The 942745-nt window shown below is 46.7% G+C and overlaps 117 protein-coding genes, 5 long non-coding RNA genes and 2 other non-coding genes across 340 annotated transcripts in view; 54 read left to right on the forward strand and 70 right to left on the reverse strand.

Annotated features, from left to right (window-relative positions):
- Positions 1-2481: 2481 nt before the first annotated feature.
- Positions 2482-7011, forward strand: LOC133472761 (uncharacterized). The gene is made up of 4 exons (XR_009786817.1): positions 2482-2906; positions 4737-4880; positions 6332-6476; positions 6563-7011. It is a non-coding gene; the product is annotated as an uncharacterized LOC133472761 (long non-coding RNA).
- Positions 7012-19134: 12123 nt separating this feature from the next.
- dysf (dysferlin, limb girdle muscular dystrophy 2B (autosomal recessive)) lies at positions 19135-43562 on the reverse strand. 7 transcript variants are annotated; one of them, XM_061763887.1, is made up of 58 exons: positions 43047-43562; positions 42000-42139; positions 40501-40556; positions 40326-40417; positions 40161-40266; positions 39629-39740; positions 39027-39283; positions 38835-38963; positions 38490-38552; positions 38368-38418; positions 38256-38286; positions 38075-38190; positions 37875-38001; positions 37706-37809; positions 37560-37628; positions 37443-37486; positions 37287-37369; positions 37002-37034; positions 36775-36890; positions 36075-36188; positions 35820-35997; positions 35620-35744; positions 35440-35546; positions 35149-35344; positions 34933-35079; positions 33916-34047; positions 33680-33846; positions 33491-33605; positions 33276-33381; positions 33059-33201; positions 32315-32488; positions 32156-32243; positions 32009-32086; positions 31421-31602; positions 31200-31340; positions 31107-31136; positions 30983-31018; positions 30445-30486; positions 30247-30349; positions 29159-29319; positions 28216-28408; positions 28075-28148; positions 27630-27689; positions 25210-25308; positions 25007-25135; positions 24773-24928; positions 24603-24694; positions 24339-24509; positions 24117-24259; positions 23779-23918; positions 23598-23686; positions 23250-23345; positions 23029-23170; positions 22845-22944; positions 21431-21603; positions 21240-21349; positions 20997-21144; positions 19135-19990 (listed from the first exon to the last, which is right to left on the reverse strand). In XM_061763887.1, exons 2-58 carry the CDS (start codon positions 42085-42087, stop codon positions 19934-19936), a joined length of 6414 nt encoding a protein of 2137 aa, XP_061619871.1. In that variant the 5' UTR covers positions 42088-42139; positions 43047-43562; the 3' UTR covers positions 19135-19933. The 7 variants fall into 7 exon arrangements, with proteins under 7 accessions (XP_061619871.1, XP_061619875.1, XP_061619872.1 ...); XM_061763891.1 differs by lacking the exons at positions 42000-42139; positions 43047-43562 and adding exons at positions 41273-41447; positions 41529-41649; XM_061763888.1 differs by lacking the exon at positions 43047-43562 and having other exon boundaries at positions 32315-32485; positions 42000-42252.
- Positions 43563-43713: 151 nt separating this feature from the next.
- On the reverse strand, positions 43714-60221 carry znf638 (zinc finger protein 638). Of its 3 annotated transcripts, none has more exons than XM_061763885.1 (31): positions 57402-59548; positions 56661-56722; positions 56273-56500; positions 55767-56194; positions 55497-55690; positions 55273-55407; positions 55047-55145; positions 54935-54972; positions 54373-54857; positions 52645-53061; positions 52547-52581; positions 52323-52472; positions 52093-52227; positions 51983-52021; positions 51748-51873; positions 51542-51665; positions 51310-51480; positions 51027-51229; positions 50809-50943; positions 50156-50194; positions 49935-50075; positions 49752-49846; positions 49621-49644; positions 49116-49545; positions 46807-49002; positions 45163-45271; positions 44978-45073; positions 44739-44912; positions 44291-44401; positions 44087-44208; positions 43714-44007 (listed from the first exon to the last, which is right to left on the reverse strand). In XM_061763885.1, exons 1-31 carry the CDS (start codon positions 59277-59279, stop codon positions 43945-43947), a joined length of 8682 nt encoding a protein of 2893 aa, XP_061619869.1. In that variant the 5' UTR covers positions 59280-59548; the 3' UTR covers positions 43714-43944. The 3 variants fall into 3 exon arrangements, with proteins under 3 accessions (XP_061619869.1, XP_061619868.1, XP_061619870.1); XM_061763884.1 differs by having other exon boundaries at positions 44733-44912; positions 57402-59544; XM_061763886.1 differs by lacking the exon at positions 46807-49002 and having other exon boundaries at positions 44733-44912; positions 57402-60221.
- LOC133472742 (type I phosphatidylinositol 4,5-bisphosphate 4-phosphatase-B-like) lies at positions 59804-64248 on the reverse strand. Its single transcript, XM_061764041.1, has 8 exons — positions 63958-64248; positions 62829-62989; positions 62639-62745; positions 62230-62341; positions 62103-62155; positions 61933-62023; positions 61734-61867; positions 59804-60387 (listed from the first exon to the last, which is right to left on the reverse strand). The coding sequence occupies exons 1-8, from the start codon at positions 64052-64054 to the stop codon at positions 60306-60308; spliced, it is 837 nt and encodes a 278-aa protein (XP_061620025.1). The 5' UTR covers positions 64055-64248; the 3' UTR covers positions 59804-60305.
- A 1793-nt stretch (positions 64249-66041) lies between these two features.
- On the forward strand, positions 66042-68861 carry LOC133472732 (uncharacterized). The gene is made up of 10 exons (XM_061764017.1): positions 66042-66249; positions 66354-66538; positions 66605-66742; positions 66823-66931; positions 67002-67188; positions 67331-67466; positions 67783-67932; positions 68021-68067; positions 68481-68560; positions 68633-68861. Exons 1-10 carry the CDS (start codon positions 66148-66150, stop codon positions 68726-68728), a joined length of 1230 nt encoding a protein of 409 aa, XP_061620001.1. The 5' UTR covers positions 66042-66147; the 3' UTR covers positions 68729-68861.
- A 144-nt stretch (positions 68862-69005) lies between these two features.
- On the forward strand, positions 69006-73185 carry LOC133472729 (uncharacterized). The gene is made up of 10 exons (XM_061764010.1): positions 69006-69788; positions 69877-70061; positions 70378-70515; positions 70596-70713; positions 70821-71004; positions 71197-71338; positions 71839-71991; positions 72063-72109; positions 72352-72431; positions 72505-73185. The coding sequence occupies exons 1-10, from the start codon at positions 69681-69683 to the stop codon at positions 72781-72783; spliced, it is 1434 nt and encodes a 477-aa protein (XP_061619994.1). The 5' UTR covers positions 69006-69680; the 3' UTR covers positions 72784-73185.
- Positions 73186-73658: 473 nt separating this feature from the next.
- Positions 73659-81670, reverse strand: otud4 (OTU deubiquitinase 4). Of its 3 annotated transcripts, XM_061763940.1 has the most exons (19): positions 81312-81670; positions 80658-80741; positions 79688-79738; positions 79560-79606; positions 79420-79492; positions 79247-79328; positions 78749-78939; positions 78512-78608; positions 78382-78446; positions 78195-78295; positions 77736-77824; positions 77285-77408; positions 77099-77228; positions 76693-77011; positions 76191-76592; positions 76071-76111; positions 75317-75464; positions 74519-74568; positions 73659-73914 (listed from the first exon to the last, which is right to left on the reverse strand). In XM_061763940.1, the coding sequence occupies exons 1-19, from the start codon at positions 81423-81425 to the stop codon at positions 73711-73713; spliced, it is 2412 nt and encodes an 803-aa protein (XP_061619924.1). In that variant the 5' UTR covers positions 81426-81670; the 3' UTR covers positions 73659-73710. The 3 variants fall into 3 exon arrangements, with proteins under 3 accessions (XP_061619924.1, XP_061619927.1, XP_061619925.1); XM_061763943.1 differs by lacking the exon at positions 74519-74568; XM_061763941.1 differs by lacking the exons at positions 80658-80741; positions 81312-81670 and adding an exon at positions 80137-80649.
- A 464-nt stretch (positions 81671-82134) lies between these two features.
- LOC133472719 (zinc finger X-chromosomal protein-like) lies at positions 82135-87314 on the reverse strand. The gene is made up of 8 exons (XM_061763978.1): positions 87107-87314; positions 86837-87028; positions 85865-86335; positions 85733-85793; positions 85603-85655; positions 85144-85186; positions 84878-85057; positions 82135-84419 (listed from the first exon to the last, which is right to left on the reverse strand). Exons 1-8 carry the CDS (start codon positions 87312-87314, stop codon positions 83771-83773), a joined length of 1857 nt encoding a protein of 618 aa, XP_061619962.1. The 3' UTR covers positions 82135-83770.
- A 202-nt stretch (positions 87315-87516) lies between these two features.
- On the forward strand, positions 87517-93834 carry si:ch73-14h1.2 (reelin domain-containing protein 1). 3 transcript variants are annotated; one of them, XM_061763929.1, is made up of 5 exons: positions 87517-87646; positions 90549-91100; positions 91234-91498; positions 91581-91741; positions 91827-93834. In XM_061763929.1, exons 2-5 carry the CDS (start codon positions 90722-90724, stop codon positions 93800-93802), a joined length of 2781 nt encoding a protein of 926 aa, XP_061619913.1. In that variant the 5' UTR covers positions 87517-87646; positions 90549-90721; the 3' UTR covers positions 93803-93834. The 3 variants fall into 3 exon arrangements, with proteins under 3 accessions (XP_061619913.1, XP_061619915.1, XP_061619914.1); XM_061763931.1 differs by lacking the exon at positions 87517-87646 and having other exon boundaries at positions 88878-90706; positions 90859-91100; XM_061763930.1 differs by lacking the exon at positions 87517-87646 and having other exon boundaries at positions 88878-90706; positions 90902-91100.
- Positions 93828-98564, reverse strand: slc10a7 (solute carrier family 10 member 7). 4 transcript variants are annotated; one of them, XM_061764015.1, is made up of 12 exons: positions 97551-97886; positions 96905-96987; positions 96687-96823; positions 96401-96476; positions 96291-96329; positions 96176-96211; positions 95966-96049; positions 95741-95906; positions 94969-95020; positions 94816-94889; positions 94602-94747; positions 94194-94375 (listed from the first exon to the last, which is right to left on the reverse strand). In XM_061764015.1, exons 1-12 carry the CDS (start codon positions 97648-97650, stop codon positions 94343-94345), a joined length of 1026 nt encoding a protein of 341 aa, XP_061619999.1. In that variant the 5' UTR covers positions 97651-97886; the 3' UTR covers positions 94194-94342. The 4 variants fall into 4 exon arrangements, with proteins under 4 accessions (XP_061619996.1, XP_061619999.1, XP_061619997.1 ...); XM_061764012.1 differs by having other exon boundaries at positions 93828-94375; positions 96176-96329; positions 97551-97884; XM_061764013.1 differs by having other exon boundaries at positions 95741-96049; positions 96176-96329; positions 97551-98564.
- A 128-nt stretch (positions 98565-98692) lies between these two features.
- On the reverse strand, positions 98693-106131 carry ttc29 (tetratricopeptide repeat domain 29). 5 transcript variants are annotated; one of them, XM_061764002.1, is made up of 13 exons: positions 105166-105292; positions 101801-102601; positions 101425-101487; positions 101282-101341; positions 101144-101203; positions 100685-100848; positions 100441-100620; positions 99895-100107; positions 99737-99822; positions 99472-99563; positions 99243-99366; positions 99083-99172; positions 98759-98999 (listed from the first exon to the last, which is right to left on the reverse strand). In XM_061764002.1, the coding sequence occupies exons 2-13, from the start codon at positions 101953-101955 to the stop codon at positions 98844-98846; spliced, it is 1443 nt and encodes a 480-aa protein (XP_061619986.1). In that variant the 5' UTR covers positions 101956-102601; positions 105166-105292; the 3' UTR covers positions 98759-98843. The 5 variants fall into 5 exon arrangements, with proteins under 5 accessions (XP_061619985.1, XP_061619984.1, XP_061619988.1 ...); XM_061764001.1 differs by lacking the exon at positions 105166-105292 and adding an exon at positions 105993-106131 and having other exon boundaries at positions 98693-99172; XM_061764000.1 differs by having other exon boundaries at positions 98693-99172.
- On the forward strand, positions 103203-108780 carry LOC133472710 (serine/threonine-protein kinase DCLK2-like). Of its 6 annotated transcripts, none has more exons than XM_061763952.1 (16): positions 103203-103515; positions 103584-103637; positions 104007-104595; positions 105267-105634; positions 105988-106114; positions 106233-106364; positions 106446-106534; positions 106613-106685; positions 106757-106862; positions 106930-106987; positions 107204-107323; positions 107401-107547; positions 107607-107740; positions 107818-107895; positions 107984-108080; positions 108363-108780. In XM_061763952.1, exons 3-16 carry the CDS (start codon positions 104205-104207, stop codon positions 108636-108638), a joined length of 2196 nt encoding a protein of 731 aa, XP_061619936.1. In that variant the 5' UTR covers positions 103203-103515; positions 103584-103637; positions 104007-104204; the 3' UTR covers positions 108639-108780. The 6 variants fall into 6 exon arrangements, with proteins under 6 accessions (XP_061619936.1, XP_061619932.1, XP_061619933.1 ...); XM_061763954.1 differs by having other exon boundaries at positions 103204-103515; positions 103584-104595; positions 108363-108443; positions 108540-108780; XM_061763948.1 differs by having other exon boundaries at positions 103584-104595.
- Positions 108781-110595: 1815 nt separating this feature from the next.
- Positions 110596-120459, reverse strand: LOC133472705 (SH3 domain-containing protein 19-like). Of its 3 annotated transcripts, XM_061763937.1 has the most exons (17): positions 120353-120459; positions 119799-120063; positions 117822-117858; positions 117408-117448; positions 117273-117333; positions 117051-117201; positions 116827-116983; positions 115645-116580; positions 114031-114160; positions 113416-113626; positions 113199-113351; positions 113019-113056; positions 112713-112906; positions 112616-112644; positions 111486-111660; positions 111220-111314; positions 110596-111145 (listed from the first exon to the last, which is right to left on the reverse strand). In XM_061763937.1, exons 2-17 carry the CDS (start codon positions 119887-119889, stop codon positions 111038-111040), a joined length of 2607 nt encoding a protein of 868 aa, XP_061619921.1. In that variant the 5' UTR covers positions 119890-120063; positions 120353-120459; the 3' UTR covers positions 110596-111037. The 3 variants fall into 3 exon arrangements, with proteins under 3 accessions (XP_061619921.1, XP_061619922.1, XP_061619920.1); XM_061763938.1 differs by lacking the exon at positions 120353-120459 and having other exon boundaries at positions 113199-113345; positions 119799-120284; XM_061763936.1 differs by lacking the exon at positions 120353-120459 and having other exon boundaries at positions 119799-120283.
- Positions 120332-130090, forward strand: LOC133472699 (FHF complex subunit HOOK-interacting protein 1A-like). Of its 2 annotated transcripts, XM_061763918.1 has the most exons (17): positions 120332-120467; positions 122098-122293; positions 122369-122552; positions 123437-123658; positions 123721-123883; positions 123958-124069; positions 125701-125802; positions 125882-125938; positions 126010-126096; positions 126260-126427; positions 126493-126572; positions 127064-127236; positions 127311-127422; positions 127705-128666; positions 128910-129088; positions 129390-129510; positions 129637-130090. In XM_061763918.1, exons 2-17 carry the CDS (start codon positions 122138-122140, stop codon positions 129864-129866), a joined length of 3108 nt encoding a protein of 1035 aa, XP_061619902.1. In that variant the 5' UTR covers positions 120332-120467; positions 122098-122137; the 3' UTR covers positions 129867-130090. The 2 variants fall into 2 exon arrangements, with proteins under 2 accessions (XP_061619902.1, XP_061619903.1); XM_061763919.1 differs by lacking the exon at positions 122098-122293 and having other exon boundaries at positions 120393-120467.
- Positions 125841-134834, reverse strand: LOC133472756 (uncharacterized). 10 transcript variants are annotated; one of them, XR_009786805.1, is made up of 11 exons: positions 133455-134658; positions 133295-133369; positions 132934-133224; positions 131015-131197; positions 130413-130500; positions 129252-129847; positions 128890-129037; positions 127086-127219; positions 126792-127000; positions 126296-126616; positions 125841-126087 (listed from the first exon to the last, which is right to left on the reverse strand). It is a non-coding gene; the product is annotated as an uncharacterized LOC133472756 (long non-coding RNA). The 10 variants fall into 10 exon arrangements; XR_009786798.1 differs by lacking the exons at positions 133295-133369; positions 133455-134658 and adding an exon at positions 134696-134834; XR_009786801.1 differs by having other exon boundaries at positions 132934-133369; positions 133455-134659.
- Positions 130243-133066, forward strand: LOC133472740 (uncharacterized). Of its 2 annotated transcripts, XR_009786795.1 has the most exons (11): positions 130243-130774; positions 130896-130961; positions 131038-131147; positions 131435-131570; positions 131644-131670; positions 131739-131818; positions 131895-131985; positions 132077-132148; positions 132219-132362; positions 132447-132646; positions 132944-133066. XR_009786795.1 is itself a non-coding variant. In XM_061764036.1 (10 exons), exons 1-10 carry the CDS (start codon positions 130750-130752, stop codon positions 132560-132562), a joined length of 867 nt encoding a protein of 288 aa, XP_061620020.1. In that variant the 5' UTR covers positions 130243-130749; the 3' UTR covers positions 132563-132883. The 2 variants fall into 2 exon arrangements, 1 of the variants encoding a protein (XP_061620020.1); XM_061764036.1 differs by lacking the exon at positions 132944-133066 and having other exon boundaries at positions 132447-132883.
- LOC133472723 (coronin-2A-like) lies at positions 133100-138582 on the forward strand. 4 transcript variants are annotated; one of them, XM_061763990.1, is made up of 15 exons: positions 133100-133236; positions 133675-133787; positions 134717-134917; positions 134980-135096; positions 135169-135318; positions 135387-135587; positions 135647-135763; positions 136020-136124; positions 136231-136327; positions 136519-136634; positions 136701-136791; positions 136873-137012; positions 137134-137295; positions 137798-137866; positions 137963-138582. In XM_061763990.1, exons 1-15 carry the CDS (start codon positions 133221-133223, stop codon positions 138026-138028), a joined length of 1761 nt encoding a protein of 586 aa, XP_061619974.1. In that variant the 5' UTR covers positions 133100-133220; the 3' UTR covers positions 138029-138582. The 4 variants fall into 4 exon arrangements, with proteins under 4 accessions (XP_061619974.1, XP_061619975.1, XP_061619977.1 ...); XM_061763991.1 differs by having other exon boundaries at positions 136876-137012; XM_061763992.1 differs by having other exon boundaries at positions 133141-133236; positions 133729-133787.
- On the reverse strand, positions 138069-142187 carry LOC133472744 (acidic leucine-rich nuclear phosphoprotein 32 family member D-like). 2 transcript variants are annotated; one of them, XM_061764045.1, is made up of 7 exons: positions 142032-142187; positions 140145-140294; positions 139941-140063; positions 139685-139868; positions 139503-139603; positions 138971-139043; positions 138069-138854 (listed from the first exon to the last, which is right to left on the reverse strand). In XM_061764045.1, the coding sequence occupies exons 1-7, from the start codon at positions 142083-142085 to the stop codon at positions 138778-138780; spliced, it is 762 nt and encodes a 253-aa protein (XP_061620029.1). In that variant the 5' UTR covers positions 142086-142187; the 3' UTR covers positions 138069-138777. The 2 variants fall into 2 exon arrangements, with proteins under 2 accessions (XP_061620029.1, XP_061620028.1); XM_061764044.1 differs by having other exon boundaries at positions 138069-138857.
- A 956-nt stretch (positions 142188-143143) lies between these two features.
- LOC133472735 (endophilin-A1-like) lies at positions 143144-149051 on the reverse strand. 3 transcript variants are annotated; one of them, XM_061764022.1, is made up of 9 exons: positions 148840-149010; positions 147399-147626; positions 147069-147137; positions 146767-146983; positions 146547-146680; positions 146314-146472; positions 146102-146205; positions 145906-146036; positions 143144-145611 (listed from the first exon to the last, which is right to left on the reverse strand). In XM_061764022.1, exons 2-9 carry the CDS (start codon positions 147513-147515, stop codon positions 145415-145417), a joined length of 1128 nt encoding a protein of 375 aa, XP_061620006.1. In that variant the 5' UTR covers positions 147516-147626; positions 148840-149010; the 3' UTR covers positions 143144-145414. The 3 variants fall into 3 exon arrangements, with proteins under 3 accessions (XP_061620006.1, XP_061620007.1, XP_061620005.1); XM_061764023.1 differs by lacking the exon at positions 147399-147626 and having other exon boundaries at positions 148840-149051; XM_061764021.1 differs by having other exon boundaries at positions 147069-149007.
- A 1963-nt stretch (positions 149052-151014) lies between these two features.
- On the reverse strand, positions 151015-156299 carry LOC133472734 (eukaryotic initiation factor 4A-I-like). The gene is made up of 11 exons (XM_061764020.1): positions 156185-156299; positions 155119-155161; positions 154909-155041; positions 154684-154823; positions 153987-154155; positions 153117-153226; positions 152887-153030; positions 152681-152818; positions 152480-152569; positions 151877-151956; positions 151015-151778 (listed from the first exon to the last, which is right to left on the reverse strand). The coding sequence occupies exons 1-11, from the start codon at positions 156205-156207 to the stop codon at positions 151634-151636; spliced, it is 1215 nt and encodes a 404-aa protein (XP_061620004.1). The 5' UTR covers positions 156208-156299; the 3' UTR covers positions 151015-151633.
- Positions 153330-153470, reverse strand: LOC133473042 (small nucleolar RNA SNORD10). Its single transcript, XR_009786953.1, has one exon. It is a non-coding gene; the product is annotated as a small nucleolar RNA SNORD10 (small nucleolar RNA).
- Positions 156300-157199: 900 nt separating the features above from the next.
- Positions 157200-164629, reverse strand: LOC133472724 (sentrin-specific protease 3-like). 5 transcript variants are annotated; one of them, XM_061763996.1, is made up of 12 exons: positions 164493-164629; positions 162670-162795; positions 161210-161866; positions 160401-160514; positions 160208-160319; positions 159975-160122; positions 159764-159811; positions 159591-159668; positions 159380-159517; positions 159138-159221; positions 158997-159047; positions 157200-158035 (listed from the first exon to the last, which is right to left on the reverse strand). In XM_061763996.1, exons 2-12 carry the CDS (start codon positions 162755-162757, stop codon positions 157925-157927), a joined length of 1629 nt encoding a protein of 542 aa, XP_061619980.1. In that variant the 5' UTR covers positions 162758-162795; positions 164493-164629; the 3' UTR covers positions 157200-157924. The 5 variants fall into 5 exon arrangements, with proteins under 5 accessions (XP_061619980.1, XP_061619979.1, XP_061619981.1 ...); XM_061763995.1 differs by having other exon boundaries at positions 164217-164585; XM_061763997.1 differs by lacking the exon at positions 164493-164629 and adding an exon at positions 163799-164170 and having other exon boundaries at positions 157200-158506.
- Positions 164630-165398: 769 nt separating this feature from the next.
- afap1 (actin filament associated protein 1) lies at positions 165399-179922 on the reverse strand. Of its 6 annotated transcripts, none has more exons than XM_061763744.1 (18): positions 179844-179922; positions 176850-176978; positions 176491-176573; positions 173378-173486; positions 173090-173301; positions 172529-172708; positions 171845-171925; positions 171590-171665; positions 171353-171508; positions 170478-170689; positions 170254-170399; positions 170071-170161; positions 169581-169748; positions 169114-169243; positions 168430-168594; positions 167992-168182; positions 167461-167628; positions 165399-167169 (listed from the first exon to the last, which is right to left on the reverse strand). In XM_061763744.1, exons 1-18 carry the CDS (start codon positions 179866-179868, stop codon positions 167143-167145), a joined length of 2349 nt encoding a protein of 782 aa, XP_061619728.1. In that variant the 5' UTR covers positions 179869-179922; the 3' UTR covers positions 165399-167142. The 6 variants fall into 6 exon arrangements, with proteins under 6 accessions (XP_061619728.1, XP_061619731.1, XP_061619726.1 ...); XM_061763747.1 differs by lacking the exon at positions 179844-179922 and adding an exon at positions 178694-178875; XM_061763742.1 differs by having other exon boundaries at positions 171353-171665.
- Positions 179923-180402: 480 nt separating this feature from the next.
- Positions 180403-191274, reverse strand: ablim2 (actin binding LIM protein family, member 2). 4 transcript variants are annotated; one of them, XM_061763752.1, is made up of 21 exons: positions 191087-191274; positions 189029-189178; positions 188171-188354; positions 187829-187941; positions 187627-187753; positions 187447-187540; positions 187115-187202; positions 186970-187028; positions 186706-186783; positions 186478-186621; positions 186285-186402; positions 185887-186099; positions 184685-184792; positions 184357-184410; positions 184019-184056; positions 183447-183555; positions 183262-183350; positions 182345-182387; positions 182217-182224; positions 182031-182111; positions 180403-181854 (listed from the first exon to the last, which is right to left on the reverse strand). In XM_061763752.1, the coding sequence occupies exons 1-21, from the start codon at positions 191100-191102 to the stop codon at positions 181741-181743; spliced, it is 2028 nt and encodes a 675-aa protein (XP_061619736.1). In that variant the 5' UTR covers positions 191103-191274; the 3' UTR covers positions 180403-181740. The 4 variants fall into 4 exon arrangements, 1 of the variants encoding a protein (XP_061619736.1); XR_009786782.1 differs by having other exon boundaries at positions 181716-181854; positions 182031-182224; positions 182345-182405; positions 183292-183350; positions 191087-191273; XR_009786781.1 differs by having other exon boundaries at positions 181716-181854; positions 182031-182224; positions 182345-182405; positions 183292-183555; positions 191087-191273.
- A 1843-nt stretch (positions 191275-193117) lies between these two features.
- zcchc4 (zinc finger, CCHC domain containing 4) lies at positions 193118-198223 on the forward strand. 2 transcript variants are annotated; one of them, XM_061764368.1, is made up of 13 exons: positions 193118-193792; positions 193862-193980; positions 194273-194355; positions 194673-194945; positions 195259-195339; positions 195465-195537; positions 195676-195826; positions 195915-196015; positions 196316-196437; positions 196517-196592; positions 197070-197121; positions 197236-197374; positions 197461-198223. In XM_061764368.1, exons 1-13 carry the CDS (start codon positions 193705-193707, stop codon positions 197546-197548), a joined length of 1446 nt encoding a protein of 481 aa, XP_061620352.1. In that variant the 5' UTR covers positions 193118-193704; the 3' UTR covers positions 197549-198223. The 2 variants fall into 2 exon arrangements, with proteins under 2 accessions (XP_061620352.1, XP_061620353.1); XM_061764369.1 differs by lacking the exon at positions 194673-194945 and having other exon boundaries at positions 193119-193792.
- A 1409-nt stretch (positions 198224-199632) lies between these two features.
- pde5ab (phosphodiesterase 5A, cGMP-specific, b) lies at positions 199633-211155 on the forward strand. 3 transcript variants are annotated; one of them, XM_061763687.1, is made up of 22 exons: positions 199799-200193; positions 200769-201227; positions 201950-202124; positions 202809-202898; positions 202986-203057; positions 203415-203504; positions 203593-203733; positions 204257-204324; positions 204624-204735; positions 204803-204875; positions 205081-205256; positions 205381-205431; positions 206741-206887; positions 206957-207082; positions 207258-207352; positions 207431-207518; positions 207588-207688; positions 208433-208510; positions 208602-208665; positions 209372-209446; positions 209514-209597; positions 209992-211155. In XM_061763687.1, exons 1-22 carry the CDS (start codon positions 200114-200116, stop codon positions 210109-210111), a joined length of 2565 nt encoding a protein of 854 aa, XP_061619671.1. In that variant the 5' UTR covers positions 199799-200113; the 3' UTR covers positions 210112-211155. The 3 variants fall into 3 exon arrangements, 2 of the variants coding, with proteins under 2 accessions (XP_061619670.1, XP_061619671.1); XM_061763686.1 differs by having other exon boundaries at positions 199797-200193; positions 207431-207688; XR_009786779.1 differs by lacking the exon at positions 208602-208665 and having other exon boundaries at positions 199633-200193; positions 207431-207688; positions 209992-210048.
- Positions 210675-213660, reverse strand: mad2l1 (MAD2 mitotic arrest deficient-like 1 (yeast)). Its single transcript, XM_061763689.1, has 5 exons — positions 213455-213660; positions 212889-213035; positions 212055-212175; positions 211736-211839; positions 210675-211646 (listed from the first exon to the last, which is right to left on the reverse strand). Exons 1-5 carry the CDS (start codon positions 213516-213518, stop codon positions 211474-211476), a joined length of 609 nt encoding a protein of 202 aa, XP_061619673.1. The 5' UTR covers positions 213519-213660; the 3' UTR covers positions 210675-211473.
- Positions 213661-216660: 3000 nt separating this feature from the next.
- Positions 216661-220376, forward strand: LOC133472613 (transcription factor Sox-19a-like). The gene is made up of 2 exons (XM_061763688.1): positions 216661-217681; positions 219333-220376. The coding sequence occupies exons 1-2, from the start codon at positions 217023-217025 to the stop codon at positions 219592-219594; spliced, it is 921 nt and encodes a 306-aa protein (XP_061619672.1). The 5' UTR covers positions 216661-217022; the 3' UTR covers positions 219595-220376.
- A 4812-nt stretch (positions 220377-225188) lies between these two features.
- On the reverse strand, positions 225189-228528 carry mpdu1b (mannose-P-dolichol utilization defect 1b). The gene is made up of 7 exons (XM_061764370.1): positions 228362-228528; positions 228081-228146; positions 226826-226958; positions 226664-226749; positions 226257-226375; positions 225741-225851; positions 225189-225501 (listed from the first exon to the last, which is right to left on the reverse strand). Exons 1-7 carry the CDS (start codon positions 228486-228488, stop codon positions 225364-225366), a joined length of 780 nt encoding a protein of 259 aa, XP_061620354.1. The 5' UTR covers positions 228489-228528; the 3' UTR covers positions 225189-225363.
- Positions 228529-228769: 241 nt separating this feature from the next.
- Positions 228770-229527, forward strand: lto1 (LTO1 maturation factor of ABCE1). Its single transcript, XM_061764371.1, has one exon. It carries the CDS (start codon positions 228869-228871, stop codon positions 229298-229300), a length of 432 nt encoding a protein of 143 aa, XP_061620355.1. The 5' UTR covers positions 228770-228868; the 3' UTR covers positions 229301-229527.
- Positions 229528-230201: 674 nt separating this feature from the next.
- Positions 230202-231609, forward strand: mblac1 (metallo-beta-lactamase domain containing 1). Its single transcript, XM_061763146.1, has 2 exons — positions 230202-230639; positions 231212-231609. Exons 1-2 carry the CDS (start codon positions 230226-230228, stop codon positions 231452-231454), a joined length of 657 nt encoding a protein of 218 aa, XP_061619130.1. The 5' UTR covers positions 230202-230225; the 3' UTR covers positions 231455-231609.
- Positions 231610-232535: 926 nt separating this feature from the next.
- tm4sf21b (transmembrane 4 L six family member 21b) lies at positions 232536-234082 on the forward strand. Its single transcript, XM_061763147.1, has 5 exons — positions 232536-232787; positions 233095-233160; positions 233241-233392; positions 233467-233653; positions 233891-234082. Exons 1-5 carry the CDS (start codon positions 232596-232598, stop codon positions 233891-233893), a joined length of 600 nt encoding a protein of 199 aa, XP_061619131.1. The 5' UTR covers positions 232536-232595; the 3' UTR covers positions 233894-234082.
- Positions 234083-234455: 373 nt separating this feature from the next.
- gal3st4 (galactose-3-O-sulfotransferase 4) lies at positions 234456-241658 on the forward strand. The gene is given in 6 exon segments (XM_061763145.1): positions 234456-235594; positions 236713-236829; positions 237460-237760; positions 237900-238032; positions 238035-238886; positions 238889-241658. Coding segments are annotated over 6 exon segments (1491 nt in total). The 5' UTR covers positions 234456-235571; the 3' UTR covers positions 238954-241658.
- Positions 241659-241833: 175 nt separating this feature from the next.
- On the forward strand, positions 241834-248044 carry trappc14 (trafficking protein particle complex subunit 14). 5 transcript variants are annotated; one of them, XR_009786701.1, is made up of 9 exons: positions 241834-242387; positions 242678-242761; positions 243638-243767; positions 244018-244276; positions 244463-244610; positions 245155-245216; positions 245289-245655; positions 245899-246151; positions 246227-246361. XR_009786701.1 is itself a non-coding variant. In XM_061763142.1 (9 exons), the coding sequence occupies exons 1-9, from the start codon at positions 242037-242039 to the stop codon at positions 246949-246951; spliced, it is 1665 nt and encodes a 554-aa protein (XP_061619126.1). In that variant the 5' UTR covers positions 241839-242036; the 3' UTR covers positions 246952-248044. The 5 variants fall into 5 exon arrangements, 3 of the variants coding, with proteins under 3 accessions (XP_061619127.1, XP_061619128.1, XP_061619126.1); XR_009786702.1 differs by having other exon boundaries at positions 246061-246151; XM_061763142.1 differs by lacking the exon at positions 245899-246151 and adding an exon at positions 246822-248044 and having other exon boundaries at positions 241839-242387; positions 246227-246360.
- A 32-nt stretch (positions 248045-248076) lies between these two features.
- Positions 248077-289180, reverse strand: zanl (zonadhesin, like). Its single transcript, XM_061763148.1, is given in 132 exon segments — positions 248077-248338; positions 248482-248543; positions 248809-248905; positions 249140-249277; positions 249509-249644; positions 249791-249993; positions 250139-250269; positions 250412-250573; positions 250657-250843; positions 250915-251044; positions 251383-251630; positions 251897-252041; positions 252244-252452; positions 253081-253352; positions 253943-254070; positions 254374-254538; positions 254598-254744; positions 254824-254921; positions 255092-255445; positions 255698-255874; positions 255949-256043; positions 256570-256678; positions 256833-257010; positions 257137-257387; positions 257646-257790; positions 257995-258197; positions 259152-259321; positions 259576-259683; positions 259835-259978; positions 260130-260275; positions 260978-261102; positions 261488-261604; positions 261684-261822; positions 261912-262108; positions 262356-262497; positions 262569-262704; positions 262782-262910; positions 262997-263145; positions 263245-263489; positions 263597-263738; positions 263820-264013; positions 264093-264143; positions 264228-264366; positions 264456-264652; positions 264776-264917; positions 265015-265153; positions 265231-265359; positions 265458-265606; positions 265708-265952; positions 266060-266201; positions 266283-266476; positions 266556-266606; positions 266691-266829; positions 266919-267115; positions 267239-267380; positions 267478-267616; positions 267694-267822; positions 267921-268069; positions 268171-268415; positions 268523-268664; positions 268746-268939; positions 269019-269069; positions 269154-269292; positions 269382-269578; positions 269702-269843; positions 269941-270079; positions 270157-270285; positions 270384-270532; positions 270634-270666; positions 270668-270879; positions 270987-271128; positions 271210-271403; positions 271483-271533; positions 271618-271756; positions 271846-272042; positions 272166-272307; positions 272405-272543; positions 272621-272749; positions 272848-272996; positions 273098-273342; positions 273450-273591; positions 273673-273866; positions 273946-273996; positions 274097-274235; positions 274325-274521; positions 274645-274786; positions 274884-275022; positions 275100-275228; positions 275327-275475; positions 275577-275821; positions 275929-276070; positions 276152-276345; positions 276425-276475; positions 276576-276714; positions 276804-277000; positions 277124-277265; positions 277363-277501; positions 277579-277707; positions 277806-277954; positions 278056-278300; positions 278408-278549; positions 278631-278824; positions 278904-278954; positions 279055-279193; positions 279283-279479; positions 279603-279744; positions 279842-279980; positions 280058-280186; positions 280285-280433; positions 280535-280779; positions 280887-281028; positions 281110-281303; positions 281383-281433; positions 281518-281656; positions 281746-281942; positions 282066-282207; positions 282305-282443; positions 282521-282649; positions 282748-282896; positions 282998-283242; positions 283350-283491; positions 283573-283766; positions 284103-284204; positions 284611-284689; positions 284768-284865; positions 285213-285377; positions 285461-285613; positions 286094-286178; positions 287384-287649; positions 287723-287872; positions 288152-288177; positions 289050-289180. Coding segments are annotated over 132 exon segments (19872 nt in total). The 5' UTR covers positions 289076-289180; the 3' UTR covers positions 248077-248285.
- A 2209-nt stretch (positions 289181-291389) lies between these two features.
- trnas-uga (transfer RNA serine (anticodon UGA)) lies at positions 291390-291471 on the forward strand. Its single transcript has one exon. It is a non-coding gene; the product is annotated as a tRNA-Ser (tRNA).
- Positions 291472-292094: 623 nt separating this feature from the next.
- On the reverse strand, positions 292095-297668 carry c23h4orf54 (chromosome 23 C4orf54 homolog). Of its 4 annotated transcripts, none has more exons than XM_061764454.1 (2): positions 293825-297668; positions 292095-292521 (listed from the first exon to the last, which is right to left on the reverse strand). In XM_061764454.1, exon 1 carries the CDS (start codon positions 297431-297433, stop codon positions 293828-293830), a length of 3606 nt encoding a protein of 1201 aa, XP_061620438.1. In that variant the 5' UTR covers positions 297434-297668; the 3' UTR covers positions 292095-292521; positions 293825-293827. The 4 variants fall into 4 exon arrangements, with proteins under 4 accessions (XP_061620438.1, XP_061620436.1, XP_061620442.1 ...); XM_061764452.1 differs by having other exon boundaries at positions 292095-292524; XM_061764458.1 differs by having other exon boundaries at positions 293821-297668.
- A 1575-nt stretch (positions 297669-299243) lies between these two features.
- Positions 299244-305628, reverse strand: tp53 (tumor protein p53). 3 transcript variants are annotated; one of them, XM_061763076.1, is made up of 11 exons: positions 305569-305628; positions 303628-303710; positions 303490-303544; positions 303219-303398; positions 301971-302145; positions 300779-300891; positions 300602-300711; positions 300404-300528; positions 300119-300210; positions 299976-300046; positions 299244-299683 (listed from the first exon to the last, which is right to left on the reverse strand). In XM_061763076.1, the coding sequence occupies exons 2-11, from the start codon at positions 303708-303710 to the stop codon at positions 299587-299589; spliced, it is 1101 nt and encodes a 366-aa protein (XP_061619060.1). In that variant the 5' UTR covers positions 305569-305628; the 3' UTR covers positions 299244-299586. The 3 variants fall into 3 exon arrangements, with proteins under 3 accessions (XP_061619060.1, XP_061619058.1, XP_061619057.1); XM_061763074.1 differs by lacking the exon at positions 305569-305628 and adding an exon at positions 304531-304673; XM_061763073.1 differs by lacking the exon at positions 305569-305628 and adding an exon at positions 304509-304668.
- A 138-nt stretch (positions 305629-305766) lies between these two features.
- LOC133472381 (solute carrier family 2, facilitated glucose transporter member 4-like) lies at positions 305767-311240 on the forward strand. 4 transcript variants are annotated; one of them, XM_061763064.1, is made up of 11 exons: positions 305767-306111; positions 306518-306613; positions 306900-307060; positions 308028-308152; positions 308229-308344; positions 308645-308807; positions 309157-309344; positions 309422-309526; positions 310113-310214; positions 310292-310495; positions 310792-311240. In XM_061763064.1, exons 1-11 carry the CDS (start codon positions 306079-306081, stop codon positions 311002-311004), a joined length of 1506 nt encoding a protein of 501 aa, XP_061619048.1. In that variant the 5' UTR covers positions 305767-306078; the 3' UTR covers positions 311005-311240. The 4 variants fall into 4 exon arrangements, with proteins under 4 accessions (XP_061619048.1, XP_061619049.1, XP_061619047.1 ...); XM_061763065.1 differs by lacking the exon at positions 310113-310214; XM_061763063.1 differs by having other exon boundaries at positions 308028-308344; positions 310113-310495.
- LOC133472388 (Y-box-binding protein 2-A-like) lies at positions 311196-315426 on the reverse strand. The gene is made up of 9 exons (XM_061763080.1): positions 315219-315426; positions 314187-314250; positions 314079-314112; positions 313924-314013; positions 313457-313678; positions 313233-313318; positions 312977-313157; positions 312788-312901; positions 311196-312717 (listed from the first exon to the last, which is right to left on the reverse strand). Exons 1-9 carry the CDS (start codon positions 315295-315297, stop codon positions 312679-312681), a joined length of 909 nt encoding a protein of 302 aa, XP_061619064.1. The 5' UTR covers positions 315298-315426; the 3' UTR covers positions 311196-312678.
- A 1368-nt stretch (positions 315427-316794) lies between these two features.
- Positions 316795-324043, reverse strand: serpine1 (serpin peptidase inhibitor, clade E (nexin, plasminogen activator inhibitor type 1), member 1). 2 transcript variants are annotated; one of them, XM_061763072.1, is made up of 8 exons: positions 323920-324043; positions 320117-320361; positions 319104-319328; positions 318470-318664; positions 318178-318376; positions 317829-317929; positions 317626-317712; positions 316795-317102 (listed from the first exon to the last, which is right to left on the reverse strand). In XM_061763072.1, exons 2-8 carry the CDS (start codon positions 320358-320360, stop codon positions 316978-316980), a joined length of 1176 nt encoding a protein of 391 aa, XP_061619056.1. In that variant the 5' UTR covers position 320361; positions 323920-324043; the 3' UTR covers positions 316795-316977. The 2 variants fall into 2 exon arrangements, with proteins under 2 accessions (XP_061619056.1, XP_061619055.1); XM_061763071.1 differs by lacking the exon at positions 323920-324043 and adding an exon at positions 321776-321932.
- An 11-nt stretch (positions 324044-324054) lies between these two features.
- On the forward strand, positions 324055-327475 carry trmt10a (tRNA methyltransferase 10A). The gene is made up of 7 exons (XM_061763079.1): positions 324055-324446; positions 325145-325316; positions 325387-325458; positions 326230-326304; positions 326563-326712; positions 326819-326924; positions 327129-327475. The coding sequence occupies exons 1-7, from the start codon at positions 324253-324255 to the stop codon at positions 327317-327319; spliced, it is 960 nt and encodes a 319-aa protein (XP_061619063.1). The 5' UTR covers positions 324055-324252; the 3' UTR covers positions 327320-327475.
- Positions 327476-328416: 941 nt separating this feature from the next.
- Positions 328417-338566, reverse strand: slc1a1 (solute carrier family 1 member 1). Of its 3 annotated transcripts, XM_061763059.1 has the most exons (13): positions 338372-338566; positions 336767-337497; positions 335736-335876; positions 335554-335646; positions 334472-334586; positions 334329-334371; positions 334159-334257; positions 333740-333924; positions 333122-333229; positions 332703-332825; positions 331308-331502; positions 330467-330601; positions 328417-330119 (listed from the first exon to the last, which is right to left on the reverse strand). In XM_061763059.1, the coding sequence occupies exons 2-13, from the start codon at positions 337065-337067 to the stop codon at positions 329879-329881; spliced, it is 1779 nt and encodes a 592-aa protein (XP_061619043.1). In that variant the 5' UTR covers positions 337068-337497; positions 338372-338566; the 3' UTR covers positions 328417-329878. The 3 variants fall into 3 exon arrangements, with proteins under 3 accessions (XP_061619043.1, XP_061619044.1, XP_061619045.1); XM_061763060.1 differs by lacking the exon at positions 338372-338566 and having other exon boundaries at positions 336767-337916; XM_061763061.1 differs by lacking the exons at positions 335736-335876; positions 336767-337497; positions 338372-338566 and having other exon boundaries at positions 334472-334836; positions 335554-335597.
- rap1gds1 (RAP1, GTP-GDP dissociation stimulator 1) lies at positions 337977-348973 on the forward strand. 2 transcript variants are annotated; one of them, XM_061763057.1, is made up of 15 exons: positions 337977-338341; positions 339218-339325; positions 339395-339517; positions 340208-340333; positions 341177-341323; positions 341683-341811; positions 342099-342224; positions 343026-343169; positions 343240-343371; positions 343515-343649; positions 343803-343928; positions 344450-344589; positions 344707-344833; positions 344911-345039; positions 346245-348973. In XM_061763057.1, the coding sequence occupies exons 1-15, from the start codon at positions 338338-338340 to the stop codon at positions 346370-346372; spliced, it is 1824 nt and encodes a 607-aa protein (XP_061619041.1). In that variant the 5' UTR covers positions 337977-338337; the 3' UTR covers positions 346373-348973. The 2 variants fall into 2 exon arrangements, with proteins under 2 accessions (XP_061619041.1, XP_061619042.1); XM_061763058.1 differs by lacking the exon at positions 341177-341323.
- Positions 348974-349078: 105 nt separating this feature from the next.
- LOC133472389 (tetraspanin-5-like) lies at positions 349079-354729 on the reverse strand. 6 transcript variants are annotated; one of them, XM_061763084.1, is made up of 10 exons: positions 354277-354727; positions 353358-353408; positions 352996-353142; positions 352711-352881; positions 351984-352109; positions 351857-351904; positions 351413-351529; positions 351267-351328; positions 350848-350947; positions 349080-350176 (listed from the first exon to the last, which is right to left on the reverse strand). In XM_061763084.1, exons 1-9 carry the CDS (start codon positions 354355-354357, stop codon positions 350875-350877), a joined length of 876 nt encoding a protein of 291 aa, XP_061619068.1. In that variant the 5' UTR covers positions 354358-354727; the 3' UTR covers positions 349080-350176; positions 350848-350874. The 6 variants fall into 6 exon arrangements, 5 of the variants coding, with proteins under 5 accessions (XP_061619066.1, XP_061619065.1, XP_061619068.1 ...); XM_061763082.1 differs by lacking the exons at positions 353358-353408; positions 354277-354727 and having other exon boundaries at positions 349079-350176; positions 350855-350947; positions 352996-353298; XM_061763081.1 differs by lacking the exons at positions 353358-353408; positions 354277-354727 and having other exon boundaries at positions 349079-350176; positions 352996-353298.
- Positions 354730-355383: 654 nt separating this feature from the next.
- Positions 355384-358741, forward strand: LOC133472393 (eukaryotic translation initiation factor 5A-1). Of its 2 annotated transcripts, none has more exons than XM_061763092.1 (6): positions 355384-355696; positions 356932-357101; positions 357178-357282; positions 357361-357492; positions 358205-358278; positions 358439-358741. In XM_061763092.1, exons 2-5 carry the CDS (start codon positions 356934-356936, stop codon positions 358265-358267), a joined length of 468 nt encoding a protein of 155 aa, XP_061619076.1. In that variant the 5' UTR covers positions 355384-355696; positions 356932-356933; the 3' UTR covers positions 358268-358278; positions 358439-358741. The 2 variants fall into 2 exon arrangements, with proteins under 2 accessions (XP_061619076.1, XP_061619075.1); XM_061763091.1 differs by having other exon boundaries at positions 355385-355696; positions 356929-357101.
- A 644-nt stretch (positions 358742-359385) lies between these two features.
- gps2 (G protein pathway suppressor 2) lies at positions 359386-363756 on the reverse strand. Of its 5 annotated transcripts, XM_061763068.1 has the most exons (11): positions 363587-363753; positions 362862-362979; positions 362651-362760; positions 361694-361806; positions 361539-361618; positions 361393-361472; positions 361075-361246; positions 360915-360998; positions 360078-360154; positions 359917-360012; positions 359536-359834 (listed from the first exon to the last, which is right to left on the reverse strand). In XM_061763068.1, the coding sequence occupies exons 2-11, from the start codon at positions 362953-362955 to the stop codon at positions 359742-359744; spliced, it is 999 nt and encodes a 332-aa protein (XP_061619052.1). In that variant the 5' UTR covers positions 362956-362979; positions 363587-363753; the 3' UTR covers positions 359536-359741. The 5 variants fall into 5 exon arrangements, 4 of the variants coding, with proteins under 4 accessions (XP_061619051.1, XP_061619052.1, XP_061619053.1 ...); XM_061763067.1 differs by lacking the exon at positions 360078-360154 and having other exon boundaries at positions 359386-359834; positions 363587-363756; XR_009786691.1 differs by lacking the exon at positions 359536-359834 and having other exon boundaries at positions 359941-360012; positions 360078-360281.
- Positions 363757-364204: 448 nt separating this feature from the next.
- On the reverse strand, positions 364205-366689 carry gabarapa (GABA(A) receptor-associated protein a). The gene is made up of 4 exons (XM_061763093.1): positions 366473-366689; positions 365246-365324; positions 364734-364852; positions 364205-364654 (listed from the first exon to the last, which is right to left on the reverse strand). The coding sequence occupies exons 1-4, from the start codon at positions 366560-366562 to the stop codon at positions 364574-364576; spliced, it is 369 nt and encodes a 122-aa protein (XP_061619077.1). The 5' UTR covers positions 366563-366689; the 3' UTR covers positions 364205-364573.
- Positions 366690-367630: 941 nt separating this feature from the next.
- Positions 367631-372985, reverse strand: LOC133472375 (serrate RNA effector molecule homolog). 4 transcript variants are annotated; one of them, XM_061763049.1, is made up of 16 exons: positions 372713-372985; positions 371908-372030; positions 371462-371572; positions 371244-371390; positions 371108-371168; positions 370687-370984; positions 370473-370618; positions 370059-370340; positions 369918-369979; positions 369769-369847; positions 369285-369683; positions 369063-369216; positions 368879-368991; positions 368581-368812; positions 368248-368440; positions 367631-368179 (listed from the first exon to the last, which is right to left on the reverse strand). In XM_061763049.1, exons 2-16 carry the CDS (start codon positions 372024-372026, stop codon positions 368104-368106), a joined length of 2472 nt encoding a protein of 823 aa, XP_061619033.1. In that variant the 5' UTR covers positions 372027-372030; positions 372713-372985; the 3' UTR covers positions 367631-368103. The 4 variants fall into 4 exon arrangements, with proteins under 4 accessions (XP_061619033.1, XP_061619030.1, XP_061619029.1 ...); XM_061763046.1 differs by having other exon boundaries at positions 370059-370382; XM_061763045.1 differs by having other exon boundaries at positions 369285-369437; positions 369519-369683; positions 370059-370618.
- Positions 372986-373054: 69 nt separating this feature from the next.
- On the forward strand, positions 373055-375963 carry ift46 (intraflagellar transport 46 homolog (Chlamydomonas)). Of its 2 annotated transcripts, none has more exons than XM_061763078.1 (6): positions 373055-373231; positions 373630-373731; positions 373817-374109; positions 374353-374446; positions 374518-374649; positions 375169-375963. In XM_061763078.1, the coding sequence occupies exons 2-6, from the start codon at positions 373636-373638 to the stop codon at positions 375514-375516; spliced, it is 963 nt and encodes a 320-aa protein (XP_061619062.1). In that variant the 5' UTR covers positions 373055-373231; positions 373630-373635; the 3' UTR covers positions 375517-375963. The 2 variants fall into 2 exon arrangements, with proteins under 2 accessions (XP_061619062.1, XP_061619061.1); XM_061763077.1 differs by having other exon boundaries at positions 373060-373392.
- Positions 375964-376620: 657 nt separating this feature from the next.
- si:ch73-71d17.2 (RPA-related protein RADX) lies at positions 376621-382832 on the forward strand. 6 transcript variants are annotated; one of them, XM_061763055.1, is made up of 19 exons: positions 376621-376767; positions 377555-377657; positions 377723-377897; positions 378051-378154; positions 378217-378327; positions 378399-378562; positions 378644-378800; positions 379454-379565; positions 379800-379888; positions 379973-380089; positions 380196-380291; positions 380354-380515; positions 380940-381064; positions 381163-381317; positions 381393-381440; positions 381524-381606; positions 381763-382035; positions 382248-382397; positions 382477-382832. In XM_061763055.1, exons 1-19 carry the CDS (start codon positions 376705-376707, stop codon positions 382596-382598), a joined length of 2409 nt encoding a protein of 802 aa, XP_061619039.1. In that variant the 5' UTR covers positions 376621-376704; the 3' UTR covers positions 382599-382832. The 6 variants fall into 6 exon arrangements, with proteins under 6 accessions (XP_061619039.1, XP_061619037.1, XP_061619035.1 ...); XM_061763053.1 differs by having other exon boundaries at positions 380225-380291; positions 380354-380568; XM_061763051.1 differs by having other exon boundaries at positions 378399-378800.
- Positions 382702-385772, reverse strand: asgr1a (asialoglycoprotein receptor 1a). Of its 2 annotated transcripts, XM_061763086.1 has the most exons (7): positions 385599-385757; positions 384761-384868; positions 384578-384667; positions 384386-384451; positions 384179-384271; positions 383841-384111; positions 382771-383012 (listed from the first exon to the last, which is right to left on the reverse strand). In XM_061763086.1, the coding sequence occupies exons 1-7, from the start codon at positions 385648-385650 to the stop codon at positions 382865-382867; spliced, it is 828 nt and encodes a 275-aa protein (XP_061619070.1). In that variant the 5' UTR covers positions 385651-385757; the 3' UTR covers positions 382771-382864. The 2 variants fall into 2 exon arrangements, with proteins under 2 accessions (XP_061619071.1, XP_061619070.1); XM_061763087.1 differs by lacking the exon at positions 383841-384111 and having other exon boundaries at positions 382702-383012; positions 385599-385772.
- A 60-nt stretch (positions 385773-385832) lies between these two features.
- On the reverse strand, positions 385833-387896 carry LOC133472392 (cytochrome b5 domain-containing protein 1). 2 transcript variants are annotated; one of them, XM_061763089.1, is made up of 5 exons: positions 387699-387896; positions 387150-387284; positions 386519-386595; positions 386230-386448; positions 385833-386141 (listed from the first exon to the last, which is right to left on the reverse strand). In XM_061763089.1, exons 2-5 carry the CDS (start codon positions 387271-387273, stop codon positions 385911-385913), a joined length of 651 nt encoding a protein of 216 aa, XP_061619073.1. In that variant the 5' UTR covers positions 387274-387284; positions 387699-387896; the 3' UTR covers positions 385833-385910. The 2 variants fall into 2 exon arrangements, with proteins under 2 accessions (XP_061619073.1, XP_061619074.1); XM_061763090.1 differs by lacking the exon at positions 387699-387896 and having other exon boundaries at positions 387150-387550.
- A 110-nt stretch (positions 387897-388006) lies between these two features.
- On the forward strand, positions 388007-393486 carry plod3 (procollagen-lysine, 2-oxoglutarate 5-dioxygenase 3). The gene is made up of 19 exons (XM_061763056.1): positions 388007-388183; positions 388603-388694; positions 388757-388893; positions 388973-389136; positions 389344-389456; positions 389529-389592; positions 389678-389775; positions 389958-390059; positions 390131-390262; positions 390496-390617; positions 390699-390803; positions 390877-391002; positions 391097-391238; positions 391328-391441; positions 391522-391593; positions 392128-392232; positions 392334-392480; positions 392678-392803; positions 392891-393486. The coding sequence occupies exons 1-19, from the start codon at positions 388072-388074 to the stop codon at positions 393044-393046; spliced, it is 2229 nt and encodes a 742-aa protein (XP_061619040.1). The 5' UTR covers positions 388007-388071; the 3' UTR covers positions 393047-393486.
- A 776-nt stretch (positions 393487-394262) lies between these two features.
- On the forward strand, positions 394263-404475 carry camta2 (calmodulin binding transcription activator 2). Its single transcript, XM_061764713.1, has 26 exons — positions 394263-394396; positions 394786-394879; positions 394964-395052; positions 395930-395997; positions 396059-396194; positions 396272-396343; positions 396479-396626; positions 396707-396835; positions 397135-397318; positions 397931-398669; positions 398954-399424; positions 399743-399869; positions 399946-400080; positions 400661-400839; positions 400894-401075; positions 401275-401353; positions 401437-401638; positions 401710-401835; positions 402164-402288; positions 402368-402462; positions 402624-402828; positions 402897-402968; positions 403157-403177; positions 403641-403837; positions 403912-403986; positions 404052-404475. The coding sequence occupies exons 1-26, from the start codon at positions 394280-394282 to the stop codon at positions 404104-404106; spliced, it is 4122 nt and encodes a 1373-aa protein (XP_061620697.1). The 5' UTR covers positions 394263-394279; the 3' UTR covers positions 404107-404475.
- zgc:85858 (uncharacterized protein LOC405879 homolog) lies at positions 404345-405203 on the reverse strand. 2 transcript variants are annotated; one of them, XM_061763042.1, is made up of 3 exons: positions 404874-405199; positions 404683-404758; positions 404345-404619 (listed from the first exon to the last, which is right to left on the reverse strand). In XM_061763042.1, the coding sequence occupies exons 1-3, from the start codon at positions 404955-404957 to the stop codon at positions 404579-404581; spliced, it is 201 nt and encodes a 66-aa protein (XP_061619026.1). In that variant the 5' UTR covers positions 404958-405199; the 3' UTR covers positions 404345-404578. The 2 variants fall into 2 exon arrangements, with proteins under 2 accessions (XP_061619026.1, XP_061619025.1); XM_061763041.1 differs by having other exon boundaries at positions 404345-404758; positions 404874-405203.
- A 937-nt stretch (positions 405204-406140) lies between these two features.
- On the reverse strand, positions 406141-408466 carry nppcl2 (natriuretic peptide C-like 2). Its single transcript, XM_061763039.1, has 2 exons — positions 407457-408466; positions 406141-406380 (listed from the first exon to the last, which is right to left on the reverse strand). The coding sequence occupies exons 1-2, from the start codon at positions 407556-407558 to the stop codon at positions 406141-406143; spliced, it is 342 nt and encodes a 113-aa protein (XP_061619023.1). The 5' UTR covers positions 407559-408466.
- A 744-nt stretch (positions 408467-409210) lies between these two features.
- On the reverse strand, positions 409211-413952 carry eno3 (enolase 3, (beta, muscle)). Of its 2 annotated transcripts, none has more exons than XM_061763001.1 (14): positions 413876-413952; positions 412928-413017; positions 412752-412847; positions 412619-412677; positions 411777-411846; positions 411587-411720; positions 411036-411152; positions 410854-410959; positions 410239-410436; positions 410099-410175; positions 409903-410027; positions 409698-409806; positions 409469-409527; positions 409211-409352 (listed from the first exon to the last, which is right to left on the reverse strand). In XM_061763001.1, the coding sequence occupies exons 2-14, from the start codon at positions 413010-413012 to the stop codon at positions 409283-409285; spliced, it is 1305 nt and encodes a 434-aa protein (XP_061618985.1). In that variant the 5' UTR covers positions 413013-413017; positions 413876-413952; the 3' UTR covers positions 409211-409282. The 2 variants fall into 2 exon arrangements, with proteins under 2 accessions (XP_061618985.1, XP_061618986.1); XM_061763002.1 differs by having other exon boundaries at positions 412928-413013; positions 413876-413947.
- A 1422-nt stretch (positions 413953-415374) lies between these two features.
- On the reverse strand, positions 415375-417980 carry slc25a11 (solute carrier family 25 member 11). Its single transcript, XM_061763012.1, has 9 exons — positions 417845-417980; positions 417365-417517; positions 417186-417303; positions 417005-417093; positions 416598-416688; positions 416408-416498; positions 415942-416041; positions 415823-415874; positions 415375-415739 (listed from the first exon to the last, which is right to left on the reverse strand). The coding sequence occupies exons 1-9, from the start codon at positions 417907-417909 to the stop codon at positions 415584-415586; spliced, it is 915 nt and encodes a 304-aa protein (XP_061618996.1). The 5' UTR covers positions 417910-417980; the 3' UTR covers positions 415375-415583.
- A 760-nt stretch (positions 417981-418740) lies between these two features.
- LOC133472349 (voltage-gated potassium channel subunit beta-2-like) lies at positions 418741-421877 on the reverse strand. Of its 4 annotated transcripts, XM_061762998.1 has the most exons (15): positions 421722-421877; positions 421045-421318; positions 420798-420841; positions 420679-420716; positions 420534-420613; positions 420415-420459; positions 420293-420337; positions 420181-420224; positions 419980-420066; positions 419791-419876; positions 419595-419715; positions 419377-419471; positions 419171-419291; positions 419016-419104; positions 418741-418943 (listed from the first exon to the last, which is right to left on the reverse strand). In XM_061762998.1, exons 2-15 carry the CDS (start codon positions 421314-421316, stop codon positions 418851-418853), a joined length of 1260 nt encoding a protein of 419 aa, XP_061618982.1. In that variant the 5' UTR covers positions 421317-421318; positions 421722-421877; the 3' UTR covers positions 418741-418850. The 4 variants fall into 4 exon arrangements, with proteins under 4 accessions (XP_061618982.1, XP_061618984.1, XP_061618981.1 ...); XM_061763000.1 differs by lacking the exon at positions 419980-420066; XM_061762997.1 differs by having other exon boundaries at positions 420679-420841.
- A 1065-nt stretch (positions 421878-422942) lies between these two features.
- Positions 422943-424711, forward strand: trappc1 (trafficking protein particle complex subunit 1). Of its 3 annotated transcripts, none has more exons than XM_061763035.1 (5): positions 422943-422989; positions 423396-423494; positions 423999-424069; positions 424248-424386; positions 424462-424711. In XM_061763035.1, exons 2-5 carry the CDS (start codon positions 423396-423398, stop codon positions 424588-424590), a joined length of 438 nt encoding a protein of 145 aa, XP_061619019.1. In that variant the 5' UTR covers positions 422943-422989; the 3' UTR covers positions 424591-424711. The 3 variants fall into 3 exon arrangements, with proteins under 3 accessions (XP_061619019.1, XP_061619018.1, XP_061619020.1); XM_061763034.1 differs by lacking the exon at positions 422943-422989 and adding an exon at positions 422996-423269; XM_061763036.1 differs by lacking the exon at positions 422943-422989 and adding an exon at positions 422996-423246.
- Positions 424712-424939: 228 nt separating this feature from the next.
- Positions 424940-430808, forward strand: LOC133472345 (7SK snRNA methylphosphate capping enzyme-like). Its single transcript, XM_061762989.1, has 8 exons — positions 424940-425593; positions 426123-426403; positions 426801-427045; positions 427337-427607; positions 428298-428835; positions 428912-429124; positions 429198-429306; positions 429376-430808. Exons 2-8 carry the CDS (start codon positions 426126-426128, stop codon positions 429411-429413), a joined length of 1692 nt encoding a protein of 563 aa, XP_061618973.1. The 5' UTR covers positions 424940-425593; positions 426123-426125; the 3' UTR covers positions 429414-430808.
- A 12-nt stretch (positions 430809-430820) lies between these two features.
- LOC133472340 (disks large homolog 4-like) lies at positions 430821-440156 on the forward strand. Of its 2 annotated transcripts, none has more exons than XM_061762981.1 (20): positions 430821-430972; positions 431050-431160; positions 432207-432688; positions 432934-433050; positions 435362-435412; positions 435749-435873; positions 435934-436103; positions 436188-436324; positions 436493-436643; positions 436929-437197; positions 437289-437391; positions 437610-437706; positions 437795-437971; positions 438051-438088; positions 438165-438203; positions 438313-438414; positions 438530-438702; positions 438818-438927; positions 439013-439104; positions 439525-440156. In XM_061762981.1, exons 1-20 carry the CDS (start codon positions 430954-430956, stop codon positions 439629-439631), a joined length of 2670 nt encoding a protein of 889 aa, XP_061618965.1. In that variant the 5' UTR covers positions 430821-430953; the 3' UTR covers positions 439632-440156. The 2 variants fall into 2 exon arrangements, with proteins under 2 accessions (XP_061618965.1, XP_061618966.1); XM_061762982.1 differs by having other exon boundaries at positions 432207-432277.
- Positions 440157-440486: 330 nt separating this feature from the next.
- On the reverse strand, positions 440487-444566 carry LOC133472361 (HLA class II histocompatibility antigen, DP beta 1 chain-like). Its single transcript, XM_061763025.1, has 6 exons — positions 444421-444566; positions 443223-443495; positions 442259-442475; positions 442120-442187; positions 441501-441614; positions 440487-441423 (listed from the first exon to the last, which is right to left on the reverse strand). Exons 1-6 carry the CDS (start codon positions 444473-444475, stop codon positions 441392-441394), a joined length of 759 nt encoding a protein of 252 aa, XP_061619009.1. The 5' UTR covers positions 444476-444566; the 3' UTR covers positions 440487-441391.
- Positions 444567-444717: 151 nt separating this feature from the next.
- LOC133472363 (H-2 class II histocompatibility antigen, A-U alpha chain-like) lies at positions 444718-447678 on the reverse strand. Its single transcript, XM_061763027.1, has 4 exons — positions 447551-447678; positions 446493-446741; positions 446078-446365; positions 444718-445180 (listed from the first exon to the last, which is right to left on the reverse strand). Exons 1-4 carry the CDS (start codon positions 447612-447614, stop codon positions 445059-445061), a joined length of 723 nt encoding a protein of 240 aa, XP_061619011.1. The 5' UTR covers positions 447615-447678; the 3' UTR covers positions 444718-445058.
- Positions 446737-448421, forward strand: LOC133472374 (uncharacterized). Of its 2 annotated transcripts, none has more exons than XR_009786689.1 (3): positions 446737-447421; positions 447531-447711; positions 448268-448421. It is a non-coding gene; the product is annotated as an uncharacterized LOC133472374 (long non-coding RNA). The 2 variants fall into 2 exon arrangements; XR_009786690.1 differs by having other exon boundaries at positions 446737-447281; positions 447350-447711.
- ctc1 (CTS telomere maintenance complex component 1) lies at positions 447768-456506 on the reverse strand. Of its 6 annotated transcripts, XM_061762963.1 has the most exons (24): positions 456347-456505; positions 455707-455806; positions 455117-455207; positions 454844-455054; positions 454559-454770; positions 453756-453885; positions 453413-453670; positions 453228-453350; positions 452901-453136; positions 452680-452821; positions 451885-452099; positions 451470-451633; positions 451279-451393; positions 450849-451197; positions 450405-450494; positions 450158-450327; positions 449987-450072; positions 449755-449890; positions 449614-449682; positions 449375-449528; positions 448641-448696; positions 448416-448572; positions 448239-448335; positions 447768-447987 (listed from the first exon to the last, which is right to left on the reverse strand). In XM_061762963.1, the coding sequence occupies exons 1-24, from the start codon at positions 456395-456397 to the stop codon at positions 447902-447904; spliced, it is 3498 nt and encodes a 1165-aa protein (XP_061618947.1). In that variant the 5' UTR covers positions 456398-456505; the 3' UTR covers positions 447768-447901. The 6 variants fall into 6 exon arrangements, with proteins under 6 accessions (XP_061618947.1, XP_061618946.1, XP_061618945.1 ...); XM_061762962.1 differs by having other exon boundaries at positions 449375-449525; positions 449755-450072; XM_061762961.1 differs by having other exon boundaries at positions 449755-450072.
- Positions 454600-462343, forward strand: LOC133472364 (high mobility group protein B2-like). 2 transcript variants are annotated; one of them, XM_061763028.1, is made up of 6 exons: positions 454600-454724; positions 457267-457402; positions 460269-460427; positions 460506-460657; positions 460755-460929; positions 461644-462343. In XM_061763028.1, exons 2-6 carry the CDS (start codon positions 457322-457324, stop codon positions 461767-461769), a joined length of 693 nt encoding a protein of 230 aa, XP_061619012.1. In that variant the 5' UTR covers positions 454600-454724; positions 457267-457321; the 3' UTR covers positions 461770-462343. The 2 variants fall into 2 exon arrangements, with proteins under 2 accessions (XP_061619012.1, XP_061619013.1); XM_061763029.1 differs by lacking the exons at positions 454600-454724; positions 457267-457402 and adding an exon at positions 458443-458594.
- A 1626-nt stretch (positions 462344-463969) lies between these two features.
- zgc:158659 (uncharacterized protein LOC791141 homolog) lies at positions 463970-473319 on the reverse strand. 7 transcript variants are annotated; one of them, XM_061762970.1, is made up of 28 exons: positions 473062-473319; positions 471825-471934; positions 471649-471752; positions 471068-471230; positions 470763-470972; positions 470299-470366; positions 470022-470150; positions 469909-469962; positions 469662-469771; positions 469454-469595; positions 469304-469389; positions 469028-469133; positions 468797-468949; positions 468586-468717; positions 468380-468504; positions 468218-468299; positions 467617-467781; positions 467434-467537; positions 467261-467360; positions 467119-467190; positions 466933-467039; positions 466185-466306; positions 466036-466114; positions 465797-465967; positions 465462-465579; positions 465253-465404; positions 465035-465183; positions 463970-464578 (listed from the first exon to the last, which is right to left on the reverse strand). In XM_061762970.1, the coding sequence occupies exons 2-28, from the start codon at positions 471907-471909 to the stop codon at positions 464454-464456; spliced, it is 3213 nt and encodes a 1070-aa protein (XP_061618954.1). In that variant the 5' UTR covers positions 471910-471934; positions 473062-473319; the 3' UTR covers positions 463970-464453. The 7 variants fall into 7 exon arrangements, with proteins under 7 accessions (XP_061618954.1, XP_061618953.1, XP_061618952.1 ...); XM_061762969.1 differs by having other exon boundaries at positions 467261-467363; XM_061762968.1 differs by lacking the exon at positions 463970-464578 and having other exon boundaries at positions 464591-465183.
- Positions 473320-473897: 578 nt separating this feature from the next.
- Positions 473898-477362, reverse strand: LOC133472359 (TSC22 domain family protein 4-like). Of its 2 annotated transcripts, none has more exons than XM_061763018.1 (5): positions 476934-477362; positions 475755-476248; positions 475209-475330; positions 475086-475122; positions 473898-474566 (listed from the first exon to the last, which is right to left on the reverse strand). In XM_061763018.1, the coding sequence occupies exons 2-5, from the start codon at positions 476229-476231 to the stop codon at positions 474357-474359; spliced, it is 846 nt and encodes a 281-aa protein (XP_061619002.1). In that variant the 5' UTR covers positions 476232-476248; positions 476934-477362; the 3' UTR covers positions 473898-474356. The 2 variants fall into 2 exon arrangements, with proteins under 2 accessions (XP_061619002.1, XP_061619003.1); XM_061763019.1 differs by having other exon boundaries at positions 475818-476248; positions 476934-477360.
- A 396-nt stretch (positions 477363-477758) lies between these two features.
- mogat3a (monoacylglycerol O-acyltransferase 3a) lies at positions 477759-482283 on the reverse strand. 4 transcript variants are annotated; one of them, XM_061763005.1, is made up of 9 exons: positions 480246-480462; positions 479793-479971; positions 479659-479719; positions 479438-479581; positions 479092-479222; positions 478599-478642; positions 478398-478488; positions 478188-478296; positions 477759-478106 (listed from the first exon to the last, which is right to left on the reverse strand). In XM_061763005.1, exons 1-9 carry the CDS (start codon positions 480337-480339, stop codon positions 477952-477954), a joined length of 1008 nt encoding a protein of 335 aa, XP_061618989.1. In that variant the 5' UTR covers positions 480340-480462; the 3' UTR covers positions 477759-477951. The 4 variants fall into 4 exon arrangements, with proteins under 4 accessions (XP_061618989.1, XP_061618992.1, XP_061618988.1 ...); XM_061763008.1 differs by lacking the exon at positions 480246-480462 and adding an exon at positions 482150-482283 and having other exon boundaries at positions 477759-478296; XM_061763004.1 differs by having other exon boundaries at positions 477759-478296.
- Positions 480743-485095, forward strand: LOC133472343 (uncharacterized). Its single transcript, XM_061762986.1, has 7 exons — positions 480743-480829; positions 481602-482037; positions 482176-482613; positions 482690-483077; positions 483166-483270; positions 483669-483725; positions 483803-485095. Exons 2-7 carry the CDS (start codon positions 481618-481620, stop codon positions 484621-484623), a joined length of 2229 nt encoding a protein of 742 aa, XP_061618970.1. The 5' UTR covers positions 480743-480829; positions 481602-481617; the 3' UTR covers positions 484624-485095.
- Positions 485096-485242: 147 nt separating this feature from the next.
- Positions 485243-492515, forward strand: atp1b2a (ATPase Na+/K+ transporting subunit beta 2a). Its single transcript, XM_061763017.1, has 8 exons — positions 485243-486464; positions 488280-488408; positions 488489-488593; positions 489260-489339; positions 489414-489539; positions 490152-490211; positions 490584-490679; positions 491281-492515. Exons 1-8 carry the CDS (start codon positions 486359-486361, stop codon positions 491443-491445), a joined length of 867 nt encoding a protein of 288 aa, XP_061619001.1. The 5' UTR covers positions 485243-486358; the 3' UTR covers positions 491446-492515.
- A 167-nt stretch (positions 492516-492682) lies between these two features.
- Positions 492683-496359, forward strand: eif4e2rs1 (eukaryotic translation initiation factor 4E family member 2 related sequence 1). Of its 4 annotated transcripts, none has more exons than XM_061763022.1 (7): positions 492688-492852; positions 494200-494275; positions 494358-494492; positions 494558-494662; positions 494749-494901; positions 495425-495561; positions 496167-496359. In XM_061763022.1, the coding sequence occupies exons 1-7, from the start codon at positions 492836-492838 to the stop codon at positions 496204-496206; spliced, it is 663 nt and encodes a 220-aa protein (XP_061619006.1). In that variant the 5' UTR covers positions 492688-492835; the 3' UTR covers positions 496207-496359. The 4 variants fall into 4 exon arrangements, with proteins under 4 accessions (XP_061619008.1, XP_061619005.1, XP_061619006.1 ...); XM_061763023.1 differs by having other exon boundaries at positions 492694-492852; positions 494729-494901; XM_061763024.1 differs by having other exon boundaries at positions 492683-492852; positions 494200-494360; positions 494729-494901.
- Positions 496360-496665: 306 nt separating this feature from the next.
- On the forward strand, positions 496666-505089 carry LOC133472338 (retinal guanylyl cyclase 2-like). 3 transcript variants are annotated; one of them, XM_061762975.1, is made up of 25 exons: positions 496666-497549; positions 497868-497920; positions 498048-498295; positions 498465-498695; positions 498778-498933; positions 499000-499142; positions 499345-499500; positions 499582-499731; positions 499796-500012; positions 500135-500210; positions 500470-500554; positions 500793-500909; positions 500980-501063; positions 501121-501297; positions 501369-501573; positions 501753-501896; positions 501956-502104; positions 502197-502360; positions 502452-502575; positions 503457-503525; positions 503599-503773; positions 503962-504060; positions 504137-504222; positions 504340-504425; positions 504507-505089. In XM_061762975.1, exons 3-25 carry the CDS (start codon positions 498055-498057, stop codon positions 504592-504594), a joined length of 3222 nt encoding a protein of 1073 aa, XP_061618959.1. In that variant the 5' UTR covers positions 496666-497549; positions 497868-497920; positions 498048-498054; the 3' UTR covers positions 504595-505089. The 3 variants fall into 3 exon arrangements, with proteins under 3 accessions (XP_061618959.1, XP_061618960.1, XP_061618961.1); XM_061762977.1 differs by having other exon boundaries at positions 496669-497549; positions 501369-501522; XM_061762976.1 differs by lacking the exon at positions 499345-499500.
- Positions 505090-505600: 511 nt separating this feature from the next.
- LOC133473007 (FERM domain-containing protein 7) lies at positions 505601-509937 on the forward strand. Its single transcript, XM_061764714.1, has 12 exons — positions 505601-505711; positions 506480-506584; positions 506652-506694; positions 506777-506855; positions 506937-507034; positions 507190-507304; positions 507623-507770; positions 507840-507935; positions 508007-508173; positions 508405-508473; positions 508974-509049; positions 509131-509937. The coding sequence occupies exons 1-12, from the start codon at positions 505601-505603 to the stop codon at positions 509929-509931; spliced, it is 1908 nt and encodes a 635-aa protein (XP_061620698.1). The 3' UTR covers positions 509932-509937.
- Positions 509938-510072: 135 nt separating this feature from the next.
- On the reverse strand, positions 510073-517831 carry stk26 (serine/threonine protein kinase 26). The gene is made up of 11 exons (XM_061763003.1): positions 517583-517831; positions 514529-514597; positions 513797-513958; positions 513673-513729; positions 512940-513048; positions 512706-512863; positions 512443-512628; positions 511669-511811; positions 511394-511565; positions 511203-511321; positions 510073-510652 (listed from the first exon to the last, which is right to left on the reverse strand). Exons 1-11 carry the CDS (start codon positions 517601-517603, stop codon positions 510637-510639), a joined length of 1212 nt encoding a protein of 403 aa, XP_061618987.1. The 5' UTR covers positions 517604-517831; the 3' UTR covers positions 510073-510636.
- Positions 517832-517998: 167 nt separating this feature from the next.
- On the forward strand, positions 517999-521147 carry zgc:77880 (zf-DHHC domain-containing protein). Of its 2 annotated transcripts, XM_061763010.1 has the most exons (9): positions 518260-518419; positions 518988-519076; positions 519155-519228; positions 519291-519403; positions 519621-519682; positions 519776-519884; positions 519963-520035; positions 520120-520267; positions 520332-521147. In XM_061763010.1, exons 1-9 carry the CDS (start codon positions 518295-518297, stop codon positions 520421-520423), a joined length of 885 nt encoding a protein of 294 aa, XP_061618994.1. In that variant the 5' UTR covers positions 518260-518294; the 3' UTR covers positions 520424-521147. The 2 variants fall into 2 exon arrangements, with proteins under 2 accessions (XP_061618993.1, XP_061618994.1); XM_061763009.1 differs by having other exon boundaries at positions 517999-518419; positions 520120-521147.
- A 27-nt stretch (positions 521148-521174) lies between these two features.
- On the reverse strand, positions 521175-529641 carry tbc1d19 (TBC1 domain family, member 19). 4 transcript variants are annotated; one of them, XM_061762996.1, is made up of 21 exons: positions 528797-529641; positions 528649-528721; positions 528521-528566; positions 527674-527752; positions 527478-527552; positions 527302-527365; positions 526311-526357; positions 526129-526239; positions 525981-526053; positions 525619-525657; positions 525444-525556; positions 524119-524193; positions 523991-524053; positions 523802-523886; positions 523692-523736; positions 523007-523039; positions 522828-522937; positions 522663-522754; positions 521848-521963; positions 521685-521755; positions 521175-521376 (listed from the first exon to the last, which is right to left on the reverse strand). In XM_061762996.1, exons 1-21 carry the CDS (start codon positions 528890-528892, stop codon positions 521308-521310), a joined length of 1575 nt encoding a protein of 524 aa, XP_061618980.1. In that variant the 5' UTR covers positions 528893-529641; the 3' UTR covers positions 521175-521307. The 4 variants fall into 4 exon arrangements, 1 of the variants encoding a protein (XP_061618980.1); XR_009786682.1 differs by lacking the exon at positions 522663-522754 and having other exon boundaries at positions 521309-521376; positions 523012-523039; XR_009786681.1 differs by having other exon boundaries at positions 521309-521376; positions 522663-522937; positions 523012-523039.
- An 85-nt stretch (positions 529642-529726) lies between these two features.
- Positions 529727-532900, forward strand: cckar (cholecystokinin A receptor). 2 transcript variants are annotated; one of them, XM_061762987.1, is made up of 6 exons: positions 529727-529994; positions 530156-530407; positions 530747-531008; positions 531080-531207; positions 531321-531582; positions 531725-532900. In XM_061762987.1, exons 1-6 carry the CDS (start codon positions 529865-529867, stop codon positions 532386-532388), a joined length of 1698 nt encoding a protein of 565 aa, XP_061618971.1. In that variant the 5' UTR covers positions 529727-529864; the 3' UTR covers positions 532389-532900. The 2 variants fall into 2 exon arrangements, with proteins under 2 accessions (XP_061618971.1, XP_061618972.1); XM_061762988.1 differs by having other exon boundaries at positions 529731-529994; positions 531321-532241.
- Positions 532834-572331, reverse strand: rbpjb (recombination signal binding protein for immunoglobulin kappa J region b). Of its 2 annotated transcripts, XM_061762990.1 has the most exons (12): positions 572187-572331; positions 571982-572070; positions 543535-543573; positions 541381-541476; positions 540206-540371; positions 539793-539967; positions 538538-538675; positions 538354-538466; positions 538136-538276; positions 537365-537520; positions 537111-537214; positions 532834-536339 (listed from the first exon to the last, which is right to left on the reverse strand). In XM_061762990.1, the coding sequence occupies exons 1-12, from the start codon at positions 572328-572330 to the stop codon at positions 536027-536029; spliced, it is 1674 nt and encodes a 557-aa protein (XP_061618974.1). In that variant the 5' UTR covers position 572331; the 3' UTR covers positions 532834-536026. The 2 variants fall into 2 exon arrangements, with proteins under 2 accessions (XP_061618974.1, XP_061618975.1); XM_061762991.1 differs by lacking the exons at positions 571982-572070; positions 572187-572331 and adding an exon at positions 558487-558695.
- smim20 (small integral membrane protein 20) lies at positions 572157-573718 on the reverse strand. 2 transcript variants are annotated; one of them, XM_061763043.1, is made up of 4 exons: positions 573519-573717; positions 573190-573246; positions 572583-572651; positions 572157-572324 (listed from the first exon to the last, which is right to left on the reverse strand). In XM_061763043.1, the coding sequence occupies exons 1-3, from the start codon at positions 573625-573627 to the stop codon at positions 572617-572619; spliced, it is 201 nt and encodes a 66-aa protein (XP_061619027.1). In that variant the 5' UTR covers positions 573628-573717; the 3' UTR covers positions 572157-572324; positions 572583-572616. The 2 variants fall into 2 exon arrangements, with proteins under 2 accessions (XP_061619027.1, XP_061619028.1); XM_061763044.1 differs by lacking the exon at positions 572157-572324 and having other exon boundaries at positions 572513-572651; positions 573162-573246; positions 573519-573718.
- Positions 573719-573744: 26 nt separating this feature from the next.
- On the forward strand, positions 573745-579739 carry man2b2 (mannosidase, alpha, class 2B, member 2). Of its 3 annotated transcripts, none has more exons than XM_061762979.1 (19): positions 573745-573966; positions 574031-574177; positions 574395-574500; positions 574570-574742; positions 574808-574923; positions 575570-575747; positions 575837-576035; positions 576160-576350; positions 576681-576837; positions 576905-577041; positions 577146-577423; positions 577491-577682; positions 577760-578003; positions 578514-578624; positions 578702-578894; positions 578996-579115; positions 579180-579292; positions 579375-579492; positions 579568-579739. In XM_061762979.1, exons 1-19 carry the CDS (start codon positions 573760-573762, stop codon positions 579669-579671), a joined length of 3084 nt encoding a protein of 1027 aa, XP_061618963.1. In that variant the 5' UTR covers positions 573745-573759; the 3' UTR covers positions 579672-579739. The 3 variants fall into 3 exon arrangements, with proteins under 3 accessions (XP_061618963.1, XP_061618962.1, XP_061618964.1); XM_061762978.1 differs by having other exon boundaries at positions 573749-573966; positions 576902-577041; XM_061762980.1 differs by lacking the exon at positions 573745-573966 and having other exon boundaries at positions 574034-574173; positions 576902-577041.
- Positions 579740-579853: 114 nt separating this feature from the next.
- On the forward strand, positions 579854-583583 carry si:dkey-19b23.7 (uncharacterized). 4 transcript variants are annotated; one of them, XM_061763013.1, is made up of 8 exons: positions 579854-580075; positions 580691-580762; positions 580846-580917; positions 581046-581230; positions 581315-581378; positions 581849-582014; positions 582080-582277; positions 582530-583583. In XM_061763013.1, exons 1-8 carry the CDS (start codon positions 580064-580066, stop codon positions 582634-582636), a joined length of 876 nt encoding a protein of 291 aa, XP_061618997.1. In that variant the 5' UTR covers positions 579854-580063; the 3' UTR covers positions 582637-583583. The 4 variants fall into 4 exon arrangements, with proteins under 4 accessions (XP_061618997.1, XP_061619000.1, XP_061618998.1 ...); XM_061763016.1 differs by lacking the exon at positions 579854-580075 and adding an exon at positions 580091-580256 and having other exon boundaries at positions 581046-581234; XM_061763014.1 differs by lacking the exon at positions 579854-580075 and adding an exon at positions 580265-580401 and having other exon boundaries at positions 581046-581234.
- Positions 583584-584118: 535 nt separating this feature from the next.
- si:dkey-19b23.8 (uncharacterized) lies at positions 584119-590663 on the reverse strand. Its single transcript, XM_061763030.1, has 4 exons — positions 589852-590663; positions 587515-587587; positions 585332-586008; positions 584119-584643 (listed from the first exon to the last, which is right to left on the reverse strand). The coding sequence occupies exons 3-4, from the start codon at positions 585915-585917 to the stop codon at positions 584558-584560; spliced, it is 672 nt and encodes a 223-aa protein (XP_061619014.1). The 5' UTR covers positions 585918-586008; positions 587515-587587; positions 589852-590663; the 3' UTR covers positions 584119-584557.
- Positions 590664-591169: 506 nt separating this feature from the next.
- On the forward strand, positions 591170-597673 carry tnfsf12 (TNF superfamily member 12). The gene is made up of 6 exons (XM_061763026.1): positions 591170-591619; positions 593030-593111; positions 594474-594530; positions 594611-594634; positions 594723-594850; positions 595115-597673. Exons 1-6 carry the CDS (start codon positions 591452-591454, stop codon positions 595388-595390), a joined length of 735 nt encoding a protein of 244 aa, XP_061619010.1. The 5' UTR covers positions 591170-591451; the 3' UTR covers positions 595391-597673.
- A 224-nt stretch (positions 597674-597897) lies between these two features.
- On the reverse strand, positions 597898-624570 carry chd3 (chromodomain helicase DNA binding protein 3). 12 transcript variants are annotated; one of them, XM_061762957.1, is made up of 40 exons: positions 623900-624225; positions 622922-623034; positions 622685-622849; positions 622469-622593; positions 622133-622383; positions 621243-621382; positions 621047-621176; positions 620677-620852; positions 620334-620588; positions 619595-619795; positions 619054-619268; positions 618373-618504; positions 618216-618315; positions 617952-618143; positions 617546-617746; positions 617343-617480; positions 616894-617015; positions 616064-616237; positions 615539-615680; positions 615334-615465; positions 615150-615267; positions 614388-614512; positions 614062-614293; positions 613264-613448; positions 612349-612526; positions 612188-612274; positions 611235-611320; positions 610886-611019; positions 610657-610801; positions 610113-610275; positions 609858-609967; positions 609592-609784; positions 609402-609488; positions 609183-609314; positions 608806-608914; positions 608281-608413; positions 606679-606874; positions 605478-605641; positions 605069-605165; positions 597898-599861 (listed from the first exon to the last, which is right to left on the reverse strand). In XM_061762957.1, exons 1-40 carry the CDS (start codon positions 624171-624173, stop codon positions 599767-599769), a joined length of 6147 nt encoding a protein of 2048 aa, XP_061618941.1. In that variant the 5' UTR covers positions 624174-624225; the 3' UTR covers positions 597898-599766. The 12 variants fall into 12 exon arrangements, 11 of the variants coding, with proteins under 11 accessions (XP_061618941.1, XP_061618940.1, XP_061618937.1 ...); XM_061762956.1 differs by lacking the exons at positions 597898-599861; positions 623900-624225 and adding exons at positions 601819-602349; positions 624244-624570 and having other exon boundaries at positions 622949-623031; XM_061762953.1 differs by lacking the exons at positions 597898-599861; positions 623900-624225 and adding exons at positions 601819-602349; positions 624244-624570 and having other exon boundaries at positions 622922-623031.
- naa38 (N-alpha-acetyltransferase 38, NatC auxiliary subunit) lies at positions 624052-632221 on the forward strand. Of its 7 annotated transcripts, none has more exons than XR_009786687.1 (5): positions 624890-626490; positions 627057-627231; positions 627309-627528; positions 627609-627657; positions 631664-632221. XR_009786687.1 is itself a non-coding variant. In XM_061763038.1 (4 exons), the coding sequence occupies exons 2-4, from the start codon at positions 626455-626457 to the stop codon at positions 627446-627448; spliced, it is 321 nt and encodes a 106-aa protein (XP_061619022.1). In that variant the 5' UTR covers positions 624052-624156; positions 626430-626454; the 3' UTR covers positions 627449-627705. The 7 variants fall into 7 exon arrangements, 2 of the variants coding, with proteins under 2 accessions (XP_061619022.1, XP_061619021.1); XR_009786688.1 differs by having other exon boundaries at positions 627309-627508; XM_061763038.1 differs by lacking the exon at positions 631664-632221 and adding an exon at positions 624052-624156 and having other exon boundaries at positions 626430-626490; positions 627087-627231; positions 627309-627705.
- dnajc3b (DnaJ (Hsp40) homolog, subfamily C, member 3b) lies at positions 627838-632047 on the reverse strand. Of its 3 annotated transcripts, XM_061762995.1 has the most exons (12): positions 631908-632047; positions 631718-631828; positions 630961-631085; positions 630802-630876; positions 630550-630693; positions 630119-630300; positions 629928-630047; positions 629755-629860; positions 629558-629678; positions 629348-629480; positions 629017-629165; positions 627838-628628 (listed from the first exon to the last, which is right to left on the reverse strand). In XM_061762995.1, the coding sequence occupies exons 1-12, from the start codon at positions 631978-631980 to the stop codon at positions 628483-628485; spliced, it is 1485 nt and encodes a 494-aa protein (XP_061618979.1). In that variant the 5' UTR covers positions 631981-632047; the 3' UTR covers positions 627838-628482. The 3 variants fall into 3 exon arrangements, with proteins under 3 accessions (XP_061618979.1, XP_061618976.1, XP_061618977.1); XM_061762992.1 differs by having other exon boundaries at positions 630550-630876; XM_061762993.1 differs by having other exon boundaries at positions 630802-631085.
- Positions 632222-632757: 536 nt separating the features above from the next.
- cldn15a (claudin 15a) lies at positions 632758-635626 on the reverse strand. The gene is made up of 5 exons (XM_061763031.1): positions 634988-635626; positions 634752-634916; positions 633317-633398; positions 633137-633244; positions 632758-633063 (listed from the first exon to the last, which is right to left on the reverse strand). Exons 1-5 carry the CDS (start codon positions 635202-635204, stop codon positions 632967-632969), a joined length of 669 nt encoding a protein of 222 aa, XP_061619015.1. The 5' UTR covers positions 635205-635626; the 3' UTR covers positions 632758-632966.
- Positions 635627-636725: 1099 nt separating this feature from the next.
- On the reverse strand, positions 636726-638387 carry fis1 (fission, mitochondrial 1). The gene is given in 6 exon segments (XM_061763032.1): positions 636726-637080; positions 637154-637228; positions 637231-637258; positions 637380-637456; positions 637541-637673; positions 638273-638387. Coding segments are annotated over 6 exon segments (462 nt in total). The 5' UTR covers positions 638318-638387; the 3' UTR covers positions 636726-636976.
- Positions 638388-638595: 208 nt separating this feature from the next.
- On the reverse strand, positions 638596-644655 carry taf6l (TAF6-like RNA polymerase II, p300/CBP-associated factor (PCAF)-associated factor). Of its 2 annotated transcripts, none has more exons than XM_061762984.1 (12): positions 644544-644655; positions 643548-643720; positions 643289-643375; positions 643053-643203; positions 642590-642640; positions 642426-642520; positions 642285-642359; positions 641561-641781; positions 640857-640989; positions 640142-640270; positions 639370-639857; positions 638596-639153 (listed from the first exon to the last, which is right to left on the reverse strand). In XM_061762984.1, exons 2-12 carry the CDS (start codon positions 643692-643694, stop codon positions 638820-638822), a joined length of 1911 nt encoding a protein of 636 aa, XP_061618968.1. In that variant the 5' UTR covers positions 643695-643720; positions 644544-644655; the 3' UTR covers positions 638596-638819. The 2 variants fall into 2 exon arrangements, with proteins under 2 accessions (XP_061618968.1, XP_061618967.1); XM_061762983.1 differs by having other exon boundaries at positions 639351-639857.
- A 227-nt stretch (positions 644656-644882) lies between these two features.
- Positions 644883-647052, reverse strand: cth1 (cysteine three histidine 1). The gene is made up of 2 exons (XM_061763120.1): positions 646864-647052; positions 644883-645993 (listed from the first exon to the last, which is right to left on the reverse strand). Exons 1-2 carry the CDS (start codon positions 646870-646872, stop codon positions 645148-645150), a joined length of 855 nt encoding a protein of 284 aa, XP_061619104.1. The 5' UTR covers positions 646873-647052; the 3' UTR covers positions 644883-645147.
- A 98-nt stretch (positions 647053-647150) lies between these two features.
- On the forward strand, positions 647151-649560 carry LOC133472407 (uncharacterized). Its single transcript, XR_009786699.1, has 3 exons — positions 647151-647451; positions 647552-647656; positions 647727-649560. It is a non-coding gene; the product is annotated as an uncharacterized LOC133472407 (long non-coding RNA).
- A 4-nt stretch (positions 649561-649564) lies between these two features.
- mta2 (metastasis associated 1 family, member 2) lies at positions 649565-661445 on the reverse strand. 2 transcript variants are annotated; one of them, XM_061763110.1, is made up of 18 exons: positions 661010-661415; positions 659150-659217; positions 657544-657637; positions 655310-655427; positions 655135-655198; positions 654849-654966; positions 654684-654786; positions 653950-654049; positions 653686-653874; positions 653256-653330; positions 653064-653122; positions 652889-652989; positions 652381-652520; positions 652070-652298; positions 651913-652002; positions 651392-651510; positions 651178-651320; positions 649565-650831 (listed from the first exon to the last, which is right to left on the reverse strand). In XM_061763110.1, exons 1-18 carry the CDS (start codon positions 661035-661037, stop codon positions 650675-650677), a joined length of 1995 nt encoding a protein of 664 aa, XP_061619094.1. In that variant the 5' UTR covers positions 661038-661415; the 3' UTR covers positions 649565-650674. The 2 variants fall into 2 exon arrangements, 1 of the variants encoding a protein (XP_061619094.1); XR_009786694.1 differs by having other exon boundaries at positions 650694-650831; positions 651178-651313; positions 661010-661445.
- A 1541-nt stretch (positions 661446-662986) lies between these two features.
- Positions 662987-678747, reverse strand: eml3 (EMAP like 3). 3 transcript variants are annotated; one of them, XM_061763095.1, is made up of 24 exons: positions 678480-678747; positions 674257-674433; positions 674074-674179; positions 673064-673525; positions 671529-671639; positions 671416-671444; positions 670124-670159; positions 669647-669767; positions 669420-669569; positions 669249-669318; positions 669045-669155; positions 668803-668898; positions 668070-668204; positions 667616-667754; positions 667293-667444; positions 666790-666915; positions 666531-666662; positions 666403-666470; positions 666140-666228; positions 665963-666060; positions 665651-665738; positions 665299-665397; positions 664944-665074; positions 662987-664614 (listed from the first exon to the last, which is right to left on the reverse strand). In XM_061763095.1, exons 1-24 carry the CDS (start codon positions 678502-678504, stop codon positions 664453-664455), a joined length of 2913 nt encoding a protein of 970 aa, XP_061619079.1. In that variant the 5' UTR covers positions 678505-678747; the 3' UTR covers positions 662987-664452. The 3 variants fall into 3 exon arrangements, with proteins under 3 accessions (XP_061619079.1, XP_061619078.1, XP_061619081.1); XM_061763094.1 differs by lacking the exon at positions 678480-678747 and adding an exon at positions 675233-675291; XM_061763097.1 differs by lacking the exon at positions 678480-678747 and having other exon boundaries at positions 674074-674160; positions 674257-674390.
- A 386-nt stretch (positions 678748-679133) lies between these two features.
- Positions 679134-686510, forward strand: ecsit (ECSIT signaling integrator). Of its 4 annotated transcripts, XM_061763118.1 has the most exons (8): positions 679331-679400; positions 682680-682757; positions 683064-683172; positions 683342-683717; positions 683782-684005; positions 684440-684646; positions 685382-685487; positions 685562-686510. In XM_061763118.1, exons 3-8 carry the CDS (start codon positions 683071-683073, stop codon positions 685786-685788), a joined length of 1242 nt encoding a protein of 413 aa, XP_061619102.1. In that variant the 5' UTR covers positions 679331-679400; positions 682680-682757; positions 683064-683070; the 3' UTR covers positions 685789-686510. The 4 variants fall into 4 exon arrangements, with proteins under 4 accessions (XP_061619103.1, XP_061619100.1, XP_061619102.1 ...); XM_061763119.1 differs by lacking the exon at positions 682680-682757 and having other exon boundaries at positions 679134-679400; positions 684440-684678; positions 685562-685702; XM_061763116.1 differs by lacking the exon at positions 682680-682757 and having other exon boundaries at positions 679203-679400.
- si:dkey-28a3.2 (uncharacterized) lies at positions 686109-694377 on the reverse strand. 8 transcript variants are annotated; one of them, XM_061763099.1, is made up of 9 exons: positions 693948-694134; positions 693732-693848; positions 692018-692203; positions 688802-690603; positions 687878-688324; positions 687354-687412; positions 687240-687289; positions 686859-687170; positions 686109-686373 (listed from the first exon to the last, which is right to left on the reverse strand). In XM_061763099.1, exons 4-9 carry the CDS (start codon positions 690482-690484, stop codon positions 686357-686359), a joined length of 2568 nt encoding a protein of 855 aa, XP_061619083.1. In that variant the 5' UTR covers positions 690485-690603; positions 692018-692203; positions 693732-693848; positions 693948-694134; the 3' UTR covers positions 686109-686356. The 8 variants fall into 8 exon arrangements, with proteins under 8 accessions (XP_061619083.1, XP_061619089.1, XP_061619085.1 ...); XM_061763105.1 differs by lacking the exons at positions 693732-693848; positions 693948-694134 and adding an exon at positions 694247-694377 and having other exon boundaries at positions 692119-692203; XM_061763101.1 differs by lacking the exons at positions 693732-693848; positions 693948-694134 and adding an exon at positions 694247-694377.
- Positions 693055-699189, forward strand: zfta (zinc finger translocation associated). Of its 2 annotated transcripts, none has more exons than XM_061763113.1 (5): positions 693055-693371; positions 694023-694526; positions 694703-695044; positions 696263-696610; positions 697382-699189. In XM_061763113.1, the coding sequence occupies exons 1-5, from the start codon at positions 693236-693238 to the stop codon at positions 697876-697878; spliced, it is 1827 nt and encodes a 608-aa protein (XP_061619097.1). In that variant the 5' UTR covers positions 693055-693235; the 3' UTR covers positions 697879-699189. The 2 variants fall into 2 exon arrangements, with proteins under 2 accessions (XP_061619097.1, XP_061619096.1); XM_061763112.1 differs by having other exon boundaries at positions 693056-693371; positions 694020-694526.
- On the reverse strand, positions 698455-714627 carry rtn3 (reticulon 3). Of its 7 annotated transcripts, none has more exons than XR_009786698.1 (11): positions 714204-714551; positions 710126-710173; positions 704199-704406; positions 703507-703645; positions 703185-703254; positions 702990-703036; positions 702089-702147; positions 701861-702007; positions 699462-699485; positions 699254-699321; positions 698455-698743 (listed from the first exon to the last, which is right to left on the reverse strand). XR_009786698.1 is itself a non-coding variant. In XM_061763124.1 (9 exons), exons 1-9 carry the CDS (start codon positions 714292-714294, stop codon positions 701959-701961), a joined length of 2781 nt encoding a protein of 926 aa, XP_061619108.1. In that variant the 5' UTR covers positions 714295-714627; the 3' UTR covers positions 699752-701958. The 7 variants fall into 7 exon arrangements, 4 of the variants coding, with proteins under 4 accessions (XP_061619108.1, XP_061619105.1, XP_061619106.1 ...); XR_009786697.1 differs by having other exon boundaries at positions 699254-699326; XR_009786696.1 differs by lacking the exons at positions 698455-698743; positions 699254-699321; positions 699462-699485 and adding an exon at positions 699548-699565.
- A 469-nt stretch (positions 714628-715096) lies between these two features.
- On the reverse strand, positions 715097-719411 carry LOC133473008 (ciliated left-right organizer metallopeptidase). Its single transcript, XM_061764715.1, has 13 exons — positions 719027-719411; positions 718488-718581; positions 718332-718383; positions 718084-718233; positions 717912-718019; positions 717228-717449; positions 716965-717142; positions 716556-716625; positions 716389-716485; positions 716189-716296; positions 715643-715765; positions 715469-715569; positions 715097-715372 (listed from the first exon to the last, which is right to left on the reverse strand). The coding sequence occupies exons 1-13, from the start codon at positions 719298-719300 to the stop codon at positions 715189-715191; spliced, it is 1761 nt and encodes a 586-aa protein (XP_061620699.1). The 5' UTR covers positions 719301-719411; the 3' UTR covers positions 715097-715188.
- Positions 719412-719538: 127 nt separating this feature from the next.
- lrp10 (low density lipoprotein receptor-related protein 10) lies at positions 719539-731799 on the reverse strand. 3 transcript variants are annotated; one of them, XM_061763108.1, is made up of 10 exons: positions 730552-731799; positions 725006-725136; positions 724896-724928; positions 724523-724667; positions 724160-724353; positions 723436-723974; positions 722831-723267; positions 722279-722473; positions 721357-721486; positions 719539-721146 (listed from the first exon to the last, which is right to left on the reverse strand). In XM_061763108.1, exons 2-10 carry the CDS (start codon positions 725043-725045, stop codon positions 720547-720549), a joined length of 2313 nt encoding a protein of 770 aa, XP_061619092.1. In that variant the 5' UTR covers positions 725046-725136; positions 730552-731799; the 3' UTR covers positions 719539-720546. The 3 variants fall into 3 exon arrangements, with proteins under 3 accessions (XP_061619092.1, XP_061619093.1, XP_061619091.1); XM_061763109.1 differs by lacking the exon at positions 730552-731799 and adding an exon at positions 726568-726703; XM_061763107.1 differs by lacking the exon at positions 730552-731799 and adding an exon at positions 725740-726452.
- mmp14a (matrix metallopeptidase 14a (membrane-inserted)) lies at positions 726745-735947 on the forward strand. Of its 2 annotated transcripts, XM_061763115.1 has the most exons (10): positions 726745-726880; positions 731793-731941; positions 732018-732140; positions 732213-732517; positions 732598-732759; positions 732832-732971; positions 733070-733208; positions 733584-733734; positions 733817-733932; positions 734004-735947. In XM_061763115.1, the coding sequence occupies exons 1-10, from the start codon at positions 726803-726805 to the stop codon at positions 734321-734323; spliced, it is 1683 nt and encodes a 560-aa protein (XP_061619099.1). In that variant the 5' UTR covers positions 726745-726802; the 3' UTR covers positions 734324-735947. The 2 variants fall into 2 exon arrangements, with proteins under 2 accessions (XP_061619099.1, XP_061619098.1); XM_061763114.1 differs by having other exon boundaries at positions 732598-732971.
- A 3123-nt stretch (positions 735948-739070) lies between these two features.
- On the reverse strand, positions 739071-740667 carry mrpl52 (mitochondrial ribosomal protein L52). Its single transcript, XM_061764386.1, has 5 exons — positions 740576-740667; positions 740264-740333; positions 739757-739824; positions 739568-739632; positions 739071-739320 (listed from the first exon to the last, which is right to left on the reverse strand). The coding sequence occupies exons 1-5, from the start codon at positions 740607-740609 to the stop codon at positions 739165-739167; spliced, it is 393 nt and encodes a 130-aa protein (XP_061620370.1). The 5' UTR covers positions 740610-740667; the 3' UTR covers positions 739071-739164.
- A 1268-nt stretch (positions 740668-741935) lies between these two features.
- On the forward strand, positions 741936-749349 carry ajuba (ajuba LIM protein). 3 transcript variants are annotated; one of them, XM_061764382.1, is made up of 9 exons: positions 741936-742208; positions 742299-743941; positions 746340-746441; positions 746526-746593; positions 746668-746730; positions 747824-747954; positions 748043-748094; positions 748639-748707; positions 748816-749349. In XM_061764382.1, the coding sequence occupies exons 2-9, from the start codon at positions 742630-742632 to the stop codon at positions 748930-748932; spliced, it is 1914 nt and encodes a 637-aa protein (XP_061620366.1). In that variant the 5' UTR covers positions 741936-742208; positions 742299-742629; the 3' UTR covers positions 748933-749349. The 3 variants fall into 3 exon arrangements, with proteins under 3 accessions (XP_061620366.1, XP_061620368.1, XP_061620365.1); XM_061764384.1 differs by having other exon boundaries at positions 742302-743941; XM_061764381.1 differs by having other exon boundaries at positions 741936-742166; positions 742272-743941.
- A 69-nt stretch (positions 749350-749418) lies between these two features.
- Positions 749419-764595, reverse strand: acin1b (apoptotic chromatin condensation inducer 1b). 4 transcript variants are annotated; one of them, XM_061764376.1, is made up of 17 exons: positions 764428-764595; positions 763553-763618; positions 763358-763469; positions 763075-763145; positions 761308-762351; positions 760953-761026; positions 757858-757978; positions 754873-754918; positions 754610-754761; positions 754325-754471; positions 754079-754235; positions 753825-754018; positions 753487-753594; positions 753304-753411; positions 752535-752892; positions 751295-751392; positions 749419-750543 (listed from the first exon to the last, which is right to left on the reverse strand). In XM_061764376.1, exons 1-17 carry the CDS (start codon positions 764560-764562, stop codon positions 750268-750270), a joined length of 3267 nt encoding a protein of 1088 aa, XP_061620360.1. In that variant the 5' UTR covers positions 764563-764595; the 3' UTR covers positions 749419-750267. The 4 variants fall into 4 exon arrangements, with proteins under 4 accessions (XP_061620360.1, XP_061620359.1, XP_061620361.1 ...); XM_061764375.1 differs by having other exon boundaries at positions 761308-762354; XM_061764377.1 differs by lacking the exons at positions 760953-761026; positions 761308-762351; positions 763075-763145; ... (1 more) ...; positions 763553-763618; positions 764428-764595 and adding an exon at positions 758741-759159.
- Positions 763891-778863, forward strand: dhrs4 (dehydrogenase/reductase (SDR family) member 4). The gene is made up of 9 exons (XM_061764385.1): positions 763891-764022; positions 776752-776867; positions 776933-777110; positions 777179-777280; positions 777366-777436; positions 777801-777852; positions 777930-778064; positions 778295-778350; positions 778426-778863. The coding sequence occupies exons 1-9, from the start codon at positions 763972-763974 to the stop codon at positions 778538-778540; spliced, it is 876 nt and encodes a 291-aa protein (XP_061620369.1). The 5' UTR covers positions 763891-763971; the 3' UTR covers positions 778541-778863.
- On the reverse strand, positions 764879-775805 carry efs (embryonal Fyn-associated substrate). Of its 2 annotated transcripts, none has more exons than XM_061764379.1 (8): positions 775595-775805; positions 775123-775253; positions 772831-774003; positions 772436-772558; positions 769793-770740; positions 769648-769704; positions 768028-768285; positions 764879-767673 (listed from the first exon to the last, which is right to left on the reverse strand). In XM_061764379.1, exons 2-8 carry the CDS (start codon positions 775132-775134, stop codon positions 767488-767490), a joined length of 2757 nt encoding a protein of 918 aa, XP_061620363.1. In that variant the 5' UTR covers positions 775135-775253; positions 775595-775805; the 3' UTR covers positions 764879-767487. The 2 variants fall into 2 exon arrangements, with proteins under 2 accessions (XP_061620363.1, XP_061620364.1); XM_061764380.1 differs by lacking the exon at positions 775595-775805 and adding an exon at positions 775366-775577.
- A 252-nt stretch (positions 778864-779115) lies between the features above and the next one.
- Positions 779116-784913, reverse strand: tinf2 (TERF1 (TRF1)-interacting nuclear factor 2). Its single transcript, XM_061764412.1, has 10 exons — positions 784274-784913; positions 783476-783678; positions 782884-782994; positions 782721-782816; positions 782017-782127; positions 781820-781943; positions 780899-781361; positions 780006-780067; positions 779418-779491; positions 779116-779341 (listed from the first exon to the last, which is right to left on the reverse strand). Exons 1-10 carry the CDS (start codon positions 784305-784307, stop codon positions 779234-779236), a joined length of 1386 nt encoding a protein of 461 aa, XP_061620396.1. The 5' UTR covers positions 784308-784913; the 3' UTR covers positions 779116-779233.
- Positions 784914-785296: 383 nt separating this feature from the next.
- Positions 785297-787534, forward strand: cideb (cell death inducing DFFA like effector b). The gene is made up of 5 exons (XM_061763685.1): positions 785297-785453; positions 786307-786421; positions 786484-786633; positions 787098-787288; positions 787370-787534. Exons 1-5 carry the CDS (start codon positions 785431-785433, stop codon positions 787500-787502), a joined length of 612 nt encoding a protein of 203 aa, XP_061619669.1. The 5' UTR covers positions 785297-785430; the 3' UTR covers positions 787503-787534.
- A 272-nt stretch (positions 787535-787806) lies between these two features.
- gmpr2 (guanosine monophosphate reductase 2) lies at positions 787807-793602 on the reverse strand. The gene is made up of 10 exons (XM_061763684.1): positions 793484-793602; positions 793078-793172; positions 792658-792777; positions 792493-792576; positions 791727-791900; positions 791228-791309; positions 790715-790821; positions 789809-789851; positions 789578-789737; positions 787807-789120 (listed from the first exon to the last, which is right to left on the reverse strand). The coding sequence occupies exons 2-10, from the start codon at positions 793162-793164 to the stop codon at positions 788931-788933; spliced, it is 1047 nt and encodes a 348-aa protein (XP_061619668.1). The 5' UTR covers positions 793165-793172; positions 793484-793602; the 3' UTR covers positions 787807-788930.
- A 517-nt stretch (positions 793603-794119) lies between these two features.
- On the reverse strand, positions 794120-806157 carry tesk1b (testis associated actin remodelling kinase 1b). 6 transcript variants are annotated; one of them, XM_061763679.1, is made up of 12 exons: positions 805886-806157; positions 805567-805624; positions 804719-804820; positions 802834-803119; positions 800354-800475; positions 800231-800279; positions 799797-799943; positions 799650-799732; positions 797697-797787; positions 797532-797615; positions 796706-796792; positions 794120-796636 (listed from the first exon to the last, which is right to left on the reverse strand). In XM_061763679.1, exons 4-12 carry the CDS (start codon positions 803008-803010, stop codon positions 795680-795682), a joined length of 1797 nt encoding a protein of 598 aa, XP_061619663.1. In that variant the 5' UTR covers positions 803011-803119; positions 804719-804820; positions 805567-805624; positions 805886-806157; the 3' UTR covers positions 794120-795679. The 6 variants fall into 6 exon arrangements, with proteins under 6 accessions (XP_061619663.1, XP_061619661.1, XP_061619666.1 ...); XM_061763677.1 differs by having other exon boundaries at positions 805794-806157; XM_061763682.1 differs by lacking the exon at positions 804719-804820.
- Positions 806158-807165: 1008 nt separating this feature from the next.
- Positions 807166-812267, forward strand: faah2b (fatty acid amide hydrolase 2b). 2 transcript variants are annotated; one of them, XM_061763414.1, is made up of 11 exons: positions 807166-807408; positions 807606-807688; positions 808110-808246; positions 809098-809307; positions 809381-809500; positions 809661-809796; positions 809868-809985; positions 810331-810450; positions 810514-810625; positions 810849-811034; positions 811106-812267. In XM_061763414.1, the coding sequence occupies exons 1-11, from the start codon at positions 807223-807225 to the stop codon at positions 811300-811302; spliced, it is 1605 nt and encodes a 534-aa protein (XP_061619398.1). In that variant the 5' UTR covers positions 807166-807222; the 3' UTR covers positions 811303-812267. The 2 variants fall into 2 exon arrangements, with proteins under 2 accessions (XP_061619398.1, XP_061619399.1); XM_061763415.1 differs by lacking the exon at positions 810849-811034.
- LOC133472515 (uncharacterized) lies at positions 808185-810903 on the reverse strand. The gene is made up of 3 exons (XR_009786739.1): positions 810310-810903; positions 809089-809279; positions 808185-808319 (listed from the first exon to the last, which is right to left on the reverse strand). It is a non-coding gene; the product is annotated as an uncharacterized LOC133472515 (long non-coding RNA).
- Positions 812268-812306: 39 nt separating the features above from the next.
- nelfa (negative elongation factor complex member A) lies at positions 812307-827767 on the reverse strand. Of its 3 annotated transcripts, XM_061763406.1 has the most exons (15): positions 827704-827767; positions 826103-826186; positions 825669-825734; positions 823078-823159; positions 817571-817780; positions 816146-816317; positions 815877-816038; positions 815715-815804; positions 815329-815456; positions 814994-815063; positions 814811-814899; positions 814443-814551; positions 813964-814295; positions 813051-813150; positions 812307-812806 (listed from the first exon to the last, which is right to left on the reverse strand). In XM_061763406.1, exons 5-15 carry the CDS (start codon positions 817778-817780, stop codon positions 812622-812624), a joined length of 1647 nt encoding a protein of 548 aa, XP_061619390.1. In that variant the 5' UTR covers positions 823078-823159; positions 825669-825734; positions 826103-826186; positions 827704-827767; the 3' UTR covers positions 812307-812621. The 3 variants fall into 3 exon arrangements, with proteins under 3 accessions (XP_061619390.1, XP_061619392.1, XP_061619389.1); XM_061763408.1 differs by lacking the exon at positions 827704-827767 and having other exon boundaries at positions 825907-826397; XM_061763405.1 differs by lacking the exons at positions 825669-825734; positions 826103-826186; positions 827704-827767 and adding an exon at positions 825025-825043.
- On the forward strand, positions 819550-821768 carry nicol1 (NELL2 interacting cell ontogeny regulator 1). Its single transcript, XM_061763421.1, has 4 exons — positions 819550-819694; positions 819774-819899; positions 820940-821028; positions 821161-821768. Exons 2-4 carry the CDS (start codon positions 819782-819784, stop codon positions 821227-821229), a joined length of 276 nt encoding a protein of 91 aa, XP_061619405.1. The 5' UTR covers positions 819550-819694; positions 819774-819781; the 3' UTR covers positions 821230-821768.
- On the forward strand, positions 823403-832983 carry nat8l (N-acetyltransferase 8-like). Its single transcript, XM_061763419.1, has 3 exons — positions 823403-823975; positions 824689-824853; positions 828668-832983. The coding sequence occupies exons 1-3, from the start codon at positions 823678-823680 to the stop codon at positions 829033-829035; spliced, it is 831 nt and encodes a 276-aa protein (XP_061619403.1). The 5' UTR covers positions 823403-823677; the 3' UTR covers positions 829036-832983.
- poln (polymerase (DNA directed) nu) lies at positions 830078-869503 on the reverse strand. Of its 14 annotated transcripts, none has more exons than XM_061763393.1 (32): positions 869378-869503; positions 868485-868576; positions 855907-856043; positions 855105-855219; positions 854286-855022; positions 854067-854119; positions 853356-853736; positions 851883-852037; positions 851690-851802; positions 850909-851039; positions 850785-850844; positions 850644-850704; positions 850361-850576; positions 850193-850257; positions 849076-849159; positions 848886-848981; positions 848747-848803; positions 848580-848636; positions 848432-848497; positions 845386-845434; positions 843835-843912; positions 842952-843063; positions 841984-842066; positions 839329-839460; positions 837561-837671; positions 837351-837429; positions 836335-836402; positions 836197-836258; positions 834577-836007; positions 834333-834407; positions 831133-831220; positions 830078-830552 (listed from the first exon to the last, which is right to left on the reverse strand). In XM_061763393.1, exons 3-29 carry the CDS (start codon positions 856016-856018, stop codon positions 835933-835935), a joined length of 3408 nt encoding a protein of 1135 aa, XP_061619377.1. In that variant the 5' UTR covers positions 856019-856043; positions 868485-868576; positions 869378-869503; the 3' UTR covers positions 830078-830552; positions 831133-831220; positions 834333-834407; positions 834577-835932. The 14 variants fall into 14 exon arrangements, with proteins under 14 accessions (XP_061619377.1, XP_061619383.1, XP_061619381.1 ...); XM_061763399.1 differs by having other exon boundaries at positions 854286-855019; positions 855925-856043; positions 868476-868576; XM_061763397.1 differs by having other exon boundaries at positions 855925-856043; positions 868476-868576.
- On the reverse strand, positions 856138-862996 carry haus3 (HAUS augmin-like complex, subunit 3). 4 transcript variants are annotated; one of them, XM_061763411.1, is made up of 6 exons: positions 862858-862996; positions 859034-860002; positions 858738-858947; positions 857995-858227; positions 857357-857642; positions 856138-856567 (listed from the first exon to the last, which is right to left on the reverse strand). In XM_061763411.1, exons 2-6 carry the CDS (start codon positions 859955-859957, stop codon positions 856340-856342), a joined length of 1881 nt encoding a protein of 626 aa, XP_061619395.1. In that variant the 5' UTR covers positions 859958-860002; positions 862858-862996; the 3' UTR covers positions 856138-856339. The 4 variants fall into 4 exon arrangements, with proteins under 4 accessions (XP_061619395.1, XP_061619394.1, XP_061619397.1 ...); XM_061763410.1 differs by having other exon boundaries at positions 862862-862994; XM_061763413.1 differs by lacking the exon at positions 862858-862996 and adding an exon at positions 860798-860934 and having other exon boundaries at positions 857408-857642.
- On the forward strand, positions 860952-866703 carry LOC133472510 (prostaglandin reductase 1-like). Of its 3 annotated transcripts, none has more exons than XM_061763416.1 (9): positions 860952-861096; positions 861986-862121; positions 862207-862252; positions 862681-862740; positions 862912-863079; positions 863645-863918; positions 863983-864088; positions 866032-866153; positions 866237-866703. In XM_061763416.1, the coding sequence occupies exons 2-9, from the start codon at positions 862016-862018 to the stop codon at positions 866345-866347; spliced, it is 993 nt and encodes a 330-aa protein (XP_061619400.1). In that variant the 5' UTR covers positions 860952-861096; positions 861986-862015; the 3' UTR covers positions 866348-866703. The 3 variants fall into 3 exon arrangements, with proteins under 3 accessions (XP_061619400.1, XP_061619402.1, XP_061619401.1); XM_061763418.1 differs by having other exon boundaries at positions 860953-861096; positions 866035-866153; XM_061763417.1 differs by having other exon boundaries at positions 860961-861096; positions 862007-862121.
- txn (thioredoxin) lies at positions 868525-872044 on the forward strand. The gene is made up of 5 exons (XM_061763420.1): positions 868525-868683; positions 870412-870516; positions 870619-870684; positions 871663-871728; positions 871807-872044. The coding sequence occupies exons 1-5, from the start codon at positions 868660-868662 to the stop codon at positions 871876-871878; spliced, it is 333 nt and encodes a 110-aa protein (XP_061619404.1). The 5' UTR covers positions 868525-868659; the 3' UTR covers positions 871879-872044.
- A 55-nt stretch (positions 872045-872099) lies between these two features.
- Positions 872100-918782, reverse strand: svep1 (sushi, von Willebrand factor type A, EGF and pentraxin domain containing 1). Of its 5 annotated transcripts, none has more exons than XM_061763386.1 (50): positions 918640-918782; positions 917589-918159; positions 908257-908512; positions 906943-907119; positions 901105-901263; positions 900824-901003; positions 899733-899912; positions 898813-899007; positions 898618-898736; positions 898415-898544; positions 897364-897471; positions 895607-895738; positions 894867-895058; positions 894635-894756; positions 894453-894558; positions 894176-894352; positions 893565-893798; positions 893331-893492; positions 893003-893164; positions 892384-892545; positions 891862-891950; positions 891667-891763; positions 891469-891582; positions 890954-891067; positions 890661-890862; positions 890167-890324; positions 889864-890062; positions 889060-889235; positions 888477-888601; positions 888218-888347; positions 887956-888126; positions 887570-887743; positions 887368-887487; positions 886858-887034; positions 886657-886741; positions 886306-886497; positions 885914-886081; positions 883994-884666; positions 880861-883553; positions 879488-879722; positions 879261-879416; positions 877753-877816; positions 877504-877677; positions 876574-876750; positions 876320-876493; positions 874953-875123; positions 873726-873821; positions 872827-872922; positions 872652-872745; positions 872100-872354 (listed from the first exon to the last, which is right to left on the reverse strand). In XM_061763386.1, exons 2-50 carry the CDS (start codon positions 918093-918095, stop codon positions 872324-872326), a joined length of 10785 nt encoding a protein of 3594 aa, XP_061619370.1. In that variant the 5' UTR covers positions 918096-918159; positions 918640-918782; the 3' UTR covers positions 872100-872323. The 5 variants fall into 5 exon arrangements, with proteins under 5 accessions (XP_061619370.1, XP_061619369.1, XP_061619371.1 ...); XM_061763385.1 differs by having other exon boundaries at positions 918467-918763; XM_061763387.1 differs by lacking the exon at positions 874953-875123 and having other exon boundaries at positions 918467-918764.
- An 8736-nt stretch (positions 918783-927518) lies between these two features.
- On the forward strand, positions 927519-940028 carry slc7a8a (solute carrier family 7 member 8a). The gene is made up of 11 exons (XM_061763324.1): positions 927519-928055; positions 931726-931930; positions 933669-933820; positions 935690-935815; positions 936420-936573; positions 936720-936843; positions 937509-937612; positions 937702-937798; positions 937879-938028; positions 938091-938268; positions 938636-940028. Exons 1-11 carry the CDS (start codon positions 927914-927916, stop codon positions 938782-938784), a joined length of 1581 nt encoding a protein of 526 aa, XP_061619308.1. The 5' UTR covers positions 927519-927913; the 3' UTR covers positions 938785-940028.
- A 1215-nt stretch (positions 940029-941243) lies between these two features.
- pik3c3 (phosphatidylinositol 3-kinase, catalytic subunit type 3) overlaps positions 941244-942745 on the reverse strand; it is a 10834-nt gene continuing 9332 nt past the window's right edge. The window contains exon 23 of the mRNA XM_061763323.1: positions 941244-942745. This exon is cut by the window's right edge and continues 320 nt beyond it. The gene's annotated coding sequence lies outside the window, so the exon portion shown is untranslated.

The following is a 942745-nucleotide window of genomic DNA, read 5'->3' on the forward strand; positions in this document are numbered from 1 at the left end:
CACCGCGACTGAAGGAAAATCTGCCCCAAGCCCCTGCCACGCCCCCCAACCCCACCACCCCACCCCCAGTTTTCCCCAGGATGAGACGGAAGCCTGCCTCTCCAAAGCTCGCCATCAGGGACAGCGTGACATTGACAACGTGTGTGGAACTGGACTCATCGTAAGTGAAGGTGAAGCAAGAGAGGACGTCACAAGGCCAGACAAACAGCCTTTCATACTTGACAAAAGCAAACCACTGTGGTTACATCAGCTCAAACTCTTTCTTAAAGTTGCAATATATGAGAAAATGAGATGACTAAACAGTTTAATAGGCAGAAAATAATCTCCACACACTTACCGTAATTTCTTGTGTATAATGCGCAGCCATGTATAATACGCACCCCATGTGCCCTTCTATCCATGTATAATACATTTTTACAATGATTTTGCTTCTACCCATATGATCAAACATTATTATCTGTATTTTGTTAGTTTTTTCAAAGTATTATTCTAAAATTAAGCACTTCATTTGAACATTTGAAATATCCATCCATCCATCCATCCATTTTCTGAACCGCTTCTCCTCACTAGGGTCGCGGGCATGCTGGAGCCTATCCCAGCTGTCATCGGGCAGGAGGCGGGGTACACCCTGAACTGGTTGCCAGCCAATCGCAGGGCACATACAAACAACAACCATTCGCACTCACAGTCACACCTACGGGCAATTTAGAGTCTCCGATTAATGCATGTTTTTGGGATGTGGGAGGAAACCGGAGTGCCCGGAGAAAACCCACGCAGGCACGGGGAGAACATGCAAACTCCACACAGGCGGGGCCGGGGATTGAACCCGGGTCCTCAGAACTGTGAGGCTGACGCTCTAACCAGTCGGCCACCGTGCTATGTATAGTGCGCACCTTTCATTTTTGACATTTTTTTGGGGGGGCAAATGCCCATTATACACGACAAATTACAGTACCTTTGTGGCTGACCAGTTCCGTCTGCACTGAAGCATTACAGCAATCCATTTATAACAAAGCAGGTCTATTCAAATGTATATACCCAAACTTTATTCACTCGTTATTGTCTGAAAAAAAAATCACAACTTTAAATTTTGAGGTGACATTGCCGCACAGTTCCCGCGGAGTGAGGAAAGAGGTGGCGTTGTACAACACAGAGTTAAGAGATTTGTTCTCAAGATATTTCAACACTTTAAATTGGTTGATAATGTACTATAATATCAGACGACATGGGGACAGACCAATAGCATAAATTTGTGAAAAAATAAGAAATTGACCACATTCGGACAGAAAAGATTTGCGCCCGATAGCGATGATATGTTATAAATCTGGATTGTGTCAGCCACGATAATTGAATGATATCTCTTGCTCTACTGTCCTTTTTCCAAGGACCTCCTCATAATCCGAACACTAGTTATACATAGCACTTTTTTAAATGCTATGACATAAGTTATTACAAATTATTTTGCAAAAGCCCTACAGCTCTCGGACCACTGACCACACAGACCATTACCGTCAAACGACTCATTGGATGACAGGAAGGTGAGAGAATGCACACATTTTTTCCCATCGAAGAAACACTGAACACAAACGAAAAAATACTACTTACGTGTGTCACAGCCTGGGACTTGAGCCAAGTAGACCATGCTGGCAGAAATTACTCACTTCCCGCATGTCGCCACCTGTAGGCAAGTGAGAGAAAACAAAAGGTCACTGACACACACGGGTAACAAGCAACCAACAAAAAGGCGATTTTCATCTCCAGCTTTCCTAAACTTGTGCCTCTTGCGCCGTCTTGTTTGTTTCATTGTTGCTCGGGTAAGCGTAACACAACAAAACAGATGTGCGGCACTGGTAAGCAACGAAGCAAACTCGACAATGTTGGACGCCATACGGTTGTGTTGTAAGTGTTGTGCAAGGACACGTCGGCGGCCACTTTGAGGTTGCGTTTGAGCTTCTTGATCAGGGGCGGTGGAACGACTTTGAAAGTGGGTGGGGGGGGCGGAGTACTTTTGGGGCACTTTTTGATGCTCCGAAGGGACTTTTGCCGGCTCGGAGGGCAATTTTTACCGCACATATAGAGTAATAAGGGTGGGGGGAAGGCACGTAACCCGCCCCAACCGAACCCGTTTCGCCGCCTCTGTTACTGATGTTAGTTGTATATTTGTTCTATGTCTTTTTCCAGAATGTTCTATCATATTGGTGCCCATATTGCTTTTATTGTACAATTGTACCTGACCTTGAGTTGAATATGTGGGAACTCGCAAATCAAGGCACGACTGTATCTGTCTGACACGGAGCAATAAACAGAGGACAACGTGATGTTTTACTTTCGCAAACAGAAGCCAGGAGTACGTCCTGGCACAGGAAGAGGGGCGTTTATGAACCTTTGGACCTTTCCCTGACCCTCCCCCCAGCAGTCCCTTAAACACATTCTGCTCTCCGCCGCCATAAACACTTAACATACATTTTCCCAGCTAAGCAACGAGCCGCAGAAATTCATATGAAGTTCACGAGCATGCCCCCTCGCCAACCTTCCATACCGGAGCTTTCCTTGCACACCCCCTTCCCATTTTAGCCCCCCTTTCATGGTCCCGCTCAGTCTGTCATCGACCCGTACGTGCGCCTCGCCTCGAATACTCCCACCCGCCTTTTTCCTGCTCTCCGGGTACATCGTTCCAGCTGGCGGGCGCCTCTGCACCGGCGAGCCAGCGGCCATTCGCGATTTGTAAAGCAGAGATGGCGGCAGGCCCTGACACGGGATGATTTCATAGTCTAGAGAGAGGAGGGGTGTTGGGGGGGCTATACGGCAGATATATTGGGAAGGCAACGCAGGGCCAAGAAAGTGAAGCGCCAGCGGTGTCACAAGTTGATTAAAAGAGCAAGCAAGTATGCCCCCTCGTGACACAAGTGAGTGCACCCGTGAGTGCTATTACCGTTTGCCGTTCACACTGCACAACACGAATGCTGACAAAAGATGTCTCCAACATTTTGGTGGTCGGTACGCGAACGGAGGACCAGAAAGGAAAAGGCTAAGGCTACTGAGCGTGAAAGGGTGGCAGATATTTGTCTGGCTGCGTGAGGAGGCGACGACAGCGCTGGAAAAGAAAAATCATACTTTTATAGATGGTGGACAACCATACAAGTTTAAAATCTTGATGTATATAGAACAATAAAACTAAACGACGCGACAACATCATGGTTAAGAGGAGCTTTTCTTTTTTACTTCAACGCGGGCAGTGGCGGGCCGTGCGTTTGATATGCGGGCCTTCAGTGTTGACTTAATGCACCTCTTAATACCAGCACTAACAAACCGCAATTATAGACACCATCAATATTCTGTAAATACGCAATATAACAGAATACAACTGTGCCACGTACACATATGGACCAGTATGATGCTGAGGTCAAAGTTGGCTTGAACCAGTTTTGCTTTGACTGACCAAGGATAAAAAAATACGGAGGTCATCGAGGGCCAGCGCGCTGACTCCGAGGGGCTCAATTTGAAATCCAATTGGCAGAGGACGGTGTATAGTATACAAATAAAGGTAGATTATTTTTCAATGAAAAAACTACTTGAATACTGAATAACTGCAGATTAATTTTGACTTATTATTATTATTATTATTATTATTTTTTTTTTTTTTTTTAAATCAGAGCATGAATATCAAATAGGCAAAAATATAAAATAGGAATGTGCAAATTCATGGTGACAAACAATCCCACTTTAACAAAAACAAAAAGTTACCGTAATTTCTCGTGTATAATGCGCAGCCATGTATAATACGCACCCCCAAAGTTGACCTCAAAATCCTGGAAAACCCTTCTACCCATGTATAATGCATTTTTACAATGCATGATTTTGCTTCTACCCATATGATCAAAAGATGAAGTATTATCTGTATTTTGTTAGTTTTTTCAAATAATTATTCTGAAGTTAAGCACTTTATTTGAACACATAATACTTTCTTTTTATTTACTTGCTCTTATTTTGAAATTCACAGCCCCACTTTTATTTTGTAAATGAGAGAACACACAGTTGTGCTCATATGTTTGATTACCCAGTCAGAATTTGTAAGATGTGTACAATTATTTCAAGAAAACATGAAGGATCAGGTGAAACACTAACTTTATTTTAATGGGATTCAAATTAAACTGTCAAGCATTTCAGAAAAGCATTATCATTAAACAAAACATAACAATACAGAAATTAATGATGGTTGTAGTTCAGTCATCAGTCGTATTTAAAAAAAGTATGTATATATATTTCACAAATTATGCCTGGGTATGTAAACTTATGAGCACAATTGTACATATATACCACTGTCATATTGGAAAGGGTTAGAAAAGGTTATGTAACACAGTGGTAAACATGACCCTGTCCCAGCTTTTTTGGAACGTGTTGCAGCCATAAAATTCCAAGTTAATGATTATTTGCTAAAAACAAAGTTGATCAGTTTGAACATTAAATTGAACATGATTTGCAAATCATTGTATTCTGTTTTTATTCATGTTTAACACAACGTCCCAACTTCATTGGAATGGAGTTTGGAATTGCTAAAATCTGATTGGACTAAAGAAATCTAACATCTACATACACGTGCTTGAAGCACTGCAGGCAAGAGAAATAAAATGAATAGATATAGACTGGGAATAAACTAATACAATTTAAAGGCAAAAATATTAGACTTAAAGGTTGTAAATGTAGGCCAGTGCTTCTGATAATGTTTATTTTTTCAGAAAAGGCCATCTTCCTCAAAGCCAGACGGATGAGGCGATAAAGACCAGCGGACCTGCCGCAGTCCCGTGTGGGAACAGAGCCGTAAAACAAGGACTTGGACACGCTACTGACAGCACACACTGCTGTTAAAACGTACATCACAGGTGTGTATGTGTTCAAGGAAAGTTGGAAATGAGATTAAGAGGAGAAAGTGTTGCCTTGTGTGCATGTACATGTGTGTTTGTGTGTGCTGTAAAACCCTATACAAGGTGCCAACGGCTCTGACCTTTCACCTCTTTTGAATGTTGCTGTATGTTGGAATGTGTATTAGCAGGATTTGGTGTTCCGGTGCCCCTGAGGGTGTGTGTGCGTGTGTGTGTGTGTGTGTGTGTGAGACCTCAGACATGTGTTGGTGTTAACTGGCACCACAAAGCCTGGAGGGGATCATTAGTGGGCTCTGCACGCCGTCTTTACTGTACATGGCGGGAGGCGGTTTGCACACCAACACACTTTGTGCACTTTTTGAGTGTGCGTGTGTCTCCGTATCAAAACGTCCTGACCGTGGCGACGCCAACATGGCGGCCTGAGGCACCCCCTGCGAGCAGCCCCTTAAAGGTCCGGGAAGGACCATAAACATGCATCAACGTCAACAGGGGTGTTTGTTTGGAATACCTGCAGCGCGCATGTTTAGTTTGCCGTGTAGTACTGTGAAAAATAAACGATCATTGCTTGGTAGTGGTAAAGAAGCCGAAGAGGAAGGTGACAAGGGACACGCTGATTGAAGGAAGGCTGAGCTTCTTTTTTGGGGGGGAGGGGGGGGGGGCATGCAAACAGACTCACCAACTTCTTGGGGAAGTTTTAAGTGGTCCCTTTTGTCTGCCGTCTTGGTTCTCTTCCCTCCTTTTCTGCCCGTCCTTTCTTCTGGCCTTTTAACAGTAACCAGAGAGGCCAAGAACAACGCTGGGACACAGCGGGAGACGGGTGGGTGACTGGGGGACACCGAGGGGGAGGCAGGGGAGACAGCGAGGCGCTTAAAGGGGGTCGGAGATAAGAACTGTCTCCACGCTGTAAGAGAATCCTGTCTTCCTTTTCCTCTTCTGTTTTCAGATAAGAGAAAGAGCAGGTTTATCTGTGTGTGTGAGAATGCCGCACAGCTTTCTCAGACCCTTGATGCCGATCATCTGTTTTCCACCATTCAACCATTCATCCATTCACAACTCTGTGTGTGTGTGTGTGTGTGTGCTACACTGATCGGGGTTGAGGAAAAGGCCGGCCCGTCTGATGCAACACACTGTGGAAACTAAGCAACTGCTGTGGACGTTTTTCTTCCAATCGGTCGACTTGTCACAATAAGTTACTGGCATATATATATATATATATATATATATATATATATATATAATTTTTTTTTTTTTCTGAGCCGCTTATCCTCACAAGGGTTGCGGGAGTGATGGAGCCTATCCCAGCTAACTTCGGGTAGGAGTCAGGGTACACCCTGAACCGGTTGCCAGCCAATCGCAGGGCACATAAACAAATGACCATTCGCACTCACATTCACTACTAGGGGCAATTTAGAGTCTTCAATTAACCTACCACACATGTTTTTGGGATGCAGGACGAAACCGGAGCACCCAGAGAAAACCAACCCAGGCACAGGGAGAACATGCAAACTCCACACAGTCGGGGCCGGGATTTGAACCCCGGTCCTCAGAACTGTGAGGCAGATGCGGTAACCAGTCGACCACCGTGACATACAGTGGGTACGCAAAGTTTTCAGACCCCCTTAAATTTTTCACTCTTTGTTGCAATTGCACTGCTCATCACCTGTCCAATACAATCCCAACAGTGAAGCACGGTGGTGGCAGAATCATGCTGTGGGGGTGATTTTCAGCTGCAGGGACAGGAAGACCGGTTGCAATCGAAGGAAAGATGAATGCGGCCAAGTACAGGGATATCTTGGACAAAAACCTTTTCCAGAGTGCTCAGAACCTCAGACTGGGCCGAAGGTTCACCTTCAAAAAAGACAATGACCCTAAGCACACAGCTAAAATACCGAATCTACTGTTCTTGAATAGCCCAGCCAGAGCCCTGACTTAAACCCAATGGAGCATCTCTGGAAAGACCTGAAAATGGCTGCCCACCAACGTTCACCATCCAACCTGTCAGAACTGGAGAGGATCTGCAAGGAGGAATGGCAGATGATCCCCAAATCCAGGTGTGAAAAACTCATTCCCCAAAAGACTCATGGCTGGATTAGCTCAAAAGGGTGCTTCTACCAAATACTGAGCAAAGGGTCTGAATACTTATATGGCTGTGTGATATTTCAGTTTTTCTTTTGAATAAATCTGCAAAAATTTAAAGAATTCAATTTTTTTCTGTCATATGGGGTACTGTGCGTACATTAATGTAAAAAAAAAATTAAATGATTTTAGGAAATGGCTGCAATATAACAAAGAGTGAAAAATTTAAAGGGATCTGAATACTTTCCCACTATATATATATATATATATATATATATATATATATACATATACATAAAAGCGGCAAAGTAAAGCAAACTGCCAAACTTGAATAGTACACGCGGAAAGTTGCTTTTAATGATTGCTGGCAGCTGAAAAATTCAGCGGTAAGATGGGGAACTCCAACCCAGTCATTTCCACTAGTTTCTATGACTATTAGCGCAGTTGCAAAAGTAGCGAACGTGTCAATGGAAGTGCTCCGTAGAAGAGCCGCTACGCTTCATTTGATGGCTCGAAGCCTCCCAATCAGCCGCGCGACGCCTCTCATTAGTCCGTCTGCAACCCTCGGCCATTTCCTCCGACGGGCCTCGTGAAAACAAGGCGAGCGTGCGTTTGCGGGCGTGTGTTTGGCGCACTGTCAGTCACGCCCCTTCTGATCGATGGCCGAGCGTCCCCGTGCAAACATTCCCTGTTGGTTTAGAGGTGCGCACGGCACCTGCTCCGCACGGTGATTAAACGGCCGCCTCCGCAACATTTACAGGCGTGAGCAAGAAAAACAGAAGTGAGGATTCGGCACGACTTAATGATTTCACCATGTTGAGTCCACACTCGTAGAACGCTCCTTTCTCATGGCAGACATGAAACCAGAGCGCTTCCTATCGTCCAGTCGGTCTCCTCGTCTCTATTGACGCCGCTCAGTGCTATCGGTGGCGTGTAATGCCCGTCATTACCTCCCGACTCTTTGTATCGCTTATCAGGCCGGAGCGGACACAACACTTTGCTTGAGTTTCCATTCTGTGCGTTAACCCCACCGACATTAAGTGGAACGGAACCCTCCGGCATGAGAAGGCAAAGCTTCTCGCTCGTCAGTGTACAACCACAAGCCGACATGTTGCGTCATGTCCTGGGGGGAAGACAGATGGCGCGCATGAAACCATCAAAGCTCCAATTGAACGGAACCGAGCGTTTTTGTTTACTAGATGTCGCCTGGAATATTTTGTGCTTTGGCTGATTTATAAAGATGCCGCACAGACCGAGTTGCCCATAATTACGGCGGCCGAGTGGAGGTTTTGGTGGGTTTCTCAGAGAGGGGGCAGACAACCCATTTTTGGGGGCGGTCAACCATGTGAGAGTTTGAAACGGTTTTTGTTTTGTTTTTTTCCCGCCCGACAGATCCTTGCAATCCTTTTCCAAACCATTTGCTGATGTTCCCCCATGAATCCATCTTCCCAGTTGCCATGGAAACACAACGCAGCAGCGCATCTTTGAAGCGCGTGCCATCCAATAACAAGCCCACGTTCACACAGTGCGCCGCTAGCAGGTCTGTCGGACGCGTGATTGATACCGGCGGCCGCTGCGACCCTCTACGGGTTGCCGTGGCAACTGCCGTCAACAAACAGGCCGCTGATTGGGGAAGTTGTCAAAACAAACGGAATGCCGCCATTAAACACTCCTTCCTCAGCTCCCAAAATGTCTGCTTGCTGGCGTAAAATAAAGCACGCTGGGAACTACTGAGAGTCATCTCGAGGGGCTTGGCTCCAAAGACGCCTGATGAGTTTTGAATGGCCTCTTGTTCTAGGATAAATCTGCGGTCGTGGCAACCGGGTCTCGGCAAGGAGGAGGAGGATGGTGGCTTGACCAGGAAGCAACAACAAATTTGCCGAGACAGTTCACTAAAAAGTCAACTAAAAATCCCTTGATAACGATTAGGGAGTCGGGAATGAGTGAATGATTCCGAACACAGTCTCATACATACTCCATACATACTAGATAAATACATACTCGCGGTTTGGCACCTGGTGGTTGGTGGTTCGTCACCGCTTATTCAGTAATTGTGGTGGTTTAATTTTTTTTCATGTTTTAATTCTAACGGCCGTCAATTATATGCACTTTTCGCCCTTCTCTGTCCAACTTCAGATTGTTCAAAAGGATGCAAGAGGACGATGATGATAATCAGCAACCTGAAGTCGGTCGTGGCAAACCGGGAGTTGGCGAAGAAGAGGCGGAGGAGGAAGATGAAGCAACGATGAATCTGCCTAGATAGTTCACTACAAAGTCTGATAATGTATAGTGATCATGGAGTCAGTCCAGTGCAGCACTCAGACAGACTTTGCACCAACGCCTGTTCTAGAAGTTTGGAGTTTTCATCAGTGGTGGTAGCGGGCTGCCCTCCGCTACATGGTTGGTCAAGCACAGATCCTGCTTGGACAAATTTGCCATTCATCGCGTAAATCATACTATGCGTTTCAACAGTGCGACGGCCGTAGAGCTTCTCAAACTGACGCCAAACTGCAAATCTTCTCGCCAGGCAGCAATTTTGCAACGCTGTTCCAATTTCAATTGGTGAGCCATGGGAAAGGGGATGATATGCTTACAAAAATGTCAAAGCCTAAACCGTCAAATGGTATGTCCATCCGTATTTTGAGACATCATCGCGCCACAACATAAACAGTGCAGTGCACCATTGGATATATTGTTTTTCTCGTGAGCATCTTCTCTTTTTTTCCCTACTTTTCAACACGCATTGAGGACACTACATAGGGGATAAAATATCCTGACGACACATTTGAACAGCCATAGAAAATGGAGAACTCCCTATAGTCCCAACAAAGCCTTGTACGCTGCGCTGACTCATTTTTTGTGGGCAAGCAGGGCTCAGGTCCCAGTCTTACATTTGACACACGTCGAAGATGGACCGTGTAATTACACCTCCACTCCAACAACGCTTCTATATATATATAAATGCAGCGGCAAGGTCGCCATGGCAACCGTCCAGATCACGACCCCCGGTAGGGGTTGCTTCTCGAGCCTCGCGGACCGGAAGTGGCAGCAGTTGACAGTTGGACGTCACCCGAGTAAAACTTTTAGAAATTAGTGCTCGAACATATAAGCGAGGACATGTTACAAAGTAGCTGACGGCTGCTGGATTCACATGCACACGTAGGTGTGTGTGTGTGTGTGTGTGTGTGTGTGTGTGAGACATCTCAATCAAGTGAATGGAAAGAAAAGTGCTGACCTGACATGGGGTGAAAGTGTAGCGTGGCACGTCCTCACCACGTGGGAAAGAGTCGAAGGCACATGTGGATCCTGTTGGGAGACGGGGGGGAAGTAAACACTTTTGCCAAACACTTTTGTTTTATGCTCGTCTGTCTGATGTTGATTTTCGCTGCGACCAAGATGGAGGAAATGAAAGAGAGGACCAAGCGGGAGGAGACGGACAAAGAGGACACGTTTGAGGTTGTGAAAAGGTCACATGACATCAGTGAGGTATGAAACGAGGTCAAAGAATCAAGTTGAGCCCTCCTTTATGAAACCTTTTTGAATGCAGCTATTGAATGTCCCCCCACCCCTCCCCGAGGCTAAAACAAATCATTAGCATTCCGCGTAAGACTCTGAGAAGCCCGTTCGGGAGGAAATGAGGACTTTCGTCTTTCATATTTGACATTTTCCAACCTGCTGTTGAAGCTTGGAGTGATGAAGTGATATGGATTGAGAACTCCTCATCTTAATCCAGGTGGGAAGACGAGGAGGCGGCCTGTCCAAAACCATTTCTGTTTTTCTGAGGACGAACATGTTTGCTCTCACTACTTTCATCTCAGAGTTCTTTTCTCATTTCCTCGCACATTCCTCGCTCTCCTCTTCCTTTGTGCGCGTCCAAGGCCGCAGGGCCAAGGAGCTCCTTCCTGCGCTGCAATGGACAACAAATGGACTCAATCATCAAGCGTGACCCTCACATGTTGGAATCAAACGTGAGCGTTGGATGTCGCCAGATACTTGTGCGCACAAGGTCACTAAGACCGCTGCCTGCAACAAACACTGGCTGGATCGGCACCAAATTGTACACCTTACTTCCATGCAGAAGTTTGGCGTTAGCATGCAGAAGTTTGGCGTTATACACTGAGAAACGGAGGAAAGTGGGGGAAAGGTTTACAAACAGACAAACAAACGGCAATAAAACTCAACATTGTGAGAGAAAGGAACTCACACGCACAGAATGTTTGTGGTGAGTAGAGAAGAATTAGACTTCTTCTGTCATGACTTTGTGTGTGTGTGTGTGTGTTTGCGCGCGCGGACGAAAAAACACCAGCAGCATGCGACCATGAATGATGACCACATTAATCACAAACATATTTCCACATGTGCACAGAAGACACAATAGGCCGCGCCTCTCGTTTTTTTTAACAAAAGCTAACCCTCCGCAGGAGGAAAAGCAAAGATGGGAAAATAGCAGGCATGACATGATGTCATCATGTTTGGTGTTGATTCCCTAGCCGTACCTTGACTTGTGAGTTAACTCCTCAATTCAGTCAATTTTCCCCATTGAAATGCCATTAATTCATTCACTGCCACGGACGTTTATATTCGTCAACTGGAATCCAACCATTTCTGGTGAAAAAATAGAGTATACTCTTTCTTTTGGAGGATTTGGTTCTTGTAGTGTCACAGAACACAATATTCGACGGGTCTTGAAAGATCAGTCAAAATGCTCTAAAACGGCTGGTAAAAGGTGGCAACTCTGCTTTGAAAACAGTTTTGCAGTGAATGAGTTAACCTGTTAAAAAAGATGTGTTAATAAAGAAAAATAGCACTATTTTATAAAAAGCATTATTGCTTTTGGGCTGAGCACAAAAACAGCGAATAGGTGAGAGATGGAATAAATCCACTAATAAGCTAATTTGCAAATGCCAAACAGTGAATACGCGGAGGTTCACTGTACTGTATTGTGGCGAAAAACTGTATGCCGTTTATCAGGCACCATTTTGCATCTTTTGCAGGTGCTGGCGTCAACGTCGCCCCCTAACACGCAATCCGGCCAGTGTCGCAAAGTCAAGTGACCTCATTCCCCACGCTACACACAAAAGACTCGCCGCCGAGAAACCTCATCGCTGGGTTTCGACCTCGGACGAGCGGGCTCGGCGCGCCAAAAAGTGTCCCCGCCCTCGGCCCTTCTGTCTGCAGCGTCAATCTATCACACGTTGACAGCACTTAGTTGCCATGGCGGCCGGGACTTTTGGAGTCATAAAAAGATGATGTCATATTTGGACTTGAGGTGCAAAACAAATAGATTTCAATCCAGCGATGCGTCATGAATGTAACCCCCTTTTATACAACGCCTTTTGATTTATTACGCCAATAAAAAAATATTGATTAGTTGAGCATTAGTGAGTGACTAAATCCCTCTCTCAGTACCTTTGACCCGTGCCAGAGCAGTAAAGTAACACCTTATTATCACAAGTTGGGCGCGCCGCAACACCCACCCCCCCCGCCTTTTATCATCGGGTTTCTAGCCCACAGAGCTGCTGAGTTCCAAGCCAGCGGGACGCCTGCGTGAGCGTTTCACATCAGTCCGAGAAGACTAACAAATCACCTTGAATAAGGGTGTTAAACTGCACATCACAAAAAAAAAAAAAAAACGCTTCCTGCGCCATCCTGTTCTCCGTCACCATTGTACAGTACAATGTGGCGTCTGTGCGAGGGTGCAGGTACAGTAACGCCGCCACCATATGGCTCCCATTCCCCACAGGAAGAAAGGCTATATTGTTGGCGGCCTGTAAAAAATTAACTGGGCCCGCTCTTTAAACTGGAACAAAAGCACCGCCCCCGTCCACGTGACATGGTCTGAAGGAGTCGTTTCACCTGGACCAAAGAAGAAGCCGAAGGTTGTCTACAGTGAACTTTCGCCATTCGTGGGGTTCGGGAACAACAGCAAAAATGGCGAAGAGCGAAAACTGTTTATAATTGCCTGTATGAATATGTTGCATTGCCAACACGTTTAAAGTAGGCCCCGATTTAATCAGACGATATAAGCTCTTTTTAATGACAAAAACTGGCCAATTGTTGCCTTTTTTTTTTTTTAAACCACATTAGAATCATAAGGCAAAGATAATGACAAACATTCCCCACCCAAACAAAAATGGCCAGTTTTTGTTGAGTTTTCTCTGTTGTAATGTTAAGCAAATACTAAAGGAGCATTAAGGTACCAAAAATAACAAATTTTATTCATTATATATTTCTTTAAATCAATCGGTCAATTAAGTGGTTATCGGAATTTTATTCTAACAAATATCGGAATCGGCCTAAAAAAAATCCATATCGGTTGAGCCCTAGATTAAACCCTAAATATACCCCAAAATACAGTGTACCCTCGTTTTTCGCGGTTAATGGGGATCAGAACCCCCCGCGAAAAGTGAAAAACCGCGAAGTAGGATTTGCCGCCCCCCCCCATAGGAATTTTTGTGGATGTGTATGTGGGTACCAGAATGATTAAAATATGTAAACAGTATTTATATTTTACATATTTGAGACAAAGATTACAACAGTATATGTATTTACTTAAATCTTGAATTCTAAAACCTTATACAGTAATTAACATTCATCAACATTGCCTCCTGAGAGAGGCGAAGAGGCTTGTGTTGGGGGCGGAGCTTTGACCTGATCATATTCGTGTCCAAACTCACTGTCTTTTCCCTGCAATCCACAATGCCGCTTCCATTTTCACAATTCTCGTATTACGCGGCGTTAGCACACCTTTCACTTCCTTATTGAAGCAGTTTTGCGGATGTTTGCTTCCTCTTTCTTTATGTACCGGAGTGTAGATTCATTCACGTCATAATGGCGTGCTACAAATGCATAACTTCTGCCCTCTTTGATCAAATCTAAAAGTTTCACTTTTTTGCTGATGGTCATCATCATCTTCTTCCTCTTGGGCACCCCGGAGGAAGCTTTCGCAGGGGCACAGCGCTTCGGCGGCATTGAAAGGGCTTGCTTAACTAATCAGAAAAATGATCGCTTAAACAAAAAAAGTTATTGCGAACACAACAGTGTGGACGAAACTGGCGAGGCACAACAAGGGAAGATGCCTTACATTTTTTTTAAAGATGTACCGAAAGGCATGTATGTTTCCTCTTCGCAACCCTAAAAAATGCCAGACTACTTTCCTATTAGCATTTCACTACATTTTTGACTCAGTTATACAAAAATGCTCAACTATTTATAATCCATATACAATGATCCCTTCTTAAAATAGCTGTCCTACATGCTTGAAACACACTGAAACATATTAAAGAGGGGTTTGCAATGTTTTTGTTTTTCCACTGCGTCTGAGGAAGATTACCCTATCACAGAAGGCGTGACTGACGAGGTGTCAATCATTTGCCATGCACTTGCAGGCTCACCCCCGCAGCCTCGCGCTGACCTCTTAGCGTTGCTTTCAGGAGCTTTGCTGGAACTATTTTGGGGGGAAAAAGGCCCATCCCTCGTTTCGTTACACTAGATAATAGAAGTAGAGCAAAAAGACCTCAGGCAGCTCAATGGGTTCAGAAGTAACGCAACATTTCTGCTCAACAGGTACATTGATCACCTCTTTTTTTATTTTTGGTTGTACATTCCCAAAAAACGTAATTTTAATAAGCTGATAGGTGAGAATAGGTGTGTTTTCTAACAAATACATTTGTGTTCTTCTGAAAAATTTACGATCATGGAATCCGATTGTCAGAAACATTCTAGTAACAACTTTAGTAAACATGTAAAAGTGATGTCTCTTTATTCTAATTTAACACAGAAAACAATCAGCCCATTTAACCTGCCTCCTCTAATTGCCCATGGACTCTGATTGGCTGCTGGACTGATGCCAAGGACCAGTGAGAGGCCCGTGTGCCACATCAAAGATATGCGTGTGTGTGTGTATGAGTACGTGGGTGAATACTCCAAGGTGACCCCACACCCAACACACACACTACGTTTACTATTAAACCTTACATCAATTAAACGTGTGGTCGTGTGTGTAGGGGTCTTGACACTCACAGTGGGGGGCATCGAAGCCTCAATGGTCCTTGTAGTCTTCCAGCTGCTATGCCTACACGCATGCACACACACACACACACAGTAAAGTCAGTTATAAAAAATGCAGACGAGCAAATTAAAAGAAAAGTGCAGCGAACAGGAAATGGCATCATGGTGCTGGCGGCCTTCCCAACCCTTTGAGGCGCCATTATGGCTCCGAACATTCAGGCTGTGTTGGGAATCACTCCCTATCCACGACATAGGGGCCTATATAGCGAATTCACCATGTTGTAGCGCTGTTGGAATGTGTAGTGAGTGTAGCTTAGGCCCTATGTTGAGCACTAAATATATCCCACAATGCATCTTGAAAAGTGGTGATCAAGCAATCAATCCCTAGCTTGAATGTCATCCTGTGCGCGACCCCCCGCCCTTTTTGTTTTTAATAATTTTGGGAGTGGATACAATTTTGCCCTGTACGGCCGCACATAATGCACATGCCAGAAACCACTGTGACTGATGAACACTTGAAAAGCAGTAGGTATCCAATGATTCATTGCGCTGACACAGAGAAAAATCTCTTCTGGGGTAGGGGTGGCCTTTCACCACAAGCCAAATTAATGAGCTTAGGCGCGGAAATAACTTCAATACAAGTAGCGCAACACATCACAACACAGAAGGACTTAGTGCTAAGTTTGTATTAATTTTGTGCAATACACTTAGCTTAAAACAATGTCATGTGCATAGAATGTATTTGTTAGATATTACAGGTCTACCACCTAATGTTGATCTGCAACAGCAAGGACATAATTAACAATGTGCCTTAGTGTTTCAAAACCTTTTTGTCAATCGTAAAAATCCAGTCTTTTTTTTTTTTTTTAAATGATCTTTAAAAAGTCATTTGATTAGTTTCCGTTTAACATTAGCTAATTTTGCATTTGTATATATATTTGTAAGTTTACAATGGACAAAACTCACTTTTACTTTTGTATTTTAGCATCATAGCTAAAGTAATCACACGTTAACTGAATATCATGTTCCAAACCATGAATTACCTGAAGCTTAACGTCTTTTTTTGTTTTGTTTAAAAACATTTCTAGCAAAGCCGTGTCAAAGCTGCGTCACGACGACGCAATTAACGCTAGCATCTAGGGCTAAAATGGTTAGCACTTGTTAAAAAACACAAATAAAGCTGGCTTCATTGTACAGCTGGCTGACTTTTAAGTGCGAAATAATTGTTTTCATACCGTTAATTATGTCAGAATGTGTACTTACGTGTCGGAAGTTATGTTTTTTCTTTAAATATTTTTGCGTGACCGAAAGTGTCGCGCCATTTGTTTTCCCGCCGTGACGTTTCTTCTTCTGGACACATCATCGACGGCAATAAGCCGACTAAGGCAAACCTGCGCCCCCCTGCGTATGTTCTGAGCATAGCCGTTATGGGAGATCGAGGGAACGGAAAAATTCCCACCAGGAAAAATGTACAGCACACATGTACGTGACAAACAACGATGAGTGTCTTTAACTACTCACATTTACAGAGCAATCATCACAGCACGACACAAAGTTTACAACACGGGAAGATTGTGTGAACAAACAATGACCGACATACGCATAAGCATACAATAGTTTATATTATATATATATATATAAACACCCACATTTAATTTAACTCAAGTGAAATTACTGATGCTAATTTGGAATGCTAATCACAAAAAAAAAAACAGTAGTGTGTGTGTTTATCACAAGGTGTCAAAAGACTGCGTACTTCAGTAAGAAAATGTGTAAATAAAAAAAGATTGTGAAGAGTATGTACTGATTCAGCTCCTGTGCTTCCCACGTGTGTGTGAGAGAGAGCGAGAGAGAGAGGTCAGCGGTTCCAGCTCCCACAGCTATGGTGACTGTGCTGGCGTTTAATTGGCTGGAAAATTGTGAAAAGCAGGATGCTTTTAGTCACCTTGCCCCACGCAGGAAGTGGACCTGTGTGTCTGACATTCTGTTCATTTGTAGCAGCCCTCTTTTAAAAGTCCCTTCAGAATAAACCTGTCCTGGACTCTCACGCACATTCCATGACCGGCGTCAAAGGGGTAAAGGTCAGGACATGGGGAATTTCCAGGATCGTGCCATCTTTTGGGGGACAGAGCAGGATGGGCAGGATGGGCAGGATGGAGCCAGAGGCATCACTCTTGTGATCTTTATTTAGCGGGCCTTCTTGAAGTCTGGGCCCGCCGCGGTTCGGCCGATGACCCAGAGGAAGAGGTGAAGCGGGCCACCACCGGCGTGGCAGTCGGCCATGCTCTGACTTCACGCTGCAACAATCCCGTGATTAGCAATCTTGTTAAATTATACAGCTTTTTCCCAGCGAGCATTCCTGCCCGCCAGTTAACACGAGGACTAATCAGAGGAACATGGCATGTAAAATGCTGGACAACAGGAAACAAATAACACATGCGCATTGCACAAGTTGTGAACTGGGTGCTGAAATGTCACATTTGAAAGCAGCAGTTACCACATTACTAACAACCAGTGGTGGGAAGTAACCAAGTACAGGACAAATATCGTGTGAATGTAATTATGTCATCTGTACTTGACCATTTATTTTTCTGACCACATTTGCCCTTTACTCACTATTTGAACACAGATAACTGTACTGTTCGTCACTCGTTTTTTTTAGCACTTCTACTTTTACCAGAGCATTTTTACACAAGTATTTGTACTTTTGCTACCTTTGCTAACTACACGCATAATGATGTCTCACTGAAAACAACAAAACATCTGCTTGCCGTCTCATCGTGTTTGCGAGCTGATGTCATCATGCGTGATGCTGACGCCGCTACTTCTCATTTTTACGAGCCGCAAACATTTGATGTTGCCTGCCTCCACACGTGTTGAAGGTGAGAACGAAACAACGCATGATCGCCCGGAGCCATTTTCCACTACATCTGGTCGACCCTGACCCCTCAGTCATGGATTTTTTTATTTTTTTGAATGGGATTCAAATGAGAGAAGGAACACAGATAATGAGTTAATTTTCTGGAAGTTTAAGGTTCCTAAAACGCAACCCAGAGGGACACCAACACATTTTTTTTTTTTTTTTAACCAGTTTCCCCAAAATTGACATAACCACAGACATGACCATTTATCGCAGGGGTTACGTTCCAGAACCACCAACAACAAATCTAAATTCCTAATTTCGAGACCATATAAAAACTTTTTAGAGTTTGACAAACTCAAACGCCATCGTAGGGCTTAAAATTAAATTGTTCTATTCAAGAATGTGTGACATTACCAAGAGCCAATCGGAGTATAAGAGGAACAAAATCCGGCGAGACTGCTTAAATGTATTTTTATATACTTTTTACTGTCTGTCTATATCGACAGTGTCAAGCGGAAACCCCGTATGTCCAAATACGGATCGCTTTAATGCTTCAGTGCAGAGGGAACTAGTCAGCTACAAAGGTAAGTTTTTTTGATCTCTTAAAAAGTGCTTTTGGAGATGCGAAAATTCCGCCCGACTGTAATAATGTTTTCAACACTGTACACTTTAGAGTATTTATAGTAAAGCAAAAAGCTATAAAAAATATCGCTGAAAATATTCTGTGACAGAGATGTGGATATGTTCCACATAAAATTCAGCGGGCCGCGGACGGATAACCACGGGTCGACTTCAAGCCCCTTCATTCCCTGTGGGTATCTTTCACACCCGGGGGGCAAAAAAAACACCTTTGACGGACAGTGTAAAAGGAATTGAAAACACACGAGTTCATAGGTGGAAAGACAAGCGCGAGTAGGAAGAGAGGCGACATCGCTGAGGAGGAGGAGGAAGCGAGTGAAGGTCCACGAAAATGGGAGCTGGAGGAGTGAAGACAGATCTCCACTGCAGCCCACCCACACCGCCAACACACACACACATAAGCACACACACACACACACACTCTTGCGGTCAGCGGTTCACCCGCAGTTCGCGATGACCATAACAACGCCCCGAGGACGAGGGCGAAAGACGAGACAAGGACGAGGCGAGCGGCCGAGGATGAGGCCGGATGCGGTAGCGCCAGGCATGGAGAGGAAAGGCGAGGCGGGAAGCCTCATTTGGAGCGCTGGGAGCTCCGGACACAAATCACTCCCAAGAGTTTGTCGGGGAGTTCACAATCAGGTCAGGTCAGAACAGGAGCCGACGCTGTGCAGTCAACCTTTATTGATAATACGGCGAAGACGAAAAACTCTAGGGCTCGTCTGCGTGTTGCCATGGAGACAGACGTACGCGATACAAAAAGTTTGGGCAATTGGGCTGTGGGCTTCAAAGCAGGTGGGACAAGTATGAATAAACGAAGGAGATAAGTATAACGGCACCCAAGTGAGTGAAAGGAGGGGAGGGAGAGGGCAGAACCAATAAGCAACACCAGCTTTGGACCTGGCACGTCAACGTGGTACCAAAAGTCTTTCCAACGTTTGAGCGCTCAATGGGACTTTTGTTTACAAGGCCGGCGGGCCGACTAAGTCAACTTTTCCACTCGGGTCGAGTTCACAGACTAACTTTTCCATCAGTGGCTTGATCCACCTTTGCTGCTGCTGCTGATGATGATGATGATGATGATGATGATGGGAGCCATGAAGACGAGAAAGAGAAGCATCTGAGGGGAAAGGAAATGAAGATTTGACAATTCCGTATGAACGCAGCAGCGCTCGCGACTGGCGTTCAAAGAGAATAATGAGTCCATTTGGAATTTTCCCTCCTCGCCGCAGCGAAACGAGTCGGAGGCATCGCAGCGGGCGCTCGCAACATCAGAATCCATCTCCGATTCCGTGGCGGCCGTTCAAGTTCTGCTGGCTGCGCTTCCTCCGCCCGCCTCGCTGCGTGAGCGCACATGAGAGGAGCGCATGAAACGGAAAGAGAGAGGAGAGACGCCACGGAAAGACGAGCGTGACGCAGACGAGACGAGCGCCGATGCTTCTGATTGGGAGAATCCTCTCCGAGGTCACTGCGCGACTCGGGCCGGTCCAAACGGGCCCACCATCTTCATGGCAGCGTAGTTCTGTAGGTCAAGACACAGGAGACAAAGACGGACAATTTGACTTCCAACAGCCTGTGTTGGGAATCGCTCCCTATCCACTAAGTGCCCTCGAAAGTGCGCTGCTATTTTGTAGTGCTGTTTGAATTTTTGAAATTTTGAAAATTTCCACTGCGGCGCCGGACAGTTTCCGGCAAATTACCTGTCGAAGTTAAGCCGGGGAAATACACTGGTGTCTTAAAACATGAGTGACTCGACTCTAGCATCTCATGCTATTAGCATAGCACGTAGCATCTATGCGGAGGCGTTGCAAGGCTTTAAGGAACAGACATTGGGAAACTAACGCTGGAACAACAACAAAAATATAGCAATACTTACACGCCTATATTCTTTACTTGCCGCAAAAAAATGACTAACATTTCTGCAGATTACTGAGTCACTTACAGATGTTGAGTACATTTACTCCTTGCTTGTCTGCATGACAGTATTATACTGCCTCCCGGTGGCCGAGGCGGGCACACCAGAAAGAGCAGCACAATGTATTGAATTGAAGCATTAAATCATGACGCACAAACTTTAATTCTTTACATTCTATTGAATTATGTTATGGCACTATGTTTGTACAAAGCAATATTATTATAGATTTCTATTTCGATTATTAAATTTCTTTGGGTTGGTTTCCTTTCGGGAGGGGAAGGCCGGAATGGATTAACGCCACTTCCATTGATTTCAATAGTGAAAGAGGATTTGAGTCCAGGAACCAATTCAACTCGTATGTCAAGGCGCCGCGGTATTCCAAATTATATTGTAGGAAGTGGAAATGACTTGACTTTGCTCAAACAGCAGCGGACTTGTCCCTCAAATTTGAAACTATGTAGTTCACGATACAAAAAGCCATATTTCACGATTAGGGAGTAGGTAATGAGTGAATGGTTCCGAATGCAGCCATTCACTCATTACCTACTCCCTAATCACGAAAAAGGGATTCTGAATGGACTTGAACGATTCAGAAAAAAAAAAGCAAACTTGCCGGGAAGGAGTAGAGGAAGACGCCGAGGAAGAGGAGGATGAAAACGAGGACGAGGAAGAGGACGATGAACCACTTGAAGCGTCGCCAAAGGATGAACCGCATCGTCTTGTAGGGGGACGAGAACCACAGGAAGGAAGTCTCGGGTCGCCTGAACAGATGAACGGCAGATCATTTTGCTTAAATGGAGATAGTCCTCATTTCATGACTTTTTTTTTTGTTTGTTTTTTTCCAGTTTGCAGTCACCGAGGTTCCTCCAGGTGGGGGTTGACGTTGGGCTCGTCTCGCCCGAGCCCGGCCGGTCTCTCCTCGTCCTCTTGTTCCGTCACCATCTCCAGCGACATCTCCACCTTCCCCTGTAGCGCCACCACGTCACAACACGTTAGCATTATCATCGTCTGCGGAGCCAAGTGCGGTTTGCGCGGCGACTGGCTCACAGCGAGGAGTTTCTGTCCGTCCTGGTCGCGGACGCAGGGCCACCAACCCTTGACGGTCCTCTGCTCGAACAGAGACGCCCGCGGGTCGGCCGGCTGCTCCAGCAGATGCAGGCCGCACTTCTCCGGCGACTTGGCGGGACGAATCGTGCGGTTCAGATCCATCACCAAGTGACCTGAAGGCGAGGCGGGTTTATTTGTACAGCGCCATTCAAACGCAAAGCAAATCCACCGTGCTTGACAGAGGCAAAGAAATGAGTAGGAACAAGATTCAATGAGAAGAAATTCTCAACGTCAACCAGTCCAATGTCCTGAAAATCATCTTTGAAGATCTCGGATTGTTGAGATATTGTCCGGTGGCAAGAAAAGTGAAGGAACATCTTGGCCTTTTTACATTTTTTTTTCATGCGCTGACTTAGTCGCCACAGGAATTTTCAAGATGGCCGGCCAGTGGCGAGACGTTTCATGCAACCCGACTTGGAAATGTGTCTCCCTCGAAAGGTCAAAGCTGTTTCTGATGATTTTATGGATTATGAAGGAAAATGAGATCAGCGTCAGCCCCTTTTTCCGTATTTACGGACCTTTGAGGGATCCCGAGGTGAACGTTAGTGCAGTTTGATCAGAGTTGACGTTAAATATGGAGGCATTGCGGGGTGATGAACGACTGGCGAGAGACGGCGCGTCCACTGCAAGTGTTTTTCCAGGGTTCCCGAGTATTCGACGGTAGGAAAATGTCTGACCCTCACACCGAGCAGGAGCATGAAGAAAGGCAGCGGTCGCGCTGATGAGCTGAAGACAGGCCGGAATGGAAGAAATGCTTTGAGGCGGCCACGCGGCCGCGCCGAGTGCGAGCCGAATAAACCTGAGCGACAGGAAACGCAGCAGCGGACCGACATGGTGACAGATCACAATCTGGATTCCTCATCTTCCTCCTCTGCCTCTCCTCATCCTCCAGTCTCGGTCAAAGAAAGAGCAGACGGGCCGAGCGGCGAGTTATTCGCTGGCGCGGCGTCAGGCTTGAAGAAAGGCAGAATTCTGACAGCTCGAGTATGGAGCGGCCCGAGTTGCCAGTGCGGTGGTCACCGAGGTTATCACGTGTGACTGCGAGCTACGTTTAGCGCCGAAGCTCGGGCCCAAAATGAGCTCAAACCGTCTTCATGTCACCCGGCAGGAATTCAGTGTTTTTCTAAGGTGCTTTCATCGGTAGCAGTCTGGAAATACGGCCTCCTTTCCAGGAAGCATTTGGTGAGGCGCCAGCAGCTCGGAAATGCAGCGGCTCGACTTCATTTGGAGTTGTAGGTTCAATTCCCGACAGACAGTGACACATGCCCACTTACACACACACACACACACACACACACACACACACACACACACACACACACACACACACACACACGCGAGCGTGTATAAATACCGAGGTAGTCGTCGAAGGAGAACTTGTCGTTGTCCCACACCTGAATAGTCAGTCTGGGGGCAAGTTTAGTTTCAGCTTTGTCCAGATTCCAGAAATGTTCCTGCAGATGGAGACAAGTGCGTCACACCAGACAAAAACGGACCACAATATTCTGCTGAAAAGCACTTCCTGTCCTCCTCCTCACCTTTTTGTCGACAACGCAGAGCTGCTCGGCGGGCAAGTAGAGGAAAGGAAAGACGAATCTGTAGTTGAAGTTGGCTTCCCCGTCCAGCGAGCGGTAGTGGACGTCCGTCTTCTGCTTGTTGTGCTCGTGCCCGTCCAGCCAGCTGAGGAAAAGGACGAAGACGCGCGGTCAACGGGGGGGTGGTGGGGGGTCGCTCCGACGACGTCATCTGTCGCAGCTACCCTTTCACGTAGATGTCGCTCATCTTCTCCCCGCTGATACTGACGTCGTCTAGGATGACATCGCTGGTGTTCCAGATGATGCAGCGCAGCAAGAACCTGCACGTCTATTGATTAGGACGGCCATTCCCAAGAAGGTGTGCCGCGCAAGAAATGATCATCTCCATTACAGTAACTTTCTGGATAAAAGTAGTTTTAATGCAACATGCTTTTGACTTTTATCCGAGTATTTTATTGTTAAGTAGCGACGCTTTTGCTCCATTTCATTGAGCTACGTTGCGCGACCCGCAATCAGAAGATGTTATGGATTATGGCAAACGCTGGTTTAGAATGAATGCCATCATTTCTTACTTCTTGGCCTTGCGCGGCGTGATGTTGAAGGCGGGTCCGGGTGGTCCCAGAGACTTGGGGAACAGGTCCACCCACATCATCAGACGTCCCTTTGAGGAGGAGGTCGGGGGGCGGCGGCATTTTCGAACCAATGTGAAGCGAGGGCGAGAAGCAAACGGAAAGCGCAGCAACCGGAAGTTACCTGCTCGATGTCGGGCTGCAACGGGTTGTACAGAGCTCGGGTCTCTACGTGTTCCGGCACCAGACCCATTTGCCTCAGGATGTGGAGCGAGAGACGCTCCTCGATCGGGCCCAGGTGGCGTTGGCACGCGTGTCTGTCCGCTAGAAAACAACGTACGCATGATGAAAATCATCATCATCGGTAAACAAATTAGAAATTGACTTCTATGATCAGCTTTCATACATCGCTGGCGTCGGGACAAGAATTGTTCAATGTCCTATTTTTGTTAGTTTTTGACAAATTTGGCCACGCAATGCTAACGTTATCGCGGGGGCGCAGAGTAGCGTCAGGTGTCTCACCGAGATCAGCGGCGGCGTACTGCGCCCCTCCGAAGTGGACCGTGTCTTTGCGGTAGAGGGGCTTCCGCAGATTCTGCCGCTCACAAACTCGGGACAGCAGCTGTCTGGGCGTGAGCTGGTCCCGCCACCGGTTCACGCCCGAGCTAACGGCCGACATGTGGGGGTGAAAGGCGGGTGAAGGGTTGCCCGTAATCAACGCGTACAGTGACGTGAAACACCCACAGGCGGTACGACTGCGCCAGACCGCAGCCGGCTCCGTATTTAGACAGGAAGCGGTTCTCCAAGTCAATGACCGTCTCGCCGATCTTCTCGTCTTTGGTCAGCACGTTGTGGTCATACAGCGTCACTTGCAGGTCCTTGTCCTGGTGGAGGGAACAGCTCAGCTCGAACATCCTGCACAAGGAACGTCAAATGAAAAGGGATGCGTTCTGATGACGTGCTCGCCGGATTGAGTGCTATGTTGACATGTAATAGAACTACACCTACTTTCCAAAAACAGGCTCCAGAGTGCAAGGGATGTAGTTTTCATGGTCATTGATGGTCTTCTTCCCAAGTGTGATCCTCACGTAGGGGTCGCACTACAACACACGGATGCAAAGACAGTCTATATACGCATCAAAAGCGTCTTTTTATCACCGTGGTCTCACAGAGCGGACCTTGCCATTGGCATCTTTGGGCTGAAGTCCTCGAGCCTGGACAACGTAGACTCGGACCAAACACTCCTCCGCGCCGTTGGGGGGAAGCTTCCTGAACTTTCGGGGAGGCGCGGGGGCCGAGGGGTCATCGGGCAACGCGTAGATCTTAAACATACCCTGCTCGACGACAGCGAGCATGTTTTTTTACAGTCCGCGACAACTACCGCCGCATCCCTGTCGGGAGACGAGAGTCACCTTGAACTCGCCCACAACTGAAGGATCGTCGCCTTCCAACTGCGTCTTTCCTCGGCGCAGTCTGAAGGTTTGACAGAAATCCGAAAGACCCTCAAAGGCCTCCACCTTCTCCAACTCCCTATCGTAGACCTGAGGACGAAAGCGAAAAACTGACATGAGAACGGACGGCTTGATGCTCCGCGAAGAAAAAGAGACACGCTGACCCGCAGGGTGTCCGAGCCTCGCTCCAGGTACGTCCCGCACTTGTTCATCTCTCCCGTTGAGGCGAACAACTTGCTCCACCAGTCCATCAACTCTTCCTCCTGGTAGGGGCACAGCCAGAGGTCAGCTGCGGAGAATATGCGCTTATGCCGCACAGCGCACCTGACAGCCGACTCAATCGATAAATCAATAAAAGCGGTGCCCCCCGGAGACGTCCCAGAGTAGAAGATTAAACACGTTCTAAGTCGCTTGTTAACACATTTCTCCGCCTTTCTCCTCAAACCACATGAAGAGTTTGCTCTTGGAGAAAACAAGAAGTCTCTTTGTTCTGGAATGTGCGCTGGCGTGAAAGTAAAGCTTGTAAAGTGCGAGCGCGGCTGCCATGAGTCATGTGAGGCCGCGCTCGCCGTCTTCCATTCTCTACAAATGTTGACTGACGGCTTTCTGCGGTTTGGATGCCGGCCGTCGGCTTTTTATGTCACTTTTTTTTTTTTTTTTTTTTTAATGGAGACTCATTTTCCCAGTATGAGAGCGTGAGCGTCGTCGTCAAGTTGACTAAAAGTCGACTCGCTTTCGCTTTGGCCATTTTTCTCACAGTCAAACCGCGGCAGCGGCGACTACAAAGCGGCACACGCACGTTCGACTTTGACCCTGTGACGCCCGCCAACCTTCAACCCTCTAAGGAACGCTAAAATGCTCATGCGCCACTTTTTCCTTTGTGTGGGCGCTCAAATCTTGGACAAGCGTGCTCCCTCGGCGGGGTGGGCTCAGCGTAGGATACCCTCTCGCCTGCTTCCCACACTCGCGCAGAAACACGATGGCTTTCCCTCGTTTTTCCAAAGGGCCAGCATGGCATGGAAAAGGGCAGCGGTTTAACGTGCCCTCTGTGGGCCAACTGCGCCAACATCGACTAGGGTGCATCGCACGCGGTCAATATAGAAAATACGGAACAAATATTGAAGATATCGAAGGGGGTATCAGGGCTGACGGCGTAGAAAGACGAGCCCCTGAAACGCTTCCAAGTGCGAAAGCAAATATGAGACCACGGGTAATCTGGTCATCATCATCATCATCATCATCATCATCATCATCGCAACGCATGAGCCCACAAAAGAAGACGCAGCAGCACATGAGAAAGCGCGTTTGCTTTTTTTTTTTTTTTTTTGCTGCCATGACTTATTAGTCCTCACGTTTTCAGCTCCCTTTTTAGCGTTGTGCTTCTGCTTTATTGACTTTGTCCCTCCTTAAGCCCCTCTTTGCTCACTGTCTGCGGTGGAAAGGATCTACAGTGTAGCAGCACTGTTGACTTTGGCTGCAGCCAGAAAGAAAGCCAAGCCTTTAATTTGACTGGCTTCAATATAGGACCCTTAATAAAACAAATATCTCTGTTTAGAGAGAAAGAAATCGCCCCCAATTACTGGTGAGCAGGGGGGCCGGGGGGGGCACGACAGGCCAGGAAGTGTACTTGCGCATGCAACGTGAGCGTTAACGTGTGTAGTCTGGTCCGGGTCATGCTAAGTCTTCTAATTGACCTGGCTTGGATAAATAAAATGGAAGAATGTTACAAGGAGCACGGTCTCCCGCTCAAATGGGGGATCCGGTTTCGTGCGTAACCGCACAGCGCGGCGTGCGGCGCTGCGCGCAGGCCCCGACTCGCGAGCGCCGCTTCTTTTTTGCCGAACCGCGGCCGCAAGAGCACAATGTAAGGCGTGTCGTGTTTCATCTCCTTCCATCCTCCGTCCTCATCTCGGCCCAGGCGCTGTGATCCATCAGTGTCGCGCTGAAAATAAACGCCATCAATAAAAACGTTCAAACCACCCGACCTCTAGTTAGCGGCGAGCTCTTTTCTTTTGTCTGTCTGTCATAAAGCATTGCCTCTTTCCACAATAACTAATAACTAGAAAGTGACACTGGATTGAAATGCAAGGGAATTCATTCTGTGGAAAACATTTGAATGCGAGGCTGAATTTAAATGATAGAAGTACATTTGTAAAATGTGGGAGGAGGAGGTCAATATGTCAAATATCTCTTCATTTGTCAAGCTCAATGTGAAAAATGTGGGAATTTGGAGAATGTGAAAAATAGTTCCCAGCTGAATAGTTTGAAGTTGTCATGAATTTTTCTCTCTTTTTTCTGAATGTGTCATTTACTTGAATGAGCCCAATGTTGTGGAAAATGTTTGAAAGAATTTCCACAAGCAAAAATGTAATAGATGAAAAATACAAGCTCAAATCTCTTCAATTTTGAGAAAATTTGGAATGGTTTGAATCGGTTGAGAAATGTGGAAGGAGTGGTTGGAATAATAAAGTAAATAAAGAATTTTGGTGCCCTTCAGCATTCACAAAGTAGAGATTGAGCGAGCACGCGGTTACGTCATGCGTCTGTACAAATGAGGCACGCGGGATTCAGGTTTGTTACCCACGTGGAGGCCGCAGCGAGAAGCGGCGAGGTTAATGAGAGCGGAACTGGCTCCGTCTGCAAGCTACACGCACGCACGCACGCACACACGCACACAGGCGCACACGCACACACACACACACACACACACACACAAAAGGTAAGTGGCATCGAGCAGCGAGTACATAACACAACCTCAGATATGACACGTGGCGCCATTTTGGCCACAATGTAGCTGTGCTCTGCATGTTATACCTTTTTCGAGGCCGCAAATTAGCATTTTGTGCTCGTGTGATAGCTTCGATTGCAGGCCCAGTTTAGAAAGAAAAGTCCCATGTCACGTCTGGGGCTCTGTACGCACGTGTTAATGTGTTGTTTTCAATGAATAAGCTTGATTCGGGTGACAAAGGTTTGGTTCCATAAGCAAGCAAAGGAAGGAAGTGAATTGAAGATGACAAGAGCGACGCCACCTGATGCGCGATGAGCGGCTCCTCGTCGTCCACGGTAATGAAGGCGTCGCCGCTAACCACGCGGGGCATCTGACCTACACGAGCGCACACGCCAGAGATGTTCACGACGTCACGGGACCGCACTCCCTCGCCGTGGCTCACCTCGGCCTTGGTCCGACTCCCCCCGGTCCCTCTCCTCGTCGTCGTCCTCCTCCTCCTCCTCCCCGGGGGAGCAGCGGTACTCTTCCAGGGAACGGACGGTGCACTGCCCCACCACGGGCTTCCTGCCAAACTGACGGTTGTCGATGACCTTGATCACGATGGGGGGCATGTAGAGCTCCTCGAGGGGGAGTCTCTGCCACAACGAAAAAGCCAAAGTCAGCGAGCGATTCCCCAAGCACTGCGCGGCGGGAAGTTCTCCAATTTCACCTAAATGTTTACGACAAATAACGTTCAGGCTATCGATGCCTGCTATGTATAGTGACGGGCAGAGCAATAAATGCACTTCAAGTAAAGCGGAAAAAAAAAAAGAATTCAAGAGATTTGTTTATCAATAAATACATCAGTCATAGATTCGAATTGCAGAAGATGTGCAAAGACTGAGAACTATGTAGTACTTCATTGTAATAAACTGTTGTCACCATTCGAGCGTTCCTGACTTTTGGCCGCGGTGACGCATTTGGGCTTCTGGCAGGAGTTGGCCGACCCCCCCCCCCCCCCCCCGCTCTATAAAAACTCAAGTTTTCTGATGTAAAATGTGTGTCTTGGCTCAATAAAAGTCGGGGAAACACTGCCTTAGTCACCCCGCTTGTTTACCTGGACGCAGAATAAATCGACATCCAATAGTTGGACTGATTGAAGTGGAAAATATGCAAACATTTCCAGCGTGGGGCTGAGAGTGTCACACTGCAGCGCCCTGACGGGTGTTTAGGGGAAAATGATGAGAATGTTTCCACCCGCGAGAGCGCGCTGCCACAATAAGACAACACCGATCGCAGCGCAGCCGGAAAAAAGTGCGCAACGTTTCCACATTCGGCTGCGGCTTTTCCGAAGGTGCGATGTAAAGGCACCGGGGAAAGGTCAGCGTGGAACCGTCGCCGCTCACCACGTCGAGGAAGAGGGCGTTGACGTCAAAGTTGGCCTTCTTCTTCACGCTGCGGATGACGCAGCTTTGGACCGCGGCGCCGCCGCACTCCACCTGCAGGCTCGGAGAGCTGACGCTGGCCAACTGGAAGCTCTTCAGGTTGCGGACACCCCAAGCCAACACCTACACACGAGGGATTTTCTTATTGTTTATCAACTACATCAGTGTTTCCCAAACTTTCTTTTTGGCCCAAAGTCCCTTTTTTCTTTTTTTTTCAAGAAAGTGAAAGTAGTACTCTTTACAAGAGCAAAGGCACATTTTGTGCGGATAAAGTCGTAAGTTGTATTTTTCCAAGCCAAACTTGCGAGATGATGATAGTTGATGCACTTAGTTTTATTTCATTCACGAATGAAAAAGAAAAGGCAGATGTATGCTGACATGAGAATTTTCTGCTCCTTTTAACAGAAAATATTTCACATTTCAATTTCCCTTTTAGAAATTTGCCATAATCTTGCTTTGATGAGCTTTTAAATGTATTAATGGATCATAACCTCGAGACTGTTCCATAACGTTACACCTTTCACGACCAAACGGATTTGCATCAACTTGCTTCGAAATCTTGGTATTTTAAACGACTTTTGTTCCCTTCAAACTGTAGTTGCTTTTTCTTTTTTTCAAACTGGTAATATATTTTTACTAGCCTTGTATGGCGTCATATTTTAAAATGAACTAAATCATGGCATCTCAACACCGAAATATCAAAGCTCAGGGACCAAAAGCCTCTCGAACGTTATTTATGTAAGGTTACGCTTACGAAAAAAAGAGGGCTTCATTCCTGTAATAATAATAATAAAGAGTTTTGACTCTTCATATCGCAATCATATTGGGGTTGTTAATTGATCTATTAGGTAAGGAGGAGTAATTGGCATGCAAAAGTATGCACTTTTGGAAATGATACAACAACAATAGTTCACTGCAAATTATTTCGCAGACCCCCAAGTTACGATACACGTAGCCACGCCGTCTTCGCGTTGCAGGTGCGGTGTGCTTTCAAGCCTACAGTAAGTTCCCACAAGTCGCCCTAAAAAAAAAAAAACCACTCGGCCGTTCCTCGATGGCGGTTCTCCGCAGAACAGGTTTGATCCCCCGAGGCACCACGAAGACATTGGGCTCCCTCTGAGGCGGCAGGCGCGGCAGGTCCGACTCCTCCGGCTGCCAAAAAGGAAGCAACGTCGCAAAACAATCATTTCGTCGCATGGCGAAGGAGTTGGGTTGGCATTTGTCAAATTCGCGTTCAATTCGTGTACCCGTGTCTGCACGCTGTCACAGAGGAACCCTGGGAACGTCAACTAAGGGAGACACGGAGACAACGAGCGGATCAGCTTTTTTGTACAACTGAACAGGCGCAGATTTCACACTTGAGTTATATTAAACGTGTGAGCAACGTCAGTCCAAAAATCCGCATGATTTCAGTATATAAAGCTTTTGTGACTTTTCTGTTTGGTGATGAGCCAAGAGGTTTTTCAATACGGCTCAATAAGGGTTGAGAAACGCTCTTCTATTGTATGATGGACCTCCGAGACCTCCCCAGCAACAGACGCATCAATAAAGGGTTTCATTTCCTTCCGTAGGGATTTCGAGATGGTCTCTCTCAGTCGAAAATGTCGAGCCACATCCCAGCCGAAGGATCATTCGCAGTCACGTTCCAAATTCAAACCTATGGGCAATTTAGAGTCTTTGATGAACCTAACGTGCACATTTGGGGAATTCGGGAGGAAGGAAAAAAGGCGTGCAAGCTTGGGGAGAACATGGAAAGTCCACAGCGATTCCAACACTAGGACTTACCTCGTCCAGAACAGGGCTGGCGCTCCCGATGTCAGCCTGAGTGGCGGAGAGCAACAAGACGACTTTAATGAAGCGCAAATCAACGAAAAGAGAGAAGAGGAAGGCGCCGAGCTCCCTCACTCACCTCCTGCCCTGGAGCGTGGTGAACTGCCGGCTGCGGAGTGACATTGTTAATGAACGCCTCAAAACCTCGGAGCATCCCAAAATGAACACCGACCTTCTCCCGGCGTACGAGCTCAAAAGCCGCCAACAGTTCGCCGGCGTCTTTGTCGGCGAGGCGGATCGGGAACCAGGCCAGTCGGGGCGAGCGGCTCAGCGAGGGCGAGCACACGCAGCGACCCATGAACTCGTCCGCTCCCTGCGTCATTGAACGTGCCATTTTTCAATTATGATGATTCCTTCCCTCGAGAGGACCGAACATATCGTGTCCCGACTCACGTATGTGTCCTGGTCATAAAGTTCCACCAGCACATGCGGGGGGGTGGCCATCGTGGCCTCAGCGTCCCCGAAGATTTCCACGTCGTAGAAGATGAGTGTCTGGTCCCAGGTGGGATTGAGGGTGTTTCGCACCGTAACCGTCTTCTGAGACTGATGGAGGAAAGACACGATGGCGTAGGGGTCTGAAATTAAAAAAAGCACCATCAGGTTTTTGCGGGCTGAGCGGAGGGTGAGCTTTCAGCGTGACCCCCGAAGCGCACGGAGAGACGTGCGCGGCCGGGGGGAGATTCTCAGCGTTGGAATCAACTGAAGCTATGTCGCATTTTCCCACCGGCTCTCACTTCACCTCCGAAATGACCTCGCATCCTTCCGATGGTTCCTTTCCGTCTTCATGCGCGCTTCTCATGTTACGCACACGGCACTAACAAACGCACCGCTCACGGTGAGCTATCCAAATAGCCCATGAGCTCACATAAACAGCAATACAAACAGCGCAGAGGGGTTACGCAAGTGCAAGTGTGGCAGTGGTTGGGGCCTCAGTCGGGGCACTTCCGCACGATTTTAGGCCGACAGTGCCCAGAAGCATACCAGAGAAGCTGTCCTTGTCCATGGCCATCAGCTCCCTGGCTTGATACAGGTAGCAGCGCAGGTGGTAGCGGGTGCCCACTAAAAAAAATAAAAAAATACAAAATAAGACAGCGTGAGCCGACAGACGCTGAGGGAGAGGAGACTCACGGTCAAAGAAGCAGGTAATGGTGGGTCTGTGGACTCCAAAGGTGGTGGTGGTGACAGACTTGTCGTCGTGTTTGTCTTCTATGCTGCTCTGCGAGGGTGAGATGAGGCACAGGGTCAAAGGTGAGTTTGGCGAGTCGCTCCGGATCTCCCGCTTCTCACCAGGGAGCACTCCAGAGCGAAGATGGCCGCCGGGCCCGTCTTCTCCAGGGGCTCCATGCGGCACCTCCACCTCCGCCTCCGGAAGCTGTCGGTCTTCCTGGGCTTCAGGTGGAACCTCCAGCCGAACAGCGAGGCGTACTCCCAGCCCTCGCACGCCGCCTCGTCCGGACGCTGCTGCGGGGGCGCAACGGCGGAAAAGCGCACACAGATTCTTCAAATGTGATGTGGCAAAGAACCGAGCTCAATGACTTTGCTACGGTACTTGGGAAGATTTCCGTACTTGAGTATTAGGGTTTTGTCTGCACTCCCGACATTTAAAAACAGGTCATCTGTCATTTGTACTGCTTACTTTATCAAACTTTTTCAACCACCACGGATGACGGCACAACGTAAAAAAAAAAACCAAAATCAGGTATCAATTCTAATTGACTGCAAAACAAAATCCATTTTCACTTTTGCACTGTCCTTTTTACATGTGTACTTCTACTCAAGTACTTTGGGCAACTTCTCCAGCTCCACTTAAGAGCGCAAAGCCGCGAGCGGATTTGTGCAGCTACACCGCCACCTGGTGCATCATTCCGCTTTGATCAATCTCCAAAACGTTGGCGATTATCATTCGCAATTGATGGGCTGCGCACACAATTTGTTTTTTTTTGTTTCGTATTGTTCTTAATGTAGGTGCAAGTGTCAGAACAACTGAGCAACTGTGGATTTCAGTTGCCTTAGAATCTTTCAACGAGCGACCTTTCTGAGCGCATCCATCTTCTGCCGGTCCCGCCTTCTCATGCGCATCCAGCGCCTTCGCCGGTTGGTGTGGTACATCTTCTCCGCGGGCACCCACGACTTGGGCCGGCGGTCCGGTGGGATGGTGATGCCGTACTCCCAGCCTGCACGCGCATCACGCAGAGAAGGGGCTCGTCAAGCGGCAGCCTCGCGCCGCATTTCGGACATGCCGACGCACCGTGATCGTCCACGCCCCTGTTGAGGTCCTCGCTCCACTCCGGCTCCTCCCACACCCAGCCTGGAGGACACTCCACGTCGTCTTTGGGCACGGCCTTCTCCCCGTTCTGAGTTGCGCAAAATATTTGGCAATACACGATTAGGTGGTCATTTTTGAAGCTCACACCTTCATTTAGGGAACAGCAAGCCCGTGCAAAAATGATCTGAGTCACGTACCACATCGGCGTATCCCTCGGGCATGCCGATCCACTGGCTACCGGGTAACCTCATCTGGTTTTCAAAGACTTCCTCCGTGTAGGTCATGTGACCAGCGTCCGCATCAAACAGCAGTCTGTCATCGGGTTGAAATGGGACGATTAATTCGCTTCTTTCTGATGCGTTGCACTCGGAGTCATCGTGGCTTACGTTCTCTCGGGGCTTATGTACCAATCCCCGGCCCAGTTCCAGCCAGGCGAGGGTTTAAAACTCTCCTTGGGCAGTTTCACCCTTCCCGTCACGTCACTGAACTTGGGGCAAGTAAGACCCGTAGTCCCCCAGCTGCCCACGAGGGCGAGCCGAGTCTGATTCTCGTACTGTCGGGAGAGAGCGGGAGATGTCTTCGAGTGAGCCGGTCGGCGGCGACGCGAGGAGGCGGATCTTACCGTCTCTGCGAACACGGACAGTTTGCCCTCAGCGTACAGGTTGAAGTGTTTGTCGTCGGCGGCCAGTCCGAACCACACTTTGACCCGGAGCTGACCGGGAAGCTTGGCCTCCCCGCCGCCGCCTTGTGGAAACTACGCCGCGGCGACAGATACCGCATGTGAGTAACCTTTAACGTTAAGAGCAGTGATTCCCAACTACTGTGCTGTGACACTTTTATTGACTACAAATAATGTATCTTGGCAATTTCATTGGACAAGACTCATTCCATGAGTGATGATATACAACAGCGCTGGGACTTTTCACTTTATAAATCACTCTGCCATAAACTGTTCATTTAGCCGACATAACTGTCAGCGGTTATCTAACATTACTGTGGTTTGTTAAGAAATTTAGCGCCGCAAAGATTTGTGCAGCAGTAACATTTGATTTAACGTATGAATCGCCGCCATATGAGGTCCAAGGCGACGCGTGAAGACTGGCGATGTGGCCACAAACCTCCAGGTGTGCTCATGTGACTAAATGACACATTCATGACACTCTACCTTGGTTTCTGGCTTTTATTGCAGCGAATGACTGCAAGGTCTTCACATCAACTGGATTCAATTAGCATTTCCCGACTACTTTGAAGTAACCTTCGCTCATTGCGGCGTGCCCAATAAATGACGTAATGGCGTGACGCCACTTCACGGCGAGCGGACCGATCGTGCAACTCGCTCCGTGAAAGTTAAACAGTCAAACAAGCTTGATTGGTTTCATTTTGTTGTCACTGATGCTTTGGCTAGTTAGCGTGTCATGGCGATGGCTAACTGTGGCTAATGTCACTGTTTGCTGCTATTTGTGTTGGCGGTGCCGTATAACTGATTAAATAAACAAACAAATCATACTTGGTTGTGCTTGTTAAGGTGAACTAATAAATGGCGCGTCAGCACTTGAAACGATACGTCAAATATGTGCTTCGGATCAATAAAGGTGAGAAAACGCTGGCTTAGGTTTTTTTTTTTTTTGTGTGTTCTCACTTTGAGGAAGACGGTCTGCAGCTGCCCGCAGTGTTTGCCCGCGTGGCGCTCAGAGTAGAGGACCGTGTGCGCCGGGATGCGGTGGTACGCCACCCTTCGCTCGCCCTGCAGCATCCAGATCACGATGTCGGGAAGGCTGTTCTGGGGCTGCACAAAGACACGATTAGCGTTTCTCGTCAAACGTTTGTACTTTCCCAGCTTTCCTGACGCGCGCACCTCCGCGGCCAAGCTCCGCAGGCGGCAGGCCCAGTCGTCCGCCTGCTCCACCACGGTGGAAAGCTCCGTCGCCGGCCCGTGCTTGAGGGCCAGCGCCGCCGCCGCGATCTGCTGCAGGTGCAGAGCGCGGACGTGTCGGAGCGAGCGGTCCAGAGGAGTCGCGCACGGCCAGCGCTCGAGAGTCGGCGGCTCCTGACTGGGGAGTCCCGACAAAACACCCGGAGGCTTCGTCACACGTCAAATCCACGAGTATGACTCAGACCGTCCAGACACTCCATCGTAACGGCTCACCTGCAGTCTGTGATCACCTGATCCAGCAGCTCCACCACACGTAGCTCCAGCTCGTCCATATGGCTTCCCGCCTTCATTTCCAGCTGCACCCGCTGCAGGTTGGCCTCCTAGAAACGCACAGGCGCTCACGCAGTCACGCCGCCATCCGTGTCAGACGCGTGACGATGCGCCACAGCTCACCAGTCGGTCGAGGGCAGCCAAAAGCATGTTGAGAGCCTCGATCCTCGGAGCGATATCTTCCCACGCCGACGACAGAACGACCACCGGCTTGACGTTTCCCCACGGGAGGTAATAGTAGTGACAACCTGGAAGGCACGCGGACGACGCAGCGGCTTGAACGACGCGACACGAAGAGCGCGAGCGGCGTTCACGTGACCCACCGTCAAACGCGGCCCTGCTGAACTGGGTGGTGGAGGCCAGCGGCAGGCAGCTGGAGTCGAACTTGTTGCCGTAGTTGCCGATGCTGACCTCAAACTGGACGGCGTCGTCGACGCCTTGGAGGAGCGTGGCAGAATAAAACGCCACAAAGAGGGAGAATTTCCTCTTTCTGAGGAATTTCTGGCGGATGAAGGTTGTGAGAGTTTGAGATTTTTCCATTCGTTTCACTTTTGACTTTTTCGTTGCTCGCGTCTCACCTCGACCACCAGCAGACGGTCTGACGAGATGTCTTCGTTTTTGGGCTCCGGTTTGTCCACCAGCTTTGTGGTCAGCTCCAGCAAGACCCGACCTCGGTAGGCCACACCCTCACCCTGCGAAGCACGAGGAACGATGTTAAATCTTTTATCTTATCTACAGCATAGCGCAATATCGCAATTCACCAACCACGGCGCCATTATATCAAGCCTTTTTTGTCGAATGCATGTACTTGTCTGGTCCGGAAATCTCCGCTATAACATGACATGGAAATCCACAGATGGGTATTATGGGTTTGAAATCTTTTAACGTAAACTCCTTCACTGCCACGGACATTTATATTTGCCAACTAGAATCCAACAGTTTACTGCCACCGACCTGTATATTGGTCTAGTATTTTTTTTAAAGGGCAGGGTAAAAGAGGGTCTCGTACAGCTTGTTTGTGAAACTCGGGTTAATACAGCAATGTAATGACTAACAAACCCCAGCAGAGGGCACCAGCGCATCGCTTTGGAGTAAGACGAAGATCAGGCGGTGAAACTCGCGAGCGAGGAACATACAAACGCGTTGGAAGTCGGACAAGTTTAGGCCCCTCGCACTTGAACCGAGAATGTTTATGTGACGCTATGAACAGAGTACGTGTCGCTGTGTAAGCCTTCGAATGGACCGCACGCTATACAAATATCGTTTGTAACACACAACCTTTCCGAGGTTCAGCGCTTCGTGGGGGTCGTTGAAGGTGCTGAACTCTCTGGGACCGCCGTACAGGTTGACAAAACACGGACCAAATGTGGGCAGGAATCCGAGCGTGTCGTCCACTGTGGACAGACAGACGGACGGACGAGAAGTTAATGGCCACACCGATGAGCTTCTTTGGACAGAAACGGATGGGAATTGACGAGAGAAGAGTAAAAGCACAGAGGACATACTGCCAGAGGGGGCGCTCCGTGGGGTCAAGTCGTCTGAATGCGAGAACAGGAAGTGGGAAGGACAGACAGATGTCCGAGGGAAGAGAGAAAGGAGACACCAGGTTTTTCAAACTCTCACAGGCGTAGTCGTGTGTGGAAAGGAGAGAATGCAGCTGTGATTGCGAGATGTACGCTTAGCCCAAAACGCAAACACAAATTCAAAAAGACTTTGGGCAACCACGATCGCGGTCTACTCGACTGTCTAAGCCAGCCTTTATGAAAGGCAAAACGTCAACCACAACTCACCCTCAATCTCCCCTCCGGGCGCCGAGATCTCGGACATACAGAGGTGGGCGGTGCCAATGACATCATTGTGACTGGCTCGGTCCCTGTCAGGAGAAAGGAAAACGTCTTCGCTGATTTAGAGATGGAAATGTAAGCGATCCCAATAAAATGGTCAACCAGTCAAGGAGTCGGATCCTCATCTTCTCACACATGGACGGAAACTGGATGGAAGGAGAAACAATGAAGACTCGTCCAACGTCGCATCGGATTTCATTCGTTCGCTGCGGGTCTCACCCTTATTGGCATCGTGAGACTCTGGTGCCATTGTGGATTGGCGTTCTTCTCCAGAACCTTTGTGCAGACCTCATTTCAAAGCAAACGACTACGTTTCAAACATGCGCACGTGTGCAATTAACAATCAACATTTGTTGGACACGAACTGTTTTGCCAGCAAAATGGATCTCCACCAGAGGATCCACCAAGTTCTTCCTGTTGCTGTCGAATCCGAAAACCTGCCTCATCCCGTCCATGAAGGCATCGTCCACTGCACACAAGAGGATGCCAGCTGAGAGCGTGCGGCCCACCGGGTCATTCGTACACATCACTCACTCTGGGGAAGGTCCTCGGCCCTGAAGACCCTCAAGGTGAAGGCGGCTCCTCTGAGGGACAAACCGGCGGGCCTCAGCAGGTTCCCCTCGATGTCCTCCTTGTCCTCCACACACTCGCGCTTGTCCGCCTGCAAATCCACTAGACAATCACTCACGTGCCCACATCCTGGACATTTAAGAGCCAACGCGTTGGCCTCTCACCGGCGGCTCGTCTCCGGCGGCCAACACCCACAGGCTGACTTTTAGGTAACCTCTAACCCCAGCAGACAGGTCGTCGGGGTCACAGAGGAGCAGCCACTTCCTCAAGTAGCAGTGTCCTAGCGAAGACACGGCCGTTTATTCCAGGCGGCCGGCACGGGACCTCGTGCCGCTCGTTACTCACGGCGCTCGCTGTAGACGGCGCCCACGTCCAGCTGTCGACACAAACGCGCAAGCCCTCGGGTCAAATCCAGCTTTGAAAGGGCCTCGCTTTTGACCCCACACCCAACGCTCACCTTGAATTCTCCGATGACGGCGTCCCTTCTGAGGGAGCGCGAGTCGCACACCTGTCGGGCCGCACGGCGGGCTCGTCAAAGAGGGAAGCGGCGGAGAAAAGAGGCCGGCGGGTCTCACTCACCGTGACGAAGATGGGTTCATCGAACAAGTCGGACGGCGTCTCAAAGAAGTTCAGGAAGAAAGTCTGCACGCAGGAAATGTACTTGACGGACGCCATGTATTCAATGTGTAATTGCTGTACGTACTGTAGTATTGGTGTGTTGGATGTGTGCCTTTAAGGGGCGTGGCTGAGTGAGTCATTTAGTCTCATTTGGGGCCCTCCATCAGCTCCTTGTCAAAAGTGTTCTCATTGTATATTTCTGCGTTTCTGTTGAGCAAGCGGCTAAAAGTGCATCGGCGACTGCGGTTGCCTTTGCCCACACGCGAGGCAACGACAAAACCTCGCTCCGTTATTTTTGGGCTTTACCTCGTCAAAAGTGGGGTTGTTGCCTCTGCGGATGCGCGTCCTCCTGCTCTGCCCGGCCACCGTTACCTTGACGACCGGGTTGACGTGGACGCCCGGCAGCTGTCGAGCCTGGATGACCCGCACGCGAACCTGCGCAGGCGGCGCAAACGTGAGCACGAGCCACTAGAAGGCGCTCACGGGCTCCTTGCGTACCTGAATGTCCTGAGGCTTGTGGGCCAGCGGTTTGGGCTGACCGCTGGTGCCCCTCCGCCTCCTCTTCAGCGCTCTGTGGGCGTTGTAAGACTGCGGCGAGCGTTTTGGGGTCTGGGCGGCGGGCGACTCTCGGCTCTGAGGTCCCTGGGGGCCGACCGGCACCACGGAGCGCCCGTCGTCCTCACCCTGCTCCTCCGGGGCCTCCAGCATGATCATGCTCTCCGTGTCCCCCTCGCCCAGAGTGTCCAGGGAGATCACTGCACGGACACACGCACACTTCACTTCACTTCACTTCACTTAGGCAGCCGCGGCAGAGCGGCTGAGACCGTCACCGGCCGCCGTGAGGACCGCAGTTCAAGATACCGAGTGGCTGAATGAAAATAAACAAAAACACGTGAGCCGGAGCACGGACGCGGCAACGGACCGACATCGACAAGACGCCGCTCCAGTGTGTGCGCCACTGTGTCCGCTACCGCGATGCGTTAAATGCACTTGTTCACGACAATAAAGTGGATTCTGTTCTATTCTATTCAACGGGTTGCAAAAGGTTTTCCCAGTGGGCGACCGGCGGCTCCTGCGGGCGGGAGTGAGAGACGCGTTACTTGTGACAGTGTCCGGCTCCACATTCGGGTTGCTGTGAGGCAGCGCCGGGGACTGGAAGATGGCAGCTGAGCCGGGAGGAGGGATGAAGGAAACCTGCAAGGTCAGCGTGGCCTAAGAACAAACAAAAAAAAAAAACACGCGCAATAGGTCGACATCGCCCACAATGTAAACACAGTCGGTATTGACAAAGACAAAGTGAAATTGTGTCCGATTTGTGATTGAAAATCAGCAGGAGCGGATAGATAAGGGTTAAGCTAACAATAGTTTTTGTTATGGGTATTGCAATTGAAAAAACGAACTAAAAGTGTTCAAGTTTGTGATGCTCCCAGCATCCAATCAGAGCTTAAGACTACAAATCCTGCGCCACCGCTCAAATGTTCACTATTTTGTTTGCATCTTGAAACGACACATACCTTTTACTGCATTTGAATCAGGATTTACGTTTGTAATACTGTACAGACTTTATATCAATATAAAATGCTGTAAAATCCCCCCAAATGTTAACTGAGGCATTGGGACAAAGTGTCTCACCCCCGTGTTGTTCCTCTTGGTGTCCAGCAGAGAGACGGTGAAGGATGCGGCCAGGTTGGGAGAGCTGAGCACGTCTCCGAAGGCGAGCCGGCTTTCACCCAGAAACCTGCGCGCGAGCCACCTCTGAAAACATCTGCACGCACACTTTTCAAAATGAGCGCTCACCTGTTCCTCCCCATCTTCTCGTGGTCCTTGACGACGCAGTGAAGCTCGGCCCCCGGCTGGAAAGGAACTCCCTGCAGATCCCATTCAAACCCCTGGAAGTCAAAGCTCAGGTCAGAGATGTAAATGACCCGACGGCTTGTCGAATCTCAGATTTGGGAAATTGCGTACAGCCCACCTCGTTCCAAACGGGATTGGGGTTGTTCTTGATGACCTTGGTCTTCTTCTTTGACCCTGAAGGAAACCGAGAGAGAGAGATCATCATCCTCCTTATATGCACCTGAGCACACGGAAAAGACTCGTTCTTTTCTTGTGCTTGTTTGCTTTCCTGTTTTCGCGAGAACAGGCACACAGTCACGCACGTAAGTGCACCTCCGCTCTCGGCAGATATCTTAACAAAACACCGGCGCCCTTCCTCAGAGGGGTCAAGAGGGTTCACTCGGTCTCCATCTCCCGAGAGCAGACATTCTGACTCGACGTCTCTAAGACGGGAAGTGGCACGGTGTCAACTTCCTGGCGGTTTTAGCTTGGCACAGGTTCACGGGACGAGAATAGACGACGGCCGGAGCGCGGCGCCGTGAACTCGCTCTGCTGTACCCTCTCTTTTCCGTTTTCCGGAGAAAACGTTTCAGCCACATCGCACGACTCGCTCCAGTCGAAGTACCAGATCATTTTGGGATGAGGCTGAACGATGAGGGCGCTCCCCATTGGCGTGCCGTACAGCAGGAAATTGCGCTCACACAAAGGCAGGAAGTCAATAGAAGCGCATACCTCATGAACACACAACCTTGTGGGAATATGACAGCAAACGGTACTGCATTTGAAATTTGGAGCTGCGGCCGCAACAGTGACCGAAGCATATGGTAAACGTGATTCGGCAGCTCTCATCGGCGCTGAAACTCAATTGGAAGGAGGCCCCACTGCCCCTCGGCTACCCGTCCTCCTCTTACCTCGAAAGGTGACACTGGCCAGGGGGTCCGAGTGCCTCAGGTTGTTGGCCCGCTGAACAACACAGCGTAGCATGGTCGAAAACCTCGAGCGAGTCGGCGACTACGGGGCTGGAGGTCGTTACATCACCCGCCAAGATTGCCGATCGACGACTAATACCAAACGGCAAAAACTTAACTGGCAACAACAACAAAAAAAAGATTGTTATCCTTGCCTTTCCTGAAAAACAACAACAACCCAAAGGAGAGAAGTCCTGACCAAGGCAGCTTCTCCGCAGGACTGGATCCCACTCGAGAGGAAAGGTGGGTAACAGTTGAGCGTGTCCGGAACACACACACACACACCTCACATCCACAGGAAACCCCAACATTTCCTGTTCTCTCCTGCTAACTGCAGTGCGGCCATCCCTTTTTATTGATTTGATTTGATCTGTGCCTTGGGCTGTTTACGTGTACTCTTTCACACAACAACAAGTTTCTTCCCTTGCAAATAAATAAACGACAACATGGATGGGGAGTTTGACCGGACAGCGTGCCCCCTCCCACAGGGAGACATTGAAGCCGGCTTTCCAATAATAGCCTCTCAGCTGTTTCAGAGAAGCAGGGGGGAGGGGGGGGGCAGTGCTCGGATCAATTATAATACAGCACAAATAATACAAACGTTTAGCTTTTCGCACATCAATTTCACATCTGCATCCCATTTCCCAGCTGCCTCGACCACTCCCCCTACCTTCATGGGTGACGGTGCAGTAGGCGTCGCTGATGTCGTCATCCGGCGTTTGCAGGCCTTCTGCGCACAGAATGAACACGCGCAGCATGACACACGCAAACTGGATCACAGCAGAACCGTGTTGGGATATCCAAGTTGTCCTTGGGGAGACCAGATAAAACTTATTTAATATCCGTTGTGAAGGAGAGAATGGGAGAGACTGCTAAATTACAGCTGCTGCTCTAAGCTCTCACTCCCACCCGTCTCACCCTCTGAAACACACACACACACTGTGTGTGTGTGTGTTTCACACACATTTTATTTTCGGACCACAAGTGCATGGCACACACCAAAATACCAAAACACGCTCACAGAAGTCAAACTTCACTTAAATAAGACAACAACAAAAATAAAATATATAATATATATACATATACACACACATATATATATATATATATATATATATATATATACGCACACACACACAATTGGAAGTTATACCGAGCTCTTTATTTGACATTTATTTTGGCCACCACGATCACCATACCTCACCACAATGGATTTCTTATCATGGGGTGTTGCCAAAGATTAAAAAGATAAAGATATTTAAAAAAAAAAAAAAAAACAACAACAAAAAAAAAAAACAAAGAACTCGATAACATTCGTATTTTCAATTTTTTTTTTAAGCATGCCAAGAAATTGACCTGTCAAATTGTACATAAACTATACTACGGGAATTTGTGAATGCTAAAATTGCTTTTTTATAGCATTTACAAATTCCTGTCGTCTAGTTTCTTTAAGCACAAAAGAAATTTGTACATGATTCTGTTTTTTAAAAAGCTATTGGTTATTTTCCCCAAAAACCATAGGCGATATTGTACTTTTGCACTCGGTGTGAAAGGTGAATGAAATTGTATTACCAATTATACTTTAGTATTTCATCTGGCGTAGTTTGGTGCTTTATTTTAAGGGCATTGTGCGTGAGAGCTGTAATGTGCTTAATTGTGTCGTGCTGCTTAGCTGTGACGCTAGCGAGCTCGTTTAGAGACAAGAGCGTAAACTCACGTTTCGTCTTTTTTCTTTCTTTCTTTTCGACACCTTCCAAAGCTGCGCGGGCTTCCGTTTGTTCAGTTTTGGAATACATAAAGGGAACACAGACAGTATGATGTGTAGTTTTAGTTTTCCTTCATTTGCATTATTTCCTGGCTCACTGTTGCCTTCCAGGGGACATGATTGGAATTGTTAGGTGTCCATGAAGAACGCTTGAAATAAACACAAACACGCCGTTGTAACAAAACCATGTTTTAGGAATCACAATTACTCAGCTTTTAGAGACGTTTGGAAAAATTAATCGTCTGTATAACTTTAAATTTTTTTAAAAAACGCAACAGTGACGTCTTGTGGTAAGGAGGCTGTATTGCATGTCGCTGAGTCACCACCTCCCCCAAGCGCGTTCCTTTGGCACGTTCTTGTTTTATCAAATACATAAGCAAGAAACATTTGCAACCCTTTGCACACGCTCGGACTAAGAATCTAATAAAGCTAACGTGCATGTTTCGGGAATCTGGGAGGAAGACAGAGCACACGAAGAGAACCCATGCAAGCAGGGGGGGACAACATGCAAACTCCACAAAGAGCCCACATTCGAAACCCCGAACTTCACAATGTGAGAGACGCGTGCCAACCACTTAACCAAAGTGCTGTTCTAAAACAAACACTCCAAGCCCAGGAAAACCTTTTACAGTGAGCATTTAATAAACAGTGTACATGTCATCGATCTGACTACATACAAAAAAAAACAAACTCTTACATGACAACTTCTGTTGTGTCCCCTTTGCATTACCTACAAAAACCAAAAAGACTAAAAACGTTAACATGCTGGAGCTCTTCAATCCAAATTGTACGAAGGAAAACTCATTTCAAAGGTGAAAAGGAAACATTTGAGAGTCGTTGGGAAAGGAGTTCAATCAGAGACGGAGCCTTGAGTGGATGCTCTTGAATCCTCTTCACACTTGCGGTAGTAGTTCTGCGGAGAGACAACACGTGTTATGTCAAGGGAGATGTGCAGAAAGGCGGCGCGCGAAAGAGGCTTTTGCGGGGCGCACCTTCAAGTTGTCGTAGTGTCTCTTGCTGCTGCAGTGCACCTCTTTGGCCGTGCTCTCTTTCACGTAAAAAACCGCGCAGAGGTCGCAGAAATAACCAGATTTTGGCATGATGAACTCTGTACCTGCGCACCAACAAACAGGACACGAAACGTCAACAACAACAACAACAACAAAGGTTACAAGAATCAAATGTGCGTTTTGTACCGAGAGGCTTGTTGGGTTTGAAGGATGGCAGTACAAAACCCGCAGTGCCACACGGAGACTCAGAACGTGATCGCTTCACTGGGGTCAAAGTGAGTTCCGCCAAGCGTTTGCCTGCAGGCACACACCAACAACAACGGTCACATGACAGGTGACATGACGGGCCATTACAAACAAGCGCCCTTCGGCTGCTTTCACTGCAAATCCAATCGAATTTCTTTAAATATAAAATACCGCAAAATCAAGGTAAAAAATTGCTTGTTGTAACTTAAGACTTTTTTTTTTTTTTTTTTTTTTTTTTTTACACATTACAAGTTTATTATAAAATAAAAACTGAATTTAAAACAGTGATAGCAGTTTGAAGAAATCTCGCCAAGTCAAATTTTCCCGTTCTATCGGCAGATAATTGTGTTTCAATGAAGTAATCTAGTCCTCCCTTCATTACCTTTACCCAGTTTTTGCAGTGAACCTTGGACGCGCTGTCCAGCAGATGCAGATTCCTTCTTGTCCTCCTCCTCTTCCCACTCCTCCTTTTCCTGCTTGTCCTCCAAGTGGACGATCGGTGGCCGGGGAGCGTCACGCGCCGCCGCCGCCTCCACCTGGTTCATTCCGATTGAGATTCTCTCTGCGACACAAGAACGTCATTTAGATTCCTATCACTTTCTCAAACCATCTCTACATGATGCTAACCAGACGTCGATTGGCGTCTCTCCTCGATGGCGCATCTCAAGACGTCCTCTTCGACGTGTCCCACATGGTCCAGTGTCACCAAGGTCGTGTCGTCCTCTAACGGCGAGGAAAAACCGAACACATCACATCTCCCGTCCCCCTTTGACCTCTCATTCATAGAGCATTTTGTTTTCTTCATCTACTACCTGTCTCATCGCTACGTTTGCGTTCAGCAGACTCGCAGGTCCCCACAGCGTCGCCTTTCTTCGCCTCCTCCTCGTCGTCGTCGCCAGTTTCATCTAAAGTCAGCAGAGTCTGCAAAAAGCGACGAGTCACCTTTAGTTACCTCAGAAGACACATTCCAAAAAGATAATTCCTCAGTCCACTGTTCAGTCATGTGTCTTTCCATCATCTATTTAGACTATAACTGCTTTTACAAATGGGATTTGGGATGTCGGTTGGCGATGTTGTCTTATTTCCTGTTTTGTGAAGCAGTTTGCTTTGTTAAGTATGGAAGGTGCAACATAAACAATTGATTTACCTCGCCAATCTTTTTGTAATCAGACACAAACAAACGTCTGGCAGAATCCCCCGTCAGAAGGAGTTTCAACCGCCACCTACGGCAGAACTTCGCCCACGTCTCGGGGTAGGCGGGAGACATCGAGTCCGAGTGGACCACGTTCCGCGCCTCCATTGCCGAGGCGGCCGACCGGAGCTGTGGCCGTGAGGTAGTCGGTGCCTGTCGTGGCGTCAATCCCCGAATCCGAGGGATGCCATCAAGCTGAAGAAGGAGTCCCATCGGGCCTTTTTGCCCTGTCGGACTCCGGAGCTGATGGGTACCGGCTGGCCAAGCGGAATTTCAGCTTTGGTGGTTGCTGAAGCAAAAACTCGGGCATGGGAGGAGTTCGGTGAGGCCATGACGGAAAAAGACTTCCGGACGGCTTCGAGGAAATTCTGGTCCACCATCCGGCGTCTCAGGAGGGGGAAGCAGTGCACCATCAACACTGTGTATAGTGGGGATGGGGCGCTGCTGACCTCCACTCGGGACGTTGTGAGTCGGTGGGGAGAATACTTCGAAGACCTCCTCAATTCCACCGGCGTGGTTAAAAAGCAAGGCCCCGGGAGTGGATGAGATTCACCCCAGAGGCCGATACAAGCGGTGAGTTTCCTCCGCAGGGTGTCCGGCTCTTCCTTAGAGATAGGGTGAGAAGCGCGGTCTTCCGGGAGCGGCTCAGAGAAGAGCCGCTGCTCCTCCGCATCGAGAGGAGCCAGATGAGGCGGCTCGGGCATCTGATTCGGATGCCTCCAAAGTGAGGTGTTCCGGGCATGTCCCACCGGGAGGAGACCCCGGCGGGGACCCCAGGACACGCTGGAGAGACTAAGTCTCTCGGCTTGCCTGGGAACGCCTCGGGATCCCCTCGGAAGAGCTGGAGGAAGTCTGGACTTCCGTGCTAAAGCTACTGCCCCGCGACCCGACCTCGGATAAGCGGAAGACAATGGACGGATGTAAAGTCTGGATGTTTTTTAGCCCAAAACGAATGAAATTAGGTTTGATAGATCTAAGACCTTTGAAAAGTGTTTGGGACGATGACGTAACAACAATCGTTTTCTTTTGTGAAGCATTAAAGGCTTGAAGTCGAGTCGTCGGCGTGAACGCAGACTTTGATGAGGGCGGCTGCCGCTGGCGACATGACATGACATGACATACCGCCCTCATCAATGACGGCGTAAGAAATTACGTACATGTTGGTGCGCAACGGTACACGACAGCATTTTTGGAAGCCCCATCTTCCAATTTTTCAAAAGGGCCTTTGCAGCACGTGCGCGGGCCGTAGTAAGCGCTACGTCACCTCGGGATTCAGACAGTCCTCCGATTGTCCTTCCTCGCTGGGCGGGCCCTGCCCGATTGCCTCCTTCTGCTCCAGCACAATCTCATCCAGAGTGACCAAAGCGAGCTCCCCCTCGGAGACGTTGCCCTCCCACGTTGTGCTGTCTGGCGCTCGCTCCTCGCCCGTCTCCTCCGTAAGCAACTCGTCCACAGTGACCAGCTCTTCCTCATCCTCACTTCGTCTGGCGCGCCTTGCGCCGGACTCGCTCCGCTCCCGGCGCTGGCTTTTCTTCCGGTCCTTCTCGGCTCGCCCCTTCGGCTCCTCCTCCTTCTCGGCCACGTCGTCGGAGAAGTCCTCCTCTTCGTCGCTCACTTGATCCAGCGTGAGCGCGCTGGTCGCAAGAGGCATTTCGTGTTGTTGCGTCTTGTTCTGCATTTGGGAAGGCTCCTCTGGCTCCTTCACGCCAGTCTCCAGTTTGCTGTCACATTTCGTGACTATATCTCCCAACTCGGTTTGCTGTTCTTCTGTCTTCACTGGACCGCAAACTTCTGTGACGCTCGCCTCTTCCTGAGCCGGATCTTCCTCCAAAGAATCAACCACTTGATACATCGCTTCCTCCTCATCCTCGAGATTTATGTCGTCGGTCGCGTCTTTCTTTTTTGGACTATTCTGCGTGTGCTCAGTAGACGGCAGATCCTGGCCTGTCTCGTCCTCCACAGAGTCCAGGACCTGGAATGTGGTGGCTTCTTCTTCATCGCCTGTGTCGTTTTTTTCCATTTTTATCCTTTTCACCTCTTTCCTCGTTCTTCCCTTTCTTCCTTTTCCTTTTGGAGCTGGAGGAACCTTCACCTGGTTCTGTACCTGATATGTGGGTTCCTCTTTAATGACGACCTCAGTCTTCATTGGCGTTTTCTCCTTGGCGGTTTCATGCGACGTACTAGCAGGAGTTGTCCTCTTCGAGACCGGAACTCTGTTCTCACTCGATGCGTCATTCTTAGGTGGCCTCCCTCTTTTCCCTCTGGTAGCCCTCGTGGTGACCTTCGGTTCCTCTTCCACAGAGTCTATAATGTGGAAAGTGTCCTCCTCGTCCGTCGCAGATTTTTTGGTACTTTTCTCTTGAGTCTTTCCTCTGGTGCTCCGCCTCCTACCTGCCGTGGGGGTGCTGCCGCCGGAATGGTCAACTTGTAAAGTATCGACCACAAGGTACTCCTCAGGCTCATGGGGTGGGGCGGTGGTGTGCGCCTGCTTCTTTACCGACATCCGCGCTCTATTCTTGGATGCTCCGCTCGGAGTAGCACGACTCTTGGATGCTTCTGTGACACTGTGCTCCTCCTCAATGGAAGCTGAGAGCTCTTCCACAGAATCAATCACCTGGTATGCTGGTGCTCCTTCGTCGTCGTCGTCTTCTTCTTCTTCTTTGGCTTCTCGCCCTGAAGCCATGGTGTCTTCTTTGCCTAGCAAGCAACTGGAAGTCTCTACAACTTTTTTGTCAAGGTCAACTGAGGATGGATCCTCCGCAGCATCCTCGTTTGTTTGGCAGGATTCTGCCGACTGCTCTATGTCCACATCTTCCTCCTTCACGTGTGTCACCACCTCTTTTTCTCCTCCTCTGTCATCCTGCTTTTCAACTTTAGGCTGTTCTTCGTCAGCATTTTCAACCCGACTGCTGTTGTCCTGCTCCGGAGCTGCTTGCGGCTCAATCGCACCATCTCTAGTGACATCGAGCCCCATGCGGCTGGCTTCGTCCGAGAGAGCTTTCTGGTCATCGCCGACACTGTCCAAGACGTGAAAGCTTTCCTCACTGGCTACTGTCGCCAAATTCTCTTTTTCAGAAGCAGTGGAAGACAACAGCATTACATAGGAATTATTAGATTTTTTGGCTTTGCTTTGGGCTCTGGTGGACTTTTTAGGGGGCTCAGACAGAGACCCAGAAGAGATGCCCCTTCTTGATGAGCTTCTGGTCGCCCTGGTGGAGGCTGACGGGGACGCCGTGCAGCTCTTTGACTCTTTGGAGGTGCTCGCTTTGGTCCTTTTGGAAGCAGACCACGGAGCAGCTGGGGAAGAAGCTCGCTTGGATAAGGAGGGGGCCTCGGCGGGGCCCCCCCCGCTGTCCTCCAGGTCACCCACTTCATCGACTGTGACAAAGTCATCCATGTTGAAGGGCTGCTCATCAAAAAGAAGTGCATTTGAAGAAATGTTTTTAAAATCCTCTTCCCGCTGGATGGTGAAGACAGAAGTCAATATCAGAATTAGCATGTTCGCCATTCATCGACACAGAAGTCACAAGTATGGTTTTGTCATGAATTCATAAATACAGCACAAAGAATTACCAGTGCGTCATCACTTTTGCCAAGGGCTTCTTCCTCTTTAACGGGAGGCGCCTCTTCCTCCTTACGTACGGCTGTCGCACTGTTATCGCAAACAGCAGGCGGCGGGGTCTCACTGTCACCACAGGCTGAAGCCGACACTGGCCCATCTTCCGCCTTTACCGAAATGTCCTCCGCACCGTCACGGACCTCGAGAGCAGCTGTGGGCTCTCGAGCAATCGAACATTCCAGTTTCTTACGGTCATCTTCGGCTGCCGTTTCTTCCTCCTGCGGTGCTGGCGCGAACCCCTTGGTGGGTTGTTCGGCGTCAGCTGATGGACTGGCGGGAGACATCGGGCAGACACCCTGCGGGGCGGCCTCAATGCAGCTGTCCATCTCGAGATCCGATGGAATCACCTTCTGATCCTGAAGGCGCAGATTCAAGCACTTCACGCTGAAATCAAACAAAAGAGCTGCTATTTTTGGTATGACTTTACAGTATCGTATTTTTTGTTCTGAAAATTCTTACCTCTCAAAGCATTTAACTGGAATCCTGACAACAAGAGTAAAGAGGAGTTGGAGAATATTAGTTTAACACAATGTTGAATAAAGACATACACCCACACCCACCCGCTCGCGTTAAGAGTGATGAAAACCTACCAAGCGGCACTGTCTTTCAGAGAACTTGGTGAAAAATATTTCGATTTTTCCAACACGCGGGTAACTCCTGTGGAGTCGGCCATCTCGATGAATATCTGCAGTGGGGAGATAACAATTGAAACAGAGAGATGACAAGCTTCATTAGTCTGGATTTACAATGACAAGACAACGTGATCGTTGTACCCGGTTGGCCAAAGGGAGGAAGTTGACAAACGTGGCGTGAGAAGAGACCAAATGTAGAACGAATTGAATGGTGGTTTTTTGGGTCTCAGAGAGCTCCACACAAAGCAGGCGCTCAGCCAGCGACTCCACCTCGCCGACGTGCTGAAGGACACAAAGCAAAGAAGCATTCCTGACGACGAACCCCGATACTGGCTCCCAGTCCCGACATGCTATCGACTCACCGAGTAACTCAGCCGCATCAGCGACGCGTATCTGTCCTCCTGTCAAGACGGCATATATCACAGTCAGTGGGCATCATCAATTGTTGTCGTTGCCAGTGTCTTAGGCCTGTCGCAATTACAAATTGCCGTTCGATAAAGAAAATGGGCACGATAGTTTTTACGGAAGCGATAAATTGTCATTGTTGTGGTGAGCCGACAGAGTTGGACGGCTGTGTCATTGGCTAAACAGCTCACTGCACCGCGGCGAAGTCGTTTAGAGGGTCAGCGCCTCTTTCAGAGTTGTTGTGTGTGTTAGTCCCCAATTAACACAAACGTGACCTCAGTGGCACATTATTCAGCCAATAGTTGACCACAGCAACGTAAACGTATATTTAATTTGGCAGGTGAAGGGCTCGTCTTCAGCGGCCTAATGATTCAGCGGGTGGGCTTTACTTTTCCTGATTATTGAGGCATTAAAAAAAATGATCGTCAGCCCTGCGATTGGCTGGCGACCGGTTCAGGGTGTAGCCCGCCTCTCGCCCGAAGATAGCCGGGTTAGGCTCCAGCACGCCCGCGACCCTTGTGAGGTATATGGACCTATATCGTGAAAGTTCCAGGAAAATCATATCGTCTTAAAAAGGTTTTTATCGTGACAGGCCTACCAGTTTCCGTACCTCACTGTGTTCAGGGCACATGGGCTGCAGGACAAAGTGCACCGCGAGCTGGTGGCGCTGCACCGACACCGCTTTCTGTAGGTGACTGCGGAGGAATTGGTGGCAAGCGTTCCACTCACTGAAATGCACAAAAGCCTGCAAGCCAGGAGACGACAAGATGCGATGAGGACACTGACGTCCAAAATACGTGCGGCGCTGCAAAGCTGCGGTGTCCTCACCCTCCTCTGGAGCGGCAGCACGCTCACGTTGTAGTGCAGCCCCTGAAGGTCCTTCGGGTCCATATGTGGCCACACGTGCCGGGCCACGTCCTCGTGTTTGTAATACTGTTCAGGCAAACCCGTCAACATGATCGTTGGCATCGCCACCGCAGCGTGACACGTGGCCTTGTCAATGTCGGCTGCTTCTCTGATAGTCAGGAACTCTGCAAGAAGCGTAACAAACTGCCACTATTTACTCCATACGTTACACGGGCATCTGGAAAAGAAGGACCGTGGTGCTAACCTGGGATGACAAACCAGGGGGAATGGGTTACAAACAGGTAGGGTTTTGACCTCATGGGCAGATAGAATGGGGAATGGGTGCCTTGCGGGATGCCAAATTTAAAGGTCAGAACGGTTGCCCCAGCAGCTGCCACGTTGCTGTCCGGGATGGCTTTCTCAGGAAGTCTCGGTGCTGTGGAGAAAAGCTTTAGTCCGAAATTTCCATCCCGGTAGCGGCAGTCTGAGTAACTTACGCAGTGCGGTGCCTGATCGAGGCAGGCCCAGCCTGTGGAGCTGATAGGCAGGACATTGATCGAGGAGGAAGTACCAAACTCCCAAGCGATCTGCATCGCAATCAGACTCAAATTCTACAAAGACCTGCAAACAATAAGTCAAAACAACAATAACTTTCACATTGACCATTCGCTGGTGAAATGAGTGTTGTGACACAACAAATAACCTTGTTGAGGAGCGGCATGAAGTTTTTGACACCGCCGATCTTCTTCAACGCTTCCCGGAGGCTGGCGGTGTCACTCAGCGAAATGCTTTTGATGAAGATGGTTCTCGGGCGGAACTGCACCACCGGCTGCAGGTCAAAAATTGCAAAGGTCCAAATAGATCTTCACAAAATATATATATATTTTTTTAAAGATAATTGCACGGTCGTCACAATTAACAGTCATTGATTTACGTACAGAAGACATCATCTTCATCACCGAGTGATAGAAGCCAGCCTAGAACACAAACGTCAGGTTAACATCGAGTTAAGGCGCCAGTATTGTGCGATTGCGTTTCGACTGTGTACCGGCCACATAGGGACGTCTATGCCCAGGATGGAAACGATCAGTCTCTTTTGAGAGCCTCCAAGAGTTAATTTTCCGCGACTGCTGGCTTTCTTGGCGGCCTGCGCGCCCTCCGCATCCGACAGCTGAACAATTGCCTGAAAGATAGTTGTGTTCAAATGAGACCTGACAACAAGAGCCACTTAATGAAACACTTTTCATGCCTGGATCAGAGAAGGAAAGCAGTGCCGACCATTTTTGTTTGAGGAATAATGTAGATGCTCTCATCCAAGGGCCCCAATCCAAACGGCTTGACCACCTCGATGAGGTCCTGCTCGCAGTAGCTGTGCACATCATCGGGCAGGTTGTTTATCAACAGATGCTTCTTGTCGAGTGAAAAAAACTGGAAAGACAGAAAAACATGACAAGTGGTTGTTGTCACTCTGTCAAAGGTCAAAGAGTCTGGCGACATCTTACTCTTTTTTGGAAGCAGGTTTTGGTTTTGAGGCACGCTGCAAGACACAAATTGACATTTTAGCAGCCATATGCTATGTTGACAACATTTTGGGACTTACGGATTCTGTTTCGAAACAGATGTTCTTTCATCCTCTCTCCAATGGTGAGAGTTTCAGCTGCATAAGAACTCAATGGGGGCGCCACCTCCTCCTTCACTGCGGCGTCGGAGCCCCGCGGAGCCACCGCGTCCTCCTCCACTGCCGCATCGGAGCCGCGAGAGGGCGCCACAGTCTCCTTCACAGCTGCGTCGGAACCACTTGGGGCCACCACATCCTCCTCCTTCACTGCTACGTCTGAGCTGCGCGGGGGCGCCGCATCTTCCACCATTTCTTCTTTCGAGCCATGTTGGGGCGCAGGCTCTTCCACCAATGCCGTTTCAGAACCGCATAAGGTCACCAAATCCTCCACCAGTGAGGCGTCAGAGCCACGTGGGGTCACCGCCTCCTCCACGACAGCTGCGTCTGTTGGCCTTTTGGCTGGCATAACCAAGGAAACAAGATTCACTGAATGACAGTAAAGAACAAAGTATGAATACTTTGATAATGTACTTAAAACATTCACTGCCATTGACGGCTTTGGAACTCAAATGTCCATGTTAACCGGGAAGGATGGCAGTGAATGAGTTAAGTAGATTTTTATAGGTATCTGTACTTGGGAGTTAGTTATTTTTCTTACCACTTTCTCCCTTTACGCCTTACATTTGGAAACAAATAGTGGACATAAAAAGTTTACACACCCCTGTTAAAATAGCAGGCGTTTGTGATATTAAAAAAACAACACCGAAAAATTATTTCAAACGTGATATAACCGAAACTGCACAATCCAATTCAAAAATTTTTTATTTTTTTTTTTCGAGAGGGGAGGTAAAAACAAAACATAGATGTGGTAGCTAAAGTGTGCACACCCTCTTGTAACCAGGATGTGTCTGTGTTTAGAATTCATCAATAACATTCAAACTTATATTAAATGGGAGTCAGCACACACCTGCCAAGTTGTAAAGGTTATAGGTCACAACGGTGGCAAGTTTTGAAATGATTCATCTTGGTCTCATTTTTGTTTTTTTAATCATTAAACCTAGAATTTGAACGAGCGTGTCGACCTTTTACATTAACTGTGTCTGTACAGTCTAGGGGTTGAACCGAATAGTCGATTAACGGACGTGTTGACTTTGCCACTGATCAATGATGTTTATTGATTGTAGTCAACTAATCGCCACTCTCGTGTTTTGGTCACGGACGCCTCGCTGAACTCAACAGGTGGTGAGTTCGAGTAGCAAACTAGTAGTAGTGCCTCAAGTGTGTGGCAATATTTAACTAAAAATGAGACCGTAAAGGAAGATCACTTGCAAAATATGCACAACATAAGAAACGCCCTGTGAAAAGGCCAACGCTAGCTGACGAGGAGCTGGAATTCTTCACCACCAAACACCCTCCTGCAACAACAGCGTTGAGGAGTCAGTCATTTATTTATTTTATTTAACGCTGGCACACATAGCGAGTTGAGAAAAATAATGATGTCACCGATCAGTCGACTCGAGTATCATCAGCTTAGCGTCGACTACCAAAAAACTGAAGTCGTTCAACCTCTAGTACCATCTACTCCTGACTTTGTCAAAACAGACTTGTTGCTTTTTTTAAACCTTTGCATCACGATAACTGCAGGACATAAAAAGGCCAGAAATATAGAGGAAGTGTCAAGTGTTGTAGTAGTGTAGTGTTGATTACCATCTTAGGGGCTTTAAAGTTGGGGGGAAAAAACGGGGCTTGCAGCCATATGGCGTAACAGACCTTGTTGCTGCACTGCTGTGCCTCCAGCGTCGCATGGGTGTTCGGCAGGTGAGTCGCCTTGGGCAGGCACTGGTCCTTCTGTGGGTTCCGCTTCGGGCCCGGTACTCTGCTGGTTCTGCTCCTCGGCCGTCGAACAAGGGTCCACTTCCACGGGCTCAGGACGATCTGGATCGGGTGGAGGTCGCGGGTCGCTCACGTCTTCCTTCGGCAGCTTGCTTTCAGCCACGGCTTGCTGCGGAGCTTCTGTCACCTCTACGGATTCTGGTTCTGTCCTCTTGGCTATCACATTGTGCTGCTTGTCTGCAGCGTTGACGTTCTTTCCAACAGCGCCTGCTGGTGCATTCACTGTGCATGTTTCAGCTTTTTTCACCGTCTTGGTGATCTGTTTGCTTGGGACATTCTTCGCTTTGCCCTGAGCAGCGGGCGTGGCGCAGGTACTTTTCGACGATTGGGTCTTCGAGACTTTGGACGGCGCAGGGGGATTTCTAGGCAAACAATGTTATTTTGGCATTATGACCTTTTACTAAAAGCGGTCACGTGAAGAGAAAGCAATGTTAGTTACTTCTGAAGATCGGTCTTCTGCACCCTGGGGACTCTCTCCTGCAGCAGAACACGGACTCATTTAGATTTATCTACTGAGAAGTACCCGACACATAGGCCATCAACACACCCACCTTATCTTCCACAACAATGATTGGCCAACCTTTCAGTTGGAGGTTGCTTTTGTTCCTCAGTTTCTCTGCATCTTCCTGGCTCTCATAACACACAACTGCCTGCGTGAACACACACAAAGTGAACACAGTGGGGCCTCGAAAGTCAAAGGTAGCACTGGATGTGGTATTCATGATCATTGTTGTTTGCTTTCTTTCGAGCGTGTGAGGCAGAAACAAAGAAAGCTACCTCCCGTATGGAGCGAAACAAGACGACCGATTTGGTTTTTCCGCACTGCTCGGCGAGAAACACAATGTCGCTGTAACTGAGAGAATGGTGAATTCCTCCAAGTGTGACAATGGTTGGGACGGAGGCTTTGGCAGACTGTGCAAAAGCAGAGAAGAGCACGTCGAGAATTGGAACGAAGTCAGAAAAAAGACCGTACCTTAATTTCGCTATCTCGTGCACCAAACCTCGGAGGTGGTTTTGGCTACCGCCGGCTTTTTGTTGCCTACAGATGAGGTGGTGGCAGTGGATGCCGCAGCGGCGCTTCCTTTGGAAGAGCTTGAACGAGTCGACTTCAATTTGGCCAGTTCCGCCAACAAGGCGGGGGCCAGAGTTTTAACCATAGCCTCCACGTCAGACTCTCTTGACAGAGACTGGACAGCTGGACAGTTAGACAAAGTGGTTAATTCACGTGCACTTTGTTTCTTGCCGTGTCTTTCAAGACTCGGATGTCAGACCTGTTGATTCCAGAAGCTTCTTTGCAAGGCTCTCTGCCCTGGTTGACGTCTGCTGGCTATTCCGCGGATCTGTGGTCGCTTCATGGCTCCTCTTGGAGGGTGACCGTCTCTCGCGGGTTCTCTTTGGTGACGGGCGCCTATCGTGGCTTCTCCGCGACGAGGACCGCCTGCGCGGCGACGAGGACCGCCTGCGCGGCGACGAGGACCGCCTGCGCGGCGACGAGGACCGCCTGCGCGACGACGACGACCGCCTGCGCGACGACGACGACCGCCTGCGCGACGACGACCGCCTGCGCGACGACGACCGCCTTTCGCGGCTCCTCCTCGACGACGAATGCGCCTCCTGACTTCGGCGCACAGGGCGCCTTCCGTAACTTCTGGAGCGCGAACGACCGTAGTCAGACGAGTTTGTGGAGTAAGAACGAGACCTGGAAGATGTGACAAGAATGACAATTTTAAGCCTGAAAGAATCAAGTCCGGCACGAAGGCTGAAAACTCGACAGCACCTGCGTTTGTATCTGGAACTGTGAGGCGAGCGCGATCGACTCCTCCTCCTCCTTTTCTCTCTTAGAGCATCCGAGCTGCGGGTGCGTCGGCGCCGGGAAGAAGCAGAGCGGGAAGATGAACGAGTCCTTCGTTGGGGCTTCTTACTCTGAGATTGTGGGGTGGACGCAGACTTCTCTCGTTCTTTATCCTCGAGGACATTCACCACCTCTCCATCCCATTGTGGATATCTGAGTGACACCATAAAACATTAGATTAGAAATCTGATTAGATGTGTGTCGGACCAAGTTACAAATTTATGAGACTACCACAACGTCAAGCGCATCTCAAGAACAAAACAGTTCTTGTGTTTATTGAAGTAAGCAAGTGAGGGGGGAAAAGAACACTGACTTCTTGCAAAAGACTTTGCAGCTCTCAAGGTGAAGGGTGGAGTTCTGGTGATCGAGCCAGTCCTGGCAGGCAAAACACAACCGTCAGTAAAAAGGGCCGTCAGCACTATGCAGCAATATCAACACTATTGGCTTCACAATCACAGATGCCACAGAACTTTAATATTCCTCTGCGAAAAGTACTTGTTTCCTTGCTGAAGTGCAACAGGTCCTCATGGCAATCACTCTAAGGAGCTCCGGTGGATACATTTCGGGTAAATGTCCTTGTTGTTCACTTGGTTCCGCAATGCCTGGAGGTCACGCCGTGATCAGGAGAAAAAATAAAATAAAAAATAAAAAAAACTGCCATCGCAGGGGCAGGGGCAGGGGCGCGGGGGGTAAGTCAACGGGATCCCACAAGTTGATGCAAATGTTGTATCAAATATTAGCCAAATGTTTGTCCATGAGTACAACTGTTTATAAGATAAAACATCGGTGTGTTGAAAAGCTGAATATAAAAATAGCACAAAAAAACAACACAAAACAAGAAAAACCTTTTGAAAAGTAGTCTTCGTCATCATTGCTGCTGGTTCATCCTCAATGTTCAAATGCTGACAAGACAATTAGTCAACATGAACCGCTGGTCCAGAGCAAACAAAGTACAAAAGTGGAACAGCATAGAACAGTGTTACGCACAAAGCGTGACAGAAAGAGAACAACCATCATCCATAGCGAGACAGAACGAGAGCAGAGTTCCACTCACCTTCATCAGGCCGCACTGTTTTTTACACAGAGAACACGTGTGTGGAAAGACTCTGGGCGTGGCCGCCACATAGTCCAGCATCATGGCTGTCGTCTGTAAATCCAGGGACGCCGACATCTGCGCCTGGGGTTGCGGGAGACGGAGGGCGACGGAACGCGGATGCGGGGCGAACGACGTAAGTGTAGGCGTGCTCAAGAGGCTGGGAAGAGTGGGCGGGATGGGATGAAACTGCTGCCCCGCGGTGAAACTCTGCTGCCACGTCAGCTGCGTGAACTGGGGGGCGGTCGGCAACAAGGCCTTCGTCGCGGCCGGCTGCGGCTTGGGCACGGCCGACTTCGGCTTGGGCTTGGCCGGTTGCGGCTTCTGCTTGGCGGGCTGCGGCTTGGGCTTGGCGGGCTGCGGCTTGGGCTTGGCGGGCTGCGGCTTGGGCTTCGGCTTGGCCGCGGTCTTGGGCGCCTGCTGCTGCTTCTTTACTTCTGGTGGCTTCTGCGTGGACTCCTGATTTTGTTGCTGCCCTCTCTTGATATTCTGCTGCTGTGTAGGCGTCTGCTGTTTTGGGCACTTCTCTGCAACAGCTGGAGCTTGACTTTTACACACGTCATCACTGCTCCTGCTGGAGTCATCCCCTCCGAGGACCACGAGATCAGGTCTGCTGGGATGGATGTGACGATGCGAAATGGAGGGGGGTTGTGGTTTAAAGTTGGGTTTAGGCTTAGCCTGCACTTGCTCAAAACTAGCGGGGTTTGGGGCTTGAGATTTGATGTCTCGAGTATCTGTGTCTTTAGCCAGCAGAGAGAAAGAGGGGAACATTGACTGTGCACTAGTCGGTGCTTGTTTGACGTGAATTTTGGGAGGGGCAGATGTCAGGATGGAGGGGAAGTAAGAGCTGGAACTTGCCTGCTGATCCAAGGAAGACGACACCAGGGCGGCGGCGCTTCTTCCCACCTGCTGCGCCGGCTCTTGACCGCGACTTCTGCCCAAATTGTCCATTGTCATCAAATTGTCGCCCTCAGCTCTTTTAGTTCTGCTCTCTACGTTAACCTCCACCCTGTCAGCGTATTTGCTCATATGCCCGTAGTCGATGACCGTACTCGACTGGAGAAGAGGAGACGGCGCATCCTCTCGTTTCATCCCTACCAGTCCAGGACTTCTCCAACTGTCCCCGCGAGCAGGGCCTCGGGCGGGGGCAGGTTCAGAGATGGGTTTGGGCCGATCGGCATCCGAGGCCTTCTTGGACTTCTGAATGCGGATTTGGCGCAAGATAAAGGGCAAGTTGGCAGGGGTGATCTGGTCTTCAGGGTAGGAGATAAGATGTTCCAAGTCATCCTTTTCAAGTCCAAAGTGCACCAGGATGTTGGCTGCCGTCTCAGAGGTATATCTGGGGTGAGTGGGCTCAGAGGATTGGGCCACGTCGGGTTTGCTGTAATGTTGGCCTGGAATGGCGCGGAGGTCGCGATCCTCCTCACCGGAGACACGAAACGACGAACGGCCCCCCGCCAAAGCCGACGGACGATAATAAGCAGGGGAGGCATCGTCAGCGGCGGCTCGGTCATAGCTGGACAAGCAACTGAAGGAGCTACCGCCACCGTCCGAGTGTCTGCTGATGTTTTGGTATGAGCTCGTTGCCGCACCCGGGGAGTGGAACTCTCGCCTGTGAGCGTCTTGAGCCGAAGCCTGCATGTCTTCATTGGTCTTGGCTCTTTGCTTGGGCCGATAATTAGGCACCAGCGAGGGAATCGCCATGCTGCCGGAAGCCTGCGAGCGACCGGCAGAAGAGCCGAGGCTGGGTCCAAGTCCTACGAGAGTAGACGACGTACGGGCGTCTCTCTCGCCCTGCCTTGTTTGAGGCGCATAAGAGGTATACAGGGGACGGGACATGCCTGACCGTGAGCCAATCAGGGACGAGCTCCCGGCGAGTCCACCGAACGAACAGGAGGCCGTTTGGGGGGCCTGGAGCGGGAGAAGAGGTACAATGCTACGATGTCAACGCAAAGCTGTAAAAAGTTACACAAAACAAAAAACAAAAAAAAGGGTGTTATTGCAGCGAACTGGACCACTGGTCAGGAACACTTCCTCAGCGGGAATGTCTCATCTCAGCTCATCCACTCGGCTTTTCCTTTCAGAGTCGCTTGGTCGTGGTCACTTCCTGCTCATCTCTCACAAAAAAAAAAAAATACACAAAGATGAAGTAGCACGAGCATCGAGGACACACAAATCCTAACGTGATTTATTGGCTTGTTTTTATTGCATATCCAACCACCAGCACAATGGGCAACATGTTCTGCAGGACAAATCACATCCATTCCTTTTTCTGTTGTATTATGCTTACTTTAATATCAGAGTCATCTTAAAGTCATCCCAGAGAGTCCAGTTCTTACCAAATATAAAACAACTAAAATGTATGTGCGGTAGTTGAGTAAAACGAACAAAACAAAACAAAAACTAGGAGGGGGAGAAACACGTGATGTGCTTACACCGCATTTGAAGTCGTTCAAAGTGTGTTTGTGTCCTTGAAATATTGCATTGCGACGTTAATAAGCCAGGCCTGCGTACAGGTCTAGGCATTATTCACATGTTCACGTCGAGTCGATGCATATGGGCTTCCTGGATTCCCCAAATATCCATCACACATTTGGTTAACAGGGACACAAAACAATATTAACAACATTACAGTACAGCACGGTTATGTTTTGGTTAAAAGAAAAAAGAAAACGGCCACCATGTTGACGAAACATAGGCCTTTACGCTTCCCACGATATAAAATGGATGTTAATCAAAAAGCACACCGTGCTGGTAATATAAAAACAAAATAGTAAATGAATTTATTTTGTGTGTGTTTACCTTTTGCTTAAGCGTTGTAAATACAAAAGCCAACGTCCATCGTCGCCAAGTTGCGAGCAGTCGTTAGCTTCGTGCGTCACATGTAGCGGAAGTTCGTATCACACCGTATCCTTCCGCTGACAATACGTCCCATCGATCCAATACTCTGAAATTCCAAAGGCAATTACAACTGTGACTGCTAGCACGCTGTTGAAAATATTTTTGTTACTTTTTGCATGACTGTACTATGTACCCCCTTGCATTGTTCTATTATGTTGATGTAGCACTATCTTTGACTCAATTTACCATTGAATCTGTATCCGCTGCTTTTCAATTCAAATAAAGTTTATTTCAAAAAAACAACAACACATATCCTTCCGCTTCGAAAATGGAAAACGTAAAATAGCACTTTATATTCACAACAATAAACAAAAGCATCTTATCTTGCCCGAATAATTTGTCAAGTTATGAACAGTATCAGTGTAGAATATTATACCACTGTATATCATTTTGTGAAAAAAACAAGCTATATAGCGCTTTACAAAGCCTCACATTCATCCACTCATACAGCAATGGCGACTGCTGCCAGGCCTACTGGGAGCAAATTAGGACTCAGCGTCTTGCCCAAGGACACTTCGCCATGCAGACGGGATTCGAACCAGCTACCATTTGGTCAGTGGACGACTTGCTCTACCTACTGATCCACAGCCGCTCGAAAACAACGTTATTATTGGACGTGAGTTAGGCGTGACGTCACCGGTAGCGGAAGTACCTTTCCGCTTCAAAAATGTAAACAAATCGGTCAAATAGTACAATAGCACTTGAGAGCCTCAACGTACAAGAGCCTCTTGCTTGCTTGCTTGAGTTAATATTTTGGCAAACTAATATGAAAAATGCATACACTACAGTGCTAAAATACCAAATCACCACTTTTATTCTTTTTTAAAAAATGACATTGTTTTATGTCAACAGGCTGGCAATGAGGCACAGAGCGTTGTACTTTATTTGACAGTACAGTAGTGTTTTTCTACATTCCCGTCCCATGACTAGACTGCAAGTCCTAAATGCCACATTTCCTTTTGAGTGGAACTAAATTGTGTGAAATTCTTACTCTGTCTGACAATGTACGATAAGACCAAATACATAGTAAAAGATGAGCTCAGTGCCGTGCAACTTCATTGAATCAGAAGTGATCATTTTGAATCAGAATGACAAAGTAACATGAATACAGTGAACACAACTAAAATCTATTCAGGCATACTCGCATATTTTTGTGCTCTTTTTCTAACGACCTATGATGCCGCCCAAACCCGGGCTTCTTCTAAGGCGCCATGGAGTAGCTTCAACTATTAGTATAGGTGATTATAAATATCGATTACTTGGAAATATTCACTATTAGCATCCGGCTTGGTCCCTTACCCCCAGGAACAGCCACGGTTCATTGTATTGCTGATAAAAATAACTTTTGGCACGTATCTAAAAAGTCCACTCGATGATGTGGCATCACATTACGTCGGAATGGGCCGGCTAATTTTCAGACATCTCCAGTAGAAGGTCCTGGCCAGGGCGATGGCGCCGATGAGGACAAGCAGCACCCACGCGGCGTAAATCCCGTTCGAGTCCCGAGCGGGCCGCCACGTTCCCACCTGGATGCAAACTGAGGGTTACGTCCGTCTCAGCGCGCGTTCTCCTCGCGTTTGTCAACACTCACCATCAGTCCCGCGGTGGAGCCGGCGACCACGGCGAAGACCAGGAGACACAGCAGGCTCCTCCTCCTCGGGTACCGCTGGCCAACAGAGGAGCTGAAAGCACACAAAACCAAATGCGGACGTCACTTCTTGTCGAGGGGTTCTCAATTCGGTGCGGCGAAGAGGCGCTTACACTTTACGGCAGTGCGGACACCTGGACAAGGTCCTGTCGGAAAACTCCGTCCACTTGGACAGAAACGGGAAGTGAGTCAGTTGCACGAGAGGGGACGGAGGACAGCCGACATACGCGCGCATCCTACCAGGAATGAATTGGAGCAATGGCCGCAGACGACCCGGATGCCGACAGGCGGGTGCTGCAGTTCCGGACTTTCCCGGCCAACGTGAACTGGGCCCAGATTGATGATGCGTTTACTGGGAGGAAAACCACATAAATGTCATCATTGGTCTTCTCTACATGATTAATACGAGTGTACGTGTGTGAATACTGTTGTTGTAACGATTGAGTTTCCCCTCACAGGATCTGTCTACCTTATTTTAAGCTAATTTTACTCATAAGAAGTCATTTCAATAAAACGTTATGATGCCTCATTAAAATTTTTAAGCAAAAAAATGCTGAGAGCAAGTTAGGAAATATCTTGGCAGAGAAATAACACACATATTATAAGCAGTACGGTAGGCCATAACGCAGTCAAGAATGTGCGAGCCCACCAGTACGGTCGTGGGCAGGCAATCTTCTGCGACGTGACTTTGCAGATGAGCAGGCAGCTACACGGGCATCGGACGTACTTCTTCCCAGCCGGAGCGTTCTTGATGGGCTGCAGAAGGGAGGAGAAACCGCAGCGCTTTAACTTCTCGCAAGCGTACAATGCGTGGGGAGTTTACATCGTTCGGGACTTACAGTCGCTTCATTGCAAATGCTGCACTTGACCACATGCTGGTGCGTCTTGCCTTCCACGCAGATGGCTCCCTGACAAACGCGGCAGCTGATGACTGGAGCGCTCCAGCTGTCTGGGCTGCTGGACGCAGAGTAGGGTGGCGGGGGCTCATCGAGCACCAAACCTAGAGGGGGGGGGGGGGGGGCTTTCATTTAACATTTGACTCATCAAAGGTGAGCATCTCAATGGAAACATGCACAGGCGAGATGCAGGTATTATGTTTACCCACTTGGGGTCACCATCCTCATGCTCTACACTTGACTTTGAATGTGTGAGGCTTTAAAAGGCGGGGCCTGACCTGATGAGTGACGTGTGCATCAGCAAATGAGTGCAGCTGGCGGTTGTGAGCTCAGCTATGCCAGTCTCGTAAATGAATGAATTTGTTTGTTTTTTCCCGTTTGTGCAATAAAGTGATTGAAAGTGTACCAGCGGCTGTGTCTATCCTTGACCACCTGTGGAGGAATAACAATTCGTTCTAACTACCGTAGGTAGGCTATATTAAATTAGCTAACAGTGTTTCCCGTAGACGTGCATTTGTGTCAGAGAACTGCTTTGCGGTAGATACACTGCACTTTAAAGATGAAATGATCCCAAACTTTGGACATTCTGTCTTTTATGCACTCTTTCCTCCTGCCTTTTGCTGCGGTAACATTTCTGAGGAAAAATGGTCCTGGCAAAATCCCGCAATGCAGCGAAATATCAGCGATACAAAATGAGATATTCGATTTAAACATCTGCAGTAGAACGACACCTCCAACAGTGAACCGTGAAATGGCGAGGGACGACTGTAGTTGCCATTTTCCATTTTGTGTCGGCAACGGAATTCAAAGTGTGACCCTCCGCTTCCAAAGTCCTATGACTGATTGATGTGTATGCGTTTGAAATATTGACTTATATTTGGCATCTATATTGCTTACAACTTGCCCACCAAAGAAATCGAAAGGAAAAACATACCATCATGTGTTAATCTTTGAAAGAAATGACCGAAACATTTTGCACAATGAACAAATTGAGCACTTTAGCAAACAAACTTAATATGCCTAGTTTATTAGTGAGTCGTGTATGTTACATTTATGACATTTTATGACATACTTGGAGTTTCTTCGAGGTGTCCATACGCTCTTCTGCCGTTTGTGCCGTCGTGCTCGTTGTGCTCTGACAGCAGCGGTGAGCTCTCCCGGTCCGCCATCACTCCCGGCGGGCCTCTATCAGTCCTGCTGCCCGCAGGTGGAAGCCAAACGGCGGCTGCCGACTGTGGAGCGGTTCGTTGGTAGAAGCTTGCGCGAGTTTTCAAGCTGCCAACTTCCAATGGTGATCCGGTGATGCGAGACGACGGAAGGCGGAAGTGAAACGCCGTAAACACGAGTCACATGACTTTGGTGAATGATGGACAAGGGCGCTCAACCGCTGAGAGCTCAGAAGCAGTGGGCGGGCTCAACGGCACTGTAGCCCTCACCTGATTGGTTATTAACAAAGACGGAAGCGCAGTTTACCAATATGCACTGAAAAGTAATTTGAGATTGGGCAGTTAGTATTGCTATTAAATACCAATTATGTATCTCTGTGAAAAGTTCATAACGAATAGAATAGAATAGAACTTTATCATCAATGTCACAGGAACAATGAAAGTCAGTCAGTTAGGTATCTCACAATTTGCAGCATTGAGGTAAAAAGAAAATAAGAAATACAAACACACAACTATCAAAAGACACTTTACAGAACAAACATTTGTTCACGTTTGTGTTCACAACACGGAGGTTTGGACTGGGTATCTGGCTGAAATGAAAATAACTTCTGATCTTGACGTTGGCTATAGAATTGATCTATTCAAGCACTTCATAATCACCGGAACAAAAGAATGCGTAGACCTTCAGCATGGCGGCCGTGTTCAGATTTGAGTGAACTCAAGTCACGTGGCAACTATCTCAAGGCGAACGCGCAATCACAATCACATCTTCGAGGTTTAGAGTCTTCACTTAACAATTGGAATGCATGACGAAGACAGAGTTCCCATGCGAACGCCACACAGAAAAGGCGACAGGCGAGATTGTAACCCTCAGCCTCAGGACTATGAGGCAGATGTGCTAACCACAGCCCCCACTTATTTGATTGTTTGTCCAGCGCAGCATCTTTGCACAATGGTTATAACACCCTGTTAAAAAAAATAGACTTACGTAAATCAGGTTGTTTGTTTGTATAATGCAGTCGCTTGGAATGTGGTCGGCCGAGTTTGCTCTCTATCCATCTTTCTGTTGTAATGTCCCAAATCAGGAAGTTGTGATGTGAGAGTATGTTATTAAAATATTATAATAGAATTTGAAAACATGGGTGAGCACACAAGCGTCTATATAATTATGAATGTATTTAATGAAGCCATCTTCTTCCTTGTACAAGTTAGTTTTACACAAGATCTGCACACGTTCAAAGAAGTGGTCTGGCAGCGGCTGGAGGATGGGATTTTTTGAAGTGCGATGTTCCTTCACTACTCGGTTAGGTATAGCTTTATTTCTGGGCTGGCCGCACGGTTCAGCCGTGTGAGCTACTTTTCAAACGAACAATTCAAAATGATCTACCTACACAAAAAAATCCTAATATATGCTGTATAGTCACAGGAGAAAATATGAGACGGCTTTTGTTTCTTCCATGTCTTGCTCATTTTAATGCCTGGTACCATGAAAGTTATATTGACAAAATATAGCTGATTCCATACTACTTGATGTCCTATTTGACATGCTTAAGCATAATTGTATTCCCGGTGATTTTGGGTACTATCCAGAAAACATGGAAATAGATATTAGCTCTTCAATTCAACTATTATGAGCTAATTTGGTTTTCGTCATTATATTTGTACAAACAAATGAAGGCCTTTAGTGGAAATCCACTCCCGTGTCATCCTGTCGTCTGAACATGTGCGAGGAACTGGTCCGGCAACCGGGGACTTTTTTGACGTGAGTTGCATTTCCATTCAGCCATGAAGTGCAATGTTCGTTCCTTTTCACTTATTTCCTCGAGCTCACAGGAATAGACTTTTGGTTAACAGGCCGAGCCCATATTGTTGCTTTTGAGATCAATGATACATTCAACACTGCAAAATATGAAATGGTGTGTCGCGCTACTGAAGTCTAAGTACACAAACACGCACTATCGCACACACGTGCAGACGGTGCGATCGCACTGTCCTCATGCCAGGCCACCCCCAGAATCAGATTGCTCACTGCGATTCCAAGAAGCTGGTCAGACCAGAGGCACGCACTCGTCCCACAAGTGTGTCTGGCGTCCATCATGTGGGGCCGCCTGCTCGTCTTGTCGCTACTCGCCTGCGGCTACCGGGCGTCCGACTTCTTGGGCGCAGTGATGACCTATGACCCTCTCTCGAACGATACGGTACGTACCCTGCGTCTATTCCTTTAGCTCTGTGCGGGGAGAGGGAAGGGTTGCCGTGGAAACCAGCTTAGGGTGCTTTAAAATGACCAACACCTGCTCCGCAGGTGGCCATCGGCTACAAGGCGAGCTACCAAAACGAGTGCATATTGGCCAATTGGACGTGCCAGTCAGGGGACTGCGGCTCAACGTCTTTCGTCACCATCACTAAGTTCTTGCAAATATTGGGAGGCTGTCGCATTGATGTGCTCACGCATCGTCGCGTTACCCAGATCTCCCAGTTTGAGCTGCGGTAAGTCGCCCGGCTGCCTCGAGCACCTCGAAATGAGAAAAACGAATGGCGTTCTGGCACTTCCAGCCTGGACGGCCTCCGGTGGATCAATGTCACCAACGACGTCACGGAGGCGCTGGTCGTCACACGCGTGGACCTGAGGACGAGGTCCGATACCGGCCGGGCAAACGCGTCCCCCCGCACCGCCGTGCTGCCCGTTCTCAGGTAAGACCGCGGCGACGTTGAAGTGCGGTCGCCGTGGGGGCCGGCTGCCACCTCTAAGGCTGTTTGCGTGCGCCCCATAGAGTCCCCTCCAACTGCCAGAGGAACGTGACGCTGACCACCTTTGACCCCGACGGGGACGTGGTGAAGTGTCGATATCAAAACACGACGTCTGTTCTCCAACTCTCGCCGGTGAGCGACCCCTGAAAACCACCGCCTTCTTTCTCCCTGCCACTGAGTGCTGACTGCGCCTTCTTTGCAGGACTGCAACATGATCTTCACTCCCAGAGGCAACGACAGCGACATCGCGGAGGGCGCGTACGCCGTGCAGCTGATCATGGAGGACTTTCCTCGCCAGGACATCGCTCTGACTGACGGCGAGGGGAACGAGACGCTTGTCACGAGCGAGGACGCCATCGGCCAAATCCCCGTCCAGTTTGTTCTGATGGGTGAGCGCGCGTGCACGTTTGCATGTTATTTCGGTAGGACTGCTGATAATGTCTCTTAAATGCAGCTTTCTTCTTCGTGGAAGTTGTTGTCTCGTCCAAAGGAGCCCGCCAAAGGTGCTTTTTCTTCTGTGTAATTGTGCAGTGGATCCTCCGGTGGCGTCCTGCGTGGAGGGAGAGCAGCTGCCCGCCTTCAGGCCTCCGACGCCAGCCAACGGAGAGCGCGTGTACGCCTCAGTCAACGAGACCCTCGAGATCCCCATCACTGTGGAAGTATATCAGTACGTGTTTGACAGATGGGATACTTTCATATGGAAAAATGGTGGGGCAGTCAAATCTAACAGCCCCCCCCAACCCCCCAGCCATCCATTTTCCACAGCACTTATCCTCACGAGGGTCACGATCAGCTGCAGCCTATCGCAGCTGACTTTGGGCGTGAGGCGGGTACACCCTGGACCGGTCGCCAGTCAATCACAGGGCACACATAGCCAAACCAGTCCCTCTCACATTCGCCGTTGGACGACAGATTCGCAATGGCGGCTCGGTTGTAGATTTTTGCGCTGCATGTTTCAGTCAACCAGAAACTTTGGCTCTCAGGGTCTCGCTGGCGCTGTTCACCGGGCCGCCCGACATGCAACTGAACATCAGCGCGGGCCGCCTGGTCCTGACCTGGACGCCGACTGAGAGCGACTTGGGTCAAAGTCAGCCCGTCTGCTTCGTCATCCAAGTGTTTGAGGAGGGACTGACGTACGTGTTTTCAGTCTACCTCCGGTCCGCTCATCACTTGGCACGCACCTAGCGTGCTAACTAACGTGCCAATATGGCTTTCCCGCAGCCAACATCAGTCGGAGATGCGCTGTGTCATCGTGACGGTCAGCCCTGGTGAGTAGAGACTCTTCTCCAGGTTTTTGGGTCCAGGGACCGCTTGTAAGGGAGACATTTTTCCAAGGACCGCCTCACAATCCCAACGCCAATTAAACATAACTGCCATCTGTACCCCTAAATGACATTGCAATTAAAAAGAATAGAAGGTGAGAGGAAACAAACAATTGCTATCAAAACGAACAATGGTTTCCATCTTTTTTCCCGTTTCCCCAACTTTCTCCAAACAGTGATATAAAATGTATGTGATGAGACGTACAATCACATCAGAGCTTGGCCCAAAGCGAGGGTAGGGAGGAGTAATTGTCCAATTAGTGTTTGTTTTATAGGCCATCACTATCAGACAACCGTATGACGCCAGCCCTTCGCCACCAGGCTAAGCCATGAAAACTGAGTGTGACTTCTGTCTTTAGTTGTGATTGTTGCGAGAGCCAGGCTCCTGTCCGCGTTCCCGCTGTCCGTGAATGGCATCCAAGGAGTGGCCTTAACGCAGGTCCGTCATTCGGCATCGGGTGTGCAACGCAGCAACACGGCACAGTTTGAGCACCACTTTTTTGTCCCGCAGCTGAAGGATCTGCTGGTGGCGCGAGGGCTGCCCGCTGACATCACGCTGAGAGTGGTGAGCTTCAGTGACGAGAGCAGAGAGAGAGCTTCTGAGTAGAGTGGGATGTTGGAGCCAATCAGATTATGAATCATTTATACTCCACCTGTAAACTCATCGCAGCGGTGTTACAGTGCTGCGACTGTCTTTTAATAATGAAATAATAGTTACGAATAAACGAGTATGCTATGCATTTATTGTTGAAGTTTGTAGTCCTAGAACAATAATAAAGTGCAACAACATATAAAACAACTTCCAGTTGTCAAAATAACTTTGAACAGTGTATTAAATTAATCAAATAAACCACGTCAGGCAAATACTTAAGTAATGATGGAACTGAACAGAAGTAAGGTGATAACAATTGTTTCGAAAAACAACCGCAAAGTTGAAAACCAGGTCTTAAAACTATGTAGAAATGTGCAAACGCTTTCGTCAACAAAATAAACTTCCTTCGTCCAAACTTAATTTGATGTGAAGTTCATCTTCCTAAATACGCAGCGGGACCAACCACAAGCCGCCACCACAGCTTTTCTTTGGACTACCACTGCATTTACCGATATCGTTACCACGCCTTTACACATTGATGTCGGCTTTTGATGCAGTGCCGCCTGAGGCATCGAAGGTCAAGGTTTTCACACGTCCGGGGAAGCAGCATTGAGGATTTTTGTAGGGCGAGAGTTCCAGAGGCTCCGGAGTTTGGTGTTTGTGATTAAAAGCGGGCCAATGTCAGGGGAGTGCAACTTCCGGCGAAGGGGAAGTTGGAAGACTATCTGGAAAATGACGTTCAATTGTCTGGAATCTGTAAAATCAATTGTGGCCTGGCACACTCCCACGCAGTTAATTGTGCAATGGCAAGCTGCCAGGCCTCACCCTCGTATTGCGCTCTTAAATTAAGGGGACGTGTTGTTTTTCCCGAGAAGAACAAGTCAGACCGCATACAGGCGCTCATGTCAGACACGCTCATCAGTGACTTGTCGTTCGAAGTCGTGCGAGTGTCGTCCCGTCGTCCGTCATGCGAGGCTGCCTGTTGGTCTTGTCGCTGCTGGCCTGCAGCTGCCAGGCGTTCAACTACTCGGGCACGGCGGTCACCTACCAGCCATTGAAGGGCTCCGTCAACACGGTACGTACTCTCTGCCTTTCCCGAAGCGCACGTCGTCTTCTGCCTTCTTAATGTCACAAGCTTCGCCTTGGACCCTGACGCTCCACAGGCGCTCCTCCACTACAAGCTGGCCTTTCGAGAGTGCGGCAACGTCACCGTGGTGGACTGTCCGCTGGACCTCTGCACGGTGAACGTGGTGTCCGTGAAAAAGGTGGACGAGAACAGCGGAGAGTGGTGTCAGCGGGAAGTGATCGCGCACGTAAACACAGCCAACTCCACAAACTTCACGCTGCGGTGAGTCTGGAGAACTTCGCGTCCATCTGCTTTCCGTGCGGGCTCGTCGAGGCCTCCGCAACGTCGTCGTCTTTACTCTCCTTGTCCTCTGCACCTTTCGCTCGAGCTGCAGATATCGGCGAGTCTTCGCACGTGCCAATTTACGCCACCGACTGTGCCTCCAAACCATCTGAATCAGGCCTCTCTAGCGTTGTCTCCAAAGCTTCCAGCGTGTGCTGTCCCTTATCATGAGCTCCTTCCCGATTCTGTCCATCCCAAATCCGCTCCAAAACTCCCAATTGCGCACAAAAAACCAATAATATTCCCGCTCTTCTAGCCTGGATGGCATCCAGTGGATCAGCGTCAGGAATAACGTCACCGAGGTGCTGGCCGTGACACGCCTGGACCCGAGAAACAGGTCAGACACCGGCCGGCCGAACGCGTCCCCCCGGACCACGATGCTGCCCGTTCTCAGGTGAGGCCATCCCGACGCTGACGTGTGGGCGCCATGGCAACCAGCTGCCGCCTCACAGAATGCTCGCGTTCATCCCCAAGGTTCCCCTCCAACTGCTACGGAGAAGCAAGACTGCCCACTTTTGACCCGGACGGAGACCTCGTGAAGTGTACCTTTGAAAACTATCACAATCTCTCATCGTTTTTTGATGTCTCTTACGTGAGTGACCACCCCCCAAAAAACAACAACACTCTCCTCCGTGAATTGAAATGAAACCCCCCCAAAAAAGGTTCCCAGTCCAATGCTGACTGTTCCTTTTTTTGCAGCATTGTCACATGAGATTCACTCCCGTGATCAACAACATCAGCGTGGTGGGCTCGTACGCCGTGCAGCTGCTCATGGCGGACCTTGTTCGCAAAGACGTCAATCTGACTGACGCCGCGGGGAACCGGACGCTTCTGCCGCAATCTGAAATGATCGGCCGTGTTCCCATCCAGTTTGTCCTGAGGGGTGAGAAAGTGGAGCAAATGAGGGATGAAATCCAAAATTGGATATTCCAAAATACTTTCAACAAGGCTCCTGAAAGCGAGTGTATATGCGGAGTGCACGGCAAAGAAATAAATTCTCCAGGGCACGACAGATACCTGAAAAAAAATCACTTTGTATTTGTGTGTCTCTCTTTTCTGCTGTTTCATTGTACAGTGGATCCTCCGGTGGAGTCGTGCAACTCTGGAACATACCTGCCCTACTTTCAACATCCTACACCAGAGGACGGAAATCATCTGTACGCGCATGTCAACAAGACCCTGGAGATTAACATCCATGCAAAAGCCACGGAATCGGAGTACGAGTTTCTTTGACCTTATGTAATATTGCCACAGAAAGACAGGCTATCAAACTACATTCCTGACGTAAACACGTCATCGCAAAAGTTCCCGACTGAAACCACTTCCTGGTTGAGTCAGACGCTGGATTATAAAAGCACGCATCTGTGCAAAGTACACAATACATCATACACACCAGAGATTATTCAATTATTATTGATTATTTAATGGATCCACGTCTGCAACTAGCAAGACGTGTCTTGCTAGTTGCATGTTTAAAGTGACCACATGGCCTTTCAGTCCGCTAGCTTCACGCTAACGCTAATTAACATTTATGTTGCAGCATTACAACCCTTTATGCAACACAAATGGTGCAGCAACACATTTAGGAAGACAATAGACAGTAGCCTGCTCAGTCATATGTATATTCTTTATCCTCTGCGAAGAACAAACTGCTGAATATCTCAAGGCACCGCTGCATTAGTCTGTATAACATCAACAACATGGACTTGTGTGTTAGGATCAGAGAGGTGCTGTTCAGCGGGCCGGCCGGCGTGCAAAAGACAAAAGAGGGCGACGGCCATTTCGTCCTGAAATGGACGCCGACTCAGGACGACGCGGGCCTACGTTATCCCATCTGCTTCGTCGTTCAAGCGTTTCTGAACGAACAAGTGTACGCATGTTTGCTCCTTGTTCATTGACACACACTTGGCATGCTAACACGGCAATATTGCTCTCCAACAGCGAACTTCACTCGCCGATGCGCTGTGTCACGGTGGCGGTCAACCACAGTGAGTGATTTTGTTTGAAAAATCTTTAGCTTTAACACATACTACCTAATAATTTTGGGGTATGACCTAGTGATGATAACTGGTTTAAGTTAGATGGGTCAGCAGTACTGATGCTGAAGGCCCTGGGCAGATTCCATTGTTACGGCAACACATAGAGGCTGAAATCTGATTGGACAAGACCGGCCCACCACTGCCACTTCCTGTGTCCGCCAGACCAAAACCTGAGTGACTTTTGTCTTTAGATCTTTTTGGCCTGGATGCCAGGTTCCTGATCAGAAGTCACAATGCCTACTTGGAACTCCAAAAAACAGGGTTACCCGAGGTATGCAGTCAACACTTCCGGAACACAACACATCGACGCGGACACAAACTGAGTGGCTCTTGTTGTCCCGCAGCTGAAGGAGCTGCTGGTGGCGCGAGGGCTGCCCCCCGACATCACGCTGAAAGTGACGGCCTTCCACGAGAACCTTGTAGAAACAACGACCGACGACCCTAATGCATCACCAGCCAACGTTCTCCTCCCGTCGGCATCTGGCGGGGGCCCCGGACAAATATCCGCCAGCCTGAATCCATCAGCAAGCAACATTTTCCTGACGCCGGCATCTGGCGGGGTCCTCGCGCAAATACCCGACGCCGTGAATGCATCATCAAGCAACCTTTCCGGTTCAACGTGACCAACCGACGTTTCATGGAACGTCATCCTTCACTCTCGTCTTCTCAAATCTTACTCTATAGTGTGCTATACCGCGTACCTGTAAAAAATATTTAGCGCTTCGGATCTGCGGCGCGGGGACAGTCACGTGACCTAACCCGGAAAACAGGCTCACGGACTTCCGGTGTACGCTGTGCTAACGAACATGACTATGAATTGATGACGCGATTGTTTGTAACCGAACTTGCTAAGCAGAGGTTTTCTTTATGGCTGGCGTCTACTAGGACAAAAGTTAAATACATGTATATTATTTATTTTATACAAACATGATATTTGTGAACACAAACAAAGCCTAAACATCGAATATTGTCATGTTTGGTGTCCACGTGGTGACATTTTGTGTAAAATAAAGAAAGAAATTGCAGAGTTTGCAGTTCCAATGGCTGCTTTATGGCAGTCGTCTTCTCGGGAGGAAGGAGCTTCTTCGACCTGTTTTGCCGAACGTGGAAGCAGGTTGCAACTAAACCGGATTGGCTAGTCCTGCGGTCAGGAGTGACAGTGGCACGCTTTGCCTTGGCATGCACTCATGGAACAACCTGCCATTATGTGCGTTCCTGTTTCCTTATGTTGTTGTACTTTTGCACTTTCCTAGTACAGGGTCATTAAAAAGATTATGCCAATTATTAGATTTGAGTGATTGGCATCGATGCTGCACAACCGCGGCAAATTGTAATTGTTAAATCCCTGCTGCTGTTTAGGGTTAGGATTCTAAAATAAATGGAGAAATGAAATGGGGCAAAATCCACGTGAAACGGATCTAAACTTTGAGCAGGAAGCGCTTCCATTGCCGTCAGGAGCGGAAGCGGCACCATCCCTGAAGACACGACAAGAGGAAAGTTGCAGTTTAGACATCTTTATTGAATAAAGTGCATCAAACGTCAACCGGAAATTAGTATCCTCTGTAGGTGCCAGGTTGTCGTCCACGTCTCCTCCGGTAGCCCCCTCGCCCGCCCGGTCGTCGTCCTCCGTCGTATCTGCTCGCCGCCGCCCTCGAATCGGACGACTCGTCGCCGTCGTCAGTGTTGCAGCCCACCGACGGGCGCTGAGGCGGCGCTGGCGGCTTGTGGCCTCTTGCGGGGACGGGAGCTCTTCCCTGAGCGCAAAAAAGGAGAACGGATACATTTGGAACATTTGAACCACAAGTCTGCATTTTAGCTCAATGGAAATACAGTGGAAACCACAGTGCAATGGAAAAAAAAAAGGAAACATTTCATTTTTTTGATTAAACCTTTCATTAGACTAATCGCATAATCGCCCAAGTTATTTTTAAACTTACTGTCAAAAAACAATTATGTACGGTTTTATACTCTACTGGATTATTTTGTTTGTTTTTTCCCGTTTCCCCAAAAACCTTCAAGCTTATGCTCAAACTGCACAATTTTAGTGGGCTACATGAAACATTTTGCAAATAAAACATCCATCTTGTTTCTGATGAACATTTAGGCCAATTACACGACATTATTTGAATGTTGGTCACTATCTCAGTCAGTCAGTCAGTCAGTCCCCGCCTGCCTTTGAATTATCATACAAGTTGCTTTGGTGTAGATAACCACCTGCTCCCCCGTTGCCCTCTCACAACAAACGACTTTCCCCTGATAGCCCCCCCCACCACCCTAAAGAGACAGAGAATGGGGAAAAAGCAAGAGAGAGAGTGCGGGGCGTCCCCCAGAAAGTGGTGTGACAAGGAAATACGCTACCAGTGCTTGGTCGACGTCGAGCGGTGGCATCACGTTCACGCCCTCGTGCCCTGAAGACACGCAAGAGTCTCGTCAATTATGTGCGCGTCTACACGGGTAAACTTAAAATACACCACTTACAAAAAGTTCTGCGACTGGGCTAGACGAACCTCAAATGCACTCGACCGTTTCCAGGTCGACTTCGTTACACCCGTCAAGGTTTTTGTGCAGTTGCGGTTCCTCCGGACAGCTTAATTCATTGCGTGAGCACACTCCTAACACCAAACGGTTGTACTTCAAATGGAAATGCCATTCATCCACGCCAGCCGTCTCCATAAAATAAAAATCGCCCCTCATGTGTTCTAATGAGGAAAAATGGTACTCTATAACATTGCACATTATAAAAACTTGTGGTGGTGTGCATGCCTTGGCCACCTGGGGGCAGGATTACAAACGGATACCCTACACATGGAGACTGTCCATGTTAAGATGAAGAAAACTTATTGAGGGCAAAGCTATGTGGTCGTTTTAAATACAATGTGGACCTTTCTGTTTTATGTCTAGTTTGATAGTAAACTTCAACTCAGAGGCAATAAATAGCTTGAAACCTCGTTTTCGAAGAAGTGTTCCCAGTCTACCAAACCGTTGCTTGTTGGGAACCGACGCTTGTATCTCCCGAAATTCTCGGGTCACGTTATCCCTAACTTGTTGAGAGTACTGTCGTGGTCCACGTTGGCGTGGGGGTCCCGGGGGTACGACGGAAACACGCGGTTCGCCAGCTCGCGGTCCACGCGTCAACGTAGCAGTTAGCGGGCTCACCTGGTTGCGCGGCGGAATACGCGGGCCGGGGGGCGGCGTCGGGGGGACGGTGACTCTGGACTGGCGAGACGATGCCGGGCTGCATGATGTGGGCTTGCTGGAGGGGCAGCAGGTACATGTAGGGCGTGTAGAAGGGCCAGTTGTACGCCTGAAGCACACAAACCCAAACAATAACGCCCCGTTTGCATTCGCTCAAAATCTCCTCTTTTTGCTGACAATCGTGTCCATTTGCCACTTTTGCGGTCAGCCCAAAGCAAGGAAAGCACTACTATGGCGCCATCTGGTAGAAGCTTGGTCTCATTGTGAGGTTTAATTCCTTTTGGGTTTTTTTTTTTTGTCGGGGGTCCTTAAACGACTTCCAACAGCCTCTCTCGTCAGCTTTGCTGTAACAATTTGCCTGCATTTCCTCAATTGCATTGTTTGTAAACGTCAAAAGAAGAGTTTCATGCCTTAATACCATTTGTGTAAAGTGCAAGCGCACAGATTTGTTTGCCCGTGTGTGATGACACGTCAGCCTGTGCGAATACTATCGATGAGCCTCGTGAACGTTTTGTTTGTCTTTAATAATTTAACAACTGAATAGTTATCCATGTAACATGGCTTCGGGATGATGTACATGCAAGCTGCATGGTGTTGGTGCTTTATGATCACCTCTGGTTTAAGTGCTTTGCTGCTATTATGTGGCATCTATATGCAATTCCCACTTTTGGGGGCATCTGCACTAAAGTAGCCCCCCCCCCATCCGTTTGTTTACCTTCACACCCAAGTTGAAGAAAAACCTCAGAACGTTGACATCTGTAGAAGGACAATCATCAATCAGAAGATCGGATCGGTTGACAAGATGTTTTGCAACACTTTATTGGACCTGCCTCACCTTGGGGGAGGTCTTCTCCCGACTTGCGGAGAGAAAAGTCTGGAGCCGGGAGCACATTGCCACTCTCTCCCAGGGGGAAGCCAGGGTAGAGGAGGTCCTGGTAGAGCTGGTGCACAGGGACGCCTCCGGGGAGTGTCGGGTGGAGTCCGAGGGGGAAGGAAGTAGCGGCCGACGGTTGGGGGGTGTCAGAGAAGGGACCGGGCAAGGCCCGGTGAGCCGATGAATTCTCACTGGCCTTCTGGGGTGTTGTGTGGATGGGGAGGGAAGGGGGTTGCCCCGACTGGACCTGATGGTTCTGGTTCTGAGGGGGATCCCTCACATCAGCCGCCTGATCCTTCAATTCTTCAGCGGCCCCCTGACCCACTGACGCGCTCGCGGCGTCTCCAGCATCTGGACTTTGAGCTGAAAACACATCGGACAACTCTTATTGGACACTCTTCACAAAAAGGTCAGGGTATTTATTGGCCTATGCCAACTCCGTGAATGAAGCACCGTGTCTTACTTGGCCCGGGAGCCCAAAGTCCGGGGGCCCCGGTGACTCGCGGAAGAGGCGGCGCCGGCGATGAAGACGAGGATCTCGGGTCCGCCGGAGGAGTGGGTGAGGACAAGCTGCGGACAGCGGCCGTCGCGGCCGCGGGAGACGGCGCGATGGGAGATATGAAGGTGGGAGCCGGGCCAATATTTGAGGACAGGGCGGCGGAGTCCGTGGAAGGGGGAGACGAGGGACACGCAGCAGAACTTTGAAGAGGTCCAGTGTCGTGCTTCTGTTTTTCCACAGCAGAGGAAGACCGCGCCACAACATCTTCAGCCAGACTCCCCCTCTGGAGAAGACAGATTTCATGAACCCCCGAGGGAAATATGATGCTCAGAACAAAATGGAAAGAACAACTGCTCCGTGGATTTCTAACCCCAAGCGCCGGGAAGCTGTGCTCATCCTTCAGCTGGAGCTCCACCAGCGCCACATTCTGGAGCTCCTCCTCTTTGAGCAAACGCTCCTCCTCGGTCAGGCCAAAAGAGGCAGTGTCACATGCGCTCTTCCTGAAAAGCAACAACAACTTGGAACAACGCGGTGGCCAAACGAAGCAGGCACGTACCTGGACCGTCTCAGCTCTCTTTGCGGCGGCCGTGACTTCTGCTGGTGCGCATGCCCGCTTGGGGCCGGAGCGCTCGCTCTGGGACCAGAGAAGGATTTTGGTCCGGACTTGTCCCAGGCCCCCTCTGGAAGAGCAAAACACACGGCCGACCCTTGACACGGACATCACGTATGAGCAAAGTACAATTCACACTGTACCGTATGAATGGGAGACAATTTAGTAAATATGAATGCAGGCAACAACGTCCATTTTTTTTTAACCAATTTCAGGAAAAACAGGCTAATTTATTGCAACAAATATAGGAATGGACAATGTAAATAGTCAGATGATTGGATTAAAGAGCAGACCGGATTGTATGCGTCTGCATGTCGTCAGTGTTTCTAACCTACAACGAGCCTTTTTTTTCCTCCCACCACCGTTGTCCATCTCACATTGTGGAACATGCCAATACCTCGCGGTCCATCGCTAACTCTCCTCTCCCGACGGAGGACGGCGCTCCGACCCGGGCCATCCGACGCCAGGCTCCACAGGGGGACGCGTCTGCAAACAGACGGCAAAGTCCGTCGCACGGCAATCAGCGTCACTGTGTGTAACTAGAGGTGGTGACACTATATTGATACAGTCGTGTACAGTATTGATACTCCAACTACATGAGATGTTGATCAGCTGATTGACTTGCAATTTTAATTGCATAATGGGGGTCATGAAAATCAGTTACTCATTTAATACAGCAATGCCTTGAGATACAAGTTTAATTTGTTCCACAAAACATTTCACTGTAAACTTCAACTGGGCGTGGCAAAACATTTTAAAAACACCTTGAAGCCTGTTTTTCCAAGAATTGTTCTCAAGCTGCCAAAATGCTGCTTGCACCGCAATATATAGATTTGCATGCGTGCACATAACTCACAGTCGGCCTTCTTCTTCCGTGTAAACCGTCGCCAGGCCACCACTGGTCGGGATCTCCTCGATGGTGGCATTGTAGCTCTGCTCACGTCCATCCAGCCACACCTACAAACATTTAGCAGCAATACATCTGTACATGCATTCAAAATCCCAAAATCCCAAATCAGAGGTTCAAAAAGTGCGGGTCAGACCTTACAGCGCTGGCCTACAGTGTACTGCATATCAGCAGCCATGCAGTGATCCCGCTTTTGTTGTGCTAAAAGACAATTACAGTTTCTTAGTGTGCGTAAACACGTAATGCAACGTGTCCACCCGCCTCACCTTTCTTGGACTTTTGCCAGGTGTCATACGCAACATTTCGGTACAGACTGGCACTCAATGAACGGCGCACGCTTTCTGGCCACGGAAGTCCGCGGCCCTGGATTCACACAAAGTGCGTCGTGATATTTACATACGCGACGAACAAAAAAGGGTAAAGGTTATCGTGCATTTTAGGTTTCACCTGAGATCCCACTATTCTGATGTTTTGCGAGTATTGCGTCTGCGAGAATGACTTACCCTTGACCAGCTGTTCTTGCTCCTGAACGTGTTGCCCGCGTCCGCGTCGGGGTCGGACTCGTCGCTGCTGGCGCACGTCGCCATGTTGTCGTCGCTCAGCCGCTCGCAGGCTCGGCCGCCGGCCTGATAGGCCGGCAGAGCGTGCCGGCTCACCCGGAAGACGTCGGCGTACAGCAGCTCGTACAGCACGGCTGCAGCGCAAACGCGTGTCACACCTGTTAAGTCTCCACCAAATTATGCACGACTGTCAAAAGAATTTTGTGAGGTCACTCGTAGCAAACTCTTGCCTCACTAGTAACATGCAGTTGTCCTATTCGCGTGCAAAAAAAAAAAAAATCAGTAGTCGGGGGGGGGGGGGGGGGGGGGGTGTCAGAGTCATTCTACTCGTGTGCTGAATCGTCTTACTGGTAAAGACACAGAGCGCCAGAGCACACGGATCTTGAAAGCAACTCAAACTGCTTTCCATAGCACGTGGACGATACAGTATTTGGGACTCACACTGGCAGAGCGCGGCGTTCTTTATATGGCTGACGGGATAAACGCTGTCGTAGTGATTCCCGTTCAGAAAAGACAACTGGACCTGGCAGGGGAGGGGGGGGGGGTTAAGTTTAAGCAACTGACACTCGCGTAGAATAGAGACGGAAAAAAAAACTGAGTATGTGTCACGGTACCTTCTCCTTGAACTTGTCACCGGTGATGTCCACTGGAGGTTTGCCTGGCTCTTGAAAGATCACAAAGTCCCTCCTACACACAAATGATTAAAAGCTTTAACAAGCTGAACCAAGGAGCAGTCATACAAACTTGTTCTTACTTGTACATGATGGCCAATGCGTTCATCTCCACCTCACCCGCCCAATGCTGCAAAAAAACGGAAGGATGGCATCAGCGGCCACAAAAACACAAAAGGCCTTCAATGTTCTAGGTTCAAGGAGTTCTCACCTGCGGGTCCTGGAGCCGCTGCAAGTACGCTTCAAAATCCCCTTCAATAAACTTCACACACACACAAGTTGAAAGTTTTAGCGGCAACACGACTAGCTCATGGTGCCAAGTCGATTATTATTATTAAGTATGGCACGTGCCGAAGTTCGGGGACACCCATTGTTGAAACAACATTTATCCGGTGTTGCTTTGTGTGTTATTTTACTGTTGTGTTTTTTTTTTTTTTTTAATATATTGCCCCCAACACATCAAATCAGTGAATCATTGCTTAAGTACAGTTATGAAGCTTTTTAAAGTAAACCATGTGACGACTCGTACAAATGCGAGCAGGCAACAGCACGACAACGGCAGAGGTTGAACAATCCAAATTGGCATCAGCGCTTTCATCCGCAAGCTCCCTGGTGGATGTCATGATCACACAAAATGCACCCGGGGGGGGGGACACACACCTCAGAGCAGCACTGGCCACAACACAGACAAAACAGCATCTTCGAGCACTGCGCCACGTGTTGGACCGGGTGGATCATCGCCAGCCCCGATGCAAAAACGCCACAACGTAGCACACAGCTCAAGAGAATCCCGTAAGAGCACGGCAGTTTGGCAAATAGCGGCGGCATTCGTGTCACCTACGTTGCTCAAGCCAGAAGGGACAGATAAACATGGCACGTCGTAAAATCAGCATTACATTCAAAACAAGTGGATAAGTGACACTGCAGCAAGCGCAACAGGAAACAAGAAACAAGAGCAGATGAGATATTTCATGACTCGCATATTGGCAAGAGAAGTGACATTTTAAACAATATGAGGGAGTTTGTGGTTGGTCTTGGAAAGCACTTATGTACGGTGTGCCAGTCTGGAGGGTGCCCGAACTTCCGCACATCCTCAAGTTGCTTTTGAAGTAAATGTGCCAAACAGGAAAACAAAGCTACACCTTATTAATGATCAACAAACTTGCTCAACGTGCACTCACTGCCGCATAGCTCTCTCTGTGCTGCCTCAGGAAGCGAACACACTGGGCCCGAACTTGCGCGTGAAGACTTTGGTTGTGAAGAACCTGCAACGACAGCATACGGGAGCAAATATGAGCATTGCGAGAAAACAGGTAAAAGGCGGAACCAGGCATTTTCTATGTATTTCAACAAGAACGTTCCACTCTGACTAAATTGCTGTCATGAGCAAAGTATGTGAAATATGAGGTGTGTCAGAAAGATTCCAGGACTTTTAGTTGTAGTAACTCCACATAACACACAATTTGACTGCTCATTTTCAAAAAAAAAAACGGTTAAAAACGCGTGAAAAGGGTTTAAAAAAAAAGTGTAAAATATTGATTATGGATGAAATCTGAGCAAAAAAAAGGTTACAGTTAAAAGGTGGAATTGATCGACTTTGTATGTGATATAAGACACCCACGTGAAAAAAAAAATCACCGAACCGTAGAGAGCAAGATTGCTTTTAATCTGATAACTGTTTTTAACATTTTGGAATTTATTATTTAGGCCCCATTCTTCTTCCATTTTTTGGGTGGAATTGTGTTGCTATGCTAACCTTTCGACATGACGTCACAGGGGCTACAAGACTCACACTGACCTAGCTCGAATTTGCTACAATGTCACTTTTCTTTTACCTGCTCGGCCACGGCACGAAACAAACACGAGCCGTCCTTGGCGACCCGTTTCCGATGCAGTCCGATGGAGGCCAAGTAGTCGTCCATGAGCGTCTCCTCCTCGCTCGCTCGCATGTTTGCGGCGCAGTTTATGCTAGTTGACGCTAGCGCTTATGTTTTGAGCAACTTGCAACGTAGCAAAGACGAGCACTCGCCATCGACGACAACCTCAAAGTGACGCGTGCTATGGCGGTGTACACCTCCAGGAAGCCATGCGTTTCATCGTAAACCGGGCGGTTATGAAAGTGAAAGTAAACTTTTCTACGACAAGCTAGCGGTTTAAAAGCGCACTACTTCCGGGTTCCGGCCAAACACTTCCCGCCTAAAACGCAACGCGGAAGTCACGCAGCCAATAGGCACGCGAGGAGGAAAGGCATCGTCGGGTTGTGGTTTATTGTTGTGTCCCCTTTTTAATTGGTGTTAAATAGTGGCGTACTATATAATGGACAAACATTCTAGCGCCTAACCGTGTGCTAATAATAACTGCAACTTGATAGTGGTGGTATTTAGAAATCATGAAGTCCCTCACACTGAAGGCCCAGGTTCCAAATGCGCTGCTTTCTGTCGCCCCTCTTCCTCTGCTTCTTCCCGTCCTCCTCCTCCTCCTCCTCCTTTCATTTAGTGAAATCTAATAATGACCTGTTTGTAAGCTCCCTCGGCTACAACAGGCCAGGTAACCCTGGCAACCAGGAAGGGGGGCCCATGGCGATTGACACTCATCCACCCACTCGTGTGTGTGTGTGTGTGTGTGTGTGTGTGTGTGTGCACAGTGAAGAGCGTGACCTTCATGGCTCTGACTTATTTATTAATTTTCGGCCTCTAGTCATACACTTGGATGATGATCATGATCATTCCGAGGCAGAAGAGAAACCGCCATCAGGCGAAGGCGGAGGTGCCACTCGGCTCAAATGAAACTTTATTGATCAAGCAGAAGCAAACAGGATTCGGCGGAGGATACCACAACGACCTTCTTCTCCGGGATCCGTCCGCCTTCCGAGCACGGTGCTGTCCGTTGGCTCTGCTGAATCTGTGAGCTCATTCATGACAAAACAATCGACAGTCGCTGGTCAAACTGTCCCGAAAAACAATCTTGATATGCGACATATATATGTAAAAAAGGCGTATGATTAGTCTTTTTTTTTTTTTTTTGCGTCAGCAAGCCAACAAAGTGCACATGGGTCGCTATATACAACACAAAGATCAGAAAGAGCATCTTTGTCCTTCAGAACGTCCATCAACACAACTATTACGCAAGCAAACCAAGTGAAGTAACACACAGAAAGCAAACATTTGAAAGACAAAATATACTGCAGCTGTGATTTAGATTTGGTTTGGCAAAAAAAAAAAAAAAGTACTTTGATACATTTTCATGCACTTCATTCGGGCAACAAGCACATATAGGGATGCACCGATACCACTTTTTAGTACAAGTACTTACGTTTGAGTATTCGCCAATACTTGATTATGATATTACTTGCATTTGTGATATAAATGTGTTTTATCTTAACTAAATATTGTACAAAACACAAGTTTTTCTTGAACATCCAATTACATGTTTTTCCAAAAAGTCTTGCCCCAAATTTCACTTCAATGTAGCCTGGAACACAAGGTACCTCAGTTCTGTTCGTGTCTCAGTTGGAACACTAGGGGCACTATGTAAAAGGAGCGACGTAGAAGAAGAAGAAGAAGAAGGATGCAGAGTCTGGTGGATATAAAAGTAGGGATGAGGGCAATGTTACGTCTGCGTGGTAATTACAAACGACAGTGAGTAAAAAGAAATACAAGATTGCTGCCTAGCGGAGTTCGTCATCCATTTTGCAGGGCATCATTTGCGGCTAACAAAGTGTGTCGCGATCCGCGTTTAGCTTAAAGCTCTCCACACGGCCGACATGGCTCCTACTCCACCTACCCGGAAGGTGTCTATCTCAAGCCGCTAAAGTAGCGTCAGTGCCATTTTCTCAAGCTTGAGTACGATTATCGGTGCATCCCTCATATTAATCGCTAATGTTCGTTAGCTGTGGCTATGAAACAAAAACATACATTTAGAGGTGCAAATGACCTCATGAGAATATTTACAGTTTTGGTCCCATAACATCACCAGTGAAGATGGCAAGGGTTTAGGAAGCTGGCAGTTTCTGAAGGACAACGCATAGTGGTAATAATAATAATGATAATAATAGGTGATAATTCTAAGAAAAGGAGTCTTAATGAGCTAGCGCTGCAGTGATTGGCTAAAAGCAGGCGGCGGGGACTACGATGCCGTCGACGTTCAGCACGTCACTGTTTGACATTCTCAAACGTGGAAGCGGGAGCTTTACATCCATTGGAGTCAACAAGTCCGGAGGAGGAGGAAAGGAGAAGGAGATGTGAGAGAAAGAAGGAGGAGGAGGAGGAGGAGGAGAGGACGAGAGAGAAGACGTTCACGAAGATGCCAGGCCAAGGTAGCCGAGGAAGGAATGTTTGTTGGCGGAGGAGGAAGAGGAGGAGGAGGAGGAGGGCGGGGGCGCACTCGCGTGAGGCTTCAGCGAGAGGAGTGTCGTGATGGGCACAAGAGGAGACAAATCCCTCCACCCTGCGAGCTCACACAGTGAGGGATGAAGAGGAAGGTGGGGAGAGGAGGAGGAGGAGGAGGGCACGCTGGTGTGCAGCCGCCGAACGTGTTTGCTGGGATCGTCTGCGTGCACGTAGGAGCGGTGCGTGTGCACGTTGCCGGGGGTGTGCGAGGCGGCGGCGGCAGCGGCGGCGGCAGCGCCGTGCTTGACCTTGCAGTGCAGGCGCAGGCTGTCCCGCCGCTTGGCGCTGTAAGGGCAAAGGTGGCAGGTGAAGGGCCGCTCCCCCGTGTGCACGCGCACGTGCTCCACCAGCTTGTTGGCGGTGCGCGTCAGGTGGCCGCAGCGCTCGCACCGGTACTGGTTTCCTTGGCGATGACCCTGGAAGTGAACCAGCAGCTCCGGTTGCCCGGGAAACGACCTCTGGCAGATGCGGCAGCGATGCTCCGAGGTGCTCGTCTCCGGCGGGGTTGCCGTGGCAACTGTCGGCCCGCCGCCAGCGGGAAGGGCGAGGGGGCATCTGGCGGGGGCGCAGGTGAAGTGCGGTGGTTAGCCCAGCGCAAATTAAAACCGCACGCGCCATCGTTGCTGCCTTGGCACTTTTGTTGCTCGGTTTCGCAACTTTTTGCCCCCCAAAAGCACCGAGCCGCCAATTTAGCTATAGTAGCTTTTACGTTTGTTTGGAAACCTTTAGCAAGTTTTGAGGTAACCCGAATGCATTTTTTTCTCTCTAGAAGATAAACAAACTAACCTGCATGAACAAATTTCAGATTTGCTGAGCTCGCCGGTCAATTTGAGTAATGTACATAATGCTCTACTTCAGTGCATCTCAACCGTTCTGCACCACCCAAACTCAGAATTGGCTCTCCCAGTACCAATAGAAGGACCAAATTTAAACAACAAACAACCTTTAGCAAAATCCCAGACACAAATGAGTTATCGAACCCTGCGCAAAACTAAGCGACGGCTGCTTCCCACCTGATGGCTCCGCCCAGCAAGTGCTTGTTGGCGTGCGCCCTCATGGCCGCCTCCTGATTGGTGGAGTGGTCGCACACGCAGCAGCGCAGCGAGAAAGAGCCGCGCTCCTGCTGCCGATGCTCCGTCATGTGAGTCCGGAAAAGGAGGCGCCCGTCGGTCTCGAAGCCGCAAACGTGACACCTGAGCACGCGGGAGGGGGGGGTGAGTGTTTCTCGTATCCGTGGCGACAAAGCGAGCTTCTCAGTGGATGACCTCCGGCCACTCACCTGTAGAAGAAGCTCACACTTCCCGGCGGGCTGCTTGGATTTCCTAGAGGAGACAAAATCATCAATGTCTTCCGATTTTTCTTTTTCTCAATCTTTTGCACATCTTTAAAGTTTGTATTCAACTTTCTATGAAATGATTTTATTTGTTGTCACACGTTGTTCTTGCACGCCAAACTATTTTTTTCTGTTGCAGTTTTTTGCAACCCCAAAAGTACTTTTAGTTCTGTAGCCAACAAAGTGCTTTGTCACGTCCATCGAGCCTCGCCCGCTCTTGTGGCTCGATGTTTTGCCATTAAAAGGCGCACGTCAGACATGTAAACAAACTGCCAGATCTGCACGCCGCAATGAGTTTACGCTGTCGTCAGTCAATGAACGATTAATAATCGTAACAATAGAGGGCCCCGAAATCCAATTTTGCTTAGGAGGTTCTGACTGTGCGTGTGTGTGTGTGTTTTATACCATATGCAGGCTGCAAAGGGCAGGACCAGGCTGGCTCCGCCTTCACGACTGGACTGGATGTGACACAAAGACATGTTGCTTATGATGCTGCAGTAGAAGAAGAAGAAGAAGAAAGTATCGGAACACGTGCCTGCTCCTGGCGGGGGGGGCGGTCCACTGTCCCGGCGCACCGCTGGACTTAGCGACCCGTTCTGGAGACCAAGAGCAGAACGTGAATGCGGCGCCGGACGAGTCAAACGCGGGCCGCGCTGCGCGACGCTACCTGAGAGCTGGTGCAGCAGCGTGGACGCCAGGTTGACAGACATGTCCTGCCACAGCGCCGCACGCAGGCAATGCTCCGCCATCTTGGCTCCGGAACACAACTGGTCACCGAAGAACTGCCGCTCCTCCACGGCGACCCCCGAGAACAACCTGGGTCGGGCCTCCTCCATTTTTCCACTGAGGAGAATCTGCTCCGCCAAAGTGGCCGCGGAGATCTCCTGCTCCTCCTGTTTGACGCCAAGCGGAACATTAGGAAGAACGCCGTCCAGATGCGGATGCGCCGTCGCCGCCGCCCCGCCGTGCTCTCTTTTGACGGCCACAAGATGGTGAGCCCCGTCGCTCGGAGACGACAGCCCTCGGACGTCTGTTATTGGTCGCTCACGGATGACACCCGACATCCTCGGCGTGCCGATTTCCACGCTCTCCTCTTCCTCTTTGACCTTCGCGTCGGGCCGGGTCAGGAGCTGACTCTCTGTCAATCAAAACATTCTTTGCTCACGTCCTCCATCAGTCAACAGCAGAGTGCATTTGGTTCCTGCGCCTTACGCAACTTAATCCACAACTATCGTTGTTGCAGTGGCTAGCTTGATACTGAATTCATCCACCAGGAAAATTCGCTGTTGCGGCAGTCTCCACAACGACAAAAGGCAAAGCAGCCATGTTGAATTACTAATGCTGTTGAAAATATGAATAAACTGTATTTTCTAACGAAACCGTTGAACGGAATGCGGGTCGATCGGTCACGCCTGGAGTCTGCGAGCTAGGAAACACTTAGTTTAAGTTCTGTTGGCCAGGGCCGCTGATCTGACCGCACACGCGCACCGGAGGCAGTGCGGCCGAGAAAAACGCAACAAAATGAAGACAACTGACGTCTGTGGCCTGCGATCGGCCGGCGACCAGTCCGGGGACGACCCGCCGCCCCCAACGGGACAAGCGCTATGGAAAACGGATGCGTGCACGCACGCGCACAAACCTGCCAGTTTCCTGAGCAGATCCGAAGCCAGCGTGTGGCCGGCGGCGTCCCCCTCGGGCGTGTGCGTGAGCGAGGGCGGATCGGGACTGGCCCCGGGCCCGTCGGGGGACAGGGCCAGGCCCGGCTCCTCCTGCTGCCCGCCTCGTCCCTCCGCTAGACTCCCAGGGAGCACCTGGGCCTTCTGGGTGGCCTCTGAAGACACGCACAAAGAAGACATCAGACAGACGGCGCCTGAGTGGCTTTTCTTTTTTTTTTTTTTTTTTCCACTACCTGACAGCCTAATGAGAAGGTCAGACGCCATCTTGCTGCTGACATCAGGGCTGAAGAGCGAGGTCGCCGCCAGGAAGGGGCTCGAACCGGCCGCGCGCGTCCCCGGCGGCCGGTGAGCCGCCCGCGTGTGTCGCCGGACCGCGTCCGGCGGAGGAGGAGGAGGAAGAGGAGGAAGAGGAGGCCGCAACACGCTCGGCCCACGCTTCATTTTCCAGCGACGATCGGGAACGGAGTCACACTCACAAGAGAGGCGAGCGATACGAGAGGAGGGATGCTAAAATAAGACGTGAATGTTCTTGGCCGCTCGGAGGCGAGGAGAGCATGATGGAAAGCTGCTCCCCCCGACTGCTTCTGACCTGCGAGCGAAGGACGGACGACGGCTTACGAGGGAGACACAAAAGCCCGTCAAAGTCAATCTTCGAATCAGGCGCTTCTGGAATGGAGGAAGCCTGATCAAAGTGTCATGATCACATCGCCATGGTAACAGCCTGCATCATCTCCTGTCCTGACCTTATTTGCAAGAATCAATTCTGATCGCGGGTGAGTAAAAATATCGATTAATCGATGCATCGGAACATTCCCGCCCCTAAATTTGAGGCTTTCATTTTTCACTTTTGTGCACCAAATGCACGAATGAGTTATTTGTTATTGTTATTATCTTAGTGAATCGACATCAAATAATTGAATGCCGAATCGCAAGCTAAACAATCCAAATCGAATCGAGCCATGAGGTTCGTAACAATACCCAACCCAATAGTCATCAATAATGATCAGCAAGCTGCGAAATTTGAAAATTTCCCAAATGTTCTGCTCGTGTCAATCAAAATTGGCTCAAAAGGTTTTTGTAAAACGATGACAATAGTCATCAGAAAAGAGTTGTGGCTATTCATTCCGCTGAAACTATTACAATGAAAATAATTAACAACACTAAGAATCGAACACTGAATCGGTCCACTCTGAACCTTGTCAGCCTCTCGGCTCGACATCCGTGACCCCGTACCTCCATCCCGCCCTGCTCGGTACCAGTCGGACGCCCCCCCCCCCCCCCCCCCCCCCCCCCCCCCACCCCACCCCAACCGGACTTGGCTCTTCGCCGGTCCCCCTCTCCCTTATCCGCCACAACATGGCTGACACGCCGAGTCACAAAGTCAATTCCCGGCGTGGGAGGACGGTGCGCCAATTTGGTACCGAGCACGCGGCCAATTTGTTCCGTTCCAGCTGGTACCGGGAAGGAGGGCAGGTGTCAAGAGCCCAGTCCCCTCCATCACGCCCCTGCAACACGGCTCAACGGAACTCGACCTCACGAGACCTCTGAAGTCATCGGCTCGGGTCACGTCGCGTCGACAAGCCGCCCCGGGACGACCGGACGACGCCTTCTCGCCGCCCCCCCCCCCCCCCCCCCCGCCCCTCCTCATCCTCCGAGACTTACCGGTACCGGGGGGGGGCAGGCGGCGGCGGCGGTTGAGATGGTGCAGTCCGGGGCAGAGCCTATATATAGACCACAAATGATCCCTCCCGCGTCGACCTCCGGGCTTCCTCGCCACTTTGCAGTCGTGCCAGTGAAGGTTGGCAGGGGGGGGGGGGGGGGCGAGGGGAGGAGTGAGGAGGCCAAAGCCGCGGGGAGACGTCTTGTTCCAGGCCGACAAGAGGATGACGGGTCGGTCACTGAGCAGGGCAGATGGAGCTTTCCTCTCTCTCTCTCTCTCTCGTGCACGCGTGCGCACGCTCTCGTGTGAGCGCGCGCGCGCACGAGCGAGAGAGAGAGCGGACGAGAGAGAGAGAGAGAGAGAGAGAGAGAAAGAAAGAGGGACGCAGTGGCTCTGTCCACGCGCCACGCGAGGTGAACAATTTTGCCCGTTTGAGGCGATCACAACAGCGCAGTCGAGACTTTTTCGCACAAGCACCAGCCAGAGCCGGAATGGAACCCAGTGGCGTGTTGCTGTGCTGAAATGCTGGCAAAGGAATTTCGCCATCTAGATTCTCTTTCCGACCACTTTGGACTTTTACTCCCTTCATTTGAAAACGGAAATCTGTACTTTCTTCTCGTTACATTGTCAAAATAGGCTCCCTTCCTTTTTCCCAACCGAGGCGCAAGAAGAAAATAGAGAGGTAAAGCCAGTTGAGAGAGAAGCAAGATATTCCCCATCCGTGGCCTTATAAACAGCATCATGCGGCATGTAACGTGATTAGTTATTTTTCTTAGTACGATGTAAGTTCATAAAATAGGGAAGTGTGTTTCCTCATTGTGGCAAGTTATCAAGACAGATACTATATGTAATTGACAGTAAAAAAAAATTTAAAAAAATGCATTTTTTTTTATTTGCTACTTTTGTTCCTTTACGGACGGACAGGAAACAGTACTTCTACTTTTCCCAGTTTTTATGGACACTGTGCACACTGTGTGTGCGGGGGATGCACAGTACTTTTGTCTCCTCTTGCGCCCCAAGTGGCCACCGGCTGTAATTGAAAATGGCCCTTCTGTTTAAAACGGCGACCTGTGCGGTATTTTGGGGCTTTTTTTCATGGACTGACACAAAGTGCTGACTGTTAAGCACTAAATTGGCCATTTTGCGAGAAAATGACATTGTAAATGTTGCTTTTCAACTTCATGTCAGTAACACGCAGGCACGTTTACTGCTGCAGTAACAAGCATGAGCCTCTAGAGGGAGCGATAGCAGTAAAGCGAGAAAAATGAGAGTCCACCAGAGTGAACAAAGTGTGCGAGACGGCAGCAAACTGTCACTTTTATTTTACTGCATCATCAGTACATTCAAAGACATGTTGGATTTGAGGTTGGCCTTCACAGGTCCTTCTGACCGTCCTCGTCGCAGGTGCAGCACAAACGCTACGTTGCAACGCTACCCCGCGCGTACCCCGTAGGCACAGACGCAATCAGCGCTACGTTAACGGAAACATTTTGGTGCAGCCATGACACATTCGACAAATGAAGAAAAACTTGAGATTCCGAGTGACATCTTTCGTGCTGTCAGTGGTCCACCGCTGGTCAAAGTTCATGCTGGTTTTGGGCCCAACCTGTGAAAGCCGACTTGGACGAAACCCCAGAGTGGACACTCTGACCCGGATCAACTGGACTTTATGTTTTCCCGTGGCACACTAGACGATCTCTCAAGGTACTTTAACGTGGGTGAGAATCACTGCAGTGGCACTGGATTGGATTTTGTGTCAACTGGGGGCAAGAGGAGGGACTTGCCTCTGTTAAATGTTTGGGAGATCCTGGAGGAAGGCGGCTGCAGCTGGTGTACATCCTGTTGGTGTGTCGGTGGGGCGCGGGCGGGGGCGGGGTTAATCCTGTAGAAGCAGATCTTCTAGAAAACACAAGACCAAAAAAAAAACAAAAAACAAAAAAATCCAGTTCTTTCCACAACATCAGATAGATCTGCATCCTTTCTAGTCTTCAACAGGCTTTTTGTTCGAATCATAGCTGACGCAGGAGCAGCTCTACTTCCTGTGGTTCTATGTCAACTGGCCCCCTCACTTCAGAGCCCCCCGGCCCGAAATCCCTCAAACGTAAAGCTCGTCTTCACATACTTGCTCTCACACGACAGCTGCTGTGCAACACTGCCACGACATCCTAGCAAGGTAGGAACAAACGTCATGTCTCGCTATTTACATCGACCTTTTGTTTGGACTATTTGCTACATGTACGTTGAAGTTATCCTGAGAACGGTCAAAAGACTTCATTTAGGTTTCAAATCAAAACATATAAATGATGATAGTATTGCTCTACCCAGCCCAAAGGTCAAGCTGATCGATTCCTCTGTACTTCCTGTCAAGATGGAGTCCCCCCTGCTTTATTTGGCGACGACCATGATCTTGTCATGCGCTGTCGCCGCGTTCTCTCGCGGCGCCGGTCCCGCTTCCTGCCAGACGATGAGTCCGGGTCACATCCGGGCCCAACCTCAGGACCCGAAGCAGAGCCACGTCACCATTCGCACGTCGCTGCGCTCGTATCTGCCTGGACAGCTGGTTACAGGTAGTATTGACCATTCACTTAGTAACGATTGATCAGCACAGCAGAGTTCAGGTGATGGATGATGATGATGATGATGATGATGATGATGATGTAAAAATGGTCCAACGGCCTAAACAAGATCCTCGGTCCGCAGTGACTGTTCGAAGCTCTCGGGACTTCATGGGCTTCCTGCTGCAGGCCCGCAGTGGTGTAGATCCCGAAGCAGGTGCGGCCGCAGGGTCTCGCGCGGAGGGTCCGGTTCTGGTGGGCGGCTCCTGGACCCTGGCTCCGCCCGGGACCCACACGCTGCGCTGCCTGTCAGAGGGCGACACGCTCACCCACTCGGACAAACAGCTGAAGCGGAACCTGTCGTTTGTGTGGCGGGCCCCCGATGCACCCGTGGGAGACGTTCGCTTTTAGTGAGTCCACAGACCACACCCACCCGTTTGCACATTTCTGGCAGACTGTCCAACAGTCACTGGGCTCTCTTTGTCATTTTAGTATCACAGTGGTCCAGTCCTACTTTGTTTACTGGGCGGGGATTAAGTCTGCAGTGGTGCGTGACGGGAGTCGAAGTCTTTGGACTGGGAGAAACACAACAGGAGCACAGCGAGAAAGAGCAGTTTTTGGTCTCCGTGATGAGAACTTGACTGCAGTGCCAGGTACAAATATCGAGCATGAGTGTTCCCTGGCGTCGTCATGACAAACACTCCTTCTGGTCTTAATCAAGCCGCCGGTCTTCCGCAGGAAAACAAGGCTTTACCCCTGAAGGAGTCTGGAGCAGCACTGCAAGTCCAATGTCGCTCGCAGGGCACCAAATGGGTAGGGGGGTTACTAAGAGGAACAACTCTGGAAATCAAAATCCAAGAAGTCTTTCTAGTGACAACTACCCAGATTTAGGATCCGTGGCTGAGGAGTCAAGAAGCGATCCTTACTCATCGCACCTTCCTTTCATCACCCCGCTCCCACCGGATGAAAGTGCAAAAACGTTCTCCGCTCCTGCGCCCCCTTTTCCGCTTCGCTCCCTCCGCCATTGGAAGCATGAGAGTAGGGAGAGAAAAGACCCAGAAACAAGGACGTCCAATCGAAATCTACTAAAGCCCTCAGAAAATCGCAGTCTCCTCAGCACGAGCCCTTCAGTGCAAACATCCCAGAAACCCACAGGACCACCAAATGTGCCAACCAGTTTGTTTGCATACGAGACCCCAAGCAACTTTGCCACGTCCCAGAGGAGGCTCACAAGACATGAAAACCAGAGCCAGTCTCGGTCTTTGCTTCAGTCATGGTCACACACTGACACAGATACATCTTCCACCAAGACAATTTCCCATTCCATTCCCTTTTTACCGAATCCTCTGAACTCCCCTAAATCTCTTCTCCAGCCCCATACAAAGCCTGAAGAGAATCCATCCGCTTCCAGAGACGGACTGCCGCAAGCTCCCAGCAGCTCTCGTCAAACGCAGCTGCAAACTTTCTTGGCTCGATCTCGACAGAAAGTTAGCTACGCCCCGAGAAATCTTGCCCTGTCTAACAAAGTAGTTGAGGGGCTGAGTACTAGCCCCCAACCACGGCCCCAAGCCCATCTCCAAACTGTGCCGGCCTACACCCAACCCTCAGTATCTACTAGAAGATTAGATGCGTTGCTTTTGACAACAAGGACTGAACATGCCATTGTCTCTTCCTCCACAATGGTGAAAAGCATCAGCCCATTCTATTCCTCCACTTCTTCTCAGGGTGTTATCTCCCTTCAATCTTCAGCAAGCCGCAAAGCTCCTCTTGACGTCTCCGAAGACACAACCACACAGCCATCTTTTACACGTTCCTCCAGCCAAGAAAAAAAGTCTCCTGGATTTTCTGCTCTCCCAAATCCTCCTCCCAAATCGATCTCGATCATTCTGTCCTCCCCTTTCCAAATGGTGTCCTCCTCAACATCTTCAACATTTCTCATGAGCGGTGTCATCAATTCTCCACCATCAGCTAGGCTCTTTTCTCGTGGTCCCTTTAGCGCTTCTTCCAACCCAGGAACAGGGAGTTCCCTCTCATCTTCTACTACCACCAGCTCTCCAGCTGTCCCCTCCTCCACCAAAGCATGCGTTCCTTCAACTTCTCACCCTTCTTCCTCCATTCCCACCTCAGTGGGACCCTCGTCTTTGATTTTGCCTGCCCCTTCTTCCTCGCAGGCAACCTCCCCGCATCCAGGACCTTCTCCGGCTCCACGTCAATCTGACTACAACCTCCCCTCAATACCTCCCCCACCTTTGCCATCCCCAAGACAGATCCGCGTTGCGTCGTCTGATCCCAAACAAAAGCGTAAGACCTCAACCTCCAGCCGCAAACTCCAATCCAACATCGGGGGTGTATTAAAACCAAAGTCAGCAAAGCCAGATACCAAGCTTCCCTTCAATCCCTCGAAAATTCCAAGCATGGAGGGCAAGTACCCCGAAAGTGTGCCTAGGCATAGCTCTTGGGAGCTGGGAATGCTGCTGGGCTGTTCGGCCGGCCTGGGGATGGCGCTGGTGGTCGGCGTGCGCTACGTGTACCGACAGGCCTGCGGGAAACGCACCGAGGTGACCCTGAACGACCGGGAGAGAGATTACGGGAGAGGCGAGCGACGGATGATCCAGGTTCAGGAGTGTGGCGATCTGGTCCGAGTCCGCCGAATCCGAGAGAACAGCCTTGTGCTTCTTGCCGAGTACGACATATTAGCATCGCCCGGAGACTGAAACGTAATGCCATGTTAGACACAGACACTTTCAAGACTCATTTATTTCCTTATCTGAAAACAGATGGACATTTCGGATCGTTTCTGTAAACCTGCGATTAAAAAGACAAAACGGCAGTCGCGGGGCGCCACAAAACGTTCAAACTCTTTGGTTCCAGTAAACATTCATAGCTTGGGACAACTTGGGTCTTAGTGTTCATGTTGTGTCGTCATCACTTGGGTTGAACATCCAAGGCTTTAGGTCATATGAACTACAACATATTCTGGCAAAACTCAAGACTATTGTAACACGAGTTCACATTTCCTGTCAGTGGAAGCTCGAATAGTGAGTAGAAACTGTAGAAAAGAGCAATAAAAAAGGAATGGTCCCAGCAACACCTTGCGTCCTATATCAAATATAAAACATGTACCTTTGCTTCTGTTAAATATAGAAGAATAAATGTTTTGTTTTTTGCCATCGCGAGGGGCAGCAAGGCGGCAGGTGGTCGCCGTTGGTCGGCCACCGGAAGGCACACGATCGCCCGGCGATTCGCTCGCTTCGTCAGACGGGCTGCAGGCTCGACATCTTCATCAGCTGGAAACACACAGAAGAGAACATTTGAAGTGTGCGTGTGTGTGTGTGTGCGTGCCGCCGTGACAAACAAAGATGTCAGCAAATCTTTCTCTCTTTCTTTCCTTTGGTGAAATAATCTTTTGATGTTAGCAACTTTTGGGAAAATTAGCCAAAGCATGTAACAACAAAGTCGAATCGAAACAAATCCCAAAAGTCCGCCAGGACAAACAGGAAGCGGCGCGCTCACCTTCTGGCGGCCGGTCATCCAGCTGCGGATGGTCGGCACCAGCACGGATCCGAGGAGGATCTGGGCCGGGTGGTAGATGAGCAGGGGGACCGAGATGAGCGACAGGCGATCGTAGCCCGCGAACACGATCTTCAGCATGGGGATACCTGCACGCCCGTCAATCAATCGCGGTCACATCCCGCCCGTGTGCGTGTGCGTGAGCGCGGGCGCGTACCTAGCGTTAGCGACTTGTGCGTGGAGCAGAACACGATGGCCACCGTGTCGGCGGGACTGAATCCCGAGCCGGCCCTGCGGACGACACAAGCGCTCAGACAATGCAGTGCCAGGTGTTTGAAGAAGGTCAGAAATAACGTCCGCGCTCGCTCACCTGCTGGAAAACCCAAACGTAAGCAGCATGAAAGTGAGCTGGATGGAGAAAACTGCAAGGAAACAAGAGGATCACACAACCTTCTCAGACGTCCGGGCATTCGTCATTAACTCCGTGGAGTGAGTCATGTTTTCTCACGCTTCCGACACGCACGTTCTACTAGCTATGGCGACACATTCTGCGTTTATATCATCCATATACATACACTGTTGTAGTGGGCGGTGCCTTAACTTGTGCGACTTCCAACGTGTTGCCATTTTTCTTCCTCATATTCAACATGACAAGCCAAGATCGACTGCCTAATCTTTATCTTCAACTCGAAAACTCTTGCTATTCTCAAATCCAAAGCGATGCGACGCCGCCATCTGTAGGAACCCGTTAGTCATTACAGTGGTTTACAAACCTGCATTTCACAGACAAAATGGGGGAGACCCTCTTCCACGCCTACCTGTTGAAAAACGTACTTGAAGAATATATACGTTGATGGCAGTAAATGATTGGATTCCTGACAAATATCAACGTCCACGGTAGTCAATGAGCTAACGATCATGTGACACAAAATGTCATTTTTGATTCTGCGACATTGCAACACTGTTCACCTGCGATTTCAATTCGCAGCAAAACTAGTCGCCGACAGTCGGTCACTCGAGAGAGTTCAGTCACGTTTGTTCGCGTCATTCGGACTGCAGCGGGCCTGACAGTTTTCCACTGTTAACGGTCCCCAACCTGTTTTTGGCGCCGCAGACCGGCGTAGAAACATGAATTTACTCACTGATGAGAACGACTACAAGCAGGCTGGTGGGGTCCAGCTCCATGCTGGGGTTGCTGAAGGTGTCGCAGAAGGTGCTGTAGATGATCACCAGGAGGACGGCGCTGCTGACGGTGCCGAACGGAGGTTTCCTGCGCTCCAGAAACTCCCTCAGGAAGCGGCGGCACACCTGCGGGGGCACACCGTGAGCACGCCGCTCGCTCTGCCCACGAGGTTCCGCCGGCGTACCTGACCCAGGGCGAGCGGCACCACCACAGTCATAAAGAGCTGAGAGAAGATGGAGCCAAAGGCCACCGAGGATGAGGAGCCCAGCTGGAGGAAACATTTCAAAAGGTCCCTTTTTACCCATCAATATCTTTAAGGCGAGAAGGCCTTTTCTATATTTGTATGATTGTTTTTATGAAGTGTCATCACACAAACATGTCAGCTGCAACTTACAAAAATCAGCAGCAGCGTCGGTGTCACCACGATACCCTGCGCAAGACAAGAACCCGGTTACACGGCGCTTCACCTCCCTCAAAACGCGCGTCGCGCCACGCCACGCCAATCTTACCAGGAAGCTCCCGAACGCAGAGTTGAAGATGGCGGCCGCCTGGCAACACACGCCCGATCGGTCACCGTGGCAACGACACATTGTTTCTCGCCTGACAGAGCGCGCCTTACCTCGTTACCGCCGACGGCTTTGGTGAGAATGACGGCCGAGGAGACCGGAGGCGGCATGCAGCTCACCGTTTGTAACCTAGGCAACGACACCCCTCGGAGTCAGGATGCTGTGAATGCTAAATGCTACTCTAAAGCGTGCGGCAGCGGTAAAACTATAAATACAAAAGAATATACGTTTGCTGTCGCTCACGGATTTTCAGTGGGTGTGAAACAGATCCCCCATCCCGCCCCGTTCACACACTCCGGCCCCGAATGAGCCTTTCAGGTCAAGTCAACAAAACGTTACCCTCTGAGCAGCCATTGGTCGATGGTGGTCAGCGCCAGCACTCTGACCAGCAGCCAAACGGTCAGCGGGAAGAAGACCAGCGTGAACGACTGAACGAAGAGGTGAAGGCGCACGTGAAGCAACGCGCTGGTCAACTCCTGCACACACACACACACACACACAATACATTTCAATGGCCGGTGATGTTCCCGCATCTCATCATGGGGGGGGGGCTTCACCTCTGTCTTCAGCGAGAGGCCGCTGTTGAAGAAGATCAGCGAGACCGCCACATACGAGACGGTGATCTCGGGCTTCAGCGGTCCTGATCGGGCGAACACACACACAGTTTGAGGGGAAAGTGGTCACTATGGCAACCATGGAAACAAGCAGACATGTCCCGACATTCTTCGAGCAGCAAGGCAACGTGTAACATTCAGTAGCAGGTTATCGCAAGATGTAAAGGTGTCCGTGAACGTCTCATCATCCCGGCTGATAAAACGCCTTTGGCTTTGGCAAATTACAAGAGAGAGAGAAATGGCCTCATCTTCACCAAGAGACACTTTCACTGGCTGTGGTCCAAATGTGCGCACTCGTGAGAGGCGTGTGCGTGTGTTTGTGCAGAATGCAACGTGTCACCAAACCTCCCTCGGAAACTTCCGGATCCCACACTCACCTTCCATTTGGAGAGATATGCATAATGTATTCTCCCTGTAGTGATATGTCAGACGAAGGGGTCAAATTTAAACCTGCCTTCGGCGCACGTTACGTTAACATTTGAAATGATTTATAATACTAGAGCCCATATTAAAAGGGAACAAAACTGAAATGGGACCATGTCTGCAAGGTGACGTTGAATGTGGTGACATGTTCGCATCCTGGTCTCACCTCCTTTGACACCGAGGCCGGGCTGCACTTTTGCCGACAATATCACCAGCACAATCCCAACGATGAACCATTCCTTCCGAATGCTGGCCAGCAGACCCATATTTCGGCACCGGCCACTTCCGGATCACCCGGCGGGCCGCTGAAACTCCGAACGGCCCGCGGCGAATCTCTTTTGCCGGCCTTCTTGTCCACACAAAGCTCGTTTGAAAAGAGTTCCTACTTGTGATGTCAAGAGTTCCTCAAACGCAGCTTCCTCTTCTTCTTGAGATCATTGGCGGTTGACAAACAACAATGGCAGTGAAATGGCGCCACCTTCCGGTTAAAGTGCGCATTGGGCTGCTGGACGAGCGGTCGTTGTCACCCGACCCGAGAGGTTTGTGCCAAAAGTCAGCGAAAAAAACAGTAACATAAAATTCAAAAGAAAGTGAAAAGAAAAACAAAAGCGTAAGCGAAAAATACAAACGCAAAAATCGTCATCGCGTTTGCGATTTAAAAGGTTTTGGGTGAATCTTTTATGCACAAATCTGATTCCATACAGACACAAGTAAGGAAATGTTGAATAACCCTTTGATTTTCAATTTCCATTTTTAAAACGAAAACAGAACATAGCACGGGACACAAATCGAAAAAATGCCTGTACTGTATTTGTTTTGGAATGGGGGAAGTTGCCACCGACAGTGCTCATGCTGGCCAGCAGAGGGCGGCAGCGTAGTTCCTTCCACATGCCAACCGGACGGAGGAGGGGGCCAAATTGGATACTTTTGACTTTATCGCGTGTAGTTTTTCTCATTTCTCCCCTTTTTTCCCCCTGAATATTACAAAATGTCTTGCCAGGAGTTCCTACTAAGAGTGTTACTTCTGGAACTGTCTTCTTCGCTTCTTTAGTGGCTGTTTTGGTGTACCGCCCACACCCAAAGAGTGGATCGAAATAATATAGTTTTGATTTATATTGCTTTATGTTAGCAGGAGTAGCTAGCTGATGATGCTAACTGCTAGCCGCTAAGCGCCCAACTAATGATAAAGCGTCATTAGCAATATACATATTTTTAAAACGAGAGCATTTATGCATCAGTAAAGTAAAAGCGTAATAAAATGCCTAAAAGTATAATTGTTATTTTTATGGGTCGCAAAGCAGCATCATCTCCACCAACTTTCAGTTTTATTCTTTCCAGACATTTAAATGCTTAATGTTTAACTGCATTAACTGCTTAAAATCAAGTCGTTTATTAAGTACAACAGTGACTTTTGCAGTATTTCTTTGCTGATGGTGTGATTACAGTACATGCCGCGTGTCTAATAGTCGCACACGCCAGCGTTGTCACTGTGGTCACGGAGTCCTCTCGACACCTTCCAGTCCAGCAGCCGTGAGAGGGCGGCAGGCGCGGGGGACTCCACGTCGGCGCTGTACTTCCCCACAATGCAACGAGTGTGAGCGCTGGCCAGCGACACCTGACGGACACGCGGGCGCCAAAAGTAGCTAACGTGCGCGTGAAGCACGTTCGGAACCAATGAAGAGAATATTGCCGACGTACCTGAGCCTTCTGCACCAGAGTCACGTCTCCAATGTCACACGCCACGCTGTAACCCTGGAGCAAACTCTCGCGAGCTCGATCGTACTGCCTCTGCAGGGAGGGAGGGAGAACTGCAACATGACCGTGTTAGTACGTGCGTGCGCGTGCGTGCGTGAGATACCCTGTTGGTGTAGACGTTGCCCAGACATAGGCACGCGTCCACGAGGTGGTGATGTAGGCCGTTGCTACGAGAGATGTCAACTAACGACTCCAAAAGCTGAATGGTGCTGTTGAGGTTTCCCTTGCTGAAACCCAAAACATGACTCAGGCTTGTGAGTAGCGTATATACAGCACACGGCAACTGTATGTGATCAGAAAAGGCGGCTTGATGTGGTTTGTTGCGAGCGCACCTTTCGCATAACTTGGCCACGGCCTTGTAGGCCTTCCCCAGGCCGTCGAAATCCTCCGTGGTGCTGCAGATGTGCATGGAGGTGTTGAGGTACTGCAAGCAACAGCGACACGTTAACGCTTCTCACGCACTCACTAATTGGACTAAGCAAGTCCAAGTGAGGAGTAAGCGTGCTTACACGGCTCCCCGCGTTCACTCTCCCACTCTGACGTTCACTTGCTCGCCCACTCATTTACTCTCTCTCTCACACACACACACACACACACCTGTTCGGACGTGTCATAGTCGCCGACGCTGTAGTACGCGAGTCCCAGCTGATAGGCGGCCTCGCCTTCAATGTTTTTGTTTTCAGCTGCAACAGGACGTGACTCGTTTTACGACAGGGATGACGGCAAGCGCGAACACGCGGCGGCGGTCCGCTTACACTCGGTGGCGGTGGCGTAGCCGCGGTGGAGCAGCTGGAGCGCCTCATCGGGATCGCCGGCCTTGATGCGAGCGTCCGCCTGCCGGCTGCAGATGGACCACATGCTCTCGCGGGCTCGGCGCGGCAGCGAGCGACCGGACGAGTCCAGCCAGCCGCCTTCGTCGGCCATCTGCACGCACAGCTCGGCCTGCTGCCTCGCTTTTTCCAGCTGGCCTGCGTGTGGAGGTGAACCCGCTTTGTTTTAGAGGTGCTATGAATATGACAACGGCAAAAAAGTACGTAAAAAAAAAAAAAAGTACTCTTGAAGGAAGGAAGGTTAGGAAGGAAAGAAGATTAAGCAATTGAAGGATGTAAGGATGCAAACAGGTGTGAGGGAAGGAAAGCAGAAACATTTAAGCAAAGGAATGCAGGAATAAAAGGAGAGGAATGGCAGGAAGGATGGAATAAAGGAGGTCAGGAAAGAAAGTAAAGAAGGCAGAAAAGTAGGTTGAAACCAAGGAAGAAAGGGGGAAGGAAGGCATGAGGAAAGGAAGGCCGCGCGCGCACCTTGCTGCAGGTAGAGCTCGGCCAAGCATGCGCGGCCCTCGGTGGCGTGCCTCATGCAGCCGTCTTCCCGCGCGTGCGTGCACGTGTGGTAGAAGTGCAAGCTGAGCCACAGGTCCTCCCGCTCGGCCGTGAAGTAGGCGCCCAAATGCAGACGCTGCTCGTACGCCGCCGGCCAACGACCTGCGGCGAGCGTTTGTTGGAGCCGTGCCGCCGACAGTCACCGCGCGGAAACGAGCGTCAGTACCGTCCCGTTGGGCCCGCTCGGCGCGGCTCAGGTGCAGACCGACGCTCTCGACTTTGGCGTGCTGCTCCTCCAGAGGCGTCTGAAGGCTGAGAGCCGAGTTGATCTCGGCCGCCTCCCGCCGCTCCCGATCCAAGCGCAGCAGCAGGAAGAGCTCCGAAAACGACCTGCAACACGCATTTACAGTGTTTCTTCCACGATTGTATTTCTTTATTCCCGACATCATCAGTTCTCTTCATTTCGTTTCTCTCGGCTCACTGCTGCCTTTTTTTTGCGTGGCGTGCATGCGCTTACGGCTAACCACGAGGCGCTCTAAAGCGGCACGCCGGCAGACTATCCAAAGGGAAGATGCATTTGCAGGGTGCAGGCGTGGCTAGCTAGCTGACTGCAGGTCACAATAGCGCTGATGCGTCTTTTAAACTGTATTATTATTATCATCATCATCATCTTCAGGTGAGCTACCTGTGGAAGCCATGTTGGAGCAGGCCCACGCAGATGTTCTGCTTCCGACTGTTAATGAACCTATGAAGGAGCACACGTCAAATGAATTGAACGCTTGAACGCTTAATAAAGTTAAAATTGACGAGCATATTTACTCACTTTGCAATATCGTCCTTGGAGAGACTCTGTGCTGATTTTTCTGAGGTTTGGACAGACTTCCTACATACGCACACAGAATGTTCAATGTTTCATTGTTGTGCGTGGACTTTTGGGAGCAAGCGTGGCCTGCAGGTGCACCTCACCTGCTTTTCTGCCTCCTGACCCTCGACGTCACTTCCGGTAGAGAGCTGCCCGCCGCTTCCATCCTCAACAATCACCCAATCCAAACTGTAACGTTAGTGTATACCAACGTTTTGGCCACCCGATACAGTATATTAACTCTACGTGATATATTTGAAAGTAGCGAGCTTTAGTTAGGTTTACTTTCACTATTACCGATTAGCTGGCGACATTAGCACGCTAGCGGACACAACGGTGCGTTCCAGTACTGATAGGAAGTCGGTATTTCTGACCACTCGTTCAAGGTGGACTCATTAAATGTTATTTACTGTTGAACGCGAACTCGTTACATGATATTTCGTCTCTGTTAAATGTCGTAACTTGAATTAGTGAGCTCACCTCCGCTTGGGCTGGCGACAACGACGTAAAGCACGCGTCTGCTTTGACGTTCTCCCCGAATTTCCGCGGGACGTTGGAGTTCCTACTACGTCACCGATGAGCTGTTTTCTGTGTTGCCATGGCAACTCACGCTTCCATGCGGCAACTTTCACCATGGCAACCAAGGCCAATCGTGAACATACCTCCCTTTAGTCTCAAGACAAAGCTTTCCATGAAATAAGCATTTCAAAGTCAACTCTGTACTCTTAAATATTATACGGGACCTACACTTAACATTAAAAGCTGCACTTGTCACACGTTAGTTAATAAAATCACAAAAGTTGCATGTTAATTGTGTCTCCATTACATTCATATTTACACATTGACATATGTTGAGGCAGGCATTCCAGTTTCGATTTTTATTTTATTATCAGCATCTTTCAATATTAGGAAAAGCGCAACCAAGATTTGATTTACTTGGATTGTTTTTTGTTTTTGTACTGCCAATAAAATATTGTGATTCTGTACTTTATACATGTACGCCTGTATTTTAACGATGTAAAGCACTTTTGGTAGCCTTCCTGTTAAAAGTACTACACAGTCGTACAAGGGGTTAAATTGACTTATTAGTGCCCTCTAGAGGCTCGCTCACGTGACACAGCGCGTAAACGGGAGCGCGCACACGCACGGTGCCCTCGCCGTTGACGTGATATCGATGACGGTTGCTTCATCAACCGGACGTGGCCGTGGCATGGCGGGACCTGGGCGGACGATTGGACGGTTTCGGGCGGGTGCACGGGAGAGGCGTTGCCTGGTAACAGCCTGCACGGATACAAGGCCCGCCTCCATCAACAGAAACTCTGACGCTCCATCGTATGAAAAATCTCAGACAGTGCACATAATGTATAATAATGTACGCATCGTATGTATCGTAGCGACACGATGACAAACGCAAAGTTTGTCCATACCGTGTATGAACTTTTTAGCCCTCATCTTTGCTTTCATTGGAAAATGTATACCATGGTTGATATTAGCCGATTGGGTGAAAGAAGATTGCGGATACAAGCGGCTGAAACGAGTTTCCGCCACGGGCTCAGAGTTGAGTCGCTGCTCCCCCGCATCGACAGGAGCCAGCTGAGTTGCAGAGACGTCAGGGCTCGCCTGCTGAAGCTGCTGCGACCTCAGATAAGCGGCAGTAAATGGATGGATGGGTTATACCCCCCCCCCCCCCCACAAATGAATTAAAATGAACGTCAACCACTCTATTAGACTTTGCTTTCAACCCTATCTTCGTACATACACATACATAGATGTAGTATACGCTTCAAATCTATCGATCGATCCATCCACCCTTGTAATGATTCAATTCCCTCACGCGTTTGCCATTTTTTTGGCTTTAAAGTGGCTGAAGTGACAAAAATGGGACATGATTGGGGGGAGGGGTCGAGCGAGCTAGACAAAAGACGCGGAGAGAGAGAGAGAGCGAGCCTCGGAGGAGGGGCGGCAGCGGAAGCTCGTCGTGCCGGCGTCTCCTCTCTGCTGCTGCCGTCCGGAGCCCGTCCCGGCGCAACCCGCGACAAGCTCGCCGCCGGCGCATCGCTAATCCCCGGATAGCGGCCCGGCCGTCGTCGCCGTCCGTCTGCCGTATCCAGCCGGAAAATACCGGAACCTGCGCACCGGGGAGGGCGGGGGGTAGGGGACCTCCATAGCAACAAACCGGCTCCACGGCATTATTGGTAGGTGCCTCCCTCCGCTGTGCACGCGCTTGGACGGATTCACGCTTTTGTTCTAATCCCGTGTGCAGGTTGGTGACTGGATTGCACCTGCAACCTTGACCGACACGTTTGCATGCTACAAGGTGATGCCGACTCCCCCGCTGCGAATCATCGGACCCTACAAACACGTGAATACGTTTGATTGGTGCGACTAAGACTGGACCTGGACGCGGATGGGGATGCGGATGCAGGACGCCGTCGTGACCTCTCCTCGCCATTCGGGCGCCTTGCTTTTCAGGGTGTAACGACAGATTCGAGGCCAACGCTGCTTGCTATGCTTCTACTAAAATCATGTCAACCTTTACAGACAATGACAATCATCGATTTCTTTGCATCGCAATGTAGTTTTGTCGGCATAAAAGATCAGTTTGCAGTGCAGTGACCCCAAAGTATCATTGATTTTGTATCCTTACGTTGAATTGTGGCTTATCTTTCTTTTGTTTCATTTGCAGTGGTCTCCATTCTTGCCGGAGATTGGCATTGGCGTAATCTCCTGAAATCACCACCCAAAAGATCTCGAATGGCTTTGTAGAAACATCGCCTTGGCCTCTTTTCGAAATCACACATCTCCACGGAAGCTTCACAGCCGAGTCGAGATGAATCCCGAGTAGCACGACCGTGCGCCCGGACTCGATCTCATCAGTAGGACCATGGAGCTGGAGCACTTCGATGAACGCGACAAAGTTCGCCGCGGGCGCTCCGCTCGGGCAAAACGAGACGACTCGGGCCCGAGCTCGCGGGGCAGCAGCCTGGTTCCGAGCCCGGCGCACAGCACCAACTGCAGCTACTACCGCACCCGCACTTTGCAGGCGCTCACCTTGGAGAAGCGCGCCAAGAAGGTGCGCTTCTACCGCAACGGGGACCGCTCCTTTAAGGGGCTGGTGTACGCCGTTTCCAGCGACCGCTTCCGCTCGTACGACGCCCTGCTGGCGGAGCTGACCCGCTCGCTGGCCGACAACCTCCACCTGCCGCAAGGGGTGCGGACCATCTACACCATCGATGGCGCAAAGAAGATCAGCAGCATGGACGAGCTGGCGGAAGGTCAGAGACGCATGCACGCACTTGCGCAATATATGGCCAGCAATAGCGTGGGATCATATCGCGGTGGGGCTTGAGATACAAGCGACCCGACTTGAGTTTTTCCAGATACGACTCGTCGCTCAGCCAATTTTGTGCTTTGACGTGTGAGCGAGACGTTGAGATACCAATACTCACAGACTGCTCTTTATCCTCTGCAAAGAACGGCTATTATTCTTGCCGCTGGCCAAATGGCCAAGGGGTGCACAACAGGAGGATCAGCACAATGTCCATTAAATTGAATTCTTCATATTCCTTTTAATTATGCCATCAGTGTGTGTTTTTTATAAAATACAATATTATAGCACAAGCTTGGCGCACCTATCTTTGGGCAGTTTCGCCCGTACAATATTCCCGACTTCTAGGATTGTAGTTGAAGGGACTTGAACTGCTCCTTTCCCTGCGCTCGTCAATATTGATGACTGCAAAGACCACTAATGAGCACTAATGCACGGAAACTAAGACAGCCGCATCACTTTGCAACGTAACGCGTTCATACACGTCACACAAAAAAGGGCTTTTGGTTAAGTTCACCTGGAAAGGTTGCAGTGCATTTGCAGTTCACCAGAAAGCTCCACAACCCAAACCTTTGGTAAGCCGTGTAAGCTCCTCATGAGTCCCGTCTCTCTGCTCAGGCGAGTGCTACGTTTGCGCCTCCAATCAGCCATACCGTAAAGCGGACTACACCAAGATCTCCGTCCCTAGCTGGAAACCCGGCGCCGGGAGCGCCGCAGCGAGCTCGGGCAGGCCCTCCGCCGCGGCCGCCGGGCCCGCGGTCTGCGTCGGCGGCAAAGAGCGTCCCGAGGGCCGAGAGGGCAAAGACTTCATCAAGCCCAAGTTGGTGACGGTGATCCGGAGCGGCGTCAAGCCTCGCAAGGCGGTGCGGATCCTCCTGAACAAGAAGACGGCTCACTCCTTCGAACAAGTACTGGCCGACATCACGGAGGCCATCAAGCTGGACTCGGGAGCCGTCAAGAAGCTGTACACGCTGGACGGAAAACAGGTGAGCTCAGCTTGCACCTTGGAACACAAAACGGGACGGAACACTTAATCGACAAACTCTTTCCTTTCGTTTTTTGCCGACTTCTCATAGAATGCCTCATTGTTGAGCTTTCATCTTCGGAGTGATTCAAGCCGTGACAGCTAAACTTCTGCTTGAAGATACTCTCATCTCTTTCCGTAGACTTAACACATCATATGGAACTATTTTTAAACACGCGTGCACGAACACACGCTCATTGAGAAGATAAGAGATGATTTAAAAAAAAAAAAAAAAAAAAAAAAGAGCGACAGCAGCAGAGTGGACATAAAAAAAAAATTGGGAAAAGCTTGAGCAGTGTGTTTGTGTGTGCGCAGCTGACCTGTCTACAGGACTTCTTCGGAGACGACGACGTGTTCATGGCGTGCGGGCTGGAGAAGTTTCGCTACGCTCAGGACGACTTTGTGCTCACTCACGGTGGCAAGACGGCGGCCTTTGTTAACGGTCTCGCTCGCTCGCACGCAGACAGAAACGCATGCCTTCAGGATGAAAAGTCACCCCAAAACCCAATTGCCGCAACCTTTCCCGAGTCGTGCGCTTAGAGCCGTCTGTCTTTTTTCAGAGTGCCGAGTCAAAGCATCTCGTCCCGCCGTCGCTCAGAGGACTTCGACTCCTAAGAGTTCCGCTGGATCTGGTTTGGCCTCGTCCAAGGCTTCAGCCAAAGCGGCGGCCCAGGCCAGGTCACGAGGATCGGGTGGGAGCCGGCATCCGCACGAGACCCGTTCAAGACGCTTTCCTATCTTCGCTCAACACGATCCTTTCCTCTCCTCTGCAGCCAATGAGGAGTCAGGATCGCAGGCCCCCGCAAAGTCGTCCAGGTCGAGCCCCTCCCCCACGGGTCCCGGGACACGCAGCAGCCTCAAGGTGGGCTCTTCGTTAAGGTTGCGAGCCTACTCTTCGTCTCGTCTTCTTCCTCTGCACCAACACGATCCGCGTCCGCAGGTTTCTCCTCATCGCGCTTCATCCGTGGACGTCAACGGTGCGGCCGAGCACGCCGATGGCGTCACTCCCGAAGGTGTGTTGTCACGACCGCCGAACTGTCTGTCCGACGGCCGAGTCACCACACCGTCAAACTTCTCTTCCAAGAGAATGGAAACCTGACTGTGTCGTCGACGCTCATCAGCAGCAAGTACAATATCGGGAAAGTCATCGGCGATGGAAACTTTGCGGTGGTGAAGGAGTGCGTCGAGAGGTAAAGATAAACCAAGTTTGGTTTTTGTTAGCCCAAAGTGGCGTGACGCTTCTGATGTTCCTGGCAGGTCCACTGGGCAGGAGTTCGCTCTGAAGATCATCGACAAAGCTCGCTGCTGCGGGAAGGTAACGCACACGGCAGAGGCACAGTTAGCAGACGTCTTGCATTGTGGGTAATGTAGGCATAAACGGGTCAAATAATTGTCTAAACATGCAGAGACCCAGACAGGACATGGGGGGGGGGGGGGGATTATACACATATATCTAAAATGTGTGCACAAAATGCTCATTTGTGGCCACGGCAAGAAAAAAATCCCTCCACGTCACGATCCGTATGAATAGGAGCACCTGATCGAGAACGAGGTGGCGGTCCTGCGGCGGGTTCGACACCCCAGCATCATCCAGCTCATCGAGGTGGACGAAACGCCGTCTCAGCTCTTCCTGGTCATGGAGCTGGTCAAGGTGGCCTTCTTCCTCCCGCGTGCGTGACCACCGACTGTCGGGACAAAGTTACAACTCCGTCTCTGTGCCCGCCTCAGGGCGGCGACCTGTTCGACGCCATCACGTCGTCCACCAAGTACAGCGAGCACGACGCCAGCGCCATGGTGTACAACTTGGCCGGAGCCATCAAGTACCTGCACAGGATGAACATCGTGCACAGAGACATCAAGCCAGAAAACCTGCTGGTAGGCGCCGGCCAATGTGGGCGCCACCGCGCCGTGTGACGCGTTTGTGTTCCCGGCAGGTGTGCGAGTACCCGGATGGCACCAAGTCGCTCAAACTGGGAGACTTCGGTTTGGCCACGGTGGTGGAGGGGCCGCTTTACACCGTTTGCGGCACGCCGACCTACGTGGCCCCGGAGATCATCGCCGAGACCGGGTGAGAGGACAAAAGGAAGTGAGCACAGGGCTTTCTTTTTGAGCTGGCATTCATCGCTTGCGGATGTGTGTGCGCAGTTACGGACTCAAGGTGGACATCTGGGCGGCGGGCATCATCACCTACATCCTCCTTTGTGGTTTCCCGCCCTTCAGAAGGTCAGTGAATCTACCGCACAGGCGGCTGGACCGTCAGTCGGCCAACAAGGGTCCAAAACAAAATATAATTGTGCCTCGTCTTCCTCAGCGAGAACAACGTCCAGGAGGAGCTGTTCGATCAGATCCTCCGAGGCAAGCTGGAGTTCCCGTCTCCGGACTGGGACGCCGTCAGCCTTCCTGCCAAGGTGACGGCCACAGCCGTCCGCGGAAGAGTCTAGAAGGACGTCCCCAAACTCGTGTTTCCTGCTACATTTCGGATTGCCTACTGCGGTTCCATTACATCGTTTTTGGATTGTTTTTTCCAGCTTCGAACTTTAATAACAATAATCAAACACAGACAACCCGAAAATATTGATTCGAGTCAATGTGAAGTGAAAATGTCTTCTAAATTGAACACACCAGAGAGAAAAATGTCAACTTTCCTGCCAATCTCATTGTTGTAACGAGTCCCGCCATCTTTTCCTCAGATGCTGATCAGTCAGATGCTGCAGGTGAACGTGGACGCTCGCTTCACGGCAGACGAAGTTCTCTCGCACCCATGGGTGACGGTGAGCTTTCCCCTTTGTGAAGATCACCTTTTTGTCCCCCTCCGTTGTTTGCCCCCCCAAAAACGACATCATTCCTTGCCGGGCGCGCTCATGCAGGACGACGCTCCCATCGACTCCGGCAACGAAGATCCCGGCGTAACGGAAAAGGAACCTCCGGGGCTGGAAACCAAGCAGGTTCCTTCCCCGCTGGTCTAAACGTCAGCCACTGGACCGCAAACCTCACAACATGTCTTCGAGCAAGTTCTTTTCCTGGAGAATGTCAACAAATAGAGAACTCCATTCCCATCGGTGACAATCCCCGAGTCCTGTTTGTCCAATCACCGTAAGCTTATCCTCAACTCTTCCTACTGCTGTCAACTGGAGCACAATCCAGTATTTTGGGAATATCTGCAGCGAGACAAAAAAAAAAAAAAAAAAAAAAAAAAAAAGGTGCACACGTCCAGTCTGTGCATCAAGACTAGTGGACTGATGAGTTGAAGCCTTTCCCCGTAGCCAGAATGTCTTCCACTTTTTCTGGAAAGCAACTTCCTTTTGTATTGGCGGCCCCCGGCAACCAATCTCCCAATCGGAGGCCAGAAGCACTGTGCCTGTCTGCACTGATCCACACAGGGTTTAAAAAAAAAAAAAAAAGAAAGCGGTCAACAATTTGGCATTTACGACGACCAACGCACTCCGCTGAAGGCCGCGTTTCCGTCTAACAAACCCTGTTAGCTTTCTGCCTTGTTCAAATATGTTGTACGCGTTAGCTGTCGTGTGTGCGAGTCGGTCATGAAGTCGGAAAATGTAGTGGCGTCCTTAAAAAAAAAAAAAAAAAAAAAAAATTATCCCATTCATCATTCATGCTGTATGTTGCCAATGAGGATGCGGGAAATTTTCTTGCTCAACGTGTGGATTTGAAGAATTTAAAGCAGGGGTGTTCAAACTACGGCCCGTGGGCCATTTGCAGCCCATCGTCCTTTTTTTTTTTTTTTTGCAGCCGGCGGCATACATTAAAATTCACAAGCGAGCAGAGGAGGAGGAAATGCGTTTTTTAAAATCTTTTTAATTAATATACAGAATACAGTGGTACCTCATTGAAGTGTTTTGAGTTCCAAGTAAGGTCACGAAATGAATTCAACTCTTATCTCAAGGCACCACTGTACTGTATATAAAAGAACATAATTGCTTCGCATATCTTTACCGCCACTGATGGACTGGTTTCAAGGTGTTAAATTAAAAGTGAGGGCTGTCAAATTAGCTACTGGAAGAAAACGTTTGGACACCCCTGACTTAAAGGGCGCATAAACTTGAAAAGAACAACAACTGGATGCAGTGTTATGACCCTTTGGTCTTTAGTATTACTAGTTTTCTCTTTGCTAACACCAAACCAAAAGGCGCCTTGCTGTGTGGATGCTGTTAGCACCGCAGACACACACACACACACACACACACACAAGGTCGACTTGCAGTTCAAATCTCTTCATTAAAAAAAAAAAAAAAAAAAAACATGCTCTAACTTATTATGTTTATGCATGTGCAAGACATCATGCCTTATTAACCTTCAATCAAATTCAGTAGATTAGAACTTTTTCCAACCACTTTCCATGACAAAGGTCCTTTTGAATTGCATTTGTGTTCGTTCTGCCACTGGCCACCTTAAACAGCATTTAGGAACCCTTGCTCGCCCCGAAGCATGCGATCAAATGGGCCAGGGTGCGTTCAAAGACCTTGAAATGGAGGACAAAGATGCATTCAACTGTGAAATAAAACTTCGACAGTAAAAACATCTATTTTGTCCTGTTGTAAATTAACACAGTAACATAAAAGTTCAACTACAGCTATTGCACATTTTTACAATTTATGTTTTAAGACCTAAATATCCACTCGTTATATTGAACCATTTTTGTCACCTTGTTTCAGGTACCACTGTCCAGTTACATTACTTGCTTGACTTTTTTTAAATTTATTTATTCACTTTGTTGTCCTTGCACTATAACTAGTTTTTGTTATTGCAGTTTTTTTTAACCCCCCCCAAAAAGCCATGTGACACTTTTACAGTAAATGCATAGTGCAATCCAAATCGCGTTTACCATTTGACCCTACTTTGAAGTTTGAGCCGGTGGCTTAAAAGGGAGAAGCTCATTTGAACCATAACAGATGAGGGTAAACATAATTAAGAGAAATGTTGCAAAGTTTTATTAGGCTTTCAAAATTGGAATGTTTGTTTTGCCTACATTCCTATAACCTAACCGCTAACCTTCACGGCCTAACGCCGCTCCAGAAAAAAACATTAAGCTCGACATCCATGCTTGCTCACGTGTCCACGTGCATTCATTGCATTGTGACACTTCACGGAAACATCCAACAAGATTGGTTAGTTGCGTTAATATTCCAACACGTTAGGACAAAGAAAGAAATGATCCCACGTTTGCGCCTCTTGTTCAAGATTTGAACGGAACCTAGAGAGTCCGGTAAAGGTATGCGACGGCGAGACGGAGGTTGCGGGTGTGGCCACTGCCGCTTCATTTGATGTTGCCAATCATTGTAGACTGAAATATCGCCGTCTTCACGCACTCCGCACAACCCAAAAACGTCCCGTCAGCAGATTGTCCTCGTCAAAGAAGCAAAATGTAGTTTTTGGGCACAACTCCCCGCTTACCGCCGACGACTCCCACAATCCACTGCTCATCCCCAGACTCCACCTGCGTGATGATGTCGCCAGGCTGGAGGAAGAGGACAACAGCAGGTAAGAACACTTTGTTTGATGATGCGTTTTGACATGTTTCAATGAGCTCACCTTCACTGTGAGCTCGTCCTCGTGCTCGGCCGTGAAGGCAAATAAAGCTTTGGCCACGCCCCTCACGTCCGCCTTCCGGCTTGGGATTGGTCGATCTGAAACCAGGAAGAAACATTTCAGTCAATGTCTCGATAAACTCGGGAATTGATTTTTTCCGTCGCCGATAGCAATGCAAACAGGCCCTGGGCAGAGCAGCTTTAACCAACAGTAAAGAAATCATAAAATGATGACGACATCATATGACGTCGCTTGTTATTTTGTCGCACCCTGGCAGGCCTGCGCGAAAGCGGCGGGGTAAAGCCCCTCCCTCCCAGCAAGTCGGCCCCTCCTCCATTCGGAATCCACATGTTCGATCACTTGGATATGCGCCCCCTTGTGGAAGGAGAGATCCTCTGCGGTCTGACCAGGAAAGTCGAACAGCGCCACTGCCCATTCCTCCACCTGAGTGCAATTAAATACAGGTATATTGCAATTGATAACATGTATTTTCTAGACGAGGGGACTCAATCGGTACAGACAAAGGGTCCTCAATCTTAACTCCAGTTGAACAAATACCATATGTGCTCCTAATGCCACAGGAGTCAAAAAGTTGCCTATTTCAAGATGTTATGTTTTTTTTTTTAACACAAAAAAGTTGCAATATTGAGAGAATTTTTCTTTTTCTTCTCTCAATTGTAATCTTTACATTAGCAAAGACGTTTTGTCAGGGTAAAACAGTCATTGTCTTAGGAGAATCGAGTCATACTTCCCGAGATCAAGTCATAATGTGGTAATAAGGTCAAAGTTTAAAGGGGGACCAAACCCAAACGATATAGCTATTAAATATTCAGCAAGGACAAGCTAAATATCTTCGCTGTCGGGCGGAATCCTCGCGTGGCCAAAACGAAAGGAACAAAAACGCCATCTTGCTTGAGTTACCAAACATCACATCGTTCAAGTTGGTGTTCAATTGCTACCATACGCAACACCAAAATTGTGTTCAACTGCTAATTAAATACACTAAGCGCACACTGGCGCTAGCTGTCCACGTCAGTCTGGACTTGCACCAGACAAACAGGCTTTACTACGTCACAAAAGCAAATGACGCCTTCACAAATTTTTCAGCGCCATGAGTAATGCAATAAATGAGAGGACGAGCAGACTAAACGTTTTACGAGAAGCAAAAGAATCTGCAAGCGCTTACCTTGGTGACTGGTTCTTCCTTCTGCAGCAAAGCATTACAGCGATCCATTTTTAAACAAAACAGGCTTACTCAAATATATCAAAGCAAAGTATTTTCACTCATTATTGTCTAAAAAGCATCAAATCTCTATCTCTATCTTGAGGTGACAATTATGCCGAAAGAAACACCACGAGTAATGGAGAAAAGGAATCTTATGAATCGTTTTAAACTCACCTCTGATTCTTTTGAGGATGTCGGTGCGACTGAGGAAAAACAAAAAAATATTGAATCATTAGACATCCAAGAATCAAAACCCAATGGCGTGGCTCACCGGGACTTTCTGGCGGGCGGTCCTCAGCGACTCGGGCGAAGCTCAGCGGGAAGAGTCCGACGCGTCCGCGAATCTGGCCGCGGGCCCACTGTCGGTCGAGCGGTTCCAGGAGGCCGATGGTGTCTCCCTGGGAGAAGCTCAGCTCGTCATCCTCCGCTCCCTCGAAGTCAAACAAAGCGACGTAACGAGGGCGGCTGCGCACACGCACGCACGACACGGAAAGAAGTGAACAACAAATGGAGAGTAAAAAAAAAAAAAAAAAAAAAAAAAAAAAACACAAACATGTTGGTGTTTGGTGTGTCGGACCTGACAGGAGGCGGCTCGGGGTGTTTCTGCATGGCCGGCTGATAAAACAAAACAAGTGACAGTTAAGTTCCACGCACAAAAAGACCAATGGGTACATTTTATGAACAGAAAGCCTGCGAATTGGTGGGCGATGGGCGGTCACTGTATTGACCATTGTTTCCATATCATCGCACCTCATACCTGCCAGCAAGTCTCCAAGCCGGATTCTGGTAGCCGTGTTGGGGGCAGCTCGTCGAGGTCCAGGAGACACTCTGACGTGCTGCAGAGCGGCGTAACGGCGCTTGGCAAAGGCTCCGGCGGCGGGTCCTCCAGGACGATGAGGACTTCCTGTTTCTGGGACACAACAGTGTGATAGTGGTGCACCTGGAACTCCTATTTGTGACCTTTTTGTCTGTACCGTGGAGCCGGGAAAGAGCGGATGTCCAGGCTTGGGCCGAGGGGGCAAAGGCGGCCCTCTCTTTGACGCTCTGTGACTGGCTGCCGCAGAAGAAGCTGGCGTCTGTGGCCGAGGTTGGCTCGCCGACGACCCGATGCCCGGAGGTGGTGGGCGAGCAGGGACGGATTTGATTGGTGGAGGTCTGGGGGGGAGGTGCTTCACACTTGAAGGCCTGCAGAGAAGAGCTGAGGTTAGTGCAGACAGGCTAGGCTAACATTAGCATCTGTTCATTTTGTTATTTTGAGTCATAGATCTAGCGCAGGGGTTCGCAAACATTTTGCAACACAGCACTTCAAGTTTTTTTATTTATGAAAAAAAGACTCATCATTGTTCAAAAGTCAACGGTTGATGACTTTGATGAAAATTATGCTGACTGTCATTTGCATCGACTATTTAGCGAAAAGCTGGGGAAAAAAAGTCATTTGGAACGTGGGTGTAAATGCGACAATTTAACGCCGACTATTTTGCGGAGCCCCGAGTTACGGCTCGCTGTTTCAGAACCACTTCTCTATCGAGTAGTGAAAAAGGGGGCTTAAGAGAACCAATGAGAGATAAGCAGCACGTCGTCGCGCGTACCTCGGGGGGAGGGGCGGCTCACAGATACCGTCAGCCTTTTTGAGGAGAGGGGACGGCGGTTTGGCGTGGACGGGAGCGGGGTCAGGTGCGGGAGCCTTGGAAGGGACTGGATTTGGTTCCAGAGAGGCTCCTGAAAAGATCAAAAACATACGCTATCATATGGATATTCATTTGAATCGAGCCCCTTTAAAACAGTCAAAACAGTGGGTCAGCCTGAAAGCGACTTTATTTTGAAAATCATGTGCGTCCGCCTGTGATGATGACGTAGTCGTCAAAAAGTAATCACATGAGCTGGCAAAAATGAGTACCCGTGGAAAAAAAAAAAAAATCATCTTTGGCAAGCTTGGGGTTGTGTCCACACAGAGAGGCTTCTTCTGCGCACACAATCAGCCAATGTTGAAGCTGAATCGGACAACCGCAACTCGCTCGCTGTCGCCACACGTTTGCGTTTGGCCTCTGAAAGGCCGCATTGTGCTGCGGCGCACAGCTTACAATACCCACAATGCACCTCAAGAGGTCGGGCAGTTGAGCTGATTTGCAAAGACTCATTGTTGATTCCTTGGTTAGGAAGTATCGACAACATAAGGTGATTTCATCTCCCCGCAGGCACGAAAAGCAACAGGTTTTCCTTTCGTGACGCGTCTTTCCTTTCGTGCAATGTGGGTGCGGTGTATTGAACACATGAAGTTTCAGGGCCAACAGAGGCCAGTAGGTCAAGTTTGTAAGTGTCACCTACATACTCACACACCTGATTCCATTGCGTTCACGGTGGGTAAAACAAAAGTCAACACACCCCTGTTGAAATGCCAGGATTTTGTAATAGAAAAAAATTGAACCGAGATAAATGATTTCAAAACCTTTTTTTTCCCCCCACAATTACGTCACTTTCACGTATAACCTGTGTAACTTATTTCGGAGGGAAAAAATAACCATTTCGAAAGAGGAAGTAAAATTAATGAGATAATGTGGTTGCACAAGTGTGAACGCCCTCTCATAATTGGGAATGTGGCTGTGTTCAGAATTAACAAGTTTCTAAAGGTCATAAAATGACATAATAACCCTGAGATACAAAGATATTGCCTTAGTTTTATATACCATTATTCATATAAATCAAATGAAATACAAATTGAGAGCTGACAAAATTTTATTTTTTTTCTTCTGAACGCATTGCCAAAAAAAACAAAAAACAAAAAAAAAAAATTATCGGGACATCACTATATGTAATATTTTAATAAGGCAATGATACGTTCAAATGGTTTTACGGTCATAACAGCCCCCTAAGGGGAAACCATAACGACAAAGTGGTTTACGACAAAAATGAGTGTGAACAGTGACCCCTGTTTAGTGCAGGGGATATGTTCAAGACCAACTGGCAATATGTGAAAATCTGCGACATAGAGCGCCATCATCATAAAACGCTTTCAAAACTAGCTTGACCCCGCCACGCGCTGTAAGTGTGCTCCTTGTGTTTATGTTTGACTGTTCTCCTGGTGTGGCAAGCGCGTCGGCGACTGTGGTTCTCCTCCTCACATGCGAGGGCATAACAGCAAGCAACTAAAGTGTAAAAACCGTGAGGAACGCTGTATACCTTGGAGAAAAAAGAACAAGACTTACCTGTCAGGTTCACAGTATCCTGAATGTGGGCTTGCGCCACCCTGCTGACCTCTGTGAAAGGCCTGGGGGGCCTCGTTGGGGTCACGTGTCCGGCCGCGGTCGCCTTCTCGTGCGGTGGCGCGCCCACGCTCGTTCGTGGGGCAACCGGCGGTCTGGACGGAGATTTGGTTGCGGCTGGGGTCTCATTGGGGGAGGGTGCGGGTTTCTGTGGCGGGAGCCTGGGAGCCGGGACAGGTGTGGGGCAAGGAGCGGTGGAGGGGCGGTGACTCGGAAGGAGCTCTGTGATTAGCAGCGGTTTGGGGTTCAGGACCTCAGCGTGGCAATCGATAGAGTCCACGGCGGATGCTTTTGGGAGGCTTTTGGGTTTAGGTGCAACGGCGGGAGGAAGAACTTTGGCAGGTTGCCCTTGGAGACGAGGGCGGGGCCGAGGTTCGGGTCTCTCGGCGACCGCCTCCTCGCTGGTGCTTGGGTCGCCACGGCTCCCGTCAAGCGCCACCTGCTGCTGCTCAAAGGCCTGGATCCTCGCCCTGAGGGCCGCCATGTCCTCTTCCTCGTCCTCCGATTGGCCGAGGTCACTGTCGTCACCTCGCTGCTCAGGGACACCCCAGTCGTCGGAGCTGAAGGCCTCCAGAAGCTCCTGAAGGTATTTACCCCCACTCCCGTCCCGTTTGCCGACGTCACTGCGAGCGCGGGCGGCGAGCGTGGCCAAGCCGTCTTCCCGCAGTTTCACCAAAGTCTGAACCTTGACCTCGTTGCTGACCTGGGTCACGGTCGACCTGGATCGGGGCCTGGGGCGCTCCGCCGCGTTGGGAAGGGGTGCGGCTGCGTGGAGTTGCCCTGATCGGCCGCTGTCGGAAGCTGTGGGCGAACGGGGGCCGATTTTAGCGTCTGCTGGGGACGGAGAGGCGGGGATCGGCAGCCGCTGCGGTTTGAGTACTGAACAGAAAAAGACACTTTTTCACTTGGAGGGACGGAATAGTTTGACTACAATTTCAGACAATTAGCTGCTTCCACCGTACGGAGCATCTCTGATAGTAGTACCGTGAACCGCTGCCTAGTCGCAGTTCGCTAATCTCAAACTCAGATACGGTAGTGCCTTGACTTCTGAGTTTTATTGGTTCTGTGAGTGTTTTGGAATCATAGCTTGTGTTTCAACGATGGCTCAAACGAACATCCTCTCACCCGGAGCTCCAGGAGAGGATCCAGTGTCTGTTTGAGTGGCAATGGTCGTTCTAAAAGCCGGATGAGACGACGATGACGGTGATGGAGCCGATGAAGATATGTGCACACCCTGCTCCTGCGTCTTCTCCCTGATCACCTCATCGTAGGAGGGAGGAGGCTGTGGGCAGCAGGGAAAATGTACAACTGCCACGTGGTACAGCGTGCCATCACGGGAGCGGCGCTACCTGTATGGACGGCGGGATTGTGGGTCCCCAGATTCGCGTGGCCGGAGGAGGCGGCGGTGGGAACGCGCCGGGCGTTCCGGCTAACCAGCAAGGGGAGGGGAGCGGTTCGGCCGACAGGATGGTGATCTGTGGTCGCCTGGCAACCGGGCCCCTGAACAGGAAGTAAACGGGAAGAATAAAACACACGCGGTGACGGCGGGAATGACGAGAGAGTTCCTTTACCTGGCGTCTCTGTCCCTGTCTCTGTCTCGCGGAAGGTCAGGGAAACTGGACCTGCTGGTGGCTGATGGATAAAAAGTATTGGGACGTGCCTCTCAGGCTTTATCTTCAAAACATTTTGCATTTTTGTGTTCTCACATTTTTTGATGGCTGCTCTGAGGGACCAAAGTGGGCCTTGGCTGTACAGATAACAAGATGGAAAAACACCAGTTAGCTGAACTGATTTCAAGATGTTTTGCGACGTCGGAATGGAGCCTGAGCTTTTTTGTTGCTAGGCAGATTAGGATAGGAGACCAACTCAACACACACACACAACAAATCCACTTCGAGGTTAGCCCCATAAAGACATGCTGACACTGCCCCTGGCTGGTTGGCATGCCAACAGGCCAACAGCCCAAATACTTTCAAGAGTGTGTCAGAGAAAAAGTGGGGGGGGGGGGCAAACACACCAGAGTGCGGATGGACTTGAAGCACAAAACGTTTTAGATGCCAAAAGGGACAAAGAGCATATTGGGTTACACGCACACACAAAAACTGAAAAAAGTGTTCAACCTGAGACGATTCTCTGGCTTTCTCCTGCCAGGACGACCTGCGGGGGGGCAGACAGACGAGACAGAAGTTGTCACAGGAAACGCTCAACGTCAACGTGTCATCGGCAGTCGCCGGCTGTCCATCAACCGCAGAAGGTCTGCTGCCGAAACGCGACATTTGACCCCAAACCTTCCTTTCGTCGGCCCGTCTTCTCCCCACAAAAACAGAGACGGATTTTCTCGCCGTCCTTTCCGCCGGTCTCCTCCCTACTTTTGACTCCTGACTTTTCTGGCTCTCTCCTCTCCAGGAAGTGGCCCTGCGATTGGTTGCGACAACTTCTGCTGAAGTCATGGCGCCGCGCTTAACGCTTCCAGATGTTTGCAGCCCCCGCCCCCGAAGCTAATACAGCAGTTCCTTCTCTTGGTCACGGGTTTCATTAGAGAGTCTACTATTTTCCCAGTTTTTGTATATAATTGATGGGTTCTATGATTGCGACGTGATAGTGGTGGACTAAGTCCCCACTATAACATACACAGCCCACCACTGCATGGACATAAAGAATTCCAGGGGGGAAACACCTGCCCAGAACACCGCCTCATCGATCAAGAGCAGCTCGGCTTTCTCAGGCCTGCGCCAGACGACTTTTGACCCCGGACGGCGGCACGAGCACGTGTTGACACAAGAAGCGAGGCGGCGGTACTCGTTTCTAGTCACTCGGTGGTTAATCATCTGCTCAGCTGTTAGCGGGATCGCCCCCGACGAAAGAATTTATAAAACCAGTCAATCGGATATTATCTGACACACCTGGTATTATTACAGGAATAGTCATCTGATTAGAAAAAACTAAAAAGGTGTTTTTTTGACAATACAGCCTTTTAATTTTTTTTAGATTAAAGGCATCTTTTCCAGAATAAGGCTGTATTTTTGACATTTCCTTATTAAAAAAAAATGACTTATTTCAAATCTGACACACCACAGAAGGGTGCTGTTAACATCCCTGCCAAATTTGAACGATCTAAAAAAAAAAAAATGAATAATTGCCACATATATAAAATGAGGCTTCAAAATTGGGGGAAAAAAATAATAATAAATCGCAGCATTCTGTCTGCTCTCCAATATGCTAAAAACACGTCCCGCTCGACCGTCAACTGTTCTGCTACGACCTGGAAAAACGATTGAGACTTCGTCTAGCATATTTTTGATGCCTACGCATAACTACAAGTGAGCCGCCGGTGCACGCAATTTTTCTTTACATTTATTTTTCCGTCCTCCTTGCACTTCCACTTTTCAGTGTGTGACGGGCGGGCACTCACGGCCAACAACGAGGCGCTCTCGAGCGGCCACTATTCAAAAGGACGATGCATTTTCAGGGTGTAGACGTAGCTTGCTAGCAAAACACACGTCACAATTGCAGTGGTTAATTGCTGATGTGAATGAAGGCGCTCAACTTCTTATACAGTGGGGGAGGGGCGACTCATGCCGGAATATTAAGTGCATCAACGGGCATGTTGTAGTCACCCCCCCCCCCCCCCCCCCGAAATTGTGGAAAAACAGTTTAACGCTATACCTCCACAATTTGAGTACTACATACTTTTGAGTCTTTCAGCATTTACCTTCAAACGTGGATCATGTAGTTCAAAACAAATCTCTGGATTCACTTGACAGGGTCTTTAAACTTGGACCTGAATACAGTATCATAACATTGCGACTTCCTATTGGAGAAACACAAGTTTATTCTTGGACGATTATGACTTCTCATTCTGACAAAAACATTTGTAAAGGTAAAAAAAAACAAAAAAACAACGTAGATTTTTCATCGTATCGACCCCACCCCCGAGAAAATAGGCAACTTTGTTGAATAGGATTATATGAGGGGGGTCCTTGTCCTAAAAACGTCTTGGACCCAAATCGTTTGAGAAGCCCTTGAGTAAACTCCACGCGGGCGTAAAAGAACCGTCGTGTTGGCGTCCTGTATTGATCTCGTGTTGTTGTTTTTACCTTCGTTGCCGCTGGACTGCCGTCGCACGACTCGCCCGCCGGTGTCCCTCCTCGCACTCTCGTCGTCTTCGTCGGGCCTCGCTTCGGCCATGTCTGCCCGACTTTCGGCGTCTCTTTCCCCCGGGCGGCGGCAACGTCGTCGTCAACTCAGCCCTCCGAACGACTCCGCCGCCTTTCCACGGAAGCACTTGTTGTGTCGACAGCACAACTTTCTCCCAGCTCCGCCACCGCGGGTGCTCATCAACCGGACCTATGACGTCAGATACTTCAAATAAAACGTAAAAAAAAATCAAATAAAGTTAATCCAAATACTATTGTCGGAATTTCCAATTAAATAAACGCTAAAAGAAAAAGCTATTATCGGCATTAGTTTCACTTGCCCCCTGGTTTAGAATAAAAAATAAAAAATACTGGCGGAAATGGGCTTCCAGTCTGAAAACAGGCGTTTTTCAGTTGATATTCAAAACAAATGAAAATGTAAAAAACAACGAGAATGTTTCTGCCTCCCTGGGGGGCGGGGCGTGCTCCAGCCAGTGGGCGTGGCCAGGCATTACCTAGCATTGATGGACAGCTGGGACGCTTAAAGCCCCAGGAGCGCAGCTGAGTTCACAAAGCACTTGGGACGTCCCTCAGGAGTGACTGCCAGGCCCCTAAATCACAACTGCCAAGGTAAAAACAAACTTCAACTGAATATTTTATATACAGTCAGGGCACATCGGCCATTGACAGCAATATAGCATCGAGCTTTGCATCGCAAATGTTGGAAATGATGTTATTTGTTCATATTCCAGTTGAATAAAACAGTGTTGAAAATGTAATTTATGAAAACATGCATTTTTGCATTGATCTTTTAGAAACACCCTGTTGTCTACACCAACTCTAAAACATGCAAAGTCGACACTTTCTGCGTGTGTGTGTGTGTGTGTTGTAGAACCCGGTAGTCCATTTGTCGTCAGTAAAAGTCACTTAAATGCACAACTCGTCCAAAAAGAGGAAACCCTCCTTTTGTGTTGTGTGCTTAATCTGTGGTTGTGTGAAGGCATGTGATAGTATATGCGACAGTTAATGGGGACAACACGCACGCGCACACACGCACAGCAGGCCATATGGGATTAAACATCACTGTCTCATTCGAGATTAATCTCCTTCCTCTGCAAACACGTTAGGGCTTCTATTCTTATGAGGGCCGAGGCCAGAGGTCACCAACATGGCGGCAGCCCCTGAAGGATCATTTGGGCCAGTTCGAAAAGTAGCTCAGCAGTGATGGGACATTGTGATTTCCTAGGAATGTTGTAGAAGTGATCAATGGACCATGTTGCCGTGCTGGAGGTGGTTATAAGGATTTGTTGGAGTTGGGAATTCACGGAATGTCCCGGAACACCCAGGGTGGGTCTCACTCCCATTTTCCTGTTTACAACCTCTTGTTCCTGTTCAAGACAATTTAATAGAGAGGTGGCGTGAGTTTTTTTTTTTAATCCCATCCGGAATGATGAAGTACAGTGGTGCTTTGAGATACGAGTGATTCGATTATTTTTTATTTTTTTTGCTTTGAACAAAAAAATTGAGACGCAAACGTCATAACCTTATTCGCAGGCATATTATTTATCCTCAGTAAAAAACGACTATTACTTAAGATTACTGAGGGAGTTGTCAAACTTTTATCTCACTTGTCTGTATTATACTGCCCCCAAGTGGGCAAGGCGTGCACCAGAAGGAGCAGCACAATGTTAATTGAATTGAAGCAAAAAAATAATTTCTTTACGCTGTATCCCAGTGGTTCTTAAACTTTGTACACTAAGTACCACATAAAAAAATACTTGGCTCTCCAAATACCATCATGACCAATAATAAACTTCAACATAGTAGGCCTAAGTAATCATCAAAAACAAGACACAAAGAAATAGTGCACTTAACTAATTATCCCATTGTACATTTCACCTAAAAGTTCAATGAAAAATCTCTAAATAAACCTTTAAAAACAGTTCTTAAAGATTGAACGCAAACGTACTGTACGAGTTAAATTACAACTGACCTGTACCAAGACAGTGATTCGTGTGCCTACCACTAGAGGGAGCCAGTGTACCACTACTGAGAGTAGTAGCGCACTTTGACAACCACTGTTCTATATAATCATGTCATTACTGTATGTTTGAATAAAGTAGTGGAGTAATTGCATTTCCATTCATTTCAATGGGCAATTGAGATCTGAGTGTTTTGAGTAAGGACGAGAGTGAAGTCACGGAACGAATTCAATTCGTATCTCAAGGCACCACTGTATGTGTCGCAAATACACACTCAGAGTGTCCAGCGCGTGATCCTGGGCCGGCAGCAATGGCCAGATGCCCGTGCCGCCCCCGGAACATGCCGCAGCTGTCCGACCACAAGTCAGGATGATGGCCTCAGCCGTGGCCGGCGGCGATCGTGGGAAGTCGCTGACGCTGCGAGGAGTGGACCCCGAGACGTGCATGATCGTGTTTAAGAATCACTGGGCGCAGGTGGGCGTGGTCCGCCAAAAAGCATCAGCATCGTGTGATGGCTTCTCTCGTTTACCAGCTCTTCTTGGCCTACAGGTGGTGAAGATCCTGGAGAAACATGAGCCGGGTCGCGGCGGCGCCAGTGCGCTGAGTTTCCTCTCCAGCCACGCCGGCAGCGGCGGCGCCCGCCCCGGGTCCATCCCGCCCGACGAGGCCAGCGCCGTCCAGAACTACGTGGAACACATGCTGTTCCTGCTCATGGAGGAGGAGGCGGGTCAAGGTGAGAGCCAAAAGAATCTATCTTTCTACAAGGAACCGTTGTGGACTTTGGGCGAGTGGCGGGGTGATCCCCGGACTGGTCACCAGCCAATTGCAGGGCACAAATCATTCGCAGCTATGGACAATTCAGTCGTCAATGAACCAAAAATGCATGTTTTTATGGCAAGGAGATTTAATATTTAAAAACCAAATTTGACTATTCGGAATTAACATTGCTGGTATTAGCACTTTTCAAATTGAAAAAAAAATCGAGGGATTTTCTTCGCCGAATTTTGCCAATTTTCTTTTTTTTTTTTTTTTTTTTTTTACACAGTTAGCGCTTAAGACTAAGATTCAAACAAACATCGGGGGGGAAAAGTCTACCAATTTTTCTCTCTTGTAAATTTAAACAACTAAAGGACAAAGTATTGTAAAACAGTCAAATGTTCTGCCTGTAATTCATATCTTTATTGTTGTAAGCGTTAAGGGACAAAAAAGAAGTTATTTTATTCAGTATATATTTTTTAATGAATCAGTTATCGGAATTATATTTTGCCAACTATCTGAATCGACATCGGCCTCAAAAAATTCCTATCGGTCGGGCCTGAGTAATTACATTTTGAATCCTTGGACTTTTCATTCAAGGTAGCTGTAAATTCATTGCGTCTATTTCAGTTTTGCCCAGTCAAAATTGAATCGGAGAATATGCGCAACGTTTCGCCGAAGACAAATGACGTCACTTTTGCCATTCGCGTGTACAGTATGGCCTTTGTCATTTTACTGTCGAGATCTACAACTCAGTTGCGGGTATCCGCGAGTGAATTAAGGACATCTGCAAACGGCAGAACAGAAATAAGTCCAATTGTCCATCACACAAGATTTCTATAACCACACCTGAATCCTCAGGAGGAGCGATGGGTCCCATTTTGGAGTTTGTGGTTCTGGAGGGTGTGATGGAGCGCCTATTCCTGTGGAGCTTGAGGAGACAGTTCACCGAGGACATGAAACTGGAGCAGCTCAGGATGTACCAGATGCTCCTGACCCAGGCCCACCAGCCGCTCCTGCACCACAAGCCCCTGCTGCGGCCGCTCATGACGCTGCTAGCCTCCTGCGGCGGCGCCGGCGCAGGTACGGTACGTGGCCTCGGTAGAAGCGACCTCCTCGGCTGACCGCCGTTGCGCTTTTTTTAGACACCGGCGGTCGCGTGGAAGCGGAGCTCGTCCTCCTGTTGAACCAGCTGTGCGTGGCTCTGGTGAAGGACCCCTCGGTGCTGGAACTGTTCTTCCACACCAGCGAGGACCAGGGCGCTGCCAACTTCCTGCTCTTCTCCCTGCTCATCCCATACACGCACAGGTTCTTGAACACAAACACACAGAGTGAAACTCATTTCCCCAGCGCACGCTGAAGGTCATCCTCAACCCCCTTAGACAAGGTCCGGTAGGTCAGCAGGCCCGAGAAGCTCTTCTGCTCATCATGTCGCTTTCGGCCTCCGAGCCTCGAGTGGCCCAGCACATTGCGCAGAGCACGTACTTCTGCCCAGTAAGTCTCCACACACGCAGCATGCATTCTTCATGAGCGAACAAAACCGCCACAACTACTCAAGGGTGCGTGCAGGTTACTTGATCAATGGGCCTTGACATAGAATTGTGGGAAGCAAGCGAGTTGCTCAGTGAATGTTTTTCACGATCCCAGGGGAACTTTGATGGCGGTTGCAGCCACGAATGAGGCGGCTGTGTATTTTTGGCGATCACTATGTCGTACGTTATGTAACAACGTAACGAGGCCATGGCGTTTGGTCAGGGGAAAGTTACTCCGGGTCAAACATTGGGAGGCTGCTGTGAGGGCTCCACGCCACCTGAGGGCGCCGTGCATCATCACCAGGAGCCATCAGAGGACAAACGGGTTCAGTGTTAATTTACTTCAAAGTGTCGGCCATGTTGGCTCCATCAGTCACTTATTCCCTACTCCAGCACTCTGTAATACTGTACGCATACAATAATGACATAATTAAATAGAATGTGAAGAATTAAAATGTTTTTGCAACATTTTTTGTTTCAACCCAATGCACATCGCGCTGCTCCTTCTGGTGTGCGCACACACCTTCATACAGACAGACACACGAAGAAGAGTTTCACAACTGACTCAGTAAGATGCACTTGCAGTATATGAGTCATCTTTCGCAAACGATAAAGCTGGGCTAGGCTCCAGCACGCCCGCGACCCTTGTGAGGAGAAGCGGTACAGAAAGTGGTTGGATGGATAAAGACTATATGACTTTGGAGTATCGCAATTGGCGTCACTGTACAGGGATTTTGAGTGGACTTTTTACTGAACTACATAGTCCTCTATATGAAAAACTCTATATCGTGGCTGAGGAGTGGGAATGATGAATGACTCCAAACGCAGCCGGTGCATTCGGAATCATACACTCGTTCGCTACCCCCTAATCACTATATCGAGATTTAGAGTGGGCTTTTTAGCCACAAAAAAAAAAAAATCCCATGAGTACCAGTGTGTGCGGCAACTAACATTACGTGTCACCTTCAGATTTAATGCCATGTGACCACCCTGACCTCAATCTTCTTGTAGAGAGCAGATTAGTAAATCAGCACGAGATTGGCCGGCAGTCCAGGGCGGAATTAGTGAGTCTGCGTGTGACTGGAGCGCCATCGCCGCCATTGATGCTGCTCTTGTTTAATTTTTTTGGGTACTTGAATCTGTGCCTCCTCCCCTTTCCCCAGGCTAAGGAATGGAGGGGACAAAAAGGGGGGGAAAAAAAATCTCCCTCCTGTTTCTTTCCTGCATAATCCAGTCTGGAATTTCAATCCACGTTTCATTTTGTGTTTTGACCCATATTCACCTTTAGGCACAGCTGTCAAACTTGAGGCCCTCGGGCAGATTCACACCACCGCATCATTTTATCTGGCCTGCATTAAAAAATAAATCACATGCAGCTAATTTGTTTCTTACTGAAATATGTACCAAAATTCGATTCATTAGATTAGACTTCACTTCACAATAATTTTAAAAGCAATGATATAAATGAACAACATAAGTTCTGCCAACTTACATCTTTATCTTCAGTGTTGTGCATACACTGCGGACTGCTTTGAGTGATTTGCTGAGATTGTGATTTAACAGCGACAGTATTAAATGTCAAGCTGTGTGCAGGTTCTGGCCACGGGTCTTTCTGGCCTCTACTCGTCTCTGCCAGCCAGGTTGCAGGTCTACAGCGAAGACTGGCACTGTTTGGACCGGCCAGACTGGCAACAGGTACCTGACAACCGCAAGCTGAGAGTGCCAACACCCTGAGGGGCGAGCAAATGACACAAAGATTCTGATGTTTCAACAGGTTCCTGCTCTTGTCCACTTTTTGCACTCGCTTGGCTTCTGCAGCGCCGTCACCAGCGTAATGCAAACAATTGTAGTCTTAAAACAACAACATTGTTTTTTATCCTTGTAATCCTAGCCTCTTCACAGGTGACTCATCCTTCCATCCGCTCCCAGCTGCTGAGCTACATCCACAATGGCTTCTTGGTGCCCGTGTTGGCTCCTGCCCTGCATAAGGTACACAAAACACATCCCTGTAGTTCATCGTGATTTGAAGTTTTCGACATTATACCCCTAGCTTTTTGCTGTACGCAGTCTTACGCCCAGCTGTTGGCAAACAAGGGATGGGCATTTTGTGTGTGTGCGTGTGTGTGTGTGTACACGCGCATCTGTGTAACAGCTGACTGTGGAGGAGGTCATGACGACCACAGCCTACCTGGACCTGTTCCTGCGCACCATCTCTGAGCCTGCGCTCCTACAGACCTTCCTGTCCTTCACCCTGCTGCACACCCACGACAATGTGCACATCCTGGACACTCTGGTCAGCAGAATCAACACACCCTTCCAGGTAACGCGCCCGGCATGCTGCTGAAAGCAGATCCGGATCGATGACCTGGTCTTGGTGCTCCTCAGCTGGGCACGGTGTCGCTGGCTCTGTTCAGGACACTCATCGGTCTCTTCTGCGAGGACGTCATGCTGCAGCTCGTCTTCAGGTCAGCCTGATGAAAATGTCCGGTATATCTGTGTCTGTATTATACTGCCCCCAGGTGGCCAAGGTGTGCACACCAGAGGGAGCAGAACAATGCCAAGGCAAATAATAAGACATTTATAAATTAGATGACAAAACCCCAATGCTGCTAAAGTGGCTGTTGTGAGTGTGTGCGTGTATTGTGTGCCATAATCTCCAGTAGCGGTGTGCAGTGTTGACTGACCAAGATAGCGTCCCGGCACCAGGCGTCATGTAAACGCACAGTCCGCCGCCTCGAGTCTCAGTTCCCGCGAGAATTTTGTCCGTTCGGTAGCATGCGAGCCAGCTTGTTGTCCAGAGAGCGTACGTTGGCTAACACGATGGAGGGAATAGCTGGCTTGTGTGGTTTAGCCGGTAGCCTAGCTCAGATACCTCCGCGCTTGTGTTATTTTCCTGAATAAAAGGCGTAATACTATGGCTCACTTGTTTAGCTGAGCGTCGTGTGCGTGTCCCCAGGTTCTTGATTGCTTGTAGCCACCTGAGCAGGAAGCAGCGGTCCTCCTTAACGCACAAGGCCTGGTGCTCCTCAAGCGCCGCCTCCTTCCTGCGCCTCCTGCCCTCCTGGTGCCCCGTCCACCTGCCGAACGCATACGGAGCCTCGGAGCGCATCCGCTGGCCCAAAGGAGCAGGTGAAGGTTGTTATTTGGTGGTGGTGGCGGCGTGAGCCCGTCACACATTTACATTTGTGCACTGTGATGGTCAGATGTGTCGGTGGCTGACAGCGTTGGTTACTGGCGAGGCTCAGACTTCCTGATGGAAGTCAACTACCTCCATTACCTCTCGGACGCCCGACGGGCCATCGCCGCCTCCAACAGGTTAGTGGCCTTTCCATCTGACACATTACAACAGCTAACTCCAGCATATACGTGGTTTGGCTAGCCAGTCGCCCACTGTGCTGCCGGCTATAGCTTGGGCAACTAAAAAAAAAAACACAGTACTGCCCTGCCATCTTGTGGTATCCATAGAGAATTATCAACCTCTTTCATAAATTACTTTCAGATTTTCACTATTGGCATATCCCTCTTGAATAGCGAGAGTTTACTGTGTAAGACAAATAAAGATAACTTGCCGTGTTGATTCGCCGCGGCATCCCTCAGGGCATGTCAGCGGTGGTCGGCACCTTACGACGGCCACAAGCCGCCACCTGCCCAAGACCGTTCCGGCACGGCGGACGACACCAATGGGGACGACAGAGAACGGCGACTAAAGAGCAACTCCCCTGGCGCCTCTTCCTCTGTGGACGTCGTCTCCAAGAGTCACCAGGCAGGAAGAGCCGGCTCTGCTCTGGAGCTGGAGTGGGATGACCTTTTTGCAGATGAGGATCCGTCATCGTTGGTCGGCAGCTCTGTCGCACCTTTGCCATCCTTACCCCCTCGCCACATCCAGGAGATGCGACGCAACGCCATCAAGCTGGTGCATGGCGCCTACGTGGAGGAGGGTGAATTTGAGGATGACGTTCTGGTCTACGATCTGGTCGCGCAAAAAGACGCCGAGGCTGCTATTTTGGAAAGAATGACTGCTGCAAATCGACGAGCGCATGGAGGCGCCGTCCCCTCTGCGACATCAGGAAGGACGGTACATGAAACCGTTAACTGCATCATGTCGTCACGGAGGATGAGCGAGGATGGAGGAAAGGAGGAAAGAAGGAGTGAGGATTACAGAAGCCAGTCGAGGGAGACATGTGAGGACCCCAACGACGGCATTACTGACGTTTGTATTGCAGACTGCGCACTGGACGCTCAAAATCACATTCCATTCAATGGGCATCCAATGTTGACAAACGCAGACTCCACGTGTCAGCTGCCAAATGTGCTCAACAACAAAGTCCAGCGTAACAATGGCGACTTCCTGTCCCAGTACTATGAGCTAATGCGCTCTTTAGGGGCCGAGCCGGAGTGTGAAAACATCCTGGACGACGTCTCCAACTTTAGGAGGCGCATTCAAAAGCTGAAGCAGAGACTGGTAGAGGAGGATTGTGGAGAGAGAGAGGAATGGGAAGAGGAGACGATGGAGGAGGAGAAGGAAGAAGATGGGGAACGGCACAGTGTTCCATTTACAGGTGGGTTAATAGAGCTTTTCACGATGACATTACACGAACTTCCAGGTGGCGAAAGACAGATTTCTCCGATGTCACTCTAAATACACAACCCCTTCTAGGCAGAGCTTTTGAGAAAATGTTTTCCCGTCGTCTGTATGTTGATTGTCTGTCAGCAGACTCGGTGATGGATGAGTGATTATGGCTGCAAATTTCTTCATCAAATCTCACAGTCGTGCTCACTAACCTTTACCCATAATGCCCCAGGGCCCTTTATCAGTGTTCTGCTGTCCCGGCTGGAGAACCTTCTGGACAACTCCATCGCTGTCAACCTGCTAGTGACCGGCATCCTGGCTCAGCTGGCGTCGTACCCGCAACCTTTGCTGAGAGCGTTCCTGCTCGGCACACAAACACATTGGCAGGCTGGTGTGTGTACACTGCACCAGGTAGCACGCACGCACGCACGCACGCACGCGCACACACACACACACACACGCCTTGACGAGCGTCAAGGAACAAATTAAACTTGTATCTCAATGCACCACTGTATTCATGACCTTGTTTAATAGAAAGGAACTTCAATTCAATTTTGTTAAATTCATTATGTACCAATCATCGCTGGCTTTTCCGAACGGAAAAGCGGACGCCCAAATTAACGGCTGGCGGAAGCCAGGTGCTCCCCACACCCTAGTTTGAGAAGCACTGTCTTAAGGCGTCTCTCCAGACGATGTGTGCGTTTATGCCAAGGTGCTGGTGTCACTTCACGGCCAAATCGAGAGCTACATCCGAGCCCGACCGGAGTACCCCGCCTTGGTCACACAGGCGTGGAGGTTCTTGTTGGCAAAAGACCAGGACAGCAAGATCAGAGGTTCGTGAGTGTTATTCCTCCACTGGCCACTTGTCGAAAAAGGAATACTGAACCTGTATTAAGTGATAACATGCATTGAGGCCCAGCACGTGTATGTGTGTGTGCGTGTGCGCGTGTGTGTTCCAGAAAGCCTTCAGTCTCGGTGCAGCGAAGATCCGGACCGCCCTCTTCCCAACGGCTCCGTGAGGAACTCTCTTGCAGCACCCCACCTCGGCCACCTGCCGGCCTGTCCCGCCATCCCGCCCCAAGATAAGAGCAGAGTGTTCGCCATTGTCCTATACGCAGAATTCCTGAAGGAGCTGGCCGGCATCGCCTTGGAGCATAGCATCGCTGCAGACTGGACCACAGAGGAGTAGATGTGAAAATGGCATTTTAAACAGTCATTTTATTTATTTATATGTCCTGGAAGCCCTTGAATTTTTGGACTCTGCAGCAAAATGCGAATATGATTCTATTTATGTTGAATACAAGAACTGCCCCTTCTTTTCATTGTATCTTTTGGATTCAAAATGTTTTTCCCCCCTATAAATCATACAATTAAAACATTGGTGCTGTAAATTAAAATGATATGTCCAAATGAGACGTGCCTGTACTTTTGTGGGGTCAGTTTCTTTTCTGGGCCTCCTTGGATAAGTTTGGTGTGAACAACTTCTGCTTTCATATCCCATTTGTGTCTTGCCCCAATATTTTAGTTTAGCTGAGAATATAACTTCTGTTGTGAATTGGCGGTGCACAGGGGCGGACTACCATGAGGCTCGGCGAGGCCGCCAAATACAGGGGAGGGGGCTGTGGCCCCGGGCATCTCAACGGGCTTTGGTGGGCATCTCTGAGCCCCTCCCAGATGACCAAGCTTCTCTAAGGTAGACCCCAGGAAACCTGCAGGGGAAACTCCTTTCACTCACTTGTATCCACGATCTTGTTCTTTTGGTCATGACCCACGGCTTGGGACCATAGGTGAGGGAAGGAACCTAGAAAGATCCGCCCATGGTCCTATATGAATGAAATTGACTTAATTGATTTCAAGCGCTGGTTTTAGACTAAAGGAAATGATCTCATGTTGGTGCGATCAGTGAGCAGAACGAGCAACTACATCCTGTGTCTTTGCAGCCTTAGCTCACTTCCTGAAAGTGAGACCGAAAGCGCGCTGCGAGCGTCGTGTGAGTCAAAATATAAGCTATTAAACGGGCAGAGGAGCTTTCTGGGAAGGTTGCACGATATCTTGGTTCAACTGCAACGAAGATGAGCCCTCGATTCTTCTTCCTCGGTGGGTGCAGCGGCGGATCTTATTTGTTGGGGAATGGCCTCCAACAACCGTACGGATCCTTCCCGTGGAAAGTCAAATTAAGTCTCTAGATGCAGTGTGCTTCATACTTTGATCTGTTCAGTTTTAGCGGCAGCTTCTGTATGCCGAGGACAAAACCAAACCGCAACATCGAGGAACCGCACGTCAGGTACAGACAAAATGGAGTTGAAATATTCGTCTTCCTGCCAGTCCACATCTCACCTTCTCCTTCATGTTTGCTCCAGATGCTCTCTCTACGTTGGGGACCCCCCCCATGGACACCTCAACCCCAACGGCGCTGTACCATCACAACCGGACGTCCCCAAATCAACCCGGTGTGCCGTCAACTGCAACGGTGCGGCTGAGCTCCACCTTCATTCTTGTTCCAAGCCAGTGCCTCTCCAACTTTAGTAGCATCGAAAAAAAAAAAAAAAACATAATAACATGCATTCAAATACAGTCTCATTCTAAAAGATTCACCGTAATTAAAAATGTACTGCACTGGATTTTTTAAAACGATTACGCAATTGTGCTAATTAAGTAAGATCTTTTCAGTTTTCTGAATTTAAACACACATCTGTTGAAAGATGCTTTGTTTAAAGCTTGTTGTCATGGAAACAGTAATGAAAACTCATTGAATAGGCACAAACAGCCGGGACCGAAGGACCAACCACAACAGTGAGCCACGAACTCCATGATCCCAGTGAGCGGAAGCCCACAACGCCAGCGGAGGAGGACCTGGTTTCCACAACAGCTCCGAGTGTCACAACAGCGGCGGGTAAAGTCACAATGGCATTCACCAATGCCAGGAACAAGTGGAAAGTATTACTGACGAGGGTTGTCTCTTTCAGCACCCGTGGGCGGCCATGATTCCTGGGGTAAGAATGGTGTGATGTTGAAGATGTTCTGTTCGGACCCTTGACAAGATGCCGCCCTCGTTCTTTAGGTTACATCCTCCTGGTGCTGCTGCTCCTGGTGATCATCATCCTTCTCGTCATCCTCTACCTGCTGAGGAAGGCGTCCCGGGTAAGAGCGGCACTTTGGCACGCCTCAACTGAGAGGAAGGATAGGCGAGCTTCTCGTTGTTAAATGTTCCTTGCAGACGTACTCGTTTGACCTCCAACGTCCGGCTCCTGGCAATCACGGGGGGGGGCCTGCAGGCGACTTTGAGGCCTTCTCCCTGGATAACCAAGGTGTGCTCTTCAATAGCCTTTTTACACAGCGCTGGCGCCAGTGCTGACTGGGTACTGGTGCACATGCTGACAAATGCTATGACCCCAAAAGGCCAAGCGACTCCCTGTGACCGTTCCACATCTCCAGCGGCCAACGGCACGGCTCCACAATCAGAGGAGCACGGTACCGTTTGTGTTCTTTTCAACTCAAACTAAGGTGTGACGGAACTCTTGACTGTACCTGGCTTTTGCAGCACCGCAAGAGGCGGCGCACGTAAACCACTCGAAGGCTTCCGACATCGGAGACTCCTACCCGGCGATCCTCGACGACTCGCTCGAGAAGTCTGATCCATCGGACGCCGCTCAGGAGGAGCGTGACAAAGCTGACAGCAGCCCACGTGAGACCCCACATGTGTTTTACATTTGAATTCTTAAGGGATTTGTGTGGAAATAACATTGTGTGGTTAATGCTCTCTCTCCAGCTGGTTCCAGCGGCTTGTTAGCTGAAAAGGACCTGAATGAGCCATTGCGGTTGAAACCGCTCTTCGCTTCCCCAGGAACTTCCTCGTCCTCCTCTTCTGCTTCCTATTTGGACTGAGCTTTGAGGAGGCTTTTCATTCATCTGTCTATGCCAGCGACATATAGTGACAAGGGGAACATTTAAATGCTTTTCCACTAGAAGGTACAACTGATCTACCTGTTGCCAGTCATACAACAGAATAATAGCTTTGTGTTTAATGAAACGGGCCCAGATTTCACACTCAGTAATAAATTTGAGTCAAACAAGACAATATCATCGTTACATCAGTATGTGGGGGTTTTGTCACGTGCCGTGATATTTGGCTCAATAAAGGTTGGAAAACACTTCTCTTTTGTTTTATATTACAGTAAACGATTTCAAAGGGACTCTGTTAGTTAGTTGAGGTAGGACGGGTCCGAAAAAAGATTTGTGTGAAAGGCAGCTATCACCTTTTTGCAGCAAGCGGAGGCTGAAGTTGTCATCGACAGGCCACCTCAGCGTGTCTGGCGGCGGTGTCGTATGTTGCGGCGCATTTGTGCGCGGGCAGCCGTGCATAACCCCCCCCCCCCCCCAGGCTCATGTGCCTGGGGAGGCAGGACGTCCCAGATCAGGAGGCGAGGCGATGCGGCTGTCAACAGTCAGCGGGACGCAGTACTTCCTACTTGAGACTTGAGACCAGCTTTCATCCGAGGGTTGTTCCAGCTGTCATCTCGGTGTTGCCAGGTGTCCACGCTACATGACTGTGTCAAGAGGTAAGAAAAGAGTATGAACAGCGGGGCTGTTATACCGCTCGAATCAATGACATCCTACCGAGATCACCTGATGACACAATAAGCGACATGCTGTTCCCCTCATTTGCAGTCTTCGTGCGACGCTCATCTGTAGCTTTGTCACACGGTCATTACGGTTTAAGTCAGTTGTGGTTTCTGGCATGTGCGATATGTGCGGCGGTACGGGGCGGCATATTTACATTTTCTATTGTGTAATAGCGCGACATGACAATCATTGATGTCTGTATGGCAAATTTCCATCCCCTTGATAGTTGTCTCGTGATGTCGCACACCTCTGGACACACCCAAACAAACATTTCCCTTTTCAGCTAAACTGTCATATACTGCCTGCAGTTCCATTATTGTAGCCGAGAGGGCGCTTTGCGTTCTCTCTCTCCCCCCTCCTTTCTCTGTTTTCAGCACCTGTCTCCAATCAGCTTTATCACCACCGGTATATAAACCTGCCTGTTCCAGGAAATCCTCGCCGAAGTATTGCAGTTACTTTCAGTGGTACCACGGCCCATTTACCTCCCGTAAGTCACCCTATTCATCGTTCCCTTTTTGATTCCTGTCTCCTGGTTCCAGTGTTTTTGTTCCCCGTGTTTCTGATCCACGTTATTTCTGCCGCCAAGCCAGCCGCCTGTCCTCCCCACCGCCGTTACCTTTCATCAATAAACTATCCATTCTTTCACATCTGCCTCCGACTGCTCTTGGATCCAGCCACTCTCTATTTGTGTCATAAACATTCCCCCTTGTATGGAGAGAACCATATTAACTGGGCCCCAAATCCTAACCTGGACAATGTTACTCAATTTTCACTGCAGCCTTCGACTTTGCCAGCCACCTCCCTCTTTCATTTGCTTATTCGGAAGGTACATCCATTGGGAATTGTAAGAAATAAAGTTTCTCACGCTGTGTTTGGCAACTAAATTTGAGTGTTTCTGTGAATTAGGAGGTGACCCTGTCACTTAGCTTTAGCGACATTAGCACAATAGTGAAACGAGCCTTAGCGCAACAAGGAAACAATGCGATACGTCAATGTTATATTGTTGCGTACTCTGACTTCGCTAACGTACAAAAACCTCATTTCGGTGCGGGCTTTGAAGCGGCAAGTGTGTATCTTCCTGTCTTGCTTTCCTCCCCCACCTGCTAAATAGGAAGTTCAAATGTCACTTATTACTATTTAACAAGAAGTGATCTGTTGGAGATGACCAATTTGTCACTTTGCGTGCACGTGTATTGATTTATTATTGATGAGAATATTAAACCCAATACTGACGTTTGCATTATTGATTTGACCTGATCATGCAGCACATTGACTTCGGCACGCACACAGAGTGCTGGCCCTAGCTTTAGGGCCTGAAGCAGAATTTGATCTATGACTCCCACCACAGCGAGCAAGCGTTGAGAGTTGTTCATCTCGAAAAACACACACACGCACTTCTCCGTTCGTCTCCTGCAGATGTCGTGGCGCTCGTCCTTCCACTGCTCCAAGTTCCGCCACATCTTCGGGAAAGCATCCAGCAGGGAGCACGGCTTCGACGGCGTTCCCATCACACGTGGCGTCCATGACAACCAGTACTGCTCTGTCAATCCTTGTTTCATCGCCATGGTGACAGAGTGCGCCGGGGGCGGGTCCTTCCTGGTGCTGCCCATCCATCATGTAGGCACACTATCATCATGACTAGCCTGACAAAAGGAAATGTTTGACTTTCCACCTTCCAGACAGGCAGAGTGGACCCTCAGCATCCGAGGGTGTGCGGTCACAGGGCTCAGGTTGTTGACATCAAGTGGAACCCGTTCGATGACAGCTGTATCGCCTCGTGTTCTGAGGACTGCACGGTGTTTGCAGATCACGTTCTGTCTTCCATTCTGGTTCTACTGGCGCTCATGGCTGAACGTGTGACTGTACAGGTAAAGATCTGGGACATTCCGCGCTGTGGTGTCGAACGAAACCTCACCCAGGCCAGGAAGACTCTGATTGGTCACTCCAGGAGGGTAGGGCTGATCGAGTGGCATCCGACTGCTGAGAACCTCCTACTGAGCTCGGCCTACGACTACAAGGTTAGGTCCCAAATAAAGGCAGCGGTCTTGGAAATCATTCCAGAAGAAATCTTATGTCTCGGCTCCAGGTCCTCCTGTGGGACGTGTCCCAGGACGGGGCGCTGCTCAGGTGTCCGGTGCGTGTGGTCATGGCGCCAGTCCACCACCGCTTCCCGTCAGAGATGTTGCTGCTGTCCGTCAGCTTCAACCTGGAAGGAAACCGGCTGGCGGTTGCGTCCAAAGACAGGCGCGTTCGAGTGCTGGACCCCCGCACAGGAAGGATTCTCCAGGTGTGTTTTTGTGTTGAGAGACTGGAGACAACACGTGACCTTGTGTGCTGGTGCCGCAGGTGTCCTGCAACAAATATCACAGGGCCAACAAGGTTGTGTACATCGGAGGTTTGAAGATGCTGCTGAGCACCGGTTGCTCGCTCTGGAACCACAGACAGATCGTCCTCTGGGACCCGGTAACTTCAGTTCCTTTTTAGAGAGTAGAAAGTTAGGCCAAAGGTACGTCAACATTGAACAGCTGGACAAGTACATTCAAAACCTTAGAGAATGTGAAATTAAGGTCTCCTGTAAAGGACATAACCTCATTTTAGATTGATCCTGAAGCTTCACCCGAAAGCTGTATATCCCTGACGAGGACAGAGTAGTGTATGATTGCACTAAAAGACAGGAAGGAAGCAGCAGCATCTTGTTTTTGGTTTTTTTTGTGAGCAGGATGACTTGTCGGAGCCTCTGTACGAAGAAGATCTGGACGGTTCTGCAGGAGTTCTCTTCCCGTTCTTTGATCCAGACACTGACATGCTTTACCTGGCTGGGAAGGTCAGCGCATCCATTTCCATCAATACATGCCTTACAATGCTTCTATAGCGTTTCATCATCATTGCAGACCAATAGTAGAATGTCAGCTAAAGTAAGTGTGCTGCAGGGTGATGGGAACATCAGGTACTACGAGCTGAGTTCGGAGAAACCTTACATCAGCTTCCTGACAGAGTTTAGGTCCCCGCTGCCTCACAAAGGACTCGGTGAGATACGGACCAACACCAGCCAAGACTAATTCAAAGTTCAAACTATTCAAGACAGTCTTTAGATCAGTTGGCTACCCTCCAAAAACAAAGCCTAACCAAATCATCAGTGGCAGAACTCAGTTTAAGAATTTGCAAAGGGCTGATGATTTCATTTGTGCTACGCTAACATAACCTCCGTGGCAGCGCAGCGGTGATGCCAAAGCGTGGCCTGGACGTCAACATCTGCGAGATATTCCGATTCTATCGCCTGATCGCCGTCAAAGGCCTGGTGGAGCCGCTGTCCATGATTGTACCGCGCAAGAAGGTTGGTCTATCTCACGAGCTCAGTTGCAAATGTAGAAAGCATCAAATGTTTTGTCTGCTCCGTCAGTCGGCGACATTCCACGAGGATCTGTATCCAATGACAGCGGGAAACCGGGCCGCCATGACGGCTCAAGAGTGGCTGACAGGAATCAACAGGGGTCAGTGACCCATCCCGAGCCAACACGGAGGACAGTGGTTTTCCCACATTGACTCAGCAGAAACTCCTCGTGTGGCTCCAGCAGGCCCAGTCTTGATGTCTCTACATCCTGGCATTCGAGTGGTCAACCCTTACCCAGAAAGCCTTGCTGGGAGGAGCTGGTACCCCAAGGGGCCGACCACAGAAGCACTGCCCCGCTCGACCGCGGGCCTCATGGAGAAGGTACTAACTCGGGGTGGGAATTCTTGGCGTAACAAGCGGTACACTACATCCCATTATATCATTGGCATCGTGGGCAAATACGCTACCCTAACAAAACTTCTCTTTTTTTGTTGTTGACTAGAACTTCCTACAGGAACAGCTGGCCTACCAGGATGCCAAATATCACAGACACACAGACGTGCTGTCGGGCTGGCAGTCAGATGAGTCACAGCTGTGGACGTACGACATCACGCCCCACTGCTGCGAGCCTGCGGAGAGGCCGCCGCCCACCACACAGGATGAGGTAACAGGCCGACACTATATCACAAACAATCGGAGTTTGTGTCGTAAAATCTCCACCAACCCAAAAAATTAATAATACATTTAGAAAAAGAGTGACCATTTTTCTTTCCAGCTGCAAATGTGCAAATGGGTTCAAGGCTCTTCAAAAGTTTCTTTTGTAACCAAGAAAATTTGATTACCCCGGAAAATAAAAATCATAAATTCTTGTGGTTTTGACTTTTCAGAAACGTCCCATAAAAGCAGCTCGTATTTGTCATGCTGAGATGCCGACAAGTGCATTACGAAAAACAAACACCAACAATACATGCAAATACCTTACAGAAAAACTATGTTTGAACTTGTGGAGGCACGCCCTATGTACACATGCTAATGAGCAGAATAGTTCCACTGCTGCTAAATTTGAGCCGGGAAAAACCCGCATATGATCAAAGAATGTCGCACTTTAATTGCCCCCCTAGTGGATAAACAGTTTAGAATCTGACACCCTCCCCGCCCCCCCTCAGCTCCGTGAAGCATTCTACAAACAGCAAGAAGAGATCCGAGGTCTCCGTGAAATACTCGACCAAAAAGACGTCAGTACACGCGGTCCCTGGCGTCCATCTTGGTGCCATCGTAACGACCGCACGGTTTAGCTGCCCACTAATGTGCCTCTTCTTGCCACCTGACAGGTGAGGATCGCCGAGCTAGAACAGGAAGTCAGACAAACCAACAACAACCCGAGCGCGACGCGGTGACAGCTGACACGCTCGCTTTTCAGCACAAACCACAACAATAAAAGGAACAACCCACTTTATTTGTGCACTTCTTGTGTTCAACTCCTTTGAGGGGCTGGCGAAGCTCCAGGAAATCAATCCAGATATGAGACAGCAAAAAGCAAAATGTTAAGATTTTATTTACAAAGTCCATTTTAGTTTGTTTTGTTTTTTTGGTAGTTTTTTTCCTTTAACTTACAGAAAGTACAAAAAAAAAATAATAATAAAATAAACCTAGTCAGTGTAAACAAAGACGAAAAAGAAAAAAGATCAAATAGACTGGAAACATTTTGCCCTGAGCACTCTGTGGGGTTGATGACATCTTGGGTTGGTTTGTTGGGGGACGTTTGGGTGCAATTACCTCCTCTGGCATTGCATACTTATCTCAACTAAGTATAAAAATGACTGTTCTAGGAATTAGTGACGAAAACACTTAACGACCTTCTTGAGATGCGTTTAACTTGATGCCGATAAGAGTCGGAGCTTTAGGTCCTGAGAAACTTTGGGATGACGTCAGCGACATCGTCGATACAAAACTGAACCACATGATGTCTTCTCAAACTTTTAAGGTGAACTTAAGTTTCAATGTCAGTTATGGGGAGACAAAAAAAAAAAACACACGCACACAAACACAAAAAAATAGTGACGTGTGGCGTCAGTGGGAGGGTACCAGTTGGAGAAATGGAATGCAGCCCGGGAGTTGGCGAGAGAACGAGAGATGTCAGGAATTACTAATCGTCATCTTTGTCGTCTTCATCTTCATGGTCCCTCTTCCTCTTCTCTCCTTTGGCGGGAGACGAGCCGTCGTCTGCTGTCACAACAAAATGCCCGTCAAAAAAAATAAAATACACACACATATATATATACACACATGAACATCGATCCACTTAATGGAAGTGTGCGTGTTGGGGCGAGGTTGCGCACCGTCCTCGTCCTCGTCGTCCTCTTCATCGTCCACGTCTTCATCACTGTCAACATCTCCGTTGACGTGTCCGTCCTGCCGAGACAGGACGTCAGAAATACGGTTTAAGAATTCCAACAATTTTCAAAGCCGCCGGCGCACTTTCAATCGCTTTACCGAACAAACAAAAAACAAACGCGTGATAAGCATTCATCCACGAGCTGCCAATGGCTCTCACCGAATAACCCGATATAAATTACTATTATTAAATTACTGCTACGTTAAGTATATACTGTGGACTACATATGTGCATTTTTTATTTGATTTTATTCATTATATATTTAAATTTATATTCAAAATGCTGCGCTGATCCAAATGGGACATCCCTATTTTTATTTGTATTTTGCAATGTCTTCTTACGAGAATTTTTAAAGATATAAATTATGCTTATTAGTTCCAAAATAGCCCAGCTTCACCGTCCAAATTGACAGGAAATTTGCAGCACTACTAAGAGATGAGTTTCCAATGTGAGAGTGAGTGTTGCGTTACATTCACCTCATCATCCCCGCTGTCATCGTCTTCGTCATCATCCTCTATTGCCACGATGTCCTCTTCGTCCTCCTCCTCTTCATCCTCAAAGTCTTCCGAGTCGCAGCCTGGAATTTAAAAAAACAAAAGGACTGTCTGAGTGTGCCAAAGGCGGCAGAGTTGCCGGAGACGAGGACCAAAAGCCGCACCTTCGTCGTCGTCCTCGGCTCCGTCCACCTCGCCCTCAGAGTCGGACGCCTCGCAGTTGTCGATGTCCAAGCCGTCCAGGTAGGTGAGGTTGGGGAGCAGCTTGAAGATGGACTCTCTGTAGTCGGCCAGGTTGGTCACCTCGCAGTTGAAGAGATCCAGACTCTTCAACTCAGGCAGGTTTTTCTGGCGGGGGGAATGTGCAGTTTTAATAATGGTGTCATTTCACATCTGATTTAGCTGCCTCGCCGGACCTACCAGTGGTTCCAGGGTGCTGATGTCTTTAAACTTGTTGCCGCTGAGGTGAAGATGCGTCAAGTTCTTCAGCCGCTCGGCCAGAACCTCCAGACCCCCCGATATCCTGTTGTCGCTCAGCCCCAACTGCAAGGAATCAAATACACTCAAGTTTTTCTGCTTTGGACAACACTGTGGCTGAGAACAAACACGTGTACGAGTACCCACCTTCTTCAGCTTCTCCAGTCTGGGAATATCTGCTAGAGTGGTCAGCTGGACATTGATGAGGCTCAACGTCTCCAGATTGCAGAACTCTTCTGTGATACCTTCAATTCTCCCATCACTGGTCTGACTGTTGTCCAGAATCAGCTCCTTGACCTAAGTGCAGTTTAACCAACGGACTGGGTGAAGTTGTCCGGAGGACTTTAGAAACTCACCTTTGATTCTTTTATCAACTTTGGCAAATTCAGGGCGGACCTTCAAGCAATATGTGCATGATACCAAGTGACTCAAAACACTGAAATAAAGTGACAGAACTGTTTCCCCGGATGACTCAAATCTCATGGAGGTTACAGTTAGGAGAATGAGATTAGGTTTGAGGCAGCATATATAAAAGGCCGTCAGATTGGCAAAATGGGAAGATCTCGAACCTTTACATCCTGGTCTGAAACTATAAAGTCCCTATCTACCCATCCGGGACATTATAATGAGCACGGGTACCTCTGCCAAGCGTTACCACAATCTCAAAATTCTGACGTCAGTACTATACTTGCATGAAATATCTCCATACCGACCTTTGTTCAAAGAAATTCTGTGTTTTGGGCAAACATTTTGGTAAATATGCTGTACAATGTTTAATTATTTGTTTTAGTGTCAAAATAATAGACTTACCATTGAAATCGGAGTTGTAAACTATTGTGGCTTAGACTTTTATTTTCCATAGCAGATTGAGGTGATGTCCCTCCGTGTTTGCTGCACTGTTGTGTAAATTAAGAAAAACGCTCCGGTCTACCAAAGTGAGCTTAGTTCTTTCCATAAGAACATTCTACTAGACTGACTAAAACAGCATGACGCGAGCACACACCGAACTGTGCAGAAGAAGCAGTACTAAAAATGCACGGTATCGTGTCATTTTTGACGGCACGGTATACCGCGATACCGTCCAACCTTCGTGGTTACCTGGAGTTAAGAATGCCTCAAATTATGCTCTTTTAGTGAGGGCCCATAGCAAGTAGTTGTTTTTCTTCATGAAAACGTTATCAATTCAAATCGTAAGACTGTATAATACATGTTGGGACAAGCCGAAAGTGCGTTGCTGTGCTAGCTAACATTTAGGTCAAGCGTAGTGTACAAAGAGAGTTGGAGGAAGACAGGAGGGTTGACGCTGAGCTCAGAAACAAAAAGAAGTCACGTCGAAGGCTCAACGAAGTAGCTTTCGGCTAGTAGCAGCTAACGTTAGCACCCCGCTCGTCGCGCGCCCTAAACGCGATGCGAACCCGGGCTCCGACTAATACCTGGAACGCACCAGCCTTATAAACGCGTCACGGTGGATAAAGAAGGGGGGAAAAAAACTAAATAGGAACTAAATATGCGACGGTTCGTTTAGTTTGCGACTAATAGAGCAAGTCGTTCAACTTCTCTGCTATTGATGTTTCGAGCACATGTGCGTTTACGCCGACCGGCTTCATATATATTACAGAATTGAAATGACAAAATGGAGCATAAGTCAGGTCCTCGACACGCCGACGCACAAGTTGACTTTATTGGGGAGAAAAAGTTGACCCAAACCCAGACGCGCGTAGCACACACGCCAAACACAATAAAGAACATGGCGCCATGTGTCTGCTCGGCCGGGTCACTGACGAAAGACCTCGGTTTCCAAAGTACGCAGTTTTCGGCCGTTTCAACCCCATTCGCTCCGCTCCGGACTGCCTGCCTCAATCTGCCCCCTCGTTCGCACGTTTCCATTCATTTCGGACCGTTTCCGAACCCGCAAGAAGTGCGCCATGTGCTCGTCAGCCTCACTGCGTGCGGTTTTTCCCCTTCTTCTTCTTCTTCTTTTTTTTACGCCGCAACGTCTCTTCCACGGACTGAACTGCAAAAGCGTCTACTTACGTCTTTCGGCGACCGCTGGTCCAGCTCTCGCAAAAGCATTTTCTTAAGGTCCATTTCCTCCGGTTTTGGCTTCAGTTCGGGTCTCGGGCTCGAAAAACTTGTTCCTCTGCGGTCGTCGTTGGTCCCAAACACGCCGGATGAGTGTGAAGTCTTTTTGTTAGAAACAGATGACTTCCGGTGGAGACTTTCAAAGCGAATTGACTCCGGCGCTCGGAGTGTAATTTAAAATGAAGTTACAGAATAGTACAACTTCATCAATTGATGTTTATGGAGATGAAATGCTTTCATGCGTATTTCAAAAACCATCACACGCTTTTTGTTGGCGGTGTCTTTCAGGTCACGTTCATTTTAATTTATGATGAATACTACAGTTCCGGTCTGTAATCGTGCTAGTCATGTCTTACTTTATCCTCAGTGCTACGTACGAAAAAGTGGGTCAGCCGTTTACTGCTCCAAATGTCGTGTACTACGTCAATTATTTGAACGCATTTCAGCGTTAAGCGTCCGTTTTCTTAACCTGATTAAGAAACAATACATTCGGTGGCTTAACCTATGAATTCATGTATCCCAGCTGTTTTGTTGCTTTGAAATGGTTTGTAGGTGTTGTTTACTTATTCCTTCAGTAAACACGTCTCTTTAGCGTACTCGAACACACACACGTAACCTCTCCCGAGTGCACGTTCGTCGAAAACGATGATTTTACGTAGCTTGCAAGAGGTCACAAATGTCCGACTGATTGGGGAGCACGTAAATGTGTCGGAGGAAAGGAGGGAAACGCATGAAGACGAAAACAAGTCTCAGCAGCGCCCCTGGTGGACATATGACCAAACTACACGACATTCAATTGGATTTTCAGTCTAATGACAATAAATTGTACAGTATATTTATCCTTCCAATACTGTTTTGCAAATGCATTGATCTTTTTTCTTCCCTATATTTCTATACTTCTTGTGATGGAACCTGAAGCCGGAAAACCAGTCCTACGTAGTTCTCAAGTCTTTACACGCTTTCATAAATGATCTTCTCATGTGTTTTTAGAAACAAATCTCCGAATTCAAATTACAGGGTCTTTAATGGGACTTTCTGCCTTTAGTAAAAATAGTGAGCATCTGTCGTGTTTATCCTTTATTGTCAGTACATTGCAGGTCTCGTTCACAACAAGCAGATATACACAAATTGGTCTTTTATAACATTGTCATCCAATACGAGGAGAGCAACAGTTAGTAACACTGGCTAGCGTGGACCACCTCGCGTCGCCAATGTACGCCACAGGTGTAAAAAAAAAATTAAAATAAGACAGGAATAAATAAATACAATAAATAAGGTACACGCGTAGCTCGGCAGAAGACACCAGGTTAGACGTGAGGCTATTTTGTACAGCCGCGAGGCAAAGCGAGGTCACACGATCGCACCGGTTCTGCTCCAGCCGGCAAAATGCCGCAGCGCACATCTTCAAGTACGTCACTCTGCGCGACGTGACGTGACGGCGAAGGCCGCACGGGTCCCTCACCGAGGACAAAATACACATCGCCATCGACGGAGACAAAATCAACATGAAGAAAAAGCTCTCGGACAGAGCGTCAGGCCACCAAAGCATGCAGCCCACAAACGTGGATTAGTTTATTGGAATATCCATTCTTATTGCCCTCGCCGTGAAAAGATGTTCATATTGATAGTGGTTGTGTTTTTACATATGGCAGGATCACTCATTCTTCAAAATGTCACCTTGTGCTTTGCTAAATCAGAGGCGGCTAAAGTACTCACAATCTACACTTAAGTCGAAGTACATGTGTTAAAGAAAAAAGACTCCAGTGAACGTAGAAGTACTGATTTACTTGCTGAACTGATGTAAAAAAGTACAGACTGACGTGTCCTTAAGCGTAGGCTCCACTTTTATGCTATCGCGAAAACTAGCTAGCATTAGCTCGACTTTTATGAGCGCAAAACAACTTGCTCCCACGTTGTGAACTGAGGTACAAAAGATGTGAAATGAGCTCCTGAATAACAACTGAAAAAAAATACACTTAAGTTCTTTTTTTCCGATGAGATGGGCAATTTTTGAAGGCCCGAAGCTGCTGGTTTTTAGGCTGGCACAAGACGCAAGGCCACAAATCATTCTTAAAGTCGACAACATGGAACAATTCTCTGTTCGATTCTGCCGCTGCCGTCATTTTCTGCTTCCCGGTTCGCGTTCCTCAATGTCACTGCTGTCCCCTCGTGAGACTTCAATCAATCAATCAATCGATCGATCGATCGATCAATCAGGATCTCAAGTTGACCTTATCTCTATTTGCATCTTATTTTACGTTCTGTCGGCTTCTGTGGAGGTTGAGAAAAAGTAACTGTAGTATTGTAATAAGTGTTTTGACAACCTTATGACTTTGTTGTTATAACTACTGCGTTTTCAATGTAGGAAGTGAACAACAACAACAAATTAACATAAGTACAGTGAGGGAGTATTTGAACTTTTCTCCTTCCCGCCGCTGTGATAAATACTCACTCAGTATGTGAACACTTTCGCCATTAGCGACCGTCGCTGGCAGTGAATACAGAACCGTTAAGGTGGCCGAACACTGTTCCGGTTCCTCTCGCGGACGCGGAGGACGCCGGCATGCGCACAAGACGACCACATCGGTCGCCACCGAGCGCCCTCGCCGTGGGAACGTACGGCGCGGCACGGTACACTCGTGCGCTTTGCGTTGCCGCTCGGGTTGAATACAGCCGACTTGTGAAGTTTAATAAAGCCACGGCGACTGCTGCGCTTGCCACTAAATCACTCACAATTCACCACGGTGACCTCGTGACACATGTAACACCGATCAATCGATCGATCGATCGATCAATCAATTAATCGGTCCCGCATGCAAAAGCCACATAAAAAAAGAAAGCAAGTCAGCAAGCAGCCTCGCGACACAAAACACTCGACTTGGAAGTGTCCCCCTAAGCCCGCCCGACACCGCCAACCTTTTTCTTTTGAACTTATTGCTGTGATCCCATGATGCATTGCTGCTTGACTAGAAGGGCTAGCTCATGCAAACAGCCCGAAGTGGTGTAAGAAGAAGGAAAAGAAGACGAGGCGAGAGCCATGCGACGGCGCCCTGACAGGAACGACGCAAACAAGACGACATGCACGCACACACGCACGCACGCACACACACACACACAGGGGGGCGACCCCACTCGGTAGCGGCGCTGCCCGGCGGCGCGGAGCTCTGAGCCAGCAAACATCATCATGTGGTCATTTGCTCGCTCTTCTTCCCCTCGACTCCCGCAGCCTCGACGTCGACGTAGTCGCACGAAGCAGAAGAAGACGCAGGAGGAGGAAGAAGAGGAGGAGGATGCCAAAACAGCACCGTGGCGATGGCCGTGCGGGCGGCGGGGCCTTAATGCGGCAGCGGCACCAGGATGTCGACGTAGTTGATGGGGAAGAAGCCCGAGTGGCCGTGGATCATCCCCTCGTACCAGTTGTCGTCGATCTGATTGGTCAGCGTGATGACGTCGCCCTCCTTGAAGCCCAGCTCGCCGTCGTTCTCCGGCTCAAAGTCGTAGAGCGCCCGGCAGCACGGCTGGTCCAGCGGGGCTGCCACGCACGCACGCACGCACGCACATACACCGTTGGGGGACTTGACTCCCTGACCTCAGCAGGTCACTAGGTAGGCGGGCACCCTGGTAGGCGCATTCGCACCTAGCTAGGTGGATGGATCTATACAGTGTCGTGAAAAAGTATTGGCCCCCTTCTCCAATTCTTATTTTTTGCCCCGATTCCCCACTTGAATGTTTAGAAAATGATTTGAAAATATGGGAATTCGAGAAAGGGGGCCCATAGTTTTGGACGCCACTGTTGGTAGGTACCAAGGCATGCTCCTTTTGGTACCTGGTGATCTTCCGGGCGATTTTGCAGAGTGGAGGCCGCCATTGTGGCTCTCACTGGGTGGCAGCAGCTCCAAGGTCATCCGCGGTTTGGGAACAAACTCCTTCCTGGGCTTACTGGACACTTGCTTTATCCTGAAGGTTGGAACGTCGGCTTTCAGAAGAATAGCAAAGATGACGACCGCACGGTTGTTGCGTACCTGTCGTCCATCTTGCCGGAGAGCTGCTGGAGGATCTGAGCCGTGCGACTGTGGTACTCCAACTGGGCCTGGACCAGCGCCGCCAGCTGGCTCACCTGCTCAATCTGCAACGCAAGTATACTGACGGTTACTAAGAGTATTGACGGTTTCGAGAATTGGTCCCAGGTACCAAATGCACCTCCCTAACCCGTGACGGCCTATCGAAGTCTTACATCGCTCTCCAGAAGGTTGAACATGCTCTGCTCGGCGATCTCCTTGCTCTCGTCAAACTTCTCCAGCGCTTGCTTGATTTCGTCGTCCTGCACCTTGCCCTGACGCTTCTTCTTGTAGTCGAAGTCCAGGCGGCGACCTTCCATCTTCTTCAGGTGGTGCTGAGGAGGAGAGGAAGGAGATACAGCGCACGTGCGTAGGTTGTGGTCTCCTGTGGCCGTCTCCTAGCGCTCACCTGGATCTCCTTTAGGTCTTTGTCATGGAGGTTCTGCAGCGGGTCGATGAAGTTCTGCTTCACCTCCATGTCCAGAGCGTCCTTCACCTCGCCCAGCTCCTTCATCGCCTCGCCCGCGTCCATCAGCGCCAGGCCTGGACAGAGGAGGACGAGCGGCTGAAGAGGATGAGGACGGCGAGGAGGATCGTGAGGCTCGGACGAGGAAGAGCGGGCTCCTCACCAAAGCAGGAGTCGTCCCCGAGTTCCCGGCCGAACTTCAACATGGCGTCTCCCAGGACCGACTCGGCCTGCGGGTACCCAGGACCCTTCTCCTGGCCGCGGATTTTGGACACAGTGTTGATCATGCTGAGTTTGGCTCTGGAGGCCGGGTTGGGCTGCAAGTACTCGGTGGTTTTGGTCATGATGTCCAGAACCGCTCGGCTTGTCACGTCCACTTTCTGAGGAGACACACACACGAGCGCTGGAGACGCTTCCGTCCGATCCTCTTCCTCGTCGTCTTCATCATCACGTGAACGCGTTTACCTTCTCCATTTCTTTAAAGTCATCGTCTAGCTTGGTTCCTTCGGCGCCGCCCACCTTCTCGCTGACTTTCTGCCGAGGGAGAAGAGCGCGATGAAGTTTATGAACGGGGTGAGGAAGAGCACGAAGAGGGTGAAGCGAGTGAGGAAGAGTCTGATGAGCGAAGAAGAGCATTAAAAGCGTCAAGGAAAGTGTGTGGATAGAGAAGAGCATGAAGAAGAGTGTAAGGAACGTGAAGAATCGTGTGAAGAGTGAGGAAGAACTTGAAGAAGAGTGTGAAGAAGAGTATAACGAAGCTGCGCTCGCTCACGAGAGAGTACAAACAAAACTCACGACTCCTCCCACACGAGCAGGGCAAAGACCCAAAAGAGCATCAAGGCGCAAACAGGATGGAGGATGCAGTTGCCATGGAGACGCAGCCCTCGGGCACTCCTCACGCCGCATAAGCATCTCCGGAAGTTATTCCACGATTCCCGCCTCGTGTGTGTGCGTGCGTGCACATTCGCTCCAGACGCGTCTACGCACTCAGACAGGAAGTGGAAACACGACTGCAGAGATCTTCTATATGGCGACAGATGAGCACCCCGTCAACTTTAATGGCAAGTCGACGCAAACGTCAACACACAAACACACAAACACACGCGCGCGCGCGCGAACGTCACGTGTGATTCCCTCGAGGGCCATCAATTATTGAACCAGCCAACCACAGTGCGAGTTGCACTCGCTTGCCCCTCGCACGTTGTCATGGCGACACCATCCTCTGAACACTGGGTAGCGGGGAGGTAATTAGGCTGGAGGGTATTTTGGTATCTTACATTCAAGAGCCCGCCAAAACAAAAGCCTTTTGGGCTTGCTGTGAAATTAAAGCCCGCTGCACCATCAGGACGATGGTAACCATGGTGACCTGGCAACAAAGTCATTTGGCAATAATATGGCGTAAGAGATGGCATAACAACTCACAAGTAGGGCTGCAGTTTTGGAATATTCTTAGAAACAAGTAGTCTATCAATTAAAATACTTGGGTATTCTAAGGAAAATTGATTTTGCATTATTAAATACAATCCCATGTACTATTTGCTATTACTTTTGTCCACTGGGGTCGCCGTCCACGTGCTCTACTGTAGTATCTGTGACTGTTGAGTGCATATAGCTTTAAAAGGCGAGGTTTGATACAATAAAGTGCTATTTTTCTTCACGAAAAAAAGCACGTAACAAAAAAGAAGTCAGGGTGAAGACCGTACAGCTTCTCTCGCCTGATATTTGATTCACTCAGGTGATCGAGGTGTCACGTTTCCGGTGTCTGATGATGGCGGCGGCGGCCGTGCACTAACGTTCACGCAAACACGCGCAGGCCGAGATTTGTCCCACTTGCAGACCTCAAACAGGATCACGACGCAGGTGGGTTCAGGGACGCACAAAACCATTGGGCACGGCCAAAGGTGAAGTATGGACGTCCTGGGTCGGGATGGGCCGGGTTGAGGACGATGGCGAGAGACAGATGCTGTGATGGAGGATGGAGGGAATTCCCTGTGGTGTGCGGCAACAGCCAATCACGGGCGCCGTCTCAAAGACCTTTCTGTTACGTAACATTACATCCCACCGTGCGCGTGCCAGCCACCCAGAAGACAGCATCCACACACGCCCATTCTTTGAAAACGGTTTGACAAACTGCAAGAGCGTGAGGAAATGTCGACGAACGTGTTGGAATGCTGCGTTTGGAGGCAGCCCGGCGCGTCGTGTTTGCTGGCGAGGATGCGCGCGCACGGCGACGTACCTGCGTGGCTTTGTGGAACTGCTTCTTCAACCCCGCGACGGACATCACCGCGGCTCCAAAACGGACACGAATGCGAAGGAAAGGCGGCGACGGTTCGTCCACTCGTGATGATGAGGAGGAGGATTGCACGGACAGAAGCAGCAGCCTTTCGTTCGCTTTGCAGTCGACAGAAATGATGAGCGAGGAGGAGGAGGAGGAGGAGGAGGAGGAGGGTCCGCCAAAGATCGTCTAATGATGCTTAGTTAGCCAACGTGGTGAATTGACGGTTCTCTGTCGGCGCTTCAGCCGAGCCGTCATCTGCTTAACACAAACGATCTTTGTGCGACGCATTTTACTTTTTCACTTCGCCATCGAATTGTTTCTTTTTTTTTTTTTGTTTTTGAACACGTAAAGGAATCTCATTTTAACCAATGCATCTTTTGGGAGATTTAAAGTCATATTTACAGTTTTAAACTTTTGAAGGATAGTCGGTATTCTTATTTTAACAGGTAGATATTGGTGTTTATATGCGATCAGGAACAAGGAAGAAATAAGGGAAATGGCTCCCCCTTGTGGACTTTCTGCTAAGCATTTGTGCTCACTGCTTTGCACATATTTTTCATTTGTTCGTATTTTCTTGTTCATACTGTATTTCAATTTGTTAATGATTTACATCGATACAAGCATGATTTTACCCTAAGTAATAGGAAAAATATTTCATTACTACTGAGACAACAGTTGAAGACGAATACGTCATAATGTGGAATTATTTCACACCTGCGACACATTTGAATGGAGACAGAACTGTGGCGCCCTCGCGTGGCCAAGTGGTATAAATCCATGCCATCAGATTTTGAATCTGAATTACGAACAGATTTTTTTTTTTTTTTACAATCAAAATATTCAATGTCCTTTTCAGCTTCACAAATTCAACATTCAGTTGCAAATTCAACTTTCAGTGTATTGCTCAACCTTTCGTGCACGTGCCCGTAACGTCACTGCGGGTACAGCCAGGCCGAAGCAATCGAGACAGCATCATCCAGCGACAGCCAATCATGTTGGAGCGCCCTTGGTCACGTGCGGCGCGTGCGCGAAAGGTTGAGGAATACAGTAAAAGTTAAAATATGCAACGATGTTGAAATATACACTCAATGCTGGCTTGCAACTGAATTCACATGACACTAAATGCTAAATTTGTGAAGATAAAAGATAGTTAATATTTTGATTTTAAAAACAATTTCAGTGTTAGTAATTCAGATTGAAAATCTGATGGCATGGATTTGCTTCTCTGAGCGTTTCCGGCTAGCTATGCTTTTACATTTTATGGAAAAGTAATTGTTGCCATGTTTGTATTATATTTTTGTTTTATTGTTAGAGCATAGTAATCGTTTCCGGGTTGAGCGCCAATCAGTTTGACGAACTTCACGACAACTTTGGACCAACCAAATTTAGGGTGCTGCGGAAAGCAGGTAAGTCTCCTCGAGACCTGATTGGCCACTGGCCACTTTTTGGTCTGCCAGCTAAACAAGCTAGGGAGGGACTTATTTTAACACTTACTCAACAATGCAATTTACACTGTTATAAAGGAGACACCTTTATTTTTTTTAAAGACCATTAAAATAAATACTATACAGAATCCAATGTAGAAAAATTTTGATACACTGTTTCTGTCTCAAAAAGGTTAACAATTCCATAATCATTAAAAACAAAAACAAACACCATACACCTCCAAACAAGATGCCCCCAGGTAGTTTTTTGTTTAAAGGAGGCTGTGGAATCTCTATACTGCAAGTTTGGTCCTTATAGAACAAACAGCCCACCCACCACACACATTTTTTGATGAGGTAGATCACACAAAGTGGCCACCGTCTGAACAGAAAATAAATGCAATACTTCAAAATACAGAGACTACAAAATTGAGTGGGGGCAGTAGGGGGAGGCGAGTTTTATCTACAATACATAAAGCCCAAAAACGACAACCAGCAGTCACAGAACTCACCGTCAGCATCCACAGGGAAGCCGTCCTCCACTGAGTGGGCATAGCGTGTCAAATAAAGATGCCGCGAGAGCAAGGGTGGGCCACCCAGAACAACAACAAAATTAAAATAAAAAATAAAAAGCTTCTCGTTTTTTTTTAGGGCCCCACCCCTGCTCTAAAGTAAGAAACAGCAGTTAAGAGGCTCCAAACGGTCAAAGTTGATTTTACTGTACAGGTCTTTTTATTGAACATGCCCTGTGTAATGCTAAGCCCCCAAACAACTGGATGAAAGTTAAAGATGACATTCACTGAACCGGAGGTCGCCTTAACACTGCTTGCGCTCGAGTTTGCTTTTTCTATCAACATTCACACCAAACGTTTCAAGAGGCAGCCTCGGGGATGCTGCTTAATGTTAGATTTTCTCCTCGTTTTTAGGTCGCTGTCAGAATGTTTGTGCTTTTTGGATGTGGGGTGGGGCGTCCAGGTTAAAAAGTTCACGATGCAAATTAGCGCAAGGGGGAGAGAAGAGAAAACAAAACAAAAAACAAAAACGATAATGGAATGTCCGCATTAAATTCTTCAATTTCAGTGAGACTATGTGGCAAACAGTGTTAAGATGGGTCAAGCCAAAAACTGATTTGGGAAGGAATCAAGGCTGCAAAGTCTTCCTTCCCGAGTGGGAAACCATCAAGTTCAGGAATTTGAACTTGGAAGGGAAAAAAAAAAAAAAAAAAAAAAAAAGTTGGACTTTTTCCTCTTTTCTTTTTAAAACTGGAGAGGTGCGGGGAGGAACGAGGGCAGATGGATTTTGCTCTCATGGTTTGGATTTTTTCTTTTTTAGAAAAGATCAGCCACATTCATGGGCATCTCCTCAATGGTGGTGTTGTAGAAGGTCTCGATGTCCCGCAGGATGCGCTTGTCGTCGTCGGTCACCATGTTGATGGCGACTCCCTTTCTGCCAAAACGACCGCCGCGGCCGATCCTGATGGCGAGGGCAAAGAAATGCAGTGAAGAGGGGCTCGGGAGCATAATGGGTCTTGTTTTTTTTTTTTTGGGTGGGTGGGGGACAACGTGACTTACCTGTGGATGTAGTTTTCCCTGTTGGTGGGCAGGTCATAGTTGATGACAAGAGAGACCTGCTGCACGTCGATGCCGCGAGCCTGAAAGAGACGCGCGGATTACTTTTCAGTCGTAGTCGTCGCGTGAACGCCGCACGAGGAATGCGGTCTGCCGAATAGTTGCCAATCTGGGACCGGAGCCCAGCCGCAGTGGAGGGCAGACGACAATTTCTCTACCAAGGAACTGTCAGTCCTTCACCAACACCACAGTTGGGAGGAGAGGGAACCCTGGACATTTTTCCTCATGTAGCAATGTGACAGACTCCGAACCTTTCCAAGGACTCCCTCATAATTCTAACACCACTTAAGCAACTACCATGGCTACAAAAGTAGTTCTTTGCTGCCTCTATAGACCATTACAAACCCTTTGGGGGGTATTATGCAGATTATACCATTAGGGCTCAGGTCCTTACTCCACTCCACTCCCCCCCCCCCAAAAAAAAGACTACATTCTTGGGGGGGAGTATTTCGGGAGGGGTGCTTGCTCGTTTCGAACGGATGACGCGCAGTTTTATTTGTGAAAATGGGTTGTTTATGGGTGTGTCAAAGCAACAAAGTCACATACCAGCAGGTCAGTGGTGATGAGGACTCGACTGGAGCCAGAACGGAACTCCCTCATGATCAAGTCACGCTCTTTCTGGTCCATTTCACCGTGCTACAAAAAAAGAAAAACAAAAACAAAAAATGTATACTTGTTAGAATTCCAGGAAGCGACAAGTGAGTGACCATATAAAGGCAAACAGTTCCGAGGCAGAGGACGCTGTACCATAGCTGAAACGGTGAAGTCCCTGGACTGCATCTTCTCTGTGAGCCAGTCCACTTTTCTCCTCGTGTTGATGAAGATGACGGCCTGGGTGATGGTCAGGGTCTCGTACAGATCGCACAGCGTGTCCAGCTTCCACTCCTGAAAACGGTGGACAGGGATCAGTCGGGAGCCCCGATTCCCAGCAATCGCTCGTCCCGCGCCCAAACCTCTTTCTCCACATTGACGTAGAACTGGCGGATACCCTCGAGGGTCAGCTCTTCTCTCTTGACCAGGATGCGGATAGGATCGCGCATGAACTTCTTGGTGACCTCCAAGACGTCAGTTGGCATGGTGGCTGATAGGAGGACAACCTGAAATAAAAACAGCAGCGATCCTTGAACAAAGAAAACCCACAAAAGTAGTGTGGTTCACAAACAGAGCTGTGAGGGACTCAGACCTGTGTGCTGCCAGGCAGTTTCTGGAAGATCTCATAGATCTGGTCCTTGAAGCCTCGGCTCAACATCTCATCAGCCTCATCCAGCACAAACATTTTGATGTATTTAGGAGCTTAAAAAATAATAATAAAAATTTAGGTTCAAGGTCATAAATGTAAACTACCCGATGGTATTCGGGACTTGTGGGTTGACAAACAAGCGCATTTGGGGTAAGCTGTATTCAGAAGTGTGAGTCTGATCACGTCTCGGGATCCCCGCTGAGCTGAGAACTCTGGCCGGCAAAACGCCGAGCGGAGTCGCAACCCACCGGGGGGGTTCCAGAGTCAGCTGACACGCATGGGTTTCATCACAATACAGCAAGTTGCTCATGGACTTTCATTGCACACAAAACAAGCTTTTCTGAGAGTGGAAGTTGGCGTCAGAGCATCTTTACACATCTTAATAGACTGGTCAGAAGTTGGGGAGAAAAGAGGCGTGCATTTGGTTTGAAGTGGATGAAACATTGCGATTAGCAGATAAAGCGTCGAGCCCAATGGTTGCAAAAGGAGGCCCGTCTCTATTTGGGCTGAAGCACATTTGTTTCAGCGCTAAATAGAGTTGAGGGCCCTATTCTAGGAACCAGTGGAGGTGTCAGACATTTATTGGTTTCAAGTGGATGACACCGCAATGAAATGGGACGTGGTGCCTATTGGATGGGAGGCCAATATTTACAACACACACAGAAATGCAGTAGGTATCTTTTTCGGGAGAGAAGCACACATTTGCTATATGCAGAAAAAGCCGACATTTTGAGCAAATCTAAATTCAAAAACAAAAACGAGGCACTTCATTGTTTCAAGTGGACGCTTTCTGTAGAATCTAGGGCGACTCACAGATGCTCCTGCGGCTCAACATGTCGAAGACACGGCCGGGGGTCCCCACCACAATGTGAGGGCACTCGCCCTGCAGCTTCTGGACGTCGATGCGGATGTTGGTCCCGCCGATGCAAGCGTGGCAACCGGCGCCCATGTAGTCGCCGAGAGACAGCACCACTTTCTGGATCTGATTTCAAGCAGAGGCGGGGAGGACATTTTCAAAACACAGCGGTCGACTGGGGACGGTACGTGCAAGAAAGTAGGCCCAAACCGATGAGCAGCGCAGAGATTCTGCATTTTTACACACATTGGCATCAGCCTTTTGTAAACAACAACAGCAACAAAAAACATTTTTAATCCAACAGGTGATACGAGATCAATTTAAAACTAGCTAAACTTCAGGGAACTATTTAGTCATTCAAATTTTCAGTTAACTGTAAGAGACACTGCTGACCCTGGGAACTCCCTACATTTTTTGTTTAAACATAAAACAGCAAAGATGAACATTTCAGTTATTTTGAAATCATTGAAAACTCTAATATTACTATGTAAAACTTAAGGGAGCCAATGATTTGTTAAGACATGCATCACAAGAAAGATATGGGGTGAAACTTAAAAGCTGAAGCCACGATAAGGTGGGCCCTCCTTGAGGGATTTAAAAAAAAAAAAAAAAAAAAAAAAAAAAAAAAAGTGTGTGTGGGGGGGGGGTTCCTACCTGTTGAGCCAGCTCCCTGGTGGGGGCCAAGACCAAAGCCTGGATGCCCTTCAGCGTCACATCAATCTGCTGGAGGATGGAAATGGCAAAGGTGGCAGTCTTTCCTGTACCAGACTGGGCCTGGGCAATCACGTCGTAACCTGGAACACAGGCGGACACGACACTGCCGTTTGTTGTTCAACCCAATGGTTCTTACGTGAGATTCTGAGAAGAACAACTTCTCACCCTTGATACAAGGAAGAATTGCTCTCTGTTGGATGGCAGAAGGCTTCTCGAAACCATAGGCGTAAATTCCACGGAGCAAATCCTCGCGCAGGTTCATGTCATCAAAACTGTCCACAATATCGTTCCAGTTGCTCTGCGGGGGGTAAAAATGTTCACGTTTCCAATCTGAATTTCATGTCCGAAACATCTGACGCACGAGTGGAAACTCACCTCAATGACGCCATCTGGCTCCATGCCTTCTGGGCCATTGTCTCTGGGGGTGAACAACAACATTTAAATGCCACCTCGCTCCTCTTTCAAAGGTGCATCGTTTTTCCACGCGTATGCAGTCATTTACTCCAAAAAACAACAACTCGAGAAAAGCATCACACGCGTCCGCCATTTTAGCTTCTCGCATTCAAGATGGTGGCTCCGCGGTAGTGAGGGGAGGGATGCTACCAGACCACATCCGAGCCCAGTCCGTTTCATTTCGCTTTTCTTCGCATTGTTTAGCCCAAATCAATCGCCTTGGGTGGCGAAGTTGGTGTTAAAAAAGGAGACTTAGCCATTTTAGCATCATGGCGCTACCTTTTCCGCCTCCTTGTTTTTTCGTGTGGCTTCAGAATCACCACCGCTGTTGTCGAGTCAGCAGAGTCTCACACACACACAAACAAAAACAAAAACCAAACAACAATCTACCCACGCCCACAAAAAAAAGGGACAAAGTATACGTTTCCCCAAATCGGCGCCATGCGGCCTACTCCTCCGGCATCGTTAGCGAGCACAGGCGTGTCCCCCGCCGCCATGTGCCGCCGCTAGCCAGCGAAAGGGCGAACGGACCTCCTCACAAGGCCGCGGTCAACCGGCGACCGGAGAAAAGTGGCCATTTCACGCGTGGAATGTACACAGCACGACATTTTCTCGCTTTCCACCGGAGGCCTAGCAGGTGCGAGGCCCGGCGGCCGCCTACATTAGCTCCAGCTAACAGCTAAGCGGCAGCCGACTACGCTGGAAAAAAAATAAAAATATGACAATCATAATCACCCATGATATCGTCAGAACATCACCAAATGACACAAGCGAGTAGCGAGCTGACGAAAACCGGCACATTTCGTCCGCAAAATCTGGCATTTTTCCTTGAAAAGGCCACAAGGCAAACTCTCTCATTTGGCGTCGAATAACAGAATCCTCGCTGTATATAGACCACCGTGTAAAGACAAATCTATTGAGGCAATTATCGAGGAAAACCCCGCAGGGGAGTGATCGTAGCTCGCTTGGTAACACGAACGATCCTTACCTATTGTCGTTGTCAGCAGACATTATTACAAAGAAAGAAAGTATGGCGAAATTTTCTTATATACGTCGACGGCACAACCTAGCTTTCTTATTGCAACGGACCGCCGTCATTTACAGGTGGTCCCGCCTACATCGGCTTGTGATTGGTCCAAAGGACGTCACCGACAAATGAGGGGTCAGAGTCGTATGACACGTCACTTCTGGTCTGACAAGGTTTTTTTTTTTACATTTTTAATCTTAATTTTCTCTGCGTAAACGATCGATTTCTATTGTTATTCCGTGAATAACATAAATACTCAGGCTTTGATACATTGGTGTTTTCATTCATTCACAGGTTTGTAAAGTGCATCATACACATACGAGCAGAGGTCGCCCATCCGTGAACACATACTGGGTTCAGATCAGATAATTTTTTTTTTTTTAAATAATTTTACCCCCAAGTTTATCCGATACCTTTTAACATTGAGCTTCACTTTAATGCTGTTTGTACTATAAGACAGTTCTAGTCATATTTTGTTGTTTTTCCATTCGGCTTCCCATCTCTGTATGTTATGTTCATGTGTAACTAACCTCTCGCTTTTGCAGGGCCGCAAACAACAACAGTGCTTCTACGTTCATTGTCTCTATTATCACGTCTCTTGACCTATGGTGTAACCCATGCATGGGTCAATCTGGCTTAGGGCACCCTATGTCCTCACTACGCTAACATTCTACCTCAAATGACGGTGCATTGGGTTAGCCACAAGGTCCAACTCATTGGTCAATTGACGTTGGCCCACTCATCTGTAATTTTCTGTCATGTTTGTCTTCATAAATGTACATGTCCACCCATGATGAGCAACCTGGGAAATAGCCATGTTGAAGAACAACCTCTATTATCCGCCCTCTTGACACATGGTTCGACCCATGGGTCAATTTTGCTTTTGCTTGCATTTCATTGCGTCATGCTTACACGGGAAGTGATTCACATCGTATCGGATGTTTTCCATGACAGAAACACACAAATATCCTGAGGCCAACTTTCTTTAAATTTATTTCTAGTGACCAGTATGTACTGTAGAAGATATATAAAACAGTCAACTGAATTTCATTACAACTTTTAGGAGGGAACATAAAAGTATTTTGTTACAAAAGTTACAGAGGACAATTTGCTTGATGAAAGAAAACCTGGCCAATTTGTATTCTTGTCCCCCCTCAAACAAAAGTAGAGAACTCCTCCTGTATTAACAGTTGTCAAAATGTAGCAACATATTGGAACGACATTAACGCACGTACAAAACCCCCCCCCCAAAAAAAACAACAACAGATAAATGCAAAGTAAATGACCTTAATAAAGGACACGTCACGTGGCAAAAAAATCTAAATCAAAATACAAAATGTGTTGAAGAGATGGTTGCCGATTCTTCAACACAGGTCAAGGGAACCTTTTAGTAAGACAGCTCATATGTTAGGGGCATTTGTTATGTTTTCAGGTCCGCTCGCATAGCTGTTCCATACCTTTTCTCCATCAACGTGGCTGATGTGAGGAAGAACCCTCGGCCCACTTAAAACACTCAGGCATCATTTAGCCAAGAAACAGAACTGGATTGTTTTGGGGTTATCTACATCGAAGAATCCACAAGACGGTTGCGACGATCCACAACGAGGTGTCGGCTGAGAGCGTTCCGTCTCGAGCGGCCCCCTCCGACCCCCGCCCCCTTCCATCTCGCTGTGGCTGGTGTGGTTCGGTGGGGGTGAGGGGTCACAGGGTGAGCTTACAGCGACACAGTTCTTTGTACATTTGCCTGCGCAGACGCGGCATGTCCTGCTGGCCAAAGCTGAACGGCTGCCCCAGGGCCAGACACTTGCAGTACTGTAACGATGCGGCGGTGGAAAGAGAAAACACACAAGTCAGTCCAACATGGCCGAAGTGCGCTTTGGTGGCGCCGACGCTCCTTCAGCCTGACAATTCTTACTTTCACAACGATACTCTGACTTGCGAGCTTGAGAAACGCCACGTCAGGGAAGTGAATAGAAAAAGGAGAACACAAGTGGCAGCTGCACTTTTGGCCGTTTATTCAACGGGGCAAACGGTGAAAGACACAAATACAACATGAAAACCAACAATCGAAAGGGGCAAAGAAGAAGATGCTCAAATTCAACTCGGAGGGCAACGTACCGCTATTTAAAAAAAAAAAAAAAAAAAAAAAAAAAGCTTGTGCTACAGAGGTTGACGCCAACGTTGGATCTGGTGTGCGCACTGGTGGCAATTGATGAAGTACACGTAGTTGTTACTGCACTTTAGTTTTTAGGCTTGCATCTGGCTTGATTGATTTTTCACTTCCTACATTTGAAAACAGATAACCGACTTAGTTCCTGACTTGGTCAAAATAGGTTCGTTACCTTTTCCACCTCCACATATGACGACATCACGTAAATATCGACAAACAAGTAAGGTGTCATTTTGAACGCCATTTGTTTTGAATCCAAAAGGCTTCTTCATTTCAAAATTTTAGGTGGGACACCTCTGCATAAATGTGAATGACCGTTTTGCAATCGGGCCGGTGGTCTGAAGTTGCACAATCTTTGGGCAAGAGACATCAGGACATTGTTGTAAGCAGACGCAGCTTCTTTCGGTCTTTTGGGTCATTGGCATCTAAGAAAAAAAGGCCTTGAGGGCAACAATGAAATGTTTGAAAGAGGTGTGAATTAAGAACTCGCTCTCTCAACGCCAGGAGGAGGATTGCGCATCACCTTTTGTCCGTTTACTACAATGTCCTGACAAGGCAGCTGGTGATTTTTGGGGACGCGGCCATGGAACTCTGCAGACTTACCTGTAGCACGAACGCCCCACAGTCACTGTCATTGTTCTGCCGGCCCACCTTCTGAAACACACGGCCGGCAGTCTCAGTAACGCGCAGCACAGCGATCGGAGCGCTCGCTGTATGAACGCAACAAATCATCAAGTCTCTCACCATTTTGAAAAAGCCTTTCCAGCCGGTCAGAAAGTCTTGCTGGTCTTTTTTGATGGCCTCTGCTTGCAGATACTTATAAATGTGCTGAGGGAAAACAAACACAAGACAGATCCAGGGTCAGGCACGGTGATGGTTTCATGTCCAAAAATGTGTGCGGTGCTCACAGCGTCGCACAGTCGAGACCGCAGCATTAAATGTTCTCTGAGCAAAATGGAATCATTGGACTTTTTCCGCCGTCCCACCTTGGGGCAACGTCGGTTGAGGGTCCGCTGGGAGTCAAAGTAGGTGATGGCTTTCCGAGGAATGTCGACACTGACCAGCGACCAGTGGACCTCCAGGTGGATGGGGATCAACAAGAGATCCTTCTGGAAGATATCCACCTGGCAGGAAGGGATGCAGAAATGTACATGAATAATCTGATTGCAGAATTCAAAAAAGGTACTGCTCGCTTACATTCTTCGTCCACCGTTTGACTCCTTCGTAGCCTTTTGTCCTTAGCTTGTCGTAGAAAAAGCTGTTGAAAAAGTGAACCTGAGGAGAGGCCAGAAAAAAAGGAGACGTTCTGACACACTGCGTGATGCAATCCGGTGGAAAACTCGAGGGAGTTTCAATTGGGCGGCGCGCACCTTCTCTGGAACAGAGTCCATGACCAGGTCGCCGTACATGTTCATAATCTGAACACAATAACCAAAGGACAGCAATCGGAAACATTTTCAAGACAAAATGAATTCTAAACGAGCAGGGTTAGATGCACTCATATTGTGAATGGTCAAGTTAGCGTTACTCGTACGCGTATTGTGAACGTTCAAGCTTTGGCTTCATTGCGTACGGTCATACCTGGTCATTGAGCCAATTCTGTCCATAAAGAGTGCCGAGGTCATCCATGATAAGAACGTGGCGTTTGTAATTGACTCTGAAGGTTTTGGCCAGAGCTGATCCCGAGGAACGCTGGAAGGATTGTATCAAGTGTTGGACCGTGGCTTTCCTAAAGCGTATTCACGTATAGACGCAAAAGAAAGAACTCAGATTACATGAGACAACCAACAAGAAGGTTATGGTGTGCGTGTCACCTGTGTGGCTGGGAGAAGTTCTCTCTGAAGATGTCCTGAAGCCTCTCCACGATGTCTTCGACATGGATTGGGATCAAACTGCCGTATTTCTGCAGGGATTCTTCCAGAATGCCTGGGCCCCGACAATAAAAGACGCGAGTTTATCCGACCGCGCGATGCCGTGCGGCCGCTAAAAAGGCTTACGGACGCCGACCTGTTACGCAGCTCACGTGCTCCTCGGAAAGCACCGGCTCCGCTCGCTTTTCCTCGACTTCCCGTCTGCCTCGCTCGGCGTGCCTGTCTGGAGAGCAGCCGCTCCGCTGTTTATCTGCACAAAAGGAGGACAAACGTTTGAGGTTACTCTTCGTGCAACTTTGGGGGGAATTGATGGGAGTTTTATTTCACATGGTGCAATTTGTTTTGCAGATTTAGGGAAGCTTTATTTTAACCGTCGCAACTTGCGTGGGATTCGCGATAGTCTTGTAACCAACCTCCGTAACGCTCAGGGACATATGCTATTTTAATAGTTGCAATGTTAGCAGGCTTTTCGGTTGTCTCATTTCAACACGTGCGACTCTTTGAGGGATTTTTACATCTTAGCGATGGTCTTATTTCAACCACCGCAATTCTGGGGATTTACAGTATGCGAAAAAAAAGACAACAGATGTCCTGGTGCAATTTTGGGGGGAACTTTACACTTATTTCAACAACTGGAACTTTTAGGGATTTATGGTAGTTTGATTTGGAATTATTATTATTATTATTATTATTTTTTTTTTTACTTTAACCACCGCAAATGTTTGGGAGATTTACAGTGGTCTTTTTGAACCCCCGCAAACGTGGCGATTTACAATCATCTCGTTTCAACGTTTGAGGGATTTGCGGTCATTTTATTTCAAACTAACTTTTGGGGTCTCAGATCACCTGGTGCAAGCTTTCGGAGATTGACAGTCAACCTATTTCAAAAGGCACAACAATTGTGGCATTTCCAGTAGCTAAGGTCAATTCTGAGGATTTTAGTACCTCGAGCAGCCTCTGCGAAGCCCCCTTCCTCGCTGTTATCGTCATCGGTGTACAGCGATTGACGATAGCGTTTTATCCTCCTATGCTTGCTGTAACAGTACTTCTGTCCTTGCAGGCTCCAACGGAGGCCGAGGGAGTACACCCGCTGGGCCCGCTGCCGCCAGCTCTTCCAGTGCTGGCTCAGCCGAGAGCCCGGGGGGCCGTGGAATCGCAGCCGGGGCCGGCGCGGAGACCAGAATCTGTGCAGGCGGGGCTCCGAGGTCAGGCGTCCCGTTCCGGCCTGAGGGACCGGCGTCTCCTCCTCTTCCTCCTCCATCGTTACATCTTCATCCTTCTGTGACGCTGCGAAGTGTGCGTGCTGGTAATGCTGGGTGGACTGCGGGAGAAAGTCTGCGATGTCCAGCTCCACCACAGCCGCTCGCTCTTCATCCTCGTCGTCTCCTACTTCTTCTTCTTCTTCTTCTTCTTCGTCCTCCTCATTCTCCTCCCAGCAGCCGCCCTCGAACTCGTCGTCGGCGTCGACGTGGCCCATCCTGTCCTCTTCCACCTCATCCTCGCCGCTCCACACCTTTTCTTTCTGACCCAGGCGGAGGTGCACGGGGCTGGGGATGCTACGGTCGGACACCGGGACAATGAGGTGGTCTCCGGGAATCCCACCTACCGGCAAAAAGAAATACTCATTACATTTAAAAGAAATTCAACATCCAGCCGTATTTTTGTATGTTTGATCAGTTCTCATACTCAATGGAACCCAACTACGGGGCCTGATGTCAAATCCTTCAGAATCCGCTTTTCAGGGTGTACCCCGCCTGTCGCCCAGGGTCAGCTGGGATAGGCTCCAGCACACCCGCGACCCGCGTCAGGAGAAGCCGTATGGAAAATGGATGCATTAAACTAATGCCCCACCGCCCAAAAAAATGTTTGTTGGGCTTGTTAGGGAACACTGCAGTCAGATTTGTAATATGTAATCCAAAACACGACGAGCTAACGATCATATTTATGTCAGAATAATAACATTGGCTTAATACATCTGCGATTGGCTGGCGACCAGTTCGGGGTGTACCCCGCCTCAGCACGCCCGTGACCCGCGTGAGGAGAAGCGCTACGGTAAATGGATGGATGGCTTAATACATGATACATTGTGTGAACAGACACGACCAGCTACAAACCAGACCGGTAGGCACGGGACTGCAGGGAGTGCACCAGGACGTTTGACACAATGATAAATAAGAGGCTCTGAACTGTGAAATCCATTTTGCATTTTAGTATAATCTATGAAGAATAAAAAGTCTTCCTTTGAGCCAGTGGACGACGCGACATCAGTACGCGTTGAGCCAAGATAAGCCCTGTTAGCGTTGTTCGAATTGGGAATCGGCCAGACCAACTCCCAACTTGTTTGTCCAAAACACAATCTTAAGGTCGTCGGCTCATTGAAAACGAGCACAAAATTAGGAATTGACCTCCTCCGGTGTCTTCCTGGCCCACGGCGGTCAGACCCAGATCTCCCTGCCAGCGGTTCTGGGTCAGGCTACCCCCACTGTCTCGCATTATCCACGGACACCCCGCGACCTGCGCCAGCGCGTCACCTGCACACAAAGCACACGATGCTCACAATCTGCAAAAACACAAAGGCAGCTTGGAAAGTCACAAAAGAAATGTACTCGCTCTACTTTGTGCAGACTTAGTTGATTCTAGAATATGTTGCCTATTTAATCAAGTATATTGCATATATATATATAATATATTCAGTACGTAGCGGTTGGGCCTAAAAAAGCAGGTTTACACTTTTTAGATGACCTTACTTAAGGAAGGAAGAATAAAACAAAGGTAGGAAGGAGGGAAGAAAGGATGACAGAGTACAGAAGGAACGATAAAAGGAAGAATGGGAGGAAGGAAGGGATGAAGGTTTCAAGAAACGATGGCTTGAAGGAATGAAAGACGGTAGGAAGGAAGAATGTAAGAAGGAAGTAGAAAGGAGAGCGTGGAAGGAAGCAAGAATTGAAGGTAGGAAGGAAGGAAGAAATTATGGAAAGGAAGAGACTGGAAAGAATAAAAGGCTGAACAGAAGGATGGAACTATGATAGGAAGTAAAGAAAGGGTGGAGGGAGGCAAGGAAGGAAAGAAAAGGAATAATGAAGGGAGGAAGATGCAAGGAAGGAAGGAATGATGGAAGAATGGAGGGTGGAAGGAAGACGAAAAGTGGCAGGTAGAGAGCAAAGACGAAAAGAAGGAAGGAAGCAAGGAAGGGACGGCGAAGGAGGACAGAAGCAAGAAGGGTAGGAATGGAGGAAGGAAGGATGGAAGGTAGGGAGGAAGGATGGAGGGGAAAAGGATGGAAAGGAATATAAAAGAGGCAAGATGACAGGAAGGAAGGAAATAAGGATGGAAAGAAAAATGTAAAGAAGCAAGGAAGGCTAGATGGAGGGAGGTGAACTGGAAAGAAGGAAGCAAGGAAGGCAGGCGTGATGGAAGAATGAAGTGAAAGAGGGTGCAAGGACAAATGGAAAAAGGGAAGGAAAAGAAAAGTGGGGGAGAAGGAAGGGTGGCGAAGGAAAGAAAGAAATGGTGATGGTGGATGAATTGAATAACCCCAAAACAATTCCATGGCACTTCTGTTTCGGTGCGGTTAAGATCATGAGGGGTCCTTCGGCGTGGATTTCTCCGCGGTACCGAAACGTCGTGAAAAGTCCTCACGTTCAAAACTAAATCCTAATTGGGAGACAATAAAGGAACACCGAGCGAATCGTTAGCAGGCTAATGCTAGCCAGAAGAAGCTTCGCTGTCCAACATTTTCTGCGTCAATATATAACGACGACGTAAAAAACAACAGCGGTACCACATCATGAAAAGAAAAGCTGAAAAATTCGACTTATTTTCGACGCTCGCTTTCTTTTTCTGCCGGGTTAGCCAGATCGTCGTTAGCAACGCCAGCTAGGCTAGCATCTTTTATTGTATTAGTTTGCTTAAAGTCGCGACACGTCACCTGCGCGACGCAGCGCACGCTTACCGTTGAGTCGCCGATGTTGTGTAAAAGTGTGACCGAACGATTCCCAACTGTGTGGAAACTGCGTCCTTTTTTTTTTGGTTGTCCCCAAAAATCCCAGATGCTAACTGTGATGCTAACACTTCATTGAATGAAGTCAGATGAGGGGCTGACGGGAGGAAGCCAGCTGTCACCTCCTCGGCCGAAAATCTTCAACGCGACCGTTTAAATGCTGCAAACACTCGATGGCCACGACGTTAGTGTCCACATAACGCACGCGGGGAAGGGGAAAGGTCTCACTTGGCTCCCAAAGCTAATAGAGACGATCGGCGCTCGTCATCATGTCTTCGAGGCCGTCGCACAGCAAAGGCGTCACGCGGCCAGTTCCGACACAAGGAAACGGGGACACAAAGTCCACATTTCAACCTGCTGCCTTCACTCAAAAAAGAGCGATACAAAGTATTATTATTATTATTATTTTTAAAGCTCTTTCTCCACTACTTTCATCAGCCTTTTAATCAACTACACTACTGTATCCATGCGACATACACAACAATGATGGCGTGTGTGTGTGTGTATGTATATATTATGGCTAAATAGAGTGGGCCAAAAGTAGGGCTACGCTTTAGAAATGACTCGAGCGAAAGGAGCTAAGAGGCAAATAGGTCAGAGGCAGGAAAAATGATTTAAAAAAGACGCAAAGGTGGTATGAAACGAAGGAAGATGCAAGGATGGTAGGGAAGGAGGCAAGGGAGGGAGGGAGGGAGGGAGCGCAGAAGGAAGGCAAAAAAGGAAAGGAAGTAGGATTGAAGGAAGCATAGAAGCGAGGACACTTTTAAAAACATCCTTTCTGTACACAATAATATGATTTTAATCATATTTTGCTCACCATTTTTAATAAAGTACTAGATACACACACACACATATAGTTATAGATATATATGTATATACACACACACACGCTTAGATACAGTACAATAGTTGTGATTTCTCCCACAGTATTAGGCACACATGCACAATTTCTAGTTTTCTTCTGAGGTGTACTTTGCTAGCACGTCAATCGTTAGTATTTTAGCAATTGTCATTTAAATTGAGACTATGCCGCAAAATATCACGGTGATTGTGATTTGATATATATATATCTATATATATATATTCAGCTAAATGTGTTGTATTTTTGTACATGATTTTACAATGCAACGAGGCAACTTTTTGAAGAGATTTATTATCATTCGGTCAACACAGAAGGTCTCTCAATCTATGTACAAAGCGTGTTGCTGTCGTCAAGGTGGCGACTGTCCAATATGAAATGAAGTCAAACATTGATAAGGTGCACCAGACAAACAAAGAAAACTCCTCCCCAAAACCATCTGCCAAGCTAAACTATGCTACATATGGCAGGTTCACATTTATTGGCAGAGGAAAGCCACATCATGCTAACAGCATACTTACCATACGAAACGTTATTAGCCATTATTTTAGACAACCAAGGACCTTTAGGGCTACACTGCAAACAAAAAGGATTGCCTTGAAATATTGCCTTATTTCGTGGAAAAGTCTTCCGAAATAACAACTTTTATCTCTGAACTTCTCTTTGTGAAATGAGATTGCAATATTGTAAAATCAAAACTTGTTTCTCATCAAATTAGAACTTTCTCTTGTAACTCTTTTTGTTCCCCCGTCACATCGCAGATCTTGTTGAAATATTCTCCAAAAGGACAACTTTTTCATTATAAATGACGTCTTTATCTTTGAATTTGTCTCCCCTCCCCTTGTAATGTTGTACAATTGGGACTTTCTTCTTGTCTCATTAAATTACAACTTTATCTTCAAACTTTGTTCATTGAATTTTTTGAAGCTTGTAATATTGTAAAATTATGACTTGCTTCTCATAAAGTAACAACTTTATTCCTTTAAAATTACAATAATATCGGTACTTGGTCTTTGTAAATTGAGATTTTTCTGGGGGGATGTTACGTAAAACAAAAGTGTCAATGCGTCAGTCAATAACAAAATAAGAACATAATGTGTATAGGAACTGGGAATGGTCGACTAGTTATTTGATTTTTTTTCTTTTCAGAGTGGTTGCAATATTTGGTAGGGAGCGATTTAGCGCCACCAGCGTGACCAAAAAACAAACCAAAAAAAACAACAACAACAACAGTATCAACAGGTTAAAGGAAGGTTCCCAAACTTGGGGTCTGGACCCAAAATGCGTCATTTTTTTCAATTCATTTTCTACATATATACTTTAAATATATCAACATAAATAGAGGGAAGCTACTTCTTTTTTTTTTCTGGAAACATTTACAAATAAATATTGGATTTGGACTGAATCTGCTGAGAGAGACCTTGGAGTGAAAGACAAAAATAACAAACAAAAATCGGGCAACACAATATGCACAGATACAGTATGTACACGAAGCGTGCTCAACAGTAGAAAAGTGTCAGAAAACCAGCGTTTCTTTGTTTTTTTTGGTTTTATGGTTAATACATAAGAGTGTGCGGAAAGACCGTTTTGAATAAATACATCTGTAATGTCACCTAAAGAAAAGAACCTTAAGGCTATGTTCACGCTGCAGGCCAATTCCATTTTTGTTTTTTTGCCCAATGTGTCATGTATCAGATATTTGTTCCGTGTCAATGCGAACAGTACAATTTTACAGTTTTGTTTTTATATCCTCTTTCATATGTGGACATAAATCAGATAAGATTACGTAGCCGATGCGAATGCAGTGTGGCCGTACAGGTCGTTCGTGCGCGTGCACAATGCGGCGTCATGCGGCGTCCTGTTTTCTCTGCGTGCGTGTGACGTCGCGGGCATCAGAAGTCGCATTTGTTATTTGGAATGCGAATGACGACATAAAAAGATTGGACTTGACCCCAAAAAATCCAAAGTGGGCATGATGCTCTGCAGTGTGAACGTAGCCTGAGAGCAAGCTGAAGGGATTTATGTTCCGCTCTTCTGTTCCCATTCCTGGAAAACAAACAGACACACATTTATTTAGGTCGTCTTTTCCTTTTGAAATTCCTTTTTTAAACTATTTACTTATTATTTTTTTTATATGCTTGAAAAATGGAAAAACATCTTTTAAAATGACTTTTTTTTTTTTCCCCCCCAACACAAAATTATAACTTTATCTTCCACATACACACACACACACACACACATATATATATAGAGAGAGAGAGAGAGAGAGAGAGACAGCGAGAGAGAGAGAGAGCTACACACACACACACGCATGCCCGCACGCATCCATCTCGTGACCTTGGCCTTCCTGAGGACGTGTCCTCGCACCGGCGACGCCTTGGGGACGGCGCGCTGCCGGCGCAGCAGCGAGGCGCTGTTGACGGGCAGGGAGCAGGTCTCCGTGTCGCTGGTGTCGCAGCTGGAGAAGGGCGAGGACTCCTGCACCCGTCGTAACGCTGCCGGTGACTAACGAGGCAGAAACAGCAGTTACTAGACCAACTCGGCATTTTACATATTGCTCCTTCATTGAATACAGCGCATGCTTGTGTTTTGGGTTCAAACAGTGAGCGTAAGTAAGCTACTAATATTGCTTGGATTGAGGAAAAAAAAAATAATAATAATTAAAAAAAAACAGAACTTGTCGTTTGATATTCAAAAAGGATATTACGGGAAAAAAGATTGCAATTTTTTGAGGAAAAAGCCATCAAGGTTAGGAGTTGTCATTTTACAAGAACATTCCAAAAAGAAAGGTCGTAACGTTGTGAAGTTGAAATAATGAAGTTGTTCATTTTAGGAGGAGGAAGCAAGCGGCGGCCATGAGGCGGCGACCTGGACGGCCGCCGGAGCAGCTTTGGGTTCGATGGTGAGGCCCAGGGTGACCCCGCCGCTCAGCGCCTTCTTCAGGCTGCCTTTGACCTCGGTCAGCTCCAGCTCCAGGTTGACTCGCTCTTCTTCCTTCTGTCTGCACTCGTCCTCCACCTTCTTCAGTCGTTCCGACACGGAGGCCTGCGATCGCTTGCCTGTCGGGACAAACCGGTTTGACGTTTACTGTCGAACTCAACGTCAAAGAGAATTGCACGTTGTGCATTGAAGTCCACTAGCTTCATGCTAACACATCATGTGAAAGGCAATAGACAGGCTAACGAATAGCATCTAGTCGCTCGAAGCAACGCTGGCTAAAAAAACGTCAACCGCGATACAGTGGGCGAAGACGGGAGCGGTCCGATGGTTTTCGGGTCGTCCGCCCGCCTCTGACCTCCGTCTCACCTGACGCCGCCTCAATAGCGCTACGCAGGTCCTTGCGTTCCTTCTTCAGAGCGGCCAGATGGTTCCGGATGTCGAGTTTCTTCTTGGTCAGCTCGTCGTCTTTGGCCTGCAGCCGCTTGGCGTCTGCCTCCACGCGGTTTTTCCCGTATTTACATTGCTCCGCGTCTGGAAGGCAAACGAGGGGATCGCAATGAAACTGTTGCCAGAGACGCAATGCGGATCGGATCCGGATGAACCTCGACTTTGTCGATTGTGACCCTTCATTCACGTAAGAATTTGTACTTGACTGAACATTGTAGAGATTTCAATTGCAACTCATGTGGATCAGATCAGATCCAGATCAAACTTGACAAGCATGGCAAGGTCAACTCCAACAGGATACATCATCTGACATTTGGATTTGGGCCTGTTTTACTGCTGCTTCCCTTGACCACTTGACTTGAATTGACATGAGTTGTGAACACTCGTTTGTCATGTAAAATGGAATACATGGCCAACCTGGACCGGATTTCCAGTAAGGCCGCATACACAGCTAATTTGGTTCAATTCGAATAAGAGGTAACAGAAAGAGGATTTGATCTTTTTCCACCTTCACAGACATATTCTTTGATGACCATCTCACATTACGCGGATCTAGGATGGAGACGGAACGTTTATTAGTTAAGTTCATTTAGCGTAACTCACCGGAGTTGCTGCGTTTCAGCGACGCTGTCCCGTTCATAGCAGCGACTCCGTTCTTCTTTTGCTGACTTCTCGGATCTGCCTTCAGTTTGGATGCGAGCCCGCTGCTTGCGCTCCCCTTCTTCCCCTTAAGCTAATCGGGAAAAAGGAAAAAAAAACAAAAAAAAAAACTGCATTCTTTTTGCCGAGGGCGGGTGACGACGTCAGCGCGGCATGCACGCTATGCAGAATATACTTTCAACGCAAAGAGCGCGAGAGAAGTTAGACCCCCGACTTGCTGAATTTCCGCAAAAATGATGACCAGGCACGCTTAGTGAAAGCGTACACGTCGACGGCTATATCGCGATCCGCTGGGATTCGGTGTAAAAGGCACAGGTTGCAGCTTTAATTGTGGACGATCTCTGACTGACGTAGCAGCAGTTTTATTGGAACGGAAAAAGCAAAGCAAAGTGTCTTGCGATGTTAGTCACCTGAGCGCCAGCTTTGGTTTTAGTGTCAGCAGTGAGGAACTTAGAAGAGACTTTACAAACGGGTGTCTTAGAGTGATTTGAAGAGGCGGACTTGAGCTTGGCCTCGGGCACGTTTTCGTAGGAGTTGTCATCGTGCGCTTTCTTCCCACCTGTGTCGGGACCGGAGTGCTGCACATTAGCGCCGAGAGAGGAAGAACAGAAAAGATGCAAGGGGACAGAAGGGCGTGAGAAGGAGAGACGTTAGTAGCGTTGGAGCAGATAAGAACAGGGGCCCCAGGCGCCCGGATGCCCGTCAATGCCAGTTCTCACAGTTCTTCCACACAGCGATGGGCGAAAAGTCACATTTTGAGCGATTACGCGTCGCCCGTCTGTCTTGTTTGCGGGCTTGAAATCGGTGAGCCACAACAGCCAAGTTGGTCTGCTTCAAATGCAAATGCTTTGACTTATCGCCACGACTTCCGAAGGGGAAAAGGTGAAAGGTGAGCCTCACCATTCCGTTGATGGGTACGTCGTGGTAGTGCAGCGCCGTCCCGCTGGGGCAGGCGTACGGGTTCGGGGAGACCGCACGCTTACTGGTAAAACTGGAAGAAACATCAATGGGTCGCTGAAGAATTGCGTCCGTTGGCGATTGGCCGCTTTGCCGTCTCGCGGCCGCCCGTTGCGCGTCTCTCACCAGAGCGACTGTTTGGCCAGCTGGATTACGTTGGCGGTGGTCTCCACGTCGATGTAGTCGTAATGCAAGTTGGCCGGGTCCGCAGCGGAGCCCGTCTCGGCCAGTAAGACCCCCAGCCAGCGACCCATGGCTTCGGAGGAGGATGCCTGAAGAGAAAAAAAGAGCATCGGTGTGCGTATGTCGTGCGGAAGCGCCTCAGACGCTGATGACGGCGCGCACAGTACCTCCAGTACGGCCACCTCCTGACCATTACGTAGCAAGCGGAAGGCGAAAGGGTGCTTGTGGTCCAGGCCGGGGCTGACCTCGCAGCCTCGGAGGGGCAGCGAAGCCATGTGGCTCTTCAGGTCATCCTGGTCTTTGTGCAGCAGCAGCTGGTTGTCTTTGAGGCGGCACCAGCGCTCCCGCCACTGGTTATTGGACAGCACGTTCAGGTAGCCTCGAAACGGGAAACGGGCGGTCAGACCGCAAATGGAACCGAGCGGCGCAATATGAGCGCAACCGTTAAATCCGCTAGCTGATCAAGTTTGCTCAGTTTGAATGCTGAAGAGTTGCCACTCAACTACAGCCGTGGAGAACAATTCATCGGAAAAGAGGCAAAAGAGATGTTTATTGAAGTTTGCCGTCAAACGACATCAAACAAACCACGAAGTCCGCTAGCTTAATGCTGACGCATAATGGGGAAACGCCATAGATGGGCTAAGGAATGTTGGCCGTGTGGTCACGGAACTACTTAAACTCATCTCCCAAGGCACCGCTCGAGCTTTTAATTTGGGAATGTTTTGTGGAATTGGGGGATTTCCGGGGAATGTCACGTTTGCCCCTGAACGGGCTGCAAAGTTTGAAATTGGAATCGGTCGAGAAAGGTTGCAGATAAATATGACAAATGTTGGTCTGAAAACTCGGGCAACGTCATCTTGTCGTTCCACGCGTCCTGAATAAGATGAACAATTGATCATCGTTGTTGCTCATGTTTTCAAATATAGGGAGTAAAAATACAAAAAATAAAGTGCTGCTAGCTGAAATCGTGACCTCAGTGCAGCGTCCAAATATTCGCACTTGGTGACTTCCCACATGTGCGAGCAGCGCGTACTGTGCTTACCACTCGTGGGGACATCTTCCTCCGCCGATGAAGTCTGCTCATCCACGGAGGGCTTCTTCTTGCCCAGCCCGATGATCTTGGTGATCTTCTTCCCGGCGCCTTTCCCGACCGTGCCGGTCTTGCCCTGCTCCGACTTGGAATTCTTTTTTCCTTTTCCTGGAATGCCACCACAGAAGGATCCCACGGATGAATTGGCACGGAACGCTCGCGAAACGAGATCCCCGTAGTGATCGGTACCGTGGTCCTTGTTGTCCACGTGTCCGTTCTCGTGCGCCGCTTCGCCGTCCGAGCTTGGCCTGTCGGACGAGGATTTCTGAAAATAGTGGACCAAAAAAAAAAAAAAAAACTAAAGTAAAAACCTATAAAAGGTTGCAGAATATGCACAAAATAGAGCGAACTTGCACAGTTGAGTTGTGTTGAACTTTTCATTTCAACATCTGCCGAATGCGTTATTATTGTTATTGGTCGAGGATGAGCAATAATGAGTTTGACCTTTTCCAGTTCAGGTTTGTGGACTGGGGATCCGGAGCGATCCAATTCATAAGTCCCATTACCGCACACCTCTCTCATGACCTGGAAACACGAAATACAGCAAGACAGCATTAGCCGCGAGGGGCCGTCATTGCCGTTAAAAGGAGGGGAAAAAATCGACACGCGCATTCTGAGGACTGCGGACGGGTGCGGACGGTGCCGGGCCTCGCTCGGCTTAGCGGAAAGTTGGGACCGTAAAACACGGGCTGGATTAGGAATCCTGAAAGATTTCCACAGAATGAGGCTGCCTCAGTAAACGTGAACTCGGAATCGAGTTCCTGAGTCTGCAGACGTTTTTCTGCCTGAAATCAGCTCGTTGGGATTTCTCCGACTTATCGACGTCACTGGCGAAGATCTCCGCCGACCTCGTCAGCGCTGTCGACATAACAAAAACACGTGACGGAGGCAACCAATCAGAGGAAGGGGGCCGGGGGCGGTCTTAGCCAAGTATGGACAAAGCGGATACAAAAGTGGCTCACGCAGACGTAGCTGTCAGAGGGAGGAGGTGTTTATTTGTTTTTTTATTGTCCATTATTAGTTGGAAAAATACAATTTGATTTTCCTAAGATCAAGACTTTTTTTTTTTACTCGGCCAAAATCATATAATAGCACACATTAAGTGTCTCGCTTGCACGCTGTTGTTACCTTGAGCCACTCCTCTGCCTGTTCTTTGCTCTGCACGGCAAGCACCAGGGCATCTGCCCCCTGGTGGACAATCTTCAGCTCGTGGCGTTTCTTCTTGCCGTCTTTGGGGACGTGGCTGATGCTGCAACCCGACAGGGTCAGCTCCATTTGCGGCGTCTGGTCTTTGGACGATTTGTAACACTGCGGCGCAAAAAAAGAAACAAAAACCCATCAAAAAGCGCCCTCGGCTGTGCGACCGGAAAAACGCCGTCGTGACGACCGACGTCGTGTGTTCATCAAAAACTAGGTTTGATTCCTTAAACGCTTTCAAATGATTGTAAACTACTGTTATTAACAATGCGCGTAAATATAAGAAACTCCATGCAAATGTATTGAACTTGAAAGTTGAATACGACTGAACCGAAAAAATTTGCCCCAAAATAAAAGTGAGAAAATGTTGACGTTTGATCTTTAAATCCGCCCCTTTGTTTCCCATTTAGTTCCCTTGCCGTACGGTCATTTGACTTTAGATTTATGAGGAAAGAGTGATTTTTGGAAGAACGTCGAAGAAGCACTCCTCACCAGAAGTTTGTTATCTTTAATGACGCAGAGAAGCTTGGACCACTGGCCAAAGCGTTTCTTGCGCAGCAGGAAAGCGCAGATCCGAGCGTCCTTCACCAAATCCATGGAGGCCTCTTCGGAGGGCCACTGGTGGCGCGTCTTGCGACCCTTGTCGTCCTCTTCTTCCTCGTCGTACGACTCGTAGGAGCTGCTCATAGCGTCCGAATCGTAGTCTGCGAGCGGAGGCCGTCAGAGAGAAATATAAAAACAATGGATTCACGCGCTTGTGTAAATGTGCACGTCGCTCACTCGATGTGATGTATTCCGGCGCTTTGCCGGGGGTTAAAGGCACCGCTTCTTCGTAGTAACCTTCCGGTAGCGAGGAGCTGGGTAGAGGAGGAGGGCCGTCGTTTGGAGCCTGCAGCGTTGGAAAAATGAGCAACAACGTCCGCAAATGGCCGTCAGATGGACAGGCGACATCGGAATGGCATCTGGAAAGACTCCACACTTGACTTCATTTGACATTTGAAATATCGCGAGGCACACCAGCAAAATGTCGCAAAAAAGTAGATCCAGTAATCAGGCCCCATGGAAAATGTTTATAATTGCCTTTATTAATAATTGAAACCATAAATATGCCACGCTCTATGATCTCAAAACAGTCATCTAACAACATTGCCCGTAAAAATAAATATCTTACAGATGATATTAAAGTTGTGCAAACAAATGCACTGGAAAACTCTCTGTAACAACCCGGGCTAAACTTAGCCATTTCAGCAGGACTTTGGCACCATCTTGTGGCATCTTAGAGCTTTATAAAAAGGGCATAAAAAAAAAAAAAACACGAAAAATTGACTTTCTGAACAAAGAGCTGCGAATAGGTTCCACAGAAAAAAAGGCAAATAGTGAAATTCATGACTATTTCACTGATATGTGAAAGATTAACGTATAGCGAACTAACGATCTTGTACATTCTGCCATCTAGTGGAAGGTATTTCATTTTTCTGCCCGTCACTGTACGTCATTGGCATTGACAGATTAACAAAGATAAAATATTTGCAGTGAATAAATCACAATTTCCCGGACATAGTTGGGAACCACCCCCGGTACTTGAAGGTGACCCGCACCGGGTGGCGCTGTAACTTGACGTGAATCTCTTCAGGGCTGGACTGTCATCATACCAAAGAGTTTTGGCCGAGACCTGGCCTTGCGCCATCATAACTTTTGCCATCGGTCCCGCTAACGTGCTTTCAATTTGTGAGAAATCCGTCAAATTCTCGTCTTTCCAAACGCGCGTTTCACAGCGCGGGTTCTCGACACTTTTCCGCGGGGGCCTGTCATTGTCAACGTGCGTACCGAATTTCATTTTGTTAGGTGAAACCGACTTTGGGGGTTCTTTTTCTCTCTCTTAACCCCCCGGGCGTTGGATTGGGCGTCCTGTTAACCTTAAACAACCTCATCTCGAATCTGTGCTGAACGATTTGATGCACAAAAAAAAAAAAAAAAAAGATGAGATAGAGGATCTGTCGAAAGAATGTTTGCGAGGGGGGAAAGACAATAATTACACGGTACTGCACGACAGATGAAAACAAGGGAAAGGCCAAGGACAACTTTGGGTTGGAGAGATATATAATTACGCCTCGCAACGATGAATGGAATTGAGTTGGAGTTGTAAAAGAAAGAGTCAAAGCTGAAAAATGCAAGTCTTAACAGAAAAGGTCAATGTCGGCACGGTTTGCATTATGGCGTTCGCGGCAGGCCTTCATTACACACTCAACTCAAATGGAAGGCCAGTTACGTCCTAGCGGGCCGCGGCTCGACGTATTTCTCGCTTTCGAGATACGACAAAAAGACGGGACCGACGACGCATTCTGCGGCGCGTGCGCTCAAGCAAGCGCACCGCTCTTGAGGGCGGCGTCCCGAAGACGTACTGAATATCCGAAGCGAATCACGTAGCAAACGGCGTCCTGAGCTCAGCCGCACCAGGCGAGCAGAAGACCCGAGACATGTCGGTGACCTACATACACGCGGGAAAACAAAAATCATGTAGGCTGTGGAATTTGAACGCTCGCGTGACGCAACGCCCCGTGTGTTGACTCGCCGAGCGGAGGGAGGGTCCGACCCCGAGGGGCTTTGCGAGAGAGGAGGGGGACGGGGGGGGGGGGGGCGGCGTCGCGCTCCAACATCAACACACATGGAAATCATTTGCGTGCGATCGAAACGCAAAACGTAGCGCGTGACGTAACTTGAAGAGCGGCTCCAGAAGGCCCGAAGGAGCGCCAAACATTTTTCTCCTCCTCGTCATCCACTCGCACGGCCGCGCCGAAAGGGCCGGGCTGCAGAAACGGCCGGCGGCCGCCGTCGCGAGTGCCTCGTGGTCGCACGGGACTCCGCAAAAGCGGACCGTCCCAGGAGCGAGCGCGACCCTTCCCAGCGGTCCGTCTGGAAAGCGCATTGCCGGAAAAGCCGCAGGCCGGACGTCTCGCCGAGTGCGGCGCTTTGGCTGCGCTTCCGCGGGTCGCAGACAGACTGCGGTCGAGGCCCTTTCGCCCGCCCCCGCGCTGACCCATTTACGCGCACTTTACGTCTTCGGATCACAGCGACAAGTTAGCCACACACTAAATCTTCTAATTCTCCTCAGACGATGGCTTTATTCTGCATTGACCTCGCATTTTCCTCCATCTGCAACTTTACGACATTTTACTTATTGCGACATCTTTCTCCTCGTCTGAACAATGAAATGTTAAGATCTTTTTCCCTGTGAAAGTATGACGCTATTCTTGTAAAATTTGGTTTCCATCAGGTAACTTCCCTACTTTCTTCTTCTACTAGTTCCAACTTTTTTTTGCTTCTGACAGTGTAACTATACTTTTGTAAAAAGGCAATCTGCTTCTGTTAATGAATTTCACAAATTTTCTTTTGCAAGATTACAATTTGTTTTTGGTACAAAACTTTTGTTTTGAGTTTGTTTTGCAACTTTTTTCTTGTCGTATTTACCAGTTTGATCTTATAAAAGAAAACATTTCAGACAATCTGGTACCTTTACAAAATTACGACACAACCCAAAATAAACGTTTTTTTTTTTTTATTCAGAAAATTAAATCTTTTCTTCTTGTAATGATGATGATGATGATTTTTTTTTATGATCATTACGATTATTTTTATTTTTTGGGTAAAATGTATGAGTTTATTTTTGTAAAATAAAAACAAAAACATTTTACTCTCAAAATTACAATTCTGACTATCTGGTAACTTTACGACTTTCTTCTGTAAGAGTGATTTTATTCTTGCAATGTTTTCGCGATTTCTTTTTTTTTTTTTTGGTAGCATTTACAACTTTTTCTGGTGATATTTAAGAGTTTATTTTTTGCAACATAACTTGAAAACAAAGAGCAAAAATGAGAGGTCATGTCATGTCCTACCAGCCATGGGTGAGGGATTTCAGGCAGCGGCATTTGTGGGGGTGCGGGTAGTCCACTGTGGATCTCTGCTTTACATAATGGCTCTGTGGAAAATTGAAATGTAATGTAATGAATGTAAAAAAATAAATAAATACAAAAAAAAAAAAATAACATTTCAAAACAATAAGAGTTCCCGTCATGTGCAATTATCTTGAGCTATTGCTCACACATGGACGGTAAATTTAAGTGAACTCATTGGGATTTGGTTGCTAATCAAAACAGCAGTACCAAGTGGCACGCAAACGCTCTGAAAATCGCCAAACATCTCATTTTTGGGGGGGGTCGTGTGATAAAGCGTTTACCGTAAAGTGTAACGCTACCTTTTTTCGAGAGGACTCGGTTGAGGATGTTGGAGAGGTGTGTTTTCTTCTCTCGGATTCCGGCGCTGAGATATTCCCGGTCCAGCAGGTCCAGGAACAGCCGGAGCTCGTACACCAACTCCTCCATTGCTGCGCAACCAGAGATACAATGAGTCCGTCAATGTCGCATATCAAAACAAAACAAAACGCAAGCGACTTTCATTCCCGCTAAGAAACAAACATTTTTTTTGTATCAGCAAAGGGGGAAAATTGATTAAAATCAGAAATCTGATTTTTTTTTTTTTTTTTCTCCTACTATCACAACTTTTTTCTCATAATCTTACAACTTAGCAATATTTTCCTCTCTCAACTTTTAGCTTCGTAGCTATATGTACAAAATATGTTTTTACTTTTTTTTGTCCACATAATATTACAAGGCCATTCTTGTAACATTACGACTTTTTTTTCCCCCCTCATAGCCACGAAAGTCTTTTTTTTTTTTTTTTTTTCCCTGGAGCTTTACTCGGCTCTACGCCAAACGGGAGAGCGTTACGAACAAATCACAGGACGGTCAGCGCGGCATTAGTTTCTGGCGAAAGACGAGCCATCTCAGGTCTGTAATTAGGACGTCGGGGCGAGTTGAAAGCTGGGTGGAAACATCACAGGGCCGAGTCGATTGCTATCAAACAGGTGGTTTAACGTACAAGCAGATGTTTTCCGAGCCCAAAGTATCCATCTGCCGAAGCTTCGTGTGGAGATGGAGGGATCGGGGCGAAGGAAGTTTGGAGAGAGTGAAGATGCTCCCTCTGGTATTTCTTTCCCAAGGATAATTAGAGGGTGCTCAGATGCTAACCGCAAAGCCTCCAAACTGCCAACTGCCTGGGATGAACGAGTGTTGCACAGCAGGCGACGTTCGTAAAGCCGGTGGTGGCACCGGACCAAGTACAAATACTTCATGTACTTCAGTAGATTTTTCAGGCATCTTCACTTTACCCGAGTATTTATTTACTTGAGTATATCACGGCTCTTTCTCATAAGCTCTAAAATATATATTGATCAAAAATATTTTGTACAATTTAGATTTGTGTGTGTTTTTTGTTTTACTTGTCGGACAGTTTGCCTCTGTAATTGACTTTGCGCTGTTTCCACGAGTAAAATGGCTCCCAAAAAGAGAAAATATATAGTATATTCAAAAAAAGTATTTTATCCTGTTAAAAAATATATATATATTCTTGTTTTTGCTGTTTTGGGAATTAAGTTTGCAGTATTTCCTTTGGGTGAAATGGGTCCCCATAAGTTGTACTTATGAGAAAAATGTGTATCTATAATTACTTTGTTGTCGTACAATTTGGATTGTTTGAAAATATTCGTAAGACTAATGTGACAGTTTGAGTGTGTAATTGAGTTTGCATTGTTTCCTATGGGTGAAAGAGGCCCACAAATTGTCAGCAGTGTGCATGTTGACATTTTTCCAGGCACTCTGCTGGCTGCCCCTCATTCGACTGGAAGTAGCCTGGAGGTGTGAAAGTACATGAAAAAAAAAAAGGTAAGTGAAGGTAGGTGGGTGGTGGTGGGGGGGGGGGGGGGGGGTGGTCCTATGACCTATATAAGTCATACTCCTCTGACACAAAGACTGTTCTTAATTAGGAATACATTCATCTCGCAAGAACAAAGCCATTTTGGCAACAGAGAAGTCGAAAGCTTTGGTGAATGCAAATGTAGATTTTCATCGGTGTGTACATAAAGAGGGGAAAATGTCGCCGTCACCAAGTCCGAAAGCGAAAAAAAAAAAAAAAAAAAAAAAAAAAAAAAAAAGAGAAAAGCATCCAAAATGAGGCCATTCACAAAGTCAGTCGGAAACTCACCCCCGCTGGAAGACAAAAGCACAGGCTCGCTCCTCATCATAGAATCCGCCAAACGACGGTCCATACACGGTTAGACGTCCACGCTGTGATTTTTCGCCGTGGTTCGAGGCGTTTTTTTCTTCCTCCTCTCCTCACTTTCGCCCCGCAGTTTTTCTTCCTCCCTCCCCGCCCTCGACGCGACGCCTTCACGGACCCTCGGAGTTCGCGGCACAGCTCACTTGCATCGCTAAGAACTCGCGATGCATTCACGACCCGTTAGCGCCCCGAAGGAGTAATGCTCGGAAAGTAGGAGATTTCAACTTCTATCGAAACACAAACAATAAACGCTCGCAATGACAAGACTTGATGGATGTAGAAGGATGTAATTGTATAAAAACGAAAACTAAGAAGAAAGGAAAGACAGTTTTATTTTGCAAATTTGCCCGGGATGCCTGGGAGGCGAGCCTCTTCACATGAAGCGCACATGACTTTGCTGGGCAAAAAAGTCCTCATGTCACCCAGAACCTTCTAATGTCAGGACAAGACAATAAATAGGAAGAGTACGAGAATACATCGCAATTTGCGAGAAAGTTGTAACATTACGAAAATAAATTCATTGCAAGGTCGCGATAATAACGTTTGATAAGGTTATCAGAAACTTGCGAAAAGAGCCCTAATAGAACAGTTGGAAAAAATATATACTAAATTCACAAGAACAACTCGAGGAAAAAATATTCCATATTACGTGGTCATTTTACCCCCACGAAAGTACAAATTCCAGTAATATTTAGACCACAAAGAGACATTGGTTGCACCCAGGGACCCAAATATCCGAAAAATACATGTACACACAAATATACAATTGAAGAAATATGAATTTCATTCAAAGCAACACGAATGACAAAGACGTTGTGACAGCTTGACGATCAATAAAACGAGCTTGCTTCCCTTTGCCTCAATGACAGGACAATGCAGTACTACGCCCCCCCCCCCCCGCCCCCCCACCCACCCACACACACACACACACACACACACACACACACACACACACACACACACACACACACACACACTCCCCAACAACAAGTAACAACTTCACTGCACAAATCCAACTAAATCTAAAGACAGAAGGACGGTCAAAGAGGGGCACACGAGTGGAAACGTAGCTCACCTCGCTCCTTTCTCGCCTTTTCCATCTTCCTTATTGTTCGTGCACCGGTGACAAGCAGAGGCGGGGCCGGACGTGACGTCACAGGCAGAGTCAGCGGTACAGGGCGGGGCTCGTTGGATGCCATTGAGCAAAAAAACCAAAATATACAAATAGCGCATCCATTCATTCATTTTCCTTACCACTTTAAATAAATAATAATATAATTATATGATATACTAAAAAAAAAAATGTAATTGCATCAAAATATAAATATTTAAAATGTGAAATTTCCCTATATGTAAAATAACTATTATTTTCAGGATTACAATACATTTCTAAAGATGAACAAATGTCATATCGTTGAGAATTAAAAAAAAAATTCACGATTCATTTTTGTTCTATACTATTAATATGTTTAAAATGAGAATATCAAAACGTTTTGAAACAAAAATATACGTTTATATTTTAACAAATCTAAAAAATAATAGAAATAAAATACACATACTAGCAAAAATGTATTTCAATCCAAACTAATAATAAGCACAGTACGGGCATAATGTCAGTGGACAGTTGAGCAGGCTGCGGTTGGATAAAGCACTTTAATGGCGCAGGAATATTAGAAACACGAAACAGTGTTTTACATACAAGGCGCAAAATAAACTTGATATGTATCCAGCTTCTAAAAAATTCAAATACAATAGAAACATCCCTTCCTGCATATCATAAATAAGTTACGGCGAGCAGCGCAATCTTCGTTGAATATCATATCATTCCAACAGAAAAGAATCATTAGCATGCAATGGCTTGTATAGAGAAATGTATCCAATACAGCATATGTGGAGATGTATTCAGTAGTAGATCCGAACATACATCATGTGTTTTAGTTTTGCAGTACGCCGTGATGCTTTCAAGCAACAAACAGAGCAGATGAAGAGGAAGAAAGAAAGCCCAAACGATATCATATATAAAGTTAGCGTTTTGGATTCACGGCCTCAGCAGTCACTCATTGCGGGATCGAGAAAAAAAAATAAAAATAAAAAAAATGATACGGTATGTATGTGTATCGAAACAAATGAGACGGCGAATGGAAAAACGCAAAAAAAAAAAAAAAGGACGTCGGATGTTCTCACGAGAATTTTGGAGCAAATCACGGGAAAAAATGTGAAGAAAAAAAGAAAAAAAAAAAAAAAAAAAAAAAAAGAAGAGCCACACTGAAAAGTGAAGGAAGCTTTGTTGACGTCTGGAAACGTACAAAATGAAAGCCGGAACATTACGAGAAAAAAAGTCCGAAAATTGCAAGATAATGTCGGAAACTTGCTTGAATCGAGTTCTGATATTCCGAGGAAAAGTCGTTATGTTCTGAGAAGAAAATGGTAACACTACTTGAAAATGTTGTAAACTTAAAAGAATAAAGTTGTCGTATCACAAGAAAAAAGTCAGAATGTTATGGTAATAAAATCATATTATGAGAAAGTTGGAATATTACAAGAAAGTCGGAAACTTACAAGAATAAAGTCCTGTTAGTACGAGAATAAAGTTACAATATTACGAGGGAAAAGCCCTAATATTATGGAGGGAAAAAAAAGTGAAAATGAGGAAAAATTGGTAACGTGCGGACAAAAAAACGAATTCCACGGGAATTAATCAGGAAAAAAAATAGCAAATTTGGATGCAGAAAAGTGGGAGACTTCCACGGCAATTGACGGGAATCAAGGCTTTTCAGGCTAAATGATCGTGAGAACGCCAAGTTCTGCGTGTTTGACCGCGGGTGGCGCTACAAGCACGGGGCATGCAAACAGTACCGCAGCTGATCCGTAAAGTTGCCAGTCCAACATTCCCACTTGTATTGCACACGGAAAGCTTTGAGCCAGGGGGGCGGGGTCAGGGGGGGCGGGGCGGGCCGCCGATCGGCTCCGTTCTAAAAAAGCCGAGCCCTCTTCTTCAAGTCATTTCTTTTCCAGAGGGCCAGACGGTCGAAGTGATCCAGAGTCATTCCGAACACCTTCCGGAAGTCGTCGGGCGAGAGATGTCTCTGGCAAACCGGGAGAGTCAAAGTCAGCGGCTGCGTTCGGGATTGTTTTAGTGAACCTACAAAGTCCACTTCAAAAGTTGACGATCACATGATCATCATCATGCTCCTCATCCTCCTCATCTTCATCGCGATCGGGGAGTAGAGAATGGGCTGAACAAGCGGCGATTGACGCTTACCTCCAGTCGGGTGCGATCGACGTCTCTGGGAAGTTTCACTTTTACTCGATTTGTGACCGCCAGTATTTCGTAAGGGTACACCTGGAGAAATAATTGTCAACTAAATGATGTACATTTATGAATACATATTGTGGAATAATGAAATGCAATTGTGACATTTTCCCATGCACGAAAATGACGTCTTACCTTGTACTCTGGGCAATTGGAAAGAAACAAATTGAGAATTCATTAGATGACGCACACACACACACACAAATGCAAGCTATACTTGGAGCAGAAGCCATTGAATCAGAACAACAACAACAAAATCTCACCTCTCGTGCCTCCCCAGCTTCGGGAGTCTGGATCGATTTCATCCTCAACCATCTCAGCAGCCTTTCAAAAAATATGTAAATATACAGTATATATGAAATAATAAGAAAAGAAAAGAAATGAGACCAAGCTAAATCATTTCAAAATGGTTTCCGGCATGAACTTACAACCTGTACAAGTCCATCCATCCATCCATCCATCCATCCATTTTCTGAGCCGCTTATCCTCACACGGGTCGCGGGCGTGCCGGAGCCAATCCCAGCTATCAGCGGGCAGGAGGCGGGGCACACCCTGAACCGGTTGCCAGCCAATCGCAGGGCACATACGAGCAAACAACCATTCACACCTACGGGCAATTTAGAGTCTTCAGTGAACCTACCGCGCATGTTTTTGGGATGTGGGAGGAAAGCGGAGTGCCCGGAGAAAAGCCACGCAGGCACGGGGAGAACATGCAAACTCCACACAGGCTGGGCCGGGGAATCGAACCCCGGTCCTCAGAACTGTGAGGCAGACGCTCTAACCATTTGCCCACCGTGCCACCACCTGTACTACTCAATTTAAAAAAAAGAAATATTTTCAAGAGGGTGAATTAAAAAAAACAAAAAACTGAGATAATGTGTTTGGAAAAGTGCGCACACCCTCTCATCACTGGGGATGTGGCTGCGTTTAGAATGAACCAATCACATTCAAACTCGTGCTGAATGGGAGTCAGCAGTGCACACAGCTGCCACCATTTCAAGCACTTCTGATGAACCCTGAACAAAGTTCAGCTGCTCTAGTCGGCTTTTCCTGACATTTCTTTCGGGATTTGTGCTTACACTGACCGATATTTGGAACTGTTCATAACTCCCTCCACTTCGACTAGGAGGTATGTTGCCTTTTTATACCAAAACCATACAAATAAAGGCTTCCCTTGAACTGGATGCCTCTTAAAATAAACACAGCTCACCTTGTAGATGCCGTTCCTTCCGTAACCAGGTAAGGATGCAGATTTGTTATGAGGAAAATCTGACAAAATATATATACATAAAAATTCATATGGATTTGAATCGTCTGTCTTCTTAATTCGCACCGTGAGCCCAAACCAACAATAGTGCGACTCACTTGGCCGAGAGGCATTCACGGGCAAACTGCAGGTCGACTCGGACGGCTGGTGGTCTTCGGGGCCCATCGGTCCGTCGACGTCACTCTTCAACATCGTCCAACTGCTCCTCTAAAACGGAAGAAAGAAAAAGAATCCTCACAAGGACGAAGACGTACTTTGGCGGGTTGAAAAGTCGTACTCTTACAAGGATATGATCTTATTTCCCCCCCCCCCACGAGATAAAATCGCCACGTTATGGTATAGAAGTCACAGAAAAAAAGTCACATTCAAACAGGAAAAACTTTTACATTGTACTACATACATACATACATATACATATATATATATATATATATATACACACAATTTATTTATATATATTTAGTGTCCTTTTATTATTGGAAAATGTGCCTTTTTTTGGGGGGGGGGGAAAGTACATTATTTCTTGGGAAAAATAAAAAATAAAAAAAATACAAATAATTTAAAAAAAAATAAAAAAAAATCAGACTACATACAAAAAAATGCCTTTAGTTTAAAAAAAAAAAAAAAAAAACGAAGACTCGTGATTTTCAATCTGAAATGAGTCGCCCACCTTGCTATCGTCGCCATCCTGCCAGGACGTTCTGGAAGCTGCAAAATTCGAAAAGGTTTGGAGAATGTCACACACAGACCCGGGGGAAAAAAAGTCACAATCTTACACCAATGAAATGAAATCATTATTTTTCAAGAGTCCAGAAGGCATCGTCTTTTGTCCTTTACGAGCTTGTATCTCCTTGTGAAGATACATACAGTATGTGTTCATATTTAGCAAGTCGCTACGAGCATTACATTGCATGTAATTCCGGAGTCTGCGAGGAATGGAGAGCGGAAAAGGGGCATGCAACACGTCGACCCAGGAGAGGGAAGTGTTAAATAAGAAGTGGACTGTACCATGCTGTTTGTAGATGGGGCGTTTTCTATAGATATTATCTTTGACCTCAGTCTCTGGAAATGGGAATAGGCAAAGAGAGGGATATCAAATGAAAGAAGCAAACAGCAGAGAGAGAGAGAGAGAGAGAGAGAGAGAGAAGCATGAGTTAGCAGTTATTTTGGGGATGAGAGAGAAGCCAAAAAACTGCACTGCAGAGCTTGAGTCAACGCAAATGTTCCATTTTCTAGGTACAAAAAAAATGATTTGCTATCATCCGTGCATTGAATTTGCAAATGTGCAATGAGAGGTCATTTACGAGCAGAGGTGAAGCGGCGCTTTTATGCCTACCTGGGATGTGGAAATGGCGAGGGGCAGCCACGTACGTCGAGGTGGACGATGGGGATTTGCCGTCGGAGAAGGCGGACAAACTGGGGGTACTGCGGCCGCTTTCGCTACCTCCGGTCGGGAACGGGCGACGGGCGAACGTTGGACACAAAACGCGACAAAGAGTCGGTTAGCGGGTGGGTGGCCACACTTGCGGACATTTATGAAGAGCAAAGTGTGCAATACACTAAGTTAGGGGTTCGCCGACATTTTGGGTCCGGGGAGAATTTTTTTCAAGGACACTCTCATCATCCTCATGCCAATTAAATGTGCAACGTGCACCTCGTCATGCCATAGCGATTAGCAAGTTGTTAGGATCAAAAGGGAGGAGTTTGTTTTATTGTTAATGACTAACAGAAGCCTGTAGATGGCGGCGGTGCATCACTTTGGATTTGACATCAGCACAGCTTTTGAGGAGAAGTGAAAGATTTGGGGTGAATCTCGGCACGTCACGACAATTACACGGGGGAGAAACGGCAACACCTCACACGCCAACAGCGCGTGTGCGATATAAAGCGAACGAGGAACCCACACGCAAGGACGTCCCAGGTCGGGGGTCTCGTTTAAACCCCGACTTAGATTTATTAGGATGTCATGCTTCAAACAAAGCGGCGGTTAACAGTGAAGTTTGCTCAAAGGTCGTCTTGCGTCACAGCACGCCATTCTTCAAGCGCAGTGGACCCCAAAGGGAATGCAGACAATGGGAGATTTGCTGGCGGCGTTGCGGGCATCTGTAAAGCTGAAGGTGGCGGGCGTACGAATGGGAAAGACGGAAAGATTTTTTTTTCTCCGTTCAATTTATTAGATTTATTTTTAAAAAAAACATACTATCCTGCAAATATGCAGATACCGTTTTGATTCACGATCACAATAAAAATACAAATTCATAAAAAGATGCACAACGAAGGCCTCCCCCGCAGTAAACGCCTTCATTGCAGTATCTATTATTTTGTAATCTATTATTTGAATTCAGTATCATTAGTTAGATTGGACTGTAAAATATATGATTTGAACTCCGTATGCTCTCAGTCGTAACTGATGCCGGGTCCTCTCCGCAGCGGCGCCAATAAAAGCGGAAGACGCTCGTGAAAGGATTCCGAGGCTTTTTGGGAGCTTTCGTCCGCCCTCCAGCAAATTGGCCGCCGTCTGCACGGAACGAGGGATACCTCGGAAGTAAGGGATGAAGTTGTGCTGCTGCAGCATGGACAAGGTGGTCGGGTTGAGGTGTAACGACACCCCTCGACCGCCGGCCCGTAGCGCCGCGCCACCCGCCCCGCTACGCCCTTCGGGCCCCTGGCGATGGCGCACGGGCAAGGAAGGGGAAGCCCCGGGCGAGCCGCAGGTGACCTTGAGCGCACCCGGCCACTCTACTTCTGGTCCTGAATGTCAAAGGTTTTGTCACAGAATGAGGAAGAGCGCAAAAGGATGACGAAGGTGCACAGTCGACCCGTGGCCATCAAAGAGGGACGGACCATGAACGCGTACAGAACAGCGCCAACACTGGAAACCGGCACGATAAAGGCAACGAATTCATGCCATGACGAAAACTCGCCAACGGCGGTACCTGGTCGGCTGTTGTTCTGGGGGGAACGGGACGGAGTGTACCGTCCGTAGCCCCCCGCGGAGCTGTTGGAACTGGGGCTGGAGGGCCTTCGCTGACAGGGTGACTTCTCCCCGTCGCCCTGGACGCACAAGGCCGGGAGGAAGCCAAAATCAACCTTTGGCGAAACCCTGGACCCCAACAAAGGCTCGTCTACCTCGCCATAGTGCCTCTCTTCGGACGGGTTGCTGACGTAGGGCGAGTATGACAGCATGTCCGGCCGGTCTATGTTGTAGATGGCCTTGGTCTTGGGAAGGGCCGCCAGGTCCTTGTAGTCCAGCATCTCTTCTCCGAGCTTGGCCTGGCAACCGAATCACGTCGGCCAATGAATGAATTGTTAAATGACGGCCGGGAGAGTCGAGTGGAGTTGCCGGAAGGGTCTTACAAAAATGACTCTGTTGGGAGAGCCTGAGGCACTGGACGCCGGGACGGACGTGATGCTCTCAGACGAAGTCCGAGTCACCTGGAACACATTGGATTATTTGTAGAACCAAAATGGCGCCGTACCCCAATGAATCCGCTTACCCTCTCACACGGTGTGTGCCAGTACTTTTTTATCCTGAAATATCAAACCTTTTTTGACTGCGGTCTGGCAGTGCCCCCCCCCCCCCCCCCCCCCCCGTGCCCCCCCCAGGTGCCGGGTCCTTACCTTACTCTTCTCCTCCTGCTTGGCAGCTTGTCTGCAAGGCGGATGCCAGATGGAAGAACCTACAGGAGAAGGACGGCTTTTTAGTCCTCGGTGACAGCCGCCCGCCTACATTTGGGGAAACCCTTCGAAAGTCTTCTGGCGCTACCTTGGAGGTACATCTCTTCTCCTTCCGCAAACATCTGCTCACAGCGGGCACAGCGGGCACACGATGGATGATAGTGCTTCTCTCCGGCCTGTTGAGCGACAAAAAAAAACAAAACAAGATGTTGACGATGGGAGTACGGAGACGTGGTACTGTCGTCTGACCACCAGGGGGAGCCGTGCAGTAGTCTTCGGGAAGCATGTACGGCCACCGAGCTCGACACAGTATCATTAGCAGGTTGCGACAGAGATGCGGAGAGACTGGAAGAGTCACAGAAAGGCAAAGAAGGGCGACGGGTAGATCAACGGCGGTATTGCAGGCGAACAATGCACGACCTCCAAGACTTTTCCAGTGATGTACTTCTTGCAGCTCTCGCACTGGATGCCGAACATGGCGTGGTAGTCCATCTCACAAAAGGGGATCCCGTCCCTTGAAAGAACAGGAAGGAGGCCGTTTCAAAGCGACAATTACAAACGGAACACGGTCCGCGTGGCGGCTGCGGTCGGAGCACTCACTTGCTAATGTACTCGGCATTGAGGACCTTGTTGCACACTTTGCACTTGAAGCAGCCGAGGTGCCAGTGCTTGTCCAGGGCCGCGAGGGACTGCTCGTTCTTAAACTCCTTCCCGCAGCCGCAGCAGTCTAGACGGGAACCGACAGCGCGCTTGACTTTCGGGACGTACGCATGCACGTGCAAACCGAGAAGCCGCTACTGACTGTGGACAGCCTGGATGGGCGCGGGGCTGTTCGCGGGAAGAGGCTGGGTACAGTTCTGGCAGATACACTCCTTCCCATTGAAAGTCACTCGGTCGCCAGCTGGAAATGGCTGCCTGCGACATAAATCCTTCATCATGCGGCAGCCGGAGACAAATGGAGAACCCCCTCCTCAGCTCAATTCACCAAGTTAGACGCAAACTAGATGTTCCTATGATAAGACAGAAGGCAGCTTCTCCTTGCCCGCATGCGAGGGCATGAGACTTCAACCTTTCAGGGCGAAAGGTTTGCCCGCGTCACAAGGAAAACAGAGAAAAAACACGGTTCGGTTTTCCGGTTCCTTACTTGCAGGAGGCGCAGACGAAGCAGTGCGGGTGGTAGATCTTGCCCAGGGCGGAGACCACCTCTCCTTCGATGAAGTCCTGGCAGCTGAAGCAGCGAGTCCCGTACAGACGCTGGTAGTCCAGAGTACACAAGTACTCGCCCTGTCGCACGAAGAAGCCTCCGTTGGCCAGTTCGCATCCACACACTGGCGAGGGGCAAACGACAAGGCGCTCGATTACTTTCACAACGCCGATTTGCCAGTCGGTGGCAAATCGATTTTTCTGCTATCTGTACTTTACTTTTACTAAAGCAAGCCTTTCGTGTTTCCTTCCGAGCCGAAGTATTTGACACACAAATGCAAGCCAACTCGAAGTCATGTGTGAAGGTTTGTGTTGGCTTTTTACAAGAACGTGAGAAGTATGCACTGTGCGTCTCACACGCCGGAGTTATTCTGCCACTCCTGCCGCCGATAGAGACGGGAACGTGCTGAGCTCGGCTCCCCGGGCCGGCGAAGTTAGCGAGTCAACGTGTCTACATCCTTTTGCAGTTCCCCATTTACTGGACTGACGCTCACGCTGCCGCTACGCTGAGGAAGTAACGGAGTAAGGTTCCCGCGGCGGGCAAAGTGAGCGAGCCGGCATGTAATTCCAGGCACCGAAGAGGACTCGTGCTTACTACGCTGCTTTCGTACGTTGAGAAAAAGGGAGTTAGGTTCCCCTGGTAGGAAACGTTAGCGAGTCAACATGTCGGCGTTCTTTCGATTTCAGTCATTGAAGAGCTGATGTTTTTATTTCCTGGACTGACAAATGAATAACGTTAGGTTCCCAAGAGCGCCCAGGTTAGCGCATCCACTGCAACATGACAGTGAGTGGCACACACCTTTACACACGAAGCACTTGATGTGGAAATGTTTATTTTGGACTCGCAGGGCCTCCCCTTTGCAAGGCTTTCCGCAGTTCTGGCAGGCGACGGGGCCTCGTCCTGGTTTCTGCTGCGCCACCGGGCTTGGCGCAGCCTGCTGCTGAATCACTAAAGGGCAACACACACACGCACACACACACACACACAGTGATGTTACGAATGTGTGTGAGGAAACGCACATTCTATACTGCCGGAGCCGCTTTTGCGAACGAGGTTTGCGAGGAACCTGCCCCGAAGGGTTCGGCTTGATTGCCTTTATTTTCACAGCAAACCGGTTTCATCGCCGCCTTCGTGATTGTACATAGCCCAAAGGTTCAAGTTCACTTGTGAATGGGGACCAGGTCCGACCTTAGACAGAAAAGAAATGTCTAAGTCTTTGGACTCGGTGAAGCAGCATGTGGCTCATTGCTCACATTTGTAACATGCACGAATACAAATTAAAGGGGGTTCTCTACTCTCGGTGGTTCATGGCGGTCATATGAAATATACTTTTCAATTTGAATTGCTTTATTGCAAATAATGTGGCCCACAAACGCAAATCGTGAGCATCGTGTTTTTTTGCCAAATTACCAAAATTGTAAATTGTCTTCGCTTTGAAAAACAATCCGATACTGCAAGCATTTTTGTCCCCAATACTCCTTTTTGAAAGGAACCGAAAAAGGTTTTGACTGGCTTTTGGTATCAAAGCTACTATTGTGTAATAATATAAGGCGATCATAGATTTATATTGTTTGCCAGTCATGGCGGCCCTCCGAGGGAAACCAGTACGATGTGGCCCGCCCCGAAAATGAGTTTGACCCTCCTGGTCTATACCACGAATCCCCTTTTAAAGATGCCAGGCTATACTGTATGCCATCTCTAAAAATAGGACACCCCATAATACTCAACAGCATTCCTGTTCGTGAACTATCGGATTTGGAGGCGTGGTCCGACGCTGGCATTACCAGCAGGCAACTTTAACTGGACTTTGCCGTCTAAAAACAAGCGCAGCTCCACGAAGTCCAATCATTAATCGTTTCAACATTTTTCCGTAAGCACAGAAGAACATTTAGAGAAAGAGACGGTCCCTGGAAACGGCCCAAATGACTCGAAAATGGCAGGCAGCCTTCCGCCATCTTCAGAGGGTTTTTTTGCACTTCTTCTCCTGATTGACATGTCAGGCAAGCTCTCTTCACTCTCGTGTTTGGTTAAACCACACCTGGAATGCAACTAATTCTCTTGCCCTGCCTCAACCCCCCCCCGACATCTGGATTTTGGCCTGTTTTACCGCCCCCGCCCTCCACCCTCCTGCTCAGAGAGGGGCGAAGTGACGATGGGCAAAGTGAGGCTGTTGCCATGGAGGATGCCCGTCCCTTCAATAAATCGCAAAATGACACTTGACACTGCAGAGATGCTCCCATTACTTTTACATTGTTTGCAAGGATTTTGACAAATAACCGTAAATACGACGGATGCCTGAATCTAAACGTAGGTGGTTATGACTCAGGAATAAAGCCTTGTGCATTGTTGTCAGCTCTTGAAGCAGAGCAACAGTCAAAACACAAGCCGAGCAGGTTGAACGAGGAAGGGGGCCAAGGAAGTAAAGAATTCATTTCTTATTTTGACTTTTTTTTTGTTTTTTTTTTTAAATAAAAACATTTCATTAAAGAAAATGATGTCAAAGGTGTGTTTATATTTTTTATTTTGCAATTTTTTTTTGGAAACGGTTTTATGTGAAACAGGAGTGCAGAACATTCGGAGATTTAACATACAATAATTGTAAGAATAAAAAACAAAAATAATACAAATATAAAATGAATATATTATAAAATAATTATGATATCAAATTTGAAAAACAACAAGACATTTTTGTATTTCAATAAATGTAAGTATGTAAAAATAATTGGCACTTGACACCGAAAGTGCTCCACACTTACATAACAGGAATCCCGTCCTGCTGCAGGTGTGTCACACCCCCCAAAAACAAATCCCAATGTGCTTTTGTCTTTTCTACTCACACGCCGCGCTCATTCCTACCCGTTTCCTCTGGCATTTCAACGGATTAAGTCCTTGTTCCTTGTTCGGCGAGATCCAAGCAACCTTCCCAGAGCTCCTGGATTGTCCGCTATGCAGCAGTGGCGTAATAATAAATGAGAGCGTGCCTTCTATCCTCAGCTCCGGAATGAGCTGTGGGTCATGTGACTTTCTCTCTCACACTCTCGCTCTGTTATTCCAGACGTGGTATAAATAGAAGCAGATGGTGCGCAATGAGAATGACACTCGGGTGGGTGGGGGAAACTTTTTTTTTCCTATCGGGAGGGGCAATTTGCTCCCCTAAATCAGGGGTTTTCGAACTTCCAGGGACCCCTTACTGGGGAGGAATTTCCCCAAGGATCCCCTCACAATCCTAAAGCCAATTAAACGCAACTGCCGTAGGAGGGAAATGGTTGCCTATTTTTAAGAAATGTAACGTTATGATGACAAGTTGACGTTTTAGAGAAAAATACTGCAGTGTCATGAGAGTAAAGTCCGATTTTTCCAACATAAAGTCATATTATTATGATGTAAAAATGTAAATACTGTACATCGTAGCAATCTCCAGCAACTATAGCTAGGTGCTAGCAAATGATCCGCCAACAGGCTAGTCTTTCATGGACAGCTTGTCAATGCAAGACATGCTAAGACTAGCCACAAGCGCTAGCCACAAGCTCAGAAGCTCGTGATGGACACCAGGGGGAAAGAGGTTGGATTGTTGTGGGCTCAAACACGTTGACAACGGCTAGATTGTCTTATTCTGTCTGGGGATGCTTGCTGGGTGGGCGGGCATTCCTGTTGGGTACCCCGTCCACCACCCACAGTGGCTAAACCGGAACCCAATCGTGGACACCAGGGGCAAAAAGTTCCCCTTGTGGGCCAACCAACCACCTAAAGGGGAGCGAGCTCCAAGGACCCTGTCTGGGGATGGCGTTCCTGTCAGGGATGCCATCCACCACCGGCAGTGGCAAAACCAGAGCCCATTGGTGGACACCAGGAGTAAAGAGCTTGACTTGTGGGGGAACCAACACCGTGACAGGGATCAAGTTTGTCGTACTCTGTCTGGGGCCGCTTGGGTGGGCCTTCCTGTCGTGGACACCGCCCGCCACCTGGAGTGGCATCCTACCCGACCCAATGGTGGGTACCGTGGGTAAAAAGTTTGCATTGTGGGGAAACCAAACATCTTAAGAGGTGCGAGCTTGTATTACCCGGTCTAGGGAGGGCGTTCTTTGCTGGGGTCACCATCCGCAGTGGCAACATCTGAACCCAACGAAAGAGCTCAAGGGTAAATAGGTTGGATTGTTGTGGAACCAAACATCTAGACAGGCTGACACATTCTAGGAAATATTTGTTTCTGCATTTACTATGGTTTCACAGCATCAGTAACTCTATACAATAAGCAAGCTCCAATCAAAATGTCTTACCGGTGCTGCTCATGGTGTCAGTCAGATGATGCGCTGTAAATAAAGAGCCTCTCCTCACCGGTCCAGGATGAAGGATCCCAGCAGCTGTTGCGCGACGCCCATTCACCACCTTACGTGGGTGCGTGGGGGAGTTCTTCGTTGGGAGGGACCCACGGAGGGGCCTGGTGGCTCCCGGTTTGATGTGACTGATGTCTTATGGCCCGCAGACACTGCGGCAACGCCTCTCTAACGCAGCCAGCTTGGGCGTGAACGTACTTCGCGAAACAAGGCCTGTAAAGACACAAATACAAGTTCATGAGTTTCCTTGGTTGACTACTGAAATAAAAGCACAGCATATATTGTTCATTATTAAATATACCTACACACAAAAATATTGCATTTTACTGCTTACAATAATTGCTCTTACAGGTAGCCTTGAGTATGGAAAAAGAACATACATTAAAAAATATATATATATTAATTTCTAAAAGATTTTACGCTGAAAGGACACTTCCAGAGCCTCCTGGATGGAACAGCAGTGAAATGACGACTCAAACTGACAAAGTGAGGCGCAGGCCTCCATGGGAATTGTAGTCCCCAAAGGAACGTAACTCAATTCCTTTTGCATAGCGGGCGGCATATTTGGACTACAAGCTCGGGGGCATAACACTTGAACTGTCCCAAATGAAAAACAAGCTACGCTAGCTTGCTAGATAGCCATGCGCGTATGTATATCCGAACACAGTTGCTCCTCGCTCTCCTTAATAGGAAGTAACCTACAATTCCTGATTCAAACAGAGTGAAGAGTGACGCGAGCCGAAGCCAACTACAGTAGCTAGGACGAAATGTATGCTAAGCAACTGGAAGCAGAAGTCACTTTGGTCATTTGACTTACTCACTGGTGCTTATCCGTGACTGTTTTTATTATTGTTTATTTTTGATTATTTATATTTGTTGTATTGCGTTGTATATTTTGTTTCACTTCTGATTTTAAAAAAGAAAATACGTTCAAAAAAGAAAGGGGGCGGGAGTACCCGGAAGTATTTACTGCTCATGTGATTCGTGACTGTCCAATGACAAACAAGGCTACGCCTTCCAAACGGAGACGTGGTTGCAACTTCCAACCTCGGTCTCGTCAAGTCTACAACATGACTCCGCACGTTTAATCGTCTTATATTATCAAAGTGTTACATATTGAAATAACTAGCCGCTTACCACATGGATACAGTCGGGCTGGACGACAGCTGTTTGGGATACGAAGTTATTCTTTCGGAGGGCGACAGATCAACGCCGCGCTGCCCACATGGTAAACAGGAGTCCAGACCCAGCTAATCGATCGTGAGCGCTTGCGATGACATTTCCATTTGGTTTGCAGGACCAACTTTGTTATTTGAGAAAGTCAGGAAACGTGGCGAGGGAGGAAGGAGGTTTTACGCGTGCTCGGCTTGCAGAGACCGGAAGGACTGCAACTTTTTCCAGTGGGAGGACGAAAAGGTAGACATTTGATAGAAAGCAGTTTTGTTTTAATTAATTCAGTCAATTTAGGATGTAATTCAGGGAGTGATTCACAAAAAGATGTGACGAACATTGCGTGATTTTTGCTTTTATGATTCTCGTGGACTCATCTATCTATGCCAGCGATACATAGTGACAGGCAGAATAATGAAATGTTAGCACCACATGCTAGAAAGTCCAATTAGCCCGCGTACGAAGAACCGAGACAATGTGCAATATGTGCCTTGCTTATCAATACAGAGTTTGAATGAATGCTCCGCTTGGTTTGAAGGTGTCGGAAGCCAGAGAGTTGGCCAGGCAAGCGAACAACAAAAGGCAGAGGGCCCCCTTCAGCCAGCAGCAGTACAGTGCCAGGTAAGATTAACGGCTATTTGTATGTTTTCATTTTTATTTTTAGGATCTAAGTACAGTATTTTCTAGACATCTTATGCTTGCCATTGTTTTTCTTTCACTATACGTAGGATAAATATATGCTTGAGTATTGTTATATTGTCTGTCTACATGTGTTGCTGCACCGTTTGTGATCAAATCATCCTTAGAACGCGTCCATGTTATAACAACCGTAGCATCGATGACGTTTTGCATTTTGTGTTAGCATTAAACTTGAAACTTAAAATGAATAAATCAGTGGCTAGCTGGCAGCCAAATGTGACTCCGCATCGTCCCTGAAGGTTCCTACAGTTTATCTCCCTCCCGCCGGATGAAAAGAAGTTCTGTCAGGATTGCCAGCTCGTCCTCCTCGCCGACGAGGTGGACGCGCACGCCGCGCACGTGCGCGTCCCTGTGGCCGCCGCCCTTTTGAGGCAGCCCAGCAGGCTGCTGCGTCCCCTGGACAACAACAAGAGCTACGCCCAGTATCTGTTCACCGAGCGCACTGCCCGCTTCCTGCTGGGCACCCTGGCTGCCTTGGGCTACAACAAGGTGCTATGCGTGGGCACGCCCAGGTGAGCCGCTCGTATGTGACCGTTGAACCCGATGCGGTGTTCCCCCTGCTTATTTATCGCAGGGGTTACGCTGCGTACAGAGCCCACCCGCGATAGACGAAAATCCAAGAAGTAGCGAAGCTTTATGCACAATACCAGTCCAAAATATGCACGTGAGGTGCAGATAATGTTTTTGTCCGCCTGAGTCACCATCCGCACTGCAGTGTGTGTGACTTTGAATGTGTGTGGCTTTAAAAGGCGGGGCCCTGTCCTTGTGAGTGACACGGGAGTCGGCGAATGAGAGTGTAGAGTAAAACTACGGGACTCTTCCCAGACTCCACGAGCTGATCAAATCGGGAAACGCGGACGGAGCAGCCGAGCCGATGAAGAGCCTTCTGCTGGACATCGACTTCAGGTGGGCTCGCGCGTAACCGTCGTCGGAAAGACGCACCGTGTCGCCAGCTGGGAGGAAGCGCTGCGCACGTCCGTCCGTCCGTGTCCTACACGTGACAGAAATCTGCAGTGTTCTCCTCTTCTCAGATATGCCCAGTTCTACGGCCAAGATGAATTCTGCCACTACAACATGTTCAATCATCACTTCTTCGATGGCGAGGTAATTAACAGATGATGCCCAATGCAGTTTGCTAAGGCGCAAATATAAACGGTCAGAAGATATTGAGTCATGTTTTTCGCCACAACGTATCCCAACATTGAAAAATAATGAGTCGGTAACGAACGATCTTCCTTTCAGGCCTCGAGTGCGGCGGTCCGGGCCTTCCTCAGAGAGTCGGATGGGGAGAAGGCGGTCACGGTGGCCGACCCTCCGTTCGGGGGCCTGGTCAAACCCTTGGCCGGCAGCTTCTCTCGTATCTCGCAGACTTGGAGGAATCAGCAAAGCGCCGGTCAGTGCATTTTTTTTTTTTTATTCGCCGTCCTGAATATTCTGCTACGGGGAAAATATTTGACAGGTTTTCGTTTGTGTCTACGCAGACGGCAGTTATGTCGACATGCCCTTGATATGGATCTTCCCGTATTTCATGGAACCTCGCATCCTGGCCTGTTTTCCCTCTCTGACCATGCTGGACTACCAGGTAAGGGCAGCCATTTTGAGAGAGGCTGCGGTTGACTTTATGAAATCTCGCTATATTGCATAAACCCCCATCATATCCCGCAAGTACTGACAACATATACATAGTGATTCAAATGCAGTCAAAAAGTCAACGTTGTTCCCTCCATATTAAAGGGTGTTTAAAGGGCGTGGGAGTGTTAAAACATTGTTTCATAATGCTTTTTGTTTGGCAGAGAAGTTTGAAACGTATCCTCTGCAATGAATGGGGCTTCAATGTCATTGAATTGTCTTTATGCGGACTTGGTTGTCCTCGTTCTCCCAGGTGGACTACGATAACCATTCCCTGTACAAGCACGGGAAGACGGGAAGGAAGCAGTCTCCGGTCCGACTGTTCACGAACATCTCCCCCGCTGAAATCGTCCTCCCCGAGGAGGAGGGTTACAGGTAGTCCCGTATTCTCCCAAAAAGCAAAACAAAACTTCCTGAAGGTTTTCGGCAGCGCTTCTGCTTCTCGTCCCGCTAGATTTTGCGCCATTTGCGAGAGATACGTGGGGCGCCTCAACGAGCACTGCGCCGAATGCGACGTCTGCCCATCCAAGGTAACTTGCGGCCGTCGCTGACCTTTTGTCACCGCTGTCCAATGAAAAAGAACAACGGTAACAATGGACATTTGCCGCCATGATAGAAGTAAAAAAAAGAGACAACATCACGAGTTCGAGGTTCATCTTTGAATTTGAATAAACTCTTACTTTGCACCAAACAAGGACAAAATTACAATGTTAGGGTAGAAGACATTGCATTGTTATAAGGGAAAAAAGTTTATTTTTTCATTAAAAAGTCTTGACTCAAAATTGTATTTTATTTTTCCCCCCACAAATGAGGAGGGGGGGGGGGGGGAATCGCAATGGAAATTTTTGAAGAAACCAAATTAAAATTTTACAAGGAAAGAAATCACAAAAGGAAAACTTTTCAAAGAAACGAGGCCATATATGCTTTTTATCGGACAGCGACAATTTGCTGTCTGAATTTATCGCAGTTGACTGAAAATTGCGTCCAATTTTTTTTTCTGTTCCCAGGACGGCCGCCAGTGGAAACACTGCGCTCTGTGCGGGCGATGTGTGAAACCTTGTAAGCGCACGTTTTTTTGTTTTTTTTCGGTCTTACGGTCCATTACGTCATGAGACTTACATTGCAATCCAGACGGATGGAATGACCTTTTATCTCTCGCCACCCTTGACGTAGCATGGCGGCACTGTCAGTCATGTGGCCGCTGTGCCCTCCCGGACCACCCGTGTGACCAAAGCCCAGGCGCCGAGGGTTGCTTCAACTGCGCCAGCCTGGCCCACAAACGCAAAGCTTGCCCTCTAAAACACATCAGCAGGCAAGTACACATTCATGGTGGTGTTTTTTTTGTTTGTTTGTTTCTACATTTATTCCTGACTTTTGATTTCTATTCCACGGTCGTAGGTCCGCATCCAAGAAAGGACGCGGCGCCCGGACCAGGCAGCTCGCAAAACTAAGCGCGCGTAGCGGCAGGATTAAAAAAACCAAATAAAAAGATCTGACAAAAAACGTCTCTTGCTCTCACTTGCCACTGTGGTCAGGTTGAGTGTTTTGACCAGTGGGGGGCAGTGCACCACTTGCCCGACTGAAGGCCGGGATTTCAATGCCAAGCATGCAAGCAAACCATTTCAAGTGCTCTTGATTCAACATTTTACTTTAGCGTTAATTTATTCGTAACGATTAATAAATACCAGGGATGCCCAAACCTTTTCCGCTTAGGGCAAAAATGGAAGGAAGAGGTCTACTTCAGGTCGACGTATGCCAAGCAGTTGCAACGTATACATTTTTTTGGGTTTACAAAATTGGTTATATTTTGAAACCAATGTTCAAAATAAAAGGAAGTGTAACACAGTTTAAATTTGTTTTTACAATTGAAAAAAAAAAAGGACATTCATTTTTCAAATTTTTTAAAAATAATGCTAGTATCTGTATGTCTGATCAGTTTGATATCTTGTAATATTCAAAATGCCATTTCAATTGTTTTTACAGAAATTGTGATGTCAAGTAACTTTCAAAGTTTTATTTCAAAAAGTATAGTGTGATATTGTGTAACATTACATTAAAGAAATAAAAATGGACACATTTTGATGACATTTTTCTATAATAATTTCAGTGTGAAACTGTCACTTTTCAATGTTGTATTTTAAAAATAAAAAGTAGCATGTCATCTTGTAACATGATTATTATTTTTTTTTACAATTTCAAAAAACAAAACAAACATAATTTCATTATTCATTGAATTCAATATTGCTATGATCTTGTATCGCTCTGTGATTCCCAATCCAATTCGGAAGTCGGGGCGGCTCAAAATATGGATATTGTGATCCAAATATATGTATATGTATATATATAATTGTTGCGGTACAGTGGTCGGACTCATTGCTTTACAGTAATATCCAAACGGCATAAGTTGTACACGGTTTTCTTCCAATTGTTCCTAAATCCTGGGCAAGAATTTTCGCTCAATGAAAGTTCTGCGTTTTTATTCCCGTAAGCGTGGCCAGGAAATGACATCGCAGATAATCTGTTGAAGGAATGAGCACTTTGTGCCTCTTGTGCTCTTCCTGTGACTTTGACTTTTGTTTTGACATTACGCCGACACGTTTGTCTGGATTTTGTCAAACGTTTGCCGGATCGGGGGGAAGCCATTAGGGCGAGAGTTTGATCCAGCTCGCCGTGCAATTCTCATGCAAAATTCTTTATCATTGAGGGGAAACTCAATTTGAAATTTAATGAGGAAAAAAAAAAAAAAAAGTCGCAACATAAAGTATAATAATATTTGGAGATTTTTGTAAGACGACAAGAATAAAGTGGAAATTTTGCCAGACAAAGGTGAAACGAGAATACAATTTATGATCATTATGTATTGTTTATCATCATTTTGACATGGAATTAAAAACAGAACATGAAATGTCGCGAGAAAAGATAACGAAGTTGTAACTTTACGAGAAATAAAACATTTTCCCCAGTTTCCCCCCCCCCCCCCCCCCATTTTCCCCTATTCCTATGTATAATGCGCACCATTGATTTTTGAAATTTTTTGACATGCATATTATACACGAGAAATTACAGTAGTTGTCATCTATCGCGGGGGCTTCTGGAGTGCAACTCCCCGCATATGTCATGTCCAACAAGCCCCTTCTCCAGGGACAGCGGCCCACCATCTGCCAGTAAGGGAACACCAGTGGTGGGGGAGGGGCCAAAGTCAAACCAACGCGCACGCTGAAAAGACTGCAAGCTGTCAAACAATAAAGGTCCAGGACGCCATCTATAAAAATGTTCCACCCCCTCGACTATTGCGAAATGTCTGTTGTCATTTGCGCAACTAGCCTTCAGTGTGTTTTATCTCTTTAAAGGAAATAAAATATACGACGAGAATTGAGTTGACATTTTGCAAGAAACGTTGCAATATAGTTACAATTACGATGCGATATTACAATTCAAAACCTGGTGACTATGAGAATAAATTACATTTGTTTTGTTGGAAAAAGTCGTAATAAGAATAGAGCTGGCGCAGTTTATTTTCTTTTTAATAAGAACTAAGTGAAATAGGGAGTGAATATTGTCGCTTGTTTTTGAAGATTAGAACGGTTTTGCTTTCATCCCAAAAAATGGGCAACTTTTTAATTCCTGTATGGCATTTTTGAGGTGGTCCTTGCAAAAATCCCTGGTTAGGAACTCCGTGAGTAAACGGTGCAAGGCGTTCCACCGACCTGTGTGCGTGTGCCCCTGACGCTTGTAACCCCACGCTACGCCACTGCGCGTCCTTCGGAGCCGGTTGGTGTCTGCGCTATCTCCTCATGTTTGACAAGAGGAAGTGTTTGCCTGATCTCTCTGTGTCCGTTTCCCTCCCTCTCTCGCGTCCCTCGATTTGATCCCACACAAAAAAAAAAAAAGTGGCGTCCTGTGATACGCACGTTGACTTTTTAGTGCTCTCGCTTCGGCGCATTTGTGGTTTTTTTTTTCCCCCTGGAGGGGGCCTGGGGTGGGGTGGGGGGGGGGTTGCCATATGGGGAATCGTCGCGCTATTGTGGATATATAAAGGCAGAGCCACGCCATGGAGGACGACATGATGGAAGTGTGGCTGGACGACCACCTCGACTTCACGCGCTCCTACTTTGTCAGGAAAGCGTCCAGGTACACGCGGGGCGACCGACGTGCACGTGTGCTCTTTTATCGTCTTCAAATCTGTTCCGACTTGCAATGTGCATGTTACATGGAAATTGCGCAAAGGTCAATTAATGATTAACTTTTACTGTGCGCTTTTTAATTTGTGCTCGTCAATGACTTGTCCAAAAATGTGGCTGGGCTGTTTGTGCTCGACTGTGCAGCAACCAAATACTTTACTACTGCTTAATTTGACCAAGCAGTTGTTTATGTAAGTAGCATTTTTGCTGGGAGCAATCGTCAAGAATATTTTTTAATGCACATAAAACGTGACTTCCCTCAATTAGCAAACTGTTGGATGGAATGAATGTTCTGGACTCCTGTTTCCAGAGCGCGTTAGTGCGCCCCGAGACATCCAATTTCGCTTCATTTGCCCGAAAAGTATTTTGTACTGACTACAAATAATGCGACGTACAGCGACAGGCAGATTGCGAAAAATCTCAAGTCTGCGATGCCCCTCCTCCATTTTTTTTTTTTTAAACAATTGCCTATATTCACATATGTTGTTGATGATGAACGTATGGACTTATATGCCCTCCTAACAGGGACATGGTGAACGCCTGGTTCGCGGAACGCGTCCACGCCATCAAGCCGCCCGCTTCCAAAGACAGCCAGTCCACCGTCAGCATCTCGGACAATCGCTCCCACGCGGACAGCGCAGCCCCCAGCCAGTCGCCCGGGGCCCCGACTCGCAAGATCTCCGCGTCCGAATTCGACCGGCCGCTCCGGCCCATCGTGGTGACGGACCCGGAGGGCGCGGTGACGTTTCTGAGCGACGCCGACCGCGAGAGCGCCCCCCCGCGGGGCTGTGGCATGCCGGAATTTGAAACCGGAGGTGGGAGCGCTAAGGCGGAGAGCGGCGGCAGTAACCGGGGCGATCGTTGCGCTCGACTGCTGGAGCTGGTGAAGGACGTTTCGAGCCATCTGGACGTGACAGCACTCTGCCACAAGATCTTCCTCCACATCAACGAGCTCATTGCTGCCGACCGCTACTCATTATTCCTGGTAGGAGGAGGGACACTGCACTTTTAAAAACGCGATGTTTCTTCTCGTCACAACACCTGATAGTATGAGGGGCCGTTAGGGACATTATTCAGGATTAGCTCCCACACTTACAAATTACTTTCAAATAGTTTCCCGTGCACAAAAACTACTGAAAGGCTCTCATAAACACAACTCAAAAACTCTCATTCGCACGAGTCTTGCTCTCACTAACACGACTCAAACACTCTCATTAGCACGAGTCTTACTCTCATAGTGTTAATGAGACCAAGACTCGTGTGTATGAGAGTGTTTGAGTAGTGTTAATGAGACCAAGACTTGTGTGTATGAAAGTGTTTGAGTTGTGTTTATGAGAGCCTTTCAGTAGTATGTGTGCGTGGGAAAGCATTTGAATAGTAAGTGTGGGAGCTAATCCTGTATAGCGTCCGTAACGGCTCCTCATATAATAGCGTTAGCATTTGACAAATGATGAATAGTCAATCGCAGGACCAACTGTGTGGTTTGGGTCGCACAAGTCGGGGGGGGGGGGGGGGGGGGGGGAGGGGGGAGATTGGCTCCAGTGATATATTTACAGTTTAAACTATGAATACTGGCAATTATAAAACAAATTTGAGAGGCAGGGGGGGTGCCTCCCCCCCGCTATTTATGGCAGGGCTCGCTTCAGTCGTATTTAGCGTTTTTTTACAGCATGGCGCCGTAACATGCCTTTTTGTTGGGGGTTTCGGGTGGGCGAGGACAGCTCCAACACAAAGTTCCTGATCAGCCGCTTGTTCGACGTGGCCGAGGGCTCCACGCTGGAGGAATCGTCCAGCAGCAGCATCCGGCTGCAGTGGAACAAGGGCATCGTGGGACACGTGGCCGCCACAGGACAGCCACTCAACATCAAGAACGCTTATGAGGTAACGCTGACCTTTACAAGTGTTACTCAAAACACTGACTGGAGGCTTAGCGGTGGTTTTATGCTGAGATTAACCGAATGCTTTCCCGATGCACCGCAGTTTGGAAATGCAAACAAAAGGCCGTTGTATATACTGTACATCGTAAACAATTCATGAAAGCACATTGTGTTTGCCCTGAATCCTCTAAGTGCTTTCATCAACTCTCTCGCAATTAATGAAGCCTGCTCCTCTAATTGCGGTCCAATTAGTGAGCCTCTCTGTGCGAGTGCTCTTGAGTGTTAAGTGTGTTTATCATTATTTAACAAGTCCAAACAGGCTCCCGCACAGTACAGCCACTAGCTCTTTTCTTCAACTTGTCAAGCAGATGGACTCACATTCGATTCAAAGCTCTCCCTCCGGCCTTTGATGCTGGCTAAAACGAGGTCTCGCGACGTGCTCGCGGCATGCGTCGCGACGGTTCAACGTTCCCGCTTTTGTTTTGCCAAATGTCGTCAAAATCAGACGGCTAAGTGAGCAATGAGCCCGAATAATGCTAATTGGCCACCGGTCATAGTCATTGGCCGGCTCTTCGGTCACTTGTCATCGAATCGCGGGAAGGCTTCGCGCGTCAATGGTTATCGGAGCGCCTTTCCTTTCGTGTTGGAACATTTTGAATTGCTCTGGTTCCGGTTCGCCTCTCCGCAGGACCCTCGATTCAACGCGGAGGTCGATATGATCACGGGTTACAAGACGCAGAGCATTCTGTGCCTGCCCATCAAGAACCACCGAGACGAGGTAACGGCGAGAACAACGGCTACGAAAACGGCACGTACAGTATAGTCACTGGAAATGGAATGAAATGTCCCTACCGCCCAATGGCAGGTTGTTGGAGTGGCTCAAGCTATCAATAAGAAGAATGGCAAGGATGGAGCCTTCACCCAGCAGGATGAAAAGGTCTGTAAAACTCATTTTTGGGCCCTTTCCGGGGTTCATACACGATGGCGCAGCAGCATATCAATGAGCCGTCAACGCGCCTTCTACGACAACGTACGCTCCCGTTGCGAAACGTCGGAATGACGTCGTAACGTGGCAAGTTTGACGCTTCTCACATTACCAGAAACTACGATAGGAGAAAGTATGTCGCAACGTGACGAGAAACAAGATGCAATGCGAGAAGAAAGTCATAATGTTACGAGAAATAAAGTTGTGATGTTATGAGAATCGAGTTGTAATATTACAAGAAAAAGTCTTCATACGATGGACCAAAACATTTTTTTTTTTTTTAAAAAAGACGTTTTTCTCTCCGAACAGGACTTCTCGGCTTACTTGGCCTTTTCGGGCATCGTTCTGCACAACGCCCAGCTCTACGAGACGTCACAGCTAGAAACCCGACGTAATCAGGTACGCTAATCCCTAAAATTGCGTTCAAAAACGTATTATTTCTTCTCCATGTTGGGTACATGCATATAGACAGCTCCGATGTTCTCAGGTCCTGTTGGAACTGGCCAGTCTCATCTTTGAGGAGCAGCAGTGTCTGGAGGTTTTACTGAGGAAGTTCGCGGGAACCATCCTGTCCTTCATGCAGGCCCAGGCTTGTACGGTCTTCATTGCCGAGAACGGCTCCACAGAGGTCAGCGTCTAAGTGACCCTAGAACACCTCTCGCGGGCCACATATGGCCCACAGGCCGTAGGCGCCCCACTTTTGCTTTTTGGGACTTTTACTTGCTTGAAGAAAAACATCCTTCTCAAAACCGCTTAGCTTTGCCAGTGACCCCAAGTCAAGTCCAAACACTGAAGGATCTTCTATTTAAAGCCCTTTTTTTTTTTTTTTTTTATGACCCAAAGGAGTAACGGGTCTGCAAGGGTAGGGGAGCAAAGTTTTCCTAAACACAAAAAGGCACTCGTTTATCTTGAACATCCTGTTAAAATGGGAAAAGAATCTTTTCGGGAGTGCATGTTGAGCAAAAACAAGTCCCTATAAGGTGGGCGGGAGCAGAAGGAAGACATGGAATGTTGAAATAAACTCCCAATCTGGCAAGGCTTCATATGTAATGCACCAGTGCTTGGAACTGGGACAAGTTGCATTGTCTCAATGGCTTGGCTGCAAGAACTACACAGTTGATTTGTCTTCACTTCAGGCTTTTTCCTTTCAGAACCCCTTTTCCAGTGTCTTCCATATGGAATATGAGGGGCGAGCTCAAGTCCTCAATTCCCCCAAGAGGTAAGGTGACCACATTCAGCTGAACGCAAAGGCCCAAGCCATTCAATTCAAAGTCCGACTGTCATAAGACAACAAATAGACGCAATATTACAAGAAACAAGTTGTAAGATAACAACAACAACAAAAAGACGAGTCTAACTTTTCCCATAATCCTGACTATATTGTCTCGAAGCCGTTTTGGTTTTTGTGCCCATTGTGCAACCGATGGCCATACCAAATTCATGAAAACGAATATATAATGCAACATTTAGTTCATTTTCATTTGAATCTCTTGCACATTTTGCTGCAAATGTCCACAGGGAAGCTCGTCGTGTCAACCAGATCAACTACATGTACGCTCAGTATGTTAAAAACACCATGCAGCCCCTCAACATTGCCGATGTCGCCGGAGACCAACGCTTCCCCTCGACGGTCTGCATTTTTATTTTTTGCACTTTCCTTTTCTTACCAAACGAACGTTTTTCTTTCAATCGGGCAGTGTGAAAAGCAACATCAGACAAAGAGTTTGCTCTGCACTCCAATCAAGAATGGCAAGAAGGACAAAGTCATAGGTAGGAGATGTTACGAGCGCGAGTATTGTGACGTGAATCAAGTCATCAAGTCATGTGGCAATAAGTTGCAGTTTTACAATTGAACAAATGAGGAAACAGAATGTCAGCAGAACCAAGTTGCCCAACGACAAGAAGCCAGACCAAGTGTGAAAAGGAATAAAGTGTGACTATTTTCGAAATCACAGAAACACACGCATGTCCGTAGGTTGCTGCCAGTTAGTGAACAAGATGGACGACGTGTCGGGCGCCACCAAGACCTTCAACAGGAACGACGAGCAATTCTTGGAGGCTTTCGCCATCTTTTGTGGCCTGGCCATCCAGAATACCCAGATGTACGAGACCGTGGAGAGAGCCATGGCCAAGCAGCAGGTCACTTTGGAGGTCAGTAGCCGCCACATCGGCAGAAACCACAAAGGCTCGAGGCTGATCAGAAGTAGAAAGCCCGAAGACGCAACTGCAGCGCTCTGCGGTGTACTCAACAAACTGCTGCTGGTGTGTTTTGCAGGTCCTTTCATATCACGCTTCTGCTGCTGCAGAAGAGTCCCAGTGGCTCCAGGTAACCACAAAGCTCCCCAGATAGCAAACAAATATACAGAGCCTTGAAAAGGTATTTGCCCAAATAAACCAATCAAACTCCCTTTTTTTTTTGTAATGATAGATGGAAAAAGTATGATTTCTTTGTCTATTAAGGGAGAAACAAAATCAAAACCTATCTGGGCCCCCCATGTGAAAGAGTAATTGCCCCCTGAAGCTAATAAGTGGTTGCGCCACCCTTGGCAGCAATAACTGAAATCAAGTGTTGGCAAGAACTGCTGATGAGTCTTGCGCATCACCGTGGAGGAAACGGGGCCCCCCTTCTTCTTGGCACAATTGTTTTACCTTGGTCATACTGGAGGATTTCAGAGTATCAACTGCCCCTTTAAAGTCATACCACAACATATCTACTGGATTTAGGCGTGGATTCATAGGTGGACTTGTTGGTATGTTTTAAGGTTTGGCACTTGATCTTGAGCGAACTGATTGCAGGATGTTTACCTGCAGAATTTTCTGGTAGACAGCAGAATTCATTGTTCCATTTCTCGCAGCAAGTAGTCCAGGTCCGACTCCTGAAGGGGCCAAGCAGCCCCGGACCATCAAACTGTCACTACCATAATTAACTGTTGACATGATGTTCTTTATATCAAATGTTGTGTAACTGGGCAAACGTGAGAAAAGCCTTTGTGTTGGTTTTGATCTCATCAGCAGTGGTTTTCACCTTGGAACTCTCCCATGGATGCCATTCCCCCCCCCCCCCCCCCCCCCCCAAGTGTCCTCTCATGGTTGAGTCAGCTACACTGATCTAAACTGACACCAGTCCGGCTTCCAGTTCTCTGGATGTTTTTCTGAGTTGGATTGTGACCTCCTGGCTTTGTTGTGGTTGCATTTACTCTTGGGAGTAGTTTTGGTTGACTGACCGCTTCTGAGAAGGTTCGCCACTGTTCCCAGTCTCAAAGCCTTGGAAATGGCTTTGTAGTCCTTTCCAGACTGACTAACTTGGTTTCTTATTTGTTCTTGAATTTACTTGGATCGTGGTATGATGAAGATCTTTTTTAGATCTTATAGCCTACTTCACTTTGTCCGTCAGGTACTTGGGTAGGTATTTCAGTGATTTCTTGACTCAACAAATCTGGCAGTAATCAGGCTTTGGTGTGGCGCGTGACATGGACCTGTTATTCAAAAACAGGTGAACCCACGATTTAACAAAAGGTGGGAATTAGGTTTTTACATAACGACAGATAGCTTCGTTTTTCCCGATTAACGTTTCCCCGCCCTTGCAATGGTTTTTTAACGGTTAACCACCTCGCCGATCCCCGTTCACTGCGCAGGCGGCCGCAATTCCCTCGGCCCAGTCGCTGCGACTGCTGGACTTCGGCTTCAGCGACTTCGACTTGTCAGACACCGAAACCACGTTGGGCGCCGTCCGCATGTTCGTCGACCTTGACCTGGTGCACAACTTCCGGATGAAACAAACGGTAGGCTTCATCATCGTGTTCAAAACGATCCAACTCGGATGAACAAACGTGACTGCTGCATGCTTGTAGAATTTATGTCAGTGGATTCTGAGCGTCAAGAAGAACTACAGGAAGAACGTGGCCTATCACAACTGGAGACATGCTTTCAACACTGCGCAGTCCATGTTCGCACTCCTTAAATCTGGGCACCTGCAGGTTAGTGAAGTTCTATTAGCGGCATAGCAGCAGTATCATATCGCACCAAAAACTCATGTAGATCCCCCCCCCCCCCAATGCTCTTTAGTCGCTACAAGTCATGTTGAGTTGTAGCAGTAAACCGGTAACCAAAAAGCTCATTTCAAGATAGTTTACAGCATTTGTTTCCTGAAAGAATCGTTTAAGGGATTTGGAGGTTCTGGCTTTGATGATCGCTACTCTCTGCCATGACCTGGACCACAGAGGAGTCAACAACTCCTACATACAGAGGTACGGAAGCAGAACAAGAGTCGCACGAGCATACGCTGTAAGTCACCCGCTGGGCATTTAACCGTGTTCAATCATCAGGAGTGAGCACCCACTGGCACAGCTTTACTGCCACTCCACCATGGAGCACCACCATTTTGACCAGTGCCTCATGATCCTCAACAGTCCAGTAAGCGCACGTGCACAAAATGGTGGCCTTCATGACACATCCGAGGTTCTCCTTCTCGAACTGTTTCAGGGCAACCAGATCCTGAGTGGCCTCTCCCTGGATGAGTACAAATGCACTCTAAAGATGATTGAGAGAGCTATTTTATCCACCGACCTGGCCCTGTACATGGAGTAGGTACAAAACACTGCAAATACAAAAAGGGGAGGAGGGAAAGACAATCGTGTCCGATTCCGATTTTCGCAGCAATAAAACGTAGGCGTTTGCGTTCGAGTAATAGCTACAGGTTTCATTTACGGAACGGTCGGACTTTTCGTACCTGTGCTTTTTCTCTGCGAAAACAACTTTATTCTGATCCACTCAGACTTGAAAAATATAGATATATTTTAGTCTTATAAATATCTAACTATTCACCTAAAAATAAGACCAAAAAAATGTATCCTAATAATAGACTTTATTCTCGTAATATGACTTGTAAAATTCCGATACTGTAACCTGTGAGATTTGTTTTCCCCCTTTTCAAAATGATCCTGTAAGTACCATTTGCATTTATTTATCTTTTTAAACTTTTTACACTTACCGTAAGTAGATGCTACTTTCACGTTTGTTTTTGTTTTGTTTTTTTAAATGGGAATGAAGTTGTCCATTCATGAAGATTCTTCAATGGCAATCAAGTTGTTCTATTATGAGCAGAATTACCAGAATATTTGCGTCAAAATTACAGTACATGTTTTGTTGCCCTCGTCACAGAACCACTATTCATGTATAACTTTACAACTTCAGACTCCTAATTTACAATGTTTAGAACAACTTTACGAGCATTTTATGACCTGTTTCGTATTTCTCGTACAAATTGCAACTTTAGCCCCATAGCCTTGCCTGCCTGTCTGTCTGTCTGTCTGTCTGTCTGTCAACAGGAGACGCGAGGAGTTCTTTGAGCTCACGCACAACAGACGGTTCGTTTGGGAGTGCGATCACCACCGAGACTTGCTGAGGTGAGCTCAAATCGTCCGGCCGCGCGGCTTCATTTCGAATACCTTATTTGCCGTCTCGATCGACGACGAGGGCTCTGCGTTTCCCATTCAGGTCGATGCTGATGACTGCATGCGATGTATCGGCGATCACCAAGCCCTGGCCGGTGCAAAAGAGGGTAACCGAGATACTAGGAAACAAAAATATGGCAGATATGTCAAACAGTGTGGCGACACTGTGCCAAAACATTATTTCATTGGGTTTTTTTTTTTTTTTTTTGGGGGTTGTTTGTGAAGCTTCCGAAAAATACCTTATATTAAATATTAAGATTTCTTTTGATTTATTCCCACTTTGCTCCTATTAAATTATTTCTTGTTGTACTATTAAAACTTTTTGTTAACGTGCAGCTTGTTAGGAAGCGCAAGTAAGCCTGGTGGAAAAAAAGGCAAAGGCCATCCACTCGCAGATTGTGTTTGTTGGTATCGTGTGAGGGCTCATGATTGAAAAATTTATGACAATCCCTGTCCTGGGAACACAAATAAAAGGCGCTCATCTTTGGACAGCAAACTAGTTGAGACCCCCAAAACTCTTTTCTTATCACAGAATAACTTTTTTTTTTTTTTTAATATAAACTTTATTTTTGTGGAATGAACATTTGTTTTACCCCTTAAAAAAAAAAAAAAAAAGTCTTGTATTTTAGGATTTCTATGTGTGAAATGACTTAATGGACATAAAAATAAGATTTTCATTCCGATTTTCTTAGCCTTCCAAATACGAGGCTTTTATCGCGTAACAAAAACGACTGCCTCATGAAATTTTTGTGGAATCGCTACCATTATAACTGAAAGTCAATACCCCCCCCCCCCCCCCCCCCCCTTGTGCAGATCGCAGAGCTGGTGGCCACCGAGTTCTTCGAACAAGGGGACAAAGAGAGACAAGAACTGCACATCGAGCCCTGCGTAAGCCAACGATGGCCCCTCTCGTTGTTAATATTACACTCGTCGCTACGGTCTCATTTTATTTCAGGACCTGATGAATCGGGAGAAGCGAGATAAGATTCCCAGCATGCAAGTTTCCTTCATTGACGCCATCTGCACGCAGTTATACGAGGTAATAGAGCAGGAAATATGTTTCGTTTACGGTTCCACAATATGATACCATCATTCTGCGATGCTAACGTACTGTTCAAAAAAACATTAAAAGGGCATTTGTGCATTTTTTATTGAGTTTTCAGCCGTGAAATCTGTCGCAATGGACACATAAAGTTGCAAGAAAATATCCTCCAGATATTTTGACAATGATGAAAGACATTTTCAGGAAAAAAACAAAAACAAAAAAAACATTTGTTGTCATGGAAACGAACGACCAAAATGAGTTTAGAGCAATTTTCTGTTGAAAACGGTGTTCTGTCATTTTGTTAAGAAGAAATGATTGCTCAATCTGGATTTGAGCATACATCGGCGGGTACTGGTTCTGTCACTGTCCCCAACTCTTTCCACCTCAGACCCTGGCGGGCATGTCCGACTTTTGTTCCCCTTTGCTGGAGGGATGCCGGACGAACCGTCAGCATTGGATGTGCTTGGCGGAGGAGCGCGACAAAGGCCCGGTCAACAGTCTGGCGTGAACGTGAACGAGGGCGCTCATGTGTCATGTGACTTGCTCGCATTTTTCTTACTTTTTTCACATTTTTTTGTGAGATTCATTTCACAACATATACGTTATTAAGCTATCACGAACAACAGCCTACTGACTAACGATACTGCGATAGTATTCCGAGCACATCACAATCAAGCGATGTATTAAAAACTGTCACTCGATACATCACGATATCGACCGTTAGCGGAATCGCAGAGTAAGCCGCGATACGATATTGCAATATTTGGCCAGCGGTGTCATCAGCATACAGAGATTGCGTGATAATTCCCACGGTGCAACTTGCAAATACAAAATGATCACAACACAGCAACTGTGGCATAGCGGACATGAGTATCAATTGATGCACGAGAAGCGCTAGTGCGTTTTTGTTATTTCCTTGTTTGTTGCATGTATTTTCCGACCACGGGAATAGGCACAGATCTCTGGTTACCGTGGCGATGGTCTGCTATTGATGGACCAGCCGTGACGGCTCTCCTCGTGTGTCGGTCGGTACGAAGAATATTAATTGCAAGTGCTTCTCACAAACACAAGTCATTGGTCACCAATTTTTATTTTTTTTGTCAATACAGTACAGAGGCTATTTATTTTTATTGTTTTTCACCGAGTGGCTTCGAACTCATGATGAACACACATGAAAGTAAAAAAAAAAAAACACTTAAATTGGGATGCAGATTATATCTACAGACTACTGCAGTGTGACTCTCACAAACATATTTATTTGTTGAATGTATTTATTAGCCTAATGTATATTGTCTTTTTTTAAGCACTTTTTTCAGAGGACACTAATAAATTGTTATTTTTCATACCAAGTTAAAAAAAACTACTTTTTTTTTTTTTTTTTTTCCTCCACTGCCTTGTCGTAAAATAGTCACAAATACATTTTTGGAAATGTGCACGGTGATTTAATTCAACGTGGCTTGCCAACCAGAATTTCGTAATCAGTTCCAATATGACTATTCGGAGCTACCTCTCAGACCACGTTGCCCTATGAAATAAATTCTGTGAAAGATTGTTTTCCTTTGCCTCTTTCTTAACACCACAGCTCTGATAAGAAACACGAAAAGTTATTTCAAAGAGTTCCCTACCAAGCAACGCACAGAAACTCGTGTTGAAGGCAACACTGTGCTTACCTTCTCTTGCTTGCTTAATGGATGCTTTGAAAAGTCCAAAGGAGTTTGCGTTCAAGCAGGAGCGGCTGTTTTAAGTTGTGCATACTAAATGTACGAAAAATGATGTTTCATAATTATTGTATGATTGGGTTCATTTGTGTTTGGGGTTTTCTTGAGTTTGTTGTTGTTGTTGTTGTTGTTGTTGTTGCCCACCCCGGGCTTTAAAGTGGGCACGTCTTCTTGTAAGTGACCTGGCTGCAGACTTTGTGGATGGTCGTGGTGAAGGAGCGCAGGCGCACCTCCTCCGGCTGGCTGATGTAGTGCGGGCTGGACTCCTCCCACTTTTCGGGGATGGCGAGGTCTTTGTCGGTGTAGATCAGGAGGTTGAAGCCGCCTGGCGGACGAAAGGAAAAGGTCGGGAGAGGCGGGCGTTAGGGGAGAAAAATGTCCGCGAGCGAACGGCGAGCGGGCGACTCGTCTTACACGGGGTTTCCAGCAGCGGCAGAAAGGTGACGGAGGCGGTGATCTGTCGAAGGACCGAGCGGATCTCACCCTGGATCGTTTGAATGGGCTTCTCTCGAGGGGCACTGACAAACGACGAGAGCTTATCATCATCATCAACGTAATGCTGTGCTGCCATCTTGTGGCGTCTGCATTGTAATGCAAATGTAAATGTTGATACTTGATATTGCGCAACTAAAGTAAATTCATTAGAATACACAAGCGACTCCAGTCTGCCTGCCCAAGAACAATAAATGAACGGTTTTTGTGCGGAGGGAAGGAACAAAACGGCGGCACCCACCTGCACTCCATGGCCGACTTGTCGCACTCGATGTCGAACTGCCAGCGCTCCAGCACCTCGTCCGTTTCCAGGCATGTGATCACCAACACCAGCTTCTGCACCGTGCAGTTGAGCAGCCACTCTGTACCACAACAGTTGAGAATCGCTATGCTGTTTTGTGAGATCGCTCACCTGCGTTTTTGTCCTTAATTCGAGACTTTGTTTTCCCCCACATCAGAAGTCAGAAATGTCACACTTGCCGGCAGAAAGCAGAAAATGACTTCCCGTTTGATTTGCTCTGCAGCCCATTTAGGAATATGCCAGAGTGCGCCCTCTGCTGTTGGTGCCCTACATTTCGGGGGCCCCATTATGGAAAATGTCCTTTTTAATGTTTGGATGTAAAGAAACCGGAGTGACTTTTAGGCCAGCGAGTACGGAAGCCGAGACAGGTCGCAACGATTGCAAACGCCGCGTCAAAACGTTGATGAAAATTGACGCAGTCCGAAAGTGCAAAGTACAAGCAAGACGAGTTCAACGGTCGGAGGAAGTCCCGGAGCTCACTTCAGTTGCAGCTGAACTGTTGTGACCCGTCTCCGCCACCGTAAAGTGAGCGCCCACACACAAACACTCGAGCATTCCCACTGCACCCCAAAACGGGGGTGGGGGGGGGAAATGCACTTTGGGAGGGCGTCAATTTTCAGAGGGCTCGAGTTCAGCAGAAGCCCGCCACAGACGTGTTCGGAAGACACATTTGACATTCGGAAATAAAAATGCATCATGTCTGCTTTAAATACCATCCACTGCTTCATGAGTGACGGCGACCATCACTGTGGTCAAACATCACGCATCGGTCACCTTTGAGCTGCGACACCACACTGTCCAGATAGTTCTTCAGGTCGGGATCCGAGGTGACTTGGAGGCTCATGTCGTACTGGCTGACTCTGGTGAATTTCTCCGGAGGGTAGATGCCACGCTGGTACAAGATGCTGTTGATGCCGAAAGCTGCGGAATGAGGAACAATTCAATGAACGTCTGATCAAACTCGTCGTCGTCCGTCCTGAACACTCATCGGCCGTTGCCCCTCACAATAGAGAAGCTGCGGTGCAATCTCAGCACTGACGTGCTTGAAAGGTTGTCATGGCTACAGACTCAATATCAAGGCACGTGAGCCCACCAAGAGAAGTGTTGAGAAGATGTCACTTCGGGCCTTCAAACATCAACATGTGGAAGTGACCTTCCACGACCTTTCAAAGTTGTTACACTGGCCGTGACGCACCGGACTCTTACGGGTGAAGTGCACTTTCGCCGTTACTAAACATGTATTCAACAATATTGAGGCCCAAAGAGGACAACTGAACGTCTTGTGCCAAATTATGTTGGCCATTTTGGATAGTGGAACGCAACACAGTGTAAATACTTACAAAAGAAGTCGGCCACCAGCTCCGCGCTTCCTTTGAGTGTAATGCCTTTCAGTGTGCTGGTCATTGTGTGGTTTGCTTTTCGTCTTACTTTTCAAACGCATTAACAACAAACGTTCGCCGTGGTTTTTTTTCCCCGTCTTGCTAACGTTGCTAAAATGCTGCCCGCCGTTTTGTTTGAAAATGGCCCGCCCCATTAAGGCTACTGCGCATGCTCCAGATGTTTCGTCGCCACCACTTCCGGGCAATGAAAAAAAACATTTCCCATTTCCGTGCCGACGGCGACGCTAAGCTAGGGAGGTCAAAGTCGTCAGCGCATTCCGTGTTTGTGGACGGCAAGAAAACCATAAGACCAACGCTGCATACTGTTGCGTAAAACGCCGTACAATTACTACAAGGGAACTGGGAGTCCCTTGCACATGTAAGAATGTTTTTTCTTTTAAATTTTATTTTTTTTTTTTACGAATGTTGCTATTGATAGCATACGCGTTGGCATGGACAAAACAGTAACCCCTCATGAAAATTGGTTGAGAAATGAGCAAATTGCCACTTAATTTCGGTGGTCATGCATTACCTTGTATGGGGACGTCGACCTTCCCAACATGGCCTTCACGTCAGCACGACTGTTAGCCGGGCGGCTAAAGTGCGCTGGCCTATCTAATGTTCATATCTATGGGAGCTGCCCTCCTGCTTCCGGCGGGGTCTTGCGCCGCCTTGTGGCCAGAAGTAGGTCTGTTTTAGGAAACTTGTTTAAAAAAAAAAAACTATGGTCTTTTCTTTTTTAAGCCTGTCTATGGATATGGTCGTGTTTTTTAAGCCATACATACCAAATGTCCTTTTTTTTTTTTTAATGTACACATAATATACCAGGATGCTAGGTAGGGTTGCGGCTCCCGTCTCACTTTACACACGAATTGATTTATTGTGAAATCTGGTCCTGTTTAGTTGAACACAAAGCTACTATTCTGTTGTATGAATGAATGTAGATTCATTGTACCTTTTGCCATCAAATGAAAGAGGATTTAACTGCACGGCCTGTCACTACGCTTTGCTGACATAGATCAGTAAATAAAATATCATTTACAACTCCAGATTACATTTTCCAAAATATGTCATTGAGCAGTATACAATGACTGCTTCTATGCATTGATAACATGCAGAATGTGGTGAGGTGAGCAGAGAGAGAAGTACTGTATATATCTCAATTGATTTTCTTTGAGGAAAACCGCTTTTGTTGACACTTGATGCAAAGCATGCAATCGATCATCGGAGTGAATCTATATTTTCCCAATAGAACACTCCAAAAGGCTTTTTTTCCTCAAATTTGAATGTACATGTTTTCTCCCCATCTCTCCTATCCCAGAAAATCAAAGCAATGGATAGTATCACGGCTCGAGTCCAATTTCCGATAACAAAACAAGAAAAAAGACGGAGCTATAGACGTGTGGTCATTCCAAGTCCCAAAGCTTTCACCGTCCAGGGATCCGTTTTATTCTTATTGATATACTTTGGAATTCAGCAGTCCATCTTTGCGAAAGCGTTTTGATTTCCGCCCCCCGAACGCTTCTGTCGGACTGGCCCGAGTAGTCGAGTAGCTTAGCGCCCACTCGGCTGTGACTGTGGAGTCCGCGCATCACGTGTGCAATTGCAAAGCGTCTTCGCCTATCACGAAGAGCGCTGGATGAATGTCTTTGGTGATCGCGATTATTATGACGAACAACGGCAACGGGAGCAAATAGCCTGCACCTGGAAGCGCGGTGTGAAGTAAACACGCGCTGTTGTTCGTTCTAGGTGGCCTCTTCTTCTTGCGGAGGCATTTTGGGAGCTACGCCCCACGCCCATCCCCCCCCCCCCCCCGGCCCTGTCACCCCCTGTTGGGCACCGGGTGGGGGGATTATGCGGAGTGGGAGGCTCGTAAAGGCTCTGCCAGGCTCTTTCTGTTGTGTGACGGATGGCCGGGAGGCTGAACGGGGGCCTGCTTTGCATGAGAAGAGGAGCCAGCAGAGGGGAGAATAGAGGCCCATTCAGGGAGTCCTGTCACCCTCGAATCAGCCCCCCGCCCCCCCACGCACCCTCACCCTTCCTCATCCATCCCTTCATCCTTTTCATCCCTCCTCCATCATTGCTTTTGCTCTGCGGCCATCCTTACTTATTGATTTCATCGCCACTTCATTTCTGTTCCTTCACATTTCCCCTCCTTTCCATCACGACCCCCCCCCCCCCCCCACCCACCCTCACAGCCATCCGGTGCGTTCCGTAACATCGGAGTCGGGAGTCGCGCCATTGACGCAGGTCATGTGACTCGCTGCTCCCGAGACTCCGTGTCCAGCGGGAGATTTTATTATTATGATTATTCTTGTCGTTTTTTTTTTTTACAGCAGACTGCAAAGCCGATCCGCTCGGGGGCAGAAAACCACTTTTAAGACGTCCTGTAAAGTCATGATCGCATCACAACAACACGGGCGGTGTCCTGGCTGGTCCGCAAATGTTGGAGCGAGCTGGAAGAATAAAAAACAAACAAACAAAACAAAAAAATGTCCATTTCATATTTGGATTATTTGTATGCATTTAAAAAAGTATATTGTATGCAATTACTTTGAACGTATTAGTTGAGTTTAGATTTAGTATTTTTAATTCAATGGAATGTAAAGAATGAAAGAGTTTGCGCTTTTACGATTTAATGATTGAATTTACTGGGCTATTCCTTCGGGGGTTGCAATATTGCAGTCACGCAGACACGAAGGCAGAAGAGCTTCACAATTAGCTGCTGTAATGTTAGCCGTTTTTGGCAGAGGATCAAGAATATATGCCTGCGAGTACTGTGACGTTGTTTGTCTATGTGTTGCGCCACCATTTGGGTTCAACTGTGCGTCGCTCGAAGGGTTATGATGACTACTGCGACATTTATTTTGTATTTATTTTTTTGTCATTTTAGGACAACCCCGCCTTTCCGCACCCTCTTGCCACGCTAGTTTTATAAAACCGTTTTGTTTTCCAGTTCATAGAAAAACCTCGACATGAAAGTTGATTTTCTTTTCTAAGTGGAGATTCTGCAAAGTTTTGTCCTTATTAAGATATTGGCTCGCTCTCCTTTCGCACTAAAAAAAAAAAAAAAAAAAAAAAAAAAGTCTTTGAGATGCTAATAGACGCGCTCATTCCTGATTGGTCGGCTGCAGGCCGGCCGGAGGGAGGAAAGGGGACCGGGGGGGGGTGCGGGGGGCAGTCGGGCTTGAACCGGGAGAGCGCGCTCGAACAACAAGTGGTTCAGAATAACAAGTTGCGACCAAGAGAGCCAACTAACTAAGAAAGAAAGCAAAACACCCAAACAAACAAAGTTGTGCGTGGTTTTTGCCGCACTTGAAGAGAACGACGGCGCGCGCCGGTTGAGGCTAATTAGTTAAATCGGTTCACCCGGTGCTCCCGCACAAACTGCGGGAACACCAGGTGGACTTTGCCGGCCAGGTGCGCGGCGACCCCAAAAGCAGGGGGGAAAAAGAAGAAGAAGAAGAAGAAGAAGCGCTTTTTTGTGTTTTTTTGCTTCGAATTGTCCTCTTCAAGTTCACCGCTCGCCATGTACAGCATGATGGAACACGAGTTGAAGCCCAGCGGGCAGCCGGTGCACCACACGGCCCAAGGCATGTCACCGGCCCCTCCGGGCAGCATGACGCCCGGCAACGGCGTCCCTCACCCGGGCTCCAAAAGCGCCCTGGCCCCCGGCGGAGGGGACCCCATGGATAAGGTGAAGCGGCCCATGAACGCCTTCATGGTGTGGTCCCGGGGCCAGAGGCGCAAGATGGCCCAGGAGAACCCCAAGATGCACAACTCCGAGATCAGCAAGCGGCTCGGCGCCGAGTGGAAGCTGCTGAGCGACGCCGAGAAGCGGCCGTTCATCGACGAGGCCAAGCGGCTGCGGGCCGTGCACATGAAGGAGTACCCGGACTACAAGTACAAGCCGCGGCGCAAGAGCAAGCCCAGCATGCTGAAGAAGGACGCGCAGGTGCCCAAGTACCCGCTGGCCGCCGGGAACCTGCTGGTGACGGCCCAGGGCCAGGGCGCCAGCCCCCGGATGCACGAGAGCTACGGCTGGGGCCCCGCGGGGGGCTACGCCGGGATGCAGGGCGAGGCGCTCGGCTACACTCCGCAGCTGCACCGCTACGACCTGACGGCCCTCCAGTACCCGCCCGCCATGACGGCGGCCCAGACCTACATGAACGGAAGCAACTCGTACAGGTGGGTCGCAGACATTCCAGCGTCGCTCGCCTCAGGCAACATTTAACAACATCTCCATTCGCACACGGGCGGGCGGGTGGGGGCTGGTGGTGGGGGGGGGGGGGAAGTCTTCTTCAAAAACTAGTCAAACTCTCGTCTTGGATTTGGAACACTTCAAAACATCTCAAGTGACTTTTCCGCTTTTCGAAATCTTCTTTTAAAATGTGTCACCTAACTTTTGCTTGTAGCACATACAACTTAGATTTCACGTGACGTTTTTGTCTTTTCGCTTTTAAATAAGTAAAATAAAACATCTTAAGTTACGCGTCAAGTCAAATATAGTTTTAAAATATACATACATGGGGGAAAAAAAATAAATAATAATCTATCTAGTGACATTTTGTCTTCTTGGAGCCCGAGCCAAGTCTTGGGTGACTTAATATTCAGGGTGTGGCATAAAATGCCATAAATATGATACTTTTCGAATAAGCGCGTCTTGAGCAAAGACAAAATAACCGGACAAGCGCTAATACTTTCTGCCGAAATCTTCCCGTAATTTTTGAAGAGCGATTTTCAGTGTGCAAACGGCAGGCGGGCTCCCGTCCGGAATGTTGATCAGCTGCGTGTGTGGTCCCTTTACCCACAATGCCTCAGCGCTGCCGTTCCGGTACGAGTCTCCAACGCCTTACCCCGAATACGTGCCCGGTACTCTCTGTAGTTGAGTAAATGTAGAAGTATTGTTAAAAAATAATTAAAAAAAACTATTCTTACTACTGCATTTATTTATAAGACCTAACCTGACTGTTAAATATTCAAAATGTATTTTCATAAATAAAGGCCGTGCTCCGAATAAACGTCTGCCGTGCTCTGCGGTCAAGTAATCAATGTATTACTTGACATTTACTCATTTGTAGGAAAATATATTCAATGTTGCAAATTTGTAAAAATAAAAGCCTCACCCCAAATAAATGTCCTGCCAATAAGACACCAACTTCTCTCTGCAGTCAATAAGTTGACATTTACTCAATTGTAGTAAATGTATGAAATGTTCCACATTTGTCAAAAATAAATAAATAAATACAAATTTAAAGGCCTCACCCCAATAAAAGCCTTGCCTCTGATAGATGCTTTAGAATTTGTGCAGTTAATACATTGGCATTTACTCACTGGGAGAGAAATTATGCATTTAAAAGATGCATTTGCACACAAGGCGTCACCCCCAAATAACGCCTGGCCCCTAATAGATGCCTGCTACTCTCTGCAGTTAAGTACTGTGAACCACCATTTATCACAGAGGATAAATTCCAGTCCATTTAAAATGTTAAGTGATTTTCGAGCCCCACGTGCACTTTTTCACTCGTAAAAACACAAAAATATTCTCAAGCTCCAGTTCTCCAAATAAGAGGCATAGCGTGCTTGCTTCAAGCGGTTTCCTGTGAAACTAACGCATAACTAAACATTTTCGATTTAAACGGCAATATGTTCAACCAAACCGTAATGCAATGAAAGTCCGCTAGCTTTTACTGCTAACATATAATGTAAGTGAAAATTAGCATGCCGCTACTTTTGACTCAAACGGAGCCTACGACAACATTGACAAGCATGCATATTGACTGGCATCCTTTTGCATGTATGCGCTGCTAACGATTGTGCCTAAACGCCGCCCCCGCAGCCCGATGTCGTACAGCGGCAGCCCCCAGCAGCCCAGCCCGGTTCCCATGTCCATGGTGAAACCGGAAGCCGTGTCCCACTCGCCCCCGACGCCCGCCCACCACCGGGGCCCCCTGCAGGGCGACCTGCGGGACATGATCAGCATGTACATCCCGGGGGGCGGCGACGGCGGCGGCGACCCGGCGGGGGGGCCGGCCCCCAGGGGCTACGGCGGCGTCCAGCAGCACTACCTCAGCGGCACCGTCCCCCTCACGCACATCTAGAAGCGCACGGGACAATCTGCACTCACGTCTCATGCTGTTCCTGTGGGATGTCGTCGTTCCGCATTGTACAAAGTGGCTTATTTTTAATACACTTTAGTTTGTTTTTACTTTTTGAAGAAAATCTCTAGATGCCGTTGGAAATGCGGCATTTCGGTAGCTTTACGCGGAGGGCGCGGAAGCCGTGGGTGGGCTCGCCCTTCCTCCCGACGCCTCTCCATTAGTTTGAATGTGTAAAGAGAATGTATACTGCTAACGTTGCTGTTTAACTTCACCCGACGGCGTCGACTTGTTCGGCCTGTCACGATACGTCGCTGGCATAGATGAGCAAACGTTCAATTGTCATCGATCCATTTTTTCTTTTTATTTTCTTTCCTTTCATGTGAAATTGGCTCATTTGGTTGGGACTCATTGCACATGACTTTGAACGCAATTTCCCTCTCAAACCATCAGCTGCGACGTACGGCGTGTGTATAATCTGTACAGTATGTTGTAGCTGCTGCTATGGACCTACATTTGGTTTATTTCTCCATCCATTACTAACTAGATACACGTATTTGTTTTTTAAAAATGTCGTGTAAATGTTTACATTTTTAGCTGTTTTACTCGCGTATCGCTGTTTTTTTTTTTTTGTAGAATCCATTCCATGTGGTCTAGTTACTGTACGTAGCGCTCTTGTAAATAATGTACACATTTTAGGCTCTTATACTAAGAGTCTTGATTGCATTTTTGATTAAAAAAAAAAAAGTATGGATTTCATGACTATTAATAAAAAGTACAAATCACGTCAGTCTTATCATTTATCACAATGTGGAAATGTGTGACCAGTATGGTAAAAAGGCTTTAGAATGTTACAACTAAAAAAGGAAATGCCATGTAACGAAAGGCTTTCAAACACTATTTTATTTTTTTTAAGGTGTCGAGACTGCAGCGAAGTTCATGTATTGTAAATGTTATTTACGGCATTAATACTATTTTGTAGTATTGTTAAATTTAAATGCACTTTTATGAATAGGGCCTCCGCTAATGTGAGCGCCTTACCCCTCATAGTCGCCTGGTAAACTCTGCAGTTGAATTCATCAAAATTGTAAATTGTTCTTTTGTGCCAAAAACGAGGGGTGCTTTCGAATTAGCTTAGCGTAGCCTCTTAGCGAATTAGGAAGGCCTCCCCTTCGTGAATGGCGCATCAGTCTCGGGTACCCTCTGCAATTGAGTATGTATTTGAAGGGATAAGTTTTGAATACATTTGTTTAAAAAAAAAAAGAAAAAAAAAGGCCTCCCCTGGTACACTTCAGCCGAAATCATGTATATTGGAATAGGATCTAAGAAATATGAGCAACATTTGTCCAAATGAGGCCTCCGCCCCCAATGAACGCCTTACCCCAAATGGGCACCGATGACAAACCCGTCGCGGCACTTTAAACATGACGTCATGCGTGTCCATAGAGGACGATGACGCATCAACCTTGGCTGCATGGGAACACGGGGGTGAATTGGGGGGGGTCTGTGTGTGTGGGCGGGGGGGGGGTGGATGATTTAAAGCTTTACTTTCTTATCTTTGTCCTCTTTAAAATTCACTTTCTCCCCCAAACAACGCGCACACACAAACACACAAAGCCGGTGGATGGCCCGCGCGTAATTGGCCGTTTCGGAGGCGCATTGTCCGCCGCCTTTCAGCACGCAGGTGCATATAGTAAAGCCGCAGTCTCCGCTCCTCCCTCGGGCGTCTTTGTTCCCGTCTCCCGGCCCCCGCGCCCCCCGTGCCCGACACCCCCGCTGTGCAGAAAATGAGGGCTGCTTTCTGCTTTGCTCGGTCCTCACGGGCTTAACCCTTTCACCGACCGCCGCCTTTCTCATGGAAATGGGCCAGAACCCTTGCACCGGCTAATCGGTCGGTGAGGGGAGGGGACGGAGGTCGGAAAAGGGGGGCGGGGGGGCCCCCGGAGATAGGGGGGCTTCCGCAATCAACTGAGATTTACCAGCGAAAAGTCTTTCAAAGTTCCCGAACGCGAGAGAAGTTTAAGCGACTCGCTCAAGTTGCGAGGCCCTTCGGAAAGTGCCGAGTCACGCGGGGGGGGGACGTGAAACGCAGAGAAAAATGACAAATGATTCATCTGCAAAAAGGAAAATAAGACAAAAGCTAAGAGGAATGCTCCGAACTGCCCATAGATACGTGTGCCAAAAACATTTGTAAACACTGTCAACAAAAGGCTGCGAATTTCAGAGTGTTTTTTTATTTCGAATACGCTTTCTAAAAACGTTTTCATTCTGTCCTTATCGGGCATTGTTTGTAGGGTTTTGAAGAGGAAAATAAACAATTCCATTTGTCCAATTCGCAGATGCCACTTACAAAATATTACGCACCCAGTGTGTTCAAGAAAACTGGGAAGTCGGTAATTTCCCGCTTGACATGGAAACGCCAATCACAGTTCAGTTTCTGAATGTTTTACTGTCGCCTGCTCGGATGAGAGGCGGAATGTCTTCGAAAAACGGTCCACTTGCCATCGATTCAATACCCTGAGAACAAACGACGACTCACTTCATTCGATTGGAGTTATTGACTTATTTTGACACTTCCAACACACAGAAGAAATGTTCCTAAGACGAGTTTGGAGTCACGAGTGATTGAATGAATTGAGAATTATTTAAAATCAATGATAAATGAGTGTGTTGTTTTGGCACCTTTCAAGGAATATGTGTGGTTGTTTTGGCTGGAGCGCATTGGGGGGGGGGGGGGGGGGTGCTTGGGGGGGGCGTGTGTGTGTGTGTGGGTGGGGGGTGGGTGGTGGGTGGGTGCTTTGTCAATGGAGGGATTTTCTGGTCCAGTAGCTCCAATCACCTAGCAACAGGCAGCGAGGCTTCAACAAGTGGTTGCCATGGATGCGCCGAGGCTGACTTAAAAGTTTGGCACAAAGAGCTGCGGTAAGCGGAGGTGTGTGTGTGCGCATGTGAATTTATTTGTGTGTGTGTGTGCACGCTGAGTTTTAATCGTACACAATTTCAAAACTAATCATCAATATCGTATCATGCCATATGTTGGTGTGGCTTGCCCAAATAGTTGCAGCCTCGATTGTCTTTCTTTGGGAGCCACTTGTTCCACGATGGGCCTGATCACCACTAGAGGGCACAGTTTGGGACATTCATTGGAATTAAATATCTTTTTCACAACATTAAAATAACTAATTGAATGGTGATCACTTGCAACATATTTTTGTAAAAAAAAATGTTTTTGATTGTAATCTGTTTTCAGAACCAAATTAAAGAATAAAAGCAATAGCTTTCTAATTACAACTACGTTTTAAATACTTTCAATTGTTTTTGAATAATTTGGTCATAAATGAAAGTAATAAGTTTTTTAATACATAGAAATATGGAGAAAACATAGAATTCTATATTTATTCTTTATTGTAATTTAATACAAAATAATTGCAACATATTTACAAGTATTTTTCAAAAATACATCAAAATGTAACGGTAAAGTATGTTTTAATAAATAATTTTTTTTACAATAAAATGTAGAATTTGAATAGACTATAATTTATTTACAATTAAGTTGGATTTTTAATACATTTTAATTGTAATCAAATTAGAAAATATTCAAATAAAGTATTTAAAACAAATGGAATTGTCATTAAAAAAGCCTTATTTTGAATAAATAAATGCTTTTATTTGATTGAATGAGTTTAATTTCATACAAATTTAATATTCAGAATAATCAACCACGTTACCTTTTTAATACCTGAAAAATAAATCCATTAAATAGTAATCAAGCACAGCAGAGGTGTCGTAGACCACTACAGTGTATCCCCGTGGGTACCTGCTGTCTCCGAGTGCTCGCGCCAGTCCTTTTTTCCGATTCGGAACTAGGACGAGCGTATCTGCTGCTGCGTTCGCCGGCGCTCGTGTCGTAGGAAGCTTTTGGTGGGCTTCCGGTAGTAGAGCACCTGCGCCACGATGAGGCCGTTGCAAGCCACCGACGCCACGTAGGTGACCGCCAGCAGCGTGTCGCCCGTTTCCTGGGGACACAACATCCACGCAAATAATCGGTTAAAAGGTAAAACTGCCATCATCAACCTAAACACTAACCCTGAAAAGCCAACAAAAAGCACTGAAATTGAATATGAATATGTATGTCTATCTGAATCCACACGATCATTAAAACTGCGTTTTTCTCGCACGTACCTGCACTGAGGTGAAGATGCGCGCGAGCGACCCGGCGAACAATATGGTGACGGTCAGAGCAGACAACTGGCCCGTGTGTCCGTTGCGAAGGTCGGTGGCCGCCCGGATGACCCGCAAGCACCGCTGACCGTCAAAAACGCTCAAGCACGACACGCGACGATCGTTTTGGGAACGTTTGCCCGACCCTGCTGACGATGACGGCGGGCCTGCAAGGCGGCGAGCGCTGACGAGGGGACCAGAGGAGACAGCAGGACGGGCAGCACGCCCGAGTAGACCGGCAGAAACAGCGGGAATAAAAATTGTATTTGTAATTCAATAATTGATCATAAATCATTAACTGCGAAGGTTAAAATAAAAATCCAAATGCACTTGCTTAATCTTGACTTTTGTAAAACTCAAAACGTGACCAATTGAGCACTAAAGATTTAAAGTGCAAAAAGAAGTTAAGCGGCATACCCAACATTGATCCCAGTATAATGTCGGTCCCCAGGCCTTTGCTGAGCAGAGTCTTCAGACACGGCCCTGAAACACAAAGAGCCACTTGTTTCTCCGCGTTGGTTTGTTGTCGTCGTGGCCCGAAAGTTCAAGAAATGATGCGTACTCACCGTCCGCGAAGTTGAATCGCAGGAAAAAGGCGTCGGAACATGACTGCGGCATTACAAACTCCAAGAGACGCACGCCCTTGAAAGGGATCCAGGAAAGAGGTCCCTTCGTGCAAAAGGATTTCCTTTTCTTTTTTCAATGACTGAAGATTCAAAGTTCAGCGGATTTTATCAGTCACATGCTCTCTTTTGTTTTTTTGGGTTTTTTTTTTGCAACTGGCAAGGAATTGGACCTTAAATTACATTGTCAAACTACTACTGTACATTAATACTAATACTACTCTTAAAAATGAGTATAGTAACGTTAAATTATTATTTACAGTAATAATAAAATACAATCTTGCAAGACTAGGAGACTTGGTTTAAAGATAGTGTTTAGTATATAATAATTAACAACAACACAATAAGTAATCGATGTTATTTGACAGGAAACGGATATGTATGATTATGCATATTGTTTGCTTTTGTTTGGAATCTTTTCAGATTTTGTTACAGGCGAAGCGAGAGATGGATTTGCATTTACTTTCATTGACAGCTTTGAAATAAATACAGACAAAGAAGATAAGACGGTTTCTTCATTAGCTGAGATCATTTTAAACTGAAATTTAAAACCAACAATAAATGAAATGCGTTACAAAAATATAATAAATAGCGGTGATAATCAATCATTCTTATTGGCTTTCCGCACGCGCGCACAGCGATAAGAAGAGACCGGCTCGTCAGCGGCCAGGTGCAACTCGTGCGGCTTCCAGGAACGTTCCACCTCGGTCAGATACGCGAGGGAAGGGAAGGAACGACGACAGCAAATCAAAGTGAAGCTGTGTACAATTTTATTCATGTTCATAATCATAATTCTGAGGAATTGTCAGAAACTGAGGAATGTCACTGTGGTCGTTTTCACCTTTTTTGGGGGCACGCTGCGTTTCTCGTCGAGTTTCCCGGATCCCTTGCGGCGCAAGGGTTGTTCTGGAGCGGAGGGATTCTTTGCCTACTCTCTCTTCTTCTTCTTCTTCTTCTTCTTGCGCTCGGCCGAGCTGTTCCAGTAGTAGAGGACCTGCAGGGCGAGGATGGCGTTGCAGGCCGACGATATGACGTACGTGCAAGCCAGCAGCGTGTCGCCCGTTTCCTGCGGGCGCGTGCAACAACACAGTATAAACAACAACAAAGAAAGCAATAAAATTGCACGAGTAAAATACTCACTATACATTATATTTGTTCTCAATCTTCCATCTTTTCTTTTTTTACATGAAGAAAAGCTGTGTCAATTTCGAAGTATTATGCGTAGTGTATTTCTTAAGTTAGCGGTATTGGAAATACGTAAACTTCCCAGTTGCCGCAGTACGTTTCAAACAAAATGTCCGCTACCTGCAGGGAGGTGAAGATGCGTGCGAGCGATCCTGCGAACAACAAGAAGACCGAAATGGCCGACAATTGGCCTGTGTGTCCGTTGCGGAAGTTAGTGGCGGCTTGAATCAGCTGGAAAACAACACACACACACACAGTTGGTCACAATACCGTTGTTCTCATATACATTTGACTTTTTGTCACATACAGTAATATTATACATTTATTCTGATCACATAACTTTTTCTAACCCCAAAATATATATATGTTCAAGTTGATCTTACCACTTTTTCCGCTAATGGCTTAGCATCGTGGGGATTTACGCAACAGACAAGTAGTTAGTTGTGTTGCAAAAAAAAAAAAGACAATATAGCTCGGCCACCGTAGGAGGTCCGCGAAATGTAATATATATAAATATGATGGATATGAATAAATATGGTAGTTTGTGTATTGGCTTAATCTGTGTACAATTGCAAAATAGCTACAGCATAACATAATTTCCTTGGTGTATATTTGACTGTGGCTGCGTTTGCCCACCCTGCCGACGACGATGGCGGGCACGTTGGCGGCCTGCAAGGCGGTCACCGCGGACACCGGGGTGACTGGAGACAGCACGAGGAGCAGCACGCCCAAGTAGACCACCAGAAACAGGAAACCTGCAAAAAAATATATTTCTCAGTACAGCTTTTTTTATTCATTAGAAAAAAAAAGTCTTTGTATTTGCAGAACTTCACAACTTGGAACATTAGGATGTAATTCTTCTAATATTACACCTTTTTCTCGAAATAGTGCAACTTTTGACTGGAAAAACATTTATGTAATATCATAAGAGCAAGCATTTTTCTTGTACAATTCTGACTTTATTCTTGAAGCATCTTTTTTCTTCCTACTTTGCATAAAAAAAAATGAAAAAAAATCTTGACTCGCTTGACGTTGAGTCTCACCTCTGCCGCTTCGCCCTCCGTAGTGCTGAATGAGGAAGCCGATGGTGACCGTCTGCAGCATGAGGAAGAGCGCCTCGCCCCACGCACTGCCGTAACGCACACAACGTCGTTTAATTCGAGGCGGCGGCGCGCCGCGAAGGTGCCGCCGGCGCGGGGTCCCACCTGAAGGGGAACTTATTGGCGACGCTGTAGGCCACGGTTCCCGTGATGGCGAGCAGCTCGAGGAGCACCGATTGGAAGCTCAGTCCCTCGCCGCTCTTTGCACCCATCATCTTCAGGATCTGAGGCAGCTTCACTGGAAACGCAACAAGTGGCTCCAATTAATATACAATACGGTGAAACCCCGTTTATCGCAGGGAAGAGGTTCCAGACCCACATGCAATAGGTGAAAATCCATAGACTCCTGATTTGTAAAAACTAGTTTTTCCCCTCTCACATGCTTTGAACACATTAAAACTTATTATAAGATACTTTTTATACACATTGTACACACATAGCACCAAGAAATTTTGCTAGCATAAAATGTAAAGACTATTCTCATTCAAGCAGGTCATTTCATTCATAGGGCGGCGAATCGATCAGAATTCATCTGGATAATACGGCTCGTTCTGGTGTGCACGCCTTGGCCACCTGGGGGCAGTACAATACATCCATCCATCCATTTTCTTTACCGCTTATCCTCACTGGAGCCTATGCCGGCTGTCTTTGGGCGGGAGACGGGGTACACCCTGAACCGGTCGCCAGCCAATCGCAGGACACATATAAACAAACAACCATTCGCACTCAGATTCACACCTACGGGGAATTTAGAGTCTTCAATTAACCTACTGTGCGTGTTTTGGGATGTGTGAGGAAACCGGAGTGCCCGGAGAAAACCCATGCAGGCACGGGGAGAACATGCAAACTCCACACAGGCGGCCGTGCTGGCCAGTACAATACAGATATACTGTACACAGAAACGGTCCCAACTCCTTCCGTCCCTCGCAGTAATAGTCGTCGTTTTACGCAGGGGTAAAGACAATATGCCTGCCAGCATTGCTACATTGTCTGTCTACATGTGTTGCTTCACCATTTGTGTTCAAATATCCGTTATTCATTGGCCCCTATATGGTGTTTTGCATTGTTAGCATTAAGCTAAGCGGTCCGTCCAAAGGTAAAGCTATGTGGTTGTTTTAAATGCACGACGTGTGATTCTCTTTATTTGATCTGCAGTTTGACGGTGAACTTTAATTGGGATTCATATTTAATAGCTTGAAGACTCATTCGCGGGATAGAAGATGGTGGATGAATGAATGGAAGAGACACGCCTCGGTGCCATTAAAGCACAAAGGCTATCATCACATCACTTTGCTGTGATTATTTACAACATAGTATGATAATATATTATTTGTATGGAGGTGTCAAAAGAGTCCTTTACCCATCACTGATCCCAGGATGATGGCGATCCCCAGGCCTTTGCTGAGCAAAATCTTTAAACATGGTACTGAAACACACAAATAAGGAATACAATCAGACAGTCACCTGCATGACTGCACATTAAAATGTCAGCAACATGAACAGCAGAATAAAATGGTGAAGACAATATCTCCAACGGGACGAGTAGTTTCTTTTGGTTCTCAATTGCGTTTGGGCGCCGGGAAAATGAAACAAACGGCTGTTTTTGTTCGACTACATAACACTCAAACATCTGTCACTCACCGTCTAGAAGGTTGAAATTGAGAAAAAACTCATCGTAGCACGATTCTGGTATCAAATATGTCAGCAAGACGCCTTTAAAAGGGTCCATAAAAGAGGAACCTTTCTCCAAAACGACTCCTTCCGCCATTGTCGAGCGGTGACGTGCGTGTAATACAGCTAATACAGTCCGCCGACTACCAAACAAAGCTATTAACAAGGTTCCGTATGGAACTATGTCCAACTACTTTCCGTGTAGAACCAAACTTTGCACTACTAGCTATATTTTTTATGACGAGCTTTCAATAACAAATAACATGGGGTTGTTTTGTAGAAACCTAGCTCTGAATCAATGAATGGATGACTCGATTATTATTCTCACGAGAGGATGAGAGGAAAAAATCGTTTCTGTTTTCACATGTTCGCGTCACGCGACACCGTCGCATCTTGATCGCGTCACAATTGCGCCTGACGACTATTCCATCTCCAGACTTTACAAAGGCTGAAAGGCAAACACGAAATCGATCTGGCATGAAGATGGCGGTCGACACAGACAACAATGATATATTTGATTGTATTGTCATGGCGGACGAAAAATTCCGCGGGGAGGGCTACGAAGAAGGCTTTAAGAAAGGGACCCACCAAGGTCTGCAGACTGGCCGCAGACATGGAGCCTCTCATGGGGCTCAACTGTCGGCGGAGATTTCCTTCTATTATGGATTTGTCGTGACGTGGAAATGTCTTGTCCAGCACACATCGGAGCCCAAACAAAGAAAACGCCTCAAAACCCTAGAATCGCTTCTGGGTTTGATCCAGAATTCCAGCTACGAAGAGCCGCAATCTGCAAAGCTAAAGGACGACATGGGGAGGCTTCGGAGCAAATTCAAACAGGTCTGCTCCATCCTCAGCGTCCATACTGACTTCAAGGATTACACCAAAACGTCGACTGGAGCTTCGTTCTAAGTCTTGGCAAGGCTCGAGTGGCAAACACGACACGAGAAACTATATGACGTCATATCTGTAAAACCCAAAGACGCAGCGGCATTCTTTCGACGGATGTGCAACCTGGATATCCACACCACGATGGAGACGCGAAGCATTCGTTGAAGTCTTATTGTTTTGTTGTTTCATTCCGAAATACGTTGTATACGTATACGTTTGTAAAGTTGACAAATAAATAATCATTTGCAGTTGGGGTGAATCATTTTGAACGGAACCATGTATATATATATATATATATATGTATATTCCATCCAAGTGAATTATTTGTAAGCTTCAAATTCCATTTCATTTTTTGTGTAGGGGTTAAAAAAAGTACACAAAGGCACAGTAAAGAAACCAACAACTCAGAAATGAACACTTATTTGTACTTTTATTTCAAGTCAAGCAAAACAAAGATCAAGAATAGTCTTAATAGTTGCAATGTGACCATAAGAAAATAAATTCATTCTTTGTAACCAGACCCCCCCCCCCCCAAAAAAAAAAACTAAAAGCAGCATTACGCATCATACAGCTATTAAATTTGTCTTTGCCTCATAGTCACTATTATGACAGATTTTATTATCATACACACAACATTACGAGAATTATAGTTTGTTTTCGTAATATCAATCTCGAAACGTTAACTTTTTTTTCTATCAGTGGCGTGTCCAATCCACGAGATGGCAGCAGAGGCAAACAATTTGACGACTTGGGGCTCGAACGCATTTTTAAATATTATTAGCGCAACACGGATGGACAAAGTCATTTGTTTGCATTCATTTTTGTAAGCGTACACTCATCTTTAATTTTTTTTAAATCTATTTGATCAATCTGTATTCCAGAAGTTTGGTAGTGAACGTTTTAATGATGCGACGGCAATGACGTCATCAAAGGCGGACGTGCGCGAATGGCTTCGGGTGATGAATTTCAAAAAATCCCTCTGGGTGAATCTCAGCTGGACTTCCCCGGCCGCCCTTACTCGGTGTCGGTCCTGAAGGTGGGCTACAACCACCCGCAGCCCGACGGAAGCTTTCGAGCCGACGGAACCGTGACGCTCGTCACGGCAGCGGGCGGCAACAACATCCTGGTGGACACCGGCGGGCCTTGGGACAGGGACTTCCTCGTGGAAAGCCTCCGCAAAAAGGGGCTGGAGCCCCGGGACGTCCGCTTGGTCGTGGGGACTCACGGCCATTCGGACCACGTCGGGAACCTCGGTCTCTTCCCTTCCGCCGACGTCATCGTGGGCTTTGACGTCAGCCGAGGGGACGTGTATCGGCCCAATAAACTGGCGCAGGGGCACGCGCACGTCGTGGACGAGCACGTACGTTTACGCAAATCAGTTTGTAATTTGACGAGGGAAAACACAAAATCGCAATCGTGTAATCATATGCAATTTTGCTCGGTTAAAATCTCGTAATTTGATATCGTTTCAGTCATCATTCACGACCATTAAATGGAAATACAGCAGAATACAGCGGGGGCGTCGCAGGGTTTTGACGTTTGGGGCGGGGCTAATATAAAAATAAATGTAAAATACTTGATTTGTTCTTGCCCAAAATAGGGCGAGCAACTCCACTGCGTGAAGTCATCATTTTACGAGAAGTAAGCCATCATTTCCTAGAGGCCGAGCTACGTAGTCATTCGTGTTTGTGTTTAGCAACCGAAAAGTGCGTCGGCCACTGTGGCTCTCCTTGCCCGCGTGGGAGGGCATCGGAGTCAAATGGCATACAAACCCATTGAAAGTGATCGCTTAAAAAAAAAAACAACAACAACAACACAAAGCGATGGAGCAAGGGAACACTGTTTAACGTGACTTTTTGGGTGTAACATCACAAACGTACGCACATGGAGAATACCATTTGTATTCTGATCATTCTGACCTGCGTGTTCCAGGTGTGTGTGGTTCCCACCCCCGGCCACACCGGACAGGACGTGAGCGTCCAGGTGAAGGGAACCTCGGCGGGCACGGTGCTGGTGGCGGGGGACCTCTTCGAATGTTGCCAGGATGAGGACACGTGGCGCCACTCGAGCCTCGACGCCGCCGCGCAGGAGACGAGCCGCCGGAAAGCGCTGCGGACCGCCGACGTGGTCGTACCGGGCCACGGCCTCCCGTTTCGGGTCCTTCGAAACTCCTGACGTCCGGGGGTCGCTGACTGGAGAAGACGCTTTGCGATATGATATGTATTACAAGAGAAAAGACAGGATCTTTGCTCATCATCGTAAATTGTCATCAGAAAATAGTTTGTCCTCATTTCGAGGAAAGTCGAAAATAAAAGTCATAAAAACGCGTAGCTTGGCGAGATTTGTGATTTGCACAGATAGAAAGAAAACAAAACGGAATGTTATCAGATAGAAATGTGTTATATAGCAACGCAAAAAAAACTATGTTGCCAGATAAACAATCATTTGGAAATATTACGGGAATGACGTAAATCAGTTTGTAATTTTACAAAAAAAGTCAAACTTTTCATACCATCCAAAAGTCATCTTGTAATATTCAGACTTTTTTTCCTTTTAAAACGCTAAAATTGATCAATGTTCTTTTTTTTCCAAACATAACTGTGTTCCTGTGGCATTTTATTGTCAACTTAACGGATTTTGTCGTTTATTATTACCCTCTGCACCCATCCAAGCTTTCAGGGTGGCAGTGCCAGGCACCGAGGACATGCATCGTTTACGTAAGCGCCACGTGTGCGCGTGTGTCAACTGTTGGGTTTGGACGCCGACACGCACAAACATCTCAATAGCGCCATAATTCACAGATAAGCTCATCAAATTGCAAGGCGCGCCTCTATCTGGGCAGTTGTTGCACAATTAATTGCGCAATGCCATAAAACTACGCTTAGGTCCAAAAGTATCGGGACAGGTGGGTTTGCTTTTTTGATGTGGTATGCTTTGGATTGTGAGCAGCTTCTCTCGAGATGTTTTTCCACTGACGTCCGTCTTCTCAAACTGTTGCCGTCTCATATTGACCTCAACTTGGACTTTTTTCCTCTCCTCAAATGAGCAATTTTCTACTCTTGCAAAGGAGAAAGACGCAACGCCAACAAAGCAGACTTTTACGGCTGCCATGGCAACGCTGAAGATACACACGCCCATTACATAAAGTCCACGGTCATAAAGTGTCTAATCAGGTTTTGTGTGCTTATCGTTCACCTTTTTCCACACCCACCCGCCCACATGGTACATATATATATCTATATTTATATAGATATATATATAGTCATATATGCGAAACGGGAATTCCCTCTGCTAGTTTGCGCTTCGACCAGCAAGCATGTGTACGGGAGCGTGCGCCAAGGTGGTAGCGGTGCCCCTCTACATCCTGGCCTTCTTGTCCATCGTCTGCAACATCGTGCTCTTCTTCCCCGACCTCGACACCAAGTACGCGGCCGAGGATTGGGAAGGACAGGCCCGCATCACCGAGGAGGTGAAATACATGGGAGGGGTGATCGGAGGAGGAATAATGGTGAGTAATTCGGCGACGCGAAAAAGGAAGCGCAAACGGCCGCTTGTCAGCAAAATGGCCGACTTGCTGTGTGGGGTCTTGAGACTTTTTTTTTTGTCGGTGTGCTCGTGACAGAAACGCCTATTAAGTTTCATGTTGCTTAGCGAAACTGGCCTGGGAAGGGAACCCTGGAAAACCAAAATGGCCGACTCGCTGTGTGTTTTCCTGCTCGTGAACCGAAAAGAACATTCCCGGAACACGAATATCCTGTTTTCCCCCCGTTTTTCTTTGAATGCCATCTGTTTTTTTTTTTGGGTTTATCTCCAAGGTCCTCATTCCGGCCATCCACATCCACCTGAGCAGTTCTGGCAAATGCTGCGCCAACCGTTGCGGGGTGAGCACAAACGAGCCGTTTTCTCGCGTCAAAGTCAGCAAAAGAGCTCGCGGCTTTTGACACGACGTCACTGGGCGCAGATGTTCCTGTCCATCGGCTTCGCGGCGGCCGGCGTGGCGGGCGCCGTGTACAGTCTGAGCGCGGCCGGCCTGGGCCTGGCCAACGGGCCGCTGTGCTACTGGAGCAACCGGCAAAATCCCTTCCCCAAATGGGGGATCCCCTTCGCTAACAGGTTTCCGTCGGCTGAATGTTTCGCGCGGAACGAGCGACGAGTCGACGGCGACCCTTTAATATTTGTCCTTGCAGCACGGGGAGCTACCTGACGGAAAAGGACACGTGGAAGTGGTGCATGGTCCCGAAGGGCGTGGTGGAGTTCAACGTGGGGCTGTTCTCCACCTTACTGGTGGCGGCCTGCCTGGAACTGGTCCTCTGCCTCGTTCAAATGATCAACGGGCTCTTCGGATGCATCTGCGGCACCTGCTCCGGGAAAGAGGTCACGCGAATACCGTATCGTTTTATTTGACCGACGATCGACCGGAAGTAAACATCTGCTTGAAGTGATTTGAACCGTGATACGGCGATACGCTGAAACAATGTTGTGATATTTCCGCGATACGGCGATACGTGGGAAAAGCTCGGCCCTCCGTTGGCCATCGGGAATCGGAAAGTGCAAAACGTCGGCGACGGTCCGACGGCAATAATCCCGACGTGTGCTTGTGTCGTTCAACAGTGAGCCAGGCGAGCGCGCGAAGAAGAGACCCCGTGGATGGACGCCATTTCTCCGTTTGCCAGGATGGAAAAGCCTGACGACGCCGCGCAGGCCCTCTTATTTCTCCGCGATGTGATTCCGCTCCTTTTCGCTTTGTGTGTGTACATGTTTGAACGTATTTTGTAATAAAGCTCAGGATTAATAACTGTGAAATTTCCCGCCTTATTTGGGGAAGGCGTTGAGCTGAAATTGGGTGAGAAATTTCAAGCCAATCCAACTTGTCGCATCATAGCCCGCACACATCCAACACGGAAATTCGCTGTTGTTACATACTATTGGCTATTGGTGGTTTACTTTTGTTGCGCTGAGGTTTTAAATAGTCCGCGACAGGCCGGATTACCGGCTGGAGGAGAAGAAGGGGGAAGGGATCGCTGAAGAAAGCGCTCACCTGTCAAGTCCTGCGCGTACACTCGTAAACGTTTCTTCAGCCGGCAGCGGTCGCGAGATGACCTTCCACTGGCCGCCACGTGCGGATGAGACGCCGCAGATTTAGCGTGGGCAAAATATTCCAACGGCAAGTGAGTAACTCGGGCAAACTCCACCGTGACGGTTCAAGTCAAACGGACTTTTTTTTCTTGAGGCATCTGCACTTTGCAATTTTCTGTCCCAATAATAGCGCTTACGTTTGTTTGTTGTTTTGACCATGTGACTTTCACCTTTGGGCTTCAGAAATGTTTTTTTTTTTTTTTTTTGGACAATCGGCCATTTTCCAGGTGTGGGCTTATCATGTTCAGGTTTAGCAACAGTGTGAAAATTCATGCATTTCTTTCAGAGGACAATGAGCCGCAATTGTTTGTGAAATTTCAAGTCAGTGACTTATTATTTTTGAAGGATTATAATGTCAGAGGAAAGTTTGTCAGTTCTTTGGGGGTGGAATTTTGTGAGAAATCGCAAGCCAAGGGTATTGTGGAAAAGAGCATTCACTTTTTCATAAGCGTCGCTGCTGTTGCACACTTTTTGGATCCTGCGGCCGCGCGAAGCAAGCGCCGGTCTCGTTCGCCATACGTGCGTCTCGCTGCAAGGCCGCTTCTAATTCCCCATTGATCAGCTTAAGGCGCAGACAGATCCTGCGGTCGGAACATCAACGTAGCCCGAACGGGCACAAGCTAATGCTGTGTGGCGCGGTATGGAGCCTTACATAATATTAACAACCTAAAAAGACCCAAAAGTCAGAAAAGTTGCCACCGTGCCGAAATAAGATAACACAGAGAAGAAGAAGAAAATGACGACGAGGCCTAGTAGTTCATAAAAATATCGTATATTATTCAGTTTTGTCAATGGTTCCATCGTCTTTTTGGAAACATGTAGAGGAGAAAAGGTGAAATAGGCCCACACGGCTTGGTTTTATTTCGGAGGTGACCGGAAGTGCTTCCCACCTTCGCCGGACTTTTATTTTGCAAGTGAGCGGAAGTCAGCGGCGTCTTTTGTCTCGCTCGCCCGCTTTTTCTTTTCTGTGCACGATTAAGCAGCTCAAGCAAATCAAAAGCACAAAACACCTCCGACGTTTTGCGGCCCCGCTCGCTTTCCGAACCGAACCCCGGCCCCGGTTCACCTCCTCCCCGCAGCGAGATGTTCCGAGCTCCCGGCGGCTGCACGCGAACAACGCCGCCGCCGCCGCCGATACCGGTCCGGGGACACAGCGATGCTTTTCAAACGGAGAGCCAGGTAGCGTCCGCTTTATGCATGAGGGAGCAAAAAAAGATTAAAAAAAAAAAAAAGGGTGCAGGTGAAGAAAAAAAAGGAAGAAATTGCAAAACGGGCATTGTGTAGAGAAATAAATGCAGACACAGAAGGGGGGGGGGGGGGGGGGCTCGGCGGGGTGTGTGTGTGCGTGTGTGTGTGTGTGTGTGTGTGGGGGGGGGGGGGTCCCTTCCCCTCCTTCTCACGCAAAGGCCTTTTTTTTTTTTTTTGCTTTAAAACAGAGGTGGGTCAAGAAGAGCCAGCTCCGTTTTGAAATCCAGCCCACTGAGCATCTGTTGTTAGGAGTCCTCGAGTATTTCTCGCATCCATCGGGGGGGGGGGGGGGGGGGGGGGGGGGGACATGTTGCAGTGTTGTGACGGAAAAGCTCGAATGTCAGTGCCATGACAGTCGCGTTGTAGGGTTACATAGTTCTAAAAGAACGTTCGGAGTATTGTGGGGGGGGGGGGGGCAAGTCACAATGGTCCGAATGTTACGAGAAGGACGTTGTAATGTGATGAAAAAAGGGCACGATCTTATGAGGATAACAAGATAATAGAGTGCGGGGGAAAGTCCACATGTTTGCAATAGTAAGGTCATAACATTGGGGAGAAAAAGGTCAACATTTTGCAACAATAAGAAAAATGAATGTCATAAGAATGGAGTTGTAATACTGTGGCAGTAAAGTCGAAATTTTGTGAGGAAAAAAAAGCTGCGATGTTTTGAGAATTTTTTGTGTGTGTCCAGAATACAGTTTTCATATTGTGGGAAAATTGTCTATAGTTGCCCCCCCCCCCCCAAAAAAAATTGTGCGGTTTCGAGAATATCGTCATATTTTGGAAACAAATTGGAATGTAACGAGATTAAAAGGTCATCATGCCACGCCAATAATGTCATAATATTACAGAAAGTGGAGGAATGTCACAAGGCAGAAAGCCTTCGAGAATAATAACGTAATATTACGGAAAACAAAGTTGTAACGTCTCAAAAAAAAAAGTCATTCGTCATTTGAGGTGGAAATTGACCCGAAGGAGGGAAAGCTTGTCGCGGTTGCGGCCGCAAATGTGACATACGCTCATCTCGTGGCTTCCGCGCCCCCCGGCAGGATGTTGCGAGCGCTGGCGTGCGGCCGGCTGGGGCCGCTTTGGATGTGGAAAGCGCTGCTGCTCTTCGTGGCCGTCGCCTTCGCCGGACAACTGCTGGGAATCATCTTCAGCAAGAGGTAACCGGAGATCTCTGGCGCACCGTCGCCGCCGGCAAAGTCGGACGAGGGTTAAGGCTGCGGAAAAAGTCCACGTTACGGGAAGGAAGTCAAAATCAGTCACAAGAAAAGTCGGAATATTCTGAGAAAAAGACGCAGCGTTAATAAAGCTATTTGCCGAGAAAAAAAAGTTGCGATGTCGTGCAAAAAAAACAAGAAAAACAGTTACAAGAAAAAAAGTCGTAGTGTGGCGGGAACAAAGTCGCGACGTAGGAAAAAAGTTTGGGTGTTACGTGGAAAACGTTGCAGCTTGCCAAGAAAAAGTCGCATCGAAGTCGGAATATTGCGACAAAGAAACTTCGTGAAAAAAAAAAAAAAGGCGTAATAATGTGGAAATGATTGCGAGAGACTAAAGTCCTAATGTGAGAATAATGTTGTAATATTGGGGGGGGGGCGATTCATAATGTTTGGGATAAAGTCAGGAAAGTTTCGGGCGAAAAAAATGTTTTGCGGTCATCAGATTATGAGAGAAAAAAAGGAAATTTTACCGGCGAAAAGTCCGAGTATGGTGACATGTCATATTCGGAGTTAAAAGTCGTAAGATTTTGTGGAAAAGGTCACACCGCGCTGCTAAGGGGCTTTCTTTTCCAGCGGCGTCCGTCCGGCCGCCGGCTCCATCTTCTCGTCCCCTGACGGCCGGGGTCCGTCTCTGGGCCCCTGCCGGCCGCGCACCCACATCATGTTCCTCAAGACGCACAAGACGGCCAGCAGCACGGTGCTCAACATGCTGTACCGCTTCGGGGAGGAGCGCGGCCTCCGCTTCGCCCTGCCGCCGGGATACCAGCTGGGCTACCCGCTGCCCTTCAGCGCCCACCGAGTCAAGGGCTACCGGGGCCCTCGAGCGGTGGAGTTCCACGTCATGGGCAATCACATGAGATTTCAGAAAGCCGAGGTGAGCGCGTGAAAGGATTCGGGGGGGGAATTTACGGAATTGAAACCAAAGCTAAATGTCACGGGGGGAAAATGCGGAGAAACGTCCAAACGTGGCCGTGCCGCCCTTTATGCTAGTCGAGTCTTTTGTGTCGTGTCAGGTGGAGAAGGTGATGCCCGCGGACACCTTCTACTTCTCCATCGTCAGGGACCCCGCGGCTCTGGCCGAGTCGTCCTTCGCGTATTACAAAGAAGTGGCGCCCGCCTTCCGGAAAGCCAAAAGCTTGGGCGACTTTGCGACGACCCCGGCAAGTACTACGACCCCCGCGCCCGCAACAACCACTACGCCCGCAACCTGCTGTGGTTCGACTTCGGCATGGACCACAACGCCAACTTCTCGGCGGCTCTGGCGCGACGCGGCGAGGCCGTCGTGCGCCAGACCTTCAAGCTGGTGCTGGTGTCCGAGTTCTTCGACCAGTCCGTGATCCTCCTGCGCCACGCCCTGTGTTGGCCTCTGGACGCCGTCGTGTCGTTCAGCCTCAACGCGCGGCAGCGGAAGCCGGACGGCGACGGCCGGGCGGGGGGTGTCCGGAGCGGGCGCCCGCCGGCCGGGGCGCCGCCCGATCCGGTCCTCACGGACGGACAGCGGGAAAAGCTGCGCCGGTGGAACGCCTTGGACTGGCACTTGTATCGGGCCTTCAACCGGACCTTCTGGCGGGAAGCGGACGCGTTCGGCGCGGCGCGGATGGAGCGGGAAGTGGCGCTCCTGCGCAGCCGGCGCGAGGCCCTGGCCGCGGCCTGCCTGCGCAACAGCGGCGAGCCCGTGGAGGCCCACCGCATCCGAGACAAAACCATCAGGCCCTTCCAGAGCGGCCCGGCCAAGATTCTGGGCTACGAGCTGCGGCCGGGGCTGGACAACGGCACCGCGGCGGCCTGCCTGAGGATGATCCGCCCCGAGATCCAGTACAAAGACGCGCTGGACGCCAAGCAGTTCCCGCGGCCGCAGTCGCCGCGAGCCCCGCCGGGGCGGCAGAGCCCCGCGCTGGCCTCTGACGGGTCTTTTTTCAAACAAGACCCATCGGGGACAGGGGAGAAGGGACGGCACCCCGGGGGCAGGGCGGGAGAAGAGGGGCCCCGGGACCGGGACGGCGGCGTTCGATGAGCCGGAACCGCAACGATTCCGCAGCGAGGACGAGGACGCGGGAAGCCGTTTGAGCGGAGCCCGCTCGGATTCAAAACGCTTCCGTTGTACTTCCGCGTTGGGCCTTTCGCTTGCGGACGCGTCAAGCCGGATGACGGCTGCCGCCGTTCCAAATGAAACGAGCGCAGTAAAAGAAACCTCGAATCGGGGGGCGAGGGGGGTGCGAGGGGGGGGGGGGGTCCAAAAGTTACAACCAGAAAGTTGCAGTGATGCGAGAAAAAAGAAGAAAAGTTACCAGATACGGTCGTAAGCTCACATGAATCAAGTCGGCCGGGAAAAGGTCGGAAGTTACACGACGGAGTTGGAGTTTTACAGCAATAACATCGTCCGGCTACGGGATCAAGTCATCGTTTTACATGAATTACGTCGGAAATGAGAAAAGATAAAAAAAAGAACATTACGAGATCCAATTTTTCAAGTGCAATTGTACTTTATGCCAACATAACCGCGCAATTACGAGGAAAAGACTCGTAACGTTACCATCTTTAACTTTATCCGCGTCGTGTTAAAGTTCAAATCTTATGTGATTATTTGTTTTATTTGTTTTGTTTCGCGACAATGAAGTTGTCGTATTATGAGGACAAAAAGCCAAAACGTTACAGGAATAACTTCGCTATGTCACGAAAAATGGCCGAATTTTGCAAGAAGCGTAATGTTACAGAAATAAAGTTAAGAGAACTTGATTTTATTTTGAGAGTTTTAAGTCGGAGTATTATGACTAAAAAGTCCTAATGTTACAGGAATTGAGTCATAATATGATAACAATTTCGTAACTTAGTGAGAATAAAGTCATAGTGTTATAAGAAAACATCGAGTTAAAGGGAATAAAGTTGTAATGGCACGAGAAAAAGGTCATCATTTTTCAAGACAAAAGTCGCAGTGTGACGAGAAAAAGTTCGTAATATTGCGAGAAACTGAGAAAAAAAAAAAAAGCCCTTAAGTTACAGGAATAAAGTTGTAAAGCCTCGAGAAATAAGTCAGAATTTTCTAAAAGCCGAAATGTTACAGAAGTCGTAAATGTTCCCCAAAATAAAGTATTTGAACAAGAACGAAGTCGTAATACGCAAATATTTGATTCTGGTCAAATGACGGCGTTTTTCTCCCAAAATTGCAACTTTTTCGAGTAATATTTGGACTTTTTTTTTCCCCCCCCTCTTTTGTGGGCGGACTGCATTCCCGTTAGTGTCCCAGTTGTTTACCTTGACGTATTTGTACATTGCTCGAGAAGCCACTTGGAAGATACATATTCCGACCACAACGAAGAAATAGTTCACGTGTTGCACAACAGCGGCTGGGAGAATTTAGTCGGCTTTCGAACAAAAAGGGCGAGCGTTTGCAACAATTGAAACATTTACATATTTGATGGGATTATTTGAAAGATCTTCATGTGTTTATTCATCAAATTCTGAAATTAAAATGCAGGGCAAAGCTTTTTGTTCAATTCCCTACTAAATTCTCAAATCGCGCCACGAGGCGTATACTGTATTTCCTCAAATAGCGGACCCTGCTTTTTTTTCTAAATGCCGTGCCTCGACTAACGCCATGAATAAATAAGCAGCCTTTTTAATTATTTATGAAGGTAGATATTATTATTGATTATTTATGTGTACAGTCTGATATTACATATTCTAAAAACGCATTGGTACGAATGAAGGCCTTCTCGCTAATAATAATAATAATCGTACTGTGCCCTAAATAAACATCCCTGGCCACTATTTGAGGAATATTTTGCCACCGGAGAAGCCAAATCATGTGATACTTGTCTTTTTCTCCTCCTTCCTTTCTTTCTTTCTTTCTTTTTTTGTAATTACCGCATGGTTTTCCGGAACCCAACAATGCGTCCATTCATAATTTGTCACCGGACTCTGACCATTCGAGTTGACAATGACCTTAGTGTTCAAGTCCACGAAATAAAAAGGTCACACCAACAGACAACAGAGTCCCGAGCTAACTTTTCCAGTTGCACCCCGTCAACAAATACTCTTCATGAACTATTAGTCGAGAACACAGCAGATGTGAATTTGACTTCCGTATACGGTCGCTCACGCGCCAAACACCAACTCGTCTCTCACTAGGCCACGCCTCTTCAAGGCACACCCGACACACCAATGCTACGTGACGTACTTATTTCTTTACATCCTCTTATTAGGATTATATTTTTTCATACAGTACAGCTCTATTTTTTTTCTTTAGTAGTTTTTTTTTATTATTATTATTTTTGGGAGGCGTTCTTTTTTTTTTTTTTTTTTTTAAAGTCAATATTATGCACATTTTCTTCATACAATTAGCGGGGTTTCAAGAAAAAAAGTGGTAAAATAGTCACAATGTTACAAGAAAAAAGGAGTAATATGATGAAAAGACTTCAGTTACAATCATTTCTTTTTCAAGAAAAAAAAGTTGAAGGTCTCAACTAAAATATTTCACATGATGTAACACAATCATTTGTTGTTTTACAAAAAAAAAATAAGTGGTAAAATTACAATAAATTACTTGCAATGCCATGAGAAATAGTTTTTACAGGAAAAAAAAGTAGTATTAAGTAGTACAACTCTAATGAAATAGTCACATTGTTACGTGAACATATGCAAAAAATATGCCAAATGAGAAATATGAATTACGTTACAACAATGAAGTCATCATATTACAAGACAACTTGCTAAATGTTATGGAAATAAAGTTGAATACTAATTATATTTAACATTTTGTCCTATTGTTATTGTGCGGCCTAAATCTAATTTGTGCAATATTACATATATTGTATTAAAAAAAAAAAAAACATTTGGGTGATTTTTTTATTTTATGTGGTAGAGTAGCAACCGTCGTGGACCAATCAGCTCGTCGAGATTCAAAGGCTCTCGGCGATCGATGCCTTTGGTCTGGTTCAAACTACATCCGCATCATCGATTAACCACTCTGCTGTTTTATCAGCAAATGGTCCTCAGCTGGGAAGTAACCGTAGGCTTTTTGGTTGCTTTGTCTTCCTTCCGACATTTTGCTAAACTCGTCTTGGCATTTTCGAAACAACCGCCTCCCCGTGTTTGTTCACATGGCAACATATGGCTAAGCAGCTCCACTTGTTTTTATTTCATCGCCGGTCATGGAGTCGCCGCTGTTTGGACACACAGTTTATTTTCCCGTCGCGGGTGAGGCGGCGGACCCGGCGAAGTGCGACACTCTTCCGCAGAGAACGCACTTCTACCTCGGGGAGAGAGTCTATTTTCTACTGGTTCTGCGTCAAGGAAGTTTGTTGAGGGCAAAGCAAATGGACGACTTGTTCGCCGTGGCGACCGTTGGCGCCCAGCTCGACGCTAATGAGAGCGTCGAAGAAGAAGGAGAAGCGGAGGAGGACCGCAGAAGAAGAAGCGGCCGAGCAGAACACCGGAAGTTCGTCGAGTGCTGCCCGCTTCTCGGCCACAGCAATGCACGTCATAGAATGGAACCGGTCAAGGTAAGTCCCACCTTCTTCCACTAAAAATATTTTATCAATATCCATACAATCTATATATTTTTTTCCAATATTTTGACAAAAAAAATACACATTCTGCCACCCGGTGGCGTCCTTGACTGATAGGTTTTGTTTTGTATGTGTACCTTTTTAAGGGGCGTGGCCTAGTGAGTACTTCAGGTGCCTTACAGCAGCTCGTTACCAGTGTTCTCGTTTTTGTTTGCACACTTGCGAGGGCATTACAGTGCCTTTGTTCAAGGGTCAAGTATTATTGTGCTCTGCTTGTCCTGCAGTCGACGCCGTTGTCAGAAGAACAGGTTTCCTTCCGCCTTACGGTTTGTTTGGACGAGCTTCCGGTCAACACGGTCCGAGCCGAGGTCAGTCCATATATCTCATGCTTTAACATTTCACCTCTACTAAGTACACGGAATAATTTTTTTTATAATGTTACGGGAAATCAAGTCATGATGATTGGTGTAAATAACAAATTGTAAAATTACAACAAATGAAACAATGTTACGAGAAGATTACATTTTTTGAAGAACAGAAATATAGGGTGGAAAAGTTGCATTGTTACGAAAACAAAAATACACAAGTAGTAATATAAATACAGTAATATAATGAGGAAACGCACAATTAATAAAAATTAATATAACTAGAAATTTTTGGGGGGAAGATATCTGAGAAAAAAAAATATGGTGTTACAAGAATGTCTTATTAGGAAAAAACGGTATTATAAGAAAATTGATAATGAAAAATGCATTTTCCCCCCTAAAAGATAGAAAAAATATTAGAAATATTGCAATGTGATTAAAATAAGGATGTAATAAAAACAGAACAAAATTAGTTATGAAAATAGTCATTTTCTGAACCTCCCCTCCCGAAAATGTAATAGAAATAAGATGTAATACAATGCAAATATATAAATTATTGAGAAAAAAGTTGCTAAGAATAAATTATTTTAAGAACAAAATTTGAATTCTATGAGAATAGTCATATGAGAACCAAAATGTCAATTAGAAATATGTAATAAAACGGGGCAATTTTTTTTTGGGGGGGGGGGGGGGGGGAGAGAAAGGAATACTACTCCAAGAAAAACGTTGCAAAGAATATTGTAATAATTAAACAAAAAATGAAATGTCACGAGCATAAAGTTGTAATATTCCTCCGGCATCATCGGCCGTTTCTAATTGGACTCGAGCGTTTGGAGGACCAATCTGCTATCCTGTCGCTGTGCCGTGTGCTTTTGCCAGATTGTCGTGAGCGTGTGGGAGCGAGACGAAGACCTTGCGGTGTCGAGTCCGCACGGCTGCCTCGGTCTCCTGCAGCTCCGCTCGCCCGCGCGCGCTTTCGGGGACCACCTCAACAAATTCAAGGCACAGGGTACGGACCGTTTCACATAATTGCTCCCCAAAATATATCGAGAAAAAACATTTACGTTGTCGTTTTTCATTTATTATGCCAGTGGTGTTGCGTGACAGGCAGGAACATGAAAGTAGGCATTCAAATTAGCATACAAAGCGCACTTAAAACGGAGATGATCATTCAAGAAGAACACGCACTCGTATTGCGTTTGCGTTACTCACTCAACTGTGCGAGCAATGCTTTTGACCCGCGGCCTCGTCCTCCCCAGTCGGCGCCACGCTGAACGTTCTGCCGCCCCCCGCCGTCGGGTGTCGGCAGCTGACCGTCTCCGGAAAACACCTGACGCTCCTCAAAGGTCTGGCGCGTTTGCGAGCTCCCGGCTTGACGGCCGCCCTCTCGCCCTCAGTGCTGAACGGCGGCTCTCGAGACGAGCTTTGCATCGCAGACGCGAGGGTCCTTCCCGACTTCAACTCGCGCTACCTTCCCATGATGCCCGACGGTTCCGTTCTTCTCGTCGACAACGTCTGGTAAGCGAGTGACGCGTTTCGAGCATATTTGAAAGTGCCCCTGATTAACCCCAAGTACATTTTGTCCGTTCTAGTAGGCTTTTCAAAGCTTTGCGTCCCAAAACGTGCATCCCGTAGCGGAAATGTTCACCTTTTGTTTCTATGTCTCCTTTTCTTACCCATCTGACGTTTCTGTCCGCGCCCAAGCCACCAATCGGCCGAGGTGTCCACGGCGTCGTTCTACCGCGTGGAGAGCGAGCGGTCGCGCCTCCCGAGCTCGCTCGGCGCCCTGGAGGAGCACAACTTCCTGTTCCGGCTGCAGCTCCGGGACAAAGACGACGGCCGGTCCTGTGAGGTGAGAGCCTGAAGGACTGGCTTACACAACCGCACGTGTACGGTAAACATGGTTAACTAATTGAATCTAGTCTAGCACCGCTACTTTGAAACAAATTGTAATCCTCCACAGTCAACTCTGCGCTCTCCTTCGCTGGCTCGCGTCACGCAACCGGCCAGGCTCCGCCTTTTTAAAGTGACACACATTCAAAGTCACAGATGCGACAATGTATAACTTGAGGATGGTGACCCCAAGTGGACAAAAAAAATACTCAATTGCATATTTTTTTTTATTGATATTAGGGATAAAGCTTTAAAGTATCCATGAATAATAAACAAAATATCTGTTTGCATATTTTCGTCAGTCAAGGAACGTAACCCCTGCGATAAACGAGAAACTTGTTGTCACAAAAACTTTGGGCTATTGGGATGAAGTTAAAATGCACTATAAGCTTTCCAGGTGAACTTCATTTGAGCTTCTTTCAACTTCGAATGCGCATGTCCAACTGTTCAATGTTTCCTTACGATTTATTTCTTTATCTTATTCTTGTCTATTTTGCGCGTAGGGTTTGGAAGTCCCCCTGGTCGCTGTGTTACGATGGCGCCCGTCAACGGCCCCCGACACGAGGCAAGCGCTCCGATATCGGGCCGGGACCGCCGGCTCGCGGCACGGCTGACCTTCCGGCATTTTTCCGCCCAGACACATATCCACGTTTTACTCGCTGCCCAGCATCCGCTTGAATCGTCCTCGACTGGTGATGACCGCTTCCTGTCCGAGCGCCGTCAGGCCTCGCGAGAGCTTCCCAGTCAAGTACACCCTGACGAACGACCTGCACGACTTCCTGTCCGTTCGGCTGCGCTGGAATTCTGAGGGTGAGCTCTCCCGGCCCGGGTGCGAGCCTCCGTTTTCGTCCTCTCTTTGTGCAGCCGACGGACGCGGAGGCCACCGGGCCCCTGAGGCGGCGGCGGTGTGCCGGTCTCCCTTCACCGACCTGGGACGATGCCGGAAGGGCTCCAGCATCTCTTTCACCGCCACCTTCCAAATCCTCGGAACGGGACTCTTTGAGGTACACGACCAGCAAGCCATACTTCTCGCACTGGCACACCTCTCGTCCTTTTCGGTTCATTTTTTAAATTGATTTTTATCTTTTATAAAAGTGCTAACTTCCAACAGACAATGTTAACTATAAGATAATCAATTGAAAATGTTTTTATTTCACTACAGCCAAATGTGGTAATTTAGTTTTATTCACCCAATTTGATGAAATGGCGCCTCAATTTTGTAATTTTTGTGTTTTTTTTAATAATAGGACATCACCGGAAATTTGCACGTTCTCCCCGTGCCTGCGTGGCACTGCGCTTTCCTCCCACAACCCAAAAACTTGCATTAATTGGGCACTCTAAATTGCCCGTAGGTGTGAAGGTGAGTGGGAACGGTTGTTTGTTTTATCTGTGCCCCGCGATTGGTTCAGGGTTTATCGATGCGCCCGCGACCCGCGTGAGGAGAAGCGGCACGGAAGACGAATGAATGAATTTCCCCAAAAATCTGCGTTGATTCAAACGGTGGGTGATGTTCTCAAATGTTGCGAGCATCTTTGTAATTTGTTTCCGACTTTTGCCGCATTCGTGACACCTCAGCTAAGCCAGCACATGAAACTGAAGCTCCGGTTCACGGCGCCGCCCGAGGAGCCCCGCTCGCCGGCCGACGGCGGCGCGGGACGATCCCTGAGCTTCTCCCACCGCCCGCCGCCTTCCAGACCGCAACACGTCAGGTATGGAGGAACTACTTAGCAGCTAAGTTTTTGTTTTGTTCAGCTTTAGCGGCTACTGCTACTTTAATGGCCAACGTCTTTTTTCATGTGAAAATTTGGCAGCAAATGTAGCGGCTAACCGGTTGGGAGCTACAACTAGTTAGTGGCTATGGTCACACGGGTGGAAAAAGAAGTGAACCGTCATAGCATGTAAAAGCAGTGAGTCACTTTGGATAGCAAGCAGCGACGTGGTTCATCTTTAGCGGCTAGCCGAGTTGACGACTCGTTTGGCATCAACCCAGTTGACTGCTAGGTAGTTGGTTGCTACTGCTAATGGTTTTAGGTGAAGTCAGGTGATGATTCGTTTGGCGGCTAACGTGTCAGGTGCGAGGCAGTTAGCGGCTACGGTTTTCTCGAGAAGGACACTTTGGAATGTTTTGAATAACGGCAACTCGCTAACGCTAATACTTGGCGGCTTGCAGGACGGGCAGCGCGGCGGAGCGTCCGTTCGGCGGTCCCGCTGACGCGCCTCCCGAGCAGAGCCTGATTTCCCCGGACAAGGTCGCTAAAAGACCGTGTAAGGTGTTTGTGCTGGAGCACATCAGCAGGTAAAGAAAAGACATTTTCAGTCGGGCGCTGCTGCATTGGCGGCCATTTTGGTCAAATGGCCTTCCCTTCATCCATTCGCTCGTTAGGGCGCGCTTCCACACGCGGCTCAATTTTGCCTTCCGACCTCAGGACACGTTGACACGTGCGGCCCATTCAAACATGTTTTCTATTATAGAGTGGGATACATCAACCCAGCTAAAGTCTTTACACTGTTTTTTTTTTGTATTCTCTATTTATTTTATTTATTTGTAATCATTTGAATTTGTTCTACTCATTTCAAATGCTTGATACAGTGTGCATAGCACATAAATCCACGTTTACCTGCTTAGATTTTTTGAAATTTATCAAAATGTAAAATTTCTCGTTAATGAGTGACTTGTCGATCTTATCTCTATCATTTATTCTCTGAATATTTTGACGTATTTTCCTGTAAAACCAATATTTAGCTTTTGCACATGAGATTATATTTTGGGTAAATTACAACTATTCTAATATTAGCTTTTTTCCCCCCACATAATATGTCTTTATTTTCATACTTAAAACATCGCCATACAATTCCGACTTTCTCTTAAGACTAAAAATGACAAAGATAAGACAAATATTCTCATCAAATTATGACTTAACTGTCGTAATACTATTTATTTTTGATGTCATTTCCAGAATGATTATTTCGGTGTGTTCGAATCATTTCATTGCTTGAAATACTGTTTTGAAATGTATATTTAAGGTTAAATAGCACGTCGAGCCACCGTTACCCGCTTACGGACATATTTTCTCGTATTAGGTCAACGTTTTTTTTTTATTGTAAAATTATGACCGTCACAAAACATTTTTGTTTACAACATCTCAATGTTTTATTTTTTTCTAGTATAAAAAATTGCATCTGTATTTCAACTTTTATTTTTTTGCTTGGTACATCATTTTGAAATGTATATTTAATGATAATTAGAAAAATAAGCCATGTTTACCAGCAAAGCAATGTGCATTTTTGTTGTTTGTCTATTTTAAGAATCAAAATGTGAATTTCGTTTCCTTTTTTTGGAAACGCATGTCAGTAAATTGATAAATAAAAGAAACCCAAAAGGTTGACTTAACATTCTTGTTTTGACACAATTTCAATCCCAGTAATTTTGTTATACAGGTTTTTTTATTTTATTTTTGAGTTGGTATTTAATTCACACCCAAAAAATACAGAAAATGCAAAAATCTGCACTTATTGTTTTCCAGCTTCGTTTGTTTAACTGTATGTTAACAAAGCAACACGTAGAACATTGACCAAAACGTTTCACTTGTACTGAGCGTCACACCTTTTATAATAACAGAAAACAATATTAATATCACATATTTGTCATGTTGTTTGTCTTTTCATCCATGTTGTCATAGGGGACACCTACAAAAACAAATGCACAAAAAAATCCAAATCAGCTAATATATGTTTTGAATGGAATATTTTGTGGGGATTGAAATTGAATACGACTGCAAACCTTATACAGCATTAAAATAATGTAGAATCAAATAATGGTGTTTACATACGTGACGTCATTTTCAGTGCGTTGTCTTTCCGCTTGTTTTTCCTGTGAGCACAATGATGCGGACTTGGATGAACATTTTGGGACATTAACATGAAAATAATCCAAATTAGTTCCGGAATGACCCATTTCAAAAATATACACTATCACATTGATATAGGCATTATTATTATTATTTTTTTTTCTTTAAGATGTTTTGTGAAATGAATTGATATCCATTAGAATGGCATCTTTAGTATTTCTAACCGTTCGCTGACATTATTGGTTTCAAACGTTTTAACTCGGAGGACAAAAAGGAAACGCACACGCGCGCGTGTCAAAAGCGACTTACTTGCGGACGCTTCTGCAAACGCACACAACGGTGGTGACGACCACGATCACCACGGCGACCGACACCAGCACCGCGATCACGATGATCCATTTGCTTTCTGGAATACATATTTTCACACCCCCAAAAAACAATTAGTTACTTTTCCGCCTCATAAACCTTCAACTTTATCAAGTAAGATTCAGACTTTTTATCTATTATTCAAAACATATATATATATATATATATTGTAAAATTATGACTATTGTGTTAGTGACAACTTTGTCTCACAAAATGAAAACGAAAATGATTGTATTTTCTTGATGGATTCGGCGGCTCCGGTGTCGGTTCTTACCAAGTCCGTCGGTGTCCGTAATCTCGTCCTGGCAGTCGAAGCCCCCGTAGCCTTGGGCGCAGACGCACGAGTAAGAGTCGCCGCCGATGTGGTTGCACGTTCCTCCGTTCTGGCAAGGGCCGCTGAGGCACGGACTCGCTGAAGCACAACACAACACACGACACGGCAAGTAAGTCCTGCGCCGTTTTGGGGGTGGGGGGGGGACAGATTTAGTTAAAGATGCAAAAAAGTTACAATTTCATCATGTACGTTTACCGCTTTTTACTTGCAATGTTTATCATTAATATTAGTAGTAATTTTTCTTTTTTTTTGTTGTTTTTGGAAATATTGTGACATCAAATGGCATGCGAAGCATCTCCTGGCACGCACCTCTGTGACAGTCGCGTCTGTAGTCGTAAATGGTGCAGACGTAACCCTCCTGGCAGCTTTTGGCTTGGCACACGGCGCCGGTGGTGGTGCATTCGCAGGATTGGGCGCAGTCCTCGGTCACGAAGGTCTCCTTCAGCTGCGCGCCGGCCACAGAGACAAGACGACGTGCGTATTTTGACAACGTGAGCGGTAGCAAGTCCCAGTTGAAGTTTACTATCAAGCTAAACGCAAAACAAACCGCAAAGAACGTCACGGATGTCGTTGATGAAGCGCGGTACTCACCGGGAAGTATCTGTCGAGGAAGCTGCAGCCGCAGTCCGCGTACGGCACGCAGCCGCCCTCGCTCATGACGAAACCGGGGGCGCACTGGCACCCCTCCACGCAGGACGCGGCAGCGCACTCCGACGGCGCCGCCAGGTCGGCGCAGGAGGCCGGGCACGCCGACATGCACGGCACGTACGTGCTGTTGCTTTCGCACGACAGCGCTGCCGGACGGACGCTCGATGTTAGCTCGTGCGTTTCTTCTAGTTTACATTTCAAGTAATCTACCGCTTTAGTCTGAAAACATATTTTTTTTTCTCCTCCAACGGCAATGTCACTAAAACACGCAACGACGTTGAGTTTTCTTACGACATCCCAGGTGTTGTCTCCAGAGTCCCAACGTGACCCCGGCCTCCTGGCATGCGGCAGCGTAGGCGTCGTAGCTGGCACAACGCAGCTCTTCGCTGCCCCGCTCGGCGCACAGGTCGAACACGCAGTCGCTGCGCAAAAAAAAAAAGAATCATGTTGAATTGTGGGTTTGAATCTTGGAATCATATTTTGTGTTTGCATCACGGTTAAAATCATGTGGGAATCATGTTGGATTCATGGTTTGAATCACGTCGTAATGCCGGAATGACTCACTCCCGGTAGGTGGCGGGCGGCAGGACGGCGTGGCAGGAGGCAAAAAGCCCCGCGGCATCCGATATGGCGCCGCACACGGCGGGACCGTTATAGTCGTCCAGCTGGGCTTCGGAGCAGTCCGGCGTCTCAAATCCGGAATCGGGATCCGTCTCGGCTTGTCGCCTGAACGCCACACAAGTGAGCCAACACGTTGCCCGTGACGTCGCGGACGATACGGCGATCGCGCCCAGCGGTCGCCTTTGCACCTGTGAACGCGGGAGGCGCCGTCGCGAGCGTCCGCCAGTCGGTCGCTGACCCTCCAGCTTTCTCCGAAGGCGTTCAGGTCCCTGACGACCGTCCCGTCCGGCTTCGTGTACTCGTTCCCGCGGATCCCGTCGTAGTTTCCGCACAGCCCTCCGACGGCGTCCTTGTACGTGCTCGGCAGGATGATCTCTGGACGTGCAAATGCGGGAACGTGATCGACGACGACGGCGGGGCGGCGCCCTCGTGTGAGGTTCCTTTACCTCCGCGACTTCTGCCGTCGAAGCGCACGGTGAGTCCGAAGTCGGCGGTGAGCTGAACCTGCCTGGAGTTCATTGTGATGAGCAAACCTTCGGCCGGACTCAGAGGGGGCGACACGCTCTCCCCGTTCACCTGCCGGAGAAACACACATTTGCACGCTGACGAGCTTCATTTCGTACCTTTTAGAAATTGCCTAATTCAGCTTGAGCAAACTACAACTTTGTCCACTAACTGATTTTTTTTTATTTTTATTTTTTTATTTCTCATCATATTCTGACTTCATTCTATGATTTTTCTTCTACTAAATGGACACATTTTGGTTTTGTCAACTTTAACATTCCAACTTTGTGTCGTGAAAGTACGTACATTCATCCTTGCGTAATATTGCGACTTTTTTTGCAACGTCATCTCGTAACTTTGATATTTGCAATAGGAGGCGAAGAAGGAAAGCCAGACGGCAGCGAGCGTACCAGGACTCTCTTCCCCTGCAGGAAGCGTACGTTGACGTCGTAGACGTCGACGAAGACCTGGTCCAGGAAGGAGACCTTCTTGTTTCCGCCTCGTCGGATGTTCTTCCCCCTCACCGTCAGGCGGGGCAGCGAGCTCTGCGGCCGGCGGTCGGCCGTCAGGACGTACGTGTACGGCCCCTGGAAGTGATGCGTGAAACCGTCGAAGGTCCGGTAGTGAGGATCCCCCGAGACGCTGCACTTGTCGAACTCTACGAAAGGATTTGGTCCAAAATATTAACAATAATGTACCTCGTGCTAAATGAGGGGAAACAATCCGCTCACTTTATTCTATTACAACTGTGTTTTCTGTCGGAATATTTCGACTTCATCCTGTGATCTGGTACAGTGACTTGACGCCCCTTTTTTTTTTTTTTTTTTTTTTTTTTTCTCTCTCCCCCAGTTTTTCCTCGTAACATTGTGTTATCCTTGGAAAATAACAACTTTGCGTTTTGGAGGCGCGAAAGGCGCGACTCACTGGCGGGCTTGCAGAAGACGTCTCCGTACTTGTCCAGGTCGCACACCGAGTCGGCGTCGCAGCTGTGCTCCGCGCACGCGACCAGGCCGCCCGGGTTACAGGCGCACTTGGAAACGCATTTGGCCGTCAGCCACGAGTCTCCCACCTACAAAAACCATGAAAACTCAACTGGTTTTGTTGTTCAAGTGCAATTTCCCCATTAAACACAACGCAGAGGCCAAGAACTGCTGTGGAAAGAAACGCAGGGTGCCACCGAAGTGCCTGCAGAGAACATTGTTCCCTGTGGTCATTTTCCCGGGCGGTCTAAATACGGCGCCGCCACTCGTCTTTGGCGTTTGCGGACTCACGTCGTGGTACTCGTCGTCGGAGTCCACGCAGCCGCATCTGTCCAGAGGCACGCACTTGCCGTCGCTGAGGACGAAGCCGCCGTCGCACTGGCAGCCCTCCACGCAGTCGGTGGGCGGCAGGTGGCAGAAGACGGGGAAGAGGTCGGAGCAGGTCGGGGGGCACGGGGCCGTGCAGTCGGAATAGTGGCTGCCGGGCGGGCACGGCAGCGCTGCGAAAAACGCAACCCGTTACAAATATTCAGAAAAAGGACAACATTAGCCGCTGACTTTACACCTTTGTTTTTTGTTTTTTTTTACCCTAAATTGCAATTTTTTCTTCATTTCATAGCTAAAAAATGACACCGTATTTCCTGAAAAGCTCCTGTAAAAGTACACATTTAGCATTCCAAATTTTGTGCCCTGTAAGATTGCAACTTTGTCATACGGTTAGAAATTCATCGAATAACAACTTATGATACAATTTTACATCTTGTTATCCATTTATCTGGTTACAATATTCACATAAATTGACATATTTATCCTGTTATATTGCAATTTCTTGTAATATTTTTTCCTTTATCTGCTCTCCCCACCCCAATATAGAATTTTATTGTAATATTTGATAACATTATCTCTGCGTAATCTTGTAAAATGATATCTTTATCTCGAAAGATTGTGAAATGTTTTTTTTTGTTTCCTCGTAATATTTATTTCTAACTATCTGCTAACTTTGCAACTTTTTCATGTCATTCAACATTTCCCCGCCAATATTGCGATTTCCTTCTCGTCAAACGAGCACTTTTTTTGGGTAAGACTTTTACCGACGTGTTTGTTTTGGTTTTGCGAAGGCGGACTCACGACAGAAGGTTCGGTTCCTCCAGCTGACGGCGACGCCGGCGCTGCGGCAGGCCTGAGCGTAGGCCTCCACGTTGTCGCAGAGCGTGGCCCGCATGCCGTCGTACGCGCACATGTCGTACACGCAGTTCCCCGAGAAGGCTTCGGGGGGCACCGTAGCGCGGCAGGCGCCGAAGCTGTCGGACAGGAGCGCGCCGGCGCACTGGGACTCGTACCGCGCCTCTTCTTCCGCCGTGCAGTTGGGGTGCACGTCGGGCCGATTGTCCGGCTGGCAGCTGGGACCCAAAGCGCGAATGTTACAACAACATTTCAAAGTGGATGTAAAATACTTGATTTTAATATATCATTTTTTTTCTGTATTTAATCGTCTCTAATGAACCAAACTACTGAATAAAATAATTTTTTAAATGTGGATATAAAATAGCTAATTTTAATAATTTTATAAAACCGTATCCAACTTGTGACTCATTTGATAAAGTCAATACAAATGTGCATTTAAAATAATTTATTTGCATATTGTAATGAAATATCTAATGAGCAAATTATTTGACAAAATAGGTTTAAAAAAAAAACCTTAAAATTGCTCATTATAGTAAAATAATTCCTTTGTTTTTTTACATTTAATCATATATATATAATCAATTATTTATGGATTTTAAAATCATTTTTTTCACTTGAATCCTATCTAATTAACAAATTATTCAATCAAATGTTTTTTAAAAAATGATGTTAAACTGTGAAATGGTTAAATTTGATGATGCATTTTCAGTTAAAAAGTTAAAAACCGAAAAATGTGGCTGTAAAATGCATCAAAGAAGTAAAAGAGCAATTGTGATGCGCATGCGAACGAGTGGATTTGCCCGACCCGGGATCGCTGTCTCCCTGCGCCTTCCAGCTGTTGCCCAGTTCGATGACGTCCTCGGCGGGTTCCCCGTCGGGCTTCAGGTTGTCGTCGGACGTGTTGTTGTTGTAGTTCCCGCACATGCCGCACAGCTGGGGAACAAATCGCCGGTGACCACTCCCCATCCGGTGAGCCGCACAGCCCCCGCGATGTGGCGCTTCACCTTTCCTCGCCCGTTTTTAACCGATTCTTTCGACGGCGTCTTACGGTAGACGGTCCGAAGAGCGCGACGCTAACTTTGCAACTTTTCGATCGCGACATTGCAACGATAGTCAGAAAAACCGCAACATAATTCATGCCGAAATTAATTTAGCTGTCATCAAATTAAGATTCTGGGACATTCCAACTTTATCAGGAATTTTTGTCCGCAGCCCGAACACGGCGGCGACACGTACCTTATCGAAGTATTGGCCGGGCACGGTGATCTCCAGGTGGTGAACGCCGTCGAATTTCACTTGCAGACCGAAGTCGGTATCCAGCAGATTGTACGCGCCACTGCTGATCACCTTCGCTCCCGCCGCGCTCAGGGAAATTGGGGTCCGCACCCGCCGCCCGTTCAGCTGCGGCAAATGACGTCGCTTGAACGCGGAAGGTCAAAGACTCGCACGGAAAGCCTTACCAGAACTCTGCGGCCCTTGTGCAGCTCGACCTGGGTGTCGCGAGGCAGGTAAACCTTGACGGAGCGGACGTAGGAGGCCTCCGGTTGGCCGCGCTCCTCGTTTTTGGCCACGATCCGGAACGGCGTCACCATGGCGGCGTCGCACACCTGAGAGCGAGAGACGGGAAAAACCGCCGTCACTCCGTGCGCGGCGTCCATTTTGACCGGAGTGAGACGGGAGCGGCACCTCGACGAGAGTGTAAGTGCACGTGCCCATGAAGGTGTGCATGACGCCGTCGAAGGTGTAGTAGTGAGGGTCTCCGGCTACGTGGCACGCTCCTTTGCCTGAGGGAAGATTACAACTTTATGGCTGAGCAAGCATGAACAAATTGTGACTGAATGAGCAACTTTATCCTGGTGAAATGAGGATTTTTGTGAGTACTTTGAACTTTACCGGCGTAACAGGACATGGGCGACTTCGTTCTTTCGGCTTGTTTTTTGGGATGAGAGCGTACCTGTCGAGTGGCAGTCCAGCACTCCCTCCAGCGCTCGGCACTCCTGCGCGGGGCCGCACCGCCACGGCTCGCAGGTCACGTTGCGCTCGCCGTGACACTCGCAACGCACCGAGCAGTCGGCCTCCGTGAACCAAGCGGCGCCGACCGGCCTGTACCGGCCGCTCTCGTCGGTGCAGCCGCAGCGGCCGAGCGCCACGCATTTGTCTCCGCTCAGAATGAGGCCGGGGGCGCACGCGCATCCCTCCGCGCAGGGCTGGTCGCAGGGGCCTCCCGGGCCCGCCGGATTCTGACAGCTGGGCTGGGCGCAGGCGGAACCGCACGGGGTGTATTGACTTCCGGCGGGACATTTGAGCGCTACGTCGGGAGAAGGGATGGAACGTTACTCGCAAAAAGATGCAATCCTAAAATGACCTCTCTGGTTTTTAAGAACGCGTGGTGACTCTTCTTTACAAATTCCAACCATCTGGTACCTTGGACTTTTTCTTCCTCGTAACAATGACAACCCTCCCTTTTTTTCCTGCTCTTGCACAAATACCACTTGCATCTCAAATAACGTCGCTCCTTTGAAAGGCGAAGGGAAGGCGAAGGAATTTTCCACCGACTCACGGCAGAAGGTATTGTTCCTCCACGCGATGGCGACTCTCGCCGCGGCGCACATGTCGGCGTAGCTCTCCACCGCCTGGCAGAGGGCGACGGTCTGGCCGCCGGTGGCGCACATGTCGTACACGCAGTTTTCCAAATAAGGCTCGGGGACGACGACCGAGTGACACGGCTTGAAGATACCTGAGGCCAGAAGGACACGAGGAATGTTTTTCGCGTGACTTCCCACCGAGGATAAAAACGTCCACTGGCGTTACCGTTGGGATCGCCGATCATGCCGCAGCTTGTCGGCTTCTGGGCTTCGTCCTCCACCTTTGGGTCGCAGTCTTCCTGTCCACCATCGTTGCTGCAACTGGACAACAAGCGGGAATAACACTTAGTGACTACCAAATGATCATCTGTCAACCATTTTGGTCATTTTTAATATTACCGTCAATTTCTGGCGATTCGCGACTCACCGTTGGCAAATTTTTTCTGCAGAGAATTACTAAAACTACTTCTGTAACATTGGGTGGTAAACGTTACTGTGCGACTAGTGGTACGCTGGCTCCTCCTAGTGGTGCACGAATGAATCACTGCCTAAGTACAGTGATCCTCTCCTACCCCCCCCCAAAAAAAACAAAAAAGTAAATAAGCGGGTGACCGGGTCCAAAGCAACGCGAGGAATCAATCAGAGGGTAGGGGAATACCGCAAATAAGGAGGGTTTACACGATGATAGGTGATTGGTTCCCTCCAAAAATCTGTGAATAGGTGAATCCACAAATGGCAAAGCGCAACTAGGCGGGGTCGGCTGTACGGTTTTAGGAATCGAGCCTCTGCTGATTTGGGTGATAAGAAACGGGCCCCCCGAAGCCGCGAATAGAACGTGTGGACTTACTCGGGCCTCGGGTCAGGAACCTGCCAGCTGTCTCCGAGTTCATTGGTGGTCAAAGCGGGCGTCCGGTCCGGTTTCAGGTTGTCGTCTCTGGGATTTCCATTGAAATTTCCTGTCGCACAAGAAACGCTTGCATGACCCGTTTCGACTGGTGTTTGTTAGAGTAGAAAGTTCGGACTTTTCTCGTAATATTGCGATTGAATTTGGGGAAATTTCGAAGGAGACCAGATGAAAGTGGCTCGAGCGCCAATATCGTTTGTTCTTACCACACATTCCGCAAAGGCGCCCGTTGTAGGAGGTCGGCACGGAGACGTCCGCGTGGTGGTTACCGTCGAACCGCACCCTCAGGTGGAAAGACGTCTCCAGGACGACAAACTTGCCGCTCAAGTAGATCTTTGTCCCGCCGAGCCACTCGACAGGCGGAACCACCGCCGTCCCGTTTACCTGCAGGTCACACAGACGCTGGAGACAAGGAGACAAAACCAGCAAATCTGCTCCAGCCGGGAGCCTTTAGGGCCACCGTACTTCTGAGCAAAACGACTAATAAACAGCGCTCGAAACAAGGCGCACCTGGACAGTTCGGCCTTTGCCGAGGGTGACCGTCACGCCGTCCGCTTGCGCCGCGACGGCCCTGACGTACGAAACCTTCTTGTTGCTGCCCCTGCGCTCGTTTTGGGCGGCCACGCTGAAGTACGGCAAGCCGGAGGAGGAGACGTCGCACGGCTCGGTCAGGGTGTACGAGCAGGCTCCCATGTAGTGGTGGGTGCGCTTGTCAAAGGTCGTGTAGTGGGGGTCGCCGGATACCGAACACATTCCATTTCCTGTTGGATGACCGGGGGGGGGAATTGTCTTAATGCCAAAAACGGGCCTTTTCCAGAATCGAAGGCGTGATACTAAGAGAAATGTTTAAATACTTTAATCTCTGTGTCTTTGCTCTCGTAAAGATTCTGCTTCTTTTTCTCGAATAATTCCAACTTTATTGAGATTCACACTCTCACGATATATGTTTTTCTCTCCAGAAACTATGACCTTTGTATGCTAACATGCCGACTTTTGTCTGGAAAATGGGGATAAGCTACCCAAAGGCCGGCAGCGGTATTCTCCATCGTGCAGCTGGCAGATCTCGGCGGCGGCTTTGCAGCCGCTGTCGGAACACCGGATCCGGCCTCCATCGTGGCACGTGCACCGCCGCTTGCAGCCCTCCAAGTACCAGCCGTCGCCCACCTCAAACGCAAACACATCTCCGTGACAGGCAGGATAGCGGAGTGTTTCGCTTGAGAGAGAATGTTGCAGTCGTGTGCGAAAGCGAAAAATTGTCAGCGTTACGTGTGAGAGTGTTTCAGTAGACACAAATCGTGTGAGTGCAAAATCTTTCTCGTGTGTGCCACGTGTGAGAGCCAAAACATTTTCAGTAGCGCCACGACTTACCGGACGGTACGAGCCGGCGGCGTCGACGCAACCGCAGTCTTTGAGCGACACGCACTTGTCGTCGCTGAGGATGAAGCCCGGGTCGCAGGCGCATCCCTCCACGCACACGTCGCCGCAGCCGGGCGCTCCCGCCGCGCCCGCGCACGTCTCCGGGCACGAGCTCACGCACACGGAGTACGAGGTGTTGGCGGGGCAGTCCGGGGCTGCGCGGGACACGTAGAAACATCGGCGTACGTCAGATACGCCAGAAAGCGCCGCCGTCGCCGATGGCCGTGTTTCTTGCTGCTCTTTTCTTATAATATTCTATTTAGGAATAGCAAATAAAAACTGTCCGATTTGTAATCCTTTATCATTTATTACCGTATATATTGCATACAGCTATCTTTATGTTTAAAGGGGCACACGTGCTTATTGTACATTTGTATTTTATTTTACGATATATTTTATTATTTTCAGATACTATATCATTGTATTTATTTCAATTTGGGAATATATACTGTATATCAAAATATTTAAATATGTTTTTGTTTTTATTTTTGATCTTATATTACTCATTTTTAGTCACTATATATAGTATATGTGTAATGTTTTAAGGGACGCACATTTTGTATTTTATCTTACTTTATTTTTTTATGATTTGTCTGTATGATGTTATTATTGTGTTTATTTGTCTTCAGTAATATCCATCCGTATGTTTACATTTGAAATCTTATTTTCTCCATATTTGTAATATTTTAAGGACACACAGACACATACAGCATAGCAACGCACGCATATATTTGTTTTTCAAAAAAATCTATCCAATCATATAGATTTAGTATCCAAATACTGTAAGTTGAATATTGTATGCGTTGTTAATTTTACACAATATTATACAAAAATAAATCCCATATTGTGCATGTGGAAGGGGTACTTTAAGGCTTGAACTAGATTTTGTATTTTATTTTTGATTCCATTATGATGATCATAATTACATATTTTAGATACAACTCATGCTTGCAATTAGTTTTTGCCATTGCAATATGTTTACGTGCGCTTTAATAAGTTGAACTCCGTTTAAAGCCCTTTGAATGCCTGCCCATGATGAGCCCTCGCGTGTTCAATGCCGGATGTCACGGCTCGCGTCTGGCGTCGCCAGGTTCTGGACGGCGACTTACGACAGAAGCGGGGACTCCTCCACTGGTGGACTTGGACTCCGGCACTGTGGCAGGCCTGCGTGTAGGCCTGCAGCTGGTCGCACAGCACGCGCTGCTGCCCGTTGAAGCGACACATGTCGTACACGCAGCTCTGGAAGAAGGGGGCGGGATTGACCACGCCGACGCACTCCCTGAACGATGCGGAGATAAGGCGCACACTCCGTAAACAATGCAGTAGCTGCGCGGGTTTTACTGGAGACCAGAGTCCAGCAGGTACTCCAAGAACTAGAATACTAATCTGGCTTGAGAGATAAAATGATCTTGCTGATAACCAGAGTTGCGTTTTGAGCTACAGAACCCACAAGTCAACTGAAATCCCCCAGCCCTGCTTATCAGTGACATGATCAACAAATCAAACGCCAACCCTACGAGGTAGGTGACTCACCGGAAGGGTCCGGCGCTATCCTTGAGCTTTCCGCATTTCTCCGGTTCGACCGCCTCAGCCTCAAGATTTGGATCGCAGTCCGGGTCGGGCTCGGTGCCTGGGGAACACCTGAGGAACCACAACAAGTACAGTGCGAAATACGTCAACACGCCATACGTTCCACAGGAATAAACAACATTCATCCATCCATCCGTTTTCTTCCGCTTCTCCGAGGTCGGGTCGCGAATGAAGGAATGAATGAATGAACGCGAGAACTCACGAGTCGTCCTCGTCTTCTTCCGTCTGCCAGCTGTTGCAGAAGTCGTTGACGTTGGCGACGAGAGCGCCATCTGGCTTGGCGAAGTCATTGTCCGGGTTCCCGTCCAAGTCCCCACACAGACCGCACATCTGATCGTGGTACGAGCTGGCGAAAAAAAAGCAGGATTAAGAGATGGAAACGACGTCTCCGGGGTAAGTAGAGAAGTGCGGAAACCATTTTGAACGATAATCGATGTTACATAAGAGGTGATTGAGAAAAAAAAAACATTCAAGTTTCCGAAATCCGAAAGACCGACCTGGGTACGGAGATTTGGGCATAATGGTTCCCGTCCCAGCGCACTTGGAGGCCAAAGGAAGTCTGCAACGTGACGTACTGACCGGCACGACTGACCGTGACCGCGGGAGACGGGGCGTGAGGTAGCGCTACACGTAGTCCGTTCACCTGTGAGGATGGATGGATGGATCGAGGAACACAGGACAACGTTAGCCCTTCACTAAATATAAATGCTATATGCTTTTGAAAACATTTGCATATCGATGACAATGCAAGGCTCCGATTGGCTGCGGGGAACATCACGCGTTCTCAAACTTTTTACAAAAGTACCACCTCCAAAAATATTCAAATAATGATTCCATTAAAAATGTACTGCGCATAAAGGTTAAAGAAACAATTGATCAAAAATAAATGTTGAAAAACAAACAGTTATTAACGATGAAATGCAAATGTATTGGACTACAAAGATAAATACAGTACTCATACTTGAACAGTACAAGAGCCAACGATTCTTTTGTGTCGCACGAGAGGAAGCGCTACCTCCTACGTACTCCTCGTGATAAATAGGGCTTCATTGTATTTCAGAAGAAGAGTGTTGACTGTTCATGGTTAGGAAATATGTATTCGTGCTAGTAGTCGTCGAGGGATCAAGCAGATTAGGGATTTCGTGGGATTAGGGCAGGAAAGATGAGGACGGTAAAGCACAAATAACGTGAAGGGAAGGAAGCCTTGACTGAGATGCAAGAACACTAAACCAGGATTAGTGATGCAGCTGGCGTGAAGAGTAAAGTTGGAATGTTATATGAGAGAATAGCAACGCATGGCATTTGGTCCACATTTGTGTGACGGACTGCAAGGTGCCGTACTGACCAGGGTCCTCTTGGCTTTCATCAAAGTCACCGTGATCCCGTCCACCGTGATGTAAAGTTTTCGCAGGTAAGAAACTCCCGGTAGGCCTCTTTCCTCGTTCTTCGCCTCAACTGAGAACCAAGGTCCTGCGCCACAATGATCACAATACCAATTATACCGGAGTCACCCATTTTCGTTTTTCAGAAGTTAAGTGTGGCCCTCAGAGGACTTTGTAGAACCGGAACCGGAAATGGTCCCAGATAGGGAAAAAGTTCCCTTAGCGTCTTACAATAATATGAACCTATCCTATTTCCCCACAAATAATCGCCGGGTTATACAAGTGGTCACTGTAATATGGAAATAAAGACCACACCTCAAATAAGACCACTCAATTTGAACCTGTTCTGTGAAAAATAGATCGCTGTAATGGTTGAGTGCTGGAACTGGTCAGTTTTTTTGTTTTGTTTTTTTTACTTCCTGAAGTGTTGGTCATTTTGGAGACGTGAGGATTCATGTCAATATTGTTCTCACCTGTGTTGTTCCTGCAGGTTCTGGCCAACGTGTAGGTACAGGAGCCCATGAAACTGTAGAACCTTTTGTCAAAAGTGTTGTAGTGTGGATCTCCAGAGATGATGCAGTTCTGGGATCCTGAACATTGGAGCGTGAGAACACCGCCTTGGTAAATAGCCGAAAGTAACGTAGTGTCTGGTGTTTGAGGGTTACTTACCTGTGGGATAGCAGCCCAGCTCTCCCCCTTGGACTTGACACTTGTGCATTGGGGGGCATTGAGCTGCCTTACAGGTCACCAAGGGCGCGTCACATCTACACTTCAGAGTGCAGTTCTCAGCATAGAACTCCTCTCCAGGCTGAGAGAAACACAAAGTGCATATATCAGTTAGGTTTTTAGGTGTCTATCACGGTCCACGTGTACAGTTGCTTGTCCATCTCCCCGTACCTGATAATACTGGCCATTGGTGTGTTGGCAGCCACATGAAGTGTTGGTGACACATTTCCCGGCACTCAGGATGTAGCCGGGATCACACACACAGGACTCGGTGCACGGGCCGCTGCAGGATGGGGGTCTGCCCGAACACGTCTGCTGACAGGGGTCCGCGCAAGGCTCGTAATGGCTGCTGGGGGGGCAGCTCAATGCTAATGAAACAGGAAAGGATTTCCAAGCATCAGTATATCAGCATCAGCGTTTAAGATTTCCTACGAGGAAAACCAAACAAATCTCTTTACTGTCTGCCGATTGGTCGACAGATTGGAGAATTGAATGCCTGAGTTCAGTGTTTCCGAACTTTACTGGGCAATGGCCTTTAGATGGGAGATGATAGTTGGTTTTCAAGCAGACAAGGACGCAGCTCTCCAAGAGACTTTTAGTTCTACGAGCACTCACGACAGAAGGTTTCGTTCCGCCAGGGTCCGATGTCGACGCCGCGGTCCTGGCACTCATTGCCGTAGGCTTCAATGGCTTCGCACAGAACAGGCTTGGCTCCATCCAGTGCGCAAAGGTCGAAGACACAGTCCTGGAAGTAATTCTGAACACACAAGTTTAAAAGCTCCCAGCATAATGCAGGAATGTTTAAAGATCTCGGTTGGTGCGACTTACATTGGGGTTGACCTTGGGATGACACACAGCAAAAGGACCGTTCTTGTCCAGCAGCATGCCACAATATGCAGAGCTCTCATAGAGCTTCTCCTCCTCTTCGTCACATCCGGGATCGGTGGTGGTCGGTTTCTTACACCTTTTGCAACAAGGGCAGCGTTTTAGCTCGTGCAAATAAGATGAATGTGCGGTGAGCTGCTGTTTTTTTGCACTGACTCTGGATCAGTGTTCCAGCTGTGTCCAAACTGGTCGGTATTGCCGGTCAACGAGCCATTTGGCTGGCGGAAGTCATCTTTTACATCTCCATTGTAATTTCCACACAGGCCACACAGTATATTCTTATAGCTGCCGGCAACAGGTTGCAAGATCCATCATTCAAGAACTTCGACTGAAAATGTTCAGACTCCATTGTGTCTCAAGTTTAGACTCACTCTCTAATCACTTTGATGGTCATGAAGTGGTTTCCATCATAGCGTACAACCACACCGAAATCCATGGACACGGTGTAGTGCTTTCCAGATTTGAACACAGAAACGCCCAAAGCGGGAGTCACAGGCAGGTTTACTTTGGTCCCATTCACCTGGATGTATTGAAGCAGATGACAGCAATATGTGAGCGAGCAGAGAGTTGAACAGTTTGAAAACTCACTAAATCCCAAGCGCGACCACTGTTCACTTACAAGCACCGAGCCACCTTTGAGGATCGAGACCTTCACCTTGCGTACATGCACATGTACAGCCTTCACATAGGAGATGGCGGGATTGTTATAGCGGTTCTCGTTGTCAGCATAAACCTCAAAGTTTGGTGAAGGCGTCGCACTGCAGACTCCGGACATCAAGTAGCTGCAGTTGCCCATGAAGTTGTACTTGCGCTTGTCGAAAGTCGTGTAATGTGGATCTCCGGATGCGATGCACGAGGATGTACCTTCATGGAAAACAACAAGTTCCTTTTGTGACACTTCAGTTACAGATGATCGTTTGGATGACGACTGATCAGAATGAAGCGTTCAAGAAGATTCCTTGACGTGTAACCTTTCGGGTAGCATCCTGGGACACCGTTAACCTCACGACACTCCTCAGTGGGATCACAGGTGTTATCCACACATTCCAAAGTGTAGTTCCCCGCGCAGCGACACAGCTTTGAGCAGCCGTCTCCAAATACGATCTCTCCAGGCTAAAACAGGAGTGAAGAACTTGGTTAGGAGATACTGCCTTTCTTCTGAACACAAGTATGGGTATGGTGTAGTATTCGGACCTCGTAATAGTTATGATTGTGATCCAGGCAACCGCACTTCTCCAGTGGCACACAGTGTTTCCCCTTGAAGACAAACCCCGGTTTGCAAAAGCAGCCGGTGATACAGGAGCCGCTACAGTTGGTGGAGGGTTCCATGCAGGTGGGGATGCAAGCTGGGCCACATTCGATGTAGTCTGCATTTGGAGGGCACTGAACTGCACGGGGAAAAGAACAGGAAAGGTTTAGTAGCTAGTAAGTAGTTACTGTCTTAAGCTATTTAAGAAAATACCATACTTGGTTTTGGTGTCGTCGGTCTTGGAGTTGTTGGTCTGGGTGTCGTCATTCCTTAGATATCACAGACATTCATTTTACGTGAGAGTGCGACAAAGATTGGTTGTGTCCTTCGGCTAAATGAAAGAGAACCTATACCTGTGGGATAGCAGCTCAGCTCTCCCCCTTGGACTTGACACTCGTGCATTGGGGGGCATTGAGATGCCTTACAGGTCACAAAGGGTGCGTCACAGCTACACTTCAGATCACAGTTCTCAACATAGAACTCCTCTCCAGGCTGAGAGAAACACAAAGTGCATATATCAGTTAGGTTTTTGGGTGTCTATCACGGTCCACGTGTACAGTTGCTTGTCCATCTCACGGTACCTGATAATACTGGCCATTGGTGTGTTGGCAGCCACATGAAGTGTTGGTGACACATTTCCCGGCACTCAGGATGTAGCCGGGATCACACACACAGGACTCGGTGCACGGGCCGCTGCAGGAGGGGGGTCTGCCCGAACACGTCTGCTGACAGGGGTCCGCGCAGGGCTCGTAATGGCTGTTGGGGGGACAGCCAAAAGCTGTGCGGCAAATGAGATGGCTGAAGTTAGAAGCATGTCTTTCAAAGTCATTGAGATCTGGACACATTCCAGAAAGAAGGCTACAGTAGAGACCCGTGTCAACCATCTGTACTTGATACTCACGACAGAAGGTTTCGTTCCTCCAGGGTCCGATGTTGACCCCACGGTCCTGGCACTCATTGACGTAGGCTTCGATGGCTTCACACAGAATGGAATGAGCGCCATCAAGCTCGCAAAGGTCAAAGACACAGTCCTTGAAGTAATCCTGAAGGCACAACCAGCATCGACATTCCATCTTCACAAATGAAAACTCAAAATTCCACTTTAGGGGTGCGAGGTTGGTCCAAGTACTTGTGACTTACGTTGGGGTTGACCTTGGCGTGACACGCAGCAAAAGGACTATTTTTGTCCAGCAGGATGCCACAATATCCAGAGCTCTCATAGAGCTTCTGCTCCTCTGCCTCACATCCGGGATTAGTGGTGTTGGGTTTATTGTTACACCTTTTGCAAAAGGAAATATTAGACACAAACTAAGCACAAAGCAGTGTTCAGAATCTGAAATGAAGACTAACACTCACTCTGGATCAGTGTTCCAACTGTTTCCAAAGTCATTGGGATTGCGGGTCAATGAGCCATCTGGCTTGCGGAAGTCGTCTTTGGGATCTCCATTGTAATCTCCACACAGTCCACACAGTATGTTCTTAAAACTGCGGGCGAGACATTACAAGATCCTTCATTCATGAACTTCTCGAGCGACCTGTACTTTTCAGTCTTCATTGACAACATGTGCTCAGGTTACACTCACTCTTTAATCACTTTGATGTCCATAAAGTGGTTTCCGTCATAGCGCACAGTCACACCAAAATCCAAGGACACGGTGTAGTGCTTTCCGGATTTGAACACAGAGACACCTGGGAATGGACTGACTGGAAGGTTGACTTTGATTCCATTCACCTGGATGCGGAAAGCAGGTGAGACTGATAAGTGACCAGGCAAGGAAGGGAATTATCCAATTTGATCACAGTACGGACAAGGTTTGCCTAATTCCTTCTTACATGCACAGCGCCACCTTTGAAGATGGAGACACCACCGGATGCTATATACACACGAACCGCCTTCACATAGGAGATGGTGGGTCTGTTATAGCGATTTTCGTTGTCAGCGTAGACCACAAAGTTTGGTAAAGCCGATACATTGCAGACTCCAGTCATCGTGTAACTGCAGTTGCCCATGAAGTTGTACTTGCGCTTGTCGAAAGTCGTGTAATGTGGATCTCCGGATGCGATGCACGAGGATGTACCTTCATGGAAAACAACAAGTTCCTTTTGTGACACTTCAGTTACAGATGATCGTTTGGATGACGACTGATCAGAATGAAGCGTTCAAGAAGATTCCTTGACGTGTTACCTTTCGGGTAGCATCCTGGGACACCGTTAACCTCACGACACTCCTCAGTGGGATCACAGGTGTTATCCACACATTCCAAAGTGTAGTTCCCCGCGCAGCGACACAGCTTTGAGCAGCCGTCTCCAAATACGATCTCTCCAGGCTAAAACAGGAGTGAAGAACTTGGTTAGGAGATACTGCCTTTCTTCTGAACACAAGTATGGGTATGGTGTAGTATTCGGACCTCGTAATAGTTATGATTGTGATCCAGGCAACCGCACTTCTCCAGTGGCACACAGTGTTTCCCCTTGAAGACAAACCCCGGTTTGCAAAAGCAGCCGGTGATACAGGAGCCGCTACAGTTGGTGGAGGGTTCCATGCAGGTGGGGATGCAAGCTGGGCCACATTCGATGTAGTCTGCATTTGGAGGGCACTGAACTGCACGGGGAAAAGAACAGGAAAGGTTTAGTAGCTAGTAAGTAGTTACTGTCTTAAGCTATTTAAGAAAATACCATACTTGGTTTTGGTGTCGTCGGTCTTGGAGTTGTTGGTCTGGGTGTCGTCATTCCTTAGATATCACAGACATTCATTTTACGTGAGAGTGCGACAAAGATTGGTTGTGTCCTTCGGCTAAATGAAAGAGAACCTATACCTGTGGGATAGCAGCCCAGCTCTCCCCCTTGGACTTGACACTCGTGCATTGGGGGGCATTGAGATGCCTTACAGGTCACAAAGGGTGCGTCACAGCTACACTTCAGATCACAGTTCTCAACATAGAACTCCTCTCCAGGCTGAGAGAAACACAAAGTGCATATATCAGTTAGGTTTTTGGGTGTCTATCACGGTGCACGTGTACAGTTGCTTGTCCATCACACGGTACCTGATAATACTGGCCATTGGTGTGTTGGCAGCCACATGAAGTGTTGGTGACACATTTCCCGGCACTCAGGATGTAGCCGGGATCACACACACAGGACTCGGTGCACGGGCCGCTGCAGGAGGGGGGTCTGCCCGAACACGTCTGCTGACAGGGGTCCGCGCAGGGCTCGTAATGGCTGTTGGGGGGACAGCCAAAAGCTGTGCGGCAAATGAGATGGCTGAAGTTAGAAGCATGTCTTTCAAAGTCATTGAGATCTGGACACATTCCAGAAAGAAGGCTACAGTAGAGACCCGTGTCAACCATCTGTACTTGATACTCACGACAGAAGGTTTCGTTCCTCCAGGGTCCGATGTTGACCCCACGGTCCTGGCACTCATTGACGTAGGCTTCGATGGCTTCACACAGAATGGAATGAGCGCCATCAAGCTCGCAAAGGTCAAAGACACAGTCCTTGAAGTAATCCTGAAGGCACAACCAGCATCGACATTCCATCTTCACAAATGAAAACTCAAAATTCCACTTTAGGGGTGCGAGGTTGGTCCAAGTACTTGTGACTTACGTTGGGGTTGACCTTGGCGTGACACGCAGCAAAAGGACTATTTTTGTCCAGCAGGATGCCACAATATCCAGAGCTCTCATAGAGCTTCTGCTCCTCTGCCTCACATCCGGGATTAGTGGTGTTGGGTTTATTGTTACACCTTTTGCAAAAGGAAATATTAGACACAAACTAAGCACAAAGCAGTGTTCAGAATCTGAAATGAAGACTAACACTCACTCTGGATCAGTGTTCCAACTGTTTCCAAAGTCATTGGGATTGCGGGTCAATGAGCCATCTGGCTTGCGGAAGTCGTCTTTGGGATCTCCATTGTAATCTCCACACAGTCCACACAGTATGTTCTTAAAACTGCGGGCGAGACATTACAAGATCCTTCATTCATGAACTTCTCGAGCTACCTGTACTTTTCAGTCTTCATTGACAACATGTGCTCAGGTTACACTCACTCTTTAATCACTTTGATGTCCATAAAGTGGTTTCCGTCATAGCGCACAGTCACACCAAAATCCAAGGACACGGTGTAGTGCTTTCCGGATTTGAACACAGAGACACCTGGGAATGGACTGACTGGAAGGTTGACTTTGATTCCATTCACCTGGATGCGGAAAGCAGGTGAGACTGATAAGTGACCAGGCAAGGAAGGGAATTATCCAATTTGATCACAGTACGGACAAGGTTTGCCTAATTCCTTCTTACATGCACAGCGCCACCTTTGAAGATGGAGACACCACCGGATGCTATATACACACGAACCGCCTTCACATAGGAGATGGTGGGTCTGTTATAGCGATTTTCGTTGTCAGCGTAGACCACAAAGTTTGGTAAAGCCGATACATTGCAGACTCCAGTCATCGTGTAACTGCAGTTGCCCATGAAGTTGTACTTGCGCTTGTCGAAAGTCGTGTAATGTGGATCTCCGGATGCGATGCACGAGGATGTACCTTCATGGAAAACAACAAGTTCCTTTTGTGACACTTCAGTTACAGATGATCGTTTGGATGACGACTGATCAGAATGAAGCGTTCAAGAAGATTCCTTGACGTGTTACCTTTCGGGTAGCATCCTGGGACACCGTTAACCTCACGACACTCCTCAGTGGGATCACAGGTGTTATCCACACATTCCAAAGTGTAGTTCCCCGCGCAGCGACACAGCTTTGAGCAGCCGTCTCCAAATACGATCTCTCCAGGCTAAAACAGGAGTGAAGAACTTGGTTAGGAGATACTGCCTTTCTTCTGAACACAAGTATGGGTATGGTGTAGTATTCGGACCTCGTAATAGTTATGATTGTGATCCAGGCAACCGCACTTCTCCAGTGGCACACAGTGTTTCCCCTTGAAGACAAACCCCGGTTTGCAAAAGCAGCCGGTGATACAGGAGCCGCTACAGTTGGTGGAGGGTTCCATGCAGGTGGGGATGCAAGCTGGGCCACATTCGATGTAGTCTGCATTTGGAGGGCACTGAACTGCACGGGGAAAAGAACAGGAAAGGTTTAGTAGCTAGTAAGTAGTTACTGTCTTAAGCTATTTAAGAAAATACCATACTTGGTTTTGGTGTCGTCGGTCTTGGAGTTGTTGGTCTGGGTGTCGTCATTCCTTAGATATCACAGACATTCATTTTACGTGAGAGTGCGACAAAGATTGGTTGTGTCCTTCGGCTAAATGAAAGAGAACCTATACCTGTGGGATAGCAGCCCAGCTCTCCCCCTTGGACTTGACACTCGTGCATTGGGGGGCATTGAGATGCCTTACAGGTCACAAAGGGTGCGTCACAGCTACACTTCAGATCACAGTTCTCAACATAGAACTCCTCTCCAGGCTGAGAGAAACACAAAGTGCATATATCAGTTAGGTTTTTGGGTGTCTATCACGGTCCACGTGTACAGTTGCTTGTCCATCTCACGGTACCTGATAATACTGGCCATTGGTGTGTTGGCAGCCACATGAAGTGTTGGTGACACATTTCCCGGCACTCAGGATGTAGCCGGGATCACACACACAGGACTCGGTGCACGGGCCGCTGCAGGAGGGGGGTCTGCCCGAACACGTCTGCTGACAGGGGTCCGCGCAGGGCTCGTAATGGCTGTTGGGGGGACAGCCAAAAGCTGTGCGGCAAATGAGATGGCTGAAGTTAGAAGCATGTCTTTCAAAGTCATTGAGATCTGGACACATTCCAGAAAGAAGGCTACAGTAGAGACCCGTGTCAACCATCTGTACTTGATACTCACGACAGAAGGTTTCGTTCCTCCAGGGTCCGATGTTGACCCCACGGTCCTGGCACTCATTGACGTAGGCTTCGATGGCTTCACACAGAATGGAATGAGCGCCATCAAGCTCGCAAAGGTCAAAGACACAGTCCTTGAAGTAATCCTGAAGGCACAACCAGCATCGACATTCCATCTTCACAAATGAAAACTCAAAATTCCACTTTAGGGGTGCGAGGTTGGTCCAAGTACTTGTGACTTACGTTGGGGTTGACCTTGGCGTGACACGCAGCAAAAGGACTATTTTTGTCCAGCAGGATGCCACAATATCCAGAGCTCTCATAGAGCTTCTGCTCCTCTGCCTCACATCCGGGATTAGTGGTGTTGGGTTTATTGTTACACCTTTTGCAAAAGGAAATATTAGACACAAACTAAGCACAAAGCAGTGTTCAGAATCTGAAATGAAGACTAACACTCACTCTGGATCAGTGTTCCAACTGTTTCCAAAGTCATTGGGATTGCGGGTCAATGAGCCATCTGGCTTGCGGAAGTCGTCTTTGGGATCTCCATTGTAATCTCCACACAGTCCACACAGTATGTTCTTAAAACTGCGGGCGAGACATTACAAGATCCTTCATTCATGAACTTCTCGAGCTACCTGTACTTTTCAGTCTTCATTGACAACATGTGCTCAGGTTACACTCACTCTTTAATCACTTTGATGTCCATAAAGTGGTTTCCGTCATAGCGCACAGTCACACCAAAATCCAAGGACACGGTGTAGTGCTTTCCGGATTTGAACACAGAGACACCTGGGAATGGACTGACTGGAAGGTTGACTTTGATTCCATTCACCTGGATGCGGAAAGCAGGTGAGACTGATAAGTGACCAGGCAAGGAAGGGAATTATCCAATTTGATCACAGTACGGACAAGGTTTGCCTAATTCCTTCTTACATGCACAGCGCCACCTTTGAAGATGGAGACACCGACCGGATGCTATATACACACGAACCGCCTTCACATAGGAGATGGTGGGTCTGTTATAGCGATTTTCGTTGTCAGCGTAGACCACAAAGTTTGGTAAAGCCGATACATTGCAGACTCCAGTCATCGTGTAACTGCAGTTGCCCATGAAGTTGTACTTGCGCTTGTCGAAAGTCGTGTAATGTGGATCTCCGGATGCGATGCACGAGGATGTACCTTCATGGAAAACAACAAGTTCCTTTTGTGACACTTCAGTTACAGATGATCGTTTGGATGACGACTGATCAGAATGAAGCGTTCAAGAAGATTCCTTGACGTGTTACCTTTCGGGTAGCATCCTGGGACACCGTTAACCTCACGACACTCCTCAGTGGGATCACAGGTGTTATCCACACATTCCAAAGTGTAGTTCCCCGCGCAGCGACACAGCTTTGAGCAGCCGTCTCCAAATACGATCTCTCCAGGCTAAAACAGGAGTGAAGAACTTGGTTAGGAGATACTGCCTTTCTTCTGAACACAAGTATGGGTATGGTGTAGTATTCGGACCTCGTAATAGTTATGATTGTGATCCAGGCAACCGCACTTCTCCAGTGGCACACAGTGTTTCCCCTTGAAGACAAACCCCGGTTTGCAAAAGCAGCCGGTGATACAGGAGCCGCTACAGTTGGTGGAGGGTTCCATGCAGGTGGGGATGCAAGCTGGGCCACATTCGATGTAGTCTGCATTTGGAGGGCACTGAACTGCACGGGGAAAAGAACAGGAAAGGTTTAGTAGCTAGTAAGTAGTTACTGTCTTAAGCTATTTAAGAAAATACCATACTTGGTTTTGGTGTCGTCGGTCTTGGAGTTGTTGGTCTGGGTGTCGTCATTCCTTAGATATCACAGACATTCATTTTACGTGAGAGTGCGACAAAGATTGGTTGTGTCCTTCGGCTAAATGAAAGAGAACCTATACCTGTGGGATAGCAGCCCAGCTCTCCCCCTTGGACTTGACACTCGTGCATTGGGGGGCATTGAGATGCCTTACAGGTCACAAAGGGTGCGTCACAGCTACACTTCAGATCACAGTTCTCAACATAGAACTCCTCTCCAGGCTGAGAGAAACACAAAGTGCATATATCAGTTAGGTTTTTGGGTGTCTATCACGGTGCACGTGTACAGTTGCTTGTCCATCTCACGGTACCTGATAATACTGGCCATTGGTGTGTTGGCAGCCACATGAAGTGTTGGTGACACATTTCCCGGCACTCAGGATGTAGCCGGGATCACACACACAGGACTCGGTGCACGGGCCGCTGCAGGAGGGGGGTCTGCCCGAACACGTCTGCTGACAGGGGTCCGCGCAGGGCTCGTAATGGCTGTTGGGGGGACAGCCAAAAGCTGTGCGGCAAATGAGATGGCTGAAGTTAGAAGCATGTCTTTCAAAGTCATTGAGATCTGGACACATTCCAGAAAGAAGGCTACAGTAGAGACCCGTGTCAACCATCTGTACTTGATACTCACGACAGAAGGTTTCGTTCCTCCAGGGTCCGATGTTGACCCCACGGTCCTGGCACTCATTGACGTAGGCTTCGATGGCTTCACACAGAATGGAATGAGCGCCATCAAGCTCGCAAAGGTCAAAGACACAGTCCTTGAAGTAATCCTGAAGGCACAACCAGCATCGACATTCCATCTTCACAAATGAAAACTCAAAATTCCACTTTAGGGGTGCGAGGTTGGTCCAAGTACTTGTGACTTACGTTGGGGTTGACCTTGGCGTGACACGCAGCAAAAGGACTATTTTTGTCCAGCAGGATGCCACAATATCCAGAGCTCTCATAGAGCTTCTGCTCCTCTGCCTCACATCCGGGATTAGTGGTGTTGGGTTTATTGTTACACCTTTTGCAAAAGGAAATATTAGACACAAACTAAGCACAAAGCAGTGTTCAGAATCTGAAATGAAGACTAACACTCACTCTGGATCAGTGTTCCAACTGTTTCCAAAGTCATTGGGATTGCGGGTCAATGAGCCATCTGGCTTGCGGAAGTCGTCTTTGGGATCTCCATTGTAATCTCCACACAGTCCACACAGTATGTTCTTAAAACTGCGGGCGAGACATTACAAGATCCTTCAGTCATGAACTTCTCGAGCGACCTGTACTTTTCAGTCTTCATTGACAACATGTGCTCAGGTTACACTCACTCTTTAATCACTTTGATGTCCATAAAGTGGTTTCCGTCATAGCGCACAGTCACACCAAAATCCAAGGACACGGTGTAGTGCTTTCCGGATTTGAACACAGAGACACCTGGGAATGGACTGACTGGAAGGTTGACTTTGATTCCATTCACCTGGATGCGGAAAGCAGGTGAGACTGATAAGTGACCAGGCAAGGAAGGGAATTATCCAATTTGATCACAGTACGGACAAGGTTTGCCTAATTCCTTCTTACATGCACAGCGCCACCTTTGAAGATGGAGACACCACCGGATGCTATATACACACGAACCGCCTTCACATAGGAGATGGTGGGTCTGTTATAGCGATTTTCGTTGTCAGCGTAGACCACAAAGTTTGGTAAAGCCGATACATTGCAGACTCCAGTCATCGTGTAACTGCAGTTGCCCATGAAGTTGTACTTGCGCTTGTCGAAAGTCGTGTAATGTGGATCTCCGGATGCGATGCACGAGGATGTACCTTCATGGAAAACAACAAGTTCCTTTTGTGACACTTCAGTTACAGATGATCGTTTGGATGACGACTGATCAGAATGAAGCGTTCAAGAAGATTCCTTGACGTGTTACCTTTCGGGTAGCATCCTGGGACACCGTTAACCTCACGACACTCCTCAGTGGGATCACAGGTGTTATCCACACATTCCAAAGTGTAGTTCCCCGCGCAGCGACACAGCTTTGAGCAGCCGTCTCCAAATACGATCTCTCCAGGCTAAAACAGGAGTGAAGAACTTGGTTAGGAGATACTGCCTTTCTTCTGAACACAAGTATGGGTATGGTGTAGTATTCGGACCTCGTAATAGTTATGATTGTGATCCAGGCAACCGCACTTCTCCAGTGGCACACAGTGTTTCCCCTTGAAGACAAACCCCGGTTTGCAAAAGCAGCCGGTGATACAGGAGCCGCTACAGTTGGTGGAGGGTTCCATGCAGGTGGGGATGCAAGCTGGGCCACATTCGATGTAGTCTGCATTTGGAGGGCACTGAACTGCACGGGGAAAAGAACAGGAAAGGTTTAGTAGCTAGTAAGTAGTTACTGTCTTAAGCTATTTAAGAAAATACCATACTTGGTTTTGGTGTCGTCGGTCTTGGAGTTGTTGGTCTGGGTGTCGTCATTCCTTAGATATCACAGACATTCATTTTACGTGAGAGTGCGACAAAGATTGGTTGTGTCCTTCGGCTAAATGAAAGAGAACGAGTGAAAGACTGTGAGCTTACCTGTGGGATAGCAGCCCAGCTCTCCCCCTTGGACTTGACACTCGTGCATTGGGGGGCATTGAGATGCCTTACAGGTCACAAAGGGTGCGTCACAGCTACACTTCAGATCACAGTTCTCAACATAGAACTCCTCTCCAGGCTGAGAGAAACACAAAGTGCATATATCAGTTAGGTTTTTGGGTGTCTATCACGGTGCACGTGTACAGTTGCTTGTCCATCTCACGGTACCTGATAATACTGGCCATTGGTGTGTTGGCAGCCACATGAAGTGTTGGTGACACATTTCCCGGCACTCAGGATGTAGCCGGGATCACACACACAGGACTCGGTGCACGGGCCGCTGCAGGAGGGGGGTCTGCCCGAACACGTCTGCTGACAGGGGTCCGCGCAGGGCTCGTAATGGCTGTTGGGGGGACAGCCAAAAGCTGTGCGGCAAATGAGATGGCTGAAGTTAGAAGCATGTCTTTCAAAGTCATTGAGATCTGGACACATTCCAGAAAGAAGGCTACAGTAGAGACCCGTGTCAACCATCTGTACTTGATACTCACGACAGAAGGTTTCGTTCCTCCAGGGTCCGATGTTGACCCCACGGTCCTGGCACTCATTGACGTAGGCTTCGATGGCTTCACACAGAATGGAATGAGCGCCATCAAGCTCGCAAAGGTCAAAGACACAGTCCTTGAAGTAATCCTGAAGGCACAACCAGCATCGACATTCCATCTTCACAAATGAAAACTCAAAATTCCACTTTAGGGGTGCGAGGTTGGTCCAAGTACTTGTGACTTACGTTGGGGTTGACCTTGGCGTGACACGCAGCAAAAGGACTATTTTTGTCCAGCAGGATGCCACAATATCCAGAGCTCTCATAGAGCTTCTGCTCCTCTGCCTCACATCCGGGATTAGTGGTGTTGGGTTTATTGTTACACCTTTTGCAAAAGGAAATATTAGACACAAACTAAGCACAAAGCAGTGTTCAGAATCTGAAATGAAGACTAACACTCACTCTGGATCAGTGTTCCAACTGTTTCCAAAGTCATTGGGATTGCGGGTCAATGAGCCATCTGGCTTGCGGAAGTCGTCTTTGGGATCTCCATTGTAATCTCCACACAGTCCACACAGTATGTTCTTAAAACTGCGGGCGAGACATTACAAGATCCTTCATTCATGAACTTCTCGAGCGACCTGTACTTTTCAGTCTTCATTGACAACATGTGCTCAGGTTACACTCACTCTTTAATCACTTTGATGTCCATAAAGTGGTTTCCGTCATAGCGCACAGTCACACCAAAATCCAAGGACACGGTGTAGTGCTTTCCGGATTTGAACACAGAGACACCTGGGAATGGACTGACTGGAAGGTTGACTTTGATTCCATTCACCTGGATGCGGAAAGCAGGTGAGACTGATAAGTGACCAGGCAAGGAAGGGAATTATCCAATTTGATCACAGTACGGACAAGGTTTGCCTAATTCCTTCTTACATGCACAGCGCCACCTTTGAAGATGGAGACACCACCGGATGCTATATACACACGAACCGCCTTCACATAGGAGATGGTGGGTCTGTTATAGCGATTTTCGTTGTCAGCGTAGACCACAAAGTTTGGTAAAGCCGATACATTGCAGACTCCAGTCATCGTGTAACTGCAGTTGCCCATGAAGTTGTACTTGCGCTTGTCGAAAGTCGTGTAATGTGGATCTCCGGATGCGATGCACGAGGATGTACCTTCATGGAAAACAACAAGTTCCTTTTGTGACACTTCAGTTACAGATGATCGTTTGGATGACGACTGATCAGAATGAAGCGTTCAAGAAGATTCCTTGACGTGTTACCTTTCGGGTAGCATCCTGGGACACCGTTAACCTCACGACACTCCTCAGTGGGATCACAGGTGTTATCCACACATTCCAAAGTGTAGTTCCCCGCGCAGCGACACAGCTTTGAGCAGCCGTCTCCAAATACGATCTCTCCAGGCTAAAACAGGAGTGAAGAACTTGGTTAGGAGATACTGCCTTTCTTCTGAACACAAGTATGGGTATGGTGTAGTATTCGGACCTCGTAATAGTTATGATTGTGATCCAGGCAACCGCACTTCTCCAGTGGCACACAGTGTTTCCCCTTGAAGACAAACCCCGGTTTGCAAAAGCAGCCGGTGATACAGGAGCCGCTACAGTTGGTGGAGGGTTCCATGCAGGTGGGGATGCAAGCTGGGCCACATTCGATGTAGTCTGCATTTGGAGGGCACTGAACTGCACGGGGAAAAGAACAGGAAAGGTTTAGTAGCTAGTAAGTAGTTACTGTCTTAAGCTATTTAAGAAAATACCATACTTGGTTTTGGTGTCGTCGGTCTTGGAGTTGTTGGTCTGGGTGTCGTCATTCCTTAGATATCACAGACATTCATTTTACGTGAGAGTGCGACAAAGATTGGTTGTGTCCTTCGGCTAAATGAAAGAGAACGAGTGAAAGACTGTGAGCTTACCTGTGGGATAGCAGCCCAGCTCTCCCCCTTGGACTTGACACTCGTGCATTGGGGGGCATTGAGATGCCTTACAGGTCACAAAGGGTGCGTCACAGCTACACTTCAGATCACAGTTCTCAACATAGAACTCCTCTCCAGGCTGAGAGAAACACAAAGTGCATATATCAGTTAGGTTTTTGGGTGTCTATCACGGTGCACGTGTACAGTTGCTTGTCCATCTCACGGTACCTGATAATACTGGCCATTGGTGTGTTGGCAGCCACATGAAGTGTTGGTGACACATTTCCCGGCACTCAGGATGTAGCCGGGATCACACACACAGGACTCGGTGCACGGGCCGCTGCAGGAGGGGGGTCTGCCCGAACACGTCTGCTGACAGGGGTCCGCGCAGGGCTCGTAATGGCTGTTGGGGGGACAGCCAAAAGCTGTGCGGCAAATGAGATGGCTGAAGTTAGAAGCATGTCTTTCAAAGTCATTGAGATCTGGACACATTCCAGAAAGAAGGCTACAGTAGAGACCCGTGTCAACCATCTGTACTTGATACTCACGACAGAAGGTTTCGTTCCTCCAGGGTCCGATGTTGACCCCACGGTCCTGGCACTCATTGACGTAGGCTTCGATGGCTTCACACAGAATGGAATGAGCGCCATCAAGCTCGCAAAGGTCAAAGACACAGTCCTTGAAGTAATCCTGAAGGCACAACCAGCATCGACATTCCATCTTCACAAATGAAAACTCAAAATTCCACTTTAGGGGTGCGAGGTTGGTCCAAGTACTTGTGACTTACGTTGGGGTTGACCTTGGCGTGACACGCAGCAAAAGGACTATTTTTGTCCAGCAGGATGCCACAATATCCAGAGCTCTCATAGAGCTTCTGCTCCTCTGCCTCACATCCGGGATTAGTGGTGTTGGGTTTATTGTTACACCTTTTGCAAAAGGAAATATTAGACACAAACTAAGCACAAAGCAGTGTTCAGAATCTGAAATGAAGACTAACACTCACTCTGGATCAGTGTTCCAACTGTTTCCAAAGTCATTGGGATTGCGGGTCAATGAGCCATCTGGCTTGCGGAAGTCGTCTTTGGGATCTCCATTGTAATCTCCACACAGTCCACACAGTATGTTCTTAAAACTGCGGGCGAGACATTACAAGATCCTTCATTCATGAACTTCTCGAGCGACCTGTACTTTTCAGTCTTCATTGACAACATGTGCTCAGGTTACACTCACTCTTTAATCACTTTGATGTCCATAAAGTGGTTTCCGTCATAGCGCACAGTCACACCAAAATCCAAGGACACGGTGTAGTGCTTTCCGGATTTGAACACAGAGACACCTGGGAATGGACTGACTGGAAGGTTGACTTTGATTCCATTCACCTGGATGCGGAAAGCAGGTGAGACTGATAAGTGACCAGGCAAGGAAGGGAATTATCCAATTTGATCACAGTACGGACAAGGTTTGCCTAATTCCTTCTTACATGCACAGCGCCACCTTTGAAGATGGAGACACCACCGGATGCTATATACACACGAACCGCCTTCACATAGGAGATGGTGGGTCTGTTATAGCGATTTTCGTTGTCAGCGTAGACCACAAAGTTTGGTAAAGCCGATACATTGCAGACTCCAGTCATCGTGTAACTGCAGTTGCCCATGAAGTTGTACTTGCGCTTGTCGAAAGTCGTGTAATGTGGATCTCCGGATGCGATGCACGAGGATGTACCTTCATGGAAAACAACAAGTTCCTTTTGTGACACTTCAGTTACAGATGATCGTTTGGATGACGACTGATCAGAATGAAGCGTTCAAGAAGATTCCTTGACGTGTTACCTTTCGGGTAGCATCCTGGGACACCGTTAACCTCACGACACTCCTCAGTGGGATCACAGGTGTTATCCACACATTCCAAAGTGTAGTTCCCCGCGCAGCGACACAGCTTTGAGCAGCCGTCTCCAAATACGATCTCTCCAGGCTAAAACAGGAGTGAAGAACTTGGTTAGGAGATACTGCCTTTCTTCTGAACACAAGTATGGGTATGGTGTAGTATTCGGACCTCGTAATAGTTATGATTGTGATCCAGGCAACCGCACTTCTCCAGTGGCACACAGTGTTTCCCCTTGAAGACAAACCCCGGTTTGCAAAAGCAGCCGGTGATACAGGAGCCGCTACAGTTGGTGGAGGGTTCCATGCAGGTGGGGATGCAAGCTGGGCCACATTCGATGTAGTCTGCATTTGGAGGGCACTGAACTGCACGGGGAAAAGAACAGGAAAGGTTTAGTAGCTAGTAAGTAGTTACTGTCTTAAGCTATTTAAGAAAATACCATACTTGGTTTTGGTGTCGTCGGTCTTGGAGTTGTTGGTCTGGGTGTCGTCATTCCTTAGATATCACAGACATTCATTTTACGTGAGAGTGCGACAAAGATTGGTTGTGTCCTTCGGCTAAATGAAAGAGAACGAGTGAAAGACTGTGAGCTTACCTGTGGGATAGCAGCCCAGCTCTCCCCCTTGGACTTGACACTCGTGCATTGGGGGGCATTGAGATGCCTTACAGGTCACAAAGGGTGCGTCACAGCTACACTTCAGATCACAGTTCTCAACATAGAACTCCTCTCCAGGCTGAGAGAAACACAAAGTGCATATATCAGTTAGGTTTTTGGGTGTCTATCACGGTGCACGTGTACAGTTGCTTGTCCATCTCACGGTACCTGATAATACTGGCCATTGGTGTGTTGGCAGCCACATGAAGTGTTGGTGACACATTTCCCGGCACTCAGGATGTAGCCGGGATCACACACACAGGACTCGGTGCACGGGCCGCTGCAGGAGGGGGGTCTGCCCGAACACGTCTGCTGACAGGGGTCCGCGCAGGGCTCGTAATGGCTGTTGGGGGGACAGCCAAAAGCTGTGCGGCAAATGAGATGGCTGAAGTTAGAAGCATGTCTTTCAAAGTCATTGAGATCTGGACACATTCCAGAAAGAAGGCTACAGTAGAGACCCGTGTCAACCATCTGTACTTGATACTCACGACAGAAGGTTTCGTTCCTCCAGGGTCCGATGTTGACCCCACGGTCCTGGCACTCATTGACGTAGGCTTCGATGGCTTCACACAGAATGGAATGAGCGCCATCAAGCTCGCAAAGGTCAAAGACACAGTCCTTGAAGTAATCCTGAAGGCACAACCAGCATCGACATTCCATCTTCACAAATGAAAACTCAAAATTCCACTTTAGGGGTGCGAGGTTGGTCCAAGTACTTGTGACTTACGTTGGGGTTGACCTTGGCGTGACACGCAGCAAAAGGACTATTTTTGTCCAGCAGGATGCCACAATATCCAGAGCTCTCATAGAGCTTCTGCTCCTCTGCCTCACATCCGGGATTAGTGGTGTTGGGTTTATTGTTACACCTTTTGCAAAAGGAAATATTAGACACAAACTAAGCACAAAGCAGTGTTCAGAATCTGAAATGAAGACTAACACTCACTCTGGATCAGTGTTCCAACTGTTTCCAAAGTCATTGGGATTGCGGGTCAATGAGCCATCTGGCTTGCGGAAGTCGTCTTTGGGATCTCCATTGTAATCTCCACACAGTCCACACAGTATGTTCTTAAAACTGCGGGCGAGACATTACAAGATCCTTCATTCATGAACTTCTCGAGCGACCTGTACTTTTCAGTCTTCATTGACAACATGTGCTCAGGTTACACTCACTCTTTAATCACTTTGATGTCCATAAAGTGGTTTCCGTCATAGCGCACAGTCACACCAAAATCCAAGGACACGGTGTAGTGCTTTCCGGATTTGAACACAGAGACACCTGGGAATGGACTGACTGGAAGGTTGACTTTGATTCCATTCACCTGGATGCGGAAAGCAGGTGAGACTGATAAGTGACCAGGCAAGGAAGGGAATTATCCAATTTGATCACAGTACGGACAAGGTTTGCCTAATTCCTTCTTACATGCACAGCGCCACCTTTGAAGATGGAGACACCACCGGATGCTATATACACACGAACCGCCTTCACATAGGAGATGGTGGGTCTGTTATAGCGATTTTCGTTGTCAGCGTAGACCACAAAGTTTGGTAAAGCCGATACATTGCAGACTCCAGTCATCGTGTAACTGCAGTTGCCCATGAAGTTGTACTTGCGCTTGTCGAAAGTCGTGTAATGTGGATCTCCGGATGCGATGCACGAGGATGTACCTTCATGGAAAACAACAAGTTCCTTTTGTGACACTTCAGTTACAGATGATCGTTTGGATGACGACTGATCAGAATGAAGCGTTCAAGAAGATTCCTTGACGTGTTACCTTTCGGGTAGCATCCTGGGACACCGTTAACCTCACGACACTCCTCAGTGGGATCACAGGTGTTATCCACACATTCCAAAGTGTAGTTCCCCGCGCAGCGACACAGCTTTGAGCAGCCGTCTCCAAATACGATCTCTCCAGGCTAAAACAGGAGTGAAGAACTTGGTTAGGAGATACTGCCTTTCTTCTGAACACAAGTATGGGTATGGTGTAGTATTCGGACCTCGTAATAGTTATGATTGTGATCCAGGCAACCGCACTTCTCCAGTGGCACACAGTGTTTCCCCTTGAAGACAAACCCCGGTTTGCAAAAGCAGCCGGTGATACAGGAGCCGCTACAGTTGGTGGAGGGTTCCATGCAGGTGGGGATGCAAGCTGGGCCACATTCGATGTAGTCTGCATTTGGAGGGCACTGAACTGCACGGGGAAAAGAACAGGAAAGGTTTAGTAGCTAGTAAGTAGTTACTGTCTTAAGCTATTTAAGAAAATACCATACTTGGTTTTGGTGTCGTCGGTCTTGGAGTTGTTGGTCTGGGTGTCGTCATTCCTTAGATATCACAGACATTCATTTTACGTGAGAGTGCGACAAAGATTGGTTGTGTCCTTCGGCTAAATGAAAGAGAACCTATACCTGTGGGATAGCAGCCCAGCTCTCCCCCTTGGACTTGACACTCGTGCATTGGGGGGCATTGAGATGCCTTACAGGTCACAAAGGGTGCGTCACAGCTACACTTCAGATCACAGTTCTCAACATAGAACTCCTCTCCAGGCTGAGAGAAACACAAAGTGCATATATCAGTTAGGTTTTTGGGTGTCTATCACGGTCCACGTGTACAGTTGCTTGTCCATCTCACGGTACCTGATAATACTGGCCATTGGTGTGTTGGCAGCCACATGAAGTGTTGGTGACACATTTCCCGGCACTCAGGATGTAGCCGGGATCACACACACAGGACTCGGTGCACGGGCCGCTGCAGGAGGGGGGTCTGCCCGAACACGTCTGCTGACAGGGGTCCGCGCAGGGCTCGTAATGGCTGTTGGGGGGACAGCCAAAAGCTGTGCGGCAAATGAGATGGCTGAAGTTAGAAGCATGTCTTTCAAAGTCATTGAGCTCTGGACACATTCCAGAAAGAAGGCTACAGTAGAGTCCCGTGTCAACCATCTGTACTTGATACTCACGACAGAAGGTTTCGTTCCTCCAGGGTCCGATGTTGACCCCACGGTCCTGGCACTCATTGACGTAGGCTTCGATGGCTTCACACAGAATGGAATGAGCGCCATCAAGCTCGCAAAGGTCAAAGACACAGTCCTTGAAGTAATCCTGAAGGCACAACCAGCATCGACATTCCATCTTCACAAATGAAAACTCAAAATTCCACTTTAGGGGTGCGAGGTTGGTCCAAGTACTTGTGACTTACGTTGGGGTTGACCTTGGCGTGACACGCAGCAAAAGGACTATTTTTGTCCAGCAGGATGCCACAATATCCAGAGCTCTCATAGAGCTTCTGCTCCTCTGCCTCACATCCGGGATTAGTGGTGTTGGGTTTATTGTTACACCTTTTGCAAAAGGAAATATTAGACACAAACTAAGCACAAAGCAGTGTTCAGAATCTGAAATGAAGACTAACACTCACTCTGGATCAGTGTTCCAACTGTTTCCAAAGTCATTGGGATTGCGGGTCAATGAGCCATCTGGCTTGCGGAAGTCGTCTTTGGGATCTCCATTGTAATCTCCACACAGTCCACACAGTATGTTCTTAAAACTGCGGGCGAGACATTACAAGATCCTTCATTCATGAACTTCTCGAGCGACCTGTACTTTTCAGTCTTCATTGACAACATGTGCTCAGGTTACACTCACTCTTTAATCACTTTGATGTCCATAAAGTGGTTTCCGTCATAGCGCACAGTCACACCAAAATCCAAGGACACGGTGTAGTGCTTTCCGGATTTGAACACAGAGACACCTGGGAATGGACTGACTGGAAGGTTGACTTTGATTCCATTCACCTGGATGCGGAAAGCAGGTGAGACTGATAAGTGACCAGGCAAGGAAGGGAATTATCCAATTTGATCACAGTACGGACAAGGTTTGCCTAATTCCTTCTTACATGCACAGCGCCACCTTTGAAGATGGAGACACCACCGGATGCTATATACACACGAACCGCCTTCACATAGGAGATGGTGGGTCTGTTATAGCGATTTTCGTTGTCAGCGTAGACCACAAAGTTTGGTAAAGCCGATACATTGCAGACTCCAGTCATCGTGTAACTGCAGTTGCCCATGAAGTTGTACTTGCGCTTGTCGAAAGTCGTGTAATGTGGATCTCCGGATGCGATGCACGAGGATGTACCTTCATGGAAAACAACAAGTTCCTTTTGTGACACTTCAGTTACAGATGATCGTTTGGATGACGACTGATCAGAATGAAGCGTTCAAGAAGATTCCTTGACGTGTTACCTTTCGGGTAGCATCCTGGGACACCGTTAACCTCACGACACTCCTCAGTGGGATCACAGGTGTTATCCACACATTCCAAAGTGTAGTTCCCCGCGCAGCGACACAGCTTTGAGCAGCCGTCTCCAAATACGATCTCTCCAGGCTAAAACAGGAGTGAAGAACTTGGTTAGGAGATACTGCCTTTCTTCTGAACACAAGTATGGGTATGGTGTAGTATTCGGACCTCGTAATAGTTATGATTGTGATCCAGGCAACCGCACTTCTCCAGTGGCACACAGTGTTTCCCCTTGAAGACAAACCCCGGTTTGCAAAAGCAGCCGGTGATACAGGAGCCGCTACAGTTGGTGGAGGGTTCCATGCAGGTGGGGATGCAAGCTGGGCCACATTCGATGTAGTCTGCATTGGGAGGGCACTGAACTGTGGAGCAAAAACAAAAGGGAGTGGGTTGGCACAGTGGAAGACGAGCCGTGTGTCCAATCAAGCATTGCCGTAAGTCAAAATAAATTAATTCATAAAAATAAAAAAATAAAATGCCTGATTGATTGGTTTCAGTTGAAGAATGTTTAAGTGGCCCTTCCCCCCATTTGTCTGTATGCGCCCCTCAACGCAAAAGGTTTGGCCACCCCTGGTGTATGACATATGTCTATGTACCACACAAACAAATTGCGGCAGATGCGGAGGACAAACAACCCTGAAAGCAAAGTATCACACCACCCAATACTGGGACGGGTCACAAGACAAGACACGCCATACTTGGGTTTGGTGTGGTTGGTCTTGGAGTCGTGGGATTCGGTGGAGTTGTTCCATTAGTTTGTGCTGAAGTCGACACTGGTGGTTGTGGCGTCGTTAGCTGACCTTTAAATGAAAGATGTATATCTTGAAAACTGCTGTCAGTGGAGATAGACTGCTTGACATGAGGATTCAAAATGAGTCATTTCCAAAAATGACAGAAACCAATGAGAGAAAATCCCCCATCGACAATCTCCTTTACAGTTGCCTTGATTGTTGTCAAAATCTTGACTCTTCGGGAAATCTTTTGACGCCAGAAAGTACAAAGGCAGTGACGGTAATACTGTTTAAATCTGCCTTACACCCTCATAGATTTTCATTTCAAGGATTCTCCACAGCTTCTCAATAGGGTTGATATCAGGGGATAAAGAGTTTTTTTCACCATTTCTACCAATGTAATGTTTTTCCTTCTTGAGCTCCACAGATAATCCTAACCCACTGCAGTGCCAAGTATAACTGGCCAGTTTCTTACCTTGACAGGCCATGACACACACAGCATCAACAGCAATATCGGTCTGAGTCGTCTCTCCATAGGTGCCCACAATAACAAACTGAAATTCCATGTGAAAAGATTATTTTCACGCTCCATGTATTGGCGCGTATACAAAGACCGTAGCTCGAGTGTTTACCTGGACGCTAGTGTTCCCGAGGTGACGGACTTCTGCAGGCTTCCAGGCTGGACCCTGGTTCCCAGTGACAGTGAAGAGAGAGGGTCCGAGGAGTCCCCCTGGTAAGTGCAGAATGCAAAGTCAAGACCAACAAGGAGTTCATTTCATCTCATTGTGTCCAGTTCAGATTGGGTGGCGATTGGGCGAGGCGTTTGTCCTAAGTACGACCCCTGAAAATCTCAGAAAAATGACACCTTCCTACCAAGATGGTCAACTCCTTGTGCGTTTCACAGCATGGATTCCTGAACGATTTTCGGGCTTCTTGTCATCGTGTTAATTTGACAAGTCGGTGTCGTGTACTCATATTTTCTAACTCCATGGGGTTTTTAGGGGCTCCCGTCCACAATTCCAACTGACGAAGGGGGGGGAAAAACAAAAAAAAAAAAAAAAGGAAAACACCTCTTACCTGTCAAGGTGTGGACACTGAGCTGCATGGTCTCGCTGGTGCCAAACAGATAGTAATGGAACGTAAGCTCCAGGCATCCAGAAGGAGTGCCTATCACAGGACTTCTGATATGCCCCGCTCGTCCAGGGACAGCAAAGGCAGAATCCATCAGCATGTATGATCCCACTAAGAGGACATTATAGAGTTATAGAAATGAGTTGCTTGGCTGTAAAGCCTGACGATAAATTCTGTCGCCCCGAACTACTTACGCCCAGGCTTGGAGAAGTCATCATCAGGTCCGGTGCCTTCTGTGTCTGTTGGACCAGACCATTGCTCAAAGCCGAAAATGTCCGGGTCAGGTAGGAACAGAGTCCACCCACAAGTGTCACCCAAGTTGTCGAAGTCGCAGCCAGAAACGCAAGCTGTGGACCAAACATAAGAAAGGCAATTTAGTATCCGTATAGTACCGAGATATCGTCGACAAGTATTACGATATGCAGTGCAGACAATACCTGAACAACCTTACACTGTGATCCAAATTGCAACGGTACCATGAGCAAGGCGGAGCCAGGGAGTGGCCTGGGGTGGACGCGGCCACCCTAGGCTGAAACACGACCACCACGATGGCAACCCCCGTCGTGTGTATTTTACTCACATATTTTCATTACATTTATACAGAGTCACAAGACAACAAGGACGAACAGGAACAATTCCATTTGAACTCCTCTCCCCCCCACCCTTGACGCTCGCTTTTCAGGTTCTCAATAGGGCTGAGGTCAGGGGATGATGAGGTTTCTCCCTTTCTACTCAATGTCGTGTTTTTCTTTCTTTCGTTCCACAGATATCCTTCACATACATTGTCATTGGCAAAATACTGAGATCACGTGGTGAGTTATACTTACTGGGACATGACCCTTCACTAATGATGATGTTGTCGAGTGCTGAGTCGCAGGAAGCGGTGAAACCTCGCTGGGCCTCGAAGACAATCTAGAGTGAGACAAGTGACAAATCAGTCGATAATCGGCAAGGTTAACGCGTCAACGATAATTCTGATTGTAGTCAGCGTTACGTTCAATATTGAGGAACTTGAGAAAAAAGCTCACTCGTCCATCGTGATTTGTTTGAGAAAGAGATTTAGCTGGCTTTACGTCTATTAACATCTTTTTTTCAAGTCGTGCTATCATCTTCTGCGGTTGAAAAAAGCAACAAGCCTATTTTGACGAAGCAAGGAGTAGAAAGAACAAATGTCTGTTTTCAAAAGCAGGGTGTCAAAAAAGTAAAAAGAAGGAAGAAAAATAAAGCACAGATACCTGAAAAATCTACTTGGGTACAGTAACAAAGTATTTGTACTTCGTTACTTCCCACCACTGCAAAGCGTGCACGTGAGAGCGTTAACTAGTTCTATCGAGAACGTACTGGGTGGAGCACATCCTCAGTGTTTCCTAAACACTGATAATTGCTAACACTGCTGGGATTGCTTTACGGCAGCTATAAAAGCAATAAAAGGGCAATTATTTAACTGAGACTGGATGGAGCGATAGGGCTAACTTCTACCTGCACATGTTGAGCTGTACTGATTAGATATTGGTCAGTGCATGCTTTTCTATTTCCCACACCAAAGTCCACTGCAAATTATGGAGTGGAGAACCTATGCTGAATTTAAAACCGCATTTAAGTCATTTTTTGGTTTTGAGAATGCCAAATATCTATTACTATTCGGCTTGAATTCTACATGGTGGTCTACCTTACGCAACCCGTAACGCGACTCCATATCCCAACTTCACCCCAAATCCCGACTTTAACCCTTGACCGAACCTTACTCTTCAGCCAAACCCTTACCCCCAATTCTAACCGTAACCTTTAGACCTAACCCTCAAGCCAACCCAAACCTCCATCCCCAACCCTACTCCTAACCTTTAACCCTAGCTCTAACCGTAAGCTCTAGACCTAACCCTCAAGCAAACCCAAACCCCCTTCCCCAACCCTACTCCAATCCTTCATGCCTAGCTCAAACTTTCAGCAGAGTCCTAACTCTTAACCCAACCCAGCCCTTACCGCCAACCCTACTCCTAACCCCAACTTCAACCCTTAAACCTAGCCCTAATCCTAGTCACCATTTTCTCCTGATTTCAAATCCTCAACGTGCATTTGAAGCCACAATGTTTGCTTGTTGCTTGAAAGGGAACACTCACCGTGACCTCCTGACTGTCTGAATTGGACACGGTGATGGCGCCCTTCAGCCACGACGTACTCTGGATACCAGTCTTCTTCCACAGCTCGTCCTCGCTATTCGACCTCTTCGCCAGCACTCGCAACAGATTGGAACGGTCTGAGCCGTACATGTAATATCGGAACTGGACGCAGATCTGTGACGCCGGCATTAAGAACGTGGAACTCATCAGACGGGTCTTCTGCCCGTTTGCCATGTTGTCACATTCCTGGTAGATGTAGAATCCCTCTGGGAAAGAAAATGAATTAGATTTTTTTCCGAGTGGTTTTGGTGCTGATGGCCGATGAGGTGCAGGACCGACTTCCGTCCGGGTAATCTCCTTGAGGACCCGTGCCAGGCGTCGGGGTTGGACCTTTGTTCCGGGTCCAGTCGCCACCGTCCTCAGAGACCTGGCGGAATCCGCAGAATGGCTCGGCATCGTTGTTAAAGTCGCAGAACGTCAGCACGAGAGCTGGGGAGATGGAACACGGGAATCAACGAAAAAAGGACTACGCCCATCCAAACCTTATGACTTTTACTTACACTAGATAGTCAAGTTTGATCAGTATTCATATTCAGTATTTAATAAATCACAGATTTTCACCTACAGCGGGTGGGTCGGGAACGTATGCTTTTCATGAAAAACGTCGGTGTTAATCGGTCGTCGCAGGATAGCGACCATTCGTTACCCGGCTCACGTGCTAAACACTAGCACGCTAGATGCTAATAAAAGTCGGGTCCTTTAGCTTACCATCGTTGGTCGGCACGCTCTGGAGGCTGAAAGAGGACGCAGATTAATAATTAGGCATGTCACACCTAAATATGACGCATTTTTTATTTGTTTGCGTTCATGTATTCTGAAGGCACACCTGTTTTGAGCAAACACGTTTTATAAGAAATCTCTTTTATGGTCTGAATGCTCTGTTGCATAACAATCTCACTTCACAACCAGTTAAAAAAAAATGTAAAAAAAAGGTATAAAGGAAAAAAAAGATGGATGTAAAATCTTAATTTATAATGTATGATTTTATGGTTACGATTATTAATGTGATGCACTTTTGTATTACTTTTTACAGGTGATCAGAACACAAAATTGAAATTGTCATTTTTGTAATCATAACCGTAAAAAAAAAATCTTTTTTGTTGTGTGAAATTTGAGTTTTATTTTAAATCTCACTTTAAAATACTTTTTCCCCAAAAAAGTTCAAAGAATTCATATTATAATATATATAGATGTATACATTTAGTGGTTGACATTTTAATTTTTGACAAATGAGAGTAATATTTTTTATTTTAAAAAACAGTCTTGTGTAATTTAAATCAAGGAAAAATGTATCCTTATTGAAAACAGAACGACAAAGTGTAATAACTTCAGGTATACTTCAAATACTTTATTTAAATTGAATGTGCAGATGATTTGGTGATTACAAATAAAAATATTTGTTTGTTTTTTTTTCCCCACCAGTATAACGGATGATTAACATTTGAGGGAAAAGTTGGTAATAGCCCTAAAAGTCTTGAAAAAAAATATGTTTTCCCATTTTGATGGAGTACTCTATAACAGAAAAGAATATCATTTTTTTGTTGTTGTTTTTTTAATTGTCAATCGATTTTGGGGCTCGTGACCCCATCCACAGTTTGGGACTCACCTCTGCTGCTTTGTCAGTCCACACATCCATAAGAGCAAAATAAAAAATCGCATCGCATCCATGGCTAACTGAGCAGTTAGCAGCGGACGAGGACGCAGGGACACAATGGGGGGCTTTATATATATCCACGCAGTACTGTACATATACAGTGAGCGACTATTGGGTGGATACTGTCAGCCGTGATTGTTGCAAAACATGTAAATAAGTAACAGTGCTTGATATGGACAGGGTGTGTTCTTTGTTTGTCGGCGTGTGCCTGCTTTTTGAACTCTACGCACTTCACACAGGGTGTGGATGCCCGGCAGAAATTAGTTTATAAAATACCGATTTCTTCCGTGTGCGCAAACCTCATCTGATTAGTGCATATATACATCCCGATTTTTTTCATTTTATAGTAAAATGTGCTCTCCCTGTCAAAGTTGGGCTAGCCTCGTCATTCATCAAGATGAATTTATTTGAATTTGAATTTTGTGTGGATTACAAGCGTTTATTTATCATACACAGGACAGGAATGGGTGGAACGGTGGGCGACTGGTTAGCACATCCGCCTCACAGTTCTGAGGCCCGGGGTTCAAATCCCCGCCTGTGTGGAGTTTGCATGTTCTGCCCGTGCCTGGGTGGGTTTCCTCCCACATGCCAAAAACATGCATGGTAGGTTGATTGAAGACCCTAAATTGCCCTTAGGTGTGAACGGTTGCTTGTTTATATGTGCCCTGCGATTGGCCGGCAACCAGTTCAGGGTGTACCACGCCTCTCGCCCGAAGACGGCTGGGATAGGCTCCAGCACGCCCGCGACCCTTGTGAGGAGAAAGCGGTACGGAAAATGGATGGATGGATGGATGGAGGAGAAGGAATGTTCTTTTCTTTTGGTTTTGATCTTTAGACGTCCTGTTAGCGAACTGTCCCCCAGCGCCCGCTTCCTTCAAGGGCCACATACTCAGTACTTAACCATGCCAATGTAATGCCAATTAAAGCAATATACACAAAAACACATTTTGTGTCTCCAATGGAGTGACTCAAAAGGGTAATTCCACATTTTATTGTTTTTTTTTTAGCAATGAAAGCGCCTTTATCAACATGATAATGGACTTTCATCGTAAACATGAATCAGACAAAGCTCCACCAAAACGCCGTAAGAAGAGTATGAATAACTGGAGAATGCAGCTTTTGCAGAAATTGTGTGCAGATGCTGAAGAGAAATGCTGTAGAATTAAGTACAATTTAGGGAAGGTACAATGTGAGAATTACAATATTAAAGTAAATAAATACTGACTTATAGTACGAATAGAATGAGAATTACTAAAAATCAGTGCGACTGATGAGGATTTTGCATTTTGCAAATGCTGACATGCTAACAGTAGGTATGCTAACACATAGCAAAATAGTAACCTGGGAATGGAAAGCAAATGTCCCAAATAAGATACAAAAATTTCAAGGTAGATTATTTAAAATCTTCTATCAATTGGAAATTTTAGTGTGGAAATGTGGAATTCGGAAGAGTTTTACTTACTCGAATGTGTGGAATGGTTTGAATTGGTCGAGAAATGTGGAAGGATTCGATGAAAATTAAACAGTTGGGAAATGCTGTCGCGTAAAATGTGTTATACTGAACACTGTAAGACTTTGGGGGATGTATAAATACCTTCTGATAGAGTGTATGTCACAAATTACCTGACTATTTCAGGGATGTAGAAGAACGCATTCGCAAATGATTTTTGTCCTTGGAGGCTAGCCGTAGCGTCAATGGGGTTCCAACATGGCGGCTGATTGACGCATGTCGGGATTAGTTTACCTTGTTACTTCGCCCGAGTTTCCGCATTAAACTCCAGTCTCCATTTTGCCCACAAGAAGTTTGTTTTCTTCATCTCCTCTGGAATAAAATTCGCCTCCTTAACGCAGACAGACAAATTAAAGCGTCCCACTCCACGTTTGTTGGTTGTTGGCGTTTCTCGCCTCGACTAATGCGTTTGGTTGTGTCAGATTGACCATCGTTATGAAAAATATAAATCCAATTTTGTCTTCACGTTGCATTGGTGAATGACAGTATTGAGATTTACGTGCAAATCGGGGTTACGTCGGTGTCGTCGGAAAGGAAATCCGTCGTAGGACCCCCTGTATTGACCTGTGCTGCCATCTGGAGGACGAAAAGAGAAATGACCGTAGGTTAGATTTACTGTGCAGTACTAAAACTGAATACTGAGAATGTACGTTTCGCTCTCTCTCTTCTAACATGAAAAGCACTGTTCTGTTAGCTTGCTAGCGCTAGCTCGTGTCTGTCAAGCGCTAGCTCGTGTTTGTCATCACCATTAAATCATAACTTCTTCTGCAACTCTGCGTGTGGCTGCGATGGCCGAGTGGTTAAGGCGTTGGACTTGAAATCCAATGGGATCTTCCCGCGCAGGTTCGAACCCTGCTCGCAGCGAATTCTATTTTATTATGTAAAACTTTTATTTTGGGCAGTGTTAAAAGGAATTATAGTCATAATCCTTTGTACAGCTACTTTTGTTGTTGTATTATGACTATCATTGTAAATTAAAATTTACAATGTTTACAATTTAAAACCTAATTATATCATGAGTATTGTAGAAAATTCAAACTTCATTTTGGTTTATTGCTTACTTTTCTTTGTTGCTATTCTGTGGTTTTATTCTCGTAAAACATTATTTTCTTGCTTTATTACAACTTTATCAACGTTTGTACCTTAACAAATAATTAAATCCAAAATATAAATCAGGTATAATTCTATAAAATTCGAATGCTGTTTGCTATACATTTTATCCTCCCACCCACATACTCACACAAACAATCATACGGAATTAAGAGGGGGAAAAAAATCCCCCCGATAAAGTTGCATAACAAAAGATTTACCCCAAATAAAGTTGAGCAGATATAAAAAAATTCAAAAAAACATATATATTTTTTATTCAGCATTGTTTGGATATGAACATCTAACAAAGTTGAGCATTCCTATCTTATACGTGTTGCTGACAACACTGAAAGCATTCGAATCATTTACACACAGACTCAAAGGGAAGAAGGCAAGTGTGGAAAAAAAAAGAAAAGGTTTTATTGAAATGCTCTGCCAGAAATGAACGTAAATCATCAACTTGTGTCGTGCAAATAAGAAGTGAGAAAACACAACTGTGGACTTTACTTAGATTTCCTTGACGTTTTTTTCCCCCTTTCAGTGTCTTCACTGCTCTCGAGCAACCCCGCTCGTCTTACCATCCGAAATTGCAACGTACAACTCATCCTCTCCCTTTCCACTTCCGTTTCCCTTCCCACCGAGGACATGCGTATAGAATATACACGAATATCTCATTCAAACTTGATCCGTTTGCAGCGTCACCCTGGAAATCACAACGTCGGTGTATAAAACATCTCCACATTCGTTCCTCCACAGGGAGGAGACATTGAAAGCAAAGCAGTCCAATCCAGAAGCGTCACATCGTGGCCACGCTCGTCTTCCAACCTGCTGGGAAATTGCAAGAAAAAAACAAGTCAAGCTCTCATAAACCGCGACATTCAGACAACCAACCCGCGTACGTGTCCACTTACCTGCTGACGAATCATCTGACTTGCAAGTTACCAACCTACATAATACCATAGCAGCTTTTACCTACCTACAGCGCCTAGCAACTTACATATCCTCACTTATCTAACTAGCGACTTACCCATCGACCAAGTCAATGCAATATCACCTGCAGCCCTACCAGCTGCATACCTACCTGCACGACCTACAATCAACTAAATACCCTAACCAACCGACTTGTTACCAACCTACCAACTAAATATTTACCGACTGACCGATTTAAAGATTCCCCACTTACCTATCTACCAGCTAAAAATGTATCAACCAACTAACCAGACTACTTGCACACCTGTTGACCTACCTAGTCTACATACCTACCTAGCTATATATTTAACCTACCAACTGGCTTGCTTACAAGCGTACCTAGCACCTACCTTCCAACTAAATACTTCCATACTCTACCTACCAACCGAACGCCTGCTTATATACCTACGTACATACTCATCTAGCTACCAAACTAGAGTACTTAGCGACCTTCCGACCTCACCGGCTTTCTTGCTTACCTACCAAGTAAACACTTGCCTATTGGGCTGCTTATACGCTGTACCTACCTAACCCATGTTTCAAGGTTCAAGGTGTTTTTATCGTCGATTCTTCAATATGCGAAACACTTACGTCGGATGGAAATGACGGTACTCGAGGGCCCGCCGTGCTACAAAAGACATCAATGTAACAAGCTACATAAAACTATGGTATGGACTGTATAAAAAGCATTGATTGAATGTGCAAATATCAAAGATATGTTTGGTCTAAGTAAACATGACATACATGCGATTCCTGCCCCTCGGTATGCCCATCTGACGAGAAAGGGCAGCTGCCACGTCACACGCCATGTTTATGTAATCGGTGTTGATCGGAAGCCGGCAGAATTTGACGCGTCACTCTCCGCTTCTCCTATAAAAAGCCCGCTGACCCTGCCGCTACCCGCCTCGGTGGCTTTTGACATTCAGCGGCAGCTGAAGGCGTCCCAGAGGGTCTCCGTCTCACCCAACTACCTACCGACACATTTACCCTCCTACAAACCTTCCTTGCTACCCATTTAGATACATTTTTATATCCTCTGTAGCTACCTTTCAACCTACCAAATTAAGATTAAGGGCACTCGCTTCGGTTGCTTTTCAGCAGCGGTATAAGTGCGGGTGGGGTGGTTGGTGGGGGGGGGGGGGGGGGGGAACTCACCTACCTTTCACCTGTGCTCAACCACGAAGCTCACGGTCGTCCCGTCAAACGAAGGTGGCGCAATAATCCGAGGGCCCTGCTGCGACGTGACGCCGATGACCGGCTGCTCGCCACTGGGAAAACCCTGGTGCGGTCTGGCGATGCTGACCACATTGGGGGTCCCCGGAGCGGCCTTCCCGGTGGTCATGTAGAAGGGCGTCTCCATGTACATGCCCTCGGACTGGTGGGGCAGCGCTTTCTCGCTGCTCTCCACCAGCACTTGCGGCTGAACTAGCGTCCGGGTTGAAATCACAGGGGGCGACGTCACAAAACCGGGGTAGATCATGTAGGTGTGTCCGTATGCGGCAGAACCCAAGGCCATCGGGGAGATTGGCATGGGAACAGGGGTCACGGGAGGTAGGGGCACGGGTACCTCCACGTAGTGGCCCGTTTCGGGGTCGAAGAGGCGTCGCGTGGAGGGTTGAGCCGGGGTGTCTACCAGGTAGTAGCTCCCACTGGTGGGATCCAGGAGCATCTTCCTCTGTGTGGCCTGGTAAGGGTCTAGCACAGGTGGGGGGGGTATCGCAGGGGAGAAACAGTACACCTGTGGCTGATTTGCGGACATACCCAAAGGCACGGAGTGATAAATGGTCGCAGCTCCGGAGCTTCTCTGGGCCTGCTCTTCCTGACCCTTACTACCTTGCGCATGGATATGCAAGGGAAGACTGGTTGGGCGGGACTGGCTGGAAAACGCCGACAAGCCCTCTTTACCGCTGTTGGCGTGAGACTTAACCGGAATGGTTAGGTAGTTCTGCTCGGCGGCCAGAATTTCTTTCGACTCGCCGCTCGTCTTTGGTTGGAAGACTTTTAAGGGCATGGGTAATTTAGGAGACTTGGGGGCAAATGTTTTGCTGTTGTAAGATGCCGACGCAGCGTTGTTTGGCTGCAGAGTCTTCGCGGCGACACCCACGCTGAAACCAACAGGAGCTGCTGCCAACCTGGCTTTGAGACGCTCGTCATGGTCTCCCCCAGTCCTTAGCCAGTTCTCAGCTGCCGGAGTCTTGTTCAAACGAGGGTATGAATCTCTTCTTGCAATTTCCTCCACAACGGAGCCCCTGAGTGCTTCCTCCTCACTGTTCTCCTCGCTTGCAATCAGCGAGAGCACATGGCTGTCCATCAGTGGCTGTGTCTCGTTTTTCCTTTTCCATTCATTTTTGTCAAACACGTAAAGCTGCTCCATCGTTTTCACCGCTGCCTGAAGCTTTTCCAAAGCCACCTGGTTCGACATCGGTTGCTTCTCTGTAACGTCTTTCTTTGAAAGCAGTTTGCTCTCGATTCCTGAACTCATCTCCTCGGGAAGATGATCTAAGATCCCCTGGGGCGCTCCCCCTGCCGCTCTTTGCATCGCCGAACTTTGAGCTCCCTCTGGAGACGATGCATCCTGAGGTAGACCGCATTTGCTGCTGTTTGTATTCACCGACTGGCATTTTATCACAATGGGGGAGGCCGATGTAGGATGTTGACAGTCTTGGTGGCTGTCGGCGGTGGCAAAATTGGATTTGGGATCCAGTGAAACAAAGTGATAGGAGCTTTTCACCAATTTACGCACATCCCTGACTTGGTGGATGGGCGTCTGCAGCTTTCCTTTACCATCCCGAATGCCTCGAACCATAAAATGCGGCGGTTTATCCGAAGAATCGCCCCTCAAAGACGCAGCCCGGGCCTCCTTGCCTTTAGAGTCATCGGTTTTGGTCAAACTGGCTGCGTTACAGCTCTGGAGATGAATTTGGATTTCTGGAGATTTGGACGCGGCGACACCTTTTGAGTCCGCGATGTATAAAGTGTGGTCAGATCCGAGCTGGAGCTCCTTCTGCACCTCCCCTCCGTTGGCCACACGTTGGATGTTTGGCACAAACAAATGTGACATTTTAGTCAGCTTGCCACCGCTGGCCGAGAACTCCTCCCCCATTCCCTGTGGAGGTGCAGTCTCTTCTGGGGTTTTATGGTTTTTATGATCCTGTGGAAACTCTAGCTCCTCATTCCTCCAGCATCTGAAGGCGCTATTTTGGCTGCGAAGCAAAGGCCCTTTGGACACTTCCATTGCGCCCCTTTTAGCATCCGTTGCTTTACCCGGGGCCTCGGACCGAGTCTCTTGCACCCGAGAGTCCCGTCTCGAGCCGCAAGCCACAATGTCGGCCAAGTCGTCGGCGCTGTCGGAGTTGCTCTCGGAGAGTTTGGAGCTCTGTCTTTGCAGCGCCTTGCTCCGGCGGCAGTCCCCCTTGTGGTGGGTTTCCTCCACCTCCCCCCTTTCCATCCGGCGCTCCTGCTCAAACTGCATCTTTTTGGAAAGCACATTTTGAATCACGCTGGACGCGAAGATGGCTTTCTTGTGGGTGCCCTCCATGCTTTTCGACTGAGCAGTGGCCCCTCTCCCCCTGCCGCCCGGCAAACTGTTGACGGTAACCTCATCCATGGAATGTGATCCCGCTCCTGTGGGCTTTGGAGCAACGCTAGCGCGCCTTTCTCCCGCGGACATTCCCGATTTGACGTTGCAGCGGAAATTCAGGGTCTCTGTGAGCCGTATCACTCCCTGACCAAACTTCCCCATAAGTTCTATTTTCTTAGTCGACGAGGCACTGTGGGGAGCTGCATCCCCATTCAGCTGCTGAGAAAAGTCGCTGCTATTTTTCACCCTTTCCAGCTCAGCTGTTGGCTGGGAAACAAGACTCTGGCTCACGTTGGAGTACTTGAGGTCAACAAACGTGGACCACCTATTGATCCCGTGCTCAGAAGTCGAGGACTCGCTGGAGGTGCTGAAGTTGATGGCATCCAAGTAGGGATAAGCAAGGCTCTTGAAGGCTCTGGCCGTCAGGTTGCGTACCTCCTTGTCAGTGTCGTCCAGCTCACTGGAAGCACAACTGGAATACTCGGGGCTTTCCTGCGCTTGCAATTTGCCGCCCGGTGCGGGAATGACAACCTTCGCCCTATCACGCAGCTCCTGGACGTTCCCGTCCACTCCCCCCGCCGCCGAGGGGCACGTATCTCTGGCGTCTTTGGCATGATAAACAGTATTTTCTTGGATCGGGTCATTTATAGCCTGGGAGGTGGTTTTGATTGACATTTGAACCCGTCCGCCATCCTCGCCACGAGCGCCAAACGGCAATGACGGATCGCTTTCGCGCAGACCGCCGCCCGCCGCGCCCCCCCCCCTCGTCATCATCAGCACTCCATTGGACTCGAACGAGGCGTAATCCACAAAGAAGGAGAACACCTGGTGACCGTCCTCCACATCCCACGTGGACGAGGAGGAGGAGCCGGCGCCCGGGTCCGAGTCGCCGTCGTGACCGTCAGACAGCTCCGAGAGCCGGATGGCGTGCGTGGTGATGTAATGAGACTCGTCCTCAGTCAGCACGGTCGCGTCATCGTCGTCGTCGTCGTCTTCCTCACACTCATCGGAGTCCGTTTCGATCCCTAAATCGGACATCTCTTGAGCCAGGTCTTCGAGCTCCCGGTTCAAAAGGTCGAATCCGCTCTCCTTCCCGTCGGGCTCCACGACTTGGAGGAGGTCTGTCACCTCACGGAGCGTCGGAGGCTGCGGCGGAGGCATGGCCGCGTGGCTCGGCTCTGTCTTCATAGCTTCGGCGCAGGGAGTGAGAGCACCCCGGGGTGCTGCTGCTGCTGCAGACGCTGCGGCGCGCTAAACACCCCCCCTACCCCATTGCAGCTGACATGGAAGAATATAAAAAAGGGGCCGAGACATTATTGACTCCTGTCTGGGCTACATGATACTCTTAAGATGTGAACCAATGAGAGGCCTTCTTCAAAATTAACTCATCTGTCCACGTTGTTCTCAAGCAAAATTGTACGAAATAAACCACTCTTATATCAACGGGGGGGGGGGGGGGGGGGGTATGTGAACATTGACATCATATATTCCTCGAGGGGGGCCGGCTTCTTGCTCCCGATCTGCCCCGTAAATGAATGCAAGTCAATGGACTGAACTTTATACAGCACCAGCAGCGTTGGGAAGATGACTTTGGAAATGACAATCACAAGTTACCCTGTTGACAATGCGGGTAGCAGTGGATCGATTTCAATTGGATGTTTCCTCTCAAATGTGCATTCAAACCGTAGCTCATTGCTTTGGGAAACAACCACAAATATGAGACTGATCACAAAATGTGATGAAATGTAAATAAATAACAAAAAAAAAAAACGGGTTTGTTGCATGACATGTACAGCATGTGGAAGACATGATACCATGTTGACCTAGAGACAAATGTGCACAATTTAGACAATTTAGCGCTTTACATGACAACCTAGATGAGTGAATGCTTGACGACTGTATTATACTGCAACCCGATTGGCCGAGGTGCGGCGTATTTTTGGGCACATTCTGTAACAGCCTATGATACCAGAGCCAACAGAAAATTAAAAATTGGTGTCAAGGAAGTATGTTCAAGTCATACATTTCGACTTTTTATGGTCTCTGCATGTCGGGAAGGGGCCAGGTTTAGCCTGGGTTGTCAGTGGAAGTTCTTGAGTCTTTGCCACATTTGTATGTTTTTGCTAGCTGAAATCAAATCTGTAAACTATATATTTTTAAGGCTGCTTGTAATAGGATTTTGAATTAAGATGAGTGTTTTGAGATCTAATTTTGTGGTATGCAGTGTATTACCAGTTTTCATAGAATTATAACATTTTTTAGGGGGCGTCAATTTTGTTTAGTCGCTGTTCGTGGCAAGGCTTAGCGGGGGTTCACGATGTGTTGAAATTCGACGAACGAAACTCATTCTGTCACTTGAAAATAATCCGATACAGAATATATATATATATATATATATATAAACATTCTTATTTGTCTACATAGTTTGACGCGTGACTGATATTAGATTGACAGGACGCTACCATTTGGATTCTAGGGCGGGGGTTTCTGTTTCCACACACGGGCGGTATATTTAGCACACCGTTCGAGTGCGACTCTGTAGCAGGTCTTGAGAAGATACTGTTACTTCTCGAGAGCACGTTATTAACAGCATAAGGTTGTGGCCCACAATAGAGAATACAAAAAATGAAAAATATTCATATGAAATATGTCATCATTGGCAGCAATTGAAGAATGTATTTTTCATAAACACTTTCGATGTAAACATTTTCTTATGCAAATAGAAAATATTTTATATAAACAGTCAGTATAATATTTGAAATATTCACGTTTAAAACGATGCCAAACGAAAACAAATGTTTACAAGGCCTTGGATGACCTTTAAGACGCGGGATCATTTTAGGGAGGACGTCAGTTTGCCAGAGCTTGGAATAACCCTCTTGATTTGTTTTACATCTGTCACTTAGCATTAGCATCCACGTGTATGCGAGTGTGTGCTTGAGGCGTGGGGGGGGGGGGGGGGAAATAAAGTGCCATTCCATGAGAAGGAGCCTTTGAATGTAGTTTGGGGTTTTTATTCAATGGAAAAAAGGGATGCAGCAATTCATTCACGATTACGCCGTAAGTTTCGAAAGCGTGCGTACTGCAGAAATTGCTGGAAAGCACCAAATGACGTGACAGAAGACAGCTGCTCCACTCACAATGGAGGACCCGGGACCCAATTTTGGTCAGATTACAGTCAAGTACATTTGCTGATACAGTAAAAAACATTTTAAAAAAGGAATGATAAGTGAAACATAGAAAAATAAGAGTACAAATTCTTTCCGTCATCATTTGCATGTTTTTGTTGTTGTTTTTTCTGGGGGGTGGGGGGATTTTTTTGTTGTTGCTGGTGAGACTTTTTAATCCGTGTCGCTGCGCTCTTCTTTGAGCAAGAGTCGCTTCCCACTGGACGGAAGCGGCACGTCCTGTTTCACCGCCACATTGGACTTGTTTTTTCTGGAAGGGTAAAAAAAAACAAAAGAAAATATGTATAATTTCAAGAAAATGCATTCAGCGTTTTTCAAATAGATATTCTGTTTTTATACGTTACTTAATATTACAAACTTAAAAAAATAATAATAATAATTTTAACGCCATCTCTGCCCTGAAAGTCAACTGACGCCACCTGGGAGGCTCCCACAAATTTTTGAGCAATTGGGCAAAATCTCTCGAACAAGAAAAGACGCCCGCAAATGGCCAAAATCAACCGAAAATGCGCTCTTCAATCAAATCAAAGGTTTCTTCGTACCCTTCCTTTTCCAGCAGTTCCAGGCCGTCGTTGAGTTTCTTCAATATTTCATATCGCTCGCGTCCACGAACCTGCAAGGAAATATTACAATGTTTCAACAAATAAAGCAAATAAGTGAAAATTGTACCTTTGTGGTGACTTACCGCCAAATAAATAATTTCTTTGTCGTCTCCATCAGTGCTGGAAGTTGGTTTGGGCTTCTTAACTGGGGCGGCGGCCGCGACTGGGGTGCTCTCTGTGGATAAATTGGAACAAATTATTATTCCATATGGATATTTTTGAGCATTTGTGGGGGAACCAGAAAATTCAGCCCCCAAAGGCAGTTTCAAAGAGCAACACAAAAATGTGGTCGGCATGTCTATCGTGAGTAAAAAGTCTCAAGAACCCGTGTTCGAAGGAGGCATCTGAGGGTCATTTTGACCACCTACTCCGTTTTTTGGTTTCCTTGGTGCCATTTTGCTTCTTGGTGTTGTTCTCCTCTTCGGTTTTGCGATCCCGGCCGGGACACGCGCAAATGCGCACCTCAAAACACCTGCGGCCCAAAATCAGCCCGCTGAGGAAAGGCAGAGATAAATGAGCCAGTAAGGGGACAAGGGGTCCAAGTACAATCAGAGCACAGAACTTACTCAGGGGTCTCCAGAGTCATAATGGTGAGGATGGGCCGGCGGTTCATGCCCCCCATGCAGGAGCTGTTGCACATGAAGCTGAGCAGGATGGTCGTCATCTCGGAGCCCAGCTAAGAAACGGACAACATTCCGTAGTTTGGAGCGCATTTTTCAGTTGGAGCTGTTTTCGCGACCGACCTGGGGGGGCTCGTAGGGGACGGTCACGCTCTGCCTCTTGGTGTACGCGTCCTCGAAATACTGCGCCCGCTGGCTGCCCTCCATTCGGATCAGATGGCTGCGGTACTCCGCGGCTAGACGTCAACATATGGACAATGTTTATGTGGACGCCCTTGCCGGAGAGCAAGGGCGTCCACATAAACATAGCAAACATAAACATAAACATAGCAAACAGTAGAAATAAGTGCGCAAGTTAAACAATAATGTGGATGTAAAAAAAAATAATAAGAAAAAAAAAAAAATCTAATTTTACACCCCAAAATATTTTTTATTTTATTATTTAGAATTGATTACATCTAATTAATTTATAAAAGAAAATATTTTCAAAAATGTTACAATATTTCTGTAAAATATTTAATTTAATTATATTTATTTATGTATCATTTCATTATGATGAATGTTTGAATGCAAGAAGGAATTGTTTTTTTTTACCTTTTGTTATTGTGTAAGATACATAAAAAGCACGTTTAGATTATAAACGAATTAATTCCCATTTTAATGGAATGATTCCTAATTATTTAACCAAATAATTGGCTAATGAATTAAATTAAGTTTCATTTTTAAATGACTATGCAAAATAGTTTATCAATAAAATAATTGTCAATACAAAAAATATATTTTTAATCAATTAATTCTAATTATTCAACCAAATACTTTCATACTAATTATTTAACCAAATATAATCTCAAGTACACATTTAAATTTTTATTTTAATAGTAATTACTTCTCATCCGACCTAATTTAATAAGTCAAAAACGTTTACATTTGTAAATTTACCTAATTAGTTTACCAAAATAATTCTCAATTTTTCATTGCATGATTTGTAACCAACTGTATTATTTTATGTCCATTTATCCGTAAGTAAAATTAGCAACAACAAAAATGTTAGTGTCCATAAAAGTTTATTTTAAAAATAACTCACTCATTTGTTAAATTAGATTTATGTTATGACTTAATTAGAGTTAACCAATTAACACGATAGTAGAATATGATTTGTAAAATTGTTTATTTTACAAATATTTCTTTTATTACTTACAACTAATCCATTATTCAAAGAGATACATGAACAAAAAATACATTTTTGAAATGAAAATTTGGCATCGCTTGGGACTAGCAGCGCTGTTTGTCGTCAGGGTGTCGCGGGCAGACGTACCATCCAGGTTCTGGTGGTGAGGGCAACGGCGCACCACGTCGGCCACGTGCTCCGTCTTCTTGTAGACCGCCGTGGCTCGGAGGACGGCGCCCGCCGGCGGCTCTTTGCTCACCAGCACTTCCACCGGGCTGGTCTTGGCCAGCTGGCAGTACAGCTTGTCGAGCATCACGGAATACTGACGGGAAACGCACAACATTTATTTTTGGGGGGGGTTTTGTTTTACCTCGCCAAAGTCCGTTTTTTAACCCCTCGTGTGCTGCAGGAAAGGCAGTGAGGGGAACATGTCCCGTCATGTTTCGCTCTTGCTATCAAGTCGCCAGCAGGGGGAAGGTGGGGAGGGAGCTTTTAGGGCCAGATCAACCTATCTTGAAAAAAAAAGAAAAAGAAAAAAAAAAAGGGGCCAACCGGAGCGCGCCGTGGGTCGCGTCGCAAGCAACGCCATTGGCTCGCGGCGGGCGAGAGAGAGCGATTGTCGTCGTTCGGCCAGAGTGAATGACATTCCGCGGCGCAATGAGAGAAAGAACCAAAGAGCAGTTCCGAACGGATGCCAAGGTAAGATTTTAACTTTCATAAAACCTCGGTTCCAATACGTTTTCTATTCTCGCTTGCTGGGTATTAGCATTAAAAAGTAGCCTGAGCAAAGCACGGATGGGGGTGGTGACCTGTTGCTGCTGTTGCTACAGTAGATAATCCACAATCAAACGCCATTAAAAACACACGGAAAATATATACATCGAAACTTTTTATATCCAAATTGTTTTCAATTTTTAAATCATTGTTAAGTTCCCCGATAGTTCAGAATATTCAAATTCAATTCATGCCGTTCAAAGTGGGGGGGGAAAAAGAATTTGCAATGTTTAAAAAGAAAATCACAATATAACACAAGCCTAGCACAGGTTTTCAGTTGCGTTCAGTTCAGTTTCAGCTTTTTGTTTGCCGTCTTACAAAATTATTGCTCGCTTGTACTTTGGTTTTGTTGCAACTTCTTTTTTCTTTATGACAGAACTAAAAAAAAAAAAAACATTCAAGCTGAAGTCTTATTTGAATCGTTGATTTTGATCTAAAATTCAAATCCGTATTTGTAGAATATGTAAAACTAAACTAAAATTATTTGAAATGCATTTATTTCCTCCATGGTCAATTGGCGCCCATCTTTATGAGTCCCTTGAGAGGCACTGTACAAACCCAATTTATTATTATTATTATTATTATTATTGATGATGAGGACAGTTTGAGCCTGGAACTCACAGTGGACGTGACCGACTTGGCGGTGCCAGAGTTGTGGAAACGGAGGAGGAAGCCATAGTCCCCGGGATGGTCTGTGGTGACCGGCACGGTGGAGGCCGGCGGGGGCACGCCGTCGCTGACGGGCGCCTCGGCCGCCATGTTGAAGAGATTCTCGTCAAATTGCTCCGGCAAGCCTTGGAGCTGCGAGACGGTGGCGGGGTGAGAAAAAAAAGACACCAGAGATTCGCCAACAAGGAAAAAGCAGACCGAGTACAACTATCAGGTGGGTTACCTGGTTGGTGCTCGATGGGTCATTATCTTCATTGGGAGGGAAGGGGCAAGTCAGGCTGGGGAGGGGGAGAAAAGAAAAGTGTCCGATTTTCCATTCTGAAGTGATACCACAAAGAAGAAAAAAAAAAAGGGGACTTACTAGGTGCCCCAGACTTTCAGGAATGATTCCTGGCTCATCTGGAGCTCCTGGCTGATAGACAAGTCGTCCAGGCTCGACTCCATCTTTCATGTCAAGAGACGGAGACGACAAAATGAGCAAGACGGCACGGGAAACAACATAGTTGACAACATTTCGACATTCAAGATGAAACTGCCATGGAAAGACAAACTTGTTTGGCATCGGGAGAAATGATGCAAATCCCAGAACGGGGGAAGGCTAAAGTGAAAGTAGATTTGAATATGTCATTGTCATTCGCTTTCTCTATATGTAAAGAGGGGTAGATAAAATAAGATTTCTATGACAAATAAATTATAATCAGGGATTTTGCTAATCACAAGGTCACTTTACATCATGCTAAATTTTAGTATTTCAACTTTTTTAACTATTAGTATTTTAATTTCTTATTTATGCACGCATTTTAAACATAAGCCTCATTTTTAAGCGCAATAAATTTGATGTGGTGACTGTTTTTATTGTCCATCGTTTACAGCTGTTACTGTGTTGACATCGTTGACTTGCAAATAAAGTTTTTTTCATCAATTGTATTTGTGGGAGGGAGAATTACATCCACGTCGCTAATGCTAATTGTTCAGCTAGCAGGCCATTTCGCACTTAATCGCAGTTGCCCTTACTCCAACATCGATTAGTTCGCTTTTAAACCGATTTATATGCATTATGAGACCGCATAGCAGAACGGAGTGCGTTCAACAAAACTCCGTGAAAGTCGAGGCGGAATGGCGTTAGCATAGCTGGCTAATTAGCATGGCCATTCGAGTTATGCAGCGCCATGGCCGACAAACTTTGTGCTCCAAAGAAGTCCCTGTAGTTCGCCTAAAGCACACACGATGTGACACACGCACCTGGTATGTATGCCCAGCTTACCACCGAGTGGCCAAATGAGTCACTTTGCGCGGAGGAATGTTCCGAATTGAGTCAGTCGAAAATCAAATGCCAAAATATTTTGAGCCCAAAACGTCGAGCACGTTGTTGTTTTGGGGTTTTCCACCAATCACTCCCACCAGAGGGTGGTGAGGGGGCGTGGCTTACTCCCTCGTGACTTCTCATACACCAATCAACGGGCCGCGAACATGAACACCGCCAAAACCTCCTGCTGCGTTCATGGTCATCGTAGTTTTTTCAGTAACAATGAATTTTCTTCATTTTATTAATCTTCTTATTCATTGAGTTGATTGGTTGAATAGTAGTAAAATAAATCTATATACTGAACAACATAGTATATAAATAACAATGTTCTTTTTATTTTGCTAAATAATTGGTTAATTCAACTATAACTAATACAATTTGGAATGGGATGACTTATTCAAATATAGAAATATTCGTAAAATAAAAATATATGTCTGTTTTTTTAATTATTGTTTACCTATTCATATATAACCATTTTTTTAAATGCCGATTTATTATTATTGGTTACTTGCTATGTACTATTTTGATTTTTTTCCTAACGGTATCTGAACACCCTGAAAAATGGGAAAAACAGATTTGTATTTATCGATATCACCATGTATCGTTATTGATTTCGATACAGTATCGATACACCAAATAATAGAATATTAACATCGTTACTCTATGCAGTACCAATGAAACCAATTCTGTTTTTTGCATTGTTCGGATGTTGTTCGGAGAAGTCGATACCGTATCGAAATCCTGGATACATACGGTATGGATTTGGATACAGTATCAAAACACCACACCGTCACATATGAATACGGTCACTCTATGACTTCTCCCAATATCGTCCGAACAACGAAAAACGGATTCGGTTCTATCGATATTGCCAATGATCAATTTTGCTCGCCATACGATATCGACACATCAGCAAGAAATTGAAATGTCACTTCAAAAGCAAAACGGCCAACTACTCGTAGAGTACGCGACTTTTGTGTGTGTCGAGCAGCGTACCTTAATGATTAAGGTAGTATGTTCCCAGATTGAGATTGCGCCTGTTCTCCCGTGGCTTTGTTGTGTGTCTCGAACAAGAGGGTGGGTGGGGTTAGGGCTGCGGGCGACCTTCTGGCATGTACCCTAAAATAGAAATCCATTTACGGGCGGTGGGACGTACAGACAATGGCGACGATCGGGAGCAGAGACGAGCCCCCTGTTCCATAAAAGCTGTCTTTCATCGCAATAGCCCAAAGGCCCGCTCACCTTTTTGACCTTGTTCTTCAAACTTCGAGCCCCCCCCCCCCCCCTCACCCCGACACTCCCACCAGCGACTACCTAACCGCCGCCCTCCCCTTCGGACAGAGGCACGCACATGGTTGCGCTCGGTGTCACTTTACAAGACAGTCCTGGACGGTGGACGCGTTTCCCTTTTGGATTGTATCACGTTTTGCCTTGAAGGTTGACGTCCAAGGGGGGAGCTCGGCGCGCTCTCTTTAGGGGCGGAGGTCGACGGAGCTGCCAAAAGTCATGCCGGCCGGCTTTCAGCAACTCGGAGGAGAGGTCGGTGGCCTCGGGGGATTTGCCGGGGAGGGTTTCGGCCAAGCGAGTGCTCACGATTGGGATGAAATGTGCGTGTTCGGCCGAAAAAGCGAGGCCTCCGGAACCAAAACATTCCTTGCTTGCTTCTGCGCTTTGACCTTGAGGCCAGCTCGTTTGACTGCTATGCCTCCGCTGTAGATTTTTTTATTATTATTATTATGATGTTCGTCTTTGCGGAGTTCCCATTTAGTTAGAACACGGCGTCAGGAACCGCAGGCAAGTTTCACCTGTCTGTCACCGTGGAAACAGGTGCCTGTATGGTGGCCTAAGGGGAATATGTGGGTTATATTTATATACAGTGTGTATTATTAGTGTGTGTACGCGTGTTTGCGCGTGATGTCTTTTCCAAATAATGTGCGTGTTGCAGACGGTGACCGGGACCCTGGCTCTATCGGTCTTCACTGCTGTCCTGGGATCACTGGAGTTCGGATACAACATCGGCGTCATCAATGCGCCTCAGAAGGTACGAGCGGGAGTCCGGAGTGTCATAAAGTTTCACTCAAATCAAATGCAATTAAAGAAAAGGAATACACACAATTGCTGTAAAACAAAAATACGCAACGACTGACATTGGCTTATTCGTCATTGAAAGTTCAAACTTTGGGCTGTTACTCGCGAGTCATGCGACCGGCTTCACCTTGACAGTCACGCACACACCAGCTGACAAGCGCAGCCAAAATAGGGGCCGAGATATTTATTTTGAACACAGGCGAGCGTGGGCTCGTGACCGGATATTGTCGTGTGCTCAGATCATCGAGGAGGACTACAACTCCACATGGGCGCACCGGCACGGACAAGCCATCCCGGCGGGGACCCTCACGTCCCTGTGGTCCCTGTCGGTGGCCATCTTCTCCATCGGAGGCATGCTGTCCTCATTCTGCGTGGGCTTTGTTTCCGAGTGGCTGGGCAGGTAACCGAGCGAGCGCTACTGTACACTTCAAACGCAAAAGCACGATAGCTCAGTATGCCGCAGTAATAATATTACTTGTTCTTTGCGAAGGATAAAAACTATATACCTGTAAGTAGTGTTATATTATCTGTCTATATGTGTTGCTCCGCCGTTTGTGTTCCAAAATCCATTGCTAAGCTGCTCTGCCGTCCACGCTGTTTTTTTTATCGTCAGTTAGCATGAAGCTATTGCAGACTTTGGGCAACGCTAAGCACTTGTGTGTTCTTACGACTTTTTACTTTTACTCCGCACATTCGAAATCGGACTGCGGCGCCTTCAGGGGCGGGGTAAATTTGTTCAATGCCTGCGCTCGTAATTCAAAACCCTCCGAACTTCACTTTGCTTCACTTGAATGTACTTTACGCTGCTCCTGTTGGTCTGTGCGCCTCGGGGGCAGAGGTGGGTAGTAACGCGCGACATTTACTCAAGTCACATTTCCGATCAACTGTGCTTGTCAGAGTACTTTAAATGCACCGTACTTTTTACATTTACTTGAGTATTTATGTGAAGAAGGATCGATACTTTTACTCCGTTACAAAGATGGATTTGCCGTTCGTTACTTTTATTTATCCATTCTTGCTGCGTGCGAGTCTATTTTTAGACTCCGCCTTCGACTTCCGCATAGGGCGCCCGCTGCGCCAATCACTAAGGTCATTTGACTCCAACTCACCAATCAGACGACACAAGGCAGTCACGTGACCGCGCACGTAGCTTCCGCGAGCCAATCAAAATGAGTCATTTTGAGGGGAAAAAAAAAAAAGTAATAAAATAAAACAGCAGCGCTAGCGTGTTTACTTTACAGACAGCAAAACAACAACAGCTTTGTCAATGCAGCTCTTCAATTGTGACTGCCCAAACTTGGACATTTCAGCCCACTTTTGACTTGAGAAAGCACCTTGCAGTAAGTGGCGGATGTGTGGTGTTGCAGGAGAAAAGCTCTGCTGATCAACAACCTGCTGGCCTTCGTGGGCGGCGGCCTGATGGGCCTGTCCAAGCTGTGTCGCTCCTTCGAAATGATGATCCTCGGACGCTGCGTCATCGGCGCCTACTGCGGTGGGCCTCGCCTCCCGCGTCGCGCTTTTCTTCGGCCGCCGCGATCGCGTTTGACGCCGCTCCTTTCGGCCCCCAGGGCTGGCGTCCGGCTTGACCCCCATGTACGTGGGGGAGATCGCGCCCACCGGTCTGCGGGGGGCGCTGGGCACGCTGCATCAGCTGGCGATCGTCACGGGAATTCTCATCGCGCAGGTGAGAGGGCAGCGAGTTTGGCGAAGAACAGTAACGTACGAACAATGGCGAAGGACATTAACACACAACGACTTTAAGCCCCACCGGAAGTGCGCTCTCGCTCCCTCTGACTGTTTCATTCGTGAATTGGTTACCTGGGCCTCACGTTGCTCCGCTGAGGGTTCGAGTCGTTCTGTTGTGGCGTTTGCGTTTCCATTGCGCGTTTGGTGCTTTCAACATTTTGCGCTGTGGCGCTCGCAATTTTCGTGAGCCGTCTCGGCCACCGTAGTCACGAATCCCAAGGCGCCTGCCTCGATTTAGATCTTAGGGCTGCAGCAGCTGCTGGGCGGCGAGGAGCTGTGGCCCGTCCTGATGGGGCTGACGGTGGTGCCCACCGTCCTCCAGATGGCACTGTTGCCCTTCTGCCCGGAGAGCCCCCGCTTCCTCTTCATCGTCCGCTGTCAGGAGCACCAGGCCAAGAGAGGTGAGCGCCGCAGCAGCCCCCGGATGACTCCTTCACGGTCTTCCCGAGTCCTCCTCGTCTTCCCACTCTTCCACCTTTTTGTCCTCCCGCCTTCTTCTTCCTTCTCCCTCTTCCTCATCATCTCCTCTTATTCTTCCTTTTCTGATTCCTCATCGTTGTCTCCATCTTCACCTTCTTTTCTTCCTCCTCCTCTTTCTTCTTGCTCCTCTTCTTCCCCTCTCTATCGCCGATTCTTCCTTCCCTTCTTCCTCTTCGCCCGACATGAAAGCGTTCCCAGTGGCAAGTAAGCAAAAACATGAAACGCGGTTGACCGGCAGGAGTTTAAGCGGCGTTCCCGTCGGGTTTTCAGGCCTGCGGCGGTTGACCGGCCGTCAGGACGTGGGCGACCTGCTGGCGGAGATGAAGGAGGAGAAGAGGAGGATGGACATGGAGCGGAAGGTCTCCATCGTGGAGCTGTTCCGCTCGCCGGTGCACCGCCAGCCCCTCGTCATCTCCATCCTGCTGCAGCTCTCCCAGCAGCTCTCCGGGATCAATGCGGTCGGTTGCCCTCGGGAGATGTTCCGAATCTCTTCGGTGATGTTGTTTCATTTTTCTCTCTCTCTGCCTCCGCGCAGATTTTCTACTACTCCACGAGCATCTTCACCAAGGCCGGAGTCCAGAGTCCGGTTTACGCCACAGTAGGAGCCGGAATAGTGAACTGTGCTTTCACCGTGGTCTCGGTCAGTCGGAACAATTTCTCGGTTTTGGATTCACAGCGCTTCACTTTTTCCGCAGCCAATAGCGACAATGTGAAGGAAAAAAAAAAAGACAATCGCATGCACATTTGCTCTCTTTTGTTGATTCACCCGTGGTGGCAGTTTAAACATTTTGTTTAAACCAATGCCACGAGCTTGGCACCGCAGCTTGGCGCATACCTCTCGAGCGCCATCAGGTTAGATGGGCAGCCATTTTGCAACTGACTCACTGGGCCAGACACACAGATTGAAACACAGATACTAAGATGGCGACCCCAAGTGGACAAAAATAATACATGCGCCTCACATGCATGTTTTATTGGTATTATGCATCAAACTTTAAAAGATACACAAACAACAGATTTGCATTCATTGTTGGACTACTGAACATGTAATTGGTTTAATTTATTAAAAAATAACTTATGTCACTATTATGCAGTGTTGTGTCTAAAACTTTGAGGAAAACATTCCTTGAATCCGTTTTGCTGTAGCATCAAATTTGGGAAAAGTGGAGTGCTGAGAATAGTTTCCAGATATGTCAGGAATGAATGCGACTCCAACTTCTTCACAGCTCTTCCTAGTGGAGCGGATGGGCCGGAGGACCCTCCACATGCTGGGACTGGGCGGCATGTGCGTCTGCGCCGTGCTCATGACCGTCGCGCTCAGCTTATTGGTCGGCCTCCCCGCGTTCCAGTCCGCCCGCGCGGCGCCGGCTGTTTCCTGACGCTTGTCCGTCTCCGCTCCTCACAGGACACGGTCCCCGCCATGAGCTACGTCAGCATGCTGTCCATCTTTGGCTTTGTGGCCTTCTTCGAGGTGGGTCCGGGTCCCATCCCTTGGTTCTTTGTCGCCGAGCTGTTCTCGCAGGGTCCCCGGCCGGCCGCAATGGCCGTGGCGGGGTGCTCGAACTGGACCGCTAACTTCGTCGTCGGCATGGGCTTCCAGTACGTTGCTGTGAGTACGCTCCCCGTTCCCCTCGCAATAATTGATCGTGTCACTTATCTAACTAAAGTAGCTCCTCACAATGCGAAGAATACGGATTCCTTTCACGGAAGACTCATGATGTGGTATGCTTTGGATCACGATGGGCACATTTCCATACGTGATACCATCAGATTTTGTTACCGTTCAATAGGCGCACGATGTGGCACGCTTTGGATCACAAACCGTTCCTTTTGATGGACGTGCTCTCCTGATCCAAAGCATACCGCATCATGATCCAACACATCGGTCCGCTCCATTCCCGCCAGGAGCTGTGCGGTCCGTACGTCTTCCTGATCTTCGCCGTGCTCCTGCTCGTCTTCCTCGTCTTCACGTTCTTCCGCGTGCCCGAGACGCGGGGCAAGACCTTCGACCAGATCGCCGCCAACTTCCACCGCAGCTTGCCCGACGCCATGATGGACATGGATATGGAGCTCAACAAGACCAGCACGGAATTGGACTATTTGGGGGACGAAAGTTAACTGAGAACTGGACATTTTCCATGATGACGTTTGAGGGGTTTTATTGTATTTATTATGGCGTGCTTTGGTTTCCGACAAAATTTTAGCTCTTATTTCCGCAGGATGCGTAACGCACATTTACTTTTAATTCCACACTGTAATTTCTGCACTTTAATAATATACATCAGTGGCTGTTTGTGTTATTAAAAGAGAAAAGAAAAAAAAAAAAAAAAAAAAAAAGCCTCAAAACAGGAACTCATCTCAAACATTTCATCTGACTTTAACCAAGTGTATTCGACAGACGCATGGTAACGCTGAATTACATATTTGTCACATGGTGAGTAAAGTTCGATAACTAAATCCAGGAAGTCCTACAAAACAACTTTTCCCAGACATTTTCATCCAAGAGCAATTTGTAACCATGCTAAATTGTAGACATTTTGCATTTTTGTCAGTGTGTAAGCAAAGTTGTTAGGTGCCTTGTCAAATCACTACCAGATGGTAAAATACAAAAGTTTTCCATTTTTTTTTTTTTTTTATAATGGCATGTCAGCAAAAATGGATTATTCAGGTATTAAAAAAACATTGCAGAAAAACAAAGCGGTCTTGGATTTTTGGCTAACACCAACCCAATTTTAAACATTACCAGATGAGTGATGCTAAAATTACAAAAATCATAACATGTGCAACATTCAATGATTTATTGAAAAGTCATGCAAAGTCATCTTTGACGTTCCATCTTTTCACTAGCCAATATTAAGCACAATCTCAACTTTTTGCAATAGCTTTCACATCAAGCAAATTTAGCCAAATGCCCATCAGTGTAGTGAACAACATTGAGCCAGCTGGGCTTTTGGAGTGCTTTCCTACTTATTAGAAGAAAATCTATTCCGTCAATACCTCGTGTAGATATTAATTTCAAATCATGTTAGAAGTACATTTTCTGCCCAGATGTAAATAAACTGCAATAAAAACAGATCAGGATTGCAAACATGGTTTTATTATCATTGGCTTAACATTGCACATAATCCCCTCCATGGAAAAAAAAAAAAAAAAAAAAAAAGAAAAAAAAAGAAAATTCAAAAGTCAAACAAAAACTAAAGTCTTTCCATTAATAATGCACCCTCTGACAAGGATAACGAACGATAACGAGCCTTTAAGAATTGTCTGGCGGTACCAAATCCCAGCCCCGTAATGCAGCTGCTTTGTTCTCCCCTCTTCAAATAAATTAAAAAGTTAAATAAAAATCAAGGCTAGTTCCTGTAGTAACTACTTGATGCGTCAATTTAAAGAAAATTCATTTGTTTAAATAGGGAATTTGGGCAAGTACCGGTCATTTGATTTCCCTTTTTTTTTTTTTTTTTTTGCCCCTTGTAAAGATCAAATTAGACACCCGTCCCCTGTTTCGACACCTGCGTCCTACGGAGGAAGGGGCACAGGTGGGCCGAGGGGCGAAGCAGGTTTTGGGGCATACAAGGAGGGGAGATGTGCGTTCTCAAATAGGGCCAGTCCTTCAACACATGGACCCATTACAAAAATGGAGGTACCAAAAAACAACAACACAAAAAAAACAAACAAAAAAAAGGCTATTGAAACTGGATAAAATGTTACCATTTGGCCTGCTAACATTTAACACTGAACTAAAAGGTTCATCTGCACCTCTTCGAGGGTCCCACGACTGTCCGCTCGGGGACGTCACTCAGTCGGCGCCGGGACAGTTGTGTCAGCGGCTTGCTGCAAGTCAGCGGCAACAAGTCAATGCCGTCACCCTCTAGAACGAGCAGCGGTTTATTCGGCGACTTACCTCTGGCGATTTGGGCGAACTTTGAAGGGAGCCCTTCTGGGATTTGACTTGCACATCCACCTTGGATGTCTGAGGAGGGGTACCGGTTTCCGAGGCAGACTTCTCAGTACCGTTCTGCGGCGACAGAGTGGGAGCTCAATTCCGGTACAGACCTGAGCAAAATGTGGCGTTTACTAGACGGAGTCTCACTTTGGAGACAGATGACTCAGAGTTCCTCTGCCGGCGGCGGCCGGCCTGGCGCCGCTGCTTCGGCCCGTCGCCGGCACCGCCGTCGTTTTCGGATGATTCCGGTTGGTCCTCGGGCGCGCTAGCCCGCTGCTGCTGATCTTCCGCCTTCGGCTGATCCGAAGCAGGCCGCGGACGGAACGGACTGGAACCGTTAACGCATACGGCAATCAATAAAGCAGCGAGTCAGCAAAGAAAAACAAAAAACAAAACACGTTACCGCCGATACGGCCGCCAGAACCGACGTCGTGGTGGTCTTGATTGTGCTTGATCTTCTCCTGTGGCTTTTGGCTCACCAGCTTCACCCTGAAAAGAAAAAAAACAAACAAACCCTAATACTGGATAAAATGCTAACATGCTAGCAGCTGGTAGGATAATATTTGGCACGATAGCAATAACTGTACAGAAAATGCTAAGGCAGAACCATAAAGTATTTCGTCTCACGTTTTGCGGCTCCGGACGCGGTCGGGGAGGCCTTTGGCGGCGCTGCTGGGGTCTGCCGTTCTCCGCGTGCCCCTCCTCGTCGTCGCCGACGGGCCGGCCGTCTGCGGCCTTGTCGCCGGGCCGCGGGAAGAACCGCCGCCGGAAGCGCCGCTTGTTGGGCGCGTATCGACTGCCCTTAACGGGCACCCCGCCGGGGCCAGTCACGTTGGCTGCTTCCGAACCCTTGGGAGGCGAGGTCATCAGAAAGAACTAGCAGTTTTGCAAGTTTTCTAATTTAAGTACCACTTTTTCCACAGTCATCACAATTTGTCAAAAATACAATATTCCTAAATTGAAGAAAAAAAAAGGTATTCTACAAACTAGCAGTATAAAATACTGGGAAGGAAATCAACATTTTTAAAGTCCTATGAAAATAGAATTATTATTATTATTTATTTAAAAAAAAAATCAAAATGGCTTCAGCTCACCTTGACAGCTTCGATCACATCAAACTCGACCACCTCACCGTCCCCAACACTCCGCAGGAACTTTCTCGGGTTGTTTTTCTTGATTGCAGTCTGCCAAAAGACAACAAGAGTCACCAACAGACACGAGCCGAAGCCAAACGTCAGTCTCGCTTTACCTGATGAACAAAAACATCTTCCTTGGTATCATTCCTAAAGAAAGAAAAAAAGATCAAATAAACCATTCTGGTTGTAAGATGATCCTAAGTACCAAAATAAATAAATACCTGTTTATGAAGCCATATCCGTTACGTACGTTGAACCACTTTACTCTCCCTTGCACCAAGGTGGCTAAAGCAATGTTAGCATTTGATTAAAAGCAGAGTCAATAAAACACACAATGCTAATCATGCTAACTAGCACAGCAGTAGGGATTTTAGGGGAGGGGGATTGTCCACATGATTCTGAATTGTGCATCGTTTGTGTGTGAGCTAATCATTAACAGCAAGACTTTGAGATCCAGTTCACAAGGAAGTGCCAATGTCATAAAAATAAGTCAAATTCTCAAAACACAACACTTTCCAGCAGTCATCTTAAAACAGGGCTCCCAAATCCCCCCCAATGCAAATTTTCATCCCAATCGTAAAATCCGTTGGTCATTGGTCCTCAATTTAAAGTGTTCGCAAACATTACACAAAGTACCGCCTAAAATAAATAAATTTGGCTCAAGCAACATCCCAAACAACAAAATACAGTTAAATGAAAATTTTACCAGTTTAGAAACAAAAAGTCCTTGAAAGATTAAATTCAAACGTTCTACTCAAGTTAAATACAACTGAACTTTACGCAAATGTACTGTAGTTTAAGCCTCTATTTACAGTTTGAACATTTACTGTAAATCAGTGATTATTTCACATATCAGACAGCACTGGTATTCATAGTTCAAGTTTTTTATTTTATTTTTATTTTTTTTAAACACCAATAGAAACTCCTATTTCTCCACCTCCCTGATAATGTTTCTAAAGTCAAGTGTGAATTCCTGACAAAAAAAAAAAAAAAAAAAAAGTTTTGAGCTCTCAAATTTGAGGGGCCGACACTTCAGTTGACCTCATTTCGCAATCACTGAATTAAACTGGAGGTTGCACCTGAGCCCACAAATACGCCATTAAGTGCCCCGTTAGAGCAAATGTAGGCCAAATAAACCACTCAAGACTGCACAGCAACTTTTATCACAAACTCACATAAGACAATAAAAATGGCGTCACAGCTGCGCTCACTTATGCCGTGATTGATTAGCCAGTCACACACCTAAGACTCACCTAAGACTTTTCTTTCTGCTTGTGGCTTGTCTTCCTCGGGGGCCGCAGGTGGAGCGCTCTGCGCCTCGGCGTCGGACATGCTGAGTGTAGTACCTCGGTCTCCTCGCCCTGACTCCCGACCTAAAGTTCTCCGACCCACCGACCACCTGTTCACATTTTTATCCAGACGTCGCCCGGGGCCACCGGGCGGAAGTCGCCTCCTGATTGGCTAAACGAGCGCAGGGGCGGGAAAGGAGGAGCGGGTCAAAAAACACCATAGAAGAAGAAAACGAAAAAAGGAGCGGAAGTTTGGTCGAAAGTGCAGGTAAGCGAGCTCTTATTTTACTTTATTTCTTACATTTTATCCCTCTTAATCGACACCCAACAGCAAAAATAAGTTACCTAAATGTAAAATAAAATAAACAACAAAATAAATAAAACTTTAGAGGTTCAGTATCTGTCCATTGTGGGATGAGAAGGTCCCTTGTTAATCTGTGTAAACTGTTAGCATCGTTATCTTTATTTATTCTTTATTCTTTTATCTCGAAAAATTGCCTTTACAATGTAACTTTGTAATTTTTCGACATTTACAACAGTCTATTTCTTTGTTTCCCCTGTAAAATAATTAGTTACAGTGGGTACGGAAAGTTTTCAGACCCCTTTAAATTTTACACTCTTTGTTATATTGCAGCCATTTATTGAAATACTTTAAGTTCATTTTTTTTCCCTCATTAATGTACACACAGCACCCCATATTGGCAGAAAAAATATTTATTGAAATTATTGCTGATTTATTAAAAAAGAAAAACTGTAATATCACACAGCCATAAGTATTTTTTAATAAATCTGCAAAAATTTCAACAGTTCTGTTTTTTTTCTGTCATATGGGGTGCTATGTGTACATTAATGTGAAAAAAATGAACTTAAATGACTTTAGCAAATGGCTGCAATATAAAAAAAGAGTGACAAATTTAAAGGGGTCTGAAAACTTTCCGTACCCACTGTATGTTACCATTTTTCAACATAAAATTATAACTTTAGTCACATAATTTTGCAATTTTTTTTGTCAAGTGAAAGTGTGACTTTCTCATGTTACCACTTTTTATAAAATGTAAAATTATGACTATTCACTTTTAAGTATAACATTACAAGCTTCTTCTCGTAATGTTAGCATTTTTTGTGTCGAAAAATTTCAACTTTATTCTTCTGTCACCACTTTTTCAAACATAAAATTAAAATTTTACTCGTAATTTGCTTTTTTTTTTTTTTTTTTTACAGAAAATTATGACTCCATTCATGTTACTTAAAAAATTTTATATATGACTATTAAAATATTGTAATGTTAAAGTACAACTTGATAATGCTACCACTTTTTTCCCACATGAAATTGCAATTTTATTCTCAAAATGTTACTTTTTAAACTTAACATAATTACTTCATTCTCAAAATATTATGACTTTTTTTTTACTTTTAACTTGATCATGTTACCGCTTTTTTTTCACATCAAGGGACTTTTCTGGCAAAAAAAAATTCGCCTTGAGGCTGTAACTTTGATGACGGACACCTTTTTCAACATTCACAAAGAAAGAAGTTAAAACAATATATATATCTTTTAATAAATACAATATAAATACAGACGTAGCATGGCAACAAGACTGAGTGAAAACGAGCAGAAAGAGGAAGTGCATCAGTGTCATGTCTGTCAAGTCCTAGTTTTGAAAAGTTGTCATGTGGTGTCGAGTCGTCGTCGGTCGGATACGGCGGAAGTCGTGCTGGCTTCTCAAGCGGGATGACTGAACTGGCCCATGAACAAAATGGCCCCCGTGCGTTTGTGCTGGATCAAGAAGACAAAAGGCCGATCCAAAGTCAACTCCTCCACTGCCATTCGGGAAAACATCACCGCGGCTGAAAAGACACACAAATGCGGTCAGGACCCGCCCTTTGCACACCACTCTTGACTATCTCATATTAGGACTTTATTCTCGTAAAGTAATGATTTTGTCACATCAAATTATGACTTTATTCTCATAGTCTTATCACGTTTTCTCACATAAAATAACAACTTTAGTCTCGTACTTGTTACCACTTTTTCACGCAAAATTACAACTTTTTTTCCTCATTAACTTTCCACTTTTTTCCCCCAGCTAAAATTATGACATTCTTATTGTAATATTACCACTATTTCCCATTAAAAAAAAAAAATCTGTTTATTCTAGTAATGTAACCATGTTCCCCCCAACCTCTAACCCAGTAACGTTGGCCACTTTTTTTTAACGTAAAAATTGAAACTTTATTTTCATAATGTTGCCATCTTTTTCAGTCCAATGAGAGCGTTCCACTGCTATGCGGTTGCACCGCCATGTTGTGCGCGTTTTTCAATGTATTCAAATGGAGGCCTCGCCCATCTGCAGTCGAGCACCCGCCTTACCCGTTGCCGCCGCTCCCTTCGTTCCTCGCTCGTTGACCTCAAACTTGACCGTCTGCAGGACCTTGGACACCCAAAGCCTCTCGTCGGCTGAAGGCAAGAAACCCGACATTAAAAAACGCTGTAGTTCCTCAAATAGGTGGTTAGATGCCGCGCCCCAATGAATTGCAACCATCTGAAATAAATGCGTTTGTTGTTGTACTCACTGGTAATGTGGCTGAAGTCGGCCGTGGCCGGACTGAAGATGTTGGCCAGGCCCACTTCGGTGAGCGCAGCCTTCAAGTTGACTTCCGAGTTCAGAGTAAACCTGAAAACGCCAACAAACGCTGCTTCATGCTATTCTCGCCTAAACGGCCCAAAAGATTTAGCGACGTAAAATTACAACTTTAGTCTCTTCATTTTGTGATTTTTTTTTTTCATTTCAAGACTTTAATCTCATAATGTTCTGGCTTTTTCCCCCCGTGACGCTATTACGGGACCGTTCCGACTTGGTTCCCGTAAAATGACAACTTCGGTCTCCCAGTACGGAATATTATATGCGGCGGGATTCCTTACCTGGGCATGGTTAGCTGCCGCCGAACGCTCCTGAGCGCGGCTCGCCACTGCCGGATCCTCTGGCCGCTCAGGTCGCCGCCGAGCGCGCTCAGCGGCACGTCGGCTTCGAAGGGCGACACCAGGAGCATGCTCAGCGAGTCGCTCTCGTACGGGACCTCCACGACGTCATAGTCCACGCCGCTGGCGGTCACAAACTCCCCTGTGGACGCAGTCAAAGGAGAGTTTAGACCAAGAAGTACAACAATTTAGCTACTGTACTTAACTAGATGCGTGAGTGTTATTTTGACGCTACCGTAGTTGAAACGGTTGATGAGCGTCATCATTGGAACGGGCACAGCGCTGCCGTTGGCGCAGTGGAACATCCTCTCGTGCGTCAGCTTGGGGTCGAAGGGCACCTTCCAGAGTCCCTGGAAGTGGAGCGCGTTGAGGAGCACCAGGCGCGTCTCGTCGCTCAGAGATCCCCGCGCCAAGAACTCGGGGATGGCGCCTGGGAAAAAAGCAACAGCGGCCGCGCTCAAAACGTGAAAAGGAAAATTACAAGACTGAAGATCATTTTTGGCGGGGGTACAAGGAAAAAAGTATGATTATTCTCGTAGCATTCCAATTTTGTTGTTGTTTTCTTCCTTAAAATGAAAACTTTATTCTCGTAACCTTTGTAAAATAATTTACGACTGTTCCACAAAATGTCAACACTTTCGGACTGCCCCTCGTTCTCGTAAACAGTGCGACTTTTTAAAGTCGTCATGTTCCGACTTCTTTTGTCGGGCAAAAAAATATGGCTTTACTCTCGTAACATTACAGTTGTCTCGTTGCAATACTGAATTTCCTCCACGACTTTTCTCGGGCAAATCTTGACTTTGTTGGGACTTTTGCATGTAATATTGCGACTTTTCTGGGGCACTGTAAAACTGTGGCTTTTGGGTTACCGGCGGTGTGGTCCGAGACCCAGGCGTTGATGACGTCCAGCGCCTGCTGGGGCCTGCTGAAGTCCACTTGGTGCGGGTGGCTCCTGAAGGCCTTGGACAGCGCCCGGCGGTATCCTTTGCCCAGGCTCAGCTTCCTCTCCACCATGACCCCGCTAGCCATCTCCAAGCCGTCCTCGGCGTGGAGGTCGCGCTGCAGGAGGTGCTGTTGGCGAGACATTCCTCGCTCTGCGGGAAATATTTTTATTAAAGCGCCGCGTAAGCATTTGCAATAGGCTTCAAACTGTAGATGCCGTCGCTAATACTTTCAGCAACATGGGGAAAAAATGTGTCAACTTACAATTTCTTTCTTGTAACAGTAAAAACTTTTCCTCGTAACGTTAAGATTTGTTTTCTGTGTAAAATTCTGCGGGGTTTGCTTTCCCCTCTGCAAAATGTGCATTTTTGTTTTAATATTCAGCCTTATTTTGACTTTGTTCTTGTAAAATTCAGACTTCTATTCTTGTAATATTCAGAATTTATACTTAAAAAAAAAAAAGATTGTTAGTTTTGACTTGTTTTTGTAAAATTTGCATTTTTTAGTTTTTAGTGACATTTTCTCATTATATTAAGAGATTTCTTTAGTAAAATTAAAACCTGTTTGTCAAATCCTGACTTTTTACTTGAGAAATTACTTTGTCCTCATATACAGACTTTTTAAAAGTAAAATTGACTTTTTTCTTGTAAATTCAGACTTAAAAAATGCACTTTTTTTCCCCTTGTAATATTCACATTTTCTTTCGTAAAAATTACTACTTTCTTTATACTCGTAAAATGCTGACTTTTTCTAGCAAAATGGTAACTGTATTTTGTCAAATTTTGACTTTTTTCCCCTGCCCTTTTGACTCATTCTTGAATTTTCCCAGCAATTCCGAACAAATATTTGGATCATTTTTGATCATAGGAGGCGAGTAGCTAGTCACAACGATACGAGCAAGCGCGTCTCCGTGGTCATACGACGCACATATCGTCGTCACCTTGCAGGGAAAATCCCATCGCGGCGGTCATGGCCTTGCGAGTGTTCCCCGCCGCTCCGAGTTGCGCCATCGCCAGGACGGAAGAAACGCCGTACGGGGAGAAAATCACGTTGCGGTCCGCCGAGGCTGCGGCCAAGCGGGCGAAGAGCCTCAAGCCGAAGTCGCTCTGTTTGTCCTGCAGAGAGCCCAGCGCCCCTCCGCTCGCGGCCAGCAACAGCACAACGGAAAAGTACCTGCTAAACATCCTGTTGACGAAAACATCACCGCTTTATTGTTGGAACTTTAGTCTCGTCACATTACATTTTTTTTCTCGCAATATACATTTACGACATTATCCTCTTAATGTTACAAGCTAATTTTTTTTCCTCGACTTATGTTCCCCCACCCAAAAATGGAGTTTATGCTAAATAAATAAAAGTCGGATTTTATTCTCATAAAATTCTGACTTTTTTTCTAAAACAAATAAATGAAATTAGGAACTTATTCACATTACAATGCAACTGTTTGTCCTTGTAATATTAGGACTTGTTTCAAAGCAATATGATTTTATTCTGATAACATTTCAGTATTTTTTTCTAAAATTACAACTCTTTTCAAAAAATAAGAGTTTATTTGTATTTGCGTTCACACCGGTTTGCCACGCGAGGCGGCACACCAGCGCTTTTTGGCCGACGACCTTTGACTCGGGTCGTGTTTGCGCAACGAGTCGGCGCCGGCGTTGCGCAAACATCCAGTCCAAACAGAGGCTTGGAAAAGTTCACATTTGAACATAATGACTTCATTTATTGGAAGCAAATGACAACTTTACTTCTTGTAATATTTGGACTTTTTTCTCAAATGTTTTTTCCCCCTGTAATAATATGGCTGGTCTTGTAACATGACATTTTCTTTTTCTCGTAACGTTTATGACATTTTATCATAGCATTAAGCAACAAAGTGTTTTTTCTTGTCACATTCACGTGACAAAACGACTTTTCACATAACATTGCAACTTTTCCCATTATGTTTGGGATTTTTTTTTTAATAATATGACTGTTTCGCTCAACTTTACGACTTCTGATTCTGATTTTTTTTTCATAACATTGACTTTTTCTTCTAACTTTCCAACTTTTTTTTACGACATGAGTTTTTTTCCTCATAGCAATATAACTTGTCTGGTGACAGTACATTTCTTGTAACATTATGATTTTTTTCTGTGACATTGTCATTTTATTCCTATAACAATACGACAATTCCGTTTCCCCTTACATGACGACCTTTTCTTGCAAGAATATAACTTTTCTCGTGACATTACAACTTTCCACTTAGCATTAAGACATTTTTTGTGACTTTATGTCCCAGCAATGCAATTCTCATAATATGACTATTTATTTCTTTAGAAAGTCTGACGTTATTCTCTCTAAAAATATGACTTTTTCCTGACACAATTCCAACCTGACAATGACTAAATAAAAGTAAATCAAAAATAAAAGTATAATAATGCAAAAAAAAATAAAAATAATGAAATAGATTTTCCTGCCACCATTACAACTTTTTCCCTGCTAAAATGTTCACAAATAGAAAACCTTCTATTATGATTGCCTTACTGGACGAGCGTCGCAAAATAAACGACAGGCTTAGTTATACGTAGCTTGCAGACAATTAGCGAAAGGTTCCTACCTTGTCAACGCCGTCCAAGCTATCTCGTTTGCTGTGGCTGCTGCTTGAATGTAAATGACCCGAGGAGTTCCTTTGCTTTTATAGGGTTTGAACACACACACACACGCAGTAAGTTGCGGTCGGGTCTAAAGCCTGCCCCCCCCCTTGCGCACACAGAGGTTATTTGTGATGATGATGTCATTTGGCACTGTCTGGAAAGGCTTCCTTTTCATACACTTGACACATCCGCCCACTCGTTCTGTCTGGTGTGTGGAAAAAAGTCACTTCAGTGTTTTCTCCTCGCCACTAAAACACACACACACACACAAATCCCTCTGGTATGCAGGAACTGTCCTCACAAGGAGAAAGTGAAACACTCAATGTGATCAATGACATAAATATGACAAGTATTTTGTAAAACTACTTTTAGGATGACTACGGCCCGATTTGTGGGAATAGGGAAAACAATGGGCATCATTGATTTAGATTTGTTTTGGTCTTTTTTTTTTTTTTTTTTTTACATGTCAATCATTAGACACCACTGTGACGTAGCAATGTAAAATATTACTAATACTTTATCATCATCTATTTTTTCCATGTATAACATTAAAGCTTCGAATTCCACCTTAATTCTCGACATCGTGCGTGCATGCTGAGTGACAACTATTTATAATTGCTTTCAAAAAAATAAAAATACAAACGGTGCGAGTTTATCTTGAACACAGTCGTTGATCTGTGGAGGGTGACGCATCGAAAGAAAACCTTTTCTAGAGAATAACAACATTCCTTATCACTCTTCTCACCGAGCATCTGGTATATGCAGTACAGTAAATGGGAAGTAGTGGAATTTTTCCATTCTGGGCTGGGGGTCAGGCATTTGGCAACCCCCAAAAAGTCCCGATGGGGTCATTTCTTATCTAACTGGAAGACTTATAGGCACCCGCACCATAAATGGAAAGGGAACATTTTAGAGGGACTGGGACAATCGTGTCTAAATATAAAAGGATGCATCAGCAACATCTGTTTGCTATTAGCAACAAAACAAAGATTTTTTTTGAGGGAGGGGTTAAAGCGCCTAAAAGGTGACACATGGCAAAAGCATCCAAAAGTACATTTGAAGCTTTTGCTATGCTCACAAATCAAAACTCCTCAAAGCCAATAGCAAAATTGCATGACAAAATATTTTTCTCAATCAGAATATGATGATTATTTTTGTTTTGTATTTGAACATAAACCTTTGGGTTTCTCCTAATGGGGTCTATCGCCATGGCAACAGTCCAGTACATACAAGCCGATTGTGTAAAGCGAGCGTGAGCGCGTTGTGTTGAAGTTGGCCGCCGCCTCGCTGACTCAGCAACACTTCATCCTTTCCATTCCTTCTTACTGCGCAATGACTCCTGGCGTGTGCTCACTTCATTCACTTTCCAAACACTAACATGGAAATTTAGGGAACGAGGAAGCAAGGAAACAAGTATGGTATGAAAGGAAGGGAGAAATGCAAGAAGCTAAGGAGGAGGAAGGATTAAGGGAAGGGAGGAAGGAAGGAAAGGAGAAAGGAAGGAAGGGGAGGAAGAAGGGATGTACAGAAAAATGAAGAATGGCATGGAAAGAAGGACACTGAGGAGTAAGAAAGGAAGGATGCACTGGAGGATGTAGGAAAAGGAAGGAATTAAGGAAAGGAGTGAGGAAGGGAAAGCGAAAAGATGAAAGTTAGGAGGGAAGGGTGAATAAAAGGAAGGAACGATGGAAGAAGGAAGTATGGGTGAAAGAATTAAAGAAAGGAAGGGAAGAAGGATGAAAGGGAGGATGGATGCATGGGAGGAAACAATTAAGGTATGACATGAAGGAAGGAAGGAAGGAAGGAAGGGGCTCACAGGCAAGCAGTCCAACACACAAACACACAACGGGACTTTAAACCTTAACACTGGTCTTGAAACCCCATTTTGAAACCTTAACCCCAAGTTAAAACCCTAACCCTGGCTTCCAACCATGACTTGAATCGCTAACTGCAAACCCAAACCCAGAGGCCCCATTTGAAGACGCTAAACCTGCCTTGAAGCCGTTTTTTTTTTAAATTAACGAGAAACGTTGTTGTGTTGAATAGATCTAGTTGTAAAAAAAAAACGTATAAATGTAGTCAAAAGAAAAATGTTTAAAGTACATACCTACCTTTGGCCCACTCTGTATTAGGAAATGGCCATTAAATAATGTCTGATAGCTCGTCGACGGTCGATTATGCGTTAAACGGAGACGTTTGAACGCACCAGGCGCGCTTAAATTACGTCACCAATAAGCGCCGCCATGTGGGAATTCAGCTCGACGTTGACATTCCTGTTTTCACTTGATTGGCATTTTACTTTTAATTAAAATCCTGTATTTGACGTTCATTTGCATTTAAACTTGTTTTTTCTTTTTGAGGGGTGTTATAATAAATAATAATAACAGTAGTGAGTCGGTTTACGTTGCCCCTTTTATCGACAGGACGTCCAAATTAACAAATGGAAGATGACGACAGCGTTAAGGGCGATGACAACAAACTTCTAAATAATAATAGTCACAATAATAATACTATTAAAACAGTGGATGGCGACAGCGAAGACGGAGAAGCCACCGAGAAGCAACCTTTGTCCAAAAGGCAAAAGAAGAAGCTTCTAAAGCAGCAGAAATGGGAGGAGGAGAGGGATCTGAGAAAGTAAGATGGAAATTCATCATATAACGTTTCATTCCCCCCCCCCCAAAAAAAAGACGAGCGTTGGAAGTGGGAAAAATACACACATTTTGTGCTGAAACAAAATTGCAATATTGCGAGGAAAAGTAATTTTACACCAATAAGGTCATACTAAAACAAGAACTCAACTAATTTGTCACATTGCATCCATCCATCAAGACCATAGTCCAAGTGGTAAATAGAGAGGGGAGAAAATATTATGAGACTAAAGCCGTAATATTCCAAGAAAAAAGTCACAATGTAGCAAGAAGAAAAATCTTCATTTTATTAAAGTCATAATATGAAGAAACAAATGTGATTTTTAGGAGAAAGTAATTATGTAATGTGAAAACAAATTTAAGAATAAAGTCATAATATTCAGAAGGAAAACAATTCAAAGGAATAAGTTGCAGTGTAATAAGGAAAAAAGAAAATCAAAATTTTGTGAGGATAAATTTGTATTGAGAAAAACACGTTTTAAAACAGTAAAAAAAAGAACAGGAAAAAACTTGACTTATTTGGAAATAAAATGTACCTTATGATTGAATATTACATTTATGCAAGAATCAAGTTGTAATCTAACAAGAATATTTATTCACAGGAATAATGTGACAGAATATTTCCATTTTATTGCATAGAAGACCTGTGACTGCCTGATTGACTGCAAATGTGTCGCGATGCAGGCAGAGGCGCAAGGACAGGAAGCAGCAGCGCCGCCTGCAAAGGCAAATCGACCGTCAGGAGAACGAGGGCGAAGACCAAAGCAGGGCCAGGAAGCGACTGCGGCGGGAGGTCACGCCCGCCTCGCTCAGGCTGGTGGTGGACTGCAGTTTTGACGACCTCATGTTGACCAAGGTCAAACGCATCTGGGAAGTCCCAAGTCCAACATTTGCTTCCCGGTTCTCACGTATTCGCTTCTCCTCAGGATGTGCACAAGCTTCACAAGCAGATCCAGAGGTGCTATGCTGAAAACAGACGAGCCTCGCGACCAGTCCAGGTGGGTCGCCACTGACGTCTGCGCATTTTATTCAGGAAGAGATTGTGGGCACTCAATAAACAGACCAACACTTTTGGGGCGGCGATCGATTTTCCACTTCAAAATAGTACTGCAGGAATCTATGGAAAACATGCTGCATTCAACTCATCAGTTGGAATAATGCATGTTATTCATGAGGAGACTACGGGCAGAGGGAAAAGCTAGTGCATTTGGGACGATTTGTTTTTCACTTCAAATCAGTACAGCTTCAAATTTCGGAAAACACACCTCACTGAATGCATTGGTCGGTATGACATTTTATTAAAATGGAGACTACGGGCAGCGCTAAAATGAGCCAGTGTGTTTTGGCTGATTGGTTTTCCGCTTTGAGATAGCAGAATAATAGTTCTAGAATCTATGAAAAACCTGTCACACTGAACCGCTCAGCTGTAACAATAATTCTTATTTAAGAGGAGATTATGGGCAGAGAGAAATTGGGGCCGCTGGCGCTGGGGTATTCTATTTTCCACTTCAAAGTAGTACTGCGGTAATCCACAAAAAACACGCCGAGCTGAATACATGAGTTGGAACGGCCCATCTTATTCATGAGGAGACTACGGGCAGCATGAAAACAAGCCAGTGCGTTTCTCTAAGTTTTCTACTCCAAATCAGTACAGCTGCAAACGAGGAAAAACACACCACACTGAACGCATCAGTCGTAATGACATTTTTGATTCAAATGGAGACTACGGGCAGGGAAAGCCAAAGCTTATGTGTGTCCCTTTCGTCCAGTTTTACCTGACAAGCCTTGGTGGACAACTTAAACAGAGTATGGATGAAAAAGATAAAGGATGGATCAACTGGAAGGTGAGTGCACTTTTTCTTTATCACACACTTTAGTTGTAATATTACATGAAAAAGTGCAACCATCAAACAATATAATGAAAATATTGAAAGAATTAAGTCACAATATTCTGAGAAAACAATTAAAATTTTGAGAGAAAAAGACCTATTAGAGGGCACAAAAATATTTTTACAAGAATAAAATGGTAAGATTGCAAAAAAGGAAGAAAAAAGAAGTACATTTCATGTGAAAAAGTCCCAAGTGTGTGTTTGTTTTTGCAGGATATCAGCATTAAATTGGAGCACTACAGCGAAGTGCTGGCCAAGGAGGATGTGGTCTACCTGACGTCGGACTCCCCCAACGTGCTGACTGAACTGGACCACAAAAAGGCGTATGTGATCGGCGGGCTGGTGGACCACAACCACCACAAGGTCTGCGCTCCAAACGCCTGAAAGCTGCCTCCGAAAATGTCCACGGTGTTCCTCAAGGCGCTCCTTCCTTCCCACCTTCATTTCTTTCTCCATGCGGACTTTTCAGGGTGTCACCTTGGAGCGGGCCCAGGATCAGGGGATCTGCCACGCCCAGCTTCCCCTCAGCAGCTTTGTCCAGATGAACAGTCGCAAAGTTCTAGCCGTCAACCACGGTACTGCGACGCTTCTCCTAATATTCTCACTATTATTACATTCTTTCCTCGTGATAACAGCATGTCTTTAATCTCATAACATTGAAAACATTTTTCTCCAAATATTTGGCCTTCATCCTGGTCACAGTAGTTTTTTTACTTTATTCCCCCCTCCGTCGGACTGTGTGGCCTTTTGTTGAGGGTGTGGTGTTTGTTCCCCGACAGTGTTCGAGATCATCCTGGCGTACGTGGAGCAAGGCAGCTGGCGGGACGCCTTCTTCTCCGTGCTGCCTCCGAGGAAAGGAGCCAAGGCCGTGGCTCGGGACCCGGGAGGCGACGACCCCCGAGAAGATGGACGAGAGGACCGAGCGGAGGGCCGCTCGGACCTCGACGCGCCCCCATCGACCGACAAGTGAGCCCCAAACTCCTGCTACCGAATTATTTATTGAGCTTGCTCCGGGCTCCTTCCTTAGTTGAATTGTTAACACGACTTGACTTTTTATTTCCATTTTGATGACTTTTGCTTTCTGATTGTGCCAAATCGATTTAAAATCCAACGGGATGACATCATGGATGCGTTTTGTGTTTATTGAAATGGTGCTCAGACACATTAGAAGTATTAGGGCCAAACTGAATGAAGTCGTCATTTTACAAGAATGAAGTTGAAATATAATATTTTTGAAAAAGTAAAAAAAAAACAAAAAAAACTCATGACTATTTCGGATAAGATGAATGTATTTTTCTCAGAAAATTATGACTTTATTCTTGTAAATAGTTTTACAATAGTTAATAGAATTTTCTTTATCTCTCGCAAAGTGAAGATTATTTTTCTTCATTAATACTTCAACTTTATTCTTGCAAAATGTTTTTTTTTTATAGTACAACGACGCTTGTAAAACTATCATTTTGTTTCACAAAATAAGGCTTCATTCTTTTCAAATAAAACAGCTTCATGCTTGTAAAATAAAAGAAAATGCTCAGGATATTATGATTTTATTTTATCGCTATCATTAAGGTTTTCTCGTAAAATGTCATTTATTTATGCTCATATTATGACTACATTAATGTAAAATTAATTTTCTCATAGTGTTACAGCTGCATTTTTGTAAAAGCAAAAACAAAATCTCATTACAGCTATTCTCATGAAAATACAACTTTACTTTTTGTGAAAATGCCCTTTTTTTAAAAATGTTTTTAACATTAGGGTCCGTTACACGTGAGGACGTGAACAGGTACAAGCACTTTGGAGGTGCTTTGACTTTCATCCTGGAGAAGTGCGGCGTGTCATTAGGGGCGGGCGGGCGGGCGTGGGCGTTAAATCACTGCGAGGCCATTAAAGGCAAACAGTGAAGCGTCTGAGGCCGTAGCTCAGAAGCTACAAGAGGAACATTGCGATCTATTGCACGAGATGTGCTGAAGCAGCCTCCCATTCCGATCGGGTTTCTTGTCCTCAAACCGCGTCATAAATAACCGCCGGCAGCGACCGACTTACCCACGGAGCAATAATCAATAGTAATTTGTGCTTTGGAAGCGACTTCTTTTTATTCATATATTGGACAGCGAATACATGAATCGACAAACTCATCAAGCGTTCGAGCCACGTTGCGCCCGACAACCTTGTCCGCTTTCAATGGCAAAATGCGTCGGAGGGAATTTAGTCGTTGTCTTGGAGTACACTTGGAAAGCTGACTGGAGGTAACAAGAGCATACAGTACGGTACCTTGGTCTCCTTGGTGTGTGTGTGTGTGCGTGTGTGTGCAATTTGGGCTGAATTACAACATGAACAACAAGAAAAAAGAACGGGTTCTCATCTATTTTGTAACAGCCTAAACACAAGGCGCTACTCGAAAAGCCTGTTCTCGGGAGAATTTACCATTGTGATTTGCTTCTCATATTGCCAGATTTTCGCAATATTACAACTTATTTCACGCAGTATTACTGATGTTTTCTTGCAGTTTTCTGATGTTAATTTTCCAATGTTGCATTTTTTTTTTCTTGTAGCGTCACAGTTTCACAATCTTACGGCTTTTCCTCACACCCTCATCACTTTTTTCTAATATTCCAACCCTTAATTTGTCACACTGGAATTTTATGTTTTTTTTTTTTTTTTTCAATTTAATTGCACATTAAAATAAAGAGACTCAACTTTTTTTTTTTTTTTTTTGGAATACCACAACTTTTTTTCATAACTTTGTGATCATCATTTTTCTTGTAATATTCCAAACTTAAATCTTTTCCTCATATGACCACTTTTTTTTGCAACTTTCCGTTTTTTGCCCACACGGTATTACCACATTTTTCTTGTAATTTCATCACTTCGCAACACTGAGACTTTTTTTCCTCATATCTTTAGCGCAACCCTACGACCTTTTCTGAAACTACACATTTTTCGCAGCATGACAACTTTGTCATAACAATATTTTCTCAAATTTCTTTCCTTATGCGTCTCAAATCATAAACCTTACACCATTCTTTCTTTGAACTTTTTTCTTGTAATATTCCAGCCTTAATCTGGTGACGTTACGACTTTTTTTTCTCACAATATCGCAACTTTTCCTGCGCCATTCCCCCCCCCCCCCCCAAAAAAAATTCTCACGAGAACAGGGCGGTACGCTTATTATGTGGCCAAAGTTCACAGTGTTTCACGACTCGAGCCGTCAAGGCAACTCACCTCTTCACAGGCTTGGCACAGTTGTAACATTTCTGTACAAATAGTTAATAGTAGCCGTGCGTTTCTACTCGGAAGCAAATAAAGCTGCGTTGTGGAATGTCACTGCTTGATAAACAGGCCTCTCATCCGTCCACTAAGGACTTTTCCAGGAGTATAAATGTATCGTTTCGGTGTAAAAAGGAAGCACTTGAAATTGGTGGTAAATGTCAGTGATGAATGGAAGCTGCTATTGCTGATGATAGGTGCTGATAGAGGCTATTAACCCTCAGGGTATGTGGCACTTTCTTCAGGCGGGGGCGGGGTTCTAGAACTGCGACGTTTCGGTAAAGGAGATGGCGTCCGTCTTGTCGACGGCGAAGCCGCCGTTGACGTAGGATTTCTTGTCGCACTCGTCGCCGTCCAGCGTGGCCTCCAGGGCGAAGGGGTTGGCCAGGTCCACGTCCGAGCTCAGGTCCGTCCTCTCCAGCTCGTGCTTGGAGAGCTTCTGGACGATGCCGGCGCCGTAAGCGTCGCCCAGCACGTTGATCATGGTGCGGAAACGGTCTCTGCGGCAGAACCACATTTTCTCTTAATCTGACTTTTTTTCATGTGACATTAGAACTTCGTTCCCTCCTAAGTTTCCAACTTTCTTCTCACAACCAGTATGATAACGTTACGTTTTTCTGGTAGCATTTGGAGTTTTTTCTTTTAACGGTCCAGCTTTTTTCTCATAACTTTTTTCTTAAAAAAAAAAAAATATACCTTATGTTTCTCACAGTGTAATTTATTCTCACCAATCGTGGCGAAGAGGAACTGCAATGCTATCAAGTGGAGTTGAGTAATTTGGCGCACGCTGATGTTAATGTCAATAAAGTCACCTGCCAGGTCAAACGTATCGAAGCGTTTGACTTACAGCAGCCAATCCACAGCGACGATGAGCGTGACATCGCTGGCAGGTAGTCCGACAGCTGTCAAGACGATTACCATGGTAACCAGGCCGGCGTTAGGGACCCCCGCAGCTCCGATACTTGCCACTGTTGCTGTAATACTACCACAAAGAGGAAACAACATGTCTAATGGGTTACGGTCGTGATTGTCAAAGTGTGGTACGGAGAAGAAAAAAAAATCGGCATTTTTGATAGGAAAAGCCGCAATATTTTGAAACAAAAGTAAGAATAATGCATGGAAAAAAGTTCAATCATGTGACAATGAAGCTGGAACCTTTATGAGGAAAAACGTTGTATGAAATACAGTCACAATATTGTGCAGAAAAAAAGAAAAGTCGCTACGTGGAAAAAGGCATCACAAGAACCAAGTTGGTAGTATGAAGAAAAAAAGTCACAATCGTACAAAAATGAGAAAGTTGAAATAAGGAAAAAGGCGTAAAATGTATTATTTGACAAGACAGAAGTCTGAATTTCTTGAGGAAAAAGTCTGTTATATAAATATAAAATATAAAAAAACCTGGTAACATTACAATAAAAGTCGGGATCTTATGAGAAGTCGTAATGTTGACAGAACAAAGCTGGATGTTGTGCAAAAAAAAGTCATATGAAACTAAAGTAGTTATGTATGCTATGAAAATAAAATTGTAATGTTTGCAGAGCAAAGTTACAACGTTACAAAAATCTCCACGTTACGAGAGAAAAGTCGCAATAAGAATTACGACAGGGTCGCAAAGTGCAACGAGGCCTGAGTTTGAAATGAAACGTATCGATTGTGGCGTATGTCCGACAGGCGAGCGAGCGCCGCACCTGATGGTCACGATCTGCCCCACGTCCAGCGCGTAGTCGTTGAGCTGGGCGATAAAAATGGCGGCGACGGCCTCGTAGAGCGCCGTGCCGTCCATGTTAATGGTGGCGCCCACGGGCAGGACGAAGCGGGTGATGCGCTTGTCCACGCCGTTGTTTTCCTCAGCGCAGCGGAAGGTGACGGGCAGGGTGGCAGAGCTGCAACACACATTTACCGACATTTATGTCGCAATCCGCCGACCGCAGCCCCGCGACGTGTACATCGGACAAATCGACTTGTGAGTCGGGGAAATCGCACTTCTATGGGGTTTGAAAGCTTTTTACAGCAACATAAATACTGTACAGTATTGACAACCTAAATACAGTGGTGCCTTGAGATATGAGTGACCCAACTTACGAGTCCTTGTGACCTTTTTTTTTTTTTTTTGCTTTGACTTGCGAGCACTGTATGGGCAGTCAAATTGACTCACTTCACAAGCAGCAGTTTGGCAGATAGTGGACGATTGTTCAAAAAAGAAGCTTTAAGATGTTTACTGTCACACTAAACATCAAACAAAGAGAGTTACAAACTGTGTATTTTGGTATTTAAACAATCACAAAAAACTTTGCCTTCCGCTAGCTTAATGCTAACATAATGAGAACTGTCATAGACAGGAACAATTAGTAGCTATGTTGCGGTGTTATAACGCAAAGTAACAGATATTTGAAAACAGACGGTGCAGCAACACATGTAGACAAACGATATAACAACGTTCACAGGTGTATTTTCTTTATCGGCTGTGAAAAATTACTTGTATAACTGCAGTTTGCCGAGTCACCTACAGGAGTTGTGAAACTGATTTTTCATTTGTCTGCACAAATGTGATATGCTGCCCCCTTGTGGCCAGGTCGTGCATGTCAGAAGGAGCCACAATGAGTGATGATGAATGATACACAAATTGTTTAATTCTTCACATTCTATTTTATTTTATTTTTTTAAAGCCTAATATTATAGAGTGCTATTTTGCTTATTAACAAAAAAAAATGTGTTGGGTGTTTTGGGAGTCTGGAATGGATTCATGGCATTTTCCTTCATTTTGAGTGGCAAGCATGGTTCAACTCCTATCGCCAGGCGCTACTGTCTTAGAAATAATGCTGGATTTGAGAACAGGTGTTTTTCCAAGAGGAAGCACTTATTTTCATCACGTCATAAGCGTTTCTAGCCCAGTTTTGGGGACCCCTAAGATGAATCCAGGCACCCCTAAAGTCTGATCCTAGAACCACCCCTCGTCATTTACTTTTTCTAAAAGCACACGAAAGGAAACAATCAGTTAAAATCATAAATGGGATTTTTGGTGAAAAGAATCTGAGATTTTCTTCGAAGGCCGCGAATTAGCGCGCGAATGACGAGCATCGCACCTGGAGGAGATCATGAGCGCCGTCACCAGGGCCTGCGCCATCCCCAGGGTGAACGCGTACGGGTTCTTCCTCACAATGACGAAGAAGATGAGCGGCAGACAGACGACGGCGTGGATGGCGAGACTGTGCGAGAACAAACACGCACTGTGAGTGATGCCGCTTCCTTTTCCACAGCAAAACGTTCCACCTAATTCCGTTGAAGTGCGGGATAAAGGTGTGGGTGTGTATCCTTCTTGAGACCTTACCGCAAAGAATGTACTGACCCTGACTTAGATTTACAGGTGTGAGCTTCTAACTTTCATTACGCTATGTGCAGGTTGAGCAGTTTCGAAATGTCCTTGCCTTATCTGCGGCCACACTGCAGTCACGGGAGAATTGGCCCAAATGTCAAGCATAAATCGCGCCCCGCCCCCGCTTACCCGCTCAGCACCGTCACCATATAAAGACCCATCTTCCGGAAGATCTCCCAGTCTTCCACCTCGATGATCTTCGCGGCAATTAGGAACATGATCCCGATTGGCATGTAGCTGAAAAAACAAACAAAGAATGAGCGGCGTCTTCGTTCATTTGGACCTATCGACAACAATTGTCAGCTTCCCAAAATCTGCTGGAAAAATAGCATTACACCCCCCCCCCCCACCCCCCCCCACCCAAAAAAATTGCTTTAAACGAACACAATAACGCTTGTTGTAAATTTTGCAGTTCAGCTCCTTGTTCGAGAGGAGCAACTTGTGCAAAACATATTGCAACATTAAAAGTTGTACCTGTAAATTGAATGCATTTTAGGTTCTCGTGACATTTTGCTGCATGCTTTGAATGGGGGGGAAGTAGCGCCATCTGGTGGATAAATATACATTTTTGTCTCACTAAGAACAAATGTCATTTTTCTTCTCGATTTGCTATTTTCGGCTATTTTAGGGAACACGGGTGACAAAACTTGTATTCATTCAATACAGCCAAAATGACTTTCGAATAAAAATCGGAAATGGCAAAAAATGTCCCGAGAATGCCTTCAGGGTTAAAGAAGTCTGACCTACCACATAATTATGTGCACCAGTTTCATGGTGGCATCGTTCAAGGCATCAAAAAACTCCAGAAGGATGCGTCCCTTTTCGCCCATCTTCCCGATGACGAGTCCGAACGCAACGCAGAATACGATGAGGCCCAAAACGTTGATTCCGTCGGAATACGTGCCGCTGATTTTGTAATCTTTGGTGATGTTCTGATGACAAATAGAAAATTGCTGGTGTCAAAGAAATTAGGTTCATCAAAAAAAGTCAGTCATTTTTAAATTGTATTTAAAATGATACATATTTTTAACCAATTTTAGGGAGGGGGAAATGCATGCACTCTTGATCATGTAAAAATGACATGTGTCATAGCTGGCATCTGTAAAGCTGACCCTTCTAATAACTTGTCACATTAAACCATGTGCATTCATAACGGAGCAGCCTACCTCCACGGCAGCCATGACAGTGGTCGCGAGAGGAGGAATGGCCGTGTTCGCGACGGGAACCTTCTGAGGCGGCTCCAGCTCTTTGCGCTTGGTTTTGTACTAGTGCAAGACACTAGTTAGCATTAGCGGCACATGATGTGAGGACCACGCGTTGGTGTACGCATGCTTACCTGTTGGAAACAAGCCTGAACCAAGTTTTCCGGGAACATGTTTCTGTTTATTAGAAATTAAATAGTGATAAATGTGTGTCAGAATAGAAATGTAGACGAATCAATCATCGTTTACAAAAAACATAGATATTGGAATCACGCACCTGAGGAGGTCCAGCAGCGTGTCGACGGTTGTGACGTTGGGCGTGGTTCCGGCTCTGTCGATGTGCTGCGCCGTTTGAGAGACTCCGGGCTTGATCGTCATCACCAAAATAATGCCTGCCGAGGATCCACGGGTGCGTTCATTTCATTATTTTCACCATTCTCAAACTCACCTCCTCGCCGCCTATGTTTATGTAGAAGCTAAGTAACAACTATTGGCTGAAAAAGGCGCCGATCTGTGGATTTTTGTGCTCTTTTCCTAAGATGCCGCCCAAACTCCGGCCAGTAGCTGACGGGCTCGACAGCGAACAGCAGCGGACGGAAGATTCCAATAAAGGTCCAAAAGGCAGGTGAGGGTCTTGGGGAGCTTGACGTCAGAAAAAGCAGGGTGGTAAACTGCTCAAGATGATGCAGAGAAAGGTTAGCTGCTAACGGCTAGCTTGTTAGCTATGTAGCAAAAATTACGTTGAGAAAAAAAATGTATTATTACGGTTGGAGATGTCGTAATATGAGAATAAAGTTTTAATATTACAAGAAGAAAAATGAGAAAAATCGTATTAACACGGACAGAGACATTACTAGAATAAAGTTGGAATATTTTAAGGGAAAAGGTCATAATTTGACAAGAATAAAGTTTTAATTTCACAGAAAAATACATGAGGGGAAAAAAAATAAATGTTACAAAAATAGTCAGAATAGTCCGAGAAAAACCTTGCTATTAATGGACGGGTTACTCAACATGCTGCAATATTACAATGAAAAACAAATGTACTGTTAATATGGAAAAAAAACCCATTACAGACAGAGAAGTCATAACATTGGAATAAAGTTGTCAAATTACTAGGGGAAAACAATATTTACGTAACAAGAACTGAGTTGTAATATGAGAAAAATCCGTAGTGTTACACTAATATATTTGTTTTCGAACAAAAAGTGTGAGATGTTGTGAGAATAAAGTCGTTTTATTTTGACAAAAAGTAATATAGAAATACAGCTCTAATGTTATGAGAAGAAAAGTCATCCAATTGTGACAAAAGGTCTGTGTTGGTTTTGTTGTTTTGAACATCCATCGAGTTAAACTCACCAAGGACGACGGCGATAATCGTCGTGGAGAAGTAATAAATGACAGCTCGCAGGCCGATCTTGCCTGACACCTCCGAGTCCAGGGCCGCGACACCTGTTGTGCGTGCGCAGCAGAGACATAACGCACGCCACGTACCGAATTGTTCAGCATTCACTGCTTGGATCGTCGCCTCGTGCTTTTACCTGTTATCATGCTGGAAATGATCAGTGGGAGGATGACCAGCTTCAGCATTCGCATGAGAATCTCTCCCGGGAAGCCGAAATACTGCTTGTGAAGATGGGACAGGGAGGCGTACTCTCTTACGGCAACACCCAGACTGATCCCTGCAATAAGAAGCCGATTGCCTGCTGAATGCCACGACGATACGGTACAGGAGCGAGAGACGCTCCCATTGTATATACATACAGTACAATCAGTCTTTTGCAGAAATAAAGGAGGCAAAGGTCATAATGGCACGAGAGATTAAAGACATAATCTTGTTAGGATAAAGTTGGAATCTTGCGAAAATAGCCAAAGTGTTGCAAGACTGTTAGAGATTATCGTTATCTTGTGAGAATGAATTTGTAATGTTAATGTTAGAATACAAATCCTGTGATGGGAGCGAAGTCATCGATAATCGCATGAAAATAAAGTTGCGCTGTCAGAAGACGCAGTCTTCTAAGGATAACGTCGTTATGATACGAAAACGTCCTAGTATTACAACAATAAAGCAAATAAAGCCACAAACTTGTAAAAAAATCAAACTGAATCTTGCGGGAATTAAGTCATAATGTTACGGGAGTAAAATCGTGGCGTTAGGAGAATAACCTTACAACGAATATTTCTCATGTTTCGAGAGTGCAGTCGTATTACAACAAAAAATGTAAGGTTATGAGAATAAATTGTAATTCTGACTTTGACTTTGCAAGTACGTGGACTTTATTGTGGTCATATTATTTCTAAGCCCAATCGCGAACACATTTTTGCTGGCATGCAGGAAAAAAGCCTGAGAGGAACTACGCCATAATAAAACATTTAACCTACAAGCGCTGGTTGGATGGTTGCATCCTAATTTTTTTTTTCATACATTTTGCATGGCCCCCAGAGGACTTGAGAGGGAAAAGCCTCCCCCACTCTTCATCTAAAGCATCACGTATGCGCTCGGCGTGCACTGCAAAAGAGGCTGAAGGCTAAAATGGAGATGGATGCGCATGGAAATAGCGCCGATGCATACCGAGCAGCACCGATGCCACCGTGGCGATCAGCAGCCAGTTCTTCTTCAGCAAGCCTTTGCAGTTGACACGTCGCCGCTCTTTGTCACCCATCATGTCCGTGGTGGTCCACAAAGAAGGTCTTCCCCCCCCCTCCTCGCTCAGACACAAAAGCCGGAATGTCACGAGCAGATGAGGCTCTGCTGCGTCGCGACTCGGGCTGAGCGTCAGACGCTGCTGGTGGCCGGCGATGCCGTGAGGGAGGGGTGTGTGCGCGCGTTCGCGTCCCTGTGTGCGTGTGTGAACCCCCCACCCCACAAGCATAGATTTTATCCTCTACTCAACACAGAAGGGCACAAGTAATGGAAAATGGGTGAGGAAAAAAAATAACATGCACATAATGAGGCAAGAAAAAAAAATGTGAAAAAGATATTCCGAATCGCCTGCAACAATATTACAAGAAAACCACAGTCAGAAGATGATGTCACATGATTTGACATGATTTAAGAAGTCGTAATATGAGGACAAAGCATCAGAGTAAAGGCGTTGTATGACAAGAAATTCTTTTCATGAGATGAATTCCCAAAACGCTAACGGTGGATTTTAAAGCGAACGAACAACGAGGCAGGTATCACAATATTTATTGAGACAAATGGAGCACACAAGCCTGAGGGAAATGCAAATAACAAGCGCCTTGACAAAGGTTACTGACGCAGGAGACTCCGCCCGCCAACGCTCTCTATGGAGACTGCAACTGAAAGAGAAAAACACAAAATGTTGTAATAGTATGACGAAAAGAAATGTAATTCAGACAGGAAAAATGTTGTGCAACCACATGGAAAAACGTTGTAATATTACGCACTATGAAAGGAAAATTGAACGACTACGAGAATTACAAGAATATTCCAAGAAAAAGGAATACAGTATTATGAGGAAAAAGAAAGTTTTGAGAAAAATTATATTGGGGAAAAATGTCTTAAAAATGGCAATGCTGCAGAACGAGCAAAAACAAAAAAAAGTTGCAATTTCACTTGAAAAACTAAAAATTTTACCAGAATATTTCAAGAAAAAAATGGCAATATGGTGAGGAAAAAAACACAGTTACTCGCTCATGCATTTGAAGGGAGCTGCTGTGAGGTTTTATTTTGAAGGTGTAGCCGGAAGCCTTTCCTTCCTGACGTGTCCGTGCTTTCATTTTGAAGGCTTAACCGGAAAATTGATCTTACTGCGCGACCCCACTTTTTCACCAAAGTGGTACTGTACAAAAGAGAGGCTCTGACCCCCCAAAAATTCCTCCATAAAAATCAACTCTTTCCGTGGGCGGGGTGGGGCAATGAGAGGAAGTTAGTCGCGTCGCAAGCGTTTGACCTTTTTTAAGGGACTTGCTGAGTGCTAGCTCGTTAGCTCACTCGCTACATCAACGAAGACGCGACGGAGACAAGTGTGGCGACAAGAAGAAGAGCGACGCGCGCGCGTGTGTGTGTCTCGGGGGGAAGCCGGCTTTCATTAGAGGCCGCGACGACGAGCTGGAGAGCTTCCACACACCCCCCCTCCCCCCACGCTCGTCTCTTTCCCGGTGCAGCATCCCGTCGAGATGGGTGAGTGGCTCGCTAAGCTAACCAGCTAACCTGTCAATCCAAATCGGCTTTTAATAATGACGTCACCCCGTTGCTGTGTGAGGAGCGATGTGGCCAAATGGGCAGGCTGCCTGCTCGTCTGGTGCCGTTGCAACCGCAGTAAATGCTGGGAGGCTCGGGTGTGGGCTCCATCCTCTGAAATGGCACCGATGGCACTCCTCCATCTTTACAGCTGTTACGCAACACAATCGGGCTCCATATTGCTCCACCGGAGCATGTAGTTCTTCATTTAAGTCGGGGCCTAGGAAAGGTAAGGCCCGGGGGCCACATGCGGCCCGCCCGTCAGGACCAGCAAAGGCCTTCTGCTGGCAGAAACACCATCACAAGAACTGACCTACATTTTCAACCGAAATTCCAATAGTCCCTCCGTGAACTTTTTCCCAACAGGCTATTCTCTTCATTTCGTAGCATTTCTCTTGGCTGCACTCCTTCCAGGATGTGTACATGGATGGATGTTTGATTGCGATTGTTTTCAAGGATAGGGTACATTATAGCATCTATATGTGTACAATTAAACTGTCATCCCAAGCCACCACTATAAATATATTTTACAATATTGTATGTAATATGATGAAAATGCATATTGTGCAATATTTTTTAATCTCAATGTTCCACAAATATGATATTGAAGCATATAATAAAAATACTGTCGCTTTAGCTTCCTCTTTAAACTGTAACCGTAAGCTACAGCTTTACAGATGCCACGTCTGCACAGCAGCCAGTGTGAATTGTAGTAAGAAGTGAAGTGCTGACAGTCACAGAATCGGTCAATACAGCCACCTGTTTGTGGCGCGTAATGTTGCTTATTTTGATTATTATTGTGTTTTTTGTTTCCAGACAACCTGAGTGACGCCTTGGCGAAGCTGAAACTTGCATCCACAGACGGCGCCTCGGACAGCGTGGAGAGCTGTCTGGACTGCCTGCTGAAAGCGCTCGTCAACAACAGTAAGTAGGGTTCCAAACGGGCGCGCCCGAGCTCCGGCGCTGACCGTTAACTGGGTGTGTTTTGTGCAGACACGGAGGCCAGTCTGAAGATCCAGGAGATGGGTGTTCTTCCCCTGCTCCCCACCCTGCTAAGCCCCCAGTCATCCTGCTCCCCCAAAGTTGCCAATATCATCGCTGAGGTGGCCAAAAATGGTGAGGAGTCAGACATTTTGCTACCATGTTAGGCTCCAGGGGTCTTACAAAGACAAACCGTGTATACTTGACACGTCTGGTCATGTGTAAGCCCCCCCCAAGAACCTAGAAAAATGCCCCTCCATCACAGGTGTTACATTCCAGGCCCCCACCCCGATCCAATCCTGTAGTCTGATCCAGCTATAAACTTGTCTGCCTTCCTTCCAACGTGTCATTTGGCATTTCTCTCCCTCATAATTTCCGTGAAAGGCCGAGATTCACCCCCTAATCGTTATCTCCCACTCAAAAACTGTACTGATCGCCACTCCGGTGCAAAGCGATGCAATGTGGCCATCTACAGGGATCGTTAGTCTTGGCGGTGATTTACAAACCTGAATTCCACAGACGCTTGGATTTCAATTGAAGAATATAAACATGATCGACGGCAGCGAATGAGTTGAAATCAAACTTTCATCTCGACACTTGGTCCAAACGTTTAGCAACGTGAAATTTGGTAGGCGTCTCTATTATTATGAGGTAAACCCCCCACACACACAAATACACTTGAAGTCTGGCATTTTGTTGTGAAGCAGCCAATTTCCAGTCATTTTGAACACTGTATAGTAGACCGATTGCGTGACACTGACTTTGAACCAGCCCGCTCTATGCTCGGTGCGATGCGTTCAAATGCTGAAGCCTTTTCCTCCCTAGAGTTCATGCGGAGTTCCTGTGTGGAAGCGGGCCTCATCCCTCCGCTCATTCAGCTGTTGAACTCCAGCGATCAGGAGGTTCTACTGCAGACCGGCCGGGCTCTCGGCAACATCTGTTACGACAGCCGTAAGTAGCGTTGCTGTGTGAACGCGGTTTTGGGTTGCGAGCATTGTGGCCTTTGGAGTGTGACGTTTGCAGGGGAAAACAGCAGAGCCATCAGTCCTGCGTATCGTCTTAATGACGATTTTGACACTGTTATAAATGAGTCAAAATAACAAAAACATAGACTGTAGTGTTTTTATATTTTTTTTATTTAAATGACATTCTTCGGACAGCGATTGATATGCGAACTGGTTGTGAATTTATATTTGTTTCCTCTTTGGAGGAGGGTATTGATAAATTAGGATACGCCAACTGCTTTCAAATTTTGGACTCCTTGATACGTTTTAAAGACGGATTCAAGCGTGGCCATCGGTGGAGCTTTAAATACCCGCTTTCGGTTCTGGCGCTTCCCGTACTGAAAGCTTGCTCATCTGTGGAATTCAGTGGGATGTGGCCTTTGTTTTTGGCTTGATTATGGACTCAACGGTGGGAGTGTAATGAAGCATGTCGCTCATCCTTATGCTGTTTAAAACGGTGGTGAGGAAAGACAATAGTACTGAGCTTTCCCTTGATTCATAGATAAGCATTTAGATTGGTAGCTACGCATCATTTATGACCAAAAAATAATTTATGAAAGAAAGTGATTGTCAGGAGTGTATATGGTCCAAAAATATATTTTTGGACCATTTTCTCAACATTTGTCTACATTTACAGTTGACTTTGTTACACTTCAGGGATAATGTACATTTACTTATTTTTTTCCATCAAGTGGTTGTTTTCCTCATTTTCTTTTTCCTTTTTTTTTTTTTTTTTTTTTTTTTTTTTCCTTTGTGGTTGATTTGTGTCTGGGCCTCTTTTGTTTTGCAGATGAGGGCAGGAGTGCAGTTGACCTGGCAGGAGGGGCTCAGATAGTAGCTGAACACATTAAAACCCTCTCCCAAAATACAGAGCCGGAAAATGAGAAGCTCTTGACAGTCTTTTGTGGCATGCTGATGAACTATAGCAATGATAATGGTAATGACCGTCAGAACAACTGTCATCTAATGCGCGGGTGTTCTCTTGTACACCATTAAAAAAAAAAAAAAAAAAAATGCGAGGGATTTTTCTTTCTTCTCATCTTTTTTGCCCTGCTCTGCTATTTTCCAGCTTTACCTCTGAAATTAGATTGACATACACGCTACATAAAACTCATGATAACATACAGCATTCTACTCGCGACCCAATAAAAATGGACCTGCGACCCATTTTGGGCCCTCGGTGGGCAATATGTCAAAGGGGTACAAACTTTTGAATGGTTTCCTTCACAGTCGCCATAGTTTTAACAAAACCTCTGTCTGATTGTATTTTCCCAACGACCCCCGTCCCCTCTGTAGATTCCCTACAAGGCCAACTGATCAGCATGGGCGTGATCCCCACTCTGGTGAAGCTGCTCGGCATCCATTCCCACAACGCCGCCCTGACCGAAATGTGTCTCATCGCCTTTGGAAATTTAGCCGAGCTCGGTGAGTTTAGCCGCTCCGCCCACACGCTAGAAGGGAAATTTTGTGTCATCCGTCTGTTCTGGAAACAGTTGGAACTTGATTGCGTTCAGGTAAAACTTCGAGGACTTATTTGCCTCGACCGTAAAATGGCTGACATCTGCCCTGCCAAATAAGCAATCTGTCCAACGGCTTAAAATGCGGTGCCTTAACGATATCGCCTCTAGTAAACTGGGAATCAAAGCTGACGTTCTGCTACGTGGAGACGACGTCCTTTGCGATTTGTGACGTGGCCGCCGTTGTCTCGTCAGAGTCGAGCAAGGAGCAGTTCGCCTCCACCAACATTGCCGAGGAGCTGGTGCGCCTTTTCCAGAAGCAAGCGGAGCACGAAAAGAAAGAAATGATATTTGAGGTCCTGGCTCCCCTGGCGGAGAACGGTAATGTGTGATAGTCTTTTTCATCGTGCACACTGCACACAACGGGCTTAAAAAAAACAAGGGGAAAAAAATGTGCAAAATAGATAACCAATCTATCCAATCTTACTTAGCCTGACAATGTGTATTTATTACAATAATGAATGTATCTTTCATCTATGTATGCCAGTGACGCATCGTCACTGGTAGAACAATTCAAGGCTCTTCCACTAGATGGCAAACTTTGTAGCCTCCAGTTGCATTTCATACAAGAGCATAATAGTTTTGTGTTCAACTACAAAGGCCTGCGTAATTAAATTTGTGAGGAAATCTAGACGAGATCATTTCAATGTGTATGCTTTTTGTGAAATACATTTTGGCTGGTGTGCCGTGAAAATTGGCCGTATGCAAATACTGATTCAGAACTTGGCAGTCATGGTTGACAGGTTCCGCATTCAAAGTATGTACCTAATAATAATAATAGGATTATCAATAATAATAATACTTGTAGCATGATTGTTACATTTGATTGTATATCATTGTATTTCTTTATTTATTTTTTAAATGACATTTAATCTAGTTATGTTTGAGTAGAAATTAGTGTTTATTTTTAATGGGGTGAATGAGCATAGTTGGCTGATTTGTGTTTTACTGACGTGTGTAAGATTTGCTGTGAATTTTTGGGATGAGCATTTTTGACTGCTGTGTTTATGCGTCTATTGGTTGTATTGCTGGGCTGCTCTTGCCAATAGAGACTTGCTGTAATCCAATAGCAATGTTTGATGCCCACATGACCGACTGGCCTCCACCTTCGCTCCCGTCCAGATGTGATAAAGTTGCAGATGGTGGAGGCGGGCTTGGTGGAATGTCTCCTGGAGGTGGTGGCCCAGACTGTGGATGGCGAGCGGGAGGAAGACGTCGCCCAGCTGAAGACGGCCTCTGACCTCATGGTGCTGCTGCTGCTCGGAGGTAACAACGCCGCATTTACAGACGTTGCGGTTCATCCGCGCTGCGGCTCCATTCTTGACTGTCTGCGCAGACGAGTCCATGCAGAAGCTGTTTGAGGGCGGGAAGGGCAGTGTCTTCCAGAGGGTGCTTTCTTGGATACCGTCGCACAACCACCAGTTGCAACTGGCCGGCGCTCTTGCCATTGCTAATTTTGCCCGCAACGGTAAGACTGAAGAAGCTGCCGGTTTGTTCGAGCATGTTGCTAATTGAACCCCAAAGCCATTTTCACACCACATACTCGACCTAGACCAGTGTTTCCCAACCTTTCTCGAGCCGAGGCACCCATCTTTTTCTTTCTGTGGACAGATGGGAACTGCATCCACATGGTGGACACTGGTATCGTGCAGAAGCTTTTGGAGCTGTTGGATCGACACGTTGATGAAGGCAATGTCACAGTTCAACACGCAGCTCTCAGTGCTCTTCGGAACCTGGCCATACCTGGTGAGCGGAGTCTTTTAATATACACTGCCGGCCAAAAGTTGGGTCGCTTCTTCATGTAGTGTCTGTAAATATATACAATACAGTTGTGTTACCATATTTCATTGTGCAGGGGCCAGGATTCCACGTTGATCTCATTGTTTTATGTCCCGCCAGTTGTGAACAAATCCAAGATGCTGTCAGCCGGAGTCGCAGATGTGGTATTGAAATTCTCGCAGTCGGAGATGCCACCGGTTCAGTTTAAGCTTCTCGGGACTTTACGCATGCTCATCGACACACAAGGTGAAAGTCTTTGCATCCTTCTTGTCATACATACGTTTATCCTTCCAGACCCACCCCGCGGTTGCCATATGAAGAGACCAATTTACCACTCCCACAACCTTTAAACATTTAAAGTTGGTAAAACACACTTAACAACATATATCATGTCTACACAAGTAGCAGCTTACTAAAAAGAATACAACTGCTTTATATAAAACATCAAATTCATACCAGCAGCCAAATCAGTCCAAGAGGATAAAAATCCCGCAAGACTACTTATTGCTATACATATTAACTTTTTATAGCATTTTAATCAATATCTGTTTTCAATACTGTAATAACATGAGAGGCTGTAAAAACCTTTACTAACGATTGCTATCAATTGCATATTTCTGCAATAAAATGAGTATTTCTGCGGCAGATGGATACATACGTTGTGCAAAAAAAAAAAAAATCTGCGATATAGCAGGGGAACACGCCGCCGTCACAATGGAGCGAACGGTCATGCCGACGGCCTGAATCTGTCTCGTTGTTGGTACCAGTGGAAGCAGCGGACCAGCTCGGCACCAATGGGAAACTGGTGGAGCGGCTGGTGGAGTGGTGTGAAGCCAAAGATCACGCCGGGGTGATGGGCGAGTCCAACAGGCTCCTTTCTGCTCTCATTCGACACAGCAAGTCCAAGGTCTGAGCCCACGCGAGACACGGGAAGTCAGACATTTTGCTTTGAAGCAGCCATTTTAGGCTCATTTTCACTGATTGTTCCTCTTTCTTTTTTTTTTTTTTTCGTATCTATTTTCAGGAAGTCATCAGGACAGTCATCCAGGGAGGTGGAGTCAAGCACTTAGTTACCATGGCAACCAGCGAGCACATGATCATGCAGAATGAAGCGCTGGTGGCGCTGGGCCTCATCGCAGCGCTAGATTTGGGTGAGAACGACGACGAGAGGTGACTTGCGTCTATTAATCAGTCGCCAGAATGACCTGTTGTTATGATCGATGCATAGTTGCAGCGGAGAAGGACTTTGTGGCCGCGAACCTCGTAGCTGTGCTTCACAAGCTCTTGTCAGATGAGAGGAGTGCGCCGGAGATTAAATACAACTCCATGATACTCATCTGTGCTGTCATGGGCTCCGGTGAGACCACACACACATTGAATGATTGATTTGCTAAAATACCAAACAGCGGCCGCTCAACTTGCGTGTTCACTCACTGGAACGGATTGCGCACGCTGTTGGCAACAGGTTTAAAAGTGGTGGAGTTCCCGTATTTAAGAGGGATTTGCGCTTGAAGCAGTGCTGACGGTTTCCATGATTGAATATTTAGGAGGGTGAGCGCGGCAAGCGCAAAATGAAGTGATGGAATTGGGAGTGTTAGTGGAAGACGAGCATTACTTATTTACAGGAAAAAAAACTGATCTCGCCGCCGATGTTGGTGAAACTAGCAACTGTTTGATTTAACTCATCCCGAGTACCCATCGAGTGTATTTAAAGATGCAAAATCAGCCATCGCAATTCGTCTCAGGTTTACTAAATCACATTGCGTGGCCTAAATGAATCAATATCGTTGTTGTCGAGTGGAATCCTTGCATTTCCCAAATCATTGGAATTTAGGAGATGGGGGAAGAAAAAAAAACATCGTGCTTGAATTACCAAACACCGAATCATTCAAGTTGGTGCTATACCGTATAAGGCTATCATATACCGTTGTGCACCAACATCAACACAACACCACCCCAAAATTCACGTTCAATTGTTCATCTAATACACAAAAAAATGGCTAATTTGTTACGCTGTCATTGATTAAAACGAGCAGACAAAAAAAGGTCTCTAATACTTTTAATACAAACGCGAATCTTCAACTAAAACAAAAAGCTGACTAAACGGTCTAATAGGTGTAAATACATCTGTACATCTTTGTGGCTGACTCACGTCCTTGTGCACCGAAACATTACAACGATCCTTTTTTTTTAACACAACAGGCATTTCATTCAGTGTTTAGAAAAACATCGACTATCAATCTTGAGGTGACATAATGCCACACGTCTCCCGCAGAATGAGGAAACAGCCAAGTTTTGCGATACTTGTCAGACGGTTCAAATGTCCAACACGGCGAATAATAGTTGTTCTCAAGCTATTTTTTACGCTTTACGTCAGTTAATAATCTGTTAAAATAACAGACAACATGGGGACAGAGCTGTAGTATGGATTTGTGAAAAAAATGACATTGACCATATTTGGACAAATGGGCCCCATGGATGACATTAATATGGATGAATTTTTAGTTTTGTAGATGAATTGTGTTTTGAAGAAGCAGCGTTGACTCCTCTCTGTTCTGTCAGAGCCCCTCCACAAAGAAGTCCAGAGCCGGGCCTTCATCGACGTGGTGTCCAAGCTCCGCGCGCACGAAAACAAGACTGTGTCGCACCAGGCGTCGCTGACAGAGCAGCGGCTAACCGCCCAGAGCTAAACGACCGTGTTCGCCATCAGCCCCCCGCCCCCAGCCACGGCACCCCGACGCCCTGCGCCTAATCACCCGATGAATGCTCTACCCCTTGTACTGTAACGCCATCGTCACGTGCCAAGGTACCATGTTGCGTCGACTGCCAGACAGACATCCTCTTGACTCGTGCTAAGGACAGACCGACGTACGTCACGTATGAATTGAGTTACATTTGCGGAGCACCAAAACCCGCCGTCATAATAATGCGATTTAGCTAGGTGAGGTAGCACATTTTGACGCGTCAGGCTTTCCGCGGTCCCTCGGCTTGTGCATGCTAGTGTTGTCACGGTACCCAAATTCTGACTTTGATAGTATACCTGCATAAATTACCTCGATACCGATACTGAAACGATACCACGGCAAAAACCTAAAACATCAGTAACAGCGGTGGAATCATATTGACGAAACACAGATCTTCAAATTCTTAGCATTTCAAAAAAATACTGGGCAGTGTCAAATATTTCTTGAAATGATTCAATAAGTATCATTTAAAAGGTTGCTCCATCAGCCTGTCGCTGGTGTTTCACATTGTTAGCATTAAGCTAGCAGACTTTTGTTCGACGAAATGATGCGGTTCGGTTGAAGATTTTGGGCTTGAATATATACTGTACAATGTTTAGTTCTTTGTTTGAGGTATCGGTTTGACACTAAACTTCAAGTTGAACTTGTAGTGCACTGCTGATTAGGCTTCAGGTGCTGTTCTTCCGCGCTTGCTGTACTGTTGTTGTGTGGGACCCCAGAGGCTGAATAAAGTCGCTACAGTCTACCGCAGCGCGTTAGTCCGGCTTTCGTTCTTTCCACATACAAATACAGCATATATTCTTTTTTACGGGAGAGACTAATAAGCATCTTCAAGCGAGGACATTCTATCTCTTTTTTTGGAGAAATGTTTGCAGAAGTACCGCTACTAAAAATATGTGGTATCGTTTCATTTTGGATGGCGAGATATACCGGCGCTACTTTTGTAGTGCCGGTATACCGTGCAACCCTCGTGCATGCGTCTTTGCAACACTTGTAGAACAAACGTGACGCCGGCTGCCCTGTTCAACCCAACAGCGTCGCTCCAGGATGGTGCATGTTTTCCTTTGGCCAGCAGAGTGGGGAACCCCTTTTAGGTTTTTTTTTACCAAGTCATCTAAATCGATTCAATATATGGATTTTTAAAGTACATTTTTTATTGTATTTGTTTTTCGAATTACATGGCAGGACCATACAATACTAACATGCTAACGACACGTTAAGGATATTGAACAGTATAATAGGTGCATTCAAGAGTTCAGAGAAAGTAAAAGTACGTTCACCAGTAAAGGTGATAGTGCATTTTAGATTTGTCGGGAAATTTCACCAAATATCCTGAACGTCTCGTGAGTAGTGTATTTCATCCACGGGCACGAGCTTCCCCAACACTGCTCGAAATATACGCCGCTTCCTCGAGTCTTGTCCACATTTTTTATTTTTTTTTGCATTCCTTTGAGGTTTGAGTCTTATTTTTATTTATTTTTTAAGTTTACGTTGATCGAGTACGTGGTCTCGCTGCTGACCAAAGGGTCTACAGATCTGTGGAAAAAGTCAGAACTAAAGAGTGAGGCACCTTTCATTAGTCAGGTCTCCTTCACTCAGAAAATGACCGTGTTACCTCATATATCGGCTGTTTATATCCAAGTGCAGAGTATCAGGCGTCTGTGAGCCTTTTGCACTCGGCCAACGCAGGATATTGAAATTTGGTAGGCACGTCTGTCATGAGTAGAACCACAAAATGTCTTCAAAAAAACTGCCTGAAAACACACAGGAAGTCAGCCATTTTACAGTTTTTTGGGGTCATTTTCTGGTGTTCTCAAAAGACGAACTTGTCCAATTGCTACCGAATACGCGTACTAGACTAAATTTGCGAAACATTTGACTTTTCGTCACTGCACGTGGGCACCATCAGCTTTACAGATGCTACGTCTGCTCCGGACACCGGCTCATCTCTCCTTGGTAAACGTCAGCTATACTGTATTATAGGTAGTGGAAAAGGGGCTCAAGAAATGAAGAATTGAGGAACTACGATATGTTTGAGAAAGTAAATATGGATCATGTTTATGCCAATCATTTCCCCCCCTAACCCCACCGGTGTCAACGGTGCATTGTCGAAAACCCGTTGAAATATTTATGACTTTATTCATTGGGAGCACAAAAGCGCAAAAAAAAAAAAACGCAATGAATTTTTCGATGTTGTTTTAGCAGTAAATAAAAGCGCAGCTAGCGTCGGTAAGTGAATGCACATTAGTGAAGAAATGCATGAGCCGCCACAACGGTGGGATCAATGAAGGATGCTTTCTCATATCACATCACACACACTGTAAATCTTGGCATGTCCCAATCTATAACAAATGTTACCATATCGTTGTTGTTTTTTTTTTTTTTAAAAAAAGGTATGGATGGTTATTTATCAGATTTGTGCTCTTAATGAGTTGCATCCATAGCAACAGCATAAAAGTACTATAAACAAATGTTTGTTGTAAACGTCAAAGCGTTGTACATTTGGAGGATTGTAACACAGAAGATAATTAAAAGATAGCTCGCGCAGTTTGCTGTCTTTTTTTTTTTTATTTTTTTATCAGAACTAAAAAAAAAAGACATTTTTACGCTGAATAACTTGATGTAGCGACACAATACTAACACTTCACACAATGTTTTGACAAGAAATTTCATTCTCACCATTTATTTTAAAAGCAGTCATTTTTAAGGTAATGAGCGAGAACACAACATAAATTAATAACTTTCGTGGGATATGCTCTGAGCTAAAACAATCCAAGGTATCGGTACAGTGGACAGTGATGAGTATTTTACACACAATTCATCAAATACAATGCTTTTTTTTTTTTTTTTTAATGTATTTCAGCACGTTTAGAAAAAAATGCAGATGCTTGTCAGATTTGATTCAAGTGCAAGAACATACAATATGTCACGAGTGAGTGGCAAATACAATATTAAAATAAAACGTGACAGCTCCTGCTGCAAACCCAAACGAGTAACATTTTTTTAAGTGTATTAAACTCCTTCCAAAAATAACGACTTGTATGGCAAACCTTTCACATTGTTGAAGACCTCAAGTGACAGTTATGTTACAATAAAAAAAACGTTAAGTCAAATTTTGTACCTTCAACGGGCCATGTTGTGTGAAACATCTTTAGCATAGTAAATAACGTGTTTTAAATGGATAAAGTTCGAACCCTCGAGCTGCTCACGAATTAAGTAAACGGTATATGTTTTGATGGCTGAAGTTGTAACAAAGCTAAAGTGTACGCATTGTATCACGCAAACAAATAGTTAACGACAGCAGGGCTTTATGGACGTAGCCATGACGCATTATGGAAAATACTGATGCAATATTAAAAGCATTTATCAAAACGTGTTTGGTGAGCAATGCATGAGCCATGCTAGCTCAAAATGCTAACGTGAGGTCAAGTTAGTGGCACTAGCAGGCTTAGCCTACCCGGCTAGCTCCCTGGCTAGCTCCCGGTTGCCCACGTTTTATTGCCTTTTTTTAACGACTGTAATGGTAAATACTAGAGAACTAGCCAGCATTACGGGAACAGTGTCTCAACTACAACAGCAAACAAGTGTTTTTCATTTTACACGTATATAACTGTACATACATCATCGTTTTCATACAGTGGTGTAGTGCCTTTAAAAAGGTGCTGGCTCTGTGAGTAGTGCGGGTGAATGTCCCCTTCATTGACGTCCTCGTGAAGGCCTCAAGTCCTGCACCTGACTTGTCAAAATCCACTAGACCAAAATAAGAGAAACAATTTAAAAAATAGGCTTTTTTTTTTATTTTTATTAAAGCTTATTGCTCAATACTCCTTTTTGAGGCTTGCAGTTCAATGGCTACGCTTGCACAGACAGCAATAATCTGACAAATGACCATGGGCGGAAAACCAAGGTTGTACTGGGGTGAGTACTTGAATGGTCCTTTTATCATGGACTTTTGCTGTCCCGCTGACATTTGACCTTCTAAAAGGGAAAACGGGAGCTACTCGGGTGGCAGACACAAAGTTCCAGTTTAAAAACGGAGCACTGTTTCGATAACCACACCGAAACAAAACAACATGCTGCGAAAACTAATTCAAGGGAATAGAGCTGTCCCGTGTGGGAAATAGCTCTTTAATCCACTGTTACCTGTTAGGATTAAAAAGCAGTTTCCGCTCTCGGGAAAGAAACTAGAAAAAGGAGGGATGGGAAGCTTATTAGCAAGCCTAGACATCACAACATACGTCAACAATGTCACAATCAAGACACAAAAGCGCTAACGCAAGAAATGTCCTGGCTGCTCCGCCAACAACAGATGCTATTATCTTTATTTATTTTGATTTTTTTTTTTTACAAAATGTAACTAAAATGACTAGTGGTGCAAAATTCAACTAGAAGTAGATCACATCAAGCCAACCAAAACCCACCGCATACCAACACGCATAGCACGTGTCTCACGAGTAGTACGCTGGCGCTTTCTTGCTCGAGTGTGGCGGGGCTCGACGGACGGACAGTTGGGGGGGCACCCTGACGAAGCATGCGGGAGGGGGGAGAAAAAGGGGCGGAGTGAATTCATGTCGTTCCTACTTGGAACCGCTGAACTCAAAGCCGACCAGAGAACAGGAAAAGGACCGGACCTGTGCGACGCAGTCGGGAGAATTTGGAATTGAAGCCAAATGTTCTGAAATCATACAAAGCCAGTGACGGCAACGAAGGTATTCGGCTTTAGAGGTTCCGCTGTATCCTCATCACGTAGCAAAATGGAAACTACAATCGTGGTGACAAGATGGATTCGGGGGCAAAACAAAACCAAGCGCCTCTGGTGGCGTTCTGCTCATTTCCTTACCAGCTTGCGCGCACAGCTTCAATGTCGCTCACCAAGTTCTGCGCCAAACAAATTCCAAAGATCTGTGGATGGCAAAATGGCACCTGGGTAAATGTAATGGAAATTAAAAGTAAAACATAAAAGTCAAACAAGTTAGCAAGGCTGACCTGGAGCAACGCAACGCCGATGAATATCCCGGCCACCAAGGTCAGGTTGTCCTGCAGCCACTTCTCAAACTGCGGCACGCAACCTTTCACATTGATGTAATCCTTCTGCTCCGAGTCCTGCGGAACGCAAGCGTCAAACCGGTCAGATGGCTCGCGGGAGATCGTTCCACGCTAGAGTGGAAAAGCAGCACGGATCTATCGATCTTGATATTTGCGGGGAGTGGTAGAAAATGATAAACCACACTGTTAGTCACAAAAGTGCCTGGGAAATCAGGATAGATCAATATTCAGCTACAATGTTCAAACAAATACAAGAAGAAAGTGGAGGATGACGACGAAAGGCCTTTGCAGTACAAGTCGCGACGGTGCTGATACGGTGAAATACTACATTTTGTGACAGAATTGCTGCTTCGACGAATATGTAAAAAAAAATGACGCACTTACTGATTTTGCTCGAACGTCGTATCCACACTGAGTGTTTATTACGTCCTCCTAAGGACAAAAAAAATATGTTGAGTATCAGTCGAGTAATAGTCACGTGTCCATATAGACTCTGTGCCGCTGCACGTACGGCGGGGTCCTTGGTGCAGCAGGAGAAGGGGACGCCGCACTTTTCCCGACTGGGGTTTGTGTCGGTGCAGTTGAAGTAGATGTTGAGGTTCCAGTCGTCCGCTCCAAAAGCACCGCAGCACTCCCACTGATGGCGACGACAAAAACGTGCCACGTTACAGAATAGCGTCTATTTGAAGGCAGATGCGTTAAAATGGCACTCGAAGCGCATATTATGAAAACATAGTCAAAGTCATTATCATTAAATAGAATGGAAAGAATTCCTGGGGCAGTGTAACACATGGGGATGGTCACAACTCCTCGGTATGCTGCAGTAAAATCCATTTGTTGCAGAGGATAAAGAATACGTCCCTGTGAGTATCGCATTGTCTGATCCGGCGAGACTGCATTACTTTAAATACATAGTCACTTTTTACTGCAGTTTAATCAATGTTTATATTTTCAATTTTGACATTTGCGTAAAAAGCTGTAAAAACCCATTTAAAAAAAAAAAAAAAAATGATGGCTATAAACCCAAGATGTTTGCGATTATATCCGGGATTTCCAGCACAGAAAGTAGATCTATTCGACAAAAAAGAAAAAAAAAGAAAATCTGCGGTATACAGTAGCAGAAGAACACAGTATTCTGATTTTCTATATTTCGAAGGTTACTATTATGCTGGAATAGTCCCGACAATTAACGGTTTTCTTCTCGTCGCTTTAATCGGCTGTGTGCGAGTTGACCTTACATATTCCTGCGTGAAATCGATGAGGTTCTGCAGGTCGATGTCGTCCCGGTAGGCCCGGATGTTGTTGTTGATGAACAAGTTCAACTGGTCCTTAATCCAGTCCTTGAAGACGAAAGCCAGGATTCCGGCGGTCAGCTCCAGGAAAAAGATGATTCCCAGGAACACGGAGAACTGCGGGAGGAAAAGATCTCAGCCCCGCGGGGAGGACGCCGTTCACGGTCAGTCGTGATGCTTGTCGGTCATTACTGAATGGAGATGAGTGCTCGTTAATCGCATGCGACATACAAATTTGAGCAGGAAGGTGTTTTCCCGCAGCGCTCCGATGCATCCGGCAAAGCCCAAAATGAACATGACCCCACCGACCACCATGAAGAGCCACACCGGGTCCAGACCGCCCAGGTCGGTGATGGATGAAATGTTGGACAAAACCCCCTGGAGGAGACACACAGCGGGAAACTGGGAAAAACCCAACCGGACGACAAATTGTATCCGAGGGGAGACTTTGCGGCGTCGGCAAAAAACGGGGTAAGCCAACATTACAAAGTCAGAATGTTCCGGGAATAAAGGGTGAAAAACACAACTCATCATGCTACCGCAGTAAATAATGTGACGAATGTCCAGCAGAGGGTGCTGTTATGCCCGCTCACCTTCTCACTCCATGCCCACAAGCCAATTCCCACCAAGGCCATGCCCAGCAGCTGAAAAACAAATCAAACAACTACAGTCACAAAGTGGACAACGTCATAAGAAATGTTATGAAATATTGCCTCAGTCTTTCCCGACACGCGAGGGTTCGGGACTGAGAATAGCCAAAAACTGTGAGTAATTGACGTTAAATTGCCTATCCGAATAGTTTAAAATCTAAACAAACCGTGATATACGTTCATTTCAAACTCATCTTTAGTCCTAAATTAAATGGCTTACAGATGAAATCATAATCATTTACACCACGTGGCAGTAGGAGTGTACTTCACAACATCTGGCCACGATCCGTTCACGAGGTTTCTTTGCAGCAAAAGTCCAGTATCGCTTGTTTTTGTGGCATTAGGTCACATTCGTTTTTCCTAACCGTGGGTCCTAAGGACGTGAGAGCCGAGACGAATAAGCTCAAGATGCCCATTGAATTAGAGCACAAAATCGTGAGCGAGGGTGGCCGAATGTGGCGGAAATGGACCCCCCAAAAAAATATTTTTAAAAAACCCAGGTAAAGAGAGACGCGAATAACGAATCGCTTATGTGCGGGGTGTTGCTGCAGAACTACTTTTGCCCAACTCTGTATGGAGAAAATGTAACATTTTTTTTTGAAGTGGATTCCATCTTTTTACTATGACAATTGTCGCCTCCACCCGCCCAAACAAAAACAATACTACTACAAATAAACCCCCCACCCCCCCCCCCCCAGAGCTTGTGCCTTTCCGTCTTTGAAAGCTTGACCCTGAAGGGCACCAACAAGCCGATTAGCGGCTGTCGGGCTGTCGCTTTGGGCGCTGCACCAGCAGGGCTCGGAGCCGTTCTTTTCCTCTTCGAACGCGATGTGGACTGATCGGGATCGGCCTCGTCGCTTACCCAAAAGAGGATGTTGAACCCAAAAATGAAGTATTTGATGCAGCAGCTGACTTCGTGGCCTTTGTAGTGCTTCCCTGACATGTTTGCTCATCATCGGCCGATGGAGCTCAAAGAAATAAAAACGCAAAGAAACCACAATTGCGGACAATAGGACGGGCGGGCCTGCTCGACGGGCTTTGTGGAGCAGGTTCAAGTAGCGGTCCGTGGATGCATCTCGTCACCGGGACCGCTAGCCCAAATGACGTCCAAAAACGTTCCCGGGCTGCTTTGCTGACGTGCGAGGCGCTCACGTGGCACGGATGCACGCCGCGATCCAAATGTGACGAGCGATTTCCTCCGTTTGTCGCCGCGACATCCGAGGTGCGTTCGGGGGTTTTGCTTTGGGATTGTGCGCCCAACGGGAGGCGGGAGCGCACAAGCAGGTGCTGTCGCCTCATTGGCCAATGGCCACACTGAAGGATACTGCTGCGAACCAATCCGAACGCGGGGGCAAAGGCGTTTCCGGTCGAGCCTTTCGTCACTTCCTGTTTATCATCGCTCGGCGTCACGCCGTCGCCCAATATTTTATTCGCCCGGTAACAGGAACAATATGAGGGTGAATTAACACAAGTAGAACAAAGTCAGAATGCATCTGATATTGTCATGTTACAACAACAGTTGCGACGAATTAAGTAGACGAGAATATATATTGGAATATTACAGGGGCGAAGTAGTAATAGAAAAAGCTAATGGCACTCTGTAAAAATAGCAATGTCCAAAAAAGTCGCTCTTAGGAAAAAAACCATCGTTAGTTGTAATATTGCGAGAATAAATTCATTTTCATGTCATCGACGTCAGACCGGATATCGGTTTGACCTTCAAAGCAAAAGCGGCGCGTCACGTCGCCCGAACTTGAATCAACATTCGCGCCTTCCGGAAATCAAATCAAGCTCGCCACCACGAGGCGAGGCGACGAATATTGACTTCAACTTGACTTCCGCCTTCAATGTAATCGCCACACGCCGAACTCGGCGAGGACGGTCGACCATTTTCTTGCGAAGGTCCCAAGCGGACGTTGCGATCCACAACTCCGTCACAAGACGGCCGGGAGGGGCGGGGCGGGGCGCACCGGAGCCTGTGACGTCACAGCCAAATAACGGGACCGTTGGGCGGGCGTGTTCACTCCGGTCCGGCGTCGGACTTTTGACGGTTGAGGCCAGGGTGACTAAAGACGCAGCAGCAGCAGCAGCAGCAACAGCAACAGCAACAGCAACAACAACAACAACAGCAACAACAACAACAACAAAGCCAGTCGGGACTGAAATGAAAGACTAACAACGACGACGCAGCAGACGAAGGCGAGCGAGTGGACGACGAGGCCACGGCGTTGGGGGACTTGAAACCAAGTGAGGCCACCGAGAAAAGTCTTTGTCCGAAAAGGGTGAGTTACGCACCAAAACAGTGTCGAGAGCGTCAGCATTGCCGTGCGGCATAGAAACATGTCCGCATTAGCGGGGAAACACATTGAAAGGAGTCGGATTTGTCCTCCTCAGCCGAAGTGTTCAGACACCTGCACATTTGATTCGAGCTAATTAAACCTCCACAACGCCAAACCTTTCCCCCGAATGGCACATTTCAAGTACATGCAATTGTGCATGGCATTTTTTGTTGGTTTGTTTTTCTTTCAACGCCTGCTGGGCGCCTTACAAAAAGGTGGCGCGCAAGTGCAGCAGCAAGTAATGGCTTAGTCATGACACTCGGGGCTAGCTCGCAGCAGCTGCGCTAGCGGGCCGATGAGGAAGACTCGGGCCGGGTTGCGCGATTGTGACGCGGTTCGAGCGCGGGCGACTTTCGGGCACGACGGCGGGGACGCGGACGCGCGGCTCGGGCTAGGCCTCAGGCAGCAGGACTCGCAAAATGAAGCAAGAGTCGAGTCACTTGATTTTGAATATGTGAGAAAAGGGAGAAAAGACAAATTGTCTCAATTGTCCTCATTTGATTTTGTCGGAATATCCCGACATGATTCCTTTTGATTTGACAACAGGTCTAGTGCAGCGGTGGTTCTACTGATCACTACTCTTTTAGCACGATGGCATCTATTGGAGGGGAGGCGTTTCTTTTTTTTTTAAGTGGCTGCATGGCATCTATTCAAGCAACGGTCACTAATTGAGGAAATCATGTTCAATAATGTTTGAGCAACAAAAATTAGCCCATCTGCATGTTGCCCGTTACTCCGTTTACATTACTGCATCAACTACAGAGTACTAGGCGTTTATTTGACATAAGGCATTTATTTTCGTTGCCATTTCCTCAAGTGGACGCACCGATTATTCGGGGGTACGGCGTCTATTAGAGCGGAGGCCGCTATTTGAGGAAATACCGTTTATGGTTGTTTTAAGCAACGACTTCAAAAATGAACCCAACTGCATGTCGCCGGTTCTTTTTAGTTTGACTAAACTACAGACGGTATAATTGGAAGTAAGGCATTTAGTTTCGAGGAGGCTTGTGTAGGATACCGACTGCCATATTTTTCCTTCTGGGTGAAAAGGGATGCATCTGTTTGGGGCGAGGCATTCCTTGAAGCGGACGAGACGATTATATGGGGCTCGGTGTCTAATTAGCCGCGGCGGGCGTGTTGTGAAAGTGACGTGGTAGAAAGTGTGTGCCCCACAGCAGACATGGCAGACGCAGAGCTGGACTTCCAGACGGGCGATGCCGGCGCGTCGGCCACCTACCCCATGCAGTGCTCGGCCCTACGCAAGAACGGCCACGTTGTGCTTAAAGGCCGCCCCTGCAAGATTATGGAGATGTCCACCTCCAAGACGGGCAAGCACGGCCACGCCAAGGTCGGCGCCGGCGGCCCCGCGCCCAAGCTGGCGTTCGGGATTCCAACGCTAACCAGAGTTTGGCTCGCTTCCGCAGGTCCACCTGGTTGGCATCGACATCTTCTCCGGGAAGAAGTACGAAGACATCTGCCCTTCCACCCACAACATGGACGTGCCCAACATCAAGAGGGTCGACTACCAGGTGAGACCTGGCGGACGCGCCCCCTTCGCCGCCGCACCCCAAATTTTCGCATCTTTTCCACCTCCTCTCCTCTCCCAGCTGATCGGGATCCAAGATGGCTACCTGTCCCTGCTCCAGGACAGCGGGGAGGTGAGAGAGGACCTGAAGATCCCAGAGGGCGACCTGGGCAAAGAGATCGAGAGCAAAAACGAAGCCGGGGAAGAAATCCTGGTCAGTACTGACTCAACTGCAGAAAGTACCGTACGTTTATTGGAAGTCAACTCGTCCAAGAGCAAGTATGATAGACGCAAGCGCTTTGGCGAAGTTATTCAAGTTTGCGCTTGCTGTACTCGAGCCTTACTTCAAATAGATGGCGGGCGTTTATTTGAAGAAAGGCTTTTATTTTGAAGGAGGCCTTCGATTGTGCTTGTATGACTGCCCCTGATGGCTGAGGAGGAAAAAGAGGTGCGTGTTTGAAGTAATCAAAGTATGGCATCCATTAGAGCAGAGAAAATATGATTGTTTTCATAGAAGCTGGGGTGTTCGGTTACTAAACTGAACACCTGTCATGGTTACCGTCTTTGGGGGGGGGGGGGGGGGGGCATCTCATTGAAGGGAGACCGTCCTTGAAGTAGACTCGGCAATTATTTGGGGCACACCATCTATTGGAACGGACACCACGGTTTGAGAAAATACAATCGTTTTCCTCAAGGCCAGAGGCATTTATTTACTAAGCTACAGAGACTTTAATGAAGTAGGGCTTTTATTTTCGCGGAGGTCGTTTTTATGAGGGGATAAAAAAGGAGGCGCTTCTTAAATTGGGGCATGGCGTCGATTCGAGTGGAGGCCATCGTTTTGAAAAATAACGGCGGTCTGAAGAACACTTGCACTTGTTTCGGGGGAGATGTCGATTTGAGGCGAGGCGTTAACGTTTGTCTTGCAGGTGACCGTTCTCAACGCGATGGATGAGGAAGCTGCCATTGGCATCAAAGCTTTGGGGAAATAAGCGGCAGCCAGGTCAATAAATCCACAGCATGCACATCAGCGCCATTTTGCATTTCGTCCTTGTTTCTATTGGACGCACGGCACTCAGAAAACAACTTTTCTTCCTTCTGGTTTCCGAGCGCCCTTACACTTGCTTCTCTCTTCGTCTCGTCTTCTTGTCACTGTGTTACAGGGGCTGCCGGACCTTGGGGGGGGGAAAAGGAGGGAACGTTGCTGTCCTTCCTCCTTTCGTTCTTTTTCATAGCCTCCCTCTGTATACGTTAGAGCACAGGTTTATAATGTTTATTATGATGATTGTATATTATGAGCATTTGGGGGTTAAATGTCCTCAGAGCAATTGGGAATATACACAAAAGTATAACAAGGGTTCAGGTAAAAGTGGCGTTAATGCAACTATTTTCTTTTATTTTTTGTGAACTTGTTCCCATGTTTTATAAAAGGGCTTCATTGCAAAATGATGAAGGCTTGAAATACACTATGGTTTCCTCATTCGTTCATCACAGGGAAGTCCAATTAAAACAGAAGCAACCTACAAGTCCTTTTGTTGTAATTGAGTCTTGATTCAATTTATTTGCTGGCCAGAATTAAAAGAAGTCATGCAAACGCTGTTCAAAATACTTTAAACACGTTTAGTTTTTCTGACATCTAAAAGTAATTTAAAAATGTTAACGGGCAGATTTAAAGTAGAAGTAGAAGATTACATTTTTAAAAAATGCCCTACTAAAGGAAATTAGTTTTCTCCATCAGTTGTCAGATTTTCTGGGGATGGTTACTGTCATACATTATTATTATAATTAAGAAAGTTAAAAATGTATTTATTGATGGGTATTTTAAGGAAAATTACCCCCCCAAAAAAGAACAATAAAAAATTACTTTTTTTGTAGGCACCGACAAATTTATCGAGTTTCTCTTTTCCCTATAAATATACTATTACAAATTATTTGATCAGGAATTGAACCCATAGTTAATTTAATGTGGGGAAGAAAATAAACAATAAAAGCATCTAAAGTGAATTACAATGTTAAAACAAAAAGAAACTATTGTAATTGTCAATAGTGTACCCCATAGATTTTCTGGTGGTGGTTATCAATAATGATTTCACATCGCATTCATTAAAAAAATACATTTCAACATCTAAAATTCATAACACAACGATGAATACGTTTGCCTACAGTCAAGCAAATGTTTAAAAACAACTATCAAACTAATTAAAAAATACTTAAAATGATCGTTTTCTTTATAGTTGATCAAGGAAAAATAGAAATACGCTCGGGGAGTTGCACAACATTTTATTAAGAAACAAACAGTAAAAGCTGTAAATAGAATATACGTCATAACGTGAACATATGCTGTACATAAACTTACAATCAACAACACATGGGAGGGGAGGGGAGGGAAAAAAAAAAAAAAAAAAAAGGGTCCAGCCATCGTCCCACGGGTGAACTCAAGCCGAGAGCAGGAAATGCCAGGACGGCTCACTTGCCGTGGTGGTAAAACCTCTGGCCGCTCTGGCCGTGGGGCAGGAAGCTGTGACGCGGCGCCGCCTGCGGCGAGTTCTGGAACGCAGCCTGGGCGACAACAAAAAGGCGTGGCTGCAGCGTGCGGTTTTTACCGGTTAGCCGAGCGGACGGCTCGGTGCGGGCGGTTCACCTTTGCGCCGGGAATCTGGACGGCCATGGTCGGCGCGGACAGCAAGCCTTGAGTTGAGGGATGCATGGCGGGCGGGTGCATGGGCCTCAGGGCGCCCTGCGGGGACAAGCGCAAATGGAACGTTTGGGCCGCCGCTACGTGTGCAAAAAACGGGCACGTACCGCGTCGGTGAAGCCCGACTGCTGATTGGCGTGTTCCAGCTGCTTCTGGAGGGGGATTCCGGCCCCCGGGATGTACCCTGAGACGATGAAACGCTAAGTCACAACAACTTGATTCGTCCCGCTATATGTGGTGATAACTCATCCACCGGATTTGATCGATGGAAAAGGATCTTGGAGGCGCAAAAAAATCGAAGCCTGGATTGACTGAAAAATGGATCAAACATTTTCTTTAGTCTAATAATGACTAAACAAATCACCTAAAATATACAATGTTTCGAATTTACCAGTCAAGGAAATTAACTTTTTTTTCTTCAATCAACAAATAAAGCATTCTAAATCTAAAATGACAAACATAATTAGCAGACAATCAGATTTTATGGGGGTCGTTAATATTATTAACGATTTGCAACACATCAGTTACAAATGTATTAACATTTTTAAGTAATTGCATTAAAAATATATTTTTTTAACCCCCATCTAAAATTAACAATTTTTAGTGAGTGACAAATATTTTTTCTTTAGATTGAAAATAAACCAAACATTAACAATTGTAGTGTAAAAATATAACGTCTCAAATGAATAAACATTTCTGAATAAATTAAGTGATGAATATTTTTTACCCATGGTCAGTTGAAGTTGACATTTTGTGCAAAATAAATACAAATTTAAGTTGACAAAATGAATAATAGTTTTTTTTATCAGATTTTCTGGGGGTGGTTGTCATTATTTGAATATATATATATATATATATTGCATTTTAGGTAAATGTGCGTCAAAAAAGAATGGGTGCTTCTGTGTGCAACTATTGAGCGCATAGCGACAGGACCGGGAACTGACCGGGCTGGGAGGTGAAGTGACCGTGGACCGGGTAGGCAGGCTGCTGGTGGGGCAGGTACTGCATGGCCTGGAAGGCGGACGCTCCTGAAGGGGCGACGAGGGAAAGCCACACAGTTCCAGAAACACTTTTCCCGCATTGGTTTCGATACACCGGCCGTACCTCTGATCTGAGAACCGCCGGCGAAGCTGACCGGGACGGACGGTCCGGCGGCGTAGGTGGCGGGATGCTGGGCTTGGGCCACCCCGTAGGACTCGTGGACCCCCTGCGCCCCGCCGAATTGGCCGTGCTCCGCCGAAGCCGAACTGAACGCGGGCGTCTGATAGTGGCGCGTCTGAACAAAGAAAAGACACGAGATTTGAAGGACGAATCCCTCCCTAGCCGCGATATCAGAGTTGGCCGTTTTGCTGCGCGGTCTCATCACAAGCGGGGAGGGGCCAAGTTCGGCTTTTTTTGTGAAAGCCGCGGGCAGATACTCACGGGAAGAACGGCGCTCTGGAAAAGCTGCTTGCTCCGATCTCCGAGCAGGGCGCCGGGTCGGCTGTGGCTGACGGGGCTGCCTGCGTTCGAGCGGCGACGTTAACATTTTGCGGCGCCTTGCCGGTGGACTTTCCAGAGAGACTCACCCTGAATGCTGAGGAGGTGCTGGCCCGCGTGCATGGGAAGACCGGCCTGGTAGCTGGCCGACGTCAAGGTGGTGATGTCGCTGAAAGGACAGCGGGTGAGCCGACGGCGCGTCGGGAAACCACGGCGGACGTCGCTTTCGGCGAACGGCGCTCACCTCTGCTCCTTCCGCCGTCTTTTCTCTTCTTCGTGGAGAACTTTCTTGAGTTGCAAGAAGAGCTGATGTTTCTCCTCTTGGAGCCCCTGAAGCTTTTCGCCCATCTTCATCACCTGAACGAGTGTTCAAAAGACTCAATTTGGGAAATGTAATTCATAATTTACATTAGAGTCCTGTAATATTTGTTCCATTTATTTTGGCCAGTTAAAATGTACTTATTCACTTGTCATTAAATAATCCAAAATATCAGAGGGGGAATAAATGGCAGGTACATTTCATAATATTCAATAATTGGTTAATTGATTATAGCTTAAGAAATGAGATGTAACAAAGACAATGAATTATTTATTAGACTCTTTTTTCCCCATTATCTTTTTAAGGAAATGTGTACTAAAATAGAATCCTTTTCAGCATTGTTTCACTACATCCATTTGCACCAAAATGAACTACTAGACATACAATGTTGTTTTTAAATGTCTATTTATTTCAGTAAATAATCGCTTTATTAAAAATTATAAATGAGATTTAAGATACAAAAATATATTTTTCAAGTAATTACACATTAAATAATACACTTATGATTTAATGAACTAAATTGATGCTAATCAATTTTATCGATAGGCAAATGTACACATTTTCCATACACTTAAAAATATTTTAGCAATTTTAACAAAAAATGAAAAAAAACGGAATTTTCTTCAAATGAATTTACTGTACTGCTTTTATTCTGCTTTGTTTTTACTCCGCATCCGGGTCGGCAGTGAAAATGAGAATCTGTTCTCAATTACCTTACCTGGATAAATAAAAGTTAAATCAAAAATAAATAGGTCTAATTAATAAAATAGAATACATTCCTATTTTATTATCAAAATAAACTATTAACATACACATTGTAGCTATTTCACTTATTGTAATTGGACTTGACTGTGAATTTGCATCGGTTTTATTTATCCAAACCTGCTCCTTGGTTTCCTCCAAGGACATCCTCTCCTCGATCTCTTTGGTCCTCTTCCTCTCCTCCTCCTCCTTCATCTTCTGCTCCATCATCTTGTCCACTTCCTCTTCCTCTGGAGAAAACAACAACAACAACAACAACAACCAAAGGCGTCCAATGGGCCGCGTCGCCAGCGCTGCGTGGCGGTGGTCGGGCGGCGTGCTGGTGTGTCACCTTGTCTCTTGCGCTCTCGCTCCCTCATGATGTGCTTGTGGAGCGCTCGGGCCATCGCGTTGGACAGCTTGGGTCTCTCCAGCAGTGCGGGCATGGTGACGGGCAGTGGAGGGGCCAGCTCCAAATCATAATCACTAGTTACTATACTTTGGCATTTTATTATAACAGAAAATTGCATCTAAAAAAAATTGTACACAGTGGCACATTATCATAGTTCTTCAGGTAACTACTATTATAGTATTACAGTTTTCCCCTAACAGAAATAGTTAAAATAAAAGATTTTTTTTCCTGAAATAAATATTTAGTTCAATAGTATTTTCTCCAAGTTTATTTTTACAATATATAATAAATATATAAAATGTACTTATCTTTTTATGCATTTGTTTTTGTGGCAGATGACCATTCTATACATACTAATTAATAACAAATATTTTGACCAAACAGCCATATTCATTGTGTGTTACTTTTATCTTGTATCGTTAAAGATATTTGACAGGAAGCCACTAAGCTTCTTTTGCAATAATAACGGAGACTGCTGTTGCAAATGTACATTTCTAATAACGTATTAATGCATAGTAGTGACGGAAATCGTGCATTTGAACAAGCAAGTACGTTCCCAAAAGCAACAAAATGGAAGCAGTTAGCTTCTCGTACGTAACAAGCTAGCGGCGTCATTTGGCCGGCGCGGTGACGCTAAATACAATAAATGAGTCCACAATGCTTACTTTTGACGTCGCGTGTCTCCTTTAACGTGAAGTCAGTTGAACTGCCAACTATTTTGTACTCCCGACGCTTGGCGTTTATACAGAACAACACAAGATCCCGCCGCTAACTCTCAACAGAGCAGTGATGGTGACGATGCATTGTGGGTAATGGCGTTTTCTTCACGGAACGGATTCTCTCGCGAGACCTTGTGAGGAAAATAAAGCATGGACTGAGTGTACTAACGCATTGTGGGTAATGGCGTTTTCGTCACACAACGACTTCCCTCGCGAGAACTTGTGGGGAAAAAAAACATGGACAGAGTGTACTAACATTGGTATCTAATTAAAAAATATAAATGTAGTAAACATGCTAAAATAGTTCTTAAAATACTCGATTTTTATAGGTATTTCAATTACTATATTTATTCTCAAATACATAGAGTATCGTTTCAAAAGTGGCAATCCCCATAAACTATTTCTTTCAAGAATTATTTTACATACAAGCATCACAAAACTTAAATTACTGTATTTCATTTTGTTTTAAAAATATGAATTGACATGTATATACGGTAGCAGATTAATTTCTTTGAAAATATTTCTTTAATAAGAACTTAGAATTGAAGACAAGAGACACCCATGTAGCTTTTTCCTCAAATTTTATAATTTTATGGTCACGAGTGGAGAGAAAGCGCCAGTAATGCAGCTCTAGAGAGTTCTTAAAAAAAAGAAGAGGAAAAAAAATTGCACTCAGCTTCACGATAAAGTAAATAAAGCCATCTAAAATTAACAATAACCACAATAATCATAGTCAATATAACCGTTCCGTAGCAGTTGGGAAATAAGAAATGGAGGCCGATAGATACAACGTGACACTGATGGAGATAGGGACGGGTGAAAGTGCATCTGACGCCTTTTGCTCTGTGAACTCCGAGCTGCTGAGCTAGATTAAATATTCCCAATGGATGTATGTATGCGTCGCGGGAAGGCGGGGGAGCCACAGAGCGGGGATCACATTTCCCTTCGGCTGCTCCCGTACACGCTCTCGTCGCTGTAGGCAATGTAGAGGAAAAAATCCTCTTCGTGGTGCTCCTGAAAACGTAGAAAGGGGAGACGTGCGTAAACCACAGCGCCGTTTTTGAAGCCTGAACGGCGCGAGCGATGACCTCACCTGGTACAACAGTCCCATGGTGGCCGAGGTGGGTGGAATGACGTTGTTTACGAAGAAGAAGAGCGCATCCTCGGCTCGCAAGTGGATTCGTTTTCGGATGAGGAAATAAAACTGGCCCACTGGATTTGGAAGACAAAAATGGGGATTATACACGCCTTAATGTTTTGTGAAATTATTTTTAAAAACAAAACAGAAGTACAAGAGAAAATTACATTTTCAGATCCAGGGATCTTACCACAAGCCCTCCATTTTTTGTTTTTAAAGTACAATTAAAAAAAAAAAAAATCTAAATACTTACAGTAGCAGATTACCCTATGTGCTCAAAAACCTTTTTTCTTAAACATTTTATAAAAATCACAGCTGTCAAATGAATATAAAACAGAAATGATCAGTGGCGCGAGGCCGCGATTGTGAGGAATAATGACACAAAACCACCTTCATTTGATTTGGGATTGCATTGCGCCAACAGAAATCATTTTGTTACCAGTAAGTAGAAGCAAATGTTTATTCACCTGTCAGGTCGGAGGGGACAAGATACTTCTTCTTGTCCAGATCACCTATTCTGGCTTTGGGAGCTTTCTCCACAATAACCTGGAAAATACATATACATTTATAAAAATGAATTTTCATGAAATCATGAATGTGCCTGTATTCATGACAATGAACGGGATTCTTCACAATAATGCAGGGGGAAAATAATTTGGTTCCTCCGTGGTGAAACTAATCTATTAAAATGTATAAAATGATCATAAAACGGACATACTGTACATCAGGGGTGGGCAAACTATTTTTAAAGTGAATGTAATGTATAATTCATCCCATTATATCAAAAATACAAAAAAATGTTTTCAAAAATGTTAGTGTATGTAGACTCATGCTAATTTTATTTATATTTACCTGTTTATTAGTAAATGTTTTTTTTTTAAACTAGATGTAATTTATTTTAAACCACGTTTATTTATAATTTAATATCTACCCCTTTAGTTAATAAAACAGTTGTCAAAGTATGTAAAAAAATAATAATTTAGCTTTTCATTTACAATTCTCAATCAAGTAAAAAATGGTTTTCAAATATGTAACAGTTTATTTAAAAAAAATAAAATGCATTTGATTTAATTCAGAATAAAATGAAAACAAATGTTACTTTAAAAGCATGTCTCATAATTTCTTTAATGAGAAAATACTGTTTTCATTTACAATTAATGAACCAATTATTTAATAAAAAAAGTAAAAACGTTTTTAAAATTGAAAACTTTGTTTTATTTGTTAAATGTTTGGGGTATTAAATTCATTTTGCAAAGACAAAATAAGTTAAATAAAATTAATAAGTAAACATTTTTGAAAAACATTTGTAAAATATCTACTATTTTTATTTGTCATGAATATAAGTCTTATTTCCCTGTATTGGTTTATTTTACATATTTTCATTTTGACAACAAACCAACTGAGCAATTATTAGGTGAGCTAACTTATTGATTATTAGCGGTGTCGCTCTCAAAACGCGGAAGTTTTTTTTTAAAATATATATACATGAACATATATATATATATACTACGACGTTGAACGGAAAGCTAGCTCGGCCTGTTGCTGCTCAATGAATGCGACATTTGGCTGCATTTTCACCACATTTGTAGAAAGACAGCACATACACGCACACATTGGGCCGAGGGAGCGCCGTGGGGAACTAGCTCACGAAAGCCAGCCTCCTAGTTAGCCGCTAACGTTAGCACACTACTTACGGGAACCCTATCCGGATACTTCTTCCGAATCTTCTCGCCTTCGGACCGCCTTTTCTCAAAGGGATGCTCCTCTTTGTATTGGAACTTCATCGTTACGAGAGATGACGGACGGCGAGTCAGTCGGTCGCTCGTTCCGGGTTCGGGGGGAGAAAATCGCTGACAAACCAACCACGACAACAACAAACGATGCTAAAGTGGCTAGCTATGGCGCGCGGAGGGATATACAATAACAACGTGACGTAAGAGGGCTACAACCACGTATAAACCACATCGACGTATGATGGCAATTGGGTCGGTATATTACAGCAACTGTTTCTTTCCTAAAAGGCGCCATAGCCCCAAATCGAGTGGGAGTGTGTCTATGTGTGTTATTTGGTGGGGGACTACTTTATTGTGATCATCCGCTGCGCCTGACCACCTAGGAACAGAGTGGTGAATCGGCTGCTGCCCTTGTCATATGACACTGCGGTTCGGCCGACTTCCGCTTTAAACGGGAAGCATGACGGGAAAGCGCCGCTTTCAAAATAAAAAATAAAAGTCAGCAACCAGGATGATTGTATGCCACAGGTTTTTAAGGATGACTCTCTAATTTCTACCGTTCTGCAAATTACTAAACGATCCTAGGATTCTCCGGGAATTGATTATGTATTATTTCAGAATAAAATCCCTTTCAAGTCTGTGTCACGAACAGAAAATTCAGTGACATAAAAAAAAAAAAAAAAAAAAAAAACAACACTTCTGTCAACTTCCTGGGTGGCAAACCTGAGGGAGTCCAGTCAGTGCTACAAGTGGAATGGGTTATTGCAGTGATTCTCAAAGTTTGGTACGCAAATTACTGAGTTCAATAAAAACAAGTTTGAGAACTGGTTTGCTGATTGTGGGAATGGATTCACGACTTTGCAGGGTTTTTAATTTATACATATGGACATTATTTACAGTACAGTACCCATCTTTATTTTTTTATTTAATTTTCATTGTTACTGCTATGTAGTGTGCAATAAAATACACGTAAGATCAAAATACACGTTAAATAATTAACCCAATATAGTGTCTCTACTTGACGGAAATTCGCTTATCGCGCCCAGCCCTGGAACCTAACTCCCACGATAAACGAGGGTTCGCTGTACTTTGAATATCACTAAATTTAGTTGACAGTCATCACATTTACAGAATGAGTTTATTAAAAATTCATAGCAGTTAATGAATTGAAGCAAGAATTTACAGTCAATGATAAAGCTACATGACAAGGAAAGCACACCTAAAAAAAACATCCTTAAAAAAGAAAAGCAGCAGCAAAGCACTGGGGGTGATCAAGAGAGGGCTAAAAGTAACCTGTCTCACACTAGTCTAAACGCAGCTCACGTTTCCGATTAGCGGGTGAACAATCGGACGTTTGGTGAAAAAAAAAAGTCGAAGTTGGATTTAATTCCGGGGATGGGCTTGTATTTTCCAACTGGGTTTAAAACGAGCAAAACTAGTTCACTGAATTCAAAGAGGAAGGTGTGTTTTTTTTGTTTTCTTTAATATGACATCATGGCTTTTTAAAAAGTAATCTTGGTCCAGCTGGAAGGAACACACACACGCACACGCACAGAAACTGAGAGGGAATCCTGGGGAAGAAAGCTGCCGGTTTAAAAGAAGTCCAGGTCGTCCGGAGCGTCCAGGTCTCTGTACTCTATGATGGAGCGGGGGTCTCCTCGCATACCCCTGCGCACACACGAACACAGAATTACACGCCAACATGGGCGGTGTTGACCGTCATCGTGTTTCCTCACCTGTTGTTTGGCTGTTTCCCCGGGAAGCCTAAGTTGCCCCTGAAGTTGTCATAGTGACCGCGGCCGGCCCCGAACTGGTTGGCGGGGAAATGGGGAGTTCCGGGGAAGGCGGGCAGCAGAGGCCTGATGCCGGGCGGGTATCCCAGAAGGCTTTGCGGTTGAGGTGACACTGTGGGAAAGCTGGTGGGGGGGGCTAGAGGCAGGAACGCAAACGCGGGGTCAGGGGACCAGGTGTCTGAGGGTTGACCTTTCCTTGACATGTGGGCGGAGGGAGCTCGTTCTGGGAACGAGCCGGCTCGTACCTTTTGTCGGGACGTCTCTTTTCGAGCTTACCTTGAGCCGGAGGCGGCGGGGGCTTGTTCTCGGGCAACACCGGTCTCTTGGCGTCCAACAGGTAGTTGTTGAAGTAGTCCACTTCCTGTCTGACGGCATCCACCTTCTCGCCGTGTTTGTTGAGGATGTGTTTACGCACAAACTCCGGAGCCTTAAACTTCTTGCCGCTCAGAGGACACAGCCACTTGTCTTTGCTGAGCTCCTGAGTGTTGGCCGCCAGGAACTTCTCCACCTGCCAAACGAATGCCGTCAATACTGACCCACGAGACTACGTGATAGCGGCAGCGGAAAGTCTCACTTCCTGTTCCGGGTCTTTCTTCCCCAGGCGCGCGGCGTCGTCTGCACTCACCACTTCGGGCGGACTCAGCAGAGGAGCCAGACGCTCCTCACACATCTTCAGGTGTTCACCCACTGGGCGACCACAGCAAAGTACGTCACGGCGGGCTCGACCGCGCGGGCGCGCGTGCGCGTGTGTGGTATACCTTCAGCCGCTGTGATCTTGGCCACGGGCAGGGGTCCCCGCACATGTATCAGTCCGCAGCGATGAGGCATGTGGTCCTCAGCGGGATACTGGCAGAAGTTGTAGTAGTCCAGCGAGTGGACCACACGCAAGTAGAGCAGCAGCGTGTCCAGCACCTGCACACAAACAAACACGCACTGCAACACCGCATGAAGACAGCACACACACAAACAGCTGGTCCCACCTTCAACAACGTCTTATCAGTCTCCACGGTAACATCCGAGGACACCGCGTCTTTGGCGTCGCCGGCCTCGCCGCCCGTCAGCTCCTCCTCTTCGGCGCTCACCTCCTCGATGAGGTAATCCGTGATGTTCTTCAGGACGGGGTTGGTCTCCGTCTGCAGCGGTGCATTCGCACGTGGGTTCGGAGCCAAACAGAAAGTGCCGAGGGGTGGAGGCGGGGCAACGGGAAGCGGCACCTGTTCCTGCCACAGCTCCGCCCTCTGGTCCAGCGTGTGCACCAGCCTGGCGGCCAGGCGGACGTCGTTCCTCGCCACGGGCTTGTGCTGAGTCAGCCCGTTGACGCTGCGGACGCGACGGCACAAATCGCGGTTGACCACCGGGGAAAGCTCGCAGTCTCGGAGCTGCGAGGGGCCGGAGAAGATGAGACGAGTTGGAAGAAGACGGTAGCAGACGGCGGCGAGGGCGCGGGCGGGTGACGACGGTTACCCGAATATTCTGCAGGTTCCAGCATGTCTCCTTGATGTTGACGCCACGGTCGAACGTCAGCCAGCACCGCCGAAAGAACCTGGCGCACATCTGTATTGTGATGCGCAGTCGCCGGTCACGCTTTTTACCATCGCACACTTTCTACTCACCTCCTCTCTGGCTGAGGGTCTGACAGCGCCACCCGTAGGAAGCCCGAGTACCTGCGACACAGCTGCAAACACAGAGGGCTCGAGTGCGCATTCAGGGGCAGCGGAAGATGCCGATCGGCAGCGGGGGCGGTGGGCACTCACTGCGGCGATCTCCTCTTTGGACGCGTCGGGCGGGACGCTCCTGATGAAAAGCGAGGTGGTGAGGTGCAGCGGCCGAGGCCTCACCGGCGACGCCGGCGCCTTCTCTTCCTTCTCGCCGTCAGAGTGCGAGGAGTCGGAGGCCGAGCCTTCGCCACTGTCAGCCGACATGCTGCGCTTCCTCTTCCTGCTTTTCTTGGCCTCCTCTTCCTCCTTCTGCTCCTCCTCCTTGTCCTCTTCCTCCTCCTCCTCCTCGTCTTCCCCATTCTGCTTGCTGTCCTCATCCTTCTGAGGTGTGAAATCGTCATTGAGTTCAACAGCGATTCCCTGTTTATCGCGAGGAAATGTTCCACGATATAGAGGGGCTTTCTGTGACAAAGAAAAGCAGATACTAGAACCCCCACGCTGCACTCTCACCTGACTTCGGGTCCTGCCCAGCTCGCCGTCCGCCGGCTCCTTGCTCGGACCCGCCGCGGACTCGCCTACGCCTCCGCCGGCGTGCTCCCCGCCGGGCTCCAGCACCTTCAGGTCCAAGTCCGTGCCACCCTCCATCTTGATGACGGCTGCGGACGAGAAGGCGAGGTCAGAAGTCACCCGTGCGCAACCTCCTGCCTCCTGGACCGCGGCTGACCTGCATCCAGCACTTGAATGATGGCGGTGGCGTGCTCCATGTCCAGCGCCACGCCGTCCAGCCACTTGTTGTCCCACAGGAAGAGGAACACACCCAGACGGCGTTTGAGCGCGGCCAGGGACTCCGCCTTCCTGGCCGCGATGTCGTCGGGGTGGTACTTGGAGCGGAACCACTCCTGCTCTTTGTGCTGGACGAAGAAGTCCTGCAGCTGCTGGCGCCGGAAGTCCACTTTGTACTGATTGTAGCGCTTGACCGCCTCCGTCTCGTCCACGCTGTCCTCCGTGTTCAGCAGGAAGTCCTGCGCGACACACGCAAGAGCTAAGGGCTGGGTTATTGTTGTTATTTGTTTATTTGTCAGGACAAATTTGTATTCCAAGCCATTTTTTTTCCCCGTGACACCCTGACCGCTTGCTTCACTCACCTTGAAGCTTCTCATGGTTGGAGGTCCGGGGGGCGGCAAGTCAGGATCCACCATCGCCAACCTGAGGAAAGATAAAAGTGCGTCTAACGCGCCGCCAAGCACGCGCACGTGTGCCCGTGGAAGCACGTGGTCGCACCTGCCCTGCAGCGGGTGAGCTCCGTGATGGATGGGCAATTGCGGGATGTCGGGGGGCCAGCCTTGAGGCCCCACCCTTGGGAACAAAGCGCCGCCGCCTCCTCCAAAGGGCTGCTCAAAGCGGTATGGCTCGCCCCGGTGGTCGTCCCTGGCGAAACCAGGACACGTTGAGCTGCGGCGCGTGGAGGTTGACGCGAGCCATACGCGGCCGCCGCTCACCAGTCTCTCCTCATGCGCTTGTGCTGAGGGCTCATGTGTCTCGGCGGCGAAAACCTCTCCCTGCGACCACGGTCGTAGTCCCGTCTTCTCTCTCTGCCGCGTTCCCAGTCCCTGAATGTGCACACGTACACTCATCACGCGAGCCGTCCAGACATTTTCTACCCTCTTTAAGGGTCGAGTGGAGATCCGAACTCAGGATCTCTGGATTGCGCTATGGGTAGGACCGCATACGTTTTTTACTTCTTCCTACTTCCTATTGAACAAGTACATTAGTATCAAAGGACAAACTCTACTGCTGCCTTCTATATGTGTGTTTTTTGTGTGTGTGTGTTTTCACTTTTTGAGTTTTCTGTCCTTTGTTTTCACAACATGTATTGTGTTGAATTGTTTGTATATGCCCAACAACTACTCCGTCGGAAAAATATTTTTTTCAATGACGGTTCCACCTGTCGGGCCAGTCGTCGCGTCGCCTCTCTTCTCGCTCTCGGGATCGCTCCATGTCGCTCCGCTCCCTTCGGAACTTGTCGCGCCGCCTCCTGTCGAACTCATCATCACTGTCACCCATTGGTCTGCACACAAATACACATATACTGAGCCTCTCGGGACTGACCCACTGGCCTCCGCCAAGGGACTGTTAGTAAAAAAGAGAACAAATATCCCAGAGCTTTGCATTTGGGAGGTGCTATTGTGATTCTTCCATAGTGACAAAAATACCTTGCTATATCAGCAATGTTTGCAGAATAGAACTGAAATGTCACTGACACAGAAACAATGAAAATCACTTCGACATCCCACAATTTGCAGCATTTAGTAATAAACACACCATCTCGCTACAATAATGCCTATGCCAGTGTCCTATAATGACAGACAGAACAATTAATTGCGCTTGCAACTGATGGCAAAAGGTCAAATGAGCGTCTGTATCCTCCTGTTAGTATTCCTAATACATACTGACATAGTAGCCGCCACATAAACATTTGCGTGGATGCTTTTTGCTCATTATATACTGTACTGGCAAAAATATAGAAAATAAATAGTAAAATCAGCTGTGTGGTATAGCAGATTGCTGGAATAGTAACTTTACATTAGCGGCTAACAGCTAGGGCTCCCTCGCCGTTAGCCCTCCTTTAGCTTAAGCGCCGCTAGTTAGCCGCACTCCGCTAATGACTACGAATTTGGAGCGTATTAAACAAAACTTTGTTGACGAGTCCATGTCGATATTTTTGTTGTTGATTTTGTTGTACAATTTACCTGAAAACGTTGCCGGACGAAAACAAGGAGACCAGCTCACACGAAACGGTCCCGCCGCCACAACGACCAATCACGACACCCTTTCCGGGCCCAAGTTGCCCTCTAGTGCCCCGGAGGGGCTAAAACACCGCCTTGAAATGCACTTTTGTGTACAATTAATTAATAAGGTGTAACTTTTAACTTTGGTGACTTTTGATATGATGCTGGCACATTTTCTCGTTGACAGAAAGCTTATTTAACTCGCTGGCGCACCAGTCCACACGGTGGCAGTGGAGTGCGCTTGCAACGAGCGGCTTTGGCGATGAAGAAGGAGAAGAAGGGGAAGAAGGAGAAGAAGGAGAAGAAGAAGAAGGAGAAGAAGAAGAAGAAGAAGAAGAAGAAGAAGAAGAAGAAGAAGAAGAAGAAGAAGCAGAAGAAGAAGAAGCAGAAGAAGAAGAATACAACATGGCGTCTGCGGTTGCTAGGCTACCAAAGCGTTCGTCGTTGTGCTTTTGTGCCTCACCTGAGCGAAACTAGACAGTAAATTACACTTTTTTTTTTTAAACAAAAAAGCTTGTTTTCTACATTTATGTGACAGGAAACAGCGCTTTAGGACAACATTGGAAACCGTCGCGAAAAATCTTTCGCCTTGCCTACAAGAAGCCCATTTTTCACTGGTGCTAGGTGGCTAACGTTAGCATGTAAGCTATGCAATGATGACACACGTTAAATAATAAAAGGAATTTAACAAGTTCAATTTAGCATTTAGACTATGCTGCCGTGTTAAATTTAAGTTAGGGTTGTGTGTGTGTGTGTGTGAATGAAACATTTATTTAACCTTTATTTATTCAGGGAAGGGAATTGAGAACAACATAAGCGATACGATGCTAAAATATTACAATAATCAGTAGGTTAATAAGTAACTTGTGTTTGTGTAGTTGATCATGGAGCGAGCCGACCGTCGACTTGTGAAGAACCAACCATACGACGAGAGCGTGGAAGTGAGCGACTCGGCAGAGGAGGCGAGCGTCCGCGGCCAGGTAACGAGGGTCTCCATCCTCATGCCTCCTTATTCCTCACGTGGGGCGAGGGTCAGGGGCGGCCGTCACCATTTGTGCCTTTTAGGCCGAGCGCGGGAGGAACAGGATGGGGCGTAGCCACATGTCCGACCACAGCAGCAGTGACGAGATGGACAAAGACCTCGAGCCTCCGAGGGGTAAAGGCTCAATCGGCAGGCAGCCCGGCGTCAGCCCAAACGAGGAAGACGACGAGGACGAGGAAGAAGAGTCGGGGGAATCGGAGGACGAGGACGAGGACGACGAGACCAGCGAGGCTCCGGAGGGCGCGTACGACCCGGCCGACTACGCCATCCTGCCCGTCAGCGCAGAGATCAAAGAGTTATTCCAGTACATCGTGCGGTGAGTTTGGAGCGACGTCTGTGTGGCGGCGATGCCGCTGACCGACTGACTGACGGAGACAACTTTGGCTGACTGACACTGACTCACAATGTCTGACTTACTGAGACTGGCTAATGATGGCATTGACTGACGCTGTTTACTAACTGACACTGATGCTTTTTGACATTGACTGACTGACCGACTGACTCTGGCTGTCTGGTAGACGGACTGACTGACTGATTGTGTGCGTTGGGTCTTCCCAAGGTACTCTCCTCAGTCCATCCAGCTAAAACACAGCCTAAGACCCTTCATCCCGGACTTCATTCCGGCCGTGGGCGACATCGACGCCTTCCTCAAGGTAGGTTCCTTCTTCCTGCTCCGCTCGTGCCCAAGTCAAAGATCACCAGTCTTCTCTTGGGCGGCGCGCAGGTGCCGAGGCCGGACGGCGAAGCGGACGGGCTGGGCCTTCTGGTTCTGGACGAGCCCAGCGTCAAGCAGTCGGACCCTACGCTCCTGTCGCTCTGGTTGTCCGAGGAGACCAAGCAGCACGCCACCGGCGAGGTAAGCTGAAGGGCTTATCCCTGCAAATTGTGAGATGCTGAACTGATATTCGTTGTTCCTGTGACAGTGACAAAGTTCTTTTCTTTTCTATTCTGTTTTGTGACGGTTGTTTTTATTTATTGGCTGACATTAGGCCATAAAGTTAGTTTGTCAAAATGTTTATTCTATACAAATGTGTTTTAGAGTAGACAAGGAAGAAATATGTAAATGCATGCACCCTGTCACGTGGTAGGAAACATTAATTAGAAACCGTTTTAAAATGCCAGTCACCTTTGGAAACTGGACAAAAAGACACGTTTAAATTTGAAAAAAGCAATTAATAATAATTGCAACATTCATTTAACACAAGAAGAAGGCATCTTGCAAATGTAAACAACTGTCATGTCTGCCTACGACCCAGCCAGCAGAAAGTAGGTGTTGACGTGTCGTCCCAATTCTTTGAGCCGTTTAGGGGAACAATTGGGATTGCCCCTAAAAATCGTGTTATTACATAAATATTGATTGACGTGTGTCTCCCAGCTGAAGGTGACCAGCGTGTCCAGTCCTCAGTCCAACCCCCGCGCCGTGGACAGCTGGGTGGAGAGCATCGGCGCCCTGCACCGCTCCAAGGCGGCGGCCAGCGTGCAGTACGCGCGCGCCATGCCCGACATCGACGCCCTCATGCAGGAGTGGCCGCCGGAGGTGGAGGAGACTCTGGGCCGCGTGCGCTTGCCCCCCGCCCGCCTCCACTGCAGCTTGTCGCGGTACTGCGACGTCGTGTGCGCCCTGCTGGACGTCCCCGTGTACTGCAGCCGCATCCAAGCGCTGCACCTGCTCTTCAGCCTCTTCCTGGAGTTCAGAGACTCGCAGCACTTTGCGCGCACTTGAACGCGGCCTTTGCGACCGAGGGATTTTTCAAGCCTCCTTCTGGAAGACCGCATTTTCAAGTTTCCACGTACATGCGGCGACAACCCCGTAACTTCCGCTAACAACCCAGGCTAAACTCGGTTCATCAGTCGAGATCCGTCACGTCAGGGGTCGCCAACGTGGAGCCCGCGGGCAACAGGCAGTCCCCAAGGACCATGTCACCACACCTATTGTAAAAATAGCTCACGAGTGACCGGGCATTGTGATTTCCAAGGAATTCTCTCGAAGTGATCATTTGAATATGTAAAATATATCAAGTGTTGCATATTTATTTTTACGTTTCCTGCCTTGTTAAATCATTGGTGATACTTATTGTGAGAAATAATGAACATGATCAGTGTCTTACCATCGATGAATATCAGTAATTATTTATGATAACACAATTAAAGGTCATTTGTAGGGCTTCAATGATTATTTTACTATTCCATTAATCTGTCTATAATTTTTTTGATTTGTCAATAAATTGGATAGAAACAAAACATTTTTCGTTTCTATCCCTTGATTGAAAAACAGAACATTATTCCAAATGAACTGATTACAATTGAGGGAGCGGTTTGGTCCTGAACATGTCAGCAAATAGGCAAACTTGGTGATCATTGCTTTAAAAAAGTAAAAAGCAAATGTCTTATTTTGATGACGAAGACAATCGGTCTGCTTTCACGGCGGACTGCTGACATATGGCAATATTTCGTGCTGAGAGGCTGAAGCGCGAGTATTTGGACAAGGTTGGTATCATGTCAACGTACTTCCTTGACGCCAATGACTACTTTCCTAAGAGTAAGGGCTTTGGCCTTGTCACAAATTTGCACCAGGGTGTTACATATATGCAGTCACAGTGTTGGGGGTAACTACATGTATTGAGATGATGTCATTATAAAACGTAATTGTAATCTATTACATGACTGGGAGATAGTGTGTAGTTGTTGTGAAGCCGAGACTTGTGATTGGCTCTCTCTGGTCCTGTTCCATTCTGCTGCATTAACTAACATGAAATACTTTTCCAAATTTGACCTTGAAGCGTCACCTTGCGGTTTAATGTATTAGCCCTCAATAATTTTTGTCCCGCAAAGGTTTCCGTCGACGCCCAACCACGCATGCGCAGCCTGTGGCTTTTGCCAAAAGAAAAAAAAAAACCGTGTTTTTTGCAGCATGGCGGCAACCGACTGCGTCTTACGCCGAACTCTGAGGCGGTCCAGAACCGCGCCAAATCAGGTCCTGACATGTCACATATCTTCAATAAGAACGAAAACCAAGCCCTTCGTGTCTTCATGTGACGTTTGCATGTGTGCGTGCCCGCGCGTGTGTGTGTGCGTGTGCACGCGTGCGTGCGTGCGCGTGCGTGCGTGTGTGTCTTCTGAAAAGAAAAGAGAGAAGGATGTGCAACTTTAACGTTAGTTTCGAAACATTACACGAGGATTAATACTCAGCGGATATCGGTACCATTTTGTGTTATTTTTTTTTTTTAAAAGCATAAAAGTACACAAAGCATGTCGTTTATTGTTGTTTGAAGCAACTACAGCAAAAATGAGCTTAGCTATATGTTGCCAGTTTGACTAAACTGCAGAGAGTAGCTGGTGTTTAAGGCAAGGCGTTTATTTTGAGAGGTGGTCTTTATTTACACTATTTCCGCTTTGTGTATGACACTGACTGGTACATTTTTCCTTAGCGGAAAGGGCCATCTAGATTATTCTAAGTATTAGAAGTCGATTATTTGGGGTACGGCGTTTATTGGAGTGGATCGGCGAGACCTAAACGAGGGAGGGGGCCGCAATTTTTCGGCAGCGCTACCAGGGCCACAGAGGAAAAACAATGTTGAGGGGGTGTTAATCAAGGGGCCAGCGAGATTATGGGCGCGGGCCGCCAGTCGCCCACGCCTGGGCTAAGGACAAGCGCCGTGGAGGATGGATGGATTATGATGACGGGTAAAGAAGTGGGAGAGCGATGGAAGGTCCTTGAGCAAGCCGGTAACGTAAAATCTCAAATCAAGTTGTGTCTTCAGCGGTCCCAGGTGGTCTGCAGGGAGACGCTCTACGTGTTGGACGTGTTGCGCTACACCAGAGACCTGGGCTCCTCCATCTACTTCCCGCACACCGTCTTCAGCGGTGAGTGCGCCGCCCTCTCCGGGGTCCTCCCGTTCACCTCTGACCCGGGCCGCTTCCGTGTCCAGGCGACGACCTGTACGACGTCACACTGAGCGACCGCGACTGCCGCCTGCGCGTCACCCTGGATCCCGGGCTCAACGTGCTGGTGGAGAGGCACGTCCTGCGGTTGGGCGCGGCCTTGCGGACCGCCACCCTGGCCCCCGCCATGGTGGGCTTGGCGGACCGCACTGAGGACCAAAGGTAGCCGCGAGGGTTGCAAATGGGTGGAAGATTTCCAGTCAAATTTCCAGGAGAAGTTTATATATCCCTTAATTACAAAATAGCTAGCAGATGGGGGGGGGGGGGGGCAGTAAAACAGGCCAAAGTGTCGCATGTCGTCCTTCTTGTGTGCAGCTTCATCTTGGTCAACGTGGAGATGAGCGTGGCCGCGGGCGACGACGAGAGCCGGGACTCGGATTGGGACTCGCTGCCCTGGAGCGGCTCGCCCGATGTGTCAGGTGAATGAGCTAAGCCGCGCCCCTACGCTCGCGCGCCATTGGTGAACGTGCGTGCGCTACAGGTCCTCTGCTGGCCAGTCGAGCGTTCTTTCTGCCACTGTGGAATAAAGTGGACTTCCACGGAGACGCCTGGAAGCAGACGCCGCCTCCCATGAGCGAGCACGACGGGAAAGGTGGGTGGCGCACGCGCACCGGACACATTTACATACTTTATTTCTTTCTCTCTCTGATGGTGCGGCCGCAGTTTACCACCCGTCCGTGACCATCAAAGGCCTCCGCGAGGGATTTATAGGGCGCAAAGTTTGGGTCCGGGGCAGCATCCTGCACCGGCTGATCCTGCGCATCACGGCGAAGTCAAAACTGACTTATTATGGGAAAGCAGATAGGAACTCCAAGTGTCCTTATCAGGTGGGTGAAGGCGTCGCCATCGAGGAAAGCGGACGCGGCGTCTTACGCACGCACGCACGCTCGCATGCGCTCGCTCGGCAGGGGCTGTTGGAGGCGTGCGACCGCACGGGAAGCGTGTCGGTGGTGATGTGGAACGGCCTGTGTGTCAACTGGTTCTGCGTTCTCAAGCCCGGTGACGTCATCAGCCTGAGCCACTTCCGGGTCAAGCGGCGCTACATGTCCGAGGGCGACGACATCGGTACTTGCTTCCTTCCATCTTTTCTTATTTTCTTCCTTTCTTCCCTCTTTCCTTATCTCATTCCTTTGTTTTTTCTCTTTCCTTCCTGACTTTCTCTCCTGGCTTTCTTTCATCCTTCCTTTCTTTTGTCCATTCTTTCCTTGCTTCTTGATTCCTTCCTTCCTATTCTTCTTTCCTTCCTTCCTTCCTTCCTTCCTTCCTTCCTTCCTTCCTTCCTTCCTTCCTTCCTTCCTTCCTTCCTTCCTTCTTCCTTCTTCCTTCCTTCCTTCCTTCCTTCCTTCCTTCCTTCCTTCCTTCCTTCCTTCCTTCCTTCCTTCCTTCCTTCCTGCCTTCCTTCCTTCCTTCCTATTCTTCTTTCCTTCTTCCTTCCTTCCTTCCTTCCTTCGTTCCTTCCTTCCTTCCTTCCTTCCTTCCTTCTTCCTTCCTTCCTTCCTCCTTCCTTCCTTCCTTCCTTCCTTCCTTCCTTCCTTTCCTTCTTTCCTTCTTCCTTCCTGCCTTCCTTCCTTCGTTCCTATTCTTCTTTCCTTCTTCCTTCCTTTCTTCCTCCTTCCCCCTTCCTTCTTTCCTTCCTTCCTTCCTATTCTTCTTCCTTCCTTCCTTCCTTCGTTCCTTCTTTCCTCCCTCTCCCATCCCTTTTTTTCCTGGGCGCACAGAGATCAGCGCGAACAGCCAGAATCTCGCCGCTCGCATCTCTCTGCTCCCGGAGGCGTCGGTGGCGCCCGCCCGCCTGCCGCCGCCCGCGAGCGCCTACGACTTCTGCGGCAGGTAGGCGGCTTCAAGTCAGATCTCCTCTTTCCAAAAACAAATATGGACATTTAACAATTGTAATGGACTACACCCCTTGTTTTTTGGGAAATTGCAAGTAGCAATGACATTGTTCAAGAGTTTTGCCCACAAGATAATTTTCCTGCTACTAAACTTTTCTTTTCCCAAATTTTAAAAAAAATTCCATGGGCACCGCGTCTTCGGCGAGCGCCCTTGACCGGCTTCTTGTCACAGTGAGCAACTTTCGGCTCGCGCTCACGGCGCCGTCTGCGACGTCATCGGCTTGCTGGTCTTCGCGGGGCGCTCCGAGCGGCTGAGAAAGGGTGAGGAGCATCGCCATGGTGACGGGGATGCGGACGCACTTACTGAACCCGCGCGTCCACGTGCGTGTGTTTGCGTGTGCGCAGGGTCAGAGCTCTTGGAGTATCGCTGGCTGCGTTTGCAGGACGGGCGCTGCTCTCGTCCAATCTGGATCCAGCTTTTCGCCACCTCTCAGCCGCAGACTCACCGCAGGCTCCACCCATGTGAGATGAAGGAAGGAACGAAAGATGGAGGCGAAGGAAGCGAGAAGTCACGCTGACAAGCGGCGTGTGTGTGTGTGTGTGTGTGTGTGTGTGTGTGCGTGCGCAGTAATGGTGGTGGTGTGTTCTCGTCTGAAGGTGGTCCAGACGGCGGCGGGAGTCTTGTACCTGACCAACACGCCGCACACAATGCTACAGCTCACAGGTACCAGCTCTTTTTGTGACTTCATCATCACCATCATCATCGACGGCGGGCTCGATTGACAGGCGGGCACAGAGGTTACGGCCAGCTGCCGGCGGTGCAGCAGTTCCTCGACTGGCTGCGGCGGCAGGACGACAAGCGGATGAAGCGCGCGGCTCTGATTGGCGGGTACTTCGTCTACCCGCCCCCTCCCGTCTCCTTGGAAACGTACATGAGAGACAGTCGAGGTCAGCGGACCGTCACCGGCGTGCTTGGAAAGGAAATTCAGCGGCCTCTCACCCTGTGTCCCTCTTCCTAAATTCCTTCCTTCATTATTTCTTACCTCCTTTACTTTCATTCCTTCCTTTCCACTCCTTTTAACTTTGTTTTATTCTTTATTTCTTCCTCTTTCTTCCTCCCCTTTCTTCCCCCATTCCGTCCTTTCTTTTTTCCTCACTTCCTTCTTTCTTTCTCTGTTGTATTTGTAATATCTTTCCCTTCTTTTCTTCCTTCCTTTCCCCCCTCCTCTCATCTTGCCTTTCCTCATTCTTTCCTACCTTTCTTTTTCTTTCTTCTTTCCTTCGTCTATCCATTTCCTCCTTCCTTCTGTCCTTTCGTTCCTCCCTTTTCTTAATTCCTTCCTTGCTGGCTTCCGTCCTTTCTTTCTTTCAGGGGAGCCCGGTTTCCTCCGGGGGACTGTGCTTCTGCGGGAGATGAAGAAACTTTGTTACAGGGAGCGACGCACCTTCTGTATCGAGGCCACCGTTACCATGGTTGCATACTGTAGCCGAGGAGAGGTACACACACAATCACATATCCCAATAATTTGACCGATTGATTGTTTATGGATAATAATACTGTCGTGAGATCATAATTTGTTCGCGAAATGCTTTAGGAGGGGAGTTGCATCTTTTGGCGAGACGCATCTTCGTCTCTGTCCTCCTCCTCCTCCTCCTCCTCCCCCTCGCCCTCCTCCTCCTGCCGGGTTACGCCGTCGCCGACTGCCAGTCAGCGGACGGCCCGCCCGCTGACATCCACCAGCAGCGGCAGGTCACGGCATTTCCGGCCTCGGTTTCCCCTTTGAAATCTGCCCCGTTCATGCGAGCTTGTGTTTGCGCACGACAGGCCGTGTAAGAGGAAGCTGCTGCTGCACTCGGACACGCCGGCAAAAGGGTGAGAACTGGCCACGCCCGCTCATTAGAAATGCATCGCTCCGATCGGTCGGATCGATGACCTTGTCCCTTTTGTCTCCGAAGACGTCCTCGAGCGACCGTCCAACCCAAAGGCAGCAACGAGACAGGTGTGTCCGTGTGTACGTCCAACATGACGTGGCGTGACGGTATGAGCCAACACAACATGGCGTGATGCCACGCAACACATTCCTCGCGACAACACAACACGTCGCGGTACAAAAAGACAACATGGCGGAGTACGGCAACAACGACATCAACGTGACCTCGCTAACGTGTGTGCACTAAAGTGTCACCTTGTCCAGATCTTCTTTTCGAGGCTTCCATGGAGTTCCTCCATAACACCGACGACGACGACGAAGAGGAGGAGGAGGAGGAAGAGGATGAGCAGGGCGACACTTCTTATTCCACCAGCAGCCCTTCCCCGCCGCATTTCCCGCACGTCGCCGTGGAGACGCTGGCCATGCGCTACAACCCCGCCTGTAAGAAAGAACAGGCGGTTGCCGTGACGATGGGAGGAAGCCTCACCTGTGCCGCCGTCTTCGCCTCCGACAATTACTACACGCTCAGGCTTAAGGGTAACGCCCCGCCGCCCCCCGCGGACACGTGGCAGCTTTCCTTATCCCTTTCTGCGTTCTTTCTTTCCTTTTTCTTCTCTTCTTTCCTTTCTTTCTTCTATTCTTCCTTGTCTCCTTACATTCTTCCTTCCTTCATTCCTTTCTGGGAAACGGTGCCTCCCCCCCCCCCCCCCCCCCCCCCTCCGTGACACCCGATGTTTTGACCCACACAGCTTTGTCGGACGACACGTGCATCCACGCCATCTTCCTCCCCCAGTCGTCCTCTTCCTCCCTCTTGCCACGCCCCGGCTCCCACGGCAACACCTGGGCCTCCATCTTGTCCCACGGAGCCTTCTCATCTCACGCGCCCCCGCCGTCGCCAGGTGCGTGCACGCACACACTCGCGCACTCACGCAAACTGGCTCTCGGCAGTTAACGACGGTCGCCGTCTGCCTCCGTCAGGTGACCTCATCGCCACGGCAAGGCAGCTGGCCAATCGTAGGTTGGCGTGTTTGCTGGATGTGTGTCATCTGGGCGGAGACTCCAACGAGGTGGTCATCAGACGAGCGTTCCCGATGACCTGAGGACTCCCAAGTTTGTTTTGTCACGTTTTTGACATTGAGCTGCGCGGTTGAATTGCAGTTACGACGTCTACCTCACTGTCTGCAACGTTCGGCGTTGGATTGTTTACAAAATCGTTTTCGATGTCTGTTTTGCACTTTTCAACATGTTTACAAGCAGAAGCTGTTGCACACGTTTTCCTGTAGGAATATCTTTGTTGCACTTTATTTGGTTTTCATTAAAAAGTGTCGTCGCAAGCGTTTCTTTGTCTTGTTTTTTCCCGGCGTGGTCAGGCGTGCTTCTGGCAGAGGAAGCGCAGCCTGCTGGAGCAGTGCAGGTCGTTGAGGCGTCCGTCCGTGTGCACGTGAGCGCAGTCCTCGTCTCCGCCTCCCAGGCCGTGGTGGGTCCAGCTGTCGGGCTGCCCGGGCCGCCAGTGCCTGAGCCAAACGAACGACAGGTCAATTTTACCAATTTTGAAAATATTCTCATTCGTGATCTTTTGTAAGTACAAAAGAAAATTCGTATTCAACAAAGGCGCGGACACGTTTTGTACGAACACAAGTAAGTCGTGTGTGTTGATAAGTCCCACCTGTTCTAAACTGCCACGTTTGTGCACATTTGGCCTCATTTGCATTGAAAAACGCCTCAATTGACCATATACGGTTGCAGCACAAACCAGAAAATACTATTTGGAACGGTTCATGCAGGCAATACCAACAAAAGGGGAAACAATGGTGTGGGAGAAGCTATAATTGCTGCTGTTAATTCTGTCGGAACAGAGAAAAGAGCAATCTCGTGAATAAAAAAAAGACATTTTTTGACCTCAAACTCAATGCCAAAAGATGAGAATTATCTTTAACTGGAGCGGCACAATGAAGCAACAACCCGACTTTTCACCACTCGTGCTTTTCGATTGTTTCATTGTGTGACCCTCTTATTGTGTTCTATTTGTACTTTCGCAGTTCTACCACAAAGTTTTGTGTGTACGCACGATCAGAGGTGTGTCTACATTCACGCCCGAGTCCAACGTGATAAAATGTTGGTCCGCACGCTTTCCGCACACTTCTTGGCGTGCACACGCTTGATGCACGAGTGCTATATAGTCTGCAGGATTTTGTTGACGTTTTCAGGTCATTGTCACGCTAATCTACGGGTTTCAGTTAACATTCGCGGACAACGCATCGGCTCTCGGTGCTTCCTTTCACCCCAATAAACCGAGTGTGCCACAGGATGAAGATGGAGACGTGAGGACGGGCGCCGCCCACCTGCGGTTCATGACATAAGGCGTCCGGTTGACCCACTCCCACGATCCCGTCCTCTCGTCGCTCAGGCCCACCCAGAAGAAGGCTCCCAGCGACTCCCGCTTCAGAAAGTCCCACTCCTCGTCCGTCAGGATGATGGCCAAGTGCGACTCGTGCCCGTTGCACCAGTCGCGGGCGTTGTGCCAGGACAGCAGCGACCGACTGAAGAAGTAACAGTTGGAGCCAAAGCTCTGCCAGTCCAGAGGACAGCAGCCGGAGCCTACCGATCTCGACCCTTTAAACCACAAGCCCTCAAATGTCCACTCTGTGTGGGTTTGTGTGTGTTTGTGTGCGTAGTGTACCATTGTTGATGATGCGTTCAACGGAACATTGGAGGGAAGCCACCACTCTGCTGATGGTGTCCAAAGTGGCGAGCTGCTTCAAGGCCTCGGAAGCTACGTGGCATTGGACAACACAACATGGCGGCGTTTAACATGACCACAACGACGCGGTACGACACAGCTCGGCATTGTGCAACACGACACGGTTATAACATAACAAAATCTCACTTGAGCGCAGCTCGTCTTTGGCGCTCGCCACCCCGAACTTGAGTCGCTCCACATCTTTGGCGGCGTCTGCGACATGAGTGCACCGTGACAAGGTGTGACACGCGCGGCGCAACGAAACGTGGCATGGTACCGCGTGACAACAACGCAGCATCGTGCGGTACGGTGCGACCTAGCGTGATTGCGCAAAATTACCTGCGGTGAGTTTCTCGACACTGCTCAGTGATTGGCTCATGTTGGAAACACTCTGCTCCACAGACCACAAACGACTCGTCAACCTCGAGTCTGTCACACACACACATGCACGTTCACTTTAGTGTGTGTAACAGAAGCGTAGAAGTATGTGTCGTGTGTGTGTGTGTGTGTGTGTGCTCTCACAGCTGGCTCCCAGTGCAATTCCTAGAATCAAGATGGCTGCTGCGGTCAGAAAGGGAAACAAGCGGCGTATGAGCCTGGACACGCCTGAACGAGCGCTGAGAGGGGGTCCTGATGCACAAGTTTGCACGTGAGTTGACATGAAGTCACACACGCAACACAAACCACACAGAACACACAATATACCCAAACAAGACACGCAACATATACGTTATTACACGTACACGCTATACAACATGCACACCATATAACACAAGCTCACACCATGCACAGCACACACATACCACACAGGACGTACAGCACACACACGTGCACACCAGAGACCCACGCAAAACACAATCCATACAATGTACACACCAGACGACATACACTACACAACAGGCACCAACAATCCACAAAGAACACACACAAAACGTTCTTTACACAACACCGGATATACAATATACACAAAGACCAGATATATAATATACACTAACACAATTACACAACAAACACCAGATATACAATATACAACACACACAATTACACAACACACACAAACACCAGATATACAATATACAACACACACAATTGCACACCAGATATACAATATACACCACACACAATTGCACATACACAAACACAATTGCACACACAATTGCACACCAGATATACAATATACACCACACACAATTGCACATACACAAACACAATTGCACATACACACACAAACACCAGATATACACTATACATACACTTGTACCTTTATTCCAGAAGCTGTTGTCGTCGACGTCGTCATGATACAAACACAATTGCACATACACACACAAACACCAGATATACACTATACATACACTTGTACCTTTATTCCAGAAGCTGTTGTCGTCGACGTCGTCATGATATTCTGTCGTCATGGTAATCAAGCTTCTTTGCGTCGTCTTCGTGATGAAGAGGAGCTCGGCGACAGAGAATGTCGAGGCCGGCTGGAGGTGAGTGACCGCCGAGCGAACTTTGAACTACACTACTGGCTATGTGTGTGTTTGTGTGCGATCCAGTCGCAGCTTTTGTAAAAGACATCACACGCTTCAAACGCCAACACACAAACACATGCTTTATTCATAAAATGAGGTCATCGCTCTGCACGCGACACGGCGTGATTGACACAACGTGGCATTCATCCCTCAGTCAGGTCGTCGTTAAAGTGGAGGAGGATGGCGGGCGTGAAGAGATCGCAGTCGAGACGCAGCTTCTGGAGCTTGACGTCGTCGTCGGGGACGTTGTTCTGACTTAGCGTCTTGCTCATGTCCAGGCTGGCGCCGTTGTGCTTCCACGTGTAGCTGCACGCGTGCGAGTTGTACGGCAGGTAGCGCTCCAGGACCTCGGCCAGCGTCTCCTCGGAACACACCTGAGCCGGAAGGAGGGCGGGGGAGGAGCCGTTAGCCGAGCTTAGCGTCAATTGCGGGAGGCTAGGCTAGGCTAGGCGTGCGGTTCACCTCCAGCCGCTGCTCCTGCGACGTCAGCGTGTTGATGACGCGTATCCACCTGGTCTTGGCGGACAGCCGTCCCACCTCGTAGCGCCGGTCCTTCCACCAGGCCGGCTCGATGTCGCTGGCCCAGTCGGAACGCGGGCCGGCCGGCGGGACGTGCACGAAGCGTCCCCGCGGCGTGTAGTAGCTCACGCAGTCGGTCAGCGGGTGCACGAACGTCAACACCTGCGCACAGGTGCGGATATGAACGGTAAAGGCCGCTGTGCGATTGGTTGCCGTGTGCGCGCACACTCACGTCTTTGGTCTCGGGGTCGAACCAGCTGCTGATGTCCTTGCCTGCAAACTCCATGATTGGAAGCAGCAAAACATCGCCTGGGAGAAATCGTTCTTGTTAGAATATTATCGTGTGAATGTTGGAGAGCATTTTCCAATATTTCACCATTTACATGACAAATGAATGGAGACATTTTACAAAATATCTAATCCTTCCACATTTCTCCATCAGTTCAAACCATTCCAACTTCAGACTGTTCAGCTAATTCAGGACATCAGTGGAACTATTTCTCACATTCCAAAAATTAACCATTTTTGGGAAATCCCAACATTAAGCAACAGTTTTTACATATTTCCCGATTCAAGCCATTCCAACTTCAAGTTGTTCAGCTCATTCGGGACATTTGCTTTCCATGATCAGGTTACTATTTTGCTATGTTAGCATACCAACTGCTAGCATGTTAGCATTTGATAAATTCTCGCGAGACGTAGTAGCTGAATCGTATGTTCAATTTATTTTCCAATTCTCACGTTCCATGTGACTGACATTTGACTTTGTCCTATGGAATTACAGTTCAGATCTTCACCATTCACACACAGTTTCTAGATGAACTGAAAATGATTATAATACTCAAGATGCTCGTGCTGCTCACCCTCATGCTGCCTCACCAGGGGGGTCAGGTCACACACTCTGCCCAGGAAGGACACCCATAGGTCGGCCGCTGTATTGTGAGCCGCCACCTGAGCGGGCGTGAAGAAGCTCGGCCTATTTGGCATCAACCCCCCCTCTGCAAAAAAGTTCAAGAATTTGAAAAGAGGCAGCTTTTTGTCGCTACCGTGTTGCTAGGTTACCATGACAACAAGGAGGAAGGGGAGTTTATTGTGACAAAAGACAAGAAAATGAAAAAAAAAACATGATTTTTATTTTAATGACATCATATGGATCTAAAGTCTCACAGCAGCCTTTTGGTTGACGATAAAAACATAAAGAGTAAAATTGTGTGACGTGGCAAACGAGAACTTTCCGTCGCCCCAGGACACAACAAAAAAGAAAAAATAAATGCCGTTTGTCTCTCTGTGATTGGCTCGTTCATCGACACGCCCGATTGGCAAAGAGCCGCGTGGGCCAAAGCTGGCGAGCTTTTCATTGGCCGCCGCGTCAAGGACGGACGGCCAATCACTTCTCGTTGAGGTTTACTTACCGTGGTGTAATATGATGAATGACTTGTTATGTAGTTTAATGACGTCATACGTGTTTTGAAGTAGTCACAGCGGTCTTTAAGTGGACACTGAGAACGTAAATCGTGAACGCGTGTGACGTGGCAATCTTGGGGTCCAAACTTTCGGTGGTCGGAGGACAAAAAAAAAACCTCATTTGTGTTCTGGTGATTGGCAAGAAGCCCCGTCAATCTAAGGTATCGAGCTTCTCATTGGCCGCTGTGTCGGGCACGGGCGTCCAATCACTTCCCGTTGACGTTTACGTGCCAACTGGCATTGTTGTTCTCGCGAGATTCCGCTGGGCTTCCGTCGGAGCTGTGAAAGACAGACGAGAGGAGCGAAGAGGAGTGTTCTGCGATGGAAAGGAAGCGTTTCCATCGACAAGTGGCCGCCGCCATGTCTTCTTGGCTCCTCGGCTTGCTAACACTCGGGGTTGCGCTTCACGCTCAACCGCGGAGCCTCTCGCCAGGTAAGGCCGATCTGGAGCGTCTCCAGGCGGGCCAGGGGAACCGCCGTGTCCCGCTGAAGTCTCTCCACACGTTTCCTGCTTTCCGCTCCTCTTACGTCACTGCAACTTTTGCTTATAATGACGTTGTCGACTCACTCAAACTCTCGTGAAGTTCCTCGTAGCTTCGAAGCCACTCTTAGTTGAACCCCTTGATTTTTATGCCCCGGCAAAGACTCAAGTAAGGCCGAGTAAAGTGAAGCAAGCCCCTTGCTGATTCGCATAGAGGGAGGGATGCTAAGCTAGGCTGTTGTCATGGAAACCACTGCAACTTTCTGCTTAAACGCCCCTAGCACTCCCCCCTGCCCCCCCCCCTCTTTTTCCCACCTCAGTGTGGAATTCTTTCTTTGAAATAATTCAAAAGTATGAGTTTGTGTGTGCAGAGAATCTTCTGGTCGTCACGGCCGCAACGGAGGAGACCGACGGCTTTTTGCGCTTCATGAGGACTGCCAGAGAGTTCAACTATACTGTGAAGGTAATCCTGCGATGATGATGTTGGCCGTGATGATGGTTGCTGATTGTGATGCTGGCGTTCAGGTTCTAGGCCTGGGGGAGGAGTGGAAAGGGGGCGACGTCGCACGTACGGTGGGCGGCGGGCAGAAGGTGCGCTGGCTGAAGAAGGAGCTGCTCAAACACTCGCAGCAGGAGGACTTGGTGGTCTTGTTTGTGGACAGGTAACGCCCAGCTTCCTTCCTTCCTGCGCCGAGGCATTGGCCCGGTTTTGAAGTGGACCTCCTGTGTCCGGCCCTCCAGCTACGACGTGGTGTTCGCGTCAGGTCCCGAGGAAATCCTGTACAAGTTCTCGCGCCTGGGCCACCGCGTGGTGTTCTCCGCAGAGGGCTTCTGCTGGCCCGACCAGAGGCTGGCCCCCAAGTACCCCGCCGTGCACTCCGGGAAACGCTACCTCAACTCGGGAGGTAAGAGAGCCTCACGACGGCATTTTTGTGCCTCAGTTTGAGAAAAGTGATATCTGTAAGTGATATCACATCTCAATTCCTCTGCAACCAATCATCTGATTTTCAAAATTTGGGGTGTTTTGTTCTCAGGTTAAATTGGACATTCCGACTAGACTCAGCATTTTGACGTTTGCTACTGAAAATGTCCTTATTTGTACATCTGTCAAGGGTTCATGGGCTTCGCACCGGATGTTAACACCATGGTCCAGCAGTGGAAGTTGAAAGACTACGACGATGACCAGCTCTTCTACACCAAAATCTACTTGGACCGCACGCAGCGGGTACGATGGCGTCCGGCCGGCCACACTGACGCCATGAGCATTATTATTATAATTTGTTTTCGTTATCCTCAGACGAAATTGAACATGACATTGGACCACCGCTCCAGAATCTTCCAGAATCTCAACGGCGCCGTTGGTAAGACCCCGCTAGCTGTTAGCTGTGTTGCCAAGCGAGCTGTTATGCAATGTGCCCGCTGTCTCCTCGACGTCGTTTTTCTCAGATGAAGTCGTCCTCAAGTTCGAAAGGGCCAAGGTCCGCGTGAGGAACGTGGCCTACGACACGCTTCCTGTTGTCATACACGGCAACGGGCCCACCAAGGTAGGCTGCTTAATGCTTCCTGGAGTACCAAACACAAATTTCACAACAAGTATATATAGTGATGGAAAAGCATTGTTCTACTTATGTCACTGGCGTAGATGGATGACCCAAGATACATTATTTGTCGTCAATGTGTAATAATTTTCCGACCCATAAACTGTGATGTCACTTGTGGCCCGCAGCTGCAACTCAACTATTTAGCCAACTACGTCCCGACGGCGTGGACGTACGAGGAGGGCTGCGGCAACTGCGATGACGACCTGCTCTTCTTCGACGAAATAGATGTGCGTATGCTGCCGCCGCCTTGTCCGCGAAAGGGCCACATCATTCGTTGTTTTTGTGTGCGCGAGTTCAGGAGCAGGACATGCCGCTGGTACACGTGGCCGTGTTCATCCACCACGCCACGCCCTTCATGGGGGACTTCCTGGAGCGGCTGACCACGCTCAACTACCCTCTGACGCGCCTCCACCTCTTTATCCACAACAACGTGAGTTTGCGGAGAAGCGTCTCAACTTCTCCTTTCACTTAGTAACAGTAACGAGAGAATGCACTTTAAAAATAAAAGGGAGTGTAAATGCCGAAGAGCTGAGGTCAAACAGAAAGTGAAATGCTTGACATGCTAACAGTAGGTATGCTAACATATGGCAAAATTGTAATCAGAGAATGGAAAGCAAATGTTCTGAAGATGATTCTGATTTTTTTTCACCTCCGCCCTGGCAGGTGGTGTACCACGAGCGCCACATCCACGAGTTCTGGCAGCGGCACCGCGCTCTCTTCCCCGACGCCGTTCTGGTCGGACCCGAGGAGAACCTGCCGGAGGATCGGGCGCGCAAGATGGCCGTGTGAGTGCACGGCGAGTCACAGTGAGCTTGGATGCTTCCAGAACTGATCCCCGGCTTGTCACTGTTCGTGTGTGTGTGTAGGGAGGCGTGTCGGAAGGATTCCCGTTGCGATTACTACTTCAGTATCGACTCGGATGTTGTCTTGACCAACCCCGACACCCTGAGGATCCTCATTGAGGAAAACAAGTGAGCATGAACTCCTCACCAGGTTGCGCTCATTTTTTTGATAATTGTTATCGTTGCTGCCGTTGTTTTCCAGGTCCGTCATCGCGCCCATGCTCTCCAAACCCGGAAAGCTGTGGAGCAACTTTTGGGGTGCCCTGAGCGCCGAAGGATACTACTCCAGATCAGAAGACTACATCGAGATCGTTCAAGGGAAGAGGATGTGAGTCTTGTAGTGCCTCGTACTCGACCCCCCCCCCAACCGCCCGACCACTCGTTGACTCACCACCGCTTGTGTGTGTCTCTGTGTGTCACAGCGGTCTGTGGAACGTTCCGTACATGTCCCAGGCCTACCTGATCAAAGGCAGCGTGCTGCGCTCCAAACTGTCCAAGGTCAACCTGTACGAGGACCCCAACTTGGACCCGGACATGGCGTTCTGTCGCAGGGTCCGAGAGCAGGTAGCTTTCATCGCCGCAGTCATTACACATGGGGAGGAAGAAAAAAAACAAAAAACAGTAACCTGTCCATGTCTCCCACCCACACGCAGGGAGTGTTCATGTTCGTGTCCAACCGCTACGACTTTGGCCGTCTGGTGTCGTCCAACAACTTCAACACGTCCAGGCTGCACCCGGACATGTGGCAGATCTTTGACAATCCTCTGGTGCCCTCAACACACACACACACACACACAAACAATATACACAAATTGTAAAACTGACACGAATTGTGTGTTTGTGTCAGGACTGGAGGGCCAAGTACATCCATGAGAACTACTCCAAGATCTTTGAAGACCCGAAGAGCTTCGTGGAGCAGGTAAGTGAACACGTCATCTTCTCTTCAAGGAGTAAAAGATGAAATGTATTTGAACCATGTGAGAGGGGTCAAACAAATTAAAAGAATTGATTTATGGTCTGTTCTGGATTTTCACCTATGGTGGGTGGGTCTGGAACTTATCCCCTGCGATGAATGGGAGGTTCACTGTATCTTGTAATATTAGTCATATTTTCCCTAAAATAAAATTGTAATATTGTAATATTACCACATTCACTGCCATTGACGGCTTTCGAAGTCAAATATCCATGTTAACTGGGAAGGCTGGCAGTGAATTAGTTAAAGTCAAAGTTGAGGGATTTCAGATTTATGTGTTGATAGGTCACAATCGTATCAGAGCTAAGCTAAGTTAGGGAGGAGTAATTTGTTTGTTTGTTTTATTCACTAAGTTAGGGAGGAGTAATTTCTTTGTTTTGTTTTATTAGTGCACCTTCCCCATGTGTTGGAATGCACTTTTTAAAATTCTACAGCAATTTACTGCAAATTATTTTGCCGACCATTTATGTTCCGTTACAGCCGTGTCCGGACGTGTACTGGTTCCCGGCATTCACGGAAAAGATGTGCGACGACCTGGTGGAGACCACGGAGGACTACGGCGAATGGTCCGGCGGCAAGCACAAGGTGACCCCCTGACGGGCCTCCGTGCTCTGTACGCCAGAACCCACAAGACTGGTCTCTGAAGTGATAAATGGCATTTCGCGTGCATGTTGTGCGTCACGCAGGACGAGCGTTTGGCCGGCGGCTACGAAAACGTTCCCACTGTGGACATCCACATGAACCAGATTGGATTTGAGAAGGAGTGGCTCAAGTTTCTCAAAGAATACATTGCCCCCATCACGGAAAAACTCTACCCCGGATACTCGCCTAAGGTACAAGCTCCCCAGGCTCGCAGTCGGGTTGAGGTCAAGGGATGACGGTGGCTACACCATGAGGTTTGCTGTTGCTATCTGGAGGCATTTGTGTGACAGAAACTTCATCGAAACGAACCCAACTCGCTCTCAGTCACACACAAATTATTTAACAATAGAAAGACTATCTTACTTTTCTTTGGTTGTGCCGGACGCAGGCTCAGGCGATCATGAATTTCGTGGTGCGCTACCGTCCCGACGAGCAGCCGTCATTGCGGCCGCATCACGACTCGTCCACGTTCACCATCAACATTGCCCTCAACAGCAAGAACGTAGACTACCAGGTACTTTGCGCTGGCCCAACTAGCCTTCGCTCAGCTTTGCCCACCTCAGGCTCGACCGACTAATGCCGTCTGTGTTGTGTGTGTCAGGGCGGAGGTTGCCGGTTCCTGCGTTACGACTGCAACGTGGAGTCGCCCAGGAAGGGCTGGTCCTTCATGCACCCCGGCCGCCTAACTCACTACCACGAGGGTCTTCCCACCACCAGCGGAACCAGGTACATCATGGTGTCCTTTGTGGACCCCTAGACCTGTGAAAGGACAGATACTTGTCTATTTTTTTTTATGGGATCCTTTTGTCACAGTGGTGCCTTTTTCTAGAAACTCCAACACACTGTGTGTGTGCATGTGACTTTATAAGACATTTTTGAGAGAGAGTAAAAAAGATTTTAGTGTTGAATTTCCTTTTTACTTTGGTCATGTAAGCGGGGCTTTTCCGTGGAATATTTATATTTGAAAAAAGGATCCACCGCCATGCTTGGCTTTGTATAAACTGCTTTAAATTATTTAAAAGCAAATGAATAAACTTTTAAAAATCTTTAGGCAAAAGAAAATACTCCAAGCTCTTGTGATTTTATTCCAATTGTCTTGGATCCAGAGCACCACTGACTGGTGAGAATGTGAGCCGTGTTGTTGTAACAGTGTGAAGAAAAGTGCTATACAAATAAAGTATAGACTTAAAATGACAATGTATTTATTTGCTGTTTCTTTTTGACCAAAACGCACAATACTAAAACCCATACAGCCACATTTGAACAAATCCAAAACGAATGTTCTGAACTGTACTGAGGCAGAAGCACTGATTCATTTCCTTTACCGATGTAACGGTAAAATTGTACTCACACTGTACTTAAATAGAAGTACAGATACTTGCATATAAAGACAAAGTAGAAATACTGTTTGGACTCATGTAAAAGCACAGAAGTAGTCAAACACTTTCCTTAAGAAGTACAGATACTCAAATATATTTGCCACTGTTCCACAATCACTTCCATATCACACCAGGAACCGCAATGAATAAATCATGAAACGAAAATGGTTTTATCCGTTACATTCTATTTAATTATGCTATACTCTGTTTTTATGAAGTACAATATTATAGTTCTATTTTCCTTATTATTATTATTATTTTTTTTAGACTGGAACGAATTAATGGCATTTCTATTCATTTCAATAGGGAAAGATGATCTGTGTTTGAAGCGCATCTCAAGGTGCCGCTGTTCTCATGTTTAGCCAGCAGATGGAGCTCCTTTTAAGTGCGTCAACTAGTTTCTCCATCCCAAGCTTCAAGCATTTCATTCCAGCTTTGGTTTGCCAGCAGTCATCCCGCTACCTGATCTCTACTAGAATCTACCATCCCACTGCTATTCGCTGTTAAGCAGAAATTGACGAATCTAACAGCGCATGTTCAGTCGGCATTACGGTAAAAGCACTCCTACTGGGCATTACGGTGTCTGCGCCAAGACGTCAGAGGAAAGTAAGATGGCTGCCGGTCTGAAGGCGGAAGGTAAAGTAGTTTGTGGAGGTGTTTGTGTCGAACCGCCGTTATTGGTGACGGGTCCCCAGCTTGAGCGTCGGCCGGCACCGCCGTACTTTGTGGTAATAGAGTGTATAATTATTTCGGAGGCGTCAAATCAGTGCTGTTAGCATGGTTAGCACAGCAGGGCTAATGAGCAGCTAATGATAAATATTACTCTCACTTGACCACTTTGACTTGGTGTAACGCGTTTTGGTTTAGTTGAGCGTGTTATGTAAGATGTTATTAATTATTTAAGCAGTTAAAAAAAAGTTCGCTTCCGGGAGTGAGCAGAGCTTGTAGCCGGCGGAGATGCACCGGGAGTTGGGCGAGTGGCTAAGTGAGTGCCCGGTCTGATTCAGGCCTCCACAAGCAAAGGCACCCTCCCTTAACAGTGGTTGCTAGGCAACAAGGAACTGTGTTTTCCCATAGTTGGCCACTGTGAGTTCAGTGTGTGTGTGTGTGTGTGTAGTGGGTCAGTGCAGGTGGCCGTGCTTCTTGTGAGACCACCCTGCATGGACTCATCGCCATGAGCAACAAGGAGATGGTTTCCACAGGTTACACTGGTCAGTGTCAGCTCTGTTGCTATGGTAACCCTGTACATGGAAATAACAAGTTATGATGTAGTGTGTGTGTGTGTGTGTGTTTAGAGAGTAAAGGACAGAGGAACAAGCTGCTGGAGTGCCTCCCTCGCTCTTCCTGTCTGCCCAACGAGCGTCTGAGATGGAACACTAATGATGTAAGTGTGTGTAGACTAACTACCAGAGACGCAACTCTACTAACGAACATTTGACTTGCGAACAGCATTTCGGTCATATGGGCCTGTCAGCCGATCATGAGTGTATTTCTTGTGATGTGGTCACATGGGTTACACGGCCAATCAGATGCATAAATAACGTAACAAGGAAGCGACGAGATCGCTGTAAGCAGCCCAGCTAAGCGACGTGCCTACATATAGCCGACCCAGAACTACATTTTAAGCACAATGGCTCTTTACTTTATCCCGAGACAAGACCACAATAATATCGAGGCACTTTTGATACCGCGATATCGTGACTACGTGAAATACGGAAAACGTAATATAACAGCACATTATGTGGAGCAGTTCATAAAAGTAAGTAAAGTAAATCCTATTCACCAGAGATGCTCATTATTAAATGTATTGTCTCCATTGCTACAAATGTGTTTTGCCTGTCTAACTTGGCCTGTTCTGACAAACCAATCAGGACAGAAAATGCTGCTATCATTGAGGTCGGATTTGGAATTTGACTGGGTCAAGAAACCATCCCATTGCTAATATAGTTTAAGTTACAAGGGCCAGCACCACTTATTCCGAAAGCCCTGGGCAGATTAGATGAACATGGAAACACATAGAGGCTGTAATCTGATTGGACAAAAAAATATATTAAAAACATGCAAATAGGGGAAGCGGTCTGGACAAAAGAAATGGATTACAAAGCCTCGAACATACCGAAAGCGGTCATCTTCTTACGAATAAATAAAAACTTCGGATAGCCTTCTTAACGTATTTGTAACTAGGGTAGTGTGTTTTCTTCATCCAGTCTTGATGGGAGATGAGGTCTTTTCCACATAACAGAGCCTGTGTTTGTCTACAGGAGATCGCGTCTTATCTGGTAAGCTTTGACAAGCATGACGAGTGGCTCTCCTGCACCCTGAAAACCAGGTACACACACACACACACATTCATAAAGATGGTGGACTCTTCTAACTGTAGATTGTTTCAGGCCAAAGAACGGCAGCATCATCCTCTACAACAGGAAGAAGGTAAAGTACAGGAAAGATGGGTACTGCTGGAAGAAACGCAAGGATGGGAAGGACACCCGAGAGGACCACATGAAGCTGAAGGTGCAAGGCATGGAGGTGAGCAGCGGCGCCCCCCTGGGTTCGTTCACCAGTAGTGCAGTCATGATGGAGTGTGTCGTTAATTGCGCTTGCAGTGTCTCTACGGTAACTACGTCCATTCCGCCATTGTGCCAACATTCCACCGCCGGTGCTACTGGCTGCTGCAAGTAAGCGCACACATTTACGCAATGTTGCCCAACCTTTATTGAGCGAACACGCACACCAAATGATCTCAAGTTGCGAATCACATGCATAAACATACCAACGCCAAACATACACTTGTGCCTTTTGCATTTGAACAGAACCCAGACATTGTGCTGGTCCATTACCTGAACGTGCCCTCCCTAGAGGATTCTGGGAAATGCAGTCCACTGCTGTGTGCCGTGACCAGTCGCCACGACAGCATGAAATGGAACCGCGACGACTTGCTCGGACAGCTCAAGCCCATGTGTACGACGCACTCCGTGGCACGTGTGTACACACGCGTAGTACACGTCAATGCAGTGTGTGTGTGTGTGTGTGTGTGTCAGTTCACAGCATCAAGTGTTCCGGCGGGAGCGGTGATTTCAGCATCGAGGAGCTGGTGCAGCTCATCCTGGAGCGCCAGAGAACCAAACCGCAGCCGCGCACGCACGCCTGCCTCTGTAACGGCAACCAGGGTAACGCCCCCTCTGTGACATCACACACATGCGCTCGACCAGGGGTGGGCCGAGTACGGTTCAAGCGTTTACATGAAAAAGAGTCCTCTATTACCTGGTGTGTTAATTTTTTGTTGTTTTTTTTTCCAAAAAGTGGTTAGTTAAAATGTATTTATTCATTCATTTTGTCAGATAATCATTTATTTGACTAATAGATTTTGTTGAAAATCGTCAAATCACTATTTACAAAAACATTTTTACGTATAACTGTAACTTCGTTTGTAAGAGGTAATTGGTGAGTTATAATGTGTGTGTGTCAGGACGGAACATTCCCCACAGCTGCAACAGCACCAAACATCGGATCATCTCCCCCAAGCTGCCCCCCTCGTCCTCCTCGCCGCTGTCCTTGGAGACGGGGGAGCTTGGGGGCGGCGGGGGGGACGCCAAACTGCCCCAGCTCCAGGCTCAGGGCAGCCCCGCCTCCTCTCCCAGCCCCGCCTCCACGTGAGTGGGCATTAGCGGAAATAAGCGACTGTACCTAATGTATTGTCCTTCTTTTTTTACTTCTGTGGGGTCTAAAGACAGTTGGCAAAGCAGCTTAATGGCACACTACTGCCACCAACTGATATTTTCCTTCTACTGCAAGGAAACCAATGTGAATTGATGGTGACCAGGTGGCGGTCTGAAGCACACTCATATCTCAAATTTTGATCTTATCTCAAGACAAAATTCGCCCCGTAACTCAAAAAGCTCGTAAGTCAAGGCACCATTATATAGCAAAAATGTTCATCTTTGTCATTGTATTTCCTACAAAAGCTTTATGGGTTCATTTGAAATCTATGGATTGGGCTGTTTTTGTATTTGATTTATGGATGATTGTTCATTTTGATAAAATGGTAACTTTTGTTTTGTAGGTTTTACAACAATACTTATTGTGACCTTTTCTAATTTCACCCCTGACAAAAATGCCATTTTACTAAAGAAACAACAACTGGCAAAACTTTTCTAAAAGCTAATAGACAACTAACTGAATTTGAAAAACAAAAAGTCAAAACAGAATAAAAATGAAAGAGCCCCAAACTATTCTAACCTTGACCCCGTGTGGTGCTCTTGCAGGTCGGCCACTTCCCCGCCACTGAGCACCGTGGCGCTGCCGCACAACGCCCTCATCGTCATGGCGACCACCACCGCCATCTCCAGGGGCAGCGGGGAGGATCCGCCCAAGGAGAGCCTGTCGCTGGGCCGCTCCAGCCAATTGCTTCTCTCGCCCTCCCTCCCCCATCACGGCAAGCCCCCCTTGCCCTGCCCGCTCTCCCCCACAACTCCCTCCCTCCCCGCGCCCGTGCATCACACCCTCTCCCTCACCCTCCTTCCCTCGCCCGTCATAGGAGGCCTGCTTCTCGCTCCCTCCTCTTCCGCCTCCCCTCCCCTGTCTTTTTCTTCACCCTCTCTCCCCCCGCCATTCCTCCCGCCCGCATTTGACCCAGACTCCTTCCTGAACTCCCCCAAGCAGGGCCAGACATACGGCGGGCCCCTTCCTCCCATCATCTGCGCCTCCTCCTCCCCGCTCTCTCCCTCCTCTCTGGCGCTGTCGCCCACGTCCACCCCGCCCTCGTCCATCTCCCCTCCCTCGTCGCTGTCTTCGTCCTCCTGCGAGACGGACAGGAAGGACTCTGCCTCGCTTCCGCCTTCCTTCCTCCTGTCGCCCACTTCCTCGGTGGCGCCGCCCCTCCTTCCCCTCTGTCTGGAGCTGGGAGCTGTCGAGGTCCCAGCGGAGGCGGTGGGAGGCGACCTTGAGGAGAATGAGCGGGGAGATGACGTTCGCAGCTTAGCGCCTCCCACGAAGCTGCAGCAGGTGAGCACACGTTGGTGCTGGGCAACAAATTTGAGCTTTCAGCGAACGCTTCCACTTACAACATGGATGCAAACCGAGAGGACCTAGTTTACAAAAGCGCAGTCAGTCTTGCCATTTGACTCCTCTAGTGACTTCAAATGCACAACATGACCGAAATCATTTTCATATTTTTTTTCCGTACGACAAGAAATGTAGCCCTGTGGAAGATGTAAGATTTAGATAGATTTAAGTGCATATGCATTTTGCGTGATCATAATCACCACGGTAACGTCTGTGTGGTGCAGCCCAGCCTGTCGTCAACGCCAGGAAGTGGCACCGCATCGCAGGAGCGGCCCTACGGTCATCTGCCCGGACCCCCCGCCTCCGCCAACCCAGAAGATGTCACCATGGAAACCTCCGCTCAGGCGCCGCCCACCCTGCAGGTGAAGGAGGTCAACGGGCCGGGCCACGATGCCGACACCCCTCCCATGGACACGCAGCAGGAAGCGGAGGATCTAGAAATCTCCTTCGACAGCCAGTTTCCGGACCTCATCTCTGACCTCATCACAGTGGAGGCCAATCCTGTGGCGGCGGCGCCTCCCTCCGCTCCCGCCGACGTGGCCCCCAACCCGGTCGTTTTCTCAGCTGGGATTCGCTACGTGGTGCCCCCGCAACCTTCCCCTTCCACTTCCTTCCTCCCCTTTCCTCACCCGCTGCCGTCTTCGTCGCCGCTCGCCTCCATCACGGACTTCTCCCCGGAGTGGTCGTATCCCGAGGTAACCCGCAGCCACAACCTGCTTTTATGGAACAGCTGTTCTGCAGTGTTGGCAAAAGTACTCACACTCTGTATTTACGTAGAAGTGCAGGTACTTGTGTAAGAAACAAAAATTCATGATTCCACTCATCACAAGTAATTTGTGCTTCCAATTCTCCAGACAATCCGGGCGGGATAAAAGTAAATAAAAAAAAAAAGAAAGAAAGAAAAAGTGTAGAAAGTACACACATGTGCTTTGAAATGTAGCGAGTAAACGGTTGCCAGAAAACCAGAGACTCCATTGAAGTACAGATTTCCTGACTATGTGTGTATTGTGCAGGGTGGGGTGAAAGTGTTGATCACAGGACCGTGGAGTGAGCAGTCGGGTCGCTACACGTGCGTGTTTGATCAGAGCGCTGTCCCGGCTTCGCTGATCCAGCCCGGCGTGCTGCGCTGCTACTGCCCTGGTACACACGCGCACATGCATGCACGCATACTCAAAGGTAGAAAGTCTAACTGGACCTTTTGGTCTTCTATCCGCAGCCCACGAGGCCGGTCTGGTGTGTCTTCAGGTTGTGGAGTCCGGGGGTTCCGTGTCCTCATCGGTTCTGTTCGAGTACCGCGCTAGGAATGCCAGCTCGCTGCCCAGCTCTCAGCTCGACTGGCTGTCATTGGACGGTCTGTTCCGTTATTACCGCCGCGTTCCTAACAAACACTAATTGTTATTTATTCCATATGCTGCAGCTTTAACTACGGATGCAACTAACAATTATTTTAATAATCCATTTATCTGTCAATTATTTTTTTTCCATTAATCGACTAATCGTTACTGCTGTGGTCCATAACATGAAAGAAAATCAGCAAAAATGTTGATCGTTTTCCAAAGTAAAAGCAGATGTTTGCAAATGTCTTACTTTGATTAAACAAAAATAATCCATCTGCTTTCATTGAAGACTCCAGAAATCAGAATATTTACTGTTGAGGCTGAAATTGCCAGGATTTGGACAACTAAGTTAAACAAGGTCCCTAAACGATGAATCGATAATCCAAATTGTTGCACGTCTACATTTAACATTACATTGTAAATACTGTTATTTATTGACGGTATATTTCATTTTAGTCTGGTCTTGTTTAAAGTGTTTTTTTATTTGTAAACACAAATTTGGAGTTGCACCCCAATTTTTTTTTGTCTCAGAACTGTTCTGTTCCAGTCTACTCGAGTGACCGCTGAGCTGTTTTTGTGCTTTCTGTTCTGCAGACAATCAATTCAGGGTGTCCATCCTGGAGCGCCTGGAGCAGATGGAGCGCAGGATGGCAGCGATGGCGGCCCGCGACATCGCGCAACGACAGCAGCAGCAGCAGCAGCAGCAGCGACGTGGCAGCCAAATGGCCGCCACCGCACCCCTTCCTCCGCACACACCCGAGGACCGCAACCAGGTGAGGAGGCTTGACCCGCGGCCGTGACGACGACATCATCTAACTCATCATCAGTCGTCCCAGTGGTTCGAGAGGAGGATCGTGCGAGTGTGCGAGAGGATGATGAGAGGAGTGCGGTGGAGCGGAGGCGACGAAGAGCGGCTTCAGCACTCGGCGCGCCACCGAGGGATGACGCTGCTCCACCTGGCCGCCGCGCAGGGTTACACTCATTTGATACACACGCTGATAACCTGGAGGTACGCACGCACACACTTTCACCTAAAGACATTTTTTTCCACCATTATTAAACCAATTAATTAATGAGGTATATGAATTTTAAAAAACACATTTTAATTAGGCAACATTTGTAAAAACTGCTAGATTCATGCAAATAATATTACATTATTCTTGATCATGTAAATGCTCTGCTGTCTGAATTACTTGATGTGTTTGTAGACGTGTACACAGCGACAGTTTGGACCTGGAACAGGAAGTTGACCCTCTCAACGTGGACCACTTCTCCTGCACGCCGCTGGTACAACACATTCTCTGTTCGCCGATTGGCCGGTTCAGACTTGCGGTCAAAATGCTCAGTCGCCGTGGTTACCCGTGTTTCAGATGTGGGCGTGCGCTCTGGGCCACCGGAGCGCAGCGGAGCTCCTGTACGGCTGGAGCGGCGTGGCTCTCGGGATCCCGGACTCGCTGGGCCGCCTCCCGCTGGCCGTGGCCCGCTCGCGAGGGCACACTTGTCTGGCCGCCGCTTTGGAGGAGCTGCACACGCACGCCGCGGCCTCACCCGCGTCGACGAGCCCGGACACAGGTGACGCGCGCGGCGTCATCGTCATAGTCACCTTTGGCCTCTCACAATCTTGCCTCTGCCTCTCCCTGCAGGCGTCAGCTCCTCCAGCAGCCTCCCCACCTCTCCCTCCCAAAGTTCGGCCGCCCCCATGGACATCTCCCCCTCGTCCCCATCCTCATCCTCCTTGTCCTGCTTGCCAGTGGAGGAGCCGCACGCAGGTAAGATTAGATGAATTTACAGTTAATATATTGAATTTCATTTTATAGCGCCAAATCACAACAGAAGTCATGTCGGGGTACTTGACATATTGAGCAGGTCTAAAACCACACTCCTCACTTACTGAAAGGCTAACTACTTTCCCATTAGCCGTTTTATTACGTTTCAGACTCAGTGATAAAGAGATACTTCCGTTTTTTAAATACATGTGTTGCAAATGACTCTTGAGAAAGAAAACTTCACAAGTAACTGATTCGAGAATTGGCGAGGGTTGCCTGTACAAGTATGGCGTCTGTGCAGGACTGGCGTTCTCACTCTTGCTTCTTGCAGCTTTGACCCTCTCGGAGTGTCCGAGCGAGGGCCCCGCGTGCCCCCGCCTGGCGCCCACGCTGGCAGAGCAGCTCCTGAGCTACAGCGACAACATGGAGAACGAAGAGGACGAGGAAGAAGAGGAGGTGGAACGACTGCACGCCGCACAAAATGTCTGTTGCCACAGGGACACGCGTGTTGACTCTCTCGCCTCCCGTGTGATAGGTCGACATGGCGACACTTGCGGAGCAAATCATAGAGGCGACGCCGGAGCGAATCAAACACGAGGACTTCGCCAGGGGGGGCCGAGTCGATGCTCCGTGAGAGGCGGGACATCCAGGACACCTGGCTGGCGACCTACCTGGACACGGTGGACGCCCACACCGATGCCCTGCCCAGGTAGCCCCGTACGCGCCGTGCACATACACCACAATTTAGTTCGCAGTCTACAACTTAGCAACAGGTTTCTGCGTCTGCGCAGGCAGGTGTGCCCCCCCTCACCTCTCAGCGCATTGGCCCTCCAGAGGCTGCGCCCTCCCTCCTCTGCGGCGTGGGCAGAGTTTCTGAACGCGTCGGCCAACGGGAGGATGGAGCGCGACTTCGCCCTGCTGACGCTGACGGACGGCGAGCAGAGGGAGCTCTACGAGGCGGCCAGGATCATCCAGAACGCCTTCCGGAGATACAAGGTGAGCTTTTTACGCTTGCGCATACTGCCCCCTGCTGAGCCTCATGCTCACTGCCTCTGTGTGTGCAGGGTCGCAGGTTAAAGGAGCAGCAGGACATGGCCGCAGCCGTCATTCAGAGATGCTACCGCAAATATAAACAGGTGTGTGTGTGTTTTTATGCCTTTTTTTTGTTACATTTTTTTTTTTTCACATTAACATAAATCCTAAAAAAAAAAAAATGAAAATTGGGGAATTCTTGTATTTTAAGGCCATATTGCCCAGTCCTAGTGTGTGTCCTCCAGATTCACTAACACTTAACTGCTGCCTCTCTACCTCCCTCTCTGGCTAGCTAACATGGATAGCTCTCAAGGTAATATGGTGACCAGTAGACGTAGATGTGTGTGTGTGTGTTTGTCAGTAAGTGTAAGAAGCCCGCCATACACTGACCAATGTAACTGAACTACACAGAACTGGATAATAGTGAACAAATCAAACATTTGGGCAGAAAGTAGGTGCCACCCGTTTAGCCAAAACAGTACCACAGGCAACCCGTTTAGTCAAAAAAACTAGTTAAGCGTCTAATGTTCCTGTGTTTAACCAGTTTGGGACGTAATCTGGTTAAGCCACAATCGCTACCCTCGGCAACCCATTTATGCAGAAAACACACTAAACCTCGAATGCTACCATGTGCCACCGGTCAAGGCAGATAAAAGGTTAGGTAAGCCCCTGTTGTGGCGACATTAAGGAGGCTTAATTGGTACAAGTGTCTGGAGTAGTGGTCAAATATGAAATATGGAGATCACTTCCTATCTCTTCTTCGCCCCCGCCCCCAGTACGCCATCTACAAGAAGATGACCCAGGCGGCCATCTTGATCCAGTCCAAGTTTCGCTCATACTACGAGCAGAAGCGCTTCCAGCAGAGTCGGCGCGCGGCTGTGCTCATCCAGCAGTACTACCGCAGCTACAAGGAGTACGAGAGGCTCAAACAGAGCCCGGGCGGCTGCGGCGCAGGCCACAACCCCAAAATCAAGTAAACACGGTGTCCATTGTGTGTGTCTCAACCTCCCAGTCCCGGATTGATTGTGAGCCTGTGCTGTCCACCAGGGGGACCTACCTGACCAAGAAACAGGACCAGGCTGCACGCAAGATCATGAGGTTCCTGAGACGTTGCAGGCACCGGTAACACACACACACACACACACCAAACGACGCGCCAATGATCTGACAGACTCGTATTGGTGCAGGATCAAGGAGCTGAAGCAGAACCGGGAGCTGGAGAGACGAGGTCTGACCACGTAAAACCACAGCGTAGACCCCCGCTCGGCATCCTGATGAATGTAGTTCCTGACGGAGTGCGTGGAGGCCAATGTCCATCTTTGTTCATATTGACATGTCGGTACGCATGAATCCACACGTACAATACACGGGACTTTTCAAATGCTGTTATTTATGACTGCAAGTGAGTCTTAATGAACTGAACTGTGATTCAGAGACAGCAGTCTCACTCGTTTTGCATGACATCGACAAAAGAGGCATGTAGAGAAATATATCAGCTTTATTTCAAACACGCTTTGAACATCAAAAAAGCAAAGCATTGTGATATGTGTCGTTCACATGCTTTGTGTGTGTGTGTATGTAAAAAAAAAAATTAAAAAAAGAAAACAATCATCAATATCTGATCAACAATGAAAACAAACTAAACAATGACTAAACGAGAACAGTGTGTATGTGTCAACAAGGTCCGGGGAACATCAGAGTCAGCTCCGGGTCATCACATGCCCTGTCTGATACTTTGGATGATCTGGAAGATGGCTGCAACACACATTGACACGCTCAAGTGGAGGACTTGAAGTGCTGACGTCTGAATGGACTCACCTGATCCACAAACCACGAAGACGAAGAGCGCCAGAAGCCACGGACCCACCGGAGACTTGTCTTCGTTGACCGGCCGCTGCAAGACAAAAACTCCCGCGGTCATTTTCGGAATGGAAGCAGCTCAGAGCCGCAAATGACGTAGAAATCGAGGCGCTAAAAGAGCGTCGGTCCGGTTAGCTGTCGGTACCTACCGAGGTTTTCTGGACGTGTCCCCGCTGCGTGATGGTTTTGCTGTGCCGTTCGTTCGCCACCTTCATTCGCTGCACCGCCGACATGGTTGCGGACCGGAGTAGAACCGGGACGGGAGGGCGACGACGCGGATTGGTACCGAAAAGAGCGGCGCTGCTCCTCGCGGGAGATCTTAACTGTTAGCAATAGCCACCAGACGGAGGCCAGCTCGTCACGTGACGCGGTGGTTAGCAATAGCCACCAGACGCAGGCCAGCTCGTCACGTGACGCGGTGGTTAGCAATAGCCACCAGACGGAGGCCAGCTCGTCACGTGACGCGGTGGTTAGCAATAGCGTCGGTGGGCTTAGACCGCCGCCTGCTGGACGGCGTCGCAATCATTTTTACCCTCACGGAAATCAAAAGTGAAAGGAAATCAGTGAAGCTAATGTGTACGTTTTTTTAATCAAATGTGTATGTTTTTTTTAATCAAAGCGTGAACGTCAACCAGACAAAATGATTCAAATGGGAATGTGTAACTTCCAAAGTGAAAGTCTCATAGACATGACAAACCAAAACAAAAATCGCTCAAGCAGTAATCGATTCATACAAAATAAAAGCGAGTACAATGCAGCTCAACATAGTATTGTATTTTTTTTTCTTAACCAAAGTACACGTCAGCTTCCTTTTAAACAGGGCCTATTGACCCGTGGGTTGGACCGTGTGTCATAGAAGTTATTTAACCCTGGTTTACATCACTCTGAGGACAAGTGTTAGCAAAAATTACATGGATGGCCTAAGCTTTTGACGCATGGGTTGTGTCAAGGTTGCTGATGATAGAGGTTGTTGTTTTTTCCAATATTGGTATGCTCCAGATTCCTCCTCATTCAAGGTGGAAATTGACCCTAATGAAGACAATTGTGAAAGAAAAGAATGGATAATTGGCCTAAGCCAAAGTGATTCTTGGGTTTGACCATGTGTCAAGAGGGGATCGTAGAGATTATTTTTCCAACACTGATATCCACCAGTTTTGTAATCATTTGAAGACATTTACCCAATGAGTACTGGAGAAAAAAAGATGGGTGTGTGATTGAAGTAGAAGACAACTAATGAACCTTTTCCTCTTTATTCATTCTTTCTCACACACGCACTTTCATCCAGCAATGGAATGTCGTCCCAGTACAACAACTTGTCAACACTCAAATGCACATGTTTAACACACGCTTGTCTTGTCAATCGCACGCAGTCTTCCAGCAGCCTTTTGCCAGGGGTCAGAGGTAGCGTGTCAGAGTTCAGCATCCGAGACGGCTGACCGCGCCGATGCGATCCATCTTCAAGCCGAAGCATCCTCGTCCTCCCAGCGCCGTCCACTTCCCGCCGCGCCTCCTCATCTTGGCGTGTCGCCGCAGGTCGTCCACGAGGAAGCGTGACCCCACCGCCGCCGCCGGACCTTCCGCTGAGCCCTCGGACGGGGGCGGCGGCGGGGCCATGAGGAGAGAGGAGAGCCGCGAGCCAAACAGTGCGGTCATGGCCTGACGACACAAGCAAGACATCAGTAAGTTTGCTGACTTAAAAGGAAATTAAGTGGCACCGCGGTGCGGTAGTGGTTCGCACGTCTGCCTCACAGTTCTGAGGCTCGAGGTTTGACTCTTGGAGTTTGCTTGCCCTCTCTCGCCCCCCCCCCGTTCTTGCATTGCTCTCTTCCCCACAGGTTTTCATATGGGCTGAGGTCTGGAGGCCACTCCACCATCTCAATACGCTTCTTCTCGAGACTCTCCCCGGTCGTATGTTTCGGGTGACGCTCGTGCTGCAAGGCCGCGTCGCGTCTCCGAGGAGTTTTTGACAGTACAGGGCTCCGTTTCCGCCTGCATGCTTGACTGTGATAATGGTGTTGTTTGCCTCATACTGACACTTTTTCTTCTTCCAAACACGGCAGGTCAACTTGATGCCAAATAGCTCAACTTTGCTTGTATCTTGACCAACTTAAGGGGGCCTATAAACAGTACGACAGTTCTCGCCATGTATTTTAAGATAGCTCGCTTAGCTTAACTTCAAACTCTTTCAAGCCAAGAGCACTGGATGGTCAATTTGTGTCTTTCACACCAATAGTCGTCACTTTCTCACCGAGCCCTTTGCAGATCTTGTGTCTGACATCTTCAGGCTTGCCCTGAGTGGTATAGAGCAATTCTCAAACTTTTGGGCTCCACAGACAATTTTTGTCTTTTCCCGAACCCCCTTGCAATCTTGACACAAATCAAATGTGCACCCCCTAGTTAAATACCCTCTGAATTGAAGAGTTGCATTTTGTATTTTTTTTAAAAAAAAAGGTGCAATGTTACCATAAAAAGTAAGAGAGAAAAAGTTATATTTTTTAGATAAGATAAAGTCGTAATAGGATTATGGGCCATGTGGGCACCAGCTAGTCTCTGGGAGCATGAATTCTTGCGGAGTTGCAGGGAATTGAACCCATTAAGCATTTCTGATTGATATTTTGTCTGTTACCAAAATCAATAGCATAAAATACATGAGCATATTTTTGTCGGTCACGACTTGAAGACGCTAACAATCTAATGGGAGGTGACGGAAGGCCGTCTGGAGCCTGACCGACCTTGACATCGCGACCCTGAGACGCAGGCCCGGCCTCGGCGGCGAGGTTGAGGATGAAGATAAGGACCAGGAGGGAGAGGAAGGAGGCTGCAGAGGCGTCCATTTTCAGGTCAGTCACGTTGCGCTGAGATTGGCCGGAAGCTGTCGCTCGTTGTCGTTTCGATGCGCTTCGCAGGACTCGTACCGAGATCCCGACACAACTCGTGTCGGTCGTCGTTAGCTAATGAGCCCCAAAAAAGTTCCTCCCGGTCGGGACGCGTCTGAGGACCGAGGTCCCGGCCGCCCTTTTATATTCATTCGATGGCGTGATGTCACACATGCTTGGTACCGGGGTCGCCGTGGTGACTGCGTGCCTCTCTCACGCACACACACGCAAAGTGAAGGTCTCGTTGGAAGTGTTGAGGCGGGACTGATGCTTTGACGGGGAGTCACCTGGACATGATTCCGTACATGTTCCATCATCGGTCGTCTTCTGCGAGAGGCGGGGGACACCCTGGACTGGTCGCCAGCCAATTGCGGCGTGCATATAGACAAACAAACCTTGCAATTCACACCTGAGGACAATTTCCCTCCTCCGTGCCGCCTCCTCACAGGTTCTTGTGGGAAAAGTCGTTGGTTACCGTCATCGTCACTTTTTTTTCCCCACGGTGACCGCTGGACATCGCATCCCGCCCCCTCGTAAAGTGTCGCCGTGGCGACCGGGTCGTCCCGTTAAAATATTTCCCGTGGGAGGGGGCGAGGGGTTCACATGGTGCCGACCCAAAGGTGCGGCTAATGACCCGCCCGCCCCGCTTTTGTGTCGGCCGCCTTTCAGCAGATTGACGTCATCGCGCGCACACGCAGTCGTGGGCCTTTTTGCCTGGTGATTGATGCGCTATTGTGCCTGTTAGCAATACAGAGAGTGGCCGGCCACGCACGCGCGCACGCACACACATACATACATACATACATACTGTGTCTCCAGAAAGTGATCACAGAGCTTCACTTTTCCTACATCATCTTGTGTTTGTTTGTACAGGTTAATTGGAGTGGGAATTTCCGTTGATTTGGAATGGCGCACACATTTCTATATACGCTAAGCACAAAACAAGCATGAAGTCAAAGTAGTGTCCGTAGACCTGCGAGGCACGCCCGTGAGCGAACCCTTCGGACTGGAATCGGATCGGATCGGAAATCTTTGGAGCGATATGAAAGCTGAAGCAGATCCAAACGGCACAAAGTCTGCCATCGTATTCAAAAATGACTTCCGATTGTGATTGCTGACAAACGTGCAACAACAGACTGTGAACAATGAAGAAGTATTCTTTTTGAAAACTTTTTTAAGAAATTAGCAAAAAATTAAAAAGTCTTATTGTGGGGTGTCTGTGTAGAATTTTGAGGGTAAAAAAAAAGACTGGAATAATGATGGAACATGTCTCTCTTTCTCTCTCTCTCCCCTTTCTCTTGCCCCCCTATTTCTCCCTCTTTTCCCACCTCTCTCCCCCACCTTTTTTCTGTCTCACACCCGATTTCCCCTCAATCCTTCCGCCTTCCTCACTCTTAACTCCCTCTCTTCTCCCTCTTTCCCTCTCATCCCCCTTTCTCTCGCTCTCTCTTTTTCCACACGTAAACACAGAAGTTGGTGGCAATGGTTTTGTCTTCAATGATGTCTTGTCACATGGCCGCCGCCCATCGCCAGGCAACCGGCGGCCTTCGCCCAAACGTCCACGCTGACGTCAGAGGCATGTGTGTGTGTATTGACTTAGTGCCATTAGATTGATTTTTTTGTCATTGTTTTTATTATTGTTATTGTTGTTTTGTCTTCTGTAGAAAACAATGGCCAGGGCCTCAGTGGATCTTGGGGTGGCGGAAGTCCTTGCCAGCGAACGTGGCCTTGTCGCCCAGCTCCTCCTCGATCCTGGGGGGGGGGTCGCACATCAGAGAGGAGGTGGGTACGCGCACGGAAGTAAACCAGGAATTAAATCAGAAAGTAAACCAAAAAGTCAACAAGGAAGTAAAAAGGGAAGCGCTTACCTCATCAGCTGATTGTATTTGGCCAAACGCTCGGACCTGCAGGGGGCGCCAGTCTTGATCTGCGGCATCGACATTTGGTTGCTATGTTATGACATGTTAGAATAGCAACTGCTAGCATGTTAGCATTTGAACAATTCTCATTGGTAACAGCCCCAAGATGAAGCGCGAGAAGTGAAGCTCTTAGCAGTCGTAGCACTTTTTGTCTTGCATGTTTTTGTGTCAGCGTCACCTGTCCGGTGCAGAGTCCGACCACCAAATCTGAGATGAACGTGTCCTCAGTCTCTCCTGAACGGTGGCTGACCATCACACCCCAGCCGCTGTTCTGAGCCAGCTTACACCTGCCACACACACACACACACACACACAGGTGAGGTCAGTCGGACGGACCGACCGATGGCCCGACCGACGGACTGACGGGTAGACGGGCGTCTTACGCGCGAATGGACTCGGTGACGGAGCCGATCTGGTTGACTTTGAGCAGCAGGCAGTTGCAGGCCTTCTTGTCCACCGCTTGTTGGATCCTCTTGGGATTGGTCACGGTCAGGTCGTCCCCTACGATCTGATGGGATGCTCTCTTAGTTTGTGCGGACGCAAGTGTTTGCGTGCGCGATGCGAGACGGCGGCGGTCACCTGGATGTCCACGGAGGACGTGAACTTGGCCCAATGCTCCCAGTCGTCCTGGTCAAACGGGTCCTCGATGGACTGGACTGGACGGAGCAGGCTGGGGTTAGTCGCCTAGCGGTTAGGCGCCTAGCAATTTTTTAGCCTACCGGGGTAGTTCTTGATGAAGCTGCGGTACAAGTCCCCGAGCTTCTCGCCGCTGATGTGCCTAGCAGGGTCATCAGGCGACTTGAAGTCCAGGTCGTACTTCCCGGCCCGGAAGAACTCGGACGCCGCCACGTCCATGCCAATGATAATCTTGTCCGGGTAGCCGGCCTTCTCGATGGCCGTCTTCAACAGCTCCAGAGCTGCGTCACAATCGAAGACATCAGAATGTACGTGAACCTCGCCGCCATATTGGATGTGTCAAAAGTGGAACAAATGCTCAAGTATTTTCTATACAGCTAAATTCCCCGAAAGCAAGTATTCTAATTGTTGTTAGTAGGTGAATTAACATTTATCATACTGTGTGTATGCGTGTGTATGTGTGTCTATGTGAGACAGGTGTGTGTGTGTGTGTGAGAGAAAGTGTGTATGAGTATACAATGTGTATTTGTGTGTGAGAGAAATTCTGTAAAGGGTGTGCGCATCAGTTTAAATGGCAGATCTGCCACATCCAATATGGCGGACACGCTGACTTATCCAATATAGGGCTAACCCCCCTCAGGCGGGGTCGACGTATATTTGACGTTCGCGGCGCCGATGACGTCATCTTTGCGTCTCACCTTCGTTGTTCTCCAGGATGTTGGGAGCGAAGCCTCCCTCGTCGCCCACGTTGGTGGCATCCTTGCCGTACTTGGCCTTGATGACGTTCTTCAGGTTGTGGTAGACCTGCGGGCGGGACGGACGACGGACCGTTAAAGCGCCGGCGCCGCGCCAACTATGGCTACGGTAGACGCCGCCTCACCTCGGCGCCGATCCTCATGGCCTCGTGGAAGTTGGCGGCGCCCACGGGCAGGATCATAAACTCCTGCATGGCCAGCTTGTTCCCGGCGTGACTGCCCCCGTTGATCACGTTGAACGCCTGCGGGCACCGCGCGACGCCCGTGAGACGCTAGGCTACGACCGCTTATGCCACGCCCTTTCAGCATTTAGTCAATATCTTACTAGTGCAGTGAATTTCCCAACTAGTAGGACAATTCAATGCACCCGTAGAATGACTGTCTTACTAGTGATGTTTTCTTTGCCACTGCTGTTACATTTCGACGCACTAGTAGAACGGCTAGTACACATTAGTGGTAGTACGCATTAGTGGAACAACTAAGATGCACTAGTGGAATGACTGTGTTGCACTTCGGTATGACATTTCTGTACACTAGTAGAATGACTAGGACACACTAGTTGGACAACTACATGCTACTAGTGAAGCAAAACTGTACACAAGTTGACAAGTTGATCTTGACTAAATGCTGGAGTGGCTTGCCATAAGCGCTAGTTATTTGATCCCATCCCACTCACGGGAACGGGAAGGATGACGTCCTTGTGTCCGGCCAGGTCGGCGATGTGGCGGTAAAGGGGGACGCCCTTCTCAGCGGCGCCCGCCTTGCACACGGCCAGCGACACTCCCAGGATGGCGTTGGCGCCGAACTTTGCTGCGGGGGCAGACGGGGTCAGGCAGGGTCAGACGGGGTCACACGCACAGACTTACATTTGTTTTCAGTGCCGTCCAATTCCAGCATGAAGTTGTCAATCTTCTCCTGCTCGACGACGCTGAGGTTCTGGAAGGAGACGGAAACACATGTACTACTTTCCTATTCGACACAATAGGGCTCATTTTCAGATCATTTGATCAATAACGGAAAAGACACAAGAAAACCTAATTCAGCAGTTTTTCCTGGGGCCTTGGTTTTCTCTGCCATGCTGAAACAGCCACGCTTAAAGTCCACTTGGTGGTCGCCCACTCAAATACACTTCTTGCATAACGGTAAAGACGAAATTGCATAATTGCAAAGACATAAATTCGGATCCATCGCACAACTGACACGTTGCTCTCGATGGATACAAGTACGAAAAAGATCCGAACTAGTCATTCAAGTACAATCATAATAACGGTAAAGACGTGCAATAGATCCGTCACGTTCACAAATTCATAAAGATTGATGATGGATAACAACTGCCAATAATTCAAATACTCAGTCAAATTAATTGATTTTCAAAAGGAAATTCTTTGGGCCATGTCTTTCCTCCCACATCCCAAAATCATGCATGCTAGGTTAATTGAAGGCTCTAAATTGCCCGTAGGTGTGAATGTGTGTGCGAATGGTTGTTTGTTTATGTGTGCCCTGCGATTGGCAGGCAACCAGTTCAGGGTGTACCCCGCCTCCTGCCCGAGGATAGCTGGGATAGGCTCCAGCGCTCCCGCGAGCCTTGTGAGGATAAGCGGCTCAGATAATGCATGGATGTCTTTACCGTTATGCATCAAATTATATGAAAATGACCCATTGGTGAACTTGTGAACTGAAAATCTGCAGGGGGGATTTATGTAGCAACCTTGGCAATGAGCTTGGGGGCGATGTCCTTGTTGACGTGCTCCACCGCCTTCAAGGTCCCTACAAAAAAAAATACAAAATGAACACGTGACTGGCAACGGCCATGTTGGCACCAACGGGGGCGGGGGGCGTACCTTTGCCCAGGTAGCGGCTCTTGTCACCATCTCGCAGCTCCAGAGCCTCGTGGACCCCGGTGGAGGCGCCGCTGGGGACGGCCGCCCTGAAGTGACCTGTGGAGAACGCGCGTCTTGAGTCTTCATGAACGGCTACGCTCAGCTGTGCCGGACTCGCCGTGCCCCCTCCCCCTCACCTTTGGCGGTCCACAGGTCCACTTCCACGGTTGGGTTTCCCCTGGAGTCGAGAATCTCCCGAGCGTGGATCTTTGTGATGGACATCCTGTCTGAGGACAGGAAGTAGCGTTTGTAAAACTCTCTCAACACAGTCCCCCTTCCCTGCCAGCCAATCAAAATCAACAGTGTGTGTGTGTGGGGGGGGGGGATGGCTGGGGGGGTCAACACTGTACTCTACAGAACTATTTGTGCTATTAATAGCGTGACCTTCTCTAATCATTTCGGTTAGTCAAAGTGTTGGCTGAGGCTGCCCAGCAATTGTAGCAAGCGGTAATGAAATGAAATGGTTGATTGACATATTGTTAATTATAACAAACTTACATATTAGTAAAACATTATAATTTGGTTAATGCACTGTAAATATAATACATTTAATAGAATGAATCATTTTATGAAAATAAACACAAATATAAATATATTTACATTTATTAAATTAAACAATTGGTTGATGGTTGAAATTGATTCTAAATTTTATTTAAAAAATTTGAAGAAATAATTGTAAAATAATTAATATAATTGTAAAATAATTTGACAACAGTGTTTGTAAAATAACAATTTTACATAAAATCCTCCAAATTTGTAAATTAAAACGTATCTTTTTTTATTAAATTGTTCATTCATTCATTACAATTACATCAGTTGTAAGCAGTACAATTTGAAATGTATGAATTGGTTTTATAAAAATGTAAAAAACAATTTTACATTTACATTTTTGACTTTCTTAAAATCAACATAGGATTTTAAAAGTCCGATGTGGCCCTTGAGCTCAAAAGTTTGCCCATCCTTCTGGACTTTGTCCTCACTTCCTGTTTATCTCAACTTTGACCTTGTTGTGAAGGTCTCTCACAAATGACTAGAAAATAGCACAAGTGGAGGGCCGCAGAGGTGTGTGGGGTGGGGGCGCCTACCTCAGCTGTCTTCGGTGAGGGAGGGGGGCTGCTGGTGCTGGTGGTCTGCCTGATCAAAGAGGAAGTGTCCCGCAACGGGGACTGCGAACCGCTTTTTATGGGCGTCAGCCGGCCGGGGGGCGGGCCCAGCGGGACGCCAAGGGAGTGTGTGGAAAAGACGCATCTTTGTGTGTGTGTAAGCGTTACTGTAAGGTGTTTGTGTGTCCATCCATATTGGTCACTTGATGCAACAACATGGAGATGTCCCAACTTTTTAATTGACCCTTATCATCATCATCTGTAACCATGGTTACTCGTGGTTGGGGCAGGGATGTTAAGCCACGAGAAGCGCGAAACAATCTAAATCCACATTTGTTACATTGCTTCTACATAATTACATTTTGCAGTGTGTGTAACAGTCAGACGGTCCCTGGTGTGCACCAAGAGAAGGTCAGAGTTCATCCAAAGGAGAAATGTGACACGCTCAGCCTTCAAGCAAAGGTCAGTCACAAACCCATGCACACACTTTAACCTTTACGTTCACCTTAAGCAGCGGAGAACAGAAATAGAAAAGTCATCTTCAGGGCTGGGCAGCACGTGGGAGAAGCGGTTGCACGGCCGCCTCACACGTCCGAGGCGCGGGGTTCGAATCTCTGCTGCGGCCGTCCGGCTAGACTACGTGTGCTGCGCACTGGCTTCCCCCCCACGTTCCAAAAACACGCCTGCTAGGGCCAATGACGACTCGAAATCGCGCATAGGTGTGAATGTGAACGCTTGTTTGTCGCTGTGTGCGCTGCGATTGGCTGGCCAGCAGTCCAGGGGGGACCAATGAGGAGAAGCGCTTTAGAAAACAGACGATGTTCAGGACTGCGTGTACAACTACAGTATCTCTGCACTTATTATTGTGTAACAGTTACAGTTACCGTTTGTTTGAGTGGCTTCAAGTGTTGTGTCACATGACAACTTTAAGCGTCTATATGTGTGTACGTGTCTCCACATCTGTGTGTGTCCGTCTGCCCGTCTGAATGCCTTTGTTTGTGTGTGCGTGTGTCTGTCTCCATATTATTTCAGTGCGTACCAGAGTGTTTGTGTCTCCGTGTGCATCTTGTGTATCTCCATGTCTGTGTGCGAATCTCCGCATTTGTCTCCATGTCCCCCTTGTTTGTGTGTCACTCCGTGTTTTGTGTCTGTCTCTCTCTGTGTGTCAGTGTGTGTGGTTTTTTCCTCCAGGTTTGTGTCTCGGTGTGTGTATCTTACATTTGTGTCCCTCATTGTGTGTTTGTACTGTCGATTTTTGTGCCTTAGTATGTTTGCCCGTCCGTCCGTGTCACCATGTTTGTGTGCGTCTCTCGTGTGTGTGTGTGTCTACGTCCATGTTTCCATGTTTGTTTCTGTGTGTATCTATGCTTGCATCCATCTGTGTGTGTGTGTGTGTCCTTTTTAGTGTATTCAGTGTGTACATTTATGTATCTCCGTGTTTGTGTGTTGATGATGCAACACGCCATTGACCAAGTCCAAGCAGTTGTCCCAATGTGTTTAATAGACCCTCATCATGATCAGCATCTGTAACCATGGTTACTCCTGTTGTTGTTGTCTAACCCATGATTGAAATAACCATTTGTAACATTCTTTTTACAAAAAGAATTAAATTATAACACCTATGCGTATGAGTGGATCTCTCTCTCTCCGTGCGTGTGTGTGTGTGTGTGTGTGTGCGCGCGCGCATGTGTTAGCGGTCCAGCACGTAGGTCTTGTACAGGCGGTTCATCTGCTCCAGGAAGATGAAGGTGAGCACGGTGTGCGGTCCGAGGCGAGCGTAGTACGGCGTGAAGCCTTTCCACAGCGAGAAGAAGCCCTCCTTGCCCACCACGCGCACCAGCACCTCCTACAGGTCAGAGCGCACATGACGGGCCTCGTCATTTTCACCATTTTGAAAAGCCGCCGTTCGCGCGGTCGTCCGAAACTCACCAGGCCGTTCTTGTACTCGGGTTTGCCGTCGATCATCCTCATGTTCTGAATCCTGGAGAGAAAAGATGGCGACGCGGTGAGAGCCGCGAGGCCGCGTCCGGCGCCCGATCGGTGCTCACCTGGTCTTGACGATGTCGACGGGCATGGACGCCGCCGTGGTCACTAGGCCGCTGATCATGCTGGCGCAGAAATGACACAGGATGTCGTCACCGAAGTAACCTGAGGGCACATGGCGCATGTGAGTGTCTGCCAGCTGCGGGAGTGTGTGTCGGTCTGTATTACATGTTTGTGTGCATCCATGTGTGTACATCTGACTGTGTGTGTTTTTGTCCATGTGTCTCTGGGTTTACGTGTGTGTGTCTGTCGGTTCATACGTGTTTGCGTGTGTGTATTTGTTTGTCCATCTGTTTGTGTGTCAATGTGCGTTTGGTGTTTGTGTGTGGCTTTCCATTTGTCTGAGTTCGTATTTCCACACAATATGTCTTTGTGTGTCTGTCTCTGTTTGTGTGTATTTGTGTCATTGTGTCTGGCAGTGTGCATGTCTCTGTATTTGTGTGTTTGTGTGTCTCTCTTTTCTCTGAGTACCAGAGTCTAGCAGTGCCTGTTTGGACTGCGAATAAGATGCCAGTTGGGCAGCGTTGACCACCACCGCCCGCGCCATGGTGGGAATGCAACCCTTGAGGGGGAAATAACAAAAACCAAAAAAAAACACACAGATCAGTGAGCCCGAGTGGACAGACACACGTGCGAGTGGCAGGTAGGCGGGCGCTCTCACCCTCCACAGGGTGGCGACGCCCTCTTCCCGCGTGATTCGGGCCAGGGCGTTGAAGACATTGGTGTATCCTCGTCGCTGGTCCGCAGGAAGTCTGCACGCGTGATGTCATTTGAGGTCTCGTCACAATTGCGCAATCACTCGCCACTTGCCATGTAGTGGTGATGAATGACTGATGTAGGAGCAGTATGTATGCATGCAATGCTCTATGAATGATTTAGTTGCGATGTATGACTAAAAGATGGGTTGACGGGTGAATAACGTATTAGTGATGTACGTAAGGTGTAGTAGTAATACACAAATGATCTAGTAGTGAAGTATGAACTAGTAGTGACATAGGAGTAATGCAATAATGTTGTAAAAGTGGCTTATGATGTAGTAGTGTCGTATGATGAAGGCGTGACCCTCACCGCCCGTCCGCCGTCATGCGGATGAGCGCCACCTCGGCCGGCGTGCCGACGAAGGCGCCGGTGGCTCCGGCCGTCATCCCGATCAGCGCCTGCGGGGGCAGCACAGGACGGCGTCAGGGCGGGGGTTCACATTTTGGTCCTACCTGCCGACAGGTGCCGAGAGCGGCGTCGCTTCGGCCACCTTGAGGAAGAAGTTTGGCGGGCGTCCGTCGGCCGACGTCATCTTCTCGAACAAGATGGTATAGATGCCTAGACGGGTGGTGGTGTACGTGGCCTGGCGCAGCAGACCTGCAGACAGACTAACACACGCGGCAGATGTTAACCGCAAACCCAGAAAGGTGAAAAGTCACGGCGGGCTACCCGGTGTAGACGCCGCCGATGCCCTCGTTCTTCAAGATGGAGGCGAGCGCGTGGAAGCTGGTCTTGTACTCGCGAGCCTTCGTGCCCTGACCGCTCAGCTGCATGCGGTTCTTCACGAGGTCCAGGGGCTGCACGAACACCGTGGCGCCCATCCTATATAACACACACACACACACACACACACACACAGTTAATCTGGTTTGTGACATTCAGAAAAGTTGGCTTTGTTCCAGCAGCTTTCTATCTGAAAACCGGCTTTACCATTCACCAACAAAAGTTGTATCAACTTGTTTTGATTATTTCAACACTCTGGCGAGTTGATATGGATGATTAATATAACGTAGATGATGCTCTTTATTGGCGACAAAGATGGGGGGGGAAGACTATCAATAAACTCGGGACTGGAAACAGCTAGCTGGCTAACGAGCTCGTTTGTTAGCAATTAGCACGCCAGTCTAGGAAGCTAGCGGTGCCGCTTACCCGGCCAAGCCTCCGAAGAGGAACTTGATGGCCTTCGGAGACGTCTTGCTCTTCGGAGACGTCATGGTTGGCCCGCTCCGATTCCGATTGCCGGCTCCCTTCCTGTCTTTGTGCCTGCCTGCCTGTGGGCCGGACAGTCCACCTGAAGCAGCCCGGGCCAAGGTGACACTGAGGAGGCACGGTCGGGTCACGTGAGACCACGGGCCAATCCGCAGACCAGGCCGAAGGTGTCCAAACACTCGGTTCGGGCAGCGGACCAATCAGCAGCTGAGGCCGAAGAGCTCCGAACTCACTGTTGCCTTCAAGTATAGCTCGGAAATGTGATCTTCCGTTGCTGAGAACAACGTGAAAAGACGTCTACGCACAGCTCATGTTTAGAATCGACTCTCTTTACTTCTGGCAGTAAAAAAAAATAAAAAAATACATCACAAAGTTAGTTGGACTGTCCTACTTTAACCTGTTTTGGACATTTGTACATGTTTTATGGGGTGACGTAAACGTGAGGTGTTTTATGTTCGCAGTCGACGCTCATTGGTTGAGCGCCTAAGCGGGTATGGCGAAGAAAAGTGTAACAAGCTAAAGCGGTAAATCCTCAATGAGGAAACCTATAGCACAAATCGAAGAACAGCGGTACACATGAACACCCTGCGTCAAATACAGTGGAAAATGCTTCGGAATAGCTGTGATCAGTGCTAAGCAAAAAAGGCCATGCAATGCTACCATCTTGTGGATAGTTGGAGTAACTACATCCAGGTGGGAAAAGGACGTCATTCATTTGGAAGTGACGTCTTTTTTGTGCGTGAGTCCATGTCCGTCGGAATGTCACGTGTGAGTGTTTCGCTGGGTTTGTTTCTAAAGAGGTTCATGTATTCATTCAACTAAAGAGACAAAAACAATAAAAGTTATATTTTTATTCGTCAAATAAGATTTTTTTTAAGTGCTTGTCATTAACATCCGGGCCACCTTTGTCTCCGCCTTGCCCCCCTCATTTGCATATGTTCGCCTGTCAGCTTCTTGCTTCCTTCTTGGGCTTCCGAGGCTTGTTGCCTAGCAACGTGTCTATCTCTGCAATGAGGGATGGAGTCAGCTGTGAGAGGACCTGGAAGAGAGCAGGAAGTGCTCTGTGATTCAGCTGGCGTCTGATTGGTTGGCTGTTCTCGCCGTGAGTCACCTTGATGGAGCTGAGGTTCTCCACGAGCTGCTGTGTGTTAGAAACGCCCAGTAGAACCGAACTGACGCCTTCACTGCGCAGACACCAGGCTGACACACACGAAGTCACACTTTACTACTTCATTGCAGAGTGTGTGTGTGTGTGTGTGCGTGTACCAATGGCGAGCTGAGCGGGGGTGCAGCCGAGCCTGTCGGCCAGCAGGTGAATCTCTCTGACCTTACTCAGCTGCTGTTTGCCCTCGTCGCTGCTCAGACGCTTCTTCAGCCACGCGTGAGCCTGCACGCGTAGGATTGGTCACCATGGAAACAGACGCGCCTCATTTAGAGATGACAATGATTGTTGTTGTTGTTGCTGAACGCACCTTAATGGCAGCTCTGGAGCTTTGAGGGACACCGTTGTTGTATTTTCCTGTGAGCATTCCACAAGCTAAAGGTGACCACGTCATAGCCCCAACACCTGCAACACACACACACGTGTCTATGTGTGTGTGGGGGTTGTGTACGTGTGTATCGATGTCTGTGTATATGTGAGCGTGCGTCTCTGTATGTTAGCGTTTGTGTTTCCGTGCGTGTGTGGTACCAATTTTGTGGTAGAGTTCAGGCAGGTGTAGTTCCACTTTGTCTCGTTGGAAGAAGTGATACTCGGCCTGCTCGCACACCGGAGGAACCAGATTAAACTGGCGCGCGATGGAGTACGCTTCCTGTCAGACACACACACGACATACAGTAGCTGTCGCACACAAAGGTTTGAGGCTGCAGGCCCAGATGGAGTTTACCATGATCTCCATCACATTCCAGCGTGAGGTGCCCCAGTACATGGCCATGCCCTGCTCGATCACAAAGGTCATCGCTCGCACCACCTCTGCGTATACACACACACACACACACACACACACACACACAGGCCTGTGTGTTAGCATCCTAACGTTAGCATCGTGAGCTTGGGATGCAGCGCGCTCTCGAACCCTCCATGGGCGAGTTCACGTCGCTCCTGTTGGCAAAGACGATGTCGACGTAGTCCAGCTTCAGCCTGGCGAGAGAACCACGCAGCCCTTACACACACACACGCACACACAATTTCACCTCCTGATGTGTCCTGAGTTCTTCGAAGTTTTTTTAGATGTTTTGTGAGCTGCTAAATATAGTGTGTGTGTTTGTGTGTTTACCTTCGATGATGTGTTTCCGTGACAACCCTCGCTCCGTCTCGGCCCTGCAAAACGCAACACAAAGTCAACTTCTGTGCTCGTCTTGTGATTGGTGGCTGCCAATCATACTCACTGTCCTCCCCAGTAGATCTTTGTGGTCACCACGTAACTGGACCTCCTGGTCAATAACAACAACAACAATGAGAACACAACAACAATAAGAACAAGCAGGACAGATGAGTCACGCCCCCTTACCTCCAGCCTTTTTTCTCCAGAATGTTTCCCAACGTTGTCTCGGCCCTGAAATACACATAGTCGTATGGCTCCATCTAACACACACACGCACGCAGATGCACACGCGGTGTGTAATTGACCTGCCAGAGGCGTAGACTTCAGCCGTGTCAAACAAGTTGATGCCGTTGTCGTACGCCAAGGTCATCACACTATCCGCCATCTACACACACGCACACAAGCAGTCAACAGGTGAGGTGATCACGAAAACTGCACACGCAAACTCACCTCATCTGAGATCTGAGAGCCAAAGGTCACCCACGTTCCTGTGAAGAGAAAAAAAATATAGCAGTCCGTGAGCGCGTGTGTGCGTGCGCGCGCGTGTGTGTGTGTGTGTGTGTGTTCACCCAGTCCCAAGCAGGACACTCTGAGTCCGGATTTTCCGAGATTCCTGAAAGAAACCAAACGGTCTCAGCATGGCATCTTTGGGATCGGGATGAATTCAATGGCATTTTGTTTGCTTTTTCTGTGAGCGAAGGTGAAAATTGGATTCAAATGACCGATGGTCATTGGGTGTCATCACAGCCAACAGACAGGAATTGTGGCGCCCATAAAAGGAAGTGCTATGAGCGTGTGTGTGCGTGGCGCACTCACCTGTAGGCCATGCCGCTGTCTTCCATAGTGACGTCACACTCGCGCATGTAGATTTCCAGCCTGCGTCTCTCCATCACTCGCTTGGCCGCCTCCAGGATGTGCGATGCCAGCACCGATTCTTCTTTCTCCTTCACGTCCTTCCTGCCGCCCGCCTTGTCCGCTTTCGCGCAATGCCCTCTGGTAACCTTGGGCTTCTTGGTGAAACCGTACAGCTCTTCCATGGAAAACTTGGTGCCTTTTCCTGCCGTCGCTGGCACCCGGCCCGCGAACATGGCTGAAACGGAGCGCCAACGTTACCCCGAAACATTAGCTTCCAATATTAGCTACGTCGTTAGATGCCAATGTTAACTTCTGAACTTAGCTTGGATCACGTTGTCTAACGTTAGCTTCCAACGTTAGTTTTAATGTAAGCTTCAACATAAACGTCTGAAGTTAGCGTCCAACGTTAAATTCCAAATGTACCTTCCGACGTTACTCTTAAGCTAAATATCCAATGTTAGTGTTGATTGATTGTTACCTCCAATGTTAGCTTCAATCCTTACCTCCAACATTAGCCTCTAGTGTAAACTTCTGAAGTTAGCTTCAATTTCAACTTCTGATGTTAGCTACAGAATGCAATAGCTGATGATGCTGATGCTAATGACAAAAGAGTGCGTTTCAGGTTTGTATCTGACTACCTGGTCGTCTGGTCAATCGTCCGTCCCCTGCCCGTCCGCGCACCTTTATGCCACCCGCTTGTTCGCAGGCTTTTTAAACAAAGCCTTCGCGCTAATCTGACCAATCACGTCTCGCGTATTCTGATTAAAAGTAAAAAAACGCCCAAATAGTCAGGCCTGTGCACAGATGTCACACGTGGACGCTCGCCCACTTCTTGATTTGATCGCACCCTAATCCTCGCCCCCCTTCCCCCCCAGCGTATGTGCTTACAGCTGTGACGTCTGACCTCTGACCCTGGTGAGGCCGGAGTTTAGCTCACAATCCATGATGACCTTGAACGTAGGACACAGGATTTGGTTTCTCGTGCTTTGAGATTCTTGCAGGTGCCTTAATGATGATGATAACCTCTATTATCCCCCCTCTTGACACATAGTCGAAGCATTGGTGAGTTTTGCTCAGGCCGTCCATCCGTCCATCCTTCCATCCATTTTTAATTGCTTGTCCTTATTAGGATCGTGGTTGAGCTGGACCCAATCCCAGTTGACTTTGGACGAGAGGCGGGGTACACCCAGGACTGGCCACAGTCATTCACAGGCCAAATGGAAACAGACATCCATTCACACTTTTTAGAGTCGTTAATTCACTTTAATCAACAGGAGGGATTCGAACCAAGAACCTCTGGACTCCCACTCGACCTACGATTGGCATGTCAGGCTGTCTGTCTGCTATGTGGGCGGGGACATGTCACTGACGTCACTACGATGCACTGAGCGTGCGTACACAGTCATGTTTCCAGGCAACGCGGCTTTGGCAACACAATCATCTGACGCCACCTGCTGGACATTCGTAGAGCAACAGTTCCGAGGTACCAAGTGCACGAGATTGTTTATTGGATTAAGTCTCACAACCCATACGTTTAGTAGCAGATCCTTCCAAATTGATGGCCAAAAACCCTGCACTGACTTCTTGACGGCCGTTATGTCTTAAGAACTTTTATGCCGCTCCAAAGGGAGTATGTTATTTTTTACATTAACAGGACCCCAGGGTAGCTGCCCCCTGATGTCGCCGACGTCCACTCGACGCGTTACGCTTTGCCTCGTAGTTTCAAAACTGCACACAATAATATGGTTCATTGGATGATTTAATATATGAGCGTGTGTTTTGTCTTCGTGTTTATATATTTTTAAACACTTAAATAATTATACGGCGCGAAAATGTTCAACAGGCATCTGAGCGGACTACCCTGCATTGGGGGGTGGGGGGGTCCTACGGGAAATGGAACTGGACGGTAAATACAGATTCCGCTTCGGAAATGTTCTCTCTATTTTCTCTTTCGAAGACGTAATATTCTTCTTTCATATCGAGACGTTGATTTGTAACAATATCGCGAGGACGAGTGCGAGCTTGTAAGGGAATTGGCCGTTTAAATCCCTCGAATTCAAATGTGCACCTGTAAAGTAGGCAACACGGCACGTCTGCCTCACAATTCGGTGGTTGGTCAGAAGGTTTGATTTCCGGGTCCCCCCCCCACATAACCACAAACATGTATGTTCGGGTCATGGAATACTGTAAGTGCCCAAAGTCCGCTGGGATTGGCTCCAGTTTACCCACAACCCTGAAAAAGGAAATGGATGAACATGTGAAAAGAATATTTATCAAAATGATGATTTTATTCATGCATGTGTGCGTTTCAGATGACAGTCCATAACGTGTACATCTTCGACCGAAATGGAAAGTGCCTTCATTACAATGAGTGGAACCGTAAGAAACAAGCCGGCATCTCAAAGGAGGAGGTACAGTTTTGATTTCTTGGCTTTGGTTATAAACCTTAAAAAAAACCTGATATTTCAATACAAATGGTGCAGCAACAGATTCAAACAGCATATGGTAAAAAAAAAAGAATATTACTGCAAATCACATGTATTTCATCGGCGTATGTATTTTAATGCCCCCTCTGGTGGGCAAGGCACAAACACCAAAAGGAGCAGTACAGTGACCATTGAATTGAAACATCAAATCATGATCATGTTGTTTAATTCTTTACCTTCAATTTAATTATGTAATTACTCTGTTTTTATAAAGTGCAACACTAATACTTAAACAGTTTTTAGTATATGGGGTGTTTTATGGGGGCTGGAACAGATTTATGGCATTTGCATTTTTTTCAATGTGGCGATTTGAGTTTATGACCATGGGAACAGAGCAAATTAGCCTCCTAAATTAAGTACTTGAAAGCAAACAAAAATCCTGTGTTCAAGGAGGGGAAGAGAAAATCAAAGTGACTGTTTTGCCTGCAGGAGTATAAGCTGATGTACGGCATGCTTTTCTCCATCCGCTCCTTCGTCAGTAAGATGTCGCCTCTGGACTCGTATCCTTTGGCCAACACGACTCACCTGTCTTGTCTGTTTGGCATCCATTTATTTTCTGTAGCACTTGTCCTCATTAGCGTACGTTTCTACTTGAAATCGTAAAGAAACAGGTGAACGTCGGTGTTACAACACGGCCCGCTGGTCAGCATTGCGCACGTGTTCCTTAGCCGTTTTCAGGAAGGAGGGCTTCCAGTCTTTTCAGACCAGCCGCTATCGTCTTCACTACTTCGAGACCCCCAGTGGACTCAAGTTTGTCATGAACACCGATCTGTCCGTGAGCAACGCCCGGGACGCGCTGCAGCACATCTACAGCAATGTCAGTGATGCGCCACGCAAATCAAAACCATTGTCTCCACGGCAGTGACGTGCACACGTGTTGTGTGTGTTTCAGCTGTACGTGGAGAATATCGTCAAGAACCCGACGTGCGTCTTGGGTAACACTTTGGACAGCGATCTTTTCAGCACACGACTGGATGCTTTCGTCAGAGCGCTGCCGTATTACAACCCCCGCGTCACTTGACGCATTTTCATATGAAGGGTTCCAATGGAGGTGGCTGGATGTTTGAGGGAAACATTAAAGTGGGTTGACACTTATATAAGCTTTGAGTCTTTTATTTAAAAATAAAAAACACAAAACAGTTTGAGGCATCCTTGCTTCATCAATCCTTTATCATATTTTTCCTTGACTCTTTCCTCCATTCAGATGTTTCTGTTTTGTCATGCACAACAATGACAATAAAGTTATTCTATTTTATGAATAACGTCCTTGTTTCCGTCCCTCCTCAGTCCTTTCCTTTTTATGGTATCCTTGTTCCCCCACTTCATCCTCCCTTCCACCCTTTCATTATACCATCCTTGTTTGCTTCCTTCCTTCCTCCATCCCATCCTTTGTCCCTTCCTTTCAGACATTATTTTTCCTTTTTGGTCCTATCCTTCCTCCCAAACTTTCACCCTTTCTCTCGTCCTCTCTTCCATACAACCCTTGTTTCCTTTCCTTAAATTAGCACTTTTGACCCATCCTGCGACTCGATCTCTCGCGTGTTTTTAGTCAGGCGCGGCTTGAGACGTCCCTACTATTCGATTGGTGCTTTTGCAGGAGGCGGAAGCGCAGCCCGTTTTGTGATTGGTCATTCTCGTCGTCGATCACCCAGGCTGGCGTTTCCTCCATCCACGACTGGTGAAAATTAATACAGGCCGTCTCGCCACTTCGAGAGAGGAAACCAAACAGTTCCACGGGGGCTAACGTTAGCTATGTCGTCTGGTGGAGATATAGTCGAGACTTACGTACACTCGAAGCCCACGGTATGCTTTGTTTGTTGTCGTTGGGCTTCGCGAAGGACTCGAGTTAGCACTGAGCTAGCCACATCTTACGGACAGCTAATGAGAAGCTAAGTGTTCGCTGGGCTCGGTCCGCGATTGGTGCATTTAACTTCCGGTGGGCGGGACTAAATTAGACACTTTTAACTTTTCTATTTGTATTCGTTTGGCAACAACACGCTGGAAAAGACAAGATATTAGACCAAGTAAGTCCCACTCCCCCACAAAAAAATGTATACGATAGTACTTGTGTATGGTCGCACCCTGGAGCTGACATTCTAACCAACGTGTAAACATGGTTTGTGGAGACAGGCACAGAATTCACCAGGCTTAACAAATATTTAGTGCAATGGTTGTCAGCTGCAGCTGGCACCTACATTTTCCACTTTTGTGTCAGTTAAGAACAAAAAAGAAAACGTAGTTTTCTTGAGTAGTAAAAAAAAAAAACACCTTCGCAAGGCAAGTTTCATTTGTACTCAAAGTGCCTTACAGAGACAGTAAAACAGAAAAAGGAAAGAAGAAACTTAGGAGATGCAATTTACAAATCATTAAAACAGAAATAAAAATTGAAAGTTCAAATTATTTTGAACAAAAGTTGGGGATATTTGGCTCTTTGGGTCTAACTTCTTTAAACTTTTGTGACAAACAAAGCCATAGTGCGTGACACACTTTTGAATGCACATGTCCAACTGTTGAACGTTCCATTACTTTTTGTCCAACTTGCTGTTCTCTAAGGAGATGATGATGTCGCTGGACAAGTCCAAAAAGGTCTCCATCGGGCCTCGGCCCCGCCCCCCGACGAACGGCAGCGGCCAGAGCGCCCTGGCGGCGCCCGCTCAGCGCATCCCCAGGAAGCGCTACTCGGTGGGTGTCGCCTTCAAGGGGCCGACCAAGCGCCGTCGGCGCGTCCATAGTGACAGTCAAGTGGAGTCCCTGCTGCCCAGTCACTTCCTGATGGGCGGGAACATCTTTGACCCGCTCAACCTGAACTCGTTGTTGGACGAAGACGTCAACAGGTGAGGAAGAGCTGGCATCCAGAGGTGGCAAAAGGCCACACCCCTTAAAGGCAGAACACACCAATACTACAGTGCGTAATTTCGTGTTATAGAACGAGTTCTTTACATTCGCTTCTATTTTTATGCAAGATTTGAAGTCTTTTTTGAGGAGCTTGAACAGATATATTTTTTTACATGTCATCTGTGTGGGTTGAAAAAAGTAACAAGCCTATAAGTAAGGAGAAGAATGTATGTGTTTTTAAATCTATGGAGTAAAAGTTGTCAGAAAAATCTACTGAAATATAATAATGGAATATTTGTACATGGTTACTTTTCACCACTGCCGATAGGTTGTTGATGTTGTTCCGTGCCCGTATCATCGCAGTATCTCCGACTTTGTTCCGTTGCTTGTCGTCAGGGCGACTAATCAGACGACTCCGAAGTGTTCGCCCCTGCCGTCCCGCAGCAGGGACCCCGTAGACATTCTGGTTCCCCGAGACATCACGGATCCTTTGAACCTGAAAGGTGAGGGAAGGCCTGGCGGCGAGGCGGCGGGCGTCCTCCTGTCCCCCCTCAAGTCCAGGAGGAGACACCGGAACCATCATGGCGGCGACAAGCAGGCGGTGGCCCGGCCCATCTTTCCCTCCACAGATGGACTGACTGGTGAGACACCTGCTGGCATGCAGATGCAGTGCAGTCAACCTCGCTATTTGCGTGGGTTGGGGATCGGGATCATTAATAAGTGCATATGTTGGGGAGTAAAATTACATTAAAAAAAAGTTTTTTATGTGTTCTTTACTGCGGATTTTCACCTATTTCGGGTGGGTCTGGAATGTGTATCCTGCGATGAACGGGGGTTCACTGTTAACACGTTCCACAAAAAATCCGCAAAGTAGCGTGGCAGTGGTAAGTAAATGGCAATTTTACACGGCAAATGATGTTTTGTTGTGACAGTTCCAGTGTTGTCCAGAGAGGGCAGTGCGGCGGTGTCCCCTCTTCCTTGCGAGCTCAACACGGCGATCACCTGTCGAGAGGACGTCGCCCCGCCCCCGATCCTTCCCAGGAGACACTCGCACCCTCTGCCGGGCGGCACGCGCAAGTCCAACGACCGGCGCCAGAGGACTCGACGCCGCACCACTTCTGGAATCTCGACGCGCGTCGTCGCCGACACGGCGGAACCGGCCCGGTTCCGCACACCGCTGGCGGGAGGGGCGGGACTCGACAAGTGAGTGTTCCGGCTGAAATGCAAACACCGGAATGTGATGGTTGTTTTTATCAGCAATCGCATTATGCTAAAATGTATTTCCCCAAGTATGTTTTAAGCTCCTTATTAACTTTCAATTTGATACATTCCCCAAAACCGTTTTCAAAGCAGAGTTCCCCATATTGTCAGTCCGTTTTAGAGCATTTTGTCTGATCTAATGTTGTGTTCTACGACAATATAAGCCCCGTACCTACCAAAAGAGTACACGCTTTTCTTACACCAGAAAAAAGTTTGTTTCCAGCTTTTTTTGTTCTTTAGTAATCAGCAATACATTTTTTTTTCACAAAGACACTGCTTTATTTACATGTCAAGCAGAAGTTTCCTTTGACGCAAATATTTGTTTGATTTTGTAACTCCTCAACGCTACTATCTACTGTTAGTTGGTGGGTCTGTTTGTCATTCCAATTGTTTGCAAACCTGAATTTCAAAGACAAGCTGGACAAGACCCACTTCCATAACTACCTGTTGAAAAACATTCTTGACAAATATATACGTCCTTGGCAGTAAAGCGTTGTATTCCTGTTGCCGAATGTAAATGTCCACCGCAGTGAATGAGTTAATTCCCATGGAATGTTTCCACTTTTGAAAATTCACAGAATTTTGAAATTACCGTGATTGGCTGCTGGTCCACGTGACCGTTGCGCTCCACAGGTGCACCCGTAAGCCCCCGGAGAAGAAGGACAAACACCGCTACCAGTACGGCAACTATTGCCGCTACTATGGCTACCACGGTTTCTATGGCAACGGTTGGGAGGGGCGCATCGGGCCTGCAGAGGACGCGCGGCTCCGCTTGCTGCAAGCCGATTGGTTCCGAGACAAGAAGGCGCTGGACGTGGGCTGCGGCGCCGGTCACCTGACGCTGACCGTGGCCCGCACCTTCAACCCCGCGCACATCCTGGGGGTGGAGATGGACGGGCGACTGGTGCGTGCCGCCAGGCAGAACATCAGGCATTTCCTGTCACATGACCTGGTGGAAGAGGAGAGGAAGAGGAGGAGCGCCTCTCCAAGTCTAGAGGGAGCCAAAAATGAGGAGGAGAAGCAAGAGGAGCTGAAGGAGGACAAAGCTGTGCGCCTCCTGGCCTTCCCGCTGTCGCTGAGGGTGAGTCGCGGTCCTCTGGCCGCGCCCCCTCTCCTCCCGGCCATGCTGCCGCCCTCGTGCAGGTTTCCCCACAACATCTCCTTCATCCAGGTGAGTGTCGCGCTCTGGTTCCTGTTTGCGGTCATCACGGCGCTTGAGAGGTTTACAGCCCTGCGCTCAACTACAGGGAGACTACGTGTCAGAGCAGGAGGCGTGGCCTGGGCGGGGTCAGTATGATGTCGTCATGTGTCTGGGCGTAACCAAGTGGGTGCAGCTGCAGGCCGGCGATGAGGGCGTGGCCCGACTCTTCAGACGAGCCTATCAGAGCCTGTCGCCGGGCGGATTTTTCATCCTCGAGCCTCAGCCGTGGCGACGCTACGGCCGCAGCAAAAAAGCCTCGGTAGTGCGCACGCGCACACACGCGTAGAGGTTCACTACATGACGCCATTGACATGACTGGTATTGTCTCCTAGGCGACCACATACCATCACTACAGGAGTTTGCAAGTGAGACCAGAGCACTTCACCTCCTACTTGATGGACAATGTCGGCTTCAGCTCCTACAGACTCCTCACACACGCTGGTACACGCACTGGCACACTGGCACATGCTGGCACAGGCACACACTGATCTGAAGTTTTTTTTTTTCCAGGTGAGAAACAGCCCATCTACCTGTTCCACAAGAAGTGAGCCTCCATGGCGTCGTGAGCTCGCGATTGGACAGCACCGGCTCCTGTCGTGTGATTGGATTACGTGATCGGAAGTGACGCTCGTTTGTTTGTGTCGAGAAAGATGGGGGTGTTTCCCCGTCATACATTCGGAGAGGTTTCTCCTCAAGTCGGACGGCCGGATGGGCTGGTGTTCGCCATCCCCGGTCATGTCAGCTGCTGGATTTTGGAAGTCACGTGACCCTCCGTCCCGTTTCTTTAGCGCTTGTCCTCATCATTGGGGCCGACAGCTGACTTTGGGCTCGAGACGGCGTAAATCGAGTTCGAGCTCACCTCTGGAGAAAAACAACTGAACTTCAGATGAGAGGACTTTTTGTAAATATTCAGCTCCTTCCTATTTTTCTCTTAGACTTTTTATAACAAAACAAATGTTGTCGTTAAAAAGTGTAACTAGAGGGCTATAGTTTAGATTAAGGCCCAACCGTCATGGCTTTTTTTAAGGCCAATTCCCGATATCTGTGACAAGAAAATTCTGCAGACCGATTAATCATCCAATTAATTAGAAAAATATATAATGAATAAAATAGCTCCCTTAATGCTTACAACAACAAAGATATGAATTACAGGCAAAACATGTTACTGTTTGACAATACTTTACAACAGAGTGGAATTTCTAAGTACACAAAAAAGCATTAACTGAGGAATTAGTCTTTAGGTTTAGGCCATAAATGTAAGCAACATAATGAGTGACGTTACTGGCAAAACGTTATTTCTGCAGCCATCTGTTGCCCTTTAACATTAAATCACATTTGCTCCACTCCATCGTTTTCTTTGCCCAAAATTGATGACTAATATGAACCAAAATAAAAACCAGAGACGCCTTTCTCCGATGTCAAAGCAGGTCGTCTTTGACTGAGTTGCATCTCAAATATGTAATGCGCGCAGAGAAAGCGAGAGTAAAACTGAAATGGGAGACATGTTGAGTCATTGTTGATTTCACGTCATTCTAAACTTGCTTGCGCTCAGCCCTGTAGCTCACTTCGGTGGGGACTTGACTCTCACAACAGCTGATGTTTTCCTTATTATCGACACAGTATCGTTTCAAGAGATGTGCAACATCTAGAACAACCACGTCATCGTCTCAGGAAAGATGCCGAGTGGACTGATTGGAGTCAGAACTCCCAATGGCGTGGCGCAAGGATATCATCATTCTGCGTTTACTGAAGTTTCAATGAAGCACTCTGGAAAACATTGTGGATTTGATAAAGGTCCGACGTGGACTGCCTACTGTATAGCAAGTCTTCTTTTGTGTATGTATGTGGTATAGGGTCACCAAAAACGGAGAAAAACTACACCACCCAACGTGCTTGCCCACCTGATCATTCGAATAAATCGATACATTTGGCTTAGATTTAAATCAATGGTGTCACTCATTGCTTCGTGTGTGACTCATTCCCGCATTCGGGGCTGAGCGGGCTCAATCTTTCAGCGGACTTCGCTACCCAGCATGCAGTGCGCCTGGCAAATCCCTAAAGAGGATTTCCGTGGGATCAGAGGACGACATGCCGCTGAAGCGAGACGGTGAGATGTGACCTTTTTGTGATTTTCAACAAATGGTTCTTTGCGTCGGCTCACGTGTCGCGTCCGTTTGTTTCCAGACACTCAGCGAGCGCTCCAGCTGATGGAGGCCTGCTCTGACGGGGTCAAAGGGAAAGAGGCGGAGAAACTGCTCAACATCTTCCAGAGTGACCTGTTTCAGGCATTGCTCGGTACTGCAGTTTCATGTCTCGGCCATAGACTGTAGCGTGGGAACGGGTGTGATATATGTGTCTATAGAGTGCATATAATAAGTCTACACACCTCTGCTCAAATGCCAGGTGCGTCTGCTGTTAAAAAAAAAAAAAAAAAAAAACGTAAAAGTTTTTCCACCGTTGTCATCTATGACCTATACAACCATATTGGAAAAAAATGAAATCGTTGTGAGAGGGGAATTTAAAAGGCATGATAATGTAGTTGCGCAAGTGTGCACACCCTCCTAAAACAGGGATGTCATTCTTCAAAGGTTTCACTCAGGATTGGGATTCGAAAGAGTTTCCAAGGCGTTAAATATACCTTTTGAGCACAGCGAAGAATAAATGTCTAAAATTGGACACCAAGAGAAGAGTGTTGTGAACAAGCATGCCGAATTTGAATGAGATGTAAAATTACGCTTCAAAATGGTGAAAATAAAGCTGTTTTCCCCACTCTCGGAGGCTGTGGGCGTGTCCACTCAACTGTCAATCAAATATCTACTATGACCTAGAAAAAATGGATTCTACTTTGTCTAGCATCTTCCTCATGGCGACACATATGTTTGAGCCACGAGAGTATATTCGCTTCAAGCCACCGGTGGATGGAATATATCCCATAGGGTCGTCGTGGGGCTTTTCCACGGCCTGACAATAGGGCGCTCTAGAGCATGAAGCCCTGTCCACATGCTCGCTGTCACATCAAGAGTTTTTAAAATGTTTTTGGTCTGTGCGTGCACTCACAGGCCAACAGCGAGGCGCTCTAAAGCGGCTACGCCAGCGTGAAACTCTGGTCCACGCGCTGGCTTCCTTTCTTTTCCCCCCTCCTCACTCTTCCGTCTTTCTGTGCGTGACGTGCGCGCACTCACGGCCAACAATGAGGCGCTCTAAAGCGGCCACACCAGCGGACTATCCGAAGGGAAGATGCATTTTCGGGTTGTTTGGCGAAATATTTCAATTTAGTTGTCAGTCTTTGCATGTTTTCAGCAATTACGCCCACTACAAACCTGTAATAATTGTGCGCGCAGACATCCAGGAGTTCTACGAGCTGGCGGTGTGTGAAAGCCACGCGACGAGCCCTCCGCAGACACCTGTCCAGGTGCGCCTTCCGTCCAACAGCCGGCTGCCGTTCCTTAGCAACAGCTGCATCACACCATGGCAACAAGCGCACAGCCCCCTCCTCTCCTCTTTCCTCTCGCTCTGTCGTCAAGGAGGTGACCCCCCCCCAGCAGAAAATAACACACTCGTTGCATCGCCCCCCCACCCCCCACCCCCCTTCCTCCTCGTTGGCTCATTGTCGACAGACGGTGGGAAGCGGAGGAGGAGAACAGCGGAGAGAGGGGGGGCCACAAAGAGCGATCAAAGTGTGTGTGTGTGTGTGCGTGTGTGTGTGTGTGTGTGTGTGTGTGTGTGTGTGTGTGCGTCTCTCTGTGTGTGTGTGTGTGAAAATGTGTGTGTGACTGTGTGTGTGTGTGTGGATATGGACTGCCTCTGCATTGTCACCACCAAGGTAAGAGCGGAGCGACACACATCAGTGTGCTCATGTGTGTTTTTCTGTATTTACACCTGTGTGCGCGCGCGTGTGTGTGTGTTGATTAGCACGTACCACTTGTGTGTCTTCCACTTCCTGCTCCTCACTCGGGTCACACAAATGTCGGAAGACGGCGCCGCCGGCTGTTTCCGGGTCACGCTAGTCGCTGAACGCTAACGCTCGCTTTGTGACTGTATGTGTGTGTGTGTGTGTGTCCCTTGCAGAAGTACCGTTACCATGACGACGACGACCAGCCAAGCCCTGGAAACGTGACTGACAGACACGCCCCCGAGTTTGCGCACACACACCTGGACACACTCTCACAGCCTGCTGCGCTCACTGTACGTACCAACACACACACACACACACACTTTCCTGTTCATCACCATGGCAATGGGCAAGAAAAGGGGGATGGGGTCGCCATGGTAGCAGTATTATTTTGTGCGTGTGTGTGTGTGACATCACGCAGGGGAGGTGATTCCTGGCATAGATGGGGGAGGGGGGCAGAGAGAGAGAGAAGAAACTCAGCAGTTGGGTTGATCACAGTGAGCGGGGGAGGATGAGGATGAGGATGAGGATGACGAGCGCCGATGAGCGTCGTCCTCTCGTCGGATTTGCTCGTTAGTCCGTTTCTTTTTTTCCCCCCTCTCACCGGGATGAACCGAGCCGACGGCAAGACCTAACAAGACGGCTCGATCGTTCATCCGTCACTCCTCCATCTTTATGTAATCCCCCCACCCCCCCCCGCCACGAAGGGGGCGAGACGCCGCGGAGACAGGAAGTGATGTTCGTGTCGGTGTGGTACGCCAAGAAGATGGGACGACGCTTCATCAACAACGTGCGCAGAGCCAAGCGACACAGGCAAAGGATGATGGTAACGTTTACAAGTTCACCTTTTCCCGGACCGAGTCAGGCTCAACTAATTGGGGGGCGTGAATGGCGTAGTGGGCGGGGATAACTGCACGGCTTGCTGTGGCATCCTTGCGTCGATTAGCAGCACGGTGCAGGAGTGGTTAAGCTGTCTGCCACACAGTTGTGAGGTTGGGAGTTCGAATGCCTTCCTTTGTGGGCAGTCTGCGTGTTTGTGGGGGGCCCGTGCTTGCGTGGGTTTTCTTCGGGTACGCCGGCTTCCTCCCACATTCCAAAAACATTTTAGCTCCAACACAGCCTCCTCCTCCTCGTTGTGTGATAAACGTTCATTTTTGACCTCCACAAACACGCGCTCGCGCGCGCACACACACGCACACACACACACACAGAGGTGTCATGGGAAACTGAGTGTGAAGTGTAACTAACATCGCTGTTACATAATCACAGACTCCACAACCTCCTCCTCCTCCTCCTCCTTCTGGAAATGAAACGTGTCATCTCCTCATCCTTCCACCTGCCACGCACCCATTCCGCTCCCCACTCGGGCAAAATGATGATTTGTTACCGCCGCCAAGCATTCAGGGTTCAGTCGACCCCTGGGAATAGCACAAATTGACGCCTCCACAAAATCTTTTCAAAATTGCCATAAACTATGGTCCCAAAATCCCAAAAAGACTACTGGAGACTACTGTCAAACTAAACATCAAACAAAGAGAATTACAGCTCGTCTATTTAAAATAACCAAACAATTATGCCTTAAGAATGCCCCTGCTAGCTTAATGCTAACACTTAATGGAAAATGCCATTGACGGGCTAACGGGTAGCATTGATAGTTGCGGTGTTATAACCCTTTAAGAAACAGCTATTTGAACAACAACCACATACAGTAACTTTGTCTTTAAGTCCGCTAGCTTAATGCTACACATATTGAGAAACACCATAGACAGGCTAATGAATAGTATCTATGTGGCGGTGTTGTGATGCTTTAGGCATTGGATATTTGAACACTGATGGTGTTGCAACACATGTAGACAGACAGTATCACAATACTCACAGGCATATATTCTTTATCATCTGTGAAAAACGAATATTACAGCAGCAGAGTAGTTGAGAAACTATTCTTTGTTTGTGTCTGCATGACTGTATTATAATGCCACACCGTAGCCGAGGCAGGTACACCAGGAGGAGCAGCACAACGAATTGAATTGACGGGTATTTGCAACATGCTATTTGTGAATTTAATTCTTTAATTATTTGTGTTGTTTTCTGTTTCTTTGTGTGTGATGCCACCAAAGCCCTGAAAGTAGTAATTTATGTCAACTCTGTCTTGAAGTGATGCATCTTGACTGAGAGACTAACTAATGTTAACAAGTTTAGCCTGGGTCATTAGCAGGAGATAGGGAGAGTCTTTGCCCAATGTACATCTACATGCGCACTTTTGCTGCATTTTTCAGGGATATCAAATCATCTGCAAGTCATTTATTTTGAATGTTGTGAGATAAGTTTGAAATGACATTGAAGTGTTTCGGGGATTACAGTTTCTATTTATGGTTTAAACCATTAACACGGGCAACCTGAAACATTTTTCCAGGGAGCGTCAGTTGCTCACGCAGGACAGGCGGAAGTGATGTCATAGCAACAGCGACTTGAGAGACACGCTCGGCGCGGCTGCCCGTTACGGCAGCCCGGGCCTGAAGGCAACTGTCGCCGTGGCAACCGGTCAACAGACGTGTGTGTGTGTGGGGTGTTGAATGCGATTTAACCCTTGGTGTGTTTTCACAGATGAACGGATCCGAAGGAGAGCTGGAGTATGAGGAGATCACGCTGGAGAGAGTGAGTGCACACACAGACACACTTTAAAATTGCTAGCTTAATGCTAACACATAAGGGTAAATGCCATAGATGGGCTAACCCTGTTAACACAAATGGGGCAGCAACAACTGTAGATATAGACAATATCACAGTATGCACAGTCACAGTTATCCTCTGCGAAAAACGACCAATGTTAGTGCAGCTTACTGAGTTACTGACAGTAGTATTCATGACTGTATTATACTGCCCCCCGGTGGCCACGTTGCGCACACCAAAAGGCGCCGTAATGAATCAGACTCGTATCTCAAGGCGCCGCTGTATAGTTGCGAGATTCAACTGTCTCATGTGCGCATTCAGGGAAACTCGGGTTTGGGCTTCAGCATCGCGGGAGGGACTGACAATCCTCACATTGGAGATGATCCATCCATCTTCATCACCAAGATCATTCCGGGGGGGGCCGCGGCCCAGGACGGACGTCTGAGGTACGTCCGCAGGCGCGCGCGCACGCACGCACACGCAAACGTTTGCGCGTCCGTCCCCAGGGTCAACGACAGCATCGTGTTTGTCAACGACGTGGACGTGCGCGAGGTCACTCACTCGGTGGCCGTGGAGGCCCTGAAAGAGGCGGGGCCCGTGGTGCGGCTCTACGTCCTGAGGCGACGCCCGCTCGGCGAGCACGTGGCCAAGATCAAGCTGATGAAGGGACCCAAAGGTGGGAACGGGGACGCCTCGGTTTCGCAGTGCCCGCCCGCAAAGGACGGACGGATGTTGACGTATTTTGGTGTGCGCGCGTCAGGTCTGGGCTTCAGCATCGCCGGCGGGATCGGCAACCAGCACGTCCCGGGAGACAACAGCATCTACGTCACCAAGATCATCGAGGGCGGCGCGGCGCAGCGGGACGGCCGCCTCCAGATCGGCGACAAGATCCTCGCCGTGCGTACTCGAGTGTGTCTTTCCGTTGGTGTGTCTGCGTCTGTATTTTTTGTATGCGTGTGTGTGTATTTTTATCCGTGTGTGTACGTTTACATGTTTATTTGTATACGCTTGTATGTATGTATGTGTGTGTGTGTGTACCTGACTCGTGAACTTTGACCCCTGCAGGTCAACCATTTATCCCTAGAGGACGTCCTGCACGAAGACGCCGTGTCGGCCCTGAAGAACACGGGCGAGGTGGTCTACCTGAAGGTGGCCACGCCCACCTCGCACTACATCCACCCGGCCGAGCGATTCAGCCCCCCGGACCTCACCAGCTGTACGTCCACTGTTGGCATAAACCGTGTTGTATGTTGAAATGAGCTGAGGAGCTTCATTTTGACAAAAGTAGTGATTTGCCGCCATCTTTTGGTGCCAAGGAACTCTGTCTACGTGAGTTGAGGAGTTTCATGTACTGCTTTGTCACAATCTTGTGGCATCTACAGAGAATTATACAACTTTTTGAAAATGGAATTTTTGTGATAAAGATCAGAGATAGTCTTTTAAGGCCACATCGTCCAGCCCGAGCAGAATGTCGACATCCGCCTCCATGTCCTCCTCGCAGCCTACATGGAGCCGGACTACATGTGCGATTACCCGCAAGCCCTCCCGCCGCCGTCCCCTCGCCGCTACTCGCCGCTGCACCGCGGCATGACGGGAGAGGACGACTACGGCCGAGAGCCGCGCCGGGTGTGCGTGCAGCGCGGCGCCAGCGGCCTGGGCTTCAACATCGTGGGCGGCGAGGACGGCGAAGGGATCTTCATCTCTTTCATCCTCGCCGGGGGGCCGGCGGACCTCAGTGGGGAACTGCAGAAGGGCGACCAGATCCTCAGCGTGCGTGTGACACGCAAACGCCAACGCGGTGGCATCACACCTTCAGCAACAGTGTGTGTTTGTGTTTGTGTGTGTGTGTGTGTGTGTGCAGGTGAACGGTGTGGATCTCAGGTTCGCCACGCACGAACAGGCCGCAGCAGCTCTGAAGAACGCCGGTCAAAGTGTTACCATAGTAACACAGTACAGACCCGAGGGTGAGTGCACGCGCAAGAGCGCACCATCGGCACGTTGACCTCAGTGTGCTGACAAAGTCAGTGTCCAGCTGTGTGTGTGTGTTTCCATCTTTGTGTGTGTGTACATGCACGTGTCTGTGTGCGTTGCATGCATGTATGCATGTGTGTGTGTGTTCGCGTCCTTGTGTCTGTTTGTTTCTGTATGTGTGTCTCTGAGTGCCTGTGTGTGTGTTATGTAGAATACAGCCGCTTCGAAGCCAAGATCCACGACCTGCGCGAGCAGATGATGAACAGCTCGCCAGGAAGCCTGCGAGCCAACCGAAGCTTCTACGTCAGGTAACACACACACACACACACACACACAGGAAGGGAAGTGCGCCGCGTGTGACTCAGCGAGGCGTCGACGGCGCCCCTTGTGTGGCAGGGCGTTGTTCGACTACGACAAGACGTGGGACTGCGGCGTTCTGTCCCAAGCTCTGGACTTCAACTTCGGGGAGGTGCTTCACGTGATTGACAGCTCGGACGACGAATGGTGGCAGGCCAGACGGGTCAACCAGGAGGGCGAGCTGGAGGAGCTGGGATACATCCCGTCCAAACACAGGTAACGCAGTGCACGCACCTTCACCTCCGCTTCGGCTTCGTGGCTGACGGCGCGCGTGTGATGCGTGTTTTTGTTTCAGGGTCGAGAGGAAGGAGTGGTCCCGGATGAAGAGTCGAGGTGAGTTGCGTTGTGATGACGAACGCGAGGACGGGACCGAGAGGCCGCGTGTCATTGCTGTCCTTTCCCGCTGCAGGGCTGGTCCAAAGCTACGAGCCGGTGGCGCAGACTGAAGGTGGGTCAACGTGGTACAGGCCCCCCCCCAACGTATTTGCAATTCAGCATTCCTATTGGCCACTTCCAGTTGTTAACAATTAAACGTGACGTAACTGCTGTGTCCGCAGTGGACTACGCCCGACCCGTCATCGTCCTGGGGCCCACCAAAGACCGAGTCAACGACGACCTGCTAACGGACTTCCCGGACAAGTTCGGCTCCTGCGTGCCACGTGAGTGTGACGGACTCGGGACCCGCAAAGACGCAACTTGACGTAGATTCGAAACTGCGGTGGTCGCTTGAGATACGAGCGAGCCTACTTCCAAGTTTTGGTCCCACCTCCGCAGATACGACTCGCCCCCGCAGGGACTACGAGGTGGACGGGCGGGACTACCACTTTGTGTCGTCCCGCGAACAGATGGAGCGCGACATCCAATCGCATCACTTCATCGAGGCGGGCCAGTACAACAACCACCTGTACGGCACGTCGGTGCAAAGCGTCAGGCAGGTGGCCCGGCAGGTGAGACGCGGCGGTCGCTATGGCGACGTCTCCGCCCGGTAGCAGTTCAGGTTGCCGCGGCGATGCACGCACGTGCGCTTTTATAAGCCCCGCCGCTGCGTCCGCGTGCGTGCAGGGCAAGCACTGCATCCTGGACGTGTCGGCCAACGCCGTGAGGAGGCTGCAGGCCGCTCAGCTCCACCCCATCGCGATCTTCATCAGACCGCGATCTCTGGAGAACATCCTGTGAGTGCGTCGGGCCACCTGCGCACCGGTCGGGAAATGTTCGTGGTCTCATTGCGCGTGCGCGTGTTTGTATGTGTGTGTGTAGCGACCTGAACAAGCGTCTGTCTGAGGATCAGGCCAGGAAGGTTCTGGATCGAGCCATCAAAATGGAACAGGACTTCCTGGAATGTTTCACTGGTAAATATAAATTCACTTTGACTCCTTCGAAGTTACGTAGGCCTAAGATGGGAGCGGAGACCGTTTTGAAATGAGGCCAAAACAAAATTAGGGATGCGCCGATTATCGGCCGCGCTGATTCAAAGCGCCGCTATTCGGCATTTTGATGCATATTGTAGAATTTTAAAGATGTCTAAAATTAAAATAAAATCAAAGTTTAACATGAAGCTGTTTCAAAACACACATGCTTAAATGCAATTCTTCACAGTGCTGGAGTTTGTATTGATCAAGTTTTTACCGCAAATGAATAGCGACTCCAAATATCAGTTATCGGCCTCCTTGACCACTAATAATCGGTCTATCTCTAAACAAAACGTAGAAATGTGAATACTTTTGCCGATGTCCTGCCCATTTACATCATGTGTATGCGTGTGTGCGCAGCCATCGTGCACGGGGACACCTTCGAAGAGGTGTACCACCAGGTCAAAGTGGTCATCGAGGAGCAGAGCGGCCCGTACATCTGGGTGGTGACCCGCGACCGCCTCTGATTGGTCCGCGGAGGTCTCCCTCCTGCTCCCTCCCTCCCCTGTGCACATGTTGTGTATCCATGGCAACGCCAGAGCGAGCGAAGTATGATCAGTGTAGAGTGTAGGTAATGTGTTTATAATTCTGCTATTTATTTACAGATTGATTGATTGATTATTGTGCTATACACACACCATGTGCGTGTGTCAATACAACAATGGGGCTCAAACACACACACACACACACACACACACACACACACACACCCAGTGAGTTCAGGGCTGTGAGATCACATGATGCTTCGCTTTGAGCACAACAAACACTGGACTACATCTCCCACAATCCCTTTGTGCATCATCAACAACACTGTGGCCATGGCTCCGCCACCTCAGCTGTACAGCACAGAGACTCGGTGAGCTAACGCTAACAGCTAACGACTGTCCGTTGACACTTTCCAACGATTTCTTCTCGCCGCTGCGTCAGCGGGAGGACAAAAATGGCGAACGCATTTGTGGAAATCTTGGAATAAATTGCTAAGAAAAAAAAGAGCCAAGTCTCCCGAGTTGTGACTCCGTGTAAACGGGATGGAGGTGACTATTTATGGCAAGCCGTTTGAGCATTTATTTCATGTCCTACTAGTGCGCTGAATTTTTCCACTAGTAGGTTCTTTGGCCTCACGAGCAAGACAATTCAGCTTTTTTCTAGTATTAATATTTTTTTTCCCACATCACACATTTCAGTCTGCACGTGCGCTAACTTGTCGTTCTATTGACTACAAAGAGCGTACTAATGCTCAAACAGCTTTCCAAAGTCCTTGGTTCCTGCTCCTGAAGTCCCGAGCCTCCTCGCTTCACCAGCGAACAAAACAAGACAACACATCACAATCTCTGAAGTTTATTCATAAAAAGCAAAGTGAAGTAGTTTAGCTAAAATCATTTGTTCGTAATCTAGTCTGGATTGTACCCGTTTATCCAATATGGTCTGTGGTAGTCTGCTATCGGGTTTTGTAGTCTAATCTGAGCTGCTAGGCTAATCTGGTTGTGTGCTAGTCTGGTCTGGACTGTTCTAGTCTAATCTAATATGGTCTGGTGTAGTCAATAGTAGTCCAATCTTGTCTGGTCCTACACCTGTCTAGTCAGGACAGTTCTGGTTTGTTGTATTCTGGCGTAATCTCATAATTCCAGTCTGGTCTGTTGTATTCTTTGCTAATATGGTCTGTCCTTGTCTTTTCTAGACTGGTTTAAACTGTACTAGTCTGGTTTGTTGTAGTCTAGGCTGGTCTGGTCTGTCCTTGTCTGGCCTGTACTGTTGTAGCGCAGTCTGCTTTGTTCTATCTTAATCTGGTATTTCTTGTTTGGTCTAGACTGTCCTAGTCCTGTATGTTAATGTCTAGTCTAGACCTGTTGTAGTCTGTTTGTGCTAGTCAAGTCTAATCTGATCTCTACTAGTCTGGTCTGGTCTGGATTGTTTCCATTTAATTTGTTGACTACACTGGTCAGTTTTAGTTTGGTCTGTTAGAGTCCAGTCTCGATTGTTCTAGTCTCGTCTAATCTGGTGTGTTGTAATCCAGTCCAGTCTTTTCCAGTCTAGCCTAGTTTCATAATAAAGATCTATCCAACATGTGCAGGGAGGCGCCTTATTGGGTGACGGGTGGAGTCAATCGAGCGGAACGAATCGGGAGCCAATCACTTGTAGTTGTCAGTTGCAGCTAACTAATTAGCGGAAACGTGTAAAATATTGATGAAAAGCGGCAAGGCCCACCGAGGCTGATCCGAGAGCAGGCTCAGTGGGTGGGAACCAGAACGCGACCCACATCTAAAAGTCAAGAAGAAAAAGTACGGCCGGTCAAGACGAGGCAGAAGGAATCGTGTGAGGTGCTGAGGAAGTCTTACCGCAAGACTTCTTGCGGTAGTACAAGAAGCCTCCCAGGGACAGGACCAACCCCAGAGTCAGTCCGGACGCACCGATGGCCAACTTGTTGATCTCCGACTTGGGGAGGGACGGATCTGCCCGGAGGCGAGACACACACACAGGCGAGTGAGCGAGCTGGTACCTTTACATTTTGATTTTAATTTTTATTTCTCCCCCTGCTCGCCATTCTCCAAGCTGATCGCCTCCCGCGGCGCAATTAGTGACTTGAAATTCGCATTTCCCAAACCGAGCAAATGGGCGAAGGAAGCGACTTCTCGGACGCGTCGCACCCATTCACGCGTTTGCATTGACTTCATATTCAATCGGTTCGATTGCCGTCCGCCGTTGAACGCGGCATTCGAACAGGTGAGAAGTGAGTGAGACGGTTTCGCCTGTGTCGAAACGGCGCGAGAGTGAGACGAGTGCGAGAGTGAGTGAGGTTAGAGGGTGAACGAAACCAGCGACTGAGAGTGAGGCGGGTGAAAGAAAGCGATGACGAGTCAGACATGTGGAAAGTGAGGAAGGGAGACGGGCGAGAGAGCTCTCGCGCTGGCAGACAGCAGGAGAGCGTAAGACGGGCGGAAGCGAGACGGCCATCACCCCAGTCGACATGCAGAGGTTCCTCGAGGCTGACGTGTTCCACCACACAGGTGATCTTCTCTCCAGACCTTGGGCACAAGCGCCGACCGTCACTTTGGTTTTCACGGCCGACGTCGTGACGGATCGACGGCGGACTCACCTGGGCGTGTAGACCAGGTGAGAGTGGAGCTGGTAGTACCAGTCGCCGTCGGGCAGCTCTTCGGTGGACGACACCCCGGACGTGGCTTCCCGGCCGTCCATCAGCCAGGTGACGCGGATGCGCTTGGGGTAGAAGTCGTAGACGAGGCACACCAGCACGGCGGAGCGGGTGCCGTCGGCAGGGGGCGACACCCACTGAAGTCTGACGTAAGGCTTTACTGCAACGCATCACACACGTCGACGTTCGTCGTCGTCCGTATTAACGCCGCTTCCGGAAAGTATTCGCTGCGCTTCACTCCCCCCCATTTTCTTTTGGAACAACTTTATTCCAAAATGGATTCAGTTGAGTTTTTCCCTCCAAATTCTCCACACAACAGATTTGTACATGCTCTCTTGTATTCCTGCTTAATCTGCTCTGTTCCGGTCTGGATTGTGGTAGTCTAGTCTAGTGATTCTCAAAGGGTGGTAGTGGTCCGCAAATGTATTTCACTTTAAATTTTAACACATTTGCGTTGACTCTTTCACAAAAGTATTTTTGGAAACATTTATTTAGCTACACTTTTATGTGCGAAACGTCAAGCAGTGCTCGTGTTCAAACTGTGCATAATAATTCAGCTGCTTGCAGTGAAATCAAATATACTTTTTGATGAACACTTCGCTGCCAGTACTATATTTTAACGCACGTAGGTCATTTTTTTTTTATTTTTTTTTTTTAGGTGTTACTTGGTGTAAAAACTTTGAGAACTACTCGACTTGAGTCTAATCTGAGCTGGTCTCGTGTAGTCTGTGTATACAAAATAATGAATTTCATGGCATTATTGGGTGTTTGAATTTAATCGGTTTTCGAGTAAGGCTGCAACATCAGAGCCGCAAATACTTTCCAGATGCAACGTGTGTATTATGAACACGCGCGCACTCATCGTTTGCGATTGACCCGTTTTTTTTTTTTTTTTTTTTTTTTGTACCTGACTTGGTGAGTGCAGCTTGATAGTCAATCTCAATGTTGTGTTTGCAATAGCGTTCCTTTACAGCTCTCATGCTGCTCATGACGGCGTCGTCCATGTTGAAGCGGTCGGCCTGCTTGATGCCAAACTCGGTGTAGCCGACGAACTTCCCCAAAGCGCTGCTGAAGCGAAACAGCTCCAATTTGTTGTAGATTACCGAACTGATGTACTCGATGTCGTCCAGGTCGGTCGAGTTGAACACGCAGCGATCATCGTGATGAAGCAGGAAGCCGTCTGTCCGCACAAATGACTTGATTATTCATTTCACTCACACACTTCATCCATCTTGATTTCGATACGGAAATGTATCCGCGTAGTTGTCGTGTCATTATATACAACTGTATATAATATATATAAACAGTTATATACAGTATATTTACAGTTCTACAATACAGATGCAGTTAACAGTATGTATGTAGTCATATATAGTATATATTATGCATTTATATATAATCTGTGCCTATGCAGTCCATCTAGAGGGGACCTGTGGCATATTCTCGGTATGGCATTTGCAAATTCATCCATTTGCAGCTTTTTGGGCGAACTTATCCCTCATTATTCACGGAAACTCCTGCTTTGTCGTGTTTGGTTAGTGTTTCAGAAAATGTGTTTTTTCATAGCAACTATAAGTTTTCACTAGTGACAGTCGGGCCCGGTCCCTCTTCCCCACAAAGAGCTAGGGTGCACTGTATACAGAAAAAAAACACATCTGAACTTAATCCGGGTTAATCAGTGGCACTTTAAAGAGTGGCAGGTGTGTGCTGACGCCCATTTAACATGAGTTAATTATGAACAACACAACCAAATCCCCACCGATAAGGGGGTGTGCACACTTGTGCAACCGCTTTATCGAAGCTGCTCGTTTTGTCTTCCCCTCTCAAAAATTCAAACAAAACAAACCCCCCCCCCCCCAAAAAAAAAAAATCAATCGAGTGGTATAAATTATTTCTATTAATGGTGGAAAAAGGTTTGAACTGATTTGTCCTGGTCTCATTTTTTTTTTATATCACAAAAACCTGGGATTTGTGTGAACTTTATTTATCCACTCGCGCAGTTTAATTGGAAACATAATATAATGTGTGTACCTGTGTAATGCATATATATAATTATATATATTTCATACAATATGCAGTTAATGTTTTTATGCCATGCCAAGTACCTGCTATGTAGAAGGTGAGGAAGAGGAGGCCGACGACCCGAGCAAAAGAAGCCATGTCCTCAAGTCCAGAAAAAGTGTGAAGAATGGTTGGATGAGGAAGTGACTCCTCTAAAAAAAGAATGGGCTGGTCACATGAGCTGCATCACTTGTTGCCAGGCAGACGAGTCAGCCAACCTGAGTAGAAACAAGTCAGAAGTCCTGGGAAATCTGGATCCCAATCTGAGGAAACCAGTAAGAGTATTTCAAAGACTAACTGAATTTAGTAAGGGGTCTGGAAGAAAGCAGCGTTACAGAAACCAGAGGAAGATCCTTTTATTTATTTATTGTCATCTCCCAGGAGCTAAAAACTTGGCGAGCAAGCAGGCGGAATCACCGGAGAACAGAGTGTACAGGGAACCCCCACGAAATTGGGGGCTTTTAAGCAATGATTTGGGTGAGTTTCTACAGTATAAGTGCTCATTTCCGCAAGCCAGTCTATGGCATTTTGTGTTATATGTTAGCATTAAGCCAGTGGATTTGTGCTTCCATGTTTAGTTGTACATTTTTGGTATTTAAATATCCATCCATCATCAGACGTAAACAGTTGTGTTTATTTAAGCAGGAAAAAAGCGAAGGCATCATCAGCGTCGCTCAGCCAATCAGCTGCACTTGTTTCCTTTGATGAGGAAGAAGGTTCCGGAAGCCACGCCGGCGAGTCCCACCGTCAGTCCCAGGGCGCAGAAGACGGTGGGTCCGATACTCGGCTGGCTCACCTGCACCACTGGGAACAGAAAGTTGCGGTTAGCGCTTGGCATTAGCGCTTAGGGGGGGTTGCGAATGGCTGCTACATTTCCGTGGGACGGGGAAGATGGGGAATTAAAAAAAAAATAAAAAAATAAAATACAATTCTTTTTTTGATAACAAAACTAAAACTGCACTCGACTGCATTGTCGTGTTTAAAAACACTCGTAACATTTGCTCTCCACAAAATGCGAGCACAAAACACAACTCAACTCACAACCGCTAGCTAAACGCTAACGTTAATTAGCATCTATGTTGCGGTCTTTAAGCAGCAGAAGTGAATACAAACGGTGCAGAGACATATGTAGAAAGACAATGTATTCTCCACTAATATTAGTGCCGTACTGATGAGCTGAGAGGAGTTGAGTCTCAGTCTACTGTTTGTCTGTCTGTCTTATACTGCCCCCAGGTAGCCAAGGCGGGCACACCGGAAAGCGCAGCACACTGTGTAACAAAATCAGTTTGATTTTTTTAATTCTAATGATGTCATTACTTGATGTTTTTAAAATGGACAACATTGCGGAGTGCTATTTTTCCTTATTAAAATACACACTACAACGATGTTTGATTTTGGGGGGGAAGCCTGCAGCGGATTACGGTGGACTGCCGCTATTGGCGGGGGACGGGGACTGTACCGGCGTTTCCATTCAGTTCGGAAGTGTTTTGAGTTATGAGCATGGTCACGGAACAAATTCAACTGGTATCTCAAGGCACCACTGTACGTTCCCCGATGAAATGAAAGTTGCCTACTTGGAGCCAAGCTGCAATTTTGTACATTCCTGGTTTATTTCCTGTCCTTTCCGCTGGAAAGTTTCGAGCTTTGAAGCTTTTGCAACCTTTGCCCTTCTCAAGGTCGCTCGAGGTGACCGGTTCTCACCCCAGGAGGTGGCGCGCGGCTGCTCCAGGGCCGCGTGTTCCACGACGCAGGTGTAGATGTCCCCCTGCGCGGGGATGTAGTCCAGTCGGAACGTCTGGTGGAAAGAACCGTCCTCGTCGGGGTAGGGGGCGGTGGAGCCGCGGCCTGGGCCCGCCGCCCGCGCGCCGTTCTCGGTCCAGCGGACTTTGACGGGCGCCGGAAAGAAGCCGCTGACGTGGCAGACCAGCGTGTTCTTCTTTCCCAGAAGCTCCTCGTCTCTCGGGTAGACGACGGGATGAGAGGGACGATCTGAAAAGACAAACGTATGCCGAGTGGCTTCGTGTAAGTGTTTGTGTGTGTTTGTTTGGGTTTCTGTGTGACCTGACAAGAAACACACACGCCTGTCGATGTCATTTTCTGGGTTGGGTCACGGTACCATATTGTAGCGGTTGATGCCTCAGCGCCTCCTGGGTGATGTTGAGGTTATCCCTGCATATCCTTTGATTGATCTCGGCGCTGTGAAAGGCTTCTTTGTCGTAGGTCATGTGGTCCACAAAGCTGGGCTGAGGCTCCACGCCCCTCTTGGCGGCGAAGTCGGCAACCCACATGTCCTCGCCGGACAGAGCGTAGAAGTCTTCTCCCTCCGTGTTGGAGCAGCCAACCACGCGAATGTCTGTTTGGAAATCTGAGAAGAAGACGAAGCGGCCCGTCAAAGACTCCGAGCGCTTAGACTTGGATATATTTTACATAGTTTACTGTCAAGCAAACACTTTTGACTAATTGACCGCCCGTGTTGTTTCCTGTACAATCGTCCCTTGAAATTCGAAAGACTCGAATTCGGACTTTTCAAGATTCGAGATGTTGGCGGATGCCCTCTTTTTTTTTTTTTTTTTTTTTGACTTGTGAGCGCTGACTTGAGATGCGAGCGCCGAATGGTGGCAGTGAACTCAACTCACTTCCCAAAATCAGCACTTTGCCAAACAGTGAACGATTCTTTTAAAAAAAAAAAAAAAAAAAAAAAGCCTTCAAGGTGTTTTTGGCCGCGCCCACTTGAAGTTCACGCAAAAATTAAACATTAAACCAAGAATTACACCTTGTACATTTACAAGCAGAGGCACGCGTTACATTGACACAAGTAACATTTTGCATAAATTGTACTTGTCACAATAGATGTAATGCATCATACTTTTAACTTTTACTGGAGTATTTGTATGAAGAAGAAACGGTACTTTTACTCTGTTAGTGCTTTACACTTTTATTTATCGATTATTTACTGATATTGAAAAACATCAGCAGGAACTTGCGTCTCAGCCAAACTTTTGACCTTGCGCGTATGGCAACATTCGCCCTATTTTCTGCTGATAAGTAGGTACACAGATACTTCAAATGACTTTGACTCAAGTAGCATTCTAAAAGTTGACTTTAGTGTCTCGCAAAGTGATTTAGTGTTAAGATACTTGTACTTCTCCTCAAGTATTGCTTTCACTGACCTACCTTCACCATGTGTTGCACCGTCGCTGCCGCCGAGGAAGAGCACGAGGAAGAGGAGCGCCTTCATCTTGCAGGCTCGAAGCTTCTGCTCCACTGCTCCAGACGCTCAACTGCAGCAGCTGACCCCGGGCCAATCACGGTGCAGAGAATTGCTGGTGTCATCGGTAACCGGGCAAGCCGATCGCGACATTTCCAAGTTGTTTTGTGCGTGAGAAAAAAAATAACAACGGGGGCTTTTTTTTCTTTTTCCCACTTCACTTTATTTCACATTTGAAGTAAATCACGTGACTTCCCGTTATGGCAGCTGTTGCCACGGTGACCGAGCACACAAACACACACACACATAATGTTGGCTCAGTGAATTTGCAGACAGGTGAGCTTGAGGGTCGGCGCCATCCTGGTCAGGAAGTCTCTTTTGCCACGGCGTAACCTTTTGACCTCTGCAATAAAACGACTGAGCTGATCAATTTAGCAACACATTGATCCATTGTGTTTGTGTGAGTCTCTTTGTGCGTCTGTTTCCTCCTTTGTGTGTTCTTTTGTCTGTTTTGTCTGTCTGTCCATCTGTGTTGCTGTGTGTGTATATCTGTGTGAGTACTTTTTGTCTTTGTGTGTCTGTGTGTCCATGTGTGTTTTTTTTTTTTTGTGAGTCTCTCCGTGTGTTGTGTGCGTTTCCACGTGCGTGCCTCACCTTCTTTGGCCTGGCTTTCTCTACTGCAGGTGAGAAACAACACGTTGACGCCGTGCACGCACGCCAACAGGAAGTGAAGGATCCCGTCGTCGCACTCCTGCAAGAAGGAAGCGGGAAGCATCTTACTGACGAGCGGCCAGTCACCGTCATTCAGTGAGCGTTGGGGCGTGACCGGACCTGGCTCCGCCCGCGAGGGTACACTTGGATGTGGCCTCTGGCCTTCAGTGCTCTTTGAAGCCCCTCCCACTGGGGACTGCTCAGTGCCAGCAGCTGGCGGACGAGCGCCCCCGCGAAGTGCACGTGGGCCTGGCCTGTGCCGTCCTCTATGACCAACCTGACGGCCATCATCATCATCATCGTCATCATCAAGGTGAGTGGTCGCCGGTCATGTGACACACTTACTTGGCGGTGCAGTCAAAGACAGCTGAGGACGAGAGACAACGGCCACTGCAAGCTGACTGAGAGAGAGAGAGAGAGCGAGAGGGGTCATGTTTTAAAGGGGGCATATGCAGTATTATGGAAAATTTACTTTTAAAGTCCTTATAAGCCAAAGTGTGTCCAAAGTCTGGCCCGCAGACCAAATGTGGCCCGTATTCAAATTTCCAACGGCCTGCAGCTTCTGTCATTAAATCAATAATGTGTGGCCTGCCCCCCGTAGCTCCCCCTCCCCGTTGACAATCACCCATGGCTGCGGAAATTCTCAGAGGTGCACAGGGCGCCCAATTTATGGGACGGCACATTTTCTGGCAGGAATGCACCCTACTGGTAGTAGTGTGATGGTCTGGGGCTGCTTTCTCCTTCAGGACCTGGACTTGCTGTGATTGATGGAACCATGAATTCTGTGTTTGTGAGCTAATTGACATAATAACCACAGCCCCACACAGTTTGTCCGGCATTGACTTGATCAGCTAGGCTGGGCGAAGATCCAAAGCCACTTTTAAGCGACTGCCACACTGTCTGAAACCTATCACGCAGAGGGACAGCAACTACTACTGTGCGGTGCCCCCGCTGTTATGTCAAAGCCGAGAGGTAAGCAGAGCTGCATTGTTTTGTTGGATGCATGGATTAGCATTAGCAAAGGAATGAGTGCACATAGGCCATACGTGTGTATTTTTTTTGTGCGATTGTGTTTGTACCTGCGTGTACACACTCTCACACTCAAAGCATTTCCACTGCAGCTGCATGAAGAGGAAACACACCACGTGCCCCTTAACTCGGCCCACGGTGCAGCTGCGCTGTGTCCACTCGGCCAGGTGCATGATGGGAGTGGGCGGGCGCTCGTCCGACCTGCTTAACAAGTTCGGGTGACGCGTGCGTTTGTATGTGTGAGTGCGCGTGCGGGAGATGACTCGGGAGGTTTGACGCTTGCCGTTACCTCGCGTCCCGAACCCGCACCACCGCCACCGAGCTAACTGCGATGTTACTGCAATACACACGTCCTGACCTGGAAAGCACACACACAGTGTAGTAGTATCCCGTGTGGGTGTGTGTACGTCTCCGAGTGTGTGTGTGTCACCTGGACACCCTCCTGCGGAAGGCAGACAGCAGCAGTGTGTTGCCCGGCAACATGCCAGGCGGGTATGTGTTATGGTTGAAGTTCAGGAAGGCATGGATGCTCCTTCCACTTTGGTCACACACTGTGAGACGCACACCTACACACACACACACACACACACACACACACACACTGTCGACGAACTGCTTTCTTTTGTCTAACGTGTGTGTGTTAGTGTGTGAGAGGGACAGACCAATGTTAATGTGTTCGGTGTCCTTTGTCCTGTCATTCAGAATGATCCGGTCTGAGACGAAACCCTGAAAACACACTATATCCGCACTGCATGGACACACACACACACACACGATGACAAACTTGATCCGTCATGTGACGTTAACGTCGTCACGTGGCGGGCGTTATCCACCTGCCGTCCAGGACTTGCGACAGCGTGAACGGCGCCGCCCACACGCTCCGTGCGCAAGCGCGCGCGAGGAGGGGCCGCGTCAGCGTGTGAAACGTCCAGTCCGAGCGCACCGGCAGCGTGACGTCCTGGCTCCGCCAAGGGACGGAGTTGCCCGCCAGAACGCCGGCATCCTGACGGACAGACGGACGGACGGTGAGACGGACGGCGAGTCGACGGAGCGGCGGCGATGTCGTCGTGGCATACGTACGCGCGTGCCGCTCGCCACCAGTCTGTAGAAGCATCCCGGCTGCAGGAAGGGAAACCAACGAGCCGACGCACCTGAACACACCACGGTCACCTGCGCGCACACACGCGTGCATCATGGGAGCATCTCCTTATTCTTGCATAGTCATATGTGCGTCGTCCGTCGTGTGTGTCTCCCTGTGTCCGTTTGTGTCTCTGTCCATGTCTGTGTATCTCCATGTTTATGTGTTGTGTATCCATATGTCGGTAAATCCATCTGTGTGTGTGTGTGTGTGTGTGTCCAAGTAAGTGTCTTCATGTTTGTGTGTGTAACTGCATGCATGCCCTGTGTGTGTGTGTGTTTGCCCGTGTGTCTCTCTGTGTGTGTGCGTGTCTGTTAATGTTCCTGTGCGCGCTGATTGCCGATTGCCAATTGCCGATTGGCTGAAGCCTTTTTTTGACCTCTCACCTTTTTCTCGTTGCCTGCCTCAAAGTCTTTCATTGGCCCGTTCTTGGGGTCCCGGCCCCAGGTCGCCACTGGCCCAATCACGGCCGCTGTGACGGAGAAAGACGCCTCCTCGTCCACCCGCCACATCACGCCGTTCTTCTGCTGCACCCTGAGGACCACCGAGACGCAGGTCGTCGCGGTAACCGAGGAAGACGAGGGCTCCGGGCCCTCGTCCTCTCGTCGTCTCTTCCTCGCCATGACTTCCTTCTCCTCTTCTCCTGACTCCCCCTCTTTGTAGCACAGGTGGGTTTCCATGGCAACGGACGGACTCAAAATGTGTATGCTCTTCTGGGAGAACTGGAGGTAAACGCTGTTGCTCACACACACATTTACACACAGTCAGGGACCATAAACGTATAGGTTCTGTGTGTGTGTGTGTGTGTGTGTGTACCTGGAGTGTTTATGTGTGATGAACTTGTGCTGATCCAGGTGTTGGTAGGAGGGGAAATTCGATTGGAGGAATCGCTCCGTTACCATAGTGAACTGCAGGACACACACGAGACAACCTGAGCACACACACACACACAGAGAGGAAGGATTAAATATATGTCGCACTTGCTGTCAAACAGTGCGCGCGTGTACCTATCCATGCCGTATTGAAAGCCGCTCGCTGGCCTCCCGCCTCTTCCTGGGTGGTTTCCGTGACGACGCAGGCGATGGCTCCCGTGTGGTCTCTCAGCTGCAGCGTATGAAGGGAGGTGCGCGACGGCAGCTCCAGCACGCCCACGAGCAGCAGGGGGCGCTGTCTGTGGGTTGGCATACGGTCAGACGAGAAGCCCCGCCCAGGCAGACATTTTGAATTTTTGGGGTATGTTTTCTGTAGCAAAAATAACATTTTGTATTTTCCTTTGTATTGTATTTTTTTTCCACATATTCATGAAAATATTTTTCACATTTTCTACCTTTTCCACATTTCGCAAGGTCCAAGTCCAAGCCTGCACTTGTATTTTTTTGCCCACATTTTTGTGCCCAGGCTCACGCAGGGCTCGAGGTTTACCTGAGCGTGTCTCCGGGCCGCAGCTCGTGCCTGGGGTCCGACGTCAAAGTCCTGCTCGACCAGGCCAGGGCGGCGTTCATCTGGGCTCGGGTCAGACCGTCTCCAGCGGGTGGGAGCAGCGAGCGGAGCGACAAGGACGCCCAACAGTCCTCCTGGAGGGATTCGCGGAGCTCTGACAGGCCGACGTATTGATGCTGCGCCGAGTCGCTGACGTACTGGAGAGTTACGCAGGCACAGACCCCCCCCCCCGCAGTGGAATTAGAATTGTGCCCCTCCCACAAGCTCTAAAAAAACATTGAATCTTATTAAAACACATTTGAAAGGTATTTCAACACAAGAAAATGCTCGTATGAAATGAGTTGAAAAGGGGTGTACAGTATTGGTAAGTATACAACTAGGTGGCAGGTATGGAGTTTCGTGTTAATTAAGTCATTTACATATTGGCCTGCAATTTAATATTTATCTTTAAAATACTGTTCAGCAGTGGTATGCGGGCTCTCTCTCCTCAAGTGAAGAATCACTGAATTAAATACGTTAAAATGGATAATAAATAATGTAGAATCCAGTCTGCCATTTGTTAAGTACAGTTCAGTTGTATTTCACCTTATCGTAAAACACATTTTAATTTCGTCTATGAACTGTCTGGTTTCATAATGATCATGGGATCATAATGGTGGTACTAATACTTAATACGTACTGCTGTAAGGTATTTAGAATAAAGTAAAAACCCATTCAAAAAAAAAACAATTGCTAGTGAGGTAGTGTTGTTTATGTGGCGTGACGTGGAGGGTCTACCTGAGTCAGCGGACAAGTGTGCGGCTCGTCCAACATCTCGGTGTAGATGTCTCGCCTGTGTCGTTGCCCTTGTCCAAACGCGAGCTCCATCAGTTTCCAAGACAACACGCACGTGCACTGCGGCGACACCCTGGGAAGCAGGCTGAAACGGGCGGACACGCAAGTTAGCGCGTTAGGGCGTCGGAGATACACCCCCCCCCCCCCCCCCCCCCCCACTTTACCTGCGTCGAAGCTGGGAGCACAGGTGGCACGTCCACAGGTACCGGGACACGTCCGGGTTCTTCTCCACCAGTAACCGCTGCAACACGCCGTCGTCGGGGCAGTTGCGGTCAGGCTCGGAGCGCGAGTTCACCACCGCGCTAAACTTTGTCACCCTCACAGTGGAGCGCAGGCAAGTGCAAAGCATGCTGGGAGGGAAGTCGGGACAGGGCCGGTACAGGAAGTGAACGTGATGGAGCTGAATTGGGAGGGCAACGCGGATCCTGTAATTACGGCTAACACGGAAAGCCCCGAAAACTCGGACGCACGCTTGGCGAACGGGATCTCACCGCCACCGCGTCGCCGACTCGGAGCTTCCTCTTCACCTCCGGCTGATAGGCCAGACACAGCCCCAGGTTCCCGTCCATCACGTACAGGCCCGCCCCCGCGCTCACCACCTCGGTGACCGTTCCCTACCACGTGGAAGGAGCGGCATTAGGAGAAGCCGCCGGAAAGTATTCGTAGCGCTTCTCACCTGGTAACTGATGACTCTGGACTCTTTGAGCCTGTCGGCCGATTGGTCGTCGTGTCTCCCGGGCTGTGACTCCGTCGGCGGCAGCGTGTCCTCCGCCGACGTGCGCCGCTGATCGTGCGTCTTGTGCATTTCGGAGTGTTCGGTCGCACACAGGATGCTTTTCCCTCTCCACGGCATTAGGCCACACACGCGCAATGCCGTCACGCGCACACACTCGCCGACAGACATGCACTGTGCCCACCACAGGCTGCTGCTGTTCTACACACACACACACACACACACACACGTTACAAACAAAGTTCAGAAGACAATGACGACCGTTCAGGAGTGTGTTTGTGTGTACTTTGACCAGGACGGATAGTGTGTGCGTGTCGTCCGACAACGCAAAGAAGAAGAAGGAGGTTCCTGAGATGACCAGCAGGGGGCAGACGGATGCCACCTGCCCACAGATGGACAGAAGTTGTCGTCGCACCCTGACAGACAGACAAGAGGTAAGGACTGAAGAAAACACCTATTAGTGCACGTTTGTGCTCTTTCTGTAACTTGACGGCTAACAGCAACGTGATGGAAGATTGCAGCAGAGGTCTCACATGGGAGCTAATTGTGGAAGCTACTGTTGGTCTTCTTTAACTCTAATATTAGAAGCAAAGTTAAAAGCTAACACTGGTGGTAACGTTGATGCTAACATTGGAAGCAAACAGAGGTAAAGTGAAAATGATATTGGAGGCTAACATTAGACGTAATGTTGGATGCTAAGTTCGGAATCTAATGTTAGATGCCAACATTGGAAGCTAATGTTGAAGCTAGCCTCGGAAACTCACATTGGTCTACGTTAGCGGTACGTTGGGAGCTAATGTTGACGCTAACAATGGAAACTAACGTTAGCTACGGTCAGTAGATATGTTGTTTGCAATGTCAGTGTTCATAAAAAAATGTAAAATAAGAGTATATATTTATCACTGGGTCAAAAACATAATAATATGGCTATTAGGAAAGTAGTCATTGCTAGTTTTATGGGGTGCGACAATCACCCCAGCGTCATCACACTTCCAGATGGATTTTTTTCAAACTCCAATCATCTGTAAAGCATTTAAATTGAACTGGAATGTTTGTTATAAGAGTTTGGAATGACCAAGCGTGACAAACCTTTTGTGTACTAAGGCCGCCGCCTCTTTGACAGTGACAGGACTGCCGGCCAATCCCTGCACAGAACCAGGACACAGCAGAACTGGAGAACCAATCAGCTCCACGTAGCCTCCCGCTTCCGGCTGCGCTTGCCCAGGGGCACTGTGGGGGATGTAGTGCCAGTGAGGTAGGAAAACGAGACGACCCATCCACAGAGGTGAGGGCGAGACAACCTAGACAGGCAGACGTACTTTCCTGAGCGGTAGAGAAAATGCGTGGATGTCAGTAAAGTTGCTAGTTTCTCACCTCACACACGACGCTGCCGCCGGAGTCCGTCAGCGTCCACTCTCCGTCATGGCCGTGCGTCAGGCGGCCGATCAGCAGGAGGTGCGCCCGGGGTAGTGCCCGCCGACCCGGCGCCTCCTCGGCCGCCGCCCGCTCCCGATTGGTGCTCCACGACAGGTTACTGACGCACGCCAGCCGCTGGTGAGCGAGAAGCTCGGAGACGCACACCAGCCTGGTGACCAGACGTCAAAAGTTAGCAACGACGGCGGAGGGAACGGGCACGGCGCGTCTTACCTGTAGCTGACGGGCAGCGTGTGCGTGCTGGACATCTTCCCCCGTATCCTCTTCAGCACACTCGCACTCAGCTGAGACACACCCTCCTCCGCTGCAAATCATATAGACCGTGTTCCAAATCACTCTATTCCACCGTGACTTAGGAGTTTCATTCGTTCCGTGACCATGCTCCCCATTGAAACGAATGGAAATGCCAATCAAAGGAAATTCATGTGTTTCAGCACCCCACCAATTTTGTTACGCATTTTCTCGTCTGGAAAAAATGGCACCGTGTAGTATAAAAACATACACAGTAATAACAATTACATTGAATGTGAAGAATTCAACATTTTGCATTAGGATTTCAAGCTTTAATTAAATAGATATTGTGCTGCTACTTCTGCTTTGCGCACCTTAGCCACCAGGGGCGCACTATAATAAATCCATCCACCCATTTTCAATACCGCTCAGCCTCATTCGGTGTCACAGGTACGCTGGAATCTATCCCAGTGGACTTTACACGCCCGAATTCCATTATATATCTGTATATGTACATATGGAGACACGTATACATCGACTATGCATGTTATACATATGCGACGCCGATTCACCTGTCTGACAGCAGGGGTCAGGGCCGGGGTCAGGGCCAGACATCAGAGGCCACACGTGCTCTCTGACGAAGCGGAATAGCTCTTCTAACCATTTGGCCTCCTGCGGACAACATAAGAGGAAGTTTTGCACTTGAGAATCCTTCAAATTGAAGTTGACTCTTTAACTCAGTAGTAAAAAAAAAAAAACAATTTCATGTCGTGTGTGTTGTACGTCTGTCGTATTGTCACACAAAACACCCGGTTAGCACTCTGAGAGCTTAAATCTACCACAACTGGGTCGTTGTGGTTGTCTGGTTCCGTAGTTCATGCACAGGTGAAGAAGATAAGACAGCTCGAGCCTGAGCGTTGGTGTGGACAGCTGCGACCATTCATTGTCCACTTACAAGATTCTCAAACAAATGCCAATGCATCTTAACTACTGTCCTTCGGCATCCCAAAATGAGTCCATTCGTGGTTGCCATACGTAGTATACTTTCCACGTCAACACTCAAGATGGAGCCGTCCTATCTTGCCTGTGTTTATGAACTGATGGAGCCTGCACGGATGAGAGTCGAATTATTTCCTAGACAGCTGTTAACAGTCGAGTTACGATCGAGTCCGCAATGTAGACTTTTGAACGTTGAGTCTTTGTGATACTGACGGCTTCACTCTGCGCATTAAACTGATCCCGGAACAGCTGCACGGCGTCCATGTCCGCCCAAAACTGTACATTTGTAATTTTGAAGACAAAACACAAAAAAACGCGCCGTGAGTCTTCCGCGGTGTAAACACTGCACTTCCTGGAAAGCTACGGCGGCTGCTGAGGCTCAAAAATGACGCGTCTGCCGCAGCAATATCAAAAGTCTTGTCTTTATTACGGATTTTTGTAAATGATAAAGAAGTCTTAGTTGCATATTAGTAGTAATAGTATAAAGATATTGAGAAAATAAATAATAGTACTTCTACATTCAACATTTTACTTCAATAATTTGTGACAATCAAAATTACATGAATAATGACATTATTTATCAACGAAAACGATGTTACAAATTGCACAGACATTGAAATCTTTTCCCCCTTTTCATTGAATGACAACGTGGCCCATCTGTCCGTTTAAAAAAAAAAAGTGTCTCATATGAGCACACAATTTTGCCCACTCCTATTATATACTACAGTACTGTATACAATGTTATAAAAATATAAATAATACTTAATTGGCCCTTATCTAGTTCTGAGAAAGTTCCAAAAATAACAGGGCTAGTCAATTGTCACCATTTGATCATAAATTTGCTCGGTTCTGATTCAAATGTTTTTTTTTCTTTTTGCACACATGCTGTTCTTAGGCATTTTTGTACTTTTTTTTTATTTTTCCTTTGACCGTCGTTTTACTCATTTTTACATCAGCGTGTGACATGAAATTTTGCAGGGAACTTTGTCTTTAGTGATCCCCCCCCCCAGTATCTTTGATTTTATGTTGATACATTATGCACGCTTTGGTCGCCTTTTATTGCCCCAAAAAATGTGCAACATGCAAATCAACATCAATATTATTTTTCATAAATCACTCCTTCACATCTTTAGACCTGCTCAAAACAACTGCTCCGACAACGTAAAGAAGAATAAGGAGGTTCCTGAGATGACCAGCAGGGGGCAGACGGATGTCACCTGCCCACAGATGGACAGACGCTGTCCTCGCACCCTGACAGACAGACAAGAGGTAAGACTGAAGACAACACCTATTAGTGCACGTTTGTGCTCTTTCTGTAACTTGACGGCTAACAGCAACGTGATGGAAGATTGCAGCAGAGGTGCTCAAGACAACCCAAAATACTTTTTAGGAGTTTAAACAAAATTACAGTTTTACTACATGAATTAATTAGTTTGTATGACAAAACTTAATTTGTGATTACAGACATGTCAGAGATTTGCAACACAATTTAAAGTATCAATAATATAAGAAGCAAAATAAAATTATTTACTGTATGAAAACAAATAAAAAAAATAAAAATAAAAATAAAAATATATATATATATATATATTTTAAATTTATAAATAATAATATTAATATTTTTTTATTTTTTTTAAAATAACGTTCTATTGGGTTAAAATTCTTAAAATTACAAAATATATGATAATTTTGATCAGGGATGTAGTTGGTTAAGGGATTCAAGAAAATATATTTTTTTAATTGAACTATAAAAACATTGTGCATGTATTATATTACAGATTAAAGGTATTTATTGCAGTTTGTTTCGCAATAATGTGTCCAAACGGTAGTAAATCTGGATTAAATTAGATAAATACATTAGTGTTCGTGTATTGTTTCGGTTGTTGTTTTACTTTGTCGTATAGTTTCGTATGCCTTCCAGTTAGTGTGCCTGAATTTAACGAAGTCTTTGTTTTTACAAATGCAGTGTAAACTCTCCAAAAGCAAATATTTCAATCGGCGCCATTTTACCAAACAAAACAACGTAATGTGACTCCGACGTCATACTTTGACGGACATCGGCTCTGACCAATTACACGGCGCTATTCACTTGTCCGCCCCGACGAAACAACAATTTCCGCCCCGCGTCAACGACACAGCCAAGCAAATGTGAGTATTGACCCAAACCCCGCCCAGGGGGCCTCCTTCCTCCCCGCCCCTCCGATTTGGAAGACGCGACGTTGGGGGCGTGTTCTGGGGGCGGGAGCGGTCCTCGGCTCGACCCAGTTTGAAAGTGAACGGACGGTCCAGTCTCCGCTTCAGCCACCAGACGTCAACAATAAGCAGACTTGTCAAAAAAAAAAAAAAAAAAAAAAAAAAAACAAAGCGAGAGAAAGAGAGAACGAAAGAAAGAAAGAGAAAAAAACCAAACAAAAGCCCCGGTCCTGAGTGTGCTTCAGCCTGTCGCCGGCCCTCCTAACGAGTGAGTACAGCCGGCCATCTTGTATGGGACGCGGGTTTACAAAAGCTGGGGCACAGCTCGGCCAAAGAAAGGGCATAAAACCGCGGTGGGGCTCTAATTGGCACTCTGCTACTGCCGTTTTTCGTGCGTGCCCTGCGGCGACTGTTCAAGCCGCGTTGCGGTGACCAAGAAACGCCCATTTTGAGGCACCGTGGACGCCAGGAAATAGTCTGCGCCGCCCCGTGCCCTGCTCACGTCTCCAGAGCGTAGCCGTAGCCCCCGTTGTTGGAAATGCGTAGCTGTGTGGCACTGGGGAGCCTATTTCCATTGCGAACACTTAATGGGCGCTCGGATAAGAAAGGCGGAATGGAAGAATCATGTTCTATTTTCTGGGCGCCTTTGTGCTCCAGAACGACCCCGTTGTGACGACGTCTTGTAGGGGGGATGGGAGGCTCGCTCCGCAGAGGGCGGGAAGCAAATGGTGGCTCATTGTTCTGGTAGCCAGGCTAAGCTAACCGTTGCTAACAGCCAAGACCCCCCCCCAACCCCCAACCACCCATCCATCCATCCATCCCCCCGACGTTTCTTCTTTTCCTCCCGCTCCTGCGTGCGGCCTCGAACGGCTTGCATGGCCGCCCGCACCCCACTCCCCCTCTCCCGTAGACACATCCCGGGCTCGTCACGTTGTGCCCCCGAGATCCCCGACTGAGAAAATGGATCCCCATCGCTTCTTTGTTAGTGGCCGGAGGATGGGCCGTTATTTGGCCCCCGAGTGGAGCGTGAACGTGACGCTTGTTTGGAAGTCAAGAGATAGTCCATCACTATATATGTTGATATATGATTACTAATAGCTACTACTTTATTATTATTTTTTTGTATCATGTAAAAATGACACGTTTGTTTTTAATGGTTTATGGATGAGACTACCATTTATTTATTTCCCCAGTTTTTATAGGTTTGTATTTATTTTCAAAGAAACGTGCTCTGTGATTGGCCGGCGACCAGTCCAGGGTGAGTGAACCTGGCCTCTTACCTGAAGGACAGCTGGGTTGGATGGGGCTTGAATATGTTAAAAGATGAGCTAAAAAAATAAATGTCAAAACTAGAATAATTTAGTGAGTCAACCAACGATGGTGAAAATTTCTTAGTTGAGAAACACTACAAATGTCAATTATCAGTCCTCGACGACCGGCCTCTCGCCCATAGTCAGCTGGGATAGGCTCCATCTCGCCCTAATGAGAATAAGCAGTATGGATAAATAAATAGTAGGGGGCTGGGGCTTTGGTGGTGATTACAGTCTTTGTCTAAAAATTAGCAACAAAATTGAAAGTATCCATAACGTAGCTGCCAAAAATAAAACATTTTCTTAATCTGGCGGAAAACATAAATAAATGTCAATTGTTAGTACTTGCCTACTCATGTCCAAAGTCAGCTGCGATAGGTCCCAGCTCACCCTGGACCCTAAAGAGAATAAGCAACACTATAAAAAAAAAAAGAATAAGGTTTTTATTGAACATCGATTATACAGTACAGAACAAAGAGATGTTAGACAGTGCCCACATTGAATTTTTGTTCTGTAGAACTCCTCATCCCATCAGTGTGAGAGTGATGGACACCGGAGCGGTTTCTAATATGGGCGGCCGCCCTGGGCGACATTCTGCGGGATAGATGTTTAACCTCTGTGTCATGTCACAGGCCGCCACCATGATGCGAAAGGACGCGAACAAGCCCAAGGGGAAGACGTCAGCGTACGCCTTCTTCGTGCAGACGTGTCGAGAGGAGCACCGCAAGAAGAACCCAGAGCAGTCAGTTAACTTCGCCGAGTTCTCCAAGAAGTGCTCGGAGCGATGGAAGGTGAGACCCGCGATAAGAGGGCACGCGGGGGGGGGGGCGTGATTCTGTCAACAGAGGCGAACGTTTGTCTCTCGACAGGGTTTGTCTACTCTTGACAAGAAGTGTTTCGAGGACATGGCAAAGGCCGACAAAGTGCGCTACAACAGGGAGATGCGAGACTACGTCCCACCCAAAGGCTTCGGAAAGAGGGGCCGCAAGAGGAAAGACCCCAACGCACCCAAACGGCCCCCGTAAGTCCAACCCCTCGAAAGAGGGCCAGGGCTTTAAATGTGCCCCTTCCCTCCACAAGGGGGCGGCACCTTTCTCAAGCTAACGCGTGTCTCGTAGGTCCGCGTTCTTCGTGTTCTGCAGCGAGTACCGTCCCAGCGTGAAGCAGCAGTTCCCCGGCCTCTCCATAGGCGACTGCGCCAAAAAGCTGGGCGAGATGTGGAGCAAGTTGTCGCAGTCCGACAAGCTTCCGTACGAGGAGAAGGCGCAGAAACTCCGGGAGAAATATGACCGGGTTAGAAATCTTAAACACATGTACAAGTGCATAATACATATGTTACTGCTGACACGCTATTTTGTGGATTTCTGTCACGGAAAGATTGTATTTTTAAGATACAGCCTTTTAGAAGAACATAAGTACTGTTCAGTATTGAAAACTTGTTCAAAATGCAGTAAGTCATCAATATGTGTATGAAATAATGACCATTTAAAGAGTGTAATTCTCTTGGGCTCTGATGGCTGCTGGTTACGTCGCGCCATTTTTACTTTGCTCTTAAGCACTATGTTGGTCACGTGAGCCTAAGCGCCAGAGGAAGATCCTGACCATTCTGGAAAAAGAAAAAGTGGTATTGAGAACGCTTTATTGCGGTTCCCTCGCAACATGACAAAAAAACTCCATAACTTTAGGGATATTCACAGCACTTATCAATACTGACAAAAGATTAGATTTTAATAACATATATTACTCCCACAATGGGGAAATTTGCAATATCAATACATTTTCTATACATATTACTCTAGCTCCTTTTTTTGTTTTGTTTTCAGATACATTTACTACATGTGTAAAAGTGTGTTTTAATACGTTTAAATAGTTTAAAGCATGTGGCAGGGGCGAAACTATGCAAAAAGAAAGTTTGGACACGGTCTGTCTCGCTCCCGGATTTCCCCCGATTGCAGGTAGAGCCGCAATGTTTTAAACATGTACTCACTGTACTTCCTGTCCTCCCAGGATATGGTGGCGTATCGGGGCGGCGGCTCGTACGCCAGGAACCCCGGTTCGTCCGCTCAGGGCGGTGAGGAAGAGGAAGACGACGAGGGCGAGGACGACGACGAAGAGGATGATGATGATGAGTAGGGACCCGCAGTTGGATGTCTGTGCGTGCATGTGTGGGTGCGAGAGAGCGTGAAAGAGAGGAGGGGTTACGTCAAATTTCAAACATTTTGTGTTTTTTTTTTTTAAGACACCACGTCTCCAAGCTGCTGATTGGCTTATAAAGTGGCAGGGGCGGAGTTTCACAAGAGGCTCGATTACAGCTAATCAGAGGCACTTGTGTTGCCGCGGTGACAGCCCCCCACCCGCACCCCCAATGGGCTGATGCCTTTTAAAAATTTTAATTACTTGAGTTCTCAAAGCACCTTGCTTCCTGTGTGGTGGGTCCCAGATGTGACGTAAACACACACTCTGGATGAGTGACTGCGTGTGCGTGTGTGAGATGAGGTCCGAAGTGGACGATAATAGAACCCCCCCCCCCAACCCCCGCCACTGTTGCCATGGTTACCCTTACACCAGCCCCCTCCCCTCAGCCATGCTTACCTGTATGTTGCCATGGAGACCCTGGACTCTTCATTGTCATTAATTTTTTTTTATTTTTTTGTTCACAGTCAACGTAGAAACAACTTTTATAATAAAACAAGAGAGGGAAAACGCACACAGCAGTTTTGTTTCCTGTCTGAAAAATGCTTTTTGTCATTGTCGTGGCAGGTGTCGCGTGTTGGGAGACGGAGCAGTGAGTACGCTTGGTGAAAAGTCACGGTGGTGGTTTACTGCACTGTTTCCTAACATTTAAGCACACATTTTGCACTGTCCTACCTGTCACAACACATCACTAGCATAGATAGATGAACAAAGATATTATTTTAGTAAATGCATTTTCTGACCAATAAAGTGAAATTGGATCATTTCCTGCAGCACACTGCAGTGGCAATTGGTTGGGAATCGCTGGTATTATTTCCTCTTCCATTCTGAAAACGCAATTCCAAATGCCATTAGAGTTTCTGTAGTAATCATGCTCTTCAAACTTGTCTTTCCTTAAAAAAAAAAAAAGAAGCTACTGATGTTGCACTTTACTAAAAAGAAATCAGCGCCAAAACATAAGTGAAATTTTGTGGCCTCATTTTGTGCAATTTCACTATACAGCGGCACAAATAGTGCACTAACAAGTTTTTCAGTTTACAATTCACAGGGCCGGTTTATGCAGGGGAAAAAGGGGGCATGAGCCCCTAAAAAAAAACAAAAAAAAACACCGCGTCCCCCAAATCACATCCGCACAAGCTTCCTCAACTCTGTCTCCTCGGGCAAGTTATAGTTGTTCACTTGCGCAAAACTGGCACCCTCTTCCCTCCCAAAAGGAGGAAGAACCACAGGATTCTGACCAATCCCATCAACGAGGAGCACACAGGATGTCATTGAAACGTTTGACCAAACAGCTGAGTTCTAAAGCGTGCAGCACTTCCTTGTTTTTTCATAGTGGAAAAAAAACCAAAAACAACAACAACACTGGACTTACTCCCACATTTTGCGCTTGTAAATTCTAATCTCTTCATGGTAAGTTCACAGCTCACGTTTTTCTGTCAGAATAGTTACACTAATTGCTGGTGTGTCGATAGCACCGGCGTAAGTAAAATGAGAATGACAAATGTGAGGGATTACAAAGATCCGTTTCTCGACATAGACTATTCATTACGTATGCATTTTCTGTACAAATAAATGAATACTTTTTTTTCCCCATTTTTTTTTAAAATGTTAAATTGCATGTGTTTTAGGTTTTATCAGTCTGTTAGCGCCAGTTCGTGGATGTACCATACTTGTAGCAATAGACATTCACACATTCTATATTATTTCATGCCTTGCATTCTGTATATACCTTTACTTACAGGTAGGTACTAGGTAGCTAGGTACTTATATACCTTATTAATCCCATGAGGATATTTCATGTTATTTATACTTGTTTACAATAAAATAGAATTTAATTTTGATCAGATATCTGCACAGATGTTTTTTTTTTTTTTGACCAAAAGGGGAGGACTGCTATTGTGCCAGCCCACTCTGCCATCAGCAATGATGACAAGGAGGAAGATGATGATGCGCCGGACCCAGACTTTGTCCCGCCGGACCGTGACCTAGACATTCTCAGCACAAGTGACTGGTCCGCCTGCCAAGAGGAAGCACATGCGGCCTGCTGTGAACTACTTCCAGAGGTACTCTAGCCCTGAACTCACAGGGCATCTCGCCAAACAATCTTGCATGCATCAAAAAAAAAAAAGAAAACCACTGCTCCCAATCATTTCTTTCATTTATTTTGCAAAAGTCACACTTATTCAAGTGAAGGACTGCCACACAGTGCAAACACCACTTTACACGTAGTGGACCAAATCAATAATTACATCATTACCCAGTCATTCCTTGAAGCATACAATCTTAATCATTCACCAATTATGCCGCTCCGGATGAGAAATTCAATGGTTTAACCCCAAATTTCAAAGGTTTAACCCCGTCTGGAGGGAATTTACCATTGCGCTTACTCCACCCCCTGCTGAAAATATCCCCACTGATTGGCTAGGGCTGATTGTCTCGAGTTTTTATTGCTTTTATCGTCTTCACAGCAGTTGGTCAGCAACGTTTGATTCGAATGTATGCTACAACAGCAGCTCACTGGCTTAACATTAGCACCGAAGAAGGGGAAGACGCCTTTTGCATTCTCGGACCCGCGACCCTGAGATTGGCGTTGCCGTGACAACGTTGTAGTGCATGTGCATTAGTTAGTGCTCGTTGGGCATGTGTCGGATGGTGTGGAAGATCCAGTCCATCTTGGTGCTCCAGCCTCCGTGGTGAGCGTCGTTCATCTGTTTGCTGAAGTACTCCAGCGCCTCCTGCTGGCTTTTCTCTGCCCCCCCGCCCGTCCCCCCCCCAAAAAGAAATGTCATCAATAGATGCCTTAATGGCAAAACGTTTTATCTATTCAGTGTTCTTGATATCCAGCTCAAGGTCAGTGTACTAGTATGCCCTCACTAGTAGCACAATGTTAGCATACTAGTAGGACAGCTAAATTTGACCAGTGAGGCAAAATTGCACTAGTTGACATATGTGCACAACTAGTACTACAAGTGAAGCACAAGGTGTTAACTCGTATCATTTTATGATGCTGCATTTGTCAGCGAGTGGAGACTTTTGCATCACTATTAATGTAGTTGTACTACTAGTAGGCCAAAGTTGTCGACTGAGGACAAAGACTGTAGTAGTACATGGGCCTTAAGATGGAGATGAAGGATATCGAATAAATGCTCAAACGTCTTGCCGTAGGTCTTCAGTGTTTTTCTTTGTGTGTGCGTGCGGGTGTTACCCAGTGCCAGGGTTTTCCTCAGGTAGGCGATGTCGTCGAAGCTCTGCAGTTCAGGCATACCGCATCCGAGTAGCAGCGAGAACAAGTTGATGAAGAGGCTGGCGTGCTGGCGAATGGCCAGATAGGCCTTGTAGCACATTTCCTGAAACCTGGTGGTGAGACGAGTGGGTGAGAAACTTCCTTGGAGACAAGGCGGGCGCAAACAAAGGCCAGACCACCTGTCAAATTCTTTTGTCTTGGTCGACTCCTGGACGCCTTTGCTGATGACAATCAGGAAGTCCTGCGTGAGGACGAAAGGGACGCGCTCCCGCTTGTAGCCGAACTTTTTCTTCTTGTGATCCAGGAAGTGACCGAAGTCGATGTGGAAGAGCTGCGAGAAAGCTGTCGGTCAGAGTCAGGGTGGCTTAAGGGGGACGGGAGGGCTCACCTGTCCGTTCTCCTTCACCATGATGTTGGAATTGTGGCGGTCGCCGATTCCCAGAATGAACGTGGCCACGCAGTAGCCGGCACACGATCTGGTGAACAAGTCAATGGCACGATCATACCTGAAAGAGAGCGTGAGGCTACACTTATTAACACCAATAACCGCTCAGATTGATATCGTGTGTGTGCCCCCTCCCCGCCATGAATTGCAGTTCACCTACCGCGGCCCTACGATATGACAGATATCTCGTTTGGAACTTATCTACTGTTGGTGCGGAAACTAACTTAGGCCGACAGACACACACACACACACATACTGACGGACGGACAGATACTGACGCCTCTCCACGGTTCTTGTCTTTAATCCAGTGGTGCAGAGTGTTGGAATTGAACTGCAGCGCCCCCTTCAGGCCTCCTTTGCACTGAATCTGCATAATGGTGAAACTGCTCTTCACCACCTCGATGAGACCAACACAGTCGCCGATGGACAGGCATCCATAGGGGAGCATGCTGCGACCAACACACACGAAGAGTGAGTCAAGTGTCGTGGGTGTCTGTCATTTTTGCCGATTTCTCACCGCAGGTCCAGCCCTTGGTTCTGCCAGATGTTCTCCATGATTTTGATGATCTGCAGTGTCAGCATGTCCTGCCGTAGGTCTGCAACACACAAACACACGGCGGTCACAAGGCCACCACGTTACCACCGGTCCCATGAAAAACGTTCTACCGTCGCCATTCTTGAAGATGATCTCGTTGTTGGTGAAGAGCAGCTCCGACATGATGTCGGGGTTCTCCCAGTTCAACCACAGAGGGCGCTTTGCTGATGACATGATCCTGCACTCCTCCAGCCTGGCCACACAGGTCAAGTTTTATAGAATCACCGTTGGGAGCAAGTCATAAAGAAGTCTCAAGTCTTAACCTTCACGTTTCCAGCATGTCCCGTGTTACTATGATAAAAAGCAAGCAAATTAAGTCGAGTCACCACTAAATTTCAAGCAAGTCAATTTAAAGAGCCTGAAAAGATTTGGGGGGGAAAAAGTCCATCTTGAGAACCAGCGTGTGGACCAGGCCTTCCGGCTGGCATGGCACCTTTACAGTGCCTCCTTGTCGGCTGTGAGCGTGCGCGTGTTACAGAGATAAGGCGGAACAGGAAGGTACGTTTAAAAAAAAAAAAAAAAAAAAAAGCAAAACGTCCGCGTGGCAGCCAGGGTTAGAACAGGAGCTTCAGATCCCCCACCATCATAATAACGTTTCAAAAACAAAACAAATGGCACACTACCTTGAAGAAAAAAACAGCCAAGACTTGTCAAGTCGTGTTCAAGTCTAAGTCGGGTCAAATTCAAGTTGAGTCTTACATAAGTTTTTTGTCACGCAAGTCCCAATTCCTAAAACTGGCAACTTCAATCTGACTTGAGTCAAATGCCCCACTTCTGCATAGCATAGCATAGCAGCGACATTGGTGGGAGGGGTATCACCTGAGGTGTCCTAGCTGGTGCACAGGGTTCAGAGGAGAGACAAATCCCTGCAGAGCTTCCATGTAATCTGGACGGGACATGTGCTCAACCAGGAACTTCATCTGAGTCTAACAACCAATCACAGCACGGGATTATTTGGCAAGTCAGACCCAGCACTCAGATGCAATGCATACTTCGGTTTCTTACTTTCTGAGTCTCGTCTTTCTTTTCCTGTTTCAGCGTATCTGTGAGGTTCACCAGTTTATCCATGGCCTCCACCTGAACACAAACATGCATACACCCTGTGGATCAACCAATCAAGGACCAAATAGCGAAAGAAGGACCTCACCTGTCGGTTCAGGTGTTTAAGGTACATGCCGCAGGCTCTGCAGAACGCCTCCAGCAGCAGGCCAAAGCGACGCGACACCGTCTTGTTGTGCATCTCGGACCTGCTGACAACAAAAATGTATTGGTTTCACATGTTGGCCTCACAAGTTGCCCCCCTTTTGCCTCGTCGCTCACTTGAGATGCCAGAAAAAGAAGTGTCCGATCCTCTGATTGGTCAAGGCTTTCTTGATCAGGAAACGGGCCAACGGGTTGTCCAGGTACATCTCGTACTTCAACACCTGAAAGCATAGTAAAAAGATACTTGTGCTTGTGTCACAAGAACTGCATCTTACCTTTCCCTGAGTCTGAGCAGCGAACCTGTACGAGCTGCAGCAGGTACTGAGACAGCTTGTCGTCCGTCAGACTTTGGACCAGGCAACGCAGCGCAAACTCTCTCACCATCGGGTCGGGGAAGTTACAGTCCAGCAATTCCAGAGCCGACTCGGACTCCATCAGAGGCCACTCCTTCAACAGGCAGTACATCTGGTGGTGGGGGTTCAACAGTTGGTCTTATTAGAAGACACAAGAAGTGAGTCCAGTCCGTCTGTTCGAGAACAATAGCAAAAGGTGGAGGTGTGAAGCCGACTGCATGCATGTCCGTGAGAGGAAGGTTCCACCCTACCCTTTGAGACCTCCCTGTTGCTGTTTCGTTCTTTCTTGATTTGGCCACCTGACTGTCTTTCTGACTCGAATTGACTTTGGCTTGGTATTTATGAGACTCAGGCCTGAGCTACAGTACATGATACTGATGTAACGGAGCAAGATTGTCTGATTTATGACTCACTTAAATGACTCGACTTGCCTGAAATGTAGTGGGGAATGGACTGGATTTGACTTGCTTAAAACTCGAAGGTTATAACATGTGCCTTGCACGCTGAATGTGTGTCCCACCTTTGGAAATTGGTTGTACAGCTCCTACCTGAGATACTTCATCCCTGGAATTCCACTTGACGGAAAGAAGCAGCTTGGGGAGGGACTCTGGAATATTGACACAGTAATGTCTGCAAAGGAGAGATACCCACACATAAAAAAATAGTAAGATGAGCCCCTTGGTTGCGTGCGTGGAAAGTTCAGTCCTTACCGGTGTCTCCACAGGAAGTCCTTCTCTTGTTCCGAAAGTTCATAAAGAGGATCTTTAGAGCAGAGACTTCGAAGCTGCTCTGCGTCTGTTGCTGAAACACTGCTGTCACAGGCCAAACGACTGCTCTACAATACAGTGAGACGGGCTCTATCTGTATGTCTGACTGTCCTTCTGTCAGGCCATGTTTGTGTGTGTGTGTTTGTTACCAGGCCATGTGTGTAGTTGAAGCCCAGCTCCCTGCTGATGATCCAGTTGGCGTGTTCTTCAATTTGCTGCTCGTCTGGAAACACAACTGGCTGGTTGAACCAGGAGAACTCGAGTTCTACACAGGGAGACTCCTAGAGATAAACAAGAAACGAGCAATTAGGAGAGGTAATCTTGGCCCCAAGGCCAGATACAAAAACCCCAGGTGCGTACCTTGTTAGGATTGGAACCGGCCACCCCGATGGGGTTCAGCAGGTCCTCGAGGCCGTGAGGGACGGGCCATAAACTGAGCGCCACTTTCCCTGAAACCAGAATGTCCTTATAGTCAAAGAGGTTCACGTTTCCCCAGGCCAGTGGACAGTGTTCCTGATGGACAAATGGACAGAGACATTCATTGGGTGGGTTCTCCTCCTCTCTTCTCCAACTTCCTGTTTCCTTTCCTACCTCCTTGGCTCCTTTCCTTCCCTTCACAGAGCAGATAGACAGGCAGAGTCGGGCTGAGCGAGGCAGGTCTGCCAGGTAGATGTCGTAGGTCAGCCATTCGTTCCACCTATGTGTTATGCAGGGGTGGCAAAGGTACTCTAAACTGTACTTAAGTAGAAGTGCAGATCCTTGTGTAAAAAAGACTGGTAAAAGTAGAAGCACTGATTCCACTCGTGTACCTAAGTTACAGTAAAAAGAGAAAGTAAGTGTCGCAAGTCAGTGTTCAGTGTGACTTACCTCGGGTTGGAGCAGGGGACTCTTTGTGTGTTGACGTTGTCGCACAGTGGCTCTCCTCCATGATAAATCCCCGTTCTTACGTAGATCTACACACATCATTAGACAAGAGTCAGACAAAGATGGCCTGTCTTCAAAGACGGGCAGACGGACCTTGTCGATGTCTCGGATGTTGACGTTGACATAGGTGGCGCAGAGCAGTCGGACCCTCAGCCGGGTGTTGAAGGCCCAAAGCGAGCGCGGTGGAGAGCCGTCGGACCCTCCCGGACAGGGAGACGGCTGCGGAGTCCGGCGACTGAAACCCAAGCCAAAGTCTTCTACCCGGCTCCTGATTGGTTCTCTGGTTGAGCGGCAGCCTTACCTGTAGGAAGGCGTGACGAAGCTTGAGGCGGGAAGCTGACAGTACAGACTGTCCTTGGAGACCAGCATGAGGTGAGGAAGACGACCTACGATGATACAGGAGCGGATGTACTGCGGGCAGACGGACGTCACAGATGAGACCGATTGTTTTTTGACCCTACTACAACATGGACCTTAAGGTGATAACGGATAAATGCTCAAATGGCTTTCCATAGCGGTGGGAGGGTCCTATCCGTGAAAGCTATTACCTTGTACTGACTGAGTGGATACTTTTCCAACAGGTACTCGTCACAGCCACACACCTGAGGAGATAGGCGTGTGAGTCAGACGGCCATGGTGAGAGTTGAGTTTCCAGGTTTACCTTCAGGATGTACTGGCCCTGGTACTCCTGTACACAGAGGCGGAGCTGCTGAGGGGAAAGGTGCATGGATCTGCTCTTCTTCCTGATGGACTCTGCTATCAGCTGTTCAGGAAGGCTGTCGTGGCTCACCTGTACATGCCGAGGAAAAGGTATCTTTCAGTTGATTTACTGAGGTAAAAAAACAACGTACAGCATGTGTTTAAAGCGTTAAAATGTTTTTTTTTTGTTTTGTTTTACATGATCTCTCCATGGTCTCTTAACGTATCCTCAAAGTTACCTTCAGCGTATATTTCTGTTTGGAGTTGGTTGGTGACACAATCACCCAGATGGTTACAATCAGTCTTCCTGTGGACAGACACAATGAAGCATGTCAGTTCTTGTCCTTTCCTTGATGGAAGTGTCTGGAGCAGAGGTGGTCAAAGTTTCTTCACGTCCCCAAAAAATTCTCCATGCCTCTTCAAGTCTCTTACAAGTCTCTTAATGTCCCCACAAGTGCCGACAAGTCTCTTCATGTCCTCACAAGTCCCTTCAAGTCTCTTCTTGTCTCTAAAAGCCCCTTCAAATCTCATGTTCTTGTCCCTTCAAGCCTGTCCATGTCTCTACAATTCTCTTCATCTCCCTACGAGTCTCTCAGTGTCCTTAAAAGTCCCTAGAATTCACATCCCTACAAGTAAGGTCAGGTTTCATTCGGATGGTTCAGTTTTGCAGGTGGGAGTGATGAAATGTAGGTATGTCTTGTACCTTTGTCCAACTTGCTGTAGATGTGCTGTGGGAGTTGTGGGCTGGACTCCACATTTGGGGGGTAAACATAGAGTGCTTGGCTGTGGGCGCCACCCCCCTCCCGCTCCTCCATGGCCTCCCTGCACACGCCCAGTATGGCCCGACGGAAGTCCTGAACCTCTGGGTCCTTCATCATCTCAAACTCACAGATTGGCATCCCAATGGCAAATCCTGCACGTAAACAGTGTGTTGTGGCCCGGGAATTCTAGTCAGGCAGCCGGCACTTTGCGCCACGGAACCCCCCACCCCCACCTCCCGCAGCTTACCGATCTCTCGGTTTAGGATCTTCTCCTCGCGATTTCCCAGCGGCTCGATCACTTTCAGGATGGGATGGAACAGGCGGAGGTCGCACAGCCGCCTCGTCTCGTCGTAAAATTCTTCCCTCTCCGCTTCCTGGGTCACACCCACAAAGATGTAGCTGGACTCCTCCTGGAGTCGAACAGAGAGCAGAGGGTCCATTTCACTTCATGTTCCTTCAAGTCCCTACAAGTCTTCTCATGTCCCCACCAGTCTATTCATGTCCCTACAAGTCTTGACACATCTCATGTCCCTACAATTCTCCTCATGTCCCTTCAAGTCCCTTAATGTGCCTACAAGTTCCTTCATGTCCTGACAAGTCTCGACACGTTTCTTCATGTCCTTAAAAATCCCTATAACTCCCTTCATGTGCCAAGAGGTCATGTCCTTTCAAGTCCAGACAAGTCTCTTCATGTCCCACAATGTCCCTGCAAGTCACCTAATTTCCCTAGAAGCGTCTTCATATCCATGCATGTTCCTACAAGTCTCTTCATGTCCCCAACACTAATGTCCGTCCAGTAAAGGCCATTATTACTGAAGATGGCTGTACCTGCAGAAGGTGGTAGAGCGGATACTTCTTGGCCTCGGTGAAGAGCTGCTGCTTGATGCTGATGAGAGGAGTTTCTCGAAGACACTCCAGACTCACCATCATCCCTGCGCACACAACAACGCGGACATTGGAAATGCCCTCGGATCTCAACGCAAAACAAGGAAACAAACTCTTACCGTTGGGAAGGCAGCAGTCCACCAAGATGCACGGGGGCATCAGGTGGAGGCCCCATAGTTCCCCTGACGACGGCCGGGGCGCCATGGCAACCACCTCACCTCTGCAGCACCTGGTGACAGACAGACAGGTGGACGTGGCAATTTCTGTAACATTTGTTCATCATATTGTCTGCTTCGAATCTATTAATGTTCCTACAAGTCTCAGAGTTCTCCCTGACGACGGTCAGGGTGCTTGGTGACAGACTAACAGAAAGACAGACAGACAGCTGGATGTGCTCATTCTTGTGGCCTTGTCGGGCATCTTCAAATCTCTTCATGCCCTTCCAATGTCCCTATACATCTCGTCATGTCCCTACCAGATATCTCCATGTCCCTACAAGTCTCTTACATATTGTCAAGTCCTTAAAAACCTTAAAAAGTCTCTTTGTGTCCCTAAAAATCCCTTCAATCTCTTTATCTTCAAGTCTCTTAATGTCCCTATGAGTCTCTTGCATCTGATCAAGGCCTTAAAAATCACTACACTTCTCTTCATGTCCCTCTAAGTCATGTCCCTACAATTCCCTACAAGTCTCGCCACGTCCCTGAAAATCCCTACAAATCTTTTCCCGTCCCTACAAGTCTCATAGTTCCCCTGGTGACCATGCCGTGGCAACTGCATCACCATGTCTGTGGCCTTTGTTCCTCTGATCGTCCTCTTCAAGTCTCATCGTGTCCCTAAAAATCCCTACGGGTCTTTTTTCATGTCCCTCCAAGTCTCTATGAGTCCCCCAGGTCCCCTGATGACATTTAGGGTGCCATGGCAACGGCCTCACCTCCGACAGACAGACAGACAGACAGTTGGACGTGGTAATGTTTGTGGGCCTTTTGTTCGTCTTTGGGGAACCTTTTTGACGCACTTGGCTGTCTTTTCTCGGAAATCTCCATTTGTGTCTTCACATCTTTGTATGTTTTCTATGGGGCCGTCAAACAAAGGCCAAAAAGTAGGACACGTGCGCGCACACACACATACACACACACACACACACACACACGTTTCCTGTTGCTCTCCGCGGAAGAGGATTTGTCACGAACATGATTTATATCTGCTCGGAATACCTTGACATGACTTGATCATTATGAACCAACAACCTTCTTGTCTCCTCGTCATGACTTCAGACTATGATATGGTTGCCATGACAACAGGAAAGGGTAGCATCAGGCTATGATGACCCCTTTGTTCAGTGTGTGTGTGTGTCACCTGAGCTTGTTCCCAGTCCGGCGGCGTGTCTTCGCTCAGAGCATCCTTGGACCGACACGATGTGTGTGTCTTTGTCTCCGGTTTGAGTGTCAGGCTCCTAATTGTGCGTCATCAACGGTGAGCAGGCGTTCCATCCCCCCGCACCAAAGGGCGAGCGTCCACATCCAGCCCAGGCGTCCGTCAGTCTGTCTGTGTGTGTTTGCAGCAGAGGGCGGCGTGCGGAGGAAGCCGCTTCTCGCCGGCAGTGGCAGAACAATGTGCTGGAGGAAGGGGGTGTGGGGGGGTTCCGGGGGGGAGGGTGGGGGGCTTATCTTGCCAGCTTCCCCTCTTAAAGGGCCAGCATCCTCCGCCAAAGACAGGGGAAAAACAGGACCTCTCACACCAGGACGCCATTTTGTCCAAGGATTATTGCAATTGATTGGTTTTGGACTGGAGTTTTTGGTACTCTCGAGTATTGGACATCAAATAATACTCCCCCCCCCCCCCCTCCAAAAAAAAAAAACGTGTTCGAAAAAAAAACACTGTTGGGCTTCACTTTAGTGTCAGAGTGATGCCTCTATCTGTAGGTGACATCTTTGAACAAGCAGAGGTTCAGTGATGTCACATCAGCTGTTAATGCTACACTCTCACTCTCACACACAGTAGTTGTCAACAAAGAGAATCAAGTCAAAGAGGGGGGGTTGACAGAATATGAGAATCATGATGCATATTTTCAGTGTGTCTTCTTGATGTTGGTGGTTATAAAAAGCACAAGTCCTGAATTAGAACCTTTTGGAATCATTCATTTGCTCACTTTCTGTGTGTGTGTTGGTTTAAAAAAACCAAAACGACAGAGCTTTTGTTTTTTAGACAATTTATTTTAAGCTCCCTACATCTCGCACTGAGATCACACAGGGACATACATAGCCATCCAACATCAAATCAACTGCCAATGTTGTTTATTTGATGGGCAGCACGGTGGATTGTTGACGTTCTCCCCATGCTTTCTTAGGGTTTGTCCCAGCTCCCGTAAATATGAATGTGAACGTTTGTTTGTCAAAACCTACCCCGTGGTTGGCCGGCGACCTGTCCAGGGTGTACCCCTACCTCTCGCGACCCTAATGAGGACGAGTAGTGTGGAAAATTGATGGATGAGTGATGGAAGTATGTCATGTTAACCATGGGTTAGACCATGTGTCAAACAGGGGATAATAGTGTGTTTTCTTTTTTTTTTTTTACACTGTTAGGCACTGTTATACAATTTGTGGAAATTTTGTTTGACAGAAATGTGAAAGGTGCTGTGGCCGTAGCAACCCTCACACTCCCTCCCGCATTGGACCGTCGTCCCGTTGGCCCGTTGGCGCGGCGGAGGGCGAGTGAGGCCTTGGGTCCGAGTGCGTGTGCGTGCGCAGGACGCGGTTCTCGGCCTCCAGCTGCTGGTTCTTCTCTTGCAGCTCCCTGATTTGCTCCCTCAGAAGCTCCACCTCTTCCCGTACGGCCAGCATCAGGTGACTCTTCACCAGGTCCTGAGTGAGGACAGGGTACATTTCAGTTGGGAGCAGACATCAGGGATTTTTTCATGTCCCTTAAAGTCCCTACAAGCGTCTTCATGTTCCTACAAGTTCTGACAAGTCTCTTCTGCCTGTACAAGTGTCTTCATGTCCCTACAAGTTTTGAAAAGTCTCTTCAGTCCCTAAAAGTCCCCACAAGCATCTTCATGTCCCTGCAAGTCATGGCACTACAAGTTCTGACAAGTCTCTTCTGTCCCTACAAGTCTCTTTATGTCCCTAAAAGTGATGCCCCTACAATTTCCAGCAAATTTCTTCTAAAAGTGTCTTCATTTCCCTACAAGCCATGTCCCAACAACTTCCGAAAAGTCTCATCAGTCACTACAAGTGTATTCATGTTCCTACAAATCCAAAAGAGTCTCTTTATGTCCCTAAAACTCCCGATCGAGTCTCTCGATATAGCGGGTAGGTGGCGGCGGAACACTGTAAAAGGTGTATGTGCCTGATGTATGTCATCTCTTGACGCTAACCACTCACCATCGCCTGTTCGATCTTGTTGTCGATGGCAACCACACTGGCGACAGACCAAAAACAAAAGAAAACATTTGATCATAAAAAGCTCTCCCGCATTGCGTCGTCTCCATCGCCACGCAGCGCTACCTGATGTCCGCCGGCAGGCTAAAGGCGGCGCTCTGGTCCAGGCCGAACGCTGCCCGAGTGGGGATGACAGTCAGAGTGGGGGGAGGCGAACTTGGTTGAGAACGTGACAGCCTGAGGACAGACTGACACACAGCGAAAGAGGACAATTTGTGAAATACTTTTGAGTACTGTCGCATCAGTGACTGCGGCACATCAAATGTTACAAGTCCGTCCAGGTCCCAACAAGTCTTATGTCATGTCTCGACAAGTCTCTTCATGTCCCTGCAAATTTCATGACCCTAAAAGTCCCTACATGTCTGTACGAGTCCAGAAAGTCTTTTCATGTCCCATGTCTCTTTTTGCCGCTACAAATTCCTTCATGAAAAAAGTCATAAATTGAGTCATATCCATACAACTTACTACAAGTCTCTCCTTGCCCCTACAAGTCATGTCCCTATAAGTACCTACAAGTCTCGAAATATTGCAGCAAGTCCCTTCAAGTCTCTTCATGTCCCTACAAGTCTTGATAGGTTGCTTCATGTCCCTATCGGTGATTCTTGGTCATACCTCCCCCCCGGCATTAACGGCCAAGTGTAATGGAGGATGTGGAGAAGGCACTAGTCGGCCCACCGTTTCCCCGTGCCTGACTGGCTGAGATGGTCCTCGAATTGACTCCAGAGACTCCAGCGATTGGGCGTGTCTCATGCTGTCCATGACCTGCTTTAGCCCCGGCCCTTCTGTAACGTCCGTGCACATCCAGCGGCCACGCCAGTACGTGTCGCCATGTCCCCGGCCGCCCGTGCCACCTCCTGCCAAGCGCACCAGTCGAAATCTGGAGGAGGCGCCCGCCCCCTGCCCTAAGACATCGTGGGATATATGTTTCCTCTTCAGGGAGGGCGTCGTGGGCTGGGAGAAACTGCCCCGGGGACTATGGGAGGCGCCCGTCGATTCGATGACTGTCAGGATCACACCGGGAGCTGATTGGCTGAATTCGGACGTCACGCTGGTGATTTGGAAGCCACTCCGCTTTTTTTCACAGGTCATCACCGAGCATACGCTCCCTGAACACACACACACAAATTACTGGATGGATGGCCTAAGTAAAAATGGCTCGGGGGTAGGAGCATGTGTCAAGAAGGCAGGAAAATAGCATTTTGCTTAGCACTGGTCCGCACCTGGTTGCTCATCATTTGAGGTTGAAATTTGCCCTCATGAGAATGAGCGCTGTCAAAAAATGGACCCACGGGTTCGACCATTTGTCAAGAGTGGAAATGATATCGGTAGATTTTTCAATGCTGGTATGCACCAGGTTGTTCATTTACTGAGCTGGTAATTTACCCAAACGAGAACAAGTACTATAGAACATTAATCGATGGTTGTTTGTCTACGTGTCCCCGCCGATTGGTCGGCGACCAGTCCAGGGTGTAGCCTGCCTCTCGCCCAAAGTCAACTGGGAGAGGCTCCAGCTCACCTGCACCTAATGAGTACAGATGGAGGTATGCTATGGAATTGCCCAGAACTGCCGGTTTTACCAGATCCTTTGCCAAGTCTAACTCTCCTCGCATATTTGCACAGAGGGAGAAGTATTTCCCACTTCTATGGTGCACTAATACTGTACAATTTCTTAGGATGAATTAAATCCTCTTATTTTTTTGGCTCAAAGCTGAGAGCAGCTTCTTCCTGCCGTACTGGTAATGTTGTGACGTCTCAGCCGGCACGTCATATATCATTTTAGTTTGACCTCACCTGCTTTTTCTGCGTCTTTGGAGTTGTTGTCAACTTCCTGTTTCTCTCCTCCACTTTTCTTCTTCGCTCGTTCAGTCAGCTGCGGCTTCAACCGCTTGCGTCACTGCGCGTGCGTCAAGAGGCTTCTCTTATGTCCTAGAAGGGCGGAAAAAAACATGAATAAACAATTCCGAGCGCTTCCCCGACGAGTTGTTTTGTCTTCGTCTACTTTAGCGACAATGCGGTTAAATGGCATTTTCGGTACGCGTGACGTCACAGTACTCGAGTAGAACACTCGAACAGCTCCGCCTCCGTCCTGCGACGACGTCACAATGGAGCGATTTTCTTTTTCCTTTTTTTTTTTTTTTCTGTGTGGGGACATACCCGCTCAGTGCGCATGCGCCTTTCACGACTCGTCTTCCACCGTCCCAGAAGAGTTTACGTTTATTTTTCCAAATGAAATAATAATCGTCCAGATGTAAGTTACCACTCGTTGACATTGCTTGCATTTGTTTATGTTGTAGTTAATATTTGTATTGTCAATGTTTTCATTCAGCTGGTTGTCAAACTTTGTGCCAAGGGCCACATTTGATATTTTATATTAGTTTTATTATTAATCTAAAAAATAATTGACTAATTGTTTTTAATGGTATTTATTTTAAGTGTAAAATTCACATTTAAAAATGTTGATTTTGCCAATGTTTTATTCGAGAATTAATAAACCAATTATGAAGTGATATATTTTAATAACAAAATAATTTTGATTGTTAAATTGTATATTTTAAATTCATTTCTTTTGATGTTATTATTTACAATAACAAATTAACACAATTATGAGATGATAAATGACTGAAAAATAAGATTTTAAGAAAAAAACAGATACACAGTATTGTATTTCATGTCATGTAAATGCTTGGTGGGGGAGATGAAAGAATGTTTTGCCCAATTCTGCTATGAAGCAATAATGGCAATTCCTAATGTAAATCATGCATTTGTGCGTGTCATTTTTATTGGACAGAGAGGAAGAAGTACAAGAAGGTCAGATGAAGGTCAGATGTTGGTGCTCCTGCAGACAGTATTGGTGTTTGTGCCGCTCAAACAGCTTGCTGAGATGCTCCAGGTAGACTTCATGAAGCGCGTCGATGTCCTCACTGCTCGGGTTCGGACTAGTTGCAACCGGGATGGGCTTCCCGACTGCAAACAGACACACCGCTGAGTGGCGCGGAGGAACGGACGCGGACCTCGGGCGGGGGCTCATGTCTCGATGGATCGTACCGACTGTGAGTATTGCCTTCCTGTGTGGCAACAGCCCGAAGCTGTACTGGAAGACTCCTCTGCCGTTGATCAAAGGCAGCGCTATTCCCATAATGCTTTGCAGCCGGTCCTGTCACAGAACAACAGACTTCATGTCCCTGCAAGACTCTTCAAGATCCTAAAAAGTCCTACAAGTCACGTCGTATGTGGTACTATGGCATCTAGACGGACCTGGAGTGTCCTGAGAGGAGAGCCGGTTGGGTTCCGAATCTGATCAAACAGCTCGTTTTCTCCAAATGAAAAGACGGGAACCAGTTGAGCTCTGCGCACGTGCACATGCGCGCGCACACAAATAGGAATACAGAACCTAGCGTGTCAATGTGCTTCTGTTAACTCTCCGAGCTCCCCGACCCACATCCTGAAGTCACAAACCCGTGTCTCAGCGCCAGTTTGATGAAGCCCTTCCTTTTCCACAGCTGTAAAAAGAAGAAACCTTTTTGACATGGACAAACATACATTTGCGTTTCGTGTCCCTACAAGTTCCATCACATCCCCATAAAATCATCTCCTGCCAGGTTCCTACAAGTCCTCTTTTGTCACTACAACAAGTCATGTCCCTAAAGGTTCCTATAAGTCTGTTCATGTCCCTACAAGTCATAACCCTATACGTTTCTTCATGTCCCGAAGAGGCTCTTCATTCTCCGCCAAGTCATGTCACCCCAGGTTTCCTACAAATCTTCTCATGTCCCTACAAATCATAATTTCTCTACCAGTCGGGTTCATAAAGTCTCTTCATATTCCTACGTGTTCCTACAAGCCTCTTTATGTCCCTAAAAGTCCTGTTTCTACACATTCCAAAAGTGTCTTCATGTCCCTAAAAGAACATTTATTGACACAAACAAAAACATTTCTTAGACGTTCATACCTGTAACATCAAAGCTCCCGGGCGAGCCTCCAGCGCTTCTGGAGCGCCGCCCACTGCAATGACGGCAACGTTTCCTCCTTGAGGACGACTCAGCAGGTAGGAGAGGCTGGACTTGGAGCTTGACACCAGACCTGAGGGACACAGAGGTGCCACATTGTACTCTTTGTTTGCGTTTCAAACGAATCAGTACCTCTGGAAAATGTAGCACATCAGACAGACAATCGGGAGGCGGCACCTGGCCGCCTCTGGTCACTGCTTCACATGTCCCCACAAGTCTTCAAGAAACTAATTAAGTCTAAGTCTCTTCACAATAATAAGTCAGACAGACATACAGACAGGTGTGTACCTCCACACATGATATAATCTCTGAAGATCGGCACTCGGAACCAGAAGGGCAACGTGAGAAGGTGAGACTTCAGTCCAGGAAAAAGACTGGAGAAACCCGTGGACTCAGTGCAGAAGTTACAGAACGCCCCGGTGGCCAGCACGCCTGGCGAGGCAGAACGGGCGGCGAGTCAGACGGGCGGGACAGACACAGACAGGTGGACAAACCGGTACGCGTCTCACCGTGTGGATGAAATCCAAATATGTAGTTCTTGTCAGGGTCCAGGTCGACCGTTTTCACCAGCTGAAGACAAACGAGACCCGTCAAGTCTGCGTCGCGCGACACACTCGTGACTCGTTCGTGCGAGTGAAGACACCTTTACGGGAAAGTAGTCGCGGAAATGTTCCCACACGCTCCAGCGCTGGATCCACTGGCACCGGCGACCTCCGCGGTTGGGCGTGTCCCGGTCCAGCCACAGCCAGCCGGCGTACAGAAATGCCACCATCCACCAGGCGGACAGAGACAGGAGGATGAAGGCGGCGAGACAACATTGGGCTGAGGGACACGTGGAAGACATGTTCAAACCATTGTCATCATTGATCATGATTTTCTTGCTCCCCCCAAAAAACAAGAATTAGACACATTGTTGTTATTATAGGAATATTAAGAGACAACCAGTTAGTATTTTTATTCTTTAATATAATTATATACAGAGTGTTTAATATGGTTAAGTTTTCCTTTATTCACTCACAGATTTTCTTCCAATGTATTGATTATTACATCGTTGAAGATATCTCACAAGAACACATTTTGGCAAGTTCCCTGTTACCTAACCCCAGGAAGGAGAAGATCCATTGCAACACGGCTGCGGTCTGCAGTCTTCGCCCCAGCGGGACTTTGAGCGGGGAAAAGCGGATCTTCATGGGAAATGACCTCAGGGGAGGGAGTCCCGCAGACTCAAACTGCTCAGACGCCTGGCGAGTTGTTCTCACGAAAACATTTACACGGCCAAACTTGTAAACACGCTCCGTTTGTCGCTCCCAACGGCGCGCATGCGCGGTGGTCGTGGGTGGAACGGCGACGGCCAATCACAGTTCTTAGTGGAGCGCGATTGGTTTAAATATTGGTAACGCCTCTTTGTTTTCATGAATGGAACATTTGAGACTAAAGCTGGGTTTTTTTTTTATTGTCAGTTTTTGTAAAATGTATTTTCTGCAGAATGTCTCTCATGCCTTTATTGTATAATAAAGCTTTAAAACAAATTGGTGACAGACTTTCACCTGCAGTTCGCTTCCTGACCGGCAGGTAGCGAGCGAGGTGCTCGCGGGTTGAGCCACACAAGCCAAAGAAGACTGCGAAGAAGAAGAAGAAGAAGGAAGGCAAGGGCGGGACGAGGCCGCTGTTTGCTGCTTCGTATGTTTCCCTTTTCAAGCAACATTTATTCCGTCTCGTTATTGTGTTCGTTGGTTGACACTGAATGCTTGAAGGTTATTATTATTATTAGTTTTTTTATTTATTTTTTTTAAATACTGGCTCCGTTTACATATATGTTATATGCTAACGTGGCTAAATCATAATTGGGGGAGGGGGATGCTTCCATTATCGGACGCTGCCTGTTTCTTGTAGCAGCTCGATGGCATATTGGCTATCACTTCCGTCTCCTGTGTGGAAGCAAGTCCCAAGTTATTGTGGCAAAAGAAAAACAAAATCTTATTTTACCTTACTTGGGCGAAGCGAGTCATAAGTAATACAATCTGTCTCACATACTAGTCACTTTGTTTTCAGTATCTGTACATGTGTTAGTTAGCTATTCTAACACATTCAGAATCACAGTTTTTTTTCAGGGTTTCAAACCAACTTCTGTCTCTTACTTTATTGTTTTCTCAGTTAAACACCATGAAGCTTAGTAATTGTTTGACCACTTATCGGTGAGCTCAACTGTGGCGTTAGTGTAGCTTACTTGTCTGTGGGTTTTATAGTGACGGATGAATTTAGATCTTATTGTTAGTTATTGTCTTTGATCTTGCCAGTCTTGTGTGGCAAACAGAAGAGAAACGGCATTGGTGACACAATTGCACAACAAATAAAAATGACAAGAGAACCAGAGAGAAAGCATCCCAAGCTTCCGGCTCATTCTAATTTTGGACCTCTCACTGTATGATTGAACTGGCTTCCTTTTGATTAGAAGAGTCTTTATTTCCATGGCGAGTGCTGAGAACAACGGCAAAGATGCCCTGGTTGACTGCAGCCCCTGTTCAAACAAAGAAATCCCAAAGGCAGATGGCCGTGGTCCCCGCCAGCGGGCTGCTACTGCCGCGGGCAGGCGAGGCCAGAGAGCGAAGGAAAAGCGACGACTTCAGAAGGGCAAGAGACGGGGCCAAGAGGAGAAGGCGGGCGTGACGGTGAAGAAGACATCGAGTGGCAGCAAGCGGCGGTGGGATAAGAAACATTACTGCGTGTTCTGTCGGCGCCCGCAAGTGAAGATCGCTCGCCACCTGCTCAGGAAACACGGCGATGAGAAGGACGTGATGGCCGCCGGCGTACTGCCTACGGGCTCCAAAGAGCGCCACCTGCTGCTGGAGCAGCTGCGGTGCCGAGGCAACTACCAGCACAATATCGAGGTTTGTTAAACCGACAACACGGACGTATACGGCCCATCGAAATGCCATTTTATATCACATGATCTCTCACAGCCAAAACTATGTCTGCAAGTACCAAACGAGATCATCTCACAGTTTTTTGATTGTTCTGTCCATCAGGTGATCAGAGAGGGCAGCGGGGAGATCGTCCCGTGGCGTCGGCCCTCACAGGAAGTTGATGCCAGGAACTACCTTCCGTGCCCGGGCTGCCTCGGCTTCTTCCTGCGTGCTGACCTCTGGAAGCACCAGGCCTCTTGTCGTAGGAAAATGGCCTCCGATCCCGCTAAAGATTCGAGTCACCCTACGGCGGACCCATCAAAGGACTCCTCGTCTGATCCAACAAGCGAGGGCGGCGCTAACTCCCCAGAAGACCCTGCTCCTCCTCCTTCCGGTGAGACCTCGAGATCGAAGCAGCTCGGGGCTTCTGATGCGGAACCTCCCAGGAAGCGCCGCAGAGTCCAGGCTGCCGCGTCCCGCCTGCTTCCCATTTCCAGCGGAGCCTCAGAGAGCTGCAGCGAGGTCCTTCACCGCATGAACCGGGACCACGTCTCACACCAGGTCAGCCCACGTCTTTATACCCGTCAGACCCCTGTCGCACTATGTGTGTCAACTGGTCTCCTCCTCCTCCCTCCAGGTGAAATCTGACTGGTTGATCTGTAAGTATGGGAACACACTGATGGGGAACCAAGACGGCAGCCAAATGAGGTATGACTACGTCAGTCAGAAGCTGAGGAAGCTTGGCAAGCTCCTCCTGGCTGCCAAATCTTTGGACTCCGGCATTCAGAACCTCCATGACCTCTTGGCTCCAGGATGCCTCAGCCTGGCGCTGGCCGCCGCCAGGAAGGCATCAGGTTACCGGTGCAGCTGCCTCCCACTGAAGACTTTGCTGAAGGCTGTGTGCGAGATTGCTATAGGGGAGAGCCTTCAAAATGGCGATGCGGCGACTGCAGCCAGGACCGACGAGTTTTATCACCTCTTGGGGAGGGACTGGGACAACCTGAGGCTGTCGACCACTAAGCCAGGTAGCGCCTTGAAACGCTGTGGTCTCTGACCGAGTCCAGCTCTTCATGACGTCAGCAAATGACAGTTTTTGAATTTGTGGTGTATTAGCCGCTGAAGAGGAAAACCTGAGGGAGCAATCGGTCCAACCGAGAGGTGAAAAAAAGTACCAGGGTGAAGGCCCAGGTGACGAGAACTCTGACCTTCGACCACCGAGTAAGTCCTAACTCAGAACACAAATTGCTTGATCCTGATCCAACACGCTGTACAAAAAGTAGAAGTACAGATATTTGTGTAAAAAAAAACAAAAAAAAAAAACGTACTGATTCAACTCCTTTACTTACAAGTAAAAAAGTACAGACTCTGAAAATAGGAAGTACATATAACTGTTCTTAAAAGTAAACAGTAAAAGTGAAAAGTCGTCAGAAAAAGAAATACTTAAGTCGAGTACAGATAACCTGAAAAATCTACATAAGTCAATGACTTTGTTACCTCTCATCGCTGCTGCCAACTGAACTCTGAACTACACAACCGAAACCCTGATCTGGGTAGTAGCTGACAATGTCCACTGGCTGGTGCTGTTTTACATGCATGTTCATCTTGCGTGTCCAAAGTGCTGTCAAAGGGCGCAAGCACAACGATGGAGTCCACACTGCAGCCTGCTGCGACCGGTGGGTGCTTGAATGTGTCAGTAATGTCTGTTATGGCTCCGTCTTTACCTTTGTCTCATCACCATTCTGTCTGTTAGCCCCTTCCGCGGCCAAGAAGGTCCATCGTCGTCCATGGTCGTCGGCGGAGAAAGAGGCTGTCTGGAGACAGCTGGGAGTCCACGTGTTGGTCCAGACCGTGCCAGGCAAGGAGGTCTGTGAGCGATGTCTGGACCTGGAGCCTGACCTTAGGGGACGGCACTGGAAAGACATCAAGAACCAAGTTCACAACCAGATCCAGAGCCAAAAGAAACAGCAGTTCCATGCTCAGATGGAGCTTCTGGAGAACCAGGTTCAACAAGACCTGGCCCGAGACCAAAAGATGCAACAGCAGAGTCATATGAACCTACAGTCCAAAGACCTCGTCCAAAGCCAGTTGGATCTGGGGCAACAAATTTCCAATCACGTCAAACACAAATGCCAACCTCAAGTGGACGGACAAGACCAGGACTACAATAAGAATAAACCGCGGTGTCAGGCTCAAATGGACCACCAAGACCATATGCAGGCACACGAGAAGGATCAGTACCATGCCAGACTAGATTACCAGGAACCTGCTCAGGCCCACAAGAAACACCTTTACCACGTGGATCGGCAGAACCACAGACTGCAGATGAGTCTGAAGAGGGACACTTTCACGCTCAGCGATAACCTCTTGGGACCCGATGGCCCAGAAGAGTTTGTGGATAGGGACTCGGCCATTAGTCCTTATGAACTTGGAAGAACCACAGGGCCCAACGTGGACCAGATATTGTCTGGACGCACATGGGCAGATGAATGTCTCGGGCAGAATTACGCCGCCAGCAGACCTCGGGCCAAGAACCTCCTCCAGGAGGCACATTCTGGATTTATCCGTTACTGACTCTATTCATGACTAGTCTGATCTCTGTTGAGCTTGTTGGGTTCCACTTAACCAAACCATGTCCAACTCACAAGGTCGTGAAGCATTTTTGTGTCACCTTCGCTATTTGCGGGGGTCTTCTTGACACGAAGAGTGACAATTTGCAAGTAAGGACCATTGTTTTTAATTTCCTATAGTAGAAGTTTAAAGCACAAACTATGGTCCAAAAACATTTAACATCATTTCAAACTTACATACAATATTACCCGAAAAAAAAACCCACCTTTCATATGATTTGATTTTGAAAAAAAATGCACCAGAAGTGCAAGGACGCTGGGGTTTTAATTTGCCACTTCATAACCTGTAAAAATATCAATTATTACTTTCTTATAAGCCTATGTTTTTGACTCACTGATACCATTTGAAAGTTTGGCGCGCTTAATTTTTGTATTTATTTTTTTTCCAGTGAAGATAAAATTCCATTTATCATAAATGAAGTCCAGACAATGTCAATGTGGTTTCAAAAAAACAAAACCTTGAGTCACCCCAAGCTTCTGAATAGAAGTGTACATCGCAAATGACAGTTGGGCACTTCCTGTACTTGACGTTGAGCAATTAGTAATTAGCAACTGATCACCACCGCCATTAGTGATCTGGACCTTTCTCCGCATCCTCTTGAGAAGTTTACCGTCGTTTTCTCGGAGTCGGGGTAGCCGAGAGAAGCGAGTGTCAGAGCAAGGCCTCGCCAGCGTGAGTGACCGCCGGTTCTCAAGACTTTGAATTTTTTCCTCCTTGCGCTTCCGTCATTCTTGCCGTGACGTGAGCCCAATCACGGCCGAGGACGAGGCGCTTTAAGCGGCCTCACCCCGGTCAAATCGATGAAGGGAATCGCCAGGTAAGCAAACGATTCCTAGGAATGGAATGACCGGGAGCCAGTTCTCACAAGGAATCGGTTTTTGATTCCCACCCTGACTCGTTGGAACCTCGAATGTTAGATTCCAACTTTAAGTTCAAATTGAGCTTGCGGCGCTAGTTTACCTTCCTGCTTTCTCTTGTATCGACTCCACAAGCAGCCTTGCTTGCCCGTTGGACGTTTTCTGGAATCTTCCGTCATGCCGCTGTCAAGCCAGTGGCCAAGTTTCGTCGCTAACTTGACGCCTTATAAGGAAAGCACAAAAGAATGTGTACAGCCTGTAGTTTCGCTAAGTCCTACAGAAAGATTTGCGAGTAGGCAAGGGTTCACTGTACATTTTATGAACTAACTCATTTAGTTTTAGTTTCATATGACTCAATGAATTGTACTGATTAAATATGTAACTCGGTGCATTTAATTAAATTTTTTAAATGAACCTTTACATCAATGCAATGCATTGAATGCGCAATAGGAGAGCCGTGATATAGCGAGGGAGCACTGTCTATCATCCGGGACGAAGCATGTGGAAAACAGTCAAATGTGTCATAGCGTGTCCAAAACATTGACGATGTTAAATGAGTGTTCTTGTTTTTTTCTGTCTCCCTCCCACAATACGCGCGTGCGTGACGCGGCGTTACGCGCACGCGCAGAGAGCGACGCGCGTGACGTCACGCGGGGAGGTGCGCAGCAAGTGACGCCATCGCATCCCTTCCCCTCGCGTTTTCGTCCCGATCCGTGCCCGTCATCGCACAGCATCTTCCTCGCCATCGCCATCTTCATCATCATCGTCATCATCATCATCATCGCGCGAGCCAGGCCTTCATCCTCCACCTCCTCTTCATCATGTCCGCCGCCAAGCAGGAGGCCCGCAAGGGCTCGGGCGAGTGGCGAGAGTTCTTCTGGAACCCGCGCACGCACGAGCTGCTCGGTCGAACCGCGGCCAGCTGGGGTGAGTCACGCGCACGCGCACACCAAATAGCGTGCAAAAAAAAAAAAGAAAAAAGTCTTGCTTGACTTACATTGGATCTTAAATGTAAATGTAATAGTCGTGGCATGTTTGGAGAAATTGCGTTTAATTGAGTTTTTTTTTAATCAGTGTTACTTGTACGTGTGCTTCTGGATGTTCGACGTCATTATGATTGTTTTATTTCCAAGGATGGAGAACTGACACCAGCTGCCCCCTGCTGGCTCTCACGTTACCTTATTTTTTATTTTTTATTTTTCAACACACACACACACACACGCGCGCACACGCAGAAAACATAAGGACATCCACTCTTTGCATAACCCCCTCTGATGATGTCATACATCCCAGCATGCACCAAGGCATGGCGCTTTGGCCTTGATGGAAGCTGAAGGACACGCACACGCTCACACACAGATGAACAAGCGCAAGGAACAGAGGTGGAAAATCTGTGTGTGTGCGTGCGTGCGTGCGTGCGTGTGTGTGTGTGTACACTTTAATCAGGATTATTTGCTGGGACGCAGTTGAGTGGATTGTAATCTGTTCAAACATTTTCCATACCTCCGAGGACCAGCGCTGTTGAAGTGTGTCCGTCACAAACACTACGATGCGCACCGAATGCCACGCGAGTGATTACGGCCAACGTTGCCGTCTCAATATTCATGACCTGTTTATTGATTAGAATTGGATATTCATCCCATAAACTATCTGACGCGCACTGCTTGCACTAACAACATGGCTGACAACATAGAGGAGCTCATTTACAAGAGCACGGTCGGTGTTTGTTTATTTATTTAAATACTGCAAAGAAACAGACATGTTGCAAACGTTTTGACCCGAGGTATGTGCTCCCAAGCAGCAAACATTTTGCTGAGGTCACCTTGTACCGCCCCACTTGAGAACGCGCGTGATAAAGCTAGAAATATAAGCGTTGTATAATACATCACAATCTTATGTTCTCGCGAATGATACCACATCATTTATTGCTCATCATTTTTGCGGACCCATCGCGGTTCGTCATTCGCACCCCGGCTATATCGCAGGTTTTTTAAGTGATGATTTTTGTCCTGGCATTTGGGAAAGGAGAGCCACGGTTGCCAATGCACTATATATTTCACGGTCGCATTTTTTTGTGTGTCTTCAGATACGTTTACAATATTTAAAAACGGTTTTAATCGGTTTCAACGTGTTTTCTATATTGTCTTTTCGGTGGATTTTCACCCATACCTCATGGGACGAGAGTAGACTGCGATAAACGGGGGCTTCACTGTATTAAAGCTTGAAGGGTTGAAAATGAAAACGGAAAGCCTAGCACTCCTCGGGCCTGGACCCGGTCCAGTACTGCCGAGCGAGATCAGTGCGAGGATTGCGGCAATCCTGTTAGTCCAAACGTGTTAATCTTCCAGAGACGGCAACACTATAACGACTTTAAGTGTGCACGAGACCTGCGAGTCTGGACCCACGTGGGCGCCCACGGGGCTCCTCTTGAAGACCCTCTCGCGGGGTTCACGATTAGGGGGGGGGGGAGAAGATGCAGGGGCTGGAAAGTACGGGAGGTCGTTCGATGTTGGATTTGCGTGATAAGAGGATTTTAGGACTCCGCTGTTGATGGCTCAAAAGTGTCAATAAGTGAAAAAACAACACGCATGGCAGCCTCCACTCCGTTCATTCTGAATTGGGTCATCAGCAGGGGGTGGGGCTCAACAACACAAGAGGATTATAGACATCGACATCCTTGACGGGGGAGGGGAGACGGCCGTCCTGGACCCAAATAATGAGTGTCGCCCACCACCTCCCCAGGTCTGATCCTGCTTTTCTACCTGGTCTTCTACCTGTTTCTGGCCGGGATGTTCACTCTCACCATGTACATCATGCTGCTGACGCTGGACGACTACAAGCCCACCTGGCAGGACCGCCTAGTCACCCCAGGTGGGAAAAGAAATGGCTTATGATTGGTTGACGAGGTCCGGCCCGCGATTGGTTGAAACCATGTTGTCGCCGTCTTTCAGGGATGATGATTCGTCCGAGGGGCAACCAGCTGGAGCTCACCTATTCTCTGTCGGAGACGCAAAGCTGGGAAGGCTTCGTGCAAAATCTCGACTCGTTTTTGTCCCGTAAGAAGCCCCTTCGTCGGTTACGGTTCATGATCCCGTTGTGTGCGTATAAAACTGGGAGACTCCAATCAGATTGAAGATTGAAGAGTTTTGACTTTTATTAATGAGACTCGACTGACTTGAACAACACGACTTGACGAGTTTCGCCTGTTTCCATTTTCAAATCTGCATTTTCCAGATAGTGCGCCATTTGTTGTGTTTTTGAAAGAATCATTTTAAAAACACCCCGGTGTGGAGCTTATATATTTTTTTTAAAAGGCCGTATGTGGAATTATAAACAAATTATGCACCAACAGCAAACATGATTTGAATCGAGAAAAAAAAAAATCAAATGACTTTTTTTTTTTTTTTTTTTTTTTTCCAAGGAACCTTTTTTGCAATAATTTTGGCTTTGTTTCCCACCGTGCATGCTTTGGTTTATGTTCAGAATTTGATTGTTCAATCCTTTCAAAAATGTTGCCGTCGTACAATATTCTTGTGCTGCACAAATGTGTTGTTGATGCTGAGGCCAGTGAAACGTTCCCGAGACACGGGTGACCTCAAGTGGGTTTTCATTCCGTTTTAAAAAGGCATTTCTTCATACTGTGTTGTGACTTGACTTATTATTTGCTTAATGGCGCAATGTACAAATGGGGAATTCAGGTCCATTTTTCTGTCCGTCGACAGCATACGACGACAACCGGCAGGTTCAGATGAACAACAACTGCCCTCCGGATCAATACTTCATCCAAGAGGACAGTGGAGAGGTCAGCCCGTCTGTCTCTCACCCAGCTGTCTGTCTGTTTCTGCCTCAACTGTCTCTCTTTTTGTCTGTCTACAGGTTCGGAATAATCCAAAGCGTTCCTGTCAGTTCAATCGGTCAATGTTGGAGGACTGCTCGGGGCTTCCCGATCGTTTCTACGGTTACAGCCGAGGACAGCCCTGCGTGCTGATCAAACTCAACCGGGTATGTGGCAACCTTGTGAATGGCTGCCTGTTGGTGCACACATTCTCCGCTCTTTCTTTTACCTTGCAAGCAGTATTTGCCCATCGTTTCTTTGATGTAGGGTCACAAGCAAGCCACCAGGGGGCGCTAGATCTGTGCTACTCTGTCTACGTCTGCGAGCGCTTATCCTCTTTAGCAGCCTATCCCAGTTGACCCTGGACTAATCACCGGCCTCATATAGCATTCGCACTCTCATTTACGATTACGGACAATTTAGAATGTTGCATTGACCTAACAAGCATGTTTTTGGAATGTGGGAGGAAGCCATTGTACCCAGAGAACATGCAAACTCCAAACTGAATTGAACCCCGAACCTCAGAACTGCGTGGCAGACAAGCTAACCACTGCTTCACTGTACTGCCTTAGAGGAGAAACATTATGCATCCCCCCCCCCCCCCCCACAATTTCAAACAGTTCCGTGGTGTCTCAATAACTTGTCTGTCACATGCTTTAAGTAAGAGCATTTCACTTCCCTTCAAAATCTATAAAGCTCTTACAGCTTGTTATTGACATTTAGTAACTGGTAATGAGTTTGAAACCATCTTAACAAGCCGTCCGTCTGTCTACCTGTAGGTGATCGGGATGTTGCCGGGAAAGGACGGACAGTCACCTTTTGTCACCTGTGCCGCCAAAGTAGGCCTGTCTGTCTGCGCGTCTGTCTGTCTGCACATCTGTCTGTCGCTTTGTGTACACGGCGTGTCTCGTTCCTCTCTTCCTCAGTTTTACAAACTTGGAGAAGACGAATAGAACGTCGCTGAGCTCACAATGTAGCCTACAAGTAGAAGTCCGATTTTTTGATTTTATTTTATTATTTTTTTTAATTTATGAAACGGTCACTCATAGCTAGGAAAAGCAGCTTTTAGCCGTGGCAGAACTCTTTGTCAAAAAGCACCCTAGATGTTTAATGGAGTACTGTACTTGCAAATGTTTATTTCCTGTTTGACCAATCAAAAGGCTATTATTTTCACTCTGCGTGTGTGTGTGTGTGTGTGTGTGTGTGTGCAGAGGGAGGACAGCGATAAAATGGGACCTCTGTCTTATTTTCCTGCAAATGGAACCTTCAACCTCATGTATTACCCTTATTATGGCAAGAAAGCTCAGGTGACACAAACCTACACGTCATTCTACCTTCTTGCATAGAACTTAGTGGGCCAACAAGGTCTTCTTTGCGGGCCTCCACATTATCACAAGCAATGACTTACATTTACCACCGAATTTCGAATACTGAATTTGTTCCGTGAAATTGTATCGCCGTATTCCCAACAGTCTGTTCTCTTCATTCCGTGGTGTTTTGCTCTCTTTTTTTTTTTTTTTTTTTTGGTCCAATCAGATTCCAGCTTCTGTGTTGCCATGTTAATCTTTCAGAATCAGTCGTGCGGTCCCTTGTAACTTTAACTATATCAGCGGGACTGCTTCTTTCGCCGATCAAATTTAAAATTCAAAAGCTAGCTGGCCCACAATAACGTCAGCATTTTTCCATCCTCTTGATTGGTTCATAGTTCGAGTAGAAAAACATGTCTGTCACGATCAGCACACATTAATACACTTAATAATCAGCGTCTCCGGTGTATGATATTGCACGACGTACACTATTTTATGTTATGTTAAGAGGTGGTGATAAAGTCAGCTAAGTCTCTACTTCTAACGCACGCCACCGTTGGAATGTTGGATGTTGACGTTTTGCTTCTTGCGTGTGTGTCAGGTGAACTACACTCAGCCGCTGGTGGCCGTCAAGTTCCTGAACGCGTCTCTCAACACCGACATCGACGTCGAGTGCAAAATCACCTCCAACTCGCTCGACCCCGGCAGCGAGCGGGACAAATTCGCCGGCCGCGTGTCCTTCAAGCTACGAATCGACGACAAGTAGACGCACAAACGCGCTAGGTCGCAAACGTCACCGCGCTGCAATCATGACTCTGACCACTCCCGGTTTCCCCCCCCCCCCCCCACTTACCGCACAAACTCGCTCACCCACCACAGTCCCCTCGCAGTTTGACGTCAGCACACCAGAATCTCAGTATACCTTACCTAATCACAATCAAGCTCTTTATTTAACTATTTATGTATTTATTTTTGTATTTATTTTATGCACTCACTGTCACCGTGTCCTGGAACCTCGGCTGGCATTTCTATCGTTTATTTCAGTGATTCTCAAACGGGGGTTCTCACACCCTTAATGCACAAGCTGTAGCTTGAGGATCTGCAAAATGATGAGCAAACAATTATTTCATATCATTTTTAAAAAGCGGATACCTACATATGGGGAAAGGTGCACCAATAAAATAAACCCAAACCAATTACTCCTACCTACCTTCGTTCTAAGTCAATTAAAAGCTCTGATCACACTATGTACTATTATCAAATAAATCGTCCATCTTTGCACAAAGAAAACCCTATTTTATTTTTGAAATAAAGGTGTCTTCCAGAATAAAAGGCGTAATATTGTGAGGATAAAGTTGTATATAACTTTCTTCCCTCATTAAACGATGACTTTCACATCTCTTGGAAGAGTATAGAAATGTAGTCATGTAAGATTATGACTATCCTGACAAAATATGCCTTTTTTATTGTAAAGATTACTGCCTTTTTTTCTTGAAAAAGTACGACTTTATTCTGACACGATCATGACATTTTTTTCTCAAAAAAAATATAAATTAGTTATTCTGATGTTACAAATAGCAAACTTGTGGGCAGCCACAGTCTCTTAGGTGTCAGAATGGTAATTTTTTTTTTCTTATCAAAGAATTATTGCAATTCGTTGTGGACTTAACGGAGTTGAACAGTTTTCCTCTTACTGACTTTTGTGTACTTTCCCCACAAGTGTTCTCTTCCCATCACCTTAGTTCGCCTTAGTTCGTGTGCAGCCAATTAAGATGTTGTATGATGTCATGTGACTTCGGTTGTCATGTCTGAACGTCATTAAAAATATCGATTTTGTCTCCTCTCTTGTTTGAGTGACTTTGTCACTTATCTAGTGATATTTAAACAGTTTAGTGAGCTAATCACGTCAAATTGTAATGTTGGTAAATATACAATATATTTTTAATTTCATATTGTGCATCGAAATTAAATATCGCCTGCCCTTTACCGGCTGCCGTAGTGTCACTTATTCCTGCGCATGCGCGGTTGTCGATCTTTGCAGGAAGCGAACTGTGACGCATGATGGGAACCAAGAGTGGGAGTTAAAAGTTTACAAAGCGACAACAAAAGAATGTAGCTAAACTCCGGGAATTTGCAGAGTATCCGACAGAAAAGGAATGGACCCGCTGGAGTGGTAAGACTGCACTGAGAACGCGAGTTAGGCGAAGAAAAGCATCTTCAAAACAGCTGCTAACAATTAGCATACGGATAGTCACACAGGTGGATTCATTGGCAGTGAGTTTTATATGCACATTCAAAGACAGAACGGGACAACAAATATATTTTTTAATGATATTACCACTCTTGGTTGTTTATATTTGCTAGTACGCTGTTTTTTTAATATCTTATCAAGACGGTATCAAATGTAAAGTGCGTTTCAGACTGTGCAATTTCTGGAGTTATGGCGTGTGGATGCTGAAATGCTGATTGGAATCATGTGGAATGTTGTTGAATCTTATTGAATCATTTGGAATGATATTGGATCAAGTTGAATAGTCAGAATGGTTTCAAACTGTCGAGAAATGTTGGAAGGTTGAGGGAATAATGGAGAATGTTTCATATGGGAATTTTGGCTCAAAAAGGAGGAAACGTTTGGTTGAAAAAGTGAAAGTTTTGGTGGGTAAAAATGTTAAATTTCAGGCTTTTATTTTGAAATATGAGGAATGGGAGTGATTCACAGATTGTTGAAACGTTGAGAAATAAGGAAAATATAACTCATGTATAACTTTCAAGCATTCACACAATTAAGTCATCCACAATTGTGTGTGTGTGTGTTTATATAGATATATAAAATTATTATTGTTACCCGCTCGACCAATAAGTAGAAAGCAAATAATCAGATTTAATATGATGCCAACTGAACTGTTTGGTGAACCTCGCTTTTAAAGGAAGGATTTACACTTCTAACACTTCAAATAAATGTGTGCTGTTACACCCTTCACAGTGTGATGGAAATTCAAATAGTAATGATGGTAATACTTATATATTCTGCAAAATCCATCTCTTGGAGGGGGGGGGGGGGGAAACAACTAAGTCATTCAAAACAATCCCCAAAAATCCAGTGTCACTAAACCTTTGAGCTGTGTGCTTCTTTGGAAAGTAATCCCCAACTTTGCACAATTTGGAAATGTTTCGATAGTTGTATTCACTTGTAAAACCCAATAAACAAAGTTTGGAAAAAAAACAAAAAACGAAACGAAATCTCCCCCCCATCAGTTTTTGCCATTATTGTGCTTATTTTTAGCCATCAAGCGACATCATATTATGAGAGAGGCTCACATTTTTAAAAAGGAATGACATTTCGTTATAACTACCCAAAGATGTTATAAAATGCAAACTCTTTTTTGCATTGGTTGTGAAATGATCGGAGAGGAAACGATTGCTGAGCCAATGTTCAATGTTTTCGAATCACTCGCGTCGCTCGCACGCGGCAAATGACATCTGGAAAATAAGAGTGACGCTCCTGTATTTGCATTCGCAGTCCAAACGAAGGCCTGGAAGAGACGAGATGTCGTCCCGACAGCAGACAAGTCTCCAACAACAGCAATTGTTGCAAGGTGCACCTTGAAGTCACCGCCGCGTCATGCCCGCAGTCTGTCGCTGTGTCTCCATGTGTGCGTGTCACGTGTCTCGATGCAGACGGTGAGTCCCGCCGCAGGGGAACACCCCCTCCAGTACAACTACACTTTCTGGTACAGTCGAAGAACACCGAGTCGTCCCGCGAGCACGCAGAGTTACGAGCAAAACATCCGACGGATTGGCACTGTGGCATCGGTACGCACGCGGGAACGCGCTCGTTTCCCCCGGTTTGTCCGGTGTTAAAAAGGTTGTGGGTCCAGGTGGAGCAGTTCTGGAAGTTCTACAGTCATCTGGTGCGTCCAGGAGAGCTGAGTGGACACAGCGACTTCCACTTGTTCAAGGAGGGCATCAAGCCTATGTGGGAGGTAAAGGACGGTCGCTTGGAGGAGATCTTGACGTAACGCGTGACGGACCTCGTTGTAATTTGTTAGGGTCCGTGTCGTCCTCTCAGGACGAGTACAACCGCAGCGGGGGCAAGTGGATCATCCGGCTTCGGAAAGGGCTAGCGAGCCGATTTTGGGAGAACATCATTCTCGCCATGGTGGGGGAGCAGTTCATGGTGGGGGAGGAAATCTGCGGCGCCGTCGTATCGATACGCTTCCAGGTATGACAAGGCTATTGCCGTTTGTGCAGCTGGAATGAGGTTGCGCGTTTTTAAAGTCGGAAAACTTCCATTGGAACAAGCGGCGATAAACAAGGAATTTACAACATTGAAGGTTGGGGAATGTTGCTTGGGACAATGTAGTTCAGCATCATGCTAACTAAAATGAAAATTAAACTCAAATTTCTTGTCACGTACAGCGGTACCTTAACTTACCCATTTTTCAAGTTACAGTTAAAATTTTTTTTGCTTTGTGTTACAAGTAAACTTCGAATACGCCACCGCTCCTAGTGAAGTGAAAAGAGTATTTAAGGTACGGCAGAACAGGAAAACAAAAACACGACGAACACACTCGCGCAAGAGCCGCTGTTGACCGCAGCTCACGCCCAGGCACTCGCACGCGGGACTTGACAACGTCGCACGCCACCCGACGGGCCCCGCCTCTCAGAGGCACATATTGTACCGTAGCTAACGCGGAGACTACAATATGTGCAGTGGGTTCTGTATGTACGTTTGTGTGTGTCAGGAGGACTTCCTTTCAATCTGGAACAGGACGTCCAGTGATCACATCACAACGTCCAGAATCAGAGACACTTTAAGACGGGTTCTCAACCTTCCTGCCAACACCATCATGGAGTACAAGACTCACAATGACAGCCTCAGGTATGAAAGCCGCGGAAGAGAAGGCCTTTTATTGTCACTGTACACGCGCACAACGAGATTGGAAGCCGCTCCTTCTCCAGTGCCAACGTGGATGTAAAGTATACAAAAATTGGAGAGATTTACAACAAAAGGTGAAGTAATGCAAAAATAATAATAATGATGATAAGTGATGAATAGAATTGAATACGCAGTGTTCGAAATCATCATGGTGATTTATGTTAAATATGTCAGCTTCTGCGGAAATAGAATGTTATTGATACCGTTAGGTTACGGAAATAAATATTCTACAGGTTTGGTTAGTTTCCCATTTGTGCTGTTTATTGTTCCCCCGCAGTAGTAGTAGTATTTATGATTTTTTTTTTTACCTACTTACGGTATGTATGATTTTTATTTTATTTTTTTTACCCAATCATGGCACCCGCCTGTTCCCAATGAGCCCGTTCACCCGTGTTTAATTTGATGAGCATTCCTCAACGTTCTCAGTCTTTTTCGCCACCTGTCTCAACTTTTTTTGGAACGTGTTACAGCCATAAAATTCTAAGTTCATGGCTATTTGCTAAAAAAAAAAAATAATAATATCACGCTGTATTTGTGTTCTGTTTTAGGGACAACTCCAGCTTCAGAAACACAAAAATGTCCTTATGACGGTCGTGGCTGCCGGCTCTGCTGTCCACTCGCAGAATGCAACGCCCCTCGCCATGCTCTTGAGTTATTTGAGGTCACATCGCAACAGAAGTGTGTGTGTGTGTGTGTGTGTGTGTGTCCGCACGGTGAACCGATTAAAGCCAGTTGAAGTCATTTGACTGTTTCTCTCTTTTGTTTTTGTTTTCGCCTTTCACTTTTTGACTCTGTAAATGAGAACAGCACTTATCTTTCGCTTTTCCAGTCCTTTCCCGACCGGGCTAATGCCGCCGCTATTCCTGGCCGCAGACCAGCTGGGACAGCGGACGTAATCCAGAGAGCCGGATTATTAGATCGGCTCTCGATGGCAAAGCGCTGCACCCGGTGAAAGTAGGGTCCAGATCAAAGCTGAGACGGAGTTCTCTTCACATCAGCGATTCGCAACCACTGTGTAGCCATTGTTTTTTTTGTTTTTTTCAAATTTCCAATTGGTCCAAAAATGGTTTTACTACAAATAATGTTTATTCATCTATTGATTCAAGCATCGTATACTGACGGGCAGAACGATGGAATGCTCATCCTGCCTATATTCTACTCGATGGCAGAAGAATTAACCTTGGTATCCACTTTTGGTCGTGTGCTGGCAGGTTTCTTTTTTTTTTTTTCCCCTAATGTGCAATATGTGTCCTGGATCAGTAATATAATCATGTCAAACTCTTGCAGAGTTCCTGGCAAAGCCTGATTTAAAAAAAACAAAAACAAAAAAAAACCATGCAAACGTCGACAAAAATGACATTGGGCATAGCAACAGTAGTCGTGCCGTCATCTGTAGTCGCTAATGCAGCCGCACTTCAGTACTTGAGTAGAATTTTAATAACTTGGCGCAATGAAAGCAAAACTTCTCTGCACACAAAATCGTTTCCCTCTTTTAACTTTTAACAAATCACGTTGCCACACGAGAAAGCAACAAAGTCCCGTAACTGTTTGTTTGCGAACTGAGTCACAAAAAATGCTGACGTAGCTAATACTAACAACCCAAAAAGTGTTTTCAAATGTAGAGATTTAAAATGTAAACCGCTCCCTAAAGTACAGATGTCTGAAAAATCTTTAAAAAAAAAAAAAAAAAAAATGTGTCGTTGGTTCTCAACTTGGCACCGCTGGCCAAATGATGGAACGTTTGATTGGAAGGTCCGGGCCCGGGTTCGCCAGCTCGCACGCGCACGCGGCCATCAAGCGCTCGTTAGATGTCACCTGAAGCTAAACGAGATTAAAGTCAAAGCCTCTTTCTGCCGCTTGCTGGCTCCTTCCGCCTGACTCGGCGTCAGTTTGCAGGCTTTTCTGTAGACAAATGAAGCTCGGACACGAAGGTAATGGTGGTCTTCGTTTGCTGACCGTTTGAATATTCACTCTTAAAATTTCAAGTGTGTTTGATAGACGGAGGACATTCCTGATTAGAGGAGGTTAAATCAGTGAAATGTGGATGTCGAATTTGTATTCGCACTGGACTACGATATGCAGTTAGGGTGACCTGACAATGTTGCTGTTTCTCATCTTGTGGGGGAATTAACGATGGCCGCCTCGTATATTTTTCCCCGTGAGAGTCCAGCACAAAGACCCGGTCGAGTCCTTCGGTTGCGCGAGAATTCAAATGAAAGTGCTTTTTTTTTTTTTTTTTTTTATTCCAGTTTGACGCTGACGAGCACCGAGTGTGACGTTTGCTGGCTGCTCGACTGCTCTGGTGAGGTGTTTAATCCCGTCAAAATATCCCTGAAACCGAGATTAGCTGCACGCACACACATACACACGCACACAGGCTTTTGTGTTTTCAGTTGGGCCTTTTGGATTGTCCCCCTTTGCCCTTCCAGAGTGACAATGCCGCTGGCCAGGTGGTTGCTGGCGCTGTGCTTGTGGTGGCTAAGCGTTGCAGAGGTTTGGAGCGCCACCTTCAAGTTGGCTCTCATCGGTCCCTGGTCCTGTGATCCAATGTTCTCCAGGGCAATGCCGACGGCGGCCGCCAACTTGGCACTGTCCAGGCTACGCAGTGATGGCGGCTTGAGCCAAGGCTACTGGTATGATGTCAAACTGCTTGATGAGGACTGTTCCACTTCCAGAGGTGCGTTTCACGGGAAGAAGTCTGTTGAAATGGGGGAAATGATGTACATACTGTCTAAAAAACAAAAAAAGAACTAGACCCATATTCTGTATCTCATGCAAAAGCAAACTCGCTAACACGAGCTGAAATGTTCACAAACTAACAATTGCCGGCCACTGTGGTTTTGAAGCTTTGACGGAACTTGTTGACATGGAGGGTTACGGTCACGCCTACATTGGACCCTTCAGCCCCGCCCTTTGTCACGCCGCCTCTTTATTGGCTCAACACTGGGAGGCGGGGCTGGCCTCGCCCGGCTGCCTCGATGCCGATTGGCCGAACCTGCCGCCCGTCCCTCCCCCCAGCAGGGTCCTGTTCACGGTGCTCCGGTTCTTTCGCTGGGCGCACGTTGGCGTCATCTCAGGTCGGGAACGGGATGCGGTCACGTTTCGTCGTGAGGGTTTAAAGCTCGCTGAGCAACTGTGTTCTCTTCCGTCCCGTCTTAGCGCCGGTCGACATTTGGAGGAGCACCGGACAGGAAGTGGCCTCCGCCCTCAGGGGCCTGGGCTTACCGGTCGGCCCGGTTGTCACCATGGAAACGAAGACGAAGGACGGCCCTCGGAATGCGCTTCAAGTAATCAGAGATGCGGACAAGGTCAAAGGTAAGCACTGCTTTCGTATCACAAAATCAGGCCTCGTGAGCCCTGAAGTGGCTGTGTTTTTTACAGTGGTCATCTTGTGCATGAGCTCCGTCCTTATTGGTGGGGAGGATCAGAGAAAGCTCCTATTGGCCGCTCTCGATATGGGCATGGTCTCTGATGGCTACGTCTTCATCCCTTACGACGCCCTGCTGTACGCGCTGCCCTACCAGGTAACTGACGTTTTTACGACAGGCCAACATCAGTAGCTGCACCTTGAATTTGCCACCTGTGCCCGCGGGGTGTGCCATTACTGCAATGACACAAAAGTCGCAAGACCCAAAGATCCAAAGCATTACATAATGATTGTCGTTTCGTGTTGTGCGATATTTAATTCAAGCAGGCTGAAACGTTTTGTCTCCTTCCTTATTGAAGGACACGGCGTTCCCCCAGCTGAGCCGCAGCACCCGACTTCGTCACGCCTACGGCTCCGTTCTGACCGTTACAATGGCGTCGGATCAGAATTTCTACAAAGCTTTCCGTCAGGCCCAAATGAACAGAGAGATCCGATCGCTCGTGTCGGCAACGGAGGCACGGAACTTAACGGCACGCTCCGGCCGGTAACTGACAGCAACAACTCATGTTGTTGTCGTGGCTGTTAATTGTCAACAGGTGTCGCCGCTCTTTGGGACCATCTTCAACATGGTTTACTTCGTCGCGAAGGCCGTGGAGGAGCGTCGGCGGGCGGTCGGCGGGCGATGGGTGACCGGCGATCAGCTGCTCCGGTTGGACGGAGGCTTTGAATATCAGGGATTCAATCAGGTCGGTCCCCGTTCCGAACCCAAGCGGTGTCCGGTCGCTAACGCGCCGCTGCCGCCGCCGCCAGGTGTTGTACGGCGGCAGAGGTGGCAACGGTATGCGGGCCGGCTACGTGGTGTTGGACTGTGACGGCGACAAACTTGTGCCCACGCACACGCTCGCTCCAACGCACGTCATCGGGCCGGTCGGAAGTCTGAAGCCGCTGAGGCGCTCCTTCGACTTCCCGGGAGGGAAACCCCCGAGGGCCCGCTCCTGTTGGTTCGATCCAGACGAGGCTTGCAAAGGTGCTTTGTCATCTCGCCGGTGTATTTTAAAGTGGCCGCGATATATTTTGTGTGCGCGCGCAACATCAAAAACGTGTCAAGTGCAACATCAATAGTTGGTGATACTTTATGTTTTTCTGTAGACCCAGACGCTGTGGCGGGCTTGTTTTTCTTCACGTTGATCTGCCTTCTGCTCGGAGCCATTTTCTTTTGGATCAGGTAAAGAAACGACTTGAAATAGGAGTTCCTTCGATTTGCCTTGGCAGTAAATATTCATATGAAAAGCACTTGTAGGCCATAACTGTTAAACAATCGAATGGAAAATAGAGTAAGCACGCCGCTTACTGAGCGTGCCTCGTTGTGCCGCACGGTTACGTATTCTTACACGGCCGCGCGAGTTAGCTCAGTGCGCGCTGTCCAGACCCCCCTGATGTCGTCTTCACGAAATGGTTCATTCAGTCACAACCCGTTCGCGCAGGAAGCACAGGGGAGCAGAGACCACCTCGAAAGTCATTCTGACGCTGGATGACGTCGTCTTCATCGACACTCAAGTCAGCATGAAGGTTTGTATTGCATATTGTATTTGTATTGTTTACCTTAAAAGTATCTGCCCGCAGCTGACGTGCGTCCTAGTCCGTTTGCCTGAAAGTTATTTGTCAGGCCGCTTATGTTATCGGTGTGTAGTAGCAGAGCATTGTTTTCCGAGATCCGAGTTCGAGTACAGGTTTAAATAATCGGCACCGATACCGATATCGGTGTGGGTGCGCGTCGTACACACTGTGCTGTTCATCGACTCCCTAGAAGCTGAACGACGAGTCGATCATGAGAAGTCTTCTTGAAATCAAAACGCCTTTCCGCTCCATCGCCAGAAGCTACATATTGACGACCCCCGAGCGCTCCAATATCGGAATACTGGAGGTACGGCGCTTGCTGTTTGACCGGGCGTGTTTGCTCCCTCGTGATATCGCTTCCTGTATCGTCAAATCAGGGTGACTGGGTTTGGCTGAAGAAGTTACCGGCGGCGGGGAATATGACAGCCGTCAATCAACACACACAGATGATCTTCAGCCAGGTATAACGGAGAAGCGCCGCAGGACTCCGCCAGGTTTCTGAAATTCAACATTTGCAGTTAAGGGATATGCGACACGAAAACCTCAACCTCTACTTGGGCATGTTCGTGGACTCTGGAATCTTTGCCATGGTGGTGGAACACTGCCCTCGCGGCAGCCTGGCTGACCTGTTGGCCGACGGCGACATCAGGTTGGATTGGATGTTCAAGTCGTCCTTCCTGATGGACCTCATCAAGGTGACGGCGCGATTTCCACGTTGAGGTCCAACAGAACTCGCAGCTGACCGGAATGGACGGGTGTGTTTCAGGGGATGAAGCATCTCCATTTACGCCGTTTAAGTCACGGCCGTCTCAAGTCCACAAACTGTCTGGTCGACGGGCGCTTTGTCCTGAAGATCACGGATTACGGGGTTCCCATGATCCTTCACTCGGAGAGACTGGACGTTTCTGAGGACCCGCAAGGTGTCCGTCCGTCTGCCCTTCCGCATTGTGAAAGTTTCCTTCGTCGGCTAAGTATCCACAGCGCTTTTGATCTTTTCCCCAAAATTCTGCATGTAAAAGCCCATAATGACTACATAAGTTTTTGGGGAGATTTTTGCCAAAATGTGTGTTCAATGTTTTCCGCTGGACTGAATGAATGAATCGAATCGAATCGAATCCATTTTCAAATGTGTGTGTGTGTGTTGTGCCAGAGCTGCTGTGGACCGCACCCGAGATCCTGAGGCGCCCCGTCAGAGGAGGCACCATGGCTGGGGACGTGTTCAGCTTCGCCATCATCATACAGGAAGTGATATCGCGAACGCTCCCCTACCCCATGATGGACATGCCCGCCCTAGGTGAGGAATATCCTCTGTTGCGTGCGCAGTTGACTCAGACCGCCCGTCTCGTCTCTCAGAGATCTTGGAGCGCTTGAAGCAGCCTCCCCCTCTGTGCCGGCCCATCGTTTCGGTGGACGAAGCGCCGCCCGAATGTCTCACTCTGATGAACGAATGTTGGAACGAAGACCCCGCCAAGAGGCCGAGCTTCGACGAGATCTTCAAACAGGTGGAACGGCTCCCAGCGTGCTCTTTCGTAGGACGGGTCGATGTGATGTCGAAGATGACTTCGTTTCCTTCTCATCTTTCATGTGGCCGCAGTTTCGGGGCATCAACAGAGGGAGGAAAGCAAACATCATTGACTCCATGCTGCGGATGTTGGAGCAGTACAGTTCCAACCTGGAAGATCTGATCCGAGAAAGGACGGATGAACTCGAGGTGGAGCGAAGCAAGACGGACAAGCTGGTGGGACAACTGCTGCCCAAGTAAGACACATTGCCGTCATTGTTGACATTTTGGGAAATGGTCGAGTGCCACGTTTTTGTATATAGTTAACGTGCAGTATGACGGTGACAGGTCTGTGGCTCAGGCGCTGAAGAAAGGGAAGCCAGTTCGCCCGGAGCATTACTCGGACTGCACGCTCTACTTCAGCGACATCGTCGGATTCACGACCATCTCGGCTCTCAGCGAGCCCATCGAGGTACAAATATGGCATTTCAATCCACAAATGGGTACAAATCTGCATCTCTAACCAGTCACAAATGCGTGCGGTGATTAGCAAACACATTGTGCCCCGTAACTGCACACGTCAGCCTAGCGCCGCTAATATTGGCCACTGCTCACTGGGCCCAAATCGTTAGCCCCAATATGCGATTATACATTTGATACGGCGTTCGTGTGCTGTACTCGGTTTGAATTAACGTTATTGGCACGTCATCGCAGACGACGCGTAAGTACGTCCAGTGCGAGTTAACACACTAAAACAATTAAATGTGAGCAATATTTGACAGCAGAGCAAAAAGAAACAATTGGCCTCACATTTCACTTTATTTTCAATTTGAAATCCACTCACATAATGTAAAAAGTGAGCAGCGTCACCGCATTTAACCAAATATAGGGGAAACGGAGACAGCGCTCATAAACCATGTGACAACAATTTAACCAATGACAGAGCAATGCAGTGCGTTCACAGAATGACCACTCATGCTACGACTTTCAGTCACTGCGCCCTCCAGTGGACCAAAATAGCAGTGAATGTTTTCTATCTCCACGGGCCGCATTGAAACCCCTGCCAGCCCGCGGGCTCTACGTTTGACACCTTTGTTATACATCATTGTTTGGGAAAAAAAACAACAACCTGACAACACATTAGTTTTTGTCGTTTAAAAGATGCCATATACATCATGCTTTAAAAAAAAAAAATGCCTGACTGTTCGCGCCATTAAAAAGAAACCTTTGTATGCGTCATGTTGTTTAAAAAATGCCTACTTGCGATATATCATGTCATATAAAAAATGTCCACCAATGTATCGTGTCGTTTAACAATGCCTTCCGATACGTCCTGTCCTGTCCTGTGTGTAGGTGGTGGACCTGCTCAATGACCTCTATACCATGTTTGATGCCATCATTGCGTCCCATGACGTCTACAAGGTAGGACTCCACTCCAGGGAGCATTTGAAACGCAAGTTTGACCTCAAGCTCATAGTTTGCTGTGCACGTTCAGGTGGAAACGATTGGAGACGCGTACATGGTGGCGTCCGGCGTTCCCAACCGGAACGGCCATCGGCACGCGGCCGAGGTGTCCAACATGTCGCTGGATATCCTGCACTCCATTGGAACGTTTAAGATCAAGCACATGCCGGAGATTAAAGTCAAGATAAGAATCGGACTCCACTCTGGTATGTAAACATTGGCATTGTTACGAGACCGTTTCATACCTTACAGTGGAATTTCATAAATTGGTCAATAAATGGAGTCTGATCCTCCAAATCACAAGAATAAACAAACGGAGTCCACTTAAAATAATAGCACACGTACAATTCCATGTTTTCATTCCAGGTGTAACGATTTGTGTGTGTGTGTCCAGGTCCAGTTGTGGCAGGCGTGGTGGGTCTCATGATGCCCAGGTACTGTCTGTTCGGAGATACTGTGACCACCGCTTCGCACATGGAAGCCAGCGGACTTTGTATGTGCAAACAGCTCATCCAAACCGTCCAATCATTTGGGAATGTTGAATAAAGTGCTTTTTCGTGCTTTTGCAGCATACAGAATCCACATTAGTCTGAGTACGGTGAAGGTCCTGACGAGCCTCAAACTGGGCTACCACATGGAGACCAGAAAAGCTCAGGTACCGACTGTCCACCATGTTGTGTTTTTAGGCTTACTGTGCATGTTTTAAAAAAATAAATAAAATAAATGCTTACTGTACATGACCCGCTGACAATTTGAATATGTGCTTTTTTAGGTGAAAGGTTCAGAGGACACCTTTTGGCTGGTGGGGCGAGACGGCTTCAATAAACCTCTGCCTGTTCCCCCGGACGTGAAGGGAGGGTAAGGACCCACACACAGACACGTACGCTCAGGACTGATTTATTGGCAGGTCGCCGAAGTCGCTGTGTTTGCGTCTTCCAGGGCCAGTAACCATGGAATCAGTCTGGACGAAATCCCTGTTGAAAGAAGACAGAAGTTTCTGGACCGACAGAAGAAAATCAAGAAATAGACAGTGCCAATAATAAACGCGCGCGCGCGCACACACTACCTCTGAGTCTGAGCATGTACAATTTACTGTAAACAGGGTTATTTTTGTGTATTTTCTTAGGGTTAAAAAAAAAAAACCAAGCAAAATCTATGTGGACACTGTACTTTGCAGTATACCAGAAGTGCCCTGCTGAGAAAGTGTTGAGCAAACCAGCCTGCAACAGGTTAAAAAAACAAAAACAAACTTTGCATGGATCTTTTTCCAAAAGGCAATGTAAGGTAAGTTGATAATGTAGCCAATTTATGAAACTTAAATGTTATTTTAACACTAAAAACAATCCTTATTTTCTGCTCAGAATTTGTGCTCACTAACCCTAACGCAATCGTTAAGATGTGATTGATTGCAAAATAGCAAATCTGTTTTCAAGTATGTTGGAGTAAGTACATGTTCATATTGTTTATACTGTATTTTAATACGGTAATTATGTTGATGGATAAAAGCATGTGTTCAGAGCAAGCGAGTGTGTGACTAATTTATTCCGTGCATTGTTTTACGTGAATTTCAAAGACATAAGCCACATGTAAGCTCCATGTTCCACCATTTACAGACAAATGCTCAAATGGCTTCCCATCACTAAATATCTATTTGATTGACAAGTTCCTCTAAGGTTAATGCTGGTCGATTTTATTCCGATTTTGACACTTATTCCCATCAACAAATAATCCAAACGGACGGGCGCTAGCACCAAATTGTGGGGGCGCGATGTGCAAACATACTCGCGTGCAAATGTTACACACACACAGCTCAGTACACGCTGGAGGCTACAGGATGCTTTTTGCACTACTAGCCTACTTTACTCAAAGACAGGTCACGTCTGTCAAAGCGTCCAGCCACCGTGAAATGTCTTTTATTCCAACAACACACACACACACACTAGTAGAGAGAGTGTGTGTTGAAAGAAAAAAAACACGCAATAACTCACCAACAAACGTTGATTTATTCCTCCACTGAATCTTTGTGACGCGCGATGGCCGAGCGGCAGACGCACACATGGACACGCCGCAAAGTCTGCAAGGAAAGCAAATGGAGACAGAGAGTCATTTTCCTGGACGACAGCGAATGCACCTTCGAGGTGGAGGCAAGTCCAGTTTTATTTCTAAAAATCGTTGTGTAGTACCTACACTACACGATAACATCATGTTTCTTTGTCCAAATGCCTGACTATGGGTCATGTTGTTTTGTAGAAATTACTTACGTGTAATTTTTTACTCTTTTAGTCCTGCTGTTTTACATTGTTGGAAAAATGTATTTATTATTATTATTATTATTTTTTGTAATTTAAAGTCTTACAATAGATTTTGTATTTTTTGTCTGATTATACTTTTTTTTTTTTTTAATGCCTTGCCACATTGTTTAAAAAAAAACCCTTAGTGGACTTCATAGTTAAAAATACCCTCCATGCTCCACAAAATGCCCGACTAAACATGTATTTCTTTAGTCTGGCTGGATGTTTTCAAAAAGCCTTTAACTATACATCTGGTCATTTTTTAAGTCTGATTATACATCTTTTTTAAATGCCTTACTATACTTAAAATGAAGGATTTAAGTCTCACTATGCATCCTGCCGTTTTTTTTTTTTTTTTTTTTTAAATGCCTTACATCCTGACTCTATTTACTTTTTATTTTGAATGACTATCTTACCATCATGTCACTTTCTATTTTTTTCCCCAATGACAACACAACCTGTCCCATTTTAGTCCGACGACACACCCCGTTGCTTTTTCCGCCTGACTACACATTCTGTCCCGATTCCCTCTACTATACAACGCAAACATTTCCAAGATGTCGCCCAATGCATGCCCAAGAATCCGGCGAATGTGACGCTTCCGTTGTGTTGACGTGCTAGCAAAACGTTTTGGGCTGCGACTTCTTCAACAAAGTGTGCAGTCACCTGAAGCTGCTGGAGAAGGAATACTTTGGCCTGGAGTACCGACACCACGGCGGCAACTACGTGAGCCTTACGAGACGTCGCGTCACGCGCAATGATGCCGTTGGACTGATTTGTGTTTGCGTGGCAGGTGTGGCTGGAGCTGCTCAAGCCGCTAGCAAAGCAGATTCAATGTAAGTGTGCATTTATGAAATCGCATTCGGGAGCGAGTCCAGCACGGCAAGCTAAGCGCGAGGTTTTTCCGTCTCTCTTCAGACGCCAACGATCAGTTCTTCAGGTTCACGGTCAAGTTCTTCCCTCCGGACCCGGGACAACTCAAGCGGGGCCTCACTCGGTAGCGCGCGTTTCTCATCTCTCGACAGCGCCACCGCGTGTGCGCATTCCGTCATTGACGAGCACGTGGCGTTGCGCGCAGGTACCTTTTTGCCTTGCAGATCAAGCAGGACCTGGCCAGCGGAAGTCTGACCTCTAATGACAACAGCGCCGCCCTGCTGGTCTCTCACATATTGCAGTGTAAGGACAAAACAAACTCGGGCGTGAGCGTTGTCCAACGTACTTTTACCACAATCATTTGTGTGCGAGTCAGTGAGCGAACGGGTTGGCGTAAAAAGGAAAGGCCTTCGTGTTAAGAGAAGAGCCATCACAAACACCAAGTGGGGTTCTTACAGCAGAACTCGGGGACTACGACGAGGAGCTGGACTGTCAGCACCTGGGGATGAAGCAGTACGTCCCCAACCAGGAGTACCTGGACCACAAGATCCTCCGCTTCCACAAGAAACACAGGTACAGTCAACCCCGCCGGTCATCGACACCCCTCCCTCTAAAAAACAACAACCGAAAAGCACATAATTGCCACGAGCGCGCCATCTCGCACTATTTCGGGTTAAACGTCACTCCGCAAATCATTTCAACATAGTTCCTTGACACCGATGCCACAAGATGGCGACAAAGCACTGGTTTTGTCTCATCAACTCACTTCAAAATCGTTCCTTGACAGTAAGATGGCGCCAAAGCACTACATTTGTCTAAGTGAAACTCCTCTACTCACTTCAAAATCGTTCCTTGACACAAAATGGCAGCTTGCCCAATTTGCCCTCACAGAGGTTCGTCCCCGGCCGAGTCGGACGTCCACCTCCTGGAGTTGGCCAGGAAGCTGGACATGTACGGCATCAGGCCGCAGTCGGCCAGCGACGGCGAGGGCGCGCGCATCAGTCTGGCCGTCACGCACTGCGGCGTGCTGGTCTTTCAGGTACGGGCTCGTCGGCTCACGTGGACCTTTCCGTCCCGCTTCGGCCAAACTTTGGATTGTTTTGCTCAGGGGAACACCAAGATCAACGTGTTCAGCTGGGCCAAGATTCGCAAACTGAGCTTCAAACGCAAACATTTCCTCATCAAGCTGCACGACGCCGTCGGGGTGAGAGACTTTTTTTTGTTTCTTTTTAAATGGGGCCACGGTAGCCGGTGACCTCGTGTGTTGACGCGCAGCCGACCCGCAAGGACACGCTGGAGTTCCGCATGGCAACTCGCGATGTGTGCAAAGCGTTCTGGAAAACGTGCGTGGAGTACCACGCCTTCTTCCGGCTGGCCGAGGAGCCCAAGGCGGCGCACAAGATGCTGCTGCTGTCGTCCAAAGGCTCCAGCTTTAGATACAGGTGACGCCTTTATTTGAACATCATGCGCAGTTCATCTGGACGGTTTTCACAGCGCTTCACTTTTTCCACATTTTTGTTATTTACAGCCTTATTCCAAATCGGAATATTCTCCCCCCCCCCCCACCCCCACCCCTGTCAAAATTCCACACACACACAGCTAACCTGTGAATATTATCCCGGTGCACCGTTTCGCCTCTGATGCTGATGTTTGGTCTTTTCAACGGTGGGCAGCGGGCGCACACAGAAGCAGCTGCTGGAATGCTTGGGATCGAGCGACAAGAAGCCCCCGCACTTTGACAGGTGGGCTTGATTCGGTCCGCAACGTGGTGGGGACGCCATATAGCGAGGGAACACTGTGCATCAAGTCATTTGGGGGAAAAAATAAGCCTTTCTATACGTCACGCAATCGTCTTAATTACTGCAGCTTACGGAGTTTAGTTGGTTGTGACCGTCTTCTACTGCCGCCAAGTGGCCAAGGCGTACACAACAGGAAGAGCCGCAAGCTCTCACTGAATTCTAATGCTCTTTTAATACTTTACATTCGATTTCATGATTTTATTACTACATTTTTATACAAGTATACTATTATAGAGTGCCGTTTTCCTTATTGAAAACCACGAAATAGACAAAGATCTTTCTCGCGACAAATGATTTGAGTGACGAGCGCGCTCACGGGACGAATTAAACTTGTATGTCAAGGCACCACTGTACATTTTTGTGGCCGTAATGTGAGAAACGTTTTGCACGCCACTGCATCTGAAGTAGTCGCCGGTTATCCACTCACCTGCGTCTCCGTGCAGCACTTCCCGTCGGTCGGACTTCGACTCCCGGCAGTGCCGATCTTCTCCCGATCTCCTCACCGACGTCTCCAAACAAGTAAACACAAGACAATGTGTGATGCGCTATGTTCAATCCTTTTGCGTGTGAATGTATTCTTTTTATGATGTACTTACCCAGCAGCGTGAGGGCGCCACTTGTGCCTCGGCGCTCCGGAGTCCAGAGCGCGGCCGGCCGTACGCCACCGCGAGGTGCCGCAGCCTCGCCCGGGTCACGCCCCTCTCGCCACGGGTGCGACCGCCGTCGTCGACGGAGGAGGCGCGGGACCGAGCGCCCGGGCTGACCGCCGTCTACGGCAACCGCTCGCGACGCCGACCCGTCCCGCGCCCGGACGCGCCGCAGCAGCTCGTCCTTCTCTACCCCAACAGTCCCGCCTACCGGTACCGCCCGTTGCTGCCGACATTCCCGCGCCCGTACATCTGGGACCACGCCGCCTCGCTGGAGTGCCTGCCGCAGACGAGGAGGCGGGACGGGCGACCGTGGCCGTCTTACTGCCCGCGAGGTCGGGCCGGTCCGGCCGAGGCGTACCGCGCGGGAAGCGGCGGGGCGGGGCTCACGTGCCGTACGGAGGCCGGGCATTACAGCGACGACTGCAGCTTCCTCCCGGGGCTCCCTCGCCAACCGGACGTCAACTTCCACATCCCCGCGTCGGAATTCCGCCCGCTGGGTTACTATCCCCACTTGTCGCGCCCCGCCAGGCCCACCTACCTGCCACTCAACGCCGCCCCTCTGCCCCAACACCCCGCGGGAAGCTACAGCGACTCCGAGCCTGACGTTTTCTACCCGTATTATTGCCCGCCGCTGCGGCCCGGCCGACCGGCACGGATGAGGCTCTCCTCCGGGAGCCTCCAGCTGGATGAGGAGGACGAGGAGGCGCTGAAGAGAGAGGAGACCAAAGGCGTGACAAAGGTCACATTGTAGGCACATCAAATAGGAGTACAAATAATCCAAAAATCTTTTGTTGTCAAATCATTCCAGGTGAAAAAATTGCTCATACAAATATTTTTGAAAATATGTCTCGGCATTATTTTCAACGATGCACGAAAATGGACATAGACAACATTTTAATCAAGCTTAAATATTTATTCATAAAACTCTACGTCCCGCTAAAGAGGAAAACATTTTCCTAAAAATAGTACGTTCCCGCTGTGTAAGCCTCATAACATCCCTTATCATATACATACAAAAATAATATACACAATGACCAAGTTTATAAGTGTCTTTGGTTCAAACTGTCAGTAACACTTGACTAAGTCCTCTTATGTGGACTTGATTTTGCTTTGTTGGTAAATGAGGATGCTGCTGCTCTTTTTCGAGTGTTACTGAGGACAACAAAACAATAAGAGGAATATTGCCATATCATCTTCGCCAAGTGCTACTGAGCAAATATTTGCGTTTACAAAATAAACAAAAGGTAAAGCGGTGCTGCTGGATTAGAACAAGAGGACCACAGCGCCACAAAGCATCGCAACTTCTTTGTCCAGCAGCAGTCAAGGAAATGACGTGCGTGCGTGTGTGCGTGCGTGTGCGTGTGTGTGGAGACGTTGCACAGCAGATCTCCGATTTGAAAGCGCGGCCACGCTGAGACACAGTCTCTCGTCGCCGCGTCCGCTCCCCCGTCTATCCTCAGCTGGCGTTGAACCTGAGGGCGGCATTTGAAGACGTTCAAAATGCAGGAAAACCACAAGCTCCCTTTGTCACGGCGGTATCGCGTCCTGAAAAGTTTGACAAAATAATTCCCGCCGGCTTCGCTGATCGACACGATATCGGGTGGACGCGTTTGTCATAAGACGACGCAGGAAAAAGTCTCAAGGACCGTGCCTGAAACCGAACAGGAAGTCGGCCGTTTTGGTTCGAAGCAGCCAAATGATCATCCATCCTTGACGCCGCGCTCAAGTTCAACGGCAAAGGCAATACGAGTCTCGCGTCTTCCGGCCGAGGCTCATTTGGCTGCTTCGAACCAAAACAGCCGACTTCCTGGCACGGTCCTTGAGACTTTTTCCTGCGTCGTCTTATGACAAACGCGTCCACCCGATATCGTGTCGATCAGCGAAGCCGGCGGGAATTATTTTGTCAAACTTTTCAGGACGTGATACCGAGCGACAAAATAGATTTTCCTCAGGATACACACACGGGCAAGAACGAGACGAGTTTTCGGCCATGATGATAAGACGACCAAAAAAACGGCGTACCTGGCGATAATGCGTGTCACCATGCGGTCCGTGATGCCCGGGCACACGTCCTCGGCCAATCCGATGTTACGTTCCAGCTCTTCGATGGCCAATCGCTTCTCAATGTGCTGCTGCTTCATCTGCACGACGGCACACGCTTGGACAACGTCTTCCCTGTGTATGTGCGCGCGCGTGCGTGTGTGTGTACAAACCTCGGTGAAGACGGGCGAGATGACGGCGGCGAGACTGGAGGACGCGCTGACATCGGCGCGCCCGTCGCTCCTCAGCTGTCCGTTGATGTGCGGCCGCTCGTCCGTCTTCCGCTTGCGGACGGTGGTGAAGCTCCACTCGGGGGACTCCTCGTCCTTCTTGTCGCCGGACTCGCTGAACACGCGCGCACAAGTCAAACAAAGTCGGCGCGTGCGCCAGTCAGCTGCGGCCAAAGAAGAAACATTGAAGAAAAAAAAAAAATAAATAAATAAGTTACCCGTCGGAGTCGTCGGGGCTGCTGTCGCCGTGCCCTTGCTCGCGCCTCCTGCGGTATCGGTCGATCAGCTCGCTGAGGTAGGACGTCTTCTTACAGTGTTTGACGATGAACTTGTGCTTGAGCAACTCCTTGGCGGTGGGACGCTGACGGACGGAAATCAGACGGTCAGTCGCAGCGCACGCGCGAGACAAGCGTCCGTCCGTGCGTTTTCTATCGGTAAATTTCCACCTCAAACGACGAGCAACTGACGAAACCGCCTGAAAACATATTTTGCTCTCCGAGGACCCGTCGTGATCGACATTAAATGCACAACTGCACAGTACTTCAGAATTGAATCAAAGAAAGCTGAAAGCCCCTGCAATATGATTGACGTCATTCATTCTTTCACGTGCCACTAGAGGGAGCTCGCGTACTACACTTCGAGAATGACTGGTCTAACCCATGGGTCAATTTGGCTTAGGCCATCCATTTTCAATCGCGCTTGTCCTCATTAGAGTCGCAGGTGAGCTGGAGCCTCTCCCAGCTGACTTTGGAGGGAGAGGCGGGGTACACCCTGGACCGGTCGCCAGCAAATCGCACGATAAGATCGACAAAAAAGCTTTCACACCTATGGACAATTTAGGGTCTCCAATGAAGTTACAATTTTGGGTGTTTTTGGTATGTGGGAGTACCTGGAGAAAACCCACGCAGGAGGCCCTGAGCCGAGATTCGAACACCGTGTGGGAGCTAACCGCTAGGCCACCGTGCTGCCGCTACATTTGGCGAGCGTCTTACGAAGGCGGGGTCCTTGTTGAGGCAGGCTTCGGTGAACTCTTTGAAGCTCTTGGAGAAGTCGCCCGTCAGCGTCGGGGGCGGCGACTTGGGGATGAGGAAGAGCACCCTCATGGGATGCATTTCCGAATTGGGGGGCTCCCCCTTGGCCAGCTCGATGGCGGTGATGCCCAGCGACCAAATGTCCGCCTGGCGGGGGAGCAAATCATGCCGTGAACGCACAAATTTTAAAAAAAAACGCTCGCTTCCAAAATGTTTCCGCTTACCTTGAAGTCGTACGCGGACTGCTGGATGACCTCGGGCGCCATCCAGAACGGCGTCCCCACGAAGGTCTCCCGCTTGATCTGCGTGTCCGTCAGCTGACCGGCCACGCCGAAGTCGGCCAGCTTCACCTGGCCGTGCTCCGACAGAAGCACGTTGGCGGCTGGGGCGGATGGACGCACGTCCGTTATAGCGAGGCGAGGCGCCACCTTTTCCAAAACCCGAGTCGAACGGCGCACCTTTGATGTCTCTGTGGATCTTCTTCTCCGAGTGAAGGTAGTCCAGACCCTTCAGGATCTCCTTCAGCATGGTGGCGATTTGGGACTCGTCGAACGGACCCGCACGAAGCTGCACGCGCACAATGAAAGGTGACCGCAACCATTTTTCACGGCGACAAAAAAAAAAGGCAAAACAAAAGACTTCAACTTCAACTCGCCGTAATTTCTCGACCGACTCAAACCAACATTTCAACCATGAGAAAATTCCCAAATTACTGTGGAAATGTTAAATTTCACCTTTTCTCTTACACCCTTTGAAGAATTCAACATTTTCCATGGGGAAATTATCTCATGAATAGAACTTGAAACAATTACGCTCTAATTCACATTTTCTCAACCGATTCCAAAATTTCAATAATGTTTACTTTCCCAAATGTAGTCATTTTTGAACAATGCTGCATTTCCGTTGAAAAAAAACCCAACAAATTCCAACAGCTTTCGGAAGAATTCCCTAATCAATGGTCAAATTGTAGACATTCATCTCAAATTTTCCACTGATTCAAACCAACCCAACTTCAACATGTTTAACATTCCAACCCAATTTTAGTTCTTCAATAATTCTGCATTCTCTATGAAAAAAGATACAATATTTCTGCTCTTTAGCATTCACGTCAAGAAATCGCCTCCAGAAATGTTGCTCTTTTAGAAGTTTCTGAAACAATCCAAATAAGTGCGTCCCACTAAAGTCACTCACCAAGTCGAGTGCAGAACCTCCGCCAAGGTACTCCATGATGATCCACAGTTTGCTGCCCTGAAAGACGTCCGTGATGATGCAGCAAGCGCTCCAAAATGTCGGACGGCGAATGCTGCGTTCTCACCTTGAGGTAGGAGCCGTAGTACTTGGTGATGTAGGGACTGTCGCACTGGCTCAGCACCGTGATCTCCTGCTGGATGTCCTCGATTTCGTCCTCGGCCTCCTCCAGGTCGATGATCTTGATGGCCACCACGTTCAGCGAGCGGTTGTCGATGCCTTTGAACACCTGCGGGAGAGCCGCCGTTCAGCATTACCAAATTAACTACACCACTTTTTTTTTTTTTTTGGAAGAATTCAACATTTTCCATGTAGAATTCTTCTAATTATTGTAAGGAAGTGAAAAAAAAAAAATCACCTCAGTCACAATTGAAACAAATTCAAAAAAGCATTCCAAAGCTTCCTCGTTTTCTTTCTGAAGAATTCAAAATTTTCCAGAAGAAAATTCTCAACCCAATGAAGAAATCTGGCAACCTCAACTTCAATATTTCTCAACTTTGTTTACTCTTCCAAACAGGAGGAAACTCTCCAATTAAAAAAATAAACGGATTCAAACCAACATTCCGAAAATGCCTACTTTTCCTAAAGAATTGCACATTTTCAAAAGGCAACTTTCCCAAAGTCAGCGCGATATTAAACAAACACAGCTCGAATTCACTATTTCTCAACCCATTCAAATATCAAAATGAGGAAAATCTTTTTTTTTTTTTTAAATCCACAAATTCCCAAATCAATGAAGACATTTCACAAATTCACCTCAAGTTCAACATTTCTCAAGAGAGGCGCAGAAAGAGCTCACCTCTCCGAAGGATCCTTTGCCGATGCGGTCCAGTTTGGTGAACAATTCTTCCGGATCGATCTGCGAACTCTGACAGAGGAAAACACATTCAAGTCACGTCATTGGATGCTCTGGTAGCGCTTGACCAGATCCGTCGCTAAGTTCACGTTGGGTGATGAATGCAGCGTGGGATCATGGGACTTTGCAATTACGTGAACATGTAGCACAATTCAGGATTGTCCATCTGTCAGCTAGCATATGTGGCTCAAAGCAGCTCGCTATGCCCCTCCCCCCCCTACAAAAAAAATAAAATGGCCGACTTCCGGTGTCTTCATGTTGCGAAATTGAACTAACTTCAGGGCGGAATTTTCCAAAAATACAAAATTAAAATCCAGTTTGGAGTTGACCACACTTCTGAGTTGAGTGCTTATATGGGCAACGTCTTGACCTGTATATAAAACATATACTTAAAATAAGTAATTTACATTTTTTGGTGCACGCAAACGTTGTCAAATAGAAGGTGGGCCTCGAGCGTGTTTTTGGCAAGGTGTGAGGGTGCGAGAGGCGAGGAGCCTCCGCGGCCACGCTCGACTTTCCGCACGACTAAAAAAAGGAAGCGGAACGACACGCAGCGGCCGTGGCAGGCGCCACCGCCACCGCGACACGCAATGATCGTGCCACGCCCTCCCAGCGCCACCACGACGGCAACACGCAGCGGCCCCCCCGGGCGCCACCGCAACCGCAACACGCGGCGGCCGTGCCACGCCCTCCCGCCGCCACGACCGCACGCCGCCGGGCTCGGATGACGTAGAACGCCAAGAAAGCAGCCGTTCATAGTGGACGTATTCGGCAACAACCGCGCCTGGAATTCTGGGAAACGCAACAAAATGAAGGCAAACGTTTCCTTCGCCCGTTCTGAAATAGTGACGAAAATGATTATTTTTCTTGTCAGCCAGTTTGACACAATTGCCGTTTTCAAACTTGAACACAGGGCTCAAGTTTGATCAATTTGATTGTTTAATTCAACTTTGTCCAGGTGATTCTTTGAAGCGCCGCAGTTCAAAGCGTGTCCTCTCTCGGCCTGCGGCTACCCAATAGTTTTAGAATCGAGCATTTTACCGATTCATTGGATAAAAACTGATTGCTCAGGGTTAGACACGATATATAGCATGTGCATGTAAGGTGCAGCTATTTTTTTTTGTTGACTTGGGGGCAGCGTATGGGTTTAAAGGACGGGGCCCGGCCCGGCCTGGTGAGTGACGTGGGCGTCAGCCAATAGGAGCAAAGAGTTGACTGGCCGTTAACTGGATAACCTTTTAGCCAGTCTGTATGGTCCTTTTGGAACATTTTAAATTTGCCAAGCTTCGAAGCAAAGATTTTGCGTCAACCTTTTTTCGGAATGGAGATATTCAAGTTATGCTCCTCGCTGATGTGCACGGCGGCATATCAAAACATTACAATCGAAGAAAGAATGATGTGCAGAATAGTGCAGTGCGTGTATGCAAGTTCCTGCGTTGGCAAAGCACCCTGAACACAACTGTGTTCCTTGCAGTAGCAAGCGTGTGACGTATGTTACTCTGATGTCTCCGAGTGTGCTTTAAGCCGTTTATTGATAGCCCAGTTGGAAGTTATTGTCAAAACAAACACACACAAAAGAATTACACACACTACATATTTAAAGATAAGACATTGTTCCTTTTTAGACACATCAGCATGTTAATGCTAGCACTCAATGGAAAACCACTATTGACCAGCTAAGAAAAAACATTTGCATTACACAGAACAGGAGGGATTTAACTTCAAACACAAATGCTGCTCTAACACTAACGGACAGGAAATTTAACAACACTCAAGGACATTTATTCTTCCTAATCTGTGAAAAAAAAAAAACGAATTATATTAATTAAGTTTGCCACTTTCTTCCAGTCTTTTTGTCTTAATGTATGTGTATCTCCAAGTTTAGCCTGGGTAGTTACCGTTTAGAGTCTTTGCCACGTGCATCCAAGGGCGCACTTCAGGTGCATTTTTTAAGGGTAGTGGTGTTTTAAATAATACTCAACTGTTTTTGGAATATTTACTATTAATCTAGGCAATTGTAGCTAAATATATGATGCGTCAGTTACTCGTGTTTTATTATTATTATTTATTTTTTTGCAATTTGCGGCCGGTCTGGGACGGTACTTCCGTAATTTATTAAGGATCATGTTTACATACGTTTTGACTGAAGCGACATTTTCCCAACAGGAAGTGCAAAATGACACATCACTGCACACGTACTCAGTGGATTGCTCACAGATGCAAACAAACAAGGTGAAACGTTCACCAAGTTTAGGAAATACGAGGAAGTGGGGGAAAAAAAAAATGTGATCAACATTAGACCCAAACCCGAGCGTGCAGCAGTCAATAATTTCTATTTCTCTAAAACATCATCATCATCTGCCGCACTTAGCGTTGCATTCAAAGACCAAGCAGCGACTGCACCCAGGCAGGTTACACAGGTCGACACACCTGGGAGCCTCCCAACGTACAGCCCCAAAAATAAATAATACAAAAATATATATAAATAAAAAAGTTCCCCGATCACAGCATTCAGTCATGGATTAAGGCTACGAAATGTGAGAAATTCACTATTTAGTGGAATGGTTCATGGAGAATAACAAAGTGGTATAAAAGGATGACTTAATAGTACATCCAATATGTACTGTGTATAAAACTTGATATGCATAATATGTACGCATAGTAATAGTTCTAATGCACATTGAAACGTGAAAGCTGTTAAAATCTTGTGACAATTCCCATCCAATCTTCTTGTACAGCAACAAACAGGCAAACAGTCGCAAGGAGGTACCCCAAGGCACCGTGTTGGGGCCTGGTGACTTTTCTATATATATATTTATTTATTTGTTTATTTTGCTCTACGTGTGTACGTCGCAAGCTTGATTTGAAGATTATGTTATAGTTGTGGCGTGCCGAACTGGCTTTGAAAAAGTGGCCGACTGTTGCACAATTGCCACCACAACTCTTGAGCAACAGGTTTAGTTGGCTTTAGTTAGCCTGGTCCACCTTCGTGCTTACCTGCATGCCGGGAACCTCCATAGTGACTTTTTAAGCGAGAACGCCCTCCTCCCGCTCCTCCAGGTCGCTTTTGCCCTTGAATGGTCGCTTGGGAGCTCGACGCAGGGCAAAACAAAACTCCCCCCCAGCAAAAGAGTGACTTCCAGCCGACGAAAAAGTGAAAATACCGGGAGAAGAGCGGGCCAGCGTCCTGTAAGAGAAAGTTGAGCAAACCACTGAAGAGAAGCTTGTTGCTCGGTGGGCGGAAGAAGGCGGAGCTAACAACCTTAAGCAGTTTTGGTGACGTTCGAACGTTACTAGTGTTTAAAATAGATTTGCTGTCAGATAAAAAGGTGTATGATACCCTACATGGTCTGTTATTTTTAGTTGTATTAGTTTTCATTGCATTTCTTTGTTTTGGTCCTTTTCTTCCGACGATGACGTCATCCCGAAGTGTAACGTAGCCTCCCTTAGCGCGTTGGCCCGTTGCTGCGATACGTTAGCGCGTCCGCCATATTGGATAGGGCAACTCTGCCCCAAATCCGCCACACACACACACACGTTAACATTGGTAAATTGTTTAAAATATTTGACATGCATCGTTTTCATAAGCATTGATTGTTACGCAGTCTGTTTTTTTTTTTAAACGCATTTTTTATTTTCGCCTTCGTGACTTCTTCCACCACTGACGTCATCCGGAATCGGACCACGCAGGGGCGGAGCTTAGCCGAAGATGGCGTCGCTGCGCTGCCGGCGGGACCCGTGCGGCGTCGTCTGTGTTTTTTTGACGTACTTTAGCGTGTTCTACGCGGACTACGTGGTGGTGCAGTACGTCCTCATACCCGCGTACTCGGGCAGGTAGGTGGCGCACTATGTCGGGGGCAATGCGACGCTAGTGACGTCACGGGCTCCGCTTGTCGTTCTCCAGTCAGGTGAGTGACGTACGTACGTGACGTCACTGTTCGGTTTTAATACGTCATTCGGTGTCTTCTCAGCCGTTGGTTCTAAAGGTTTTGACACCAAGTCTCACCTACACAAAAAAACCTTCGCGCAAGTACCGACAACCATTAACATAGTTGTATAGTAGGCCTAAGTGTTAATAAAAAAAGTACATTAAATATTGCAAGTCACTAACATGTAGTTTCAACATTATCAATTGTTTAAATACTGAAAAGTATTTTATTAAAAAGTTAATACAACTGTACTCGGGGATTGAATCTTTTGCGTACTGCTTGACAGAACCCACGTAACACTCGTGGCACTCGTACCACACTTTGAGAATGACTGTTCAGAGCTGTGTAGGAAAGCAACAAAGTACAAATACTTAGTTACTGTACTCAAGTAGAAACATTATGCTTTTATAAAAACCGAGCGTGAGGACTTTAGCCACCGCTGCTTCTAAGTGCCGTGTGCCGCCTTCCGACAGCGTGTGGTGTAGCCTGCACGGGTCCGCCTTCAACGTCATCCTGCTGCTCCTGCTCGCCTGCTACTGCAAGGCGGTCTTCTCGGACCCCGGTGAGTGACGTAACGGCGCTTCGGCGCCGCAAGCGCGTGTTCCCGCACCCGCTCAGTGCGCGTGGCATTCGCTTTCAGGTGTGGTGCCGCTCCCTGACACGGCGCTCGACTTCTCCGACCTCCGCTCGCAGTCGTCGCGGATGAGCGACCGGGTAACTGTGAAGCGGCGACGTCGTGTTTGCGTTTCCTGTGCGCTGATGTGTGTGTGGTGCAGGGTTGCGAGGGCTGGACGGTGTGCAGCCGCTGTGAAACCTACAGACCCCCGCGGGCGCATCACTGCCGCGTGTGCCAACGATGTATACGCCGCATGGACCATCACTGCCCCTGGTGAGACCAGTTAGCCGCAGCGACGCAAACCGAACGGCCGTGTCGGGCCAAAATTAGCCCTTTTCAAATCTGCTTTTTAGTTTTTAGTTTTTTTTAAAAAAATAAATTACAACATAAGACAAAGATGACTTTCAAACAACCGAACCAAAGTGGCGGATGAACTGAACCGCCGCACTTTCCCGTCCTCATGCGTGCGTGGGCGTTTTTTCTCTCAAAGGATCAATAACTGCGTCGGAGAGCTGAACCAGAAGTATTTCATTCAGTTCCTCTTCTACACGGGTGAGCACCCACGCGCCCGCACGCCGCCATGCCCAACAGGACGTGCATCCCGTGAGGCATGTGATATATATATTTCCCCCCAACCTTGGGCAGGCGTGGCCAGCGTGTACGCCACGCTGCTGGTGGTGTCGGCCTGGGTGTGGCACATCCGGACTGAGAGGGACGGCGAGGCGGAGGACGCGCCCGGCAAGCACCTGATCGTGTGAGTCCCATTCCGAGCCGAGACCTGGCGGCGGCGGCAACTCGGCGTTTCTGACATGTGCGCGTGTGTGTTCTCCAGCGCTCACTTCATCATCCTGCTGGTGGAGTCTGTGCTCTTTGGCGTCTTCACTCTGATCATCTTTTACGATCAGGTAGTGGAGCTCGTGGAAATATTCCAGTGAACCGTCGCCTATTTGTTTGTTGTCCAAAGAACGTCAATCTTCTGTCCTCGCCAGTTGGCGTCCATCATCGCCGACGAGACGCCCATCGAGCAGATGAGGAACCGTCTGATGATGAAGGAACCAGGCTCCCCGTCGTCTTCGCCGCCGCACCACGCCACGCGCAAGCCCAAACTGGCGCTACTGCGGGAGGTTTTCGGGCGAGGTGAGATCCCGCCCGCGCCTGGCCCGCCAGCTCTCAATTTCTGCCGTTCCTCTCCTCCCATCAGGTTCCGTGTTCTGCTGGCTCCTCCCGCTGCACTCGGGCGGCCCGTCGGTGGGCGGCGTCGCCTACTCGGCCCTGCCGGACTATGACGTCTGACCTCGGGAGTTCTCGGCGGACGCGTTCTACGCTCCCCGACTCCCAGGATTCTTTGCAAACTCGTTTACTGAACTGTCGGCATGAAGCCGCCTCGCACTGAAAACACACACACTGAGATTCCTTTTTAAAATGTTTGTTTGTTTTTGCATTTTATTTATTTATTTATGTTTTTGGATTTTGTAGGTCTTACTGACGAACTGTTGACACACAGTCTAATTGACACATGGTGGAAATCTCGGGTCAGTTTTGCTTCGGCCATGAAGCATTTTCGATAGCACTTAAAGTCAATTTCCACCTTAAATGACAAACAATACCAGTGTTGAAAAACAATCTCTCTCTCTATTATTCCCCCCCCCTTGACATATGGTCTAACCCATGGGAATTGTACCAGCAACCACCCATCCATTTTCTGTAGCATTTGTCCTAATTAGGATCACAAGTGAGCGGTTTTATTTGTTTGCTACCTTTTTTTGTGGTTCAATGGAACGTTACTGACTGTTGCACGCAGTACTGTGTGAAGCTTATTATGATTATTTTTTTAAAACGTTAAAAAGGGATTGTTGATGATTTCTTCTTCAATGCTGCTAACAGTGGGAATGTTTGTCAATATGTGATCACAGTGGCCACATCCACTTTTTATACAGATGAGGCAAGAGGACCTTACAAATTTTAAATTGGATTTTCTACATTTTATCAACCAATAAAAATCCTTATTTGTGCGGTTTTCAGTCTTGTTTCCCAACTTGTTGAGTAGTTTGATCATTTTTATTATTTCCTTCAGTGGCACGAATTAAATACTTTTGAGACTCACTACTCGAGGATACACGTCAACAAATAAAGAGTCGAGTGACATTTACTTGCTTCTTGCGAGCTGGGACGCTTGGCTAGGTGGCAAACAGGAAGATCTGGATGAGCGGCATGACTTTGAGGGTTGAAAGATCAGCAAGGACAGCCTGCAGTGGACCACATGACGAAAAGGTTACTTCATGTGGCTCCTGTATAGTTTTCTGTACATGGAGTAAACATGCTTCCTAAAAAAAAAAAATACTTAAAATGCCTTAAATCTAAAACCCTAAAAATCCCTAAGCTTTTTTAGTAGAGGAAGAGAAAAAGAAAAAAAAAAAAAAGTGAGCAACTTGACTCAGCAGAAATGACATCAAGCTTGTGTGTCATTTTTCCAATGTTTTAAGACCGAATGGATTACGTCACTCAAACCAATTGAACAACAAGCCGTGCGTGTGATCGGTGCAGCGGAGTCTACCTCAGCTGAAGCCAGACACGTCACTTCCATCAGGTTCTCGGCCCGAAAGGCGAAGATGGCGGCTGCCAGGACTGGAAGGGGTTCATATCAGTCACGAAAAAAATAAATACGTTAATACATTTAAAAGAAAAAGAGGCTGCTAAACGCTGAGAACAAACGTTACCTGCTATCGGCTCCAGTGTGTCGTAGCCCAGGATTCGGTCCCAAAGAAAAAGCAGTTGGTCGGTGCAAAGATACCCCGAAAATGCTCGGACCATCCACTTAAATGCGATCCGCAACCTGCAGAGAGAGAAAAAAAACAAAAACATTTACAAAAAATCTTTTTTTTTTAAAGTGGCTGAACGCAATGTTTTTGTAGTGAGACGATGAGCCACAAGGTGGCAGCACTACAGAGTCCGGTATTGTGTCTGGAAGTCAGGTTCAAACCCGAAAAAATTTTTTGCTGTAGCGCTTTATTGAGTTATAACATTAAGTAAATGGTGAATGGATTTATTGTAAATAAAATATTAGAAAAATTGTACATAAAATATTTCTTATTAAATGGTTGAATAATTATGATTAACTGAATGCAAAAAGTTTGAAAATGAATCATTGTCTAATAAACAATTTAAAAAATGTTAACTATAAAAAGCAGGGCTTTTTTCCTCATTAAAATAACACATTTTACATGTCTGGTATTTTCTTTAACCTCATCGACCAATGTATCCCTTTTTAAAAGTCTGCAAATTGTGCAGGTAGCGTAAATGTTCACCTCAGTTGATGAGCAACCATGAGCATTAAAGTGCTGGAACTGAACCTTGATCATTCCCTATTCTTGACACACGGTCTAACCAACCCATTGGTCGACTTTGCTTAGACCAATTCCTAAAGCGCTTGTAGCTACTAAATTAAAATTCTACCTCAAATGATGAACATCTTGGTGCACAGCAGTATTGAAAACCAACTTCCTCCCCGACACTTGGGCTAACCCAGACTTACGGCTGAGCTCCGATCTGTCGAAGGTGGTAGAAGAGCTGCGGCAGGTGCGTTTGCAGGAGCCGCTCGAAAAGCAGACACAGAGACACGATGCCCTGCGGCGGAGGGAGAGGGCCGAACGTGAAGTGTCCCCGACGGTGGCGCGAGGCGACCGCGGAGCGTTCTTACCGAGCGCGCCGAAGAGACGGAGTGCAGTCGGAAGAAGTAGCGAGTGTACATCTCCCGGAAGACGCTGTACAGCTTGGACGGCTCGTTGTACAGGAAGCACAGCGGCGCCACTGGAAGATGCGCCGGCGTGGTTTAAGAGTTTCCATCTCGGTCAAGTGCGCGACGGCCGTTTGACTCACCGTACATTGAGAAGCCGTGGAACGGGACCACACCTGTTCCAAAACGACAGGACTGTCAGATACACCATAGTGTGAAATTAAACAACCACGTACATCCTTTGTTTGCTGGCGATTTCTGAAAATGTGTCACAGATCCATTCTGTGATAAAGCGCTGCCTCCACGAGTGAAAATGCTAGCGAACCTGCATGGCTGCTGGCTTAATGGACGGCGGGGCATATGGTTAAATCAGCCAACGGTGGCATTTGCTGCCTGGCTGAGGAGATCAACATCTGCTGAGGAGGGTCACCAGAGTCTTCAATAAGACCACGAATGTCACTAGATTTATCAAGACGGTCGCTCGAGGGGACGGGAAAATTGCAAAGCTGGGTAGCCGCCCGCTCGTTGCAACGTCCTAGCTCCACCGCGTGCCGTCAAGGTGACGAGCGCGCGCCACTCGTGCAGGTCACACAACACTAACAAACTGCGATCTAAATGTAGCGGCAGCACAGCCGTGCTCTGTCTGCTCGCTGAGCGCTGAAGTCAGGGGTCGCTTGTCTCGTGTGGATACTTGGGAAATGGTTTAAACTGTGAAATAAAATGTCTCCTTTAAAATGCCACTGAATAATGTAAAAATCTAGCACAGCTGACAATTGATATTCACTTTGAGAAAGGCGCAGGCCTGCGAAAGCCAAGATGGGGTCTCACCGTTGGGAGGATAAACAACAGCGCAGTCCTCATCTCCTTCTTTCCCTGTGAGACACACACTTAGGACACAAGTGCGCCACACGTGCACGAAGGCGTGTGCGTGCGTTCACCTCGGACGTAGGATTTGGGTGGAGTGGCGCTGTTGTACTTGAAGTGTTCCAAGACGGCGGCATCCCGGGAGAAGCACAGCAACACCTGCAGGGGGACGGATTGGTCATGACCGGATCTTGTCGAGTTCCTCGGCGAGGTTGCGGTAACCCGACCTTGTCGAGGGGGCGACGCGAGAGAAAACTGCGTACCTGGTAGAGGAAGTCTTCGAAGACAAAGTAGTAGTCGTCGTTACTGGCCGCCAGCTTCACATCCTGCAGGCCGAAAAGAGGACAAAGCACGTCACTCTTCCGGCGAGGCGCCGGGGAGGTTTGCTTACCTTGTAGATAAGGTTGTCCACCAGCAGGTCGTGTTGGAGGACTCCCGCCTTCAGCTGCTCGTAATGCATCACATCCTAAAAAGGAGCAGATAAAGTGCATCAAATAATCAGGCCACACTGGAAAAAAGTGGGGCCATGTGTGCGCATGTAAACAATAAGGGATGTGGCTCCACACAGAAAGCCACAAGTGGTCTGTGTGTCCACTCTTCCTGCAGCTGAAGGAAAGCTGGGAATTTGCTCTTAAGTGCAGGTATGGCTGACTCCAGCTCCCAGGTAGCAGACAAAGCCGCTACATTTTCATCGTGACAAAACCACACATTCCGTCGGCCTTGTCGCGTGCTTTTTTGGGGAGGAGGTGGCGCCGTCTCGTTCAAGTGAGGTCAGCAATATACTGCCAGGCGAACGGCCAATCCGGCAGCATCTTCAACTTGCCAAAGCCGAGCCCAGAGTTTCGGGGGGGAAAAAAGGAAATATTTCACTGCTGGATGCAGCACTTCTACTACTCCACTTCTTACCTTTCAATTAGCGTACGGATCTGTCATAAAAGATTGACTTGGTTGTTTAATTTCACACCGACTTGGGTGGGCTGGCCCCCGACACCAAACAATTCAAGTCCCTTTGACTTCATCCGGGAGAAGACGACGACGTGTTTGAACGTCGCTTGCGCTTTGCTGTCGCAGCCGAGCACCTGCCATTTCCGACAACGCGCCTCCACTCGGCGGCGATAAAACTGTCCGGCAGCGAGAGTTGCGAGATGATGGATCCGTGCTGCGGAAGTGCGGAGAACAAAACGGAGCACTACAGTGGACGTTTGGCTCCGCTTTGGAGGTGAATACAGTACAAGAATCATCTATTTAAATAAATCGACGCACTTGGGATAAAAATGTGAGACACTCTCCAGACTCTCCTGCCAGCATCCATCTTGCAGTTTTATTTCCTGGTTTACATAACACTTTGGCACACGGGAGACATTGTGCACATTCTGTTTGGACTGAAAGTAGTAGAACTTGGCTCAGGTGGTCGACTCCCAACTCAAAAGGTTGTGGGTTCAATCTTCGGCGCCTGTGACCATGTCCAGTAGGTGAGTGAGGAGACGGCGTTTAAGCGCTTTAAGTACTTTGAAGGTAGATCAGCAACAAGTGAAAGCACATTTGCCACGTAAACATCCAATCGGCACAGCTGGAGGATCGCACTGTGTTAGATCGTGCACTTGCGGGGCCAAATGGCCAAAAAAGGAGCTATCACTGAATCAAAATAAAAGCCTTTTGGGAATCACCACAGCTGCTTTAGAACAAACACAGATGGTGTGCGCATTGGTTTCCAACCTGCGACTGGTTGACAGAATTCAGGATGAGGGCCCAGAGGTCCGCCCGGAGCCCGGTGGGGCAGCCCCGCCGGCTGTACTGCTGCGCCGCCGCGCTGTCCTGCTCCGCGAGCACTGCGGAGACGCGGGAGGATGAGAGGCTGCGAAACGAGAAGCAAGCGACCGAGCGCTCTTACCTTTCTTTCCGATGTCAACATAGTCGTTTTCGAACAAATCTGCAAAGTAGTCAAATGCGCGTTAGTATTCAGGGGGATACAGAAATAGCGAGAACCCGAAACTCCAGTAATCCCTTGCTTGATCACGGTTCACTTATTGCGGAGGATTTTTTATTTTATAGGTCAGTGTAGTGCAGTTAAGGATACGTGCGTTAGGATACAAAGAAGGTGGAAAGCCAGCCTTTAAACAAGCCACAGTTTTTTTTATGAAATACTGTGACTTAAAAAACACGTACGTCACGGTGACACTGTAATTGATACAAAATAAAATAACATTGATGAATGAAATGAAATATGAGCTGTGCTAATTAAAGGGTCAGTGCCTGGGTGGATGTGCGCGTTGTCGTCAATGCCCAGCTGTCCGGCGCTGAGGCTCAGCTCCGCGTAAGCTCCTCTCTGGGAGAGAAAAAGCCATGAAAAACACGAACCAGGACGCAGCGGTGAAGTGTCGACATTGCCCACCCCCCCTACCAGCTGTGTGACGTCCTTGACGTCCAGGGGGACCCGGATGAGGCCCCAGTGGCTCTCGGCGCCGATGTCCTCGCCGCTGCCGTGGTTGGGGCTGCGCAGGGCGACGACCACCTGCGCGCAAGCCACGCGATGAAGGTGCGTCGCACGGAAAAAGCGGCAGCGACCGCGCGACGTGCACTCACCTCCAGGAAGTCTTTGGGGGCGTAGACGGGCCTGAAGCGACTCAAGTCTGCAAGTGCACAAACTCTAATTTGACAGGTAATTTTGACAGTTAACATAATGCACAGTACTGTACGAGAGAATTGCACGTTGTTTATTTAAAACAACCAAACAACTTTGCCTTAGAAAAGCTCCTGCTAGCTTAATGCTAACACATAATGGATTGACGGGCTAACGATTAGCATGCATAGTCGCTGTGTTATAACGCCATAAACAATGGACATTAAAACAGGCAGACAGACTCACAGGCAAATTTTGTTTTCATTTGAGATAAACGACCAATATTATTGCACATTACTGAGTCACTGACAGCACACTGATGAATTATTTACATTCTATTTAATTATGTTATTACTCTATGTTTGTAGGGATCATAATATTATGCAGCGCTACTATTTTCCTGATAAAAAAACAAACATTTTTTTTTTTTTTAGGGAAGTTGGAACTGCTTAATGACACTTTCATTCATTTCAAAGGGGAGAGATGATTTGAGATACAAGTACTGTGAGTAACATTTAAGTGCAAATGATCACAGCGGTACCATCTGGGCCTCAGGTAAACCCTGCATATTTATCAATGATAATTGAGACGGTGCGTTTTAAACTCTGCCAGTGCCATCGTGCAGCGCGACTTCAACAAGCAGAACAGGAAGACGGCGGCACGCTGGAACTTTCCGTCCGGCCGGTAAAGTGCGCTGTCATCCTCGGGAGGCCCACGTCACCACTTGGACAGAAGGAAGGGGTTCGACAGGGTCTGGACAGCTTCTATATCTGCCGTGTTTATAGCCCTCCGTCCTAAATGTTTTTAAACAAAGCTGTGCTGGGATAGACCAAGTACAAGCTCGTGCAAGCTCTCCGATAAAAGCTGCATCGACAATACAATAACGTCGTATCTGACGGAATGTAAAGCATCAATAAAACAATGTATGGTGAGGGATGTTTAAAAAAACAATACCTGGTTCATCCGTGCCCATCTCGTTCCATTTGTTGCTTAGCTCCTGTTGCTCGGCCGCTGGCCTCTGTGGCGCAAACACGACAAAGTCACACAATGGTTACGCACGCACACCCGCACGAGCTGACTGCTTGCTAGTTTTTTTCCCCCCCTTTCTTCTACCGCTGTGTGTATTTTACCATTCGGGCCAAAGGCACTGCCAGCTCGGTGCTCATGCTGTTCAGACTTTTCAAGATGCGCCTTTCCCAGCTGGCCTGTGACACACACACACACACACACACACACACACACACACACACACACACACACACGCGTTACAACAGACTGAAGGTCAGAAGTCACAGAAGTGGCAGCAGGAGTAAGTCAGAGGCTAACCTGGGCCTTGCGCATGTAGGCCAAGGGCTCTTTTAGGTGCTCTGGGGGGGGCGCCGGGAGGCTCGGTGGCAGCCCACCGCTGGAAATAAAGGCAAATGACTTTATTTCTTCGACGCCCCAAAAAGTCAAAGCCGTCGTCTTTTTCTTTCCAAACGGGTGGGTGGTCATGACTGATGCGTCCTTGGCGCAAAATAAACCTCATTGAAGCTCATCTAAACAGCTGCAAGTGCATGCGGGGGGCTGAGTGATGGAGGGAGGGTTGGGATGGGGGGGCAGTTGAGTGTTTTCATCTGGAGAAAAGATGAGAGCTGCTCGTTTCGCAGCAGCCTCCGTAACTGACATAACGGGATATTGGAAGCATTTTGAAAGGACATCTCTCCCCAACAAACTGGACAAAAAAATGTGCAATTAATTAAAACCATTTTCATATCTCACAACTAAGCTGTTATCAGTATTTTAAGTAATATTTTTCGGCTGTGAATCCAAAGTCAGGAGAATGTTTTCATCCTTATAATCTCCCTAACAGTGCAGAAAATACCTACTGCACATGTGAGATTGGGACTCAAATAGAGTAGTTAGTTTTGACATGCATTTTCTTATTGTTGCAAAGGCATGACCCAATTTTTTACAACTTCAGAATTTTTGTTTAAACCATTAAATTTACATGTTCAAAGTGCCTTTCATAATACCTTAAGAAATTAAGGATGAATGTTACAACTGCACGTACAACAAGTCAAATTGAATACATTCGCACAAACTAAGTTAGGTCATGGTACTGAGCTTTTCTTTTTAGGAAAGGGAAACAATAGTTTGTCTTCCTTTTGGGAAAGTGCAACATTCTACTTACACGTGTAATTCTCGATGCACTGCATTCTGGAGCTTCCTTTCCCAGCCTGTCGAAAACGCAACAACAAACAACAACAACAACAACAAAATAACACGTGTGCTGCTTTTTGTAATCTAGCAATGTCGCACCTGAGCTTCTGAGGAAACCGCGCACGTCCTCCTTGAGAGAGTCCAGTTGGATCTCCGGTTGATGTAAACAATCCTGGAATCGTTTCGAAAGAGAATGCGAATGTTTGTTTGTTTGGGGTTAGCCGGACGCTAATGCTAGCATACTCACTCTGGCTTGCCGCTCCATTTGAGCGTGCAAATGGCTTCTCTTCAGGCGTCGGACAAGCTGAGTAATAGTCAGCGACAACTCGGTGTCTTTGTCCATGTTTCTGTCACGCAGCCGCGACGCGTTTGAGGACGAAAAATGTTTGAATGGCGAAGAGAGATTTTAATTCGGCCCGAACTAAAAGCTGCGTCTGCTACGGCGAGGCCACTGGGACAAACCTAACAATTCGGCATACAGCACAGACGTGCTGTGGAGTCATTTGAAAAAGACATTTGCTTCAAGGTCCAATTTAATAATCACACCGACTATTAACGATATGAGATTATATACAATCTTATTTTCTTACTTGAATTTTGCACAATAGAGGGTGGACAAAACGTAGGTTTACACTTTTTAAATTAACTTAAAGATGGTATAAGAAAAAGGAAGTGAAGGCAGGAGGAAAAATCAACATAAGGAAACAAGGAACTATGTAAGGAAGAGGGATAGGATGGAACCACACAAGGAAAAGGAAAAAAGGGTGAAAGGTAGGAAAGAAACAAGGATGTATGGATGGGAGGAAAAAGGAAAAGGAGGACAGACGCATAGATGAAATTAGGAACTGAACAGGTAAGACAAGGACGACCAAGACAACAAACATTTAAAACCCTACCTAAAAACCTTAACCCATGCTAGAAACTCTTCTTTGAATTGATGACACTAAATTGTTTAATAAATGTCAGTCACAAATAAATGCACAATAAAATAAAAAGCAAAAAAAAAAAAAAACTTTTGTCTGACCCTGAAGTGTAAATACATCGCCACGTGACGTCACGAGTCCCGAATGACGTTGCGGGGGGCGGCCGTCTGTGATGCGCCGGAGTGTCACTAAGTGATGACGTCAAGAAAGCCGACTGGTGACAGGGACAGACCCTTGAGGGGCCACTCCAAGCCAGAAGAGAGTCCAGAGCAGACCGAAGCGCAAGTGCAGCCAGCCAGCCAGCCAGCCAGCCAGCACGGTAGTGGGGGGGGGGGCGGGGGGGAAGACTCCAAAGAAACTCATACAAATCACACATTCCCCCTCTCCGCACCATGGACGCCTTCACCTTGCGCGAAATGCTCAACTCGACGGAAATGAGCAGGTTTTTGTGCAACTTGGGCGTCAGCAACTTGTCGGGTTGTGAGCCTGCGAGAATCGTTCGACCGGACGTGAGCGTGAAAGGTATCGACTATTTGTCTGCTTGCTTCCAATTATTGCCCTTTGAACTTGGAATGGACGGGTTCGCTGCGTAATTGCGCATTACGCACGCTGGAATTCAAAGCGTCTGTTCTGCACGTACGCGTCATTTTGAGTGTTCTTCTTGTGGCGTCCCACTCACGTAGATTTCGACAACGCCGTGCGTGTCTTCCTGTACTGCGTCATCTTCCTCGTCAGCGTGGTGGGCAACGGTCTCATCGTCGCCGTGCTGTCTCGGAACCGGCGCATGCGCACCGTCACCAACCTCTTCTTGCTCTCCCTGGCCGTGAGCGACCTGATGGTCGCACTGGTGTGCATCCCCTTCACCCTCATCTCCAACCTCATGCGGACCTTCATCTTCAGCAACGGCACATGCAAGATGGTCATGTACTTTATGGGTACGGTGCCGTGGAATGAATGCCTCCTTACAGTACTGACATTTCCTTGGGGCGTACAGAACCAAACATTGTACTGAGCAGCCGCCCTTACGCCTTGGCACGTGCAACCTTTTTGGCAGAAATTGTCTTCAACTTCTAACGCTACCCTCTGCAAGCCATTTGTAAGGTTCAACTTTCAGGCGTCAAACTGGTTAAGTCCTTAGCGATACCATCTGCAACCCGTTTAGGCAGCAAACAAATTAAGCGCCTAATGCCCAAACAGTAACAGGGACGCATCCTCTAATGCCACATTGAATGGTTTTCCTGGAACCCTAAATTCAAATGTTCTTTTTGTCCCAGGGGTCTCTGTGAGTGTTTCCACCTACAACATGGTGGCCATCGCGCTAGAACGCTACAGCGCCATCTGCAGACCTCTGAGCTCCAAGACGTGGCAGACCAAGTCGCACGCGCTGAAGGTCATCAGTGCCACCTGGCTGACGTCCTTGTCTCTGATGCTGCCCTACATCGCTTCCAGCTCCCTGAAGCCATTTAATCGCCGCGACAACACCGTCGGCTACATGTGCCGCATGATGTGGCAGAACCAAAACCTCCTGGCATACTGGTACGCTGAAAACGAGGCCAAAGATAGACAGCATGGATGTGAGCTGGATTTCAGGCCTTTGTCACTTGCAGGTATACGTCCTTGTTGCTGCTGCTCTTCTTCCTGCCCGGTGCCGTGATACTGACCGCCTATGGACTCATCTCTGTGGAGCTCTACAAGGGCATCAGGTTCGAGCTGTCCAACAGGACATCAGCCAAAGGTACAGCAATCTGCGACCCATTCAGGGAGGGAACTGGTTAAGCCCCTAACGCTACCATCTGCAACCTGTTTAGGCAACTGGCACAGTCTTCTGACATTCTCGTCTATTTGCAGACAGACCAGCCAGCTTTAGCAGCCTTCGAACAAGCGACAGCGATGGCTGCTACCTTCATTTAAAAAAGCGATTCACCGCACATGGGAAAGGCAATGCCGGCAATGCTGCCACCACGGTGGGCCGCTTGGGCATCCGAAGCAACACCGCCAACCTGCTGGCCAAGAAGCGAGTGGTCCGCATGCTCCTGGTCATCGTCTGCCTGTTCTTCGTGTGCTGGACCCCCATCTTCGTAGTCAACGCGTGGCAGGCTTATGACCCGCGGTTGGTACACCGTCTGACGGGCGCGCCCATCTCCTTCATTCACCTCCTGTCGTACACGTCCACCTGCGTCAACCCCATCATCTACTGCTTCATGAACAAGCGGTTCCGCCAGGGAATGGTGACCACCTTCTCGTCCTTGCAGCTCAAGGCGCGCACCATGGACCTTTGGAACCAGATCATCGAGGCGAAATGGTACGAGGGGCCCGAGGAGAGCGCTCTGCACAGGCGCCAAGAGAGGCGGCGGCAGAAGCGCCACCAAAAGCATCAGGAGAAGCGCCAGCAAAGGCTGGCGCGGCGCCACGTGCCGTTCCCCCAGCAACTCGTCAAGGAGAGCGTTCAGGAGAGTCCCCAGCAGATCCCCGAACCGATGCCCGAGCCGAACAATGAGAACTCAATTGAGGAGATCGGCGATTCGTTCGTGGAGCTGTACATCCCTCCGTACCCTGAGCAGCAAGTCGAGCAGAACCCGGACCAGAACGCCGAGCAAAACCAAAGTCAAGGGGCTCTCGGCACCCTCACCTCGTACATCAGCTTCACCAGCATTCGCTCGCTGCTACCGCCGGAATTGGTCTGAAGTGGATTTCGGTGAACTCGTGGGCTGCCACATTTGCACTCTTGACTGTGGAAAAATGGTTCCTTCATCAGTCAACATGTACTTCAAGGCAGGAAAGTCTTCAAAAAACATTGTGCAGCACCAAAGTAGCTTTAGAAGCTCCACAGGCCACAATATTCTCCAGCATAGTCCTTCTATATACACACACTACACATGTACTACCATAGGGACCAATGAAAAGGGATGGTACTAAAAGGCCTTGATTTACAAAGCAACATTCTTACTTGAATATCAAAAATTGTTTCCGATATCTTTGAAGCCAAAAAGCAAATAGATGGGATTTTCCAAGCTGTATGATGGCTGAAACAGACTCACAAATCACAAGCTAGTGTTTATTCTCAGACCTCAGTCTTATCTTTATGTTAGTGGGATGTAAACACCTGCGCCTTGGAAACATTCCCAGTATTGCCCAGCAGACTTCCACGGACTCAATCTGCAAACGGGGAGAATGAGGTCATTTCACCTGTACAGAACATTTATTGATGCTGTGTGTGCCTATTTTTCAAAAATGGCTAGTAACTTTGAGATGATTGAATCTAGACCACAAAAGAAGTTCCAGTTTGATTGTGACCCGGTTCTTGGGTGGAAATATTTTTCATTACGCTTCTGCTGACCCATTAAAAAACAAACATACAAAGTTAGACTTTATTACTTTTTGTTTATTCTGTTTTATGCCATTTCCCCCCTTTTTTTTTTTTTTTTCAATGACATACAGATTTCAGAATGATCCAGAGCCGTGATATGTACAAAAACAAAGACTATGCTATTCCCCCAAAAATTTTAATGAAATACAAAATACTCACCCCCTTGTTTTTGATGCTATTGCTAAATGTTAAACAGTACAGGTTTCTACCCTTTGAGCACTGAGTATACTACCACAATGACCAGTACTAGAATAACACAGATACAGTAAGTGAGCGAAGGATAGTGACAGTGATATTAAATAAGGGGTGTAAATAGTGAGAGAGAGAAAAAAAGTTTGCACTTCTAAATTGTCTTAAAGGTCCCATGCCATCAAAATCATAATAAAAAAATGGTTTTAAGTTTGACATTTATGCTGTTTGTCGATTGAATACAAAAGGCAATAAACGAGATAAGGCTTGCAAAACGACCGGATGAGATGTCTCTGTTTGTGATTTAGATGGTTACTAATTATTCAAGTACCTGCCCACTTGGTGGTTGGTACCCACCCGCTCAACACAGCTGAACGGCAACATGGCATTTCTGGGTTCTAAGCGAGCGAGTCTCAGCCGCTCCCAAGCCATACAAACACAAGTCTATAAAGTGTACATGTTGGTTTACAACAAAATGTATGATGCCACTGTTGATAAAACAGTAAAGTTTGCATTCATTGTCTCCAAAATGTGCATGAGCGATATACGTTGCGTGCAGACTCACTTCAAGTGAATTGGAGTGGAGGACGAGCATAACCTCAAAATACTAATACTAATATTATTAGTGGGCCAACAATCCAACGCTTGCTGAATTGTGCTCCGGAACGATGGATCCCACATCGAAGAGATCCAAACGCAACGTCGCTAGGAACGCTTTGCTGCCACAAGACGCCATATCATCACCAAGGACCGATCAGAGCAAAGCTAGTTTACATATCAAATAATGGGAAATCCGGCCTTCTCAATTGCCTGGCGTAAAAGACCAACGAGAATGGCCTGATAAAGGGCATCCTGGGCATTCCCAACCCAAATGATCAGGCACACCTGATAAAAGGACATCAAAGATTTTGACAACAAAAACAAAACAATGATGGCATGGGACCTTTGAGTATGGCTTAGCGAGATTTTTATTTCTTTATTTTAAATGTTATGTTTAAAGCTGCCTCTCACTGTGCAGTGCATGAAAAAGACCTACATGATCAGACATTTGGCATTTGTAAGAGCTTACATACATTGTTCGGCTCTCATTATAACCGTTAAAAAAACAAAAGCTGCTTCCAGAAGAGAGGGGGGGAAAAAAAGGGATAATGATAAGAAGGCATGTAACATGTTTTTGCAGCCCTCCGTGAAGTCCCTTTAAACACAGAAAGGCTCACAGTTCGAGCCCGGTGCACTCGTCGGAAAAGGCGCGAGACGAGGAGGAAGATGAGGGTCGACATGTAAACAAAACCCAAAAATATCACCGGAGGCGGAGGAGGGCCGGACCTGGCTGCTAAAGGGTATTTGTGTCGCTACACTCTGCTTCGTTGCTCGACAAATCCACACATTTACCGATGATCACGATAACAATGACAAAAATCCCAGGCCCACCGAGGCAGCACAGGCAATAATGCACTTTTTTGACATGAGGGGGAAACTTTGTACCAATAATTTAAAATATTAAAATATCAAACATTACATGACAAACAGGCAGATGAGGGTGGCATAACTTAATTTGTGGTTGCCTTTTTTGTTTTTTTTTGTTCCAAACTTATTGGCGCACTTCATTCAGCACACATTCAACTTTACAGTCGTATGGTAAGGTCACACATATTGCCTGCTTTATCTTCCTTTTGGACTATTTGGAGAGTCAATGGAGTGTGTCCAACTCAATATTTCTTTTCAACGACACGCACACACGCACGCGGAATATACTGGCTGGTGAAGTCGTAGTGCTCATGAGCTGTACAATATTGCTGTTAGGAAAGCTTGAACAACACAAAGAAGGCCTTGATATGCTCCGTGAGTGCAACCACTTGATTTAGAAAAACGAAGGCTCTCGTGTGACAGTACCGGCGGAGAAACTGGACATAAAGGTGAGCAGAAGCGTTTTTTTTTTTTTTTTTTTTTTTTTTTTTTTGTCACTGAACTTGTCAGTAAGGCCACATTGAATTGAAAAAGTGTCTTTTTTGTTGCTCTCACTTGGAAGACGTGTCCACGTGATCCACGGACACACATATGGACTTTATACACACACAGTTCTCTTGCACAGGACTAAGGCTCTCACGCTCTTTCTTTCCAGACTTGTATGAGTCTGTTCTTTTTATTTTTTTTTGTCCGTGAAGAAAGAAAAAAAAAAAAAAAAAAAGAGCTCCAGTGATGAGTGGGAATCCAAAGCGGAGACATGGCGCACGTATTGCAGGCAAGGCAGAGGCGTTGCTTAAAGCTTTTCTTTTAAAGACTTCATAAAAACCAAGGAGAATAAAAAATAGGCCCTCTGAGGTGGTTCCCCTGACACATGCACACGCACACACACACACACACACGCGCGTGCACACACACTTTTAGATTCTCCCCCCTCCAACAGAAGAAAGAGGGAAAGTAAGGGCAGGGGTTTGGGGGGGGGGCACAAGTTCATAGGAGGAATACAAACTATTTGGTAACAAAAGTGTACAATATGTTTTATATAAAAAAGGTATGGAGAAAAGTGTACCTTTACTAAAGCTTATACAAGATCCTTGGTCCAGAAAAAAAAAAACTACGTTAACGTCACGTTTGTGTGTCCCTCTGCGTCCTCACGCCGCCTCCGACAAAAACACATCCCCAAAGCACAGCTAATGCAGGAGGAATACTTGGGATTGGGAAGCATTTGGAGGGCAGTGCAAAATGGGAACGGGAACAGGAACCTGTACCGGGAAGCGGCGACATTCCCGAACACCAGGACCGGATCCCGGCGGGGGGTGAGGAGACCACGTTCTGCCCTGTCCTGTCACGAGGGCAGCTTTGTGACATCACTCCTTCAGATTTACCCCGCGTTTCTTCCTTTGTTCCGAACATTTATTTCGTTACGTCATTCCCATATTATCCATAACTGAAACACAGAACTTTTTTTGTGTATTTTGTTGAAGTATTCCAAATTGTTCTCTACCTGGCGGTATCCTAGCTCGTGGATTGAGCGTTAGGAGACCACGGCGGCGGCAGCTGACGAGGACGTTACGCCCGTTCCGGGACCGTAGACGCCGGCTCCCGCCTCCGGGGGGCCGCTGTTGCTCAGCAGGCCCGAGTTGCTGGCCCGCAGGATGGCGCCGGCGGCGTTGCAGTGCGGCCGCGGCCCGGGCTCCGGCGTGTAGGTGAAGGTCAGTGAGGTGGAGTAGATGAGGCCGTCGTTCCTTACCAGCGTGACGGGCACCTGGACGGGCTGCCGCACCCAGCGCCAGCCTTCGCGGAAGGCAGAGATGTCGGGCACTACGCACAGCATGCTCTCCGCACACCTGCGGACAGGAAAATTATTTCTTTTTCTGGGATGCACCGATACCATTTTTTTTTACAGGTACAGTGGTGCCTGCTATCAATCCGTTCCAACTTCCCTCCCACCAAAAAACTAATTGTTTGTAATGCACGCTATAATAGTACACATACAGTAAGAAGAATTAAACAAAGTAAAGAAAAGACCAATTCTTGTCACATTTCAGACTTCAAATCTCACTTTGTGCTGCTCAATGTGCTGTGGCCACCTGGGGGCAGTACAATAAAGACATACTGTACATGGAACTGGTGTCAGCTCCTCAGTAAGCAGCAGTGACGCAAGTCATTCTTCACGGAGGATATAGAATGCCTGTGAGCCTACATGTGTTGCTCCACAGTTTGCGCTCAAATATCCATCGCTTAAAGGATTATAACACTTCAACACCAGTGCTAGTCATGAGCCCATCGATGGCATTTCCCGTTATGTGTTGGCATTTAACCAGTGGACTTTAAGGTAAAGTTATCATGGTTGTGACGTAATTGTCTCTGCTTTATGTTAACTTTGGCACTACACCTCAACTGGGAGTGGTATTAAACAGCGTGAAGCCTGATTTGGAATTGTTCATCTGCCAAACTGCTGATTTTTGTGAAGGAAGTTCTTTTTCTTTTTTTTCTTTTTTTTTTATATGGTCTCTATATCACAGATATTCATTGTGGATGGGTCTGGCATGTATCCCCTGTGAAAAACGGGCATTTACTGTATAGAAAATGGTTGGAAGGACGTGGCAAAGACGCACCTGTACATGGTCTCAGCCTCGACGTCTCCGAACCACACACGCAGATTCGGAGTGAAGTTCTGTCCCGTCAGCTCCAGCATGGCCACGTCTCCGCCACCGTTGAGCTGCACAGAGACAAACATGGAACAACGGGTCAGGACTCTCACTCCCATCGCATACCGTACAGTTGCTATGATCGGACACAGAACACTGCCGAATCCATGATCGTATTAAGAAAGGGACAGGTCAATAAAACGCTCGGCAATCAAAATAACCTGTAGGCTCTCGACCACAGGCACGGGGGTGACAGGCGACTGGACCGGGCCCATGCCCTCGTAGAAAGTGTACTCGGCCTTGTCCGTGCTGATGATTGTCCAGGAGGCGCCGTCGTTGATCATCTCCTTGTTTGGTTCCTTTGGGCACGGTGTGGCCTGGAAGAAGGGAGCGCGTGATTGCAACAGACAACAGCCATTTTTCTCCGCAAATTTTAAAAATTAACTAATTCACTTCATACTGAAAAAAAAACAAAAAGTTGGCACACACTCAGTCCACACTAAAAAATAGTGACTGAAACAAAGGCATTGCAATTGCACAAATAATGCTCCTAAGAATAAATCAATGAAAAAATTATTAAACTATTTACTTAGCACTGACATTGCAACAATGCACAATATAAAATATATATATATATATATTTTTTTAAATTGTTTTTAAAGGGAGCAGTCCACAAACGTTTTAGCGCCACTGACCATTTTCATGTTAAGACTTTTCCCCTACTAGCTCGTGTATTAGCATCTCAGAAGGGGCATGTCGTATTTACCCATGTTCATATTTATTGTGAGTCCGCGTGTCACAAGCCACGTTGCATACGTCAAGCACGACGCCTTCGGATGAGAATGGGCGCCGCTCATATTGAAAACAATGAACGGGTTTTTTTTATTTTATATATTTTTTAAGTCATGCACCCATGTGTTTATTTATTTATTTTTTTTAAACAAATGCGCCTGTGCCACCCCTCGGGATATTGCCACCCCTATCAAACCCACTTGAAACTGGATGATCCTTTCTTGCGAGAGGCACAGGTACATGCGCTCGGTGTCCTTCAGGTAGAAGGCACACTTGTGGAGCTGGGAGACCGGATCGTCGGCGTCCAACAGCGCCGTCTGCTTATCCACCTTACGGATGATCTGACGAGAGGCAGAAGGATGAGAGTTAAGGAGAGTGAAAGAAAGGAGTCGGGAAGGTGCAGGGCTTTCTTCCGTACCAGTCTGGGCAGCGCCATGCCGGTCACCGAACACACGAGCTTGACCGTCTGGCCGTAATGGATGTAACCGTCTCTCACCGTGAACTCTTCCCCCTCCGACTCCTCGTCATCCACTGGAACAGAAGAGCCATCGCTCAATTATCACTAGGGCACCGTGCGAGGCTTTTGGGGTGGAGGGACTTACGCAGATGGATGTAGAAGGCTCCCCATTGCTGGGAGCTGGCGTGGAAGTTGCCCCCCTCTACATGGAGATAGCGCGTGCTGACTGTTTGGGAACGCAGACGATTGAACAGCGCCACCTTAGTGCCTGACGCGATGCATACTGGAGACAAAGAGAAGAGGGAGGTTTTTTGTGTTGTTTTTCTCCCCCCCCCCTCAATCAGGCCCATTGAGTATTAACATTATCAAAAGTCCTGTAGTATTTGTTGCATTCATGCAGCCCTATTTTCCTAAATTGGTTAATGAAAACGTATTGTTTCATTGATCATGAAATAAATGGTTCATTTATTAATTGTAAAAAAAAAATATATATATATATATATATATATATATATATATATATATATATATATATTTTTTTTTTAAATACTGTTTTGAAAATATTCTAAATTATTCTAAAAATGTTTAACCAAGTCAATTTAATAAAACTTACAAAGAGATTGAATTATTTTAAAAATTAAACTATTGAAACCAACTAACAAATTCAACGTTCTATTTTATCCAAAATTGGTTGTATTTTTGTATTCATTTAAATTGAAATAAAATTTAAAACAAACACTGCAAATGAAGTCAATGTTATATTATTTATAGCCGAATTGTTGAATTAAAATTAAAACAATTTTTAACTGAAAATTAATTTTAGATTTGATTAAATATACAGTAATTATGAAAATAAAAATGAGAATGAATTATTGGTATTATTGAAATGAACTACTTTCCATACAGATTCAAGATTGTATTTTACTAAATTGGTGAACTCTACAACCAATTTATTTGAATAAATTACTTTATTAAATTAATTTGAATACATTTGCATTTTTTATTGATTGTATTACATGGCCAATTATAATTAAAAAACTAGATTAGAACATTTTACATATACATTTTGTATTTAACTAAATAACTGCTTGATTAATTAAATTATTGCATTATTATTCCAAATTATTATTTATAAAAAACATTCACACACGTTTTAACTTTTTTTTTTTTTAACCACCAAAACTACAAATGACCTGACCCACGTGTCTCTTTTGAAAATCAAATATGGCCCTTGAGCACAAAAATTGGCCCACCCCCGGGTTCCATCATGACCCCCACGACCACGAACCCCTGCTTCTAAAGCAGCTGTGTTAACAGTGAGAGATAAGCGTCGAGAAAAATAGCCTGTGAACGTTGCAGGTGCCCTGCTTGTGACATAACTAAATGACCGCACTACTTACAGTCGGCATTTTTCAGGGACTGTTTCTTTTTGGAGGGCTTGGAGATGACCTTGATCCTCTTGCTGAGGAAGACACCGATGTCGGCGCTGTTGCCGTAGAACATCTTGACAGACAACATGAAGTGCTTTCTCTTGTCGGAGTCCGATATGTACAAGGTTTTGGCAGTGCAATAGTTCTGGGGATGGGAGATGGTGGAGGACGAGGTGATTCATATGAGCGTGGAGCATGAAAAACAATGTACAGTGGTACCATGAGTTACGATTTTAATTTGTTCCGCGACCAAGCTCGTAACTCAATTAACCTGTATATGGAATCAATTCTCCCCACCAAAAGGCCACAAATCCGTTCCAGCCCCCAAGCGACGTCCCGTAACTCGAGGTACCAATGCAATGGGGCGCAGGCGGGCGTCGTACCTTCCCCTCTAAATTAAGCTGCTGCATTTCCTGGTCGCTGTTGCCGATGCCGATGAAGGCGCACGGCTGCGACTCCTGCTCGGAGCAGCCGTCCCGCTCCATCTGCTCCTTCTTTTTTTTCCAGCCGCTGCCCATCAGGTACACACAAGGGGGAGGGCAGAAGAACCTGGAAACACGAGCAAAGGCCAATCAAACTCAAAACCTGTTAACTGACTGATCAGTTACTGTTGTACATCTGCATTGTCATCATTTCCCCAAAAGAAGAAAAACTGTTTTATTGCACTTTCCTAAAGAGAAGACAATATGTTGCAGTCGCCTAAAACAAAGACCAACCAATGATGCTCCACTTTTCTGCAAAGAAAATATTCAAGTTCTTAAATATTTTTATTTCATGGTATACATTAATTTATTTCAGAATTTATAGTTTGGATTTGTTTTGTTTTCATTTAAATGTTTCATCTTTTTCCCTTACTCAGTGAAAAAGTAATTTTCCCTCGCACAATTAAAATGTAGTAAACTGTCGGAATTTCACCCTTTTCCACAAATCCAACATATTTTTGTTATCTATGTTTTAATCACGTGAAACAGATATACATGTGCAAATTAAGTAAATTCAAAGGAATTTTTTTCCCCAGTGCTGTGCCTAATATGAACCGAACCGTTACCTGTATGTACCAAACTGGGATTTGTAGCATAGCAATCATACAGTTACAACGCTGCAATGTACATGGTTTCACAGTTCTAAGTGGCCCTCCAAGGCCAACCATAACTATGACGTTAAAAACAATTTGGACAGCCCTAGCTTGTGAGACCAGAGTGCACTGCAACTTAGCCACCGGTAGAGGGCAAACAAGCACCAACAGTGAGGGAAACAAAGCCACTTCTTTTCATAAACGTGTGACACTCGCAATCTTTGACTCATTAGCATTCTTTAAATACTTTTGAAAACTTGTCCTTTAAATACTTCTCATGTAACATCAGCTGTATTCTTCATTGGTCATAAATCCCCATCCCGAAGCTGATCTTTGAACTTCAACTCGGACTCTCCCGAGGCCATCTCCGCCGCTGATTTACAGAGCACCAACCTGATGATCGGCCAAGGAAAACAGGCCTCTACGAGCCCGGACAGTTGCAAAAAAAGTCAGGAGGGGAAAAGCCGCAGAGCGACCGTTCACCTTTTCTCGTTGCCGTAGGATTTCTGTGCGACCTTTGCATGCAGGATCATGACGGTTTGGTCCCCTCGCTCCTTCAGGTAATTCCTCATGGCTTCTCTGGAACAGCAACACAGGGGTGGAGGGGTATATTTAGGGGTTTAACTATTCACATATACAATTTTTTTTTTTTTTTTTTTTTTTTTTTTTTTAATGGGCTGGGGGTGTCTACTATCAGTGGTGGGTTTTGCTCCCTTATCCCAGCGTGTGGGTTCACTGTACAAAGTAACATGCGTGCATATTTTACTCAGGTTGACCCCCTTTAACACCTCCGCACCAAAAAAAGCTACACTTGCTCCCTCCAGCTGGGTCCATTCGAGGCTGGAGATGGCGGGTGGGGGTGCGCGGAGCTGAACCGTTGATGACCGGCTAGGAAGGGGTGCGGGGGGGAAGGAGATGGAGTTTGAGATGACGCGCGCAATGCGCCCCTCGTCCATGCACAGATGTCAGTGACACCTGACACGCTCATGCTTCCCACTCTGCCTCGCAACACCAAGCCGCACACTCGGGTTAGACGGGGCCTTTGTTATGGTAACCAAGAGGCCCCTCACAGTGCGTGGGAGGGGCCCTTTTTTTAATATATATAAAAGAGGGGGAAGGCTGAGGGAGATTAAGGTTGAAATTTACAGCCTTGCAATTAGGCAATTACACTACAGTGCACCCCTGTTTATTGAAGGGATACATTCCAGACCAAGGGGAAAGAGAGAAACAATATTTTTAAAAACTGTAAAGACACAAAAACAAAAAAATATACACACACACACACACACAAAATGTTAAAATGTCAGTTATGTCAAGTTGTTACTCTAAAAAGTGTTATTATATTTGAGTGCAATTTATGCCATTTAAGAAACATTTTTGAACAATATTTAAATACACGCAAATTTTATCACAACGGTGATAGTGTTTCAGTACTTTTTGCATAACTTGCCGTTGTCTGCAAAATTCACAACGGGTATTTGATTCATGAGTGGACCCATAAATTTCCTGGCATAAATCCTTCTTTTCATCACCTTCCCTTCTAAGTCATTAAGCTGGCCAATAAATGAACAGCATGCGATTGCTTGTGCTCTTCTAACCATAGAGGAGGGCTGGCCGCAGCGATGTTGATGTCAGCAACGCACACTAGCGGGGGTCCACTTAAAACTACGGAAGCTGATATTTAAAGGAAAAAAAAAAATCCTCCTGACAAATTTATGAATTAATGAATAAATTAATTAATCAATCGCCCAGGCCTTCCTTATGGTGTCACTTTACAAATGCAAATGAACATTTAATATTGTTATTACTAGCTCATCAGATTTCTTTACAGAGTTAAATATTGAACGCATGTAAAGCGATCCCGGTAATGGTCATAAATGCCACCAGAATTTAGTCTAGTTTCATTTCATAGAAATAATCCAATGTTAAGAGCAACTACATGGGCCTGTTCCAGACCCAACAGCACAGCCTCTCTATTACACAATTTAGCTTTCACTCACAGCGGGTTTTTATATATTACTGTCACCCGTGATGACATTTTTAGTGCCGACATCCACCTCGCTTCACCCTGTAAAAACATTTGAATGGATTCAAAGCCTCACGTGCGGCAGCAATCACGGGAAACCGAATACGTCGTCACGAGACAGGGGCCGGCGGAGGCTCTGTCACCCTTACAAGCGGCCAAGCGCTGCTCATACTGCAGCGTTTTAATCAAATTCTGATAGGGAAACAAAGATTTGCGGTGATTTGAAATACGGCAGGCTGAACAGGAGCAGCGTCACAGTACGCACTGAAATACACATCCAGGTAATTTGTCTCCAAGGCCATGGATTCACTTCTGACGCCTCATTTTCAGTCAGGCGGCAGCTCGGGCAGCTAAAAGACTTGAGCGCTGCAGGGGCTTTTTAGGGGAAGCCCCGTCAGGACTGCAAACACAATGCCCGACATTTGTACTGCCAGTGAGCCTGCATGTGCATGCACACATTCCCCTTACAGTCTCTCTCTCTCTCTCTCTCTCTCTCAAACATGGACACACACACAAGGAAACCACAAATTTTAAGTAAAAAAAAATTAACTCAAGTAAAACAGTGCTATAAAAAAACTAAAAAAACAAATGGGAGTGTGTGTGTGTCTCACCTGGTAAGCCGCTGTGGCTGAGGGCGCTCCCCAAACTTCCTGAAGCGAGAAGACACAATGGCATGCTGCTATTAAAAATCATGACAACAGACCAGAGATGTGTAATCTAAGAAAATGCAATGTGACAGCTGAGTGCGAGCACGTTTGTTAACGCTGCTCAAAAGTAGGATTACATGCATGATCCAAATCACACTCCATTTCATCGTGACAATACTTTTTGTCTTTGAGTATGACAACTCTCTGCTCTACCATTGGAGGTACATGCCATCAACAAGCAAACAGTGTTTCCCCTCCCCCACTGGGTCGCGATGTTGGTAACGAAAAAGAGACGCCAAGGAAAGATGAGAGAGCCACGATTGGTTGGAATCCCTGTAAAATGAGGGCGATTGATAAGGTTCCCACAGTGAAGCACGCATGCCTTCGCAAGCTAATGGAACCGGTGAGTGCTGCTTATTGTGAAGTGAGCTGAATTCACTGTCACCATGCAGTGCTCGTATCGCAAGTCTGCGCTAATTCAAACGGCAGAACAATGGCTTGTATCTCGAAAAAGTTGAGTCACTCTTATCTCGAGGCACCACTGTACTTCCTTTATACCAATTATTGTACTACTTTCCCATTCAGACAGTGCTTTGGTGGCATCTTGCGACTTTTTGTCTTTTCAGAAAGAGCAAAAAAAAAAAACTGCAACTAGGTTATCGGTATGTATGTACCCCGCTTAAGAGGATACAACGCAGGAAGCCACAATAGGGAGAGTTGCAAACTTGCTGCAACAGCAGCTTTTACAGGTATAAACCTCAGTCCAATTTGCCTGACACACTGCATCAACTCCATAAATATTCTAAATAGTCTAATGACAAGATCTGTGTTAGCTTGAGGGCAGCCCTCCATGCTTCGCCTTTATAGATGTTGCGTTACAGCGGAAAACGAAACGATTACTGAATCCCTGAGGGCTTTAAGGTGCTTGAGAATGTAGTCTGATTTAAAAACATATATATAAACGAATAAATAAATAAAAATCAACAGAGACACTAAATGCCTGACTCAGAATGGGAGCCCAGTAAGAGAGCACGGCTCTTAACTGGTACACGTATGAGGGAGAACAAAACTCCTATTCTGGCCTCCCTCCACTGGCTGCCTGTGCACTTAATAATTCCTTTTAAGACTCAGCTGTTTGTTTTCAATTTTCGAAATGGTCTTGGCCCTACCTTACCTCTTAGCTGCTCCATCCCTACATGCCTGCCCGCTGCCTCAGGTCAGCTGACCAGCTACTCTAGGAGGTACCGAAGTGCAAGCAGAAGCTCAGAGGGGATACATTGCTTTTTAAATTGAGTCTGCATCCTGCATTTTCACCTATTGCGGAGGGTAAACAGGGGTTCACTGTACATCGCTTTGAATCTTGTACACCTGTATATTCCTGAGACCACTTTCTGCCTTCATAAACAGAAAACGGTGCATGGATCTGAGGCTGAATTAGGAAAATAAAGCCTATGTGATTGTGTTTTACATGCGTAATGACACTGGTAGCTGGTAAGATCTGGACTAAAAAAAACATTTTTAGCTGAAAGACTGTTGAGGCTCAGAGAAGGAGAAGCGTTGTGGCCTGTAAGAAAGTGTCTAGCAGATCCTCGTAGTGGCGGCACACCTCATTATCAACACGCCTCTCCCGTTCTGTGATAGCAACGGGCCAGTTCTGTGACCGTGACACCAACCTCATCAGAAAATCTGAATGAAAGGGCTGATACTAATATGGCCGATACACTGGTCTTTTTTGACGACACGAGGCGGCTCAGTTAAAATATCATCAAGCCTTATGTGATGAAGGTGCTCAAGTGAAGGGACGGAGGCTTTTGTTCAACACGCCAGGATGAAAAACAGGTCTCGCCATGCAAAATGGTCACGAACCTTGGGACATTGTAGCCTGCGAGCGACCAGATGAAGAATACCTGCGTACTGATGTCACACGGGTTACATAAAGAATTAAGTCAAAATACTCCTGTAGACTCACTTCCTCAGCAGCGTTACACCATGCTGTTTATGGCCAGCTATGGCAAGCTGTTTGACCATTTATTCAATATCCTACTAGTGCGCTGAATTGTCCATGCACTGGTACGCTCCCTTTATTACGCACACATCTTTTGGCCGCACACTTAATCATTGAGAAGAAAAAGAAGTCACATTGAGGGCAGCCAAGTTGGGGCACTAAAGTCTTATCCGATGCAAACGAGCCAGATGAGAGGAATGACAATTCCAGAGGTTGGAAAGACGGTAACCGGGGCGACGGCTAAGTGTGCCTGGGCTGGCGCCGCGCTTGGCACGGCGATCTGGCGTGTGTCCCCCGTGCGTGCCCACCCATGCAGCAACCACAGCAGCGCACCTACAGAAAATACTCCGCAATCTTGCCTCTTTGCCAGCTATTCATGAATAGGAGAGTGGGAACGAGAACGGCAACATTTCAAGGAAGACGAGCCAATTGAGGAGACATTGATCTACTGGAGGATCTTAACATTAAGTGTGCTCACAGTACATTGAGCAATTTAATAACAGTACCATAGCTGGCATTGTACCAGCTATTGCAGTGCATTAGATGACTTGTACAAACTAGTCTATAGTTTGTACAAGTCATCTAATGCACTGCAATATGGCCAGTTCAAAGAGTAATTTTGCGGCTAAAATATATACACATTGTACTTGGCTGCTACTTTGAATGTAATGTAGAGAATATGATTCATTATGAATGCCCGCTATAGGTAAAAAAAAAATCCATGATATGGTGCGACTAATAGTACTACCCCCTAACACACTTTAAACACATTGTAAATGTATTTGAAAACACAATATTGATTAATAAACTATAGAAAATACTGTGTGTGTGTGTGTGTGTGTGTGAGACGTCGGCGAGTCTGCGCGCGAGTGCCTGGGCGTGAGCTGTGGTTAATTTTATAGGTCATAATTTAAGTAACTCATCCTAGAGATTTTATACCATCAAATTCAAACTTTGGGTCTTTCATCTCAATATGATGTAAAGTTATTACAAGCTTTTTATTTTGTTGAACGCTGTTGCCGTGGCGACGCAGCATACTTGTTGTTTCGCTGTGACAACAAAAGCTGCTTTAACTTGACCACAGATGCGCATATCTTTTCAAAACGTCACACACTTGAGTCCAGGCTGGAAGACATCTACAAACAATAATTTAGTTGTAGTCATAGCGCCACCTACAGGCTAACTCGGCACACATCAGAAGCTCCTTATTTTATTACTGTATGTAAAGTATTCATATGCCTTGAACTACTCACATTTTGTTAACTTACAATCGAAAACAATGCAGGAAAAAGTGACACGACCCTAACTCCCTCCCGTTGTTACGAGCTTTCAGTCGGTACTGCGGCTTGCTCGAGAAAGGATATCACGTTTACAAGAGCGCCACCCGTCACTCTTTGACAAATTCACGGGCATGTTGAAATATTACTATAACGCTGTCTTGAAATGAACGTTTGCAACCAGCTACGACAACTAACGTGTCTACAACTGGTGGAATAAACACAATTGACTCGCAACTGAGGCAGACAACTAGCTAACTAGCATGGCCATCGTCAGTTTGTTTCTGCTCTGACGTTACGTCACAAAGTGTAAAAAAAAAGCTGAAAAGTAGCTACTTATGAAATAAGCCCTTTTACTGTTGTACTACATTTTGATTTGATTTTGAAAACTCCAATTGCTTAGTTTCACTTTATGTACATACCGAGCGCGTTCAATGGAAATTATTTCCACAAACATTTAAATATAATACAGAGAGCTGTAATTGCAATACCGTGATAACAGTATTTTTGCTCACGGTTATCATACAGTCGGCATCTGATACCGGCCCATGCCTAGTCAACAATGACCATTAAGTGTCTAAAAGCATCCAAATACGGCAATGGACCAAAGAGAGGTCAAGTAAACTAGAAAATGGGCATTCAACAACAAGTAACACAGAATCACCAGATGTTTCATGTTTTTTTCCCCCCACTTTACAGCCTCTGTAAATAAAAAAAAAAAAAAAAAAAAAAAAATTAAAAAATGACCGCAGCAGAGGAAGGAGATGGTAATATCAGACGACGAGCCTTGATGAGGATCCAAACGGGGAGTTAAGTGTCACACGAACAGACGCGCTTAGCCAAGCGCGTTCAATGACTGCTGATGAGCAGTCTGACCCTTCTGGCTAACTGAGTGCAGATGGCCGAGGTCTGGAAGCTGGCCTGAGATGCCCCGCTTGGCAGCTAAAACCAAGGGCAGGGACTCTGCTCGCTTGTGCTTGTGTGCGCGCGTGTATTTGGGTGGGTCACAGTCTGAACTTACACATGCACACAAGGCACCAGCTCCATCTGGCTTTGACATGGGAGACCTTAATGACAGAGGCAGAAAAGCCAAAGAAAGGCCTCCCCATTCTCCCTCCCCCTCATTTTCCTTCTCTCCAATGCTCTCCCTCTTGACCGCACTGTCCATATGGTCTCCGGACAGACTTTTGAAGAGGTACTCTTGGCCTGGCACACGGTCAACGTGGCACCAACCAGACACATTAACAGCGCACTGCGGCACAGAGGCCGGAAGACACTAATAATAATACGAAGTCGAGTCATGAAGTTTCCAACGGGTGCTGGACTCACCCTAGCCTTCTAGGGGATGCTTTCGGGAAGCAGTGTCTGGATAAATCAAAATGCACACTTGCTGTCCGACTGTCACCTGAACACGTTTAAGTTGAACCTCAGGGCCAGACATACACAGCATTGGGGGGTGGGGGGGGGCTATAACCAAGTGGTCAACAGCGCCTCCTACGTGAGTGCGCTCAACGTGGCTCATTCACCAATGTGTAGAGATGTTCTTACTCTGCGTACAAGTTGAGCGCATACGCAAAATTCATTCTAAATGACGCGCTCGTGCCAGCGGTGCACCAATCTGCATAAACCGCGTCCCTGTTTCCCTATCAAAGGGCATCCGTTCGACACATCTCAGCCAATGAGTGAAGTTTGAAAGCTGCGAGACATGGCCCCGAAACATTTCCAACTTTCTTAAATCTCTTATTTTCAAAAGGGTTGTATCATCGGAAAGCTTTCCAACCACAGAAACTGATAACATACAATAATCATGTTCATCATTTTTCATCAATTACAAAATTAAACTAGAGAATGCTACACACAAAACACGCAGAAAAAATTAAGAGCAAAGAATGAAAAAAAAAAAAAAAAAACACTGAACAGGTTATTAAAATAGTAAGGGATATATATAGCAGAGCGGCATTTGTAGTTGATAAAATTCATGAAATTAGTTAGCCTTGGAGGCGATAGAAAATATATAAACCATGCCACTCCAAGTTACGTTGCAAGCAAGTCAACTGTAAATTTGAGGAAATGTTCAAGATAGATAGCACGCCTTAGCTTAGTGTGTACTTAATCGATACGAATCAAGTACAAACATATTGATGAATCATTTTTTTAATTACCTGCAATTTAGCCGGGCCACCGTAGATTAGCCGCGCTATAATAGGGGAATACTGTACGGTCACAGGGCGTTGACAAATGCCGAGGAGCTAAAACAGCGTTACAAGGTAACAACCTGCAGTAATGCAGCATTTTTAGCTTAGACCACCAATGACTTTCCAAACTTGTAAAAGACAAACTGAACAGTGAAGGTGGTGATCTTGTAAAATGGGCAAAATAGGTGGGCACAAGGAGTGGCTGGGGTTTAAGGGTTGAGATAGGTCATGTGTTCGGAGGTGGTTGGGCTGTCAAGAAAGAGAAGAGTGGGGGGATGAAGCACAGAGGCCTTGAACCCTGAATGAACCAGACTTTTCCCGCTTCTCACTCGCGGCTGAGCTGATGACTCACTGCTGGAACCAGAGCGCACCCGGGGGGATGGCTCACCGGGGGAGAAAAATCGACCGCAGCACCACCGTTGCGAGTGTGTTTTGGCTCCGGGAAAAGATTCAACAAGCTCACGGGCCGCTACGAGGATGTGGCTAATGGGCCACTGAAACATGTTGCAGTGGCCGCAAGCTATTGACACTTCCATCTTTCAAAAGAGGGGGAAAAAAGAGAGAGTCAAGTACATCAAAGTGCAGAAATTCCACATTCCAAGAAATCTCATCAGTTGATCATCTGGGAAGTTTGCCATCAATTATTGATGCATTATTAGTCACAGTGAAATATTCCAAGAACCTATATTGTCCTAGCAATTAAACATTAACAACCTTGTTTGTACAAAAGAAGATAAAAGACTGAGACACTCGTAAAGACGAGGAGCCTCAGGCTCAGGGCTCAACCTCTTCACATTCAAATGCACCAGTGAACTGAAACGACAGCCCAGTCATTCTTGTTGAGAAGCATGAGCACGTTTACAGGCAGAGGCACTGAGGCGCTCATTTTGCTCAGTCCATTCATATTCCAGCACACTGTCGCCTCTTTTACACAGAAATTACAAAAAAAATGCCCAGACAGTCTGAGCTGGCAAAAGAAGAGACACTCTGTACTCAAGTAAAAGCACAGACACTTGTGAAAACTCTGCATATCAAATAATTTCCCAATCAACTTGCATTATGCACGTACTGAGAAGACTTTTTTTTTTTTTTTTTTAAACTAAGAGTTAGCTAGCAGCAGCTCGACTTTTACACAATCAAAACAGTGTTGCCATAGCTTTGCTAACGTTCTTACTGACTGGCAAAGAAAAGAAACAAAATAATAATTCACCACGATTCATTCTTGAAGTCAAGCATCAAACAATTCTCTTCCCCCTGCACACGACCTAGCCCTTGCCCAGACCATCATCACCCATTGATGACTAACATGTTTTTAGCCTGAAAAAGAACTGAAGATAACTCAAGACCGAGCAGTTGGCGTGTTGTAAACTGGGTTTGCCAGTGTCAGAACGAGTGCGGTGGCCTCGGTTGAGTCTCCGGCGAAAACATCACAAGGGCTATTTGCAAAACAGCTCGGACTTTCACTACAATGTATACACAGTTATTTTTTCCCCCGGCATATTGTACGGCTGACAACAAATGTCGCCGCCGAGCCTCTGATGTAACACAGCGGTCCCCAACCACTGTATGCCAGTCGGTACCAGGCCACAGAGCCTGAGCAAAAAAATATTGTATTGATTGTCGGTGTGTGAAGAACTAGGATTGTAACGATACATCAACGTTAAGATTTCAATCGTATTTCAAATTCTATGCTAGTCCATCAAAAATATTGCTTCACGTGTAACCGGACTGCTGATGTAACAGACGGGCCGAGCACGTTTGTAAAGGTCGCAGGAAACCTAACCTTGGCAGCTCATGAGCAAAGATACTATGAAAGCAGCCAGCTCATTAGTACATGGTGCTCGAGTGTTATGAAAAGGTTCATGCACTTCTGACATTTGAATAATTCTCTCTGGAAAATTAAGCAGGAGACAAACAGACTTTTGCAGACATCACAACACAAATCTGTGTGTGTGTTCATGTTTGTAAGTTCACTGATGTGTGGTTTCAGTGTTGCCATCAAGGTGGGGGTTTGTTGCACTTGCAAATTATTTCCCTTCAACAAGCCATCTTTCCTGAACAGTCACTTTAGTCAATAAGAAAACGAGCTCATCAGGCTAATCAGAAATGGTGTTGTCATGTACAAATGGAGATTTTGGAAAAACTCTTTGGAAGGGAAAGTGGAATATTTGGACATTTTCACTTAGGGGTGTAGTGTACTCACATTTGTTGCCAGCGTTTTAGACATTAATGGCTGCGTGCGTGTGTTTGAGAACATGTGCCCATGCAGAAAGGGCCTTACGTAAAAATTTTCGAGAGAGTACATAAAACTGAGATAACCAACGGTTCGAGCCTCGGACAAGCAAAGTGCATTGTTCTTTTAACCACAATCAATGGAGTGTCCCGCAAAATGACAGCCACGGCCGTTACTTCATTGTGATTGTAAGCGAGCGCCAGAAACCTCCTGACGTCAACAGCCACAGGAATGCCACCAGGCAGATTCTTCTGTGGAAACGGCGCAGCAGCCTTAGTTAAACAACCACACAATGCAGAGAAACATTCAGCGATAACAGTGCACCTTTCCTGGAAACCGAACGAGTCTTTCACACTGCTGTTTTCCTTGACTATTTTCCTGACATTTGAGAACTCCCTGTTGTGCCCTTGTCTCGTTTTTAAGCCGAGAGGGAGAGTGTTGCGGGGGGGTGGGGGTGGGGGCAGTGGTGGTCACGCTCAGGGTGATGTCCCCACAGGCTGACATGCAAAATTCATGGTACAAGCTTACTCTACAGGGAGCAAAGGAAACGCTGTTCATTGGTTATACGCAACAACATATTACATTTGCACAACACTATCATTGGGGTAGCAAGTGGTCAAAGTGGCCCAGTCGAACCCAACATATATTCATAATAGCTACAATTTATTGATATACTAAATACATTTGTCAGAGTAGACCGTGCCGGTGTCTGCTTCCGCGCCATACTTAAATTAAGTTCAGGATGGTGTCTTTTAGGTGCATTAACATGTTCATGACTTGCAAGTTGTTGGAAGCATTTGTGGAAAACTGTCTGGGTCTTGTTGACTACGCAATTTCCATCACTGTTTTCAACCGGTTAACCAAAATGCTCCCATACTGCTAACTTAAATGACCTTGGACTCGGCGGGTCCGTAATTTCAGGGTTATTTGTAGCACCAGCCATGTTTATCGCTTTTCTCATGTAATCTAACTAGCATTAGTGGTAGCCACAGTTTTGCTCACTCTGGTCAGATGGCCGTCACCGAAAAACTCAAATAAAGTGTGAATGCGTTTTCCATTAATGCTTGATTATTATATCCAGTTAATTTTACATTATAACGTTACAAGGGACAAAAGATATTTAGGAAATGTCACCTGCACTGTCCAGTATTAAGGCATTTATTTCACAGTCGGACTGGTTCAATTTTTGGCTAAAAAGTTACCGAATCGATTTCAAGCCACAGAATCGTTTCAGATCATATGAACCACTATCGTCCTCGAATCAAATCGGCAACCAGCAATCGTGATGCAGATCGTAGTTTAAACAAATAGGTAATTGTGTCTAGATGATATCAGCAAAGCACCACTTTTGTCTAAATGAAACTCCTCCGCTCACTTCGACAGTTTATTGGCTCAAAGATCCCACAAGATGGCAGCAAAGCACCAACTGTGTCAAAATGAAGCTCCTCAATTTACTTCAATACTGCTCCTTGGCACCACGATGACACGATGAAGCAGCAAAATATACTTTTATTGCTTTGGCCTGAGCACAAATACAGCAAAATCATTTGTAGATGAGCGCAAATGGCTAGCAATGAATATGCCAGGGTTCACTGTACTGTAAAGAATAAAGAAAAAAATCTGCCTAATAGCAGGAGTGCGAACCGTGAACTACAATATACACTGTACATGCATAACACCATGATCAACATCCTGAGAAGTGACAAAGCATTCCTTCCAGGGTGGCTACTGCAAGCCATCTTACCGCTTACCACTTCATTCTTATCTAGCGTGGCGATAGCGGCGGTTGCAGCTCGCCGTGGGAGGTGCAGTCGATTGGGGCTTTCCCGACACTGGAGATCCTGGGTTTCCTTTAGGGAGGTGCTTTTTTACCCTCAGCATGTCATGGTAGAAAGGGTTTTGTTGCACTTAGATGGTACGCACGCGCCGCTGAGCGGCTTGAATATCAATCGGAAATATTAATGCATGAAAAACAATGAGATGCCTTCAGCCATTTAAGTCTATTGGGCTTCTCCATCAAGCAAATACATGCAACTTCAAGAATATGGCAATATGCCTTAAAGAACCCTGGAAGTGAATTCAGAAATTTGTTTTTCAAATACATTACACATTTTTGAAGATAATTGCTGAAAATGTGGAAAGACTGAAAAATATAGTTGTACTCATTTTCTAGTAGTACTGTATTATACTTTAAACTTTTTCATCATTTCTATTTTCCTGATTTTTTGGACCTTTGTTCAAATTAGCAGTCATCTGGCGCAATTGCGAGGTGCACTTAGCTAGTTAGCGATGCCCATAACCTGAAAATATATCTCCTCCCTCCAGATCTGCTGGCATGGACACTTTAGAGCGCCTCGTCGTCACAACTGGAAAAGCCCCGCGATGACCTGGATATAGTCCTTCCACTGGAGACTCTTCTCTTCGGTGTGTCAAATTTACTTATTTTCACTTTACAAGGATTTTGAAATAAATTCAGATTATTTTTACAAAATCGTTTTACCCTTTGTTCTAGAAAAAGATAATGACATTATTCAAAACAAGTTTTGCTGTTTATTCCCAATGTGTTTAATTTCTTCTGATACCAAACAAGCTTTGAAACTTTTTCCCCAGCATTGGCTTGCATCAACTTCCATTCGAAATTAACTTTAGTTTGAAATAATCTGGAAAAAAAAAAAGATAAATTGCCCAGCCCCACTGTGTACTTCCCAAAAGGATCATTGGCAATTGTTCTTTCCCACACAAAACAACCAGCCACTTCTGTGTGTGGTTGGACAGCCATAAATAACCATGAAAGAGGACAAAAACATAACGCGGGACAAACATTTTGTCTGTTTGATGAAAACGGACAAATTCCAAATCAAAACCAATACAACAAGTCGCTAAGTGCTTCCCCACCAATACTGAATGACAGGAAACGTTCATCATATGGGCAGAAACACTTTCGTGTTTTCTGAATGAAACATCCTGAATGTGGAGGGACAGCGGGGGCGAAAAGCTGAAGCCACCGTCTCTTGGCAAGTCGTCGCCAAAACGTCGGCCAGAGGAAACTCTTTTGGAAGAGGCCAATTCATGTAAGAAAGACGCAGAGGCGCTCCAAACCGAGCGTCAGCACAGAGGTATCCGCCGGCTGTGGCATTAGCACTCGGTCTCTACTGTGTACTTGACTGCCTTAGCCAGCAACAACACCACTGAGAGCACTTTGGGCCCCCATCAAACATGATGGTGGGTCTCTTTGCAAAACCACACTGGCCTTTTCTACATCAGAATGTTCCGTCCCTTACTCGCCAGAGCAAACTCCGGAGGCCCAAGTGACGAATCGGCTCGGACGAAAGACACAAAATAATAGACGAGATTTGTCAATCTCAAGGGGGTGCCATGGGACGAAAGGACGTCAGAAGCACAGTAGCGCCAGCCTCTAACACCGGCCACTGGCACAGTATAATAAAATTTTAAACGATGACAGTGTAATTAATTTGCGATTATTTTTCAGCATCTTGAATTAGCGGTTGAACATGATTGCGCATTTGGGATAGCGTTGGATACATGATGGCAACAGTACATGATGGCAATACAAACTGCACAAATGTGTGCACATTTTTATTTTCAGATGTTTTTATTGCTTGAAAAAATGTGACGTGACATATGTTTACATGGCATCAAAAAATTGTTCAGCTGACATGCGCAAAAAATACGCGCAGTGCGGTAAAATGGCTTGAGCAATTCAAGTGGATAAAACTCAAAATATCTGGGGTATAAAACAAGAATGTGTTGATTTCATCGCATTTAGTTATGAAATTTCTACTGGCCCAATCTGTAAGGTATGCGGTGGCCCGACACCTAGGCCTATGGCCATTGGGCCATCGTTAATGTCAGATCCTGTGACCTTGCCAAGATATCAGGGAGGCACACATCCCCTGATGAATTGCATCCAGAATTGCCCCCCCCCCCCCCCCCATCCCAATGCCTCATACAATAACGACTGTAAGCAAAGCCTTTTTCTGTCATATTTTCAAACATTCCTATTCCACTGTTGCACAAAGACATAACAGCAACTGCAGTGTGCGTAGTGCGCTACGGTGTAGCCGTCGTACACCACTTTTGAAGGAGTGGAAAAGGGGTTCAAGGTGGGGGTTGTGGGGCAGGCTTTTAGCTCCAGGCCGAGCCTCTGCCAGCATAAAGGTCAGCGCTTCGACATCTGCTGCTCTATCTGAACCTCTCTTTTCATGAAAAGGGAAGCCGGGAAGAGGAGAGGACCCTCGGGGAATGGACGCACACGCGCGCACACAAAACCGCCCTTGTGTCGCGGTGCTCGCTGCGCACCCATGTTCACAGTACACCGCAGCAGAGGAGCCAAGAAGCGCACGCCGATGCAAACAAACGCGCACTTGAAAAGAAAGGCTTGGCGGTGTGCACGGCCTTACAACTGGGATCTGGTTGTGTTTAGAATTAACCAATCACATTCATGTAAAACTGGGAGTCAGCACACACCTACCATTTGAAGGGCCTCGGAGTAACCCCGAATAAAGTTCAGATGTTCTAGTGGGCTTTTCCTGACATTTATTTTGTTTTCCTGCAGAAGCCTTGAGGTTTTGTGATAACATCGACTGCTATCTTGAACTGTTCATAATTCCTTCCACCTTGACGAAGGCCCAGTTCCCAGCTAAAGAAAACAAAACAAAACAAAAAAACGCCAAAACATGATGCTGCCACCACCGTGCTTGACTGTAGGTATGGTGTTATTTTAGTCAACTAAAGATAAAATACCATTTGTGGTATAAGGAAAGGCTTTTATCCCTGCAAATATGACTATACCTTAAGATAATTTTTTTCTGGAAAAAAATATGAAAAATGTCTTGAAAAAAACAATAGCACTTTTTTTCTGAAGAAAAACAACTATATCTTCAGAAGATTTGCTGATTTTTTTTTTATTTGAAAATTTGTTATTCTTGTACAATTGCAACTTTCGGAAAAAGACTTCTTGTAAGATTTTTTTTCTATATTAACTACAATATTTTTCTTTTGTGGGGAAAAAATAATTTTTGGTTTAAAATCTAACAATATACTCTTAAAAGTACAACTTCTTTTCCTACGCTCAGTAAGGGGGGGGGGGGGGGGGGGGAAACACAGCAAGAGATATCATCTGGACAGGTGGCCCACCACCCAGACCTGACCCCAGTGGCCTCTAACATGCTCCCCCTCCCCCCTTTAACTGAAAAACTCCCTCCACACATACATACACTAACAAACGCACAAACCTTCCCTGATCCTTGAACATTATTGTCTAATATAGCTTTGTGTGCCTGTATGACATCAAACAATAAAAGCACGAGGAACAAGGAAAAATGTGACACTCCCATGATGAATTATTGCACATTTTCCACCAATTGATCCCAAGGACAAGTTTCAAATTAGAAGCTCAATGCTGATGTGTGAAAATATCACTGATGTGTTACCTGGTGGCAATAGGAGAGCAGGCTTTGAGCACAAAACTCTAAATGATGGAATGTCTTGACTGTGAGCAAGTTACTTGAGGGCGTTTGTACTGAGATGCACTCTGTATTTGTGTGTGGCACATTTTATATTTGGATATAGCATATATAGCGTATATATACTTTTATATGGCATGTTCCACTTGTCATGATGTTTATATGAGACCACAGCGATATTTTAAGGAACGAGCTACAGTAGCCCATGGTGTTATTAGAATGTCATTACGCGCACCATGTGATGTGAAAATATGCTGTTCTTGTACCCTTGCTACATTTCTTCTCAAAATAGAACACTATTTTCAAAAGAATGCTACTTTTTTTTCCCCTTGAAAGAAAAGGCAAATTTTCGTAAGGTTGCTTCTTTTTTCTCAAAAAATATGACTAATCTGGGAACATCGTACAAGTTTGTTGCAAAATTGCTACTTTTTTCTCAAATGACTATACAAGTATATCAATGCATAGATTTTGTTGAAAAACAGACTAATCTTAAACATTGCTACTCCTTTATGAAATATATTTTATTAAATTGCTTTTTTGTTGAAAAACATTGTAAAATTTGAATTTTCTCAAATATGAATATTCTCGCAAAACCTTTCTAGAACAACTGCTCTCATAAAACAAAAACTCAAAAATTATGACTTATGATTATGATTGCTACTCCCCCCCCAAAAATATCACCTTATTCTCGCAGGACCGCTACATTTTTTCCTCAAATAAGACTATTTTGAAACATTGACACTTTTTTCCATTGACACTTTTGTAAAATTGCTACATTTTTCTTTGAAAAAATAAGACCATGTAAGCATGCTATTTTTAAATAGAATAACACTCAGTCTTGTTACTATATTTTTTTCTCAAAAAATGTTAAGTCTATTGCTACATTTGTTATTCTAAAAATATATTTTGTAAGAGTACCACTTTACTGAAAAACTATTACATTTTTTCATCAATAAATTACTATTCTCATAAATTGTATTTTCGTCTCAAATAAACTGTTTTATAAGACTGCTACTTTTTTCTTTGAAACAAAATTATTCTCGTAAAATAACCTATTCACAAAAGTACGACTTTATTCTCGGAAAATTATTTTTTCCAGCAAAAAATTAAGACTGTTTTAAGATTGCTACTTTGTTTTTATTTTTTTCATAAAACTTTACAACAGTCGTACTTTTTCAAAAGAAAAATACATTATTCTGAAAGATCGCTACATTTTTGTCCCCCATAAATAAGAAGAATTCTAGAATAACACTACTATATTTTCGTCAGGTTCACAAAGCAGCAACGTGATTCACTCGGATATTGCTAGCCGGTGCCCATTATCGGACAGCCCACTGCCTCAAAGTAGCAATCGTTCCCCGGCTATGTGGAGGGAACACATTCGAGAGAACAAAGCCGAAGAGAGGCAGTTTGTTTACCCCGACGCTTTCCAGTGTGCGCCCTCGTACTGTAGCCTCATTTTGTTGTTTTCATTAGCTGCCTAGCACACATGCTAACGGCTCGCGTGAAGCTAGCTCACCAAACAGCACCAAACAGTGTGAAGGGGGAAAAAAACCGCTTAACACATTCGAACAAAGAAACGACGTTGTGTGGTGAACATAGTGGCGGAGAAAGTGACCGCAGAGCCGGGCGAAGGTACACAAATATGCGGTGAAGCCACTCTTATAGACTCGGATTCACTTGAACTCCCCGACACCAAGCCCCCGAATCTCAGACTCACCCTGTCACAACAGGCGCCATCTTCCACAAACTCTCACCAAAACTCCAATACTCGCGATATCCCTTTTTTTTTGGGCCTCTCCCGTTAGCCCCGGTAATCCGTCCAGACAACAAGAGGCCGAATGGAGGTGTCGAGACGAGGGAGAAGGGAGAAAGGGGGTGGGTGAGGAGACACAAGAGAAGGGGAGGCCACACTTTGGAGGGGGGCGGGCGAGTGAGCGAAAAGGGCAGACTCCACAACAACAGGCGTGGGAAACTTCCAAGATCGCGCGAGAGCTGGAAAAACTCTCACAATAGACGAGCGCAGAGGCATCGCCCGCTCTCGCGAGACCTGGTCGCGGTCCTTTTCCCAAGTGTGTACTCGTTTATCAAATTCACATTTATCATTGAGATGAATGGAAATGCCATTAATCCGTTCTAGCCCGCATTTCTGCAATTGGGCATCGTCTAATCATCTAGTGGCTCAAATTTCTCAGTGCCTGGAGAAAGTCTCTAGGACTCCTTAAAGTGGCCAAAATGGCAGACTTCATGTGTCTTTTTTGTTGGTCTACTCACGATCGATAGAGATGCCTGCCAAATTTCATGTTGCTAACAGAAACTGGCTTCGGGGGCTGAATTTTCTAAATATTCAAAAGGACCCCTGGAAATGACCCAACTCACAAACACACGTTAACATGAAAACATTAACTTACGTATTATAAATGGACTTATGGGTTCGACCATGTCTCAAGCGGTCGTTTTTCAACACACCACCAAACAACTCCCGTGGGCAACATTGCACTTCCTGTTTAAAAATGGTGAAACAATTGTGCAAACACATGCGAATGAGCCATACAAGGCAGATTAGTGCATTTGCCATCACATTGGGGAGTCCCATGACCAGGCAAACCTCAGTGAAAGTACAAGGCAGGGCATTATTTCAGTGGTGCCATCCAGGTTTTAAACGTTGAGCCTCTTCTACCTTACTTAACGTGCATTCCTAAGTGCCCCTTGTGATGTGATCTATCTCTGCCACAATAAACAGATTGGCTCATTCTGGTTTATCTGGGAGGGGTCGGGAAGCCATAAACCTCCATGTAGGTCTCCCTTGTAGGTGTTGTATTTTGGGCAGCCCTCATTTAAATCTGTTTGCCATCTTTGTTCGCCGTAGCCGTCCCTTGGAGCGGGAGGCTTTCCGACTTCAAAGTAAATACTCGGAGACCACACCGGTGGAGAGTGAATGAGAGCATTTGTTAGGTGCCTGCAGCTATGTGCAGAGGGGCGGGGGCACCCAAAAAAAAGCCGTTAGAGTGGATTTTCTGACAATTGACCACAATTGACTGGCGACCATTCCAGGGTGTGACCCACCTCTTGGCCAAAGTTGCACATTTTGACCCAGGGAATCGGAACCCGCTACAAAGCTCATCCCGTTCTCTCGTTAGCGGCAAAACAATTGGTTCCGATAGCGAGGTTGCCAACTGAAGCAGTCGTGACTAAGCCGCAACCTCCAGTGGATAAATCCACTCCAGTTGACTACTTAAGATGGCGGCTCAGCGCGAGATTGCGATAGAACACTGGAAGTCTCTCTTCACAGCTGCAGTCTGTAAAATCTTGACACGCCACCACGATTTGCCTACAGAAAAGGCAAAAAAAATTAAATAAAAATGACTATTCTCTTAAAATTGCTACATTTTTTTGTCTTTAGAAACAACTTTCTCATACTTTTTTTGCAAAAAAGACTATTTTCGTAATGTTGATCCTTTTCTCTCATATACATTTTTCCTCCTATGTTACTTTGTTAAAATACTCTACATTATTCATGTAAGATTGTTATATTTCCACCCCCAAAAAAGCCCAAATTGGATTTTGGGGATTTTAAAAAAAGTAGCATTGCAAGCACTAATTCAGGTTTTTCTGAGAAAAAAAAATGAGCAATCTTACGCCTCACCTCCTGACATTTGGATTCTGGCCTGTTTTACTGCCGCTTCTCCTGCATGGAGAGGGTGCTAGGTGGCGATGAGTAAAGGGAGGCTGCTCTTTTATGATTAAGGGCTGTACAAATAAATCTCACTTGACTTGACTGAACAAACCACCAATCAATTCAAACCAGAGAAAGCAGACGAGACAGTAGACCGCGAGAGGGTGGCGAAACTTCCTGAAATGAGCGGTGTCAAAGAAGCGAGAAGTGGGTCGAGAGACACCGGGCCAAACGTCGCAGACTGTAACCACTGCTCATGAATCGTTACGGCAGAATGAAGGCACGAAGAAGGACGTGCCGGAGTAACGCACCTTGGTGGTGAGGACGTCCCGGACACTGCAAAGACAGACTGGGGGAGGAGACGAGACGTTTCCCCTTTCTCCCACCGGCGCGGTTCACAGCGAGTTCAAGCTGCAAAAGAGAACTGCACAGGCAGCGCATTGTGACATGGAAAGTAAGCCACGTGATTGACATCCCAGCAGCTACCTGCAGAAACTGCCGCTTTATGCCTGCGATAAAGCCTTTGCACTGCATCCGGAAAATATTCACAGCCAGCGCTTCACTTTGTCTTCCACATTTTGTTATAGCACAGCCATCTTCATAAATGGAGCCAAAATTGTACACAAAACACCCCATAATGACAACATTAAAACAGATTTTTGAGAAGTGATTAAAACCAAGGAACTAATCAAATCAACCGTCTACTGTGATCATCCTTAAGACGTTTTTATAGCTTCATTGCTGGAGTACATTAGGTTGATTGGACATGACTTGGAAAGGCACACAGCCGTGTCTAGCTAAGGTAAAACAGTTGGGTCCTTTTTTTGTTGTCGTTTGTTTTCTTCAGAAAGTTTAAAGGAAGTTTCCGGAAGAAGGATTGTGTGACACGCACGCACGCGCACACAGACACACACATATATATATATATATATATACATATATATATATATATATATATATATATACATATATATATATATATATATATATATATATATATATATATATATATATATATATATATATATATATATATATATATATATACACACACACACACACACACACACACACACACACACGCTCAGTGTTTGGCCAAGTGACTGCACCGCTGAGGCCGTGACCCTCCTTGCAAACCCCCCTCCCTCCATCACCCGGGCTGTCTGTCTGGGGGACAGAGGGGAGGGGACGGGGGTCTTGCAGGAAGAGGACTGCTGATTAGAATGGGGGAGGGGTCATGCCCCTGACCCTCTGTTGAGAGAGAGAGGGCGAGAGCGAGGCCTTGTATGATAAACATTGATTCAAAGAACCAATATCAAGATTACAGTGATGTATCACAAGTGTAGTACAAAGTGCTGCAACATGCTAATCTGATCTGCTTGACAAAAAAAAAAAAGACAATGCAAACATAGTAAAATAATATATGATACTATATGACAATACTCAGACATTCTTTTTCCTTTGTAGAAAAGGAAAAATATTACAGTGGTTTAGTGAGCCATTTGTGAAACTCTTCTTCATGTCTGCCTCTATGTCTGCATTATACTGGCCCCAGGTGGCCAAGGCGCACACACCAAAAGGAGCAGCACAATGGTCATTGAACTGAAACAAAAAGTGGCAATTTTTTTTAATTTATATTCGATTTAGTTATGTCATTACTGTATGTTTTTATATACTACAATATTATGGAGTACATGACAAAAAAAACACTTTTTTGGGGGTGGGGCTGGAACGGATTAATTGCATTTCCATCCATCCATGCATCCATCTTCTACCGCTTATCCATTCATTTTAATTGACAATGATAATGAGAGATGAACGCGATAAAAGGGAAATCCGAAATCAGACTGGATGGCTTGCCGTGAAATTTGTCCCAGTGGTGTGGGCTTCCCATGTGGTGCGTCCTAATTACGTCGTTGACCGAAGTGTCCGGGCGAATTTTGTGTCATTTTGAGCTAAATGAGCCCACAACTATGAGATCGATTAAGGATGAAATGCGGTCCAGGCATCCATGCATTGTAAACATGAAGAGAAAATTACTTCTTTTTTTTTTTCACCAAAAAACAAGTTAAAACAAAATTTATATTTTTATATATATATATATATATATATATATATATATATATATATATATATACACACACACACACACACACATATATACATACACACACACACACAAATTATAAATATTTATGCGATGCATTATTTCAAGAAAAATCCTGGCGGTCGCCAAAAAAGTGGCGTACAAATGGATTTCCAAGGAAGGCTTTTCTGTGCGGAAGGAGTGGCAGCAACTGTTCTTCCGCACATGAGCAAGTGGATAAAAGGACCGGTTAAGAAGTGGGGCGGCGGGCATTCAACGAGTGGGGGTTCCGGGGGGGCTTTAGAAATGCAGGTGCCTTAATTGTACCCCCGATAAAGCCTCGGCGAGTGGGCAAAGCTGTGAATGAGTGCGCGGGTAAAAGGAGCCATGAATGGACGTACGTGAATGAATGAATGAGTGACTGAATAAGGAGGACGTTGGACGCGCGCATGTGGGGGGGTTCGAGACCCCAACCGGACACAAAAAGAGACCCGGCGTGGCATGTGGAGGCTGGACCGGTTGCCGGCTGGATGGAGTACCACCAAGGTGCCCTTAAGCCACGACTGGTTGCTCCGAGGCACAGTCCAGTCACTCTGCGAACCAGTCGGGAACCACTTCAAAACACAAGTTCATAAAACCAAGTCAGAAACAATCAAGAACCAAGACAAGAACCTGTTGAGAACCGAGTTAAGGAACAAGTTAAAACCAATCAAGAACAAAGTGAAGCAGCAAGTTAAAAGTCAGTCAAGGACCGAGTAAAAGACCAGTCAGGAACCATTTCAAAAAAACAAGTCAAGATCCAAGTCAAAACCAATCAACAATTAAGAACCACGTCAGAACCAACTCAAAAGCCAGTCAAGAACCAAAGCAAGAGACAAGCTCTTGATTGGTTTTAAATTGGTTGTTAACTTGCTTAAGTCGATATTGACTATCGTATGATTTGGTTCTCAACTTGTTTTTGTTTTGTTTTTTTACTCATTTGACTGGTTTTGACTTGGTTCTTACCTTGGCTCTTGTCTGTTACTTTGTCTGTTACTTTGTTTTTAGTTGGTTTTTGAAGTGTTTAACTTGGTTTTGCAGCTATTTTAACTTGTTTCTTGATTGGCTTTTCTTTTTTTTTTTTTCTTTTTTAAAATTGGTTCCTGACTAGGTTTTGACTTGATTCTGAACAGGTTCGTGACAGTTTTTTGATCATGTTCTTAACTTGTTTTTAAGTGGTTCTTAACTGTTTTTTGATTAAGGTCTAAAGATTATCCCTGATTAACATTTTAACTTGAGCCTGACTTCGAACTTGACTGGTTTTGACTTGGTTCTTAACTTGGTTTTTGACTTGGTCAACAGGTCATTGACATAGTCCTTGACATGGTTTTTGACTGCTTCTTGACATGGTTCTTTAAGCAAATCAAGCATGTTAAGGAAATAGGTCAGCGCGGGACAAATAACGGATGTCTCTTCTTTGTCTAAGCAAAGGTGAGTAAGAGAGGGACTGCAGTGGATGGGGATCTTGATGAGGTTATTTTTTTGGGAGCAGGGATGAGGGGGGCGCAGACAATAAAGTGACACGGCACACGCGATTCATTCCGCCTCAGAAGAGAGACCCTGCCTCACCATCTGCTCAGGGTCAGGGGCGTTTGCCGGGGTCGGCGTCACATCACATAACCAACCACCACCCCTTCCTCCCCTAACACAAAACGCCAGTCTCCCCACCCTTCAAGCCTCGCATGGCAGACACCCGGTCAGGCCCGCGCGCATTTCCATAAAACAATCGGCAGCCAACCTGCTCCTGTGTCGAGGGGAGTGGAACGCCTCCCTACCAAAACAATGGGCTGTCAGATGAAAAGGACCCCAGTGAACTTGATATACATTACAAAAGAGCCACACCAGCGTATGGCTACCCGCGCTTGAATTTGAGCTTGGCGTTGTGTTGTTATTGTTGTTGTTTTTTTTATTTATTTGAACACACGAGGACTGCTGCTCAAGCAAAAACAAACAAAATATATTCAGGAAATATTACAAAAAAATTATGAAAATATTTGAAAAAAAATGTGTTTGAAGATATTTTTTTTATACATTTCAAAAAATTCAAGAGGAAATTATATTTGAAGTTTTTATTTTGTAAGAAAACATCTAAATGTGTAATTATCAGCATTAATAAGGACTAAGGCAAGCAAAAAACTAATATTTAAACCTCAAAATATTTGAAAGATATTTTAAAAAATGTCATATTTGTTAAAGCCTAAACGTCTGGCAAAGTTGTTCTTGAGGAAGCTTTTTTTCGCGTGCCAGAGTCGCCTGCCTTTGGGACCCTAATTCTCTGGGTGCTTACGTTTGGGGTTGGATTAGCGCTAAAACGAGACAAGATCAGACGGCTGGGAGAAGTATATCACTACGTGTGTGTTTTTCTTGTGCGTGACTGTCAAGCAGGCGTGCGAAGGAGTTCTCAAGTCTCCCCCTGTATGCCTACCCCCCCCCCCCCCCCCACCCCACCCCAAGCCAAATCCCTTAATCTGCTCTCGGACACGTCTGGAGGGCAAAACAAACAAATAGGATCCCCCTCATCCTCCCCCCAAATGGCCTCCACCCATCTCTGAACCGACATCACTTCAAGGAGGGAGAGGGTGGCGTTAACCCTCTCAAGGTTAAACGATAAAGGCGCTCAGGTCCTCGTTTATACCCGTGCACGTCGATATGTAAAAATAATGCACATCAGACACTACAGCAGACAGCTATTCGAAAGCTATTTACTTCCATAGGCACAGAAATCAGCTTTTGAATAGTTGCCCACTGTCGTGAGTGATGCGCAACTTCTGGGTTTGCTGTTAACTGTAGTGACTGATGCAAACTTTGACATCGGCTGTAGTGACTGATGCCCAATTCTGACGTTGAGACTCACGCATGTAGAATGAAAAAGCTTTTTAAATTGCTGTCCACTGTAGTGACTGATGCGTGACAGCGGGCCGCCCAACACCCGACCGCAGATCCAATGATGAAAGTCAAATATTGGCCGACATTGACGACACCCGCAGAATATCTATTTATACGCGGATATGTCTGCACTCTATCCGGCCTCACTCTCTCCTTCCCCTCGCAGTGGCCATTAAGAAACCTTAACTTAAATCACACCATCTTCTCTAGCTCTTTTGTTTCCGCTTGGCCGCGGGTGGACGTGCTGGCTGGGCCAAAAAAATGTGATGTCACCGCTGTTATTTTTAAGAGTGGGGGTGAGCTCATTGGAGGAAAACCACAAAAGTGAGCGAGCGTCGTCGACATCTCTGGTAGCACATCTGCGGAACAGAGCTGCGACCGCTCACCACTCGCTCCTTCCAGCAGTGACTACTGTAGCAGGGACCACATTTGTCAAGTCCAAATAATAGACGCCCTTTTATCCCATTAAGCGGGGAACACACACCGATAATCGGGACGAATTTGAGAATGTTTCCCCTCTTCCGATACAAGCCAGTAAAGGCTCTAAAAGATCATCCCGAATGATTATCCTGTGGTGTGGGGCGTGTTAAGAGTCATTTTGCCCTCCCCTGTCCAAAAGCAGTTGGGGATGACCATCATAAATGTTAAGCCAGGTACACACATACTGATATGGGCTGATTTTGAGACTCACTTTCTATTCGCGATCAGATTCAGTAAAGGCTTGATTGTCGGATGTCTCTACAATATTATCCTGCTTTGAAAACAATCCGGGCATTGTGCCAATCTGCATACTCCAGGCCATCCCGGAGCAGGACGACAGGAGACGGGAGGCGATAAATTGGAGACAGAGAGGCACAAAGTGAGACTGATTGATAGATGAAGAGGGAAGAAGCATGGGAGTAGCGTGTGCGGGGGGGGGGGGGGGGGGGGGGTCGCAAGGCCTCTGGGGGCCGGTGGAAAAGGGCTAAGACGAAGGAAGCGTGCACCAAAGTGACAAGGAGAGGCCGAATTCTTTTTGGCAGGTGTTGAGGCCACTGCAAAAGCGAGCATCATGACTGTGCCAGATCGGAATGAGGGCTGGGAAATGGTTTGGTTCAGGAAAAATAACTTCAAGAAATCAGAAGAAGAAAAAGCTGCAGCAACAGCAGACAATGCAGAAGAGGAAGCAGAAGCACAAAAATAAAATAAAAATTCATGGAGCAAAGAGGAAGAAGTGGAATAAGAAAAACAAAGCAGACAAGGAACCAGAAGCACAAAAAAGAAGGCGCCAAGAAGCAGAAAAAAGAAAATGAAGCTGATGAGGAAGAAGCAAATGACTGAGTTGAACATGAACCAGAAGAAGCACGAGAAAAATAAGCAGAAGCAGCAGGAAGAAAACAAAGAAGCAGCAGAAGCAGAACAATCAAATGAAGAAATGGAAGACAAAGCAGCACAGGAGGCAGAAGAAGAAATGGAAGCAGAAGATGCAGACGAAAGAGAAGAGCAGCATGATGGGGTCTTTCCTAGTACTACTAACTATCGATTTGTCTTGTTTTTTTTCCCAGTCACTGAAACTGAATACTTCATACTGTATTTGCCCAAACGTGCAACCAATTGCAAAGATTTCTCTCTTTTCACTGCTGTGGCCGCACAGTGCCACCAAAGAATGAAAGAAAGAAACGAGTGTCTATGTTGGTGCCAGCGAGGTATAGATATCAGGTTTCCTGAGACTTGTTTTGCTGACCTTGTCCTCCTGTAAGCGCCATCTACTTCCCCCTTTTACACACACGCATGCGCGAGTACTCCCTCTCCTCAAATTGCGAGGGAGAGAGACTTTCAGATAACCGAGCGAGCGCAGATCCCTCGGACTATTCCCAAACAGACGCTCTGGTTACACCATCACGTTCCAGAGCTCAATTCCTCAGCGTTGCTGCGAGTTGATTTAGGCAGATGCTTCTCCCCACCTCCCCGTCCCCAAAACGCGGCGCAACCGCCCCCACAGCGCCTCATCTCGGCCTGGAAATCTATCACTGCGTGTCATAGAAGTCCACGGCTGGATGATTTGGTGTGGAAGTTCCTACACTGACATTTTTCCAAATGAAAGCAGGGGGGGGGGGGGGGGGGGGGTAAAGTAGCAGCAGAAGAAGCAAACGGCAAAAGAGGACAACACAGTAGTAGTAATTGCAAACGTGGGGGAAAAAAAAGCAAAAGAAGCAACAGAAAAAGCAGACGAAACAGAAGAGGATTTTTTTCCAAAGAAGCAACAGCAGCAGCAGAAGAAGCATTCAAAGAAAAGCAGAAGAAAAAAGACAGAAGAAGATGCTTAAGAGGAAGAAGAAAAAAGAAGCAGAAGAACAAGAAACATAAGCTGCAGAAACAAAAGCTGAAGACACTGAAGAAACAGCACAAGCAAAAAAAAAAGCAGCAGAAGAAGACGGTCCTTAACATGGGCCTTTTTTTCAAATAATAATCGGGATAGAAAATTAGGAGCGAGCTGCACGCCAGCTAGTGGAAGCGAGTCAGACGCGCAGTAAAGTGCATCAGGACTCCACAAGCCACAAGTACACGTTTGGCTTTCCTTCTCAAGCCCGCAAGCCAAAACGACCATCTTTGCGATCGCTAGTCCACCGTCCCAATGATTCCGAAATAAAATGGCCGAAACTCATTTTGGGCCGGTTCCTCCCTGGAACACACGTGGTTTGTCCTCCGAATGGAACGAACGAGCCACTTTCGGTTACAGATCCGTGTCGGAAAATTCCGGCGAGAAATTGATCCAATAATGCTCCGTGAGGCGTCCGTGTCGGGTTTCTTTGGGAGTCATTTTACTCAAGTCACAAAAAAAAAAAATGAAGATGTCTGCTTTTGCATTTCAACTCTTCAATTTGTTTTATTGGCACACCAGTCCCTATATGTAGAACTTTTGGAAATATAAATAATTTATAGCAAATTACAAGTTGCAGCTCACAGACCACAGTTACAACAACTGCGCTAGCGGACCAAATGCATAACATTGGGAACGTGCGTGCCTCCATTTCAAATTCAAAGAAGAATGAAAAACAATTCAAGTGTCCTTTTGCTCCTGCAGTGGAACAGGCTCCAAGACTGGAAAGATGAGGTCTGTGCATAACAAAGATTTTCCTCTGCAGCGAAAAAAATAAAAAATAAAACATTTAAGAAAGATGGAGGAAATAAGAACTCCTTTCCAGCACTTTAAACTCAGGGGCTAATTGCTTAAACATTTCCTGCACGGCTCCAATGCAGCCGCAGGCCCGCGTGCGACAGGATCCTGGCAACCTCGACGCCGCGGTCGACAGTTTCCTGCTCACCTCATTTGGAGGTTGCTCAACCACAGCCAAACTTTTTAAGCTACGCACCCCTCTTCCCCTCGCAGATTTTGTTTTTTTTCAGCCCAAAACCAGATGAAAACACTGACAAACACGCGAGATGAATGAACATCGGACGACCTAAGTGAGCCGCTTCCAGCTGGACAATAGCATCCCGTGAAGAGTGACGCTAATTACAAGCTGAACTGTTGTGAAAACGCAGGACGTTCATGCAAAAATTACAAGATGGACGTCAGTCAGTGGTGTCGGGAGCCAAAAGCAGCCCATAAACAGGCAAACAAACAAAAAGCAGCACGTGTCCTCACAGTTCGAGTTTGTCAGAATGTTTTTTTTTTTTTTGCCTTCACTCGTTCAAAGTACATCCCCGCTGATGTGCACCGCTTCCATGAGCAACATGGCTGCAAACAGAGTGGACCATTTGGTCGCTATTTTTAGCCACTTTTCTGACCTCTCGAGCGAATAGATTTCCAAAAAGCGACTAGCGACGTTGATCACCTTTAGGGCTTGAAGGATTGAAGATTTCTCTGATGAAAGTCGAGTCGAAGTTGATTACTCGATGACGTCATTCATATTTTTTATCAGCCAGGCTAAAAATAAATTGAGCATTTGTTTCTATTTAACTTGCGCTTTTATTGTATTTTGGGAAAGACTTGCATTATGTTGCAAGTCACCGCACTACCAAGCTTATATTTGATCAAATATTTCCACACACAGTGCTAGCATCCATACGGCTGTCAGTGACGTAAAGATACAAGTTTTGCTTTCAGTGCAGTGAAGCTATGCAAGTGTCGCCATGTTGGTGCGCGTCGTATCGTACAACTTCTCTGATGAATGAAGTGCCGCTGCCCTCGTTCCTCACCGCAGCTGGTAGGAATCTTTAAAGACTCGTGGCGATCGGAATAGCCAAACTGCTACGCTGTTCACGAACCATCTCATTTACAAATGTTCATGTATCTGTCCTACACTATTTAGATTTCTGGCAACTTCAACTCCACCACATTTCATGACTAAAACGTTTAGCCAACATGCAGATCTTTAACTATTGAACACTACTGAAGTTAACTAAAGACACAGGTACCCCAATTTAGTTTTTCGGATTACGAGCCAACTCTCGGCAGACTTACTGTCTTGAGTTGCCAGCAACAATTTGAGCTACAAGCACCAGTGAACTTCACGACGGGCAGCAGTTTGCCAGACAATGAACAAATGCTTCAAAAAGGAGGCCAAGTGCTTGCCACTCCTGGTTGACGTATACTGTCGTGTTGCGTCACGGATGCACACGCTACAAAACTGGTTTTTGAACAGAAACGGAGCAGCAACACGTGTAGACAGACAGTACAACAACACTCACAGGCATATTGCTGGCCTATGGTGGAAACCTTGCATCTCTCATCAGGAAACAAACAAAAACAAAACCTACATGTTTGTTGATCCATTAATGAGAGCAAGCCATTTTCAACACTACATTGGTCAATAATTTGTCAAAATAACATACCCACGTGGGGACTGATCAATATCCATTTGTGAAAAAATATGAACTCGACCAAATCTGGCATCGGAGGTTTCGACCCGACGGCAGCGATATATTGTTTATCCTATCCGGAAAACAACAAATATTGCTAGCGGAGCAAATAGCGAGACGTCATCCGACACGAAGCGCTGCATAGCCTGGCGAGGCCATGAAGGCAACACAGAGCGTGCGGCTGTACACTGCGCATAGGTGACGCGTCGCCTCAAGAATGCGCTTCCCTTCCTTTGGCCGCTCGCTTCAATTTCCCCCTCGGCTCGCGGGAGCCGTCGCTTGAGGAATCTGGAAAACACCAGCGGGGGAATGAGAGGAATTTTCAGGCCAGGCTCTGGAGTTTTCTCTCATTTCGGAGCTCGGCCCAACAATAACACGCTCGCATAAACAATGGGGCTGTTTGTCGATCGAGGAGGAGAGCGAGCGGCCCTTCTCCTTCGCCTGGCGACGGGCCAGAGAGTCCCAAAGTACAGGCTACATGGAAAGATGGAAGTGCACGAAGGAACATAAACACATGCTTGAGCTCTTTCTTCATCTCTCTCGGATCCATCTTTCCTCCGAGGGATGCTGCTCAATGTCAGGAAACCACAAAAGCAGAAAGGGGGGGAGGGAAGGGGCACTTTTGGAATTTCTCTGCTTTTAGTCACACTAGGAATACCAAGGAACATCTTTTGAGCCTACATGATGTCTTCAGGTCCCTTTTTTTTTTTTAGATATACCTCACATAACTCAACTGCTCATTTTTCTCAAAAATAATCACAAAAACAGATAATGCAATAACTTCATTATTTATAGTAATTGCTCACCACACCAGAGTGGAGCCCACCACCCCAACAGAAAATCGCCAAGCAGCAGAAGAGCTCCCCCACGTGGACAAAATAGGACAAGCGTCCATGCCTCATCACCAGTTAAACCACTTGATCAGCGAGGTTCAATGTGTTACTAGTACCACAAGTGGCACGCGGGCGCTCTCTAGTGGTATGAAGAGAAAACATCACTACCAAACTAAACTAGAAAAAATATAATTAAATGGATGAATAATATAAGATGATTATTGGACACTTGCTCACTAGAGTGGAGCCCCCAATAACAAAAAAAATGTCAAGCAGCAGCAACTGTTGCCCTATTGAGGCTTTGTAATGACATTTTAATCTAAGAAAAAAAAAATAATCTGAAAAACATTGTACAGAGATTTTAAAATGTATTATATATCATTATTATTATTGCTAGCTAACAAAATAATTTGACATAAGCTATGTTTTTCAATATTTTCTTTATTTTTTAGAAATATAATTTTAAGAATGACAAAGATTAAAGTGGTTACTTATTTTCTTTTTTAATTTAAAAAGCAGTTTTAAATATATAATTCGATTATTTTATAGCAACTAATAACAAAAAAGACACTTTTTTCAAAAATTACATTAAAGAAAAGGTGGCAAATACTTTTTTTGTACCCTGAAAAACACATCTTGGATTGCATTTTCCTTCGTGGAGGCAGCACTTCAAAAAATAAAAAATAAAATGAAATATAAAATAAATAAATTGTCAATGAGTGTGCGGATCTGTGTATCTGGCGCACGCAGCCGACATATCATCAAACACAAATACACCAGCCCACCATGTCACTAATAAGAAGCTAACGCTAATGCGTGCGTACAACAAAATAGATGCAGCTCTGCTTACCTTTTGGCTTTGACGTGACAAGTTTTCCCGACACGCAGTGAGGTCTGGCCGTGGCTTGAAAGTGGCCTCTGGATCTTCGCCCAGCCTAGCTTCCAAGTCATGGCCGCAGAAACTCATTGTGGGGGCGGCATTATGTAAATTTGTCCCACAGATTTTCAGAAATAGGCAGATAACAAAAGATTTACTTGGTTGTTTAATTTCATACCTGATGGATGGACACGCACTCCAGAGACCAAACTATTTGTATACAAACAATAAATAGTTGTGTTTCAGACAGTGGAGTGGCTTGACAGTGGCTCTTAATCTTCACCCGGCCAAGCTTCCAAGTCATGTCGGAGAATCTCTGCATGGAGGCTTACATTCAGACCTCTGGACAATTTAGAGTCTTCAATGAACCTAACATTCGGAACGCGGGAGGAACCCGGCGAAAACACACACAAACAAGTGCAAACTCCACACGGGAGTCGAACCCTGAACCTAATTTCTGTGAGGCAGAAGTGCTAACCACTCTTACACCAGCCCCATTAAAAAGTTACTTTAGCATAGCATGTCCCCTTGAACGCAACAAATTAATACAATGTCAAATCCTTGGCTCACTCACACGCCAAGCACTCTCCAGCTCAGTCCATCGGGAATCACTTCTTGAATGGATCAGACCAGATCTTCACACCTTCGGGGGGGGCGGACAAAAAAAAAAACGATAAGCTCTAAAATAACATGATTGTGTTAATTATTTTAACATGGTTTCAAGTTACACAGTTTTCACGTTTCTGTTATTCATTGCTTGAACAACCTGGTGCATGCAATTTCTATCACCCCCCCTCCCTTTGACAGACTGGTCTAACCCAGGGGACAATTGTACATTTTACTGCTTCAATTAATTAAGTTGTACTTGTACCATGAATACTGATATTCACAGTAACTTTGTTATAGCTAATACAATCAATATAGGACACACTGCTTCCTTGCCCCTGTTACAATCCTTCTGTCCTATCATTCTCTCTCAGCCTCCCGAGTTTCATTTAGACAAAGGTATTGCCCTGCTGCCATCTTGTTGGATCTACAGGGAATTACAATCTTTTTAGGCCTCTATCACTCACAGGTTTTTTTTTTTATCATACTAGTCTCAGGGCTCGTTTCCTAACATTGTAAATTAGTTAAAAAAAGAATTGATTAATACCACAAATGGTGTCACCCTGGGAGCTTACCAACGGGCTGTACGTCAGCCTGCTCGATTCCTGCCCGGTTCATCTTCTGGAATTCTCCTGAAGGGGGGGGGGGGGGGGTACACAGTTAATTCACGCACGTTTGGACCAATTCACGTGTTAATCATGCCCACCTGTCAAGAGAACTAGCCTGTAGCTAAAAGTAACCCACAATATTGAGAAAAGGCATGAGGAAAGAACAGTCCTGGCCGAAACTCATTAACAATGACCAACTTTTAGCCATTAGAATGCCTCGAAGAGTGTTAGCTGAACGTGGCAGGGATGTTTAAAGCTAAGGCACGACACAAATTTGCTAATTGTCAGCCACTTACTGTATTCGTTTTTGTGGGCGAGCGGGTAGAAGAAAATGGGGTAAAACGCAGCGGCAACTGCCGTTACAAACCCTCCAAATATGAAAGCTATTTTCCTGTTTTTGGACATCACTCTTTACCGTTTGGCGTTTGGAAGAATTTCACCTCCAAATGTGTTTGAGTAAATGGTTCCGGGTTCAAAGGTAAGCGAATGCAAATTGGCTGTGTATTTTCCCCCTTCGGTGTTTCCGTAGTCGGTCACATGACGTATCACAAGACTAACACGGAAGTCGGGGTTTGTTTGGCACTGGTGGCCGGTTCGATCAATGTAGTTTTAAAAATGCGACTTTTACCCGTCATGTTTTACTTGATTTCGTACTCGAATGTATTGACATATGCAAACGAGCCAATTCAGACGTTTGTAATCCCGCACAGTCACATGGACGTCGGCTGGGTGTACACTATCCAGGTAATCTTTTCGCTGTCTTTTGTTGGTTTTCCACTCAACTTGAATACAAATGTGATATCCGCAGGAGAGTATGCACGCCTATGCAGCCAACGTGTACACCAGTGTGACGGAGGAGCTTTCCAAGGATAAAAATCGCAGGTTCATCGCTGTGGAACAGGAATTCTTTCGACTGTGGTGGGATGATGTGGCTTCGGTCTCCCAAAAGAAGCAAGTACGACCCCGGCACAATTCATGGAAATGCCAATATACGGTTGCACTACTAAATTACTCACCTCGCTGTAATATTATGTGTTGCTTTGTTGGTTCATTGCAAACAAAAGTAATTTACAATGGGAAGAGGAGGCAAAAGTGCACGCTGTCCTAATGCACCCAGAGCATGCAGCGAAACCTCAACATAACAACCCAGGCCGGCTTGTCTTCCTGTCCAGGTTCTGCAGCTGGTGAAAGAAGGCCGACTCGAGTTCGTCCTGGGTGGCCAAGTGATGCCCGACGAAGCTGTCACGGATATCGATGACTTGCTGTTGCAAATGACAGGTAGCGTCGCTACCGTTTGCCGCCACGTCGCACATAAGCGGCAATGACTTTGCGCGCTTGTGATTCCAGAGGGCCACGGCTTCATCTTCCAGACGTTCGGCGTGCGTCCTCGCTTCTCGTGGGGCGTCGACCCGTTCGGAGCCTCCGCCGCCACGCCGGTGCTCTTCGCCCTGTCCGGGTTCGACGCTCATCTCATCTCGCGCGTCGACTACGACCTCAAAGACGCCATGCAGAAGACGAAGGTCCCAGCACTGCCACTTGTAACCACCGTGATGCATCAAAACCTTTTTCTTGGCTTGTGAAACAGAAATTGCAATTTGTGTGGAGAGGTTCGGCCTCTTTGCAAGAGCAACAGCAGATCTTCACTCACACCATGGACCAGTTCAGCTACTGCACGCCATCTTACCTGCCATTCTCCAACAGGTGATGTTTCCTCATTACTAGCACAAAACAGTGTTCCCCGCTTTATCACAGTTCACCTACGGCAGCGTTGTTGATGTAAGTGAGCCGGGTATGGTCAGCGCATTCAGGGGACACAGCCACAGCGCTTGACCGCAGCAAGATCGGCTTCGTTTTTCATGATTTTGAAGCCTTATTTGATATATTTGGCGATGATTATTATTATTTTTTAATGTTTTTTATTTATTTTGTGATCATTCAAATTTGTCAGCGTTGTTAACAACACTTCTCCGTGATGTGTCAATTTTCTACTTTGCATGGACTTTGAGCAGTCTCACGGGACGATCATTCCCTCGGGCTCTGATTGGCTGCAGGTCACATCACTCATTCTCAGTAGAGGACGATCCTGACCATTCAGCAGTACATAAAACTCCTGGATATGTTTCGGGACGGACAGAGTTGTGCGTCTGTCCTACTGAGAGCGCTTTATTTCCATTCCCTCTCACCATGACAACGGCGATACCGTGGGCATTACTGCCGCCTAGGGGTAGTCACAGCACAGAGCACTTTAAATACTAAACAGCGAATGTGAGGTTTTTCTGCAACACATCCCCGCGACAAACTTGGATTCACTGTACTATTCGGATTAACATTCGGGCCCGCTTCTCAGGTCAGGCTTCTACTGGAACGGCGTGGCCATGTTCCCCGATCCCCCAAAGGATGGCGTGTACCCCAACATGAGTTTGCCCGTCACCAAGCAGACGCTGCACGCTTATGCCAGCACCATGGTGGATAACATCAAGCAGAGGGCCGGCTGGTTCCGGACCAACCACGTTCTGTGGCCATGGGTGACGAGAACGCGACACTTTTTGTTCTGTGAAGGCGGAACATTTTTGCCACGTCAAACTAACAGACGAGCCGTCGGATTGCGTTTCAGGGCTGCGACAAACAGTTCTACAACTCGTCGGTGCAGTTTGCCAACATGGACCCATTGATGGACTATATCAACCAGAACAGTAAAGACTTCGGGGTCACGGTCCAGTATGCCACACTTAGCGAATACTTCCAAGCAGTACACAATGCGCAACTTGTCTGGGATGTGCGTGACAGCGAAGACTTTCTGCCCTATTCTACAGGTAGCAAACAAAATAGGACATTACTTTAATAAGCGTCAGTGATTGTTGACATTTTTGGACATTATGTCATCATCTGAGGACATAATGCTTTTGTCCAAATGGATTACTTGTCTTGTTTTGGTAGACTCCCACCAGGCGTGGACAGGCTTTTACGCTTCTAGAAACATCCTAAAAGGCGTGGCGCGGCGAGCCAGCGCCCAACTTCACGCGGCGGAGACTCTCTTCACGCTGTACCGTATCAAGTATCCAGACGGACCTGTCGCTAAAGACTGGGCGCTTGCTAAGCTAAGAGCTCTACGCTGGGCCGTCTCCGAGGTAGATTGGAGCGCGATGCATATCGTGCATGTCACATTTTTCGACATATTGGATCACAACGTTTCATGGGACAACACTGGAGAAACAACATTTTGCTACGATGTCAAGTGGTCGGTGCACAGCTTGTATAAACGTGTACATTTACTGTCCCCTCAAAAGCTCAATACACAGACACTAATGTGATCATGGCAAAGAACTTTCTGAGGATCGTAAAACAAGAATTTTGTATATCTGGGGGGGGGTACTTTTGTGAGGTACTGTCACCTGAACGCCCAATTTATTGAAGTCGTGTATCCGAGTGTGGGATATATCTAAATGATTTGTTTTTAGGTCCAGCACCACGACGGCATCACTGGCACGGAGTCTCCGAAAGTGGCAGACATGTACCTGCAGCATCTCACACGGGCCATGATGGGCGGGGAGGAGCTTCTGGCGGCCATCTTCTTGCTGCCACACAACATCGACATCCTCAGCAGCCACGAAAAAGGTCTCGTGGTTTTCTTTTTAGTTTGAGAAATAACGGGGGGTTTAAGTCAATTATTTGATATTAGCAGATGCTCACCAGGCTTTGGAACGACACCTTATTGTTTACAACCCGTTGGCCTGGAACATCTCAACTGTCGTCAACGTCACCGCAAACTTCCCATGCGCGAGTGTCTTTGATGAGTCGAGACAACCCGTACCCACGCAGGTAGATGACAGCATGTTTGCGTTCGTGCGCCATTTAAGGATATATTTGTTCTTTTTCCAAGAGTCTTTCTTTCCATTTAAGGATCAATCTGGTGTTTGTCACAGATCCAAAGATCTGCCTCGTCCAATGTCACCTATGACCTGTTCATCCTGGCCGAACTGGGAGGTCTTCAGCACAGGAAGTACTTGATGAAGTTCTCAGAGAAGCCGTGCCCGTGGAGGCCCAAGTGTGGCGGCGCATTCGAAGCCAGAGCGGTTCCTTTCGAAAGGCGCAGCGTCCGGGATTGGAGGAACGTGGGCAGGAGGCTCCTCCCGGTTCTGAGCGACTGTTACCAGCTCATGATTGACCAGGACACCAATTTACTTCACAGCATCACACATCTGTAAGCCACTCGCTCTGTTCAACGAATCGCTCTTCCTCCGACGCGCCCTCTCGTGTGTCTCCGGCAGGCAGGACAAAAGAAGAGTACGGGTGACTCAGGATTTTTGGGAGTACCGTGCCAACGGTGACGTGAAAGCAGGGCCCATCTCGGACAACTACATCTTCAGCGCCAACGCTTCAGCTGTGCGGGCGTACGAGGCGGTGCGAATGGAGATCATCCCTGGTGAAATTGTCACCGAGATCAGGCAGTACTTCTACAGGTGGGTAGAAGCAACGGCCTTTTTCTCCCAAGTTGCTCATCCAATCACTTTCAAACCGTCTCGCCTCTTGCGTCTAGAAAAGAAAGCGATGAGGACTACGTCTTCTCCATTGTCACACGCGTCCCAGAATGCTTCGGGAGCAAAGTGCGGTGTCACGGGCTGGAGCAGGCGTACTCGCTGGGGCCGCTTGCCGTCAACGCCGAGGTGGTCCTGAGGACCGGCTCGTCTTTGAAGAGCGGGCGGACGCTGTACACTGACGACAACGGCTACCAGATGATGAAGAGGACACGCAAAGAGTTTGCAAACAACACGATAGCCCGAGTAGGTTCCAGTGAACGTACTTGCGCCACATTTCGAAAAAAGCCGGGGATGAAACCGTACGCTGCCGCGAAAAGCAAAAATCAACCAGTGATCGAAGCCCCCGGTTTACAAAAGCTTTATAACTGCCTATAGATGTCAACAAAACTGTTTTTTCTCTCGATGAAAGTCCTTAACTCACTTCAACATAGGTCCTTTCCTTGACACCAAGATGGTGGCAAAGTACGATTATTATTTAAATGAAATTCCTCAACGCATGGTTCCTTGGCAGGAAGATGCCACAAGATGGGGCCAAAGTACGGGGTAATACGTTGATTGCTTAGGCCTAAGCAAAATAACAGAGGCCAGGTTAAAAGAAAATTTAAAATCTGTGCTATGGAGACCATATTTATAGTTTTACCCCTCCCTCACATTTTAATGCATGTAAACAAGACTTTTTTAAACACGTTGTAAACGTATTTGAACACAAACTGTTCAGTTGATCTCATCATGCACATATTGCCAATTTTGCAGAATTATTTCCCCATGGTTCGCACGGCCTACATCGAGGACGGACTCAGCCGGCTGGTGCTGGTCGGCGACCGAGCCCACGGCGTGTCCAGCCAAGCCAGCGGACAGCTGGAGGTAGACGTCCAGTCCCCGTGGACGCCGGAAAAACTAAAGACGCGTAACTTCCCCCTTGTTTGGTCTTTTCTCCCCAGGTCATGCTCCACAGGCGTCTGTGGAACAACCTGCCCTGGAACCTCGGTTACAACCTGACCCTCAACGACAGCTCGGTGGTCCGCCCCACGTTGCGAATGATGCTGGCCTCCAAGGGTGTCGCCTCTAAGATTTACCAGAGGGAGGCGATAGAGCTACAGCACAGACCTGTCGTCGTGCCCATCGACCTGCCACGTGAGGGCACACGCCCAACTTTGCAACAAACTACTCAGAGGAAGAGGTCCTGTTTCGCTTGTCCAGGAGGAAATGGCTCATTTTCACCACATTGGTCTTAGAGATGCACTGGACGGAGAAGGCGCACGAAGGAAGTCCTCGCGCCAGTGCCGTGGTGCTGCCGCCCAACCTGCACCTGCTCACCCTCAGCATCCCTGGCTGGAACTACAGCGTCCACTCAGGTCAGCTGCGCCAAGATCACTGAGTTTAGAGCGCGCGCGAACAACTCTGCTCACGCGCACTCAGGTGAAAATGCGCAGCCCGAGCCGGACTACGACCGCGTCCTGTTGAGAATCATGCATCTGTTTGAGGAAGGAGAAGACCCCGAGCTTTCAAAGCCCGTCACCATCAACTTGAAGGTGGAGATACGCTGCATTACAATCGTCCTCGGAAGTATTATTCATAAAGGGTGAAATGTTAGTCATTTACCTGTGCGCACAGGATGTGCTGTGGGGCATGGGGGAGGTGTCGGCCATCGAGGAGCGTTCCCTGACAGGAACCTGGGATGTAGGCAGCCTGCAGAGGTGGATGTGGAAAACTGCAGATGGCAAAGCCGGGAGTAAGACTTTTGTTTTGACACTGGATGTTTCATATTCACACTTCCTAAATGTTCCCTCCATTTGCTTCGTTACAGAGAAGAAAAGCCGCAGGCGGTTTGGAGACGATCCTTTCTCAGTGACCATTTCAGCCAAAGAAATACGAACCTTCTTTGTTTCCTTTGACTCCAGGAATCTTTAAGTCGTCTTCTGTGTAGTTTTCCTCTTTTTTTTTTTTTTTAAGAATATTAAATTTTTTGCTTCACCTCACTGCCACGATTTTTTTTTTTAAGGACATATTGTATGATGAGTTTGCATTCACGCTTCAATTGCTGCAGAGGCTCATAGAATAAAGTTGGTGTTTCTTACTTTATTATAAATATGAATAATGTTATATCAAATAATTATCAATATCACTAATTTTCAACAGTAATAATAAGTACGTGGATAACATTTTACTTACAAAGCGCAAGAAAGAATACTGTACAGTGCTGCAGAACGATGACGTTTCCATCATGGCCTCTAGGGGCGCTACTGACTTAAAGGCAACACCGGAAGCTGCAAACAGCCAACACCTGCAGTGCTAAAATACGAATGATGACCAGTGTAAGTCTTACGAGTGTTGTTTTTTTTTCCACCGCCCCCAAATGCTATTTATAACTCTGAAGCATGTATTACTGCGTTTTTAAGTAAATAGTCTCATGGGCGAATTAATGGAGCGAGCGTCCGTTCCTAGGATACTCGAGCAGCTTAAACGTCGCCTTTATTTTCATACATTTTGCTGCGGGTATTTTTTTTTCTTTACCTTGGCATGTTTCTCGTTATATGACCGCTTGTGGAGAAACACAAAGGCAGGCTGTGGTTAAGCTACAGTGCCTAGCAGCCAACAACACGTTACTGCGCATGCGTTGTTTGACCGCCATATTGGAACGGTATTTGGAACGTTGTTGCAACCTTTGACTACAACACATTTTAAGACAAAATATGGTTAATTGCTAATTTACCAAGGTCAGCACAGCACAAAGACTTGTTATATTGTATCTGTTACATCAATGACATCTCGTCCTTTGGCTGTGTATATTGTTACCAAAATATTGTTCAATAAAGCTTCGTTTTGAAGCAGTTAGCCTAGAGAAAAGTCAGAATTTTTACACCCAGTTTTGAAACTACAGACGCAGCAAAGTAACTTGAAGTGACACATTATATTTTTTCTGTGTGCAGAAACGAGAGAGGGAGCAGTGGCGGAAGCTGCAGCACTTTTTAGCTGACCTGGCTTTACTGGGTTCTTTACAGGTGCGATCACTTCAAATGTGGGACACTGTTTGCAGATTAACGGAAGATGAAACACTGAGACAGTTTTGCTCGTTCCCTCCTAGGGTTTTAAGTACTTCCAGCCTTGGTTGAGAGGAAAAGAGGAGCTGCTGCTGACTGTTGTCAATGAAGATCTGGTCAGACTTCTTTACCAGTCTACAATAAATGCATGTTGGACGCTGCTAGGAGACCAAAATTGACAGGTTGTCCTTACATAAACTTCAGTGAATGTCATATATAATAAATCATTTTACTTACCGATCAGGGCTGGCGCTCCCCGGGCTTCGCCGTGTCGAGAGCCTCCGCCAGCGGCGGATCCAGCAGCAGTAGCAGCGATAGTTCCGCGTCCAGCAGCAGCTCCCCCAGCCTGGCCAGCCGGGCCGGCTCCCCTCTGTCCGGAGAGCCGTCACAGCCGGCGCCGGCCTCTCCGACGCGCACGTGCGCTGCCAGGCGAGTGCGTTCATTCCCACCTGCTCTGCTGATTGGACCGATTTGGATCTTGTGTGACCTGAGTACTTCTTATGTTGCCCTCAGGGACCCCAGCAGCGAGGAGCATCTACTGCCAGCCTCCCCCAGCGAGCGAGAGATGGCAGTGCCTGTAAGAGATGTTTTTCCACACCACGTTCCAGGCCTTCTCCCTCTGGTCGTCACCCTGGGATCCGCACTTTCCCACTTTGATACACGTGAACAATAAAGAAAAAGATTTGTTCAAGAATAGCCTTTGAAAACATTTTTAACATAACTTCACATTCTTACATGTTGCGCGTGCCTTTCAGACAGCCTTCTTAAGAAAGTGAAAAGGAACATGACAACTGAATGTAGAAAAATTAGTTGCACAAAATAGTGCGACACCATTAGTTTGTATTGTTTTTCGGAAAGTGCGACCTCAATATACCCACTTCTGGGTCCCAACCCACCCGTTGACAATCACTGGGTTAATTGTGTCTTCTGCCATTTGGTGGAAGAAAATCTTTTTTTGTTTTTCTGTCTGCACGTCAATAACATAAGTAGATGAACAAATGTACATTATTTGTAATTAGTCAATTTTTGGTCCCCGAAAATCTCCAGGAGGTGAACTGCACCCTGTTTTTACTGGCCGGCTACGTGAAGTACGGGCGGCCTCACGCTTGGATTCGCTCCAACCACGAGCGCCTGGTCAGCATCCGAGGCACGGACTCCGTGGTCAGGGACACGCCCATGAAGCTCAAGTCCATCACAGACTGGCAAACTGGAGGTATGGAAATCAAATGGAGAAAGTTCTTCAAAGATGAAAACTCGCTGGGGTTTCTTTTTATGCAGGTATTCGCGTGTGGGACGTGGTCAGCGAGCTGGTGAGTGTGTGCACGGTGCCCTTCCCCTCCAACCCATTCGCTCTGGACATGCGCTACATCCGAAGCCTTCCCGTGCCGGAGCGCTTCCTCGCCACCGGAGCGCTCCTCAACTTCCTGGAGACGTACGCCGTCTGCGGCAACCGCGACGAGTTACACTACGACAAAGGTACGATGGATCCAGAAAGTCAGCGCAGCGCTTCGCTTAGTTCGCGTTTTCTTATGTTACAGCTACATTACAACATAGGATAAATTCCAAATTTTCCTTAGAATTCTACACACAGCATCCCATACTGACAACATGAAAAAACAGGAATTTTTTTACAAATGTATACAAATTTACTGAAAAAATAATAGGCAACACATTTTCAAAAATTCACTTATTTTCGAAATAAGTCTGTAACATATTGTTCCCCTGCAGTGCTGGAGGAGGTGAAGCCTCTGAGGCGTCTCCACGTCCAAACCCTCCTGGAGCTTCAGCGGCTTAAAAAGACGCCCGCCGAGCCGGACCCTTCTGTCGAGGATTGACCGTAAACATGTTCCATGAACTCACTTGAAAAGCGCTTATGTCAAGCATCTCGCCGCTCGTTGATTTTATCTATTTATTTATTGTTTTTGGGGCAGCTCAAAGTGCACCCCCGTTGATGTGCCCTGCTCACGCTTAACAAGGCTAAAAAATAAATAAGTGGCTGTATTTAGCAACTTTTCGGACCTCTCCAGCGACTAACTCATTCACAGTTGTGAACGTACATATATATTCATCATATTTACTGCCACCGACGTCCATCTTTGTCAAGTACATTGATCATCAGATAAGCTGGGCGAGCCCCTCTTCCACACCCGTTCTGTGAAATTCAGGTTTTTAAACCACTGACGTGACAAAACAGATCCTGTAGATGGCGGCGTTGCATCGCTTTGTATTCAAGATCAGCACACTTTTTGAGTGGACGACAAAGATGAGGCAGCGACTCGACTTGTAATGAGGGAGAGAAATGCCAACGCGTTGCACAAGTTTAGGCACCTCACACGAGAACAGAGTACGGAGATGTATGGTACAAACAGTATGCGTCACAGTAGGTGGTAGAAAGTGCGTCGCAGCCATGAGAAAAGATGAATGCAATGTAACAAAGCCAATGACATTCAACTGGAGCCATCTAGTCAGCTTTGCTAGTGTTTCTAAGATCTAAATCTGTTGATAAACTGACATCAAAAGCCATTTGTTTTATAGTTTGAGGTTTCATAAAGGCGGCACGGCGGTCAACTGCTTAAGAGTTCTGAGGACCGGGGTTCAATCCCCAGCCCCGCCTGTATGGAGTGACACATGACAATTTCACAAAAAGCTTTTTGGCGAGAAACCGGTGTTTTTGGTGGACCCAACCCATGTTCTACTGGGATTACTAAAGAGCAGAAAAGTTTTTTTTGTTTTTTTTTAAATAAACTTTTTTCTTGGTGTAAGAAGAGAGTATTCTCTTTCTTTTGGCATGTTTGGTGCTTATATTGTCACAGAACAATATTCTGTGGGTCTTGAAAGAGGAGTCAAAATGCCAACTCTGGTTTGGAAACGGCTGAGAGTCAATGAGTTAATGGTCCAGGAAAAAAACTGTTTCAAAGCTTGTTTTGCATCAGGAGTAATAAAGCCGATCCCAAGAAGGACCCCCAAAAAAATTAAAAAAGCAAAACTTGTTTGGAATAATTTTTTGTTTTTCTCTGTGCAAAGGGCAACAAAAGCAACTACAGTAAGATCACAAATTGGAGTTTCGGGGGGGGGGGGGCATTTTAAGGCTATATCGCCCAGCCCTATTCTAGGCATCAAAAGTAGTTATAAGATGCTTTACGACTCCGGGAAACTTGTCACATGACTGAGAGTAAAAAGACCCTTTTAGAAACATTTTTGCCCCTGGCGTCAACCCTTCACACACACCGCAGGCCAAATGTAACATTTGAAGGAAACAGACTCGTTCATCATCTAATATTTGCCTGAGACCATGTGACGACACTTGGATAAACAAATGTATATAAAAACATTTTAATACTCCAGAAAATACATATTTCATGAAATGTACATATTACACTTAAAAAAGCAGGCACTCGAGTGTGCTCTTTGTAAAGACATCACATTCAAAAGCAAAAATTCCTTTCGTGACATCGGTGAAAAAAATGTTCAGGGAGAAAAAAAAACGAGTGGAACCTTCAGCATTATTTTGTCATGGAAAGGTAAATCTTGGCGACATGATGCAAATGCTGCTCACGTGGAGGAGGGGAAAATCTCACTGTGGCGTCGCTGCACACTGCTAGACGGGTAGAGAGGCCGTGGCGGCGTTGCCCAGTGTCCCGGCGTCCACAAAGCCGCAAGTGTTCGGAATATTAAAGCTGTAAAAACGCCACATGACCCACTGATGCATACAGTGCGGAGGGGGGGGGGGGGGGGGGGGGGTGCGGCGGCGTCGGCTCAGCTCCAGTTGTCAGAGGCGGACCCTCGTCTGGTGATGGCTCGAAGTGGGCTTCGGGACACGGAGCCCCTCTTCCTCCAGTGAACTGGATGAGAAAAGACGCAGCTGCTAATTAGTGGCCATCCGGTCGCCAATGCGCCGCTCTCATTCGCTGACACTCACCAGGCCAGGCCCCGCCTTTTTAAGCCATACACACACACTCAAGATACTCACAGATACTACAGTAGAATATGAGGATGGTGACCCCAAGTATACAAAAATAATATCTGCAACTGAAACACGTTCTCATTTAATAATGTAAATACTGTAGTATTCGAGTGTTGGATGTGTGCCTTTAATGGGCGTGGCCCAGTGAGAGGTCAGCAGCTGGAATCGGTCAGTCTGCGTGTGAGCTTTTGGGTGTAAGTTGTGGGCTACAGCAGCACTCCTTTTGTGTTTGTGTGTATGATAGTTCGTTCCATCGTCCAATAAACGGCTAAAAGTGCATCGGCCACCGTGGCTCTCGTTGCCCACACTAATTGCCCTTTTTTATTTATTTATTATTTTATTTTTTTTACTTAAGCTGCAGCATATTGAAGAAGCTTGTGATGCAAAGCAAACTGCAAAAAAAAAAAGAAAAAAGTCTTACGCTGGGGCAGTTGTGAGTCGAGGTAGCAGTGTGTGTGGTTAAACAAAATCCTGACCTGATTTTGGGACTAATCTGATGAAATTGGATAAATGGGCCAAAATTCCCAGTGTTTGGGAACGACTGCAGCAAAGCACAGACCACTTACCTTTGCCCAGGCTGGCAGGAAGCGTGGAGCTCTTGGCAGCGGGGGAGCCGGCGGACTCCTCGGCGCTCGGCGGCGACGGCGGCGGCGTGGCCGAGCCGTCCCGCTGCCAGTCGCTCAGCGCCCGCTGGAAGGAGAGCGCCAGACAGCCGGTCATGTCGCGCGCCCGCTCGGCCCGGTCGCACCAGAACACGCGGCACTGCAGCTGCTGCCCGTGGTGCTTGCAGATGTACAGGAAGACGTTGGGGCGGTCGGCGTCGGCGGCGCAGTACGCGATGTCCCGCAGGTACGTCTTGGCGAGCTGCCGGCCCGTGCTCAGCTCCTTGACCTCCACGTAGCGGGGTCGCACCACCAAGGCGTGGTCCTTACTCAGCTTCTTGCCGCCGGCCACGCCCGCCAGCAGCCGGCCGATGGCGTCTCGCGCCTGCTCCCGGTCCAGGGAGAAGATCTTCTCGGTGCCGAGGTAGTGGACCTTAAAGAGCGGGTCGCCGTGGGACAGCGACTCGGTGCGGTCGCGGCGGAAGCGACGGCGCAGCGCGGCGGGCGAGTTCTTCAGCGTCTGCATGAGGCGGAAGGCGCCGAGGGACATGGCGCCCAATCGAAGGCGTCGCTCCCCGTGGTCCGCCTCTGCCGCTCTCCCCTTCTACAGACGGCGCCGCAGTTGCATTCGCTGCATTTGTCTGGAAGGAACAGAGGACGTCGGACTTCAAGGGAGCGCAAACGGAAGCTGTGCAAATACACAACAGTGACGTCGAGTTCTTCTCCATTCAATTTGAAACGTGTCCTGCCGCGAAGAGCCAAAGTCCGCAAAAAAGCTTTGTAATGGCCTACAGATGCCACAAGATGGCCACACTTGGTTTTCTAACTCATTGGAGCTCCTCTCCTCACTTCAACGCCGTTCCTTGGCCACGAGAGGGATTCAAAACCGTATTCGCCACTTTTGTCATCAGGCCAAAGCCAGAAATTTATTACGTTGGCATCTACCGAGATGCCAGGGAACTATGTTGAAGTGAATTGGAGTTTCTTTCAGACAAAAGTAGTGCTTTGCCACCATCTTCAATCTATGGGCAGTTATAAGCATTTTTTTAGGGGGGTTGTCAATTACTCGAAGATTTTGCGCCACAGGCCTCTTCCCCATTGTGTCGCTGAAACTTTTTTCGCCCGCCATTCTTCCAGCATCCCTCCTCAGACGCAAACCGCCGACTCTTTGACCATTGTTAGCCGAGACCCACGCAGGAAACGGCTTTGCGTCCCCCAGCCCCAACCTCTGAAATATTTGTCGTCTCCAAACAATGGCTCGCTTCTGCGAGCGCGTCACATCAGTCAAGACACCAAACCAGAACTACCATTTTGCTCCGGTCATGAATGTTAAATTACACAAACGCAGTCATTCCCAACCACTGTACAAGTTGCTCTAATTGCTTCAAAAAGGACTTATTTACTACAAATGCATCTCTGTTCATCTATCTTTGCCAGCGACATATAATGACCGGCAGAACAATTAAAGGCCTCTTCTGGCGGGGCCCTGCCACAAATAGTGGAAATGCTACAGTATGCGATACCCCCCACAAGTTTCTAATTGCCTACAGACACTACAAGATGGCAGCACAAGTACATTTTGTCTCAATGAAACTCCTCAACTCATTTCAACATAGTTCCTTACCACTTAGATGCCACAAGATGGTGGCAAAGCGCGACTTTTGTCTAAATTACTCAATAAAGGAGAACCCCAAACATCTACTGATGGCATCAGGTAATAATACATTTCCGCCATTTTGCCAATCATACAACAAAATAAAAGCTTTGTGTTCAACCATCCATTTGCGACGACACTGAAACAAGAGCCACATTATTTCGGTATACACATGACGTTTCAAAATTGGGGGTATAGTCCAAGATGAAGTATATTGGAAAAAACAAACAACAACAACAACTGTTGCAAAGTATAAGGAAGCATGGCCAACATGAAAGCCATAAAGAATCAAAGTGTACTTCGAAAGTAGAAGACGGAAATGTGCCAGCAATTTGATGGGCACACTTAAGAGATTGTGCGTTGCAAAAATGAGTTTTCATGGAAAAGACGCGCTTGGCGTGACAAATTCAATTAGCGAATTCATGTTCAACTTCAGAAGAAGAAGAAAGTTCACAGTTTTAATGAACAAACGAAGCCAAAGAATCGCTCGCACCTGGCCGCAGCTGAAGTCTCGTGCGAACCAAGTCCGTGAACGCCTCACGTCAAAGGTGGAGTGCACTGCGAAGCTATAATTAAAAAAAAAAAAAAACAATAATAATAAATAAATTAAGAATTTTAAAAAACTCCGACTACACACAAAATTGGTGCTAGGTTATTGGGTTAGTGTCTAGTTACATACACGCTCGGCTATTTGCCGCTAATGCTATGCTATGCTATGCTATGCTATCTGTGTGGCGTTCGTGTGCTCGGCTCGGTTCCGCTCGCGACTGTTTTAAACGACGGGGGCGCGCGCTCGCCAAACGGGCACGCGCACCTGCGTCAGAGTGGCGAGGGGGGCGGGAAACCATAAATGACGTAAGGCGCGAGGTGGAAAAAAAAAAAAAAAAAAAAAAATTAACCAGCCTCTGTCATGTTACTTAAAACTGTCGGACAAAAAAAGTGCTTGTTGGGCTCATTTGTGCTCTTATAAAGTCAACTTTCCTTTCTTCTCACCTTTTTGAGCTTGCTCTTTGTTTGCACACTCGAAAAAAAAAATGGAATTGAAAACTCAATTGTCCACAGCGTGAGAATGGTTGCTTGTGTCTGCGCCCTGTGATTGACTGACAACCGGTTGAGAGTGTAGCACATTTCTCGCCAAAAGTCAGCTCGGACGGGCTGAACTTTGACCCAAACGCAAATGGCTGGATTGGTTGCAGCTCACTCGCGTCTTTCGCGACGACAAGCCGTCGAGAAAACAGATGTGTGGCTGAGCCAAATCTATTTTTAGTGCCACCAAAAATCATTTTTATTAGCATTACTTGTTTGTCTAGTGGGCCTCGCAGGCCTTTTGAACCCTTCAACACGCCTCTCTGTGTGTGTGTGTGTGCGTGTGCGTGGCGGCTAAACAGTAGCGGCCCTGTTTCCCCGCTGGGTCCGGCCCAAAAGCAGTCACACCCGCCGCGGTGCTTCGCACACTGGAGCCATTCTTGCTCGCCGGCGCGCAGACTCCACGCGACGTCATGGAAGCACCTCGGACGGGCGCTCGTCACACGCTACTCCCAAAAGCGTTCGGCTGGAATTTCAGGATGAACGTCCACCCACATGTTGCAATATCTGTTGCTTGAAGGCTTATGCCCTCGCAATGTCAACGTTAGTTCCGTTAGCCCGTCTATGGGGTTTTGTATTGTACATTAGCATTACGCTAGCGGAAGGCAACGTCGCGCGGTTGTTTTGAATACGCAACAGTGAACGTTGAAGAATTGCTCGCTCATCCGCCTTGTTGCCGCTCTGTTTCAGTTGTTACCGTAACATCGGCACAAATTTCCGTTAGCCCGTCTATGTCGTTTCATGTTACATGTTAGCATTACGCTAGCTGACATTATTATTATTTTTTTTATACGCTTAGGTTGAACATTTTCCTGTTTGAATATGCACTGTTGAATTCTCATTTGCGTATGTGTCACTTTTACTATGCGTGCACTTTGTTTGTATCTTCTGTTATGCTACTTTGTTTTATATCCGGTGTGATTTTTGAACATATATAACATATCCCCTTTTTTCGACCTGGTCGAAAGCGACGCTCTCACAAGGTCGTCAGCGAGTCGTCGACGGCTCGATGAGGTTAGCTCGAAATCAAGACGCGGGATTTGCAAACAGGATAAATCGAGGTTCAAACAAAAGATGGCGACTGCACGTTCGCATTAGGAATGAAGCTGGTCATTCATTAGAATGAAGCAAATAACAATTGAAATGAATGCAAAAATGTTGACCATATATATATATATATATATATATACATATGTATTATTTAAATGGTCATACGATCATAAAGATGTATTTCTCTCCAAGGGTAATAGTGTTCCAAAATAAAAATTGTAATATTATGAGACTAAAGTTGGAATTCCCCCAACCCCACCAAAAAAAGGCAAGACAAGAACAAATATGTATTTTGTCAGGATAAAAAGAAAATCAGTCTTATGAGAATAAAGTGAGATTTTTTTTTTTTGGGGGGGGGGGGGTGAAATGACAACTTAATTCTCGTGTGTTTCTTTTTTTGTTTTATGCCTTTATTCTTCAGAAATCCTGCATGTCCCCTCGTCGAGGAGTCACGTGACTCACGGCTGACGCTGAAAACGAGGCGCACATGTCCAAATAAGGTCGCGCGCGATGGCGCACATCGAATGACAACATGTCTGCTTGCCTCCACCCTTTTTTTTCTTTCTTTCTTTTTTTTTTTTTTTAAGTGATCTTAAAGCGACAGATAGTGTTTAAAAAAGAGATTGAGCTCATTTCCCTTTTCGCCGACTGAGCTTCTGACCAATCAGAAGCCAGACTAAACAAGAAGTCTCACACAACGACACGTTCTGAACTCCTGTCTCCCTTTTATGAGCTCATCAGTGAATTTCCCTGGAATGAGAAGCCCCTCGCCGTCGCGGTCTGACGAACATCTGCGCGCGTCATCGCCGACATCTGCGAGATTTCGGGAGAAAGAAAAAAACTAAAAAAAAAAAAAGAAGACAAAGAGTCATTAGTCAGCCTTTGGGAGACGCGCGTGCTATTAATAGCACGCAGGCGGCAGCAGCAGGGCTGCGGATTTGAAAAGTCCTCATTTCCTCCCCACCCACCTTCTGGCACAATGTGACCAACACACACACACAAACTTGCCCAGGGAGAAAAACAAAAAAGGGGAGAGAGGAATGAAAGGAAGAGAGAGAAAAAGGAAAAGAAGAGAGCTGGAAGAAAGAGAGAGGCGTTCGAGAAAAACAACGAGAGGAAAGAAAGGGGAGAGAAAAGGAGAGGGAGGAAAGAACGAGAGACAAGACAAAAAAACAACAACACATTTGAACTCGTGGATGCAGTGGTGAAAACGCTGCACTGTGTGTATGTGGCATGACATGAGATCGGCCCGTTTTAATAAATATTTTTAGGGCCATAGCGCCCTCCAGTGGCTGCAATGTGAAAAGACAAAAATGCATACATAACATTAACCACATTATTATAAAACATGTTTTTTTTTTTAAAAGTATAGTCTTAATATTACGTGAAAAAATTTACATTTTTCCCACTTCTACGGCTGGAAAATTATATCATTTTATTTTAATTTTACAACAATGAAGTTTGAATAGCAGAATAAAGTCCGAGTATTACAAGAAAACGTACTAATCTGCTAATATGAAAAAATATTATTTATTTTTTTAAAGGTGTCGTACGTTTACATGAATGTCGTAAAATTACGTTAAAATATTTTAATATTAAGAGAAACTCATAACAACTAAGTTGAAATCTAAAAGGAAAGAATTCTAACTTTAACAAAAAATTAAGTTGCAAAATTAAGTCATATTAGGAGGAAAAAAAATGCTTTTTCAGCCAAAAATAACGTTTAAATATACTTGTTTCCTTTAATATCACGGGACTAAAAAGTTGTACTTTTACAAGAATAAAATTTTAATATTATGAGAAAAGGTCTACAGTTTTGAGAAAAGTAGCAAGAGTACGAGAAAAAGAAAAAAGTGACAAATCAGGCAAACGAGAAAAGGGGATCGTTATCTTACACTCTGCCGCCCTCTCGTGGCCACTTCGGGAACTGTCCGACGTTCCACATCGAGTCAAGTTGATTTGATTAAAAAAAGAAAAGAAAGAAAGAAAGAAAAAAGAAAAAGTGCAGCACAGAGAGACAGAGGAGGGGAGGACGAGGCTCTCGGCGTCAGATCTCAACTCGGGAGCCCCCCCGGTCGGTGCTCATGCGCGTGCAGTCTTGAGAACGAGGAGAAGGGCGAGCCCCCCAGCGACACGAGCCCACAGGGGGAAGCGAGACGCCGGGCCACGCGTGTTCATTAAGCAGCCATGGCCGAGGGCCAGGGGGGGCTCGAGTGCGGCGTGTGATGATCGACAGCGGCGGCGGCGGCGGCGGCGGCGGCTGCGGCGGCGGCGGCGGCGGCGACTGAGTCAGCATGCATCGGATCGCCCCGCGGCGGCGCAAGCTCCGGGCGCTGTGGGCTTCGCTGGCGCTGCTGGCTCTGTCCGTGGCCGCCTGCAGCGCACTCTTCACGGCGTGGACCTGGCGCCAGACGCGGGACCTGTCCCAGTCCTTCCACATTCTCCAGGAGCGCCTCGAGCAGGTCGGGGCCACAACAACAACCAACCAGGAGCAAAGTTGCTGGTGGTGGTTGTTGTTTTTCGGGGGGCTAAAGTGGTTATGCAACTGAACTCGTGCATGTGGTTACGTGAATCATCGTGGGGGATGTGTGGTGGGTTTTTTTTTAAATACACATTTCCCACTCTCGAACCCACGGTTTTATTGTCTTTTGGGGGAAAAAAAAATAATCCAAAAATCTCAGTTTACCGGAAAGCCTCTCAACGTATTCTCGTTTTTTTTCTCCTAAATCCAAATTTGACTTTACATGTAAGCATCAGTGGCCAAAGCCAACGAACTTTCCTTAATATGCCTTTCCAAACGCTTCACGAATTTATTGCGAAAACGATGCATTGCCTGGTTTTTGTATTGCTCTACAAAAGAATTTGCATGTGCATATCTTCGACAAATGCAAAAAAATTTCCTGAATATGCCTTTCCAAGTTTTGATTGGATTCAGGATTTGACTGCAGTAACGATGCCCTGGCATTGACCGTTTCTAATGATGCCATAGCATTGCTTCTTTCATTTTTTGCTCTATAGAATAACTTACATTTAACAACTTTGACGAATTTCAACAAACTTTCCTTAATACACCTTTCCAAGTTCTGAAATGTTGCTGGATTTTACTGCAGTAACCATGCCATTGGCAGATTTTTGTTTCTTCATAAAAAATACATGACCTTTATGTATCTGTGACAAACGTGAACAAACTTTCCTTCCTACGCCTTTCCAAGTTCTCAAAGGATTCAGCATTTTACTGCAGTAACGATGCCCTTGTTTTTTTTGCGCTACAGAAGAAAACCTTCCATTTACGCATGTTTGACGAATGCAAACAAACCTTCCTTAATTAGCCTGTATTAAGTTCTCAAAGGATTCATGATTACCTGGCTGGCAGTAACGATGCCACGGCATTGGCTGTTTTGTTTTTTTGTCTATAGAAGAATTTACATTTAACATCTGTGACAAATGAGAACAAACTTTCCTTAACAAGCCTCCACAAGTGGAAAAACACATTTCTTGCAATAAACACGTCCAATGCGAATGTCCAAGGAGGCCTAGTTGCCTCCTGGGGGAGCGCTATGATATGCGGCGATGCACAAAGCCGTGCCGAGTTGGTGCGCTCGCTCGGGACACGTGGAGCGCCGACGCTTGCAACACGAGTCGCGAGGAGAGCGATGGCAGTTGTCCGTTCGCACACACGCTTCTCCTCCAGCGGGGCCCCCCGCCAAGCGTTTCAAACTCTGCTGGCTTCACAAATCTCCTTTCTTTCCCAGAAAGACGCAGCGAGCGAGGCCAAGCACTAAAAACGTGCAAGGGGGTGGGGGAGCCTCAAGTGGGGGGGTGCACACTTGTTCATCTTGTGTGTGCGTGTGCGTGCGTGTGTTTCTGCACAGGTCAACACGCAGAGGAAGGCCATTGTGCAGCTCATTCTGGAGAAGAGAGAGCTGCTCGTCGGCCAGCGAGTGAAGCGAGACGGTACACGCACACACACACACACACACACACACACAGACGCGCGCGCACTCACACACGCACACACACACACACACACGTCTTTTTGGGCCGTACGCCACTCGGGCCGCAGCTAAAAGTCGACACAGGAAGCAGTAGGCAGCTGGACGGCTGTGGCAGAAATTACAGGTCTGACCGGCGCGGCCTCGCAGCCCAGAAAACCAGCTGGCTCGGGGACGAGGCCTTGTTGCACGCTTTCGGGCCGTCAAATTGATTTTCAGGGGGGGTGTCGCCACTCCCGCACGCGGCTATGATTTGTCGTGAAAGCGGGACATTTGATGACCTATCATTGCGACAATTATAGCGGCCGTTTCGCGAGCGGCTCGATGAACCCTTGAGACCGCAGGGTGGGCGAACTCTGGTCCCGGGGGGGAGCTCATATGGCCCGCTTTGATCTGTAATCCGGCCCATGGAGAATTTACACAATCCTCCATCCATCCATTGTCTTGACCGCTTATCCTCACGTGGGTCGCGGGATGCCGGAGCCTATCCCAGCTATCTCCGAGCGGGGAGGCGGGGTACACCCTGAACCGGTCGCCAGCCAGTCGCAGGATTGACACAATCAAGAGAATGCGAATATCGGTTCCGTTAACGTTTTACATTTTTTTCCTCACGTCGATTATTTTTACGAGTGACCCAACGGAGTTTTCCCAGAGTTCTTGCAAGCACAAATTCGAGACTTTGTCTTGAGAACAACCCCCCCCCGCTAGCTTAATGCTAACACCTATTGGAAAACGCCACTGACAAGCTAAGCGTTAGCGTCGATAATCGCAGGGTCAGATGGCTACTTGAACAAAAACAGCAGGGCAACACGTAGACAAACAGTATAACGACGCTGGAACCGATTAAAAGCATTTCCCTTCAAAGTATACAAGATTTTAACAATGTCTCGGAAGTCTGCACTTTATTATATTTAAGTACAGGAGTTGAATCCGTACTTCTTTTTCTTCGTGCACCTTTTTGCCACCAAAAGTTCAGTGACCTTACTGCGTGGCGACGCGAGCAGCTGCAGACCCTTCGGACTCGCTTTTCCACCACTTGGGTCTCTCTTATTCCGTTTACATTGGATGCTTCTGTCTCCTCTTTTTTTTTTTCGATTCCCTGCGAACGGCCGGCCGGCCGGCCGGCACGCTCCGATGATGAAAAGAACAGTTTGAGGAAATATATGAAAAGCACGTGACGGGAAACCCTTCGGCCATCTGCTAAGTGTGTTAAGACGGCGACGAGATGGCGGCAAATGAGCGCAGCGTTAAGAGACAGATTCACATGTGGAACCGCAGGCTTGTTTTCTTTGTCACACTCACATTCTGTCTGTCCCGAAAAAAGGGGGGACGCTGCGCGGGAAGCACGGAAACGGCAAGAAAGCGGCGTCTCATTTCGAGAGTAAGTGGCCTGGCAGATGCCTCGTCTGCAGAAATCATCCCCAAAAAGCCTTCATTGACTTTGCTTTTCCCTCTCGACAGTCACTAAAGTCTCCTCTCAGCAAGGTAAGAGGGGGAGGGGGGGTAACGTCAGGGCCGCGGGGGGGATACGCCGCACGTTACTCGTCCGACGTTGCGCTCGCTTTGGTCTCAGTGGGAGAAGGAGGCGTGATCAAGGGCTGGGAGGAGCGCGTGCTGAACATGAGCAAAGCGGTGAGCTACAACAAGGAGGAAGGCACCTTCATCGTGGAGAAGCCGGGCGTCTACTTCCTCTTTTGTCAGGTACGACCGCCACAAAGACCCCCAAAACGTTCCTTCCCACAGCAGGAAGCGGCCAGCGATTCAGAGGCCGTCTCGGACGGAACGAGAGCGTCGAATCCAGCGTAGGATAGAGTCCGACGCGGCCAAGTCGCGTTTGCGTCGAAGACGTTAACGTTAAATGTGTTCCCGTCAAACCAGTAGACTCAAACGGAAAGTCGAACAGGGCGCAGGATACGGTCCGCCGCGTCCAAGTGCGAGTTTTTGAAGCTACGCCGTTGTCCGCAGGTCCTGTTCAACGAGCAGGAGTCCCAGTACGTCAAGCTGGACGTGGTGACGGGCGGCCAGAGGCCTCAGAAGCTGCAGTGCATGGAGGGCTACGGGACCACCCCGTCGGCCGGGCCGCACCCCTCGCACTTCCTGAAGCCGTGCCAGGTTTCGGGCCTCCTGCGCCTGGACAAGGGCACCGAGCTGCACACCGTCACGGGCCCGTCCTTCCGGCTGCACACGGTGGGCAACCCGTCGGCCTCGCCTCACGTCTTCAGCATCTTCAAAGTCAACTGACGTTTCCCCGGGAAGCGGACGGCGGTCCCTCAAGACTTCCCGAGGGCTCGGTTTTTGGGGAAAGCGGACATTTTGCGGACGCTGTTCTGCCGGCGACGCCGATGGGAACTGGAAGCCGGATCGTGCCGTAAACCGAGCGCCTGTGTTTGGACACTTCACAGAGTACAAACTGGGAAAATGTTTGACATCGTACAGATGTGAATTTCTTTTTTTTACTCTTTTTCTAACATCAAATTGGACTGTTTAATCTTTTTTTTTTTTGGGGGGGGGGGGGGGGAGGAGGGGAATAGTCACTTCTTTCTTTTTGTTGCTATTTTTGTCTGTCAAGTGCTATCAATCAAACCGCAAGTAATTGTTTTGCTCATCAAGTGGAACAAAAGGGAAAGGAACATCAATGCAACTTTTGACATTTCCTTTGGGCCATTAAAACATGAAAAACACTGTGTTCCAAAACATTAAGCAGATGCAGTTCTGGCATTTTTACTAAATAAACTCAATAGGGTTGAGGTCAGGGGTTCAGTTTTTTTTCTCCCTTTATGCCCAAAACACAAATGAGGCATGAACTTAAATCTTACATGCATAGAATAGTTATGAATTAATGTTTGGAATTGAAAAAAAGTTGTCTTTCCAGAATAAAATATTTTTTTCCAAGGAAAAACAATTCTTAATCCGACGAGGATTAAATCAGATTTTTTTAAATAGTATTTTTCAGATAAGAAAGTAATCCATTTATGAGAATAAAGGCAGATTTTTCAGAAAAAAGTCAGTTTTACAAGAAGTCAGATTTCACACAAAAATCTTATGATTGTCAGTTTTATTTTGAGAAAAACTACTTTTTTTTCCAAGGGAAAAAAAATGAGCAATTTTACAACAGTTGTGTTTCACCCAAAAAATAAATCATAATTGAGAAAATGTCTTAATCTTAAAAGTATTTTTCCAGAAAAAAAAGTTTAATGAGAATGAAGTCTTTTTAAAAAAAAAAAAAAAAAAAAAGTCACATTTATGAAAATAATGTTTCGAGAAAAAAATTATCTTCACTGTCCATTTTCCTAAATCCTATATGCATAATAATTTGGAACACAGTGTAAATATGAACCCATCATAACCCCCAAAAAGGAACATTCCAATCATGTTTTCCATGGCGAGTACGTTAATGGAGAATAATCCGCTAGCAAGCTAGCGTACGACCTCGAGAGGGCCGCCGTTTCTCTTGCGCAACCCAAACAAGCGTGTTATTTCCAGCCGTGGTTTTCCTTTGTTTATAAGTAGTTTTTGTGGCCTCGCCGCATCGCTCTGCCCAGGGCACTTTGGGATCCGTGCCGCGCGGCCCAAACGTTCCCAACATGTTGCAAAAAGGAACATGTCACCATTTTTATTCTCTTTTCATTTCCTCGGCGTCCTCCTCGGGACATTTTCGAGTAAGCCCCCCGCCGGCCCCCTCATATTTCCCCCCAGTCAGCACACGCACTCGCACTAAAGCCGCCATCTCCATTTTCACTTCCTCAATGTGAAGTTGGAACATCTACATTGCCACACAGGCATGCAAGCGCACCCACACTTCCTTGCTCTTATTCCTATTTTGATAAATGTCAAAGTTGACGCACGGATACCTTGGGAGGAAGCGTATGCAAAAGCCTGGATGCTTTGCGTTAGGGGGACGCTAAATAAAAACAAATAAATAAATAATAATTAAAAAAAAAAGTTGAATGCAGTATATTGGTCATTTTGGGAATGCAAAACACAAAGCAGGCAGGAAAACAAAAACAAAAAACATACCGATAAATACATTGTGATATTAATACTGTACACAGGCTATACAGGTAAGAGATCTTTCATAGACAAGCTAAAAGGTCAAATGTGGATGCAAAATATTTTATTTTAATAATAAAATTTCATTTTCATTTTTAAATTGTATTTCTAATTCATTCACTTGTGATTATTTAACCTATTATAGTGATGTTTTTGCGGGGATGTATGTATAAATTTCATTCACAATATCCATCCATCCGTGTTCCGTACTGCTTCTCCTCACGCGGGTCGCGGGCTTGCTGGGGCCGATGCCAGCAATAATAATGAAAGACATGCGTGAACAAATCAATAATTTTACTAATTAACCAATTTCAGGAAATGGCTATATTCATAGGACACATTTCAAATTTATTTTAATAAATTTTTTTAATGTTGTCATTATAGGGTGTTGTGTGTAGAATTTTAAGGATTAAAATGAATTGAATCCATTTTTTAAACTGAGGCTGTAACATAACAGAATGTGGAATAATTGAAGCGCTGTGCATACTTTCTGGATGCACTGCAAGCAATGATGATCTAGCATTGAGCCTTGTGGCACTCCGGTGGAGAAAACACTCACTTGACATTAACGTACACACGCTTCCCACGTTCGTCAACATGCTCGGCGAGCGCGACATTTGACGGTCCTTTTACTTGTCCCCGTCCTTTCACAGCTAGTCTCTTGACACTTCAACAAAAAAGCGTTCGGAGAGAGTGTGTCTCATTTCATTCTGTTTTATTACAAACAAAAAAATAAGGAGATGCGTAATTTTTGTAAATACTTTCATTGCCGGCCAACATTTGATAGGCGTAGTGACAAAAGATTTAAAAAAACAAACCAAAAAAAAAGACAAAGCAAAGTGCTTCTTTTTTGGGGGCAACATTTTAGTTTGGAGATTTTTTAATGAAATGAAAAATGTTTTTTTCCATTCACTTTGTCCATCATTATGTTTTAATAAGGCGTTTTTGTTGCTGTCTTTTCTTCTACGATGTTGCGTACCAAAGGCAATTAGTTATCAGACGTATATATATTGCGGCTGGTGTTTACAGTGGATATACAAAATCTACACACCCCTGTTCAAATGGCAGGTTTTGTGATATACAAATAATGAGAGCAAGACAAATCATTTCAAAACATAAATGTAACCTATAACCTGTACAACTCAATAGTAAAAAACTAACCTTTTCGAAAGGGGAATTTAAAAATACCCAACTGAGATAACATGGTTGCACAAGTGTGCACACCCTCATAACAGGATGTGGCTTTTTTCAAAATTAACCAATCACATTCAATCTCATCTCAAATGAGTTAGCAAACACCTGCCACCACTTAAAGCGCCTCCAATAAAGTTCAGCTGGTCTAGTAGGCTTTTCCTGACATTTTTGCAGTCACACCTCTGGCATTTGAATGGGGGTGTGTAGACTTTTTAAATCTACACTAACAATATGTGTGTGCGTGTACATCATCTGCAAGTTCCAAATGTAAAATGACGTAAAAAAAAAAAAAAACGAAACTAGGCAACAACTACGAAGAACTAAAAAGTGTGTATGTGTGTGTGTGTGGGGGGGGGGGGGGGGGGGGGGGCGGGGGCGGGGGGAGGGATGTTGGCTAATACTGATTTGTTAGCAAACCATCAGAAACATTCATTGGGAGCTTCGTGGTATAAAGAGAATTATCCGACTGTACACTGTGTTGTTGGTTGATGCATGCCACCAGAAATTTGCATGCAGCTCTGAGCGCGAGGATGCTGCTGGAGTGAAGTGTGATTGTGTGTGTGTGTGTGTGTGTGCGTGCGTGTGTGTGCGTGCAAGTCTCCGAAGAGGAGGCTTGTTGAGGAGTATCTTGGTTTGAGGCAGAAAAGCGAAGGAATTTAGGAGAACTGCAACTGTGTGTGTGTGTGTATATGCGCGTGCATTAGGGCCACAGTGAAAAGAAAGCAAAAATAATTATACAAGAATAAAGTCGTAATGTGATGAGTCTTTCAAGAAAAAAAATCATTTTTTGGTAGAAAATCTTACAAGATTTAAGCCATAGTCTCGCGAGAATTAAGTCATATATTTCGTGGATAAAGTATTTTATTTATTTTTGAAAAAAGTCGTAATTTTGCCTGAATAAAGTAATACTGTTACTTTGAAAACATTTTTAAAAAAAAGTTTTTATGGGAGCAAAGTTTATTTTTTTGAGAAAATCTGTTGCCTTACAAAAATAAAGTCAGAATTTTATGAGAATAAAGTCAGTGATTTTACCTTATCGGACAAGACGTTTTTTCATGAAATAAATCAAATTCGTCAGAAACTTAGGAGAATTGTGTCATATTTTTCCAGAGAAAAAAGTTGGAATCATAAAAATAAATGTGTTTTTAAGTGGGAAACGTCAATCTTGCAAAGCAACTCAAGAATAAAGTCAGTATTTTTCCAAGCAAAAAGAGTCACAAAACGTCGTCTTGTTGGAACAAAGTCCATCAAAAAAAGATCGACGTCATTCTCATAGTATACATTTTTGTTTCCTTTTAGTGTTGCTTGAATACTCACGCTTATGTGTGTGTGTGTGTGTTTGTGTGTGTGCGCGCGCGTCAGGTGGCATTAACCTAGTCGTCAATACAGATGACCTCGCCGCTACGTTGCTCCCGTCGCAGATCTCCTTCCCGCTCTTTCTTGACGGACAAGGGGGGTCCGTTGAGCACTGCGAGGGTGGGGTGGGAGGGAGAAGCAGAGTTGGAGTTTAGTAGAGAATACTTTCCGGATGCACTGCAAGCAATGGTGCCCTAGCATGGAGCCTTGTGGCACTCCGGTGGCGAAAAAAAAGCATTTGACATGAAGGTACATACGCTTCCCACGTTCGTCAATGAGTGCGACGGTGAGTTTAGAGCTCCTTTTCCAAACAAAAGCCAGGAATAGACGACGGGTGCGCTCGCACCGCGGCTCGAATGTCATAACAGCGCTTCCAGATCTGCCGCGCGATAAGGGAGGCAAGACTAACTCGATTCATGGCGTTTTGCCAATGGGGGGGGGGAACGGAGGGAATGGAAAGAGCGAAGGGAGGGTATCACATGAGAATTAAAACAAAAGGAGGTGAAGACTGGGTGAACGAGGAACAGAATCAGCCGTTGCGCATAGCTCGTCCGCCAGATGGCGCGGGCACATTTTCCCGCTTCAAATATTGTTTTTTGTGGTGGCCTTTTATGGTAACATTTGGTCAAAGACAGCTTGAAGAGGCTCCAGCTCACCCAGGACATTAAAGAGAACAACCGCTATACAAAAATGGATGGATGGATGGCATAATTGACTCACGGGTTAGACCATGTGTCAAAAGGGGGGTGAGGAGGGATAATGGCGGTTGTTTTCCAACACTGGTATGCTCCAGGTTGTTGATAACTCGCAGTTACGATGACAAAGATGACATCTGCTGAGCTCGGGATCGTGTTGGAGCGACTCAGCACGCACCAGATGAAGCAACTCGGGTCCAACAGATAATAAAAAAACTCTCTCCGGTGGGTCCCGTCTGCTATCTGAGCGACAAGAGCGCTGCCATCTTGGCGGAGCGAGGCAGAGATTCAGCTCGGCCGACTGTAGCCGTGCCAAAGAGTTCTATTCTGGACCAAACTTGTGTGTGTGTGTGTGTGTGTGTCTCAACGTGAAAAGTGCAGGCTTCGACTTCAGAGCGGAGAGTCGCTCCAGCTGGGCTTTCATAAATCCGCACGCCGCTGGACTTTCTCAATCGAGAGGGAGAGCAGGAAATCAGAGGTTGGAAGTGATTTGCACGGGTGTCTGAGCGCCGCTTTGACACACATCCATGACACAGCAGCAGCAGAAGCATTCTTTGGGCTTTTGCTCTCCACCAAATCCACAAGGGGAAGTCTGCTTCTTTAGCGGATATAAAAAATTAATTTTAAAAAGCCAGAAGCTAAATGCCGCTGCTGGGAATCTTCGTGTGCAAAGTTCCAAACAGATATCAACAAGCGTCACGAAATGAAATGCGTAGAAATTTACCCTAACGAGGACAAGTGCCGTAGAAAATGGATTGATGCGTGGCCTTTTTTTTTTTTTTTTCAACACTGGGACGCAACATTTAGCATAAATGAGGACAAGCGCGATAGAAAATGGATGCGTAGTGACTTCCCATATCGGTATAAATAGCGAGTCATCTACATCGGAATTGTGCCTGTCAATGTCAGTGTCGGCAAAAGCGCGCAACTTGACCAAGCTCTTTCCTCACCTCGGATTCCTTTAATTGAGAGTTTACCAAAAGCATCCACAGACCAGACCAGCATAAACGAACTGATCCAAACCACATGCCCCAACCCCCCCCCCCCCCCCCCAAAGAAAAACTGTTTAACAGCCAAATCCAATTCAAGCGAGACAATGAAGACTTGGCCCCAACCCCGACGCTTTGTGTCCAAGGGCTTGGTGTTCCCGGATGACTTTCGCCATTGTCGTTCCTCTGCTCAAAGTCAGCAGATACGTGAAGTTCTTTGCAAGATTCTGTGTGGGGTCCAGACAGTGTGCACGCGCGCGTGTGCGTGTGTATGTGCGCAGACAGGGGGGGAGTGGAAGACTGCGGTGGAATGAGGGAGGATAGGGTCAAAGCCAGGAGAAAGGCTCCTTCAGTATGCCGGTGGATGAAGAATTGATTCAAGAGGAACTTTTTTTTTTTTCCAAAAAAAAAAAAAAAAAAAAAAGGGGGGGAGCTCAGGAAATCAGGAATGTATTTGTCTTCCTCTCTCTGAATTCCTGAAAACCTGCGATTGCATTAACATGCAGTCTTGTCTGAGGTCCACGTCAATCCATTCTCCGTTTTCCCACCCCCACGCAAGTCATTCGTGCCACTTTCCGACATCTCCCGCTTCCCGCGTGGCACTTGACCTCCGACTTGCAACTTCTCTCCCTCGGCGTTCCCCAAGGCACGGTCAGGGTCACTTGTCAGGGTTTTTTGGGACGACCGTTGCGCGGCAGGTTCTCCACCGTGTTGCTGAGCCGGTACTTGACGATGATGCTGTGCACCGTCGACTTGGGCATCCGCAGCTCCAGGCCGATGGCCCCCTCCGACTTGCCGTCCTTCCAGAGGTCCACCACCCGCTGCCGCTGCACCACATCGTGCTCCTTGGTCTTCTGGCACACGCCGACAGCGGCCGGCCCCCCGCCGGCTCCCCAAGCGGCTCCGCCGGTGGCTTCTGTGGGGGCAGACAAGCGGCAGACTGTAGTGGAGGCTTGCAGAAGGGGCGCACGATAATGTGACACTTTACTGGTCCCCGGCGGCGGGGATTTAGTCGGTCAGAGGGCGGCTACTGGAGCTGGCGGGGAGGGGCTCGGTAGTCCTGCGGGTGCTTGAATGAACCCACGTGGTGCACATTAAGGAACATTTCTCTCGTGGCGAGTCCAGGTGAGGAAGACGTGATGGATGAGCGGCTAACAAGCGGCGGGCGCGACATCTTTCACTGACCCGGTGAAGCTCAAGAAGACGACACACCGTCGCGACAGCGAGTGCAGTTTTGCCTTGCCACAACCACCGCACAAATAATCTGCTTTTTTTTGGGGTCAAATTTCAGGTCGAACCTGAAATGCACTGAAACGTGTGCAGGTGGACTTCAATTGACGTTCTCTAAACTTTTGAATGCAGATTGTTGCATGTTTCAGCGCTTTTTTATTAGAGCTGCGCCGATATCGACAGCAGCGCCGTTACTGTGCGTCTGTACTTGTACTGAGTTTGAAAAATGCTCCGATACTCCAAACCGCGACTGCCGACCGCAAATTCTGCTCTGCAAAAGAGACGATCAGCTCTGCACAGGCGGCAATGAAACCATGAAAATGTTCACGGAATTGCTTTCTGTGACTCTTCCAGTCTCTCTGGATCTCTGCTGCAGACTCTGTGTGCCACTCTAAGCTCAGTGGCCATTTGCTTCCGATTTGATGGCGAGGAACCGCTGCACAATTGGGAGGCGTTGTCTTGGTCTGACGACGTCAAAATGTCAACAGCGCGATGAAGCAGACCGTTTGAAAAGCCCCCCACTGCCGTCTGAGGACCAACGGAAAATGGTTCCACACCTCCCTCCCCAAAGGAACAAAGGCCTCCCCGCGAGCCCCCGAAGCCCGTTTCGGACGAGACCTCGGATGGCGGCTCTGAAGTGTTCATGAGGTTCAGGAGCGCTCCCTCAGTGAACTGGACCCCCCTGAAAAACTGTTCACAACAAGCACTGTGGGACTACATTGGAGTTTTATGCAGTCAAGTGAGTGGGGGTTGAGGGGGATCACATGGGAATGTCTCCGAGGAGAGGGCTATTATAGGAGCTTGACGGTGGCCAACTCTTTGGATTTTGTTGTTTTTAACTCTGATCACATCTCCAGCCAGCTTGCTTGCTTTCTCCCTCTCTGGTCAGGACCCCAATCAGGGGCGGCGATGTGGCCTCGAATACCCGACTGCACGCAGACTCGGGAGCCGGCAGGGCAACTCGCGGCTATTTCCGTCACGCATTTACGCGAGCAGAGTGCCTCTGCGGTTGGCGTCCCTCTCAAAATACCTCCTGCGTGTTTTCTTGGCGTGGCCTGGGGATAATGACATTTTCGCCGATGGAACGTGCAATGCCTTTGACAGATGTTTCGGTCTCCAATTACACCAGGACGGCGTAGCGCGCTCGAGCCGTTGGGGAAAGACCAGGTTTCTGCAGTTATCTCTGCCACATCTCCGTTAGCTAAACATCTCCACACACACACACGCACGCACGCACGCACGCATGCTGGCCAGCAACAGAGTGCGTCTGGCGAGCACATGCCATGGCGAATATCAATTCACGAGCTGCTGCGGGAGGCGGCGGGTCGGACGTCGCAGCCAAAACACAATGTGCACATTCCTGAGACCCAAATGAGTCGTCAGACAGGTCTAACATTTTGGTAAAACAACCTTAATATAGACACAGTGTGTTTGCTAATGTCTGTTTCAGGTGGTTGTCTGGCCTCTGACACGAGAACCCCCCCCCCCCCCCCCCCCCCACCCCCGCCCCTCATATGGACTCCATTGTGGACCTTGAGCGTCTGAGATGAACACTCTATTGACAGTGCTTCACATTTAAGTATCATGTTGACATTGCATTTTTCCATTCCTCCCCCACAACAACAGAGATGGATATCTTTAAATAGGAGCAAGGTTCTGGACGGCTTTTTGCCCGCGTCATCAGCGCAGGGCCGCCGGGTAATCAAGTCCAGAACTGGAAAGCAAAGACCAAATCCTCCTCACTGCCGTCACTGCTTTATGCGAGTGCCCTGTTTGTCCTCCATTTGGATCCCACGAAAGATGTCCGGACGGACCATAAACCATACACTATGATCCTAAAACAGTTTTATATCATTTCAAACTCATCTTAAGACATTACCCTTGAAAAATAAAGGGCTTACACATTATATGATTGTGGTCAAATGCACCGGAAGCGGACGTGTACATGTGGCGGAGACTTCTTCTTCTTCTCGGCGAAACTTAGCTCCTCCCCAACATACAAAGTTTTGTATCTCAGACGAGATGTTTCACTTCAACATAGTTCCTTGGCACCAAGACACCACAAGATGGTCCCAAAGCCCCGTTTAATCGGAAAGTAGGACAACTTTACCGTAGATGCATGGGTACCTTCCTTGGGTCCCTACTGGGCAGGACTACTTTTTTATTGGGAAGGGCTTTGCCGCCATCATGTGGCATCTTAGGGCATTTTTGGCAAATAATGGAGGATAGGTTCCCCAAAAAAAAAAAAAAAAATATCCACGAATATGTAAATTGGGTACCGTCCTTAGCGCCACTGTCATACCAAGCACATGTCCAAAAGGTGTTGATGAAGACTTAAAAGCTAAAAGATGGAATTCATCACTTGTGTTAAGTCTCTTTGGTAAAGAAATTGGAGGCACACTAACCTGATATGAAGGATCCGGGTGGCATCTGACTGTAGTTGGCCGGAGCGAAGGGGGTTCCGTAGTTCTGATGGGTGGCGTAGAGTCCGGGAGGGATAGGCTGCACCGTGGAGAGGAGGGGGTAAGTTCAGACAGGATGGCATTTATGAAGTGTGTGTTTGTGTGTGTGTGTGTGTGGGGGGGGGGGGGGCTACGAGGGGTAGACAGCAGCAGCAGCAGCAGGAAGGGAAACGAGAATAACATTGTAAAGTGCTTAAAGATGGTGAAGCAAATCTGCTGACTAAGCAGTTGTGGAGTGAAATAGCGCAGGTTGATGGGCTCTGTGTTTTTACTGGCCGCCTTCCATCATTTTTCCACTGGCAGCCTGCACAGGTTAGAGTGTTTGCGTTCGGAGCGAAGAGAGGCGGCTGACCGGGGGGGCGTGCGTCTCCGTGCCCTTGCTGGCCAGCCGGCTCAGGATGCTCCTCTCGGACATTTGCAGGCGCGCGGCGATGGGCGGCACTCGGGACAGCGCGGCCGGCAGCCGGGTCACGTCGGCCTTCATGTCGCTCAGCAGCTCCTCCAGCTGGTTGAGCACTGCAAGGACAACAAGAGATGACTCCACCGCTCCCAGCTAATAATGTCTTCCAGGTGGAATTAGCTTCTTTTTGTTTTGTTTGGACTGTAATCATACAATTAGTATCATTTTCCAGGATTCTTATTCAATTCAACCATATTTGGCTCATTTGGAATGACACAATTTGACTCAAGGACTACAAATCCTTAGAGTGAGTGTTTTGTTTTGTTTTTTTTTCCTAAAAAAATCCTGACCCAATACAACTGTGTGAAATAAACACCAGGAGAGTACAAGTGAATATTACCTACTTACCAACCTACCTTCCTTGGGTACTTGGATACCTTCTTTGGATAACTAGGTCCCTACCTTAGGTACCCAAGGAAGGGGTAGCCAAGGAAGGTACCAGAGTACCTCAAGGAAAGTACCCGGGTACCTTCCTTGGCTGCCTTGCTTGGTTATAGGTCCAGTGGTAGATAGGTTCCCTCTTAAAACACATTCACTGCCATTAACGGCTTTAGAAGTTAAATATCCATGTTAACTGGGAAGGCTGGCAGTGAATGAGTTAAGTACGTGGGGTACCTCAGAAAGTTACCCAGGTACATAAAGTGGGTACCCCAGGAAGGTACTGAGGTACCTGAAGTATGTACCCAAGGAGGGTCCCTAAGGAAGGTAGCCAAGGAAGGTACCTAAAGTAGGTAGCCAAGGAAGGTACCCTAGTAACTAACTTGGGGTACCGAGGTACCTACCTGAGGTACCCACTTTTGATAAATGGGTATCTTCCTTAGGTAACCACCTACCAAAGACCCAACCTACCTACCAGGGGACACACCGACTGTAGCTCTTCTATCTAGGTAGCTCCTAGTTACCTACCTGACTACCTACCTCGGTACCAACCTACTCTACTTACCAGAGTACACCCAAATACAAAGGATCTACCGACCTCCAGAATTGTGTGACAGATTTTTCTTTCATGAGATCATCGTTCTGTTTTTTCCACTCTGCTGCGTGTGGTTATAACTTACTGTATATGCATAAAAATTGCGCGGGTGCCGCTGACCTTTATGCAGGACGGCGTTGGCTGGCTTGTTGCCCGCCAGCGACTCCTTGCTGAGGTGCTGGTGCGACTCGGCTAGGCACTCCACTTCGGCGAAACGCGCGTTGAGCGCCATGGCCGGGTGGCTGGGGTCCTGCGTCATGTTCAGGTAGGCCGCACGCCGCAGCTGCTCCTCGATCACCAGCGCCTGCTCCAGCAGCTGGGGGGGGGGGAAATATGACGAGTTACGACAGTCCAGGCCTTCCTCAACCTTTTGTCTTTATAGATATAGAGACTACTTATTAAAAGATGTATTACTTTTCCCCCAAAAATATATAATAAAAAAATATATATAACAATGCAACTGTAAAATAAATACCAGGAACTTGTAGGTACCTTCCAACCTATTTTATATCTCTAGTGGATATAAACATGACTTTTATACACACCCCTGTCCAAATGCTAGGTTTTTGCAATTTAAAAAAGTCAGACCAAGATAAATCATTATTATAACAACGTGCAATAGTTTTTTTATTCTTTTTTTGAGGAGGGACATAAAACACAACATCTGAAATGTGGTTTCACAAATGTGCTGACTCTCTTAGAACTAGCATGCGGCTTTGTTCGGAATTGACATGAAATCACATTTAAAGCCACCTGCCACTATTAAAAGCACCTCTGATTAAGCCCAAATCCATTTCAGATCATGAAGAATATAACTTGAACAAATGATGATGAAATAACATTCTTACAAATAAAAAATGAAAACATCAGTTCAGAAAACGCATACAAGTTTTTGAATGTCGAGCAGTGACAAATTCTGTTTGGCTCATAAAGTGTAAATCTGACTCTAATGTCAGGGCCTCACCAGCCATAAACCTCACCATGCGGCACTATTCCTTCGGTACCTACTTACATTCATTAACAAGTTACCAGGGTACCTTCAACCTACCTATCAGCGGTACCTACTTACCTACCTTAAGTACCTCCCTTAGGTAGCTACAAAGTTGCCGAATATTCATGTTGCTGTTTATTCACGTTACACCATGCAATCAATCTTAATATGCTGAAGAAGGGGAAGAAAAAAAAAAATTATTATTATTATTAACTATTATTTTTTTCTTTATTTTTATTAAGTCGTCGTTATTTTGAGCAATGAGTAAAGGGACGACAGATTCCGTAAATGAGGATGTTGGATGATGCGGAACACGTGAGGCCGTCAAAAAGAGGATGAGGAAGGCTGCAGTCAGCACTTTGGCCCGGGCCGAGCGGAATGTGCGCCTCGGGGCATTTTGTCAGGTGATCGATGACAGCAAAGCGCTCTTTCTTCACAAAATGTCAAGCTAAATAAGGAGCTCGCCAAGCATTATTATCCGTGTTTGTGTTCTACGCAGAAAAACACTGGAAGGCATCAAATCTGTATGTTTCCAATCCTCTACAATATTTACAGTACATTAGCGTGAAAAGCTGTAAAAAGCCACAAAACACTTTCAACTCCAGATTTGCGCGACACAGCAGAGATTTACGCAAAATATAAGCAGTCGGATCCAAAATACAGTGAATCGCTGTATTATCATTGTTTCAATTGAAGGGGGGGGGGGGGGGGGGACGTTTGCGTTGGCTTACCTTGAAGCGCCGCGCCAGGAACTTGTTCTTCATCTCCAGGAAGTTGCCTTTGTTGGCCTGCGACTTAAACGGCTCGTTGACGATGGCGAACGGCGGATCGTTCTGGATGTCCTGCCACCGAGCGTAGCCGTGACTGGTGCCGAGGTCAAGGAACCTTCCAAACGACTTCATTTACAACGAAGATCAAGTCGCACGCAACGCTGTCGAGAGGTCACGTGTCACAAAGCCACGGAAATGTATCAGCTGCCCCGTTAAAATACACACTAAAACACTGTACTAGCACGGGAGCGCTATTTGATGTTTTGTGCCAACTCGGAATTTTCCGAGATGTCAAATTTATGGCAGAACTCAGTGTGAGCGGCATCATAAAACAAGATTGATGTCATTGATACGCAGCCCTGACTCACAAAATAGCGAGGACAACATGTACTTAATGTTTGAGTTTGCTGTTAAAAACAAACACGCCAGGGGGGCTCGAGGCGGGTGGGTGGGTGGGGTTTTGGGTTAGCGCGCCGCCAAGGATACATGACGATTCCTGCCAGGAGCCAGAAATCGTGGCGGCGGTGCCAGATCTCGCTCATCTTCCCCGAGGAGATGGCGGCCCGCTCCTCGTTCTGCCAAAGAGTGTGCAGCTCTGCCGAGGGAGACGGAAGCATGTAGCGTTTTTACAGCCGTCTCCTTCATATAGAAGTAGCGATCATTTCCCCAGGTCACAAATAACTCCCACGTGTCTACTTACCTCCTCAGCTAGCTTCCTTCGATAGCTCCCTCCCTACCTCCCTATCGACCTACCTCCTAGCTACCGACATACCTTCCTTACCACCTTCCTTAGGTGGAGGAGAGGGAAACGATAAAAACACGGTCCTCGTTATTTATAATTTCAAGTCCACGTTGCGACTGACCAGTGAAGCCGCCGTCAGCGATGTTAAACATGAAGCGAGGCCGCTCGGCAGGCGGCTTCCCGTTCCCCTCGGCGGGCTCCGCCTTCGCCTCTCCGATTTCTTTCCCAGCGTCCTTGTCACCTTTCGCCTCTTCTGTCGGCGACGACGAGCACGGGCGGCGTTGAGAGGGGAGCGACAAAACAAGAACAATGCATTTTGATTGACGGCTGTCTGATTGACCTTCGTCGGGTTCGGCGGTCTCCTCGGCGTCTGCCGCTTCCGGCTCGTCCGTGTCTTTTCGCCGCTCCCGATCCACGTTTGCTCCATCTGAGAGACACACAGGGCTTGAGCGTTTTAGAAAGAGCAGAAAAAAACGTGAGTCGAGCAAATCGGTGAATTTGTGACTCGTGAAGCGCCAATCTTACTGTACCTGTTTTCCCTTCTTGCACCCGCCCATCCCGCTGGGTTGGGACTTTGCTCTCGTCTGGCGAAGTCCTCTCCTGTGGCGAAGCGTCGCTCGGTCCGTCGTCGTCGTCCTCCTCACGTGACTGGCCGCCGCCGCCGTCGTCGTCTTTGCCCTCCGTTTTCGGACTCGGAGGAGGCGCGCTTTGCGGCGTGCCGAGCTGCAATGATGGCAGGGCCACAGTTGAATGAGGAAAAAAAAGACACGCAACTCAAGCAAAAAGAGTTTCCCACCTCTTTGCGCTCCTCTTTGTCGTTCTCCGACTGGGCCTCGCCATCCTCCTTGTCCTCCTTCTCGCCCTCCTTCCCGTTCTTTTCAGGCTTGTCCGCCGGCGCGGGCGTCGCTGCATACGTCAACAAAACGTCATGAGCTCACCTGTCTGTCCTCAGCAGAGGGAGGAGCGCCCCCTGCTGGAGAGCCAGTGTAACTGTGATGTTTTTTTTGTGTGTTTGTTTTGGTTTTTTTCCCCCCCTCCCCCCGCCGTCTACCTGGCTTGGAGTGGCACGGCGTATTGTTGTAGCTGGCGTCTGGCGTGGGCGTCGCCGTCTTGGCGGCGGGGGACGACGCTCTGGACGAGGATTTGTCCAGGCTGACGTCGGGCTTGAGCTCCGGCAGACTCCAGCGCCCGTTGATGTGCTCAAACTCCTGGATCTGGAGTGATGGTATTTCCATTCATTTCGATCGGGAAAAAAAAAAAGCTCATTTCAGGTGCGAGCGTCGTGACGGAATAAATGAAACTTGTAAATCAAGGTACCGCTATTTGTTCATTTTACCTTCCGCCATCTAGCGGAAGAGCATTTCATTTTTCTGCCTGTCAATAAACGTTACTGGGATTGATAGATAAACAAAGACATTATTTCTAGGAAACAGATGAAAGGTTTTACACCAATTAAGTGGAATTGGATCATTTACCGATGGCACAACGGTTTGGAATCACGGCGCTACTGCAAGTGTTCTCAAACTTTTAGGGTCCAGGGACCACACAGATTCTGTCAAATTAAGTTTTCAATTAAAAAAAAAAAAGAGCGCCACCTTCTTCTTGACAAGCGACATGACGCCGATGCGCGTGAGGACCGGCTGGCGACACAGGCCCTCCCTGGGGACGCCGTCGGCGAACGTCTCCGCCCCGTCGGCCACCGGCTCGCACAAGTGACGCATGAAGAGCGACACGTACGCTCTGGCAGAGACACGGCCAAGCCTGAAGCTTCAACGCGCTGGCTTCAACGTGCCTTTGTTTTTTTCCCCCTCTCCTTCCACTTACTTGAATTCCTTCTCAGTCTTGCCCCTGAGGTCTCTGACCAGCCACTGAGAGGCGAAAGCGTCCCGAGACGGCATCCCCCAGCGCATCACCGCATTGAGGAAAGCCTTCCGCTGACGTGTATTGAAGCCGAGAACCTACCGGAACAAAAAGACCGGTGAGAACGATCTGCGTAGAACAATATTCACTTGCTACGCTTTGTATTCAGCTATAGTTGTTACTCCACTACTTAGCTGAGGTTTACGTCATACCCGACTGCTTATGGAGAATATTTAGCGATACGTGAATAGTTACAATGCTGTATATAAACCGTATATATGTGAAGATTTGAAAGGAAAGCAGGTGGACAGACTTCAAGGTTGCCGCCCACTCTGGCCAGAAGAGGAGGCAGCGGTTTGTCTTTCTCGTTCCTCAACTGGCGGCGGGATTGTCTCCGACCTGCAAGGGAATCAATGGGTTCAAAAAAAACAAACAAAAAAAAACAAAACAAGGCCTCAGCCGAGGCCACGCGAGGAAAAAAAAAGTCTCTTTGCGAAGGCACGTTTTTAATCTAGTATCGCATGCTCGCCTTTCAAAATGATTTTCAGGCGATGATGAAAACTTGACGCTCCTTGGCGGAGGTCAGGAACGGAGAATGTGAGCTTTCACTCCGAGATGGCCGTCTCCGGCGCGCGTTGTGTATTTTGGCAAAGGGCTTTGCGCGAGTGTGCCAGGCAACTGGATCAGCTAAATAAGAATTTATTTGATTGTACAGCTATTTGATTGCAGACCCCACACGCAAAAACAATGTTTCGAATGCCCTACAGCAATAGTTTTTACTTTCATCTTGGCACAAAGTCCGATCCCAAAACAGGTTAACTTTAATGTCATTGTCAATATTCTTTGATTGGACATTTTGGTGTTGAAATATACCATGTATAATTCTCTTCTGTGATATGCGGGGTTTATTTTTTTTTTTTTCGCTGCTCCTCGTGTGTGAACGAAGCAGCTGTTTAAAGGTTTAGTGTCAAACTCATTTTTGTCACGGGCCACTTCTTAGTCATGGTTTTCCTTATGACTATTAAAACAAAAATGTGCAGTCACGTGACCACACAATTGCACCGCCAATCGTGTGGTAACTTATATTGCCAACAACAAATTGAATTTCAAATCACAAGTCATGGAAAATTGGGGCATACAAATATAGTATTAATGATATTATTATTGTTCACTTTATGTTAAGAAGGGATTTGGTGGAGAAAAAAAAAAATCATCTGTTTCAAAAAAATTAAACGGGGATTTAGAGTCGGCGAATTCGCGACTCGCCTTCCGGACGGTCGTCGAAGTCCTCGTCTTCCTCCTCGGAGCCCACGGAGTACTCAGACTGGTTGTCGGAAATGTCGGCGTGCCACTCTGAAAAACGGCCAACGTGACGCGGCGCCGCCAGGAGAAGAAAAGCAAGAAGAAGAAAAAAAAAGCGGCCATGCCTTGGTCTTCCTGCGCTGCGTCGTTGTAGTTGACAGGCTTGCGATTCCGCTTGCCTTTGCCCAGTTTGCTGGCCAGGTCCTGCTGCTGCTGCTCGTAGTGGTGCCGCAACAGCTTCTCCCAGTAGTCGGGATCCACGTTCTCCTCCTGCTTGATGATCTCTCGCTCGATCTCGTCCACCTGGAGCACCAAAAGCAGGCGGCGATACGATCGTCTCTCGCCGTACGGAGCGAAGCGGACTTCCCGAAAGGCAAAAGCTGAAGAAGCGGGTTTTATTCGCTTTGTTTTTGTTTTGTTTGACAGTAAACGGCAACTCAACAACTATTTGACAAACTGCTGCTTGTTGTTGTGAAGTGAGTGAGTTGAGTTGAGTTCCTGCCACCACACAGCGCGCGTCTCTCAATGTTTTATTTATTTTGTATTTTTTTTGCAACTCAAAGCAAAAAAAAAATCTTTTTTCAATTTCTTTTGCAAAATATGTGCCTCGGCTCAATAAAGTTTGGGAAACACTGCGATAAGCAGTGTGGGAGAAGAGCAGGCACGCCATAATCTCGCATATCTGTGCTGCATTAACAAGCTCTTTGCCCCCGTCGCTAATGTCTTCAACAAGCTCCATACTGAAATACAGATGTTTCTTCGCAAGGAGCGGATTAAAGCAGCGGCCGTCAATATATTTATACAGCTCCGATGAGAAATGAGAGCGTGAGTTATCACCCCAGTTATCTGCAGCGCTATTTTGCTTCTCTCGGTTCATTATTTCACCGCTTTTTTGGCGTAAACCAAGATGAATGCGGCAGAGCTGCCAACATTTCCCCCCCCCCCCCCCACCCCCCTTCCTAGCAACAGCCCAAAAAAGGTAAAGCTGGAAGTGAAATATAAAAAAAAAAAAAATTCCTTTTCTTCCCTTCGCCTCTTACCTTGTCCTCCTCTCGGACCATGTAGCGGGCCACTTTGAAGGAGCTGAGGTACTCGTTCATGTTCTGGACGTCCGAGTCGTCGGTGGCGTCCTGGCTTCGGTCCAGCAGCCTCTCGATGGCCGCGCTGTCGTAGTGGATCACGTTGCCCTCGTCCTCCGCTTTATCCCCCGAGGGATTCTTCATACCTGTCAGGGACCGCCGATCGATTCAACTCGAGCCCGAGTCGATTATTAGGCAATGTATTGCGCAACAATACGATATAGAGTACATCCGGAAAGTATTCACGCCGCTTCATTTTTTTTTCTCCTCACTTTGCTATTTTCCAGCATTTTTCTAAAGCAGATTACATTATTTCCTCTCAAATTCTACACACAACAACAACTTAGTTCTTGTCATATTGCAACTTTTTTTCCCTCCCAAAAGTAAGACTTTTCCAATAATGCAACTTTTTTTTCAAAAAAATACAACCTAAATTGTAATAATACTGCTATTTTTTTTAATTAAAAAAAAATAGAACTTAATTCAAGTAATATTACAACTTTTCTCTTTCCAAAAACGAATTCTTTTGAATAATGTTAAACTTAATTCTTGTAATATTGCAAATTTAATGTCAAGAAAAGAAGACTTAACGCCACATTTTTCCCTTGAAAAAATACGAGGTAATTTGGCAAAATATCACCATTTTTTTTCCTTGAAAGAAATGCAACCCAATTCTCCTAATTTTGCAACTTTACCTCGACAATACAAGACTATTTGCTCCTCTCAAATCATCAACACAATGGAGCTGTGCTCAGTCACCTTCTCCTCCATTTTTGAACAGCTCCTCGGTTCCAAACTTGAGGATGTCGTCCAGTTCCTGCTTGCTCATGGAGCCGGCTTTGGAGCCCAGGCCGGGCCGGACCACCAGGTGGGTCAGCATCATCTTCCTCTTGGCCACCTGCGTGATGCGCTCCTCCACGCTGGCTCGCGTCACAAAGCGGTAGATCATCACCTTGTTGGCCTGCCCGATGCGGTGAGCCCGACTGAAGGCCTGAAAAGGGTGCGCAAAGAAAAAAGGTATTAAAAAAAGGTAGCGTTTTTGAGGAGAGCGGAAACAGGAAAGGCCGCAAACCCATCGCCGCTACCTGAATGTCGTTGTGAGGGTTCCAGTCCGAGTCGAAGATGACGACCGTGTCCGCCGTGGCCAAGTTGATGCCCAAGCCTCCGGCGCGGGTGGACAGCAGGAAACAAAACTGACAAGCGCCAGGAGCTGCGAATAGGAAAGCCGAGCACCGAGGACGATTCGGGCTTAATTGCAAAGAAAAAAAAAAAAAAAGCAGATTTTCGAGGGAGAAACAAAAAAGCGATTGGTTATTTTGGGGGATAAAGCCGGTATCGCACGGGAAAGGAGTATTATACTTGTTGTCATTATTAGTATTTAAAAAGCTTAATATCAAGAAAAAAGTGGGCAAATAAATTGCAACTTAAATACTGGACTCCAACACTTTGTGTTGTAAAATACGACTTTCTTCTGGCAATATTATGACTTTTTGCACCAAAAAAAAAAGGTGACTTCATTTGCGAATTACGTTCATTAATATATTCAGCGATGTTGTGACTGTCTTTTAAAATAAAACAAGACACTTCTAATATTGCCGACTTTTTTTCTGGAAAAAATAAAACTTAAGTCTAGTAAAATAACCTTTTTCTTTAAAAAAAAAAAAAAGCTGTTACTTTAGGCTCGTCTTGTCGCACCGTTTTTTTGTGACAAAATACCACTTCATACAATATTTGTTCGACTACATTTCTAATACTATTGAGTGTTTTTTCTCTAAAATAAGATTTCATTCTCGTAATAGTGTGCGTTTAAAAAAAAAAAAGGAAAAAAACTCAAGCTTGGGACTTACCGTTGAAGCGGTCGATGGCCTCCTGCCGCAGCGCGCCGGTGATCCCGCCGTCGATCCTCTCATACTTGTAACCTTCGTAATCCAGGAAGTCTTCCAGCAAGTCCAGCATTTTGGTCATCTGCAAAGGGCGAGCGTCACCAAAACCGTGGCCAACGAGAAACTGCAGGTGACGAGGGGCGGATACCTGTGAGAAAACCAGCACTCGGTGTCCCTGCTCCTTTAGTTTCCTCAGCATCTTCCGCAGCAGCGTCAGTTTCCCGGAAGCCTTGGTGAGGGCGGAGCCCTCGTACGCACCGTTCGGCGTTTTCTGGGCCTCCTGGAACGAAACGAGCGACCGCCGCTGTAGCATTTTTGCGAAGGCGGTGACAGAGCGCGAGCGCTTTTCCCACCATGGAAGCGACGGGGAAGAGGTAGGGATGGTTGCAGCACTTCTTCAGATCCATCATGATGTTGAGCAGGGACACCTGGTTCCCGCCGCCTTTGGAGTTCAGCGCCTCAAAGTTCTTGGTCAGAATCAGCTTGTAGTATTTTCTGTGTTTACGGACGGAAGAAAGAAAAAAGACGGAGGCCTTGTTCCATTTGACAACCCTTTCGGCTTGTTGAACAACCACAAACCGTTTGGCTTCGAGCTCGCTGAAGTCGACTGTCAAACTGAGCAGCAATCAAAGAGAATTACATGTTGTATTTTTAACAAAACCACATTCACGTTGCCTTTCGAAAGGCTGCTAGCTTCGTGCAAAACACCGCAGGCTGGCTACCCAAACTAGCATTGATGGAGCAGTAATGATTCACGCTTAAACAACTAACAATTGAAAACAAACGACTATTTTCTCATCAAAATGAACACCTTGGATTTTGCGATCTTTTCCCCCAAAAAAAACAAAAAAACAAAAACGAGATATGGAGTTTTGTACTTCTGCATGGGGCTCAGCTCCACCCGCACGATGAGCTCGGTCTTGGTGGGCATGTTCTTGAAGACGTCGGCCTTCAGTCGCCGCAGCATGTGAGGCCCCAGCAAGTCGTGCAGTTTCTTGATCTGGTCCTCCTTGGAGATGTCGGCAAACTCCTCCAGGAAGCCGTCCAGGTTGCTGCGCAAGCACGTACCATACGGACATTCCCACTTCAACGTTAAATAGAACTTGATTCTTGGAGTATGTCAACTCTTTTTTTTTTTTTTTGGTAAAATAATACAACTTCTTTCTCGTAATATAACAAGTTTCTTCTCCCAAAAATATTTTTTGTAGCGTTGCTATTTTTAACGGAATTTTCGCAAAATTGCAACTTTTTTTCCTCAAAACAACCTGACTTCATTCTTGTAATATAGCAACTTTCCTTGAAAATAATAGAGCTTCATTATCATATTGTCATTTATCTCCTCAAAAAAATATACATCTTAATTCTTGTAACATTTTCCTAAAAAAAAAGCCACTTAATTCACATAATTTTCTTAAAAATAAAAAAACACTATAATTCTTGAAATATAGTGATTTTCATTCTTGTTATAATGTGACTTTTTATCTCAAACAAATACAAAAAACACTCAAATCAAATAAAAAGTACATTTAGTGACACTGACTTTTTCCACACGTAAATACAACTTCATTGTTGCAAGATAGGAACTGATTTTCTTGACGGAAAATAACTTCATTTTCATACGTTTATTGAAAGAAAGAAAAAAACCTACATTCCCTTCATGTTAAAAACACTTCTTGTGTGTGTGTGTGTGTGTGTGTGTGCGTCCTACTTGAAGCGGTTGGGCGTGAGGAAATTGAGCAGGTGGAAGAGTTCCTCCAGGTTGTTTTGCAGCGGCGTCCCCGTCAGCAGCAGCTTGTGGTCAATCTTGTAGTCGTTCAAGCGCCTGAAAAACTGCCAACCGATTGTGCGTTTTGACACAGAACGGCCACCAGAGGGCAATCACACAAGCAGTACTACCGGTACTGTATGTACTTACTGTACATACATACAATACATATGGCTCCCGACCTTCTCTCAGGAAAAAAAAAAGGCTTCTCGTAATATTGAAACTTTTTTCTCTCAGAACAATGTTTTATTTCTCATATACTGTGACTTTTTTCTACAAAATATGAATTTGTTATCATAGCATTATGACTTTTTTCCTGGAAAATATGCAGCTTTTTTTTAAATCCTGTGGCATTTCGGGGCAGGCGTGGTATTTGTGTTGATTCGGCGTACCTTGGACTGGTTATTTTTCAGGCGGTGAGCCTCGTCCACCACCAGGCAGGCCCAGTCGATGGACTTCAGCGCCGTCTGGTCGATGGTCACCAGCTCGTAGGAGGTCAGCAGCACGTGGAATTTGATCGGCGTCTCTCTCTGAACGAGAAGCCTTCGGTCATTGGCGCGAGCGCTCGCGGCGCGTTCGCGGGACTCGGCCTCACCCTCATCTTGAAGGGCTTCTTGCCCGCCTTGACGGGCGAGTCGTCGAAGGAGAACTCGTTCTCCCGGATGATGGCTCGGCTGTCCTTGTCGCCGGTGTAGGTGACCACGTAGAAGTCGGGCGCCCACATCTCGAACTCCCGCTCCCAGTTGATGATGGTGGACAGCGGGGCGCTGACCAGGAAGGGGCCCTTGGTGTGACCCTAAAATAGACAAAGAAAAGGCTTCTAAAGAAAAACAAACCAAATACGACTCCATTCTCATATTATTGCGACTTCTTCGTTGAAAAATCCAACTTAATTCTCGCAGTATCGCAACTTGTACAACTTAATAAATGCAAACTACTGATAGTGGCCCAATAAAAAGGTATGACAAATTTGGCGCATTGCGTTGCTGGAGCGCGGGTACCTCTTTAAAGAGCGAATAGAGGAAGACAATGGTCTGGATGGTCTTGCCCAGACCCATCTCGTCCGCCAGGATGGTGTCGGTGCCCTGAGCCCACGAAAACCGAAGCCAGTTGAGACCCTCCATCTGGTACAGGTGCAGCGTGCCGCCCGTCGACGTCACAAAGTCGGGCTGCTCCTCGTATTTTATGGTCGGCTGCGAGGGGCAAGGACATTTGGTGTTTTTCTTAAAGCGACACGCAGCCACTTCCGTGTGACGGGCGCTCACGTCGGTGACGGGCGAGGCGGGAGAAGACTCGTCTTCGCCCTCCCGACTCTTGCTCCTCATCCCGCGGGGTTTGTCGGGGTCTTCCTCGGTGACGGCGTCCCTGCGGAAACGTCGGGTGAGCGCGGGCCGCGTCGCCCCGAGGGGTCAAAGGCCGTACCTGTGTCTCCGGTAGTTGGCCTTGTAGATGGCAAAGTCGGGGATGTCCATGTGGTCTCGTTCCCAGGTGCACTGGTCGTAGGTCAGGTCTCGCCACTTCACCAGGTAGTGGCACATCCCTCTTTTATCCACACTGGCACACACAGCACGACATGATACAACAAACACACACGCACGGAATCCGTGAAAAGATCTCAATATCCCGTCGAATACGGGTCGAAGCCAATGTACGCAGGCTCAAATTTAAGTACGGGCACTCGGTCGGGACAAAAAAGGTGCCACCGCCGCGTCTCTAAAGGAACAACAAGAAGGGGGCGGAAGGAAAGAAGGATGGGAGGAAATGAGAAAGGGAGGACGTGCGGAAGGATGGGAGGAGCAAAGCAAGGATGTATGGAAGGAAGGAAAGGAAAGAAGGAAGAGGGAAAAGTGGGACAAAGGAAAGAAGGAAGGATGAATGAAGGAATGAGACGAGGATGGTGTGGAAAGAAGGGAGGAAGGTGTGAAGGAAGGATGAAGGGAAGGTCACGAAGAAGGATGACTGAAGGGTGGAGAGAAGGAAGGAGGAAAAAGGTTGGAAGAATGGAAAGGAAGGAAACAAGGATGTGTGCAAGAAAGGAATGAGAAAAGGACGGAAAGAAGCACGAGGCAAAGAAGGACGCAACGAATATCATCCGACTTTCACCTGTGGTTGATGATGCGATGGATCATCATCCACTCGGGCTTGATGCCGTATTTGTAGTACTCGTCTTCCATGGCGCCGTCTTCGGCGCGTCTCTTCTCGCATTTTCCCACCGAGCTCTCGTCCTCGCCGCCGGAGCCGTAGTCCAAAGCGGGCGGCTCGTCCATGTCCGTCTTCCTCTGGTAGTTTCTGTACATCACCGAGTGGAAGATCTCCAACTGGAGGGTCCGGATCATATTAAAGGGGGGAAAAAGACTTTTTTATTGAAAAGGTATGTTTCCCTTTCGTGGTACACAGGCTCCCTCTGCTGGTACACGGGGGGAAAGACAAAATAAAAATAAATCATTCCCTAAGTACAGTTCAGTTGTATTTAACTCGATGTTTTTGTCTTTACTGTTATTGATCACATCATATGGAAAATGACACATATACATATATATATATATATATATATATATATATACATACACATAATAAACAAATTTAAAAAAGGAAGAGGTAACTTTTACGTTTGTTGTTGTGGGAACCCAGATTCGGTTTTCACCTGGAGCTCTGTGATCCACGTGCAGTGCCAGTAGGATTGTCCAGCCAGCTTGACGAAGAACTCCCGCTCGGCTCGGCCCTTCGTGGGCGGCGGCGGCGGCCGGTCGGGCGCCGCGTCCGGCGCCGGGACGGGGGCCGGAGGCGGGGGCTCCCCCCACCGCCAGTGAAGGATCTTTTGCACGCGTCCTTTGATGGGCGGGCACTTGAGGGGGAACACAATGAGCCAATGGATGAAAAGTGTGGATGCAAAAGAGAAGAGAAGGAATAACATGACGGCAGGGGCTGGGCGATTGATTTGAGTTTAGTCATGAACTCGAACTTATTGCTCAGGATATTTTTTTAGGAAAGCACCAGTTTCTGCCATTCAAAAATTCTATTCTGAATTTATGAGGCTCTCACACCGCACTCTAGCTTGCCATATTTGTCGCTGGTTGCTAAGCGACCTAACAGGAAGCGGCCCGGTGCCTTTTCCCCCCTTGTTTGGACGCAAAGTAGGCTGCAATTCCGCAATGTCGATTCGTCACCTTGACAACGGAAAGCCGCGGCAAGAAAGGCCAACGGGGATCTCGGGGAGTTCGAGGACATCTAAAGCAAATCCCAGGAGGAGGAGAGAAAAATGCGATAAGCATTTAAATATTAAATTGGATTTCGGTGGAAAGATTTTGGCCCAGCCCGAACCGACAGCGAGCGCGTGACGTGACCGGCACGCGTGGGAGCCGGCGAGCGTCGGCGGAACTAACCGTGCATCGTGGACACAACCACTCTCCATTGGGGATCTCTGGCAGCGGAGGGTTGAGACAGTGGATGTGGTAGGAGGATGTGCAGGTGTCACAGCACAACAGTTCACCTCCGTCTTTGCACACCCGACAGAACTCCATGTGGTCGTCGTCCTCCTCCACCCCCGCTCCGACCTCCGAGATGGTCCTCTCCTCCGCGTCTTCCTCAAAGTCCTCAAAGTCCTCGTCTTTTGCCTCCCACTGGATTCCTTCTTTTTCCTTGTGTGGGGGAGGGCAGAGCGGAAGGAGAGGGTCAAGGCGGAAGCCGCGCGGCGATCGGGAACGCTCGAAACGTCGCCGGACTCACGCAGTGAGGGCAACTCCACTTGCCCTCGGGCGCCTTTTCCAGCTCGGGCTCCAGGCACACCAGGTGGTAAGCTCGCGGGCACGTGTCGCAGAGGATGATCTCGCCGCCCTGCTGGCACACCTCGCAGTAGTCCTGGTGGTCCGTCTCGTAGCCGTCGCCCTCCTCGTCGCCGGGGACTGGAAGGTACGCGAGAGACGGGGGGTAGATCTCATTTCTGTGTTTTCTGCCTCGTCTGTCCTCTTTTTACGTCAGATCCTCCCACCAACCGAGGCGCGAGGATAAACCGTTTTTTTTTTTTTTATATTTCTATTTCACAATACGTTGCTATTTTTCTCGCAATGACTTTTGCAATGCGGCAGGCGGCGCTTACTTTTCTTCTTCTTCTTGGCCGGCCGCCCGCGCTTGTTCTTCTTCGCGCGGCCGGAGTTGTCGGAGCGAACCGAGGAGCCGCGGACGCTGGAGTCCTCCCGCTCCGAATCGTCCTCGTCCACGTCGTCGCTCTGACGGAGACGCGAGGTTAGCCCGCCCGCAAGCGTCACCCGCGCGGACGCCGCGCTCTTACTCACAGAGCAGCTCTTCTTCCGCTTGGCGCACACGTGAGAAAGTTTGAGCCGAATGGCCGCCATCTTTTTGGCCTTGGCCGCGGCCAAAGCCTTTTTCTTGTCGGGGACTCGAGGACTTTTACTGCGCTTCTTGTAACCCGGACCTGCACATTCAAAACTCAGCGTTATTAGCGTATATAACATTTCGACCGCATTTCTTTTACCCCAGAACTAGGAACCTTACCGTCGACACCCACGGCAGTCACCGGGTCGGCCTTACGGAGCCACGCGCATTCAAAGTCACCCGTAGTATAGCGTGGAATGTGAGGATCCCGACCCCGAGTGGACAAAAATAAAAACATGCACCTCACGTGCATATTTTGTATCCGTAGTGTTGTTTTGCAAAATCAGCTTTTACCTGATTAGGCTAGGAAGCATTTGTTTTGCCACAAAAACAGCATACACTCAAAATCCTGCAGTACGGCGGAAAAAAGAAATCCGCACTGCACGGAATCTGCAATCGGTGAAGCACGAGATAGCGAGGGAACGCTGTATTGCGTACTTTTGAGCTTTTTCAGTCTTCAGTGTTGGTTCAGTTTTTTGGGGAAGGGGGACGAGTTGCTGTTTCTGTACTCAGTCCAAAGCAATCACAGTTTTGCTTTGAGTGCATGTGGTGGCATCTCGGTGCCAAGGAAATCATTTAAAGGGAGTTGAGGAGCTTCATTTAGACAAAAGTAGTCATTTGGTGCCGTCTTGTGGCATCCACAAGCAATTACAAACCCTTCTACTCACGGATTTAGAGAGGACTCGATGTGCTAGGACTTTCCAGAGGCCCTTGGGTCTTCCGCGCTGAACATAACCGACTGGAACCGAGCGGTACCAAGAACAGGGAGAACACAGCAGCCAGGACTGACCTTTGCCTTCTTTCGTCTTCGCCTTTCGGACGGGCGGCGGCGGTGGCGGCGCCGGCACAGGCGAGGCCGTCGCCGCGGAGACCTGCTCGGCGACAGCGAGTGCGGCGGCGGCGGCGGCGGCGGCGGCCGCAGCCACCGCAGCGGCGTTGCCTTTGAAGGGGTTGTTGAAACTGAACTCCCTCCACTTGGCCCCCAAGATGGTCATCATCTTGGACATGGGGATCTTGGGGTTCTTCTTGGCGATCATGGGCCTGGCAGAAGACGACATGCAAGTACGTCCCTGTGGCCGCAAAGCAAAACCCGGAGCGTCTCTGCGGGCGGTGGCGCGAGTCGCACCTCATGAACTGACTGAAGGCCTTGTAGTTGGTCAGCTGCCTGTAGTCCTCCTCGGTGAAGGTACGGTCAACATCCTCCAGGCCCCACTCCTCGGCCAGCTGGGCCGAGGTCTTCTGCTCCGCAGGCTGCTGACAAGCAAGCAGCGGTCACACAAGCCCGAGCATCAAAACCGCAACCACGACTGCGCATTTTTCAGGTAACTGTATTTTATTTTACCCTCGTGGTCTCCTCGTGACTGCTGTCTCGGTCCTCGTCATCTTTTTTCTTCCTCTTGGTTTTCTTCTCCTTCCTTTCTTTGCGCTTCTTCCTCTTCTTCTTCTCGCTGTCCGAACGGTCGTCGAAGTCCCTTTCCCGCGCCGAGTCCCGCTCTACGTGGCTGCCCTGAGCACACGACAAAACGGTGACGAGCGGCCGATGAGACCGAACAGTCGACGCAGATGCGCTCCGACGTACAATCTTCTTGCATTTTTTCTCCCTTACGGGTTCCCCCTCTTTGTCCTTCTTTTTCTTTGGCCGTCCTTTCTTTTTACACGGGAACTCCCTGTCGGACGCGTCCGCCTCGTCTTCTAGGGAGAAAGACAATCGTCAGAAAGGGACAAACAATGTGCCATCGGCCCCGCTTGAGATATTGACTCACAGCAAACGCCGCTTCATGGGAACATCCGCAAAAAACAATTTTCTATCGAGCTTGTCCAAATTTGGCTCACGGGTGAGCAGTCTATCCCGGCTAACTTTTGGGCAAGAGTTGCGGTACACCCTGGACTGGTCGCAGGGCAGACAAACAAGCATTCACACCTACGGACAATTCCGAGCCTTGAATGAACCTAACATACATGTTTTAGTCATGCAGAAGAAAAGCTGGAGCACCCGGAGAAAAGCTACACAAGCACAGGGAGAACAGATTCAAAGCTCAGACATTCTAACCACGAGCTCACCGCGCTGCCTTGAGAAAAGAGCAGCTGCAGTATAGGCCACTGGAGTGTGAAAATAGTTTAAAAAACACTTCCACTGCTTTAACAGAATGGGAAATATTCCCAAACAAAACCATTGTAGCCGAGAACGCACTCGAGCTTGCTAGCTAACCCTGGCTAACGCAGTCTGGTAACAAGCGTTGAATGTGTTTACATCGTCCAACTTCCCGGGTAAATATTCGGATGCTGACGCCGACGACGGCGCGCCGAGGGGCGGCCGCTGCGCTCACTCGAGCTCGGGGACTCGAAGGCCCCGCCGGTGCAGCGAGGAGGAGGGGTGGGGGGGGGGGGGCTCGAACTCGGGCCGCGGAGGTCGCGAGGGGGTTACAGAGCTCATTTATCAATCTGACACGGCGGCGTGTTCGAGTCTGGTCCATTCCAATCTTTGCTGTTAGAAACGTTAGAAAGACGCGACTTTGCACACCGTTTACTAGCAGTCCCAGAAACTTCTAGAACTCACCGAAATGAGACTCATTTGAGACAAAATGCGAAATAGACCTGAGATAAACCTGTTTGTAAGTCACCCGCGAAGCAGCAGCAATCGTCCTGTGTGTCGATTTACCCCGATTGCGTTTGAACGCATCACGAAAAATGTCCTGGAATGCTGTCATTCCTGTGTCACGCGTGTCACGGCGTGAAAGGGGGGTGCGGAAGATGACACTTTGGCCGTGGACACAAAGTTCCCGAGAAGAGCGAGCGTGTTTAGTGCACGTAACGGTACTTAAAACGTGCATTATTTGCAAGGAACGGGCGTCCAAACGTCGCTTTCAAAGTGTTGTTTTCACCCGGGACGCCTTCACGTACCTGGGGCGGCTGCAGTTTGCCGAGGCGCCGCCGGCGAGTTGATGTCGCTTCTGGCGTCTAATAAGTCTCCGCCGCCTCCGCCGCCGCCGCCGCCGCCGTCGTCGTCGCCTTCTTCCGCAAAATCTCCTCCCTCGGAATGAAGCGCCGTGCCCTCGTCTTCCTCACAGGCCCGCGGAGGATAGGACATGATAGTCCTCTCATCGGGATCCCGTCCTTGTGTGCAAAAAAACCCAAAAAAAACAAAAACAAAACAAAAATTGTATCGTGCTGTTTATTTAATATTCAAATCGGGGGGAATGTGAGGGGGGGGGACATTTTACACTAGGCAGAGAGCAACAAAGATGGCCGCCCTCTTATATTTATTTTTTAACAACCCCCCCCACCCCACACACGTAACCCCCCCCAATAAGGAAAAAAAAAATCCCCTTACATAAAAAATGGCTGACTTTATTATTTCAGCACCCCCCTCCTCCTTTCACTCTGTGCGCCCCCTCCCTCCCCCAAAAGCTCCACATTTGTTACTGTACAGTGAAAGGGGGGGTGCGACTAACATTGTTTTTTATACTTGTTTATGTGCCCCCACTTCCCAGACCGAGCTTGTGTGCCATCCCCCCCCCCCCCCCCCCCACCCACCCATTATCCTCAGAATTGTGGTGTCACTTTCTGCATTGCAGAGCAAATCCATCAAACATGGCCCCCACCACTGGATTTAAAAAAAATATTTTAGTGTGTGTGTGCTGGGACGGGATTAAGAAAAGAAAAAGGGGGTGGTGGGTGGGGGTTAGGAAAAAAAATAAAAAATCTGCCGCAGCCATGCCCATGACTTACATCAGATTGTATTGCTTAAAAAATTAACCGCTTGTGGTAGGGATGGAAGTCAGTGAGAGGGGATGCGAGCCCTTGTTGGGTACCGTTTCCGATGGCAACCGATCAAACGCTAACATCGTTGCTAACAACAACGCAATTGCTTGACAAGATAGCGGCCCGAGGCCACTTGAAGTTGAAGTATTCAGAAGCGATGAAATGCTGACAAGCTAGCAGTTGGTATGCTAACGTATTGCGACCCGAGTAACAACAAAATCTCCATGGCAGATAAATAAGAATTTTACATTCTGTCATGTAATCAGATGCTATTTCTAATGAGGTGATCCAATGTTAACATGCCAGCAGTTGCTATGCTAGCAGATGGCAACCCAAGCACAAAAAGCGCTACAATGCCACTGAACGGGGATTTTACCCCTCGCCGTGTACGCAGCCGGTGCTATTTGTAACGGGAAGTGATCAAATGCTAACATGCTAACAAGTGCAATGCGAACGCAAGGCACCAAAGGACAGTGGCTGCATTGTTGGCCGTCTAATACAAAAGCTCAGGCTGCACTTGAAGACCAACACAGAATACAGAAATGTCATTAGGACCAATAGTGGCTGCAGTGTACACTTGTTACATGAAATTTAATACCGGAATGGGAGAAGGATGTATGAAAGGTAGGAAGGAAAGGATGTTGGAAGGATGGAAGGAAGGAGTATGGTGCTATGAAAAGGAGGTGGAAAGAAGGAAGGGACGGAGGAAGGAATGGAGGGTTGAAGGATGGATGAAGGAAACGAGGGTGGTATGCAAGGGAGGACGAAAGAGGGAAGAGTGGAATGGATAGAAGGAACAAAAGGAAGGAGTGGAAGAAAAGGGCAGAGGAAGGAAGGATGGAAAGAAGAGTGGATAGAAGGTAGAAAGGATCGATGCAAGGAAAGAAGGAAGGGATGAAGTTAGAAGGGATTGGAGGGAAGGGTAGAGGTAATATAGAAGGAGCGAAAGAAGGAAGGAAGGAAGCAAACAAGAAAGAGAGAGAAGGAGAAAAGAAAGACAGACAGAAAGAAACAACCATGGTATGAAAGGGAGGGAGGGTGGAAGACAGGAAGGGACAGAGGAAGACAATGGAAGGAAGGTATAAAAGAAGGGAGGATGGAACAAAGGAATGAAGGAATGTGAAAGAAAGGAGGAGGCTCATCGCCAGTTTTTGGCTCTCCACAGGCTAAAACCCAAAATTGAAACCTCAACCTTTGTTTAAAACCCTAAAAATGGTTTCAAACCATGATTGGTTATGCATGTCATGACCACATGTAACCACTAAGAGTCGCTGTTTAACAAAAGTTGCGTAGGAAAACATCAGTGTGTCAACTACTTCCGGCAGGAAACCACAGAAGAAGAATGCACACATGGCAACAATCGAGGAAAACGGACCGCCGACTCATGTATGTTCATTTCGTCTTGTATATTTACGCTCTTATTATTATTATTGTGTTGCATTTCAAACCGAAAAAGTGTCTGCTTCCCGGAAGCGTTTAAGCAATCCTGTAGCTAACGAATTAGCGATCAAAAGACTGAAATGAACGGACACTTTAACATAATCATATAATATTCAGTTCGTATGTAATTAATGTCATGTTTTCGAGCCATTTGCTCAGGAGACAAACTTCATAATACAGAACATTGTGACTATGGGTATCCATAGTTTCCTTGTTGCTAAGTGAAATTGAGCCAATCAGAAAATCCTGTCGGTTGGCTCATGACATCACGAAAAAAAATCTTAGCTCTCCATGTACCACATAATGACATATAAAAACAGTTTGAAAACACAGTTCTTAAAAAAAAAAAAAAAAAAAAAACTGAACTGTACTTAAAAAACGCACTGTACTGGATTTTTAAAAAAAGTTGAGGTGGTGGTAACATTATGCACGTTTTGAACATTTAATTCATTTTTTTTTTTTTTTGCGTAACTGAGAATCACTGCACTAGTGAGTGTACTTGGTGTACTCAGGACCAGCGTGACGCGTCGTCGTCGTTCCAGGCGAGGGAGAAGCTCCAGGGCCTGCTGAACAAGAACATGAGGATCCGTATGACTGACGGCCGGACCTTGGTGGGCCTTTTCCTCTGCACGGACCGCGACTGTAACATAATCCTCGGATCGGCTCAGGAGTTCCTCAAATCCACGGGTGAGCGCGGAGCCACGCTTAAAGAAAGGTTGCCGAGCAGTTCGTTAATTTTCATGTGTTTTTTGTCTTCTTTTAAGACACTTTCTCCCAGGGTGAACCCCGAGTTCTGGGCCTGGCCATGATCCCGGGTCACCATGTGGTCTCCATCGAAGCCGAGGCGGACACGCTGGACGACGCGCAAGATTTCGGAGTGAACCATTCGGAAATGGACCTTTGATAGTGGAAGAATGGCCGTTTTCTTTAGTTTTTTTTCTTTTTAAATACCTTGGACAGCAGGGTGAATAACTTAAATTTGATGTATGTTATTAATGTCTTTCGGGTGGTAAACGTTGGGAGTCTAGCAAATGTGAGTTCATGAGGCTGTATTCTCTTTGCAGAGTCAATAACTTGAGTTATCCCTGCAGGAAGAACTGAACTTCTGAAAGGGTATGTCATCATGTTACAGTTTTCAAACAAAAACCTACTGCATCATCATTATTCAAACAGTTTTGTACTGGAATCTTGAGCTAGACAACTATGTGGCCTGTGATTGGCTGGCGACCAGTACAGGGTGCACCCTGCCTCCAACTTGCTTTTTTTATGTCAGACACACACACACACACATAGTTTGTATTTTTGTTTTTGGATCATTTTAATGCAGTTGAATTGGACCCCTGCATCAGAGTGACAACAAAAATGCGAGAGCACAAAAAACAAAACAAAACAAAAAACCTAAATAAATAACCTATGTTCTCCTCCATAAATTACAGTGTAAATAGTGGTATCGGCCCGGCACCCCGCGTCTCACTCGCAATTTGAGACGAGATGAAATTAAATTCTGACCGGTCACGGGACAAATTAAACTTCTATTTCGAGCTACCACTGTACTTTGAAGCGTCAGTCACTTTATTAAGACACTTTTGGCTTGGCAATAGTTGCAATTTGAGAGCCTTTGTTTCGGGAAATGTTGCTTCTGAAAACAAAAGTGCAGATTTGGAAATGACAAAACCAACAAGCAAAAATAATCGTCTCCCAGCATTCATTGTCCATTTTGGACAATTACTGACATCAGTCTTTGAGCAAATCAGTAAAAAAAAAAAAAAATGGCACGTAATAATAAAAAAAAATTATATATATATATATATATATATATATGAAATGTATATTTGCAACGAAGCGAAAGTGGCTTTGCAGTTTTTTAGTCAGTCAGCCATCCCCCTCCCCTCCAACAGAGTAGTCCGCGCGCTGACGCTGCAGCAGGGAGTCGGAAGTTTACTGGAACTTGAAGTGGAAGCTGCCTCCCGACTCGAAAGGGTTGAAGGAGAAGGGCCAGGCGTGTCCGTTGTGTCCGCCGCCCTGCTGCTGCTGGTTCTCCGGGTCCAACGGGTCCTCGCCTGCGTCAAACTTCTGCCTCATTTCTGAAAATATGAAGACGGTTAACTTTTAATTGCTCGTGCAAATAGTCGGGTCTGGAGCGCCTGCCCACATACTGCATCAAGGGTGAAATTATTTCCCTTATAAGAGGTTGTAAAAAATGCTGAAGCACTTAAACAGAGATTGTTATTCCATTTGGATTGATTTGTTAATTACATCAACAGCACGTACACACTCGTGAACCCAGGCCACATGAATGACGATTCGGTAATTCAACAAGCAAACCTCCACACGAGGCTCATCAATAGTATTAGCTTACACGCTAGCCTAAATATGTTGCGAGCATTATGTTGCAAGAAGTTGAGTTAACAAATCAGCGAGGGCTCACTGTAATGTGATCCCTGCTAAATAAAAATGTGGAAGTTTCCTGACCCGGGTCGGTGAGGACCTCCTTGGCCGAGGCGATGTCGATGAACTTCTTCTCCGCCTCCTTCTTCTCGGCCTCCAACTGGAAGTTGTCGGGGTGCCACTGCTGCGCCAGCTTCCTGTACGCCTTGATGATCTCCTGCTTGTTGGCCGCCCTGAGGAGAGCGCTCAAAAAGTCAAGTCACTGGAGAATTTTTTTTTTTTTAATATATCTCACAACCACACTGAACACATTAGCTATACAGCTACGAAAGGTTTTATGGTGGCAACCTATTAAAAGTGACTTAACTTTTTCTGAGGGGAAATGGCTGCTTGTGTGTGTGTGTTGAGGCAGTACCGGCTCACTCCGAGGATTTTGTAGTAGTCTCTCTTGTGCGAGATCTTGAGCAGCTTCCGCGCTCGCTCCAGCCCTTCTCGGATGTCGTTGCTGTCGGCGTCGAACTCCTGCGCCTCCTGGTAGTCCTCCACGGCTGCGGGGCGGGGGGGGGGGCGACATCGGAATGAACGACAGCGTCACCGTACGGTACCGGCGCAAGGCGTGGCTTACCTTTCTCGTAGTCCTGGTTGAGGATGAAGGCCTCGGCGCGGTCGCGCAGGATCCTGGCGTTGCGAGGGTCCCTCTGGTGCGCCTCGGAGCACACGTCGATGGCCTCCGTGGCCGCATTGACCTGGAAATGGCCGCATGCGTTCTGTCTATACGTGGGTGGATTCGCGTAGAGCCCTCACAGCAAGACAGCGTCTCACCTTGACGAGACAGAAGCAGATTCTTTCCTTGGCCAGGTTGGTGTAGTACGGCACGTGGGGGTCCGCTTTCATCACGCCCTCGTACTTCTCGATGGCGTCACGGTACCTGTTAGACGAGCGGAGCGTGTCTTAGTAAAGGTGGGCCGAGAGGGCGCGGCGGCGTCGCGCCCCACCTTTCCGCCCGGATGAGCTCCTCGGCCGAGTCCAGCTGCTTGCTGAGCTTCTTCACCTGCTTGTAGTGGCCCAGGCACTCCTTGTCGTCCTGGTCCAGCTTCAGACACTCTCGGACTTGGCTGCGTACAAGGCAAGGAGAGAGTAAGGTGGGCGGGAGAGAAGAGGGAATGCGGTGGGGGTCCCGACCCACTTGAGAGACTCATGGTGCTCCCCCAGGCTGTAGTGCAGCAGGCTGATCTTAAGGAAGGCGGCACGGTTGTCGCTGCGCAGCCGGGTGGCGGGCGCCAGGTCTTGGATGGCCTTCTGCGGGTCCCCCGTGCGGAGGTAGCAGTCGGCGCGGAGCTCCCGCATCTCGGGATCCCACGGCGAGATCTAGCGGGAAGGTGGCGACAAGTCCAATGTGGGCTAGGGCTGGGCGATTGAGCCTTCACATCAAATCTCACATTTGCTGCACGAGAATTGAGATTTGAAATCATTTTTTGCTGTTCGCGGCAGGGCTCGCTTCCTGTAGCGCCACATTTTCCTACTCTACGTGAGGTGAGATTTTGCTGACATTTGCATTGGCAATCATCCTAACAAATAAAGGTTCACCCCGAATCCAAGACCCCCTTCTTCAAGTACCTCAATGACTCGCTCCAGCACCGAGATGGCGGCGCCATAGTCGGCCCGGTGGTACGCCACCCGAGCGTCCTCCTGCAGCTCCTCCAGGTCTCGGGCTCTCGCCAGCTGCTCTCGTGCGTCCGCGTACTCCGGAGAGGGCCGGAGCTGGACGGCGGGGGGGGGGGGAAAAAAAAAACGGTACAACCTCTGCCTCAATCTGAGCCAGGAAAAACCCTGAATAGGAGTCGAACAGAAGGCGTTAGATGCGCCCACCACTGCTTCGAAGTCGTCGCGGGCCTCCTGCGCGTTGCCTTGTTTCAAAAGGATGTTGCCCCTCTGCAGCCGGGCCTGGGAAAGCACAGACGGACGTAATGGAAGGAATGTTTCGCGAAGCCAGCAGGCGTGGGATTTTTGTATTTTTTCCCCCCTCACAGCAAGGAAGTCCGGCTTGAGCTGGACGGCCCTGGTCAGGTCGGGGAGGGCGGATCGGGACTTGCCCATGGCCAGGAAGACGGCGGCGCGTTTGTAGTAGGTCAGGTAGTTCTTTGAATCTACCTCTGGACACAGCAAGATTCGGCGTTTAGTAGTGTAAACCATTCCAACTCCAAGCCTCAAATTCAACAATTCAGTTATTTCCACAGCATTTCAATTCAACTTCAGCTCGTCATCATTCACAACTACAGGCAATTTCTACAGAAATGGTAAACTCTTGTTCAGTGATTGAAAATGGTACTCACTGAATTAAATTAAATTGTTGATTTAAAACATGCAAACCAATTAGGCGTAGGCCAGTATCAAATTCTGATTGGGTGACAGCGAACTGATGTTAGCTAGTTATCTGACTCAGTAGCAAGTCAATAGTATTGATTTCGCCAATTGTGAACAGGCTAACTCGTAGCTGGTTGCAAACGTTCAATTAATATATTGATGTTACTTTGTCCAAGAGTGATGGGTGGCCTTCTCATAAATGTGAAATCATATTGCAAGTATCGCCTCCTCTATTTAACTTTTAAGTCCAGCAAAATACATTTCATCATAAAGAAGAGTTTGTTGGTCACCAATTCAATACAATTGACGGAGAAATGTGACAAACTCAGATTTAAAGCGCTCTAAATGTGGCTACTTGTTTTTGAAGGGACTCTTGCGCCGGATTTGAATGAGTGACGACCGTGATTACCGGGGAGCTTACCCACAGCAGAGTGGTAGTGGGACAAGGCTTCAGCCAGCTGACCGGCTGCCAAAAGTTTGCGGCCCATCTCCAAGTGATGCTCAATCTCGCCGCCAGTCGCCCCCAACACGCCTGGAACCCGTCGCGGTCGTGGTGAATAATCAAACACGCTCCCAACGAGCATTAGACACAGCGACGTGTGCCGCCTTACCGTCCAGGATGACACAAAGCAGCGACAAGGAGCACAGCACCCCGCCCGGTCCGGTCAAGCGGCCCCAGTCCATACCGGCGACGGTTGATCAATTCACGTAAAACGACGTGGAACTCATTGAAACGCTATCCTGCCATGAAAGCGTTCTCCCGACTGGAATTGCTCGGAGGAAACGACGAGCCGAGTTTACGGTCCGGCTGTGCCAAAGTTCCGTGTGAAAACGCAATGCTCGGCAGGAAGGTTCCTGCACGAGACCTGGCGCGTTTAACGCAACGTTTCGCATCAGGAAAAAAATAAATAAATAGTAACTTCGATTTAATGTCTTAGGAAGGAAATAACTCGTACATACACGCAAAAAACTATAAAAGTCTTTTTTTGTGTGCGGTATATGGCGACCCCGCCCCTTACGCAGTTTCCTCGATATGATTGGTCCGTACGACAGCACATTCGCTTCCGGTTCGAGACGCGGCCTCTTCTCATTGGACAACAAGCGGCACGTGGCGTTCACGCGCAAAAACAAAAGAAAAAACATCCCGTAAAATCTATTCAAATTAACTGACGTTGAGAAGAACTAATTCACCTAGAATTCAACATTTGTCAATTGATTCAAACCGTTCCGATGTCAGTGTCATGTGCTGAAAATGTGTTGTTTATTATTTTTCACCTTCCCACGTTTCAATTAAAAAAAACTAATTATCAGACAAAATGAACAAATTCACCTTAAAATCAGCATTTCAAATTCAACTTCAAAATGTTCAACATTCCCACCAAAAATCCTTGCTTCTTTTTTGGCCATACATTTGTATTTGTACAACTCAAATGATAAAATGACACAAAATTAAAAGCAATGTTCAACATGCACAGTATGTTTATTGTGCGAAATTGTAAAAAGAAATATAAAAAAAACACATGACTCGAGAATCAAATGAATAGATTTACACATCTGAATACTGTACATAAATAACATTGCGGAACATTGAGTACAAAATATAACAAAACAATGAGTCTATTCCACTAGAAAATGTAATCATTTGATGAGTATAAAAAGAAAGATTCCATTCAAACGTATGCATTTCGGCCATAAGTGCTGGCAGCCACGCTTCTGGTCCGGGCCGGTCCAGAATAAACCGTACCCCTGCTTTGATGAGGCAAATGGCTGCGGAATTCGTAATTAGCACAAGATTAAACCAAATAACATTTTGGGTTCAGAGCGGGACGGCGACACTTACTACTTCTCCTGCGAGCCCGTCCTGCAGGAGCACATGAGACAGGCCCCGCCGGCGATGGCGAGCACGGCCGAGCACCACCCGATGTAGAGCCCCTCGCCGATTTCGAACCTGCGGCGGGAGAGACGCGAGGGTCAGGGCGGGCGGCGCTCTTCCCGCTCGCGCGTGTCGCGGCGTCCGTACCTTGTACCGGGGTAGAACGGGTCGAAGAAATCCTGGGTGATGTTGAAGGCGTACCAGGACACTGCCACCATTGTGCACAAACCTATATATTATATATATATATATATATAATGAATCATTAAGAAAATAGCAGATGACAAACAAGTCCAAAAGTCTTAATTATTACAAAAATGTATTTCAGGCTTCCACATTTCTGAACCAATTCACACCATTCTGAATGTTACACTCATTCACGACATCCAGGTTATTATTATTATTATTTTTTTTACCTTCCTTGAATTCCCACTACTCCCATACTTTTACAAAATAATTCAATCTCGCGTGAAAATGTTACAATTGTCACCTTGAATTCCACATTTCTCAACCACGTCGCACTGTTCCAATGTCAAAATACGCAACTCATATTTTCCACTCTCCCTACGATGCAGTAATTCAAGTTAATGGCGAAATTAAACAAGTTCACCTCAAATTAAATGATTCAATTCAAATGTATTGCACGTAGAAGTGAAATAAAAACTGTGCAAGGACAAAAGCTTAAAAACTAACTGTTCTTTAAGCTGAAATGCAAACGTGTTGTAGTGAAAAGTTGAAAACAACCGAACTGTACTTAGGGAGTTATTTCTTCAAGTACCACTAGAGGGAACCCGCATACCGTTATAGAATTTTATTTTATTTATTTATTTATTTATTTTTTAACTGGAGAAGTACTACAAATTTCTCTCCAATATTTCAGCCTTTTCTTTTTGTCTCGGATTCTACATTTCGTCTCCAGCATTTCAGTGTTTCAATTTTGCAGCCTTTACGCAATTTCTACAAGGGGTCAAAGAATTCTCGAGCACACCAGGACAATGCCACCATTGTATGCAAATCAATATTTTTGGGGGGGGTTATTAATCATTAAGGAGACAGTGGCTGCCAAACAAGTCCAAAGTCTGACAGGAAGAACAGATTTTTATAAGTCATAAAATGCATCCTTTATCATTTCGAAGGTGCTTTACAGCAGTCATATTCGATGATACAGTAAATCTTGAAGCAGTGATTCCCAGCCACACGTCACCACGGAAAGTGATCCAATGTCATTTTATTGGTCCAAAATTGATGAGTTACATGCTACAAATGTAACTTTGTTCATCCGTTTCTGCCAGCGACACATGTGACTGGCAGAACAATTCAATGCTCTTCCACTAGATGGCGGAAGGTCCAATTAACCTGTTAATTGTGCAATCCATTTTGCCATTCATACAACAAATTAAGTCATGGCAGGCTCACATTGAGTAAGTAAATTCGTTAGTAAAGTATTAAATATTTTAACACCCCAAAAAAATGACCTGCAAGCACAAAATGCATCAAAAATACCGTACGTATCGTAGTGTCTGTGTCCATGCATGTTCCTTTAAGAGGCGGGACTTGGAAGTCCCATGTACTGTAACACTACCTTGCAGGATGAAAAGCACGCCGGCGCAGCCCGCGATCCGACCCTTGAGCACGTAGTTGTCGCCGCCCGCCTTGGAGCACTGCACGCCCACCAGCGCCGCCATCAGGCCGAAGGTGCCCATCACCACTGACGTGATCATGAGGGCGCGGGACGCCTGGATGTAACCTGGGGGGAGGACGAGGACATACCGAGGTTATCCGGCTTCCGCAAAGCGTCGGCCGTCGGGTCCGACTTACCGTTCAAAGCGAGCAGGGACGGGAATTCCCGACAGTTGTGGATGCCGGTGGAGTCGGTGGCGCAGGACATCCAGAGGTTCTCGTAGATGGTGGACGTGGTGATGACGTTGCCGTCCACCGTGGACGTCTTCCAGTAGCGGTTGGGCAGCGCCACCCCGACCATCACCCAGCCGAGGAAGCCCAGAATCGACGCCACCACTTCCACAGTCGGATCCATGATCGAATCCCTCCCACCCCGCCCACCCTCGAGTCCAAAAGCGGCGAGCAGGAAGCGTGCAGATAACGGGAAGGCCGATCAAAGCATCGGCCCTGACGGCTTGGAGGAGAAGTGTGAACGCTCGCCACAGATGTGGATTTATATCACCTGCTCTCTCCACCCACTTACAAACACACACACACACGCACACGCATATCTTCCCCCACTAACAACCCCAAAATGGAACAGGTGTTTATCAGTTCACGCAGAGTCCAATGGTCACACGAGCAACAGCGCACACTTTGCATGTTTTTTAACTATATACACACATTCAAGGTAGTTGGCAGTCGCATTGTAATCATTCTATTCCATTTTAAATCTGTATTCCTCCTTGCGCTTTTCTCTGTTTTATGACGATGAGTTACTAGATTTTTCCGCGGTGTCATTGACCACAAATTAAACGAAGGCATAAAACGACGGCAGGAGGCGTTGCTTTGCAAACAGCTCCAGCCATAAATATTTATGACAGGGCAGGACGCGCTCGTCAAATGATTTCATATGAACAACAGGCCACACTTACTTGACACCAATAAATAGATCCTCTGTCATTGGGTTATTCTAGAAGTAACCAAGGCAATCGGACGTGTCCGAAACATTACTCGTAGGCCGCCAAATTGGTGATGGGCTCGCGTTTTTATCGGAACGGTGTCACCTCGGTGACCTGTCCGCGGCCTCTCTCCCGCTATCAGTCGGCTAATTAATCCAGACACACAAACACAGAAAGCATGTTGGGCAAGCAGAGACCTTTGTGATGGCATTTTTTTCCCCCACTCGCCCTAATTCAAGACAAGTGGAAGGGGGAAAGGAAACTGGTGTGCGCTAAATATTGCAAAGCCCTCCGGAGGACGCAGGGTGCCCACGGAGCCCGAAAATCTCAATAATTGGATTTTCACGCTGTACGTTTTTTAATATATATACATCCTAAAAATTTATATATAATTCTAGTAAGTCAAATATAGTGTTAAAACAGATGACTAAAAAGGAATTTAAGAAGGTAAATTTAAAATAAGTTTTTAAAAAAATTTGAAAAAAAAACCCTCACAAAATGTAGCATTTTATATACAAAAAATATTTTTTATAAAACCAAATATATATAAATATTGCATGAAATAATGGAAACAATACAAACTAATCTAATAAATCATAAAGTAAGTTCGACCATAACAAGAATCAGTCGTTTGTCGCTGGGGAGTTTCGGTGCTGCTGTCAGGTGAGTTAATGAGTAACACGCCACGAGGCAGATAACACACACACACATGTCGTCGTAAAACAACGTTGACAAATTGTATTTCATCTTTGTGTCAAGATGAATAGAATGCCAGCCAACTAGGCCAAGTCGTGTCGTTTACAAATTTTTTTCCATGTTGACGTAAATGCTCAAAAGTTAAGATCGCAATGTACTCTGTGGTAACTTCCTGTGGCGGTGCCGATAAGGATGGAATTGTTTGATGCGAGCAGGTGACTCAAGTCAACATGTTTCCGTTTTTTTTTGTTTTTTTTTTTTTATTGATGATCAGGGAAAAAACAAGCTATTAAATTGGGGACATTTGACAGAACATTCCCTTCTCAGGAGATTAGCATTAGAACAAATTGGAATATAAATACAAGCTTTGTTTTGATTCTTTTTTTGTTATGTACACAGGTGGCAGCTGAGGATGAATGGTCAACGGCAATGCAAAAGATAATACGTCAATGGACCTGCCCAGCAAAAAAAAAAAAAACGTTCCGGTCGGTTAATATTTGGGCCCTCGCTTTGCCACGGCCAGGCCGATGAGCCCGGCTAACCCGGCCACGCCCAGGCTGATTCCCCCCACGATCGCCATGCCGACCAAGCCATCTAGAAAACAAGACGGGTTCAGGCAGCAGTCGCACACCCGCACTCAACACTCAGTCAAATCTGTCAATTTTACCTTTTTTCAAAGCCTTGTCGATGAGCGCCTGCAACTCCAAGGCCTGCTTGTTGCCGGGCTCGTTCTTCAGGAGGATGCGATGTACTTCAGGGCTTCTTCGTACTCCTGCGAGAAGGACGCGACGCCATTCACGTATAGTGTTGTCCATCCGATGCCACCGAATAGTCTCAATGCTTTTGTTCACTCAAATATATTTATTCGTGCGGAATGAGGTCGAGCGTTTCACCTTGAGACGGTAGTTGGCCACGGCAAGGTAGAAGAAGAAGTCGCGCGTGTCATCCTTGGAGGCTTTCTGGACAAGTTCTTTAAGACAACAACAACAACACGCAGAATGTGAGGGCAATTACGAGGACGCAAAAGAAGGCAACACTTACATACAACACTCACCCTCCAACAACGCAATTCCTTTCTTGATGTCGTCGGTGTATTTGCTCCGGATCAGACACCAAGCGTATTCAAACCTGGTCTCCTTGGACACGGCTCCCTTCGCTAGCTCATTGTTGTATTTCTTCTCAAATTTCTAGAAAAATAAACAATATTCGGTTCATTTCAGCATCACACACAACGAAAACGACATCACCTCTGCCTCAAGTTGAGCCAGGAAAACCCCACAGTCAGCATCAAACTTCAGATAAAGAGTTGTTGGAGATATAGCCATCTTAAAAATAAGAGTATCTATGCATGGCAGTGTCAAAAGGTGGTAGAATGGCTAAAAGGAAAGTAGTCATTTGTATTTTTACCCGGTTTTTGTAACTCAAATGATCTGTAAGACATTCATTTTCAACTGTTATGTTGGGAAATGAGTATGAAATGATATTTACGTGTTTTAGGATCATAAATCGGGGTGTATTTAGGGTTTAACACGTGAATATAAGCAATTATAATCATTTTTAAGTAGCTGGAGCGTAGTTCAAAGACTTTAGTTAACGTTATTATAACATCCAAAGGGGCATTAGCATTAGCTACGCATGTGACGCGACAATTAGTCGCCGAAAAGAAAACTTGGTGTTTGGGAGTGTGGAAGCGGTGTTACACGCACGTCTGCTGCTTGGACTGCGAGCTGTCGAACGATGAGAAGGGTGCAGAAAGGGTTTATAAAACACGGGGGGGGGGACTTACTAGCAGGTCCTCGGGAGCCACAACGTCGCTCAACACAGCCTCCATGTTGCGGAAGTGGCACGCTTCCGACACGCCCACCTTTTAACGTCACCCGTGACGTCAACGCGTAGGCAAAACGCATACGTGTAAAATAAATCAATAAAAAAGGGAAAAGTACGATGAAAAAATATGAACTTGGTTATTTTTTAAATAAACAAAATGAAAGAAAATATACGTATTTATTAAAGAATTAAATAAACAAACTTACAGTGAATTTATTTGTATTATTTCGCAAGTATATAACAATACCAAAATAGTATTTGATATAATCGAACACGAACATGTGATTTCCATTTTTTATTTAATATTACTATTTGTAAAACCAAGCATCACAGCATTTTACATGTACTATTCTGTCAAAAACAACACCAAATGTATCCAACAAAGTTTGATTACAAAAAGAAGAAAAACTGAAGGAGCTGCTCTGGAAAAATCTGCCAGGAAATGTCTGTCAAAGTCAACATTATTATGTCATATCATTTTAAAAAAGTGCTTGAGAAGCCCTTCTCTAAAGGGGAAGGTAAAGGGAATAGTGAGCCCAACGGCGAACGGGTTTTCCCACCCGACCGATGACGGGCAGTTTGTGGGCGTAAGCGCGCGGCGCGACGGCGGCCGACGCCGGAGTCAGGGCAAAGGTGGTCTGGAAAGGGCGGCGGCCCCGGCAACTGCGGCCCATTTGTCTGCCGCCAATGAGGAAGGAGAAGACGAGGGGTCCCGCCTGAGGCGAGGTGAAGCGAGCTTTGGGGAAAACGTCGCGAGACGGACCCGCCTGCCGCTGGCCCGGGCGTGATGCGGAGGGTCGAGAACGCTGAACAGACGACGACGAGGAGCGAGCCACAGCCCTGGTGGGGAAAAAATATATATATGTGAGCATTTGAAATGTTGTTTATATCAAGTCTGATATCATGTAACATTCAAAGTTATTTACATCTCATCATGAAAAACAAAAGTCACAAATCACAGTTGGTTTTTTTCATCAAAAATAATGCGGCGGGCCAAAAAAAATAAAAATTGCAGCGGTCTGCAAAGGTTCACCCACGGAATTTTCTTCTCCGTACCTTCCGGAGCCGGTAGCAGCCAGGCTGGGTGGGGGCGGGTCGGTCCGGGGACTCCCATCCTGCCTGGGACTGATGTTCAGGTTGGCCGTGAGCTGGGGCATCTTCCGGGCGGTGTCGTGATTGGAGGCGGGCCCGGGGGGGTCTTTCCTGGCATCGCCGGGCTGCGCGGGGGCGCCGCCCAACCCGGGCCCGGTGCTGAAGCGCACCGCCAGGCTGTCCCCGAAGAAGGAGTAGAGCTCGCAGTACATGGCGGGCAGCGGGACGGGGGTCCAGTCCTCCCACGGGCACCCGGCGCCGCCCGTCTGAAGGTGGCTGGCGATGCCCAGGGCGGCCTCGGACAGAGGTTCCGGCGGCGGGCTGAGACCGGGGGAGCTCACCCTGTACGCCAAAACGCCTGCCGCCGAGCCCGAATGAGCGCCGGGGCCGCCGTCGGCTGCCGGCTGGGTCAGGGACAGAGCCTTCATCTTCAGCAAGCGCTCTACCGCCACCTACGCACAAGTTGAAATGTGTTTCAGTGGCTGGGAGGAGTTAAACATAATTTGTCTCAAATTACTCACAGATGTGCTGAGTATAAAATGACAACGCTATGATTCTGTAGTTTGAAGAGCAAAACATGGATACACTACCGTCCGCCATCTAGCGGAAGGAGCATTGACTTATTCTGTCATTCCTGCCACTCTACGATGCTGGTCGAGATACAGGAACAATGATGCCGTACTTGAAGTAAATAAATAACGATTTTGGGACCAATTAGGGATCCTTGCGGACTAACCAAGATGGCTCCGTAGACCTTGTGTCCGTCTGCTTTGACCTGGGCGTTGGACACCGAGTAGTCGTCCAGCACAGCCTGCAGGTTGGCCCAGTAGGCAGGAAGATGTGGGAAGAGAACTCTTTCCACAGCCTGCAACGTTGGGCAGGAGTTTTAAAATAAGTAATACATAATAAAATCATAATTGTTTTAATTATTCAATTATTGAACACAATTAATTCCAAGATGTACACGTAAAAATCACTTCATATCTCTTTTAATGTTCATAATAAATCAGCTAACCCAAAAGTAATAAAATAAATAAGGCCAAGTCATTCATAGATGAGGTAAAATGTGTATGTAAAATATATGAAATTGGTTATTTCAATAGAAAAAAAATCTATCTAATTTATTTCCATTTATTTTGAATTTACTTACAATGGAAATGTTAAATGTACATGTAAAATTATTTATTTTACTCCTATTTTTCAGAGAAATTAGAAAATGTTAAATGTATGTGTATTTTAAAAAATATATATATTTATACTTACAATACAATCAATAGGATGTAGCTGTACAGAAAGCGTATGGATGGACTAATATTTTTCATATTATTTTTTACAATGAATAGATCAATTATTTCACGAGAAGAATTAATTTAAAAAAAATGAAGAAATAGATTTTTATGAAGCAGCCGAGCCGCGGACCATTCGTCGCCCTCCTCACTAGTGGAACATACCTTCCATCCGAGAGCATGAAGGCCCACCACAGCTCCGTAGTGGGAGCACAGCGGTCTCACGGGATCCGACAGAACCTTCTGAAGAGACAGGAGGATCTGGTGGTAGAGCCCGCTCACCAGATCGCCGTGAGTCCTGGAATCAAATCACCGACGGCGTCACATTTTGAGAACAGTTACCGCCGCTTAGCGCTTGTCAAGCTGAAGCGAAAGGTGCTAAATAATTTGAAAGCTTTTCATCCAGACAAAATACGCCTAGCTCTTGTAAAGACTACTTTTTTAATTTGGAAAAATACCACTTTGTCATAATTACCATAATTACATTTTTTCTTTAAAACATAGGAATTTGTTTTCAAATTGTTTATTTCTGTCATCCACCAGTAATTGACTCCCTCCTAAAAAGGTTTAAAATTACCTAGGGATGCCACCAGATGGCAGCAAAGCACTATTTTTGTCTAAATAAAGCTACTCAACTCACTTCAATGTAGTTCCTTTGCACCAAGAGGCCACAAGATGACAGCAATGCACTATTTTTGTCTACATGAAGCTCCTGAACACACTTCAACATAGTTCCTTGGCATCAAGACCCCACCCCCCGGCTCCCCCACACACACACACACAAAATCAACCAATAATGCCAAACCATAAATATACAGGGGTTCACTTTCCACATAGTAGTAGGGATTATGAGGGGGCGCCGCACCCACCAGAAGATGTGGCTCAGGAGCAGGGCGGCGTAGTCCCTCAGGGTCCAGTGGTCGTTGAGCGGGTTGATGGAGGCCGCCAGGGGCTCCAGGATGCAGTACATGACACTGGAGACGAGGCTGCGCACGTAGGAGCCCAGGTACAGGTAGGGGTTCTGGACCAGACTCTTCACCATGTGCAGGAGCCGGTTGAGCTGCTCCAGGTCGTGGCTAACTGACTTCACCTGACAGACAAACAGACAAAAAAAAAACAAAAAAAAACATCTCGTAAGTCGAGGAACCGTTAACCACTATCTTGCAAATAGTTTTCCAACACGCCAGCAGAAGGTGCTTTCGCGTCTTCAATTAAAATGGAGTCCTTCGCCATGGTCCGCCGAGAGTATCTCTACTTCTTAAAAACTACATAAAAGATTAAAACAAAACACTCAACTGAAAATTTGAGTTGAGGAAATTGCGTCACTCATTTGCTCCAATGGAGTGCGGCAAGCCATTAAAAGCCTTTTTTGGAATGCAAGAACATTACATGAAATTGCTCTCTGGTCCAAAAAGTGATAAATGATGCAATGTGGTAGAAAACACTATTAAAAAAAAATAATAATAAAAAAAGTGTTGGGTCTAGAAAGAAACTCATTTTACCCAAACGTGGACACAAATGGCCAACATAGAGCCCAGAGGGTTTATGACTACAATATGCACAAGCAGATAAGATGGCTTTTGGCAGGCTTACCCCACTGATGACATAAACAAAGTATGGCAGCAAGGCGGCAATTTTGGAGTTAGACTGGACGTCCAGCAGAGCCACCTGGAAGAAGGGAAGAGCTTAGATAGAGCTCGCAACATCTGAGCGAGGGCAGAGCATGAGGTGCACCTTCATGAGGTGAGGGTCCTCTCCCAGGATGGCCCGCGTGATCTGCTGGTAGTACTTCAACAGGTCCTCCGACAGGGACTGGACCGCTGAAGGAACTTTGAGAACACGGCAGTTAGTCATGGCGTCCGTCGTTTTGGTCAGGGCGTCCGTTGTTTTGCTCTTACCTGTTCCCTGGGGTTCCACATTCCCTTTCCCGTCCAGGTACGACACGCTCACTGGCCCAAAAAAAAGTGACACTTTCAAAATGTACAGTGAAACCGGACATAAAACTTTGACTTAAGGAAAGTCTGCTAACTTAATGCCGACACAAAATGCAAAACACTATAGCTATAGATACGCTAACAAAACTAGCATCGATCACCTAGTCGTTATAGCCCTTTAAGCAAAAGACATTTGAACAGAAGCAGTCCAGCAACAGCATATATTCTTTATCCTCTGCAAAAAAACAACTAATATTACTGCAGCTTACTGTGCTTGTGACAGTCTTCTTTGTGTATTTATTGTGTCTGTATAATACTACTGCCTGGTGGCCAAGGTGTGCACACCACGACGACAATTCAATTAAAGCATGAACTCATGATGCACAATTTTTATTATTATTTACATCCCATTTAATCATGTCAATACCTCGAACCATAGTCTCGGCGCAGCCCTTGGGAATGTTGGTGGCCAGGGCCAACTCCACCAGGTTGACGTCGCGCTCCTCGATGAAGAAAAGCTCCCCTTCTTTCACCGAGCGGAAAGGGAGCGCATCTTGCGACCCGTAACCACAGATGGCCTTAAGAGTTTGAATTTGAGGGTTGATTTCTTTTGAAGTGAGGGACGTACAGTATGAATAAAATCTGATTGCTGGATTGACAGACCTCCACATTGCTCCAGCGCAGAGCTCTGTTAAAGTCTTCCACTGTCAGCTTCCTTCTCTTCGCATGTCTCATGAAATGAGAGCTGCTCTGTTTCATTGTGTCAAAAAACAACAACACATAATCAGTACTTGCATATACACTGCTCATCACAACTGCTGGTCAAAGGTTTGAGGTCACTGAGAAAAGTGCGTTTTTATAAGGTCTGTTTACATCACGGATTTGGTTCTGAAAAGTATTCCCCGAATGCATGTTCATTCACCTGCGTCGCCTCCCTCAGCCGGTAGCAGACGTCCTCGGCCAGCAGAGCGGCCACGTCGTCGCCGAGGTCCACGCCGGCGCTCTCGGCCATTAGCTTGACGGACTCCCGCGACACTTCCGCGAAGCGTCGCTCCTCTCGCTCCGCCATCTGCTACACCTCTTAACATGCAGCAGCTGAAAGTGATGTCAGTGTGGCGGGAAAATGCAAAAAAATTTAAAATTAACAATGTTATTACATTGAAAAAAATCAGCAATTAAGGAAAAACAGTACAACGACATTGGAATTTGAAATCACTGTAGTTTTCGCCGTAATTATACCACAAACTACGATCCCTAAAAAGTTAAATATAATTTCAAATGTCTTAAAACAATCTTAAAAATAAATGGCTAACAGATGACTTGAATCCCCGCCGCCACCCACAAAAAATGACCAGGGCACGTGAACATGCATATGGGGAGAAGACTCTCCTTAACTTCCATTAACAACCCAGGCTAAACTGAGTTCCTTTCCAACAAAGAAAGACATGAGTCCAGATGTATCACTTCAAACTAACTTGACTTTTTAATTTATCTTGTTAGGAATACCCTTTAAACTATGCTATATAAAATACTTTGTATGTCAATCGGTTCATAAGCTGTTACAAATATATATAATCACATCAAACAAGTGCCTTGTCCTCCCAAGATGGCACAAGTAGTTTTAAAAGCTAACAGCTTACTCGTGCAAGCCGTAAACCTCACGTGAAGGCTACGCCGAATGAACCAAAAAGCATCTCCGATAAGACTCCCACTTTAAAAAGTGGAGTTGCTCAAATGCGTGTCCATGTTATGAACGATTTTTCCTGAATTGTAGCATTCTTCCAACGAGGTTTGGTGGACAGTATTATGCTAACGCTCGAAAGCTAGCTTAAAACTAATCGATAACACAAGACTATAACAGTTCACTTTTTAACAAGGTTGATAGGGCGAATAATAAAAATTCTACATTTCTTCTTACTTTATTATCTGGCTGGAACCCGAGGGTGAATGTTAAAGGTGAAAGCTTTTCTTGGCCGTCGGAAACGGATAACGCCATAGGTGTCAAGTTCGTAACCGAACAGGAAGTAGAGCTAATCCCGCTTCAAAATAAGACAGACAACTGTTATGTTTTACGTTCATGGGTGTTTTTCTACATATAGTTTGGTAAAAATAAGTCAATTTATGTCTTTAAGTGCACTCTGCTAGTGTCACTTTGGATAGAATCAACACAATGGTGACAAAGACTATTTTCTGAAGCACTTGTCCTCATTTGGGTGTACTGAGCCTGTCCCACTTAAGACAGATTTCACCCCAAAAGTAAGGCTTAAAAATCATTTTATTCACAGCAAGTCAGACATTGCTCCCAGTATGTACAATAGTTACAAATTAAATTACACTTAGTTGTTGTGATTCAGTAGGACAGTCCAACTACTATCTTATGGTTGAAAACCACATTTAAACTTAAAAAAAATTGTAAGGGTTTAAAAAAAAAAAAGAAAAAAGTTTTTAAAAATTTAAATGCTAAAAATACATTTTAAAAAGGTGTTCAGTGCTAATATTGGTTGGAGATGCGGTGGCTCCAGTTACACTTGTTCCCACATGTCACGGATCATATTGCTCTCCATCCGCCGGAGGTGCAAGGCTAGGGGCAGGAGCATGTCGCTGAGGTGCTGGCTGGAGAAGGCAAAGGCGTCGCTGGCCTGCGGGGAGGTGGCGGGCGACGCCGACGGGGACTCCAGAGCGGGCGACGCCGGGCCCGAGCCGGGCTCGGCGCTTTTCACCGTGCAGGGGAGGACGTGCCGGAAGCGGCATCGTGTGCCGTACAGGCAGAAGCCGAAAGAGCTGAAGGTGTGGCAGAAGGCTCCCCGGGACCTCCGCTCCCACGCCCCGGGGGGGCTCGTGGGGGTCTTGTCGCTCGACTCCGAAGCGCTCGCCGCCTCCTCCGCGTGCAGGAAGTTACAGCGCGCGCCGTACGGGCAGATGCCGAAGTTACTGTAGGAGCGGCAGGGCACGCCGCGTCGGGCCCGTCGCGGCACGGGCCGCTGCTCGGCGGCGCCGTGGACGAAGAGGCAGCGGCTGCCGTAGTAGCAGTAGCCCTCCGTGTGGTAGCTGCGGCACAACTCCGTCTTGTACTTGGGGTGGCGGAAGGGCACGTGGAGGTCCTGCAGGCCGTGGGCGAAATTGCAGCGCTCGGCGTAATGGCAGGAGCCCGTAGCGGCGTAGCGGACGCACAGCTCCGTCTTGTAGCGGGTGGAGCACAACCACGGGATGTGGGACAAGGGGGGATCCAACACGGGGAGGAGGGCCTCAACCAGGGAAACACCACCACCATCATCATCGCCACCATCCTTCAATGTCTCTTCACTGGAGAGCAGGTTGTCCACCAGCTTCTCATCGTGGTACGAGGGAAGGAGTACGTCACTGCTCGCCTGTGACAAAAAGGGTCAGAGTCGGGTCAAATACAGGCACACCGTAAGTTGCTAGCTTCATGCTAATACACAATGCCATAGATGGGCTAACGAAGCTAGCATTAACAGTTTTCATGGGAAAATATAATTGCGCAGTCTCTGAAAATGTCAATTTTCTCGTGAACTTTAGATGCAGGCTGCATTAATAGTGGGCTAATGCAGATACAGCAGTGATTCCGAACCACTGCACCAGGAAATTAACCCATCTGACTTAAGCGCAGGCAGCACGGTGGAGAACTGGTTAGCACAGCTGCCTCACAGTTCTGAGGGTCAGAGTTCAAATCCGGCCTCAACTGTGTGGCGTTTGCATGTTCTCCCCGTGTGCTCCGGTTTCCTCCCGCATTCCAAAAACATGCATGCTAGGTTCATTGAAGACACCAAATTGTGAATGCGAGTGCAAATGAATGGTTGTTTGTCTAATTTGTGCCCAGCGATTGGCTGGCGACCAGTTCAGGGTGTATCGCGCCTCTCGCCGGAAGTCAGCCGGGAGAGGCGCCAGCACACCCGCGACCCACGTGAGGACAAAGCATTGGGAAATCAGCTATACATTGTCGTGTTCATTGTAGTCTTCAGGCAATAAAATGAACAGCAAATTGAAAAAGTGGTCTGACTGCAGAGGGATCATTGCAGGAAGATTTTATGTTCATCCACTAGATGGCAGGAGGGAGCCAATTAACGTCATGACGAGTTCCTTCTTGTGTCAAGTCAAACAATGACCATTACGGTTATAATCTAATTTAGGACTAACTAAAATACTGAGCTTTCATAGTTTTAAAGTTGTAAGGTTAAAAAAACAACAACAACAACAAAAACACTTTTGAAATGATTTACCTCAATCATGGCTTCCGTGCAGTTGCTCGGCTACTTGTTGTGGACAGGTGAGGTGACCCCGAAATTAACTAAGCACAAGAGACGGTAAAAGAAACGTTTTGATGACAAAATGGGGTTAATTGCATGAGGGAATTGGCATTAGCCAGAACACGCCCGCGCTCCTCTGTCCCGGTGTCGCAAGCGGAAAAAGGGTGAACTCGGGTGGTTTTTGAAAACCCAACCGAGAGGGGGGGGGGGGGGGGGGGGGGGCGCCGTCGTCCAAATTAGGATCTGGTGTGCGCGTGGCTCACGTGACGGAGGCGGACCAACCAAGTGCACCGTTTTTTTTTTGTCACGTGCGACACGTAACGACGACTATCAGCGTTTATATTTTTAACGAGTGAGTGATGAGGCTGAAACTTGAACTTGAGGGTGTTATGTATAATGCGATTAGTGGCTGTGCCCCACAGGTAGGACGTGACCTTGAGGTGAAAGAGAAATTCTGGAAGGAAGTAGTTCTGAGCATCCCAGACAGAGAGAGAGTCGTGATTGGTGCAGATCGTAATGGGCATGTTGGTGAAGGAAACATGGGTGATGAAGAAGTGATGGGTAAGTACGGCATCCAGGAAAGGAACTTGGACGTTCAGATGGTGGTAGACTTTGCAACAAGGATGCAAACGGCTGCAGTGAACACTTTTTTTTCCCCCAGAAGAGGCAGGAACATAGGGTGACCTACAAGAGCGGAGGTAGAAGCACGCAGGTGGATTACATCTTGTGCAGACGATGTCATCTGAAGGAGGTTACCGACTGTAAGGTAGTGGTAGGGGAGAGTGTGGCTCGACAGCAATTGATGGTGGTGTGTAAGATGATGTATCTTCTGCCAGGAAAGGAGAGGAGACGACTTGGTGGTGGAACCTCACAGTACAGGAAATCATACAAGGAAAAAGGTTCGCTAAGAAGAAGCGGGACACTGAGAGGACCGAGGAGAGACGAAAGGAATACATTGAGTTGCGACACAGGGCAAAGGTAGAGGTGGCGAAGGCCAAACAAGAGGCAGATGGTGACATGTATGGCAGGTTGGACACTAAAGAAGGAGAAAAGGATCTATACAGGCTGGCCAGACAGAGGGAAAGAGATGGGAAGGATGTGCAGCAGGTTACGGTGATTAAGGATAGAGATGGAAATGTGTTGACTGGTGCCAAGGGAGAGTAACAGAGGCAAGTGTGGTGGACCAGGAAGTGGCAATGATTAGTAAAGGGGAAGTTAGAAAGGCATTAAAGAGGATCAACAATGGAAAGGCAGTGGAGGTATGGAAGCATCTGTGGAGTTCTTGACCTTGTTCAATAGAATTCTACCACGTGAGAAGATGCCTGAGGAATGGAGGAAAAGTGTGCTAGTGCCCATTTTTAAGAACAAGGGTGATGTGCAGAGCTGTGGGGACTATAGAGGAATAATTGATGAGCCACACAATGAAGTTCTGGGAAAGAGTGCTGGAGGCTAGACTCAGGACGGAAGTGAGTATTTGCAAGCAACAGTATGGTTTCATGCCTCGACAGATTACCACAGATGCATTATTTGCCTTGAGGATGTTGATGGAAAAGTACAGAGAAGGTCAGAAGGAGCTACATTGTATCTCTGTAGATCAGGGATCAGCCCTGAGCCCCTTCCTGTTTGCAGCGGTGATGGATTGGCTGACAGATGAGGTTAGACTGGAATCCCCGTGGACCATGATGTTTGCAGATGACATTTTGATCTGCAGTGAAAGCAGGGAGCAGGTGGAGGAACAGTTAGAAAGATGGAGGCATGCACTGGAAAGCAGAGGAATGAAGATGAATGAGAGGGATGGTGGGGGAAGAGTGAGGCTACAGGGAGAAGAGATAGCAAGGGTGGAGGACTTGAAATACTTGGGGTCAACAGTCCAGAGCAATGGTGAGTGTGGTCAGGAAGTGACGAAACGGGTCCAAGCAGGTTGGAACGGGTGGAGGAAGAGTCGCTGCTGGGATGAAGGGCAAAGTTTATAAAACAGTGGTGAGGCCAGCCATGATGGACAGATCAGAGACAGTGGAACTGAAGAGACGATAGGAAGCAGAGCTGGAGGTGGCCGAAATGAAGATGTTGAGGTTCGCTCTCGGAGTGACCAGGTTGGATAAAATTAGAAATGAGCTCATCAGAGGGACAGCCGAGGGTCGATGTTTTGGAGAGGACGTTAGACAGAGCAGACTTGGATGGTTTGGACACGTTCAGAGGAGAAATAGTGAGTATATTGGTAGCAGGATGATGAGGATGGAGCTGCCAGGCAAGAGAGCTAGCGGAAGACCAAAGAGAAGGTTGGTGGATGTCTTGAGAGAAGACATGAAGAAGATGAGGGCAGTTGGTGTGAGAGAGGAGGATGCAGGAGATAGGCTTACATGGAAAAGGATGACACCCTGTGGGACAAGCTCAAAGGAAAAGATTTCGAACAAGTCACTCACAAATACAAGCGTTGGCCAAACGTAGGTATGTACTTTTTCAATCAACGCATTCAATTAAGGTGGGTTAGTAGGATTAACGAAGAGAATAAGGGTAGGGATCAAGGATGGTATAAAAGAAATAAAGGATGAATAAATGAAAGAAAAGAAAGGAGGGATGGCAGAAGGTTGGAAGGAAACATGGATGTGAGTGGAAGGAGGGAAAGTAGCATGGTAGAAAGGAAAACAATACCTTGAACTGCTTGACCACAAAGAAAAAAAAAAAAAAAACTTTATTTCTTTTCTTATCAAGAGACATTACAGGATACAGAGACGCAGGAATAAAAAAACACGAGAAAAAGTTTGTCGCATATTTCTCTCGCTGCCATTACAAAAAGTACAATTGAATGTTCACATGATCGGGCCACCCCCACCAAATGAAGTAGAGCCAGCCATGTTTCCCTCACGTACATTTGCCACGATCATGGGGCTCAGTGATGCACTTCAGTTTGGGAACAAAGAAAAGGTTTCCAATATCCCAGTCATTTAATTGCCTCTTCTGTACACAGACTAGTATTTGCTACAATTTTGTTGTTGTTGAGAACATTAAAGCCCACATTGGGCTTTTGAAAACAAAATCCTTGCAACCCTCAAGTGCCATGGAACTCGGAAATTATGATGATCCAATTATGCTTTTCTTAAAAAGGTATTTTTTGGGGGGGGCTTTAAAATGGAATCGTGAATGAGAGTTGAGGGTCTTGAACAATTTAGTGGCGGCACTAACTGTTCAAGCAAGCACAAAACAAACCCGTGTATGCGTGTTTAATTTTACAGTTCGGCTTTATGATTTCATATTGGACAAAAAGGGTGTAGAAACACAAAACATTCTGGATATTTGGCTGGATTTTTGGGGAATAATTTTTAAAAAGCATAAAAGTTGTTTTGTGCTTGCCTGTGTTTGTGACATCCAAAAATGGAAGTGTCAAAGTGCAGGACTTTATTATTAAAAACCAGGTGACAGGAAGATGCGGGGTGGGGAGTTGAAACCGCCAAAAACCAGTTTGAGTTGTTAAAGCTTCAGCCCTCCATTTTGGGCACCTACAGCGACGACACACACATTTACACGTCATGTGCTTCATCGTTTAAAAACGTTTCAGGGAGGAGAAGAGAAAATATCTCTGCCTTAAATTACACATTTAAAAGTAGGTGGCGTTAAAAAATAATTCAGGACCTGGAATAAAATCCTACAAAGCCTGAGCTGTTGTGTGAATGTCAGTGTGTGTTGGAAATATTAATTGATGGGGGACAACAAAAAATGGGGAAATAAAAGACGAGGCTATGGACACAGAGCCCCGTCCCGTTAAAAGAAACGCCCCCGTCGCCATTCAATCCTCGAGGACGATGGGCTCGCTGGTGCTGGAGGGGAGCAGGGGAACGGCCAGCGGGCGAGGGGGCGGCGGTGGAAGCTTGATCCGGACAGGAAGGTGAGGTTTCCGAGCGGCCCGGCGCATCTCGGATTGAGTCAGATGTTTCCTCAGAGCCCTGCAAAGAAAAACAACACGTTTGTCGATACAGCACATCCGCAAAGTAGTCACGCTTTCGGCTTTTACATAAGAAAATTGGGGGGGATAAAATCAAGTGCTGTAAATGCGAGGGCCCGACCGATACACATTTTTTTAGGCCGCTGCCAGTTCCAATATTTGACAAAATAAAGTTCTGATAACAAAATATATTGTACATTTTTTTATTATATTATTCCATAGTTTCTGTGTGATTTTTATTACTTCAATTGTGGTTCAATGTGTAAATGTATGAAAAAATAAAAAATAAAATCTGACAAGGGCTAACATCGCCGGGCCCTTGCAAATACGTTCCAGATCCACAATACCTGGTGTCCTTGGTGGCCACGAACACAACAGGGTTGGGTGCTTCTCCCTGGCTGACCTTCTGACGCTTGATGACGGACTGGGAGGTGGTCCTCATGCCCGAAGTGTACGACCTGCCGTTGGCCGAGTAGGGCATTCCTGTGGCCTGTCAAAAGCAGAAGTGCCGTTTTAGTTGAATTTCGTCGGCGACGGCTGTGACCGCGCGAGGACACTCACGCCGTCGAAGCCCCTCTTTCCCAGCAGGCCCGGGCCCACCCGAGGCTGGCTGGCCTGGTTCCTGTTGATGGGCGTCGGGGGTCCCCTGGACGCCTTCAGCTTGAGAGGAGCCGAGATGGCTGCGGAGAACATGGAGGTTGTGGACTGAGACTGGAGAAGGCTCACACTAGGGCTGGCCTATTTCTGATTATATTAATATATGCCTGTGAGTTATGTTGTACGCTCTGTTTGTATGAGTTGCTGCGTTACATTTCCACTCGTTTGAAAGGTTTATAATTATCATCACATCTATGCTAATTTAAGACAGCCCATCTATGACATTTTGCATTATATGCTAGCATTGGCTAGTGGACTTTCGCTAGTGGGCTAAACATTATGATGTTAGGGGAAAAAAAAAAAAAAAAAGTTGAATTCATTAGTCTCCAATTTCTTGAAAGCGAGAGAGTGAGAACAGAGGCAATTTGCCCATGTAAGTCAGACACAGCAGAAAAAGAAGAAGACAAGAACATGGCTACTCTTACCTAAATCCTTCACAATGTTTGCCAGCGACGGCCGGGGGACCAACTTGCTCTTTAGAGGAGTTTTTGTCGCTTTGGGCAACCGGATCATACCTGAAGAGAGCGGAGTCAAATGTGGGTTCGAAACCTCGAGGCCGACAGACAGGATGCGCCTACGTACACTCAGCTTTGACGGCGTTGGCGTTGATGGAGGCGTACGGCCGGCGCGCTGCCCGGCGAGGCTGTAGGATGTCCTGGCAGACCCGCCGGGCCACGCGCGTTAGCTTGGTGGTCTGCAGGATGAACGTCTGGCGGTTCTTGGCCAGTAGCTTGGCGCGGCCCTCGTTGCGGGTAAACGGCGACAGGCCCTGGACTTCCTGGCGGGTCATGTGGCTGCGGGGCCCCGATTCCTGGGGTGGAGGAAGACGGCCGACAGTTCAATTGACGAGTCGCGGACAGATAGCGGAAGAAACCACGAGGGACGAGACGTACAGAGCCAATTCTCGCGGCACCCTCCAGCTGCGTAGGGGTCTTCAAGCCGCCGTACTTTTTCCAGTAGATCCAGCAGGAGGCGCACAGTCGGCATTGCATGTTGGGGGGCCCCCAGGCGTACCACTGGGGCGACTGGGCCGCTGGGTTGAGACCGCACAGTCGTGAATTGAAACTCAAAAACAAAGAAGTCAAGCAGACCTAATCCCTGTATTTGTTCTTTCCATTCCAAATGACTTCAACATCCTTATTTTCATTCCTCTTTCACCCACTGAGTAATGATATGCAAGGAACTGTGATGCTAACAAGCTAATGTCTCTTTACTAATGCTCATTCTGCAAATTCCTGTTCAAGTAAACCCAACCTATCAAATAATAAACTCAAACTCAGTCCTGTGATTCCTATTTTTGATGAGCATAACATTGAATTTTGCACAACCATGAGTTTTTCAATTGTCAAATGAAAAAGAAAAGGATGAAAGATGAGATAAGGATTAGACCTAATGCCTTACTGTGACAACTCTCGCAGTTGAGTCCTTTCTGGAAGCCCGCAGCCCCGTTCATGCCGGGCTTGCTGCCCGGCACCATGATCTGGTTGGGGTTGGGTTTGGTGCTGGTCGAAAGGGGGGACAACAAAAGTTCCTTTAGGAGTTCCCCAGTGATGGTGCAGTGACTAGTAATACTCACTAGGTGGGGATGTAGACCTGCTTCAGTTTACTGTCCGCCTCCGCTGCCTTTAGTCGTTTCTGAGATTACCAGCCCGAGAAATGATATATGCGGGGTAATTGTGGTCACAATATAAATATAACATCAGCACTAATTTGTGGCTATAAAATACAAATTGGTGACCACAAAACACAAAATTGTGATGGTGTTTACCTGCTGGATGTAGCGGTCTGTAGTCTTCCACATGTAGTAGAACTGGACCACACTGGCTAAAGACTTCCAAGGGAGCTACAAATGGGAAGGCGACCATTTAATCCCATGCGATAAAATGTACGTCATCAAAGCAGTGTGTACACACATACACACACACACCAAAAACTGTATTTTCCTTCCTTTTCAATTAAGGTCAGCAAAGGCCAAACTCTGATGTCTCTGAAAGATTATTCTGATGAATTATCCGGTGGTGTGCTTTGTGTTCAGAGTGAGCTCCAAAGTGGTCTCTGTCAACAAAGGTGCTCTCTGTCAACTGACTGTCTGTTGTCGTACTAGAGCGGCTCCAATTACCGGAGACAAATTCCTTGTGTTTTTTGAACATACTTGGCAAATAAAGATGATTCTGATCTTTCCTCGGCGATCTGCTTACAAAGTCCTGACGGATGTCATTGAAGTCTTTGCCGTATTTCTCCAACGCTTCTTCAAACAACATGGCCTCGGAGGCGCTCCACTCCTCCATCTCGTCGCGACAGAGCACGGGACCCCCCTGGGGCACCAGCGTGGCCATGGCTTGGGCCAGGTCGTAATTGTTCTTTTGCAGCGTGTCCATGGCATGGAACTTCACACAAAAGACGTACAAGAGTGAGGAGCTATCCCGTGTTTGATGATTTAAGAACATGTGGGGATGTCTCACCAGCGTGATGTCTCGCGAGGCCGCCGCCGCGCTCATGTGCAGGCTCGGCTGCCGAATGGAGCTGCTGCAGTCCAGGGCTCGAGCGAACGTCCCGACAGCTCTGTGGAAAGCGCATTGTGCGTCTTAAGGCTTAAGACTATCAGTACTTCTATTACTGTTCATGTGAGTGAGTGGTTTCCAATTCATTTTTTCACAATTCACAATTTATTGACAATGCGAGTTTTTTGTTGTTGTGTGAGATTTGTACAATTAATCGATTATCAAATTCATCGGCACATATTTGGGTCATCTTTTAGAGACCTTGTTTGATTTTAAATTCTTGGAATTTCAGCTTCTCAACTGTAAATATTCTCTTTCTGCACTCCTCCGTGAAAGCAGACTGATTATGTTTGCGTTTAATCAAAATAAGACATTGGCAAACACGTGCTTTACGATTTTCTGCGATGTTAGGGACCAAAGCAATAACTGAATCATAATCAATTCATTGACAGACTAATCGATTATTAAAATAATCGTTGTGGGATCATATTTCAAAAAGACTGGAGGCAGTCATTGCTACAAGATGCAAGTATTGAGCAAAGGTTGTGGATACTTATGAGCATATGATCTTAGTATTTTATTTTAAATACATTTACAAAAGGTTCAATATAACTTTTTACATTTCCATTTTGGGGTCTTGTGTGTAGATTTTGGAGGTCAAAATGAATTGCAGTGCAAAATGCGTCGGTTGTTACCTTGCCACCACGAGGAACTGGTCAATCTGGGGGTCTTTGAGTTGGTTGTCGGGGTCCCACACCTTGGTCTCCATCTTCTCCTGGATCCGGCTGTCCAATTCACCTGGGATTAGAAGGCATTGGCGTCAGTTGAGTACAACGGGGCGGATGCATTTCCCTACTCACCCTCCGTTAGCTTGTCAGGGACCTCTGCCTGGTACTTGGAGCCCACTCGGATCTCTCCCTGGTCGGCCAACAGGGTCTTTTGGACCGGGTCGAACACCAGCGAATAGAAGAAACAGTCCTGAGAAGAACAAACGACACGGATGCTGATCACGATGAAAAGTGCTACATCGGCCTAGACGCATATGGTAGAATTTGGTCAGTTGAATATATAGCAGGAAAGATTGATGTTTTCTCCCTAAAACAGCGCTGCGATGTGAAATGAAGCTGAAGATCTCAAAAGTCTCACCTCTTTCTCTAGGTATCCTGCTAACACATCCGTTTCATTGAGGAGGGTGACATTACATTTGCCCCTGGGTAGACAGTGAGTGGCAGTCGTGAACACATGAAAACAATTGTACAATTTTGCTAATGGCGGTGGATCGAGCGAACAAATTCATTTAAAATGCAACAACTTGTATTACCTGATATGAGTGGCGGGTAGCGATTCAAACTGTCGCGAGAGGAAGAGTTCTCTGTGTTTGAGTTGGTGCTTCTGCTGTTCTGCCAGCGCCGGCTGCTTGGACTCCTCCTCGAATTCCCCTGCGACCACAAATATGATTGGGAAATTCGCACACTCCGACAACTCGGCACAACGGGGAACCTTCAAAATTCATTTCTACTTTTGTACATTACAGTTTGTACTTTTACTGAAGTAGAGGTCTCACCTTTGTACACACGCATCTCTACTTCTACTTAAGTACAGAGTGTAAGTAGGTTTGCCACCGCTGCTATGATGAGAGCTGTCTCTCATCTCTTCGGAAGAAACAATTAACTGAGTTGAAAACAATGTCATCTGTTAAGCATTAGTACCAGTTGACATTCACCAGTTGTATGGGTCTCTGCGCGTGTTTGTTTGGCGACACGATTGCGCATTCCTAATTTTCAGGCGCCTGAGCAGTTTGTTGCAAGCCGAAGGGGGCGGCACTATCATCGCTCCATCTCTGGGAGGACTCCGCCCCTGCGCTCTGCCACAGGAAACCCTGTCAGTGAGGGCAAGAGAGCGAGGGCGCGCACAAGAGAGGCTGCGCGCACACATTGGGGGAGGGATGCAACCCTGGGCTACACCCCTTTCCTGTTAACCTCTAAACCCTCTAAACACGTCCTCCCCCTGTCCGGCTTGTCCCTGCCAGACAATGTCGGAAACCCTGTGTACCGAACCTGAGGCGCCCATCCCCCGTTACCCCCCAACATGCATCCCAACGCGCAACGCGCACACACGCAGAGCAACAAATTCCATCTTAAGGAAAGACACTTGCTTTTGCGCTAAAAGAAAAGACACACTCTCCAGAATGAACACATTAGGTGCCGGGGCACCGGGGACACATGAAGGGCCGTTTGTTCTGCCGTATGCGCGTGTGTGGAGAGAGCAGATAGGAACCTATATTATGATTATTTCTTATGGATGACCACACTGACTGGTACGAAGGAGGCCAACAAGTCCCAAATTTGGTATTTTTGGACCGATATTGTCGTCAATGTCCTCATGTGACCGGCGTACAGTACGACGGGCTAACTGCAGCGCCTCTATTTTTGAGGTGGGCACGTCTTTGTCTGAGGCAGCGCATCCAGGAGGGAGGGAGGGCTTGCTAATGAGCGAATGTGATCAGACTCCGGTGGGCTGTGTGTCATGAGCAGTGCCCAGCCTAGCTTCTTATAGCACACGTGAGACAAAAGAGCGGGCTTATCCATGGATGTGGGTTGTAGACAGTAAACCCCTCACCGGTTCACGAATCACCTATTTGCAAGTTTTTCTGTTAAACATAAATACAACTATTTGCTGAAAAGCACACATTCACGCCTAACCAGTCTCTTTCTGTGCCCTTTATTTAACGTTAGTCACTGGCTGATAGACAGCCAGCTTGACAGTAAATAGCTGCGTGATGGAAGTGCAGCGGGAGACTTATTGGGACATGAAGAGACTTGTAGGGACTTTTAAGGGCTGAAGAGACTTGTCAGGACTTGTAGGGACACAAAGGGTCTTAGGGAGCAATGACTTAAGGATGTGAAGAGACGTGACTTAAGACAGTAGGGACATGAAGAGACTTGTCAGGAAAAGACCTGAAGGAACTTGAAGAGACTTGTAGGGACATGACTTAAGGACATGAAGGGATTTGTCAGTACATGACCTGAAGGAACATGGAGACTTGTTGGGACATTTAGGGACTGTAGAGACTTGTTGGGACTTGTCGGGACTGTAGAGACTTGTCGGGACATGACTTTCAAACTGCCAGGCCTCCATGTTTACATGGATATTTGAAATCAACAGCCGTCAATGGCAGTAAATGAGTTAAGAACATGGGCTTATTGTGACATGATTTGAAGGAACATGAAAAGACTTGAAGGACATGACTAAGGACATAAAAAGAATTGTAGGGACATGACTTGAACGCATATAATAAAGAATGCATGCGTGTATCACAGAGTTAAAACCATGAGAAAATTGCAAACAGCAGAGGAGTAATTGGTCCTTTTACAGGTTGTACATACACCCCGGTGTCAGAGGACAAAATTAAATTGCGTTTTGGAAAAACAGATCATAGATTGGAGTATATTTAAAGTATTAGTATAAGTAATTCTAAACATTTTTGCAGGGGATGTCTACATTGGGTCTTGGTCTCTAACAGACACCAATAGGATTGTGATGGGTGGCACTTACTTGCATTGCTGTCGGCGAGAGTGTTGAGGTTGCCCGAGATATCTCGTCTCCTGAAGAGACACACCACCTTGGCCTCCACGTTCCCATTAGCTGTCTGCAGAAAAAACACAAAAACTAGCGCCTGAGGCCATCATATCTCACAATTGTTTCCACTGAGATAGTCACGAGGGTCTCTTGCAGAAACGCTGGACAGCCCGACTCAAACTTGTGCGCTAAATTATTTTCCCTCGATGGTGGCTTTTGTTCTGATAGCCGCTGTTTAACGCAGTGCACTCACTGCTTGCAGTTGGACAACTTGTTGTATATGCATTTGCTTTTATTTTGCTTTGTTTTACTCTGGTGTCTGCAGCCAGGTCACCTCGGCAAATGAGAATCTGTTCTCGATTGCCTTACCCGGATAAATAAAGGGTAAATAAAATAAAATAAACGAAATATGTCAGAGAGGCACTAAGTTTAGCCTGGGTTGTTTGCAGAAGTCACAAAGAATCTTCACCCGATGCAAACACGCACTTCTGATAACATTTTTTCAAAATCAAATCATCTGTAAGCCATTGAAACTAAAATATAGACCATTAGAAACATTTTGAGGGGGGCATCAATTGTGTTTTCTCTCGGCCCCCATCCTCCGCAGGGCACATAGAAACAAACAACCATTCGCACTCACATTCACACCTACGGGCAATTTAGAGTTTTCAATCAACCTACCACGCATGTTTTTGGTATGTGGGAGGAAACCGGAGTGCCCGGAGAAAACCCACGCAGGCACGGGGGGGGGGGAACATGCAAACTCCACACAGGCGAGGTCGGGATTTGAACCCCGGTCCCCAGAACTGTGAGGCAGATGTGCTAACCAGTGGGTCACCGTGTCGACTATCCAATTCCAACCTAAAAAAATGTTTAAAGAAAAATCAGCAGATTCTGTGTTGTGAACCTATACCATGAGTTTCACTTACTGAATTGAACTTCTGTAATTAATATTGTATATTGTACTATTTTAACCCAGTGATACCCAATGAGCTGCGGTAAATGATCCCATTTCAATTTATTATTTACAAATAATATATATCTTTGTACATGTATCTATGCCTTTGACTTCTGGTGACAGGAAGAAGGATTATATGTTATTCAACTAGATTCCAGAAGCTCCAGTTAAACTGGCGTCTCCACCTGTTGCCATTCACACAACAGAATAATAGCTTTTGGAGAACAGGCCCAAATTTCAGAGCAAAGTTAGTACATTTGTGGGTAAATTGACATTATTATGTCAGTGTACTGTATATACTTTTTGTAACTTTTTTGTTTGGCAGTGTGCCGTGAATTTTTCTCTAATGATGAACGTATGCCTTGGCTCAATGAAGAAGGTTGCCATTTATGTTGCACTATGGCAAAGCAAAAGCAGCCATTAGCGCTCCGGTGTGAGAGTGTTACATAAAGGATGCTCCTTCATCTTTGACTGGGTAAAAAAATTTGATGCTGCCGCTGGGGTGTTACATAAGGACACTAGTGTGCCAGTGTTGGGTCACTACGACACATAAGAGAGCGGTCTGCGTCGCGACGAGGTCAAACAGAGTAAAAGTAAGGGGTGGGGGAAGCGAGACCGCCGCACCTTGTTGAGCTCTTCTATCCTGCGGATCAGGTACGGGTTGCTGGAGGAGTTCTCGAAGTACACGTAATCTGGAAGGAGAAAACCCCGACAGAGATTACGTCGACACGCATTGAATAGCATCCCTGCCGTTGCCACGGCGATCTTGCAAATCTCCATGTGGTCCACATGAGCACAAACATAATTAACATCTAACAAATATCTCCAAGTTGTGTTACATAACTAGAAAAGGACTTGGGGTGCACGTTGTGTTATAGACATCTGAAGCGACGGGACAATTATGTGCCCCCCATCCAGAAACGCCCAGAAGGCGCTCGCGCTAATTTGCACGTAGCTGTTGCGTCTCCAAAATGGATAACCAAAACAAGCCGGGAAACGGATACAAACGGAAGCATAGAAAATGAAGACTCAGAAACGTTCTGCACATAACGCTTTTCAATGACAAGCACTGTCCTTGACACCAAAATGTTAGTATGAATCACTAAGGTTACACTGCAAAACTTAACCAAGATGAAACATCTCAAATCAAGGCAAAAAATATGCTTGTTCTTTGCCTTGCTAATGAGTGCCAAGAAAATATTTCTTCTTACCAAGCATTTTTTCCCTAAAAATCTTAAGGTGTTGTACATTTGTTATTGCAACGTTAATAGTGGTTATGAATAACTTTAGCTTATGTGATTATGTACTGCCACTCGGCAGTGTTGTATCGAAATAAAGTAGTACAATGGGGTTTACATTAGGGCTGGGCGCTGTATTTGGCAACTTTTCCGACATCTCTCGAAACTATACACTAACAACAACAAATTGTTTTAAAAAGCGGCGCGCAATTTTAATTCCCGCAAAACACAGTATGAGCGGAATCATTTTCAGTTTGTTTTTGTATGACAAGGAAGGAGCTTGGTGGAAGGCAATCGTGAAGACAGTGGCCATTTATGCTTGCTACGTCTTTTATTCAAATGGTGGAAACTTTTGACCCGAGGTGTGTGCTTTTAAGCTTCAAAATGTTGCTGAGGCTGTCTTGCCACACCTGGACAACCCTACATGGAAAAAAAAGCATTGTTTAGGATTGGAATAAATAAAGCTTTTCTAAGTAAGCACTTCTGCACCACGCTGCCAACAACCGTATATACACAGTTTGGAAATTGCGTATTCACCCCGGCGCCAAGGAACTACGTTTATGTGAGCTGAGGAGTAATATTGTTACTTACTCGTGGACTTTCACTACTCAAGAAATGCTTTAGTTTTGCAAGTGTCGCATGGACGTCTGACTTTTGAGTGGATCAGAACTCTTGATGTTCTCGTGAGCAACACTTCAAACGAGCTGCAGCAACTGCCAAAAACTAGCCCGTTTCTGTTTTGCGTTCTCAACGCGAAGCTAATGCTAACTAGCATCGTGTACTGGACGTGTATGTAAAGACTCCACTTGAGGCCCAATGTTATCATGAAACAAAAGAGGGACAAACTCTAGCGCTAATACCCCGAATTTTGTGTTCTAAACCGAGGGAGCACTGCCTGTAACTTTATTGGCGGACAACCATGTTACTATAGAATTGGAAAGTTGACCTTCCACTTACGCGCACTTTAGGGGTGTAAAATTGTCCCTTGGGTGGGAATATGAACACAAAAGCGGCTTTGTAACTCTTAGCTAAAGGGTTTCATGACTTGAACAGTTGACTAGGAAAGAAGTAGACGTACGCACGGTTAGCCTAGCAGGATTAGCGGCTAGCTCAGTTAGCGTGTGGCTAAGCTAATGAAGCCCGAAGGAACAACCACGCTTGAGGGGGGTGGTGGAGGGGAGTTATAAAAATAAATAAATAAATAAAATTATTAAAAAAAAAAAAAAAGGAAAATAAGACAATTTACCTCCCACTCGATACATGTTAGCAGCCATTCTTTAGTAATGAGCTCCAGGGTAATGAGAACAGGTCGACTGCGATACTGTTTTTAGTCCATTTATAGACGCCCGCGTCGCGAGACAAAGCCGGCCGGCTCCGAGGCACAACAAGCCGACTGAGTGGTAGGTTTATTTATTTAAAAAGAAAAAAAAATATTTAAAAAAAAAAAAAAAAAAAAAAAAAAAAGTTGAAAGTTTCCGTCACGAAACGCTCCTACAAAACATTGGTCTTGAATTCGCTCCCTCGCGACAATCTTGTCCTCTTCCTCCTCCTCCTCCTCCACCTCCTCCTTCTTACTCGCTCATTCACACGTCTCTTCCTCTCATCATCGTCCTCCTCCTCCTCCTCCTCTTCTTCTGCTTCTTCTTCTTCTTCTTCCCCTTCTTCTTCTTCTCCCGCTTCTTCTTCTTCTTCCCCTTCTTCTTCTTCGTCGTCTTCACCTCCGCTCGGTTACAGACGCGCTTCGTCATCTTCGGAAATGTTCGGCAGATTTCGGAAACTTTCCCAAACGAGGCAGATTTGACAAACGAAAGAGTACTGGCAGAAAAAAAACAGAAAAAAAGATAACGTGTTTTTAAACGATCATTTATACCTTTTTTATGATTACATCAGTAAAAAAAAAACATCCTATGGGCTCTATCAGTGGCGAGGCTAGCCCTATTTCGAATCAGCTTAAACCCACCCAAAACTTGCCTTAGGCCACCCTATGAATTCGTCCTCAAATTAATTTGATTATTTATTTATTTTTTTATTTTAGAAAAAAAAATTATGTGGTGATAACACAGCACGCGCTTTGGCAATGACAAAAAAAGTAAACCTCATGAAAATCGGTTGAGAAATTAGCAAGCTATGTGAATTTCAATGTCCATGCATTGCCTTGGAGGGGAACATCGACCTTCCCAACATGGCCGCCACGTAGGCACGTTGGTTAGTTATGGTCATAGGTATGATCAGAACCGCTCCACATATTTCCAGCTGTGTTCACACTAATCACCAGCCAATGCTTGATGTACATCGCTGACGCAATCTATGAAACGACAGCTGACCACACAGCTTCAATGCCTCCTACTGAATTGTCAAGTGTCGACACTGACTCGGCAGGGGCTTGTAATGGTGCGTACTGCGTAGCTAGCAGCCAATAAGCTAATTAGGCACTTGTAGCTATCGCTAGCTAATTGAATAGCAAAGAGAAGCAAGTAGAAAATGTCTGCTTTTCAATAGATGAACAGACGCTATTTCTTTCAAAGAAGTCAGCCAGATGTAGGTGAGAGACTTAAAAAAAATAATAATAATAATAATTGTTGCATGATAATACATGTTCATAAAAGAATACAGTATTGTGTAAGATGTTTCTGCACATCATTCCTTTTTACATTTAGGGTCATCCTTAAATATAATGATTGGAATCTATCTTGTAAGTAATAATTTATTTACGTTGAAGGATAAAAGTTGTCTTACATTAAAGTTCAGAACAAGTGAGATGGACTGATTATTCATTTGCATTTTTTTATGTCCGTGTCTTCACATAACTGCAAATTGTGGCCGTTTCCTGTCAAGTCCTGCCTTCCGTCCATTCAAAAGCTCTGTGCTTGTCTGACAATAAGAGGTGTTTATTAATTTTATTAATTGCTAACTGCACTCCAATGGAGCAACCGAATAACGCAGTTTTGGTTGCTGAACATGGAAAAACTTTCATTTCATTAGACCAATAACATAACTGCCAAAGTCATATTTCAACATACTTGGGAAAACTAAAATAAATAAATAAAAAACACACAACAAATTCAACAAACAAGTCCAGTTGCCGCGAGTCAAATTTAGCCAATTACCGTAACCTGGAGGATTATACACAGACATAAAAAAAAATCAGTTTTTAGCAAGCACATTGGTATCTTTTTATTCATTTTGTGGCAGTAAGTTAAAAATGACTTAAGCAATTATGCTATGAGGTTAACAATTTTAATACAACAATTTGGTACTGCGAATACATACGGTTTATTTTTTTAAGTTATTTCCCAACTTGCACTGCAAACAAACTGGAGTTTGAGGAGTTAAAAAAATATATGGATAATTTGTACAAATGACAGAAGTGATAGTTAAAAGACGGCAGTAAAAGTGAAAAAAAAAAATCTGGAAAATTAAAGACTTTGTTTGTCTGTGGCCACTGAAAGGGTCGTAAAATGAAAAAGGCCTGCGGCTTCAAAACAAAAACGGGCTCAAATTGGCGTCAATGCCGCCATTGCGAAGCAACACTGCCCCCTGCCGACATCTAGGCGGCACAGGCCAACCTCGACATTTGAAAAACACACACTTGAGGTTGGAGGAGGACACGAAAATGACATACAGAAAATGGATGGAGGAATTTGGAAGATACAAGGTCATTGAAGTCATTGTATTTTCGGAAATGTATACACAAATACAGTACACGTAATAAGGGTACAGTCCAAGTAAAATGCACAACATATACGCCCCTAAAAGGCAAAGAAATTCAAAAGCTGCCAGTTTTTGAGAAAACAAATTCTAATTTTAAAATAAAAAGGGTGTAATTTATGAGAAAGAAAGATGTATTTCTTCAAGAAATCATTTCAAGAAGAAAGGTGTATTTTGTCATCATAAAATGTCATGTTATGAGAAGAGTGTCGTATTTTTCCAAAATATAGTTGTAATATAATATTAACGACAAAGCTCAACAGGGGAAGAAAATTAGATTTTAAGAAGTGAAATACTACAATGTTTTATTCTCATAAATTATGCCTTTATTCTGGAAAAAAACAAAACAAAACAAAAAACCCCTTGTAATTTGTCCCAGTAAAAATAATCGGGCAAACAAATCATGCAAGTGATTTGCTGTGGCGATCCCTGATGAGACAAGCTGAAAGCCCCACCAACATTCCTGTTATATTACGCCTTTTGTTCTTGCAAGGAAATAGGACTTTATTCTCATAACAATATGTTTTTGTTTTAAAAAAAACAACAACCAGACTTGATCTATGCAGAGGTGTCGTATATATCTGACGATACATCACAACCATATTTTAATTGACCTTTTAAAGTCACTGAGGAGTAATTGGTTTAGTATGTTTTTCTTCTATTGGCGTGCCAGACCCCATATGTACTGTGTGTAGGTATGCCATTTTTATTTTATTTTTTTAAATGATACCCCATAATAATGTTTTGCAGATTACTTTGCTCGTAAAACCAAGGTACCATGGTAATTCCAGGGCATTTTCAGTGTCATACACCACAAAGAAAGAAAAACGGCAAAAAAGCAGGAATATCACAGCAACATTTGGTACTTGGAAGACAATGTAGTCCTGGAGAGAAAATTCTCCCCACACGCGTGCAATTCCAGAACCTTGCAGTCTGGCGCCTGTCCACACTTCACGCAGACACACTTTTTGTCGTCACCGGCTACTGGCCGGCGGGGGCGGGTTCCGGAGAGCCGCCTCGGACCACCCGCCACTGGAGGATGCACGTGTCCTTGCCGCCCATGGACAGCAGGTGGGAGTCGCTGTGGGTGAAGCGCACGTTGGTGACGTGGCTGCCGTGGCCCTCGTACCTGCGGCTGGGCGCCTGGGGAAGGCGAAACAAACGCCGACGTTGGCAAACAGAAAAAACGCTCGCGCAGAATCCGTGCTAACCACTCGTCCGCCGTGCTGCCACGCAGAATATATTACAAACAGAAAAGAGACAGAATGCTTTGTTGGTGTTGTTTCCACAGCAAAAGCAGCTTTCAAAATGAATCCAGTCATTGAGGAGCAAACGGGAGGAAAATTCAAACTCAAAGCAGCGACGAAGTGAAGTTAGTCACGCGCTCACGCACCTTAAGTAAATTCCAAAACAGGTTTTGCCTTCAACATTCGGAGGAGCGCTAGAATAATATTTGCCTCGGCGAAACACACCTTGGGTTTGGGACAGGGGTACTGGAAGAGATGAACTTTGCAGAAGTCGTCGGCCACCGCCACCACGCTCTCGCTGTGGGAGCGACACAGCGCGTTGATGTCCGTGCCGTCGGAGCCCTCCAGCCACACGCCTGGTCAAGAGCCGCAACGTACAACAAATCAGATAGAAAAAACACTTTTTAACAACAACAACAACAACAAAAAAAAGCAACATTCAAATTCTTTTACAACTCCCACATGCGTTAAAACACATTCTACAAAGGGTTATATTTGCCTGCTTATGCCACAAGATGGCGGCAAAGCATTTTATCCGGAATCCCGAAATTTGTTGTTGTTTGTTTGTTTGTTTCCTCACCCATGACGTGGAAGCCCAGCACGCAGGTGTAGGAGGCCCACTCGCGGTCTTTGCTCTCGAAGCGATTCCTCAACAGTTTGCAGCCTGCAGCAATGTCCCCTGACACCAGACAACATAATGCGCATGAACGCCACTCGCAGGCCTCTGAAAGTCCCCGTTTGTCCTTGAAAAACATTTCCACCTCGTCTCCATTTACTCACAAATGTTTTTACTCAGTGTGAAATTCGGGGCCGTCTATTTGAATGAGCGGCAATTGTAAGCATTTCATTGTTCTGTCGCCAAACGTTGCTGGCAAAGATGAATTATTTGTAATAAATAAAAAATAATAATAAATAAAATTGTATTCACTTACAGTAGAGAATTTCGTAGTCGCCTGAATTTGACATGATGTACTTCCCGTCTTTGGACCAATCCAAGTGAGTTATGAAACTGGAGTGGCCCTGTGAGGACATATGAACGTAAACGGTCACTTCCATTCGTCTTTACTCATCCGATGCATCGGCCCCATAGAGGACCATTTCCAAGATGTATAAAAGCAGACATACAACACGCACATTAGTCTTCTTTCTTCTATTTTCACATCTTTTGAATCAGTGACGTGTAGCAAGATCGGACTGGATGTTAAACAGGATGTGTAAAGGTCGTATTTGCGGATGTGGCTCACGTTGCATTTCCCGAAACGAGCGTACCGCCGTCCACTTTCTGTCACGTTGTAGATGTAGATGAAGTTGTCATGGGAGCCCACAGCGAGACAGCTGCCGTCTGAAAACACGGATCGAGGGGCCGCTGGTCACGCCAAAAGAGGATTTCCGCCCAGGAGGGGCTTTGCGCTGCGTACTACCTGGGGAGTATCTCATGACGGAAAGCTGCTCATTCCCGTCGACCGACTCGGAGACGACCTCTGCGCTCAGCAGGTCCAACGCCACCCATCTGTTGGGGAGGAACAAATGCACGTTGGCATTCAAAAACATTTTCTTACGTGACAGCCTTATGTCGAAATGGAATAAGGTCACGTTTCTCCTCAGCATTCTACTCACAACACTTTTTTTTTTTTAAAACATAATTCACGATATACTGCATGCGGTTTAGTGCGTAATAGAGTACCTTCCCGTGCTGAGGCCGACCGAAACCACCGATCCATTTGGGCAGAAATCGGCACACAACCCATACTCCTGTGGAAAAACGCCGTTGAATCTTTGCCAAGTCGAACATCGCGAGCAGTTGGCTCGTACCTCCAGGGTGATGGACCAGTTGAGCGTGTGCTCCCCGGTTTCCCATAAGCACACCTGCCTGTCGTGGCCACAGGAGAGGAAGTTGTCGATGGACGGGTGTGTCGCCAGCCCCCACATTTCGTCCACGTGACCCTGAGAGAAGGGAACCTTTGTTACCGCAAAAACTGCAACCAATAGTCTTTCATCCTTTATGGTTATGCCATTAAACAGCGCTTTACCGAAAAGGTACCCGCCTCTTGAGAGTCTTGCACGTACTTACTTGCACTATGGGCACAAAGCCGTTGGAGAAGCTGCCTCTGAGGATGGCGTTTCTCGTCGTTCCGACTAACAGTTCTTCTCCATCCATATGGACAACGGTGCGCACCGCCCCAAATTTTTCAAGAATCTGGACCCGTGAAACGCGACAACAAGGTACAACTAATTATACAGTGCCGTGAAAAAGTATCCGCTCCCTTCCTGACTTTTTCCCGCTGCTCGTTGAAGGGTCATTGGGGGAGGGGGGATTTTGATACAGGGAAAGAGTCGAGCGGCATAAGAATCATCATGAATCATGTGACTCAAGCGTAAAGAAAGACATCGGGCAAAAAATGGCATCAGTGGGAGAGTTCTTAGTTGAAAACCACTGTTGAGAAAAACAGAACACGATTGCCAAGAAACATCTTGACGTTCCCACCCAAGGCTTTTGGACTTTTTTGCCGGCACTGGATATATATAAACGTACGGGTGGAGTGTTAGGAAGACGCGGGCACGCTTCTGGCTCACCTCACACTCGTGCTCGGGAGCCAGGTCGGCACTCCAGCGGATGATCTTGCGGTCTTTGCTTCCGCCGCTGAGCAGCGCGCCGCCCTGCAGCGTGCACAAGGTGAACACGCTGCCCTCGTGCGCTTTGGTCTGTCGCATGATCTGGAAGGTCTCTGAAGGGAAATAGAACATTCCAAAAAAAAAAAGCTTGAATTCAATCATCAAACTCCATGGAAGGCGATCATCAATTTGTCTCATGCCGAATAGCAAACAATACCGTAGAAACGGGAATTATTATTTTTTTTTGTATTGGCGCAACGTATCTAGTCAGATATGGACGCTACCTTTGGCTCCTTTGCCAAGAGTTCTGACAGCTGCGGGAGACTTGCCCCATGTCAGGATGTTGCCCTCGGAATCCCCTGTCAGAACTTCACCAGTCAGGCTGAACACAAAGCACTGGATAAACTTGGGCTTCTTGTATTTCTGGGGGGGGGGGGAGAAGAAGAAGAAAAGACATTGTTTCAAGAACAACAAAATGGCGCAGTCATGTTGTGTAGTCATCTGCGGAGGTTTCAAAAAGTATAAAGCCCATTTTGACAAAGCAAGTTGTACGGCTATCGGTTTTCAAATGTAGGGAGTAAAAGTAAAAAGTCGTCAGAAAAAGAAATGCGTGAAGGTACAAATACCTGAAAAATCTACTTAAGTACAGTACTTCGCTGCACTTCTCCATTTGTCTTATAGAGAGATGATTAGGGAAGTGAAAGTGGCGTGCAGGACATCGGCTCGAGTGAGTCTTACGCCGAAGATGCCTTGCTTCTTGGCGAACTGGCCCGCGTTCAGAGTCCAGAAGTAGACGTGGGATTTACCGCAGGTGATGATGTTGCCATTGTCACTGGGGTGGAAGTCCACAGCCAACACCGTCTCGGTGGTGGTCTGCAAGGACAAAAAAAAAAAAAAAACTACTAAAATGCCATTTTTCTCTTGTTCCTCCCTCTTGATGACAAACTTAAATATTGAATAACACAGACGAGTTGTAATTTAAAACAAAAAGTCACAGACATATTCTAAATAATATCAATCATGCTTTCAATACAGGAAGAGAAAAACAGTGAGCGACACGACTCAGCAGAAAAGACATCACACAATATTAATACCAAAAGTTTATTTATTTTTTTTTTAAAAAAATATTTCAGCTCAGTTTGTTCTTGACTACTTAGCGTAGCAACTAACACAGTTCGCATGTAGTCTTGAGCAAACGTTACGGCACAACCCTGTTTCCATAATTAGAGTAATACTGAATCAAATTAGTATTCAACTAAAATTGAACTGTCGAGGATTTATCTGAAATATTTTTAAAATATGCATCAGGTGCCTGAGTATCTGCAGTTGGGTTGTGCCAAACACAGCAAAATATACAGGACAAATTAAATATCCCATAAAGAGTGTACCGTTGATGGTTTCTTTTCTTGAAAATATAATGAAAAATGATTCAATAAAGCGCTCGCGAACTTTGTACTGCTCTTTTCTTTACCTTGACCTCGGCTTGCTTGCTCCCTCTGGCGCAGTCCCACACCGACAACATATGCTCGTTGGACTCATCAATCACGCACAGGAACGCGCCAGAGTCCTGCAAACGCAAGGGTGGCGCGCACATTCCGGTGGGGGGGGGGAATAAATGACAGGAAGATTCTCGCCTACTCTAGTTCAACTGTGACCTGAAAGCAGGGTGGTCAACTTCTCGAGCGAATGCAGTAAATATGTAATAATAATCACCACAGTGGAAAACGCAACCGATCCCACTCCTCTCTGGAAAGTCCCGAGTCCGATCTGCTGCAGGGTGACCAAAGTGGCAGAGTCCCAAATATGCACGCAAGGCTGCAGGGGCTACCAAACAGTAACACACGGAATCATTCAGATCATTCCAATAGTCCGAAAGGATCAATAGGAAATGTTCATCAGAATCGGAAATAATGCCACCTTGCCATCTTTGTCCACGCCGGCAGTTTGGCCGGATGCTATTCGCACTTTGTCAGGATGCAGCGTGAGACTGAAGGAAAAGCACAAATATTCACGTCGATCATTACAATAGACAAGAAGTAGCCCGAAGTCGCCATGGGACATTAGGATCAATTCTTTTTGTCCACCGACCAGCGAACGCAGTCCGTGTGTCGGCGGTAGTGGCGCTGCGCGCGGTTGCCGATGTGGTAGAGGACGACCACGCAGGCGATGAAGTAGACCGCCTCGCCCGTCGGGAGGAAGTACAGGTTGGCCCGGCAGTCTCGCCCCCGATAACCGTAGCTGTGGCGCCGCGGTCAAGGTTGACGGATCTCACGCGCGCTTTAACGGCTGACGGTTTGGGGGGAAAAAAAGGATACACCCAGTCCAGCTCCAGCCTCTCAGAGGGCGGCTCCATCTTCAGGTCTTCGTAATTTTGGATGTTGGCGGGGATGTACATGGTGATTGGACGGCCGCGGATGAACATTTTGATAGACTGGCCTGGAGAACGACACGGTATCAGTTCTATCACGGCTCAGGTACCGTGGCCCCGAATGAAAAAGATGCACTGTCAGCCATTTTTTCCAACCCCAATTTTGAACACATTTCGTGCTTGCATGTTTTGGGTTGAGTTCAAATATGTTTACACTTTGTTTAAAAGAGTGTTTCAAGTATGTGGGATGGGCCAAATCATTTTCAAAAAGTACTTTTCTATGGTCTCTCCACATGGCGGGAGTTTCACCTTTTGCAGGTGGGTCTGAATCATCGTCAAGATTCAAAGCGTGCAAGATTGATTTGACGGGGGGGGGGGGGGCGGGGTCACGGATACAAAGCGTGTTGACGGCGGCTCTGCCTACCTTGACTGTAAGTTGCTCTTCTGGAGCCAGGGGATCCTGTGTGCGACAATTCAAGGGGACATATTATGGAAAGCAGAGGTTTTTTTTTTTAATTCTTTTACATATTTAAAAAAAATAAAATAAATTCATACATTTATACTGTATGTCAGACCTTTTCAGCCTGGGAGGAATACTTTGTTTAGAGTCATACTTTGTTTTACTGGTCCCTATGTAGGTTTGCACTATTTTTAAATGATATGACATTCTAATTGATTGCATTTTATCTCGTGGAGCCCGAAGCTACTGCGTGCGTTCCCAGTTTCCAGTTTCAGAAGCACCGCTCTAATAAGATTCAAACTACACACCTTTGCAAATGGATTTTTTTTTTTTTTTTTTTTTTCCAAGCAGATGAGAGCTTCCAGATGCTTCTAGAAGCGCGGGTGAATGTTTCCTCCACACTGGAGGCGACGTGGCCTTAAAATACATTTGAACCGTAACCTGCTATAAAAAGCAGAACCACAAACGCTGCTGGCTTGGACAGCTCACAATCACTCCGTCCTTTACACAAGAGAACAGTGGTGGGAAGTAATCAAGTACAAATACTCGGTTACTGTACTTAAGAAGATTTTTTTTTTTTTAGGTATCCGTACTTGACATTACCTTTTCTGACACAAGGTTTGAAAAGTGTGGGGAACACATTGTTTTGATCATATAGAACTCGAGCCCTTCACGTTTTAGTATGAGCAGTATAAAAAAAAAACGATATTGTTTGCTAGGACATTTTTTTTCCCCGTTGCATTTTATGCAAGTCAAACTATAAGTTCATTTGTATTTTTGTCCATTTCAGTCTGTACATTTGTACTTCTACTCGAGTAAACAAGTTCAATCAGTTCTTCTACTTTCACACAAGTACTTTCTGTACTTGCACTGAACAAAAATATAAACGCAACCCTTTTGTTGTTGCTCCCATTTTACACATGCTGAAGACTTACGGTACGTCTATGTACACAAAATGCTTCTCTCTCTCCAGTATTGTCCACAAATCTGTGTTAGTGAGCCCTTCTTCTTCTCCTCCTCCGAGATAAACCGTCCACCTCACAGGTGCGGCATATCAAGATGCTGATTAGACAGTATGATTTTTGGAGAGGTGCGCCTTTGGCTGCCCACAATAGAAGGCCATCTCTAAAATGTGCCGTTTTATTGTATTGGGGGCGAGAGTATTTTTGCTACCTGTGCAAGTGAATACAACGCCCCAATCTCAATTTTTTTTTAAATTAAAAAACAAAAACAAAAAAACAAAACAAATGCATCACCTGCGCTGGCAACAAGCTCCTTGGCGCGACTGCGAATGAAAGAAGACAAATGGGATGAACGGACGCATTGAACAAAGTGAACAAGGAACGACAAGCGCGTGCGTGTGTCTCACTTCTCCAAGCTTGCGCAGTGGTTGAGGAGGGTGGCCGAGGACGCCGCTTTCTTGTCCAGGCGCTTGACTTGCCTCTTCAGGTTCCCCAATTTCTCGCTGTTCCTTCGCACCCTGGAAGACAAAAAGAAAACATCGGGATAGTACAGTGCATCCCGAATGTATAGTATAGTTTTGCACATGCTATTCATAAAATAGATTTGCAAAAATGCTTTTTCACCTTGTCAGTATTGTTTTTTTTTGTGTGTGTGCGTGTGTGTGTGTCAAAAACAAATTGAATTCATGCTTTCCAGATGCACTGTAAATATTCAAACACAGTGGTAAAAATCACAATCTTGTACTTAATGGTAAATAAGCAGCCACATTGTCAAGCGGCCTGAAAAGCAGGAAGTGAAAATCAACTGCCGACACTCCTCCCTGAACATCAGTGGGAAAAAAACAAAAACAGCTCTGGCATGTGTGAACAATCGATGAGCGAAATCAACAAACCGCAACAAGGAAGAAAGCATGCACGCACATGTTGGCTGGAATCAAAGGCTGCGCTGCCTTGACACGAAAGAGTGAAAAGACAGCACGAGATCATTGAATTGTATTAGAAAACATGAAAAATAATGAAGAAAGGGTGTTCCTGTAAAAGACGGTACCAATGTAAACGCATGCTTTTTCTGCCCACAAGATGTGGTTCTCAAACGAACTCCAAATGGAAAAAAAAAAAAAAATGGATACACTACTACACCAAAGTTTGGGTGAACCTAAAATGCACTACAGCGTTTACAAATGAACTTAATTTGACCTTCTCCGAAATGTTGAAAGGACGATGATGAATGTTTGAGTGCTTTTTGCAGCGATACCGAGACTGATACTGTGGTATCGGTGTATTTCTCATTTCTGATGTTTGTTTGAGCCATGAAAATTTCCAATGACATCCACTCCTATGCCTTTCTGTGACTCGTCCAGTCTCTCTGGATCTCTCTCTGTGAGCAGCATGGTGAAGAGGACGGTTGACGTAACAATTCTAATCAGGCCACGAAATGTAGTGGTCAAGCGCCTGTTGTGAATTTTGCCGCTTGGCTCCTCGTTAGAGAACGGCGAGCTAACGTCAAGGAAAAGCCGATAAAGCATTTTGGGTTCATCCTGAAATGTCCCCCGGACGCCAAATAGCCCGAACGTTTAGGGAGTAGGGTTATTCCCATTGCATTTATGAGTGCACATGGTGGTTTTGCTTTATTGGCGTTAGGATTATCGAGGGGTCCTTGGAAAAAGTTCTCCACCTGGAACGAAAAACTTTGAGAACCACTGTAAACACTCGCTAAATTGCCCCAATGTCACTTTTTCCACTGGGCCCGAATATGTACACTAACTTGGCAGCGTCACTCGCCGGTGACGGCAGTTTCCAGCGCCTCTTCCCACTTGGCGTGGCTGCCTTAACGCTACACGGTGGTTGGGGGCGCAACTGGGTTTTGGAGTAACACCAGAGAAAGAAGAGTCGCACGCATTCGCGCGGACGACACGGAGAGATATGTGGCGAGCTCACTCACAGAGGTTTCTGCGGTCCTTGCCGGATCGCGGACGCGGCGCTCGACGCGGGGCCGAGGTTCTGCTCGGAAGGCGGGCCCGCGTCACCGCCTTCCGGGGAACGACTTCCACCCCGGAGGCCGACGACGGCGCTCGCCTGTATGGGCTCCTCCACGGACGCGATCCAACTCAGCTCCTTTTCCCGCTCCGCCGCTTCTTCGTCATCCTCCGGGTCCTCGTCGTCTTCCTCCACGCTGGGGGCGCGGTGCAGCTTGGCCCGCGGAGGGAGGGCGTCCTCCAGGTGCAGGCTCTGCACCCGCCCGGATAAAGTCAACTTGCCCTGCCCCACGTTAGGCTCGGGATGCCAGGCGGCCTCGCTCGCCTCCGTCTGGGTGGAGCGATCCGCTGTCGCCGGCCTCGGTTCCGCTGACATCGAGTATGTCGTGTGGCCGTTTGTGCTGGCTGCAACACTTTGCAGTGATTGGCTGGACACAAAAGTGGAGGCAAAATGCGATCAAAGTCTGAAAACACCCGATTAACGGATGCCTCTAAAAGATAATCCTCAATGATTATCGTGTTGTTTAGAGTGCATTAAGAGTTAGGCCCAACCGATATTTATTCTTTAAGGCTGATGCTGATTCCGATCGCTGACAGAGTAAAATTCTGATAACCGATTAATCGGCTGATTACTTTGAAAAATATATAATTAAAAGAACGTCTTGTTGGTCCCTTTACGCTTACAACAATAAAGATATGAATTACACGCTGTCCTTTTGTATTTGTTTAACTTTACAACAGAGAGAGAAATCGGCAAAAATCTGCCTTTTGTGTGCCTTTTTTAGTTTGTTTCAATGCCATTATCTTTGTCTTGTAATGTGTAAAAAAAAAACAAAAAAAACACCCCAAGTAAATCCACCGATTTTTGCCAATTTGAAAAGGGCGAATATCAGGCCAGCCGATTAATCAGTTGAATCCTCGTCAAGTGATTTTTCCTCCCGATCTGCTCGGAAAACACTCGGTAAAAGTCCAGTACCTGGAACCACACTGAAGGACTCCGTCATCGAGGCCGAAACTGGAGGAGAGCTTTCCGCTCTCGTGGCAGCAGACTTGGTTGATCAGCCTGGCACAAGCGGGATTTACTAAAAGCGACAGACACTCGTGCAGGTCAAATCGAGTCCATCGAGTCGGCCCCCCGGGGAAAGAGGCTCAAGCAAACCTGCGACGAGCTGCTGCTTCAGGACGGAAAGAAGCCGATCGTGGAGGCGGAGCCGGCGCAGGGCGTCCGCCAGCGAGGCCTTGACCAGCGTGATCTCGTCCTCCTGCGCCTGAACACGCGTTTCCATCACCGACGCCCGGTCGGCGAATTCCACGCTGCCGTCCGCCGACGCGTCATCTGAGGACAGAGCGAGCGATGGCGTGAATCGGAGGAGTTTTAGAGACGGCCCGAAGCATCAGCGAAGCACGCGACTCGCGGTCAAAAGAGCCTGACGTACTGAGGAAGAACAGAGGAACATTCAAATTCACTTCACTCGAGCGGGAGCGCATCTGGAGCAAGCAACTTTTTGAAACCCTTTGTTTCACCTTGATTCAGGTACTTACCGACCTTTTGAAATTGACTTGCGCGACTATCAATGATCAGTAATCAATATTAAAGCCGGTAATAGAGGGCCCCAAAATCAAACTTTTGCTTTTGCCATGGAGAGCATTTTTTTTTTTTTTTTTTAATTATTGCTCAATTCGCCCTCAGGTGACTCACGCGCAGGCTGCTCACAAGCAACAAATGCGACCACGAGCTGACATTTTGTCATGAGCTCACACACACACACACACACACACGCGCTATGTGATTTTTCTTCACCAATTCTCCCCAGAAAAAAAGACACGAAAAGCTGCGCTAGCGCCACACCCGCTCCTGCCTCTCCGCGGGATCTGCTACTGGCAGCCGTCTTTCCACTTGGCGGACCACTCAGGAGTTTTATTGCCTTTTTCCTGTGGCTCTTCCTGCTTGGAACAGGCTTTCAGAAAACGGTACAGCATGCAGGTCTCTACATTTTTGGCCCACAGCCTCACCCAGGTGGCTAAAATGTAGCTGTTGCAAAGGTACTCACACTCGGGACTTAAGTGGAAGTACAGATACCTCTGTAAAAAACAAACAAAAAAAGACTATAAAGTAAAAGTAAGCAAATACAGACCGAAATGTAGCAGCCCTGGCCCGGAGATCCTCATTTATGGGAGAATTCCAGCTGCAAACTTGCCCCCCCCCCCCCACACACACACACAAGGAGTTTCATCACCGATGCAGTTGTTCCCGTCAAACTGGTTAAACGCAGTAGTCATCGTTATTATTCAATCAAATGTAAAGAAATTCAACTATTTTGCCTGCATTTTTTGCTTCAATTCAATGGACATTTTGCTGCTACTTCTGGTGTGCCCACCTTAGCCAGGTGGGGGCAGTATAATAGACAATATGTGTCACGGGATTGACAAATGACCACTCCAGGGTGTACTCCACTCAGATCTTCAATAGATCTCTGGAAACCTGCGAAGTTCCATCCTGTTTCAAACGCTCCACCATCATTCCAGTCCTCAAGAAACCTGCAATCTCGGGTCTGAATGACTACAGGCCTGTCGCTTTGACATCTGTGGTCATGAAGTCCTTTGAACGTCTCGTGCCGGACCACCTCAAGAGTGTCACAGGTCCCCTGCTGGACCCCCTGCAGTTTGCCTATCAAGCGAACATGTTGACTGCGGATGATGCAGTCAACATGGGACTGCACTTCATCCTAGAACACCTCGACAGTGCAGGGACCTACGCGAGGATCCTGTTCGTGGACTTCAGCTCAGCGTTCAACACCATCATCCCCTGAACTCCTTTCATCCAAGCTTCTCCAGCTCAGCGTCTCACCTGCCATCTGCCAGTGGATTTACAGCTTTCTGACGGGCAGGACACAGCAGGTGAGGCTGGGGGAGGCCACCTCATCCACACGCAGCATCAGCACTGGGGCGCCCCAAGGTTGTGTCCTCTCTCCGCTGCTCTTCTCTCTCTACACGAACGACTGCACCTCAGCGAACCCGACTGTCAAACTCCTGAAGTTTGCAGATGACACCACTGTCATCGGCCTCATCAAGGACGGTGACGAGTCTGCATATCGACAGGAAGCGGAGCGGCTGGAGCTGCGGTGCGGCCGACACGACCTGGAGCTGAACACGCTCAAGACTGTAGAGATGATCGTGGACTTCAGGAGGCATCCTTCGCCACAGCTGCCCCTCACGTTGTCCAGGTGCCTTGTGTCAACCGTCGAGACCTTCAAGTTCCTGGGAATTACAATCTCTCAGGACCTGAAGTGGGCGACCGACATCAACTCCGTCCTCAAAAAGGCCCAGCAGAGGATGTACTTCCTGCGGCTTCTGAGCTGCTGAGACAGTTCTACACAGCGGTCATCGAATCAGTCCTGTGTTCTTCCATCACAGTCTGGTTTGGCGCTGCTACAAAAAAGGACAAACTCCGACTGCAACGGACAATCAAAACTGCTGAAAGGATTGTCGGTACCCCCCTACCCACCATTGAGGACTTGCACGCTGCCAGAACTAAGACAACGGCGTGCAAAATCCTCTCGGACCCTCCGCACCCCAGTCACCTGCTCTTCCAGCTCCTTCCCTCGGGTAGGCGCTACCGATCAATGCAAACTAAAACTAGTAGACATTCCAACAGCTTCTTCCCGCAACTTCTTAAACACCTGACCTACAATTCCATTACAACATGCTGGCAATTTTTTGACTTGAGTTCGTTGTCACATTTCTGTGGGGCCAATTATGTATTACTCGTGCACTCACTGTAGTTCTCTCGCCATGCTGGACTATTTGCATATACTGGCCACTCATGCCAGAGTAGCATCTGCTCCATTTGCACACTGATTGAGGAGTATCTGCAACATTTGCACAACCAACATTGTCCCAGATTATCGCACTACTCGTCACTTTAAACCGCGTACACTCCTTGAAGTCTCAGCGCCCTTTGCACAATGTTCATTGCACCGGACTATTGCAATATTAGTCATTCGAACTGCTCTAAGTGCTAGAGGACTCTGGATCTTTTTGCACAATTGTCAAAAAAATATATAAATGTACCGGCATTACCAGATAACTAGCAACCCTTTACTGCTCAGTGACTGTTTTTTGGTTTTTTTGTCAATGTCTTTCTGTCTCCAAGTGTTCTGTAAATTGACTGTCTGTTGTCGTACTAGAACGGCTCCAACTACCGGAGACAAATTCCTTGTGTGTTTTTTGGAATAAAGATGATTCTGATCTAAGGATAGGCAGTATACAAAATGAATAAATGCATTTGTTGTAGGTTTCCAATTTCAACCAGGACCACTTAACCACGTACAACTTGTCAAGGCTTTGATTTGACATTTATGCAAAGTTTGACCTGGTCACTGCGTGCGAAATCTGAATGTAAATATTGTTTTCCAATACTAGCCTCCTGCGATGTGACATTTAAATGTTTTTCCTCTTAGGTAAATAATTTCAGAAAAGAAAATATACTTGCAATGATTAGTTGAGTTTAAAAAAAAAAAATATTCAGTGCACACATGATGTGTTGCAAGCAGCTGACTCAAACACACACACACACACACACACACACACAGCTAGTCTATGGCGTGATTGTGGCTATAAAAAACTTCCACATAGTTCCTTTGCACTAAGATGCTACAAAATGGCGGCAAAGCACTACTGTTGTCTTAGGGAAGCGCTTCAACTGACTTCAACATAGTTCCTTGCCACCAGAAGGCCACTAGATGGTGGCAAACCATTACTGATGTCTTAATAAAACGTCTCAACTCATGTCAACATAGTTCCTCGGCACCAAGATGCCACCAACATGGCAGCAAAGCTGTACTTTTGTCTAAATGAAGCTTCTCAACTCACTTCAACATAGTTCCTTAGCAGAGTTGCCACAACATGGTGGCAAAGCACTATTGTTGTCTAAATGAAGGCCCTCAACTTACGTCAACATAGTTCCTTGACACTATCAGGTTCATGGGGTATTTTTTGCTGTTTTTTTTATTTAGAAACTGCATTTTACATTTACTAGGGTTTTCTTGTATTAAAATTGATGTGTTGATCTGAAACATTTATGCGTGATAAATATGCAAAAAAAAAAAAAAAAAAAAAAAAAAAAACTGAAATCAGGAAGTGGGCAAATACATTTTTTTCACGACACTGTATGTACACTTTAATTAGCCCTACAGCTACAAAACCTCGCTGAAAAATTGAGTTTTCACGATCAAGGAAACAGTTGATTAAAAAAAAACAACACACACACAGACACAAGTTGCCAAACTAGCTAGCATCTGCCTCCACGCCCACGCACTGATACACGCATGTTCACTCAAGAAGTTTCCACAAACTAATGCCGAGAAACACACGAGTACTCACCCAGGCTGTTTGTAGAGGACTCCATGTTGTGAGTTTTTTTTGTTTTTAATTATTGTAATTATTATTATTTTTTTTTTTTTATGACGCGTGTCGTCGAGAGTCCCGAGGCGACCCGAAAGAAGTTTGCTCCGTCCCCATGTTGCAAGAGGACAGTGTGGCTCGAAGCCAAGTTGTCACGGAAGCCGACAAAAGTTTGCTGCCAACGTCATCACGTCGAAGATCTGCACTGGAGTATTCGTTACCTCTCTCATTCGCTTCTGTTTTAACTTCAGAGTGATACGCCTCGTTTTATGCGGTTCGGGGCTTTTTGTCGCCATCATGTGGATGGTGCACTTGTTCGTGCCGTTTCTGCGACCTGCACCAGAATCATAGATTTTAATATAATGAAGAAATAATCGTCATTAATAGATCATAATTCATATGATAATTCATATTTTCCTCCCTCTTTTTTTTCTTCAATGATTTTCTGAGCCACTATATGTTGAAATGTGGAGAAATTTACTCCAATTACACCCACGCAGTACGGTATTTTAATGTAATACATGTTATTATATCGTAAATCAGTTACGAATAGTAAATAATATAAGATTTTCCTCCTATTTTTCCCGGTGCTACTTTTTCCTAGCACATTATATAACATGGTATCGCGAAATTTATTGAACCAATTTCATTACAACGGCTAAAACGAGTCTGAATATGTTGATATAATGTAATAATTTTCTATGATTGGTAAATAATTGTACCGGTAGATAAGCTTGCCCACAAAAAAAAAACCCAAAACAACAACAACAACAAAAAAAAAGACCGGAACTAATGTTGACTTTCCTGTTGTCACGGCCGGCGGCATTTTGGGGGTGGAACCCGGATGTCAGTCAGCGTTTCTACATGGTGACACTCATGAAGAGCAACCTGAAGGGGACGGTGAGTGGGGGAAAAAATCGTTTAATACACACATCAATATAATACGTAGAGAAAGGTTACTGTTTAACCTTTATTCTTATGACAATACTCATGATATACCGTTTGAATAAACTGTCATATGTTTAGTGTTTTATTCCTTAAAGGCATATTTGAAATTATTGTAAGCCACTGTAAGCTTATGCACTGTCTGAACTAGAACACTGCACTTCAATATAGGAAAATGAAAAAGTTACTTAAAAAATGTTCCACTGGTTTGTCATGAAGTGCTGTGTTTTTGTCTGTAAGATGGTGTTTCCACCGGGCTACTTTCTTGTCAAACAAGGTGAAAATGGCTCCCCTTATATTTTCCAGGAATTCTTCTTTCTTCTTTTCCTTTCGGCTTGTCCCGTTAGGGGTCGCCACAGCGTGTCATCCTTTTCCATGAGAGCCTATCATCTGCATCCTCCTCTCGAACACCAACTGCCATCATGTCTTCCCTCACGACATCCATCAACCTTCTCTTTGGTCTTCCTCTCGCTCTCTTGCCTGGCAGCTCCATCCTCATCATCCTTCTACCAATATACTCACTCTCTCTCCTCTGGACGTGTCCAAACCATTGAAGTCTGCTCTCTCTAACTTTGTCTCCAAAACATCGAACCTTGGCTGTCCCTCTGATGAGCTCATTTCTAATTTTATCCAACCTGGTCACTCCGAGAGCGAACCTCAACATCTTCATTTCCGCCACCTCCAGCTCTGCTTCCTGTTTTCTCTTCAGCGCCACTGTCTCTAATCCGTACATCATGGCTGGCCTCACCACTGTTTTATAAACTTTGCCCTTCATCCTAGCAGAGACTCTTCTGTCACATAGCACACCTGACACCTTCCTCCACCCGTTCCAACCTGCTTGGACCCGTTTCTTCACTTCCTGACCACACTCACCATTGCTCTGGACGGTTGACCCCAAGTATTTAAAGTCCTCTACCCTTGCCATCTCTTCTCCCTGTAGCCTCATTCTTCCCCCACCACCCCTCTCATTCATGCACATATATTCTGTTTTACTTCGGCTAATCTTCATTCCTCTTCTTTCCAGTGCATGCCTCCATCTTTCTAACTGTTCCTCCAGCTGCTCCCTGCTTTCACTGCAGATCACAGTGTCATCTGCAAACATCATGGTCCACGGGGATTCCAGTCTAACCTCATCTGTCAGCCTATCCATCACCACTGCAAAAAGGAAGGGGCTCAGGGCTGATCCCTGATGCAGTCCCACGTCCACCTTAAATTCTTCTGTCACACCGACAGCACACCTCACCGCTGTTCTGCTGCCCTCGTACATGTCCTGTATTATTCTAACATACTTCTCTGCCACTCCAGACTTCCGCATGCAGTACCACAGTTCCTCTCTGGGTACTCTGTCATAGGCTTTCTCTAGATCTACAAAGACACAATGTAGCTCCTTCTGACCTTCTCTGTACTTTTCCATCAACATCCTCAAGGCAAATAATGCATCTGTGGTACTCTTTCTAGGCATGAAACCATACTGTTGCTCGCAAATACTCACTTCTGTCCTGAGTCTAGCCTCCACTACTCTTTCCCATAACTTCATTGTGTGGCTCATCAACTTTATTCCTCTATAGTTGCCACAGCTCTGCACATCACCTTTGTTCTTAAAAATGGGCACCAGTACACTTTTCCTCCATTCCTCAGGCATCTTCTCACGCACTAGAATTCTATTGAACAAGCTGGTCAAAAACTCCACAGCCACCTCTCCTAGATGCTTCCATACCTCCACAGGAATGTCATCAGGACCAACTGCCTTTCCATTTTTCATTCTCTTTAATGCCTTTCTAACTTCCCCCTTACTAATCATTGCCACTTCCTGGTCCACCACACTTGCCTCTTCTACTCTCCCTTCTCTATCATTTTCCTCATTCATCAACTCCTCAAAGTATTCTTTCCATCTACCTAGCACACTGCTGGCACCAGTCAACATATTTCCATCTCTATCCTTAATCACCCTAACCTGCTGCACATCCTTCCCATCTCTATCCCTCTGTCTGGCCAGCCTGTATAGATCCTTTTCTCCTTCTTTAGTGTCCAACCTCCCATACATGTCATCATATGCCTCTTGTTTTGCCTTTGCCCTGTGTCGCATCTCAATGTATTCCTTTCGCCTCTCCTCGGTCCTCTCAGTGTCCCACTTCTTCTTAGCTAACCGTTTTCCTTGTATGATTTCCTGTACTGTGAGGTTCCACCACCAAGTCTCCTTCTCTCCTTTCCTGCCAGAAGATACACCAAGTACTCTCCTGCCTGCTTCTCTGATCACCTTGGCTGCAGTGGTCCAGTCTTCTGGAAGCTCTTCCCGTCCACCGAGAGCCTGTATCACCTCTTCCCGAAAAGCTGCACAACACTCATCCTGTCTCAGCTTCCACCACATGGTTCTCTTCTCTGCCTTTGTCTTCCTAATTTTCCTCCCCACCACCAGAGTCATCTTACACACCACCATCCTATGCTGTCTAGCCACACTCTCCCCTACCACTACCTTACAGTTGGTAACCTCCTTCAGATTACATCGTCTGCACAAGATGTAATCCACCTGTGTGCTTCTACCTCCGCTCTTGTAGGTCACCCTATGTTCGTGCCTCTTCTGGAAAAAAGTGTTCACTACAGCCATTTGCATCCTTGTTGCAAAGTCTACCACCATCTGTCCCTCCAAGTTCCTTTCCTGGATACCGTACTTACCCATCACTTCTTCATCACCCTTATTACCTTCACCAACATGTCCATTACAATCTGCACCAATTACGACTCTCTCTCTGTCTGGGATGCTCAGAACTACATCATCTAGCTCCTTCCAGAATTTCTCTTTCACCTCTAGGTCACATCCTACCTGTGGGGCATAGCCACTAATCACATTACACATAACACCCTCAATTTCAAATTTCAGCCTCATCACTCGATCTGATACTCTTTTCACCTCCAAGACATTCTTAGCCAACTCTTCTTTTAAAATAACCCCGACTCCATTTCTCTTCCCATCTACACCATGGTAAAATAATTTAAACCCTGCCCCTAAACTTCTAGCCTTACTGCCTTTCCACCTGGTCTCCTGGACACACAATATATCAACCTTTCTCCTAATCATCATGTCAACCAACTCCCGAGATTTTCCTGTCATAGTCCCAACATTCAAAGTCCCCACATTCAGTTCTAGGCTCTGTGTTTTCCTCTTCTCTTTCTGCCGAAGAACCCGCTTTCCACCTCTTCTTCTTCTTCTTCTTTGACTTTGACTTCGACCCACAGTAGCTGGATTTCCAACAGCGCCCTGCAGGTTGACGGCGCCGGTGGCGGACGTTGTTAACCCGGGCCACGACCGATCCGGTATGGAATTATTTGGATGAACGCTCATATTTGTTTGGCAAGGTTTTAAGCCGGATGCCCTTCCTGACGCAACCCTCTGCATTTATCCGGGCTTGGGACCGGCCTACAGTTTGCACTGACTTGTGCCCCCCATAGGGCTGCATTATATTTTCCAGGAATTAAAGTTAAAAAAAAAAAAAAAAAAGTGGTTAAAGATAGCGACTAAATGGCTGAGTTGGCTACACTGACTGTGTAAAATAATGTATTAATATAGCGCATAACAATAGTATGTGTAATCGACTGTTATGTGCTTTCTTCCCACTGCAGCTGGATCATGAAGTGCACACGATGCCTGCTCCAGCTGCTGGGCCAGTCCGCCCACACCGCAGCCCGGCTCGCTCGCCCCACTTTGCCACGCAATCCACAGCACGAGCAGGTAAAGCGGTGGTTCTCAAACTGAGGTGTGGCTTACAAACATTATTGTTGGTCATGTTGGGGGTACTTGGGCAGCTAAGTCATTTTTTTTTAGCGGTACTTGGGTGGAGAAAGTTTGAAAACCCCTTAGGTCAAGCGTCGACACGCATTCATACTACGTCTTTGTACAGGCGGTGAGGCGTTTCCGCGGTAACAAAGGCGGCCCCGTGCCCGCGGAGTTCGTCGGCGAGGACCCCGGCAAGAGGTCCGTGGTCCCGGGCGACCCGTTCGCCACGGAGCGCAAAACCAAAGCCTCCTTCGCCGAAGCGCTGGAGGTGTTCGCCAAGGCCGACGTGAGGCGACGGGGCCACGTGGAGTTCATCTACGCCGCACTCAAGAAGATGCCCGAGTTCGGCGTGGAGCGCGATCTGGCGGTCTACAACCAGCTGCTGGACGTCTTTCCCAAGGAGGTGTTCGTGCCCAGGAACTTCATTCAGCGCATGTTCAACCACTACCCCCGGCAGCAGGAGTGCGCAGTGCAGCTACTGGAACAAATGGAGAACTATGGTGCGTGTCACACTTTGACAACGTGCTCAAATTGGCAAGCTGAATTCATTGTCGGTTTCTTCAGGTGTCATGCCCAACGTGGAAACGAAGGTCCTGCTGGTGCGGATTTTTGGTGAGAAGGGCCACCCAGTGAGGAAGTACCAGCGCATCATGTACTGGTTCCCGAAATTCAAACACGCCAACCCCTTCCCCATCCCGCATCAGTTGCCCGAAGACCCGGTGGACCTGGCCCGCTTCAGCCTGAAGCGGATCGCGAACCACCTGGACGCCAAAGTCAGCGTTTATCAGGTACCTCTGCGGAAGCTTCCAGTTAGGGCTGGGCCATTAATCCAATTTTAAACATTATTCAGTTGGGAAAAAAAACAAACACATCTTACAGCGAGGGGAACTCAAAACAAACTGCAATGTGGTTTCATAAGTCTGGACAGCCTCATAACTAGTCATGTGGCTTCGTTCAGAATCAAATTCCAACTCATTAAATGGGAGTCAGCACACGCATGCCACCATTTAAAGTGCCTCTGATTAACCTTAAAGTACAGATGTTTTAGTAGGCTTTTCCTGACATGCCGCAAATCTTTTGCCGAGGTGGCGTTGCCTCTCCTGTATAACTCTACACGAAGGGGTGGACCCAAAAGACCGCTTAGTACACAGATTTTGGTTTTAAAGCCACATTGGCCAGCCCAAGCAGCAATAAAGCGTAATAACAGTCATCTCCTCACCAGATGCCGCGCACAGACGTCACAGATAGCGGAGACCAGATCGGGCTGCCCCACATCGTAGGCATCCAGAGCCCCGACCAGATGGAGCTCCTCGGCAAGCACGACCCCGGCAGGCCCGTGTTCGTGGAGGGACCCTTTCCGCTGTGGCTGAGAAAGACGTGCGTGCACTACTACGTCCTCCGGGCTGAACCCGTGCCACCCGGCGAGAAGGTGGGCGAGCCGAGGCCTGCTCATGAGCAGAGGTGGATAAAGAACTCAAAAAGACACACAGGACTTAAGTTTAAAAGTAAAAAGGGATTTTGTAATGTTACAAAAACTAATCTAAATTGGCTCATGATAATAACAGAAAAAATGCCATACCTGTATGTGACAGAGAATTTTGAATGCCCGCAGCTGGTAGTTTTTTTGTTGTTGTTTTTTTAGGCTAAAGCAAAGCTTTCGCCACCAATCATTCTTGGGGCCGACGTCAAACAATTCTCTTAAATAAGGCCACGTCGTGGCGTCTTCTGCGGAGGTTGAAAAAAAGTCACGAGCCTCTTTTGACAAAGGACTAGAAAGTATCGATATACATTTTCAAACGTAGAGAGTAAAACCCTTGCAAATAGAGCCACAAATTGCCATAATCTGCATGTAATTGATGTTCCCCTAAAAAAAAAAAAAAAAAAAAAAAACTTTTAATTGCCACAAGATGGTGGCACAGCGCTATTTTAGTCGAATTCAAGTGTCGTTCCCTGGGACCAAGATGGCGCCGAAGTAACGCTTTTATTGCTTTGGCTTCAGTGAATTGGAATGCTTTTCAGGTTCCAAAATGAAAATCTGCTCAATTTGCAAATGCTCCAACTGTGAATATGCAGGAGTTCACTGTACTTCTGTAAATTACACATACCTGAAAAGTCCGCTTATGTAAGAAGTATTTGTGATTGTGTGTTTTTTTTTTTATTTTAGGTGGAGGAGCCTTATGATCCAGAGCGGTGTTTTAACTACCCTCTGCAACTACAACTAGACTTGGATCGGGACCTTGGGGACATTGAGACCTTCGATGTAGAAGACTGTAAGATGATCATATTTTGGATACAATATTTTTAAAAAAATCTTCGCTAACACAATGGTGTGTGTTTTCCCTAGTGGATGAAGGTCCGGTGTTTGCCATGTGCATGACCAGCCAGGGGGACCGGGCCACCCTCAACCGGTGGATCTCGGGTCTGCAGGAGAGCAACCCCGTCCTGGGTCACATCCCCACCCTGTTCCGCCTGCAAGCCGGCGCCAGCGAGCTCCGGGCGGAGACCCGGAGAGATGAGTCGCCGGCTGAGGAACCCGAGGAAGAGGAGGAGGCCAGGAGGAGACGGAACTGAATGTGTCTGTAGGACTCAGCTAGCCATCCATTTTCAATAATGCTTGTCCTCATTAGGCTCATGAGTGAACTTGAGCTTGTGCCAGCTGACCTTTGGGCGAGAGTCGGGTCGGCAGCCATTGGCAGGGCCGGTTTAGAGTTTTCAGTGATCCTAACATTGTGGACGTGGGAGGAAACCGGACTACCAGGAGAAAACCCACACTAAGTGTCCAGAGCCGAGACTCCAACCCCGGACCTCAGACGTGCCGCCCACGCATCTCGCTGACCGTCTTCTTAGTCCTCAAAATGTTTTTTGTATTGCAGCAAAAGAAGACCAAATGATGCCAAAGGTAAACAAGATTTAATTGTGGAAAAAGGGGCATTTGAAAATGTTCCTGTTTAACCAGTAAACAAGTCACAAGTTCACTTTGAGACGCTCAAACGGCTCGCTCCGCTGCAGAGGTTGACGCAAAAGGTTGTCAAGTCAAGTGCGGCGTGATCATCGATGGCGTCCTCAAAACAAACGACGCCTCGATGGATCGCCGTCATTATGGGAGAGAAGGTTCAATTTCTTGGTCTTATCCCGCAGTTCAGTTCCTGTACGTTTCTGTGAAAACAAGTGTGGGGGAGTTATTGATCAATACCTCTGCCGCAATTATGCCATGTACTGTAAACAAAACAGTTGATGTATTTGGCAGGTACCAAGAGTATATTGAAATGAACAATAAAGTGTGTTCCAAGTTATCGAGCGCCTGCTGTTTTTGCGATGCATTTGTGTGACAGATATTCCTTAAGAAGCCTTTATCGGAATCAACCTGAGACAGACGGTTGATTTTCTTAAAAGTTTTAGTTTGAATAAAGTGGCTTCTCAACAGGTTGCTCTACACAATACAATGCACTTGCGGGACAGAAACTCTTTAATACGCCTTTATTGTGACGACCTCGTTTGCTCCCTGAGTCACACGCAAATGAATTTCTTTTTTGAACAAAAATACCGTATACATCGTCATTCGAGGTTACATAACGCCAATCTTACAGCACAGCATCTGCTCATGTTGTTGCATCAAGGCAGATAAAGAAGAGCATTCTTACCTGCCAGAGTCGCGCCGCGCTGCTGCAGCTGCCTGGTGAAGAAGCGCTCGCGTCGCGACACCTGCTCGTCCCAGGCCTCCAGGATGCGGCGTCGCTCGGCAGGCTCCAGGGCGCGGGTGTGCGGGTGGGCCTCGTCGATGTGCGCCACCGCGCCCTCCAGGCTGTGCGAGTGCTGCAGCTCGCCGCACGCCATGCACACCAGCAGCTGGTTGAGGGGGTCGTAGTCCATGAGGTACGAGTGCCTCCACGTGGCCTCGGACACGGGGCCTTCGTCGCCGCGGGGGCGCCCGTCCTCGGCTAACAGAAGCTCATCTGGCGACGCGGTCGAGGAATATTAACGTTGATCTTTTTTTCCTATAACTTACGTCTGCAATACGTCACCTTGTAGTGGTGCTGCGTAGTGAGAGTAGGCCCCGCTGTCCGCTGAATTGCTGTGAAAGAAAAAGAAAAATTGCAGAAAACAAACAGCAGGCCAATAAAATACGAGTTTTCTACCTGATGAGATGTTCTGACGCCTCACTCAAAGGGTCGCACATCGCCCGCTGACAAAGATCCTGTGCGGTGATTGGACAGAAAGATGAACAAATGCAATGTGGTGCATCAAAAAAGGCAATACAGTCTATGTGTGTCGCTGTACAGTTTGTGTTCAGTCCGTTGCTTCAAGGCTTATAGAGCCGCAACATAGATGCTTTAAAGCCATTTCAACTTATTAAAACACACTTTTTAGACACAACGTATTAGGACTGCAAGGTGGACGTGCACGTTGATTCGACCTTCTGGTGGAAGCGCATTTAATTGTTCTGTATGTCGCTGGCATAGAAAGAAGATAAAAGATACAGCATATTATTTGTATGTGGTGGCGCCATGGTTGTGAATCATTGTACTACGCTGGCTTAAAAGAAGGAGATTAGTGTCTGCTGTTGCCATGGTGACCCCAGATGGCCTACTTTAGCAGCCTATACATTAGCAAGCAGCCCTCCTCCCCACCTCCCTTGACTTTCTCCAACCCTATTTTGTACCTGAACGTGCCGGTTCTGAACGGGCGGCATGCAGGACCCTCTCCTCGGGGCGATCGCCTTCTCGCCCACAGCCTTCCTGGCTCTCTGCTCCTTCTTTTTGATCCTCCAGTACTCGCGCTTCCTTTTCAGAAAGTCCTCCTCAGACTCCCCGGGGCGGCGCTTGGGAGGCCCCGTGGCGTTGAGCGGCGCCGGGGACGCCCAGAACCGTTTCAAGGGAGCGGAGCGCACAGGTCGAGCGGGGGGTTCGATGGGGTGCAGGTTTATGCTGGAAAGCGGGTTGTCAGGGGGTTTCAGAGTAGGGAGGTCCGGGTCCAAGTCCACGCATTCATTAATACCCGAAGGCGCGCGGACGGGGCGAATGCTGCTCCCCGAAGACAAGGAAGGCTTAGGAAGGAGCTTCAGTGGCGTCTTCGCAACATTTATCGAGCGCACGGCGAGAGTCGGAGTCTACGAGACAAAACAACACAAATACATGACGTGAAAAGTAAAACAAAGACACAAGAAACAAAACGCCCTTCAAAGTGTCACATTGCAGTAAATACCACTGAATCTATGGCTGCTCTGGGCAAAAAGGGAGAAAAACTCATGCCGCTATCAACCCCTGACCTCAACACTATTGAGATTGGATGAAAGAACGGTTAAGGTGACATTGAATATCGACTGACTGATTGATCCATTATTGCGTCCCTAGACTTTTGTCCACACAGCACGACTGCATCTCTTGAGAGGGGCCCGGCTCGTGAAAGCTATTTTTTGCTCGCCCGCAGTGTCAAATCCCGAAAAGACGTTTGCAGCAACGAATCGGGTTTCAGCTGGAGTGGACAGGGACGTGCGCGCACACACACAACTCCAATAACCGAGGCACCGTAGACTGTTGAATGCGGTGCTCAAACAAAGAAATGTGTAAGAAAGCTCGGGTGTCACCTGGTTGCCCCTCAGATGAAGACGCCCACCGCCACCAGCATCGCCGCCGCCGCCGCCCTCGCCGCGCCTCTCCTTCAGCCGGGCCCTCTGCTGCCTCTTCATCAGCTTCCAGTACTCCCGCTTCTTTTGCAGGCTGCTCGCTGCGCCGGGGCGTCGCCGCGGGGCCGCGTCGGATTCTCGAGCACGGGCGACGTGGGCCACCTCCGTTCCGTCGGGCTCCTCTTTTACCTTCGTTCCGACGTCGGGCTCTTGGCATTTGGCGTCGCTCACCGTGCTCAGAGACTCCTCAAGGAGCTTCTTCATGGAGGCCACGGCCAGCAGAGTGGTCGTCTGGCAATCCGCGGCCGGAGCCGGGTCGGGTTCGGGCTTGGGCGCCAGAGGTTTGAGGTCTGGACAGATGGGCTGCTCAGGGGCGGGGTTTAGGTCAGGCTCCCGTTTGATGGCGTTAGTCGGCTCGCTCCGGTTCAGGAGAGGCGCTCGGTACGCCGCAGCCGGTCTCAAGTCTTTGCTCCTTCTGGCCGGCGCGGCGAGTCTGGACTCGGCGAACCCTTGCCTCAGCTGGGCCGCACGCGCTGCCCGCTGTTGCCGCTTCATCACTCTCCAGTACTCGCGCTTCTTGGCCACGCGGTCTTCCTTGGTCAACGCTTTATCCGAAACGAGCATTTTCATGACGCAGCCGGCCCGGCCGGCCCAGGTGGCTACTTCGGGAAAAGTGGACTTGCGTGGGCCCTGAGGACGAGTGAGGGTGAGGTGACTAAAAGGTTGGACGGGTTCGGTCTTTGTGCTTCGGGTGGGCGCTCGTATGGGGACTTTGCTACCAGAAACCCCGAGCCCATCTTTCCCCGTGCTGCCATTCAAGGAACGCATCCGGGGAGCGCCGGCAGACACCGTCCCGTCCTCTTCGATGAAGCCGCCCCCGAGGGTCTCCGGGCCGCCCCCCGACGCCCTGGCCCTCCTCATCTCCTCCAGGATGTGCTGGTAGCGTCGGACTCGGCGCATCAGGGAGTCCTTCTCCTTGAGCCGGGCCTTCGCCTCCATCGACATCTTGGCCCGCTGCTCCCGCTTTTTAACCCGCCAGTACTCCCTCTGTTTGGCTATGATCTGCTCCGGAGTGTCCCTGGTGTCCATCGGGGGAACGCTTCTGATATTAAACGCCAAGGGCGTGGACAGGGATTTGACTTTTAGATGTCTTTGAGCTTCCAAAAGTCTCTGCCGAGGCGTTCTGCATCGAGAGACGTCGGACGGAGGAACAAAATTCGGAGTCCGTCTTGTCGATTCTCTCGCCATTTGTGCGGATTTGTGCGAAGTCTGCCTTGGTGTTTGGCCACCTCGCCGGTTGGCGTCACGAAGGAGAAATTGGGCAGACGCGGTTATCACCGGTGTGACTTTCTCTCTGGTTTTGGCGAGCCTCGCCGCCACCTTGGCCCGCTGCGCTCGCTTTTTGAGCCTCCATTGCTCCCGGCGACGGGCCACTTGCTCTTCCTCGGACTCGGGCGCGAGGGCGTTCCCGGTTGCCGACGAGCGCTCGGCCTTGATCCGCGTGAAGACTCGCGTCCGGCCGCCGTTGGTCATCGTCCCGACAGTCCGGGTGGTTTTAGCAAGGAGCGCTGAAGAAGCGGAACTGGCCGGGGTGGCGTCATCCAACTGGAACGCCGAGCCACCTTCGCTTTTGACCGTCGGCATGCTACTGCCGGCCCGGGAGGTCCCGTCCCATAGATTCCTTCATTCCTTCCGCCCGGGAAGGTTTTGTTCTGATGTGTGGACCTGCGCTCGTGTTAGTATCACGCAAAGAGTCGTGTGTCCTACGGAACAGAGAGCACATCATGCATGAGCCAACGCGATCTCGTGCGGGAAAATGCCAATTCGTTCAATCGTGCACTTGAGAAATGTGCGGTGCCAGTACCACGAGAGGTACAAGGGCTCCCTCGAGCGGTACACGAAAGAGTCGAGGAATTCAATATAAATAACATTTACAGTTTTTAAAACATGAAATACAAACAGACAGACTGCAGCTCGTCGCGATCGCATATAGCCTGCTTGAACTTACTGTTCAACAACAGTACACCGTTAAGTAGAGTTCAGTTGTATTTCACTTTTAAGTACCAGACATTTGCATTTACCATTTGTTCGTTATATTTTATTGGTAAAATAAAATTCTAAAAATGTCTGTGTGAAAGAATAATACAAAAAAAAACTAAAGCATGTGTGTAAAAAAGACAAAACAATAATGAAGAAATAAAAAAAATTATTCATGTGTAAAAATATAAAAGGAAAATAAAAACAAAATTCTGTTTTTGGAAATAATTAAAAAAAAAATCAAATGTGCATGTTTAAAAAATATAAAGAAAAAAGATAACTGATAAAAAAGGAAAATGTCAATGTGTCTGTGCAAAAAATAACTAGAATAAAAACAAGAACTCTATATATAATAGTGTATGTGGAAGAAAAAACATAAATGCGGGGAAATAAACACCAAACGTAGAACATTTGTAACAAAAACAAAACCGGGCATGTGTAAAAACAAAAACTATAGGGAAAATAATAAAATGTGTGTAAAAAGAAAACAGACTAAAAAAGTGTGCATGTGTAAAAAGAAAACAAAAACTAAATCATTCAGAATTTGTATGAATTTGTAGAATGCGTAAAATTATACAAGCTATGAAAATGCTTGTGTGAAAAAAAATAACTAAAATAAAACCAAGAAAAAAACAATGACAAAAGAAAGAAATTAAATAAATGACTTTCTTTAAGTCTGTAAAACCTTCCTGGAAGTACAATTGTAATGACATATTTGTGTGCAATACTTGGTTTTTTTTGTTTGTTTTTTTGCGGGGGAGTGTAGCAACGCCGTACTGTCCCTTTAAAAGTGTCGTCATGGTGACACTATCCCTTTAAATGTGTCCCCCTGTACCTTTAAACACGCCAATTCCGCCCGCCGACCGTCAATATTTCCCCGTTTTGGACGCGTTTAGCTCCATTCAAACCGCAGCGAACGACGGGGCCGGCGGAGTACGCGACCCGAGACGACAGCAGAGCACAGCGGCTTCCTTCGGCGGCGGCGTGGGGGGACGAGGCCGGGGGTCCGACGAGGCCCCCGACGAGGCGACTGACCGTGTCTCGCCGTGGACATCTTGTCCTCGTCGTTTGGGGCCGACAGCGAGGAGCGGCGGAAAGGAGGAAGGAGGAAGCGGAGTGAAAGCATGCACGCTCGTTTACCTTGTCATTGAGGAACTTTAGTCTTTTTTTGTTTGTTTGTGGCGGGGGAAGGTTTCTTTTTCGGGGTAGTTATGAGGACAGCTCGATCGGGCGGGACTCACTCCGCCGTTAGCTCCCGCCGCTAGCCAGCAGTCAACCGGCTGCCTTGACAACGAGCGCCGAGGACCCGGATGTTGGACCGACCTCCTGCAGAGAAAATACACGTCTCGTGTGTTTATGGCAAAAAAAACAAAGACAAAACAAGATATTAAAAAGATGTGTCTGTCTGTGTGTAAATGAGTACAAAGAAACAAAACAAAAATGAAAAATGACATAAAACAAAAAATGTGTAAAAACAAAAACCGAGAAAAAAACAAAAATGCTAGTATGTTAAATTTACTACTACAATAATAATGTGTACGTGTGTAAAACAAAAAAATAAAAACCATTTTAAAAAAAGGTATTCATTTTAAAACGTGATTTACCTTAATGCATCTTATTTTGGCCCTTCATCCCACACAGTGGAATTTACTTTGATTTGATTTCGGTATTTAAAAAATGAAGATTTTTTTTTTTTTAAATATCTTTAAGCTGTTTTAGATACTGTTTAATATTATAATGTTTTTCATATGCTGCTCAGTAATTGGGCATGCCTGCTTTCTCTCGTGTTGTTTTCATTTTGGAGACTACCGGAACAGTTAATAGAATAATAATGTAGACCAGATGTAATTTTACATTTAAGTCACAAGTAAGCCTTGCAGAATAATAAACATGATGCACTTCCTTTTTAATTATGTTCCGTTTAATTTCTATTTAACAGTAATATAATGACTATTGGACATAATTAGTCTTCCGGTGAAAAATAATGACGCTCCAGTAATGTGTGACGACGTCAGAGTTGTCCTGGGCTCGCGTCGACGCGGGTACTGTCTCTTTAAATTTACCCAGGAGCCCCTTAAGGAGCCCCAGGGGCCCCTCGTCCGGCTCCCCACCCTGAAGACAACCAAGAGTCTCCAAAATACGCCACCGGAGGCCCACGCGCACGCATTTGCCTTTTACCACGGAACGTTTGGAATCTATGAAAAGTTAACTTGTCAAGGGAGGAGGGGGGTGGGGGGGTTGGCTTGAGGGGGTCGCGCGCACGCACGCGCGTCGTCGGAGCTCCCGTGCGATGCCAGATGCGAGTCGCGAACGTGCTCGTGCGCGCGTGACACGTCCCGTAACCGGAGCGAGCGCGGGATGGACGACGCCGCCGCGGAGCTCCGGCGTGCCGAGCGCCGGGCTCAGCCGGAGCCCGGGCCGCCGCTCTCATTAACTGTCCGCGGGGAGGAGGAGGAGGAGGAAGAGGCGGCCCCCGGCCAGAGCGACTCTGGAGGTGAGCTTACACTGGGGGGAAATAAAAGATAAGAAAAGAAATGGTTGGGTTTGCATGCGTGCGTGGCTGTCAAATCCACGGCCATTGTCAGTGGGACAATACCAATACGGCTTGGCCCCTCTGTCTGTGTGGGCTCCTGTAAACAAAGGCTGAACAGCACGGTATGCGGACGCCATCGTGTGGCGGGTAGAGGCACTGCAGCTAAAAAAAAAACAAAAACAAAAAAAAAACACCCGAGCTAACCAGTTAGCCTAGCATGAAGGCCCTAGAAGGGACTAGCCATCCCTTTTCGAAAATGTTGCCCTTATGAGGTTCACAGGTGAACTGGAGCCGATCCCAACTGACTTCGGGGCAGCTCACCGGCCAAAACGGAGGGACGGCTGTTTTGTCTAGATGCGAACGAGCGGCGACCGGTCTAGGGTGTGCCCAGCCTCCAGCCCAAAGTTGGCCGGGATAGGGTCGAAGGCTCCCGTGACCCTAAAGAGGACAAAAACTTCTGTCTGTTTAGTTTATCGATAAAAATAAATGTCAACGTGCTTCAGCTGCGATGGATGTAAGAGGAGGAAAACCCCTGACCTCAACCCTATTGAGAACACAAATAGGATGTTTGGATGGCGAGGTGAGCCCAAGTGTGTGTTTTCTCTTCAGCAGAGGACGGGCTCGCGAACGGCCACGGCGCCGAAGATGAGCCCGCGGCGGGCGCCACCAGCTACTGGAGCATCAGCGAGGGTCCGGACCACCCTCTGATCCTGTCCCCGGCCCCGGGGCCGTCGGGACGCAAACCCCGGGCGCGGCGGGCCTCGCGGCCCGGCCTGAGTCGCATCCCGGGCCGCGACCACCGCCGCTACTACCACGAGTACTGGCGCAGCGAGTACCTGATGGACTTCGACCCGCTCCGGCACGGCATGATCTGCATGGTGTGCGGCAGCTCGCTGGCCACCCTCAAGCTGAGCACCATCAAGCGCCACATCCGCCAGAAGCACCCCGACTCGCTGCTGTGGAGCGCCGCCGACAAGGAGGTGATCCGCTCCGGCTGGGAGAGCCACCTGAGCCTCGGGGGAGGTCAGGGGTCGTACGCTGAAGCCAGAGCCGCCGAGCCCGCCGGGCCCGAAGGGGGTGACGAGTCGGCGCTTTCGGGCTTTCCCGTCGCTGCCGGTGAGCAGCACTAACACTTTCACATCAAATACGGGAAAAAATAGTCAAACAAACACATTTACATCCAGTATGTACTCAACATATTATACATAAAATAAACAAAATAATTTTATTAATAAAATAATAATTTTGTGCAACTGTTTCACATCCCACCACTAGTTGTCCTTTTTTCCCAGAAGCGGCCGAGGAGCCGCCGCCGCCGCCGTCGCGCGGGCCGAGCCGCTCTCCTGCGCCCGAGGCGGACGGCGACGCACGCCGCCGGGAGGGAGCGGTCCGTCCTTGCGCGCGCGCGCTGGAGCGCTACCTGAACGCCTCGCTGCACGCCTGGTTCCGCCAGGAGTTCCTGATGGAGTACGAGGCGGAGGCGGGCCGGCTGCTGTGCATGGTGTGCGGCGGGCGGCCGCCCTCGCTGCACCTGGACCACATCAAGAACCACGTGCTGGAGCGACACCCCGACTCGCTGGTCTACAGCTCCGAGGAGAAGCACCGCGTGCTGCAGGCCTGGGCTCAAACTCACGGTGAGCGCCGCAACGTCCTTGCACTAGTACACTCTATGTCCTCACTAATAAGACACTTTAGTGCACTAGTAGAACAACTGTCTTACTAGTACATTTTTTTGCAACTAGAATGCACTAGTAGAACTGTGACATTTATTCCACAAATGTATGGCATTTGTGTGCACTAGTAGAATGACCTGGGGCACAGTAGTAGCTATGTAACTAGTAATGTTTTTCCCTCTACTGCCGTCCACAACTATATTGCACTAGTAGTACAACTGTCTTACTGCTAAAACTTTTTTACACCACTGTATGACATTTTTGCACACTAGTATGACAAGTACATTACTAGTGAAGAAAAACTGTGCACTAGTTGACCACTGTATGCTACTTGATACTTTGATAACGTATGCACAACTGGAGACAAAAGTATTAATCTAATCGACATTCAGCATTTCACTAGTAGTACTAGTAGCATGCAGATGTCATCTAGTGCAGTTTTGCCTCACTAGTAACATGTCATCCTTCTACTAGTGCGCTGAATTGTCTTACTAGTAAGGACAAAGAGTGTACTAGTACATAGACAATTCAGCACCCTAGTAGGACAAATGCACAGTAACAAATGCTCAAATGGCTTTCCATAAAACCTTACAAGTAAAACATTTTCCCCCATTACTAGTGCCACTTTTGGCCTAGTAGTACACAAAACATCCTCGTAAACTACTGTGCTGCACTAGTAACACTGCTAGGCCAAACTAGTTATGCCAAGTCATGCACTAGTACCCTCCCTTTTAAAGATCCAGCTTAAGGTCCATGAACTAGTATGCGCCTAGTCCTCACTAGTAGGATAACATGTTGCTACGCTGCAAAAAGGAATGTACTTGTTCTAAGACAATTTTGACTTGTTTCTAAATTTTTGGCAAAACAACAAGATCATATTTTAAGAATTTTATCAAGTCCATTCATACTAGTAGTTCCATTGGCAGATTATTTTCACGTTCACAAAATGTAGTTTTTCATATTTTCAAACTAGTTTTGAGGAGGTCATTTTTTTCCAGTGGAGTGAGGCCAACCTGCACGACTAAAATAAAATTCTACTAGTTTTACATGTAACGATTCATTAGTAGTATTAAAAGCGACCAGTAGTGCGTGACACATGCCTACTAGTTGGTGTTACTAGTGAAGCGCAGTAGTAGTTTACCGGTACTTGAAATTGTCGTCTTCTATTGGCCGCGACAGACGAGTCGGAGAACTCCATCCAATCGGAAGCAAACTCCAAAGATGACGGCTCGCCGTCTCGGGACGCGTCTCTGAACGAGGACGACGGCGGCACGGCGCGCACTGCGCGCCGGAGGCGGGGCCCGCGGGGCGGCGACGCGCGACACCTGCGCCTGGACTACCTGGTGGCGTACGGGCCCCGGGGCCGCGCCGTCTACTGCATGGTGTGCTCTCGAGTCGTGCGCGGGAGCCGAGTCCGGAGCTTCCGGCAGCACATCCGCCAATGTCACCCCGAGACGGAGGCCCTGAGCCGGCAAGAGCGGGAAGCCGTGGCGGCGGCCTGGACCAAAGACCGCCGCGCCGAAGACGGTGAGGAAAATGTCTTCGGAGTTCTGAGAGCATTGAGCGCAACCGGAGAAGTGTTCACAAGCGCTTCACTTTGTCCACATTTAAGTTCCAAAGACGTCCACTTCTTTGGCTTTCTGTGACTCTTCCAGTCCGACGCGTTTGAGAACATCCTGTTGAATGGCGACGTACTGTTGATCAATTGTTAGGTCAAAATATGAACAGCGCGATGAAGATGACCGTTTTCAATATTCATTCTAATTGAACGAGGGACATTTATTGTTCAATTCGTGGATCAGGTCAAAGTTCACCTGTAAAGTATGGAGGCTCCATTTTTGAGAGTATTCTCTTCATGATTTCCAAGTTTAAAAAAATAAATTTTCCAAAATTAAAAACGGATTTCATGTAATTATGAAAGTAATAAGTGTTACGAGCAGAATTTTGAGGGAAAATATTTCTTTCCCCATTTGGGATTAAGTATAACAAAATGTGGAAAAAGTGAAGATGACGATGATGAGTCAAGGCTGCGGATACGTTACTCAGTTTCCTAGTTTTTTTTTTTTTTTTTTAAAAACAAGTCAAAAATTTCAAAACATTTTTCATGTTGGAGTTATGAGGCGTTCCATGCAGATTTTTTTTGGAGGGAAAAAATGAATTGATTCTACTTTGGAATATGGCTGTAATGTGAGGCAGCAATGTGGGAAAAAGTGAAGCGCCGTGAATCCTTTTTGATGTCGTTTGCAAGCACAAAAAACGACTTCCCTCCCTCTCGCTTTTGACTTCCTGAATCTGCAGAAATCAGCACAAGTGACGCCGGTGTCCTCAATACCTCCGGCGGCCCGAATGAGGACGGCTCCCCAGACGTCAAACCGTCGGTGAAAGAAGAGGAAGACGAGGAGGAGGAGGAGGAGGAGGAGTTGGAGGAGGAAGGAGGAGGAGTCAAGGACACGGCCAAGGACGCTACCCCGCGCCAAGGCCACTACCCGGGCAAGGACCAGCGGCGAAACTACCAGGTGCGCTGGCGCACGGACTTCCTGATGGACTACGACTGCCGACGGCACGGGCTCATCTGCATGGTGTGCGGCGCGGCGTTGGCCACGCTGAAGGTGAGCACCATCAAGCGCCACATCCAGCAGGTGCACGCGCATTCGCTGCGCTACGGCGCCGACCAGAGGCGCAGCGCCGCGCTGGCCTACGACGGCGACGCCGCCGGACGCTTCGTCCACGCCGACGATTGCTTCCTCGCCTGGGATCACGCGCGCAGCGACACGGGTCCCTCGCACGCGCACTGAGCCGCGGCCGGCCGCTTCCTTGCGGGCCCGGGACGGAGTACGCCAAGCGCACGTCGACCGGAACGGCGCCGCTCCTCCGAGTCAATAGTTAGCTTTCCATATCGAGGGGGGGGCGCTTTGTTTCCGACCTTCAGAGATGAAAAGCGACTCCGAAACCCACGTGAGAAATGCGCCGCCTCTGCAAAGTCGTCGGAGCCCTTCACATTTTCCACGTTTTATGTTACAGAATGATTCCAAAATGGAATTCATTATATTTTTCCCCACAAAAGCCTGCACCTACCCGAAAAAAAGTTGTCTTAAGTTGTTGCTAATTTATTAAAAATAACTATTCATTTTAAGTTAGAGCCTTATTCTAAAATGAAATAAATTATTCCCCCCCCCCATAATTCTGCACAAAATACCTCTTAAAACATGAAAGTAAATTTTTAGAAATGTATTCAAACTTAACAATCACACGTTCACCTGTTCGCCAAAGCACTAATATAAAAGTCGTGCTTTACCTCGGTGTCAAGGAACAATGTTGAAGTGAGTTGAGGAGCTTCATTTAGTGCTTTGTGAATTTTGCTGTTCAGCTCGCAACAGCTGTTTTGAGCCATAAACGGACCAATAGATTTCCTGCTTCCATTATGATTGGCATTGAAACAATACTATTAATCAAGCTGTTGACATTTTGACCTCATGAGACCAAGTCGACGCCCAACAATTGATCGACAGTACCTTGCCAACCATGATGTCCTCAGAGAGAAGTGGCCACTGAATACTTTCTGGAAAGCCATGTACGCGCCCCGTGATTGGCTGACGAGCAGTCCAAGGGTGTACTCGCCTCTCGCTCAAGTCCGCCGGGCGACCCTAATGAGGGCGAGCACTACAGAAAACGGAGGCATGAGCACTTGCTGAGACTAAATGCATGAGTCACGTCGTGACAACTTGTTGTTCTTCTCAACCTGGAAAATCTCAGGGATTGCACATTTGTTTCAATCGAGGTTCTTGGAAGACGCGTGTGTCGCAAACAGAACGTCGGCAAAGTTTTAGGAGGAAAGTGGAAACGAAATGTGTTGGTAAAAACAGCAAAAAGGCACTTCGGTAATGTTCGAACACTTATTTTCCAGACAGTGGCACTTAATTTGGAAAGGACACACAAGAAGTGACATCATCATCATCGTATGATTTCATTGGTCCACATGCAGCACTTAACTCTTTTGAAATGATGGGAATGACTTGTCGACATGTTTTTGTAACTTGTGCTTGGCCTCCACGTCACCTTTGATGCAATAATGCAATAAATGGATGCCTGTTTTTCCTTGTACACCACCCAGCAACTTTTAATTTTAAAAGTTTGATTCGAATTGTCATTTTGTACTGGTGCCGGCCTTACCCACAACGCAACGCGGCGAGTTGTCCGCACTCCAGTTAGCCTCCGCTCATGATTTTCTGACTTTGGTCCTGTTCTGAAACACACCACATCCACTTCAAACGCGGCACTGAATGGATTTCGGATGCATTTCTTTTATGGCGTCGAGTCTCATACTTGACACGAGAAAAAGTCAACAAAAAAAGACCTGACCTCATTTCAATTTACTTACCCAGTGTGCGTGTCCTGACGTTTTCTGTAAGTGGATACACAGGTTAATGATGTGCCTACTGCCATCTAGTGGAAGTGCATTTCATTGTTCTGCGTTCTACGTCACTGGCACAGATAGATGAAAAAAATTACAAATTAACACATTCGCTGCCATTGACGGCTTTAGAAGTTCAATATCCACGTTAGCTGGGAAGGCTGGCAGTGACTGAGTTTTAAGTGAAAATTGCTTTTTTTTTTCCTGGAGTTGCATTATAATTTTTGTTGTTGTTGCAAGACAGAAGAAACCAGCAGTCCTTTTGACGTGTTTTTATTCATTTCACTGGAACATGAGTACAGAGACCACATATTTGTTTTCCCCCCCCTCCCCTCCATTTATTTTCTCTCTCCTGTGACATCACTCACGGAAAAAAAAGTAGAACCATAATAGCTAAACGGAACATGTTAAGAGAACGACATCAAGAGCAATAAAAGAACAAACACGACACTCCTGTCTCACACACACACACACACACACACTCCCATACCCGATGAAAATCAGCATGCTTTGCGCAACGCGGCCTCATTCATGATATCGTCCAAAAAAGGAGAAACATAGAAAGCCTTCGGGAACTAGTGCTTGAACTGAGCCAAACGACACGATAGCAGGAAAGGGGGTGCGAGGGGGCGACGGTCTGACAAGACATCCGCGGTAGCGCGGAATGTCGGACCCGTCAAAGTCAGCAAACGTGGCGGAAACGGAACCACCAAGCCCAGCGTCTCATTTTCCTTCAGCAAAGCTGGAGCTCCTCCAGCGCGCGGCCGTCAAGACGCCACTGCTAATACAAACGCGACTAACGCAACGCAACTTGGAATATCGGTGAGAACTACGCCAGTCCTGAAAAAAAAAAGGGACAAAAACAACAACAAAAAAACAAAACTCCAAAAGCTACACGCACGAGAATCGCATCTTCAAATTGCAATGACTTAATTGTCACCTCTTCAGAATTACTGTAGTAGTATTAGTAAGTGTATATACATGCACGTACGTGTACGCAAAAACGTTTGAGCATTTATTCAACTAGTACACTCTTCAAGACAATTCAGTACACTACTAGAACATATTTTCACAACTGTGTGAGATGTCTGCGCACTTGTGCAACAACTACATGCTACTAGTGAGAATGACAAGGCTTTGGAGGCTTTACCCAAAACCCTACTAGTGTGCTGAATTGTGCATGTTCTAGTGCACACTTTGTCCTCACTTAGGAATACAATTCAGTGCACTAGTTGAACAACTAGGGGGCAATAGTGAGGCAAAACTGCACAAGTTGACAACTAGGTGCTTTTAATGACATAAGATTCTACTAGTTAACATCTAGCGCTTCACTAGTAGTATTGCTATTGCACAGATGTCATCTAGTGCAGTTTTAGCTCACTAGTGCACCAGTCTTTTTAATAGTGCGCAGTAGTGGGAACAAAATTTCACTAACAAGAAAGTCCTTCAGCTAGTGCGCCCTAGTCCTTCTACTAGTACACTGAATTGTCTTACTAGAGAGGGCAGTGTATTAGTGCATGGACAATTCAGCGCACTAGTAGGCTATTGAATGAATGCTCAAATATCTCCTCGCTACTGTTATGACTAGCGAAGTGCTAAACGTTAACTAGTAGGCTCTTATGTCACTTGTAATAGTAGTACTAGCACACCGCTGTCAACTGGAGCAGTTTTGCCACACTAGAAACATGTTCTACTAGTGTGGCCCTGTTTTTTCTACAACTGCACAGAAATGTCACAGTACTGGAAGAAATGTCACTAGTAAGAAAGTTCTACTAGTGCAGCCTAGTTTTTCTAGTAGTGTGCCCTTGACATGCTACCAGTGTACAGAAATGTCACACAATGGGGAAAAAATAACACATTCTACTAGTGTGCTGAATTGTCTTCCCAGTGAGGCAAAAGAGTGTACTAGTACACAGACAAGTCATCGCACTAGTAGGCTATGGAATAAACACTCAAACGGCTCGCCATACTAGTGCGGCCCGTGTGAACTAGACTAAAACGGCGAGTGCTGCAAAAGCTTTTTATCGTTGCGATTTCAGGCCGCTCTTCGGCGATATCAGAAAAAAAAAAAAAAAAAAAAAAAAAAAAACAATCAGTGCAGAAATGCGCGGACGACAGGCAAACCCGCTTCTACGAAAGAAAAAAATAAAAAATAAAATAAATAAATACAATTGAGGACACAATCTATGCGGCGCGACGCTGGGGAGGAATAGGCGGGACTTTCGGAAGGCGAGGGGAATGGCGTGCGTTGCGTACAGACATTTTGCTCGCATGCGCCCTTGGAAGCTGGCCCGAGATTCAGTCTAGTTCACGCTCTGCTACAAAAGCGCAGTAGTTTTGACATTAAATAGAGATTTGCGTTCTACCTAGTAAGGTTCAGTGTCGACGGGTGGTGCTCGGGGAGTCTACGATGGAGATGACTGGGAGGATGTTCTTCTTTTCTTCGTGTGCGTTTCGAAATGCATCATTCGGCTTTGCTGCGCTTCACGGCGCCGGGGAGTTTCTCTTGCAACCTGGGAAAACAGCAAAAAACGTTTGCGGTTAAACCCGAAGACGGAGACGGCAGCGGCGCGTTGCGGCGCGGCGTCGCTCACTTGGCGATCGTGGTGTTGATTTGGCTGCGAGCCAGGTCCACGTACTGGTCGATCTGCGTCTGCGAACGGAACAAGAGGCTTTTTTTTCTTTCTTTGTTGTTGTTTTTTTTCCGCGTGCACGCGGACAACAAAGGATGCACACAAAGCGCCTCGGGTGAGCTCAGCGCTGGCGGACGCGCTCTCCGACGGCACCCTCGACACAGCAACGGGAACCGCCGCATATTCGCACATCAACTATTGGCTCCTTTTTTTCAGGAACTTGTTCTGCTATGGCCTTAAAAAACATTTTAAATGAAAATAAAAATAAGTATTTCTGTGCTCAGGTACCATCTCCTGGCAAGGAATCGTGTTGAAGTGAGTTGAGGAGCTTTGTTTAGACGAGGGCCCAACCAAAATGGCCGATGTCAATATGTATAACCGATTCAAACAAAAATCTAAATTACAGTCACAACATTTGACTTTTCCAATATGTTATCCTTCAATATTTGTTTTAACATTACAACAGCCGATTTTTGGGGAATATTTGTTTGAATGTCACATCTTTGTCTTGCGTTGTAATGTGAGAAGGAAAGGAAATAATAAAAAAATTTAAAAAAAATCCTCGGATTTTTGCCCATTTGAAAAAGGGCTTCTTTTGGCCAATGACTGTAATCAATCCGGTCCTAATTTAGACTTAACACGGTTAAGTATTCTCGATTCATTTTATGCTTACAATTCTTGGGGCTGTCCAAATAAATTCACAACGCATTTTAAAAAGTGTTTTCATAAGTTGAAATGTGTTTGTGGGAGGGGATAAAACTATCCCTAAAAGTTTCATTCTACAGTTTCCCCTCTCGCGGAAGGTTCTGGAAGGCGAGAAGCACGGCTCGACTGCATTTAGCACCCGCGCGATGCTGCTCACCTTGTTCTTCTCGTAGACGGGCGGCACGGCAAAGAGCAAGATGTCCGCTGCGGAGAAGCACGGACAAATCAGAAAATTACATTTGGAGCCCGTCAATCTTCCCGTCGAAGTCAGAAAAATCCGTTTTTTTCGGACTTTTCTGATTATCGGCTGTCGCTAAAATACTATCCTGAGCGTCTCCGTGGCGGGTCTTACCGAGGATGAGGATGGTGATGCCGTTGAAGACGGCACCCACGTAGGTCAGCAGCCACATGACCACGGCCAACTGCGCAAAGAGCAAAAGCAAACTCGGCTCGGCGCCATCTTTTCAAACTTTCGATTACACTTAAGGAACATTTCTGATCAATTGGAGCCAAATTCAGCAATCCCAAGTCGTAATTCTTAACATAAGTCTTAACTTTCAAGTTCCGGGAAAGTCCAAGTTATTTTGGTAAAAATCAAGCAAGTCCCTGCTAAATTTCAAGCAAGTTAATTCATTACTTGCGTTCAGGGTTAGGCCTTGTGAAAAGCGACTCACTTTTAGGGAGTCCACGAGGTCCTCGACCAGGAAGAGGCGGCTCATGTACTTGAGGGCTCGGTTAATGTAGGTCAGGCTGGTGTCCACGTGCTTGCGGAAGTTCTCGGGGGGAATGCTGACATCCTTCTCGATCAGCGATCTGCGGGGAGGAGGAAGAGATGAGGCTTTGAAAATCAGGCTTTCGTGCCTGCCACGAAAAGTCCTTCGCCTCAGCGGTCCCCGACCGCCGGCGCTGGCCTCCGGGCTATTTTTATCTTTCCAGAACCTTGGGGACAGCTGCTTTGCCTACTAAAAGAAGAAAGAAAAGCTCGGGTTTGCTCTGCGATCGGGGGCTTCGCGGCTGTAGGACAAACGTAACAGAACCCTCGCTGACACCGCGGCTCTTTTGGCTCCAAAAGAAATCAAATAGAAAATTGCCCTGGAGGCGGAGTCACACGGCCGCCACTGCCAGGAGCAAAGTGTCATAGCGGGAAACGCGCTAACCCTCGGCGCTCGCTTCAGTGGCGACCGTTTCAATGAAAGGCAAACTCAGCCTTTTTCCTCCACACGTCATTGGGAGGCAGCCACGTCCCTCCCAATTCAGAGGGGCCACCTTTCCCCCCGCCCACCAGTTGGACATCACAGTAAGTACGCACAGCCGAACTTCGACTCGGCCTCCGTTCGATAACATTTGGGTGGGCGCGAGCGCTTACTTGAAGGGGTGGCCGTCGCTGGACTTCTGCACGGCCTGCACGACCGACTTGTAGATGCGGAAGGTGATGGTGACGCAGAGCAGCGCCAGCAGCAGGTAGGACACCACGCTGATGACGCTGAAGGCGGCCAGCGACAGCAGCAGCAGCATGGACACACCGAACACCACGCCCGACTTCTTGGGGTCCCGCCAGTGAAGCAGATCCTTGACTGTGAACAAGTGGAGTTTGGGGGGGGGGGGTTAAACATTGTGCACCATGACGCCATGATGGAAATTCATACAACCAGCCTGAATAAAACACGTACAGTTTATTTAACCCAAGAGCCGCAGCGGATGCCCTTCCCGTGTTTGTTGAGAGTCGCGCATGCAGAAATGATTGCCTCTGTTCGAGAGTTACGTAACGTCAAGAGTGGGTTGGCGCTCTCAAACTGCCAGCGGGAAACAAAGGTGTGTGTGTGTGTGTGTGTGTGTGTTCAAAGAGTCACGCGTCAAGCGGCGGAGACGTCATGTGACTCGCCGCCTCAAGGACGTGACCGGTCTGGTGGCGGCGGAGTTTGTTTTGCGTGGCAAAATGCAAAGTTTGGAACTGTTCAAATCCGCAGACGGCGTTCAGTGGAGGAAGATTTCCAAGGAATCCCAACGGCGATTAAACATTCCGTAACGACAGTACCATGTCTACCACCAAATGCTGCACGAACTAAAGTTGACTATTTTGGTGAAAAAGACAAAAAAAAAAAAAACATTTGTTGGGGTAAAATGTTAGAATCTTACAGAAGTCAAGACGTATAGTAAGATATGAAAATTGAAGATCACTGCAAAATGTGGCCTTTTGTTTCGTGGAAAATTGAATTGAATTGACACTTTCTAAAAGGATGCAACATAATTGAATTCATTTTGGACTTTACTGCCTTTCTTTCTGGTTTACAACAGGAAGAAATGAACACAAACGACAAACAAGCAAAAGTGGCAAAAGGTTAACGGAGCGTTTCACAATTCAGATCACGCAAAAGAGATTACGTGTCGAGCAGCAGCGCTGTCGAAGGCCTCAAAAGGGGAGCGAAAAAGGGGCTCGGCTGTTCCCGACTCAAGCGGCTCTAAGCCAACCGTGAGATCGTGTCACTAAGCATATACGTCGCCAGAAGCTTTCCTGCGTCATCGCGGAGAAAACGAGCAAAAGGGAGAATCCGGAGGAATTCTTCAAAGGCTCAAAAAGGAGCCCCGCACAAAAAGGCCGCGTGTGCGCGCATGTGTTTAAGATTGCCGAGAGGCGGCCGTCGCCGGATCGGCCCGTCTGACCGTGGCTTTTCGCTCGGCCCTGCTCGGTGCGGTGACCCGCTTATTGCACAGTTACGGCGTCAAGCTCTTAAAGCTGTCACGCTGCAACCGCGAGACGCTTTGCTGTATAAAAGACAGACTGACCCCCCCCCCCCCTAAAAAAAAAACATTTTTTAAAAATAAATACATAAATCACACCAAGTGAAACAAAAGCCACAGAACACAAACGCAAGACTTGAGGGGGTCCATTCTCGCCTTCCTGATCACAGGAAACCGATAAATTCGGGAGGTTCCAAAATGTGGATCAACAAATCCAATTGAGCATCAAAGCTGAAGTACGCAAGATTATGACCAGGACTACTTCCTACTCGTGCTGCCGTTACGTCCCGCTCTGCATACTGAACACTTTTCCTACTCGGACTTGTTTTCTGTCCGTGTTTCGTCACTGAACATTCCGACAGAACGGCACCCCTTTCAATAATCTACTACCCGTGCTACAGTAACTCCAGCGACTACGACTTGACGCACAGCCAATGAAAGCCGCCCAGGGAACTAGCCAAAAGAATTAGTGTTACCTGATACGTGGGTTAATATTGCCGTCAAGACATGCTGCGCGAGATGATAGGCCTCCGCGACCCATATGTCCACGGCGTCTACATCTTCAGAATATGTGCGCTCGGTGCCAAGTACGTCGCTTTGGGAACACGGCGCGCTCGTCGGCGGGGTGAAGGAAGCTCGCTGGATGCATGCGGCGTTAGCATTTTGCGGAGTCTTGGATGGAGGAGCCAGCGTTTCCTCGTCTGCCTCTTGACTGCCGCCCAACTGTTTGAGAGCACTGATCGTAAGCCGCTCCCGTTCCGGATCCATCAGCACGGTCGGAGGGGACTGCGGACCGTACTCGTCGCTCGGAGAGGCCTCTGGTCCTTCACCTTCCCTGGATTTGAGGCATTCTCTCATGAACTCCACAAAACTATCGACACGCTCGGAAGCGGAGCCGTTTTCTGAAGCCATTGCATCTGAAATGTCAGATGGGTTCGGGGGAAAACGATGGCTCGCAGACGCGTTTGCGTCGTTACGATTTGGCAACGGTTCCTGGGTTTCAGTATCAACTTCAGAAGAGTCCAAAAGAAAGTGGTCTTTGGCTCCTTTTGGGGTGACCTCAATCTCACAGAAGGGAGACGGCTGCTCGTACTCAAACGACTGTCCCTCGTAAGTATCGCCTCGCATAATGCTATTCCTAGAGAAGGCAACCACGTCCTTGTCGTTGTCCGGGGCACTAAAATCAGCTCGGTCTTGTCCAGCCACGGTTTGTCGCGCTTCATCTGACCATTCATCCTCATTGCCGGGTGAGCTAATGTCTTTGTTTGCGTCCGGGGACAAATCCAATCCGGAGTCGTTAAGTTCTGATGATTTCTCCAGGAACGCATCTGCTTGAGGATTGAGGATCGTGTCTTGAGGAGCGTATTCCTCATCCGATTCGACGGGAGAGGAAGGAGGAGAATAGCCTTCCATGAATTCAGTTTCTACAGGCCGTCTCTTAGATGCTTCATTGCTATCCTCTGGCGGCGTCTCTGCGGGTTTTGCTCCCTCGTTCACAACCTCGTCGTCTTCTTCCTCAAACTCCATTTCCATCTCATCATCGCTGCAGTTTGGCTCGTCGGTTTCAATGACATTGATCGTGGGAACCTGCATTAGCTTCCTTTCTGACCTTACTGGTGGCGTCACCCTTTCTGCGTCAGGGGTTGAGGTGGCGGGAGAGGTGGTGATGTCACTGGATGGTGGCCAATCCGATTTGGGGGAGGGGCCAACAGCGGTGAAACCGTCTTCAATGACCGTTTCTTCAGACTCCCCTGAGCTATCCACTTCCTTAGCCTCTGCCGACTCGAGATCTCCAGTCCAAGCGGTCCGCTCGTCATCCGGAGCGTCCAGGGTGTCGTCGTTCGGAGGGGACGGGGATTCAAAGCCGGAAAGAGGCTGAGGTAAAGCCTCGTGCTCCGAATCGAGCCGCGACGGAGCTCGGACACCGGAGTTGTCCTGCCGAGTCCACATGTAGGCTGTCGGCAGAAAGTTCAGGTCAAAGTCCGCTTCCTCAACACTGCCTTCTTTCTGTGGAGCCTTCACTTTTGAAGCATCGTTGCGGACACCAGCAAGAGCAGGAAGTGCAGCATTTTCCTCGGTTGGCTTACATTGGAAAGAATCGGCCCCTTTGACGAAGCCTGCGGCGTGCAAGTCTGGCACTGGCGGTAGATGAGCCTTCATCCAAGCTTCTGTTTCTTCAAATTCATTCATTTGTCTGAACTCTCCAAGTACCTCAAAGGGCGATTCGGGTGAATCGAGATCAGGAGAGCCTGTTTTGGTGTGAAAGGCTGGCTTATTTTTCTCCATGCACTGCTTGGGAGATTTGTCGTGGTGGCGGTCCTTGAGGTGCGAGCAACAGTCGCTTCGAAAATCTGCCTGCTTTTTGCCGGCAAGGGCTTCCAGAGCCTTTATGCGCTCAGAAACGGGAGACATCTTTACCGGCGAATCGGGCTGCGCCTCGCCTCCGTAATTATCAGGCGAAAAGGAACCCGGCTGAGAGGAAAAGCGAAGGGACGTGGCGACCCCTTCGTCACCGGGCCTACTGGAACCCAGCACCGCCTTTTTCTCTGCATTGACACGCATGGAGGACGACAGCAAAGGAGAAGAGAAAGCAGGGGAGGTCATACAGATCGCATCTGAACTCCCATGCAATTGTAATATTCTCGACTACGGCCTTACTGCTACTGCAGCCGAAGCGTTCATGCATCGTATCATGGGAATGTGACGTCGATGTTTGCCTTCCAGTTTGCCAGTAGGTGCAATGAAGCGGCAATTGACATGGGACCCGAATCATGATGATAGCATGGAGCAGCGCAGCACGCCAAAAACACAACTGCAACTTGTCCATTGCATCAATGCGTCGCAATGAAGTACCTCAGCACACTCGTGTGAACGATACACAAAATGCTGACGGCACTATAATATTCAAAATGTTCACTGGGCACGTAAGAGCAATGTACCTTGTATGGTGGAGCGACTGACAATAGATGCAGCACGGGGTGATGCTGCAATTTGGAAAGTAAGTCGCAAAACTCAATGTGGTTCAATACTATTGCGTATTCACCTATTTGCGTTTGTTTTTGTTTTTGTGGAACTTAACCTCAGCTCTTTGCTGAACCACTCGTCGATTTGAGTTATTTTGGTGTTCTTTCTTGAATGCCACAAGACGGCGACAAAACGTCCTGCTTCGTCGGGGAGGAGCGGATAGCGTCGGCCGGCGGCAAACACGGCGTGACGGAAAAATTCCACTTGAGGCCCGACAGGCGAGAAAGCAGGGGGGGTACACTTCAAGGTGAAAGGTCAGCAGTGGAGAACGTTATGTCGAGTACAGATAGTACCCAACCACAGATAGAGTTGATTGCAATAAATGTGTATAAAAAGAGACTATCTATGCATCACTGAGTCCAAAATGTAATCAAATGCCGAACAGGGAAGTAGCAATCGGTAATTTTGGGGGTTGCGAAGCGGCGACATACACGTCGGTGCCCTCACACTCGACATGCACGTCGGTGCATTTTGGAGCGCTCAAATCATCGGGAAGCCATTTATTTTTCAGGGTTATGTTGAAGGACGACTTTGAAATGATATTAACGTCTTTTGGGATCATGGCTTGGGCTATATTTAGGTTAGGTGTCAACGAGCAATTTCAGGGAGGCGTCAATTCCTCCCGAAAACGGACAATTATTGCCCGGTATTCTTTTGATGTTGCCATTTTGGAGTAATGGAGGAAGTTGAACTTCACAATATTTCCACTGAGTGTCCTGACCGTGGAGTAAAAGCGTTCCATTCTGGCATCATGGAAGAGTGTAAACAAAACACCTTCAGGTCCAATACAGTCGACTTCGCGACTTTCTAGGCCAACGTCAGTACGCAGCACAGACCTACCGATGGCGTCGCGTTGCAAAAAGGAGCTCGACAAAGATGGAAATAAAAGCGAAGTCTTAATGGCCGAAGCAAAGATGTGTGACATGCGCAAAGCCACAAGCGGATGGTGATCGGGGGCGGCGGGCGGGTGCCCCCGCTGGGCCGTGGGTGATCTCTTCTGTGCCACTCTTCCTCCCCCCCGGGGCCCCTTTGCTGCCAAGTCTGAGGAGGGAGGGGGATCGGATAGTGGCGAAGGAGGAAGGTGGGACCCGCAGCCCTCGCGCCCCTCCCTCGCCTGCCCACCGGGACGCCGACCTGATCCATTTTTAGGTTCCATACAGCGTGAACTTCTCTTGCCGTCTTAAAATAAGGGTGGCAATCTGGGGATTATCTCAAACCTGCAGTCGGTCCCGCTGACCTCAATAATGTACACTCGCAGGCGATAAAGACTGAAACAGATCAAACTAGCGGCGCCCGCAGACGCCCACGTCTCGTTTGTAAAGACAAGCGGCAAGACGCCGATTCACGTGATCGGAATGAGTTTGGTTTTTTTGGTGCGTCACACGACTTGGACTTGTGACTTTGGCAAGAATTGCACGGCGAGGGTTCTACGGGCAAAGGCCGGCGCACGGACCTTCGGGAGCAAGAGATGGGCACTAGAGAGAGGGGTGAAGAAGCAGGCGAGCAGCATTAAGAGAAGCGTACACTTGCCTTGTGACGACTGTATGAGAGATACAGGCGAGGAGGAAAGAAAGGAATCTGAAACAAATGAAATCAAAAGAAAAAAAGGACAGAAAAGTGGTGAACGCAGGAGAAAAATGAACCCCCCGTCCACTGCACTGTACGAGTACAGAAGCACTTCTATAGACTTACTCCACTCTATCTTTGGGAACCTTATGACATGCACATGCAGGTTTACAACGCTGGCACGACCGCATTCAAGTCGATTTTTCAGGTACTCGGTTCTGTACCGTATATTCATTTTTACTCTTAGTCAGTGCTTCAGTTGTACTTAAGGAGCCGTATCTGTACGTCGACTTTTTGCACCTCTGAGGGTTTGACCGCGCAGTTTTGCAAGCCTTAAATGGAAACTGAAGAGACTTCCTTCTCCGTGCTTGTGTTGAAATGCACAAATTCAGCATGACACAGCAAGACCACGTGCGCTCGAGTCCCCGCGATACTGTTTCACGTCTCAGAAGCTAAAATAAATGGACAATAGCCTCTTCACTCTGCCTCTCGGGGGAATTAATCATGCTGAATCCGCAGGGTTGCGTGGTTATTTGGATGGCGCGGCCGGCTGCCATTCCGCGAGCGTCGCATTCTTCTTCGTGGCAAGGAATGCGTGGGGAGGCACGACGACGACTGCGCCTATATGACGTCGCCTCGGCGGTGGGGGTGCGGCACATGGACGCGATACAGGCTTTGCAGGTTGGGGTCGGTGCGCCCTTGCGCGGCGGCATTCCATCCTGTTGGCGCGCTTGAGGCCGTTTGCCCTCAGATGCCACACCTTCGCTAGATCAGCTCTCAGGTTTTCCCACAGTCGTTGGATTCCGTCTTCTGCAGCCTTGCGGAGCCCTGCCCATCTTGATCAATGGCCTCTCTTTTAGGGAGAGGCGCCGCAACACGGTTGTAAAAGTGAAGCCACCTGAATACGGTGACGGCGTTATCGTTCATGGCGAGGACAAAATGCAACCATGCTGTGAGAATCTCGCAAGTCAGTAACACCACGTTACATTCGCTTTATAAAAGGTGACGCACAGGTTCACATGCTGCAAAAATACTCATTTAACCCAAATTCAATTTCAAATTAAGGCAAAATATGCGGATTCTTGCAAAGTCAAAATTTCATTTTCCTTTGGTGGATAATTTGATTTAAAATCAACTAATACATTCAGACATTTCCCCTCCCTTTTGTCCCCATCATAAAGGAATCATGCCGGCAAAAAAAATAATAAAATTAAATAAATAAATAATAACAACAATAATAATAATAAAGTGTGAAATCCGATGTACTCTGATTGAAATCGGGCCTCTTTCAAATGATGAGAAAATGACGATAAGCATCAAGCATTGCGACTACAGCGTGTCCGGACACAAATAATACAGTGCGGCCATTACAAAAATAAACAAACAACCCCCATTGGCAATATTACAGCAAAAGCAGTGAGCATTAAATCACGTTTGAATGGGGTCCATTAGGTGTACACTTCACTTTGCACTAATTATACAAATATGACTGCAGCATCGTTTGCCGACATGTATTACTTACCACATCCTGTACCAACATGCAATATCATAATCTACCTTGGTGTGTGGTCCCTGCGCAAACGCATTGCATGTATGCACTGCATACACTATGTACTTTCTTTTCGTGACATATTGGGAGTAAATGAGGCTGCACGGCAAATGGAGTCTGTGAGCAGATTTCCTCTGATGCGACGCAGCTGGAGAAACGAGGTCCTCGTTTTAAGTGGGCCACTTCCTCTGCGGCCTGTTCCGTCCGGATTTTTACGTCAATATCAATACCGATTGAAAATGCAGTCAAAAGTCAATAGGAATATAAAATAATGCACATTTAAGATGTATTTTTTAGACTGACTGCACTAAAGTGGCATTTGGGATAGTTTTTTATTTTGGTTTGTTTATTTTCAAGTGTAATTTGTTTGCATTGTTATTTTGTGCTTCACCACAGATACGCTCCCGAAGGATTTGATTTGTTTACTTGGTTAGAACCACTGCTGCACGACACTTCTAGACACACAAAAAGGTAACATGTCTGGATACTTAAAAATAAGACAATTGAGACAATTTGGATGCGCTTTTTTATCGACACATATTCAAAATCCGGAAAATGATTGGGACATTTCCTTGCAAATCTTTTGTTTGTATTTCTACAAAATACCTTTACAATGAGTTCAAAATACTATTTTAGTTGAATACATTTGAATGTGTTGTAAGCGTGTGAGAGGCAGTGTTGCAAAGAGGTGGAAAATGTGCGGTAAATTTATGTGAAAATACTGTACATTTTCCCCGATTATAGTGGCTACTTGACTTACAAATGCTCCAAATAACGTTTTTTTTTGTTTTTGTTTGTTCCCCAGGTTTATTTATTTATTTGTAATTGGACCAATTAAGCGACTGTAATGCCCTCGCATGTGGGCAAGGAGAGCCAAAGTCACTGATGCACTTTCTGCCGCTCATTTGAACGGGACAAACGCACCAATCCGAAATGAAAACACTCACAAGGGGCATGGACAAGATTCGCTCCTGACATCGCTCATGAGGCCACGCCCTTGAAAGGCACACGTCAACACACAAATACTAGTGCTTGTGCGTGCGACGTTCGGTTTAATTACACTTCATAAAGCCATCTTATTTCTTTACATTTAGTTTTCTTACTTATATTTTACAGTGCTATTTATCTTTATTAAAAACACCTAACAAGTAATGGTGGCGTTTTTGGCTTCATGGTATTTCAATTCATTTCAACGGGGTAAATGTATTTGAAAATTGGTCACAGAAGAAATTAAGGACGGAAATCAAGGTACCATCTGTATATTTAAGATCCCTATTAAATTCCTGGTTTATTCCCATGAATTAGTTTCCAACTTTGAAAATTCAAGCACACCATCAGGCAGTAATCCGTGTTGAGAATGCACGGGCGGGAGGGCTCGAAAGGCGACTCATTCAGCCGTGTCGTTGGGTCAGCCGATTTTAAAAGTGTCGTCATTCCGCCGGCCGACAACCACATTTAAGAAGACATGAAACAACCTCTTTTTGTGTTTGTCTAAATAAATAAAAAAATAAAGAATTAAAAGAAAACAGATGTGAGCATTCTATTCATTGTGGCTTCCAATAGAACAGCTGAGCAGTGAAAGATGACAGCTGCTTATTGTAGGGATCGTATGACAAAGTAAAATAATAGCCTACCTGATACTTGGCCATAACGGTGGAGGAAATAAGAGATCAATCGAGCTTCAATTTAGACATTTAAACATGTTCAGAAACAAACGGAAGGGATGACACAATGTGCAACGGCATCATTTGACATTGCTTCAAATGTATTTCATGAAGCAAGATGACTTCCTGACTCCAATCAAAAAGTCCGATTCGCGTCATATCGGTGGCATCGCATGCCACACCCAAGCATGTGTACGGAAACAACTTTTATTTCATGCCTTTGAAGATTCTATTTTAAAGGGGAAAAAAATAGGTGGCGCGGTGGTGCAAGCTGCCACTCCCTCACAAAAATAACAATAAGCAGCCTATCGGGCCGGAGGTGACAACTCTGGCAGCTTGTTTGAATGGCTTGGAGAGGTTAAGATGAGAAAAATAAAATAAAAGTAAATGACAGCTGCTTTTTTTGTGTTTTTTTTTGTAAATAGTCACGCTTTTGTAATGATTAAAACGTGGGGCGGGTACTGCGCCTTTAAGAGATGCTGCCTTCAGGGGCACTTGCCTCCGTAATTCCCCCGCAGTGCACAACACCCAACATTTTACACCTCCTATAAAACGTCGCTATATTTGTTAACTTGGTGTTAAGAATCGAAAAATAGAACAAACAAAACGACAATAACGAGTCAGAACCACGCTGGGTGCTATTTCTTTGGGTCAAATATGATCACAGGTGTATCCCGGACAATGGCCACCGACAATAGACAAAAAAAAAAAAAAAAAAATACAGACGAAATGACGGAAAAGGACGCTCGCGAGTCAAATAGTTCACGATAATAATAATAATAGTGTTAAAACACTAAGTTCATCATAACAGCTGAAGACGGTTTCTTACCGGATGGTCTCGGTTCTTTCGACGCAGAATTTTGTCCATCGGCGAGTCCCTGCGACGAGGATATTTGGGCAGACTGAGTCATTGGCTCCATATTGTGCGCTCGACGACCAAAGAAAAGAAAAGGGCAGAAAACGTCACGCTTCGGTCGAAGTGGCCTCAAACGTCGTCGTCTTTTTGTTCTTCCCGACCCCTCCGAACGGGACTAGCGCGTCGCACCGCTGCGTCCGTGGAATGAGCCACCGAAAGCCCAACTTGCCGAAGATGGAAGGCAGCGAGGCGGCTAATGGAGGACGAGAACAAAAACACGTCAGGTCGCTGCTGACGCCTTCAGGGGCCCCATTTGCGAGTCGGACATTTGACTTGCGAGCCGCCGACTAACTACGCGAGGCTAAATGATGTTGACTTGACTTCATTTGATTATGGGCCACCGTTACACCCATTTTCAGCTCTTGCAAAATAGCACAAATGAGAGAACGTATGTGCCAAGATCGTCGCGGAGGGTGTCATAAAAATAAAACGTTTTCTTGAACACAGCACTTGTTTTTGCTGCTCGTAAACAATTGTTCAAAAGGCTTAATTGGACAATTAAAAACAAATGATAGGGAAATAGTTATAACAATATTCGTAATAATATGCTGTCACAATGTACGTGCTTGGTCACCGTGTGAAAAACGCCAGGTTAGCTATATGGACTACAGTCCAACTTCCTGGTTCTCCACCAATCACTCTCCCCTCACACGCTTGTCACGTACAACGGTGCCTTCACTGTCCTCCGGAATTCGGGGAAACATGCACAGAACGGATAACCTTTCTGTTTCCAAAACAATTTTTACTCAGTCAACAAAAAAACTACCTCAATTATCCCCACTCTTGACACATTTTCTAACCCAAGGGTCAATTTAGTCATCTTTATTGTATTCATAGTTTCAAAGCATACCACAAATGACCAGGTTTTTTTAAACTGTGGCACAGAAAGAGGGTATTGTTAAACATCCCCCGAAGCCGCGTGGATCCGGATGTTGCAGGGAGAACATCTGGAGCTCGCAAGACCGAGGACCACAAGAAGACCCAGCAGGGCCAAAAGACAGACTCCCGTGGCCACCGGGAGGTCTGCAGCGGGTCTGTGCGCTGACCGGGTGTCATCCTGGAGCAACGTGCCATCCAGTAGACTGGTTTGAACCCAAAAACAAAGGACTCTTTATTTACATTTACTATCACCAGAGGGTTGTATGGGGGGAAAAAAAACCCCCATCAACTTCACTTGCCCTGTGGTGAAAACGTCATCAGCCTCTGAGGGACGACTGACATCGGAGTCCAGACACAACCTCTTGTCAGGGCAGAAAACAGAACCCTGGTATCCTCTTATCTAAGCACATAACACCAGAGGAAGGAGTCAAGTCGAGTCTTGGAACATTTCAGAATGCGTGCGAGTTTCTTACCTGAATGCTGCCTCCTGCCGGGCACTCCACCCAATCGGAGCCCAGCACCTGGACTTGGTAGCGGTTTGGTCCTGTGCACTTGTGTCTGTAACAGCGTCCCGTCACTATGAATGCACTCTGGTTCTGTTAGAGAAAGACGACACAGTCAGCGGTGACTTTTTTTTGGGCACCCTTCAACTCACTTCAACATAGTTCCTTGACACCAAGATAGGATCAAAGCAATATTTTTGTCAAAATGAAACTCCTCAACTCATTCCAACATAGTTGCTTGACACTGAAATGCCACAAAATGGCAGCAAAGCACTACTTTTGTCGAAATAAACCTAAATTCACTTCATTATAGTTTGCGTCTGCCTTTCCAAATCATGTCAAATCCACAGAATATTTTTAACTGGTTCTGTTGTTCTTTAATTTTAATATATTTGCAAAAATATTTGTTACGGGGGAGTTTTGTGTGTTGAACTTTTGGGGGAAAAAACGTATTCATCCATTTTTGGAAGAACGGCGTGAATACTTTGCCCAGCGCGCTGTACGACATGCGCCTACAAGTGTAGTGAGCTCGGAGAAGAAACAGCGGCTGTCCGAGCCAAAAAGCTCCCCGCCGCGGCGTTCTTCACTCGACTTCCTCTCGTTTTCTTTCTTCCAGCACTCGCTCTGCGAACACAGGCGTGAATAAAAAAAAATATATAAATATATACATAAATACAAATGCAGTCGACCGTCTCGACAAAACGAGAGAAACTTACTCCCATCTCAAAAGCTTTGTAGACGCGACAGCCGTCCAGGAAGGGATCAGTCTGGCACTTCCCTTTGCGGAGATGTAAATGATGGCACCCGAGTCCACTACAGCGATGGAAAGACATTGTTAGAATTGGATTCAAACGGGAGAGGAGTCATTGCATGTCGGGTCTACCTGCCGGTACAGAAGAAGGAGGATGAGTTGTCAGCACAGGTCAACGTGGAACCAAACAAAGCTCCTTCGCCTTGTGGAGAAAAAAATAATAATAATAATGTGCTGAGTTGATGAGAAGTGATGATACAAAACACAATAAAAAATGAGAAGGAATATTTTATTAGAATATTGATGGATTCATTTGATAATTGGTTTTAGTCTATAATTGAATTGATTCTAATCTTTTTGTAGTAAAATAAACTATTTTACATGCATATTTTTGTGTTCATTTTATTTAAAAAAAATAATTAACGCTTACATTAATTTGAAAGAAAAGAAAATAGAACACATGATTTCTTTGCACATATATAACATTTCTTTTTGAACTTCAAAAAACCGACTGTACAATGTCAACCCTCAGCTCTCGTACCCTCTCCCCAGACGAGACTCTGGGCCCGGCTGGTGTTGACGGTGTACCAGCCCATGTCCTGAAACGCGGCCAAGGTCAGCGGGTCGATGCGCGTCGCGCCGGGCTGGCTCGCCAACATGACGGAGCCCTGCAGAAGTCGGGACTCCCAGTGGGAAGAAACGCCGCCCGGGGGTGCATCCTGGAGAGGAAGGATAAAAGAGTCGGGGGGGGGGGGGGGTCAGAGGAGAGGGGCTAGGCGTACTCGGTCAACGGCGGTCACGTACAGAGTTCTCGAGCGGCCCCCCCAGCTCAGGATCGACGGCTGCCAGGTGCCTTTGCAAGGCCGAGATTACGGATGGAGTGTAGATCCTCATCTGGCCCGTTCCGTCCATGTGAGTCACTTTGCCCCGAGGAGAACAGGCGGCACTGGCTGAGAAGCAGTCTCTCCACGTGGGGAAGAGATCCTTGGAGAAGCCCAGCGCGTGGAACAGCTCATGGACCACGGTCTGGGTGGTGGGGGATGAAATACAGTGAAACCCCACCTATTGCCAATTTGGATTTTTTATTGAACCTATCTATTTGATTAACTGGTACAATTAACCGCTCTGAAAATTATTTACTTAGTTCATCTATACTAGTGATAGGCAGAACAATTAAACACTCTTCCACTATTGAACCTGTGTCGCCACTTTTTGTGACATTTTTTTGTTGTTGGCATGCTGTTAAGTTTTGTTTAATGTAAAATAAATGCTTTGGCTCAATAAAGGTTGGGAACCACTGGACTAAGATCTTTGTATGTCGGGGAGGAGCTAAGTTTAGCCTGCGTTGTTATGAGTCTTCATTGTACGTGCGTGTACGCAGACTTATGGAACTTGCACTGGCGAATAGTTTGGGATTTCTATCCTCAAAATGTCACGTAAAGACCTAAACAGGACATTGGAATGAATTGCACTTGTAGATGTACAGACCTGGACAGTCAGTCTTGTGAGTCTATCCCTGCAAATGACCACAACGCCAGCCAAAGGTCTCCCGCTGGTGTCCGTCTGGCAGTGGGCGGCGTAGGCCAACAGGCCGGGCTGGCGTGCACGAGCGAACGTAAGCCTTCCGACGACATGCCTCCGTACAGGAAATGAGCACTACCTGCGCCCTGCACCTGTCCGACGCTTGGACTTGGAGGTAAACCAGGAAGTCGACGTCGGGGACTCCGGAGCCCGGTGGCCTGAGAGTGACCCGGCGAGCGGCGTTGGCCTGCGGGTGGACTTCGCAGCCAGCCAGGTGATCATCCGGGATCTGGGGTGGGGGGGGAAAAAAAAAAAATTATAAGAATAATCAGTTTTGAGTTACAATTTATTTTAAGGCTATATCGTCCAGCCCCAATATGCACTCACCTTCATGTCCAGACACGTCTCATGTCTGTAGTTGCTGTTGGCTCGACCACACCTAAAAGCATCGTTTCATTAATTGATGAGGAAGATGTCGGGTGGGATACAGTGGAATAGTCTAGAAAACCAGTGGAATAGTCTAGAACACACACACACACACACCTGTTGTAGTTGACAGTGCTTGGATTCTTCCACAGAAACCTGCAGTATTTGTTGACGTCCCTCCTGAGCAACAAAGGGCTTGAGGCTCTCTCCACTATGAAAAGATAACGTTTGGCTTCTTGTTTGCGTTCGGCAGATAATGTGAAAATAAGTTCTTCCTCTTGGGGAAAAAAATTCATCAATCTCTTTTGTTCAAACGTATGGAAACACCATCCTTAATAAATGAACATGGCAAATGTTCAATCATTTCTCATTTAAAAATAAATTTTTTGTTAAAGTCTGACTTTTCTTCTCTTGTTGAACTCTGTTTTTTTTTTTTTCCTCTCTTAAAAATAGGAATTTGTTACCATAACGTGAAGACTTTATTTCTCAAAAAAGGCAAACTTTTATTTCCAATGGCCTTTATTAGTCCACATGGTAGTTACAGTGGATATAAAAAGTCTATACACCCTTGTTGAAATGCCAGATTTTTGTGATACAGGTTTTGAAATGATCTTGCTCTTTTTTTTTTTTTTTAATGACAGAAAACTGGTATTTACCCGAGAGTAACGCCGCCACTGTCCTCACAGCCCGTTGCACGGTGGCCCTCATTGGCCCTTCCTCGCGCTCCGACAGGCGTTGGCTCTCCCCGGAAATCCAGGTCCCGATCCTCATGGGCGCGACCTCACCCGGGCTCAGCGCCCGAGCTCGCCGGGCGGCGCGGACCACTCGCACCCGAGCCTGAACCTCATCGAAAACGCAGCGGTGAGGGGAGGCGAGGAGCTCGGCACACAGCAGAGGCAGACACAGCCAGAGACCTCGCAAGGGAGCCATCGCCTGTGAAGTGAACCCCCAATACGGTGAGAGGAACGCCAATTTGAAAGGAATGAATTGTCCTTACCGGGTCACCGGAGGCTGTTCAAGGCTTGGCGAGCCGTAGCTGCACACTGATTCTTCAAGGCTTCCTTGGGGAGTTCTTTTGGCCCGCCGTTGTGAAATTCCACAAGATCTTTTTTTGAATACAAAGCTACAGGTGTCGAGTGAGGTGTGGAGCAAACAAAGACCCCCGGCAAAAAGTGCAAATCCTTTAATCGCAGCCACATTTTTTACTTATATACAGTGAAATTGACCCTAATAAACTTTCTCTGATTCATCTCAGTACATTGCAAAGTTAAAAACCTCCGAGCTATTCGATACATTCAACAAAAAGCAACAAAACTAATGGGAACAATCTGAATGGCACAAGTGTCAAAATTAATTGGAGGGGGTGGTGTCTCTCACACATCCTAAAAAACAGCTTCAAAGAAACACATTTCCATACATTCGCTTGGGGAGGGTTGAGGAAAACGGCACGAAAACCCGCATCCGAAAGGTTATTGCCAGCGAGCCATCAGTGCGTGTTCTGTGCAGCCTGTAACTCAGGGAACCATCGATGCGAAATTCCTCAAAAAAGGCACTTAAATAGGGAAGGGGGATGCATTTTCTCTCTCTAGAACACCCGAAGACGATCTACAAATGAATGCATTCACGCTTAAATGTTATTCCTCAGTCAAATGAAGTCAAAAAGTGGATAGGGACGATTCTCCTGTGCAAAAAGCTGACCTGACGTGTTCTTGCGTGAAGCGCAACACGTACAAACAGGTCAGCCATGCTTTTGCTCGAAAACAGTGGTTCCCAACCAGGGAAATGATCCAATTTCAGATCACTGGTCTGAAAATCTTTATGTACATTATTTACTACAAATGATGCATCTTTGTTGTTGTATCTATGCCAGTGATTTATAATGACAGGCAGTAACAATTAAATGCTAGACATAATTAAGATGGGCGTAATTACCAGTGTAGCTACTTTTTGTGATATTTTTGTTTAGTAGTGTGCCGTGAGAAATTTTTTTTTTTCATTTTTTTTTTTTTTTTAAAGGGTTCTGAAATGATATTCAAATGTTTTGTTAGCTTGATAAAGGTTGGGAAACGCTGCTCTAAAACACTCAAGTTGCTCGTCTAAATGGTAAAATACTTGATTTCATAATTTAAAAGCTATTAAACGACAACAGGAAAAAGGCACTAGTCACGGAGATGAGTCAAGTGAGCATGGGCACGTCGTCCTCTGAGGTGGCGTCTTCGGAAAGCGGGATGAGCAGCACGTCGTCGTCGGAGGAAGACGACAAGGAGAAGGAGGGGGAGGCCGAGAGGGGCATGGAGTTGCCGGACGAGGACGACGGTGACGCTCTAAACAAGGACAGACTTAGGCCCAGCGTGTGGAAGATGGAGGCCAGAGAGGGGCTGCTGGGCGGGATGGCCACCGGGGGCGTTTGGGGCGCCTCGGCGGGCGGAGCCGGGGGAGCGTACGGAGGCGGAGGCGGGGAAGCGGAGGACGGCGACGGAGCCCGAGACGACGGGATCGCTTTCTGAGGCACGGGCCGGTTGACGGCCTCCACGGGAGACGCGGAACCGGCGGGGGCCGTGCGCGTCGGCTCCTGATGCGGAGGAGCGGCGTCGGGCGGCCGCTGGCCGTCGGCGGCCGTCCGAGAGGGTCTGGAGGGGGGCCTGGGGATCAGGCCCCACCTCCTCATGCGGCGGACGGCGCGGCGGACGAATCGGGGCCTGCGTCTCCGGTGCGGGGAGGTGACCGCGTCCTGGCGAAGGAGTTGCAGTATTCCCCTCAGGGACAAGGACGAAGTCTGAGGGAGCAAAACGTCATCGGGTCAGTCGCATTGATTTTGAGTTTGGACGGCAAAAGAACGCAAGTACAGCTAAAAGAGTGCAAAGTGGCTAATGTGCAAATAGATGTGACTGCGCTAACTTGGGACTTGCTTGAAAATTGACAGTTAAAATTTTAGACTTGCACGTATGTAACTCCTACCTCTGGTAAAAAGTCATGCGTTTCTCACCTCGTTGGGGTTTTCTGTGGGGAAGTCCTCCACTGGGGGGATAATGCCTTGTGCGATCAGCTGACCGTAAGAGGGGGGTGCTTGCTGCTGAATCAGCTGAGCCTCGTGCCGGTTAACCGGTGCAAACATGCTGCAGGCACAAAAGACATTTGGATGCATGGACACTCACTTTCAAGTGTTTTCACCCCCAATTTATTGGAAGATTCAAGTTGAGGTCCGACAGGAGACTTATTTAGATTTATAGGGACAAGACATACAGGGACTCCAGAGACTTGTCGGGACTTTTAGGGATATGAAGACACTTGATTTTTAGGGCCTGAAGAGACTTGTGGGGACTCAAGACACTTGGGGAGACTTGAAGGGACAATAAAAGTCTTGTCGGGACTGACAAAATTTGTAGAGACTTTTATGGACCGAAGAGACTTTTAGGGACTGAAGAGATTTATCGGTACCGGTATGGACATAAAGAGACTCGTTTGACTTTTCGGGAGATAAAGAGACTTGTAGGGATTTTTAGGGGGGTGAAAAGATTAAGGATTTCTAAGCAGATGAAGAGACTTGTCAGGACTTACATGATGAAGGGACTTGAAGGGACTTATCGGGAGCTTTTTAGGGAAATCAACTCATTTGTAAGCCTTCTATTTTTCAGCGTAATGCTGTAAGGAGAGATTGAAATTACCTGAGTGTTTTGGGATCATAATTTGGGGTATATTTACGGGATGATCTATATTTTAGGAATTTTTATGGGGGATCCAATATTCACGAATTCTTGCTATTGGCAGGGGTTCTCTCTAGCACTTGATTGTTAATTTCACACTTGGTGGGCAGGAACTTCCGAGACACAACTGTTTGAATACAAGCAATTCAAAGACCAATTGTCCACGATATGTCCTCTTGAATGCCCGAGTGCGTCAGCGGGTACCTGTACTCCCTGGTCCGGAGCGAGTACAGCTTGCAGGTGCAGCCCATGGCGATGACCAGCAGCAGCCCGCAGACCAGGCTGCCCACCGTCGCCGCCGTGATGACTTTGCGCGGCAGGACGACGGTGCAGTTGAGCTCGTCCGTGCCGTCCTTGCAGTCCACCTGGCCGTCGCAGCGCCAGTTCTCGAACACGCACCTGGGAGAAGCAGACATTGAAACGGAAAAAAGTTCTGCCTCACTAGTAACAGTTGTTCTACTAGTGCGCCCTGCAAAGGCACAGAAATGTCATACAGTAGCGCAAAAAAAAACATTACTAGAAAGACTCGTTCTTGTAGTGCGCCACAGTCACTCTACTCGTGTGTGGTTGTGTGCTACTAGTATTACTAGTCAAGCGCTAGATGTCGACGAGCAGAATTAGTCCCGAGTAGTAGCAGCAAACACAGTTTTTCACTAGTGCACTTTTGCCTCACTAGTGACATGCAGCGGTTCTACTAGTGCGGGTCTGCGAATACTTTGCAGATTTTTGAGGGCTTTTAACAGTATTACGGCTGACCTGTCACTGTCACAGTGGAAGGTTCCGGGCTGACACAGGGCGCAGTCCCTCTCGTCGCTGCCGTCCGCACAGTACAGCTGGTAGTTGCAGCGCTCGCTCCCCGGATAACACACGGGGCGGCCGGCGAAGCGGCCGGACGCCGCCGCCCTCTGGCCGGGGACCCCGCAGGCGAACTGGTCGCGGCCGCAGCCCCGGCAGCCCTCCTCGTCCTTCCCGGTCTCGGGGCAATCCCACTTGCCGTCGCAGCGTCGCTCCTGGGTGAAGCAGCCCCCCGAGGCGCCGCCGCAGCGGCCCACCCAGGGGGGGCAGTAGCTCCCGACGTGGAACGTGGCGTTGAAGCCGCTTCCCTCCGAGCCGGGAAGCGTCTGGTACGTCAGCGACAGCAGGCCGGTGTGGGACTCCACTTGGACCCCTTTGTAATTGGAGGCGCTTGTGATCTGTTGGTGAATCAAAGTCAACCTTTCCTCTCATTGATTATTAATAAATAAAATTGTCAAAATTAACCATTGCACCTTTTCCTTTTTTTCCCCCAAATCTGCATCCTAAGCACAAAAGTTGACCCACCTCTGCTTTTTTCCTTTCCAAATTGCGTGACTAAGACTCACAATTTTAATCAGGTCTCCTTTGCCTTGCGCTCGATTGTGGACTGTGAGCGTGTCCCCGGGCCCCAGCACCAGCTGCTGCAGGTCCAGCCTCAAGGGTCGGGAGTCGTCGGGGTCCAGAGTCCAAACGCACAGTAAAGGGGGGCCCCGAAGAGCCGGAGGAGAAAAAGTCCCATAGAAGGTCCGGAGATGTCCTCCACAGGGCCACTCGGCGGGAGCGGGCGTCACAACGGGCTCCCTGTGGAGCTCATTGTCCTGCCTCGCCTTCAACAAGGCCAGCAGCTCATCTGTCCTGTCGTCCTTGTGGCTTTTCACAGCAGGACTTTGATTCCCAAAGTCCCCGGCACCGTTCCTCTCGGCCGTTTCGCCGTATTCCTGCGTCCCTGGCGGCGTCCCCTCGCCGCCGCAGCCCTCCTCGTCCGTGCCGGCGCCGTCCCCTTCCCCGAGACACTCCACCTGGCCGTTGCAGCGCCACGAGAGGGGCAGGCAACGGCCTCCCAGGCATTCGAACGACGTCATGGGGCATTCGCCGGAGTACGAATCTGTCAACACCATACAAAGAATATTGCATTCCCATAAATCCCATGGAAAATTTCGCATTTGGAATAGTTTCCAAATGACCCATCTTAACTTCCCATTGAAATTTACCATAAATGTTCCACACCTTCGCAACTCTACAAAGAAGCCCCTGTACAACTTCCCAATTTGAACCCAAAAGAAAACGCACCTCTGGCGTAATTCAAGCGAAATGATGACACGGGGTATATGTGTGGCAGGAAGTGGTGCACCACTGTGATGTTTCCGCCCGGGAATTCAACTGGCGGCGGCAATTTGGAGCCGCACAGAACGAGCGGCGCGCCGCCAGCGGACGATTTGACCGACAGCCACTCCTTCCTGCACCGAGCCGAAAACTGGGAGAAGCTAAAAGAGGCGAGAGGTTAAAATGCATTTAAAAAATAAATACAAATCAGCAGATGATTCACACACTACTCTCAAAACGTATGGGATATTCAGCTTTAAGGTGAAATTTAAGAACGAACATAAAATGTACTAAAGTGAACCCATGTATTTCATGGATGCATGCGTGTACCTGAGGACGACCGGTTCCCCCACCGAACCCTTAATGGTCCAGCAATCATTCGTGGCACCAAAACGGTAGGAGTAAGTGTGGTAAGCAGAACTCCTGATCTCTCCCACGTCACTGTCCAACACTTGAAAGGAATGCCCACAGTGGTCTGAGGAAAGCCGGACCCCCCACCCAAAAAAAAAAAAAGAAAAGAAAAGTGATGTTTCACTGCAAACTGGTCTTGAAAAAAATACAACAGGAAGCTTTCACTTTGCAGGAGTTCAAGTAAACATAGCTAGCCTACTATTGCACGCTTACAGAATTCATTCATTCATATTGGTTAGATTTCAGTTTCTGACTAAAACACCAGCATGAAACATTGAATGACAGTCCTTACCGAAACAAAGCACCAGACGTGACCGGCTGCAAGCTGCGGACAAGCAAAAACATGAGGTTAACAGTCTGATACACTTTGTCAAACATATTCAGGAATTTCCATTTACCCACCAGCGAAGCAAAAAAGCATCAGGCTGCGGATGTGCACCATCGTGGACACTCAAACGTTTTATTAAAAAAAATAATAATAATAAAAGTCAGAAAAGTGCCATTTTTGGAGGTTGTGTTCTGGAAGACGTCACCTGTAGAGTAAAAATAGATATTTTGTAAAGTTGCATTTAGAAAAGAGAACAGGGATTCCCAACTAAGTATCCAACTTCACCTAATCGGTCCGGAAGTTATAAAAATTGTTTTACTTATGATTTATCTTCGTTCATGTGTGCCAGCGACATACATGTTCAGGCAGAACAGTTAAATACTCTTCAACACAACATAAGGTACAATTAAGCTGTGTCAACGTTATATTATATACGTTCAATTTATAGGAGTTAGTGCGTGTACATCTTTTAACACAAAAGTGTACAAAAGGTTGTACTTTTGAAGAGCACACAAGGGTTTTAAACAGGCATAATCTCACATGTGGCTCGCGTTAAACTTCATTTTACTCCCCCACTGGACTCCACGTTTCCCCGAATTTGTGCGAAGCGGGTTAGTTTCTGTCTGAAAGCCATAAAAGCTTTCCTAGCCTGTAGCATCCGGTCGAGCTACATGCTAACGTCCTCGCTTCCCTCCCAAGTCCCATTTGCCCAACAATGTTATGTTATTAAATTATGTTAAACACTGCAACATATAAATATGAACTGTCGAAACGTAAGAAAATAAAGGGGGGGAGGTTAGTACGTTACCTTGTCTTTCAGTTTCTTGTTGCCAAGTTCGGAGCAACTTCCGTGTTTTTTTTTTTAGCACGATGACGTGGAAGGGCGGGGTTTCGATGTCACGGGATTACACGTTTTACTTCAGAAGCATGTTCCCTTTCTTAACGATAGGTGTCACTGTTGCTCAATTTAAATTGCCGGAAGCTGCCCATCGTTTCAGCACGTCTGCCATATTGGATGGGGCGGATCTGTACCCGAAACTGAAGCAAGTCACTGGACGGACGGAATAAAGAGACAACCTACTAAGTGTAGAACATTAATGCCTCTCATTAATATATTTCGAAAACACATAGGCAGGCGCCAAAAACTATGTATGTCATTTTTAATCTGATGATTTTCAATGTTTAGTCGATACGTTTCTGATATAAGTAAGCAGTAAGCACCAAACCAACAAGAGAAGGTTTTAGTTCCGGGAGAAATTGAAAAGGTTTTGGTCCCAAGAGAAAGTATTAGTCCCAAGAGAACATTCTAGTCCCAAAAGAAGGTTCTAATCAAAATAGAAGTTTCTAGTCCCATGAGAAGGTTTTAATCTCGAGAGAAGGTTCTCATCCTGAGAGAAGATTTTAGCCACAAGAAAAAGTTCTAGTCAAAAGAGAAGATACTAATGCCGAGAAATAAACTGGTCCCAAGAGAAGTTCCTACTGTGATCTGTGATTATGAATATTGAAATGCGCTTTGCCACATAGAATATGGCGTCAACATACAACTCGGTGCCCAAGACGTGTGTGTATGTGTATGCTGGACACACAGCAGGGCCAGGAAGGGAGAGAGGGAGTGAAAAAAAAAATGCACACACACATCTGGAGGAGGACCCAAAGGCTTATCCATCGCTCTGACCACGTCCACACACGCTGTAAAACAATCCCAGCAAAGGGGGGGGAGTCTAGAAACAACAGATGGGACGATTTCACCATTTTGTCTGGAGTTCTCAGTTCAGATTTGACTCGCGCAAGTTCGTTTTTCTTGGATCATCCGGGAAGACGTCAGGATTTGTGCAGCGAGTCGGTCATCAGTCGAGGGGGGAGGAAAAAAAATGTTGCCACTCTTGGTCACCGCCGTGGCCTGCGCCCTCCGGTGCTTTTCGGCCGCTGCGGATGTGTTGAAAGCAGAGGTAAGTCACAGTCGCATTCTATTTCTTGTACTTTTCCCACTTTTAAGACATCATCATGAGCTAAAGACCCCCCTCGCCCCCCCCCCCCCCCTTCCGCCTGGCAGGGATTTTTCCAGACACGTGCCGCAACTGATGCTCCAGTGTATGGAAAAAGCCTGGTCCCAATGAATGCCCTTTTTGATCAAAGTCTGTCTTCTTGTGACTCACGTTGACTTGGAATCTTGATCGCAACGATATTCTCTTGTTACGACACGTTTATCTTGGGCTTGTTCCGCTTTGTTCAGAAGACACAAAGGGGAGAATTTTTTTTGTTTCTTTTTTTTTTTTTTTTTTTTTTTGCCGGGGGGTGGGAGTTTAATAGTTTTCATCTGCCTGTGCAGATTGAAGACATCTGGGGGTGCAAACGTGAGTCTCCCGACGTGACTGTTTGACCCAGAAAGTGCAATTTTGCTGTAGGAAAATGATTTGAAATAAGGCTCAGTATACTTACCTGAGACACAGCGGGTCAAAAGACAATTAAGACTGTTTAGAAACAGTTAATACAGTGGACTGTTTATACTGTTTCCCTTGGGTAAGCACCCATGACGGGAAGTGAATCACACATTTTTACTTGGCCGTGCGGGATGCAGGACCGAAGGACATCGTTAGTCACTGACCGCAAGGCCGCGCGGACGCAGCGGCCGTCCGTCGGACCGTGTCGAAAATAGACGGCCCGCGGCGTTGCATCACCTGCGCACCAAAGCGCGTGATTCAAAGACGGAGCCGTGACGTCAGTGCGTGGACAAAAATATATGGCGAAACTGCACAAACAAGCTGACTTGAGACGAATCCCGCTGTTGCTCAACATTCCGAGAAACGACGAGACACACTTCCATACCCGACGCAAGTTCTTTGACCAGATTTCAGCCTCTGCTTTCGCCTATTTGTCAAAGATGGCACAAGTACTCGCACGGTATATTGAAGTAGAAGTACAGACGGGTGGAAAAGAAAGTACTGATTCAACTCCTGTATTGAAGTAAAACCAAAAAAAAAAAAAACTACAGACTCTTAAATGTACTTAAACTTCCCAAGAGAATAGTCCAGTCCCAAGAGATCTTTCGAATCCTGGATTAACGTTTAGTTCTCAGAGGATATTCTAATCCCAAGAGTCCCGAGAGAAGGTTCTCGTCAAAGAAATCGGTCTCGTCCCGAGAGAAGGGTTGAGTCCCAAGTGAAGGTTCTAGTTCAGAGGTAAGGGTCTAGGCCCAAGAGAAGGTTTGGCAGCGGGCCCAATGCTCCCCAGTTCTGGTCCCTGGTCCATGTTGCTGCTGTCCCTGGTTTTCCTCTAATCAGAACCCAAAATCTCAAATCAATCAAGATCTCAACCACGGCTGACTTTACATCTCTCGTTTTGCATCTTTTTCACGTTGTTCCAGAGGTTGGAAAAAGTCCTGAGCCTGTTTTGACAAAGTAAGGACTAGAAAGTGCAGATCATTGTTTTGAGGAGGCAAATCTACTTGAGTACAGTAAGAGTATTTGGACTTGGTTACTTCTCACCACTGCTATTTGTCTACGAAAAGTGCTTAGCTGGAGCCTGTGAGTGAAGGAAGTGGGCAGCAGTGAAAACAAACGGGTGGAAAAGTGATGATGCCAGCGCTTCACGGCCATCTGGGTTCAATTGGCTTCATCTCGACTCGACGCTCGCACCAAAGACGCCGTCGAGCGGAAAGCGACAACTCCAGCGACCGTCGAGGTTTTTTCACGCTCACTCCGAGTTTCCCCGGATACGGCAGCGCTGGCGTTAACTGGGTCGCCGGGGCAAGGAAATCAAAGTAATGTGAGATTCCAAAGACGCGGGAGTGGGATTTTTTTTTTTTTTTTTTTTTCCTTTCCACTGGCGCAGACACAGGAACAACTGACTCGGTCTCAAATTGAAATTCAGCGATACTTCCAAACTCTCTCTCTCTGGTCTGGTATACTTGAACTATCTTGACCTCGCCTCGCCTTGACACGCTCGCGCTCTCCTTGAGCAACTCCCTCACCTTGAAAACCTCCCAGAATGCACTTCCAAAGAACGGTTTCAAATCCAACGGGTCACATGGCAACCTCAATGGGCGTTTAGGGAAAGTACTATTTAGCCTCACTTGCAAGAAAATTCTGCGCACTAGTAGAACTACGGTTACAAGTGAGGCAAAACTGTGTACTAGTGATGTTATCAAAACCTACTAGTTAACATTCAACACTTCACTAGTAGTACTAGTAGGGTGCAGATATCCACTCGTGCAGTTTTGGCTCACTAGTAGCATGGCGTTGTTCTACTAGTGCGCAGAAATGTCCTACAGTAACATTCAGTCACAGTCATTTGAGCATTCATTTGACATCCTTAAGGTCCATGTACTAGTCCGCACTTTGTCCTTACCAGGAAGACAATTCAGTGCACTAGTAGAATGACGAGGGCACACTAGTAAAATAACTGCCTTACTTATAACGTTTTTTTTCCACAACTGCCTTCCAGTACTGTATGACATTTCTGCAAACTAATAGATTGACTAGGGTGCACTAGAAGAGCAACTACATGTTACTAGTAAGTATGGCAACATGTTTAACCATTTATTAAATGTCCTGCTAGTGCGCTGAATTGTCCACGTACTAATACGCTCTTTGTCCTCACTCGTAAGACAATTCAGCGCACTAGTAGAATGACCAGGGCTCACTAGTTGAATGACTGTCTTACTAGTAACATTTTCCCCCACTACTACCTTCCACAACTGTGGGACATTTCTGAACACTAGTGGAACTACAGTCCACGTTACTAATGAGGCAAGCACTAGCTGACATCTGCAAGCTAGTAGTAGAACAAGTGAAGTGCTAAATGTTAACTAGTAGAACTTTCTAATGTGACCAGTAGTACTAGTAGCATGCAGTTGTATATTTGTGCCGTTTTGCCTAGTGCACAATAATGTCATACAGCAGTAGAAGGAAGTAGTGGAAAAAATGTCCCTAGTAAGGCAGAATTGTCTTCGAAGTGATGACAAAGAGTGTACAAGTACATGCACAATTTGGCGCACTAGTAGGATAGCGAATAAATGCTCAGCGCTTGACATGACACGACTCGCGTATTAGCGTGAATACGCGTCCGCAGACACACTGCGCACTCTCAGGTGTGTGTGTTTACCCAAAGCGGCAGCCGCCAGCCCAGCGGCCACACGCGGCCAACAATAGCAGCCATGTTCAAGTCTCGATAAATAGAAGCTTTGATGCCGCCTGCTGCTCCGTTGGCGTGGAAACAGCGGCAGTAGTCAGGAAGCCGTGAGGATGAATCCAATCAAATGTCGAAGTCATCCCGAGCGGCGGGGCCCAGCCTTTTTTTGCGCCATGCTTCACGTGAAACAATATTTTGCGGGAACGGCATCGAAACAAATACAGTGAACCCCCCCATATTCCTAAAATTCCTATTCAAGGATTTTTGGGGGCCAAAGCAATAAAAAGATGACTTTGGCGGCATCTCGGTGCCAGGGAACTAGGCTGAAGTGAGTTAAGGAGCTTCGTTCAGAAAAAAAAGTCATGCTTTGCCGTTATTTTGTGGCTTCTGTAAGAACTAATACAACTTTTCGGGGGGGGGGGGGACAATTACCCGCGACCTTTCCCTATTGGCGGCAGGGTAAAAACGGATGATTAAAAATCCAACTCACTGTGCCGTTGAAAATAGTTGTCGTCATCAGTCGGAGCCCCGCACTTGTTTCTTTTCAACGAGCCAGTCCCATCTTGGGGTAATGGGAGACAAAGACACCCAAAGTGTTACATAGTAGTAGTAGGAGCTAGTTTGCCAAGTACACAGGCCGTGGCGGATGTACCCGACTTCAAAATCAAACTTCTTTTAGACTCTGATGCGCAAGAAAATGTTTTGACCGCCGGCCCAGAGGACTTTGGGCGAAGACGGTGGTGATTCCGAGGAGAATGTGCAGGGAAGTTGAGAAGTTGCCACTGTGTCTGTCGACATAAGTGAACCTTGTTCCTCAGCCACCGACCGCGCTGCCACGTCACCAACAGGTAGCCGTCCGTGTGTGCCCCTGGTCCCTCCGTCCGAGTCGCATGCTGTTGCAGTCTTGAGGAGAAAATCAGCACCAGAGGAGACAGATGCGAGATTTTGGACTCGTTCCCTTTGGACTTGGTCGAGACCAGAGGCGGCAAAAGTACTTACAATCTGGATTTAAGTAGAAGTAGAAACAACGGGCCGGCCGATATGGACTTAAAACCGATTCATCGACCGATCAATTTTTTAAATATATAATGAGTAAAATTACTTCTTTTTTGGTCTCTTTACACTTACAACAATAAACGTATGAATTACAGGCACAACATTTGACTGTTTTACCTAAAATTGACCAAAATCGGTCTATTTTTTTGTTTGTTTGAATGTCATTATCTTTGTATTATTTTGCAATTTGTTGTTATAAAAAATATAGATATATATATATCGACCAAATTTCTTCCGATGTGAAAAAGGCTAATATGGGCCAGTCAATGAATTAGTCGGGCCCTAGTACTGATACTTGTACAACAACAACAACAAAGACTCCTGTCCTCAGGCGTGTATTTGTTTGGCCCAGTAACAGAGAGAGGATGGACTCCATTACTTTTCCAACATTGGGAGTCGTCTTTGGCTGCGAAAGTCAAGACAGACTTGTGGGTCGCGGTGACGAAAGCTTGGATTTGGCGCAGCGTTACGCTCTTATGTTCAGCACCTCGGCATGAAACGCACGCGTTGCCTTGCTCTTCCGACCTGCCTGGCTTGTCTGAGCTTGCCACGCAGGTCCAAACGAGCATCGGAAGCTGATGGGAAGCAGCCCGTATGTAGCCCCAACGTGTGCGTTGCAAAAAACCCTGCGCTACGTTTCATTGTTTGCCCTCCATGTCCTACTCTGTCTTGAAGGCGTGGCTGCAGCAATATGGCTACCTGCCTCCCGGTGACGTCAGAGCGCAAGCCTTGCGCTCGCCGCAGTCCATCGAGACGGCCATCGCAGCCATGCAGAGGTTCTACGGCTTGACCGTCACCGGCTCAATAGACTCCGGCACGCTAGCGTGAGTCTCGAGAAGTCGTCTGAAAAAATCCGCCAGATTGTCTTGACAGATCCAAGACATGAGAACTTTGTTGTAGGGCGATGAGTCGTCCACGATGTGGAGTTGCAGACAAATTTGGGCCAGAGCTCAAAAGCAACCTGAGGAGGAAGCGATACGCCGTGCAGGGGTTGAAGTGGGACAAGGCTGAGGTGACTTTCAGGTCAGGATTACACGCTACAATTCATTGTTGTCCTTCTGCGCCTCAAGTCTGAATCGGTCTCTCTCACGGTAGTATACAGAACTACACGCCGAAAGTTGGTGAACGGGCTACCTACGAAGCCATCCGGAAGGCCTTCAAAGTGTGGGAGAGTGCCATCCCGCTCGCCTTCAGGGAGATCCCGTACAGCCACATCCGGGGCAAGGTGGACAAGTACGCGGACATCATGCTCTCCTTTGCCGAGGGCTTCCATGGCGACAGCACACCGTTTGACGGCGAAGGCGGCTTCCTGGCCCACGCCTACTTCCCCGGTCAGGGGATTGGGGGAGACACGCACTTTGACCTCGCCGAGCCCTGGACCGCCGGGAACGTGGACCAGGGTGGGAAGCCAGAGACCGGTCTTCTCTTGGATTTGTTTTCCTCAGAAATGAAACCATGTGCTGTTTGTCTTTTCACGAAGGGAATGACGTTTTCTTGGTGGCCGTCCATGAATTGGGTCATGCTCTGGGTCTGGAGCACTCCAACAACCCCTCTGCCATCATGGCCCCCTTCTATCAGTGGATGGACACGGAAAACTTCCAGCTTCCAGACGACGACCGCAGAGGCATCCAAGCCATCTACGGTAAAGAGCTGTCCAAAGATAAACGGCATCATTTCAAATCGAATACGTTGAATTCTGTTTCTGATCGCGCAGGGACCAAGACAGGCGGCCCTCCTCCTCCGCCTCGACCCACTAAGTCCTCCAGTCCCAAGAGACCAGAAGACGGTCCAGACATCTGCGAGGGACACTTTGACACCATCGCCATTCTTAGAGGAGAAAAGTTTGTCTTTAAGGTATCGTCACACCTCATATGCGTCGACCACTTTCTACTGCGGTTGCAAATTTTGCTGATTTGATGACCGCGTTTAATCACCGTTCATGAACCTTCCAGGACAACTGGTTTTGGCGCGTGCGCAACAATAAGGTGCTTCCAGGCTACCCCATGGCCATCAGCCACTTCTGGAAGGGCCTGCCCTCCAACATCAACGCCGCATACGAGCGGGAAGATGGGAAATTCATCTTCTTCAAGGGTAAGTGCCAGGTGGCGTGGATTTTGGACCCTCATTTAGGAAGTCACCGCAGCAGCTCCTGCCCACGAAGGCCCAGACATGACATTGGGGAAAAACATTTGGAATTGATCATGGAAAGGAGTAAATCGGGTTGATGAGTATAATTAGTGTACAGACTGTAGTATTCATGTGTTGGCTGTGCCTTTAAGGGGCGTGGCCTAGTAAGTCACATCAAGTTCTGGGTCAGCGGATCTGAAGCTCGCTTGTAACTCAGCTTTTGGCTCGCAACGCAAAGTTAATAATCAACCAAGCAACAGCTCAAACTAGATAAACTATTGCGCTTGGATAAGTCAAGGTACCACCGTATCGACAATTTATGTTTGGTTTCCCATACAGGTGACAGGTACTGGGTCTTTCGTGAGTCCACAATGGAGAAGGATTCCCCCAAGAGTCTGAAAGACATAGGGACCGGTCTCCCCAAAGACAAAATGGACGCAGCTCTCTTCTACACCCCCACGGGACAGACGTACTTCTTCAGAGGCACTAAGTGAGTTAGGGGAGGGGGGTGCAAAAGATGAATCACGAAATAGCGGGGGTTGACCGTATTTGCACCCACGTGGCCCTTGCAGGTACTACCGCTTCAACAAGAGGACTCGCACTGTGGATAGCGGCTACCCGAAGCCGATCAGCATGTGGAGCGGCGCGCCAGACAACATCAAGGCCGCCATTATGAGCGAGGACGGTTGTAAGTAAAGTACAAGTCAAATTGAAGCTCTCCTCCCAAGCAAATGAGTGACCGAGCCCCCTTTCCTTCAGCGTACACATACTTCTACAAAGCCAACAAGTATTGGAAGTTCAACAACCAGTACATGAAAGTGGAGTCCGGCTACCCCAAATCTGTGCTGAGCGATTGGATGGGCTGCGAAGGCGAGGAGCCCAAGAAGGGTCGCGAAGAGGAGGTGATCATCCTGGAGGTGGACGAGGCTCAGAGCGGCGGCGGACCGATCGCCGTGGTGATCCCAATCCTCCTCTTGGTCCTGGTGGTTGTCACCCTGGGGGTGTTGTTGTTCTTCAGGAAGTACGGCACGCCCCGGCGCCTCCTCTACTGCCAGAGATCCCTTCTGGACAAGGTCTAGGCACCAGTGACTGATGGACTAGCACAGAGGGACCCAAAAATGAGCGGGCGAGGGCCAAGTGAAGATGGAAACTGGGAGACGGGATGGCACGAGCAAAGTGAAGACGGATGATCGGGGTGTCCAAATATTTGGGTGGTTTCTACATTATGTGTCGCGTAGAAACCGAAATCCGGTGTATTTGTACGGTAACTATTTACATGGACTGTGTCGCAGATTAAGAACATGCCTACAACCTCGACTCCAGAAGGGATGCACAGTACCAACGAAAACAAAAAGCAAAAAAAAAACAACAAAAAAAAGACAATGACTTTTCAGCTTCCTCCCTCATATTCTAGTTTTTTTTTTTTCTCTTTTACATACACTACTCCAAAAAAGTTAAGGATTTTGATTTTAGGGGTCAAATTTCAGGATGAACCTAAACCGCTCTGTAGATCCTTGACGACTGAACTTTTTTTTTTTGACTTTCCCATAATCTTTTGATTTCCAACTGTTCAATGACAAGGACATTCCACCTTCTATGCCTTTCTGTGACTCTTCCAGTCACTTTGTTGCAACCTTTTGCCAGTCTGACGCTCAAAGCTCATTGGCCATTCCCTCCTCCGAACATCCCGTTTTCTCGCAACTTTGAGGCTGTAAACGAGATGTTCTGAGAGGGAAGTGGCCACTGAGCCGAAAGTGTCATCAGCGATGCGGAGAGACTGGAAGAGACACAGAAAGGCAGAAGTGACCGTCTTTGGGAATGTATTGGCCCATTCAGCAGCTTGTTGACGCACAGCAAGCAAAAAGTTGTGAAACATTGAACAGGTTTCGAGAGAGTCAAATTAAATTCAGTTCATCCTAGAATTTCACCCAAGAGCCCAATATGCCAAACTTTTCGGGAGTACCGTATGCCTAACTGGACGACTCCGGCTGAACTGCTGTTTGATTGTGAGACATGAAAGCCACGTATCATTTTCTGTTGCAAAACGTGCAAAATCATCATATTTTAGATCCAAATGCCAAAAATAATGACAGGCATACAACGTTCCTACATTTTAGTTGTTGTTTTTTTGTTTGTTTTATCACTATTGCGTCCACAGATGTTACTGTGGCACAAGCGGCGATATTACATAAATAGTCCACGTGGTACAGAATTTTGTTGTTTTCTTATCTGCACAGCTGCGGTCAGAAGGGAGAAAAAGGGATCGGCAGAGAGAGAGATTCCAACAATACGGTGCAATTTTTTGGGGGGTTTGTTTTTGTAAATTATCGGTGCATTTGTGTAATTATTATTTTCAGTACAGTTATAGTTATTGTTGTCTCCTAGGTTGTTGTTGTTTTTTTTCCCTCTTTTACATCTTTACATTGTCAAGAGTCCTGCTGGACAGAGGCACAGCGCGACAATGATTAAGCGAGTAATCCAAGTTTACAACGCGCGCGCGGAGATGAATCCGATCAAATCAGGTGATTATTTTGAAAGATAATCCAGACATTAGCACGTGATAACAATCAATGCTATTTATGAACACAGGGTGCTGAGTTTCTTAAAACAAAACCAAGAAAAAAAAATAATCGAAGGTGAATTGGAGTTCAAACGATTATATTTATAATGACGAGTGTATCAATAAAACCGAATGAGATTGTTCTTGTGGCTTTTTATTGCCAAGCATCTGCACTCCCTGCAAAGGGAAATACTGATGAGTCCGAAGTTTTTCAGGTTTTTTTTTGGTTTTTTTTGTGCTGACACACTGTCTCACAGTCTGGCCTCTCTGTGCCTTTGCGGGAAGTGGCTGTTTGCAATTCAACCTGGATTTTTGGGGGTTTATTTTTTTTTGTTCGAGTGACCTACATAATGGCACCTCAACAGCTACTTTTTCCAACTTAGGAAAACATCTGCTAAAAAAAATGATGCAGCGCCCCTTTTGGTACGCTGCAAAATGCCATTACAATTTGCATCTGGAAAGTATTCACCGCGCTACAGCCTTATTCCAAAAAGGATTCATTTTATTCCCTCCAAATTCTACACACAACACCCCATAATGACAAGATGAAAAAGGTTTTGGGGTCGAAACTTGAAAGGTGCTGCAAAGAGGAATGGACAAAACTGCCCAAAGATACTGACGTGTTCTAAGCTTGTGACACTTGGGGCTGTGCGTACTTACAGTTGAAACCAGAAGTTTACATACACAATATAAAAAGACACGAAATCAGACGAAGCATTTCTTATTTTTCCATGACTTTCGTTAGAGTCAGAGATTTATATGCTGTAAGGTTTAAACAATTTGTGAGAACGCAGATGTCATGTCATGTCTTCGGAAGTTTCTGGTAGGTTTATTGACAACATGAGATAATGAGAGACACACCTGTGGATGTATTTGAACTACACACACACGAAACACACTGCTTCTTTGTGTAACATCTTGGGAAACGCAAAAGAAATTAGCCAAGACACCAGGAAGAGAATTGTGGACTTTCACAAGTCTGGTTCATCCTTGGGTGCAATTTCCAGATGCTTGAAGGTGTTACATTCATCTGTTCAAACAATTACACGCAAGGACAAACACCATGGGAATGTCCAGCCGGCATAGCACTCAGGGAGGAGACGGGTTCTGTGCCCCAAAGATGAACGTCCTTTGCTCCAAAATGTGCATCACAAAGCCCTAATTTCAATTCTATTGAAAATGTATGGGCAGAACTAAAAAGGCATGTGCGAGCAAGGTGGCCTACAAACGTGCCTCATTACACTTTGAAGAAAGTAATGAAAACGTGTCTATAAAATACTCTCTCATTAGTCTGACATTTAGCAAATAGCAATTTTGGCAATCCTAACTGACCAAAAACAGGAAAGGTCAAGTCTGATTTCATGTCAGTGAGGATGAAAAAGCTTTCGTGTCTTTTCTTATAGTGTGCCTAAACTTCTGGTTTCCTCTGTACGTACATGTAAATTCTTTTTTGGTTGTTTTTTTATTCTTAATAAATATGAAGAAATTCAAGTTGTCATAGTTGGGTGTTGTGTGTATGATTTTTAGGGGAAAAATATGAATTTATGCCATATCGGAATAAGGCTGACGCCCAACAAAATGAGGAAAAAGTCAAATGTAATAATGCGGACGCACTGTCATATACGGGTACTTCCTCTGTTGTCAGCTGATCTGCCATCACCCAAACAGACGTCAGCCCCTTCCCCCACCCACACAATAGCCAACATCTGCTTCTCATTTCCTCAAAAGCAAAACAAGGCGAGGAGGGAGGAATGAGTCGGTGGGAGGAAGGAGGAGGAAAAAAAGCACTTCCAGAGGAGGTCTCACGTGGACAACTCGTCAACCCACTGTCCTCGACAACAGTTCTGTAGGTCAGCAAAAGTATGAATGGTGGCTTACCTGTTTGGGAGTCTCATCCCACACTGCTGACTCGGCTTTTAAACACCATCTGCAAAACGGTAGAGTTACACCTTAACAGTACGGTGCGGCCGCAACCTCACGACGAGACCTGCGATCAACGCTCGCCAACGCTTCGGGGACGTAACAAGAAATATTACGTTTACTATTGAACAGTTTTTGGGATGATGCGTCTTATGTATTATCTAAATGTCCGCATGACATGAGTTCTGCAATATTTATTATTTAGAATGTTATTTTACTATTTTTCATTACTGACAATAAATCTGTTAACCGATTTAGTTGAAAAAATAAGTCTGTAGAATTGTTCTAATTATTTACAGAAACCAATAAGCCAATAAAAAAAATGTATGTATACATATTTTTATTTACTTCTTTACAATAAATGAACCAATTATTTAGTCAATCATATTAAAATATGTATTCAAAACTTTTTAAATTATTAACCTTAAATAAAACGATCAAATATTAAATTAAGACAACTAAAAAAAAAAACGTTACAGCAATCAGTACTTTATTCTTTTATTTCCAAAAAATAACCAATTATTCAATAAAATATCTTGGCATATTTAAAATAATTTACAATAAATAAAGCAGTTATCTAATTACAATTTTTAACAGTTTAAATGTAGACTATATTTCTAATTGTTTTCTTATATTTTTAGATAACTAACAAACTCATATGCAAATTATAACAATTTATTTTAAATTGTCTACAACAATTTATGTATTGAAGAATTATTTTACATGAATTAACCAATTATACACCCAAAATTATTTTTGGATTATTATTTCCAATAAAGCAACCATTTATTTAATAAAACAGCTTACAAATATTGTGTTTCTTTATTTCCCGTTGAAAATTATTTACAATAAATCCAACTAATTCTTTAGAAACAGTATTTTCAATAAATAATTTGAGATACGTGAACACGCACAAAAAAAAAACTACATTTAATTGAATAATCAATTTTAGGGAGAAAGAAAAAGCCTAACTTAATACAATAAATATTAGTGGAAACTTGAGCGTGTAAATGCTCGGTGGGACAGATGAAAGAACATAACAGGCCTTAGTTTTTAAATGTCTTTTGCGTTTTGTTTGAAAAGGCTTTTAGTCATATAAAGCACAGTGAGTTACCTTGTGTATGAAATGTGCTATGTAAATACATTTGCCTTGCCTTCGGGTGGCCCCCGGGCAAGACAAGACTTAGCCCACCCCCGCACACTGCTGAAATTAGGTTCTTCCCTCTGGCCAGAAAATGCACAAAATGGCGTTTGTGACTTCCGATTGCCCTTTCCTGGAGCAATACTGCCCTCCAGTGGAAGCTGGAAAGACTTCAACAACAGAAAATCCCCAAAAATGGCACAAACCCAGTAGAACTCATTTATTCCATTAAAATGCCACACATAACTGGACATTGACAATAACATAATTGGGGGGAGTTGTTATTTACCAGGCTGTTTTTAACTGTGAGGCTCCTTCGTCTTCTTTAGCAGCTGCCCTTTAGGTTTGAGCAGCAGAGACTTTTTGTGCTCCTCGATTCTTCGAGCTTCCTCCTCCCTCTTCCGACACGACTCGATGCCTCGGTCTACCTCGGAATCCAGCATGACGATGCGCCTCTGCGGAAGAAACCTTTAATTTTACCCGAAAGCATAAAACTAATCGGCCATTTATGGAAATAGTCTTTAATGGGGTATTACAGATGTTTATGTTTACTATGAATCGTTACAGTATTGAACACATTGAATAAATAATAGGCTGTGTTTGGAATGGCTCCTTATCCGCTATATACCGTGCCCTATATAGTGACTTTGCCCTTCAAAAGTGTAACAAGTACGGGTTGAGATTCACGTGTGGGATACTTACCGCTAATTCTTCCCTCTCCTGCCTTCTCCTCAACGCGCCCTTCATTGGAGGTGCCGGCCTGCCATCTGCAAACACAATTGAAACCCAGCGGACCCTTTCTTTAGGTACACAGCGCTTCAAGGACACACACACACATGTATATGTATGTATATATATATATATATATATTTGTGTTTGGTGAATTTCTACCTGCAAAAGACCAATCAGGTAGATCGGTCAGCGGTCCATATTCGGTGCCACTGCGTGCAAGTCCATGCCTAAATGACAAATATCAAACGGTATACTGTCTATATTTACAAACTACAATTATCAGGGGTTTGGGGGGCGGTTATAATGGCAAAACCACATCAACAGTTTGCCTTCATTTTCAGAAAGTGCAAAATTAATAGTTTTAAAGCTTACTTGAAGCACAACTTTGTTCCCCCAAGTTATTAAAAGGCTACTGTAAATAATTGACATACAAAATTCATTTTTAATTTTTATATTAAAGTCTGTACTTTATTTTTTTTATTTTTAGCAAAACAGTCGAATCAGTACTTCTTTTTTTATTTTTACAAGCATCTGTACTTCTACTTAAGTACAAAGTGTGAGTAGCCGTAGTTAAATGCCACACACACACACACACACACACACACACACACACACACACACACCCACAAAACTTTGACACCCCAGTAACATTTGAGTCCAACTTACTCTTTCCTCCACTTTTCTCCAGCTTGAGCTCCTCGCGTCGTGCTCAAACTTCGGCCGCAGTGTTTTAACGCTGCAACAAAACAAAAAAGGAAGAAACAAATCAGTGAAGACGTTCGAATGAATGTAATCTCGACACTTGCTAACATTAGCCGTTCGCCATGCCAAGACAAGACAACGTCACCGCCGTTAACCGTTTGTCGGTTAATACAAGGTGAAACCCATGAAACAAACTGTTACTATCACACAAAACGATTCGCTACTCAACAAGCGTGGCCATGTCAACACATAAGTCAAACGCATTGTCTGTCTCACCGGGGAAACATAGCATCCTTACGGGCGCCGCCATGTTGTCTGCAGTTCCACCCAATGACCGCCAGAGGACGCTAAGAGACACTCGCGTGCCTGCAACTGCACAAAATGGCCGCTAGATGACGTCAAAAAACACTCATGTTTTCCCTGCGTGGACTCAAGACAAATATTTGATTATTCTGCCACTTTTTTTGTCCTCGTAAACTTTCACAAATACTTGAAACCATAACAAAGTCAAAACATTCATGTCATTCAAGACATCCCGACAAGTATTTGCCCCATTTCCCAAATTCACACGTTCCCCATATTTTCTATGAAAACAAATCCAATTTAAATGGAGATGGATCTTTTTTTTTTTTTTATACTCATCGTTGCATATTTCTCTCCTTGTTCAATTATTCATCAAACATTTCCAACATCAAATATTCAGCTCATTTGTGACATATTGGAAAATACTTTTCACATTTCCCAAATTCTCACATTTTTCATGTCAAAATTTCCAAATTACTGCAGAAATTATATCATTTTGTTACCTAACTCACAATTTCCCCCCAGTATTTCAGTACATTTCCGAAGACAAAATCCCCAAGTTACTATTAGTATTCTATGAATATCGATTCCTCACTGCTATTATCGATAGGAGTGGCATTAAGAATCAGTGCAGCCGTGAAATATTTTTATTGGCATATGCGAAATGAAATGAAGAGAATACACTTTTGGCGTTACATTTCATGGAAGAAATATTCAAATTTAGGTTGTAAATGTAGGCCAGCGTGTTCTAGATGCTCGTTTCGAATGGCTGAAGAAGAATTCCCACTGTGAGCTTTTCAGACAAGTTGCCACTCGCCGGCGAGGCCAACGGGGCGCGTGTGCACCGGCAGGCCGACGGCGGCGGGGGGATTCCGGGGTGAAGGGCTCCGTCTCTCCCCGGCGGCCGCCTCACTCCAGCGTGTGCCTCCGCGCATTCCACAGGCTGCTGGTACAATCAAATAGTGCCACACACACACTCACTCACATGCACACACAAAAGCACTGCCTCGGTACGTTTGAGCGTTTCTTCGGGTCAATGAAAGTCGGAAAGCGGTGTATGACACAATAATACAAAATTAGGACTAGTATGAAATGAGGTGAGGTGTTCTAGTTCGCAAAGGGGGGGGGGGGGAGAGAAAGGGGGTTACAAGCCGCCGCCGTTGACTGATAAAGAAAACGAGGAGAGTCACGCAAAACCGCGACGGAACGCCCGAGTCACAGTCCTGCCTTCAAAATAAAACACACCGCGCCACAGTCCGCTTGCTTGCAAGAGGACGCCAGCAACGTCAGGTTTAGTGTGAAAATCCCAAAACGGAATTAGATAACCTACTCGTAGTGGTTTTGACTGTTGTAGAAAAAGAGGGGGAGGTAAGTCATTATTTAGGGGAAGAAAGAAAGAAAGAAAGTTGTCGACCGTGCAATGCACACAGGGAGGGATTTTATAGATACCGAGTGGCTCTTTTGAGACGGAGACCAGTCGGTAGAACAGAGTTTTCCTTCTCTTTCCGAACTTCCCCGCTAGCGGAAGGGATCGAGCAATGCCTCCGTTTTCTGAGGACGACGAGTGAGTTTTGTTTTTATTCCCGGGATGAATGGCAGGAGTCGGGTGAGTCGTGCACAGACGGATCTGTTGTCTCGAGTCTAGTATTTGTTCCTTTTCTTTTGCAAGCCAATGAGAGGAAGTCGACTTTCCCAGCAGACTGAGCCAAAAGCAGATCGAAGCAAGACTTGGGGACGATGCAGATGTGGAGCCACGCGAGGGGCCACAAAAGAGGCCCTCCACCGTTAGAAATGTCCCGCATGTGTGCTTCTTCTGACTAGTCCAGTGGAGCCGACCTGCGCCTGTAGGTTGTCCACATGACGGCCAAGCAGTAAGGATTAAGTCATGGCAGGAGTCCTCCCGATGCCCTCCTTGGTCTTATTCAGCTAGCTTTCTATGTATTTTCTGCTGGAAATCATTTCAGGGTGCTCATTTCTTTGAGCTGCGTTTGAAGGTTTAGGAACGGCAGGAAAAAGCGCTTTTCGCCATGGATCGACCGATAAGCAAGTTGCTGGAGAAACTGAAGCTGACCGACTCGGGCAGCGTCAAGTTCAGCGGCTCCAAGAAAAAGCACGACCCGGCCGGGAACGCCAACAACAGCAACGGGAACGGCGGCGGTCCCGGTCTGGGAACGTCCCCCTCTCAGCTTCCTCAGCCGTCGTCCGTGCAGCCAGACGGAGACCAAGCGCCTCACCCTTCCACGTTGGCCCCGCTGAGGCGTCGCTCCCCTCAGCAGAGGGCCTCGTGTTACCTGGGCGAAGGACTGGACTCCCACCTGAGGCGAGAGTCCGGCCCGGGCCCCGAGTGCGACGTTCCGGGCCACAAGGCGTCCCTGAACCAGCGCCGCTACTCCCTGGAGCTCCAGCAGCTGGTCCGAAGGCAGCAGCTCCTCTCCCAACCGCCGCCGCCGCCGTACCCCGCCACCGCCGGATACGGGTCGGCTCCCAGAGGCACGGCCGAGACGGGCTACCTGTCGGAACCCGAGAGGCACAAGCGGCTTTCCCTCCAGGAGGCTTTATTCTACAAACGCCTGAGCGCAGGGAGCGAACTGTGGGAGAGCCCGAGACCCGCGTCCCTGTCTCATCCGCCGCACCGTCCGGCCGACGGCTTCCTGTACCCGCCGGGGCCCGCCCTGAGCCCGTGCTCGTCCTTCAGTCTCCAGGAGTCCGTGCTGGTCAGCCCCCGGTCCAGCTTCGCCTCCAGCACGGCCAGCGGAGGCGGAGGAGGCGGAGGGGGCGGCAGCCCCATGGGGAGCCGCTGCAGCAGCAACCGAACCAGCGGAATCAGCCTGGGCTACGACTCTCGGTACTCCCTCCCGCCGCAGCAGCAGACCGCCTCCTCGCAGACGGGGCCCGTGTACGGAAGGACCCCCGTGGAGGCCTGGACTCAATACCTGGACGGCGGGCTGCGTCAGGGGGCGTACGACAGCCGGCACTCCTATCCGCCGGCGGTGGGAAGTCCGGCCGCGGCGTGCTACCGGGCGGGCCCGGAGTGGTGGGACGAGCAGAGGTCGGGGGCGAGAGGCAAAGAAGGGGGCGTCGCGCCGGGCGAGAAGAGCCGCCACTCGGACCTGCCCGGCACACGCTACCAGGAAGAGCTGACCCGGCTTCTTCTGAGGGACGCGGCTCTCGAGGGCGGGGGTCTCCTGGAGGGCCTGATGCTGAAAGATCAGTCTGCGGCGCTGACCGCTCAGTCCAAACCCAGCGCGGCACCGGGACCGACGTCGGCCGGCGGGGCCCCGCTCAAAGCTCAGGAGGAGCTCGGGCCCGCCGCTGTGGAGAACCGTCAGGAATTCTTTGGTGAGAAAAGTTTCCTTTTCGTGTCACTCACATTGTCCAATACTGTCTGCCTCATTGCTGTGCCACAGGACAAATGCGAAACCCAAACACTTAAGTCAAGTCAGTTTTATTTATACAGCGCAAATTCACAACAGAAATCATTCGAAGACGCTTTGAGCAGGTCAAGAACCATACTCCACATGCATTATTATTATATATATATATATATGATAGAAAACCAAGCGAACCACATGAGCAAGCACTTGGCGACGGAAGCGCTAAAGAAGGAACCTCGAACACAGCCCGGGCTCTGCGGGGCGACCGTCTGCCTCGGCCGGTGGGTTTGAGATGGAGCGACAGAGGGTCGATAGCGAGAGTAAACTGGATGAAAGGGGTTGAGCGACTCGCGGAGCGGCAACAGAACAATGGGCACGACGACAGCCACATCAGTACGAGCAGTGCCGCGACGACGATTGTAATCTGGTCCCGACGCCGCCGTTCCCTACTGGCACCAGAGGTCACACGGTGTCCGAAGATCTGGGAATTGCGGGGAAAAAAGTTAATTTATTTCTCCCGTCACATTTTTGTCCCGACCGCACGGAAGCTGCCGGGACATGCAGACGTGTTTTAAAAACTGATCCGGACAAGTAGGAGACAGGCCCTTTATTGTTCGTATTACAGACTTGTCATTGGGGCTCGGGCGCTGGGCATCTAGCGTGAAAAATAACAATCTTGGAGAAAATTGCACGTTTGGATATAAGCGCCAGCCACGAGCGTGAGTCACACAAGGTTGCATAGGACCCAGTATGTTTTTGGTGTGTGTGTTACAGTGGTTGGATGAATGTGTGTGTGTGTGTGTATACCATTTCTTTGTGGCAGGGTGTGTTTTCCCCTGGTGACTTCAGGCCACAGTAATGCTCCGCAGTGTGTGTGTGTGTGTGTGGATGGAGGGGCGGTGTGCTGCAGCCTGTTTTTCTGCTCAGGTATGCATTCCCTCAGGGGACGTGCAACGGCGTAGCGCTTCGCCTATTGGGAAGAAATATGAGCCTCGTCTGTCGTCATCTCGCCGGCAAGTGTATGCGTTAACCGCGAGCTGGATCTATAATCACGAGTTTATTTTTAAATCGCCACCGCGGTCTGAACTAGCTGCTTCTGCAAGCAGGAGCCAGCGGCTGGCCGCAGCGCGCGCACGCCGGCGAGAGGATGAGCGCCAGGCCGCTGAGCGCCACGGAAGAGGAGAAAGGCAAAAGTTGGCTGGAGCGCAATCCAGCGCGCACTGTAACCCAAGCACTTGCTAGCGAGATCCGGTGTTATGCGTACATTTGCTGGAAACATCAGCCGGAGTACACGCACTCGCCGGCGACATCCGGCCCACATTGTTACACATGCACTCGCCAACAAGTGTGTGCGGAAGAGTGGACTGGAGATCTACAGTGAGTGTGTGTGTGTAATTCACACCGGCGAACGAGTGTGTTAAAGTGGAGGTTGGATCTTGCTGGCGAGTGTGTACATTCCGGTTGGAGTTCGTTATCGCACCAGCAAGTGTATGCATATGAGCAGGCCGGATCTTGTTGTGTGCTTGAGCTAGGGTCGGATCTCCCTGGCAAGTGTGTGCATTCCAACCAGTGTTTTGATTTCTCCTCTTCTGCGTCATTTCGCCGGCAAGTGTATGCATAACACAGGATGGATTTTGCTGGCGTGTGTGTGTTAATGTCGGGGGCTGGATCTCACTGACAAGGGCGCGCATTAGGGCATCTCTAGATTTTTTTTGGGGGGGGGGACTGTTATGCGCTTTTGTCCCTTTTCTCAAGTCAAGAGTCTCAAGAGTCCTCTTTTTGCAGACGGGTTATTTTGAGGACCGGAGCGTTCTGGCGATGCCAATTTTGAGCGGGGCGCAGGAATGTTCTGTTTGCGTGGCACTCACTCAGCCACATTATAAAAAAAATAAAAAATAAAGTGGGCAGATCCCGGAATAGATCACAGGGCATGGAGTGGGATGAGGGGGGATGACCATAGCGCTCAGACCGCCTGAGCGCTTATCCTTCAATTTGGAACGCACGGAAGTGGAGTAGTAAATGCTGACGGACCTAATTAGTTTTTAGCTATGGTTCCTGGTTTATTCCAAGCGATACCTCCGCTAGGGCTCCTGCCATCCTGGTGGGCTCGCACCATTTTGCAGCTGAAGTTAACACACAGAGTGCATGTTTCCTCTCAGGAGTGAGACGTGTGGAGGGAGGGGGTTTACAGGAAGTGTTGGAATTTCCCTTTAATGTCAGCGTCTGAGCAAACGGGCCTGGCTCCTGGGTGTGAACCCCCAGTGCTCCCCTCTCGCGGCGGTGCGAACGAGTGGCTTTACAAGCGCCGACGCGAATCCCGCCCCCATCTTAAAACACCCCGTTTCTGTCTCCCTCTCGCTTAGGGACCTGCATCAAGTGCGGTAAAGGCGTGTACGGCGCAGACAATGCTTGCCAGGCTCTGGACAGCCTTTATCACACGCGCTGCTTCACATGCGTCTCCTGTGGTGAGTAAAAAAAACAAAAAAACAAGAATGTTAAAATTAAACACGCGACAAAATGGATTTTAAACTGTTGTTTTGTTCCCGCAGGACGCGCCTTGAGAAACAAGGACTTCTACAATGTCAACGGCTCTGTGTATTGCAAAGAAGATTACATGGTTAGACTCTTGTTTTCAATTTTTTTTTTTTTTGTTGCCAACTCCTCATTGTTTTTCTTCTACTCTGATTGCAGTTTTCGGGATTTCAGGCCGCCGCCGAGAAGTGCAGCGTGTGCGGCCACCTCATTCTGGAACAGGTGCGTGTGCGTGTTCTCCAACCCCAAAGAGGACGGAAACAAAGTTATTTTTCTTTTTACAAATTGAACTTATCCTTGCTATGTCTCAACCAATTCCAACATCGAAATGCTCCACTCATTCATTTTTTTGCTAAGACTTTTTTTCACAATCCCGCAATTCCAAATTTTCCGTGAGAAAAAAATTCAAATTATTTTTGTAACAAATTTAATTTACCTTTCCATGTTTCAACCAACTGAAACCATTGCAGTGTCAAAATGTTCATCTCATTCAAGACCTCCGTTTTACTATTACCGTTTTTTTTTTTTTTACCCTTTCCAGATTAACAAATTTCAAAATGTTCAACATTTCTATTTTTGAATTCTGCATTTCATTGTGAAAGATACCAAATTGAATGAAAAACCTCATTCATATATTTTTTTTTAATCCAGAGTAAATTCCCTAATGGAAAAATTGACCATTTCGCAAACCATTCTCAAATGATAATCCCACATTTTGCTTGAGAAAATTCACAAATTAAATGGAAAATGAAACAAATTCAGTTTCAATAACTTGATAATTTTCAACATTTCTACTTTTATTAAGAATTCCATGGGGAAAAACTCAAGTCCCCATTTCTAAACGGCTTCCAACTGTACTGTAAAATGTTCCACATTCCAAAGTCCCACTTGAAGAATTCCACATTTTCAGTGAGAAAATTCCCCAAATAATGGAAATGTCTATCGTATAACTCGTCCCACCGAATGATCCAAAACATCTCCTTCAAACTACAGTACAGACGTAGAAATGTGGTGACATCCTCGTGGAACTCCCTCTTTTGCTTTCACATGACATTTTCCATAAATAAAAGGCTCCTTAGTGGTGAACTTTCCAGAGTGGACTACTCAGGCCACAGCTCTGAATACATGAGAAAGTCCAGAAGATTCCCTGCGGGGTATGTCACGGGCCTCTCAATGAACAAATCCGGAATTCTTCAAGCAGACACTTCTAGCTCGGTGGGAACCCATCCCGCAAGGCCCCAAGGGAACCTGATACTTGAACTCCCAAACATACAGAACCAAGAAAAGTGTCTTACCGTTGTCGTTGTGGCCTCAGATCTTGCAGGCGCTAGGGAACTCGTACCATCCCGGCTGCTTCCGCTGCGTGGTGTGCGCCAAGGCACTGGACGGGGTGCCCTTCACCGTGGACCAGCACAGCAACATCTACTGCGTGGCCGACTACAACAAGTATCCATCCGCATCTCGTGTACCACTCCCACCGGCACGTTAGCGTTCCTAGGTTATCTAAACGTTGCCGTCTTTTCCCACTCTGCAGGACTTTTGCCCCAAAGTGTGCTGCCTGCTTGCAGCCCATTTTACCCACTGAGGTAAGTTCCTCGATGGCCACTGTGTTTTTTTTTTTTTAAATGTGCTTCTACTTCCACGTTTCTGGGAAAGTCGAGGGCGTCAGAGGCTTTGCCAAGTGCAGTGTGAAAAGTGTTCAACATCTCCCATCTTCGACATTTTCAGTGAGAAAATTTTATAAACACACGTCCATTTTATAATTCAGCTTTTTTTCTTTCACATATAAAAGTCGCACCCCCGGCCAAACAAGGAAAAAGACTTAATAGTCTGAAAAATACGGTAACTTCGAAATGTTCCACATCGCAAAAGGGTCCACATTTTCCTTAAAGTCAAATTACTGGAGGAAAAAAAAAAACTAACTAACCGATTCCAACTCCAAAATGTTCAAATCATTCTTGGAAATTCCTACTTTTTGAAGAATTCCACAAAATTTATTTGGGAAAATTCCTAAATTGAGACATTTTACAACTGTAGCCTCCATCCCTCATTCCACTTTTTGCAGTTTCTAATTCTTTCACACACGAAATTCCTCCAGCGATGGGTTTATTTTGCGATTGTGTTTTGCAGGGCAGCGAGGAGATCCTCAGGGTTGTGTCCATGAATAAGGACTACCATTTTGAGTGTTACCACTGTGAGGTGAGTGACACACACACACAGCCCCGCAACCCCCCCCCCCCCCGTTCCCCTTTTGTTTGCGCAAGCTGACGTCACTTCCCGCGCGCATTCCTTATCTCCTCCTCGCAGGAGTGCGGCAAGCAGCTCTCCGATAAGCCCGGCTCGCAGTGCTTCCCGCTGGACTCTCATCTGCTCTGCCACCCGTGTCACATGAGCAGAGTGTGCAGCGCCGCCACGCACAACTGAGGAGACCCTCCCTCTCGTGCTTCGGTTCTTTAACGCTCGACATGTAACTGCTGATATTAAGACATTCCCACAGCTCCTTTTGACCTGCATCCACCCTCCCCTAGACTCCATTGTACCTGCTGTTGTTCTACTTTTACTGTAAGGTCACAAAAAAGGGAACAGGAAAGAGACTACTGCTCGTTTGCTGTAGAAGAACAAGGGATTCTGCTAAACTGTTCATATTGTGTTGTTAGCAAATGTTTTGCACTTAAATCTCAACGTTACTGTTAAGAGATTTTGTAAACCAGTCAAATTTGAGGACAATTACTGTCATTTCTGTATGCTGTAATAACATGTTTGTGTTCTGACTATAGATTAAATAAGACAGCTTTGTGGTTGTACATTTCAGAGATCATATAAAAGAGATTTTGAAGATTCCCTGCCCGCCCGTCTCTGAATACCTTTCCCTCCCAACAGACAAGAGCAAAAGGCCAAAGTTTTCTCAAGTTGAACAGCACTTTTAAATTTATTAACTTATTTGTCATAACTTGTGATACATTCAGCAACAACAAAAATCTAATTTCCAACTAAAAACAAAATTAAAATAGTAAAAATGGGACTTTTATCTAGAAGACGACAAACAATTTGGATCTCCTATTAGATGCGCTACAAAGAGGTAAGGATATTTGGCTTTGAGGGGAAAATACGGAATCAACCTGAAATGCACGAGATCCTTTACAGGTCAACTTAATGTTGCTTTCTATAAACTATTGAATGTCAAACTACAGCTCCTTGTTGGAGACCAACAAGTTGTGCCTGAAGTACCCTGAACCACTGGACATTCAAAAGTTTAGAAAGTCAAATGAACATCACTTGTAAAGGATCAAGAGGATTTGAAGTTCATCCTGAAATTTCACAACCAAAGCCCAACATCCCTCACTTTTTGAGAGTAATGTACATAGGATTTTACTGGGGGAAAGCTCTCTCTCATCCTCTTAAGAAAAAAAAACAAGCATTACGATAGTGTATTTTTTTTTTTTTTTAAACTGTTTCAACAAGATCAAACGTAAAAAAAAAAGAAAAGAAAAAAAACCCTAAACAAAGAATCCTCAATGGTTTGTAAAGTTCAGAGCTAAAGCAAGTAGAAACACTAAAACTGCTTAGAGAAAAGTTTTGAAGGACAGGGGAATCTATTTTGAACTTTATTATAGGGCTTTGGGAGGAATAAACTGCGGAACCACAGAAGTTGAAGGAAAAAGAAAAAAAAAAGGCCTCTCAAACCTCAGGAGGACAACGCTGCCCCCTCCGAACGGATGCCACATCACGAGGAAGTCTGCCCTTCCTCTTCCGTGCACTTCAGCGGCGCCTGTCTCGGGTCTCGCTAGCGCTACGAGAGTGGCGCCCGGGTCGGCGCTCGCTCTCTTTGTTCCGGCCTCGCTCCTTATCCCGGTCTGCGTCGGCACCCCTGCCGGGCGCAGGCACGCCGCCGCCGCCTCGGTCTTCTTTCTCGCGGGCCTTCAGCCGCTCCTTCTTCCGCTCCTCCCGCATTTTTTCCTGCTCGTCTTGCAGCTCCTTGAGTCGCCGCTCTCGCTCCTTTTGCCGCTCGCTGCGCTCCAGCACCCTCTGCGCCGCCTGGTGGAGGGGGAAATAAAAATTTTTAAAAATTGACTTACACGTTTTTCATTGTGACCACGCTCGTAACTGAACTCAATAGTCTCTAAATTCAAACTTTCCTCATTGCAATAAATGGAAATACTGTTAATGTAGTCCAGCCCCCAGAAACAGCAACAAATTGTTTTTAGGAAAAAACTTTATAGTATTGTACTTTTAAAAATATCAAGTAACAATGGAAATAATTACCCAGTTTTTTCTTTGCAGTGAAACCACAATTTTCGCAGGAGAGAGACTAAGCCTGGGCGCTAATAGCCAAAACTCAACGAATAATTGCCTCTCTCCCTAAAATGGCGGTCATAATTACATCTAGATGCCACAAGACAAATCACTTGGAACGGAGGGGATCATAAAGCATCAACACCACACGTCAAGCATGCGCACAATCATGAACCCACGTTACATAGACTATTCAGTATTTAAATTAATGCACATAAACCACCTTCACATGAGGCTCAGCTATAGTATTAGCTAGCTTTGTAGCCTAAGTAACATGCTAGCACAAGCAACTATGCACACTAGCACTTCACACAAACAGTATAAATCATTGAACTCAATTTTTGGCATATATATGTGTATATATATCTACATACATACACAATAATAAATGTTAGCAAATACAGGCAACTTGTAAGTTGGGGCACTCCCAAGTCAAGGTGCCACTGCGTATACACAATACTGCGACTCCCTTTGCTCGCTAACAAACACCAACCTGTTCTTCAGTGAGTGGGAGCCAGTATATACAAGGAGCCGCTTTGGTCTTGAGGAACAAGTCGTCGAGAAGCTTTGCAGGAGGCTCATCTGCCTTCTCTGGTGATGACAAAACAAGACAGTTGCATAAATTTCCCCCGCTACTGTATATCGCAGATTTTTCTCTGGCACGTATCTCCATATCTTTTGTGGATATGTACAGTTTTGTTTTATGGGTATTTACAGCTTTTTAAATAAACATACATACTGTCCAGTGAACACTTCACTTCCGTTCCCTCTCAACATCACTGGCTCTACAACGCCATTCTTTTGGCATTACTGCTAGAGGTATTCACTGCACACAACACATGCCATGCTTGCAATTTTTTGGGGCGCTCAAATACGTTTACGCTTGTATTACGAAAAGGTGTTTTAACAAGTTAAAATATGTTTCCAGAGTGTGGAAGGGTTTAAAACAATGTCTAAAAATAAGGGGGATCCTCACCTATTTAGGGTGGGTTTGTAATTCGAATTTATTTGACAGGAAGATTTTTTTTGTGGCTCCCAAAGTCCAAAGTTTGTCCTCACTGACAAGCACTACTTCCACTAACATCTGCGAACATTCGGCGTTGACAATTTAGCAATATTGCAACCCCTAAACCCCCCCCCCCCCCGAAAAAGCGATGAGCAACGTTAAATCCGGCTAAGAAACGGATAACGTGAGTAGAATCATTTTCACAGATAAGAAAGCACACAAACTGATTTATCGACATGTTGTAAACTTTTGACCCGAGGAATGTGCTTCCCAGCCGCAAAGATTTCGCAGAGGTCGCCTTGCCTCACCCGTTCAACTTTCCATGAGAAACGAGCGTGAGAGCTGACGAGCGATCTTGCAGTTCAGCGGCTCATTTTACTTTTAAATTGTTGAACATTTTCAAAGTTAATTTATTAAGCACTGCGTTTACATACATGTTTTTACAAAAAGACTTATTTCACCAAGAGGAAGCACTGACTTACACATTATCTGTGGGGAAAAACAACATTTCTGTGGAATTTGTTGCAAGTTAATTCGGGGGTGGACGGGGGTAGTTTTAAAGCAAAACCCACAAGGGAAAAACACAAAACCTTTCAAGTTTGCTATTGTAATTTACATTTTCTATAAATGAAGGGTGAAGAAAAAAAATATATGGTATTGTTGTATTGGGCTTTAATTTTGAGGCCATATCACCCAGCCCTAGGTTGCATTTGGATAAACAACTCACCCTTCTTGTCAGCCTTCCTCTCCTTGCTCTTTGGCCTTTCCCGCTTCCGTCGCTCTCGGTCACGGGACCTGGAGCGCCGCTCCCCCTTGTCCGCCCCCGGCCTGGAGAACTCTCGGATTTTGTCGCGGTCCCATTCGCGCTCCCCGCGGGCTCGCTCGCGCCGCTCCATTTGTCGCTGCCGCTCGGCCCACAGGTCCCGCACGCCCGCCGCGCCGCGGTCCCGCTCCCTTTCGCGGTCCCGCTCCCTTTCGCGGTCCCGCTCGGGCATGAGCGGGGGCGGCCGGCTCGGCGGCGGGGCAGGTTGAGGGACTTGCGGCTCTTCGCGGTTTGGCTTCAGCAAACCTTTGTGAAAGTCGAGCTGTGCGAGGGGAACAGAAACAAAAGTCTGAATGATACATGAAGAGTGCGTGAAACTTGGAAGCCTTGCTTAAAGAGGAACTAAACTAAAAAAAACAAAAAACAATGTTTTTTGCAAGAACACATTGCATGCGCGGAATTAGAATTAAACAGCTTAACTCATCAATTTTCATCCATCTCATGGGGCCGCCACGTTGGGCAATATCGCCCTCTGGTGTTGACCGAAAACAACGTCACAACTGCTCTTGCGCTTGCGTAGTGAACGTCAAGTGACCAAACCCGGACCAAAACATACACAATTTTGTGTATGCTGCGAGAACCAGCAGAACGACCGGGTGTCTCACTCTTTGTACTACGACAGACAGCGCTCTACGTGCGGCGTGTAAATCCGGACGTGCGTAGCCTGCTGTACCTCATCCTGTTCACAGAAGTCCACACCGAGCACTTTTGGATTGCTCTGAGGCCACTTGACCCCGTGAAGAGCCTCTCTGGTCGCCGCCGCCTCCTCTGTTGTAGCGTACTGGGAGGAGCGGAGACAGGAGCGTTAGCCGACGGACAAAGGTCCAAACTGAGAACAGTCGCGTCCGCGGCTCACAGTGACGTAGCAGTGCGACTTGATCTTGTCAATCCAGAAGCCCTCCTCCAGCACGCTGCCCGTCTGCTTCAGAAGCTCTTTCAGCTGGCCCAGGGTGAACGGTCGCACCTTTGAATGTATAGAATCAACATTTAATGTGGTTGTAGTGTAATAAAACTCTGAATGAATCATTTCTTACCAATACAAAATATTCAACGATATACATTTTTTTCCCCCTTATTTCATTTACGAATGACCCGGCCCCTCTGACCATTATAAAGATCAAAGCGGCCCTCGAGCACCAAACTTTGTCCAGCCGTTATAGTGAGACTGTGGTTCAGCTTGGGTTCCAAACCCACCAGGTTGGTCACGTGGATGATATTTGAGAGTTTGCCGCGGGGCGGCGAGGGCCGCCGCGTGGATCGGATGGGGTCGTCGATTGTGATGGACACGCCGGACCGCTGCGTGGATCGGATGGGGTCGTCGATTGTGATGGATACGCCGGACCGCTGCTGACTGATGGAGCGACGCACCAAACCGTCGGTGGGGGAAGCTAAGGATGAGACGAGCGTGAATGGAAAGCTCAAAGATTGAAAAAAGGAAGTTGGTTCACCTTTCTTCAGTTCTCCGTCGATCTTCTCAGGCGTCTTCTCAGGAGGAGCTTGCCTGGATTGGTCTACGGGGGTCGGTCGCGGGGTTTCTTGCTCCGCCGTCTCTGCATCCTCTTCTTCGTCGCCCCGCCCGTTCTCCTGGCTGTCCCCGGGGACCACCTGGAGACAATGCGCGCATACAAACATTTACAGGTTGGCAGACAAAAGACGTGACCCCCCCCCCTCCCCCGTTCAGACGCCTCCCTTACCTGCGTAACTGTGCGTCGGATCTTGAGACCTTCATCCTCGTCGCCCTGACCGTTGTCCCTGGGGTCCTCGTCTCCGGACAGCTGCAGCTCCTCTGGGTGCAGGTCCACCACGGCCTCCTGGGCTACTTTGATATCTGGGATTAAAGACTGCGGAACACATACAGGGACAGGATTGAGACATTATGAGAAAACCTTCAACTGAGAGAGATGAAAATGATCATGACCAAGAATGAGCTCTGCCTGCTACTCAAGGGCTGAAACGAGAGTTTTCTTTTATTCCCACACCTTGAGCGAGTCGGTAGTGATGCTGATGGACGGCTTCTTGGCATTGACCGCCGTGCTGGAGCCCCAACGCCTCTTCCTCACCGCCGCTCCTCCAGTGTCGGCGTCTCCGGCTCCTCCATCGGCGTCGGTGGCGACGGGCGGCGTCTTGTTGCCTGTGGAGAGCCAAAGTCAAATGAGAGAGAGAGAGAGAGAGAAACAACAAAAACAAAAACAAAAAACAGGTAGACTAGAATCCAAGGGTTATCTCGTTTCGGTCCACCTACTGGTTAGGGAGATCTTGCGAACGGCAAAAGCCTTTGGAGTGGTGCTCTGGAAAGAGAGGGAGAGACAGAAAAAGAACATACAGAAACCCCAAAGGGTGCAGGGGGTGAGATGGGAACTCAAAACGGACAACAGAAGGTCAAACAGGAAAATGTGGCGAGGAAGAGTTTTTTTTTTGGGGGGGGGGGGGGTTAAAAAAATGTCTGAGGAGAGCTCAGAGACATCCGTGTTCCACCTTTGCTCAAGGACACAAAGATAAACCACTGAGATACTACTTAATGTGTGTGTGTGTGTGTGTCTGTGTGCGCCCGCCCGTATGCAAGAATTCAGGGTAAAAATGAGATGATTTGGTAAGTGTGTCCGCATGGTAATTTCCCCCCCACATTTAGTTTTAAAGCTATATTTTCAGACTGTGTTAAAGGTCTTTCAAAACTGTCGCATGATTTGTGCCATTCCTTTTGAACAATTCCTCCAATTTTGTTTGCGTTCTGTGACGCAGAGGTGGAAAACGGAGCCCTGGAGAATTTGTTTCTTTCCTTAAGTCACTAAGGATTAGCATATTTAACAATAGACTGCAGACTATCATCATGTTTTAGCACTACCACTTGAGTCAGACTATCACAAAGGAAACTGCAGTATCAAATAATTTCTGTGAATTACGATGAGGAATGGTAATTCCTCTAGCAATGATACATTTTAAATGGTGAAAAGTGATTGCCTGGTACCATTTGACACCTGATTCCTTACTGGCTCGACTAGGGCCCAACCGCACAACCCTGTGCACTGTATCTAGGCAACAAGGCTCCAATCGGGGAAGGCGGAGGAGTGAGGGCATGCCTCGATTTGAGTGTGCAGGAACTGATCACTGTGGCGGACTTTTAGTCTTTGGGGTTTGCCGCGTTTGCTCATCAGCGGCTGTTCACAAAGTCACAATCGTGTCCGTGAGATGGCTCGGGTGAGGTTCACTTTCACGTCCTTGTTTCAGCAGGTAAAGTACAAATCAGAGTCTTTGGGAAGTCCTTGTGACGATCTCAAAAAATAAAAAATAAAAGAAATCTCAAATATCGAAATAACTGAAAAAATGAAAAAGTCCATTTGTTGCGTTCAGAATTGTAATCCAGGAAGCAGTTGCACATGCGAGAACTCTGCCAAGTGCCAAGATGTGGGCAGAAAGACATCACAGAGGCAGAAGCAGCAGTTTCACATTATTTACGTCCATTGTGGAACATCTTGGCAACACGACCAGCCACAAATGACATTTCCATGGCTGACTGTCCACTGAAAGTTTGTTCAAGGGGTCCATGAAGAACAGCTTCATTTAAACCGTGTCTGATGGTGTCGTGACAGACATATTTCCATTGGAATCTGAGAGTGGGAAAAATGTCCACGTTCGACTTGTGGTGGAAGTTCAGTCCAGTGTCACAAAACAAAAGGGCACCTGGCTGTCGGGAGGCTGGAGCACCTTCCCTAGGCCCACAGTCAGCACCGTGAAAGTACAGTCCAGTTCCGTTCAGCTTCCGACAACCGCGGCAAGGTTACCGTGACAACTTGGGGTCTGCCGTTACCACGGCTGCCACGGCTGCCGGTCTGACCTGAGCTCCAGTTCCAGCTGGTGGCTCAGACTTTATTCAGTGCCACAAAGGGGTTGCAGACTCAGGGCCTAACTCGGGTAGCAGCGACGCACTCAGGCATATCGGGACAGGAGTTGAAGGAGGAGTAGGAGGAGTGGAGGAGGTGTTGGTGGTGGTGGTGGTGGTGGCGGTGGCGGTAGTAGTAGTAGTAGTACGCAGCTTGTACCATTAGGGGCAATGGAAGAGGCATGGGCACCTTCATAACAAAGCAATCAATGTGGTTTTAAAACAACAATCACACCATAAATATATTTAAGAGAGAAGCGTTCATGAGGGGATACAAAAGGCTAAAGAAGGAGAGAGGAAGAAAAGAGGCAAGAAACAAGCCATGATGCATCACTACACACCCCACTACTCAAACGATTTACAAACTTATTAAGACCGATAACTCGACCACATTAACTCCAGATATGACAGTATACAACGCTTGAAGTGCAACTTGAAGCGAATAGTGAAAGGCACAACGCGACCGTGGCTACGTGACAAACGAGCCCTTCGATGCGGGACATGCACCTCGGGCAGCCTGATTCGGACGACCTGAGTCAACGACTACCCGGCGTCTGCACTCTCGGGCGTTTTGAGCAATTAGTTGGGTTAAAACGCAATGAAGTGCCACGGCACCCAACTCCAACACAGCTCGGGAGGGGTCCAATTGCAAAAACTGGTCAAGAATTAGCCAAAAATACAGTGGTGCCTTGATTTAAGAGTTCAATCTATTCTCCGACCACATTCGTAACGCAAAACACTTATCACTCAACTCATCTTTCCCCATTGAAATGAACAGAAAGGCCATTCATCTGTTCCAGCCCCCCCGATAAAACACCCAAAATTGTAATCTGTTTTTTTTTTTAAATAAATATTGCATTTTATATAATACAGACAGTAAAATTTATACCTGCAGTAATCCCCCTCCATCGTGGGGGTTAGGTTTCAGACAACCCCTGCGTTAAGTGAAATCCGCAATATAAAAATACCCTATTTAAACACCCGAGGCATGTTTTAGCATAATTTTTGTAAGGTCTTTAAACACACTTAAATCAATAAAAACATTTAAGCACACGAGAGCAAGAGGAATGGATTACAACAATATTGTACAAAAAAAAAAAAAAGAGCAACATCAAAGCTAGTTTTGTTAGCCCGTCTATGGCATTCTGCATTGTGTTTTAGCATTAAGCTAGCAAATTTTGTAAGTCGGGTCACTCGTAAATCGAGGTACCACCGTACTCGTTTTTTTTCCAGGTTGTGTTGGTTTCAAGTGAGCCAAGTGTCAGCTAGTCATGCTCGTTCGTGAATGAGTGAGGATGCGAGGTTTTAGCGGGAGACGGCCAAACGCCCGGCCCTCTCGGCCAGACTTACCTCCTCCAGGCGGCCCTCGCCGTCGACGGGCTCGGCGTCCGGCGCCGGCTGCCGGGCCTCGGCGCTCTCGGAGCGGGGCTCCACCTCGGACACGGCCGCTTCGGTGGGCTCCGACACCGCCCTGCCAGAAGCGAAGAAACGGGTTACGTCTGATAAATAACGCCGGCGGGTCACACGCAGACCCTCCCCAAAACAAAAATGTCTTTGTCAATTGGGTCACTGGAGAACTGGAGCCAATCACAGGTGACTTTGGGCAGAGCAAAGCACATCCGAGATGGGTCGCCAGTCAATCGCTTGTCACATAGACAAACAGCTATTTAAACTCACAACTATAATCAATTTTGAGTCTCGCATGCTTTTGGAAAATGGGAGGAAGCCTGGAGAAAATTCACACAAGCGCGCGGGAGAACACACCGGAGCGGAGATTCGAACCCAGAACGTCTCTATTGTGAGGCAGGCTTGATAACCACTAGCACTACGTACTGGCAGTCTTCAAACATCTGCCAAATCTACAACCAATCTTGCATACTAACCTTTTCTTAAATATCTGTAACGTCAAATCACCTGGAGCATGTAATTGATAGTTCGGTACTGTACTGATCAACTCAAATCGGCAATCAGCGTGTGTGTGTGTGCGCACGCGCGTGCGTGTTGGTTCTCATCCACATCTGCTCTAATGATATTCCTCGACAACAGCAGGACTACATTGCTCCCCAGAGGACGATTAAGTTCTGTTGTTCTGATTTAGTCTTATTATTATTTTTTTTTTTTTATAACGTAGCACAATAACAGGACCCAACAAAAGACACCCGTCGCCATTCCCACATGCTCCCTATCCATCAGCACCACCCAGTGTCGCCCTCTGGCTCGCTCCCGTTCTTACCCGTTTTTGTTTGCCTCAGATAGCATTCTCGCCGGTCTCGCGGAAGGGGCGACCGGCGACAGAAACGATCCCCACTCGCGCTAAGCGGTCGTCCCGGTCGGCGGAGGGTTTTCCAAAAAAATTACCTCCCGTCGGAGGTGCTTCGCCCACAGCGCGGCTAGTTACTGCGTCGCTACCAAGGATGCAATGTGGGCATGCCAGCCATGTTGGCTAGCGAAAGCGGTGTCAGGTAAAAGGAAAAAAACAAATAAACAAAATAAACCGATTATATTCCGTGTTCACGAGCGAAATAAAAGTTACATCAACGATTTTCAACTCTTCCTATAATATAAACATAAGACAATATTATTAAAACGTCTTGTAATGAATTAAAGGCCGGGTGCCGCGGTTAGCTACGAGCGGAAATCACACCAAGATGTAACAGGACGACGACGAGGACCCATTAGGGAAAGGGGGGGGGGAGAGGCGACAGCCAATCCAGTGGCAGGGCGTCCAATGACATGCCTGACAAAGTATATCAACGTCCTCCACGACGGTATTAGTTGGTTTATTTCAGCTTTCTGTTTGTTTCGTTAAATGACCTGTACGTGTGTAATGGAAAATTAAAACGCAATTAGTAGTCTAATAGAATAGTTTTGTTCAGGCACACAAACAACATCTGTCCGTCCATTTTCTATACGCCAGCACCGCTTTGTAGCAACCCGGCTTACCAACGTGCCTACGTGGCAGCCATGTTGGGGAGGTCGACGTTTCTATCAAAGGCAATGCACGGACATATAGATATTTAGATGTAACTTGCTCATTTTCAACGATGTTCACTTTTTTAATCAATGCCAAAATGGGTGTTATCAATACATAATATTTGAAAACGAGTAAAAAAAAAATAAAATACCTGGTTACTTTTTTTATTACTATTATTATATTATTTTGGGTTGGTTACTCTCAGTTTCCTTGTCGTAATTGTACAGCGTTGTGCACAACCGTATTCAGCATGATGTACCAGCATCCTTGGTCTTTTGGTTTTCTTGCCGTCCACACACGGAATGTGCTGACGACTTTGCCCCTCCTAGCTTAGCGTCGCCGTAAGAACGCAGCAATATAAATCATTAAGAGTTACTCCCTGGACTGGTTGGCAGCCAGTCACAGGGCACATGCCAACAACCCATCTAGTATGCTTATCCTCATTGTGGTCACTGGTGATCTTGAGCCAACCCCAGCTGACTTTGGGCGAGAGGTGGGGTACACCCTGGACTGGTCACCGTGGCCAGTCGCAGTTTACATACAAACAACAGTTCACACTCACTTTCGCACCAATGGACAATTTGGAGTCTTGCATGTTTTTGAAATGCCCGGACAAAACATAAAAAAAACAACACTGGGAGAACAAGGAAACTACACAGGAATGCTCGCGCCTAGATGCGAACTCAGAACCTCTTGACTGTGAGGCATACGTGCGAAGCACTATTGCGCCGTGATGCCTCGCTAAAGAACAATCGCATCGTTAGAATTAATAGAAAATACAAACTCCACTACAGCACAATCTACTTACCCGTAAGATTGAAGTGATTCTTGTGTCGTACTCAATATGTTGTCATTGTCTAATCTTATAACATTACAGGAAAATAATGGTGTTCCTGTTAGAAGTAAAATAGCACAGGAAAGCAAGCCTGACCGTATCTTATCGTGTTTCTGTTAGTTTTAGGAGTTGACCACGCTCTGTAAATACATCACAACATTTGACATACCATGGACCAGGGTTGAGCAAAGTTCGGCTCTGTTCTGTAATCATTTGCATGATCAAGAGTCCTGTAATATTTATCGCTAAAATTGTAGTATTGCTAGCTAATTAAATAACTTGTTAACTGATTTGCTGTTAATAGTGGAATACAAAATTGGAGTAAAATATTTGTTATTTTATTAACCAATAGTTTGAGGATAATTAAAGTCACTGTAAATAATACAATTTAAAATGAGCATCAATTACATTACGAAACTGTTCAAAATAAATACAAAAGTAAACTAATTTTACGTTTCATTTGATCAACTAGTTGGTTAATTAATTATAATTACAAAGAACAAAATCCAAACGTGAGCATTCTGGAGCTCTAAGGTTTGCTGCCGGCTACGTGGCAGCAGACGCGAGAAGAGCGTTAGAATTTGCGGCGATTCCAGTGGTGTGGGCACGTTGTACTGGCGGAGGGTGGCTACAAACCTTTTCAGGTGGTGTCCTTTCTCGGGCCCCGTCCCCTTTGTCTCATTATCTGCGTCTTGTCCTAGCTCGGCTCTCTGTGAGATGATAGGACGCACACATTCAAATGCAAACGCAAGTGCTTTCGCGTTCAACTACACGACACAACAGGCACCCTTATGTTCCCAGCTCTTTGCCAGTGCTCTATCCCAGTGATTCCTAACCCCTCATTTGGGATGTAATTTCACTTGATTTGGATGTAAATTATGATGTATTGACCACAAATAATAATAATCATCATCTTTGTTCATCTAACTATGTTGTGGAATACACTGAGGGCATTATATAGGGAATAACGTTTTTCAGCTTGATCACTGACCTTCGTCTGCCTCACATGGCGTGACTCAACCCTGACGGACGAGGATGATGAAGATGATTTGGACGAGGAGTCGGACCGCGAGTCCGAATCCGACGAGGAACCCGAGTCCCGGGCTTCGGCCCTGCGGTTATCGTCGGTTGCCTGCTTTTTCTCGTCAAGCTTTTCATCATCTCGCGTTTTTGTCTCTTTCTCCTTGCGGTCGCCCGTCTCGTTTTCTTTCTTCTTGCTCCCCTCCGGAGAATCGCTGGTACCCGCGCTGGTCTGCGCCTCCTCCGACTCCATCTTGTGCACCAGCAGAGAAAGCGGGCCCGGTCTGCGCTTCGCGGGGGGCTCGGGACTGCTGGAGCGGGATCTCGAGTCAGAGTCTTGCCTCTGCGAGACGGCGTGCGGCGCTCCGGAGCTTTCCCCCTCCTTGTCGTCGGTGTCCGGTGGGCTCTGCTTGGGGGTGTCCGGGAGGGGAAACAGGTCAGGAGGTGGCGAGGGAGGGGGCGTCGGGTGGCGCAGCTGCATCAGGTTGTGGTGCGGCTGCGGTGGCGGGATGTGCTGCGGAGGCTGAAGCTTACGTTTGGACCTCGCCGCACTGGCGGGCATCTGCGGAGGCAAAGGGGGGGCGCGATTGCCTTTTCGGGCTCCGCCGGGCCCGGGCCCCCAATCTTCGTCATCCCCGCTACCGTCATCGTCGTCGTCGTCACTGTCCTCCTGGACCTGACCTCCGGCTGAGACGCCGGCCGATCGGCTGAGGTGGAGCACGGGATGAGCCGATCCGGTTTCGCTGGGCGCGACGCCCTCTTTCTCTTGGGCTCTGGACAAGGCCGGGGGCAGGCCCTGGCGGTCCGGCTGGCCCAGGACGCGCACCGACAGGGAGGCCACGGCGCGGGGAGGAGAGGGGGCCGGTGGCTCCTTGTGTCCTTGAGGAAAAGTGGCCCTCTGCATCCTGGCTCCGGGAGCTTCCGGGACCTCCCGGTGACCGGCGGCACCGTCTTGCCTACGTGACATCGCCCCTTCACCCCTCAGAGATCCCGCCCTCTCTGCCACAGGGTGACTCTGCTGTGCAGAAATTCACACGTCAGACTGACTTCATGAATATCCTGCTCGGGTCATTCCCAAAGCATGATGGGGAATTATTTTATTCTTACAAATCTTAAAAAGATATTTTTAAATAAAGTTTTGTTGTATTTAACCTTTAGAGCAATATAATTCTATTTAAATTAAAGAACACTTTGTTTGAAAAACATTTGTTGGTTTGCATTTTGATTTTGCTTTTATGAACAATGCATTTTAACCAAATCATTATTTCCTGACCTGGATTCTCTGTGTCCAGCCATAGGTCATCATAGTCTTACTCCAAAGTGTGCACAATCTTACAGTGGCTGAAACTTTTATGTATATATATGTATATATATATATACAGTACTTATTTTAACTTTTCATGTACAGTACGTGTTTTGAGTCCAGTTCAGTTGTATTTAACTTAAGTATTAAGAATGCTTTGTTGTTCAAAATTGATTTATTTACATTTTACTTGTCAGACCAATCCATTTCATTTGATTAAATATTTACGTAGTTGTTTATTTTCCTATATTTAAGTGCAGTGTTAATGTTCAAACCGTATAATGTTACAGTGGATCATAATTATAAATACGCTTTAGAACTAAAACGTCCGCTTCGTTTTTGACCAAAACTTGGAACCGCTGTGCTACTGTATACTTGGAGCGCCAAGTATTTTTCGGTAGCACTTGTGTACTCGGCGAGTCGCGGAACACCGACCTTGTCAGAGACGCAGGGCGAGCTGTCGTCGTCCGACTGGTCTTCGTCCTCTTCCGGCATTGCTGGGCTTTCTGTCAGGGGGAGCGAAGAGTGAGTCGTTGCTTACGACAGCGCGGCGTCTCTACTTCGTGAATCACCGCTCGCGCACGTCAACATTCGCATACTCGCAAATTTTTCTGGGGTACATTTTACTGGAGTCACTTTCGCGGCTTCTCATTCAAAACAACGGCGCAATGATTGAATATACTCGATGATTGGGAGCGTATTTACGAGCTTCTTATACCGTCGGTCTCGTCCTCAAGCTGGGCTTCTCGCTCCAGTCTATGACGGAGGAGTTCCTGCTGCTTGGCCAGATACTGTTGGATGAAGCTATTCTGACTCATCTCCTCCCCGATCTGCAAAGAAAAAAAAAAAAACAAAGAATATCCCTGCAGCGTGAAACTCAAATACTTAAAACAGTGAAGTGGGCATTCATTACCTGAGAGTTGGGCTGCAGTCCGCTGTGAGAGGTGGACGACTTTTGCAGGTTCTCCAGCATCAGTGCCTGCACGGAACAGCGAAATGCCATCAGATCAAACTGCGGCACAACATTTTATTTGATGTTTTTCTCCCCCATTGGACTGATTTATATTTAGGGACTGGAAGTGTTTTCGTGCAACTGTGGCACCGGCACGCTGACCGTACTTCCTGTTTTGTTTTTTATGGCCCTGAAGTGTTTGTCATACAAATATTATCTGTATTTATAACTTCACTACTACGTTAGCGTAGGTTAGTGACCGAGTCCGAGTTCCGTATAATTTGCGTCGGAACCGTGTACTTAAGTCCACTGTTGGGTGGAGGTAATTCGAGTCCACATGTAAGCCGAGCTCCACGGCCTTGATACGGCCGCAGGCTTTGATGGCAGAAATGACAACAAACAGAACAACGTGGGCCCACATGACACAAGTGGTGAGTCCTTACGGGAATTGTGCTTTTTTTTGTTGTTGTCGTTGCCTTTTTGACGTCCACGGTGAGCGGCTGTTCGCTCGCTTAGGCCTCGACTTGACAGGTGCACACTCCCAAGTGTGTGCAACACGGTGCCCCACTGGAACTAGTTACCAAATTGCGGCTCGTAGCGAGGCTCGCGGTTAGCTTAGCCGTGCCGGCGACGTCTATCATAGGAGTGCACCGTTCCAAGTGTTGCGTGTACTATCTGGCACCGACGCGCTTCCTCGCGTGCTCGCTTGCTTGTTCCCGCAAACCGTCGGTCGGTTAAGACCCTCCACCCCCGCTTCCCTCCTCCGCCAGCCTCCTGCTAGTAAACTTGTCCACACTCAACACCAGGCGCCCCCCAAAAACAGTCACCAAACTCACCCCCTTCAGTCGCTGGATGAGTTTGTTCTTCGCCCCGCTCTTGGACAGGTTTCTCTGCTCCAGCGCGGCTTTCAAATCGGCGACACGGAGGGATTGTAAAGGCTGTCCATCAAGCGTAATATCCTCGTCCGCCATCTTGTCGAAAGCACTCCCGACAAGCGTCGTTTCGGCTGGCGCTCGGCGTCGGGGTTCGGCACTTTCCGGAGGACTTCGGCACGGCCCGAGTGACAGTTAAGGGCGGAGAGGAACCGACGAGGGGCTGCCGTTCGGCAGTTTCCGGAAAACGTCGGAACGCCCGATCGCCATTTCAAGTACAGTGGGAGTTGAATTGGTTCTGTGACAGTCACATCACTCTCTCCATGCTCCTTGAGTGTGTTTTCATTTTGAATTTGACTGTTTGTCCCGTTCCCCCAACAAAGTAAAAAAAAGTCACCATAAATTGGGGCACTCGTGAGTCAGGTACCTTTGTGCAGTGCTGTAACAGCAATGAAGTCATGTTGTTTACTGACTGCAAAAAAGATGTTTATTCTGGAATACAGGGCAGACATAGCAGTGTTGAAAAGTGAAGAGGTGTAGTTTCTGTATTGCTAGAACTCAGCATACAGGGTTGAGTTCACGAGTGTAGAAAACTTGCCTTGTACAACATAAACAGTAACGGGGACATTTTTCCACGAGAAAGAAGGGGGATGGGAATTTCTTGACAATAGACCAGGGTTGGAGAACCTTTTCATTCCAGGGGAGATTTTTTTTTTAATCCCAAGGCCAATTAAATAACTACAATGTGCATTATGCGAATTATCTTTCGTAACATGTCAACCTAAATATTCATGACCTGCTAATGGAAAGGATCTGAACCATCGCCGCAAGCTGACGTGCACTACTGACACCAACAACCTGGCCGGGAACTGACAAAGAGCTGGTTTTCAAAAGCGCCCCCACCCCCCAGCGACCACTTTGAGAACCACTGCAATACAGCGCCGAACCAAATCACACAAGAATGTGCATGACAAAGTCAAGCATAGTAAAGTTATGAATGAAAAAACAAAACATGTAAATGATCATAATAAATATAAAGGTTACTTGCGTCTCTTCAAACACGTAACAGGTGTAGTTTCCAATAATACTTCAAATATCCACAAGGTGACACTACAGCAGAGAAAATGGGACAGGAGGGTTCCCGAAAGCATGCTTGGAAGGATGAGGTCAATAATTTGTAGTGTGTCCATATGATCCTAATCCAGACAAAGTAACAGGTGATGAGTAGCCTCGGCGACGGGCTTAATGACGGACCGGCTTCGGAGAACAGAGATGAAACATGGGCAAAGGTGCCATTCGGTGCCACACCAACGTCAAAAACAAAAAAGATGACGACAACAAAAGAAAATGAAGGATGGAAGGTATTAGAATAGCATGAAAGAGAAGGAAGGAACAACAGGAGTATGAAAGGAAGGATAGAAAGAAGGGAGACTGAAGGAAGGAAAGCGGGATAGTGTGAAGGGAGAATGGAAGGTAGGAATGATTTGACAAAGGACAAAAGTGTGTATGAAAGGTGGGATGGGAGGTAGGACGATGACGGCGTGGCCGTATGATCTTCACTGAGACAAAGCAACACTGGATGAGCATCTCGAGCAAAGGGCCGGCCGGCCCATGGTCCACATTTGTAGAACACGCCAGAAACGCCAGCAAAGACTCGCAGAGGAGCGTGAGCGCACTCCACCATTTAGTGCCGCACCAATGTCAAAAAGCAAGTCGCGACGTGTGGAGATCGGGAAACTCGGTCCACAGGTTTTGTACGCCACAAGACCGTGGGAAAGAGGAGCGGCCCCGGGGGCAATTTGGCCCCCCGACTTGTTGACATTCCGGGAATTCTCGCCAGGCGGGAACTGTCACTCGAGGTGTGTTGGGATGGATTACTACACAGCGCGTCATCTTCACGTCTCGCACAAACTCAACACGAGCACAGGCCGAGGAAGGATGGAGGCCTGCGGGAGTGGTGAGAACAAAATTGCCTTGGAGGTATCGCAGTCAAGAAGTAGGCCAGAACCAGAATGGAAATGTCTCCTCCTCTGCTATACTTAGCAGAGGTGGGAGTAAGTCACATATGGAATCTTACAAAAATGAATACACCTCACATTTTGGTTCTTATCTTTTCATGGGACAACATTTGAGAGTTTCATTAAGGGGTGTACTCACTTTTGTTGCCAGTGGTTGAGGGGACATCACAATAAATTTAGTTATACAAGCTGTTCACTGCCTACTATACATTGCAGCAACGTGTCACTTCAGTTTTGTCCCATGAAAAGATAGATTTACAACAATGTGAGGGGTGTTCTGACTTTTGTGAGATACTGAAGGTGTAAGTCAAGTATGTCTTAACCAACTTAGTGTGGAAAAAAGTCCATTCGAGTCACTGCTAAACTTCAAGCCAGTTGAGTCCGATCATAACTTGGGTCATAAGTCAATACCACAATTCCACAGATGTATACCAGCTTTAAGATATCGGTGGGGGTTATGACTAAGAAATCTCGACAAGTCGAAATTTCCTGTTCTATTGGCAGATCATTTTGCTTTAACTTCTCATTTCAAATTTTTTTTTTAAGCCCAGTTTTTGGAGTGCGCACTCCACATTTTAGCATACTAGTTGGCTGTCAGGTTTGCGCGCACTACACAAAATGTCCCTTTTCTTTAAAAACACAAAACTCCTCACTAGCATAAAAGTGAAGATTTTCAAATGTAAACAGACAAGACTTGTCAAGTCATTTAGTTCAAGCCTAAGTCGAGTCTTTCCTAAGTTTCCCAAGTCCCGAGTCCTATAACTGGCGACTCGAGTCAAGGGAAGTGACTCGAATCCCCTGCCTCTGACATTTAAACTCGGGAGAAAATGAAATACTCCAGAGTGGCTTCCGGTCCTCAATAAGTTAACACGCACAAGAGGGGAAAGGGCAAAACCAAGCCACACAACTGAGAAGGACAGGACCAAAAAAACAAAATAGTGTAATAACAAAATAAGGCAAGGTGTGTAGTGTCAACAAGGTTTGTCACGCTGCCCGTCCGAAAACATCACGAGGAGATCTCGGCCAGGCGCTGGAGCAGAGCGGAAAAGCCGGCGGCCTGCTGGGAGAGCTCGGCGACCCGGTCCACCATCTCCTGGGAGGCCGACACCGACGGGTAGTTTTGGGCCGCGCCCTTTGTCGCCACGACGACCGCCTTCAAGGCCTGGCACAGGCGACCCCCGGAAGTTGTGATCTGAGAGCAGAGGGCGGCTTGGAAAAATACCATTTGCAGAAGGTACATTTTTTTCCTCATGAAAGAGGACATTATTTACAATTACATTATGGAAAGTTGACAGAAGGTCGGACGAAAAGATGGGAAGAAAGACTGGAATGACATAGGAAAGGAAAACAAGAATGTAAGAAAGGAAGGAAGGCCGGGAGAAAGAAAACAAGGTTGGAGGGAAAGAAGGAAGAATGGAGGGAACAAAGAAAACAAGGATGTAGGAAAGGAAGCACAACAGCAAAGCAGGAAGGAAAGAAGGGATGGAAACAAGAAATGAAGGACAGAAGGTCCCCTTGCGAGCCGCCACCAGCGCCGGCAACGCACCTTGGCGCGCAGGTCCACGGAGGTGAGGAGGCGGGACAGCGTGTCGCCGATGAACACCAGCTTGTGCGCCGTCACGATGAGGCTCTTCCCGCGCGCCACGAAAACGCGGGGCGGCTGGTTGCCCTGCACGCTGGCGAAGAGCACGTCGATGGCGTCGGCCAGGCAGGAGAGGTGAGCCAGGCTCTGTGACGAGTAGAAGGACAGCAGCTCCGAATCCTCCAGCGAGAGGGACACCGGCAGGGGAGGGGACGGAGTCAGCTGGAGACAAGGTTTGGAAAACCGCTCAATAAACACGGCCGCCGTCCCCTTCAAACAGAAATCACTTCGCGAACAAGGAAGTAGCAAAATAAAAGCTTGTTTGAAGTTCAACTAAACGTGGAGCTACTGGAGCTAACAAAAAGCTACAACTGTCCAGTAACCTCCCGCAAATTCACAGTTGACCTACGGTGAAGCTGAATATCGCGGGGGAACCGTTCCTCACGGGTTTTCGCAATTGGCGGCAGGGCTCGGTCCCGATCTCTGCCAATAGTTGGCCGTACGTGGCGAAAAACACTGGCAACAAATGTATTCAAATGAGACCCGGGAGACCCAGACAAACACAATTAGATAGAGTACGTCAGTGAACGTCTGTTGAAAGACTCCTTGTCTTCGGCTTGTTGTCCTGCAGACTCCCGGTCCTATGTAAGGCCAAATTGTCACCATACACAAGTGACCACTTGTTGGCTCAACTCAGGACTCCACAAGCGGGCCAAAAATGCAGACAGTGCAAGGAAGAAAAAAAAAAACCCAACAAGAACACATTGCTCTTCCGCAGGAGACTGGATAACAAAATGCAACGCTTGTTTGTAAATGTGTCCCAGGGTCCCGTGATGTCTTCATATTGACACTGACATTCTCAGGAAAACAAAAAAAAAATTAAATCTTTTGACAGAATCATAGGAAAGGTAATCAGGAAGGGAGCCAACGTGCTGGATTCCTGAGTCACACGTCTCATTGGTGAACAGACTCACGCCGTGACTCATCCGTTTTGACGAGTGATTCCGGACCGCTGGGCCGTGAGAGATCGTCAGGCGTGCCGCGGGAAATTACACAATCTCACTCAACTGGTCCAAAAATTGGGATTTATTATACTTGAATGCTCTACGACTAGTTGGCAGAAGGGACAATTGATCTGTGCCCACCTGCTGCCATTTGTACAACAGAGCAATAGCTTCATGTGCAACTCAACAGCAGTGGTGGGAAGTAGCAAACTACACGTTACTGTGCTGAAGTAGATTTTTCAGGTATCTGTATTTTACTCGAGTATTAATTTTTCACATTTACTCCCAACGTTTGAAAACAAACCAGTACGTTTTACTCTTTACTTTGTCCAAATCGGCATGTTCGTTTTTTCAACCTCCACGTCAGAGTCTGAGTACTTTTGACTTTTGCTCAACAGATTTCACAATGAGTAAATACATTTGTGAGTACCACGAGACGAGCTCATCATTATTTCACACTACTTTTGTTTGGTGGTGTGACGTACAATAAGTGCCTTGGCACAATAAAGGTTGGGAATAAAGTGGCTTTGACTGCGGAAACACAAAGGACGCCATCGTTCGGACAGCGAAGGCGACTTACTCTCGGCTCTGAAGTGATCGTTTGTCCGTTCTGTGCCGGGGAAATCTCCGGTTTTCCCTACACGGAGATAAGAAAACGGGGGACACCCAGTCAAACAACAGCATGAACAACAACAAAGAATGCTCGGACAAACAAAATAACTGACCTGCAACTTTACATATCCAACACTGTCACCGTTAGGGACCGGGGCTGGGACGGGAGTCAAGCCGATGCCGGCGTATTCGTTGCCGGGATCTTCGTCGCCGTGGCCCACCGTGAGCGTCACCGTGGCCAAAGTGGGAGGCAAGGGGAAGGCCGGCTGAGGAGTCGGGGGCAAAGGCCGTTCCTGAATCCAGCTACTCTTACGGGAGCCCATTCCGCCTCCCGTCGACTTCCCGTCAGACACCGGGAGAGCGGGCAGCGGCCTGCGGGACAAAGACTCCTGGGAAGGCAATCGAGGGCGACCCTGAGTCTGCAAGAGGACGGCGCTTTCCTCCAGGGAGCGCCGGACCAGTGACAGGAGTCCTTCCGACGGAGGAGCGTTGCCCACGGCAGATAACGCGGGGAGGAGGTCCGACAGGCGAGCCCAAGCCTGCTGAAGGGGCAGCGGCGGCGGGTCGCCGGAGAGGCTGGCTTTCCATGCGGACAAGATTTCAGCTAGCGACGTGGCCAGATCACGGGAAGACAGAGCAGCGGGCGAGCAGGAAGCGGCGCTCAGCACGGCGTGGACCAGGCCGGAGAGCGAGGACCTCCACTGCACATCCCCGGAGCCGTTGCTGGACACGGAGAGACGGCGAGTGGAGGTGGAGGAAGACGAGGATGAGTGGGGGAGGACTTCGGCGGTCAGGGCCGGCATATCGTAGATCCCGCAGTCCGGGGAGTCCCGCTGCCGGTCTCCGGCGCTGGCCCGCTTCTCGGAGGCCGGGACGCAACAGACCTGACCGTTCTGGCTCGCGTCCTCCCCGGAAAGGCTCGCGGCGGTCTCCCCGGGAGCCGGAGGCACGCCCGGAAGAGTGGGTACGCTGTAGACGTCGTCCGCGTCGGCAGGCACGGCGGCGCTCGGTGGGACGTCCGAAGTCGAGCCATTCAGTGTTATGGTCGGGACGTCGTACACCTGTAAGCGGAGACGACCCATTCGTTATCAGCCCGCCATCCGCTTATCCTCATTAGGGTCGCAATGAGATGTAACAGAGGCCAGCTGACATCCTGCCCACCCCACCACCAAAAAAAACAAAAAACAAACAAAAAAAAGTTTCAAATCATCTATAGATACCACAATATGGCAGCAAAGCCCTACTTTTGTCTAAATAAAACTCCTCAACATAATTCCCACCGATGTGGGAGTGAGAGAAGTGAAGTCTGGGTTGTCAGTAGAGGTGGAAGAATCTTTGTCCCATGTAGACGTTGCACTTTGGATGCATTTGTTGGAAATCAAAAAATCTGTAAGCCATTTATTTTTAAGAGTAATATTGTATAATGAGTTTAAAATATGTATTGTGTGATCATAGTTTGTGGTACATTTATGGTTCAAACCATCAATCAAGGCAACATAAACATGTTGGGGGTTCGTCAATTATTTGCGGCAGGGCTCGGTCACGATCCGCCCGTGAAGAGAGAGGGATTACTGTACCGAGCGGACCGTCGCAGTAGGAGAGGTAGCGAGTTGGCCGGGCTTTTAAACGCACCATTGAAGTAAGAACCTCTGGGAACCCACACGCAGATGCATCAAAGAGTCGCTAACCACCAAACGAAGGCCAGGATATATTTGTCCACTCCGACATCCCTGTGTCAACGCATATGCAGTCACTGGAGCAAAAACAATCCGACAGCTGGCGCGCACATTCGAGGAGCATGAAAGGGAGACCACTGGCGCTGCGGCCGCGGCCTAACCCGAACAGATGGGCGTGACCGGGAGAAAATAGCGGCAGCACTTGGACCGGATAGGCGGCCTACCGCAGCAGACCGAGACAGGTGTGGCCTCGCCTTGGGGGGTTAACAGAATTTCGGAATGCAGTCCAGTAAGGTGCATTCAGGCAGGGAGCTAAACTCCTCAAAAGGACGCCGAGGAAGGTTCGGATCATTTTTGGCAGGGGTGGAACAGCTGATCACAGTCCGGTAGAGTCAATGCCCAACTAAAGATGGGGTCTAGTGCAATATATGTACTTTAAATCTTGCATCAGAGAGTCAAAAATGTAATAAAATGACAAAAAGGAAAGTAGTAGTCAAAACCCCCCGCTATTATTCACGTGGACAGAGACCGAACCCTCAAGCAAATAGTTACAAATCTGTAATTGACGCTCACCTAAAAAGGTTTATAATTGCCAATCGATGCCACGACAGTCAGATGGCGACAAAGCTCTATTTTTGTCCAAATGAAACTCCTCAGCTCACATAAACCTAATTTCTCGACACAAGATGGCGGCGAAGTAGTATTTTTGGGCGAATGAAACTCCTCCACTCATTTCAGGACAATTCCTTGACACCGGGATTGCACCAAAGTACTATTTTTGTCTGTATGAAACTCTTCAACTCACTTCGACGTAGTTCTTTGACATCAAAATGCCACAATACGGCAGCAAAGTAAGACTTTCACTGATTTTAGGGCTGATCACAAAAACAGCAAAACAGGTCATCATTATTTCAAAATATTTACAGTACTTTGTGACATTTTTGTTTGGCAGTGTGCCTTGAAATTTTTGGACTGTCAAATATGTGCCGCTTGGGAAACAAGGCACAAGACAAAAGCTGAAGCTGTTAAACCAACGGACATCGACAGACAAAAGCCGAAAGAAAGCGACGTCGTCATCACCTCGGTCTCCGTGTGGAGGTGCGGGGGCGCGGTGCGAGGAGTGTCGTAGATGCCGTCGTCGTCACTGCTGAGCACCGTCGGCACCGCACGCTGCCACCTGCCGCTGGGTGGGGTGTCGTATACCTATCATCATCAAAAAAAAGAAAGAAAAAAAAAAGACCATTTCCAAATAGGATACACTGAATATATCGAGACCACAGCCTTCAAAACATATTTTAAATAGTTTAACCCTTAAAACTTCACACACTTTTTAAACGTATTTGAACACACAAATATGTGTATAAGCATAAATGTATATAAAATACTGTCCAGTATTGATAAGTGACGTGTTCTGTGCCTGGTTGCTACGTCGAGTGGGAACGGAAATATTCAGTTTATTGTTCCGTGTCACAAACCTGATCATCCACGGGGTCTGCATAATCTTGATTTGGCCCTTTGCTGTTGTGCGTGTTGTTGCTTTTCTCCAGGTCCTGACTCGTTTGTCTGTCCACCTCCGCCGCGCCGCAGTCACCCGACACAGGCACTGGCCGCTGCCCGTCTTTCCGCGTGACTCCCCTCACCGGGGGCGCCGGGGGCGGGGGCTTTCGAGCAAAATTTGGCGATCCGGGAACTCGGGGGTGGCCCGCTCGAACCAGCAAAGGGGACCCCCGGTGGCAGGCGAGACCCGGTTTGCCTCTGGCCACAGCGGTGGTGGGCGACGGGCCCTTGAGGAGGGGTCCGGGGGCCGCTTGGGCAGGGGACGACGAAGTCCTTTGAAGGCTTACCGGCATAGAAGAGGGCGTTTGGTACATCCCGGGCATATCCTGACTCACTTTAGCCTGGTGGGTTCCGTTGACGGAGGAGGGCCCATTGGGGCAGGCGGCAAGAACTCCTCCTGTTGGGGTTTGGTAAACATCCTCACCGGCAAGTGGTGTCCCTTTCGGCACCAAGTAACAGTCATCAGAGGGCTCTGCGCTTAGCGTTTCCCGGGGGACGAGATATGTGGCGTCCTCGGAGTCGTCGCCCCCCCTCGCGACTCCGCCGGGGGAGAGGTACACAGACTCTGGGGCCGTTTGAGCTCCTGGCTGCCTGGCGTGCTGAGCAGATGAGGGCAGCGGGCTCACCGGGGTCTGATAAAGAGCTCCGGTCACGTCTGCGCCCCGTCCTCTTAGGGAAGGAGAGCGTGGGCGACCCCCCGCCCCCATGTCCCAGTCAGGCCTGGGTCGGGATCCGGAACTGGAGTGCGAGCGCGGACGTCCGCCGTCCGCCTTGCGGAGCTCGCCGGGTCTGGAGGCGGCGCCGGTCCCTCGGCTTTCGCCGGCGGCCGGCGGGCAGCGGTACACGGCGTCCGCGTCGTCCGCGCTGCCGGGGGACAAGTAGACGGAGTCCGGGCCGGGGGCCGGGGCGGTCCGGAGGAGGCGCAGACGATTGGCCGGGGCGATGCCCTGCCGGCCGTGCAGGGAGCACAGCCACCAGCCGGGCCCGCCGCTCTGCTCCTGCTCCAAAACCATCAGGATGTCGCCCTTCCTGAAAGCCAATTCCTCCGGGCTCTCAGCTGTGTTGTCAAAGAGCGCCTTCGCCAGCACCGTCTGTCGAGGGGACACGTGTTCAAAAACAGGTTTTTAAGTCTAATTTCAGACACACAAGACAAACTCACATTTGCGTATCACGAACAACAAGTACATTGATGGCAAAGCTGAACAGCTCGGTTGTTTCAGGGGAAGAATACAAGAGATGGACGACGTCGACCGTGACAGGAGAGGAATCGCAGACTCGAGTGCCGTCCATCCATTTTCTAACAGGCTTACTTAGAGTCTTGTGTTACGCATGTTATTTTGGAGTTCAAAGAAAGCGGTAACATGGCATTTTTGGGCACATTTTACGTTTATATTTCCACCACACTCTTGACTTCCGTGAGGGAAATTTGACATGGCCTTTTAGGAAAACATATTGGGTGTTAAAATGTCAGCAAATGTCAAGTTGTTACTCTAAAAAGTGTCATACTTGAGTAAAATGTATGTATTTGTTTCAAACAAAACCGATTTTCATCGGCCCAAAAGACGTAATGGTATCATCGAATATCGGTTCTCGGTGGGTAGTAACATGTCGGTACTTGCACTCGTACTGGGTCTCAAAAAATGGTTTCGGGGAGTAGGTGAGCCCCTATTCCAGCTGACTTTGGGTGAGAGGTCGTACACCCTGGACCGGTCGCCAGCCAATGGCAGGGTACAAAGGCGAACGACCATTCACAGTCACATACGGACCTACGGACAATTTCAAGTCTTTAAGAGACCTGGCATGCACGATTTAGGTACGCGTAAGCAAGGAGGAGCACCTGTAGAAATCGACGCAAGCGCAGGAAGAACATGCAAAAGCCAAGAGTCGAACGCCGAACCCCAGAACTGTGAGGCAGGCGTGCTATCCACTAGGGACTCAAGCTAAAATATTCAAATATGCAGTGATCACGAAGGGCCAAAGATGGCTGAGTGGTCAAATGGACAGAGCGGCTTAATGGTGTGAGCGGGGGGATGGGGCAGGAGAGCCACATCTGTCCCTTGCCTTCACTGCCAACCCAAAAGCCCCCCCCCCCCCCCACCCCCTCCCCACTTTCATTTTTGGGGACCAGAAGCATGTGGCCAAAATGCTGGGTCCACAAAAAGAGTCGAATCCCTCCTCCGTGCTGGGACGTTTCCGAGTCGGATACTTACAGAAACCGACATGGCTGTGAAGTGCTGAGGGTTCGTCGCTGTCGGGGAAGGTCGAACTCGAGTGTTCCGCTCGGTCAGCGAGCTCCGTGCGGCTCACATCGTCTCCGCCTTGTCAAATACAAACGCTGGGCCTGCGGACCGTTCGGAACCGTTACTTTAAGCACACATTTGTCCAGAAAGATTCATTGCGACTGGCCAACACCTGTCCCGTCATCCCACGCCCCGGTCATGTTAGAAGCTAACCTTAGCTTAGCATCCGGTTCGGTGCTCCAATGATATCCCAATTGGCCTTTTGCCAGGCTGCTTAATTACGGAATGTCGCCCCGTTACATTACCGGGGACATACTCGACTCCCGCGGCCTACTTCGCTAACATTAGCGGGACGAAAACGCCGCTTCTGTTCTGCAGTTTCCTCACAAAGGAGGTCAAAACCATCCAAGAGTATGTTCGCCGTGGCGAAAAAATAAATTACCTTCCTTGTTCGTATTCGCCGGTAAACTTCCACATCGGCGATCAGTGTGAGATGGGGCGAAAGCGCTTCTTCTCAAGCGTAAAAACCGAGTGGCCATTGGCTTTCAATCATCTTCGGCCGATGACAACAAAATGATCTCCGCCTTCTCCGACGCTGACGTACTTTCGACGATCTACAAATCATCCGGAAGGGTTGACGGCAGTTCGCTCGACTTAATCCAGTTACTTGCTCGATCGCGTAACTTGGCCACTCACTCGCGCTCTGATTGGCTCCTTGCCGTGAGATGCGTTTAATGGCTAGATTAAAAATAAATTATACATCAGATCAGTAGCTGTAAATTAAAATCACCAAACTCTTAACGGGATAGAATGGACGACATAAACCTAAAATATGTCTAAATCCCCAATTTGATAGATCCAATCGATAGCTATTGTATGCTTTTATTGTGACAGTTTTTGTTCACCGGAAGAACAACTGGAGTTCCAGTTCACGCAGTACGAGGAGTTTAAAGGTCTTGAATTGTTTTTTATTTTATTTGAAAGACTGTTGCTGTAGTTGGTGTGTTGAAATGTGGCGAGATAACGCAATTGCCAACTACGACACGTAGCTATCTTTCAACGTGTCGTTTGCGGTCCAGAAATGGTCATTGAACGCCACTATTGGCCTTCATTTGGCTGGCCCCGCGTGTAACAGCAGAATTGTTTCTTAACCAATCAAATTTCAAATCTGCAAGGCAACTGATCCTGGGTTTGGGCGGTCAGAACAAAACTTGTTGCAGCTTACGTTTTTGTAAAGTATTTGTAGTAACCATGATTACAACGTGATATTAATAATTAGTACGAATTTTTGGGAACTTACTTTTTTTTAACACACCTATTTTCTGATTTTGTACTGAATCCAAAGTAACCCAAATATTACTGTGGCGCCAATTTGGTGTAAAAAAAAAAAACAATGTTGAAGTGAGTTGAGGAGTTTCATTTCGAGAAAAATTGTGCTTTGGTGCCTTCTTGTCAAGGAATTCTGTTAAAATTGAGTTTCATTTGGACAAAGAAGGTTGCCGCCATCTTGTGGCATCTACAGGCAATTATAATTTTTTTTAAAGCAGATTTGCACACTGCTTATATATAATGTCTGTGTACCTGTTTGTGACCTCACAGGTGATGTTGAGGGTTGCCTTCAGGTGCCTTTGGAACACTCCACTCTCGGGACCAAGAAATATGTCTCAGAGCAGTCTTGCAGGGAAAGTGGCCATCGTCACGGCCTCGACGGCTGGGTAAGAGTCTTGTCCTGCCTGATTTAGAAATCCCAGAGATTGGAACCCGTGTCCTCCGGCTCCAGCATCGGCCTGGCCGCAGCCCGGGCCCTGGGCGAGAGGGGGGCGCACGTGGTGGTGAGCAGCAGGCGGCGGGCCGGCGTGGACGAGGCCGTGGCCCAGCTGCAGAGCCAGAACATCCGCGTCACCGGCACCACCTGTAACATCGGGAACCAAGGCGATCGAGAAAGGCTGCTTCAGACGGTGGGAAAAGTACAGCGCTTTGAATGCTGCCCGCATGCACCGTAAATCTTGTTGCGTCTTTTACGTAGACGTTGGATCAGTGCGGCGGCGTTGACATCCTGGTGTCCAACGCGGCGGTCAATCCTTTCTTCGGAAACTTCATGGACACTACAGAGGAAGTTTGGGACAAGGTTAGTAACAGAATGGAATTTTTATTTTTTTTTTTTGGGAGAGGGGGGGGGGAACTCAAATTAACTGTCGTTCTGTCATTTTTAGGTTATGTCCGTAAATGTAAAAGCAGCCTTCCTTATGACCAAGTTGGTGGTGCCTCATATGGCAAAAAGGGGGTGAGTTAAAAAACAAAAACCTAGCTTTTATTTTTGATACATTTATCTCATTAAATAATTTGTTAATTCATTGTAAATAATAAACTACACAAATATTATTCGGGAATTGTTCAAACCAATCATACTAAAGTATTTTACAGAGTAAAACGAGTACAAATTTAAATAGTACAAAATAAAAGCATGAATTTAAACAGTTGACTTTGTTAAATAAGATTAATTATAAATAAATGATAAAATTAAAATATGCACATTCTACTATTAAAAAAAACTTTACCTACACTTTACCTTTTTTTTTTATTATTTTAAAAAATCCATTTGCATACTGCTGACAGAGAATTGTTTTTAATGCGAGTGCTTCTTTCAGAGGGGGAAATGTCGTGTTTGTGTCGTCCGTTGCTGCCTACCAACCGATGCAGGTCAGGCGATCAACACCAGTGACGGTGAGCGACATTGCAAAGATTGTATTCTGACTCTGAGAGTGACGTTTCTGCAGGGCTTGGGGGCGTACAGCGTTAGTAAGACGGCCTTGGTGAGTCTGACCCGGGCGCTGGCCCCCGAGCTGGCTCAGAGCAACATCCGGGTCAACTGCGTGGCCCCCGGCATCATCAAAACACACTTCAGCGCCCCGGTGAGACATCCACTTCTTACTTCCAGAGCACTTTACCTTTTTTCTTTACGTCTTTTTCTTTTGGGCCTTAATTTAAACAACTGGAAGTATACAGTGGTACCTTGACTTTTTGCTTGTTTGATTTATTTTTTGCTCTGACTTTTGACAAAAAACGAGTGGCAGCAGCCAACTTCGCTTTGTGCTCGCATTGTAGTTTTATTTATGTATTTGCCAAATTTCTTCCATTGCAGTTGTGGCAAAATGATGACATCATGGATGGCGTCAAAAAGCAGATGTGCATTAAAAGGTATAGTTCACCTCTCGTCGGCGTATTAAACCCGCATCTCGACGCGGCAACGTGCAGTTTTCTTCCCCACGGCAGACTCGGCGAACCGGATGAAATCGGGGGAGTGGTCGCCTTCCTGTGCACTCAGGAGGCCTCGTACATCACGGGAGAGACCATCGCAGCGACGGGGGGGATCGGCTGTCGACTGTGATCGCAAAACAGATTGACAACTCTCCAGATAATGCTTCCTGTTTGTAATCTGAAGATCCGCAGCTCATCTGCAGCTTTCTAATTTGTTTTTTTAAATCGAGTATTGATGATCCCATCGATTAATCGGGTAAAAATAGATTCTGCATCATCATCATATTTGTCCACTTGGGGTCACCATCCTTACATTCTACTGTAGTATCTGTGACTCAGTGTGTATGGTTGGTGAGTGATGTGGGTGTCGATGAATGAGAGTGTGTGTTATGTCTGAACATGCTTATGTGTTTCTTTTCTCACCGATTGTTCAATAAAGTTTTTGAAAATGCACTGGTGCCTGTGTTTATCCTTGACAACTTACAGGTCATTACAGTACGTTCTAACTAGCAATAGTAGGCTATACTATATGAGTTGTCCATGCGAGCGCAGTAACATTTCTATTTTTTGGAATCAAATTGTTTGTATTATAAAAATGAATTAATACATTTTTGTAAATAAGGATGTAACGTTGTTGTAATGTGTAAAAAAAAGGCTGTGAATACATGATACAAATAGCACCAAAATGGGCAAATTAACACAAACTCAGCATAAAACACAAGCACCACAATTTAATTTCCAATGATTACAAGAGTTACACTTCCATGATTGATCATGTGACATAAAAAAGTGACATCAAAATGTTGAAAGGTCAAAGTCATGTTCACCGTCTGCCCTGAAGTGGTTTTGTGGGATTCCCCAGCTTCCAGAACTCCCGCAGAGTGGGGAAATAAGTGCCGTGTTTTGTTTTGCAGTAGCGCTTCATAAACAGCTGAGGGAGACGACAACGGGGGGGAAGAGGTTAACGTGGGAGACGCGACGGGCGGCGCCACACGTTTTGGCCTTACCCTCTCTTTGAACTTCTTGGTCGCTTCGTCCTCGGAATCGGCAACGTAGTCGTCGCCGGCGAGGCCCGGCGCGTCTAAAGACAAAACCCAATCACAAAAGTCGGAAACCAAAGTTGCAATAGCATCTGTTGCATTCATCGCTTTTCATAAAATGAATGACTATTTTGATGGTTGATGGAATGATGTTATTTGCCTTCTTATAATTTTAGGCAGCTGTAAAGCACTTTGAATTACCTTGTGTAAATATTGTATATTTGTTTTTATTTCTTTCATACAATAGTTAATTGTAAATATTTTAAAAATGTAAACCATTTACATTAACTTTTTAAAATGTATTAATTGGTTAATGTATTGTAAATAATAAATTTGTGAATATTTAAACATTGTAAAAAACTGGTAAAACTACAATTTTACCTAACATTTAACATTTTAATAATTGGTTATTTCATTTTAAATTCCAATCAAATTTGACAAACAACAATGATTATTTAATTATTACAATAACCGATTTTAGATGGTTTTTTTTTCTTTTAAACTGATCTATAAATGATAGTCTGTCCCATTTTAAAAAAATGTAGCACTTTCTACCTGCGTCGCTCCGTTGCAGAGACGACGACAGGGCGCCTCCGCTTTCTCCTGTGGGATGATTCCTGTTAAGCAGTGGCACAAACAACAAAAACATACATTGGTTAATACTGGAGAGGTCATTTACTGTTGTTGTTTTTTTTTTTTTAATTTATTTATAGAAAAGTACACAGACATATTTATACACAAACACTACATATATATATATAAAACACACACACACACACACTATATATATATTAGTGTACATAATAGCTATTACCCCTCCTGTTAAGTCTGGTTTTCAGGCAAGTGTCTGAAACAAAATCTCATTGACTTATCCTTCTGATCTTTCTTTATACTTGGTTACACTTTTTCAATCCAAAACACATTGAAATGCGTCAGTTTGACAAGTGACATGACAAAAGGGAACAAAGCTGAAGGAAACAATTTTTTATTATGTATTAATCATTTAAATCATGAATATACCACAAACTATGATCAAAACCACTATTTAAAATCAAAATATAGATATCAATTGAAACTCATCTTACATTACACCCCCACCCAAAAAAATGCCTTATAGGTGAGTCGATAGATTTAAAAAACATGCAGCCCAAGTGCGCATGCATGTACATGCACACACGGCAAAGACGCTCCGGAACAACCTCGGCCGAGCTTAGCTCCTCCTCGGCATACAAATACAAAGCTCGTCTCTCAGTTGAGATGCATCACTTCAACCGGACCAGCTGTACTACTTTCCTATTTCAACAGGCGGCGGCAATTCAGAAAAAGCATAAAAGACGAACAACGGGTTAAAAAGAAACGTGAAGACGTGAATCTGTGAACCGCGAGTGGGGACTGTGGGGAATTGACTTTTTTGAATTTATATATACACATCATTACTGGTTTCTTACTCTTTATCGTCTAAGCTGCGGACTTCCATGCGGAGAGCCGTTTGAGGCCGGCGGCGCCCGGGCCCGTTGGACGTCGTTCCTGCTCTAAGGAGCTCGGAGCGCGGCAGTTTTCGAATGACGACTCTAGCTCGGCGGCGCAGACAGTCGGCCGCAAGGGGGCAAGGATTCTTGGACGTCGGCGTTTCCTCCTCGACGCCGTCTGCTTGCTTGCGCTTTGCGCGGCGGCTCCTCGTCGCCGACAACCTTGTCATCCGGCCACCATCTTGTTCGGCCTTTTTCACAGCCGGCGTATCGTCGGTTACTGGCCCGATCGCAACGGCGGCCGTTTTTTCTCGTCTCCGCGCGGGCTGATCTCCAGAAGAGGACGCGGCAGGGTCTTGTTGCGGATTTGAGGATGCTTTTCCGGAGAGGGGTAAAGAGAGGGACGCCAAGATGGAGTCTCCCATGTTTGGAGGGAGGGATGCTGTGGGGGGGGGGGGGGGGAAGCAACACCCGGAAAGTTTTTACAGCACAGCACTTGTTCCACATTTTGTTATGTTTCAGCCTTAGTGTAACAGGAACAAATTCAAAACTCTACCCACAACATTCCATGATGACGACATGAAATCCCTTTTTTGCACAAATTTGAGTAAAAATAAACAGTCTTTGCTCAATACTTTGTCAGAAATGAAAGCAGTCTTTTTGAATATGATGCCATAAGTTTTGAACAGCTATGTTTGGGCTTCTCAATCTTTCTAGCTGGGCCACTTCAAAGACATGCCTCCAGACAAAAAAAAAAAAAAAAAAGAATTGAATCCATTCTTGAAATAAGGCTGTAACTTTAAACTGTGGAAAAAGTGAGGCATTGTGAAAACTTGACATGCGCTGTAGTCTACTCAAGGAAAGGACGGGCAGAAGGTGGCGGACACCATCTCCGTTTACCTGCGGGTTCGAGATGCCCGAGGCAGGTTTGATGGTCGAGCAAAATCTTCAGGAGCTGGGGCTGGGTGGCCGCTCGGGCGCACTCTTCCAAAACGGCGGGGGTTTCGCTCAGCCAGGACACCGTCTACACACCGGACCAGAGACGTTCTTCAATACCGTCGGCCGTGACGGCTGCTTTTTACAGTTGCTCCACCTACCTGAGAAAGGCTGGGCACTGGGAGCAGTTGATCCAAACGAATGAGAAACTCCCACAGCAGCTTCTCCAACGCCTGGTCGAACAAAGGACCGTAGTCGTGAGGGAACTCCTCCTGTCCGGAATAAATACAGTAAAAGCTTGTTTAATATGCAGGGTACAGGGAGCGGGCCTTAACGCGAATAGCTAAAATCCGCGCGTAATTGATGGCCATTAAAATTGGCACACAAAAAATTTAAATAAAACTTTTCCCTGAACAAATAAACAAAAAAATATACAAGCCAATAAGTGCCACCCCACCAAAAGTTTTTAAAAATATTTTAGAATTACAAGCTAGCTTCCGAAACACAGCAGCTTCAGTGAAGTGAGTGCGAGAGAGAGAGAAAATAAGAAAACTGACAGTCACAGATGCGCTTTCAGCCATTTGCTGAATGGGACAAATCGTCACACGCACAAATACAAAATGAAAACACTGGCAAGGAGCATGGAGAAACGCTCGCACTGAACTGCGCCATACATGGCCAACCGGAGCTACACTTTATAAAAGCATTTTATTTCTTATATTCTCTTTTATTAAGTTGTTATATTTGTATTTTACAATCCAGTTCAATTTTTCTTCATTAAAAGCACAGTGGTGTTTTTTGGGAGGTTAGTGAAAAGTAAAATGAAGATCCGTTGCTTATGTGCAATTGGCCGAGAGCGACTCGCCTGGAAGAACTCCTCTTTGGCGGCCGGGTCGGTGAGCAGCTCGTGCACCAACGTGTGGAAATTCTCCACTGATTTTTCCACCTTGACGTCCCTCTTCTGCGGGGACCAAACAAAAATCAAAAATGGTTGAGGGCAGATCCCATACGAGAGATCGAATGCCTACCACAGTTGGAGCCGAAGACGTCGACGGGGTGGAAGCAGCGTAGATCCTTCTCAGGTGCGTCTTGATGACCTTCTCATCAGGTTGGGGGGTGCGCAGAAGCTCCAAGATGAGCTGAAAAGGAGTAAGAGAAAAAGTTGGCAGTCAGGATCTGACACCGTGGACGGGTGACCGCACACCTCCTTGACTTATATGTTCGCCATGGTATTGGTGTACAGGCCCAACGATTTATCGACAACAAACCGATCATCATATGAATTGACCACTATTTTGATCATCGATTCATCGTTTAGAGAGCTTGTTCAACAGATTAATCAATGATTAAAATAATCGTTAGTGAGCGTGAGACCCAATTCTTTTTAGTAGTACAGAAGAGCACGTTACCACACAGAAAACATTAGGTAAGGGACACCGCTTTCTTAAAATGAAGACAAACTATTGACTTTGCTAAAAGGAAGACAAACAATTGACGACGCACTTTCCGCAATGTTGGACTTTCGTAAAGATGACTTTTCTCCCTTTATTTTTGTCTGCATGTCTTTTATGCCGCTAAAGACAAACTATCGGCGTCGGACGCTCTTAAAAAGATACCCACCCGGGATCGAAGCCCCAATGTGAGCTTGACCTGGTGCCTCAAGGTGAGCAAGCCCGACACCATCTCGCACGTGGACGACACAAACTCCTCCAGGACGCCGTACTGCGCCACGTCCCGCTGCTTCATCACCTTCCAGAAGGCGGCGGACAGCAAGCGCACGGGCGGAGCCAGCCGCTGCAAGCCGGCGAAGGGGAGACTGACATCTGGGCGGGAGGGGCAACAAAAGGGCAATGAAAAACCAAAAGACTTGGGTCAGCGGAGTCAGGCATGTCCAAGCGTTTTCTACTGAGGGCCACATACAGAAGAAGACTTGCTAAAGCCAACGCTGTCATCTCCAAACTTTCAAAACTTTCTTGTAGAATTTGATTTGTACAGAATTTCCTTAAAAGTAACAAGTATTTACACATTACAATACCTTGGTGACTTATCTTTCATAGACCTTGCATGAAAAGGAGTCAACTCGGCCTTATAATTTTTGCCCATTTTTTCCTCTTTGTTTGATTGTTAGTTTTGTTTTTTGTACTTTACGAGAAACACAGTGTTATATTGTAATTGTCTACCTATGTTTTAATATTCATATAGGTTAAGAATTTCAATAGATTTTGGGGTGACAAAAAAAGTCGATATATACTAAGCAGTAAAACATTTTTTACTGTTTTTTAAGAGAATGAAATGACGCCAGCTCCTACACAGAACATAAGGAAAAGAAACTGAATCCTATAGTCATTAAAAGTGGATTTTATCCGAGCTCGCAGCCCAGTGAGTAATTAATCAATTCATAAAAGTCAGGCCACTCACCAGCAAACGTGTTGTTTGGTTTACTCGTCGCCATTCTACAAGTCAAAGAAAACGTTGACGGCTAGCTTAGTAAGTGGCCAGGCCGCCACTTTGACTTAACCAAAAGCCAAAACTAAACGGCGCCTACTTGGGAAATTTCCTCAAGATGGAACTGATATTTGGCGAAACCTGCAGATGTTTATTTACCGCTTACGCCGCAATTCGAGCAATATTTGCACTGAAAAGTTCAGCTTCAACTTTTCGCCATCCCGCCTTCAGTTAAGCGAGTAAGCATTAAATGTTATCTACCGCACATACCGCACGAGCGGTGCTTAAAAAAAAACTCCCTTCGTTGGACGAGCCCCGCTCACTCAGGTAACGCAGTTTACAAACGAGTGCACCCCCAAACCTATCCGGATATGACGGACATTTGCGCATTTCCCACTTACTATTTTTTTTTTAAAAAACTTGATTGACTACAACACAATATACAATATCCAAAAAGTACATGCCTATTTTTTAAATGTTTTTGTTTTTGCTGCGGGTTCTAATTTTGATTAGAAAGAATTATTTACATCAGTCCAAAAAAATGTAAGCGTAAATACATTCCCAAAACAAACGGGTTACTGTTCCTGTGCATTAGCATAAAAAGTCAATATTAATCTTATATTTTTGTAGCTTGGTCTTTACAGGGTTTGAAAGACTTTTGGAAAGTGATTTCTCTCACTTTGCTTTTAAGTCAATATTTTCTCGGAAAAAGCCACGGCAGATTCAGAATCTGGTACATCTAATGCCATTTTAAAATCAAAAATCAAAAAACAAGACGACATTGAAAAAGTAGTGACTCAAAAGTACAGATCTCTTTTTTTAAATGCAAGGAGTAAAAGTAAAAAATTGTCAGCCCCCCCCCCCCCCCCCCCCCCCCCCAAAAAAAAAAAAAAAAAACTCAAGTACAGATACACTAAGTATGGATAAGTGTTTGCACTGATGATTTAAAATAATAGCGCTTTTCTGCGAGAGTCTGTTGACATCTTTCCACATACGTAAACAATCTGGATGAACTTTGACTTGGTGTTCCTGTTCCGGGATGGTCACCACTTTTGGAGCAAAGTCCAGGCTGTCCTACTCAAAGGCAAGCAGACAACATTGTTACTGTGACAACAACACATTGGAGCAGAATGGACACATCGACGTTGATTAAGTAAGTTTTGCTTATAGGTTGTAAAAGTCTGGCCATTTTCAAAGTTGGAAACTTTCCACGGGAATGAACGGGATTTTGAAAAAACATAATTTTGGGGCAATAACGCAGCACTTTACAAAATTAAAAATATATTTGAGCATAGTCCTAACTAAAACAATCAGATTTCATTCAAATGAAGTCTCGTATCTAGATTTAAGAGTGTTTTGTCAAGTTATAAGCGTCGTTTGGTTGATTTTGTTTTTCATTATTATTAAAAAAAATACAACATCCGGCCACATTCAGTTCACCTGTTTGAAGATTAAGTTAGCAAAAGTCAAGTGACAAAAAAATTGAGCAATTAAGGATAATTTTATACAGTACAATACTGCGCAGTGCTACTTATTAAAAAAAAAAAATCATGTTACAAAAAAGGGCACCCTAGTTTCTTCAATTGTTTTTTCATTTTAATGACTGGCAACACTGAAGCTATATTGCCTGAAGAATACAATCAACAAAACAAAAATGCAGCAGATTACATGCTACATTTTGTCCTATTTGACATTTTTAATTGTATTCCAAGTGATTTTGGTCATTATCAAGAAAACCATGGAAAATGGCTTGGGAGGTATTATGGTTGTCATCAATATATTTGTCCAAACAAATGTACATTTAGTTGTATCAAGCATTAAAAACAAACGAAACTGGAACAAGTGTGGTGTAATATTTTTTTTTCTGTGCTTAAATGTGATACCCTTCCATTAAAGTAGCCTCAATTTTCTAAGAAAGGTTTCCAATATGGAATACTTAATGTTCACCCTTTTGTAATCGTAGCTGTGATTGTGCTTCCAAAGTAGTAATTTTTAGCCGTCCTTAGGTCGGTCACCAAGCGGGTGTGGTCCGCGCCCCAGCGTCCGTTCAGGGTGCGCAGTCACAACAGGGAGGCCAAGAAGGGCATCACGGCCGGGACTCTGGAGGAACTGAAAGAGAGGGTAAATTTTCCCGCTAGTTTTCCAGTGTCAATGTTTTGTTTTCGTTTTTTTTTTGGTTCCAGGTCTGCCGGGCGTTGTCGCTGGCATCGCTGGCGTCCCTGGTCTGCGAGGAGGACGGGACTGAGGTGGACTCTGACGACTTTCTGGCGACTCTGCCCGACAACGCTGGGATCGTGGCCTTGGAGCCCGGACAGACGTGGCGACCCCCATCGGTACCGGAATTTTGCAACGAGTGGATTTTTTCGATTCAATCATTTTGCCGCAGCTTCTGTAGTTTTATTTATATTACATTTTAATATATGAATATGAATATATATTACACTGTCACCCGGTGGGCCAGGCGGGCACACCCGAGGAGCAGCCCAATGAATTGAATTGAAGCATGAAATCACGACGTACAAACTGTTTTAAATTTTTACATTTCTATTTAATGATGTTATTACGCTATGTTTTTGTGAACCTCATTGTTCTTATTGGGAAACCACATTTTGAGACACCACATACAGTAAACTTGTACTACTTTTTTTTTCATTGAACCACAAACAACATGGCGCGATTGTCAAGGAAGAACTGGATTGCCCTGGCCGCTGTAGCTATATTCTGCTAATAACAACGGTGTAGCTTTTCACCTCTCGTGTGGCTTCCTGACTAACTAGAGAATCCCCTTTCACCTCAGGGCGCGGCTGTGGCCAGATGTCAAGACAAGATAAAGTCCAAGGCGGGAAAAGACATCGCCAGCGTCACCTTGGACCTTTACAAAATCAGCCCAAAGGATTTGTTCGGCTCGCTGAGCGTGAAGGCCACTTTTCAAGGCCTGTACTCGGTGAGCGCCGACTTCCAGTGTCTGGGGCCCAAGAAAGTCCTCAGGTAGGCCGAATCTGCTCTTTTTCCTGGCACGGGGTCGCTATGATACCAAAGCAGGACCTTTTTTCCTCCCCCCCACCCCAGAGAAGCCCTCCGCATCGCCTCCGCCCTCCTCAACGCCGCCGGTCACCTGCTCATCACCTCCGCCTCCGTCATCCGTCGCATCATTGAGGGCCCCGAGCTCTGGCAGACGCCACAGAGGGCTTATCTAAATTGAATGAATGTTATCATATAAAAAAAAAAAATTTGTTTGGGCTGGCACTGTTTTGAAGTTGATTTCGTACGTACGTCTCATGCAAAATTCTTGTTGCAGGTCAGTGGGGCTTTTGTGCTGTGGTTTGTGTCATACTTTTGTAACTTTGTATCATCACGAATCATCCATCCATTTTCTATAGTACTTGTCCTCATTTGGGTAAATGTCCTCCTCAAATGCCCAACAAGCTGGCGCATTCAATTTAGTCTTCAATGAACCTGTCACGTTTGTTTCCAAGCGCTCTCCAGCAAAGACATTGGCACGTGCGCAAGTGGAACAGCTGTATTGTAATGTACATGAATGAAACAGACACTCGCCTGACCTGACATAAACCCGTACAAGGAACACTTACTGTCAAGGCAACAATGAATAATAACATGACCCGAAAGTGTACATCACTTAAAAGAAAAAATAATAATCATTAAATTTAACGTTGGCATTGGTCGCAGTTAAAACAAATAAAATAACATTATAATCGAATTATAAACATCCTTAATTTTGTACCCTTAGAACCTTGAAGAATGATTTTGTTGCATACAACATTGAGGCTTTCGGATGCAATGATTCGCAACTACTGTGCTGCGGTATATGATCCAGTTTCATTTAATTGGTCCACTAATTAGGATTTATTGACCAAAAATAACGTAACTTTGTTCATCTATCTGCGCCACCGACATATAGTGACCAGAAGAGCAATTAAACGCTCTGCCACTAGATGGCAGAGGGTCCAATTGTTGCTTTGTGGTCAACTAAAAAGCCCCCGACGACACACTTAGTAAGTCAATTTTGGGAGTAAATTGAGATGAGTATACAGCGAACCCCACCCCCCATCGTCGCTGGTTTCGTGCTCAAGATAAAGCACTCAAAATATTACTTTGGCGCCATCTTGGAGCCAAGTTATAATGTTTAAGTGCGTTGAGGTGGTTCATGCAGACGTAAATAGTGCTTTGCTGCCATCTTGTGGCAATTTGGTGTCAATGACTAACGTTGAAGTGACTTGAGGAGATTAGTAGTAATCTGATTTTTGCCATCTTGTGGGATGTATTAGAAATGTTTTTTTGGTGGGGATGTCAATGACTTTCAGATTTTCAGTGTCTGCTGCTCTATCCCCTGTGAAGAGCAGGGGTTCACTGTGTATCATTTTTGTGACTTTTTGCAGGGGGGGTGGTGCCATGAGATTTTAAATATGTGCCTAGGCTCAATCAAAGTTGTGAAAGACCATTCTAATGAACAAGATGTCCAAACTGAAACCTCAAACTAAAAGCTTGGAAAAATGTAAGGAAGTGAAGCATTATTGCGTCAGATTTGCCAGTCTAATGGGAGTAACATAGCAGGAACGGCAGTGTGACTGTATGCGTCCATACGAGCAGTGTTGAAGACTTTGTTGGGATTTCAGCCGTCGTTGCCGAAGACGGTGTTGAGCTGCTGGGTGACCCTGATGAAGGTGGTCCTGCGGCTCAGCTCCTTCAGCTTGGCCGCCCCCACGTAGGTGCACGTGGAGCGCACCCCGCCCAAGATGTCGCGCATCGTCACCTCCACCGGACCTTTGAACGGCACTTCTACCGTCTTGCCCTCGGACGCTCTAGAGGTAGGGGACGGGGGACGGGGGATGGGGGACGCAACACGAGTGAGAAACCTCTCTGGAAGTGTCAACTGTCTCTCGTGAGCGGCGGTGAGAAGTAAACAAAGTACAAATACTTTGTCGCTGCACTAAGTAGAATTTGAACACACACAAGCAAGTTGTACTTTCTCAGTTATCATCAGTCCAGTCATTTTGGTTCTCTCTTCTCAAAATGGAAAACTTTTGAGAATGTTTTATTTTTTCATTGTGGAAAGTGATCGAAACGGGTATTGTATATAATTGACAGTAAAAAAAAGAAAAATAATAATAATTTTTTACTTTTGTCATGAAGTATATTTCAGAGTTTGTACTTTTACTGAATTAAAGGTGATTAATCAGTAGTCTTTTTCTTTTTACACACGCATCTGTAATTGTACTTAAGGTGTGAGTACTTTTGCTACCTGCGCTTGTGACTGACCTGTACTCAGCCAGGACGCCAGCGTGCTTCTTCATGGCTACTTCGGAGCTCATGCCGTAGAACAGCTTGTACTTCTTGCCGAGCTTCTCGATAGTCTCGCCGCCGCTCTCGCAGTGGCCGGCCAGCATTCCGCCCAGCATCACGAAGTCCGCGCCGGCACCTAAAACACATTACATTGGTTAAAAAAAAAAAAGAAGCTTTTCATTGCATCTCATCCATTTCCAAACTCACCGAAAGCCTTTGAGACATCTCCGGGGCATGTGCATCCCCCGTCCTGTGGGAGAGACGCATTCTGGTGTATCATTTTTTATTATTATTATTATTTTTTTTAAAGTCCATACCTTACCTATGGGGACCAGCCCGCCAATAAAACAAACAATAAACTGTCTGTTCTTAACGGGAATTAAAGTTGCTGGTTGCTTTTTCAAGAAATAGTCTCTAAAGAGGTTGCAAAAGTCGCTGAGTTGCTCAACACGGACTTTTGTAAACTAGCTCCGACGATGGAGAAATATTAAATCCAATCAATTGTATTTGGTTAAGTTAAAGCGTTTGAAAAAGAAATAATTCCATTTAAAGTCCTTCACGATGTTAGAAATTAGATTTATGAGAATTTTTTTTCATCCTGACAAAACACGTTCTTGTAAAGATTCTTATTTTTATTTATTTCTTTATTTCCATTGTATGCTAAGCTGCGCTAAGCGACTTACCAAATATATAAGATGCTCGTGTGTTCTTCCTGGTAATTACATGAGGTCAAAGAGCCTCCGTTTGTCTCGGATGACTCATCGCCGCCACAAAACAATTATGGCTGACAACGTCACTAAACAAACTGGCTCCATAGGCTTGCCTTGAAATTTGTTGAACATTCTTGATCTTACTGATGGAGAGGAACTGGTGGAAATGTTTAAAGCCACGTCTACCATCTAGTGGTTAATGGTGCTACTACAATGTAAAACTGATCAGGTATAGTAGAGGAAACATGTTTACAATTTCCCACTCCCCCAATTTATTATTATGTTGTTGTTTTTTAATAATCGAGGGGCAAATCAGAGTGTGGGCGCGGGCCACATGCGGGACGCAAGTTGCCAGTCCCTGCTTTAAATCTTTTTCTGGCACTCATTGACAATCAAGGCTCACCGAGATGATGTGGCCATTCAGTCCGTGGGCTGCGTCGGCGCACTCGATCACCGCGCTGAGCTGCGGGTACCCCACGCCCGTCTTCTTGCGAGTCGTACAGACGGAGCCTGCGGAAGACACCAGAGTTAGAGCACGCTCCATTTCGCCATTCAAGTCTCCAACTCCGTGTATACGGTCAACCCTCGCCAATTGGCAGACGCACTAATTTTTCCGGAAAACAGAACTAAACCGATTCATCTATTTGTGTGCTCTTTCCATAACGCCCTACGGAAATTAAACATACAGTTAGTGCCTAAACTAAAGATAAAGAGTCCTTTCGTCGTGCGATTTATATGAAAAAAGAAAGAGTATGTATGTATCATTCAGTCAAAAACTGAATAAAATGGCTAATAGGGCAATAGTACTTGGTACTTTGATGAGTTGCATACATAAAGGTGGTTGGTTCCTGACCCCTGAGAACAGCAAAGGTTCACTGTAAGAAGCTTCATGCAAAATGACGTTTGCGGCGATCACCTGGTCCGATGCCCACTTTGATGATGTCCGCACCGGCCAGGATCAGCTCCTCCACCATCTCTCCCGTCACCACGTTTCCTGCCTGAGCCCCCCCCCCCAAAAAAAGAAGCCAATCAAAAAAACTGCTGCAAATCAAGTAAGACAGTGATTCCCAACCGCTGTGCAAAAATCCAACAGAGATTAAATATCTCTCAACAATGCAAAATATGATTGTTTGTCTGCCAAGAGATTTCTTCTAGGATTATGTTATAACTTGTTATTCAGATTGGATTTCAAAGTTTCGCTTAAAAAAGGAAATCCAGTGAAGCCTGCATATTCGCAGAACGACATTCACAAATTCCCGGCAATATACTATCTATTAATACTTTGGCGCCATCTTGGTGCCAAGGAACTATGTTGAAATGAATTGGAGGGTTTCTTTTAGACAAAGTTAGCGCTTGGCCGTCTTGTGGCATCTATAGGCAATTATAAATCAAAGACAAAGAAAACTTCTACTGACCATTATCGTGTGCGAGGGGAACTTCTGCCGAACATCCTTGACAAAGTGCACGAAATGCTCCGAGTAGCCGTTCGCCACGTCCACGCAGATGTACCGCAGTTGCGGCACGGCTGCCAAGATGGCGGATATCTTCTCGAAGTCGGCGTCGCCGGTGCCCGTGCTGACCGCAACGCTCTTGGGGAAAACAGTCGAGACCACAGGCGTGCTGTAGTTAGTAACTAGAGTTGCCAATTCTGGCAAACTTCCAAGTTGGAAACTTTCCATCGGAATTAACGGGAATTTGTTGGAACAAACCAAGGATTTATAACAATGAAGGTTGGTTCTTAATAAGGGATTTATATATATTGTCGGGCAAAATATATTTGAGCATAATCTTGACTAAAACAACCAGATTTCATGCAGGTTGGAAAGCATTGGAAAAACTCCACCCAATCTTCGCTCGCTCCTCACCGTGCATGCCACCACCCGCAACTCTCACTTCCAACAACAGTTTTGTTAACCTTTTAGTTCCAAAAGTCCGCACGACTTCTGGTTGATCTTCAATAAAAGATTTAAAACTCAATAAAGTTCTGCTGTTAAACAAATCTGTTGTAATGTCCTGCTTTTAAATTGTCGCTTGCATGGATGAGTACAATTTGGACTCTTCTTCTCCTTCTTCTTAACATCTTGTGACAATATACCAGTTGCATTGTGTAAATTTTCCACCCCTTTGCAACCTTATTAATAAGAAGAAAAAAAGGGAAGAAATAAATACTGCAATGAGTACCTCCAGGCATTCTGGGTGCTTGGCCGCAAACTCCCGCCAGTCGTCAACAGAGTAATGCTTATGGACAGCGGTGAAGACGGTGAACTAGTGCAAGAGAACAGATGAACTAACTAACTACGCGTCGTGGAAGAAAGATTCTGGTTGCCATGGGGACGCATAGCCTACGTTGTTCAAAGCCCGGGCCATCTCAAAGGTGCCCACGGTGTCCATGTTGGCGGCAATGATGGGGATGCCGGTGTAGCTGCCCTTGGAGTTCCTGAAGGTGAAGCTCCTCAGCAGGTCCACCTGAGACGGAGACAGACCGGGTCACCAATGATCTTCGACATCATCTGGCAGCATGGCACGGTTGTCCATAAGTATCAATCTTTGGTTTGTCTGTATGTGCCCTGTTATTGACCAGCTCTTGGTCAAAGCCAGCTGGGATGGACTCCAGCTCACACACGATCCTAAGGAGGACAAGCACTGTAGAAAATGGATGCCTAAGCATGGGTCAGCCTTGTGTCAGGATGGGTGAATGATGGACAGCGGACAATTAAGTGCTACAGACAATGGATGGCTGCATAGATACTAATAAACGGTACCGACCTCACTCCTTGATTTGAGGGTACTGCGCTTGGGCCGGAGGAGCACATCCTTGAAATCCAGCTTGATGTCATTCTCAATGCGAGGCATTGTGGAAACTGGAAGGACAGGTCACAATAATAAGCACAGATATGGAACTACAATGTTACAACATCAAGATCCATCGGTTCCAGAGACGCAGGCACGGTAATGACGGATTTATAAGACTAAAAGAACATGCTTGTGGTTCTATTCAACATTTGCTGCGACTTTCAGCTTGTCCCACAAATAACAAAAAAAAAGTGCACGCCAACAGGATTGTAACTCCATCTGTAAACTTAACCATCGACAATTCAAGGCACTCAATTTGAAGGTGTCACAAGTCCAAGGCACTATAAGAGAAGTTCATCTGCTTAATTGTTAATCTTACCGGTTCACCGTATAAACTAAAAAAAGGGGAATAGTGTAACGTCCAAAGAGTGAGCGGCATAAGCTTCCTTTCTCGAAGTGTATGCGAATACTGAACGGCATGCCAGAAAGCCGCCTTGTAGTTTTTTAGGTCGCACAAAGCGTGCAGGGAGTAGCCCGTAGAACTACATATTTCAAAAATGCTTTACGGCACGTAAAAATCATGTAAATGGCGACGGGGGAAGCGGAAACAAGTTTTTTTTTTTTTAAAAACCTTATAACATTTTTACCATAAAGATATACAACCACTATACATATTCATAACCACCACTAACCTATATATTTGTTATATATGATATGTATGCATATTACCCTGGACCGATCCATCTCGACCAACAATTGCTCCCATTGTGCACACCACTCTACAATTATGGTAACTGGCGCCGCCTTGTGGCCAAAGAAAAGAGCTTCGATTACACTTCATATTTTTGTATACGTCATAATTACCCATTTCTGCCCTGCCCCGACTAACAATAACAGATTCTGTTATTGTGGCAGCGGTCGTAGTTTCTGCATGTCTATTTTTTGGGTGATTTAAATTTAAGAAAATTTTTAAGGTAATAACTCCTAGGGCTTTTATAGTAAGGCATTACAAAAATGGCATGGAAATGTTTATTTAAAGTATGCATAGTAGGTCTTAAAAAACGTGCTGTCCTTTTAAAAAAAAAAAGGCTTTTAAAAGGACATGTATCATAAGGGATGTTTTACAAATGTGTATAGTAATATTTTTTTTTTTGGTGTAGCAAGAGCTTTTTATATCTATTGTATTTTTAAAATGTATACTGCTGCTGGCCTGAGTCCTTTTTTTAAAGTTGTACTTTTTTTTTTTTTTTTTTTAACACACACCCATACTCCCATACACACATTGGTCACATTTACCCATATTAACATTTCCGAAGAAATAAGCACAACAGGCCAACAGACACAAGAATCTGCATTCTACATATTTTTTTTTTAATTCATTATTAAATAAGAATACGAACAGCTTGTAAGCAGGTCTCGGACCGTTCATTCCCTTGAACGTTTCAATAACAGCAGGAATTCAGTTGAAGTGCTTTAAGTGGCAACCCCAAGTGCCAGTACAGACTGGAGGGCAACAAAGTTAGCCTAAACAGTAGGCGCGCACACACGAACACACACACACACACACACTCTCTCTCTGCACGCACACACGGTGCACCATACAACTTAAGACTTAACAGCACCAAACATCCCAAAAACAGGATTGTTGAAACAATAATACTAAGCTTAACATTCCTCATGGAAATCGGTGGTTTCGAGTCATGTGACGACCTTTGCATGCTGGACTGGATGCTGTGTAACGGGTTGGGTGCATATCCACGCCGGGCGGGGAAGGGGCACCCTCAACCCAGCAGAGGGTGCCAGGTAAGTGAAACCCAAGAGGAGACCCCGAGACTCGGGGGTAAAACCCGCATGTCCGCGGTCTGGTGTGCGCAAATTCACCAAAGCAGTAAAACTATTTACTATGGCGCCATCTTGTGCCATTTTGGTGTCAAGGAACTACGTTGATAAGTTGAGGAGTTCCATTTGGACAAAAGTAAGGTTTTGCCACCATTTTGTGGCATCTATTGGCAATTTCTCAGACTTTCACTGTAATAAGACTGCAAGACTCATTGAAACTTTCCATGGGAATTTCTGGCGATAAACCAGGATTTGAAAAAAATTAAGGCCGGGTCTCAAAAGGAAACGTTAAATTTAGTTGGGGAAAACGCCTTGACTGCCAACTGCCCCAGTCGTTAGGTTGTTTTTGTTTGTTGGTTTTTTGCTTTGTGCTGCGAGCCAAAATTTGAGGTACGAGCAAGCTACGGATGCTGCGTCATTCGATGTGGGGAGAGAAAAAAATAAAGTAAAATAAAATAAAAATGATGGCGCTCGCATGTGGGCAAGGAGAGCAATCTATTTTTGCATGGATGTCTGCTTCTCACAAAATGTTTATATCTATACTTGAATATGACACTTTTAATAAATTCCACTGAATTCCCATGGAAAGTTTACAATTTGGAATATTTTCTAAATTCAACGGCTTATTTTTTTCCGGAAGTTTACCAGGTCTCCACACCCCTATGCCACATTCCATTGTATATTGCTGCGTTAAAATCTGTGCAAATTTTTAAGGTGGCTTTCACCCAGGCTTGATTTATTTGGGCCCCAGGCGGGCGGCGGCCGGTGTGGGAGAGGGCGGCAGGCTTTTAGGACTCAGCAGCCCACGTGAGGCAGCGTGGTCCCCGTTCAGGTTTTTGTACGCGTTCCTGTGCGGCGTCCGGAGACACACCGAAGAGAAGCGGAGGCCCGCCAGGCAGCACCCCGGACAAGTGAGGACCTCGTCCTGGTCCAGGGATTGGGCGTCGGGCTCGCTGGGAGGCGAGCGGCAACCGTTGTTGTTGATCCCTGCGGGGGCGGCGCTCCAGCCCATAGGTCCGCTCAGGACCACTTTGCTGTTGTCCAAATGAGGCAGCTGGGGCCACCCATTAGCGAAGGGCCCCGAGGAGGGTTGCGAGGGGGTGGAGGCATGGGTCGGAGGGGAGGATAGCTTGGAGTAAGACGATGAAGAGGAGCCGTCGAGGGTATCTGGCGAGCTGGTGCAGTCCATAGGCACGGCCTCACCCTTCTCTTGGTCAAGAGAGAGGGGTTCGAGAGACAGGGGGAGCCCTGAGTCGCCCCCACCGTGCATCTCGCAGTCACACAGGTGGGGCGGCAGGTAGGGGGGCAGCGAGCACGGAAGCGAGTGGCAGCGCCGAAGCTGCCCGGGTGGCGGCTCGTCCCGGTGGGAGTCGGGCGGCGGGGGCAACGCGAAAGTGAGAGAGATGACCGACTTGCTGGGGGTGTCGTACAGTTTGATCTTGCCTCCTTTGAGGTCGTCGCGGCACGAGAAGGGGTTGACCCGCGTGGGCGGCGGCGAGGGCTCGGCGGCGAGGCGCAGCATGTCCGATTTGCTGCGAGAGAGGCGGGGGTCCGACGGCGGGCCCGGGGAGCGCCTCCGCGGGGGGCCGGCAGCCGGGGGCCGCACCCCGACCGCCGGCTCGTCTTCTTGCCGTCCCGTCCGCTCGAGGTCGGCGGCGATCTGGGAGAAGGACGGACGCTGCTCGGCTCTCATCTGGTGGGGCGGAGAAAACAGAGTGACGACGTGATGGGCTCGGGACAGCGAGCGTCTCGCTTTTCGTACATTACAGCAGACGATGGCCAGATTCAGGAAGTTTGCCGGGCAGTCGCCGACCATCTGCGTGAAGGCGTCCACATGCAGACCAAAGTCCTGTGCAAAACAATGAAAGGAGATTCTCAACTGCAGGACCATAATGTGGTGTATTTTTCTTTGCAGTCTATAAATCTAAATCTGTTTTAGGAACTCCTTTAACTTATTTTAAGAATTTTGTACTCCAGTAGATACAGACCTCGTGCCAGACACTCCTTTATAAACGGGTCGGTCACGAGCAAATATGCGAAATGTATGAATGCAGTGTGACACTATTGGAAAGCAGAAGGATCAAGGCCAAGAAGTGTGTGGGTCAGTTTTTCCATACATCCCTTTTAAAAACAATATTTCGGTACAGAAATACCGGACTAAGGATTGGTGCAAATCAAGAAAAAAAAAAAAAAAAAAAGGTTAATAATTGGTGAGACACCCCCCCCCCCCCCCCCCCGGCAAATTATTATTATTATTTTTTTTTTACAATTGTCTATCGATTTAAACCATACATGTACCACAAACTAAGATCACAAAAAATATCATTTTAAACTCCTCTTACTGTGCTTATAAAAAGTTTCCAGATGATTTGATTTCAAAGAATTTTCAGATCTCAGATGAATCACTTCCGCAGCCTTCCTTGACACCAATTACTTTTCCTATTAGCCATGGCTTTTGCGCCAAATTGTAGCATCTTAGCGCATTATAGAAAAAGTACAACATTTTTCAGCTAAGGTGCTCAGAAAAGAATTGTGAGAATTGTTAATTTCGTGAATAGTCAACCGCAAATATGCGGAGATTACTGTACCTCGGTGCGTGGTAAAATGTCAGGGTCCGCCTGTATCCTTGCAATGACTTCACACAGGATTATGCCGTACGCAAACACGTCCACCTGCAGAGAGCAACACAGCGGTTAAAAAAACAAATCAATAAAAAGGAGCACATTGTTTCCGTGACAGATTTCCCGACCAACCTTTTCGTTGTACAGCTCGCCACGGAGCACCTCCGGAGCCATCCAGTAGGGGGAGCCCACTACGGCCAAGGGTTCCTGGTCCGCTTCTTCACTGCACCCAAAAGAAAGAAAGAAAAGATGAAGATGGAAATACAATCAATGTGTTTTTCAGTTACTTGGTGAAGGCATTGTGCAACTGCGAGCTGGAGAAAGGGGAAGGAACTCGCAGGGGCAAGCACGTACCTTCAACGCACTTCACTTTTTCCACTGTTTGTTATGCTACAAGTTTTTTTCCAAAACAAGCTTCAAGTCAGACAGACAATGTAACAATACTCAAAGGCATATATTCTTTATCCAGTTGCAGTTACTGAGTCACTTACAGTAGTTGTGAAAGACTTTTTCGTTTGCGCCTGTGTGACAGTATTATACTGCCCCCCTGTGGCAAAGTCACACACTCTAGAAGGAGCCACAATTAATTAATCATTATGCACAAACTATTTAATTCTTTACATCGTTTAATGTTATTACTGTTTTACTAAAGTACAAGACTATAGCGTGCTATTACACCTATTAAAAAAACATTACAAAATGTGGAAAAAGTGAGGCGCTGCAAATACTTTTCTGTATACATGCTACTTCCACTCTGTGCTATTTCTGAAAGTGAATGTGACGGTTCCCAGTGCCATTCAACAACCGAGTTAAAAGCAGTCACCAAAACAAAAAAAAACAAAAAAAACAGATTCATAAAGAGCAGTAAGGAGCTGCAAGAGGTAGACTGAAATAGTTTGACCTTATTTGGAGCCCCCACCCCCCTCGCCTTAACCCGCTCACCCCATCCCCTCCCACAAACACTGTACTCCAACACAAACATGCGAGCCAGGTTGTCAACAGTTCTGCCTTTCGGTGTTCAATAAAAAGCAAATGGAATTACAAAGCGAGAATTACACCTTGAGTTTTTCAAACTATAACTTGGCCTTTCAGTGCGCTAGCTAACACTAATTAGCATTGATGTTGCAGTGCTTTAAGCCTTTTGGCAATGGAGCAAAAAAATATGTACAATGACAATATAACAGTCCTCACATTCATATAGCTTCTGCGCTTAGCGGCTAATATTAGTGCCGTATCAGTGAGTTGAGAAAGGAGTTGAGGGGCATAAAAAAATCCCACAAGAGTTCTAGGATGGACACACCCAGCTGCAATATGAATTGGCTAATGCATCAGGCAGGACTCGATTCAACAATTATATTGTTGCTAGGTGTGTCCTGCCTAGAACTCAAGTGGGATTCATAATGCCTCAATGAAAAGTATAGCCGTCTGTCTATCCATGGGCACACCAGAAGGAGCAGCATTCAATTAATGCAATGTGACAAAAGATATTTAATTATGTCATGATGTATGTTTTTATAAAGTTCAATGTTGTGGAGTACTCTTTTCTCAATACACAGTACTACTGTATATCATAAAAATATTTTTTCACAAAATGTTCCCCCCCCCCCCCACTAGGGGTTGGGTTAGGGTGTTGAACAAGGCTCGCGGCATCCACACGTGGAAGTTGCGCCCAGAGTGCGCCAAAACCCACATATTCATTCATACGGCATACACAGGGTGTTTGAAAATTATGACCTCACGGTTGATTCCATCTCGCTGCACCCCCCGCGCAACCATTTATAGTATCAATAAAATATTCCACGTAAATGCCAGTGTGCAATAAAGACAGACAGAAGGCGACAGCTCCAACACTGGCTGTCCGTCCACTTCCCTATTTACACAGTGGCTCCGAAAAGGGTGTGAGGCAGTAAGACTGGGCCGCACCTGGTGCGAGGGAGGACAACAAGCAGGTGAGATATTGCACCCAGTCCAGATAAGGAGGGAGTGAAGGAAAGTGCTTTTATCGAGGCGTGGGCTTGGGAGCACTGGGCAGTGGTTTGTTAAAGGACACACAGAGTCTCTCAAACACCTTACAGTCACACAAACCTGTAATCCGGTATTTTCTCCGCCAAACCAAAGTCTCCCACCACGGCGGAGCACACGCCACCTTCCCAGCGCACCAGGCAGTTCTGCATAGACACACATGTAAAGAAACGCGCCTTTTAAACCACAGATGTGTCGCTCACAAGCCACCTTGGAGGTGAGGTCGCGGTGGAAGATGCCCTTGGCGTGCAGGTAGCGCAGGCCGTGGGCGATGTCCAGCGCCAGGGCGAGCCGCGCGCTCCACGACAGGTACACGTCGCTGTCCAGCAGCTGCTCCAGGTTGCCGCCGTTGATGTACTGGATCGGCGGAAACGCAAATAAGAACAATTAACACGCAGGTGACAAACCCAAGGCCTGTGGGCCAGATCTATTTTTTTTTTTTTTTTTTAGTCAGAGTACAAGATCATCTTTTCCAATGACTTCTTTTCTAATTAGCTCTAAAAATGATGAGGAAAACGCAGCATTTAGCATAGCATGATGGGCTGATTATTGGGCTTTTCCCTCCCACAATATATTACCAAATGTGATCCAAACCATGACCTTAAAACTAAGCGACAGCAAGTATTGAACCACTCGCATCCTACCTCAGTAAGCGCGTGGAGTTGCCCCTCATGGACGCACACGCCAATAAACCTGCAAGGCGGAACACACGGACACGCGTCACACACACAAAAGGGGACAGGTCGGCGCCCGTTTGTCCGTGTTACCTGAGGATGTTCGGGTGCGACAGTCTGTTCATGAGCTGGACCTCCCTGAGCATGTTGGCTCGGTTACTGGCCAGGATGTTCATCTTGAGCGCCATCACCTGGCCCGACACGTGATGCTGCACCTGGCGGACAAGGCGGGGATGGGGAGTGGAGGGGGACATTTTGGGTTAGGGTGCTAACATTTGAGCAGGGTGGCTGTTGCGGCGCCTGTTGGCATATTTTGACGGCATGATAACCTTGTGCAAAAATATCGCTGCATTGCAATTACAGCTCTAAAATGTGTTATTTTGAAATATCTGGTTAAATAACTTCTTACCCCATTACATACAATGCATTTTATTTTTCCCCAAAAATATTGAATATTTGGTACATTAATAAATGTGCACCATGCTAAGTCAAAATAAATCCAACCAAAATAAATGCAGTACTGTACCTTCAGTGAGTAAACAATAAAAACAAATACTTGAATTCTTTCTGTAAAGAAGCATTTCAAAATGAAATAAAAAAATATATATGCAAACTGTAATAAATATGTAATATAAACCTACAGCACAACAATAATCAACAACATCAAAAAAATATTTTTTTTTCCTATTAAAAAAACACTTAAAAATGAAAGGCAGTATATTAAGCTATATAAATCAAATTTATTATTATTAAGTTTTGTGTTTTTGGAGACTTGATGTGGATGCTCAAGTACTATTAATGCCCTAAAAAGAAGAAAAATAATAGACAAACATGTAAACTTAATCTAAATCTGTATAACAGTTAACTCTGCTACAAATCAAAAAATCCAAAAAAAAAAAAAAAACAGCTCTTAAAAGTAAAGACAGGAACCAAGTCTTTTTAAAACCGCGGCCCCCAGCCCATGCCTCGGCACGCTTGTGGAAAAAAGTGTGTGAAAGCACTTATCATTTGTCTAATGAGCCAGGGATTTTCTTTCAGAATTCAAAAACACCCACACCTTAGTCTCATATGCACCTGAGTTGCATGCGCTGGCACAGATGCACACACACATACGTGTGCACATACACTCCTTACAGTCTTACACTTGGTTGTTTAATTTCACACTTCACGGGTGGGCAGGCCTTCCAGAGACCCAACTAGTTGTATGCAAGCCGACAAAAAGTCAACTTTCCAAGGCACATGGCAGAGACATCCAACGCTCCGAAACAAACTGGCCTGAGGCTGTTACACAATTACAACACTTTTAATAGATAAATAAATAAATAATAAAAACAACAAAAATGCAGATTATCGAGGTTGACAAATCGTCAAAAACAGAAACGTTTCTTGGACATGGCATATGTTTCACTCAAATAAAACACTTCTTAGAGGAACAAATTATTACTTAACTAACATAACTTTGGTCTCAGACCAAATGTTTATGACCTGGGGGTTTGCCAGGGGTCAATCCTAGGACCCCCTATTGTTCAGTCTGTACATGCTTCCGTTAGGCCAACTAATACGCAGCTATAAAGTGTCCTTCCACAACTATGCTGATGAAAAGCAGATCAATGAGTCACTAATGGCGGGAGAATACAGGGATGAAGATTCACTCCGCCCCCCACGGCAGCTAGAGGAAGTTCATCATCCATTTTGAGGAACCTAATTTGCAGTTGGCATATCATTGTGTAGTATTGGAGCATTTTCTTTTTGTCAGAGTACAAGTACAGACCCACAGTATCCGCACTGATAGCATATTGTTAAATCTCAAATATAGAGAGAGCATTTTTGTTTTAAATAGGTGCAAGCCACCTTTGAACATACTGTAGTCCCAATGGGCCAGAGCGTTCCCATCTAGATACAGAGCCACTAAAAGGTTTGTTTACCTTCAGGCGAGGGAGCGGCCTTCCCAGAGACCAGGCCTACATGTTGGCGCTCATCCGTGTCAACAAGAGAAACTGAAAAGTAAAATAAACGACGGAAAAGTGCATCTGCGACCATGGGTCTCCTTCCCCACATGCAAGCGCTTTCAAGTACAGTAAGTGGACTGTAAAATCGATGTTAAAAAAATAATAATAATAATAAATTTAAATCTGCAATACAGCAGTGGAAACAATATTGTTCTGCATTTGGGAGGGGGGACAACGTACACAAGATGTGTTTTGACAAGCATGTATCTCTTCCCGAAATTGCACAATGGCAGCAGATACCCCGTGCTCGCTCCGCCGCTCGGTAAATGTCATCAGCCGGTGAGCGCGCTGACATTTGCCTGCTCATTTTGCCATTCAAAAATGAGCAACGCTTGACGGAATGGACCTCTGTAATGGGGTCTGTGGAATGGGACATTCTTTATAGGACGATTGCATATCAAGCCACGCATCCATTTTCTATCGTGCTTGTACTTAATAGGTCGCGGGAGAGCTGGAGCCTGAGGCGGAGTGCGCCCTGGACTCGCCGCCAGCCCATCACAGGACACGTACGACCAACCGTGCATCCATTTCCTGGTTGCCATGGATACCACTGGAGGAACTTACCTTGAACACCTCAGAGAAGAACCCGGCGCCGATCTTCTCGCAGGCGAAGTCGTCCAAGCGGGCCAGGCTGGACACGGCGCTCCGCAGGGCTCGGTAGGAGGACGGCCGAGTCCGGTTGGCGCCGTGCACGCTGTGCATGGGCGGCTCCGCCTCGCTCTCTGGCTCCACCCTCTCCATCTCGGGACAGACGCGGGAGTGTGGCTTCACAGTTTGGTCGGGGTGGGGTCTACGTGCGTCATGTCACCAACCCCTCCACGGTTCCGGTCGGGTCCGGTCCAGATGAGGGCTGCGAGACATCAAAGTCATGCAATTGAATGACTAAGCAAGAACTGCATGAAGCATCAACCCATATGGGTAGGACTTTTCCCTCCTCCTGGTTTCACAGGCACACCATCAATACATGGTTAAAAATTAAAATATAATAATAAATTGTTGTTGGTATCCTCTTACAACATATAGCACCTTGCAAATATGTTGGATTACTTTTGAGGGTGGCAAATAACTACCTCAAGACGATTCTCCTCAACTCACTTCAACTTGGGACCTTGGCACCAAGATGCCACAAATTGGCAGCAGGCATTATTTTTGTCTAAATTAATCTCCTCAATTCAATTCAACATAGATCCTTGGCACTAAGATACAACAAGATGGCGACAAAGCAACCGTTATTGCAGTTGAATAATACAATAACAAATATTAGTAAAATAAAACATTGTACACATTTTAATGGGAGTCAAATTATGTCATTTCAAAATAGCTCAATAATTAAACAAAACATAATAACATATAATAAATAAAATAATGAGATGGTCCCGCTTCAGTCATATTTCCCTAAAATTACCAACAGTTCACACATTTCACCAGGGTATGTAAAGTCTGGTGCACAACTGTGCACAAAAATGATTGACAATTGATCAAGTATTAGTTTCAATGAGTCAGAATAAAATGAACCATAAATTAAAGCAATTACTAAATTTCCCTCCTCCTGGTTTTGCATATTCAATGCATTAATTCAGCCACCCCCCCCAAAAATTGGTTAAATTAAATGATTCATTTTTTAAATTTAATCCTCTCTCATTAAATAATTGCGAGTTAAAAAAGGAGTATGCATGCATGTAAACGTATATATACACACATTTACATATTTGTTATATCAAACAGCTCGTCGAATTAACTCTAAATAATACAACTGCGAATATTAGTAAAATAAAAACTTTTTACACCTACCTTTAAATAAAATATGATATGAAACGTCAGCTCACTTGGACATAACTTGTCCCTCCTCTTGGTTTCGCAGGCACAAGAACCACGAGAGACGTAGATATTAAAAAATAAACAAACAAACAAACAAACAAAAAACGGCCCTTGTTGGAGTTATCTGCTCTCAGCAGATTGTTAGCGGCCGCCCTTTGCACGCACACACACGCGCGCTTACAAATTGATCCAATTCAGGTTCTCGATGGAGAGAAAAGGGGGGGGGGGTGATTAGATATATCGGAAGGCCCCTTCGCCCGGTTATCTGTCAACGTAAGCGGCGACGGAAACGGACTCAAGTCAGAGAGGCAACGCGTTCATGTAACGGACGTCGCTCACCCGCAAAAATAACGACCACCACGACGACGTCCGCCACGCACGGATGGAACCTCAACGCAGCGTCCCCGCCCCCTCGTTCCGAGCTGTCGTCCACGCAAAGGCCCCCGCAGGACAGAACACAACCGACTCGCTGTGGCGTCGTTTGCACACGCGGAGGGGAGCGCCGGCTTTTACGGAGGGGGGCGGGGAAGCTGCTCACGTGACCCCCAACGTTACCTGTGCGTGCGTGCGTGGGGGTACTTTAAATTAGAACACGTCCGTCGGAAATGCGGCAAAAAAAATTCATTATTACCTCCGCCACGGCGCTTGTGTTTTCATGTGAAGGCGTTTAGTCTGCTTGCTTTGCTCGGGTGCCACTTCCGGGTAAGGGGCGGGGTTGCTGTTCACGTGATTACTTAAAGAGAGAAGAGAAAAAAAAAACGGAACCGTCATTAATTTGGTTCATTCAAGACTTTTAATAATCTATATTTTAATATGCTTTATTTAACACTATACCAAAACAAAGATGGCCAGAACTGTCATTTTGGATTTGTTCGGACGGAGTGACGCTCTTTTATGACGCCATAAAGAGAGCACGGTTTTTTTTTTTAAACGTGATATTTATGATATATATATTGGCGCGCTTTATGACGTACTTAAAAAGATCGAGTTCAAAAATTGCTTTTTTAATGACATATTTGCATATTAGTAAGTATGTAGTAAACGTACAGTTAACATGTTTTATTTGATAAAACAATTTCAGAAATAACGAAATTAATGATTCAATTCAAAATGAGCACGAAAACTTTATACAAATAGGCCTACACTATATCCTTTCTGGCGATAATTTAGCCTTTTTTGCCCCTCATATTGATTTATTAAAACGTATTATTCATTTTTCTCACAAAATAATTGGTTAATGGATTTCTTATAACTAACACAATAAAAACATTAGTAAAATAAACTATTTGCATATACATTTAAAAATAATTGGGTAATCAATTATAATTAAATTAATCATAAATAAAAATTTTAAATGACAACGATTTTATTATTAAAATAAACCATAAAAAGCAACCCCCCCCCCCAAAAAAAGTTGTTTTATTAAAATGTATTGTAAAATAATGTATTTAAAAGTGTGGAAATGTCCCGTGTGCTCACCTTGCATCACAACAAGCACTGAGCGAGTCCCTGCATTATTCATCAGTCCGTTGAGGCTCTGGAGAGGGGGAAAAACTCTTGTCACAGCATTGTTGCAGAAAGTATTATACAGCATTTATTATTTAAAGCAGCCGATATCGAATGGAATGTTGGATTTGTCTCAAGTTCATTATGATTACGGACAGAGACCACGATTGGGGTTTGATAATGGGTTTTTGGATACGCACCAGCTGTGCCACGGGAGCCCCATGAATGGAGGCCAGCTCTCATCTTGTTTGAATATCACTGAAAGGCCGTATTAGGAGTGAAAGCTGGTTACCGTTCTCTCATGTTGACCATCAAGAAGCCATAAGTAATGAAAGTGTTTCCACATGGCCCAAACTCGCCCAGGGGACCAGCCTATCAGCCTCTGGACCTCAGGAGGTGCCAAAAATCGGATCGGAGAAGTTGATTACGGCCCGCTTTCAATGTCAGGAACCAGATGGCTTTTTTCTCCCGTCAACTAAATGAAATGCTGGCTGCTAAACGTCGTATACCCAGTCGAAAAACAATGTCTGCTTGTCTTGACTTGCACGCGGGTTTTCTGAGACCGTGTAAGTTCAGGTTTCACCTTACAGGCAGGGATCAGTTCCACACACACACACCACCTCCCTACAGTGTTTGTGTTGTGCTTAAATAGAATAAAAGATGGCATTGTTCCCCCCCCCCAACAAAAACAAGCATTGAAAGGAGGTCAATCAATCAGGAGGCAACAAGCAAGTGTCTAATAAATTTTATTTTATACTATAACTACTGTATGTAACTGTGTAAAAAAATGTATTCAAAATTTGGTTGTAACGTGTGGATTTAAAAGTGTACAAAAAAATTATAAAAGTTATAGGAAGTGTATTTTAAAGCATGTAAGAAGTGTACAGTGAACCCCCAGATTTTTTGGGGGGGGAACATATCTTTTGCTCAAGCGATCAATAAAAGTAGTGCTTTGCCACTATCTTGTGGCATATTGGTACCAAGGAACTATGTTGAAGGAAATTGAAGAGTTTCATTTTGACAAAACTTGTGCTTTGCCGCCATCTTGTGGCATCTAAAGGAAATTACATGGCATGCCACCACAGCTGTAAGCCATGAAGTTCAGATATTCAGTTATACAGCCTTTAGTCCTTGTGACATTCCCTAAAGGTAAGGTTAAACATTTGTCCAACTTGGCAATCATTTAGCGACAGCCAAGTCGAGAGAGGTAGGCGCCAGCTCACCGACAACCCAAGTGAGGACAAGCGGTATTGAAAAAGAATGGCTGGATAGTTGTTTGACAACATGTGCCGTGATTGACTGGCGACCAATCAAGGGTGCCCTCGCTTCTTACCCAAGGTCAGCTGAGATAGGCTCCAGCAGGGGATCAAATCATAAATATTTCCCCTATTGTACAAAAAGGCTGTACTCACGTTGTATCGTATTTTATTTTTTAAACACAACTCTGGTTTGATTGTATTTTATTTTGTAAACACAACGCTATTTCCGGTCGCATTTTATTTTGTAAACAAAACTATTTCCGGTTGCGTGCGCTCACCACCGCTACCTTGACGTCACAAGCCATATCAACGTCGATTGGCCCAACGTGCAGTCGAGTTTGCATCAAACCGGTCTGACTTGACAACAAACATGGCTCCAAGTGGGATCGAACGGCTCCAGAAATTGATCTACGACGCATTCGTGGCCATCTGTTTCGCCTTATATCGCTTCGTGTTTGCCCGACCCACCGAGAATAAGAGAAAGATCCCGCCGGTCAGCAACCCGCTCCTGGCCGTGTCAGCTACCCAACTTGCAGGGAGGATCCGGCGACGAGAGGTGAACATCGGCCTCAGTGAGGCTCTATCCTCGGTCCTGGTGGTGGAAAATAAGGATTTACCGTTCAGTCCAAATGTCATTTATGCAATACCAAATCGGACTTTGGGGTTATTAAAGTCAAAATTTTCACTTACAGTATTGCACTTCTCATCCATTTTCCATACTCATCATGCTTGTGTGTGTGTGTGTGTGTGCAGGTTTCCAGCGTGGAGGTGGTGCAGGCTTACATTGACCGGATTCAGCAAGTCAACCCTTTAGTGAACGCAGTGGTCAAAGACAGGCAAGGTTCTTTTTCAATTACATCCCCCAAGGACCGACTGTTCCCATCCCATTTCATGTAATTCTTAATCTTTCATGTATATGGTGCAGAGGCACACAGCTGCTTCTTCTCAGCACCCTTTCTTTAGACAAAGAAATTTGGCAAAATACCTGCGAATAAAACAACTCAGGTCATCAGGAACGGATTTTGGGCGGATGTTGTTAAGTTCGCTGCCGCCATCTAGTGCCTGCGTGTACAAAGTTCACTCATACAAGTCAGAGTGTGTGTGTGTGTGTGTGTGTATATATATATATATATATTTTTTTTTAAATATATATATATTTTTTTACCCAAATCATAGTGTGTGTATGTGTATATGTGTGTGTATATATATATATATATATATTTTTTTTATATATATATTTTTTTTACCCCCGTCCAGGTTTTCTGCCGCGCTCCAAGAAGCGGCCCAGGTTGATAAACTGATTGATGAGGAACCAGGTGGTGAGGAGGTGCTGGCGGATCGGCTGCCTTTCCTCGGCGTACCTCTCTCGGTCAAAGAGTCCTTCGGCCTCCAGGGTAACGCATCGTCTCGCTGGACGTTATGCAAACTCCCCCCAAAAACATCCTCATCTCATGCACAGCTGCCTCCCTAATTTGATGCCCGACAGAAAATTTCCTTAATACACCTTGATTTGAAAAAAAACCTGTTTGCTTTTGTATTTGCACAAAAAAATAAAACAAAAGCATTTTGTTGAATTTTTTTTTTTTTGCTTTATATGCCTTTAGTGTAATAATCCCATTTCTTTTTTAAATTGCACTCAATTTATTTAACAGATTTCAGAGGCTTTTCAGCAGCTGCCATTGACAGAAAGCTCAATATGCCTTTATCCTCAAATAATTTCCCTTCAATTAATCTAAAAAATTAAATAGTACAACTTTTTATATTGCTTTCACAACAGCTGTACCTGTACAAAGTGCTGTACAGAACTACTAATAATAGATGGTTAAAAAAACAAAAGCAAAAATGTAATAAATAGAGTAAATGTGGCCATCAGATGTTTTATCCAGATTTATTTTTTAACAACAGGACAGTTCATGTATGAAAACCAAGTAATTTTGCTTCAGTTAATTAAAAATAATAATAAACAAGGCCATCAGAAGAAGTTTAATCCGGATTAGTTTTATGTTTTGTTACAACAGTGCAATAATGTCCCTACAATTAGAATATCTGTTATCTTATTTGTGATTTAAACAAGACAGGAAAAACAACATATGCAAAAACCTCCCCAGAAAAACATTAACTATTTAGCTTGCATCCTAATTACAGAATATCAATGGTTAATTTAAGGTCCCATAGTGTTAAGATTAAGCTTTGCCGTCATTAATAATTTACCTGTTCTCCAACCTTTGCCACTTACCATTTCAAGGCATGCCTCACACCTCCGGCATCGTGTCCAGGCGAGGAGTGGTGGCGTCGGTCGACGCGCCGCCCGTGGCCCTGCTCAAGAGGGCGGGTGCCATCCCGCTGGATGTCACCAACACCAGCGAGGGCTGCATGTGGGCCGAGTCGCACAACCACCTTTACGGCATCACCAGCAACCCGTATGACCTGGAGAGGATGCCGGGAGGGAGCTCGGGTTAGCGCTCTTCCAGGAGCCATCATGCGGTCGAAAAAAGCAAAAAATAATTAAGGCACTGTGTCCCCATCAGGGGGTGAGGGCAGCTTGCTGGCCGCGGCCGGCGCAGTTATCGGCCTAGGCTCGGACATCGGCGGCAGCATCCGCATGCCTTGCTTCTTTAATGGAGTATTTGGCCATAAAACCACCCCTGGTAAGTGAATCGGGTGAGAAGCAACAGCCGGATGCAACGCAACCCCTTTCTTAGTAAATACAATTAAGCATACCCGTTTATGTAACATGGGCTCATGATTGCGTACATGCTAAATTGTAGGTGATCCTCAACTGCGGCATCCCACTCTCCCCTCTCGCAGGTGTGGTGTCCAACGAGAACCAGTACCCCCCGTGCACCGGCAGACACGATGAGTACACCAGCACGGGGCCCATGTGCCGCTACGCAGAGGACCTGCTGCCCATGCTGAAAATCATGGCAGGACCAAAGGCGCATATGTGAGCTGCCAAACTGTCACAGGGAGGTTGGTCCAATAGCTTATTATTCCTTTTGTTAATTTTTTGCACAGGTTGTCCCTGAACGAGAAGGTGGAGCTCAAGAAGCTCCGGTTCTTCACCGTCCCAGACGACGGCGGTTCTCCTCTCACGTCTCCGGTCAGCGAAGAACTCAGACGAATCCAGAGGAAGGTGAGTTATGTGGCCATGTGTCAAACTCAAGGCTCTAGCTCCAAACTAGTTGTACATCATCAATCACTATACTACAAATCAAAACCGGGGCCAATTATTAAGGTTCCCACACAGAATTGATGTTGAACTTTCATAAAAAGCAAAGGTTTAACAGTATAAATGTCATTCAATCTGTTCCTGTGTCCACAAAACATACGTAGTTTTGCATTTTTATCCATTACTGTCCCCAGTGTGAACTGAACCTTGACCTTGAAACCAAGCTATGTCTTTTAGCACACCATTCCACCCCAAAGGGCTTTTACTTGACACTTGTTCTCAACTCACAATGCTTCTTCCCCGTCCTAGGTGGTGGAGCGTCTGGAAGCGGATCTCGGGGTGTCGATCCAAGAGGCGCACTTCCCCGAGCTCCGCTACAGCTTCCGGATCTGGGACGCCTACATGGGTCTCCCGGACAAAGAGGGCAAGGTGTGAGGAGATGCCACGCCGTACGTCACATGGTCGCCAAATCACTCACATCTTCTCACGCAGCCTCCGGTTTCTTTCGCCGTGGAGTTGGGATTGCCGGGCCGGCCCGTGTGGCCCGTGTGGGAGGCGCTGAAAAGCATGCTGGGAAAATCTGATCATACCGTCGCTGCCATTAGTGAGTGTCAACCCTTTGATATAAACATCTGTGTCGAAGTGTTTCCCAAACTGTTTGAGCACTGTCGTTGGGAATCACCTTCAAACACCAAAATACTTTGCGGTTTAACTAAAAAGTTGCCTATTAATTTGAAAATCAATCAGTTGTCAATTAATTGTTGCACCTCTAACTAAAACGTTTACCTGCGTGCGATACACATGAAATGTGCACGTGACGTCTGCAGGTGTGGCCCTTTTAGAGAAGAGGCCAGCGTCCACATCCACCTTCCTTGTCGGCTTGAAGGAGAAGCTGCAGAAGGACGTGGACGAGCTGCTGGGGCCCGACGGGGTGCTTTTTTACCCGTCGCATCCCAGGGTGGCCCCTAAACACCACCACGCGCTTTTTAGACCCCTTGACTTCGCCTACACTGGTATACGAGTGCAAATGATCTGTTCCATTCCATCGCAACAAGTCGAGTATATTCTTTCCCACTTTCCTTAGGAATCTTCAATATTCTGGGTCTGCCCGTGACCCAGTGCCCTTTGGGGCTGAACGAGGAGGGTCTGCCCTTGGGCGTGCAGGTGGTGAGCGGGAAACTGCAAGATCGGCTGCCCCTGGCTGTGGCTCTCTACCTGGAGAAGGCCTTCGGAGGCTGGAGGGAGCCTCCAGCTAATGTCCACAAGATGATGATGGTGTAGTGGTTACTCTAATTGCGGGGGATAGGCACTGAGCCCTGCCATGTAACATGTAACTGACACCGCCCCTCAACTATTTTTCAAACATAGCTATATTAAGTTCAACCCGTAACTGTACCACAAACTATGATGTCAAAACACTTTTTTTTATTTATTTCAAAGACATCTTAAAACATGAAGACTCTGTAACTCCCACTAACAACCCAGGCTAAACTTAGCTCTCCCACACAAAGCTGGTCTCTCAGTTGAGATCTATCACTTCAATATACTTCCTTGAAACCAATTTCAATTCTACATTCCTATACTGTGAATATGTAGGGGATTACTGCCTTTTATTCGTTTACTCGGTTTCACTCAATTTGAAAAGATAAAGTGTCTTGGAATCATAGTTTGTGGTATATTGACAGTTTAAACTATGAAAATAGCCAATTGTAAACATTTTTAGGGGGGCTCATTTACATTTTTTCAGTATTCACAGCAGGGCTCGAGTAGAGTGGGTTTACTGTAACCACAATCAACACTGGTTTGGCTGTTTGCCATGATTTTTAACATTCATGGACGTTTGAGCCGACACCGAATGTTCCTAGAAGAAGATCATTTCTATGTACACAGGGGGCTACTTCATTTCACGTCCACTTATTTACGCAGTACCCTGTTTCCCAACCTTTAGAACCATGGCACATTGCACAAAATCCTGTGGCACACCACCAAACAAAAATGCCACAAAAAGTATGTGTACTGAAATAATAATGCTCTCTTTAATTGTTCTGTCACTGTTTGCATAAATAGATGAATGGAGATATTTTATTTGTCGTAAATTTTTGGAGCAATTTAGTTGAATTGCATAATTGAAATCTGCCTTTTAAAAACATTTGTTCCGATGGTAATCAACTGTGAATGCTTGTTGTATGGTACAAATAAAAAGATCTTGTTTCGACTGCGCAATGACAAGCACACAGCCACCCACACAGACTCATGGTCATGTTTTGAATTAATTCAATAAGTGATAACAGTCTGATGTCACTTTATTTTCTTTCAATTTGTCCGGGAAAAAAAAGGTGACGAAAAAAATGGTGCGTTGTTGACCGCTGGCTGTTTTGCGAGACATTCGCACAGGTGCCAGAACTAAATGATAAAGGGGGGAGGAGAATGAATGAAATATATATCCTGTGTGTGTGCGTGTGTGTGTGTGCAGAAGGAGGAAGAACCTTCTCTCCTTTCGTCAGCACACCCCTCCCCGGGTCCTCATTTTGGCCCCAATGCGAACACTTGAATGTCAGCGAATGTGGTCGTGAGCGAGTAGAGTCCACCTGTTGCGCTTCTCACGAGGTGTTGGTGATGGGCTTGTACTTTTTCAGACGAGTCCACTGACCCGTCGAGTAGTTCATTTCGAAGACCGTGTCCACCAACATGGTGGTGCTGCCAGTGCCGTCCGCTTTGGGCAACACCTCGGTGTGCTCGCTCAGCTTGATCTGGATGATGTCACCCTGCTCCGGGCACGGGTTCTCTGCGAGACAAGTTTGTACAGTTAATCCCCATTTATTGCAAGGGATTTTTATTTATTTATTATTTTTATTTTTTTTAAATAGATGGACCCCTACGTCTCCTCCTGAATGGTCAGAATGGTCCTCTGGCACTTAGGCTCACTACCCGAAGCATTAAAAGATGCAGACCGCAGATTTCCGCGAGTAGATGGGACAGAACATCCAAAGCCATGACAGGTGACTGCTCAGTCCAAGTAAGTTACGTACCTCTGGATCCTGCCATAAAGCCCAAGATGAGGGCCTTCTCTGGTCTGGTGACCTTGTTGGCCGTCTTGAACATCTCCTGAGCTGCATACATCTGGTCCCTCTGAGAAGAGTGGAACATAAAGCCGAGTGAGGCCGAAACTTGAAAATGCTTTGGTAAGACTTTTTCCAAAACCCAAGTCCAGAAATGAAATTTTTTAAACAATACAGTAATCTTATTTGCAAATTTTTATGTGGAACATAACTAAATTTCCACATTTTTTTGTGCCACAAGAGTAAGCTTTTCCTTTTGTTTGAATGCAAAACAAGTACATTATAAAAATATTTAGATTTAGTGACATTTTAATTTTTTTGTTTTACAAAACAACCTTAGATTTCTTGAGAAAATGTTGTTTCCATTTGTCATCTACATGTGTGCATAATAACTGATAACAGTGATTGTATTTTAAGGTCCAAAAGTGGAAGTCATTGGTACTTGGAACTGGAAAATATAGTATTGAACTTTAAAATCATATCAATTTATGAAAACCTAGGAATTAGGTTTATTTATTACCAATACCAATTATTACCGTTCCATTTTCTACACAAGCATATTTACCATGTACTGGTACTTTATGGATTTAAAAATAGAGCATCTTGGTATCACTGAGTCAAAAATGTAATTAGCTGATTGGAAAGTAGAAATTAGTATTTTTACAGGTTGCGAAGTGATGATATACGCAAGTGTCCTTGCATTTTTGGGGAAATCCAGTCATCTTGTATAAGGTTATTATAAGTGCTCAGGCACCATACCTATTAATATAGGCAATTCTAAACATTTTTAGGGGCCCTATTATTCATTGTGCCTTTTGGTTCACTGTACTTGTTTGTGTTATTTAGGCGTAATGAGAAAACAAACACAGAAGTGACACTTTACCGTCAGTGAGAGATTCTTTTTGGGCTGAGGTTGTGGCGGCGTGGGGGTGGGTGTCGGTGTAGGGGTCTGAGGCGTGCTGGGGGGCTGAGCGGGTGTCTCGGGCTGGCCGGCTGTGGCGGCCGCCGGTGGCCCGTTGCTGGCGGGAGTGGAGGCGGGCGTGCTGGGGGACGTCGGGGTCGCCGGGTTCGCCGTGGTGCTCGCGTTGTACATCGGCGTCCTCTGCTTGTACTGGCCCGGGAGCGTGGCGGCGGGGGCGCCTGCGCCCGCCGTCGCCGACTCCTCCGGTTGGCGAGCCGACTGCAGCGTGTCCCAGCCGGACCCGCCCGCGTTTGCTTGAGGGGAAACGAGACATGACACGACACGATGACTCGGGTTGCAAAGAGATTCCGGTAATTCCTGAAATGGGTTATTTATCCAGCCAGCCATCCATTTTCTGAGCTGCTTATCAAAATTGGAAACGTGAAAGGAGGATCCCTCACCTGGCTGAGCCTCGGAGCTGGGAATGTAGGAGGAGGAAGGAACCATGCTGGGCGTCGCCGGTAGGTAGCTGGTTGACGGCAGCGGGTTCTCGTTCAGCGCCCCGAGTTTCTGCAACAAAAAACAACCTTGAGAGCTACTTCACAGCTACCCCGTTTATATTTATACATTCCAGACACACCTCCAATAGATGAAAATGTATGCTATAGAGGACCATATACCTAACTTTTTTAAATGGTTTTACCCCTCCCACACACTTCCATCATGATTAAATTTATTAAAACACTTTTTATCAACACATTCCCTACCTAAAAATCTGGCATTTGAACAGGGATGTGTACAACAAACAACAGTGTCTAGATTTAAGCACCTGTGCAGAGACGAGGCCCGCGGCATAATCAGGTGTGGTGTTTTCCACCACTGCTTCTTCTTTGGCTGCTTTCTCGTCCGCTTCCGTGTCTACAAAAGGAAACGCATTACCACGACATTCATAATACTCTGTGAAGCGAAGTGTAGATGGTTGGACTGGGGGTGGTGGTTGAAATGTTGTTACCCAAGGTTTTTCGCCGCCTTTTTGCTTCTCTCCCGGCTCCGACCATGTTCAGCTCCTTGATATCCAACAGCTGCAGAAGAAGGGGAAAAATATATATATATTGATTGGCTACTGCCAGGTTTATTACTTGTTCACTCGTCACTTTTTTTTTTTTTTTTTTTTTAAATGATCGCTTAGGGAGAATCGGAAAAGTCAGTATGTTGGCAACACTGACTGACCACTGTGTTCATAACAATGCACTTTGAATTAACAAACTTGTCCTGACATTTACTAAACTTAAATTGATTGAAGCGTGCGCGCATGTGTGTGTGTGTAAGACAACACAGGCGTCCTACCTTGACCCCACGTTCCTTCCGCAGGGGTGTGCGTGCTGGTGCAATAGGTGTTCGGTTGCTGGGGGGGCTGAACATACTTGGGGCTGTGGGGCTACGAAACGGGGCCTTGGGAATCCCTTTGAGAGGCGCTAAGAACGAAAAAAAAATACATCTCTTTAACCAGTTACTCACGATGTTTCCAAATTCTACATACACTGCTTACAGAGAGCTAGGGATATTGGGGTTTTGGGTGACACTTCAGGATGAACCTGAAATGAATTTGACCTTCTCTCGACATCAGAACGCACATGACCAGCTTCACAACAGGCGTTTGATCAGTGATGATCCGCGACCCCAACAGTCCGAACTTTTTGTGTGTGAGTGGTTTAGTTTAGTGCAGCACTCACTGGTTGTGTCAATCTTTTTGACTAAACCTCTCCCTTTGGCATGAAAAGGCACTCCGGCAGTCTTCTTCAGTTGCTGTGCAGTCTCTGTGGCTAGAACACAAAACCAGTACATTTAGCGGCACACACTAGAGGGGTTTGGTCAACGAGGGGAAAAGGCATTACATTTTTGCAACAGCTCCGCTCTGAGGGTGGCACTCTTGGGCTTCCTCTTCAGCTGGAAATGTTTCACGGGAGGCGTGAGGGGTCCCACCAGTGTGGTCAACGCGCTCTTGTTCAGGTACTGGCACTCCAAAGGAAGCATGGCCGACGCCTCGCACTCCCCCACTACGTGGGTATGCGAGGGAGAGAGATTCCATCATAAAATCTCATTTCACACCAGCAACCCCCCGACCCACCAAAGAAAAAAATAAAATAAATATCAGGCTGCCTACCTTTCTCCCTGAGCTCGCCGAGGATGTCCTGCACGTTTGGATTCTGCTCCTCCAAGTCTAGATTGAGGGACCCCGTCTCTGGAAAAGACTTGAGGATGTCTGCGACCATCAACACCCAAGGCTCAGAGTCCACTGTGGCCAGCTGGATTATCTCGGAGAGGGCCTCCTTCATCTAGCAAAGAAGAAATCTCTTGTCATTTAGCATCGAAGACTCATCATGGGGTATACATTACATACCCGCCCGCTATGACTGAAATCCACAATATTGAGACAAGGGGCCGATCACTAAATCAGCTGGTATTACCCCCTTTAGAATTGGCCTTTTCGCCCCCCACATTAACACTTCACAAGACAAAGACATTCAAACCAAAAACTTAAAATAATAAAAAAATAGATTTTTCTCTTTGTTGTAAACAAATAACAAATAAAAAGGACAAACTACTGTAAAACAGTTAAATATTCTGCCTGTAATTCATATCTTTGCTGTAAGCATTAAAATATATTTTACTCATTATATATTTTTTAAATTAAACATCCGATTAATCGGTGAGCGTTATTAAATTCTGCCATATATCAGCATTGCCATAAAATTTTTCTTTTTCTTTTTAAAATCACTATCGGTCAGGGCCGAATTGAAAACTTATTTAAAAACTTTTTTTGTAGTTTTCCCGCTTTTGCACAATAAAAAAACATTTAAAATGATTAAAAACATACCTTTTAACAATTTCATTAACATATCAGTGTGTTAGATATGTGCCTTGAAGAGGCGGGACCCAGTGAGGTGGCATGTGACGTCGGCTGTAACATGGATATCCGATAATCTTTAGTGGTATAGTAATCAATTAGTTGTCTATTATATCGATTTAACTGTTGCACCTCTCGTAGGGAGTAAGGGTAAAAGGTCTTCTGGGAAAAAAGTACAGTACTCCCCACCACTAGTTCAGTATATACACACTTTTTTTTTGACTTTATTGATGATGTGCCGTGACATTTTATGAATTTAAAACAAGTGTCTCGGCTCAATAAAGGTTGGGAAACAAGGTTGTAAGGATGGTACCGCCCCCTCGGTTCTGTCTTTTTCCCCAGTCACACCACACAGTCTGAACGACAACCACAGACGTTCGGTGATATATGCCAACAACTGGTCGACGATAGGTTTGGAAGGACTGGATCAGATAAAAGGGGGGAAACTTCTGGTCTTCTGCTAAATTCCGCTCATTAATTTCTCGTCATCGTATCGCGGTGTTGGAAGCTAGCGTGCTAATGCTAAAGTAGCTGACTAGTGTTTTTATAGTCCGGTGAAACACTATAGCAACGACGCGTTCGGATGAAGTGAGTAAAGCAAAGCATTTTTTTGTCGTTTAAAGGCAGCCTGGCCGAGGATAAGTGAAGGCTAAAAGGATAAACAGGGGAGGGGGCGCCCACCTCGTCCACGGTCCGCCGGGGGAGATGCAGCATCCCAAGGAGCAACTTGAGCTTGACGGGCGGCGACAAGCTCGAGAAGCACAGGCGTATGTTGTCGATGACGGACACGGTGAGGAGCGACGCGATGCTCGACGGCGTCCACAACTCGTCCGTGGAGCCCAGTTTGTTGTGAAGCCACAGGCCAGTGTCGCTGTCCTTCATCGACGCCATCTTGGAAAAAGAAGTGTTTTGAGTTCGGGCATTTTAATGGACTACTAAGAAAACGGCAGTCAGGACCCCGCCCAGATCTGTGTGGACGCCATTGAACTCCACTAGTTTTTTTTTTATTTTTTAATATATTTCAGATTATTATGCCACAAAGTGTCAGGAAACTTCACTTCTTCATCTCATTCATTCCATACCCCCAAATAAAAAAATAAATCATAAATTGACGAGCAGTCTTTTTTTTACATGGTAAACCTTGCGCATGCGCAACCACGGAGGCTGTCTTTTTCTTTTAAAAAAAACTTTATTTACCAAGACAGACAACATTAACAGTGACGTACTCATCACGTCATTTTTGAGGGCTAAATACTTAAGGTCCTAAAATCAGTAGTGTTATTTATTTTTCCAATGATTTTTAACTTTTACTCCCTACATTTTAAAACATATCTATACTTTCTATGCCTTACTTTGTCAAATTAGACTTATTACTGAATTAAACCTCCACGGTTGAAAACGTGATGTCAAAATATTGCAAATGCGATTTTGATTAATTGAGATATTTGAAACTTATAAGGCCCCCCAAAAAACTGACCGCAGGAACGTGAACTAGCGTGCATTAACAAAAATTATGCAACAGATTCAGAGAAACAGTTGCATGGTATACCCTAGAAAAGTATCGAGATACTTTGCTGTTAAAAATGAAACGATATGACGCGCTTTCGATATCGGTACGTCTGCACAATTCAGCAGACAGTGAACAGTGATCCAAAAACAGAGGCAAGCTCTGCTTGCTTCATGCTGTATATTAGTTAATCTTGTAAAATAGTATTTGTATTTAGTGAGGATAAGCGGTACGTAAAATGGCTGGCTGGAAAGAACAGAAGCGCGAGCGGAAAACTTCGACTTCGGCCTCCGGCCATACACAACACTACGACAAGTGCCCAGGGTCAACACGTAAAGCAGCTACGCACGACAAAAGTGGAATCCACAATACGTACATAACAAACTAAGAGTCTATTGTCATCACATACCAGTGGCTTCTATGAGCTTCTTCACTTTAGCATGCATCATTTCAGTCGTCCTCCTCCGTCTTTTCTAGCTGATTACTGTACTCGGACTGCTCCAGTATTTAAGTGGAAGACTAGCTCTTTTATCCTTTACTCAACTGACATGTCATAGCTAACAAAGTCTTGTGACATCATTTGTTATTCATCACCCAGGTAATTTTTCACAATTTATGTCAGAAAGCAAAACAGAGATTGATCTTATTAACAACGAACAAATGTTTTGTTAAGATTCAGAATGTGCTACTTGAGTGTCTAAACAGCATACAGTTTTGTTATAAAACAAATTTGTTTTTGTTTTAAGACAAGATGTTAGTTTGATGATCCCAAGAGGGAAAACTCTGGTGTTACAGCAGCACACAAGACACAGCAGTGTTACAATATAAGAATAACAATAAATAGTATAAGATCCGCAGTAAAGTTGCTCGCACCTTGTTATCACAACAGGTGTTGTTAAGTGACAGGAAAATTAATTTTTGCCTTTGTACATTTCAGTCTACATTTTTACTTTTACGTAAGTAAAGGAGTTGAATCAATACAGAATTTCTGTACTGTACAGTAAGTACAGTGTGAGTACAATTGCCACATCTGCTTAAAATGTATTTATTTACATTTGGGGAGGGGGGCGCGGGCATTTAGGATTTTAAAAAACTCGGATAGATACTATTTTAGATTTATACTCATTTCTAAGCGCGAGAGTGCTTTTTACCGTTCCTGGAAAGAAGGTGTGGGGTCGTAGCCTATGATTTAGAACATGGTGAGCCGTGCGCATGCGCAACCGCTCCATGAAAAACATCTTCACGGGCATTTCGCGCTGACCTGGTGTTCCGAATAACATACCGTCGACAGATTCGGGGTAGGTAAACGAACCCCGCATTGTAAATACGCCGCATTCTTGCATCCGTGCAAAGAACAACCTAAATCAACACGTGTAGGTTGGAACATGGCATCCGGAGGTATGATGCAGGCAGCGATGCTCCTGCTGGCGGCCCAGCTCGTCCTGTGCCGCGGTGGTGCTGCAGATGTGGACCGGGAGACAGGGACGGTCATCCCCGCAGAAAGTAGGTGCTTTTCATCTTGTCTCAATGACGAACCGGTTCGGAAAAATAACCTGCAGTGGTGGGCGTACTCGGTTTACGACTGGTTTCCGTACGACGTCGTCGGAACATACTACGGCGTAAAGTAACGTACGGCGAGGTAACCAAATGTACTCGTAGTCCAAGTCGAAACGGGTAGTAGTCTGTCACTAACCCCCGCTAATGCAGGCGTTAAGTCTTAATTACAGTCAGTACTAGGATGGGGAAAAAATGTTCACGCATGAATTAAAAACAAACAAACAAACAAAAAAACCGTCAGCCGGTGGTAACTGAGGGTGCCTTCTTGTACCGTGCGATGACGCATTCAGTACAAAAGCGGACAGAATTTCAGTGTAAAAAATGTCGAAAACCGAATCCTACGAAAACTAGAGCATAGCAAAACCGAGGTTCCACTGTCTACATAATGATGGCGACGATACATTTATATGTCATAACAGCCTCCCGAGGGACACCATAACTACCTTGTGGCCTGCAACAAAAATTAGTTTGACACCCCTTCCTTAGTCTGTCACTAAAATATGCCAACACAGTAAAGTCATAATTACAATAAATATTTGTATGAAAAACACTTATAAGCCATGAATATGAAAAATCAGTACGGCAGTAACTGATCTCACCTTCTTACGCCGTGTGACAAAGTAATCGTCATAATCTATCACTAAGGCAGAAGTCGTAATTACAGTAAATGTTTGTATGCAAAACACTTCTGGGCCGTAAATAATTCCCCAAAACAGAGGCTATAGTGGTAAGTGAGCATCTCTACATGTGCCGCGTGACGACGTATTCTTACACAAGACCGTAGTCTATCACTAACCAATGCCAACACAAGAGTAAAGTCTTAAATACAGTAAATATTTGCATAAAGAACACTTCTAGGGTGTTTGTAAGATCGAAACTCCCGCCACCTCCCACCCCCCTCTCTTTTCCCCCCAAAGAGGAGAGCTTATGAATATTGAGTATGAGCTAAAGATAGGAATAATAAACCAATGCTGTCTCTTTTCCAGGTCGCCCATGCGTCGACTGCCATGCGTTTGAGTTCATGCAAAGGGCCCTGCAGGACCTCAAAAAAACTGCTGTCAGCCTAGACGCCAGGGTATGGAGGAGCATCTCATTCATCGCATAAGAATATTGCATTAATGTTCTGTCATCGCTCTGCACGTATCAATACTACAGTAGATATAGTTTGAAAATATCAACAAGTGTGTGTGGTGTTTTTGTGCCACAGACGGAGACGCTGGTGCTGAGGGCGGAGACGAGGGCTCTTTGCGACTGCATGCCCAGCTCGCTGCGCTGAATCCTCACAACGCGGACGGCTCTTCCCAAATACTCTACTCATGTACAGCGATTCTAGACTACCAACACAGCGGACACTTTATTTTAAGCTCGTCTCATCGCCATATGCTTGGAATTGTTTCTTTTAAAAAAAACAAAACACAGATGTCATCAAATAATTTTTTTTGGGGGGGGGGTGGGGTGGGGGGGGTGGGTGGTTGAGAAAGAAAACTTGAGAAAGAATCCACTCATATTTGTTGGACTTTCCTTAGCACAGCACTGTAGCATGAATTCACAGCACCTTTTTGTAAACGTAGAGTGTATGTATAGATTTTGAGGTGACATGAATATTGATATGTAACAATTGTTTATCCACAATGTACTGTAACATTCACTGGCGGTACTTAAGTTTGCAGTGGAGGAAAATGTGACAAGTGTGTGTGTTACTGTCACCGTTGTAGGTCAGCGTACAAATCAAATAACGTGAATATTTTGTCCCTGCGAAGGTTTCTGTGTGTGGGCGAGGAGGACTGGCCAAATAAAATGTGCGTACTTACTGTTTTTCATTTGATTGATTTACATTTTTGGGGAAGAAGTGTTTTTAATGAGAAATATTTACTGTAAGTATGACTTTACTAACGCACAAGCATAGGTCAGTTATAGACTAGGCCTGGTGTAAAAATATACCGTCTAGTGGCACAAAAAGGCACGAGACTCACTAACTTACTTACTGTTTTTCATTTGAATGTTTTATACTTATGGCCTGAGAGTGTTTTTCATACAACTATTCACGGTAATTATGAAAGTACTACTACATTAGGATAGGTTAGTGACTTACGTGTAAAAATACATTGTCACATGGCAAAAGGAGGCACGCTCAGTTACCGTTAAACTTAGTTTTTCTTTGCATTGAGTTATATTTGTGTTTTTCATAGATATTTAATGTAAATGTGACCACTAACGTGTTAGTATAAGTTAGTGATCAACTACGGCCCAATGTAAGCATACGTTGTCACGCAGTACAAAACGACGACATGTTCAGTTACCGCAGTACTTCCTAATTTTCCCATTTGTGAGATTTAACCTAAAATGCAACCCCTCAAGTCCACCACTAGACGGGGTCGGTCGACAAGGGGTGAGGCTACGTCGCAACGATGCGCCATTCTCCCTCCCGGATGAATGCAATGCAATGGATCCTTCTGAGGGGAAATAGACCTTTAGCTCTATAAATAGACCCATAAAGTGAAAACTCAAGCGCCACCTGCAGCGGCCTGGCGGCAACAACGTCACGCTCGAGGCCCAAAGTCAAAGTCAAACCAGCATGTCGAAGTGAATTAAGGAGCTCATTTCGACAAAAGCAGTGCTTTGCCGCCATCTTGTGCCATGCTAGTGCTCAGGAACTATTTTGAAGTGAATTGAGGAGCTTCGTTTCTACCTAACTTTACACGACATCATATTTGTTGAACTTCTAGCCTAATACCGTTACAGAGTATATTATATACGTGTAGCATATGATCAAATTTGTGAACATTCTGTTCATCAGTGAGTAGATTACGGTGACAGACACAATTAATTACGGCTTTAATATTTGTTTACTGGCTCACATTCACATCTAAGGTCTATATGCCCTGTGATTGGATGGCGACCAGGTGTATCCCACCTCTTCCAGTTGCTGTTGAGTAACGGTTGCATTTTCCCACGAGAAGGCAGCACTGGTGACCACTTGGAAACTACAGTTTGGATTGCCATGTGTCCAAACGTAATTGCACTGCTACAGGTAATGATGAAAGGTTATGGTGTGTGCGTGTTTGTGTTTGAGAGAGAGAGAGAGAGAGAGAGAGTGGGGTGGGGGGCGTCACTGTGTACGTACTTGCGTAAAAGTGGCGCGGGGGCGTGGAATCACTGCAGTGCAGCAGTCATCTGATGGCGAAGGATGCGCAACCGGGAACCACCTGAGGGCAACAAAGCTCCTTTAATACGTACATATATAGATAAAAAATGGCGATTGGGCTTTTCCAGCCCCTCTGTAAGGATCATGAATATCAATAAAAAGAAAAAACGGAGAAATCCTAAATTCCGTTTGACGCATGATCACGGATGTCGAGTTTGCACCCCTCCCTTCATATCGACCCAAATACGCACACACAGGCTGTGCGGTGCTACGGATGCGATACACAAGAGAGAGCTAGGGGGCCCGCACGTCTCTCCTCCTCCATCAGCATCTCACGGCTTCCACCAATCGCGGCGACGAGCGGACCTTCATCCACACGCCCTGCCCCGCCTATAAATACAGTCGGTGGCAAGCCGGCGAGCCTTGGTCGCCAGAATCGCTCAGGGTTGCAGTAGAAACCCCCCTTCCTCCTCCTTCGTCTTCTCCCCATCCATCGTCTCTTCTTTTCATCATTTGGATTTATTTCGAAAGGAAAAGCTGCACCGTACTCGTTGGGGGGTCTACTCGGCGGCCACTTGCATGCATTGTTCGTCTCCCAAAATGGTTTGCGAGACTAAAATAGTTGCGGACGAACACGATGCTATACCCGGGAGCAAAAAGGAGCCCATGATGTGGAGCGCCAGCGGCGCCTCGTCCGCGTCCGGCGAGGCCAAGGACGTGAGGCGGGACGCGGTGTTCATCCGCGAGTTCGAGCGCGGCGACCAGGAGGAGGTGCGGCGCATCTTTTACGAAGGGATCATGGAGAGGATACCCAACACGGCGTTTCGGGGACTCGGCCAGCAACCCCAAACCCAGTTTTTGTACGCGCTTCTCACAGGTAAGCAAGCCCCCGCCCTATCCCGTTCGCCTTTTACGCATGCGCGCTATTCGTACGTGAATGATTCCACAGGTGTTTGACGCACCGAGTCGAAATTTGTTGCAACAAAAGAAATGGGCGGCCGCACTGCGCATGCGTGGTAACCGGCGGCCAGGCTTGCAGATGAGGCAACGACACGGGCCTCGCCTGAAATGAATGAGCAAATTTGCCAGCCCCCTAAAAAAAAAAAAAAAAAAAACACAGCCCACGACCCTTTTCATTCCAAAATTGAATTCACAGTTCCAAAGCTTTTGCGCTCCCTAGCGTCAAAGCTGTGCACTCAGTCTCACAAGCAATCGTACAAAGCAAAACTAACACCTGTGCAGTCTATTTTGCCCATCGAAATGATGATATTGTTCTGCCGTGGATTTGTTGTCGACAGTACAAACTCAGCCGGAATCCTAATGAGGACAAGCGGGATCAAAAATGAATGGATGGCCGAAGCAAAATTGAGCCATGGGTTAGAGTTAGACCGTGTGTCAAGAGCGGGGATAAAATGGGTTGTTTTCAACACTGGCATGCAGCAGGTTGTTCATCATTTGAGATGGAAATTGAACCTAAAGAGGACTAGCATTGTAGAAAATGGATGGATGGATTTGTTGTCTTTCTGTGTCTCAAACTTTTGATTCTCTCTTCTGACAGGTTTCGTTTGTTTTTCTCCCATTTCTCTGCAGTGATGTGCTTTTTCATGACCAAATCCCTGACGCTGACCTGCTGCGCGCCGCTCGCGCTCATGGGCGCACGTTATTACTACAGCGGGAAAGTCATCCACAGTTACCTGGACCACGCCTTGCACACGGACATGGCGGACATAGAGGCGTATTACATGAAGCCCGCAGGTAAGACTGGGGGGCTCTTATTGGGGTCATGTCCAGCGCCACCAACAGGTTTTTAGAATAAAGGACAAACAAAAACAAAACAAAAAACGCGCTGACACGTGTGTGTGTGTGTGTGTGGTCAATTCGCTGCCCCTCCTCCCAGCATTTTTCCTTTTCCTTCCCCCAACTTGCCTGTTCTCTTGAAGGTCGGGATTACCAATTGATTCCTTAGGGAGGAGGAAGAACTGCATGGCTCGGTATTCAGGCTTCAGTGGTCCTGGACAATGCCATGTAAACTAGTGGGGAGGGAGCACTTGAACCTCAGTTTTGCAGTTATCTGCCACGGTGAGGGTCATTTTAGTTTATTGGGGTCACGCACAACAAGAAAATAACTTCAGCATGAAACTTAGTGATAAGGTTAGAGCCCAAAAATAATGAATGCATGCATCTTGATGAGTACATTTTGCTATTATGCAGGACACTATGAAGGTGCTGCTTAAAATTTCCTTGGTGATTCACAAACCCAAAAGTAGGGCTAAGTTTTATGGCCTCAAAATGTCATAGTTCTTTTTCAAAAATCTGTTTTGAATTGTTCGAAAAAGCAAATGACAATATCATTCAAAACATCAAAATAGTTTTGCACAAGCACCCTTCAGAGATTTGCTGTATTTCTTCGAATACCAAAGTTTTTTGCAGAGTCATGTAGAGTTAGTTTTACAGATGAGGCAGTCAATCTCGGCAAAATAGGATCAGTTTGGAAGCACATACCCGTACCTTGGGACAAAAGTGTCCAACATGTTGATAAATCACTGCTTTTGCAGTGTATAAATGCTCACCATTTCCTCGTCAATGTTTGGCACAGTCGACTTCACGATTGCCTTCCACTGGGCTCCTTTCTTGTCCTAATATGAAAAAGAAAAAGTCGCGAGAGGAAAATTCGCTAAGTTGCAAACCGTGACTGTGCTTGTGTAAACTAGCTCCACAGTAGTGCACACCAGCAAGGACGCACTTTGAACTCAAACTAATCAATAAACTTCAATTCATTGATAAAATGGATGAATCGCCCAAACCTACCACAGAAAGCCCAGTCAGTCATAGTGGACAAAAATCATGGGACAGTGTCACACAGGGGTCTTTTGATCATTTTCTTGACTGCACTTGTGTAAAAACAAGCTCGTCTTTGGACTCAAGACTTTGCGATGTGACCCGTACGCATGCGACACAGAGAGAAGGCGCTTACGAAACATGATTGGAAATGCCTCATACGTACCCCAGTGCTGGAAGTTGGACTTGACCGTTGTGCAGATGGAATGCAACAGCAGCTGGCCCAAATGTCCTCATCTCCTTCCCCGTGCTGTGGGAGCAGTGAACCCACAATAGGCCCATCGCACAATCAATAATTGTCATTCAAGGGGTGAGTTAATAACGAACCTTCGCCGCAAATAGCTCAAAGAGTTCTCGTCACACGGGAGCAGCCCAGTGCGGAGGAGGTGGTTATAATAGAATGTATAATGGCTGTGTGTGATACACGCACACTCTGCTTAATGAAGGGTTCGTTATAAGGCCCAGAGTGTGAGTGCTTTGAGAGTGGGAGGGGGAAGTCCAGCAAGTGATGAATAAATGAACATCTGCAGGAGGAATCGCAAAAGCTGATTATATTAATGGTTGTGTTGGATTTGCCTGCAACCTTCTGACGGCATTACAGCGGGAAAGCCTTTTGAAATCTGGGGGGGGGGGGGGAGCACAAAGAATAGGTTTAAATAGGGTAGGAGAGAAAAAAGAAAAAGAACAGAAAAAGAAGACAAGGGGAAAGAAAAAAAGAAAAAAGAAAATATATTTTTTACATTTGTGTCAAGTTACGATTTAATTTCAATGTCCAAGCATTGCCTTTGAGGGGAACGTCTACCTCCCCAACATGGTCAAGTTGGTTAGCCGGACCGCCAAAGCACGCTGGCGTATCTAGTCTTCATATTTATGGTTCAAATAGAGTAGGAGACAAAAAGGGTAAAAGGAAAAAAGAGAAAGAAAGTAATGAAAAAACAGGGGGACAAGAAATTATGGAAAGAAAAGGAGTTCTAGGAGGAAAAAAAGAAGAGAAAAACAAGAGAAAATTAATGGAAAAGGAAAAATAAATAGGGGGGAGAAAAAAGGAAAAGTTCAACAAAAAATGCAAAAATCTAAAAAAATAAAAAAAATAAATACAAGAAAAAAATAATACCAAAAGTTTTAAGTGGAGAAAACATTGGGAAAAAGACACAAAAACAAGAAAGAAAGAAAAAAGACAAGGTTCACTTAAAAGCGGTGTTCAGGCTGATCCGCCAGACTACGAAAACTATGTGGATGGGGACTCGCCATGGCAACCACAGAGATGCTATTCTAAATAGAAGTCTGTTAAGCAACTACAAGCGTTTCAATATGTTGCCAAATGTCCACCTTGTTGCTTTATTGCAGTTTTAATAAAGTCTGCTTTTAATAATAGGAGGAATGTGAAGCCGCTCATTAATGTTGCATTGCCGTCTCTCTTACCTCCATGGGAGCTGCTGCTTTAGCTGCTTGAATCAATACAAAAAAATCCAGTAAATTGCAGATCCAGGCCTGATTGAATTCAATAAAAAGCATTAAAACACTTCCTCCTTGTAACTAGCCGCAAACCACATCTGACATCTTGGCGTAAAAAAAAAAAAAAAAAAACGCCCCCAGTGAAGCTCTTTGACCAATTGCACCGCTGAACAGTGGCATGCACACAGTAAAGTGTAGCGTGTGTGTAAAATGTTTCCATAGAAGCCGTGAGAGGCGGGAAAAGAAGGGAAGGGGTGCGCCGATGTGTAATGGGCGGATGGATGGATAAAATGTGTTTTTTTCTTCACTCACCGTCTTCCTCCTTCTGATTTATTTCTTGCTTGGAGATCATCAGCATTCTCAGTGTCCCCTCCCCCTCTTCTCTCATCTCCATCTGCCCCTCCCTTGCTCAGGATGTACGCCCTCCGAGCCATAATGGCTCCTTTCAAGACTCCGGAACCATATATTTGTCTTGTAACAGAAAACATACAGGTGAAAAAATGTCATGAAGACGGATTGGAGGACATTGAATTTGTGTTGCGTTCAAGAACAAGCAGTCGGTTAAAACGGTGGCTTTCTCCAAAGTGGTGATCGCAGGAAACGTTGAGGTGATGACAGTTTTACTGTCAAGCGAAACATAAAACAAAGACAAATTACATGTTGGGTACTTAAAACAACATTAAAAAGTCAGATTAGTGTAACGCTAACATTGCAAAATGCCACAGATAAAATATGGATCACACAAACGGTGGAACAACACAAGTAGACAGACACTAAACCAATACTCAGAGGCATATATTCTTTATCCTCTGCGAAGCACGACTAATATCACTGCAACTTACTGAGAGTGACCATATCCATGTCTGTATTATGCCCCCAGGTAGCGCATATCAAAAGGAGCAGCACAATATCCATTGCATCATAGCAAAACTGTTTAATTCTTTACACTGTATTAAATTACCTCAGTACTATATGTTTTCATAAAGTACAATATTGCAGGGTGGTATTATCCTTATTTAAAAAAAAATTACAAAAAGTTTTTTTTTCGAGAGGTTGGAACAGATTAATGGTATTTTGATTCATTTCAGTGGGAAAGATGATTTGAAATATGAATGTCAAGAGTTGCTAGAGTGGTTAGGGTGCAGTGTGGAATTAAATTTGTAAATCAAGGCACCACTGTAGTTTCTTCATTTTAGGAAAGTGCAACATCAATGGTTGTATCAGTATTTCTATTTGAGTACAGTGTGTGAGTACTTTTGCCACCTGTGCCTCCCAGGCTCCTGTTTCTGGGTGGCAGTGCTGGACGGACGCGTTGTGGGCATCGTGGCGGCGCAAGGCCGCGAGGATGACAATGCGGTGGAGCTGCGGCGCATGTCGGTGGATTCTCGCTACCGCGGCAAAGGCATCGCCAAGGCCCTGGGTCGACGTGTTCTGGAGTTTGCCGTGCGCAACAACTACGCGGCGGTTGTCCTGGGCACCACGGCGGTCAAGATGGCCGCACACAAGCTGTACGAGTCGCTGGGTTTCCGGCGAACTGGCCAGAGCGAGGACTACAGGCTTCCCGGGATGAGCCGCTCGGCGGCAGAGAGGCTGTTCTTCCAGATCCGGTACAGCCGGTACCGCCTCCAGCTCCGTGAGGAGTGAGAGGTAGAGAGATGGAGGAGAGAGGGACAGAGAGAGAGTGAGAGAGAGAGAGCGCTTTTATTTATTTTATTTGACATAATCACTAACTTTAAAATCAACATTTATCATCGCCAAACACTTCCATTGTTGTTGCTTTTTGTAGTATTGTTTTACATTTCAGAATTTTTTTTTCCCTCTCCATTTTTGTATTATTAATCTTTTTTGGTGCCATTTTGAATAGAAATTAGTGGCAGCATTTCCATGTCCCTTTGCTGCCAAGACCCCGGAATGATCAATAGCCCCATTCATCACTATGACACAGGGAGGGACTGGGTGAGGATGGGTGTATGTGGCTTCCTCGATCGTGTTGTTGTGTGATTGTGTGCATTGTTCACACACATGCACATGACACTTTAGTAGCACAGTGAGCGAGAAAGATGAAATACAGTGAGCCCTCATTCAATCACCTACTCGCAAATGTTTACACTACAACAATTCTCAACTGAACTCTGGGAAGCCAAGGAATAAAAATGGATTTGGGTGCTTGTCTAGTGTGCACTGGGAGGTCTTTCTCAGCCTACCTGCAGCACCAGGGCAGGGGCGTACACAAATAGCAGAATCTTAAAATTAACTCTAAATTGCACAGGAAGCCAGTGGAGGGAGGCCAGAATTGGAGTTATGTGCTCCCTTTGACGTGTTCCAGTCAAGAGTCATGCGGCAGCATTTTGAGATTCGCTGAAAAGCGCACTGACCTGTAAGTCCCTGCTCCTTTTAAGGCACCATTTTAGCGGAGCAGTACCCGTAGCTATATGTAATAAATGAGAGTATACATATCACTCGTCAGAAACACATTTAAATGGGTAATAGGAAAGTAGTAATTGGTACGTTCTTGATGACATACATGCCAGCGTCTTCATTTTTAGGGAAAACAAATCATCTGCAAGCCATTTATTTTTAGGGAAACATAAAATGAGTTTGAAACGATATTAAAGTGTTTCTGGACATTGCCTATACATAGTCCATTTTAAACCTTTTTAGGCGTTGTGCTTATTTTTCGCAAATGTTTGCTATTTACGCTAATAGTGAAGGTTCACTGTGTTGACTGTGTGGCCACACATTGCATCGTCCCAATTGCGCTCTGTGACAGGTCGATATAACGGAAAGTGCGCAGTCTCACACTATCTAAACTGAGCATACCGCACACCTTCTGTGTCACCTTTTGGCACACCAGTAGAGTAGGACAGAGACATTTAGTATGCAAAAACAACAAAACCAATTTCCATAAAACCTTGTCAAGAGGTGGTGCGTGACAAGAATCTAAAAGGTACAGATACAGGAATATATATTTTCTACATTTTTTACCAGTTGCAGCGTGAGGTAGCGGTTAACACGTCTGCCGCACAGCTCTGACGATTGGGGTTTGAACTTCAGCTTTGGCCTTCCTGTGTGGACTTTGGATGTTTGCCAGCATACCCGGAGAAAACCCACGCCAGCACAGGGAGCCATGAATCTCAGGCTTCCATCCACATTCCGAACACCTGCATGTAGGATGAATTGAAAACAAATTAAAGTCTTCGTTTAACTTAACATGCATGTTCTTGGAATGTCGGAGCAAGCCGGAGTACCCGCATCCGGACAACTGCAAGGCAGATGTACTCAGCTAAAATCTCAAATCACACATATTAAATGCCTGTTGGGCAAAGACACAACAACTAGCAATACCTACAAATCTTCAGCACAAGAAAAGCAGATTCCCTTGTCTTTACATAGCAAAGCCAGCGATGTTCACCCCCCCCCAAAATGTCATCAAATCTTTTATAAAAGTCAACTAAAGAAGGGGGGAAAACAAGAATAAAATACACAAAAACCTCATAACATGACCTTCCTTTCTTCCCATTTAATGAGCCTGTCTGCAACTCTGTGCCCTCCCCCAAAAACCTTTGACCTTCCTTGTCCCTGGCTTCACCCATTCCCACCATTTCTGCATGAGCTACATAGCCTTGCTGCACTGCTTTGATTACGTCATTTGAAGCTTGTTGGGGCACACGCAGGCACGCACACACACACACACACATGCATTCAACCCTTATGTGTGTGTGTGTGTGTGTGGAGACTCACCCAATGCCACACTGCATCTCGCCTGCCAGCCAAGCAAAACGGAGAATGCAAAAGCAATGCAATTTGGCATGCCTCTGTCCCAAGTGTGCTGGAAAAAATAAATGTAGACAACAAATAATTCATATATATTTATATATGCCTGCTATATATAATTATATAGAGACATATGAAAATGTGTTACTCTTTTTTTTTTTTTTTTTTTGAAAATGTGTAACATTTGCATGTAATATCGTCCTCAAATTGTAAAGGGGATTTACTCAGAGCACACAATTTAGAGTGAAAGCGGTTTTGATAGTGAGTGTAAAGAAGCAAGAAGATGAAGTGGGTTTGGTTTGCATGGCATGTTTTGCCCAAGCTCCAGCTAAATACCTTAACATATGTACTCTATGTAAGCTCGAGCAAACAAAGCATCCCTAATTGTGATCCTGACCTATTTGTATGGGATTGGAATATCTTCAAATGTTATATCGCCATGCTAATGTGGTGTACGAAGTCTCGTTACCACCATCGCGCGCAGTATGAATGTTTAGAGTAAGAGGCAGCCTTGGCAGAGTTGGGTCGAGCAGTTTACACTGCATGCATGATGACATTTAAAATGTTCCTCATCTTGAGGAACGTTCATCGCGGTATATTCTGAACAAAGCATTCAGAATGCCTTATGCAGTGAAATAAATAAAAGTAAAGTTCAAATGACTGAAAGGCCTAAGTAGCTTGAAGGTGATTTGGAATTGTAAAGTGCACTAACTATGATTTTTTGTTTCTTTTTTTAAATGTCTGTTTACTACAACCAATTCATAGCAGAATGTAGAAAAGGTTCTATATGCAACTTCAGAGTGCGTGCCGATGTTCTGCTGGTGTACAATCTCACCTTTCTTAGGTGGATTTTTCAGGATTTGTTTGTTTTTTCCCATTGGTTGAGAAGGCTTGCTGCATCGAGACCCCTCCCGTAGGAGGAGGCCCGTTTACTTGAGTGCTTTAGGAGCCACAAATTGCCAAAGTTAAAGCTGTTTTAAATCCTCCGCAGTGGCCAGCAATCACGTTCAAAATCCAACTGTTAGATACAGCTCAGCAGTTTCTCATTTGTACTCCAAAACAGCACACATATACAGATGCTGTGTGTGTTTTTACTCTGATGATGTCAAGGGGTGAGAACCCATAGGCATGAATGTAAACTGCTGACATTAAGCTTTTTTCCTTAATTTCACTTTTGAGGGCACGACAAGAAGTAATAAATACAAAACATTAGACATGAGGTGTGGTTGTAAATAGCTCTATTGCCACCATTTTGCAAATGTGTTTAATTTAGGGCAATCTGTCATTTGAATGAGTTGCATCCCAGAAGAAGACCGCGACGTGGAATGTTCCACCTTCTGAAGAGGGCGAAGGAGCAGTGGGGGAAAACAAGCATGTGTGGGGGCTTTGGGGGTATGCTGCAACGAGGAGGACATGGACTCCCTCTCTCTCTCCACCTCCGGAGAGGAGCTCGCTTCACTGTGGCCGACACAAAAAGGACTCACTCTGGACTGAGGCCACAGGTGCCAAGAACACTTCAGCACTTGTAGCACAACCGTGTCTTGTATTACAGTCCAGGTTTTGATTGCTTTGTTTTTACAGATAAAGTTTGTATTCCAGACAGTCATCAGCATTTACTCAAGACGTCATTGCATGATGTATTACTCATACTGACCAGTGGCTGTTTTTAGAAGTGTAAGTCCAATGCCAAATGTGACCGTGACTGCTGCGTTTTTATTCTTTATGTGGCGATATTTTATCGAAAACGCTATTATTTGGGAAAAATCCTGCCCATGTGCCATTGAATTGAGCAATAAAAACAAGTAGGCAAAACTACAACATACTGTACACACAGATTTTATCATAACAATGCTGCAATGACGACATTTATATCCCTTACACAATACCACTCATGCTTAAGACTTAAGGGGTGTTTAATTGTACAATGAAGTGATTTTTTTTTTCTTTTTAACTTTCATGTCAGTGTATGCACAGATGTACAGTACCTCTGCATATTTGTACAAATGTCGATAACAAGTGGTGGAAAGAAAGTATGAGTCCAAGCAGACAGGAAAGAAGATGGCGTGGCAGCACCCTGAACATGCAAAGTCGCTTTATAACGACCACTTTGGTCACACTGTTGAGGATAAAACAAGCCAAATTTTTGACTCACTTCTTGTTTGTAGATTGAATTTCTAAAATAGTTACTGTAAAGCTGTATGAATACATTTCCTGTAAATAGTATTTGGGGGTCATTTTTATTCACTTTGTAGCAGAAAATGTACATTCAAAGACACGCAAATTCTATTTTAAAGATATCTAGGGCACCGATTCTTCAGTAATGATGGTAGTAGTGAGAGGTTCAAACCCAGCCTTCCTTTTCCTGCCTGTCTGCTTGAATTCCAGAGATGTCAAAGGTGAGCTCAGCACAGTCAAAAAGCACTGTTCCACCTCAGTTTTACCATCAGTGAGATGCCCTGTCATGACTGCTTTATGTTGCTGGGAAACAGCCCCGCACGCAGCGCTGCGGGGAACTGCTATGCAGCCACGCTGTTCGGAGCCAGGCGGGTCATCCAGATGGCTGCGATAGAGGAGTGGAAGGAGGGACTAGCTGATAGATGGTGGGACGCGTGGGCTTTGGGGGATGGGACTGAGGGAACTTTGTAAATGGGGGTTAGGGGGGAGCAGTTGAGGGGGTGTGGAATTTGAGAAAAGGGGCCCGTCATCACTAGAGGCAATGAATAAATAGCACCTGAGGCCCGCTGACTCGTAGAGCTTATAAAAGGGGATGCATTGGGAATACAATCCAAAGCACAGTTACTTGGGAATAGCAGTGGTGAGAGTTCAAGAGCTGGTCTGCCTCAACCTCAGTGGCTGGAGTAATAGCTGTTTTTTATTTGTATTTTTTGGTTGAGTTGCTTTAGTTCCCTGTCTGTCCCTCATGCTGTATCACCACACTGAGAATACTAGCTGTGATAATGAACCAGTTTTGTTTTCTTTTTTAAATATATTTTCAACTGGAATGCTGTACAGGTGTAAAGGTGGGATTCCATGCATCATGATGAATGTGGGTGTACATATATTGTATCAATTAAAACATGCTTTAAGCTTGAACACGTTTACACCGGGGTTAAAGTTTTTTCATTTGAAAATCTGCATTCATCACACAATTATATCTAAGTACTCACACGTTTTACAGTTGCCATGGCAGCATGGCGGGGAAGCTCTTACTGTTGCCCATGCCAACTGGACCATTCTTACTGCTGACATAGTAGGTCGGTATAAAAGAGAGCAAAAGTCAAGTCGTTAACTTCATTTCCATCCATCCTGTTCAGAATTTGTATTCAAATGAGGTCAAGTAATTAATTAGGACGCATTATACTGTAATGTCAGTCATCCTGGAGAATGGTTTTGCAAGTGTGTTTGTTCTACCTGTCTGACTTTGGACACCACTTCTCCAAAAATGTAGCGAGCCCTCGAGAATGTGCATATGCCGGTCTCACGCTCCCCTCCGCAGGGGAGGAGGAGGGGGGGCGGGGGGTCCACTCTTAAACCAACAGAACAATGAGAGTATAGAGGACCAGATTTCCATAACACTGTCCAGTGCAAGCTCCGCTCAGATAGAGCCTTGATGGAAAAAGTAGTTGTACAATTTGTAGCCACATTGGGGTGAACACAGGGGGATGCAGTGGATATAAAAAGTGTACACACCCCTGTTCAAATGCCAGTTTAATTTAATTCCACTTGAAACATATAGTAGACGTGATAAAAATAACTCAGACAGAGACGATTGATTTGTGACACAAATCTATGATGTGACATCTTAAATTGCCGTCTTGATAAAATGACAACATTTAGGCGCGAACGTCTCGTTTCTTCAAACATTTGTCCCTCCTCGGTCCTGTTGTTTGGGTTGTTGCTGCTGTCCAGAATTGTTGAATGCAGTGACACTGCATATGAATGATAGTTATATCTTGGTCACATTTTTTAATCACAAAAACCTGGCATTTGAACAGAGTTGTGTAGACTTGGACCAATCACATACGTAGATACTCAATATAAAAAGAGAGCATGGTTGCCCGAGACAAGGGAATTCGGTCACTGTGCCTGGAAGTCTGTACGAGTGCATTCACAGTGGCCTGGTGGTGGATACAGAGTGCATGTGTGTGTGCTTGCAAAATGTGTACGAGTATTTGTGGAATGCGTGCGTTTGTGCGAGGGGCTCGAATCAAGACAAAAGGGGTTTGAGCCAAATGAGTGTTGTGGTAGCTGGTGGGGGGGGGGGTTGGGGCTTGAGGTCGAATTCATTGAATACAGTATATTTGAGAACATGCATGGTTTATCCAACAGATCACTAAGGTGCAGAACATTATCTTGAACTGTATTAACAAATATGTTAAGTTATATAAATATGTTTAAATAGCAATCAGTGAAACGTTTAATGGAAACATGAGAGAGGGAGAAAGGAGAGAATTTTAGAATTAAGCACAGCTGAACTGAGCTGAACCAAATATATTAAAGTATAAATAACACTCATTTAAATGTGTAACGTGAACGAAAGCAAGAGCGAAAGAGAGAAAGGGAGAGGAAGAACTGGTGCAATCCAGTCTGCGGCTCCTGCCGTTGCCCCCGGATACGGATGGAGTAAAAGCGAGCGCCGGGAGCAGCTGCCGGGTTTCCATGGCGATGTGGATGCTGGACAAATGAGGCGTGACATGAAGAACCGAGTGATGAAGACACCCGCACTCAAATATAAGAACGAAGAGAAAGTGCGATACGAAAAATGCGCTAAGCTGGTGGGATGGGAAGCGCAGACATGGAACCCCAGGACTTGCCACGGGAGACTGCCACCTTCAGGCGGACCTGCAAAACACACAAACACACACTGAATGTGCAAAATGAATACCAGGGATTTTTCTGCGTATACAATTTGGAGGCGGCCCCCACTGCCTAATTTTTGGCTGAATTGTACCACATCTGCCTCAATTTGAGCCAGGAAAAACCATGAACACTTGCCAAACAGTATGCTGCTCCACTATTGCATGCACTCACATTAAGATGGACTCCGACATGGTTGATGTGGCTTAAAGACTCCATGGTGCGCTTCACCAGAGCTGCGCACAAACAAATGTTTCTGTTTGACCCCTTGTAAAATGCAAATGCAATTATTAAGAAATCAGAGGTAGTCACCTGCAAACTCTTCCACCTGTGCGTCCTCCACTTCAAAAAGGAGCTCATCCTTGAACTGAGCGATTAGCCTACAACACAAGAATGTCATTTGACACTTTTGACACAATATTAAGCCTCCTGCTATATCAGAAGTACATTTTGGCTTTTGTGAACACATTTCGTGGCTTGGGTGTTCCCCTGCTATACTGCGACGACTAAGCACAGCTGAACTGCCTTCAGCAGGAAGAAAGGGGCACCCCTTCAGTATAATACAGTACCACATTTTGCTGTTTTAATAAAGCAGAGAGAATATATGCATTTGAGTATTGTTGTACGCTGTGTTTGAACAGGATGTGTTGCTGCTCGGCATGTTAAAGTAGCAGTTGTTTGAAGGTTCATAACTGCTATTGTTCTCAGTTTTTTGCTTTTGCACTTTTTATGCTGTCCCTCCTCTCACAAACCTTATTCTGTCCGACTGCATGTCCAAGAAATGCAATCCAAACAACCACAGAGTATTTCAAATTCCCCAGGTGCAAAGAAAAAAAAACAGATCCAGCGTAAAACGGCACACGGAGCCACCAGTCAGCATGACCAAGCAGCTGAACAGAACAGGTTAAAAATATATATAAACAAAAGAGTTTATAGTTACTGTTACATCATTGTTATTGTCTGTTAGCTGTCTATGTTAGCATAAAGCTGGCAGACATTCGTTAGATGAAATGATTTGGTTGAGCATTGTATTGTTTAACTATATAATGTTTAATTCTCTTATGTCTGATGTGTCAGTTTTACATTTCAACTGTGACAACAAGTGACAAATAAACAGCTTGAAGCAAGCATGCTTTGTGGCTCTTAGGTGGAGAATTGTGGGAGCGAGAGAGTGATAACAGGCGCTTATGAATACTTCAATAAGTGTGTTTTAATAAGTTTGTGTTTTAATAAGATTACATGTGTTTAACGTTTTTGCGCAGGCTAAAGCTATAAAAAAGTTTTTTTACATGGTCTCTTGATCCCCGCGACAAATAGAGTAGTCGTACCTGGCTGAGAGCGTATGGGAGGTGGAGACTATCTCGGAGATTTGGATCATGGCAATCTTACAGAGGTCAGCAGCTGAACCTGCACAGAAGTACAAAAACAACAAATGCAGTTCTTTAAAAAGCCTTCATTTACAAACATTCAGTTGCACGTTTGGTTTTCTTCTGTGGAAGTGGAACACGACGACGATGAATAATAAGCATGTTGCCTACCTTGAAGGACAAAGCCAACAGCCTGCTTCTCTGATCGCAAGCGAAGAGTTGCGTTGTCAGAGTTAATATTTTGCAGGGGTCGCTGGCGGCCCACCAGGGAACACACAAAACCTGAAGAAAATGTAACTCTTGGTAAGCTGTTTTTATTGTTTTCGCTGTCAAGTAAAGGGAACATTTTCTGAACTGCCATTGTCTGAAATCTTGTTAATTCAGCTTGAACAGGGTCCTGCTCAATGGCGACCCTAATGAGAACAAGTGCGATAGAAAATGGCTGGATTGATGTTTGTCTATATGCGCCTTGTGATTGACTGGCAACCAGTCCAGGGTGTACCCTGCCCCCTGCCCAAAGTCAACTGGGATAGGTTCCAGCTCACACGCAAACTTAAAAAGCACCAGGTGTATAGAAAATGGATGAATGTAGTAGAAAAGTGTCAGAAAAGTACAACTAGCATCTATAATTCAGTGTAATATATGTGTACTTTGGTTCCAGAGAATGTGAAGTGCTACACAGATAACACACAAACCCATGATCACATGCAGGTATGCGTCAATTTGTACACACACACACACACACACACTCACACACAGCAGACCAGTACATTCCAATAGCTGGACAATGGGCACGGCTTTACAACTAAATCCCCTTAGTATCCCTTACTGTGAGGAAAGTCAACCGGGGCATGGAACCTGAATGGCCCTCTTCCCATTAATGCGCGCGCACGCACGCACGCACCCACGCATGCACGCACACATACACGCGCACGCGCACACACACACACACACACACACACACACTCTCACAGCCAAATACATAGGAAGTGAACTCACAGCAGATACCGGCAAATACAAAACACCTCCACTGACCCGTGACCACGTTCATGGGGCTTTTCGCCAAGGTCATGACCTTTGTACCGGGCCCCAGTGGCATTGACGGGCGGCGCACTTTGAGGCCGCAAATGATGCTTCCATGTGTGCACTGGCGTGGCTGTGAGTAACGCTGGAATGTGCTTGCTGACACTGTACCATCCTATATGTTATGTATGGATGTGCATGCGTGTGAACATAAGGGATTTCTAGAATCTCCCTGAGTTACACACAGTGGAGATAAAACTCCTAGTAAATCCAAACACACTCGCTTCTTCTGCTACGTGCGGACTTAACAGCATTTCGTGTGTAAACTGGATCCTTTTCCAGCCAACTTGTGAGAGGTGGGGTACACCCTGGACTGGTCACCAGTCAAATGAAGAAGAAAAAAAAATCCTTCCATCCATTTTCCATCACACTCACTAACCATCCATCCATTTCCATCACGCTCAAATTCACACCTATGGACTGTTTAGGGTCTCCACCTAACCAAAGAAGCATATATTTGGAATGTTGGAAGAAGCTGGAGTATCCAGATAAAACCTTAACAAGCTCAAGACAGGTAGGCGTGAGCCAAAATTTGAATCCGGGACCTCTCAACTGTGAGGCAGACGTGATAACCGCCCCAACAAAATGCTTCCCCCTTCTATTCAATATTTAAATAAAATGAAAGATTGTTGACACACTGTTAACAGTATTTTGTGAGTCGAGTTGTGTGTACAACTCTCAGGTGTGCTGTGTTGACAGTTCAGGTCCAATATGTAGTAAACAGTATTGACTTGCTGCAGTTTATCTTTCTCCTGCCAATGAGTGTGCATCCCTTCCTCAGCCAAGATCATTGCAAAGTTTCGGTCCAAACCACGGTCCTAAGTAAGATCAATCTTGGGGGAAACACCAAACATACCTTGTCTGCGGCACTGCTGGATTATCGTCTGTGTGAAGGCTTTCACTCTTTGGTATGTCAGGAAGAAGTTGTCTGCAAATTGGCGGGCCTGCAGCGCGCTCACCCCCATGATGCAGGTTAGGCCATCACGGCCTGGAGAGGGGCACATACAGTCTGAGCACTATGTTTCGGATAATGCTGTGCTTCCAACTATGTGAGGAAATGTTTTGGGAAAATGATAATGTACTTTACAAAAACAATAAAATAATAAAAATAGTAATACAATAATTAAATAGAATGTAAAGAATGAAACCATTTGCACATCATGATTTGATCCAATTCATTGTGCTGCTCCTTCTGGTGTGCCCAACTTGGCCAGCGGGAGGCAGTATAATACAGTCATGCAGACACAAATAAAAGAGAAAAGTACTTCAACTACTACTGTGACTCAGTAAGACACTGTAATATTCGTTGTTTTTCATAAAGGACATAGAATATATGCCTGTGAGTATTGTTATATTATCTGTCTACATGCGTTGCTCCCCCGTTTATGCTCAACTATCCTTTGCTTCTAAAACCGCGTCTCGTGATGCTAACGTTAGCATGTCAAAGGCGTTTTGCATTGTTTGTTAGTATTAAGATAAGCGGACTTTCATAAGGAGTTTGTGGTTGTTTTAAATTCACAATGTATAATTCGCTTTGTTTTGTTTAGTTTGACAGTCAAGTCAAAGCAAAAAAATGATTCCAAATGAGGCCTATGTCTCGAAAAACTCTCGAGTCGAGTCACTCGTATCTCAAGGCACCACTGCTGTAGTTGTGCCTCTGTGCGTGTGTGTGTGTCTATAGAACAGCTATGCCCCTCCTCCCTGGCCTGATTATTGTCCTGCAGAGAATGCTTCATCTTAGTATTCCATCTCCACGGCAACACACCCCTCCACCAGGAGCTGTCTGTCTATGCTGATCATAAGGAGCCCCCTCAGTTTATCTTTTCATTCTCCCCTCTCACAACCCCTTTTCTCTTCATTCGCCCTCGTCCTTCTTCTGTCGCAGTCCTTCAGCATATAAATTTTCCTATATGTGCTTTACAAATCCCACTCTGTGATCAAGCTCGCACCCTCCGACACACCAGAACCAACATTTTTATGTTGCTCATTAACACACTCGTCATGTTGGGTACCGCTGTTAGGGTATTTTGAGTTCTGGTGAGTGGCCGTATGATGTCCAACTACCACAATGCACACACCATTGTTTGCTTGAAGAGCATCAGCCCTTCTGGAGCTAATTAATTGACCACAGGCCTCCTTACATGTACTGAAGCTTGGATGCTTCAGAACACAGTGCATCTGGAAAGTATTCACAGTGCTCACTTTTCCCACATTTTGTTATGTTACAGCCTTATTTAAAAATTGAATAAATACAAGTTTTCAAAACTCTACAGCCCATAATAAGAACATGGAAAATGTGTTTCATTTTTTTTTCTGTTTGCAAATGTATTAAAAATTAGATAAGGCTGTGCACTGTCACATGGAGAACTCAATAATATGCTTACTGGAACGGATGTCACTTCCTGCGGCCATTACGGGGCCCTCCTATGGAAAAAAGCTGTAAATCTGGTATCTTAAATAGTAGTAAAACCTGATGAAGAGTGGCGGCAGATTGCCATTAAAGCTTAGTTTTTCCTCCATCATTCAGGTGGAAGCACAAATGCACATGTAAACATGGACGGGCGGATGAAAAACACAAGCAAACATTTTATTTTTGAACCTTCCTTGAAGTAATTTGCATCAAAATTCCTTGCGAAACATAAAGAACTTGTGTTTGAGTGGACAGATTTGTAGCGCAAACATCAATGTGGTTGTTACATGTCACAGAGATGTCATAAACGAGTCCATGTGCACTCACGAGACAAAGCACATGTGTGAGGACCATAAATGGGTCACCGGTGACACACACGCACACACACACACCAGCTTCTGTGCAGCTCACGAGGGTCCATCATATGTTCATCTTGCACTCTATTTTTATCCTCTCCACCTGCCATCTTGTTTAGAGCATAACATGAAAGAAACACATATTTGTGCAACATGCAGGAAGTGCAATATTTGCTTTTTCAATTTTCATTTTGATGACATGAGTTTGTGCTAACATGACAGCACGGTGAGTAGCGTTTCGCGAATCTGTCTGAAGTCGAACCTCGGCTCGGGCAGTTCTTTGTGGAGTTTGCCTGTTTTCTCCCTTGCTAAGTGTGGGTTATCTCCCACAATCCAAAAGATGCATGTGAGGTTAACTCAAGAACCTCATTTGACCATTGGTGTGAATGTTTTTTTTTGTTTTTTGTTCTTTATATCGCTGGTGTCGGGCACAATCCTGGCATCTCCAAAACCATCACTTTTCAGTAAACTCCCCCAAAAAAGGCATGTTTGTTGAGACAGTAATATTGCATCGTCAAAAAGAGCAACTCATTTTCAACACTCTAGATTGGTCAATAATTTGTAAAACTAACAGATCCCCATGGATTTGTGAATAAATATGAAATTCAGCAAATTTGGACATGGGAGGTTTCTGCCTGACAGTGATGATATGTGCCCTGCAATTGGCTGGCCACCAGTTTGGGGTGTAGCCCACGTTTGCCCAAAAGTCAGCTGGAATAGGCTCCAGGATGTTGTTTGTACTAACCTTGCCCATACAAAATGGAGGACACGATGCGCTTGGCTTGTTCTCTTTCCTCTGATGGCACCTCAAGCGTGTGTTTCCATTTCCTGAATAACAGACAGCTGAATATTAATAAGATCCATCCATCCATCCATTTTCTGAGCCGCTTCTCCTCACGAGGGTCGCGGGCTAATAAGATCACATCAGATATCAAATAATAATGCGACTGAAATTATGTTTGAACGTTGTTCATGTGCCTAGCTACCATGTCTAAGGAAAGTAGATTGGGACCTAGAATATGGAAAGGCATCGGGACAGAGTTAGGAAGGGACAGAGATAGTAATGAGTTGTGATGCGTGGAAGCATCCGACGGGGTGGGATGACACCACCCCAAAGTGGTGTGTCTGGAGGACTGACAAGGCGCTGCCATCGTTCATCAGTGTTTCAATGTCAGGGTACATTTCCTCGAGTTTTGTCTCACAAACAGTCGTTTATCTGTTGCCGTACATGAACATTACACCAGTGCTTTACCTTTAGACTGAATTTGTATACAGTGGACCCCTGTATATTCACATATCATTTTTATGATGGATAACTAGTTTAATAAATTAAAAGGCCTTGAAAATATTCCCAAAGTTCAGTTCTAAATGTTTTGTAAAGTTTGATAACAAGTAATGTAACCTTTAAACCTTCCCATGAGGCTCTTAGGATAAAGGACCTTACTTCTTCTGGATGTGCAATAACACAAGAGCCTATCATAGTTAAAAATTATTTTAATAGATTGCTCATAATCCTGCTAAATTACAAAGAAACAGTTTGCATCTGAGTGGAGCCAAATTTTATTGGCTGTTGCACATCACTTCAGCACCGATTTATCCCACATACAGATGAGAAATTTAAGAAAATGTGAGGAGTAGGCTGTATAATCAGTTTCTAAATGAAGGTAGAAATACACTTTGTGTGAGAAGCCTTTAAATGTGTGTTAGACCCACCATTCAGAGGTTAAAATGGCAAAGATGTCAGCCCCGGGGTCAGTAAGAAGGTGGAGCAGTTTGGGGTCACAGGAGAAGTGAGCCAGGAGTCGCAGCTCCAGTTCGCAAAAGTCTGAAAAGATCACCCATATTAATCCACAATATAATCTAAAGGTCAGCCCACAATGTTAGTGTGCCGCATCCAAACGGTAGACTATGTGGAGACGAAAGGCAAAACAACAGTCATTTTGAGATGAGACAGGGACTTTCTAAAGATATCATCCCATTCATGTTTTATGAGTCTCCTCGAATATCCTCCAGGCTCATTGAACAGATTTTTTTTCCTAACTTTCCAAGATCCTTTTGAATTGGGTCCTCAAATGGCTTCTTCAAACCAAAATGGGCCTGAAATACATACATGCTTTTGAGTTTTCAGGCATTTTGAGGCCTCTAAAAAGGCCATTCATTTGTCAAAAGTATGATTACAATCATAAATAAACACATCATCGTCAATTCTGCCTGAACAAAGCAATGTAAATTTAGGGACCCTCGTAGTGGGTCTTTGCCGTTAGAATGCATAACATTCCATAACACACAAACTGTCTTTTGACATGCCTCTGAGTTGAACCTTTCCTCAGGACACTGGCAAGTGGATAGTTTGGGAAGGGTATGAAAAGGATGGCCAAGTGAGGGCTTCCCTGAAGCGCTTGTTTCCATGGCAACCTGGTCGCTGACTCTACAATGTGCAAGTATGCTTGTTTGGGTTGTGAAGCTGCGTACGCCACGTGTCTTCCTGCTCATTCCGGCTTCATCTCTCTGCTTATGTAAGTGCGTCATACACTGTCACCCTCGACGCTGTATCTAATACTGTGGCTTGAGTGGATGTGAGTGTTTAATGCTTTACCTGCTGCGACAAAGGTACAGCCTTTTGCAGGGATGTACATGGCCCGAGGATTAACACTGATCACCTCTGGCTCCTCGCCTGTGGAGAATAAAGTCAAAAATGACATTCACACAGTGGTGGGAAGAAAGAAAGTGCAAATACTTTGTTATTTTATACAAGTAAATTATTCAGGTATCTGTACTTTACTTGAGTATTTCTTTTTTCAGGCGATTTCGGTTTTACGACTTACATTAGAAAACAGCTATCTGTACTTTTAACAATATAGGCTCTTTACTTTTTTAAACCTCCGACAATGTAAAAAAGACGTAAACAGAGAGAGGTAAAGTACACCACGGTTGAGAGCTTAATTGGAAAAAAATAATAATAAATAAATAAACAGGAACATCAGTGACATGAAGGAACGTAAACCAGGGTACATTAATGATGATGACAAAACACATCCAGATCAGGGATATTTTTAAATATTTTTCCTTCTCTGCTATACAAGTTAGTAAAATAGGTGTATGCAGAGAAGTTTTTTTTTCCATTGTGCCAAGTTAACAAGATGGTTAATTATATATAATTGCGAGAAAGAAAATCATTTTAACTTTTGAACCAAAGTACATTTCAGAGTATTTAATTTAACTTTAAGTAAAGGAGCTGATTCAGTACTTTCATCAGTCTTTTTTACATACGTAGCTGTCCTTCTACTTAAGTACAGAGTGTAAGTAGTTTTACCACCTCTGCATTTAAACACCCGCAATGTGGACAGTTTCTATAACCTATGTTGGCCTCGGTGCTGATGATGCTACATCAACATGACAAGGAAACAACATCACGGTGTACTGACAGCGGAAGAAGTTGGACGTGAGAATGCCGGGGTGCTGATGGAGAGAAAAGCGGGATCGGAGGACAAAGGGGGGAAAGCAAAAAGGAAGATTTGATGACAAGCAGCTTTCGGTGGAGAGCAGAGGTGCTGATGTTTGCACCTAGGAATCACTATAGACAGACACACACAGAGAAAAAGAGCTAAGTGTGGCCCTGTGTGTCAATGTGATCTGGCCATGGTGCCAGACAGAGCAAACAGTTTGAATGCTTTCTTGCGCCACAAACTGGTCAATTAAGTGTTTGCCACATATATATGGAAAATAAATGTACACCGTCATTCATCTTCATAACCAATAAAACAAGAGCAGATTTTAAGATAGAGTGAGTGCGCCAGGGATGGGAAAATGTTTGTGGTCGATGCATGCTAATGCATCCATAATTCATTTAGTTGTAATTAATTAACCTATTATGTAATAAAATACATATTTAAATTTGTCTATTATTCACAATACTTGTACATCAATTAACCAATTATTTAATGAGCTAACGTGAAAAAGAAGAAACTGCATTGAAATTTTAATTCACCAATGTTATTGGGAAAATGCTAAATTAATTAAACAAATATTACAGAGCTATTGATAATGTAACACATGGTGAGGCTGAATTTAAAAAAAAAAAAAAAAAAAAGAGTGGGCTGTATGTGGCCCCGTGCCATACATTGTGCACTTCTGGTGTGCACCTTACCTGTGACGTGTCGCTTATGAATCAGCTTTCTTGGGATAGCCGCAAAGTTCTAGTTTGGGGGAAACAAACGGTAAGTATGGAACAAAAGCAGATACATTAGATTCATCTGTAATAGTCCTCTGATTGAGTTGACACTGTTATTTTAAGTCAAGTAAATTTTATTTATATCGCGCCAAATCACCACAGACAGTACCTTGAAGAATTTTACACATAGAGGTCTTAGAGTCAAGGTCCTCACACATTAAGAAACTAACTAAACCCCATAACTCAATAGGATGTAAAATTTGTGTGTAAACTGAGAAAATTCGTCTTACATTACCCTTCAAAATAAATGGCTTACAATTTATTGAATTCTGAAAAATATTTACCTTGTACATGCACATGTGGCAAAGACTCTACAACCACCCCAAAATGTAAGATGCTTGTTTCTCAGGAGAGATTGATAATTACTACTTTCAGCACTGTGGTGCCATCTTGTGGCATCTTAGAGCAAATTTACAAATAGTGAAGCACGAATAGCAGGGTTTCACTGTATACAATTTTTGTGACATTTTTGTTTGGTGGTGTGTAATTAGATTCAAATAAGGTATATCAAAATCTCTTTATTTTCCCTTAAATAAAATATGTATTATGTATTTGAAAGAGATGTTAAAACGTGCCTATTTTCAGTAAGGATTGGGAAATGGCTGCACTTTGGACACACCAATACCTCCAATTCCCAAAAACTCAGAGCTCAGACTTGATGCATGTCATGTCACAGGCAGTGTGCATATGGAACATTGGCGAAGGTTTGTGAAATCGGTTACAAAATATATATCCATTCGAATATGTTGTCAAAATTTTCACATACTGTATAAATCTTTCACTTTTTCAAAATGAAGCGGATAAATTCAGTTTGCCTACGACATGCGGTAAGATATTCATATTTCAAATGTCTAGGACATCTTGTGCTATTCATTCTAATTACATGACATCTTTGAAACTCCACAAGCAGGGGTGTAAGATTACACACGACAAGGGCTATTGTGTATTTGAGACTTTTTGACGCATCTTTAAATAGCAGCAATGGCGATCTGAGAAATCTGAGAAAAATGCTGCACATACACATAATTAAATGGGCAGCTATTTTCCAGCAATACAAGCTAAACAAGAAAGTGATACAGTCAGTCACACTGGATGCTCTGTGAAGTATAGCGGGAGACTCAGCAGTTCCATTTCAATCACCAATAATCTCCCTGCATCCATCTTGACAAACACTCGCAGAAGAAGTGTGTGTGAGTACATTGAGGATGCTGGGCTCCAGAAACGAATACACCTACAGTAATTGCGCTCGCTTCAACCAGACAATCATCTGGAGAAGAGGGGTTGAGGGGGGGGAATACTCTGCTTCCACACGTTATGTATTATTCAGTAGAGAAAGGGGAGGGAGTGACAGAGGCTAGGGTCGTGAGAAAGAACTGCAGAGGCAGGGTGTGAACACACAACAATGCAAATGTGCAACAGTGACAACAGCACAAATCAGTAAGTGGGGGATAACAGGGACAATCAGGGAAAGTAAATAGTTGATTGACTAGCTTCAGGATCTTGTTAAACAGATGGACCTGAAGTACTTCTGGAGGGCAGTGTGGGGCAATTTAGTCCCTTCACCAATTAAATGACTCATCATAGAACATACTCTCATTAAAAAAACAAAACAAAAACACATTTGTATTTGATTCACGTTGCGATCGCACACACTAAAGCTCCATCTGCTCCGCATTGGCAGTAAGATTGGTGCTGACCTAGCAATAAAAAATGGAGTTGGGTGGGTGGTAGTGGGCACTATGACTCAGGACAGCAGCAGTTACACTTTGACTTCCAGGACATCTCAAAACAGATCAGGCAGGGAAGGGTGGAGGTAGGGAATCTTTCCTCTGCAGAAAAAAAATGAAAAAGGCTTTAAAGGCCTTGTAAAGTGAATAGATAAAGACATTATATAAGTTTGAAGATAATTGCTGAAAATGGGCAAAGACAGATAATTATGTAGTACTCAATTGTGGAGGTACAGTATAACTAGAGGTTAAACTGTTTTTACCACTTCAGTTCAGTTTTGGCATGGCGAAAATGGTGTCCGATGACACACTTCGGCATCAGCAGTAGTTGTAACACCTATATGAGAACTTGAACGCCTTAGTTCACATCATCAGTTATATGGCGCAATTGGGATGTGCAGCTAGCTAGCTAGCTAGCTATGCCTACACCCTGAAAATGCATGTTCCCTTCGGACAGTCCGCTGGCATGGCTGCTGAAGAGCGCCTCGTTGTTGGCCATGAGTGCATGCATATCACACAAATAAAAAAAATTAATATAGAGAAGGGAGATTTAATTTGTATTTATTTTTTTAAGCAATCAGACATGACAGTCTTTTTGTGGACCGACGCGTTATGCTGGCATAGTTACTTTTGAGCGACTCGTTATTGCAGAGTGGAAAAGACGACCTGTTGGGATATACAGTATTCCAGCTAGGGGCTTCAACCAGATATATTTTCGGGACTCAAACATGTTGTTATGTGTAGGCATAAAAGAGATGCTAGATGAAGTTGCATCCATTTTTCCCGGTCACAGAATATTGTGGAGCTGCGGCAGACGAACCCCGATATTGAGGGTCAACACAACACTGTATTGTAATCCAGTAATCCCTGCTGTATCGCGGTTCACGCTTTACAATCCCGCCATATCGTGGATCTTTTTTGTAAGTACTTATTAGTTATTTTTGTATTTTTTATACTATTTGTACATTATGTGTGTGTTATCGAATGCTCTTGCTCTCATTTAAGACATAACATTTGTTTAAATGTGTTTGTATTGTTTTAAAAGTGTGTTTAAAGACCTTAAAAAATTAAGTTCTGTAAATGCTATAAAAACATGCTGAGGGTGTATTTAAATATAGGGTATTTCTATACAGTGGATTTCACTTATTGCGGGGGTGGTCTGGAACATCACCCCACCGATGGAGGGAGGACTGTTGTCGGATGCTGGAATTTCACCTCACTTTCAAAGAACTTACTGGGTTATTTGAGGAGATTCTGCCCATCACCGCACGTGTCTGCGACCAGTTCGGGGACATGTAGCCCTAAGGAGTTTTCAAGAGTGAAAAGGGAGGGTTTCGCTTTATTTGCACTCTGGATGCTCCACGTCACATCAAACCGGCTCACCTCATCCTTCATGCACACATAGGCCCAGTCGACAAATTTGTCCTTGGTCTTTTGAACCTGAAGGAAACAATGCAGACTTTAGAGACTTACGGTACTTGGCTCTGAGTGCCGTTTATCCTCAGACTTTTAAGAGTAGGCTGGTGACACCCAACCGTTGTATACTGTACCTGTCTGTACTCTAAAATAATGTTTGGTAAAGGATGCAGGTCCCTGTACATCTGCAACTGCAACAAAGATAGAGGATTAGTCTTTATAAAAAGATTGTACTTGTATGTTTTAGTTTATAAATGCAAAGTTGGGCTGTACTGTTTCATTTGACGCATTTTTCTGCAATGCTGCGATGTGCGAGGGAAGCCTCTTCTTGTTAAAGCGTTCGTGTAGGCGCAAATTCTCAAAGAGAACCTATTAAATCGAGAAGGAAGATAAAAACAACAGGCAAAAACATTTGACCCGTGAGCTAGGAAAACCACGCCTATGCACACATCGAGTTACTGACTTTTCGGATTTGGTTGCAGCTGGTGATCAGGAAATACTCTCCAGCAGCTACATGGGCGGCGCTCTCCAACTGGTTCATCTTAGTCTGACAGAGGCGGCAGTTTAAAATAAAAAGAACAATACGAAGACAACCATGCGCCAGAAGATCATTGCAGCTCTGACTGAAGTAGAACACAGACAAACCAAAACGACTGACCTGTTAAATTTCATGCATAGGTCCTTGCGACTATTTTGTGCATCCTCTTATGATAGACACATCTACCCAATTTGGTGACGATTGGTGAAACTGGTGTCAGGGTGGCTAATTCTTCTCTAACCTTTAAGCCCTCTTTTCATGGAATTAGAACCCCAAGTTGCTGCTTTGAACCAAAATGTCTGCCTTCTTGTTCAATTTCACATATGGGTCCTTCAGACTTGTGACATGCCCTCCCACTTCTATGTCAACCAGTGTGGTGCCAGGGGTCGATTTTGTTTTTAACACTGCAGGCCCCTTTAACTTGGAATTTTGGTCCTGGAGAATTATTTCACCCAATTTTCATCCGGTGGCAATTTTTTTCTAACTGCATAATATCAGAGATGTACAGTTGAGGGAACAAAAATACAAAAATGCGGTCTTCGCAACCCCTGGTGCATTTGTGGTAGAATGGGACAAAGAAAGGAGACATTTCATACTCGAGCCCCAAACCTAAAATGTGTTCTTTTTCTCAGCCCAAAGCTAGTGTCAGACTGACTCATCAATATTACATACAAGCCCTTGAGTAATGGATTCTCACACACTCACACACACTCACACTCACACTCACACACACACACACACACACACACACACACAAAGAAGCAGCCTTTGGAGCAGGAGAGATGACCTTGGCAGCCTGGCTGCAAACAACATGCTCATGCAAACACACCAGACTCAGCATGTTGGCTGAAACACACAAACACACACATATACACACGCGTGCACACACGCATACACCCACACACCCTCTAAAGTGACATCCCATGTGAGGACTCACAAGAGGACATGATGAGGTGAATGATCACGGCCGTCTTGTATTTGCGTCGCACAGCTGTGGAAAAGTAGCACCGACATACTGGAACACTTATTTGTTTTGTCTTACCGTCAGAAGGTCTGACATATTTTGCCAAACACCTTTGTCCATTTGGATGTGTTGGCTCTCCATGGCTGAAACAATAAAAGCGCATGACACACAAGCATGACACGTTCACAAGTGTGGAAAATTTTGAGAGCCCAATAATTAACCCTATAGATTTATACTGTCACTTGCCTACATCCGGGTACTGTTCACAACCGTTGTGATTAGTGAGAGGGCCATTATCCACAAATGGAAAAAACATGGAACAGTGGTGAACCTTCCCAGGAGTGGTCAGCCTATAAAAATTACTCCAAGAGCTGTTTGCCACACTTTGCACTTTAGTTTGGTGGTGTGCCTTGAGACTTTTCGAATGTTTAATACTGGATGTGCCTTGGTTGGGGACTTTTGCTATAGAATACATTACATACATGTTGAGGTAGTGTCTTTTAATCCCAAATGGACATAAACCAATCACCTGCTAGAATTGGAATCATTTTCAGCTCAATGTCTGAGTAGATCCTCCAAAGGCCCTGGCTCTGGAAACACATGAACATACTGTATGAGTGTATGGGAGTGAGAGTCGAGTGACAGAGAGAGAGAAAACAAATCATTTTACCTTTAATTTACTACAAAGCATCTCATTCAGGCAGTAGAGGGAATACAGTTCTGAGAAGACCTGGGACAAAAGCATGGAGTTGTTCTGTGGGTCACACTGACACTATGCACTTAAAGAAGCTTACATTGGCAGGTGTTCCATTGGACAGCCATGTATATTTGTGTTTCCGAAGAAGGTCCTGGTAGCTGAAGCAAGGATCTGCAGGGTCCAATAGCCATGCTGACACCTGAGGGTCCTGGATAAGGCTGCCTGACACTACAGGAGACAGAAAGGCAAACCTACAGGTTACTTCACAAGCACAAGTTACCGATCCAGTGCGATTTGATAGCGATATGAACCAGTGAGTGTTAAGTGATCTAGATGAGTGCGTCTCAAACTGGGGTCCCTGGGCCCCTCGAAGGTCCACAAGCCATAGCTTCAGGGTGCACTAAAAAAATTTGTAATGAATTATTGTCATATCATTTAAAATGCCAATATATATATAAAAAAATAAATTCAATAATTACACTTATTTACATTAGCTTTAGGCCAATTAAAAGCTCTAAAATGATTGTGACGTACCATGAAATAAATTGTATTGGTACAAGAATAAAGTCCCGAAGTTTTTTTTGAGAATGTACAGTGGTGCCTTGAGGTACGAGTTAAATTATTTCCATGACCACACTCGTAACTCAAAACACTAATACCTCAAATCCTCTCTTCACATTGAAATGAATGGAAATGCCATTAATTCATTCCAGTATGCCGCCCCCCAAAAATTTAAAAAATAGCATTCTATAATCTTGTTCTTAAACTAAAAACATACAGTGATGGCATAATGAAATAGAATAGCAAATATTCTCTGTAAGAGATCCCTGGACCCAAAAAGTTTGAGAACCCTTGATCTAGATGTTTGTTTGCTATGCCTTGTTTCCAGCTGAGATGTTGTTTGTTCAACTCCAGAGCCGTGCAAAGCAATTCCTTGGCTCCGTAGCACACCGTGATACCAGCTCGTGACAGTACCTGCAGCACCAGGTCTCTGTGGCACACAAATGTAAAAGCAAAAAGCAAAATATACAGAACTCTACTGCACGTACAGACGATGACGCGGAAACATACCTGGTGAAAATCTGCTGTTGGGGCTCTGGTGAGCTGCAGTCCAGTTTATGGTACAGCAGGAGGTCGTTTTGGTTATGCGAGTGGCTCGCTAGCCAGTTGTCCAGATCATTAATGAGAAGTAGACGGAGGCCACACACTGACTGATTCTCTACACCCTAGCAGAGGCACAGATCACACTAAAGAACATGCTTTTTAGAATTCATTTGTTTTTGTTTTGTTGTGTGAACAAAAGAAAACTTAAAAACCTTTTTAAATGAAGACAAGATGAACATTATAGACATTTAAGAAGGTTCATATTTCAGTCACAACAAACTAGGACTGGGTGATTAATCTTTTTTTAAAGAAGGGACATCTCCCAAATTTTTATCATTACAGTAAACCCACACGACTTGCAGGGGATGACTCTGCTGCAAACGGCAGAAAACTTTGTGTAATTGACGCCTTCGCCCATATTAAAAAAATAATTGGCTCACAGTTGATTTGAGTTTGACAAAATTCTCAGGCAGTGAAGACTCTCGTAACTTTTTCCACAAACAACCCAGGATATATTTTGATTCTCCCCGACATACAAAGATCTTAATGGTCAAACATAGTTCCTTGACACCAATTTCTACTTTTATAAGACAGGGCTTTGGCACCAACTTGTGGCATCTTCGAGTGAAAGGTTTCACAGAAAAATACAAATAGGTGAGTTTTCGAATAGTGAACTGAGAATATTATTTTAGAATACTGTAGTTAGCAAATGCAGAATCAGTGTGGCCAACTTCAGATTCAGAAAACTTTATTATACCCGCGGAGTAAGTAACCCCGACCCCTCTCGCGACTATTTTTCCGGAAAGCGACTAGTGACTTTAATTTCCACTAGGAAACAGACATGAGCGGAATCATTGTCACATTGTTTTCCGTATGGCAAGAAAATAGCCTGGTCGAGGCAATCAATGCATCAACCACGCGAAACATTTCCAAATACACAGTGCACATTCATACGTTCCAAAAGCAGTGATTTATTGGAAACCTTTAACCCGAGGTATGTGCTTCGAAGCTGAAAATATTTTGCAGAGGTCGCCTTTCCATACTTGTACACCTCTACATGAGAAAGGAGTGTGAAAGAGCTGGGGGTATGGTAATGTTTTATGATCTTAAATTGTAGAACATTTTAAATATTCATTTATTAAGTATTGTGTTTTTTCCCCTGAGAGGAAACACTTATTTTCAATATCTCAGGGGAAAGAATATTGATATAATTTTTGTGGAAGTTGATGGAAGGTAATGTTGGAGAAAAAAATGGATACAAAACTTCAAAGTTTGTTTGGTATCAGGAGAAATAAAGCAAATCCCAGAAGAGGAAAACAAATATGTTATTGTCATATGCTTTTTCGCTAAGCAAATTGATTGAAATTGTAAATTCGATTTTTGTGGGAAAAAAAAGGCTGTATCGCACTGCCTTACAACAAATAAATGCACCCCGCTTACCAATGCTGACTGTAACTGTGTGGTACCATCTTGGTATACCAAGGTTAGCAGCAGCGCCTTAGCCCGCCTAACATTCTCCAGCATCTGCATTTTCTCTTCTGGGATCAGTTCCTCAGTACTCTTCACTTTAGGGTTCCATGTCAGAAATTGGAACGGCCGGTCTTGTTGGTAAGTGGAGGCGCTGGTTTGTCTTTGTTGGGTTTTCTGCCTCGCGCAAGAAATAATCAGTTGTTGTTTACACCTTTTAGTGTGAGCGGGTGGTTTGGGGGCTAACGCTGGATGGTTGGGGCTCTGCCAAGAGGAACGGTGTGGCTTCATTTGTGGAGCCTTTTCTGACCGAAGCAACTTGCTCATTTGCTTCGAGGAAGAGGTATTCTGGCCCTAAATAAACAGAAAACCACAGTGTTGTGTCATTAATACACTACTGATTTATAGTTATGTAAAGGAGTTGAATTAGTACTTGTACTTTTACCACAGTCTTTTCAAGCTAGTATCTGTACTGCCGAAGCACAGAGTGTTAATACCTGGGCTCTAGTACCTAGTATGTTTAGAGACTTTTAAGGCTCAATAGGGAGTTACATTACTTATCTTGCATTGATTTCTATTTGCATCAGGGATATAAAACCCTAATCCTTTACAGAGCAGCCATTTTGAATCTCAGAACTTTCCCGAGGGTTTCTGTAGTACCGCAATATTCCCAATAGCACTCACTTGGATTCTTTTCAATGATATTGATGGTGGGCGGCGTTTTCTCTGCGGCTCCCCTGAAAAAGAGGAGGTCAGAGGACTTTACAGTCTGATCATCAATTTTCCAAGCTGGAGTAATGTGAACAGAAATCTTCTGTCACTGCAAACTGCGTACAGTGTTTGCTGACAAGCAAATGTACTGTGCACGTGAACGGAAATGAGGTTACTGTATCGGTATATCACCTGTATCAGTATATAACTTAGTCTCCATCCAATTGGTGCAGTCTACCAGTGGTCCTCCAGTGGGGCCCTTGACTTCTGTATTGGAACAGTCATTATTACGTTTGACATCTCTAATTTCAAAACTGCACCCAAGGTTGCTCTCCTCCTTATGCTCATTTGCACTCTCTGGATTCATCCGCTTCTCCAAGTCAGTTCTTGCAGGTGAATGGGTTTTCTCAGCATCTTCCCGGTTGTAATTTGTCCATGTCAAGCTCTCAAAAAGATCACTGATGACTCCATCTGGCCACACGTTTACTGAATCAACCGGCATATCTGCTGAAGGCATCCCTTTAGCAGTTGTAATCTGATTGACAATGCTGGCAATGCGCTCCTTGGTGGGCAAGGTGAAAATATCATAGCCCTCAACCCTAGGAGGAGGTCTACTACTAATTTCACCACACCACACAGGGTCATTCTCTCTCATAAGCACATTTGCACTCTGTGGATACATCAACTTGTCAAAGTCAGTTCCAGCAGGCGAGTGGATTTTTTTCTCCTCATCTTTCCAAATGTCATTTAGCCCTGTCATATTCCCAAAAAGCTCTTGGTTGATTTCATCTGGCCACACGAATCCTATATCATGCTCCATATCTTCTGAATGTATCGCTGTACTGGAGAGGGTTTGATTGAGCTCAATATCACACCTGTCACCCTTTGGAGAAGGATTATTGCTAAGGACCTGTAGCCCAGTTGCACTGCTGGGAGACAAGCCAATGACAAATTAAGAGTGCCAACTTTTTGACGCACAGAAATGTGTTTGTCTTATGTCATTTCAATTACCAATGTGTGTCGATCCAGTCTCCTGCGGTCTCCTCCCAATTGCTGGAAGCCCCAGCCTCCATCTGGTCACTTGGAATCATCTCCCAAGACGTTTGATGAAAGGAAAAAGCAGGACCTAAGTGCAATAAATTAAATAACCACAATTAAAGTAACTAAACATTGGATCTCTGTCTTGAGTACAAGCAGTGTACATGAAGTAAACATCCAAGTATACTATGGGAGTGTATTTTAGTGACATAGAGCTAACCGCCATTTATCGCAGGTGATATGTTTCACTCACTCGCGATAGGTGACAATCTGCCATGTGGAGACCATATTAAAAAAATTACATAGTTATACTCCTCTGACATGCTTTGAACACATTAAACTTATACTCTGGAGTCTATGCTGGCCATTTGTGTCCACCTCCTTTTTCTGAACTATTTATGTAAATGCCATGAAACGCCATGTCATTTTTAAATTCAGTGATATCATGTTTTAGAGTCATAACTTTTGGCCCAATTGAAACCCAGGAAAACTACATTTTTTAAATGTCTCATTTACTAGATTGAATCAGACAGTGTGGGGTAAAATGGCTTTCATTCCAGATGCATGACTTGAAATGTTTAACTTTTTAGTGTTCAAAAATTACATTTATTATAAGTGTATATTTCAAGTTTGGAAGACGCCTTTACTGCACTCCAACACATTTTTATATATATTTTTTAAATATAGGTTGAAACAGCAAGCTATGGCTGCGTACTCAACGAACACACTACTGTCAATCACTTTGGTGGCAAGTATGGGACAACACAAATTATACCTTCACAACATAACCTACTCCGACTCAGACTGGCTTCTGCAAACTCAGCCTGCTGAACAGCCACGAACCGCTGAGCATCCTTGGGAAGAGTTCCGATGCTGGGTTCTTCCATTGCGATCGGGCTATTTGTTTTCGATCTACAACAGAATCACAATCATCTTTATTGGCTACATGTTAAAAACACTGTCACTCATAGCAAGAAACATACAGAACAAAAAAAGACATTTGGACTATAGAACAAAAAGTGCTTTATTACTAATCCATCAATGAGAAACACAGAACAGGTGCTTTATTTATCAGAAGACATGTCAAATCCTAAAACAAACACACTTGTATAAGGTTAATTATCATTTTAACAGAACTTCTTTCAACAAGTAAGCAGACAGTTGAGATCAGCCGTAATGGAGCCATGTGTTCATTCCAGTAGACGACACTATGGCTGTGCTCTCGTCAGGTTCATCCTGCGCTCCAGGTCCTCCACGACTTTCTGCAAGAGACTGATGTCCAAGTGGAAGTAGATATAGAGGTCCCTCTCCCGCCTCAGGAGGGAATTGCGCTCCAGCTGGGAGTGCTTCGTGTTTACCCTGCCTATGATTTCTTGCATGGCCTTTTGCAAACGCTGCAGTAGCGACTCTGCTCCAGCCAGATTTTCCGTCAACTCCTGTGGCCAGAGATGGGAATTCAAATACGAAATCAGAGTATAGAAATCAACTTTCAACCTACAAAAATGTAGTGACATACCAACAATCAGGCCTAATTTTGCTTCCCTTTCGAGTAAAGTCAGAAAAGGCCTGATTGTCAGATGGAAGATTATCTTTAGAGCTTATCCTGTGATGTGGGGTGTGTTGAGTGATTTTTGCTCCCTGATCTGCTTGGTCAGATGTTAAGCGGGGTATACACATACCGATAAACGGGCCTAACGTGAGCATTTTTCCTTTCTTCTGAGTAAAGTCAGCGAAACCTGATTGTCGGATGTCTTTATACAATTGTTCTGTGGTTTAGGGTGTGTTCAGAGTGTTTTTTTTGTCTCCAATCTGCTAGGAAAAGAGTTGTGTACGTCAAATCTTAAATGCTGAACCTGTTCAACATTTACAATCACAAATTCTTACGTGTGTGTGGTCAACAGCAGTTCGGATGCCCTGTTGCACCATGTTGCCTCTCACAAGTTAGTACACCACACACTATAAGAGCACCCTGAGTTTTTCTCACCATACACTGTGTGGAGTCTTTCATGTTATAAAAATCAGTATGTGTGTACCCCCCTTTACACTTATGTCTCGACTGGACATCCGTAGCAGTGATAGCGGATCAAAAGAGAAAACACATTGTGCTATCAATGTCCCACACCAACAGTCATTTAAAAGACAACAAACTTACATTCGGGATTTCGTCTGAAATGTATTGTGGTTGATGGGGATGACGTGCGTAACATAAAAGATAACCAACCCACCTGTGCATTGGGACAGAGCAGCTCCTGGTCATCAATGGCTGTCGGACATACCTGTGGCCCTAAGACCAGCTGCTGGAACTCTGTGGACATGGCCCCTTGAAGAGCCTCGCAGTGGCCTTGAAGTTGAGCCACCGTGTAATACTGCTCCCGGCTGGCCGCCGCCAGCGCTTTACGGGATGCCTGGAGGTTGTTTGCCAGGCCACTAGCAGCCTGGTCCAGTGCCTCGTAAGTTTGAAAAGGTTCTGCCCTCCCGTGGGATGAATCATGGTCAAGGATCTGCAGGAGTCTGGGGGGAAAAACCGGTTGGACAAATGTGAAACCTGTTTCTGCGCCACCTAATGGTGAAGATGGTAAATTACAGAAGCACTGGTGTAAACGTATTGTACAAACAAACGACTGGATCCCTAGCTGGGTAAAAAAATCCTCCGCTACCACTGAAAAACCTACCTATTTGTGTATTTTTGCGCTCTTTCTATAACGGCCGAGGATGCCACAAGATGACGCCAAAGCCCTGCTAATAGGGAAGTACTAATTGGTGTCAAGAAAGGTATTGTTCTGTGATACATCTTGACTGAGAGACTGAGATATTTGGGGTATACCCTGCGAATGGAGGGCGTTTAGTACGGTAATCATGTTACCTGCTGAATGTGGCATCGTTAGTGCTGATGATCGGATTGGGCCTCATGTTTAATGCCAGCTCGGGATGTGCCAGAGCCTCAAATCTGAGAGACGTGACTTCACTTTCCTTGACAAGCCTGCTGTTCACATTGGTGAGATGATTTAGGCACACTCTCCACTTCCTTAACTCAATCTGCTGGGCCAAGTGGAGGACATCAAAGGAGGCCTTCTGGTAGAGTAGACTGTCACGTACCTGGTAGGAAAATTTGATACAGATGTTATTGTTTCAGTTTCTTTTTCATATTGTCAGTCCGTAATAGCTAATAACTGGTCGGCTTGACAATGACCAGCAGCGTGATGAACAACGGATAAGGAAGGTGAGGCTTCCTGTGGGCTTGAAATTGGACAAAGTCAGGTGGCAAACTTCTCAAGATAATGCAAAGAAAGGGCTAGAATGCCAGTGTCAATGCTAGAAGTTAAAAACTGATCACTATAAGGTACAGTAAGTGGCCTACTAAAGATTGCGATATATGTACTTTTAAAAAATTTACATTAATAACAATAAAATAAATAATTTAAGATATTTTGGGGCTTATAGTTTGGGGTATAAGGGTAACCCCACATCTTGAAGCACCTTCATGTTAGGAAACTATGTTGATGTGAGCTGAGTAAGTTAAGTTTTAGTACAGATTCACTCTATACAAATGTTTAGTATTTTTTAAGATAAATATTCCAAACAGAGGAGGTCATGTCGCTAACAAACCTCATTCTGTTTGGCTGTGAGGTAGTCTTGCCTGGCCAGTTGCAGGGCCAGGTCTCCCTTCACCACCGGCACATTGAGCAGCCGTGCAGACTCCTGAAGGGCGAGGGGCACCGGTCCGTGGAGCAGAGCTTCGATCTCAGCCTCCACGTCTTTCAATTCTTTCTTGGACGCCACCTCACGCACGTGAAGCGAGGCCGAGATGGCAATGCTCTGGTAGGATTAAAAGGTCAACAAAAGAGGTGATGCGGATGCATCAAATAGTCCAAAATATTCTTGTCGTGCTGTTCTGTGTTTACCTTGACACTCGAGGACTTCTCAGAGAGCCAGTCCAGACCGGCCGTGACACTTTTCTCTTCTCTGACGGCTTGCATCAGCTGGTGCTGGGCCACAATGTGCGCACGCTGAAGTCTGGCCAATTGGGTCCTCCTTTGCTCCACATCAAGCTTTTCCTTATCCTCTTCTTCCTCTTTGCCATCAAAAGAGCTGAGGTCCAACACCTGGAAGTGCTCTGAGCAAGAGTTCTCAACAAGATCTGTGAAAAAGTGCTTCCGAGTGAAAGCTGAGAGCGTTTTGGTGTTGAGCTCCTCTTGACGCAGATAAGGATTCAGAGGAAGCTGAGAAAGAAGAGACGCGAGCATTTTGCTGGCGGATGTGTGCGTGCCTTCCGCTGGAACGGAGAGGTGCGATGCCAGCTCGCCCACAGCGTCTGCAAGGCTTTGTAGCACAGCGTTAGTATTGGCGTTCTCGGCTCTGAGAAAAGCGTTGGCCTCCGATAACTGGTACGCAGCACTCTCTAGTTCGGCGGTGAGTCGAAGGTCGACATCTGCGCGAGAAGCGGCCGCAGCCTGCAGCCTCTTGCAACGCTGTCGCTTAAGCTCTTTCTCCCTACACAGTGCCTGAAGCTCTGCTTCCAAATCTTCTATGGTAACACCGTCCTCGGCTGCGCTGTCCTCTTCGGATGGTCCAACGGTTTTAAGGACCTTGCCCAAGGCCGCTTCGTCCAGGATGGGCCTGTCGGACTTCTGGAGCTCCTGAAAAGCCTGCACCTCCTCTGTGGTCAAAACGTGGCTCCGGTTGAGGCTCCGACAGACAAAACGTAAGAAGTGAAGGTTTTCCGGGTCACTGTTGAACAACCAGTCAAACTCCGAGGCCTCCAGTGAGGATGCGTTGGGATATCCCAGGCGAGCCATAGCTTCCACAAACTGCCCACCGTTTAACATGGTGCTTAGGTTGTTGCTGCTGCTGCACAGCTGGACCAGAGGTTCCTAAGAATAAACATGCCAAAAATCTGGGAAACTGTTTTCATTCCATCCATCCATTTTCTGTACTGCATATCCTCACTAGGGTCACAGGCGTGCTGGAGCCTATCCCAGCTATCTTCAGGCGAGAGGCGGGTTACACCCTGAACTGGTCACCAGCCAATTGCAGGGCACATATAAACAAACCATTCGTACTCACGTACGGGCAATTTAGAGTCTTCAATCAGCATCCCACGCATGTTTTTGGGATGTGGGAGGAAACCGGAGTACCCGTAGAAAACCCACGCAGGCATGGGGATAACATGCAAACTCCACACAAGCGGGGCCGGGATTTGAACCCCGGTCCTCAGAACTGTGAGGCAGATGTGCTAACCAGTCACCCACCGTGGCACCTGTTTTTATTCCAATCCAATTTATTTATAAAGCACATTAAAAACAACCAAATGTAATTATTTCTGATCCATCTGAAGCTATAAGCATCTTACTTTGTTGTTCAGTATATGAAAACGCGTACGGTTATGTTTAAGAATTTGATACATCTTTTCAAAGGCTATTTTTGAACAATTACGTTTTCCATAGTGTGCTTAACTTCTATAAAAGTGGGTCTCGACTAAACAACAGAGTGACAAAAGAGGTGCGTTTCACATATGAAATTTAAGTTAAAAGCAAACATTATGTACTAAAATGACTGAAATAACTAACATTACTCCTGACGTTGATGTCGAAGCCACGCTGTTTTTTTTTTGGTTGTAACAAACATCTTCAAGTCAAACGGAAGAAAGCAACGACTTTTCTACTCACAATTTCGGTCACGAACTCTCGACTGTTTAGCAAGTAGCGTTAGCCACTTGTAGCCCGCGCTCAACTTCAAGATCGATTACGTCATACAAAATGGACGGTGTCGAGGAGATGACGAACATTTGCTTTCAACCAATCGCGTGCGACCTAAACATCTTTGTTTTCCGCCCATGTTTCGCTCCCTTCCATAATGCCTCAAATCGAAGTCGCCGCAATCACAACTCCTCAAGTCCTCACACAACAGTCGACAATAACTGTTAAGGAAAAACGAAAACACCGGAGGAAAAAAGCGGAGCGAAACGGTAATGTTCCTTTCTGACTTTTTGACGTAATTTTATTAGAAACCCTACTAAATAGCATTTTTGATTGCTTTTAACAAACCCGCTAAACATCTCACATGGTTGTTTTTCTTAATCATACTGATACTAATTCGACAACCGTACATTCCAGATTATCCAATATTTGCTCTTATATTGCACATAGAAGAGTAATTATCACGTGTTTAACCCAGGGATGGGCAAGTTTTTGTTCTCATGGGCGAGAGGCCACAGTGGATTTTTAAAACTGACAGATGGGCCAGGTCATTCGTAGAGAAGTTAAAAATAAATAAATATAATTTTTTTTAAATGTGTATGTAAAATTCCGGTCATAATTAAATAATAAACAATGCTAATGTTTAATTTTAATATAATTATTTATTACAGTGACACACGTAAATGTGTATTTTATTATATTTTTGTATTTTATGTTAAGTTTATTTTGATAATAACAAAGTAATTCATGCTAATTTTATTGTACTTAATTAATTACACTCAAACAGTTAATTAAATAAGAAACATCTACAAATGTTAATTCTGCTAATTTTTTTGTATCGTAGTTGGAATAGTTTACAAATTATCAAATATTTCATGCTCCCTTTATTTAATTATCATTGAGAAATTTGTACAATAAAATTATTTATTTGACTAATATTGTATTATTTACACTAAATAAATTAACAAATTAAATTGATACATATTAAAGACCTAATTTTAAGTTTAAAAAATGCAAAATTAATGCAACAAATATTACAGGAATGAATTAAAGAATTGTTCCACTCCTGGTTTAACCTGTGGAATCCCTCTCAAGTTACCATCATACATTTGGCATTACATTGGAATATGTTACTTAATGCTTATGTTACTTATGCAGGCCCATCCTGTTATCCGACAGGCAACAACCATGGTTCAAGCTAAGATGTGGATCCTGACCAAACATTTTGACGGCTTCCCCAAAGAAAGTGACTTCCAACTTAAAGTGGACGAGCTGCCCGAGCCTGAAGATGGACGTATGACCTTTTTTCTACGTTAAAATATGAAACCTTGGTCTCTGCGACTCATTGATTTTGATGCTCTCCATTTGCTTCATTTCAGAGGTGCTTTTGGAAACATTGTTTCTGAGTGTTGACCCTTACATGAGGTGGGTGAAAAGAAGGGAAAACAAACAAGTCAGCTAGTCCCGCTGCTTCAAAATGCTGCTGCTCACCTCTTTTAACTGGAGCACGTAAGAGGGATCATGTCACTCCAATTCTGGCCTCCCTCCCCAGTTGCATGTGCATTTTAGAGATCATTTTAACATTATTTTATTGGTTTTTAAATCTCAAAATGGTCTCACCCCGCCTTATCTCTCTGAACTATTTCATCTCAACGCGCATGCCCCCGTGCCTCAGATCAGCTAACCAGCTACTTCTGGAGGTGCCGAGGTCACGGCGGAAGCTCAGAGGGCATAGAGCTTTTTCTGTTGCCGGTTCCACGCTGTGGCATGACTCTCTCTGCACATTAGAGAGACACTGTTGAGTTAAGAGTCTACATCGCCAAACGTATTAACATCGCTTCTTGTTTCCTCAGGCCGTTCAGCCACTTTCGCATGAAAGAAGGAGATGTGATGATCGGAACTCAAGTGGCCAAGTAAGAAAAAGAAAACATCAGAGGAGCGCACATCTTGCACATTTGGTTTACAGCAGACACAGAGAAACAAACAGGATGACTCACGAGGACGGAATTGGAATGTTTTGGATTACTCACTCACTGGATTTTTCCAGAGTGCTTCAAAGTTCTACTGGGCTTGTTGTTTTGCAGGGTGATCCAGAGCAAAAATGCGATGTTTCCCGTGGGAGCCCACGTCATTGGCCGCGGCGGATGGAGGACACACATGGTGTCGGACGGGTCCGACCTCCTTCCCGTCATGCCCGACTGGCCTCAGGACATCTCGCTCTCCCTGGCTTTGGGCACAGTCGGCATGCCTGGGTAAGAGAGATGTGAAGCTACTACTCTACGTTCATACTACAACTCTGTATATACTGTAAATCAATGGTTCTCAAATGTTTTCCTTCCTAAAAAATACTCAACTTTCCAAGGACCATCATGACAAACAAGAAAATACCGTAGCTTAGTAGGCCCAAGTATTAATCAAAAACAAGGCAGAGGTTTTATTCCTAAAAAGTACATTTACCATTTTTGTAAGCTACTGTAACAGTATGCAATTTGAACATAATAGTGCGCTTAAATATAGGAAAATAAAAAACTGGACTAAAATAATTTTCAATTCAAATGTAAAAATTGTACCTAAATAAATACTTCCAAAGAAAAAGTTCTAAAAGACTAAATGCAAATGAGATGTATTGTACTTAAAAGTTAAATACAACTGAACTGTACTTAACAAATGTATGGATTTAAAAAATTTTGAGAATCACTGTTTCCAAGCTATTCAATTCCAAAGATTAGGAATCTAATCCAAACATGCCAGCAAGACAACAGTGCAGTACTATAAATGATGATGTTCTTACCTATTACACGTCCTCGATGTAACCAGGCTGACGGCCCTGTACGGAATTGAGGAAGTTCTGGGGCTGAAATCGGGCGAGACCCTACTGGTGAACGCGGCAGCGGGGGCTGTGGGCTCAGCGGTGGGCCAGATCGCCAAAATAAAGGGCTGCAGAGTGGTCGGCTCGGCGGGGTCCGACGCGAAGGTAGCCTTCCTCAAAGAGCTGGGCTTCGACGAGGCCTTCAATTACAAAACGGTGGCCTCCCTAGAGGAGGCTCTGAGGAAGGCCGCTCCAGACGGATACGACTGCTTTTTTGAAAACGTGAGACGATCCCATGATCGTTTTCCAACCGCTTTCTGTACTTACTTATATTATTATTATTCAGGTGGGAGGCCCTTTCTCGACTTTTGCCCTATCACAGATGAAAGATTTTGGAAGAATAGCCGTGTGTGGAAGTATATCCACATACAATGACACCGAGTCTCAGACAGGTATGTACCCTCTGCTTATGTTTTTACTCAAGTGATTTAATTAGGGGAACAACTGGATGTTTCATGTGGCTACATGTTACTCCTTTGCAGTTTATTTCAGTAGAGGGCGACATTCTGCTTCTAATACATTGTGTATGTACAACCCTAATTCCAATGAAGTTTGGACGTTGTGTTAAACATAAATAAAAACAGATACAATGATTTGCAAATCATGTTCAACCTATATTTAATAGAATACACTACAAAGACAAGATTTTTCATGTTCAAACTGATAAACTTGATTGTTTTTAGCAAATAATCATTAACTAAGAATTTTATGGCTGCAACACGTTCCAAAAAAGCTGGGACAGGTGGCAAAAAAGACTGAGAATGTTGAGGAATGCTCATCAAACACCTGTTTGTAACATCTCACAGGTGAACAGGCTAATTGGGAACAGGTGGGTGTCCTGATTGGGTATAAAAGGAGCTTCCCTGAATTGCTCAGTCATTCACAAGCAAAAGGGGCAGGGTTCACCTCTTTGTGAACAAGTGTGTGAGAAAATAGTCGAACAGTTTAAGGACAATGTTCCTCAACGTGCAATTGCAAGGAATTTAGGGATTTCATCATCTATGGTCCATAATATCATCAAAAGGTTCAGAGAATCTCGAGAAATCACTGCATGTAAGCGGCAAGGCCGAAAACCAACATTGAATGCCCTTAACCTTCGATCCCTCAGGCGGCACTGCATCAAAAACCGACATCAATGTGTAAAGGATATCACCGCATGGGCTCAGGATCACTTCAGAAAACCAATGTCAGTAAATACAGTTCGGCGCTACATCCATAAGTGCAACTTGAAACTCTACTATGCAAAGCAAAAGCCATTTATCAACAACACCCAGAAACGCCGCCGGCTTCTCTGGGCCCGAGGTCATCTAAGATGGACTGACGCAAAGTGGAAAAGTCTTCTGTGGTGGCGCATTATGAAGCGTAAAATACGACAACGGAGACCCCGGACTGTTGAACAGCTGAAGCTGCAAAGCTTCAACAATTAGTGTCCTCAGTTCCCAAACATTTATTGAATGTTGTTAAAAGAAAAGGTGATGTAACAAAGGGGTAAACATGACCCTGTCCCAGCTTTTTTGGAACGTGTTGCAGCCATAAAATTCTAAGTTAATGATTATTTGCAAAAAACAATCAAGTTTATCAGTTTTAACATTAAATATCTTTGTAGTCTATTCAATTAAATATAGGTTGAACCTGATTCGCAAATCATTGTATTCTCTTTTTATTTATGTTTAACACAACGTCCCAACGTCATTGGAATTGGGGTTCTATAACAATACAAATGACAAATAAAGTAATACTATAATTCGAGGGGGAAATGGCTAAATGAACAAAAAAAATATTACCAGACAAAATGACTGAAAAAAAAGTTCAATTGACAGTTGATTGACTCAGTTACACCAGTTCTAAGAAGAAATTCAGAAGAAATGGGGCAAAATTATTGTGAGAAGCTTGTGGAGGGATATCCAAAACATTTACCCAAGTCATACTTTTTAAAGGCAATGGCACTTAATACTAATGAAATATACTATATGTAAAGTTTTGACTTTGAAGAAAGTAATGAAAAAATGTAAAAAAAAAAAAAACAAATTCTCATTATTCTGGCATTTAGCAAATACAAATAATTTTGGTAATTCTAATTGAACTCAAACAAACGTTTCGTCTGATTTAATGTCAGATAGTGAGAGGAAAAAAAGTTTCATTTTATGTAGTGTATGTAAATATCTGGTTTCAGCTCTAACTGAGGGGTGGAAAAATCTAAATAATTAACAAAAATGACAGCACTCTTGCTAATGTAAATGCTCAAAGAACGAAGCAGGCTGTGCGTGGCCCGCGGGTCATACTTTGCCCACCCCTGCTGGAAGGAGCCATTTCTAGCTCATATTTGTTGTTCCAGCAGGCCCGTATCCTCAAATGACCATGATCGTCAAGCAGCTCAAGATGGAGGGCTTTATGCAAAGCAGATGGGAGCGAAAGGACCCCGAGTCGCTCAGGAGGCTCATGGGCTGGTTGAAAGAGGTTTGTCAATGAAAAACACATCAACGTTAAGATTTTCTGCTCTCCTCTGTAAATAATCACCGTTTTTTGTTTACGTCTCATAGGGTAAACTTCAGTGCCGCGAACATGTCACCAAGGGCTTTGAAAACATGCCGGCGGCTTTCATGGGAATGCTGCGAGGGGAAAATACCGGCAAGGCTATTGTGGCGGTCTGATGTGAAAGCCAGTATCATTAGTCCCAGCGATCGACTAAAGTGCATCCAGAAAGTAGTTGCACCATTTTCCCATTTTCTGTTGGTCCAAAATACAAGTTATTTTTCCCAATCTAATCTAAAACATGCAACACCCCATACTGACAACACAAAAAGTATTTTCTGACCTTTTTTGGTGAATTTATTTAAAAAAATACAAAAAACGAATAAATCACGTGTACGTGAGTATTCACAGCCTTTGCTCAATACTTTGTTGATGCATCTGTAACTTGCAGCAATTACAGCCTCAAGTCTCTTTGAAAATGATGGCACAAGCTTGGCACACCGACAGTGGAAATAAAAACTCTACACATCCGAAATTTGTTCAAATGCCAGGTTTTTGTGCTAAGAAAAAAATGATCAAGATAAATCTTTTCCAGACATTTTTGTAGTCACATTTTAGAGCACAGAGCTTCCACAGCATCAGATGGATCTTTTTGTTTAAAGGTTTCAGTCAAGAGAAATGTACAAAATAATTTCCAAGGCATTAAATACCATGAAACAGAGTGAAGACTAAGTGGAGAAAATAAGGTACAACCGTGATGTTATCAAGAATTGGATGTCCCTCCAAAACTGATGATACACTGATGAGAGGCTGACAGCAACATTGAAACAGCTGGAGGAATTTTTGCCAAGTACTGGCAGTTTAGGATGTGATAACAATCTCCCGTCTTCATATAGAGTAGGGTGGCAAGGCAGAAACCTTATCTTAAAAAAACAAAACAAAAAAACATCTAAGCCCAGGTACATTTTGAAAAACCCGATGAAGGAAATTGTGTTATGATCCAATGAAATAAAGGTTGAAGTCTTTGGCCATAATTCCAAAAAGTATGTTTGGTGTAACCATAACACTCCACATTATCAAAAGAACACCATAGCTACACTGGCGCATGGTGCTGGCAGCATCATGCGTTGGGTCTCTTTTTCTTCAGCTGTAACTGGAGCCCTTGTCAAGGTGGAGGAAATAATGAGGAGCTCTAAATAGCAGTCAATGTTAGCACAAAACTTTCAGGTTCTGCTCAAAAGCAAATAATGTCAGGAAAAGCATACTAGAACAGCTGAACTCAATTTGGGGTTAATCAGGGGCACTTTAAATGGTGGCTGGTGTGTGCTGACTCCCATTTAACATGAATGTGATTAGTTAATTCTGAACACAACTCCAGCCCCAGTTATGAGGGTGTGCACACTTGTGCAACCGACACTATTTCAGTTATTTTTAATTCCCCTCTCCAAACAATTTTCTTTCTTTCTTTTTTCAATTGAGTCTTGCAAGTTATGGGTCACATTTCTGGTATAGAAAAGTTTTGAAATGACTTTTTATATCCTCTGTACCTTGATCAGTTTGTTGCATTTATAACCGTCCTGATTGAAGATAAAGGTCTCCTGCTAAAGTGGACCGTCGTTGTGTTGCACGGATTTAAATCTCAACGGGCGGCGGCGATGAGAGCCTCGTCGCCTTGGTTACCAGAGCTGCTGTTCATCTATTATAGTTAAGTGAACCACTTGGTTGTGTGTTGTTCGGGCAACGCTGATGTGTGTGAAGCCGTCATTAAATAGTGTAAAATCAAATCATATGATTTGTTTTTAAATAATACACAATAAAATGTGCACGTTTAGAGCTTATTGGACATGAACAAAACTCTTAAATGATGCAAATAACTACAACAACAAAAATAGTGCGAATCGAAGAGCAATACTGTTGACTGAATTAGATTGATATGACAGACATATAAAGACTAACATTGTTGACTGAATGAGGTACATATGACATGGTCGAATCTGTTTTAAGGGGGACGTATAAATGCTTTGGTGACCACTAAAATACAAACATTTACATTACGGTGCATGCTTGCAAAAATGGGTGAGGCGAGCGTTTTGACTAATTATTAGCGTTTCGCTGCTATGTCAAGCATCTTGTTCCGGGAAACTCCCAACATGTGAGCCACCAAAATAATCGTCAAAAACATCCGCATGCAATCTAACCCAACTAAAAAAAACAACAACAAAAAACTAGTGTATGCTCGCGGTACATCACACATTAAAAGTAACTGCACGTATAATTGCAACGACCGAAGTTAGTATTTATACTTACCGTACTCACTTTTATTTTCGAAAATACGACTTCCTTTTATGGCTGTGTGCGTCCAGCTTGACTTTAGATGGGAGGAGGGCGTTGCAAATAACCCGCCGTGCCTGTGCAGAAACTCTGTCATTTTCCAGTTCGCAGTTAAACCTTCTGCAAAGTTGTGGTGTGTTTTCCCCCACCAACAGTCGCCATGGTTATCCTCATCAAAGACTTGGTAAGTTTTCTTTTCTTCAATATCTTTAAAAAAACAAAAACACTGCTTATACAGTACTTGTCAAAGATAGCGTAGTTTCGCTCATTACTTTCTATGCAATACGGATGGACCAATCCACTGGGATATGTTGCTGTCACGTTAACTACGGAAGTAATGTCAGTTCGGACCTCGTAATGACGTAATTACATAAAATAATAATTAGAATTACAAAAAAGGCGAAAAGTACGTCGTTAATGTCGCCCCAAAAATTACAAAATAAAAGTAGTTCTAGAGAGTTAGGCGCGAACGCGGGGGCCATTGGCTATAGACTCGAGCACACTGAGGCCGAGCCCGGGCTAACGCTCATGCTAACGCTCATGCTAACGCTCATGCTAACGCTCATGCTAACGCTCATGCTAACGCTCATGCTAGACCAACGTCACCGGAACACACGGTGGCATCACCATTAACTCTAAAATATCCGAACACACGGTTTATTCAAATAAAATAAAGTCAACGACGAGAATAAAAGTTGATTTGGAGTGTTTTGGACCGGTGAAAGTTAAGCTTTAATGTAAAAAAATGGCGACCTGTTGGAGCGGGAAAACGGGGTAATTTTATTTTGCCCCTTAACAACTAAACAAACTCGACAAATTAACTACAATAGCCTGCAAAATATGTCATTCTTGTGATTTTTTTTTTTTTGTACACTCACCTTAATTAGTTAATTTTTTGGTCCTTATAGCTCGAGTGCTTGTGTAAGTTCAACATGTAAATTCATTCGAAGCGAGGTTCCCGACGGTCATCGTGATTGACACGAGTACCTCAAAATGGAGATCTGTCGAACCTACCCCCCCCCCCCTTCCCGCCAATATATTTTTAACAATCTTTATTGAAAAGATTCAATTTAAACGAAAATAAGAACAGACAAACACAGCATATAGTCATTAATACATAAATACTAAAGGAGATTTCACAAGAATAATTATTAGATTTATAGTTGTGTCGCTGTCATTATTAAAACACATTTTTCCAATGAAGACAAGTCACAGTCAATATGAGTAATGAACGTTACAAAGTTCCAAATAGATGTGGGATTGCACAATTTTTTTTTATTCAATTGATTTTAAAGGTATTATTCTGGTTAGTAAAATCAAGGAAGTTCAAGCCACCAGCCTCATAGGTGTTCATTACAACAGACCTTTTCACATAATGAGTAATATTTCTCCGTAGAAAATAAATAAATAAAAAAGCTTCTTATATTACAAGTCTTTCTTTTTACAAAGGGAGATATTGCTGCATATGCAAGACAGGATAACAGGTCAATGACATTGTGCTGTGTTCAGGGTCAGCAGGAGAACTGGAGATGGGGTATATAAGTTGAATTCGTTCCTTGGCCAAGCTCAATTTACTTGGATACCAAATAAATTTTACCCATTTGAAATATATTGAAAGGCCAGTAAATCATTTTTTTTTTACATTTTTATTTAAGAAAAAATAAAATAACACTGTATTGTTAAAAGGAAATATAAAAACATCCAGATCCCTCCCACCAAACAAAAATTTTGACTGGCAGTGTAGATTTTTGTGTAGACACTTTTTTTTTTTTTTTTCCAAAATCATTATCTATTCACTATTTTCAAGGGTAATGTTGTAAAATGTGTTTGAAAGCATACTTAAATGTTTTGGGGTTATAGTTTGTGCTATTTTATGTTTTGTTAAATCTTCTACCATACTCCTTGTTTCCAGGAAGAGTTTGATGGTTACCTGAAAAGCAGTGGAGACAAGCTCATTGTGGTGGACTTCACAGCCACATGGTGTGGACCCTGTAAAATGATTGGACCAGTTTTTGATGTGAGTTGATGACTGCACCTCCCAGATTCTTGATCAAGTCCTCTGTTTGATGTTGTGCTTGGAAATCGCAAAACAAAAGCTCATAAGTTGATTCTCTTGCAGTCAGCGTCAGAAAATCCGACATACGCCGATGTTATATTCCTTAAAGTCGACGTGGATAAGTGTGAGGTATGCTTCCTGCTTATCTTTTTTTTTTTTTTTTTTTTTTTTTTTTTTTTCCCCCCCCTCAGAGGAAAAAAAACCAAAACTATTGCTTTGAAGCTGGAGTATTCATAACTATTTTAAGAATCTTAAACACTGTAACGTCCTCTGTGCGGACCATTTGTCTCCTTCGTTTATCAGTGTTAAAGCAAATGTAATTAAAGTTCAGAAGGTAGAGATTTTTGTCTGATTTTTATCATTTCCAACATCCAGCTCTTCAAGAAGCTCAACTGTTTACATCAAATTGTACCTTCTGGCTTGACATGACCATTTTTGCCCAATTGAAATATATGAAAACTCCATTATTTAGTTCCTCCTTATTTACTGTATTAAATCATACATTTTGCATGAAATGGGATACTCATTTTACCATATTACAGCTTATATCAATTTTTGAATAAGGTAGCAATTTTATGCAGAGCTGTCAAATGTTACAGAAATCTGTATTTAGTTATGGAAATCACTGAACGCGGTACCCGGCCACCATGACGAAAATTTCATAAATGAATTTTATGAAATAAACACTATAGTGTTTAAAAAAAGAAAAATCCTATGAATCCCCCCTCCTGTAAAAAAACCACTGTATTATCAATGAAAGGAAAAAAGAAAAAAAAAGTGGTGCTGAGGCTATATAAACGTCATTTGTTTTCCAGTCAGTGCTTTATGCAAACAAACTGGAATTTGAAGGGTTAAAAAATGAACATGAATTTATACTAATGACAAGAATTGATGTTAGTTGAAAACGATGCAACAAAAGAAGCAAAAAAAAAAAAGTCCCGCCCCAAAACAAAAAAACCATAGAAGCTTAAAGGGTAGTAAAATAGAACAAGGCCTGAGGGTTAACCAGTGACAAACTTCATCTATCGTCACATTTTGTTTTGACTTAAAAAAACAAACAATACAGTGCTAGTTGCACCTTCACTGACTTTCACTTTTGCTTTCCAGGATGTGAGCACTAAATGCAAAATCAGCTGTATGCCCACATTCATCTTTTTCAGAAATGGAGTCCAGGTAAGCTTAACTTTTTTTTTTGTCTCCTCTTGTTAAGAGTGTTTTTTTCTATTAATTCCCATCTTACTATTTTTACAGATCGATAACTTCTCTGGGGCCAACTCCACGAAACTGATGGAAAAGCTCGATGCTCACGCAAAACGACAATGACAACACTCTTTATTCCACCGAGCATCATCCTGTTAATTCAGTGCATGTCTTGAGTATTTAAACAATTGACAAGAAAGTCTGTTCAATGAAACGTTGGCTTGACTTGCTCAGAAACCTTCTGTATGTAGTCTCCAACAAGGTGGATTTATTAAATGGTGTATTGGGACCCGTCATACTTTTTCTTCTCATGAATGCATAACACTCACCAAGTGTGTCAAAAGCAAGTTATTAACGCCCATTTATGCTTTAATTAAAAAAGAAAAAACTTAGTTTACAAGTACACTGGACAAAACACATCCATCATTTTTACAAGTATATAGCAGCATATGTTCAATACTGTTGTTTCTTTATATGAAAAAATACAGCTTTATTTTACAAATTAGTTCTTGCTTTGCTGGAGATGCTTTGTGAGGAACTTCCCTCCATACGGGGTCGGGTGGAACGTTTAGAAGTGATAGTAGCCTGACCTCCTTTTCCTTTGACGACAAATGGAAACATTTTAGAATCTGACCACATGAAACATGATACGCTACCCACAACGTTGCAAAGGAGGATAATGGGTGAAATTTCAGGAAGAAGCTAACATGTCCAGCTGTTCAATGGATCAGTACTTTTTGCAAAACTTGCTGTTCTCTGAACGGCAGAATTCAGAACAAGTGTTTGATCCATGAATGGAGTAATGCATTTCCTGGTTCAATATTACAACACTCAATTTCAACCCCAACGTTTTGTAAGTAGTGTTCATTACACATTAAATATCTTTAAACCCGTACCTGGAGCAGTGGTGTCCGCTCCAGCCTGGACTACAGTGACACCTATTTGGCCTGATGCATCTGCCTCCATTCAGACATGGTGATGAACACACAGCTGTAAACACACCCAATAAATATGAACACATTGCTTAAAGGACTGATGTCACTGACCTCCTTGAAGGTAACGATCACTCACCACTGTGACAGCGGGTGCCCGTCCACCCGGTGGGACAGTCACACTGGTAGGGAGCCACACAGCGCCCTCCGTTCAAGCATGGCAGGATGCAGATGGCTGTTAACAGAGGAACAATGACATTGCTCTGTGTAGAATGACTAATCAGAGGATCAGGACATAAGAAGGGAGACTGATGCGGAAATTCTCTGGTCAGCCAATTTCGATTTGTTTCATTTATGTATTTGATATGGACGTCACAAGAACATTGGACAAACCAGACGCAATGCTTGAAGTGTTTTTGTACGAGTGCTAATTCTCAACACTTGTCCAGATGCTGCTCTGAATCCCTTAGGCTTCCAAAGGTCTAAATTTAAGCTCCGAAATACATGATGAAAGGTTTAATGACCTGTGCACGCTGATACAAAGTGGGCTAATGATACTCATCTGACCTGACTCGCTCCATAATCCCGGGCCCCTCTTTGTGTACATGTTCTTGTTAAAAAGAAAACCTGCTTGCTGAGCGGTTTGTTTGACATGTAACACGTTGGGTGGGTTAGTGTGACAGCTGTGTTGAAATTGTTGGGAAGTAACTCATGTACAAATAAATGCGTTGTTACTGTACTTGACTACCACGTATTTTCAGGCATCAGCACTTATTAACATTCATTTTCTCGGACAGATATTTGTGCTTTCTACTCCTTATTTTGTCAAAATACACATTATGTTTTTCAACCTGTCAGATGCGAGTATGCTCATGTCACGAAGAGGAGGAGGAAGACCAAAAAAAAAAAAAGTCTGATGTGACAGCCAGCGTCTTCTCTGGTGTGTCAAATTTAGAAAACATTTATTTTCACTTTAGAGGAACTTGAAGTACTTAGTGTGAGTACTTTTGCCTTGTTGCCAGTGAATCGGCTACTCACGCTCCTCGCAGAGTCGGCCCATCCATCCTTCGGCGCAGGCGCAGGTGTTGGGCCGTTGGCACACACCTCCGTTCTGGCAGGGCAGCCAACACACAGCTGACACACACACACACACACGTTAAGTCTAGGTAAGAATGCATGTCGTAACTTGTTTTCATACTTGAAGTGGATAGTCCTGCCACAAAAACACAATGTTCCTTTTCCAGTTCGTTTGTTTCACAACAGCCCACAGATTAATTCTTGCGAAACTCAAACTTCAAAGGCATGTCAACAGAAGGTGACTCGTCAGGGTGACTTCCTGAATGTCGGCTAACTCCTACTATACAGTACAGTCAACCCCGGCTATATCGTGGTTCATCGTTAAATAGCCTCAATATGGGATCTTTAACATCGATGTTAATTTATGTTTGTCTGTCTATGGCATTTTGCATCATATCTTAGCATTAAGCTCGAGTGACATCATCTCAAACTGATGTCTCTGTGAAATGACATTGAGGATCGAGCATCTCATTTCTCCAAACATTTGTTCCTCACGCACATTGTTCTCCTTGACTCCTCGACAAGCTCTCCAGTGGGAGGAGCTAATGTAAACAGAGCGAGAATCGAGCACTGTGGTTGCAAATAAAGAAATGACACTCAGCCAATATAACTGAGTATTGTTGTACGCTGTTTGTTTGGGTTGCCGTTTTTAATGACGGTTTACCATAATTACCATAAAAACTTTACTAATTTCCGTAACCCATCTATTGGATTTCATATTATATGTTAGCATTAAGCTAGCCGGCTGTTCGTTACATTACATTTTGGTGCTTAAATATACAATGTATAATACTCTTATTTCATGTGTCAGTCTTACAGTAAACTTCAACAGCTTGAAGCACTCATTTGGAGAACTGTGAGTGAGAGTCTTCTTTTCATAGACTCAAAGTGATGTTATATGGTAGTCTCCCATTTCTTGACAGCAAGAGGAATACTTTAAAAAGTGTGTCTTAATAAGTTGAAATGTGTTTAAAGCAGGTGAAAAGGGTTACACTATAAAGAATTTGTTTTACAGTTTCGTGGGCGGGTCTGGAACATACATCCTGCGATAAACCGGTTCAGTGTACAAGTTACAGAGGACAGAAACAAGCGTATGTTGGAAGAAGAGGGTGGGGAAAGGCAGAGAGACTTTGCCATGAAACCGGGCAGGAGTCGGGGTCCGGTCCCCCCTGGTGTGGATCTCTCTACCTCTGCACGTGGGAGGCGGCGTCCAGCTGCCGTTCTCCAAACACCGACTCCTTCCGGCGCCCTCCATGGCGTAGCCGCCAAAACACGAGTACGCGGCCACGTCCCCGAACTGGAACACCGCCCCCCGCACCACCCCGTGAGCCACGTGGAGTGGGGGGCCACAGGAGACCCCTGTACAACAGCCCAGATGGAACGGCCGACCGGTTACTAACTAACTTAAAGGGCATCTAACAGAAAGAGACGTCTGTGTTGCATAGGCCAGGGGTTCTCAAACCTTCTGTGTTTGACCCCACTGGACATTGTGTCATTTGTTTTCCCACATCATTCGTCATATCCACGAGTAAATCTCCTTGGAACCGAAACAGGCGTTCAAAAGATGACATGGCGCATGCACGAGGAGGAATACGCGCAAAGCGACCGCACTTGAGCCAGACCAAGGGCTTATGTGACAATGGTTGCTATAGAAGCGGATAATTACAGACGGGGACAATGTTAGATGCAGCCTCAATTGGTTGGGATCAAAGCTCTGTGAGGAACACAAAGGACAAGCGCTCAAGCCGATGTTCATACGGATTTGGGAACGCTGGTTCGTGCAACGACAAATCATGAAAGAAGGCGTGAGCTACAATGATCCCTCATTTATCACTGGGGTTACATCCCAGATCCACCCGCGATCGGTGAAAATGCAGCATTTTTCATTCTATTATTGCAAAAGAACTACATTTGTCGAAATGAAACTCCTCAATTCACCTCAACATACAGTAGTTCCCTGGCACCAAGATGCCACAAGACAGCATCAAAGTAATATTTGTCTTACTTTGGCCAAACCGCGTGAATATGCGGGGTTCACTGGATTTGCTTCGTTAGTGCTCCTCTGATTTGTTAAACACGTAAACGTATTTGAACATGTAAAAAAATTGCAAGCAGAAAATGTATAAAAAAATATGTGAATGTGTATGTGTGTGTGTGTGTGTATCGTCAAATAGGTGAATCTTCGACTGCTGAACTGTGAGTATGCATGGGGTCCACTGTATATTTTTCAGGCATAAAACCTCTGCCTCATTTTTGAGTACTTGGCCATTATGGTGGTACTGTAGTATGAGAGTATTTTTTTTGAGGTTGTACTTTGTGTAAAAAGTTTGAGAACCACTGGAACAGATAATAAAAACGTTTTTTTAATCGCTTGAGCATTAAAATACCCCCTGCCACACACTGTAATCACATTCAAACTTATTTAAACACACTTTATAATCACATTGTAAACATATTTCAAGGCAACAAAAATAAAGAAGAAAAAGCTGCGATATAGCGGGGGATCCTACTGATTTCCTCAAAGCTAAATGAAAAGATAGGAACGGTCTACGTACTCTCGCACACAGCGCTGACGGGGCTCCAGGTCTGGTCCGGCCTGCACGTGATGCTGCCGGCCCCTCTCACCTGCTGGCCTTTGGGGCAGCTCACCCGCACCGACTGCCCCACGTAGAACTTCCGGGCCTCGGTCCTGTCGTCCTTCCAGCCCGGAGGAGTCGGGCACGTCTTGGCTGTGAGCGGGGGAAACAAGTAGTATGAGCGTAGTTGGAGATTGTCCGAGTCAGCCGGCGGAGGTTCCCTGCTTTCTAACGTTGGCAAGCGGGGAAGGTGGAGCTCCAGATGTTGCCCCCCATACACATCACCAGGGCATCTCCCACCAGGCTGAAGCCTTTGTCGCAGTTGAATTCCAGAGCGCGTCCAGTGGTCAGGTTAGTGACCTGAACCTTGCCGTGCGGAATCTGCTTGGGGCTTTCGCAGCCTTGAGTCGCTGAAATGACACAATTAGATCATCATCATTGTCGCCATTATCCCAGTGTTTCCTAAACCTCATTGAGCCCAAGGCTAGTGTTTGGAAGTCACTTTATTTCATGCAGGTATCTGTGTTTTACTTGAGTACAGTGGTACCCTGACTTACGACTTTAATTCATCGTTCGGCCGAATTTTTTGCTTTGACTTGCGAGCAAAAATTGGAGATAATATACTGTGAAAGTACTTTGTCCCCGGCTTGAGGCAACTATAGAGAATTTTAAAACTTAGCCACGCCTAGCCCGAAGCTGCAGTCCATATGCTGGCTGTCAAATAAGGCTTTTTTTTCTCCCAATCTTTTAACCTCATCACGCTTCCTTCATTCTCACCATGACGTGCGCGCACTCGTGGCCGACAACGAGGCGCTCTAAAGCGCCACACCAGCAGACTATCTGATGGGAAGATGCATTTTCAGTGTGTATTAATGAGTAAAACTGAAATGGTGATTCAATTAAGACATACTAAATCTAAAGGTTAAACACAAATTGCACCAAAGTAAAAGGTCTAAAAGATTAAAGGCAAAGATATTGTACTTAAAAGTCAAAAACAACTGAAATGAACGTAGGCAGTTATTCTTTCACGTACTACTTGTGGGCGCCCACGTACCACCACACTGAGATTGAGAATGAAGTGCAAATTGGATAATGAACGTGCCGTGGAACAAGTGGTTGGGAATCTCTGCTCTATCCAATGCATGTGGGGCTTTGGTCCTTACCTTCACAGGAAGGTACAGGCAGGCTCCACGTGCCGTTGGCCAGACAGACGAGCGTAGTCGGGCCAACCAGCTGCAGGCCGGCGTCGCACGCAAAGCTGGCATTGTGCAGGTACGTTTCCCCTGTCGCCTGCACTGTGGCGTTTTTCACTGTCGGGGGAGGCCCGCAGGACTGTGCTAGGGAGACGACGCACGCCCGCATGAACAAAGCGTCGGGCGACTCCACTTTGTCGCCCGTCTGAACAAACTTACCAAGACACGCTGGCTGAGTGCCACTCCATGTTCTGTCCGCCTGGCAGGTCTGGACCGAGTCCCCCTGTGGAGAAGACAATGAAAGCTATACGAAAACAACTTACAGGATACGTATGCATTGATTCCATATCCGTGCAACAAGGGTGCACAAGTAGAATTGTCTTACATGTTACTTTTTCTCCACTACTGTATGACAATGCTACGCACTAGTGGATCAACTAGGGCGCACTACAACTAGCATACACCAGTTTACTGCATGTTACTAGTGAGGCAAAACTGTGCACTAGTTGGCAACTGTGTACTACTAGTGACATAAGATTTCACTAGTTAACCTCTAGCACATTACATGTAGTACCAGTAGTGTACAGATGACAACTCGTGTACAGTTTTCCCTCACTAGTAACATGTAGTCATAATACTAGCGCGCAGAAATGTCAAATAGTATGGCAAGCGATTTGAGTATTTATTGGATATCCTTGATATCGACAAGGGCACACGAGTACAACACCTACATATTACTAGTGAGGCAAAACTGTGCTCTAGTTGACATCTGCCTGCTACTAATACTACGAGTGAAGCCCTAGATGTTAACTAGTATACTTTTATGATGACACTCGTAGGGAGTTGCTTGCTTTCTGCCACAGCAACTTGGGACTTGCTTAAAACCTGAAGGTTAGGACTTGAGACTTATGACTTGCACGAACTGGTCCACCACTTGGTCACACCTCGAGTTAGTTTCAACCCCCCCCCCCCCCCCCCCCCCCCCCCACACACATTTTATGGTAATGGGATCACTGCATTTATTACTTAAGTCCTGCCTTTCACACAGTTCATGTTGCAAAATCCTCATTGGATCAATACAGCATAAGAGCCTGGCGTCCCTATCAAGGAAGTTGCTTATCAGATCTCTCTGTGTGCTCAGCAGGGAAATCACGTGAGTTTCAGTAACTGGATTCTTGGCCATTACCTCAGCATTGTGTTGACCTGAGAGTGAAACTGCTCAAGTATTACAGCAGATGAAGACTGTAGGACAAAAAGAACTGCCTAAATATTCACTAGCCACTTGTTTTATGCACTTATAGAAACTAAGAAAAAACAGCACACAACTGTGCCACGTACAATCCATATACAATAACATGAGAAAAACAACTAAAAAAACCCATATTTAATAAAATACAATATACTCACTCAAATGCTGATTATGTATTAATGTATGTCGATCGCTTGCAGACATGTTTTGCTAGTCAGACTTGACTTGCTCTGACCAACCAATCAGAGTTAGGAAAATGCTGACCTGAGCCAGCTAGCTGGGCCTCTGAGGACGAATTTGAAATCTAATTGGTTAAAGAAACAGTACTGATTTTAGAAATACGAGGATTCCGCCCGACAGAGACAAATGATTTATGTGGTAAATGTAGGTCAGCGCTTCTGACAGTGCTTAGGTCACTGGTTTTAATCACATCTGACAAAGGGTTGAGCAGCTCAGCTACTTGTGGTGAGACACTAACCTTGATCTCAAAGCCAGGCAGGCAGGAGTACATGACAAAGTCTCCATAGTTGTAGCTATCCCCTTCACGGACACCGTTCACAAGAGGAGGGGGGTTTCCACACACCACCGGCTCACATGAAACCGACGCGATGCTCGGGGCCCAGCCTCCGCCCAGCTTGTGATGCAACAGAAAAGCAGAAGAGCTTTATTTATTCTCTTTCCTGCTTTAAGTGAGAGGTTTCGTACCTGACATTCAGCCAGCGCTGAGCCTTGCAGGTAGAATCCCGCAGGGCAGGAGAGGGTGACCGTGCTCCCGACAGGGGTGAGCTCCTTTCCGGTGATCGCCAGGTGAGGGACGGCGTGATTAGCGGGGAGCCCGCAGGGGATGGGGCGGCAACGAATGCTGTGCTTGGACCAAGTGCCATCAACGAGACACGAGAGAGTCGCCGTCTGTGTTGCCAGCTCGTACCCATCCTCACATCTGGAGGAAGAACAGGGTGAAACAGTTTAGTTTGGACAAGAACCTCCGCACATCAGGGAGGATACGTTCCAGACCCACGCGCTATGGGTTAGAAAAAAACATTTTCTTATAGTTTTACTAGTCGCTAGTCACAAGTTCACCTATCCTATTTGAAGCTATGCTCTTCTATACAGTTATTCATGTGCCTGGGCCAAAGCCCTGCCTGATACAAAAGTAATGCTTTGGCGCTATCTTGTGACGAAGAGCTCCTGTCTAACAGAAAAGTGGTGTTTAAGCTGCCATCTTGTGGCATCTATCGGTCATTAAACATTTTTGGTGGATGTGCCAGTTCCTCACGAATTTTCAATATAAAAGGGATTTTTCTACAACTCAAATATAAATTCCACAACGTAGCCCCCGTAATCCTGGATTTCTTTTGCAATAGTTTTTTTTTTTTTTTTTTTACACAATATATAGCCAAGCATGAATTTAGCGTTGCAAGCCTTCAGTGCAATACCATTTTGTGCCACAATATTCTCGGTAGTACTGAGGTCTATTGGAAGAGATGCAGTAATTATATAATTAAGAGCAAGAAAAAGAGACAGTGGTTTCCACAGAGCACAAACAATATACGCCTGTCAGTAGAGTTGAATGCTCTGTTTGTATTGTTGCTGCTCTGTTTGTTAGTTAAAGTAGCAGAATTACCGTAACATCACTGCTAATTTCTGTTAGCCTTTCTATGGCCTATCACACTATATGTTAGCACTAAGCTAGAGGAATATCAAAATTATGTGGTTTGATTTAACATTTTGGTGTTTAAATATACAGTTGAATTCGCCTTAGTTTTATGTGTCAATTTTACAGTGAACTTCAACTGTGCGAGACAAACAGTTTGAAGCAAGCAGTCTTTACCTCTTATCTGGAAAACCCTGTGAGAGTGAGAACTGGCACTAAGGAATACTCTAAAAAGTCTGTTTAAATAAGTTTAAATGTGATTAAAGTGTGTGGAAAGAGTAAAACTATTACTGTTTTTTTTTAATAGTGTCTCTACCTATTGCAGGTGTGTCTGGGACGTATCCCCCCCCCCTGTAATAAACAGGGTTGAGTGTACAGGCTCCTCATAAAAGGCACTTTCAACTAATCCTTAACAGCAGTTTACCTGTATGTGACCTGGTTTGGGAACGTATAGGCCTGTCCTTCCACATGAGAATGGGCAACAGCAGGAGGTTTTCCGCAGCTCACAGGCTCACAGCTGATCTTCGGCTGACCCCATCTGCCATCTCTCCCGCAGGAGAGGTGTGGGTACCCCCTTGGCTGGTAGCCGGGCCTGCACCTGTATGCGACGGTGTCTGGGAAGGTGCCGCTGCCGCCCTGCAATACAGTATTTGGAACTGCAGGCGGGGCGACAGTGCACCTCCCGCGGCCGCACACAGGCACCCCGGGGCTCCACACCCCTCCCTTCTCACACACGGCGTGAGCCGGACCGAGCAGCCTGTATCCGTCGTCGCACTGGAAGTGAACTTGGTCACCGCAGGCACGGTTGCGACCGAGAACCACCCCGAATTTCAAAAGCGGCAGGGCGCAGACGCAGGGTCGACACTGGGGCACGGTGCCTACCCAGAATCCTTCAGCTGAGCACCGCAGCACGGGGTCCCCGACTACCACGTAACCCTCAAAGCAGACATATTCCACAGTGTCGTCGTGGTTGAAACTGGAGCCATTCAGATAGCCGTGGCTTATGTCCTCGGGCGGATCGCAGCTGATAATACCACAGCGTGGCGCTGGTTTGTCCCAGAGTCCGTCTGCCTGGCAACGGCGTGTCGGATCGCCATTGATAGTGTATCCTTCATCACATTCATACTTCACCTTGCTGTTGAAGCCAAACTCTGACCCCAATATTCGGCCATGAGGTATCGGAGAGGGCTTCTCACAGTGGGCAGGTACACAGGAAGGAGACTCATGACTCCAGGTTCCATCAGCCTGACAAACGCTGACAGACTTCCCTTTAATGAGGAAACCAGGCTTACAACTGAGTTCAATCTCCTCATTATAGACAAACTCTTTGCCTTTGAAAGTGATATCAATGGGGAGCTTGGGAGGACCACATGACACCAACTCACACCAAGGTTTCTGTCCGTTCCATTTCCCATCAGCCTGACAAGTAATACTATCACCACCCTTGATGACAAAGCCGGGATTACACTTATAGTGCAGGACTTCAGGGTACACGAAGGCACCTCCATGAGCTGTGCCATTAGCTACAGGACCTGGGTCCCCACAAGAAACAGGGCGACACCCTGGGGCATCATTGGTCCACAGTTGCCCCGATAAGCATTGCCTCACTGGTTCTCCCTCCAGCTCATATCCTTCCTCACAAGTGTACGTGACCATACTGCCAAGGGATGTGTCAGTTACGTTCACCCGGCCGTGCTCAGGGCTCGGGGGAGTCACACACTCGGCTGGGACGCAGGAGGGCGCCGTCCCATTCCAGCTTCCGTCTTCCTGACACGCCAACCGGGTGGGGCTCGTGAGGTCATAACCCTTGTGACATCGGTACTCGATGGTTGTCCCGTGGAGAAAGGTCAAATCTCTCGGGGAGCCTCCCCCAGGCTCCGTTGCCCGAATGTAGTCTCCGAAGTCAATGTGAGGCGGCAGGCCACAGTCTGAGGGCACGCAGACAGGAACAGCACTTGACCACCCAAATTCCTCGCATGTGAGGTGGTCCTGGCCAATAAGCTGGAAGCCAGGGAAACAGCTGTAGAATATGGTGACACCGAAACCGTGATCCTGACCTTCTACGAAACCGTTTTCAATGGGTTGGGGAGGACTGCAGGATATTTGCACGCAAACAGACGGTTCAGCATTCCATTCCCCACTTGCAAGGCACTCGAGATTCTCCGGACCTTGAAGACGGTAACCGCGGCGGCAAGAGTAGGTGACACTGTGACCAAACTGAAGTTTGGTGAAAGCCACTTTTCCGTTGGCTATCTGCTTAGGAGGTGAACATTCGATTGGGCGGCAAGAAGGCACCCCTCCGATCCAAAGTCCCTTCTCTCCGCACAGGACAGTTGCATTGCCCACTAAATGAAATCCAGTCTTACAGCTGTACAGCGCCTTGCTGAGGTACATAAGACCCTGAACATCAACAATGCCATTGGAAATCTCCACAGGCTGAGGACATTCAACCGGAATGCACTCTGGGTATGGATTACTCCACTTCCCGCTGGATAGACACGTCACAGAGTCTTCTTTTCTTAAAGTGAATCCGTCCATGCATTTGTAGGTCACCACGGAGTCGAATAGAAAAGGGGGAGAAGACGAGGAAGGCCCACCGAATGACACATCAGGCAGAGGCCCGCAAAGCACCTGCTTGCACACCGGAAAGGTGCCATTCCACTCCTGGGAGGCCAAACAGCGGAGGATCTGAGGCCCCTCCAGGACGTAGCCATCCTCGCAGGATAATTCCACAGTTCCCGTTTCAGAGTCCAGGCCTTTCAGAACCAGGTGGTTCTCCTCCAGCTGCGGCTCCGGACACTGCACGGGTGAGCAACGCGGTCGCCTCGACTTGTCCCACCGTCCGTACTTAAGGCAGGTCCAGATGGCGTCCCCTACGAGCTCGTAGCCCTCGTCACAGAAGTACTCCACTTTCCGACCCACTTGGAAGTCTCGACCCCTGTAATATCCGTGCGCAATGTTAGGAGGGGAGTCACAGGTCAAAAGGACGCAGGAGGGAGGGTCGTTGTCGGACCACTGCCGGTTGGCCTGGCAAACTCGCTCTGGACGACCCACTAGTCTGTAGCCGGCATTACAGGCATAGATCACCTTGTTGTTGAAGGTGAATCGACTTCGGACCTTTAGAAGAGAAATACAAGCGTGTAAGCAGATATTTCAAGCGTACACTTGTAAGCAACATAATAACGTGAATCCACATACGTATTTGCATTTTTTGGGGTGGAACCTATCCTCGGTCATTTGCTGAAAAACTCAACAATTTGTTAACGTGTGGCTAGTGTGTTATTTAGGCCAGTATGCTCGCTAATACTTTTGATGAGCCTCATGGGAAGGTGGTTTGTTTGTGTTGAATAATATAACTACTGAATAGTCATTTGTGTAACTTTATGAATGTGTACATGCTAGATATGCATGGTGTTGATGCTTTTCTGATTATTCTTCTGTGTTGTTCCAGGCGACAGTAAATCAAGATTTCCAAACGGAACACCATACGAATACAACACGTTGAGAAACCCTGGAATAGTACATGTACAAAATTTGGTGTGTGCTCTGTGGCTAACCTGGATGTAGCCATTCTTGAGCGGCGGAGGGGAGGAGCACAACACAGGGACACACGAGGGCAAAACCCCGGCCCACTCTCCATCGGCTTTGCAGGTCCGCCTCTTCTCCCCCTGGATCAGGAAGCCCTTGTCGCAGCTGTACGCCACGACAGCTCCGAAACTGTAGTCGCTGCCGCTCACGTAGCCCCGATCGATGCCGTCTGGCTTGGAGCACCTCACGGGCACGCAGCTGATATCGTACGGCCGAGGCTCCCACTCCCCTCCCATGAGGCACCGCAGTGTCGCCGTGGTGTTGAGCACGAAGCCCTCCTCGCACTTGTAGCTGACCTCCGTGTTGCTTGAGTATTTGGGTTTGCCGAGCGAGTCTAAAATGGAGTGGGGGAGTTCTGGCGGGCGTAGGCAGAAGTTGGCGACGCAGCGAGGGGCCTCCTCTCCGTCGGGGGGCGCCCACACGCCCTGAGTGTTGCACACCATCTTGGAGTTGTTTCCCACCGTGTACCCGTCGGTGCAGTAATAATTGGCGGTGTCTCCGAAAAGCTTGTGGCTCTCGTAGGGCTCTGCGTGGTCAATGGCAGGCGGGGGTCCGCAGGAGCGGGGCACGCACTGAGCAGAGCTGTCGCTCCATTGGCCGCTGGGCAGACACTCCCTGGTCTCAGAGCCAATCATAGTGTAGCTGTCAAGGAGACCGAGAAAGGAGATGGAGTTATTTTGAAATGCGGCATAGCCGGCCCAAGCCTCCACGGAGCCCAAAGCTAAAATTTATTTTATAATCAAGAAGTATATTGAATTTACCCTCGAGGGATTATGAGTACAGTGTCGTTGACGGCCCTCTCCAAAACGGTTTAGCACTGCCTATCAATGCCACAAGACGGCAGCAAAGCACTACTTTTGTCTATAAGAAGCTCCTCAAAAACATACAGTTGTTCCTTGGCAAAAAAAGATGCCACAAGATGGCGCCAAAGCACGTTTGTCTAAATGAAGCTCATCAACTTCAACAAAAGATGCCACAGGATGATTCATTAACACTAATTTTGTCTAAATTAAGCACCTGAACTCACTTCAACATAGTTCCTTGGCACAATGCCAAAAGATGGCCCCAAAATTACTTTTTTTCTAAATGAAGCTCCTCGACTTACTTCAACATACTGGTAGTTACTTGACACCAAGATGCCACAAAAATGGCAGCAAAGCAGTACTTTTGTGTTGATGAAGTTCAACTCATTTAAACATATTTAATTCACACCAAGACACCACAAGACGGCAGCAAAGCACTATTTCTGGCTAAGTGAAACTTCTCAACTCACTTCAACATAGTCCTTGGCACCAAAATACCACAAGATGGCAGCAAAGCACTAGTTCTGTGTAAGTGAAACTCTATTTTTTTGCACTATTTTGTTTAAAATGAAACTCCAACTCAATTCAATGTAGTTCCTTGACATCAAGATGCCACAAGATTGTGGCAAAGCACAATTTTTGTAACGTAACAAACGGTGACAAAAATTGTTTTACTACGATAACACTGAAAATGTACAAAAACAAAGTACTAAATGAAAAAAGACAATAAAATATCAAACCATGATGTGACTGAACAGAGGTACCTAAAAAAAGGGGACAAAAATGGTTTTCAAAAAACAAACAAAGTTGAATAATTAGCTCTTTAAACTATGTAGAAATGCACAAAATTAAATCTAACTACCCTAAATCAAACATTTCTCTTTGTTAATGTTAGTCTGGTCTTTCACAATATTACTCTAAAACAAAGAAATACTACTTCAGACTGTGTTGATTGTTAATTACTCTTGGGGGGGCCGCTTGTGGTAACGGGGCACTAAGCAGGTGCTTAGTTTGCTTATGCCTTGGGCCGGCACTGAATATCGGTGTTGGTATATTCTCATTTTTGAGCAAACCAGCAGAATTTACCCTTCCTTGCAGACATAGTGCACCTTATTCCCCAGTTCATAGTTCTCTCCTCGAGTCACGGCGTCTTTCAGGGCGGGGGGGTCGCCACACAGGAAGTTGACACAGCGGGGATACGGTCGGCTCCACTCCCCTGTATCTTCACAAACCACTTCCATGGGGCCCTGTGATCTTTGCGCAAACAAAATCCTTGCAATTACATCACTTGTATAATAATGACATCAAAACTGCTGCGAACGATGACGTAGACGAGGGAGAACCGCATGGCCAAAGAGTGTTACAGTTTTTCACGACACCCTGTGGAATCAGAAATGCTTTTTTTTTGCTTGAGGAATTGCGCAAGAAGAGAGCTGACCGATTCCTGCATATGTTTTAGAAGAAACTTTTACCCATACCTGAACCCTTCTGCACAGGAGTACGAGACAGTCGACAGGTACGTGTTTGTGGTTAGGGTGTAGTAGGCGTTCCGGACAATCGGAGGTCCCCCGCAGGACACTGGATGGCAGAGAGGTGGGATCCCGCTCCACCTCAGACTAGAAAGACACTGGAACTCGTAGGGGATTTGAGGAAGGAAACCTTTCATACAGCTGCAAGCAAAATGAGCACAAAATTCGGAAATCTTGTCAAGGCTATAAGAGAGTTAAGATCAATGTACTTAATGATTTTGGTCGTAGCCTCTCGGAAAAACGACGGAGAGCAGGGATCTACTTTTTGTGGTGAGAAAACGACGTGGTGTTAAAGGGTACCTGAAAGTCACCTTGCTTCCATAGGTGAAGTTGCTTCCTTTCATGAAGGAATTCTCTGGAACGGGTGGCGCTGGGCAAGAGAGGGCTGTTGCGCAACCGCAGAGGAATAGTTAGAAAACAGTAGCAAATATAACGTCCTTAAAACCAACAAAATGCATGGTAAATGCCTCGCATTCATATCTTCAAAGCTCTGCTCAGCACCTCTGCAGTACGGGACGGGGCCGTCCCAGCTCCCCGTCTCCAGACACTGAAGTTGAGCGACTCCGATTAACTTGTAGCCGTTCTCGCAGTGGAAGATGACTTTGCTGCCCATCAGGAAGTTGCTGCCGTCTCTGTGGCCGAAGTCAAGGTCGCCGGGGTGGTCACACTTGACTGGCTCTGCTCAAACCCGCCACATTCAGATAATCACGTTTTTTTATATAAAAATGTATAGAAATGTACAGTACTTACAGTAAGTAACAGTCAAACTTTATTTTTACTTTTGTACTTTTTGTCAAACTACTTAAGTACAAGAGTGGTATTAGTACTTTTACCAGAGGTTTTTATGTACACAAGTACAGTACAGTGTTCCCCCGCTGTTTGCAGGGGTTAAGGACCGAGGATAGGTTTCCCTCCAAAATCAGCAGGGTTAATCCGCTTCTCAAGTATTGTGAATATGGGAGGGAACGATGTATCTGTACTTCTAGGTACTTTTGCCACCTCTGGGTTTACCTGTGCAGTTCTTGCCATCTCCACTGTATGGGTGAATACAGGCGCACGTGTAAGAGCCGTCAGTGTTCCGACAACTCGCGTGACTGTCGCAGTCCGATCCCAGGGCGCACTCGTCCACATCTCAGAGGCGGAAAAAAAAAAAGAATATTCAACGTACTGCGCTTCCATCTGTGCAGATTGAACACAACGTGACGGGAAGTACCGAGACAAGCCGGTGGATTTCCTCCCCACTTGCCGCTATTGGGGCAATGCACCTTGGCGTCTCCCAGCAGGTAAAAGCCGGGGTTGCACCGGTAGACGACCGAGCCGCCGGCGTGGAAGTCTGCCCCCTGAAACTCGCCGTTATCCAGGGGTCGAGGAAGACCGCAGGATACCTCTGTACCATGCAAGAGAGGAGATATTAATGGATAACGGAAATGTGCATGAACAGGAAACACAGCACGACAATCTGAAAATGAATCAGTGGAAATAAGCTCAGCTCATCCCACAATTGCACAAATGTGGCACCATTTAAACGGGAAACTAACGAGCTTGCCAACAGAAGAAGATATTTTGCCAGCTAGCCAAACACAAATGTCCTTGAGTTACGTTCACAGCTGGGAAGAGCGTGGCTCCATTCTCCTTTATTTTGGCACTGTAGAACCGGCTCCCCCACCAGGTAAAAGCCAGGATCACAGGAGAGCTGAACCTGGGCACCAGGACTCACCTCCACAGTGGAGGCATGAAGGTGAGGCACAGCATTCTCCAGCTGTGGGCAGTCTGCAAACAAAAGATGAGGTCAGATCGATCGCAGTTTGCGCTGCATTGCCAGTAGGAGGCGCGAGCTGGGTTAGCATCGACACGCACTTACCAGCGCAGAAGATGCTGCTGAGGTTTACTTTAACTCGGCCGAGACCTCCACTGAGAAAGTCTGGCCAGGCGAAAACGTTTCCTCTGTGAGTGACATGGGAGGCGGGGCAGCTGCTCGCAAGCACCTTGATCTACACAACCATCATGGCCAACATTAAAATACACTAGGCAAAAAATAAATACATGTTCTTGAAAATGAAGTTAAATGCAGTGACCACACCTTTGCTGGGAATGATAAAGCGATGACTTTCCGTACTTACCTGTTGGGGTGTGAGCACGCGATCCCAGATGTTGAGTTGGCTGATGGAGCCCACGAAGGATTCCACAGGGTTGAAGCCCTCACCCCTCTGGTCTTGGTCCTGACCCAACACCAGCGCCCCTCCACCTACAGGATATGGGTCAAGCCTCAGCCGTTAACACCCATCGCAAAAAAAATGAAGAAAAGAGCTTCTCCTAGTCTACAGAAAACCCTCGCAATTTCGCGGTTCGGAATTGACAGATTCACCAATTTGCAACTGCTGAAAAAAAAAAATCACCTCTGTTTTTCTGTTCTGGCCGAAAGCCACAAAAGTACGGCTTTGGCGCCATCTTGTGGCATCTTGGTGTCAAGGAGCTATGGTTGAAGTGAGTTGAGGAGTTTCATTTAGACACAAAAAAAATTTGCTTCGCCACCATCTCGTGGCATTTCGGTGCCACGGAACTATGTCGAAGTGAGTTGAGGAGTTTCAGTCAGACACAAGTAGTGCTGAGCCGCCATCTTGTGGCAGTGGGGGTTTACTGTACTTGCAGACTACAATTCTAATGGCTGCATGCGAAGTGAGCGGGCAGAGGATAGCACTACACCTGGGATGCTGGTGCCGACTGACAAGCCTTTGCCTCCATCTGAGGGCTTCCCGTTGATGTAGATCCTCCAGTCCCCGTCCCAGCTCCTCCACGACACACCAATATGGTGCCAGCTGCCGGTGTTCACCGCCGGGCAGTCGGTAATCCGCTGCTTACCGTTCACATACAGCACCCAACTGCAGGGACGACGAGAAAAAAACTGTCGCAATGTTGTTGGGATAAAAGGTTGTAATCTTATGAGAACGGCGTCGTAGAACTATGATACTGAAGTCAAATTTGAACAAGGGAAGAAACTCGTGTTTTATTAAAGTGTCATGGGTGTGCGTTCCGGTTGTTGTTTTCCCGCCGTCTCGTACACACCTGCTCCTGAGAGCATCTTCCCCACCTGTGCCTCGTTCACCCTAATCACCCCTTGCATTTAACCTCGTGTCTCGTTCTTTCTAGTCGCCAGTTCGTTGTACCTTGTCGTCGCGTTCCAGCACTCCTTCTTTCCACGTCACAGACTCACAGTAAGACTAGACCCTGTTCCGATTATCGACCTCGCCTTTTTGCCTCACGTTTTTGGATACTGTTGCCTTTTTCGGATTGCCTGCCGGTGTACCGATCTCTGCCCGTATATTAAACCTCTCTTTTTGAAACTGTCCATTTGTTTTGGAGTCGTGCATTTTTGGGTGCTATCCTCTGTTCCGTTCATGACATAAACAAGTGAACTACAATTCGATTCTCGTAATATTAAGCCAATGCAAATCGTTTTGCGGACCACCAAGCTAGTTTGCGAGCCACTGTATTACGTATGTCACTGACCCGTTGTAGTCTATGAGAAGAAAAGCATTGTCGCTGCTCTCCACGGCGTAGGAGATGGGCGTGCCATAATTGGTGGTGTCCGATGACCTCATCCAGAAGGTGCACGTGATCTCCGTAAGTGTCGGCATCACTCCATCCATCAGCACGTAACCATGGATACCCGACACCTCAAAGTCCAGGTTGAATGCGGAAGACATTTCTGGCGGAGAAAACAACACATTTTTTTTTATCAAGGAAGAGGTTGACAGAAAAGCAATCTCCACGGCAACCAAAACAACTTGTGCATCATCTGTCCTATAGTACCTGTCTCACACCTGGTTCCGTTGAACCCAGGGAGGCAGCGGCAAGTGTAGGACCCGAGACCGTCCATGCAGCTGGCCCCGTTCACACAGGGGTTAGGGTCACACTCGTCCACATCCACCTCGCAAATTGGGCCAATGTAGCCCTCCACACACTCACACCTGCGAGTCAAGAATATCTATGAGAGGCCTTCCCAAATCACAATTGGACAACCATGACAGTCACGAATGATTTGCTATTCTGGGTGACTGACGTTTGCATTTTACACGACTCACAAAAAGTTAGGGAAGAGCCTATAATGCACTATAACCTTTTCAGGTGAACTTACACAGACCAGAGAGAACAAACAGTATACATGTGAGTATTGTTGTATGCTCTGTTTGTATGTGCTGCTGCTCCGTGTGTGTTAAGTAGCCTTTGTTTCTGTTGCAACCTGCTGATACCATTCTAGGCCAGTAAATTAATTAGATGGGGTGAAATTGAATTGAATAAATCACCTGAAATCGTTAATGCCATCCAGACAGGAGGCGCCGTTAAGACAGGGGGCGCTGTTACATTCGTCGATGTTGACCTCGCAGCGGTCCCCCGCGAAGCCGACGGCGCAGTTGCAAGCGAAACCGCCCGTCAAGTCCTCGCACACGCCGCCGTTCTCGCACGGGTCGGACAGACACTCGTTGATTTCCAGTTCACAGCGAGATCCTGAGCAAGTGGGAGCGAGGGCAGAACAAATGCAAAACAGTGCATCACGCAAATGTTCGGGAAAACTGAAATTGCCCCACTTTCGTCTAACCTGTGAAGCCGCCGACACAACTGCACGTGAACCTGTCCACCTCGTCCACACACACGCCCTCGTTTAGGCAGGGGGACGAGAGACATTCGTTCACCTCCGCCTCGCACACGGAGCCTGACACAAAGCGGCAGGGGAGGGGTTAAAGTTGACTTTGAACCGTATTAAAGTCGCCATCAAGGGCCGGGCGATTCCTCCATTTTGATCGAAAAAAAGGCAGTGGTGCCAATTTAGCGACTTTCCCGACCCCATTGCCAACCGTATTCTTTTTTTTATTTTTTTTTTGAAAAGCGACTAAACCGGCTTGTCTGTGAAATTCAGGTGTGTAAACCTCTGTAACGACAAGACGATCCCCATAGATGGCGGCGTTGCATTCCCCCTAAGGAACATGAGTGGAATTATTTTGCTTTTTATGCTACAAAAAACAAATTGGAGCTAATATTTCAAGGCCATATCACCCAGCCCTTGTTGCCATGTAAATTGTATACTCTCGTGCATCAAATGAAAGAATCTCTGACCTAGAAATCCCGGCTTGCACTGACACTGGAATTCTCCCATGCCGTCCTTACACAGGCCTCCGTTCTGGCATGGAGTCGAGTCACACTCATCCACGTCGACCTCACACTTGGCACCTGTTGAGATACAGAGACATGGGGACTTTTTGGGAAATGTTCTCCGCTCTAAGGACTCCCTGGACCCACAAAAAGACTGCTTACCTGTGAATCCAGGCATGCAGGTGCAGACGTAGCCAGCGCCGACTTCTTCACACGTTCCCTTATTCTGACAGGGATTTAGGAAACACTCATGGAAAACCTGCTGGAACAGATCGGAATCAGGCACAACTCATGGCACGGTGGGCTCGGGAGAAAAAAACAAAAAAAAAAAAACAAAAAAAAAAACTTGCATCCGACCTGGCTGCTGGCTTGGTAGTCGTCGATGACCTCGACCTCTGGAGCAGCAGTCACACTCTCCTCTTTGGGAAGAAAGCTGGAGCCAAAACCTGAGGAACATCCGTTTTAACAAGAAAATGTTATTTTTGTACAATCAATGTAAGAATGTGAGTTTGATGTTGGAATGGTTTGAATCAGTCGAGAAATGTGACATAAGGAGGTAAATATGTAACCCAGGTCTTTAGTGGGGAATTTTACTGTGAAATTGTGGGAATTTTGGTCATGTGATAAATAGTTCGGTTTGTGTCCTGATTGAGCTGAACCGTTTGAAGTCAGAATGAGAAAAAGAGAATGAAGTAAATATGAAAAATCTCTCTTAATTTGGGAATGTTGTGACGATGTAGGCACTTTTGGAACGTGATAAATAGTTGCATTTACAGTTTGAAGAATTGGAGATGAGCAATGTGGGCGGAGGAGGTAAATAGCTTTGAATTTGGCAATTTGAGGATGAGATATGTGAAAGGAGTTCACTTGGACTCTCACTGGAGCAATGCTGGATGGTGGTTGCCCCGGTAACCGTGGTCGTTCCATGGAAGGGGCAGGACAAGCAATAAGAGCGTCCGTGATCGGGCTGGTAGTAATCTCTGGGGCAAGCGTAGCAGGGAACAAGGCCGGTCCGGGAGAAATGACCTGCCGAACATGGAACTGCGCAGGAGACATGAAGACAGACATGAAATGCAGGAGACAAAACAAAAGGCTCATTTTAACCAGTGGTGGTAAATATATCTATCTATATATATATATAAACACATATCTCTACGTCACTTGACTTTTTAGTTTTTCGCCCTACATTTGACAACGGATATCTGTACTTTCTACTTTTTACTTTGTCAAAATAGGCTCTAGCAGCTGTACCAATACCGCATATCCATTTTGTGTTTCATAATAATAATGTCATATATACTATATATGCCTGTGAATGAAAAAGCAAAGCGTGGAGAGTCTCTGTCGCGCAAATGCACAAGTGCACTCAAGGAAGGCCTTTTTTTTGTACTTTTTGTACTTAAGTGCAGGAGTCAAATCAGCACTTCTACTTTGACTGAAGTGTTTTTTGTACTTCTACTCAAGTACAGAGCGTGAGTCCATTTGCGAGCGCTGTCACCTCCACATTCCATCTGGTCCACTGCTCCCCGGGTGACAGTGGACGTCTCGTCAGGACAGAGCAGACACTCCCTGGCGCCGTAACCCGGCTGGAAGTGACCCAGCGGGCACGATTCGCAGATCTCCAACCCGTTCAAAGAGTGACTGCCAGGCTTACACTGCCCTGAAAACACATTTCACACAGAAAAGTGAAATAGAACTGAACTGCAATAAAATATACTGTACTATTTGAAACCGTTTCAACAGCAGTGTCTATTCACATACCACATTTTGTTTTATTGCAATGCGAATTCAGAAAGTGGGAAGAGTTCCACATGAACGTGGCACACCTTTGCATTCGGCCATGTTGCGAGAGTGCAGGTAGGCAGTGGAGGTCCCCTCGGGGCAGGATTTACACTCCAGCTGACCCTCCTGGTCCTGGTAGGAGCCCAGCCAGCAGCTCTCACATTCATTATACTCCAGGGAGAAATACGTTCCCACCGGACATTGGACTGTAAACAACGCGCACAATCTACGTCGAGGTGGAAAACAAATAACGGAGGAGCTTATACCGGCCCACCTACCGCACATCCTTCCTTTGAGCACCGAGCCGGGTCTGCAGAACAGCAACGCCTTCCTGCTCTCCAGCGACTTGGCATCAGCTACGATCATCTCCGAGGACAAGTGGAAGCTGGACAGCGGCTGCCTGGCCAGCGTTCGCTTCAGACGATTGGTGAGCTGCTCCAGGGTTCGCAGGAGCCTCCTCTGATTGGCCACCTCGATCGAGTCGTTCCTCGACAGAGGGAGAGGGACGCTTGCTAGGGGAAATGGGCCAAGTTCAGAAGCTTTAATGCCATCGTAGTCGAACTTTTGCTGCGGCACAACATTTATCGGATTTGACAGCTTAGTCACAGACTTTTTCAAAAAGTGTCACGTTTGTCTTTCGTAGAAATTGCGTTAAAATTTACAAAACTGTGAAATTGATCTCGCCTGGCTGGGAGCCCGGCACCTAATAAACGGCCCCTGCTGTACGGTACTATTTTTCTTACACCTTACAAAATAATGTTCGTGTTTTTGGGGGGCTGGAACGGATTGATGGCATTTCCATTCATTTCAATGGGGAAGGTTGATTTGCGATACCGAGTGCTTAAACTCGTAGCACTCTATTAAACACAGAAAGTCCCAATTGTTCTACCTGTGATGTTGAAAAAGATCTGGATCTTCTGGTCCCGGGTGGGGCCCCTGATCTTTCTGTGCCTCTTGCTCCGATGGCGACGTTGCTGTCTTCTGGCGGGCTGGCGGGCACCTGTGGCGAAGCCCGACTCAAAGTAGGCATCGTCTTGCGTGCCCTGAGGACCCCAACCCCCTGGTACTGAGGGATAGGAGACATGAGGGAGGAAATGAATGAAAGCCGGAGTCAATATTCGAACTCCAAACCATAGGTTCAATATGTATTTGCAAAATATACGTACCAATGGCGAATCCATTCTCATAGTCGTAGTTGTACTCCAGACAGTTGCCTTGTGACATCACTTCCAGTTTGCAGGTGATATCATCGCCGCTACAAATGTTTGGGAGCTGTGAGAAAAACAAAAAACACATGAAAAGAAAAACTGGGGGGAAAAAAAACCTCATCAAAGTAGCTTCTCCTCACCATGCTCCCCAATTTGGAGTTCAACTCCCCCGTAAATGATTTGACCAAGTCTACATCGTCGCAGTGCGAGGCTTTAAACAGCATCTCAAACGGCTTCAGCCCGTTGTTAGCCACTCGGTTCACTGGTTAAAAACAACAACAATAAAAACAACAAATTTCAACAGGGAGGTGACTTACAGGCCTCCATCATTCCAAGCCAGCTAACAGTTTAAGCGTCTCGCGGTGCGCTAACCAGAGCAGTCGGGTCTGTCCGGGGAGTAGGGTGGCTCCCACAAACCGTTGTGGGCACAGAAGTAGCTGTGCACTGCGTCCTGAGTCAAACTGTAGCCCTGCTTGCAGTGCAACGTACAATTGACACCTTTCTCTTCCTCCAAACAGATGAACTCTCCATTTATTGGGACATACGGTCGCTCACAAGTCGTGCCTGGACAAATGAAAACGCTCACAATATTATATATATTCCATCTTTAGAATTTTGGACTTTTTTTTATGAAACTTTCACTTATTTGGTTTGACATATGAATATCTAAATTGTGCACATTTGTCATTAGGTAAACATGGTATCATGTTTTCCACATTTCTGTACACATAATGAAACGAACATTTAAGAAAAAAAATTATTTGTTTACATTTCATTAGGTTTTGTTCTCAGTTTATTATTTGTGTACTGTAAAGAACAAATGTGTGGTCAATTCCAAAATAAGGATCTATGGTTTGAATCCACTTTTTTCGAGGAAACATCCAAGGGCCCCGTTGATGCATTCTTTCAAAATTAAATAATCCAAATGTAATTAGTTCTCCTACTTTGAGAGAGTAGCGCTCATTGAAATAGTTACACTACTATCCCATTTTCAGCAGGGTAAATTGTAATTGTGACCAACTACATTTCCAAAGTCATCTTCCCAACACTGAAAAAGAAGTACTGTGAATACTTTCCGGCTGCACTGTATCCTGTGATGTTGAATTGCGTACCTCGCACAGTGACGGTGATGTTGCAGGTGCGGCTGTTTCCTGCCGCGTCGGTAGCAGTGTACTGGACCGCAGTCTCCCCTGCCGGGAACAGTGAACCCGGAGAATGGCTACTGGTCACCGACAGCCGGCCGCCTTGAAGAAACGCAGACAAAGAGTCAAGTCGACAGCGGCGTGATGCGCAATCCATCATCACAACTTGGTCAAAAACATTCAATTTAGTCTTGTTATCCTGCGGGGGGCAGTCATAGACTTGGTTTAATTTTCAGGGAAAAATGCATTAAGAAGCGTTCAAACTAACGTACCCTTGCTTTGCCTATCACTATATGTCGCTGGTATAGACAGTTTAATTGAGTTACATTATTTGTAGTCAGTGAAGATTAATTTCAGACCAATTCAGTAAAATGTTTGGAAGCTGGGAATTAGTGGGAGCGTTTCTCAGTCACTGTCGGGCAGGTAAAAAAAAAAAAGAAAGAAAAAAGTACACTAGTGAAGTTATTTTCGCCCACGCCCACTTCTGAATTATGTTGCTGACGGTCCCTCGTAGAGAGGCTGCCCTTCTTGGCTCATACGCACGGTAGACTAGGAAGAAAAATAAGTTCAAGGGCAAGGGTCGTAAAACCTGAATGCCGACTCGTCCGCCCCATTACAGCACTTCAGAGTAGCGACACGTCTGGGGTCTCCCTTTCCATTCATTCCTTCATTCATCCAGCCCACACAAAAATATACGTCTCGTATGTGCGCGCTTGTCTGGCGAGTCGCGACTATATTTAGATCCAGGCCTGGAAAAACAAAACACTGACGTCGAAACGGAGCCGGGCTGACGTCGTGCGGCCCCCGAGGGAAGCAGAGGCAGCCTGTTATTACACATGGGCGGGGGGTGGGGTGGGGGGGCTGCAGACAGGTGGTCGCCGAAGCACATCGAGGGCCTTGTTGAGACGCGAGGTGAGAGTGTTTGTGTCTGTCGCGTGCACTGGTGGAAAGTAACAAAGTACAAAAACTTACTGTACTTTAGTATATATATATATATTTTTTTTAGGTCTCTGTACTTGACTTCAGCATTTATTTTTTAGACTTTTTTACTTTTACTCCCTATATTTGAAAACCGCTATCTCTGTTCACAGTGTACTGTGCTTCAGTAGAAGTACAGATACACGTTTAAACCACCTCGGGTCACGTGCTGGGCAAACGCACAGCGAGCACGACGGTAAATGACGTCGGCCGGCGGCCGCGCAGATATGCGTTTTGTCATCTTTCACCGCAGCGGCTTGAGACCAGCAGGCGGCTCGGTCAGCGTGGCGGCGGGGCCTCGACACGTCGCTTTCCAGCGGGATCCGGACAGGAAGCAGAGGATGCAAATTAAGGCCTCCGCAGGCCACAGTGGATGAACATCACAGATGTGCGTGTGACCTCCTTGAATGCGAAGGGAACATCATTTGAGGCGCTTTTCAAAAATCGTGTGAACGATTTAGAGCAGGGCCAAGGAAACGTTTGTGGTCAAGGACAAGGGGATTTTTAAAATCCCCCACAAAAGAGAGTCTGTTTTTGGCACTGGTGTGACAAATTTCACTTCAACACTATTTCTCTTTCTTTCAGAGAATTACAATCCATCTTTCATCCAGTGTCTCTCACACACACACACACACACGCACAAACCAGACCCCTTTTTTCCAGTCACTCAGTGGAAAAGATCTTGTTTATCCATCATGTGAGAGGGAGTGGCAGAGAAGAACCCACCAGAGTGCAGTCGCCAGACATACCTGAGTTATCGGAAAACTGCGGCTCCTCCCAAACCGCCGCCGTCTCCGCGTCCGCGGCCTGGACCGCGGCCGGGGACCTGCACCTGTCGATCACCGGCGGCTCCGTATCTAGACGATGGTCGCACAGAAAAATAAAAAGGTCCGAAAATCAGAAGGTGACGGAGGCTGTCAGAGGACTTCAACGCACGTTTCCGATGAAAAAAAACGAACGAAAGAAAACTCAGCTCCACCCCCATCGTAACATATGGAAATGTTCATGGAGTTTTTTTTCCACTGACTACTGGGATTACAGCCCTGTTTTTTTTACTTTTTTTACACCTGCTGAGATGAATGAGCTGCCTGAGTGACTAAGATCGAAGGACATTTCCTGTAAATGTCAGCCTACGATTACATTTACTGGCAATCTGACGCCAGGGTTCTTTCCAAACATTTCAGAGGACTCTGGGCACCCTGGACTGGTTGCCAGCCAATCACAGGGCACAAACAATGAACCCCCACGAATAGTCGAGCCCTGCTGTGAATACAAAAAAAATGAATATTTATAATTGCCAACAGATGCCGCAAGATCGTGGCAAACCACTATTTTGGGCGAAATTAAATTCCTCCACTCTCTTTTCCATGACTCCAAAATGTACCAAGTATTTTTGTCCAAAATAAACTCCTCAACTCACTTCAACTTCCTTGACACCAAGATGCCACAAAATGGCGACAAAGCACTACTTTTGTCGAAATTAAACTCCTCAACTCACTTCAACATAATTTCTCGGGAACAATATGCCACCAGAGGGCAGCGAAGCACTACTTTTGTGTAAATGGGACTCCTCAACTCACTTTAACATAGTTACTTGGCACCAACATGCCACAAGATGACGGCAAAGCACCAGTTTGTTTGAATGAAACTCCGCAACTCACTTTAACATAGTTTCTTGAACCCCAGATGCCACAAAACGGCAGAAAAGCGCCACTTGTCACAATGAAAAGTCCTCAACTGATTTGAACACAGTTGTCAAAGCTGTGCCTTGGCTCAACAAAGGTTGGGAAACACTGTTACCAATGACAGTGACCGTGAAAGAACAGTTGGCCTGATTCCCAGCGTGGTCGGCCGCGATGTAGGTGATGGTCTCCGTTCCGATGGGGATCAGTTGCGGGGGAGTGTACACCGGTTTCACCTGCACCGACACCTGGAGGAAGAGCGGCAGCTTTTCAGAAAGAAAGCTTTCCCACATTCTACACCATTTCCGCAGGGGCTCGAACCTCCTCTTTGGAATTGTCGGTGGCAATCGGCGCGCTCCAGACGACGTGAGCGGTGCTGCGCCGTTCATCCGTCGCTGCGACAATACTCTCCGGGCACTGGATCCAAGGTGGCTCGATATCTGCAGACGCAAAGCGCAAAAATGTCTGGACAGGTCAGCGGCCTACCGCAGGGTCGCTGCGCACGCAACGGAATACCTTTGCAGGTCGCCTTATGGACATTCGCGGTCCAGTTCCCCGAGCCGAGACACACCGCCTTCCTATTTCCTTGGAGACCGTACCCTTGACGGCAGGTGAACATGCAGGCGGAGCCCGGGGAGGCCGTCCTTTTCGTACAGCCGGGGGGCGACACCAGGATGTTCTTCAGCGGCCCGATCGGGGGGCAGCGCGCCTCTGGGAGGGAGGGAGCCAGGTAGTGAGATGCATCTGACGCGTTAGCAACGCTTGCTGCTCAAGTTGATGCAACGCACTTAAGGGCATGAAAAGCATTTAATCTCCCGCACGCTGGAATCACATTGCAACGCGTTTCAAAACATTTGAACTACTATTTTTGTCTGAACTGCAACATGATATCACGTTGCCATTAGTTGGCAAAAAAAAAAAAAAAAAGCCCGATTTCTGTCTAGATGAAACTGACATTAAATATGCTCCATTTCGATGTGTAGATGAAAAACATAATATCTCGGTTGAGGAGCTGGCGTTACCGCGCTGTGCAAACAAAATGACTCGGAGCCGAGACGGCCAAACAAACGAGCCGCGACTCGGACACGTTTTGGGGGAGCGCTGTCAGGAAGCGGGCGAGCCGGGTGTCGTAAAGAGGAGAGGTGGCCATAAACTCTCATTTTGCGAATACTGAGTGTGCTTTACACTGGCCAAATGGAGATTTTAGGATGTTAAACTACTGAATATTTTCAACGTTCATATATTCGGGATCGTATTTGCATACGTTCAGACAAGACTGATCATGTTTTTCCGAGAGTAATCACTTATTTTCACATGATCGGTTTATTATTTGGGGGCTGTTTTGAATATTGTAATGATCATTTTCTTTTTCTACAAGCGAAGGGGGGAAAAAATGAGCTTCATTGTGGCTTGTTGACCAGAACAAGAAGGCTTACCCACACACCGAGGTAGGGGTCCACTCCACTGGGAATTGGCCAGGCAGGTGATCTTGGGGTCCCCCTCCACTCGATGGCCTCGGTTGCAGTCCACTTGGCATTCCGCCCTGTAGGAGGCGCCGCCTTTGCTACACTTCAGGGTGCCGTGGGGGGGCTTGGCGAGGGGCGGGCAGGAGCGGACTGCGCAAAGAAAATCAAATAAACGTGCAACACAAACACAAACACAGCTAAGTTGCACACGTACACATTCTAACACAAACAACAAGTAACCCTCTAGAATTCATTTCCTGCGCACAAAAGATTCTCAGTTGTTGTATTTTTTTGTTTTTTGTTTTTTTTTTAGCAGGCGAATGTTGCGGGTACCAACAACAGTTAATATGTACGCCTCATGCAGCTGCTAACTTGTACTCGAACTCGAGTTACTTTTAAAATCAAGTACTCGGTAACTATATTACTTTACGAAGGAGTATTCAGTCATCAGATTACTTTTGAGAGGTAACTGCGGTGTGAATGTCAATGGCCGTTTGTCCATGTGTGCCCTGCGTTTGCCTGATCGAGAAAATGGATGTGTCGAATGTGTTGAGACAGACTGAGGGACCGAAACTGCTTCTTGTGCTTTCTGCGCCGCAGATGTTTCGGGGGAAGAAAAGGTAGGCAGGGTCCAATTAAAGAGGGAGCTCAGGAAGGAGGAAGGACACACCAAGAGGAAGGAATGTTCTGGAGGACGTCAGGGAGTTTTTTTTTTTGAATGCGGAAAACGTCACTTTCGACGTGGCATCGGTTTGCCGAGTGCGCAGCTTCACGTGTGTGATGTTCGGACGACCTCCCAGCTTTTTAGGCCCGAGGGAGGGGGTCTCCATGGTAACGCCGGTCTGTCTGCTGCTCGTGAAACTGACACGATAACACACGTTTTCTTTTTTTTTTATAACTTCTCATAAATGTTCAATGCGTAGGGACTTTTCAGCGAAATCCCATAAAAATCACCCAAAGCGGTTACTCAACTCTTTTTGCGTGTGTTTTCTTGTTTCATATTTTCTGTAGGCGTGAGCTGGAGCCTATCCCAGCTGACTGACGTTTGTATTTTTGCTTACGTTTACAAGAAGCCGGCGAGCCCGACCAGGTGCCGTCGGCCCGGCACAGCCGGATGCCCGTCCCCTGGCCGTCGAACCCCGGCTGGCATTTGACGCCGCAGGCCGCGTCGTAGTGATTGTTGCATATGTTCTGGATGAAGAAGCCATTTTGCGGCGGGGACAACGGAGGGCAATGAACCACTGGAATGAAAAATACAACCACAAAAAATCGAAATCAATCAATCAATCATGTGGCGGTTGGTAGCGGTTAACACCGACGTGTGACCGATCGTTCCGGTTACCCTGGCAGGTCAAGTCCACTTGCCGGAAGCCCGGTTTGCAGACGCAGTCGCTGAGCGAGGTGCCGCCAGGCCGGGAGGTGTGCTGCTGGTCCGGGCACGGCAGGCAGGTACTCGAACCTCCGGGCGTTCCCTCTGGTTTGTAGGTGCCGGGTGGGCATGCTTTAAAAAAAAAAAGGAGGAGACCCTGAATGATATCACCAGACATACTGAAAAAAACAGTTAATGATATTCAGAAAGGTTTATTCATTCCTTTTGTATGTAGCAACTGAGGCAGACGTGCTGACCACTAGGCCACTGTGGTGCCTGGTCTAAAATCAGTTTCAGGATAACACTTCTGATTAAAAACCGGATGCAGAGTCTCCCCATTTTGTCTTTTTTTGTTTTTGTACAATTTAATATCGGCAGTCATAAACTCTGCGAGTCCACACCCACGCGCATATTTAAACATGCTCGGGAGATGGAAAAATACACGGGGAAAAAAAAAAACTCTCCACAGGGGAGATTTGATGGGATTTGTAGGCCTTAAGCAATGAGACATATTATGAGTTTTCCTTCCAGCCCATTTCGAATTCACAGTAGTTGCAATGTTTCCACATGAAGCTTATGTGAAAGATGGAGAGTAAATACTCAACATGCCACTTTTACGACAAGTCATTTATAGCGGAAGCCATTTCAAAAGGCACTTGTGTGAATTCACCGACCGCCGCAAATTGCGGTAAAAAATGTCATGCCTGAAATTGAACAGCAAGTCGGCCATTTTGGTTGGAAGCATCCAACTGGGGCCGAAACTCCTGAAAGGTTGCATGTTTTGCCTTAGGATGCGCACAGACAGATGGATGCACACACACAAATCCACACACAGTTCCGGAAGAGCAGACGTTCTGGCCCGTTCCGCCAGGAATCGGGCCAAGATGGGAGGAAGGAGCAGGAAGTGATGAACGACGAAAGAATGAACTTGCTTTCGAAACGTATCAGCACGCCACAGGCCACGTAATGAATCCGCAGCAATTGCGCTTGGACGCCGCGGCGCTCGGAATTACACAGCAGCCAAACATCGGAGTCTTTATTTAGAGAGGAAGTAGGGCGTCAACTGGCAGATGAGCAGAAAGCAGAACGACGTTTGACTGCCTCCCATTCTTTCATTAAACAATAAAAAAAGATATTGTACTTCGTTAAATTCCGGGAAAAAATGTATGAGTAGACATACTGTGCAGTAGCGTGACACGGGTAGCGTTCGTTTATCACGTTAAGAAGTAGAAAGTCAGCAAAGTCAACTCATTTGATTTCAAAACCTGATCATCGTGAACAGTGAACGCGATTAACAATCGAGAATGCGATTCTCCTGGGATCGTGAAAATCCCAAAACGATCGGCATTATTTCAAAGGCGCTGGGGTTATTAAAAAGCTGGGCAAATACGTTTAATACTAGAGATAAGCAACTCCAGCTCGCCAGGCTAACCTTAGACGAGATTTCACGAGAACGGGGTAATCGCTTTCTGGGCAAGAAGTGGGACGCGAAGAGAAAAAAGAAAAAAAAAAAAAAAAGAAAACGCAAACAAAGTGCAGGCCAGTTCATAAGCAAGGAGCCAACGTTACAATCACACGAGAACGTTTGGATTAGACCCGCCTAAAAAAAGACTGGGACGAACACGAAAGGTTTATTCAGAGGACCGCAGCGACCGACTTAGGGAGGTTGGTTTCATCTCAGAGGGTCACATTCGTCGCTCGCCGTGTGCATTGATAGGCTCGCTCCCACAAAATCCACAAACACATGCTAGAAAACGCACGGCCAACCACACGGGGCAATTACGCACGCTGCTTCCCACCTCTTATCTTCGACACAAATTATTTAATTGCAAGGCAGCAAATCTCACAATTTCATGTTACCGACAGAAATATGTCTGCACATCTGGTCCGAGTCATCATCTGGTTTATTTTATTCTGCAACCGGAGCCGGCCGATTCCAGATGGGGAATCGAAATTCTGCCATCTCACCGTTTGAGCGTGGACCGCTAATCTGAGAGCTTCCCAGAACACGTAGGCCAGAGGAATGGATCAAAAGTCACTAGTACTACAAGTATCGAGATACAAATATACAGTGAAATCCACTTTATCGCGAGGGATACGTTCCGAACCTTTCCGCAATAGGAAAATAAACAAGAGTGTATTAAAAAAAAACACACAAAAAAAAAACCTGCCGTTCCATGAAAAAGGGGCCAGGAAGTTTGGAAGAATTAGCACCAGACACGAGTTTCGCCAATCGCTCAATCATAACAGGACGCATGAATGAAATTGAACAGGAAGTCAGCCATTTTGGTTTGAAGCAGCCATTTTGGGGCCAAATTCCATGAAAAAAACCATTTGCCCCCTTCTCCAGTTCCACCGATCGTCCCACTTGCGACTGAGACTCAATATGTGCATAAATAGACAGTGGAAGTGTCCAGTCTGGCCCGCAAAACACATTCACGGGGGAGTGATGAAAAAGCTGGTTTTTCGGTATATACTTTGCCTGTGACACTGGTGTGATTTGACATGTTGGACCCCCTACCAAGTATCCAGGGAGAGGGAACCAGCAACAATGCCCATTTTCTATCCCCACGCACAACAAAAGGGAATTTCAAGGAGGACGGCAAGCAATCCCGAGCTCATCGCTAGAGCGACGATACCTCTCGCTGACTCCCAAGGACAGACTGCACGTCTCGCTCGCTTATTACAGACTACGGGAACGCGGGGACTCGTCGGGGAGGTTGAGGCCAACCGCTGAACAACTGTACAAACACGGGCAGCTCTCCAGTCTGGTGAGTTTGATTATAGATGGCGGTGTGCTGGGAAATAAGTGACAAAAAGGCCAACAGTGCGTCCTCGGTTTGCACGGTGTAAATAAACACTTTGAAAAGGGATTGCGCCACCCAATGACTCGGAGTTACATGACAAGACGTGGAGCTGGGAGACAATACTGGACTCGGAGAGGGACAAATATTACAAGACTCTCCATCGTGTAAACGATCGTAGGGGCAATTAAAGAACTGAGGCCGCCATATGTCGCCTCGGGATGGTACGTTGCCCACCTCAGCCTGAGAGGCTCGGAATCATATCCGGGTGTTTGCGCAGTGTTGAATTCGCCTCTTATTTATGCCCGGCGCGCTTGGCGACACGCTCGACTCGCCGCGTAAAGGATGGAAAACTCGCCGGCTGGTCCGTGCCGACTTGTTTTTCACGCTCGCCGGCGGAGGAGGGCGCGTTTATAGCCCTGACCCAGAAACAAGAAGAAACAGCAGCAGGAGGCATCAATTCAAGCCGTTTACAAACCTATTTGTGTCGTTTCATGAAGGGAGTGGGCTTTCCGTAACGCTTTATCTATTCTTTATCACGCGGGTCCCCGCGTTCGTAGCTAAACACGGGGGGGGATTTGCGTTTTATCTCCCACAGCAGAACAGGACCAGATGTCCGAATGAGGCTTTCGTTTGCGACCCCCGAAGAAACGAGAAGGTGGTAGGAGACAGACACGCTGTCCAGACAGTTTGCAGTTATTGCTGCTGCGGGGGCAATTGAAGCTTGACCCAGGCGAGCGGTAACAGCGAGTCCGCTGACTTATTACAGCATCCAACTGTAAATGACTGAAAATAGAAGGCCACTTTTATCCGTGTGACGGCAGCGGTGGACCAAAACGAGACCCGATTCGGAAATGTTCACTTTGAACCACCACGTGGACCCTCCAATGCAGGTCCATCGATGCTTTTCACACGATTTGGCCCCGAGGTGGCTGCTTCAAACTAACACGTGTTCAATTTCAGACATGGTTCTTTGAGACTTTTTGGTGCGTCCTGTTACGGCAGACATGTCCACCCGAAGTTTGTGCCGAGCACATTTCTGAAGTTTCCAGTGCAGCGCTACTGAGTAAGCTTAATGACACCCCATGAACATAATCCAGAGCTCCTGTCATTCCCTCCTGTTCCAGGAGAGGTCACGGACCCCGTTTGACTCTCAGGCCACAGACCCACTTCTCGTGTCCTCTTCATCGAAGATAGTTCAGGCTCAACAGCATTACCCGCAAACTGTCAGAACGGGGCCTCGCCTTTTGTCTTTATCTGCTGGAATTCCTCTTGTGTTTTTTTGGATGAGACTGTTTCTCTTGGCGCGGACGGGTCTATAAACAAAACTCCCGTACACAGTGGAGATTTGGATCTGGTTTCCAACCAAGTTGCTCGGTCAATAATAATAACGGCCCCACTGACAGGACTGATGTTCTTGTATGTTTTTGGAAAAGGGGAGCCAAAAAAAAAACACACACAAAAAAAAAAACCGCAAACCTCAGAGTCTAGACGGCAAACCCACCTGAATCTCCCCCCGCCACGCACACACGCACACACATACGCCCACGCTGAGGAGGGGGAGGCTTAACTCTGGCAGCAGTGTTTTGCTGCGCCTGTCAAAAAAGCTGACCGGTGACGCACGCAGAGTAGCCAGAATCCACACAACAAGCTCTGCTTCAGCCAGACCGACTTGAGGTAAACTGAGCCTCAGTCTTGACTCCATCAAAAGTCAAAACTTGAAAGTGAGGTGTACTTTTTCCACTGTTATCATGAGCTAACTTTGCATTTTTCTTGTTACTAAGTCCACAACATTAGCAAAAGAAATGTCAACCCAAACAACATGGAACTTGATACCCCCGCCCCCACCCCCATTCTTCTCAGTATGAGCACTATGTAAGTTAATAAAATAGGGAAATCATTTTGTGTGCAGAGGAGTTCATTTATTAAAAAAAAAACAAAAAAATGGTACTTAAGTCAGAACTGCCGTGGACATTTATATTCATCAACTGGAATTCAACCATTTACTGCCACCGACATTGATTTGTCAAGTACGTTTTTCAACATGGAAGACGGTCTCACCCAGCTCGTCTGTGACATTCAAGCGTCTACGTAACCGCAATGACAAACAGATGCCAGTCGATGGCGGCATTTGCATCGCGTTGGATTTGAGATCAGCGCAGATTTTCGGGTCGAAGATAAAGATGAGGGTGTGAATCTCAGCTTGTCACGTCAATTATGAGGGAACAGTCTACTCTTTCTCGCGGTGGGTTTGGCTCATTTATTTTCACCGACGACTATACTGTATTCCGTGGCTCGCAACGTGACGCAAAAAGCCACAGAAACTCGTCTGTTGGTACCACTGTGTGTCGAACAGAAAATTCCGCGGTAGGCGAACCGCAATCTGGTGGGGGATTTACTGTACTGTATGTACCTTTTGTGACATTTATGTTTTTCTCCTTTAAAATATGCGCCTCGAGTCGATAAACGTTGGAAAACATTGGCATGTAGTGTGTCTGTATCAAAGTTAGCTTTCAAAACGAAACACTTACTCAATCACTCAATTTGGAGTTCCTGCATCTGTTAGTCATTGCGCTGCAACACACACGCACGCTGAGTTTGTGCCTCCCAAACGCAGTGAACATGATGCAACCTTTAACACGACGAGACCACCTGCGTGTGTGGAGTCGCAGTGCGCCGCCGCCGCCGCGGAAACACAAAACAGGGCCTCAAGAAGCCCGCTAGCTCGCAGATCTACAGTTTGAGGACTTGATGGTCATTATGCGGTTTGTTTTCAAACCGCGTAATGTTACAGTGGCAACAATAATATGAAATATACTTAAATATTCTCTTTAGTATCTTGTTTTTGATGAACAGTACTAGAATGCTACTGTATGTCACTGTTGGCATGATGGTGGCACTTGGTGTAAAAGGCTGGAGAACCACTGACATCGTGCTTTGCTGACGTTTTCGGCCGTGAGGATGAAACAGACAAAAGTTCAGTCCCGAGCCTTTTCGGGCTACCTACCCGTGCACTCGTGCTGCAGACCCTTCCCGTAGTATCCCTTCTCGCAGATGCAGTCGTAGCGTCCGGTGTGCGTGCCGCACTTGCAGCTGGCCATCACGTCGCAGCAGTCCCGGCCGGCCTCGCACAAGGACGAGCATCGGGACAGATCCTCCTGGATGTAGCTGCCCGTGGGGAGATCTTGGGAAACGAGGCGGAGGTGTTAAAACGAGACATCAAACCTAAAGATGTCTTATTCCCACGAACGCGACGAGTGGCCGAGCGTGTGACCGAAAGCCTCCGAGAAGGCTTTGAGGCTCCCTGGCCGACTTCACGAAGAAGTGGAAGCGAGGCCAGAGCTGCTTTTTGGTTCTCACGGCCTTATCTGCGTCTGCCTCTGATCTTTACGACTGCGTCTGCCCAATCCGGGGCTTCAGACGGCCTGGATTCAAGTCCATGCTTGTGATTTATAGGGTTTTTTTTTTTCCACATTTTGTTACATTACAGCCTTTTTCCAAAATGAATTAAATCCATTATTCTTTCTTCAAAAATTCTACATAAGACACCACATAATGACAACATGAAACAGATTTCGGGGAGATTTTTGCAAATCTATTAAAAATAAAAGACTAGGAACAGACAGTATTCACAGCCTTTCATGAAGGTCAAAAGTGATCTCTGGTTTTACTGGTTAGCATTAAGCGAGCGCTAGTGGAAGCTATGTATTTTCTTTAATATCCAGCACAATGTGCAATTCTGCTTATTTTGTGTTAGTTTCACCGGGAATTTCAATAAACAGCTTGAAGCAAGCACACAGTGACTCTTTTGGAAGAACTGTTCGCTATCTGCCAAATTGCACACAACTGCACATTAGGGAGGACAGGACAGTGTAGTACATGACAGCCTGGTAAACTGGTAATGGGTACGGCGCGATTTGACGAGATGTACAGTAGGGCACCGATACCGATACTGGGATACTGTCGCCAATCATGGGATTTCCTCCTTAACGTCAGGCAGAAAATGGGCTGCACTTCGTGAGCTAATTGCTTAACAGGCAAAACACACCTCAACCAATTGAAAATGTTAGCTTCTCATTGAGATCTGATGGCAGCACAGCTGTGAAGTGATCTTGTATAGCTTCAAGGAGTAAATGGAAAGAGTGCAGAGGCGCAATCCGATCCTTAAGTCCGTCAAGTAGGTTAACAGATGTTTTTTTTTAAGTTGGTTAGCTCATCCTAAGAATTCTGTCATAAAAAAAGATGGAAAATTGTTTTGGGTCATCCTACAAAAGGGGGAGAAAAAAAACGGTCAGATGCTAAAGCTTGTCAGATCTCGCACCTTCGTGCAACGCACGGCGAGCCAGGGCTTCGAACTCGGCAAAGTTGTGCACCAGGTAGCAGTGCTGGTCCTTGGGGTGCGAGGCCATGTCGTGCAGCTCCCGGATGTTGCCCTGCCAGATGCCCAGCGTGAAAATTTCCACGCCGCGCTCCCTCAGAGCCGCCGCCACGGGCCGAGGATCTCCGCCGTTGGAGTAGCCGTCAGTGATTAGGAAGATGACCTTGCTTGCATTTGCGCGGGAATGTCGCAGGATTTGCTGTCGGGCAGAAAGAGAAACGCATTCGATGGGAAATACATTGGATAGTCAGTACACAAACTGGACAATGCGGTGTGACTTTGGGGGTTTTTCAGCTTGCTCTCACATTCCAAAACTATGAACGTGACTAATTTGCCTTTGGGTGTTTGTCTATATGTGCCCTGCATTGGCTGGCGAACAAGACGGTCGACTTTGCCTCTTGCCCAAATCAGCTGGCATAGCTCCAGCTCACCTGCCGCCCCAATGAGGACAAGGACCAAAGAAAATGAAAAAAGAGAGGCTACACAAACTGCTTGTTATATTATCCCAGGCTTTAGCGATATGGGACAACGTCACACATGACCACTAAAAGCAACCCTCAATTCCAGCGTTCTTCAAATCCCGACCTCAGCAGGAGCGCGGGGTGAGAGAAAATGAGAGAATGGCCTAAAACTAGAGTGATTTCTCTGACAGAAAAGCCAGCTGCTAGCCAGAGAACCGCCCAAAAACACTGGGCAGACGCGGATACAGTTCCTAAACTAAGTGGAGGCCCGCATTTACAATCCACCCCGTGCAATTAGACGGGACGTCCGACTCGGTGAAGCATTTATTTTCAGGGGTCTGAGAAGCCGAAATTCTCTCGCTGTGCCGCGGACCGCGGAACCTGGAGCGGCCTGACGGTCGGGAGGCAACTGATCTTGGCGCCGAGGAACTAGGTGCAAATGAGTTGAGGAGTTTCATTCGATAAAAGTGAGGCAATTCTAAACCACCTTGGCGCGCGTCTGTCACACCCAGATTTTCCAGATTCTTTGGCAGGGGCTTGAGGGGAACGCTGCATTGTAAATAACTGACAGTAAACATTTGTACTCAAGCACTAGGAGTCGAATCAGTACTTTTTACACAAGTATCTTGTGTTTCTACTTCAGGACAGCGTGAAAGTACTTTGGCCACCTCTGAAAACAAGAACTGATTTTCCCCGCATTCTGGGCCCAATCCTAGGAAAGAAGGATATGAAGGGTGTGACGGGGTAAAGGAGAGAAAGTTCTGGTCTTTATTGTCTAATTGGCCAAACATCAAGCGGCCTCTGGCAGGAGGAGCGTAATTACAGAGGCCACGAAGCGAGGGAGCGAGGGAGGAAAAGGAGGACCGCCAGCGCAACTGGTCGCACCGTTGCATTCGGGAGAACCGGGCGCTCCGTGGTACCACTCGTTTGCTATAACAGCTGTGCATAAAATGTAAAAATACACTGCTGTTAAACAAAAAGCTCATGTGCCCAAAATATATGTAACAAACAAAAAGGCAAAAACACAGCTCGTGCTTTTTCTTTTCTTTTTTTTTTTTAACCCACAGAAGTGCGAAGAAAATGAGCAAATTATAAGTGAAGGCCTTTTTTTTTTTTTTTTGGAATGACGCCGGTTGGGGTTTAAATTGCTATTGTATGCGCCAAACAAAAGAATAGCAGTAAACTAAGGAATCCCTGCGTCTTAAAGGGATGTGTCTGAGATGGGGCTGAAAAGCTTGTGTTCTTGCTTGTGGAAAACACTATTGGAAGAATTTTTAAAAATAATTTTAAAAAAAACATCTTTTAAAAAGAACATTTTTCTGAAAAACTTGTGCTTTTCCAAAAAAACTTTCCTAAATTGATTTTTGCTCATTCGACTTTTTTCCTCCAATATTACATGTAAGAAAAGTTCCCAAAAATGTGACAATTATCAAAAACTGAAAATAAAAATAAAAACAAATATAGAAAATATTCCAAAAACATTATAAAAATGTAATTATATAAAAATAAAATACATTATATATAAATAAGCAAAACATTCTATTTTCAATAATTGTTTTTATTATTGGGAGCTGAAAAATAAAAAAATATTTTCTTGAAAAATGAAAAGAAAATATCCAAAGTGAAAACCCCTAAACATTCTCAAAAAACATCTTGCAATAAAGACAATACGTTTTGAGCAATCACTGTTTTTTTTAAAAAAACAATTCTCAAATAATGAAAAATAAATCTAAAAAAAAAAAAAACATCGGGGAACATGATAGAACATACACGTCTTGAACGTAAAATTTTCACACAAACATAAGGCTTCCCGTGCATTTCTCGGATGTCGCGTTGGGCCGAGTTGGCGCAGGTCCGAGGGAGCGATAACAAGCCTTCAGCAACGGGCGCATATCAGTGTGTGTGATTTGGAGACAATGATAGAGGATGTGCTAGAAGAGTGTTGAAAGCAACCAACAGGCCTGGAGGCATGAGCAGTGAAAACATCGACAAACTCCCGGCGTGGCAACAGACGTGGTCATTTTATTATGATTTTTGTTTTGTTTTGGTTTTTTTGCATCCACGATCCAAAAACAACAACAAAAGCCCGCAATAGCAATCTGACCACATCCGCTCAGAAAAGCCGCCCCCGCCGTCCCCGTTGGTTTCGGAAGCGAGAGTGCTTATTTTGACAGGCTATCTGCTCTGCTCTCGGCTTGCTTTCGGTCAGACAAACGTCAACACGCAACTCTCCACCCACCGGCGGCGCTACTGAACAACATTGCGCACAATCTAAGTCTAACATTCCATTGAGTATGACCGAGTCCGCTAGTTCGGTTGAGTGCCAACCGAATTCACAATATTTATAGATGCGAGCTTTGTGCTCGCGTCTCGGGGAGTGAGACGGTTGCCAAGACGTAAGGTGTGAAAGGGATCGCTTTTGGGACACCGAGGGCGACGACAGCGGCAGTGTGAACCGGATCCGAAGAGTGGACACAAGAAGGCAAGCAAATGTATGGCGCACATTCACATGACGACCAGGTGGAATCTGGTGCGACCATGAATGCCAGGCATAACTGAAGGTGGCGGGCCACGCCGCGAGAGCCACCGACAGCCGCTTCCTTCGGCGACCCCCTGACCCTGCCAACAAAGTATTTGTCTTCAAAGCGTCCGCGGCGCTCACACCCGTCCGTGTATACGCCCGTCTCCTCATCTCCACACCTTCGCTGGCTTTCATTTATCAGCTCCCGCGTACGAGCCCGGCGTTTGAGCAGGCTGGCCTACCGATTGCGGCGCTCTATTTTAAGCCTCGGGTGGCTGATGATTGTGGACGTTTATGTGCAAAAGTGGACTCGGTGGAAGGTGTTGGTGTGACACCGTGTCCCTTCTCTAGGTTGGCCGACTAGTGACTTCGTAATTCCATAAAACACAAATCTCTCGTCGTTTCCGGTGGTCCGTCAAACGCATACTCCTCTTAGAGACTTAGTATCCAATTCATTATTATTTTCGATATTTACCTCCTTTTTCCAATTTTTGGAGGGATGCAAACCATTCCAAGTGCAAGTCACACGTTCTACGTTTCGCATTTTAGTTCAGTGTCGACGCTTCAGCTTTCCCACGCGATTTCTCCGGAAATTGCGGCCTCTCGTGTTATTGCGCTCAAAAATCATTTTCAAGAAATTCAAACCAGCCGCGCTTCTACTTTGGAGGCTCTCCACGAATCGCCGCTGACTTCTAGTCGTCTACCTCCACGGATCGGCAACAGTCCAGCACTTTGACATGGATTAATGGGCTTCCATTTCCTCGGGTCAAAGGCCACGGCGACGCTTGAACTCTGCTGACCTCGCAGCGCGCGTACCTGCGCCTTACCTGGCCGTCTGTCAGCACCCCGCCGCACGATTCAAAGAGCTCCAGACCAATACGTGCTGACGGCGGGGAGCAGAGGCGGATCGTGTATCTTAGATTGTCTGAAGTACAAAAACAGATACTAAAAGCAAAAGTACAAGTAGTGACTCAACTCCCAAAAGGTCACATTGAAAAAGTATAGACACTGTTATGATAACTTGGCACAAGGAAAAAAAAACCCAAAAAACGTATCGACTTAAAAGATAGCTTCCCTCTCTTACTAACTTAAATCAAAAATAAATACTATAGTAAAGGAGAGTGGACGCCCGCATATTTGCGGTTTGGCATTTGCTAAGTCACATTTCCAGGCCAAAGCATTACAAGAACTTACTTTGGAACCAAGGAACTATGTTGAAGTGAGTTAAGGAGTTTAAAGCAACTTGTGGCATCTGAAGGCCATTCTGAACCTTTGGCGGGGCGGCAGATGCTTGAAGGAACACTTTACCTGAGAAATAGCGCAAGTAACTTGGTTACTTCCCACCATCCGTACTATCTGACATTCATTTTCTACTGCTTATACGTTGTCACGGGTGACCGTCGAACGCAGCGTTTCCAGGGAATAAACACATGGCAATGTAATGTCTGAAATGATGGAAAGAATCTGCGCAGTCACGAATGAGGAGGCCACGGGGTCCTTTCTTTCGAGACGCTCAGTGGCTGGAAAGCGGGCCCGAATTTCTGGAAAATATTCCGCATCCATTTCAGAAACGAGGGCGGGAGCGGGGAGTCCCGTGAAGGAACGATCGTTTGTCAAACAATTCGGTTGAGTGGATCATCCTGGCTGTTGAGATCATTTTCTCTCGCCGTCCACCAGCCTGATTTTTTGGAACGCTTTCCTAGATTTATGAGGTGCTGTATACCGGTGACGTATGCTTCGACCTATGACCCACTTCCCTCTGCAGATCGTTAACTCCCCGTGTCTGCTCTTATCGCGGCGAGGTGAAGCATCCCGGACACCGAGGACCAGACGGACAGCGGGCTGCGTGGCGGCGACACCGCGAGCGGGCGGGAAACGATTAAGGCCGAGATGGCGGGAAGCGGCGCTTTGCCGAGACAGGAAACAGAGCCCCGTCTTATCATTTTATCACGGTCCGGCCTCGCCCTTGGGAGCCGAATCAAACACTTGCACCTTGCTTTCATTTCGTGCGAAGGATGCTCTTTAGCCAAGGTCCTTTCCCCCCCCCCTTCGTGAGAAAACACATTTGCCAACTACTGATGTTGCTATTTCCTAGAAAGAAGACCGACTATTGATGGTGCGTTTTCTTAAAAAGTGGACAAAACTATTTCTGTTGCAATCTCATAAAACTAAAACTAGCGCTTCCTGATTTCCGTACAAGCGCAAGGCTCACTTGCACTTCGCTAAAAGCATGCCACTACTGACAGAGCACCTCCCCAACTTCTTGCAAATGATTTTCTTTTGGCTTGGTTCTTCTTATCCTCTTGAGAGACAACACATTTGCAAACTATTTTGTGCCTTTTGTCACTCCAAAATGTACTTGGAGCGATTCATCAAAGCTGCAATTTATTAACCCGTGTTAAAAGACGCCACGTGACTCAACTGGGAGAATCACGTGAAATTATGATTTGGATCGAATTTTCTTTCGAACCAAGAAGCCAGCCATTGACATTATTTTCCAGTATTTAAGTGCCACAGCTCCTCGGTGGCAAGGCCCCGGGGGTGGATGAGATTCCCCCGGAGTTCCTAAAGGCTCTGGATGTTGTGGAGCTGTCCTGGTTGAGACGCCTCTGCAACATGGCGTGGACATCGGGGATAGCGCCTTTGGATTGGCAGACTGGGGCGGTGGTCGCCTTTTTTAAGAAGGGGGACAGGCGGGTGTGTTCCAACTACAGGGGGATCACACTCCTCAACCTTCCTGGTAAGGTCTATTCAGGGGTGCTTCGGGGGTACGGGGTACCGAACCCCCTGATACGGGCTGTTCGCTCCCTGTACGACCGGAGTCAGAGTTCGGTCCGCGTATCCGGCAGTAAGTCGGACTCGTTCCCGGTGAGGGTTGGACTTCGCCAAGGCTGCCCTTTGTCACCGATTCTGTTCATAACTTTTATGGACAGAATTTCTAGGCGCAGCCGAGGCGTAGAGGGGGTCCGGTTTGGTGGCCTCAATATTGCATCTCTGCTTTTTGCAGATGTTGTGGTTCTGTTGGCTTCATCAATCCGTGATCTCCAACTCTCACTGGAGCAGTTCGCAGCCGAGTGTGAAGCGGCTGGGATGAGAATCAGCACCTCCAAATCTGAGACCGTGGTCCTCAGTCGGAAAAGGGTGGCGTGCTTTCTCCAGGTCGGGGATGAGATCCTGCCCCAGGTGGAGGAGTTCAAGTATCTTGGGGTCTTGGTCACGAGTGAGGGAAGAATGGAACGGGAGATCGACGGGCGGACCGGTGCAGCGTGTGCAGTGATGCGGACTTTGTATCGGTCCGTTGTGGTGAAGAAGGAGCTAAGCCAATAGGCGAAGCTCTCGATTTACCGGTCGATCTACGTTCCTACCCTGACCTATGGTCACGAGCTGTGGACATTTTTACTATTATTATTATTTTTAAATGATCTGGACCATCTTTTCATTTTCAAAATCAAATGTGCCTGTTTAGCAGAAAACACTTGCTCGCCCCTGGCTTTTTTTTTTTTTTTTTTACACGCCTATCTGTCCCACAGCTTAAATACAGGGTGTGTGTACTTTTGCCACCTCAAATGTCATGACCACGGGTCACATTTAACCTCGCAGACAGTGTGCGAACAGGTCTTCAGTTTGGACGGAAAACATCGAAATGGGAGGAATGGGAGACGTTGTGCTGACTCACTGGAACGAGAGTCACGTTATTTGTTTGGCCCGCTGTGGCTTGGAAAGGCCCACGACGACCATTTATATTTTTAGCGCTAGGTTAGGAGTTACTGAAGCAATTACATGACACAGACGCACTCGTGTCTGCTATATGGCCGTAAACCGCGCGCACGCGTTCGCACTTAGAGCGCTCTAATGTACTCTTAATTACGCTCGATGACAAACACGGAAAGCCGGTCCATAAACATTTCGGAGTGATGGATGAAGCCCAAACGCTTCCCGGGTGAGTTTGGAAGCATTCAATGCAGGAGCGGGGCAAAATTTCAATTACCCACCTGCAAGTCGAAATGCTGGCTGGCAAAGCAGAAGGGCTCGTGCCAGTAAATCATTGCGGTATCTCTTTTGACCCAGATTCATGCTGCGCCTTTACCAACAGTTAAAAAAAAAAAAAAAACACCATTCAAATTATTTCTTGTCCTCTTCAGCGTTTTTGCTCACATTCTTTCGCACCTCACGCGCCTTTCTCGTGCCAACTCCTTGGGACAATAGGACGATAATCACAATCAAACGCTTTCCCAAGTCGAGTACCGACTACTTTCCTGAAGAAGACAAATGATTTCTGTTGGACTTTCCTGAAAAGAAGACAACTGTACGAGTGACATTGCACTTCCACAAAAAGAAGACAAACTATAAATGTTGCTCTTTCCTAAAAAGAAGACAAAGTATTGATGTTGCATATGTTAAAAGGAAGACCAACTGTTGATTTTGCGCTTTTGTCAAAGTTTCCTCATGTGGGGAAAAGAAAGAATTCTCTATATTGTCCACTAATTTTCTGTCTGCATACTTTCCGCAAGCAATGCAAAAAAAAAAAAAAAAGATACAAAATTATAAAGGCAAAAATGAGACATCACGACGACACATGCTGCCGACGCTTGACGCCGATGCCGAGACATGAGACAGATGTAGACCAAAGAGTCGTTCGTGTCGCTACATGCAAGCCTGGTGGAAAAATGTCTCCCTCTCTTAATGGATCCCAGCCTCCGAGAGTTGCAGAGGGACTAAAACATGGCTCGGTTATTATTATTACGCCGCAATTATCAATTATCGACGTCACTGTCGTTTTCCCAAAGAACACATCAAACAATCACGTCACGAAAAACGGGAGTCTTGCTCAACAAAATGACATCATGTGAGTATTTAATCGAATATGTGCGCTGCAGGGGGGACCCTAGTCCATGAGGTGCACTATTCAAAACCACGCTCACATCATTCGATAAATCATCGAGGCAGAGTTTGGAAATACTGTGAGAACGCTGCAGAACCAACCCTCGGAGAGATTTTTTTCCTTGGTATTGTTGTGGTTTTTAGAAGCTGGGACTGGGCCAGGAGTCTCCTTATCAGCATTTAACTTAAGGAGGTTGAGCTGAAAAGCTGTCCTGAGGGCCAAGCTGTTAGCCAACGGATACGGGCCGAGGCTAATCGTTGGAAACGCGGGGGAGACGCCAGTGCAAACCGCTCGAGCGAGCTCACTAGACTGCGTGTTATCCTACGACGTGTAGCAGTTGACCGGTACTTCCCAACATTGTCGCAGACACAAATGTACTAAATGCTGCGCAGGTTGAGGAAGGCAGACCTGAGGCACGAGGTTCCTGTACAGCACCAGCCTCATACCACCAGCATGTAAGTGGCGACTCAAATCAACAAACATAAACAAGCTAACCTTTGAGCTGCGCTAAGATGGCAAACTCACGAGATGGCAACGAGAGTACTACGGCGGAATGATAAGGGTTTTACATCCCTCCCTGTATTCAGGCACTATTTCTAATGGGAACTGATCCAATTCTGCCACGCTAACAGATGCTATGCTAACAGATAGTAAGCTCGCAGTTGGTATGCTAAGATAGCGACCAGAATAGGCCAATTGACAACGGTTTTACATCGCTCCCTGTTATCTTGGTTTTATTTCTTAAGAAAATGTATCAAATGCTAACATGCTAGCACTTGGTATGCTAACATATTGTAAGATAGAAACCTGAATAGAGAAAACGTTGAGGCCAATTGACATGGTTTTGATATGTCTTCCTGAATTAAGGTACTATTTCTGATGAGAATTGATCAAATGCTAACCGTTGCTATGCTAACACATTCAGTAGGAAGATGGCAACCTGATGAGAGAAAGTGCTGATGCTAATCGCATGATAGCATTTGGTATGCTAGCATATAGTAAGATCACAACCTGAATGGAGAAAGTTTTGACACAGTATTCTGGTACAAGTGTGACCCTACGTAAATTGGTGATTTGGCGATAAAAGTATTACTTTGTCATCTTGGTGACAAGGAACTATGTTGGTGAGAACTGTGGCGCTTCATTTAAACAGAAGCAGTGCTTTGCCAACTGCTTGTGTCATCTTGGTACCTAGGAACTTAAGTTGAGGTCAGTTGAGGAGTTTCATTCAGACACAAGTAGTGCTTTCGCACCATCTTGTGGCACTGACAGGCAATTATTTGCTGATTTTCACTGTATTTCGGAAGAGAATTGCTCAAATGCTAACATGCTAACAGTTGCTATGCTAACACATGGAAAGATAGCAACCTGACAATCACTTTGGAGATAAAATCACATTTGTTCGACTCACCGCAGCCCGCTGGAAGGCTCCTTTGGTGTAAGTGCCCCCTCCTCTGTAATTGATGGCCGGGATCTCCTTGTTGAAGAGGGAGCACTTGTGCTGGTGCGGCTTGGGGGCCGTGATGTGGTCCACCCGCGTCACCACGTGGGTCTTGGACGAGAAGGTGACGAGGGCCACGCGCGTGTTCTCCGGCGCCACGGGGAAGTCGGAGAGCATCTTGCGCACGAAGCGCAGCTCGCTGCCGAAGTTGCCGGCGCCCACGCTGGACGACTCGTCCACCAGGAAGACCAGGTCCAGGCAGGCGCTCTTTTCACGGAGCTGCCGGACGTTGCGCTTGAACGCCACGCCGAGGCGCGCCACTTTCCTTTCGGCGCTTTCCGAAAGGTTACCGGCCCATGAAGGCGACGCCATTTGGCGGGAGGAGCGGGGCTGCGCCTGGCCCGCCGTCCATACGTCCAGGACGCACAGGAACAGGAAACAACAAGTCCACCACAGCGTGGACCTTCGCCACCACATAGTGAGGAGCGCTAGGGAAGGTCTCAGCGGAGCTCAAGGAGGACTTACGGGAGATCAACGCGTCCTACGCACAGGACAAAATTGACAAATTAATACGTTTGACCCCGATTACCTCATTCAGGACATCATCTCAATGACATACATGATATATATATTGGAAAGTGTTTTCCCACTTTCTCAAAATTCCACGCTTCATGACAAAATTCCCCAATAAGCGTTGTTGGCATTCGGCAATTTGACCTCCTGCTCCCGCATTTCCCCACCGATTCAAACCTTTGTGACTTCAAAGTGTTCAGTTCATTCAGAACATCGCAGAACTGTTTTCCCACATTCCCACATGAACGCAGTCATTTGACAATTTGGCGTTTTACCTAATCCTTCCACATTTCTCGACCAATTCAAAGCAGCAGAATTCGTGTCCTCGGAGCTCAGTGCGACGTTCCTTAAAAGCATCGCTTCTTCCTCAATCCAGTGCTTGCTTGGCGTCTCTCCCCCTCAGACAGAAACCTCATGCCCCTCTTGCCTTCAGAAAATCTCAACAAACCTGTCCACAAAGCCCATCCTTTTAAGTCCAGAGGCTTCCCTTCAGTCCCAGTGTGCAGACCCTCTCCTATGTGACGCGCCCCGCTCCGAATGCTCCTTCCCTCTCTTCCAGAATCATTTAGGAAGGAGGGAGGAAGCAAAAGTTGGGAGACAGAGAGAGGCTGAGGGGGAAAAAGGGGGCAGTCCAGCCGTGGCAGTGAAGTCATTTTTTTTTTTTCCTTCTCTCACCTCCCCCCCCTTCCATCGTCTTCAATCTCTCTCCCAACATGTGTGCGGACTGTCAAAGAAAACAGCGGGGACAAGCGCCGCCAAACACCAGAACGGGACGAGGCTACGGATAAAGTCATACCGTCCCAAAAGATGGGAGGCTCTCATCTCTTTTCTCTTCTCCCCCGGAGATTTGTATCTGCAACCAAAACAAAGACGGAGGCAAGGGAATTACCAGGGGAAAGGAGCAGCGGCAGACGCTCAACGGGTGGTGAAAGTGGAGAGTGGGAGGCGGCCCAATTTTCTCAATTGGCCCTTTTCATGGGCACACATTTCATTCTTCACCCATAATGTCGAAAGCGTCACATCCACGTTTCACTTCAAACCATTCCGGCATCACAATATGCGGGACATTCAAGGAAAACAAATTCCCCACTTTTGCCACAATTGCACATATTCCGTTCCAAAAAATATACCATTGAAATGAACAAAGAATGTTCCAAATGTAATATTTATATAATATTTATTCAAACCATTCCAGCTTCAAACTGCTCAGCTCACTGGTGACATCTTGGAAAATATTTTACACATTGCCAAATTCCCCACATTTTTGCGATACCACATTTTCCCAACACAAAATTCACACATTCTGCAGAAATTTGACAATTTTGGCCCTGTCCTTCCACGTTTCTAAACCGATTCAAAGAATTTCAACGTAAAATGGTTCAGCTCATTCAGGACATCCCACAATTATTTTTTTCATATTCTCCAAACTGTCCCTTTTTTTTTTTTTTGAGTATGATACATTTTCCAACACAAAAGTCACACATTAACGCAGAAAATTCTAACCAAACCAAATGCTTCCACCTTTCTGAAAGTGATTCGTACCATTTCAACCATTCAGCTCATTCAAGACATCGACGGAATTATATATCACGTTCCCCAAATTCGTACTTTTGACAGTACAGTGCCGCCTGAGGGATCAAAGGTCACGGGCATTCAATGTCGCTTTTTGGCCTTGCCGCTGACATGCAGTGATTTCTCCAGATTCTCTGAACCTTTTGTTGATATTATGGAACATGAAATATCTTGTCCTTGTAGTGTATTCAATGAAATTTAGGTTGAACATTTATTAGCAAATCATTGTATTCTGTTTTTATTTACGTTTGACACAACGTCCCAACTTCATTGGAATTGGGGTTGTGCATATTAACCTCCTCCTTCTACATTTCTCAACCATTTCAAGGCATTCCAACTTGAAAATTGCTCGGCTCATTCAAGACATTTGCTTTCCGTTACTTGCATTCTCTGATTCCCCAGTGGTGAACATTTTCAAGTCATCTGTGCCATTGTCTCATACGCTTATGTTTCTTCGTCGAGTCAAGTGTCTTCGGTTTGAACCCTGAACGGGACTGGGGTAATGGGTTTATGTTGTCACAACATAAGGAACGCAGACACACACACACACACACACACACACACACACACACACACACACACACACACACACACACGTCAACTCTCCATTGCACAATCCACCATGTCCCCCTTGGGACGATCACCGAGTCTGATGAGGTCTGCAGTGCCAAAAAGCAGGAAGTCGCAGCTGTGCATGTGTGTGTGTGTGTGTTTCAACTTTCGCCAAAAAATGCTCCTTTTACCAGTATTCCACATTTTCCATGGCAAAAACTAATGGAGGCATTTTCAATAAATGCTATTTTGCCATGTTACCATACCAACTGCTAGCATGTTAGCATGAGAAACAGCGCCAGATTACGAGTAGGAATGTATAACCCAGTTGGCCTCGGCATTTTGCTATCTTACTATGTCTTAGCATAGCAACTGCTAGCATGTTGTTAGCATTTGGTCATTAACATTGAATTCGATGCAAGAGAAGAGTTAACATGCCTGCTTTCTTGCAGACTGCTGGTCCTTTCTCTTGATCTACCCTATGCACCATTTGTCGTTGAAGAGATATGCTACACTGCCCCCTCTTGGTGGCTGAACGCCATTACAAGTGCACCTTGAAGTAAGTCGTTTTGGCTCATTATAGTTGGCAGTACAGCACTCAAACGGATTGAATTTTTCAAGTAAGTTTTGATGCACAAATATGAAAGTAGTAAAAAAAAAAACAGGTACAACATATGTAAAAAGAAAATAATTCAATTTTATTTGATTATTTACAATTTAATGAAAACGATTTATTGAAATAAAAACATACTTATAATATTTTTATCATATGATTGACAATGAATCAATCAAGCAATTAATGAGATAAACAAAAAAAAACTCAGAAATACATTTTAAATAAACAAATGTGGAAATAAGGGTTAGATTAATGCAAGACTCTTGGTAATGTAAATGCGTGCTTGGCTGGCCGGATTAAAGAAAGCATAAAAGCGTAATGCGCGTGTTCTGCATAAGGAGAGGTACGCATATAACCTCATTCATTTCTTCTCGAGGCTTTTCCCTTCTGCAAAGAAAATATGCAGCTAAAAAAGCTTTTTTTTAAAAATTTATTATTTTTTTTTTTTTAAGAGGTTGGGTACATCCTGGACTTGGAACATCCCGCTAAAAAAAAAAAAAGGTTTATACTGCAACTGCATACTGAAGGCACAAGATGGCGGCAAAGTGCAAAATGAAGCTCCTCCAATGCACTTCACCATCGTTCCTTGGCACCAAGCACTTGACACCTTTTCGGTCACGCCTTCCGTTTCTGATTGGCTGTTCTTCCTCGGGTGCGGTGGCTTTATAAAAATCCAATTGGAGGTAAAAGCCGGCCCGGGGAGGGACGAATCTTACACAGGTCCTTTTACTCCTGTTTATTCTGACAGTTTGAATTTTTTTTTTTTAAACATGCAAATTTCCCCTTTAAAGCAGGAGCGCTCCATTTGCTTACCCAACTGATATTAATATTACTCATTTGAATCTTGTGCGCACATTCTTGTGCACAAAGTACCTCACTCATGGCCACAAATGAGCCTTTTGTTGTTCAAAAACAAATGTTTTCCCCCAGTGTCATGTCAGGTGCTCGGTAGAAACATTGAAATGTTAAAGAAAAATGCACAACGGGTTTGTGCGGGGTGTGGAACGGTGTGAGCCAGAATATCAATAGCCACATGGTCCGGAAGATGCGACGCGCATGCAGCAACCGTCTGGCCGTGTGAACTGGTGCTTTCATGTTCCGATGCTATATATAACCCTCGAGCTGCACTCCTGGAAATATTTAACGGTTCCGAGGAGCCCGCAAGAGATCCAAGCATCCAAGTAATAAAAACCTTCCAATCTCTATTCTAAATTATGTCATTGCATCAGTTTACAAAGTGCATACCTGCACAATTACTCATTCCTACCTTAGCTTTGAGCCAATTAAAAGCTCTGAAATGATTTACATTTGACATCCCTGCATGAAAAATGTTGTTTTTCTTTTTCTTTTCCAGAATGAAAGGCATATTAGGAGACATGAGAATCTTGTTAAAATATGACCTTGGCTATGAATTTGACTTTAATATAGTTAATATCTCATTATTCTCATAAGAGTACAACTTTTTTTATACCGAAAAAGTCTGTTTTTGTAAAAATAAGGACTTTCCTAATTCCTCTTTTTCTCTTTATTTTTTTTAAATTATTATTGATATTGCCTTTTATGTAGTTATGTTAGAATTTAAATTATTATTTTATTTTTTTTAAGTTTTTAAAAGAAAAATCCCTGCTCTGTACCACTATGGGCAAAACTAAAGGAACTGCCAAAAAATGTCAGGGACAGGACTGCAGACCTGCGAAAGAAACTATCATGAGACCCATTAAAGTTGAAATGCTCAAGGGCAAAACAAGGGAAGAAACGAAGTGCTGTACAGAGCGATTAAAAAAGGACTTTAAAAAAAAAGGCAAGGCGAGGCGGGCCTATCTGGTGGCAGAGAGAACTGGATTCAACCAGACTCGTGTGAAAACAGACTCGCATCGTCCCGGGGCAACAGCCAAGGGGGAGGAAATGAAGATGAGAGCCACAATACGCTAATTCAAGTAGGGGGGAAAAACATGTTGTCTCTGGTTACAATGTTATTCCACATTGTCCCAAAAGAGCCTGGCTTTCTCGCTCTTGTTTTGACAAACAAACGGCGAGGCGACGAGCGCGAAGGCCGACGGAACGCAGACGAGTCCCGACAGGTCGACTGAGGAGAAAAAAAGTCGGTCGCTGGGCCAAAATTAAGTCATCAAAATGGAAATCAAACGTAATTAGTTATATTACAATGAGGAAGTAATTGAAATAGTTACACTACTACTACTACATTTTCAGCAGGGTAACTTGGAAGTGTAACCAGCTACATTTCCAAAGTCATCTTCTCAACACTCGTTCTAAAGACGTCTGAGCTCCTCGCAGGGGATAAAGAATATATGACTGTTAGTTCTGTCATACCGAATGTCTAAATGTGTTGCTGTATCGTTTGTGCTCAAATAGCAGTTACTTAAAGGGTTACGTTATGCCTTTCCCATGATTAATTTTCCTTGATTTATGAATCAGAATCATCTCAATAAGCAGCTTGAAGCCTCTTTTTTGAAGAACTGTTCACTAGCTGCCAAACTACCGCTTATTATAAAGTTAGTTTAGTTGAGTTCACTGCCGCGCCCGCAATTGTCTGCTCTCAAGTCAAAGAAAAATAAATAAAATCATAAAAAAAATTAAAAAAAATTCAAAAATCAAATACAAACAAACACAAAATGAAAACACTCGCAAGGAGCATGTAAGAGAACATCGCAGTGATTGAACCATGTGGCAAATGGACAACTTGAGCTGGAGTCAGAGCTTCTGATGTCACTCACTAGGCCACGCCCCTTTCAGGCACACACCAACAGACAAAGACGAGTGAGTGAGAGACTTTCTAAAACCAATTGACTTCTTTACATTATCTTTTATGTTTTAGACATCACTGTGCTATTTTTTTTTGAAGTTATGAAACTCGTCGCGGGGCCAAGGAAACTCACAAGGTAGCATTATACTACTGGACTCTTTTCAGTGCAGTTCCAGTCAAAGGAACGATCCAAAAGTAGACTTTGAGCATCGTGGTTGTGTGTTCAGGCCGTGTTGTATCGCTTGCATCAAGCCCGGAGGCGCCTGTCATACTTTGGCACTCCTATTTAGCGACAGGGCAGGGCCTAAATATTAGAAACGGCTGCCGATGGGATGACGCGGTCGGATTCAAAGTGGACGGCGAGCCCGGCACGTGTTTTGGAACACATGGTCCCCGGGGCAGGACCTCATACGTTTCTCGGTGCGCGGTAAACACAAGTCTCCGGTTACCCCCCTCGCACGCCCCCTTGGCTTCGCTCCCTCCAACCCTTCAAGCTCCACCTGCTTTCCCCTCGCTTCACTGTAAAGTCACACATTCTTCTTTTGCATCTTAAAAATGAACATCCATCACCATAATCCCAAACCTAATAAATGGACGTTACTTTAAAAAAAACATATGACTCATAAAAACTAGAATTGAACTTCTTAGTTTTGTTTTAAAGGCAGCAAGTTTTGAGTCCACTTATTATATTTTACAGTGCGCACACATCCAGCCACTCCATGAGAGCGCAAGATGTTGGAACGTCATGTTCCCACGCCACCTCCCGGTACTTTTGAACACTTTGCTCTCAAAAGGCCGCGTGATCATCGGACGGGCTCGGGCTACAAGGCCCTTTGTTCTCCCGCCACCTCGGGACGGTCACGTTACAGACGGGATTGTTTTTCCGTCGGCGGCCGTGGCGAACTCCCACTCGGAGATGTTTGCAGAGCTTCAGCGCCAAACCGCCAAATTCGACAGTAAACCGCAGTTCCGCTTCCCTTTTGCCGTGGGCGTGACAGCGCCTCCACGCGGTCCAGCGGACGGATTCTGGCCGCGGCTCGAAAACGGAGGGCCTTCAGCCGGTCGAGCTGCCAAATCGTGGGCGGAGAAAGCCGTTGCAGGGGGAGGGTAATTATGCAAATTCAGAACAAAAGATCAAAGCAAAGATCACTTGAGACCAAACAATTTGAATATAACATTTCAAAAATCTTTTTTTACATTCCATCATGTAACCGCTCGAATGACCACGGCTTCCTCAAATGACAAACAACATATACCCCAAAAAATTTAAATACTTGCATTATGGCCCTTCTTGACACATGGTCCAACCATGAGTCGCTTTCGCCAAGGTCACCCATCCATTTTCCATCCTACCTGTTTTATTTCACCTTTGACACAAGGTCGAACCCACGGGTCAAAGGTCTTGAGCCCATCCATCCATTTTCCGTACAACTTGTCCTCATGAGGGTAAATTTTGACTGGGGCGCTTGTATTCCAGCCTTGACGCAGGGCGTAAGCCCTGCGTCAGCTTGGTTCGGGCCATCCATCCATCCATCCATCCATCCATCCATCCGTTTGCGATCCTGTCCAACAAATCTAACACGCGTGTTTGCAACTGGAGAGGCAGAAGTCCCCTTTCAGGACGGCAGTTAGACTGCTACGGGATCCATCTCGGTCCACTTGCGATGGCGGAGGCCGACGTGTTTGTAAGTCATTGATTCAATTTTCCATCCACTGCGCAGCAAACACGAAACAGGAGGGGGGGGGGCTTACTTATTAACAGCCTTATCTGGACAATCTCGATAGCGCTCACTCGCCAATCTGTCACTTGCCCCCACGTGCGTGTGTGCATTCCAGCCCCCTAGCCCCCCACTACTAGAACTGCCACTTTTGCTTCCCTTTTCATTCGGTGGAAACTCCAGCTTCCTCTCTACGGCGTCGGTATCATTTCGACCGTGTCTGGCCTGATTGCTTTTTCTCAAATGGTCCGCTCTGAACAAACAAAAGCACTCACACGACTCCGGCAGGCCTTCAGGGAGCTCAACAAATACAAAGCCCTCCCTAAGTGGCGCAGCTCACATGACAAATGCAATCGACGGCACATTTCATTTGCGCCCTCCTGATGTCATCGACAAAAAAGGAGCGCTAATCCAATCAAGCCGACATTGACAAATAACTGTCACGGGAAGATCACTGAGGAGCGTTGTGACTGATCACGTCAAACTAACACTGATAAGACAACACTCAATATGTGCCTCTTTTGCAGTTTAGTTCCTTTCTCTTGACAAATGTGTTTAGGGGGGGGGGGGGGGGGGGGGTGGAGGCTTTAAAGTGAAATTGCACAGTCAGCGACAAAAAACAAAACAACAAAAAACCAAAAAGCTCAGTTAGCAGTTATGCAAGTCTTTTGTCTGCCGGCTGTCACGAGGCCGCAGGAAGCGTCGGTGTCTCGCAGGTAATTTGGGGGCGGGGGAGGGGCAAAAAAGCACAACTGCTCACATCCAGATTTGTTTCGCAAGGTCTGACTCACAAGTTGTGGTACCGTTAGTGTGACTAATGCACAGATGACGCTGACAAAATTGCCCCCCCCCCAAAAAAAGTGTGTGGGATTTTTTTAATAGCTTAAATTGTGTCATGGGGAGCGAAGTCACTCCCAACTTGACTAATAAGCGTGTGTGTGTGTGTGTGTGTGTGTGTGTGTGTGTGAATGAACGCGTAATAGTTCCGTTTCATAGTAAAATTGTCATTTGGTAATTTTAGCTCAAAAGGATGAACAATGAGTGCCACACCTATTTTGAAAAACTCTCCTTAATACTCCCCAATCTTAAAACTCAGTTTTGCTCGAGCCGACCAGCCGTCCATTTTCTTCAGTTCTTCTCCGCATTTGGATACATTTCCGCCCCAATGAAGAACAATTTTAAAGATAAAATAAGAATTTTTAAACTGTAATATTTTGGATGAATTGTATTCTAATTATTCAGGCAATTATTTCGTAATATGCATGTTTAAAATTAGATGTAGAATTGACAAATACTATCTTATTTACAATTAATTAATTAATTACTTCACGAGATAATTTTAAAACATTCTGACTAACCAATTATTTAATAAAATAAAGAAAAGTTCAAACATTAATATATTTTTAATCATTATTTCGCTTATTTTTTGATTTTATTCTTTAACAATTAACCGAAACGTGAATTTGCGCATTTTACTAAAATTGTTATTCGACTTTCACAATAAATTAATGAAAAATGGAATACATACTTTTTTTAACTAAAGGAACTATTTAATCAAATCAAATTAATAAAATGCAAGTAAACACATTCCTATGACTGAAATGTTTCCTTCTCATTTTTTATTTAGGATTGATTTGATATCAACTGTAAAGGGTGATAAGGCAAATTTTGGGGTGGTCTGCAGCCCTGTACCCCACTAGAATAGAATAGATCGCCCCTGCATTATGTTGGGGAGAAAAAACAAAAAGTTAATACCCTCCCAAACCACTTTTTTTTTTTTTTAAATGTAGTGAGTGATGTCGGCTGTGTTAAATGTTATTTTGAGTATAAGCAGCGGGCCTCTAAAAAGTGGAGGCCGGGCCCCAAATGGTCCCCGGGCTGGAGCTTGGACACCACTGAGATGATTTTTAATTCACTAATTTGGGAGGGGGGGGGGGGGGGGGGTAAATAAATACGAGAAATATGACAGGACTCTTGATAATAATGTATGTCATACTTGGCCCAACCCGGGTGAAGAAAAAAATCCAAAATTAAATAGGGGAGGAGGCAAAAACAAGGGCGGCGGGGGCGGGGCTCGTCTGCGCGCCCCTGTCACAACACGCGTATGTAAGGCGCTTGGCGCAAAACCCCACAGTGGATGTTAACGCCGCGCAGCTGACGCAACATGCTCCTGCGCCCCCTCCGAAGTCAAAACGCGATTGCCTTGTGACGGACGGGGACAGTTTGCGCGCGCTGTGTCGTTTGGAATATGCGCCTTCGGCACGACAGGCGGACTTTGCGCGTGTTCCCCTGAGGACACCGGTGGCTTTTGGATTTCTATTTCCATGTGTGTGTTTTTGGGACACTTCTTCGTGCAGGCGCTCGCGTCACAGGTTGCTGACAGCGCAGCCGCTTCCCCTCAGAGCAGATAAAGCGCCTCGACGTGCCTTTTGCTTTTTTGCAACCTTGTAGGGCAGGTGGGGGGGGACACTAATTCGGAAGGCGCGCAATCTTTTTCGACATGTCGGACGGTCCCAGACAGCGAGGCGCGGCCTCTTCTTCCAAGGATGCTGCCGGCGAGGAGTCCGGAGAAGGTGGAGGAGGCGGAGGAGTTGCGCTCAAGAAGGAAATCGGCCTTGTGAGCGCCTGCGGGATTGTCGTTGGTAAGCATTCAAAAAAAGCACCATTATTCTTCCTCTTGACATATGGTCCAACCCATGCGTCGGTTTGGATGGATGCATTTCCACCTCAAATGATGAACAACATGGTGCGGATAGTGTTGAAAAACGTATTCCTCCTCTTGACACAAGGTCCAACCCATGGGTCAATTTTGCTGAGGCCATGCATTTTCTATAGCGATTGCCCTCCTCCGGGTTAAACTATCTATTGCATATCGAGTTGAATAAAAGCCTCTACTATTTCCCCATCTTGATCCAGGGTCCAACCCATGGGTCAGTTTCACTTCCGGCGTCCATATTCAAAACCGCGCGTCACCATTAGAATTGCGGGTGAGCTGGAGCCTGCGGGCCACAAAGAGTCGAGCTTCAGGAGTGCCACCTGCCCGCCTATCCGTGTGGTCCTTCCATTGACCTCGGCAGGTGGAAGGGGCCGGCGGACTGACGCGGTCGGTCTTGCGTTATCACGGTAACAGGAGGAATGACGACCGAGGGTGCCGAAAAGTCTCGAGAGGGGGACAATAGGGCCCAAGGAGAACAACATGACATGAGGACGCATTGCATAATTCAACGCCGAAATGTTCAATTAAACCATAGATGACAAAAGTCCGCATGGAATGCAAAATACCATAGATGGGCTAACAGAAATTAGCATCGCTCTACCGGTCGACATATATTTCAACCAAAATGTTCAACCAGACCATCCAGTAAAACATATTCTCTCTGCATCTTCTCTTCTTTTAAAAAGTCGGCACTGTCACGTATGGGGAGTAGCCGGATCCAAGTGCAGGTGTAAAATCGAATTTATTGAGGAAAGGTAATGGCGGTGGTACTAGGTGGCGAGGACAGGCGGCGGGAATGACGTGGATCGGGAACACGGGGGGAAAACACTGAGAACAAGCGGAGACAGGAGGCCAAAAAGGGAACGAGCAATAGAGGGACTTACGTGCGGTAAATGCGCCGTGGTACCGCTGGAAGTAACTGCAACACTTTGGCGAGGATTTCCTGGAACAGGCAGGCTTATGTACCGGTGGTGATGAGGCTGATTGGCGACAGGTGCTGAAAACAGAGAGGGTAGCGCCCTCCCGGCTCCAATAATGGAACTGCAGGGCAGTATATGACAGTACCCCCTCTGTGCAAATGCCAGGTTTTTGTGATATAAAAAACGACTCCAATATAAATCATTTAACAACTTATTACAATGAAACCTATAATTTGTACTACTCAAATGAAAAAGTCAAAATAAACTGAGATAATGTGGTTGCACAAGTGTGCACACCCTCTTATAACTGGGGATGTGTTCCGAATTAAGCAGTCAATTCACACTCACGTTTAACGGGAGTCGGCACCCACGTGCCGCCATTTGCATGTGCCTCTAATGAACCCCAAATAATGTTCAGATGTTCGAGTAGGCTTTTCCTGACATTTGCTGAGGCCTCTGGATGTTTTGTGCTAACTGTGTTATTTGGAACAGTTTCATGTCGCTGTTATGCCATATTTTCTTCACCTGGTGATCACTGTCTTTACTGTGTGCCATTTTGTACCACACTGACAAATTCGGATTTGCCTGTATTGCCTGGATAGAGTACAGTGGGGGGGGGGGGCGCTCCACTGCCGTGAATTTGTGGCGTTCGCTGTCATTTTCTTATTGTAGGAGTGCAGTTCACGGGTTCTATGGCCCATCCAGAGTGCGGACTTACACGTCACGTGGGACCGGCGTGATTCGTCTCAGCCTTTTTTCCAGGAACATCAAACAATCGCATAGCCCGATTGTGTCCGCGTGCACGCGCACACACACACACACACACACACACGAAACAGGGATTAGAAGTGAACTCTTGGCCGCTTGCAACCATTCCCCACCCTGCTAATTCAGTTGTATTAGCATGCTCGGCTAAACCACATGAGCTGGCAAGCGCTCTCTTTATTTCGCGGAGTTCATTTGTCGCGATAATGCGACTGACAAAAATGAATGTGTCACACTTAAATAACTTGAGGAAGTGAAGATCATGACGACAAGCTTTCACCTGAAAAAATGGAGATGTCTCTCAAAGGCTATTTTTTAACAATAGACCCCAGAAGCACTTCCACTAATGCGGTAAAAGCGTGCGTTGTTGCTCTTTAGCCATTTCTTTGATTCATCTGAAGATGGGCCGGCCAAGAGAAAGCACCTGAGCTCGCCTCGCTGCGGGAGGAACTGAAGTGGAGCTCGGGCTTCCGTAATAAAAACAGTCTGAAAGGAACAGAAATCTGCTCGGCGAGCATGTCTGAGAGCCAACATCTTCCTTTTTGAAACAACGCCACGGACCCCCGACCATTCCGCATTTGTCGGCTCGTCAGTCTCGCGGCTTCTATGAAACGCGCATCATTGTGTATTGTGCGGACAGTTTATGACTACCTTGGACTTTTGTACTGTACTGGCTATCATGCAAGGCGGTAATGGTTCAAAGAAACCTTTGACATCGGCGCCCTTTTATGAGCCACTCAACCTCTATCTTTTGCAAGCATCTCTAGTGCAGAAACCCCACACCCCACCCCACAATCTATTTGCTACATCGGCAGATTACCACTTCCCATTTGGCCCGATGACTCGGGCCGCCATTTCGCGGAGACAGCAACCGACCCCCGCACACCTCACGCACATCTGTCGCTCACAGTTCAATGATTGTCTTTTTCCTGTGCGTGTCAGCCTGCAAGGCAACTTACAACGTTAAAAAGAAAAAAAAACATTGCAAAAAAGTCCCTCGCTCTCGAAATAGTAGTAGCATCATGTGAGAAAAACTACAAGTCTGTCTCGAAAGTACAACACAATAATAAGGGGCTGTACCACAAGCTGGTGTGTTGCGTTCCCGTTCGTGATCTTTGTCAATTTTTAATCGAACCAAGGCAACAATTTTATTGAATGGCACCCATTGATCACGTTCCAGTGAAAAACCGCCACACAGACCGTATTTAAAAACACGTTTTATAAGTTTTACCCCTCCCAACACGCTTTAAACATTTAAACCGATTAAAAAACATTGACAGTATTCATCGGTTCAGGCTCTCTGGCTCGCACGAAATGAGGCAAAGTGTGCTCCAAGCTGTTTTGAAATTTGAAGATAATATAGTTAAACAGCAAACTGTTCAAACAAACAAACTCCACTAGCTTAATAATGTTTAAAAAAAAACAAACAAAAAAAACATAAAGCCCGCTATCTTAATGCTAACCTATTATGCAAAACGCCATTAGCGGACCAGTGGAAATTAGCATTGATGTTGCAATAATGATATACCTTCAAACTATGACTTTAACATACTCGGAGCAGCCTGACATCCATCAAAAGAGAATGAAATATTGCATAGTTAAGAAAGAAGAGCAAAGCACCACAAGAAATTGAAAGAATTGCCTGGATTAATAATCTAAACTGTTTAAATCATTACAAAGTCATCCTGCAACATTGCCCTGAAATATGAATGGCTTACAAAAGGTTTCATTTGCACTGTCAGTAATTTCCGCTAAAACATTAGCTCCCTTCCGACATACGAAGCTTGTCTCTCTGTCGCGATAAATCACTTCAACTTAGTTTCTACTGCATGTCTGTATTTTGATGTTTATGTTGTAAAGTTGCCTCGGGAAAACTGGAACAACTCTGCCTGCTCCTGGCTTTTCTTCCAGGTAACATTATTGGCTCTGGAATTTTCGTCAGTCCGAAGGGCGTGCTGGAGAACGCCAGCTCTGTGGGCGTGGCCCTCGTCGTGTGGATCATCACGGGCATCATCACCGCCATCGGGGCGCTGTGCTACGCCGAGCTGGGCGTCACCATCCCCAAGTCGGGGGGGGACTACTCCTACGTGAAGGACATTTTCGGAGGCTTGGCCGGGTGAGCGAACACCCGACGCTTCGATGGGGTCCGAGTGGAAGGTTTTAAGGTGTCCAAACTACGGCCCGAGGTCCATTTGCCGCCGGCTGTACCTTTTTTGGGCAGCGCGCAGCATGTACTACAAATAACCTTTGCTCGCATTGTACTTCTTACTTTCTACAAGGCAAGAGAAGTTCTCGCTTTGTTTTCCAATCACACATTATTCACTAAGACCTGCCCCTTCCAAGAAACTATGTTGACATGAGTGGCGGAGTTTCATTTTGACAAAAGTAGTGCTTTGCTGCTAACTTGTGGCATCTTGGTGCCAATGATCTATGCTGAACTGAGTTGAGGAGCTTTATTTCGACAAAAGTAGCGCTTTGCCACCATCTTGGTGCCAAGGAACTACGTGGAAGTGAATGGAGGAACTTCATTTAGACAAAAGTAGTGCTGTGCTCCCATCTTGTGGCATCTCGGTGCAGAGGAACTATGTGGAAGTGAGTTGAGGACCTTCCTTTAGGCAAAAGTAGTGCTTTGCTGCCAACTTGTGGCAACTTTGTGCCAAAGAACTATGTTGAAGTGAGTTGCGGAGCTTCAAAAAAGTGATTTGTACTCATGTTTTTCAAGCAGATCTATTCTACTGGGCTGTTGGCCACCCCAAAACCTTGAAAAATCTTTGACATTCTCCTTTTTCATGAACCCATTTTGAAAATAAATACAATAAATATATGGTATACAAACAATATATAATTGCCGAGCATATCTTCACCAACACTGACGGATTGGTTTGAGTGGGTTAAATAAATTAAAGGTGAAGAATGTCAACGTGGCCAACGTGGTTTAGGGAGCTCGAAAGTTTTAATAAAGCATAGTCGAAAGTTCTCTTTTCAACATCTGACATTGTTTATACCTAGAAGGGGGGGGCTGAATTATTAGAGTTAATATCCAAATAATAAAAGAGGGATTTAGGACTGGATGAGCCTGTAGGTCAGACATATGCACTTGGAGGGGTTTGTAAATAGGCAGGCTTACAAACCACTACGGGGGTTTTTGTTGCTGCTGTTTGGGGTCTTTCAAGTGCATTCGCATTCGCCTTCCGCTCATTCATTCAAGGTGACGCTAAGCGCCAGCGCTCGGGAACTCGACGACAACTTCCCAGAAAACAGTAAAAACACACTGTACTTTTATCCAGACTATAAACAAAGTTGAGATCACCGTACGAGGCCGCCGCCAGGTGCTCCAATTATCACAAGGGTACTTGCAAATCGGGATGTATTCTGGGAGAGGAATTCAACCAGACAAAACAGCCAAGGATTGTTGTTTTTTTCCCACTCTGTACAGTGGCTACCAATATACATCAATGACCTTTACCTCCTGAGACAACTTCAGCTCGGGTTGAAGTATCGGGCCTCCCCGTGCCCTCCATCTTGGATAAATATACTATGTTTGTTTGTGTCCACCCCGCTTCTTTTGTCCACCGCGTCCGCCTAAACACAACTTCAATGGACAAACAACAAAGGCGACGAGGGCGGGGGGCTTATTTAATCTATAGCGGCGTCGTCGACAAGCCGCTATAGCTGGTGCGTCCTGACCAAATATTTTTTCGCGTCAAACACACACATTCCTGCGGGATGATCCTTCATAAGTCGCCGTTAAACCCCTGTCCGAACAAAGGTTGGGATTTGAGCGAGCGAGCAAAATTCCAAGAAGTCAACTGTGTCCTAATCCCCGACCACCGCCTCCCCGTCGTCCGGTCCAGGTTCCTGCGCCTGTGGATTGCCGTGCTGGTGATCTACCCGACCAACCAGGCCGTGATCGCGCTGACGTTCTCCAACTACGTCCTGCAGCCGCTGTTCCCCACCTGCTTCCCGCCGGAGACCGGCCTGCGCCTGCTGGCTGCCGTTTGCCTCCGTAAGTCTTTTTTTTCCGTCCGACCTATCCTCACCTATTTGCCAAAAACGTTTGCAGAATCTCTACACGCTTTCTGTAATGCCATAAAATGCCACAAGATGGCACTAAAGCCTTGGCTAATAGGATAGTAGTAATTAGTCAAATAATCGATTTGAAGCCTTTATTTGAATTTTTTATTTTTTTTTTTAGGGGAAATTTTCTAAGATTCGTTTGAAATGATATCAAACCGTTTTGGGACCATCGTTTGTGATACAATGAACCCCGGTTAATTGCGGTGGGTCCAATGCAGACCTACCTGCTCCAGGTGAAAATCTGGAATATAAAGACCCTATAAAAAAAAAATTTTTTTTGTTTAGATTTTGTGTTTTACTCCTCCCACACACTTTCAACTATATGACAGCTCTAAAAAGTCAAGAGATGCCCGTGACATTAGAGTGTAAATGGATCTCACGCTTTTTTTTTTAATATTGAGTGTTTGCACAGCTCTGCGAGCAGTTGATCCGCATCCCTCTACAAACTTAACACGCGACGGGCAAATACTGCACGCAGACATCAGACAGTCAGCGAGACGCGGCGACATGACTGTGAGCTTTGTTGCGCGGTGTTTGTTTCAGCAACCCTCGCTGAGAAAGTTTGATTTTGTGTGAAGATGCTCCAAAGAAGACAGCGTCCAGCTGCACCCCTTTCGTACTCCTCGAAAGGGTTGCCAAAAAACTGGTACAGGGGGGTGGAGCGGGTGAAAGGTGAGCTGGGGGCGCTTTTCCGCTCCAGCAAATACACATGCGACCACCTAAAATTACCCCTTGGAGCGTATGAATGAATGTAGCCTTACTTAAATTAGGGACGTATTCAGAAACGGCGGGTCTTCTGTTACAACAACATAGTGGGAGGAGCCTGGCTTGGAGGGGCGAGGTGGCAAACCAGTCGTCTCGGCGCGCGATTTTGTAGACTCATCTTACCGACAGCTGAGCGGCCCCCTAAAGAGCGCTGCAGTTGGACGTTCACGTTTAAGTGGCAAAAAGTACTGATTCAACTTGGGTACCAAATTAAAAGTAAAGAAGCCCAGACTCTGAAATGTACTTCGTCTAGCATCTTTTATTATGAGAGGTGCTAGCCACCGGCTAGCTCGCGAGCTAAAAAGCTTCCGTGGCTCCTCTTAGCCGACGGACGGGCGCCGGGATCGCTTGGGAATTTCAAAACACGACATCCGGCTGTTCCGTAAACTGTGGCATCGAGGCAAGGTGCATTTTCGGGATGCAGGCATTGTTAGCTCGCTAACCGCGCGCTGTCGTTGTAGGAATGGGCCTGAAGGCGCTCAAGAAAGTTCTTATCAAGTGAAAGTGCGCTAGCTAAGCCTAAAAAAAAAAAATCATCAAAACTGAAATGGTGAAAAACAATTTAGCGCTAGAGCTCCGCATTTCATTTTCAGCAATTAGCTTCAAACGTTTAATGTATTTAGAAACATATTTCTGAATTCACTTTAGACATTCTTTCAGTACAGTCAAAAAGTGACTTAAAGCTGCTCCAGGACCTAATCTTAAAAAAAGAAGAAAAAAAATCCATATCCGTGCCGATTATTGAGTCAAAGAGGCCATTTTGAATGGCAACCTTTTGGCCTGAACCCATTGGCCCGTTAAATTGGCTTCGTTGTGCAAGCCGGCGAAGACGTTCAATGCATATGAGCCACGTCGAAGGTCCACGTGCAGCGTCTCCGACCTCTGACCCCGGACCACACGTGGTCACATGACAACTTAAAGCACCCCCCCCCCCCCCCCCCCCCCCCCCCAAGGCTTCCCAGCTGCGAAAAGTTGACACGTATACAATACAGTAGATGATTGAATGCATTGTGTTTTGGGTTTGTGTGTCCAGTGCTGTTGACCTGGGTGAACTGCTCCAGTGTGAGGTGGGCGACCAGGGTGCAGGACATATTCACGGCGGGGAAGCTGCTGGCCCTGGCCCTCATCATCATTATGGGCATCGTGCAGATCTGTAAGGGTGAGTATCTCCTCGAGGTGACTGGGGACGTACCTCCCCCTCCCACCAGGAACATCGTGGCGGCTAGCGGGCTGTGAAGCGTTAACATCAGCGTGCTTTTGTAGCTTTAGCAGTCACAACACGGCCGAGCGCTAGTTATTATAGGGGATCGCGGAAGACGAGGCCCCTGAGACAACAAGATGGGAGTGTTTGGAGACAAAGAATTTGGTGGCTTATGTCAGCGGTCCCCAACCACCGGGCCGCGGGACATTTGGTACCCGACTGGACTGAAGATATTTTAGTGATCATCCTGGTCTGAAAGAAGGCTTGTTTTGTGCACCATGCACTTCTCTACACATAAAAGCGCTCATCTAGGCCATGTGATAATGGTAGTAAAATAATAAACCCAGAAGCCGTAAAGATTAGGGGAAAAAACACAATTCATCTTTGGGGAGCTTCTTCGGTAAGGGGAAAAGGCCAAACGTAAGAACAAAATTGCCATGGACCGTTTGGGGATTGCCGTCTTATTGGATGAGGCATTTGGTTGGGATCGTGCATTCGGTCATAATACGTTAATCTGTGAGAAATGAAGTTTTTACTTCATTTCTTGCACTTGTACATGCAGGGGAGTACTACTGGTTGGAGCCAGCCAATGCCTTCGAGCCCTTCCAGGACTACGACGTGGGATTGCTAGCCTTAGCCTTCCTACAAGGCTCCTTTGCCTACGGGGGTTGGAACTTCCTCAACTATGTCACAGAGGAGCTGGTGGATCCTTACGTGTAAGACTTCTATTGCGTTCCCACAGTCGTGAATGAGTGCCCTTGCCATTCAAACCCAGATGATCCCCGATGCCTTATTGCAGCTCCCCGAAGGACTGATTCTCTGTTTTAATTTCCTGCTCTAAACCCCCATCCTTCATCTGCAGGAACCTCCCCCGCGCCATCTTCATCTCCATCCCGCTGGTGACCTTCGTCTACGTCTTCGCCAACATTGCCTACGTCACGTCCATGAGTCCACAGGAGCTGCTGGCCTCCAACGCCGTTGCCGTGGTGAGCGGCTCTGACGAGCTCAGGTTCTACCTGGCAGTTAGTAACCATCAGTGGTGGGAAGTCAAGTAGATTTTTCACGTATCTCTACCTTACTTGAATATTTATTTTTCAGACATCTTTCTACTTTTACTCCCTACGTTTGAAAACACAGATCTGATTTCTGATTAGATTTCGCCCTGTGGAATTAGGTGATTCACCGGCGAAACAGACAACAACCTTTGCCTCTCGTCTATCCCTATCCTATCCTCCTCAATTCGCTCAGATAGGCTGCGGTGGTGGTTCAACTAAAATCTTGAAGATAGTTCATGAAACCAAAGGGTAAAGACAGACGATCGACAAAACATGGCCTATTGCCCCAGACTCCCCTTCCACGGTCTTGGCGCTCCCCTTAATAGTTGGCCTCTCCCAATCACCTGCAGCCAGTCCACGACATCCCGATATTCATGACACAACGTAAATATGACGGAAATAGGGAGAGGTAAGGTCAAATTTTGATTGATTGAGAACTTGGGGATAAGGCGGCAAAAAACAGGGACGACAGGGACATAGGGGAACGTGAAGCAGGGAGTATTACAGATTGGCTCCTTCCCACCATTGTCCACAAGAGAAGAGAGAAGGCCATTAAACATGTTTGGCAGACTCAAAGTCTTTCTGGTCCATCCCAGACGTTTGGCGAGAAGCTTCTGGGTGTGATGGCGTGGATCATGCCCATCTCTGTCGCTCTGTCAACCTTCGGGGGAGTCAACGGTTCCCTCTTCACGTCGTCAAGGTGCGTCGGCCTTCTGACGACACTCAAAACGCTTCCGGCGATGGGAGTCGATCGCAACATTTGATATATTTTTTTTCCGTCCTTTCCAGATTGTTCTTTGCTGGGGCCAGAGAGGGACACCTCCCGAGTCTGCTGGCCATGATTCACATCAAACGTTGCACTCCTATCCCGGCTCTGCTCTTCACCGTGAGTTTACCCGCTCTCGCCTCCACGCCCGTTTTTGTTCCAAGCGCTAGGAGTGACCTTCGAACCCTGCCTTTCTGCAGTGCCTGTCCACGCTGCTCATGCTGTGCACGAGTGACATGTACACCCTCATCAACTACGTGGGATTCATCAACTACCTCTTCTACGGTGTCACTATCGCCGGGCAGATTGTGCTGCGGATAAAACAGCCCAACATGCACAGACCCATCAAGGTGTGTCCGACTGATAGCGTTAGTTTAAGAAAGTCTTCTTAAAATCCTTCTTTTGCTTCCAGATCAGCCTGATTTGGCCGGTGATTTACCTCCTCTTCTGGGCCTTCCTGGTCATCTTTTCGGTTTACTCCGAGCCCGTGGTGTGCGGCATCGGCCTGGCCATCCTGTTCTCCGGCGTGCCCGTCTATTTCCTGGGTATCTACTGGGACAACAAGCCAAAGTGCTTTGACGCGTTTGTCGGTAGGTTTGTCCAATGTCGGGCTGTAAACTCCTCTAGTATACAGTGGGGCTAATAAATTGTGTTCGCTCGCTCACACAGAAATGACAAATCTCACATTTTTATGGTTGTTCGTGGTAATAGCAGTCACGACATCCTTTTGATCCCCAACAACTTTGCCAGATTTATGGCTCCCATAGATTGGCTGGTGCCCATATGGCCCAATTAACGATACTCCTGACCTCAGTCGCCACACAACAACCCAATAGAAAACTGTCGATTCAGTACTTCTACTTAAATACAGAGTGTGAGTACGTTTGCCACAAAGACTTCATTTCTTTCACCAAGCGGCCACTGTGAAACTAATGCCACGTGCTTGTCCTCCTTCAGACAAGATGACATATTTGGGTCAGAGGTTTTGCTTGGTGGTTTATCCTGCCCAGACGTCGGACGACGGAGACGAGGGCGAGGAAATGAAGGAGGCCAGGTCCCCTCTGTCCAAAGAGCACGCCGAAAACAACAAATCGGCGGACTACTGAAGCCACAAAGTCTGCGCCGCAGTTCGACGTGGATTTACTGATCAACACGCGTACCCCCTCTCTTACTGCATACCTTTAGTTGCATCTTTTTGGGTTTTTTTTATCTCTGTGCCAAACATGCTGTGACATTCTTAAGAGCAATGTTGCCCCCATTATCGTTCACCAGGGGATTTTTTCTTCCAAGTGTGCAATAAAAAACAGGTTCGCTCATCATCTTCACACTCCTGTAACAGAATCATCCTAATAGTTTCTTATTATTATTGTTAAATGACTTCACTGTGAGGACTTTTTTTTTTGTTTACACTTTTAATTCAATCTTGTACATTTGTTCTTTTTTTCCCCACATATTCAAAACACCAAAATTGATTGTCTAAAACCAAAAGCTTTCACGTGGTGAAGTATGTGAAGCGCAAAAATTCCAGAATGCAATTCTTGTTTTGTCATTGTTGCGGGGTCGATTTTGTTTTTTGGGTGATATTTGAGATGTTATGTGTTTAATTTTAGTTCGCTGTATAGCATGCAGATGATACGTGATGTCGTTTGTCTTAATTTCGTGACATTTTGTTCGTCCTCGTGTAGGACTTTGATAAAATACAAAAATGTCATTTATTTGCCCATTTTAGTGGCTTTTTGTGTAGTTCGAACCATGCACATAACAGCACGGGCACCTTTCCCCCCTCACCACTACATTTGAATTGTTTACGCATTTAATACCGCCGACACCTGAATGCCTGTGTGGATAACACTGAATGGAGAAGAAAACGAAAAGGCATTGATTGCCTTCTCGAAACTATTTTTGTAACCAAGCATTTAGCTGTTTTAGGCAGAGCATTAAGAGTTGGGGAAAAAATCAAATTAAACACGCACCTTTAAATTGTACCAGTTGTATGATTGTTGTTATACTGTATCATGTCCAGACGTGTTCCTCATACTCCTGTACACTTTCTGCAATAATCATCTCGGTTTCTCAGGGCAACCCAGCCTCCTTAAATACTCTGCACACACACACAAAAAAACAACCCTAAACATCTGTACAGGTGCTACTTTGATATTTATTCCTCTCAGGAGTCCCACGGTCCCCCCGGAAAAAAACTAAATTGGAAATATAAGCAATGTTGGGCCAGTTTTGTGTCCGTTTCTCTTGTTTCAAGTGTGTCTTTACAGTGACAATGCTGAGATGATGTGCCTGTTAACGTTGTGTACACGGTTGAACGTCTCCTAGCAAATAAAACACACTGACAGATGTCGTTTGGAATCTGTAATTCAGGAGCTCCTCGTTCTCCCCCTTCTGTGCTGAGTTTTTCAGGCCTACTTGAGAAAATCCTATTCATATTTTCAACCATTTTGCATGGCAGACGCAGGGCACGTACAGCGGATAGCGACAGGGACCAAATGTTTACGTCACGCTTTTTTTGAATAAGCCTTGTAAGTGGGCAATTCCACTTTGTTCCCATCTGCAGAAATGAATTTATGAATTTTGATTTATGCCAGATTGGGAAGAACACACACGAACATACACTGAGATCCTGTGGCCTGCCGACTTTTCCCACCAGACAGATAAAGTGTATGTTGGTCCTTCAACAGTCAGCCTGTTTTAATTCTGGATAAAATTGATGTTCTTCACTAGGCTGTAAAACTATACTGTAAAGTGATCACGCAGTAATCAAATGTAGATTCCACTGCATCATGGGATTTAGGTTGACGTCACACACTATAAAGAGAGTTGCTGTAATTTGGGAAATTGATGTTATTAGGACAGTAAACAAAAACTGTTTATGATAATAAAGCAACAGACTGTACAGGTACATCGATTTCAAATCTTGAGTAGAAGTTAATGCAGTGCGAAACAAATCCGGCCAGCGGGCCACATTCAGCCCATCCACGGGTCAGTGGTTTCAAACAAGCTAAAATGAGGACGAATGGAATCTATAACTTAACTCAAGCAAAATGATCTGCCAACAGAACAGGAAGACAGTTGCTGAATCCAGCAAGAAAAGTGCTGAATTTGCATCAAAGTGCACCGCACCACTCGCGAGAACAGCAGTGAGAATATACACAATGACTTTGATTTTATTGTCGTGTGTGCTAAAAAAAAATAAAATAATCGTTTCTATGTGCCAGACTGGCAGCTGGCTGACTGTGATGACGTCACGGACCACAGCAGAAGAAATCCTAATGAAGTGGAAATAGTTTCGTTTCGTTTGGACCGAAAGGAACGACAAAAGCAAAAACAGTGTGGTTGCGGTTTGCCTCCAAGCGCATCACTTTTATAAACGAAAACAACTTGTGACCCCACCCCCTCTTGCACCCCCCTAGATTTGGATTTAAGTTATTATTAGATCTTTAATATTAAACAAAGCTGAATTCGGCTGCACGATGTTGACACAAGCATGTGGGACCATCCAGATGCTCCACAATGCTCAATAAACAAACGCAACGGCATTGATGACAGGCTGATATGATGTGATCAAGTTATGGGTCATATTCATGTCATTTGATCAATATCGGTAAAGACTTGCAATTTGTTGACGCCGCCTTGGTTTTCTATGGGTAAACGTCTCCCATGATGAAGCAGTCCTATTTTCAAAAAGCTAACCATTATTGACAGTGCAAATGGTGGTGGCCCAGTGAGATACCATTTTTGCATAACGGTAAAGACAAACAGCTTCATAAAAATCATGTGAGTGGCACAATTTACATGCGTTGCCCTTCAAACTCTGCAGATACACGTGCATAAATTGTCCTAACTACACATTGAGGCCAGTACACTCTTTGTTTTTATACAATCGTAATAACGGTAAAGACGTGCAGTAGTTCCGGCACTTTTACAAATTCATACATATTTATTCATATATCAGAAATAACACTATTTATTTTGCTGTGTGCTATTGTGTGAATGCAAAATGCACTTCAGATCACAGATCCCTCCGGTGTATTGCAACAAAATAATAAGTGGCAGTAACGGTAAAGACAGATTGAATGACAAAGGACCGTTTGTAAAACAAGCAGAAAAAGAAACTCTGAAGACACGTAGATGCATTTGTGTTCATTTTCATGGAAAAGAATATGAAGCATTAGGAGAAAAATGCGATACTGTATATCCAAAAAACATCATTAGCAGTTTCAAAAAACTCGTTCATTTTGAACAGTTAACGGTAAAGACATTTTAGCTTTCAAAGCTTGAAAAACAGTACTTTAGAATATTCTTTTCTTCGAAACAATTATGACATTTTGATGGATAACATAATTTTTCATGTATAATGCGTATCCCCCCCCCCCAAAAAAAATTGCCAAAAGTCAATAGTGCGCGTTATACATTGGTATAGGGGAAAATATGGGAAAAAAACTTTCACATTTTATAAATGTATGCCGCCACCTAGAGGTTATGAAAAAGGTGTAGCCTACACTTTCATTCCAATATGACAGGGAAACGTATGACTGCATATATGTACAGTTGTGCTCATAAGTTTACATACCCTGACAGAATTTGTGAAATATTTTATTTTTTTATTTATTTTATTTATTATTTTTTTTAAATACGACTGATAACTGAACAACAACCATCATTAATTTCTTTATGGTTATGTTTTGTTTAATGATAAAGCTTTTCTGAAATGCTTGACAGTTTAATTTGAATCCCATTAAAATAAAATAAAATGTGTTTCGCCTGGTCCTCCATGTTTCCTTTAAAGAATTGTCCCCATCTTACAGATTCTGCCTGGGTAATCAAACATGTGAGCACAACTGTGTTTTCTCATTTACTAAATAAAATAAGAGCAAGTAAGCTAAAAGAAAGTGTTACGTGTTCAAATAAAGTGCTTAACTTCAGAATAATTATTTGGAAAAAAAACTAACAAAATACAGATAATACTTCATGTTTTGATCATATGGGTAGAAGCAAAATCATGCAATGTAAAAATGCATTATACATAGGTTGAAGGGTTTTCCAGAATTTTGAGGT

The sequence above is a fragment of the Phyllopteryx taeniolatus genome, chromosome 23 (assembly GCF_024500385.1).
Source record: "Phyllopteryx taeniolatus isolate TA_2022b chromosome 23, UOR_Ptae_1.2, whole genome shotgun sequence".
Lineage (NCBI taxonomy): Eukaryota > Metazoa > Chordata > Actinopteri > Syngnathiformes > Syngnathidae > Phyllopteryx > Phyllopteryx taeniolatus.

Coding starts and splice junctions, on each gene's coding strand:
- plod3 (XM_061763056.1), top strand. CDS start 388,072: ATGGAAAGGAAGCGTTTCCATCGACAAGTGGCCGCCGCCATGTCTTCT. Junction 390,804..390,876: donor ATCCTCATTGAGGAAAACAA/GTGAGCATGAAC, acceptor GTTGTTTTCCAG/GTCCGTCATCGCGCCCATGC. Junction 391,442..391,521: donor AGATCTTTGACAATCCTCTG/GTGCCCTCAACA, acceptor TGTTTGTGTCAG/GACTGGAGGGCCAAGTACAT.
- stk26 (XM_061763003.1), bottom strand. CDS start 517,603: ATGGAGGTTCCCGGCATGCAG. Junction 514,598..517,582: donor TGGAGGTTCCCGGCATGCAG/GTAAGCACGAAG, acceptor TTCCTCTGTCAG/AGTTCGCAGATCGATCCGGA. Junction 513,959..514,528: donor GCAAAGGATCCTTCGGAGAG/GTGAGCTCTTTC, acceptor GCTCTCCCGCAG/GTGTTCAAAGGCATCGACAA.
- mblac1 (XM_061763146.1), top strand. CDS start 230,226: ATGGCTTCGGGTGATGAATTTCAAAAAATCCCTCTGGGTGAATCTCAG. Junction 230,640..231,211: donor CGCACGTCGTGGACGAGCAC/GTACGTTTACGC, acceptor TGCGTGTTCCAG/GTGTGTGTGGTTCCCACCCC.
- slc1a1 (XM_061763059.1), bottom strand. CDS start 337,067: ATGCTTGTGGGGTGGGGGGTTCACACACGCACACAGGGACGCGAACGC. Junction 335,877..336,766: donor GGTGGCATCGGTGCTGCTCG/GTATGCATCGGC, acceptor TTCTTATTGCAG/GGATCAGTCTGGGTGTTGCC. Junction 333,230..333,739: donor CTGGTGCACATAATTATGTG/GTAGGTCAGACT, acceptor TTGTTTTTTCAG/CTACATGCCAATCGGGATCA.
- rbpjb (XM_061762990.1), bottom strand. CDS start 572,330: ATGCAGAGATTCTCCGACATGACTTGGAAGCTTGGCCGGGTGAAGATT. Junction 540,372..541,380: donor TCCTACGGCAACGAGAAAAG/GTGAACGGTCGC, acceptor TCGTGTTTCCAG/GTTCTTCTGCCCTCCCCCTT. Junction 538,676..539,792: donor GTCCCTGAAAAATGCCGACT/GTAAGTAGTGCG, acceptor CTTTGTCTCCAG/TATGCATCGCGTCAGGCACT.
- LOC133472359 (XM_061763018.1), bottom strand. CDS start 476,231: ATGACCTGTGAAAAAAAGCGGAGTGGCTTCCAAATCACCAGCGTGACG. Junction 475,123..475,208: donor AGCCTGCCGGCGGACATCAG/GTAGCGCTGCGT, acceptor GTCTGTCGCCAG/TGTGGTTGCCATCGACAACA. Junction 474,567..475,085: donor ACAAGATCGAACAGGCGATG/GTGAGTGGTTAG, acceptor GTCCTCACTCAG/GACCTGGTGAAGAGTCACCT.
- LOC133472389 (XM_061763082.1), bottom strand. CDS start 353,298: ATGATGAGTTGTGTTTTTCACCCTTTATTCCCGGAACATTCTGACTTT. Junction 352,882..352,995: donor ACACCTTCCTGCTCAAATTT/GTATGTCGCATG, acceptor TTCCTCCCGCAG/TTCTCCGTGTTCCTGGGAAT. Junction 352,110..352,710: donor TCGATTTCACGCAGGAATAT/GTAAGGTCAACT, acceptor CGTCGCCATCAG/TGGGAGTGCTGCGGTGCTTT.
- smim20 (XM_061763043.1), bottom strand. CDS start 573,627: ATGTCCAAAAACAGGAAAATAGCTTTCATATTTGGAGGGTTTGTAACG. Junction 573,247..573,518: donor CGCCCACAAAAACGAATACA/GTAAGTGGCTGA, acceptor CCCCCCCTTCAG/GAGAATTCCAGAAGATGAAC. Junction 572,652..573,189: donor GGCTGACGTACAGCCCGTTG/GTAAGCTCCCAG, acceptor CCCCCCCCGAAG/GTGTGAAGATCTGGTCTGAT.
- cideb (XM_061763685.1), top strand. CDS start 785,431: ATGGACACATCGACGTTGATTAA. Junction 786,422..786,483: donor TGGAGGAACTGAAAGAGAGG/GTAAATTTTCCC, acceptor TTTTGGTTCCAG/GTCTGCCGGGCGTTGTCGCT. Junction 786,634..787,097: donor AGACGTGGCGACCCCCATCG/GTACCGGAATTT, acceptor CTTTCACCTCAG/GGCGCGGCTGTGGCCAGATG.
- zcchc4 (XM_061764368.1), top strand. CDS start 193,705: ATGGATACAGTCGGGCTGGACGACAGCTGTTTGGGATACGAAGTTATT. Junction 193,981..194,272: donor TCCAGTGGGAGGACGAAAAG/GTAGACATTTGA, acceptor CTTGGTTTGAAG/GTGTCGGAAGCCAGAGAGTT. Junction 196,593..197,069: donor GCGACGTCTGCCCATCCAAG/GTAACTTGCGGC, acceptor TTCTGTTCCCAG/GACGGCCGCCAGTGGAAACA.
- nelfa (XM_061763406.1), bottom strand. CDS start 817,780: ATGGCGTCGATGAAGGACAGCGACACTGGCCTGTGGCTTCACAACAAA. Junction 815,805..815,876: donor AGCGGAGCTGTTGCAAAAAT/GTAATGCCTTTT, acceptor TTTGTGTTCTAG/CCACAGAGACTGCACAGCAA. Junction 815,064..815,328: donor GGAAGGAACGTGGGGTCAAG/GTAGGACGCCTG, acceptor CTTCTTCTGCAG/CTGTTGGATATCAAGGAGCT.
- atp1b2a (XM_061763017.1), top strand. CDS start 486,359: ATGTCCGCCGCCAAGCAGGAGGCCCGCAAGGGCTCGGGCGAGTGGCGA. Junction 488,594..489,259: donor TCTCGACTCGTTTTTGTCCC/GTAAGAAGCCCC, acceptor GTCCGTCGACAG/CATACGACGACAACCGGCAG. Junction 489,340..489,413: donor TCCAAGAGGACAGTGGAGAG/GTCAGCCCGTCT, acceptor GTCTGTCTACAG/GTTCGGAATAATCCAAAGCG.
- nat8l (XM_061763419.1), top strand. CDS start 823,678: ATGCATTGTTCGTCTCCCAAAATGGTTTGCGAGACTAAAATAGTTGCG. Junction 823,976..824,688: donor TTTGTACGCGCTTCTCACAG/GTAAGCAAGCCC, acceptor ATTTCTCTGCAG/TGATGTGCTTTTTCATGACC. Junction 824,854..828,667: donor GTATTACATGAAGCCCGCAG/GTAAGACTGGGG, acceptor TGTGCCTCCCAG/GCTCCTGTTTCTGGGTGGCA.
- tesk1b (XM_061763682.1), bottom strand. CDS start 803,010: ATGGAGAGGGTGGAGCCAGAGAGCGAGGCGGAGCCGCCCATGCACAGC. Junction 800,280..800,353: donor TCGCACCCGAACATCCTCAG/GTAACACGGACA, acceptor TCCGCCTTGCAG/GTTTATTGGCGTGTGCGTCC. Junction 797,616..797,696: donor GCGAGCTGTACAACGAAAAG/GTTGGTCGGGAA, acceptor TGCTCTCTGCAG/GTGGACGTGTTTGCGTACGG.
- LOC133472742 (XM_061764041.1), bottom strand. CDS start 64,054: ATGGCGGACCGGGAGAGCTCACCGCTGCTGTCAGAGCACAACGAGCAC. Junction 62,990..63,957: donor ACACCTCGAAGAAACTCCAA/GTATGTCATAAA, acceptor CCCCCCCTCTAG/GTTTGGTGCTCGATGAGCCC. Junction 62,156..62,229: donor ATTGCTCCAATTCATTCCTG/GTAGGATGCGCG, acceptor TTTCTGTCCAAG/TGGACGGAGTTTTCCGACAG.
- mmp14a (XM_061763114.1), top strand. CDS start 726,803: ATGTTGCCACTCTTGGTCACCGCCGTGGCCTGCGCCCTCCGGTGCTTT. Junction 733,209..733,583: donor GAAATTCATCTTCTTCAAGG/GTAAGTGCCAGG, acceptor TTTCCCATACAG/GTGACAGGTACTGGGTCTTT. Junction 733,933..734,003: donor CATTATGAGCGAGGACGGTT/GTAAGTAAAGTA, acceptor CCTTTCCTTCAG/CGTACACATACTTCTACAAA.
- ift46 (XM_061763078.1), top strand. CDS start 373,636: ATGGAGCGAGCCGACCGTCGACTTGTGAAGAACCAACCATACGACGAG. Junction 374,110..374,352: donor TTATTCCAGTACATCGTGCG/GTGAGTTTGGAG, acceptor GGTCTTCCCAAG/GTACTCTCCTCAGTCCATCC. Junction 374,650..375,168: donor AGCAGCACGCCACCGGCGAG/GTAAGCTGAAGG, acceptor TGTGTCTCCCAG/CTGAAGGTGACCAGCGTGTC.
- txn (XM_061763420.1), top strand. CDS start 868,660: ATGGTTATCCTCATCAAAGACTTG. Junction 870,517..870,618: donor TGATTGGACCAGTTTTTGAT/GTGAGTTGATGA, acceptor ATTCTCTTGCAG/TCAGCGTCAGAAAATCCGAC. Junction 870,685..871,662: donor TCGACGTGGATAAGTGTGAG/GTATGCTTCCTG, acceptor TTTGCTTTCCAG/GATGTGAGCACTAAATGCAA.
- dysf (XM_061763887.1), bottom strand. CDS start 42,087: ATGCTGCGCGTGTTCATTCTGTGCGCAGAAGGCCTGCAAACGCCGGAT. Junction 37,810..37,874: donor GGCCGAGGACCTTCCCCAGA/GTGAGTGATGTG, acceptor TCTTGTGTGCAG/TGGACGATGCCTTCATGGAC. Junction 32,244..32,314: donor TCGCTCTGGAGTGCTCCCTG/GTGAGAAGCGGG, acceptor TCACCCTCGCAG/AGCAGCATAGAAGACAAACA.
- faah2b (XM_061763414.1), top strand. CDS start 807,223: ATGGCTCCAAGTGGGATCGAACGGCTCCAGAAATTGATCTACGACGCA. Junction 809,986..810,330: donor TCAGACGAATCCAGAGGAAG/GTGAGTTATGTG, acceptor TCCCCGTCCTAG/GTGGTGGAGCGTCTGGAAGC. Junction 810,451..810,513: donor TCCCGGACAAAGAGGGCAAG/GTGTGAGGAGAT, acceptor CTTCTCACGCAG/CCTCCGGTTTCTTTCGCCGT.
- trmt10a (XM_061763079.1), top strand. CDS start 324,253: ATGGAAGATGACGACAGCGTTAAGGGCGATGACAACAAACTTCTAAAT. Junction 325,317..325,386: donor ACGACCTCATGTTGACCAAG/GTCAAACGCATC, acceptor GCTTCTCCTCAG/GATGTGCACAAGCTTCACAA. Junction 326,713..326,818: donor TGGACCACAACCACCACAAG/GTCTGCGCTCCA, acceptor CGGACTTTTCAG/GGTGTCACCTTGGAGCGGGC.
- man2b2 (XM_061762978.1), top strand. CDS start 573,760: ATGACGTATCACAAGACTAACACGGAAGTCGGGGTTTGTTTGGCACTG. Junction 574,743..574,807: donor ACGCCATGCAGAAGACGAAG/GTCCCAGCACTG, acceptor CTTGTGAAACAG/AAATTGCAATTTGTGTGGAG. Junction 577,424..577,490: donor CTTCACAGCATCACACATCT/GTAAGCCACTCG, acceptor TGTCTCCGGCAG/GCAGGACAAAAGAAGAGTAC.
- LOC133473007 (XM_061764714.1), top strand. CDS start 505,601: ATGGCCGAGCGGCAGACGCACACATGGACACGCCGCAAAGTCTGCAAG. Junction 505,712..506,479: donor AATGCACCTTCGAGGTGGAG/GCAAGTCCAGTT, acceptor TTGACGTGCTAG/CAAAACGTTTTGGGCTGCGA. Junction 506,695..506,776: donor GCTAGCAAAGCAGATTCAAT/GTAAGTGTGCAT, acceptor GTCTCTCTTCAG/ACGCCAACGATCAGTTCTTC.
- LOC133472699 (XM_061763918.1), top strand. CDS start 122,138: ATGCCCGTGCCGCCCCCGGAACATGCCGCAGCTGTCCGACCACAAGTC. Junction 127,237..127,310: donor CCGCTGGCCCAAAGGAGCAG/GTGAAGGTTGTT, acceptor TGTGATGGTCAG/ATGTGTCGGTGGCTGACAGC. Junction 128,667..128,909: donor GCACAGTGTTCCATTTACAG/GTGGGTTAATAG, acceptor ATAATGCCCCAG/GGCCCTTTATCAGTGTTCTG.
- acin1b (XM_061764375.1), bottom strand. CDS start 764,562: ATGGCGGACGAGGATATTACGCTTGATGGACAGCCTTTACAATCCCTC. Junction 761,027..761,307: donor GCCATGTGAGGCAGACGAAG/GTCAGTGATCAA, acceptor ATCATCTCACAG/AGAGCCGAGCTAGGACAAGA. Junction 753,412..753,486: donor AGTCGCACTGCTACGTCACT/GTGAGCCGCGGA, acceptor CGCTCCTCCCAG/TACGCTACAACAGAGGAGGC.
- rtn3 (XM_061763124.1), bottom strand. CDS start 714,294: ATGGAGCCAATGACTCAGTCTGCCCAAATATCCTCGTCGCAGGGACTC. Junction 710,174..714,203: donor GAAAGAACCGAGACCATCCG/GTAAGAAACCGT, acceptor CATTTGTTTCAG/ATTCCTTTCTTTCCTCCTCG. Junction 708,118..710,125: donor TCTCATACAGTCGTCACAAG/GCAAGTGTACGC, acceptor GTGTCAATGCAG/AGAAAAAGGCGGTGCTGGGT.
- lto1 (XM_061764371.1), top strand. CDS start 228,869: ATGAAGATGGCGGTCGACACAGACAACAATGATATATTTGATTGTATT.
- LOC133472340 (XM_061762981.1), top strand. Junction 435,413..435,748: donor AGGAGATCACGCTGGAGAGA/GTGAGTGCACAC, acceptor GTGCGCATTCAG/GGAAACTCGGGTTTGGGCTT. Junction 438,204..438,312: donor GCCGGTGGCGCAGACTGAAG/GTGGGTCAACGT, acceptor CTGTGTCCGCAG/TGGACTACGCCCGACCCGTC.
- svep1 (XM_061763386.1), bottom strand. CDS start 918,095: ATGTGGTGGCGAAGGTCCACGCTGTGGTGGACTTGTTGTTTCCTGTTC. Junction 893,799..894,175: donor GATCTTTTTCAACATCACAG/GTAGAACAATTG, acceptor CATTTCCCCTAG/CAAGCGTCCCTCTCCCTCTG. Junction 893,165..893,330: donor CAACATGGCCGAATGCAAAG/GTGTGCCACGTT, acceptor ATGTGTTTTCAG/GGCAGTGTAAGCCTGGCAGT.
- LOC133472361 (XM_061763025.1), bottom strand. CDS start 444,475: ATGGCTTCTTTTGCTCGGGTCGTCGGCCTCCTCTTCCTCACCTTCTAC. Junction 442,476..443,222: donor AGCTGCACTCACCAAGTCAG/GTACAAAAAAAA, acceptor GATGCGTTGCAG/TAAAGCCTTACGTCAGACTT. Junction 442,188..442,258: donor CACCTGGTCTACACGCCCAG/GTGAGTCCGCCG, acceptor CTTGTGCCCAAG/GTCTGGAGAGAAGATCACCT.
- otud4 (XM_061763940.1), bottom strand. CDS start 81,425: ATGCGAGCGAGCGAGGAGGAGACGCTCATGGACGACTACTTGGCCTCC. Junction 77,825..78,194: donor ACGGAAGAAGAAGGCCGACT/GTGAGTTATGTG, acceptor GTCTGTTTGCAG/ACGCGTCCCCCTGTGGAGCC. Junction 77,012..77,098: donor ACAGCTTCCCGGCGCTTGGG/GTTAGAAATCCA, acceptor TGTCTTCTCCAG/AGGGGGAGTCTGGCTGAAGA.
- gabarapa (XM_061763093.1), bottom strand. CDS start 366,562: ATGAAGTTCCAATACAAAGAGGAGCATCCCTTTGAGAAAAGGCGGTCC. Junction 365,325..366,472: donor AGTATCCGGATAGGGTTCCC/GTAAGTAGTGTG, acceptor TGTATTTTCCAG/GTTATTGTGGAGAAAGCTCC. Junction 364,655..364,733: donor CCATGGGACTGTTGTACCAG/GTGAGGTCATCG, acceptor CTACGTTTTCAG/GAGCACCACGAAGAGGATTT.
- eif4e2rs1 (XM_061763021.1), top strand. Junction 494,493..494,557: donor GGATTGGCACTGTGGCATCG/GTACGCACGCGG, acceptor TTGTGGGTCCAG/GTGGAGCAGTTCTGGAAGTT. Junction 494,902..495,424: donor TCGTATCGATACGCTTCCAG/GTATGACAAGGC, acceptor TGTGTGTGTCAG/GAGGACTTCCTTTCAATCTG.
- mrpl52 (XM_061764386.1), bottom strand. CDS start 740,609: ATGGCGGCGCCCGTAAGGATGCTATGTTTCCCCG. Junction 740,334..740,575: donor AAGGATGCTATGTTTCCCCG/GTGAGACAGACA, acceptor GTTTTGTTGCAG/CGTTAAAACACTGCGGCCGA. Junction 739,321..739,567: donor AGGAGAGGGAAGAATTAGCG/GTAAGTATCCCA, acceptor TTTCTTCCGCAG/AGGCGCATCGTCATGCTGGA.
- LOC133472734 (XM_061764020.1), bottom strand. CDS start 156,207: ATGTCTGCTGACAACGACAATAG. Junction 155,162..156,184: donor TCTGCTGACAACGACAATAG/GTAAGGATCGTT, acceptor GTTCACCCCCAG/AGACAATGGCCCAGAAGGCA. Junction 151,957..152,479: donor TCATCACCACTGACCTGCTG/GTATGTGACTTT, acceptor CGTCTCTTTCAG/GCTCGCGGCATCGACGTGCA.
- zgc:77880 (XM_061763009.1), top strand. CDS start 518,295: ATGGCGTCGCTGCGCTGCCGGCGGGACCCGTGCGGCGTCGTCTGTGTT. Junction 519,077..519,154: donor GGCGGTCTTCTCGGACCCCG/GTGAGTGACGTA, acceptor ATTCGCTTTCAG/GTGTGGTGCCGCTCCCTGAC. Junction 519,885..519,962: donor CCCGGCAAGCACCTGATCGT/GTGAGTCCCATT, acceptor TGTGTTCTCCAG/CGCTCACTTCATCATCCTGC.
- ecsit (XM_061763116.1), top strand. CDS start 683,071: ATGAAGTGCACACGATGCCTGCTCCAGCTGCTGGGCCAGTCCGCCCAC. Junction 684,647..685,381: donor CCGTGCCACCCGGCGAGAAG/GTGGGCGAGCCG, acceptor TTTTTATTTTAG/GTGGAGGAGCCTTATGATCC. Junction 685,488..685,561: donor GACCTTCGATGTAGAAGACT/GTAAGATGATCA, acceptor TGTTTTCCCTAG/TGGATGAAGGTCCGGTGTTT.
- LOC133472375 (XM_061763045.1), bottom strand. CDS start 372,026: ATGGGTGACAGTGATGATGAGTTCGACAGGAGGCGGCGCGACAAGTTC. Junction 370,619..370,686: donor CATTCAAGTGCTGGATGCAG/GTCAGCCGCGGT, acceptor TCTCGTCCGCAG/CCGTCATCAAGATGGAGGGT. Junction 368,992..369,062: donor CAAGATCACAGCGGCTGAAG/GTATACCACACA, acceptor GTGGTCGCCCAG/TGGGTGAACACCTGAAGATG.
- LOC133472381 (XM_061763063.1), top strand. CDS start 306,079: ATGCCGGCCGGCTTTCAGCAACTCGGAGGAGAG. Junction 308,345..308,644: donor CGGGAATTCTCATCGCGCAG/GTGAGAGGGCAG, acceptor GCCTCGATTTAG/ATCTTAGGGCTGCAGCAGCT. Junction 308,808..309,156: donor GGAGCACCAGGCCAAGAGAG/GTGAGCGCCGCA, acceptor TCGGGTTTTCAG/GCCTGCGGCGGTTGACCGGC.
- efs (XM_061764379.1), bottom strand. Junction 772,559..772,830: donor CAGACCCCGTGGATGATCAG/GTTTGTGACACG, acceptor TGATGATGATAG/GTATACGACACCCCACCCAG. Junction 768,286..769,647: donor CGATCACTTCAGAGCCGAGA/GTAAGTCGCCTT, acceptor CCTTGTCTCCAG/CTGACTCCGTCCCCTCCCCT.
- LOC133472510 (XM_061763416.1), top strand. CDS start 862,016: ATGGTTCAAGCTAAGATGTGGATCCTGACCAAACATTTTGACGGCTTC. Junction 862,122..862,206: donor GCCCGAGCCTGAAGATGGAC/GTATGACCTTTT, acceptor GCTTCATTTCAG/AGGTGCTTTTGGAAACATTG. Junction 862,741..862,911: donor ATCGGAACTCAAGTGGCCAA/GTAAGAAAAAGA, acceptor GTTGTTTTGCAG/GGTGATCCAGAGCAAAAATG.
- cldn15a (XM_061763031.1), bottom strand. CDS start 635,204: ATGGATCCGACTGTGGAAGTGGTGGCGTCGATTCTGGGCTTCCTCGGC. Junction 634,917..634,987: donor GTCCCTGCTCGCTTTGAACG/GTAAGTCGGACC, acceptor TCCTCCCCCCAG/GTTACATCCAGGCGTCCCGC. Junction 633,399..634,751: donor CGTGCTTTTCATCCTGCAAG/GTAGTGTTACAG, acceptor TATAATATATAG/GTTTGTGCACAATGGTGGCA.
- poln (XM_061763393.1), bottom strand. CDS start 856,018: ATGGAAGAACCCAGCATCGGAACTCTTCCCAAGGATGCTCAGCGGTTC. Junction 851,803..851,882: donor CAACAGCAGATTTTCACCAG/GTATGTTTCCGC, acceptor TGTGTGCCACAG/AGACCTGGTGCTGCAGGTAC. Junction 848,637..848,746: donor TTATTTTAGAGTACAGACAG/GTACAGTATACA, acceptor TGTTTCCTTCAG/GTTCAAAAGACCAAGGACAA.
- LOC133472744 (XM_061764044.1), bottom strand. CDS start 142,085: ATGGACCTTAAGAAAATGCTTTTGCGAGAGCTGGACCAGCGGTCGCCG. Junction 140,295..142,031: donor ACCAGCGGTCGCCGAAAGAC/GTAAGTAGACGC, acceptor AACTGCACTTAG/GTCAAGGAGCTGATTCTGGA. Junction 139,604..139,684: donor AGCCGAGGACGACGACGAAG/GTGCGGCTTTTG, acceptor TTTAAATTCCAG/GCTGCGACTCGGAAGACTTT.
- slc10a7 (XM_061764012.1), bottom strand. CDS start 97,650: ATGGGTCTGCTGGCCAGCATTCGGAAGGAATGGTTCATCGTTGGGATT. Junction 95,021..95,740: donor GCTTGTAGTCGTTCTCATCA/GTGAGTAAATTC, acceptor GTTTCCTTGCAG/TTTTCTCCATCCAGCTCACT. Junction 94,376..94,601: donor GGATGACCGGCCGCCAGAAG/GTGAGCGCGCCG, acceptor GTGTGTTTCCAG/CTGATGAAGATGTCGAGCCT.
- mogat3a (XM_061763004.1), bottom strand. CDS start 480,339: ATGAAGATCCGCTTTTCCCCGCTCAAAGTCCCGCTGGGGCGAAGACTG. Junction 479,582..479,658: donor ATTTGGATTTCATCCACACG/GTGAGACGCGTA, acceptor CTGCCTCGCCAG/GCGTGCTGGCCACCGGGGCG. Junction 478,643..479,091: donor CGGGAGCTTTGATGTTACAG/GTATGAACGTCT, acceptor TTCTTTTTACAG/CTGTGGAAAAGGAAGGGCTT.
- tbc1d19 (XM_061762996.1), bottom strand. CDS start 528,892: ATGGACAAAGACACCGAGTTGTCGCTGACTATTACTCAGCTTGTCCGA. Junction 524,054..524,118: donor TGGACAACCTTATCTACAAG/GTAAGCAAACCT, acceptor TTCGGCCTGCAG/GATGTGAAGCTGGCGGCCAG. Junction 523,887..523,990: donor TCGAAGACTTCCTCTACCAG/GTACGCAGTTTT, acceptor GTCCCCCTGCAG/GTGTTGCTGTGCTTCTCCCG.
- afap1 (XM_061763745.1), bottom strand. CDS start 178,757: ATGGACCGTCGTTTGGCGGATTCTATGATGAGGAGCGAGCCTGTGCTT. Junction 176,979..178,693: donor GCTTTTGTCTTCCAGCGGGG/GTGAGTTTCCGA, acceptor CTGGTTGCGCAG/CAATGGAGGAGTTGGTGTAC. Junction 167,170..167,460: donor ACGTCCTCAGGAAGGCCAAG/GTCACGAGATGG, acceptor TTTGTTTTCCAG/GAATGGGAACAGAAGAGCGG.
- LOC133472364 (XM_061763028.1), top strand. CDS start 457,322: ATGACCAGCAGGGGGCAGACGGATGTCACCTGCCCACAGATGGACAGA. Junction 457,403..460,268: donor CCCTGACAGACAGACAAGAG/GTAAGACTGAAG, acceptor GTCATGTCACAG/GCCGCCACCATGATGCGAAA. Junction 460,428..460,505: donor AGTGCTCGGAGCGATGGAAG/GTGAGACCCGCG, acceptor GTCTCTCGACAG/GGTTTGTCTACTCTTGACAA.
- ablim2 (XM_061763752.1), bottom strand. Junction 186,622..186,705: donor CTCCCAACAGAGTCATTTTT/GTAAGACCCTTC, acceptor TTCGGTTGCCAG/GCCAAGCTCGGAGAAGAGAT. Junction 184,057..184,356: donor CCCCATCTACAAACAGCATG/GTACAGTCCACT, acceptor CGAATTTTGCAG/CTTCCAGAACGTCCTGGCAG.
- LOC133472338 (XM_061762975.1), top strand. CDS start 498,055: ATGCCGCTGGCCAGGTGGTTGCTGGCGCTGTGCTTGTGGTGGCTAAGC. Junction 500,211..500,469: donor GCCATTTTCTTTTGGATCAG/GTAAAGAAACGA, acceptor CCGTTCGCGCAG/GAAGCACAGGGGAGCAGAGA. Junction 503,774..503,961: donor AAGAATCGGACTCCACTCTG/GTATGTAAACAT, acceptor GTGTGTGTCCAG/GTCCAGTTGTGGCAGGCGTG.
- dhrs4 (XM_061764385.1), top strand. CDS start 763,972: ATGGCAGAAATGACAACAAACAGAACAACGTGGGCCCACATGACACAA. Junction 764,023..776,751: donor GGGCCCACATGACACAAGTG/GTGAGTCCTTAC, acceptor GTGACCTCACAG/GTGATGTTGAGGGTTGCCTT. Junction 777,281..777,365: donor CAGAGGAAGTTTGGGACAAG/GTTAGTAACAGA, acceptor TGTCATTTTTAG/GTTATGTCCGTAAATGTAAA.
- tp53 (XM_061763076.1), bottom strand. CDS start 303,710: ATGGAGTCGAGCCTGGACGACTTGTCTATCAGCCAGGAGCTCCAGATG. Junction 303,545..303,627: donor CTGAAAGTCTGGGGCACCTA/GTAAGTCCCCTT, acceptor CCCCCTCCCCAG/CCTGACTTGCCCCTTCCCTC. Junction 300,529..300,601: donor ATGACTCTGGAGACCCCTGA/GTAAGTTCTGTG, acceptor GCCTTTCCTCAG/CGGGCTGATTTTGGGCCGCA.
- ttc29 (XM_061764001.1), bottom strand. CDS start 101,955: ATGGTGAAAGTTGCCGCATGGAAGCGTGAGTTGCCATGGCAACACAGA. Junction 99,823..99,894: donor CTACGCCACCGCCACCGAGT/GTAAGCGGACCG, acceptor GTCCTGTTGCAG/CTGAAAACAAAAACATTGAA. Junction 99,173..99,242: donor GCAACGTCTACACCAACAGG/GTATCTCACGCA, acceptor CCCTCCCTGCAG/AGGCAGTACGATCGAGCTCG.
- eno3 (XM_061763001.1), bottom strand. CDS start 413,012: ATGTCCATCACAAAGATCCACGCTCGGGAGATTCTCGACTCCAGGGGA. Junction 411,153..411,586: donor ACGTCATCCTTCCCGTTCCC/GTGAGTGGGATG, acceptor CGGTGCCCGCAG/GCGTTCAACGTGATCAACGG. Junction 410,960..411,035: donor CCATGAGGATCGGCGCCGAG/GTGAGGCGGCGT, acceptor TCCCGCCCGCAG/GTCTACCACAACCTGAAGAA.
- LOC133472705 (XM_061763937.1), bottom strand. CDS start 119,889: ATGGCCGAAGCGAGGCCCGACGAAGACGACGAGAGTGCGAGGAGGGAC. Junction 116,984..117,050: donor CAATCCCGCCGTCCATACAG/GTAGCGCCGCTC, acceptor TGCTGCCCACAG/CCTCCTCCCTCCTACGATGA. Junction 112,645..112,712: donor CCGCCCGCCAGAAAGTCCCG/GTGAGCCACGCC, acceptor GTTTTTCCTCAG/TCGCACCGACATCCTCAAAA.
- mpdu1b (XM_061764370.1), bottom strand. CDS start 228,488: ATGGCGGAAGGAGTCGTTTTGGAGAAAGGTTCCTCTTTTATGGACCCT. Junction 226,959..228,080: donor CATCCTGGGATCAGTGATGG/GTAAAGGACTCT, acceptor TTGCGTTTCCAG/TGAAGCTGCCTCAGATCCTG. Junction 226,750..226,825: donor GCCAATAAGTTCCCCTTCAG/GTGGGACCCCGC, acceptor GCGTTACGGCAG/TGCGTGGGGCGAGGCGCTCT.
- LOC133472349 (XM_061762997.1), bottom strand. CDS start 421,316: ATGTTCGCGGGCCGGGTGCCAGCGACGGCAGGAAAAGGCACCAAGTTT. Junction 420,067..420,180: donor ACGGAAACACATCATCGAAG/GTAAACACACAA, acceptor TGTGTGTGTAAG/GGCTGCGTGGTTCTCTCGCC. Junction 419,105..419,170: donor CCCCGCTCAGCTCGCCATTG/GTACACGCACAC, acceptor CGTGTGTGTCAG/CCTGGTGTCTGCGCAGTGAA.
- LOC133473008 (XM_061764715.1), bottom strand. CDS start 719,300: ATGGCTCCCTTGCGAGGTCTCTGGCTGTGTCTGCCTCTGCTGTGTGCC. Junction 716,626..716,964: donor GAGTCTCGTCTGGGGAGAGG/GTACGAGAGCTG, acceptor TTTCTCCACAAG/GCGAAGGAGCTTTGTTTGGT. Junction 715,570..715,642: donor CGGCAGGAGGCAGCATTCAG/GTAAGAAACTCG, acceptor TTATGTGCTTAG/ATAAGAGGATACCAGGGTTC.
- gmpr2 (XM_061763684.1), bottom strand. CDS start 793,164: ATGCCTCGCATTGAGAATGACATCAAGCTGGATTTCAAGGATGTGCTC. Junction 792,778..793,077: donor CCCTCAAATCAAGGAGTGAG/GTCGGTACCGTT, acceptor TCTCCGTCTCAG/GTGGACCTGCTGAGGAGCTT. Junction 791,901..792,492: donor AGCACCCAGAATGCCTGGAG/GTACTCATTGCA, acceptor GTTTTCCCCAAG/AGCGTTGCGGTCAGCACGGG.
- si:dkey-19b23.8 (XM_061763030.1), bottom strand. CDS start 585,917: ATGTCCCTCGGCGCCTTCCGCCTCATGCAGACGCTGAAGAACTCGCCC. Junction 584,644..585,331: donor TCCTGCCAGCCTGGGCAAAG/GTAAGTGGTCTG, acceptor TTTCTCATCCAG/TTCACTGGAGGAAGAGGGGC.
- haus3 (XM_061763411.1), bottom strand. CDS start 859,957: ATGTTAAACGGTGGGCAGTTTGTGGAAGCTATGGCTCGCCTGGGATAT. Junction 858,948..859,033: donor AGAAGTCCTCGAGTGTCAAG/GTAAACACAGAA, acceptor TAATCCTACCAG/AGCATTGCCATCTCGGCCTC. Junction 857,643..857,994: donor AACGATGCCACATTCAGCAG/GTAACATGATTA, acceptor TTTTCCCCCCAG/ACTCCTGCAGATCCTTGACC.
- slc25a11 (XM_061763012.1), bottom strand. CDS start 417,909: ATGACGTCTCCGAAGAGCAAGACGTCTCCGAAGGCCATCAAGTTCCTC. Junction 416,042..416,407: donor ACAGGCACTGCTAGACTCTG/GTACTCAGAGAA, acceptor ATGTGCCCTCAG/GTTACTTCGGTGACGACATC. Junction 415,875..415,941: donor GTCGACATCGTCAAGACCAG/GTGAGCACCGAT, acceptor TTTTCTCTCCAG/GATTCAGAACATGAGGATGA.
- pde5ab (XM_061763686.1), top strand. CDS start 200,114: ATGGAGGACGACATGATGGAAGTGTGGCTGGACGACCACCTCGACTTC. Junction 203,058..203,414: donor TCACCCAGCAGGATGAAAAG/GTCTGTAAAACT, acceptor CTCTCCGAACAG/GACTTCTCGGCTTACTTGGC. Junction 206,888..206,956: donor ACTTCCGGATGAAACAAACG/GTAGGCTTCATC, acceptor GCATGCTTGTAG/AATTTATGTCAGTGGATTCT.
- LOC133472719 (XM_061763978.1), bottom strand. CDS start 87,314: ATGAAGCGTGGGCCGAGCGTGTTGCGGCCTCCTCTTCCTCCTCTTCCT. Junction 87,029..87,106: donor CCTTCTCATTAGGCTGTCAG/GTAGTGGAAAAA, acceptor GCGTGTCTTCAG/AGGCCACCCAGAAGGCCCAG. Junction 85,656..85,732: donor GCCCCCCCCGCCAGGAGCAG/GCACGTGTTCCG, acceptor TGTCACATCCAG/TCCAGTCGTGAAGGCGGAGC.
- zgc:158659 (XM_061762967.1), bottom strand. CDS start 471,909: ATGGCGCCCCGGCCGTCGTCAGGGGAACTATGGGGCCTCCACCTGATG. Junction 469,963..470,021: donor AGGGCCAGTACATCCTGAAG/GTAAACCTGGAA, acceptor CTATCTCCTCAG/GTGTGTGGCTGTGACGAGTA. Junction 465,184..465,252: donor AAGACAAAAGAATTTGACAG/GTGGTCTGGCCT, acceptor TCTCACCACCAG/GTTTCAGGAAATGTGCTACA.
- si:dkey-19b23.7 (XM_061763013.1), top strand. Junction 580,918..581,045: donor CTGTTGTCAATGAAGATCTG/GTCAGACTTCTT, acceptor CTTACCGATCAG/GGCTGGCGCTCCCCGGGCTT. Junction 582,278..582,529: donor CGAGTTACACTACGACAAAG/GTACGATGGATC, acceptor GTTCCCCTGCAG/TGCTGGAGGAGGTGAAGCCT.
- zfta (XM_061763112.1), top strand. CDS start 693,236: ATGGACGACGCCGCCGCGGAGCTCCGGCGTGCCGAGCGCCGGGCTCAG. Junction 693,372..694,019: donor CGGCCAGAGCGACTCTGGAG/GTGAGCTTACAC, acceptor TTTTCTCTTCAG/CAGAGGACGGGCTCGCGAAC. Junction 696,611..697,381: donor AGACCGCCGCGCCGAAGACG/GTGAGGAAAATG, acceptor CTGAATCTGCAG/AAATCAGCACAAGTGACGCC.
- si:ch73-71d17.2 (XM_061763050.1), top strand. CDS start 376,705: ATGGCGGCAACCGACTGCGTCTTACGCCGAACTCTGAGGCGGTCCAGA. Junction 380,292..380,353: donor CACAATGCTACAGCTCACAG/GTACCAGCTCTT, acceptor CTCGATTGACAG/GCGGGCACAGAGGTTACGGC. Junction 382,036..382,247: donor CTACACGCTCAGGCTTAAGG/GTAACGCCCCGC, acceptor TGACCCACACAG/CTTTGTCGGACGACACGTGC.
- serpine1 (XM_061763072.1), bottom strand. CDS start 320,360: ATGTTTAGCAGGTACTTTTCCGTTGTGCTGTTGCTGGCCGCGAGCGGA. Junction 318,377..318,469: donor CATCAACCGTTTCAACTACG/GTAGCGTCAAAA, acceptor CTGCGTCCACAG/GGGAGTTTGTGACCGCCAGC. Junction 317,713..317,828: donor CGACTTCAGCCACATTACCA/GTGAGTACAACA, acceptor TCTTGCCTTCAG/CCGACGAGAGGCTTTGGGTG.
- LOC133472724 (XM_061763994.1), bottom strand. Junction 159,518..159,590: donor TCAAACGGTGGACGAAGAAT/GTAAGCGAGCAG, acceptor CCTTCCTGCCAG/GTGGATATCTTCCAGAAGGA. Junction 159,048..159,137: donor GGAAAGGCTTTTTCAAAATG/GTGAGAGACTTG, acceptor CGTGTGTTTCAG/AAGGTGGGCCGGCAGAACAA.
- taf6l (XM_061762983.1), bottom strand. CDS start 643,694: ATGGCGGAGCGAGAGGAGCGACGCTTCGCGGAAGTGTCGCGGGAGTCC. Junction 642,641..643,052: donor CGCCGAGACTATGGTTCGAG/GTATTGACATGA, acceptor TTTTTGGGCCAG/TGAGCGTGTCGTACCTGGAC. Junction 642,521..642,589: donor TGTGGAACCCCAGGGAACAG/GTAAGAGCAAAA, acceptor GTGTTCTCAAAG/TTCCTTCAGCGGTCCAGTCC.
- LOC133472729 (XM_061764010.1), top strand. CDS start 69,681: ATGCGAGGCTGCCTGTTGGTCTTGTCGCTGCTGGCCTGCAGCTGCCAG. Junction 71,339..71,838: donor GCAAAAGCCACGGAATCGGA/GTACGAGTTTCT, acceptor CTTGTGTGTTAG/GATCAGAGAGGTGCTGTTCA. Junction 71,992..72,062: donor GCGTTTCTGAACGAACAAGT/GTACGCATGTTT, acceptor GCTCTCCAACAG/CGAACTTCACTCGCCGATGC.
- asgr1a (XM_061763086.1), bottom strand. CDS start 385,650: ATGACGACAGAATATCATGACGACGTCGACGACAACAGCTTCTGGAAT. Junction 384,112..384,178: donor TGAACGCATCATCAACAATG/GTACACTACGCA, acceptor TGTGGTTTAAAG/GGTCGAGATCGGTAGGCTCC. Junction 383,013..383,840: donor CCTTATGTCATGAACCGCAG/GTGGGCGGCGCC, acceptor CGTTTGGCTCAG/GCACTGGCGGCCCGGGCAGC.
- naa38 (XM_061763037.1), top strand. CDS start 626,455: ATGGCAACAATCGAGGAAAACGGACCGCCGACTCAT. Junction 626,491..627,056: donor AAAACGGACCGCCGACTCAT/GTATGTTCATTT, acceptor TGGTGTACTCAG/GACCAGCGTGACGCGTCGTC. Junction 627,232..627,308: donor GGAGTTCCTCAAATCCACGG/GTGAGCGCGGAG, acceptor TCTTCTTTTAAG/ACACTTTCTCCCAGGGTGAA.
- dnajc3b (XM_061762992.1), bottom strand. CDS start 631,980: ATGGACTGGGGCCGCTTGACCGGACCGGGCGGGGTGCTGTGCTCCTTG. Junction 629,679..629,754: donor TCTGCTTCTGTCTCGTCAAG/GTGAGACGCTGT, acceptor GGCCATTTCCAG/GTCAATGCGGCCACGGAGGC. Junction 628,629..629,016: donor GGAGGTCCTCACCGACCCGG/GTCAGGAAACTT, acceptor TCATATTTTCAG/AAATGAGGCAGAAGTTTGAC.
- LOC133472710 (XM_061763948.1), top strand. CDS start 104,205: ATGGAGCTGGAGCACTTCGATGAACGCGACAAAGTTCGCCGCGGGCGC. Junction 106,535..106,612: donor GGACACGCAGCAGCCTCAAG/GTGGGCTCTTCG, acceptor CCGCGTCCGCAG/GTTTCTCCTCATCGCGCTTC. Junction 108,081..108,362: donor CCGTCAGCCTTCCTGCCAAG/GTGACGGCCACA, acceptor TCTTTTCCTCAG/ATGCTGATCAGTCAGATGCT.
- mad2l1 (XM_061763689.1), bottom strand. CDS start 213,518: ATGACCAGCACACTGAAAGGCATTACACTCAAAGGAAGCGCGGAGCTG. Junction 213,036..213,454: donor GCTGGTGGCCGACTTCTTTT/GTAAGTATTTAC, acceptor CTCATTCCGCAG/CTTTCGGCATCAACAGCATC. Junction 212,176..212,888: donor TGTGGTGTCGCAGCTCAAAG/GTGACCGATGCG, acceptor GTTGTGGTACAG/AGTGGCTGCTCAACTGCACG.
- cckar (XM_061762987.1), top strand. CDS start 529,865: ATGGACGCCTTCACCTTGCGCGAAATGCTCAACTCGACGGAAATGAGC. Junction 530,408..530,746: donor GATGGTCATGTACTTTATGG/GTACGGTGCCGT, acceptor TTTTTGTCCCAG/GGGTCTCTGTGAGTGTTTCC. Junction 531,583..531,724: donor TGGCAGGCTTATGACCCGCG/GTTGGTACACCG, acceptor TCGTCCTTGCAG/CTCAAGGCGCGCACCATGGA.
- si:ch73-14h1.2 (XM_061763929.1), top strand. CDS start 90,722: ATGTCTCGCTATTTACATCGACCTTTTGTTTGGACTATTTGCTACATG. Junction 91,499..91,580: donor GTGGGAGACGTTCGCTTTTA/GTGAGTCCACAG, acceptor TTGTCATTTTAG/TATCACAGTGGTCCAGTCCT. Junction 91,742..91,826: donor GAACTTGACTGCAGTGCCAG/GTACAAATATCG, acceptor GGTCTTCCGCAG/GAAAACAAGGCTTTACCCCT.
- gps2 (XM_061763067.1), bottom strand. CDS start 362,955: ATGCCCGCACTGCTGGAGAGACCCAAGCTGTCCAACGCGATGGCCCGA. Junction 362,761..362,861: donor GCGAGAGCGCAAGAGACAAG/GTGACACACCAG, acceptor TGTTTTCTCCAG/AGGAAGAGGAAGTGGACAAG. Junction 361,619..361,693: donor AGACGGCGGAAGGAGCAGAG/GTGAGCGCCGTT, acceptor CTGTCCTTTCAG/CGACATCACCACCTTGACGT.
- LOC133472613 (XM_061763688.1), top strand. CDS start 217,023: ATGTACAGCATGATGGAACACGAGTTGAAGCCCAGCGGGCAGCCGGTG. Junction 217,682..219,332: donor AACGGAAGCAACTCGTACAG/GTGGGTCGCAGA, acceptor CCGCCCCCGCAG/CCCGATGTCGTACAGCGGCA.
- rap1gds1 (XM_061763057.1), top strand. Junction 339,518..340,207: donor CGCTGAGGTGGCCAAAAATG/GTGAGGAGTCAG, acceptor TTTCCTCCCTAG/AGTTCATGCGGAGTTCCTGT. Junction 341,812..342,098: donor TGGAAATTTAGCCGAGCTCG/GTGAGTTTAGCC, acceptor TTGTCTCGTCAG/AGTCGAGCAAGGAGCAGTTC.
- LOC133472735 (XM_061764021.1), bottom strand. CDS start 147,278: ATGCTCTTCTCTATCCACACACTTTCCTTGACGCTTTTAATGCTCTTC. Junction 146,206..146,313: donor TCAACCTTCTGGAGAGCGAT/GTAAGACTTCGA, acceptor CTTGCGTTGCAG/ATTGAGCAGGTGAGCCAGCT. Junction 145,612..145,905: donor ATCGCCCGGAAGATCACCAG/GTACCAAAAGGA, acceptor CGTGCGTGGCAG/CCCCGCTGGACCAGCCGTGC.
- tm4sf21b (XM_061763147.1), top strand. CDS start 232,596: ATGTGTACGGGAGCGTGCGCCAAGGTGGTAGCGGTGCCCCTCTACATC. Junction 232,788..233,094: donor TGATCGGAGGAGGAATAATG/GTGAGTAATTCG, acceptor TTTATCTCCAAG/GTCCTCATTCCGGCCATCCA. Junction 233,393..233,466: donor GGGATCCCCTTCGCTAACAG/GTTTCCGTCGGC, acceptor TTGTCCTTGCAG/CACGGGGAGCTACCTGACGG.
- LOC133472388 (XM_061763080.1), bottom strand. CDS start 315,297: ATGTCCGACGCCGAGGCGCAGAGCGCTCCACCTGCGGCCCCCGAGGAA. Junction 314,113..314,186: donor GGATATGGCTTCATAAACAG/GTATTTATTTAT, acceptor TTCTTTCTTTAG/GAATGATACCAAGGAAGATG. Junction 314,014..314,078: donor AAGATGTTTTTGTTCATCAG/GTAAAGCGAGAC, acceptor GTCTTTTGGCAG/ACTGCAATCAAGAAAAACAA.
- eml3 (XM_061763094.1), bottom strand. CDS start 675,266: ATGAGGATCTCCGGGCCAGGGCTGCTACATTTCG. Junction 669,156..669,248: donor GCGTGGACAAAGATGGCAAG/GTGGCATTATTT, acceptor ACTGTTTGGTAG/CCCCTGCAGCCTTGCGTGCA. Junction 667,445..667,615: donor TCTTGGCAAAGGAGCCAAAG/GTAGCGTCCATA, acceptor ATTTCCCTTCAG/AGACCTTCCAGATCATGCGA.
- slc7a8a (XM_061763324.1), top strand. CDS start 927,914: ATGTCGGACGGTCCCAGACAGCGAGGCGCGGCCTCTTCTTCCAAGGAT. Junction 933,821..935,689: donor GCTGGCTGCCGTTTGCCTCC/GTAAGTCTTTTT, acceptor TTGTGTGTCCAG/TGCTGTTGACCTGGGTGAAC. Junction 937,799..937,878: donor TCCCGGCTCTGCTCTTCACC/GTGAGTTTACCC, acceptor GCCTTTCTGCAG/TGCCTGTCCACGCTGCTCAT.
- camta2 (XM_061764713.1), top strand. CDS start 394,280: ATGGCTGCCGGTCTGAAGGCGGAAGGTAAAGTAGTTTGTGGAGGTGTT. Junction 394,397..394,785: donor CGGCACCGCCGTACTTTGTG/GTAATAGAGTGT, acceptor GTGTGTGTGTAG/TGGGTCAGTGCAGGTGGCCG. Junction 402,969..403,156: donor GCTACCGCAAATATAAACAG/GTGTGTGTGTGT, acceptor CTCTCTGGCTAG/CTAACATGGATAGCTCTCAA.
- LOC133472343 (XM_061762986.1), top strand. CDS start 481,618: ATGGCGAGTGCTGAGAACAACGGCAAAGATGCCCTGGTTGACTGCAGC. Junction 482,038..482,175: donor ACTACCAGCACAATATCGAG/GTTTGTTAAACC, acceptor TCTGTCCATCAG/GTGATCAGAGAGGGCAGCGG. Junction 483,726..483,802: donor ACTGCAGCCTGCTGCGACCG/GTGGGTGCTTGA, acceptor TCTGTCTGTTAG/CCCCTTCCGCGGCCAAGAAG.
- c23h4orf54 (XM_061764454.1), bottom strand. CDS start 297,433: ATGAAGACAGAGCCGAGCCACGCGGCCATGCCTCCGCCGCAGCCTCCG.
- lrp10 (XM_061763108.1), bottom strand. CDS start 725,045: ATGGTGCACATCCGCAGCCTGATGCTTTTTTGCTTCGCTG. Junction 724,929..725,005: donor GATGCTTTTTTGCTTCGCTG/GTGGGTAAATGG, acceptor GCTTGTCCGCAG/CTTGCAGCCGGTCACGTCTG. Junction 721,487..722,278: donor CTCCGGACCAGGGAGTACAG/GTACCCGCTGAC, acceptor TTGTGCCTGCAG/CATGTTTGCACCGGTTAACC.
- trappc14 (XM_061763142.1), top strand. CDS start 242,037: ATGGAGTCGCCGCTGTTTGGACACACAGTTTATTTTCCCGTCGCGGGT. Junction 243,768..244,017: donor CAACAAATTCAAGGCACAGG/GTACGGACCGTT, acceptor CGTCCTCCCCAG/TCGGCGCCACGCTGAACGTT. Junction 244,611..245,154: donor ACGACGGCCGGTCCTGTGAG/GTGAGAGCCTGA, acceptor TTTTGCGCGTAG/GGTTTGGAAGTCCCCCTGGT.
- tnfsf12 (XM_061763026.1), top strand. CDS start 591,452: ATGCATCGGATCGCCCCGCGGCGGCGCAAGCTCCGGGCGCTGTGGGCT. Junction 594,531..594,610: donor AGCGGCGTCTCATTTCGAGA/GTAAGTGGCCTG, acceptor CCCTCTCGACAG/TCACTAAAGTCTCCTCTCAG. Junction 594,851..595,114: donor TCTACTTCCTCTTTTGTCAG/GTACGACCGCCA, acceptor CGTTGTCCGCAG/GTCCTGTTCAACGAGCAGGA.
- tinf2 (XM_061764412.1), bottom strand. CDS start 784,307: ATGGCGACGAGTAAACCAAACAACACGTTTGCTG. Junction 783,679..784,273: donor ACCAAACAACACGTTTGCTG/GTGAGTGGCCTG, acceptor CCTCCCGCCCAG/ATGTCAGTCTCCCCTTCGCC. Junction 782,817..782,883: donor CGTCTTCGGCTCCAACTGTG/GTAGGCATTCGA, acceptor TGGTCCCCGCAG/AAGAGGGACGTCAAGGTGGA.
- nicol1 (XM_061763421.1), top strand. CDS start 819,782: ATGGCATCCGGAGGTATGATGCAGGCAGCGATGCTCCTGCTGGCGGCC. Junction 819,900..820,939: donor GACGGTCATCCCCGCAGAAA/GTAGGTGCTTTT, acceptor TCTCTTTTCCAG/GTCGCCCATGCGTCGACTGC. Junction 821,029..821,160: donor CTGTCAGCCTAGACGCCAGG/GTATGGAGGAGC, acceptor TTTGTGCCACAG/ACGGAGACGCTGGTGCTGAG.
- LOC133472345 (XM_061762989.1), top strand. CDS start 426,126: ATGATGATGTCGCTGGACAAGTCCAAAAAGGTCTCCATCGGGCCTCGG. Junction 427,608..428,297: donor GGAGGGGCGGGACTCGACAA/GTGAGTGTTCCG, acceptor TGCGCTCCACAG/GTGCACCCGTAAGCCCCCGG. Junction 428,836..428,911: donor ACAACATCTCCTTCATCCAG/GTGAGTGTCGCG, acceptor GCTCAACTACAG/GGAGACTACGTGTCAGAGCA.
- LOC133472740 (XM_061764036.1), top strand. CDS start 130,750: ATGAGCCCTCGATTCTTCTTCCTCG. Junction 130,962..131,037: donor ATCGAGGAACCGCACGTCAG/GTACAGACAAAA, acceptor TGTTTGCTCCAG/ATGCTCTCTCTACGTTGGGG. Junction 131,148..131,434: donor GTGTGCCGTCAACTGCAACG/GTGCGGCTGAGC, acceptor CTCATTGAATAG/GCACAAACAGCCGGGACCGA.
- LOC133472363 (XM_061763027.1), bottom strand. CDS start 447,614: ATGAAGGCGCTCCTCTTCCTCGTGCTCTTCCTCGGCGGCAGCGACGGT. Junction 446,366..446,492: donor GCATCAACCGCTACAATATG/GTACCGTGACCC, acceptor TTGTCTTTTCAG/ATCGTCCCTCTCATCCCGTC. Junction 445,181..446,077: donor GCCGCGCGCCACCTCCTGGG/GTGAGAACCGGT, acceptor TTCTGTTCCCAG/TGGTGCAGGTGAGCCAGCCG.
- zgc:85858 (XM_061763041.1), bottom strand. CDS start 404,957: ATGTCGGCGGTGCAGCGAATGAAGGTGGCGAACGAACGGCACAGCAAA. Junction 404,759..404,873: donor GACACGTCCAGAAAACCTCG/GTAGGTACCGAC, acceptor TTTGTCTTGCAG/CGGCCGGTCAACGAAGACAA.
- LOC133472732 (XM_061764017.1), top strand. CDS start 66,148: ATGTGGGGCCGCCTGCTCGTCTTGTCGCTACTCGCCTGCGGCTACCGG. Junction 66,743..66,822: donor GCCGTGCTGCCCGTTCTCAG/GTAAGACCGCGG, acceptor TGCGCCCCATAG/AGTCCCCTCCAACTGCCAGA. Junction 67,933..68,020: donor GTGTTTGAGGAGGGACTGAC/GTACGTGTTTTC, acceptor GCTTTCCCGCAG/CCAACATCAGTCGGAGATGC.
- si:dkey-28a3.2 (XM_061763105.1), bottom strand. CDS start 690,484: ATGCCGACGGTCAAAAGCGAAGGTGGCTCGGCGTTCCAGTTGGATGAC. Junction 688,325..688,801: donor TTCATCTGAGGGGCAACCAG/GTGACACCCGAG, acceptor TTTGTCTCGTAG/ACTCCGACTCTCGCCGTGCG. Junction 687,290..687,353: donor GCGTCAGAACATCTCATCAG/GTAGAAAACTCG, acceptor TTTCTTTCACAG/CAATTCAGCGGACAGCGGGG.
- LOC133472393 (XM_061763092.1), top strand. CDS start 356,934: ATGGCAGACGCAGAGCTGGACTTCCAGACGGGCGATGCCGGCGCGTCG. Junction 357,102..357,177: donor GCAAGCACGGCCACGCCAAG/GTCGGCGCCGGC, acceptor TCGCTTCCGCAG/GTCCACCTGGTTGGCATCGA. Junction 357,283..357,360: donor TCAAGAGGGTCGACTACCAG/GTGAGACCTGGC, acceptor CTCCTCTCCCAG/CTGATCGGGATCCAAGATGG.
- ajuba (XM_061764382.1), top strand. CDS start 742,630: ATGGATCGACCGATAAGCAAGTTGCTGGAGAAACTGAAGCTGACCGAC. Junction 746,731..747,823: donor GCCACCTCATTCTGGAACAG/GTGCGTGTGCGT, acceptor TTGTGGCCTCAG/ATCTTGCAGGCGCTAGGGAA. Junction 748,708..748,815: donor TTGAGTGTTACCACTGTGAG/GTGAGTGACACA, acceptor TCCTCCTCGCAG/GAGTGCGGCAAGCAGCTCTC.
- LOC133472392 (XM_061763089.1), bottom strand. CDS start 387,273: ATGCCAAATAGGCCGAGCTTCTTCACGCCCGCTCAGGTGGCGGCTCAC. Junction 386,449..386,518: donor TCGACCCCGAGACCAAAGAC/GTGAGTGTGCGC, acceptor ACCTGTGCGCAG/GTGTTGACGTTCGTGCACCC. Junction 386,142..386,229: donor CGCAGGAGCAGCGGCTGGAG/GTGAACCGCACG, acceptor CTTCCGGCTCAG/GTGTGTTCCGAGGAGACGCT.
- trappc1 (XM_061763034.1), top strand. CDS start 423,249: ATGTTCGGGTCATGGAATACT. Junction 423,270..423,395: donor TGTTCGGGTCATGGAATACT/GTAAGTGCCCAA, acceptor TGTGCGTTTCAG/ATGACAGTCCATAACGTGTA. Junction 424,070..424,247: donor AAGATGTCGCCTCTGGACTC/GTATCCTTTGGC, acceptor AGCCGTTTTCAG/GAAGGAGGGCTTCCAGTCTT.
- ctc1 (XM_061762961.1), bottom strand. CDS start 456,397: ATGGACGCCGTGCAGCTGTTCCGGGATCAGTTTAATGCGCAGAGTGAA. Junction 451,394..451,469: donor TTTCAATACGGCATGGATAG/GTACACGCGCGC, acceptor GTGTGTGCTCAG/GTTGTCTCGTGTGTGTCCTG. Junction 449,529..449,613: donor GTGCGGGTTCGGGACGCGAG/GTAACGGCAAGC, acceptor GAACTTGTTAAG/CAGGTCGGACGAGCGCCCGC.
- LOC133472723 (XM_061763990.1), top strand. Junction 135,319..135,386: donor GCTCGGCCTACGACTACAAG/GTTAGGTCCCAA, acceptor TCTCGGCTCCAG/GTCCTCCTGTGGGACGTGTC. Junction 135,764..136,019: donor AGATCGTCCTCTGGGACCCG/GTAACTTCAGTT, acceptor TTTTGTGAGCAG/GATGACTTGTCGGAGCCTCT.
- chd3 (XM_061762950.1), bottom strand. CDS start 624,173: ATGCACGTTTTAAGTACCGTTACGTGCACTAAACACGCTCGCTCTTCT. Junction 615,681..616,063: donor GAGCTGAGCCCCATGCAGAA/GTACAAAACTCC, acceptor CCGTAAACACAG/AAAATACTACAAGCTGATTC. Junction 612,527..613,263: donor TGGTCCGAGAGGAGGACAAG/GTAAGAGGCGAA, acceptor TTGGTGCTCCAG/GTGGACGAGATCGAGCGAGA.
- znf638 (XM_061763884.1), bottom strand. CDS start 59,279: ATGTCCCGTCCCCTGTATACCTCTTATGCGCCTCAAACAAGGCAGGGC. Junction 53,062..54,372: donor CACAGCAGTGCAGCAACAAG/GTCTGTTACGCC, acceptor TGGTTATGCCAG/CCAAAAGGCCAACAGACGCA. Junction 44,913..44,977: donor GAGACGCCAATCGACGTCTG/GTTAGCATCATG, acceptor CTTGTGTCGCAG/AGAGAATCTCAATCGGAATG.
- mta2 (XM_061763110.1), bottom strand. CDS start 661,037: ATGGCTGCTAACATGTATCGAGTGGGAG. Junction 655,428..657,543: donor TCTCGCCGACAGCAATGCAA/GTAAGTGCCACC, acceptor TTGTGGTCGCAG/GGGAATTCGAGGAGGAGTCC. Junction 654,787..654,848: donor CCCTGACAAGCTAACGGAGG/GTGAGTAGGGAA, acceptor TTCTAATCCCAG/GTGAATTGGACAGCCGGATC.
- nppcl2 (XM_061763039.1), bottom strand. CDS start 407,558: ATGGACGCCTCTGCAGCCTCCTTCCTCTCCCTCCTGGTCCTTATCTTC. Junction 406,381..407,456: donor CTCAGGGTCGCGATGTCAAG/GTCGGTCAGGCT, acceptor TTGTGTCGTCAG/GCCATGACCGCACTGTTTGG.